Source organism: Phalangium opilio, unplaced genomic scaffold, assembly GCF_054372755.1.
Source record: "Phalangium opilio isolate 3A_F unplaced genomic scaffold, DU_Popi_V2 ptg000352l_1, whole genome shotgun sequence".
Lineage (NCBI taxonomy): Eukaryota > Metazoa > Arthropoda > Arachnida > Opiliones > Phalangiidae > Phalangium > Phalangium opilio.
The window spans coordinates 2,697,828-3,580,568 of record NW_028324228.1 but is presented as its reverse complement, the minus strand read 5'-3'; the positions used below and the strand labels follow the sequence as shown (position 1 = coordinate 3,580,568).

At 40.1% G+C, this 882,741-nt stretch overlaps 20 protein-coding genes, 5 long non-coding RNA genes, 2104 other non-coding genes and 4 pseudogenes across 2149 annotated transcripts; 18 read left to right on the top strand and 2115 right to left on the bottom strand.

Moving 5' to 3' along the window:
• Positions 1–37: 37 nt before the first annotated feature.
• On the bottom strand, positions 38–109 carry TRNAD-GUC (transfer RNA aspartic acid (anticodon GUC)). The gene has a single exon. It is a non-coding gene; the product is annotated as a tRNA-Asp (tRNA).
• A 144-nt stretch (positions 110–253) lies between these two features.
• TRNAD-GUC (transfer RNA aspartic acid (anticodon GUC)) lies at positions 254–325 on the bottom strand. The gene has a single exon. It is a non-coding gene; the product is annotated as a tRNA-Asp (tRNA).
• Positions 326–582: 257 nt separating this feature from the next.
• TRNAG-UCC (transfer RNA glycine (anticodon UCC)) lies at positions 583–653 on the bottom strand. Its single transcript has one exon. It is a non-coding gene; the product is annotated as a tRNA-Gly (tRNA).
• Positions 654–719: 66 nt separating this feature from the next.
• Positions 720–791, bottom strand: TRNAD-GUC (transfer RNA aspartic acid (anticodon GUC)). The gene has a single exon. It is a non-coding gene; the product is annotated as a tRNA-Asp (tRNA).
• A 144-nt stretch (positions 792–935) lies between these two features.
• On the bottom strand, positions 936–1,007 carry TRNAD-GUC (transfer RNA aspartic acid (anticodon GUC)). Its single transcript has one exon. It is a non-coding gene; the product is annotated as a tRNA-Asp (tRNA).
• Positions 1,008–1,265: 258 nt separating this feature from the next.
• Positions 1,266–1,336, bottom strand: TRNAG-UCC (transfer RNA glycine (anticodon UCC)). Its single transcript has one exon. It is a non-coding gene; the product is annotated as a tRNA-Gly (tRNA).
• A 66-nt stretch (positions 1,337–1,402) lies between these two features.
• TRNAD-GUC (transfer RNA aspartic acid (anticodon GUC)) lies at positions 1,403–1,474 on the bottom strand. Its single transcript has one exon. It is a non-coding gene; the product is annotated as a tRNA-Asp (tRNA).
• Positions 1,475–1,732: 258 nt separating this feature from the next.
• On the bottom strand, positions 1,733–1,803 carry TRNAG-UCC (transfer RNA glycine (anticodon UCC)). Its single transcript has one exon. It is a non-coding gene; the product is annotated as a tRNA-Gly (tRNA).
• Positions 1,804–1,869: 66 nt separating this feature from the next.
• TRNAD-GUC (transfer RNA aspartic acid (anticodon GUC)) lies at positions 1,870–1,941 on the bottom strand. Its single transcript has one exon. It is a non-coding gene; the product is annotated as a tRNA-Asp (tRNA).
• Positions 1,942–2,199: 258 nt separating this feature from the next.
• TRNAG-UCC (transfer RNA glycine (anticodon UCC)) lies at positions 2,200–2,270 on the bottom strand. The gene has a single exon. It is a non-coding gene; the product is annotated as a tRNA-Gly (tRNA).
• A 66-nt stretch (positions 2,271–2,336) lies between these two features.
• TRNAD-GUC (transfer RNA aspartic acid (anticodon GUC)) lies at positions 2,337–2,408 on the bottom strand. The gene has a single exon. It is a non-coding gene; the product is annotated as a tRNA-Asp (tRNA).
• A 258-nt stretch (positions 2,409–2,666) lies between these two features.
• TRNAG-UCC (transfer RNA glycine (anticodon UCC)) lies at positions 2,667–2,737 on the bottom strand. The gene has a single exon. It is a non-coding gene; the product is annotated as a tRNA-Gly (tRNA).
• Positions 2,738–2,803: 66 nt separating this feature from the next.
• TRNAD-GUC (transfer RNA aspartic acid (anticodon GUC)) lies at positions 2,804–2,875 on the bottom strand. Its single transcript has one exon. It is a non-coding gene; the product is annotated as a tRNA-Asp (tRNA).
• Positions 2,876–3,133: 258 nt separating this feature from the next.
• TRNAG-UCC (transfer RNA glycine (anticodon UCC)) lies at positions 3,134–3,204 on the bottom strand. The gene has a single exon. It is a non-coding gene; the product is annotated as a tRNA-Gly (tRNA).
• Positions 3,205–3,270: 66 nt separating this feature from the next.
• TRNAD-GUC (transfer RNA aspartic acid (anticodon GUC)) lies at positions 3,271–3,342 on the bottom strand. The gene has a single exon. It is a non-coding gene; the product is annotated as a tRNA-Asp (tRNA).
• Positions 3,343–3,600: 258 nt separating this feature from the next.
• On the bottom strand, positions 3,601–3,671 carry TRNAG-UCC (transfer RNA glycine (anticodon UCC)). The gene has a single exon. It is a non-coding gene; the product is annotated as a tRNA-Gly (tRNA).
• Positions 3,672–3,737: 66 nt separating this feature from the next.
• TRNAD-GUC (transfer RNA aspartic acid (anticodon GUC)) lies at positions 3,738–3,809 on the bottom strand. Its single transcript has one exon. It is a non-coding gene; the product is annotated as a tRNA-Asp (tRNA).
• Positions 3,810–4,067: 258 nt separating this feature from the next.
• On the bottom strand, positions 4,068–4,138 carry TRNAG-UCC (transfer RNA glycine (anticodon UCC)). The gene has a single exon. It is a non-coding gene; the product is annotated as a tRNA-Gly (tRNA).
• Positions 4,139–4,204: 66 nt separating this feature from the next.
• On the bottom strand, positions 4,205–4,276 carry TRNAD-GUC (transfer RNA aspartic acid (anticodon GUC)). Its single transcript has one exon. It is a non-coding gene; the product is annotated as a tRNA-Asp (tRNA).
• Positions 4,277–4,534: 258 nt separating this feature from the next.
• On the bottom strand, positions 4,535–4,605 carry TRNAG-UCC (transfer RNA glycine (anticodon UCC)). The gene has a single exon. It is a non-coding gene; the product is annotated as a tRNA-Gly (tRNA).
• Positions 4,606–4,671: 66 nt separating this feature from the next.
• Positions 4,672–4,743, bottom strand: TRNAD-GUC (transfer RNA aspartic acid (anticodon GUC)). The gene has a single exon. It is a non-coding gene; the product is annotated as a tRNA-Asp (tRNA).
• Positions 4,744–5,001: 258 nt separating this feature from the next.
• Positions 5,002–5,072, bottom strand: TRNAG-UCC (transfer RNA glycine (anticodon UCC)). The gene has a single exon. It is a non-coding gene; the product is annotated as a tRNA-Gly (tRNA).
• Positions 5,073–5,138: 66 nt separating this feature from the next.
• Positions 5,139–5,210, bottom strand: TRNAD-GUC (transfer RNA aspartic acid (anticodon GUC)). Its single transcript has one exon. It is a non-coding gene; the product is annotated as a tRNA-Asp (tRNA).
• A 258-nt stretch (positions 5,211–5,468) lies between these two features.
• Positions 5,469–5,539, bottom strand: TRNAG-UCC (transfer RNA glycine (anticodon UCC)). The gene has a single exon. It is a non-coding gene; the product is annotated as a tRNA-Gly (tRNA).
• A 66-nt stretch (positions 5,540–5,605) lies between these two features.
• On the bottom strand, positions 5,606–5,677 carry TRNAD-GUC (transfer RNA aspartic acid (anticodon GUC)). Its single transcript has one exon. It is a non-coding gene; the product is annotated as a tRNA-Asp (tRNA).
• Positions 5,678–5,935: 258 nt separating this feature from the next.
• Positions 5,936–6,006, bottom strand: TRNAG-UCC (transfer RNA glycine (anticodon UCC)). Its single transcript has one exon. It is a non-coding gene; the product is annotated as a tRNA-Gly (tRNA).
• Positions 6,007–6,072: 66 nt separating this feature from the next.
• Positions 6,073–6,144, bottom strand: TRNAD-GUC (transfer RNA aspartic acid (anticodon GUC)). The gene has a single exon. It is a non-coding gene; the product is annotated as a tRNA-Asp (tRNA).
• Positions 6,145–6,288: 144 nt separating this feature from the next.
• Positions 6,289–6,360, bottom strand: TRNAD-GUC (transfer RNA aspartic acid (anticodon GUC)). Its single transcript has one exon. It is a non-coding gene; the product is annotated as a tRNA-Asp (tRNA).
• Positions 6,361–6,618: 258 nt separating this feature from the next.
• TRNAG-UCC (transfer RNA glycine (anticodon UCC)) lies at positions 6,619–6,689 on the bottom strand. Its single transcript has one exon. It is a non-coding gene; the product is annotated as a tRNA-Gly (tRNA).
• Positions 6,690–6,755: 66 nt separating this feature from the next.
• TRNAD-GUC (transfer RNA aspartic acid (anticodon GUC)) lies at positions 6,756–6,827 on the bottom strand. The gene has a single exon. It is a non-coding gene; the product is annotated as a tRNA-Asp (tRNA).
• A 258-nt stretch (positions 6,828–7,085) lies between these two features.
• TRNAG-UCC (transfer RNA glycine (anticodon UCC)) lies at positions 7,086–7,156 on the bottom strand. The gene has a single exon. It is a non-coding gene; the product is annotated as a tRNA-Gly (tRNA).
• A 66-nt stretch (positions 7,157–7,222) lies between these two features.
• TRNAD-GUC (transfer RNA aspartic acid (anticodon GUC)) lies at positions 7,223–7,294 on the bottom strand. Its single transcript has one exon. It is a non-coding gene; the product is annotated as a tRNA-Asp (tRNA).
• Positions 7,295–7,552: 258 nt separating this feature from the next.
• Positions 7,553–7,623, bottom strand: TRNAG-UCC (transfer RNA glycine (anticodon UCC)). The gene has a single exon. It is a non-coding gene; the product is annotated as a tRNA-Gly (tRNA).
• Positions 7,624–7,689: 66 nt separating this feature from the next.
• Positions 7,690–7,761, bottom strand: TRNAD-GUC (transfer RNA aspartic acid (anticodon GUC)). The gene has a single exon. It is a non-coding gene; the product is annotated as a tRNA-Asp (tRNA).
• A 258-nt stretch (positions 7,762–8,019) lies between these two features.
• TRNAG-UCC (transfer RNA glycine (anticodon UCC)) lies at positions 8,020–8,090 on the bottom strand. Its single transcript has one exon. It is a non-coding gene; the product is annotated as a tRNA-Gly (tRNA).
• A 66-nt stretch (positions 8,091–8,156) lies between these two features.
• On the bottom strand, positions 8,157–8,228 carry TRNAD-GUC (transfer RNA aspartic acid (anticodon GUC)). The gene has a single exon. It is a non-coding gene; the product is annotated as a tRNA-Asp (tRNA).
• Positions 8,229–8,486: 258 nt separating this feature from the next.
• On the bottom strand, positions 8,487–8,557 carry TRNAG-UCC (transfer RNA glycine (anticodon UCC)). Its single transcript has one exon. It is a non-coding gene; the product is annotated as a tRNA-Gly (tRNA).
• Positions 8,558–8,623: 66 nt separating this feature from the next.
• TRNAD-GUC (transfer RNA aspartic acid (anticodon GUC)) lies at positions 8,624–8,695 on the bottom strand. Its single transcript has one exon. It is a non-coding gene; the product is annotated as a tRNA-Asp (tRNA).
• Positions 8,696–8,953: 258 nt separating this feature from the next.
• On the bottom strand, positions 8,954–9,024 carry TRNAG-UCC (transfer RNA glycine (anticodon UCC)). The gene has a single exon. It is a non-coding gene; the product is annotated as a tRNA-Gly (tRNA).
• A 66-nt stretch (positions 9,025–9,090) lies between these two features.
• On the bottom strand, positions 9,091–9,162 carry TRNAD-GUC (transfer RNA aspartic acid (anticodon GUC)). Its single transcript has one exon. It is a non-coding gene; the product is annotated as a tRNA-Asp (tRNA).
• Positions 9,163–9,420: 258 nt separating this feature from the next.
• TRNAG-UCC (transfer RNA glycine (anticodon UCC)) lies at positions 9,421–9,491 on the bottom strand. Its single transcript has one exon. It is a non-coding gene; the product is annotated as a tRNA-Gly (tRNA).
• A 66-nt stretch (positions 9,492–9,557) lies between these two features.
• On the bottom strand, positions 9,558–9,629 carry TRNAD-GUC (transfer RNA aspartic acid (anticodon GUC)). The gene has a single exon. It is a non-coding gene; the product is annotated as a tRNA-Asp (tRNA).
• Positions 9,630–9,887: 258 nt separating this feature from the next.
• On the bottom strand, positions 9,888–9,958 carry TRNAG-UCC (transfer RNA glycine (anticodon UCC)). Its single transcript has one exon. It is a non-coding gene; the product is annotated as a tRNA-Gly (tRNA).
• A 66-nt stretch (positions 9,959–10,024) lies between these two features.
• On the bottom strand, positions 10,025–10,096 carry TRNAD-GUC (transfer RNA aspartic acid (anticodon GUC)). The gene has a single exon. It is a non-coding gene; the product is annotated as a tRNA-Asp (tRNA).
• A 258-nt stretch (positions 10,097–10,354) lies between these two features.
• On the bottom strand, positions 10,355–10,425 carry TRNAG-UCC (transfer RNA glycine (anticodon UCC)). The gene has a single exon. It is a non-coding gene; the product is annotated as a tRNA-Gly (tRNA).
• A 66-nt stretch (positions 10,426–10,491) lies between these two features.
• On the bottom strand, positions 10,492–10,563 carry TRNAD-GUC (transfer RNA aspartic acid (anticodon GUC)). The gene has a single exon. It is a non-coding gene; the product is annotated as a tRNA-Asp (tRNA).
• A 258-nt stretch (positions 10,564–10,821) lies between these two features.
• Positions 10,822–10,892, bottom strand: TRNAG-UCC (transfer RNA glycine (anticodon UCC)). The gene has a single exon. It is a non-coding gene; the product is annotated as a tRNA-Gly (tRNA).
• Positions 10,893–10,958: 66 nt separating this feature from the next.
• TRNAD-GUC (transfer RNA aspartic acid (anticodon GUC)) lies at positions 10,959–11,030 on the bottom strand. The gene has a single exon. It is a non-coding gene; the product is annotated as a tRNA-Asp (tRNA).
• Positions 11,031–11,288: 258 nt separating this feature from the next.
• Positions 11,289–11,359, bottom strand: TRNAG-UCC (transfer RNA glycine (anticodon UCC)). Its single transcript has one exon. It is a non-coding gene; the product is annotated as a tRNA-Gly (tRNA).
• Positions 11,360–11,425: 66 nt separating this feature from the next.
• TRNAD-GUC (transfer RNA aspartic acid (anticodon GUC)) lies at positions 11,426–11,497 on the bottom strand. The gene has a single exon. It is a non-coding gene; the product is annotated as a tRNA-Asp (tRNA).
• A 144-nt stretch (positions 11,498–11,641) lies between these two features.
• Positions 11,642–11,713, bottom strand: TRNAD-GUC (transfer RNA aspartic acid (anticodon GUC)). The gene has a single exon. It is a non-coding gene; the product is annotated as a tRNA-Asp (tRNA).
• A 257-nt stretch (positions 11,714–11,970) lies between these two features.
• On the bottom strand, positions 11,971–12,041 carry TRNAG-UCC (transfer RNA glycine (anticodon UCC)). The gene has a single exon. It is a non-coding gene; the product is annotated as a tRNA-Gly (tRNA).
• A 66-nt stretch (positions 12,042–12,107) lies between these two features.
• TRNAD-GUC (transfer RNA aspartic acid (anticodon GUC)) lies at positions 12,108–12,179 on the bottom strand. Its single transcript has one exon. It is a non-coding gene; the product is annotated as a tRNA-Asp (tRNA).
• A 258-nt stretch (positions 12,180–12,437) lies between these two features.
• TRNAG-UCC (transfer RNA glycine (anticodon UCC)) lies at positions 12,438–12,508 on the bottom strand. Its single transcript has one exon. It is a non-coding gene; the product is annotated as a tRNA-Gly (tRNA).
• Positions 12,509–12,574: 66 nt separating this feature from the next.
• On the bottom strand, positions 12,575–12,646 carry TRNAD-GUC (transfer RNA aspartic acid (anticodon GUC)). The gene has a single exon. It is a non-coding gene; the product is annotated as a tRNA-Asp (tRNA).
• A 144-nt stretch (positions 12,647–12,790) lies between these two features.
• TRNAD-GUC (transfer RNA aspartic acid (anticodon GUC)) lies at positions 12,791–12,862 on the bottom strand. The gene has a single exon. It is a non-coding gene; the product is annotated as a tRNA-Asp (tRNA).
• Positions 12,863–13,120: 258 nt separating this feature from the next.
• On the bottom strand, positions 13,121–13,191 carry TRNAG-UCC (transfer RNA glycine (anticodon UCC)). Its single transcript has one exon. It is a non-coding gene; the product is annotated as a tRNA-Gly (tRNA).
• A 66-nt stretch (positions 13,192–13,257) lies between these two features.
• On the bottom strand, positions 13,258–13,329 carry TRNAD-GUC (transfer RNA aspartic acid (anticodon GUC)). The gene has a single exon. It is a non-coding gene; the product is annotated as a tRNA-Asp (tRNA).
• A 258-nt stretch (positions 13,330–13,587) lies between these two features.
• On the bottom strand, positions 13,588–13,658 carry TRNAG-UCC (transfer RNA glycine (anticodon UCC)). The gene has a single exon. It is a non-coding gene; the product is annotated as a tRNA-Gly (tRNA).
• A 66-nt stretch (positions 13,659–13,724) lies between these two features.
• On the bottom strand, positions 13,725–13,796 carry TRNAD-GUC (transfer RNA aspartic acid (anticodon GUC)). Its single transcript has one exon. It is a non-coding gene; the product is annotated as a tRNA-Asp (tRNA).
• Positions 13,797–14,054: 258 nt separating this feature from the next.
• Positions 14,055–14,125, bottom strand: TRNAG-UCC (transfer RNA glycine (anticodon UCC)). Its single transcript has one exon. It is a non-coding gene; the product is annotated as a tRNA-Gly (tRNA).
• Positions 14,126–14,191: 66 nt separating this feature from the next.
• On the bottom strand, positions 14,192–14,263 carry TRNAD-GUC (transfer RNA aspartic acid (anticodon GUC)). The gene has a single exon. It is a non-coding gene; the product is annotated as a tRNA-Asp (tRNA).
• A 258-nt stretch (positions 14,264–14,521) lies between these two features.
• TRNAG-UCC (transfer RNA glycine (anticodon UCC)) lies at positions 14,522–14,592 on the bottom strand. The gene has a single exon. It is a non-coding gene; the product is annotated as a tRNA-Gly (tRNA).
• Positions 14,593–14,658: 66 nt separating this feature from the next.
• Positions 14,659–14,730, bottom strand: TRNAD-GUC (transfer RNA aspartic acid (anticodon GUC)). Its single transcript has one exon. It is a non-coding gene; the product is annotated as a tRNA-Asp (tRNA).
• A 258-nt stretch (positions 14,731–14,988) lies between these two features.
• On the bottom strand, positions 14,989–15,059 carry TRNAG-UCC (transfer RNA glycine (anticodon UCC)). Its single transcript has one exon. It is a non-coding gene; the product is annotated as a tRNA-Gly (tRNA).
• Positions 15,060–15,125: 66 nt separating this feature from the next.
• TRNAD-GUC (transfer RNA aspartic acid (anticodon GUC)) lies at positions 15,126–15,197 on the bottom strand. The gene has a single exon. It is a non-coding gene; the product is annotated as a tRNA-Asp (tRNA).
• A 258-nt stretch (positions 15,198–15,455) lies between these two features.
• On the bottom strand, positions 15,456–15,526 carry TRNAG-UCC (transfer RNA glycine (anticodon UCC)). The gene has a single exon. It is a non-coding gene; the product is annotated as a tRNA-Gly (tRNA).
• A 66-nt stretch (positions 15,527–15,592) lies between these two features.
• On the bottom strand, positions 15,593–15,664 carry TRNAD-GUC (transfer RNA aspartic acid (anticodon GUC)). The gene has a single exon. It is a non-coding gene; the product is annotated as a tRNA-Asp (tRNA).
• Positions 15,665–15,922: 258 nt separating this feature from the next.
• Positions 15,923–15,993, bottom strand: TRNAG-UCC (transfer RNA glycine (anticodon UCC)). The gene has a single exon. It is a non-coding gene; the product is annotated as a tRNA-Gly (tRNA).
• A 66-nt stretch (positions 15,994–16,059) lies between these two features.
• On the bottom strand, positions 16,060–16,131 carry TRNAD-GUC (transfer RNA aspartic acid (anticodon GUC)). Its single transcript has one exon. It is a non-coding gene; the product is annotated as a tRNA-Asp (tRNA).
• Positions 16,132–16,389: 258 nt separating this feature from the next.
• On the bottom strand, positions 16,390–16,460 carry TRNAG-UCC (transfer RNA glycine (anticodon UCC)). Its single transcript has one exon. It is a non-coding gene; the product is annotated as a tRNA-Gly (tRNA).
• Positions 16,461–16,526: 66 nt separating this feature from the next.
• TRNAD-GUC (transfer RNA aspartic acid (anticodon GUC)) lies at positions 16,527–16,598 on the bottom strand. Its single transcript has one exon. It is a non-coding gene; the product is annotated as a tRNA-Asp (tRNA).
• A 258-nt stretch (positions 16,599–16,856) lies between these two features.
• Positions 16,857–16,927, bottom strand: TRNAG-UCC (transfer RNA glycine (anticodon UCC)). The gene has a single exon. It is a non-coding gene; the product is annotated as a tRNA-Gly (tRNA).
• Positions 16,928–16,993: 66 nt separating this feature from the next.
• Positions 16,994–17,065, bottom strand: TRNAD-GUC (transfer RNA aspartic acid (anticodon GUC)). The gene has a single exon. It is a non-coding gene; the product is annotated as a tRNA-Asp (tRNA).
• Positions 17,066–17,323: 258 nt separating this feature from the next.
• Positions 17,324–17,394, bottom strand: TRNAG-UCC (transfer RNA glycine (anticodon UCC)). The gene has a single exon. It is a non-coding gene; the product is annotated as a tRNA-Gly (tRNA).
• Positions 17,395–17,460: 66 nt separating this feature from the next.
• On the bottom strand, positions 17,461–17,532 carry TRNAD-GUC (transfer RNA aspartic acid (anticodon GUC)). The gene has a single exon. It is a non-coding gene; the product is annotated as a tRNA-Asp (tRNA).
• Positions 17,533–17,790: 258 nt separating this feature from the next.
• TRNAG-UCC (transfer RNA glycine (anticodon UCC)) lies at positions 17,791–17,861 on the bottom strand. The gene has a single exon. It is a non-coding gene; the product is annotated as a tRNA-Gly (tRNA).
• Positions 17,862–17,927: 66 nt separating this feature from the next.
• TRNAD-GUC (transfer RNA aspartic acid (anticodon GUC)) lies at positions 17,928–17,999 on the bottom strand. Its single transcript has one exon. It is a non-coding gene; the product is annotated as a tRNA-Asp (tRNA).
• Positions 18,000–18,257: 258 nt separating this feature from the next.
• Positions 18,258–18,328, bottom strand: TRNAG-UCC (transfer RNA glycine (anticodon UCC)). Its single transcript has one exon. It is a non-coding gene; the product is annotated as a tRNA-Gly (tRNA).
• A 66-nt stretch (positions 18,329–18,394) lies between these two features.
• Positions 18,395–18,466, bottom strand: TRNAD-GUC (transfer RNA aspartic acid (anticodon GUC)). The gene has a single exon. It is a non-coding gene; the product is annotated as a tRNA-Asp (tRNA).
• A 258-nt stretch (positions 18,467–18,724) lies between these two features.
• TRNAG-UCC (transfer RNA glycine (anticodon UCC)) lies at positions 18,725–18,795 on the bottom strand. The gene has a single exon. It is a non-coding gene; the product is annotated as a tRNA-Gly (tRNA).
• Positions 18,796–18,861: 66 nt separating this feature from the next.
• TRNAD-GUC (transfer RNA aspartic acid (anticodon GUC)) lies at positions 18,862–18,933 on the bottom strand. The gene has a single exon. It is a non-coding gene; the product is annotated as a tRNA-Asp (tRNA).
• A 258-nt stretch (positions 18,934–19,191) lies between these two features.
• On the bottom strand, positions 19,192–19,262 carry TRNAG-UCC (transfer RNA glycine (anticodon UCC)). Its single transcript has one exon. It is a non-coding gene; the product is annotated as a tRNA-Gly (tRNA).
• Positions 19,263–19,328: 66 nt separating this feature from the next.
• Positions 19,329–19,400, bottom strand: TRNAD-GUC (transfer RNA aspartic acid (anticodon GUC)). Its single transcript has one exon. It is a non-coding gene; the product is annotated as a tRNA-Asp (tRNA).
• A 258-nt stretch (positions 19,401–19,658) lies between these two features.
• Positions 19,659–19,729, bottom strand: TRNAG-UCC (transfer RNA glycine (anticodon UCC)). Its single transcript has one exon. It is a non-coding gene; the product is annotated as a tRNA-Gly (tRNA).
• Positions 19,730–19,795: 66 nt separating this feature from the next.
• On the bottom strand, positions 19,796–19,867 carry TRNAD-GUC (transfer RNA aspartic acid (anticodon GUC)). Its single transcript has one exon. It is a non-coding gene; the product is annotated as a tRNA-Asp (tRNA).
• A 258-nt stretch (positions 19,868–20,125) lies between these two features.
• On the bottom strand, positions 20,126–20,196 carry TRNAG-UCC (transfer RNA glycine (anticodon UCC)). Its single transcript has one exon. It is a non-coding gene; the product is annotated as a tRNA-Gly (tRNA).
• Positions 20,197–20,262: 66 nt separating this feature from the next.
• Positions 20,263–20,334, bottom strand: TRNAD-GUC (transfer RNA aspartic acid (anticodon GUC)). The gene has a single exon. It is a non-coding gene; the product is annotated as a tRNA-Asp (tRNA).
• A 258-nt stretch (positions 20,335–20,592) lies between these two features.
• TRNAG-UCC (transfer RNA glycine (anticodon UCC)) lies at positions 20,593–20,663 on the bottom strand. The gene has a single exon. It is a non-coding gene; the product is annotated as a tRNA-Gly (tRNA).
• Positions 20,664–20,729: 66 nt separating this feature from the next.
• Positions 20,730–20,801, bottom strand: TRNAD-GUC (transfer RNA aspartic acid (anticodon GUC)). Its single transcript has one exon. It is a non-coding gene; the product is annotated as a tRNA-Asp (tRNA).
• Positions 20,802–21,059: 258 nt separating this feature from the next.
• TRNAG-UCC (transfer RNA glycine (anticodon UCC)) lies at positions 21,060–21,130 on the bottom strand. Its single transcript has one exon. It is a non-coding gene; the product is annotated as a tRNA-Gly (tRNA).
• A 66-nt stretch (positions 21,131–21,196) lies between these two features.
• Positions 21,197–21,268, bottom strand: TRNAD-GUC (transfer RNA aspartic acid (anticodon GUC)). The gene has a single exon. It is a non-coding gene; the product is annotated as a tRNA-Asp (tRNA).
• Positions 21,269–21,526: 258 nt separating this feature from the next.
• On the bottom strand, positions 21,527–21,597 carry TRNAG-UCC (transfer RNA glycine (anticodon UCC)). Its single transcript has one exon. It is a non-coding gene; the product is annotated as a tRNA-Gly (tRNA).
• Positions 21,598–21,663: 66 nt separating this feature from the next.
• On the bottom strand, positions 21,664–21,735 carry TRNAD-GUC (transfer RNA aspartic acid (anticodon GUC)). Its single transcript has one exon. It is a non-coding gene; the product is annotated as a tRNA-Asp (tRNA).
• Positions 21,736–21,993: 258 nt separating this feature from the next.
• On the bottom strand, positions 21,994–22,064 carry TRNAG-UCC (transfer RNA glycine (anticodon UCC)). Its single transcript has one exon. It is a non-coding gene; the product is annotated as a tRNA-Gly (tRNA).
• A 66-nt stretch (positions 22,065–22,130) lies between these two features.
• TRNAD-GUC (transfer RNA aspartic acid (anticodon GUC)) lies at positions 22,131–22,202 on the bottom strand. The gene has a single exon. It is a non-coding gene; the product is annotated as a tRNA-Asp (tRNA).
• Positions 22,203–22,460: 258 nt separating this feature from the next.
• Positions 22,461–22,531, bottom strand: TRNAG-UCC (transfer RNA glycine (anticodon UCC)). Its single transcript has one exon. It is a non-coding gene; the product is annotated as a tRNA-Gly (tRNA).
• A 66-nt stretch (positions 22,532–22,597) lies between these two features.
• On the bottom strand, positions 22,598–22,669 carry TRNAD-GUC (transfer RNA aspartic acid (anticodon GUC)). The gene has a single exon. It is a non-coding gene; the product is annotated as a tRNA-Asp (tRNA).
• A 258-nt stretch (positions 22,670–22,927) lies between these two features.
• On the bottom strand, positions 22,928–22,998 carry TRNAG-UCC (transfer RNA glycine (anticodon UCC)). The gene has a single exon. It is a non-coding gene; the product is annotated as a tRNA-Gly (tRNA).
• Positions 22,999–23,064: 66 nt separating this feature from the next.
• TRNAD-GUC (transfer RNA aspartic acid (anticodon GUC)) lies at positions 23,065–23,136 on the bottom strand. Its single transcript has one exon. It is a non-coding gene; the product is annotated as a tRNA-Asp (tRNA).
• Positions 23,137–23,394: 258 nt separating this feature from the next.
• On the bottom strand, positions 23,395–23,465 carry TRNAG-UCC (transfer RNA glycine (anticodon UCC)). The gene has a single exon. It is a non-coding gene; the product is annotated as a tRNA-Gly (tRNA).
• A 66-nt stretch (positions 23,466–23,531) lies between these two features.
• Positions 23,532–23,603, bottom strand: TRNAD-GUC (transfer RNA aspartic acid (anticodon GUC)). Its single transcript has one exon. It is a non-coding gene; the product is annotated as a tRNA-Asp (tRNA).
• A 258-nt stretch (positions 23,604–23,861) lies between these two features.
• On the bottom strand, positions 23,862–23,932 carry TRNAG-UCC (transfer RNA glycine (anticodon UCC)). The gene has a single exon. It is a non-coding gene; the product is annotated as a tRNA-Gly (tRNA).
• Positions 23,933–24,328: 396 nt separating this feature from the next.
• On the bottom strand, positions 24,329–24,399 carry TRNAG-UCC (transfer RNA glycine (anticodon UCC)). Its single transcript has one exon. It is a non-coding gene; the product is annotated as a tRNA-Gly (tRNA).
• Positions 24,400–24,465: 66 nt separating this feature from the next.
• On the bottom strand, positions 24,466–24,537 carry TRNAD-GUC (transfer RNA aspartic acid (anticodon GUC)). The gene has a single exon. It is a non-coding gene; the product is annotated as a tRNA-Asp (tRNA).
• A 258-nt stretch (positions 24,538–24,795) lies between these two features.
• Positions 24,796–24,866, bottom strand: TRNAG-UCC (transfer RNA glycine (anticodon UCC)). Its single transcript has one exon. It is a non-coding gene; the product is annotated as a tRNA-Gly (tRNA).
• Positions 24,867–24,932: 66 nt separating this feature from the next.
• Positions 24,933–25,004, bottom strand: TRNAD-GUC (transfer RNA aspartic acid (anticodon GUC)). The gene has a single exon. It is a non-coding gene; the product is annotated as a tRNA-Asp (tRNA).
• A 258-nt stretch (positions 25,005–25,262) lies between these two features.
• Positions 25,263–25,333, bottom strand: TRNAG-UCC (transfer RNA glycine (anticodon UCC)). The gene has a single exon. It is a non-coding gene; the product is annotated as a tRNA-Gly (tRNA).
• Positions 25,334–25,399: 66 nt separating this feature from the next.
• Positions 25,400–25,471, bottom strand: TRNAD-GUC (transfer RNA aspartic acid (anticodon GUC)). Its single transcript has one exon. It is a non-coding gene; the product is annotated as a tRNA-Asp (tRNA).
• A 258-nt stretch (positions 25,472–25,729) lies between these two features.
• On the bottom strand, positions 25,730–25,800 carry TRNAG-UCC (transfer RNA glycine (anticodon UCC)). The gene has a single exon. It is a non-coding gene; the product is annotated as a tRNA-Gly (tRNA).
• A 66-nt stretch (positions 25,801–25,866) lies between these two features.
• TRNAD-GUC (transfer RNA aspartic acid (anticodon GUC)) lies at positions 25,867–25,938 on the bottom strand. The gene has a single exon. It is a non-coding gene; the product is annotated as a tRNA-Asp (tRNA).
• Positions 25,939–26,196: 258 nt separating this feature from the next.
• TRNAG-UCC (transfer RNA glycine (anticodon UCC)) lies at positions 26,197–26,267 on the bottom strand. The gene has a single exon. It is a non-coding gene; the product is annotated as a tRNA-Gly (tRNA).
• A 66-nt stretch (positions 26,268–26,333) lies between these two features.
• TRNAD-GUC (transfer RNA aspartic acid (anticodon GUC)) lies at positions 26,334–26,405 on the bottom strand. Its single transcript has one exon. It is a non-coding gene; the product is annotated as a tRNA-Asp (tRNA).
• Positions 26,406–26,663: 258 nt separating this feature from the next.
• Positions 26,664–26,734, bottom strand: TRNAG-UCC (transfer RNA glycine (anticodon UCC)). Its single transcript has one exon. It is a non-coding gene; the product is annotated as a tRNA-Gly (tRNA).
• Positions 26,735–26,800: 66 nt separating this feature from the next.
• Positions 26,801–26,872, bottom strand: TRNAD-GUC (transfer RNA aspartic acid (anticodon GUC)). Its single transcript has one exon. It is a non-coding gene; the product is annotated as a tRNA-Asp (tRNA).
• A 258-nt stretch (positions 26,873–27,130) lies between these two features.
• Positions 27,131–27,201, bottom strand: TRNAG-UCC (transfer RNA glycine (anticodon UCC)). The gene has a single exon. It is a non-coding gene; the product is annotated as a tRNA-Gly (tRNA).
• Positions 27,202–27,267: 66 nt separating this feature from the next.
• TRNAD-GUC (transfer RNA aspartic acid (anticodon GUC)) lies at positions 27,268–27,339 on the bottom strand. The gene has a single exon. It is a non-coding gene; the product is annotated as a tRNA-Asp (tRNA).
• A 258-nt stretch (positions 27,340–27,597) lies between these two features.
• TRNAG-UCC (transfer RNA glycine (anticodon UCC)) lies at positions 27,598–27,668 on the bottom strand. The gene has a single exon. It is a non-coding gene; the product is annotated as a tRNA-Gly (tRNA).
• Positions 27,669–27,734: 66 nt separating this feature from the next.
• On the bottom strand, positions 27,735–27,806 carry TRNAD-GUC (transfer RNA aspartic acid (anticodon GUC)). The gene has a single exon. It is a non-coding gene; the product is annotated as a tRNA-Asp (tRNA).
• A 258-nt stretch (positions 27,807–28,064) lies between these two features.
• On the bottom strand, positions 28,065–28,135 carry TRNAG-UCC (transfer RNA glycine (anticodon UCC)). Its single transcript has one exon. It is a non-coding gene; the product is annotated as a tRNA-Gly (tRNA).
• A 66-nt stretch (positions 28,136–28,201) lies between these two features.
• Positions 28,202–28,273, bottom strand: TRNAD-GUC (transfer RNA aspartic acid (anticodon GUC)). The gene has a single exon. It is a non-coding gene; the product is annotated as a tRNA-Asp (tRNA).
• Positions 28,274–28,531: 258 nt separating this feature from the next.
• TRNAG-UCC (transfer RNA glycine (anticodon UCC)) lies at positions 28,532–28,602 on the bottom strand. Its single transcript has one exon. It is a non-coding gene; the product is annotated as a tRNA-Gly (tRNA).
• A 66-nt stretch (positions 28,603–28,668) lies between these two features.
• On the bottom strand, positions 28,669–28,740 carry TRNAD-GUC (transfer RNA aspartic acid (anticodon GUC)). The gene has a single exon. It is a non-coding gene; the product is annotated as a tRNA-Asp (tRNA).
• Positions 28,741–28,998: 258 nt separating this feature from the next.
• Positions 28,999–29,069, bottom strand: TRNAG-UCC (transfer RNA glycine (anticodon UCC)). The gene has a single exon. It is a non-coding gene; the product is annotated as a tRNA-Gly (tRNA).
• A 66-nt stretch (positions 29,070–29,135) lies between these two features.
• Positions 29,136–29,207, bottom strand: TRNAD-GUC (transfer RNA aspartic acid (anticodon GUC)). Its single transcript has one exon. It is a non-coding gene; the product is annotated as a tRNA-Asp (tRNA).
• Positions 29,208–29,465: 258 nt separating this feature from the next.
• TRNAG-UCC (transfer RNA glycine (anticodon UCC)) lies at positions 29,466–29,536 on the bottom strand. Its single transcript has one exon. It is a non-coding gene; the product is annotated as a tRNA-Gly (tRNA).
• Positions 29,537–29,602: 66 nt separating this feature from the next.
• On the bottom strand, positions 29,603–29,674 carry TRNAD-GUC (transfer RNA aspartic acid (anticodon GUC)). Its single transcript has one exon. It is a non-coding gene; the product is annotated as a tRNA-Asp (tRNA).
• A 258-nt stretch (positions 29,675–29,932) lies between these two features.
• TRNAG-UCC (transfer RNA glycine (anticodon UCC)) lies at positions 29,933–30,003 on the bottom strand. Its single transcript has one exon. It is a non-coding gene; the product is annotated as a tRNA-Gly (tRNA).
• A 66-nt stretch (positions 30,004–30,069) lies between these two features.
• Positions 30,070–30,141, bottom strand: TRNAD-GUC (transfer RNA aspartic acid (anticodon GUC)). Its single transcript has one exon. It is a non-coding gene; the product is annotated as a tRNA-Asp (tRNA).
• Positions 30,142–30,399: 258 nt separating this feature from the next.
• TRNAG-UCC (transfer RNA glycine (anticodon UCC)) lies at positions 30,400–30,470 on the bottom strand. The gene has a single exon. It is a non-coding gene; the product is annotated as a tRNA-Gly (tRNA).
• A 66-nt stretch (positions 30,471–30,536) lies between these two features.
• Positions 30,537–30,608, bottom strand: TRNAD-GUC (transfer RNA aspartic acid (anticodon GUC)). The gene has a single exon. It is a non-coding gene; the product is annotated as a tRNA-Asp (tRNA).
• Positions 30,609–30,866: 258 nt separating this feature from the next.
• On the bottom strand, positions 30,867–30,937 carry TRNAG-UCC (transfer RNA glycine (anticodon UCC)). The gene has a single exon. It is a non-coding gene; the product is annotated as a tRNA-Gly (tRNA).
• Positions 30,938–31,003: 66 nt separating this feature from the next.
• TRNAD-GUC (transfer RNA aspartic acid (anticodon GUC)) lies at positions 31,004–31,075 on the bottom strand. The gene has a single exon. It is a non-coding gene; the product is annotated as a tRNA-Asp (tRNA).
• A 258-nt stretch (positions 31,076–31,333) lies between these two features.
• Positions 31,334–31,404, bottom strand: TRNAG-UCC (transfer RNA glycine (anticodon UCC)). Its single transcript has one exon. It is a non-coding gene; the product is annotated as a tRNA-Gly (tRNA).
• Positions 31,405–31,470: 66 nt separating this feature from the next.
• On the bottom strand, positions 31,471–31,542 carry TRNAD-GUC (transfer RNA aspartic acid (anticodon GUC)). Its single transcript has one exon. It is a non-coding gene; the product is annotated as a tRNA-Asp (tRNA).
• Positions 31,543–31,800: 258 nt separating this feature from the next.
• On the bottom strand, positions 31,801–31,871 carry TRNAG-UCC (transfer RNA glycine (anticodon UCC)). The gene has a single exon. It is a non-coding gene; the product is annotated as a tRNA-Gly (tRNA).
• Positions 31,872–31,937: 66 nt separating this feature from the next.
• On the bottom strand, positions 31,938–32,009 carry TRNAD-GUC (transfer RNA aspartic acid (anticodon GUC)). The gene has a single exon. It is a non-coding gene; the product is annotated as a tRNA-Asp (tRNA).
• A 258-nt stretch (positions 32,010–32,267) lies between these two features.
• Positions 32,268–32,338, bottom strand: TRNAG-UCC (transfer RNA glycine (anticodon UCC)). The gene has a single exon. It is a non-coding gene; the product is annotated as a tRNA-Gly (tRNA).
• Positions 32,339–32,404: 66 nt separating this feature from the next.
• On the bottom strand, positions 32,405–32,476 carry TRNAD-GUC (transfer RNA aspartic acid (anticodon GUC)). The gene has a single exon. It is a non-coding gene; the product is annotated as a tRNA-Asp (tRNA).
• Positions 32,477–32,734: 258 nt separating this feature from the next.
• Positions 32,735–32,805, bottom strand: TRNAG-UCC (transfer RNA glycine (anticodon UCC)). Its single transcript has one exon. It is a non-coding gene; the product is annotated as a tRNA-Gly (tRNA).
• A 66-nt stretch (positions 32,806–32,871) lies between these two features.
• On the bottom strand, positions 32,872–32,943 carry TRNAD-GUC (transfer RNA aspartic acid (anticodon GUC)). The gene has a single exon. It is a non-coding gene; the product is annotated as a tRNA-Asp (tRNA).
• Positions 32,944–33,201: 258 nt separating this feature from the next.
• Positions 33,202–33,272, bottom strand: TRNAG-UCC (transfer RNA glycine (anticodon UCC)). Its single transcript has one exon. It is a non-coding gene; the product is annotated as a tRNA-Gly (tRNA).
• A 66-nt stretch (positions 33,273–33,338) lies between these two features.
• On the bottom strand, positions 33,339–33,410 carry TRNAD-GUC (transfer RNA aspartic acid (anticodon GUC)). Its single transcript has one exon. It is a non-coding gene; the product is annotated as a tRNA-Asp (tRNA).
• Positions 33,411–33,668: 258 nt separating this feature from the next.
• On the bottom strand, positions 33,669–33,739 carry TRNAG-UCC (transfer RNA glycine (anticodon UCC)). Its single transcript has one exon. It is a non-coding gene; the product is annotated as a tRNA-Gly (tRNA).
• Positions 33,740–33,805: 66 nt separating this feature from the next.
• On the bottom strand, positions 33,806–33,877 carry TRNAD-GUC (transfer RNA aspartic acid (anticodon GUC)). The gene has a single exon. It is a non-coding gene; the product is annotated as a tRNA-Asp (tRNA).
• Positions 33,878–34,135: 258 nt separating this feature from the next.
• Positions 34,136–34,206, bottom strand: TRNAG-UCC (transfer RNA glycine (anticodon UCC)). The gene has a single exon. It is a non-coding gene; the product is annotated as a tRNA-Gly (tRNA).
• Positions 34,207–34,272: 66 nt separating this feature from the next.
• Positions 34,273–34,344, bottom strand: TRNAD-GUC (transfer RNA aspartic acid (anticodon GUC)). The gene has a single exon. It is a non-coding gene; the product is annotated as a tRNA-Asp (tRNA).
• Positions 34,345–34,603: 259 nt separating this feature from the next.
• TRNAG-UCC (transfer RNA glycine (anticodon UCC)) lies at positions 34,604–34,674 on the bottom strand. The gene has a single exon. It is a non-coding gene; the product is annotated as a tRNA-Gly (tRNA).
• A 66-nt stretch (positions 34,675–34,740) lies between these two features.
• On the bottom strand, positions 34,741–34,812 carry TRNAD-GUC (transfer RNA aspartic acid (anticodon GUC)). The gene has a single exon. It is a non-coding gene; the product is annotated as a tRNA-Asp (tRNA).
• Positions 34,813–35,070: 258 nt separating this feature from the next.
• Positions 35,071–35,141, bottom strand: TRNAG-UCC (transfer RNA glycine (anticodon UCC)). Its single transcript has one exon. It is a non-coding gene; the product is annotated as a tRNA-Gly (tRNA).
• Positions 35,142–35,207: 66 nt separating this feature from the next.
• Positions 35,208–35,279, bottom strand: TRNAD-GUC (transfer RNA aspartic acid (anticodon GUC)). Its single transcript has one exon. It is a non-coding gene; the product is annotated as a tRNA-Asp (tRNA).
• Positions 35,280–35,537: 258 nt separating this feature from the next.
• On the bottom strand, positions 35,538–35,608 carry TRNAG-UCC (transfer RNA glycine (anticodon UCC)). The gene has a single exon. It is a non-coding gene; the product is annotated as a tRNA-Gly (tRNA).
• A 66-nt stretch (positions 35,609–35,674) lies between these two features.
• TRNAD-GUC (transfer RNA aspartic acid (anticodon GUC)) lies at positions 35,675–35,746 on the bottom strand. The gene has a single exon. It is a non-coding gene; the product is annotated as a tRNA-Asp (tRNA).
• Positions 35,747–36,005: 259 nt separating this feature from the next.
• Positions 36,006–36,076, bottom strand: TRNAG-UCC (transfer RNA glycine (anticodon UCC)). Its single transcript has one exon. It is a non-coding gene; the product is annotated as a tRNA-Gly (tRNA).
• A 66-nt stretch (positions 36,077–36,142) lies between these two features.
• On the bottom strand, positions 36,143–36,214 carry TRNAD-GUC (transfer RNA aspartic acid (anticodon GUC)). Its single transcript has one exon. It is a non-coding gene; the product is annotated as a tRNA-Asp (tRNA).
• Positions 36,215–36,472: 258 nt separating this feature from the next.
• Positions 36,473–36,543, bottom strand: TRNAG-UCC (transfer RNA glycine (anticodon UCC)). Its single transcript has one exon. It is a non-coding gene; the product is annotated as a tRNA-Gly (tRNA).
• A 66-nt stretch (positions 36,544–36,609) lies between these two features.
• Positions 36,610–36,681, bottom strand: TRNAD-GUC (transfer RNA aspartic acid (anticodon GUC)). The gene has a single exon. It is a non-coding gene; the product is annotated as a tRNA-Asp (tRNA).
• Positions 36,682–36,939: 258 nt separating this feature from the next.
• TRNAG-UCC (transfer RNA glycine (anticodon UCC)) lies at positions 36,940–37,010 on the bottom strand. Its single transcript has one exon. It is a non-coding gene; the product is annotated as a tRNA-Gly (tRNA).
• A 66-nt stretch (positions 37,011–37,076) lies between these two features.
• On the bottom strand, positions 37,077–37,148 carry TRNAD-GUC (transfer RNA aspartic acid (anticodon GUC)). Its single transcript has one exon. It is a non-coding gene; the product is annotated as a tRNA-Asp (tRNA).
• A 259-nt stretch (positions 37,149–37,407) lies between these two features.
• TRNAG-UCC (transfer RNA glycine (anticodon UCC)) lies at positions 37,408–37,478 on the bottom strand. The gene has a single exon. It is a non-coding gene; the product is annotated as a tRNA-Gly (tRNA).
• Positions 37,479–37,544: 66 nt separating this feature from the next.
• On the bottom strand, positions 37,545–37,616 carry TRNAD-GUC (transfer RNA aspartic acid (anticodon GUC)). Its single transcript has one exon. It is a non-coding gene; the product is annotated as a tRNA-Asp (tRNA).
• A 258-nt stretch (positions 37,617–37,874) lies between these two features.
• Positions 37,875–37,945, bottom strand: TRNAG-UCC (transfer RNA glycine (anticodon UCC)). Its single transcript has one exon. It is a non-coding gene; the product is annotated as a tRNA-Gly (tRNA).
• Positions 37,946–38,011: 66 nt separating this feature from the next.
• On the bottom strand, positions 38,012–38,083 carry TRNAD-GUC (transfer RNA aspartic acid (anticodon GUC)). The gene has a single exon. It is a non-coding gene; the product is annotated as a tRNA-Asp (tRNA).
• A 258-nt stretch (positions 38,084–38,341) lies between these two features.
• On the bottom strand, positions 38,342–38,412 carry TRNAG-UCC (transfer RNA glycine (anticodon UCC)). The gene has a single exon. It is a non-coding gene; the product is annotated as a tRNA-Gly (tRNA).
• Positions 38,413–38,478: 66 nt separating this feature from the next.
• TRNAD-GUC (transfer RNA aspartic acid (anticodon GUC)) lies at positions 38,479–38,550 on the bottom strand. Its single transcript has one exon. It is a non-coding gene; the product is annotated as a tRNA-Asp (tRNA).
• Positions 38,551–38,808: 258 nt separating this feature from the next.
• Positions 38,809–38,879, bottom strand: TRNAG-UCC (transfer RNA glycine (anticodon UCC)). The gene has a single exon. It is a non-coding gene; the product is annotated as a tRNA-Gly (tRNA).
• Positions 38,880–38,945: 66 nt separating this feature from the next.
• Positions 38,946–39,017, bottom strand: TRNAD-GUC (transfer RNA aspartic acid (anticodon GUC)). The gene has a single exon. It is a non-coding gene; the product is annotated as a tRNA-Asp (tRNA).
• Positions 39,018–39,275: 258 nt separating this feature from the next.
• On the bottom strand, positions 39,276–39,346 carry TRNAG-UCC (transfer RNA glycine (anticodon UCC)). The gene has a single exon. It is a non-coding gene; the product is annotated as a tRNA-Gly (tRNA).
• A 66-nt stretch (positions 39,347–39,412) lies between these two features.
• On the bottom strand, positions 39,413–39,484 carry TRNAD-GUC (transfer RNA aspartic acid (anticodon GUC)). The gene has a single exon. It is a non-coding gene; the product is annotated as a tRNA-Asp (tRNA).
• Positions 39,485–39,742: 258 nt separating this feature from the next.
• On the bottom strand, positions 39,743–39,813 carry TRNAG-UCC (transfer RNA glycine (anticodon UCC)). Its single transcript has one exon. It is a non-coding gene; the product is annotated as a tRNA-Gly (tRNA).
• A 66-nt stretch (positions 39,814–39,879) lies between these two features.
• On the bottom strand, positions 39,880–39,951 carry TRNAD-GUC (transfer RNA aspartic acid (anticodon GUC)). The gene has a single exon. It is a non-coding gene; the product is annotated as a tRNA-Asp (tRNA).
• Positions 39,952–40,095: 144 nt separating this feature from the next.
• TRNAD-GUC (transfer RNA aspartic acid (anticodon GUC)) lies at positions 40,096–40,167 on the bottom strand. The gene has a single exon. It is a non-coding gene; the product is annotated as a tRNA-Asp (tRNA).
• Positions 40,168–40,424: 257 nt separating this feature from the next.
• On the bottom strand, positions 40,425–40,495 carry TRNAG-UCC (transfer RNA glycine (anticodon UCC)). Its single transcript has one exon. It is a non-coding gene; the product is annotated as a tRNA-Gly (tRNA).
• A 66-nt stretch (positions 40,496–40,561) lies between these two features.
• On the bottom strand, positions 40,562–40,633 carry TRNAD-GUC (transfer RNA aspartic acid (anticodon GUC)). Its single transcript has one exon. It is a non-coding gene; the product is annotated as a tRNA-Asp (tRNA).
• A 144-nt stretch (positions 40,634–40,777) lies between these two features.
• On the bottom strand, positions 40,778–40,849 carry TRNAD-GUC (transfer RNA aspartic acid (anticodon GUC)). Its single transcript has one exon. It is a non-coding gene; the product is annotated as a tRNA-Asp (tRNA).
• A 257-nt stretch (positions 40,850–41,106) lies between these two features.
• TRNAG-UCC (transfer RNA glycine (anticodon UCC)) lies at positions 41,107–41,177 on the bottom strand. The gene has a single exon. It is a non-coding gene; the product is annotated as a tRNA-Gly (tRNA).
• Positions 41,178–41,243: 66 nt separating this feature from the next.
• Positions 41,244–41,315, bottom strand: TRNAD-GUC (transfer RNA aspartic acid (anticodon GUC)). The gene has a single exon. It is a non-coding gene; the product is annotated as a tRNA-Asp (tRNA).
• Positions 41,316–41,459: 144 nt separating this feature from the next.
• On the bottom strand, positions 41,460–41,531 carry TRNAD-GUC (transfer RNA aspartic acid (anticodon GUC)). The gene has a single exon. It is a non-coding gene; the product is annotated as a tRNA-Asp (tRNA).
• Positions 41,532–41,789: 258 nt separating this feature from the next.
• Positions 41,790–41,860, bottom strand: TRNAG-UCC (transfer RNA glycine (anticodon UCC)). Its single transcript has one exon. It is a non-coding gene; the product is annotated as a tRNA-Gly (tRNA).
• Positions 41,861–41,926: 66 nt separating this feature from the next.
• On the bottom strand, positions 41,927–41,998 carry TRNAD-GUC (transfer RNA aspartic acid (anticodon GUC)). Its single transcript has one exon. It is a non-coding gene; the product is annotated as a tRNA-Asp (tRNA).
• Positions 41,999–42,256: 258 nt separating this feature from the next.
• Positions 42,257–42,327, bottom strand: TRNAG-UCC (transfer RNA glycine (anticodon UCC)). The gene has a single exon. It is a non-coding gene; the product is annotated as a tRNA-Gly (tRNA).
• Positions 42,328–42,393: 66 nt separating this feature from the next.
• Positions 42,394–42,465, bottom strand: TRNAD-GUC (transfer RNA aspartic acid (anticodon GUC)). The gene has a single exon. It is a non-coding gene; the product is annotated as a tRNA-Asp (tRNA).
• Positions 42,466–42,722: 257 nt separating this feature from the next.
• On the bottom strand, positions 42,723–42,793 carry TRNAG-UCC (transfer RNA glycine (anticodon UCC)). The gene has a single exon. It is a non-coding gene; the product is annotated as a tRNA-Gly (tRNA).
• Positions 42,794–42,859: 66 nt separating this feature from the next.
• On the bottom strand, positions 42,860–42,931 carry TRNAD-GUC (transfer RNA aspartic acid (anticodon GUC)). Its single transcript has one exon. It is a non-coding gene; the product is annotated as a tRNA-Asp (tRNA).
• Positions 42,932–43,075: 144 nt separating this feature from the next.
• On the bottom strand, positions 43,076–43,147 carry TRNAD-GUC (transfer RNA aspartic acid (anticodon GUC)). Its single transcript has one exon. It is a non-coding gene; the product is annotated as a tRNA-Asp (tRNA).
• A 258-nt stretch (positions 43,148–43,405) lies between these two features.
• On the bottom strand, positions 43,406–43,476 carry TRNAG-UCC (transfer RNA glycine (anticodon UCC)). The gene has a single exon. It is a non-coding gene; the product is annotated as a tRNA-Gly (tRNA).
• Positions 43,477–43,542: 66 nt separating this feature from the next.
• TRNAD-GUC (transfer RNA aspartic acid (anticodon GUC)) lies at positions 43,543–43,614 on the bottom strand. The gene has a single exon. It is a non-coding gene; the product is annotated as a tRNA-Asp (tRNA).
• Positions 43,615–43,758: 144 nt separating this feature from the next.
• On the bottom strand, positions 43,759–43,830 carry TRNAD-GUC (transfer RNA aspartic acid (anticodon GUC)). The gene has a single exon. It is a non-coding gene; the product is annotated as a tRNA-Asp (tRNA).
• Positions 43,831–44,088: 258 nt separating this feature from the next.
• Positions 44,089–44,159, bottom strand: TRNAG-UCC (transfer RNA glycine (anticodon UCC)). Its single transcript has one exon. It is a non-coding gene; the product is annotated as a tRNA-Gly (tRNA).
• A 66-nt stretch (positions 44,160–44,225) lies between these two features.
• On the bottom strand, positions 44,226–44,297 carry TRNAD-GUC (transfer RNA aspartic acid (anticodon GUC)). The gene has a single exon. It is a non-coding gene; the product is annotated as a tRNA-Asp (tRNA).
• Positions 44,298–44,555: 258 nt separating this feature from the next.
• Positions 44,556–44,626, bottom strand: TRNAG-UCC (transfer RNA glycine (anticodon UCC)). The gene has a single exon. It is a non-coding gene; the product is annotated as a tRNA-Gly (tRNA).
• A 66-nt stretch (positions 44,627–44,692) lies between these two features.
• Positions 44,693–44,764, bottom strand: TRNAD-GUC (transfer RNA aspartic acid (anticodon GUC)). The gene has a single exon. It is a non-coding gene; the product is annotated as a tRNA-Asp (tRNA).
• A 257-nt stretch (positions 44,765–45,021) lies between these two features.
• Positions 45,022–45,092, bottom strand: TRNAG-UCC (transfer RNA glycine (anticodon UCC)). The gene has a single exon. It is a non-coding gene; the product is annotated as a tRNA-Gly (tRNA).
• A 66-nt stretch (positions 45,093–45,158) lies between these two features.
• On the bottom strand, positions 45,159–45,230 carry TRNAD-GUC (transfer RNA aspartic acid (anticodon GUC)). Its single transcript has one exon. It is a non-coding gene; the product is annotated as a tRNA-Asp (tRNA).
• A 257-nt stretch (positions 45,231–45,487) lies between these two features.
• Positions 45,488–45,558, bottom strand: TRNAG-UCC (transfer RNA glycine (anticodon UCC)). Its single transcript has one exon. It is a non-coding gene; the product is annotated as a tRNA-Gly (tRNA).
• A 66-nt stretch (positions 45,559–45,624) lies between these two features.
• Positions 45,625–45,696, bottom strand: TRNAD-GUC (transfer RNA aspartic acid (anticodon GUC)). The gene has a single exon. It is a non-coding gene; the product is annotated as a tRNA-Asp (tRNA).
• A 257-nt stretch (positions 45,697–45,953) lies between these two features.
• TRNAG-UCC (transfer RNA glycine (anticodon UCC)) lies at positions 45,954–46,024 on the bottom strand. Its single transcript has one exon. It is a non-coding gene; the product is annotated as a tRNA-Gly (tRNA).
• Positions 46,025–46,090: 66 nt separating this feature from the next.
• Positions 46,091–46,162, bottom strand: TRNAD-GUC (transfer RNA aspartic acid (anticodon GUC)). The gene has a single exon. It is a non-coding gene; the product is annotated as a tRNA-Asp (tRNA).
• A 144-nt stretch (positions 46,163–46,306) lies between these two features.
• On the bottom strand, positions 46,307–46,378 carry TRNAD-GUC (transfer RNA aspartic acid (anticodon GUC)). Its single transcript has one exon. It is a non-coding gene; the product is annotated as a tRNA-Asp (tRNA).
• Positions 46,379–46,636: 258 nt separating this feature from the next.
• Positions 46,637–46,707, bottom strand: TRNAG-UCC (transfer RNA glycine (anticodon UCC)). Its single transcript has one exon. It is a non-coding gene; the product is annotated as a tRNA-Gly (tRNA).
• A 66-nt stretch (positions 46,708–46,773) lies between these two features.
• On the bottom strand, positions 46,774–46,845 carry TRNAD-GUC (transfer RNA aspartic acid (anticodon GUC)). The gene has a single exon. It is a non-coding gene; the product is annotated as a tRNA-Asp (tRNA).
• Positions 46,846–47,102: 257 nt separating this feature from the next.
• Positions 47,103–47,173, bottom strand: TRNAG-UCC (transfer RNA glycine (anticodon UCC)). Its single transcript has one exon. It is a non-coding gene; the product is annotated as a tRNA-Gly (tRNA).
• A 66-nt stretch (positions 47,174–47,239) lies between these two features.
• Positions 47,240–47,311, bottom strand: TRNAD-GUC (transfer RNA aspartic acid (anticodon GUC)). The gene has a single exon. It is a non-coding gene; the product is annotated as a tRNA-Asp (tRNA).
• A 144-nt stretch (positions 47,312–47,455) lies between these two features.
• TRNAD-GUC (transfer RNA aspartic acid (anticodon GUC)) lies at positions 47,456–47,527 on the bottom strand. The gene has a single exon. It is a non-coding gene; the product is annotated as a tRNA-Asp (tRNA).
• A 258-nt stretch (positions 47,528–47,785) lies between these two features.
• On the bottom strand, positions 47,786–47,856 carry TRNAG-UCC (transfer RNA glycine (anticodon UCC)). Its single transcript has one exon. It is a non-coding gene; the product is annotated as a tRNA-Gly (tRNA).
• A 66-nt stretch (positions 47,857–47,922) lies between these two features.
• Positions 47,923–47,994, bottom strand: TRNAD-GUC (transfer RNA aspartic acid (anticodon GUC)). The gene has a single exon. It is a non-coding gene; the product is annotated as a tRNA-Asp (tRNA).
• Positions 47,995–48,138: 144 nt separating this feature from the next.
• Positions 48,139–48,210, bottom strand: TRNAD-GUC (transfer RNA aspartic acid (anticodon GUC)). Its single transcript has one exon. It is a non-coding gene; the product is annotated as a tRNA-Asp (tRNA).
• A 258-nt stretch (positions 48,211–48,468) lies between these two features.
• On the bottom strand, positions 48,469–48,539 carry TRNAG-UCC (transfer RNA glycine (anticodon UCC)). Its single transcript has one exon. It is a non-coding gene; the product is annotated as a tRNA-Gly (tRNA).
• Positions 48,540–48,605: 66 nt separating this feature from the next.
• On the bottom strand, positions 48,606–48,677 carry TRNAD-GUC (transfer RNA aspartic acid (anticodon GUC)). The gene has a single exon. It is a non-coding gene; the product is annotated as a tRNA-Asp (tRNA).
• Positions 48,678–48,935: 258 nt separating this feature from the next.
• On the bottom strand, positions 48,936–49,006 carry TRNAG-UCC (transfer RNA glycine (anticodon UCC)). Its single transcript has one exon. It is a non-coding gene; the product is annotated as a tRNA-Gly (tRNA).
• A 66-nt stretch (positions 49,007–49,072) lies between these two features.
• TRNAD-GUC (transfer RNA aspartic acid (anticodon GUC)) lies at positions 49,073–49,144 on the bottom strand. The gene has a single exon. It is a non-coding gene; the product is annotated as a tRNA-Asp (tRNA).
• A 144-nt stretch (positions 49,145–49,288) lies between these two features.
• Positions 49,289–49,360, bottom strand: TRNAD-GUC (transfer RNA aspartic acid (anticodon GUC)). Its single transcript has one exon. It is a non-coding gene; the product is annotated as a tRNA-Asp (tRNA).
• A 258-nt stretch (positions 49,361–49,618) lies between these two features.
• Positions 49,619–49,689, bottom strand: TRNAG-UCC (transfer RNA glycine (anticodon UCC)). Its single transcript has one exon. It is a non-coding gene; the product is annotated as a tRNA-Gly (tRNA).
• A 66-nt stretch (positions 49,690–49,755) lies between these two features.
• On the bottom strand, positions 49,756–49,827 carry TRNAD-GUC (transfer RNA aspartic acid (anticodon GUC)). Its single transcript has one exon. It is a non-coding gene; the product is annotated as a tRNA-Asp (tRNA).
• A 258-nt stretch (positions 49,828–50,085) lies between these two features.
• On the bottom strand, positions 50,086–50,156 carry TRNAG-UCC (transfer RNA glycine (anticodon UCC)). Its single transcript has one exon. It is a non-coding gene; the product is annotated as a tRNA-Gly (tRNA).
• A 66-nt stretch (positions 50,157–50,222) lies between these two features.
• On the bottom strand, positions 50,223–50,294 carry TRNAD-GUC (transfer RNA aspartic acid (anticodon GUC)). Its single transcript has one exon. It is a non-coding gene; the product is annotated as a tRNA-Asp (tRNA).
• A 257-nt stretch (positions 50,295–50,551) lies between these two features.
• On the bottom strand, positions 50,552–50,622 carry TRNAG-UCC (transfer RNA glycine (anticodon UCC)). The gene has a single exon. It is a non-coding gene; the product is annotated as a tRNA-Gly (tRNA).
• Positions 50,623–50,904: 282 nt separating this feature from the next.
• Positions 50,905–50,976, bottom strand: TRNAD-GUC (transfer RNA aspartic acid (anticodon GUC)). Its single transcript has one exon. It is a non-coding gene; the product is annotated as a tRNA-Asp (tRNA).
• Positions 50,977–51,233: 257 nt separating this feature from the next.
• Positions 51,234–51,304, bottom strand: TRNAG-UCC (transfer RNA glycine (anticodon UCC)). The gene has a single exon. It is a non-coding gene; the product is annotated as a tRNA-Gly (tRNA).
• A 66-nt stretch (positions 51,305–51,370) lies between these two features.
• On the bottom strand, positions 51,371–51,442 carry TRNAD-GUC (transfer RNA aspartic acid (anticodon GUC)). Its single transcript has one exon. It is a non-coding gene; the product is annotated as a tRNA-Asp (tRNA).
• A 144-nt stretch (positions 51,443–51,586) lies between these two features.
• TRNAD-GUC (transfer RNA aspartic acid (anticodon GUC)) lies at positions 51,587–51,658 on the bottom strand. The gene has a single exon. It is a non-coding gene; the product is annotated as a tRNA-Asp (tRNA).
• A 258-nt stretch (positions 51,659–51,916) lies between these two features.
• On the bottom strand, positions 51,917–51,987 carry TRNAG-UCC (transfer RNA glycine (anticodon UCC)). Its single transcript has one exon. It is a non-coding gene; the product is annotated as a tRNA-Gly (tRNA).
• A 66-nt stretch (positions 51,988–52,053) lies between these two features.
• Positions 52,054–52,125, bottom strand: TRNAD-GUC (transfer RNA aspartic acid (anticodon GUC)). Its single transcript has one exon. It is a non-coding gene; the product is annotated as a tRNA-Asp (tRNA).
• A 257-nt stretch (positions 52,126–52,382) lies between these two features.
• On the bottom strand, positions 52,383–52,453 carry TRNAG-UCC (transfer RNA glycine (anticodon UCC)). Its single transcript has one exon. It is a non-coding gene; the product is annotated as a tRNA-Gly (tRNA).
• A 282-nt stretch (positions 52,454–52,735) lies between these two features.
• Positions 52,736–52,807, bottom strand: TRNAD-GUC (transfer RNA aspartic acid (anticodon GUC)). The gene has a single exon. It is a non-coding gene; the product is annotated as a tRNA-Asp (tRNA).
• A 257-nt stretch (positions 52,808–53,064) lies between these two features.
• Positions 53,065–53,135, bottom strand: TRNAG-UCC (transfer RNA glycine (anticodon UCC)). Its single transcript has one exon. It is a non-coding gene; the product is annotated as a tRNA-Gly (tRNA).
• Positions 53,136–53,201: 66 nt separating this feature from the next.
• Positions 53,202–53,273, bottom strand: TRNAD-GUC (transfer RNA aspartic acid (anticodon GUC)). Its single transcript has one exon. It is a non-coding gene; the product is annotated as a tRNA-Asp (tRNA).
• A 144-nt stretch (positions 53,274–53,417) lies between these two features.
• On the bottom strand, positions 53,418–53,489 carry TRNAD-GUC (transfer RNA aspartic acid (anticodon GUC)). The gene has a single exon. It is a non-coding gene; the product is annotated as a tRNA-Asp (tRNA).
• Positions 53,490–53,747: 258 nt separating this feature from the next.
• Positions 53,748–53,818, bottom strand: TRNAG-UCC (transfer RNA glycine (anticodon UCC)). Its single transcript has one exon. It is a non-coding gene; the product is annotated as a tRNA-Gly (tRNA).
• Positions 53,819–53,884: 66 nt separating this feature from the next.
• TRNAD-GUC (transfer RNA aspartic acid (anticodon GUC)) lies at positions 53,885–53,956 on the bottom strand. Its single transcript has one exon. It is a non-coding gene; the product is annotated as a tRNA-Asp (tRNA).
• A 258-nt stretch (positions 53,957–54,214) lies between these two features.
• On the bottom strand, positions 54,215–54,285 carry TRNAG-UCC (transfer RNA glycine (anticodon UCC)). Its single transcript has one exon. It is a non-coding gene; the product is annotated as a tRNA-Gly (tRNA).
• A 66-nt stretch (positions 54,286–54,351) lies between these two features.
• TRNAD-GUC (transfer RNA aspartic acid (anticodon GUC)) lies at positions 54,352–54,423 on the bottom strand. The gene has a single exon. It is a non-coding gene; the product is annotated as a tRNA-Asp (tRNA).
• A 257-nt stretch (positions 54,424–54,680) lies between these two features.
• Positions 54,681–54,751, bottom strand: TRNAG-UCC (transfer RNA glycine (anticodon UCC)). Its single transcript has one exon. It is a non-coding gene; the product is annotated as a tRNA-Gly (tRNA).
• A 282-nt stretch (positions 54,752–55,033) lies between these two features.
• Positions 55,034–55,105, bottom strand: TRNAD-GUC (transfer RNA aspartic acid (anticodon GUC)). Its single transcript has one exon. It is a non-coding gene; the product is annotated as a tRNA-Asp (tRNA).
• Positions 55,106–55,363: 258 nt separating this feature from the next.
• On the bottom strand, positions 55,364–55,434 carry TRNAG-UCC (transfer RNA glycine (anticodon UCC)). The gene has a single exon. It is a non-coding gene; the product is annotated as a tRNA-Gly (tRNA).
• A 66-nt stretch (positions 55,435–55,500) lies between these two features.
• Positions 55,501–55,572, bottom strand: TRNAD-GUC (transfer RNA aspartic acid (anticodon GUC)). Its single transcript has one exon. It is a non-coding gene; the product is annotated as a tRNA-Asp (tRNA).
• Positions 55,573–55,830: 258 nt separating this feature from the next.
• Positions 55,831–55,901, bottom strand: TRNAG-UCC (transfer RNA glycine (anticodon UCC)). Its single transcript has one exon. It is a non-coding gene; the product is annotated as a tRNA-Gly (tRNA).
• Positions 55,902–55,967: 66 nt separating this feature from the next.
• Positions 55,968–56,039, bottom strand: TRNAD-GUC (transfer RNA aspartic acid (anticodon GUC)). Its single transcript has one exon. It is a non-coding gene; the product is annotated as a tRNA-Asp (tRNA).
• A 257-nt stretch (positions 56,040–56,296) lies between these two features.
• Positions 56,297–56,367, bottom strand: TRNAG-UCC (transfer RNA glycine (anticodon UCC)). The gene has a single exon. It is a non-coding gene; the product is annotated as a tRNA-Gly (tRNA).
• Positions 56,368–56,649: 282 nt separating this feature from the next.
• TRNAD-GUC (transfer RNA aspartic acid (anticodon GUC)) lies at positions 56,650–56,721 on the bottom strand. Its single transcript has one exon. It is a non-coding gene; the product is annotated as a tRNA-Asp (tRNA).
• A 257-nt stretch (positions 56,722–56,978) lies between these two features.
• Positions 56,979–57,049, bottom strand: TRNAG-UCC (transfer RNA glycine (anticodon UCC)). Its single transcript has one exon. It is a non-coding gene; the product is annotated as a tRNA-Gly (tRNA).
• Positions 57,050–57,115: 66 nt separating this feature from the next.
• TRNAD-GUC (transfer RNA aspartic acid (anticodon GUC)) lies at positions 57,116–57,187 on the bottom strand. The gene has a single exon. It is a non-coding gene; the product is annotated as a tRNA-Asp (tRNA).
• Positions 57,188–57,445: 258 nt separating this feature from the next.
• On the bottom strand, positions 57,446–57,516 carry TRNAG-UCC (transfer RNA glycine (anticodon UCC)). Its single transcript has one exon. It is a non-coding gene; the product is annotated as a tRNA-Gly (tRNA).
• A 66-nt stretch (positions 57,517–57,582) lies between these two features.
• Positions 57,583–57,654, bottom strand: TRNAD-GUC (transfer RNA aspartic acid (anticodon GUC)). The gene has a single exon. It is a non-coding gene; the product is annotated as a tRNA-Asp (tRNA).
• Positions 57,655–57,912: 258 nt separating this feature from the next.
• Positions 57,913–57,983, bottom strand: TRNAG-UCC (transfer RNA glycine (anticodon UCC)). The gene has a single exon. It is a non-coding gene; the product is annotated as a tRNA-Gly (tRNA).
• Positions 57,984–58,049: 66 nt separating this feature from the next.
• Positions 58,050–58,121, bottom strand: TRNAD-GUC (transfer RNA aspartic acid (anticodon GUC)). Its single transcript has one exon. It is a non-coding gene; the product is annotated as a tRNA-Asp (tRNA).
• A 257-nt stretch (positions 58,122–58,378) lies between these two features.
• Positions 58,379–58,449, bottom strand: TRNAG-UCC (transfer RNA glycine (anticodon UCC)). The gene has a single exon. It is a non-coding gene; the product is annotated as a tRNA-Gly (tRNA).
• Positions 58,450–58,515: 66 nt separating this feature from the next.
• TRNAD-GUC (transfer RNA aspartic acid (anticodon GUC)) lies at positions 58,516–58,587 on the bottom strand. The gene has a single exon. It is a non-coding gene; the product is annotated as a tRNA-Asp (tRNA).
• Positions 58,588–58,731: 144 nt separating this feature from the next.
• On the bottom strand, positions 58,732–58,803 carry TRNAD-GUC (transfer RNA aspartic acid (anticodon GUC)). The gene has a single exon. It is a non-coding gene; the product is annotated as a tRNA-Asp (tRNA).
• A 258-nt stretch (positions 58,804–59,061) lies between these two features.
• On the bottom strand, positions 59,062–59,132 carry TRNAG-UCC (transfer RNA glycine (anticodon UCC)). Its single transcript has one exon. It is a non-coding gene; the product is annotated as a tRNA-Gly (tRNA).
• A 66-nt stretch (positions 59,133–59,198) lies between these two features.
• Positions 59,199–59,270, bottom strand: TRNAD-GUC (transfer RNA aspartic acid (anticodon GUC)). Its single transcript has one exon. It is a non-coding gene; the product is annotated as a tRNA-Asp (tRNA).
• A 257-nt stretch (positions 59,271–59,527) lies between these two features.
• TRNAG-UCC (transfer RNA glycine (anticodon UCC)) lies at positions 59,528–59,598 on the bottom strand. Its single transcript has one exon. It is a non-coding gene; the product is annotated as a tRNA-Gly (tRNA).
• A 611-nt stretch (positions 59,599–60,209) lies between these two features.
• Positions 60,210–60,280, bottom strand: TRNAG-UCC (transfer RNA glycine (anticodon UCC)). The gene has a single exon. It is a non-coding gene; the product is annotated as a tRNA-Gly (tRNA).
• A 66-nt stretch (positions 60,281–60,346) lies between these two features.
• TRNAD-GUC (transfer RNA aspartic acid (anticodon GUC)) lies at positions 60,347–60,418 on the bottom strand. Its single transcript has one exon. It is a non-coding gene; the product is annotated as a tRNA-Asp (tRNA).
• Positions 60,419–60,562: 144 nt separating this feature from the next.
• On the bottom strand, positions 60,563–60,634 carry TRNAD-GUC (transfer RNA aspartic acid (anticodon GUC)). Its single transcript has one exon. It is a non-coding gene; the product is annotated as a tRNA-Asp (tRNA).
• Positions 60,635–60,892: 258 nt separating this feature from the next.
• TRNAG-UCC (transfer RNA glycine (anticodon UCC)) lies at positions 60,893–60,963 on the bottom strand. The gene has a single exon. It is a non-coding gene; the product is annotated as a tRNA-Gly (tRNA).
• A 66-nt stretch (positions 60,964–61,029) lies between these two features.
• TRNAD-GUC (transfer RNA aspartic acid (anticodon GUC)) lies at positions 61,030–61,101 on the bottom strand. The gene has a single exon. It is a non-coding gene; the product is annotated as a tRNA-Asp (tRNA).
• Positions 61,102–61,358: 257 nt separating this feature from the next.
• On the bottom strand, positions 61,359–61,429 carry TRNAG-UCC (transfer RNA glycine (anticodon UCC)). Its single transcript has one exon. It is a non-coding gene; the product is annotated as a tRNA-Gly (tRNA).
• Positions 61,430–61,495: 66 nt separating this feature from the next.
• Positions 61,496–61,567, bottom strand: TRNAD-GUC (transfer RNA aspartic acid (anticodon GUC)). Its single transcript has one exon. It is a non-coding gene; the product is annotated as a tRNA-Asp (tRNA).
• A 144-nt stretch (positions 61,568–61,711) lies between these two features.
• TRNAD-GUC (transfer RNA aspartic acid (anticodon GUC)) lies at positions 61,712–61,783 on the bottom strand. Its single transcript has one exon. It is a non-coding gene; the product is annotated as a tRNA-Asp (tRNA).
• A 258-nt stretch (positions 61,784–62,041) lies between these two features.
• On the bottom strand, positions 62,042–62,112 carry TRNAG-UCC (transfer RNA glycine (anticodon UCC)). Its single transcript has one exon. It is a non-coding gene; the product is annotated as a tRNA-Gly (tRNA).
• Positions 62,113–62,178: 66 nt separating this feature from the next.
• TRNAD-GUC (transfer RNA aspartic acid (anticodon GUC)) lies at positions 62,179–62,250 on the bottom strand. Its single transcript has one exon. It is a non-coding gene; the product is annotated as a tRNA-Asp (tRNA).
• Positions 62,251–62,507: 257 nt separating this feature from the next.
• TRNAG-UCC (transfer RNA glycine (anticodon UCC)) lies at positions 62,508–62,578 on the bottom strand. The gene has a single exon. It is a non-coding gene; the product is annotated as a tRNA-Gly (tRNA).
• Positions 62,579–62,644: 66 nt separating this feature from the next.
• TRNAD-GUC (transfer RNA aspartic acid (anticodon GUC)) lies at positions 62,645–62,716 on the bottom strand. The gene has a single exon. It is a non-coding gene; the product is annotated as a tRNA-Asp (tRNA).
• Positions 62,717–62,974: 258 nt separating this feature from the next.
• On the bottom strand, positions 62,975–63,045 carry TRNAG-UCC (transfer RNA glycine (anticodon UCC)). Its single transcript has one exon. It is a non-coding gene; the product is annotated as a tRNA-Gly (tRNA).
• Positions 63,046–63,111: 66 nt separating this feature from the next.
• Positions 63,112–63,183, bottom strand: TRNAD-GUC (transfer RNA aspartic acid (anticodon GUC)). The gene has a single exon. It is a non-coding gene; the product is annotated as a tRNA-Asp (tRNA).
• A 257-nt stretch (positions 63,184–63,440) lies between these two features.
• Positions 63,441–63,511, bottom strand: TRNAG-UCC (transfer RNA glycine (anticodon UCC)). Its single transcript has one exon. It is a non-coding gene; the product is annotated as a tRNA-Gly (tRNA).
• A 66-nt stretch (positions 63,512–63,577) lies between these two features.
• On the bottom strand, positions 63,578–63,649 carry TRNAD-GUC (transfer RNA aspartic acid (anticodon GUC)). The gene has a single exon. It is a non-coding gene; the product is annotated as a tRNA-Asp (tRNA).
• A 257-nt stretch (positions 63,650–63,906) lies between these two features.
• Positions 63,907–63,977, bottom strand: TRNAG-UCC (transfer RNA glycine (anticodon UCC)). The gene has a single exon. It is a non-coding gene; the product is annotated as a tRNA-Gly (tRNA).
• Positions 63,978–64,042: 65 nt separating this feature from the next.
• Positions 64,043–64,114, bottom strand: TRNAD-GUC (transfer RNA aspartic acid (anticodon GUC)). Its single transcript has one exon. It is a non-coding gene; the product is annotated as a tRNA-Asp (tRNA).
• Positions 64,115–64,258: 144 nt separating this feature from the next.
• Positions 64,259–64,330, bottom strand: TRNAD-GUC (transfer RNA aspartic acid (anticodon GUC)). The gene has a single exon. It is a non-coding gene; the product is annotated as a tRNA-Asp (tRNA).
• Positions 64,331–64,588: 258 nt separating this feature from the next.
• On the bottom strand, positions 64,589–64,659 carry TRNAG-UCC (transfer RNA glycine (anticodon UCC)). Its single transcript has one exon. It is a non-coding gene; the product is annotated as a tRNA-Gly (tRNA).
• A 66-nt stretch (positions 64,660–64,725) lies between these two features.
• TRNAD-GUC (transfer RNA aspartic acid (anticodon GUC)) lies at positions 64,726–64,797 on the bottom strand. Its single transcript has one exon. It is a non-coding gene; the product is annotated as a tRNA-Asp (tRNA).
• Positions 64,798–65,055: 258 nt separating this feature from the next.
• Positions 65,056–65,126, bottom strand: TRNAG-UCC (transfer RNA glycine (anticodon UCC)). The gene has a single exon. It is a non-coding gene; the product is annotated as a tRNA-Gly (tRNA).
• Positions 65,127–65,192: 66 nt separating this feature from the next.
• Positions 65,193–65,264, bottom strand: TRNAD-GUC (transfer RNA aspartic acid (anticodon GUC)). Its single transcript has one exon. It is a non-coding gene; the product is annotated as a tRNA-Asp (tRNA).
• Positions 65,265–65,521: 257 nt separating this feature from the next.
• On the bottom strand, positions 65,522–65,592 carry TRNAG-UCC (transfer RNA glycine (anticodon UCC)). The gene has a single exon. It is a non-coding gene; the product is annotated as a tRNA-Gly (tRNA).
• A 66-nt stretch (positions 65,593–65,658) lies between these two features.
• Positions 65,659–65,730, bottom strand: TRNAD-GUC (transfer RNA aspartic acid (anticodon GUC)). The gene has a single exon. It is a non-coding gene; the product is annotated as a tRNA-Asp (tRNA).
• A 256-nt stretch (positions 65,731–65,986) lies between these two features.
• Positions 65,987–66,057, bottom strand: TRNAG-UCC (transfer RNA glycine (anticodon UCC)). Its single transcript has one exon. It is a non-coding gene; the product is annotated as a tRNA-Gly (tRNA).
• A 66-nt stretch (positions 66,058–66,123) lies between these two features.
• Positions 66,124–66,195, bottom strand: TRNAD-GUC (transfer RNA aspartic acid (anticodon GUC)). Its single transcript has one exon. It is a non-coding gene; the product is annotated as a tRNA-Asp (tRNA).
• Positions 66,196–66,453: 258 nt separating this feature from the next.
• Positions 66,454–66,524, bottom strand: TRNAG-UCC (transfer RNA glycine (anticodon UCC)). Its single transcript has one exon. It is a non-coding gene; the product is annotated as a tRNA-Gly (tRNA).
• A 66-nt stretch (positions 66,525–66,590) lies between these two features.
• TRNAD-GUC (transfer RNA aspartic acid (anticodon GUC)) lies at positions 66,591–66,662 on the bottom strand. The gene has a single exon. It is a non-coding gene; the product is annotated as a tRNA-Asp (tRNA).
• Positions 66,663–66,919: 257 nt separating this feature from the next.
• Positions 66,920–66,990, bottom strand: TRNAG-UCC (transfer RNA glycine (anticodon UCC)). The gene has a single exon. It is a non-coding gene; the product is annotated as a tRNA-Gly (tRNA).
• Positions 66,991–67,056: 66 nt separating this feature from the next.
• On the bottom strand, positions 67,057–67,128 carry TRNAD-GUC (transfer RNA aspartic acid (anticodon GUC)). The gene has a single exon. It is a non-coding gene; the product is annotated as a tRNA-Asp (tRNA).
• Positions 67,129–67,272: 144 nt separating this feature from the next.
• Positions 67,273–67,344, bottom strand: TRNAD-GUC (transfer RNA aspartic acid (anticodon GUC)). Its single transcript has one exon. It is a non-coding gene; the product is annotated as a tRNA-Asp (tRNA).
• Positions 67,345–67,602: 258 nt separating this feature from the next.
• On the bottom strand, positions 67,603–67,673 carry TRNAG-UCC (transfer RNA glycine (anticodon UCC)). The gene has a single exon. It is a non-coding gene; the product is annotated as a tRNA-Gly (tRNA).
• A 66-nt stretch (positions 67,674–67,739) lies between these two features.
• TRNAD-GUC (transfer RNA aspartic acid (anticodon GUC)) lies at positions 67,740–67,811 on the bottom strand. Its single transcript has one exon. It is a non-coding gene; the product is annotated as a tRNA-Asp (tRNA).
• A 257-nt stretch (positions 67,812–68,068) lies between these two features.
• Positions 68,069–68,139, bottom strand: TRNAG-UCC (transfer RNA glycine (anticodon UCC)). Its single transcript has one exon. It is a non-coding gene; the product is annotated as a tRNA-Gly (tRNA).
• Positions 68,140–68,205: 66 nt separating this feature from the next.
• Positions 68,206–68,277, bottom strand: TRNAD-GUC (transfer RNA aspartic acid (anticodon GUC)). The gene has a single exon. It is a non-coding gene; the product is annotated as a tRNA-Asp (tRNA).
• A 144-nt stretch (positions 68,278–68,421) lies between these two features.
• TRNAD-GUC (transfer RNA aspartic acid (anticodon GUC)) lies at positions 68,422–68,493 on the bottom strand. The gene has a single exon. It is a non-coding gene; the product is annotated as a tRNA-Asp (tRNA).
• Positions 68,494–68,751: 258 nt separating this feature from the next.
• TRNAG-UCC (transfer RNA glycine (anticodon UCC)) lies at positions 68,752–68,822 on the bottom strand. Its single transcript has one exon. It is a non-coding gene; the product is annotated as a tRNA-Gly (tRNA).
• Positions 68,823–68,888: 66 nt separating this feature from the next.
• TRNAD-GUC (transfer RNA aspartic acid (anticodon GUC)) lies at positions 68,889–68,960 on the bottom strand. The gene has a single exon. It is a non-coding gene; the product is annotated as a tRNA-Asp (tRNA).
• A 257-nt stretch (positions 68,961–69,217) lies between these two features.
• On the bottom strand, positions 69,218–69,288 carry TRNAG-UCC (transfer RNA glycine (anticodon UCC)). Its single transcript has one exon. It is a non-coding gene; the product is annotated as a tRNA-Gly (tRNA).
• Positions 69,289–69,354: 66 nt separating this feature from the next.
• TRNAD-GUC (transfer RNA aspartic acid (anticodon GUC)) lies at positions 69,355–69,426 on the bottom strand. The gene has a single exon. It is a non-coding gene; the product is annotated as a tRNA-Asp (tRNA).
• Positions 69,427–69,570: 144 nt separating this feature from the next.
• TRNAD-GUC (transfer RNA aspartic acid (anticodon GUC)) lies at positions 69,571–69,642 on the bottom strand. The gene has a single exon. It is a non-coding gene; the product is annotated as a tRNA-Asp (tRNA).
• Positions 69,643–69,900: 258 nt separating this feature from the next.
• Positions 69,901–69,971, bottom strand: TRNAG-UCC (transfer RNA glycine (anticodon UCC)). Its single transcript has one exon. It is a non-coding gene; the product is annotated as a tRNA-Gly (tRNA).
• Positions 69,972–70,037: 66 nt separating this feature from the next.
• On the bottom strand, positions 70,038–70,109 carry TRNAD-GUC (transfer RNA aspartic acid (anticodon GUC)). Its single transcript has one exon. It is a non-coding gene; the product is annotated as a tRNA-Asp (tRNA).
• A 258-nt stretch (positions 70,110–70,367) lies between these two features.
• On the bottom strand, positions 70,368–70,438 carry TRNAG-UCC (transfer RNA glycine (anticodon UCC)). The gene has a single exon. It is a non-coding gene; the product is annotated as a tRNA-Gly (tRNA).
• A 66-nt stretch (positions 70,439–70,504) lies between these two features.
• TRNAD-GUC (transfer RNA aspartic acid (anticodon GUC)) lies at positions 70,505–70,576 on the bottom strand. The gene has a single exon. It is a non-coding gene; the product is annotated as a tRNA-Asp (tRNA).
• Positions 70,577–70,833: 257 nt separating this feature from the next.
• Positions 70,834–70,904, bottom strand: TRNAG-UCC (transfer RNA glycine (anticodon UCC)). The gene has a single exon. It is a non-coding gene; the product is annotated as a tRNA-Gly (tRNA).
• A 66-nt stretch (positions 70,905–70,970) lies between these two features.
• On the bottom strand, positions 70,971–71,042 carry TRNAD-GUC (transfer RNA aspartic acid (anticodon GUC)). Its single transcript has one exon. It is a non-coding gene; the product is annotated as a tRNA-Asp (tRNA).
• Positions 71,043–71,186: 144 nt separating this feature from the next.
• TRNAD-GUC (transfer RNA aspartic acid (anticodon GUC)) lies at positions 71,187–71,258 on the bottom strand. Its single transcript has one exon. It is a non-coding gene; the product is annotated as a tRNA-Asp (tRNA).
• A 258-nt stretch (positions 71,259–71,516) lies between these two features.
• Positions 71,517–71,587, bottom strand: TRNAG-UCC (transfer RNA glycine (anticodon UCC)). The gene has a single exon. It is a non-coding gene; the product is annotated as a tRNA-Gly (tRNA).
• Positions 71,588–71,653: 66 nt separating this feature from the next.
• Positions 71,654–71,725, bottom strand: TRNAD-GUC (transfer RNA aspartic acid (anticodon GUC)). Its single transcript has one exon. It is a non-coding gene; the product is annotated as a tRNA-Asp (tRNA).
• A 257-nt stretch (positions 71,726–71,982) lies between these two features.
• On the bottom strand, positions 71,983–72,053 carry TRNAG-UCC (transfer RNA glycine (anticodon UCC)). Its single transcript has one exon. It is a non-coding gene; the product is annotated as a tRNA-Gly (tRNA).
• A 66-nt stretch (positions 72,054–72,119) lies between these two features.
• TRNAD-GUC (transfer RNA aspartic acid (anticodon GUC)) lies at positions 72,120–72,191 on the bottom strand. The gene has a single exon. It is a non-coding gene; the product is annotated as a tRNA-Asp (tRNA).
• A 144-nt stretch (positions 72,192–72,335) lies between these two features.
• On the bottom strand, positions 72,336–72,407 carry TRNAD-GUC (transfer RNA aspartic acid (anticodon GUC)). The gene has a single exon. It is a non-coding gene; the product is annotated as a tRNA-Asp (tRNA).
• A 258-nt stretch (positions 72,408–72,665) lies between these two features.
• On the bottom strand, positions 72,666–72,736 carry TRNAG-UCC (transfer RNA glycine (anticodon UCC)). The gene has a single exon. It is a non-coding gene; the product is annotated as a tRNA-Gly (tRNA).
• Positions 72,737–72,802: 66 nt separating this feature from the next.
• TRNAD-GUC (transfer RNA aspartic acid (anticodon GUC)) lies at positions 72,803–72,874 on the bottom strand. Its single transcript has one exon. It is a non-coding gene; the product is annotated as a tRNA-Asp (tRNA).
• Positions 72,875–73,131: 257 nt separating this feature from the next.
• On the bottom strand, positions 73,132–73,202 carry TRNAG-UCC (transfer RNA glycine (anticodon UCC)). The gene has a single exon. It is a non-coding gene; the product is annotated as a tRNA-Gly (tRNA).
• A 66-nt stretch (positions 73,203–73,268) lies between these two features.
• On the bottom strand, positions 73,269–73,340 carry TRNAD-GUC (transfer RNA aspartic acid (anticodon GUC)). The gene has a single exon. It is a non-coding gene; the product is annotated as a tRNA-Asp (tRNA).
• A 144-nt stretch (positions 73,341–73,484) lies between these two features.
• TRNAD-GUC (transfer RNA aspartic acid (anticodon GUC)) lies at positions 73,485–73,556 on the bottom strand. The gene has a single exon. It is a non-coding gene; the product is annotated as a tRNA-Asp (tRNA).
• Positions 73,557–73,814: 258 nt separating this feature from the next.
• TRNAG-UCC (transfer RNA glycine (anticodon UCC)) lies at positions 73,815–73,885 on the bottom strand. The gene has a single exon. It is a non-coding gene; the product is annotated as a tRNA-Gly (tRNA).
• A 66-nt stretch (positions 73,886–73,951) lies between these two features.
• On the bottom strand, positions 73,952–74,023 carry TRNAD-GUC (transfer RNA aspartic acid (anticodon GUC)). Its single transcript has one exon. It is a non-coding gene; the product is annotated as a tRNA-Asp (tRNA).
• Positions 74,024–74,281: 258 nt separating this feature from the next.
• TRNAG-UCC (transfer RNA glycine (anticodon UCC)) lies at positions 74,282–74,352 on the bottom strand. The gene has a single exon. It is a non-coding gene; the product is annotated as a tRNA-Gly (tRNA).
• A 66-nt stretch (positions 74,353–74,418) lies between these two features.
• On the bottom strand, positions 74,419–74,490 carry TRNAD-GUC (transfer RNA aspartic acid (anticodon GUC)). Its single transcript has one exon. It is a non-coding gene; the product is annotated as a tRNA-Asp (tRNA).
• Positions 74,491–74,634: 144 nt separating this feature from the next.
• TRNAD-GUC (transfer RNA aspartic acid (anticodon GUC)) lies at positions 74,635–74,706 on the bottom strand. Its single transcript has one exon. It is a non-coding gene; the product is annotated as a tRNA-Asp (tRNA).
• A 143-nt stretch (positions 74,707–74,849) lies between these two features.
• On the bottom strand, positions 74,850–74,921 carry TRNAD-GUC (transfer RNA aspartic acid (anticodon GUC)). The gene has a single exon. It is a non-coding gene; the product is annotated as a tRNA-Asp (tRNA).
• A 258-nt stretch (positions 74,922–75,179) lies between these two features.
• TRNAG-UCC (transfer RNA glycine (anticodon UCC)) lies at positions 75,180–75,250 on the bottom strand. Its single transcript has one exon. It is a non-coding gene; the product is annotated as a tRNA-Gly (tRNA).
• A 66-nt stretch (positions 75,251–75,316) lies between these two features.
• TRNAD-GUC (transfer RNA aspartic acid (anticodon GUC)) lies at positions 75,317–75,388 on the bottom strand. The gene has a single exon. It is a non-coding gene; the product is annotated as a tRNA-Asp (tRNA).
• Positions 75,389–75,646: 258 nt separating this feature from the next.
• TRNAG-UCC (transfer RNA glycine (anticodon UCC)) lies at positions 75,647–75,717 on the bottom strand. Its single transcript has one exon. It is a non-coding gene; the product is annotated as a tRNA-Gly (tRNA).
• Positions 75,718–75,783: 66 nt separating this feature from the next.
• On the bottom strand, positions 75,784–75,855 carry TRNAD-GUC (transfer RNA aspartic acid (anticodon GUC)). The gene has a single exon. It is a non-coding gene; the product is annotated as a tRNA-Asp (tRNA).
• Positions 75,856–76,112: 257 nt separating this feature from the next.
• TRNAG-UCC (transfer RNA glycine (anticodon UCC)) lies at positions 76,113–76,183 on the bottom strand. The gene has a single exon. It is a non-coding gene; the product is annotated as a tRNA-Gly (tRNA).
• A 66-nt stretch (positions 76,184–76,249) lies between these two features.
• On the bottom strand, positions 76,250–76,321 carry TRNAD-GUC (transfer RNA aspartic acid (anticodon GUC)). The gene has a single exon. It is a non-coding gene; the product is annotated as a tRNA-Asp (tRNA).
• Positions 76,322–76,465: 144 nt separating this feature from the next.
• TRNAD-GUC (transfer RNA aspartic acid (anticodon GUC)) lies at positions 76,466–76,537 on the bottom strand. The gene has a single exon. It is a non-coding gene; the product is annotated as a tRNA-Asp (tRNA).
• A 258-nt stretch (positions 76,538–76,795) lies between these two features.
• On the bottom strand, positions 76,796–76,866 carry TRNAG-UCC (transfer RNA glycine (anticodon UCC)). The gene has a single exon. It is a non-coding gene; the product is annotated as a tRNA-Gly (tRNA).
• Positions 76,867–76,932: 66 nt separating this feature from the next.
• On the bottom strand, positions 76,933–77,004 carry TRNAD-GUC (transfer RNA aspartic acid (anticodon GUC)). The gene has a single exon. It is a non-coding gene; the product is annotated as a tRNA-Asp (tRNA).
• A 257-nt stretch (positions 77,005–77,261) lies between these two features.
• On the bottom strand, positions 77,262–77,332 carry TRNAG-UCC (transfer RNA glycine (anticodon UCC)). Its single transcript has one exon. It is a non-coding gene; the product is annotated as a tRNA-Gly (tRNA).
• Positions 77,333–77,398: 66 nt separating this feature from the next.
• TRNAD-GUC (transfer RNA aspartic acid (anticodon GUC)) lies at positions 77,399–77,470 on the bottom strand. The gene has a single exon. It is a non-coding gene; the product is annotated as a tRNA-Asp (tRNA).
• A 144-nt stretch (positions 77,471–77,614) lies between these two features.
• Positions 77,615–77,686, bottom strand: TRNAD-GUC (transfer RNA aspartic acid (anticodon GUC)). Its single transcript has one exon. It is a non-coding gene; the product is annotated as a tRNA-Asp (tRNA).
• Positions 77,687–77,944: 258 nt separating this feature from the next.
• TRNAG-UCC (transfer RNA glycine (anticodon UCC)) lies at positions 77,945–78,015 on the bottom strand. The gene has a single exon. It is a non-coding gene; the product is annotated as a tRNA-Gly (tRNA).
• Positions 78,016–78,081: 66 nt separating this feature from the next.
• Positions 78,082–78,153, bottom strand: TRNAD-GUC (transfer RNA aspartic acid (anticodon GUC)). The gene has a single exon. It is a non-coding gene; the product is annotated as a tRNA-Asp (tRNA).
• Positions 78,154–78,411: 258 nt separating this feature from the next.
• Positions 78,412–78,482, bottom strand: TRNAG-UCC (transfer RNA glycine (anticodon UCC)). The gene has a single exon. It is a non-coding gene; the product is annotated as a tRNA-Gly (tRNA).
• A 66-nt stretch (positions 78,483–78,548) lies between these two features.
• TRNAD-GUC (transfer RNA aspartic acid (anticodon GUC)) lies at positions 78,549–78,620 on the bottom strand. The gene has a single exon. It is a non-coding gene; the product is annotated as a tRNA-Asp (tRNA).
• A 258-nt stretch (positions 78,621–78,878) lies between these two features.
• TRNAG-UCC (transfer RNA glycine (anticodon UCC)) lies at positions 78,879–78,949 on the bottom strand. The gene has a single exon. It is a non-coding gene; the product is annotated as a tRNA-Gly (tRNA).
• Positions 78,950–79,015: 66 nt separating this feature from the next.
• Positions 79,016–79,087, bottom strand: TRNAD-GUC (transfer RNA aspartic acid (anticodon GUC)). Its single transcript has one exon. It is a non-coding gene; the product is annotated as a tRNA-Asp (tRNA).
• A 257-nt stretch (positions 79,088–79,344) lies between these two features.
• On the bottom strand, positions 79,345–79,415 carry TRNAG-UCC (transfer RNA glycine (anticodon UCC)). The gene has a single exon. It is a non-coding gene; the product is annotated as a tRNA-Gly (tRNA).
• Positions 79,416–79,481: 66 nt separating this feature from the next.
• TRNAD-GUC (transfer RNA aspartic acid (anticodon GUC)) lies at positions 79,482–79,553 on the bottom strand. Its single transcript has one exon. It is a non-coding gene; the product is annotated as a tRNA-Asp (tRNA).
• A 258-nt stretch (positions 79,554–79,811) lies between these two features.
• TRNAG-UCC (transfer RNA glycine (anticodon UCC)) lies at positions 79,812–79,882 on the bottom strand. The gene has a single exon. It is a non-coding gene; the product is annotated as a tRNA-Gly (tRNA).
• Positions 79,883–80,278: 396 nt separating this feature from the next.
• TRNAG-UCC (transfer RNA glycine (anticodon UCC)) lies at positions 80,279–80,349 on the bottom strand. Its single transcript has one exon. It is a non-coding gene; the product is annotated as a tRNA-Gly (tRNA).
• Positions 80,350–80,415: 66 nt separating this feature from the next.
• On the bottom strand, positions 80,416–80,487 carry TRNAD-GUC (transfer RNA aspartic acid (anticodon GUC)). The gene has a single exon. It is a non-coding gene; the product is annotated as a tRNA-Asp (tRNA).
• A 257-nt stretch (positions 80,488–80,744) lies between these two features.
• TRNAG-UCC (transfer RNA glycine (anticodon UCC)) lies at positions 80,745–80,815 on the bottom strand. Its single transcript has one exon. It is a non-coding gene; the product is annotated as a tRNA-Gly (tRNA).
• Positions 80,816–80,881: 66 nt separating this feature from the next.
• On the bottom strand, positions 80,882–80,953 carry TRNAD-GUC (transfer RNA aspartic acid (anticodon GUC)). The gene has a single exon. It is a non-coding gene; the product is annotated as a tRNA-Asp (tRNA).
• Positions 80,954–81,097: 144 nt separating this feature from the next.
• TRNAD-GUC (transfer RNA aspartic acid (anticodon GUC)) lies at positions 81,098–81,169 on the bottom strand. The gene has a single exon. It is a non-coding gene; the product is annotated as a tRNA-Asp (tRNA).
• Positions 81,170–81,427: 258 nt separating this feature from the next.
• TRNAG-UCC (transfer RNA glycine (anticodon UCC)) lies at positions 81,428–81,498 on the bottom strand. The gene has a single exon. It is a non-coding gene; the product is annotated as a tRNA-Gly (tRNA).
• Positions 81,499–81,564: 66 nt separating this feature from the next.
• On the bottom strand, positions 81,565–81,636 carry TRNAD-GUC (transfer RNA aspartic acid (anticodon GUC)). Its single transcript has one exon. It is a non-coding gene; the product is annotated as a tRNA-Asp (tRNA).
• A 258-nt stretch (positions 81,637–81,894) lies between these two features.
• On the bottom strand, positions 81,895–81,965 carry TRNAG-UCC (transfer RNA glycine (anticodon UCC)). The gene has a single exon. It is a non-coding gene; the product is annotated as a tRNA-Gly (tRNA).
• A 396-nt stretch (positions 81,966–82,361) lies between these two features.
• TRNAG-UCC (transfer RNA glycine (anticodon UCC)) lies at positions 82,362–82,432 on the bottom strand. The gene has a single exon. It is a non-coding gene; the product is annotated as a tRNA-Gly (tRNA).
• A 395-nt stretch (positions 82,433–82,827) lies between these two features.
• TRNAG-UCC (transfer RNA glycine (anticodon UCC)) lies at positions 82,828–82,898 on the bottom strand. The gene has a single exon. It is a non-coding gene; the product is annotated as a tRNA-Gly (tRNA).
• Positions 82,899–82,964: 66 nt separating this feature from the next.
• Positions 82,965–83,036, bottom strand: TRNAD-GUC (transfer RNA aspartic acid (anticodon GUC)). The gene has a single exon. It is a non-coding gene; the product is annotated as a tRNA-Asp (tRNA).
• Positions 83,037–83,293: 257 nt separating this feature from the next.
• TRNAG-UCC (transfer RNA glycine (anticodon UCC)) lies at positions 83,294–83,364 on the bottom strand. The gene has a single exon. It is a non-coding gene; the product is annotated as a tRNA-Gly (tRNA).
• Positions 83,365–83,760: 396 nt separating this feature from the next.
• On the bottom strand, positions 83,761–83,831 carry TRNAG-UCC (transfer RNA glycine (anticodon UCC)). Its single transcript has one exon. It is a non-coding gene; the product is annotated as a tRNA-Gly (tRNA).
• A 396-nt stretch (positions 83,832–84,227) lies between these two features.
• TRNAG-UCC (transfer RNA glycine (anticodon UCC)) lies at positions 84,228–84,298 on the bottom strand. The gene has a single exon. It is a non-coding gene; the product is annotated as a tRNA-Gly (tRNA).
• Positions 84,299–84,364: 66 nt separating this feature from the next.
• Positions 84,365–84,436, bottom strand: TRNAD-GUC (transfer RNA aspartic acid (anticodon GUC)). Its single transcript has one exon. It is a non-coding gene; the product is annotated as a tRNA-Asp (tRNA).
• Positions 84,437–84,693: 257 nt separating this feature from the next.
• TRNAG-UCC (transfer RNA glycine (anticodon UCC)) lies at positions 84,694–84,764 on the bottom strand. Its single transcript has one exon. It is a non-coding gene; the product is annotated as a tRNA-Gly (tRNA).
• Positions 84,765–85,159: 395 nt separating this feature from the next.
• Positions 85,160–85,230, bottom strand: TRNAG-UCC (transfer RNA glycine (anticodon UCC)). The gene has a single exon. It is a non-coding gene; the product is annotated as a tRNA-Gly (tRNA).
• Positions 85,231–85,626: 396 nt separating this feature from the next.
• Positions 85,627–85,697, bottom strand: TRNAG-UCC (transfer RNA glycine (anticodon UCC)). Its single transcript has one exon. It is a non-coding gene; the product is annotated as a tRNA-Gly (tRNA).
• A 66-nt stretch (positions 85,698–85,763) lies between these two features.
• TRNAD-GUC (transfer RNA aspartic acid (anticodon GUC)) lies at positions 85,764–85,835 on the bottom strand. Its single transcript has one exon. It is a non-coding gene; the product is annotated as a tRNA-Asp (tRNA).
• A 257-nt stretch (positions 85,836–86,092) lies between these two features.
• TRNAG-UCC (transfer RNA glycine (anticodon UCC)) lies at positions 86,093–86,163 on the bottom strand. The gene has a single exon. It is a non-coding gene; the product is annotated as a tRNA-Gly (tRNA).
• A 66-nt stretch (positions 86,164–86,229) lies between these two features.
• TRNAD-GUC (transfer RNA aspartic acid (anticodon GUC)) lies at positions 86,230–86,301 on the bottom strand. Its single transcript has one exon. It is a non-coding gene; the product is annotated as a tRNA-Asp (tRNA).
• Positions 86,302–86,558: 257 nt separating this feature from the next.
• On the bottom strand, positions 86,559–86,629 carry TRNAG-UCC (transfer RNA glycine (anticodon UCC)). Its single transcript has one exon. It is a non-coding gene; the product is annotated as a tRNA-Gly (tRNA).
• Positions 86,630–86,695: 66 nt separating this feature from the next.
• Positions 86,696–86,767, bottom strand: TRNAD-GUC (transfer RNA aspartic acid (anticodon GUC)). The gene has a single exon. It is a non-coding gene; the product is annotated as a tRNA-Asp (tRNA).
• Positions 86,768–87,025: 258 nt separating this feature from the next.
• Positions 87,026–87,096, bottom strand: TRNAG-UCC (transfer RNA glycine (anticodon UCC)). Its single transcript has one exon. It is a non-coding gene; the product is annotated as a tRNA-Gly (tRNA).
• A 396-nt stretch (positions 87,097–87,492) lies between these two features.
• On the bottom strand, positions 87,493–87,563 carry TRNAG-UCC (transfer RNA glycine (anticodon UCC)). Its single transcript has one exon. It is a non-coding gene; the product is annotated as a tRNA-Gly (tRNA).
• A 66-nt stretch (positions 87,564–87,629) lies between these two features.
• TRNAD-GUC (transfer RNA aspartic acid (anticodon GUC)) lies at positions 87,630–87,701 on the bottom strand. The gene has a single exon. It is a non-coding gene; the product is annotated as a tRNA-Asp (tRNA).
• A 257-nt stretch (positions 87,702–87,958) lies between these two features.
• TRNAG-UCC (transfer RNA glycine (anticodon UCC)) lies at positions 87,959–88,029 on the bottom strand. Its single transcript has one exon. It is a non-coding gene; the product is annotated as a tRNA-Gly (tRNA).
• Positions 88,030–88,095: 66 nt separating this feature from the next.
• Positions 88,096–88,167, bottom strand: TRNAD-GUC (transfer RNA aspartic acid (anticodon GUC)). The gene has a single exon. It is a non-coding gene; the product is annotated as a tRNA-Asp (tRNA).
• Positions 88,168–88,311: 144 nt separating this feature from the next.
• Positions 88,312–88,383, bottom strand: TRNAD-GUC (transfer RNA aspartic acid (anticodon GUC)). Its single transcript has one exon. It is a non-coding gene; the product is annotated as a tRNA-Asp (tRNA).
• A 258-nt stretch (positions 88,384–88,641) lies between these two features.
• Positions 88,642–88,712, bottom strand: TRNAG-UCC (transfer RNA glycine (anticodon UCC)). The gene has a single exon. It is a non-coding gene; the product is annotated as a tRNA-Gly (tRNA).
• Positions 88,713–89,108: 396 nt separating this feature from the next.
• On the bottom strand, positions 89,109–89,179 carry TRNAG-UCC (transfer RNA glycine (anticodon UCC)). Its single transcript has one exon. It is a non-coding gene; the product is annotated as a tRNA-Gly (tRNA).
• A 66-nt stretch (positions 89,180–89,245) lies between these two features.
• On the bottom strand, positions 89,246–89,317 carry TRNAD-GUC (transfer RNA aspartic acid (anticodon GUC)). The gene has a single exon. It is a non-coding gene; the product is annotated as a tRNA-Asp (tRNA).
• A 257-nt stretch (positions 89,318–89,574) lies between these two features.
• TRNAG-UCC (transfer RNA glycine (anticodon UCC)) lies at positions 89,575–89,645 on the bottom strand. The gene has a single exon. It is a non-coding gene; the product is annotated as a tRNA-Gly (tRNA).
• A 396-nt stretch (positions 89,646–90,041) lies between these two features.
• TRNAG-UCC (transfer RNA glycine (anticodon UCC)) lies at positions 90,042–90,112 on the bottom strand. Its single transcript has one exon. It is a non-coding gene; the product is annotated as a tRNA-Gly (tRNA).
• A 66-nt stretch (positions 90,113–90,178) lies between these two features.
• On the bottom strand, positions 90,179–90,250 carry TRNAD-GUC (transfer RNA aspartic acid (anticodon GUC)). The gene has a single exon. It is a non-coding gene; the product is annotated as a tRNA-Asp (tRNA).
• Positions 90,251–90,507: 257 nt separating this feature from the next.
• Positions 90,508–90,578, bottom strand: TRNAG-UCC (transfer RNA glycine (anticodon UCC)). Its single transcript has one exon. It is a non-coding gene; the product is annotated as a tRNA-Gly (tRNA).
• A 66-nt stretch (positions 90,579–90,644) lies between these two features.
• On the bottom strand, positions 90,645–90,716 carry TRNAD-GUC (transfer RNA aspartic acid (anticodon GUC)). Its single transcript has one exon. It is a non-coding gene; the product is annotated as a tRNA-Asp (tRNA).
• Positions 90,717–90,973: 257 nt separating this feature from the next.
• Positions 90,974–91,044, bottom strand: TRNAG-UCC (transfer RNA glycine (anticodon UCC)). The gene has a single exon. It is a non-coding gene; the product is annotated as a tRNA-Gly (tRNA).
• Positions 91,045–91,110: 66 nt separating this feature from the next.
• Positions 91,111–91,182, bottom strand: TRNAD-GUC (transfer RNA aspartic acid (anticodon GUC)). Its single transcript has one exon. It is a non-coding gene; the product is annotated as a tRNA-Asp (tRNA).
• Positions 91,183–91,440: 258 nt separating this feature from the next.
• On the bottom strand, positions 91,441–91,511 carry TRNAG-UCC (transfer RNA glycine (anticodon UCC)). The gene has a single exon. It is a non-coding gene; the product is annotated as a tRNA-Gly (tRNA).
• Positions 91,512–91,577: 66 nt separating this feature from the next.
• TRNAD-GUC (transfer RNA aspartic acid (anticodon GUC)) lies at positions 91,578–91,649 on the bottom strand. Its single transcript has one exon. It is a non-coding gene; the product is annotated as a tRNA-Asp (tRNA).
• A 144-nt stretch (positions 91,650–91,793) lies between these two features.
• Positions 91,794–91,865, bottom strand: TRNAD-GUC (transfer RNA aspartic acid (anticodon GUC)). Its single transcript has one exon. It is a non-coding gene; the product is annotated as a tRNA-Asp (tRNA).
• Positions 91,866–92,122: 257 nt separating this feature from the next.
• TRNAG-UCC (transfer RNA glycine (anticodon UCC)) lies at positions 92,123–92,193 on the bottom strand. The gene has a single exon. It is a non-coding gene; the product is annotated as a tRNA-Gly (tRNA).
• A 66-nt stretch (positions 92,194–92,259) lies between these two features.
• On the bottom strand, positions 92,260–92,331 carry TRNAD-GUC (transfer RNA aspartic acid (anticodon GUC)). Its single transcript has one exon. It is a non-coding gene; the product is annotated as a tRNA-Asp (tRNA).
• Positions 92,332–92,475: 144 nt separating this feature from the next.
• On the bottom strand, positions 92,476–92,547 carry TRNAD-GUC (transfer RNA aspartic acid (anticodon GUC)). Its single transcript has one exon. It is a non-coding gene; the product is annotated as a tRNA-Asp (tRNA).
• A 257-nt stretch (positions 92,548–92,804) lies between these two features.
• Positions 92,805–92,875, bottom strand: TRNAG-UCC (transfer RNA glycine (anticodon UCC)). Its single transcript has one exon. It is a non-coding gene; the product is annotated as a tRNA-Gly (tRNA).
• A 66-nt stretch (positions 92,876–92,941) lies between these two features.
• TRNAD-GUC (transfer RNA aspartic acid (anticodon GUC)) lies at positions 92,942–93,013 on the bottom strand. Its single transcript has one exon. It is a non-coding gene; the product is annotated as a tRNA-Asp (tRNA).
• Positions 93,014–93,157: 144 nt separating this feature from the next.
• TRNAD-GUC (transfer RNA aspartic acid (anticodon GUC)) lies at positions 93,158–93,229 on the bottom strand. The gene has a single exon. It is a non-coding gene; the product is annotated as a tRNA-Asp (tRNA).
• Positions 93,230–93,486: 257 nt separating this feature from the next.
• On the bottom strand, positions 93,487–93,557 carry TRNAG-UCC (transfer RNA glycine (anticodon UCC)). The gene has a single exon. It is a non-coding gene; the product is annotated as a tRNA-Gly (tRNA).
• A 66-nt stretch (positions 93,558–93,623) lies between these two features.
• TRNAD-GUC (transfer RNA aspartic acid (anticodon GUC)) lies at positions 93,624–93,695 on the bottom strand. Its single transcript has one exon. It is a non-coding gene; the product is annotated as a tRNA-Asp (tRNA).
• Positions 93,696–94,169: 474 nt separating this feature from the next.
• On the bottom strand, positions 94,170–94,240 carry TRNAG-UCC (transfer RNA glycine (anticodon UCC)). Its single transcript has one exon. It is a non-coding gene; the product is annotated as a tRNA-Gly (tRNA).
• A 66-nt stretch (positions 94,241–94,306) lies between these two features.
• Positions 94,307–94,378, bottom strand: TRNAD-GUC (transfer RNA aspartic acid (anticodon GUC)). The gene has a single exon. It is a non-coding gene; the product is annotated as a tRNA-Asp (tRNA).
• A 258-nt stretch (positions 94,379–94,636) lies between these two features.
• Positions 94,637–94,707, bottom strand: TRNAG-UCC (transfer RNA glycine (anticodon UCC)). The gene has a single exon. It is a non-coding gene; the product is annotated as a tRNA-Gly (tRNA).
• Positions 94,708–94,773: 66 nt separating this feature from the next.
• TRNAD-GUC (transfer RNA aspartic acid (anticodon GUC)) lies at positions 94,774–94,845 on the bottom strand. Its single transcript has one exon. It is a non-coding gene; the product is annotated as a tRNA-Asp (tRNA).
• A 258-nt stretch (positions 94,846–95,103) lies between these two features.
• TRNAG-UCC (transfer RNA glycine (anticodon UCC)) lies at positions 95,104–95,174 on the bottom strand. The gene has a single exon. It is a non-coding gene; the product is annotated as a tRNA-Gly (tRNA).
• A 66-nt stretch (positions 95,175–95,240) lies between these two features.
• On the bottom strand, positions 95,241–95,312 carry TRNAD-GUC (transfer RNA aspartic acid (anticodon GUC)). Its single transcript has one exon. It is a non-coding gene; the product is annotated as a tRNA-Asp (tRNA).
• Positions 95,313–95,708: 396 nt separating this feature from the next.
• TRNAD-GUC (transfer RNA aspartic acid (anticodon GUC)) lies at positions 95,709–95,780 on the bottom strand. The gene has a single exon. It is a non-coding gene; the product is annotated as a tRNA-Asp (tRNA).
• Positions 95,781–96,038: 258 nt separating this feature from the next.
• Positions 96,039–96,109, bottom strand: TRNAG-UCC (transfer RNA glycine (anticodon UCC)). The gene has a single exon. It is a non-coding gene; the product is annotated as a tRNA-Gly (tRNA).
• A 66-nt stretch (positions 96,110–96,175) lies between these two features.
• Positions 96,176–96,247, bottom strand: TRNAD-GUC (transfer RNA aspartic acid (anticodon GUC)). The gene has a single exon. It is a non-coding gene; the product is annotated as a tRNA-Asp (tRNA).
• Positions 96,248–96,505: 258 nt separating this feature from the next.
• TRNAG-UCC (transfer RNA glycine (anticodon UCC)) lies at positions 96,506–96,576 on the bottom strand. The gene has a single exon. It is a non-coding gene; the product is annotated as a tRNA-Gly (tRNA).
• Positions 96,577–96,642: 66 nt separating this feature from the next.
• TRNAD-GUC (transfer RNA aspartic acid (anticodon GUC)) lies at positions 96,643–96,714 on the bottom strand. The gene has a single exon. It is a non-coding gene; the product is annotated as a tRNA-Asp (tRNA).
• Positions 96,715–96,972: 258 nt separating this feature from the next.
• Positions 96,973–97,043, bottom strand: TRNAG-UCC (transfer RNA glycine (anticodon UCC)). Its single transcript has one exon. It is a non-coding gene; the product is annotated as a tRNA-Gly (tRNA).
• A 66-nt stretch (positions 97,044–97,109) lies between these two features.
• TRNAD-GUC (transfer RNA aspartic acid (anticodon GUC)) lies at positions 97,110–97,181 on the bottom strand. The gene has a single exon. It is a non-coding gene; the product is annotated as a tRNA-Asp (tRNA).
• A 258-nt stretch (positions 97,182–97,439) lies between these two features.
• TRNAG-UCC (transfer RNA glycine (anticodon UCC)) lies at positions 97,440–97,510 on the bottom strand. Its single transcript has one exon. It is a non-coding gene; the product is annotated as a tRNA-Gly (tRNA).
• A 66-nt stretch (positions 97,511–97,576) lies between these two features.
• Positions 97,577–97,648, bottom strand: TRNAD-GUC (transfer RNA aspartic acid (anticodon GUC)). The gene has a single exon. It is a non-coding gene; the product is annotated as a tRNA-Asp (tRNA).
• Positions 97,649–97,905: 257 nt separating this feature from the next.
• Positions 97,906–97,976, bottom strand: TRNAG-UCC (transfer RNA glycine (anticodon UCC)). Its single transcript has one exon. It is a non-coding gene; the product is annotated as a tRNA-Gly (tRNA).
• A 66-nt stretch (positions 97,977–98,042) lies between these two features.
• TRNAD-GUC (transfer RNA aspartic acid (anticodon GUC)) lies at positions 98,043–98,114 on the bottom strand. Its single transcript has one exon. It is a non-coding gene; the product is annotated as a tRNA-Asp (tRNA).
• Positions 98,115–98,258: 144 nt separating this feature from the next.
• On the bottom strand, positions 98,259–98,330 carry TRNAD-GUC (transfer RNA aspartic acid (anticodon GUC)). Its single transcript has one exon. It is a non-coding gene; the product is annotated as a tRNA-Asp (tRNA).
• Positions 98,331–98,588: 258 nt separating this feature from the next.
• TRNAG-UCC (transfer RNA glycine (anticodon UCC)) lies at positions 98,589–98,659 on the bottom strand. Its single transcript has one exon. It is a non-coding gene; the product is annotated as a tRNA-Gly (tRNA).
• A 66-nt stretch (positions 98,660–98,725) lies between these two features.
• TRNAD-GUC (transfer RNA aspartic acid (anticodon GUC)) lies at positions 98,726–98,797 on the bottom strand. The gene has a single exon. It is a non-coding gene; the product is annotated as a tRNA-Asp (tRNA).
• A 257-nt stretch (positions 98,798–99,054) lies between these two features.
• Positions 99,055–99,125, bottom strand: TRNAG-UCC (transfer RNA glycine (anticodon UCC)). Its single transcript has one exon. It is a non-coding gene; the product is annotated as a tRNA-Gly (tRNA).
• A 66-nt stretch (positions 99,126–99,191) lies between these two features.
• On the bottom strand, positions 99,192–99,263 carry TRNAD-GUC (transfer RNA aspartic acid (anticodon GUC)). Its single transcript has one exon. It is a non-coding gene; the product is annotated as a tRNA-Asp (tRNA).
• A 144-nt stretch (positions 99,264–99,407) lies between these two features.
• On the bottom strand, positions 99,408–99,479 carry TRNAD-GUC (transfer RNA aspartic acid (anticodon GUC)). Its single transcript has one exon. It is a non-coding gene; the product is annotated as a tRNA-Asp (tRNA).
• Positions 99,480–99,737: 258 nt separating this feature from the next.
• TRNAG-UCC (transfer RNA glycine (anticodon UCC)) lies at positions 99,738–99,808 on the bottom strand. The gene has a single exon. It is a non-coding gene; the product is annotated as a tRNA-Gly (tRNA).
• A 66-nt stretch (positions 99,809–99,874) lies between these two features.
• Positions 99,875–99,946, bottom strand: TRNAD-GUC (transfer RNA aspartic acid (anticodon GUC)). Its single transcript has one exon. It is a non-coding gene; the product is annotated as a tRNA-Asp (tRNA).
• Positions 99,947–100,204: 258 nt separating this feature from the next.
• Positions 100,205–100,275, bottom strand: TRNAG-UCC (transfer RNA glycine (anticodon UCC)). The gene has a single exon. It is a non-coding gene; the product is annotated as a tRNA-Gly (tRNA).
• Positions 100,276–100,671: 396 nt separating this feature from the next.
• Positions 100,672–100,742, bottom strand: TRNAG-UCC (transfer RNA glycine (anticodon UCC)). Its single transcript has one exon. It is a non-coding gene; the product is annotated as a tRNA-Gly (tRNA).
• A 66-nt stretch (positions 100,743–100,808) lies between these two features.
• TRNAD-GUC (transfer RNA aspartic acid (anticodon GUC)) lies at positions 100,809–100,880 on the bottom strand. Its single transcript has one exon. It is a non-coding gene; the product is annotated as a tRNA-Asp (tRNA).
• A 257-nt stretch (positions 100,881–101,137) lies between these two features.
• TRNAG-UCC (transfer RNA glycine (anticodon UCC)) lies at positions 101,138–101,208 on the bottom strand. Its single transcript has one exon. It is a non-coding gene; the product is annotated as a tRNA-Gly (tRNA).
• A 66-nt stretch (positions 101,209–101,274) lies between these two features.
• Positions 101,275–101,346, bottom strand: TRNAD-GUC (transfer RNA aspartic acid (anticodon GUC)). Its single transcript has one exon. It is a non-coding gene; the product is annotated as a tRNA-Asp (tRNA).
• Positions 101,347–101,603: 257 nt separating this feature from the next.
• Positions 101,604–101,674, bottom strand: TRNAG-UCC (transfer RNA glycine (anticodon UCC)). The gene has a single exon. It is a non-coding gene; the product is annotated as a tRNA-Gly (tRNA).
• Positions 101,675–102,070: 396 nt separating this feature from the next.
• Positions 102,071–102,141, bottom strand: TRNAG-UCC (transfer RNA glycine (anticodon UCC)). The gene has a single exon. It is a non-coding gene; the product is annotated as a tRNA-Gly (tRNA).
• A 66-nt stretch (positions 102,142–102,207) lies between these two features.
• On the bottom strand, positions 102,208–102,279 carry TRNAD-GUC (transfer RNA aspartic acid (anticodon GUC)). The gene has a single exon. It is a non-coding gene; the product is annotated as a tRNA-Asp (tRNA).
• Positions 102,280–102,536: 257 nt separating this feature from the next.
• On the bottom strand, positions 102,537–102,607 carry TRNAG-UCC (transfer RNA glycine (anticodon UCC)). The gene has a single exon. It is a non-coding gene; the product is annotated as a tRNA-Gly (tRNA).
• Positions 102,608–102,673: 66 nt separating this feature from the next.
• Positions 102,674–102,745, bottom strand: TRNAD-GUC (transfer RNA aspartic acid (anticodon GUC)). Its single transcript has one exon. It is a non-coding gene; the product is annotated as a tRNA-Asp (tRNA).
• A 257-nt stretch (positions 102,746–103,002) lies between these two features.
• TRNAG-UCC (transfer RNA glycine (anticodon UCC)) lies at positions 103,003–103,073 on the bottom strand. The gene has a single exon. It is a non-coding gene; the product is annotated as a tRNA-Gly (tRNA).
• Positions 103,074–103,139: 66 nt separating this feature from the next.
• On the bottom strand, positions 103,140–103,211 carry TRNAD-GUC (transfer RNA aspartic acid (anticodon GUC)). The gene has a single exon. It is a non-coding gene; the product is annotated as a tRNA-Asp (tRNA).
• A 258-nt stretch (positions 103,212–103,469) lies between these two features.
• TRNAG-UCC (transfer RNA glycine (anticodon UCC)) lies at positions 103,470–103,540 on the bottom strand. Its single transcript has one exon. It is a non-coding gene; the product is annotated as a tRNA-Gly (tRNA).
• A 396-nt stretch (positions 103,541–103,936) lies between these two features.
• Positions 103,937–104,007, bottom strand: TRNAG-UCC (transfer RNA glycine (anticodon UCC)). The gene has a single exon. It is a non-coding gene; the product is annotated as a tRNA-Gly (tRNA).
• A 66-nt stretch (positions 104,008–104,073) lies between these two features.
• TRNAD-GUC (transfer RNA aspartic acid (anticodon GUC)) lies at positions 104,074–104,145 on the bottom strand. The gene has a single exon. It is a non-coding gene; the product is annotated as a tRNA-Asp (tRNA).
• A 257-nt stretch (positions 104,146–104,402) lies between these two features.
• Positions 104,403–104,473, bottom strand: TRNAG-UCC (transfer RNA glycine (anticodon UCC)). Its single transcript has one exon. It is a non-coding gene; the product is annotated as a tRNA-Gly (tRNA).
• Positions 104,474–104,539: 66 nt separating this feature from the next.
• Positions 104,540–104,611, bottom strand: TRNAD-GUC (transfer RNA aspartic acid (anticodon GUC)). The gene has a single exon. It is a non-coding gene; the product is annotated as a tRNA-Asp (tRNA).
• A 144-nt stretch (positions 104,612–104,755) lies between these two features.
• TRNAD-GUC (transfer RNA aspartic acid (anticodon GUC)) lies at positions 104,756–104,827 on the bottom strand. Its single transcript has one exon. It is a non-coding gene; the product is annotated as a tRNA-Asp (tRNA).
• A 258-nt stretch (positions 104,828–105,085) lies between these two features.
• On the bottom strand, positions 105,086–105,156 carry TRNAG-UCC (transfer RNA glycine (anticodon UCC)). Its single transcript has one exon. It is a non-coding gene; the product is annotated as a tRNA-Gly (tRNA).
• Positions 105,157–105,222: 66 nt separating this feature from the next.
• On the bottom strand, positions 105,223–105,294 carry TRNAD-GUC (transfer RNA aspartic acid (anticodon GUC)). The gene has a single exon. It is a non-coding gene; the product is annotated as a tRNA-Asp (tRNA).
• Positions 105,295–105,438: 144 nt separating this feature from the next.
• On the bottom strand, positions 105,439–105,510 carry TRNAD-GUC (transfer RNA aspartic acid (anticodon GUC)). The gene has a single exon. It is a non-coding gene; the product is annotated as a tRNA-Asp (tRNA).
• Positions 105,511–105,767: 257 nt separating this feature from the next.
• TRNAG-UCC (transfer RNA glycine (anticodon UCC)) lies at positions 105,768–105,838 on the bottom strand. Its single transcript has one exon. It is a non-coding gene; the product is annotated as a tRNA-Gly (tRNA).
• Positions 105,839–105,904: 66 nt separating this feature from the next.
• TRNAD-GUC (transfer RNA aspartic acid (anticodon GUC)) lies at positions 105,905–105,976 on the bottom strand. The gene has a single exon. It is a non-coding gene; the product is annotated as a tRNA-Asp (tRNA).
• Positions 105,977–106,234: 258 nt separating this feature from the next.
• Positions 106,235–106,305, bottom strand: TRNAG-UCC (transfer RNA glycine (anticodon UCC)). The gene has a single exon. It is a non-coding gene; the product is annotated as a tRNA-Gly (tRNA).
• A 66-nt stretch (positions 106,306–106,371) lies between these two features.
• TRNAD-GUC (transfer RNA aspartic acid (anticodon GUC)) lies at positions 106,372–106,443 on the bottom strand. Its single transcript has one exon. It is a non-coding gene; the product is annotated as a tRNA-Asp (tRNA).
• A 144-nt stretch (positions 106,444–106,587) lies between these two features.
• TRNAD-GUC (transfer RNA aspartic acid (anticodon GUC)) lies at positions 106,588–106,659 on the bottom strand. The gene has a single exon. It is a non-coding gene; the product is annotated as a tRNA-Asp (tRNA).
• A 257-nt stretch (positions 106,660–106,916) lies between these two features.
• On the bottom strand, positions 106,917–106,987 carry TRNAG-UCC (transfer RNA glycine (anticodon UCC)). The gene has a single exon. It is a non-coding gene; the product is annotated as a tRNA-Gly (tRNA).
• Positions 106,988–107,053: 66 nt separating this feature from the next.
• On the bottom strand, positions 107,054–107,125 carry TRNAD-GUC (transfer RNA aspartic acid (anticodon GUC)). Its single transcript has one exon. It is a non-coding gene; the product is annotated as a tRNA-Asp (tRNA).
• Positions 107,126–107,269: 144 nt separating this feature from the next.
• TRNAD-GUC (transfer RNA aspartic acid (anticodon GUC)) lies at positions 107,270–107,341 on the bottom strand. The gene has a single exon. It is a non-coding gene; the product is annotated as a tRNA-Asp (tRNA).
• Positions 107,342–107,598: 257 nt separating this feature from the next.
• Positions 107,599–107,669, bottom strand: TRNAG-UCC (transfer RNA glycine (anticodon UCC)). The gene has a single exon. It is a non-coding gene; the product is annotated as a tRNA-Gly (tRNA).
• A 66-nt stretch (positions 107,670–107,735) lies between these two features.
• Positions 107,736–107,807, bottom strand: TRNAD-GUC (transfer RNA aspartic acid (anticodon GUC)). Its single transcript has one exon. It is a non-coding gene; the product is annotated as a tRNA-Asp (tRNA).
• A 474-nt stretch (positions 107,808–108,281) lies between these two features.
• TRNAG-UCC (transfer RNA glycine (anticodon UCC)) lies at positions 108,282–108,352 on the bottom strand. Its single transcript has one exon. It is a non-coding gene; the product is annotated as a tRNA-Gly (tRNA).
• A 66-nt stretch (positions 108,353–108,418) lies between these two features.
• TRNAD-GUC (transfer RNA aspartic acid (anticodon GUC)) lies at positions 108,419–108,490 on the bottom strand. Its single transcript has one exon. It is a non-coding gene; the product is annotated as a tRNA-Asp (tRNA).
• Positions 108,491–108,748: 258 nt separating this feature from the next.
• Positions 108,749–108,819, bottom strand: TRNAG-UCC (transfer RNA glycine (anticodon UCC)). Its single transcript has one exon. It is a non-coding gene; the product is annotated as a tRNA-Gly (tRNA).
• Positions 108,820–108,885: 66 nt separating this feature from the next.
• On the bottom strand, positions 108,886–108,957 carry TRNAD-GUC (transfer RNA aspartic acid (anticodon GUC)). The gene has a single exon. It is a non-coding gene; the product is annotated as a tRNA-Asp (tRNA).
• A 258-nt stretch (positions 108,958–109,215) lies between these two features.
• TRNAG-UCC (transfer RNA glycine (anticodon UCC)) lies at positions 109,216–109,286 on the bottom strand. Its single transcript has one exon. It is a non-coding gene; the product is annotated as a tRNA-Gly (tRNA).
• A 66-nt stretch (positions 109,287–109,352) lies between these two features.
• TRNAD-GUC (transfer RNA aspartic acid (anticodon GUC)) lies at positions 109,353–109,424 on the bottom strand. Its single transcript has one exon. It is a non-coding gene; the product is annotated as a tRNA-Asp (tRNA).
• A 258-nt stretch (positions 109,425–109,682) lies between these two features.
• TRNAG-UCC (transfer RNA glycine (anticodon UCC)) lies at positions 109,683–109,753 on the bottom strand. Its single transcript has one exon. It is a non-coding gene; the product is annotated as a tRNA-Gly (tRNA).
• A 66-nt stretch (positions 109,754–109,819) lies between these two features.
• On the bottom strand, positions 109,820–109,891 carry TRNAD-GUC (transfer RNA aspartic acid (anticodon GUC)). Its single transcript has one exon. It is a non-coding gene; the product is annotated as a tRNA-Asp (tRNA).
• Positions 109,892–110,287: 396 nt separating this feature from the next.
• TRNAD-GUC (transfer RNA aspartic acid (anticodon GUC)) lies at positions 110,288–110,359 on the bottom strand. Its single transcript has one exon. It is a non-coding gene; the product is annotated as a tRNA-Asp (tRNA).
• A 258-nt stretch (positions 110,360–110,617) lies between these two features.
• TRNAG-UCC (transfer RNA glycine (anticodon UCC)) lies at positions 110,618–110,688 on the bottom strand. The gene has a single exon. It is a non-coding gene; the product is annotated as a tRNA-Gly (tRNA).
• Positions 110,689–110,754: 66 nt separating this feature from the next.
• Positions 110,755–110,826, bottom strand: TRNAD-GUC (transfer RNA aspartic acid (anticodon GUC)). Its single transcript has one exon. It is a non-coding gene; the product is annotated as a tRNA-Asp (tRNA).
• A 258-nt stretch (positions 110,827–111,084) lies between these two features.
• Positions 111,085–111,155, bottom strand: TRNAG-UCC (transfer RNA glycine (anticodon UCC)). Its single transcript has one exon. It is a non-coding gene; the product is annotated as a tRNA-Gly (tRNA).
• Positions 111,156–111,221: 66 nt separating this feature from the next.
• On the bottom strand, positions 111,222–111,293 carry TRNAD-GUC (transfer RNA aspartic acid (anticodon GUC)). The gene has a single exon. It is a non-coding gene; the product is annotated as a tRNA-Asp (tRNA).
• Positions 111,294–111,551: 258 nt separating this feature from the next.
• TRNAG-UCC (transfer RNA glycine (anticodon UCC)) lies at positions 111,552–111,622 on the bottom strand. Its single transcript has one exon. It is a non-coding gene; the product is annotated as a tRNA-Gly (tRNA).
• A 66-nt stretch (positions 111,623–111,688) lies between these two features.
• Positions 111,689–111,760, bottom strand: TRNAD-GUC (transfer RNA aspartic acid (anticodon GUC)). The gene has a single exon. It is a non-coding gene; the product is annotated as a tRNA-Asp (tRNA).
• A 258-nt stretch (positions 111,761–112,018) lies between these two features.
• Positions 112,019–112,089, bottom strand: TRNAG-UCC (transfer RNA glycine (anticodon UCC)). The gene has a single exon. It is a non-coding gene; the product is annotated as a tRNA-Gly (tRNA).
• A 66-nt stretch (positions 112,090–112,155) lies between these two features.
• Positions 112,156–112,227, bottom strand: TRNAD-GUC (transfer RNA aspartic acid (anticodon GUC)). The gene has a single exon. It is a non-coding gene; the product is annotated as a tRNA-Asp (tRNA).
• A 258-nt stretch (positions 112,228–112,485) lies between these two features.
• TRNAG-UCC (transfer RNA glycine (anticodon UCC)) lies at positions 112,486–112,556 on the bottom strand. Its single transcript has one exon. It is a non-coding gene; the product is annotated as a tRNA-Gly (tRNA).
• Positions 112,557–112,622: 66 nt separating this feature from the next.
• Positions 112,623–112,694, bottom strand: TRNAD-GUC (transfer RNA aspartic acid (anticodon GUC)). Its single transcript has one exon. It is a non-coding gene; the product is annotated as a tRNA-Asp (tRNA).
• Positions 112,695–112,952: 258 nt separating this feature from the next.
• On the bottom strand, positions 112,953–113,023 carry TRNAG-UCC (transfer RNA glycine (anticodon UCC)). The gene has a single exon. It is a non-coding gene; the product is annotated as a tRNA-Gly (tRNA).
• Positions 113,024–113,089: 66 nt separating this feature from the next.
• Positions 113,090–113,161, bottom strand: TRNAD-GUC (transfer RNA aspartic acid (anticodon GUC)). Its single transcript has one exon. It is a non-coding gene; the product is annotated as a tRNA-Asp (tRNA).
• A 258-nt stretch (positions 113,162–113,419) lies between these two features.
• Positions 113,420–113,490, bottom strand: TRNAG-UCC (transfer RNA glycine (anticodon UCC)). Its single transcript has one exon. It is a non-coding gene; the product is annotated as a tRNA-Gly (tRNA).
• Positions 113,491–113,556: 66 nt separating this feature from the next.
• Positions 113,557–113,628, bottom strand: TRNAD-GUC (transfer RNA aspartic acid (anticodon GUC)). Its single transcript has one exon. It is a non-coding gene; the product is annotated as a tRNA-Asp (tRNA).
• A 258-nt stretch (positions 113,629–113,886) lies between these two features.
• TRNAG-UCC (transfer RNA glycine (anticodon UCC)) lies at positions 113,887–113,957 on the bottom strand. Its single transcript has one exon. It is a non-coding gene; the product is annotated as a tRNA-Gly (tRNA).
• Positions 113,958–114,023: 66 nt separating this feature from the next.
• TRNAD-GUC (transfer RNA aspartic acid (anticodon GUC)) lies at positions 114,024–114,095 on the bottom strand. The gene has a single exon. It is a non-coding gene; the product is annotated as a tRNA-Asp (tRNA).
• A 258-nt stretch (positions 114,096–114,353) lies between these two features.
• TRNAG-UCC (transfer RNA glycine (anticodon UCC)) lies at positions 114,354–114,424 on the bottom strand. The gene has a single exon. It is a non-coding gene; the product is annotated as a tRNA-Gly (tRNA).
• A 66-nt stretch (positions 114,425–114,490) lies between these two features.
• Positions 114,491–114,562, bottom strand: TRNAD-GUC (transfer RNA aspartic acid (anticodon GUC)). The gene has a single exon. It is a non-coding gene; the product is annotated as a tRNA-Asp (tRNA).
• A 258-nt stretch (positions 114,563–114,820) lies between these two features.
• TRNAG-UCC (transfer RNA glycine (anticodon UCC)) lies at positions 114,821–114,891 on the bottom strand. Its single transcript has one exon. It is a non-coding gene; the product is annotated as a tRNA-Gly (tRNA).
• Positions 114,892–114,957: 66 nt separating this feature from the next.
• Positions 114,958–115,029, bottom strand: TRNAD-GUC (transfer RNA aspartic acid (anticodon GUC)). Its single transcript has one exon. It is a non-coding gene; the product is annotated as a tRNA-Asp (tRNA).
• A 258-nt stretch (positions 115,030–115,287) lies between these two features.
• On the bottom strand, positions 115,288–115,358 carry TRNAG-UCC (transfer RNA glycine (anticodon UCC)). Its single transcript has one exon. It is a non-coding gene; the product is annotated as a tRNA-Gly (tRNA).
• Positions 115,359–115,424: 66 nt separating this feature from the next.
• Positions 115,425–115,496, bottom strand: TRNAD-GUC (transfer RNA aspartic acid (anticodon GUC)). Its single transcript has one exon. It is a non-coding gene; the product is annotated as a tRNA-Asp (tRNA).
• Positions 115,497–115,754: 258 nt separating this feature from the next.
• Positions 115,755–115,825, bottom strand: TRNAG-UCC (transfer RNA glycine (anticodon UCC)). Its single transcript has one exon. It is a non-coding gene; the product is annotated as a tRNA-Gly (tRNA).
• Positions 115,826–115,891: 66 nt separating this feature from the next.
• Positions 115,892–115,963, bottom strand: TRNAD-GUC (transfer RNA aspartic acid (anticodon GUC)). The gene has a single exon. It is a non-coding gene; the product is annotated as a tRNA-Asp (tRNA).
• A 258-nt stretch (positions 115,964–116,221) lies between these two features.
• On the bottom strand, positions 116,222–116,292 carry TRNAG-UCC (transfer RNA glycine (anticodon UCC)). The gene has a single exon. It is a non-coding gene; the product is annotated as a tRNA-Gly (tRNA).
• Positions 116,293–116,358: 66 nt separating this feature from the next.
• Positions 116,359–116,430, bottom strand: TRNAD-GUC (transfer RNA aspartic acid (anticodon GUC)). Its single transcript has one exon. It is a non-coding gene; the product is annotated as a tRNA-Asp (tRNA).
• A 258-nt stretch (positions 116,431–116,688) lies between these two features.
• On the bottom strand, positions 116,689–116,759 carry TRNAG-UCC (transfer RNA glycine (anticodon UCC)). Its single transcript has one exon. It is a non-coding gene; the product is annotated as a tRNA-Gly (tRNA).
• A 66-nt stretch (positions 116,760–116,825) lies between these two features.
• On the bottom strand, positions 116,826–116,897 carry TRNAD-GUC (transfer RNA aspartic acid (anticodon GUC)). The gene has a single exon. It is a non-coding gene; the product is annotated as a tRNA-Asp (tRNA).
• A 257-nt stretch (positions 116,898–117,154) lies between these two features.
• TRNAG-UCC (transfer RNA glycine (anticodon UCC)) lies at positions 117,155–117,225 on the bottom strand. The gene has a single exon. It is a non-coding gene; the product is annotated as a tRNA-Gly (tRNA).
• A 66-nt stretch (positions 117,226–117,291) lies between these two features.
• Positions 117,292–117,363, bottom strand: TRNAD-GUC (transfer RNA aspartic acid (anticodon GUC)). Its single transcript has one exon. It is a non-coding gene; the product is annotated as a tRNA-Asp (tRNA).
• A 258-nt stretch (positions 117,364–117,621) lies between these two features.
• On the bottom strand, positions 117,622–117,692 carry TRNAG-UCC (transfer RNA glycine (anticodon UCC)). The gene has a single exon. It is a non-coding gene; the product is annotated as a tRNA-Gly (tRNA).
• A 66-nt stretch (positions 117,693–117,758) lies between these two features.
• Positions 117,759–117,830, bottom strand: TRNAD-GUC (transfer RNA aspartic acid (anticodon GUC)). The gene has a single exon. It is a non-coding gene; the product is annotated as a tRNA-Asp (tRNA).
• A 258-nt stretch (positions 117,831–118,088) lies between these two features.
• TRNAG-UCC (transfer RNA glycine (anticodon UCC)) lies at positions 118,089–118,159 on the bottom strand. Its single transcript has one exon. It is a non-coding gene; the product is annotated as a tRNA-Gly (tRNA).
• Positions 118,160–118,225: 66 nt separating this feature from the next.
• Positions 118,226–118,297, bottom strand: TRNAD-GUC (transfer RNA aspartic acid (anticodon GUC)). The gene has a single exon. It is a non-coding gene; the product is annotated as a tRNA-Asp (tRNA).
• Positions 118,298–118,555: 258 nt separating this feature from the next.
• TRNAG-UCC (transfer RNA glycine (anticodon UCC)) lies at positions 118,556–118,626 on the bottom strand. The gene has a single exon. It is a non-coding gene; the product is annotated as a tRNA-Gly (tRNA).
• A 66-nt stretch (positions 118,627–118,692) lies between these two features.
• TRNAD-GUC (transfer RNA aspartic acid (anticodon GUC)) lies at positions 118,693–118,764 on the bottom strand. Its single transcript has one exon. It is a non-coding gene; the product is annotated as a tRNA-Asp (tRNA).
• A 258-nt stretch (positions 118,765–119,022) lies between these two features.
• Positions 119,023–119,093, bottom strand: TRNAG-UCC (transfer RNA glycine (anticodon UCC)). Its single transcript has one exon. It is a non-coding gene; the product is annotated as a tRNA-Gly (tRNA).
• Positions 119,094–119,159: 66 nt separating this feature from the next.
• TRNAD-GUC (transfer RNA aspartic acid (anticodon GUC)) lies at positions 119,160–119,231 on the bottom strand. Its single transcript has one exon. It is a non-coding gene; the product is annotated as a tRNA-Asp (tRNA).
• A 144-nt stretch (positions 119,232–119,375) lies between these two features.
• On the bottom strand, positions 119,376–119,447 carry TRNAD-GUC (transfer RNA aspartic acid (anticodon GUC)). The gene has a single exon. It is a non-coding gene; the product is annotated as a tRNA-Asp (tRNA).
• Positions 119,448–119,591: 144 nt separating this feature from the next.
• Positions 119,592–119,663, bottom strand: TRNAD-GUC (transfer RNA aspartic acid (anticodon GUC)). The gene has a single exon. It is a non-coding gene; the product is annotated as a tRNA-Asp (tRNA).
• Positions 119,664–119,921: 258 nt separating this feature from the next.
• Positions 119,922–119,992, bottom strand: TRNAG-UCC (transfer RNA glycine (anticodon UCC)). The gene has a single exon. It is a non-coding gene; the product is annotated as a tRNA-Gly (tRNA).
• Positions 119,993–120,058: 66 nt separating this feature from the next.
• Positions 120,059–120,130, bottom strand: TRNAD-GUC (transfer RNA aspartic acid (anticodon GUC)). Its single transcript has one exon. It is a non-coding gene; the product is annotated as a tRNA-Asp (tRNA).
• Positions 120,131–120,388: 258 nt separating this feature from the next.
• TRNAG-UCC (transfer RNA glycine (anticodon UCC)) lies at positions 120,389–120,459 on the bottom strand. Its single transcript has one exon. It is a non-coding gene; the product is annotated as a tRNA-Gly (tRNA).
• Positions 120,460–120,525: 66 nt separating this feature from the next.
• On the bottom strand, positions 120,526–120,597 carry TRNAD-GUC (transfer RNA aspartic acid (anticodon GUC)). Its single transcript has one exon. It is a non-coding gene; the product is annotated as a tRNA-Asp (tRNA).
• Positions 120,598–120,741: 144 nt separating this feature from the next.
• On the bottom strand, positions 120,742–120,813 carry TRNAD-GUC (transfer RNA aspartic acid (anticodon GUC)). The gene has a single exon. It is a non-coding gene; the product is annotated as a tRNA-Asp (tRNA).
• Positions 120,814–121,071: 258 nt separating this feature from the next.
• TRNAG-UCC (transfer RNA glycine (anticodon UCC)) lies at positions 121,072–121,142 on the bottom strand. Its single transcript has one exon. It is a non-coding gene; the product is annotated as a tRNA-Gly (tRNA).
• A 66-nt stretch (positions 121,143–121,208) lies between these two features.
• On the bottom strand, positions 121,209–121,280 carry TRNAD-GUC (transfer RNA aspartic acid (anticodon GUC)). The gene has a single exon. It is a non-coding gene; the product is annotated as a tRNA-Asp (tRNA).
• A 258-nt stretch (positions 121,281–121,538) lies between these two features.
• On the bottom strand, positions 121,539–121,609 carry TRNAG-UCC (transfer RNA glycine (anticodon UCC)). The gene has a single exon. It is a non-coding gene; the product is annotated as a tRNA-Gly (tRNA).
• Positions 121,610–121,675: 66 nt separating this feature from the next.
• On the bottom strand, positions 121,676–121,747 carry TRNAD-GUC (transfer RNA aspartic acid (anticodon GUC)). Its single transcript has one exon. It is a non-coding gene; the product is annotated as a tRNA-Asp (tRNA).
• Positions 121,748–122,005: 258 nt separating this feature from the next.
• On the bottom strand, positions 122,006–122,076 carry TRNAG-UCC (transfer RNA glycine (anticodon UCC)). The gene has a single exon. It is a non-coding gene; the product is annotated as a tRNA-Gly (tRNA).
• A 66-nt stretch (positions 122,077–122,142) lies between these two features.
• TRNAD-GUC (transfer RNA aspartic acid (anticodon GUC)) lies at positions 122,143–122,214 on the bottom strand. Its single transcript has one exon. It is a non-coding gene; the product is annotated as a tRNA-Asp (tRNA).
• A 144-nt stretch (positions 122,215–122,358) lies between these two features.
• Positions 122,359–122,430, bottom strand: TRNAD-GUC (transfer RNA aspartic acid (anticodon GUC)). The gene has a single exon. It is a non-coding gene; the product is annotated as a tRNA-Asp (tRNA).
• Positions 122,431–122,688: 258 nt separating this feature from the next.
• TRNAG-UCC (transfer RNA glycine (anticodon UCC)) lies at positions 122,689–122,759 on the bottom strand. The gene has a single exon. It is a non-coding gene; the product is annotated as a tRNA-Gly (tRNA).
• A 66-nt stretch (positions 122,760–122,825) lies between these two features.
• On the bottom strand, positions 122,826–122,897 carry TRNAD-GUC (transfer RNA aspartic acid (anticodon GUC)). Its single transcript has one exon. It is a non-coding gene; the product is annotated as a tRNA-Asp (tRNA).
• A 258-nt stretch (positions 122,898–123,155) lies between these two features.
• TRNAG-UCC (transfer RNA glycine (anticodon UCC)) lies at positions 123,156–123,226 on the bottom strand. Its single transcript has one exon. It is a non-coding gene; the product is annotated as a tRNA-Gly (tRNA).
• A 66-nt stretch (positions 123,227–123,292) lies between these two features.
• TRNAD-GUC (transfer RNA aspartic acid (anticodon GUC)) lies at positions 123,293–123,364 on the bottom strand. Its single transcript has one exon. It is a non-coding gene; the product is annotated as a tRNA-Asp (tRNA).
• A 258-nt stretch (positions 123,365–123,622) lies between these two features.
• On the bottom strand, positions 123,623–123,693 carry TRNAG-UCC (transfer RNA glycine (anticodon UCC)). The gene has a single exon. It is a non-coding gene; the product is annotated as a tRNA-Gly (tRNA).
• Positions 123,694–123,759: 66 nt separating this feature from the next.
• Positions 123,760–123,831, bottom strand: TRNAD-GUC (transfer RNA aspartic acid (anticodon GUC)). The gene has a single exon. It is a non-coding gene; the product is annotated as a tRNA-Asp (tRNA).
• A 144-nt stretch (positions 123,832–123,975) lies between these two features.
• On the bottom strand, positions 123,976–124,047 carry TRNAD-GUC (transfer RNA aspartic acid (anticodon GUC)). The gene has a single exon. It is a non-coding gene; the product is annotated as a tRNA-Asp (tRNA).
• Positions 124,048–124,305: 258 nt separating this feature from the next.
• On the bottom strand, positions 124,306–124,376 carry TRNAG-UCC (transfer RNA glycine (anticodon UCC)). Its single transcript has one exon. It is a non-coding gene; the product is annotated as a tRNA-Gly (tRNA).
• A 66-nt stretch (positions 124,377–124,442) lies between these two features.
• On the bottom strand, positions 124,443–124,514 carry TRNAD-GUC (transfer RNA aspartic acid (anticodon GUC)). Its single transcript has one exon. It is a non-coding gene; the product is annotated as a tRNA-Asp (tRNA).
• A 258-nt stretch (positions 124,515–124,772) lies between these two features.
• On the bottom strand, positions 124,773–124,843 carry TRNAG-UCC (transfer RNA glycine (anticodon UCC)). The gene has a single exon. It is a non-coding gene; the product is annotated as a tRNA-Gly (tRNA).
• A 66-nt stretch (positions 124,844–124,909) lies between these two features.
• On the bottom strand, positions 124,910–124,981 carry TRNAD-GUC (transfer RNA aspartic acid (anticodon GUC)). Its single transcript has one exon. It is a non-coding gene; the product is annotated as a tRNA-Asp (tRNA).
• Positions 124,982–125,238: 257 nt separating this feature from the next.
• Positions 125,239–125,309, bottom strand: TRNAG-UCC (transfer RNA glycine (anticodon UCC)). The gene has a single exon. It is a non-coding gene; the product is annotated as a tRNA-Gly (tRNA).
• Positions 125,310–125,375: 66 nt separating this feature from the next.
• On the bottom strand, positions 125,376–125,447 carry TRNAD-GUC (transfer RNA aspartic acid (anticodon GUC)). The gene has a single exon. It is a non-coding gene; the product is annotated as a tRNA-Asp (tRNA).
• Positions 125,448–125,705: 258 nt separating this feature from the next.
• On the bottom strand, positions 125,706–125,776 carry TRNAG-UCC (transfer RNA glycine (anticodon UCC)). Its single transcript has one exon. It is a non-coding gene; the product is annotated as a tRNA-Gly (tRNA).
• Positions 125,777–125,842: 66 nt separating this feature from the next.
• On the bottom strand, positions 125,843–125,914 carry TRNAD-GUC (transfer RNA aspartic acid (anticodon GUC)). Its single transcript has one exon. It is a non-coding gene; the product is annotated as a tRNA-Asp (tRNA).
• A 144-nt stretch (positions 125,915–126,058) lies between these two features.
• Positions 126,059–126,130, bottom strand: TRNAD-GUC (transfer RNA aspartic acid (anticodon GUC)). The gene has a single exon. It is a non-coding gene; the product is annotated as a tRNA-Asp (tRNA).
• A 144-nt stretch (positions 126,131–126,274) lies between these two features.
• TRNAD-GUC (transfer RNA aspartic acid (anticodon GUC)) lies at positions 126,275–126,346 on the bottom strand. The gene has a single exon. It is a non-coding gene; the product is annotated as a tRNA-Asp (tRNA).
• Positions 126,347–126,604: 258 nt separating this feature from the next.
• Positions 126,605–126,675, bottom strand: TRNAG-UCC (transfer RNA glycine (anticodon UCC)). The gene has a single exon. It is a non-coding gene; the product is annotated as a tRNA-Gly (tRNA).
• Positions 126,676–126,741: 66 nt separating this feature from the next.
• TRNAD-GUC (transfer RNA aspartic acid (anticodon GUC)) lies at positions 126,742–126,813 on the bottom strand. Its single transcript has one exon. It is a non-coding gene; the product is annotated as a tRNA-Asp (tRNA).
• Positions 126,814–127,071: 258 nt separating this feature from the next.
• Positions 127,072–127,142, bottom strand: TRNAG-UCC (transfer RNA glycine (anticodon UCC)). Its single transcript has one exon. It is a non-coding gene; the product is annotated as a tRNA-Gly (tRNA).
• A 66-nt stretch (positions 127,143–127,208) lies between these two features.
• TRNAD-GUC (transfer RNA aspartic acid (anticodon GUC)) lies at positions 127,209–127,280 on the bottom strand. The gene has a single exon. It is a non-coding gene; the product is annotated as a tRNA-Asp (tRNA).
• Positions 127,281–127,538: 258 nt separating this feature from the next.
• On the bottom strand, positions 127,539–127,609 carry TRNAG-UCC (transfer RNA glycine (anticodon UCC)). The gene has a single exon. It is a non-coding gene; the product is annotated as a tRNA-Gly (tRNA).
• Positions 127,610–127,675: 66 nt separating this feature from the next.
• TRNAD-GUC (transfer RNA aspartic acid (anticodon GUC)) lies at positions 127,676–127,747 on the bottom strand. Its single transcript has one exon. It is a non-coding gene; the product is annotated as a tRNA-Asp (tRNA).
• Positions 127,748–127,891: 144 nt separating this feature from the next.
• Positions 127,892–127,963, bottom strand: TRNAD-GUC (transfer RNA aspartic acid (anticodon GUC)). Its single transcript has one exon. It is a non-coding gene; the product is annotated as a tRNA-Asp (tRNA).
• Positions 127,964–128,221: 258 nt separating this feature from the next.
• On the bottom strand, positions 128,222–128,292 carry TRNAG-UCC (transfer RNA glycine (anticodon UCC)). Its single transcript has one exon. It is a non-coding gene; the product is annotated as a tRNA-Gly (tRNA).
• A 66-nt stretch (positions 128,293–128,358) lies between these two features.
• Positions 128,359–128,430, bottom strand: TRNAD-GUC (transfer RNA aspartic acid (anticodon GUC)). The gene has a single exon. It is a non-coding gene; the product is annotated as a tRNA-Asp (tRNA).
• A 258-nt stretch (positions 128,431–128,688) lies between these two features.
• Positions 128,689–128,759, bottom strand: TRNAG-UCC (transfer RNA glycine (anticodon UCC)). Its single transcript has one exon. It is a non-coding gene; the product is annotated as a tRNA-Gly (tRNA).
• Positions 128,760–128,825: 66 nt separating this feature from the next.
• Positions 128,826–128,897, bottom strand: TRNAD-GUC (transfer RNA aspartic acid (anticodon GUC)). The gene has a single exon. It is a non-coding gene; the product is annotated as a tRNA-Asp (tRNA).
• Positions 128,898–129,155: 258 nt separating this feature from the next.
• On the bottom strand, positions 129,156–129,226 carry TRNAG-UCC (transfer RNA glycine (anticodon UCC)). Its single transcript has one exon. It is a non-coding gene; the product is annotated as a tRNA-Gly (tRNA).
• Positions 129,227–129,292: 66 nt separating this feature from the next.
• TRNAD-GUC (transfer RNA aspartic acid (anticodon GUC)) lies at positions 129,293–129,364 on the bottom strand. The gene has a single exon. It is a non-coding gene; the product is annotated as a tRNA-Asp (tRNA).
• A 144-nt stretch (positions 129,365–129,508) lies between these two features.
• Positions 129,509–129,580, bottom strand: TRNAD-GUC (transfer RNA aspartic acid (anticodon GUC)). The gene has a single exon. It is a non-coding gene; the product is annotated as a tRNA-Asp (tRNA).
• A 258-nt stretch (positions 129,581–129,838) lies between these two features.
• Positions 129,839–129,909, bottom strand: TRNAG-UCC (transfer RNA glycine (anticodon UCC)). Its single transcript has one exon. It is a non-coding gene; the product is annotated as a tRNA-Gly (tRNA).
• A 66-nt stretch (positions 129,910–129,975) lies between these two features.
• On the bottom strand, positions 129,976–130,047 carry TRNAD-GUC (transfer RNA aspartic acid (anticodon GUC)). Its single transcript has one exon. It is a non-coding gene; the product is annotated as a tRNA-Asp (tRNA).
• A 258-nt stretch (positions 130,048–130,305) lies between these two features.
• On the bottom strand, positions 130,306–130,376 carry TRNAG-UCC (transfer RNA glycine (anticodon UCC)). The gene has a single exon. It is a non-coding gene; the product is annotated as a tRNA-Gly (tRNA).
• Positions 130,377–130,442: 66 nt separating this feature from the next.
• TRNAD-GUC (transfer RNA aspartic acid (anticodon GUC)) lies at positions 130,443–130,514 on the bottom strand. Its single transcript has one exon. It is a non-coding gene; the product is annotated as a tRNA-Asp (tRNA).
• A 144-nt stretch (positions 130,515–130,658) lies between these two features.
• TRNAD-GUC (transfer RNA aspartic acid (anticodon GUC)) lies at positions 130,659–130,730 on the bottom strand. The gene has a single exon. It is a non-coding gene; the product is annotated as a tRNA-Asp (tRNA).
• A 258-nt stretch (positions 130,731–130,988) lies between these two features.
• On the bottom strand, positions 130,989–131,059 carry TRNAG-UCC (transfer RNA glycine (anticodon UCC)). The gene has a single exon. It is a non-coding gene; the product is annotated as a tRNA-Gly (tRNA).
• A 66-nt stretch (positions 131,060–131,125) lies between these two features.
• TRNAD-GUC (transfer RNA aspartic acid (anticodon GUC)) lies at positions 131,126–131,197 on the bottom strand. The gene has a single exon. It is a non-coding gene; the product is annotated as a tRNA-Asp (tRNA).
• A 258-nt stretch (positions 131,198–131,455) lies between these two features.
• On the bottom strand, positions 131,456–131,526 carry TRNAG-UCC (transfer RNA glycine (anticodon UCC)). The gene has a single exon. It is a non-coding gene; the product is annotated as a tRNA-Gly (tRNA).
• A 66-nt stretch (positions 131,527–131,592) lies between these two features.
• TRNAD-GUC (transfer RNA aspartic acid (anticodon GUC)) lies at positions 131,593–131,664 on the bottom strand. The gene has a single exon. It is a non-coding gene; the product is annotated as a tRNA-Asp (tRNA).
• Positions 131,665–131,810: 146 nt separating this feature from the next.
• Positions 131,811–131,882, bottom strand: TRNAD-GUC (transfer RNA aspartic acid (anticodon GUC)). The gene has a single exon. It is a non-coding gene; the product is annotated as a tRNA-Asp (tRNA).
• A 258-nt stretch (positions 131,883–132,140) lies between these two features.
• Positions 132,141–132,211, bottom strand: TRNAG-UCC (transfer RNA glycine (anticodon UCC)). Its single transcript has one exon. It is a non-coding gene; the product is annotated as a tRNA-Gly (tRNA).
• Positions 132,212–132,606: 395 nt separating this feature from the next.
• On the bottom strand, positions 132,607–132,677 carry TRNAG-UCC (transfer RNA glycine (anticodon UCC)). Its single transcript has one exon. It is a non-coding gene; the product is annotated as a tRNA-Gly (tRNA).
• A 66-nt stretch (positions 132,678–132,743) lies between these two features.
• Positions 132,744–132,815, bottom strand: TRNAD-GUC (transfer RNA aspartic acid (anticodon GUC)). Its single transcript has one exon. It is a non-coding gene; the product is annotated as a tRNA-Asp (tRNA).
• Positions 132,816–132,961: 146 nt separating this feature from the next.
• TRNAD-GUC (transfer RNA aspartic acid (anticodon GUC)) lies at positions 132,962–133,033 on the bottom strand. The gene has a single exon. It is a non-coding gene; the product is annotated as a tRNA-Asp (tRNA).
• Positions 133,034–133,291: 258 nt separating this feature from the next.
• On the bottom strand, positions 133,292–133,362 carry TRNAG-UCC (transfer RNA glycine (anticodon UCC)). Its single transcript has one exon. It is a non-coding gene; the product is annotated as a tRNA-Gly (tRNA).
• Positions 133,363–133,757: 395 nt separating this feature from the next.
• Positions 133,758–133,828, bottom strand: TRNAG-UCC (transfer RNA glycine (anticodon UCC)). The gene has a single exon. It is a non-coding gene; the product is annotated as a tRNA-Gly (tRNA).
• Positions 133,829–133,894: 66 nt separating this feature from the next.
• TRNAD-GUC (transfer RNA aspartic acid (anticodon GUC)) lies at positions 133,895–133,966 on the bottom strand. Its single transcript has one exon. It is a non-coding gene; the product is annotated as a tRNA-Asp (tRNA).
• Positions 133,967–134,112: 146 nt separating this feature from the next.
• Positions 134,113–134,184, bottom strand: TRNAD-GUC (transfer RNA aspartic acid (anticodon GUC)). The gene has a single exon. It is a non-coding gene; the product is annotated as a tRNA-Asp (tRNA).
• A 257-nt stretch (positions 134,185–134,441) lies between these two features.
• On the bottom strand, positions 134,442–134,512 carry TRNAG-UCC (transfer RNA glycine (anticodon UCC)). Its single transcript has one exon. It is a non-coding gene; the product is annotated as a tRNA-Gly (tRNA).
• A 396-nt stretch (positions 134,513–134,908) lies between these two features.
• On the bottom strand, positions 134,909–134,979 carry TRNAG-UCC (transfer RNA glycine (anticodon UCC)). The gene has a single exon. It is a non-coding gene; the product is annotated as a tRNA-Gly (tRNA).
• A 66-nt stretch (positions 134,980–135,045) lies between these two features.
• On the bottom strand, positions 135,046–135,117 carry TRNAD-GUC (transfer RNA aspartic acid (anticodon GUC)). The gene has a single exon. It is a non-coding gene; the product is annotated as a tRNA-Asp (tRNA).
• Positions 135,118–135,263: 146 nt separating this feature from the next.
• On the bottom strand, positions 135,264–135,335 carry TRNAD-GUC (transfer RNA aspartic acid (anticodon GUC)). Its single transcript has one exon. It is a non-coding gene; the product is annotated as a tRNA-Asp (tRNA).
• Positions 135,336–135,593: 258 nt separating this feature from the next.
• TRNAG-UCC (transfer RNA glycine (anticodon UCC)) lies at positions 135,594–135,664 on the bottom strand. The gene has a single exon. It is a non-coding gene; the product is annotated as a tRNA-Gly (tRNA).
• A 66-nt stretch (positions 135,665–135,730) lies between these two features.
• On the bottom strand, positions 135,731–135,802 carry TRNAD-GUC (transfer RNA aspartic acid (anticodon GUC)). Its single transcript has one exon. It is a non-coding gene; the product is annotated as a tRNA-Asp (tRNA).
• A 144-nt stretch (positions 135,803–135,946) lies between these two features.
• Positions 135,947–136,018, bottom strand: TRNAD-GUC (transfer RNA aspartic acid (anticodon GUC)). Its single transcript has one exon. It is a non-coding gene; the product is annotated as a tRNA-Asp (tRNA).
• A 258-nt stretch (positions 136,019–136,276) lies between these two features.
• Positions 136,277–136,347, bottom strand: TRNAG-UCC (transfer RNA glycine (anticodon UCC)). Its single transcript has one exon. It is a non-coding gene; the product is annotated as a tRNA-Gly (tRNA).
• Positions 136,348–136,413: 66 nt separating this feature from the next.
• On the bottom strand, positions 136,414–136,485 carry TRNAD-GUC (transfer RNA aspartic acid (anticodon GUC)). The gene has a single exon. It is a non-coding gene; the product is annotated as a tRNA-Asp (tRNA).
• Positions 136,486–136,629: 144 nt separating this feature from the next.
• Positions 136,630–136,701, bottom strand: TRNAD-GUC (transfer RNA aspartic acid (anticodon GUC)). The gene has a single exon. It is a non-coding gene; the product is annotated as a tRNA-Asp (tRNA).
• Positions 136,702–136,959: 258 nt separating this feature from the next.
• TRNAG-UCC (transfer RNA glycine (anticodon UCC)) lies at positions 136,960–137,030 on the bottom strand. Its single transcript has one exon. It is a non-coding gene; the product is annotated as a tRNA-Gly (tRNA).
• A 66-nt stretch (positions 137,031–137,096) lies between these two features.
• Positions 137,097–137,168, bottom strand: TRNAD-GUC (transfer RNA aspartic acid (anticodon GUC)). The gene has a single exon. It is a non-coding gene; the product is annotated as a tRNA-Asp (tRNA).
• A 144-nt stretch (positions 137,169–137,312) lies between these two features.
• Positions 137,313–137,384, bottom strand: TRNAD-GUC (transfer RNA aspartic acid (anticodon GUC)). The gene has a single exon. It is a non-coding gene; the product is annotated as a tRNA-Asp (tRNA).
• Positions 137,385–137,642: 258 nt separating this feature from the next.
• On the bottom strand, positions 137,643–137,713 carry TRNAG-UCC (transfer RNA glycine (anticodon UCC)). The gene has a single exon. It is a non-coding gene; the product is annotated as a tRNA-Gly (tRNA).
• Positions 137,714–137,779: 66 nt separating this feature from the next.
• Positions 137,780–137,851, bottom strand: TRNAD-GUC (transfer RNA aspartic acid (anticodon GUC)). The gene has a single exon. It is a non-coding gene; the product is annotated as a tRNA-Asp (tRNA).
• A 258-nt stretch (positions 137,852–138,109) lies between these two features.
• Positions 138,110–138,180, bottom strand: TRNAG-UCC (transfer RNA glycine (anticodon UCC)). The gene has a single exon. It is a non-coding gene; the product is annotated as a tRNA-Gly (tRNA).
• Positions 138,181–138,246: 66 nt separating this feature from the next.
• On the bottom strand, positions 138,247–138,318 carry TRNAD-GUC (transfer RNA aspartic acid (anticodon GUC)). Its single transcript has one exon. It is a non-coding gene; the product is annotated as a tRNA-Asp (tRNA).
• Positions 138,319–138,464: 146 nt separating this feature from the next.
• TRNAD-GUC (transfer RNA aspartic acid (anticodon GUC)) lies at positions 138,465–138,536 on the bottom strand. Its single transcript has one exon. It is a non-coding gene; the product is annotated as a tRNA-Asp (tRNA).
• Positions 138,537–138,794: 258 nt separating this feature from the next.
• On the bottom strand, positions 138,795–138,865 carry TRNAG-UCC (transfer RNA glycine (anticodon UCC)). Its single transcript has one exon. It is a non-coding gene; the product is annotated as a tRNA-Gly (tRNA).
• A 66-nt stretch (positions 138,866–138,931) lies between these two features.
• On the bottom strand, positions 138,932–139,003 carry TRNAD-GUC (transfer RNA aspartic acid (anticodon GUC)). The gene has a single exon. It is a non-coding gene; the product is annotated as a tRNA-Asp (tRNA).
• A 146-nt stretch (positions 139,004–139,149) lies between these two features.
• On the bottom strand, positions 139,150–139,221 carry TRNAD-GUC (transfer RNA aspartic acid (anticodon GUC)). Its single transcript has one exon. It is a non-coding gene; the product is annotated as a tRNA-Asp (tRNA).
• A 258-nt stretch (positions 139,222–139,479) lies between these two features.
• On the bottom strand, positions 139,480–139,550 carry TRNAG-UCC (transfer RNA glycine (anticodon UCC)). The gene has a single exon. It is a non-coding gene; the product is annotated as a tRNA-Gly (tRNA).
• A 66-nt stretch (positions 139,551–139,616) lies between these two features.
• TRNAD-GUC (transfer RNA aspartic acid (anticodon GUC)) lies at positions 139,617–139,688 on the bottom strand. The gene has a single exon. It is a non-coding gene; the product is annotated as a tRNA-Asp (tRNA).
• A 144-nt stretch (positions 139,689–139,832) lies between these two features.
• On the bottom strand, positions 139,833–139,904 carry TRNAD-GUC (transfer RNA aspartic acid (anticodon GUC)). Its single transcript has one exon. It is a non-coding gene; the product is annotated as a tRNA-Asp (tRNA).
• A 258-nt stretch (positions 139,905–140,162) lies between these two features.
• TRNAG-UCC (transfer RNA glycine (anticodon UCC)) lies at positions 140,163–140,233 on the bottom strand. Its single transcript has one exon. It is a non-coding gene; the product is annotated as a tRNA-Gly (tRNA).
• A 66-nt stretch (positions 140,234–140,299) lies between these two features.
• On the bottom strand, positions 140,300–140,371 carry TRNAD-GUC (transfer RNA aspartic acid (anticodon GUC)). Its single transcript has one exon. It is a non-coding gene; the product is annotated as a tRNA-Asp (tRNA).
• Positions 140,372–140,515: 144 nt separating this feature from the next.
• On the bottom strand, positions 140,516–140,587 carry TRNAD-GUC (transfer RNA aspartic acid (anticodon GUC)). Its single transcript has one exon. It is a non-coding gene; the product is annotated as a tRNA-Asp (tRNA).
• A 258-nt stretch (positions 140,588–140,845) lies between these two features.
• TRNAG-UCC (transfer RNA glycine (anticodon UCC)) lies at positions 140,846–140,916 on the bottom strand. Its single transcript has one exon. It is a non-coding gene; the product is annotated as a tRNA-Gly (tRNA).
• Positions 140,917–140,982: 66 nt separating this feature from the next.
• TRNAD-GUC (transfer RNA aspartic acid (anticodon GUC)) lies at positions 140,983–141,054 on the bottom strand. The gene has a single exon. It is a non-coding gene; the product is annotated as a tRNA-Asp (tRNA).
• Positions 141,055–141,198: 144 nt separating this feature from the next.
• TRNAD-GUC (transfer RNA aspartic acid (anticodon GUC)) lies at positions 141,199–141,270 on the bottom strand. Its single transcript has one exon. It is a non-coding gene; the product is annotated as a tRNA-Asp (tRNA).
• Positions 141,271–141,528: 258 nt separating this feature from the next.
• Positions 141,529–141,599, bottom strand: TRNAG-UCC (transfer RNA glycine (anticodon UCC)). Its single transcript has one exon. It is a non-coding gene; the product is annotated as a tRNA-Gly (tRNA).
• Positions 141,600–141,665: 66 nt separating this feature from the next.
• On the bottom strand, positions 141,666–141,737 carry TRNAD-GUC (transfer RNA aspartic acid (anticodon GUC)). Its single transcript has one exon. It is a non-coding gene; the product is annotated as a tRNA-Asp (tRNA).
• Positions 141,738–141,995: 258 nt separating this feature from the next.
• Positions 141,996–142,066, bottom strand: TRNAG-UCC (transfer RNA glycine (anticodon UCC)). The gene has a single exon. It is a non-coding gene; the product is annotated as a tRNA-Gly (tRNA).
• A 66-nt stretch (positions 142,067–142,132) lies between these two features.
• On the bottom strand, positions 142,133–142,204 carry TRNAD-GUC (transfer RNA aspartic acid (anticodon GUC)). The gene has a single exon. It is a non-coding gene; the product is annotated as a tRNA-Asp (tRNA).
• A 258-nt stretch (positions 142,205–142,462) lies between these two features.
• TRNAG-UCC (transfer RNA glycine (anticodon UCC)) lies at positions 142,463–142,533 on the bottom strand. The gene has a single exon. It is a non-coding gene; the product is annotated as a tRNA-Gly (tRNA).
• Positions 142,534–142,599: 66 nt separating this feature from the next.
• TRNAD-GUC (transfer RNA aspartic acid (anticodon GUC)) lies at positions 142,600–142,671 on the bottom strand. Its single transcript has one exon. It is a non-coding gene; the product is annotated as a tRNA-Asp (tRNA).
• Positions 142,672–142,929: 258 nt separating this feature from the next.
• On the bottom strand, positions 142,930–143,000 carry TRNAG-UCC (transfer RNA glycine (anticodon UCC)). Its single transcript has one exon. It is a non-coding gene; the product is annotated as a tRNA-Gly (tRNA).
• Positions 143,001–143,396: 396 nt separating this feature from the next.
• On the bottom strand, positions 143,397–143,467 carry TRNAG-UCC (transfer RNA glycine (anticodon UCC)). Its single transcript has one exon. It is a non-coding gene; the product is annotated as a tRNA-Gly (tRNA).
• Positions 143,468–143,533: 66 nt separating this feature from the next.
• On the bottom strand, positions 143,534–143,605 carry TRNAD-GUC (transfer RNA aspartic acid (anticodon GUC)). Its single transcript has one exon. It is a non-coding gene; the product is annotated as a tRNA-Asp (tRNA).
• A 144-nt stretch (positions 143,606–143,749) lies between these two features.
• TRNAD-GUC (transfer RNA aspartic acid (anticodon GUC)) lies at positions 143,750–143,821 on the bottom strand. Its single transcript has one exon. It is a non-coding gene; the product is annotated as a tRNA-Asp (tRNA).
• A 258-nt stretch (positions 143,822–144,079) lies between these two features.
• On the bottom strand, positions 144,080–144,150 carry TRNAG-UCC (transfer RNA glycine (anticodon UCC)). Its single transcript has one exon. It is a non-coding gene; the product is annotated as a tRNA-Gly (tRNA).
• A 66-nt stretch (positions 144,151–144,216) lies between these two features.
• TRNAD-GUC (transfer RNA aspartic acid (anticodon GUC)) lies at positions 144,217–144,288 on the bottom strand. The gene has a single exon. It is a non-coding gene; the product is annotated as a tRNA-Asp (tRNA).
• A 144-nt stretch (positions 144,289–144,432) lies between these two features.
• TRNAD-GUC (transfer RNA aspartic acid (anticodon GUC)) lies at positions 144,433–144,504 on the bottom strand. Its single transcript has one exon. It is a non-coding gene; the product is annotated as a tRNA-Asp (tRNA).
• A 258-nt stretch (positions 144,505–144,762) lies between these two features.
• Positions 144,763–144,833, bottom strand: TRNAG-UCC (transfer RNA glycine (anticodon UCC)). The gene has a single exon. It is a non-coding gene; the product is annotated as a tRNA-Gly (tRNA).
• A 66-nt stretch (positions 144,834–144,899) lies between these two features.
• TRNAD-GUC (transfer RNA aspartic acid (anticodon GUC)) lies at positions 144,900–144,971 on the bottom strand. The gene has a single exon. It is a non-coding gene; the product is annotated as a tRNA-Asp (tRNA).
• A 258-nt stretch (positions 144,972–145,229) lies between these two features.
• On the bottom strand, positions 145,230–145,300 carry TRNAG-UCC (transfer RNA glycine (anticodon UCC)). Its single transcript has one exon. It is a non-coding gene; the product is annotated as a tRNA-Gly (tRNA).
• Positions 145,301–145,366: 66 nt separating this feature from the next.
• TRNAD-GUC (transfer RNA aspartic acid (anticodon GUC)) lies at positions 145,367–145,438 on the bottom strand. Its single transcript has one exon. It is a non-coding gene; the product is annotated as a tRNA-Asp (tRNA).
• A 258-nt stretch (positions 145,439–145,696) lies between these two features.
• TRNAG-UCC (transfer RNA glycine (anticodon UCC)) lies at positions 145,697–145,767 on the bottom strand. Its single transcript has one exon. It is a non-coding gene; the product is annotated as a tRNA-Gly (tRNA).
• A 66-nt stretch (positions 145,768–145,833) lies between these two features.
• TRNAD-GUC (transfer RNA aspartic acid (anticodon GUC)) lies at positions 145,834–145,905 on the bottom strand. The gene has a single exon. It is a non-coding gene; the product is annotated as a tRNA-Asp (tRNA).
• A 258-nt stretch (positions 145,906–146,163) lies between these two features.
• On the bottom strand, positions 146,164–146,234 carry TRNAG-UCC (transfer RNA glycine (anticodon UCC)). The gene has a single exon. It is a non-coding gene; the product is annotated as a tRNA-Gly (tRNA).
• A 66-nt stretch (positions 146,235–146,300) lies between these two features.
• TRNAD-GUC (transfer RNA aspartic acid (anticodon GUC)) lies at positions 146,301–146,372 on the bottom strand. Its single transcript has one exon. It is a non-coding gene; the product is annotated as a tRNA-Asp (tRNA).
• Positions 146,373–146,630: 258 nt separating this feature from the next.
• On the bottom strand, positions 146,631–146,701 carry TRNAG-UCC (transfer RNA glycine (anticodon UCC)). Its single transcript has one exon. It is a non-coding gene; the product is annotated as a tRNA-Gly (tRNA).
• A 66-nt stretch (positions 146,702–146,767) lies between these two features.
• TRNAD-GUC (transfer RNA aspartic acid (anticodon GUC)) lies at positions 146,768–146,839 on the bottom strand. The gene has a single exon. It is a non-coding gene; the product is annotated as a tRNA-Asp (tRNA).
• A 258-nt stretch (positions 146,840–147,097) lies between these two features.
• Positions 147,098–147,168, bottom strand: TRNAG-UCC (transfer RNA glycine (anticodon UCC)). Its single transcript has one exon. It is a non-coding gene; the product is annotated as a tRNA-Gly (tRNA).
• Positions 147,169–147,234: 66 nt separating this feature from the next.
• Positions 147,235–147,306, bottom strand: TRNAD-GUC (transfer RNA aspartic acid (anticodon GUC)). Its single transcript has one exon. It is a non-coding gene; the product is annotated as a tRNA-Asp (tRNA).
• Positions 147,307–147,564: 258 nt separating this feature from the next.
• On the bottom strand, positions 147,565–147,635 carry TRNAG-UCC (transfer RNA glycine (anticodon UCC)). The gene has a single exon. It is a non-coding gene; the product is annotated as a tRNA-Gly (tRNA).
• A 66-nt stretch (positions 147,636–147,701) lies between these two features.
• On the bottom strand, positions 147,702–147,773 carry TRNAD-GUC (transfer RNA aspartic acid (anticodon GUC)). Its single transcript has one exon. It is a non-coding gene; the product is annotated as a tRNA-Asp (tRNA).
• A 258-nt stretch (positions 147,774–148,031) lies between these two features.
• Positions 148,032–148,102, bottom strand: TRNAG-UCC (transfer RNA glycine (anticodon UCC)). The gene has a single exon. It is a non-coding gene; the product is annotated as a tRNA-Gly (tRNA).
• A 66-nt stretch (positions 148,103–148,168) lies between these two features.
• TRNAD-GUC (transfer RNA aspartic acid (anticodon GUC)) lies at positions 148,169–148,240 on the bottom strand. The gene has a single exon. It is a non-coding gene; the product is annotated as a tRNA-Asp (tRNA).
• A 258-nt stretch (positions 148,241–148,498) lies between these two features.
• Positions 148,499–148,569, bottom strand: TRNAG-UCC (transfer RNA glycine (anticodon UCC)). Its single transcript has one exon. It is a non-coding gene; the product is annotated as a tRNA-Gly (tRNA).
• A 66-nt stretch (positions 148,570–148,635) lies between these two features.
• On the bottom strand, positions 148,636–148,707 carry TRNAD-GUC (transfer RNA aspartic acid (anticodon GUC)). Its single transcript has one exon. It is a non-coding gene; the product is annotated as a tRNA-Asp (tRNA).
• A 258-nt stretch (positions 148,708–148,965) lies between these two features.
• On the bottom strand, positions 148,966–149,036 carry TRNAG-UCC (transfer RNA glycine (anticodon UCC)). The gene has a single exon. It is a non-coding gene; the product is annotated as a tRNA-Gly (tRNA).
• Positions 149,037–149,102: 66 nt separating this feature from the next.
• Positions 149,103–149,174, bottom strand: TRNAD-GUC (transfer RNA aspartic acid (anticodon GUC)). The gene has a single exon. It is a non-coding gene; the product is annotated as a tRNA-Asp (tRNA).
• Positions 149,175–149,432: 258 nt separating this feature from the next.
• Positions 149,433–149,503, bottom strand: TRNAG-UCC (transfer RNA glycine (anticodon UCC)). Its single transcript has one exon. It is a non-coding gene; the product is annotated as a tRNA-Gly (tRNA).
• Positions 149,504–149,569: 66 nt separating this feature from the next.
• Positions 149,570–149,641, bottom strand: TRNAD-GUC (transfer RNA aspartic acid (anticodon GUC)). The gene has a single exon. It is a non-coding gene; the product is annotated as a tRNA-Asp (tRNA).
• Positions 149,642–149,899: 258 nt separating this feature from the next.
• Positions 149,900–149,970, bottom strand: TRNAG-UCC (transfer RNA glycine (anticodon UCC)). Its single transcript has one exon. It is a non-coding gene; the product is annotated as a tRNA-Gly (tRNA).
• A 396-nt stretch (positions 149,971–150,366) lies between these two features.
• On the bottom strand, positions 150,367–150,437 carry TRNAG-UCC (transfer RNA glycine (anticodon UCC)). Its single transcript has one exon. It is a non-coding gene; the product is annotated as a tRNA-Gly (tRNA).
• A 66-nt stretch (positions 150,438–150,503) lies between these two features.
• TRNAD-GUC (transfer RNA aspartic acid (anticodon GUC)) lies at positions 150,504–150,575 on the bottom strand. The gene has a single exon. It is a non-coding gene; the product is annotated as a tRNA-Asp (tRNA).
• Positions 150,576–150,833: 258 nt separating this feature from the next.
• On the bottom strand, positions 150,834–150,904 carry TRNAG-UCC (transfer RNA glycine (anticodon UCC)). Its single transcript has one exon. It is a non-coding gene; the product is annotated as a tRNA-Gly (tRNA).
• Positions 150,905–150,970: 66 nt separating this feature from the next.
• TRNAD-GUC (transfer RNA aspartic acid (anticodon GUC)) lies at positions 150,971–151,042 on the bottom strand. The gene has a single exon. It is a non-coding gene; the product is annotated as a tRNA-Asp (tRNA).
• A 258-nt stretch (positions 151,043–151,300) lies between these two features.
• On the bottom strand, positions 151,301–151,371 carry TRNAG-UCC (transfer RNA glycine (anticodon UCC)). The gene has a single exon. It is a non-coding gene; the product is annotated as a tRNA-Gly (tRNA).
• A 66-nt stretch (positions 151,372–151,437) lies between these two features.
• TRNAD-GUC (transfer RNA aspartic acid (anticodon GUC)) lies at positions 151,438–151,509 on the bottom strand. The gene has a single exon. It is a non-coding gene; the product is annotated as a tRNA-Asp (tRNA).
• A 258-nt stretch (positions 151,510–151,767) lies between these two features.
• Positions 151,768–151,838, bottom strand: TRNAG-UCC (transfer RNA glycine (anticodon UCC)). The gene has a single exon. It is a non-coding gene; the product is annotated as a tRNA-Gly (tRNA).
• A 66-nt stretch (positions 151,839–151,904) lies between these two features.
• TRNAD-GUC (transfer RNA aspartic acid (anticodon GUC)) lies at positions 151,905–151,976 on the bottom strand. Its single transcript has one exon. It is a non-coding gene; the product is annotated as a tRNA-Asp (tRNA).
• A 258-nt stretch (positions 151,977–152,234) lies between these two features.
• Positions 152,235–152,305, bottom strand: TRNAG-UCC (transfer RNA glycine (anticodon UCC)). The gene has a single exon. It is a non-coding gene; the product is annotated as a tRNA-Gly (tRNA).
• A 66-nt stretch (positions 152,306–152,371) lies between these two features.
• Positions 152,372–152,443, bottom strand: TRNAD-GUC (transfer RNA aspartic acid (anticodon GUC)). Its single transcript has one exon. It is a non-coding gene; the product is annotated as a tRNA-Asp (tRNA).
• Positions 152,444–152,701: 258 nt separating this feature from the next.
• TRNAG-UCC (transfer RNA glycine (anticodon UCC)) lies at positions 152,702–152,772 on the bottom strand. The gene has a single exon. It is a non-coding gene; the product is annotated as a tRNA-Gly (tRNA).
• A 66-nt stretch (positions 152,773–152,838) lies between these two features.
• On the bottom strand, positions 152,839–152,910 carry TRNAD-GUC (transfer RNA aspartic acid (anticodon GUC)). Its single transcript has one exon. It is a non-coding gene; the product is annotated as a tRNA-Asp (tRNA).
• Positions 152,911–153,168: 258 nt separating this feature from the next.
• TRNAG-UCC (transfer RNA glycine (anticodon UCC)) lies at positions 153,169–153,239 on the bottom strand. Its single transcript has one exon. It is a non-coding gene; the product is annotated as a tRNA-Gly (tRNA).
• Positions 153,240–153,305: 66 nt separating this feature from the next.
• On the bottom strand, positions 153,306–153,377 carry TRNAD-GUC (transfer RNA aspartic acid (anticodon GUC)). Its single transcript has one exon. It is a non-coding gene; the product is annotated as a tRNA-Asp (tRNA).
• Positions 153,378–153,635: 258 nt separating this feature from the next.
• TRNAG-UCC (transfer RNA glycine (anticodon UCC)) lies at positions 153,636–153,706 on the bottom strand. Its single transcript has one exon. It is a non-coding gene; the product is annotated as a tRNA-Gly (tRNA).
• Positions 153,707–153,772: 66 nt separating this feature from the next.
• TRNAD-GUC (transfer RNA aspartic acid (anticodon GUC)) lies at positions 153,773–153,844 on the bottom strand. Its single transcript has one exon. It is a non-coding gene; the product is annotated as a tRNA-Asp (tRNA).
• A 258-nt stretch (positions 153,845–154,102) lies between these two features.
• TRNAG-UCC (transfer RNA glycine (anticodon UCC)) lies at positions 154,103–154,173 on the bottom strand. Its single transcript has one exon. It is a non-coding gene; the product is annotated as a tRNA-Gly (tRNA).
• Positions 154,174–154,239: 66 nt separating this feature from the next.
• TRNAD-GUC (transfer RNA aspartic acid (anticodon GUC)) lies at positions 154,240–154,311 on the bottom strand. Its single transcript has one exon. It is a non-coding gene; the product is annotated as a tRNA-Asp (tRNA).
• A 258-nt stretch (positions 154,312–154,569) lies between these two features.
• Positions 154,570–154,640, bottom strand: TRNAG-UCC (transfer RNA glycine (anticodon UCC)). The gene has a single exon. It is a non-coding gene; the product is annotated as a tRNA-Gly (tRNA).
• Positions 154,641–154,706: 66 nt separating this feature from the next.
• On the bottom strand, positions 154,707–154,778 carry TRNAD-GUC (transfer RNA aspartic acid (anticodon GUC)). The gene has a single exon. It is a non-coding gene; the product is annotated as a tRNA-Asp (tRNA).
• A 258-nt stretch (positions 154,779–155,036) lies between these two features.
• On the bottom strand, positions 155,037–155,107 carry TRNAG-UCC (transfer RNA glycine (anticodon UCC)). Its single transcript has one exon. It is a non-coding gene; the product is annotated as a tRNA-Gly (tRNA).
• Positions 155,108–155,173: 66 nt separating this feature from the next.
• Positions 155,174–155,245, bottom strand: TRNAD-GUC (transfer RNA aspartic acid (anticodon GUC)). The gene has a single exon. It is a non-coding gene; the product is annotated as a tRNA-Asp (tRNA).
• A 258-nt stretch (positions 155,246–155,503) lies between these two features.
• TRNAG-UCC (transfer RNA glycine (anticodon UCC)) lies at positions 155,504–155,574 on the bottom strand. The gene has a single exon. It is a non-coding gene; the product is annotated as a tRNA-Gly (tRNA).
• Positions 155,575–155,640: 66 nt separating this feature from the next.
• TRNAD-GUC (transfer RNA aspartic acid (anticodon GUC)) lies at positions 155,641–155,712 on the bottom strand. Its single transcript has one exon. It is a non-coding gene; the product is annotated as a tRNA-Asp (tRNA).
• Positions 155,713–155,970: 258 nt separating this feature from the next.
• Positions 155,971–156,041, bottom strand: TRNAG-UCC (transfer RNA glycine (anticodon UCC)). The gene has a single exon. It is a non-coding gene; the product is annotated as a tRNA-Gly (tRNA).
• A 66-nt stretch (positions 156,042–156,107) lies between these two features.
• TRNAD-GUC (transfer RNA aspartic acid (anticodon GUC)) lies at positions 156,108–156,179 on the bottom strand. The gene has a single exon. It is a non-coding gene; the product is annotated as a tRNA-Asp (tRNA).
• Positions 156,180–156,437: 258 nt separating this feature from the next.
• Positions 156,438–156,508, bottom strand: TRNAG-UCC (transfer RNA glycine (anticodon UCC)). The gene has a single exon. It is a non-coding gene; the product is annotated as a tRNA-Gly (tRNA).
• Positions 156,509–156,574: 66 nt separating this feature from the next.
• On the bottom strand, positions 156,575–156,646 carry TRNAD-GUC (transfer RNA aspartic acid (anticodon GUC)). Its single transcript has one exon. It is a non-coding gene; the product is annotated as a tRNA-Asp (tRNA).
• Positions 156,647–156,904: 258 nt separating this feature from the next.
• On the bottom strand, positions 156,905–156,975 carry TRNAG-UCC (transfer RNA glycine (anticodon UCC)). Its single transcript has one exon. It is a non-coding gene; the product is annotated as a tRNA-Gly (tRNA).
• Positions 156,976–157,041: 66 nt separating this feature from the next.
• TRNAD-GUC (transfer RNA aspartic acid (anticodon GUC)) lies at positions 157,042–157,113 on the bottom strand. The gene has a single exon. It is a non-coding gene; the product is annotated as a tRNA-Asp (tRNA).
• Positions 157,114–157,371: 258 nt separating this feature from the next.
• Positions 157,372–157,442, bottom strand: TRNAG-UCC (transfer RNA glycine (anticodon UCC)). The gene has a single exon. It is a non-coding gene; the product is annotated as a tRNA-Gly (tRNA).
• A 66-nt stretch (positions 157,443–157,508) lies between these two features.
• Positions 157,509–157,580, bottom strand: TRNAD-GUC (transfer RNA aspartic acid (anticodon GUC)). The gene has a single exon. It is a non-coding gene; the product is annotated as a tRNA-Asp (tRNA).
• A 258-nt stretch (positions 157,581–157,838) lies between these two features.
• TRNAG-UCC (transfer RNA glycine (anticodon UCC)) lies at positions 157,839–157,909 on the bottom strand. Its single transcript has one exon. It is a non-coding gene; the product is annotated as a tRNA-Gly (tRNA).
• A 66-nt stretch (positions 157,910–157,975) lies between these two features.
• On the bottom strand, positions 157,976–158,047 carry TRNAD-GUC (transfer RNA aspartic acid (anticodon GUC)). The gene has a single exon. It is a non-coding gene; the product is annotated as a tRNA-Asp (tRNA).
• Positions 158,048–158,305: 258 nt separating this feature from the next.
• Positions 158,306–158,376, bottom strand: TRNAG-UCC (transfer RNA glycine (anticodon UCC)). Its single transcript has one exon. It is a non-coding gene; the product is annotated as a tRNA-Gly (tRNA).
• Positions 158,377–158,442: 66 nt separating this feature from the next.
• TRNAD-GUC (transfer RNA aspartic acid (anticodon GUC)) lies at positions 158,443–158,514 on the bottom strand. Its single transcript has one exon. It is a non-coding gene; the product is annotated as a tRNA-Asp (tRNA).
• A 258-nt stretch (positions 158,515–158,772) lies between these two features.
• TRNAG-UCC (transfer RNA glycine (anticodon UCC)) lies at positions 158,773–158,843 on the bottom strand. Its single transcript has one exon. It is a non-coding gene; the product is annotated as a tRNA-Gly (tRNA).
• Positions 158,844–158,909: 66 nt separating this feature from the next.
• On the bottom strand, positions 158,910–158,981 carry TRNAD-GUC (transfer RNA aspartic acid (anticodon GUC)). The gene has a single exon. It is a non-coding gene; the product is annotated as a tRNA-Asp (tRNA).
• A 258-nt stretch (positions 158,982–159,239) lies between these two features.
• TRNAG-UCC (transfer RNA glycine (anticodon UCC)) lies at positions 159,240–159,310 on the bottom strand. The gene has a single exon. It is a non-coding gene; the product is annotated as a tRNA-Gly (tRNA).
• A 66-nt stretch (positions 159,311–159,376) lies between these two features.
• On the bottom strand, positions 159,377–159,448 carry TRNAD-GUC (transfer RNA aspartic acid (anticodon GUC)). The gene has a single exon. It is a non-coding gene; the product is annotated as a tRNA-Asp (tRNA).
• Positions 159,449–159,706: 258 nt separating this feature from the next.
• On the bottom strand, positions 159,707–159,777 carry TRNAG-UCC (transfer RNA glycine (anticodon UCC)). Its single transcript has one exon. It is a non-coding gene; the product is annotated as a tRNA-Gly (tRNA).
• A 66-nt stretch (positions 159,778–159,843) lies between these two features.
• TRNAD-GUC (transfer RNA aspartic acid (anticodon GUC)) lies at positions 159,844–159,915 on the bottom strand. Its single transcript has one exon. It is a non-coding gene; the product is annotated as a tRNA-Asp (tRNA).
• Positions 159,916–160,173: 258 nt separating this feature from the next.
• TRNAG-UCC (transfer RNA glycine (anticodon UCC)) lies at positions 160,174–160,244 on the bottom strand. Its single transcript has one exon. It is a non-coding gene; the product is annotated as a tRNA-Gly (tRNA).
• A 66-nt stretch (positions 160,245–160,310) lies between these two features.
• TRNAD-GUC (transfer RNA aspartic acid (anticodon GUC)) lies at positions 160,311–160,382 on the bottom strand. The gene has a single exon. It is a non-coding gene; the product is annotated as a tRNA-Asp (tRNA).
• Positions 160,383–160,640: 258 nt separating this feature from the next.
• Positions 160,641–160,711, bottom strand: TRNAG-UCC (transfer RNA glycine (anticodon UCC)). The gene has a single exon. It is a non-coding gene; the product is annotated as a tRNA-Gly (tRNA).
• A 66-nt stretch (positions 160,712–160,777) lies between these two features.
• TRNAD-GUC (transfer RNA aspartic acid (anticodon GUC)) lies at positions 160,778–160,849 on the bottom strand. Its single transcript has one exon. It is a non-coding gene; the product is annotated as a tRNA-Asp (tRNA).
• Positions 160,850–161,107: 258 nt separating this feature from the next.
• Positions 161,108–161,178, bottom strand: TRNAG-UCC (transfer RNA glycine (anticodon UCC)). Its single transcript has one exon. It is a non-coding gene; the product is annotated as a tRNA-Gly (tRNA).
• A 66-nt stretch (positions 161,179–161,244) lies between these two features.
• Positions 161,245–161,316, bottom strand: TRNAD-GUC (transfer RNA aspartic acid (anticodon GUC)). Its single transcript has one exon. It is a non-coding gene; the product is annotated as a tRNA-Asp (tRNA).
• A 258-nt stretch (positions 161,317–161,574) lies between these two features.
• On the bottom strand, positions 161,575–161,645 carry TRNAG-UCC (transfer RNA glycine (anticodon UCC)). The gene has a single exon. It is a non-coding gene; the product is annotated as a tRNA-Gly (tRNA).
• Positions 161,646–161,711: 66 nt separating this feature from the next.
• On the bottom strand, positions 161,712–161,783 carry TRNAD-GUC (transfer RNA aspartic acid (anticodon GUC)). Its single transcript has one exon. It is a non-coding gene; the product is annotated as a tRNA-Asp (tRNA).
• Positions 161,784–162,041: 258 nt separating this feature from the next.
• Positions 162,042–162,112, bottom strand: TRNAG-UCC (transfer RNA glycine (anticodon UCC)). Its single transcript has one exon. It is a non-coding gene; the product is annotated as a tRNA-Gly (tRNA).
• A 66-nt stretch (positions 162,113–162,178) lies between these two features.
• Positions 162,179–162,250, bottom strand: TRNAD-GUC (transfer RNA aspartic acid (anticodon GUC)). The gene has a single exon. It is a non-coding gene; the product is annotated as a tRNA-Asp (tRNA).
• Positions 162,251–162,508: 258 nt separating this feature from the next.
• TRNAG-UCC (transfer RNA glycine (anticodon UCC)) lies at positions 162,509–162,579 on the bottom strand. The gene has a single exon. It is a non-coding gene; the product is annotated as a tRNA-Gly (tRNA).
• A 66-nt stretch (positions 162,580–162,645) lies between these two features.
• Positions 162,646–162,717, bottom strand: TRNAD-GUC (transfer RNA aspartic acid (anticodon GUC)). The gene has a single exon. It is a non-coding gene; the product is annotated as a tRNA-Asp (tRNA).
• A 258-nt stretch (positions 162,718–162,975) lies between these two features.
• On the bottom strand, positions 162,976–163,046 carry TRNAG-UCC (transfer RNA glycine (anticodon UCC)). Its single transcript has one exon. It is a non-coding gene; the product is annotated as a tRNA-Gly (tRNA).
• Positions 163,047–163,112: 66 nt separating this feature from the next.
• Positions 163,113–163,184, bottom strand: TRNAD-GUC (transfer RNA aspartic acid (anticodon GUC)). Its single transcript has one exon. It is a non-coding gene; the product is annotated as a tRNA-Asp (tRNA).
• Positions 163,185–163,442: 258 nt separating this feature from the next.
• Positions 163,443–163,513, bottom strand: TRNAG-UCC (transfer RNA glycine (anticodon UCC)). Its single transcript has one exon. It is a non-coding gene; the product is annotated as a tRNA-Gly (tRNA).
• Positions 163,514–163,579: 66 nt separating this feature from the next.
• TRNAD-GUC (transfer RNA aspartic acid (anticodon GUC)) lies at positions 163,580–163,651 on the bottom strand. Its single transcript has one exon. It is a non-coding gene; the product is annotated as a tRNA-Asp (tRNA).
• A 258-nt stretch (positions 163,652–163,909) lies between these two features.
• TRNAG-UCC (transfer RNA glycine (anticodon UCC)) lies at positions 163,910–163,980 on the bottom strand. The gene has a single exon. It is a non-coding gene; the product is annotated as a tRNA-Gly (tRNA).
• Positions 163,981–164,046: 66 nt separating this feature from the next.
• TRNAD-GUC (transfer RNA aspartic acid (anticodon GUC)) lies at positions 164,047–164,118 on the bottom strand. Its single transcript has one exon. It is a non-coding gene; the product is annotated as a tRNA-Asp (tRNA).
• A 258-nt stretch (positions 164,119–164,376) lies between these two features.
• TRNAG-UCC (transfer RNA glycine (anticodon UCC)) lies at positions 164,377–164,447 on the bottom strand. The gene has a single exon. It is a non-coding gene; the product is annotated as a tRNA-Gly (tRNA).
• A 66-nt stretch (positions 164,448–164,513) lies between these two features.
• On the bottom strand, positions 164,514–164,585 carry TRNAD-GUC (transfer RNA aspartic acid (anticodon GUC)). Its single transcript has one exon. It is a non-coding gene; the product is annotated as a tRNA-Asp (tRNA).
• A 258-nt stretch (positions 164,586–164,843) lies between these two features.
• Positions 164,844–164,914, bottom strand: TRNAG-UCC (transfer RNA glycine (anticodon UCC)). The gene has a single exon. It is a non-coding gene; the product is annotated as a tRNA-Gly (tRNA).
• Positions 164,915–164,980: 66 nt separating this feature from the next.
• On the bottom strand, positions 164,981–165,052 carry TRNAD-GUC (transfer RNA aspartic acid (anticodon GUC)). The gene has a single exon. It is a non-coding gene; the product is annotated as a tRNA-Asp (tRNA).
• Positions 165,053–165,310: 258 nt separating this feature from the next.
• On the bottom strand, positions 165,311–165,381 carry TRNAG-UCC (transfer RNA glycine (anticodon UCC)). The gene has a single exon. It is a non-coding gene; the product is annotated as a tRNA-Gly (tRNA).
• A 66-nt stretch (positions 165,382–165,447) lies between these two features.
• On the bottom strand, positions 165,448–165,519 carry TRNAD-GUC (transfer RNA aspartic acid (anticodon GUC)). The gene has a single exon. It is a non-coding gene; the product is annotated as a tRNA-Asp (tRNA).
• Positions 165,520–165,777: 258 nt separating this feature from the next.
• Positions 165,778–165,848, bottom strand: TRNAG-UCC (transfer RNA glycine (anticodon UCC)). Its single transcript has one exon. It is a non-coding gene; the product is annotated as a tRNA-Gly (tRNA).
• A 396-nt stretch (positions 165,849–166,244) lies between these two features.
• Positions 166,245–166,315, bottom strand: TRNAG-UCC (transfer RNA glycine (anticodon UCC)). Its single transcript has one exon. It is a non-coding gene; the product is annotated as a tRNA-Gly (tRNA).
• Positions 166,316–166,381: 66 nt separating this feature from the next.
• TRNAD-GUC (transfer RNA aspartic acid (anticodon GUC)) lies at positions 166,382–166,453 on the bottom strand. Its single transcript has one exon. It is a non-coding gene; the product is annotated as a tRNA-Asp (tRNA).
• A 258-nt stretch (positions 166,454–166,711) lies between these two features.
• TRNAG-UCC (transfer RNA glycine (anticodon UCC)) lies at positions 166,712–166,782 on the bottom strand. Its single transcript has one exon. It is a non-coding gene; the product is annotated as a tRNA-Gly (tRNA).
• Positions 166,783–166,848: 66 nt separating this feature from the next.
• TRNAD-GUC (transfer RNA aspartic acid (anticodon GUC)) lies at positions 166,849–166,920 on the bottom strand. The gene has a single exon. It is a non-coding gene; the product is annotated as a tRNA-Asp (tRNA).
• Positions 166,921–167,178: 258 nt separating this feature from the next.
• TRNAG-UCC (transfer RNA glycine (anticodon UCC)) lies at positions 167,179–167,249 on the bottom strand. Its single transcript has one exon. It is a non-coding gene; the product is annotated as a tRNA-Gly (tRNA).
• Positions 167,250–167,315: 66 nt separating this feature from the next.
• On the bottom strand, positions 167,316–167,387 carry TRNAD-GUC (transfer RNA aspartic acid (anticodon GUC)). Its single transcript has one exon. It is a non-coding gene; the product is annotated as a tRNA-Asp (tRNA).
• A 258-nt stretch (positions 167,388–167,645) lies between these two features.
• TRNAG-UCC (transfer RNA glycine (anticodon UCC)) lies at positions 167,646–167,716 on the bottom strand. Its single transcript has one exon. It is a non-coding gene; the product is annotated as a tRNA-Gly (tRNA).
• A 66-nt stretch (positions 167,717–167,782) lies between these two features.
• TRNAD-GUC (transfer RNA aspartic acid (anticodon GUC)) lies at positions 167,783–167,854 on the bottom strand. The gene has a single exon. It is a non-coding gene; the product is annotated as a tRNA-Asp (tRNA).
• A 258-nt stretch (positions 167,855–168,112) lies between these two features.
• On the bottom strand, positions 168,113–168,183 carry TRNAG-UCC (transfer RNA glycine (anticodon UCC)). Its single transcript has one exon. It is a non-coding gene; the product is annotated as a tRNA-Gly (tRNA).
• A 66-nt stretch (positions 168,184–168,249) lies between these two features.
• TRNAD-GUC (transfer RNA aspartic acid (anticodon GUC)) lies at positions 168,250–168,321 on the bottom strand. Its single transcript has one exon. It is a non-coding gene; the product is annotated as a tRNA-Asp (tRNA).
• Positions 168,322–168,579: 258 nt separating this feature from the next.
• TRNAG-UCC (transfer RNA glycine (anticodon UCC)) lies at positions 168,580–168,650 on the bottom strand. Its single transcript has one exon. It is a non-coding gene; the product is annotated as a tRNA-Gly (tRNA).
• A 66-nt stretch (positions 168,651–168,716) lies between these two features.
• TRNAD-GUC (transfer RNA aspartic acid (anticodon GUC)) lies at positions 168,717–168,788 on the bottom strand. The gene has a single exon. It is a non-coding gene; the product is annotated as a tRNA-Asp (tRNA).
• Positions 168,789–169,046: 258 nt separating this feature from the next.
• TRNAG-UCC (transfer RNA glycine (anticodon UCC)) lies at positions 169,047–169,117 on the bottom strand. Its single transcript has one exon. It is a non-coding gene; the product is annotated as a tRNA-Gly (tRNA).
• Positions 169,118–169,183: 66 nt separating this feature from the next.
• On the bottom strand, positions 169,184–169,255 carry TRNAD-GUC (transfer RNA aspartic acid (anticodon GUC)). The gene has a single exon. It is a non-coding gene; the product is annotated as a tRNA-Asp (tRNA).
• Positions 169,256–169,513: 258 nt separating this feature from the next.
• TRNAG-UCC (transfer RNA glycine (anticodon UCC)) lies at positions 169,514–169,584 on the bottom strand. Its single transcript has one exon. It is a non-coding gene; the product is annotated as a tRNA-Gly (tRNA).
• Positions 169,585–169,650: 66 nt separating this feature from the next.
• Positions 169,651–169,722, bottom strand: TRNAD-GUC (transfer RNA aspartic acid (anticodon GUC)). The gene has a single exon. It is a non-coding gene; the product is annotated as a tRNA-Asp (tRNA).
• Positions 169,723–169,980: 258 nt separating this feature from the next.
• TRNAG-UCC (transfer RNA glycine (anticodon UCC)) lies at positions 169,981–170,051 on the bottom strand. Its single transcript has one exon. It is a non-coding gene; the product is annotated as a tRNA-Gly (tRNA).
• Positions 170,052–170,117: 66 nt separating this feature from the next.
• On the bottom strand, positions 170,118–170,189 carry TRNAD-GUC (transfer RNA aspartic acid (anticodon GUC)). Its single transcript has one exon. It is a non-coding gene; the product is annotated as a tRNA-Asp (tRNA).
• A 258-nt stretch (positions 170,190–170,447) lies between these two features.
• On the bottom strand, positions 170,448–170,518 carry TRNAG-UCC (transfer RNA glycine (anticodon UCC)). Its single transcript has one exon. It is a non-coding gene; the product is annotated as a tRNA-Gly (tRNA).
• Positions 170,519–170,584: 66 nt separating this feature from the next.
• On the bottom strand, positions 170,585–170,656 carry TRNAD-GUC (transfer RNA aspartic acid (anticodon GUC)). Its single transcript has one exon. It is a non-coding gene; the product is annotated as a tRNA-Asp (tRNA).
• Positions 170,657–170,914: 258 nt separating this feature from the next.
• On the bottom strand, positions 170,915–170,985 carry TRNAG-UCC (transfer RNA glycine (anticodon UCC)). The gene has a single exon. It is a non-coding gene; the product is annotated as a tRNA-Gly (tRNA).
• Positions 170,986–171,051: 66 nt separating this feature from the next.
• Positions 171,052–171,123, bottom strand: TRNAD-GUC (transfer RNA aspartic acid (anticodon GUC)). Its single transcript has one exon. It is a non-coding gene; the product is annotated as a tRNA-Asp (tRNA).
• A 258-nt stretch (positions 171,124–171,381) lies between these two features.
• Positions 171,382–171,452, bottom strand: TRNAG-UCC (transfer RNA glycine (anticodon UCC)). Its single transcript has one exon. It is a non-coding gene; the product is annotated as a tRNA-Gly (tRNA).
• A 66-nt stretch (positions 171,453–171,518) lies between these two features.
• Positions 171,519–171,590, bottom strand: TRNAD-GUC (transfer RNA aspartic acid (anticodon GUC)). The gene has a single exon. It is a non-coding gene; the product is annotated as a tRNA-Asp (tRNA).
• A 258-nt stretch (positions 171,591–171,848) lies between these two features.
• Positions 171,849–171,919, bottom strand: TRNAG-UCC (transfer RNA glycine (anticodon UCC)). Its single transcript has one exon. It is a non-coding gene; the product is annotated as a tRNA-Gly (tRNA).
• A 66-nt stretch (positions 171,920–171,985) lies between these two features.
• Positions 171,986–172,057, bottom strand: TRNAD-GUC (transfer RNA aspartic acid (anticodon GUC)). Its single transcript has one exon. It is a non-coding gene; the product is annotated as a tRNA-Asp (tRNA).
• Positions 172,058–172,315: 258 nt separating this feature from the next.
• Positions 172,316–172,386, bottom strand: TRNAG-UCC (transfer RNA glycine (anticodon UCC)). The gene has a single exon. It is a non-coding gene; the product is annotated as a tRNA-Gly (tRNA).
• Positions 172,387–172,452: 66 nt separating this feature from the next.
• On the bottom strand, positions 172,453–172,524 carry TRNAD-GUC (transfer RNA aspartic acid (anticodon GUC)). Its single transcript has one exon. It is a non-coding gene; the product is annotated as a tRNA-Asp (tRNA).
• A 258-nt stretch (positions 172,525–172,782) lies between these two features.
• On the bottom strand, positions 172,783–172,853 carry TRNAG-UCC (transfer RNA glycine (anticodon UCC)). The gene has a single exon. It is a non-coding gene; the product is annotated as a tRNA-Gly (tRNA).
• Positions 172,854–172,919: 66 nt separating this feature from the next.
• Positions 172,920–172,991, bottom strand: TRNAD-GUC (transfer RNA aspartic acid (anticodon GUC)). Its single transcript has one exon. It is a non-coding gene; the product is annotated as a tRNA-Asp (tRNA).
• A 258-nt stretch (positions 172,992–173,249) lies between these two features.
• Positions 173,250–173,320, bottom strand: TRNAG-UCC (transfer RNA glycine (anticodon UCC)). The gene has a single exon. It is a non-coding gene; the product is annotated as a tRNA-Gly (tRNA).
• Positions 173,321–173,386: 66 nt separating this feature from the next.
• On the bottom strand, positions 173,387–173,458 carry TRNAD-GUC (transfer RNA aspartic acid (anticodon GUC)). Its single transcript has one exon. It is a non-coding gene; the product is annotated as a tRNA-Asp (tRNA).
• A 258-nt stretch (positions 173,459–173,716) lies between these two features.
• Positions 173,717–173,787, bottom strand: TRNAG-UCC (transfer RNA glycine (anticodon UCC)). Its single transcript has one exon. It is a non-coding gene; the product is annotated as a tRNA-Gly (tRNA).
• A 66-nt stretch (positions 173,788–173,853) lies between these two features.
• On the bottom strand, positions 173,854–173,925 carry TRNAD-GUC (transfer RNA aspartic acid (anticodon GUC)). Its single transcript has one exon. It is a non-coding gene; the product is annotated as a tRNA-Asp (tRNA).
• Positions 173,926–174,183: 258 nt separating this feature from the next.
• On the bottom strand, positions 174,184–174,254 carry TRNAG-UCC (transfer RNA glycine (anticodon UCC)). Its single transcript has one exon. It is a non-coding gene; the product is annotated as a tRNA-Gly (tRNA).
• A 66-nt stretch (positions 174,255–174,320) lies between these two features.
• Positions 174,321–174,392, bottom strand: TRNAD-GUC (transfer RNA aspartic acid (anticodon GUC)). Its single transcript has one exon. It is a non-coding gene; the product is annotated as a tRNA-Asp (tRNA).
• Positions 174,393–174,650: 258 nt separating this feature from the next.
• On the bottom strand, positions 174,651–174,721 carry TRNAG-UCC (transfer RNA glycine (anticodon UCC)). Its single transcript has one exon. It is a non-coding gene; the product is annotated as a tRNA-Gly (tRNA).
• Positions 174,722–174,787: 66 nt separating this feature from the next.
• On the bottom strand, positions 174,788–174,859 carry TRNAD-GUC (transfer RNA aspartic acid (anticodon GUC)). Its single transcript has one exon. It is a non-coding gene; the product is annotated as a tRNA-Asp (tRNA).
• A 258-nt stretch (positions 174,860–175,117) lies between these two features.
• TRNAG-UCC (transfer RNA glycine (anticodon UCC)) lies at positions 175,118–175,188 on the bottom strand. Its single transcript has one exon. It is a non-coding gene; the product is annotated as a tRNA-Gly (tRNA).
• Positions 175,189–175,254: 66 nt separating this feature from the next.
• TRNAD-GUC (transfer RNA aspartic acid (anticodon GUC)) lies at positions 175,255–175,326 on the bottom strand. The gene has a single exon. It is a non-coding gene; the product is annotated as a tRNA-Asp (tRNA).
• Positions 175,327–175,584: 258 nt separating this feature from the next.
• TRNAG-UCC (transfer RNA glycine (anticodon UCC)) lies at positions 175,585–175,655 on the bottom strand. Its single transcript has one exon. It is a non-coding gene; the product is annotated as a tRNA-Gly (tRNA).
• A 66-nt stretch (positions 175,656–175,721) lies between these two features.
• Positions 175,722–175,793, bottom strand: TRNAD-GUC (transfer RNA aspartic acid (anticodon GUC)). Its single transcript has one exon. It is a non-coding gene; the product is annotated as a tRNA-Asp (tRNA).
• Positions 175,794–176,051: 258 nt separating this feature from the next.
• TRNAG-UCC (transfer RNA glycine (anticodon UCC)) lies at positions 176,052–176,122 on the bottom strand. Its single transcript has one exon. It is a non-coding gene; the product is annotated as a tRNA-Gly (tRNA).
• Positions 176,123–176,188: 66 nt separating this feature from the next.
• TRNAD-GUC (transfer RNA aspartic acid (anticodon GUC)) lies at positions 176,189–176,260 on the bottom strand. Its single transcript has one exon. It is a non-coding gene; the product is annotated as a tRNA-Asp (tRNA).
• Positions 176,261–176,518: 258 nt separating this feature from the next.
• On the bottom strand, positions 176,519–176,589 carry TRNAG-UCC (transfer RNA glycine (anticodon UCC)). The gene has a single exon. It is a non-coding gene; the product is annotated as a tRNA-Gly (tRNA).
• Positions 176,590–176,655: 66 nt separating this feature from the next.
• TRNAD-GUC (transfer RNA aspartic acid (anticodon GUC)) lies at positions 176,656–176,727 on the bottom strand. Its single transcript has one exon. It is a non-coding gene; the product is annotated as a tRNA-Asp (tRNA).
• A 258-nt stretch (positions 176,728–176,985) lies between these two features.
• Positions 176,986–177,056, bottom strand: TRNAG-UCC (transfer RNA glycine (anticodon UCC)). Its single transcript has one exon. It is a non-coding gene; the product is annotated as a tRNA-Gly (tRNA).
• Positions 177,057–177,122: 66 nt separating this feature from the next.
• Positions 177,123–177,194, bottom strand: TRNAD-GUC (transfer RNA aspartic acid (anticodon GUC)). The gene has a single exon. It is a non-coding gene; the product is annotated as a tRNA-Asp (tRNA).
• Positions 177,195–177,452: 258 nt separating this feature from the next.
• TRNAG-UCC (transfer RNA glycine (anticodon UCC)) lies at positions 177,453–177,523 on the bottom strand. The gene has a single exon. It is a non-coding gene; the product is annotated as a tRNA-Gly (tRNA).
• A 66-nt stretch (positions 177,524–177,589) lies between these two features.
• Positions 177,590–177,661, bottom strand: TRNAD-GUC (transfer RNA aspartic acid (anticodon GUC)). The gene has a single exon. It is a non-coding gene; the product is annotated as a tRNA-Asp (tRNA).
• Positions 177,662–177,919: 258 nt separating this feature from the next.
• Positions 177,920–177,990, bottom strand: TRNAG-UCC (transfer RNA glycine (anticodon UCC)). Its single transcript has one exon. It is a non-coding gene; the product is annotated as a tRNA-Gly (tRNA).
• A 66-nt stretch (positions 177,991–178,056) lies between these two features.
• Positions 178,057–178,128, bottom strand: TRNAD-GUC (transfer RNA aspartic acid (anticodon GUC)). The gene has a single exon. It is a non-coding gene; the product is annotated as a tRNA-Asp (tRNA).
• Positions 178,129–178,386: 258 nt separating this feature from the next.
• Positions 178,387–178,457, bottom strand: TRNAG-UCC (transfer RNA glycine (anticodon UCC)). The gene has a single exon. It is a non-coding gene; the product is annotated as a tRNA-Gly (tRNA).
• Positions 178,458–178,523: 66 nt separating this feature from the next.
• TRNAD-GUC (transfer RNA aspartic acid (anticodon GUC)) lies at positions 178,524–178,595 on the bottom strand. The gene has a single exon. It is a non-coding gene; the product is annotated as a tRNA-Asp (tRNA).
• Positions 178,596–178,853: 258 nt separating this feature from the next.
• Positions 178,854–178,924, bottom strand: TRNAG-UCC (transfer RNA glycine (anticodon UCC)). The gene has a single exon. It is a non-coding gene; the product is annotated as a tRNA-Gly (tRNA).
• A 66-nt stretch (positions 178,925–178,990) lies between these two features.
• TRNAD-GUC (transfer RNA aspartic acid (anticodon GUC)) lies at positions 178,991–179,062 on the bottom strand. The gene has a single exon. It is a non-coding gene; the product is annotated as a tRNA-Asp (tRNA).
• A 258-nt stretch (positions 179,063–179,320) lies between these two features.
• TRNAG-UCC (transfer RNA glycine (anticodon UCC)) lies at positions 179,321–179,391 on the bottom strand. The gene has a single exon. It is a non-coding gene; the product is annotated as a tRNA-Gly (tRNA).
• A 66-nt stretch (positions 179,392–179,457) lies between these two features.
• TRNAD-GUC (transfer RNA aspartic acid (anticodon GUC)) lies at positions 179,458–179,529 on the bottom strand. Its single transcript has one exon. It is a non-coding gene; the product is annotated as a tRNA-Asp (tRNA).
• Positions 179,530–179,787: 258 nt separating this feature from the next.
• TRNAG-UCC (transfer RNA glycine (anticodon UCC)) lies at positions 179,788–179,858 on the bottom strand. Its single transcript has one exon. It is a non-coding gene; the product is annotated as a tRNA-Gly (tRNA).
• A 66-nt stretch (positions 179,859–179,924) lies between these two features.
• TRNAD-GUC (transfer RNA aspartic acid (anticodon GUC)) lies at positions 179,925–179,996 on the bottom strand. Its single transcript has one exon. It is a non-coding gene; the product is annotated as a tRNA-Asp (tRNA).
• A 258-nt stretch (positions 179,997–180,254) lies between these two features.
• TRNAG-UCC (transfer RNA glycine (anticodon UCC)) lies at positions 180,255–180,325 on the bottom strand. Its single transcript has one exon. It is a non-coding gene; the product is annotated as a tRNA-Gly (tRNA).
• Positions 180,326–180,391: 66 nt separating this feature from the next.
• TRNAD-GUC (transfer RNA aspartic acid (anticodon GUC)) lies at positions 180,392–180,463 on the bottom strand. Its single transcript has one exon. It is a non-coding gene; the product is annotated as a tRNA-Asp (tRNA).
• Positions 180,464–180,721: 258 nt separating this feature from the next.
• On the bottom strand, positions 180,722–180,792 carry TRNAG-UCC (transfer RNA glycine (anticodon UCC)). Its single transcript has one exon. It is a non-coding gene; the product is annotated as a tRNA-Gly (tRNA).
• Positions 180,793–180,858: 66 nt separating this feature from the next.
• TRNAD-GUC (transfer RNA aspartic acid (anticodon GUC)) lies at positions 180,859–180,930 on the bottom strand. The gene has a single exon. It is a non-coding gene; the product is annotated as a tRNA-Asp (tRNA).
• Positions 180,931–181,188: 258 nt separating this feature from the next.
• TRNAG-UCC (transfer RNA glycine (anticodon UCC)) lies at positions 181,189–181,259 on the bottom strand. Its single transcript has one exon. It is a non-coding gene; the product is annotated as a tRNA-Gly (tRNA).
• A 66-nt stretch (positions 181,260–181,325) lies between these two features.
• TRNAD-GUC (transfer RNA aspartic acid (anticodon GUC)) lies at positions 181,326–181,397 on the bottom strand. The gene has a single exon. It is a non-coding gene; the product is annotated as a tRNA-Asp (tRNA).
• Positions 181,398–181,655: 258 nt separating this feature from the next.
• On the bottom strand, positions 181,656–181,726 carry TRNAG-UCC (transfer RNA glycine (anticodon UCC)). The gene has a single exon. It is a non-coding gene; the product is annotated as a tRNA-Gly (tRNA).
• A 66-nt stretch (positions 181,727–181,792) lies between these two features.
• TRNAD-GUC (transfer RNA aspartic acid (anticodon GUC)) lies at positions 181,793–181,864 on the bottom strand. Its single transcript has one exon. It is a non-coding gene; the product is annotated as a tRNA-Asp (tRNA).
• A 144-nt stretch (positions 181,865–182,008) lies between these two features.
• On the bottom strand, positions 182,009–182,080 carry TRNAD-GUC (transfer RNA aspartic acid (anticodon GUC)). Its single transcript has one exon. It is a non-coding gene; the product is annotated as a tRNA-Asp (tRNA).
• A 258-nt stretch (positions 182,081–182,338) lies between these two features.
• On the bottom strand, positions 182,339–182,409 carry TRNAG-UCC (transfer RNA glycine (anticodon UCC)). The gene has a single exon. It is a non-coding gene; the product is annotated as a tRNA-Gly (tRNA).
• Positions 182,410–182,475: 66 nt separating this feature from the next.
• TRNAD-GUC (transfer RNA aspartic acid (anticodon GUC)) lies at positions 182,476–182,547 on the bottom strand. The gene has a single exon. It is a non-coding gene; the product is annotated as a tRNA-Asp (tRNA).
• A 146-nt stretch (positions 182,548–182,693) lies between these two features.
• On the bottom strand, positions 182,694–182,765 carry TRNAD-GUC (transfer RNA aspartic acid (anticodon GUC)). The gene has a single exon. It is a non-coding gene; the product is annotated as a tRNA-Asp (tRNA).
• A 258-nt stretch (positions 182,766–183,023) lies between these two features.
• Positions 183,024–183,094, bottom strand: TRNAG-UCC (transfer RNA glycine (anticodon UCC)). Its single transcript has one exon. It is a non-coding gene; the product is annotated as a tRNA-Gly (tRNA).
• A 66-nt stretch (positions 183,095–183,160) lies between these two features.
• Positions 183,161–183,232, bottom strand: TRNAD-GUC (transfer RNA aspartic acid (anticodon GUC)). The gene has a single exon. It is a non-coding gene; the product is annotated as a tRNA-Asp (tRNA).
• Positions 183,233–183,376: 144 nt separating this feature from the next.
• TRNAD-GUC (transfer RNA aspartic acid (anticodon GUC)) lies at positions 183,377–183,448 on the bottom strand. Its single transcript has one exon. It is a non-coding gene; the product is annotated as a tRNA-Asp (tRNA).
• A 258-nt stretch (positions 183,449–183,706) lies between these two features.
• TRNAG-UCC (transfer RNA glycine (anticodon UCC)) lies at positions 183,707–183,777 on the bottom strand. Its single transcript has one exon. It is a non-coding gene; the product is annotated as a tRNA-Gly (tRNA).
• Positions 183,778–183,843: 66 nt separating this feature from the next.
• TRNAD-GUC (transfer RNA aspartic acid (anticodon GUC)) lies at positions 183,844–183,915 on the bottom strand. Its single transcript has one exon. It is a non-coding gene; the product is annotated as a tRNA-Asp (tRNA).
• Positions 183,916–184,173: 258 nt separating this feature from the next.
• On the bottom strand, positions 184,174–184,244 carry TRNAG-UCC (transfer RNA glycine (anticodon UCC)). Its single transcript has one exon. It is a non-coding gene; the product is annotated as a tRNA-Gly (tRNA).
• Positions 184,245–184,310: 66 nt separating this feature from the next.
• TRNAD-GUC (transfer RNA aspartic acid (anticodon GUC)) lies at positions 184,311–184,382 on the bottom strand. Its single transcript has one exon. It is a non-coding gene; the product is annotated as a tRNA-Asp (tRNA).
• A 144-nt stretch (positions 184,383–184,526) lies between these two features.
• TRNAD-GUC (transfer RNA aspartic acid (anticodon GUC)) lies at positions 184,527–184,598 on the bottom strand. Its single transcript has one exon. It is a non-coding gene; the product is annotated as a tRNA-Asp (tRNA).
• Positions 184,599–184,856: 258 nt separating this feature from the next.
• TRNAG-UCC (transfer RNA glycine (anticodon UCC)) lies at positions 184,857–184,927 on the bottom strand. Its single transcript has one exon. It is a non-coding gene; the product is annotated as a tRNA-Gly (tRNA).
• Positions 184,928–184,993: 66 nt separating this feature from the next.
• On the bottom strand, positions 184,994–185,065 carry TRNAD-GUC (transfer RNA aspartic acid (anticodon GUC)). Its single transcript has one exon. It is a non-coding gene; the product is annotated as a tRNA-Asp (tRNA).
• Positions 185,066–185,323: 258 nt separating this feature from the next.
• TRNAG-UCC (transfer RNA glycine (anticodon UCC)) lies at positions 185,324–185,394 on the bottom strand. The gene has a single exon. It is a non-coding gene; the product is annotated as a tRNA-Gly (tRNA).
• A 66-nt stretch (positions 185,395–185,460) lies between these two features.
• Positions 185,461–185,532, bottom strand: TRNAD-GUC (transfer RNA aspartic acid (anticodon GUC)). The gene has a single exon. It is a non-coding gene; the product is annotated as a tRNA-Asp (tRNA).
• Positions 185,533–185,790: 258 nt separating this feature from the next.
• On the bottom strand, positions 185,791–185,861 carry TRNAG-UCC (transfer RNA glycine (anticodon UCC)). The gene has a single exon. It is a non-coding gene; the product is annotated as a tRNA-Gly (tRNA).
• Positions 185,862–185,927: 66 nt separating this feature from the next.
• TRNAD-GUC (transfer RNA aspartic acid (anticodon GUC)) lies at positions 185,928–185,999 on the bottom strand. The gene has a single exon. It is a non-coding gene; the product is annotated as a tRNA-Asp (tRNA).
• A 132-nt stretch (positions 186,000–186,131) lies between these two features.
• TRNAG-UCC (transfer RNA glycine (anticodon UCC)) lies at positions 186,132–186,202 on the bottom strand. The gene has a single exon. It is a non-coding gene; the product is annotated as a tRNA-Gly (tRNA).
• A 66-nt stretch (positions 186,203–186,268) lies between these two features.
• TRNAD-GUC (transfer RNA aspartic acid (anticodon GUC)) lies at positions 186,269–186,340 on the bottom strand. Its single transcript has one exon. It is a non-coding gene; the product is annotated as a tRNA-Asp (tRNA).
• A 144-nt stretch (positions 186,341–186,484) lies between these two features.
• Positions 186,485–186,556, bottom strand: TRNAD-GUC (transfer RNA aspartic acid (anticodon GUC)). The gene has a single exon. It is a non-coding gene; the product is annotated as a tRNA-Asp (tRNA).
• A 258-nt stretch (positions 186,557–186,814) lies between these two features.
• On the bottom strand, positions 186,815–186,885 carry TRNAG-UCC (transfer RNA glycine (anticodon UCC)). The gene has a single exon. It is a non-coding gene; the product is annotated as a tRNA-Gly (tRNA).
• Positions 186,886–187,167: 282 nt separating this feature from the next.
• On the bottom strand, positions 187,168–187,239 carry TRNAD-GUC (transfer RNA aspartic acid (anticodon GUC)). Its single transcript has one exon. It is a non-coding gene; the product is annotated as a tRNA-Asp (tRNA).
• A 132-nt stretch (positions 187,240–187,371) lies between these two features.
• Positions 187,372–187,442, bottom strand: TRNAG-UCC (transfer RNA glycine (anticodon UCC)). Its single transcript has one exon. It is a non-coding gene; the product is annotated as a tRNA-Gly (tRNA).
• Positions 187,443–187,508: 66 nt separating this feature from the next.
• TRNAD-GUC (transfer RNA aspartic acid (anticodon GUC)) lies at positions 187,509–187,580 on the bottom strand. Its single transcript has one exon. It is a non-coding gene; the product is annotated as a tRNA-Asp (tRNA).
• A 144-nt stretch (positions 187,581–187,724) lies between these two features.
• Positions 187,725–187,796, bottom strand: TRNAD-GUC (transfer RNA aspartic acid (anticodon GUC)). Its single transcript has one exon. It is a non-coding gene; the product is annotated as a tRNA-Asp (tRNA).
• A 258-nt stretch (positions 187,797–188,054) lies between these two features.
• Positions 188,055–188,125, bottom strand: TRNAG-UCC (transfer RNA glycine (anticodon UCC)). Its single transcript has one exon. It is a non-coding gene; the product is annotated as a tRNA-Gly (tRNA).
• A 66-nt stretch (positions 188,126–188,191) lies between these two features.
• On the bottom strand, positions 188,192–188,263 carry TRNAD-GUC (transfer RNA aspartic acid (anticodon GUC)). Its single transcript has one exon. It is a non-coding gene; the product is annotated as a tRNA-Asp (tRNA).
• A 132-nt stretch (positions 188,264–188,395) lies between these two features.
• On the bottom strand, positions 188,396–188,466 carry TRNAG-UCC (transfer RNA glycine (anticodon UCC)). Its single transcript has one exon. It is a non-coding gene; the product is annotated as a tRNA-Gly (tRNA).
• A 66-nt stretch (positions 188,467–188,532) lies between these two features.
• Positions 188,533–188,604, bottom strand: TRNAD-GUC (transfer RNA aspartic acid (anticodon GUC)). Its single transcript has one exon. It is a non-coding gene; the product is annotated as a tRNA-Asp (tRNA).
• Positions 188,605–188,748: 144 nt separating this feature from the next.
• On the bottom strand, positions 188,749–188,820 carry TRNAD-GUC (transfer RNA aspartic acid (anticodon GUC)). The gene has a single exon. It is a non-coding gene; the product is annotated as a tRNA-Asp (tRNA).
• Positions 188,821–189,078: 258 nt separating this feature from the next.
• On the bottom strand, positions 189,079–189,149 carry TRNAG-UCC (transfer RNA glycine (anticodon UCC)). Its single transcript has one exon. It is a non-coding gene; the product is annotated as a tRNA-Gly (tRNA).
• Positions 189,150–189,215: 66 nt separating this feature from the next.
• Positions 189,216–189,287, bottom strand: TRNAD-GUC (transfer RNA aspartic acid (anticodon GUC)). The gene has a single exon. It is a non-coding gene; the product is annotated as a tRNA-Asp (tRNA).
• Positions 189,288–189,431: 144 nt separating this feature from the next.
• Positions 189,432–189,503, bottom strand: TRNAD-GUC (transfer RNA aspartic acid (anticodon GUC)). The gene has a single exon. It is a non-coding gene; the product is annotated as a tRNA-Asp (tRNA).
• A 257-nt stretch (positions 189,504–189,760) lies between these two features.
• Positions 189,761–189,831, bottom strand: TRNAG-UCC (transfer RNA glycine (anticodon UCC)). Its single transcript has one exon. It is a non-coding gene; the product is annotated as a tRNA-Gly (tRNA).
• Positions 189,832–190,227: 396 nt separating this feature from the next.
• TRNAG-UCC (transfer RNA glycine (anticodon UCC)) lies at positions 190,228–190,298 on the bottom strand. The gene has a single exon. It is a non-coding gene; the product is annotated as a tRNA-Gly (tRNA).
• A 66-nt stretch (positions 190,299–190,364) lies between these two features.
• Positions 190,365–190,436, bottom strand: TRNAD-GUC (transfer RNA aspartic acid (anticodon GUC)). The gene has a single exon. It is a non-coding gene; the product is annotated as a tRNA-Asp (tRNA).
• A 474-nt stretch (positions 190,437–190,910) lies between these two features.
• On the bottom strand, positions 190,911–190,981 carry TRNAG-UCC (transfer RNA glycine (anticodon UCC)). Its single transcript has one exon. It is a non-coding gene; the product is annotated as a tRNA-Gly (tRNA).
• A 66-nt stretch (positions 190,982–191,047) lies between these two features.
• On the bottom strand, positions 191,048–191,119 carry TRNAD-GUC (transfer RNA aspartic acid (anticodon GUC)). The gene has a single exon. It is a non-coding gene; the product is annotated as a tRNA-Asp (tRNA).
• Positions 191,120–191,377: 258 nt separating this feature from the next.
• On the bottom strand, positions 191,378–191,448 carry TRNAG-UCC (transfer RNA glycine (anticodon UCC)). Its single transcript has one exon. It is a non-coding gene; the product is annotated as a tRNA-Gly (tRNA).
• Positions 191,449–191,514: 66 nt separating this feature from the next.
• Positions 191,515–191,586, bottom strand: TRNAD-GUC (transfer RNA aspartic acid (anticodon GUC)). The gene has a single exon. It is a non-coding gene; the product is annotated as a tRNA-Asp (tRNA).
• A 258-nt stretch (positions 191,587–191,844) lies between these two features.
• Positions 191,845–191,915, bottom strand: TRNAG-UCC (transfer RNA glycine (anticodon UCC)). Its single transcript has one exon. It is a non-coding gene; the product is annotated as a tRNA-Gly (tRNA).
• Positions 191,916–191,981: 66 nt separating this feature from the next.
• Positions 191,982–192,053, bottom strand: TRNAD-GUC (transfer RNA aspartic acid (anticodon GUC)). The gene has a single exon. It is a non-coding gene; the product is annotated as a tRNA-Asp (tRNA).
• Positions 192,054–192,185: 132 nt separating this feature from the next.
• Positions 192,186–192,256, bottom strand: TRNAG-UCC (transfer RNA glycine (anticodon UCC)). Its single transcript has one exon. It is a non-coding gene; the product is annotated as a tRNA-Gly (tRNA).
• Positions 192,257–192,322: 66 nt separating this feature from the next.
• TRNAD-GUC (transfer RNA aspartic acid (anticodon GUC)) lies at positions 192,323–192,394 on the bottom strand. Its single transcript has one exon. It is a non-coding gene; the product is annotated as a tRNA-Asp (tRNA).
• Positions 192,395–192,538: 144 nt separating this feature from the next.
• TRNAD-GUC (transfer RNA aspartic acid (anticodon GUC)) lies at positions 192,539–192,610 on the bottom strand. Its single transcript has one exon. It is a non-coding gene; the product is annotated as a tRNA-Asp (tRNA).
• A 258-nt stretch (positions 192,611–192,868) lies between these two features.
• Positions 192,869–192,939, bottom strand: TRNAG-UCC (transfer RNA glycine (anticodon UCC)). Its single transcript has one exon. It is a non-coding gene; the product is annotated as a tRNA-Gly (tRNA).
• Positions 192,940–193,005: 66 nt separating this feature from the next.
• Positions 193,006–193,077, bottom strand: TRNAD-GUC (transfer RNA aspartic acid (anticodon GUC)). Its single transcript has one exon. It is a non-coding gene; the product is annotated as a tRNA-Asp (tRNA).
• A 132-nt stretch (positions 193,078–193,209) lies between these two features.
• Positions 193,210–193,280, bottom strand: TRNAG-UCC (transfer RNA glycine (anticodon UCC)). The gene has a single exon. It is a non-coding gene; the product is annotated as a tRNA-Gly (tRNA).
• A 66-nt stretch (positions 193,281–193,346) lies between these two features.
• Positions 193,347–193,418, bottom strand: TRNAD-GUC (transfer RNA aspartic acid (anticodon GUC)). The gene has a single exon. It is a non-coding gene; the product is annotated as a tRNA-Asp (tRNA).
• A 144-nt stretch (positions 193,419–193,562) lies between these two features.
• TRNAD-GUC (transfer RNA aspartic acid (anticodon GUC)) lies at positions 193,563–193,634 on the bottom strand. Its single transcript has one exon. It is a non-coding gene; the product is annotated as a tRNA-Asp (tRNA).
• Positions 193,635–193,892: 258 nt separating this feature from the next.
• TRNAG-UCC (transfer RNA glycine (anticodon UCC)) lies at positions 193,893–193,963 on the bottom strand. Its single transcript has one exon. It is a non-coding gene; the product is annotated as a tRNA-Gly (tRNA).
• A 66-nt stretch (positions 193,964–194,029) lies between these two features.
• Positions 194,030–194,101, bottom strand: TRNAD-GUC (transfer RNA aspartic acid (anticodon GUC)). The gene has a single exon. It is a non-coding gene; the product is annotated as a tRNA-Asp (tRNA).
• A 258-nt stretch (positions 194,102–194,359) lies between these two features.
• On the bottom strand, positions 194,360–194,430 carry TRNAG-UCC (transfer RNA glycine (anticodon UCC)). The gene has a single exon. It is a non-coding gene; the product is annotated as a tRNA-Gly (tRNA).
• Positions 194,431–194,496: 66 nt separating this feature from the next.
• On the bottom strand, positions 194,497–194,568 carry TRNAD-GUC (transfer RNA aspartic acid (anticodon GUC)). Its single transcript has one exon. It is a non-coding gene; the product is annotated as a tRNA-Asp (tRNA).
• Positions 194,569–194,700: 132 nt separating this feature from the next.
• TRNAG-UCC (transfer RNA glycine (anticodon UCC)) lies at positions 194,701–194,771 on the bottom strand. The gene has a single exon. It is a non-coding gene; the product is annotated as a tRNA-Gly (tRNA).
• A 66-nt stretch (positions 194,772–194,837) lies between these two features.
• Positions 194,838–194,909, bottom strand: TRNAD-GUC (transfer RNA aspartic acid (anticodon GUC)). Its single transcript has one exon. It is a non-coding gene; the product is annotated as a tRNA-Asp (tRNA).
• A 144-nt stretch (positions 194,910–195,053) lies between these two features.
• On the bottom strand, positions 195,054–195,125 carry TRNAD-GUC (transfer RNA aspartic acid (anticodon GUC)). The gene has a single exon. It is a non-coding gene; the product is annotated as a tRNA-Asp (tRNA).
• Positions 195,126–195,383: 258 nt separating this feature from the next.
• TRNAG-UCC (transfer RNA glycine (anticodon UCC)) lies at positions 195,384–195,454 on the bottom strand. The gene has a single exon. It is a non-coding gene; the product is annotated as a tRNA-Gly (tRNA).
• A 66-nt stretch (positions 195,455–195,520) lies between these two features.
• On the bottom strand, positions 195,521–195,592 carry TRNAD-GUC (transfer RNA aspartic acid (anticodon GUC)). The gene has a single exon. It is a non-coding gene; the product is annotated as a tRNA-Asp (tRNA).
• Positions 195,593–195,850: 258 nt separating this feature from the next.
• On the bottom strand, positions 195,851–195,921 carry TRNAG-UCC (transfer RNA glycine (anticodon UCC)). Its single transcript has one exon. It is a non-coding gene; the product is annotated as a tRNA-Gly (tRNA).
• Positions 195,922–195,987: 66 nt separating this feature from the next.
• TRNAD-GUC (transfer RNA aspartic acid (anticodon GUC)) lies at positions 195,988–196,059 on the bottom strand. Its single transcript has one exon. It is a non-coding gene; the product is annotated as a tRNA-Asp (tRNA).
• Positions 196,060–196,203: 144 nt separating this feature from the next.
• TRNAD-GUC (transfer RNA aspartic acid (anticodon GUC)) lies at positions 196,204–196,275 on the bottom strand. Its single transcript has one exon. It is a non-coding gene; the product is annotated as a tRNA-Asp (tRNA).
• A 258-nt stretch (positions 196,276–196,533) lies between these two features.
• TRNAG-UCC (transfer RNA glycine (anticodon UCC)) lies at positions 196,534–196,604 on the bottom strand. The gene has a single exon. It is a non-coding gene; the product is annotated as a tRNA-Gly (tRNA).
• Positions 196,605–196,670: 66 nt separating this feature from the next.
• On the bottom strand, positions 196,671–196,742 carry TRNAD-GUC (transfer RNA aspartic acid (anticodon GUC)). Its single transcript has one exon. It is a non-coding gene; the product is annotated as a tRNA-Asp (tRNA).
• Positions 196,743–197,000: 258 nt separating this feature from the next.
• TRNAG-UCC (transfer RNA glycine (anticodon UCC)) lies at positions 197,001–197,071 on the bottom strand. The gene has a single exon. It is a non-coding gene; the product is annotated as a tRNA-Gly (tRNA).
• Positions 197,072–197,137: 66 nt separating this feature from the next.
• TRNAD-GUC (transfer RNA aspartic acid (anticodon GUC)) lies at positions 197,138–197,209 on the bottom strand. Its single transcript has one exon. It is a non-coding gene; the product is annotated as a tRNA-Asp (tRNA).
• A 133-nt stretch (positions 197,210–197,342) lies between these two features.
• TRNAG-UCC (transfer RNA glycine (anticodon UCC)) lies at positions 197,343–197,413 on the bottom strand. Its single transcript has one exon. It is a non-coding gene; the product is annotated as a tRNA-Gly (tRNA).
• Positions 197,414–197,479: 66 nt separating this feature from the next.
• Positions 197,480–197,551, bottom strand: TRNAD-GUC (transfer RNA aspartic acid (anticodon GUC)). The gene has a single exon. It is a non-coding gene; the product is annotated as a tRNA-Asp (tRNA).
• Positions 197,552–197,695: 144 nt separating this feature from the next.
• Positions 197,696–197,767, bottom strand: TRNAD-GUC (transfer RNA aspartic acid (anticodon GUC)). The gene has a single exon. It is a non-coding gene; the product is annotated as a tRNA-Asp (tRNA).
• Positions 197,768–198,025: 258 nt separating this feature from the next.
• On the bottom strand, positions 198,026–198,096 carry TRNAG-UCC (transfer RNA glycine (anticodon UCC)). Its single transcript has one exon. It is a non-coding gene; the product is annotated as a tRNA-Gly (tRNA).
• A 66-nt stretch (positions 198,097–198,162) lies between these two features.
• On the bottom strand, positions 198,163–198,234 carry TRNAD-GUC (transfer RNA aspartic acid (anticodon GUC)). The gene has a single exon. It is a non-coding gene; the product is annotated as a tRNA-Asp (tRNA).
• Positions 198,235–198,492: 258 nt separating this feature from the next.
• TRNAG-UCC (transfer RNA glycine (anticodon UCC)) lies at positions 198,493–198,563 on the bottom strand. The gene has a single exon. It is a non-coding gene; the product is annotated as a tRNA-Gly (tRNA).
• Positions 198,564–198,629: 66 nt separating this feature from the next.
• Positions 198,630–198,701, bottom strand: TRNAD-GUC (transfer RNA aspartic acid (anticodon GUC)). The gene has a single exon. It is a non-coding gene; the product is annotated as a tRNA-Asp (tRNA).
• Positions 198,702–198,845: 144 nt separating this feature from the next.
• On the bottom strand, positions 198,846–198,917 carry TRNAD-GUC (transfer RNA aspartic acid (anticodon GUC)). Its single transcript has one exon. It is a non-coding gene; the product is annotated as a tRNA-Asp (tRNA).
• A 258-nt stretch (positions 198,918–199,175) lies between these two features.
• Positions 199,176–199,246, bottom strand: TRNAG-UCC (transfer RNA glycine (anticodon UCC)). The gene has a single exon. It is a non-coding gene; the product is annotated as a tRNA-Gly (tRNA).
• A 66-nt stretch (positions 199,247–199,312) lies between these two features.
• Positions 199,313–199,384, bottom strand: TRNAD-GUC (transfer RNA aspartic acid (anticodon GUC)). Its single transcript has one exon. It is a non-coding gene; the product is annotated as a tRNA-Asp (tRNA).
• Positions 199,385–199,516: 132 nt separating this feature from the next.
• On the bottom strand, positions 199,517–199,587 carry TRNAG-UCC (transfer RNA glycine (anticodon UCC)). The gene has a single exon. It is a non-coding gene; the product is annotated as a tRNA-Gly (tRNA).
• Positions 199,588–199,653: 66 nt separating this feature from the next.
• TRNAD-GUC (transfer RNA aspartic acid (anticodon GUC)) lies at positions 199,654–199,725 on the bottom strand. The gene has a single exon. It is a non-coding gene; the product is annotated as a tRNA-Asp (tRNA).
• A 258-nt stretch (positions 199,726–199,983) lies between these two features.
• TRNAG-UCC (transfer RNA glycine (anticodon UCC)) lies at positions 199,984–200,054 on the bottom strand. The gene has a single exon. It is a non-coding gene; the product is annotated as a tRNA-Gly (tRNA).
• A 66-nt stretch (positions 200,055–200,120) lies between these two features.
• Positions 200,121–200,192, bottom strand: TRNAD-GUC (transfer RNA aspartic acid (anticodon GUC)). Its single transcript has one exon. It is a non-coding gene; the product is annotated as a tRNA-Asp (tRNA).
• A 132-nt stretch (positions 200,193–200,324) lies between these two features.
• On the bottom strand, positions 200,325–200,395 carry TRNAG-UCC (transfer RNA glycine (anticodon UCC)). Its single transcript has one exon. It is a non-coding gene; the product is annotated as a tRNA-Gly (tRNA).
• Positions 200,396–200,461: 66 nt separating this feature from the next.
• TRNAD-GUC (transfer RNA aspartic acid (anticodon GUC)) lies at positions 200,462–200,533 on the bottom strand. Its single transcript has one exon. It is a non-coding gene; the product is annotated as a tRNA-Asp (tRNA).
• A 144-nt stretch (positions 200,534–200,677) lies between these two features.
• Positions 200,678–200,749, bottom strand: TRNAD-GUC (transfer RNA aspartic acid (anticodon GUC)). Its single transcript has one exon. It is a non-coding gene; the product is annotated as a tRNA-Asp (tRNA).
• A 258-nt stretch (positions 200,750–201,007) lies between these two features.
• On the bottom strand, positions 201,008–201,078 carry TRNAG-UCC (transfer RNA glycine (anticodon UCC)). Its single transcript has one exon. It is a non-coding gene; the product is annotated as a tRNA-Gly (tRNA).
• A 66-nt stretch (positions 201,079–201,144) lies between these two features.
• On the bottom strand, positions 201,145–201,216 carry TRNAD-GUC (transfer RNA aspartic acid (anticodon GUC)). Its single transcript has one exon. It is a non-coding gene; the product is annotated as a tRNA-Asp (tRNA).
• A 258-nt stretch (positions 201,217–201,474) lies between these two features.
• On the bottom strand, positions 201,475–201,545 carry TRNAG-UCC (transfer RNA glycine (anticodon UCC)). Its single transcript has one exon. It is a non-coding gene; the product is annotated as a tRNA-Gly (tRNA).
• Positions 201,546–201,611: 66 nt separating this feature from the next.
• Positions 201,612–201,683, bottom strand: TRNAD-GUC (transfer RNA aspartic acid (anticodon GUC)). The gene has a single exon. It is a non-coding gene; the product is annotated as a tRNA-Asp (tRNA).
• Positions 201,684–201,815: 132 nt separating this feature from the next.
• On the bottom strand, positions 201,816–201,886 carry TRNAG-UCC (transfer RNA glycine (anticodon UCC)). Its single transcript has one exon. It is a non-coding gene; the product is annotated as a tRNA-Gly (tRNA).
• A 66-nt stretch (positions 201,887–201,952) lies between these two features.
• TRNAD-GUC (transfer RNA aspartic acid (anticodon GUC)) lies at positions 201,953–202,024 on the bottom strand. Its single transcript has one exon. It is a non-coding gene; the product is annotated as a tRNA-Asp (tRNA).
• Positions 202,025–202,168: 144 nt separating this feature from the next.
• On the bottom strand, positions 202,169–202,240 carry TRNAD-GUC (transfer RNA aspartic acid (anticodon GUC)). Its single transcript has one exon. It is a non-coding gene; the product is annotated as a tRNA-Asp (tRNA).
• A 258-nt stretch (positions 202,241–202,498) lies between these two features.
• On the bottom strand, positions 202,499–202,569 carry TRNAG-UCC (transfer RNA glycine (anticodon UCC)). The gene has a single exon. It is a non-coding gene; the product is annotated as a tRNA-Gly (tRNA).
• Positions 202,570–202,635: 66 nt separating this feature from the next.
• Positions 202,636–202,707, bottom strand: TRNAD-GUC (transfer RNA aspartic acid (anticodon GUC)). The gene has a single exon. It is a non-coding gene; the product is annotated as a tRNA-Asp (tRNA).
• Positions 202,708–202,839: 132 nt separating this feature from the next.
• Positions 202,840–202,910, bottom strand: TRNAG-UCC (transfer RNA glycine (anticodon UCC)). The gene has a single exon. It is a non-coding gene; the product is annotated as a tRNA-Gly (tRNA).
• Positions 202,911–202,976: 66 nt separating this feature from the next.
• TRNAD-GUC (transfer RNA aspartic acid (anticodon GUC)) lies at positions 202,977–203,048 on the bottom strand. The gene has a single exon. It is a non-coding gene; the product is annotated as a tRNA-Asp (tRNA).
• Positions 203,049–203,192: 144 nt separating this feature from the next.
• On the bottom strand, positions 203,193–203,264 carry TRNAD-GUC (transfer RNA aspartic acid (anticodon GUC)). The gene has a single exon. It is a non-coding gene; the product is annotated as a tRNA-Asp (tRNA).
• Positions 203,265–203,522: 258 nt separating this feature from the next.
• TRNAG-UCC (transfer RNA glycine (anticodon UCC)) lies at positions 203,523–203,593 on the bottom strand. The gene has a single exon. It is a non-coding gene; the product is annotated as a tRNA-Gly (tRNA).
• A 66-nt stretch (positions 203,594–203,659) lies between these two features.
• Positions 203,660–203,731, bottom strand: TRNAD-GUC (transfer RNA aspartic acid (anticodon GUC)). Its single transcript has one exon. It is a non-coding gene; the product is annotated as a tRNA-Asp (tRNA).
• Positions 203,732–203,989: 258 nt separating this feature from the next.
• On the bottom strand, positions 203,990–204,060 carry TRNAG-UCC (transfer RNA glycine (anticodon UCC)). Its single transcript has one exon. It is a non-coding gene; the product is annotated as a tRNA-Gly (tRNA).
• Positions 204,061–204,126: 66 nt separating this feature from the next.
• Positions 204,127–204,198, bottom strand: TRNAD-GUC (transfer RNA aspartic acid (anticodon GUC)). Its single transcript has one exon. It is a non-coding gene; the product is annotated as a tRNA-Asp (tRNA).
• Positions 204,199–204,330: 132 nt separating this feature from the next.
• Positions 204,331–204,401, bottom strand: TRNAG-UCC (transfer RNA glycine (anticodon UCC)). The gene has a single exon. It is a non-coding gene; the product is annotated as a tRNA-Gly (tRNA).
• A 66-nt stretch (positions 204,402–204,467) lies between these two features.
• TRNAD-GUC (transfer RNA aspartic acid (anticodon GUC)) lies at positions 204,468–204,539 on the bottom strand. The gene has a single exon. It is a non-coding gene; the product is annotated as a tRNA-Asp (tRNA).
• Positions 204,540–204,683: 144 nt separating this feature from the next.
• TRNAD-GUC (transfer RNA aspartic acid (anticodon GUC)) lies at positions 204,684–204,755 on the bottom strand. Its single transcript has one exon. It is a non-coding gene; the product is annotated as a tRNA-Asp (tRNA).
• Positions 204,756–205,013: 258 nt separating this feature from the next.
• On the bottom strand, positions 205,014–205,084 carry TRNAG-UCC (transfer RNA glycine (anticodon UCC)). The gene has a single exon. It is a non-coding gene; the product is annotated as a tRNA-Gly (tRNA).
• Positions 205,085–205,150: 66 nt separating this feature from the next.
• Positions 205,151–205,222, bottom strand: TRNAD-GUC (transfer RNA aspartic acid (anticodon GUC)). The gene has a single exon. It is a non-coding gene; the product is annotated as a tRNA-Asp (tRNA).
• A 144-nt stretch (positions 205,223–205,366) lies between these two features.
• On the bottom strand, positions 205,367–205,438 carry TRNAD-GUC (transfer RNA aspartic acid (anticodon GUC)). The gene has a single exon. It is a non-coding gene; the product is annotated as a tRNA-Asp (tRNA).
• A 258-nt stretch (positions 205,439–205,696) lies between these two features.
• TRNAG-UCC (transfer RNA glycine (anticodon UCC)) lies at positions 205,697–205,767 on the bottom strand. The gene has a single exon. It is a non-coding gene; the product is annotated as a tRNA-Gly (tRNA).
• A 66-nt stretch (positions 205,768–205,833) lies between these two features.
• Positions 205,834–205,905, bottom strand: TRNAD-GUC (transfer RNA aspartic acid (anticodon GUC)). The gene has a single exon. It is a non-coding gene; the product is annotated as a tRNA-Asp (tRNA).
• A 132-nt stretch (positions 205,906–206,037) lies between these two features.
• On the bottom strand, positions 206,038–206,108 carry TRNAG-UCC (transfer RNA glycine (anticodon UCC)). The gene has a single exon. It is a non-coding gene; the product is annotated as a tRNA-Gly (tRNA).
• Positions 206,109–206,174: 66 nt separating this feature from the next.
• On the bottom strand, positions 206,175–206,246 carry TRNAD-GUC (transfer RNA aspartic acid (anticodon GUC)). Its single transcript has one exon. It is a non-coding gene; the product is annotated as a tRNA-Asp (tRNA).
• Positions 206,247–206,504: 258 nt separating this feature from the next.
• TRNAG-UCC (transfer RNA glycine (anticodon UCC)) lies at positions 206,505–206,575 on the bottom strand. Its single transcript has one exon. It is a non-coding gene; the product is annotated as a tRNA-Gly (tRNA).
• Positions 206,576–206,641: 66 nt separating this feature from the next.
• On the bottom strand, positions 206,642–206,713 carry TRNAD-GUC (transfer RNA aspartic acid (anticodon GUC)). Its single transcript has one exon. It is a non-coding gene; the product is annotated as a tRNA-Asp (tRNA).
• A 144-nt stretch (positions 206,714–206,857) lies between these two features.
• TRNAD-GUC (transfer RNA aspartic acid (anticodon GUC)) lies at positions 206,858–206,929 on the bottom strand. The gene has a single exon. It is a non-coding gene; the product is annotated as a tRNA-Asp (tRNA).
• A 258-nt stretch (positions 206,930–207,187) lies between these two features.
• Positions 207,188–207,258, bottom strand: TRNAG-UCC (transfer RNA glycine (anticodon UCC)). The gene has a single exon. It is a non-coding gene; the product is annotated as a tRNA-Gly (tRNA).
• Positions 207,259–207,324: 66 nt separating this feature from the next.
• TRNAD-GUC (transfer RNA aspartic acid (anticodon GUC)) lies at positions 207,325–207,396 on the bottom strand. The gene has a single exon. It is a non-coding gene; the product is annotated as a tRNA-Asp (tRNA).
• A 258-nt stretch (positions 207,397–207,654) lies between these two features.
• On the bottom strand, positions 207,655–207,725 carry TRNAG-UCC (transfer RNA glycine (anticodon UCC)). Its single transcript has one exon. It is a non-coding gene; the product is annotated as a tRNA-Gly (tRNA).
• Positions 207,726–207,791: 66 nt separating this feature from the next.
• On the bottom strand, positions 207,792–207,863 carry TRNAD-GUC (transfer RNA aspartic acid (anticodon GUC)). Its single transcript has one exon. It is a non-coding gene; the product is annotated as a tRNA-Asp (tRNA).
• Positions 207,864–208,007: 144 nt separating this feature from the next.
• On the bottom strand, positions 208,008–208,079 carry TRNAD-GUC (transfer RNA aspartic acid (anticodon GUC)). Its single transcript has one exon. It is a non-coding gene; the product is annotated as a tRNA-Asp (tRNA).
• Positions 208,080–208,337: 258 nt separating this feature from the next.
• Positions 208,338–208,408, bottom strand: TRNAG-UCC (transfer RNA glycine (anticodon UCC)). The gene has a single exon. It is a non-coding gene; the product is annotated as a tRNA-Gly (tRNA).
• A 66-nt stretch (positions 208,409–208,474) lies between these two features.
• Positions 208,475–208,546, bottom strand: TRNAD-GUC (transfer RNA aspartic acid (anticodon GUC)). The gene has a single exon. It is a non-coding gene; the product is annotated as a tRNA-Asp (tRNA).
• A 258-nt stretch (positions 208,547–208,804) lies between these two features.
• TRNAG-UCC (transfer RNA glycine (anticodon UCC)) lies at positions 208,805–208,875 on the bottom strand. The gene has a single exon. It is a non-coding gene; the product is annotated as a tRNA-Gly (tRNA).
• A 66-nt stretch (positions 208,876–208,941) lies between these two features.
• TRNAD-GUC (transfer RNA aspartic acid (anticodon GUC)) lies at positions 208,942–209,013 on the bottom strand. Its single transcript has one exon. It is a non-coding gene; the product is annotated as a tRNA-Asp (tRNA).
• A 132-nt stretch (positions 209,014–209,145) lies between these two features.
• On the bottom strand, positions 209,146–209,216 carry TRNAG-UCC (transfer RNA glycine (anticodon UCC)). The gene has a single exon. It is a non-coding gene; the product is annotated as a tRNA-Gly (tRNA).
• A 66-nt stretch (positions 209,217–209,282) lies between these two features.
• On the bottom strand, positions 209,283–209,354 carry TRNAD-GUC (transfer RNA aspartic acid (anticodon GUC)). The gene has a single exon. It is a non-coding gene; the product is annotated as a tRNA-Asp (tRNA).
• Positions 209,355–209,498: 144 nt separating this feature from the next.
• Positions 209,499–209,570, bottom strand: TRNAD-GUC (transfer RNA aspartic acid (anticodon GUC)). Its single transcript has one exon. It is a non-coding gene; the product is annotated as a tRNA-Asp (tRNA).
• Positions 209,571–209,828: 258 nt separating this feature from the next.
• TRNAG-UCC (transfer RNA glycine (anticodon UCC)) lies at positions 209,829–209,899 on the bottom strand. Its single transcript has one exon. It is a non-coding gene; the product is annotated as a tRNA-Gly (tRNA).
• Positions 209,900–209,965: 66 nt separating this feature from the next.
• TRNAD-GUC (transfer RNA aspartic acid (anticodon GUC)) lies at positions 209,966–210,037 on the bottom strand. The gene has a single exon. It is a non-coding gene; the product is annotated as a tRNA-Asp (tRNA).
• Positions 210,038–210,295: 258 nt separating this feature from the next.
• TRNAG-UCC (transfer RNA glycine (anticodon UCC)) lies at positions 210,296–210,366 on the bottom strand. The gene has a single exon. It is a non-coding gene; the product is annotated as a tRNA-Gly (tRNA).
• A 66-nt stretch (positions 210,367–210,432) lies between these two features.
• Positions 210,433–210,504, bottom strand: TRNAD-GUC (transfer RNA aspartic acid (anticodon GUC)). The gene has a single exon. It is a non-coding gene; the product is annotated as a tRNA-Asp (tRNA).
• A 132-nt stretch (positions 210,505–210,636) lies between these two features.
• Positions 210,637–210,707, bottom strand: TRNAG-UCC (transfer RNA glycine (anticodon UCC)). Its single transcript has one exon. It is a non-coding gene; the product is annotated as a tRNA-Gly (tRNA).
• A 66-nt stretch (positions 210,708–210,773) lies between these two features.
• TRNAD-GUC (transfer RNA aspartic acid (anticodon GUC)) lies at positions 210,774–210,845 on the bottom strand. Its single transcript has one exon. It is a non-coding gene; the product is annotated as a tRNA-Asp (tRNA).
• A 144-nt stretch (positions 210,846–210,989) lies between these two features.
• On the bottom strand, positions 210,990–211,061 carry TRNAD-GUC (transfer RNA aspartic acid (anticodon GUC)). The gene has a single exon. It is a non-coding gene; the product is annotated as a tRNA-Asp (tRNA).
• A 258-nt stretch (positions 211,062–211,319) lies between these two features.
• On the bottom strand, positions 211,320–211,390 carry TRNAG-UCC (transfer RNA glycine (anticodon UCC)). The gene has a single exon. It is a non-coding gene; the product is annotated as a tRNA-Gly (tRNA).
• Positions 211,391–211,456: 66 nt separating this feature from the next.
• On the bottom strand, positions 211,457–211,528 carry TRNAD-GUC (transfer RNA aspartic acid (anticodon GUC)). The gene has a single exon. It is a non-coding gene; the product is annotated as a tRNA-Asp (tRNA).
• A 132-nt stretch (positions 211,529–211,660) lies between these two features.
• Positions 211,661–211,731, bottom strand: TRNAG-UCC (transfer RNA glycine (anticodon UCC)). Its single transcript has one exon. It is a non-coding gene; the product is annotated as a tRNA-Gly (tRNA).
• Positions 211,732–211,797: 66 nt separating this feature from the next.
• Positions 211,798–211,869, bottom strand: TRNAD-GUC (transfer RNA aspartic acid (anticodon GUC)). The gene has a single exon. It is a non-coding gene; the product is annotated as a tRNA-Asp (tRNA).
• A 144-nt stretch (positions 211,870–212,013) lies between these two features.
• Positions 212,014–212,085, bottom strand: TRNAD-GUC (transfer RNA aspartic acid (anticodon GUC)). Its single transcript has one exon. It is a non-coding gene; the product is annotated as a tRNA-Asp (tRNA).
• A 258-nt stretch (positions 212,086–212,343) lies between these two features.
• TRNAG-UCC (transfer RNA glycine (anticodon UCC)) lies at positions 212,344–212,414 on the bottom strand. Its single transcript has one exon. It is a non-coding gene; the product is annotated as a tRNA-Gly (tRNA).
• A 66-nt stretch (positions 212,415–212,480) lies between these two features.
• TRNAD-GUC (transfer RNA aspartic acid (anticodon GUC)) lies at positions 212,481–212,552 on the bottom strand. The gene has a single exon. It is a non-coding gene; the product is annotated as a tRNA-Asp (tRNA).
• A 258-nt stretch (positions 212,553–212,810) lies between these two features.
• TRNAG-UCC (transfer RNA glycine (anticodon UCC)) lies at positions 212,811–212,881 on the bottom strand. The gene has a single exon. It is a non-coding gene; the product is annotated as a tRNA-Gly (tRNA).
• A 66-nt stretch (positions 212,882–212,947) lies between these two features.
• Positions 212,948–213,019, bottom strand: TRNAD-GUC (transfer RNA aspartic acid (anticodon GUC)). Its single transcript has one exon. It is a non-coding gene; the product is annotated as a tRNA-Asp (tRNA).
• Positions 213,020–213,151: 132 nt separating this feature from the next.
• TRNAG-UCC (transfer RNA glycine (anticodon UCC)) lies at positions 213,152–213,222 on the bottom strand. The gene has a single exon. It is a non-coding gene; the product is annotated as a tRNA-Gly (tRNA).
• A 66-nt stretch (positions 213,223–213,288) lies between these two features.
• On the bottom strand, positions 213,289–213,360 carry TRNAD-GUC (transfer RNA aspartic acid (anticodon GUC)). Its single transcript has one exon. It is a non-coding gene; the product is annotated as a tRNA-Asp (tRNA).
• A 144-nt stretch (positions 213,361–213,504) lies between these two features.
• Positions 213,505–213,576, bottom strand: TRNAD-GUC (transfer RNA aspartic acid (anticodon GUC)). Its single transcript has one exon. It is a non-coding gene; the product is annotated as a tRNA-Asp (tRNA).
• A 258-nt stretch (positions 213,577–213,834) lies between these two features.
• TRNAG-UCC (transfer RNA glycine (anticodon UCC)) lies at positions 213,835–213,905 on the bottom strand. Its single transcript has one exon. It is a non-coding gene; the product is annotated as a tRNA-Gly (tRNA).
• A 66-nt stretch (positions 213,906–213,971) lies between these two features.
• On the bottom strand, positions 213,972–214,043 carry TRNAD-GUC (transfer RNA aspartic acid (anticodon GUC)). The gene has a single exon. It is a non-coding gene; the product is annotated as a tRNA-Asp (tRNA).
• Positions 214,044–214,175: 132 nt separating this feature from the next.
• Positions 214,176–214,246, bottom strand: TRNAG-UCC (transfer RNA glycine (anticodon UCC)). Its single transcript has one exon. It is a non-coding gene; the product is annotated as a tRNA-Gly (tRNA).
• A 66-nt stretch (positions 214,247–214,312) lies between these two features.
• On the bottom strand, positions 214,313–214,384 carry TRNAD-GUC (transfer RNA aspartic acid (anticodon GUC)). The gene has a single exon. It is a non-coding gene; the product is annotated as a tRNA-Asp (tRNA).
• A 144-nt stretch (positions 214,385–214,528) lies between these two features.
• Positions 214,529–214,600, bottom strand: TRNAD-GUC (transfer RNA aspartic acid (anticodon GUC)). The gene has a single exon. It is a non-coding gene; the product is annotated as a tRNA-Asp (tRNA).
• Positions 214,601–214,858: 258 nt separating this feature from the next.
• On the bottom strand, positions 214,859–214,929 carry TRNAG-UCC (transfer RNA glycine (anticodon UCC)). Its single transcript has one exon. It is a non-coding gene; the product is annotated as a tRNA-Gly (tRNA).
• Positions 214,930–214,995: 66 nt separating this feature from the next.
• On the bottom strand, positions 214,996–215,067 carry TRNAD-GUC (transfer RNA aspartic acid (anticodon GUC)). Its single transcript has one exon. It is a non-coding gene; the product is annotated as a tRNA-Asp (tRNA).
• A 258-nt stretch (positions 215,068–215,325) lies between these two features.
• Positions 215,326–215,396, bottom strand: TRNAG-UCC (transfer RNA glycine (anticodon UCC)). The gene has a single exon. It is a non-coding gene; the product is annotated as a tRNA-Gly (tRNA).
• A 66-nt stretch (positions 215,397–215,462) lies between these two features.
• Positions 215,463–215,534, bottom strand: TRNAD-GUC (transfer RNA aspartic acid (anticodon GUC)). Its single transcript has one exon. It is a non-coding gene; the product is annotated as a tRNA-Asp (tRNA).
• A 257-nt stretch (positions 215,535–215,791) lies between these two features.
• On the bottom strand, positions 215,792–215,862 carry TRNAG-UCC (transfer RNA glycine (anticodon UCC)). The gene has a single exon. It is a non-coding gene; the product is annotated as a tRNA-Gly (tRNA).
• A 66-nt stretch (positions 215,863–215,928) lies between these two features.
• On the bottom strand, positions 215,929–216,000 carry TRNAD-GUC (transfer RNA aspartic acid (anticodon GUC)). Its single transcript has one exon. It is a non-coding gene; the product is annotated as a tRNA-Asp (tRNA).
• Positions 216,001–216,258: 258 nt separating this feature from the next.
• Positions 216,259–216,329, bottom strand: TRNAG-UCC (transfer RNA glycine (anticodon UCC)). Its single transcript has one exon. It is a non-coding gene; the product is annotated as a tRNA-Gly (tRNA).
• A 66-nt stretch (positions 216,330–216,395) lies between these two features.
• On the bottom strand, positions 216,396–216,467 carry TRNAD-GUC (transfer RNA aspartic acid (anticodon GUC)). Its single transcript has one exon. It is a non-coding gene; the product is annotated as a tRNA-Asp (tRNA).
• A 144-nt stretch (positions 216,468–216,611) lies between these two features.
• Positions 216,612–216,683, bottom strand: TRNAD-GUC (transfer RNA aspartic acid (anticodon GUC)). The gene has a single exon. It is a non-coding gene; the product is annotated as a tRNA-Asp (tRNA).
• A 258-nt stretch (positions 216,684–216,941) lies between these two features.
• On the bottom strand, positions 216,942–217,012 carry TRNAG-UCC (transfer RNA glycine (anticodon UCC)). Its single transcript has one exon. It is a non-coding gene; the product is annotated as a tRNA-Gly (tRNA).
• A 66-nt stretch (positions 217,013–217,078) lies between these two features.
• On the bottom strand, positions 217,079–217,150 carry TRNAD-GUC (transfer RNA aspartic acid (anticodon GUC)). Its single transcript has one exon. It is a non-coding gene; the product is annotated as a tRNA-Asp (tRNA).
• A 144-nt stretch (positions 217,151–217,294) lies between these two features.
• On the bottom strand, positions 217,295–217,366 carry TRNAD-GUC (transfer RNA aspartic acid (anticodon GUC)). Its single transcript has one exon. It is a non-coding gene; the product is annotated as a tRNA-Asp (tRNA).
• A 258-nt stretch (positions 217,367–217,624) lies between these two features.
• Positions 217,625–217,695, bottom strand: TRNAG-UCC (transfer RNA glycine (anticodon UCC)). Its single transcript has one exon. It is a non-coding gene; the product is annotated as a tRNA-Gly (tRNA).
• A 66-nt stretch (positions 217,696–217,761) lies between these two features.
• On the bottom strand, positions 217,762–217,833 carry TRNAD-GUC (transfer RNA aspartic acid (anticodon GUC)). The gene has a single exon. It is a non-coding gene; the product is annotated as a tRNA-Asp (tRNA).
• Positions 217,834–218,091: 258 nt separating this feature from the next.
• Positions 218,092–218,162, bottom strand: TRNAG-UCC (transfer RNA glycine (anticodon UCC)). Its single transcript has one exon. It is a non-coding gene; the product is annotated as a tRNA-Gly (tRNA).
• Positions 218,163–218,228: 66 nt separating this feature from the next.
• Positions 218,229–218,300, bottom strand: TRNAD-GUC (transfer RNA aspartic acid (anticodon GUC)). The gene has a single exon. It is a non-coding gene; the product is annotated as a tRNA-Asp (tRNA).
• Positions 218,301–218,558: 258 nt separating this feature from the next.
• Positions 218,559–218,629, bottom strand: TRNAG-UCC (transfer RNA glycine (anticodon UCC)). Its single transcript has one exon. It is a non-coding gene; the product is annotated as a tRNA-Gly (tRNA).
• Positions 218,630–218,695: 66 nt separating this feature from the next.
• On the bottom strand, positions 218,696–218,767 carry TRNAD-GUC (transfer RNA aspartic acid (anticodon GUC)). Its single transcript has one exon. It is a non-coding gene; the product is annotated as a tRNA-Asp (tRNA).
• A 258-nt stretch (positions 218,768–219,025) lies between these two features.
• Positions 219,026–219,096, bottom strand: TRNAG-UCC (transfer RNA glycine (anticodon UCC)). The gene has a single exon. It is a non-coding gene; the product is annotated as a tRNA-Gly (tRNA).
• A 66-nt stretch (positions 219,097–219,162) lies between these two features.
• On the bottom strand, positions 219,163–219,234 carry TRNAD-GUC (transfer RNA aspartic acid (anticodon GUC)). Its single transcript has one exon. It is a non-coding gene; the product is annotated as a tRNA-Asp (tRNA).
• Positions 219,235–219,491: 257 nt separating this feature from the next.
• Positions 219,492–219,562, bottom strand: TRNAG-UCC (transfer RNA glycine (anticodon UCC)). The gene has a single exon. It is a non-coding gene; the product is annotated as a tRNA-Gly (tRNA).
• A 66-nt stretch (positions 219,563–219,628) lies between these two features.
• On the bottom strand, positions 219,629–219,700 carry TRNAD-GUC (transfer RNA aspartic acid (anticodon GUC)). The gene has a single exon. It is a non-coding gene; the product is annotated as a tRNA-Asp (tRNA).
• Positions 219,701–219,958: 258 nt separating this feature from the next.
• TRNAG-UCC (transfer RNA glycine (anticodon UCC)) lies at positions 219,959–220,029 on the bottom strand. The gene has a single exon. It is a non-coding gene; the product is annotated as a tRNA-Gly (tRNA).
• Positions 220,030–220,095: 66 nt separating this feature from the next.
• On the bottom strand, positions 220,096–220,167 carry TRNAD-GUC (transfer RNA aspartic acid (anticodon GUC)). Its single transcript has one exon. It is a non-coding gene; the product is annotated as a tRNA-Asp (tRNA).
• Positions 220,168–220,425: 258 nt separating this feature from the next.
• TRNAG-UCC (transfer RNA glycine (anticodon UCC)) lies at positions 220,426–220,496 on the bottom strand. Its single transcript has one exon. It is a non-coding gene; the product is annotated as a tRNA-Gly (tRNA).
• A 66-nt stretch (positions 220,497–220,562) lies between these two features.
• On the bottom strand, positions 220,563–220,634 carry TRNAD-GUC (transfer RNA aspartic acid (anticodon GUC)). Its single transcript has one exon. It is a non-coding gene; the product is annotated as a tRNA-Asp (tRNA).
• A 258-nt stretch (positions 220,635–220,892) lies between these two features.
• On the bottom strand, positions 220,893–220,963 carry TRNAG-UCC (transfer RNA glycine (anticodon UCC)). The gene has a single exon. It is a non-coding gene; the product is annotated as a tRNA-Gly (tRNA).
• Positions 220,964–221,029: 66 nt separating this feature from the next.
• TRNAD-GUC (transfer RNA aspartic acid (anticodon GUC)) lies at positions 221,030–221,101 on the bottom strand. Its single transcript has one exon. It is a non-coding gene; the product is annotated as a tRNA-Asp (tRNA).
• Positions 221,102–221,358: 257 nt separating this feature from the next.
• On the bottom strand, positions 221,359–221,429 carry TRNAG-UCC (transfer RNA glycine (anticodon UCC)). The gene has a single exon. It is a non-coding gene; the product is annotated as a tRNA-Gly (tRNA).
• A 66-nt stretch (positions 221,430–221,495) lies between these two features.
• Positions 221,496–221,567, bottom strand: TRNAD-GUC (transfer RNA aspartic acid (anticodon GUC)). The gene has a single exon. It is a non-coding gene; the product is annotated as a tRNA-Asp (tRNA).
• A 258-nt stretch (positions 221,568–221,825) lies between these two features.
• TRNAG-UCC (transfer RNA glycine (anticodon UCC)) lies at positions 221,826–221,896 on the bottom strand. Its single transcript has one exon. It is a non-coding gene; the product is annotated as a tRNA-Gly (tRNA).
• Positions 221,897–221,962: 66 nt separating this feature from the next.
• Positions 221,963–222,034, bottom strand: TRNAD-GUC (transfer RNA aspartic acid (anticodon GUC)). Its single transcript has one exon. It is a non-coding gene; the product is annotated as a tRNA-Asp (tRNA).
• Positions 222,035–222,178: 144 nt separating this feature from the next.
• On the bottom strand, positions 222,179–222,250 carry TRNAD-GUC (transfer RNA aspartic acid (anticodon GUC)). The gene has a single exon. It is a non-coding gene; the product is annotated as a tRNA-Asp (tRNA).
• A 258-nt stretch (positions 222,251–222,508) lies between these two features.
• TRNAG-UCC (transfer RNA glycine (anticodon UCC)) lies at positions 222,509–222,579 on the bottom strand. Its single transcript has one exon. It is a non-coding gene; the product is annotated as a tRNA-Gly (tRNA).
• Positions 222,580–222,645: 66 nt separating this feature from the next.
• TRNAD-GUC (transfer RNA aspartic acid (anticodon GUC)) lies at positions 222,646–222,717 on the bottom strand. The gene has a single exon. It is a non-coding gene; the product is annotated as a tRNA-Asp (tRNA).
• Positions 222,718–222,975: 258 nt separating this feature from the next.
• On the bottom strand, positions 222,976–223,046 carry TRNAG-UCC (transfer RNA glycine (anticodon UCC)). Its single transcript has one exon. It is a non-coding gene; the product is annotated as a tRNA-Gly (tRNA).
• A 66-nt stretch (positions 223,047–223,112) lies between these two features.
• On the bottom strand, positions 223,113–223,184 carry TRNAD-GUC (transfer RNA aspartic acid (anticodon GUC)). The gene has a single exon. It is a non-coding gene; the product is annotated as a tRNA-Asp (tRNA).
• A 258-nt stretch (positions 223,185–223,442) lies between these two features.
• Positions 223,443–223,513, bottom strand: TRNAG-UCC (transfer RNA glycine (anticodon UCC)). The gene has a single exon. It is a non-coding gene; the product is annotated as a tRNA-Gly (tRNA).
• Positions 223,514–223,579: 66 nt separating this feature from the next.
• On the bottom strand, positions 223,580–223,651 carry TRNAD-GUC (transfer RNA aspartic acid (anticodon GUC)). Its single transcript has one exon. It is a non-coding gene; the product is annotated as a tRNA-Asp (tRNA).
• A 258-nt stretch (positions 223,652–223,909) lies between these two features.
• On the bottom strand, positions 223,910–223,980 carry TRNAG-UCC (transfer RNA glycine (anticodon UCC)). Its single transcript has one exon. It is a non-coding gene; the product is annotated as a tRNA-Gly (tRNA).
• A 66-nt stretch (positions 223,981–224,046) lies between these two features.
• Positions 224,047–224,118, bottom strand: TRNAD-GUC (transfer RNA aspartic acid (anticodon GUC)). The gene has a single exon. It is a non-coding gene; the product is annotated as a tRNA-Asp (tRNA).
• Positions 224,119–224,375: 257 nt separating this feature from the next.
• Positions 224,376–224,446, bottom strand: TRNAG-UCC (transfer RNA glycine (anticodon UCC)). The gene has a single exon. It is a non-coding gene; the product is annotated as a tRNA-Gly (tRNA).
• Positions 224,447–224,512: 66 nt separating this feature from the next.
• On the bottom strand, positions 224,513–224,584 carry TRNAD-GUC (transfer RNA aspartic acid (anticodon GUC)). The gene has a single exon. It is a non-coding gene; the product is annotated as a tRNA-Asp (tRNA).
• Positions 224,585–224,842: 258 nt separating this feature from the next.
• Positions 224,843–224,913, bottom strand: TRNAG-UCC (transfer RNA glycine (anticodon UCC)). The gene has a single exon. It is a non-coding gene; the product is annotated as a tRNA-Gly (tRNA).
• A 66-nt stretch (positions 224,914–224,979) lies between these two features.
• On the bottom strand, positions 224,980–225,051 carry TRNAD-GUC (transfer RNA aspartic acid (anticodon GUC)). The gene has a single exon. It is a non-coding gene; the product is annotated as a tRNA-Asp (tRNA).
• Positions 225,052–225,195: 144 nt separating this feature from the next.
• TRNAD-GUC (transfer RNA aspartic acid (anticodon GUC)) lies at positions 225,196–225,267 on the bottom strand. Its single transcript has one exon. It is a non-coding gene; the product is annotated as a tRNA-Asp (tRNA).
• A 258-nt stretch (positions 225,268–225,525) lies between these two features.
• TRNAG-UCC (transfer RNA glycine (anticodon UCC)) lies at positions 225,526–225,596 on the bottom strand. The gene has a single exon. It is a non-coding gene; the product is annotated as a tRNA-Gly (tRNA).
• Positions 225,597–225,662: 66 nt separating this feature from the next.
• Positions 225,663–225,734, bottom strand: TRNAD-GUC (transfer RNA aspartic acid (anticodon GUC)). The gene has a single exon. It is a non-coding gene; the product is annotated as a tRNA-Asp (tRNA).
• A 144-nt stretch (positions 225,735–225,878) lies between these two features.
• On the bottom strand, positions 225,879–225,950 carry TRNAD-GUC (transfer RNA aspartic acid (anticodon GUC)). The gene has a single exon. It is a non-coding gene; the product is annotated as a tRNA-Asp (tRNA).
• A 258-nt stretch (positions 225,951–226,208) lies between these two features.
• Positions 226,209–226,279, bottom strand: TRNAG-UCC (transfer RNA glycine (anticodon UCC)). Its single transcript has one exon. It is a non-coding gene; the product is annotated as a tRNA-Gly (tRNA).
• Positions 226,280–226,345: 66 nt separating this feature from the next.
• On the bottom strand, positions 226,346–226,417 carry TRNAD-GUC (transfer RNA aspartic acid (anticodon GUC)). The gene has a single exon. It is a non-coding gene; the product is annotated as a tRNA-Asp (tRNA).
• A 144-nt stretch (positions 226,418–226,561) lies between these two features.
• Positions 226,562–226,633, bottom strand: TRNAD-GUC (transfer RNA aspartic acid (anticodon GUC)). Its single transcript has one exon. It is a non-coding gene; the product is annotated as a tRNA-Asp (tRNA).
• Positions 226,634–226,891: 258 nt separating this feature from the next.
• On the bottom strand, positions 226,892–226,962 carry TRNAG-UCC (transfer RNA glycine (anticodon UCC)). The gene has a single exon. It is a non-coding gene; the product is annotated as a tRNA-Gly (tRNA).
• Positions 226,963–227,028: 66 nt separating this feature from the next.
• On the bottom strand, positions 227,029–227,100 carry TRNAD-GUC (transfer RNA aspartic acid (anticodon GUC)). Its single transcript has one exon. It is a non-coding gene; the product is annotated as a tRNA-Asp (tRNA).
• Positions 227,101–227,358: 258 nt separating this feature from the next.
• Positions 227,359–227,429, bottom strand: TRNAG-UCC (transfer RNA glycine (anticodon UCC)). Its single transcript has one exon. It is a non-coding gene; the product is annotated as a tRNA-Gly (tRNA).
• Positions 227,430–227,495: 66 nt separating this feature from the next.
• Positions 227,496–227,567, bottom strand: TRNAD-GUC (transfer RNA aspartic acid (anticodon GUC)). Its single transcript has one exon. It is a non-coding gene; the product is annotated as a tRNA-Asp (tRNA).
• Positions 227,568–227,825: 258 nt separating this feature from the next.
• Positions 227,826–227,896, bottom strand: TRNAG-UCC (transfer RNA glycine (anticodon UCC)). Its single transcript has one exon. It is a non-coding gene; the product is annotated as a tRNA-Gly (tRNA).
• Positions 227,897–227,962: 66 nt separating this feature from the next.
• On the bottom strand, positions 227,963–228,034 carry TRNAD-GUC (transfer RNA aspartic acid (anticodon GUC)). Its single transcript has one exon. It is a non-coding gene; the product is annotated as a tRNA-Asp (tRNA).
• A 258-nt stretch (positions 228,035–228,292) lies between these two features.
• On the bottom strand, positions 228,293–228,363 carry TRNAG-UCC (transfer RNA glycine (anticodon UCC)). Its single transcript has one exon. It is a non-coding gene; the product is annotated as a tRNA-Gly (tRNA).
• A 66-nt stretch (positions 228,364–228,429) lies between these two features.
• Positions 228,430–228,501, bottom strand: TRNAD-GUC (transfer RNA aspartic acid (anticodon GUC)). Its single transcript has one exon. It is a non-coding gene; the product is annotated as a tRNA-Asp (tRNA).
• A 258-nt stretch (positions 228,502–228,759) lies between these two features.
• On the bottom strand, positions 228,760–228,830 carry TRNAG-UCC (transfer RNA glycine (anticodon UCC)). The gene has a single exon. It is a non-coding gene; the product is annotated as a tRNA-Gly (tRNA).
• A 66-nt stretch (positions 228,831–228,896) lies between these two features.
• Positions 228,897–228,968, bottom strand: TRNAD-GUC (transfer RNA aspartic acid (anticodon GUC)). The gene has a single exon. It is a non-coding gene; the product is annotated as a tRNA-Asp (tRNA).
• A 144-nt stretch (positions 228,969–229,112) lies between these two features.
• On the bottom strand, positions 229,113–229,184 carry TRNAD-GUC (transfer RNA aspartic acid (anticodon GUC)). Its single transcript has one exon. It is a non-coding gene; the product is annotated as a tRNA-Asp (tRNA).
• Positions 229,185–229,442: 258 nt separating this feature from the next.
• On the bottom strand, positions 229,443–229,513 carry TRNAG-UCC (transfer RNA glycine (anticodon UCC)). Its single transcript has one exon. It is a non-coding gene; the product is annotated as a tRNA-Gly (tRNA).
• Positions 229,514–229,579: 66 nt separating this feature from the next.
• On the bottom strand, positions 229,580–229,651 carry TRNAD-GUC (transfer RNA aspartic acid (anticodon GUC)). Its single transcript has one exon. It is a non-coding gene; the product is annotated as a tRNA-Asp (tRNA).
• A 258-nt stretch (positions 229,652–229,909) lies between these two features.
• On the bottom strand, positions 229,910–229,980 carry TRNAG-UCC (transfer RNA glycine (anticodon UCC)). The gene has a single exon. It is a non-coding gene; the product is annotated as a tRNA-Gly (tRNA).
• A 66-nt stretch (positions 229,981–230,046) lies between these two features.
• TRNAD-GUC (transfer RNA aspartic acid (anticodon GUC)) lies at positions 230,047–230,118 on the bottom strand. Its single transcript has one exon. It is a non-coding gene; the product is annotated as a tRNA-Asp (tRNA).
• A 258-nt stretch (positions 230,119–230,376) lies between these two features.
• On the bottom strand, positions 230,377–230,447 carry TRNAG-UCC (transfer RNA glycine (anticodon UCC)). The gene has a single exon. It is a non-coding gene; the product is annotated as a tRNA-Gly (tRNA).
• A 66-nt stretch (positions 230,448–230,513) lies between these two features.
• Positions 230,514–230,585, bottom strand: TRNAD-GUC (transfer RNA aspartic acid (anticodon GUC)). The gene has a single exon. It is a non-coding gene; the product is annotated as a tRNA-Asp (tRNA).
• A 258-nt stretch (positions 230,586–230,843) lies between these two features.
• Positions 230,844–230,914, bottom strand: TRNAG-UCC (transfer RNA glycine (anticodon UCC)). The gene has a single exon. It is a non-coding gene; the product is annotated as a tRNA-Gly (tRNA).
• A 66-nt stretch (positions 230,915–230,980) lies between these two features.
• Positions 230,981–231,052, bottom strand: TRNAD-GUC (transfer RNA aspartic acid (anticodon GUC)). Its single transcript has one exon. It is a non-coding gene; the product is annotated as a tRNA-Asp (tRNA).
• A 258-nt stretch (positions 231,053–231,310) lies between these two features.
• Positions 231,311–231,381, bottom strand: TRNAG-UCC (transfer RNA glycine (anticodon UCC)). Its single transcript has one exon. It is a non-coding gene; the product is annotated as a tRNA-Gly (tRNA).
• Positions 231,382–231,447: 66 nt separating this feature from the next.
• TRNAD-GUC (transfer RNA aspartic acid (anticodon GUC)) lies at positions 231,448–231,519 on the bottom strand. Its single transcript has one exon. It is a non-coding gene; the product is annotated as a tRNA-Asp (tRNA).
• Positions 231,520–231,776: 257 nt separating this feature from the next.
• On the bottom strand, positions 231,777–231,847 carry TRNAG-UCC (transfer RNA glycine (anticodon UCC)). Its single transcript has one exon. It is a non-coding gene; the product is annotated as a tRNA-Gly (tRNA).
• Positions 231,848–231,913: 66 nt separating this feature from the next.
• TRNAD-GUC (transfer RNA aspartic acid (anticodon GUC)) lies at positions 231,914–231,985 on the bottom strand. The gene has a single exon. It is a non-coding gene; the product is annotated as a tRNA-Asp (tRNA).
• Positions 231,986–232,129: 144 nt separating this feature from the next.
• TRNAD-GUC (transfer RNA aspartic acid (anticodon GUC)) lies at positions 232,130–232,201 on the bottom strand. Its single transcript has one exon. It is a non-coding gene; the product is annotated as a tRNA-Asp (tRNA).
• Positions 232,202–232,459: 258 nt separating this feature from the next.
• Positions 232,460–232,530, bottom strand: TRNAG-UCC (transfer RNA glycine (anticodon UCC)). Its single transcript has one exon. It is a non-coding gene; the product is annotated as a tRNA-Gly (tRNA).
• Positions 232,531–232,596: 66 nt separating this feature from the next.
• On the bottom strand, positions 232,597–232,668 carry TRNAD-GUC (transfer RNA aspartic acid (anticodon GUC)). The gene has a single exon. It is a non-coding gene; the product is annotated as a tRNA-Asp (tRNA).
• Positions 232,669–232,926: 258 nt separating this feature from the next.
• Positions 232,927–232,997, bottom strand: TRNAG-UCC (transfer RNA glycine (anticodon UCC)). The gene has a single exon. It is a non-coding gene; the product is annotated as a tRNA-Gly (tRNA).
• Positions 232,998–233,063: 66 nt separating this feature from the next.
• Positions 233,064–233,135, bottom strand: TRNAD-GUC (transfer RNA aspartic acid (anticodon GUC)). The gene has a single exon. It is a non-coding gene; the product is annotated as a tRNA-Asp (tRNA).
• Positions 233,136–233,393: 258 nt separating this feature from the next.
• Positions 233,394–233,464, bottom strand: TRNAG-UCC (transfer RNA glycine (anticodon UCC)). The gene has a single exon. It is a non-coding gene; the product is annotated as a tRNA-Gly (tRNA).
• Positions 233,465–233,530: 66 nt separating this feature from the next.
• On the bottom strand, positions 233,531–233,602 carry TRNAD-GUC (transfer RNA aspartic acid (anticodon GUC)). The gene has a single exon. It is a non-coding gene; the product is annotated as a tRNA-Asp (tRNA).
• Positions 233,603–233,860: 258 nt separating this feature from the next.
• Positions 233,861–233,931, bottom strand: TRNAG-UCC (transfer RNA glycine (anticodon UCC)). The gene has a single exon. It is a non-coding gene; the product is annotated as a tRNA-Gly (tRNA).
• Positions 233,932–233,997: 66 nt separating this feature from the next.
• Positions 233,998–234,069, bottom strand: TRNAD-GUC (transfer RNA aspartic acid (anticodon GUC)). The gene has a single exon. It is a non-coding gene; the product is annotated as a tRNA-Asp (tRNA).
• Positions 234,070–234,326: 257 nt separating this feature from the next.
• TRNAG-UCC (transfer RNA glycine (anticodon UCC)) lies at positions 234,327–234,397 on the bottom strand. The gene has a single exon. It is a non-coding gene; the product is annotated as a tRNA-Gly (tRNA).
• Positions 234,398–234,463: 66 nt separating this feature from the next.
• On the bottom strand, positions 234,464–234,535 carry TRNAD-GUC (transfer RNA aspartic acid (anticodon GUC)). Its single transcript has one exon. It is a non-coding gene; the product is annotated as a tRNA-Asp (tRNA).
• Positions 234,536–234,793: 258 nt separating this feature from the next.
• On the bottom strand, positions 234,794–234,864 carry TRNAG-UCC (transfer RNA glycine (anticodon UCC)). The gene has a single exon. It is a non-coding gene; the product is annotated as a tRNA-Gly (tRNA).
• A 66-nt stretch (positions 234,865–234,930) lies between these two features.
• On the bottom strand, positions 234,931–235,002 carry TRNAD-GUC (transfer RNA aspartic acid (anticodon GUC)). Its single transcript has one exon. It is a non-coding gene; the product is annotated as a tRNA-Asp (tRNA).
• Positions 235,003–235,259: 257 nt separating this feature from the next.
• On the bottom strand, positions 235,260–235,330 carry TRNAG-UCC (transfer RNA glycine (anticodon UCC)). Its single transcript has one exon. It is a non-coding gene; the product is annotated as a tRNA-Gly (tRNA).
• A 66-nt stretch (positions 235,331–235,396) lies between these two features.
• TRNAD-GUC (transfer RNA aspartic acid (anticodon GUC)) lies at positions 235,397–235,468 on the bottom strand. Its single transcript has one exon. It is a non-coding gene; the product is annotated as a tRNA-Asp (tRNA).
• Positions 235,469–235,726: 258 nt separating this feature from the next.
• On the bottom strand, positions 235,727–235,797 carry TRNAG-UCC (transfer RNA glycine (anticodon UCC)). Its single transcript has one exon. It is a non-coding gene; the product is annotated as a tRNA-Gly (tRNA).
• Positions 235,798–235,863: 66 nt separating this feature from the next.
• TRNAD-GUC (transfer RNA aspartic acid (anticodon GUC)) lies at positions 235,864–235,935 on the bottom strand. Its single transcript has one exon. It is a non-coding gene; the product is annotated as a tRNA-Asp (tRNA).
• Positions 235,936–236,079: 144 nt separating this feature from the next.
• On the bottom strand, positions 236,080–236,151 carry TRNAD-GUC (transfer RNA aspartic acid (anticodon GUC)). The gene has a single exon. It is a non-coding gene; the product is annotated as a tRNA-Asp (tRNA).
• A 258-nt stretch (positions 236,152–236,409) lies between these two features.
• Positions 236,410–236,480, bottom strand: TRNAG-UCC (transfer RNA glycine (anticodon UCC)). The gene has a single exon. It is a non-coding gene; the product is annotated as a tRNA-Gly (tRNA).
• Positions 236,481–236,546: 66 nt separating this feature from the next.
• Positions 236,547–236,618, bottom strand: TRNAD-GUC (transfer RNA aspartic acid (anticodon GUC)). Its single transcript has one exon. It is a non-coding gene; the product is annotated as a tRNA-Asp (tRNA).
• A 258-nt stretch (positions 236,619–236,876) lies between these two features.
• Positions 236,877–236,947, bottom strand: TRNAG-UCC (transfer RNA glycine (anticodon UCC)). The gene has a single exon. It is a non-coding gene; the product is annotated as a tRNA-Gly (tRNA).
• A 66-nt stretch (positions 236,948–237,013) lies between these two features.
• Positions 237,014–237,085, bottom strand: TRNAD-GUC (transfer RNA aspartic acid (anticodon GUC)). The gene has a single exon. It is a non-coding gene; the product is annotated as a tRNA-Asp (tRNA).
• Positions 237,086–237,229: 144 nt separating this feature from the next.
• On the bottom strand, positions 237,230–237,301 carry TRNAD-GUC (transfer RNA aspartic acid (anticodon GUC)). Its single transcript has one exon. It is a non-coding gene; the product is annotated as a tRNA-Asp (tRNA).
• Positions 237,302–237,559: 258 nt separating this feature from the next.
• TRNAG-UCC (transfer RNA glycine (anticodon UCC)) lies at positions 237,560–237,630 on the bottom strand. The gene has a single exon. It is a non-coding gene; the product is annotated as a tRNA-Gly (tRNA).
• Positions 237,631–237,696: 66 nt separating this feature from the next.
• TRNAD-GUC (transfer RNA aspartic acid (anticodon GUC)) lies at positions 237,697–237,768 on the bottom strand. Its single transcript has one exon. It is a non-coding gene; the product is annotated as a tRNA-Asp (tRNA).
• Positions 237,769–238,026: 258 nt separating this feature from the next.
• On the bottom strand, positions 238,027–238,097 carry TRNAG-UCC (transfer RNA glycine (anticodon UCC)). The gene has a single exon. It is a non-coding gene; the product is annotated as a tRNA-Gly (tRNA).
• A 66-nt stretch (positions 238,098–238,163) lies between these two features.
• On the bottom strand, positions 238,164–238,235 carry TRNAD-GUC (transfer RNA aspartic acid (anticodon GUC)). The gene has a single exon. It is a non-coding gene; the product is annotated as a tRNA-Asp (tRNA).
• A 144-nt stretch (positions 238,236–238,379) lies between these two features.
• Positions 238,380–238,451, bottom strand: TRNAD-GUC (transfer RNA aspartic acid (anticodon GUC)). The gene has a single exon. It is a non-coding gene; the product is annotated as a tRNA-Asp (tRNA).
• Positions 238,452–238,709: 258 nt separating this feature from the next.
• TRNAG-UCC (transfer RNA glycine (anticodon UCC)) lies at positions 238,710–238,780 on the bottom strand. The gene has a single exon. It is a non-coding gene; the product is annotated as a tRNA-Gly (tRNA).
• Positions 238,781–238,846: 66 nt separating this feature from the next.
• Positions 238,847–238,918, bottom strand: TRNAD-GUC (transfer RNA aspartic acid (anticodon GUC)). The gene has a single exon. It is a non-coding gene; the product is annotated as a tRNA-Asp (tRNA).
• A 258-nt stretch (positions 238,919–239,176) lies between these two features.
• On the bottom strand, positions 239,177–239,247 carry TRNAG-UCC (transfer RNA glycine (anticodon UCC)). The gene has a single exon. It is a non-coding gene; the product is annotated as a tRNA-Gly (tRNA).
• Positions 239,248–239,313: 66 nt separating this feature from the next.
• Positions 239,314–239,385, bottom strand: TRNAD-GUC (transfer RNA aspartic acid (anticodon GUC)). The gene has a single exon. It is a non-coding gene; the product is annotated as a tRNA-Asp (tRNA).
• A 144-nt stretch (positions 239,386–239,529) lies between these two features.
• TRNAD-GUC (transfer RNA aspartic acid (anticodon GUC)) lies at positions 239,530–239,601 on the bottom strand. The gene has a single exon. It is a non-coding gene; the product is annotated as a tRNA-Asp (tRNA).
• A 258-nt stretch (positions 239,602–239,859) lies between these two features.
• Positions 239,860–239,930, bottom strand: TRNAG-UCC (transfer RNA glycine (anticodon UCC)). Its single transcript has one exon. It is a non-coding gene; the product is annotated as a tRNA-Gly (tRNA).
• A 66-nt stretch (positions 239,931–239,996) lies between these two features.
• Positions 239,997–240,068, bottom strand: TRNAD-GUC (transfer RNA aspartic acid (anticodon GUC)). Its single transcript has one exon. It is a non-coding gene; the product is annotated as a tRNA-Asp (tRNA).
• A 132-nt stretch (positions 240,069–240,200) lies between these two features.
• On the bottom strand, positions 240,201–240,271 carry TRNAG-UCC (transfer RNA glycine (anticodon UCC)). Its single transcript has one exon. It is a non-coding gene; the product is annotated as a tRNA-Gly (tRNA).
• A 66-nt stretch (positions 240,272–240,337) lies between these two features.
• On the bottom strand, positions 240,338–240,409 carry TRNAD-GUC (transfer RNA aspartic acid (anticodon GUC)). Its single transcript has one exon. It is a non-coding gene; the product is annotated as a tRNA-Asp (tRNA).
• A 258-nt stretch (positions 240,410–240,667) lies between these two features.
• On the bottom strand, positions 240,668–240,738 carry TRNAG-UCC (transfer RNA glycine (anticodon UCC)). Its single transcript has one exon. It is a non-coding gene; the product is annotated as a tRNA-Gly (tRNA).
• A 66-nt stretch (positions 240,739–240,804) lies between these two features.
• TRNAD-GUC (transfer RNA aspartic acid (anticodon GUC)) lies at positions 240,805–240,876 on the bottom strand. The gene has a single exon. It is a non-coding gene; the product is annotated as a tRNA-Asp (tRNA).
• Positions 240,877–241,133: 257 nt separating this feature from the next.
• Positions 241,134–241,204, bottom strand: TRNAG-UCC (transfer RNA glycine (anticodon UCC)). The gene has a single exon. It is a non-coding gene; the product is annotated as a tRNA-Gly (tRNA).
• A 66-nt stretch (positions 241,205–241,270) lies between these two features.
• Positions 241,271–241,342, bottom strand: TRNAD-GUC (transfer RNA aspartic acid (anticodon GUC)). The gene has a single exon. It is a non-coding gene; the product is annotated as a tRNA-Asp (tRNA).
• Positions 241,343–241,600: 258 nt separating this feature from the next.
• TRNAG-UCC (transfer RNA glycine (anticodon UCC)) lies at positions 241,601–241,671 on the bottom strand. Its single transcript has one exon. It is a non-coding gene; the product is annotated as a tRNA-Gly (tRNA).
• A 66-nt stretch (positions 241,672–241,737) lies between these two features.
• TRNAD-GUC (transfer RNA aspartic acid (anticodon GUC)) lies at positions 241,738–241,809 on the bottom strand. The gene has a single exon. It is a non-coding gene; the product is annotated as a tRNA-Asp (tRNA).
• Positions 241,810–242,066: 257 nt separating this feature from the next.
• Positions 242,067–242,137, bottom strand: TRNAG-UCC (transfer RNA glycine (anticodon UCC)). The gene has a single exon. It is a non-coding gene; the product is annotated as a tRNA-Gly (tRNA).
• Positions 242,138–242,203: 66 nt separating this feature from the next.
• Positions 242,204–242,275, bottom strand: TRNAD-GUC (transfer RNA aspartic acid (anticodon GUC)). The gene has a single exon. It is a non-coding gene; the product is annotated as a tRNA-Asp (tRNA).
• Positions 242,276–242,533: 258 nt separating this feature from the next.
• On the bottom strand, positions 242,534–242,604 carry TRNAG-UCC (transfer RNA glycine (anticodon UCC)). Its single transcript has one exon. It is a non-coding gene; the product is annotated as a tRNA-Gly (tRNA).
• A 66-nt stretch (positions 242,605–242,670) lies between these two features.
• Positions 242,671–242,742, bottom strand: TRNAD-GUC (transfer RNA aspartic acid (anticodon GUC)). Its single transcript has one exon. It is a non-coding gene; the product is annotated as a tRNA-Asp (tRNA).
• A 144-nt stretch (positions 242,743–242,886) lies between these two features.
• TRNAD-GUC (transfer RNA aspartic acid (anticodon GUC)) lies at positions 242,887–242,958 on the bottom strand. The gene has a single exon. It is a non-coding gene; the product is annotated as a tRNA-Asp (tRNA).
• Positions 242,959–243,216: 258 nt separating this feature from the next.
• TRNAG-UCC (transfer RNA glycine (anticodon UCC)) lies at positions 243,217–243,287 on the bottom strand. The gene has a single exon. It is a non-coding gene; the product is annotated as a tRNA-Gly (tRNA).
• Positions 243,288–243,353: 66 nt separating this feature from the next.
• On the bottom strand, positions 243,354–243,425 carry TRNAD-GUC (transfer RNA aspartic acid (anticodon GUC)). The gene has a single exon. It is a non-coding gene; the product is annotated as a tRNA-Asp (tRNA).
• Positions 243,426–243,683: 258 nt separating this feature from the next.
• On the bottom strand, positions 243,684–243,754 carry TRNAG-UCC (transfer RNA glycine (anticodon UCC)). The gene has a single exon. It is a non-coding gene; the product is annotated as a tRNA-Gly (tRNA).
• Positions 243,755–243,820: 66 nt separating this feature from the next.
• On the bottom strand, positions 243,821–243,892 carry TRNAD-GUC (transfer RNA aspartic acid (anticodon GUC)). The gene has a single exon. It is a non-coding gene; the product is annotated as a tRNA-Asp (tRNA).
• Positions 243,893–244,036: 144 nt separating this feature from the next.
• TRNAD-GUC (transfer RNA aspartic acid (anticodon GUC)) lies at positions 244,037–244,108 on the bottom strand. The gene has a single exon. It is a non-coding gene; the product is annotated as a tRNA-Asp (tRNA).
• A 258-nt stretch (positions 244,109–244,366) lies between these two features.
• On the bottom strand, positions 244,367–244,437 carry TRNAG-UCC (transfer RNA glycine (anticodon UCC)). Its single transcript has one exon. It is a non-coding gene; the product is annotated as a tRNA-Gly (tRNA).
• A 66-nt stretch (positions 244,438–244,503) lies between these two features.
• TRNAD-GUC (transfer RNA aspartic acid (anticodon GUC)) lies at positions 244,504–244,575 on the bottom strand. The gene has a single exon. It is a non-coding gene; the product is annotated as a tRNA-Asp (tRNA).
• A 258-nt stretch (positions 244,576–244,833) lies between these two features.
• Positions 244,834–244,904, bottom strand: TRNAG-UCC (transfer RNA glycine (anticodon UCC)). Its single transcript has one exon. It is a non-coding gene; the product is annotated as a tRNA-Gly (tRNA).
• A 66-nt stretch (positions 244,905–244,970) lies between these two features.
• TRNAD-GUC (transfer RNA aspartic acid (anticodon GUC)) lies at positions 244,971–245,042 on the bottom strand. The gene has a single exon. It is a non-coding gene; the product is annotated as a tRNA-Asp (tRNA).
• A 144-nt stretch (positions 245,043–245,186) lies between these two features.
• On the bottom strand, positions 245,187–245,258 carry TRNAD-GUC (transfer RNA aspartic acid (anticodon GUC)). The gene has a single exon. It is a non-coding gene; the product is annotated as a tRNA-Asp (tRNA).
• A 258-nt stretch (positions 245,259–245,516) lies between these two features.
• Positions 245,517–245,587, bottom strand: TRNAG-UCC (transfer RNA glycine (anticodon UCC)). Its single transcript has one exon. It is a non-coding gene; the product is annotated as a tRNA-Gly (tRNA).
• A 66-nt stretch (positions 245,588–245,653) lies between these two features.
• On the bottom strand, positions 245,654–245,725 carry TRNAD-GUC (transfer RNA aspartic acid (anticodon GUC)). Its single transcript has one exon. It is a non-coding gene; the product is annotated as a tRNA-Asp (tRNA).
• Positions 245,726–245,983: 258 nt separating this feature from the next.
• TRNAG-UCC (transfer RNA glycine (anticodon UCC)) lies at positions 245,984–246,054 on the bottom strand. Its single transcript has one exon. It is a non-coding gene; the product is annotated as a tRNA-Gly (tRNA).
• A 66-nt stretch (positions 246,055–246,120) lies between these two features.
• TRNAD-GUC (transfer RNA aspartic acid (anticodon GUC)) lies at positions 246,121–246,192 on the bottom strand. Its single transcript has one exon. It is a non-coding gene; the product is annotated as a tRNA-Asp (tRNA).
• A 144-nt stretch (positions 246,193–246,336) lies between these two features.
• TRNAD-GUC (transfer RNA aspartic acid (anticodon GUC)) lies at positions 246,337–246,408 on the bottom strand. The gene has a single exon. It is a non-coding gene; the product is annotated as a tRNA-Asp (tRNA).
• A 258-nt stretch (positions 246,409–246,666) lies between these two features.
• Positions 246,667–246,737, bottom strand: TRNAG-UCC (transfer RNA glycine (anticodon UCC)). The gene has a single exon. It is a non-coding gene; the product is annotated as a tRNA-Gly (tRNA).
• Positions 246,738–246,803: 66 nt separating this feature from the next.
• Positions 246,804–246,875, bottom strand: TRNAD-GUC (transfer RNA aspartic acid (anticodon GUC)). Its single transcript has one exon. It is a non-coding gene; the product is annotated as a tRNA-Asp (tRNA).
• Positions 246,876–247,132: 257 nt separating this feature from the next.
• Positions 247,133–247,203, bottom strand: TRNAG-UCC (transfer RNA glycine (anticodon UCC)). Its single transcript has one exon. It is a non-coding gene; the product is annotated as a tRNA-Gly (tRNA).
• A 66-nt stretch (positions 247,204–247,269) lies between these two features.
• TRNAD-GUC (transfer RNA aspartic acid (anticodon GUC)) lies at positions 247,270–247,341 on the bottom strand. Its single transcript has one exon. It is a non-coding gene; the product is annotated as a tRNA-Asp (tRNA).
• Positions 247,342–247,815: 474 nt separating this feature from the next.
• On the bottom strand, positions 247,816–247,886 carry TRNAG-UCC (transfer RNA glycine (anticodon UCC)). The gene has a single exon. It is a non-coding gene; the product is annotated as a tRNA-Gly (tRNA).
• Positions 247,887–247,952: 66 nt separating this feature from the next.
• On the bottom strand, positions 247,953–248,024 carry TRNAD-GUC (transfer RNA aspartic acid (anticodon GUC)). The gene has a single exon. It is a non-coding gene; the product is annotated as a tRNA-Asp (tRNA).
• Positions 248,025–248,282: 258 nt separating this feature from the next.
• Positions 248,283–248,353, bottom strand: TRNAG-UCC (transfer RNA glycine (anticodon UCC)). The gene has a single exon. It is a non-coding gene; the product is annotated as a tRNA-Gly (tRNA).
• Positions 248,354–248,419: 66 nt separating this feature from the next.
• TRNAD-GUC (transfer RNA aspartic acid (anticodon GUC)) lies at positions 248,420–248,491 on the bottom strand. Its single transcript has one exon. It is a non-coding gene; the product is annotated as a tRNA-Asp (tRNA).
• A 144-nt stretch (positions 248,492–248,635) lies between these two features.
• Positions 248,636–248,707, bottom strand: TRNAD-GUC (transfer RNA aspartic acid (anticodon GUC)). The gene has a single exon. It is a non-coding gene; the product is annotated as a tRNA-Asp (tRNA).
• A 258-nt stretch (positions 248,708–248,965) lies between these two features.
• Positions 248,966–249,036, bottom strand: TRNAG-UCC (transfer RNA glycine (anticodon UCC)). Its single transcript has one exon. It is a non-coding gene; the product is annotated as a tRNA-Gly (tRNA).
• A 66-nt stretch (positions 249,037–249,102) lies between these two features.
• Positions 249,103–249,174, bottom strand: TRNAD-GUC (transfer RNA aspartic acid (anticodon GUC)). The gene has a single exon. It is a non-coding gene; the product is annotated as a tRNA-Asp (tRNA).
• A 144-nt stretch (positions 249,175–249,318) lies between these two features.
• TRNAD-GUC (transfer RNA aspartic acid (anticodon GUC)) lies at positions 249,319–249,390 on the bottom strand. Its single transcript has one exon. It is a non-coding gene; the product is annotated as a tRNA-Asp (tRNA).
• Positions 249,391–249,648: 258 nt separating this feature from the next.
• TRNAG-UCC (transfer RNA glycine (anticodon UCC)) lies at positions 249,649–249,719 on the bottom strand. The gene has a single exon. It is a non-coding gene; the product is annotated as a tRNA-Gly (tRNA).
• Positions 249,720–249,785: 66 nt separating this feature from the next.
• Positions 249,786–249,857, bottom strand: TRNAD-GUC (transfer RNA aspartic acid (anticodon GUC)). Its single transcript has one exon. It is a non-coding gene; the product is annotated as a tRNA-Asp (tRNA).
• A 144-nt stretch (positions 249,858–250,001) lies between these two features.
• Positions 250,002–250,073, bottom strand: TRNAD-GUC (transfer RNA aspartic acid (anticodon GUC)). Its single transcript has one exon. It is a non-coding gene; the product is annotated as a tRNA-Asp (tRNA).
• Positions 250,074–250,331: 258 nt separating this feature from the next.
• Positions 250,332–250,402, bottom strand: TRNAG-UCC (transfer RNA glycine (anticodon UCC)). Its single transcript has one exon. It is a non-coding gene; the product is annotated as a tRNA-Gly (tRNA).
• A 66-nt stretch (positions 250,403–250,468) lies between these two features.
• Positions 250,469–250,540, bottom strand: TRNAD-GUC (transfer RNA aspartic acid (anticodon GUC)). Its single transcript has one exon. It is a non-coding gene; the product is annotated as a tRNA-Asp (tRNA).
• Positions 250,541–250,684: 144 nt separating this feature from the next.
• On the bottom strand, positions 250,685–250,756 carry TRNAD-GUC (transfer RNA aspartic acid (anticodon GUC)). The gene has a single exon. It is a non-coding gene; the product is annotated as a tRNA-Asp (tRNA).
• A 258-nt stretch (positions 250,757–251,014) lies between these two features.
• TRNAG-UCC (transfer RNA glycine (anticodon UCC)) lies at positions 251,015–251,085 on the bottom strand. Its single transcript has one exon. It is a non-coding gene; the product is annotated as a tRNA-Gly (tRNA).
• Positions 251,086–251,151: 66 nt separating this feature from the next.
• TRNAD-GUC (transfer RNA aspartic acid (anticodon GUC)) lies at positions 251,152–251,223 on the bottom strand. Its single transcript has one exon. It is a non-coding gene; the product is annotated as a tRNA-Asp (tRNA).
• Positions 251,224–251,481: 258 nt separating this feature from the next.
• TRNAG-UCC (transfer RNA glycine (anticodon UCC)) lies at positions 251,482–251,552 on the bottom strand. The gene has a single exon. It is a non-coding gene; the product is annotated as a tRNA-Gly (tRNA).
• Positions 251,553–251,618: 66 nt separating this feature from the next.
• TRNAD-GUC (transfer RNA aspartic acid (anticodon GUC)) lies at positions 251,619–251,690 on the bottom strand. The gene has a single exon. It is a non-coding gene; the product is annotated as a tRNA-Asp (tRNA).
• Positions 251,691–251,834: 144 nt separating this feature from the next.
• Positions 251,835–251,906, bottom strand: TRNAD-GUC (transfer RNA aspartic acid (anticodon GUC)). The gene has a single exon. It is a non-coding gene; the product is annotated as a tRNA-Asp (tRNA).
• A 258-nt stretch (positions 251,907–252,164) lies between these two features.
• On the bottom strand, positions 252,165–252,235 carry TRNAG-UCC (transfer RNA glycine (anticodon UCC)). The gene has a single exon. It is a non-coding gene; the product is annotated as a tRNA-Gly (tRNA).
• A 66-nt stretch (positions 252,236–252,301) lies between these two features.
• TRNAD-GUC (transfer RNA aspartic acid (anticodon GUC)) lies at positions 252,302–252,373 on the bottom strand. The gene has a single exon. It is a non-coding gene; the product is annotated as a tRNA-Asp (tRNA).
• Positions 252,374–252,631: 258 nt separating this feature from the next.
• TRNAG-UCC (transfer RNA glycine (anticodon UCC)) lies at positions 252,632–252,702 on the bottom strand. The gene has a single exon. It is a non-coding gene; the product is annotated as a tRNA-Gly (tRNA).
• A 66-nt stretch (positions 252,703–252,768) lies between these two features.
• On the bottom strand, positions 252,769–252,840 carry TRNAD-GUC (transfer RNA aspartic acid (anticodon GUC)). Its single transcript has one exon. It is a non-coding gene; the product is annotated as a tRNA-Asp (tRNA).
• Positions 252,841–253,098: 258 nt separating this feature from the next.
• Positions 253,099–253,169, bottom strand: TRNAG-UCC (transfer RNA glycine (anticodon UCC)). The gene has a single exon. It is a non-coding gene; the product is annotated as a tRNA-Gly (tRNA).
• A 66-nt stretch (positions 253,170–253,235) lies between these two features.
• On the bottom strand, positions 253,236–253,307 carry TRNAD-GUC (transfer RNA aspartic acid (anticodon GUC)). The gene has a single exon. It is a non-coding gene; the product is annotated as a tRNA-Asp (tRNA).
• A 257-nt stretch (positions 253,308–253,564) lies between these two features.
• Positions 253,565–253,635, bottom strand: TRNAG-UCC (transfer RNA glycine (anticodon UCC)). The gene has a single exon. It is a non-coding gene; the product is annotated as a tRNA-Gly (tRNA).
• A 66-nt stretch (positions 253,636–253,701) lies between these two features.
• TRNAD-GUC (transfer RNA aspartic acid (anticodon GUC)) lies at positions 253,702–253,773 on the bottom strand. The gene has a single exon. It is a non-coding gene; the product is annotated as a tRNA-Asp (tRNA).
• Positions 253,774–254,031: 258 nt separating this feature from the next.
• Positions 254,032–254,102, bottom strand: TRNAG-UCC (transfer RNA glycine (anticodon UCC)). Its single transcript has one exon. It is a non-coding gene; the product is annotated as a tRNA-Gly (tRNA).
• A 66-nt stretch (positions 254,103–254,168) lies between these two features.
• On the bottom strand, positions 254,169–254,240 carry TRNAD-GUC (transfer RNA aspartic acid (anticodon GUC)). The gene has a single exon. It is a non-coding gene; the product is annotated as a tRNA-Asp (tRNA).
• A 258-nt stretch (positions 254,241–254,498) lies between these two features.
• Positions 254,499–254,569, bottom strand: TRNAG-UCC (transfer RNA glycine (anticodon UCC)). Its single transcript has one exon. It is a non-coding gene; the product is annotated as a tRNA-Gly (tRNA).
• A 66-nt stretch (positions 254,570–254,635) lies between these two features.
• Positions 254,636–254,707, bottom strand: TRNAD-GUC (transfer RNA aspartic acid (anticodon GUC)). The gene has a single exon. It is a non-coding gene; the product is annotated as a tRNA-Asp (tRNA).
• A 258-nt stretch (positions 254,708–254,965) lies between these two features.
• TRNAG-UCC (transfer RNA glycine (anticodon UCC)) lies at positions 254,966–255,036 on the bottom strand. Its single transcript has one exon. It is a non-coding gene; the product is annotated as a tRNA-Gly (tRNA).
• A 66-nt stretch (positions 255,037–255,102) lies between these two features.
• TRNAD-GUC (transfer RNA aspartic acid (anticodon GUC)) lies at positions 255,103–255,174 on the bottom strand. The gene has a single exon. It is a non-coding gene; the product is annotated as a tRNA-Asp (tRNA).
• A 144-nt stretch (positions 255,175–255,318) lies between these two features.
• TRNAD-GUC (transfer RNA aspartic acid (anticodon GUC)) lies at positions 255,319–255,390 on the bottom strand. Its single transcript has one exon. It is a non-coding gene; the product is annotated as a tRNA-Asp (tRNA).
• A 258-nt stretch (positions 255,391–255,648) lies between these two features.
• Positions 255,649–255,719, bottom strand: TRNAG-UCC (transfer RNA glycine (anticodon UCC)). The gene has a single exon. It is a non-coding gene; the product is annotated as a tRNA-Gly (tRNA).
• Positions 255,720–255,785: 66 nt separating this feature from the next.
• Positions 255,786–255,857, bottom strand: TRNAD-GUC (transfer RNA aspartic acid (anticodon GUC)). The gene has a single exon. It is a non-coding gene; the product is annotated as a tRNA-Asp (tRNA).
• A 258-nt stretch (positions 255,858–256,115) lies between these two features.
• On the bottom strand, positions 256,116–256,186 carry TRNAG-UCC (transfer RNA glycine (anticodon UCC)). Its single transcript has one exon. It is a non-coding gene; the product is annotated as a tRNA-Gly (tRNA).
• A 66-nt stretch (positions 256,187–256,252) lies between these two features.
• Positions 256,253–256,324, bottom strand: TRNAD-GUC (transfer RNA aspartic acid (anticodon GUC)). Its single transcript has one exon. It is a non-coding gene; the product is annotated as a tRNA-Asp (tRNA).
• Positions 256,325–256,582: 258 nt separating this feature from the next.
• On the bottom strand, positions 256,583–256,653 carry TRNAG-UCC (transfer RNA glycine (anticodon UCC)). The gene has a single exon. It is a non-coding gene; the product is annotated as a tRNA-Gly (tRNA).
• A 66-nt stretch (positions 256,654–256,719) lies between these two features.
• Positions 256,720–256,791, bottom strand: TRNAD-GUC (transfer RNA aspartic acid (anticodon GUC)). The gene has a single exon. It is a non-coding gene; the product is annotated as a tRNA-Asp (tRNA).
• Positions 256,792–257,048: 257 nt separating this feature from the next.
• TRNAG-UCC (transfer RNA glycine (anticodon UCC)) lies at positions 257,049–257,119 on the bottom strand. The gene has a single exon. It is a non-coding gene; the product is annotated as a tRNA-Gly (tRNA).
• Positions 257,120–257,185: 66 nt separating this feature from the next.
• TRNAD-GUC (transfer RNA aspartic acid (anticodon GUC)) lies at positions 257,186–257,257 on the bottom strand. Its single transcript has one exon. It is a non-coding gene; the product is annotated as a tRNA-Asp (tRNA).
• A 258-nt stretch (positions 257,258–257,515) lies between these two features.
• Positions 257,516–257,586, bottom strand: TRNAG-UCC (transfer RNA glycine (anticodon UCC)). The gene has a single exon. It is a non-coding gene; the product is annotated as a tRNA-Gly (tRNA).
• A 66-nt stretch (positions 257,587–257,652) lies between these two features.
• On the bottom strand, positions 257,653–257,724 carry TRNAD-GUC (transfer RNA aspartic acid (anticodon GUC)). Its single transcript has one exon. It is a non-coding gene; the product is annotated as a tRNA-Asp (tRNA).
• Positions 257,725–257,868: 144 nt separating this feature from the next.
• On the bottom strand, positions 257,869–257,940 carry TRNAD-GUC (transfer RNA aspartic acid (anticodon GUC)). Its single transcript has one exon. It is a non-coding gene; the product is annotated as a tRNA-Asp (tRNA).
• Positions 257,941–258,198: 258 nt separating this feature from the next.
• Positions 258,199–258,269, bottom strand: TRNAG-UCC (transfer RNA glycine (anticodon UCC)). The gene has a single exon. It is a non-coding gene; the product is annotated as a tRNA-Gly (tRNA).
• Positions 258,270–258,335: 66 nt separating this feature from the next.
• TRNAD-GUC (transfer RNA aspartic acid (anticodon GUC)) lies at positions 258,336–258,407 on the bottom strand. Its single transcript has one exon. It is a non-coding gene; the product is annotated as a tRNA-Asp (tRNA).
• Positions 258,408–258,665: 258 nt separating this feature from the next.
• TRNAG-UCC (transfer RNA glycine (anticodon UCC)) lies at positions 258,666–258,736 on the bottom strand. The gene has a single exon. It is a non-coding gene; the product is annotated as a tRNA-Gly (tRNA).
• A 66-nt stretch (positions 258,737–258,802) lies between these two features.
• On the bottom strand, positions 258,803–258,874 carry TRNAD-GUC (transfer RNA aspartic acid (anticodon GUC)). Its single transcript has one exon. It is a non-coding gene; the product is annotated as a tRNA-Asp (tRNA).
• Positions 258,875–259,132: 258 nt separating this feature from the next.
• TRNAG-UCC (transfer RNA glycine (anticodon UCC)) lies at positions 259,133–259,203 on the bottom strand. The gene has a single exon. It is a non-coding gene; the product is annotated as a tRNA-Gly (tRNA).
• Positions 259,204–259,269: 66 nt separating this feature from the next.
• Positions 259,270–259,341, bottom strand: TRNAD-GUC (transfer RNA aspartic acid (anticodon GUC)). Its single transcript has one exon. It is a non-coding gene; the product is annotated as a tRNA-Asp (tRNA).
• A 257-nt stretch (positions 259,342–259,598) lies between these two features.
• On the bottom strand, positions 259,599–259,669 carry TRNAG-UCC (transfer RNA glycine (anticodon UCC)). The gene has a single exon. It is a non-coding gene; the product is annotated as a tRNA-Gly (tRNA).
• Positions 259,670–259,735: 66 nt separating this feature from the next.
• On the bottom strand, positions 259,736–259,807 carry TRNAD-GUC (transfer RNA aspartic acid (anticodon GUC)). Its single transcript has one exon. It is a non-coding gene; the product is annotated as a tRNA-Asp (tRNA).
• Positions 259,808–260,065: 258 nt separating this feature from the next.
• TRNAG-UCC (transfer RNA glycine (anticodon UCC)) lies at positions 260,066–260,136 on the bottom strand. Its single transcript has one exon. It is a non-coding gene; the product is annotated as a tRNA-Gly (tRNA).
• A 66-nt stretch (positions 260,137–260,202) lies between these two features.
• Positions 260,203–260,274, bottom strand: TRNAD-GUC (transfer RNA aspartic acid (anticodon GUC)). The gene has a single exon. It is a non-coding gene; the product is annotated as a tRNA-Asp (tRNA).
• Positions 260,275–260,532: 258 nt separating this feature from the next.
• Positions 260,533–260,603, bottom strand: TRNAG-UCC (transfer RNA glycine (anticodon UCC)). The gene has a single exon. It is a non-coding gene; the product is annotated as a tRNA-Gly (tRNA).
• A 66-nt stretch (positions 260,604–260,669) lies between these two features.
• Positions 260,670–260,741, bottom strand: TRNAD-GUC (transfer RNA aspartic acid (anticodon GUC)). The gene has a single exon. It is a non-coding gene; the product is annotated as a tRNA-Asp (tRNA).
• A 144-nt stretch (positions 260,742–260,885) lies between these two features.
• On the bottom strand, positions 260,886–260,957 carry TRNAD-GUC (transfer RNA aspartic acid (anticodon GUC)). Its single transcript has one exon. It is a non-coding gene; the product is annotated as a tRNA-Asp (tRNA).
• A 258-nt stretch (positions 260,958–261,215) lies between these two features.
• On the bottom strand, positions 261,216–261,286 carry TRNAG-UCC (transfer RNA glycine (anticodon UCC)). Its single transcript has one exon. It is a non-coding gene; the product is annotated as a tRNA-Gly (tRNA).
• Positions 261,287–261,352: 66 nt separating this feature from the next.
• Positions 261,353–261,424, bottom strand: TRNAD-GUC (transfer RNA aspartic acid (anticodon GUC)). Its single transcript has one exon. It is a non-coding gene; the product is annotated as a tRNA-Asp (tRNA).
• A 1,634-nt stretch (positions 261,425–263,058) lies between these two features.
• TRNAG-UCC (transfer RNA glycine (anticodon UCC)) lies at positions 263,059–263,129 on the bottom strand. The gene has a single exon. It is a non-coding gene; the product is annotated as a tRNA-Gly (tRNA).
• A 66-nt stretch (positions 263,130–263,195) lies between these two features.
• On the bottom strand, positions 263,196–263,267 carry TRNAD-GUC (transfer RNA aspartic acid (anticodon GUC)). The gene has a single exon. It is a non-coding gene; the product is annotated as a tRNA-Asp (tRNA).
• Positions 263,268–263,411: 144 nt separating this feature from the next.
• Positions 263,412–263,483, bottom strand: TRNAD-GUC (transfer RNA aspartic acid (anticodon GUC)). Its single transcript has one exon. It is a non-coding gene; the product is annotated as a tRNA-Asp (tRNA).
• A 258-nt stretch (positions 263,484–263,741) lies between these two features.
• On the bottom strand, positions 263,742–263,812 carry TRNAG-UCC (transfer RNA glycine (anticodon UCC)). The gene has a single exon. It is a non-coding gene; the product is annotated as a tRNA-Gly (tRNA).
• A 66-nt stretch (positions 263,813–263,878) lies between these two features.
• Positions 263,879–263,950, bottom strand: TRNAD-GUC (transfer RNA aspartic acid (anticodon GUC)). The gene has a single exon. It is a non-coding gene; the product is annotated as a tRNA-Asp (tRNA).
• Positions 263,951–264,208: 258 nt separating this feature from the next.
• On the bottom strand, positions 264,209–264,279 carry TRNAG-UCC (transfer RNA glycine (anticodon UCC)). Its single transcript has one exon. It is a non-coding gene; the product is annotated as a tRNA-Gly (tRNA).
• A 66-nt stretch (positions 264,280–264,345) lies between these two features.
• TRNAD-GUC (transfer RNA aspartic acid (anticodon GUC)) lies at positions 264,346–264,417 on the bottom strand. Its single transcript has one exon. It is a non-coding gene; the product is annotated as a tRNA-Asp (tRNA).
• Positions 264,418–264,561: 144 nt separating this feature from the next.
• TRNAD-GUC (transfer RNA aspartic acid (anticodon GUC)) lies at positions 264,562–264,633 on the bottom strand. Its single transcript has one exon. It is a non-coding gene; the product is annotated as a tRNA-Asp (tRNA).
• Positions 264,634–264,891: 258 nt separating this feature from the next.
• Positions 264,892–264,962, bottom strand: TRNAG-UCC (transfer RNA glycine (anticodon UCC)). Its single transcript has one exon. It is a non-coding gene; the product is annotated as a tRNA-Gly (tRNA).
• A 66-nt stretch (positions 264,963–265,028) lies between these two features.
• On the bottom strand, positions 265,029–265,100 carry TRNAD-GUC (transfer RNA aspartic acid (anticodon GUC)). Its single transcript has one exon. It is a non-coding gene; the product is annotated as a tRNA-Asp (tRNA).
• Positions 265,101–265,358: 258 nt separating this feature from the next.
• Positions 265,359–265,429, bottom strand: TRNAG-UCC (transfer RNA glycine (anticodon UCC)). Its single transcript has one exon. It is a non-coding gene; the product is annotated as a tRNA-Gly (tRNA).
• Positions 265,430–265,495: 66 nt separating this feature from the next.
• TRNAD-GUC (transfer RNA aspartic acid (anticodon GUC)) lies at positions 265,496–265,567 on the bottom strand. Its single transcript has one exon. It is a non-coding gene; the product is annotated as a tRNA-Asp (tRNA).
• Positions 265,568–265,711: 144 nt separating this feature from the next.
• TRNAD-GUC (transfer RNA aspartic acid (anticodon GUC)) lies at positions 265,712–265,783 on the bottom strand. The gene has a single exon. It is a non-coding gene; the product is annotated as a tRNA-Asp (tRNA).
• A 258-nt stretch (positions 265,784–266,041) lies between these two features.
• Positions 266,042–266,112, bottom strand: TRNAG-UCC (transfer RNA glycine (anticodon UCC)). Its single transcript has one exon. It is a non-coding gene; the product is annotated as a tRNA-Gly (tRNA).
• A 66-nt stretch (positions 266,113–266,178) lies between these two features.
• Positions 266,179–266,250, bottom strand: TRNAD-GUC (transfer RNA aspartic acid (anticodon GUC)). Its single transcript has one exon. It is a non-coding gene; the product is annotated as a tRNA-Asp (tRNA).
• A 258-nt stretch (positions 266,251–266,508) lies between these two features.
• Positions 266,509–266,579, bottom strand: TRNAG-UCC (transfer RNA glycine (anticodon UCC)). The gene has a single exon. It is a non-coding gene; the product is annotated as a tRNA-Gly (tRNA).
• Positions 266,580–266,645: 66 nt separating this feature from the next.
• Positions 266,646–266,717, bottom strand: TRNAD-GUC (transfer RNA aspartic acid (anticodon GUC)). The gene has a single exon. It is a non-coding gene; the product is annotated as a tRNA-Asp (tRNA).
• A 144-nt stretch (positions 266,718–266,861) lies between these two features.
• On the bottom strand, positions 266,862–266,933 carry TRNAD-GUC (transfer RNA aspartic acid (anticodon GUC)). The gene has a single exon. It is a non-coding gene; the product is annotated as a tRNA-Asp (tRNA).
• Positions 266,934–267,191: 258 nt separating this feature from the next.
• Positions 267,192–267,262, bottom strand: TRNAG-UCC (transfer RNA glycine (anticodon UCC)). The gene has a single exon. It is a non-coding gene; the product is annotated as a tRNA-Gly (tRNA).
• A 66-nt stretch (positions 267,263–267,328) lies between these two features.
• On the bottom strand, positions 267,329–267,400 carry TRNAD-GUC (transfer RNA aspartic acid (anticodon GUC)). Its single transcript has one exon. It is a non-coding gene; the product is annotated as a tRNA-Asp (tRNA).
• Positions 267,401–267,658: 258 nt separating this feature from the next.
• TRNAG-UCC (transfer RNA glycine (anticodon UCC)) lies at positions 267,659–267,729 on the bottom strand. Its single transcript has one exon. It is a non-coding gene; the product is annotated as a tRNA-Gly (tRNA).
• A 66-nt stretch (positions 267,730–267,795) lies between these two features.
• TRNAD-GUC (transfer RNA aspartic acid (anticodon GUC)) lies at positions 267,796–267,867 on the bottom strand. Its single transcript has one exon. It is a non-coding gene; the product is annotated as a tRNA-Asp (tRNA).
• A 144-nt stretch (positions 267,868–268,011) lies between these two features.
• TRNAD-GUC (transfer RNA aspartic acid (anticodon GUC)) lies at positions 268,012–268,083 on the bottom strand. Its single transcript has one exon. It is a non-coding gene; the product is annotated as a tRNA-Asp (tRNA).
• A 258-nt stretch (positions 268,084–268,341) lies between these two features.
• TRNAG-UCC (transfer RNA glycine (anticodon UCC)) lies at positions 268,342–268,412 on the bottom strand. Its single transcript has one exon. It is a non-coding gene; the product is annotated as a tRNA-Gly (tRNA).
• Positions 268,413–268,478: 66 nt separating this feature from the next.
• TRNAD-GUC (transfer RNA aspartic acid (anticodon GUC)) lies at positions 268,479–268,550 on the bottom strand. The gene has a single exon. It is a non-coding gene; the product is annotated as a tRNA-Asp (tRNA).
• A 258-nt stretch (positions 268,551–268,808) lies between these two features.
• Positions 268,809–268,879, bottom strand: TRNAG-UCC (transfer RNA glycine (anticodon UCC)). Its single transcript has one exon. It is a non-coding gene; the product is annotated as a tRNA-Gly (tRNA).
• Positions 268,880–268,945: 66 nt separating this feature from the next.
• TRNAD-GUC (transfer RNA aspartic acid (anticodon GUC)) lies at positions 268,946–269,017 on the bottom strand. The gene has a single exon. It is a non-coding gene; the product is annotated as a tRNA-Asp (tRNA).
• A 258-nt stretch (positions 269,018–269,275) lies between these two features.
• TRNAG-UCC (transfer RNA glycine (anticodon UCC)) lies at positions 269,276–269,346 on the bottom strand. The gene has a single exon. It is a non-coding gene; the product is annotated as a tRNA-Gly (tRNA).
• Positions 269,347–269,412: 66 nt separating this feature from the next.
• TRNAD-GUC (transfer RNA aspartic acid (anticodon GUC)) lies at positions 269,413–269,484 on the bottom strand. The gene has a single exon. It is a non-coding gene; the product is annotated as a tRNA-Asp (tRNA).
• Positions 269,485–269,628: 144 nt separating this feature from the next.
• TRNAD-GUC (transfer RNA aspartic acid (anticodon GUC)) lies at positions 269,629–269,700 on the bottom strand. The gene has a single exon. It is a non-coding gene; the product is annotated as a tRNA-Asp (tRNA).
• A 257-nt stretch (positions 269,701–269,957) lies between these two features.
• On the bottom strand, positions 269,958–270,028 carry TRNAG-UCC (transfer RNA glycine (anticodon UCC)). Its single transcript has one exon. It is a non-coding gene; the product is annotated as a tRNA-Gly (tRNA).
• A 66-nt stretch (positions 270,029–270,094) lies between these two features.
• On the bottom strand, positions 270,095–270,166 carry TRNAD-GUC (transfer RNA aspartic acid (anticodon GUC)). Its single transcript has one exon. It is a non-coding gene; the product is annotated as a tRNA-Asp (tRNA).
• Positions 270,167–270,310: 144 nt separating this feature from the next.
• On the bottom strand, positions 270,311–270,382 carry TRNAD-GUC (transfer RNA aspartic acid (anticodon GUC)). Its single transcript has one exon. It is a non-coding gene; the product is annotated as a tRNA-Asp (tRNA).
• A 258-nt stretch (positions 270,383–270,640) lies between these two features.
• Positions 270,641–270,711, bottom strand: TRNAG-UCC (transfer RNA glycine (anticodon UCC)). The gene has a single exon. It is a non-coding gene; the product is annotated as a tRNA-Gly (tRNA).
• A 66-nt stretch (positions 270,712–270,777) lies between these two features.
• TRNAD-GUC (transfer RNA aspartic acid (anticodon GUC)) lies at positions 270,778–270,849 on the bottom strand. The gene has a single exon. It is a non-coding gene; the product is annotated as a tRNA-Asp (tRNA).
• Positions 270,850–271,107: 258 nt separating this feature from the next.
• Positions 271,108–271,178, bottom strand: TRNAG-UCC (transfer RNA glycine (anticodon UCC)). Its single transcript has one exon. It is a non-coding gene; the product is annotated as a tRNA-Gly (tRNA).
• A 66-nt stretch (positions 271,179–271,244) lies between these two features.
• Positions 271,245–271,316, bottom strand: TRNAD-GUC (transfer RNA aspartic acid (anticodon GUC)). The gene has a single exon. It is a non-coding gene; the product is annotated as a tRNA-Asp (tRNA).
• Positions 271,317–271,460: 144 nt separating this feature from the next.
• TRNAD-GUC (transfer RNA aspartic acid (anticodon GUC)) lies at positions 271,461–271,532 on the bottom strand. Its single transcript has one exon. It is a non-coding gene; the product is annotated as a tRNA-Asp (tRNA).
• A 258-nt stretch (positions 271,533–271,790) lies between these two features.
• TRNAG-UCC (transfer RNA glycine (anticodon UCC)) lies at positions 271,791–271,861 on the bottom strand. The gene has a single exon. It is a non-coding gene; the product is annotated as a tRNA-Gly (tRNA).
• A 66-nt stretch (positions 271,862–271,927) lies between these two features.
• Positions 271,928–271,999, bottom strand: TRNAD-GUC (transfer RNA aspartic acid (anticodon GUC)). The gene has a single exon. It is a non-coding gene; the product is annotated as a tRNA-Asp (tRNA).
• A 258-nt stretch (positions 272,000–272,257) lies between these two features.
• Positions 272,258–272,328, bottom strand: TRNAG-UCC (transfer RNA glycine (anticodon UCC)). The gene has a single exon. It is a non-coding gene; the product is annotated as a tRNA-Gly (tRNA).
• Positions 272,329–272,394: 66 nt separating this feature from the next.
• Positions 272,395–272,466, bottom strand: TRNAD-GUC (transfer RNA aspartic acid (anticodon GUC)). Its single transcript has one exon. It is a non-coding gene; the product is annotated as a tRNA-Asp (tRNA).
• Positions 272,467–272,610: 144 nt separating this feature from the next.
• On the bottom strand, positions 272,611–272,682 carry TRNAD-GUC (transfer RNA aspartic acid (anticodon GUC)). Its single transcript has one exon. It is a non-coding gene; the product is annotated as a tRNA-Asp (tRNA).
• A 258-nt stretch (positions 272,683–272,940) lies between these two features.
• TRNAG-UCC (transfer RNA glycine (anticodon UCC)) lies at positions 272,941–273,011 on the bottom strand. The gene has a single exon. It is a non-coding gene; the product is annotated as a tRNA-Gly (tRNA).
• Positions 273,012–273,077: 66 nt separating this feature from the next.
• Positions 273,078–273,149, bottom strand: TRNAD-GUC (transfer RNA aspartic acid (anticodon GUC)). The gene has a single exon. It is a non-coding gene; the product is annotated as a tRNA-Asp (tRNA).
• Positions 273,150–273,407: 258 nt separating this feature from the next.
• TRNAG-UCC (transfer RNA glycine (anticodon UCC)) lies at positions 273,408–273,478 on the bottom strand. The gene has a single exon. It is a non-coding gene; the product is annotated as a tRNA-Gly (tRNA).
• A 66-nt stretch (positions 273,479–273,544) lies between these two features.
• TRNAD-GUC (transfer RNA aspartic acid (anticodon GUC)) lies at positions 273,545–273,616 on the bottom strand. The gene has a single exon. It is a non-coding gene; the product is annotated as a tRNA-Asp (tRNA).
• A 258-nt stretch (positions 273,617–273,874) lies between these two features.
• Positions 273,875–273,945, bottom strand: TRNAG-UCC (transfer RNA glycine (anticodon UCC)). The gene has a single exon. It is a non-coding gene; the product is annotated as a tRNA-Gly (tRNA).
• A 66-nt stretch (positions 273,946–274,011) lies between these two features.
• On the bottom strand, positions 274,012–274,083 carry TRNAD-GUC (transfer RNA aspartic acid (anticodon GUC)). The gene has a single exon. It is a non-coding gene; the product is annotated as a tRNA-Asp (tRNA).
• Positions 274,084–274,340: 257 nt separating this feature from the next.
• On the bottom strand, positions 274,341–274,411 carry TRNAG-UCC (transfer RNA glycine (anticodon UCC)). Its single transcript has one exon. It is a non-coding gene; the product is annotated as a tRNA-Gly (tRNA).
• Positions 274,412–274,477: 66 nt separating this feature from the next.
• TRNAD-GUC (transfer RNA aspartic acid (anticodon GUC)) lies at positions 274,478–274,549 on the bottom strand. The gene has a single exon. It is a non-coding gene; the product is annotated as a tRNA-Asp (tRNA).
• Positions 274,550–274,807: 258 nt separating this feature from the next.
• TRNAG-UCC (transfer RNA glycine (anticodon UCC)) lies at positions 274,808–274,878 on the bottom strand. Its single transcript has one exon. It is a non-coding gene; the product is annotated as a tRNA-Gly (tRNA).
• Positions 274,879–274,944: 66 nt separating this feature from the next.
• Positions 274,945–275,016, bottom strand: TRNAD-GUC (transfer RNA aspartic acid (anticodon GUC)). The gene has a single exon. It is a non-coding gene; the product is annotated as a tRNA-Asp (tRNA).
• A 257-nt stretch (positions 275,017–275,273) lies between these two features.
• Positions 275,274–275,344, bottom strand: TRNAG-UCC (transfer RNA glycine (anticodon UCC)). The gene has a single exon. It is a non-coding gene; the product is annotated as a tRNA-Gly (tRNA).
• Positions 275,345–275,410: 66 nt separating this feature from the next.
• TRNAD-GUC (transfer RNA aspartic acid (anticodon GUC)) lies at positions 275,411–275,482 on the bottom strand. The gene has a single exon. It is a non-coding gene; the product is annotated as a tRNA-Asp (tRNA).
• A 258-nt stretch (positions 275,483–275,740) lies between these two features.
• On the bottom strand, positions 275,741–275,811 carry TRNAG-UCC (transfer RNA glycine (anticodon UCC)). The gene has a single exon. It is a non-coding gene; the product is annotated as a tRNA-Gly (tRNA).
• Positions 275,812–275,877: 66 nt separating this feature from the next.
• TRNAD-GUC (transfer RNA aspartic acid (anticodon GUC)) lies at positions 275,878–275,949 on the bottom strand. The gene has a single exon. It is a non-coding gene; the product is annotated as a tRNA-Asp (tRNA).
• Positions 275,950–276,093: 144 nt separating this feature from the next.
• Positions 276,094–276,165, bottom strand: TRNAD-GUC (transfer RNA aspartic acid (anticodon GUC)). The gene has a single exon. It is a non-coding gene; the product is annotated as a tRNA-Asp (tRNA).
• Positions 276,166–276,423: 258 nt separating this feature from the next.
• Positions 276,424–276,494, bottom strand: TRNAG-UCC (transfer RNA glycine (anticodon UCC)). Its single transcript has one exon. It is a non-coding gene; the product is annotated as a tRNA-Gly (tRNA).
• Positions 276,495–276,560: 66 nt separating this feature from the next.
• On the bottom strand, positions 276,561–276,632 carry TRNAD-GUC (transfer RNA aspartic acid (anticodon GUC)). The gene has a single exon. It is a non-coding gene; the product is annotated as a tRNA-Asp (tRNA).
• A 258-nt stretch (positions 276,633–276,890) lies between these two features.
• Positions 276,891–276,961, bottom strand: TRNAG-UCC (transfer RNA glycine (anticodon UCC)). The gene has a single exon. It is a non-coding gene; the product is annotated as a tRNA-Gly (tRNA).
• A 66-nt stretch (positions 276,962–277,027) lies between these two features.
• TRNAD-GUC (transfer RNA aspartic acid (anticodon GUC)) lies at positions 277,028–277,099 on the bottom strand. Its single transcript has one exon. It is a non-coding gene; the product is annotated as a tRNA-Asp (tRNA).
• Positions 277,100–277,243: 144 nt separating this feature from the next.
• TRNAD-GUC (transfer RNA aspartic acid (anticodon GUC)) lies at positions 277,244–277,315 on the bottom strand. Its single transcript has one exon. It is a non-coding gene; the product is annotated as a tRNA-Asp (tRNA).
• A 258-nt stretch (positions 277,316–277,573) lies between these two features.
• TRNAG-UCC (transfer RNA glycine (anticodon UCC)) lies at positions 277,574–277,644 on the bottom strand. Its single transcript has one exon. It is a non-coding gene; the product is annotated as a tRNA-Gly (tRNA).
• Positions 277,645–277,710: 66 nt separating this feature from the next.
• TRNAD-GUC (transfer RNA aspartic acid (anticodon GUC)) lies at positions 277,711–277,782 on the bottom strand. The gene has a single exon. It is a non-coding gene; the product is annotated as a tRNA-Asp (tRNA).
• Positions 277,783–278,040: 258 nt separating this feature from the next.
• Positions 278,041–278,111, bottom strand: TRNAG-UCC (transfer RNA glycine (anticodon UCC)). Its single transcript has one exon. It is a non-coding gene; the product is annotated as a tRNA-Gly (tRNA).
• Positions 278,112–278,177: 66 nt separating this feature from the next.
• Positions 278,178–278,249, bottom strand: TRNAD-GUC (transfer RNA aspartic acid (anticodon GUC)). The gene has a single exon. It is a non-coding gene; the product is annotated as a tRNA-Asp (tRNA).
• A 144-nt stretch (positions 278,250–278,393) lies between these two features.
• Positions 278,394–278,465, bottom strand: TRNAD-GUC (transfer RNA aspartic acid (anticodon GUC)). The gene has a single exon. It is a non-coding gene; the product is annotated as a tRNA-Asp (tRNA).
• Positions 278,466–278,723: 258 nt separating this feature from the next.
• Positions 278,724–278,794, bottom strand: TRNAG-UCC (transfer RNA glycine (anticodon UCC)). Its single transcript has one exon. It is a non-coding gene; the product is annotated as a tRNA-Gly (tRNA).
• Positions 278,795–278,860: 66 nt separating this feature from the next.
• On the bottom strand, positions 278,861–278,932 carry TRNAD-GUC (transfer RNA aspartic acid (anticodon GUC)). Its single transcript has one exon. It is a non-coding gene; the product is annotated as a tRNA-Asp (tRNA).
• Positions 278,933–279,190: 258 nt separating this feature from the next.
• TRNAG-UCC (transfer RNA glycine (anticodon UCC)) lies at positions 279,191–279,261 on the bottom strand. The gene has a single exon. It is a non-coding gene; the product is annotated as a tRNA-Gly (tRNA).
• Positions 279,262–279,327: 66 nt separating this feature from the next.
• TRNAD-GUC (transfer RNA aspartic acid (anticodon GUC)) lies at positions 279,328–279,399 on the bottom strand. Its single transcript has one exon. It is a non-coding gene; the product is annotated as a tRNA-Asp (tRNA).
• Positions 279,400–279,543: 144 nt separating this feature from the next.
• TRNAD-GUC (transfer RNA aspartic acid (anticodon GUC)) lies at positions 279,544–279,615 on the bottom strand. The gene has a single exon. It is a non-coding gene; the product is annotated as a tRNA-Asp (tRNA).
• Positions 279,616–279,873: 258 nt separating this feature from the next.
• On the bottom strand, positions 279,874–279,944 carry TRNAG-UCC (transfer RNA glycine (anticodon UCC)). Its single transcript has one exon. It is a non-coding gene; the product is annotated as a tRNA-Gly (tRNA).
• Positions 279,945–280,010: 66 nt separating this feature from the next.
• Positions 280,011–280,082, bottom strand: TRNAD-GUC (transfer RNA aspartic acid (anticodon GUC)). Its single transcript has one exon. It is a non-coding gene; the product is annotated as a tRNA-Asp (tRNA).
• A 144-nt stretch (positions 280,083–280,226) lies between these two features.
• On the bottom strand, positions 280,227–280,298 carry TRNAD-GUC (transfer RNA aspartic acid (anticodon GUC)). Its single transcript has one exon. It is a non-coding gene; the product is annotated as a tRNA-Asp (tRNA).
• Positions 280,299–280,556: 258 nt separating this feature from the next.
• TRNAG-UCC (transfer RNA glycine (anticodon UCC)) lies at positions 280,557–280,627 on the bottom strand. The gene has a single exon. It is a non-coding gene; the product is annotated as a tRNA-Gly (tRNA).
• A 66-nt stretch (positions 280,628–280,693) lies between these two features.
• On the bottom strand, positions 280,694–280,765 carry TRNAD-GUC (transfer RNA aspartic acid (anticodon GUC)). Its single transcript has one exon. It is a non-coding gene; the product is annotated as a tRNA-Asp (tRNA).
• Positions 280,766–281,023: 258 nt separating this feature from the next.
• On the bottom strand, positions 281,024–281,094 carry TRNAG-UCC (transfer RNA glycine (anticodon UCC)). Its single transcript has one exon. It is a non-coding gene; the product is annotated as a tRNA-Gly (tRNA).
• Positions 281,095–281,160: 66 nt separating this feature from the next.
• On the bottom strand, positions 281,161–281,232 carry TRNAD-GUC (transfer RNA aspartic acid (anticodon GUC)). The gene has a single exon. It is a non-coding gene; the product is annotated as a tRNA-Asp (tRNA).
• Positions 281,233–281,490: 258 nt separating this feature from the next.
• On the bottom strand, positions 281,491–281,561 carry TRNAG-UCC (transfer RNA glycine (anticodon UCC)). The gene has a single exon. It is a non-coding gene; the product is annotated as a tRNA-Gly (tRNA).
• Positions 281,562–281,627: 66 nt separating this feature from the next.
• TRNAD-GUC (transfer RNA aspartic acid (anticodon GUC)) lies at positions 281,628–281,699 on the bottom strand. The gene has a single exon. It is a non-coding gene; the product is annotated as a tRNA-Asp (tRNA).
• A 144-nt stretch (positions 281,700–281,843) lies between these two features.
• Positions 281,844–281,915, bottom strand: TRNAD-GUC (transfer RNA aspartic acid (anticodon GUC)). The gene has a single exon. It is a non-coding gene; the product is annotated as a tRNA-Asp (tRNA).
• Positions 281,916–282,172: 257 nt separating this feature from the next.
• TRNAG-UCC (transfer RNA glycine (anticodon UCC)) lies at positions 282,173–282,243 on the bottom strand. The gene has a single exon. It is a non-coding gene; the product is annotated as a tRNA-Gly (tRNA).
• Positions 282,244–282,309: 66 nt separating this feature from the next.
• On the bottom strand, positions 282,310–282,381 carry TRNAD-GUC (transfer RNA aspartic acid (anticodon GUC)). Its single transcript has one exon. It is a non-coding gene; the product is annotated as a tRNA-Asp (tRNA).
• Positions 282,382–282,525: 144 nt separating this feature from the next.
• On the bottom strand, positions 282,526–282,597 carry TRNAD-GUC (transfer RNA aspartic acid (anticodon GUC)). The gene has a single exon. It is a non-coding gene; the product is annotated as a tRNA-Asp (tRNA).
• A 258-nt stretch (positions 282,598–282,855) lies between these two features.
• On the bottom strand, positions 282,856–282,926 carry TRNAG-UCC (transfer RNA glycine (anticodon UCC)). Its single transcript has one exon. It is a non-coding gene; the product is annotated as a tRNA-Gly (tRNA).
• Positions 282,927–282,992: 66 nt separating this feature from the next.
• On the bottom strand, positions 282,993–283,064 carry TRNAD-GUC (transfer RNA aspartic acid (anticodon GUC)). Its single transcript has one exon. It is a non-coding gene; the product is annotated as a tRNA-Asp (tRNA).
• Positions 283,065–283,322: 258 nt separating this feature from the next.
• On the bottom strand, positions 283,323–283,393 carry TRNAG-UCC (transfer RNA glycine (anticodon UCC)). Its single transcript has one exon. It is a non-coding gene; the product is annotated as a tRNA-Gly (tRNA).
• A 66-nt stretch (positions 283,394–283,459) lies between these two features.
• Positions 283,460–283,531, bottom strand: TRNAD-GUC (transfer RNA aspartic acid (anticodon GUC)). Its single transcript has one exon. It is a non-coding gene; the product is annotated as a tRNA-Asp (tRNA).
• Positions 283,532–283,789: 258 nt separating this feature from the next.
• Positions 283,790–283,860, bottom strand: TRNAG-UCC (transfer RNA glycine (anticodon UCC)). The gene has a single exon. It is a non-coding gene; the product is annotated as a tRNA-Gly (tRNA).
• A 66-nt stretch (positions 283,861–283,926) lies between these two features.
• On the bottom strand, positions 283,927–283,998 carry TRNAD-GUC (transfer RNA aspartic acid (anticodon GUC)). The gene has a single exon. It is a non-coding gene; the product is annotated as a tRNA-Asp (tRNA).
• A 144-nt stretch (positions 283,999–284,142) lies between these two features.
• Positions 284,143–284,214, bottom strand: TRNAD-GUC (transfer RNA aspartic acid (anticodon GUC)). Its single transcript has one exon. It is a non-coding gene; the product is annotated as a tRNA-Asp (tRNA).
• Positions 284,215–284,472: 258 nt separating this feature from the next.
• TRNAG-UCC (transfer RNA glycine (anticodon UCC)) lies at positions 284,473–284,543 on the bottom strand. The gene has a single exon. It is a non-coding gene; the product is annotated as a tRNA-Gly (tRNA).
• Positions 284,544–284,609: 66 nt separating this feature from the next.
• On the bottom strand, positions 284,610–284,681 carry TRNAD-GUC (transfer RNA aspartic acid (anticodon GUC)). Its single transcript has one exon. It is a non-coding gene; the product is annotated as a tRNA-Asp (tRNA).
• Positions 284,682–284,939: 258 nt separating this feature from the next.
• On the bottom strand, positions 284,940–285,010 carry TRNAG-UCC (transfer RNA glycine (anticodon UCC)). Its single transcript has one exon. It is a non-coding gene; the product is annotated as a tRNA-Gly (tRNA).
• Positions 285,011–285,076: 66 nt separating this feature from the next.
• TRNAD-GUC (transfer RNA aspartic acid (anticodon GUC)) lies at positions 285,077–285,148 on the bottom strand. The gene has a single exon. It is a non-coding gene; the product is annotated as a tRNA-Asp (tRNA).
• Positions 285,149–285,406: 258 nt separating this feature from the next.
• Positions 285,407–285,477, bottom strand: TRNAG-UCC (transfer RNA glycine (anticodon UCC)). Its single transcript has one exon. It is a non-coding gene; the product is annotated as a tRNA-Gly (tRNA).
• A 66-nt stretch (positions 285,478–285,543) lies between these two features.
• On the bottom strand, positions 285,544–285,615 carry TRNAD-GUC (transfer RNA aspartic acid (anticodon GUC)). The gene has a single exon. It is a non-coding gene; the product is annotated as a tRNA-Asp (tRNA).
• Positions 285,616–285,759: 144 nt separating this feature from the next.
• Positions 285,760–285,831, bottom strand: TRNAD-GUC (transfer RNA aspartic acid (anticodon GUC)). The gene has a single exon. It is a non-coding gene; the product is annotated as a tRNA-Asp (tRNA).
• A 257-nt stretch (positions 285,832–286,088) lies between these two features.
• TRNAG-UCC (transfer RNA glycine (anticodon UCC)) lies at positions 286,089–286,159 on the bottom strand. Its single transcript has one exon. It is a non-coding gene; the product is annotated as a tRNA-Gly (tRNA).
• A 66-nt stretch (positions 286,160–286,225) lies between these two features.
• On the bottom strand, positions 286,226–286,297 carry TRNAD-GUC (transfer RNA aspartic acid (anticodon GUC)). Its single transcript has one exon. It is a non-coding gene; the product is annotated as a tRNA-Asp (tRNA).
• Positions 286,298–286,441: 144 nt separating this feature from the next.
• TRNAD-GUC (transfer RNA aspartic acid (anticodon GUC)) lies at positions 286,442–286,513 on the bottom strand. Its single transcript has one exon. It is a non-coding gene; the product is annotated as a tRNA-Asp (tRNA).
• A 258-nt stretch (positions 286,514–286,771) lies between these two features.
• On the bottom strand, positions 286,772–286,842 carry TRNAG-UCC (transfer RNA glycine (anticodon UCC)). Its single transcript has one exon. It is a non-coding gene; the product is annotated as a tRNA-Gly (tRNA).
• A 66-nt stretch (positions 286,843–286,908) lies between these two features.
• TRNAD-GUC (transfer RNA aspartic acid (anticodon GUC)) lies at positions 286,909–286,980 on the bottom strand. The gene has a single exon. It is a non-coding gene; the product is annotated as a tRNA-Asp (tRNA).
• A 257-nt stretch (positions 286,981–287,237) lies between these two features.
• Positions 287,238–287,308, bottom strand: TRNAG-UCC (transfer RNA glycine (anticodon UCC)). Its single transcript has one exon. It is a non-coding gene; the product is annotated as a tRNA-Gly (tRNA).
• A 66-nt stretch (positions 287,309–287,374) lies between these two features.
• TRNAD-GUC (transfer RNA aspartic acid (anticodon GUC)) lies at positions 287,375–287,446 on the bottom strand. Its single transcript has one exon. It is a non-coding gene; the product is annotated as a tRNA-Asp (tRNA).
• A 258-nt stretch (positions 287,447–287,704) lies between these two features.
• TRNAG-UCC (transfer RNA glycine (anticodon UCC)) lies at positions 287,705–287,775 on the bottom strand. The gene has a single exon. It is a non-coding gene; the product is annotated as a tRNA-Gly (tRNA).
• A 66-nt stretch (positions 287,776–287,841) lies between these two features.
• Positions 287,842–287,913, bottom strand: TRNAD-GUC (transfer RNA aspartic acid (anticodon GUC)). The gene has a single exon. It is a non-coding gene; the product is annotated as a tRNA-Asp (tRNA).
• Positions 287,914–288,057: 144 nt separating this feature from the next.
• TRNAD-GUC (transfer RNA aspartic acid (anticodon GUC)) lies at positions 288,058–288,129 on the bottom strand. Its single transcript has one exon. It is a non-coding gene; the product is annotated as a tRNA-Asp (tRNA).
• A 257-nt stretch (positions 288,130–288,386) lies between these two features.
• On the bottom strand, positions 288,387–288,457 carry TRNAG-UCC (transfer RNA glycine (anticodon UCC)). The gene has a single exon. It is a non-coding gene; the product is annotated as a tRNA-Gly (tRNA).
• A 66-nt stretch (positions 288,458–288,523) lies between these two features.
• On the bottom strand, positions 288,524–288,595 carry TRNAD-GUC (transfer RNA aspartic acid (anticodon GUC)). Its single transcript has one exon. It is a non-coding gene; the product is annotated as a tRNA-Asp (tRNA).
• A 144-nt stretch (positions 288,596–288,739) lies between these two features.
• Positions 288,740–288,811, bottom strand: TRNAD-GUC (transfer RNA aspartic acid (anticodon GUC)). Its single transcript has one exon. It is a non-coding gene; the product is annotated as a tRNA-Asp (tRNA).
• Positions 288,812–289,069: 258 nt separating this feature from the next.
• On the bottom strand, positions 289,070–289,140 carry TRNAG-UCC (transfer RNA glycine (anticodon UCC)). Its single transcript has one exon. It is a non-coding gene; the product is annotated as a tRNA-Gly (tRNA).
• Positions 289,141–289,206: 66 nt separating this feature from the next.
• On the bottom strand, positions 289,207–289,278 carry TRNAD-GUC (transfer RNA aspartic acid (anticodon GUC)). Its single transcript has one exon. It is a non-coding gene; the product is annotated as a tRNA-Asp (tRNA).
• Positions 289,279–289,536: 258 nt separating this feature from the next.
• On the bottom strand, positions 289,537–289,607 carry TRNAG-UCC (transfer RNA glycine (anticodon UCC)). The gene has a single exon. It is a non-coding gene; the product is annotated as a tRNA-Gly (tRNA).
• A 66-nt stretch (positions 289,608–289,673) lies between these two features.
• On the bottom strand, positions 289,674–289,745 carry TRNAD-GUC (transfer RNA aspartic acid (anticodon GUC)). The gene has a single exon. It is a non-coding gene; the product is annotated as a tRNA-Asp (tRNA).
• Positions 289,746–289,889: 144 nt separating this feature from the next.
• On the bottom strand, positions 289,890–289,961 carry TRNAD-GUC (transfer RNA aspartic acid (anticodon GUC)). The gene has a single exon. It is a non-coding gene; the product is annotated as a tRNA-Asp (tRNA).
• Positions 289,962–290,219: 258 nt separating this feature from the next.
• Positions 290,220–290,290, bottom strand: TRNAG-UCC (transfer RNA glycine (anticodon UCC)). The gene has a single exon. It is a non-coding gene; the product is annotated as a tRNA-Gly (tRNA).
• Positions 290,291–290,356: 66 nt separating this feature from the next.
• Positions 290,357–290,428, bottom strand: TRNAD-GUC (transfer RNA aspartic acid (anticodon GUC)). The gene has a single exon. It is a non-coding gene; the product is annotated as a tRNA-Asp (tRNA).
• Positions 290,429–290,686: 258 nt separating this feature from the next.
• Positions 290,687–290,757, bottom strand: TRNAG-UCC (transfer RNA glycine (anticodon UCC)). The gene has a single exon. It is a non-coding gene; the product is annotated as a tRNA-Gly (tRNA).
• Positions 290,758–290,823: 66 nt separating this feature from the next.
• Positions 290,824–290,895, bottom strand: TRNAD-GUC (transfer RNA aspartic acid (anticodon GUC)). The gene has a single exon. It is a non-coding gene; the product is annotated as a tRNA-Asp (tRNA).
• Positions 290,896–291,039: 144 nt separating this feature from the next.
• TRNAD-GUC (transfer RNA aspartic acid (anticodon GUC)) lies at positions 291,040–291,111 on the bottom strand. Its single transcript has one exon. It is a non-coding gene; the product is annotated as a tRNA-Asp (tRNA).
• Positions 291,112–291,368: 257 nt separating this feature from the next.
• TRNAG-UCC (transfer RNA glycine (anticodon UCC)) lies at positions 291,369–291,439 on the bottom strand. The gene has a single exon. It is a non-coding gene; the product is annotated as a tRNA-Gly (tRNA).
• Positions 291,440–291,505: 66 nt separating this feature from the next.
• Positions 291,506–291,577, bottom strand: TRNAD-GUC (transfer RNA aspartic acid (anticodon GUC)). Its single transcript has one exon. It is a non-coding gene; the product is annotated as a tRNA-Asp (tRNA).
• Positions 291,578–291,721: 144 nt separating this feature from the next.
• On the bottom strand, positions 291,722–291,793 carry TRNAD-GUC (transfer RNA aspartic acid (anticodon GUC)). Its single transcript has one exon. It is a non-coding gene; the product is annotated as a tRNA-Asp (tRNA).
• A 258-nt stretch (positions 291,794–292,051) lies between these two features.
• TRNAG-UCC (transfer RNA glycine (anticodon UCC)) lies at positions 292,052–292,122 on the bottom strand. The gene has a single exon. It is a non-coding gene; the product is annotated as a tRNA-Gly (tRNA).
• Positions 292,123–292,188: 66 nt separating this feature from the next.
• TRNAD-GUC (transfer RNA aspartic acid (anticodon GUC)) lies at positions 292,189–292,260 on the bottom strand. The gene has a single exon. It is a non-coding gene; the product is annotated as a tRNA-Asp (tRNA).
• Positions 292,261–292,518: 258 nt separating this feature from the next.
• TRNAG-UCC (transfer RNA glycine (anticodon UCC)) lies at positions 292,519–292,589 on the bottom strand. The gene has a single exon. It is a non-coding gene; the product is annotated as a tRNA-Gly (tRNA).
• A 66-nt stretch (positions 292,590–292,655) lies between these two features.
• Positions 292,656–292,727, bottom strand: TRNAD-GUC (transfer RNA aspartic acid (anticodon GUC)). The gene has a single exon. It is a non-coding gene; the product is annotated as a tRNA-Asp (tRNA).
• A 144-nt stretch (positions 292,728–292,871) lies between these two features.
• On the bottom strand, positions 292,872–292,943 carry TRNAD-GUC (transfer RNA aspartic acid (anticodon GUC)). Its single transcript has one exon. It is a non-coding gene; the product is annotated as a tRNA-Asp (tRNA).
• A 257-nt stretch (positions 292,944–293,200) lies between these two features.
• On the bottom strand, positions 293,201–293,271 carry TRNAG-UCC (transfer RNA glycine (anticodon UCC)). The gene has a single exon. It is a non-coding gene; the product is annotated as a tRNA-Gly (tRNA).
• A 66-nt stretch (positions 293,272–293,337) lies between these two features.
• TRNAD-GUC (transfer RNA aspartic acid (anticodon GUC)) lies at positions 293,338–293,409 on the bottom strand. The gene has a single exon. It is a non-coding gene; the product is annotated as a tRNA-Asp (tRNA).
• Positions 293,410–293,667: 258 nt separating this feature from the next.
• TRNAG-UCC (transfer RNA glycine (anticodon UCC)) lies at positions 293,668–293,738 on the bottom strand. The gene has a single exon. It is a non-coding gene; the product is annotated as a tRNA-Gly (tRNA).
• Positions 293,739–293,804: 66 nt separating this feature from the next.
• Positions 293,805–293,876, bottom strand: TRNAD-GUC (transfer RNA aspartic acid (anticodon GUC)). The gene has a single exon. It is a non-coding gene; the product is annotated as a tRNA-Asp (tRNA).
• A 144-nt stretch (positions 293,877–294,020) lies between these two features.
• Positions 294,021–294,092, bottom strand: TRNAD-GUC (transfer RNA aspartic acid (anticodon GUC)). The gene has a single exon. It is a non-coding gene; the product is annotated as a tRNA-Asp (tRNA).
• A 258-nt stretch (positions 294,093–294,350) lies between these two features.
• Positions 294,351–294,421, bottom strand: TRNAG-UCC (transfer RNA glycine (anticodon UCC)). The gene has a single exon. It is a non-coding gene; the product is annotated as a tRNA-Gly (tRNA).
• Positions 294,422–294,487: 66 nt separating this feature from the next.
• On the bottom strand, positions 294,488–294,559 carry TRNAD-GUC (transfer RNA aspartic acid (anticodon GUC)). The gene has a single exon. It is a non-coding gene; the product is annotated as a tRNA-Asp (tRNA).
• Positions 294,560–294,703: 144 nt separating this feature from the next.
• On the bottom strand, positions 294,704–294,775 carry TRNAD-GUC (transfer RNA aspartic acid (anticodon GUC)). The gene has a single exon. It is a non-coding gene; the product is annotated as a tRNA-Asp (tRNA).
• Positions 294,776–295,032: 257 nt separating this feature from the next.
• Positions 295,033–295,103, bottom strand: TRNAG-UCC (transfer RNA glycine (anticodon UCC)). The gene has a single exon. It is a non-coding gene; the product is annotated as a tRNA-Gly (tRNA).
• A 396-nt stretch (positions 295,104–295,499) lies between these two features.
• On the bottom strand, positions 295,500–295,570 carry TRNAG-UCC (transfer RNA glycine (anticodon UCC)). Its single transcript has one exon. It is a non-coding gene; the product is annotated as a tRNA-Gly (tRNA).
• A 66-nt stretch (positions 295,571–295,636) lies between these two features.
• TRNAD-GUC (transfer RNA aspartic acid (anticodon GUC)) lies at positions 295,637–295,708 on the bottom strand. Its single transcript has one exon. It is a non-coding gene; the product is annotated as a tRNA-Asp (tRNA).
• Positions 295,709–295,852: 144 nt separating this feature from the next.
• Positions 295,853–295,924, bottom strand: TRNAD-GUC (transfer RNA aspartic acid (anticodon GUC)). The gene has a single exon. It is a non-coding gene; the product is annotated as a tRNA-Asp (tRNA).
• Positions 295,925–296,181: 257 nt separating this feature from the next.
• On the bottom strand, positions 296,182–296,252 carry TRNAG-UCC (transfer RNA glycine (anticodon UCC)). Its single transcript has one exon. It is a non-coding gene; the product is annotated as a tRNA-Gly (tRNA).
• Positions 296,253–296,318: 66 nt separating this feature from the next.
• TRNAD-GUC (transfer RNA aspartic acid (anticodon GUC)) lies at positions 296,319–296,390 on the bottom strand. Its single transcript has one exon. It is a non-coding gene; the product is annotated as a tRNA-Asp (tRNA).
• Positions 296,391–296,648: 258 nt separating this feature from the next.
• Positions 296,649–296,719, bottom strand: TRNAG-UCC (transfer RNA glycine (anticodon UCC)). Its single transcript has one exon. It is a non-coding gene; the product is annotated as a tRNA-Gly (tRNA).
• A 66-nt stretch (positions 296,720–296,785) lies between these two features.
• On the bottom strand, positions 296,786–296,857 carry TRNAD-GUC (transfer RNA aspartic acid (anticodon GUC)). The gene has a single exon. It is a non-coding gene; the product is annotated as a tRNA-Asp (tRNA).
• Positions 296,858–297,115: 258 nt separating this feature from the next.
• Positions 297,116–297,186, bottom strand: TRNAG-UCC (transfer RNA glycine (anticodon UCC)). The gene has a single exon. It is a non-coding gene; the product is annotated as a tRNA-Gly (tRNA).
• Positions 297,187–297,252: 66 nt separating this feature from the next.
• On the bottom strand, positions 297,253–297,324 carry TRNAD-GUC (transfer RNA aspartic acid (anticodon GUC)). The gene has a single exon. It is a non-coding gene; the product is annotated as a tRNA-Asp (tRNA).
• Positions 297,325–297,793: 469 nt separating this feature from the next.
• Positions 297,794–297,865, bottom strand: TRNAD-GUC (transfer RNA aspartic acid (anticodon GUC)). The gene has a single exon. It is a non-coding gene; the product is annotated as a tRNA-Asp (tRNA).
• A 258-nt stretch (positions 297,866–298,123) lies between these two features.
• Positions 298,124–298,194, bottom strand: TRNAG-UCC (transfer RNA glycine (anticodon UCC)). The gene has a single exon. It is a non-coding gene; the product is annotated as a tRNA-Gly (tRNA).
• Positions 298,195–298,260: 66 nt separating this feature from the next.
• On the bottom strand, positions 298,261–298,332 carry TRNAD-GUC (transfer RNA aspartic acid (anticodon GUC)). The gene has a single exon. It is a non-coding gene; the product is annotated as a tRNA-Asp (tRNA).
• A 144-nt stretch (positions 298,333–298,476) lies between these two features.
• Positions 298,477–298,548, bottom strand: TRNAD-AUC (transfer RNA aspartic acid (anticodon AUC)). The gene has a single exon. It is a non-coding gene; the product is annotated as a tRNA-Asp (tRNA).
• A 257-nt stretch (positions 298,549–298,805) lies between these two features.
• On the bottom strand, positions 298,806–298,876 carry TRNAG-UCC (transfer RNA glycine (anticodon UCC)). The gene has a single exon. It is a non-coding gene; the product is annotated as a tRNA-Gly (tRNA).
• Positions 298,877–298,942: 66 nt separating this feature from the next.
• TRNAD-GUC (transfer RNA aspartic acid (anticodon GUC)) lies at positions 298,943–299,014 on the bottom strand. The gene has a single exon. It is a non-coding gene; the product is annotated as a tRNA-Asp (tRNA).
• A 258-nt stretch (positions 299,015–299,272) lies between these two features.
• Positions 299,273–299,343, bottom strand: TRNAG-UCC (transfer RNA glycine (anticodon UCC)). Its single transcript has one exon. It is a non-coding gene; the product is annotated as a tRNA-Gly (tRNA).
• Positions 299,344–299,409: 66 nt separating this feature from the next.
• TRNAD-GUC (transfer RNA aspartic acid (anticodon GUC)) lies at positions 299,410–299,481 on the bottom strand. Its single transcript has one exon. It is a non-coding gene; the product is annotated as a tRNA-Asp (tRNA).
• Positions 299,482–299,738: 257 nt separating this feature from the next.
• Positions 299,739–299,809, bottom strand: TRNAG-UCC (transfer RNA glycine (anticodon UCC)). Its single transcript has one exon. It is a non-coding gene; the product is annotated as a tRNA-Gly (tRNA).
• Positions 299,810–299,875: 66 nt separating this feature from the next.
• On the bottom strand, positions 299,876–299,947 carry TRNAD-GUC (transfer RNA aspartic acid (anticodon GUC)). Its single transcript has one exon. It is a non-coding gene; the product is annotated as a tRNA-Asp (tRNA).
• Positions 299,948–300,205: 258 nt separating this feature from the next.
• Positions 300,206–300,276, bottom strand: TRNAG-UCC (transfer RNA glycine (anticodon UCC)). The gene has a single exon. It is a non-coding gene; the product is annotated as a tRNA-Gly (tRNA).
• Positions 300,277–300,342: 66 nt separating this feature from the next.
• On the bottom strand, positions 300,343–300,414 carry TRNAD-GUC (transfer RNA aspartic acid (anticodon GUC)). The gene has a single exon. It is a non-coding gene; the product is annotated as a tRNA-Asp (tRNA).
• A 257-nt stretch (positions 300,415–300,671) lies between these two features.
• On the bottom strand, positions 300,672–300,742 carry TRNAG-UCC (transfer RNA glycine (anticodon UCC)). Its single transcript has one exon. It is a non-coding gene; the product is annotated as a tRNA-Gly (tRNA).
• Positions 300,743–300,808: 66 nt separating this feature from the next.
• On the bottom strand, positions 300,809–300,880 carry TRNAD-GUC (transfer RNA aspartic acid (anticodon GUC)). Its single transcript has one exon. It is a non-coding gene; the product is annotated as a tRNA-Asp (tRNA).
• Positions 300,881–301,138: 258 nt separating this feature from the next.
• On the bottom strand, positions 301,139–301,209 carry TRNAG-UCC (transfer RNA glycine (anticodon UCC)). Its single transcript has one exon. It is a non-coding gene; the product is annotated as a tRNA-Gly (tRNA).
• Positions 301,210–301,275: 66 nt separating this feature from the next.
• Positions 301,276–301,347, bottom strand: TRNAD-GUC (transfer RNA aspartic acid (anticodon GUC)). Its single transcript has one exon. It is a non-coding gene; the product is annotated as a tRNA-Asp (tRNA).
• Positions 301,348–301,491: 144 nt separating this feature from the next.
• Positions 301,492–301,563, bottom strand: TRNAD-GUC (transfer RNA aspartic acid (anticodon GUC)). The gene has a single exon. It is a non-coding gene; the product is annotated as a tRNA-Asp (tRNA).
• Positions 301,564–301,821: 258 nt separating this feature from the next.
• Positions 301,822–301,892, bottom strand: TRNAG-UCC (transfer RNA glycine (anticodon UCC)). Its single transcript has one exon. It is a non-coding gene; the product is annotated as a tRNA-Gly (tRNA).
• A 66-nt stretch (positions 301,893–301,958) lies between these two features.
• Positions 301,959–302,030, bottom strand: TRNAD-GUC (transfer RNA aspartic acid (anticodon GUC)). Its single transcript has one exon. It is a non-coding gene; the product is annotated as a tRNA-Asp (tRNA).
• A 144-nt stretch (positions 302,031–302,174) lies between these two features.
• TRNAD-GUC (transfer RNA aspartic acid (anticodon GUC)) lies at positions 302,175–302,246 on the bottom strand. The gene has a single exon. It is a non-coding gene; the product is annotated as a tRNA-Asp (tRNA).
• Positions 302,247–302,503: 257 nt separating this feature from the next.
• On the bottom strand, positions 302,504–302,574 carry TRNAG-UCC (transfer RNA glycine (anticodon UCC)). The gene has a single exon. It is a non-coding gene; the product is annotated as a tRNA-Gly (tRNA).
• Positions 302,575–302,640: 66 nt separating this feature from the next.
• TRNAD-GUC (transfer RNA aspartic acid (anticodon GUC)) lies at positions 302,641–302,712 on the bottom strand. Its single transcript has one exon. It is a non-coding gene; the product is annotated as a tRNA-Asp (tRNA).
• Positions 302,713–302,970: 258 nt separating this feature from the next.
• TRNAG-UCC (transfer RNA glycine (anticodon UCC)) lies at positions 302,971–303,041 on the bottom strand. The gene has a single exon. It is a non-coding gene; the product is annotated as a tRNA-Gly (tRNA).
• A 66-nt stretch (positions 303,042–303,107) lies between these two features.
• On the bottom strand, positions 303,108–303,179 carry TRNAD-GUC (transfer RNA aspartic acid (anticodon GUC)). Its single transcript has one exon. It is a non-coding gene; the product is annotated as a tRNA-Asp (tRNA).
• Positions 303,180–303,437: 258 nt separating this feature from the next.
• On the bottom strand, positions 303,438–303,508 carry TRNAG-UCC (transfer RNA glycine (anticodon UCC)). The gene has a single exon. It is a non-coding gene; the product is annotated as a tRNA-Gly (tRNA).
• A 66-nt stretch (positions 303,509–303,574) lies between these two features.
• TRNAD-GUC (transfer RNA aspartic acid (anticodon GUC)) lies at positions 303,575–303,646 on the bottom strand. Its single transcript has one exon. It is a non-coding gene; the product is annotated as a tRNA-Asp (tRNA).
• Positions 303,647–303,790: 144 nt separating this feature from the next.
• Positions 303,791–303,862, bottom strand: TRNAD-GUC (transfer RNA aspartic acid (anticodon GUC)). The gene has a single exon. It is a non-coding gene; the product is annotated as a tRNA-Asp (tRNA).
• A 258-nt stretch (positions 303,863–304,120) lies between these two features.
• On the bottom strand, positions 304,121–304,191 carry TRNAG-UCC (transfer RNA glycine (anticodon UCC)). Its single transcript has one exon. It is a non-coding gene; the product is annotated as a tRNA-Gly (tRNA).
• A 66-nt stretch (positions 304,192–304,257) lies between these two features.
• On the bottom strand, positions 304,258–304,329 carry TRNAD-GUC (transfer RNA aspartic acid (anticodon GUC)). Its single transcript has one exon. It is a non-coding gene; the product is annotated as a tRNA-Asp (tRNA).
• Positions 304,330–304,473: 144 nt separating this feature from the next.
• Positions 304,474–304,545, bottom strand: TRNAD-GUC (transfer RNA aspartic acid (anticodon GUC)). The gene has a single exon. It is a non-coding gene; the product is annotated as a tRNA-Asp (tRNA).
• Positions 304,546–304,802: 257 nt separating this feature from the next.
• TRNAG-UCC (transfer RNA glycine (anticodon UCC)) lies at positions 304,803–304,873 on the bottom strand. Its single transcript has one exon. It is a non-coding gene; the product is annotated as a tRNA-Gly (tRNA).
• A 66-nt stretch (positions 304,874–304,939) lies between these two features.
• Positions 304,940–305,011, bottom strand: TRNAD-GUC (transfer RNA aspartic acid (anticodon GUC)). The gene has a single exon. It is a non-coding gene; the product is annotated as a tRNA-Asp (tRNA).
• Positions 305,012–305,269: 258 nt separating this feature from the next.
• Positions 305,270–305,340, bottom strand: TRNAG-UCC (transfer RNA glycine (anticodon UCC)). The gene has a single exon. It is a non-coding gene; the product is annotated as a tRNA-Gly (tRNA).
• Positions 305,341–305,406: 66 nt separating this feature from the next.
• TRNAD-GUC (transfer RNA aspartic acid (anticodon GUC)) lies at positions 305,407–305,478 on the bottom strand. Its single transcript has one exon. It is a non-coding gene; the product is annotated as a tRNA-Asp (tRNA).
• A 258-nt stretch (positions 305,479–305,736) lies between these two features.
• Positions 305,737–305,807, bottom strand: TRNAG-UCC (transfer RNA glycine (anticodon UCC)). The gene has a single exon. It is a non-coding gene; the product is annotated as a tRNA-Gly (tRNA).
• Positions 305,808–305,873: 66 nt separating this feature from the next.
• TRNAD-GUC (transfer RNA aspartic acid (anticodon GUC)) lies at positions 305,874–305,945 on the bottom strand. Its single transcript has one exon. It is a non-coding gene; the product is annotated as a tRNA-Asp (tRNA).
• Positions 305,946–306,203: 258 nt separating this feature from the next.
• On the bottom strand, positions 306,204–306,274 carry TRNAG-UCC (transfer RNA glycine (anticodon UCC)). Its single transcript has one exon. It is a non-coding gene; the product is annotated as a tRNA-Gly (tRNA).
• Positions 306,275–306,340: 66 nt separating this feature from the next.
• TRNAD-GUC (transfer RNA aspartic acid (anticodon GUC)) lies at positions 306,341–306,412 on the bottom strand. The gene has a single exon. It is a non-coding gene; the product is annotated as a tRNA-Asp (tRNA).
• Positions 306,413–306,670: 258 nt separating this feature from the next.
• TRNAG-UCC (transfer RNA glycine (anticodon UCC)) lies at positions 306,671–306,741 on the bottom strand. Its single transcript has one exon. It is a non-coding gene; the product is annotated as a tRNA-Gly (tRNA).
• Positions 306,742–306,807: 66 nt separating this feature from the next.
• On the bottom strand, positions 306,808–306,879 carry TRNAD-GUC (transfer RNA aspartic acid (anticodon GUC)). The gene has a single exon. It is a non-coding gene; the product is annotated as a tRNA-Asp (tRNA).
• Positions 306,880–307,137: 258 nt separating this feature from the next.
• TRNAG-UCC (transfer RNA glycine (anticodon UCC)) lies at positions 307,138–307,208 on the bottom strand. Its single transcript has one exon. It is a non-coding gene; the product is annotated as a tRNA-Gly (tRNA).
• Positions 307,209–307,274: 66 nt separating this feature from the next.
• Positions 307,275–307,346, bottom strand: TRNAD-GUC (transfer RNA aspartic acid (anticodon GUC)). Its single transcript has one exon. It is a non-coding gene; the product is annotated as a tRNA-Asp (tRNA).
• A 258-nt stretch (positions 307,347–307,604) lies between these two features.
• TRNAG-UCC (transfer RNA glycine (anticodon UCC)) lies at positions 307,605–307,675 on the bottom strand. Its single transcript has one exon. It is a non-coding gene; the product is annotated as a tRNA-Gly (tRNA).
• A 66-nt stretch (positions 307,676–307,741) lies between these two features.
• Positions 307,742–307,813, bottom strand: TRNAD-GUC (transfer RNA aspartic acid (anticodon GUC)). Its single transcript has one exon. It is a non-coding gene; the product is annotated as a tRNA-Asp (tRNA).
• Positions 307,814–308,070: 257 nt separating this feature from the next.
• Positions 308,071–308,141, bottom strand: TRNAG-UCC (transfer RNA glycine (anticodon UCC)). Its single transcript has one exon. It is a non-coding gene; the product is annotated as a tRNA-Gly (tRNA).
• A 66-nt stretch (positions 308,142–308,207) lies between these two features.
• On the bottom strand, positions 308,208–308,279 carry TRNAD-GUC (transfer RNA aspartic acid (anticodon GUC)). Its single transcript has one exon. It is a non-coding gene; the product is annotated as a tRNA-Asp (tRNA).
• Positions 308,280–308,537: 258 nt separating this feature from the next.
• TRNAG-UCC (transfer RNA glycine (anticodon UCC)) lies at positions 308,538–308,608 on the bottom strand. The gene has a single exon. It is a non-coding gene; the product is annotated as a tRNA-Gly (tRNA).
• A 66-nt stretch (positions 308,609–308,674) lies between these two features.
• Positions 308,675–308,746, bottom strand: TRNAD-GUC (transfer RNA aspartic acid (anticodon GUC)). Its single transcript has one exon. It is a non-coding gene; the product is annotated as a tRNA-Asp (tRNA).
• Positions 308,747–309,004: 258 nt separating this feature from the next.
• TRNAG-UCC (transfer RNA glycine (anticodon UCC)) lies at positions 309,005–309,075 on the bottom strand. The gene has a single exon. It is a non-coding gene; the product is annotated as a tRNA-Gly (tRNA).
• A 66-nt stretch (positions 309,076–309,141) lies between these two features.
• Positions 309,142–309,213, bottom strand: TRNAD-GUC (transfer RNA aspartic acid (anticodon GUC)). Its single transcript has one exon. It is a non-coding gene; the product is annotated as a tRNA-Asp (tRNA).
• A 258-nt stretch (positions 309,214–309,471) lies between these two features.
• TRNAG-UCC (transfer RNA glycine (anticodon UCC)) lies at positions 309,472–309,542 on the bottom strand. Its single transcript has one exon. It is a non-coding gene; the product is annotated as a tRNA-Gly (tRNA).
• A 66-nt stretch (positions 309,543–309,608) lies between these two features.
• Positions 309,609–309,680, bottom strand: TRNAD-GUC (transfer RNA aspartic acid (anticodon GUC)). The gene has a single exon. It is a non-coding gene; the product is annotated as a tRNA-Asp (tRNA).
• Positions 309,681–309,938: 258 nt separating this feature from the next.
• Positions 309,939–310,009, bottom strand: TRNAG-UCC (transfer RNA glycine (anticodon UCC)). The gene has a single exon. It is a non-coding gene; the product is annotated as a tRNA-Gly (tRNA).
• A 66-nt stretch (positions 310,010–310,075) lies between these two features.
• TRNAD-GUC (transfer RNA aspartic acid (anticodon GUC)) lies at positions 310,076–310,147 on the bottom strand. The gene has a single exon. It is a non-coding gene; the product is annotated as a tRNA-Asp (tRNA).
• A 258-nt stretch (positions 310,148–310,405) lies between these two features.
• TRNAG-UCC (transfer RNA glycine (anticodon UCC)) lies at positions 310,406–310,476 on the bottom strand. The gene has a single exon. It is a non-coding gene; the product is annotated as a tRNA-Gly (tRNA).
• Positions 310,477–310,542: 66 nt separating this feature from the next.
• Positions 310,543–310,614, bottom strand: TRNAD-GUC (transfer RNA aspartic acid (anticodon GUC)). Its single transcript has one exon. It is a non-coding gene; the product is annotated as a tRNA-Asp (tRNA).
• A 258-nt stretch (positions 310,615–310,872) lies between these two features.
• TRNAG-UCC (transfer RNA glycine (anticodon UCC)) lies at positions 310,873–310,943 on the bottom strand. Its single transcript has one exon. It is a non-coding gene; the product is annotated as a tRNA-Gly (tRNA).
• A 66-nt stretch (positions 310,944–311,009) lies between these two features.
• On the bottom strand, positions 311,010–311,081 carry TRNAD-GUC (transfer RNA aspartic acid (anticodon GUC)). Its single transcript has one exon. It is a non-coding gene; the product is annotated as a tRNA-Asp (tRNA).
• Positions 311,082–311,339: 258 nt separating this feature from the next.
• Positions 311,340–311,410, bottom strand: TRNAG-UCC (transfer RNA glycine (anticodon UCC)). Its single transcript has one exon. It is a non-coding gene; the product is annotated as a tRNA-Gly (tRNA).
• Positions 311,411–311,476: 66 nt separating this feature from the next.
• Positions 311,477–311,548, bottom strand: TRNAD-GUC (transfer RNA aspartic acid (anticodon GUC)). Its single transcript has one exon. It is a non-coding gene; the product is annotated as a tRNA-Asp (tRNA).
• A 258-nt stretch (positions 311,549–311,806) lies between these two features.
• Positions 311,807–311,877, bottom strand: TRNAG-UCC (transfer RNA glycine (anticodon UCC)). The gene has a single exon. It is a non-coding gene; the product is annotated as a tRNA-Gly (tRNA).
• Positions 311,878–311,943: 66 nt separating this feature from the next.
• Positions 311,944–312,015, bottom strand: TRNAD-GUC (transfer RNA aspartic acid (anticodon GUC)). Its single transcript has one exon. It is a non-coding gene; the product is annotated as a tRNA-Asp (tRNA).
• A 258-nt stretch (positions 312,016–312,273) lies between these two features.
• TRNAG-UCC (transfer RNA glycine (anticodon UCC)) lies at positions 312,274–312,344 on the bottom strand. The gene has a single exon. It is a non-coding gene; the product is annotated as a tRNA-Gly (tRNA).
• A 66-nt stretch (positions 312,345–312,410) lies between these two features.
• Positions 312,411–312,482, bottom strand: TRNAD-GUC (transfer RNA aspartic acid (anticodon GUC)). The gene has a single exon. It is a non-coding gene; the product is annotated as a tRNA-Asp (tRNA).
• A 258-nt stretch (positions 312,483–312,740) lies between these two features.
• On the bottom strand, positions 312,741–312,811 carry TRNAG-UCC (transfer RNA glycine (anticodon UCC)). Its single transcript has one exon. It is a non-coding gene; the product is annotated as a tRNA-Gly (tRNA).
• Positions 312,812–312,877: 66 nt separating this feature from the next.
• Positions 312,878–312,949, bottom strand: TRNAD-GUC (transfer RNA aspartic acid (anticodon GUC)). Its single transcript has one exon. It is a non-coding gene; the product is annotated as a tRNA-Asp (tRNA).
• Positions 312,950–313,207: 258 nt separating this feature from the next.
• On the bottom strand, positions 313,208–313,278 carry TRNAG-UCC (transfer RNA glycine (anticodon UCC)). The gene has a single exon. It is a non-coding gene; the product is annotated as a tRNA-Gly (tRNA).
• Positions 313,279–313,344: 66 nt separating this feature from the next.
• Positions 313,345–313,416, bottom strand: TRNAD-GUC (transfer RNA aspartic acid (anticodon GUC)). Its single transcript has one exon. It is a non-coding gene; the product is annotated as a tRNA-Asp (tRNA).
• A 258-nt stretch (positions 313,417–313,674) lies between these two features.
• Positions 313,675–313,745, bottom strand: TRNAG-UCC (transfer RNA glycine (anticodon UCC)). Its single transcript has one exon. It is a non-coding gene; the product is annotated as a tRNA-Gly (tRNA).
• Positions 313,746–314,141: 396 nt separating this feature from the next.
• TRNAG-UCC (transfer RNA glycine (anticodon UCC)) lies at positions 314,142–314,212 on the bottom strand. Its single transcript has one exon. It is a non-coding gene; the product is annotated as a tRNA-Gly (tRNA).
• Positions 314,213–314,278: 66 nt separating this feature from the next.
• On the bottom strand, positions 314,279–314,350 carry TRNAD-GUC (transfer RNA aspartic acid (anticodon GUC)). The gene has a single exon. It is a non-coding gene; the product is annotated as a tRNA-Asp (tRNA).
• Positions 314,351–314,608: 258 nt separating this feature from the next.
• On the bottom strand, positions 314,609–314,679 carry TRNAG-UCC (transfer RNA glycine (anticodon UCC)). Its single transcript has one exon. It is a non-coding gene; the product is annotated as a tRNA-Gly (tRNA).
• A 66-nt stretch (positions 314,680–314,745) lies between these two features.
• TRNAD-GUC (transfer RNA aspartic acid (anticodon GUC)) lies at positions 314,746–314,817 on the bottom strand. The gene has a single exon. It is a non-coding gene; the product is annotated as a tRNA-Asp (tRNA).
• Positions 314,818–315,075: 258 nt separating this feature from the next.
• TRNAG-UCC (transfer RNA glycine (anticodon UCC)) lies at positions 315,076–315,146 on the bottom strand. Its single transcript has one exon. It is a non-coding gene; the product is annotated as a tRNA-Gly (tRNA).
• Positions 315,147–315,212: 66 nt separating this feature from the next.
• TRNAD-GUC (transfer RNA aspartic acid (anticodon GUC)) lies at positions 315,213–315,284 on the bottom strand. Its single transcript has one exon. It is a non-coding gene; the product is annotated as a tRNA-Asp (tRNA).
• A 258-nt stretch (positions 315,285–315,542) lies between these two features.
• On the bottom strand, positions 315,543–315,613 carry TRNAG-UCC (transfer RNA glycine (anticodon UCC)). The gene has a single exon. It is a non-coding gene; the product is annotated as a tRNA-Gly (tRNA).
• Positions 315,614–315,679: 66 nt separating this feature from the next.
• Positions 315,680–315,751, bottom strand: TRNAD-GUC (transfer RNA aspartic acid (anticodon GUC)). The gene has a single exon. It is a non-coding gene; the product is annotated as a tRNA-Asp (tRNA).
• A 258-nt stretch (positions 315,752–316,009) lies between these two features.
• Positions 316,010–316,080, bottom strand: TRNAG-UCC (transfer RNA glycine (anticodon UCC)). The gene has a single exon. It is a non-coding gene; the product is annotated as a tRNA-Gly (tRNA).
• Positions 316,081–316,146: 66 nt separating this feature from the next.
• On the bottom strand, positions 316,147–316,218 carry TRNAD-GUC (transfer RNA aspartic acid (anticodon GUC)). Its single transcript has one exon. It is a non-coding gene; the product is annotated as a tRNA-Asp (tRNA).
• A 144-nt stretch (positions 316,219–316,362) lies between these two features.
• TRNAD-GUC (transfer RNA aspartic acid (anticodon GUC)) lies at positions 316,363–316,434 on the bottom strand. The gene has a single exon. It is a non-coding gene; the product is annotated as a tRNA-Asp (tRNA).
• A 258-nt stretch (positions 316,435–316,692) lies between these two features.
• On the bottom strand, positions 316,693–316,763 carry TRNAG-UCC (transfer RNA glycine (anticodon UCC)). The gene has a single exon. It is a non-coding gene; the product is annotated as a tRNA-Gly (tRNA).
• A 66-nt stretch (positions 316,764–316,829) lies between these two features.
• Positions 316,830–316,901, bottom strand: TRNAD-GUC (transfer RNA aspartic acid (anticodon GUC)). The gene has a single exon. It is a non-coding gene; the product is annotated as a tRNA-Asp (tRNA).
• A 258-nt stretch (positions 316,902–317,159) lies between these two features.
• On the bottom strand, positions 317,160–317,230 carry TRNAG-UCC (transfer RNA glycine (anticodon UCC)). The gene has a single exon. It is a non-coding gene; the product is annotated as a tRNA-Gly (tRNA).
• A 66-nt stretch (positions 317,231–317,296) lies between these two features.
• Positions 317,297–317,368, bottom strand: TRNAD-GUC (transfer RNA aspartic acid (anticodon GUC)). The gene has a single exon. It is a non-coding gene; the product is annotated as a tRNA-Asp (tRNA).
• Positions 317,369–317,626: 258 nt separating this feature from the next.
• Positions 317,627–317,697, bottom strand: TRNAG-UCC (transfer RNA glycine (anticodon UCC)). Its single transcript has one exon. It is a non-coding gene; the product is annotated as a tRNA-Gly (tRNA).
• Positions 317,698–317,763: 66 nt separating this feature from the next.
• TRNAD-GUC (transfer RNA aspartic acid (anticodon GUC)) lies at positions 317,764–317,835 on the bottom strand. Its single transcript has one exon. It is a non-coding gene; the product is annotated as a tRNA-Asp (tRNA).
• Positions 317,836–318,093: 258 nt separating this feature from the next.
• Positions 318,094–318,164, bottom strand: TRNAG-UCC (transfer RNA glycine (anticodon UCC)). The gene has a single exon. It is a non-coding gene; the product is annotated as a tRNA-Gly (tRNA).
• A 66-nt stretch (positions 318,165–318,230) lies between these two features.
• TRNAD-GUC (transfer RNA aspartic acid (anticodon GUC)) lies at positions 318,231–318,302 on the bottom strand. Its single transcript has one exon. It is a non-coding gene; the product is annotated as a tRNA-Asp (tRNA).
• A 258-nt stretch (positions 318,303–318,560) lies between these two features.
• TRNAG-UCC (transfer RNA glycine (anticodon UCC)) lies at positions 318,561–318,631 on the bottom strand. Its single transcript has one exon. It is a non-coding gene; the product is annotated as a tRNA-Gly (tRNA).
• Positions 318,632–318,697: 66 nt separating this feature from the next.
• On the bottom strand, positions 318,698–318,769 carry TRNAD-GUC (transfer RNA aspartic acid (anticodon GUC)). Its single transcript has one exon. It is a non-coding gene; the product is annotated as a tRNA-Asp (tRNA).
• Positions 318,770–319,027: 258 nt separating this feature from the next.
• Positions 319,028–319,098, bottom strand: TRNAG-UCC (transfer RNA glycine (anticodon UCC)). The gene has a single exon. It is a non-coding gene; the product is annotated as a tRNA-Gly (tRNA).
• Positions 319,099–319,164: 66 nt separating this feature from the next.
• TRNAD-GUC (transfer RNA aspartic acid (anticodon GUC)) lies at positions 319,165–319,236 on the bottom strand. Its single transcript has one exon. It is a non-coding gene; the product is annotated as a tRNA-Asp (tRNA).
• Positions 319,237–319,494: 258 nt separating this feature from the next.
• On the bottom strand, positions 319,495–319,565 carry TRNAG-UCC (transfer RNA glycine (anticodon UCC)). The gene has a single exon. It is a non-coding gene; the product is annotated as a tRNA-Gly (tRNA).
• A 66-nt stretch (positions 319,566–319,631) lies between these two features.
• On the bottom strand, positions 319,632–319,703 carry TRNAD-GUC (transfer RNA aspartic acid (anticodon GUC)). Its single transcript has one exon. It is a non-coding gene; the product is annotated as a tRNA-Asp (tRNA).
• A 258-nt stretch (positions 319,704–319,961) lies between these two features.
• On the bottom strand, positions 319,962–320,032 carry TRNAG-UCC (transfer RNA glycine (anticodon UCC)). The gene has a single exon. It is a non-coding gene; the product is annotated as a tRNA-Gly (tRNA).
• A 66-nt stretch (positions 320,033–320,098) lies between these two features.
• Positions 320,099–320,170, bottom strand: TRNAD-GUC (transfer RNA aspartic acid (anticodon GUC)). Its single transcript has one exon. It is a non-coding gene; the product is annotated as a tRNA-Asp (tRNA).
• Positions 320,171–320,428: 258 nt separating this feature from the next.
• TRNAG-UCC (transfer RNA glycine (anticodon UCC)) lies at positions 320,429–320,499 on the bottom strand. The gene has a single exon. It is a non-coding gene; the product is annotated as a tRNA-Gly (tRNA).
• A 66-nt stretch (positions 320,500–320,565) lies between these two features.
• TRNAD-GUC (transfer RNA aspartic acid (anticodon GUC)) lies at positions 320,566–320,637 on the bottom strand. The gene has a single exon. It is a non-coding gene; the product is annotated as a tRNA-Asp (tRNA).
• A 258-nt stretch (positions 320,638–320,895) lies between these two features.
• TRNAG-UCC (transfer RNA glycine (anticodon UCC)) lies at positions 320,896–320,966 on the bottom strand. Its single transcript has one exon. It is a non-coding gene; the product is annotated as a tRNA-Gly (tRNA).
• A 66-nt stretch (positions 320,967–321,032) lies between these two features.
• TRNAD-GUC (transfer RNA aspartic acid (anticodon GUC)) lies at positions 321,033–321,104 on the bottom strand. Its single transcript has one exon. It is a non-coding gene; the product is annotated as a tRNA-Asp (tRNA).
• A 258-nt stretch (positions 321,105–321,362) lies between these two features.
• On the bottom strand, positions 321,363–321,433 carry TRNAG-UCC (transfer RNA glycine (anticodon UCC)). The gene has a single exon. It is a non-coding gene; the product is annotated as a tRNA-Gly (tRNA).
• Positions 321,434–321,499: 66 nt separating this feature from the next.
• On the bottom strand, positions 321,500–321,571 carry TRNAD-GUC (transfer RNA aspartic acid (anticodon GUC)). The gene has a single exon. It is a non-coding gene; the product is annotated as a tRNA-Asp (tRNA).
• A 258-nt stretch (positions 321,572–321,829) lies between these two features.
• TRNAG-UCC (transfer RNA glycine (anticodon UCC)) lies at positions 321,830–321,900 on the bottom strand. The gene has a single exon. It is a non-coding gene; the product is annotated as a tRNA-Gly (tRNA).
• A 66-nt stretch (positions 321,901–321,966) lies between these two features.
• Positions 321,967–322,038, bottom strand: TRNAD-GUC (transfer RNA aspartic acid (anticodon GUC)). Its single transcript has one exon. It is a non-coding gene; the product is annotated as a tRNA-Asp (tRNA).
• A 258-nt stretch (positions 322,039–322,296) lies between these two features.
• On the bottom strand, positions 322,297–322,367 carry TRNAG-UCC (transfer RNA glycine (anticodon UCC)). Its single transcript has one exon. It is a non-coding gene; the product is annotated as a tRNA-Gly (tRNA).
• Positions 322,368–322,433: 66 nt separating this feature from the next.
• Positions 322,434–322,505, bottom strand: TRNAD-GUC (transfer RNA aspartic acid (anticodon GUC)). Its single transcript has one exon. It is a non-coding gene; the product is annotated as a tRNA-Asp (tRNA).
• Positions 322,506–322,763: 258 nt separating this feature from the next.
• On the bottom strand, positions 322,764–322,834 carry TRNAG-UCC (transfer RNA glycine (anticodon UCC)). Its single transcript has one exon. It is a non-coding gene; the product is annotated as a tRNA-Gly (tRNA).
• Positions 322,835–322,900: 66 nt separating this feature from the next.
• Positions 322,901–322,972, bottom strand: TRNAD-GUC (transfer RNA aspartic acid (anticodon GUC)). Its single transcript has one exon. It is a non-coding gene; the product is annotated as a tRNA-Asp (tRNA).
• A 258-nt stretch (positions 322,973–323,230) lies between these two features.
• Positions 323,231–323,301, bottom strand: TRNAG-UCC (transfer RNA glycine (anticodon UCC)). Its single transcript has one exon. It is a non-coding gene; the product is annotated as a tRNA-Gly (tRNA).
• Positions 323,302–323,367: 66 nt separating this feature from the next.
• Positions 323,368–323,439, bottom strand: TRNAD-GUC (transfer RNA aspartic acid (anticodon GUC)). Its single transcript has one exon. It is a non-coding gene; the product is annotated as a tRNA-Asp (tRNA).
• A 257-nt stretch (positions 323,440–323,696) lies between these two features.
• On the bottom strand, positions 323,697–323,767 carry TRNAG-UCC (transfer RNA glycine (anticodon UCC)). Its single transcript has one exon. It is a non-coding gene; the product is annotated as a tRNA-Gly (tRNA).
• A 66-nt stretch (positions 323,768–323,833) lies between these two features.
• TRNAD-GUC (transfer RNA aspartic acid (anticodon GUC)) lies at positions 323,834–323,905 on the bottom strand. Its single transcript has one exon. It is a non-coding gene; the product is annotated as a tRNA-Asp (tRNA).
• A 258-nt stretch (positions 323,906–324,163) lies between these two features.
• On the bottom strand, positions 324,164–324,234 carry TRNAG-UCC (transfer RNA glycine (anticodon UCC)). Its single transcript has one exon. It is a non-coding gene; the product is annotated as a tRNA-Gly (tRNA).
• Positions 324,235–324,300: 66 nt separating this feature from the next.
• TRNAD-GUC (transfer RNA aspartic acid (anticodon GUC)) lies at positions 324,301–324,372 on the bottom strand. Its single transcript has one exon. It is a non-coding gene; the product is annotated as a tRNA-Asp (tRNA).
• Positions 324,373–324,629: 257 nt separating this feature from the next.
• TRNAG-UCC (transfer RNA glycine (anticodon UCC)) lies at positions 324,630–324,700 on the bottom strand. The gene has a single exon. It is a non-coding gene; the product is annotated as a tRNA-Gly (tRNA).
• Positions 324,701–324,766: 66 nt separating this feature from the next.
• On the bottom strand, positions 324,767–324,838 carry TRNAD-GUC (transfer RNA aspartic acid (anticodon GUC)). Its single transcript has one exon. It is a non-coding gene; the product is annotated as a tRNA-Asp (tRNA).
• Positions 324,839–325,095: 257 nt separating this feature from the next.
• On the bottom strand, positions 325,096–325,166 carry TRNAG-UCC (transfer RNA glycine (anticodon UCC)). The gene has a single exon. It is a non-coding gene; the product is annotated as a tRNA-Gly (tRNA).
• A 66-nt stretch (positions 325,167–325,232) lies between these two features.
• TRNAD-GUC (transfer RNA aspartic acid (anticodon GUC)) lies at positions 325,233–325,304 on the bottom strand. The gene has a single exon. It is a non-coding gene; the product is annotated as a tRNA-Asp (tRNA).
• A 257-nt stretch (positions 325,305–325,561) lies between these two features.
• TRNAG-UCC (transfer RNA glycine (anticodon UCC)) lies at positions 325,562–325,632 on the bottom strand. The gene has a single exon. It is a non-coding gene; the product is annotated as a tRNA-Gly (tRNA).
• Positions 325,633–325,698: 66 nt separating this feature from the next.
• On the bottom strand, positions 325,699–325,770 carry TRNAD-GUC (transfer RNA aspartic acid (anticodon GUC)). Its single transcript has one exon. It is a non-coding gene; the product is annotated as a tRNA-Asp (tRNA).
• A 258-nt stretch (positions 325,771–326,028) lies between these two features.
• Positions 326,029–326,099, bottom strand: TRNAG-UCC (transfer RNA glycine (anticodon UCC)). Its single transcript has one exon. It is a non-coding gene; the product is annotated as a tRNA-Gly (tRNA).
• A 66-nt stretch (positions 326,100–326,165) lies between these two features.
• On the bottom strand, positions 326,166–326,237 carry TRNAD-GUC (transfer RNA aspartic acid (anticodon GUC)). Its single transcript has one exon. It is a non-coding gene; the product is annotated as a tRNA-Asp (tRNA).
• A 257-nt stretch (positions 326,238–326,494) lies between these two features.
• Positions 326,495–326,565, bottom strand: TRNAG-UCC (transfer RNA glycine (anticodon UCC)). The gene has a single exon. It is a non-coding gene; the product is annotated as a tRNA-Gly (tRNA).
• Positions 326,566–326,631: 66 nt separating this feature from the next.
• Positions 326,632–326,703, bottom strand: TRNAD-GUC (transfer RNA aspartic acid (anticodon GUC)). Its single transcript has one exon. It is a non-coding gene; the product is annotated as a tRNA-Asp (tRNA).
• A 257-nt stretch (positions 326,704–326,960) lies between these two features.
• On the bottom strand, positions 326,961–327,031 carry TRNAG-UCC (transfer RNA glycine (anticodon UCC)). Its single transcript has one exon. It is a non-coding gene; the product is annotated as a tRNA-Gly (tRNA).
• A 66-nt stretch (positions 327,032–327,097) lies between these two features.
• On the bottom strand, positions 327,098–327,169 carry TRNAD-GUC (transfer RNA aspartic acid (anticodon GUC)). Its single transcript has one exon. It is a non-coding gene; the product is annotated as a tRNA-Asp (tRNA).
• Positions 327,170–327,426: 257 nt separating this feature from the next.
• On the bottom strand, positions 327,427–327,497 carry TRNAG-UCC (transfer RNA glycine (anticodon UCC)). Its single transcript has one exon. It is a non-coding gene; the product is annotated as a tRNA-Gly (tRNA).
• Positions 327,498–327,563: 66 nt separating this feature from the next.
• Positions 327,564–327,635, bottom strand: TRNAD-GUC (transfer RNA aspartic acid (anticodon GUC)). The gene has a single exon. It is a non-coding gene; the product is annotated as a tRNA-Asp (tRNA).
• A 257-nt stretch (positions 327,636–327,892) lies between these two features.
• TRNAG-UCC (transfer RNA glycine (anticodon UCC)) lies at positions 327,893–327,963 on the bottom strand. The gene has a single exon. It is a non-coding gene; the product is annotated as a tRNA-Gly (tRNA).
• Positions 327,964–328,029: 66 nt separating this feature from the next.
• TRNAD-GUC (transfer RNA aspartic acid (anticodon GUC)) lies at positions 328,030–328,101 on the bottom strand. The gene has a single exon. It is a non-coding gene; the product is annotated as a tRNA-Asp (tRNA).
• Positions 328,102–328,358: 257 nt separating this feature from the next.
• On the bottom strand, positions 328,359–328,429 carry TRNAG-UCC (transfer RNA glycine (anticodon UCC)). The gene has a single exon. It is a non-coding gene; the product is annotated as a tRNA-Gly (tRNA).
• A 66-nt stretch (positions 328,430–328,495) lies between these two features.
• On the bottom strand, positions 328,496–328,567 carry TRNAD-GUC (transfer RNA aspartic acid (anticodon GUC)). Its single transcript has one exon. It is a non-coding gene; the product is annotated as a tRNA-Asp (tRNA).
• Positions 328,568–328,824: 257 nt separating this feature from the next.
• TRNAG-UCC (transfer RNA glycine (anticodon UCC)) lies at positions 328,825–328,895 on the bottom strand. The gene has a single exon. It is a non-coding gene; the product is annotated as a tRNA-Gly (tRNA).
• Positions 328,896–328,961: 66 nt separating this feature from the next.
• TRNAD-GUC (transfer RNA aspartic acid (anticodon GUC)) lies at positions 328,962–329,033 on the bottom strand. Its single transcript has one exon. It is a non-coding gene; the product is annotated as a tRNA-Asp (tRNA).
• A 257-nt stretch (positions 329,034–329,290) lies between these two features.
• Positions 329,291–329,361, bottom strand: TRNAG-UCC (transfer RNA glycine (anticodon UCC)). Its single transcript has one exon. It is a non-coding gene; the product is annotated as a tRNA-Gly (tRNA).
• A 66-nt stretch (positions 329,362–329,427) lies between these two features.
• TRNAD-GUC (transfer RNA aspartic acid (anticodon GUC)) lies at positions 329,428–329,499 on the bottom strand. Its single transcript has one exon. It is a non-coding gene; the product is annotated as a tRNA-Asp (tRNA).
• A 257-nt stretch (positions 329,500–329,756) lies between these two features.
• On the bottom strand, positions 329,757–329,827 carry TRNAG-UCC (transfer RNA glycine (anticodon UCC)). Its single transcript has one exon. It is a non-coding gene; the product is annotated as a tRNA-Gly (tRNA).
• Positions 329,828–329,893: 66 nt separating this feature from the next.
• Positions 329,894–329,965, bottom strand: TRNAD-GUC (transfer RNA aspartic acid (anticodon GUC)). Its single transcript has one exon. It is a non-coding gene; the product is annotated as a tRNA-Asp (tRNA).
• Positions 329,966–330,223: 258 nt separating this feature from the next.
• On the bottom strand, positions 330,224–330,294 carry TRNAG-UCC (transfer RNA glycine (anticodon UCC)). Its single transcript has one exon. It is a non-coding gene; the product is annotated as a tRNA-Gly (tRNA).
• A 66-nt stretch (positions 330,295–330,360) lies between these two features.
• TRNAD-GUC (transfer RNA aspartic acid (anticodon GUC)) lies at positions 330,361–330,432 on the bottom strand. Its single transcript has one exon. It is a non-coding gene; the product is annotated as a tRNA-Asp (tRNA).
• A 257-nt stretch (positions 330,433–330,689) lies between these two features.
• On the bottom strand, positions 330,690–330,760 carry TRNAG-UCC (transfer RNA glycine (anticodon UCC)). Its single transcript has one exon. It is a non-coding gene; the product is annotated as a tRNA-Gly (tRNA).
• Positions 330,761–330,826: 66 nt separating this feature from the next.
• On the bottom strand, positions 330,827–330,898 carry TRNAD-GUC (transfer RNA aspartic acid (anticodon GUC)). Its single transcript has one exon. It is a non-coding gene; the product is annotated as a tRNA-Asp (tRNA).
• Positions 330,899–331,155: 257 nt separating this feature from the next.
• Positions 331,156–331,226, bottom strand: TRNAG-UCC (transfer RNA glycine (anticodon UCC)). The gene has a single exon. It is a non-coding gene; the product is annotated as a tRNA-Gly (tRNA).
• A 66-nt stretch (positions 331,227–331,292) lies between these two features.
• Positions 331,293–331,364, bottom strand: TRNAD-GUC (transfer RNA aspartic acid (anticodon GUC)). Its single transcript has one exon. It is a non-coding gene; the product is annotated as a tRNA-Asp (tRNA).
• A 258-nt stretch (positions 331,365–331,622) lies between these two features.
• TRNAG-UCC (transfer RNA glycine (anticodon UCC)) lies at positions 331,623–331,693 on the bottom strand. The gene has a single exon. It is a non-coding gene; the product is annotated as a tRNA-Gly (tRNA).
• A 66-nt stretch (positions 331,694–331,759) lies between these two features.
• TRNAD-GUC (transfer RNA aspartic acid (anticodon GUC)) lies at positions 331,760–331,831 on the bottom strand. The gene has a single exon. It is a non-coding gene; the product is annotated as a tRNA-Asp (tRNA).
• Positions 331,832–332,088: 257 nt separating this feature from the next.
• Positions 332,089–332,159, bottom strand: TRNAG-UCC (transfer RNA glycine (anticodon UCC)). The gene has a single exon. It is a non-coding gene; the product is annotated as a tRNA-Gly (tRNA).
• Positions 332,160–332,225: 66 nt separating this feature from the next.
• Positions 332,226–332,297, bottom strand: TRNAD-GUC (transfer RNA aspartic acid (anticodon GUC)). The gene has a single exon. It is a non-coding gene; the product is annotated as a tRNA-Asp (tRNA).
• Positions 332,298–332,554: 257 nt separating this feature from the next.
• Positions 332,555–332,625, bottom strand: TRNAG-UCC (transfer RNA glycine (anticodon UCC)). Its single transcript has one exon. It is a non-coding gene; the product is annotated as a tRNA-Gly (tRNA).
• A 66-nt stretch (positions 332,626–332,691) lies between these two features.
• Positions 332,692–332,763, bottom strand: TRNAD-GUC (transfer RNA aspartic acid (anticodon GUC)). The gene has a single exon. It is a non-coding gene; the product is annotated as a tRNA-Asp (tRNA).
• A 257-nt stretch (positions 332,764–333,020) lies between these two features.
• On the bottom strand, positions 333,021–333,091 carry TRNAG-UCC (transfer RNA glycine (anticodon UCC)). The gene has a single exon. It is a non-coding gene; the product is annotated as a tRNA-Gly (tRNA).
• Positions 333,092–333,157: 66 nt separating this feature from the next.
• Positions 333,158–333,229, bottom strand: TRNAD-GUC (transfer RNA aspartic acid (anticodon GUC)). Its single transcript has one exon. It is a non-coding gene; the product is annotated as a tRNA-Asp (tRNA).
• Positions 333,230–333,487: 258 nt separating this feature from the next.
• TRNAG-UCC (transfer RNA glycine (anticodon UCC)) lies at positions 333,488–333,558 on the bottom strand. Its single transcript has one exon. It is a non-coding gene; the product is annotated as a tRNA-Gly (tRNA).
• A 66-nt stretch (positions 333,559–333,624) lies between these two features.
• TRNAD-GUC (transfer RNA aspartic acid (anticodon GUC)) lies at positions 333,625–333,696 on the bottom strand. The gene has a single exon. It is a non-coding gene; the product is annotated as a tRNA-Asp (tRNA).
• Positions 333,697–333,953: 257 nt separating this feature from the next.
• TRNAG-UCC (transfer RNA glycine (anticodon UCC)) lies at positions 333,954–334,024 on the bottom strand. Its single transcript has one exon. It is a non-coding gene; the product is annotated as a tRNA-Gly (tRNA).
• A 66-nt stretch (positions 334,025–334,090) lies between these two features.
• On the bottom strand, positions 334,091–334,162 carry TRNAD-GUC (transfer RNA aspartic acid (anticodon GUC)). The gene has a single exon. It is a non-coding gene; the product is annotated as a tRNA-Asp (tRNA).
• Positions 334,163–334,420: 258 nt separating this feature from the next.
• TRNAG-UCC (transfer RNA glycine (anticodon UCC)) lies at positions 334,421–334,491 on the bottom strand. Its single transcript has one exon. It is a non-coding gene; the product is annotated as a tRNA-Gly (tRNA).
• A 66-nt stretch (positions 334,492–334,557) lies between these two features.
• On the bottom strand, positions 334,558–334,629 carry TRNAD-GUC (transfer RNA aspartic acid (anticodon GUC)). Its single transcript has one exon. It is a non-coding gene; the product is annotated as a tRNA-Asp (tRNA).
• A 257-nt stretch (positions 334,630–334,886) lies between these two features.
• TRNAG-UCC (transfer RNA glycine (anticodon UCC)) lies at positions 334,887–334,957 on the bottom strand. The gene has a single exon. It is a non-coding gene; the product is annotated as a tRNA-Gly (tRNA).
• A 66-nt stretch (positions 334,958–335,023) lies between these two features.
• On the bottom strand, positions 335,024–335,095 carry TRNAD-GUC (transfer RNA aspartic acid (anticodon GUC)). The gene has a single exon. It is a non-coding gene; the product is annotated as a tRNA-Asp (tRNA).
• Positions 335,096–335,352: 257 nt separating this feature from the next.
• On the bottom strand, positions 335,353–335,423 carry TRNAG-UCC (transfer RNA glycine (anticodon UCC)). Its single transcript has one exon. It is a non-coding gene; the product is annotated as a tRNA-Gly (tRNA).
• Positions 335,424–335,489: 66 nt separating this feature from the next.
• On the bottom strand, positions 335,490–335,561 carry TRNAD-GUC (transfer RNA aspartic acid (anticodon GUC)). Its single transcript has one exon. It is a non-coding gene; the product is annotated as a tRNA-Asp (tRNA).
• A 257-nt stretch (positions 335,562–335,818) lies between these two features.
• TRNAG-UCC (transfer RNA glycine (anticodon UCC)) lies at positions 335,819–335,889 on the bottom strand. The gene has a single exon. It is a non-coding gene; the product is annotated as a tRNA-Gly (tRNA).
• A 66-nt stretch (positions 335,890–335,955) lies between these two features.
• TRNAD-GUC (transfer RNA aspartic acid (anticodon GUC)) lies at positions 335,956–336,027 on the bottom strand. The gene has a single exon. It is a non-coding gene; the product is annotated as a tRNA-Asp (tRNA).
• A 258-nt stretch (positions 336,028–336,285) lies between these two features.
• On the bottom strand, positions 336,286–336,356 carry TRNAG-UCC (transfer RNA glycine (anticodon UCC)). Its single transcript has one exon. It is a non-coding gene; the product is annotated as a tRNA-Gly (tRNA).
• A 66-nt stretch (positions 336,357–336,422) lies between these two features.
• Positions 336,423–336,494, bottom strand: TRNAD-GUC (transfer RNA aspartic acid (anticodon GUC)). The gene has a single exon. It is a non-coding gene; the product is annotated as a tRNA-Asp (tRNA).
• Positions 336,495–336,751: 257 nt separating this feature from the next.
• Positions 336,752–336,822, bottom strand: TRNAG-UCC (transfer RNA glycine (anticodon UCC)). Its single transcript has one exon. It is a non-coding gene; the product is annotated as a tRNA-Gly (tRNA).
• Positions 336,823–336,888: 66 nt separating this feature from the next.
• Positions 336,889–336,960, bottom strand: TRNAD-GUC (transfer RNA aspartic acid (anticodon GUC)). The gene has a single exon. It is a non-coding gene; the product is annotated as a tRNA-Asp (tRNA).
• Positions 336,961–337,200: 240 nt separating this feature from the next.
• On the bottom strand, positions 337,201–337,271 carry TRNAG-UCC (transfer RNA glycine (anticodon UCC)). Its single transcript has one exon. It is a non-coding gene; the product is annotated as a tRNA-Gly (tRNA).
• Positions 337,272–337,337: 66 nt separating this feature from the next.
• TRNAD-GUC (transfer RNA aspartic acid (anticodon GUC)) lies at positions 337,338–337,409 on the bottom strand. The gene has a single exon. It is a non-coding gene; the product is annotated as a tRNA-Asp (tRNA).
• A 257-nt stretch (positions 337,410–337,666) lies between these two features.
• On the bottom strand, positions 337,667–337,737 carry TRNAG-UCC (transfer RNA glycine (anticodon UCC)). The gene has a single exon. It is a non-coding gene; the product is annotated as a tRNA-Gly (tRNA).
• A 66-nt stretch (positions 337,738–337,803) lies between these two features.
• On the bottom strand, positions 337,804–337,875 carry TRNAD-GUC (transfer RNA aspartic acid (anticodon GUC)). Its single transcript has one exon. It is a non-coding gene; the product is annotated as a tRNA-Asp (tRNA).
• A 240-nt stretch (positions 337,876–338,115) lies between these two features.
• Positions 338,116–338,186, bottom strand: TRNAG-UCC (transfer RNA glycine (anticodon UCC)). The gene has a single exon. It is a non-coding gene; the product is annotated as a tRNA-Gly (tRNA).
• Positions 338,187–338,252: 66 nt separating this feature from the next.
• Positions 338,253–338,324, bottom strand: TRNAD-GUC (transfer RNA aspartic acid (anticodon GUC)). The gene has a single exon. It is a non-coding gene; the product is annotated as a tRNA-Asp (tRNA).
• A 257-nt stretch (positions 338,325–338,581) lies between these two features.
• Positions 338,582–338,652, bottom strand: TRNAG-UCC (transfer RNA glycine (anticodon UCC)). The gene has a single exon. It is a non-coding gene; the product is annotated as a tRNA-Gly (tRNA).
• Positions 338,653–338,718: 66 nt separating this feature from the next.
• Positions 338,719–338,790, bottom strand: TRNAD-GUC (transfer RNA aspartic acid (anticodon GUC)). The gene has a single exon. It is a non-coding gene; the product is annotated as a tRNA-Asp (tRNA).
• A 241-nt stretch (positions 338,791–339,031) lies between these two features.
• On the bottom strand, positions 339,032–339,102 carry TRNAG-UCC (transfer RNA glycine (anticodon UCC)). Its single transcript has one exon. It is a non-coding gene; the product is annotated as a tRNA-Gly (tRNA).
• A 66-nt stretch (positions 339,103–339,168) lies between these two features.
• On the bottom strand, positions 339,169–339,240 carry TRNAD-GUC (transfer RNA aspartic acid (anticodon GUC)). The gene has a single exon. It is a non-coding gene; the product is annotated as a tRNA-Asp (tRNA).
• A 257-nt stretch (positions 339,241–339,497) lies between these two features.
• TRNAG-UCC (transfer RNA glycine (anticodon UCC)) lies at positions 339,498–339,568 on the bottom strand. The gene has a single exon. It is a non-coding gene; the product is annotated as a tRNA-Gly (tRNA).
• Positions 339,569–339,634: 66 nt separating this feature from the next.
• TRNAD-GUC (transfer RNA aspartic acid (anticodon GUC)) lies at positions 339,635–339,706 on the bottom strand. The gene has a single exon. It is a non-coding gene; the product is annotated as a tRNA-Asp (tRNA).
• Positions 339,707–339,964: 258 nt separating this feature from the next.
• Positions 339,965–340,035, bottom strand: TRNAG-UCC (transfer RNA glycine (anticodon UCC)). The gene has a single exon. It is a non-coding gene; the product is annotated as a tRNA-Gly (tRNA).
• Positions 340,036–340,101: 66 nt separating this feature from the next.
• On the bottom strand, positions 340,102–340,173 carry TRNAD-GUC (transfer RNA aspartic acid (anticodon GUC)). The gene has a single exon. It is a non-coding gene; the product is annotated as a tRNA-Asp (tRNA).
• Positions 340,174–340,430: 257 nt separating this feature from the next.
• TRNAG-UCC (transfer RNA glycine (anticodon UCC)) lies at positions 340,431–340,501 on the bottom strand. The gene has a single exon. It is a non-coding gene; the product is annotated as a tRNA-Gly (tRNA).
• A 66-nt stretch (positions 340,502–340,567) lies between these two features.
• Positions 340,568–340,639, bottom strand: TRNAD-GUC (transfer RNA aspartic acid (anticodon GUC)). The gene has a single exon. It is a non-coding gene; the product is annotated as a tRNA-Asp (tRNA).
• Positions 340,640–340,897: 258 nt separating this feature from the next.
• TRNAG-UCC (transfer RNA glycine (anticodon UCC)) lies at positions 340,898–340,968 on the bottom strand. Its single transcript has one exon. It is a non-coding gene; the product is annotated as a tRNA-Gly (tRNA).
• A 66-nt stretch (positions 340,969–341,034) lies between these two features.
• TRNAD-GUC (transfer RNA aspartic acid (anticodon GUC)) lies at positions 341,035–341,106 on the bottom strand. The gene has a single exon. It is a non-coding gene; the product is annotated as a tRNA-Asp (tRNA).
• Positions 341,107–341,363: 257 nt separating this feature from the next.
• On the bottom strand, positions 341,364–341,434 carry TRNAG-UCC (transfer RNA glycine (anticodon UCC)). Its single transcript has one exon. It is a non-coding gene; the product is annotated as a tRNA-Gly (tRNA).
• Positions 341,435–341,500: 66 nt separating this feature from the next.
• TRNAD-GUC (transfer RNA aspartic acid (anticodon GUC)) lies at positions 341,501–341,572 on the bottom strand. The gene has a single exon. It is a non-coding gene; the product is annotated as a tRNA-Asp (tRNA).
• Positions 341,573–341,830: 258 nt separating this feature from the next.
• TRNAG-UCC (transfer RNA glycine (anticodon UCC)) lies at positions 341,831–341,901 on the bottom strand. The gene has a single exon. It is a non-coding gene; the product is annotated as a tRNA-Gly (tRNA).
• A 66-nt stretch (positions 341,902–341,967) lies between these two features.
• Positions 341,968–342,039, bottom strand: TRNAD-GUC (transfer RNA aspartic acid (anticodon GUC)). Its single transcript has one exon. It is a non-coding gene; the product is annotated as a tRNA-Asp (tRNA).
• A 240-nt stretch (positions 342,040–342,279) lies between these two features.
• TRNAG-UCC (transfer RNA glycine (anticodon UCC)) lies at positions 342,280–342,350 on the bottom strand. The gene has a single exon. It is a non-coding gene; the product is annotated as a tRNA-Gly (tRNA).
• A 66-nt stretch (positions 342,351–342,416) lies between these two features.
• On the bottom strand, positions 342,417–342,488 carry TRNAD-GUC (transfer RNA aspartic acid (anticodon GUC)). The gene has a single exon. It is a non-coding gene; the product is annotated as a tRNA-Asp (tRNA).
• A 258-nt stretch (positions 342,489–342,746) lies between these two features.
• On the bottom strand, positions 342,747–342,817 carry TRNAG-UCC (transfer RNA glycine (anticodon UCC)). The gene has a single exon. It is a non-coding gene; the product is annotated as a tRNA-Gly (tRNA).
• Positions 342,818–342,883: 66 nt separating this feature from the next.
• Positions 342,884–342,955, bottom strand: TRNAD-GUC (transfer RNA aspartic acid (anticodon GUC)). Its single transcript has one exon. It is a non-coding gene; the product is annotated as a tRNA-Asp (tRNA).
• A 257-nt stretch (positions 342,956–343,212) lies between these two features.
• TRNAG-UCC (transfer RNA glycine (anticodon UCC)) lies at positions 343,213–343,283 on the bottom strand. The gene has a single exon. It is a non-coding gene; the product is annotated as a tRNA-Gly (tRNA).
• A 66-nt stretch (positions 343,284–343,349) lies between these two features.
• Positions 343,350–343,421, bottom strand: TRNAD-GUC (transfer RNA aspartic acid (anticodon GUC)). Its single transcript has one exon. It is a non-coding gene; the product is annotated as a tRNA-Asp (tRNA).
• A 257-nt stretch (positions 343,422–343,678) lies between these two features.
• Positions 343,679–343,749, bottom strand: TRNAG-UCC (transfer RNA glycine (anticodon UCC)). The gene has a single exon. It is a non-coding gene; the product is annotated as a tRNA-Gly (tRNA).
• Positions 343,750–343,815: 66 nt separating this feature from the next.
• On the bottom strand, positions 343,816–343,887 carry TRNAD-GUC (transfer RNA aspartic acid (anticodon GUC)). The gene has a single exon. It is a non-coding gene; the product is annotated as a tRNA-Asp (tRNA).
• A 257-nt stretch (positions 343,888–344,144) lies between these two features.
• On the bottom strand, positions 344,145–344,215 carry TRNAG-UCC (transfer RNA glycine (anticodon UCC)). The gene has a single exon. It is a non-coding gene; the product is annotated as a tRNA-Gly (tRNA).
• Positions 344,216–344,281: 66 nt separating this feature from the next.
• On the bottom strand, positions 344,282–344,353 carry TRNAD-GUC (transfer RNA aspartic acid (anticodon GUC)). Its single transcript has one exon. It is a non-coding gene; the product is annotated as a tRNA-Asp (tRNA).
• Positions 344,354–344,610: 257 nt separating this feature from the next.
• On the bottom strand, positions 344,611–344,681 carry TRNAG-UCC (transfer RNA glycine (anticodon UCC)). The gene has a single exon. It is a non-coding gene; the product is annotated as a tRNA-Gly (tRNA).
• Positions 344,682–344,747: 66 nt separating this feature from the next.
• TRNAD-GUC (transfer RNA aspartic acid (anticodon GUC)) lies at positions 344,748–344,819 on the bottom strand. The gene has a single exon. It is a non-coding gene; the product is annotated as a tRNA-Asp (tRNA).
• Positions 344,820–345,076: 257 nt separating this feature from the next.
• Positions 345,077–345,147, bottom strand: TRNAG-UCC (transfer RNA glycine (anticodon UCC)). Its single transcript has one exon. It is a non-coding gene; the product is annotated as a tRNA-Gly (tRNA).
• A 66-nt stretch (positions 345,148–345,213) lies between these two features.
• On the bottom strand, positions 345,214–345,285 carry TRNAD-GUC (transfer RNA aspartic acid (anticodon GUC)). Its single transcript has one exon. It is a non-coding gene; the product is annotated as a tRNA-Asp (tRNA).
• A 257-nt stretch (positions 345,286–345,542) lies between these two features.
• Positions 345,543–345,613, bottom strand: TRNAG-UCC (transfer RNA glycine (anticodon UCC)). Its single transcript has one exon. It is a non-coding gene; the product is annotated as a tRNA-Gly (tRNA).
• A 66-nt stretch (positions 345,614–345,679) lies between these two features.
• Positions 345,680–345,751, bottom strand: TRNAD-GUC (transfer RNA aspartic acid (anticodon GUC)). Its single transcript has one exon. It is a non-coding gene; the product is annotated as a tRNA-Asp (tRNA).
• Positions 345,752–346,008: 257 nt separating this feature from the next.
• TRNAG-UCC (transfer RNA glycine (anticodon UCC)) lies at positions 346,009–346,079 on the bottom strand. The gene has a single exon. It is a non-coding gene; the product is annotated as a tRNA-Gly (tRNA).
• A 66-nt stretch (positions 346,080–346,145) lies between these two features.
• TRNAD-GUC (transfer RNA aspartic acid (anticodon GUC)) lies at positions 346,146–346,217 on the bottom strand. Its single transcript has one exon. It is a non-coding gene; the product is annotated as a tRNA-Asp (tRNA).
• Positions 346,218–346,474: 257 nt separating this feature from the next.
• Positions 346,475–346,545, bottom strand: TRNAG-UCC (transfer RNA glycine (anticodon UCC)). Its single transcript has one exon. It is a non-coding gene; the product is annotated as a tRNA-Gly (tRNA).
• Positions 346,546–346,611: 66 nt separating this feature from the next.
• TRNAD-GUC (transfer RNA aspartic acid (anticodon GUC)) lies at positions 346,612–346,683 on the bottom strand. Its single transcript has one exon. It is a non-coding gene; the product is annotated as a tRNA-Asp (tRNA).
• Positions 346,684–346,940: 257 nt separating this feature from the next.
• TRNAG-UCC (transfer RNA glycine (anticodon UCC)) lies at positions 346,941–347,011 on the bottom strand. The gene has a single exon. It is a non-coding gene; the product is annotated as a tRNA-Gly (tRNA).
• A 66-nt stretch (positions 347,012–347,077) lies between these two features.
• On the bottom strand, positions 347,078–347,149 carry TRNAD-GUC (transfer RNA aspartic acid (anticodon GUC)). The gene has a single exon. It is a non-coding gene; the product is annotated as a tRNA-Asp (tRNA).
• A 257-nt stretch (positions 347,150–347,406) lies between these two features.
• On the bottom strand, positions 347,407–347,477 carry TRNAG-UCC (transfer RNA glycine (anticodon UCC)). Its single transcript has one exon. It is a non-coding gene; the product is annotated as a tRNA-Gly (tRNA).
• Positions 347,478–347,543: 66 nt separating this feature from the next.
• TRNAD-GUC (transfer RNA aspartic acid (anticodon GUC)) lies at positions 347,544–347,615 on the bottom strand. Its single transcript has one exon. It is a non-coding gene; the product is annotated as a tRNA-Asp (tRNA).
• A 258-nt stretch (positions 347,616–347,873) lies between these two features.
• Positions 347,874–347,944, bottom strand: TRNAG-UCC (transfer RNA glycine (anticodon UCC)). Its single transcript has one exon. It is a non-coding gene; the product is annotated as a tRNA-Gly (tRNA).
• A 66-nt stretch (positions 347,945–348,010) lies between these two features.
• TRNAD-GUC (transfer RNA aspartic acid (anticodon GUC)) lies at positions 348,011–348,082 on the bottom strand. Its single transcript has one exon. It is a non-coding gene; the product is annotated as a tRNA-Asp (tRNA).
• A 258-nt stretch (positions 348,083–348,340) lies between these two features.
• On the bottom strand, positions 348,341–348,411 carry TRNAG-UCC (transfer RNA glycine (anticodon UCC)). The gene has a single exon. It is a non-coding gene; the product is annotated as a tRNA-Gly (tRNA).
• A 66-nt stretch (positions 348,412–348,477) lies between these two features.
• Positions 348,478–348,549, bottom strand: TRNAD-GUC (transfer RNA aspartic acid (anticodon GUC)). Its single transcript has one exon. It is a non-coding gene; the product is annotated as a tRNA-Asp (tRNA).
• A 258-nt stretch (positions 348,550–348,807) lies between these two features.
• On the bottom strand, positions 348,808–348,878 carry TRNAG-UCC (transfer RNA glycine (anticodon UCC)). Its single transcript has one exon. It is a non-coding gene; the product is annotated as a tRNA-Gly (tRNA).
• Positions 348,879–348,944: 66 nt separating this feature from the next.
• On the bottom strand, positions 348,945–349,016 carry TRNAD-GUC (transfer RNA aspartic acid (anticodon GUC)). Its single transcript has one exon. It is a non-coding gene; the product is annotated as a tRNA-Asp (tRNA).
• Positions 349,017–349,274: 258 nt separating this feature from the next.
• Positions 349,275–349,345, bottom strand: TRNAG-UCC (transfer RNA glycine (anticodon UCC)). Its single transcript has one exon. It is a non-coding gene; the product is annotated as a tRNA-Gly (tRNA).
• A 66-nt stretch (positions 349,346–349,411) lies between these two features.
• TRNAD-GUC (transfer RNA aspartic acid (anticodon GUC)) lies at positions 349,412–349,483 on the bottom strand. Its single transcript has one exon. It is a non-coding gene; the product is annotated as a tRNA-Asp (tRNA).
• A 258-nt stretch (positions 349,484–349,741) lies between these two features.
• Positions 349,742–349,812, bottom strand: TRNAG-UCC (transfer RNA glycine (anticodon UCC)). Its single transcript has one exon. It is a non-coding gene; the product is annotated as a tRNA-Gly (tRNA).
• Positions 349,813–349,878: 66 nt separating this feature from the next.
• Positions 349,879–349,950, bottom strand: TRNAD-GUC (transfer RNA aspartic acid (anticodon GUC)). The gene has a single exon. It is a non-coding gene; the product is annotated as a tRNA-Asp (tRNA).
• Positions 349,951–350,208: 258 nt separating this feature from the next.
• On the bottom strand, positions 350,209–350,279 carry TRNAG-UCC (transfer RNA glycine (anticodon UCC)). The gene has a single exon. It is a non-coding gene; the product is annotated as a tRNA-Gly (tRNA).
• Positions 350,280–350,345: 66 nt separating this feature from the next.
• Positions 350,346–350,417, bottom strand: TRNAD-GUC (transfer RNA aspartic acid (anticodon GUC)). Its single transcript has one exon. It is a non-coding gene; the product is annotated as a tRNA-Asp (tRNA).
• A 258-nt stretch (positions 350,418–350,675) lies between these two features.
• Positions 350,676–350,746, bottom strand: TRNAG-UCC (transfer RNA glycine (anticodon UCC)). The gene has a single exon. It is a non-coding gene; the product is annotated as a tRNA-Gly (tRNA).
• A 66-nt stretch (positions 350,747–350,812) lies between these two features.
• TRNAD-GUC (transfer RNA aspartic acid (anticodon GUC)) lies at positions 350,813–350,884 on the bottom strand. The gene has a single exon. It is a non-coding gene; the product is annotated as a tRNA-Asp (tRNA).
• A 258-nt stretch (positions 350,885–351,142) lies between these two features.
• TRNAG-UCC (transfer RNA glycine (anticodon UCC)) lies at positions 351,143–351,213 on the bottom strand. The gene has a single exon. It is a non-coding gene; the product is annotated as a tRNA-Gly (tRNA).
• A 66-nt stretch (positions 351,214–351,279) lies between these two features.
• Positions 351,280–351,351, bottom strand: TRNAD-GUC (transfer RNA aspartic acid (anticodon GUC)). The gene has a single exon. It is a non-coding gene; the product is annotated as a tRNA-Asp (tRNA).
• A 258-nt stretch (positions 351,352–351,609) lies between these two features.
• Positions 351,610–351,680, bottom strand: TRNAG-UCC (transfer RNA glycine (anticodon UCC)). Its single transcript has one exon. It is a non-coding gene; the product is annotated as a tRNA-Gly (tRNA).
• A 66-nt stretch (positions 351,681–351,746) lies between these two features.
• TRNAD-GUC (transfer RNA aspartic acid (anticodon GUC)) lies at positions 351,747–351,818 on the bottom strand. Its single transcript has one exon. It is a non-coding gene; the product is annotated as a tRNA-Asp (tRNA).
• Positions 351,819–352,076: 258 nt separating this feature from the next.
• On the bottom strand, positions 352,077–352,147 carry TRNAG-UCC (transfer RNA glycine (anticodon UCC)). Its single transcript has one exon. It is a non-coding gene; the product is annotated as a tRNA-Gly (tRNA).
• A 66-nt stretch (positions 352,148–352,213) lies between these two features.
• On the bottom strand, positions 352,214–352,285 carry TRNAD-GUC (transfer RNA aspartic acid (anticodon GUC)). The gene has a single exon. It is a non-coding gene; the product is annotated as a tRNA-Asp (tRNA).
• Positions 352,286–352,543: 258 nt separating this feature from the next.
• TRNAG-UCC (transfer RNA glycine (anticodon UCC)) lies at positions 352,544–352,614 on the bottom strand. The gene has a single exon. It is a non-coding gene; the product is annotated as a tRNA-Gly (tRNA).
• Positions 352,615–352,680: 66 nt separating this feature from the next.
• Positions 352,681–352,752, bottom strand: TRNAD-GUC (transfer RNA aspartic acid (anticodon GUC)). The gene has a single exon. It is a non-coding gene; the product is annotated as a tRNA-Asp (tRNA).
• A 258-nt stretch (positions 352,753–353,010) lies between these two features.
• On the bottom strand, positions 353,011–353,081 carry TRNAG-UCC (transfer RNA glycine (anticodon UCC)). The gene has a single exon. It is a non-coding gene; the product is annotated as a tRNA-Gly (tRNA).
• Positions 353,082–353,147: 66 nt separating this feature from the next.
• TRNAD-GUC (transfer RNA aspartic acid (anticodon GUC)) lies at positions 353,148–353,219 on the bottom strand. The gene has a single exon. It is a non-coding gene; the product is annotated as a tRNA-Asp (tRNA).
• A 258-nt stretch (positions 353,220–353,477) lies between these two features.
• TRNAG-UCC (transfer RNA glycine (anticodon UCC)) lies at positions 353,478–353,548 on the bottom strand. Its single transcript has one exon. It is a non-coding gene; the product is annotated as a tRNA-Gly (tRNA).
• Positions 353,549–353,614: 66 nt separating this feature from the next.
• Positions 353,615–353,686, bottom strand: TRNAD-GUC (transfer RNA aspartic acid (anticodon GUC)). Its single transcript has one exon. It is a non-coding gene; the product is annotated as a tRNA-Asp (tRNA).
• A 257-nt stretch (positions 353,687–353,943) lies between these two features.
• Positions 353,944–354,014, bottom strand: TRNAG-UCC (transfer RNA glycine (anticodon UCC)). Its single transcript has one exon. It is a non-coding gene; the product is annotated as a tRNA-Gly (tRNA).
• Positions 354,015–354,080: 66 nt separating this feature from the next.
• Positions 354,081–354,152, bottom strand: TRNAD-GUC (transfer RNA aspartic acid (anticodon GUC)). The gene has a single exon. It is a non-coding gene; the product is annotated as a tRNA-Asp (tRNA).
• Positions 354,153–354,409: 257 nt separating this feature from the next.
• On the bottom strand, positions 354,410–354,480 carry TRNAG-UCC (transfer RNA glycine (anticodon UCC)). Its single transcript has one exon. It is a non-coding gene; the product is annotated as a tRNA-Gly (tRNA).
• Positions 354,481–354,546: 66 nt separating this feature from the next.
• TRNAD-GUC (transfer RNA aspartic acid (anticodon GUC)) lies at positions 354,547–354,618 on the bottom strand. The gene has a single exon. It is a non-coding gene; the product is annotated as a tRNA-Asp (tRNA).
• Positions 354,619–354,875: 257 nt separating this feature from the next.
• Positions 354,876–354,946, bottom strand: TRNAG-UCC (transfer RNA glycine (anticodon UCC)). The gene has a single exon. It is a non-coding gene; the product is annotated as a tRNA-Gly (tRNA).
• A 66-nt stretch (positions 354,947–355,012) lies between these two features.
• On the bottom strand, positions 355,013–355,084 carry TRNAD-GUC (transfer RNA aspartic acid (anticodon GUC)). The gene has a single exon. It is a non-coding gene; the product is annotated as a tRNA-Asp (tRNA).
• A 257-nt stretch (positions 355,085–355,341) lies between these two features.
• On the bottom strand, positions 355,342–355,412 carry TRNAG-UCC (transfer RNA glycine (anticodon UCC)). The gene has a single exon. It is a non-coding gene; the product is annotated as a tRNA-Gly (tRNA).
• A 66-nt stretch (positions 355,413–355,478) lies between these two features.
• TRNAD-GUC (transfer RNA aspartic acid (anticodon GUC)) lies at positions 355,479–355,550 on the bottom strand. The gene has a single exon. It is a non-coding gene; the product is annotated as a tRNA-Asp (tRNA).
• Positions 355,551–355,807: 257 nt separating this feature from the next.
• On the bottom strand, positions 355,808–355,878 carry TRNAG-UCC (transfer RNA glycine (anticodon UCC)). The gene has a single exon. It is a non-coding gene; the product is annotated as a tRNA-Gly (tRNA).
• Positions 355,879–355,944: 66 nt separating this feature from the next.
• Positions 355,945–356,016, bottom strand: TRNAD-GUC (transfer RNA aspartic acid (anticodon GUC)). Its single transcript has one exon. It is a non-coding gene; the product is annotated as a tRNA-Asp (tRNA).
• A 257-nt stretch (positions 356,017–356,273) lies between these two features.
• On the bottom strand, positions 356,274–356,344 carry TRNAG-UCC (transfer RNA glycine (anticodon UCC)). Its single transcript has one exon. It is a non-coding gene; the product is annotated as a tRNA-Gly (tRNA).
• Positions 356,345–356,410: 66 nt separating this feature from the next.
• TRNAD-GUC (transfer RNA aspartic acid (anticodon GUC)) lies at positions 356,411–356,482 on the bottom strand. The gene has a single exon. It is a non-coding gene; the product is annotated as a tRNA-Asp (tRNA).
• Positions 356,483–356,739: 257 nt separating this feature from the next.
• Positions 356,740–356,810, bottom strand: TRNAG-UCC (transfer RNA glycine (anticodon UCC)). Its single transcript has one exon. It is a non-coding gene; the product is annotated as a tRNA-Gly (tRNA).
• Positions 356,811–356,876: 66 nt separating this feature from the next.
• On the bottom strand, positions 356,877–356,948 carry TRNAD-GUC (transfer RNA aspartic acid (anticodon GUC)). The gene has a single exon. It is a non-coding gene; the product is annotated as a tRNA-Asp (tRNA).
• A 257-nt stretch (positions 356,949–357,205) lies between these two features.
• TRNAG-UCC (transfer RNA glycine (anticodon UCC)) lies at positions 357,206–357,276 on the bottom strand. Its single transcript has one exon. It is a non-coding gene; the product is annotated as a tRNA-Gly (tRNA).
• Positions 357,277–357,342: 66 nt separating this feature from the next.
• TRNAD-GUC (transfer RNA aspartic acid (anticodon GUC)) lies at positions 357,343–357,414 on the bottom strand. Its single transcript has one exon. It is a non-coding gene; the product is annotated as a tRNA-Asp (tRNA).
• A 257-nt stretch (positions 357,415–357,671) lies between these two features.
• Positions 357,672–357,742, bottom strand: TRNAG-UCC (transfer RNA glycine (anticodon UCC)). The gene has a single exon. It is a non-coding gene; the product is annotated as a tRNA-Gly (tRNA).
• A 66-nt stretch (positions 357,743–357,808) lies between these two features.
• On the bottom strand, positions 357,809–357,880 carry TRNAD-GUC (transfer RNA aspartic acid (anticodon GUC)). The gene has a single exon. It is a non-coding gene; the product is annotated as a tRNA-Asp (tRNA).
• A 257-nt stretch (positions 357,881–358,137) lies between these two features.
• TRNAG-UCC (transfer RNA glycine (anticodon UCC)) lies at positions 358,138–358,208 on the bottom strand. The gene has a single exon. It is a non-coding gene; the product is annotated as a tRNA-Gly (tRNA).
• Positions 358,209–358,274: 66 nt separating this feature from the next.
• On the bottom strand, positions 358,275–358,346 carry TRNAD-GUC (transfer RNA aspartic acid (anticodon GUC)). The gene has a single exon. It is a non-coding gene; the product is annotated as a tRNA-Asp (tRNA).
• A 258-nt stretch (positions 358,347–358,604) lies between these two features.
• On the bottom strand, positions 358,605–358,675 carry TRNAG-UCC (transfer RNA glycine (anticodon UCC)). Its single transcript has one exon. It is a non-coding gene; the product is annotated as a tRNA-Gly (tRNA).
• Positions 358,676–358,741: 66 nt separating this feature from the next.
• Positions 358,742–358,813, bottom strand: TRNAD-GUC (transfer RNA aspartic acid (anticodon GUC)). The gene has a single exon. It is a non-coding gene; the product is annotated as a tRNA-Asp (tRNA).
• A 258-nt stretch (positions 358,814–359,071) lies between these two features.
• On the bottom strand, positions 359,072–359,142 carry TRNAG-UCC (transfer RNA glycine (anticodon UCC)). The gene has a single exon. It is a non-coding gene; the product is annotated as a tRNA-Gly (tRNA).
• A 66-nt stretch (positions 359,143–359,208) lies between these two features.
• TRNAD-GUC (transfer RNA aspartic acid (anticodon GUC)) lies at positions 359,209–359,280 on the bottom strand. Its single transcript has one exon. It is a non-coding gene; the product is annotated as a tRNA-Asp (tRNA).
• A 258-nt stretch (positions 359,281–359,538) lies between these two features.
• TRNAG-UCC (transfer RNA glycine (anticodon UCC)) lies at positions 359,539–359,609 on the bottom strand. The gene has a single exon. It is a non-coding gene; the product is annotated as a tRNA-Gly (tRNA).
• Positions 359,610–359,675: 66 nt separating this feature from the next.
• TRNAD-GUC (transfer RNA aspartic acid (anticodon GUC)) lies at positions 359,676–359,747 on the bottom strand. Its single transcript has one exon. It is a non-coding gene; the product is annotated as a tRNA-Asp (tRNA).
• A 258-nt stretch (positions 359,748–360,005) lies between these two features.
• On the bottom strand, positions 360,006–360,076 carry TRNAG-UCC (transfer RNA glycine (anticodon UCC)). Its single transcript has one exon. It is a non-coding gene; the product is annotated as a tRNA-Gly (tRNA).
• Positions 360,077–360,142: 66 nt separating this feature from the next.
• TRNAD-GUC (transfer RNA aspartic acid (anticodon GUC)) lies at positions 360,143–360,214 on the bottom strand. The gene has a single exon. It is a non-coding gene; the product is annotated as a tRNA-Asp (tRNA).
• Positions 360,215–360,472: 258 nt separating this feature from the next.
• On the bottom strand, positions 360,473–360,543 carry TRNAG-UCC (transfer RNA glycine (anticodon UCC)). Its single transcript has one exon. It is a non-coding gene; the product is annotated as a tRNA-Gly (tRNA).
• A 66-nt stretch (positions 360,544–360,609) lies between these two features.
• Positions 360,610–360,681, bottom strand: TRNAD-GUC (transfer RNA aspartic acid (anticodon GUC)). The gene has a single exon. It is a non-coding gene; the product is annotated as a tRNA-Asp (tRNA).
• Positions 360,682–360,939: 258 nt separating this feature from the next.
• TRNAG-UCC (transfer RNA glycine (anticodon UCC)) lies at positions 360,940–361,010 on the bottom strand. Its single transcript has one exon. It is a non-coding gene; the product is annotated as a tRNA-Gly (tRNA).
• A 66-nt stretch (positions 361,011–361,076) lies between these two features.
• On the bottom strand, positions 361,077–361,148 carry TRNAD-GUC (transfer RNA aspartic acid (anticodon GUC)). Its single transcript has one exon. It is a non-coding gene; the product is annotated as a tRNA-Asp (tRNA).
• Positions 361,149–361,406: 258 nt separating this feature from the next.
• On the bottom strand, positions 361,407–361,477 carry TRNAG-UCC (transfer RNA glycine (anticodon UCC)). Its single transcript has one exon. It is a non-coding gene; the product is annotated as a tRNA-Gly (tRNA).
• A 66-nt stretch (positions 361,478–361,543) lies between these two features.
• TRNAD-GUC (transfer RNA aspartic acid (anticodon GUC)) lies at positions 361,544–361,615 on the bottom strand. Its single transcript has one exon. It is a non-coding gene; the product is annotated as a tRNA-Asp (tRNA).
• A 258-nt stretch (positions 361,616–361,873) lies between these two features.
• Positions 361,874–361,944, bottom strand: TRNAG-UCC (transfer RNA glycine (anticodon UCC)). Its single transcript has one exon. It is a non-coding gene; the product is annotated as a tRNA-Gly (tRNA).
• A 66-nt stretch (positions 361,945–362,010) lies between these two features.
• Positions 362,011–362,082, bottom strand: TRNAD-GUC (transfer RNA aspartic acid (anticodon GUC)). Its single transcript has one exon. It is a non-coding gene; the product is annotated as a tRNA-Asp (tRNA).
• Positions 362,083–362,340: 258 nt separating this feature from the next.
• TRNAG-UCC (transfer RNA glycine (anticodon UCC)) lies at positions 362,341–362,411 on the bottom strand. Its single transcript has one exon. It is a non-coding gene; the product is annotated as a tRNA-Gly (tRNA).
• Positions 362,412–362,477: 66 nt separating this feature from the next.
• Positions 362,478–362,549, bottom strand: TRNAD-GUC (transfer RNA aspartic acid (anticodon GUC)). Its single transcript has one exon. It is a non-coding gene; the product is annotated as a tRNA-Asp (tRNA).
• A 258-nt stretch (positions 362,550–362,807) lies between these two features.
• TRNAG-UCC (transfer RNA glycine (anticodon UCC)) lies at positions 362,808–362,878 on the bottom strand. The gene has a single exon. It is a non-coding gene; the product is annotated as a tRNA-Gly (tRNA).
• A 66-nt stretch (positions 362,879–362,944) lies between these two features.
• TRNAD-GUC (transfer RNA aspartic acid (anticodon GUC)) lies at positions 362,945–363,016 on the bottom strand. Its single transcript has one exon. It is a non-coding gene; the product is annotated as a tRNA-Asp (tRNA).
• Positions 363,017–363,274: 258 nt separating this feature from the next.
• TRNAG-UCC (transfer RNA glycine (anticodon UCC)) lies at positions 363,275–363,345 on the bottom strand. Its single transcript has one exon. It is a non-coding gene; the product is annotated as a tRNA-Gly (tRNA).
• A 66-nt stretch (positions 363,346–363,411) lies between these two features.
• On the bottom strand, positions 363,412–363,483 carry TRNAD-GUC (transfer RNA aspartic acid (anticodon GUC)). The gene has a single exon. It is a non-coding gene; the product is annotated as a tRNA-Asp (tRNA).
• A 258-nt stretch (positions 363,484–363,741) lies between these two features.
• TRNAG-UCC (transfer RNA glycine (anticodon UCC)) lies at positions 363,742–363,812 on the bottom strand. The gene has a single exon. It is a non-coding gene; the product is annotated as a tRNA-Gly (tRNA).
• Positions 363,813–363,878: 66 nt separating this feature from the next.
• Positions 363,879–363,950, bottom strand: TRNAD-GUC (transfer RNA aspartic acid (anticodon GUC)). The gene has a single exon. It is a non-coding gene; the product is annotated as a tRNA-Asp (tRNA).
• Positions 363,951–364,208: 258 nt separating this feature from the next.
• Positions 364,209–364,279, bottom strand: TRNAG-UCC (transfer RNA glycine (anticodon UCC)). Its single transcript has one exon. It is a non-coding gene; the product is annotated as a tRNA-Gly (tRNA).
• Positions 364,280–364,345: 66 nt separating this feature from the next.
• Positions 364,346–364,417, bottom strand: TRNAD-GUC (transfer RNA aspartic acid (anticodon GUC)). Its single transcript has one exon. It is a non-coding gene; the product is annotated as a tRNA-Asp (tRNA).
• A 258-nt stretch (positions 364,418–364,675) lies between these two features.
• Positions 364,676–364,746, bottom strand: TRNAG-UCC (transfer RNA glycine (anticodon UCC)). Its single transcript has one exon. It is a non-coding gene; the product is annotated as a tRNA-Gly (tRNA).
• Positions 364,747–364,812: 66 nt separating this feature from the next.
• Positions 364,813–364,884, bottom strand: TRNAD-GUC (transfer RNA aspartic acid (anticodon GUC)). Its single transcript has one exon. It is a non-coding gene; the product is annotated as a tRNA-Asp (tRNA).
• A 258-nt stretch (positions 364,885–365,142) lies between these two features.
• On the bottom strand, positions 365,143–365,213 carry TRNAG-UCC (transfer RNA glycine (anticodon UCC)). Its single transcript has one exon. It is a non-coding gene; the product is annotated as a tRNA-Gly (tRNA).
• A 66-nt stretch (positions 365,214–365,279) lies between these two features.
• TRNAG-GCC (transfer RNA glycine (anticodon GCC)) lies at positions 365,280–365,351 on the bottom strand. Its single transcript has one exon. It is a non-coding gene; the product is annotated as a tRNA-Gly (tRNA).
• A 258-nt stretch (positions 365,352–365,609) lies between these two features.
• Positions 365,610–365,680, bottom strand: TRNAG-UCC (transfer RNA glycine (anticodon UCC)). The gene has a single exon. It is a non-coding gene; the product is annotated as a tRNA-Gly (tRNA).
• A 66-nt stretch (positions 365,681–365,746) lies between these two features.
• Positions 365,747–365,818, bottom strand: TRNAD-GUC (transfer RNA aspartic acid (anticodon GUC)). The gene has a single exon. It is a non-coding gene; the product is annotated as a tRNA-Asp (tRNA).
• A 258-nt stretch (positions 365,819–366,076) lies between these two features.
• Positions 366,077–366,147, bottom strand: TRNAG-UCC (transfer RNA glycine (anticodon UCC)). Its single transcript has one exon. It is a non-coding gene; the product is annotated as a tRNA-Gly (tRNA).
• Positions 366,148–366,213: 66 nt separating this feature from the next.
• TRNAD-GUC (transfer RNA aspartic acid (anticodon GUC)) lies at positions 366,214–366,285 on the bottom strand. The gene has a single exon. It is a non-coding gene; the product is annotated as a tRNA-Asp (tRNA).
• A 257-nt stretch (positions 366,286–366,542) lies between these two features.
• TRNAG-UCC (transfer RNA glycine (anticodon UCC)) lies at positions 366,543–366,613 on the bottom strand. Its single transcript has one exon. It is a non-coding gene; the product is annotated as a tRNA-Gly (tRNA).
• Positions 366,614–366,679: 66 nt separating this feature from the next.
• Positions 366,680–366,751, bottom strand: TRNAD-GUC (transfer RNA aspartic acid (anticodon GUC)). The gene has a single exon. It is a non-coding gene; the product is annotated as a tRNA-Asp (tRNA).
• A 258-nt stretch (positions 366,752–367,009) lies between these two features.
• On the bottom strand, positions 367,010–367,080 carry TRNAG-UCC (transfer RNA glycine (anticodon UCC)). Its single transcript has one exon. It is a non-coding gene; the product is annotated as a tRNA-Gly (tRNA).
• A 66-nt stretch (positions 367,081–367,146) lies between these two features.
• Positions 367,147–367,218, bottom strand: TRNAD-GUC (transfer RNA aspartic acid (anticodon GUC)). Its single transcript has one exon. It is a non-coding gene; the product is annotated as a tRNA-Asp (tRNA).
• A 257-nt stretch (positions 367,219–367,475) lies between these two features.
• Positions 367,476–367,546, bottom strand: TRNAG-UCC (transfer RNA glycine (anticodon UCC)). The gene has a single exon. It is a non-coding gene; the product is annotated as a tRNA-Gly (tRNA).
• Positions 367,547–367,612: 66 nt separating this feature from the next.
• Positions 367,613–367,684, bottom strand: TRNAD-GUC (transfer RNA aspartic acid (anticodon GUC)). The gene has a single exon. It is a non-coding gene; the product is annotated as a tRNA-Asp (tRNA).
• Positions 367,685–367,942: 258 nt separating this feature from the next.
• Positions 367,943–368,013, bottom strand: TRNAG-UCC (transfer RNA glycine (anticodon UCC)). Its single transcript has one exon. It is a non-coding gene; the product is annotated as a tRNA-Gly (tRNA).
• A 66-nt stretch (positions 368,014–368,079) lies between these two features.
• TRNAD-GUC (transfer RNA aspartic acid (anticodon GUC)) lies at positions 368,080–368,151 on the bottom strand. Its single transcript has one exon. It is a non-coding gene; the product is annotated as a tRNA-Asp (tRNA).
• Positions 368,152–368,408: 257 nt separating this feature from the next.
• Positions 368,409–368,479, bottom strand: TRNAG-UCC (transfer RNA glycine (anticodon UCC)). The gene has a single exon. It is a non-coding gene; the product is annotated as a tRNA-Gly (tRNA).
• A 66-nt stretch (positions 368,480–368,545) lies between these two features.
• Positions 368,546–368,617, bottom strand: TRNAD-GUC (transfer RNA aspartic acid (anticodon GUC)). The gene has a single exon. It is a non-coding gene; the product is annotated as a tRNA-Asp (tRNA).
• A 257-nt stretch (positions 368,618–368,874) lies between these two features.
• Positions 368,875–368,945, bottom strand: TRNAG-UCC (transfer RNA glycine (anticodon UCC)). The gene has a single exon. It is a non-coding gene; the product is annotated as a tRNA-Gly (tRNA).
• Positions 368,946–369,011: 66 nt separating this feature from the next.
• Positions 369,012–369,083, bottom strand: TRNAD-GUC (transfer RNA aspartic acid (anticodon GUC)). Its single transcript has one exon. It is a non-coding gene; the product is annotated as a tRNA-Asp (tRNA).
• Positions 369,084–369,341: 258 nt separating this feature from the next.
• Positions 369,342–369,412, bottom strand: TRNAG-UCC (transfer RNA glycine (anticodon UCC)). The gene has a single exon. It is a non-coding gene; the product is annotated as a tRNA-Gly (tRNA).
• Positions 369,413–369,478: 66 nt separating this feature from the next.
• On the bottom strand, positions 369,479–369,550 carry TRNAD-GUC (transfer RNA aspartic acid (anticodon GUC)). Its single transcript has one exon. It is a non-coding gene; the product is annotated as a tRNA-Asp (tRNA).
• Positions 369,551–369,807: 257 nt separating this feature from the next.
• TRNAG-UCC (transfer RNA glycine (anticodon UCC)) lies at positions 369,808–369,878 on the bottom strand. The gene has a single exon. It is a non-coding gene; the product is annotated as a tRNA-Gly (tRNA).
• A 66-nt stretch (positions 369,879–369,944) lies between these two features.
• On the bottom strand, positions 369,945–370,016 carry TRNAD-GUC (transfer RNA aspartic acid (anticodon GUC)). Its single transcript has one exon. It is a non-coding gene; the product is annotated as a tRNA-Asp (tRNA).
• Positions 370,017–370,274: 258 nt separating this feature from the next.
• On the bottom strand, positions 370,275–370,345 carry TRNAG-UCC (transfer RNA glycine (anticodon UCC)). The gene has a single exon. It is a non-coding gene; the product is annotated as a tRNA-Gly (tRNA).
• A 66-nt stretch (positions 370,346–370,411) lies between these two features.
• Positions 370,412–370,483, bottom strand: TRNAD-GUC (transfer RNA aspartic acid (anticodon GUC)). The gene has a single exon. It is a non-coding gene; the product is annotated as a tRNA-Asp (tRNA).
• Positions 370,484–370,740: 257 nt separating this feature from the next.
• Positions 370,741–370,811, bottom strand: TRNAG-UCC (transfer RNA glycine (anticodon UCC)). Its single transcript has one exon. It is a non-coding gene; the product is annotated as a tRNA-Gly (tRNA).
• Positions 370,812–370,877: 66 nt separating this feature from the next.
• Positions 370,878–370,949, bottom strand: TRNAD-GUC (transfer RNA aspartic acid (anticodon GUC)). Its single transcript has one exon. It is a non-coding gene; the product is annotated as a tRNA-Asp (tRNA).
• A 258-nt stretch (positions 370,950–371,207) lies between these two features.
• On the bottom strand, positions 371,208–371,278 carry TRNAG-UCC (transfer RNA glycine (anticodon UCC)). The gene has a single exon. It is a non-coding gene; the product is annotated as a tRNA-Gly (tRNA).
• Positions 371,279–371,344: 66 nt separating this feature from the next.
• On the bottom strand, positions 371,345–371,416 carry TRNAD-GUC (transfer RNA aspartic acid (anticodon GUC)). The gene has a single exon. It is a non-coding gene; the product is annotated as a tRNA-Asp (tRNA).
• A 257-nt stretch (positions 371,417–371,673) lies between these two features.
• Positions 371,674–371,744, bottom strand: TRNAG-UCC (transfer RNA glycine (anticodon UCC)). The gene has a single exon. It is a non-coding gene; the product is annotated as a tRNA-Gly (tRNA).
• Positions 371,745–371,810: 66 nt separating this feature from the next.
• TRNAD-GUC (transfer RNA aspartic acid (anticodon GUC)) lies at positions 371,811–371,882 on the bottom strand. The gene has a single exon. It is a non-coding gene; the product is annotated as a tRNA-Asp (tRNA).
• Positions 371,883–372,140: 258 nt separating this feature from the next.
• Positions 372,141–372,211, bottom strand: TRNAG-UCC (transfer RNA glycine (anticodon UCC)). Its single transcript has one exon. It is a non-coding gene; the product is annotated as a tRNA-Gly (tRNA).
• A 66-nt stretch (positions 372,212–372,277) lies between these two features.
• On the bottom strand, positions 372,278–372,349 carry TRNAD-GUC (transfer RNA aspartic acid (anticodon GUC)). The gene has a single exon. It is a non-coding gene; the product is annotated as a tRNA-Asp (tRNA).
• Positions 372,350–372,607: 258 nt separating this feature from the next.
• Positions 372,608–372,678, bottom strand: TRNAG-UCC (transfer RNA glycine (anticodon UCC)). The gene has a single exon. It is a non-coding gene; the product is annotated as a tRNA-Gly (tRNA).
• Positions 372,679–372,744: 66 nt separating this feature from the next.
• TRNAD-GUC (transfer RNA aspartic acid (anticodon GUC)) lies at positions 372,745–372,816 on the bottom strand. The gene has a single exon. It is a non-coding gene; the product is annotated as a tRNA-Asp (tRNA).
• A 257-nt stretch (positions 372,817–373,073) lies between these two features.
• Positions 373,074–373,144, bottom strand: TRNAG-UCC (transfer RNA glycine (anticodon UCC)). The gene has a single exon. It is a non-coding gene; the product is annotated as a tRNA-Gly (tRNA).
• A 66-nt stretch (positions 373,145–373,210) lies between these two features.
• Positions 373,211–373,282, bottom strand: TRNAD-GUC (transfer RNA aspartic acid (anticodon GUC)). The gene has a single exon. It is a non-coding gene; the product is annotated as a tRNA-Asp (tRNA).
• A 258-nt stretch (positions 373,283–373,540) lies between these two features.
• TRNAG-UCC (transfer RNA glycine (anticodon UCC)) lies at positions 373,541–373,611 on the bottom strand. The gene has a single exon. It is a non-coding gene; the product is annotated as a tRNA-Gly (tRNA).
• Positions 373,612–373,677: 66 nt separating this feature from the next.
• On the bottom strand, positions 373,678–373,749 carry TRNAD-GUC (transfer RNA aspartic acid (anticodon GUC)). Its single transcript has one exon. It is a non-coding gene; the product is annotated as a tRNA-Asp (tRNA).
• Positions 373,750–374,007: 258 nt separating this feature from the next.
• TRNAG-UCC (transfer RNA glycine (anticodon UCC)) lies at positions 374,008–374,078 on the bottom strand. The gene has a single exon. It is a non-coding gene; the product is annotated as a tRNA-Gly (tRNA).
• A 66-nt stretch (positions 374,079–374,144) lies between these two features.
• TRNAD-GUC (transfer RNA aspartic acid (anticodon GUC)) lies at positions 374,145–374,216 on the bottom strand. The gene has a single exon. It is a non-coding gene; the product is annotated as a tRNA-Asp (tRNA).
• Positions 374,217–374,473: 257 nt separating this feature from the next.
• On the bottom strand, positions 374,474–374,544 carry TRNAG-UCC (transfer RNA glycine (anticodon UCC)). Its single transcript has one exon. It is a non-coding gene; the product is annotated as a tRNA-Gly (tRNA).
• Positions 374,545–374,610: 66 nt separating this feature from the next.
• Positions 374,611–374,682, bottom strand: TRNAD-GUC (transfer RNA aspartic acid (anticodon GUC)). The gene has a single exon. It is a non-coding gene; the product is annotated as a tRNA-Asp (tRNA).
• A 258-nt stretch (positions 374,683–374,940) lies between these two features.
• TRNAG-UCC (transfer RNA glycine (anticodon UCC)) lies at positions 374,941–375,011 on the bottom strand. Its single transcript has one exon. It is a non-coding gene; the product is annotated as a tRNA-Gly (tRNA).
• Positions 375,012–375,077: 66 nt separating this feature from the next.
• TRNAD-GUC (transfer RNA aspartic acid (anticodon GUC)) lies at positions 375,078–375,149 on the bottom strand. The gene has a single exon. It is a non-coding gene; the product is annotated as a tRNA-Asp (tRNA).
• Positions 375,150–375,406: 257 nt separating this feature from the next.
• TRNAG-UCC (transfer RNA glycine (anticodon UCC)) lies at positions 375,407–375,477 on the bottom strand. The gene has a single exon. It is a non-coding gene; the product is annotated as a tRNA-Gly (tRNA).
• A 66-nt stretch (positions 375,478–375,543) lies between these two features.
• TRNAD-GUC (transfer RNA aspartic acid (anticodon GUC)) lies at positions 375,544–375,615 on the bottom strand. The gene has a single exon. It is a non-coding gene; the product is annotated as a tRNA-Asp (tRNA).
• Positions 375,616–375,873: 258 nt separating this feature from the next.
• Positions 375,874–375,944, bottom strand: TRNAG-UCC (transfer RNA glycine (anticodon UCC)). The gene has a single exon. It is a non-coding gene; the product is annotated as a tRNA-Gly (tRNA).
• A 66-nt stretch (positions 375,945–376,010) lies between these two features.
• On the bottom strand, positions 376,011–376,082 carry TRNAD-GUC (transfer RNA aspartic acid (anticodon GUC)). The gene has a single exon. It is a non-coding gene; the product is annotated as a tRNA-Asp (tRNA).
• A 257-nt stretch (positions 376,083–376,339) lies between these two features.
• Positions 376,340–376,410, bottom strand: TRNAG-UCC (transfer RNA glycine (anticodon UCC)). Its single transcript has one exon. It is a non-coding gene; the product is annotated as a tRNA-Gly (tRNA).
• A 66-nt stretch (positions 376,411–376,476) lies between these two features.
• Positions 376,477–376,548, bottom strand: TRNAD-GUC (transfer RNA aspartic acid (anticodon GUC)). The gene has a single exon. It is a non-coding gene; the product is annotated as a tRNA-Asp (tRNA).
• Positions 376,549–376,806: 258 nt separating this feature from the next.
• On the bottom strand, positions 376,807–376,877 carry TRNAG-UCC (transfer RNA glycine (anticodon UCC)). The gene has a single exon. It is a non-coding gene; the product is annotated as a tRNA-Gly (tRNA).
• A 66-nt stretch (positions 376,878–376,943) lies between these two features.
• TRNAD-GUC (transfer RNA aspartic acid (anticodon GUC)) lies at positions 376,944–377,015 on the bottom strand. The gene has a single exon. It is a non-coding gene; the product is annotated as a tRNA-Asp (tRNA).
• Positions 377,016–377,273: 258 nt separating this feature from the next.
• On the bottom strand, positions 377,274–377,344 carry TRNAG-UCC (transfer RNA glycine (anticodon UCC)). Its single transcript has one exon. It is a non-coding gene; the product is annotated as a tRNA-Gly (tRNA).
• Positions 377,345–377,410: 66 nt separating this feature from the next.
• Positions 377,411–377,482, bottom strand: TRNAD-GUC (transfer RNA aspartic acid (anticodon GUC)). Its single transcript has one exon. It is a non-coding gene; the product is annotated as a tRNA-Asp (tRNA).
• Positions 377,483–377,740: 258 nt separating this feature from the next.
• TRNAG-UCC (transfer RNA glycine (anticodon UCC)) lies at positions 377,741–377,811 on the bottom strand. Its single transcript has one exon. It is a non-coding gene; the product is annotated as a tRNA-Gly (tRNA).
• Positions 377,812–377,877: 66 nt separating this feature from the next.
• Positions 377,878–377,949, bottom strand: TRNAD-GUC (transfer RNA aspartic acid (anticodon GUC)). The gene has a single exon. It is a non-coding gene; the product is annotated as a tRNA-Asp (tRNA).
• A 257-nt stretch (positions 377,950–378,206) lies between these two features.
• Positions 378,207–378,277, bottom strand: TRNAG-UCC (transfer RNA glycine (anticodon UCC)). The gene has a single exon. It is a non-coding gene; the product is annotated as a tRNA-Gly (tRNA).
• A 66-nt stretch (positions 378,278–378,343) lies between these two features.
• On the bottom strand, positions 378,344–378,415 carry TRNAD-GUC (transfer RNA aspartic acid (anticodon GUC)). The gene has a single exon. It is a non-coding gene; the product is annotated as a tRNA-Asp (tRNA).
• Positions 378,416–378,673: 258 nt separating this feature from the next.
• On the bottom strand, positions 378,674–378,744 carry TRNAG-UCC (transfer RNA glycine (anticodon UCC)). The gene has a single exon. It is a non-coding gene; the product is annotated as a tRNA-Gly (tRNA).
• Positions 378,745–378,810: 66 nt separating this feature from the next.
• Positions 378,811–378,882, bottom strand: TRNAD-GUC (transfer RNA aspartic acid (anticodon GUC)). Its single transcript has one exon. It is a non-coding gene; the product is annotated as a tRNA-Asp (tRNA).
• A 258-nt stretch (positions 378,883–379,140) lies between these two features.
• Positions 379,141–379,211, bottom strand: TRNAG-UCC (transfer RNA glycine (anticodon UCC)). Its single transcript has one exon. It is a non-coding gene; the product is annotated as a tRNA-Gly (tRNA).
• A 66-nt stretch (positions 379,212–379,277) lies between these two features.
• On the bottom strand, positions 379,278–379,349 carry TRNAD-GUC (transfer RNA aspartic acid (anticodon GUC)). Its single transcript has one exon. It is a non-coding gene; the product is annotated as a tRNA-Asp (tRNA).
• Positions 379,350–379,607: 258 nt separating this feature from the next.
• TRNAG-UCC (transfer RNA glycine (anticodon UCC)) lies at positions 379,608–379,678 on the bottom strand. The gene has a single exon. It is a non-coding gene; the product is annotated as a tRNA-Gly (tRNA).
• Positions 379,679–379,744: 66 nt separating this feature from the next.
• On the bottom strand, positions 379,745–379,816 carry TRNAD-GUC (transfer RNA aspartic acid (anticodon GUC)). Its single transcript has one exon. It is a non-coding gene; the product is annotated as a tRNA-Asp (tRNA).
• A 258-nt stretch (positions 379,817–380,074) lies between these two features.
• TRNAG-UCC (transfer RNA glycine (anticodon UCC)) lies at positions 380,075–380,145 on the bottom strand. The gene has a single exon. It is a non-coding gene; the product is annotated as a tRNA-Gly (tRNA).
• Positions 380,146–380,211: 66 nt separating this feature from the next.
• On the bottom strand, positions 380,212–380,283 carry TRNAD-GUC (transfer RNA aspartic acid (anticodon GUC)). The gene has a single exon. It is a non-coding gene; the product is annotated as a tRNA-Asp (tRNA).
• A 257-nt stretch (positions 380,284–380,540) lies between these two features.
• Positions 380,541–380,611, bottom strand: TRNAG-UCC (transfer RNA glycine (anticodon UCC)). The gene has a single exon. It is a non-coding gene; the product is annotated as a tRNA-Gly (tRNA).
• A 66-nt stretch (positions 380,612–380,677) lies between these two features.
• Positions 380,678–380,749, bottom strand: TRNAD-GUC (transfer RNA aspartic acid (anticodon GUC)). Its single transcript has one exon. It is a non-coding gene; the product is annotated as a tRNA-Asp (tRNA).
• A 258-nt stretch (positions 380,750–381,007) lies between these two features.
• On the bottom strand, positions 381,008–381,078 carry TRNAG-UCC (transfer RNA glycine (anticodon UCC)). Its single transcript has one exon. It is a non-coding gene; the product is annotated as a tRNA-Gly (tRNA).
• Positions 381,079–381,144: 66 nt separating this feature from the next.
• TRNAD-GUC (transfer RNA aspartic acid (anticodon GUC)) lies at positions 381,145–381,216 on the bottom strand. The gene has a single exon. It is a non-coding gene; the product is annotated as a tRNA-Asp (tRNA).
• A 258-nt stretch (positions 381,217–381,474) lies between these two features.
• TRNAG-UCC (transfer RNA glycine (anticodon UCC)) lies at positions 381,475–381,545 on the bottom strand. The gene has a single exon. It is a non-coding gene; the product is annotated as a tRNA-Gly (tRNA).
• Positions 381,546–381,611: 66 nt separating this feature from the next.
• On the bottom strand, positions 381,612–381,683 carry TRNAD-GUC (transfer RNA aspartic acid (anticodon GUC)). The gene has a single exon. It is a non-coding gene; the product is annotated as a tRNA-Asp (tRNA).
• A 258-nt stretch (positions 381,684–381,941) lies between these two features.
• TRNAG-UCC (transfer RNA glycine (anticodon UCC)) lies at positions 381,942–382,012 on the bottom strand. The gene has a single exon. It is a non-coding gene; the product is annotated as a tRNA-Gly (tRNA).
• Positions 382,013–382,078: 66 nt separating this feature from the next.
• TRNAD-GUC (transfer RNA aspartic acid (anticodon GUC)) lies at positions 382,079–382,150 on the bottom strand. The gene has a single exon. It is a non-coding gene; the product is annotated as a tRNA-Asp (tRNA).
• Positions 382,151–382,407: 257 nt separating this feature from the next.
• TRNAG-UCC (transfer RNA glycine (anticodon UCC)) lies at positions 382,408–382,478 on the bottom strand. Its single transcript has one exon. It is a non-coding gene; the product is annotated as a tRNA-Gly (tRNA).
• A 65-nt stretch (positions 382,479–382,543) lies between these two features.
• Positions 382,544–382,615, bottom strand: TRNAD-GUC (transfer RNA aspartic acid (anticodon GUC)). The gene has a single exon. It is a non-coding gene; the product is annotated as a tRNA-Asp (tRNA).
• Positions 382,616–382,872: 257 nt separating this feature from the next.
• TRNAG-UCC (transfer RNA glycine (anticodon UCC)) lies at positions 382,873–382,943 on the bottom strand. The gene has a single exon. It is a non-coding gene; the product is annotated as a tRNA-Gly (tRNA).
• A 66-nt stretch (positions 382,944–383,009) lies between these two features.
• TRNAD-GUC (transfer RNA aspartic acid (anticodon GUC)) lies at positions 383,010–383,081 on the bottom strand. The gene has a single exon. It is a non-coding gene; the product is annotated as a tRNA-Asp (tRNA).
• A 258-nt stretch (positions 383,082–383,339) lies between these two features.
• On the bottom strand, positions 383,340–383,410 carry TRNAG-UCC (transfer RNA glycine (anticodon UCC)). The gene has a single exon. It is a non-coding gene; the product is annotated as a tRNA-Gly (tRNA).
• Positions 383,411–383,476: 66 nt separating this feature from the next.
• On the bottom strand, positions 383,477–383,548 carry TRNAD-GUC (transfer RNA aspartic acid (anticodon GUC)). Its single transcript has one exon. It is a non-coding gene; the product is annotated as a tRNA-Asp (tRNA).
• Positions 383,549–383,806: 258 nt separating this feature from the next.
• TRNAG-UCC (transfer RNA glycine (anticodon UCC)) lies at positions 383,807–383,877 on the bottom strand. Its single transcript has one exon. It is a non-coding gene; the product is annotated as a tRNA-Gly (tRNA).
• A 66-nt stretch (positions 383,878–383,943) lies between these two features.
• Positions 383,944–384,015, bottom strand: TRNAD-GUC (transfer RNA aspartic acid (anticodon GUC)). The gene has a single exon. It is a non-coding gene; the product is annotated as a tRNA-Asp (tRNA).
• Positions 384,016–384,273: 258 nt separating this feature from the next.
• Positions 384,274–384,344, bottom strand: TRNAG-UCC (transfer RNA glycine (anticodon UCC)). Its single transcript has one exon. It is a non-coding gene; the product is annotated as a tRNA-Gly (tRNA).
• Positions 384,345–384,410: 66 nt separating this feature from the next.
• On the bottom strand, positions 384,411–384,482 carry TRNAD-GUC (transfer RNA aspartic acid (anticodon GUC)). The gene has a single exon. It is a non-coding gene; the product is annotated as a tRNA-Asp (tRNA).
• Positions 384,483–384,740: 258 nt separating this feature from the next.
• Positions 384,741–384,811, bottom strand: TRNAG-UCC (transfer RNA glycine (anticodon UCC)). Its single transcript has one exon. It is a non-coding gene; the product is annotated as a tRNA-Gly (tRNA).
• Positions 384,812–384,877: 66 nt separating this feature from the next.
• On the bottom strand, positions 384,878–384,949 carry TRNAD-GUC (transfer RNA aspartic acid (anticodon GUC)). Its single transcript has one exon. It is a non-coding gene; the product is annotated as a tRNA-Asp (tRNA).
• A 258-nt stretch (positions 384,950–385,207) lies between these two features.
• Positions 385,208–385,278, bottom strand: TRNAG-UCC (transfer RNA glycine (anticodon UCC)). The gene has a single exon. It is a non-coding gene; the product is annotated as a tRNA-Gly (tRNA).
• Positions 385,279–385,344: 66 nt separating this feature from the next.
• Positions 385,345–385,416, bottom strand: TRNAD-GUC (transfer RNA aspartic acid (anticodon GUC)). Its single transcript has one exon. It is a non-coding gene; the product is annotated as a tRNA-Asp (tRNA).
• A 258-nt stretch (positions 385,417–385,674) lies between these two features.
• Positions 385,675–385,745, bottom strand: TRNAG-UCC (transfer RNA glycine (anticodon UCC)). Its single transcript has one exon. It is a non-coding gene; the product is annotated as a tRNA-Gly (tRNA).
• A 66-nt stretch (positions 385,746–385,811) lies between these two features.
• On the bottom strand, positions 385,812–385,883 carry TRNAD-GUC (transfer RNA aspartic acid (anticodon GUC)). The gene has a single exon. It is a non-coding gene; the product is annotated as a tRNA-Asp (tRNA).
• Positions 385,884–386,140: 257 nt separating this feature from the next.
• On the bottom strand, positions 386,141–386,211 carry TRNAG-UCC (transfer RNA glycine (anticodon UCC)). Its single transcript has one exon. It is a non-coding gene; the product is annotated as a tRNA-Gly (tRNA).
• Positions 386,212–386,277: 66 nt separating this feature from the next.
• Positions 386,278–386,349, bottom strand: TRNAD-GUC (transfer RNA aspartic acid (anticodon GUC)). Its single transcript has one exon. It is a non-coding gene; the product is annotated as a tRNA-Asp (tRNA).
• Positions 386,350–386,607: 258 nt separating this feature from the next.
• Positions 386,608–386,678, bottom strand: TRNAG-UCC (transfer RNA glycine (anticodon UCC)). The gene has a single exon. It is a non-coding gene; the product is annotated as a tRNA-Gly (tRNA).
• Positions 386,679–386,744: 66 nt separating this feature from the next.
• TRNAD-GUC (transfer RNA aspartic acid (anticodon GUC)) lies at positions 386,745–386,816 on the bottom strand. The gene has a single exon. It is a non-coding gene; the product is annotated as a tRNA-Asp (tRNA).
• Positions 386,817–387,074: 258 nt separating this feature from the next.
• On the bottom strand, positions 387,075–387,145 carry TRNAG-UCC (transfer RNA glycine (anticodon UCC)). The gene has a single exon. It is a non-coding gene; the product is annotated as a tRNA-Gly (tRNA).
• A 66-nt stretch (positions 387,146–387,211) lies between these two features.
• TRNAD-GUC (transfer RNA aspartic acid (anticodon GUC)) lies at positions 387,212–387,283 on the bottom strand. The gene has a single exon. It is a non-coding gene; the product is annotated as a tRNA-Asp (tRNA).
• Positions 387,284–387,541: 258 nt separating this feature from the next.
• Positions 387,542–387,612, bottom strand: TRNAG-UCC (transfer RNA glycine (anticodon UCC)). Its single transcript has one exon. It is a non-coding gene; the product is annotated as a tRNA-Gly (tRNA).
• Positions 387,613–387,678: 66 nt separating this feature from the next.
• Positions 387,679–387,750, bottom strand: TRNAD-GUC (transfer RNA aspartic acid (anticodon GUC)). The gene has a single exon. It is a non-coding gene; the product is annotated as a tRNA-Asp (tRNA).
• Positions 387,751–388,008: 258 nt separating this feature from the next.
• TRNAG-UCC (transfer RNA glycine (anticodon UCC)) lies at positions 388,009–388,079 on the bottom strand. Its single transcript has one exon. It is a non-coding gene; the product is annotated as a tRNA-Gly (tRNA).
• Positions 388,080–388,145: 66 nt separating this feature from the next.
• TRNAD-GUC (transfer RNA aspartic acid (anticodon GUC)) lies at positions 388,146–388,217 on the bottom strand. Its single transcript has one exon. It is a non-coding gene; the product is annotated as a tRNA-Asp (tRNA).
• Positions 388,218–388,475: 258 nt separating this feature from the next.
• TRNAG-UCC (transfer RNA glycine (anticodon UCC)) lies at positions 388,476–388,546 on the bottom strand. The gene has a single exon. It is a non-coding gene; the product is annotated as a tRNA-Gly (tRNA).
• A 395-nt stretch (positions 388,547–388,941) lies between these two features.
• On the bottom strand, positions 388,942–389,012 carry TRNAG-UCC (transfer RNA glycine (anticodon UCC)). The gene has a single exon. It is a non-coding gene; the product is annotated as a tRNA-Gly (tRNA).
• A 66-nt stretch (positions 389,013–389,078) lies between these two features.
• TRNAD-GUC (transfer RNA aspartic acid (anticodon GUC)) lies at positions 389,079–389,150 on the bottom strand. The gene has a single exon. It is a non-coding gene; the product is annotated as a tRNA-Asp (tRNA).
• A 258-nt stretch (positions 389,151–389,408) lies between these two features.
• TRNAG-UCC (transfer RNA glycine (anticodon UCC)) lies at positions 389,409–389,479 on the bottom strand. The gene has a single exon. It is a non-coding gene; the product is annotated as a tRNA-Gly (tRNA).
• A 66-nt stretch (positions 389,480–389,545) lies between these two features.
• Positions 389,546–389,617, bottom strand: TRNAD-GUC (transfer RNA aspartic acid (anticodon GUC)). The gene has a single exon. It is a non-coding gene; the product is annotated as a tRNA-Asp (tRNA).
• Positions 389,618–389,875: 258 nt separating this feature from the next.
• TRNAG-UCC (transfer RNA glycine (anticodon UCC)) lies at positions 389,876–389,946 on the bottom strand. The gene has a single exon. It is a non-coding gene; the product is annotated as a tRNA-Gly (tRNA).
• Positions 389,947–390,012: 66 nt separating this feature from the next.
• TRNAD-GUC (transfer RNA aspartic acid (anticodon GUC)) lies at positions 390,013–390,084 on the bottom strand. The gene has a single exon. It is a non-coding gene; the product is annotated as a tRNA-Asp (tRNA).
• Positions 390,085–390,342: 258 nt separating this feature from the next.
• TRNAG-UCC (transfer RNA glycine (anticodon UCC)) lies at positions 390,343–390,413 on the bottom strand. Its single transcript has one exon. It is a non-coding gene; the product is annotated as a tRNA-Gly (tRNA).
• Positions 390,414–390,479: 66 nt separating this feature from the next.
• Positions 390,480–390,551, bottom strand: TRNAD-GUC (transfer RNA aspartic acid (anticodon GUC)). Its single transcript has one exon. It is a non-coding gene; the product is annotated as a tRNA-Asp (tRNA).
• A 258-nt stretch (positions 390,552–390,809) lies between these two features.
• TRNAG-UCC (transfer RNA glycine (anticodon UCC)) lies at positions 390,810–390,880 on the bottom strand. The gene has a single exon. It is a non-coding gene; the product is annotated as a tRNA-Gly (tRNA).
• A 395-nt stretch (positions 390,881–391,275) lies between these two features.
• Positions 391,276–391,346, bottom strand: TRNAG-UCC (transfer RNA glycine (anticodon UCC)). The gene has a single exon. It is a non-coding gene; the product is annotated as a tRNA-Gly (tRNA).
• A 66-nt stretch (positions 391,347–391,412) lies between these two features.
• On the bottom strand, positions 391,413–391,484 carry TRNAD-GUC (transfer RNA aspartic acid (anticodon GUC)). The gene has a single exon. It is a non-coding gene; the product is annotated as a tRNA-Asp (tRNA).
• Positions 391,485–391,742: 258 nt separating this feature from the next.
• TRNAG-UCC (transfer RNA glycine (anticodon UCC)) lies at positions 391,743–391,813 on the bottom strand. Its single transcript has one exon. It is a non-coding gene; the product is annotated as a tRNA-Gly (tRNA).
• Positions 391,814–391,879: 66 nt separating this feature from the next.
• Positions 391,880–391,951, bottom strand: TRNAD-GUC (transfer RNA aspartic acid (anticodon GUC)). The gene has a single exon. It is a non-coding gene; the product is annotated as a tRNA-Asp (tRNA).
• Positions 391,952–392,209: 258 nt separating this feature from the next.
• On the bottom strand, positions 392,210–392,280 carry TRNAG-UCC (transfer RNA glycine (anticodon UCC)). Its single transcript has one exon. It is a non-coding gene; the product is annotated as a tRNA-Gly (tRNA).
• A 66-nt stretch (positions 392,281–392,346) lies between these two features.
• On the bottom strand, positions 392,347–392,418 carry TRNAD-GUC (transfer RNA aspartic acid (anticodon GUC)). The gene has a single exon. It is a non-coding gene; the product is annotated as a tRNA-Asp (tRNA).
• A 258-nt stretch (positions 392,419–392,676) lies between these two features.
• Positions 392,677–392,747, bottom strand: TRNAG-UCC (transfer RNA glycine (anticodon UCC)). The gene has a single exon. It is a non-coding gene; the product is annotated as a tRNA-Gly (tRNA).
• A 66-nt stretch (positions 392,748–392,813) lies between these two features.
• TRNAD-GUC (transfer RNA aspartic acid (anticodon GUC)) lies at positions 392,814–392,885 on the bottom strand. Its single transcript has one exon. It is a non-coding gene; the product is annotated as a tRNA-Asp (tRNA).
• Positions 392,886–393,144: 259 nt separating this feature from the next.
• Positions 393,145–393,215, bottom strand: TRNAG-UCC (transfer RNA glycine (anticodon UCC)). Its single transcript has one exon. It is a non-coding gene; the product is annotated as a tRNA-Gly (tRNA).
• A 66-nt stretch (positions 393,216–393,281) lies between these two features.
• Positions 393,282–393,353, bottom strand: TRNAD-GUC (transfer RNA aspartic acid (anticodon GUC)). Its single transcript has one exon. It is a non-coding gene; the product is annotated as a tRNA-Asp (tRNA).
• Positions 393,354–393,611: 258 nt separating this feature from the next.
• On the bottom strand, positions 393,612–393,682 carry TRNAG-UCC (transfer RNA glycine (anticodon UCC)). Its single transcript has one exon. It is a non-coding gene; the product is annotated as a tRNA-Gly (tRNA).
• Positions 393,683–393,748: 66 nt separating this feature from the next.
• On the bottom strand, positions 393,749–393,820 carry TRNAD-GUC (transfer RNA aspartic acid (anticodon GUC)). The gene has a single exon. It is a non-coding gene; the product is annotated as a tRNA-Asp (tRNA).
• Positions 393,821–394,078: 258 nt separating this feature from the next.
• On the bottom strand, positions 394,079–394,149 carry TRNAG-UCC (transfer RNA glycine (anticodon UCC)). Its single transcript has one exon. It is a non-coding gene; the product is annotated as a tRNA-Gly (tRNA).
• Positions 394,150–394,215: 66 nt separating this feature from the next.
• Positions 394,216–394,287, bottom strand: TRNAD-GUC (transfer RNA aspartic acid (anticodon GUC)). Its single transcript has one exon. It is a non-coding gene; the product is annotated as a tRNA-Asp (tRNA).
• A 258-nt stretch (positions 394,288–394,545) lies between these two features.
• On the bottom strand, positions 394,546–394,616 carry TRNAG-UCC (transfer RNA glycine (anticodon UCC)). Its single transcript has one exon. It is a non-coding gene; the product is annotated as a tRNA-Gly (tRNA).
• A 66-nt stretch (positions 394,617–394,682) lies between these two features.
• On the bottom strand, positions 394,683–394,754 carry TRNAD-GUC (transfer RNA aspartic acid (anticodon GUC)). Its single transcript has one exon. It is a non-coding gene; the product is annotated as a tRNA-Asp (tRNA).
• Positions 394,755–395,012: 258 nt separating this feature from the next.
• TRNAG-UCC (transfer RNA glycine (anticodon UCC)) lies at positions 395,013–395,083 on the bottom strand. Its single transcript has one exon. It is a non-coding gene; the product is annotated as a tRNA-Gly (tRNA).
• Positions 395,084–395,149: 66 nt separating this feature from the next.
• On the bottom strand, positions 395,150–395,221 carry TRNAD-GUC (transfer RNA aspartic acid (anticodon GUC)). The gene has a single exon. It is a non-coding gene; the product is annotated as a tRNA-Asp (tRNA).
• Positions 395,222–395,479: 258 nt separating this feature from the next.
• On the bottom strand, positions 395,480–395,550 carry TRNAG-UCC (transfer RNA glycine (anticodon UCC)). Its single transcript has one exon. It is a non-coding gene; the product is annotated as a tRNA-Gly (tRNA).
• A 66-nt stretch (positions 395,551–395,616) lies between these two features.
• TRNAD-GUC (transfer RNA aspartic acid (anticodon GUC)) lies at positions 395,617–395,688 on the bottom strand. The gene has a single exon. It is a non-coding gene; the product is annotated as a tRNA-Asp (tRNA).
• A 258-nt stretch (positions 395,689–395,946) lies between these two features.
• TRNAG-UCC (transfer RNA glycine (anticodon UCC)) lies at positions 395,947–396,017 on the bottom strand. The gene has a single exon. It is a non-coding gene; the product is annotated as a tRNA-Gly (tRNA).
• Positions 396,018–396,083: 66 nt separating this feature from the next.
• Positions 396,084–396,155, bottom strand: TRNAD-GUC (transfer RNA aspartic acid (anticodon GUC)). Its single transcript has one exon. It is a non-coding gene; the product is annotated as a tRNA-Asp (tRNA).
• Positions 396,156–396,413: 258 nt separating this feature from the next.
• TRNAG-UCC (transfer RNA glycine (anticodon UCC)) lies at positions 396,414–396,484 on the bottom strand. The gene has a single exon. It is a non-coding gene; the product is annotated as a tRNA-Gly (tRNA).
• Positions 396,485–396,550: 66 nt separating this feature from the next.
• TRNAD-GUC (transfer RNA aspartic acid (anticodon GUC)) lies at positions 396,551–396,622 on the bottom strand. Its single transcript has one exon. It is a non-coding gene; the product is annotated as a tRNA-Asp (tRNA).
• Positions 396,623–396,880: 258 nt separating this feature from the next.
• On the bottom strand, positions 396,881–396,951 carry TRNAG-UCC (transfer RNA glycine (anticodon UCC)). Its single transcript has one exon. It is a non-coding gene; the product is annotated as a tRNA-Gly (tRNA).
• A 66-nt stretch (positions 396,952–397,017) lies between these two features.
• On the bottom strand, positions 397,018–397,089 carry TRNAD-GUC (transfer RNA aspartic acid (anticodon GUC)). The gene has a single exon. It is a non-coding gene; the product is annotated as a tRNA-Asp (tRNA).
• A 258-nt stretch (positions 397,090–397,347) lies between these two features.
• TRNAG-UCC (transfer RNA glycine (anticodon UCC)) lies at positions 397,348–397,418 on the bottom strand. The gene has a single exon. It is a non-coding gene; the product is annotated as a tRNA-Gly (tRNA).
• A 66-nt stretch (positions 397,419–397,484) lies between these two features.
• On the bottom strand, positions 397,485–397,556 carry TRNAD-GUC (transfer RNA aspartic acid (anticodon GUC)). Its single transcript has one exon. It is a non-coding gene; the product is annotated as a tRNA-Asp (tRNA).
• A 258-nt stretch (positions 397,557–397,814) lies between these two features.
• Positions 397,815–397,885, bottom strand: TRNAG-UCC (transfer RNA glycine (anticodon UCC)). The gene has a single exon. It is a non-coding gene; the product is annotated as a tRNA-Gly (tRNA).
• Positions 397,886–397,951: 66 nt separating this feature from the next.
• Positions 397,952–398,023, bottom strand: TRNAD-GUC (transfer RNA aspartic acid (anticodon GUC)). Its single transcript has one exon. It is a non-coding gene; the product is annotated as a tRNA-Asp (tRNA).
• Positions 398,024–398,281: 258 nt separating this feature from the next.
• Positions 398,282–398,352, bottom strand: TRNAG-UCC (transfer RNA glycine (anticodon UCC)). Its single transcript has one exon. It is a non-coding gene; the product is annotated as a tRNA-Gly (tRNA).
• Positions 398,353–398,748: 396 nt separating this feature from the next.
• On the bottom strand, positions 398,749–398,819 carry TRNAG-UCC (transfer RNA glycine (anticodon UCC)). The gene has a single exon. It is a non-coding gene; the product is annotated as a tRNA-Gly (tRNA).
• Positions 398,820–398,885: 66 nt separating this feature from the next.
• TRNAD-GUC (transfer RNA aspartic acid (anticodon GUC)) lies at positions 398,886–398,957 on the bottom strand. The gene has a single exon. It is a non-coding gene; the product is annotated as a tRNA-Asp (tRNA).
• A 258-nt stretch (positions 398,958–399,215) lies between these two features.
• On the bottom strand, positions 399,216–399,286 carry TRNAG-UCC (transfer RNA glycine (anticodon UCC)). Its single transcript has one exon. It is a non-coding gene; the product is annotated as a tRNA-Gly (tRNA).
• Positions 399,287–399,352: 66 nt separating this feature from the next.
• TRNAD-GUC (transfer RNA aspartic acid (anticodon GUC)) lies at positions 399,353–399,424 on the bottom strand. The gene has a single exon. It is a non-coding gene; the product is annotated as a tRNA-Asp (tRNA).
• Positions 399,425–399,682: 258 nt separating this feature from the next.
• On the bottom strand, positions 399,683–399,753 carry TRNAG-UCC (transfer RNA glycine (anticodon UCC)). Its single transcript has one exon. It is a non-coding gene; the product is annotated as a tRNA-Gly (tRNA).
• A 66-nt stretch (positions 399,754–399,819) lies between these two features.
• TRNAD-GUC (transfer RNA aspartic acid (anticodon GUC)) lies at positions 399,820–399,891 on the bottom strand. The gene has a single exon. It is a non-coding gene; the product is annotated as a tRNA-Asp (tRNA).
• A 258-nt stretch (positions 399,892–400,149) lies between these two features.
• On the bottom strand, positions 400,150–400,220 carry TRNAG-UCC (transfer RNA glycine (anticodon UCC)). The gene has a single exon. It is a non-coding gene; the product is annotated as a tRNA-Gly (tRNA).
• Positions 400,221–400,286: 66 nt separating this feature from the next.
• TRNAD-GUC (transfer RNA aspartic acid (anticodon GUC)) lies at positions 400,287–400,358 on the bottom strand. The gene has a single exon. It is a non-coding gene; the product is annotated as a tRNA-Asp (tRNA).
• A 258-nt stretch (positions 400,359–400,616) lies between these two features.
• Positions 400,617–400,687, bottom strand: TRNAG-UCC (transfer RNA glycine (anticodon UCC)). The gene has a single exon. It is a non-coding gene; the product is annotated as a tRNA-Gly (tRNA).
• A 66-nt stretch (positions 400,688–400,753) lies between these two features.
• Positions 400,754–400,825, bottom strand: TRNAD-GUC (transfer RNA aspartic acid (anticodon GUC)). Its single transcript has one exon. It is a non-coding gene; the product is annotated as a tRNA-Asp (tRNA).
• Positions 400,826–401,082: 257 nt separating this feature from the next.
• TRNAG-UCC (transfer RNA glycine (anticodon UCC)) lies at positions 401,083–401,153 on the bottom strand. The gene has a single exon. It is a non-coding gene; the product is annotated as a tRNA-Gly (tRNA).
• A 66-nt stretch (positions 401,154–401,219) lies between these two features.
• TRNAD-GUC (transfer RNA aspartic acid (anticodon GUC)) lies at positions 401,220–401,291 on the bottom strand. Its single transcript has one exon. It is a non-coding gene; the product is annotated as a tRNA-Asp (tRNA).
• A 258-nt stretch (positions 401,292–401,549) lies between these two features.
• On the bottom strand, positions 401,550–401,620 carry TRNAG-UCC (transfer RNA glycine (anticodon UCC)). Its single transcript has one exon. It is a non-coding gene; the product is annotated as a tRNA-Gly (tRNA).
• A 66-nt stretch (positions 401,621–401,686) lies between these two features.
• TRNAD-GUC (transfer RNA aspartic acid (anticodon GUC)) lies at positions 401,687–401,758 on the bottom strand. Its single transcript has one exon. It is a non-coding gene; the product is annotated as a tRNA-Asp (tRNA).
• A 257-nt stretch (positions 401,759–402,015) lies between these two features.
• TRNAG-UCC (transfer RNA glycine (anticodon UCC)) lies at positions 402,016–402,086 on the bottom strand. Its single transcript has one exon. It is a non-coding gene; the product is annotated as a tRNA-Gly (tRNA).
• Positions 402,087–402,152: 66 nt separating this feature from the next.
• On the bottom strand, positions 402,153–402,224 carry TRNAD-GUC (transfer RNA aspartic acid (anticodon GUC)). Its single transcript has one exon. It is a non-coding gene; the product is annotated as a tRNA-Asp (tRNA).
• A 258-nt stretch (positions 402,225–402,482) lies between these two features.
• TRNAG-UCC (transfer RNA glycine (anticodon UCC)) lies at positions 402,483–402,553 on the bottom strand. Its single transcript has one exon. It is a non-coding gene; the product is annotated as a tRNA-Gly (tRNA).
• A 66-nt stretch (positions 402,554–402,619) lies between these two features.
• On the bottom strand, positions 402,620–402,691 carry TRNAD-GUC (transfer RNA aspartic acid (anticodon GUC)). Its single transcript has one exon. It is a non-coding gene; the product is annotated as a tRNA-Asp (tRNA).
• Positions 402,692–402,948: 257 nt separating this feature from the next.
• TRNAG-UCC (transfer RNA glycine (anticodon UCC)) lies at positions 402,949–403,019 on the bottom strand. The gene has a single exon. It is a non-coding gene; the product is annotated as a tRNA-Gly (tRNA).
• Positions 403,020–403,085: 66 nt separating this feature from the next.
• TRNAD-GUC (transfer RNA aspartic acid (anticodon GUC)) lies at positions 403,086–403,157 on the bottom strand. The gene has a single exon. It is a non-coding gene; the product is annotated as a tRNA-Asp (tRNA).
• A 258-nt stretch (positions 403,158–403,415) lies between these two features.
• TRNAG-UCC (transfer RNA glycine (anticodon UCC)) lies at positions 403,416–403,486 on the bottom strand. Its single transcript has one exon. It is a non-coding gene; the product is annotated as a tRNA-Gly (tRNA).
• A 66-nt stretch (positions 403,487–403,552) lies between these two features.
• Positions 403,553–403,624, bottom strand: TRNAD-GUC (transfer RNA aspartic acid (anticodon GUC)). The gene has a single exon. It is a non-coding gene; the product is annotated as a tRNA-Asp (tRNA).
• Positions 403,625–403,881: 257 nt separating this feature from the next.
• On the bottom strand, positions 403,882–403,952 carry TRNAG-UCC (transfer RNA glycine (anticodon UCC)). The gene has a single exon. It is a non-coding gene; the product is annotated as a tRNA-Gly (tRNA).
• A 66-nt stretch (positions 403,953–404,018) lies between these two features.
• TRNAD-GUC (transfer RNA aspartic acid (anticodon GUC)) lies at positions 404,019–404,090 on the bottom strand. Its single transcript has one exon. It is a non-coding gene; the product is annotated as a tRNA-Asp (tRNA).
• A 257-nt stretch (positions 404,091–404,347) lies between these two features.
• TRNAG-UCC (transfer RNA glycine (anticodon UCC)) lies at positions 404,348–404,418 on the bottom strand. Its single transcript has one exon. It is a non-coding gene; the product is annotated as a tRNA-Gly (tRNA).
• A 66-nt stretch (positions 404,419–404,484) lies between these two features.
• TRNAD-GUC (transfer RNA aspartic acid (anticodon GUC)) lies at positions 404,485–404,556 on the bottom strand. Its single transcript has one exon. It is a non-coding gene; the product is annotated as a tRNA-Asp (tRNA).
• Positions 404,557–404,814: 258 nt separating this feature from the next.
• TRNAG-UCC (transfer RNA glycine (anticodon UCC)) lies at positions 404,815–404,885 on the bottom strand. The gene has a single exon. It is a non-coding gene; the product is annotated as a tRNA-Gly (tRNA).
• A 66-nt stretch (positions 404,886–404,951) lies between these two features.
• On the bottom strand, positions 404,952–405,023 carry TRNAD-GUC (transfer RNA aspartic acid (anticodon GUC)). The gene has a single exon. It is a non-coding gene; the product is annotated as a tRNA-Asp (tRNA).
• A 257-nt stretch (positions 405,024–405,280) lies between these two features.
• TRNAG-UCC (transfer RNA glycine (anticodon UCC)) lies at positions 405,281–405,351 on the bottom strand. The gene has a single exon. It is a non-coding gene; the product is annotated as a tRNA-Gly (tRNA).
• Positions 405,352–405,417: 66 nt separating this feature from the next.
• TRNAD-GUC (transfer RNA aspartic acid (anticodon GUC)) lies at positions 405,418–405,489 on the bottom strand. The gene has a single exon. It is a non-coding gene; the product is annotated as a tRNA-Asp (tRNA).
• A 258-nt stretch (positions 405,490–405,747) lies between these two features.
• On the bottom strand, positions 405,748–405,818 carry TRNAG-UCC (transfer RNA glycine (anticodon UCC)). Its single transcript has one exon. It is a non-coding gene; the product is annotated as a tRNA-Gly (tRNA).
• Positions 405,819–405,884: 66 nt separating this feature from the next.
• On the bottom strand, positions 405,885–405,956 carry TRNAD-GUC (transfer RNA aspartic acid (anticodon GUC)). Its single transcript has one exon. It is a non-coding gene; the product is annotated as a tRNA-Asp (tRNA).
• Positions 405,957–406,213: 257 nt separating this feature from the next.
• On the bottom strand, positions 406,214–406,284 carry TRNAG-UCC (transfer RNA glycine (anticodon UCC)). Its single transcript has one exon. It is a non-coding gene; the product is annotated as a tRNA-Gly (tRNA).
• Positions 406,285–406,350: 66 nt separating this feature from the next.
• Positions 406,351–406,422, bottom strand: TRNAD-GUC (transfer RNA aspartic acid (anticodon GUC)). The gene has a single exon. It is a non-coding gene; the product is annotated as a tRNA-Asp (tRNA).
• Positions 406,423–406,680: 258 nt separating this feature from the next.
• On the bottom strand, positions 406,681–406,751 carry TRNAG-UCC (transfer RNA glycine (anticodon UCC)). Its single transcript has one exon. It is a non-coding gene; the product is annotated as a tRNA-Gly (tRNA).
• Positions 406,752–406,817: 66 nt separating this feature from the next.
• Positions 406,818–406,889, bottom strand: TRNAD-GUC (transfer RNA aspartic acid (anticodon GUC)). The gene has a single exon. It is a non-coding gene; the product is annotated as a tRNA-Asp (tRNA).
• A 258-nt stretch (positions 406,890–407,147) lies between these two features.
• On the bottom strand, positions 407,148–407,218 carry TRNAG-UCC (transfer RNA glycine (anticodon UCC)). Its single transcript has one exon. It is a non-coding gene; the product is annotated as a tRNA-Gly (tRNA).
• A 66-nt stretch (positions 407,219–407,284) lies between these two features.
• TRNAD-GUC (transfer RNA aspartic acid (anticodon GUC)) lies at positions 407,285–407,356 on the bottom strand. Its single transcript has one exon. It is a non-coding gene; the product is annotated as a tRNA-Asp (tRNA).
• A 258-nt stretch (positions 407,357–407,614) lies between these two features.
• Positions 407,615–407,685, bottom strand: TRNAG-UCC (transfer RNA glycine (anticodon UCC)). The gene has a single exon. It is a non-coding gene; the product is annotated as a tRNA-Gly (tRNA).
• Positions 407,686–407,751: 66 nt separating this feature from the next.
• Positions 407,752–407,823, bottom strand: TRNAD-GUC (transfer RNA aspartic acid (anticodon GUC)). Its single transcript has one exon. It is a non-coding gene; the product is annotated as a tRNA-Asp (tRNA).
• A 257-nt stretch (positions 407,824–408,080) lies between these two features.
• On the bottom strand, positions 408,081–408,151 carry TRNAG-UCC (transfer RNA glycine (anticodon UCC)). Its single transcript has one exon. It is a non-coding gene; the product is annotated as a tRNA-Gly (tRNA).
• A 66-nt stretch (positions 408,152–408,217) lies between these two features.
• TRNAD-GUC (transfer RNA aspartic acid (anticodon GUC)) lies at positions 408,218–408,289 on the bottom strand. The gene has a single exon. It is a non-coding gene; the product is annotated as a tRNA-Asp (tRNA).
• A 258-nt stretch (positions 408,290–408,547) lies between these two features.
• TRNAG-UCC (transfer RNA glycine (anticodon UCC)) lies at positions 408,548–408,618 on the bottom strand. Its single transcript has one exon. It is a non-coding gene; the product is annotated as a tRNA-Gly (tRNA).
• Positions 408,619–408,684: 66 nt separating this feature from the next.
• TRNAD-GUC (transfer RNA aspartic acid (anticodon GUC)) lies at positions 408,685–408,756 on the bottom strand. Its single transcript has one exon. It is a non-coding gene; the product is annotated as a tRNA-Asp (tRNA).
• A 258-nt stretch (positions 408,757–409,014) lies between these two features.
• Positions 409,015–409,085, bottom strand: TRNAG-UCC (transfer RNA glycine (anticodon UCC)). The gene has a single exon. It is a non-coding gene; the product is annotated as a tRNA-Gly (tRNA).
• Positions 409,086–409,151: 66 nt separating this feature from the next.
• On the bottom strand, positions 409,152–409,223 carry TRNAD-GUC (transfer RNA aspartic acid (anticodon GUC)). Its single transcript has one exon. It is a non-coding gene; the product is annotated as a tRNA-Asp (tRNA).
• Positions 409,224–409,480: 257 nt separating this feature from the next.
• Positions 409,481–409,551, bottom strand: TRNAG-UCC (transfer RNA glycine (anticodon UCC)). Its single transcript has one exon. It is a non-coding gene; the product is annotated as a tRNA-Gly (tRNA).
• Positions 409,552–409,617: 66 nt separating this feature from the next.
• TRNAD-GUC (transfer RNA aspartic acid (anticodon GUC)) lies at positions 409,618–409,689 on the bottom strand. The gene has a single exon. It is a non-coding gene; the product is annotated as a tRNA-Asp (tRNA).
• A 258-nt stretch (positions 409,690–409,947) lies between these two features.
• Positions 409,948–410,018, bottom strand: TRNAG-UCC (transfer RNA glycine (anticodon UCC)). Its single transcript has one exon. It is a non-coding gene; the product is annotated as a tRNA-Gly (tRNA).
• Positions 410,019–410,084: 66 nt separating this feature from the next.
• TRNAD-GUC (transfer RNA aspartic acid (anticodon GUC)) lies at positions 410,085–410,156 on the bottom strand. Its single transcript has one exon. It is a non-coding gene; the product is annotated as a tRNA-Asp (tRNA).
• Positions 410,157–410,413: 257 nt separating this feature from the next.
• Positions 410,414–410,484, bottom strand: TRNAG-UCC (transfer RNA glycine (anticodon UCC)). Its single transcript has one exon. It is a non-coding gene; the product is annotated as a tRNA-Gly (tRNA).
• A 66-nt stretch (positions 410,485–410,550) lies between these two features.
• Positions 410,551–410,622, bottom strand: TRNAD-GUC (transfer RNA aspartic acid (anticodon GUC)). Its single transcript has one exon. It is a non-coding gene; the product is annotated as a tRNA-Asp (tRNA).
• Positions 410,623–410,880: 258 nt separating this feature from the next.
• On the bottom strand, positions 410,881–410,951 carry TRNAG-UCC (transfer RNA glycine (anticodon UCC)). The gene has a single exon. It is a non-coding gene; the product is annotated as a tRNA-Gly (tRNA).
• A 66-nt stretch (positions 410,952–411,017) lies between these two features.
• TRNAD-GUC (transfer RNA aspartic acid (anticodon GUC)) lies at positions 411,018–411,089 on the bottom strand. The gene has a single exon. It is a non-coding gene; the product is annotated as a tRNA-Asp (tRNA).
• Positions 411,090–411,346: 257 nt separating this feature from the next.
• Positions 411,347–411,417, bottom strand: TRNAG-UCC (transfer RNA glycine (anticodon UCC)). The gene has a single exon. It is a non-coding gene; the product is annotated as a tRNA-Gly (tRNA).
• Positions 411,418–411,483: 66 nt separating this feature from the next.
• On the bottom strand, positions 411,484–411,555 carry TRNAD-GUC (transfer RNA aspartic acid (anticodon GUC)). The gene has a single exon. It is a non-coding gene; the product is annotated as a tRNA-Asp (tRNA).
• A 258-nt stretch (positions 411,556–411,813) lies between these two features.
• On the bottom strand, positions 411,814–411,884 carry TRNAG-UCC (transfer RNA glycine (anticodon UCC)). Its single transcript has one exon. It is a non-coding gene; the product is annotated as a tRNA-Gly (tRNA).
• A 66-nt stretch (positions 411,885–411,950) lies between these two features.
• On the bottom strand, positions 411,951–412,022 carry TRNAD-GUC (transfer RNA aspartic acid (anticodon GUC)). The gene has a single exon. It is a non-coding gene; the product is annotated as a tRNA-Asp (tRNA).
• Positions 412,023–412,280: 258 nt separating this feature from the next.
• Positions 412,281–412,351, bottom strand: TRNAG-UCC (transfer RNA glycine (anticodon UCC)). Its single transcript has one exon. It is a non-coding gene; the product is annotated as a tRNA-Gly (tRNA).
• Positions 412,352–412,417: 66 nt separating this feature from the next.
• TRNAD-GUC (transfer RNA aspartic acid (anticodon GUC)) lies at positions 412,418–412,489 on the bottom strand. Its single transcript has one exon. It is a non-coding gene; the product is annotated as a tRNA-Asp (tRNA).
• A 257-nt stretch (positions 412,490–412,746) lies between these two features.
• TRNAG-UCC (transfer RNA glycine (anticodon UCC)) lies at positions 412,747–412,817 on the bottom strand. Its single transcript has one exon. It is a non-coding gene; the product is annotated as a tRNA-Gly (tRNA).
• Positions 412,818–412,883: 66 nt separating this feature from the next.
• Positions 412,884–412,955, bottom strand: TRNAD-GUC (transfer RNA aspartic acid (anticodon GUC)). Its single transcript has one exon. It is a non-coding gene; the product is annotated as a tRNA-Asp (tRNA).
• Positions 412,956–413,213: 258 nt separating this feature from the next.
• On the bottom strand, positions 413,214–413,284 carry TRNAG-UCC (transfer RNA glycine (anticodon UCC)). The gene has a single exon. It is a non-coding gene; the product is annotated as a tRNA-Gly (tRNA).
• Positions 413,285–413,350: 66 nt separating this feature from the next.
• Positions 413,351–413,422, bottom strand: TRNAD-GUC (transfer RNA aspartic acid (anticodon GUC)). Its single transcript has one exon. It is a non-coding gene; the product is annotated as a tRNA-Asp (tRNA).
• Positions 413,423–413,680: 258 nt separating this feature from the next.
• On the bottom strand, positions 413,681–413,751 carry TRNAG-UCC (transfer RNA glycine (anticodon UCC)). The gene has a single exon. It is a non-coding gene; the product is annotated as a tRNA-Gly (tRNA).
• A 66-nt stretch (positions 413,752–413,817) lies between these two features.
• Positions 413,818–413,889, bottom strand: TRNAD-GUC (transfer RNA aspartic acid (anticodon GUC)). The gene has a single exon. It is a non-coding gene; the product is annotated as a tRNA-Asp (tRNA).
• Positions 413,890–414,146: 257 nt separating this feature from the next.
• Positions 414,147–414,217, bottom strand: TRNAG-UCC (transfer RNA glycine (anticodon UCC)). The gene has a single exon. It is a non-coding gene; the product is annotated as a tRNA-Gly (tRNA).
• Positions 414,218–414,283: 66 nt separating this feature from the next.
• On the bottom strand, positions 414,284–414,355 carry TRNAD-GUC (transfer RNA aspartic acid (anticodon GUC)). The gene has a single exon. It is a non-coding gene; the product is annotated as a tRNA-Asp (tRNA).
• Positions 414,356–414,613: 258 nt separating this feature from the next.
• On the bottom strand, positions 414,614–414,684 carry TRNAG-UCC (transfer RNA glycine (anticodon UCC)). The gene has a single exon. It is a non-coding gene; the product is annotated as a tRNA-Gly (tRNA).
• A 66-nt stretch (positions 414,685–414,750) lies between these two features.
• TRNAD-GUC (transfer RNA aspartic acid (anticodon GUC)) lies at positions 414,751–414,822 on the bottom strand. Its single transcript has one exon. It is a non-coding gene; the product is annotated as a tRNA-Asp (tRNA).
• Positions 414,823–415,079: 257 nt separating this feature from the next.
• On the bottom strand, positions 415,080–415,150 carry TRNAG-UCC (transfer RNA glycine (anticodon UCC)). The gene has a single exon. It is a non-coding gene; the product is annotated as a tRNA-Gly (tRNA).
• A 66-nt stretch (positions 415,151–415,216) lies between these two features.
• Positions 415,217–415,288, bottom strand: TRNAD-GUC (transfer RNA aspartic acid (anticodon GUC)). Its single transcript has one exon. It is a non-coding gene; the product is annotated as a tRNA-Asp (tRNA).
• Positions 415,289–415,546: 258 nt separating this feature from the next.
• TRNAG-UCC (transfer RNA glycine (anticodon UCC)) lies at positions 415,547–415,617 on the bottom strand. Its single transcript has one exon. It is a non-coding gene; the product is annotated as a tRNA-Gly (tRNA).
• Positions 415,618–415,683: 66 nt separating this feature from the next.
• TRNAD-GUC (transfer RNA aspartic acid (anticodon GUC)) lies at positions 415,684–415,755 on the bottom strand. The gene has a single exon. It is a non-coding gene; the product is annotated as a tRNA-Asp (tRNA).
• Positions 415,756–416,012: 257 nt separating this feature from the next.
• TRNAG-UCC (transfer RNA glycine (anticodon UCC)) lies at positions 416,013–416,083 on the bottom strand. Its single transcript has one exon. It is a non-coding gene; the product is annotated as a tRNA-Gly (tRNA).
• Positions 416,084–416,149: 66 nt separating this feature from the next.
• Positions 416,150–416,221, bottom strand: TRNAD-GUC (transfer RNA aspartic acid (anticodon GUC)). The gene has a single exon. It is a non-coding gene; the product is annotated as a tRNA-Asp (tRNA).
• A 258-nt stretch (positions 416,222–416,479) lies between these two features.
• Positions 416,480–416,550, bottom strand: TRNAG-UCC (transfer RNA glycine (anticodon UCC)). The gene has a single exon. It is a non-coding gene; the product is annotated as a tRNA-Gly (tRNA).
• Positions 416,551–416,616: 66 nt separating this feature from the next.
• On the bottom strand, positions 416,617–416,688 carry TRNAD-GUC (transfer RNA aspartic acid (anticodon GUC)). The gene has a single exon. It is a non-coding gene; the product is annotated as a tRNA-Asp (tRNA).
• Positions 416,689–416,946: 258 nt separating this feature from the next.
• TRNAG-UCC (transfer RNA glycine (anticodon UCC)) lies at positions 416,947–417,017 on the bottom strand. Its single transcript has one exon. It is a non-coding gene; the product is annotated as a tRNA-Gly (tRNA).
• A 66-nt stretch (positions 417,018–417,083) lies between these two features.
• On the bottom strand, positions 417,084–417,155 carry TRNAD-GUC (transfer RNA aspartic acid (anticodon GUC)). The gene has a single exon. It is a non-coding gene; the product is annotated as a tRNA-Asp (tRNA).
• Positions 417,156–417,412: 257 nt separating this feature from the next.
• Positions 417,413–417,483, bottom strand: TRNAG-UCC (transfer RNA glycine (anticodon UCC)). Its single transcript has one exon. It is a non-coding gene; the product is annotated as a tRNA-Gly (tRNA).
• Positions 417,484–417,549: 66 nt separating this feature from the next.
• Positions 417,550–417,621, bottom strand: TRNAD-GUC (transfer RNA aspartic acid (anticodon GUC)). Its single transcript has one exon. It is a non-coding gene; the product is annotated as a tRNA-Asp (tRNA).
• A 258-nt stretch (positions 417,622–417,879) lies between these two features.
• TRNAG-UCC (transfer RNA glycine (anticodon UCC)) lies at positions 417,880–417,950 on the bottom strand. The gene has a single exon. It is a non-coding gene; the product is annotated as a tRNA-Gly (tRNA).
• Positions 417,951–418,016: 66 nt separating this feature from the next.
• Positions 418,017–418,088, bottom strand: TRNAD-GUC (transfer RNA aspartic acid (anticodon GUC)). Its single transcript has one exon. It is a non-coding gene; the product is annotated as a tRNA-Asp (tRNA).
• A 257-nt stretch (positions 418,089–418,345) lies between these two features.
• Positions 418,346–418,416, bottom strand: TRNAG-UCC (transfer RNA glycine (anticodon UCC)). The gene has a single exon. It is a non-coding gene; the product is annotated as a tRNA-Gly (tRNA).
• A 66-nt stretch (positions 418,417–418,482) lies between these two features.
• TRNAD-GUC (transfer RNA aspartic acid (anticodon GUC)) lies at positions 418,483–418,554 on the bottom strand. Its single transcript has one exon. It is a non-coding gene; the product is annotated as a tRNA-Asp (tRNA).
• Positions 418,555–418,812: 258 nt separating this feature from the next.
• Positions 418,813–418,883, bottom strand: TRNAG-UCC (transfer RNA glycine (anticodon UCC)). The gene has a single exon. It is a non-coding gene; the product is annotated as a tRNA-Gly (tRNA).
• Positions 418,884–418,949: 66 nt separating this feature from the next.
• On the bottom strand, positions 418,950–419,021 carry TRNAD-GUC (transfer RNA aspartic acid (anticodon GUC)). The gene has a single exon. It is a non-coding gene; the product is annotated as a tRNA-Asp (tRNA).
• Positions 419,022–419,278: 257 nt separating this feature from the next.
• Positions 419,279–419,349, bottom strand: TRNAG-UCC (transfer RNA glycine (anticodon UCC)). Its single transcript has one exon. It is a non-coding gene; the product is annotated as a tRNA-Gly (tRNA).
• Positions 419,350–419,415: 66 nt separating this feature from the next.
• Positions 419,416–419,487, bottom strand: TRNAD-GUC (transfer RNA aspartic acid (anticodon GUC)). The gene has a single exon. It is a non-coding gene; the product is annotated as a tRNA-Asp (tRNA).
• A 258-nt stretch (positions 419,488–419,745) lies between these two features.
• On the bottom strand, positions 419,746–419,816 carry TRNAG-UCC (transfer RNA glycine (anticodon UCC)). Its single transcript has one exon. It is a non-coding gene; the product is annotated as a tRNA-Gly (tRNA).
• Positions 419,817–419,882: 66 nt separating this feature from the next.
• On the bottom strand, positions 419,883–419,954 carry TRNAD-GUC (transfer RNA aspartic acid (anticodon GUC)). Its single transcript has one exon. It is a non-coding gene; the product is annotated as a tRNA-Asp (tRNA).
• A 257-nt stretch (positions 419,955–420,211) lies between these two features.
• TRNAG-UCC (transfer RNA glycine (anticodon UCC)) lies at positions 420,212–420,282 on the bottom strand. The gene has a single exon. It is a non-coding gene; the product is annotated as a tRNA-Gly (tRNA).
• Positions 420,283–420,348: 66 nt separating this feature from the next.
• On the bottom strand, positions 420,349–420,420 carry TRNAD-GUC (transfer RNA aspartic acid (anticodon GUC)). The gene has a single exon. It is a non-coding gene; the product is annotated as a tRNA-Asp (tRNA).
• Positions 420,421–420,678: 258 nt separating this feature from the next.
• On the bottom strand, positions 420,679–420,749 carry TRNAG-UCC (transfer RNA glycine (anticodon UCC)). The gene has a single exon. It is a non-coding gene; the product is annotated as a tRNA-Gly (tRNA).
• A 66-nt stretch (positions 420,750–420,815) lies between these two features.
• Positions 420,816–420,887, bottom strand: TRNAD-GUC (transfer RNA aspartic acid (anticodon GUC)). The gene has a single exon. It is a non-coding gene; the product is annotated as a tRNA-Asp (tRNA).
• Positions 420,888–421,144: 257 nt separating this feature from the next.
• On the bottom strand, positions 421,145–421,215 carry TRNAG-UCC (transfer RNA glycine (anticodon UCC)). The gene has a single exon. It is a non-coding gene; the product is annotated as a tRNA-Gly (tRNA).
• Positions 421,216–421,281: 66 nt separating this feature from the next.
• On the bottom strand, positions 421,282–421,353 carry TRNAD-GUC (transfer RNA aspartic acid (anticodon GUC)). Its single transcript has one exon. It is a non-coding gene; the product is annotated as a tRNA-Asp (tRNA).
• Positions 421,354–421,611: 258 nt separating this feature from the next.
• On the bottom strand, positions 421,612–421,682 carry TRNAG-UCC (transfer RNA glycine (anticodon UCC)). The gene has a single exon. It is a non-coding gene; the product is annotated as a tRNA-Gly (tRNA).
• A 66-nt stretch (positions 421,683–421,748) lies between these two features.
• On the bottom strand, positions 421,749–421,820 carry TRNAD-GUC (transfer RNA aspartic acid (anticodon GUC)). The gene has a single exon. It is a non-coding gene; the product is annotated as a tRNA-Asp (tRNA).
• A 257-nt stretch (positions 421,821–422,077) lies between these two features.
• TRNAG-UCC (transfer RNA glycine (anticodon UCC)) lies at positions 422,078–422,148 on the bottom strand. Its single transcript has one exon. It is a non-coding gene; the product is annotated as a tRNA-Gly (tRNA).
• A 66-nt stretch (positions 422,149–422,214) lies between these two features.
• On the bottom strand, positions 422,215–422,286 carry TRNAD-GUC (transfer RNA aspartic acid (anticodon GUC)). Its single transcript has one exon. It is a non-coding gene; the product is annotated as a tRNA-Asp (tRNA).
• A 258-nt stretch (positions 422,287–422,544) lies between these two features.
• TRNAG-UCC (transfer RNA glycine (anticodon UCC)) lies at positions 422,545–422,615 on the bottom strand. The gene has a single exon. It is a non-coding gene; the product is annotated as a tRNA-Gly (tRNA).
• Positions 422,616–422,681: 66 nt separating this feature from the next.
• On the bottom strand, positions 422,682–422,753 carry TRNAD-GUC (transfer RNA aspartic acid (anticodon GUC)). Its single transcript has one exon. It is a non-coding gene; the product is annotated as a tRNA-Asp (tRNA).
• Positions 422,754–423,010: 257 nt separating this feature from the next.
• On the bottom strand, positions 423,011–423,081 carry TRNAG-UCC (transfer RNA glycine (anticodon UCC)). Its single transcript has one exon. It is a non-coding gene; the product is annotated as a tRNA-Gly (tRNA).
• Positions 423,082–423,147: 66 nt separating this feature from the next.
• On the bottom strand, positions 423,148–423,219 carry TRNAD-GUC (transfer RNA aspartic acid (anticodon GUC)). The gene has a single exon. It is a non-coding gene; the product is annotated as a tRNA-Asp (tRNA).
• A 258-nt stretch (positions 423,220–423,477) lies between these two features.
• On the bottom strand, positions 423,478–423,548 carry TRNAG-UCC (transfer RNA glycine (anticodon UCC)). Its single transcript has one exon. It is a non-coding gene; the product is annotated as a tRNA-Gly (tRNA).
• Positions 423,549–423,614: 66 nt separating this feature from the next.
• On the bottom strand, positions 423,615–423,686 carry TRNAD-GUC (transfer RNA aspartic acid (anticodon GUC)). The gene has a single exon. It is a non-coding gene; the product is annotated as a tRNA-Asp (tRNA).
• Positions 423,687–423,943: 257 nt separating this feature from the next.
• TRNAG-UCC (transfer RNA glycine (anticodon UCC)) lies at positions 423,944–424,014 on the bottom strand. The gene has a single exon. It is a non-coding gene; the product is annotated as a tRNA-Gly (tRNA).
• Positions 424,015–424,080: 66 nt separating this feature from the next.
• TRNAD-GUC (transfer RNA aspartic acid (anticodon GUC)) lies at positions 424,081–424,152 on the bottom strand. The gene has a single exon. It is a non-coding gene; the product is annotated as a tRNA-Asp (tRNA).
• Positions 424,153–424,410: 258 nt separating this feature from the next.
• On the bottom strand, positions 424,411–424,481 carry TRNAG-UCC (transfer RNA glycine (anticodon UCC)). Its single transcript has one exon. It is a non-coding gene; the product is annotated as a tRNA-Gly (tRNA).
• Positions 424,482–424,547: 66 nt separating this feature from the next.
• Positions 424,548–424,619, bottom strand: TRNAD-GUC (transfer RNA aspartic acid (anticodon GUC)). Its single transcript has one exon. It is a non-coding gene; the product is annotated as a tRNA-Asp (tRNA).
• A 258-nt stretch (positions 424,620–424,877) lies between these two features.
• TRNAG-UCC (transfer RNA glycine (anticodon UCC)) lies at positions 424,878–424,948 on the bottom strand. Its single transcript has one exon. It is a non-coding gene; the product is annotated as a tRNA-Gly (tRNA).
• Positions 424,949–425,014: 66 nt separating this feature from the next.
• On the bottom strand, positions 425,015–425,086 carry TRNAD-GUC (transfer RNA aspartic acid (anticodon GUC)). Its single transcript has one exon. It is a non-coding gene; the product is annotated as a tRNA-Asp (tRNA).
• Positions 425,087–425,343: 257 nt separating this feature from the next.
• On the bottom strand, positions 425,344–425,414 carry TRNAG-UCC (transfer RNA glycine (anticodon UCC)). The gene has a single exon. It is a non-coding gene; the product is annotated as a tRNA-Gly (tRNA).
• A 66-nt stretch (positions 425,415–425,480) lies between these two features.
• TRNAD-GUC (transfer RNA aspartic acid (anticodon GUC)) lies at positions 425,481–425,552 on the bottom strand. The gene has a single exon. It is a non-coding gene; the product is annotated as a tRNA-Asp (tRNA).
• A 258-nt stretch (positions 425,553–425,810) lies between these two features.
• Positions 425,811–425,881, bottom strand: TRNAG-UCC (transfer RNA glycine (anticodon UCC)). Its single transcript has one exon. It is a non-coding gene; the product is annotated as a tRNA-Gly (tRNA).
• A 66-nt stretch (positions 425,882–425,947) lies between these two features.
• TRNAD-GUC (transfer RNA aspartic acid (anticodon GUC)) lies at positions 425,948–426,019 on the bottom strand. The gene has a single exon. It is a non-coding gene; the product is annotated as a tRNA-Asp (tRNA).
• Positions 426,020–426,277: 258 nt separating this feature from the next.
• Positions 426,278–426,348, bottom strand: TRNAG-UCC (transfer RNA glycine (anticodon UCC)). Its single transcript has one exon. It is a non-coding gene; the product is annotated as a tRNA-Gly (tRNA).
• Positions 426,349–426,414: 66 nt separating this feature from the next.
• Positions 426,415–426,486, bottom strand: TRNAD-GUC (transfer RNA aspartic acid (anticodon GUC)). Its single transcript has one exon. It is a non-coding gene; the product is annotated as a tRNA-Asp (tRNA).
• A 257-nt stretch (positions 426,487–426,743) lies between these two features.
• TRNAG-UCC (transfer RNA glycine (anticodon UCC)) lies at positions 426,744–426,814 on the bottom strand. The gene has a single exon. It is a non-coding gene; the product is annotated as a tRNA-Gly (tRNA).
• A 66-nt stretch (positions 426,815–426,880) lies between these two features.
• On the bottom strand, positions 426,881–426,952 carry TRNAD-GUC (transfer RNA aspartic acid (anticodon GUC)). The gene has a single exon. It is a non-coding gene; the product is annotated as a tRNA-Asp (tRNA).
• A 258-nt stretch (positions 426,953–427,210) lies between these two features.
• On the bottom strand, positions 427,211–427,281 carry TRNAG-UCC (transfer RNA glycine (anticodon UCC)). The gene has a single exon. It is a non-coding gene; the product is annotated as a tRNA-Gly (tRNA).
• A 66-nt stretch (positions 427,282–427,347) lies between these two features.
• On the bottom strand, positions 427,348–427,419 carry TRNAD-GUC (transfer RNA aspartic acid (anticodon GUC)). The gene has a single exon. It is a non-coding gene; the product is annotated as a tRNA-Asp (tRNA).
• A 257-nt stretch (positions 427,420–427,676) lies between these two features.
• TRNAG-UCC (transfer RNA glycine (anticodon UCC)) lies at positions 427,677–427,747 on the bottom strand. Its single transcript has one exon. It is a non-coding gene; the product is annotated as a tRNA-Gly (tRNA).
• A 66-nt stretch (positions 427,748–427,813) lies between these two features.
• On the bottom strand, positions 427,814–427,885 carry TRNAD-GUC (transfer RNA aspartic acid (anticodon GUC)). The gene has a single exon. It is a non-coding gene; the product is annotated as a tRNA-Asp (tRNA).
• Positions 427,886–428,143: 258 nt separating this feature from the next.
• On the bottom strand, positions 428,144–428,214 carry TRNAG-UCC (transfer RNA glycine (anticodon UCC)). Its single transcript has one exon. It is a non-coding gene; the product is annotated as a tRNA-Gly (tRNA).
• Positions 428,215–428,280: 66 nt separating this feature from the next.
• Positions 428,281–428,352, bottom strand: TRNAD-GUC (transfer RNA aspartic acid (anticodon GUC)). Its single transcript has one exon. It is a non-coding gene; the product is annotated as a tRNA-Asp (tRNA).
• A 258-nt stretch (positions 428,353–428,610) lies between these two features.
• TRNAG-UCC (transfer RNA glycine (anticodon UCC)) lies at positions 428,611–428,681 on the bottom strand. The gene has a single exon. It is a non-coding gene; the product is annotated as a tRNA-Gly (tRNA).
• Positions 428,682–428,747: 66 nt separating this feature from the next.
• Positions 428,748–428,819, bottom strand: TRNAD-GUC (transfer RNA aspartic acid (anticodon GUC)). Its single transcript has one exon. It is a non-coding gene; the product is annotated as a tRNA-Asp (tRNA).
• Positions 428,820–429,077: 258 nt separating this feature from the next.
• On the bottom strand, positions 429,078–429,148 carry TRNAG-UCC (transfer RNA glycine (anticodon UCC)). Its single transcript has one exon. It is a non-coding gene; the product is annotated as a tRNA-Gly (tRNA).
• A 66-nt stretch (positions 429,149–429,214) lies between these two features.
• TRNAD-GUC (transfer RNA aspartic acid (anticodon GUC)) lies at positions 429,215–429,286 on the bottom strand. The gene has a single exon. It is a non-coding gene; the product is annotated as a tRNA-Asp (tRNA).
• A 257-nt stretch (positions 429,287–429,543) lies between these two features.
• On the bottom strand, positions 429,544–429,614 carry TRNAG-UCC (transfer RNA glycine (anticodon UCC)). Its single transcript has one exon. It is a non-coding gene; the product is annotated as a tRNA-Gly (tRNA).
• A 66-nt stretch (positions 429,615–429,680) lies between these two features.
• Positions 429,681–429,752, bottom strand: TRNAD-GUC (transfer RNA aspartic acid (anticodon GUC)). Its single transcript has one exon. It is a non-coding gene; the product is annotated as a tRNA-Asp (tRNA).
• A 258-nt stretch (positions 429,753–430,010) lies between these two features.
• TRNAG-UCC (transfer RNA glycine (anticodon UCC)) lies at positions 430,011–430,081 on the bottom strand. Its single transcript has one exon. It is a non-coding gene; the product is annotated as a tRNA-Gly (tRNA).
• A 66-nt stretch (positions 430,082–430,147) lies between these two features.
• On the bottom strand, positions 430,148–430,219 carry TRNAD-GUC (transfer RNA aspartic acid (anticodon GUC)). The gene has a single exon. It is a non-coding gene; the product is annotated as a tRNA-Asp (tRNA).
• A 257-nt stretch (positions 430,220–430,476) lies between these two features.
• TRNAG-UCC (transfer RNA glycine (anticodon UCC)) lies at positions 430,477–430,547 on the bottom strand. Its single transcript has one exon. It is a non-coding gene; the product is annotated as a tRNA-Gly (tRNA).
• A 66-nt stretch (positions 430,548–430,613) lies between these two features.
• On the bottom strand, positions 430,614–430,685 carry TRNAD-GUC (transfer RNA aspartic acid (anticodon GUC)). The gene has a single exon. It is a non-coding gene; the product is annotated as a tRNA-Asp (tRNA).
• Positions 430,686–430,943: 258 nt separating this feature from the next.
• Positions 430,944–431,014, bottom strand: TRNAG-UCC (transfer RNA glycine (anticodon UCC)). The gene has a single exon. It is a non-coding gene; the product is annotated as a tRNA-Gly (tRNA).
• A 66-nt stretch (positions 431,015–431,080) lies between these two features.
• Positions 431,081–431,152, bottom strand: TRNAD-GUC (transfer RNA aspartic acid (anticodon GUC)). Its single transcript has one exon. It is a non-coding gene; the product is annotated as a tRNA-Asp (tRNA).
• Positions 431,153–431,409: 257 nt separating this feature from the next.
• On the bottom strand, positions 431,410–431,480 carry TRNAG-UCC (transfer RNA glycine (anticodon UCC)). The gene has a single exon. It is a non-coding gene; the product is annotated as a tRNA-Gly (tRNA).
• A 66-nt stretch (positions 431,481–431,546) lies between these two features.
• TRNAD-GUC (transfer RNA aspartic acid (anticodon GUC)) lies at positions 431,547–431,618 on the bottom strand. The gene has a single exon. It is a non-coding gene; the product is annotated as a tRNA-Asp (tRNA).
• Positions 431,619–431,876: 258 nt separating this feature from the next.
• On the bottom strand, positions 431,877–431,947 carry TRNAG-UCC (transfer RNA glycine (anticodon UCC)). Its single transcript has one exon. It is a non-coding gene; the product is annotated as a tRNA-Gly (tRNA).
• Positions 431,948–432,013: 66 nt separating this feature from the next.
• TRNAD-GUC (transfer RNA aspartic acid (anticodon GUC)) lies at positions 432,014–432,085 on the bottom strand. Its single transcript has one exon. It is a non-coding gene; the product is annotated as a tRNA-Asp (tRNA).
• A 258-nt stretch (positions 432,086–432,343) lies between these two features.
• On the bottom strand, positions 432,344–432,414 carry TRNAG-UCC (transfer RNA glycine (anticodon UCC)). The gene has a single exon. It is a non-coding gene; the product is annotated as a tRNA-Gly (tRNA).
• Positions 432,415–432,480: 66 nt separating this feature from the next.
• On the bottom strand, positions 432,481–432,552 carry TRNAD-GUC (transfer RNA aspartic acid (anticodon GUC)). The gene has a single exon. It is a non-coding gene; the product is annotated as a tRNA-Asp (tRNA).
• Positions 432,553–432,809: 257 nt separating this feature from the next.
• TRNAG-UCC (transfer RNA glycine (anticodon UCC)) lies at positions 432,810–432,880 on the bottom strand. Its single transcript has one exon. It is a non-coding gene; the product is annotated as a tRNA-Gly (tRNA).
• Positions 432,881–432,946: 66 nt separating this feature from the next.
• On the bottom strand, positions 432,947–433,018 carry TRNAD-GUC (transfer RNA aspartic acid (anticodon GUC)). Its single transcript has one exon. It is a non-coding gene; the product is annotated as a tRNA-Asp (tRNA).
• A 258-nt stretch (positions 433,019–433,276) lies between these two features.
• On the bottom strand, positions 433,277–433,347 carry TRNAG-UCC (transfer RNA glycine (anticodon UCC)). Its single transcript has one exon. It is a non-coding gene; the product is annotated as a tRNA-Gly (tRNA).
• Positions 433,348–433,413: 66 nt separating this feature from the next.
• On the bottom strand, positions 433,414–433,485 carry TRNAD-GUC (transfer RNA aspartic acid (anticodon GUC)). Its single transcript has one exon. It is a non-coding gene; the product is annotated as a tRNA-Asp (tRNA).
• Positions 433,486–433,742: 257 nt separating this feature from the next.
• Positions 433,743–433,813, bottom strand: TRNAG-UCC (transfer RNA glycine (anticodon UCC)). Its single transcript has one exon. It is a non-coding gene; the product is annotated as a tRNA-Gly (tRNA).
• Positions 433,814–433,879: 66 nt separating this feature from the next.
• On the bottom strand, positions 433,880–433,951 carry TRNAD-GUC (transfer RNA aspartic acid (anticodon GUC)). Its single transcript has one exon. It is a non-coding gene; the product is annotated as a tRNA-Asp (tRNA).
• Positions 433,952–434,209: 258 nt separating this feature from the next.
• On the bottom strand, positions 434,210–434,280 carry TRNAG-UCC (transfer RNA glycine (anticodon UCC)). The gene has a single exon. It is a non-coding gene; the product is annotated as a tRNA-Gly (tRNA).
• Positions 434,281–434,346: 66 nt separating this feature from the next.
• On the bottom strand, positions 434,347–434,418 carry TRNAD-GUC (transfer RNA aspartic acid (anticodon GUC)). Its single transcript has one exon. It is a non-coding gene; the product is annotated as a tRNA-Asp (tRNA).
• Positions 434,419–434,676: 258 nt separating this feature from the next.
• Positions 434,677–434,747, bottom strand: TRNAG-UCC (transfer RNA glycine (anticodon UCC)). Its single transcript has one exon. It is a non-coding gene; the product is annotated as a tRNA-Gly (tRNA).
• Positions 434,748–434,813: 66 nt separating this feature from the next.
• Positions 434,814–434,885, bottom strand: TRNAD-GUC (transfer RNA aspartic acid (anticodon GUC)). Its single transcript has one exon. It is a non-coding gene; the product is annotated as a tRNA-Asp (tRNA).
• A 257-nt stretch (positions 434,886–435,142) lies between these two features.
• On the bottom strand, positions 435,143–435,213 carry TRNAG-UCC (transfer RNA glycine (anticodon UCC)). Its single transcript has one exon. It is a non-coding gene; the product is annotated as a tRNA-Gly (tRNA).
• Positions 435,214–435,279: 66 nt separating this feature from the next.
• On the bottom strand, positions 435,280–435,351 carry TRNAD-GUC (transfer RNA aspartic acid (anticodon GUC)). The gene has a single exon. It is a non-coding gene; the product is annotated as a tRNA-Asp (tRNA).
• Positions 435,352–435,609: 258 nt separating this feature from the next.
• On the bottom strand, positions 435,610–435,680 carry TRNAG-UCC (transfer RNA glycine (anticodon UCC)). Its single transcript has one exon. It is a non-coding gene; the product is annotated as a tRNA-Gly (tRNA).
• Positions 435,681–435,746: 66 nt separating this feature from the next.
• On the bottom strand, positions 435,747–435,818 carry TRNAD-GUC (transfer RNA aspartic acid (anticodon GUC)). The gene has a single exon. It is a non-coding gene; the product is annotated as a tRNA-Asp (tRNA).
• Positions 435,819–436,076: 258 nt separating this feature from the next.
• Positions 436,077–436,147, bottom strand: TRNAG-UCC (transfer RNA glycine (anticodon UCC)). Its single transcript has one exon. It is a non-coding gene; the product is annotated as a tRNA-Gly (tRNA).
• Positions 436,148–436,213: 66 nt separating this feature from the next.
• TRNAD-GUC (transfer RNA aspartic acid (anticodon GUC)) lies at positions 436,214–436,285 on the bottom strand. The gene has a single exon. It is a non-coding gene; the product is annotated as a tRNA-Asp (tRNA).
• Positions 436,286–436,542: 257 nt separating this feature from the next.
• Positions 436,543–436,613, bottom strand: TRNAG-UCC (transfer RNA glycine (anticodon UCC)). The gene has a single exon. It is a non-coding gene; the product is annotated as a tRNA-Gly (tRNA).
• Positions 436,614–436,679: 66 nt separating this feature from the next.
• TRNAD-GUC (transfer RNA aspartic acid (anticodon GUC)) lies at positions 436,680–436,751 on the bottom strand. The gene has a single exon. It is a non-coding gene; the product is annotated as a tRNA-Asp (tRNA).
• A 258-nt stretch (positions 436,752–437,009) lies between these two features.
• On the bottom strand, positions 437,010–437,080 carry TRNAG-UCC (transfer RNA glycine (anticodon UCC)). Its single transcript has one exon. It is a non-coding gene; the product is annotated as a tRNA-Gly (tRNA).
• Positions 437,081–437,146: 66 nt separating this feature from the next.
• Positions 437,147–437,218, bottom strand: TRNAD-GUC (transfer RNA aspartic acid (anticodon GUC)). Its single transcript has one exon. It is a non-coding gene; the product is annotated as a tRNA-Asp (tRNA).
• Positions 437,219–437,476: 258 nt separating this feature from the next.
• Positions 437,477–437,547, bottom strand: TRNAG-UCC (transfer RNA glycine (anticodon UCC)). The gene has a single exon. It is a non-coding gene; the product is annotated as a tRNA-Gly (tRNA).
• A 66-nt stretch (positions 437,548–437,613) lies between these two features.
• On the bottom strand, positions 437,614–437,685 carry TRNAD-GUC (transfer RNA aspartic acid (anticodon GUC)). Its single transcript has one exon. It is a non-coding gene; the product is annotated as a tRNA-Asp (tRNA).
• Positions 437,686–437,943: 258 nt separating this feature from the next.
• On the bottom strand, positions 437,944–438,014 carry TRNAG-UCC (transfer RNA glycine (anticodon UCC)). Its single transcript has one exon. It is a non-coding gene; the product is annotated as a tRNA-Gly (tRNA).
• A 66-nt stretch (positions 438,015–438,080) lies between these two features.
• On the bottom strand, positions 438,081–438,152 carry TRNAD-GUC (transfer RNA aspartic acid (anticodon GUC)). The gene has a single exon. It is a non-coding gene; the product is annotated as a tRNA-Asp (tRNA).
• A 258-nt stretch (positions 438,153–438,410) lies between these two features.
• Positions 438,411–438,481, bottom strand: TRNAG-UCC (transfer RNA glycine (anticodon UCC)). Its single transcript has one exon. It is a non-coding gene; the product is annotated as a tRNA-Gly (tRNA).
• A 66-nt stretch (positions 438,482–438,547) lies between these two features.
• TRNAD-GUC (transfer RNA aspartic acid (anticodon GUC)) lies at positions 438,548–438,619 on the bottom strand. The gene has a single exon. It is a non-coding gene; the product is annotated as a tRNA-Asp (tRNA).
• A 257-nt stretch (positions 438,620–438,876) lies between these two features.
• Positions 438,877–438,947, bottom strand: TRNAG-UCC (transfer RNA glycine (anticodon UCC)). Its single transcript has one exon. It is a non-coding gene; the product is annotated as a tRNA-Gly (tRNA).
• A 66-nt stretch (positions 438,948–439,013) lies between these two features.
• Positions 439,014–439,085, bottom strand: TRNAD-GUC (transfer RNA aspartic acid (anticodon GUC)). The gene has a single exon. It is a non-coding gene; the product is annotated as a tRNA-Asp (tRNA).
• Positions 439,086–439,342: 257 nt separating this feature from the next.
• TRNAG-UCC (transfer RNA glycine (anticodon UCC)) lies at positions 439,343–439,413 on the bottom strand. The gene has a single exon. It is a non-coding gene; the product is annotated as a tRNA-Gly (tRNA).
• A 66-nt stretch (positions 439,414–439,479) lies between these two features.
• TRNAD-GUC (transfer RNA aspartic acid (anticodon GUC)) lies at positions 439,480–439,551 on the bottom strand. Its single transcript has one exon. It is a non-coding gene; the product is annotated as a tRNA-Asp (tRNA).
• A 258-nt stretch (positions 439,552–439,809) lies between these two features.
• Positions 439,810–439,880, bottom strand: TRNAG-UCC (transfer RNA glycine (anticodon UCC)). Its single transcript has one exon. It is a non-coding gene; the product is annotated as a tRNA-Gly (tRNA).
• A 66-nt stretch (positions 439,881–439,946) lies between these two features.
• TRNAD-GUC (transfer RNA aspartic acid (anticodon GUC)) lies at positions 439,947–440,018 on the bottom strand. The gene has a single exon. It is a non-coding gene; the product is annotated as a tRNA-Asp (tRNA).
• Positions 440,019–440,276: 258 nt separating this feature from the next.
• TRNAG-UCC (transfer RNA glycine (anticodon UCC)) lies at positions 440,277–440,348 on the bottom strand. Its single transcript has one exon. It is a non-coding gene; the product is annotated as a tRNA-Gly (tRNA).
• A 66-nt stretch (positions 440,349–440,414) lies between these two features.
• On the bottom strand, positions 440,415–440,486 carry TRNAD-GUC (transfer RNA aspartic acid (anticodon GUC)). Its single transcript has one exon. It is a non-coding gene; the product is annotated as a tRNA-Asp (tRNA).
• Positions 440,487–440,744: 258 nt separating this feature from the next.
• TRNAG-UCC (transfer RNA glycine (anticodon UCC)) lies at positions 440,745–440,815 on the bottom strand. The gene has a single exon. It is a non-coding gene; the product is annotated as a tRNA-Gly (tRNA).
• A 66-nt stretch (positions 440,816–440,881) lies between these two features.
• TRNAD-GUC (transfer RNA aspartic acid (anticodon GUC)) lies at positions 440,882–440,953 on the bottom strand. The gene has a single exon. It is a non-coding gene; the product is annotated as a tRNA-Asp (tRNA).
• Positions 440,954–441,210: 257 nt separating this feature from the next.
• Positions 441,211–441,281, bottom strand: TRNAG-UCC (transfer RNA glycine (anticodon UCC)). Its single transcript has one exon. It is a non-coding gene; the product is annotated as a tRNA-Gly (tRNA).
• Positions 441,282–441,347: 66 nt separating this feature from the next.
• Positions 441,348–441,419, bottom strand: TRNAD-GUC (transfer RNA aspartic acid (anticodon GUC)). The gene has a single exon. It is a non-coding gene; the product is annotated as a tRNA-Asp (tRNA).
• Positions 441,420–441,676: 257 nt separating this feature from the next.
• On the bottom strand, positions 441,677–441,747 carry TRNAG-UCC (transfer RNA glycine (anticodon UCC)). The gene has a single exon. It is a non-coding gene; the product is annotated as a tRNA-Gly (tRNA).
• A 66-nt stretch (positions 441,748–441,813) lies between these two features.
• TRNAD-GUC (transfer RNA aspartic acid (anticodon GUC)) lies at positions 441,814–441,885 on the bottom strand. Its single transcript has one exon. It is a non-coding gene; the product is annotated as a tRNA-Asp (tRNA).
• A 257-nt stretch (positions 441,886–442,142) lies between these two features.
• On the bottom strand, positions 442,143–442,213 carry TRNAG-UCC (transfer RNA glycine (anticodon UCC)). Its single transcript has one exon. It is a non-coding gene; the product is annotated as a tRNA-Gly (tRNA).
• Positions 442,214–442,279: 66 nt separating this feature from the next.
• Positions 442,280–442,351, bottom strand: TRNAD-GUC (transfer RNA aspartic acid (anticodon GUC)). Its single transcript has one exon. It is a non-coding gene; the product is annotated as a tRNA-Asp (tRNA).
• A 257-nt stretch (positions 442,352–442,608) lies between these two features.
• On the bottom strand, positions 442,609–442,679 carry TRNAG-UCC (transfer RNA glycine (anticodon UCC)). The gene has a single exon. It is a non-coding gene; the product is annotated as a tRNA-Gly (tRNA).
• Positions 442,680–442,745: 66 nt separating this feature from the next.
• On the bottom strand, positions 442,746–442,817 carry TRNAD-GUC (transfer RNA aspartic acid (anticodon GUC)). The gene has a single exon. It is a non-coding gene; the product is annotated as a tRNA-Asp (tRNA).
• A 258-nt stretch (positions 442,818–443,075) lies between these two features.
• On the bottom strand, positions 443,076–443,146 carry TRNAG-UCC (transfer RNA glycine (anticodon UCC)). Its single transcript has one exon. It is a non-coding gene; the product is annotated as a tRNA-Gly (tRNA).
• Positions 443,147–443,212: 66 nt separating this feature from the next.
• Positions 443,213–443,284, bottom strand: TRNAD-GUC (transfer RNA aspartic acid (anticodon GUC)). Its single transcript has one exon. It is a non-coding gene; the product is annotated as a tRNA-Asp (tRNA).
• Positions 443,285–443,541: 257 nt separating this feature from the next.
• TRNAG-UCC (transfer RNA glycine (anticodon UCC)) lies at positions 443,542–443,612 on the bottom strand. Its single transcript has one exon. It is a non-coding gene; the product is annotated as a tRNA-Gly (tRNA).
• Positions 443,613–443,678: 66 nt separating this feature from the next.
• Positions 443,679–443,750, bottom strand: TRNAD-GUC (transfer RNA aspartic acid (anticodon GUC)). The gene has a single exon. It is a non-coding gene; the product is annotated as a tRNA-Asp (tRNA).
• A 258-nt stretch (positions 443,751–444,008) lies between these two features.
• Positions 444,009–444,079, bottom strand: TRNAG-UCC (transfer RNA glycine (anticodon UCC)). The gene has a single exon. It is a non-coding gene; the product is annotated as a tRNA-Gly (tRNA).
• A 66-nt stretch (positions 444,080–444,145) lies between these two features.
• TRNAD-GUC (transfer RNA aspartic acid (anticodon GUC)) lies at positions 444,146–444,217 on the bottom strand. The gene has a single exon. It is a non-coding gene; the product is annotated as a tRNA-Asp (tRNA).
• Positions 444,218–444,475: 258 nt separating this feature from the next.
• TRNAG-UCC (transfer RNA glycine (anticodon UCC)) lies at positions 444,476–444,546 on the bottom strand. The gene has a single exon. It is a non-coding gene; the product is annotated as a tRNA-Gly (tRNA).
• A 66-nt stretch (positions 444,547–444,612) lies between these two features.
• Positions 444,613–444,684, bottom strand: TRNAD-GUC (transfer RNA aspartic acid (anticodon GUC)). The gene has a single exon. It is a non-coding gene; the product is annotated as a tRNA-Asp (tRNA).
• A 257-nt stretch (positions 444,685–444,941) lies between these two features.
• On the bottom strand, positions 444,942–445,012 carry TRNAG-UCC (transfer RNA glycine (anticodon UCC)). Its single transcript has one exon. It is a non-coding gene; the product is annotated as a tRNA-Gly (tRNA).
• Positions 445,013–445,078: 66 nt separating this feature from the next.
• On the bottom strand, positions 445,079–445,150 carry TRNAD-GUC (transfer RNA aspartic acid (anticodon GUC)). The gene has a single exon. It is a non-coding gene; the product is annotated as a tRNA-Asp (tRNA).
• A 258-nt stretch (positions 445,151–445,408) lies between these two features.
• Positions 445,409–445,479, bottom strand: TRNAG-UCC (transfer RNA glycine (anticodon UCC)). The gene has a single exon. It is a non-coding gene; the product is annotated as a tRNA-Gly (tRNA).
• Positions 445,480–445,545: 66 nt separating this feature from the next.
• Positions 445,546–445,617, bottom strand: TRNAD-GUC (transfer RNA aspartic acid (anticodon GUC)). Its single transcript has one exon. It is a non-coding gene; the product is annotated as a tRNA-Asp (tRNA).
• A 258-nt stretch (positions 445,618–445,875) lies between these two features.
• On the bottom strand, positions 445,876–445,946 carry TRNAG-UCC (transfer RNA glycine (anticodon UCC)). The gene has a single exon. It is a non-coding gene; the product is annotated as a tRNA-Gly (tRNA).
• A 66-nt stretch (positions 445,947–446,012) lies between these two features.
• TRNAD-GUC (transfer RNA aspartic acid (anticodon GUC)) lies at positions 446,013–446,084 on the bottom strand. Its single transcript has one exon. It is a non-coding gene; the product is annotated as a tRNA-Asp (tRNA).
• Positions 446,085–446,342: 258 nt separating this feature from the next.
• TRNAG-UCC (transfer RNA glycine (anticodon UCC)) lies at positions 446,343–446,413 on the bottom strand. The gene has a single exon. It is a non-coding gene; the product is annotated as a tRNA-Gly (tRNA).
• Positions 446,414–446,479: 66 nt separating this feature from the next.
• TRNAD-GUC (transfer RNA aspartic acid (anticodon GUC)) lies at positions 446,480–446,551 on the bottom strand. The gene has a single exon. It is a non-coding gene; the product is annotated as a tRNA-Asp (tRNA).
• A 257-nt stretch (positions 446,552–446,808) lies between these two features.
• TRNAG-UCC (transfer RNA glycine (anticodon UCC)) lies at positions 446,809–446,879 on the bottom strand. The gene has a single exon. It is a non-coding gene; the product is annotated as a tRNA-Gly (tRNA).
• Positions 446,880–446,945: 66 nt separating this feature from the next.
• Positions 446,946–447,017, bottom strand: TRNAD-GUC (transfer RNA aspartic acid (anticodon GUC)). Its single transcript has one exon. It is a non-coding gene; the product is annotated as a tRNA-Asp (tRNA).
• Positions 447,018–447,275: 258 nt separating this feature from the next.
• Positions 447,276–447,346, bottom strand: TRNAG-UCC (transfer RNA glycine (anticodon UCC)). The gene has a single exon. It is a non-coding gene; the product is annotated as a tRNA-Gly (tRNA).
• A 66-nt stretch (positions 447,347–447,412) lies between these two features.
• Positions 447,413–447,484, bottom strand: TRNAD-GUC (transfer RNA aspartic acid (anticodon GUC)). Its single transcript has one exon. It is a non-coding gene; the product is annotated as a tRNA-Asp (tRNA).
• Positions 447,485–447,741: 257 nt separating this feature from the next.
• On the bottom strand, positions 447,742–447,812 carry TRNAG-UCC (transfer RNA glycine (anticodon UCC)). The gene has a single exon. It is a non-coding gene; the product is annotated as a tRNA-Gly (tRNA).
• Positions 447,813–447,878: 66 nt separating this feature from the next.
• On the bottom strand, positions 447,879–447,950 carry TRNAD-GUC (transfer RNA aspartic acid (anticodon GUC)). The gene has a single exon. It is a non-coding gene; the product is annotated as a tRNA-Asp (tRNA).
• A 258-nt stretch (positions 447,951–448,208) lies between these two features.
• On the bottom strand, positions 448,209–448,279 carry TRNAG-UCC (transfer RNA glycine (anticodon UCC)). The gene has a single exon. It is a non-coding gene; the product is annotated as a tRNA-Gly (tRNA).
• A 66-nt stretch (positions 448,280–448,345) lies between these two features.
• Positions 448,346–448,417, bottom strand: TRNAD-GUC (transfer RNA aspartic acid (anticodon GUC)). Its single transcript has one exon. It is a non-coding gene; the product is annotated as a tRNA-Asp (tRNA).
• A 258-nt stretch (positions 448,418–448,675) lies between these two features.
• TRNAG-UCC (transfer RNA glycine (anticodon UCC)) lies at positions 448,676–448,746 on the bottom strand. The gene has a single exon. It is a non-coding gene; the product is annotated as a tRNA-Gly (tRNA).
• Positions 448,747–448,812: 66 nt separating this feature from the next.
• On the bottom strand, positions 448,813–448,884 carry TRNAD-GUC (transfer RNA aspartic acid (anticodon GUC)). Its single transcript has one exon. It is a non-coding gene; the product is annotated as a tRNA-Asp (tRNA).
• A 257-nt stretch (positions 448,885–449,141) lies between these two features.
• Positions 449,142–449,212, bottom strand: TRNAG-UCC (transfer RNA glycine (anticodon UCC)). The gene has a single exon. It is a non-coding gene; the product is annotated as a tRNA-Gly (tRNA).
• A 66-nt stretch (positions 449,213–449,278) lies between these two features.
• On the bottom strand, positions 449,279–449,350 carry TRNAD-GUC (transfer RNA aspartic acid (anticodon GUC)). Its single transcript has one exon. It is a non-coding gene; the product is annotated as a tRNA-Asp (tRNA).
• Positions 449,351–449,608: 258 nt separating this feature from the next.
• On the bottom strand, positions 449,609–449,679 carry TRNAG-UCC (transfer RNA glycine (anticodon UCC)). The gene has a single exon. It is a non-coding gene; the product is annotated as a tRNA-Gly (tRNA).
• Positions 449,680–449,745: 66 nt separating this feature from the next.
• Positions 449,746–449,817, bottom strand: TRNAD-GUC (transfer RNA aspartic acid (anticodon GUC)). The gene has a single exon. It is a non-coding gene; the product is annotated as a tRNA-Asp (tRNA).
• Positions 449,818–450,075: 258 nt separating this feature from the next.
• TRNAG-UCC (transfer RNA glycine (anticodon UCC)) lies at positions 450,076–450,146 on the bottom strand. Its single transcript has one exon. It is a non-coding gene; the product is annotated as a tRNA-Gly (tRNA).
• Positions 450,147–450,212: 66 nt separating this feature from the next.
• On the bottom strand, positions 450,213–450,284 carry TRNAD-GUC (transfer RNA aspartic acid (anticodon GUC)). The gene has a single exon. It is a non-coding gene; the product is annotated as a tRNA-Asp (tRNA).
• A 257-nt stretch (positions 450,285–450,541) lies between these two features.
• On the bottom strand, positions 450,542–450,612 carry TRNAG-UCC (transfer RNA glycine (anticodon UCC)). The gene has a single exon. It is a non-coding gene; the product is annotated as a tRNA-Gly (tRNA).
• Positions 450,613–450,678: 66 nt separating this feature from the next.
• Positions 450,679–450,750, bottom strand: TRNAD-GUC (transfer RNA aspartic acid (anticodon GUC)). Its single transcript has one exon. It is a non-coding gene; the product is annotated as a tRNA-Asp (tRNA).
• A 257-nt stretch (positions 450,751–451,007) lies between these two features.
• TRNAG-UCC (transfer RNA glycine (anticodon UCC)) lies at positions 451,008–451,078 on the bottom strand. The gene has a single exon. It is a non-coding gene; the product is annotated as a tRNA-Gly (tRNA).
• Positions 451,079–451,144: 66 nt separating this feature from the next.
• TRNAD-GUC (transfer RNA aspartic acid (anticodon GUC)) lies at positions 451,145–451,216 on the bottom strand. The gene has a single exon. It is a non-coding gene; the product is annotated as a tRNA-Asp (tRNA).
• A 258-nt stretch (positions 451,217–451,474) lies between these two features.
• TRNAG-UCC (transfer RNA glycine (anticodon UCC)) lies at positions 451,475–451,545 on the bottom strand. Its single transcript has one exon. It is a non-coding gene; the product is annotated as a tRNA-Gly (tRNA).
• Positions 451,546–451,611: 66 nt separating this feature from the next.
• Positions 451,612–451,683, bottom strand: TRNAD-GUC (transfer RNA aspartic acid (anticodon GUC)). Its single transcript has one exon. It is a non-coding gene; the product is annotated as a tRNA-Asp (tRNA).
• Positions 451,684–451,941: 258 nt separating this feature from the next.
• TRNAG-UCC (transfer RNA glycine (anticodon UCC)) lies at positions 451,942–452,012 on the bottom strand. The gene has a single exon. It is a non-coding gene; the product is annotated as a tRNA-Gly (tRNA).
• Positions 452,013–452,078: 66 nt separating this feature from the next.
• TRNAD-GUC (transfer RNA aspartic acid (anticodon GUC)) lies at positions 452,079–452,150 on the bottom strand. Its single transcript has one exon. It is a non-coding gene; the product is annotated as a tRNA-Asp (tRNA).
• Positions 452,151–452,408: 258 nt separating this feature from the next.
• On the bottom strand, positions 452,409–452,479 carry TRNAG-UCC (transfer RNA glycine (anticodon UCC)). Its single transcript has one exon. It is a non-coding gene; the product is annotated as a tRNA-Gly (tRNA).
• A 66-nt stretch (positions 452,480–452,545) lies between these two features.
• On the bottom strand, positions 452,546–452,617 carry TRNAD-GUC (transfer RNA aspartic acid (anticodon GUC)). Its single transcript has one exon. It is a non-coding gene; the product is annotated as a tRNA-Asp (tRNA).
• A 258-nt stretch (positions 452,618–452,875) lies between these two features.
• TRNAG-UCC (transfer RNA glycine (anticodon UCC)) lies at positions 452,876–452,946 on the bottom strand. The gene has a single exon. It is a non-coding gene; the product is annotated as a tRNA-Gly (tRNA).
• Positions 452,947–453,012: 66 nt separating this feature from the next.
• On the bottom strand, positions 453,013–453,084 carry TRNAD-GUC (transfer RNA aspartic acid (anticodon GUC)). The gene has a single exon. It is a non-coding gene; the product is annotated as a tRNA-Asp (tRNA).
• A 257-nt stretch (positions 453,085–453,341) lies between these two features.
• TRNAG-UCC (transfer RNA glycine (anticodon UCC)) lies at positions 453,342–453,412 on the bottom strand. The gene has a single exon. It is a non-coding gene; the product is annotated as a tRNA-Gly (tRNA).
• A 66-nt stretch (positions 453,413–453,478) lies between these two features.
• Positions 453,479–453,550, bottom strand: TRNAD-GUC (transfer RNA aspartic acid (anticodon GUC)). The gene has a single exon. It is a non-coding gene; the product is annotated as a tRNA-Asp (tRNA).
• A 257-nt stretch (positions 453,551–453,807) lies between these two features.
• On the bottom strand, positions 453,808–453,878 carry TRNAG-UCC (transfer RNA glycine (anticodon UCC)). The gene has a single exon. It is a non-coding gene; the product is annotated as a tRNA-Gly (tRNA).
• Positions 453,879–453,944: 66 nt separating this feature from the next.
• TRNAD-GUC (transfer RNA aspartic acid (anticodon GUC)) lies at positions 453,945–454,016 on the bottom strand. Its single transcript has one exon. It is a non-coding gene; the product is annotated as a tRNA-Asp (tRNA).
• Positions 454,017–454,273: 257 nt separating this feature from the next.
• Positions 454,274–454,344, bottom strand: TRNAG-UCC (transfer RNA glycine (anticodon UCC)). The gene has a single exon. It is a non-coding gene; the product is annotated as a tRNA-Gly (tRNA).
• Positions 454,345–454,410: 66 nt separating this feature from the next.
• TRNAD-GUC (transfer RNA aspartic acid (anticodon GUC)) lies at positions 454,411–454,482 on the bottom strand. Its single transcript has one exon. It is a non-coding gene; the product is annotated as a tRNA-Asp (tRNA).
• Positions 454,483–454,739: 257 nt separating this feature from the next.
• On the bottom strand, positions 454,740–454,810 carry TRNAG-UCC (transfer RNA glycine (anticodon UCC)). Its single transcript has one exon. It is a non-coding gene; the product is annotated as a tRNA-Gly (tRNA).
• Positions 454,811–454,876: 66 nt separating this feature from the next.
• On the bottom strand, positions 454,877–454,948 carry TRNAD-GUC (transfer RNA aspartic acid (anticodon GUC)). Its single transcript has one exon. It is a non-coding gene; the product is annotated as a tRNA-Asp (tRNA).
• A 257-nt stretch (positions 454,949–455,205) lies between these two features.
• Positions 455,206–455,276, bottom strand: TRNAG-UCC (transfer RNA glycine (anticodon UCC)). Its single transcript has one exon. It is a non-coding gene; the product is annotated as a tRNA-Gly (tRNA).
• A 66-nt stretch (positions 455,277–455,342) lies between these two features.
• TRNAD-GUC (transfer RNA aspartic acid (anticodon GUC)) lies at positions 455,343–455,414 on the bottom strand. The gene has a single exon. It is a non-coding gene; the product is annotated as a tRNA-Asp (tRNA).
• A 257-nt stretch (positions 455,415–455,671) lies between these two features.
• Positions 455,672–455,742, bottom strand: TRNAG-UCC (transfer RNA glycine (anticodon UCC)). Its single transcript has one exon. It is a non-coding gene; the product is annotated as a tRNA-Gly (tRNA).
• Positions 455,743–455,808: 66 nt separating this feature from the next.
• On the bottom strand, positions 455,809–455,880 carry TRNAD-GUC (transfer RNA aspartic acid (anticodon GUC)). Its single transcript has one exon. It is a non-coding gene; the product is annotated as a tRNA-Asp (tRNA).
• Positions 455,881–456,137: 257 nt separating this feature from the next.
• TRNAG-UCC (transfer RNA glycine (anticodon UCC)) lies at positions 456,138–456,208 on the bottom strand. The gene has a single exon. It is a non-coding gene; the product is annotated as a tRNA-Gly (tRNA).
• Positions 456,209–456,274: 66 nt separating this feature from the next.
• TRNAD-GUC (transfer RNA aspartic acid (anticodon GUC)) lies at positions 456,275–456,346 on the bottom strand. The gene has a single exon. It is a non-coding gene; the product is annotated as a tRNA-Asp (tRNA).
• Positions 456,347–456,603: 257 nt separating this feature from the next.
• TRNAG-UCC (transfer RNA glycine (anticodon UCC)) lies at positions 456,604–456,674 on the bottom strand. The gene has a single exon. It is a non-coding gene; the product is annotated as a tRNA-Gly (tRNA).
• A 66-nt stretch (positions 456,675–456,740) lies between these two features.
• On the bottom strand, positions 456,741–456,812 carry TRNAD-GUC (transfer RNA aspartic acid (anticodon GUC)). The gene has a single exon. It is a non-coding gene; the product is annotated as a tRNA-Asp (tRNA).
• Positions 456,813–457,069: 257 nt separating this feature from the next.
• TRNAG-UCC (transfer RNA glycine (anticodon UCC)) lies at positions 457,070–457,140 on the bottom strand. Its single transcript has one exon. It is a non-coding gene; the product is annotated as a tRNA-Gly (tRNA).
• A 66-nt stretch (positions 457,141–457,206) lies between these two features.
• Positions 457,207–457,278, bottom strand: TRNAD-GUC (transfer RNA aspartic acid (anticodon GUC)). The gene has a single exon. It is a non-coding gene; the product is annotated as a tRNA-Asp (tRNA).
• Positions 457,279–457,535: 257 nt separating this feature from the next.
• TRNAG-UCC (transfer RNA glycine (anticodon UCC)) lies at positions 457,536–457,606 on the bottom strand. Its single transcript has one exon. It is a non-coding gene; the product is annotated as a tRNA-Gly (tRNA).
• A 66-nt stretch (positions 457,607–457,672) lies between these two features.
• Positions 457,673–457,744, bottom strand: TRNAD-GUC (transfer RNA aspartic acid (anticodon GUC)). The gene has a single exon. It is a non-coding gene; the product is annotated as a tRNA-Asp (tRNA).
• A 257-nt stretch (positions 457,745–458,001) lies between these two features.
• Positions 458,002–458,072, bottom strand: TRNAG-UCC (transfer RNA glycine (anticodon UCC)). The gene has a single exon. It is a non-coding gene; the product is annotated as a tRNA-Gly (tRNA).
• A 66-nt stretch (positions 458,073–458,138) lies between these two features.
• TRNAD-GUC (transfer RNA aspartic acid (anticodon GUC)) lies at positions 458,139–458,210 on the bottom strand. The gene has a single exon. It is a non-coding gene; the product is annotated as a tRNA-Asp (tRNA).
• A 257-nt stretch (positions 458,211–458,467) lies between these two features.
• On the bottom strand, positions 458,468–458,538 carry TRNAG-UCC (transfer RNA glycine (anticodon UCC)). Its single transcript has one exon. It is a non-coding gene; the product is annotated as a tRNA-Gly (tRNA).
• Positions 458,539–458,604: 66 nt separating this feature from the next.
• TRNAD-GUC (transfer RNA aspartic acid (anticodon GUC)) lies at positions 458,605–458,676 on the bottom strand. Its single transcript has one exon. It is a non-coding gene; the product is annotated as a tRNA-Asp (tRNA).
• A 257-nt stretch (positions 458,677–458,933) lies between these two features.
• On the bottom strand, positions 458,934–459,004 carry TRNAG-UCC (transfer RNA glycine (anticodon UCC)). The gene has a single exon. It is a non-coding gene; the product is annotated as a tRNA-Gly (tRNA).
• A 66-nt stretch (positions 459,005–459,070) lies between these two features.
• TRNAD-GUC (transfer RNA aspartic acid (anticodon GUC)) lies at positions 459,071–459,142 on the bottom strand. The gene has a single exon. It is a non-coding gene; the product is annotated as a tRNA-Asp (tRNA).
• Positions 459,143–459,400: 258 nt separating this feature from the next.
• On the bottom strand, positions 459,401–459,471 carry TRNAG-UCC (transfer RNA glycine (anticodon UCC)). The gene has a single exon. It is a non-coding gene; the product is annotated as a tRNA-Gly (tRNA).
• A 66-nt stretch (positions 459,472–459,537) lies between these two features.
• On the bottom strand, positions 459,538–459,609 carry TRNAD-GUC (transfer RNA aspartic acid (anticodon GUC)). The gene has a single exon. It is a non-coding gene; the product is annotated as a tRNA-Asp (tRNA).
• Positions 459,610–459,867: 258 nt separating this feature from the next.
• Positions 459,868–459,938, bottom strand: TRNAG-UCC (transfer RNA glycine (anticodon UCC)). The gene has a single exon. It is a non-coding gene; the product is annotated as a tRNA-Gly (tRNA).
• A 66-nt stretch (positions 459,939–460,004) lies between these two features.
• Positions 460,005–460,076, bottom strand: TRNAD-GUC (transfer RNA aspartic acid (anticodon GUC)). Its single transcript has one exon. It is a non-coding gene; the product is annotated as a tRNA-Asp (tRNA).
• A 257-nt stretch (positions 460,077–460,333) lies between these two features.
• Positions 460,334–460,404, bottom strand: TRNAG-UCC (transfer RNA glycine (anticodon UCC)). The gene has a single exon. It is a non-coding gene; the product is annotated as a tRNA-Gly (tRNA).
• A 66-nt stretch (positions 460,405–460,470) lies between these two features.
• Positions 460,471–460,542, bottom strand: TRNAD-GUC (transfer RNA aspartic acid (anticodon GUC)). Its single transcript has one exon. It is a non-coding gene; the product is annotated as a tRNA-Asp (tRNA).
• A 257-nt stretch (positions 460,543–460,799) lies between these two features.
• TRNAG-UCC (transfer RNA glycine (anticodon UCC)) lies at positions 460,800–460,870 on the bottom strand. The gene has a single exon. It is a non-coding gene; the product is annotated as a tRNA-Gly (tRNA).
• A 66-nt stretch (positions 460,871–460,936) lies between these two features.
• Positions 460,937–461,008, bottom strand: TRNAD-GUC (transfer RNA aspartic acid (anticodon GUC)). The gene has a single exon. It is a non-coding gene; the product is annotated as a tRNA-Asp (tRNA).
• Positions 461,009–461,265: 257 nt separating this feature from the next.
• TRNAG-UCC (transfer RNA glycine (anticodon UCC)) lies at positions 461,266–461,336 on the bottom strand. Its single transcript has one exon. It is a non-coding gene; the product is annotated as a tRNA-Gly (tRNA).
• Positions 461,337–461,402: 66 nt separating this feature from the next.
• TRNAD-GUC (transfer RNA aspartic acid (anticodon GUC)) lies at positions 461,403–461,474 on the bottom strand. The gene has a single exon. It is a non-coding gene; the product is annotated as a tRNA-Asp (tRNA).
• Positions 461,475–461,732: 258 nt separating this feature from the next.
• On the bottom strand, positions 461,733–461,803 carry TRNAG-UCC (transfer RNA glycine (anticodon UCC)). The gene has a single exon. It is a non-coding gene; the product is annotated as a tRNA-Gly (tRNA).
• Positions 461,804–461,869: 66 nt separating this feature from the next.
• On the bottom strand, positions 461,870–461,941 carry TRNAD-GUC (transfer RNA aspartic acid (anticodon GUC)). The gene has a single exon. It is a non-coding gene; the product is annotated as a tRNA-Asp (tRNA).
• Positions 461,942–462,198: 257 nt separating this feature from the next.
• On the bottom strand, positions 462,199–462,269 carry TRNAG-UCC (transfer RNA glycine (anticodon UCC)). Its single transcript has one exon. It is a non-coding gene; the product is annotated as a tRNA-Gly (tRNA).
• A 66-nt stretch (positions 462,270–462,335) lies between these two features.
• TRNAD-GUC (transfer RNA aspartic acid (anticodon GUC)) lies at positions 462,336–462,407 on the bottom strand. Its single transcript has one exon. It is a non-coding gene; the product is annotated as a tRNA-Asp (tRNA).
• A 257-nt stretch (positions 462,408–462,664) lies between these two features.
• Positions 462,665–462,735, bottom strand: TRNAG-UCC (transfer RNA glycine (anticodon UCC)). The gene has a single exon. It is a non-coding gene; the product is annotated as a tRNA-Gly (tRNA).
• A 66-nt stretch (positions 462,736–462,801) lies between these two features.
• On the bottom strand, positions 462,802–462,873 carry TRNAD-GUC (transfer RNA aspartic acid (anticodon GUC)). Its single transcript has one exon. It is a non-coding gene; the product is annotated as a tRNA-Asp (tRNA).
• A 258-nt stretch (positions 462,874–463,131) lies between these two features.
• Positions 463,132–463,202, bottom strand: TRNAG-UCC (transfer RNA glycine (anticodon UCC)). Its single transcript has one exon. It is a non-coding gene; the product is annotated as a tRNA-Gly (tRNA).
• Positions 463,203–463,268: 66 nt separating this feature from the next.
• On the bottom strand, positions 463,269–463,340 carry TRNAD-GUC (transfer RNA aspartic acid (anticodon GUC)). The gene has a single exon. It is a non-coding gene; the product is annotated as a tRNA-Asp (tRNA).
• Positions 463,341–463,597: 257 nt separating this feature from the next.
• On the bottom strand, positions 463,598–463,668 carry TRNAG-UCC (transfer RNA glycine (anticodon UCC)). Its single transcript has one exon. It is a non-coding gene; the product is annotated as a tRNA-Gly (tRNA).
• A 66-nt stretch (positions 463,669–463,734) lies between these two features.
• TRNAD-GUC (transfer RNA aspartic acid (anticodon GUC)) lies at positions 463,735–463,806 on the bottom strand. Its single transcript has one exon. It is a non-coding gene; the product is annotated as a tRNA-Asp (tRNA).
• A 257-nt stretch (positions 463,807–464,063) lies between these two features.
• On the bottom strand, positions 464,064–464,134 carry TRNAG-UCC (transfer RNA glycine (anticodon UCC)). Its single transcript has one exon. It is a non-coding gene; the product is annotated as a tRNA-Gly (tRNA).
• Positions 464,135–464,200: 66 nt separating this feature from the next.
• TRNAD-GUC (transfer RNA aspartic acid (anticodon GUC)) lies at positions 464,201–464,272 on the bottom strand. The gene has a single exon. It is a non-coding gene; the product is annotated as a tRNA-Asp (tRNA).
• A 258-nt stretch (positions 464,273–464,530) lies between these two features.
• Positions 464,531–464,601, bottom strand: TRNAG-UCC (transfer RNA glycine (anticodon UCC)). The gene has a single exon. It is a non-coding gene; the product is annotated as a tRNA-Gly (tRNA).
• Positions 464,602–464,667: 66 nt separating this feature from the next.
• TRNAD-GUC (transfer RNA aspartic acid (anticodon GUC)) lies at positions 464,668–464,739 on the bottom strand. Its single transcript has one exon. It is a non-coding gene; the product is annotated as a tRNA-Asp (tRNA).
• Positions 464,740–464,996: 257 nt separating this feature from the next.
• Positions 464,997–465,067, bottom strand: TRNAG-UCC (transfer RNA glycine (anticodon UCC)). The gene has a single exon. It is a non-coding gene; the product is annotated as a tRNA-Gly (tRNA).
• A 66-nt stretch (positions 465,068–465,133) lies between these two features.
• Positions 465,134–465,205, bottom strand: TRNAD-GUC (transfer RNA aspartic acid (anticodon GUC)). The gene has a single exon. It is a non-coding gene; the product is annotated as a tRNA-Asp (tRNA).
• Positions 465,206–465,462: 257 nt separating this feature from the next.
• TRNAG-UCC (transfer RNA glycine (anticodon UCC)) lies at positions 465,463–465,533 on the bottom strand. The gene has a single exon. It is a non-coding gene; the product is annotated as a tRNA-Gly (tRNA).
• A 66-nt stretch (positions 465,534–465,599) lies between these two features.
• On the bottom strand, positions 465,600–465,671 carry TRNAD-GUC (transfer RNA aspartic acid (anticodon GUC)). The gene has a single exon. It is a non-coding gene; the product is annotated as a tRNA-Asp (tRNA).
• A 257-nt stretch (positions 465,672–465,928) lies between these two features.
• Positions 465,929–465,999, bottom strand: TRNAG-UCC (transfer RNA glycine (anticodon UCC)). The gene has a single exon. It is a non-coding gene; the product is annotated as a tRNA-Gly (tRNA).
• A 66-nt stretch (positions 466,000–466,065) lies between these two features.
• On the bottom strand, positions 466,066–466,137 carry TRNAD-GUC (transfer RNA aspartic acid (anticodon GUC)). Its single transcript has one exon. It is a non-coding gene; the product is annotated as a tRNA-Asp (tRNA).
• Positions 466,138–466,395: 258 nt separating this feature from the next.
• On the bottom strand, positions 466,396–466,466 carry TRNAG-UCC (transfer RNA glycine (anticodon UCC)). Its single transcript has one exon. It is a non-coding gene; the product is annotated as a tRNA-Gly (tRNA).
• A 66-nt stretch (positions 466,467–466,532) lies between these two features.
• Positions 466,533–466,604, bottom strand: TRNAD-GUC (transfer RNA aspartic acid (anticodon GUC)). The gene has a single exon. It is a non-coding gene; the product is annotated as a tRNA-Asp (tRNA).
• A 257-nt stretch (positions 466,605–466,861) lies between these two features.
• On the bottom strand, positions 466,862–466,932 carry TRNAG-UCC (transfer RNA glycine (anticodon UCC)). Its single transcript has one exon. It is a non-coding gene; the product is annotated as a tRNA-Gly (tRNA).
• A 66-nt stretch (positions 466,933–466,998) lies between these two features.
• Positions 466,999–467,070, bottom strand: TRNAD-GUC (transfer RNA aspartic acid (anticodon GUC)). The gene has a single exon. It is a non-coding gene; the product is annotated as a tRNA-Asp (tRNA).
• Positions 467,071–467,328: 258 nt separating this feature from the next.
• Positions 467,329–467,399, bottom strand: TRNAG-UCC (transfer RNA glycine (anticodon UCC)). The gene has a single exon. It is a non-coding gene; the product is annotated as a tRNA-Gly (tRNA).
• A 66-nt stretch (positions 467,400–467,465) lies between these two features.
• Positions 467,466–467,537, bottom strand: TRNAD-GUC (transfer RNA aspartic acid (anticodon GUC)). The gene has a single exon. It is a non-coding gene; the product is annotated as a tRNA-Asp (tRNA).
• A 257-nt stretch (positions 467,538–467,794) lies between these two features.
• Positions 467,795–467,865, bottom strand: TRNAG-UCC (transfer RNA glycine (anticodon UCC)). The gene has a single exon. It is a non-coding gene; the product is annotated as a tRNA-Gly (tRNA).
• A 66-nt stretch (positions 467,866–467,931) lies between these two features.
• TRNAD-GUC (transfer RNA aspartic acid (anticodon GUC)) lies at positions 467,932–468,003 on the bottom strand. Its single transcript has one exon. It is a non-coding gene; the product is annotated as a tRNA-Asp (tRNA).
• Positions 468,004–468,261: 258 nt separating this feature from the next.
• TRNAG-UCC (transfer RNA glycine (anticodon UCC)) lies at positions 468,262–468,332 on the bottom strand. The gene has a single exon. It is a non-coding gene; the product is annotated as a tRNA-Gly (tRNA).
• Positions 468,333–468,398: 66 nt separating this feature from the next.
• Positions 468,399–468,470, bottom strand: TRNAD-GUC (transfer RNA aspartic acid (anticodon GUC)). Its single transcript has one exon. It is a non-coding gene; the product is annotated as a tRNA-Asp (tRNA).
• Positions 468,471–468,727: 257 nt separating this feature from the next.
• On the bottom strand, positions 468,728–468,798 carry TRNAG-UCC (transfer RNA glycine (anticodon UCC)). Its single transcript has one exon. It is a non-coding gene; the product is annotated as a tRNA-Gly (tRNA).
• Positions 468,799–468,864: 66 nt separating this feature from the next.
• TRNAD-GUC (transfer RNA aspartic acid (anticodon GUC)) lies at positions 468,865–468,936 on the bottom strand. The gene has a single exon. It is a non-coding gene; the product is annotated as a tRNA-Asp (tRNA).
• A 257-nt stretch (positions 468,937–469,193) lies between these two features.
• TRNAG-UCC (transfer RNA glycine (anticodon UCC)) lies at positions 469,194–469,264 on the bottom strand. The gene has a single exon. It is a non-coding gene; the product is annotated as a tRNA-Gly (tRNA).
• Positions 469,265–469,330: 66 nt separating this feature from the next.
• TRNAD-GUC (transfer RNA aspartic acid (anticodon GUC)) lies at positions 469,331–469,402 on the bottom strand. The gene has a single exon. It is a non-coding gene; the product is annotated as a tRNA-Asp (tRNA).
• A 257-nt stretch (positions 469,403–469,659) lies between these two features.
• TRNAG-UCC (transfer RNA glycine (anticodon UCC)) lies at positions 469,660–469,730 on the bottom strand. Its single transcript has one exon. It is a non-coding gene; the product is annotated as a tRNA-Gly (tRNA).
• A 66-nt stretch (positions 469,731–469,796) lies between these two features.
• TRNAD-GUC (transfer RNA aspartic acid (anticodon GUC)) lies at positions 469,797–469,868 on the bottom strand. The gene has a single exon. It is a non-coding gene; the product is annotated as a tRNA-Asp (tRNA).
• Positions 469,869–470,125: 257 nt separating this feature from the next.
• TRNAG-UCC (transfer RNA glycine (anticodon UCC)) lies at positions 470,126–470,196 on the bottom strand. The gene has a single exon. It is a non-coding gene; the product is annotated as a tRNA-Gly (tRNA).
• Positions 470,197–470,262: 66 nt separating this feature from the next.
• TRNAD-GUC (transfer RNA aspartic acid (anticodon GUC)) lies at positions 470,263–470,334 on the bottom strand. Its single transcript has one exon. It is a non-coding gene; the product is annotated as a tRNA-Asp (tRNA).
• A 257-nt stretch (positions 470,335–470,591) lies between these two features.
• TRNAG-UCC (transfer RNA glycine (anticodon UCC)) lies at positions 470,592–470,662 on the bottom strand. Its single transcript has one exon. It is a non-coding gene; the product is annotated as a tRNA-Gly (tRNA).
• Positions 470,663–470,728: 66 nt separating this feature from the next.
• On the bottom strand, positions 470,729–470,800 carry TRNAD-GUC (transfer RNA aspartic acid (anticodon GUC)). The gene has a single exon. It is a non-coding gene; the product is annotated as a tRNA-Asp (tRNA).
• Positions 470,801–471,057: 257 nt separating this feature from the next.
• Positions 471,058–471,128, bottom strand: TRNAG-UCC (transfer RNA glycine (anticodon UCC)). Its single transcript has one exon. It is a non-coding gene; the product is annotated as a tRNA-Gly (tRNA).
• A 66-nt stretch (positions 471,129–471,194) lies between these two features.
• On the bottom strand, positions 471,195–471,266 carry TRNAD-GUC (transfer RNA aspartic acid (anticodon GUC)). The gene has a single exon. It is a non-coding gene; the product is annotated as a tRNA-Asp (tRNA).
• A 257-nt stretch (positions 471,267–471,523) lies between these two features.
• Positions 471,524–471,594, bottom strand: TRNAG-UCC (transfer RNA glycine (anticodon UCC)). The gene has a single exon. It is a non-coding gene; the product is annotated as a tRNA-Gly (tRNA).
• Positions 471,595–471,660: 66 nt separating this feature from the next.
• Positions 471,661–471,732, bottom strand: TRNAD-GUC (transfer RNA aspartic acid (anticodon GUC)). Its single transcript has one exon. It is a non-coding gene; the product is annotated as a tRNA-Asp (tRNA).
• A 258-nt stretch (positions 471,733–471,990) lies between these two features.
• On the bottom strand, positions 471,991–472,061 carry TRNAG-UCC (transfer RNA glycine (anticodon UCC)). Its single transcript has one exon. It is a non-coding gene; the product is annotated as a tRNA-Gly (tRNA).
• A 66-nt stretch (positions 472,062–472,127) lies between these two features.
• Positions 472,128–472,199, bottom strand: TRNAD-GUC (transfer RNA aspartic acid (anticodon GUC)). Its single transcript has one exon. It is a non-coding gene; the product is annotated as a tRNA-Asp (tRNA).
• Positions 472,200–472,456: 257 nt separating this feature from the next.
• On the bottom strand, positions 472,457–472,527 carry TRNAG-UCC (transfer RNA glycine (anticodon UCC)). The gene has a single exon. It is a non-coding gene; the product is annotated as a tRNA-Gly (tRNA).
• A 66-nt stretch (positions 472,528–472,593) lies between these two features.
• Positions 472,594–472,665, bottom strand: TRNAD-GUC (transfer RNA aspartic acid (anticodon GUC)). Its single transcript has one exon. It is a non-coding gene; the product is annotated as a tRNA-Asp (tRNA).
• A 257-nt stretch (positions 472,666–472,922) lies between these two features.
• Positions 472,923–472,993, bottom strand: TRNAG-UCC (transfer RNA glycine (anticodon UCC)). The gene has a single exon. It is a non-coding gene; the product is annotated as a tRNA-Gly (tRNA).
• A 66-nt stretch (positions 472,994–473,059) lies between these two features.
• Positions 473,060–473,131, bottom strand: TRNAD-GUC (transfer RNA aspartic acid (anticodon GUC)). The gene has a single exon. It is a non-coding gene; the product is annotated as a tRNA-Asp (tRNA).
• A 258-nt stretch (positions 473,132–473,389) lies between these two features.
• Positions 473,390–473,460, bottom strand: TRNAG-UCC (transfer RNA glycine (anticodon UCC)). Its single transcript has one exon. It is a non-coding gene; the product is annotated as a tRNA-Gly (tRNA).
• Positions 473,461–473,526: 66 nt separating this feature from the next.
• TRNAD-GUC (transfer RNA aspartic acid (anticodon GUC)) lies at positions 473,527–473,598 on the bottom strand. Its single transcript has one exon. It is a non-coding gene; the product is annotated as a tRNA-Asp (tRNA).
• A 257-nt stretch (positions 473,599–473,855) lies between these two features.
• TRNAG-UCC (transfer RNA glycine (anticodon UCC)) lies at positions 473,856–473,926 on the bottom strand. The gene has a single exon. It is a non-coding gene; the product is annotated as a tRNA-Gly (tRNA).
• A 66-nt stretch (positions 473,927–473,992) lies between these two features.
• TRNAD-GUC (transfer RNA aspartic acid (anticodon GUC)) lies at positions 473,993–474,064 on the bottom strand. The gene has a single exon. It is a non-coding gene; the product is annotated as a tRNA-Asp (tRNA).
• Positions 474,065–474,321: 257 nt separating this feature from the next.
• On the bottom strand, positions 474,322–474,392 carry TRNAG-UCC (transfer RNA glycine (anticodon UCC)). The gene has a single exon. It is a non-coding gene; the product is annotated as a tRNA-Gly (tRNA).
• Positions 474,393–474,458: 66 nt separating this feature from the next.
• Positions 474,459–474,530, bottom strand: TRNAD-GUC (transfer RNA aspartic acid (anticodon GUC)). The gene has a single exon. It is a non-coding gene; the product is annotated as a tRNA-Asp (tRNA).
• Positions 474,531–474,788: 258 nt separating this feature from the next.
• On the bottom strand, positions 474,789–474,859 carry TRNAG-UCC (transfer RNA glycine (anticodon UCC)). Its single transcript has one exon. It is a non-coding gene; the product is annotated as a tRNA-Gly (tRNA).
• Positions 474,860–474,925: 66 nt separating this feature from the next.
• Positions 474,926–474,997, bottom strand: TRNAD-GUC (transfer RNA aspartic acid (anticodon GUC)). The gene has a single exon. It is a non-coding gene; the product is annotated as a tRNA-Asp (tRNA).
• A 258-nt stretch (positions 474,998–475,255) lies between these two features.
• TRNAG-UCC (transfer RNA glycine (anticodon UCC)) lies at positions 475,256–475,326 on the bottom strand. The gene has a single exon. It is a non-coding gene; the product is annotated as a tRNA-Gly (tRNA).
• Positions 475,327–475,392: 66 nt separating this feature from the next.
• On the bottom strand, positions 475,393–475,464 carry TRNAD-GUC (transfer RNA aspartic acid (anticodon GUC)). Its single transcript has one exon. It is a non-coding gene; the product is annotated as a tRNA-Asp (tRNA).
• A 258-nt stretch (positions 475,465–475,722) lies between these two features.
• On the bottom strand, positions 475,723–475,793 carry TRNAG-UCC (transfer RNA glycine (anticodon UCC)). Its single transcript has one exon. It is a non-coding gene; the product is annotated as a tRNA-Gly (tRNA).
• Positions 475,794–475,859: 66 nt separating this feature from the next.
• TRNAD-GUC (transfer RNA aspartic acid (anticodon GUC)) lies at positions 475,860–475,931 on the bottom strand. The gene has a single exon. It is a non-coding gene; the product is annotated as a tRNA-Asp (tRNA).
• A 258-nt stretch (positions 475,932–476,189) lies between these two features.
• Positions 476,190–476,260, bottom strand: TRNAG-UCC (transfer RNA glycine (anticodon UCC)). Its single transcript has one exon. It is a non-coding gene; the product is annotated as a tRNA-Gly (tRNA).
• Positions 476,261–476,326: 66 nt separating this feature from the next.
• Positions 476,327–476,398, bottom strand: TRNAD-GUC (transfer RNA aspartic acid (anticodon GUC)). The gene has a single exon. It is a non-coding gene; the product is annotated as a tRNA-Asp (tRNA).
• Positions 476,399–476,656: 258 nt separating this feature from the next.
• On the bottom strand, positions 476,657–476,727 carry TRNAG-UCC (transfer RNA glycine (anticodon UCC)). Its single transcript has one exon. It is a non-coding gene; the product is annotated as a tRNA-Gly (tRNA).
• A 66-nt stretch (positions 476,728–476,793) lies between these two features.
• Positions 476,794–476,865, bottom strand: TRNAD-GUC (transfer RNA aspartic acid (anticodon GUC)). The gene has a single exon. It is a non-coding gene; the product is annotated as a tRNA-Asp (tRNA).
• A 258-nt stretch (positions 476,866–477,123) lies between these two features.
• On the bottom strand, positions 477,124–477,194 carry TRNAG-UCC (transfer RNA glycine (anticodon UCC)). Its single transcript has one exon. It is a non-coding gene; the product is annotated as a tRNA-Gly (tRNA).
• Positions 477,195–477,260: 66 nt separating this feature from the next.
• On the bottom strand, positions 477,261–477,332 carry TRNAD-GUC (transfer RNA aspartic acid (anticodon GUC)). The gene has a single exon. It is a non-coding gene; the product is annotated as a tRNA-Asp (tRNA).
• Positions 477,333–477,590: 258 nt separating this feature from the next.
• TRNAG-UCC (transfer RNA glycine (anticodon UCC)) lies at positions 477,591–477,661 on the bottom strand. The gene has a single exon. It is a non-coding gene; the product is annotated as a tRNA-Gly (tRNA).
• Positions 477,662–477,727: 66 nt separating this feature from the next.
• On the bottom strand, positions 477,728–477,799 carry TRNAD-GUC (transfer RNA aspartic acid (anticodon GUC)). Its single transcript has one exon. It is a non-coding gene; the product is annotated as a tRNA-Asp (tRNA).
• A 258-nt stretch (positions 477,800–478,057) lies between these two features.
• TRNAG-UCC (transfer RNA glycine (anticodon UCC)) lies at positions 478,058–478,128 on the bottom strand. Its single transcript has one exon. It is a non-coding gene; the product is annotated as a tRNA-Gly (tRNA).
• A 66-nt stretch (positions 478,129–478,194) lies between these two features.
• Positions 478,195–478,266, bottom strand: TRNAD-GUC (transfer RNA aspartic acid (anticodon GUC)). The gene has a single exon. It is a non-coding gene; the product is annotated as a tRNA-Asp (tRNA).
• Positions 478,267–478,524: 258 nt separating this feature from the next.
• Positions 478,525–478,595, bottom strand: TRNAG-UCC (transfer RNA glycine (anticodon UCC)). Its single transcript has one exon. It is a non-coding gene; the product is annotated as a tRNA-Gly (tRNA).
• Positions 478,596–478,661: 66 nt separating this feature from the next.
• Positions 478,662–478,733, bottom strand: TRNAD-GUC (transfer RNA aspartic acid (anticodon GUC)). The gene has a single exon. It is a non-coding gene; the product is annotated as a tRNA-Asp (tRNA).
• A 258-nt stretch (positions 478,734–478,991) lies between these two features.
• On the bottom strand, positions 478,992–479,062 carry TRNAG-UCC (transfer RNA glycine (anticodon UCC)). Its single transcript has one exon. It is a non-coding gene; the product is annotated as a tRNA-Gly (tRNA).
• A 66-nt stretch (positions 479,063–479,128) lies between these two features.
• TRNAD-GUC (transfer RNA aspartic acid (anticodon GUC)) lies at positions 479,129–479,200 on the bottom strand. The gene has a single exon. It is a non-coding gene; the product is annotated as a tRNA-Asp (tRNA).
• Positions 479,201–479,458: 258 nt separating this feature from the next.
• TRNAG-UCC (transfer RNA glycine (anticodon UCC)) lies at positions 479,459–479,529 on the bottom strand. Its single transcript has one exon. It is a non-coding gene; the product is annotated as a tRNA-Gly (tRNA).
• Positions 479,530–479,595: 66 nt separating this feature from the next.
• Positions 479,596–479,667, bottom strand: TRNAD-GUC (transfer RNA aspartic acid (anticodon GUC)). Its single transcript has one exon. It is a non-coding gene; the product is annotated as a tRNA-Asp (tRNA).
• Positions 479,668–479,925: 258 nt separating this feature from the next.
• Positions 479,926–479,996, bottom strand: TRNAG-UCC (transfer RNA glycine (anticodon UCC)). Its single transcript has one exon. It is a non-coding gene; the product is annotated as a tRNA-Gly (tRNA).
• Positions 479,997–480,062: 66 nt separating this feature from the next.
• TRNAD-GUC (transfer RNA aspartic acid (anticodon GUC)) lies at positions 480,063–480,134 on the bottom strand. Its single transcript has one exon. It is a non-coding gene; the product is annotated as a tRNA-Asp (tRNA).
• Positions 480,135–480,392: 258 nt separating this feature from the next.
• Positions 480,393–480,463, bottom strand: TRNAG-UCC (transfer RNA glycine (anticodon UCC)). Its single transcript has one exon. It is a non-coding gene; the product is annotated as a tRNA-Gly (tRNA).
• A 66-nt stretch (positions 480,464–480,529) lies between these two features.
• On the bottom strand, positions 480,530–480,601 carry TRNAD-GUC (transfer RNA aspartic acid (anticodon GUC)). Its single transcript has one exon. It is a non-coding gene; the product is annotated as a tRNA-Asp (tRNA).
• Positions 480,602–480,859: 258 nt separating this feature from the next.
• On the bottom strand, positions 480,860–480,930 carry TRNAG-UCC (transfer RNA glycine (anticodon UCC)). The gene has a single exon. It is a non-coding gene; the product is annotated as a tRNA-Gly (tRNA).
• Positions 480,931–480,996: 66 nt separating this feature from the next.
• On the bottom strand, positions 480,997–481,068 carry TRNAD-GUC (transfer RNA aspartic acid (anticodon GUC)). The gene has a single exon. It is a non-coding gene; the product is annotated as a tRNA-Asp (tRNA).
• Positions 481,069–481,326: 258 nt separating this feature from the next.
• On the bottom strand, positions 481,327–481,397 carry TRNAG-UCC (transfer RNA glycine (anticodon UCC)). The gene has a single exon. It is a non-coding gene; the product is annotated as a tRNA-Gly (tRNA).
• Positions 481,398–481,463: 66 nt separating this feature from the next.
• Positions 481,464–481,535, bottom strand: TRNAD-GUC (transfer RNA aspartic acid (anticodon GUC)). The gene has a single exon. It is a non-coding gene; the product is annotated as a tRNA-Asp (tRNA).
• A 258-nt stretch (positions 481,536–481,793) lies between these two features.
• Positions 481,794–481,864, bottom strand: TRNAG-UCC (transfer RNA glycine (anticodon UCC)). The gene has a single exon. It is a non-coding gene; the product is annotated as a tRNA-Gly (tRNA).
• A 66-nt stretch (positions 481,865–481,930) lies between these two features.
• TRNAD-GUC (transfer RNA aspartic acid (anticodon GUC)) lies at positions 481,931–482,002 on the bottom strand. The gene has a single exon. It is a non-coding gene; the product is annotated as a tRNA-Asp (tRNA).
• A 257-nt stretch (positions 482,003–482,259) lies between these two features.
• On the bottom strand, positions 482,260–482,330 carry TRNAG-UCC (transfer RNA glycine (anticodon UCC)). Its single transcript has one exon. It is a non-coding gene; the product is annotated as a tRNA-Gly (tRNA).
• Positions 482,331–482,396: 66 nt separating this feature from the next.
• TRNAD-GUC (transfer RNA aspartic acid (anticodon GUC)) lies at positions 482,397–482,468 on the bottom strand. Its single transcript has one exon. It is a non-coding gene; the product is annotated as a tRNA-Asp (tRNA).
• Positions 482,469–482,726: 258 nt separating this feature from the next.
• Positions 482,727–482,797, bottom strand: TRNAG-UCC (transfer RNA glycine (anticodon UCC)). The gene has a single exon. It is a non-coding gene; the product is annotated as a tRNA-Gly (tRNA).
• A 66-nt stretch (positions 482,798–482,863) lies between these two features.
• Positions 482,864–482,935, bottom strand: TRNAD-GUC (transfer RNA aspartic acid (anticodon GUC)). Its single transcript has one exon. It is a non-coding gene; the product is annotated as a tRNA-Asp (tRNA).
• Positions 482,936–483,193: 258 nt separating this feature from the next.
• Positions 483,194–483,264, bottom strand: TRNAG-UCC (transfer RNA glycine (anticodon UCC)). The gene has a single exon. It is a non-coding gene; the product is annotated as a tRNA-Gly (tRNA).
• A 66-nt stretch (positions 483,265–483,330) lies between these two features.
• Positions 483,331–483,402, bottom strand: TRNAD-GUC (transfer RNA aspartic acid (anticodon GUC)). Its single transcript has one exon. It is a non-coding gene; the product is annotated as a tRNA-Asp (tRNA).
• Positions 483,403–483,660: 258 nt separating this feature from the next.
• TRNAG-UCC (transfer RNA glycine (anticodon UCC)) lies at positions 483,661–483,731 on the bottom strand. Its single transcript has one exon. It is a non-coding gene; the product is annotated as a tRNA-Gly (tRNA).
• Positions 483,732–483,797: 66 nt separating this feature from the next.
• On the bottom strand, positions 483,798–483,869 carry TRNAD-GUC (transfer RNA aspartic acid (anticodon GUC)). The gene has a single exon. It is a non-coding gene; the product is annotated as a tRNA-Asp (tRNA).
• Positions 483,870–484,127: 258 nt separating this feature from the next.
• TRNAG-UCC (transfer RNA glycine (anticodon UCC)) lies at positions 484,128–484,198 on the bottom strand. The gene has a single exon. It is a non-coding gene; the product is annotated as a tRNA-Gly (tRNA).
• A 66-nt stretch (positions 484,199–484,264) lies between these two features.
• On the bottom strand, positions 484,265–484,336 carry TRNAD-GUC (transfer RNA aspartic acid (anticodon GUC)). Its single transcript has one exon. It is a non-coding gene; the product is annotated as a tRNA-Asp (tRNA).
• Positions 484,337–484,593: 257 nt separating this feature from the next.
• On the bottom strand, positions 484,594–484,664 carry TRNAG-UCC (transfer RNA glycine (anticodon UCC)). Its single transcript has one exon. It is a non-coding gene; the product is annotated as a tRNA-Gly (tRNA).
• Positions 484,665–484,730: 66 nt separating this feature from the next.
• TRNAD-GUC (transfer RNA aspartic acid (anticodon GUC)) lies at positions 484,731–484,802 on the bottom strand. Its single transcript has one exon. It is a non-coding gene; the product is annotated as a tRNA-Asp (tRNA).
• Positions 484,803–485,060: 258 nt separating this feature from the next.
• On the bottom strand, positions 485,061–485,131 carry TRNAG-UCC (transfer RNA glycine (anticodon UCC)). Its single transcript has one exon. It is a non-coding gene; the product is annotated as a tRNA-Gly (tRNA).
• Positions 485,132–485,197: 66 nt separating this feature from the next.
• Positions 485,198–485,269, bottom strand: TRNAD-GUC (transfer RNA aspartic acid (anticodon GUC)). The gene has a single exon. It is a non-coding gene; the product is annotated as a tRNA-Asp (tRNA).
• Positions 485,270–485,527: 258 nt separating this feature from the next.
• Positions 485,528–485,598, bottom strand: TRNAG-UCC (transfer RNA glycine (anticodon UCC)). Its single transcript has one exon. It is a non-coding gene; the product is annotated as a tRNA-Gly (tRNA).
• A 66-nt stretch (positions 485,599–485,664) lies between these two features.
• On the bottom strand, positions 485,665–485,736 carry TRNAD-GUC (transfer RNA aspartic acid (anticodon GUC)). Its single transcript has one exon. It is a non-coding gene; the product is annotated as a tRNA-Asp (tRNA).
• A 257-nt stretch (positions 485,737–485,993) lies between these two features.
• TRNAG-UCC (transfer RNA glycine (anticodon UCC)) lies at positions 485,994–486,064 on the bottom strand. Its single transcript has one exon. It is a non-coding gene; the product is annotated as a tRNA-Gly (tRNA).
• Positions 486,065–486,130: 66 nt separating this feature from the next.
• Positions 486,131–486,202, bottom strand: TRNAD-GUC (transfer RNA aspartic acid (anticodon GUC)). Its single transcript has one exon. It is a non-coding gene; the product is annotated as a tRNA-Asp (tRNA).
• Positions 486,203–486,460: 258 nt separating this feature from the next.
• Positions 486,461–486,531, bottom strand: TRNAG-UCC (transfer RNA glycine (anticodon UCC)). Its single transcript has one exon. It is a non-coding gene; the product is annotated as a tRNA-Gly (tRNA).
• Positions 486,532–486,597: 66 nt separating this feature from the next.
• Positions 486,598–486,669, bottom strand: TRNAD-GUC (transfer RNA aspartic acid (anticodon GUC)). The gene has a single exon. It is a non-coding gene; the product is annotated as a tRNA-Asp (tRNA).
• Positions 486,670–486,927: 258 nt separating this feature from the next.
• TRNAG-UCC (transfer RNA glycine (anticodon UCC)) lies at positions 486,928–486,998 on the bottom strand. Its single transcript has one exon. It is a non-coding gene; the product is annotated as a tRNA-Gly (tRNA).
• Positions 486,999–487,064: 66 nt separating this feature from the next.
• On the bottom strand, positions 487,065–487,136 carry TRNAD-GUC (transfer RNA aspartic acid (anticodon GUC)). Its single transcript has one exon. It is a non-coding gene; the product is annotated as a tRNA-Asp (tRNA).
• A 257-nt stretch (positions 487,137–487,393) lies between these two features.
• TRNAG-UCC (transfer RNA glycine (anticodon UCC)) lies at positions 487,394–487,464 on the bottom strand. Its single transcript has one exon. It is a non-coding gene; the product is annotated as a tRNA-Gly (tRNA).
• Positions 487,465–487,530: 66 nt separating this feature from the next.
• Positions 487,531–487,602, bottom strand: TRNAD-GUC (transfer RNA aspartic acid (anticodon GUC)). The gene has a single exon. It is a non-coding gene; the product is annotated as a tRNA-Asp (tRNA).
• A 258-nt stretch (positions 487,603–487,860) lies between these two features.
• On the bottom strand, positions 487,861–487,931 carry TRNAG-UCC (transfer RNA glycine (anticodon UCC)). The gene has a single exon. It is a non-coding gene; the product is annotated as a tRNA-Gly (tRNA).
• Positions 487,932–487,997: 66 nt separating this feature from the next.
• TRNAD-GUC (transfer RNA aspartic acid (anticodon GUC)) lies at positions 487,998–488,069 on the bottom strand. The gene has a single exon. It is a non-coding gene; the product is annotated as a tRNA-Asp (tRNA).
• A 258-nt stretch (positions 488,070–488,327) lies between these two features.
• TRNAG-UCC (transfer RNA glycine (anticodon UCC)) lies at positions 488,328–488,398 on the bottom strand. Its single transcript has one exon. It is a non-coding gene; the product is annotated as a tRNA-Gly (tRNA).
• Positions 488,399–488,464: 66 nt separating this feature from the next.
• Positions 488,465–488,536, bottom strand: TRNAD-GUC (transfer RNA aspartic acid (anticodon GUC)). Its single transcript has one exon. It is a non-coding gene; the product is annotated as a tRNA-Asp (tRNA).
• Positions 488,537–488,794: 258 nt separating this feature from the next.
• Positions 488,795–488,865, bottom strand: TRNAG-UCC (transfer RNA glycine (anticodon UCC)). Its single transcript has one exon. It is a non-coding gene; the product is annotated as a tRNA-Gly (tRNA).
• Positions 488,866–488,931: 66 nt separating this feature from the next.
• Positions 488,932–489,003, bottom strand: TRNAD-GUC (transfer RNA aspartic acid (anticodon GUC)). Its single transcript has one exon. It is a non-coding gene; the product is annotated as a tRNA-Asp (tRNA).
• A 258-nt stretch (positions 489,004–489,261) lies between these two features.
• Positions 489,262–489,332, bottom strand: TRNAG-UCC (transfer RNA glycine (anticodon UCC)). The gene has a single exon. It is a non-coding gene; the product is annotated as a tRNA-Gly (tRNA).
• Positions 489,333–489,398: 66 nt separating this feature from the next.
• On the bottom strand, positions 489,399–489,470 carry TRNAD-GUC (transfer RNA aspartic acid (anticodon GUC)). The gene has a single exon. It is a non-coding gene; the product is annotated as a tRNA-Asp (tRNA).
• Positions 489,471–489,728: 258 nt separating this feature from the next.
• On the bottom strand, positions 489,729–489,799 carry TRNAG-UCC (transfer RNA glycine (anticodon UCC)). The gene has a single exon. It is a non-coding gene; the product is annotated as a tRNA-Gly (tRNA).
• Positions 489,800–489,865: 66 nt separating this feature from the next.
• On the bottom strand, positions 489,866–489,937 carry TRNAD-GUC (transfer RNA aspartic acid (anticodon GUC)). The gene has a single exon. It is a non-coding gene; the product is annotated as a tRNA-Asp (tRNA).
• A 258-nt stretch (positions 489,938–490,195) lies between these two features.
• Positions 490,196–490,266, bottom strand: TRNAG-UCC (transfer RNA glycine (anticodon UCC)). The gene has a single exon. It is a non-coding gene; the product is annotated as a tRNA-Gly (tRNA).
• Positions 490,267–490,332: 66 nt separating this feature from the next.
• On the bottom strand, positions 490,333–490,404 carry TRNAD-GUC (transfer RNA aspartic acid (anticodon GUC)). The gene has a single exon. It is a non-coding gene; the product is annotated as a tRNA-Asp (tRNA).
• A 258-nt stretch (positions 490,405–490,662) lies between these two features.
• TRNAG-UCC (transfer RNA glycine (anticodon UCC)) lies at positions 490,663–490,733 on the bottom strand. Its single transcript has one exon. It is a non-coding gene; the product is annotated as a tRNA-Gly (tRNA).
• A 66-nt stretch (positions 490,734–490,799) lies between these two features.
• On the bottom strand, positions 490,800–490,871 carry TRNAD-GUC (transfer RNA aspartic acid (anticodon GUC)). The gene has a single exon. It is a non-coding gene; the product is annotated as a tRNA-Asp (tRNA).
• Positions 490,872–491,129: 258 nt separating this feature from the next.
• TRNAG-UCC (transfer RNA glycine (anticodon UCC)) lies at positions 491,130–491,200 on the bottom strand. Its single transcript has one exon. It is a non-coding gene; the product is annotated as a tRNA-Gly (tRNA).
• Positions 491,201–491,266: 66 nt separating this feature from the next.
• TRNAD-GUC (transfer RNA aspartic acid (anticodon GUC)) lies at positions 491,267–491,338 on the bottom strand. Its single transcript has one exon. It is a non-coding gene; the product is annotated as a tRNA-Asp (tRNA).
• Positions 491,339–491,596: 258 nt separating this feature from the next.
• Positions 491,597–491,667, bottom strand: TRNAG-UCC (transfer RNA glycine (anticodon UCC)). The gene has a single exon. It is a non-coding gene; the product is annotated as a tRNA-Gly (tRNA).
• A 66-nt stretch (positions 491,668–491,733) lies between these two features.
• Positions 491,734–491,805, bottom strand: TRNAD-GUC (transfer RNA aspartic acid (anticodon GUC)). Its single transcript has one exon. It is a non-coding gene; the product is annotated as a tRNA-Asp (tRNA).
• Positions 491,806–492,063: 258 nt separating this feature from the next.
• On the bottom strand, positions 492,064–492,134 carry TRNAG-UCC (transfer RNA glycine (anticodon UCC)). Its single transcript has one exon. It is a non-coding gene; the product is annotated as a tRNA-Gly (tRNA).
• Positions 492,135–492,200: 66 nt separating this feature from the next.
• Positions 492,201–492,272, bottom strand: TRNAD-GUC (transfer RNA aspartic acid (anticodon GUC)). The gene has a single exon. It is a non-coding gene; the product is annotated as a tRNA-Asp (tRNA).
• Positions 492,273–492,530: 258 nt separating this feature from the next.
• On the bottom strand, positions 492,531–492,601 carry TRNAG-UCC (transfer RNA glycine (anticodon UCC)). Its single transcript has one exon. It is a non-coding gene; the product is annotated as a tRNA-Gly (tRNA).
• A 66-nt stretch (positions 492,602–492,667) lies between these two features.
• On the bottom strand, positions 492,668–492,739 carry TRNAD-GUC (transfer RNA aspartic acid (anticodon GUC)). Its single transcript has one exon. It is a non-coding gene; the product is annotated as a tRNA-Asp (tRNA).
• A 258-nt stretch (positions 492,740–492,997) lies between these two features.
• Positions 492,998–493,068, bottom strand: TRNAG-UCC (transfer RNA glycine (anticodon UCC)). The gene has a single exon. It is a non-coding gene; the product is annotated as a tRNA-Gly (tRNA).
• A 66-nt stretch (positions 493,069–493,134) lies between these two features.
• TRNAD-GUC (transfer RNA aspartic acid (anticodon GUC)) lies at positions 493,135–493,206 on the bottom strand. Its single transcript has one exon. It is a non-coding gene; the product is annotated as a tRNA-Asp (tRNA).
• Positions 493,207–493,464: 258 nt separating this feature from the next.
• TRNAG-UCC (transfer RNA glycine (anticodon UCC)) lies at positions 493,465–493,535 on the bottom strand. The gene has a single exon. It is a non-coding gene; the product is annotated as a tRNA-Gly (tRNA).
• A 66-nt stretch (positions 493,536–493,601) lies between these two features.
• On the bottom strand, positions 493,602–493,673 carry TRNAD-GUC (transfer RNA aspartic acid (anticodon GUC)). The gene has a single exon. It is a non-coding gene; the product is annotated as a tRNA-Asp (tRNA).
• Positions 493,674–493,931: 258 nt separating this feature from the next.
• Positions 493,932–494,002, bottom strand: TRNAG-UCC (transfer RNA glycine (anticodon UCC)). Its single transcript has one exon. It is a non-coding gene; the product is annotated as a tRNA-Gly (tRNA).
• Positions 494,003–494,068: 66 nt separating this feature from the next.
• TRNAD-GUC (transfer RNA aspartic acid (anticodon GUC)) lies at positions 494,069–494,140 on the bottom strand. Its single transcript has one exon. It is a non-coding gene; the product is annotated as a tRNA-Asp (tRNA).
• Positions 494,141–494,398: 258 nt separating this feature from the next.
• Positions 494,399–494,469, bottom strand: TRNAG-UCC (transfer RNA glycine (anticodon UCC)). The gene has a single exon. It is a non-coding gene; the product is annotated as a tRNA-Gly (tRNA).
• Positions 494,470–494,535: 66 nt separating this feature from the next.
• On the bottom strand, positions 494,536–494,607 carry TRNAD-GUC (transfer RNA aspartic acid (anticodon GUC)). The gene has a single exon. It is a non-coding gene; the product is annotated as a tRNA-Asp (tRNA).
• A 258-nt stretch (positions 494,608–494,865) lies between these two features.
• TRNAG-UCC (transfer RNA glycine (anticodon UCC)) lies at positions 494,866–494,936 on the bottom strand. Its single transcript has one exon. It is a non-coding gene; the product is annotated as a tRNA-Gly (tRNA).
• Positions 494,937–495,002: 66 nt separating this feature from the next.
• Positions 495,003–495,074, bottom strand: TRNAD-GUC (transfer RNA aspartic acid (anticodon GUC)). The gene has a single exon. It is a non-coding gene; the product is annotated as a tRNA-Asp (tRNA).
• A 258-nt stretch (positions 495,075–495,332) lies between these two features.
• Positions 495,333–495,403, bottom strand: TRNAG-UCC (transfer RNA glycine (anticodon UCC)). The gene has a single exon. It is a non-coding gene; the product is annotated as a tRNA-Gly (tRNA).
• A 66-nt stretch (positions 495,404–495,469) lies between these two features.
• Positions 495,470–495,541, bottom strand: TRNAD-GUC (transfer RNA aspartic acid (anticodon GUC)). Its single transcript has one exon. It is a non-coding gene; the product is annotated as a tRNA-Asp (tRNA).
• Positions 495,542–495,799: 258 nt separating this feature from the next.
• Positions 495,800–495,870, bottom strand: TRNAG-UCC (transfer RNA glycine (anticodon UCC)). The gene has a single exon. It is a non-coding gene; the product is annotated as a tRNA-Gly (tRNA).
• A 66-nt stretch (positions 495,871–495,936) lies between these two features.
• TRNAD-GUC (transfer RNA aspartic acid (anticodon GUC)) lies at positions 495,937–496,008 on the bottom strand. Its single transcript has one exon. It is a non-coding gene; the product is annotated as a tRNA-Asp (tRNA).
• A 258-nt stretch (positions 496,009–496,266) lies between these two features.
• Positions 496,267–496,337, bottom strand: TRNAG-UCC (transfer RNA glycine (anticodon UCC)). The gene has a single exon. It is a non-coding gene; the product is annotated as a tRNA-Gly (tRNA).
• Positions 496,338–496,403: 66 nt separating this feature from the next.
• TRNAD-GUC (transfer RNA aspartic acid (anticodon GUC)) lies at positions 496,404–496,475 on the bottom strand. Its single transcript has one exon. It is a non-coding gene; the product is annotated as a tRNA-Asp (tRNA).
• A 316-nt stretch (positions 496,476–496,791) lies between these two features.
• LOC149602886 (uncharacterized) lies at positions 496,792–505,106 on the bottom strand. Its single transcript, XM_089860464.1, has 6 exons — positions 505,086–505,106; positions 504,814–505,017; positions 503,518–503,592; positions 503,404–503,445; positions 499,284–499,493; positions 496,792–497,054 (listed from the first exon to the last, which is right to left on the bottom strand). The coding sequence occupies exons 2-6, from the start codon at positions 505,006–505,008 to the stop codon at positions 496,938–496,940; spliced, it is 639 nt and encodes a 212-aa protein (XP_089716590.1). The 5' UTR covers positions 505,009–505,017; positions 505,086–505,106; the 3' UTR covers positions 496,792–496,937.
• A 91,398-nt stretch (positions 505,107–596,504) lies between these two features.
• On the top strand, positions 596,505–599,688 carry LOC149602885 (uncharacterized). Its single transcript, XM_089860341.1, has 4 exons — positions 596,505–596,984; positions 597,056–597,330; positions 597,396–597,565; positions 597,630–599,688. The coding sequence occupies exons 1-4, from the start codon at positions 596,573–596,575 to the stop codon at positions 599,557–599,559; spliced, it is 2,787 nt and encodes a 928-aa protein (XP_089716467.1). The 5' UTR covers positions 596,505–596,572; the 3' UTR covers positions 599,560–599,688.
• A 3,514-nt stretch (positions 599,689–603,202) lies between these two features.
• LOC149602884 (uncharacterized) lies at positions 603,203–608,847 on the top strand. Its single transcript, XM_089860457.1, has 4 exons — positions 603,203–603,549; positions 604,090–604,254; positions 607,471–607,606; positions 608,393–608,847. Exons 1-4 carry the CDS (start codon positions 603,496–603,498, stop codon positions 608,623–608,625), a joined length of 588 nt encoding a protein of 195 aa, XP_089716583.1. The 5' UTR covers positions 603,203–603,495; the 3' UTR covers positions 608,626–608,847.
• Positions 608,848–647,568: 38,721 nt separating this feature from the next.
• Positions 647,569–649,067, top strand: LOC149602883 (uncharacterized). Of its 2 annotated transcripts, none has more exons than XR_016376982.1 (2): positions 647,569–647,619; positions 647,705–649,067. It is a non-coding gene; the product is annotated as an uncharacterized LOC149602883 (long non-coding RNA). The 2 variants fall into 2 exon arrangements; XR_016376981.1 differs by having other exon boundaries at positions 647,578–647,619; positions 647,700–649,067.
• An 8,461-nt stretch (positions 649,068–657,528) lies between these two features.
• On the top strand, positions 657,529–658,502 carry LOC149602882 (uncharacterized). Its single transcript, XR_016376957.1, has 4 exons — positions 657,529–657,562; positions 657,636–657,914; positions 657,981–658,369; positions 658,424–658,502. It is a non-coding gene; the product is annotated as an uncharacterized LOC149602882 (long non-coding RNA).
• Positions 658,503–659,167: 665 nt separating this feature from the next.
• On the top strand, positions 659,168–660,623 carry LOC149602881 (uncharacterized). Of its 2 annotated transcripts, none has more exons than XR_016377059.1 (2): positions 659,168–660,245; positions 660,403–660,623. It is a non-coding gene; the product is annotated as an uncharacterized LOC149602881 (long non-coding RNA). The 2 variants fall into 2 exon arrangements; XR_016377060.1 differs by having other exon boundaries at positions 660,294–660,623.
• An 11,724-nt stretch (positions 660,624–672,347) lies between these two features.
• LOC149602879 (interferon regulatory factor 8-like) lies at positions 672,348–682,619 on the top strand. Its single transcript, XM_089860501.1, has 4 exons — positions 672,348–672,475; positions 673,093–673,312; positions 679,916–680,050; positions 682,571–682,619. The coding sequence occupies exons 2-4, from the start codon at positions 673,093–673,095 to the stop codon at positions 682,600–682,602; spliced, it is 387 nt and encodes a 128-aa protein (XP_089716627.1). The 5' UTR covers positions 672,348–672,475; the 3' UTR covers positions 682,603–682,619.
• LOC149602880 (uncharacterized) lies at positions 673,930–674,653 on the top strand. The gene is made up of 2 exons (XR_016376987.1): positions 673,930–674,298; positions 674,361–674,653. It is a non-coding gene; the product is annotated as an uncharacterized LOC149602880 (long non-coding RNA).
• Positions 682,620–700,491: 17,872 nt separating the features above from the next.
• On the top strand, positions 700,492–703,457 carry LOC149602878 (short-chain dehydrogenase/reductase family 16C member 6 pseudogene; annotated as a pseudogene).
• Positions 703,458–708,139: 4,682 nt separating this feature from the next.
• LOC149602876 (cytochrome P450 4V2-like) lies at positions 708,140–716,141 on the bottom strand. The gene is made up of 11 exons (XM_089860309.1): positions 715,529–716,141; positions 715,356–715,468; positions 715,191–715,276; positions 714,912–715,111; positions 714,202–714,271; positions 714,003–714,126; positions 713,781–713,936; positions 713,553–713,726; positions 713,405–713,471; positions 708,936–709,115; positions 708,140–708,868 (listed from the first exon to the last, which is right to left on the bottom strand). The coding sequence occupies exons 1-11, from the start codon at positions 715,572–715,574 to the stop codon at positions 708,702–708,704; spliced, it is 1,383 nt and encodes a 460-aa protein (XP_089716435.1). The 5' UTR covers positions 715,575–716,141; the 3' UTR covers positions 708,140–708,701.
• Positions 711,030–712,096, bottom strand: LOC149602877 (uncharacterized). Of its 2 annotated transcripts, none has more exons than XR_016376966.1 (2): positions 712,025–712,096; positions 711,030–711,944 (listed from the first exon to the last, which is right to left on the bottom strand). It is a non-coding gene; the product is annotated as an uncharacterized LOC149602877 (long non-coding RNA). The 2 variants fall into 2 exon arrangements; XR_016376965.1 differs by having other exon boundaries at positions 711,030–711,939; positions 712,025–712,086.
• Positions 716,142–722,931: 6,790 nt separating the features above from the next.
• Positions 722,932–725,944, top strand: LOC149602875 (uncharacterized). Its single transcript, XM_089860276.1, has 2 exons — positions 722,932–723,071; positions 724,582–725,944. The coding sequence occupies exons 1-2, from the start codon at positions 722,932–722,934 to the stop codon at positions 725,942–725,944; spliced, it is 1,503 nt and encodes a 500-aa protein (XP_089716402.1).
• A 585-nt stretch (positions 725,945–726,529) lies between these two features.
• Positions 726,530–728,280, bottom strand: LOC149602874 (uncharacterized). The gene is made up of 3 exons (XM_089860275.1): positions 728,006–728,280; positions 727,412–727,940; positions 726,530–727,351 (listed from the first exon to the last, which is right to left on the bottom strand). Exons 2-3 carry the CDS (start codon positions 727,634–727,636, stop codon positions 726,530–726,532), a joined length of 1,047 nt encoding a protein of 348 aa, XP_089716401.1. The 5' UTR covers positions 727,637–727,940; positions 728,006–728,280.
• Positions 728,281–729,785: 1,505 nt separating this feature from the next.
• Positions 729,786–739,675, top strand: LOC149602873 (uncharacterized). 8 transcript variants are annotated; one of them, XR_016377018.1, is made up of 5 exons: positions 729,786–730,169; positions 730,306–730,455; positions 730,568–730,654; positions 730,759–731,111; positions 731,192–739,675. XR_016377018.1 is itself a non-coding variant. In XM_089860319.1 (4 exons), exon 4 carries the CDS (start codon positions 732,600–732,602, stop codon positions 732,918–732,920), a length of 321 nt encoding a protein of 106 aa, XP_089716445.1. In that variant the 5' UTR covers positions 729,786–730,196; positions 730,267–730,455; positions 730,568–731,111; positions 731,192–732,599; the 3' UTR covers positions 732,921–739,675. The 8 variants fall into 8 exon arrangements, 1 of the variants encoding a protein (XP_089716445.1); XR_016377017.1 differs by having other exon boundaries at positions 729,786–730,196; XR_016377016.1 differs by having other exon boundaries at positions 729,786–730,196; positions 730,267–730,455.
• LOC149602871 (cytochrome P450 4V2-like) lies at positions 737,423–760,894 on the bottom strand. Of its 4 annotated transcripts, XM_089860310.1 has the most exons (6): positions 760,696–760,894; positions 759,857–759,969; positions 759,693–759,778; positions 759,417–759,616; positions 747,658–747,727; positions 746,400–747,543 (listed from the first exon to the last, which is right to left on the bottom strand). In XM_089860310.1, the coding sequence occupies exons 1-6, from the start codon at positions 760,892–760,894 to the stop codon at positions 747,426–747,428; spliced, it is 786 nt and encodes a 261-aa protein (XP_089716436.1). In that variant the 3' UTR covers positions 746,400–747,425. The 4 variants fall into 4 exon arrangements, 1 of the variants encoding a protein (XP_089716436.1); XR_016377013.1 differs by lacking the exons at positions 746,400–747,543; positions 759,417–759,616; positions 759,693–759,778; positions 759,857–759,969; positions 760,696–760,894 and adding exons at positions 737,423–737,505; positions 749,845–750,202; positions 750,292–750,622; XR_016377012.1 differs by lacking the exons at positions 746,400–747,543; positions 759,417–759,616; positions 759,693–759,778; positions 759,857–759,969; positions 760,696–760,894 and adding exons at positions 737,423–737,505; positions 749,845–750,622.
• LOC149602872 (cytochrome P450 4V2-like) lies at positions 739,199–746,202 on the bottom strand. Of its 5 annotated transcripts, none has more exons than XM_089860311.1 (6): positions 745,852–746,202; positions 742,378–742,449; positions 742,168–742,311; positions 741,935–742,108; positions 741,789–741,855; positions 739,199–741,260 (listed from the first exon to the last, which is right to left on the bottom strand). In XM_089860311.1, exons 3-6 carry the CDS (start codon positions 742,306–742,308, stop codon positions 741,064–741,066), a joined length of 579 nt encoding a protein of 192 aa, XP_089716437.1. In that variant the 5' UTR covers positions 742,309–742,311; positions 742,378–742,449; positions 745,852–746,202; the 3' UTR covers positions 739,199–741,063. The 5 variants fall into 5 exon arrangements, 4 of the variants coding, with proteins under 4 accessions (XP_089716437.1, XP_089716438.1, XP_089716439.1 ...); XM_089860312.1 differs by having other exon boundaries at positions 742,378–742,425; XM_089860314.1 differs by lacking the exon at positions 745,852–746,202 and adding an exon at positions 741,657–741,692 and having other exon boundaries at positions 741,125–741,597; positions 742,378–742,519.
• Positions 759,588–766,106, top strand: LOC149602870 (uncharacterized). Of its 3 annotated transcripts, none has more exons than XM_089860317.1 (4): positions 759,588–760,786; positions 764,075–764,190; positions 764,465–764,931; positions 764,993–766,106. In XM_089860317.1, exons 3-4 carry the CDS (start codon positions 764,733–764,735, stop codon positions 765,292–765,294), a joined length of 501 nt encoding a protein of 166 aa, XP_089716443.1. In that variant the 5' UTR covers positions 759,588–760,786; positions 764,075–764,190; positions 764,465–764,732; the 3' UTR covers positions 765,295–766,106. The 3 variants fall into 3 exon arrangements, with proteins under 3 accessions (XP_089716443.1, XP_089716444.1, XP_089716442.1); XM_089860318.1 differs by lacking the exon at positions 759,588–760,786 and having other exon boundaries at positions 762,351–764,190; positions 764,993–765,279; positions 765,368–766,106; XM_089860316.1 differs by lacking the exon at positions 759,588–760,786 and having other exon boundaries at positions 762,351–764,190.
• On the bottom strand, positions 766,100–776,948 carry LOC149602869 (uncharacterized). Its single transcript, XM_089860274.1, has 4 exons — positions 776,648–776,948; positions 770,706–770,921; positions 766,711–770,656; positions 766,100–766,618 (listed from the first exon to the last, which is right to left on the bottom strand). The coding sequence occupies exons 1-3, from the start codon at positions 776,946–776,948 to the stop codon at positions 769,980–769,982; spliced, it is 1,194 nt and encodes a 397-aa protein (XP_089716400.1). The 3' UTR covers positions 766,100–766,618; positions 766,711–769,979.
• Positions 776,949–777,782: 834 nt separating this feature from the next.
• LOC149602868 (uncharacterized) lies at positions 777,783–788,430 on the bottom strand. Its single transcript, XM_089860339.1, has 2 exons — positions 788,306–788,430; positions 777,783–779,412 (listed from the first exon to the last, which is right to left on the bottom strand). Exon 2 carries the CDS (start codon positions 779,362–779,364, stop codon positions 778,684–778,686), a length of 681 nt encoding a protein of 226 aa, XP_089716465.1. The 5' UTR covers positions 779,365–779,412; positions 788,306–788,430; the 3' UTR covers positions 777,783–778,683.
• On the top strand, positions 788,014–833,658 carry LOC149602860 (uncharacterized). The gene is made up of 3 exons (XM_089860340.1): positions 788,014–788,124; positions 832,411–833,312; positions 833,522–833,658. The coding sequence occupies exon 2, from the start codon at positions 832,420–832,422 to the stop codon at positions 832,720–832,722; it is 303 nt and encodes a 100-aa protein (XP_089716466.1). The 5' UTR covers positions 788,014–788,124; positions 832,411–832,419; the 3' UTR covers positions 832,723–833,312; positions 833,522–833,658.
• Positions 788,477–790,756, top strand: LOC149602867 (uncharacterized; annotated as a pseudogene).
• LOC149602866 (uncharacterized) lies at positions 790,912–792,687 on the bottom strand. The gene is made up of 3 exons (XM_089860338.1): positions 792,488–792,687; positions 791,694–792,420; positions 790,912–791,628 (listed from the first exon to the last, which is right to left on the bottom strand). Exons 1-3 carry the CDS (start codon positions 792,685–792,687, stop codon positions 790,912–790,914), a joined length of 1,644 nt encoding a protein of 547 aa, XP_089716464.1.
• Positions 792,918–795,162, top strand: LOC149602865 (uncharacterized; annotated as a pseudogene).
• LOC149602864 (uncharacterized) lies at positions 795,249–796,910 on the bottom strand. The gene is made up of 3 exons (XM_089860273.1): positions 796,894–796,910; positions 796,100–796,826; positions 795,249–796,034 (listed from the first exon to the last, which is right to left on the bottom strand). Exons 1-3 carry the CDS (start codon positions 796,908–796,910, stop codon positions 795,318–795,320), a joined length of 1,461 nt encoding a protein of 486 aa, XP_089716399.1. The 3' UTR covers positions 795,249–795,317.
• On the top strand, positions 797,324–802,732 carry LOC149602862 (uncharacterized; annotated as a pseudogene).
• Positions 799,655–801,499, bottom strand: LOC149602863 (uncharacterized). Its single transcript, XM_089860336.1, has 3 exons — positions 801,300–801,499; positions 800,506–801,232; positions 799,655–800,440 (listed from the first exon to the last, which is right to left on the bottom strand). The coding sequence occupies exons 1-3, from the start codon at positions 801,497–801,499 to the stop codon at positions 799,724–799,726; spliced, it is 1,644 nt and encodes a 547-aa protein (XP_089716462.1). The 3' UTR covers positions 799,655–799,723.
• LOC149602861 (uncharacterized) lies at positions 809,562–811,841 on the top strand. Its single transcript, XM_089860272.1, has 5 exons — positions 809,562–809,602; positions 809,752–810,450; positions 810,514–811,412; positions 811,473–811,638; positions 811,745–811,841. The coding sequence occupies exons 1-5, from the start codon at positions 809,562–809,564 to the stop codon at positions 811,839–811,841; spliced, it is 1,902 nt and encodes a 633-aa protein (XP_089716398.1).
• On the top strand, positions 832,755–835,640 carry LOC149602859 (ATP-binding cassette sub-family C member 1-like). The gene is made up of 4 exons (XM_089860271.1): positions 832,755–832,949; positions 833,050–833,157; positions 833,235–833,833; positions 833,893–835,640. The coding sequence occupies exons 1-4, from the start codon at positions 832,755–832,757 to the stop codon at positions 833,894–833,896; spliced, it is 906 nt and encodes a 301-aa protein (XP_089716397.1). The 3' UTR covers positions 833,897–835,640.
• A 187-nt stretch (positions 835,641–835,827) lies between these two features.
• LOC149602858 (ATP-binding cassette sub-family C member 3-like) lies at positions 835,828–873,073 on the top strand. 2 transcript variants are annotated; one of them, XM_089860335.1, is made up of 21 exons: positions 835,828–836,142; positions 836,236–836,412; positions 836,577–836,690; positions 836,751–836,888; positions 837,331–837,468; positions 837,937–837,995; positions 838,451–838,753; positions 838,825–838,999; positions 839,060–839,314; positions 848,471–848,674; positions 849,629–849,775; positions 850,342–850,432; positions 850,494–850,864; positions 855,997–856,164; positions 866,388–866,563; positions 869,636–869,741; positions 869,837–870,361; positions 870,732–870,931; positions 871,110–871,236; positions 871,817–872,577; positions 872,656–873,073. In XM_089860335.1, the coding sequence occupies exons 1-21, from the start codon at positions 836,098–836,100 to the stop codon at positions 872,762–872,764; spliced, it is 4,389 nt and encodes a 1,462-aa protein (XP_089716461.1). In that variant the 5' UTR covers positions 835,828–836,097; the 3' UTR covers positions 872,765–873,073. The 2 variants fall into 2 exon arrangements, with proteins under 2 accessions (XP_089716461.1, XP_089716460.1); XM_089860334.1 differs by having other exon boundaries at positions 871,817–872,586.
• Positions 873,074–882,741: the final 9,668 nt, after the last annotated feature.

Below are 882,741 nucleotides of genomic sequence, written 5' to 3'. Positions count from 1 at the left end.
CAAAAGAAGCCTAGATTAGTGTACATTTAAAAAACCGCTCCCCGGCGGGGAATCGAACCCCGGTCTCTCGCGTGACAGGCGAGGATACTCACCACTATACTACCGAGGATGAATCAAATTTGGTTATCTCAGTTTTTTAATCTTATAGTACTTCTATCCGAATTTTCTACCATTGAACTACCGATGCTTGCATAGGTCACACTTCGATATGACACACAAAAGAAGCCTAGATTAGTATACATATAATAAACCGCTCCCCGGCGGGGAATCGAACCCCGGTCTCTCGCGTGACAGGCGAGGATACTCACCACTATACTACCGAGCATGAATGAAAGCTGGTTATCTCAGTTTTTAAACTTATAGTACTTCTATCCGAATTTTTTTCGCAAAGTCCCGGAGCATGTGCAATAATCAGTAATTAAATGAAAAAGTGAGTTTGAAGAAAAAGTAACCCTATAAAATACTCTACGCTAGAAATAATGGTCTAGGCGATTTCTGAACACTTTACTTTTCGCGAAACGTTATTGGTTTTACAAAAAATGTGCACGATTTTGAGAGTCAAAGAAACGAGATCGTACGGCTTGCACCGGCCGGGAATCGAACCCGGACCTCCCGCTTGGAAGGCGAGAATTCTACCATTGAACTACCGATGCTTGCATAGGTCACACTTCGATACGACACACAAAAGAAGCCTAGATTAGTGTACATTTAAAAAACCGCTCCCCGGCGGGGAATCGAACCCCGGTCTCTCGCGTGACAGGCGAGGATACTCACCACTATACTACCGAGGATGAATCAAATTTGGTTATCTCAGTTTTTTAATCTTATAGTACTTCTATCCGAATTTTCTACCATTGAACTACCGATGCTTGCATAGGTCACACTTCGATATGACACACAAAAGAAGCCTAGATTAGTATACATATAATAAACCGCTCCCCGGCGGGGAATCGAACCCCGGTCTCTCGCGTGACAGGCGAGGATACTCACCACTATACTACCGAGCATGAATGAAAGCTGGTTATCTCAGTTTTTTAAACTTATAGTACTTCTATCCGAATTTTTTTCGCAAAGTCCCGGAGCATGTGCAATAGTCAGTAATTAAATGAAAAAGTGAGTTTGAAGAAAAAGTAACCCTATAAAATACTCTACGCTAGAAATAATGGTCTAGGCGATTTCTGAACACTTTACTTTTCGAGAAAGGTTATTGGTTTTACAAAAAATGTGCACGATTTTGAGAGTCAAAGAAACGAGATCGTACGGGTTGCACCGGCCGGGAATCGAACCCGGACCTCCCGCTTGGAAGGCGAGAATTCTACCATTGAACTACCGATGCTTGCATAGGTCACACTTCGATATGACACACAAAAGAAGCCTAGATTAGTATACATATAATAAACCGCTCCCCGGCGGGGAATCGAACCCCGGTCTCTCGCGTGACAGGCGAGGATACTCACCACTATACTACCGAACATGAATGAAAGCTGGTTATCTCAGTTTTTTAAACTTATAGTACTTCTATCCGAATTTTTTTCGCAAAGTCCCGGAGCATGTGCAATAGTCAGTAATTAAATGAAAAAGTGAGTTTGAAGAAAAAGTAACCCTATAAAATACTCTACGCTAGAAATAATGGTCTAGGCGATTTCTGAACACTTTACTTTTCGAGAAAGGTTATTGGTTTTACAAAAAATGTGCACGATTTTGAGAGTCAAAGAAACGAGATCGTACGGGTTGCACCGGCCGGGAATCGAACCCGGACCTCCCGCTTGGAAGGCGAGAATTCTACCATTGAACTACCGATGCTTGCATAGGTCACACTTCGATATGACACACAAAAGAAGCCTAGATTAGTATACATATAATAAACCGCTCCCCGGCGGGGAATCGAACCCCGGTCTCTCGCGTGACAGGCGAGGATACTCACCACTATACTACCGAGGATGAATAAAAGTTGGTTATCTCAGTTTTTTAAACTTATAGTACTTCTATCCGAATTTTTTTCGCCAAGTCCCGGAGCATGCGCGATAGTCACTAATTAAATGAAAAAGAGAGTTTGAAGAAAAAGTAACCCAATAAAATACTCTACGCTAGAAATAATGGTCAAGGCGATTTCTGAACCCTTTACTTTTCGAGAAACGTTATTGGTTTTACAAAAAATGTGCACGATTTTGAGAGTCAAAGAAACGAGATCGTACGGGTTGCACCGGCCGGGAATCGAACCCGGACCTCCCGCTTGGAAGGCGAGAATTCTACCATTGAACTACCGATGCTTGCATAGGTCACACTTCGATACGACACACAAAAGAAGCCTAGATTAGTATACATTTAAAAAACCACTCCCCGGCGGGGAATCGAACCCCGGTCTCTCGCGTGACAGGCGAGGATACTCACCACTATACTACCGAACATGAATGAAAGCTGGTTATCTCAGTTTTTTAAACTTATAGTACTTCTATCCGAATTTTTTTCGCAAAGTCCCGGAGCATGTGCAATAGTCAGTAATTAAATGAAAAAGTGAGTTTGAAGAAAAAGTAACCCTATAAAATACTCTACGCTAGAAATAATGGTCTAGGCGATTTCTGAACACTTTACTTTTCGAGAAAGGTTATTGGTTTTACAAAAAATGTGCACGATTTTGAGAGTCAAAGAAACGATATCGTACGGGTTGCACCGGCCGGGAATCGAACCCGGACCTCCCGCTTGGAAGGCGAGAATTCTACCATTGAACTACCGATGCTTGCATAGGTCACACTTCGATATGACACACAAAAGAAGCCTAGATTAGTATACATATAATAAACCGCTCCCCGGCGGGGAATCGAACCCCGGTCTCTCGCGTGACAGGCGAGGATACTCACCACTATACTACCGAGGATGAGTAAAAGTTGGTTATCTCAGTTTTTTAAACTTATAGTACTTCTATCCGAATTTTTTTCGCTAAGTCCCGGAGCATGCGCGATAGTCACTAATTAAATGAAAAAGTGAGTTTGAAGAAAAAGTAACCCAATAAAATACTCTACGCTAGAAATAATGGTCAAGGCGATTTCTGAACCCTTTACTTTTCGAGAAACGTTATTGGTTTTACAAAAAATGTGCACGATTTTGAGAGTCAAAGAAACGAGATCGTACGGGTTGCACCGGCCGGGAATCGAACCCGGACCTCCCGCTTGGAAGGCGAGAATTCTACCATTGAACTACCGATGCTTGCATAGGTCACACTTCGATACGACACACAAAAGAAGCCTAGATTAGTGTACATTTAAAAAACCGCTCCCCGGCGGGGAATCGAACCCCGGTCTCTCGCGTGACAGGCGAGGATACTCACCACTATACTACCGAACATGAATGAAAGCTGGTTATCTCATTTTTTTAAACTTATAGTACTTCTATCCGAATTTTTTTCGCAAAGTCCCGGAGCATGTGCAATAGTCAGTAATTAAATGAAAAAGTGAGTTTGAAGAAAAAGTAACCCTATAAAATACTCTACGCTAGAAATAATGGTCTAGGCGATTTCTGAACACTTTACTTTTCGAGAAAGGTTATTGGTTTTACAAAAAATGTGCACGATTTTGAGAGTCAAAGAAACGATATCGTACGGGTTGCACCGGCCGGGAATCGAACCCGGACCTCCCGCTTGGAAGGCGAGAATTCTACCATTGAACTACCGATGCTTGCATAGGTCACACTTCGATATGACACACAAAAGAAGCCTAGATTAGTATACATATAATAAACCGCTCCCCGGCGGGGAATCGAACCCCGGTCTCTCGCGTGACAGGCGAGGATACTCACCACTATACTACCGAGGATGAGTAAAAGTTGGTTATCTCAGTTTTTTAAACTTATAGTACTTCTATCCGAATTTTTTTCGCTAAGTCCCGGAGCATGCGCGATAGTCACTAATTAAATGAAAAAGTGAGTTTGAAGAAAAAGTAACCCAATAAAATACTCTACGCTAGAAATAATGGTCAAGGCAATTTCTGAACCCTTTACTTTTCGAGAAACGTTATTGGTTTTACAAAAAATGTGCACGATTTTGAGAGTCAAAGAAACGAGATCGTACGGGTTGCACCGGCCGGGAATCGAACCCGGACCTCCCGCTTGGAAGGCGAGAATTCTACCATTGAACTACCGATGCTTGCATAGGTCACACTTCGATACGACACACAAAAGAAGCCTAGATTAGTGTACATTTAAAAAACCGCTCCCCGGCGGGGAATCGAACCCCGGTCTCTCGCGTGACAGGCGAGGATACTCACCACTATACTACCGAACATGAATGAAAGCTGGTTATCTCAGTTTTTTAAACTTATAGTACTTCTATCCGAATTTTTTTCGCAAAGTCCCGGAGCATGTGCAATAGTCAGTAATTAAATGAAAAAGTGAGTTTGAAGAAAAAGTAACCCTATAAAATACTCTACGCTAGAAATAATGGTCTAGGCGATTTCTGAACACTTTACTTTTCGAGAAAGGTTATTGGTTTTACAAAAAATGTGCACGATTTTGAGAGTCAAAGAAACGATATCGTACGGGTTGCACCGGCCGGGAATCGAACCCGGACCTCCCGCTTGGAAGGCGAGAATTCTACCATTGAACTACCGATGCTTGCATAGGTCACACTTCGATATGACACACAAAAGAAGCCTAGATTAGTATACATATAATAAACCGCTCCCCGGCGGGGAATCGAACCCCGGTCTCTCGCGTGACAGGCGAGGATACTCACCACTATACTACCGAGGATGAGTAAAAGTTGGTTATCTCAGTTTTTTAAACTTATAGTACTTCTATCCGAATTTTTTTCGCTAAGTCCCGGAGCATGCGCGATAGTCACTAATTAAATGAAAAAGTGAGTTTGAAGAAAAAGTAACCCAATAAAATACTCTACGCTAGAAATAATGGTCAAGGCAATTTCTGAACCCTTTACTTTTCGAGAAACGTTATTGGTTTTACAAAAAATGTGCACGATTTTGAGAGTCAAAGAAACGAGATCGTACGGGTTGCACCGGCCGGGAATCGAACCCGGACCTCCCGCTTGGAAGGCGAGAATTCTACCATTGAACTACCGATGCTTGCATAGGTCACACTTCGATACGACACACAAAAGAAGCCTAGATTAGTGTACATTTAAAAAACCGCTCCCCGGCGGGGAATCGAACCCCGGTCTCTCGCGTGACAGGCGAGGATACTCACCACTATACTACCGAACATGAATGAAAGCTGGTTATCTCAGTTTTTTAAACTTATAGTACTTCTATCCGAATTTTTTTCGCAAAGTCCCGGAGCATGTGCAATAGTCAGTAATTAAATGAAAAAGTGAGTTTGAAGAAAAAGTAACCCTATAAAATACTCTACGCTAGAAATAATGGTCTAGGCGATTTCTGAACACTTTACTTTTCGAGAAAGGTTATTGGTTTTACAAAAAATGTGCACGATTTTGAGAGTCAAAGAAACGAGATCGTACGGGTTGCACCGGCCGGGAATCGAACCCGGACCTCCCGCTTGGAAGGCGAGAATTCTACCATTGAACTACCGATGCTTGCATAGGTCACACTTCGATATGACACACAAAAGAAGCCTAGATTAGTATACATATAATAAACCGCTCCCCGGCGGGGAATCGAACCCCGGTCTCTCGCGTGACGGGCGAGGATACTCACCACTATACTACCGAGGATGAATAAAAGTTGGTTATCTCAGTTTTTTAAACTTATAGTACTTCTATCCGAATTTTTTTCGCCAAGTCCCGGAGCATGCGCGATAGTCACTAATTAAATGAAAAAGAGAGTTTGAAGAAAAAGTAACCCAATAAAATACTCTACGCTAGAAATAATGGTCAAGGCGATTTCTGAACCCTTTACTTTTCGAGAAACGTTATTGGTTTTACAAAAAATGTGCACGATTTTGAGAGTCAAAGAAACGAGATCGTACGGGTTGCACCGGCCGGGAATCGAACCCGGACCTCCCGCTTGGAAGGCGAGAATTCTACCATTGAACTACCGATGCTTGCATAGGTCACACTTCGATACGACACACAAAAGAAGCCTAGATTAGTATACATTTAAAAAACCGCTCCCCGGCGGGGAATCGAACCCCGGTCTCTCGCGTGACAGGCGAGGATACTCACCACTATACTACCGAACATGAATGAAAGCTGGTTATCTCAGTTTTTTAAACTTATAGTACTTCTATCCGAATTTTCTACCATTGAACTACCGATGCTTGCATAGGTCACACTTCGATATGACACACAAAAGAAGCCTAGATTAGTATACATATAATAAACCGCTCCCCGGCGGGGAATCGAACCCCGGTCTCTCGCGTGACAGGCGAGGATACTCACCACTATACTACCGAGGATGAGTAAAAGTTGGTTATCTCAGTTTTTTAAACTTATAGTACTTCTATCCGAATTTTTTTCGCTAAGTCCCGGAGCATGCGCGATAGTCACTAATTAAATGAAAAAGTGAGTTTGAAGAAAAAGTAACCCAATAAAATACTCTACGCTAGAAATAATGGTCAAGGCGATTTCTGAACCCTTTACTTTTCGAGAAACGTTATTGGTTTTACAAAAAATGTGCACGATTTTGAGAGTCAAAGAAACGAGATCGTACGGGTTGCACCGGCCGGGAATCGAACCCGGACCTCCCGCTTGGAAGGGGAGAATTCTACCATTGAACTACCGATGCTTGCATAGGTCACACTTCGATACGACACACAAAAGAAGCCTAGATTAGTGTACATTTAAAAAACCGCTCCCCGGCGGGGAATCGAACCCCGGTCTCTCGCGTGACAGGCGAGGATACTCACCACTATACTACCGAACATGAATGAAAGCTGGTTATCTCAGTTTTTTAAACTTATAGTACTTCTATCCGAATTTTTTTCGCAAAGTCCCGGAGCATGTGCAATAGTCAGTAATTAAATGAAAAAGTGAGTTTGAAGAAAAAGTAACCCTATAAAATACTCTACGCTAGAAATAATGGTCTAGGCGATTTCTGAACACTTTACTTTTCGAGAAAGGTTATTGGTTTTACAAAAAATGTGCACGATTTTGAGAGTCAAAGAAACGATATCGTACGGGTTGCACCGGCCGGGAATCGAACCCGGACCTCCCGCTTGGAAGGCGAGAATTCTACCATTGAACTACCGATGCTTGCATAGGTCACACTTCGATATGACACACAAAAGAAGCCTAGATTAGTATACATATAATAAACCGCTCCCCGGCGGGGAATCGAACCCCGGTCTCTCGCGTGACAGGCGAGGATACTCACCACTATACTACCGAACATGAATGAAAGCTGGTTATCTCAGTTTTTTAAACTTATAGTACTTCTATCCGAATTTTTTTCGCAAAGTCCCGGAGCATGTGCAATAGTCAGTAATTAAATGAAAAAGTGAGTTTGAAGAAAAAGTAACCCTATAAAATACTCTACGCTAGAAATAATGGTCTAGGCGATTTCTGAACACTTTACTTTTCGAGAAAGGTTATTGGTTTTACAAAAAATGTGCACGATTTTGAGAGTCAAAGAAACGATATCGTACGGGTTGCACCGGCCGGGAATCGAACCCGGACCTCCCGCTTGGAAGGCGAGAATTCTACCATTGAACTACCGATGCTTGCATAGGTCACACTTCGATATGACACACAAAAGAAGCCTAGATTAGTATACATATAATAAACCGCTCCCCGGCGGGGAATCGAACCCCGGTCTCTCGCGTGACAGGCGAGGATACTCACCACTATACTACCGAGGATGAGTAAAAGTTGGTTATCTCAGTTTTTTAAACTTATAGTACTTCTATCCGAATTTTTTTCGCTAAGTCCCGGAGCATGCGCGATAGTCACTAATTAAATGAAAAAGTGAGTTTGAAGAAAAAGTAACCCAATAAAATACTCTACGCTAGAAATAATGGTCAAGGCGATTTCTGAACCCTTTACTTTTCGAGAAACGTTATTGGTTTTACAAAAAATGTGCACGATTTTGAGAGTCAAAGAAACGAGATCGTACGGGTTGCACCGGCCGGGAATCGAACCCGGACCTCCCGCTTGGAAGGGGAGAATTCTACCATTGAACTACCGATGCTTGCATAGGTCACACTTCGATACGACACACAAAAGAAGCCTAGATTAGTGTACATTTAAAAAACCGCTCCCCGGCGGGGAATCGAACCCCGGTCTCTCGCGTGACAGGCGAGGATACTCACCACTATACTACCGAACATGAATGAAAGCTGGTTATCTCAGTTTTTTAAACTTATAGTACTTCTATCCGAATTTTTTTCGCAAAGTCCCGGAGCATGTGCAATAGTCAGTAATTAAATGAAAAAGTGAGTTTGAAGAAAAAGTAACCCTATAAAATACTCTACGCTAGAAATAATGGTCTAGGCGATTTCTGAACACTTTACTTTTCGAGAAAGGTTATTGGTTTTACAAAAAATGTGCACGATTTTGAGAGTCAAAGAAACGATATCGTACGGGTTGCACCGGCCGGGAATCGAACCCGGACCTCCCGCTTGGAAGGCGAGAATTCTACCATTGAACTACCGATGCTTGCATAGGTCACACTTCGATATGACACACAAAAGAAGCCTAGATTAGTATACATATAATAAACCGCTCCCCGGCGGGGAATCGAACCCCGGTCTCTCGCGTGACAGGCGAGGATACTCACCACTATACTACCGAACATGAATGAAAGCTGGTTATCTCAGTTTTTTAAACTTATAGTACTTCTATCCGAATTTTTTTCGCAAAGTCCCGGAGCATGTGCAATAGTCAGTAATTAAATGAAAAAGTGAGTTTGAAGAAAAAGTAACCCTATAAAATACTCTACGCTAGAAATAATGGTCTAGGCGATTTCTGAACACTTTACTTTTCGAGAAAGGTTATTGGTTTTACAAAAAATGTGCACGATTTTGAGAGTCAAAGAAACGATATCGTACGGGTTGCACCGGCCGGGAATCGAACCCGGACCTCCCGCTTGGAAGGCGAGAATTCTACCATTGAACTACCGATGCTTGCATAGGTCACACTTCGATATGACACACAAAAGAAGCCTAGATTAGTATACATATAATAAACCGCTCCCCGGCGGGGAATCGAACCCCGGTCTCTCGCGTGACAGGCGAGGATACTCACCACTATACTACCGAACATGAATGAAAGCTGGTTATCTCAGTTTTTTAAACTTATAGTACTTCTATCCGAATTTTTTTCGCAAAGTCCCGGAGCATGTGCAATAGTCAGTAATTAAATGAAAAAGTGAGTTTGAAGAAAAAGCAACCCTATAAAATACTCTACGCTAGAAATAATGGTCTAGGCGATTTCTGAACACTTTACTTTTCGAGAAAGGTTATTGGTTTTACAAAAAATGTGCACGATTTTGAGAGTCAAAGAAACGATATCGTACGGGTTGCACCGGCCGGGAATCGAACCCGGACCTCCCGCTTGGAAGGCGAGAATTCTACCATTGAACTACCGATGCTTGCATAGGTCACACTTCGATATGACACACAAAAGAAGCCTAGATTAGTATACATATAATAAACCGCTCCCCGGCGGGGAATCGAACCCCGGTCTCTCGCGTGACAGGCGAGGATACTCACCACTATACTACCGAGGATGAGTAAAAGTTGGTTATCTCAGTTTTTTAAACTTATAGTACTTCTATCCGAATTTTTTTCGCTAAGTCCCGGAGCATGCGCGATAGTCACTAATTAAATGAAAAAGTGAGTTTGAAGAAAAAGTAACCCAATAAAATACTCTACGCTAGAAATAATGGTCAAGGCGATTTCTGAACCCTTTACTTTTCGAGAAACGTTATTGGTTTTACAAAAAATGTGCACGATTTTGAGAGTCAAAGAAACGAGATCGTACGGGTTGCACCGGCCGGGAATCGAACCCGGACCTCCCGCTTGGAAGGGGAGAATTCTACCATTGAACTACCGATGCTTGCATAGGTCACACTTCGATACGACACACAAAAGAAGCCTAGATTAGTGTACATTTAAAAAACCGCTCCCCGGCGGGGAATCGAACCCCGGTCTCTCGCGTGACAGGCGAGGATACTCACCACTATACTACCGAACATGAATGAAAGCTGGTTATCTCAGTTTTTTAAACTTATAGTACTTCTATCCGAATTTTTTTCGCAAAGTCCCGGAGCATGTGCAATAGTCAGTAATTAAATGAAAAAGTGAGTTTGAAGAAAAAGTAACCCTATAAAATACTCTACGCTAGAAATAATGGTCTAGGCGATTTCTGAACACTTTACTTTTCGAGAAAGGTTATTGGTTTTACAAAAAATGTGCACGATTTTGAGAGTCAAAGAAACGATATCGTACGGGTTGCACCGGCCGGGAATCGAACCCGGACCTCCCGCTTGGAAGGCGAGAATTCTACCATTGAACTACCGATGCTTGCATAGGTCACACTTCGATATGACACACAAAAGAAGCCTAGATTAGTATACATATAATAAACCGCTCCCCGGCGGGGAATCGAACCCCGGTCTCTCGCGTGACAGGCGAGGATACTCACCACTATACTACCGAACATGAATGAAAGCTGGTTATCTCAGTTTTTTAAACTTATAGTACTTCTATCCGAATTTTTTTCGCAAAGTCCCGGAGCATGTGCAATAGTCAGTAATTAAATGAAAAAGTGAGTTTGAAGAAAAAGTAACCCTATAAAATACTCTACGCTAGAAATAATGGTCTAGGCGATTTCTGAACACTTTACTTTTCGAGAAAGGTTATTGGTTTTACAAAAAATGTGCACGATTTTGAGAGTCAAAGAAACGATATCGTACGGGTTGCACCGGCCGGGAATCGAACCCGGACCTCCCGCTTGGAAGGCGAGAATTCTACCATTGAACTACCGATGCTTGCATAGGTCACACTTCGATATGACACACAAAAGAAGCCTAGATTAGTATACATATAATAAACCGCTCCCCGGCGGGGAATCGAACCCCGGTCTCTCGCGTGACAGGCGAGGATACTCACCACTATACTACCGAACATGAATGAAAGCTGGTTATCTCAGTTTTTTAAACTTATAGTACTTCTATCCGAATTTTTTTCGCAAAGTCCCGGAGCATGTGCAATAGTCAGTAATTAAATGAAAAAGTGAGTTTGAAGAAAAAGCAACCCTATAAAATACTCTACGCTAGAAATAATGGTCTAGGCGATTTCTGAACACTTTACTTTTCGAGAAAGGTTATTGGTTTTACAAAAAATGTGCACGATTTTGAGAGTCAAAGAAACGATATCGTACGGGTTGCACCGGCCGGGAATCGAACCCGGACCTCCCGCTTGGAAGGCGAGAATTCTACCATTGAACTACCGATGCTTGCATAGGTCACACTTCGATATGACACACAAAAGAAGCCTAGATTAGTATACATATAATAAACCGCTCCCCGGCGGGGAATCGAACCCCGGTCTCTCGCGTGACAGGCGAGGATACTCACCACTATACTACCGAGGATGAATCAAATTTGGTTATCTCAGTTTTTTAATCTTATAGTACTTCTATCCGAATTTTCTACCATTGAACTACCGATGCTTGCATAGGTCACACTTCGATATGACACACAAAAGAAGCCTAGATTAGTATACATATAATAAACCGCTCCCCGGCGGGGAATCGAACCCCGGTCTCTCGCGTGACAGGCGAGGATACTCACCACTATACTACCGAGCATGAATGAAAGCTGGTTATCTCAGTTTTTAAACTTATAGTACTTCTATCCGAATTTTTTTCGCAAAGTCCCGGAGCATGTGCAATAATCAGTAATTAAATGAAAAAGTGAGTTTGAAGAAAAAGTAACCCTATAAAATACTCTACGCTAGAAATAATGGTCTAGGCGATTTCTGAACACTTTACTTTTCGAGAAAGGTTATTGGTTTTACAAAAAATGTGCACGATTTTGAGAGTCAAAGAAACGATATCGTACGGGTTGCACCGGCCGGGAATCGAACCCGGACCTCCCGCTTGGAAGGCGAGAATTCTACCATTGAACTACCGATGCTTGCATAGGTCACACTTCGATATGACACACAAAAGAAGCCTAGATTAGTATACATATAATAAACCGCTCCCCGGCGGGGAATCGAACCCCGGTCTCTCGCGTGACAGGCGAGGATACTCACCACTATACTACCGAGGATGAGTAAAAGTTGGTTATCTCAGTTTTTTAAACTTATAGTACTTCTATCCGAATTTTTTTCGCTAAGTCCCGGAGCATGCGCGATAGTCACTAATTAAATGAAAAAGTGAGTTTGAAGAAAAAGTAACCCAATAAAATACTCTACGCTAGAAATAATGGTCAAGGCGATTTCTGAACCCTTTACTTTTCGAGAAACGTTATTGGTTTTACAAAAAATGTGCACGATTTTGAGAGTCAAAGAAACGAGATCGTACGGGTTGCACCGGCCGGGAATCGAACCCGGACCTCCCGCTTGGAAGGCGAGAATTCTACCATTGAACTACCGATGCTTGCATAGGTCACACTTCGATACGACACACAAAAGAAGCCTAGATTAGTATACATTTAAAAAACCGCTCCCCGGCGGGGAATCGAACCCCGGTCTCTCGCGTGACAGGCGAGGATACTCACCACTATACTACCGAGGATGAATCAAATTTGGTTATCTCAGTTTTTTAATCTTATAGTACTTCTATCCGAATTTTCTACCATTGAACTACCGATGCTTGCATAGGTCACACTTCGATATGACACACAAAAGAAGCCTAGATTAGTATACATATAATAAACCGCTCCCCGGCGGGGAATCGAACCCCGGTCTCTCGCGTGACGGGCGAGGATACTCACCACTATACTACCGAGGATGAATAAAAGTTGGTTATCTCAGTTTTTTAAACTTATAGTACTTCTATCCGAATTTTTTTCGCCAAGTCCCGGAGCATGCGCGATAGTCACTAATTAAATGAAAAAGAGAGTTTGAAGAAAAAGTAACCCAATAAAATACTCTACGCTAGAAATAATGGTCAAGGCGATTTCTGAACCCTTTACTTTTCGAGAAACGTTATTGGTTTTACAAAAAATGTGCACGATTTTGAGAGTCAAAGAAACGAGATCGTACGGGTTGCACCGGCCGGGAATCGAACCCGGACCTCCCGCTTGGAAGGGGAGAATTCTACCATTGAACTACCGATGCTTGCATAGGTCACACTTCGATACGACACACAAAAGAAGCCTAGATTAGTGTACATTTAAAAAACCGCTCCCCGGCGGGGAATCGAACCCCGGTCTCTCGCGTGACAGGCGAGGATACTCACCACTATACTACCGAACATGAATGAAAGCTGGTTATCTCAGTTTTTTAAACTTATAGTACTTCTATCCGAATTTTTTTCGCAAAGTCCCGGAGCATGTGCAATAGTCAGTAATTAAATGAAAAAGTGAGTTTGAAGAAAAAGTAACCCTATAAAATACTCTACGCTAGAAATAATGGTCTAGGCGATTTCTGAACACTTTACTTTTCGAGAAAGGTTATTGGTTTTACAAAAAATGTGCACGATTTTAAGAGTCAAAGAAACGATATCGTACGGGTTGCACCGGCCGGGAATCGAACCCGGACCTCCCGCTTGGAAGGCGAGAATTCTACCATTGAACTACCGATGCTTGCATAGGTCACACTTCGATATGACACACAAAAGAAGCCTAGATTAGTATACATATAATAAACCGCTCCCCGGCGGGGAATCGAACCCCGGTCTCTCGCGTGACAGGCGAGGATACTCACCACTATACTACCGAACATGAATGAAAGCTGGTTATCTCAGTTTTTTAAACTTATAGTACTTCTATCCGAATTTTTTTCGCAAAGTCCCGGAGCATGTGCAATAGTCAGTAATTAAATGAAAAAGTGAGTTTGAAGAAAAAGTAACCCTATAAAATACTCTACGCTAGAAATAATGGTCTAGGCGATTTCTGAACACTTTACTTTTCGAGAAAGGTTATTGGTTTTACAAAAAATGTGCACGATTTTGAGAGTCAAAGAAACGAGATCGTACGGGTTGCACCGGCCGGGAATCGAACCCGGACCTCCCGCTTGGAAGGCGAGAATTCTACCATTGAACTACCGATGCTTGCATAGGTCACACTTCGATATGACACACAAAAGAAGCCTAGATTAGTATACATATAATAAACCGCTCCCCGGCGGGGAATCGAACCCCGGTCTCTCGCGTGACGGGCGAGGATACTCACCACTATACTACCGAGGATGAATAAAAGTTGGTTATCTCAGTTTTTTAAACTTATAGTACTTCTATCCGAATTTTTTTCGCCAAGTCCCGGAGCATGCGCGATAGTCACTAATTAAATGAAAAAGAGAGTTTGAAGAAAAAGTAACCCAATAAAATACTCTACGCTAGAAATAATGGTCAAGGCGATTTCTGAACCCTTTACTTTTCGAGAAACGTTATTGGTTTTACAAAAAATGTGCACGATTTTGAGAGTCAAAGAAACGAGATCGTACGGGTTGCACCGGCCGGGAATCGAACCCGGACCTCCCGCTTGGAAGGGGAGAATTCTACCATTGAACTACCGATGCTTGCATAGGTCACACTTCGATACGACACACAAAAGAAGCCTAGATTAGTGTACATTTAAAAAACCGCTCCCCGGCGGGGAATCGAACCCCGGTCTCTCGCGTGACAGGCGAGGATACTCACCACTATACTACCGAACATGAATGAAAGCTGGTTATCTCAGTTTTTTAAACTTATAGTACTTCTATCCGAATTTTTTTCGCAAAGTCCCGGAGCATGTGCAATAGTCAGTAATTAAATGAAAAAGTGAGTTTGAAGAAAAAGTAACCCTATAAAATACTCTACGCTAGAAATAATGGTCTAGGCGATTTCTGAACACTTTACTTTTCGAGAAAGGTTATTGGTTTTACAAAAAATGTGCACGATTTTGAGAGTCAAAGAAACGATATCGTACGGGTTGCACCGGCCGGGAATCGAACCCGGACCTCCCGCTTGGAAGGCGAGAATTCTACCATTGAACTACCGATGCTTGCATAGGTCACACTTCGATATGACACACAAAAGAAGCCTAGATTAGTATACATATAATAAACCGCTCCCCGGCGGGGAATCGAACCCCGGTCTCTCGCGTGACAGGCGAGGATACTCACCACTATACTACCGAACATGAATGAAAGCTGGTTATCTCAGTTTTTTAAACTTATAGTACTTCTATCCGAATTTTTTTCGCAAAGTCCCGGAGCATGTGCAATAGTCAGTAATTAAATGAAAAAGTGAGTTTGAAGAAAAAGTAACCCTATAAAATACTCTACGCTAGAAATAATGGTCTAGGCGATTTCTGAACACTTTACTTTTCGAGAAAGGTTATTGGTTTTACAAAAAATGTGCACGATTTTGAGAGTCAAAGAAACGATATCGTACGGGTTGCACCGGCCGGGAATCGAACCCGGACCTCCCGCTTGGAAGGCGAGAATTCTACCATTGAACTACCGATGCTTGCATAGGTCACACTTCGATATGACACACAAAAGAAGCCTAGATTAGTATACATATAATAAACCGCTCCCCGGCGGGGAATCGAACCCCGGTCTCTCGCGTGACAGGCGAGGATACTCACCACTATACTACCGAGGATGAGTAAAAGTTGGTTATCTCAGTTTTTTAAACTTATAGTACTTCTATCCGAATTTTTTTCGCTAAGTCCCGGAGCATGCGCGATAGTCACTAATTAAATGAAAAAGTGAGTTTGAAGAAAAAGTAACCCAATAAAATACTCTACGCTAGAAATAATGGTCAAGGCAATTTCTGAACCCTTTACTTTTCGAGAAACGTTATTGGTTTTACAAAAAATGTGCACGATTTTGAGAGTCAAAGAAACGAGATCGTACGGGTTGCACCGGCCGGGAATCGAACCCGGACCTCCCGCTTGGAAGGCGAGAATTCTACCATTGAACTACCGATGCTTGCATAGGTCACACTTCGATACGACACACAAAAGAAGCCTAGATTAGTGTACATTTAAAAAACCGCTCCCCGGCGGGGAATCGAACCCCGGTCTCTCGCGTGACAGGCGAGGATACTCACCACTATACTACCGAACATGAATGAAAGCTGGTTATCTCAGTTTTTTAAACTTATAGTACTTCTATCCGAATTTTTTTCGCAAAGTCCCGGAGCATGTGCAATAGTCAGTAATTAAATGAAAAAGTGAGTTTGAAGAAAAAGTAACCCTATAAAATACTCTACGCTAGAAATAATGGTCTAGGCGATTTCTGAACACTTTACTTTTCGAGAAAGGTTATTGGTTTTACAAAAAATGTGCACGATTTTGAGAGTCAAAGAAACGAGATCGTACGGGTTGCACCGGCCGGGAATCGAACCCGGACCTCCCGCTTGGAAGGCGAGAATTCTACCATTGAACTACCGATGCTTGCATAGGTCACACTTCGATATGACACACAAAAGAAGCCTAGATTAGTATACATATAATAAACCGCTCCCCGGCGGGGAATCGAACCCCGGTCTCTCGCGTGACGGGCGAGGATACTCACCACTATACTACCGAGGATGAATAAAAGTTGGTTATCTCAGTTTTTTAAACTTATAGTACTTCTATCCGAATTTTTTTCGCCAAGTCCCGGAGCATGCGCGATAGTCACTAATTAAATGAAAAAGAGAGTTTGAAGAAAAAGTAACCCAATAAAATACTCTACGCTAGAAATAATGGTCAAGGCGATTTCTGAACCCTTTACTTTTCGAGAAACGTTATTGGTTTTACAAAAAATGTGCACGATTTTGAGAGTCAAAGAAACGAGATCGTACGGGTTGCACCGGCCGGGAATCGAACCCGGACCTCCCGCTTGGAAGGCGAGAATTCTACCATTGAACTACCGATGCTTGCATAGGTCACACTTCGATACGACACACAAAAGAAGCCTAGATTAGTATACATTTAAAAAACCGCTCCCCGGCGGGGAATCGAACCCCGGTCTCTCGCGTGACAGGCGAGGATACTCACCACTATACTACCGAACATGAATGAAAGCTGGTTATCTCAGTTTTTTAAACTTATAGTACTTCTATCCGAATTTTTTTCGCAAAGTCCCGGAGCATGTGCAATAGTCAGTAATTAAATGAAAAAGTGAGTTTGAAGAAAAAGTAACCCTATAAAATACTCTACGCTAGAAATAATGGTCTAGGCGATTTCTGAACACTTTACTTTTCGAGAAAGGTTATTGGTTTTACAAAAAATGTGCACGATTTTGAGAGTCAAAGAAACGATATCGTACGGGTTGCACCGGCCGGGAATCGAACCCGGACCTCCCGCTTGGAAGGCGAAAATTCTACCATTGAACTACCGATGCTTGCATAGGTCACACTTCGATATGACACACAAAAGAAGCCTAGATTAGTATACATATAATAAACCGCTCCCCGGCGGGGAATCGAACCCCGGTCTCTCGCGTGACAGGCGAGGATACTCACCACTATACTACCGAGGATGAGTAAAAGTTGGTTATCTCAGTTTTTTAAACTTATAGTACTTCTATCCGAATTTTTTTCGCTAAGTCCCGGAGCATGCGCGATAGTCACTAATTAAATGAAAAAGTGAGTTTGAAGAAAAAGTAACCCAATAAAATACTCTACGCTAGAAATAATGGTCAAGGCAATTTCTGAACCCTTTACTTTTCGAGAAACGTTATTGGTTTTACAAAAAATGTGCACGATTTTGAGAGTCAAAGAAACGAGATCGTACGGGTTGCACCGGCCGGGAATCGAACCCGGACCTCCCGCTTGGAAGGCGAGAATTCTACCATTGAACTACCGATGCTTGCATAGGTCACACTTCGATACGACACACAAAAGAAGCCTAGATTAGTGTACATTTAAAAAACCGCTCCCCGGCGGGGAATCGAACCCCGGTCTCTCGCGTGACAGGCGAGGATACTCACCACTATACTACCGAACATGAATGAAAGCTGGTTATCTCAGTTTTTTAAACTTATAGTACTTCTATCCGAATTTTTTTCGCAAAGTCCCGGAGCATGTGCAATAGTCAGTAATTAAATGAAAAAGTGAGTTTGAAGAAAAAGTAACCCTATAAAATACTCTACGCTAGAAATAATGGTCTAGGCGATTTCTGAACACTTTACTTTTCGAGAAAGGTTATTGGTTTTACAAAAAATGTGCACGATTTTGAGAGTCAAAGAAACGATATCGTACGGGTTGCACCGGCCGGGAATCGAACCCGGACCTCCCGCTTGGAAGGCGAGAATTCTACCATTGAACTACCGATGCTTGCATAGGTCACACTTCGATATGACACACAAAAGAAGCCTAGATTAGTATACATATAATAAACCGCTCCCCGGCGGGGAATCGAACCCCGGTCTCTCGCGTGACAGGCGAGGATACTCACCACTATACTACCGAACATGAATGAAAGCTGGTTATCTCAGTTTTTTAAACTTATAGTACTTCTATCCGAATTTTTTTCGCAAAGTCCCGGAGCATGTGCAATAGTCAGTAATTAAATGAAAAAGTGAGTTTGAAGAAAAAGTAACCCTATAAAATACTCTACGCTAGAAATAATGGTCTAGGCGATTTCTGAACACTTTACTTTTCGAGAAAGGTTATTGGTTTTACAAAAAATGTGCACGATTTTGAGAGTCAAAGAAACGATATCGTACGGGTTGCACCGGCCGGGAATCGAACCCGGACCTCCCGCTTGGAAGGCGAGAATTCTACCATTGAACTACCGATGCTTGCATAGGTCACACTTCGATATGACACACAAAAGAAGCCTAGATTAGTATACATATAATAAACCGCTCCCCGGCGGGGAATCGAACCCCGGTCTCTCGCGTGACAGGCGAGGATACTCACCACTATACTACCGAGGATGAGTAAAAGTTGGTTATCTCAGTTTTTTAAACTTATAGTACTTCTATCCGAATTTTTTTCGCTAAGTCCCGGAGCATGCGCGATAGTCACTAATTAAATGAAAAAGTGAGTTTGAAGAAAAAGTAACCCAATAAAATACTCTACGCTAGAAATAATGGTCAAGGCGATTTCTGAACCCTTTACTTTTCGAGAAACGTTATTGGTTTTACAAAAAATGTGCACGATTTTGAGAGTCAAAGAAACGAGATCGTACGGGTTGCACCGGCCGGGAATCGAACCCGGACCTCCCGCTTGGAAGGCGAGAATTCTACCATTGAACTACCGATGCTTGCATAGGTCACACTTCGATACGACACACAAAAGAAGCCTAGATTAGTGTACATTTAAAAAAGCGCTCCCCGGCGGGGAATCGAACCCCGGTCTCTCGCGTGACAGGCGAGGATACTCACCACTATACTACCGAACATGAATGAAAGCTGGTTATCTCAGTTTTTTAAACTTATAGTACTTCTATCCGAATTTTTTTCGCAAAGTCCCGGAGCATGTGCAATAGTCAGTAATTAAATGAAAAAGTGAGTTTGAAGAAAAAGTAACCCTATAAAATACTCTACGCTAGAAATAATGGTCTAGGCGATTTCTGAACACTTTACTTTTCGAGAAAGGTTATTGGTTTTACAAAAAATGTGCACGATTTTGAGAGTCAAAGAAACGATATCGTACGGGTTGCACCGGCCGGGAATCGAACCCGGACCTCCCGCTTGGAAGGCGAGAATTCTACCATTGAACTACCGATGCTTGCATAGGTCACACTTCGATATGACACACAAAAGAAGCCTAGATTAGTATACATATAATAAACCGCTCCCCGGCGGGGAATCGAACCCCGGTCTCTCGCGTGACAGGCGAGGATACTCACCACTATACTACCGAGGATGAGTAAAAGTTGGTTATCTCAGTTTTTTAAACTTATAGTACTTCTATCCGAATTTTTTTCGCTAAGTCCCGGAGCATGCGCGATAGTCACTAATTAAATGAAAAAGTGAGTTTGAAGAAAAAGTAACCCAATAAAATACTCTACGCTAGAAATAATGGTCAAGGCAATTTCTGAACCCTTTACTTTTCGAGAAACGTTATTGGTTTTACAAAAAATGTGCACGATTTTGAGAGTCAAAGAAACGAGATCGTACGGGTTGCACCGGCCGGGAATCGAACCCGGACCTCCCGCTTGGAAGGCGAGAATTGTACCATTGAACTACCGATGCTTGCATAGGTCACACTTCGATACGACACACAAAAGAAGCCTAGATTAGTGTACATTTAAAAAACCGCTCCCCGGCGGGGAATCGAACCCCGGTCTCTCGCGTGACAGGCGAGGATACTCACCACTATACTACCGAACATGAATGAAAGCTGGTTATCTCAGTTTTTTAAACTTATAGTACTTCTATCCGAATTTTTTTCGCAAAGTCCCGGAGCATGTGCAATAGTCAGTAATTAAATGAAAAAGTGAGTTTGAAGAAAAAGTAACCCTATAAAATACTCTACGCTAGAAATAATGGTCTAGGCGATTTCTGAACACTTTACTTTTCGAGAAAGGTTATTGGTTTTACAAAAAATGTGCACGATTTTGAGAGTCAAAGAAACGAGATCGTACGGGTTGCACCGGCCGGGAATCGAACCCGGACCTCCCGCTTGGAAGGCGAGAATTCTACCATTGAACTACCGATGCTTGCATAGGTCACACTTCGATATGACACACAAAAGAAGCCTAGATTAGTATACATATAATAAACCGCTCCCCGGCGGGGAATCGAACCCCGGTCTCTCGCGTGACGGGCGAGGATACTCACCACTATACTACCGAGGATGAATAAAAGTTGGTTATCTCAGTTTTTTAAACTTATAGTACTTCTATCCGAATTTTTTTCGCCAAGTCCCGGAGCATGCGCGATAGTCACTAATTAAATGAAAAAGAGAGTTTGAAGAAAAAGTAACCCAATAAAATACTCTACGCTAGAAATAATGGTCAAGGCGATTTCTGAACCCTTTACTTTTCGAGAAACGTTATTGGTTTTACAAAAAATGTGCACGATTTTGAGAGTCAAAGAAACGAGATCGTACGGGTTGCACCGGCCGGGAATCGAACCCGGACCTCCCGCTTGGAAGGCGAGAATTCTACCATTGAACTACCGATGCTTGCATAGGTCACACTTCGATACGACACACAAAAGAAGCCTAGATTAGTATACATTTAAAAAACCGCTCCCCGGCGGGGAATCGAACCCCGGTCTCTCGCGTGACAGGCGAGGATACTCACCACTATACTACCGAACATGAATGAAAGCTGGTTATCTCAGTTTTTTAAACTTATAGTACTTCTATCCGAATTTTTTTCGCAAAGTCCCGGAGCATGTGCAATAGTCAGTAATTAAATGAAAAAGTGAGTTTGAAGAAAAAGTAACCCTATAAAATACTCTACGCTAGAAATAATGGTCTAGGCGATTTCTGAACACTTTACTTTTCGAGAAAGGTTATTGGTTTTACAAAAAATGTGCACGATTTTGAGAGTCAAAGAAACGAGATCGTACGGGTTGCACCGGCCGGGAATCGAACCCGGACCTCCCGCTTGGAAGGCGAGAATTCTACCATTGAACTACCGATGCTTGCATAGGTCACACTTCGATATGACACACAAAAGAAGCCTAGATTAGTATACATATAATAAACCGCTCCCCGGCGGGGAATCGAACCCCGGTCTCTCGCGTGACGGGCGAGGATACTCACCACTATACTACCGAGGATGAATAAAAGTTGGTTATCTCAGTTTTTTAAACTTATAGTACTTCTATCCGAATTTTTTTCGCCAAGTCCCGGAGCATGCGCGATAGTCACTAATTAAATGAAAAAGAGAGTTTGAAGAAAAAGTAACCCAATAAAATACTCTACGCTAGAAATAATGGTCAAGGCGATTTCTGAACCCTTTACTTTTCGAGAAACGTTATTGGTTTTACAAAAAATGTGCACGATTTTGAGAGTCAAAGAAACGAGATCGTACGGGTTGCACCGGCCGGGAATCGAACCCGGACCTCCCGCTTGGAAGGCGAGAATTCTACCATTGAACTACCGATGCTTGCATAGGTCACACTTCGATACGACACACAAAAGAAGCCTAGATTAGTATACATTTAAAAAACCGCTCCCCGGCGGGGAATCGAACCCCGGTCTCTCGCGTGACAGGCGAGGATACTCACCACTATACTACCGAACATGAATGAAAGCTGGTTATCTCAGTTTTTTAAACTTATAGTACTTCTATCCGAATTTTTTTCGCAAAGTCCCGGAGCATGTGCAATAGTCAGTAATTAAATGAAAAAGTGAGTTTGAAGAAAAAGTAACCCTATAAAATACTCTACGCTAGAAATAATGGTCTAGGCGATTTCTGAACACTTTACTTTTCGAGAAAGGTTATTGGTTTTACAAAAAATGTGCACGATTTTGAGAGTCAAAGAAACGATATCGTACGGGTTGCACCGGCCGGGAATCGAACCCGGACCTCCCGCTTGGAAGGCGAGAATTCTACCATTGAACTACCGATGCTTGCATAGGTCACACTTCGATACGACACACAAAAGAAGCCTAGATTAGTGTACATTTAAAAAACCGCTCCCCGGCGGGGAATCGAACCCCGGTCTCTCGCGTGACAGGCGAGGATACTCACCACTATACTACCGAACATGAATGAAAGCTGGTTATCTCAGTTTTTTAAACTTATAGTACTTCTATCCGAATTTTTTTCGCAAAGTCCCGGAGCATGTGCAATAGTCAGTAATTAAATGAAAAAGTGAGTTTGAAGAAAAAGTAACCCTATAAAATACTCTACGCTAGAAATAATGGTCTAGGCGATTTCTGAACACTTTACTTTTCGAGAAAGGTTATTGGTTTTACAAAAAATGTGCACGATTTTGAGAGTCAAAGAAACGAGATCGTACGGGTTGCACCGGCCGGGAATCGAACCCGGACCTCCCGCTTGGAAGGCGAGAATTCTACCATTGAACTACCGATGCTTGCATAGGTCACACTTCGATATGACACACAAAAGAAGCCTAGATTAGTATACATATAATAAACCGCTCCCCGGCGGGGAATCGAACCCCGGTCTCTCGCGTGACGGGCGAGGATACTCACCACTATACTACCGAGGATGAATAAAAGTTGGTTATCTCAGTTTTTTAAACTTATAGTACTTCTATCCGAATTTTTTTCGCCAAGTCCCGGAGCATGCGCGATAGTCACTAATTAAATGAAAAAGAGAGTTTGAAGAAAAAGTAACCCAATAAAATACTCTACGCTAGAAATAATGGTCAAGGCGATTTCTGAACCCTTTACTTTTCGAGAAACGTTATTGGTTTTACAAAAAATGTGCACGATTTTGAGAGTCAAAGAAACGAGATCGTACGGGTTGCACCGGCCGGGAATCGAACCCGGACCTCCCGCTTGGAAGGCGAGAATTCTACCATTGAACTACCGATGCTTGCATAGGTCACACTTCGATACGACACACAAAAGAAGCCTAGATTAGTATACATTTAAAAAACCGCTCCCCGGCGGGGAATCGAACCCCGGTCTCTCGCGTGACAGGCGAGGATACTCACCACTATACTACCGAACATGAATGAAAGCTGGTTATCTCAGTTTTTTAAACTTATAGTACTTCTATCCGAATTTTTTTCGCAAAGTCCCGGAGCATGTGCAATAGTCAGTAATTAAATGAAAAAGTGAGTTTGAAGAAAAAGTAACCCTATAAAATACTCTACGCTAGAAATAATGGTCTAGGCGATTTCTGAACACTTTACTTTTCGAGAAAGGTTATTGGTTTTACAAAAAATGTGCACGATTTTGAGAGTCAAAGAAACGAGATCGTACGGGTTGCACCGGCCGGGAATCGAACCCGGACCTCCCGCTTGGAAGGCGAGAATTCTACCATTGAACTACCGATGCTTGCATAGGTCACACTTCGATATGACACACAAAAGAAGCCTAGATTAGTATACATATAATAAACCGCTCCCCGGCGGGGAATCGAACCCCGGTCTCTCGCGTGACGGGCGAGGATACTCACCACTATACTACCGAACATGAATGAAAGCTGGTTATCTCAGTTTTTTAAACTTATAGTACTTCTATCCGAATTTTTTTCGCAAAGTCCCGGAGCATGTGCAATAGTCAGTAATTAAATGAAAAAGTGAGTTTGAAGAAAAAGTAACCCTATAAAATACTCTACGCTAGAAATAATGGTCTAGGCGATTTCTGAACACTTTACTTTTCGAGAAACGTTATTGGTTTTACAAAAAATGTGCACGATTTTGAGAGTCAAAGAAACGAGATCGTACGGGTTGCACCGGCCGGGAATCGAACCCGGACCTCCCGCTTGGAAGGCGAGAATTCTACCATTGAACTACCGATGCTTGCATAGGTCACACTTCGATACGACACACAAAAGAAGCCTAGATTAGTATACATTTAAAAAACCGCTCCCCGGCGGGGAATCGAACCCCGGTCTCTCGCGTGACAGGCGAGGATACTCACCACTATACTACCGAACATGAATGAAAGCTGGTTATCTCAGTTTTTTAAACTTATAGTACTTCTATCCGAATTTTTTTCGCCAAGTCCCGGAGCATGCGCGATAGTCACTAATTAAATGAAAAAGAGAGTTTGAAGAAAAAGTAACCCAATAAAATACTCTACGCTAGAAATAATGGTCAAGGCGATTTCTGAACCCTTTACTTTTCGAGAAACGTTATTGGTTTTACAAAAAATGTGCACGATTTTGAGAGTCAAAGAAACGAGATCGTACGGGTTGCACCGGCCGGGAATCGAACCCGGACCTCCCGCTTGGAAGGCGAGAATTCTACCATTGAACTACCGATGCTTGCATAGGTCACACTTCGATACGACACACAAAAGAAGCCTAGATTAGTATACATTTAAAAAACCGCTCCCCGGCGGGGAATCGAACCCCGGTCTCTCGCGTGACAGGCGAGGATACTCACCACTATACTACCGAACATGAATGAAAGCTGGTTATCTCAGTTTTTTAAACTTATAGTACTTCTATCCGAATTTTTTTCGCAAAGTCCCGGAGCATGTGCAATAGTCAGTAATTAAATGAAAAAGTGAGTTTGAAGAAAAAGTAACCCTATAAAATACTCTACGCTAGAAATAATGGTCTAGGCGATTTCTGAACACTTTACTTTTCGAGAAAGGTTATTGGTTTTACAAAAAATGTGCACGATTTTGAGAGTCAAAGAAACGAGATCGTACGGGTTGCACCGGCCGGGAATCGAACCCGGACCTCCCGCTTGGAAGGCGAGAATTCTACCATTGAACTACCGATGCTTGCATAGGTCACACTTCGATATGACACACAAAAGAAGCCTAGATTAGTATACATATAATAAACCGCTCCCCGGCGGGGAATCGAACCCCGGTCTCTCGCGTGACGGGCGAGGATACTCACCACTATACTACCGAGGATGAATAAAAGTTGGTTATCTCAGTTTTTTAAACTTATAGTACTTCTATCCGAATTTTTTTCGCCAAGTCCCGGAGCATGCGCGATAGTCACTAATTAAATGAAAAAGAGAGTTTGAAGAAAAAGTAACCCAATAAAATACTCTACGCTAGAAATAATGGTCAAGGCGATTTCTGAACCCTTTACTTTTCGAGAAACGTTATTGGTTTTACAAAAAATGTGCACGATTTTGAGAGTCAAAGAAACGAGATCGTACGGGTTGCACCGGCCGGGAATCGAACCCGGACCTCCCGCTTGGAAGGCGAGAATTCTACCATTGAACTACCGATGCTTGCATAGGTCACACTTCGATACGACACACAAAAGAAGCCTAGATTAGTATACATTTAAAAAACCGCTCCCCGGCGGGGAATCGAACCCCGGTCTCTCGCGTGACAGGCGAGGATACTCACCACTATACTACCGAACATGAATGAAAGCTGGTTATCTCAGTTTTTTAAACTTATAGTACTTCTATCCGAATTTTTTTCGCAAAGTCCCGGAGCATGTGCAATAGTCAGTAATTAAATGAAAAAGTGAGTTTGAAGAAAAAGTAACCCTATAAAATACTCTACGCTAGAAATAATGGTCTAGGCGATTTCTGAACACTTTACTTTTCGAGAAAGGTTATTGGTTTTACAAAAAATGTGCACGATTTTGAGAGTCAAAGAAACGATATCGTACGGGTTGCACCGGCCGGGAATCGAACCCGGACCTCCCGCTTGGAAGGCGAGAATTCTACCATTGAACTACCGATGCTTGCATAGGTCACACTTCGATATGACACACAAAAGAAGCCTAGATTAGTATACATATAATAAACCGCTCCCCGGCGGGGAATCGAACCCCGGTCTCTCGCGTGACAGGCGAGGATACTCACCACTATACTACCGAGGATGAGTAAAAGTTGGTTATCTCAGTTTTTTAAACTTATAGTACTTCTATCCGAATTTTTTTCGCTAAGTCCCGGAGCATGCGCGATAGTCACTAATTAAATGAAAAAGTGAGTTTGAAGAAAAAGTAACCCAATAAAATACTCTACGCTAGAAATAATGGTCAAGGCGATTTCTGAACCCTTTACTTTTCGAGAAACGTTATTGGTTTTACAAAAAATGTGCACGATTTTGAGAGTCAAAGAAACGAGATCGTACGGGTTGCACCGGCCGGGAATCGAACCCGGACCTCCCGCTTGGAAGGCGAGAATTCTACCATTGAACTACCGATGCTTGCATAGGTCACACTTCGATACGACACACAAAAGAAGCCTAGATTAGTGTACATTTAAAAAACCGCTCCCCGGCGGGGAATCGAACCCCGGTCTCTCGCGTGACAGGCGAGGATACTCACCACTATACTACCGAACATGAATGAAAGCTGGTTATCTCAGTTTTTTAAACTTATAGTACTTCTATCCGAATTTTTTTCGCAAAGTCCCGGAGCATGTGCAATAGTCAGTAATTAAATGAAAAAGTGAGTTTGAAGAAAAAGTAACCCTATAAAATACTCTACGCTAGAAATAATGGTCTAGGCGATTTCTGAACACTTTACTTTTCGAGAAAGGTTATTGGTTTTACAAAAAATGTGCACGATTTTGAGAGTCAAAGAAACGATATCGTACGGGTTGCACCGGCCGGGAATCGAACCCGGACCTCCCGCTTGGAAGGCGAGAATTCTACCATTGAACTACCGATGCTTGCATAGGTCACACTTCGATATGACACACAAAAGAAGCCTAGATTAGTATACATATAATAAACCGCTCCCCGGCGGGGAATCGAACCCCGGTCTCTCGCGTGACAGGCGAGGATACTCACCACTATACTACCGAGGATGAGTAAAAGTTGGTTATCTCAGTTTTTTAAACTTATAGTACTTCTATCCGAATTTTTTTCGCTAAGTCCCGGAGCATGCGCGATAGTCACTAATTAAATGAAAAAGTGAGTTTGAAGAAAAAGTAACCCAATAAAATACTCTACGCTAGAAATAATGGTCAAGGCGATTTCTGAACCCTTTACTTTTCGAGAAACGTTATTGGTTTTACAAAAAATGTGCACGATTTTGAGAGTCAAAGAAACGAGATCGTACGGGTTGCACCGGCCGGGAATCGAACCCGGACCTCCCGCTTGGAAGGCGAGAATTCTACCATTGAACTACCGATGCTTGCATAGGTCACACTTCGATACGACACACAAAAGAAGCCTAGATTAGTGTACATTTAAAAAACCGCTCCCCGGCGGGGAATCGAACCCCGGTCTCTCGCGTGACAGGCGAGGATACTCACCACTATACTACCGAACACGAATGAAAGCTGGTTATCTCAGTTTTTTAAACTTATAGTACTTCTATCCGAATTTTTTTCGCAAAGTCCCGGAGCATGTGCAATAGTCAGTAATTAAATGAAAAAGTGAGTTTGAAGAAAAAGTAACCCTATAAAATACTCTACGCTAGAAATAATGGTCTAGGCGATTTCTGAACACTTTACTTTTCGAGAAAGGTTATTGGTTTTACAAAAAATGTGCACGATTTTGAGAGTCAAAGAAACGATATCGTACGGGTTGCACCGGCCGGGAATCGAACCCGGACCTCCCGCTTGGAAGGCGAGAATTCTACCATTGAACTACCGATGCTTGCATAGGTCACACTTCGATATGACACACAAAAGAAGCCTAGATTAGTATACATATAATAAACCGCTCCCCGGCGGGGAATCGAACCCCGGTCTCTCGCGTGACAGGCGAGGATACTCACCACTATACTACCGAGGATGAGTAAAAGTTGGTTATCTCAGTTTTTTAAACTTATAGTACTTCTATCCGAATTTTTTTCGCTAAGTCCCGGAGCATGCGCGATAGTCACTAATTAAATGAAAAAGTGAGTTTGAAGAAAAAGTAACCCAATAAAATACTCTACGCTAGAAATAATGGTCAAGGCGATTTCTGAACCCTTTACTTTTCGAGAAACGTTATTGGTTTTACAAAAAATGTGCACGATTTTGAGAGTCAAAGAAACGAGATCGTACGGGTTGCACCGGCCGGGAATCGAACCCGGACCTCCCGCTTGGAAGGCGAGAATTCTACCATTGAACTACCGATGCTTGCATAGGTCACACTTCGATACGACACACAAAAGAAGCCTAGATTAGTGTACATTTAAAAAACCGCTCCCCGGCGGGGAATCGAACCCCGGTCTCTCGCGTGACAGGCGAGGATACTCACCACTATACTACCGAACACGAATGAAAGCTGGTTATCTCAGTTTTTTAAACTTATAGTACTTCTATCCGAATTTTTTTCGCAAAGTCCCGGAGCATGTGCAATAGTCAGTAATTAAATGAAAAAGTGAGTTTGAAGAAAAAGTAACCCTATAAAATACTCTACGCTAGAAATAATGGTCTAGGCGATTTCTGAACACTTTACTTTTCGAGAAAGGTTATTGGTTTTACAAAAAATGTGCACGATTTTGAGAGTCAAAGAAACGATATCGTACGGGTTGCACCGGCCGGGAATCGAACCCGGACCTCCCGCTTGGAAGGCGAGAATTCTACCATTGAACTACCGATGCTTGCATAGGTCACACTTCGATATGACACACAAAAGAAGCCTAGATTAGTATACATATAATAAACCGCTCCCCGGCGGGGAATCGAACCCCGGTCTCTCGCGTGACAGGCGAGGATACTCACCACTATACTACCGAGGATGAGTAAAAGTTGGTTATCTCAGTTTTTTAAACTTATAGTACTTCTATCCGAATTTTTTTCGCTAAGTCCCGGAGCATGCGCGATAGTCACTAATTAAATGAAAAAGTGAGTTTGAAGAAAAAGTAACCCAATAAAATACTCTACGCTAGAAATAATGGTCAAGGCGATTTCTGAACCCTTTACTTTTCGAGAAACGTTATTGGTTTTACAAAAAATGTGCACGATTTTGAGAGTCAAAGAAACGAGATCGTACGGGTTGCACCGGCCGGGAATCGAACCCGGACCTCCCGCTTGGAAGGCGAGAATTCTACCATTGAACTACCGATGCTTGCATAGGTCACACTTCGATACGACACACAAAAGAAGCCTAGATTAGTGTACATTTAAAAAACCGCTCCCCGGCGGGGAATCGAACCCCGGTCTCTCGCGTGACAGGCGAGGATACTCACCACTATACTACCGAACATGAATGAAAGCTGGTTATCTCAGTTTTTTAAACTTATAGTACTTCTATCCGAATTTTTTTCGCAAAGTCCCGGAGCATGTGCAATAGTCAGTAATTAAATGAAAAAGTGAGTTTGAAGAAAAAGTAACCCTATAAAATACTCTACGCTAGAAATAATGGTCTAGGCGATTTCTGAACACTTTACTTTTCGAGAAAGGTTATTGGTTTTACAAAAAATGTGCACGATTTTGAGAGTCAAAGAAACGATATCGTACGGGTTGCACCGGCCGGGAATCGAACCCGGACCTCCCGCTTGGAAGGCGAGAATTCTACCATTGAACTACCGATGCTTGCATAGGTCACACTTCGATATGACACACAAAAGAAGCCTAGATTAGTATACATATAATAAACCGCTCCCCGGCGGGGAATCGAACCCCGGTCTCTCGCGTGACAGGCGAGGATACTCACCACTATACTACCGAGGATGAGTAAAAGTTGGTTATCTCAGTTTTTTAAACTTATAGTACTTCTATCCGAATTTTTTTCGCTAAGTCCCGGAGCATGCGCGATAGTCACTAATTAAATGAAAAAGTGAGTTTGAAGAAAAAGTAACCCAATAAAATACTCTACGCTAGAAATAATGGTCAAGGCAATTTCTGAACCCTTTACTTTTCGAGAAACGTTATTGGTTTTACAAAAAATGTGCACGATTTTGAGAGTCAAACAAACGAGATCGTACGGGTTGCACCGGCCGGGAATCGAACCCGGACCTCCCGCTTGGAAGGCGAGAATTCTACCATTGAACTACCGATGCTTGCATAGGTCACACTTCGATACGACACACAAAAGAAGCCTAGATTAGTGTACATTTAAAAAACCGCTCCCCGGCGGGGAATCGAACCCCGGTCTCTCGCGTGACAGGCGAGGATACTCACCACTATACTACCGAACATGAATGAAAGCTGGTTATCTCAGTTTTTTAAACTTATAGTACTTCTATCCGAATTTTTTTCGCAAAGTCCCGGAGCATGTGCAATAGTCAGTAATTAAATGAAAAAGTGAGTTTGAAGAAAAAGTAACCCTATAAAATACTCTACGCTAGAAATAATGGTCTAGGCGATTTCTGAACACTTTACTTTTCGAGAAAGGTTATTGGTTTTACAAAAAATGTGCACGATTTTGAGAGTCAAAGAAACGATATCGTACGGGTTGCACCGGCCGGGAATCGAACCCGGACCTCCCGCTTGGAAGGCGAGAATTCTACCATATAACTACCGATGCTTGCATAGGTCACACTTCGATATGACACACAAAAGAAGCCTAGATTAGTATACATATAATAAACCGCTCCCCGGCGGGGAATCGAACCCCGGTCTCTCGCGTGACAGGCGAGGATACTCACCACTATACTACCGAGGATGAGTAAATGTTGGTTATCTCAGTTTTTTAAACTTATAGTACTTCTATCCGAATTTTTTTCGCTAAGTCCCGGAGCATGCGCGATAGTCACTAATTAAATGAAAAAGTGAGTTTGAAGAAAAAGTAACCCAATAAAATACTCTACGCTAGAAATAATGGTCAAGGCGATTTCTGAACCCTTTACTTTTCGAGAAACGTTATTGGTTTTACAAAAAATGTGCACGATTTTGAGAGTCAAAGAAACGAGATCGTACGGGTTGCACCGGCCGGGAATCGAACCCGGACCTCCCGCTTGGAAGGCGAGAATTCTACCATTGAACTACCGATGCTTGCATAGGTCACACTTCGATACGACACACAAAAGAAGCCTAGATTAGTGTACATTTAAAAAACCGCTCCCCGGCGGGGAATCGAACCCCGGTCTCTCGCGTGACAGGCGAGGATACTCACCACTATACTACCGAACATGAATGAAAGCTGGTTATCTCAGTTTTTTAAACTTATAGTACTTCTATCCGAATTTTTTTCGCAAAGTCCCGGAGCATGTGCAATAGTCAGTAATTAAATGAAAAAGTGAGTTTGAAGAAAAAGTAACCCTATAAAATACTCTACGCTAGAAATAATGGTCTAGGCGATTTCTGAACACTTTACTTTTCGAGAAAGGTTATTGGTTTTACAAAAAATGTGCACGATTTTGAGAGTCAAAGAAACGATATCGTACGGGTTGCACCGGCCGGGAATCGAACCCGGACCTCCCGCTTGGAAGGCGAGAATTCTACCATATAACTACCGATGCTTGCATAGGTCACACTTCGATATGACACACAAAAGAAGCCTAGATTAGTATACATATAATAAACCGCTCCCCGGCGGAGAATCGAACCCCGGTCTCTCGCGTGACAGGCGAGGATACTCACCACTATACTACCGAGGATGAGTAAAAGTTGGTTATCTCAGTTTTTTAAACTTATAGTACTTCTATCCGAATTTTTTTCGCAAAGTCCCGGAGCATGTGCAATAGTCAGTAATTAAATGAAAAAGTGAGTTTGAAGAAAAAGTAACCCTATAAAATACTCTACGCTAGAAATAATGGTCTAGGCGATTTCTGAACACTTTACTTTTCGAGAAAGGTTATTGGTTTTACAAAAAATGTGCACGATTTTGAGAGTCAAAGAAACGATATCGTACGGGTTGCACCGGCCGGGAATCGAACCCGGACCTCCCGCTTGGAAGGCGAGAATTCTACCATTGAACTACCGATGCTTGCATAGGTCACACTTCGATACGACACACAAAAGAAGCCTAGATTAGTGTACATTTAAAAAACCGCTCCCCGGCGGGGAATCGAACCCCGGTCTCTCGCGTGACAGGCGAGGATACTCACCACTATACTACCGAACATGAATGAAAGCTGGTTATCTCAGTTTTTTAAACTTATAGTACTTCTATCCGAATTTTTTTTTCAAAGTCCCGGAGCATGTGCAATAGTCAGTAATTAAATGAAAAAGTGAGTTTGAAGAAAAAGTAACCCTATAAAATACTCTACGCTAGAAATAATGGTCTAGGCGATTTCTGAACACTTTACTTTTCGAGAAAGGTTATTGGTTTTACAAAAAATGTGCACGATTTTGAGAGTCAAAGAAACGATATCGTACGGGTTGCACCGGCCGGGAATCGAACCCGGACCTCCCGCTTGGAAGGCGAGAATTCTACCATTGAACTACCGATGCTTGCATAGGTCACACTTCGATACGACACACAAAAGAAGCCTAGATTAGTGTACATTTAAAAAACCGCTCCCCGGCGGGGAATCGAACCCCGGTCTCTCGCGTGACAGGCGAGGATACTCACCACTATACTACCGAACATGAATGAAAGCTGGTTATCTCAGTTTTTTAAACTTATAGTACTTCTATCCGAATTTTTTTCGCAAAGTCCCGGAGCATGTGCAATAGTCAGTAATTAAATGAAAAAGTGAGTTTGAAGAAAAAGTAACCCTATAAAATACTCTACGCTAGAAATAATGGTCTAGGCGATTTCTGAACCCTTTACTTTTCGAGAAACGTTATTGGTTTTACAAAAAATGTGCACGATTTTGAGAGTCAAAGAAACGAGATCGTACGGGTTGCACCGGCCGGGAATCGAACCCGGACCTCCCGCTTGGAAGGCGAGAATTCTACCATTGAACTACCGATGCTTGCATAGGTCACACTTCGATACGACACACAAAAGAAGCCTAGATTAGTGTACATTTAAAAAACCGCTCCCCGGCGGGGAATCGAACCCCGGTCTCTCGCGTGACAGGCGAGGATACTCACCACTATACTACCGAACATGAATAAAAGCTGGTTATCTCAGTTTTTTAAACTTATAGTACTTCTATCCGAATTTTTTTCGCAAAGTCCCGGAGCATGTGCAATAGTCAGTAATTAAATGAAAAAGTGAGTTTGAAGAAAAAGTAACCCTATAAAATACTCTACGCTAGAAATAATGGTCTAGGCGATTTCTGAACACTTTACTTTTCGAGAAAGGTTATTGGTTTTACAAAAAATGTGCACGATTTTGAGAGTCAAAGAAACGAGATCGTACGGGTTGCACCGGCCGGGAATCGAACCCGGACCTCCCGCTTGGAAGGCGAGAATTCTACCATTGAACTACCGATGCTTGCATAGGTCACACTTCGATACGACACACAAAAGAAGCCTAGATTAGTGTACATTTAAAAAACCGCTCCCCGGCGGGGAATCGAACCCCGGTCTCTCGCGTGACAGGCGAGGATACTCACCACTATACTACCGAACATGAATGAAAGCTGGTTATCTCAGTTTTTTAAACTTATAGTACTTCTATCCGAATTTTTTTCGCAAAGTCCCGGAGCATGTGCAATAGTCAGTAATTAAATGAAAAAGTGAGTTTGAAGAAAAAGTAACCCTATAAAATACTCTACGCTAGAAATAATGGTCTAGGCGATTTCTGAACACTTTACTTTTCGAGAAAGGTTATTGGTTTTACAAAAAATGTGCACGATTTTGAGAGTCAAAGAAACGATATCGTACGGGTTGCACCGGCCGGGAATCGAACCCGGACCTCCCGCTTGGAAGGCGAGAATTCTACCATATAACTACCGATGCTTGCATAGGTCACACTTCGATATGACACACAAAAGAAGCCTAGATTAGTATACATATAATAAACCGCTCCCCGGCGGAGAATCGAACCCCGGTCTCTCGCGTGACAGGCGAGGATACTCACCACTATACTACCGAGGATGAGTAAAAGTTGGTTATCTCAGTTTTTTAAACTTATAGTACTTCTATCCGAATTTTTTTCGCTAAGTCCCGGAGCATGCGCGATAGTCACTAATTAAATGAAAAAGTGAGTTTTGAAGAAAAAGTAACCCAATAAAATACTCTACGCTAGAAATAATGGTCAAGGCGATTTCTGAACCCTTTACTTTTCGAGAAACGTTATTGGTTTTACAAAAAATGTGCACGATTTTGAGAGTCAAAGAAACGAGATCGTACGGGTTGCACCGGCCGGGAATCGAACCCGGACCTCCCGCTTGGAAGGCGAGAATTCTACCATTGAACTACCGATGCTTGCATAGGTCACACTTCGATACGACACACAAAAGAAGCCTAGATTAGTGTACATTTAAAAAACCGCTCCCCGGCGGGGAATCGAACCCCGGTCTCTCGCGTGACAGGCGAGGATACTCACCACTATACTACCGAACATGAATGAAAGCTGGTTATCTCAGTTTTTTAAACTTATAGTACTTCTATCCGAATTTTTTTCGCAAAGTCCCGGAGCATGTGCAATAGTCAGTAATTAAATGAAAAAGTGAGTTTGAAGAAAAAGTAACCCTATAAAATACTCTACGCTAGAAATAATGGTCAAGGCGATTTCTGAACCCTTTACTTTTCGAGAAACGTTATTGGTTTTACAAAAAATGTGCACGATTTTGAGAGTCAAAGAAACGAGATCGTACGGGTTGCACCGGCCGGGAATCGAACCCGGACCTCCCGCTTGGAAGGCGAGAATTCTACCATTGAACTACCGATGCTTGCATAGGTCACACTTCGATACGACACACAAAAGAAGCCTAGATTAGTGTACATTTAAAAAACCGCTCCCCGGCGGGGAATCGAACCCCGGTCTCTCGCGTGACAGGCGAGGATACTCACCACTATACTACCGAACATGAATGAAAGCTGGTTATCTCAGTTTTTTAAACTTATAGTACTTCTATCCGAATTTTTTTCGCAAAGTCCCGGAGCATGTGCAATAGTCAGTAATTAAATGAAAAAGTGAGTTTGAAGAAAAAGTAACCCTATAAAATACTCTACGCTAGAAATAATGGTCTAGGCGATTTCTGAACACTTTACTTTTCGAGAAAGGTTATTGGTTTTACAAAAAATGTGCACGATTTTGAGAGTCAAAGAAACGATATCGTACGGGTTGCACCGGCCGGGAATCGAACCCGGACCTCCCGCTTGGAAGGCGAGAATTCTACCATATAACTACCGATGCTTGCATAGGTCACACTTCGATATGACACACAAAAGAAGCCTAGATTAGTATACATATAATAAACCGCTCCCCGGCGGAGAATCGAACCCCGGTCTCTCGCGTGACAGGCGAGGATACTCACCACTATACTACCGAGGATGAGTAAAAGTTGGTTATCTCAGTTTTTTAAACTTATAGTACTTCTATCCGAATTTTTTTCGCTAAGTCCCGGAGCATGCGCGATAGTCACTAATTAAATGAAAAAGTGAGTTTTGAAGAAAAAGTAACCCAATAAAATACTCTACGCTAGAAATAATGGTCAAGGCGATTTCTGAACCCTTTACTTTTCGAGAAACGTTATTGGTTTTACAAAAAATGTGCACGATTTTGAGAGTCAAAGAAACGAGATCGTACGGGTTGCACCGGCCGGGAATCGAACCCGGACCTCCCGCTTGGAAGGCGAGAATTCTACCATTGAACTACCGATGCTTGCATAGGTCACACTTCGATACGACACACAAAAGAAGCCTAGATTAGTATACATTTAAAAAACCGCTCCCCGGCGGGGATTCGAACCCCGGTCTCTCGCGTGACAGGCGAGGATACTCACCACTATACTACCGAACATGAATGAAAGCTGGTTATCTCAGTTTTTTAAACTTATAGTACTTCTATCCGAATTTTTTTCGCAAAGTCCCGGAGCATGTGCAATAGTCAGTAATTAAATGAAAAAGTGAGTTTGAAGAAAAAGTAACCCTATAAAATACTCTACGCTAGAAATAATGGTCAAGGCGATTTCTGAACCCTTTACTTTTCGAGAAACGTTATTGGTTTTACAAAAAATGTGCACGATTTTGAGAGTCAAAGAAACGAGATCGTACGGGTTGCACCGGCCGGGAATCGAACCCGGACCTCCCGCTTGGAAGGCGAGAATTCTACCATTGAACTACCGATGCTTGCATAGGTCACACTTCGATACGACACACAAAAGAAGCCTAGATTAGTGTACATTTAAAAAACCGCTCCCCGGCGGGGAATCGAACCCCGGTCTCTCGCGTGACAGGCGAGGATACTCACCACTATACTACCGAACATGAATGAAAGCTGGTTATCTCAGTTTTTTAAACTTATAGTACTTCTATCCGAATTTTTTTCGCAAAGTCCCGGAGCATGTGCAATAGTCAGTAATTAAATGAAAAAGTGAGTTTGAAGAAAAAGTAACCCTATAAAATACTCTACGCTAGAAATAATGGTCTAGGCGATTTCTGAACACTTTACTTTTCGAGAAAGGTTATTGGTTTTACAAAAAATGTGCACGATTTTGAGAGTCAAAGAAACGATATCGTACGGGTTGCACCGGCCGGGAATCGAACCCGGACCTCCCGCTTGGAAGGCGAGAATTCTACCATATAACTACCGATGCTTGCATAGGTCACACTTCGATATGACACACAAAAGAAGCCTAGATTAGTATACATATAATAAACCGCTCCCCGGCGGAGAATCGAACCCCGGTCTCTCGCGTGACAGGCGAGGATACTCACCACTATACTACCGAGGATGAGTAAAAGTTGGTTATCTCAGTTTTTTAAACTTATAGTACTTCTATCCGAATTTTTTTCGCTAAGTCCCGGAGCATGCGCGATAGTCACTAATTAAATGAAAAAGTGAGTTTTGAAGAAAAAGTAACCCAATAAAATACTCTACGCTAGAAATAATGGTCAAGGCGATTTCTGAACCCTTTACTTTTCGAGAAACGTTATTGGTTTTACAAAAAATGTGCACGATTTTGAGAGTCAAAGAAACGAGATCGTACGGGTTGCACCGGCCGGGAATCGAACCCGGACCTCCCGCTTGGAAGGCGAGAATTCTACCATTGAACTACCGATGCTTGCATAGGTCACACTTCGATACGACACACAAAAGAAGCCTAGATTAGTATACATTTAAAAAACCGCTCCCCGGCGGGGATTCGAACCCCGGTCTCTCGCGTGACAGGCGAGGATACTCACCACTATACTACCGAACATGAATGAAAGCTGGTTATCTCAGTTTTTTAAACTTATAGTACTTCTATCCGAATTTTTTTCGCAAAGTCCCGGAGCATGTGCAATAGTCAGTAATTAAATGAAAAAGTGAGTTTGAAGAAAAAGTAACCCTATAAAATACTCTACGCTAGAAATAATGGTCTAGGCGATTTCTGAACACTTTACTTTTCGAGAAAGGTTATTGGTTTTACAAAAAATGTGCACGATTTTGAGAGTCAAAGAAACGATATCGTACGGGTTGCACCGGCCGGGAATCGAACCCGGACCTCCCGCTTGGAAGGCGAGAATTCTACCATTGAACTACCGATGCTTGCATAGGTCACACTTCGATATGACACACAAAAGAAGCCTAGATTAGTATACATATAATAAACCGCTCCCCGGCGGGGAATCGAACCCCGGTCTCTCGCGTGACAGGCGAGGATACTCACCACTATACTACCGAGGATGAGTAAAAGTTGGTTATCTCAGTTTTTTAAACTTATAGTACTTCTATCCGAATTTTTTTCGCTAAGTCCCGGAGCATGCGCGATAGTCACTAATTAAATGAAAAAGTGAGTTTGAAGAAAAAGTAACCCAATAAAATACTCTACGCTAGAAATAATGGTCAAGGCGATTTCTGAACCCTTTACTTTTCGAGAAACGTTATTGGTTTTACAAAAAATGTGCACGATTTTGAGAGTCAAAGAAACGAGATCGTACGGGTTGCACCGGCCGGGAATCGAACCCGGACCTCCCGCTTGGAAGGCGAGAATTCTACCATTGAACTACCGATGCTTGCATAGGTCACACTTCGATACGACACACAAAAGAAGCCTAGATTAGTGTACATTTAAAAAACCGCTCCCCGGCGGGGAATCGAACCCCGGTCTCTCGCGTGACAGGCGAGGATACTCACCACTATACTACCGAACATGAATGAAAGCTGGTTATCTCAGTTTTTTAAACTTATAGTACTTCTATCCGAATTTTTTTTTCAAAGTCCCGGAGCATGTGCAATAGTCAGTAATTAAATGAAAAAGTGAGTTTGAAGAAAAAGTAACCCTATAAAATACTCTACGCTAGAAATAATGGTCTAGGCGATTTCTGAACACTTTACTTTTCGAGAAAGGTTATTGGTTTTACAAAAAATGTGCACGATTTTGAGAGTCAAAGAAACGATATCGTACGGGTTGCACCGGCCGGGAATCGAACCCGGACCTCCCGCTTGGAAGGCGAGAATTCTACCATTGAACTACCGATGCTTGCATAGGTCACACTTCGATACGACACACAAAAGAAGCCTAGATTAGTGTACATTTAAAAAACCGCTCCCCGGCGGGGAATCGAACCCCGGTCTCTCGCGTGACAGGCGAGGATACTCACCACTATACTACCGAACATGAATGAAAGCTGGTTATCTCAGTTTTTTAAACTTATAGTACTTCTATCCGAATTTTTTTCGCAAAGTCCCGGAGCATGTGCAATAGTCAGTAATTAAATGAAAAAGTGAGTTTGAAGAAAAAGTAACCCTATAAAATACTCTACGCTAGAAATAATGGTCTAGGCGATTTCTGAACCCTTTACTTTTCGAGAAACGTTATTGGTTTTACAAAAAATGTGCACGATTTTGAGAGTCAAAGAAACGAGATCGTACGGGTTGCACCGGCCGGGAATCGAACCCGGACCTCCCGCTTGGAAGGCGAGAATTCTACCATATAACTACCGATGCTTGCATAGGTCACACTTCGATATGACACACAAAAGAAGCCTAGATTAGTATACATATAATAAACCGCTCCCCGGCGGGGAATCGAACCCCGGTCTCTCGCGTGACAGGCGAGGATACTCACCACTATACTACCGAACATGAATGAAAGCTGGTTATCTCAGTTTTTTAAACTTATAGTACTTCTATCCGAATTTTTTTCGCAAAGTCCCGGAGCATGTGCAATAGTCAGTAATTAAATGAAAAAGTGAGTTTGAAGAAAAAGTAACCCTATAAAATACTCTACGCTAGAAATAATGGTCTAGGCGATTTCTGAACACTTTACTTTTCGAGAAAGGTTATTGGTTTTACAAAAAATGTGCACGATTTTGAGAGTCAAAGAAACGATATCGTACGGGTTGCACCGGCCGGGAATCGAACCCGGACCTCCCGCTTGGAAGGCGAGAATTCTACCATTGAACTACCGATGCTTGCATAGGTCACACTTCGATACGACACACAAAAGAAGCCTAGATTAGTGTACATTTAAAAAACCGCTCCCCGGCGGGGAATCGAACCCCGGTCTCTCGCGTGACAGGCGAGGATACTCACCACTATACTACCGAGGATGAATCAAATTTGGTTATCTCAGTTTTTTAATCTTATAGTACTTCTATCCGAATTTTCTACCATTGAACTACCGATGCTTGCATAGGTCACACTTCGATATGACACACAAAAGAAGCCTAGATTAGTATACATATAATAAACCGCTCCCCGGCGGGGAATCGAACCCCGGTCTCTCGCGTGACAGGCGAGGATACTCACCACTATACTACCGAGCATGAATGAAAGCTGGTTATCTCAGTTTTTAAACTTATAGTACTTCTATCCGAATTTTTTTCGCAAAGTCCCGGAGCATGTGCAATAGTCAGTAATTAAATGAAAAAGTGAGTTTGAAGAAAAAGTAACCCTATAAAATACTCTACGCTAGAAATAATGGTCTAGGCGATTTCTGAACACTTTACTTTTCGAGAAACGTTATTGGTTTTACAAAAAATGTGCACGATTTTGAGAGTCAAAGAAACGAGATCGTACGGCTTGCACCGGCCGGGAATCGAACCCGGACCTCCCGCTTGGAAGGCGAGAATTCTACCATTGAACTACCGATGCTTGCATAGGTCACACTTCGATACGACACACAAAAGAAGCCTAGATTAGTGTACATTTAAAAAACCGCTCCCCGGCGGGGAATCGAACCCCGGTCTCTCGCGTGACAGGCGAGGATACTCACCACTATACTACCGAGGATGAATCAAATTTGGTTATCTCAGTTTTTTAATCTTATAGTACTTCTATCCGAATTTTCTACCATTGAACTACCGATGCTTGCATAGGTCACACTTCGATATGACACACAAAAGAAGCCTAGATTAGTATACATATAATAAACCGCTCCCCGGCGGGGAATCGAACCCCGGTCTCTCGCGTGACAGGCGAGGATACTCACCACTATACTACCGAGCATGAATGAAAGCTGGTTATCTCAGTTTTTAAACTTATAGTACTTCTATCCGAATTTTTTTCGCAAAGTCCCGGAGCATGTGCAATAGTCAGTAATTAAATGAAAAAGTGAGTTTGAAGAAAAAGTAACCCTATAAAATACTCTACGCTAGAAATAATGGTCTAGGCGATTTCTGAACACTTTACTTTTCGAGAAACGTTATTGGTTTTACAAAAAATGTGCACGATTTTGAGAGTCAAAGAAACGAGATCGTACGGCTTGCACCGGCCGGGAATCGAACCCGGACCTCCCGCTTGGAAGGCGAGAATTCTACCATTGAACTACCGATGCTTGCATAGGTCACACTTCGATACGACACACAAAAGAAGCCTAGATTAGTGTACATTTAAAAAACCGCTCCCCGGCGGGGAATCGAACCCCGGTCTCTCGCGTGACAGGCGAGGATACTCACCACTATACTACCGAGGATGAATCAAATTTGGTTATCTCAGTTTTTTAATCTTATAGTACTTCTATCCGAATTTTCTACCATTGAACTACCGATGCTTGCATAGGTCACACTTCGATATGACACACAAAAGAAGCCTAGATTAGTATACATATAATAAACCGCTCCCCGGCGGGGAATCGAACCCCGGTCTCTCGCGTGACAGGCGAGGATACTCACCACTATACTACCGAGGATGAGTAAAAGTTGGTTATCTCAGTTTTTTAAACTTATAGTACTTCTATCCGAATTTTTTTCGCTAAGTCCCGGAGCATGCGCGATAGTCACTAATTAAATGAAAAAGTGAGTTTGAAGAAAAAGTAACCCAATAAAATACTCTACGCTAGAAATAATGGTCAAGGCGATTTCTGAACCCTTTACTTTTCGAGAAACGTTATTGGTTTTACAAAAAATGTGCACGATTTTGAGAGTCAAAGAAACGAGATCGTACGGGTTGCACCGGCCGGGAATCGAACCCGGACCTCCCGCTTGGAAGGCGAGAATTCTACCATTGAACTACCGATGCTTGCATAGGTCACACTTCGATATGACACACAAAAGAAGCCTAGATTAGTATACATATAATAAACCGCTCCCCGGCGGGGAATCGAACCACGGTCTCTCGCGTGACAGGCGAGGATACTCACCACTATACTACCGAGGATGAGTAAAAGTTGGTTATCTCAGTTTTTTAAACTTATAGTACTTCTATCCGAATTTTTTTCGCTAAGTCCCGGAGCATGCGCGATAGTCACTAATTAAATGAAAAAGTGAGTTTGAAGAAAAAGTAACCCAATAAAATACTCTACGCTAGAAATAATGGTCAAGGCGATTTCTGAACCCTTTACTTTTCGAGAAACGTTATTGGTTTTACAAAAAATGTGCACGATTTTGAGAGTCAAAGAAACGAGATCGTACGGGTTGCACCGGCCGGGAATCGAACCCGGACCTCCCGCTTGGAAGGCGAGAATTCTACCATTGAACTACCGATGCTTGCATAGGTCACACTTCGATACGACACACAAAAGAAGCCTAGATTAGTATACATATAATAAACCGCTCCCCGGCGGGGAATCGAACCCCGGTCTCTCGCGTGACAGGCGAGGGTACTCACCACTATACTACCGAGCATGAATGAAAGCTGGTTATCTCAGTTTTTAAACTTATAGTACTTCTATCCGAATTTTTTTCGCAAAGTCCCGGAGCATGTGCAATAGTCAGTAATTAAATGAAAAAGTGAGTTTGAAGAAAAAGTAACCCTATAAAATACTCTACGCTAGAAATAATGGTCTAGGCGATTTCTGAACACTTTACTTTTCGAGAAACGTTATTGGTTTTACAAAAAATGTGCACGATTTTGAGAGTCAAAGAAACGAGATCGTACGGCTTGCACCGGCCGCGAATCGAACCCGGACCTCCCGCTTGGAAGGCGAGAATTCTACCATTGAACTACCGATGCTTGCATAGGTCACACTTCGATACGACACACAAAAGAAGCCTAGATTAGTGTACATTTAAAAAACCGCTCCCCGGCGGGGAATCGAACCCCGGTCTCTCGCGTGACAGGCGAGGATACTCACCACTATACTACCGAGGATGAATCAAATTTGGTTATCTCAGTTTTTTAATCTTATAGTACTTCTATCCGAATTTTCTACCATTGAACTACCGATGCTTGCATAGGTCACACTTCGATATGACACACAAAAGAAGCCTAGATTAGTATACATATAATAAACCGCTCCCCGGCGGGGAATCGAACCCCGGTCTCTCGCGTGACAGGCGAGGATACTCACCACTATACTACCGAGCATGAATGAAAGCTGGTTATCTCAGTTTTTTAAACTTATAGTACTTCTATCCGAATTTTTTTCGCTAAGTCCCGGAGCATGCGCGATAGTCACTAATTAAATGAAAAAGTGAGTTTGAAGAAAAAGTAACCCAATAAAATACTCTACGCTAGAAATAATGGTCAAGGCGATTTCTGAACCCTTTACTTTTCGAGAAACGTTATTGGTTTTACAAAAAATGTGCACGATTTTGAGAGTCAAAGAAACGAGATCGTACGGGTTGCACCGGCCGGGAATCGAACCCGGACCTCCCGCTTGGAAGGCGAGAATTCTACCATTGAACTACCGATGCTTGCATAGGTCACACTTCGATACGACACACAAAAGAAGCCTAGATTAGTGTACATTTAAAAAACCGCTCCCCGGCGGGGAATCGAACCCCGGTCTCTCGCGTGACAGGCGAGGATACTCACCACTATACTACCGAGGATGAATCAAATTTGGTTATCTCAGTTTTTTAATCTTATAGTACTTCTATCCGAATTTTCTACCATTGAACTACCGATGCTTGCATAGGTCACACTTCGATATGACACACAAAAGAAGCCTAGATTAGTATACATATAATAAACCGCTCCCCGGCGGGGAATCGAACCCCGGTCTCTCGCGTGACAGGCGAGGATACTCACCACTATACTACCGAGGATGAGTAAAAGTTGGTTATCTCAGTTTTTTAAACTTATAGTACTTCTATACGAATTTTTTTCGCTAAGTCCCGGAGCATGCGCGATAGTCACTAATTAAATGAAAAAGTGAGTTTGAAGAAAAAGTAACCCAATAAAATACTCTACGCTAGAAATAATGGTCAAGGCGATTTCTGAACCCTTTACTTTTCGAGAAACGTTATTGGTTTTACAAAAAATGTGCACGATTTTGAGAGTCAAAGAAACGAGATCGTACGGGTTGCACCGGCCGGGAATCGAACCCGGACCTCCCGCTTGGAAGGCGAGAATTCTACCATTGAACTACCGATGCTTGCATAGGTCACACTTCGATATGACACACAAAAGAAGCCTAGATTAGTATACATATAATAAACCGCTCCCCGGCGGGGAATCGAACCCCGGTCTCTCGCGTGACAGGCGAGGATACTCACCACTATACTACCGAGGATGAGTAAAAGTTGGTTATCTCAGTTTTTTAAACTTGTAGTACTTCTATCCGAATTTTTTTCGCTAAGTCCCGGAGCATGCGCGATAGTCACTAATTAAATGAAAAAGTGAGTTTGAAGAAAAAGTAACCCAATAAAATACTCTACGCTAGAAATAATGGTCAAGGCGATTTCTGAACCCTTTACTTTTCGAGAAACGTTATTGGTTTTACAAAAAATGTGCACGATTTTGAGAGTCAAAGAAACGAGATCGTACGGGTTGCACCGGCCGGGAATCGAACCCGGACCTCCCGCTTGGAAGGCGAGAATTCTACCATTGAACTACCGATGCTTGCATAGGTCACACTTCGATATGACACACAAAAGAAGCCTAGATTAGTATACATATAATAAACCGCTCCCCGGCGGGGAATCGAACCCCGGTCTCTCGCGTGACAGGCGAGGATACTCACCACTATACTACCGAGCATGAATGAAAGCTGGTTATCTCAGTTTTTAAACTTATAGTACTTCTATCCGAATTTTTTTCGCAAAGTCCCGGAGCATGTGCAATAGTCAGTAATTAAATGAAAAAGTGAGTTTGAAGAAAAAGTAACCCAATAAAATACTCTACGCTAGAAATAATGGTCAAGGCGATTTCTGAACCCTTTACTTTTCGAGAAACGTTATTGGTTTTACAAAAAATGTGCACGATTTTGAGAGTCAAAGAAACGAGATCGTACGGGTTGCACCGGCCGGGAATCGAACCCGGACCTCCCGCTTGGAAGGCGAGAATTCTACCATTGAACTACCGATGCTTGCATAGGTCACACTTCGATATGACACACAAAAGAAGCCTAGATTAGTATACATATAATAAACCGCTCCCCGGCGGGGAATCGAACCCCGGTCTCTCGCGTGACAGGCGAGGATACTCACCACTATACTACCGAGCATGAATGAAAGCTGGTTATCTCAGTTTTTAAACTTATAGTACTTCTATCCGAATTTTTTTCGCAAAGTCCCGGAGCATGTGCAATAGTCAGTAATTAAATGAAAAAGTGAGTTTGAAGAAAAAGTAACCCAATAAAATACTCTACGCTAGAAATAATGGTCAAGGCGATTTCTGAACCCTTTACTTTTCGAGAAACGTTATTGGTTTTACAAAAAATGTGCACGATTTTGAGAGTCAAAGAAACGAGATCGTACGGGTTGCACCGGCCGGGAATCGAACCCGGACCTCCCGCTTGGAAGGCGAGAATTCTACCATTGAACTACCGATGCTTGCATAGGTCACACTTCGATATGACACACAAAAGAAGCCTAGATTAGTATACATATAATAAACCGCTCCCCGGCGGGGAATCGAACCCCGGTCTCTCGCGTGACAGGCGAGGATACTCACCACTATACTACCGAGCATGAATGAAAGCTGGTTATCTCAGTTTTTAAACTTATAGTACTTCTATCCGAATTTTTTTCGCAAAGTCCCGGAGCATGTGCAATAGTCAGTAATTAAATGAAAAAGTGAGTTTGAAGAAAAAGTAACCCTATAAAATACTCTACGCTAGAAATAATGGTCTAGGCGATTTCTGAACACTTTACTTTTCGAGAAACGTTATTGGTTTTACAAAAAATGTGCACGATTTTGAGAGTCAAAGAAACGAGATCGTACGGCTTGCACCGGCCGGGAATCGAACCCGGACCTCCCGCTTGGAAGGCGAGAATTCTACCATTGAACTACCGATGCTTGCATAGGTCACACTTCGATACGACACACAAAAGAAGCCTAGATTAGTGTACATTTAAAAAACCGCTCCCCGGCGGGGAATCGAACCCCGGTCTCTCGCGTGACAGGCAGGGATACTCACCACTATACTACCGAGGATAAATCAAATTTGGTTATCTCAGTTTTTTAATCTTATAGTACTTCTATCCGAATTTTCTACCATTGAACTACCGATGCTTGCATAGGTCACACTTCGATATGACACACAAAAGAAGCCTAGATTAGTATACATATAATAAACCGCTCCCCGGCGGGGAATCGAACCCCGGTCTCTCGCGTGACAGGCGAGGATACTCACCACTATACTACCGAGGATGAGTAAAAGTTGGTTATCTCAGTTTTTTAAACTTATAGTACTTCTATCCGAATTTTTTTCGCTAAGTCCCGGAGCATGCGCGATAGTCACTAATTAAATGAAAAAGTGAGTTTGAAGAAAAAGTAACCCAATAAAATACTCTACGCTAGAAATAATGGTCAAGGCGATTTCTGAACCCTTTACTTTTCGAGAAACGTTATTGGTTTTACAAAAAATGTGCACGATTTTGAGAGTCAAAGAAACGAGATCGTACGGGTTGCACCGGCCGGGAATCGAACCCGGACCTCCCGCTTGGAAGGCGAGAATTCTACCATTGAACTACCGATGCTTGCATAGGTCACACTTCAATATGACACACAAAAGAAGCCTAGATTAGTATACATATAATAAACCGCTCCCCGGCGGGGAATCGAACCCCGGTCTCTCGCGTGACAGGCGAGGATACTCACCACTATACTACCGAGCATGAATGAAAGCTGGTTATCTCAGTTTTTAAACTTATAGTACTTCTATCCGAATTTTTTTCGCAAAGTCCCGGAGCATGTGCAATAGTCAGTAATTAAATGAAAAAGTGAGTTTGAAGAAAAAGTAACCCTATAAAATACTCTACGCTAGAAATAATGGTCTAGGCGATTTCTGAACACTTTACTTTTCGAGAAACGTTATTGGTTTTACAAAAAATGTGCACGATTTTGAGAGTCAAAGAAACGAGATCGTGCGGCTTGCACCGGCCGGGAATCGAACCCGGACCTCCCGCTTGGAAGGCGAGAATTCTACCATTGAACTACCGATGCTTGCATAGGTCACACTTCGATACGACACACAAAAGAAGCCTAGATTAGTGTACATTTAAAAAACCGCTCCCCGGCGGGGAATCGAACCCCGGTCTCTCGCGTGACAGGCAGGGATACTCACCACTATACTACCGAGGATAAATCAAATTTGGTTATCTCAGTTTTTTAATCTTATAGTACTTCTATCCGAATTTTCTACCATTGAACTACCGATGCTTGCATAGGTCACACTTCGATATGACACACAAAAGAAGCCTAGATTAGTATACATATAATAAACCGCTCCCCGGCGGGGAATCGAACCCCGGTCTCTCGCGTGACAGGCGAGGATACTCACCACTATACTACCGAGGATGAGTAAAAGTTGGTTATCTCAGTTTTTTAAACTTATAGTACTTCTATCCGAATTTTTTTCGCTAAGTCCCGGAGCATGCGCGATAGTCACTAATTAAATGAAAAAGTGAGTTTGAAGAAAAAGTAACCCAATAAAATACTCTACGCTAGAAATAATGGTCAAGGCGATTTCTGAACCCTTTACTTTTCGAGAAACGTTATTGGTTTTACAAAAAATGTGCACGATTTTGAGAGTCAAAGAAACGAGATCGTACGGGTTGCACCGGCCGGGAATCGAACCCGGACCTCCCGCTTGGAAGGCGAGAATTCTACCATTGAACTACCGATGCTTGCATAGGTCACACTTCGATACGACACACAAAAGAAGCCTAGATTAGTGTACATTTAAAAAACCGCTCCCCGGCGGGGAATCGAACCCCGGTCTCTCGCGTGACAGGCGAGGATACTCACCACTATACTACCGAGGATGAATCAAATTTGGTTATCTCAGTTTTTTAATCTTATAGTACTTCTATCCGAATTTTCTACCATTGAACTACCGATGCTTGCATAGGTCACACTTCGATATGACACACAAAAGAAGCCTAGATTAGTATACATATAATAAACCGCTCCCCGGCGGGGAATCGAACCCCGGTCTCTCGCGTGACAGGCGAGGATACTCACCACTATACTACCGAGGATGAGTAAAAGTTGGTTATCTCAGTTTTTTAAACTTATAGTACTTCTATCCGAATTTTTTTCGCTAAGTCCCGGAGCATGCGCGATAGTCACTAATTAAATGAATAAGTGAGTTTGAAGAAAAAGTAACCCAATAAAATACTCTACGCTAGAAATAATGGTCAAGGCGATTTCTAAACCCTTTACTTTTCGAGAAACGTTATTGGTTTTACAAAAAATGTGCACGATTTTGAGAGTCAAAGAAACGAGATCGTACGGGTTGCACCGGCCGGGAATCGAACCCGGACCTCCCGCTTGGAAGGCGAGAATTCTACCATTGAACTACCGATGCTTGCATAGGTCACACTTCGATATGACACACAAAAGAAGCCTAGATTAGTATACATATAATAAACCGCTCCCCGGCGGGGAATCGAACCCCGGTCTCTCGCGTGACAGGCGAGGATACTCACCACTATACTACCGAGGATGAGTAAAAGTTGGTTATCTCAGTTTTTTAAACTTATAGTACTTCTATCCGAATTTTTTTCGCTAAGTCCCGGAGCATGCGCGATAGTCACTAATTAAATGAAAAAGTGAGTTTGAAGAAAAAGTAACCCAATAAAATACTCTACGCTAGAAATAATGGTCAAGGCGATTTCTGAACCCTTTACTTTTCGAGAAACGTTATTGGTTTTACAAAAAATGTGCACGATTTTGAGAGTCAAAGAAACGAGATCGTACGGGTTGCACCGGCCGGGAATCGAACCCGGACCTCCCGCTTGGAAGGCGAGAATTCTACCATTGAACTACCGATGCTTGCATAGGTCACACTTCGATACGACACACAAAAGAAGCCTAGATTAGTGTACATTTAAAAAACCGCTCCCCGGCGGGGAATCGAACCCCGGTCTCTCGCGTGACAGGCGAGGATACTCACCACTATACTACCGAGGATGAATCAAATTTGGTTATCTCAGTTTTTTAATCTTATAGTACTTCTATCCGAATTTTCTACCATTGAACTACCGATGCTTGCATAGGTCACACTTCGATATGACACACAAAAGAAGCCTAGATTAGTATACATATAATAAACCGCTCCCCGGCGGGGAATCGAACCCCGGTCTCTCGCGTGACAGGCGAGGATACTCACCACTATACTACCGAGGATGAGTAAAAGTTGGTTATCTCAGTTTTTTAAACTTATAGTACTTCTATCCGAATTTTTTTCGCTAAGTCCCGGAGCATGCGCGATAGTCACTAATTAAATGAAAAAGTGAGTTTGAAGAAAAAGTAACCCAATAAAATACTCTACGCTAGAAATAATGGTCAAGGCGATTTCTGAACCCTTTACTTTTCGAGAAACGTTATTGGTTTTACAAAAAATGTGCACGATTTTGAGAGTCAAAGAAACGAGATCGTACGGGTTGCACCGGCCGGGAATCGAACCCGGACCTCCCGCTTGGAAGGCGAGAATTCTACCATTGAACTACCGATGCTTGCATAGGTCACACTTCGATATGACACACAAAAGAAGCCTAGATTAGTATACATATAATAAACCGCTCCCCGGCGGGGAATCGAACCCCGGTCTCTCGCGTGACAGGCGAGGATACTCACCACTATACTACCGAGGATGAGTAAAAGTTGGTTATCTCAGTTTTTTAAACTTGTAGTACTTCTATCCGAATTTTTTTCGCTAAGTCCCGGAGCATGCGCGATAGTCACTAATTAAATGAAAAAGTGAGTTTGAAGAAAAAGTAACCCAATAAAATACTCTACGCTAGAAATAATGGTCAAGGCGATTTCTGAACCCTTTACTTTTCGAGAAACGTTATTGGTTTTACAAAAAATGTGCACGATTTTGAGAGTCAAAGAAACGAGATCGTACGGGTTGCACCGGCCGGGAATCGAACCCGGACCTCCCGCTTGGAAGGCGAGTATTCTACCATTGAACTACCGATGCTTGCATAGGTCACACTTCGATATGACACACAAAAGAAGCCTAGATTAGTATACATATAATAAACCGCTCCCCGGCGGGGAATCGAACCCCGGTCTCTCGCGTGACAGGCGAGGATACTCACCACTATACTACCGAGCATGAATGAAAGCTGGTTATCTCAGTTTTTAAACTTATAGTACTTCTATCCGAATTTTTTTCGCAAAGTCCCGGAGCATGTGCAATAGTCAGTAATTAAATGAAAAAGTGAGTTTGAAGAAAAAGTAACCCTATAAAATACTCTACGCTAGAAATAATGGTCTAGGCGATTTCTGAACACTTTACTTTTCGAGAAACGTTATTGGTTTTACAAAAAATGTGCACGATTTTGAGAGTCAAAGAAACGAGATCGTACGGCTTGCACCGGCCGGGAATCGAACCCGGACCTCCCGCTTGGAAGGCGAGAATTCTACCATTGAACTACCGATGCTTGCATAGGTCACGCTTCGATACGACACACAAAAGAAGCCTAGATTAGTGTACATTTAAAAAACCGCTCCCCGGCTAGGAATCGAACCCCGGTCTCTCGCGTGACAGGCGAGGATACTCACCACTATACTACCGAGGATGAATCAAATTTGGTTATCTCAGTTTTTTAATCTTATAGTACTTCTATCCGAATTTTCTACCATTGAACTACCGATGCTTGCATAGGTCACACTTCGATATGACACACAAAAGAAGCCTAGATTAGTATACATATAATAAACCGCTCCCCGGCGGGGAATCGAACCCCGGTCTCTCGCGTGACAGGCGAGGATACTCACCACTATACTACCGAGCATGAATGAAAGCTGGTTATCTCAGTTTTTAAACTTATAGTACTTCTATCCGAATTTTTTTCGCAAAGTCCCGGAGCATGTGCAATAGTCAGTAATTAAATGAAAAAGTGAGTTTGAAGAAAAAGTAACCCTATAAAATACTCTACGCTAGAAATAATGGTCTAGGCGATTTCTGAACACTTTACTTTTCGAGAAACGTTATTGGTTTTACAAAAAATGTGCACGATTTTGAGAGTCAAAGAAACGAGATCGTACGGCTTGCACCGGCCGGGAATCGAACCCGGACCTCCCGCTTGGAAGGCGAGAATTCTACCATTGAACTACCGATGCTTGCATAGGTCACACTTCGATACGACACACAAAAGAAGCCTAGATTAGTGTACATTTAAAAAACCGCTCCCCGGCGGGGAATCGAACCCCGGTCTCTCGCGTGACAGGCAGGGATACTCACCACTATACTACCGAGGATAAATCAAATTTGGTTATCTCAGTTTTTTAATCTTATAGTACTTCTATCCGAATTTTCTACCATTGAACTACCGATGCTTGCATAGGTCACACTTCGATATGACACACAAAAGAAGCCTAGATTAGTATACATATAATAAACCGCTCCCCGGCGGGGAATCGAACCCCGGTCTCTCGCGTGACAGGCGAGGATACTCACCACTATACTACCGAGGATGAGTAAAAGTTGGTTATCTCAGTTTTTTAAACTTATAGTACTTCTATCCGAATTTTTTTCGCTAAGTCCCGGAGCATGCGCGATAGTCACTAATTAAATGAAAAAGTGAGTTTGAAGAAAAAGTAACCCAATAAAATACTCTACGCTAGAAATAATGGTCAAGGCGATTTCTGAACCCTTTACTTTTCGAGAAACGTTATTGGTTTTACAAAAAATGTGCACGATTTTGAGAGTCAAAGAAACGAGATCGTACGGGTTGCACCGGCCGGGAATCGAACCCGGACCTCCCGCTTGGAAGGCGAGAATTCTACCATTGAACTACCGATGCTTGCATAGGTCACACTTCGATATGACACACAAAAGAAGCCTAGATTAGTATACATATAATAAACCGCTCCCCGGCGGGGAATCGAACCCCGGTCTCTCGCGTGACAGGCGAGGATACTCACCACTATACTACCGAGCATGAATGAAAGCTGGTTATCTCAGTTTTTAAACTTATAGTACTTCTATCCGAATTTTTTTCGCAAAGTCCCGGAGCATGTGCAATAGTCAGTAATTAAATGAAAAAGTGAGTTTGAAGAAAAAGTAACCCTATAAAATACTCTACGCTAGAAATAATGGTCTAGGCGATTTCTGAACACTTTACTTTTCGAGAAACGTTATTGGTTTTACAAAAAATGTGCACGATTTTGAGAGTCAAAGAAACGAGATCGTACGGCTTGCACCGGCCGGGAATCGAACCCGGACCTCCCGCTTGGAAGGCGAGAATTCTACCATTGAACTACCGATGCTTGCATAGGTCACGCTTCGATACGACACACAAAAGAAGCCTAGATTAGTGTACATTTAAAAAACCGCTCCCCGGCTAGGAATCGAACCCCGGTCTCTCGCGTGACAGGCGAGGATACTCACCACTATACTACCGAGGATGAATCAAATTTGGTTATCTCAGTTTTTTAATCTTATAGTACTTCTATCCGAATTTTCTACCATTGAACTACCGATGCTTGCATAGGTCACACTTCGATATGACACACAAAAGAAGCCTAGATTAGTATACATATAATAAACCGCTCCCCGGCGGGGAATCGAACCCCGGTCTCTCGCGTGACAGGCGAGGATACTCACCACTATACTACCGAGCATGAATGAAAGCTGGTTATCTCAGTTTTTAAACTTATAGTACTTCTATCCGAATTTTTTTCGCAAAGTCCCGGAGCATGTGCAATAGTCAGTAATTAAATGAAAAAGTGAGTTTGAAGAAAAAGTAACCCTATAAAATACTCTACGCTAGAAATAATGGTCTAGGCGATTTCTGAACACTTTACTTTTCGAGAAACGTTATTGGTTTTACAAAAAATGTGCACGATTTTGAGAGTCAAAGAAACGAGATCGTACGGCTTGCACCGGCCGGGAATCGAACCCGGACCTCCCGCTTGGAAGGCGAGAATTCTACCATTGAACTACCGATGCTTGCATAGGTCACACTTCGATACGACACACAAAAGAAGCCTAGATTAGTGTACATTTAAAAAACCGCTCCCCGGCGGGGAATCGAACCCCGGTCTCTCGCGTGACAGGCAGGGATACTCACCACTATACTACCGAGGATAAATCAAATTTGGTTATCTCAGTTTTTTAATCTTATAGTACTTCTATCCGAATTTTCTACCATTGAACTACCGATGCTTGCATAGGTCACACTTCGATATGACACACAAAAGAAGCCTAGATTAGTATACATATAATAAACCGCTCCCCGGCGGGGAATCGAACCCCGGTCTCTCGCGTGACAGGCGAGGATACTCACCACTATACTACCGAGGATGAGTAAAAGTTGGTTATCTCAGTTTTTTAAACTTATAGTACTTCTATCCGAATTTTTTTCGCTAAGTCCCGGAGCATGCGCGATAGTCACTAATTAAATGAAAAAGTGAGTTTGAAGAAAAAGTAACCCAATAAAATACTCTACGCTAGAAATAATGGTCAAGGCGATTTCTGAACCCTTTACTTTTCGAGAAACGTTATTGGTTTTACAAAAAATGTGCACGATTTTGAGAGTCAAAGAAACGAGATCGTACGGGTTGCACCGGCCGGGAATCGAACCCGGACCTCCCGCTTGGAAGGCGAGAATTCTACCATTGAACTACCGATGCTTGCATAGGTCACACTTCGATATGACACACAAAAGAAGCCTAGATTAGTATACATATAATAAACCGCTCCCCGGCGGGGAATCGAACCCCGGTCTCTCGCGTGACAGGCGAGGATACTCACCACTATACTACCGAGGATGAGTAAAAGTTGGTTATCTCAGTTTTTTAAACTTGTAGTACTTCTATCCGAATTTTTTTCGCTAAGTCCCGGAGCATGCGCGATAGTCACTAATTAAATGAAAAAGTGAGTTTGAAGAAAAAGTAACCCAATAAAATACTCTACGCTAGAAATAATGGTCAAGGCGATTTCTGAACCCTTTACTTTTCGAGAAACGTTATTGGTTTTACAAAAAATGTGCACGATTTTGAGAGTCAAAGAAACGAGATCGTACGGGTTGCACCGGCCGGGAATCGAACCCGGACCTCCCGCTTGGAAGGCGAGTATTCTACCATTGAACTACCGATGCTTGCATAGGTCACACTTCGATATGACACACAAAAGAAGCCTAGATTAGTATACATATAATAAACCGCTCCCCGGCGGGGAATCGAACCCCGGTCTCTCGCGTGACAGGCGAGGATACTCACCACTATACTACCGAGCATGAATGAAAGCTGGTTATCTCAGTTTTTAAACTTATAGTACTTCTATCCGAATTTTTTTCGCAAAGTCCCGGAGCATGTGCAATAGTCAGTAATTAAATGAAAAAGTGAGTTTGAAGAAAAAGTAACCCTATAAAATACTCTACGCTAGAAATAATGGTCTAGGCGATTTCTGAACACTTTACTTTTCGAGAAACGTTATTGGTTTTACAAAAAATGTGCACGATTTTGAGAGTCAAAGAAACGAGATCGTACGGCTTGCACCGGCCGGGAATCGAACCCGGACCTCCCGCTTGGAAGGCGAGAATTCTACCATTGAACTACCGATGCTTGCATAGGTCACGCTTCGATACGACACACAAAAGAAGCCTAGATTAGTGTACATTTAAAAAACCGCTCCCCGGCTAGGAATCGAACCCCGGTCTCTCGCGTGACAGGCGAGGATACTCACCACTATACTACCGAGGATGAATCAAATTTGGTTATCTCAGTTTTTTAATCTTATAGTACTTCTATCCGAATTTTCTACCATTGAACTACCGATGCTTGCATAGGTCACACTTCGATATGACACACAAAAGAAGCCTAGATTAGTATACATATAATAAACCGCTCCCCGGCGGGGAATCGAACCCCGGTCTCTCGCGTGACAGGCGAGGATACTCACCACTATACTACCGAGGATGAGTAAAAGTTGGTTATCTCAGTTTTTTAAACTTATAGTACTTCTATCCGAATTTTTTTCGCTAAGTCCCGGAGCATGCGCGATAGTCACTAATTAAATGAAAAAGTGAGTTTGAAGAAAAAGTAACCCAATAAAATACTCTACGCTAGAAATAATGGTCAAGGCGATTTCTGAACCCTTTACTTTTCGAGAAACGTTATTGGTTTTACAAAAAATGTGCACGATTTTGAGAGTCAAAGAAACGAGATCGTACGGGTTGCACCGGCCGGGAATCGAACCCGGACCTCCCGCTTGGAAGGCGAGAATTCTACCATTGAACTACCGATGCTTGCATAGGTCACACTTCGATATGACACACAAAAGAAGCCTAGATTAGTATACATATAATAAACCGCTCCCCGGCGGGGAATCGAACCCCGGTCTCTCGCGTGACAGGCGAGGATACTCACCACTATACTACCGAGGATGAGTAAAAGTTGGTTATCTCAGTTTTTTAAACTTGTAGTACTTCTATCCGAATTTTTTTCGCTAAGTCCCGGAGCATGCGCGATAGTCACTAATTAAATGAAAAAGTGAGTTTGAAGAAAAAGTAACCCAATAAAATACTCTACGCTAGAAATAATGGTCAAGGCGATTTCTGAACCCTTTACTTTTCGAGAAACGTTATTGGTTTTACAAAAAATGTGCACGATTTTGAGAGTCAAAGAAACGAGATCGTACGGGTTGCACCGGCCGGGAATCGAACCCGGACCTCCCGCTTGGAAGGCGAGTATTCTACCATTGAACTACCGATGCTTGCATAGGTCACACTTCGATATGACACACAAAAGAAGCCTAGATTAGTATACATATAATAAACCGCTCCCCGGCGGGGAATCGAACCCCGGTCTCTCGCGTGACAGGCGAGGATACTCACCACTATACTACCGAGCATGAATGAAAGCTGGTTATCTCAGTTTTTAAACTTATAGTACTTCTATCCGAATTTTTTTCGCAAAGTCCCGGAGCATGTGCAATAGTCAGTAATTAAATGAAAAAGTGAGTTTGAAGAAAAAGTAACCCTATAAAATACTCTACGCTAGAAATAATGGTCTAGGCGATTTCTGAACACTTTACTTTTCGAGAAACGTTATTGGTTTTACAAAAAATGTGCACGATTTTGAGAGTCAAAGAAACGAGATCGTACGGCTTGCACCGGCCGGGAATCGAACCCGGACCTCCCGCTTGGAAGGCGAGAATTCTACCATTGAACTACCGATGCTTGCATAGGTCACGCTTCGATACGACACACAAAAGAAGCCTAGATTAGTGTACATTTAAAAAACCGCTCCCCGGCTAGGAATCGAACCCCGGTCTCTCGCGTGACAGGCGAGGATACTCACCACTATACTACCGAGGATGAATCAAATTTGGTTATCTCAGTTTTTTAATCTTATAGTACTTCTATCCGAATTTTCTACCATTGAACTACCGATGCTTGCATAGGTCACACTTCGATATGACACACAAAAGAAGCCTAGATTAGTATACATATAATAAACCGCTCCCCGGCGGGGAATCGAACCCCGGTCTCTCGCGTGACAGGCGAGGATACTCACCACTATACTACCGAGCATGAATGAAAGCTGGTTATCTCAGTTTTTAAACTTATAGTACTTCTATCCGAATTTTTTTCGCAAAGTCCCGGAGCATGTGCAATAGTCAGTAATTAAATGAAAAAGTGAGTTTGAAGAAAAAGTAACCCTATAAAATACTCTACGCTAGAAATAATGGTCTAGGCGATTTCTGAACACTTTACTTTTCGAGAAACGTTATTGGTTTTACAAAAAATGTGCACGATTTTGAGAGTCAAAGAAACGAGATCGTACGGCTTGCACCGGCCGGGAATCGAACCCGGACCTCCCGCTTGGAAGGCGAGAATTCTACCATTGAACTACCGATGCTTGCATAGGTCACACTTCGATACGACACACAAAAGAAGCCTAGATTAGTATACATATAATAAACCGCTCCCCGGCGGGGAATCGAACCCCGGTCTCTCGCGTGACAGGCGAGGATACTCACCACTATACTACCGAGGATGAGTAAAAGTTGGTTATCTCAGTTTTTTAAACTTATAGTACTTCTATCCGAATTTTTTTCGCTAAGTCCCGGAGCATGCGCGATAGTCACTAATTAAATGAAAAAGTGAGTTTGAAGAAAAAGTAACCCAATAAAATACTCTACGCTAGAAATAATGGTCAAGGCGATTTCTGAACCCTTTACTTTTCGAGAAACGTTATTGGTTTTACAAAAAATGTGCACGATTTTGAGAGTCAAAGAAACGAGATCGTACGGGTTGCACCGGCCGGGAATCGAACCCGGACCTCCCGCTTGGAAGGCGAGAATTCTACCATTGAACTACCGATGCTTGCATAGGTCACACTTCGATATGACACACAAAAGAAGCCTAGATTAGTATACATATAATAAACCGCTCCCCGGCGGGGAATCGAACCCCGGTCTCTCGCGTGACAGGCGAGGATACTCACCACTATACTACCGAGGATGAGTAAAAGTTGGTTATCTCAGTTTTTTAAACTTATAGTACTTCTATCCGAATTTTTTTCGCTAAGTCCCGGAGCATGCGCGATAGTCACTAATTAAATGAAAAAGTGAGTTTGAAGAAAAAGTAACCCAATAAAATACTCTACGCTAGAAATAATGGTCAAGGCGATTTCTGAACCCTTTACTTTTCGAGAAACGTTATTGGTTTTACAAAAAATGTGCACGATTTTGAGAGTCAAAGAAACGAGATCGTACGGGTTGCACCGGCCGGGAATCGAACCCGGACCTCCCGCTTGGAAGGCGAGAATTCTACCATTGAACTACCGATGCTTGCATAGGTCACACTTCGATATGACACACAAAAGAAGCCTAGATTAGTATACATATAATAAACCGCTCCCCGGCGGGGAATCGAACCCCGGTCTCTCGCGTGACAGGCGAGGATACTCACCACTATACTACCGAGCATGAATGAAAGCTGGTTATCTCAGTTTTTAAACTTATAGTACTTCTATCCGAATTTTTTTCGCAAAGTCCCGGAACATGTGCAATAGTCAGTAATTAAATGAAAAAGTGAGTTTGAAGAAAAAGTAACCCTATAAAATACTCTACGCTAGAAATAATGGTCTAGGCGATTTCTGAACACTTTACTTTTCGAGAAACGTTATTGGTTTTACAAAAAATGTGCACGATTTTGAGAGTCAAAGAAACGAGATCGTACGGCTTGCACCGGCCGGGAATCGAACCCGGACCTCCCGCTTGGAAGGCGAGAATTCTACCATTGAACTACCGATGCTTGCATAGGTCACACTTCGATACGACACACAAAAGAAGCCTAGATTAGTGTACATTTAAAAAACCGCTCCCCGGCGGGGAATCGAACCCCGGTCTCTCGCGTGACAGGCGAGGATACTCACCACTATACTACCGAGGATGAATCAAATTTGGTTATCTCAGTTTTTTAATCTTATAGTACTTCTATCCGAATTTTCTACCATTGAACTACCGATGCTTGCATAGGTCACACTTCGATATGACACACAAAAGAAGCCTAGATTAGTATACATATAATAAACCGCTCCCCGGCGGGGAATCGAACCCCGGTCTCTCGCGTGACAGGCGAGGATACTCACCACTATACTACCGAGGATGAGTAAAAGTTGGTTATCTCAGTTTTTTAAACTTATAGTACTTCTATCCGAATTTTTTTCGCTAAGTCCCGGAGCATGCGCGATAGTCACTAATTAAATGAAAAAGTGAGTTTGAAGAAAAAGTAACCCAATAAAATACTCTACGCTAGAAATAATGGTCAAGGCGATTTCTGAACCCTTTACTTTTCGAGAAACGTTATTGGTTTTACAAAAAATGTGCACGATTTTGAGAGTCAAAGAAACGAGATCGTACGGGTTGCACCGGCCGGGAATCGAACCCGGACCTCCCGCTTGGAAGGCGAGAATTCTACCATTGAACTACCGATGCTTGCATAGGTCACACTTCGATATGACACACAAAAGAAGCCTAGATTAGTATACATATAATAAACCGCTCCCCGGCGGGGAATCGAACCCCGGTCTCTCGCGTGACAGGCGAGGATACTCACCACTATACTACCGAGCATGAATGAAAGCTGGTTATCTCAGTTTTTAAACTTATAGTACTTCTATCCGAATTTTTTTCGCAAAGTCCCGGAGCATGTGCAATAGTCAGTAATTAAATGAAAAAGTGAGTTTGAAGAAAAAGTAACCCTATAAAATACTCTACGCTAGAAATAATGGTCTAGGCGATTTCTGAACACTTTACTTTTCGAGAAACGTTATTGGTTTTACAAAAAATGTGCACGATTTTGAGAGTCAAAGAAACGAGATCGTACGGCTTGCACCGGCCGGGAATCGAACCCGGACCTCCCGCTTGGAAGGCGAGAATTCTACCATTGAACTACCGATGCTTGCATAGGTCACACTTCGATACGACACACAAAAGAAGCCTAGATTAGTTTACATTTAAAAAACCGCTCCCCGGCTAGGAATCGAACCCCGGTCTCTCGCGTGACAGGCGAGGATACTCACCACTATACTACCGAGGATGAATCAAATTTGGTTATCTCAGTTTTTTAATCTTATAGTACTTCTATCCGAATTTTCTACCATTGAACTACCGATGCTTGCATAGGTCACACTTCGATATGACACACAAAAGAAGCCTAGATTAGTATACATATAATAAACCGCTCCCTGGCGGGGAATCGAACCCCGGTCTCTCGCGTGACAGGCGAGGATACTCACCACTATACTACCGAGCATGAATGAAAGCTGGTTATCTCAGTTTTTAAACTTATAGTACTTCTATCCGAATTTTTTTCGCAAAGTCCCGGAGCATGTGCAATAGTCAGTAATTAAATGAAAAAGTGAGTTTGAAGAAAAAGTAACCCTATAAAATACTCTACGCTAGAAATAATGGTCTAGGCGATTTCTGAACACTTTACTTTTCGAGAAACGTTATTGGTTTTACAAAAAATGTGCACGATTTTGAGAGTCAAAGAAACGAGATCGTACGGCTTGCACCGGCCGGGAATCGAACCCGGACCTCCCGCTTGGAAGGCGAGAATTCTACCATTGAACTACCGATGCTTGCATAGGTCACACTTCGATACGACACACAAAAGAAGCCTAGATTAGTGTACATTTAAAAAACCGCTCCCCGGCGGGGAATCGAACCCCGGTCTCTCGCGTGACAGGCAGGGATACTCACCACTATACTACCGAGGATAAATCAAATTTGGTTATCTCAGTTTTTTAATCTTATAGTACTTCTATCCGAATTTTCTACCATTGAACTACCGATGCTTGCATAGGTCACACTTCGATATGACACACAAAAGAAGCCTAGATTAGTATACATATAATAAACCGCTCCCCGGCGGGGAATCGAACCCCGGTCTCTCGCGTGACAGGCGAGGATACTCACCACTATACTACCGAGGATGAGTAAAAGTTTGTTATCTCAGTTTTTTAAACTTATAGTACTTCTATCCGAATTTTTTTCGCTAAGTCCCGGAGCATGCGCGATAGTCACTAATTAAATGAAAAAGTGAGTTTGAAGAAAAAGTAACCCAATAAAATACTCTACGCTAGAAATAATGGTCAAGGCGATTTCTGAACCCTTTACTTTTCGAGAAACGTTATTGGTTTTACAAAAAATGTGCACGATTTTGAGAGTCAAAGAAACGAGATCGTACGGGTTGCACCGGCCGGGAATCGAACCCGGACCTCCCGCTTGGAAGGCGAGAATTCTACCATTGAACTACCGATGCTTGCATAGGTCACACTTCGATATGACACACAAAAGAAGCCTAGATTAGTATACATATAATAAACCGCTCCCCGGCGGGGAATCGAACCCCGGTCTCTCGCGTGACAGGCGAGGATACTCACCACTATACTACCGAGCATGAATGAAAGCTGGTTATCTCAGTTTTTAAACTTATAGTACTTCTATCCGAATTTTTTTCGCAAAGTCCCGGAGCATGTGCAATAGTCAGTAATTAAATGAAAAAGTGAGTTTGAAGAAAAAGTAACCCTATAAAATACTCTACGCTAGAAATAATGGTCTAGGCGATTTCTGAACACTTTACTTTTCGAGAAACGTTATTGGTTTTACAAAAAATGTGCACGATTTTGAGAGTCAAAGAAACGAGATCGTACGGCTTGCACCGGCCGGGAATCGAACCCGGACCTCCCGCTTGGAAGGCGAGAATTCTACCATTGAACTACCGATGCTTGCATAGGTCACACTTCGATACGACACACAAAAGAAGCCTAGATTAGTGTACATTTAAAAAACCGCTCCCCGGCGGGGAATCGAACCCCGGTCTCTCGCGTGACAGGCGAGGATACTCACCACTATACTACCGAGGATGAATCAAATTTGGTTATCTCAGTTTTTTAATCTTATAGTACTTCTATCCGAATTTTCTACCATTGAACTACCGATGCTTGCATAGGTCACACTTCGATATGACACACAAAAGAAGCCTAGATTAGTATACATATAATAAACCGCTCCCCGGCGGGGAATCGAACCCCGGTCTCTCGCGTGACAGGCGAGGATACTCACCACTATACTACCGAGGATGAGTAAAAGTTGGTTATCTCAGTTTTTTAAACTTATAGTACTTCTATCCGAATTTTTTTCGCTAAGTCCCGGAGCATGCGCGATAGTCACTAATTAAATGAAAAAGTGAGTTTGAAGAAAAAGTAACCCAATAAAATACTCTACGCTAGAAATAATGGTCAAGGCGATTTCTGAACCCTTTACTTTTCGAGAAACGTTATTGGTTTTACAAAAAATGTGCACGATTTTGAGAGTCAAAGAAACGAGATCGTACGGGTTGCACCGGCCGGGAATCGAACCCGGACCTCCCGCTTGGAAGGCGAGAATTCTACCATTGAACTACCGATGCTTGCATAGGTCACACTTCGATATGACACACAAAAGAAGCCTAGATTAGTATACATATAATAAACCGCTCCCCGGCGGGGAATCGAACCCCGGTCTCTCGCGTGACAGGCGAGGATACTCACCACTATACTACCGAGCATGAATGAAAGCTGGTTATCTCAGTTTTTAAACTTATAGTACTTCTATCCGAATTTTTTTCGCAAAGTCCCGGAGCATGTGCAATAGTCAGTAATTAAATGAAAAAGTGAGTTTGAAGAAAAAGTAACCCTATAAAATACTCTACGCTAGAAATAATGGTCTAGGCGATTTCTGAACACTTTACTTTTCGAGAAACGTTATTGGTTTTACAAAAAATGTGCACGATTTTGAGAGTCAAAGAAACGAGATCGTACGGCTTGCACCGGCCGGGAATCGAACCCGGACCTCCCGCTTGGAAGGCGAGAATTCTACCATTGAACTACCGATGCTTGCATAGGTCACACTTCGATATGACACACAAAAGAAGCCTAGATTAGTATACATATAATAAACCGCTCCCCGGCGGGGAATCGAACCCCGGTCTCTCGCGTGACAGGCGAGGATACTCACCACTATACTACCGAGGATGAGTAAAAGTTGGTTATCTCAGTTTTTTAAACTTATAGTACTTCTATCCGAATTTTTTTCGCTAAGTCCCGGAGCATGCGCGATAGTCACTAATTAAATGAAAAAGTGAGTTTGAAGAAAAAGTAACCCAATAAAATACTCTACGCTAGAAATAATGGTCAAGGCGATTTCTGAACCCTTTACTTTTCGAGAAACGTTATTGGTTTTACAAAAAATGTGCACGATTTTGAGAGTCAAAGAAACGAGATCGTACGGGTTGCACCGGCCGGGAATCGAACCCGGACCTCCCGCTTGGAAGGCGAGAATTCTACCATTGAACTACCGATGCTTGCATAGGTCACACTTCGATATGACACACAAAAGAAGCCTAGATTAGTATACATATAATAAACCGCTCCCCGGCGGGGAATCGAACCCCGGTCTCTCGCGTGACAGGCGAGGATACTCACCACTATACTACCGAGCATGAATGAAAGCTGGTTATCTCAGTTTTTAAACTTATAGTACTTCTATCCGAATTTTTTTCGCAAAGTCCCGGAGCATGTGCAATAGTCACTAATTAAATGAAAAAGTGAGTTTGAAGAAAAAGTAACCCAATAAAATACTCTACGCTAGAAATAATGGTCAAGGCGATTTCTGAACCCTTTACTTTTCGAGAAACGTTATTGGTTTTACAAAAAATGTGCACGATTTTGAGAGTCAAAGAAACGAGATCGTACGGGTTGCACCGGCCGGGAATCGAACCCGGACCTCCCGCTTGGAAGGCGAGAATTCTACCATTGAACTACCGATGCTTGCATAGGTCACACTTCGATATGACACACAAAAGAAGCCTAGATTAGTATACATATAATAAACCGCTCCCCGGCGGGGAATCGAACCCCGGTCTCTCGCGTGACAGGCGAGGATACTCACCACTATACTACCGAGCATGAATGAAAGCTGGTTATCTCAGTTTTTAAACTTATAGTACTTCTATCCGAATTTTTTTCGCAAAGTCCCGGAGCATGTGCAATAGTCAGTAATTAAATGAAAAAGTGAGTTTGAAGAAAAAGTAACCCTATAAAATACTCTACGCTAGAAATAATGGTCTAGGCGATTTCTGAACACTTTACTTTTCGAGAAACGTTATTGGTTTTACAAAAAATGTGCACGATTTTGAGAGTCAAAGAAACGAGATCGTACGGCTTGCACCGGCCGGGAATCGAACCCGGACCTCCCGCTTGGAAGGCGAGAATTCTACCATTGAACTACCGATGCTTGCATAGGTCACACTTCGATACGACACACAAAGAAGCCTAGATTAGTGTACATTTAAAAAACCGCTCCCCGGCGGGGAATCGAACCCCGGTCTCTCGCGTGACAGGCGAGGATACTCACCACTATACTACCGAGGATGAATCAAATTTGGTTATCTCAGTTTTTTAATCTTATAGTACTTCTATCCGAATTTTCTACCATTGAACTACCGATGCTTGCATAGGTCACACTTCGATATGACACACAAAAGAAGCCTAGATTAGTATACATATAATAAACCGCTCCCCGGCGGGGAATCGAACCCCGGTCTCTCGCGTGACAGGCGAGGATACTCACCACTATACTACCGAGGATGAGTAAAAGTTGGTTATCTCAGTTTTTTAAACTTATAGTACTTCTATCCGAATTTTTTTCGCTAAGTCCCGGAGCATGCGCGATAGTCACTAATTAAATGAAAAAGTGAGTTTGAAGAAAAAGTAACCCAATAAAATACTCTACGCTAGAAATAATGGTCAAGGCGATTTCTGAACCCTTTACTTTTCGAGAAACGTTATTGGTTTTACAAAAAATGTGCACGATTTTGAGAGTCAAAGTAACGAGATCGTACGGGTTGCACCGGCCTGGAATCGAACCCGGACCTCCCGCTTGGAAGGCGAGAATTCTACCATTGAACTACCGATGCTTGCATAGGTCACACTTCGATATGACACAGAAAAGAAGCCTAGATTAGTATACATATAATAAACCGCTCCCCGGCGGGGAATCGAACCCCGGTCTCTCGCGTGACAGGCGAGGATACTCACCACTATACTACCGAGGATGAGTAAAAGTTGGTTATCTCAGTTTTTTAAACTTATAGTACTTCTATCCGAATTTTTTTCGCTAAGTCCCGGAGCATGCGCGATAGTCACTAATTAAATGAAAAAGTGAGTTTGAAGAAAAAGTAACCCAATAAAATACTCTACGCTAGAAATAATGGTCAAGGCGATTTCTGAACCCTTTACTTTTCGAGAAACGTTATTGGTTTTACAAAAAATGTGCACGATTTTGAGAGTCAAAGAAACGAGATCGTACGGGTTGCACCGGCCGGGAATCGAACCCGGACCTCCCGCTTGGAAGGCGAGAATTCTACCATTGAACTACCGATGCTTGCATAGGTCACACTTCGATATGACACACAAAAGAAGCCTAGATTAGTATACATATAATAAACCGCTCCCCGGCGGGGAATCGAACCCCGGTCTCTCGCGTGACAGGCGAGGATACTCACCACTATACTACCGAGCATGAATGAAAGCTGGTTATCTCAGTTTTTAAACTTATAGTACTTCTATCCGAATTTTTTTCGCAAAGTCCCGGAGCATGTGCAATAGTCAGTAATTAAATGAAAAAGTGAGTTTGAAGAAAAAGTAACCCTATAAAATACTCTACGCTAGAAATAATGGTCTAGGCGATTTCTGAACACTTTACTTTTCGAGAAACGTTATTGGTTTTACAAAAAATGTGCACGATTTTGAGAGTCAAAGAAACGAGATCGTACGGCTTGCACCGGCCGGGAATCGAACCCGGACCTCCCGCTTGGAAGGCGAGAATTCTACCATTGAACTACCGATGCTTGCATAGGTCACACTTCGATATGACACACAAAAGAAGCCTAGATTAGTATACATATAATAAACCGCTCCCCGGCGGGGAATCGAACCCCGGTCTCTCGCGTGACAGGCGAGGATACTCACCACTATACTACCGAGGATGAGTAAAAGTTGGTTATCTCAGTTTTTTAAACTTATAGTACTTCTATCCGAATTTTTTTCGCTAAGTCCCGGAGCATGCGCGATAGTCACTAATTAAATGAAAAAGTGAGTTTGAAGAAAAAGTAACCCAATAAAATACTCTACGCTAGAAATAATGGTCAAGGCGATTTCTGAACCCTTTACTTTTCGAGAAACGTTATTGGTTTTACAAAAAATGTGCACGATTTTGAGTCAAAGAAACGATATCGTACGGGTTGCACCGGCCTGGAATCGAACCCGGACCTCCCGCTTGGAAGGCGAGAATTCTACCATTGAACTACCGATGCTTGCATAGGTCACACTTCGATATGACACAGAAAAGAAGCCTAGATTAGTATACATATAATAAACCGCTCCCCGGCGGGGAATCGAACCCCGGTCTCTCGCGTGACAGGCGAGGATACTCACCACTATACTACCGAGGATGAGTAAAAGTTGGTTATCTCAGTTTTTTAAACTTATAGTACTTCTATCCGAATTTTTTTCGCTAAGTCCCGGAGCATGCGCGATAGTCACTAATTAAATGAAAAAGTGAGTTTGAAGAAAAAGTAACCCAATAAAATACTCTACGCTAGAAATAATGGTCAAGGCGATTTCTGAACCCTTTACTTTTCGAGAAACGTTATTGGTTTTACAAAAAATGTGCACGATTTTGAGAGTCAAAGAAACGAGATCGTACGGGTTGCACCGGCCGGGAATCGAACCCGGACCTCCCGCTTGGAAGGCGAGAATTCTACCATTGAACTACCGATGCTTGCATAGGTCACACTTCGATATGACACACAAAAGAAGCCTAGATTAGTATACATATAATAAACCGCTCCCCGGCGGGGAATCGAACCCCGGTCTCTCGCGTGACAGGCGAGGATACTCACCACTATACTACCGAGCATGAATGAAAGCTGGTTATCTCAGTTTTTAAACTTATAGTACTTCTATCCGAATTTTTTTCGCAAAGTCCCGGAGCATGTGCAATAGTCAGTAATTAAATGAAAAAGTGAGTTTGAAGAAAAAGTAACCCTATAAAATACTCTACGCTAGAAATAATGGTCTAGGCGATTTCTGAACACTTTACTTTTCGAGAAACGTTATTGGTTTTACAAAAAATGTGCACGATTTTGAGAGTCAAAGAAACGAGATCGTACGGCTTGCACCGGCCGGGAATCGAACCCGGACCTCCCGCTTGGAAGGCGAGAATTCTACCATTGAACTACCGATGCTTGCATAGGTCACACTTCGATACGACACACAAAAGAAGCCTAGATTAGTGTACATTTAAAAAACCGCTCCCCGGCGGGGAATCGAACCCCGGTCTCTCGCGTGACAGGCGAGGATACTCACCACTATACTACCGAGGATGAATCAAATTTGGTTATCTCAGTTTTTTAATCTTATAGTACTTCTATCCGAATTTTCTACCATTGAACTACCGATGCTTGCATAGGTCACACTTCGATATGACACACAAAAGAAGCCTAGATTAGTATACATATAATAAACCGCTCCCCGGCGGGGAATCGAACCCCGGTCTCTCGCGTGACAGGCGAGGATACTCACCACTATACTACCGAGGATGAGTAAAAGTTGGTTATCTCAGTTTTTTAAACTTATAGTACTTCTATCCGAATTTTTTTCGCTAAGTCCCGGAGCATGCGCGATAGTCACTAATTAAATGAAAAAGTGAGTTTGAAGAAAAAGTAACCCAATAAAATACTCTACGCTAGAAATAATGGTCAAGGCGATTTCTGAACCCTTTACTTTTCGAGAAACGTTATTGGTTTTACAAAAAATGTGCACGATTTTGAGAGTCAAAGAAACGAGATCGTACGGGTTGCACCGGCCGGGAATCGAACCCGGACCTCCCGCTTGGAAGGCGAGAATTCTACCATTGAACTACCGATGCTTGCATAGGTCACACTTCGATATGACACACAAAAGAAGCCTAGATTAGTATACATATAATAAACCGCTCCCCGGCGGGGAATCGAACCCCGGTCTCTCGCGTGACAGGCGAGGATACTCACCACTATACTACCGAGCATGAATGAAAGCTGGTTATCTCAGTTTTTAAACTTATAGTACTTCTATCCGAATTTTTTTCGCAAAGTCCCGGAGCATGTGCAATAGTCAGTAATTAAATGAAAAAGTGAGTTTGAAGAAAAAGTAACCCTATAAAATACTCTACGCTAGAAATAATGGTCTAGGCGATTTCTGAACACTTTACTTTTCGAGAAACGTTATTGGTTTTACAAAAAATGTGCACGATTTTGAGAGTCAAAGAAACGAGATCGTACGGCTTGCACCGGCCGGGAATCGAACCCGGACCTCCCGCTTGGAAGGCGAGAATTCTACCATTGAACTACCGATGCTTGCATAGGTCACACTTCGATACGACACACAAAAGAAGCCTAGATTAGTGTACATTTAAAAAACCGCTCCCCGGCGGGGAATCGAACCCCGGTCTCTCGCGTGACAGGCGAGGATACTCACCACTATACTACCGAGGATGAATCAAATTTGGTTATCTCAGTTTTTTAATCTTATAGTACTTCTATCCGAATTTTCTACCATTGAACTACCGATGCTTGCATAGGTCACACTTCTATATGACACACAAAAGAAGCCTAGATTAGTATACATATAATAAACCGCTCCCCGGCGGGGAATCGAACCCCGGTCTCTCGCGTGACAGGCGAGGATACTCACCACTATACTACCGAGGATGAGTAAAAGTTGGTTATCTCAGTTTTTTAAACTTATAGTACTTCTATCCGAATTTTTTTCGCTAAGTCCCGGAGCATGCGCGATAGTCACTAATTAAATGAAAAAGTGAGTTTGAAGAAAAAGTAACCCAATAAAATACTCTACGCTAGAAATAATGGTCAAGGCGATTTCTGAACCCTTTACTTTTCGAGAAACGTTATTGGTTTTACAAAAAATGTGCACGATTTTGAGAGTCAAAGAAACGAGATCGTACGGGTTGCACCGGCCGGGAATCGAACCCGGACCTCCCGCTTGGAAGGCGAGAATTCTACCATTGAACTACCGATGCTTGCATAGGTCACACTTCGATATGACACACAAAAGAAGCCTAGATTAGTATACATATAATAAACCGCTCCCCGGCGGGGAATCGAACCCCGGTCTCTCGCGTGACAGGCGAGGATACTCACCACTATACTACCGAGCATGAATGAAAGCTGGTTATCTCAGTTTTTAAACTTATAGTACTTCTATCCGAATTTTTTTCGCAAAGTCCCGGAGCATGTGCAATAGTCAGTAATTAAATGAAAAAGTGAGTTTGAAGAAAAAGTAACCCTATAAAATACTCTACGCTAGAAATAATGGTCTAGGCGATTTCTGAACACTTTACTTTTCGAGAAACGTTATTGGTTTTACAAAAAATGTGCACGATTTTGAGAGTCAAAGAAACGAGATCGTACGGCTTGCACCGGCCGGGAATCGAACCCGGACCTCCCGCTTGGAAGGCGAGAATTCTACCATTGAACTACCGATGCTTGCATAGGTCACACTTCGATACGACACACAAAAGAAGCCTAGATTAGTGTACATTTAAAAAACCGCTCCCCGGCGGGGAATCGAACCCCGGTCTCTCGCGTGACAGGCGAGGATACTCACCACTATACTACCGAGGATGAATCAAATTTGGTTATCTCAGTTTTTTAATCTTATAGTACTTCTATCCGAATTTTCTACCATTGAACTACCGATGCTTGCATAGGTCACACTTCTATATGACACACAAAAGAAGCCTAGATTAGTATACATATAATAAACCGCTCCCCGGCGGGGAATCGAACCCCGGTCTCTCGCGTGACAGGCGAGGATACTCACCACTATACTACCGAGGATGAGTAAAAGTTGGTTATCTCAGTTTTTTAAACTTATAGTACTTCTATCCGAATTTTTTTCGCTAAGTCCCGGAGCATGCGCGATAGTCACTAATTAAATGAAAAAGTGAGTTTGAAGAAAAAGTAACCCAATAAAATACTCTACGCTAGAAATAATGGTCAAGGCGATTTCTGAACCCTTTACTTTTCGAGAAACGTTATTGGTTTTACAAAAAATGTGCACGATTTTGAGAGTCAAAGAAACGAGATCGTACGGGTTGCACCGGCCTGGAATCGAACCCGGACCTCCCGCTTGGAAGGCGAGAATTCTACCATTGAACTACCGATGCTTGCATAGGTCACACTTCGATATGACACAGAAAAGAAGCCTAGATTAGTATACATATAATAAACCGCTCCCCGGCGGGGAATCGAACCCCGGTCTCTCGCGTGACAGGCGAGGATACTCACCACTATACTACCGAGGATGAGTAAAAGTTGGTTATCTCAGTTTTTTAAACTTATAGTACTTCTATCCGAATTTTTTTCGCTAAGTCCCGGATCATGCGCGATAGTCACTAATTAAATGAAAAAGTGAGTTTGAAGAAAAAGTAACCCAATAAAATACTCTACGCTAGAAATAATGGTCAAGGCGATTTCTGAACCCTTTACTTTTCGAGAAACGTTATTGGTTTTACAAAAAATGTGCACGATTTTGAGAGTCAAAGAAACGAGATCGTACGGGTTGCACCGGCCGGGAATCGAACCCGGACCTCCCGCTTGGAAGGCGAGAATTCTACCATTGAACTACCGATGCTTGCATAGGTCACACTTCGATATGACACACAAAAGAAGCCTAGATTAGTATACATATAATAAACCGCTCCCCGGCGGGGAATCGAACCCCGGTCTCTCGCGTGACAGGCGAGGATACTCACCACTATACTACCGAGCATGAATGAAAGCTGGTTATCTCAGTTTTTAAACTTATAGTACTTCTATCCGAATTTTTTTCGCAAAGTCCCGGAGCATGTGCAATAGTCAGTAATTAAATGAAAAAGTGAGTTTGAAGAAAAAGTAACCCTATAAAATACTCTACGCTAGAAATAATGGTCTAGGCGATTTCTGAACACTTTACTTTTCGAGAAACGTTATTGGTTTTACAAAAAATGTGCACGATTTTGAGAGTCAAAGAAACGAGATCGTACGGCTTGCACCGGCCGGGAATCGAACCCGGACCTCCCGCTTGGAAGGCGAGAATTCTACCATTGAACTACCGATGCTTGCATAGGTCACACTTCGATACGACACACAAAAGAAGCCTAGATTAGTGTACATTTAAAAAACCGCTCCCCGGCGGGGAATCGAACCCCGGTCTCTCGCGTGACAGGCGAGGATACTCACCACTATACTACCGAGGATGAATCAAATTTGGTTATCTCAGTTTTTTAATCTTATAGTACTTCTATCCGAATTTTCTACCATTGAACTACCGATGCTTGCATAGGTCACACTTCGATATGACACACAAAAGAAGCCTAGATTAGTATACATATAATAAACCGCTCCCCGGCGGGGAATCGAACCCCGGTCTCTCGCGTGACAGGCGAGGATACTCACCACTATACTACCGAGGATGAGTAAAAGTTGGTTATCTCAGTTTTTTAAACTTATAGTACTTCTATCCGAATTTTTTTCACTAAGTCCCGGAGCATGCGCGATAGTCACTAATTAAATGAAAAAGTGAGTTTGAAGAAAAAGTAACCCAATAAAATACTCTACGCTAGAAATAATGGTCAAGGCGATTTCTGAACCCTTTACTTTTCGAGAAACGTTATTGGTTTTACAAAAAATGTGCACGATTTTGAGAGTCAAAGAAACGAGATCGTACGGGTTGCACCGGCCTGGAATCGAACCCGGACCTCCCGCTTGGAAGGCGAGAATTCTACCATTGAACTACCGATGCTTGCATAGGTCACACTTCGATATGACACACAAAAGAAGCCTAGATTAGTATACATATAATAAACCGCTCCCCGGCGGGGAATCGAACCCCGGTCTCTCGCGTGACAGGCGAGGATACTCACCACTATACTACCGAGCATGAATGAAAGCTGGTTATCTCAGTTTTTAAACTTATAGTACTTCTATCCGAATTTTAGTGGCAAGGTCCCGGAGCATGTGCAATAGTCAGTAATTAAATGAAAAAGTGAGTTTGAAGAAAACGTAACCCTATAAAATACTCTACGCTAGAAATAATGGTCTAGGCGATTTCTGAACACTTTACTTTTCGAGAAACGTTATTGGTTTTACAAAAAATGTGCACGATTTTGAGAGTCAAAGAAACGAGATCGTACGGCTTGCACCGGCCGGGAATCGAACCCGGACCTCCCGCTTGGAAGGCGAGAATTCTACCATTGAACTACCGATGCTTGCATAGGTCACACTTCGATACGACACACAAAAGAAGCCTAGATTAGTGTACATTTAAAAAACCGCTCCCCGGCGGGGAATCGAACCCCGGTCTCTCGCGTGACAGGCGAGGATACTCACCACTATACTACCGAGGATGAATCAAATTTGTTTATCTCAGTTTTTTAATCTTATAGTACTTCTATCCGAATTTTCTACCATTGAACTACCGATGCTTGCATAGGTCACACTTCGATATGACACACAAAAGAAGCCTAGATTAGTATACATATAATAAACCGCTCCCCGGCGGGGAATCGAACCCCGGTCTCTCGCGTGACAGGCGAGGATACTCACCACTATACTACCGAGGATGAGTAAAAGTTGGTTATCTCAGTTTTTTAAACTTATAGTACTTCTATCCGAATTTTTTTCGCTAAGTCCCGGAGCATGCGCGATAGTCACTAATTAAATGAAAAAGTGAGTTTGAAGAAAAAGTAACCCAATAAAATACTCTACGCTAGAAATAATGGTCAAGGCGATTTCTGAACCCTTTACTTTTCGAGAAACGTTATTGGTTTTACAAAAAATGTGCACGATTTTGAGAGTCAAAGAAACGAGATCGTACGGGTTGCACCGGCCGGGAATCGAACCCGGACCTCCCGCTTGGAAGGCGAGAATTCTACCATTGAACTACCGATGCTTGCATAGGTCACACTTCGATATGACACACAAAAGAAGCCTAGATTAGTATACATATAATAAACCGCTCCCCGGCGGGGAATCGAACCCCGGTCTCTCGCGTGACAGGCGAGGATACTCACCACTATACTACCGAGCATGAATGAAAGCTGGTTATCTCAGTTTTTAAACTTATAGTACTTCTATCCGAATTTTAGTGGCAAGGTCCCGGAGCATGTGCAATAGTCAGTAATTAAATGAAAAAGTGAGTTTGAAGAAAAAGTAACCCTATAAAATACTCTACGCTAGAAATAATGGTCTAGGCGATTTCTGAACACTTTACTTTTCGAGAAACGTTATTGGTTTTACAAAAAATGTGCACGATTTTGAGAGTCAAAGAAACGAGATCGTACGGCTTGCACCGGCCGGGAATCGAACCCGGACCTCCCGCTTGGAAGGCGAGAATTCTACCATTGAACTACCGATGCTTGCATAGGTCACACTTCGATACGACACACAAAAGAAGCCTAGATTAGTGTACATTTAAAAAACCGCTCCCCGGCGGGGAATCGAACCCCGGTCTCTCGCGTGACAGGCGAGGATACTCACCACTATACTACCGAGGATGAATCAAATTTGTTTATCTCAGTTTTTTAATCTTATAGTACTTCTATCCGAATTTTCTACCATTGAACTACCGATGCTTGCATAGGTCACACTTCGATATGACACACAAAAGAAGCCTAGATTAGTATACATATAATAAACCGCTCCCCGGCGGGGAATCGAACCCCGGTCTCTCGCGTGACAGGCGAGGATACTCACCACTATACTACCGAGGATGAGTAAAAGTTGGTTATCTCAGTTTTTTAAACTTATAGTACTTCTATCCGAATTTTTTTCGCTAAGTCCCGGAGCATGCGCGATAGTCACTAATTAAATGAAAAAGTGAGTTTGAAGAAAAAGTAACCCAATAAAATACTCTACGCTAGAAATAATGGTCAAGGCGATTTCTGAACCCTTTACTTTTCGAGAAACGTTATTGGTTTTACAAAAAATGTGCACGATTTTGAGAGTCAAAGAAACGAGATCGTACGTGTTGCACCGGCCGGGAATCGAACCCGGACCTCCCGCTTGGAAGGCGAGAATTCTACCATTGAACTACCGATGCTTGCATAGGTCACACTTCGATATGACACACAAAAGAAGCCTAGATTAGTATACATATAATAAACCGCTCCCCGGCGGGGAATCGAACCCCGGTCTCTCGCGTGACAGGCGAGGATACTCACCACTATACTACCGAGGATGAGTAAAAGTTGGTTATCTCAGTTTTTTAAACTTATAGTACTTCTATCCGAATTTTTTTCGCTAAGTCCCGGAGCATGCGCGATAGTCACTAATTAAATGAAAAAGTGAGTTTGAAGAAAAAGTAACCCAATAAAATACTCTACGCTAGAAATAATGGTCAAGGCGATTTCTGAACCCTTTACTTTTCGAGAAACGTTATTGGTTTTACAAAAAATGTGCACGATTTTGAGAGTCAAAGAAACGAGATCGTACGGGTTGCACCGGCCGGGAATCGAACCCGGACCTCCCGCTTGGAAGGCGAGAATTCTACCATTGAACTACCGATGCTTGCATAGGTCACACTTCGATATGACACACAAAAGAAGCCTAGATTAGTATACATATAATAAACCGCTCCCCGGCGGGGAATCGAACCCCGGTCTCTCGCGTGACAGGCGAGGATACTCACCACTATACTACCGAGGATGAATCAAATTTGGTTATCTCAGTTTTTTAATCTTATAGTACTTCTATCCGAATTTTCTACCATTGAACTACCGATGCTTGCATAGGTCACACTTCGATATGACACACAAAAGAAGCCTAGATTAGTATACATATAATAAACCGCTCCCCGGCGGGGAATCGAACCCCGGTCTCTCGCGTGACAGGCGAGGATACTCACCACTATACTACCGAGGATGAATCAAATTTGGTTATCTCAGTTTTTTAATCTTATAGTACTTCTATCCGAATTTTCTACCATTGAACTACCGATGCTTGCATAGGTCACACTTCGATATGACACACAAAGAAGCCTAGATTAGTATACATATAATAAACCGCTCCCCGGCGGGGAATCGAACCCCGGTCTCTCGCGTGACAGGCGAGGATACTCACCACTATACTACCGAGGATGAGTAAAAGTTGGTTATCTCAGTTTTTTAAACTTATAGTACTTCTATCCGAATTTTTTTCGCTAAGTCCCGGAGCATGCGCGATAGTCACTAATTAAATGAAAAAGTGAGTTTGAAGAAAAAGTAACCCAATAAAATACTCTACGCTAGAAATAATGGTCAAGGCGATTTCTGAACCCTTTACTTTTCGAGAAACGTTATTGGTTTTACAAAAAATGTGCACGATTTTGAGAGTCAAAGAAACGAGATCGTACGGGTTGCACCGGCCGGGAATCGAACCCGGACCTCCCGCTTGGAAGGCGAGAATTCTACCATTGAACTACCGATGCTTGCATAGGTCACACTTCGATATGACACACAAAAGAAGCCTAGATTAGTATACATATAATAAACCGCTCCCCGGCGGGGAATCGAACCCCGGTCTCTCGCGTGACAGGCGAGGATACTCACCACTATACTACCGAGGATGAGTAAAAGTTGGTTATCTCAGTTTTTTAAACTTATAGTACTTCTATCCGAATTTTTTTCGCTAAGTCCCGGAGCATGCGCGATAGTCACTAATTAAATGAAAAAGTGAGTTTGAAGAAAAAGTAACCCAATAAAATACTCTACGCTAGAAATAATGGTCAAGGCGATTTCTGAACCCTTTACTTTTCGAGAAACGTTATTGGTTTTACAAAAAATGTGCACGATTTTGAGAGTCAAAGAAACGAGATCGTACGGGTTGCACCGGCCGGGAATCGAACCCGGACCTCCCGCTTGGAAGGCGAGAATTCTACCATTGAACTACCGATGCTTGCATAGGTCACACTTCGATATGACACACAAAAGAAGCCTAGATTAGTATACATATAATAAACCGCTCCCCGGCGGGGAATCGAACCCCGGTCACTCGCGTGACAGGCGAGGATACTCACCACTATACTACCGAGCATGAATGAAAGCTGGTTATCTCAGTTTTTAAACTTATAGTACTTCTATCCGAATTTTTTTCGCAAAGTCCCGGAGCATGTGCAATAGTCAGTAATTAAATGAAAAAGTGAGTTTGAAGAAAAAGTAACCCTATAAAATACTCTACGCTAGAAATAATGGTCTAGGCGATTTCTGAACACTTTACTTTTCGAGAAACGTTATTGGTTTTACAAAAAATGTGCACGATTTTGAGAGTCAAAGAAACGAGATCGTACGGCTTGCACCGGCCGGGAATCGAACCCGGACCTCCCGCTTGGAAGGCGAGAATTCTACCATTGAACTACCGATGCTTGCATAGGTCACACTTCGATACGACACACAAAAGAAGCCTAGATTAGTGTACATTTAAAAAACCGCTCCCCGGCGGGGAATCGAACCCCGGTCTCTCGCGTGACAGGCGAGGATACTCACCACTATACTACCGAGGATGAATCAAATTTGGTTATCTCAGTTTTTTAATCTTATAGTACTTCTATCCGAATTTTCTACCATTGAACTACCGATGCTTGCATAGGTCACACTTCGATATGACACACAAAAGAAGCCTAGATTAGTATACATATAATAAACCGCTCCCCGGCGGGGAATCGAACCCCGGTCTCTCGCGTGACAGGCGAGGATACTCACCACTATACTACCGAGGATGAGTAAAAGTTGGTTATCTCAGTTTTTTAAACTTATAGTACTTCTATCCGAATTTTTTTCGCTAAGTCCCGGAGCATGCGCGATAGTCACTAATTAAATGAAAAAGTGAGTTTGAAGAAAAAGTAACCCAATAAAATACTCTACGCTAGAAATAATGGTCAAGGCGATTTCTGAACCCTTTACTTTTCGAGAAACGTTATTGGTTTTACAAAAAATGTGCACGATTTTGAGAGTCAAAGAAACGAGATCGTACGGGTTGCACCGGCCGGGAATCGAACCCGGACCTCCCGCTTGGAAGGCGAGAATTCTACCATTGAACTACCGATGCTTGCATAGGTCACACTTCGATATGACACACAAAAGAAGCCTAGATTAGTATACATATAATAAACCGCTCCCCGGCGGGGAATCGAACCCCGGTCTCTCGCGTGACAGGCGAGGATACTCACCACTATACTACCGAGCATGAATGAAAGCTGGTTATCTCAGTTTTTAAACTTATAGTACTTCTATCCGAATTTTTTTCGCAAAGTCCCGGAGCATGTGCAATAGTCAGTAATTAAATGAAAAAGTGAGTTTGAAGAAAAAGTAACCCTATAAAATACTCTACGCTAGAAATAATGGTCTAGGCGATTTCTGAACACTTTACTTTTCGAGAAACGTTATTGGTTTTACAAAAAATGTGCACGATTTTGAGAGTCAAAGAAACGAGATCGTACGGCTTGCACCGGCCGGGAATCGAACCCGGACCTCCCGCTTGGAAGGCGAGAATTCTACCATTGAACTACCGATGCTTGCATAGGTCACACTTCGATACGACACACAAAAGAAGCCTAGATTAGTGTACATTTAAAAAACCGCTCCCCGGCGGGGAATCGAACCCCGGTCTCTCGCGTGACAGGCGAGGATACTCACCACTATACTACCGAGGATGAATCAAATTTGGTTATCTCAGTTTTTTAATCTTATAGTACTTCTATCCGAATTTTCTACCATTGAACTACCGATGCTTGCATAGGTCACACTTCGATATGACACACAAAAGAAGCCTAGATTAGTATACATATAATAAACCGCTCCCCGGCGGGGAATCGAACCCCGGTCTCTCGCGTGACAGGCGAGGATACTCACCACTATACTACCGAGGATGAGTAAAAGTTGGTTATCTCAGTTTTTTAAACTTATAGTACTTCTATCCGAATTTTTTTCGCTAAGTCCCGGAACATGCGCGATAGTCACTAATTAAATGAAAAAGTGAGTTTGAAGAAAAAGTAACCCAATAAAATACTCTACGCTAGAAATAATGGTCAAGGCGATTTCTGAACCCTTTACTTTTCGAGAAACGTTATTGGTTTTACAAAAAATGTGCACGATTTTGAGAGTCAAAGAAACGAGATCGTACGGGTTGCACCGGCCTGGAATCGAACCCGGACCTCCCGCTTGGAAGGCGAGAATTCTACCATTGAACTACCGATGCTTGCATAGGTCACACTTCGATATGACACACAAAAGAAGCCTAGATTAGTATACATATAATAAACCGCTCCCCGGCGGGGAATCGAACCCCGGTCTCTCGCGTGACAGGCGAGGATACTCACCACTATACTACCGAGGATGAGTAAAAGTTGGTTATCTCAGTTTTTTAAACTTATAGTACTTCTATCCGAATTTTTTTCGCTAAGTCCCGGAGCATGCGCGATAGTCACTAATTAAATGAAAAAGTGAGTTTGAAGAAAAAGTAACCCAATAAAATACTCTACGCTAGAAATAATGGTCAAGGCGATTTCTGAACCCTTTACTTTTCGAGAAACGTTATTGGTTTTACAAAAAATGTGCACGATTTTGAGAGTCAAAGAAACGAGATCGTACGGGTTGCACCGGCCTGGAATCGAACCCGGACCTCCCGCTTGGAAGGCGAGAATTCTACCATTGAACTACCGATGCTTGCATAGGTCACACTTCGATATGACACACAAAAGAAGCCTAGATTAGTATACATATAATAAACCGCTCCCCGGCGGGGAATCGAACCCCGGTCTCTCGCGTGACAGGCGAGGATACTCACCACTATACTACCGAGGATGAGTAAAAGTTGGTTATCTCAGTTTTTTAAACTTATAGTACTTCTATCCGAATTTTTTTCGCTAAGTCCCGGAGCATGCGCGATAGTCACTAATTAAATGAAAAAGTGAGTTTGAAGAAAAAGTAACCCAATAAAATACTCTACGCTAGAAATAATGGTCAAGGCGATTTCTGAACCCTTTACTTTTCGAGAAACGTTATTGGTTTTACAAAAAATGTGCACGATTTTGAGAGTCAAAGAAACGAGATCGTACGGGTTGCACCGGCCTGGAATCGAACCCGGACCTCCCGCTTGGAAGGCGAGAATTCTACCATTGAACTACCGATGCTTGCATAGGTCACACTTCGATATGACACACAAAAGAAGCCTAGATTAGTATACATATAATAAACCGCTCCCCGGCGGGGAATCGAACCCCGGTCTCTCGCGTGACAGGCGAGGATACTCACCACTATACTACCGAGCATGGATGAAAGCTGGTTATCTCAGTTTTTAAACTTATAGTACTTCTATCCGAATTTTTTTCGCAAAGTCCCGGAGCATGTGCAATAGTCAGTAATTAAATGAAAAAGTGAGTTTGAAGAAAAAGTAACCCTATAAAATACTCTACGCTAGAAATAATGGTCTAGGCGATTTCTGAACACTTTACTTTTCGAGAAAGGTTATTGGTTTTACAAAAAATGTGCACGATTTTGAGAGTCAAAGAAACGAGATCGTACGGGTTGCACCGGCCGGGAATCGAACCCGGACCTCCCGCTTGGAAGGCGAGAATTCTACCATTGAACTACCGATGCTTGCATAGGTCACACTTCGATATGACACACAAAAGAAGCCTAGATTAGTATACATATAATAAACCGCTCCCCGGCGGGGAATCGAACCCCGGTCTCTCGCGTGACAGGCGAGGATACTCACCACTATACTACCGAGGATGAATAAAAGTTGGTTATCTCAGTTTTTTAAACTTATAGTACTTCTATCCGAATTTTTTTCGCTAAGTCCCGGCGCATGCGCGATAGTCACTAATTAAATGAAAAAGAGAGTTTGAAGAAAAAGTAACCCAATAAAATACTCTACGCTAGAAATAATGGTCAAGGCGATTTCTGAACCCTTTACTTTTCGAGAAACGTTATTGGTTTTACAAAAAATGTGCACGATTTTGAGAGTCAAAGAAACGAGATCGTACGGGTTGCACCGGCCGGGAATCGAACCCGGACCTCCCGCTTGGAAGGCGAGAATTCTACCATTGAACTACCGATGCTTGCATAGGTCACACTTCGATACGACACACAAAAGAAGCCTAGATTAGTGTACATTTAAAAAACCCCTGCCCTGCGGCGAATCGAACCCCGGTCTCTCGCGTGACAGGCGAGGATACTCACCACTATACTACCGAACATGAATGAAAGCTGGTTATCTCAGTTTTTTAAACTTATAGTACTTCTATCCGAATTTTTTTCGCAAAGTCCCGGAGCATGTGCAATAGTCAGTAATTAAATGAAAAAGTGAGTTTGAAGAAAAAGTAACCCTATAAAATACTCTACGCTAGAAATAATGGTCAAGGCGATTTCTGAACCCTTTACTTTTCGAGAAACGTTATTGGTTTTACAAAAAATGTGCACGATTTTGAGAGTCAAAGAAACGAGATCGTACGGGTTGCACCGGCCGGGAATCGAACCCGGACCTCCCGCTTGGAAGGCGAGAATTCTACCATTGAACTACCGATGCTTGCATAGGTCACACTTCGATATGACACACAAAAGAAGCCTAGATTAGTATACATATAATAAACCGCTCCCCGGCGGGGAATCGAACCCCGGTCTCTCGCGTGACAGGCGAGGATACTCACCACTATACTACCGAGCATGAATGAAAGCTGGTTATCTCAGTTTTTAAACTGATAGTACTTCTATCCGAATTTTTTTCGCAAAGTCCCGGAGCATGTGCAATAGTCAGTAATTAAATGAAAAAGTGAGTTTGAAGAAAAAGTAACCCTATAAAATACTCTACGCTAGAAATAATGGTCTAGGCGATTTCTGAACACTTTACTTTTCGAGAAACGTTATTGGTTTTACAAAAAATGTGCACGATTTTGAGAGTCAAAGAAACGAGATCGTACGGCTTGCACCGGCCGGGAATCGAACCCGGACCTCCCGCTTGGAAGGCGAGAATTCTACCATTGAACTACCGATGCTTGCATAGGTCACACTTCGATACGACACACAAAAGAAGCCTAGATTAGTGTACATTTAAAAAACCGCTCCCCGGCGGGGAATCGAACCCCGGTCTCTCGCGTGACAGGCGAGGATACTCACCACTATACTACCGAGGATGAATCAAATTTGGTTATCTCAGTTTTTTAATCTTATAGTACTTCTATCCGAATTTTCTACCATTGAACTACCGATGCTTGCATAGGTCACACTTCGATATGACACACAAAAGAAGCCTAGATTAGTATACATTTAAAAAACCGCTCCCCGGCGGGGAATCGAACCCCGGTCTCTCGCGTGACAGGCGAGGATACTCACCACTATACTACCGAGGATGAATCAAATTTGGTTATCTCAGTTTTTTAATCTTATAGTACTTCTATCCGAATTTTTTTCGCTAAGTCCCGGAGCATGCGCGATAGTCACTAATTAAATGAAAAAGTGAGTTTGAAGAAAAAGTAACCCAATAAAATACTCTACGCTAGAAATAATGGTCAAGGCGATTTCTGAACCCTTTACTTTTCGAGAAACGTTATTGGTTTTACAAAAAATGTGCACGATTTTGAGAGTCAAAGAAACGAGATCGTACGGGTTGCACCGGCCGGGAATCGAACCCGGACCTCCCGCTTGGAAGGCGAGAATTCTACCATTGAACTACCGATGCTTGCATAGGTCACACTTCGATATGACACACAAAAGAAGCCTAGATTAGTATACATATAATAAACCGCTCCCCGGCGGGGAATCGAACCCCGGTCTCTCGCGTGACAGGCGAGGATACTCACCACTATACTACCGAGGATGAATAAAAGTTGGTTATCTCAGTTTTTTAAACTTATAGTACTTCTATCCGAATTTTTTTCGCTAAGTCCCGGCGCATGCGCGATAGTCACTAATTAAATGAAAAAGAGAGTTTGAAGAAAAAGTAACCCAATAAAATACTCTACGCTAGAAATAATGGTCAAGGCGATTTCTGAACCCTTTACTTTTCGAGAAACGTTATTGGTTTTACAAAAAATGTGCACGATTTTGAGAGTCAAAGAAACGAGATCGTACGGGTTGCACCGGCCGGGAATCGAACCCGGACCTCCCGCTTGGAAGGCGAGAATTCTACCATTGAACTACCGATGCTTGCATAGGTCACACTTCGATACGACACACAAAAGAAGCCTAGATTAGTGTACATTTAAAAAACCCCTGCCCTGCGGCGAATCGAACCCCGGTCTCTCGCGTGACAGGCGAGGATACTCACCACTATACTACCGAACATGAATGAAAGCTGGTTATCTCAGTTTTTTAAACTTATAGTACTTCTATCCGAATTTTTTTCGCAAAGTCCCGGAGCATGTGCAATAGTCAGTAATTAAATGAAAAAGTGAGTTTGAAGAAAAAGTAACCCTATAAAATACTCTACGCTAGAAATAATGGTCAAGGCGATTTCTGAACCCTTTACTTTTCGAGAAACGTTATTGGTTTTACAAAAAATGTGCACGATTTTGAGAGTCAAAGAAACGAGATCGTACGGGTTGCACCGGCCGGGAATCGAACCCGGACCTCCCGCTTGGAAGGCGAGAATTCTACCATTGAACTACCGATGCTTGCATAGGTCACACTTCGATATGACACACAAAAGAAGCCTAGATTAGTATACATATAATAAACCGCTCCCCGGCGGGGAATCGAGCCCCGGTCTCTCGCGTGACAGGCGAGGATACTCACCACTATACTACCGAGCATGAATGAAAGCTGGTTATCTCAGTTTTTAAACTGATAGTACTTCTATCCGAATTTTTTTCGCAAAGTCCCGGAGCATGTGCAATAGTCAGTAATTAAATGAAAAAGTGAGTTTGAAGAAAAAGTAACCCTATAAAATACTCTACGCTAGAAATAATGGTCAAGGCGATTTCTGAACCCTTTACTTTTCGAGAAACGTTATTGGTTTTACAAAAAATGTGCACGATTTTGAGAGTCAAAGAAACGAGATCGTACGGCTTGCACCGGCCGGGAATCGAACCCGGACCTCCCGCTTGGAAGGCGAGAATTCTACCATTGAACTACCGATGCTTGCATAGGTCACACTTCGATATGACACACAAAAGAAGCCTAGATTAGTATACATATAATAAACCGCTCCCCGGCGGGGAATCGAACCCCGGTCTCTCGCGTGACAGGCGAGGATACTCACCACTATACTACCGAGCATGAATGAAAGCTGGTTATCTCAGTTTTTAAACTGATAGTACTTCTATCCGAATTTTTTTCGCAAAGTCCCGGAGCATGTGCAATAGTCAGTAATTAAATGAAAAAGTGAGTTTGAAGAAAAAGTAACCCTATAAAATACTCTACGCTAGAAATAATGGTCTAGGCGATTTCTGAACACTTTACTTTTCGAGAAACGTTATTGGTTTTACAAAAAATGTGCACGATTTTGAGAGTCAAAGAAACGAGATCGTACGGCTTGCACCGGCCGGGAATCGAACCCGGACCTCCCGCTTGGAAGGCGAGAATTCTACCATTGAACTACCGATGCTTGCATAGGTCACACTTCGATACGACACACAAAAGAAGCCTAGATTAGTGTACATTTAAAAAACCCCTGCCCTGCGGCGAATCGAACCCCGGTCTCTCGCGTGACAGGCGAGGATACTCACCACTATACTACCGAGGATGAATAAAAGTTGGTTATCTCAGTTTTTTAAACTTATAGTACTTCTATCCGAATTTTTTTCGCTAAGTCCCGGCGCATGCGCGATAGTCACTAATTAAATGAAAAAGAGAGTTTGAAGAAAAAGTAACCCAATAAAATACTCTACGCTAGAAATAATGGTCAAGGCGATTTCTGAACCCTTTACTTTTCGAGAAACGTTATTGGTTTTACAAAAAATGTGCACGATTTTGAGAGTCAAAGAAACGAGATCGTACGGGTTGCACCGGCCGGGAATCGAACCCGGACCTCCCGCTTGGAAGGCGAGAATTCTACCATTGAACTACCGATGCTTGCATAGGTCACACTTCGATACGACACACAAAAGAAGCCTAGATTAGTGTACATTTAAAAAACCCCTGCCCTGCGGCGAATCGAACCCCGGTCTCTCGCGTGACAGGCGAGGATACTCACCACTATACTACCGAACATGAATGAAAGCTGGTTATCTCAGTTTTTTAAACTTATAGTACTTCTATCCGAATTTTTTTCGCAAAGTCCCGGAGCATGTGCAATAGTCAGTAATTAAATGAAAAAGTGAGTTTGAAGAAAAAGTAACCCTATAAAATACTCTACGCTAGAAATAATGGTCAAGGCGATTTCTGAACCCTTTACTTTTCGAGAAACGTTATTGGTTTTACAAAAAATGTGCACGATTTTGAGAGTCAAAGAAACGAGATCGTACGGCTTGCACCGGCCGGGAATCGAACCCGGACCTCCCGCTTGGAAGGCGAGAATTCTACCATTGAACTACCGATGCTTGCATAGGTCACACTTCGATATGACACACAAAAGAAGCCTAGATTAGTATACATATAATAAACCGCTCCCCGGCGGGGAATCGAACCCCGGTCTCTCGCGTGACAGGCGAGGATACTCACCACTATACTACCGAGCATGAATGAAAGCTGGTTATCTCAGTTTTTAAACTTATAGTACTTCTATCCGAATTTTTTTCGCAAAGTCCCGGAGCATGTGCAATAGTCAGTAATTAAATGAAAAAGTGAGTTTGAAGAAAACGTAACCCTATAAAATACTCTACGCTAGAAATAATGGTCTAGGCGATTTCTGAACACTTTACTTTTCGAGAAAGGTTATTGGTTTTACAAAAAATGTGCACGATTTTGAGAGTCAAAGAAACGAGATCGTACGGGTTGCACCGGCCGGGAATCGAACCCGGACCTCCCGCTTGGAAGGCGAGAATTCTACCATTGAACTACCGATGCTTGCATAGGTCACACTTCGATACGACACACAAAAGAAGCCTAGATTAGTGTACATTTAAAAAACCCCTGCCCTGCGGCGAATCGAACCCCGGTCTCTCGCGTGACAGGCGAGGATACTCACCACTATACTACCGAGCATGAATGAAAGCTGGTTATCTCAGTTTTTAAACTTATAGTACTTCTATCCGAATTTTTTTCGCAAAGTCCCGGAGCATGTGCAATAGTCAGTAATTAAATGAAAAAGTGAGTTTGAAGAAAACGTAACCCTATAAAATACTCTACGCTAGAAATAATGGTCTAGGCGATTTCTGAACACTTTACTTTTCGAGAAAGGTTATTGGTTTTACAAAAAATGTGCACGATTTTGAGAGTCAAAGAAACGAGATCGTACGGGTTGCACCGGCCGGGAATCGAACCCGGACCTCCCGCTTGGAAGGCGAGAATTCTACCATTGAATTACCGATGCTTGCATAGGTCACACTTCGATACGACACACAAAAGAAGCCTAGATTAGTGTACATTTAAAAAACCCCTGCCCTGCGGCGAATCGAACCCCGGTCTCTCGCGTGACAGGCGAGGATACTCACCACTATACTACCGAACATGAATGAAAGCTGGTTATCTCAGTTTTTTAAACTTATAGTACTTCTATCCGAATTTTTTTCGCAAAGTCCCGGAGCATGTGCAATAGTCAGTAATTAAATGAAAAAGTGAGTTTGAAGAAAAAGTAACCCTATAAAATACTCTACGCTAGAAATAATGGTCAAGGCGATTTCTGAACCCTTTACTTTTCGAGAAACGTTATTGGTTTTACAAAAAATGTGCACGATTTTGAGAGTCAAAGAAACGAGATCGTACGGGTTGCACCGGCCGGGAATCGAACCCGGACCTCCCGCTTGGAAGGCGAGAATTCTACCATTGAACTACCGATGCTTGCATAGGTCACACTTCGATATGACACACAAAAGAAGCCTAGATTAGTATACATATAATAAACCGCTCCCCGGCGGGGAATCGAACCCCGGTCTCTCGCGTGACAGGCGAGGATACTCACCACTATACTACCGAGCATGAATGAAAGCTGGTTATCTCAGTTTTTAAACTGATAGTACTTCTATCCGAATTTTTTTCGCAAAGTCCCGGAGCATGTGCAATAGTCAGTAATTAAATGAAAAAGTGAGTTTGAAGAAAAAGTAACCCTATAAAATACTCTACGCTAGAAATAATGGTCTAGGCGATTTCTGAACACTTTACTTTTCGAGAAACGTTATTGGTTTTACAAAAAATGTGCACGATTTTGAGAGTCAAAGAAACGAGATCGTACGGCTTGCACCGGCCGGGAATCGAACCCGGACCTCCCGCTTGGAAGGCGAGAATTCTACCATTGAACTACCGATGCTTGCATAGGTCACACTTCGATATGACACACAAAAGAAGCCTAGATTAGTATACATATAATAAACCGCTCCCCGGCGGGGAATCGAACCCCGGTCTCTCGCGTGACAGGCGAGGATACTCACCACTATACTACCGAGCATGGATGAAAGCTGGTTATCTCAGTTTTTAAACTTATAGTACTTCTATCCGAATTTTTTTCGCAAAGTCCCGGAGCATGTGCAATAGTCAGTAATTAAATGAAAAAGTGAGTTTGAAGAAAAAGTAACCCTATAAAATACTCTACGCTAGAAATAATGGTCTAGGCGATTTCTGAACACTTTACTTTTCGAGAAAGGTTATTGGTTTTACAAAAAATGTGCACGATTTTGAGAGTCAAAGAAACGAGATCGTACGGGTTGCACCGGCCGGGAATCGAACCCGGACCTCCCGCTTGGAAGGCGAGAATTCTACCATTGAACTACCGATGCTTGCATAGGTCACACTTCGATATGACACACAAAAGAAGCCTAGATTAGTATACATATAATAAACCGCTCCCCGGCGGGGAATCGAACCCCGGTCTCTCGCGTGACAGGCGAGGATACTCACCACTATACTACCGAGGATGAATAAAAGTTGGTTATCTCAGTTTTTTAAACTTATAGTACTTCTATCCGAATTTTTTTCGCTAAGTCCCGGCGCATGCGCGATAGTCACTAATTAAATGAAAAAGAGAGTTTGAAGAAAAAGTAACCCAATAAAATACTCTACGCTAGAAATAATGGTCAAGGCGATTTCTGAACCCTTTACTTTTCGAGAAACGTTATTGGTTTTACAAAAAATGTGCACGATTTTGAGAGTCAAAGAAACGAGATCGTACGGGTTGCACCGGCCGGGAATCGAACCCGGACCTCCCGCTTGGAAGGCGAGAATTCTACCATTGAACTACCGATGCTTGCATAGGTCACACTTCGATACGACACACAAAAGAAGCCTAGATTAGTGTACATTTAAAAAACCCCTGCCCTGCGGCGAATCGAACCCCGGTCTCTCGCGTGACAGGCGAGGATACTCACCACTATACTACCGAACATGAATGAAAGCTGGTTATCTCAGTTTTTTAAACTTATAGTACTTCTATCCGAATTTTTTTCGCAAAGTCCCGGAGCATGTGCAATAGTCAGTAATTAAATGAAAAAGTGAGTTTGAAGAAAAAGTAACCCTATAAAATACTCTACGCTAGAAATAATGGTCAAGGCGATTTCTGAACCCTTTACTTTTCGAGAAACGTTATTGGTTTTACAAAAAATGTGCACGATTTTGAGAGTCAAAGAAACGAGATCGTACGGGTTGCACCGGCCGGGAATCGAACCCGGACCTCCCGCTTGGAAGGCGAGAATTCTACCATTGAACTACCGATGCTTGCATAGGTCACACTTCGATATGACACACAAAAGAAGCCTAGATTAGTATACATATAATAAACCGCTCCCCGGCGGGGAATCGAACCCCGGTCTCTCGCGTGACAGGCGAGGATACTCACCACTATACTACCGAGCATGAATGAAAGCTGGTTATCTCAGTTTTTAAACTGATAGTACTTCTATCCGAATTTTTTTCGCAAAGTCCCGGAGCATGTGCAATAGTCAGTAATTAAATGAAAAAGTGAGTTTGAAGAAAAAGTAACCCTATAAAATACTCTACGCTAGAAATAATGGTCTAGGCGATTTCTGAACACTTTACTTTTCGAGAAACGTTATTGGTTTTACAAAAAATGTGCACGATTTTGAGAGTCAAAGAAACGAGATCGTACGGCTTGCACCGGCCGGGAATCGAACCCGGACCTCCCGCTTGGAAGGCGAGAATTCTACCATTGAACTACCGATGCTTGCATAGGTCACACTTCGATACGACACACAAAAGAAGCCTAGATTAGTGTACATTTAAAAAACCGCTCCCCGGCGGGGAATCGAACCCCGGTCTCTCGCGTGACAGGCGAGGGTACTCACCACTATACTACCGAGGATGAATCAAATTTGGTTATCTCAGTTTTTTAATCTTATAGTACTTCTATCCGAATTTTCTACCATTGAACTACCGATGCTTGCATAGGTCACACTTCGATATGACACACAAAAGAAGCCTAGATTAGTATACATATAATAAACCGCTCCCCGGCGGGGAATCGAACCCCGGTCTCTCGCGTGACAGGCGAGGATACTCACCACTATACTACCGAGGATGAATAAAAGTTGGTTATCTCAGTTTTTTAAACTTATAGTACTTCTATCCGAATTTTTTTCGCTAAGTCCCGGCGCATGCGCGATAGTCACTAATTAAATGAAAAAGAGAGTTTGAAGAAAAAGTAACCCAATAAAATACTCTACGCTAGAAATAATGGTCAAGGCGATTTCTGAACCCTTTACTTTTCGAGAAACGTTATTGGTTTTACAAAAAATGTGCACGATTTTGAGAGTCAAAGAAACGAGATCGTACTGGTTGCACCGGCCGGGAATCGAACCCGGACCTCCCGCTTGGAAGGCGAGAATTCTACCATTGAACTACCGATGCTTGCATAGGTCACACTTCGATACGACACACAAAAGAAGCCTAGATTAGTGTACATTTAAAAAACCCCTGCCCTGCGGCGAATCGAACCCCGGTCTCTCGCGTGACAGGCGAGGATACTCACCACTATACTACCGAACATGAATGAAAGCTGGTTATCTCAGTTTTTTAAACTTATAGTACTTCTATCCGAATTTTTTTCGCAAAGTCCCGGAGCATGTGCAATAGTCAGTAATTAAATGAAAAAGTGAGTTTGAAGAAAAAGTAACCCTATAAAATACTCTACGCTAGAAATAATGGTCAAGGCGATTTCTGAACCCTTTACTTTTCGAGAAACGTTATTGGTTTTACAAAAAATGTGCACGATTTTGAGAGTCAAAGAAACGAGATCGTACGGGTTGCACCGGCCGGGAATCGAACCCGGACCTCCCGCTTGGAAGGCGAGAATTCTACCATTGAACTACCGATGCTTGCATAGGTCACACTTCGATATGACACACAAAAGAAGCCTAGATTAGTATACATATAATAAACCGCTCCCCGGCGGGGAATCGAACCCCGGTCTCTCGCGTGACAGGCGAGGATACTCACCACTATACTACCGAGCATGAATGAAAGCTGGTTATCTCAGTTTTTAAACTGATAGTACTTCTATCCGAATTTTTTTCGCAAAGTCCCGGAGCATGTGCAATAGTCAGTAATTAAATGAAAAAGTGAGTTTGAAGAAAAAGTAACCCTATAAAATACTCTACGCTAGAAATAATGGTCTAGGCGATTTCTGAACACTTTACTTTTCGAGAAACGTTATTGGTTTTACAAAAAATGTGCACGATTTTGAGAGTCAAAGAAACGAGATCGTACGGCTTGCACCGGCCGGGAATCGAACCCGGACCTCCCGCTTGGAAGGCGAGAATTCTACCATTGAACTACCGATGCTTGCATAGGTCACACTTCGATACGACACACAAAAGAAGCCTAGATTAGTGTACATTTAAAAAACCCCTGCCCTGCGGCGAATCGAACCCCGGTCTCTCGCGTGACAGGCGAGGATACTCACCACTATACTACCGAGGATGAATAAAAGTTGGTTATCTCAGTTTTTTAAACTTATAGTACTTCTATCCGAATTTTTTTCGCTAAGTCCCGGCGCATGCGCGATAGTCACTAATTAAATGAAAAAGAGAGTTTGAAGAAAAAGTAACCCAATAAAATACTCTACGCTAGAAATAATGGTCAAGGCGATTTCTGAACCCTTTACTTTTCGAGAAACGTTATTGGTTTTACAAAAAATGTGCACGATTTTGAGAGTCAAAGAAACGAGATCGTACGGGTTGCACCGGCCGGGAATCGAACCCGGACCTCCCGCTTGGAAGGCGAGAATTCTACCATTGAACTACCGATGCTTGCATAGGTCACACTTCGATATGACACACAAAAGAAGCCTAGATTAGTATACATATAATAAACCGCTCCCCGGCGGGGAATCGAACCCCGGTCTCTCGCGTGACAGGCGAGGATACTCACCACTATACTACCGAGCATGAATGAAAGCTGGTTATCTCAGTTTTTAAACTGATAGTACTTCTATCCGAATTTTTTTCGCAAAGTCCCGGAGCATGTGCAATAGTCAGTAATTAAATGAAAAAGTGAGTTTGAAGAAAAAGTAACCCTATAAAATACTCTACGCTAGAAATAATGGTCTAGGCGATTTCTGAACACTTTACTTTTCGAGAAACGTTATTGGTTTTACAAAAAATGTGCACGATTTTGAGAGTCAAAGAAACGAGATCGTACGGCTTGCACCGGCCGGGAATCGAACCCGGACCTCCCGCTTGGAAGGCGAGAATTCTACCATTGAACTACCGATGCTTGCATAGGTCACACTTCGATATGACACACAAAAGAAGCCTAGATTAGTATACATATAATAAACCGCTCCCCGGCGGGGAATCGAACCCCGGTCTCTCGCGTGACAGGCGAGGATACTCACCACTATACTACCGAGCATGAATGAAAGCTGGTTATCTCAGTTTTTAAACTTATAGTACTTCTATCCGAATTTTTTTCGCAAAGTCCCGGAGCATGTGCAATAGTCAGTAATTAAATGAAAAAGTGAGTTTGAAGAAAAAGTAACCCTATAAAATACTCTACGCTAGAAATAATGGTCTAGGCGATTTCTGAACACTTTACTTTTCGAGAAAGGATATTGGTTTTACAAAAAATGTGCACGATTTTGAGAGTCAAAGAAACGAGATCGTACGGGTTGCACCGGCCGGGAATCGAACCCGGACCTCCCGCTTGGAAGGCGAGAATTCTACCATTGAACTACCGATGCTTGCATATGTCACACTTCGATATGACACACAAAAGAAGCCTAGATTAGTATACATATAATAAACCGCTCCCCGGCGGGGAATCGAACCCCGGTCTCTCGCGTGACAGGCGAGGATACTCACCACTATACTACCGAACATGAATGAAAGCTGGTTATCTCAGTTTTTTAAACTTATAGTACTTCTATCCGAATTTTTTTCGCAAAGTCCCGGAGCATGTGCAATAGTCAGTAATTAAATGAAAAAGTGAGTTTGAAGAAAAAGTAACCCTATAAAATACTCTACGCTAGAAATAATGGTCAAGGCGATTTCTGAACCCTTTACTTTTCGAGAAACGTTATTGGTTTTACAAAAAATGTGCACGATTTTGAGAGTCAAAGAAACGAGATCGTACGGGTTGCACCGGCCGGGAATCGAACCCGGACCTCCCGCTTGGAAGGCGAGAATTCTACCATTGAACTACCGATGCTTGCATAGGTCACACTTCGATACGACACACAAAAGAAGCCTAGATTAGTGTACATTTAAAAAACCGCTCCCCGGCGGGGAATCGAACCCCGGTCTCTCGCGTGACAGGCGAGGATACTCACCACTATACTACCGAGGATGAATCAAATTTGGTTATCTCAGTTTTTTAATCTTATAGTACTTCTATCCGAATTTTCTACCATTGAACTACCGATGCTTGCATAGGTCACACTTCGATATGACACACAAAAGAAGCCTAGATTAGTATACATATAATAAACCGCTCCCCGGCGGGGAATCGAACCCCGGTCTCTCGCGTGACAGGCGAGGATACTCACCACTATACTACCGAGCATGAATGAAAGCTGGTTATCTCAGTTTTTAAACTTATAGTACTTCTATCCGAATTTTTTTCGCAAAGTCCCGGAGCATGTGCGATAGTCACTAATTAAATGAAAAAGAGAGTTTGAAGAAAAAGTAACCCAATAAAATACTCTACGCTAGAAATAATGGTCAAGGCGATTTCTGAACACTTTACTTTTCGAGAAACGTTATTGGTTTTACAAAAAATGTGCACGATTTTGAGAGTCAAAGAAACGAGATCGTACGGCTTGCACCGGCCGGGAATCGAACCCGGACCTCCCGCTTGGAAGGCGAGAATTCTACCATTGAACTACCGATGCTTGCATAGGTCACACTTCGATACGACACACAAAAGAAGCCTAGATTAGTGTACATTTAAAAAACCGCTCCCCGGCGGGGAATCGAACCCCGGTCTCTCGCGTGACAGGCGAGGATACTCACCACTATACTACCGAGGATGAATCAAATTTGGTTATCTCAGTTTTTTAATCTTATAGTACTTCTATCCGAATTTTCTACCATTGAACTACCGATGCTTGCATAGGTCACACTTCGATATGACACACAAAAGAAGCCTAGATTAGTATACATATAATAAACCGCTCCCCGGCGGGGAATCGAACCCCGGTCTCTCGCGTGACAGGCGAGGATACTCACCACTATACTACCGAGCATGAATGAAAGCTGGTTATCTCAGTTTTTAAACTTATAGTACTTCTATCCGAATTTTTTTCGCAAAGTCCCGGAGCATGTGCAATAGTCAGTAATTAAATGAAAAAGTGAGTTTGAAGAAAAAGTAACCCTATAAAATACTCTACGCTAGAAATAATGGTCTAGGCGATTTCTGAACACTTTACTTTTCGAGAAACGTTATTGGTTTTACAAAAAATGTGCACGATTTTGAGAGTCAAAGAAACGAGATCGTACGGGTTGCACCGGCCGGGAATCGAACCCGGACCTCCCGCTTGGAAGGCGAGAATTCTACCATTGAACTACCGATGCTTGCATAGGTCACACTTCGATACGACACACAAAAGAAGCCTAGATTAGTGTACATTTAAAAAACCGCTCCCCGGCGGGGAATCGAACCCCGGTCTCTCGCGTGACAGGCGAGGATACTCACCACTATACTACCGAGGATGAATCAAATTTGGTTATCTCAGTTTTTTAATCTTATAGTACTTCTATCCGAATTTTCTACCATTGAACTACCGATGCTTGCATAGGTCACACTTCGATATGACACACAAAAGAAGCCTAGATTAGTATACATATAATAAACCGCTCCCCGGCGGGGAATCGAACCCCGGTCTCTCGCGTGACAGGCGAGGATACTCACCACTATACTACCGAGCATGAATGAAAGCTGGTTATCTCAGTTTTTAAACTTATAGTACTTCTATCCGAATTTTTTTCGCAAAGTCCCGGAGCATGTGCAATAGTCAGTAATTAAATGAAAAAGTGAGTTTGAAGAAAAAGTAACCCTATAAAATACTCTACGCTAGAAATAATGGTCTAGGCGATTTCTGAACACTTTACTTTTCGAGAAACGTTATTGGTTTTACAAAAAATGTGCACGATTTTGAGAGTCAAAGAAACGAGATCGTACGGCTTGCACCGGCCGGGAATCGAACCCGGACCTCCCGCTTGGAAGGCGAGAATTCTACCATTGAACTACCGATGCTTGCATAGGTCACACTTCGATACGACACACAAAAGAAGCCTAGATTAGTGTACATTTAAAAAACCGCTCCCCGGCGGGGAATCGAACCCCGGTCTCTCGCGTGACAGGCGAGGATACTCACCACTATACTACCGAGGATGAATCAAATTTGGTTATCTCAGTTTTTTAATCTTATAGTACTTCTATCCGAATTTTCTACCTTTGAACTACCGATGCTTGCATAGGTCACACTTCGATATGACACACAAAAGAAGCCTAGATTAGTATACATATAATAAACCGCTCCCCGGCGGGGAATCGAACCCCGGTCTCTCGCGTGACAGGCGAGGATACTCACCACTATACTACAGAGCATGAATGAAAGCTGGTTATCTCAGTTTTTTAAACTTATAGTACTTCTATCCGAATTTTTTTCGCAAAGTCCCGGAGCATGTGCAATAGTCAGTAATTAAATGAAAAAGTGAGTTTGAAGAAAAAGTAACCCTATAAAATACTCTACGCTAGAAATAATGGTCTAGGCGATTTCTGAACACTTTACTTTTCGAGAAAGGTTATTGGTTTTACAAAAAATGTGCACGATTTTGAGAGTCAAAGAAACGAGATCGTACGGGTTGCACCGGCCGGGAATCGAACCCGGACCTCCCGCTTGGAAGGCGAGAATTCTACCATTGAACTACCGATGCTTGCATAGGTCACACTTCGATATGACACACAAAAGAAGCCTAGATTAGTATACATATAATAAACCGCTCCCCGGCGGGGAATCGAACCCCGGTCTCTGGCGTGACAGGCGAGGATACTCACCACTATACTACCGAGGATGAATAAAAGTTGGTTATCTCAGTTTTTTAAACTTATAGTACTTCTATCCGAATTTTTTTCGCTTAGTCCCGGAGCATGCGCGATAGTCACTAATTAAATGAAAAAGAGAGTTTGAAGAAAAAGTAACCCAATAAAATACTCTACGCTAGAAATAATGGTCAAGGCGATTTCTGAACCCTTTACTTTTCGAGAAACGTTATTGGTTTTACAAATAATGTGCACGATTTTGAGAGTCAAAGAAACGAGATCGTACGGGTTGCACCGGCCGGGAATCGAACCCGGACCTCCCGCTTGGAAGGCGAGAATTCTACCATTGAACTACCGATGCTTGCATAGGTCACACTTCGATATGACACACAAAAGAAGCCTAGATTAGTATACATATAATAAACCGCTCCCCGGCGGGGAATCGAACCCCGGTCTCTCGCGTGACAGGCGAGGATACTCACCACTATACTACCGAGGATGAGTAAAAGTTGGTTATCTCAGTTTTTTAAACTTATAGTACTTCTATCCGAATTTTTTTCGCTAAGTCCCGGAGCATGCGCGATAGTCACTAATTAAATGAAAAAGTGAGTTTGAAGAAAAAGTAACCCAATAAAATACTCTACGCTAGAAATAATGGTCAAGGCGATTTCTGAACCCTTTACTTTTCGAGAAACGTTATTGGTTTTACAAAAAATGTGCACGATTTTGAGAGTCAAAGAAACGAGATCGTACGGGTTGCACCGGCCGGGAATCGAACCCGGACCTCCCGCTTGGAAGGCGAGAATTCTACCATTGAACTACCGATGCTTGCATAGGTCACACTTCGATACGACACACAAAAGAAGCCTAGATTAGTGTACATTTAAAAAACCGCTCCCCGGCGGGGAATCGAACCCCGGTCTCTCGCGTGACAGGCGAGGATACTCACCACTATACTACCGAACATGAATGAAAGCTGGTTATCTCAGTTTTTTAAACTTATAGTACTTCTATCCGAATTTTTTTCGCAAAGTCCCGGAGCATGTGCAATAGTCAGTAATTAAATGAAAAAGTGAGTTTGAAGAAAAAGTAACCCTATAAAATACTCTACGCTAGAAATAATGGTCTAGGCGATTTCTGAACACTTTACTTTTCGAGAAAGGTTATTGGTTTTACAAAAAATGTGCACGATTTTGAGAGTCAAAGAAACGATATCGTACGGGTTGCACCGGCCGGGAATCGAACCCGGACCTCCCGCTTGGAAAAGCGAGAATTCTACCATTGAACTACCGATGCTTGCATACGTCACACTTCGATATGACACACAAAAGAAGCCTAGATTAGTATACATATAATAAACCGCTCCCCGGCGGGGAATCGAACCCCGGTCTCTCGCGTGACAGGCGAGGATACTCACCACTATACTACCGAGGATGAGTAAAAGTTGGTTATCTCAGTTTTTTAAACTTATAGTACTTCTATCCGAATTTTTTTCGCTAAGTCCCGGAGCATGCGCGATAGTCACTAATTAAATGAAAAAGTGAGTTTGAAGAAAAAGTAACCCAATAAAATACTCTACGCTAGAAATAATGGTCTAGGCGATTTCTGAACACTTTACTTTTCGAGAAAGGTTATTGGTTTTACAAAAAATGTGCACGATTTTGAGAGTCAAAGAAACGAGATCGTACGGGTTGCACCGGCCGGGAATCGAACCCGGACCTCCCGCTTGGAAGGCGAGAATTCTACCATTGAACTACCGATGCTTGCATAGGTCACACTTCGATATGACACACAAAAGAAGCCTAGATTAGTATACATATAATAAACCGCTCCCCGGCGGGGAATCGAACCCCGGTCTCTGGCGTGACAGGCGAGGATACTCACCACTATACTACCGAGGATGAATAAAAGTTGGTTATCTCAGTTTTTTAAACTTATAGTACTTCTATCCGAATTTTTTTCGCTAAGTCCCGGAGCATGCGCGATAGTCACTAATTAAATGAAAAAGAGAGTTTGAAGAAAAAGTAACCCAATAAAATACTCTACGCTAGAAATAATGGTCAAGGCGATTTCTGAACCCTTTACTTTTCGAGAAACGTTATTGGTTTTACAAATAATGTGCACGATTTTGAGAGTCAAAGAAACGAGATCGTACGGGTTGCACCGGCCGGGAATCGAACCCGGACCTCCCGCTTGGAAGGCGAGAATTCTACCATTGAACTACCGATGCTTGCATAGGTCACACTTCGATATGACACACAAAAGAAGCCTAGATTAGTATACATATAATAAACCGCTCCCCGGCGGGGAATCGAACCCCGGTCTCTCGCGTGACAGGCGAGGATACTCACCACTATACTACCGAGGATGAGTAAAAGTTGGTTATCTCAGTTTTTTAAACTTATAGTACTTCTATCCGAATTTTTTTCGCTAAGTCCCGGAGCATGCGCGATAGTCACTAATTAAATGAAAAAGTGAGTTTGAAGAAAAAGTAACCCAATAAAATACTCTACGCTAGAAATAATGGTCAAGGCGATTTCTGAACCCTTTACTTTTCGAGAAACGTTATTGGTTTTACAAAAAATGTGCACGATTTTGAGAGTCAAAGAAACGAGATCGTACGGGTTGCACCGGCCGGGAATCGAACCCGGACCTCCCGCTTGGAAGGCGAGAATTCTACCATTGAACTACCGATGCTTGCATAGGTCACACTTCGATATGACACACAAAAGAAGCCTAGATTAGTATACATATAATAAACCGCTCCCCGGCGGGGAATCGAACCCCGGTCTCTCGCGTGACAGGCGAGGATACTCACCACTATACTACCGAGGATGAGTAAAAGTTGGTTATCTCAGTTTTTTAAACTTATAGTACTTCTATCCGAATTTTTTTCGCTAAGTCCCGGAGCATGCGCGATAGTCACTAATTAAATGAAAAAGTGAGTTTGAAGAAAAAGTAACCCAATAAAATACTCTACGCTAGAAATAATGGTCAAGGCGATTTCTGAACCCTTTACTTTTCGAGAAACGTTATTGGTTTTACAAAAAATGTGCACGATTTTGAGAGTCAAAGAAACGAGATCGTACGGGTTGCACCGGCCGGGAATCGAACCCGGACCTCCCGCTTGGAAGGCGAGAATTCTACCATTGAACTACCGATGCTTGCATAGGTCACACTTCGATATGACACACAAAAGAAGCCTAGATTAGTATACATATAATAAACCGCTCCCCGGCGGGGAATCGAACCCCGGTCACTCGCGTGACAGGCGAGGATACTCACCACTATACTACCGAGCATGAATGAAAGCTGGTTATCTCAGTTTTTAAACTTATAGTACTTCTATCCGAATTTTTTTCGCAAAGTCCCGGAGCATGTGCAATAGTCAGTAATTAAATGAAAAAGTGAGTTTGAAGAAAAAGTAACCCTATAAAATACTCTACGCTAGAAATAATGGTCTAGGCGATTTCTGAACACTTTACTTTTCGAGAAACGTTATTGGTTTTACAAAAAATGTGCACGATTTTGAGAGTCAAAGAAACGAGATCGTACGGCTTGCACCGGCCGGGAATCGAACCCGGACCTCCCGCTTGGAAGGCGAGAATTCTACCATTGAACTACCGATGCTTGCATAGGTCACACTTCGATACGACACACAAAAGAAGCCTAGATTAGTGTACATTTAAAAAACCGCTCCCCGGCGGGGAATCGAACCCCGGTCTCTCGCGTGACAGGCGAGGATACTCACCACTATACTACCGAGGATGAATCAAATTTGGTTATCTCAGTTTTTTAATCTTATAGTACTTCTATCCGAATTTTCTACCATTGAACTACCGATGCTTGCATAGGTCACACTTCGATATGACACACAAAAGAAGCCTAGATTAGTATACATATAATAAACCGCTCCCCGGCGGGGAATCGAACCCCGGTCTCTCGCGTGACAGGCGAGGATACTCACCACTATACTACCGAGGATGAGTAAAAGTTGGTTATCTCAGTTTTTTAAACTTATAGTACTTCTATCCGAATTTTTTTCGCTAAGTCCCGGAGCATGCGCGATAGTCACTAATTAAATGAAAAAGTGAGTTTGAAGAAAAAGTAACCCAATAAAATACTCTTCGCTAGAAATAATGGTCAAGGCGATTTCTGAACCCTTTACTTTTCGAGAAACGTTATTGGTTTTACAAAAAATGTGCACGATTTTGAGAGTCAAAGAAACGAGATCGTACGGGTTGCACCGGCCGGGAATCGAACCCGGACCTCCCGCTTGGAAGGCGAGAATTCTACCATTGAACTACCGATGCTTGCATAGGTCACACTTCGATATGACACACAAAAGAAGCCTAGATTAGTATACATATAATAAACCGCTCCCCGGCGGGGAATCGAACCCCGGTCTCTCGCGTGACAGGCGAGGATACTCACCACTATACTACCGAGCATGAATGAAAGCTGGTTATCTCAGTTTTTAAACTTATAGTACTTCTATCCGAATTTTTTTCGCAAAGTCCCGGAGCATGTGCAATAGTCAGTAATTAAATGAAAAAGTGAGTTTGAAGAAAAAGTAACCCTATAAAATACTCTACGCTAGAAATAATGGTCTAGGCGATTTCTGAACACTTTACTTTTCGAGAAACGTTATTGGTTTTACAAAAAATGTGCACGATTTTGAGAGTCAAAGAAACGAGATCGTACGGCTTGCACCGGCCGGGAATCGAACCCGGACCTCCCGCTTGGAAGGCGAGAATTCTACCATTGAACTACCGATGCTTGCATAGGTCACACTTCGATACGACACACAAAAGAAGCCTAGATTAGTGTACATTTAAAAAACCGCTCCCCGGCGGGGAATCGAACCCCGGTCTCTCGCGTGACAGGCGAGGATACTCACCACTATACTACCGAGGATGAATCAAATTTGGTTATCTCAGTTTTTTAATCTTATAGTACTTCTATCCGAATTTTCTACCATTGAACTACCGATGCTTGCATAGGTCACACTTCGATATGACACACAAAAGAAGCCTAGATTAGTATACATATAATAAACCGCTCCCCGGCGGGGAATCGAACCCCGGTCTCTCGCGTGACAGGCGAGGATACTCACCACTATACTACCGAGGATGAGTAAAAGTTGGTTATCTCAGTTTTTTAAACTTATAGTACTTCTATCCGAATTTTTTTCGCTAAGTCCCGGAACATGCGCGATAGTCACTAATTAAATGAAAAAGTGAGTTTGAAGAAAAAGTAACCCAATAAAATACTCTACGCTAGAAATAATGGTCAAGGCGATTTCTGAACCCTTTACTTTTCGAGAAACGTTATTGGTTTTACAAAAAATGTGCACGATTTTGAGAGTCAAAGAAACGAGATCGTACGGGTTGCACCGGCCTGGAATCGAACCCGGACCTCCCGCTTGGAAGGCGAGAATTCTACCATTGAACTACCGATGCTTGCATAGGTCACACTTCGATATGACACACAAAAGAAGCCTAGATTAGTATACATATAATAAACCGCTCCCCGGCGGGGAATCGAACCCCGGTCTCTCGCGTGACAGGCGAGGATACTCACCACTATACTACCGAGGATGAGTAAAAGTTGGTTATCTCAGTTTTTTAAACTTATAGTACTTCTATCCGAATTTTTTTCGCTAAGTCCCGGAGCATGCGCGATAGTCACTAATTAAATGAAAAAGTGAGTTTGAAGAAAAAGTAACCCAATAAAATACTCTACGCTAGAAATAATGGTCAAGGCGATTTCTGAACCCTTTACTTTTCGAGAAACGTTATTGGTTTTACAAAAAATGTGCACGATTTTGAGAGTCAAAGAAACGAGATCGTACGGCTTGCACCGGCCGGGAATCGAACCCGGACCTCCCGCTTGGAAGGCGAGAATTCTACCATTGAACTACCGATGCTTGCATAGGTCACACTTCGATACGACACACAAAAGAAGCCTAGATTAGTGTACATTTAAAAAACCCCTGCCCTGCGGCGAATCGAACCCCGGTCTCTCGCGTGACAGGCGAGGATACTCACCACTATACTACCGAACATGAATGAAAGCTGGTTATCTCAGTTTTTTAAACTTATAGTACTTCTATCCGAATTTTTTTCGCAAAGTCCCGGAGCATGTGCAATAGTCAGTAATTAAATGAAAAAGTGAGTTTGAAGAAAAAGTAACCCTATAAAATACTCTACGCTAGAAATAATGGTCAAGGCGATTTCTGAACCCTTTACTTTTCGAGAAACGTTATTGGTTTTACAAAAAATGTGCACGATTTTGAGAGTCAAAGAAACGAGATCGTACGGGTTGCACCGGCCGGGAATCGAACCCGGACCTCCCGCTTGGAAGGCGAGAATTCTACCATTGAACTACCGATGCTTGCATAGGTCACACTTCGATATGACACACAAAAGAAGCCTAGATTAGTATACATATAATAAACCGCTCCCCGGCGGGGAATCGAACCCCGGTCTCTCGCGTGACAGGCGAGGATACTCACCACTATACTACCGAGCATGAATGAAAGCTGGTTATCTCAGTTTTTAAACTGATAGTACTTCTATCCGAATTTTTTTCGCAAAGTCCCGGAGCATGTGCAATAGTCAGTAATTAAATGAAAAAGTGAGTTTGAAGAAAAAGTAACCCTATAAAATACTCTACGCTAGAAATAATGGTCTAGGCGATTTCTGAACACTTTACTTTTCGAGAAACGTTATTGGTTTTACAAAAAATGTGCACGATTTTGAGAGTCAAAGAAACGAGATCGTACGGCTTGCACCGGCCCGGAATCGAACCCGGACCTCCCGCTTGGAAGGCGAGAATTCTACCATTGAACTACCGATGCTTGCATAGGTCACACTTCGATATGACACACAAAAGAAGCCTAGATTAGTATACATATAATAAACCGCTCCCCGGCGGGGAATCGAACCCCGGTCTCTCGCGTGACAGGCGAGGATACTCACCACTATACTACCGAGCATGAATGAAAGCTGGTTATCTCAGTTTTTAAACTTATAGTACTTCTATCCGAATTTTTTTCGCAAAGTCCCGGAGCATGTGCAATAGTCAGTAATTAAATGAAAAAGTGAGTTTGAAGAAAACGTAACCCTATAAAATACTCTACGCTAGAAATAATGGTCTAGGCGATTTCTGAACACTTTACTTTTCGAGAAAGGTTATTGGTTTTACAAAAAATGTGCACGATTTTGAGAGTCAAAGAAACGAGATCGTACGGGTTGCACCTGCCGGGAATCGAACCCGGACCTCCCGCTTGGAAGGCGAGAATTCTACCATTGAACTACCGATGCTTGCATAGGTCACACTTCGATACGACACACAAAAGAAGCCTAGATTAGTGTACATTTAAAAAACCCCTGCCCTGCGGCGAATCGAACCCCGGTCTCTCGCGTGACAGGCGAGGATACTCACCACTATACTACCGAACATGAATGAAAGCTGGTTATCTCAGTTTTTTAAACTTATAGTACTTCTATCCGAATTTTTTTCGCAAAGTCCCGGAGCATGTGCAATAGTCAGTAATTAAATGAAAAAGTGAGTTTGAAGAAAAAGTAACCCTATAAAATACTCTACGCTAGAAATAATGGTCAAGGCGATTTCTGAACCCTTTACTTTTCGAGAAACGTTATTGGTTTTACAAAAAATGTGCACGATTTTGAGAGTCAAAGAAACGAGATCGTACGGGTTGCACCGGCCGGGAATCGAACCCGGACCTCCCGCTTGGAAGGCGAGAATTCTACCATTGAACTACCGATGCTTGCATAGGTCACACTTCGATATGACACACAAAAGAAGCCTAGATTAGTATACATATAATAAACCGCTCCCCGGCGGGGAATCGAACCCCGGTCTCTCGCGTGACAGGCGAGGATACTCACCACTATACTACCGAGCATGAATGAAAGCTGGTTATCTCAGTTTTTAAACTGATAGTACTTCTATCCGAATTTTTTTCGCAAAGTCCCGGAGCATGTGCAATAGTCAGTAATTAAATGAAAAAGTGAGTTTGAAGAAAAAGTAACCCTATAAAATACTCTACGCTAGAAATAATGGTCTAGGCGATTTCTGAACACTTTACTTTTCGAGAAACGTTATTGGTTTTACAAAAAATGTGCACGATTTTGAGAGTCAAAGAAACGAGATCGTACGGCTTGCACCGGCCGGGAATCGAACCCGGACCTCCCGCTTGGAAGGCGAGAATTCTACCATTGAACTACCGATGCTTGCATAGGTCACACTTCGATATGACACACAAAAGAAGCCTAGATTAGTATACATATAATAAACCGCTCCCCGGCGGGGAATCGAACCCCGGTCTCTCGCGTGACAGGCGAGGATACTCACCACTATACTACCGAGCATGAATGAAAGCTGGTTATCTCAGTTTTTAAACTTATAGTACTTCTATCCGAATTTTTTTCGCAAAGTCCCGGAGCATGTGCAATAGTCAGTAATTAAATGAAAAAGTGAGTTTGAAGAAAAAGTAACCCTATAAAATACTCTACGCTAGAAATAATGGTCTAGGCGATTTCTGAACACTTTACTTTTCGAGAAAGGTTATTGGTTTTACAAAAAATGTGCACGATTTTGAGAGTCAAAGAAACGAGATCGTACGGGTTGCACCGGCCGGGAATCGAACCCGGACCTCCCGCTTGGAAGGCGAGAATTCTACCATTGAACTACCGATGCTTGCATAGGTCACACTTCGATATGACACACAAAAGAAGCCTAGATTAGTATACATATAATAAACCGCTCCCCGGCGGGGAATCGAACCCCGGTCTCTCGCGTGACAGGCGAGGATACTCACCACTATACTACCGAGGATGAATAAAAGTTGGTTATCTCAGTTTTTTAAACTTATAGTACTTCTATCCGAATTTTTTTCGCTAAGTCCCGGCGCATGCGCGATAGTCACTAATTAAATGAAAAAGAGAGTTTGAAGAAAAAGTAACCCAATAAAATACTCTACGCTAGAAATAATGGTCAAGGCGATTTCTGAACCCTTTACTTTTCGAGAAACGTTATTGGTTTTACAAAAAATGTGCACGATTTTGAGAGTCAAAGAAACGAGATCGTACGGGTTGCACCGGCCGGGAATCGAACCCGGACCTCCCGCTTGGAAGGCGAGAATTCTACCATTGAACTACCGATGCTTGCATAGGTCACACTTCGATACGACACACAAAAGAAGCCTAGATTAGTGTACATTTAAAAAACCCCTGCCCTGCGGCGAATCGAACCCCGGTCTCTAACGTGACAGGCGAGGATACTCACCACTATACTACCGAACATGAATGAAAGCTGGTTATCTCAGTTTTTTAAACTTATAGTACTTCTATCCGAATTTTTTTCGCAAAGTCCCGGAGCATGTGCAATAGTCAGTAATTAAATGAAAAAGTGAGTTTGAAGAAAAAGTAACCCTATAAAATACTCTACGCTAGAAATAATGGTCAAGGCGATTTCTGAACCCTTTACTTTTCGAGAAACGTTATTGGTTTTACAAAAAATGTGCACGATTTTGAGAGTCAAAGAAACGAGATCGTACGGGTTGCACCGGCCGGGAATCGAACCCGGACCTCCCGCTTGGAAGGCGAGAATTCTACCATTGAACTACCGATGCTTGCATAGGTCACACTTCGATATGACACACAAAAGAAGCCTAGATTAGTATACATATAATAAACCGCTCCCCGGCGGGGAATCGAACCCCGGTCTCTCGCGTGACAGGCGAGGATACTCACCACTATACTACCGAGCATGAATGAAAGCTGGTTATCTCAGTTTTTAAACTGATAGTACTTCTATCCGAATTTTTTTCGCAAAGTCCCGGAGCATGTGCAATAGTCAGTAATTAAATGAAAAAGTGAGTTTGAAGAAAAAGTAACCCTATAAAATACTCTACGCTAGAAATAATGGTCTAGGCGATTTCTGAACACTTTACTTTTCGAGAAACGTTATTGGTTTTACAAAAAATGTGCACGATTTTGAGAGTCAAAGAAACGAGATCGTACGGCTTGCACCGGCCGGGAATCGAACCCGGACCTCCCGCTTGGAAGGCGAGAATTCTACCATTGAACTACCGATGCTTGCATAGGTCACACTTCGATACGACACACAAAAGAAGCCTAGATTAGTGTACATTTAAAAAACCGCTCCCCGGCGGGGAATCGAACCCCGGTCTCTCGCGTGACAGGCGAGGATACTCACCACTATACTACCGAGGATGAATCAAATTTGGTTATCTCAGTTTTTTAATCTTATAGTACTTCTATCCGAATTTTCTACCATTGAACTACCGATGCTTGCATAGGTCACACTTCGATATGACACACAAAAGAAGCCTAGATTAGTATACATATAATAAACCGCTCCCCGGCGGGGAATCGAACCCCGGTCTCTCGCGTGACAGGCGAGGATACTCACCACTATACTACCGAGGATGAGTAAAAGTTGGTTATCTCAGTTTTTTAAACTTATAGTACTTCTATCCGAATTTTTTTCGCTAAGTCCCGGAGCATGCGCGATAGTCACTAATTAAATGAAAAAGTGAGTTTGAAGAAAAAGTAACCCAATAAAATACTCTACGCTAGAAATAATGGTCAAGGCGATTTCTGAACCCTTTACTTTTCGAGAAACGTTATTGGTTTTACAAAAAATGTGCACGATTTTGAGAGTCAAAGAAACGAGATCGTACGGCTTGCACCGGCCGGGAATCGAACCCGGACCTCCCGCTTGGAAGGCGAGAATTCTACCATTGAACTACCGATGCTTGCATAGGTCACACTTCGATATGACACACAAAAGAAGCCTAGATTAGTATACATATAATAAACCGCTCCCCGGCGGGGAATCGAACCCCGGTCTCTCGCGTGACAGGCGAGGATACTCACCACTATACTACCGAGGATGAATCAAATTTGGTTATCTCAGTTTTTTAATCTTATAGTACTTCTATCCGAATTTTCTACCATTGAACTACCGATGCTTGCATAGGTCACACTTCGATATGACACACAAAAGAAGCCTAGATTAGTATACATATAATAAACCGCTCCCCGGCGGGGAATCGAACCCCGGTCTCTCGCGTGACAGGCGAGGATACTCACCACTATACTACCGAGCATGAATGAAAGCTGGTTATCTCAGTTTTTAAACTTATAGTACTTCTATCCGAATTTTTTTCGCAAAGTCCCGGAGCATGTGCGATAGTCACTAATTAAATGAAAAAGAGAGTTTGAAGAAAAAGTAACCCAATAAAATACTCTACGCTAGAAATAATGGTCAAGGCGATTTCTGAACACTTTACTTTTCGAGAAACGTTATTGGTTTTACAAAAAATGTGCACGATTTTGAGAGTCAAAGAAACGAGATCGTACGGCTTGCACCGGCCGGGAATCGAACCCGGACCTCCCGCTTGGAAGGCGAGAATTCTACCATTGAACTACCGATGCTTGCATAGGTCACACTTCGATATGACACACAAAAGAAGCCTAGATTAGTATACATATAATAAACCGCTCCCCGGCGGGGAATCGAACCCCGGTCTCTCGCGTGACAGGCGAGGATACTCACCACTATACTACCGAGGATGAATAAAAGTTGGTTATCTCAGTTTTTTAAACTTATAGTACTTCTATCCGAATTTTTTTCGCTAAGTCCCGGAGCATGCGCGATAGTCACTAATTAAATGAAAAAGAGAGTTTGAAGAAAAAGTAACCCAATAAAATACTCTACGCTAGAAATAATGGTCAAGGCGATTTCTGAACCCTTTACTTTTCGAGAAACGTTATTGGTTTTACAAAAAATGTGCACGATTTTGAGAGTCAAAGAAACGAGATCGTACGGGTTGCACCGGCCGGGAATCGAACCCGGACCTCCCGCTTGGAAGGCGAGAATTCTACCATTGAACTACCGATGCTTGCATAGGTCACACTTCGATACGACACACAAAAGAAGCCTAGATTAGTGTACATTTAAAAAACCGCTCCCCGGCGGGGAATCGAACCCCGGTCTCTCGCGTGACAGGCGAGGATACTCACCACTATACTACCGAGGATGAATCAAATTTGGTTATCTCAGTTTTTTAATCTTATAGTACTTCTATCCGAATTTTCTACCATTGAACTACCGATGCTTGCATAGGTCACACTTCGATATGACACACAAAAGAAGCCTAGATTAGTATACATATAATAAACCGCTCCCCGGCGGGGAATCGAACCCCGGTCTCTCGCGTGACAGGCGAGGATACTCACCACTATACTACCGAGCATGAATGAAAGCTGGTTATCTCAGTTTTTAAACTTATAGTACTTCTATCCGAATTTTTTTCGCAAAGTCCCGGAGCATGTGCAATAGTCAGTAATTAAATGAAAAAGTGAGTTTGAAGAAAAAGTAACCCTATAAAATACTCTACGCTAGAAATAATGGTCTAGGCGATTTCTGAACACTTTACTTTTCGAGAAACGTTATTGGTTTTACAAAAAATGTGCACGATTTTGAGAGTCAAAGAAACGAGATCGTACGGGTTGCACCGGCCGGGAATCGAACCCGGACCTCCCGCTTGGAAGGCGAGAATTCTACCATTGAACTACCGATGCTTGCATAGGTCACACTTCGATACGACACACAAAAGAAGCCTAGATTAGTGTACATTTAAAAAACCGCTCCCCGGCGGGGAATCGAACCCCGGTCTCTCGCGTGACAGGCGAGGATACTCACCACTATACTACCGAGGATGAATCAAATTTGGTTATCTCAGTTTTTTAATCTTATAGTACTTCTATCCGAATTTTCTACCATTGAACTACCGATGCTTGCATAGGTCACACTTCGATATGACACACAAAAGAAGCCTAGATTAGTATACATATAATAAACCGCTCCCCGGCGGGGAATCGAACCCCGGTCTCTCGCGTGACAGGCGAGGATACTCACCACTATACTACCGAGCATGAATGAAAGCTGGTTATCTCAGTTTTTAAACTTATAGTACTTCTATCCGAATTTTTTTCGCAAAGTCCCGGAGCATGTGCAATAGTCAGTAATTAAATGAAAAAGTGAGTTTGAAGAAAAAGTAACCCTATAAAATACTCTACGCTAGAAATAATGGTCTAGGCGATTTCTGAACACTTTACTTTTCGAGAAACGTTATTGGTTTTACAAAAAATGTGCACGATTTTGAGAGTCAAAGAAACGAGATCGTACGGCTTGCACCGGCCGGGAATCGAACCCGGACCTCCCGCTTGGAAGGCGAGAATTCTACCATTGAACTACCGATGCTTGCATAGGTCACACTTCGATACGACACACAAAAGAAGCCTAGATTAGTGTACATTTAAAAAACCGCTCCCCGGCGGGGAATCGAACCCCGGTCTCTCGCGTGACAGGCGAGGATACTCACCACTATACTACCGAGGATGAATCAAATTTGGTTATCTCAGTTTTTTAATCTTATAGTACTTCTATCCGAATTTTCTACCTTTGAACTACCGATGCTTGCATAGGTCACACTTCGATATGACACACAAAAGAAGCCTAGATTAGTATACATATAATAAACCGCTCCCCGGCGGGGAATCGAACCCCGGTCTCTCGCGTGACAGGCGAGGATACTCACCACTATACTACAGAGCATGAATGAAAGCTGGTTATCTCAGTTTTTTAAACTTATAGTACTTCTATCCGAATTTTTTTCGCAAAGTCCCGGAGCATGTGCAATAGTCAGTAATTAAATGAAAAAGTGAGTTTGAAGAAAAAGTAACCCTATAAAATACTCTACGCTAGAAATAATGGTCTAGGCGATTTCTGAACACTTTACTTTTCGAGAAAGGTTATTGGTTTTACAAAAAATGTGCACGATTTTGAGAGTCAAAGAAACGAGATCGTACGGGTTGCACCGGCCGGGAATCGAACCCGGACCTCCCGCTTGGAAGGCGAGAATTCTACCATTGAACTACCGATGCTTGCATAGGTCACACTTCGATATGACACACAAAAGAAGCCTAGATTAGTATACATATAATAAACCGCTCCCCGGCGGGGAATCGAACCCCGGTCTCTGGCGTGACAGGCGAGGATACTCACCACTATACTACCGAGGATGAATAAAAGTTGGTTATCTCAGTTTTTTAAACTTATAGTACTTCTATCCGAATTTTTTTCGCTTAGTCCCGGAGCATGCGCGATAGTCACTAATTAAATGAAAAAGAGAGTTTGAAGAAAAAGTAACCCAATAAAATACTCTACGCTAGAAATAATGGTCAAGGCGATTTCTGAACCCTTTACTTTTCGAGAAACGTTATTGGTTTTACAAATAATGTGCACGATTTTGAGAGTCAAAGAAACGAGATCGTACGGGTTGCACCGGCCGGGAATCGAACCCGGACCTCCCGCTTGGAAGGCGAGAATTCTACCATTGAACTACCGATGCTTGCATAGGTCACACTTCGATATGACACACAAAAGAAGCCTAGATTAGTATACATATAATAAACCGCTCCCCGGCGGGGAATCGAACCCCGGTCTCTGGCGTGACAGGCGAGGATACTCACCACTATACTACCGAGGATGAATAAAAGTTGGTTATCTCAGTTTTTTAAACTTATAGTACTTCTATCCGAATTTTTTTCGCTTAGTCCCGGAGCATGCGCGATAGTCACTAATTAAATGAAAAAGAGAGTTTGAAGAAAAAGTAACCCAATAAAATACACTACGCTAGAAATAATGGTCAAGGCGATTTCTGAACCCTTTACTTTTCGAGAAACGTTATTGGTTTTACAAATAATGTGCACGATTTTGAGAGTCAAAGAAACGAGATCGTACGGGTTGCACCGGCCGGGAATCGAACCCGGACCTCCCGCTTGGAAGGCGAGAATTCTACCATTGAACTACCGATGCTTGCATAGGTCACACTTCGATATGACACACAAAAGAAGCCTAGATTAGTATACATATAATAAACCGCTCCCCGGCGGGGAATCGAACCCCGGTCTCTCGCGTGACAGGCGAGGATACTCACCACTATACTACCGAGGATGAGTAAAAGTTGGTTATCTCAGTTTTTTAAACTTATAGTACTTCTATCCGAATTTTTTTCGCTAAGTCCCGGAGCATGCGCGATAGTCACTAATTAAATGAAAAAGTGAGTTTGAAGAAAAAGTAACCCAATAAAATACTCTACGCTAGAAATAATGGTCAAGGCGATTTCTGAACCCTTTACTTTTCGAGAAACGTTATTGGTTTTACAAAAAATGTGCACGATTTTGAGAGTCAAAGAAACGAGATCGTACGGGTTGCACCGGCCGGGAATCGAACCCGGACCTCCCGCTTGGAAGGCGAGAATTCTACCATTGAACTACCGATGCTTGCATAGGTCACACTTCGATACGACACACAAAAGAAGCCTAGATTAGTGTACATTTAAAAAACCGCTCCCCGGCGGGGAATCGAACCCCGGTCTCTCGCGTGACAGGCGAGGATACTCACCACTATACTACCGAACATGAATGAAAGCTGGTTATCTCAGTTTTTTAAACTTATAGTACTTCTATCCGAATTTTTTTCGCAAAGTCCCGGAGCATGTGCAATAGTCAGTAATTAAATGAAAAAGTGAGTTTGAAGAAAAAGTAACCCTATAAAATACTCTACGCTAGAAATAATGGTCTAGGCGATTTCTGAACACTTTACTTTTCGAGAAAGGTTATTGGTTTTACAAAAAATGTGCACGATTTTGAGAGTCAAAGAAACGATATCGTACGGGTTGCACCGGCCGGGAATCGAACCCGGACCTCCCGCTTGGAAAAGCGAGAATTCTACCATTGAACTACCGATGCTTGCATACGTCACACTTCGATATGACACACAAAAGAAGCCTAGATTAGTATACATATAATAAACCGCTCCCCGGCGGGGAATCGAACCCCGGTCTCTCGCGTGACAGGCGAGGATACTCACCACTATACTACCGAGGATGAGTAAAAGTTGGTTATCTCAGTTTTTTAAACTTATAGTACTTCTATCCGAATTTTTTTCGCTAAGTCCCGGAGCATGCGCGATAGTCACTAATTAAATGAAAAAGTGAGTTTGAAGAAAAAGTAACCCAATAAAATACTCTACGCTAGAAATAATGGTCTAGGCGATTTCTGAACACTTTACTTTTCGAGAAAGGTTATTGGTTTTACAAAAAATGTGCACGATTTTGAGAGTCAAAGAAACGAGATCGTACGGGTTGCACCGGCCGGGAATCGAACCCGGACCTCCCGCTTGGAAGGCGAGAATTCTACCATTGAACTACCGATGCTTGCATAGGTCACACTTCGATATGACACACAAAAGAAGCCTAGATTAGTATACATATAATAAACCGCTCCCCGGCGGGGAATCGAACCCCGGTCTCTGGCGTGACAGGCGAGGATACTCACCACTATACTACCGAGGATGAATAAAAGTTGGTTATCTCAGTTTTTTAAACTTATAGTACTTCTATCCGAATTTTTTTCGCTAAGTCCCGGAGCATGCGCGATAGTCACTAATTAAATGAAAAAGAGAGTTTGAAGAAAAAGTAACCCAATAAAATACTCTACGCTAGAAATAATGGTCAAGGCGATTTCTGAACCCTTTACTTTTCGAGAAACGTTATTGGTTTTACAAATAATGTGCACGATTTTGAGAGTCAAAGAAACGAGATCGTACGGGTTGCACCGGCCGGGAATCGAACCTGGACCTCCCGCTTGGAAGGCGAGAATTCTACCATTGAACTACCGATGCTTGCATAGGTCACACTTCGATATGACACACAAAAGAAGCCTAGATTAGTATACATATAATAAACCGCTCCCCGGCGGGGAATCGAACCCCGGTCTCTCGCGTGACAGGCGAGGATACTCACCACTATACTACCGAGGATGAGTAAAAGTTGGTTATCTCAGTTTTTTAAACTTATAGTACTTCTATCCGAATTTTTTTCGCTAAGTCCCGGAGCATGCGCGATAGTCACTAATTAAATGAAAAAGTGAGTTTGAAGAAAAAGTAACCCAATAAAATACTCTACGCTAGAAATAATGGTCAAGGCGATTTCTGAACCCTTTACTTTTCGAGAAACGTTATTGGTTTTACAAAAAATGTGCACGATTTTGAGAGTCAAAGAAACGAGATCGTACGGGTTGCACCGGCCGGGAATCGAACCCGGACCTCCCGCTTGGAAGGCGAGAATTCTACCATTGAACTACCGATGCTTGCATAGGTCACACTTCGATATGACACACAAAAGAAGCCTAGATTAGTATACATATAATAAACCGCTCCCCGGCGGGGAATCGAACCCCGGTCTCTCGCGTGACAGGCGAGGATACTCACCACTATACTACCGAGGATGAGTAAAAGTTGGTTATCTCAGTTTTTTAAACTTATAGTACTTCTATCCGAATTTTTTTCGCTAAGTCCCGGAGCATGCGCGATAGTCACTAATTAAATGAAAAAGTGAGTTTGAAGAAAAAGTAACCCAATTATATACTCTACGCTAGAAATAATGGTCAAGGCGATTTCTGAACCCTTTACTTTTCGAGAAACGTTATTGGTTTTACAAAAAATGTGCACGATTTTGAGAGTCAAAGAAACGAGATCGTACGGGTTGCACCGGCCGGGAATCGAACCCGGACCTCCCGCTTGGAAGGCGAGAATTCTACCATTGAACTACCGATGCTTGCATAGGTCACACTTCGATACGACACACAAAAGAAGCCTAGATTAGTGTACATTTAAAAAACCGCTCCCCGGCGGGGAATCGAACCCCGGTCTCTCGCGTGACAGGCGAGGATACTCACCACTATACTACCGAACATGAATGAAAGCTGGTTATCTCAGTTTTTTAAACTTATAGTACTTCTATCCGAATTTTTTTCGCAAAGTCCCGGAGCATGTGCAATAGTCAGTAATTAAATGAAAAAGTGAGTTTGAAGAAAAAGTAACCCTATAAAATACTCTACGCTAGAAATAATGGTCTAGGCGATTTCTGAACACTTTACTTTTCGAGAAAGGTTATTGGTTTTACAAAAAATGTGCACGATTTTGAGAGTCAAAGAAACGAGATCGTACGGGTTGCACCGGCCGGGAATCGAACCCGGACCTCCCGCTTGGAAGGCAAGAATTCTACCATTGAACTACCGATGCTTGCATAGGTCACACTTCGATACGACACACAAAAGAAGCCTAGATTAGTGTACATTTAAAAAACCGCTCCCCGGCGGGGAATCGAACCCCGGTCTCTCGCGTGACAGGCGAGGATACTCACCACTATACTACCGAACATGAATGAAAGCTGGTTATCTCAGTTTTTTAAACTTATAGTACTTCTATCCGAATTTTTTTCGCAAAGTCCCGGAGCATGTGCAATAGTCAGTAATTAAATGAAAAAGTGAGTTTGAAGAAAAAGTAACCCTATAAAATACTCTACGCTAGAAATAATGGTCTAGGCGATTTCTGAACACTTTACTTTTCGAGAAAGGTTATTGGTTTTACAAAAAATGTGCACGATTTTGAGAGTCAAAGAAACGAGATCGTACGGGTTGCACCGGCCGGGAATCGAACCCGGACCTCCCGCTTGGAAGGCGAGAATTCTACCATTGAACTACCGATGCTTGCATAGGTCACACTTCGATACGACACACAAAAGAAGCCTAGATTAGTGTACATTTAAAAAACCGCTCCCCTGCGGGGAATCGAACCCCGGTCTCTCGCGTGACAGGCGAGGATACTCACCACTATACTACAGAACATGAATGAAAGCTGGTTATCTCAGTTTTTCAAACTTATAGTACTTCTATCCGAATTTTTTTCGCAAAGTCCCGGAGCATGTGCAATAGTCAGTAATTAAATGAAAAAGTGAGTTTGAAGAAAAAGTAACCCTATAAAATACTCTACGCTAGAAATAATGGTCTAGGCGATTTCTGAACACTTTACTTTTCGAGAAAGGTTATTGGTTTTACAAAAAATGTGCACGATTTTGAGAGTCAAAGAAACGAGATCGTACGGGTTGCACCGGCCGGGAATCGAACCCGGACCTCCCGCTTGGAAGGCGAGAATTCTACCATTGAACTACCGATGCTTGCATAGGTCACACTTCGATACGACACACAAAAGAAGCCTAGATTAGTGTACATTTAAAAAACCGCTCCCCTGCGGGGAATCGAACCCCGGTCTCTCGCGTGACAGGCGAGGATACTCACCACTATACTACAGAACATGAATGAAAGCTGGTTATCTCAGTTTTTCAAACTTATAGTACTTCTATCCGAATTTTTTTCGCAAAGTCCCGGAGCATGTGCAATAGTCAGTAATTAAATGAAAAAGTGAGTTTGAAGAAAAAGTAACCCTATAAAATACTCTACGCTAGAAATAATGGTCTAGGCGATTTCTGAACCCTTTACTTTTCGAGAAAAGTTATTGGTTTTACAAAAAATGTGCACGATTTTGAGAGTCAAAGAAACGAGATCGTGCGGGTTGCACCGGCCGGGAATCGAACCCGGACCTCCCGCTTGGAAGGCGAGAATTCTACCATTGAACTACCGATGCTTGCATAGGTCACACTTCGATATGACACACAAAAGAAGCCTAGATTAGTATACATATAATAAACCGCTCCCCGGCGGGGAATCGAACCCCGGTCTCTCGCGTGACAGGCGAGGATACTCACCACTATACTACCGAGGATAAATAAAAGTTGGTTATCTCAGTTTTTTAAACTTATAGTACTTCTATCCGAATTTTTTTCGCTAAGTCCCGGAGCATGCGCGATAGTCACTAATTAAATGAAAAAGAGAGTTTGAAGAAAAAGTAACCCAATAAAATATTCTACGCTAGAAATAATGGTCAAGGCGATTTCTGAACCCTTTACTTTTCGAGAAACGTTATTGGTTTTACAAAAAATGTGCACGATTTTGAGAGTCAAAGAAACGAGATCGTACGGGTTGCACCGGCCGGGAATCGAACCCGGACCTCCCGCTTGGAAGGCGAGAATTCTACCATTGAACTACCGATGCTTGCATAGGTCACACTTCGATATGACACACAAAAGAAGCCTAGATTAGTATACATATAATAAACCGCTCCCCGGCGGGGAATCGAACCCCGGTCTCTCGCGTGACAGGCGAGGATACTCACCACTATACTACCGAGGATGAGTAAAAGTTGGTTATCTCAGTTTTTTAAACTTATAGTACTTCTATCCGAATTTTTTTCGCTAAGTCCCGGAGCATGCGCGATAGTCACTAATTAAATGAAAAAGTGAGTTTGAAGAAAAAGTAACCCAATAAAATACTCTACGCTAGAAATAATGGTCAAGGCGATTTCTGAACCCTTTACTTTTCGAGAAACGTTATTGGTTTTACAAAAAATGTGCACGATTTTGAGAGTCAAAGAAACGAGATCGTACGGGTTGCACCGGCCGGGAATCGAACCCGGACCTCCCGCTTGGAAGGCGAGAATTCTACCATTGAACTACCGATGCTTGCATAGGTCACACTTCGATACGACACACAAAAGAAGCCTAGATTAGTGTACATTTAAAAAACCGCTCCCCGGCGGGGAATCGAACCCCGGTCTCTCGCGTGACAGGCGAGGATACTCACCACTATACTACCGAACATGAATGAAAGCTGGTTATCTCAGTTTTTTAAACTTATAGTACTTCTATCCGAATTTTTTTCGCAAAGTCCCGGAGCATGTGCAATAGTCAGTAATTAAATGAAAAAGTGAGTTTGAAGAAAAAGTAACCCTTTAAAATACTCTACGCTAGAAATAATGGTCTAGGCGATTTCTGAACACTTTACTTTTCGAGAAAGGTTATTGGTTTTACAGAAAATGTGCACGATTTTGAGAGTCAAAGAAACGATATCGTACGGGTTGCACCGGCCGGGAATCGAACCCGGACCTCCCGCTTGGAAGGCGAGAATTCTACCATTGAACTACCGATGCTTGCATAGGTCACACTTCGATATGACACACAAAAGAAGCCTAGATTAGTATACATATAATAAACCGCTCCCCGGCGGGGAATCGAACCCCGGTCTCTCGCGTGACAGGCGAGGATACTCACCACTATACTACCGAGGATAAATAAAAGTTGGTTATCTCAGTTTTTTAAACTTATAGTACTTCTATCCGAATTTTTTTCGCTAAGTCCCGGAGCATGCGCGATAGTCACTAATTAAATGAAAAAGAGAGTTTGAAGAAAAAGTAACCCAATAAAATATTCTACGCTAGAAATAATGGTCAAGGCGATTTCTGAACCCTTTACTTTTCGAGAAACGTTATTGGTTTTACAAAAAATGTGCACGATTTTGAGAGTCAAAGAAACGAGATCGTACGGGTTGCACCGGCCGGGAATCGAACCCGGACCTCCCGCTTGGAAGGCGAGAATTCTACCATTGAACTACCGATGCTTGCATAGGTCACACTTCGATATGACACACAAAAGAAGCCTAGATTAGTATACATATAATAAACCGCTCCCCGGCGGGGAATCGAACCCCGGTCTCTCGCGTGACAGGCGAGGATACTCACCACTATACTACCGAGGATGAGTAAAAGTTGGTTATCTCAGTTTTTTAAACTTATAGTACTTCTATCCGAATTTTTTTCGCTAAGTCCCGGAGCATGCGCGATAGTCACTAATTAAATGAAAAAGTGAGTTTGAAGAAAAAGTAACCCAATAAAATACTCTACGCTAGAAATAATGGTCAAGGCGATTTCTGAACCCTTTACTTTTCGAGAAACGTTATTGGTTTTACAAAAAATGTGCACGATTTTGAGAGTCAAAGAAACGAGATCGTACGGGTTGCACCGGCCGGGAATCGAACCCGGACCTCCCGCTTGGAAGGCGAGAATTCTACCATTGAACTACCGATGCTTGCATAGGTCACACTTCGATACGACACACAAAAGAAGCCTAGATTAGTGTACATTTAAAAAACCGCTCCCCGGCGGGGAATCGAACCCCGGTCTCTCGCGTGACAGGCGAGGATACTCACCACTATACTACCGAACATGAATGAAAGCTGGTTATCTCAGTTTTTTAAACTTATAGTACTTCTATCCGAATTTTTTTCGCAAAGTCCCGGAGCATGTGCAATAGTCAGTAATTAAATGAAAAAGTGAGTTTGAAGAAAAAGTAACCCTATAAAATACTCTACGCTAGAAATAATGGTCTAGGCGATTTCTGAACACTTTACTTTTCGAGAAAGGTTATTGGTTTTACAGAAAATGTGCACGATTTTGAGAGTCAAAGAAACGATATCGTACGGGTTGCACCGGCCGGGAATCGAACCCGGACCTCCCGCTTGGAAGGCGAGAATTCTACCATTGAACTACCGATGCTTGCATAGGTCACACTTCGATATGACACACAAAAGAAGCCTAGATTAGTATACATATAATAAACCGCTCCCCGGCGGGGAATCGAACCCTGGTCTCTCGCGTGACAGGCGAGGATACTCACCACTATACTACCGAGGATGAATAAAAGTTGTTATCTCAGTTTTTTAAACTTATAGTACTTCTATCCGAATTTTTTTCGCTAAGTCCCGGAGCATGCGCGATAGTCACTAATTAAATGAAAAAGTGAGTTTGAAGAAAAAGTAACCCTATAAAATACTCTACGCTAGAAATAATGGTCTAGGCGATTTCTGAACACTTTACTTTTCGAGAAAGGTTATTGGTTTTACAAAAAATGTGCACGATTTTGAGAGTCAAAGAAACGAGATCGTACGGGTTGCACCGGCCGGGAATCGAACCCGAACCTCCCGCTTGGAAGGCGAGAATTCTACCATTGAACTACCGATGCTTGCATAGGTCACACTTCGATATGACACACAAAAGAAGCCTAGATTAGTATACATATAATAAACCGCTCCCCGGCGGGGAATCGAACCCCGGTCTCTCGCGTGACAGGCGAGGATACTCACCACTATACTACCGAGGATGAGTAAAAGTTGGTTATCTCAGTTTTTTAAACTTATAGTACTTCTATCCGAATTTTTTTCGCTAAGTCCCGGAGCATGCGCGATAGTCACTAATTAAATGAAAAAGTGAGTTTGAAGAAAAAGTAACCCAATAAAATACTCTACGCTAGAAATAATGGTCAAGGCGATTTCTGAACCCTTTACTTTTCGAGAAACGTTATTGGTTTTACAAAAAATGTGCACGATTTTGAGAGTCAAAGAAACGAGATCGTACGGGTTGCACCGGCCGGGAATCGAACCCGGACCTCCCGCTTGGAAGGCGAGAATTCTACCATTGAACTACCGATGCTTGCATAGGTCACACTTCGATACGACACACAAAAGAAGCCTAGATTAGTGTACATTTAAAAAACCGCTCCCCGGCGGGGAATCGAACCCCGGTCTCTCGCGTGACAGGCGAGGATACTCACCACTATACTACCGAACATGAATGAAAGCTGGTTATCTCAGTTTTTTAAACTTATAGTACTTCTATCCGAATTTTTTTCGCAAAGTCCCGGAGCATGTGCAATAGTCAGTAATTAAATGAAAAAGTGAGTTTGAAGAAAAAGTAACCCTATAAAATACTCTACGCTAGAAATAATGGTCTAGGCGATTTCTGAACACTTTACTTTTCGAGAAAGGTTATTGGTTTTACAAAAAATGTGCACGATTTTGAGAGTCAAAGAAACGATATCGTACGGGTTGCACCGGCCGGGAATCGAACCCGGACCTCCCGCTTGGAAGGCGAGAATTCTACCATTGAACTACCGATGCTTGCATAGGTCACACTTCGATATGACACACAAAAGAAGCCTAGATTAGTATACATATAATAAACCGCTCCCCGGCGGGGAATCGAACCCCGGTCTCTCGCGTGACAGGCGAGGATACTCACCACTATACTACCGAACATGAATGAAAGCTGGTTATCTCAGTTTTTTAAACTTATAGTACTTCTATCCGAATTTTTTTCGCTAAGTCCCGGAGCATGCGCGATAGTCACTAATTAAATGAAAAAGTGAGTTTGAAGAAAAAGTAACCCTATAAAATACTCTACGCTAGAAATAATGGTCTAGGCGATTTCTGAACACTTTACTTTTCGAGAAAGGTTATTGGTTTTACAAAAAATGTGCACGATTTTGAGAGTCAAAGAAACGAGATCGTACGGGTTGCACCGGCCGGGAATCGAACCCGAACCTCCCGCTTGGAAGGCGAGAATTCTACCATTGAACTACCGATGCTTGCATAGGTCACACTTCGATATGACACACAAAAGAAGCCTAGATTAGTATACATTTAAAAAACCGCTCCCCGGCGGGGAATCGAACCCCGGTCTCTCGCGTGACAGGCGAGGATACTCACCACTATACTACCGAGGATGAACCATATTTGGTTATCTCAGTTTTTTAAACTTATAGTACTTCTATCCGAATTTTTTTCGCTAAGTCCCGGAGCATGCGCGATAGTCACTAATTAAATGAAAAAGTGAGTTTGAAGAAAAAGTAACCCAATAAAATACTCTACGCTAGAAATAATGGTCAAGGCGATTTCTGAACCCTTTACTTTTCGAGAAACGTTATTGGTTTTACAAAAAATGTGCACGATTTTGAGAGTCAAAGAAACGAGATCGTACGGGTTGCACCGGCCGGGAATCGAACCCGGACCTCCCGCTTGGAAGGCGAGAATTCTACCATTGAACTACCGATGCTTGCATAGGTCACACTTCGATATGACACACAAAAGAAGCCTAGATTAGTATACATTTAAAAAACCGCTCCCCGGCGGGGAATCGAACCCCGGTCTCTCGCGTGACAGGCGAGGATACTCACCACTATACTACCGAGGATGAATCAAATTTGGTTATCTCAGTTTTTTAATCTTATAGTACTTCTATCCGAATTTTCTACCATTGAACTACCGATGCTTGCATAGGTCACACTTCGATATGACACACAAAAGAAGCCTAGATTAGTATACATTTAAAAAACCGCTCCCCGGCGGGGAATCGAACCCCGGTCTCTCGCGTGACAGGCGAGGATACTCACCACTATACTACCGAGGATGAATCAAATTTGGTTATCTCAGTTTTTTAATCTTATAGTACTTCTATCCGAATTTTCTACCATTGAACTACCGATGCTTGCATAGGTCACACTTCGATATGACACACAAAAGAAGCCTAGATTAGTATACATATAATACACCGCTCCCCGGCGGGGAATCGAACCCCGGTCTCTCGCGTGACAGGCGAGGATACTCACCACTATACTACCGAGCATGAATGAAAGCTGGTTATCTCAGTTTTTTAAACTTATAGTACTTCTATCCGAATTTTTTTCGCAAAGTCCCGGAGCATGTGCAATAGTCAGTAATTAAATGAAAAAGTGAGTTTGAAGAAGAAGTAACCCTATAAAATACTCTACGCTAGAAATAATGGTCTAGGCGATTTCTGAACACTTTACTTTTCGAGAAAGGTTATTGGTTTTACAAAAAATGTGCACGATTTTGAGAGTCAAAGAAACGAGATCGTACGGGTTGCACCGGCCGGGAATCGAACCCGGACCTCCCGCTTGGAAGGCGAGAATTCTACCATTGAACTACCGATGCTTGCATAGGTCACACTTCGATATGACACACAAAAGAAGCCTAGATTAGTATACATTTAAAAAACCGCTCCCCGGCGGGGAATCGAACCCCGGTCTCTCGCGTGACAGGCGAGGATACTCACCACTATACTACCGAGGATGAACCATATTTGGTTATCTCAGTTTTTTAAACTTATAGTACTTCTATCCGAATTTTTTTCGCTAAGTCCCGGAGCATGCGCGATAGTCACTAATTAAATGAAAAAGTGAGTTTGAAGAAAAAGTAACCCAATAAAATACTCTACGCTAGAAATAATGGTCAAGGCGATTTCTGAACCCTTTACTTTTCGAGAAACGTTATTGGTTTTACAAAAAATGTGCACGATTTTGAGAGTCAAAGAAACGAGATCGTACGGCTTGCACCGGCCGGGAATCGAACCCGGACCTCCCGCTTGGAAGGCGAGAATTCTACCATTGAACTACCGATGCTTGCATAGGTCACACTTCGATATGACACACAAAAGAAGCCTAGATTAGTATACATTTAAAAAACCGCTCCCCGGCGGGGAATCGAACCCCGGTCTCTCGCGTGACAGGCGAGGATACTCACCACTATACTACCGAGGATGAATCAAATTTGGTTATCTCAGTTTTTTAATCTTATAGTACTTCTATCCGAATTTTCTACCATTGAACTACCGATGCTTGCATAGGTCACACTTCGATATGACACACAAAAGAAGCCTAGATTAGTATACATATAATACACCGCTCCCCGGCGGGGAATCGAACCCCGGTCTCTCGCGTGACAGGCGAGGATACTCACCACTATACTACCGAGCATGAATGAAAGCTGGTTATCTCAGTTTTTTAAACTTATAGTACTTCTATCCGAATTTTTTTCGCAAAGTCCCGGAGCATGTGCAATAGTCAGTAATTAAATGAAAAAGTGAGTTTGAAGAAGAAGTAACCCTATAAAATACTCTACGCTAGAAATAATGGTCTAGGCGATTTCTGAACACTTTACTTTTCGAGAAAGGTTATTGGTTTTACAAAAAATGTGCACGATTTTGAGAGTCAAAGAAACGAGATCGTACGGGTTGCACCGGCCGGGAATCGAACCCGGACCTCCCGCTTGGAAGGCGAGAATTCTACCATTGAACTACCGATGCTTGCATAGGTCACACTTCGATATGACACACAAAAGAAGCCTAGATTAGTATACATTTAAAAAACCGCTCCCCGGCGGGGAATCGAACCCCGGTCTCTCGCGTGACAGGCGAGGATACTCACCACTATACTACCGAGGATGAACCATATTTGGTTATCTCAGTTTTTTAAACTTATAGTACTTCTATCCGAATTTTTTTCGCAAAGTCCCGGAGCATGTGCAATAGTCAGTTATTAAATGAAAAAGTGAGTTTGAAGAAAAAGTAACCCTATAAAATACTCTACGCTAGAAATAATGGTCTAGGCGATTTCTGAACACTTTACTTTTCGAGAAAGGTTATTGGTTTTACAAAAATTGTGCACGATTTTGAGAGTCAAAGAAACGAGATCGTACGGGTTGCACCGGCCGGGAATCGAACCCGGACCTCCCGCTTGGAAGGCGAGAATTCTACCATTGAACTACCGATGCTTGCATAGGTCACACTTCGATATGACACACAAAAGAAGCCTAGATTAGTATACATTTAAAAAACCGCTCCCCGGCGGGGAATCGAACCCCGGTCTCTCGCGTGACAGGCGAGGATACTCACCACTATACTACCGAGGATGAACCATATTTGGTTATCTCAGTTTTTTAAACTTATAGTACTTCTATCCGAATTTTTTTCGCTAAGTCCCGGAGCATGCGCGATAGTCACTAATTAAATGAAAAAGTGAGTTTGAAGAAAAAGTAACCCAATAAAATACTCTACGCTAGAAATAATGGTCAAGGCGATTTCTGAACCCTTTACTTTTCGAGAAACGTTATTGGTTTTACAAAAAATGTGCACGATTTTGAGAGTCAAAGAAACGAGATCGTACGGCTTGCACCGGCCGGGAATCGAACCCGGACCTCCCGCTTGGAAGGCGAGAATTCTACCATTGAACTACCGATGCTTGCATAGGTCACACTTCGATATGACACACAAAAGAAGCCTAGATTAGTATACATTTAAAAAACCGCTCCCCGGCGGGGAATCGAACCCCGGTCTCTCGCGTGACAGGCGAGGATACTCACCACTATACTACCGAGGATGAATCAAATTTGGTTATCTCAGTTTTTTAATCTTATAGTACTTCTTTCCGAATTTTCTACCATTGAACTACCGATGCTTGCATAGGTCACACTTCGATACGACACACAAAAGAAGCCTAGATTAGTGTACATTTAAAAAACCGCTCCCCGGCGGGGAATCGAACCCCGGTCTCTCGCGTGACAGGCGAGGATACTCACCACTATACTACCGAACATGAATGAAAGCTGGTTATCTCAGTTTTTTAAACTTATAGTACTTCTATCCGAATTTTTTTCGCAAAGTCCCGGAGCATGTGCAATAGTCAGTAATTAAATGAAAAAGTGAGTTTGAAGAAAAAGTAACCCTATAAAATACTCTACGCTAGAAATAATGGTCTAGGCGATTTCTGAACACTTTACTTTTCGAGAAAGGTTATTGGTTTTACAAAAAATGTGCACGATTTTGAGAGTCAAAGAAACGATATCGTACGGGTTGCACCGGCCGGGAATCGAACCCGGACCTCCCGCTTGGAAGGCGAGAATTCTACCATTGAACTACCGATGCTTGCATAGGTCACACTTCGATATGACACACAAAAGAAGCCTAGATTAGTATACATATAATAAACCGCTCCCCGGCGGGGAATCGAACCCCGGTCTCTCGCGTGACAGGCGAGGATACTCACCACTATACTACCGAACATGAATGAAAGCTGGTTATCTCAGTTTTTTAAACTTATAGTACTTCTATCCGAATTTTTTTCGCTAAGTCCCGGAGCATGCGCGATAGTCACTAATTAAATGAAAAAGTGAGTTTGAAGAAAAAGTAACCCTATAAAATACTCTACGCTAGAAATAATGGTCTAGGCGATTTCTGAACACTTTACTTTTCGAGAAAGGTTATTGGTTTTACAAAAAATGTGCACGATTTTGAGAGTCAAAGAAACGAGATCGTACGGGTTGCACCGGCCGGGAATCGAACCCGAACCTCCCGCTTGGAAGGCGAGAATTCTACCATTGAACTACCGATGCTTGCATAGGTCACACTTCGATATGACACACAAAAGAAGCCTAGATTAGTATACATTTAAAAAACCGCTCCCCGGCGGGGAATCGAACCCCGGTCTCTCGCGTGACAGGCGAGGATACTCACCACTATACTACCGAGGATGAACCATATTTGGTTATCTCAGTTTTTTAAACTTATAGTACTTCTATCCGAATTTTTTTCGCTAAGTCCCGGAGCATGCGCGATAGTCACTAATTAAATGAAAAAGTGAGTTTGAAGAAAAAGTAACCCAATAAAATACTCTACGCTAGAAATAATGGTCAAGGCGATTTCTGAACCCTTTACTTTTCGAGAAACGTTATTGGTTTTACAAAAAATGTGCACGATTTTGAGAGTCAAAGAAACGAGATCGTACGGCTTGCACCGGCCGGGAATCGAACCCGGACCTCCCGCTTGGAAGGCGAGAATTCTACCATTGAACTACCGATGCTTGCATAGGTCACACTTCGATATGACACACAAAAGAAGCCTAGATTAGTATACATTTAAAAAACCGCTCCCCGGCGGGGAATCGAACCCCGGTCTCTCGCGTGACAGGCGAGGATACTCACCACTATACTACCGAGGATGAATCAAATTTGGTTATCTCAGTTTTTTAATCTTATAGTACTTCTTTCCGAATTTTCTACCATTGAACTACCGATGCTTGCATAGGTCACACTTCGATACGACACACAAAAGAAGCCTAGATTAGTGTACATTTAAAAAACCGCTCCCCGGCGGGGAATCGAACCCCGGTCTCTCGCGTGACAGGCGAGGATACTCACCACTATACTACCGAACATGAATGAAAGCTGGTTATCTCAGTTTTTTAAACTTATAGTACTTCTATCCGAATTTTTTTCGCAAAGTCCCGGAGCATGTGCAATAGTCAGTAATTAAATGAAAAAGTGAGTTTGAAGAAAAAGTAACCCTATAAAATACTCTACGCTAGAAATAATGGTCTAGGCGATTTCTGAACACTTTACTTTTCGAGAAAGGTTATTGGTTTTACAAAAAATGTGCACGATTTTGAGAGTCAAAGAAACGATATCGTACGGGTTGCACCGGCCGGGAATCGAACCCGGACCTCCCGCTTGGAAGGCGAGAATTCTACCATTGAACTACCGATGCTTGCATAGGTCACACTTCGATATGACACACAAAAGAAGCCTAGATTAGTATACATATAATAAACCGCTCCCCGGCGGGGAATCGAACCCCGGTCTCTCGCGTGACAGGCGAGGATACTCACCACTATACTACCGAACATGAATGAAAGCTGGTTATCTCAGTTTTTTAAACTTATAGTACTTCTATCCGAATTTTTTTCGCTAAGTCCCGGAGCATGCGCGATAGTCACTAATTAAATGAAAAAGTGAGTTTGAAGAAAAAGTAACCCTATAAAATACTCTACGCTAGAAATAATGGTCTAGGCGATTTCTGAACACTTTACTTTTCGAGAAAGGTTATTGGTTTTACAAAAAATGTGCACGATTTTGAGAGTCAAAGAAACGAGATCGTACGGGTTGCACCGGCCGGGAATCGAACCCGAACCTCCCGCTTGGAAGGCGAGAATTCTACCATTGAACTACCGATGCTTGCATAGGTCACACTTCGATATGACACACAAAAGAAGCCTAGATTAGTATACATTTAAAAAACCGCTCCCCGGCGGGGAATCGAACCCCGGTCTCTCGCGTGACAGGCGAGGATACTCACCACTATACTACCGAGGATGAACCATATTTGGTTATCTCAGTTTTTTAAACTTATAGTACTTCTATCCGAATTTTTTTCGCTAAGTCCCGGAGCATGCGCGATAGTCACTAATTAAATGAAAAAGTGAGTTTGAAGAAAAAGTAACCCAATAAAATACTCTACGCTAGAAATAATGGTCAAGGCGATTTCTGAACCCTTTACTTTTCGAGAAACGTTATTGGTTTTAAAAAAATGTGCACGATTTTGAGAGTCAAAGAAACGAGATCGTACGGGTTGCACCGGCCGGGAATCGAACCCGGACCTCCCGCTTGGAAGGCGAGAATTCTACCATTGAACTACCGATGCTTGCATAGGTCACACTTCGATATGACACACAAAAGAAGCCTAGATTAGTATACATATAATAAACCGCTCCCCGGCGGGGAATCGAACCCCGGTCTCTCGCGTGACAGGCGAGGATACTCACCACTATACTACCGAGGATGAATAAAAGTTGGTTATCTCAGTTTTCTAAACTTATAGTACTTCTATCCGAATTTTTTTCGCTAAGTCCCGGAGCATGCGCGATAGTCACTAATTAAATGAAAAAGTGAGTTTGAAGAAAAAGTAACCCAATAAAATACTCTACGCTAGAAATAATGGTCAAGGCGATTTCTGAACCCTTTACTTTTCGAGAAACGTTATTGGTTTTACAAAAAATGTGCACGATTTTGAGAGTCAAAGAAACGAGATCGTACGGGTTGCACCGGCCGGGAATCGAACCCGGACCTCCCGCTTGGAAGGCGAGAATTCTACCATTGAACTACCGATGCTTGCATAGGTCACACTTCGATATGACACACAAAAGAAGCCTAGATTAGTATACATTTAAAAAACCGCTCCCCGGCGGGGAATCGAACCCCGGTCTCTCGCGTGACAGGCGAGGATACTCACCACTATACTACCGAGGATGAATCAAATTTGGTTATCTAAGTTTTTTAATCTTATAGTACTTCTATCCGAATTTTCTACCATTGAACTACCGATGCTTGCATAGGTCACACTTCGATATGACACACAAAAGAAGCCTAGATTAGTATACATTTAAAAAACCGCTCCCCGGCGGGGAATCGAACCCCGGTCTCTCGCGTGACAGGCGAGGATACTCACCACTATACTACCGAGGATGAATCAAATTTGGTTATCTCAGTTTTTTAATCTTATAGTACTTCTATCCGAATTTTCTACCATTGAACTACCGATGCTTGCATAGGTCACACTTCGATATGACACACAAAAGAAGCCTAGATTAGTATACATATAATACACCGCTCCCCGGCGGGGAATCGAACCCCGGTCTCTCGCGTGACAGGCGAGGATACTCACCACTATACTACCGAGCATGAATGAAAGCTGGTTATCTCAGTTTTTTAAACTTATAGTACTTCTATCCGAATTTTTTTCGCAAAGTCCCGGAGCATGTGCAATAGTCAGTAATTAAATGAAAAAGTGAGTTTGAAGAAGAAGTAACCCTATAAAATACTCTACGCTAGAAATAATGGTCTAGGCGATTTCTGAACACTTTACTTTTCGAGAAAGGTTATTGGTTTTACAAAAAATGTGCACGATTTTGAGAGTCAAAGAAACGAGATCGTACGGGTTGCACCGGCCGGGAATCGAACCCGGACCTCCCGCTTGGAAGGCGAGAATTCTACCATTGAACTACCGATGCTTGCATAGGTCACACTTCGATATGACACACAAAAGAAGCCTAGATTAGTATACATTTAAAAAACCGCTCCCCGGCGGGGAATCGAACCCCGGTCTCTCGCGTGACAGGCGAGGATACTCACCACTATACTACCGAGGATGAACCATATTTGGTTATCTCAGTTTTTTAAACTTATAGTACTTCTATCCGAATTTTTTTCGCAAAGTCCCGGAGCATGTGCAATAGTCAGTAATTAAATGAAAAAGTGAGTTTGAAGAAAAAGTAACCCTATAAAATACTCTACGCTAGAAATAATGGTCTAGGCGATTTCTGAACACTTTACTTTTCGAGAAAGGTTATTGGTTTTACAAAAATTGTGCACGATTTTGAGAGTCAAAGAAACGAGATCGTACGGGTTGCACCGGCCGGGAATCGAACCCGGACCTCCCGCTTGGAAGGCGAGAATTCTACCATTGAACTACCGATGCTTGCATAGGTCACACTTCGATATGACACACAAAAGAAGCCTAGATTAGTATACATTTAAAAAACCGCTCCCCGGCGGGGAATCGAACCCCGGTCTCTCGCGTGACAGGCGAGGATACTCACCACTATACTACCGAGGATGAACCATATTTGGTTATCTCAGTTTTTTAAACTTATAGTACTTCTATCCGAATTTTTTTCGCTAAGTCCCGGAGCATGCGCGATAGTCACTAATTAAATGAAAAAGTGAGTTTGAAGAAAAAGTAACCCAATAAAATACTCTACGCTAGAAATAATGGTCAAGGCGATTTCTGAACCCTTTACTTTTCGAGAAACGTTATTGGTTTTACAAAAAATGTGCACGATTTTGAGAGTCAAAGAAACGAGATCGTACGGCTTGCACCGGCCGGGAATCGAACCCGGACCTCCCGCTTGGAAGGCGAGAATTCTACCATTGAACTACCGATGCTTGCATAGGTCACACTTCGATATGACACACAAAAGAAGCCTAGATTAGTATACATTTAAAAAACCGCTCCCCGGCGGGGAATCGAACCCCGGTCTCTCGCGTGACAGGCGAGGATACTCACCACTATACTACCGAGGATGAATCAAATTTGGTTATCTCAGTTTTTTAATCTTATAGTACTTCTATCCGAATTTTCTACCATTGAACTACCGATGCTTGCATAGGTCACACTTCGATATGACACACAAAAGAAGCCTAGATTAGTATACATATAATACACCGCTCCCCGGCGGGGAATCGAACCCCGGTCTCTCGCGTGACAGGCGAGGATACTCACCACTATACTACCGAGCATGAATGAAAGCTGGTTATCTCAGTTTTTTAAACTTATAGTACTTCTATCCGAATTTTTTTCGCAAAGTCCCGGAGCATGTGCAATAGTCAGTAATTAAATGAAAAAGTGAGTTTGAAGAAGAAGTAACCCTATAAAATACTCTACGCTAGAAATAATGGTCTAGGCGATTTCTGAACACTTTACTTTTCGAGAAAGGTTATTGGTTTTACAAAAAATGTGCACGATTTTGAGAGTCAAAGAAACGAGATCGTACGGGTTGCACCGGCCGGGAATCGAACCCGGACCTCCCGCTTGGAAGGCGAGAATTCTACCATTGAACTACCGATGCTTGCATAGGTCACACTTCGATATGACACACAAAAGAAGCCTAGATTAGTATACATTTAAAAAACCGCTCCCCGGCGGGGAATCGAACCCCGGTCTCTCGCGTGACAGGCGAGGATACTCACCACTATACTACCGAGGATGAACCATATTTGGTTATCTCAGTTTTTTAAACTTATAGTACTTCTATCCGAATTTTTTTCGCAAAGTCCCGGAGCATGTGCAATAGTCAGTAATTAAATGAAAAAGTGAGTTTGAAGAAAAAGTAACCCTATAAAATACTCTACGCTAGAAATAATGGTCTAGGCGATTTCTGAACACTTTACTTTTCGAGAAAGGTTATTGGTTTTACAAAAATTGTGCACGATTTTGAGAGTCAAAGAAACGAGATCGTACGGGTTGCACCGGCCGGGAATCGAACCCGGACCTCCCGCTTGGAAGGCGAGAATTCTACCATTGAACTACCGATGCTTGCATAGGTCACACTTCGATATGACACACAAAAGAAGCCTAGATTAGTATACATTTAAAAAACCGCTCCCCGGCGGGGAATCGAACCCCGGTCTCTCGCGTGACAGGCGAGGATACTCACCACTATACTACCGAGGATGAACCATATTTGGTTATCTCAGTTTTTTAAACTTATAGTACTTCTATCCGATTTTTTTTCGCTAAGTCCCGGAGCATGCGCGATAGTCACTAATTAAATGAAAAAGTGAGTTTGAAGAAAAAGTAACCCAATAAAATACTCTACGCTAGAAATAATGGTCAAGGCGATTTCTGAACCCTTTACTTTTCGAGAAACGTTATTGGTTTTACAAAAAATGTGCACGATTTTGAGAGTCAAAGAAACGAGATCGTACGGCTTGCACCGGCCGGGAATCGAACCCGGACCTCCCGCTTGGAAGGCGAGAATTCTACCATTGAACTACCGATGCTTGCATAGGTCACACTTCGATATGACACACAAAAGAAGCCTAGATTAGTATACATTTAAAAAACCGCTCCCCGGCGGGGAATCGAACCCCGGTCTCTCGCGTGACAGGCGAGGATACTCACCACTATACTACCGAGGATGAATCAAATTTGGTTATCTCAGTTTTTTAATCTTATAGTACTTCTTTCCGAATTTTCTACCATTGAACTACCGATGCTTGCATAGGTCACACTTCGATATGACACACAAAAGAAGCCTAGATTAGTATACATATAATAAACCGCTCCCCGGCGGGGAATCGAACCCCGGTCTCTCGCGTGACAGGCGAGGATACTCACCACTATACTACCGAGCATGAATGAAAGCTGGTTATCTCAGTTTTTTAAACTTATAGTACTTCTATCCGAATTTTTTTCGCAAAGTCCCGGAGCATGTGCAATAGTCAGTAATTAAATGAAAGAGTGAGTTTGAAGAAAAAGTAACCCTATAAAATACTCTACGCTAGAAATAATGGTCTAGGCGATTTCTGAACACTTTACTTTTCGAGAAAGGTTATTGGTTTTACAAAAAATGTGCACGATTTTGAGAGTCAAAGAAACGAGATCGTACGGGTTGCACCGGCCGGGAATCGAACCCGGACCTCCCGCTTGGAAGGCGAGAATTCTACCATTGAACTACCGATGCTTGCATAGGTCACACTTCGATATGACACACAAAAGAAGCCTAGATTAGTATACATTTAAAAAACCGCTCCCCGGCGGGGAATCGAACCCCGGTCTCTCGCGTGACAGGCGAGGATACTCACCACTATACTACCGAGGATGAACCATATTTGGTTATCTCAGTTTTTTAAACTTATAGTACTTCTATCCGAATTTTTTTCGCAAAGTCCCGGAGCATGTGCAATAGTCAGTAATTAAATGAAAAAGTGAGTTTGAAGAAAAAGTAACCCAATAAAATACTCTACGCTAGAAATAATGGTCAAGGCGATTTCTGAACCCTTTACTTTTCGAGAAACGTTATTGGTTTTACAAAAAATGTGCACGATTTTGAGAGTCAAAGAAACGAGATCGAACGGCTTGCACCGGCCGGGAATCGAACCCGGACCTCCCGCTTGGAAGGCGAGAATTCTACCATTGAACTACCGATGCTTGCATAGGTCACACTTCGATATGACACACAAAAGAAGCCTAGATTAGTATACATTTAAAAAACCGCTCCCCGGCGGGGAATCGAACCCCGGTCTCTCGCGTGACAGGCGAGGATACTCACCACTATACTACCGAGGATGAATCAAATTTGGTTATCTCAGTTTTTTAATCTTATAGTACTTCTATCCGAATTTTCTACCATTGAACTACCGATGCTTGCATAGGTCACACTTCGATATGACACACAAAAGAAGCCTAGATTAGTATACATATAATAAACCGCTCCCCGGCGGGGAATCGAACCCCGGTCTCTCGCGTGACAGGCGAGGATACTCACCACTATACTACCGAGCATGAATGAAAGCTGGTTATCTCAGTTTTTTAAACTTATAGTACTTCTATCCGAATTTTTTTCGCAAAGTCCCGGAGCATGTGCAATAGTCAGTAATTAAATGAAAAAGTGAGTTTGAAGAAAAAGTAACCCTATAAAATACTCTACGCTAGAAATAATGGTCTAGGCGATTTCTGAACACTTTACTTTTCGAGAAAGGTTATTGGTTTTACAAAAAATGTGCACGATTTTGAGAGTCAAAGAAACGAGATCGTACGGGTTGCACCGGCCGGGAATCGAACCCGGACCTCCCGCTTGGAAGGCGAGAATTCTACCATTGAACTACCGATGCTTGCATAGGTCACACTTCGATATGACACACAAAAGAAGCCTAGATTAGTATACATTTAAAAAACCGCTCCCCGGCGGGGAATCGAACGCCGGTCTCTCGCGTGACAGGCGAGGATACTCACCACTATACTACCGAGGATGAACCATATTTGGTTATCTCAGTTTTTTAAACTTATAGTACTTCTATCCGATTTTTTTTCGCTAAGTCCCGGAGCATGCGCGATAGTCACTAATTAAATGAAAAAGTGAGTTTGAAGAAAAAGTAACCCAATAAAATACTCTACGCTAGAAATAATGGTCAAGGCGATTACTGAACCCTTTACTTTTCGAGAAACGTTATTGGTTTTACAAAAAATGTGCACGATTTTGAGAGTCAAAGAAACGAGATCGTACGGCTTGCACCGGCCGGGAATCGAACCCGGACCTCCCGCTTGGAAGGCGAGAATTCTACCATTGAACTACCGATGCTTGCATAGGTCACACTTCGATATGACACACAAAAGAAGCCTAGATTAGTATACATTTAAAAAACCGCTCCCCGGCGGGGAATCGAACCCCGGTCTCTCGCGTGACAGGCGAGGATACTCACCACTATACTACCGAGGATGAATCAAATTTGGTTATCTCAGTTTTTTTTAATCTTATAGTACTTCTATCCGAATTTTCTACCATTGAACTACCGATGCTTGCATAGGTCACACTTCGATATGACACACAAAAGAAGCCTAGATTAGTATACATATAATAAACCGCTCCCCGGCGGGGAATCGAACCCCGGTCTCTCGCGTGACAGGCGAGGATACTCACCACTATACTACCGAGCATGAATGAAAGCTGGTTATCTCAGTTTTTTAAACTTATAGTACTTCTATCCGAATTTTTTTCGCAAAGTCCCGGAGCATGTGCAATAGTCAGTAATTAAATGAAAAAGTGAGTTTGAAGAAAAAGTAACCCTATAAAATACTCTACGCTAGAAATAATGGTCTAGGCGATTTCTGAACACTTTACTTTTCGAGAAAGGTTATTGGTTTTACAAAAAATGTGCACGATTTTGAGAGTCAAAGAAACGAGATCGTACGGGTTGCACCGGCCGGGAATCGAACCCGGACCTCCCGCTTGGAAGGCGAGAATTCTACCATTTAACTACCGATGCTTGCATAGGTCACACTTCGATATGACACACAAAAGAAGCCTAGATTAGTATACATTTAAAAAACCGCTCCCCGGCGGGAATCGAACCCCGGTCTCTCGCGTGACAGGCGAGGATACTCACCACTATACTACCGAGGATGAACCATATTTGGTTATCTCAGTTTTTTAAACTTATAGTACTTCTATCCGAATTTTTTTCGCAAAGTCCCGGAGCATGTGCAATAGTCAGTAATTAAATGAAAAAGTGAGTTTGAAGAAAAAGTAACCCTATAAAATACTCTACGCTAGAAATAATGGTCAAGGCGATTTCTGAACACTTTACTTTTCGAGAAAGGTTATTGGTTTTACAAAAAATGTGCACGATTTTGAGAGTCAAAGAAACGAGATCGTACGGGTTGCACCGGCCGGGAATCGAACCCGGACCTCCCGCTTGGAAGGCGAGAATTCTACCATTGAACTACCGATGCGTGCATAGGTCACACTTCGATATGACACACAAAAGAAGCCTAGATTAGTATACATTTAAAAAACCGCTCCCCGGCGGGGAATCGAACCCCGGTCTCTCGCGTGACAGGCGAGGATACTCACCACTATACTACCGAGGATGAATCAAATTTGATTATCTCAGTTTTTTTTAATCTTATAGTACTTTTATCCGAATTTTCTACCATTGAACTACCGATGCTTGCATAGGTCACACTTCGATATGACACACAAAAGAAGCCTAGATTAGTATACATATAATAAACCGCTCCCCGGCGGGGAATCGAACCCCGGTCTCTCGCGTGACAGGCGAGGATACTCACCACTATACTACCGAGCATGAATGAAAGCTGGTTATCTCAGTTTTTTAAACTTATAGTACTTCTATCCGAATTTTTTTCGCAAAGTCCCGGAGCATGTGCAATAGTCAGTAATTAAATGAAAAAGTGAGTTTGAAGAAAAAGTAACCCTATAAAATACTCTACGCTAGAAATAATGGTCTAGGCGATTTCTGAACACTTTACTTTTCGAGAAAGGTTATTGGTTTTACAAAAAATGTGCACGATTTTGAGAGTCAAAGAAACGAGATCGTACGGGTTGCACCGGCCGGGAATCGAACCCGGACCTCCCGCTTGGAAGGCGAGAATTCTACCATTTAACTACCGATGCTTGCATAGGTCACACTTCGATATGACACACAAAAGAAGCCTAGATTAGTATACATTTAAAAAACCGCTCCCCGGCGGGAATCGAACCCCGGTCTCTCGCGTGACAGGCGAGGATACTCACCACTATACTACCGAGGATGAACCATATTTGGTTATCTCAGTTTTTTAAACTTATAGTACTTCTATCCGAATTTTTTTCGCAAAGTCCCGGAGCATGTGCAATAGTCAGTAATTAAATGAAAAAGTGAGTTTGAAGAAAAAGTAACCCTATAAAATACTCTACGCTAGAAATAATGGTCAAGGCGATTTCTGAACACTTTACTTTTCGAGAAAGGTTATTGGTTTTACAAAAAATGTGCACGATTTTGAGAGTCAAAGAAACGAGATCGTACGGGTTGCACCGGCCGGGAATCGAACCCGGACCTCCCGCTTGGAAGGCGAGAATTCTACCATTGAACTACCGATGCGTGCATAGGTCACACTTCGATATGACACACAAAAGAAGCCTAGATTAGTATACATTTAAAAAACCGCTCCCCGGCGGGGAATCGAACCCCGGTCTCTCGCGTGACAGGCGAGGATACTCACCACTATACTACCGAGGATGAATCAAATTTGATTATCTCAGTTTTTTTTAATCTTATAGTACTTTTATCCGAATTTTCTACCATTGAACTACCGATGCTTGCATAGGTCACACTTCGATATGACACACAAAAGAAGCCTAGATTAGTATACATATAATAAACCGCTCCCCGGCGGGGAATCGAACCCCGGTCTCTCGCGTGACAGGCGAGGATACTCACCACTATACTACCGAGCATGAATGAAAGCTGGTTATCTCAGTTTTTTAAACTTATAGTACTTCTATCCGAATTTTTTTCGCAAAGTCCCGGAGCATGTGCAATATCAGTAATTAAATGAAAGAGTGAGTTTGAAGAAAAAGTAACCCTATAAAATACTCTACGCTAGAAATAATGGTCTAGGCGATTTCTGAACACTTTACTTTTCGAGAAAGGTTATTGGTTTTACAAAAAATGTGCACGATTTTGAGAGTCAAAGAAACGAGATCGTACGGGTTGCACCGGCCGGGAATCGAACCCGGACCTCCCGCTTGGAAGGCGAGAATTCTACCATTGAACTACCGATGCTTGCATAGGTCACACTTCGATATGACACACAAAAGAAGCCTAGATTAGTATACATTTAAAAAACCGCTCCCAGGCGGGGAATCGAACGCCGGTCTCTCGCGTGACAGGCGAGGATACTCACCACTATACTACCGAGGATGAACCATATTTGGTTATCTCAGTTTTTTAAACTTATAGTACTTCTATCCGATTTTTTTTCGCTAAGTCCCGGAGCATGCGCGATAGTCACTAATTAAATGAAAAAGTGAGTTTGAAGAAAAAGTAACCCAATAAAATACTCTACGCTAGAAATAATGGTCAAGGCGATTTCTGAACCCTTTACTTTTCGAGAAACGTTATTGGTTTTACAAAAAATGTGCACGATTTTGAGAGTCAAAGAAACGAGATCGTACGGCTTGCACCGGCCGGGAATCGAACCCGGACCTCCCGCTTGGAAGGCGAGAATTCTACCATTGAACTACCGATGCTTGCATAGGTCACACTTCGATATGACACACAAAAGAAGCCTAGATTAGTATACATTTAAAAAACCGCTCCCCGGCGGGGAATCGAACCCCGGTCTCTCGCGTGACAGGCGAGGATACTCACCACTATACTACCGAGGATGAATCAAATTTGGTTATCTCAGTTTTTTTTAATCTTATAGTACTTCTATCCGAATTTTCTACCATTGAACTACCGATGCTTGCATAGGTCACACTTCGATATGACACACAAAAGAAGCCTAGATTAGTATACATATAATAAACCGCTCCCCGGCGGGGAATCGAACCCCGGTCTCTCGCGTGACAGGCGAGGATACTCACCACTATACTACCGAGCATGAATGAAAGCTGGTTATCTCAGTTTTTTAAACTTATAGTACTTCTATCCGAATTTTTTTCGCAAAGTCCCGGAGCATGTGCAATAGTCAGTAATTAAATGAAAGAGTGAGTTTGAAGAAAAAGTAACCCTATAAAATACTCTACGCTAGAAATAATGGTCTAGGCGATTTCTGAACACTTTACTTTTCGAGAAACGTTATTGGTTTTACAAAAAATGTGCACGATTTTGAGAGTCAAAGAAACGAGATCGTACGGCTTGCACCGGCCGGGAATCGAACCCGGACCTCCCGCTTGGAAGGCGAGAATTCTACCATTGAACTACCGATGCTTGCATAGGTCACACTTCGATATGACACACAAAAGAAGCCTAGATTAGTATACATTTAAAAAACCGCTCCCCGGCGGGGAATCGAACCCCGGTCTCTCGCGTGACAGGCGAGGATACTCACCACTATACTACCGAGGATGAATCAAATTTGGTTATCTCAGTTTTTTAATCTTATAGTACTTCTATCCGAATTTTCTACCATTGAACTACCGATGCTTGCATAGGTCACACTTCGATATGACACACAAAAGAAGCCTAGATTAGTATACATATAATAACCCGCTCCCCGGCGGGGAATCGAACCCCGGTCTCTCGCGTGACAGGCGAGGATACTCACCACTATACTACCGAGCATGAATGAAAGCTGGTTATCTCAGTTTTTTAAACTTATAGTACTTCTATCCGAATTTTTTTCGCAAAGTCCCGGAGCATGTGCAATAGTCAGTAATTAAATGAAAGAGTGAGTTTGAAGAAAAAGTAACCCTATAAAATACTCTACGCTAGAAATAATGGTCTAGGCGATTTCTGAACACTTTACTTTTCGAGAAAGGTTATTGGTTTTACAAAAAATGTGCACGATTTTGAGAGTCAAAGAAACGAGATCGTACGGGTTGCACCGGCCGGGAATCGAACCCGGACCTCCCGCTTGGAAGGCGAGAATTCTACCATTGAACTACCGTAGCTTGCATAGGTCACACTTCGATATGACACACAAAAGAAGCCTAGATTAGTATACATTTAAAAAACCGCTCCCCGGCGGGGAATCGAACCCCGGTCTCTCGCGTGACAGGCGAGGATACTCACCACTATACTACCGAGGATGAATCAAATTTGGTTATCTCAGTTCTTTAATCTTATAGTACTTCTATCCGAATTTTCTACCATTGAACTACCGATGCTTGCATAGGTCACACTTCGATATGACACACAAAAGAAGCCTAGATTAGTATACATATAATAAACCGCTCCCCGGCGGGGAATCGAACCCCGGTCTCTCGCGTGACAGGCGAGGATACTCACCACTATACTACCGAGCATGAATGAAAGCTGGTTATCTCAGTTTTTTAAACTTATAGTACTTCTATCCGAATTTTTTTCGCAAAGTCCCGGAGCATGTGCAATAGTCAGTAATTAAATGAAAAAGTGAGTTTGAAGAAAAAGTAACCCTATAAAATACTCTACGCTAGAAATAATGGTCTAGGCGATTTCTGAACCCTTTACTTTTCGAGAAACGTTATTGGTTTTACAAAAAATGTGCACGATTTTGAGAGTCAAAGAAACGAGATCGTACGGCTTGCACCGGCCGGGAATCGAACCCGGACCTCCCGCTTGGAAGGCGAGAATTCTACCATTGAACTACCGATGCTTGCATAGGTCACACTTCGATATGACACACAAAAGAAGCCTAGATTAGTATACATTTAAAAAACCGCTCCCCGGCGGGGAATCGAACCCCGGTCTCTCGCGTGACAGGCGAGGATACTCACCACTATACTACCGAGGATGAATCAAATTTGGTTATCTCAGTTTTTTAATCTTATAGTACTTCTATCCGAATTTTCTACCATTGAACTACCGATGCTTGCATAGGTCACACTTCGATATGACACACAAAAGAAGCCTAGATTAGTATACATATAATAAACCGCTCCCCGGCGGGGAATCGAACCCCGGTCTCTCGCGTGACAGGCGAGGATACTCACCACTATACTACCGAGCATGAATGAAAGCTGGTTATCTCAGTTTTTTAAACTTATAGTACTTCTATCCGAATTTTTTTCGCAAAGTCCCGGAGCATGTGCAATAGTCAGTAATTAAATGAAAGAGTGAGTTTGAAGAAAAAGTAACCCTATAAAATACTCTACGCTAGAAATAATGGTCTAGGCGATTTCTGAACCCTTTACTTTTCGAGAAACGTTATTGGTTTTACAAAAAATGTGCACGATTTTGAGAGTCAAAGAAACGAGATCGTACGGCTTGCACCGGCCGGGAATCGAACCCGGACCTCCCGCTTGGAAGGCGAGAATTCTACCATTGAACTACCGATGCTTGCATAGGTCACACTTCGATATGACACACAAAAGAAGCCTAGATTAGTATACATTTAAAAAACCGCTCCCCGGCGGGGAATCGAACCCCGGTCTCTCGCGTGACAGGCGAGGATACTCACCACTATACTACCGAGCATGAATGAAAGCTGGTTATCTCAGTTTTTTAAACTTATAGTACTTCTATCCGAATTTTTTTCGCAAAGTCCCGGAGCATGTGCAATAGTCAGTAATTAAATGAAAGAGTGAGTTTGAAGAAAAAGTAACCCTATAAAATACTCTACGCTAGAAATAATGGTCTAGGCGATTTCTGAACACTTTACTTTTCGAGAAAGGTTATTGGTTTTACAAAAAATGTGCACGATTTTGAGAGTCAAAGAAACGAGATCGTACGGGTTGCACCGGCCGGGAATCGAACCCGGACCTCCCGCTTGGAAGGCGAGAATTCTACCATTGAACTACCGATGCGTGCATAGGTCACACTTCGATATGACACACAAAAGAAGCCTAGATTAGTATACATTTAAAAAACCGCTCCCCGGCGGGGAATCGAACCCCGGTCTCTCGCGTGACAGGCGAGGATACTCACCACTATACTACCGAGGATGAATCAAATTTGGTTATCTCAGTTTTTTTTAATCTTATAGTACTTCTATCCGAATTTTCTACCATTGAACTACCGATGCTTGCATAGGTCACACTTCGATATGACACACAAAAGAAGCCTAGATTAGTATACATATAATAAACCGCTCCCCGGCGGGGAATCGAACCCCGGTCTCTCGCGTGACAGGCGAGGATACTCACCACTATACTACCGAGCATGAATGAAAGCTGGTTATCTCAGTTTTTTAAACTTATAGTACTTCTATCCGAATTTTTTTCGCAAAGTCCCGGAGCATGTGCAATAGTCAGTAATTAAATGAAAGAGTGAGTTTGAAGAAAAAGTAACCCTATAAAATACTCTACGCTAGAAATAATGGTCTAGGCGATTTCTGAACACTTTACTTTTCGAGAAAGGTTATTGGTTTTACAAAAAATGTGCACGATTTTGAGAGTCAAAGAAACGAGATCGTACGGGTTGCACCGGCCGGGAATCGAACCCGGACCTCCCGCTTGGAAGGCGAGAATTCTACCATTGAACTACCGATGCTTGCATAGGTCACACTTCGATATGACACACAAAAGAAGCCTAGATTAGTATACATTTAAAAAACCGCTCCCCGGCGGGGAATCGAACCCCGGTCTCTCGCGTGACAGGCGAGGATACTCACCACTATACTACCGAGGATGAATCAAATTTGGTTATCTCAGTTTTTTTTAATCTTATAGTACTTCTATCCGAATTTTCTACCATTGAACTACCGATGCTTGCATAGGTCACACTTCGATATGACACACAAAAGAAGCCTAGATTAGTATACATATAATAAACCGCTCCCCGGCGGGGAATCGAACCCCGGTCTCTCGCGTGACAGGCGAGGATACTCACCACTATACTACCGAGCATGAATGAAAGCTGGTTATCTCAGTTTTTTAAACTTATAGTACTTCTATCCGAATTTTTTTCGCAAAGTCCCGGAGCATGTGCAATAGTCAGTAATTAAATGAAAGAGTGAGTTTGAAGAAAAAGTAACCCTATAAAATACTCTACGCTAGAAATAATGGTCTAGGCGATTTCTGAACACTTTACTTTTCGAGAAACGTTATTGGTTTTACAAAAAATGTGCACGATTTTGAGAGTCAAAGAAACGAGATCGTACGGCTTGCACCGGCCGGGAATCGAACCCGGACCTCCCGCTTGGAAGGCGAGAATTCTACCATTGAACTACCGATGCTTGCATAGGTCACACTTCGATATGACACACAAAAGAAGCCTAGATTAGTATACATTTAAAAAACCGCTCCCCGGCGGGGAATCGAACCCCGGTCTCTCGCGTGACAGGCGAGGATACTCACCACTATACTACCGAGGATGAATCAAATTTGGTTATCTCAGTTTTTTAATCTTATAGTACTTCTATCCGAATTTTCTACCATTGAACTACCGATGCTTGCATAGGTCACACTTCGATATGACACACAAAAGAAGCCTAGATTAGTATACATATAATAAACCGCTCCCCGGCGGGGAATCGAACCCCGGTCTCTCGCGTGACAGGCGAGGATACTCACCACTATACTACCGAGCATGAATGAAAGCTGGTTATCTCAGTTTTTTAAACTTATAGTACTTCTATCCGAATTTTTTTCGCAAAGTCCCGGAGCATGTGCAATAGTCAGTAATTAAATGAAAGAGTGAGTTTGAAGAAAAAGTAACCCTATAAAATACTCTACGCTAGAAATAATGGTCTAGGCGATTTCTGAACACTTTACTTTTCGAGAAAGGTTATTGGTTTTACAAAAAATGTGCACGATTTTGAGAGTCAAAGAAACGAGATCGTACGGGTTGCACCGGCCGGGAATCGAACCCGGACCTCCCGCTTGGAAGGCGAGAATTCTACCATTGAACTACCGATGCTTGCATAGGTCACACTTCGATATGACACACAAAAGAAGCCTAGATTAGTATACATTTAAAAAACCGCTCCCCGGCGGGGAATCGAACCCCGGTCTCTCGCGTGACAGGCGAGGATACTCACCACTATACTACCGAGGATGAATCAAATTTGGTTATCTCAGTTCTTTAATCTTATAGTACTTCTATCCGAATTTTCTACCATTGAACTACCGATGCTTGCATAGGTCACACTTCGATATGACACACAAAAGAAGCCTAGATTAGTATACATATAATAAACCGCTCCCCGGCGGGGAATCGAACCCCGGTCTCTCGCGTGACAGGCGAGGATACTCACCACTATACTACCGAGCATGAATGAAAGCTGGTTATCTCAGTTTTTTAAACTTATAGTACTTCTATCCGAATTTTTTTCGCAAAGTCCCGGAGCATGTGCAATAGTCAGTAATTAAATGAAAAAGTGAGTTTGAAGAAAAAGTAACCCTATAAAATACTCTACGCTAGAAATAATGGTCTAGGCGATTTCTGAACCCTTTACTTTTCGAGAAACGTTATTGGTTTTACAAAAAATGTGCACGATTTTGAGAGTCAAAGAAACGAGATCGTACGGCTTGCACCGGCCGGGAATCGAACCCGGACCTCCCGCTTGGAAGGCGAGAATTCTACCATTGAACTACCGATGCTTGCATAGGTCACACTTCGATATGACACACAAAAGAAGCCTAGATTAGTATACATTTAAAAAACCGCTCCCCGGCGGGGAATCGAACCCCGGTCTCTCGCGTGACAGGCGAGGATACTCACCACTATACTACCGAGGATGAATCAAATTTGGTTATCTCAGTTTTTTAATCTTATAGTACTTCTATCCGAATTTTCTACCATTGAACTACCGATGCTTGCATAGGTCACACTTCGATATGACACACAAAAGAAGCCTAGATTAGTATACATATAATAAACCGCTCCCCGGCGGGGAATCGAACCCCGGTCTCTCGCGTGACAGGCGAGGATACTCACCACTATACTACCGAGCATGAATGAAAGCTGGTTATCTCAGTTTTTTAAACTTATAGTACTTCTATCCGAATTTTTTTCGCAAAGTCCCGGAGCATGTGCAATAGTCAGTAATTAAATGAAAGAGTGAGTTTGAAGAAAAAGTAACCCTATAAAATACTCTACGCTAGAAATAATGGTCTAGGCGATTTCTGAACACTTTACTTTTCGAGAAAGGTTATTGGTTTTACAAAAAATGTGCACGATTTTGAGAGTCAAAGAAACGAGATCGTACGGGTTGCACCGGCCGGGAATCGAACCCGGACCTCCCGCTTGGAAGGCGAGAATTCTACCATTGAACTACCGATGCTTGCATAGGTCACACTTCGATATGACACACAAAAGAAGCCTAGATTAGTATACATTTAAAAAACCGCTCCCCGGCGGGGAATCGAACCCTGGTCTCTCGCGTGACAGGCGAGGATACTCACCACTATACTACCGAGGATGAATAAAAGTTGGTTATCTCAGTTTTTTAAACTTATAGTACTTCTATCCGAATTTTTTTCGCTAAGTCCCGGAGCATGCGCGATAGTCACTAATTAAATAAAAAAGTGAGTTTGAAGAAAAAGTATCCCAATAAAATACTCTACGCTAGAAATAATGGTCAAGGCGATTTCTGAACCCTTTACTTTTCGAGAAACGTTATTGGTTTTACAAAAAATGTGCACGATTTTGAGAGTCAAAGAAACGAGATGGTACGGGTTGCACCGGCCGGGAATCGAACCCGGACCTCCCGCTTGGAAGGCGAGAATTCTACCATTGAACTACCGATGCTTGCATAGGTCACACTTCGATATGACACACAAAAGAAGCCTAGATTAGTATACATTTAAAAAACCGCTCCCCGGCGGGGAATCGAACCCTGGTCTCTCGCGTGACAGGCGAGGATACTCACCACTATACTACCGAGGATGAATAAAAGTTGGTTATCTCAGTTTTTTAAACTTATAGTACTTCTATCCGAATTTTTTTCGCTAAGTCCCGGAGCATGCGCGATAGTCACTAATTAAATAAAAAAGTGAGTTTGAAGAAAAAGTATCCCAATAAAATACTCTACGCTAGAAATAATGGTCAAGGCGATTTCTGAACCCTTTACTTTTCGAGAAACTTTATTGGTTTTACAAAAAATGTGCACGATTTTGAGAGTCAAAGAAACGAGATCGTACGGGTTGCACCGGCCGGGAATCGAACCCGGACCTCCCGCTTGGAAGGCGAGAATTCTACCATTGAACTACCGATGCTTGCATAGGTCACACTTCGATATGACACACAAAAGAAGCCTAGATTAGTATACATTTAAAAAACCGCTCCCCGGCGGGGAATCGAACCCTGGTCTCTCGCGTGACAGGCGAGGATACTCACCACTATACTACCGAGGATGAATAAAAGTTGGTTATCTCAGTTTTTTAAACTTATAGTACTTCTATCCGAATTTTTTTCGCTAAGTCCCGGAGCATGCGCGATAGTCACTAATTAAATAAAAAAGTGAGTTTGAAGAAAAAGTATCCCAATAAAATACTCTACGCTAGAAATAATGGTCAAGGCGATTTCTGAACCCTTTACTTTTCGAGAAACGTTATTGGTTTTACAAAAAATGTGCACGATTTTGAGAGTCAAAGAAACGAGATGGTACGGGTTGCACCGGCCGGGAATCGAACCCGGACCTCCCGCTTGGAAGGCGAGAATTCTACCATTGAACTACCGATGCTTGCATAGGTCACACTTCGATATGACACACAAAAGAAGCCTAGATTAGTATACATATAATAAACCGCTCCCCGGCGGGGAATCGAACCCCGGTCTCTCGCGTGACAGGCGAGGATACTCACCAGTATACTACCGAGCATGAATGAAAGCTGGTTATCTCAGTTTTTTAAACTTATAGTACTTCTATCCGAATTTTTTTCGCAAAGTCCCGGAGCATGTGCAATAGTCAGTAATTAAATGAAAGAGTGAGTTTGAAGAAAAAGTAACCCTATAAAATACTCTACGCTAGAAATAATGGTCTAGGCGATTTCTGAACACTTTACTTTTCGAGAAAGGTTATTGGTTTTACAAAAAATGTGCACGATTTTGAGAGTCAAAGAAACGAGATCGTACGGGTTGCACCGGCCGGGAATCGAACCCGGACCTCCCGCTTGGAAGGCGAGAATTCTACCATTGAACTACCGATGCTTGCATAGGTTACACTTCGATATGACACACAAAAGAAGCCTAGATTAGTATACATTTAAAAAACCGCTCCCCGGCGGGGAATCGAACCCCGGTCTCTCGCGTGACAGGCGAGGATACTCACCACTATACTACCGAGGATGAATCAAATTTGGTTATCTCAGTTCTTTAATCTTATAGTACTTCTATCCGAATTTTCTACCATTGAACTACCGATGCTTGCATAGGTCACACTTCGATATGACACACAAAAGAAGCCTAGATTAGTATACATATAATAAACCGCTCCCCGGCGGGGAATCGAACCCCGGTCTCTCGCGTGACAGGCGAGGATACTCACCACTATACTACCGAGCATGAATGAAAGCTGGTTATCTCAGTTTTTTAAACTTATAGTACTTCTATCCGAATTTTTTTCGCAAAGTCCCGGAGCATGTGCAATAGTCAGTAATTAAATGAAAAAGTGAGTTTGAAGAAAAAGTAACCCTATAAAATACTCTACGCTAGAAATAATGGTCTAGGCGATTTCTGAACCCTTTACTTTTCGAGAAACGTTATTGGTTTTACAAAAAATGTGCACGATTTTGAGAGTCAAAGAAACGAGATCGTACGGCTTGCACCGGCCGGGAATCGAACCCGGACCTCCCGCTTGGAAGGCGAGAATTCTACCATTGAACTACCGATGCTTGCATAGCTCACACTTCGATATGACACACAAAAGAAGCCTAGATTAGTATACATTTAAAAAACCGCTCCCCGGCGGGGAATCGAACCCCGGTCTCTCGCGTGACAGGCGAGGATACTCACCACTATACTACCGAGGATGAATCAAATTTGGTTATCTCAGTTTTTTAATCTTATAGTACTTCTATCCGAATTTTCTACCATTGAACTACCGATGCTTGCATAGGTCACACTTCGATATGACACACAAAAGAAGCCTAGATTAGTATACATATAATAAACCGCTCCCCGGCGGGGAATCGAACCCCGGTCTCTCGCGTGACAGGCGAGGATACTCACCACTATACTACCGAGCATGAATGAAAGCTGGTTATCTCAGTTTTTTAAACTTATAGTACTTCTATCCGAATTTTTTTCGCAAAGTCCCGGAGCATGTGCAATAGTCAGTAATTAAATGAAAGAGTGAGTTTGAAGAAAAAGTAACCCTATAAAATACTCTACGCTAGAAATAATGGTCTAGGCGATTTCTGAACACTTTACTTTTCGAGAAAGGTTATTGGTTTTACAAAAAATGTGCACGATTTTGAGAGTCAAAGAAACGAGATCGTACGGGTTGCACCGGCCGGGAATCGAACCCGGACCTCCCGCTTGGAAGGCGAGAATTCTACCATTGAACTACCGATGCTTGCATAGGTCACACTTCGATATGACACACAAAAGAAGCCTAGATTAGTATACATTTAAAAAACCGCTCCCCGGCGGGGAATCGAACCCTGGTCTCTCGCGTGACAGGCGAGGATACTCACCACTATACTACCGAGGATGAATAAAAGTTGGTTATCTCAGTTTTTTAAACTTATAGTACTTCTATCCGAATTTTTTTCGCTAAGTCCCGGAGCATGCGCGATAGTCACTAATTAAATAAAAAAGTGAGTTTGAAGAAAAAGTATCCCAATAAAATACTCTACGCTAGAAATAATGGTCAAGGCGATTTCTGAACCCTTTACTTTTCGAGAAACGTTATTGGTTTTACAAAAAATGTGCACGATTTTGAGAGTCAAAGAAACGAGATGGTACGGGTTGCACCGGCCGGGAATCGAACCCGGACCTCCCGCTTGGAAGGCGAGAATTCTACCATTGAACTACCGATGCTTGCATAGGTCACACTTCGATATGACACACAAAAGAAGCCTAGATTAGTATACATTTAAAAAACCGCTCCCCGGCGGGGAATCGAACCCTGGTCTCTCGCGTGACAGGCGAGGATACTCACCACTATACTACCGAGGATGAATAAAAGTTGGTTATCTCAGTTTTTTAAACTTATAGTACTTCTATCCGAATTTTTTTCGCTAAGTCCCGAAGCATGCGCGATAGTCACTAATTAAATAAAAAAGTGAGTTTGAAGAAAAAGTATCCCAATAAAATACTCTACGCTAGAAATAATGGTCAAGGCGATTTCTGAACCCTTTACTTTTCGAGAAACTTTATTGGTTTTACAAAAAATGTGCACGATTTTGAGAGTCAAAGAAACGAGATGGTACGGGTTGCACCGGCCGGGAATCGAACCCGGACCTCCCGCTTGGAAGGCGAGAATTCTACCATTGAACTACCGATGCTTGCATAGGTCACACTTCGATATGACACACAAAAGAAGCCTAGATTAGTATACATTTAAAAAACCGCTCCCCGGCGGGGAATCGAACCCTGGTCTCTCGCGTGACAGGCGAGGATACTCACCACTATACTACCGAGGATGAATAAAAGTTGGTTATCTCAGTTTTTTAAACTTATAGTACTTCTATCCGAATTTTTTTCGCTAAGTCCCGGAGCATGCGCGATAGTCACTAATTAAATAAAAAAGTGAGTTTGAAGAAAAAGTATCCCAATAAAATACTCTACGCTAGAAATAATGGTCAAGGCGATTTCTGAACCCTTTACTTTTCGAGAAACTTTATTGGTTTTACAAAAAATGTGCACGATTTTGAGAGTCAAAGAAACGAGATCGTACGGGTTGCACCGGCCGGGAATCGAACCCGGACCTCCCGCTTGGAAGGCGAGAATTCTACCATTGAACTACCGATGCTTGCATAGGTCACACTTCGATATGACACACAAAAGAAGCCTAGATTAGTATACATTTAAAAAACCGCTCCCCGGCGGGGAATCGAACCCTGGTCTCTCGCGTGACAGGCGAGGATACTCACCACTATACTACCGAGGATGAATAAAAGTTGGTTATCTCAGTTTTTTAAACTTATAGTACTTCTATCCGAATTTTTTTCGCTAAGTCCCGGAGCATGCGCGATAGTCACTAATTAAATAAAAAAGTGAGTTTGAAGAAAAAGTATCCCAATAAAATACTCTACGCTAGAAATAATGGTCAAGGCGATTTCTGAACCCTTTACTTTTCGAGAAACTTTATTGGTTTTACAAAAAATGTGCACGATTTTGAGAGTCAAAGAAACGAGATGGTACGGGTTGCACCGGCCGGGAATCGAACCCAGACCTCCCGCTTGGAAGGCGAGAATTCTACCATTGAACTACCGATGCTTGCATAGGTCACACTTCGATATGACACACAAAAGAAGCCTAGATTAGTATACATTTAAAAAACCGCTCCCCGGCGGGGAATCGAACCCTGGTCTCTCGCGTGACAGGCGAGGATACTCACCACTATACTACCGAGGATGAATAAAAGTTGGTTATCTCAGTTTTTTAAACTTATAGTACTTCTATCCGAATTTTTTTCGCTAAGTCCCGGAGCATGCGCGATAGTCACTAATTAAATAAAAAAGTGAGTTTGAAGAAAAAGTATCCCAATAAAATACTCTACGCTAGAAATAATGGTCAAGGCGATTTCTGAACCCTTTACTTTTCGAGAAACTTTATTGGTTTTACAAAAAATGTGCACGATTTTGAGAGTCAAAGAAACGAGATCGTACGGGTTGCACCGGCCGGGAATCGAACCCGGACCTCCCGCTTGGAAGGCGAGAATTCTACCATTGAACTACCGATGCTTGCATAGGTCACACTTCGATATGACACACAAAAGAAGCCTAGATTAGTATACATTTAAAAAACCGCTCCCCGGCGGGGAATCGAACCCTGGTCTCTCGCGTGACAGGCGAGGATACTCACCACTATACTACCGAGGATGAATAAAAGTTGGTTATCTCAGTTTTTTAAACTTATAGTACTTCTATCCGAATTTTTTTCGCTAAGTCCCGGAGCATGCGCGATAGTCACTAATTAAATAAAAAAGTGAGTTTGAAGAAAAAGTATCCCAATAAAATACTCTACGCTAGAAATAATGGTCAAGGCGATTTCTGAACCCTTTACTTTTCGAGAAACTTTATTGGTTTTACAAAAAATGTGCACGATTTTGAGAGTCAAAGAAACGAGATCGTACGGGTTGCACCGGCCGGGAATCGAACCCGGACCTCCCGCTTGGAAGGCGAGAATTCTACCATTGAACTACCGATGCTTGCATAGGTCACACTTCGATATGACACACAAAAGAAGCCTAGATTAGTATACATTTAAAAAACCGCTCCCCGGCGGGGAATCGAACCCTGGTCTCTCGCGTGACAGGCGAGGATACTCACCACTATACTACCGAGGATGAATAAAAGTTGGTTATCTCAGTTTTTTAAACTTATAGTACTTCTATCCGAATTTTTTTCGCTAAGTCCCGGAGCATGCGCGATAGTCACTAATTAAATAAAAAAGTGAGTTTGAAGAAAAAGTATCCCAATAAAATACTCTACGCTAGAAATAATGGTCAAGGCGATTTCTGAACCCTTTACTTTTCGAGAAACTTTATTGGTTTTACAAAAAATGTGCACGATTTTGAGAGTCAAAGAAACGAGATCGTACGGGTTGCACCGGCCGGGAATCGAACCCGGACCTCCCGCTTGGAAGGCGAGAATTCTACCATTGAACTACCGATGCTTGCATAGGTCACACTTCGATATGACACACAAAAGAAGCCTAGATTAGTATACATTTAAAAAACCGCTCCCCGGCGGGGAATCGAACCCTGGTCTCTCGCGTGACAGGCGAGGATACTCACCACTATACTACCGAGGATGAATAAAAGTTGGTTATCTCAGTTTTTTAAACTTATAGTACTTCTATCCGAATTTTTTTCGCTAAGTCCCGGAGCATGCGCGATAGTCACTAATTAAATAAAAAAGTGAGTTTGAAGAAAAAGTATCCCAATAAAATACTCTACGCTAGAAATAATGGTCAAGGCGATTTCTGAACCCTTTACTTTTCGAGAAACTTTATTGGTTTTACAAAAAATGTGCACGATTTTGAGAGTCAAAGAAACGAGATCGTACGGGTTGCACCGGCCGGGAATCGAACCCGGACCTCCCGCTTGGAAGGCGAGAATTCTACCATTGAACTACCGATGCTTGCATAGGTCACACTTCGATATGACACACAAAAGAAGCCTAGATTAGTATACATTTAAAAAACCGCTCCCCGGCGGGGAATCGAACCCTGGTCTCTCGCGTGACAGGCGAGGATACTCACCACTATACTACCGAGGATGAATAAAAGTTGGTTATCTCAGTTTTTTAAACTTATAGTACTTCTATCCGAATTTTTTTCGCTAAGTCCCGGAGCATGCGCGATAGTCACTAATTAAATGAAAAAGTGAGTTTGAAGAAAAAGTAACCCAATAAAATACTCTACGCTAGAAATAATGGTCAAGGCGATTTCTGAACCCTTTACTTTTCGAGAAAAGTTATTGGTTATACAAAAAATGTGCACGATTTTGAGAGTCAAAGAAACGAGATCGTACGGGTTGCACCGGCCGGGAATCGAACCCGGACCTCCCGCTTGGAAGGCGAGAATTCTACCATTGAACTACCGATGCTTGCATAGGTCACACTTCGATATGACACACAAAAGAAGCCTAGATTAGTATACATTTAAAAAACCGCTCCCCGGCGGGGAATCGAACCCTGGTCTCTCGCGTGACAGGCGAGGATACTCACCACTATACTACCGAGGATGAATAAAAGTTGGTTATCTCAGTTTTTTAAACTTATAGTACTTCTATCCGAATTTTTTTCGCTAAGTCCCGGAGCATGCGCGATAGTCACTAATTAAATAAAAAAGTGAGTTTGAAGAAAAAGTATCCCAATAAAATACTCTACGCTAGAAATAATGGTCAAGGCGATTTCTGAACCCTTTACTTTTCGAGAAACTTTATTGGTTTTACAAAAAATGTGCACGATTTTGAGAGTCAAAGAAACGAGATCGTACGGGTTGCACCGGCCGGGAATCGAACCCGGACCTCCCGCTTGGAAGGCGAGAATTCTACCATTGAACTACCGATGCTTGCATAGGTCACACTTCGATATGACACACAAAAGAAGCCTAGATTAGTATACATTTAAAAAACCGCTCCCCGGCGGGGAATCGAACCCTGGTCTCTCGCGTGACAGGCGAGGATACTCACCACTATACTACCGAGGATGAATAAAAGTTGGTTATCTCAGTTTTTTAAACTTATAGTACTTCTATCCGAATTTTTTTCGCTAAGTCCCGGAGCATGCGCGATAGTCACTAATTAAATGAAAAAGTGAGTTTGAAGAAAAAGTAACCCAATAAAATACTCTACGCTAGAAATAATGGTCAAGGCGATTTCTGAACCCTTTACTTTTCGAGAAAAGTTATTGGTTATACAAAAAATGTGCACGATTTTGAGAGTCAAAGAAACGAGATCGTACGGGTTGCACCGGCCGGGAATCGAACCCGGACCTCCCGCTTGGAAGGCGAGAATTCTACCATTGAACTACCGATGCTTGCATAGGTCACACTTCGATATGACACACAAAAGAAGCCTAGATTAGTATACATTTAAAAAACCGCTCCCCGGCGGGGAATCGAACCCTGGTCTCTCGCGTGACAGGCGAGGATACTCACCACTATACTACCGAGTATGAATAAAAGTTGGTTATCTCAGTTTTTTAAACTTATAGTACTTCTATCCGAATTTTTTTCGCTAAGTCCCGGAGCATGCGCGATAGTCACTAATTAAATAAAAAAGTGAGTTTGAAGAAAAAGTATCCCAATAAAATACTCTACGCTAGAAATAATGGTCAAGGCGATTTCTGAACCCTTTACTTTTCGAGAAACTTTATTGGTTTTACAAAAAATGTGCACGATTTTGAGAGTCAAAGAAACGAGATCGTACGGGTTGCACCGGCCGGGAATCGAACCCGGACCTCCCGCTTGGAAGGCGAGAATTCTACCATTGAACTACCGTTGCTTGCATAGGTCACACTTCGATATGACACACAAAAGAAGCCTAGATTAGTATACATTTAAAAAACCGCTCCCCGGCGGGGAATCGAACCCTGGTCTCTCGCGTGACAGGCGAGGATACTCACCACTATACTACCGAGGATGAATAAAAGTTGGTTATCTCAGTTTTTTAAACTTATAGTACTTCTATCCGAATTTTTTTCGCTAAGTCCCGGAGCATGCGCGATAGTCACTAATTAAATAAAAAAGTGAGTTTGAAGAAAAAGTATCCCAATAAAATACTCTACGCTAGAAATAATGGTCAAGGCGATTTCTGAACCCTTTACTTTTCGAGAAACTTTATTGGTTTTACAAAAAATGTGCACGATTTTGAGAGTCAAAGAAACGAGATCGTACGGGTTGCACCGGCCGGGAATCGAACCCGGACCTCCCGCTTGGAAGGCGAGAATTCTACCATTGAACTACCGATGCTTGCATAGGTCACACTTCGATATGACACACAAAAGAAGCCTAGATTAGTATACATTTAAAAAACCGCTCCCCGGCGGGGAATCGAACCCTGGTCTCTCGCGTGACAGGCGAGGATACTCACCACTATACTACCGAGGATGAATAAAAGTTGGTTATCTCAGTTTTTTAAACTTATAGTACTTCTATCCGAATTTTTTTCGCTAAGTCCCGGAGCATGCGCGATAGTCACTAATTAAATAAAAAAGTGAGTTTGAAGAAAAAGTATCCCAATAAAATACTCTACGCTAGAAATAATGGTCAAGGCGATTTCTGAACCCTTTACTTTTCGAGAAACTTTATTGGTTTTACAAAAAATGTGCACGATTTTGAGAGTCAAAGAAACGAGATCGTACGGGTTGCACCGGCCGGGAATCGAACCCGGACCTCCCGCTTGGAAGGCGAGAATTCTACCATTGAACTACCGATGCTTGCATAGGTCACACTTCGATATGACACACAAAAGAAGCCTAGATTAGTATACATTTAAAAAACCGCTCCCCGGCGGGGAATCGAACCCTGGTCTCTCGCGTGACAGGCGAGGATACTCACCACTATACTACCGAGGATGAATAAAAGTTGGTTATCTCAGTTTTTTAAACTTATAGTACTTCTATCCGAATTTTTTTCGCTAAGTCCCGGAGCATGCGCGATAGTCACTAATTAAATGAAAAAGTGAGTTTGAAGAAAAAGTAACCCAATAAAATACTCTACGCTAGAAATAATGGTCAAGGCGATTTCTGAACCCTTTACTTTTCGAGAAAAGTTATTGGTTATACAAAAAATGTGCACGATTTTGAGAGTCAAAGAAACGAGATCGTACGGGTTGCACCGGCCGGGAATCGAACCCGGACCTCCCGCTTGGAAGGCGAGAATTCTACCATTGAACTACCGATGCTTGCATAGGTCACACTTCGATATGACACACAAAAGAAGCCTAGATTAGTATACATTTAAAAAACCGCTCCCCGGCGGGGAATCGAACCCTGGTCTCTCGCGTGACAGGCGAGGATACTCACCACTATACTACCGAGGATGAATAAAAGTTGGTTATCTCAGTTTTTTAAACTTATAGTACTTCTATCCGAATTTTTTTCGCTAAGTCCCGGAGCATGCGCGATAGTCACTAATTAAATGAAAAAGTGAGTTTGAAGAAAAAGTAACCCAATAAAATACTCTACGCTAGAAATAATGGTCAAGGCGATTTCTGAACCCTTTACTTTTCGAGAAAAGTTATTGGTTATACAAAAAATGTGCACGATTTTGAGAGTCAAAGAAACGAGATCGTACGGGTTGCACCGGCCGGGAATCGAACCCGGACCTCCCGCTTGGAAGGCGAGAATTCTACCATTGAACTACCGATGCTTGCATAGGTCACACTTCGATATGACACACAAAAGAAGCCTAGATTAGTATACATTTAAAAAACCGCTCCCCGGCGGGGAATCGAACCCTGGTCTCTCGCGTGACAGGCGAGGATACTCACCACTATACTACCGAGGATGAATAAAAGTTGGTTATCTCAGTTTTTTAAACTTATAGTACTTCTATCCGAATTTTTTTCGCTAAGTCCCGGAGCATGCGCGATAGTCACTAATTAAATAAAAAAGTGAGTTTGAAGAAAAAGTATCCCAATAAAATACTCTACGCTAGAAATAATGGTCAAGGCGATTTCTGAACCCTTTACTTTTCGAGAAACTTTATTGGTTTTACAAAAAATGTGCACGATTTTGAGAGTCAAAGAAACGAGATCGTACGGGTTGCACCGGCCGGGAATCGAACCCGGACCTCCCGCTTGGAAGGCGAGAATTCTACCATTGAACTACCGATGCTTGCATAGGTCACACTTCGATATGACACACAAAAGAAGCCTAGATTAGTATACATTTAAAAAACCGCTCCCCGGCGGGGAATCGAACCCTGGTCTCTCGCGTGACAGGCGAGGATACTCACCACTATACTACCGAGGATGAATAAAAGTTGGTTATCTCAGTTTTTTAAACTTATAGTACTTCTATCCGAATTTTTTTCGCTAAGTCCCGGAGCATGCGCGATAGTCACTAATTAAATGAAAAAGTGAGTTTGAAGAAAAAGTAACCCAATAAAATACTCTACGCTAGAAATAATGGTCAAGGCGATTTCTGAACCCTTTACTTTTCGAGAAAAGTTATTGGTTATACAAAAAATGTGCACGATTTTGAGAGTCAAAGAAACGAGATCGTACGGGTTGCACCGGCCGGGAATCGAACCCGGACCTCCCGCTTGGAAGGCGAGAATTCTACCATTGAACTACCGATGCTTGCATAGGTCACACTTCGATATGACACACAAAAGAAGCCTAGATTAGTATACATTTAAAAAACCGCTCCCCGGCGGGGAATCGAACCCTGGTCTCTCGCGTGACAGGCGAGGATACTCACCACTATACTACCGAGGATGAATAAAAGTTGGTTATCTCAGTTTTTTAAACTTATAGTACTTCTATCCGAATTTTTTTCGCTAAGTCCCGGAGCATGCGCGATAGTCACTAATTAAATAAAAAAGTGAGTTTGAAGAAAAAGTATCCCAATAAAATACTCTACGCTAGAAATAATGGTCAAGGCGATTTCTGAACCCTTTACTTTTCGAGAAACTTTATTGGTTTTACAAAAAATGTGCACGATTTTGAGAGTCAAAGAAACGAGATCGTACGGGTTGCACCGGCCGGGAATCGAACCCGGACCTCCCGCTTGGAAGGCGAGAATTCTACCATTGAACTACCGATGCTTGCATAGGTCACACTTCGATATGACACACAAAAGAAGCCTAGATTAGTATACATTTAAAAAACCGCTCCCCGGCGGGGAATCGAACCCTGGTCTCTCGCGTGACAGGCGAGGATACTCACCACTATACTACCGAGGATGAATAAAAGTTGGTTATCTCAGTTTTTTAAACTTATAGTACTTCTATCCGAATTTTTTTCGCTAAGTCCCGGAGCATGCGCGATAGTCACTAATTAAATAAAAAAGTGAGTTTGAAGAAAAAGTATCCCAATAAAATACTCTACGCTAGAAATAATGGTCAAGGCGATTTCTGAACCCTTTACTTTTCGAGAAACTTTATTGGTTTTACAAAAAATGTGCACGATTTTGAGAGTCAAAGAAACGAGATCGTACGGGTTGCACCGGCCGGGAATCGAACCCGGACCTCCCGCTTGGAAGGCGAGAATTCTACCATTGAACTACCGATGCTTGCATAGGTCACACTTCGATATGACACACAAAAGAAGCCTAGATTAGTATACATTTAAAAAACCGCTCCCCGGCGGGGAATCGAACCCTGGTCTCTCGCGTGACAGGCGAGGATACTCACCACTATACTACCGAGGATGAATAAAAGTTGGTTATCTCAGTTTTTTAAACTTATAGTACTTCTATCCGAATTTTTTTCGCTAAGTCCCGGAGCATGCGCGATAGTCACTAATTAAATGAAAAAGTGAGTTTGAAGAAAAAGTAACCCAATAAAATACTCTACGCTAGAAATAATGGTCAAGGCGATTTCTGAACCCTTTACTTTTCGAGAAAAGTTATTGGTTATACAAAAAATGTGCACGATTTTGAGAGTCAAAGAAACGAGATCGTACGGGTTGCACCGGCCGGGAATCGAACCCGGACCTCCCGCTTGGAAGGCGAGAATTCTACCATTGAACTACCGATGCTTGCATAGGTCACACTTCGATATGACACACAAAAGAAGCCTAGATTAGTATACATTTAAAAAACCGCTCCCCGGCGGGGAATCGAACCCTGGTCTCTCGCGTGACAGGCGAGGATACGCACCACTATACTACCGAGGATGAATAAAAGTTGGTTATCTCAGTTTTTTAAACTTATAGTACTTCTATCCGAATTTTTTTCGCTAAGTCCCGGAGCATGCGCGATAGTCACTAATTAAATGAAAAAGTGAGTTTGAAGAAAAAGTAACCCAATAAAATACTCTACGCTAGAAATAATGGTCAAGGCGATTTCTGAACCCTTTACTTTTCGAGAAAAGTTATTGGTTATACAAAAAATGTGCACGATTTTGAGAGTCAAAGAAACGAGATCGTACGGGTTGCACCGGCCGGGAATCGAACCCGGACCTCCCGCTTGGAAGGCGAGAATTCTACCATTGAACTACCGATGCTTGCATAGGTCACACTTCGATATGACACACAAAAGAAGCCTAGATTAGTATACATTTAAAAAACCGCTCCCCGGCGGGGAATCGAACCCTGGTCTCTCGCGTGACAGGCGAGGATACTCACCACTATACTACCGAGGATGAATAAAAGTTGGTTATCTCAGTTTTTTAAACTTATAGTACTTCTATCCGAATTTTTTTCGCTAAGTCCCGGAGCATGCGCGATAGTCACTAATTAAATGAAAAAGTGAGTTTGAAGAAAAAGTAACCCAATAAAATACTCTACGCTAGAAATAATGGTCAAGGCGATTTCTGAACCCTTTACTTTTCGAGAAAAGTTATTGGTTATACAAAAAATGTGCACGATTTTGAGAGTCAAAGAAACGAGATCGTACGGGTTGCACCGGCCGGGAATCGAACCCGGACCTCCCGCTTGGAAGGCGAGAATTCTACCATTGAACTACCGATGCTTGCATAGGTCACACTTCGATATGACACACAAAAGAAGCCTAGATTAGTATACATTTAAAAAACCGCTCCCCGGCGGGGAATCGAACCCTGGTCTCTCGCGTGACAGGCGAGGATACGCACCACTATACTACCGAGGATGAATAAAAGTTGGTTATCTCAGTTTTTTAAACTTATAGTACTTCTATCCGAATTTTTTTCGCTAAGTCCCGGAGCATGCGCGATAGTCACTAATTAAATGAAAAAGTGAGTTTGAAGAAAAAGTAACCCAATAAAATACTCTACGCTAGAAATAATGGTCAAGGCGATTTCTGAACCCTTTACTTTTCGAGAAAAGTTATTGGTTATACAAAAAATGTGCACGATTTTGAGAGTCAAAGAAACGAGATCGTACGGGTTGCACCGGCCGGGAATCGAACCCGGACCTCCCGCTTGGAAGGCGAGAATTCTACCATTGAACTACCGATGCTTGCATAGGTCACACTTCGATATGACACACAAAAGAAGCCTAGATTAGTATACATTTAAAAAACCGCTCCCCGGCGGGGAATCGAACCCTGGTCTCTCGCGTGACAGGCGAGGATACTCACCACTATACTACCGAGGATGAATAAAAGTTGGTTATCTCAGTTTTTTAAACTTATAGTACTTCTATCCGAATTTTTTTCGCTAAGTCCCGGAGCATGCGCGATAGTCACTAATTAAATAAAAAAGTGAGTTTGAAGAAAAAGTATCCCAATAAAATACTCTACGCTAGAAATAATGGTCAAGGCGATTTCTGAACCCTTTACTTTTCGAGAAACTTTATTGGTTTTACAAAAAATGTGCACGATTTTGAGAGTCAAAGAAACGAGATCGTACGGGTTGCACCGGCCGGGAATCGAACCCGGACCTCCCGCTTGGAAGGCGAGAATTCTACCATTGAACTACCGATGCTTGCATAGGTCACACTTCGATATGACACACAAAAGAAGCCTAGATTAGTATACATTTAAAAAACCGCTCCCCGGCGGGGAATCGAACCCTGGTCTCTCGCGTGACAGGCGAGGATACTCACCACTATACTACCGAGGATGAATAAAAGTTGGTTATCTCAGTTTTTTAAACTTATAGTACTTCTATCCGAATTTTTTTCGCTAAGTCCCGGAGCATGCGCGATAGTCACTAATTAAATGAAAAAGTGAGTTTGAAGAAAAAGTAACCCAATAAAATACTCTACGCTAGAAATAATGGTCAAGGCGATTTCTGAACCCTTTACTTTTCGAGAAAAGTTATTGGTTATACAAAAAATGTGCACGATTTTGAGAGTCAAAGAAACGAGATCGTACGGGTTGCACCGGCCGGGAATCGAACCCGGACCTCCCGCTTGGAAGGCGAGAATTCTACCATTGAACTACCGATGCTTGCATAGGTCACACTTCGATATGACACACAAAAGAAGCCTAGATTAGTATACATTTAAAAAACCGCTCCCCGGCGGGGAATCGAACCCTGGTCTCTCGCGTGACAGGCGAGGATACTCACCACTATACTACCGAGGATGAATAAAAGTTGGTTATCTCAGTTTTTTAAACTTATAGTACTTCTATCCGAATTTTTTTCGCTAAGTCCCGGAGCATGCGCGATAGTCACTAATTAAATGAAAAAGTGAGTTTGAAGAAAAAGTAACCCAATAAAATACTCTACGCTAGAAATAATGGTCAAGGCGATTTCTGAACCCTTTACTTTTCGAGAAAAGTTATTGGTTATACAAAAAATGTGCACGATTTTGAGAGTCAAAGAAACGAGATCGTACGGGTTGCACCGGCCGGGAATCGAACCCGGACCTCCCGCTTGGAAGGCGAGAATTCTACCATTGAACTACCGATGCTTGCATAGGTCACACTTCGATATGACACACAAAAGAAGCCTAGATTAGTATACATTTAAAAAACCGCTCCCCGGCGGGGAATCGAACCCTGGTCTCTCGCGTGACAGGCGAGGATACTCACCACTATACTACCGAGGATGAATAAAAGTTGGTTATCTCAGTTTTTTAAACTTATAGTACTTCTATCCGAATTTTTTTCGCTAAGTCCCGGAGCATGCGCGATAGTCACTAATTAAATAAAAAAGTGAGTTTGAAGAAAAAGTATCCCAATAAAATACTCTACGCTAGAAATAATGGTCAAGGCGATTTCTGAACCCTTTACTTTTCGAGAAACTTTATTGGTTTTACAAAAAATGTGCACGATTTTGAGAGTCAAAGAAACGAGATCGTACGGGTTGCACCGGCCGGGAATCGAACCCGGACCTCCCGCTTGGAAGGCGAGAATTCTACCATTGAACTACCGATGCTTGCATAGGTCACACTTCGATATGACACACAAAAGAAGCCTAGATTAGTATACATTTAAAAAACCGCTCCCCGGCGGGGAATCGAACCCTGGTCTCTCGCGTGACAGGCGAGGATACTCACCACTATACTACCGAGGATGAATAAAAGTTGGTTATCTCAGTTTTTTAAACTTATAGTACTTCTATCCGAATTTTTTTCGCTAAGTCCCGGAGCATGCGCGATAGTCACTAATTAAATGAAAAAGTGAGTTTGAAGAAAAAGTAACCCAATAAAATACTCTACGCTAGAAATAATGGTCAAGGCGATTTCTGAACCCTTTACTTTTCGAGAAAAGTTATTGGTTATACAAAAAATGTGCACGATTTTGAGAGTCAAAGAAACGAGATCGTACGGGTTGCACCGGCCGGGAATCGAACCCGGACCTCCCGCTTGGAAGGCGAGAATTCTACCATTGAACTACCGATGCTTGCATAGGTCACACTTCGATATGACACACAAAAGAAGCCTAGATTAGTATACATTTAAAAAACCGCTCCCCGGCGGGGAATCGAACCCTGGTCTCTCGCGTGACAGGCGAGGATACTCACCACTATACTACCGAGGATGAATAAAAGTTGGTTATCTCAGTTTTTTAAACTTATAGTACTTCTATCCGAATTTTTTTCGCTAAGTCCCGGAGCATGCGCGATAGTCACTAATTAAATAAAAAAGTGAGTTTGAAGAAAAAGTATCCCAATAAAATACTCTACGCTAGAAATAATGGTCAAGGCGATTTCTGAACCCTTTACTTTTCGAGAAACTTTATTGGTTTTACAAAAAATGTGCACGATTTTGAGAGTCAAAGAAACGAGATCGTACGGGTTGCACCGGCCGGGAATCGAACCCGGACCTCCCGCTTGGAAGGCGAGAATTCTACCATTGAACTACCGATTCTTGCATAGGTCACACTTCGATATGACACACAAAAGAAGCCTAGATTAGTATACATTTAAAAAACCGCTCCCCGGCGGGGAATCGAACCCTGGTCTCTCGCGTGACAGGCGAGGATACTCACCACTATACTACCGAGGATGAATAAAAGTTGGTTATCTCAGTTTTTTAAACTTATAGTACTTCTATCCGAATTTTTTTCGCTAAGTCCCGGAGCATGCGCGATAGTCACTAATTAAATGAAAAAGTGAGTTTGAAGAAAAAGTAACCCAATAAAATACTCTACGCTAGAAATAATGGTCAAGGCGATTTCTGAACCCTTTACTTTTCGAGAAAAGTTATTGGTTATACAAAAAATGTGCACGATTTTGAGAGTCAAAGAAACGAGATCGTACGGGTTGCACCGGCCGGGAATCGAACCCGGACCTCCCGCTTGGAAGGCGAGAATTCTACCATTGAACTACCGATGCTTGCATAGGTCACACTTCGATATGACACACAAAAGAAGCCTAGATTAGTATACATTTAAAAAACCGCTCCCCGGCGGGGAATCGAACCCTGGTCTCTCGCGTGACAGGCGAGGATACTCACCACTATACTACCGAGGATGAATAAAAGTTGGTTATCTCAGTTTTTTAAACTTATAGTACTTCTATCCGAATTTTTTTCGCTAAGTCCCGGAGCATGCGCGATAGTCACTAATTAAATAAAAAAGTGAGTTTGAAGAAAAAGTATCCCAATAAAATACTCTACGCTAGAAATAATGGTCAAGGCGATTTCTGAACCCTTTACTTTTCGAGAAACTTTATTGGTTTTACAAAAAATGTGCACGATTTTGAGAGTCAAAGAAACGAGATCGTACGGGTTGCACCGGCCGGGAATCGAACCCGGACCTCCCGCTTGGAAGGCGAGAATTCTACCATTGAACTACCGATGCTTGCATAGGTCACACTTCGATATGACACACAAAAGAAGCCTAGATTAGTATACATTTAAAAAACCGCTCCCCGGCGGGGAATCGAACCCTGGTCTCTCGCGTGACAGGCGAGGATACTCACCACTATACTACCGAGGATGAATAAAAGTTGGTTATCTCAGTTTTTTAAACTTATAGTACTTCTATCCGAATTTTTTTCGCTAAGTCCCGGAGCATGCGCGATAGTCACTAATTAAATAAAAAAGTGAGTTTGAAGAAAAAGTATCCCAATAAAATACTCTACGCTAGAAATAATGGTCAAGGCGATTTCTGAACCCTTTACTTTTCGAGAAACTTTATTGGTTTTACAAAAAATGTGCACGATTTTGAGAGTCAAAGAAACGAGATCGTACGGGTTGCACCGGCCGGGAATCGAACCCGGACCTCCCGCTTGGAAGGCGAGAATTCTACCATTGAACTACCGATGCTTGCATAGGTCACACTTCGATATGACACACAAAAGAAGCCTAGATTAGTATACATTTAAAAAACCGCTCCCCGGCGGGGAATCGAACCCTGGTCTCTCGCGTGACAGGCGAGGATACTCACCACTATACTACCGAGGATGAATAAAAGTTGGTTATCTCAGTTTTTTAAACTTATAGTACTTCTATCCGAATTTTTTTCGCTAAGTCCCGGAGCATGCGCGATAGTCACTAATTAAATGAAAAAGTGAGTTTGAAGAAAAAGTAACCCAATAAAATACTCTACGCTAGAAATAATGGTCAAGGCGATTTCTGAACCCTTTACTTTTCGAGAAAAGTTATTGGTTATACAAAAAATGTGCACGATTTTGAGAGTCAAAGAAACGAGATCGTACGGGTTGCACCGGCCGGGAATCGAACCCGGACCTCCCGCTTGGAAGGCGAGAATTCTACCATTGAACTACCGATGCTTGCATAGGTCACACTTCGATATGACACACAAAAGAAGCCTAGATTAGTATACATTTAAAAAACCGCTCCCCGGCGGGGAATCGAACCCTGGTCTCTCGCGTGACAGGCGAGGATACTCACCACTATACTACCGAGGATGAATAAAAGTTGGTTATCTCAGTTTTTTAAACTTATAGTACTTCTATCCGAATTTTTTTCGCTAAGTCCCGGAGCATGCGCGATAGTCACTAATTAAATAAAAAAGTGAGTTTGAAGAAAAAGTATCCCAATAAAATACTCTACGCTAGAAATAATGGTCAAGGCGATTTCTGAACCCTTTACTTTTCGAGAAACTTTATTGGTTTTACAAAAAATGTGCACGATTTTGAGAGTCAAAGAAACGAGATCGTACGGGTTGCACCGGCCGGGAATCGAACCCGGACCTCCCGCTTGGAAGGCGAGAATTCTACCATTGAACTACCGATGCTTGCATAGGTCACACTTCGATATGACACACAAAAGAAGCCTAGATTAGTATACATTTAAAAAACCGCTCCCCGGCGGGGAATCGAACCCTGGTCTCTCGCGTGACAGGCGAGGATACTCACCACTATACTACCGAGGATGAATAAAAGTTGGTTATCTCAGTTTTTTAAACTTATAGTACTTCTATCCGAATTTTTTTCGCTAAGTCCCGGAGCATGCGCGATAGTCACTAATTAAATGAAAAAGTGAGTTTGAAGAAAAAGTAACCCAATAAAATACTCTACGCTAGAAATAATGGTCAAGGCGATTTCTGAACCCTTTACTTTTCGAGAAAAGTTATTGGTTATACAAAAAATGTGCACGATTTTGAGAGTCAAAGAAACGAGATCGTACGGGTTGCACCGGCCGGGAATCGAACCCGGACCTCCCGCTTGGAAGGCGAGAATTCTACCATTGAACTACCGATGCTTGCATAGGTCACACTTCGATATGACACACAAAAGAAGCCTAGATTAGTATACATTTAAAAAACCGCTCCCCGGCGGGGAATCGAACCCTGGTCTCTCGCGTGACAGGCGAGGATACGCACCACTATACTACCGAGGATGAATAAAAGTTGGTTATCTCAGTTTTTTAAACTTATAGTACTTCTATCCGAATTTTTTTCGCTAAGTCCCGGAGCATGCGCGATAGTCACTAATTAAATGAAAAAGTGAGTTTGAAGAAAAAGTAACCCAATAAAATACTCTACGCTAGAAATAATGGTCAAGGCGATTTCTGAACCCTTTACTTTTCGAGAAAAGTTATTGGTTATACAAAAAATGTGCACGATTTTGAGAGTCAAAGAAACGAGATCGTACGGGTTGCACCGGCCGGGAATCGAACCCGGACCTCCCGCTTGGAAGGCGAGAATTCTACCATTGAACTACCGATGCTTGCATAGGTCACACTTCGATATGACACACAAAAGAAGCCTAGATTAGTATACATTTAAAAAACCGCTCCCCGGCGGGGAATCGAACCCTGGTCTCTCGCGTGACAGGCGAGGATACTCACCACTATACTACCGAGGATGAATAAAAGTTGGTTATCTCAGTTTTTTAAACTTATAGTACTTCTATCCGAATTTTTTTCGCTAAGTCCCGGAGCATGCGCGATAGTCACTAATTAAATAAAAAAGTGAGTTTGAAGAAAAAGTATCCCAATAAAATACTCTACGCTAGAAATAATGGTCAAGGCGATTTCTGAACCCTTTACTTTTCGAGAAACTTTATTGGTTTTACAAAAAATGTGCACGATTTTGAGAGTCAAAGAAACGAGATCGTACGGGTTGCACCGGCCGGGAATCGAACCCGGACCTCCCGCTTGGAAGGCGAGAATTCTACCATTGAACTACCGATGCTTGCATAGGTCACACTTCGATATGACACACAAAAGAAGCCTAGATTAGTATACATTTAAAAAACCGCTCCCCGGCGGGGAATCGAACCCTGGTCTCTCGCGTGACAGGCGAGGATACTCACCACTATACTACCGAGGATGAATAAAAGTTGGTTATCTCAGTTTTTTAAACTTATAGTACTTCTATCCGAATTTTTTTCGCTAAGTCCCGGAGCATGCGCGATAGTCACTAATTAAATGAAAAAGTGAGTTTGAAGAAAAAGTAACCCAATAAAATACTCTACGCTAGAAATAATGGTCAAGGCGATTTCTGAACCCTTTACTTTTCGAGAAAAGTTATTGGTTATACAAAAAATGTGCACGATTTTGAGAGTCAAAGAAACGAGATCGTACGGGTTGCACCGGCCGGGAATCGAACCCGGACCTCCCGCTTGGAAGGCGAGAATTCTACCATTGAACTACCGATGCTTGCATAGGTCACACTTCGATATGACACACAAAAGAAGCCTAGATTAGTATACATTTAAAAAACCGCTCCCCGGCGGGGAATCGAACCCTGGTCTCTCGCGTGACAGGCGAGGATACTCACCACTATACTACCGAGGATGAATAAAAGTTGGTTATCTCAGTTTTTTAAACTTATAGTACTTCTATCCGAATTTTTTTCGCTAAGTCCCGGAGCATGCGCGATAGTCACTAATTAAATGAAAAAGTGAGTTTGAAGAAAAAGTAACCCAATAAAATACTCTACGCTAGAAATAATGGTCAAGGCGATTTCTGAACCCTTTACTTTTCGAGAAAAGTTATTGGTTATACAAAAAATGTGCACGATTTTGAGAGTCAAAGAAACGAGATCGTACGGGTTGCACCGGCCGGGAATCGAACCCGGACCTCCCGCTTGGAAGGCGAGAATTCTACCATTGAACTACCGATGCTTGCATAGGTCACACTTCGATATGACACACAAAAGAAGCCTAGATTAGTATACATTTAAAAAACCGCTCCCCGGCGGGGAATCGAACCCTGGTCTCTCGCGTGACAGGCGAGGATACTCACCACTATACTACCGAGGATGAATAAAAGTTGGTTATCTCAGTTTTTTAAACTTATAGTACTTCTATCCGAATTTTTTTCGCTAAGTCCCGGAGCATGCGCGATAGTCACTAATTAAATAAAAAAGTGAGTTTGAAGAAAAAGTATCCCAATAAAATACTCTACGCTAGAAATAATGGTCAAGGCGATTGCTGAACCCTTTACTTTTCGAGAAACGTTATTGGTTTTACAAAAAATGTGCACGATTTTGAGAGTCAAAGAAACGAGATCGTACGGGTTGCACCGGCCGGGAATCGAACCCGGACCTCCCGCTTGGAAGGCGAGAATTCTACCATTGAACTACCGATGCTTGCATAGGTCACACTTCGATATGACACACAAAAGAAGCCTAGATTAGTATACATTTAAAAAACCGCTCCCCGGCGGGGAATCGAACCCTGGTCTCTCGCGTGACAGGCGAGGATACTCACCACTATACTACCGAGGATGAATAAAAGTTGGTTATCTCAGTTTTTTAAACTTATAGTACTTCTATCCGAATTTTTTTCGCTAAGTCCCGGAGCATGCGCGATAGTCACTAATTAAATAAAAAAGTGAGTTTGAAGAAAAAGTATCCCAATAAAATACTCTACGCTAGAAATAATGGTCAAGGCGATTTCTGAACCCTTTACTTTTCGAGAAACGTTATTGGTTTTACAAAAAATGTGCACGATTTTGAGAGTCAAAGAAACGAGATCGTACGGGTTGCACCGGCCGGGAATCGAACCCGGACCTCCCGCTTGGAAGGCGAGAATTCTACCATTGAACTACCGATGCTTGCATAGGTCACACTTCGATATGACACACAAAAGAAGCCTAGATTAGTATACATTTAAAAAACCGCTCCCCGGCGGGGAATCGAACCCTGGTCTCTCGCGTGACAGGCGAGGATACTCACCACTATACTACCGAGGATGAATAAAAGTTGGTTATCTCAGTTTTTTAAACTTATAGTACTTCTATCCGAATTTTTTTCGCTAAGTCCCGGAGCATGCGCGATAGTCACTAATTAAATAAAAAAGTGAGTTTGAAGAAAAAGTATCCCAATAAAATACTCTACGCTAGAAATAATGGTCAAGGCGATTGCTGAACCCTTTACTTTTCGAGAAACGTTATTGGTTTTACAAAAAATGTGCACGATTTTGAGAGTCAAAGAAACGAGATCGTACGGGTTGCACCGGCCGGGAATCGAACCCGGACCTCCCGCTTGGAAGGCGAGAATTCTACCATTGAACTACCGATGCTTGCATAGGTCACACTTCGATATGACACACAAAAGAAGCCTAGATTAGTATACATTTAAAAAACCGCTCCCCGGCGGGGAATCGAACCCTGGTCTCTCGCGTGACAGGCGAGGATACTCACCACTATACTACCGAGGATGAATAAAAGTTGGTTATCTCAGTTTTTTAAACTTATAGTACTTCTATCCGAATTTTTTTCGCTAAGTCCCGGAGCATGCGCGATAGTCACTAATTAAATAAAAAAGTGAGTTTGAAGAAAAAGTATCCCAATAAAATACTCTACGCTAGAAATAATGGTCAAGGCGATTGCTGAACCCTTTACTTTTCGAGAAACGTTATTGGTTTTACAAAAAATGTGCACGATTTTGAGAGTCAAAGAAACGAGATCGTACGGGTTGCACCGGCCGGGAATCGAACCCGGACCTCCCGCTTGGAAGGCGAGAATTCTACCATTGAACTACCGATGCTTGCATAGGTCACACTTCGATATGACACACAAAAGAAGCCTAGATTAGTATACATTTAAAAAACCGCTCCCCGGCGGGGAATCGAACCCTGGTCTCTCGCGTGACAGGCGAGGATACTCACCACTATACTACCGAGGATGAATAAAAGTTGGTTATCTCAGTTTTTTAAACTTATAGTACTTCTATCCGAATTTTTTTCGCTAAGTCCCGGAGCATGCGCGATAGTCACTAATTAAATAAAAAAGTGAGTTTGAAGAAAAAGTATCCCAATAAAATACTCTACGCTAGAAATAATGGTCAAGGCGATTTCTGAACCCTTTACTTTTCGAGAAACTTTATTGGTTTTACAAAAAATGTGCACGATTTTGAGAGTCAAAGAAACGAGATCGTACGGGTTGCACCGGCCGGGAATCGAACCCGGACCTCCCGCTTGGAAGGCGAGAATTCTACCATTGAACTACCGATGCTTGCATAGGTCACACTTCGATATGACACACAAAAGAAGCCTAGATTAGTATACATTTAAAAAACCGCTCCCTGGCGGGGAATCGAACCCTGGTCTCTCGCGTGACAGGCGAGGATACTCACCACTATACTACCGAGGATGAATAAAAGTTGGTTATCTCAGTTTTTTAAACTTATAGTACTTCTATCCGAATTTTTTTCGCTAAGTCCCGGAGCATGCGCGATAGTCACTAATTAAATAAAAAAGTGAGTTTGAAGAAAAAGTATCCCAATAAAATACTCTACGCTAGAAATAATGGTCAAGGCGATTGCTGAACCCTTTACTTTTCGAGAAACGTTATTGGTTTTACAAAAAATGTGCACGATTTTGAGAGTCAAAGAAACGAGATCGTACGGGTTGCACCGGCCGGGAATCGAACCCGGACCTCCCGCTTGGAAGGCGAGAATTCTACCATTGAACTACCGATGCTTGCATAGGTAACACTTCGATATGACACACAAAAGAAGCCTAGATTAGTATACATTTAAAAAACCGCTCCCCGGCGGGGAATCGAACCCTGGTCTCTCGCGTGACAGGCGAGGATACTCACCACTATACTACCGAGGATGAATAAAAGTTGGTTATCTCAGTTTTTTAAACTTATAGTACTTCTATCCGAATTTTTTTCGCTAAGTCCCGGAGCATGCGCGATAGTCACTAATTAAATAAAAAAGTGAGTTTGAAGAAAAAGTATCCCAATAAAATACTCTACGCTAGAAATAATGGTCAAGGCGATTTCTGAACCCTTTACTTTTCGAGAAACTTTATTGGTTTTACAAAAAATGTGCACGATTTTGAGAGTCAAAGAAACGAGATCGTACGGGTTGCACCGGCCGGGAATCGAACCCGGACCTCCCGCTTGGAAGGCGAGAATTCTACCATTGAACTACCGATGCTTGCATAGGTCACACTTCGATATGACACACAAAAGAAGCCTAGATTAGTATACATTTAAAAAACCGCTCCCCGGCGGGGAATCGAACCCTGGTCTCTCGCGTGACAGGCGAGGATACTCACCACTATACTACCGAGGATGAATAAAAGTTGGTTATCTCAGTTTTTTAAACTTATAGTACTTCTATCCGAATTTTTTTCGCTAAGTCCCGGAGCATGCGCGATAGTCACTAATTAAATGAAAAAGTGAGTTTGAAGAAAAAGTAACCCAATAAAATACTCTACGCTAGAAATAATGGTCAAGGCGATTTCTGAACCCTTTACTTTTCGAGAAAAGTTATTGGTTTTACAAAAAATGTGCACGATTTTGAGAGTCAAAGAAACGAGATCGTACGGGTTGCACCGGCCGGGAATCGAACCCGGACCTCCCGCTTGGAAGGCGAGAATTCTACCATTGAACTACCGATGCTTGCATAGGTCACACTTCGATATGACACACAAAAGAAGCCTAGATTAGTATACATTTAAAAAACCGCTCCCCGGCGGGGAATCGAACCCTGGTCTCTCGCGTGACAGGCGAGGATACTCACCACTATACTACCGAGGATGAATAAAAGTTGGTTATCTCAGTTTTTTAAACTTATAGTACTTCTATCCGAATTTTTTTCGCTAAGTCCCGGAGCATGCGCGATAGTCACTAATTAAATAAAAAAGTGAGTTTGAAGAAAAAGTATCCCAATAAAATACTCTACGCTAGAAATAATGGTCAAGGCGATTTCTGAACCCTTTACTTTTCGAGAAACTTTATTGGTTTTACAAAAAATGTGCACGATTTTGAGAGTCAAAGAAACGAGATCGTACGGGTTGCACCGGCCGGGAATCGAACCCGGACCTCCCGCTTGGAAGGCGAGAATTCTACCATTGAACTACCGATGCTTGCATAGGTCACACTTCGATATGACACACAAAAGAAGCCTAGATTAGTATACATTTAAAAAACCGCTCCCCGGCGGGGAATCGAACCCTGGTCTCTCGCGTGACAGGCGAGGATACTCACCACTATACTACCGAGGATGAATAAAAGTTGGTTATCTCAGTTTTTTAAACTTATAGTACTTCTATCCGAATTTTTTTCGCTAAGTCCCGGAGCATGCGCGATAGTCACTAATTAAATAAAAAAGTGAGTTTGAAGAAAAAGTATCCCAATAAAATACTCTACGCTAGAAATAATGGTCAAGGCGATTGCTGAACCCTTTACTTTTCGAGAAACGTTATTGGTTTTACAAAAAATGTGCACGATTTTGAGAGTCAAAGAAACGAGATCGTACGGGTTGCACCGGCCGGGAATCGAACCCGGACCTCCCGCTTGGAAGGCGAGAATTCTACCATTGAACTACCGATGCTTGCATAGGTCACACTTCGATATGACACACAAAAGAAGCCTAGATTAGTATACATTTAAAAAACCGCTCCCCGGCGGGGAATCGAACCCTGGTCTCTCGCGTGACAGGCGAGGATACTCACCACTATACTACCGAGGATGAATAAAAGTTGGTTATCTCAGTTTTTTAAACTTATAGTACTTCTATCCGAATTTTTTTCGCTAAGTCCCGGAGCATGCGCGATAGTCACTAATTAAATGAAAAAGTGAGTTTGAAGAAAAAGTAACCCAATAAAATACTCTACGCTAGAAATAATGGTCAAGGCGATTTCTGAACCCTTTACTTTTCGAGAAAAGTTATTGGTTATACAAAAAATGTGCACGATTTTGAGAGTCAAAGAAACGAGATCGTACGGGTTGCACCGGCCGGGAATCGAACCCGGACCTCCCGCTTGGAAGGCGAGAATTCTACCATTGAACTACCGATGCTTGCATAGGTCACACTTCGATATGACACACAAAAGAAGCCTAGATTAGTATACATTTAAAAAACCGCTCCCCGGCGGGGAATCGAACCCTGGTCTCTCGCGTGACAGGCGAGGATACTCACCACTATACTACCGAGGATGAATAAAAGTTGGTTATCTCAGTTTTTTAAACTTATAGTACTTCTATCCGAATTTTTTTCGCTAAGTCCCGGAGCATGCGCGATAGTCACTAATTAAATAAAAAAGTGAGTTTGAAGAAAAAGTATCCCAATAAAATACTCTACGCTAGAAATAATGGTCAAGGCGATTGCTGAACCCTTTACTTTTCGAGAAACGTTATTGGTTTTACAAAAAATGTGCACGATTTTGAGAGTCAAAGAAACGAGATCGTACGGGTTGCACCGGCCGGGAATCGAACCCGGACCTCCCGCTTGGAAGGCGAGAATTCTACCATTGAACTACCGATGCTTGCATAGGTCACACTTCGATATGACACACAAAAGAAGCCTAGATTAGTATACATTTAAAAAACCGCTCCCCGGCGGGGAATCGAACCCTGGTCTCTCGCGTGACAGGCGAGGATACTCACCACTATACTACCGAGGATGAATAAAAGTTGGTTATCTCAGTTTTTTAAACTTATAGTACTTCTATCCGAATTTTTTTCGCTAAGTCCCGGAGCATGCGCGATAGTCACTAATTAAATGAAAAAGTGAGTTTGAAGAAAAAGTAACCCAATAAAATACTCTACGCTAGAAATAATGGTCAAGGCGATTTCTGAACCCTTTACTTTTCGAGAAAAGTTATTGGTTATACAAAAAATGTGCACGATTTTGAGAGTCAAAGAAACGAGATCGTACGGGTTGCACCGGCCGGGAATCGAACCCGGACCTCCCGCTTGGAAGGCGAGAATTCTACCATTGAACTACCGATGCTTGCATAGGTCACACTTCGATATGACACACAAAAGAAGCCTAGATTAGTATACATTTAAAAAACCGCTCCCCGGCGGGGAATCGAACCCTGGTCTCTCGCGTGACAGGCGAGGATACTCACCACTATACTACCGAGGATGAATAAAAGTTGGTTATCTCAGTTTTTTAAACTTATAGTACTTCTATCCGAATTTTTTTCGCTAAGTCCCGGAGCATGCGCGATAGTCACTAATTAAATAAAAAAGTGAGTTTGAAGAAAAAGTATCCCAATAAAATACTCTACGCTAGAAATAATGGTCAAGGCGATTTCTGAACCCTTTACTTTTCGAGAAACTTTATTGGTTTTACAAAAAATGTGCACGATTTTGAGAGTCAAAGAAACGAGATCGTACGGGATGCACCGGCCGGGAATCGAACCCGGACCTCCCGCTTGGAAGGCGAGAATTCTACCATTGAACTACCGATGCTTGCATAGGTCACACTTCGATATGACACACAAAAGAAGCCTAGATTAGTATACATTTAAAAAACCGCTCCCCGGCGGGGAATCGAACCCTGGTCTCTCGCGTGACAGGCGAGGATACTCACCACTATACTACCGAGGATGAATAAAAGTTGGTTATCTCAGTTTTTTAAACTTATAGTACTTCTATCCGAATTTTTTTCGCTAAGTCCCGGAGCATGCGCGATAGTCACTAATTAAATAAAAAAGTGAGTTTGAAGAAAAAGTATCCCAATAAAATACTCTACGCTAGAAATAATGGTCAAGGCGATTGCTGAACCCTTTACTTTTCGAGAAACGTTATTGGTTTTACAAAAAATGTGCACGATTTTGAGAGTCAAAGAAACGAGATCGTACGGGTTGCACCGGCCGGGAATCGAACCCGGACCTCCCGCTTGGAAGGCGAGAATTCTACCATTGAACTACCGATGCTTGCATAGGTCACACTTCGATATGACACACAAAAGAAGCCTAGATTAGTATACATTTAAAAAACCGCTCCCCGGCGGGGAATCGAACCCTGGTCTCTCGCGTGACAGGCGAGGATACTCACCACTATACTACCGAGGATGAATAAAAGTTGGTTATCTCAGTTTTTTAAACTTATAGTACTTCTATCCGAATTTTTTTCGCTAAGTCCCGGAGCATGCGCGATAGTCACTAATTAAATGAAAAAGTGAGTTTGAAGAAAAAGTAACCCAATAAAATACTCTACGCTAGAAATAATGGTCAAGGCGATTTCTGAACCCTTTACTTTTCGAGAAAAGTTATTGGTTATACAAAAAATGTGCACGATTTTGAGAGTCAAAGAAACGAGATCGTACGGGTTGCACCGGCCGGGAATCGAACCCGGACCTCCCGCTTGGAAGGCGAGAATTCTACCATTGAACTACCGATGCTTGCATAGGTCACACTTCGATATGACACACAAAAGAAGCCTAGATTAGTATACATTTAAAAAACCGCTCCCCGGCGGGGAATCGAACCCTGGTCTCTCGCGTGACAGGCGAGGATACTCACCACTATACTACCGAGGATGAATAAAAGTTGGTTATCTCAGTTTTTTAAACTTATAGTACTTCTATCCGAATTTTTTTCGCTAAGTCCCGGAGCATGCGCGATAGTCACTAATTAAATAAAAAAGTGAGTTTGAAGAAAAAGTATCCCAATAAAATACTCTACGCTAGAAATAATGGTCAAGGCGATTTCTGAACCCTTTACTTTTCGAGAAACTTTATTGGTTTTACAAAAAATGTGCACGATTTTGAGAGTCAAAGAAACGAGATCGTACGGGTTGCACCGGCCGGGAATCGAACCCGGACCTCCCGCTTGGAAGGCGAGAATTCTACCATTGAACTACCGATGCTTGCATAGGTCACACTTCGATATGACACACAAAAGAAGCCTAGATTAGTATACATTTAAAAAACCGCTCCCCGGCGGGGAATCGAACCCTGGTCTCTCGCGTGACAGGCGAGGATACTCACCACTATACTACCGAGGATGAATAAAAGTTGGTTATCTCAGTTTTTTAAACTTATAGTACTTCTATCCGAATTTTTTTCGCTAAGTCCCGGAGCATGCGCGATAGTCACTAATTAAATAAAAAAGTGAGTTTGAAGAAAAAGTATCCCAATAAAATACTCTACGCTAGAAATAATGGTCAAGGCGATTGCTGAACCCTTTACTTTTCGAGAAACGTTATTGGTTTTACAAAAAATGTGCACGATTTTGAGAGTCAAAGAAACGAGATCGTACGGGTTGCACCGGCCGGGAATCGAACCCGGACCTCCCGCTTGGAAGGCGAGAATTCTACCATTGAACTACCGATGCTTGCATAGGTCACACTTCGATATGACACACAAAAGAAGCCTAGATTAGTATACATTTAAAAAACCGCTCCCCGGCGGGGAATCGAACCCTGGTCTCTCGCGTGACAGGCGAGGATACTCACCACTATACTACCGAGGATGAATAAAAGTTGGTTATCTCAGTTTTTTAAACTTATAGTACTTCTATCCGAATTTTTTTCGCTAAGTCCCGGAGCATGCGCGATAGTCACTAATTAAATAAAAAAGTGAGTTTGAAGAAAAAGTATCCCAATAAAATACTCTACGCTAGAAATAATGGTCAAGGCGATTGCTGAACCCTTTACTTTTCGAGAAACGTTATTGGTTTTACAAAAAATGTGCACGATTTTGAGAGTCAAAGAAACGAGATCGTACGGGTTGCACCGGCCGGGAATCGAACCCGGACCTCCCGCTTGGAAGGCGAGAATTCTACCATTGAACTACCGATGCTTGCATAGGTCACACTTCGATATGACACACAAAAGAAGCCTAGATTAGTATACATTTAAAAAACCGCTCCCCGGCGGGGAATCGAACCCTGGTCTCTCGCGTGACAGGCGAGGATACTCACCACTATACTACCGAGGATGAATAAAAGTTGGTTATCTCAGTTTTTTAAACTTATAGTACTTCTATCCGAATTTTTTTCGCTAAGTCCCGGAGCATGCGCGATAGTCACTAATTAAATAAAAAAGTGAGTTTGAAGAAAAAGTATCCCAATAAAATACTCTACGCTAGAAATAATGGTCAAGGCGATTTCTGAACCCTTTACTTTTCGAGAAACTTTATTGGTTTTACAAAAAATGTGCACGATTTTGAGAGTCAAAGAAACGAGATCGTACGGGTTGCACCGGCCGGGAATCGAACCCGGACCTCCCGCTTGGAAGGCGAGAATTCTACCATTGAACTACCGATGCTTGCATAGGTCACACTTCGATATGACACACAAAAGAAGCCTAGATTAGTATACATTTAAAAAACCGCTCCCCGGCGGGGAATCGAACCCTGGTCTCTCGCGTGACAGGCGAGGATACTCACCACTATACTACCGAGGATGAATAAAAGTTGGTTATCTCAGTTTTTTAAACTTATAGTACTTCTATCCGAATTTTTTTCGCTAAGTCCCGGAGCATGCGCGATAGTCACTAATTAAATAAAAAAGTGAGTTTGAAGAAAAAGTATCCCAATAAAATACTCTACGCTAGAAATAATGGTCAAGGCGATTGCTGAACCCTTTACTTTTCGAGAAACGTTATTGGTTTTACAAAAAATGTGCACGATTTTGAGAGTCAAAGAAACGAGATCGTACGGGTTGCACCGGCCGGGAATCGAACCCGGACCTCCCGCTTGGAAGGCGAGAATTCTACCATTGAACTACCGATGCTTGCATAGGTAACACTTCGATATGACACACAAAAGAAGCCTAGATTAGTATACATTTAAAAAACCGCTCCCCGGCGGGGAATCGAACCCTGGTCTCTCGCGTGACAGGCGAGGATACTCACCACTATACTACCGAGGATGAATAAAAGTTGGTTATCTCAGTTTTTTAAACTTATAGTACTTCTATCCGAATTTTTTTCGCTAAGTCCCGGAGCATGCGCGATAGTCACTAATTAAATAAAAAAGTGAGTTTGAAGAAAAAGTATCCCAATAAAATACTCTACGCTAGAAATAATGGTCAAGGCGATTTCTGAACCCTTTACTTTTCGAGAAACGTTATTGGTTTTACAAAAAATGTGCACGATTTTGAGAGTCAAAGAAACGAGATCGTACGGGTTGCACCGGCCGGGAATCGAACCCGGACCTCCCGCTTGGAAGGCGAGAATTCTACCATTGAACTACCGATGCTTGCATAGGTCACACTTCGATATGACACACAAAAGAAGCCTAGATTAGTATACATTTAAAAAACCGCTCCCCGGCGGGGAATCGAACCCTGGTCTCTCGCGTGACAGGCGAGGATACTCACCACTATACTACCGAGGATGAATAAAAGTTGGTTATCTCAGTTTTTTAAACTTATAGTACTTCTATCCGAATTTTTTTCGCTAAGTCCCGGAGCATGCGCGATAGTCACTAATTAAATAAAAAAGTGAGTTTGAAGAAAAAGTAACCCAATAAAATACTCTACGCTAGAAATAATGGTCAAGGCGATTTCTGAACCCTTTACTTTTCGAGAAAAGTTATTGGTTTTACAAAAAATGTGCACGATTTTGAGAGTCAAAGAAACGAGATCGTACGGGTTGCACCGGCCGGGAATCGAACCCGGACCTCCCGCTTGGAAGGCGAGAATTCTACCATTGAACTACCGATGCTTGCATAGGTCACACTTCGATATGACACACAAAAGAAGCCTAGATTAGTATACATTTAAAAAACCGCTCCCCGGCGGGGAATCGAACCCTGGTCTCTCGCGTGACAGGCGAGGATACTCACCACTATACTACCGAGGATGAATAAAAGTTGGTTATCTCAGTTTTTTAAACTTATAGTACTTCTATCCGAATTTTTTTCGCTAAGTCCCGGAGCATGCGCGATAGTCACTAATTAAATAAAAAAGTGAGTTTGAAGAAAAAGTATCCCAATAAAATACTCTACGCTAGAAATAATGGTCAAGGCGATTTCTGAACCCTTTACTTTTCGAGAAACTTTATTGGTTTTACAAAAAATGTGCACGATTTTGAGAGTCAAAGAAACGAGATCGTACGGGATGCACCGGCCGGAAATCGAACCCGGACCTCCCGCTTGGAAGGCGAGAATTCTACCATTGAACTACCGATGCTTGCATAGGTCACACTTCGATATGACACACAAAAGAAGCCTAGATTAGTATACATTTAAAAAACCGCTCCCCGGCGGGGAATCGAACCCTGGTCTCTCGCGTGACAGGCGAGGATACTCACCACTATACTACCGAGGATGAATAAAAGTTGGTTATCTCAGTTTTTTAAACTTATAGTACTTCTATCCGAATTTTTTTCGCTAAGTCCCGGAGCATGCGCGATAGTCACTAATTAAATGAAAAAGTGAGTTTGAAGAAAAAGTAACCCAATAAAATACTCTACGCTAGAAATAATGGTCAAGGCGATTTCTGAACCCTTTACTTTTCGAGAAAAGTTATTGGTTTTACAAAAAATGTGCACGATTTTGAGAGTCAAAGAAACGAGATCGTACGGGTTGCACCGGCCGGGAATCGAACCCGGACCTCCCGCTTGGAAGGCGAGAATTCTACCATTGAACTACCGATGCTTGCATAGGTAACACTTCGATATGACACACAAAAGAAGCCTAGATTAGTATACATTTAAAAAACCGCTCCCCGGCGGGGAATCGAACCCTGGTCTCTCGCGTGACAGGCGAGGATACTCACCACTATACTACCGAGGATGAATAAAAGTTGGTTATCTCAGTTTTTTAAACTTATAGTACTTCTATCCGAATTTTTTTCGCTAAGTCCCGGAGCATGCGCGATAGTCACTAATTAAATAAAAAAGTGAGTTTGAAGAAAAAGTATCCCAATAAAATACTCTACGCTAGAAATAATGGTCAAGGCGATTTCTGAACCCTTTACTTTTCGAGAAACGTTATTGGTTTTACAAAAAATGTGCACGATTTTGAGAGTCAAAGAAACGAGATCGTACGGGTTGCACCGGCCGGGAATCGAACCCGGACCTCCCGCTTGGAAGGCGAGAATTCTACCATTGAACTACCGATGCTTGCATAGGTCACACTTCGATATGACACACAAAAGAAGCCTAGATTAGTATACATTTAAAAAACCGCTCCCCGGCGGGGAATCGAACCCTGGTCTCTCGCGTGACAGGCGAGGATACTCACCACTATACTACCGAGGATGAATAAAAGTTGGTTATCTCAGTTTTTTAAACTTATAGTACTTCTATCCGAATTTTTTTCGCTAAGTCCCGGAGCATGCGCGATAGTCACTAATTAAATAAAAAAGTGAGTTTGAAGAAAAAGTAACCCAATAAAATACTCTACGCTAGAAATAATGGTCAAGGCGATTTCTGAACCCTTTACTTTTCGAGAAAAGTTATTGGTTTTACAAAAAATGTGCACGATTTTGAGAGTCAAAGAAACGAGATCGTACGGGTTGCACCGGCCGGGAATCGAACCCGGACCTCCCGCTTGGAAGGCGAGAATTCTACCATTGAACTACCGATGCTTGCATAGGTCACACTTCGATATGACACACAAAAGAAGCCTAGATTAGTATACATTTAAAAAACCGCTCCCCGGCGGGGAATCGAACCCTGGTCTCTCGCGTGACAGGCGAGGATACTCACCACTATACTACCGAGGATGAATAAAAGTTGGTTATCTCAGTTTTTTAAACTTATAGTACTTCTATCCGAATTTTTTTCGCTAAGTCCCGGAGCATGCGCGATAGTCACTAATTAAATAAAAAAGTGAGTTTGAAGAAAAAGTATCCCAATAAAATACTCTACGCTAGAAATAATGGTCAAGGCGATTTCTGAACCCTTTACTTTTCGAGAAACTTTATTGGTTTTACAAAAAATGTGCACGATTTTGAGAGTCAAAGAAACGAGATCGTACGGGATGCACCGGCCGGGAATCGAACCCGGACCTCCCGCTTGGAAGGCGAGAATTCTACCATTGAACTACCGATGCTTGCATAGGTCACACTTCGATATGACACACAAAAGAAGCCTAGATTAGTATACATTTAAAAAACCGCTCCCCGGCGGGGAATCGAACCCTGGTCTCTCGCGTGACAGGCGAGGATACTCACCACTATACTACCGAGGATGAATAAAAGTTGGATATCTCAGTTTTTTAAACTTATAGTACTTCTATCCGAATTTTTTTCGCTAAGTCCCGGAGCATGCGCGATAGTCACTAATTAAATGAAAAAGTGAGTTTGAAGAAAAAGTAACCCAATAAAATACTCTACGCTAGAAATAATGGTCAAGGCGATTTCTGAACCCTTTACTTTTCGAGAAAAGTTATTGGTTTTACAAAAAATGTGCACGATTTTGAGAGTCAAAGAAACGAGATCGTACGGGTTGCACCGGCCGGGAATCGAACCCGGACCTCCCGCTTGGAAGGCGAGAATTCTACCATTGAACTACCGATGCTTGCATAGGTCACACTTCGATATGACACACAAAAGAAGCCTAGATTAGTATACATTTAAAAAACCGCTCCCCGGCGGGGAATCGAACCCTGGTCTCTCGCGTGACAGGCGAGGATACTCACCACTATACTACCGAGGATGAATAAAAGTTGGTTATCTCAGTTTTTTAAACTTATAGTACTTCTATCCGAATTTTTTTCGCTAAGTCCCGGAGCATGCGCGATAGTCACTAATTAAATAAAAAAGTGAGTTTGAAGAAAAAGTATCCCAATAAAATACTCTACGCTAGAAATAATGGTCAAGGCGATTTCTGAACCCTTTACTTTTCGAGAAACTTTATTGGTTTTACAAAAAATGTGCACGATTTTGAGAGTCAAAGAAACGAGATCGTACGGGTTGCACCGGCCGGGAATCGAACCCGGACCTCCCGCTTGGAAGGCGAGAATTCTACCATTGAACTACCGATGCTTGCATAGGTCACACTTCGATATGACACACAAAAGAAGCCTAGATTAGTATACATTTAAAAAACCGCTCCCCGGCGGGGAATCGAACCCTGGTCTCTCGCGTGACAGGCGAGGATACTCACCACTATACTACCGAGGATGAATAAAAGTTGGTTATCTCAGTTTTTTAAACTTATAGTACTTCTATCCGAATTTTTTTCGCTAAGTCCCGGAGCATGCGCGATAGTCACTAATTAAATAAAAAAGTGAGTTTGAAGAAAAAGTATCCCAATAAAATACTCTACGCTAGAAATAATGGTCAAGGCGATTGCTGAACCCTTTACTTTTCGAGAAACGTTATTGGTTTTACAAAAAATGTGCACGATTTTGAGAGTCAAAGAAACGAGATCGTACGGGTTGCACCGGCCGGGAATCGAACCCGGACCTCCCGCTTGGAAGGCGAGAATTCTACCATTGAACTACCGATGCTTGCATAGGTCACACTTCGATATGACACACAAAAGAAGCCTAGATTAGTATACATTTAAAAAACCGCTCCCCGGCGGGGAATCGAACCCTGGTCTCTCGCGTGACAGGCGAGGATACTCACCACTATACTACCGAGGATGAATAAAAGTTGGTTATCTCAGTTTTTTAAACTTATAGTACTTCTATCCGAATTTTTTTCGCTAAGTCCCGGAGCATGCGCGATAGTCACTAATTAAATAAAAAAGTGAGTTTGAAGAAAAAGTATCCCAATAAAATACTCTACGCTAGAAATAATGGTCAAGGCGATTTCTGAACCCTTTACTTTTCGAGAAACTTTATTGGTTTTACAAAAAATGTGCACGATTTTGAGAGTCAAAGAAACGAGATCGTACGGGATGCACCGGCCGGGAATCGAACCCGGACCTCCCGCTTGGAAGGCGAGAATTCTACCATTGAACTACCGATGCTTGCATAGGTCACACTTCGATATGACACACAAAAGAAGCCTAGATTAGTATACATTTAAAAAACCGCTCCCCGGCGGGGAATCGAACCCTGGTCTCTCGCGTGACAGGCGAGGATACTCACCACTATACTACCGAGGATGAATAAAAGTTGGTTATCTCAGTTTTTTAAACTTATAGTACTTCTATCCGAATTTTTTTCGCTAAGTCCCGGAGCATGCGCGATAGTCACTAATTAAATAAAAAAGTGAGTTTGAAGAAAAAGTATCCCAATAAAATACTCTACGCTAGAAATAATGGTCAAGGCGATTGCTGAACCCTTTACTTTTCGAGAAACGTTATTGGTTTTACAAAAAATGTGCACGATTTTGAGAGTCAAAGAAACGAGATCGTACGGGTTGCACCGGCCGGGAATCGAACCCGGACCTCCCGCTTGGAAGGCGAGAATTCTACCATTGAACTACCGATGCTTGCATAGGTCACACTTCGATATGACACACAAAAGAAGCCTAGATTAGTATACATTTAAAAAACCGCTCCCCGGCGGGGAATCGAACCCTGGTCTCTCGCGTGACAGGCGAGGATACTCACCACTATACTACCGAGGATGAATAAAAGTTGGTTATCTCAGTTTTTTAAACTTATAGTACTTCTATCCGAATTTTTTTCGCTAAGTCCCGGAGCATGCGCGATAGTCACTAATTAAATAAAAAAGTGAGTTTGAAGAAAAAGTATCCCAATAAAATACTCTACGCTAGAAATAATGGTCAAGGCGATTTCTGAACCCTTTACTTTTCGAGAAACTTTATTGGTTTTACAAAAAATGTGCACGATTTTGAGAGTCAAAGAAACGAGATCGTACGGGATGCACCGGCCGGGAATCGAACCCGGACCTCCCGCTTGGAAGGCGAGAATTCTACCATTGAACTACCGATGCTTGCATAGGTCACACTTCGATATGACACACAAAAGAAGCCTAGATTAGTATACATTTAAAAAACCGCTCCCCGGCGGGGAATCGAACCCTGGTCTCTCGCGTGACAGGCGAGGATACTCACCACTATACTACCGAGGATGAATAAAAGTTGGTTATCTCAGTTTTTTAAACTTATAGTACTTCTATCCGAATTTTTTTCGCTAAGTCCCGGAGCATGCGCGATAGTCACTAATTAAATGAAAAAGTGAGTTTGAAGAAAAAGTAACCCAATAAAATACTCTACGCTAGAAATAATGGTCAAGGCGATTTCTGAACCCTTTACTTTTCGAGAAAAGTTATTGGTTTTACAAAAAATGTGCACGATTTTGAGAGTCAAAGAAACGAGATCGTACGGGTTGCACCGGCCGGGAATCGAACCCGGACCTCCCGCTTGGAAGGCGAGAATTCTACCATTGAACTACCGATGCTTGCATAGGTCACACTTCGATATGACACACAAAAGAAGCCTAGATTAGTATACATTTAAAAAACCGCTCCCCGGCGGGGAATCGAACCCTGGTCTCTCGCGTGACAGGCGAGGATACTCACCACTATACTACCGAGGATGAATAAAAGTTGGTTATCTCAGTTTTTTAAACTTATAGTACTTCTATCCGAATTTTTTTCGCTAAGTCCCGGAGCATGCGCGATAGTCACTAATTAAATAAAAAAGTGAGTTTGAAGAAAAAGTATCCCAATAAAATACTCTACGCTAGAAATAATGGTCAAGGCGATTTCTGAACCCTTTACTTTTCGAGAAACTTTATTGGTTTTACAAAAAATGTGCACGATTTTGAGAGTCAAAGAAACGAGATCGTACGGGATGCACCGGCCGGGAATCGAACCCGGACCTCCCGCTTGGAAGGCGAGAATTCTACCATTGAACTACCGATGCTTGCATAGGTCACACTTCGATATGACACACAAAAGAAGCCTAGATTAGTATACATTTAAAAAACCGCTCCCCGGCGGGGAATCGAACCCTGGTCTCTCGCGTGACAGGCGAGGATACTCACCACTATACTACCGAGGATGAATAAAAGTTGGTTATCTCAGTTTTTTAAACTTATAGTACTTCTATCCGAATTTTTTTCGCTAAGTCCCGGAGCATGCGCGATAGTCACTAATTAAATGAAAAAGTGAGTTTGAAGAAAAAGTAACCCAATAAAATACTCTACGCTAGAAATAATGGTCAAGGCGATTTCTGAACCCTTTACTTTTCGAGAAAAGTTATTGGTTTTACAAAAAATGTGCACGATTTTGAGAGTCAAAGAAACGAGATCGTACGGGTTGCACCGGCCGGGAATCGAACCCGGACCTCCCGCTTGGAAGGCGAGAATTCTACCATTGAACTACCGATGCTTGCATAGGTCACACTTCGATATGACACACAAAAGAAGCCTAGATTAGTATACATTTAAAAAACCGCTCCCCGGCGGGGAATCGAACCCTGGTCTCTCGCGTGACAGGCGAGGATACTCACCACTATACTACCGAGGATGAATAAAAGTTGGTTATCTCAGTTTTTTAAACTTATAGTACTTCTATCCGAATTTTTTTCGCTAAGTCCCGGAGCATGCGCGATAGTCACTAATTAAATAAAAAAGTGAGTTTGAAGAAAAAGTATCCCAATAAAATACTCTACGCTAGAAATAATGGTCAAGGCGATTTCTGAACCCTTTACTTTTCGAGAAACTTTATTGGTTTTACAAAAAATGTGCACGATTTTGAGAGTCAAAGAAACGAGATCGTACGGGTTGCACCGGCCGGGAATCGAACCCGGACCTCCCGCTTGGAAGGCGAGAATTCTACCATTGAACTACCGATGCTTGCATAGGTCACACTTCGATATGACACACAAAAGAAGCCTAGATTAGTATACATTTAAAAAACCGCTCCCCGGCGGGGAATCGAACCCTGGTCTCTCGCGTGACAGGCGAGGATACTCACCACTATACTACCGAGGATGAATAAAAGTTGGTTATCTCAGTTTTTTAAACTTATAATACTTCTATCCGAATTTTTTTCGCTAAGTCCCGGAGCATGCGCGATAGTCACTAATTAAATAAAAAAGTGAGTTTGAAGAAAAAGTATCCCAATAAAATACTCTACGCTAGAAATAATGGTCAAGGCGATTTCTGAACCCTTTACTTTTCGAGAAACTTTATTGGTTTTACAAAAAATGTGCACGATTTTGAGAGTCAAAGAAACGAGATCGTACGGGTTGCACCGGCCGGGAATCGAACCCGGACCTCCCGCTTGGAAGGCGAGAATTCTACCATTGAACTACCGATGCTTGCATAGGTCACACTTCGATATGACACACAAAAGAAGCCTAGATTAGTATACATTTAAAAAACCGCTCCCCGGCGGGGAATCGAACCCCGGTCTCTCGCGTGACAGGCGAGGATACTCACCACTATACTACCGAGGATGAATCAAATTTGGTTATCTCAGTTCTTTAATCTTATAGTACTTCTATCCGAATTTTCTACCATTGAACTACCGATGCTTGCATAGGTCACACTTCGATATGACACACAAAAGAAGCCTAGATTAGTATACATATAATAAACCGCTCCCCGGCGGGGAATCGAACCCCGGTCTCTCGCGTGACAGGCGAGGATACTCACCACTATACTACCGAGCATGAATGAAAGCTGGTTATCTCAGTTTTTTAAACTTATAGTACTTCTATCCGAATTTTTTTCGCAAAGTCCCGGAGCATGTGCAATAGTCAGTAATTAAATGAAAAAGTGAGTTTGAAGAAAAAGTAACCCTATAAAATACTCTACGCTAGAAATAATGGTCTAGGCGATTTCTGAACCCTTTACTTTTCGAGAAACGTTATTGGTTTTACAAAAAATGTGCACGATTTTGAGAGTCAAAGAAACGAGATCGTACGGCTTGCACCGGCCGGGAATCGAACCCGGACCTCCCGCTTGGAAGGCGAGAATTCTACCATTGAACTACCGATGCTTGCATAGGTCACACTTCGATATGACACACAAAAGAAGCCTAGATTAGTATACATTTAAAAAACTGCTCCCCGGCGGGGAATCGAACCCCGGTCTCTCGCGTGACAGGCGAGGATACTCACCACTATACTACCGAGGATGAATCAAATTTGGTTATCTCAGTTTTTTTTAATCTTATAGTACTTCTATCCGAATTTTCTACCATTGAACTACCGATGCTTGCATAGGTCACACTTCGATATGACACACAAAAGAAGCCTAGATTAGTATACATATAATAAACCGCTCCCCGGCGGGGAATCGAACCCCGGTCTCTCGCGTGACAGGCGAGGATACTCACCACTATACTACCGAGCATGAATGAAAGCTGGTTATCTCAGTTTTTTAAACTTATAGTACTTCTATCCGAATTTTTTTCGCAAAGTCCCGGAGCATGTGCAATAGTCAGTAATTAAATGAAAGAGTGAGTTTGAAGAAAAAGTAACCCTATAAAATACTCTACGCTAGAAATAATGGTCTAGGCGATTTCTGAACACTTTACTTTTCGAGAAAGGTTATTGGTTTTACAAAAAATGTGCACGATTTTGATAGTCAAAGAAACGAGATCGTACGGGTTGCACCGGCCGGGAATCGAACCCGGACCTCCCGCTTGGAAGGCGAGAATTCTACCATTGAACTACCGATGCTTGCATAGGTCACACTTCGATATGACACACAAAAGAAGCCTAGATTAGTATACATTTAAAAAACCGCTCCCCGGCGGGGAATCGAACCCCGGTCTCTCGCGTGACAGGCGAGGATACTCACCACTATACTACCGAGGATGAATCAAATTTGGTTATCTCAGTTTTTTAATCTTATAGTACTTCTATCCGAATTTTCTACCATTGAACTACCGATGCTTGCATAGGTCACACTTCGATATGACACACAAAAGAAGCCTAGATTAGTATACATATAATAAACCGCTCCCCGGCGGGGAATCGAACCCCGGTCTCTCGCGTGACAGGCGAGGATACTCACCACTATACTACCGAGCATGAATGAAAGCTGGTTATCTCAGTTTTTTAAACTTATAGTACTTCTATCCGAATTTTTTTCGCAAAGTCCCGGAGCATGTGCAATAGTCAGTAATTAAATGAAAGAGTGAGTTTGAAGAAAAAGTAACCCTATAAAATACTCTACGCTAGAAATAATGGTCTAGGCGATTTCTGAACACTTTACTTTTCGAGAAAGGTTATTGGTTTTACAAAAAATGTGCACGATTTTGAGAGTCAAAGAAACGAGATCGTACGGGTTGCACCGGCCGGGAACCGAACCCGGACCTCCCGCTTGGAAGGCGAGAATTCTACCATTGAACTACCGATGCTTGCATAGGTCACACTTCGATATGACACACAAAAGAAGCCTAGATTAGTATACATTTAAAAAACCGCTCCCCGGCGGGGAATCGAACCCCGGTCTCTCGCGTGACAGGCGAGGATACTCACCACTATACTACCGAGGATGAACCATATTTGGTTATCTCAGTTTTTTAAACTTATAGTACTTCTATCCGAATTTTTTTCGCAAAGTCCCGGAGCATGTGCAATAGTCAGTAATTAAATGAAAAAGTGAGTTTGAAGAAAAAGTAACCCTATAAAATACTCTACGCTAGAAATAATGGTCTAGACGATTTCTGAACACTTTACTTTTCGAGAAAGGTTATTGGTTTTACAAAAAATGTGCACGATTTTGAGAGTCAAAGAAACGAGATCGTACGGGTTGCACCGGCCGGGAATCGAACCCGGACCTCCCGCTTGGAAGGCGAGAATTCTACCATTGAACTACCGATGCTTGCATAGGTCACACTTCGATATGACACACAAAAGAAGCCTAGATTAGTATACATTTAAAAAACCGCTCCCCGGCGGGGAATCGAACCCCGGTCTCTCGCGTGACAGGCGAGGATACTCACCACTATACTACCGAGGATGAATCAAATTTGGTTATCTCAGTTTTTTAATCTTATAGTACTTCTATCCGAATTTTCTACCATTGAACTACCGATGCTTGCATAGTTCACACTTCGATATGACACACAAAAGAAGCCTAGATTAGTATACATATAATAAACCGCTCCCCGGCGGGGAATCGAACCCCGGTCTCTCGCGTGACAGGCGAGGATACTCACCACTATACTACCGAGCATGAATGAAAGCTGGTTATCTCAGTTTTTTAAACTTATAGTACTTCTATCCGAATTTTTTTCGCAAAGTCCCGGAGCATGTGCAATAGTCAGTAATTAAATGAAAGAGTGAGTTAGAAGAAAAAGTAACCCTATAAAATACTCTACGCTAGAAATAATGGTCTAGGCGATTTCTGAACACTTTACTTTTCGAGAAAGGTTATTGGTTTTACAAAAAATGTGCACGATTTTGAGAGTCAAAGAAACGAGATGGTACGGGTTGCACCGGCCGGGAATCGAACCCGGACCTCCCGCTTGGAAGGCGAGAATTCTACCATTGAACTACCGATGCTTGCATAGGTCACACTTCGATATGACACACAAAAGAAGCCTAGATTAGTATACATTTAAAAAACCGCTCCCCGGCGGGGAATCGAACCCTGGTCTCTCGCGTGACAGGCGAGGATACTCACCACTATACTACCGAGGATGAATAAAAGTTGGTTATCTCAGTTTTTTAAACTTATAGTACTTCTATCCGAATTTTTTTCGCTAAGTCCCGGAGCATGCGCGATAGTCACTAATTAAATAAAAAAGTGAGTTTGAAGAAAAAGTATCCCAATAAAATACTCTACGCTAGAAATAATGGTCAAGGCGATTTCTGAACCCTTTACTTTTCGAGAAACTTTATTGGTTTTACAAAAAATGTGCACGATTTTGAGAGTCAAAGAAACGAGATGGTACGGGTTGCACCGGCCGGGAATCGAACCCGGACCTCCCGCTTGGAAGGCGAGAATTCTACCATTGAACTACCGATGCTTGCATAGGTCACACTTCGATATGACACACAAAAGAAGCCTAGATTAGTATACATTTAAAAAACCGCTCCCCGGCGGGGAATCGAACCCCGGTCTCTCGCGTGACAGGCGAGGATACTCACCACTATACTACCGAGGATGAACCATACTTGGTTATCTCAGTTTTTTAAACTTATAGTACTTCTATCCGAATTTTTTTCGCTAAGTCCCGGAGCATGCGCGATAGTCACTAATTAAATGAAAAAGTGAGTTTGAAGAAAAAGTAACCCAATAAAATACTCTACGCTAGAAATAATGGTCAAGGCGATTTCTGAACCCTTTACTTTTCGAGAAACGTTATTGGTTTTACAAAAAATGTGCACGATTTTGAGAGTCAAAGAAACGAGATCGTACGGCTTGCACCGGCCGGGAATCGAACCCGGACCTCCCGCTTGGAAGGCGAGAATTCTACCATTGAACTACCGATGCTTGCATAGGTCACACTTCGATATGACACACAAAAGAAGCCTAGATTAGTATACATTTAAAAAACCGCTCCCCGGCGGGGAATCGAACCCCGGTCTCTCGCGTGACAGGCGAGGATACTCACCACTATACTACCGAGGATGAATCAAATTTGGTTATCTCAGTTTTTTAATCTTATAGTACTTCTATCCGAATTTACTTTTCGAGAAACGTTATTGGTTTTACAAAAAATGTGCACGATTTTGAGAGTCAAAGAAACGAGATCGTACGGCTTGCACCGGCCGGGAATCGAACCCGGACCTCCCGCTTGGAAGGCGAGAATTCTACCATTGAACTACCGATGCTTGCATAGGTCACACTTCGATATGACACACAAAAGAAGCCTAGATTAGTATACATTTAAAAAACCGCTCCCCGGCGGGGAATCTAACCCCGGTCTCTCGCGTGACAGGCGAGGATACTCACCACTATACTACCGAGGATGAATCAAATTTGGTTATCTCAGTTTTTTAATCTTATAGTACTTCTATCCGAATTTTCTACCATTGAACTACCGATGCTTGCATAGGTCACACTTCGATATGACACACAAAAGAAGCCTAGATTAGTATACATATAATAAACCGCTCCCCGGCGGGGAATCGAACCCCGGTCTCTCGCGTGACAGGCGAGGATACTCACCACTATACTACCGAGCATGAATGAAAGCTGGTTATCTCAGTTTTTTAAACTTATAGTACTTCTATCCGAATTTTTTTCGCAAAGTCCCGGAGCATGTGCAATAGTCAGTAATTAAATGAAAAAGTGAGTTTGAAGAAAAAGTAACCCTATAAAATACTCTACGCTAGAAATAATGGTCTAGGCGATTTCTGAACACTTTACTTTTCGAGAAAGGTTATTGGTTTTACAAAAAATGTGCACGATTTTGAGAGTCAAAGAAACGAGATCGTACGGCTTGCACCGGCCGGGAATCGAACCCGGACCTCCCGCTTGGAAGGCGAGAATTCTACCATTGAACTACCGATGCTTGCATAGGTCACACTTCGATATGACACACAAAAGAAGCCTAGATTAGTATACATTTAAAAAACTGCTCCCCGGCGGGGAATCGAACCCCGGTCTCTCGCGTGACAGGCGAGGATACTCACCACTATACTTTCGAGGATGAATCAAATTTGGTTATCTCAGTTTTTTAATCTTATAGTACTTCTATCCGAATTTTCTACCATTGAACTACCGATGCTTGCATAGGTCACACTTCGATATGACACACAAAAGAAGCCTAGATTAGTATACATATAATAAACCGCTCCCCGGCGGGGAATCGAACCCCGGTCTCTCGCGTGACAGGCGAGGATACTCACCACTATACTACCGAGGATGAATCAAATTTGGTTATCTTAGTTTTTTAATCTTATAGTACTTCTATCCGAATTTACTTTTCGAGAAACGTTATTGGTTTTACAAAAAATGTGCACGATTTTGAGAGTCAAAGAAACGAGATCGTACGGCTTGCACCGGCCGGGAATCGAACCCGGACCTCCCGCTTGGAAGGCGAGAATTCTACCATTGAACTACCGATGCTTGTATAGGTCACACTTCGATATGACACACAAAAGAAGCCTAGATTAGTATACATTTAAAAAACCGCTCCCCGGCGGGGAATCGAACCCCGGTCTCTCGCGTGACAGGCGAGGATACTCACCACTATACTACCGAGGATGAATCAAATTTGGTTATCTCAGTTTTTTAATCTTATAGTACTTCTATCCGAATTTTCTACCATTGAACTACCGATGCTTGCATAGGTCACACTTCGATATGACACACAAAAGAAGCCTAGATTAGTATACCTATAATAAACCGCTCCCCGGCGGGGAATCGAACCCCGGTCTCTCGCGTGACAGGCGAGGATACTCACCACTATACTACCGAGCATGAATGAAAGCTGGTTATCTCAGTTTTTTAAACTTATAGTACTTCTATCCGAATTTTTTTCGCAAAGTCCCGGAGCATGCGCGATAGTCACTAATTAAATGAAAAAGTGAGTTTGAAGAAAAAGTAACCCAATAAAATACTCTACGCTAGAAATAATGGTCAAGGCGATTTCTGAACCCTTTACTTTTCGAGAAACGTTATTGGTTTTACAAAAAATGTGCACGATTTTGAGAGTCAAAGAAACGAGATCGTACGGCTTGCACCGGCCGGGAATCGAACCCGGACCTCCCGCTTGGAAGGCGAGAATTCTACCATTGAACTACCGATGCTTGCATAGGTCACACTTCGATATGACACACAAAAGAAGCCTAGATTAGTATACATTTAAAAAACCGCTCCCCGGCGGGGAATCGAACCCCGGTCTCTCGCGTGACAGGCGAGGATACTCACCACTATACTACCGAGGATGAATCAAATTTGGTTATCTCAGTTTTTTAATCTTATAGTACTTCTATCCGAATTTACTTTTCGAGAAACGTTATTGGTTTTACAAAAAATGTGCACGATTTTGAGAGTCAAAGAAACGAGATCGTACGGCTTGCACCGGCCGGGAATCGAACCCGGACCTCCCGCTTGGAAGGCGAGAATTCTACCATTGAACTACCGATGCTTGCATAGGTCACACTTCGATATGACACACAAAAGAAGCCTAGATTAGTATACATTTAAAAAACCGCTCCCCGGCGGGGAATCGAACCCCGGTCTCTCGCGTGACAGGCGAGGATACTCACCACTATACTACCGAGGATGAATCAAATTTGGTTATCTCAGTTTTTTAATCTTATAGTACTTCTATCCGAATTTTCTACCATTGAACTACCGATGCTTGCATAGGTCACACTTCGATATGACACACAAAAGAAGCCTGGATTAGTATACATATAATAAACCGCTCCCCGGCGGGGAATCGAACCCCGGTCTCTCGCGTGACAGGCGAGGATACTCACCACTATACTACCGAGCATGGATGAAAGCTGGTTATCTCAGTTTTTTAAACTTATAGTACTTCTATCCGAATTTTTTTCGCAAAGTCCCGGAGCATGTGCAATAGTCAGTAATTAAATGAAAAAGTGAGTTTGAAGAAAAAGTAACCCTATAAAATACTCTACGCTAGAAATAATGGTCTAGGCGATTTCTGAACACTTTACTTTTCGAGAAAGGTTATTGGTTTTACAAAAAATGTGCACGATTTTGAGAGTCAAAGAAACGAGATCGTACGGGTTGCACCGGCCGGGAATCGAACCCGGACCTCCCGCTTGGAAGGCGAGAATTCTACCATTGAACTACCGATGCTTGCATAGGTCACACTTCGATATGACACACAAAAGAAGCCTAGATTAGTATACATTTAAAAAACCGCTCCCCGGCGGGGAATCGAACCCCGGTCTCTCGCGTGACAGGCGAGGATACTCACCACTATACTACCGAGGATGAATCAAATTTGGTTATCTCAGTTTTTTAATCTTATAGTACTTCTATCCGAATTTTCTACCATTGAACTACCGATGCTTGCATAGGTCACACTTCGATATGACACACAAAAGAAGCCTAGATTAGTATACATATAATAAACCGCTCCCCGGCGGGGAATCGAACCCCGGTCTCTCGCGTGACAGGCGAGGATACTCACCACTATACTACCGAGCATGAATGAAAGCTGGTTATATCAGTTTTTTAAACTTATAGTACTTCTATCCGAATTTTTTTCGCAAAGTCCCGGAGCATGTGCAATAGTCAGTAATTAAATGAAAAAGTGAGTTTGAAGAAAAAGTAACCCTATAAAATACTCTACGCTAGAAATAATGGTCTAGGCGATTTCTGAACACTTTACTTTTCGAGAAAGGTTATTGGTTTTACAAAAAATGTGCACGATTTTGAGAGTCAAAGAAACGAGATCGTACGGTTGCACCGGCCGGGAATCGAACCCGGACCTCCCGCTTGGAAGGCGAGAATTCTACCATTGAACTACCGATGCTTGCATAGGTCACACTTCGATATGACACACAAAAGAAGCCTAGATTAGTATACATTTAAAAAACCGCTCCCCGGCGGGGAATCGAACCCCGGTCTCTCGCGTGACAGGCGAGGATACTCACCACTATACTACCGAATATGAACCATATTTGGTTATCTCAGTTTTTTAAACTTATAGTACTTCTATCCGAATTTTTTTCGCAAAGTCCCGGAGCATGTGCAATAGTCAGTAATTAAATGAAAAAGTGAGTTTGAAGAAAAAGTAACCCTATAAAATACTCTACGCTAGAAATAATGGTCTAGGCGATTTCTGAACACTTTACATTTCGAGAAAGGTTATTGGTTTTACAAAAAATGTGCACGATTTTGAGAGTCAAAGAAACGAGATCGTACGGGTTGCACCGGCCGGGAATCGAACCCGGACCTCCCGCTTGGAAGGCGAGAATTCTACCATTGAACTACCGATGCTTGCATAGGTCACACTTCGATATGACACACAAAAGAAGCCTAGATTAGTATACATTTAAAAAACCGCTCCCCGGCGGGGAATCGAACCCCGGTCTCTCGCGTGACAGGCGAGGATACTCACCACTATACTACCGAGGATGAATCAAATTTGGTTATCTCAGTTTTTTAATCTTATAGTACTTCTATCCGAATTTTCTACCATTGAACTACCGATGCTTGCATAGGTCACACTTCGATATGACACACAAAAGAAGCCTAGATTAGTATACATATAATAAACCGCTCCCCGGCGGGGAATCGAACCCTGGTCTCTCGCGTGACAGGCGAGGATACTCACCACTATACTACCGAGCATGAATGAAAGCTGGTTATCTCAGTTTTTTAAACTTATAGTACTTCTATCCGAATTTTTTTCGCAAAGTCCCGGAGCATGTGCAATAGTCAGTAATTAAATGAAAGAGTGAGTTTGAAGAAAAAGTAACCCTATAAAATACTCTACGCTAGAAATAATGGTCTAGGCGATTTCTGAACACTTTACTTTTCGAGAAAGGTTATTGGTTTTACAAAAAATGTGCACGATTTTGAGAGTCAAAGAAAAGAGATCGTACGGGTTGCACCGGCCGGGAATCGAACCCGGACCTCCCGCTTGGAAGGCGAGAATTCTACCATTGAACTACCGATGCTTGCATAGGTCACACTTCGATATGACACACAAAAGAAGCCTAGATTAGTATACATTTAAAAAACCGCTCCCCGGCGGGGAATCGAACCCCGGTCTCTCGCGTGACAGGCGAGGATACTCACCACTATACTACCGAGGATGAACCACACTTGGTTATCTCAGTTTTTTAAACTTATAGTACTTCTATCCGAATTTTTTTCGCTAAGTCGAGGAGCATGCGCGATAGTCACTAATTAAATGAAAAAGTGAGTTTGAAGAAAAAGTAACCCAATAAAATACTCTACGCTAGAAATAATGGTCAAGGCGATTTCTGAACCCTTTACTTTTCGAGAAACGTTATTGGTTTTACAAAAAATGTGCACGATTTTGAGAGTCAAAGAAACGAGATCGTACGGCTTGCACCGGCCGGGAATCGAACCCGGACCTCCCGCTTGGAAGGCGAGAATTCTACCATTGAACTACCGATGCTTGCATAGGTCACACTTCGATATGACACACAAAAGAAGCCTAGATTAGTATACATTTAAAAAACCGCTCCCCGGCGGGGAATCGAACCCCGGTCTCTCGCGTGACAGGCGAGGATACTCACCACTATACTACCGAGCATGAATGAAAGCTGGTTATCTCAGTTTTTTAAACTTATAGTACTTCTATCCGAATTTTTTTCGCAAAGTCCCGGAGCATGCGCGATAGTCACTAATTAAATGAAAAAGTGAGTTTGAAGAAAAAGTAACCCAATAAAATACTCTACGCTAGAAATAATGGTCAAGGCGATTTCTGAACCCTTTACTTTTCGAGAAACGTTATTGGTTTTACAAAAAATGTGCACGATTTTGAGAGTCAAAGAAACGAGATCGTACGGCTTGCACCGGCCGGGAATCGAACCCGGACCTCCCGCTTGGAAGGCGAGAATTCTACCATTGAACTACCGATGCTTGCATAGGTCACACTTCGATATGACACACAAAAGAAGCCTAGATTAGTATACATTTACAAAACCGCTCCCCGGCGGGGAATCGAACCCCGGTCTCTCGCGTGACAGGCGAGGATACTCACCACTATACTACCGAGGATGAATCAAATTTGGTTATCTCAGTTTTTTAATCTTATAGTACTTCTATCCGAATTTACTTTTCGAGAAACGTTATTGGTTTTACAAAAAATGTGCACGATTTTGAGAGTCAAAGAAACGAGATCGTACGGCTTGCACCGGCCGGGAATCGAACCCGGACCTCCCGCTTGGAAGGCGAGAATTCTACCATTGAACTACCGATGCTTGCATAGGTCACACTTCGATATGACACACAAAAGAAGCCTAGATTAGTATACATTTAAAAAACTGCTCCCCGGCGGGGAATCGAACCCCGGTCTCTCGCGTGACAGGCGAGGATACTCACCACTATACTACCGAGGATGAATCAAATTTGGTTATCTCAGTTTTTTAATCTTATAGTACTTCTATCCGAATTTTCTACCATTGAACTACCGATGCTTGCATAGGTCACACTTCGATATGACACACAAAAGAAGCCTAGATTAGTATACATATAATAAACCGCTCCCCGGCGGGGAATCGAACCCCGGTCTCTCGCGTGACAGGCGAGGATACTCACCACTATACTACCGAGCATGAATGAAAGCTGGTTATCTCAGTTTTTTAAACTTATAGTACTTCTATCCGAATTTTTTTCGCAAAGTCCCGGAGCATGCGCGATAGTCACTAATTAAATGAAAAAGTGAGTTTGAAGAAAAAGTAACCCAATAAAATACTCTACGCTAGAAATAATGGTCAAGGCGATTTCTGAACCCTTTACTTTTCGAGAAACGTTATTGGTTTTACAAAAAATGTGCACGATTTTGAGAGTCAAAGAAACGAGATCGTACGGCTTGCACCGGCCGGGAATCGAACCCGGACCTCCCGCTTGGAAGGCGAGAATTCTACCATTGAACTACCGATGCTTGCATAGGTCACACTTCGATATGACACACAAAAGAAGCCTAGATTAGTATACATTTAAAAAACCGCTCCCCGGCGGGGAATCGAACCCCGGTCTCTCGCGTGACAGGCGAGGATACTCACCACTATACTACCGAGGATGAATCAAATTTGGTTATCTCAGTTTTTTAATCTTATAGTACTTCTATCCGAATTTACTTTTCGAGAAACGTTATTGGTTTTACAAAAAATGTGCACGATTTTGAGAGTCAAAGAAACGAGATCGTACGGCTTGCACCGGCCGGGAATCGAACCCGGACCTCCCGCTTGGAAGGCGAGAATTCTACCATTGAACTACCGATGCTTGCATAGGTCACACTTCGATATGACACACAAAAGAAGCCTAGATTAGTATACATTTAAAAAACCGCTCCCCGGCGGGGAATCGAACCCCGGTCTCTCGCGTGACAGGCGAGGATACTCACCACTATACTACCGAGGATGAATCAAATTTGGTTATCTCAGTTTTTTAATCTTATAGTACTTCTATCCGAATTTTCTACCATTGAACTACCGATGCTTGCATAGGTCACACTTCGATATGACACACAAAAGAAGCCTGGATTAGTATACATATAATAAACCGCTCCCCGGCGGGGAATCGAACCCCGGTCTCTCGCGTGACAGGCGAGGATACTCACCACTATACTACCGAGCATGGATGAAAGCGGGTTATCTCAGTTTTTTAAACTTATAGTACTTCTATCCGAATTTTTTTCGCAAAGTCCCGGAGCATGTGCAATAGTCAGTAATTAAATGAAAAAGTGAGTTTGAAGAAAAAGTAACCCTATAAAATACTCTACGCTAGAAATAATGGTCTAGGCGATTTCTGAACACTTTACTTTTCGAGAAAGGTTATTGGTTTTACAAAAAATGTGCACGCTTTTGAGAGTCAAAGAAACGAGATCGTACGGGTTGCACCGGCCGGGAATCGAACCCGGACCTCCCGCTTGGAAGGCGAGAATTCTACCATTGAACTACCGATGCTTGCATAGGTCACACTTCGATATGACACACAAAAGAAGCCTAGATTAGTATACCTATAATAAACCGCTCCCCGGCGGGGAATCGAACCCCGGTCTCTCGCGTGACAGGCGAGGATACTCACCACTATACTACCGAGCATGAATGAAAGCTGGTTATCTCAGTTTTTTAAACTTATAGTACTTCTATCCGAATTTTTTTCGCAAAGTCCCGGAGCATGCGCGATAGTCACTAATTAAATGAAAAAGTGAGTTTGAAGAAAAAGTAACCCAATAAAATACTCTACGCTAGAAATAATGGTCAAGGCGATTTCTGAACCCTTTACTTTTCGAGAAACGTTATTGGTTTTACAAAAAATGTGCACGATTTTGAGAGTCAAAGAAACGAGATCGTACGGCTTGCACCGGCCGGGAATCGAACCCGGACCTCCCGCTTGGAAGGCGAGAATTCTACCATTGAACTACCGATGCTTGCATAGGTCACACTTCGATATGACACACAAAAGAAGCCTAGATTAGTATACATTTAAAAAACCGCTCCCCGGCGGGGAATCGAACCCCGGTCTCTCGCGTGACAGGCGAGGATACTCACCACTATACTACCGAGGATGAATCAAATTTGGTTATCTCAGTTTTTTAATCTTATAGTACTTCTATCCGAATTTACTTTTCGAGAAACGTTATTGGTTTTACAAAAAATGTGCACGATTTTGAGAGTCAAAGAAACGAGATCGTACGGCTTGCACCGGCCGGGAATCGAACCCGGACCTCCCGCTTGGAAGGCGAGAATTCTACCATTGAACTACCGATGCTTGCATAGGTCACACTTCGATATGACACACAAAAGAAGCCTAGATTAGTATACATTTAAAAAACCGCTCCCCGGCGGGGAATCGAACCCCGGTCTCTCGCGTGACAGGCGAGGATACTCACCACTATACTACCGAGGATGAATCAAATTTGGTTATCTCAGTTTTTTAATCTTATAGTACTTCTATCCGAATTTTCTACCATTGAACTACCGATGCTTGCATAGGTCACACTTCGATATGACACACAAAAGAAGCCTGGATTAGTATACATATAATAAACCGCTCCCCGGCGGGGAATCGAACCCCGGTCTCTCGCGTGACAGGCGAGGATACTCACCACTATACTACCGAGCATGGATGAAAGCTGGTTATCTCAGTTTTTTAAACTTATAGTACTTCTATCCGAATTTTTTTCGCAAAGTCCCGGAGCATGTGCAATAGTCAGTAATTAAATGAAAAAGTGAGTTTGAAGAAAAAGTAACCCTATAAAATACTCTACGCTAGAAATAATGGTCTAGGCGATTTCTGAACACTTTACTTTTCGAGAAAGGTTATTGGTTTTACAAAAAATGTGCACGATTTTGAGAGTCAAAGAAACGAGATCGTACGGGTTGCACCGGCCGGGAATCGAACCCGGACCTCCCGCTTGGAAGGCGAGAATTCTACCATTGAACTACCGATGCTTGCATAGGTCACACTTCGATATGACACACAAAAGAAGCCTAGATTAGTATACATTTAAAAAACCGCTCCCCGGCGGGGAATCGAACCCCGGTCTCTCGCGTGACAGGCGAGGATACTCACCACTATACTACCGAGGATGAACCATATTTGGTTATCTCAGTTTTTTAAACTTATAGTACTTCTATCCGATTTTTTTTCGCAAAGTCCCGGAGCATGTGCAATAGTCAGTAATTAAATGAAAAAGTGAGTTTGAAGAAAAAGTAACCCTATAAAATACTCTACGCTAGAAATAATGGTCTAGGCGATTTCTGAACACTTTACTTTTCGAGAAAGGTTATTGGTTTTACAAAAAATGTGCACGATTTTGAGAGTCAAAGAAACGAGATCGTACGGGTTGCACCGGCCGGGAATCGAACCCGGACCTCCCGCTTGGAAGGCGAGAATTCTACCATTGAACTACCGATGCTTGCATAGGTCACACTTCGATATGACACACAAAAGAAGCCTAGATTAGTATACATTTAAAAAACCGCTCCCCGGCGGGGAATCGAACCCCGGTCTCTCGCGTGACAGGCGAGGATACTCACCACTATACTACCGAGGATGAATCAAATTTGGTTATCTCAGTTTTTTAATCTTATAGTACTTCTATCCGAATTTTCTACCATTGAACTACCGATGCTTGCATAGGTCACACTTCGATATGACACACAAAAGAAGCCTAGATTAGTATACATATAATAAACCGCTCCCCGGCGGGGAATCGAACCCCGGTCTCTCGCGTGACAGGCGAGGATACTCACCACTATACTACCGAGCATGAATGAAAGCTGGTTATCTCAGTTTTTTAAACTTATAGTACTTCTATCCGAATTTTTTTCGCAAAGTCCCGGAGCATGTGCAATAGTCAGTAATTAAATGAAAGAGTGAGTTTGAAGAAAAAGTAACCCTATAAAATACTCTACGCTAGAAATAATGGTCTAGGCGATTTCTGAACACTTTACTTTTCGAGAAAGGTTATTGGTTTTACAAAAAATGTGCACGATTTTGAGAGTCAAAGAAAAGAGATCGTACGGGTTGCACCGGCCGGGAATCGAACCCGGACCTCCCGCTTGGAAGGCGAGAATTCTACCATTGAACTACCGATGCTTGCATAGGTCACACTTCGATATGACACACAAAAGAAGCCTAGATTAGTATACATTTAAAAAACCGCTCCCCGGCGGGGAATCGAACCCCGGTCTCTCGCGTGACAGGCGAGGATACTCACCACTATACTACCGAGGATGAACCATACTTGGTTATCTCAGTTTTTTAAACTTATAGTACTTCTATCCGAATTTTTTTCGCTAAGTCGAGGAGCATGCGCGATAGTCACTAATTAAATGAAAAAGTGAGTTTGAAGAAAAAGTAACCCAATAAAATACTCTACGCTAGAAATAATGGTCAAGGCGATTTCTGAACCCTTTACTTTTCGAGAAACGTTATTGGTTTTACAAAAAATGTGCACGATTTTGAGAGTCAAAGAAACGAGATCGTACGGCTTGCACCGGCCGGGAATCGAACCCGGACCTCCCGCTTGGAAGGCGAGAATTCTACCATTGAACTACCGATGCTTGCATAGGTCACACTTCGATATGACACACAAAAGAAGCCTAGATTAGTATACATTTAAAAAACCGCTCCCCGGCGGGGAATCGAACCCCGGTCTCTCGCGTGACAGGCGAGGATACTCACCACTATACTACCGAGGATGAATCAAATTTGGTTATCTCAGTTTTTTAATCTTATAGTACTTCTATCCGAATTTACTTTTCGAGAAACGTTATTGGTTTTACAAAAAATGTGCACGATTTTGAGAGTCAAAGAAACGAGATCGTACGGCTTTCTACCGGCCGGGAATCGAACCCGGACCTCCCGCTTGGAAGGCGAGAATTCTACCATTGAACTACCGATGCTTGCATAGGTCACACTTCGATATGACACACAAAAGAAGCCTAGATTAGTATACATTTAAAAAACCGCTCCCCGGCGGGGAATCGAACCCCGGTCTCTCGCGTGACAGGCGAGGATACTCACCACTATACTACCGAGGATGAATCAAATTTGGTTATCTCAGTTTTTTAATCTTATAGTACTTCTATCCGAATTTTCTACCATTGAACTACCGATGCTTGCATAGGTCACACTTCGATATGACACACAAAAGAAGCCTAGATTAGTATACATATAATAACCCGCTCCCCGGCGGGGAATCGAACCCCGGTCTCTCGCGTGACAGGCGAGGATACTCACCACTATACTACCGAGCATGAATGAAAGCTGGTTATCTCAGTTTTTTAAACTTATAGTACTTCTATCCGAATTTTTTTCGCAAAGTCCCGGAGCATGTGCAATAGTCAGTAATTAAATGAAAGAGTGAGTTTGAAGAAAAAGTAACCCTATAAAATACTCTACGCTAGAAATAATGGTCTAGGCGATTTCTGAACACTTTACTTTTCGAGAAAGGTTATTGGTTTTACAAAAAATGTGCACGATTTTGAGAGTCAAAGAAACGAGATCGTACGGGTTGCACCGGCCGGGAATCGAACCCGGACCTCCCGCTTGGAAGGCGAGAATTCTACCATTGAACTACCGATGCTTGCATAGGTCACACTTCGATATGACACACAAAAGAAGCCTAGATTAGTATACATTTAAAAAACCGCTCCCCGGCGGGGAATCGAACCCCGGTCTCTCGCGTGACAGGCGAGGATACTCACCACTATACTACCGAGGATGAACCATATTTGGTTATCTCAGTTTTTTAAACTTATAGTACTTCTATCCGAATTTTTTTCGCTAAGTCCCGGAGCATGCGCGATAGTCACTAATTAAATGAAAAAGTGAGTTTGAAGAAAAAGTAACCCAATAAAATACTCTACGCTAGAAATAATGGTCAAGGCGATTTCTGAACCCTTTACTTTTCGAGAAACGTTATTGGTTTTACAAAAAATGTGCACGATTTTGAGAGTCAAAGAAACGAGATCGTACGGCTTGCACCGGCCGGGAATCGAACCCGGACCTCCCGCTTGGAAGGCGAGAATTCTACCATTGAACTACCGATGCTTGCATAGGTCACACTTCGATATGACACACAAAAGAAGCCTAGATTAGTATACATTTAAAAAACCGCTCCCCGGCGGGGAATCGAACCCCGGTCTCTCGCGTGACAGGCGAGGATACTCACCACTATACTACCGAGGATGAATCAAATTTGGTTATCTCAGTTTTTTAATCTTATAGTACTTCTATCCGAATTTTCTACCATTGAACTACCGATGCTTGCATAGGTCACACTTCGATATGACACACAAAAGAAGCCTAGATTAGTATACATATAATAAACCGCTCCCCGGCGGGGAATCGAACCCCGGTCTCTCGCGTGACAGGCGAGGATACTCACCACTATACTACCGAGCATGAATGAAAGCTGGTTATCTCAGTTTTTTAAACTTATAGTACTTCTATCCGAATTTTTTTCGCAAAGTCCCGGAGCATGTGCAATAGTCAGTAATTAAATGAAAGAGTGAGTTTGAAGAAAAAGTAACCCTATAAAATACTCTACGCTAGAAATAATGGTCTAGGCGATTTCTGAACACTTTACTTTTCGAGAAAGGTTATTGGTTTTACAAAAAATGTGCACGATTTTGAGAGTCAAAGAAACGAGATCGTACGGCTTGCACCGGCCGGGAATCGAACCCGGACCTCCCGCTTGGAAGGCGAGAATTCTACCATTGAACTACCGATGCTTGCATAGGTCACACTTCGATATGACACACAAAAGAAGCCTAGATTAGTATACATTTAAAAAACCGCTCCCCGGCGGGGAATCGAACCCCGGTCTCTCGCGTGACAGGCGAGGATACTCACCACTATACTACCGAGGATGAATCAAATTTGGTTATCTCAGTTTTTTAATCTTATAGTACTTCTATCCGAATTTACTTTTAGAGAAACGTTATTGGTTTTACAAAAAATGTGCACGATTTTGAGAGTCAAAGAAACGAGATCGTACGGCTTGCACCGGCCGGGAATCGAACCCGGACCTCCCGCTTGGAAGGCGAGAATTCTACCATTGAACTACCGATGCTTGCATAGGTCACACTTCGATATGACACACAAAAGAAGCTTAGATTAGTATACATTTAAAAAACCGCTCCCCGGCGGGGAATCGAACCCCGGTCTCTCGCGTGACAGGCGAGGATACTCACCACTATACTACCGAGGATGAACCATATTTGGTTATCTCAGTTTTTTAAACTTATAGTACTTCTATCCGAATTTTTTTCGCAAAGTCCCGGAGCATATGCAATAGTCAGTAATTAAATGAAAAAGTGAGTTTGAAGAAAAAGTAACCCTATAAAATACTCTACGCTAGAAATAATGGTCTAGGCGATTTCTGAACACTTTATTTTTCGAGAAAGGTTATTGGTTTTACAAAAAATGTGCACGATTTTGAGAGTCAAAGAAACGGGATCGTACGGGTTGCACCGGCCGGGAATCGAACCCGGACCTCCCGCTTGGAAGGCGAGAATTCTACCATTGAACTACCGATGCTTGCATAGGTCACACTTCGATATGACACACAAAAGAAGCCTAGATTAGTATACATTTAAAAAACCGCTCCACGGCGGGGAATCGAACCCCGGTCTCTCGCGTGACAGGCGAGGATACTCACCACTATACTACCGAGGATGAATCAAATTTGGTTATCTCAGTTTTTTAATCTTATAGTACTTCTATCCGAATTTACTTTTCGAGAAACGTTATTGGTTTTACAAAAAATGTGCACGATTTTGAGAGTCAAAGAAACGAGATCGTACGGCTTGCACCGGCCGGGAATCGAACCCGGACCTCCCGCTTGGAAGGCGAGAATTCTACCATTGAACTACCGATGCTTGCATAGGTCACACTTCGATATGACACACAAAAGAAGCCTAGATTAGTATACATTTAAAAAACCGCTCCCCGGCGGGGAATCGAACCCCGGTCTCTCGCGTGACAGGCGAGGATACTCACCACTATACTACCGAGGATGAATCAAATTTGGTTATCTCAGTTTTTTAATCTTATAGTACTTCTATCCGAATTTTCTACCATTGAACTACCGATGCTTGCATAGGTCACACTTCGATATGACACACAAAAGAAGCCTAGATTAGTATACATATAATAAACCGCTCCCCGGCGGGGAATCGAACCCCGGTCTCTCGCGTGACAGGCGAGGATACTCACCACTATACTACCGAGCATGAATGAAAGCTGGTTATCTCAGTTTTTTAAACTTATAGTACTTCTATCCGAATTTTTTTCGCAAAGTCCCGGAGCATGTGCAATAGTCAGTAATTAAATGAAAAAGTGAGTTTGAAGAAAAAGTAACCCTATAAAATACTCTACGCTAGAAATAATGGTCTAGGCGATTTCTGAACACTTTACTTTTCGAGAAAGGTTATTGGTTTTACAAAAAATGTGCACGATTTTGAGAGTCAAAGAAACGAGATCGTACGGGTTGCACCGGCCGGGAATCGAACCCGGACCTCCCGCTTGGAAGGCGAGAATTCTACCATTGAACTACCGATGCTTGCATAGGTCACACTTCGATATGACACACAAAAGAAGCCTAGATTAGTATACATTTAAAAAACCGCTCCCCGGCGGGGAATCGAACCCCGGTCTCTCGCGTGACAGGCGAGGATACTCACCACTATACTACCGAGGATGAACCATATTTGGTTATCTCAGTTTTTTAAACTTATAGTACTTCTATCCGAATTTTTTTCGCTAAGTCCCGGAGCATGCGCGATAGTCACTAATTAAATGAAAAAGTGAGTTTGAAGAAAAAGTAACCGAATAAAATACTCTACGCTAGAAATAATGGTCAAGGCGATTTCTGAACCCTTTACTTTTCGAGAAACGTTATTGGTTTTACAAAAAATGTGCACGATTTTGAGAGTCAAAGAAACGAGATCGTACGGCTTGCACCGGCCGGGAATCGAACCCGGACCTCCCGCTTGGAAGGCGAGAATTCTACCATTGAACTACCGATGCTTGCATAGGTCACACTTCGATATGACACACAAAAGAAGCCTAGATTAGTATACATTTAAAAAACCGCTCCCCGGCGGGGAATCGAACCCCGGTCTCTCGCGTGACAGGCGAGGATACTCACCACTATACTACCGAGGATGAATCAAATTTGGTTATCTCAGTTTTTTAATCTTATAGTACTTCTATCCGAATTTACTTTTCGAGAAACGTTATTGGTTTTACAAAAAATGTGCACGATTTTGAGAGTCAAAGAAACGAGATCGTACGGCTTGCACCGGCCGGGAATCGAACCCGGACCTCCCGCTTGGAAGGCGAGAATTCTACCATTGAACTACCGATGCTTGCATAGGTCACACTTCGATATGACACACAAAAGAAGCCTAGATTAGTATACATTTAAAAAACCGCTCCCCGGCGGGGAATCGAACCCCGGTCTCTCGCGTGACAGGCGAGGATACTCACCACTATACTACCGAGGATGAATCAAATTTGGTTATCTCAGTTTTTTAATCTTATAGTACTTCTATCCGAATTTTCTACCATTGAACTACCGATGCTTGCATAGGTCACACTTCGATATGACACACAAAAGAAGCCTAGATTAGTATACATATAATAAACCGCTCCCCGGCGGGGAATCGAACCCCGGTCTCTCGCGTGACAGGCGAGGATACTCACCACTATACTACCGAGCATGAATGAAAGCTGGTTATCTCAGTTTTTTAAACTTATAGTACTTCTATCCGAATTTTTTTCGCAAAGTCCCGGAGCATATGCAATAGTCAGTAATTAAATGAAAAAGTGAGTTTGAAGAAAAAGTAACCCTATAAAATACTCTACGCTAGAAATAATGGTCTAGGCGATTTCTGAACACTTTATTTTTCGAGAAAGGTTATTGGTTTTACAAAAAATGTGCACGATTTTGAGAGTCAAAGAAACGGGATCGTACGGGTTGCACCGGCCGGGAATCGAACCCGGACCTCCCGCTTGGAAGGCGAGAATTCTACCATTGAACTACCGATGCTTGCATAGGTCACACTTCGATATGACACACAAAAGAAGCCTAGATTAGTATACATTTAAAAAACCGCTCCACGGCGGGGAATCGAACCCCGGTCTCTCGCGTGACAGGCGAGGATACTCACCACTATACTACCGAGGATGAATCAAATTTGGTTATCTCAGTTTTTTAATCTTATAGTACTTCTATCCGAATTTACTTTTCGAGAAACGTTATTGGTTTTACAAAAAATGTGCACGATTTTGAGAGTCAAAGAAACGAGATCGTACGGCTTGCACCGGCCGGGAATCGAACCCGGACCTCCCGCTTGGAAGGCGAGAATTCTACCATTGAACTACCGATGCTTGCATAGGTCACACTTCGATATGACACACAAAAGAAGCCTAGATTAGTATACATTTAAAAAACCGCTCCCCGGCGGGGAATCGAACCCCGGTCTCTCGCGTGACAGGCGAGGATACTCACCACTATACTACCGAGGATGAATCAAATTTGGTTATCTCAGTTTTTTAATCTTATAGTACTTCTATCCGAATTTTCTACCATTGAACTACCGATGCTTGCATAGGTCACACTTCGATATGACACACAAAAGAAGCCTAGATTAGTATACATATAATAAACCGCTCCCCGGCGGGGAATCGAACCCCGGTCTCTCGCGTGACAGGCGAGGATACTCACCACTATACTACCGAGCATGAATGAAAGCTGGTTATCTCAGTTTTTTAAACTTATAGTACTTCTATCCGAATTTTTTTCGCAAAGTCCCGGAGCATGTGCAATAGTCAGTAATTAAATGAAAAAGTGAGTTTGAAGAAAAAGTAACCCTATAAAATACTCTACGCTAGAAATAATGGTCTAGGCGATTTCTGAACACTTTACTTTTCGAGAAAGGTTATTGGTTTTACAAAAAATGTGCACGATTTTGAGAGTCAAAGAAACGAGATCGTACGGGTTGCACCGGCCGGGAATCGAACCCGGACCTCCCGCTTGGAAGGCGAGAATTCTACCATTGAACTACCGATGCTTGCATAGGTCACACTTCGATATGACACACAAAAGAAGCCTAGATTAGTATACATTTAAAAAACCGCTCCCCGGCGGGGAATCGAACCCCGGTCTCTCGCGTGACAGGCGAGGATACTCACCACTATACTACCGAGGATGAACCATATTTGGTTATCTCAGTTTTTTAAACTTATAGTACTTCTATCCGAATTTTTTTCGCTAAGTCCCGGAGCATGCGCGATAGTCACTAATTAAATGAAAAAGTGAGTTTGAAGAAAAAGTAACCGAATAAAATACTCTACGCTAGAAATAATGGTCAAGGCGATTTCTGAACCCTTTACTTTTCGAGAAACGTTATTGGTTTTACAAAAAATGTGCACGATTTTGAGAGTCAAAGAAACGAGATCGTACGGCTTGCACCGGCCGGGAATCGAACCCGGACCTCCCGCTTGGAAGGCGAGAATTCTACCATTGAACTACCGATGCTTGCATAGGTCACACTTCGATATGACACACAAAAGAAGCCTAGATTAGTATACATTTAAAAAACCGCTCCCCGGCGGGGAATCGAACCCCGGTCTCTCGCGTGACAGGCGAGGATACTCACCACTATACTACCGAGGATGAATCAAATTTGGTTATCTCAGTTTTTTAATCTTATAGTACTTCTATCCGAATTTACTTTTCGAGAAACGTTATTGGTTTTACAAAAAATGTGCACGATTTTGAGAGTCAAAGAAACGAGATCGTACGGCTTGCACCGGCCGGGAATCGAACCCGGACCTCCCGCTTGGAAGGCGAGAATTCTACCATTGAACTACCGATGCTTGCATAGGTCACACTTCGATATGACACACAAAAGAAGCCTAGATTAGTATACATTTAAAAAACCGCTCCCCGGCGGGGAATCGAACCCCGGTCTCTCGCGTGACAGGCGAGGATACTCACCACTATACTACCGAGGATGAATCAAATTTGGTTATCTCAGTTTTTTAATCTTATAGTACTTCTATCCGAATTTTCTACCATTGAACTACCGATGCTTGCATAGGTCACACTTCGATATGACACACAAAAGAAGCCTAGATTAGTATACATATAATAAACCGCTCCCCGGCGGGGAATCGAACCCCGGTCTCTCGCGTGACAGGCGAGGATACTCACCACTATACTACCGAGCATGAATGAAAGCTGGTTATCTCAGTTTTTTAAACTTATAGTACTTCTATCCGAATTTTTTTCGCAAAGTCCCGGAGCATATGCAATAGTCAGTAATTAAATGAAAAAGTGAGTTTGAAGAAAAAGTAACCCTATAAAATACTCTACGCTAGAAATAATGGTCTAGGCGATTTCTGAACACTTTATTTTTCGAGAAAGGTTATTGGTTTTACAAAAAATGTGCACGATTTTGAGAGTCAAAGAAACGGGATCGTACGGGTTGCACCGGCCGGGAATCGAACCCGGACCTCCCGCTTGGAAGGCGAGAATTCTACCATTGAACTACCGATGCTTGCATAGGTCACACTTCGATATGACACACAAAAGAAGCCTAGATTAGTATACATTTAAAAAACCGCTCCACGGCGGGGAATCGAACCCCGGTCTCTCGCGTGACAGGCGAGGATACTCACCACTATACTACCGAGGATGAATCAAATTTGGTTATCTCAGTTTTTTAATCTTATAGTACTTCTATCCGAATTTTCTACCATTGAACTACCGATGCTTGCATAGGTCACACTTCGATATGACACACAAAAGAAGCCTAGATTAGTATACATATAATAAACCGCTCCCCGGCGGGGAATCGAACCCCGGTCTCTCGCGTGACAGGCGAGGATACTCACCACTATACTACCGAGCATGAATGAAAGCTGGTTATCTCAGTTTTTTAAACTTATAGTACTTCTATCCGAATTTTTTTCGCAAAGTCCCGGAGCATGTGCAATAGTCAGTAATTAAATGAAAGAGTGAGTTTGAAGAAAAAGTAACCCTATAAAATACTCTACGCTAGAAATAATGGTCTAGGCGATTTCTGAACACTTTACTTTTCGAGAAAGGTTATTGGTTTTACAAAAAATGTGCACGATTTTGAGAGTCAAAGAAACGAGATCGTACGGCTTGCACCGGCCGGGAATCGAACCCGGACCTCCCGCTTGGAAGGCGAGAATTCTACCATTGAACTACCGATGCTTGCATAGGTCACACTTCGATATGACACACAAAAGAAGCCTAGATTAGTATACATTTAAAAAACCGCTCCCCGGCGGGGAATCGAACCCCGGTCTCTCGCGTGACAGGCGAGGATACTCACCACTATACTACCGAGGATGAATCAAATTTGGTTATCTCAGTTTTTTAATCTTATAGTACTTCTATCCGAATTTACTTTTCGAGAAACGTTATTGGTTTTACAAAAAATGTGCACGATTTTGAGAGTCAAAGAAACGAGATCGTACGGCTTGCACCGGCCGGGAATCGAACCCGGACCTCCCGTTTGGAAGGCGAGAATTCTACCATTGAACTACCGATGCTTGCATAGGTCACACTTCGATATGACACACAAAAGAAGCCTAGATTAGTATACATTTAAAAAACCGCTCCCCGGCGGGGAATCGAACCCCGGTCTCTCGCGTGACAGGCGAGGATACTCACCACTATACTACCAAGGATGAACCATATTTGGTTATCTCAGTTTTTTAAACTTATAGTACTTCTATCCGAATTTTTTTCGCAAAGTCCCGGAGCATATGCAATAGTCAGTAATTAAATGAAAAAGTGAGTTTGAAGAAAAAGTAACCCTATAAAATACTCTACGCTAGAAATAATGGTCTAGGCGATTTCTGAACACTTTATTTTTCGAGAAAGGTTATTGGTTTTACAAAAAATGTGCACGATTTTGAGAGTCAAAGAAACGGGATCGTACGGGTTGCACCGGCCGGGAATCGAACCCGGACCTCCCGCTTGGAAGGCGAGAATTCTACCATTGAACTACCGATGCTTGCATAGGTCACACTTCGATATGACACACAAAAGAAGCCTAGATTAGTATACATTTAAAAAACCGCTCCACGGCGGGGAATCGAACCCCGGTCTCTCGCGTGACAGGCGAGGATACTCACCACTATACTACCGAGGATGAATCAAATTTGGTTATCTCAGTTTTTTAATCTTATAGTACTTCTATCCGAATTTTCTACCATTGAACTACCGATGCTTGCATAGGTCACACTTCGATATGACACACAAAAGAAGCCTAGATTAGTATACATATAATAAACCGCTCCCCGGCGGGGAATCGAACCCCGGTCTCTCGCGTGACAGGCGAGGATACTCACCACTATACTACCGAGCATGAATGAAAGCTGGTTATCTCAGTTTTTTAAACTTATAGTACTTCTATCCGAATTTTTTTCGCAAAGTCCCGGAGCATGTGCAATAGTCAGTAATTAAATGAAAGAGTGAGTTTGAAGAAAAAGTAACCCTATAAAATACTCTACGCTAGAAATAATGGTCTAGGCGATTTCTGAACACTTTACTTTTCGAGAAAGGTTATTGGTTTTACAAAAAATGTGCACGATTTTGAGAGTCAAAGAAACGAGATCGTACGGGTTGCACCGGCCGGGAATCGAACCCGGACCTCCCGCTTGGAAGGCGAGAATTCTACCATTGAACTACCGATGCTTGCATAGGTCACACTTCGATATGACACACAAAAGAAGCCTAGATTAGTATACATTTAAAAAACCGCTCCCCGGCGGGGAATCGAACCCCGGTCTCTCGCGTGACAGGCGAGGATACTCACCACTATACTACCGAGGATGAACCATATTTGGTTATCTCAGTTTTTTAAACTTATAGTACTTCTATCCGAATTTTTTTCGCAAAGTCCCGGAGCATATGCAATAGTCAGTAATTAAATGAAAAAGTGAGTTTGAAGAAAAAGTAACCCTATAAAATACTCTACGCTAGAAATAATGGTCTAGGCGATTTCTGAACACTTTATTTTTCGAGAAAGGTTATTGGTTTTACAAAAAATGTGCACGATTTTGAGAGTCAAAGAAACGGGATCGTACGGGTTGCACCGGCCGGGAATCGAACCCGGACCTCCCGCTTGGAAGGCGAGAATTCTACCATTGAACTACCGATGCTTGCATAGGTCACACTTCGATATGACACACAAAAGAAGCCTAGATTAGTATACATTTAAAAAACCGCTCCACGGCGGGGAATCGAACCCCGGTCTCTCGCGTGACAGGCGAGGATACTCACCACTATACTACCGAGGATGAATCAAATTTGGTTATCTCAGTTTTTTAATCTTATAGTACTTCTATCCGAATTTTCTACCATTGAACTACCGATGCTTGCATAGGTCACACTTCGATATGACACACAAAAGAAGCCTAGATTAGTATACATATAATAAACCGCTCCCCGGCGGGGAATCGAACCCCGGTCTCTCGCGTGACAGGCGAGGATACTCACCACTATACTACCGAGCATGAATGAAAGCTGGTTATCTCAGTTTTTTAAACTTATAGTACTTCTATCCGAATTTTTTTCGCAAAGTCCCGGAGCATGTGCAATAGTCAGTAATTAAATGAAAGAGTGAGTTTGAAGAAAAAGTAACCCTATAAAATACTCTACGCTAGAAATAATGGTCTAGGCGATTTCTGAACACTTTACTTTTCGAGAAAGGTTATTGGTTTTACAAAAAATGTGCACGATTTTGAGAGTCAAAGAAACGAGATCGTACGGGTTGCACCGGCCGGGAATCGAACCCGGACCTCCCGCTTGGAAGGCGAGAATTCTACCATTGAACTACCGATGCTTGCATAGGTCACACTTCGATATGACACACAAAAGAAGCCTAGATTAGTATACATTTAAAAAACCGCTCCCCGGCGGGGAATCGAACCCCGGTCTCTCGCGTGACAGGCGAGGATACTCACCACTATACTACCGAGGATGAACCATATTTGGTTATCTCAGTTTTTTAAACTTATAGTACTTCTATCCGAATTTTTTTCGCTAAGTCCCGGAGCATGCGCGATAGTCACTAATTAAATGAAAAAGTGAGTTTGAAGAAAAAGTAACCGAATAAAATACTCTACGCTAGAAATAATGGTCAAGGCGATTTCTGAACCCTTTACTTTTCGAGAAACGTTATTGGTTTTACAAAAAATGTGCACGATTTTGAGAGTCAAAGAAACGAGATCGTACGGCTTGCACCGGCCGGGAATCGAACCCGGACCTCCCGCTTGGAAGGCGAGAATTCTACCATTGAACTACCGATGCTTGCATAGGTCACACTTCGATATGACACACAAAAGAAGCCTAGATTAGTATACATTTAAAAAACCGCTCCCCGGCGGGGAATCGAACCCCGGTCTCTCGCGTGACAGGCGAGGATACTCACCACTATACTACCGAGGATGAATCAAATTTGGTTATCTCAGTTTTTTAATCTTATAGTACTTCTATCCGAATTTACTTTTCGAGAAACGTTATTGGTTTTACAAAAAATGTGCACGATTTTGAGAGTCAAAGAAACGAGATCGTACGGCTTGCACCGGCCGGGAATCGAACCCGGACCTCCCGCTTGGAAGGCGAGAATTCTACCATTGAACTACCGATGCTTGCATAGGTCACACTTCGATATGACACACAAAAGAAGCCTAGATTAGTATACATTTAAAAAACCGCTCCCCGGCGGGGAATCGAACCCCGGTCTCTCGCGTGACAGCCGAGGATACTCACCACTATACTACCGAGGATGAATCAAATTTGGTTATCTCAGTTTTTTAATCTTATAGTACTTCTATCCGAATTTTCTACCATTGAACTACCGATGCTTGCATAGGTCACACTTCGATATGACACACAAAAGAAGCCTAGATTAGTATACATATAATAAACCGCTCCCCGGCGGGGAATCGAACCCCGGTCTCTCGCGTGACAGGCGAGGATACTCACCACTATACTACCGAGCATGAATGAAAGCTGGTTATCTCAGTTTTTTAAACTTATAGTACTTCTATCCGAATTTTTTTCGCAAAGTCCCGGAGCATGTGCAATAGTCAGTAATTAAATGAAAAAGTGAGTTTGAAGAAAAAGTAACCCTATAAAATACTCTACGCTAGAAATAATGGTCTAGGCGATTTCTGAACACTTTACTTTTCGAGAAAGGTTATTGGTTTTACAAAAAATGTGCACGATTTTGAGAGTCAAAGAAACGAGATCGTACGGGTTGCACCGGCCGGGAATCGAACCCGGACCTCCCGCTTGGAAGGCGAGAATTCTACCATTGAACTACCGATGCTTGCATAGGTCACACTTCGATATGACACACAAAAGAAGCCTAGATTAGTATACATTTAAAAAACCGCTCCCCGGCGGGGAATCGAACCCCGGTCTCTCGCGTGACAGGCGAGGATACTCACCACTATACTACCGAGGATGAACCATATTTGGTTATCTCAGTTTTTTAAACTTATAGTACTTCTATCCGAATTTTTTTCGCTAAGTCCCGGAGCATGCGCGATAGTCACTAATTAAATGAAAAAGTGAGTTTGAAGAAAAAGTAACCGAATAAAATACTCTACGCTAGAAATAATGGTCAAGGCGATTTCTGAACCCTTTACTTTTCGAGAAACGTTATTGGTTTTACAAAAAATGTGCACGATTTTGAGAGTCAAAGAAACGAGATCGTACGGCTTGCACCGGCCGGGAATCGAACCCGGACCTCCCGCTTGGAAGGCGAGAATTCTACCATTGAACTACCGATGCTTGCATAGGTCACACTTCGATATGACACACAAAAGAAGCCTAGATTAGTATACATTTAAAAAACCGCTCCCCGGCGGGGAATCGAACCCCGGTCTCTCGCGTGACAGGCGAGGATACTCACCACTATACTACCGAGGATGAATCAAATTTGGTTATCTCAGTTTTTTAATCTTATAGTACTTCTATCCGAATTTACTTTTCGAGAAACGTTATTGGTTTTACAAAAAATGTGCACGATTTTGAGAGTCAAAGAAACGAGATCGTACGGCTTGCACCGGCCGGGAATCGAACCCGGACCTCCCGCTTGGAAGGCGAGAATTCTACCATTGAACTACCGATGCTTGCATAGGTCACACTTCGATATGACACACAAAAGAAGCCTAGATTAGTATACATTTAAAAAACCGCTCCCCGGCGGGGAATCGAACCCCGGTCTCTCGCGTGACAGGCGAGGATACTCACCACTATACTACCGAGGATGAATCAAATTTGGTTATCTCAGTTTTTTAATCTTATAGTACTTCTATCCGAATTTTCTACCATTGAACTACCGATGCTTGCATAGGTCACACTTCGATATGACACACAAAAGAAGCCTAGATTAGTATACATATAATAAACCGCTCCCCGGCGGGGAATCGAACCCCGGTCTCTCGCGTGACAGGCGAGGATACTCACCACTATACTACCGAGCATGAATGAAAGCTGGTTATCTCAGTTTTTTAAACTTATAGTACTTCTATCCGAATTTTTTTCGCAAAGTCCCGGAGCATGTGCAATAGTCAGTAATTAAATGAAAAAGTGAGTTTGAAGAAAAAGTAACCCTATAAAATACTCTACGCTAGAAATAATGGTCTAGGCGATTTCTGAACACTTTACTTTTCGAGAAAGGTTATTGGTTTTACAAAAAATGTGCACGATTTTGAGAGTCAAAGAAACGAGATCGTACGGGTTGCACCGGCCGGGAATCGAACCCGGACCTCCCGCTTGGAAGGCGAGAATTCTACCATTGAACTACCGATGCTTGCATAGGTCACCCTTCGATATGACACACAAAAGAAGCCTAGATTAGTATACATTTAAAAAACCGCTCCCCGGCGGGGAATCGAACCCCGGTCTCTCGCGTGACAGGCGAGGATACTCACCACTATACTACCGAGGATGAATCAAATTTGGTTATCTCAGTTTTTTAATCTTATAGTACTTCTATCCGAATTTACTTTTCGAGAAACGTTATTGGTTTTACAAAAAATGTGCACGATTTTGAGAGTCAAAGAAACGAGATCGTACGGCTTGCACCGGCCGGGAATCGAACCCGGACCTCCCGCTTGGAAGGCGAGAATTCTACCATTGAACTACCGATGCTTGCATAGGTCACACTTCGATATGACACACAAAAGAAGCCTAGATTAGTATACATTTAAAAAACCGCTCCCCGGCGGGGAATCGAACCCCGGTCTCTCGCGTGACAGGCGAGGATACTCACCACTATACTACCGAGGATGAATCAAATTTGGTTATCTCAGTTTTTTAATCTTATAGTACTTCTATCCGAATTTTCTACCATTGAACTACCGATGCTTGCATAGGTCACACTTCGATATGACACACAAAAGAAGCCTAGATTAGTATACATATAATAAACCGCTCCCCGGCGGGGAATCGAACCCCGGTCTCTCGCGTGACAGGCGAGGATACTCACCACTATACTACCGAGCATGAATGAAAGCTGGTTATCTCAGTTTTTTAAACTTATAGTACTTCTATCCGAATTTTTTTCGCAAAGTCCCGGAGCATGTGCAATAGTCAGTAATTAAATGAAAAAGTGAGTTTGAAGAAAAAGTAACCCTATAAAATACTCTACGCTAGAAATAATGGTCTAGGCGATTTCTGAACACTTTACTTTTCGAGAAAGGTTATTGGTTTTACAAAAAATGTGCACGATTTTGAGAGTCAAAGAAACGAGATCGTACGGGTTGCACCGGCCGGGAATCGAACCCGGACCTCCCGCTTGGAAGGCGAGAATTCTACCATTGAACTACCGATGCTTGCATAGGTCACACTTCGATATGACACACAAAAGAAGCCTAGATTAGTATACATTTAAAAAACCGCTCCCCGGCGGGGAATCGAACCCCGGTCTCTCGCGTGACAGGCGAGGATACTCACCACTATACTACCGAGGATGAACCATATTTGGTTATCTCAGTTTTTTAAACTTATAGTACTTCTATCCGAATTTTTTTCGCTAAGTCCCGGAGCATGCGCGATAGTCACTAATTAAATGAAAAAGTGAGTTTGAAGAAAAAGTAACCGAATAAAATACTCTACGCTAGAAATAATGGTCAAGGCGATTTCTGAACCCTTTACTTTTCGAGAAACGTTATTGGTTTTACAAAAAATGTGCACGATTTTGAGAGTCAAAGAAACGAGATCGTACGGCTTGCACCGGCCGGGAATCGAACCCGGACCTCCCGCTTGGAAGGCGAGAATTCTACCATTGAACTACCGATGCTTGCATAGGTCACACTTCGATATGACACACAAAAGAAGCCTAGATTAGTATACATTTAAAAAACCGCTCCCCGGCGGGGAATCGAACCCCGGTCTCTCGCGTGACAGGCGAGGATACTCACCACTATACTACCGAGGATGAATCAAATTTGGTTATCTCAGTTTTTTAATCTTATAGTACTTCTATCCGAATTTACTTTTCGAGAAACGTTATTGGTTTTACAAAAAATGTGCACGATTTTGAGAGTCAAAGAAACGAGATCGTACGGCTTGCACCGGCCGGGAATCGAACCCGGACCTCCCGCTTGGAAGGCGAGAATTCTACCATTGAACTACCGATGCTTGCATAGGTCACACTTCGATATGACACACAAAAGAAGCCTAGATTAGTATACATTTAAAAAACCGCTCCCCGGCGGGGAATCGAACCCCGGTCTCTCGCGTGACAGGCGAGGATACTCACCACTATACTACCGAGGATGAATCAAATTTGGTTATCTCAGTTTTTTAATCTTATAGTACTTCTATCCGAATTTTCTACCATTGAACTACCGATGCTTGCATAGGTCACACTTCGATATGACACACAAAAGAAGCCTAGATTAGTATACATATAATAAACCGCTCCCCGGCGGGGAATCGAACCCCGGTCTCTCGCGTGACAGGCGAGGATACTCACCACTATACTACCGAGCATGAATGAAAGCTGGTTATCTCAGTTTTTTAAACTTATAGTACTTCTATCCGAATTTTTTTCGCAAAGTCCCGGAGCATGTGCAATAGTCAGTAATTAAATGAAAAAGTGAGTTTGAAGAAAAAGTAACCCTATAAAATACTCTACGCTAGAAATAATGGTCTAGGCGATTTCTGAACACTTTACTTTTCGAGAAAGGTTATTGGTTTTACAAAAAATGTGCACGATTTTGAGAGTCAAAGAAACGAGATCGTACGGGTTGCACCGGCCGGGAATCGAACCCGGACCTCCCGCTTGGAAGGCGAGAATTCTACCATTGAACTACCGATGCTTGCATAGGTCACCCTTCGATATGACACACAAAAGAAGCCTAGATTAGTATACATTTAAAAAACCGCTCCCCGGCGGGGAATCGAACCCCGGTCTCTCGCGTGACAGGCGAGGATACTCACCACTATACTACCGAGGATGAATCAAATTTGGTTATCTCAGTTTTTTAATCTTATAGTACTTCTATCCGAATTTACTTTTCGAGAAACGTTATTGGTTTTACAAAAAATGTGCACGATTTTGAGAGTCAAAGAAACGAGATCGTACGGCTTGCACCGGCCGGGAATCGAACCCGGACCTCCCGCTTGGAAGGCGAGAATTCTACCATTGAACTACCGATGCTTGCATAGGTCACACTTCGATATGACACACAAAAGAAGCCTAGATTAGTATACATTTAAAAAACCGCTCCCCGGCGGGGAATCGAACCCCGGTCTCTCGCGTGACAGGCGAGGATACTCACCACTATACTACCGAGGATGAATCAAATTTGGTTATCTCAGTTTTTTAATCTTATAGTACTTCTATCCGAATTTTCTACCATTGAACTACCGATGCTTGCATAGGTCACACTTCGATATGACACACAAAAGAAGCCTAGATTAGTATACATATAATAAACCGCTCCCCGGCGGGGAATCGAACCCCGGTCTCTCGCGTGACAGGCGAGGATACTCACCACTATACTACCGAGCATGAATGAAAGCTGGTTATCTCAGTTTTTTAAACTTATAGTACTTCTATCCGAATTTTTTTCGCAAAGTCCCGGAGCATGTGCAATAGTCAGTAATTAAATGAAAAAGTGAGTTTGAAGAAAAAGTAACCCTATAAAATACTCTACGCTAGAAATAATGGTCTAGGCGATTTCTGAACACTTTACTTTTCGAGAAAGGTTATTGGTTTTACAAAAAATGTGCACGATTTTGAGAGTCAAAGAAACGAGATCGTACGGGTTGCACCGGCCGGGAATCGAACCCGGACCTCCCGCTTGGAAGGCGAGAATTCTACCATTGAACTACCGATGCTTGCATAGGTCACACTTCGATATGACACACAAAAGAAGCCTAGATTAGTATACATTTAAAAAACCGCTCCCCGGCGGGGAATCGAACCCCGGTCTCTCGCGTGACAGGCGAGGATACTCACCACTATACTACCGAGCATGAATGAAAGCTGGTTATCTCAGTTTTTTAAACTTATAGTACTTCTATCCGAATTTTTTTCGCAAAGTCCCGGAGCATGTGCAATAGTCAGTAATTAAATGAAAAAGTGAGTTTGAAGAAAAAGTAACCCTATAAAATACTCTACGCTAGAAATAATGGTCTAGGCGATTTCTGAACACTTTACTTTTCGAGAAAGGTTATTGGTTTTACAAAAAATGTGCACGATTTTGAGAGTCAAAGAAACGAGATCGTACGGGTTGCACCGGCCGGGAATCGAACCCGGACCTCCCGCTTGGAAGGCGAGAATTCTACCATTGAACTACCGATGCTTGCATAGGTCACACTTCGATATGACACACAAAAGAAGCCTAGATTAGTATACATTTAAAAAACCGCTCCCCGGCGGGGAATCGAACCCCGGTCTCTCGCGTGACAGGCGAGGATACTCACCACTATACTACCGAGGATGAACCATATTTGGTTATCTCAGTTTTTTAAACTTATAGTACTTCTATCCGAATTTTTTTCGCTAAGTCCCGGAGCATGCGCGATAGTCACTAATTAAATGAAAAAGTGAGTTTGAAGAAAAAGTAACCCAATAAAATACTCTACGCTAGAAATAATGGTCAAGGCGATTTCTGAACCCTTTACTTTTCGAGAAATGTTATTGGTTTTAAAAAAATGTGCACGATTTTGAGAGTCAAAGAAACGAGATCGTACGGGTTGCACCGGCCGGGAATCGAACCCGGACCTCCCGCTTGGAAGGCGAGAATTCTACCATTGAACTACCGATGCTTGCATAGGTCACACTTCGATATGACACACAAAAGAAGCCTAGATTAGTATACATATAATAAACCGCTCCCCGGCGGGGAATCGAACCCCGGTCTCTCGCGTGACAGGCGAGGATACTCACCACTATACTACCGAGGATGAACCATATTTGGTTATCTCAGTTTTTTAAACTTATAGTACTTCTATCCGAATTTTTTTCGCTAAGTCCCGGAGCATGCGCGATAGTCACTAATTAAATGAAAAAGTGAGTTTGAAGAAAAAGTAACCCAATAAAATACTCTACGCTAGAAATAATAGTCAAGGCGATTTCTGAACCCTTTACTTTTCGAGAAACGTTATTGGTTTTACAAAAAATGTTCACGATTTTGAGAGTCAAAGAAACGAGATCGTACGGCTTGCACCGGCCGGGAATCGAACCCGGACCTCCCGCTTGGAAGGCGAGAATTCTACCATTGAACTACCGATGCTTGCATAGGTCACACTTCGATATGACACACAAAAGAAGCCTAGATTAGTATACATTTAAAAAACCGCTCCCCGGCGGGGAATCGAACCCCGGTCTCTCGCGTGACAGGCGAGGATACTCACCACTATACTACCGAGGATGAATGAAATTTGGTTATCTCAGTTTTTTAATCTTATAGTACTTCTATCCGAATTTTCTACCATTGAACTACCGATGCTTGCATAGGTCACACTTCGATATGACACACAAAAGAAGCCTAGATTAGTATACATATAATAAACCGCTCCCCGGCGGGGATTCGAACCCCGGTCTCTCGCGTGACAGGCGAGGATACTCACCACTATACTACCGAGCATGAATGAAAGCTGGTTATCTCAGTTTTTTAAACTTATAGTACTTCTATCCGAATTTTTTTCGCAAAGTCCCGGAGCATGTGCAATAGTCAGTAATTAAATGAAAAAGTGAGTTTGAAGAAAAAGTAACCCTATAAAATACTCTACGCTAGAAATAATGGTCTAGGCGATTTCTGAACACTTTACTTTTCGAGAAAGGTTATTGGTTTTACAAAAAATGTGCACGATTTTGAGAGTCAAAGAAACGAGATCGTACGGGTTGCACCGGCCGGGAATCGAACCCGGACCTCCCGCTTGGAAGGCGAGAATTCTACCATTGAACTACCGATGCTTGCATAGGTCACACTTCGATATGACACACAAAAGAAGCCTAGATTAGTATACATTTAAAAAACCGCTCCCCGGCGGGGAATCGAACCCCGGTCTCTCGCGTGACAGGCGAGGATACTCACCACTATACTACCGAGGATGAATGAAATTTGGTTATCTCAGTTTTTTAATCTTATAGTACTTCTATCCGAATTTTCTACCATTGAACTACCGATGCTTGCATAGGTCACACTTCGATATGACACACAAAAGAAGCCTAGATTAGTATACATATAATAAACCGCTCCCCGGCGGGGATTCGAACCCCGGTCTCTCGCGTGACAGGCGAGGATACTCACCACTATACTACCGAGCATGAATGAAAGCTGGTTATCTCAGTTTTTTAAACTTATAGTACTTCTATCCGAATTTTTTTCGCAAAGTCCCGGAGCATGTGCAATAGTCAGTAATTAAATGAAAAAGTGAGTTTGAAGAAAAAGTAACCCTATAAAATACTCTACGCTAGAAATAATGGTCTAGGCGATTTCTGAACACTTTACTTTTCGAGAAAGGTTATTGGTTTTACAAAAAATGTGCACGATTTTGAGAGTCAAAGAAACGAGATCGTACGGGTTGCACCGGCCGGGAATCGAACCCGGACCTCCCGCTTGGAAGGCGAGAATTCTACCATTGAACTACCGATGCTTGCATAGGTCACACTTCGATATGACACACAAAAGAAGCCTAGATTAGTATACATTTAAAAAACCGCTCCCCGGCGGGGAATCGAACCCCGGTCTCTCGCGTGACAGGCGAGGATACTCACCACTATACTACCGAGGATGAACCATATTTGGTTATCTCAGTTTTTTAAACTTATAGTACTTCTATCCGAATTTTTTTCGCTAAGTCCCGGAGCATGCGCGATAGTCACTAATTAAATGAAAAAGTGAGTTTGAAGAAAAAGTAACCCAATAAAATACTCTACGCTAGAAATAATGGTCAAGGCGATTTCTGCACCCTTTACTTTTCGAGAAACGTTATTGGTTTTACAAAAAATGTGCACGATTTTGAGAGTCAAAGACTCGAGATCGTACGGCTTGCACCGGCCGGGAATCGAACCCGAACCTCCCGCTTGGAAGGCGAGAATTCTACCATTGAACTACCGATGCTTGCATAGGTCACACTTCGATATGACACACAAAAGAAGCCTAGATTAGTATACATTTAAAAAACCGCTCCCCGGCGGGGAATCGAACCCCGGTCTCTCGCGTGACAGGCGAGGATACTCACCACTATACTACCGAGGATGAACCATATTTGGTTATCTCAGTTTTTTAAACTTATAGTACTTCTATCCGAATTTTTTTCGCTAAGTCCCGGAGCATGCGCGATAGTCACTAATTAAATGAAAAAGTGAGTTTGAAGAAAAAGTAACCCAATAAAATACTCTACGCTAGAAATAATGGTCAAGGCGATTTCTGAACCCTTTACTTTTCGAGAAACGTTATTGGTTTTACAAAAAATGTGCACGATTTTGAGAGTCAAAGAAACGAGATCGTACGGCTTGCACCGGCCGGGAATCGAACCCGGACCTCCCGCTTGGAAGGCGAGAATTCTACCATTGAACTACCGATGCTTGCATAGGTCACACTTCGATATGACACACAAAAGAAGCCTAGATTAGTATACATTTAAAAAACCGCTCCCCGGCGGGGAATCGAACCCCGGTCTCTCGCGTGACAGGCGAGGATACTCACCACTATACTACCGAGGATGAATCAAATTTGGTTATCTCAGTTTTTTAATCTTATAGTACTTCTATCCGAATTTTTTTCGCAAAGTCCCGGAGCATGTGCAATAGTCAGTAATTAAATGAAAAAGTGAGTTTGAAGAAAAAGTAACCCTATAAAATACTCTACGCTAGAAATAATGGTCTAGGCGATTTCTGAACACTTTACTTTTCGTGAAAGGTTATTGGTTTTACAAAAAATGTGCACGATTTTGAGAGTCAAAGAAACGAGATCGTACGGGTTGCACCGGCCGGGAATCGAACCCGGACCTCCCGCTTGGAAGGCGAGAATTCTACCATTGAACTACCGATGCTTGCATAGGTCACACTTCGATATGACACACAAAAGAAGCCTAGATTAGTATACATTTAAAAAACCGCTCCCCGGCGGGGAATCGAACCCCGGTCTCTCGCGTGACAGGCGAGGATACTCACCACTATACTACCGAGGATGAACCATATTTGGTTATCTCAGTTTTTTAAACTTATAGTACTTCTATCCGAATTTTTTTCGCTAAGTCCCGGAGCATGCGCGATAGTCACTAATTAAATGAAAAAGTGAGTTTGAAGAAAAAGTAACCCAATAAAATACTCTACGCTAGAAATAATGGTCAAGGCGATTTCTGAACCCTTTACTTTTCGAGAAATGTTATTGGTTTTAAAAAAATGTGCACGATTTTGAGAGTCAAAGAAACGAGATCGTACGGGTTGCACCGGCCGGGAATCGAACCCGGACCTCCCGCTTGGAAGGCGAGAATTCTACCATTGAACTACCGATGCTTGCATAGGTCACACTTCGATATGACACACAAAAGAAGCCTAGATTAGTATACATATAATAAACCGCTCCCCGGCGGGGAATCGAACCCCGGTCTCTCGCGTGACAGGCGAGGATACTCACCACTATACTACCGAGGATGAACCATATTTGGTTATCTCAGTTTTTTAAACTTATAGTACTTCTATCCGAATTTTTTTCGCTAAGTCCCGGAGCATGCGCGATAGTCACTAATTAAATGAAAAAGTGAGTTTGAAGAAAAAGTAACCCAATAAAATACTCTACGCTAGAAATAATGGTCAAGGCGATTTCTGCACCCTTTACTTTTCGAGAAACGTTATTGGTTTTACAAAAAATGTGCACGATTTTGAGAGTCAAAGACTCGAGATCGTACGGCTTGCACCGGCCGGGAATCGAACCCGAACCTCCCGCTTGGAAGGCGAGAATTCTACCATTGAACTACCGATGCTTGCATAGGTCACACTTCGATATGACACACAAAAGAAGCCTAGATTAGTATACATTTAAAAAACCGCTCCCCGGCGGGGAATCGAACCCCGGTCTCTCGCGTGACAGGCGAGGATACTCACCACTATACTACCGAGGATGAACCATATTTGGTTATCTCAGTTTTTTAAACTTATAGTACTTCTATCCGAATTTTTTTCGCTAAGTCCCGGAGCATGCGCGATAGTCACTAATTAAATGAAAAAGTGAGTTTGAAGAAAAAGTAACCCAATAAAATACTCTACGCTAGAAATAATGGTCAAGGCGATTTCTGAACCCTTTACTTTTCGAGAAACGTTATTGGTTTTACAAAAAATGTGCACGATTTTGAGAGTCAAAGAAACGAGATCGTACGGCTTGCACCGGCCGGGAATCGAACCCGGACCTCCTGCTTGGAAGGCGAGAATTCTACCATTGAACTACCGATGCTTGCATAGGTCACACTTCGATATGACACACAAAAGAAGCCTAGATTAGTATACATTTAAAAAACCGCTCCCCGGCGGGGAATCGAACCCCGGTCTCTCGCGTGACAGGCGAGGATACTCACCACTATACTACCGAGGATGAATCAAATTTGGTTATCTCAGTTTTTTAATCTTATAGTACTTCTATCCGAATTTTTTTCGCAAAGTCCCGGAGCATGTGCAATAGTCAGTAATTAAATGAAAAAGTGAGTTTGAAGAAAAAGTAACCCTATAAAATACTCTACGCTAGAAATAATGGTCTAGGCGATATCTGAACACTTTACTTTTCGTGAAAGGTTATTGGTTTTACAAAAAATGTGCACGATTTTGAGAGTCAAAGAAACGAGATCGTACGGGTTGCACCGGCCGGGAATCGAACCCGGACCTCCCGCTTGGAAGGCGAGAATTCTACCATTGAACTACCGATGCTTGCATAGGTCACACTTCGATATGACACACAAAAGAAGCCTAGATTAGTATACATTTAAAAAACCGCTCCCCGGCGGGGAATCGAACCCCGGTCTCTCGCGTGACAGGCGAGGATACTCACCACTATACTACCGAGGATGAACCATATTTGGTTATCTCAGTTTTTTAAACTTATAGTACTTCTATCCGAATTTTTTTCGCTAAGTCCCGGAGCATGCGCGATAGTCACTAATTAAATGAAAAAGTGAGTTTGAAGAAAAAGTAACCCAATAAAATACTCTACGCTAGAAATAATGGTCAAGGCGATTTCTGAACCCTTTACTTTTCGAGAAATGTTATTGGTTTTAAAAAAATGTGCACGATTTTGAGAGTCAAAGAAACGAGATCGTACGGGTTGCACCGGCCGGGAATCGAACCCGGACCTCCCGCTTGGAAGGCGAGAATTCTACCATTGAACTACCGATGCTTGCATAGGTCACACTTCGATATGACACACAAAAGAAGCCTAGATTAGTATACATATAATAAACCGCTCCCCGGCGGGGAATCGAACCCCGGTCTCTCGCGTGACAGGCGAGGATACTCACCACTATACTACCGAGGATGAACCATATTTGGTTATCTCAGTTTTTTAAACTTATAGTACTTCTATCCGAATTTTTTTCGCTAAGTCCCGGAGCATGCGCGATAGTCACTAATTAAATGAAAAAGTGAGTTTGAAGAAAAAGTAACCCAATAAAATACTCTACGCTAGAAATAATAGTCAAGGCGATTTCTGAACCCTTTACTTTTCGAGAAACGTTATTGGTTTTACAAAAAATGTTCACGATTTTGAGAGTCAAAGAAACGAGATCGTACGGCTTGCACCGGCCGGGAATCGAACCCGGACCTCCCGCTTGGAAGGCGAGAATTCTACCATTGAACTACCGATGCTTGCATAGGTCACACTTCGATATGACACACAAAAGAAGCCTAGATTAGTATACATTTAAAAAACCGCTCCCCGGCGGGGAATCGAACCCCGGTCTCTCGCGTGACAGGCGAGGATACTCACCACTATACTACCGAGGATGAATCAAATTTGGTTATCTCAGTTTTTTAATCTTATAGTACTTCTATCCGAATTTTCTACCATTGAACTACCGATGCTTGCATAGGTCACACTTCGATATGACACACAAAAGAAGCCTAGATTAGTATACATATAATAAACCGCTCCCCGGCGGGGAATCGAACCCCGGTCTCTCGCGTGACAGGCGAGGATACTCACCACTATACTACCGAGCATGAATGAAAGCTGGTTATCTCAGTTTTTTAAACTTATAGTACTTCTATCCGAATTTTTTTCGCAAAGTCCCGGAGCATGTGCAATAGTCAGTAATTAAATGAAAAAGTGAGTTTGAAGAAAAAGTAACCCTATAAAATACTCTACGCTAGAAATAATGGTCTAGGCGATTTCTGAACACTTTACTTTTCGAGAAAGGTTATTGGTTTTACAAAAAATGTGCACGATTTTGAGAGTCAAAGAAACGAGATCGTACGGGTTGCACCGGCCGGGAATCGAACCCGGACCTCCCGCTTGGAAGGCGAGAATTCTACCATTGAACTACCGATGCTTGCATAGGTCACACTTCGATATGACACACAAAAGAAGCCTAGATTAGTATACATTTAAAAAACCGCTCCCCGGCGGGGAATCGAACCCCGGTCTCTCGCGTGACAGGCGAGGATACTCACCACTATACTACCGAGGATGAACCATATTTGGTTATCTCAGTTTTTTAAACTTATAGTACTTCTATCCGAATTTTTTTCGCTAAGTCCCGGAGCATGCGCGATAGTCACTAATTAAATGAAAAAGTGAGTTTGAAGAAAAAGTAACCCAATAAAATACTCTACGCTAGAAATAATGGTCAAGGCGATTTCTGCACCCTTTACTTTTCGAGAAACGTTATTGGTTTTACAAAAAATGTGCACGATTTTGAGAGTCAAAGAAACGAGATCGTACGGCTTGCACCGGCCGGGAATCGAACCCGAACCTCCCGCTTGGAAGGCGAGAATTCTACCATTGAACTACCGATGCTTGCATAGGTCACACTTCGATATGACACACAAAAGAAGCCTAGATTAGTATACATTTAAAAAACCGCTCCCCGGCGGGGAATCGAACCCCGGTCTCTCGCGTGACAGGCGAGGATACTCACCACTATACTACCGAGGATGAATCAAATTTGGTTATCTCAGTTTTTTAATCTTATAGTACTTCTATCCGAATTTTTTTCGCAAATTCCCGGAGCATGTGCAATAGTCAGTAATTAAATGAAAAAGTGAGTTTGAAGAAAAAGTAACCCTATAAAATACTCTACGCTAGAAATAATGGTCTAGGCGATTTCTGAACACTTTACTTTTCGAGAAAGGTTATTGGTTTTACAAAAAATGTGCACGATTTTGAGAGTCAAAGAAACGAGATCGTACGGGTTGCACCGGCCGGGAATCGAACCCGGACCTCCCGCTTGGAAGGCGAGAATTCTACCATTGAACTACCGATGCTTGCATAGGTCACACTTCGATATGACACACAAAAGAAGCCTAGATTAGTATACATTTAAAAAACCGCTCCCCGGCGGGGAATCGAACCCCGGTCTCTCGCGTGACAGGCGAGGATACTCACCACTATACTACCGAGGATGAACCATATTTGGTTATCTCAGTTTTTTAAACTTATAGTACTTCTATCCGAATTTTTTTCGCTAAGTCCCGGAGCATGTGCAATAGTCAGTAATTAAATGAAAAAGTGAGTTTGAAGAAAAAGTAACCCTATAAAATACTCTACGCTAGAAATAATGGTCTAGGCGATTTCTGAACACTTTACTTTTCGTGAAAGGTTATTGGTTTTACAAAAAATGTGCACGATTTTGAGAGTCAAAGAAACGAGATCGTACGGGTTGCACCGGCCGGGAATCGAACCCGGACCTCCCGCTTGGAAGGCGAGAATTCTACCATTGAACTACCGATGCTTGCATAGGTCACACTTCGATATGACACACAAAAGAAGCCTAGATTAGTATACATTTAAAAAACCGCTCCCCGGCGGGGAATCGAACCCCGGTCTCTCGCGTGACAGGCGAGGATACTCACCACTATACTACCGAGGATGAACCATATTTGGTTATCTCAGTTTTTTAAACTTATAGTACTTCTATCCGAATTTTTTTCGCTAAGTCCCGGAGCATGCGCGATAGTCACTAATTAAATGAAAAAGTGAGTTTGAAGAAAAAGTAACCCAATAAAATACTCTACGCTAGAAATAATGGTCAAGGCGATTTCTGAACCCTTTACTTTTCGAGAAATGTTATTGGTTTTAAAAAAATGTGCACGATTTTGAGAGTCAAAGAAACGAGATCGTACGGGTTGCACCGGCCGGGAATCGAACCCGGACCTCCCGCTTGGAAGGCGAGAATTCTACCATTGAACTACCGATGCTTGCATAGGTCACACTTCGATATGACACACAAAAGAAGCCTAGATTAGTATACATATAATAAACCGCTCCCCGGCGGGGAATCGAACCCCGGTCTCTCGCGTGACAGGCGAGGATACTCACCACTATACTACCGAGGATGAACCATATTTGGTTATCTCAGTTTTTTAAACTTATAGTACTTCTATCCGAATTTTTTTCGCTAAGTCCCGGAGCATGCGCGATAGTCACTAATTAAATGAAAAAGTGAGTTTGAAGAAAAAGTAACCCAATAAAATACTCTACGCTAGAAATAATAGTCAAGGCGATTTCTGAACCCTTTACTTTTCGAGAAACGTTATTGGTTTTACAAAAAATGTTCACGATTTTGAGAGTCAAAGAAACGAGATCGTACGGCTTGCACCGGCCGGGAATCGAACCCGGACCTCCCGCTTGGAAGGCGAGAATTCTACCATTGAACTACCGATGCTTGCATAGGTCACACTTCGATATGACACACAAAAGAAGCCTAGATTAGTATACATTTAAAAAACCGCTCCCCGGCGGGGAATCGAACCCCGGTCTCTCGCGTGACAGGCGAGGATACTCACCACTATACTACCGAGGATGAATCAAATTTGGTTATCTCAGTTTTTTAATCTTATAGTACTTCTATCCGAATTTTCTACCATTGAACTACCGATGCTTGCATAGGTCACACTTCGATATGACACACAAAAGAAGCCTAGATTAGTATACATATAATAAACCGCTCCCCGGCGGGGAATCGAACCCCGGTCTCTCGCGTGACAGGCGAGGATACTCACCACTATACTACCGAGCATGAATGAAAGCTGGTTATCTCAGTTTTTTAAACTTATAGTACTTCTATCCGAATTTTTTTCGCAAAGTCCCGGAGCATGTGCAATAGTCAGTAATTAAATGAAAAAGTGAGTTTGAAGAAAAAGTAACCCTATAAAATACTCTACGCTAGAAATAATGGTCTAGGCGATTTCTGAACACTTTACTTTTCGAGAAAGGTTATTGGTTTTACAAAAAATGTGCACGATTTTGAGAGTCAAAGAAACGAGATCGTACGGGTTGCACCGGCCGGGAATCGAACCCGGACCTCCCGCTTGGAAGGCGAGAATTCTACCATTGAACTACCGATGCTTGCATAGGTCACACTTCGATATGACACACAAAAGAAGCCTAGATTAGTATACATTTAAAAAACCGCTCCCCGGCGGGGAATCGAACCCCGGTCTCTCGCGTGACAGGCGAGGATACTCACCACTATACTACCGAGGATGAATCAAATTTGGTTATCTCAGTTTTTTAATCTTATAGTACTTCTATCCGAATTTTCTACCATTGAACTACCGATGCTTGCATAGGTCACACTTCGATATGACACACAAAAGAAGCCTAGATTAGTATACATATAATAAACCGCTCCCCGGCGGGGAATCGAACCCCGGTCTCTCGCGTGACAGGCGAGGATACTCACCACTATACTACCGAGGATGAACCATATTTGGTTATCTCAGTTTTTTAAACTTATAGTACTTCTATCCGAATTTTTTTCGCTAAGTCCCGGAGCATGCGCGATAGTCACTAATTAAATGAAAAAGTGAGTTTGAAGAAAAAGTAACCCAATAAAATACTCTACGCTAGAAATAATAGTCAAGGCGATTTCTGAACCCTTTACTTTTCGAGAAACGTTATTGGTTTTACAAAAAATGTTCACGATTTTGAGAGTCAAAGAAACGAGATCGTACGGCTTGCACCGGCCGGGAATCGAACCCGGACCTCCCGCTTGGAAGGCGAGAATTCTACCATTGAACTACCGATGCTTGCATAGGTCACACTTCGATATGACACACAAAAGAAGCCTAGATTAGTATACATTTAAAAAACCGCTCCCCGGCGGGGAATCGAACCCCGGTCTCTCGCGTGACAGGCGAGGATACTCACCACTATACTACCGAGGATGAATCAAATTTGGTTATCTCAGTTTTTTAATCTTATAGTACTTCTATCCGAATTTTCTACCATTGAACTACCGATGCTTGCATAGGTCACACTTCGATATGACACACAAAAGAAGCCTAGATTAGTATACATATAATAAACCGCTCCCCGGCGGGGAATCGAACCCCGGTCTCTCGCGTGACAGGCGAGGATACTCACCACTATACTACCGAGCATGAATGAAAGCTGGTTATCTCAGTTTTTTAAACTTATAGTACTTCTATCCGAATTTTTTTCGCAAAGTCCCGGAGCATGTGCAATAGTCAGTAATTAAATGAAAAAGTGAGTTTGAAGAAAAAGTAACCCTATAAAATACTCTACGCTAGAAATAATGGTCTAGGCGATTTCTGAACACTTTACTTTTCGAGAAAGGTTATTGGTTTTACAAAAAATGTGCACGATTTTGAGAGTCAAAGAAACGAGATCGTACGGGTTGCACCGGCCGGGAATCGAACCCGGACCTCCCGCTTGGAAGGCGAGAATTCTACCATTGAACTACCGATGCTTGCATAGGTCACACTTCGATATGACACACAAAAGAAGCCTAGATTAGTATACATTTAAAAAACCGCTCCCCGGCGGGGAATCGAACCCCGGTCTCTCGCGTGACAGGCGAGGATACTCACCACTATACTACCGAGGATGAACCATATTTGGTTATCTCAGTTTTTTAAACTTATAGTACTTCTATCCGAATTTTTTTCGCTAAGTCCCGGAGCATGCGCGATAGTCACTAATTAAATGAAAAAGTGAGTTTGAAGAAAAAGTAACCCAATAAAATACTCTACGCTAGAAATAATGGTCAAGGCGATTTCTGCACCCTTTACTTTTCGAGAAACGTTATTGGTTTTACAAAAAATGTGCACGATTTTGAGAGTCAAAGAAACGAGATCGTACGGCTTGCACCGGCCGGGAATCGAACCCGAACCTCCCGCTTGGAAGGCGAGAATTCTACCATTGAACTATCGATGCTTGCATAGGTCACACTTCGATATGACACACAAAAGAAGCCTAGATTAGTATACATTTAAAAAACCGCTCCCCGGCGGGGAATCGAACCCCGGTCTCTCGCGTGACAGGCGAGGATACTCACCACTATACTACCGAGGATGAACCATATTTGGTTATCTCAGTTTTTTAAACTTATAGTACTTCTATCCGAATTTTTTTCGCTAAGTCCCGGAGCATGCGCGATAGTCACTAATTAAATGAAAAAGTGAGTTTGAAGAAAAAGTAACCCAATAAAATACTCTACGCTAGAAATAATGGTCAAGGCGATTTCTGAACCCTTTACTTTTCGAGAAACGTTATTGGTTTTACAAAAAATGTGCACGATTTTGAGAGTCAAAGAAACGAGATCGTACGGCTTGCACCGGCCGGGAATCGAACCCGGACCTCCCGCTTGGAAGGCGAGAATTCTACCATTGAACTACCGATGCTTGCATAGGTCACACTTCGATATGACACACAAAAGAAGCCTAGATTAGTATACATTTAAAAAACCGCTCCCCGGCGGGGAATCGAACCCCGGTCTCTCGCGTGACAGGCGAGGATACTCACCACTATACTACCGAGGATGAATCAAATTTGGTTATCTCAGTTTTTTAATCTTATAGTACTTCTATCCGAATTTTTTTCGCAAAGTCCCGGAGCATGTGCAATAGTCAGTAATTAAATGAAAAAGTGAGTTTGAAGAAAAAGTAACCCTATAAAATACTCTACGCTAGAAATAATGGTCTAGGCGATTTCTGAACACTTTACTTTTCGAGAAAGGTTATTGGTTTTACAAAAAATGTGCACGATTTTGAGAGTCAAAGAAACGAGATCGTACGGGTTGCACCGGCCGGGAATCGAACCCGGACCTCCCGCTTGGAAGGCGAGAATTCTACCATTGAACTACCGATGCTTGCATAGGTCACACTTCGATATGACACACAAAAGAAGCCTAGATTAGTATACATTTAAAAAACCGCTCCCCGGCGGGGAATCGAACCCCGGTCTCTCGCGTGACAGGCGAGGATACTCACCACTATACTACCGAGGATGAACCATATTTGGTTATCTCAGTTTTTTAAACTTATAGTACTTCTATCCGAATTTTTTTCGCTAAGTCCCGGAGCATGCGCGATAGTCACTAATTAAATGAAAAAGTGAGTTTGAAGAAAAAGTAACCCAATAAAATACTCTACGCTAGAAATAATAGTCAAGGCGATTTCTGAACCCTTTACTTTTCGAGAAACGTTATTGGTTTTACAAAAAATGTTCACGATTTTGAGAGTCAAAGAAACGAGATCGTACGGCTTGCACCGGCCGGGAATCGAACCCGGACCTCCCGCTTGGAAGGCGAGAATTCTACCATTGAACTACCGATGCTTGCATAGGTCACACTTCGATATGACACACAAAAGAAGCCTAGATTAGTATACATTTAAAAAACCGCTCCCCGGCGGGGAATCGAACCCCGGTCTCTCGCGTGACAGGCGAGGATACTCACCACTATACTACCGAGGATGAATCAAATTTGGTTATCTCAGTTTTTTAATCTTATAGTACTTCTATCCGAATTTTCTACCATTGAACTACCGATGCTTGCATAGGTCACACTTCGATATGACACACAAAAGAAGCCTAGATTAGTATACATATAATAAACCGCTCCCCGGCGGGGAATCGAACCCCGGTCTCTCGCGTGACAGGCGAGGATACTCACCACTATACTACCGAGCATGAATGAAAGCTGGTTATCTCAGTTTTTTAAACTTATAGTACTTCTATCCGAATTTTTTTCGCAAAGTCCCGGAGCATGTGCAATAGTCAGTAATTAAATGAAAAAGTGAGTTTGAAGAAAAAGTAACCCTATAAAATACTCTACGCTAGAAATAATGGTCTAGGCGATTTCTGAACACTTTACTTTTCGAGAAAGGTTATTGGTTTTACAAAAAATGTGCACGATTTTGAGAGTCAAAGAAACGAGATCGTACGGGTTGCACCGGCCGGGAATCGAACCCGGACCTCCCGCTTGGAAGGCGAGAATTCTACCATTGAACTACCGATGCTTGCATAGGTCACACTTCGATATGACACACAAAAGAAGCCTAGATTAGTATACATTTAAAAAACCGCTCCCCGGCGGGGAATCGAACCCCGGTCTCTCGCGTGACAGGCGAGGATACTCACCACTATACTACCGAGGATGAACCATATTTGGTTATCTCAGTTTTTTAAACTTATAGTACTTCTATCCGAATTTTTTTCGCTAAGTCCCGGAGCATGCGCGATAGTCACTAATTAAATGAAAAAGTGAGTTTGAAGAAAAAGTAACCCAATAAAATACTCTACGCTAGAAATAATGGTCAAGGCGATTTCTGCACCCTTTACTTTTCGAGAAACGTTATTGGTTTTACAAAAAATGTGCACGATTTTGAGAGTCAAAGAAACGAGATCGTACGGCTTGCACCGGCCGGGAATCGAACCCGAACCTCCCGCTTGGAAGGCGAGAATTCTACCATTGAACTACCGATGCTTGCATAGGTCACACTTCGATATGACACACAAAAGAAGCCTAGATTAGTATACATTTAAAAAACCGCTCCCCGGCGGGGAATCGAACCCCGGTCTCTCGCGTGACAGGCGAGGATACTCACCACTATACTACCGAGGATGAACCATATTTGGTTATCTCAGTTTTTTAAACTTATAGTACTTCTATCCGAATTTTTTTCGCTAAGTCCCGGAGCATGCGCGATAGTCACTAATTAAATGAAAAAGTGAGTTTGAAGAAAAAGTAACCCAATAAAATACTCTACGCTAGAAATAATGGTCAAGGCGATTTCTGAACCCTTTACTTTTCGAGAAACGTTATTGGTTTTACAAAAAATGTGCACGATTTTGAGAGTCAAAGAAACGAGATCGTACGGCTTGCACCGGCCGGGAATCGAACCCGGACCTCCCGCTTGGAAGGCGAGAATTCTACCATTGAACTACCGATGCTTGCATAGGTCACACTTCGATATGACACACAAAAGAAGCCTAGATTAGTATACATTTAAAAAACCGCTCCCCGGCGGGGAATCGAACCCCGGTCTCTCGCGTGACAGGCGAGGATACTCACCACTATACTACCGAGGATGAACCATATTTGGTTATCTCAGTTTTTTAAACTTATAGTACTTCTATCCGAATTTTTTTCGCTAAGTCCCGGAGCATGCGCGATAGTCACTAATTAAATGAAAAAGTGAGTTTGAAGAAAAAGTAACCCAATAAAATACTCTACGCTAGAAATAATGGTCAAGGCGATTTCTGAACCCTTTACTTTTCGAGAAACGTTATTGGTTTTACAAAAAATGTGCACGATTTTGAGAGTCAAAGAAACGAGATCGTACGGCTTGCACCGGCCGGGAATCGAACCCGGACCTCCCGCTTGGAAGGCGAGAATTCTACCATTGAACTACCGATGCTTGCATAGGTCACACTTCGATATGACACACAAAAGAAGCCTAGATTAGTATACATTTAAAAAACCGCTCCCCGGCGGGGAATCGAACCCCGGTCTCTCGCGTGACAGGCGAGGATACTCACCACTATACTACCGAGGATGAATCAAATTTGGTTATCTCAGTTTTTTAATCTTATAGTACTTCTATCCGAATTTTTTTCGCAAAGTCCCGGAGCATGTGCAATAGTCAGTAATTAAATGAAAAAGTGAGTTTGAAGAAAAAGTAACCCTATAAAATACTCTACGCTAGAAATAATGGTCTAGGCGATTTCTGAACACTTTACTTTTCGAGAAAGGTTATTGGTTTTACAAAAAATGTGCACGATTTTGAGAGTCAAAGAAACGAGATCGTACGGGTTGCACCGGCCGGGAATCGAACCCGGACCTCCCGCTTGGAAGGCGAGAATTCTACCATTGAACTACCGATGCTTGCATAGGTCACACTTCGATATGACACACAAAAGAAGCCTAGATTAGTATACATTTAAAAAACCGCTCCCCGGCGGGGAATCGAACCCCGGTCTCTCGCGTGACAGGCGAGGATACTCACCACTATACTACCGAGGATGAACCATATTTGGTTATCTCAGTTTTTTAAACTTATAGTACTTCTATCCGAATTTTTTTCGCTAAGTCCCGGAGCATGCGCGATAGTCACTAATTAAATGAAAAAGTGAGTTTGAAGAAAAAGTAACCCAATAAAATACTCTACGCTAGAAATAATGGTCAAGGCGATTTCTGAACCCTTTACTTTTCGAGAAATGTTATTGGTTTTAAAAAAATGTGCACGATTTTGAGAGTCAAAGAAACGAGATCGTTCGGGTTGCACCGGCCGGGAATCGAACCCGGACCTCCCGCTTGGAAGGCGAGAATTCTACCATTGAACTACCGATGCTTGCATAGGTCACACTTCGATATGACACACAAAAGAAGCCTAGATTAGTATACATTTAAAAAACCGCTCCCCGGCGGGGAATCGAACCCCGGTCTCTCGCGTGACAGGCGAGGATACTCACCACTATACTACCGAGGATGAATCAAATTTGGTTATCTCAGTTCTTTAATCTTATAGTACTTCTATCCGAATTTTCTACCATTGAACTACCGATGCTTGCATAGGTCACACTTCGATATGACACACAAAAGAAGCCTAGATTAGTATACATTTAAAAAACCGCTCCCCGGCGGGGAATCGAACCCCGGTCTCTCGCGTGACAGGCGAGGATACTCACCACTATACTACCGAGGATGAACCATATTTGGTTATCTCAGTTTTTTAAACTTATAGTACTTCTATCCGAATTTTTTTCGCTAAGTCCCGGAGCATGCGCGATAGTCACTAATTAAATGAAAAAGTGAGTTTGAAGAAAAAGTAACCCAATAAAATACTCTACGCTAGAAATAATGGTCAAGGCGATTTCTGCACCCTTTACTTTTCGAGAAACGTTATTGGTTTTACAAAAAATGTGCACGATTTTGAGAGTCAAAGAAACGAGATCGTACGGCTTGCACCGGCCGGGAATCGAACCCGAACCTCCCGCTTGGAAGGCGAGAATTCTACCATTGAACTACCGATGCTTGCATAGGTCACACTTCGATATGACACACAAAAGAAGCCTAGATTAGTATACATTTAAAAAACCGCTCCCCGGCGGGGAATCGAACCCCGGTCTCTCGCGTGACAGGCGAGGATACTCACCACTATACTACCGAGGATGAACCATATTTGGTTATCTCAGTTTTTTAAACTTATAGTACTTCTATCCGAATTTTTTTCGCTAAGTCCCGGAGCATGCGCGATAGTCACTAATTAAATGAAAAAGTGAGTTTGAAGAAAAAGTAACCCAATAAAATACTCTACGCTAGAAATAATGGTCAAGGCGATTTCTGAACCCTTTACTTTTCGAGAAACGTTATTGGTTTTACAAAAAATGTGCACGATTTTGAGAGTCAAAGAAACGAGATCGTACGGCTTGCACCGGCCGGGAATCGAACCCGGACCTCCCGCTTGGAAGGCGAGAATTCTACCATTGAACTACCGATGCTTGCATAGGTCACACTTCGATATGACACACAAAAGAAGCCTAGATTAGTATACATTTAAAAAACCGCTCCCCGGCGGGGAATCGAACCCCGGTCTCTCGCGTGACAGGCGAGGATACTCACCACTATACTACCGAGGATGAACCATATTTGGTTATCTCAGTTTTTTAAACTTATAGTACTTCTATCCGAATTTTTTTCGCTAAGTCCCGGAGCATGCGCGATAGTCACTAATTAAATGAAAAAGTGAGTTTGAAGAAAAAGTAACCCAATAAAATACTCTACGCTAGAAATAATGGTCAAGGCGATTTCTGAACCCTTTACTTTTCGAGAAACGTTATTGGTTTTACAAAAAATGTGCACGATTTTGAGAGTCAAAGAAACGAGATCGTACGGCTTGCACCGGCCGGGAATCGAACCCGGACCTCCCGCTTGGAAGGCGAGAATTCTACCATTGAACTACCGATGCTTGCATAGGTCACACTTCGATATGACACACAAAAGAAGCCTAGATTAGTATACATTTAAAAAACCGCTCCCCGGCGGGGAATCGAACCCCGGTCTCTCGCGTGACAGGCGAGGATACTCACCACTATACTACCGAGGATGAATCAAATTTGGTTATCTCAGTTTTTTAATCTTATAGTACTTCTATCCGAATTTTTTTCGCAAAGTCCCGGAGCATGTGCAATAGTCAGTAATTAAATGAAAAAGTGAGTTTGAAGAAAGAGTAACCCTATAAAATACTCTACGCTAGAAATAATGGTCTAGGCGATTTCTGAACACTTTACTTTTCGAGAAAGGTTATTGGTTTTACAAAAAATGTGCACGATTTTGAGAGTCAAAGAAACGAGATCGTACGGGTTGCACCGGCCGGGAATCGAACCCGGACCTCCCGCTTGGAAGGCGAGAATTCTACCATTGAACTACCGATGCTTGCATAGGTCACACTTCGATATGACACACAAAAGAAGCCTAGATTAGTATACATTTAAAAAACCGCTCCCCGGCGGGGAATCGAACCCCGGTCTCTCGCGTGACAGGCGAGGATACTCACCACTATACTACCGAGGATGAACCATATTTGGTTATCTCAGTTTTTTAAACTTATAGTACTTCTATCCGAATTTTTTTCGCTAAGTCCCGGAGCATGCGCGATAGTCACTAATTAAATGAAAAAGTGAGTTTGAAGAAAAAGTAACCCAATAAAATACTCTACGCTAGAAATAATGGTCAAGGCGATTTCTGAACCCTTTACTTTTCGAGAAATGTTATTGGTTTTAAAAAAATGTGCACGATTTTGAGAGTCAAAGAAACGAGATCGTTCGGGTTGCACCGGCCGGGAATCGAACCCGGACCTCCCGCTTGGAAGGCGAGAATTCTACCATTGAACTACCGATGCTTGCATAGGTCACACTTCGATATGACACACAAAAGAAGCCTAGATTAGTATACATTTAAAAAACCGCTCCCCGGCGGGGAATCGAACCCCGGTCTCTCGCGTGACAGGCGAGGATACTCACCACTATACTACCGAGGATGAATCAAATTTGGTTATCTCAGTTTTTTAATCTTATAGTACTTCTATCCGAATTTTTTTCGCAAAGTCCCGGAGCATGTGCAATAGTCAGTAATTAAATGAAAAAGTGAGTTTGAAGAAAAAGTAACCCTATAAAATACTCTACGCTAGAAATAATGGTCTAGGCGATTTCTGAACACTTTACTTTTCGAGAAAGGTTATTGGTTTTACAAAAAATGTGCACGATTTTGAGAGTCAAAGAAACGAGATCGTACGGGTTGCACCGGCCGGGAATCGAACCCGGACCTCCCGCTTGGAAGGCGAGAATTCTACCATTGAACTACCGATGCTTGCATAGGTCACACTTCGATATGACACACAAAAGAAGCCTAGATTAGTATACATTTAAAAAACCGCTCCCCGGCGGGGAATCGAACCCCGGTCTCTCGCGTGACAGGCGAGGATACTCACCACTATACTACCGAGGATGAACCATATTTGGTTATCTCAGTTTTTTAAACTTATAGTACTTCTATCCGAATTTTTTTCGCTAAGTCCCGGAGCATGCGCGATAGTCACTAATTAAATGAAAAAGTGAGTTTGAAGAAAAAGTAACCCAATAAAATACTCTACGCTAGAAATAATGGTCAAGGCGATTTCTGAACCCTTTACTTTTCGAGAAATGTTATTGGTTTTAAAAAAATGTGCACGATTTTGAGAGTCAAAGAAACGAGATCGTACGGGTTGCACCGGCCGGGAATCGAACCCGGACCTCCCGCTTGGAAGGCGAGAATTCTACCATTGAACTACCGATGCTTGCATAGGTCACACTTCGATATGACACACAAAAGAAGCCTAGATTAGTATACATATAATAAACCGCTCCCCGGCGGGGAATCGAACCCCGGTCTCTCGCGTGACAGGCGAGGATACTCACCACTATACTACCGAGGATGAACCATATTTGGTTATCTCAGTTTTTTAAACTTATAGTACTTCTATCCGAATTTTTTTCGCTAAGTCCCGGAGCATGCGCGATAGTCACTAATTAAATGAAAAAGTGAGTTTGAAGAAAAAGTAACCCAATAAAATACTCTACGCTAGAAATAATAGTCAAGGCGATTTCTGAACCCTTTACTTTTCGAGAAACGTTATTGGTTTTACAAAAAATGTTCACGATTTTGAGAGTCAAAGAAACGAGATCGTACGGCTTGCACCGGCCGGGAATCGAACCCGGACCTCCCGCTTGGAAGGCGAGAATTCTACCATTGAACTACCGATGCTTGCATAGGTCACACTTCGATATGACACACAAAAGAAGCCTAGATTAGTATACATTTAAAAAACCGCTCCCCGGCGGGGAATCGAACCCCGGTCTCTCGCGTGACAGGCGAGGATACTCACCACTATACTACCGAGGATGAATCAAATTTGGTTATCTCAGTTTTTTAATCTTATAGTACTTCTATCCGAATTTTCTACCATTGAACTACCGATGCTTGCATAGGTCACACTTCGATATGACACACAAAAGAAGCCTAGATTAGTATACATATAATAAACCGCTCCCCGGCGGGGAATCGAACCCCGGTCTCTCGCGTGACAGGCGAGGATACTCACCACTATACTACCGAGCATGAATGAAAGCTGGTTATCTCAGTTTTTTAAACTTATAGTACTTCTATCCGAATTTTTTTCGCAAAGTCCCGGAGCATGTGCAATAGTCAGTAATTAAATGAAAAAGTGAGTTTGAAGAAAAAGTAACCCTATAAAATACTCTACGCTAGAAATAATGGTCTAGGCGATTTCTGAACACTTTACTTTTCGAGAAAGGTTATTGGTTTTACAAAAAATGTGCACGATTTTGAGAGTCAAAGAAACGAGATCGTACGGGTTGCACCGGCCGGGAATCGAACCCGGACCTCCCGCTTGGAAGGCGAGAATTCTACCATTGAACTACCGATGCTTGCATAGGTCACACTTCGATATGACACACAAAAGAAGCCTAGATTAGTATACATTTAAAAAACCGCTCCCCGGCGGGGAATCGAACCCCGGTCTCTCGCGTGACAGGCGAGGATACTCACCACTATACTACCGAGGATGAACCATATTTGGTTATCTCAGTTTTTTAAACTTATAGTACTTCTATCCGAATTTTTTTCGCTAAGTCCCGGAGCATGCGCGATAGTCACTAATTAAATGAAAAAGTGAGTTTGAAGAAAAAGTAACCCAATAAAATACTCTACGCTAGAAATAATAGTCAAGGCGATTTCTGAACCCTTTACTTTTCGAGAAACGTTATTGGTTTTACAAAAAATGTTCACGATTTTGAGAGTCAAAGAAACGAGATCGTACGGCTTGCACCGGCCGGGAATCGAACCCGGACCTCCCGCTTGGAAGGCGAGAATTCTACCATTGAACTACCGATGCTTGCATAGGTCACACTTCGATATGACACACAAAAGAAGCCTAGATTAGTATACATTTAAAAAACCGCTCCCCGGCGGGGAATCGAACCCCGGTCTCTCGCGTGACAGGCGAGGATACTCACCACTATACTACCGAGGATGAATCAAATTTGGTTATCTCAGTTTTTTAATCTTATAGTACTTCTATCCGAATTTTCTACCATTGAACTACCGATGCTTGCATAGGTCACACTTCGATATGACACACAAAAGAAGCCTAGATTAGTATACATATAATAAACCGCTCCCCGGCGGGGAATCGAACCCCGGTCTCTCGCGTGACAGGCGAGGATACTCACCACTATACTACCGAGCATGAATGAAAGCTGGTTATCTCAGTTTTTTAAACTTATAGTACTTCTATCCGAATTTTTTTCGCAAAGTCCCGGAGCATGTGCAATAGTCAGTAATTAAATGAAAAAGTGAGTTTGAAGAAAAAGTAACCCTATAAAATACTCTACGCTAGAAATAATGGTCTAGGCGATTTCTGAACACTTTACTTTTCGAGAAAGGTTATTGGTTTTACAAAAAATGTGCACGATTTTGAGAGTCAAAGAAACGAGATCGTACGGGTTGCACCGGCCGGGAATCGAACCCGGACCTCCCGCTTGGAAGGCGAGAATTCTACCATTGAACTACCGATGCTTGCATAGGTCACACTTCGATATGACACACAAAAGAAGCCTAGATTAGTATACATTTAAAAAACCGCTCCCCGGCGGGGAATCGAACCCCGGTCTCTCGCGTGACAGGCGAGGATACTCACCACTATACTACCGAGGATGAACCATATTTGGTTATCTCAGTTTTTTAAACTTATAGTACTTCTATCCGAATTTTTTTCGCTAAGTCCCGGAGCATGCGCGATAGTCACTAATTAAATGAAAAAGTGAGTTTGAAGAAAAAGTAACCCAATAAAATACTCTACGCTAGAAATAATGGTCAAGGCGATTTCTGAACCCTTTACTTTTCGAGAAACGTTATTGGTTTTACAAAAAATGTGCACGATTTTGAGAGTCAAAGAAACGAGATCGTACGGCTTGCACCGGCCGGGAATCGAACCCGGACCTCCCGCTTGGAAGGCGAGAATTCTACCATTGAACTACCGATGCTTGCATAGGTCACACTTCGATATGACACACAAAAGAAGCCTAGATTAGTATACATTTAAAAAACCGCTCCCCGGCGGGGAATCGAACCCCGGTCTCTCGCGTGACAGGCGAGGATACTCACCACTATACTACCGAGGATGAATCAAATTTGGTTATCTCAGTTTTTTAATCTTATAGTACTTCTATCCGAATTTTCTACCATTGAACTACCGATGCTTGCATAGGTCACACTTCGATATGACACACAAAAGAAGTCTAGATTAGTATACATATAATAAACCGCTCCCCGGCGGGGAATCGAACCCCGGTCTCTCGCGTGACAGGCGAGGATACTCACCACTATACTACCGAGCATGAATGAAAGCTGGTTATCTCAGTTTTTTAAACTTATAGTACTTCTATCCGAATTTTTTTCGCAAAGTCCCGGAGCATGTGCAATAGTCAGTAATTAAATGAAAAAGTGAGTTTGAAGAAAAAGTAACCCTATAAAATACTCTACGCTAGAAATAATGGTCTAGGCGATTTCTGAACACTTTACTTTTCGAGAAAGGTTATTGGTTTTACAAAAAATGTGCACGATTTTGAGAGTCAAAGAAACGAGATCGTACGGGTTGCACCGGCCGGGAATCGAACCCGGACCTCCCGCTTGGAAGGCGAGAATTCTACCATTGAACTACCGATGCTTGCATAGGTCACACTTCGATATGACACACAAAAGAAGCCTAGATTAGTATACATTTAAAAAACCGCTCCCCGGCGGGGAATCGAACCCCGGTCTCTCGCGTGACAGGCGAGGATACTCACCACTATACTACCGAGGATGAACCATATTTGGTTATCTCAGTTTTTTAAACTTATAGTACTTCTATCCGAATTTTTTTCGCTAAGTCCCGGAGCATGCGCGATAGTCACTAATTAAATGAAAAAGTGAGTTTGAAGAAAAAGTAACCCAATAAAATACTCTACGCTAGAAATAATGGTCAAGGCGATTTCTACACCCTTTACTTTTCGAGAAACGTTATTGGTTTTACAAAAAATGTGCACGATTTTGAGAGTCAAAGAAACGAGATCGTACGGCTTGCACCGGCCGGGAATCGAACCCGGACCTCCCGCTTGGAAGGCGAGAATTCTACCATTGAACTACCGATGCTTGCATAGGTCACACTTCGATATGACACACAAAAGAAGCCTAGATTAGTATACATTTAAAAAACCGCTCCCCGGCGGGGAATCGAACCCCGGTCTCTCGCGTGACAGGCGAGGATACTCACCACTATACTACCGAGGATGAATCAAATTTGGTTATCTCAGTTTTTTAATCTTATAGTACTTCTATCCGAATTTTCTACCATTGAACTACCGATGCTTGCATAGGTCACACTTCGATATGACACACAAAAGAAGTCTAGATTAGTATACATATAATAAACCGCTCCCCGGCGGGGAATCGAACCCCGGTCTCTCGCGTGACAGGCGAGGATACTCACCACTATACTACCGAGCATGAATGAAAGCTGGTTATCTCAGTTTTTTAAACTTATAGTACTTCTATCCGAATTTTTTTCGCAAAGTCCCGGAGCATGTGCAATAGTCAGTAATTAAATGAAAAAGTGAGTTTGAAGAAAAAGTAACCCTATAAAATACTCTACGCTAGAAATAATGGTCTAGGCGATTTCTGAACACTTTACTTTTCGAGAAAGGTTATTGGTTTTACAAAAAATGTGCACGATTTTGAGAGTCAAAGAAACGAGATCGTACGGGTTGCACCGGCCGGGAATCGAACCCGGACCTCCCGCTTGGAAGGCGAGAATTCTACCATTGAACTACCGATGCTTGCATAGGTCACACTTCGATATGACACACAAAAGAAGCCTAGATTAGTATACATTTAAAAAACCGCTCCCCGGCGGGGAATCGAACCCCGGTCTCTCGCGTGACAGGCGAGGATACTCACCACTATACTACCGAGGATGAATCAAATTTGGTTATCTCAGTTTTTTAATCTTATAGTACTTCTATCCGAATTTACTTTTCGAGAAACGTTATTGGTTTTACAAAAAATGTGCACGATTTTGAGAGTCAAAGAAACGAGATCGTACGGCTTGCACCGGCCGGGAATCGAACCCGGACCTCCCGCTTGGAAGGCGAGAATTCTACCATTGAACTACCGATGCTTGCATAGGTCACACTTCGATATGACACACAAAAGAAGCCTAGATTAGTATACATTTAAAAAACCGCTCCCCGGCGGGGAATCGAACCCCGGTCTCTCGCGTGACAGGCGAGGATACTCACCACTATACTACCGAGGATGAATCAAATTTGGTTATCTCAGTTTTTTAATCTTATAGTACTTCTATCCGAATTTTTTTCGCAAAGTCCCGGAGCATGTGCAATAGTCAGTAATTAAATGAAAAAGTGAGTTTGAAGAAAGAGTAACCCTATAAAATACTCTACGCTAGAAATAATGGTCTAGGCGATTTCTGAACACTTTACTTTTCGAGAAAGGTTATTGGTTTTACAAAAAATGTGCACGATTTTGAGAGTCAAAGAAACGAGATCGTACGGGTTGCACCGGCCGGGAATCGAACCCGGACCTCCCGCTTGGAAGGCGAGAATTCTACCATTGAACTACCGATGCTTGCATAGGGCACACTTCGATATGACACACAAAAGAAGCCTAGATTAGTATACATTTAAAAAACCGCTCCCCGGCGGGGAATCGAACCCCGGTCTCTCGCGTGACAGGCGAGGATACTCACCACTATACTACCGAGGATGAACCATATTTGGTTATCTCAGTTTTTTAAACTTATAGTACTTCTATCCGAATTTTTTTCGCTAAGTCCCGGAGCATGCGCGATAGTCACTAATTAAATGAAAAAGTGAGTTTGAAGAAAAAGTAACCCAATAAAATACTCTACGCTAGAAATAATGGTCAAGGCGATTTCTGAACCCTTTACTTTTCGAGAAATGTTATTGGTTTTAAAAAAATGTGCACGATTTTGAGAGTCAAAGAAACGAGATCGTTCGGGTTGCACCGGCCGGGAATCGAACCCGGACCTCCCGCTTGGAAGGCGAGAATTCTACCATTGAACTACCGATGCTTGCATAGGTCACACTTCGATATGACACACAAAAGAAGCCTAGATTAGTATACATTTAAAAAACCGCTCCCCGGCGGGGAATCGAACCCCGGTCTCTCGCGTGACAGGCGAGGATACTCACCACTATACTACCGAGGATGAATCAAATTTGGTTATCTCAGTTTTTTAATCTTATAGTACTTCTATCCGAATTTTTTTCGCAAAGTCCCGGAGCATGTGCAATAGTCAGTAATTAAATGAAAAAGTGAGTTTGAAGAAAAAGTAACCCTATAAAATACTCTACGCTAGAAATAATGGTCTAGGCGATTTCTGAACACTTTACTTTTCGAGAAAGGTTATTGGTTTTACAAAAAATGTGCACGATTTTGAGAGTCAAAGAAACGAGATCGTACGGGTTGCACCGGCCGGGAATCGAACCCGGACCTCCCGCTTGGAAGGCGAGAATTCTACCATTGAACTACCGATGCTTGCATAGGTCACACTTCGATATGACACACAAAAGAAGCCTAGATTAGTATACATTTAAAAAACCGCTCCCCGGCGGGGAATCGAACCCCGGTCTCTCGCGTGACAGGCGAGGATACTCACCACTATACTACCGAGGATGAACCATATTTGGTTATCTCAGTTTTTTAAACTTATAGTACTTCTATCCGAATTTTTTTCGCTAAGTCCCGGAGCATGCGCGATAGTCACTAATTAAATGAAAAAGTGAGTTTGAAGAAAAAGTAACCCAATAAAATACTCTACGCTAGAAATAATGGTCAAGGCGATTTCTGAACCCTTTACTTTTCGAGAAATGTTATTGGTTTTAAAAAAATGTGCACGATTTTGAGAGTCAAAGAAACGAGATCGTACGGGTTGCACCGGCCGGGAATCGAACCCGGACCTCCCGCTTGGAAGGCGAGAATTCTACCATTGAACTACCGATGCTTGCATAGGTCACACTTCGATATGACACACAAAAGAAGCCTAGATTAGTATACATATAATAAACCGCTCCCCGGCGGGGAATCGAACCCCGGTCTCTCGCGTGACAGGCGAGGATACTCACCACTATACTACCGAGGATGAACCATATTTGGTTATCTCAGTTTTTTAAACTTATAGTACTTCTATCCGAATTTTTTTCGCTAAGTCCCGGAGCATGCGCGATAGTCACTAATTAAATGAAAAAGTGAGTTTGAAGAAAAAGTAACCCAATAAAATACTCTACGCTAGAAATAATAGTCAAGGCGATTTCTGAACCCTTTACTTTTCGAGAAACGTTATTGGTTTTACAAAAAATGTTCACGATTTTGAGAGTCAAAGAAACGAGATCGTACGGCTTGCACCGGCCGGGAATCGAACCCGGACCTCCCGCTTGGAAGGCGAGAATTCTACCATTGAACTACCGATGCTTGCATAGGTCACACTTCGATATGACACACAAAAGAAGCCTAGATTAGTATACATTTAAAAAACCGCTCCCCGGCGGGGAATCGAACCCCGGTCTCTCGCGTGACAGGCGAGGATACTCACCACTATACTACCGAGGATGAATCAAATTTGGTTATCTCAGTTTTTTAATCTTATAGTACTTCTATCCGAATTTTCTACCATTGAACTACCGATGCTTGCATAGGTCACACTTCGATATGACACACAAAAGAAGCCTAGATTAGTATACATATAATAAACCGCTCCCCGGCGGGGAATCGAACCCCGGTCTCTCGCGTGACAGGCGAGGATACTCACCACTATACTACCGAGCATGAATGAAAGCTGGTTATCTCAGTTTTTTAAACTTATAGTACTTCTATCCGAATTTTTTTCGCAAAGTCCCGGAGCATGTGCAATAGTCAGTAATTAAATGAAAAAGTGAGTTTGAAGAAAAAGTAACCCTATAAAATACTCTACGCTAGAAATAATGGTCTAGGCGATTTCTGAACACTTTACTTTTCGAGAAAGGTTATTGGTTTTACAAAAAATGTGCACGATTTTGAGAGTCAAAGAAACGAGATCGTACGGGTTGCACCGGCCGGGAATCGAACCCGGACCTCCCGCTTGGAAGGCGAGAATTCTACCATTGAACTACCGATGCTTGCATAGGTCACACTTCGATATGACACACAAAAGAAGCCTAGATTAGTATACATTTAAAAAACCGCTCCCCGGCGGGGAATCGAACCCCGGTCTCTCGCGTGACAGGCGAGGATACTCACCACTATACTACCGAGGATGAACCATATTTGGTTATCTCAGTTTTTTAAACTTATAGTACTTCTATCCGAATTTTTTTCGCTAAGTCCCGGAGCATGCGCGATAGTCACTAATTAAATGAAAAAGTGAGTTTGAAGAAAAAGTAACCCAATAAAATACTCTACGCTAGAAATAATAGTCAAGGCGATTTCTGAACCCTTTACTTTTCGAGAAACGTTATTGGTTTTACAAAAAATGTTCACGATTTTGAGAGTCAAAGAAACGAGATCGTACGGCTTGCACCGGCCGGGAATCGAACCCGGACCTCCCGCTTGGAAGGCGAGAATTCTACCATTGAACTACCGATGCTTGCATAGGTCACACTTCGATATGACACACAAAAGAAGCCTAGATTAGTATACATTTAAAAAACCGCTCCCCGGCGGGGAATCGAACCCCGGTCTCTCGCGTGACAGGCGAGGATACTCACCACTATACTACCGAGGATGAATCAAATTTGGTTATCTCAGTTTTTTAATCTTATAGTACTTCTATCCGAATTTTCTACCATTGAACTACCGATGCTTGCATAGGTCACACTTCGATATGACACACAAAAGAAGCCTAGATTAGTATACATATAATAAACCGCTCCCCGGCGGGGAATCGAACCCCGGTCTCTCGCGTGACAGGCGAGGATACTCACCACTATACTACCGAGCATGAATGAAAGCTGGTTATCTCAGTTTTTTAAACTTATAGTACTTCTATCCGAATTTTTTTCGCAAAGTCCCGGAGCATGTGCAATAGTCAGTAATTAAATGAAAAAGTGAGTTTGAAGAAAAAGTAACCCTATAAAATACTCTACGCTAGAAATAATGGTCTAGGCGATTTCTGAACACTTTACTTTTCGAGAAAGGTTATTGGTTTTACAAAAAATGTGCACGATTTTGAGAGTCAAAGAAACGAGATCGTACGGGTTGCACCGGCCGGGAATCGAACCCGGACCTCCCGCTTGGAAGGCGAGAATTCTACCATTGAACTACCGATGCTTGCATAGGTCACACTTCGATATGACACACAAAAGAAGCCTAGATTAGTATACATTTAAAAAACCGCTCCCCGGCGGGGAATCGAACCCCGGTCTCTCGCGTGACAGGCGAGGATACTCACCACTATACTACCGAGGATGAACCATATTTGGTTATCTCAGTTTTTTAAACTTATAGTACTTCTATCCGAATTTTTTTCGCTAAGTCCCGGAGCATGCGCGATAGTCACTAATTAAATGAAAAAGTGAGTTTGAAGAAAAAGTAACCCAATAAAATACTCTACGCTAGAAATAATGGTCAAGGCGATTTCTGAACCCTTTACTTTTCGAGAAACGTTATTGGTTTTACAAAAAATGTGCACGATTTTGAGAGTCAAAGAAACGAGATCGTACGGCTTGCACCGGCCGGGAATCGAACCCGGACCTCCCGCTTGGAAGGCGAGAATTCTACCATTGAACTACCGATGCTTGCATAGGTCACACTTCGATATGACACACAAAAGAAGCCTAGATTAGTATACATTTAAAAAACCGCTCCCCGGCGGGGAATCGAACCCCGGTCTCTCGCGTGACAGGCGAGGATACTCACCACTATACTACCGAGGATGAATCAAATTTGGTTATCTCAGTTTTTTAATCTTATAGTACTTCTATCCGAATTTTCTACCATTGAACTACCGATGCTTGCATAGGTCACACTTCGATATGACACACAAAAGAAGTCTAGATTAGTATACATATAATAAACCGCTCCCCGGCGGGGAATCGAACCCCGGTCTCTCGCGTGACAGGCGAGGATACTCACCACTATACTACCGAGCATGAATGAAAGCTGGTTATCTCAGTTTTTTAAACTTATAGTACTTCTATCCGAATTTTTTTCGCAAAGTCCCGGAGCATGTGCAATAGTCAGTAATTAAATGAAAAAGTGAGTTTGAAGAAAAAGTAACCCTATAAAATACTCTACGCTAGAAATAATGGTCTAGGCGATTTCTGAACACTTTACTTTTCGAGAAAGGTTATTGGTTTTACAAAAAATGTGCACGATTTTGAGAGTCAAAGAAACGAGATCGTACGGGTTGCACCGGCCGGGAATCGAACCCGGACCTCCCGCTTGGAAGGCGAGAATTCTACCATTGAACTACCGATGCTTGCATAGGTCACACTTCGATATGACACACAAAAGAAGCCTAGATTAGTATACATTTAAAAAACCGCTCCCCGGCGGGGAATCGAACCCCGGTCTCTCGCGTGACAGGCGAGGATACTCACCACTATACTACCGAGGATGAACCATATTTGGTTATCTCAGTTTTTTAAACTTATAGTACTTCTATCCGAATTTTTTTCGCTAAGTCCCGGAGCATGCGCGATAGTCACTAATTAAATGAAAAAGTGAGTTTGAAGAAAAAGTAACCCAATAAAATACTCTACGCTAGAAATAATGGTCAAGGCGATTTCTACACCCTTTACTTTTCGAGAAACGTTATTGGTTTTACAAAAAATGTGCACGATTTTGAGAGTCAAAGAAACGAGATCGTACGGCTTGCACCGGCCGGGAATCGAACCCGGACCTCCCGCTTGGAAGGCGAGAATTCTACCATTGAACTACCGATGCTTGCATAGGTCACACTTCGATATGACACACAAAAGAAGCCTAGATTAGTATACATTTAAAAAACCGCTCCCCGGCGGGGAATCGAACCCCGGTCTCTCGCGTGACAGGCGAGGATACTCACCACTATACTACCGAGGATGAATCAAATTTGGTTATCTCAGTTTTTTAATCTTATAGTACTTCTATCCGAATTTTCTACCATTGAACTACCGATGCTTGCATAGGTCACACTTCGATATGACACACAAAAGAAGTCTAGATTAGTATACATATAATAAACCGCTCCCCGGCGGGGAATCGAACCCCGGTCTCTCGCGTGACAGGCGAGGATACTCACCACTATACTACCGAGCATGAATGAAAGCTGGTTATCTCAGTTTTTTAAACTTATAGTACTTCTATCCGAATTTTTTTCGCAAAGTCCCGGAGCATGTGCAATAGTCAGTAATTAAATGAAAAAGTGAGTTTGAAGAAAAAGTAACCCTATAAAATACTCTACGCTAGAAATAATGGTCTAGGCGATTTCTGAACACTTTACTTTTCGAGAAAGGTTATTGGTTTTACAAAAAATGTGCACGATTTTGAGAGTCAAAGAAACGAGATCGTACGGGTTGCACCGGCCGGGAATCGAACCCGGACCTCCCGCTTGGAAGGCGAGAATTCTACCATTGAACTACCGATGCTTGCATAGGTCACACTTCGATATGACACACAAAAGAAGCCTAGATTAGTATACATTTAAAAAACCGCTCCCCGGCGGGGAATCGAACCCCGGTCTCTCGCGTGACAGGCGAGGATACTCACCACTATACTACCGAGGATGAACCATATTTGGTTATCTCAGTTTTTTAAACTTATAGTACTTCTATCCGAATTTTTTTCGCTAAGTCCCGGAGCATGCGCGATAGTCACTAATTAAATGAAAAAGTGAGTTTGAAGAAAAAGTAACCCAATAAAATACTCTACGCTAGAAATAATGGTCAAGGCGATTTCTGAACCCTTTACTTTTCGAGAAATGTTATTGGTTTTAAAAAAATGTGCACGATTTTGAGAGTCAAAGAAACGAGATCGTACGGGTTGCACCGGCCGGGAATCGAACCCGGACCTCCCGCTTGGAAGGCGAGAATTCTACCATTGAACTACCGATGCTTGCATAGGTCACACTTCGATATGACACACAAAAGAAGCCTAGATTAGTATACATTTAAAAAACCGCTCCCCGGCGGGGAATCGAACCCCGGTCTCTCGCGTGACAGGCGAGGATACTCACCACTATACTACCGAGGATGAATCAAATTTGGTTATCTCAGTTTTTTAATCTTATAGTACTTCTATCCGAATTTTCTACCATTGAACTACCGATGCTTGCATAGGTCACACTTCGATATGACACACAAAAGAAGCCTAGATTAGTATACATATAATAAACCGCTCCACGGCGGGGAATCGAACCCCGGTCTCTCGCGTGACAGGCGAGGATACTCACCACTATACTACCGAGCATGAATGAAAGCTGGTTATCTCAGTTTTTTAAACTTATAGTACTTCTATCCGAATTTTTTTCGCAAAGTCCCGGAGCATGTGCAATAGTCAGTAATTAAATGAAAAAGTGAGTTTGAAGAAAAAGTAACCCTATAAAATACTCTACGCTAGAAATAATGGTCTAGGCGATTTCTGAACACTTTACTTTTCGAGAAAGGTTATTGGTTTTACAAAAAATGTGCACGATTTTGAGAGTCAAAGAAACGAGATCGTACGGCTTGCACCGGCCGGGAATCGAACCCGGACCTCCCGCTTGGAAGGCGAGAATTCTACCATTGAACTACCGATGCTTGCATAGGTCACACTTCGATATGACACACAAAAGAAGCCTAGATTAGTATACATATAATAAACCGCTCCCCGGCGGGGAATCGAACCCCGGTCTCTCGCGTGACAGGCGAGGATACTCACCACTATACTACCGAGGATGAATAAAAGTTGGTTATCTCAGTTTTTTAAACTTATAGTACTTCTATCCGAATTTTTTTCGCTAAGTCCCGGAGCATGCGCGATAGTCACTAATTAAATGAAAAAGTGAGTTTGAAGAAAAAGTAACCCAATAAAATACTCTACGCTAGAAATAATGGTCAAGGCGATTTCTGAACCCTTTACTTTTCGAGAAACGTTATTGGTTTTACAAAAAATGTGCACGATTTTGAGAGTCAAAGAAACGAGATCGTACGGCTTGCACCGGCCGGGAATCGAACCCGGACCTCCCGCTTGGAAGGCGAGAATTCTACCATTGAACTACCGATGCTTGCATAGGTCACACTTCGATATGACACACAAAAGAAGCCTAGATTAGTATACATTTAAAAAACCGCTCCCCGGCGGGGAATCGAACCCCGGTCTCTCGCGTGACAGGCGAGGATACTCACCACTATACTACCGAGGATGAATCAAATTTGGTTATCTCAGTTTTTTAATCTTATAGTACTTCTATCCGAATTTTCTACCATTGAACTACCGATGCTTGCATAGGTCACACTTCGATATGACACACAAAAGAAGCCTAGATTAGTATACATATAATAAACCGCTCCCCGGCGGGGAATCGAACCCCGGTCTCTCGCGTGACAGGCGAGGATACTCACCACTATACTACCGAGCATGAATGAAAGCTGGTTATCTCAGTTTTTTAAACTTATAGTACTTCTATCCGAATTTTTTTCGCAAAGTCCCGGAGCATGTGCAATAGTCAGTAATTAAATGAAAAAGTGAGTTTGAAGAAAAAGTAACCCTATAAAATACTCTACGCTAGAAATAATGGTCTAGGCGATTTCTGAACACTTTACTTTTCGAGAAAGGTTATTGGTTTTACAAAAAATGTGCACGATTTTGAGAGTCAAAGAAACGAGATCGTACGGGTTGCACCGGCCGGGAATCGAACCCGGACATCCCGCTTGGAAGGCGAGAATTCTACCATTGAACTACCGATGCTTGCATAGGTCACACTTCGATATGACACACAAAAGAAGCCTAGATTAGTATACATTTAAAAAACCGCTACCCGGCGGGGAATCGAACCCCGGTCTCTCGCGTGACAGGCGAGGATACTCACCACTATACTACCGAGGATGAATCAAATTTGGTTATCTCAGTTTTTTAATCTTATAGTACTTCTATCCGAATTTTCTACCATTGAACTACCGATGCTTGCATAGGTCACACTTCGATATGACACACAAAAGAAGCCTAGATTAGTATACATATAATAAACCGCTCCCCGGCGGGGAATCGAACCCCGGTCTCTCGCGTGACAGGCGAGGATACTCACCACTATACTACCGAGCATGAATGAAAGCTGGTTATCTCAGTTTTTTAAACTTATAGTACTTCTATCCGAATTTTTTTCGCAAAGTCCCGGAGCATGTGCAATAGTCAGTAATTAAATGAAAAAGTGAGTTTGAAGAAAAAGTAACCCTATAAAATACTCTACGCTAGAAATAATGGTCTAGGCGATTTCTGAACACTTTACTTTTCGAGAAAGGTTATTGGTTTTACAAAAAATGTGCACGATTTTGAGAGTCAAAGAAACGAGATCGTACGGGTTGCACCGGCCGGGAATCGAACCCGGACATCCCGCTTGGAAGGCGAGAATTCTACCATTGAACTACCGATGCTTGCATAGGTCACACTTCGATATGACACACAAAAGAAGCCTAGATTAGTATACATTTAAAAAACCGCTCCCCGGCGGGGAATCGAACCCCGGTCTCTCGCGTGACAGGCGAGGATACTCACCACTATACTACCGAGGATGAATCAAATTTGGTTATCTCAGTTTTTTAATCTTATAGTACTTCTATCCGAATTTTCTACCATTGAACTACCGATGCTTGCATAGGTCACACTTCGATATGACACACAAAAGAAGCCTAGATTAGTATACATATAATAAACCGCTCCCCGGCGGGGAATCGAACCCCGGTCTCTCGCGTGACAGGCGAGGATACTCACCACTATACTACCGAGCATGAATGAAAGCTGGTTATCTCAGTTTTTTAAACTTATAGTACTTCTATCCGAATTTTTTTCGCAAAGTCCCGGAGCATGTGCAATAGTCAGTAATTAAATGAAAAAGTGAGTTTGAAGAAAAAGTAACCCTATAAAATACTCTACGCTAGAAATAATGGTCTAGGCGATTTCTGAACACTTTACTTTTCGAGAAAGGTTATTGGTTTTACAAAAAATGTGCACGATTTTGAGAGTCAAAGAAACGAGATCGTACGGGTTGCACCGGCCGGGAATCGAACCCGGACATCCCGCTTGGAAGGCGAGAATTCTACCATTGAACTACCGATGCTTGCATAGGTCACACTTCGATATGACACACAAAAGAAGCCTAGATTAGTATACATTTAAAAAACCGCTCCCCGGCGGGGAATCGAACCCCGGTCTCTCGCGTGACAGGCGAGGATACTCACCACTATACTACCGAGGATGAATCAAATTTGGTTATCTCAGTTTTTTAATCTTATAGTACTTCTATCCGAATTTTCTACCATTGAACTACCGATGCTTGCATAGGTCACACTTCGATATGACACACAAAAGAAGCCTAGATTAGTATACATATAATAAACCGCTCCCCGGCGGGGAATCGAACCCCGGTCTCTCGCGTGACAGGCGAGGATACTCACCACTATACTACCGAGCATGAATGAAAGCTGGTTATCTCAGTTTTTTAAACTTATAGTACTTCTATCCGAATTTTTTTCGCAAAGTCCCGGAGCATGTGCAATAGTCAGTAATTAAATGAAAAAGTGAGTTTGAAGAAAAAGTAACCCTATAAAATACTCTACGCTAGAAATAATGGTCTAGGCGATTTCTGAACACTTTACTTTTCGAGAAAGGTTATTGGTTTTACAAAAAATGTGCACGATTTTGAGAGTCAAAGAAACGAGATCGTACGGGTTGCACCGGCCGGGAATCGAACCCGGACATCCCGCTTGGAAGGCGAGAATTCTACCATTGAACTACCGATGCTTGCATAGGTCACACTTCGATATGACACACAAAAGAAGCCTAGATTAGTATACATTTAAAAAACCGCTCCCCGGCGGGGAATCGAACCCCGGTCTCTCGCGTGACAGGCGAGGATACTCACCACTATACTACCGAGGATGAACCATATTTGGTTATCTCAGTTTTTTAAACTTATAGTACTTCTATCCGAATTTTTTTCGCTAAGTCCCGGAGCATGCGCGATAGTCACTAATTAAATGAAAAAGTGAGTTTGAAGAAAAAGTAACCCAATAAAATACTCTACGCTAGAAATAATGGTCAAGGCGATTTCTGAACCCTTTACTTTTCGAGAAACGTTATTGGTTTTACAAAAAATGTGCACGATTTTGAGAGTCAAAGAAACGAGATCGTACGGCTTGCACCGGCCGGGAATCGAACCCGGACCTCCCGCTTGGAAGGCGAGAATTCTACCATTGAACTACCGATGCTTGCATAGGTCACACTTCGATATGACACACAAAAGAAGCATAGATTAGTATACATTTAAAAAACCGCTCCCCGGCGGGGAATCGAACCCCGGTCTCTCGCGTGACAGGCGAGGATACTCACCACTATACTACCGAGGATGAATCAAATTTGGTTATCTCAGTTTTTTAATCTTATAGTACTTCTATCCGAATTTTCTACCATTGAACTACCGATGCTTGCATAGGTCACACTTCGATATGACACACAAAAGAAGCCTAGATTAGTATACATATAATAAACCGCTCCCCGGCGGGGAATCGAACCCCGGTCTCTCGCGTGACAGGCGAGGATACTCACCACTATACTACCGAGCATGAATGAAAGCTGGTTATCTCAGTTTTTTAAACTTATAGTACTTCTATCCGAATTTTTTTCGCAAAGTCCCGGAGCATGTGCAATAGTCAGTAATTAAATGAAAAAGTGAGTTTGAAGAAAAAGTAACCCTATAAAATACTCTACGCTAGAAATAATGGTCTAGGCGATTTCTGAACACTTTACTTTTCGAGAAAGGTTATTGGTTTTACAAAAAATGTGCACGATTTTGAGAGTCAAAGAAACGAGATCGTACGGGTTGCACCGGCCGGGAATCGAACCCGGACATCCCGCTTGGAAGGCGAGAATTCTACCATTGAACTACCGATGCTTGCATAGGTCACACTTCGATATGACACACAAAAGAAGCCTAGATTAGTATACATTTAAAAAACCGCTCCCCGGCGGGGAATCGAACCCCGGTCTCTCGCGTGACAGGCGAGGATACTCACCACTATACTACCGAGGATGAACCATATTTGGTTATCTCAGTTTTTTAAACTTATAGTACTTCTATCCGAATTTTTTTCGCTAAGTCCCGGAGCATGCGCGATAGTCACTAATTAAATGAAAAAGTGAGTTTGAAGAAAAAGTAACCCAATAAAATACTCTACGCTAGAAATAATGGTCAAGGCGATTTCTGAACCCTTTACTTTTCGAGAAACGTTATTGGTTTTACAAAAAATGTGCACGATTTTGAGAGTCAAAGAAACGAGATCGTACGGCTTGCACCGGCCGGGAATCGAACCCGGACCTCCCGCTTGGAAGGCGAGAATTCTACCATTGAACTACCGATGCTTGCATAGGTCACACTTCGATATGACACACAAAAGAAGCCTAGATTAGTATACATTTAAAAAACCGCTCCCCGGCGGGGAATCGAACCCCGGTCTCTCGCGTGACAGGCGAGGATACTCACCACTATACTACCGAGGATGAACCATATTTGGTTATCTCAGTTTTTTAAACTTATAGTACTTCTATCCGAATTTTTTTCGCTAAGTCCCGGAGCATGCGCGATAGTCACTAATTAAATGAAAAAGTGAGTTTGAAGAAAAAGTAACCCAATAAAATACTCTACGCTAGAAATAATGGTCAAGGCGATTTCTGAACCCTTTACTTTTCGAGAAACGTTATTGGTTTTACAAAAAATGTGCACGATTTTGAGAGTCAAAGAAACGAGATCGTACGGCTTGCACCGGCCGGGAATCGAACCCGGACCTCCCGCTTGGAAGGCGAGAATTCTACCATTGAACTACCGATGCTTGCATAGGTCACACTTCGATATGACACACAAAAGAAGCCTAGATTAGTATACATTTAAAAAACCGCTCCCCGGCGGGGAATCGAACCCCGGTCTCTCGCGTGACAGGCGAGGATACTCACCACTATACTACCGAGGATGAACCATATTTGGTTATCTCAGTTTTTTAAACTTATAGTACTTCTATCCGAATTTTTTTCGCTAAGTCCCGGAGCATGCGCGATAGTCACTAATTAAATGAAAAAGTGAGTTTGAAGAAAAAGTAACCCAATAAAATACTCTACGCTAGAAATAATGGTCAAGACGATTTCTGAACCCTTTACTTTTCGAGAAATGTTATTGGTTTTAAAAAAATGTGCACGATTTTGAGAGTCAAAGAAACGAGATCGTACGGGTTGCACCGGCCGGGAATCGAACCCGGACCTCCCGCTTGGAAGGCGAGAATTCTACCATTGAACTACCGATGCTTGCATAGGTCACACTTCGATATGACACACAAAAGAAGCCTAGATTAGTATACATATAATAAACCGCTCCCCGGCGGGGAATCGAACCCCGGTCTCTCGCGTGACAGGCGAGGATACTCACCACTATACTACCGAGGATGAATAAAAGTTGGTTATCTCAGTTTTTTAAACTTATAGTACTTCTATCCGAATTTTTTTCGCTAAGTCCCGGAGCATGCGCGATAGTCACTAATTAAATGAAAAAGTGAGTTTGAAGAAAAAGTAACCCAATAAAATACTCTACGCTAGAAATAATGGTCAAGGCGATTTCTGCACCCTTTACTTTTCGAGAAACGTTATTGGTTTTACAAAAAATGTGCACGATTTTGAGAGTCAAAAAAACGAGATCGTACGGCTTGCACCGGCCGGGAATCGAACCCGGACCTCCCGCTTGGAAGGCGAGAATTCTACCATTGAACTACCGATGCTTGCATAGGTCACACTTCGATATGACACACAAAAGAAGCCTAGATTAGTATACATTTAAAAAACCGCTCCCCGGCGGGGAATCGAACCCCGGTCTCTCGCGTGACAGGCGAGGATACTCACCACTATACTACCGAGCATGAATGAAAGCTGGTTATCTCAGTTTTTTAAACTTATAGTACTTCTATCCGAATTTTTTTCGCAAAGTCCCGGAGCATGTGCAATAGTCAGTAATTAAATGAAAAAGTGAGTTTGAAGAAAAAGTAACCCTATAAAATACTCTACGCTAGAAATAATGGTCTAGGCGATTTCTGAACACTTTACTTTTCGAGAAAGGTTATTGGTTTTACAAAAAATGTGCACGATTTTGAGAGTCAAAGAAACGAGATCGTACGGGTTGCACCGGCCGGGAATCGAACCCGGACATCCCGCTTGGAAGGCGAGAATTCTACCATTGAACTACCGATGCTTGCATAGGTCACACTTCGATATGACACACAAAAGAAGCCTAGATTAGTATACATTTAAAAAACCGCTCCCCGGCGGGGAATCGAACCCCGGTCTCTCGCGTGACAGGCGAGGATACTCACCACTATACTACCGAGGATGAACCATATTTGGTTATCTCAGTTTTTTAAACTTATAGTACTTCTATCCGAATTTTTTTCGCTAAGTCCCGGAGCATGCGCGATAGTCACTAATTAAATGAAAAAGTGAGTTTGAAGAAAAAGTAACCCAATAAAATACTCTACGCTAGAAATAATGGTCAAGGCGATTTCTGAACCCTTTACTTTTCGAGAAACGTTATTGGTTTTACAAAAAATGTGCACGATTTTGAGAGTCAAAGAAACGAGATCGTACGGCTTGCACCGGCCGGGAATCGAACCCGGACCTCCCGCTTGGAAGGCGAGAATTCTACCATTGAACTACCGATGCTTGCATAGGTCACACTTCGATATGACACACAAAAGAAGCATAGATTAGTATACATTTAAAAAACCGCTCCCCGGCGGGGAATCGAACCCCGGTCTCTCGCGTGACAGGCGAGGATACTCACCACTATACTACCGAGGATGAATCAAATTTGGTTATCTCAGTTTTTTAATCTTATAGTACTTCTATCCGAATTTTCTACCATTGAACTACCGATGCTTGCATAGGTCACACTTCGATATGACACACAAAAGAAGCCTAGATTAGTATACATATAATAAACCGCTCCCCGGCGGGGAATCGAACCCCGGTCTCTCGCGTGACAGGCGAGGATACTCACCACTATACTACCGAGCATGAATGAAAGCTGGTTATCTCAGTTTTTTAAACTTATAGTACTTCTATCCGAATTTTTTTCGCAAAGTCCCGGAGCATGTGCAATAGTCAGTAATTAAATGAAAAAGTGAGTTTGAAGAAAAAGTAACCCTATAAAATACTCTACGCTAGAAATAATGGTCTAGGCGATTTCTGAACACTTTACTTTTCGAGAAAGGTTATTGGTTTTACAAAAAATGTGCACGATTTTGAGAGTCAAAGAAACGAGATCGTACGGGTTGCACCGGCCGGGAATCGAACCCGGACATCCCGCTTGGAAGGCGAGAATTCTACCATTGAACTACCGATGCTTGCATAGGTCACACTTCGATATGACACACAAAAGAAGCCTAGATTAGTATACATTTAAAAAACCGCTCCCCGGCGGGGAATCGAACCCCGGTCTCTCGCGTGACAGGCGAGGATACTCACCACTATACTACCGAGGATGAACCATATTTGGTTATCTCAGTTTTTTAAACTTATAGTACTTCTATCCGAATTTTTTTCGCTAAGTCCCGGAGCATGCGCGATAGTCACTAATTAAATGAAAAAGTGAGTTTGAAGAAAAAGTAACCCAATAAAATACTCTACGCTAGAAATAATGGTCAAGGCGATTTCTGAACCCTTTACTTTTCGAGAAACGTTATTGGTTTTACAAAAAATGTGCACGATTTTGAGAGTCAAAGAAACGAGATCGTACGGCTTGCACCGGCCGGGAATCGAACCCGGACCTCCCGCTTGGAAGGCGAGAATTCTACCATTGAACTACCGATGCTTGCATAGGTCACACTTCGATATGACACACAAAAGAAGCCTAGATTAGTATACATTTAAAAAACCGCTCCCCGGCGGGGAATCGAACCCCGGTCTCTCGCGTGACAGGCGAGGATACTCACCACTATACTACCGAGGATGAACCATATTTGGTTATCTCAGTTTTTTAAACTTATAGTACTTCTATCCGAATTTTTTTCGCTAAGTCCCGGAGCATGCGCGATAGTCACTAATTAAATGAAAAAGTGAGTTTGAAGAAAAAGTAACCCAATAAAATACTCTACGCTAGAAATAATGGTCAAGGCGATTTCTGCACCCTTTACTTTTCGAGAAACGTTATTGGTTTTACAAAAAATGTGCACGATTTTGAGAGTCAAAGAAACGAGATCGTACGGCTTGCACCGGCCGGGAATCGAACCCGGACCTCCCGCTTGGAAGGCGAGAATTCTACCATTGAACTACCGATGCTTGCATAGGTCACACTTCGATATGACACACAAAAGAAGCCTAGATTAGTATACATTTAAAAAACCGCTCCCCGGCGGGGAATCGAACCCCGGTCTCTCGCGTGACAGGCGAGGATACTCACCACTATACTACCGAGGATGAACCATATTTGGTTATCTCAGTTTTTTAAACTTATAGTACTTCTATCCGAATTTTTTTCGCTAAGTCCCGGAGCATGCGCGATAGTCACTAATTAAATGAAAAAGTGAGTTTGAAGAAAAAGTAACCCAATAAAATACTCTACGCTAGAAATAATGGTCAAGACGATTTCTGAACCCTTTACTTTTCGAGAAATGTTATTGGTTTTAAAAAAATGTGCACGATTTTGAGAGTCAAAGAAACGAGATCGTACGGGTTGCACCGGCCGGGAATCGAACCCGGACCTCCCGCTTGGAAGGCGAGAATTCTACCATTGAACTACCGATGCTTGCATAGGTCACACTTCGATATGACACACAAAAGAAGCCTAGATTAGTATACATATAATAAACCGCTCCCCGGCGGGGAATCGAACCCCGGTCTCTCGCGTGACAGGCGAGGATACTCACCACTATACTACCGAGGATGAATAAAAGTTGGTTATCTCAGTTTTTTAAACTTATAGTACTTCTATCCGAATTTTTTTCGCTAAGTCCCGGAGCATGCGCGATAGTCACTAATTAAATGAAAAAGTGAGTTTGAAGAAAAAGTAACCCAATAAAATACTCTACGCTAGAAATAATGGTCAAGGCGATTTCTGAACCCTTTACTTTTCGAGAAACGTTATTGGTTTTACAAAAAATGTGCACGATTTTGAGAGTCAAAGAAACGAGATCGTACGGCTTGCACCGGCCGGGAATCGAACCCGGACCTCCCGCTTGGAAGGCGAGAATTCTACCATTGAACTACCGATGCTTGCATAGGTCACACTTCGATATGACACACAAAAGAAGCATAGATTAGTATACATTTAAAAAACCGCTCCCCGGCGGGGAATCGAACCCCGGTCTCTCGCGTGACAGGCGAGGATACTCACCACTATACTACCGAGGATGAATCAAATTTGGTTATCTCAGTTTTTTAATCTTATAGTACTTCTATCCGAATTTTCTACCATTGAACTACCGATGCTTGCATAGGTCACACTTCGATATGACACACAAAAGAAGCCTAGATTAGTATACATATAATAAACCGCTCCCCGGCGGGGAATCGAACCCCGGTCTCTCGCGTGACAGGCGAGGATACTCACCACTATACTACCGAGCATGAATGAAAGCTGGTTATCTCAGTTTTTTAAACTTATAGTACTTCTATCCGAATTTTTTTCGCAAAGTCCCGGAGCATGTGCAATAGTCAGTAATTAAATGAAAAAGTGAGTTTGAAGAAAAAGTAACCCTATAAAATACTCTACGCTAGAAATAATGGTCTAGGCGATTTCTGAACACTTTACTTTTCGAGAAAGGTTATTGGTTTTACAAAAAATGTGCACGATTTTGAGAGTCAAAGAAACGAGATCGTACGGGTTGCACCGGCCGGGAATCGAACCCGGACATCCCGCTTGGAAGGCGAGAATTCTACCATTGAACTACCGATGCTTGCATAGGTCACACTTCGATATGACACACAAAAGAAGCCTAGATTAGTATACATTTAAAAAACCGCTCCCCGGCGGGGAATCGAACCCCGGTCTCTCGCGTGACAGGCGAGGATACTCACCACTATACTACCGAGGATGAACCATATTTGGTTATCTCAGTTTTTTAAACTTATAGTACTTCTATCCGAATTTTTTTCGCTAAGTCCCGGAGCATGCGCGATAGTCACTAATTAAATGAAAAAGTGAGTTTGAAGAAAAAGTAACCCAATAAAATACTCTACGCTAGAAATAATGGTCAAGGCGATTTCTGAACCCTTTACTTTTCGAGAAACGTTATTGGTTTTACAAAAAATGTGCACGATTTTGAGAGTCAAAGAAACGAGATCGTACGGCTTGCACCGGCCGGGAATCGAACCCGGACCTCCCGCTTGGAAGGCGAGAATTCTACCATTGAACTACCGATGCTTGCATAGGTCACACTTCGATATGACACACAAAAGAAGCCTAGATTAGTATACATTTAAAAAACCGCTCCCCGGCGGGGAATCGAACCCCGGTCTCTCGCGTGACAGGCGAGGATACTCACCACTATACTACCGAGGATGAACCATATTTGGTTATCTCAGTTTTTTAAACTTATAGTACTTCTATCCGAATTTTTTTCGCTAAGTCCCGGAGCATGCGCGATAGTCACTAATTAAATGAAAAAGTGAGTTTGAAGAAAAAGTAACCCAATAAAATACTCTACGCTAGAAATAATGGTCAAGGCGATTTCTGAACCCTTTACTTTTCGAGAAACGTTATTGGTTTTACAAAAAATGTGCACGATTTTGAGAGTCAAAGAAACGAGATCGTACGGCTTGCACCGGCCGGGAATCGAACCCGGACCTCCCGCTTGGAAGGCGAGAATTCTACCATTGAACTACCGATGCTTGCATAGGTCACACTTCGATATGACACACAAAAGAAGCCTAGATTAGTATACATTTAAAAAACCGCTCCCCGGCGGGGAATCGAACCCCGGTCTCTCGCGTGACAGGCGATAATACTCACCACTATACTACCGAGGATGAACCATATTTGGTTATCTCAGTTTTTTAAACTTATAGTACTTCTATCCGAATTTTTTTCGCTAAGTCCCGGAGCATGCGCGATAGTCACTAATTAAATGAAAAAGTGAGTTTGAAGAAAAAGTAACCCAATAAAATACTCTACGCTAGAAATAATGGTCAAGACGATTTCTGAACCCTTTACTTTTCGAGAAATGTTATTGGTTTTAAAAAAATGTGCACGATTTTGAGAGTCAAAGAAACGAGATCGTACGGGTTGCACCGGCCGGGAATCGAACCCGGACCTCCCGCTTGGAAGGCGAGAATTCTACCATTGAACTACCGATGCTTGCATAGGTCACACTTCGATATGACACACAAAAGAAGCCTAGATTAGTATATATATAATAAACCGCTCCCCGGCGGGGAATCGAACCCCGGTCTCTCGCGTGACAGGCGAGGATACTCACCACTATACTACCGAGGATGAATAAAAGTTGGTTATCTCAGTTTTTTAAACTTATAGTACTTCTATCCGAATTTTTTTCGCTAAGTCCCGGAGCATGCGCGATAGTCACTAATTAAATGAAAAAGTGAGTTTGAAGAAAAAGTAACCCAATAAAATACTCTACGCTAGAAATAATGGTCAAGGCGATTTCTGCACCCTTTACTTTTCGAGAAACGTTATTGGTTTTACAAAAAATGTGCACGATTTTGAGAGTCAAAAAAACGAGATCGTACGGCTTGCACCGGCCGGGAATCGAACCCGGACCTCCCGCTTGGAAGGCGAGAATTCTACCATTGAACTACCGATGCTTGCATAGGTCACACTTCGATATGACACACAAAAGAAGCCTAGATTAGTATACATTTAAAAAACCGCTCCCCGGCGGGGAATCGAACCCCGGTCTCTCGCGTGACAGGCGAGGATACTCACCACTATACTACCGAGGATGAACCATATTTGGTTATCTCAGTTTTTTAAACTTATAGTACTTCTATCCGAATTTTTTTCGCTAAGTCCCGGAGCATGCGCGATAGTCACTAATTAAATGAAAAAGTGAGTTTGAAGAAAAAGTAACCCAATAAAATACTCTACGCTAGAAATAATGGTCAAGGCGATTTCTGAACCCTTTACTTTTCGAGAAACGTTATTGGTTTTACAAAAAATGTGCACGATTTTGAGAGTCAAAGAAACGAGATCGTACGGCTTGCACCGGCCGGGAATCGAACCCGGACCTCCCGCTTGGAAGGCGAGAATTCTACCATTGAACTACCGATGCTTGCATAGGTCACACTTCGATATGACACACAAAAGAAGCATAGATTAGTATACATTTAAAAAACCGCTCCCCGGCGGGGAATCGAACCCCGGTCTCTCGCGTGACAGGCGAGGATACTCACCACTATACTACCGAGGATGAATCAAATTTGGTTATCTCAGTTTTTTAATCTTATAGTACTTCTATCCGAATTTTCTACCATTGAACTACCGATGCTTGCATAGGTCACACTTCGATATGACACACAAAAGAAGCCTAGATTAGTATACATATAATAAACCGCTCCCCGGCGGGGAATCGAACCCCGGTCTCTCGCGTGACAGGCGAGGATACTCACCACTATACTACCGAGGATGAACCATATTTGGTTATCTCAGTTTTTTAAACTTATAGTACTTCTATCCGAATTTTTTTCGCTAAGTCCCGGAGCATGCGCGATAGTCACTAATTAAATGAAAAAGTGAGTTTGAAGAAAAAGTAACCCAATAAAATACTCTACGCTAGAAATAATGGTCAAGGCGATTTCTGCACCCTTTACTTTTCGAGAAACGTTATTGGTTTTACAAAAAATGTGCACGATTTTGAGAGTCAAAAAAACGAGATCGTACGGCTTGCACCGGCCGGGAATCGAACCCGGACCTCCCGCTTGGAAGGCGAGAATTCTACCATTGAACTACCGATGCTTGCATAGGTCACACTTCGATATGACACACAAAAGAAGCCTAGATTAGTATACATTTAAAAAACCGCTCCCCGGCGGGGAATCGAACCCCGGTCTCTCGCGTGACAGGCGAGGATACTCACCACTATACTACCGAGGATGAACCATATTTGGTTATCTCAGTTTTTTAAACTTATAGTACTTCTATCCGAATTTTTTTCGCTAAGTCCCGGAGCATGCGCGATAGTCACTAATTAAATGAAAAAGTGAGTTTGAAGAAAAAGTAACCCAATAAAATACTCTACGCTAGAAATAATGGTCAAGGCGATTTCTGAACCCTTTACTTTTCGAGAAACGTTATCTGGGAGCACGGCAGTGCTCCCAGCCAAGTCGAGCACTGACATCCTTTTCTCGAAGCAACTCGTGGCACTTTTAAGCCCACTGTAACTTCGTGATGGGTACAGGTAAAAGCCTGAAATTTTGCTTGCCGCGAGGACTGTCAATTGTAGCTATAGTTTCCAAGTTTCAAGTTCCTACCCTATATACTTTTCGAAATATCGCAGGTGAAATTTACCTTATTTTGTCACTCACTCACTCACTCACCGATCATCAAAATTCTAAGGTACTTCTAGAGGAGATAGAAACTTAAAATTCAGGATTTAGTTTTCATTTATTTTATAAAGCACAGAAAAATTAAAACATCCCGAAATTTTTATAAAATTGTTCTTTAGTTCTTTATTTTAAAACTAGATGGCGCTGCCGTCTTTTCAACAGAAATAGTGTGTGTTCTTGGTGAAAGGACGTAATGGTCCAAAGTTAACCGAAAGTTAAATATATATTAAAGCTAGTAGGAGTAGTAGTTTAAAAGAAATGTGTCTTAACTGATGCTACATTCTTTTATTAGGATATCGCATACAATCTTTATTGCATATTCTCTGCGGGTCGAAAGGGGTAATTCAGCGTAAATATGGACAAACGTTAGCCATTATATTGGCAAACGAAGTACCACGAGAGGGTCTTGTTTTAATATGACTACCGAAGTATAACTAGAGGGTCTACAAAAAGAAGTGAGATCCTATGAAAAACATTAACATGTACAAAAATGGGCCAAGCCTCGCTTCGTGCCCTCTCCGCCGTAAAACGTTCTGAGATCCCATGTAGAGCCAAGTCTGTCTTTTGTTCTCATTCAATCGCCAATTGAACAATTATGTTATAAATTAAATCCTTTTCCTAATTAATAACCAATATTCTTTGACTCTATCATTATTATACATCTTTGTTCGTATCAAAAATATCGTGACTTGGCAATCGCAGATAAGTAATATTAAAAGGAAGTCGAGGGGATATTCACTAAATCGTTGCCGATTTTAAAATAATCGAAGGGATATTCACTAAATCGTTTATGGTCGAGGGGATATGTACAAGTTTATAAGATGAGTCATGCACAACCCTATGTACAAATTATATGGTGAGTTATGCATAACCTTATGTACACCTGCGCTTGCCAAGTCACGATATTTTTGATACGAACAAAGATGTATAATAATGATAGAGTCAAAGAATATTGGTTATTAATTAGGAAAAGGACTTAATTTATAACATAATTGTTCAATTGGCGATTGAATGAGAACAAAAGACAGACTTGGCTCTACATGGGATCTCAGAACGTTTTACGGCGGAGAGGGCACGAAGCGAGGCTTGGCCCATTTTTGTACATGTTAATGTTTTTCATAGGATTGGTTTTACAAAAAATGTGCACGATTTTGAGAGTCAAAGAAACGAGATCGTACGGCTTGCACCGGCCGGGAATCGAACCCGGACCTCCCGCTTGGAAGGCGAGAATTCTACCATTGAACTACCGATGCTTGCATAGGTCACACTTCGATATGACACACAAAAGAAGCATAGATTAGTATACATTTAAAAAACCGCTCCCCGGCGGGGAATCGAACCCCGGTCTCTCGCGTGACAGGCGAGGATACTCACCACTATACTACCGAGGATGAATCAAATTTGGTTATCTCAGTTTTTTAATCTTATAGTACTTCTATCCGAATTTTCTACCATTGAACTACCGATGCTTGCATAGGTCACACTTCGATATGACACACAAAAGAAGCCTAGATTAGTATACATATAATAAACCGCTCCCCGGCGGGGAATCGAACCCCGGTCTCTCGCGTGACAGGCGAGGATACTCACCACTATACTACCGAGGATGAACCATATTTGGTTATCTCAGTTTTTTAAACTTATAGTACTTCTATCCGAATTTTTTTCGCTAAGTCCCGGAGCATGCGCGATAGTCACTAATTAAATGAAAAAGTGAGTTTGAAGAAAAAGTAACCCAATAAAATACTCTACGCTAGAAATAATGGTCAAGGCGATTTCTGCACCCTTTACTTTTCGAGAAACGTTATTGGTTTTACAAAAAATGTGCACGATTTTGAGAGTCAAAAAAACGAGATCGTACGGCTTGCACCGGCCGGGAATCGAACCCGGACCTCCCGCTTGGAAGGCGAGAATTCTACCATTGAACTACCGATGCTTGCATAGGTCACACTTCGATATGACACACAAAAGAAGCCTAGATTAGTATACATTTAAAAAACCGCTCCCCGGCGGGGAATCGAACCCCGGTCTCTCGCGTGACAGGCGAGGATACTCACCACTATACTACCGAGGATGAACCATATTTGGTTATCTCAGTTTTTTAAACTTATAGTACTTCTATCCGAATTTTTTTCGCTAAGTCCCGGAGCATGCGCGATAGTCACTAATTAAATGAAAAAGTGAGTTTGAAGAAAAAGTAACCCAATAAAATACTCTACGCTAGAAATAATGGTCAAGGCGATTTCTGAACCCTTTACTTTTCGAGAAACGTTATTGGTTTTACAAAAAATGTGCACGATTTTGAGAGTCAAAGAAACGAGATCGTACGGCTTGCACCGGCCGGGAATCGAACCCGGACCTCCCGCTTGGAAGGCGAGAATTCTACCATTGAACTACCGATGCTTGCATAGGTCACACTTCGATATGACACACAAAAGAAGCATAGATTAGTATACATTTAAAAAACCGCTCCCCGGCGGGGAATCGAACCCCGGTCTCTCGCGTGACAGGCGAGGATACTCACCACTATACTACCGAGGATGAATCAAATTTGGTTATCTCAGTTTTTTAATCTTATAGTACTTCTATCCGAATTTTCTACCATTGAACTACCGATGCTTGCATAGGTCACACTTCGATATGACACACAAAAGAAGCCTAGATTAGTATACATATAATAAACCGCTCCCCGGCGGGGAATCGAACCCCGGTCTCTCGCGTGACAGGCGAGGATACTCACCACTATACTACCGAGGATGAACCATATTTGGTTATCTCAGTTTTTTAAACTTATAGTACTTCTATCCGAATTTTTTTCGCTAAGTCCCGGAGCATGCGCGATAGTCACTAATTAAATGAAAAAGTGAGTTTGAAGAAAAAGTAACCCAATAAAATACTCTACGCTAGAAATAATGGTCAAGGCGATTTCTGCACCCTTTACTTTTCGAGAAACGTTATTGGTTTTACAAAAAATGTGCACGATTTTGAGAGTCAAAAAAACGAGATCGTACGGCTTGCACCGGCCGGGAATCGAACCCGGACCTCCCGCTTGGAAGGCGAGAATTCTACCATTGAACTACCGATGCTTGCATAGGTCACACTTCGATATGACACACAAAAGAAGCCTAGATTAGTATACATTTAAAAAACCGCTCCCCGGCGGGGAATCGAACCCCGGTCTCTCGCGTGACAGGCGAGGATACTCACCACTATACTACCGAGGATGAACCATATTTGGTTATCTCAGTTTTTTAAACTTATAGTACTTCTATCCGAATTTTTTTCGCTAAGTCCCGGAGCATGCGCGATAGTCACTAATTAAATGAAAAAGTGAGTTTGAAGAAAAAGTAACCCAATAAAATACTCTACGCTAGAAATAATGGTCAAGGCGATTTCTGAACCCTTTACTTTTCGAGAAACGTTATTGGTTTTACAAAAAATGTGCACGATTTTGAGAGTCAAAGAAACGAGATCGTACGGCTTGCACCGGCCGGGAATCGAACCCGGACCTCCCGCTTGGAAGGCGAGAATTCTACCATTGAACTACCGATGCTTGCATAGGTCACACTTCGATATGACACACAAAAGAAGCATAGATTAGTATACATTTAAAAAACCGCTCCCCGGCGGGGAATCGAACCCCGGTCTCTCGCGTGACAGGCGAGGATACTCACCACTATACTACCGAGGATGAATCAAATTTGGTTATCTCAGTTTTTTAATCTTATAGTACTTCTATCCGAATTTTCTACCATTGAACTACCGATGCTTGCATAGGTCACACTTCGATATGACACACAAAAGAAGCCTAGATTAGTATACATATAATAAACCGCTCCCCGGCGGGGAATCGAACCCCGGTCTCTCGCGTGACAGGCGAGGATACTCACCACTATACTACCGAGGATGAACCATATTTGGTTATCTCAGTTTTTTAAACTTATAGTACTTCTATCCGAATTTTTTTCGCTAAGTCCCGGAGCATGCGCGATAGTCACTAATTAAATGAAAAAGTGAGTTTGAAGAAAAAGTAACCCAATAAAATACTCTACGCTAGAAATAATGGTCAAGGCGATTTCTGCACCCTTTACTTTTCGAGAAACGTTATTGGTTTTACAAAAAATGTGCACGATTTTGAGAGTCAAAAAAACGAGATCGTACGGCTTGCACAGGCCGGGAATCGAACCCGGACCTCCCGCTTGGAAGGCGAGAATTCTACCATTGAACTACCGATGCTTGCATAGGTCACACTTCGATATGACACACAAAAGAAGCCTAGATTAGTATACATATAATAAACCGCTCCCCGGCGGGGAATCGAACCCCGGTCTCTCGCGTGACAGGCGAGGATACTCACCACTATACTACCGAGGATGAATAAAAGTTGGTTATCTCAGTTTTTTAAACTTATAGTACTTCTATCCGAATTTTTTTCGCTAAGTCCCGGAGCATGCGCGATAGTCACTAATTAAATGAAAAAGTGAGTTTGAAGAAAAAGTAACCCAATAAAATACTCTACGCTAGAAATAATGGTCAAGGCGATTTCTGAACCCTTTACTTTTCGAGAAACGTTATTGGTTTTACAAAAAATGTGCACGATTTTGAGAGTCAAAGAAACGAGATCGTACGGCTTGCACCGGCCGGGAATCGAACCCGGACCTCCCGCTTGGAAGGCGAGAATTCTACCATTGAACTACCGATGCTTGCATAGGTCACACTTCGATATGACACACAAAAGAAGCATAGATTAGTATACATTTAAAAAACCGCTCCCCGGCGGGGAATCGAACCCCGGTCTCTCGCGTGACAGGCGAGGATACTCACCACTATACTTCCGAGGATGAATCAAATTTGGTTATCTCAGTTTTTTAATCTTATAGTACTTCTATCCGAATTTTCTACCATTGAACTACCGATGCTTGCATAGGTCACACTTCGATATGACACACAAAAGAAGCCTAGATTAGTATACATATAATAAACCGCTCCCCGGCGGGGAATCGAACCCCGGTCTCTCGCGTGACAGGCGAGGATACTCACCACTATACTACCGAGGATGAACCATATTTGGTTATCTCAGTTTTTTAAACTTATAGTACTTCTATCCGAATTTTTTTCGCTAAGTCCCGGAGCATGCGCGATAGTCACTAATTAAATGAAAAAGTGAGTTTGAAGAAAAAGTAACCCAATAAAATACTCTACGCTAGAAATAATGGTCAAGGCGATTTCTGCACCCTTTACTTTTCGAGAAACGTTATTGGTTTTACAAAAAATGTGCACGATTTTGAGAGTCAAAAAAACGAGATCGTACGGCTTGCACCGGCCGGGAATCGAACCCGGACCTCCCGCTTGGAAGGCGAGAATTCTACCATTGAACTACCGATGCTTGCATAGGTCACACTTCGATATGACACACAAAAGAAGCCTAGATTAGTATACATTTAAAAAACCGCTCCCCGGCGGGGAATCGAACCCCGGTCTCTCGCGTGACAGGCGAGGATACTCACCACTATACTACCGAGGATGAACCATATTTGGTTATCTCAGTTTTTTAAACTTATAGTACTTCTATCCGAATTTTTTTCGCTAAGTCCCGGAGCATGCGCGATAGTCACTAATTAAATGAAAAAGTGAGTTTGAAGAAAAAGTAACCCAATAAAATACTCTACGCTAGAAATAATGGTCAAGGCGATTTCTGAACCCTTTACTTTTCGAGAAACGTTATTGGTTTTACAAAAAATGTGCACGATTTTGAGAGTCAAAGAAACGAGATCGTACGGCTTGCACCGGCCGGGAATCGAACCCGGACCTCCCGCTTGGAAGGCGAGAATTCTACCATTGAACTACCGATGCTTGCATAGGTCACACTTCGATATGACACACAAAAGAAGCATAGATTAGTATACATTTAAAAAACCGCTCCCCGGCGGGGAATCGAACCCCGGTCTCTCGCGTGACAGGCGAGGATACTCACCACTATACTACCGAGGATGAATCAAATTTGGTTATCTCAGTTTTTTAATCTTATAGTACTTCTATCCGAATTTTCTACCATTGAACTACCGATGCTTGCATAGGTCACACTTCGATATGACACACAAAAGAAGCCTAGATTAGTATACATATAATAAACCGCTCCCCGGCGGGGAATCGAACCCCGGTCTCTCGCGTGACAGGCGAGGATACTCACCACTATACTACCGAGGATGAACCATATTTGGTTATCTCAGTTTTTTAAACTTATAGTACTTCTATCCGAATTTTTTTCGCTAAGTCCCGGAGCATGCGCGATAGTCACTAATTAAATGAAAAAGTGAGTTTGAAGAAAAAGTAACCCAATAAAATACTCTACGCTAGAAATAATGGTCAAGGCGATTTCTGCACCCTTTACTTTTCGAGAAACGTTATTGGTTTTACAAAAAATGTGCACGATTTTGAGAGTCAAAAAAACGAGATCGTACGGCTTGCACAGGCCGGGAATCGAACCCGGACCTCCCGCTTGGAAGGCGAGAATTCTACCATTGAACTACCGATGCTTGCATAGGTCACACTTCGATATGACACACAAAAGAAGCCTAGATTAGTATACATATAATAAACCGCTCCCCGGCGGGGAATCGAACCCCGGTCTCTCGCGTGACAGGCGAGGATACTCACCACTATACTACCGAGGATGAATAAAAGTTGGTTATCTCAGTTTTTTAAACTTATAGTACTTCTATCCGAATTTTTTTCGCTAAGTCCCGGAGCATGCGCGATAGTCACTAATTAAATGAAAAAGTGAGTTTGAAGAAAAAGTAACCCAATAAAATACTCTACGCTAGAAATAATGGTCAAGGCGATTTCTGAACCCTTTACTTTTCGAGAAACGTTATTGGTTTTACAAAAAATGTGCACGATTTTGAGAGTCAAAAAAACGAGATCGTACGGCTTGCACCGGCCGGGAATCGAACCCGGACCTCCCGCTTGGAAGGCGAGAATTCTACCATTGAACTACCGATGCTTGCATAGGTCACACTTCGATATGACACACAAAAGAAGCCTAGATTAGTATACATTTAAAAAACCGCTCCCCGGCGGGGAATCGAACCCCGGTCTCTCGCGTGACAGGCGAGGATACTCACCACTATACTACCGAGGATGAACCATATTTGGTTATCTCAGTTTTTTAAACTTATAGTACTTCTATCCGAATTTTTTTCGCTAAGTCCCGGAGCATGCGCGATAGTCACTAATTAAATGAAAAAGTGAGTTTGAAGAAAAAGTAACCCAATAAAATACTCTACGCTAGAAATAATGGTCAAGGCGATTTCTGAACCCTTTACTTTTCGAGAAACGTTATTGGTTTTACAAAAAATGTGCACGATTTTGAGAGTCAAAGAAACGAGATCGTACGGCTTGCACCGGCCGGGAATCGAACCCGGACCTCCCGCTTGGAAGGCGAGAATTCTACCATTGAACTACCGATGCTTGCATAGGTCACACTTCGATATGACACACAAAAGAAGCATAGATTAGTATACATTTAAAAAACCGCTCCCCGGCGGGGAATCGAACCCCGGTCTCTCGCGTGACAGGCGAGGATACTCACCACTATACTACCGAGGATGAATCAAATTTGGTTATCTCAGTTTTTTAATCTTATAGTACTCCTATCCGAATTTTCTACCATTGAACTACCGATGCTTGCATAGGTCACACTTCGATATGACACACAAAAGAAGCCTAGATTAGTATACATATAATAAACCGCTCCCCGGCGGGGAATCGAACCCCGGTCTCTCGCGTGACAGGCGAGGATACTCACCACTATACTACCGAGGATGAACCATATTTGGTTATCTCAGTTTTTTAAACTTATAGTACTTCTATCCGAATTTTTTTCGCTAAGTCCCGGAGCATGCGCGATAGTCACTAATTAAATGAAAAAGTGAGTTTGAAGAAAAAGTAACCCAATAAAATACTCTACGCTAGAAATAATGGTCAAGGCGATTTCTGAACCCTTTACTTTTCGAGAAACGTTATTGGTTTTAAAAAAATGTGCACGATTTTGAAAGTCAAAGAAACGAGATCGTACGGCTTGCACCGGCCGGGAATCGAACCCGGACCTCCCGCTTGGAAGGCGAGAATTCTACCATTGAACTACCGATGCTTGCATAGGTCACACTTCGATATGACACACAAAAGAAGCATAGATTAGTATACATTTAAAAAACCGCTCCCCGGCGGGGAATCGAACCCCGGTCTCTCGCGTGACAGGCGAGGATACTCACCACTATACTACCGAGGATGAATCAAATTTGGTTATCTCAGTTTTTTAATCTTATAATACTTCTATCCGAATTTTCTACCATTGAACTACCGATGCTTGCATAGGTCACACTTCGATATGACACACAAAAGAAGCCTAGATTAGTATACATATAATAAACCGCTCCCCGGCGGGGAATCGAACCCCGGTCTCTCGCGTGACAGGCGAGGATACTCACCACTATACTACCGAGGATGAACCATATTTGGTTATCTCAGTTTTTTAAACTTATAGTACTTCTATCCGAATTTTTTTCGCTAAGTCCCGGAGCATGCGCGATAGTCACTAATTAAATGAAAAAGTGAGTTTGAAGAAAAAGTAACCCAATAAAATACTCTACGCTAGAAATAATGGTCAAGGCGATTTCTGCACCCTTTACTTTTCGAGAAACGTTATTGGTTTTACAAAAAATGTGCACGATTTTGAGAGTCAAAAAAACGAGATCGTACGGCTTGCACAGGCCGGGAATCGAACCCGGACCTCCCGCTTGGAAGGCGAGAATTCTACCATTGAACTACCGATGCTTGCATAGGTCACACTTCGATATGACACACAAAAGAAGCCTAGATTAGTATACATATAATAAACCGCTCCCCGGCGGGGAATCGAACCCCGGTCTCTCGCGTGACAGGCGAGGATACTCACCACTATACTACCGAGGATGAATAAAAGTTGGTTATCTCAGTTTTTTAAACTTATAGTACTTCTATCCGAATTTTTTTCGCTAAGTCCCGGAGCATGCGCGATAGTCACTAATTAAATGAAAAAGTGAGTTTGAAGAAAAAGTAACCCAATAAAATACTCTACGCTAGAAATAATGGTCAAGGCGATTTCTGAACCCTTTACTTTTCGAGAAACGTTATTGGTTTTACAAAAAATGTGCACGATTTTGAGAGTCAAAGAAACGAGATCGTACGGCTTGCACCGGCCGGGAATCGAACCCGGACCTCCCGCTTGGAAGGCGAGAATTCTACCATTGAACTACCGATGCTTGCATAGGTCACACTTCGATATGACACACAAAAGAAGCATAGATTAGTATACATTTAAAAAACCGCTCCCCGGCGGGGAATCGAACCCCGGTCTCTCGCGTGACAGGCGAGGATACTCACCACTATACTACCGAGGATGAATCAAATTTGGTTATCTCAGTTTTTTAATCTTATAGTACTTCTATCCGAATTTTCTACCATTGAACTACCGATGCTTGCATAGGTCACACTTCGATATGACACACAAAAGAAGCCTAGATTAGTATACATATAATAAACCGCTCCCCGGCGGGGAATCGAACCCCGGTCTCTCGCGTGACAGGCGAGGATACTCACCACTATACTACCGAGCATGAATGAAAGCTGGTTATCTCAGTTTTTTAAACTTATAGTACTTCTATCCGAATTTTTTTCGCTAAGTCCCGGAGCATGTGCAATAGTCAGTAATTAAATGAAAAAGTGAGTTTGAAGAAAAAGTAACCCTATAAAATACTCTACGCTAGAAATAATGGTCAAGGCGATTTCTGCACCCTTTACTTTTCGAGAAACGTTATTGGTTTTACAAAAAATGTGCACGATTTTGAGAGTCAAAAAAACGAGATCGTACGGCTTGCACAGGCCGGGAATCGAACCCGGACCTCCCGCTTGGAAGGCGAGAATTCTACCATTGAACTACCGATGCTTGCATAGGTCACACTTCGATATGACACACAAAAGAAGCCTAGATTAGTATACATATAATAAACCGCTCCCCGGCGGGGAATCGAACCCCGGTCTCTCGCGTGACAGGCGAGGATACTCACCACTATACTACCGAGGATGAATAAAAGTTGGTTATCTCAGTTTTTTAAACTTATAGTACTTCTATCCGAATTTTTTTCGCTAAGTCCCGGAGCATGCGCGATAGTCACTAATTAAATGAAAAAGTGAGTTTGAAGAAAAAGTAACCCAATAAAATACTCTACGCTAGAAATAATGGTCAAGGCGATTTCTGAACCCTTTACTTTTCGAGAAACGTTATTGGTTTTACAAAAAATGTGCACGATTTTGAGAGTCAAAGAAACGAGATCGTACGGCTTGCACCGGCCGGGAATCGAACCCGGACCTCCCGCTTGGAAGGCGAGAATTCTACCATTGAACTACCGATGCTTGCATAGGTCACACTTCGATATGACACACAAAAGAAGCATAGATTAGTATACATTTAAAAAACCGCTCCCCGGCGGGGAATCGAACCCCGGTCTCTCGCGTGACAGGCGAGGATACTCACCACTATACTACCGAGGATGAATCAAATTTGGTTATCTCAGTTTTTTAATCTTATAGTACTTCTATCCGAATTTTCTACCATTGAACTACCGATGCTTGCATAGGTCACACTTCGATATGACACACAAAAGAAGCCTAGATTAGTATACATATAATAAACCGCTCCCCGGCGGGGAATCGAACCCCGGTCTCTCGCGTGACAGGCGAGGATACTCACCACTATACTACCGAGCATGAATGAAAGCTGGTTATCTCAGTTTTTTAAACTTATAGTACTTCTATCCGAATTTTTTTCGCAAAGTCCCGGAGCATGTGCAATAGTCAGTAATTAAATGAAAAAGTGAGTTTGAAGAAAAAGTAACCCTATAAAATACTCTACGCTAGAAATAATGGTCTAGGCGATTTCTGAACACTTTACTTTTCGAGAAAGGTTATTGGTTTTACAAAAAATGTGCACGATTTTGAGAGTCAAAGAAACGAGATCGTACGGGTTGCACCGGCCGGGAATCGAACCCGGACATCCCGCTTGGAAGGCGAGAATTCTACCATTGAACTACCGATGCTTGCATAGGTCACACTTCGATATGACACACAAAAGAAGCCTAGATTAGTATACATTTAAAAAACCGCTCCCCGGCGGGGAATCGAACCCCGGTCTCTCGCGTGACAGGCGAGGATACTCACCACTATACTACCGAGGATGAACCATATTTGGTTATCTCAGTTTTTTAAACTTATAGTACTTCTATCCGAATTTTTTTCGCTAAGTCCCGGAGCATGCGCGATAGTCACTAATTAAATGAAAAAGTGAGTTTGAAGAAAAAGTAACCCAATAAAATACTCTACGCTAGAAATAATGGTCAAGGCGATTTCTGAACCCTTTACTTTTCGAGAAACGTTATTGGTTTTACAAAAAATGTGCACGATTTTGAGAGTCAAAGAAACGAGATCGTACGGCTTGCACCGGCCGGGAATCGAACCCGGACCTCCCGCTTGGAAGGCGAGAATTCTACCATTGAACTACCGATGCTTGCATAGGTCACACTTCGATATGACACACAAAAGAAGCCTAGATTAGTATACATTTAAAAAACCGCTCCCCGGCGGGGAATCGAACCCCGGTCTCTCGCGTGACAGGCGAGGATACTCACCACTATACTACCGAGGATGAACCATATTTGGTTATCTCAGTTTTTTAAACTTATAGTACTTCTATCCGAATTTTTTTCGCTAAGTCCCGGAGCATGCGCGATAGTCACTAATTAAATGAAAAAGTGAGTTTGAAGAAAAAGTAACCCAATAAAATACTCTACGCTAGAAATAATGGTCAAGGCGATTTCTGAACCCTTTACTTTTCGAGAAACGTTATTGGTTTTACAAAAAATGTGCACGATTTTGAGAGTCAAAGAAACGAGATCGTACGGCTTGCACCGGCCGGGAATCGAACCCGGACCTCCCGCTTGGAAGGCGAGAATTCTACCATTGAACTACCGATGCTTGCATAGGTCACACTTCGATATGACACACAAAAGAAGCCTAGATTAGTATACATTTAAAAAACCGCTCCCCGGCGGGGAATCGAACCCCGGTCTCTCGCGTGACAGGCGAGGATACTCACCACTATACTACCGAGGATGAACCATATTTGGTTATCTCAGTTTTTTAAACTTATAGTACTTCTATCCGAATTTTTTTCGCTAAGTCCCGGAGCATGCGCGATAGTCACTAATTAAATGAAAAAGTTAGTTTGAAGAAAAAGTAACCCAATAAAATACTCTACGCTAGAAATAATGGTCAAGGCGATTTCTGAACCCTTTACTTTTCGAGAAATGTTATTGGTTTTAAAAAAATGTGCACGATTTTGAGAGTCAAAGAAACGAGATCGTACGGGTTGCACCGGCCGGGAATCGAACCCGGACCTCCCGCTTGGAAGGCGAGAATTCTACCATTGAACTACCGATGCTTGCATAGGTCACACTTCGATATGACACACAAAAGAAGCCTAGATTAGTATACATTTAAAAAACCGCTCCCCGGCGGGGAATCGAACCCCGGTCTCTCGCGTGACAGGCGAGGATACTCACCACTATACTACCGAGGATGAACCATATTTGGTTATCTCAGTTTTTTAAACTTATAGTACTTCTATCCGAATTTTTTTCGCTAAGTCCCGGAGCATGCGCGATAGTCACTAATTAAATGAAAAAGTGAGTTTGAAGAAAAAGTAACCCAATAAAATACTCTACGCTAGAAATAATGGTCAAGGCGATTTCTGAACCCTTTACTTTTCGAGAAACGTTATTGGTTTTACAAAAAATGTGCACGATTTTGAGAGTCAAAGAAACGAGATCGTACGGCTTGCACCGGCCGGGAATCGAACCCGGACCTCCCGCTTGGAAGGCGAGAATTCTACCATTGAACTACCGATGCTTGCATAGGTCACACTTCGATATGACACACAAAAGAAGCCTAGATTAGTATACATTTAAAAAACCGCTCCCCGGCGGGGAATCGAACCCCGGTCTCTCGCGTGACAGGCGAGGATACTCACCACTATACTACCGAGGATGAACCATATTTGGTTATCTCAGTTTTTTAAACTTATAGTACTTCTATCCGAATTTTTTTCGCTAAGTCCCGGAGCATGCGCGATAGTCACTAATTAAATGAAAAAGTTAGTTTGAAGAAAAAGTAACCCAATAAAATACTCTACGCTAGAAATAATGGTCAAGGCGATTTCTGAACCCTTTACTTTTCGAGAAATGTTATTGGTTTTAAAAAAATGTGCACGATTTTGAGAGTCAAAGAAACGAGATCGTACGGGTTGCACCGGCCGGGAATCGAACCCGGACCTCCCGCTTGGAAGGCGAGAATTCTACCATTGAACTACCGATGCTTGCATAGGTCACACTTCGATATGACACACAAAAGAAGCCTAGATTAGTATACATTTAAAAAACCGCTCCCCGGCGGGGAATCGAACCCCGGTCTCTCGCGTGACAGGCGAGGATACTCACCACTATACTACCGAGGATGAACCATATTTGGTTATCTCAGTTTTTTAAACTTATAGTACTTCTATCCGAATTTTTTTCGCTAAGTCCCGGAGCATGCGCGATAGTCACTAATTAAATGAAAAAGTGAGTTTGAAGAAAAAGTAACCCAATAAAATACTCTACGCTAGAAATAATGGTCAAGGCGATTTCTGAACCCTTTACTTTTCGAGAAACGTTATTGGTTTTACAAAAAATGTGCACGATTTTGAGAGTCAAAGAAACGAGATCGTACGGCTTGCACCGGCCGGGAATCGAACCCGGACCTCCCGCTTGGAAGGCGAGAATTCTACCATTGAACTACCGATGCTTGCATAGGTCACACTTCGATATGACACACAAAAGAAGCATAGATTAGTATACATTTAAAAAACCGCTCCCCGGCGGGGAATCGAACCCCGGTCTCTCGCGTGACAGGCGAGGATACTCACCACTATACTACCGAGGATGAATCAAATTTGGTTATCTCAGTTTTTTAATCTTATAGTACTTCTATCCGAATTTTCTACCATTGAACTACCGATGCTTGCATAGGTCACACTTCGATATGACACACAAAAGAAGCCTAGATTAGTATACATATAATAAACCGCTCCCCGGCGGGGAATCGAACCCCGGTCTCTCGCGTGACAGGCGAGGATACTCACCACTATACTACCGAGGATGAACCATATTTGGTTATCTCAGTTTTTTAAACTTATAGTACTTCTATCCGAATTTTTTTCGCTAAGTCCCGGAGCATGCGCGATAGTCACTAATTAAATGAAAAAGTGAGTTTGAAGAAAAAGTAACCCAATAAAATACTCTACGCTAGAAATAATGGTCAAGGCGATTTCTGCACCCTTTACTTTTCGAGAAACGTTATTGGTTTTACAAAAAATGTGCACGATTTTGAGAGTCAAAAAAACGAGATCGTACGGCTTGCACAGGCCGGGAATCGAACCCGGACCTCCCGCTTGGAAGGCGAGAATTCTACCATTGAACTACCGATGCTTGCATAGGTCACACTTCGATATGACACACAAAAGAAGCCTAGATTAGTATACATTTAAAAAACCGCTCCCCGGCGGGGAATCGAACCCCGGTCTCTCGCGTGACAGGCGAGGATACTCACCACTATACTACCGAGGATGAACCATATTTGGTTATCTCAGTTTTTTAAACTTATAGTACTTCTATCCGAATTTTTTTCGCTAAGTCCCGGAGCATGCGCGATAGTCACTAATTAAATGAAAAAGTGAGTTTGAAGAAAAAGTAACCCAATAAAATACTCTACGCTAGAAATAATGGTCAAGGCGATTTCTGAACCCTTTACTTTTCGAGAAACGTTATTGGTTTTACAAAAAATGTGCACGATTTTGAGAGTCAAAGAAACGAGATCGTACGGCTTGCACCGGCCGGGAATCGAACCCGGACCTCCCGCTTGGAAGGCGAGAATTCTACCATTGAACTACCGATGCTTGCATAGGTCACACTTCGATATGACACACAAAAGAAGCATAGATTAGTATACATTTAAAAAACCGCTCCCCGGCGGGGAATCGAACCCCGGTCTCTCGCGTGACAGGCGAGGATACTCACCACTATACTACCGAGGATGAATCAAATTTGGTTATCTCAGTTTTTTAATCTTATAGTACTTCTATCCGAATTTTCTACCATTGAACTACCGATGCTTGCATAGGTCACACTTCGATATGACACACAAAAGAAGCCTAGATTAGTATACATATAATAAACCGCTCCCCGGCGGGGAATCGAACCCCGGTCTCTCGCGTGACAGGCGAGGATACTCACCACTATACTACCGAGGATGAACCATATTTGGTTATCTCAGTTTTTTAAACTTATAGTACTTCTATCCGAATTTTTTTCGCTAAGTCCCGGAGCATGCGCGATAGTCACTAATTAAATGAAAAAGTGAGTTTGAAGAAAAAGTAACCCAATAAAATACTCTACGCTAGAAATAATGGTCAAGGCGATTTCTGCACCCTTTACTTTTCGAGAAACGTTATTGGTTTTACAAAAAATGTGCACGATTTTGAGAGTCAAAAAAACGAGATCGTACGGCTTGCACCGGCCGGGAATCGAACCCGGACCTCCCGCTTGGAAGGCGAGAATTCTACCATTGAACTACCGATGCTTGCATAGGTCACACTTCGATATGACACACAAAAGAAGCCTAGATTAGTATACATTTAAAAAACCGCTCCCCGGCGGGGAATCGAACCCCGGTCTCTCGCGTGACAGGCGAGGATACTCACCACTATACTACCGAGGATGAACCATATTTGGTTATCTCAGTTTTTTAAACTTATAGTACTTCTATCCGAATTTTTTTCGCTAAGTCCCGGAGCATGCGCGATAGTCACTAATTAAATGAAAAAGTGAGTTTGAAGAAAAAGTAACCCAATAAAATACTCTACGCTAGAAATAATGGTCAAGGCGATTTCTGAACCCTTTACTTTTCGAGAAACGTTATTGGTTTTACAAAAAATGTGCACGATTTTGAGAGTCAAAGAAACGAGATCGTACGGCTTGCACCGGCCGGGAATCGAACCCGGACCTCCCGCTTGGAAGGCGAGAATTCTACCATTGAACTACCGATGCTTGCATAGGTCACACTTCGATATGACACACAAAAGAAGCATAGATTAGTATACATTTAAAAAACCGCTCCCCGGCGGGGAATCGAACCCCGGTCTCTCGCGTGACAGGCGAGGATACTCACCACTATACTACCGAGGATGAATCAAATTTGGTTATCTCAGTTTTTTAATCTTATAGTACTTCTATCCGAATTTTCTACCATTGAACTACCGATGCTTGCATAGGTCACACTTCGATATGACACACAAAAGAAGCCTAGATTAGTATACATATAATAAACCGCTCCCCGGCGGGGAATCGAACCCCGGTCTCTCGCGTGACAGGCGAGGATACTCACCACTATACTACCGAGGATGAACCATATTTGGTTATCTCAGTTTTTTAAACTTATAGTACTTCTATCCGAATTTTTTTCGCTAAGTCCCGGAGCATGCGCGATAGTCACTAATTAAATGAAAAAGTGAGTTTGAAGAAAAAGTAACCCAATAAAATACTCTACGCTAGAAATAATGGTCAAGGCGATTTCTGCACCCTTTACTTTTCGAGAAACGTTATTGGTTTTACAAAAAATGTGCACGATTTTGAGAGTCAAAAAAACGAGATCGTACGGCTTGCACCGGCCGGGAATCGAACCCGGACCTCCCGCTTGGAAGGCGAGAATTCTACCATTGAACTACCGATGCTTGCATAGGTCACACTTCGATATGACACACAAAAGAAGCCTAGATTAGTATACATTTAAAAAACCGCTCCCCGGCGGGGAATCGAACCCCGGTCTCTCGCGTGACAGGCGAGGATACTCACCACTATACTACCGAGGATGAACCATATTTGGTTATCTCAGTTTTTTAAACTTATAGTACTTCTATCCGAATTTTTTTCGCTAAGTCCCGGAGCATGCGCGATAGTCACTAATTAAATGAAAAAGTGAGTTTGAAGAAAAAGTAACCCAATAAAATACTCTACGCTAGAAATAATGGTCAAGGCGATTTCTGAACCCTTTACTTTTCGAGAAACGTTATTGGTTTTACAAAAAATGTGCACGATTTTGAGAGTCAAAGAAACGAGATCGTACGGCTTGCACCGGCCGGGAATCGAACCCGGACCTCCCGCTTGGAAGGCGAGAATTCTACCATTGAACTACCGATGCTTGCATAGGTCACACTTCGATATGACACACAAAAGAAGCATAGATTAGTATACATTTAAAAAACCGCTCCCCGGCGGGGAATCGAACCCCGGTCTCTCGCGTGACAGGCGAGGATACTCACCACTATACTACCGAGGATGAATCAAATTTGGTTATCTCAGTTTTTTAATCTTATAGTACTTCTATCCGAATTTTCTACCATTGAACTACCGATGCTTGCATAGGTCACACTTCGATATGACACACAAAAGAAGCCTAGATTAGTATACATATAATAAACCGCTCCCCGGCGGGGAATCGAACCCCGGTCTCTCGCGTGACAGGCGAGGATACTCACCACTATACTACCGAGGATGAACCATATTTGGTTATCTCAGTTTTTTAAACTTATAGTACTTCTATCCGAATTTTTTTCGCTAAGTCCCGGAGCATGCGCGATAGTCACTAATTAAATGAAAAAGTGAGTTTGAAGAAAAAGTAACCCAATAAAATACTCTACGCTAGAAATAATGGTCAAGGCGATTTCTGAACCCTTTACTTTTCGAGAAACGTTATTGGTTTTACAAAAAATGTGCACGATTTTGAGAGTCAAAGAAACGAGATCGTACGGCTTGCACCGGCCGGGAATCGAACCCGGACCTCCCGCTTGGAAGGCGAGAATTCTACCATTGAACTACCGATGCTTGCATAGGTCACACTTCGATATGACACACAAAAGAAGCATAGATTAGTATACATTTAAAAAACCGCTCCCCGGCGGGGAATCGAACCCCGGTCTCTCGCGTGACAGGCGAGGATACTCACCACTATACTACCGAGGATGAATCAAATTTGGTTATCTCAGTTTTTTAATCTTATAGTACTTCTATCCGAATTTTCTACCATTGAACTACCGATGCTTGCATAGGTCACACTTCGATATGACACACAAAAGAAGCCTAGATTAGTATACATATAATAAACCGCTCCCCGGCGGGGAATCGAACCCCGGTCTCTCGCGTGACAGGCGAGGATACTCACCACTATACTACCGAGGATGAACCATATTTGGTTATCTCAGTTTTTTAAACTTATAGTACTTCTATCCGAATTTTTTTCGCTAAGTCCCGGAGCATGCGCGATAGTCACTAATTAAATGAAAAAGTGAGTTTGAAGAAAAAGTAACCCAATAAAATACTCTACGCTAGAAATAATGGTCAAGGCGATTTCTGCACCCTTTACTTTTCGAGAAACGTTTTTGGTTTTACAAAAAATGTGCACGATTTTGAGAGTCAAAAAAACGAGATCGTACGGCTTGCACAGGCCGGGAATCGAACCCGGACCTCCCGCTTGGAAGGCGAGAATTCTACCATTGAACTACCGATGCTTGCATAGGTCACACTTCGATATGACACACAAAAGAAGCCTAGATTAGTATACATATAATAAACCGCTCCCCGGCGGGGAATCGAACCCCGGTCTCTCGCGTGACAGGCGAGGATACTCACCACTATACTACCGAGGATGAATAAAAGTTGGTTATCTCAGTTTTTTAAACTTATAGTACTTCTATCCGAATTTTTTTCGCTAAGTCCCGGAGCATGCGCGATAGTCACTAATTAAATGAAAAAGTGAGTTTGAAGAAAAAGTAACCCAATAAAATACTCTACGCTAGAAATAATGGTCAAGGCGATTTCTACACCCTTTACTTTTCGAGAAACGTTATTGGTTTTACAAAAAATGTGCACGATTTTGAGAGTCAAAAAAACGAGATCGTACGGCTTGCACCGGCCGGGAATCGAACCCGGACCTCCCGCTTGGAAGGCGAGAATTCTACCATTGAACTACCGATGCTTGCATAGGTCACACTTCGATATGACACACAAAAGAAGCCTAGATTAGTATACATTTAAAAAACCGCTCCCCGGCGGGGAATCGAACCCCGGTCTCTCGCGTGACAGGCGAGGATACTCACCACTATACTACCGAGGATGAACCATATTTGGTTATCTCAGTTTTTTAAACTTATAGTACTTCTATCCGAATTTTTTTCGCTAAGTCCCGGAGCATGCGCGATAGTCACTAATTAAATGAAAAAGTGAGTTTGAAGAAAAAGTAACCCAATAAAATACTCTACGCTAGAAATAATGGTCAAGGCGATTTCTGAACCCTTTACTTTTCGAGAAACGTTATTGGTTTTACAAAAAATGTGCACGATTTTGAGAGTCAAAGAAACGAGATCGTACGGCTTGCACCGGCCGGGAATCGAACCCGGACCTCCCGCTTGGAAGGCGAGAATTCTACCATTGAACTACCGATGCTTGCATAGGTCACACTTCGATATGACACACAAAAGAAGCATAGATTAGTATACATTTAAAAAACCGCTCCCCGGCGGGGAATCGAACCCCGGTCTCTCGCGTGACAGGCGAGGATACTCACCACTATACTACCGAGGATGAATCAAATTTGGTTATCTCAGTTTTTTAATCTTATAGTACTCCTATCCGAATTTTCTACCATTGAACTACCGATGCTTGCATAGGTCACACTTCGATATGACACACAAAAGAAGCCTAGATTAGTATACATATAATAAACCGCTCCCCGGCGGGGAATCGAACCCCGGTCTCTCGCGTGACAGGCGAGGATACTCACCACTATACTACCGAGGATGAACCATATTTGGTTATCTCAGTTTTTTAAACTTATAGTACTTCTATCCGAATTTTTTTCGCTAAGTCCCGGAGCATGCGCGATAGTCACTAATTAAATGAAAAAGTGAGTTTGAAGAAAAAGTAACCCAATAAAATACTCTACGCTAGAAATAATGGTCAAGGCGATTTCTGAACCCTTTACTTTTCGAGAAACGTTATTGGTTTTAAAAAAATGTGCACGATTTTGAAAGTCAAAGAAACGAGATCGTACGGCTTGCACCGGCCGGGAATCGAACCCGGACCTCCCGCTTGGAAGGCGAGAATTCTACCATTGAACTACCGATGCTTGCATAGGTCACACTTCGATATGACACACAAAAGAAGCATAGATTAGTATACATTTAAAAAACCGCTCCCCGGCGGGGAATCGAACCCCGGTCTCTCGCGTGACAGGCGAGGATACTCACCACTATACTACCGAGGATGAATCAAATTTGGTTATCTCAGTTTTTTAATCTTATAGTACTTCTATCCGAATTTTCTACCATTGAACTACCGATGCTTGCATAGGTCACACTTCGATATGACACACAAAAGAAGCCTAGATTAGTATACATATAATAAACCGCTCCCCGGCGGGGAATCGAACCCCGGTCTCTCGCGTGACAGGCGAGGATACTCACCACTATACTACCGAGGATGAACCATATTTGGTTATCTCAGTTTTTTAAACTTATAGTACTTCTATCCGAATTTTTTTCGCTAAGTCCCGGAGCATGCGCGATAGTCACTAATTAAATGAAAAAGTGAGTTTGAAGAAAAAGTAACCCAATAAAATACTCTACGCTAGAAATAATGGTCAAGGCGATTTCTGCACCCTTTACTTTTCGAGAAACGTTATTGGTTTTACAAAAAATGTGCACGATTTTGAGAGTCAAAAAAACGAGATCGTACGGCTTGCACAGGCCGGGAATCGAACCCGGACCTCCCGCTTGGAAGGCGAGAATTCTACCATTGAACTACCGATGCTTGCATAGGTCACACTTCGATATGACACACAAAAGAAGCCTAGATTAGTATACATATAATAAACCGCTCCCCGGCGGGGAATCGAACCCCGGTCTCTCGCGTGACAGGCGAGGATACTCACCACTATACTACCGAGGATGAATAAAAGTTGGTTATCTCAGTTTTTTAAACTTATAGTACTTCTATCCGAATTTTTTTCGCTAAGTCCCGGAGCATGCGCGATAGTCACTAATTAAATGAAAAAGTGAGTTTGAAGAAAAAGTAACCCAATAAAATACTCTACGCTAGAAATAATGGTCAAGGCGATTTCTGCACCCTTTACTTTTCGAGAAACGTTATTGGTTTTACAAAAAATGTGCACGATTTTGAGAGTCAAAAAAACGAGATCGTACGGCTTGCACCGGCCGGGAATCGAACCCGGACCTCCCGCTTGGAAGGCGAGAATTCTACCATTGAACTACCGATGCTTGCATAGGTCACACTTCGATATGACACACAAAAGAAGCCTAGATTAGTATACATTTAAAAAACCGCTCCCCGGCGGGGAATCGAACCCCGGTCTCTCGCGTGACAGGCGAGGATACTCACCACTATACTACCGAGGATGAACCATATTTGGTTATCTCAGTTTTTTAAACTTATAGTACTTCTATCCGAATTTTTTTCGCTAAGTCCCGGAGCATGCGCGATAGTCACTAATTAAATGAAAAAGTGAGTTTGAAGAAAAAGTAACCCAATAAAATACTCTACGCTAGAAATAATGGTCAAGGCAATTTCTGAACCCTTTACTTTTCGAGAAACGTTATTGGTTTTACAAAAAATGTGCACGATTTTGAGAGTCAAAGAAACGAGATCGTACGGCTTGCACCGGCCGGGAATCGAACCCGGACCTCCCGCTTGGAAGGCGAGAATTCTACCATTGAACTACCGATGCTTGCATAGGTCACACTTCGATATGACACACAAAAGAAGCATAGATTAGTATACATTTAAAAAACCGCTCCCCGGCGGGGAATCGAACCCCGGTCTCTCGCGTGACAGGCGAGGATACTCACCACTATACTACCGAGGATGAATCAAATTTGGTTATCTCAGTTTTTTAATCTTATAGTACTTCTATCCGAATTTTCTACCATTGAACTACCGATGCTTGCATAGGTCACACTTCGATATGACACACAAAAGAAGCCTAGATTAGTATACATATAATAAACCGCTCCCCGGCGGGGAATCGAACCCCGGTCTCTCGCGTGACAGGCGAGGATACTCACCACTATACTACCGAGGATGAACCATATTTGGTTATCTCAGTTTTTTAAACTTATAGTACTTCTATCCGAATTTTTTTCGCTAAGTCCCGGAGCATGCGCGATAGTCACTAATTAAATGAAAAAGTGAGTTTGAAGAAAAAGTAACCCAATAAAATACTCTACGCTAGAAATAATGGTCAAGGCGATTTCTGCACCCTTTACTTTTCGAGAAACGTTATTGGTTTTACAAAAAATGTGCACGATTTTGAGAGTCAAAAAAACGAGATCGTACGGCTTGCACAGGCCGGGAATCGAACCCGGACCTCCCGCTTGGAAGGCGAGAATTCTACCATTGAACTACCGATGCTTGCATAGGTCACACTTCGATATGACACACAAAAGAAGCCTAGATTAGTATACATATAATAAACCGCTCCCCGGCGGGGAATCGAACCCCGGTCTCTCGCGTGACAGGCGAGGATACTCACCACTATACTACCGAGGATGAATAAAAGTTGGTTATCTCAGTTTTTTAAACTTATAGTACTTCTATCCGAATTTTTTTCGCTAAGTCCCGGAGCATGCGCGATAGTCACTAATTAAATGAAAAAGTGAGTTTGAAGAAAAAGTAACCCAATAAAATACTCTACGCTAGAAATAATGGTCAAGGCGATTTCTGCACCCTTTACTTTTCGAGAAACGTTATTGGTTTTACAAAAAATGTGCACGATTTTGAGAGTCAAAAAAACGAGATCGTACGGCTTGCACCGGCCGGGAATCGAACCCGGACCTCCCGCTTGGAAGGCGAGAATTCTACCATTGAACTACCGATGCTTGCATAGGTCACACTTCGATATGACACACAAAAGAAGCCTAGATTAGTATACATTTAAAAAACCGCTCCCCGGCGGGGAATCGAACCCCGGTCTCTCGCGCGACAGGCGAGGATACTCACCACTATACTACCGAGGATGAACCATATTTGGTTATCTCAGTTTTTTAAACTTATAGTACTTCTATCCGAATTTTTTTCGCTAAGTCCCGGAGCATGCGCGATAGTCACTAATTAAATGAAAAAGTGAGTTTGAAGAAAAAGTAACCCAATAAAATACTCTACGCTAGAAATAATGGTCAAGGCGATTTCTGAACCCTTTACTTTTCGAGAAACGTTATTGGTTTTACAAAAAATGTGCACGATTTTGAGAGTCAAAGAAACGAGATCGTACGGCTTGCACCGGCCGGGAATCGAACCCGGACCTCCCGCTTGGAAGGCGAGAATTCTACCATTGAACTACCGATGCTTGCATAGGTCACACTTCGATATGACACACAAAAGAAGCATAGATTAGTATACATTTAAAAAACCGCTCCCCGGCGGGGAATCGAACCCCGGTCTCTCGCGTGACAGGCGAGGATACTCACCACTATACTACCGAGGATGAATCAAATTTGGTTATCTCAGTTTTTTAATCTTATAGTACTTCTATCCGAATTTTCTACCATTGAACTACCGATGCTTGCATAGGTCACACTTCGATATGACACACAAAAGAAGCCTAGATTAGTATACATATAATAAACCGCTCCCCGGCGGGGAATCGAACCCCGGTCTCTCGCGTGACAGGCGAGGATACTCACCACTATACTACCGAGGATGAACCATATTTGGTTATCTCAGTTTTTTAAACTTATAGTACTTCTATCCGAATTTTTTTCGCTAAGTCCCGGAGCATGCGCGATAGTCACTAATTAAATGAAAAAGTGAGTTTGAAGAAAAAGTAACCCAATAAAATACTCTACGCTAGAAATAATGGTCAAGGCGATTTCTGAACCCTTTACTTTTCGAGAAACGTTATTGGTTTTAAAAAAATGTGCACGATTTTGAAAGTCAAAGAAACGAGATCGTACGGCTTGCACCGGCCGGGAATCGAACCCGGACCTCCCGCTTGGAAGGCGAGAATTCTACCATTGAACTACCGATGCTTGCATAGGTCACACTTCGATATGACACACAAAAGAAGCATAGATTAGTATACATTTAAAAAACCGCTCCCCGGCGGGGAATCGAACCCCGGTCTCTCGCGTGACAGGCGAGGATACTCACCACTATACTACCGAGGATGAATCAAATTTGGTTATCTCAGTTTTTTAATCTTATAGTACTTCTATCCGAATTTTCTACCATTGAACTACCGATGCTTGCATAGGTCACACTTCGATATGACACACAAAAGAAGCCTAGATTAGTATACATATAATAAACCGCTCCCCGGCGGGGAATCGAACCCCGGTCTCTCGCGTGACAGGCGAGGATACTCACCACTATACTACCGAGCATGAATGAAAGCTGGTTATCTCAGTTTTTTAAACTTATAGAACTTCTATCCGAATTTTTTTCGCAAAGTCCCGGAGCATGCGCAATAGTCAGTAATTAAATGAAAAAGTGAGTTTGAAGAAAAAGTAACCCTATAAAATACTCTACGCTAGAAATAATGGTCTAGGCGATTTCTGAACACTTTACTTTTCGAGAAAGGTTATTGGTTTTACAAAAAATGTGCACGATTTTGAGAGTCAAAGAAACGAGATCGTACGGGTTGCACCGGCCGGGAATCGAACCCGGACCTCCCGCTTGGAAGGCGAGAATTCTACCATTGAACTACCGATGCTTGCATAGGTCACACTTCGATATGACACACAAAAGAAGCCTAGATTAGTATACATTTAAAAAACCGCTCCCCGGCGGGGAATCGAACCCCGGTCTCTCGCGTGACAGGCGAGGATACTCACCACTATACTACCGAGGATGAACCATATTTGGTTATCTCAGTTTTTTAAACTTATAGTACTTCTATCCGAATTTTTTTCGCTAAGTCCCGGAGCATGCGCGATAGTCACTAATTAAATGAAAAAGTGAGTTTGAAGAAAAAGTAACCCAATAAAATACTCTACGCTAGAAATAATGGTCAAGGCGATTTCTGAACCCTTTACTTTTCGAGAAATGTTATTGGTTTTAAAAAAATGTGCACGATTTTGAGAGTCAAAGAAACGAGATCGTACGGGTTGCACCGGCCGGGAATCGAACCCGGACCTCCCGCTTGGAAGGCGAGAATACTACCATTGAACTACCGATGCTTGCATAGGTCACACTTCGATATGACACACAAAAGAAGCCTAGATTAGTATACATATAATAAACCGCTCCCCGGCGGGGAATCGAACCCCGGTCTCTCGCGTGACAGGCGAGGATACTCACCACTATACTACCGAGGATGAATAAAAGTTGGTTATCTCAGTTTTTTAAACTTATAGTACTTCTATCCGAATTTTTTTCGCTAAGTCCCGGAGCCAGCGCGATAGTCACTAATTAAATGAAAAAGTGAGTTTGAAGAAAAAGTAACCCAATAAAATACTCTACGCTAGAAATAATGGTCAAGGCGATTTCTGCACCCTTTACTTTTCGAGAAACGTTATTGGTTTTACAAAAAATGTGCACGATTTTGAGAGTCAAAGAAACGAGATCGTACGGCTTGCACCGGCCGGGAATCGAACCCGGACCTCCCGCTTGGAAGGCGAGAATTCTACCATTGAACTACCGATGCTTGCATAGGTCACACTTCGATATGACACACAAAAGAAGCATAGATTAGTATACATTTAAAAAACCGCTCCCCGGCGGGGAATCGAACCCCGGTCTCTCGCGTGACAGGCGAGGATACTCACCACTATACTACCGAGGATGAATCAAATTTGGTTATCTCAGTTTTTTAATCTTATAGTACTTCTATCCGAATTTTCTACCATTGAACTACCGATGCTTGCATAGGTCACACTTCGATATGACACACAAAAGAAGCCTAGATTAGTATACATATAATAAACCGCTCCCCGGCGGGGAATCGAACCCCGGTCTCTCGCGTGACAGGCGAGGATACTCACCACTATACTACCGAGGATGAACCATATTTGGTTATCTCAGTTTTTTAAACTTATAGTACTTCTATCCGAATTTTTTTCGCTAAGTCCCGGAGCATGCGCGATAGTCACTAATTAAATGAAAAAGTGAGTTTGAAGAAAAAGTAACCCAATAAAATACTCTACGCTAGAAATAATGGTCAAGGCGATTTCTGAACCCTTTACTTTTCGAGAAACGTTATTGGTTTTAAAAAAATGTGCACGATTTTGAGAGTCAAAGAAACGAGATCGTACGGCTTGCACCGGCCGGGAATCGAACCCGGACCTCCCGCTTGGAAGGCGAGAATTCTACCATTGAACTACCGATGCTTGCATAGGTCACACTTCGATATGACACACAAAAGAAGCATAGATTAGTATACATTTAAAAAACCGCTCCCCGGCGGGGAATCGAACCCCGGTCTCTCGCGTGACAGGCGAGGATACTCACCACTATACTACCGAGGATGAATCAAATTTGGTTATCTCAGTTTTTTAATCTTATAGTACTTCTATCCGAATTTTCTACCATTGAACTACCGATGCTTGCATAGGTCACACTTCGATATGACACACAAAAGAAGCCTAGATTAGTATACATATAATAAACCGCTCCCCGGCGGGGAATCGAACCCCGGTCTCTCGCGTGACAGGCGAGGATACTCACCACTATACTACCGAGCATGAATGAAAGCTGGTTATCTCAGTTTTTTAAACTTATAGTACTTCTATCCGAATTTTTTTCGCAAAGTCCCGGAGCATGCGCAATAGTCAGTAATTAAATGAAAAAGTGAGTTTGAAGAAAAAGTAACCCTATAAAATACTCTACGCTAGAAATAATGGTCTAGGCGATTTCTGAACACTTTACTTTTCGAGAAAGGTTATTGGTTTTACAAAAAATGTGCACGATTTTGAGAGTCAAAGAAACGAGATCGTACGGGTTGCACCGGCCGGGAATCGAACCCGGACCTCCCGCTTGGAAGGCGAGAATTCTACCATTGAACTACCGATGCTTGCATAGGTCACACTTCGATATGACACACAAAAGAAGCCTAGATTAGTATACATTTAAAAAACCGCTCCCCGGCGGGGAATCGAACCCCGGTCTCTCGCGTGACAGGCGAGGATACTCACCACTATACTACCGAGGATGAACCATATTTGGTTATCTCAGTTTTTTAAACTTATAGTACTTCTATCCGAATTTTTTTCGCTAAGTCCCGGAGCATGCGCGATAGTCACTAATTTAATGAAAAAGTGAGTTTGAAGAAAAAGTAACCCAATAAAATACTCTACGCTAGAAATAATGGTCAAGGCGATTTCTGAACCCTTTACTTTTCGAGAAACGTTATTGGTTTTACAAAAAATGTGCACGATTTTGAGAGTCAAAGAAACGAGATCGTACGGCTTGCACCGGCCGGGAATCGAACCCGGACCTCCCGCTTGGAAGGCGAGAATTCTACCATTGAACTACCGATGCTTGCATAGGTCACACTTCGATATGACACACAAAAGAAGCATAGATTAGTATACATTTAAAAAACCGCTCCCCGGCGGGGAATCGAACCCCGGTCTCTCGCGTGACAGGCGAGGATACTCACCACTATACTACCGAGGATGAATCAAATTTGGTTATCTCAGTTTTTTAATCTTATAGTACTTCTATCCGAATTTTCTACCATTGAACTACCGATGCTTGCATAGGTCACACTTCGATATGACACACAAAAGAAGCCTAGATTAGTATACATATAATAAACCGCTCCCCGGCGGGGAATCGAACCCCGGTCTCTCGCGTGACAGGCGAGGATACTCACCACTATACTACCGAGGATGAACCATATTTGGTTATCTCAGTTTTTTAAACTTATAGTACTTCTATCCGAATTTTTTTCGCTAAGTCCCGGAGCATGCGCAATAGTCAGTAATTAAATGAAAAAGTGAGTTTGAAGAAAAAGTAACCCTATAAAATACTCTACGCTAGAAATAATGGTCTAGGCGATTTCTGAACACTTTACTTTTCGAGAAAGGTTATTGGTTTTACAAAAAATGTGCACGATTTTGAGAGTCAAAGAAACGAGATCGTACGGGTTGCACCGGCCGGGAATCGAACCCGGACCTCCCGCTTGGAAGGCGAGAATTCTACCATTGAACTACCGATGCTTGCATAGGTCACACTTCGATATGACACACAAAAGAAGCCTAGATTAGTATACATTTAAAAAACCGCTCCCCGGCGGGGAATCGAACCCCGGTCTCTCGCGTGACAGGCGAGGATACTCACCACTATACTACCGAGGATGAACCATATTTGGTTATCTCAGTTTTTTAAACTTATAGTACTTCTATCCGAATTTTTTTCGCTAAGTCCCGGAGCATGCGCGATAGTCACTAATTTAATGAAAAAGTGAGTTTGAAGAAAAAGTAACCCAATAAAATACTCTACGCTAGAAATAATGGTCAAGGCGATTTCTGAACCCTTTACTTTTCGAGAAACGTTATTGGTTTTACAAAAAATGTGCACGATTTTGAGAGTCAAAGAAACGAGATCGTACGGCTTGCACCGGCCGGGAATCGAACCCGGACCTCCCGCTTGGAAGGCGAGAATTCTACCATTGAACTACCGATGCTTGCATAGGTCACACTTCGATATGACACACAAAAGAAGCATAGATTAGTATACATTTAAAAAACCGCTCCCCGGCGGGGAATCGAACCCCGGTCTCTCGCGTGACAGGCGAGGATACTCACCACTATACTACCGAGGATGAATCAAATTTGGTTATCTCAGTTTTTTAATCTTATAGTACTTCTATCCGAATTTTCTACCATTGAACTACCGATGCTTGCATAGGTCACACTTCGATATGACACACAAAAGAAGCCTAGATTAGTATACATATAATAAACCGCTCCCCGGCGGGGAATCGAACCCCGGTCTCTCGCGTGACAGGCGAGGATACTCACCACTATACTACCGAGGATGAACCATATTTGGTTATCTCAGTTTTTTAAACTTATAGTACTTCTATCCGAATTTTTTTCGCTAAGTCCCGGAGCATGCGCGATAGTCACTAATTAAATGAAAAAGTGAGTTTGAAGAAAAAGTAACCCAATAAAATACTCTACGCTAGAAATAATGGTCAAGGCGATTTCTGAACCCTTTACTTTTCGAGAAACGTTATTGGTTTTAAAAAAATGTGCACGATTTTGAGAGTCAAAGAAACGAGATCGTACGGGTTGCACCGGCCGGGAATCGAACCCGGACCTCCCGCTTGGAAGGCGAGAATTCTACCATTGAACTACCGATGCTTGCATAGGTCAGACTTCGATATGACACACAAAAGAAGCCTAGATTAGTATACATATAATAAACCGCTCCCCGGCGGGGAATCGAACCCCGGTCTCTCGCGTGACAGGCGAGGATACTCACCACTATACTACCGACGATGAATAAAAGTTGGTTATCTCAGTTTTTTAATCTTATAGTACTTCTATCCGAATTTTCTACCATTGAACTACCGATGCTTGCATAGGTCACACTTCGATATGACACACAAAAGAAGCCTAGATTAGTATACATATAATAAACCGCTCCCCGGCGGGGAATCGAACCCCGGTCTCTCGCGTGACAGGCGAGGATACTCACCACTATACTACCGAGGATGAACCATATTTGGTTATCTCAGTTTTTTAAACTTATAGTACTTCTATCCGAATTTTTTTCGCTAAGTCCCGGAGCATGCGCAATAGTCAGTAATTAAATGAAAAAGTGAGTTTGAAGAAAAAGTAACCCTATAAAATACTCTACGCTAGAAATAATGGTCTAGGCGATTTCTGAACACTTTACTTTTCGAGAAAGGTTATTGGTTTTACAAAAAATGTGCACGATTTTGAGAGTCAAAGAAACGAGATCGTACGGGTTGCACCGGCCGGGAATCGAACCCGGACCTCCCGCTTGGAAGGCGAGAATTCTACCATTGAACTACCGATGCTTGCATAGGTCACACTTCGATATGACACACAAAAGAAGCCTAGATTAGTATACATTTAAAAAACCGCTCCCCGGCGGGGAATCGAACCCCGGTCTCTCGCGTGACAGGCGAGGATACTCACCACTATACTACCGAGGATGAACCATATTTGGTTATCTCAGTTTTTTAAACTTATAGTACTTCTATCCGAATTTTTTTCGCTAAGTCCCGGAGCATGCGCGATAGTCACTAATTTAATGAAAAAGTGAGTTTGAAGAAAAAGTAACCCAATAAAATACTCTACGCTAGAAATAATGGTCAAGGCGATTTCTGAACCCTTTACTTTTCGAGAAACGTTATTGGTTTTACAAAAAATGTGCACGATTTTGAGAGTCAAAGAAACGAGATCGTACGGCTTGCACCGGCCGGGAATCGAACCCGGACCTCCCGCTTGGAAGGCGAGAATTCTACCATTGAACTACCGATGCTTGCATAGGTCACACTTCGATATGACACACAAAAGAAGCATAGATTAGTATACATTTAAAAAACCGCTCCCCGGCGGGGAATCGAACCCCGGTCTCTCGCGTGACAGGCGAGGATACTCACCACTATACTACCGAGGATGAATCAAATTTGGTTATCTCAGTTTTTTAATCTTATAGTACTTCTATCCGAATTTTCTACCATTGAACTACCGATGCTTGCATAGGTCACACTTCGATATGACACACAAAAGAAGCCTAGATTAGTATACATATAATAAACCGCTCCCCGGCGGGGAATCGAACCCCGGTCTCTCGCGTGACAGGCGAGGATACTCACCACTATACTACCGAGGATGAACCATATTTGGTTATCTCAGTTTTTTAAACTTATAGTACTTCTATCCGAATTTTTTTCGCTAAGTCCCGGAGCATGCGCGATAGTCACTAATTAAATGAAAAAGTGAGTTTGAAGAAAAAGTAACCCAATAAAATACTCTACGCTAGAAATAATGGTCAAGGCGATTTCTGAACCCTTTACTTTTCGAGAAACGTTATTGGTTTTAAAAAAATGTGCACGATTTTGAGAGTCAAAGAAACGAGATCGTACGGGTTGCACCGGCCGGGAATCGAACCCGGACCTCCCGCTTGGAAGGCGAGAATTCTACCATTGAACTACCGATGCTTGCATAGGTCAGACTTCGATATGACACACAAAAGAAGCCTAGATTAGTATACATATAATAAACCGCTCCCCGGCGGGGAATCGAACCCCGGTCTCTCGCGTGACAGGCGAGGATACTCACCACTATACTACCGACGATGAATAAAAGTTGGTTATCTCAGTTTTTTAAACTTATAGTACTTCTATCCGAATTTTTTTCGCTAAGTCCCGGAGCATGCGCGATAGTCACTAATTAAATGAAAAAGTGAGTTTGAAGAAAAAGTAACCCAATAAAATACTCTACGCTAGAAATAATGGTCAAGGCGATTTCTGAACCCTTTACTTTTCGAGAAACGTTATTGGTTTTACAAAAAATGTGCACGATTTTGAGAGTCAAAGAAACGAGATCGTACGGCTTGCACCGGCCGGGAATCGAACCCGGACCTCCCGCTTGGAAGGCGAGAATTCTACCATTGAACTACCGATGCTTGCATAGGTCACACTTCGATATGACACACAAAAGAAGCATAGATTAGTATACATTTAAAAAACCGCTCCCCGGCGGGGAATCGAACCCCGGTCTCTCGCGTGACAGGCGAGGATACTCACCACTATACTACCGAGGATGAATCAAATTTGGTTATCTCAGTTTTTTAATCTTATAGTACTTCTATCCGAATTTTCTACCATTGAACTACCGATGCTTGCATAGGTCACACTTCGATATGACACACAAAAGAAGCCTAGATTAGTATACATATAATAAACCGCTCCCCGGCGGGGAATCGAACCCCGGTCTCTCGCGTGACAGGCGAGGATACTCACCACTATACTACCGAGGATGAACCATATTTGGTTATCTCAGTTTTTTAAACTTATAGTACTTCTATCCGAATTTTTTTCGCTAAGTCCCGGAGCATGCGCGATAGTCACTAATTTAATGAAAAAGTGAGTTTGAAGAAAAAGTAACCCAATAAAATACTCTACGCTAGAAATAATGGTCAAGGCGATTTCTGAACCCTTTACTTTTCGAGAAACGTTATTGGTTTTACAAAAAATGTGCACGATTTTGAGAGTCAAAGAAACGAGATCGTACGGCTTGCACCGGCCGGGAATCGAACCCGGATCTCCCGCTTGGAAGGCGAGAATTCTACCATTGAACTACCGATGCTTGCATAGGTCACACTTCGATATGACACACAAAAGAAGCATAGATTAGTATACATTTAAAAAACCGCTCCCCGGCGGGGAATCGAACCCCGGTCTCTCGCGTGACAGGCGAGGATACTCACCACTATACTACCGAGGATGAATCAAATTTGGTTATCTCAGTTTTTTAATCTTATAGTACTTCTATCCGAATTTTCTACCATTGAACTACCGATGCTTGCATAGGTCACACTTCGATATGACACACAAAAGAAGCCTAGATTAGTATACATATAATAAACCGCTCCCCGGCGGGGAATCGAACCCCGGTCTCTCGCGTGACAGGCGAGGACACTCACCACTATACTACCGAGGATGAACCATATTTGGTTATCTCAGTTTTTTAAACTTATAGTACTTCTATCCGAATTTTTTTCGCTAAGTCCCGGAGCATGCGCGATAGTCACTAATTAAATGAAAAAGTGAGTTTGAAGAAAAAGTAACCCAATAAAATACTCTACGCTAGAAATAATGGTCAAGGCGATTTCTGAACCCTTTACTTTTCGAGAAACGTTATTGGTTTTAAAAAAATGTGCACGATTTTGAGAGTCAAAGAAACGAGATCGTACGGGTTGCACCGGCCGGGAATCGAACCCGGACCTCCCGCTTGGAAGGCGAGAATTCTACCATTGAACTACCGATGCTTGCATAGGTCACACTTCGATATGACACACAAAAGAAGCCTAGATTAGTATACATATAATAAACCGCTCCCCGGCGGGGAATCGAACCCCGGTCTCTCGCGTGACAGGCGAGGATACTCACCACTATTCTACCGACGATGAATAAAAGTTGGTTATCTCAGTTTTTTAAACTTATAGTACTTCTATCCGAATTTTTTTCGCTAAGTCCCGGAGCATGCGCGATAGTCACTAATTAAATGAAAAAGTGAGTTTGAAGAAAAAGTAACCCAATAAAATACTCTACGCTAGAAATAATGGTCAAGGCGATTTCTGAACCCTTTACTTTTCGAGAAACGTTATTGGTTTTACAAAAAATGTGCACGATTTTGAGAGTCAAAGAAACGAGATCGTACGGCTTGCACCGGCCGGGAATCGAACCCGGACCTCCCGCTTGGAAGGCGAGAATTCTACCATTGAACTACCGATGCTTGCATAGGTCACACTTCGATATGACACACAAAAGAAGCATAGATTAGTATACATTTAAAAAACCGCTCCCCGGCGGGGAATCGAACCCCGGTCTCTCGCGTGACAGGCGAGGATACTCACCACTATACTACCGAGGATGAATCAAATTTGGTTATCTCAGTTTTTTAATCTTATAGTACTTCTATCCGAATTTTCTACCATTGAACTACCGATGCTTGCATAGGTCACACTTCGATATGACACACAAAAGAAGCCTAGATTAGTATACATATAATAAACCGCTCCCCGGCGGGGAATCGAACCCCGGTCTCTCGCGTGACAGGCGAGGATACTCACCACTATACTACCGAGGATGAACCATATTTGGTTATCTCAGTTTTTTAAACTTATAGTACTTCTATCCGAATTTTTTTCGCTAAGTCCCGGAGCATGCGCGATAGTCACTAATTAAATGAAAAAGTGAGTTTGAAGAAAAAGTAACCCAATAAAATACTCTACGCTAGAAATAATGGTCAAGGCGATTTCTGAACCCTTTACTTTTCGAGAAACGTTATTGGTTTTAAAAAAATGTGCACGATTTTGAGAGTCAAAGAAACGAGATCGTACGGGTTGCACCGGCCGGGAATCGAACCCGGACCTCCCGCTTGGAAGGCGAGAATTCTACCATTGAACTACCGATGCTTGCATAGGTCACACTTCGATATGACACACAAAAGAAGCCTAGATTAGTATACATATAATAAACCGCTCCCCGGCGGGGAATCGAACCCCGGTCTCTCGCGTGACAGGCGAGGATACTCACCACTATACTACCGACGATGAATAAAAGTTGGTTATCTCAGTTTTTTAAACTTATAGTACTTCTATCCGAATTTTTTTCGCTAAGTCCCGGAGCATGCGCGATAGTCACTAATTAAATGAAAAAGTGAGTTTGAAGAAAAAGTAACCCAATAAAATACTCTACGCTAGAAATAATGGTCAAGGCGATTTCTGAACCCTTTACTTTTCGAGAAACGTTATTGGTTTTACAAAAAATGTGCACGATTTTGAGAGTCAAAGAAACGAGATCGTACGGGTTGCACCGGCCGGGAATCGAACCCGGACCTCCCGCTTGGAAGGCGAGAATTCTACCATTGAACTACCGATGCTTGCATAGGTCACACTTCGATATGACACACAAAAGAAGCCTAGATTAGTATACATTTAAAAAACCGCTCCCCGGCGGGGAATCGAACCCCGGTCTCTCGCGTGACAGGCGAGGATACTCACCACTATACTACCGAGGATGAACCATATTTGGTTATCTCAGTTTTTTAAACTTATAGTACTTCTATCCGAATTTTTTTCGCTAAGTCCCGGAGCATGCGCGATAGTCACTAATTAAATGAAAAAGTGAGTTTGAAGAAAAAGTAACCCAATAAAATACTCTACGCTAGAAATAATGGTCAAGGCGATTTCTGAACCCTTTACTTTTCGAGAAACGTTATTGGTTTTACAAAAAATGTGCACGATTTTGAGAGTCAAAGAAACGAGATCGTACGGCTTGCACCGGCCGGGAATCGAACCCGGACCTCCCGCTTGGAAGGCGAGAATTCTACCATTGAACTACCGATGCTTGCATAGGTCACACTTCGATATGACACACAAAAGAAGCATAGATTAGTATACATTTAAAAAACCGCTCCCCGGCGGGGAATCGAACCCCGGTCTCTCGCGTGACAGGCGAGGATACTCACCACTATACTACCGAGGATGAATCAAATTTGGTTATCTCAGTTTTTTAATCTTATAGTACTTCTATCCGAATTTTCTACCATTGAACTACCGATGCTTGCATAGGTCACACATGGACGAACCATTACTGAAGGACGGATGGCAGAGGGAGAAAGTTGAAAAATACTTGTTAATTCGCCTTCTAGCGGCAGATAGTAGCAAACCGTGGATAGAGGGGGACATATGGGGGAATCAACGTTCTAAAGAGGGAAGAATCTTACGACTTCTATATTGCGCTAGCTTTTTACGATATTTTAATCTGTATTATTCATAACCCCCCCCGTTTATTTTGGGGTTGAAAAGGGGAAGTAAGCTTAACATTGGTTGTTTAGTCGCTTAGTATGGGGCTCTATGGGCTGCCATCCGTCCTTCAATATTGGTTTGTCCATGGGTCACACTTCGATATGACACACAAAAGAAGCCTAGATTAGTATACATATAATAAACCGCTCCCCGGCGGGGAATCGAACCCCGGTCTCTCGCGTGACAGGCGAGGATACTCACCACTATACTACCGAGGATGAACCATATTTGGTTATCTCAGTTTTTTAAACTTATAGTACTTCTATCCGAATTTTTTTCGCTAAGTCCCGGAGCATGCGCGATAGTCACTAATTAAATGAAAAAGTGAGTTTGAAGAAAAAGTAACCCAATAAAATACTCTACGCTAGAAATAATGGTCAAGGCGATTTCTGAACCCTTTACTTTTCGAGAAACGTTATTGGTTTTAAAAAAAATGTGCACGATTTTGAGAGTCAAAGAAACGAGATCGTACGGCTTGCACCGGCCGGGAATCGAACCCGGACCTCCCGCTTGGAAGGCGAGAATTCTACCATTGAACTACCGATGCTTGCATAGGTCACACTTCGATATGACACACAAAAGAAGCATAGATTAGTATACATTTAAAAAACCGCTCCCCGGCGGGGAATCGAACCCCGGTCTCTCGCGTGACAGGCGAGGATACTCACCACTATACTACCGAGGATGAATCAAATTTGGTTATCTCAGTTTTTTAATCTTATAGTACTTCTATCCGAATTTTCTACCATTGAACTACCGATGCTTGCATAGGTCACACTTCGATATGACACACAAAAGAAGCCTAGATTAGTATACATATAATAAACCGCTCCCCGGCGGGGAATCGAACCCCGGTCTCTCGCGTGATAGGCGAGGATACTCACCACTATACTACCGAGGATGAACCATATTTGGTTATCTCAGTTTTTTAAACTTATAGTACTTCTATCCGAATTTTTTTCGCTAAGTCCCGGAGCATGCGCGATAGTCACTAATTAAATGAAAAAGTGAGTTTGAAGAAAAAGTAACCCAATAAAATACTCTACGCTAGAAATAATGGTCAAGGCGATTTCTGAACCCTTTACTTTTCGAGAAACGTTATTGGTTTTAAAAAAATGTGCACGATTTTGAGAGTCAAAGAAACGAGATCGTACGGGTTGCACCGGCCGGGAATCGAACCCGGACCTCCCGCTTGGAAGGCGAGAATTCTACCATTGAACTACCGATGCTTGCATAGGTCACACTTCGATATGACACACAAAAGAAGCCTAGATTAGTATACATATAATAAACCGCTCCCCGGCGGGGAATCGAACCCCGGTCTCTCGCGTGACAGGCGAGGATACTCACCACTATACTACCGAGGATGAACCATATTTGGTTATCTCAGTTTTTTAAACTTATAGTACTTCTATCCGAATTTTTTTCGCTAAGTCCCGGAGCATGCGCGATAGTCACTAATTAAATGAAAAAGTGAGTTTGAAGAAAAAGTAACCCAATAAAATACTCTACGCTAGAAATAATGGTCAAGGCGATTTCTGAACCCTTTACTTTTCGAGAAACGTTATTGGTTTTACAAAAAATGTGCACGATTTTGAGAGTCAAAGAAACGAGATCGTACGGCTTGCACCGGCCGGGAATCGAACCCGGACCTCCCGCTTGGAAGGCGAGAATTCTACCATTGAACTACCGATGCTTGCATAGGTCACACTTCGATATGACACACAAAAGAAGCCTAGATTAGTATACATTTAAAAAACCGCTCCCCGGCGGGGAATCGAACCCCGGTCTCTCGCGTGACAGGCGAGGATACTCACCACTATACTACCGAGGATGAACCATATTTGGTTTTCTCAGTTTTTTAAACTTATAGTACTTCTATCCGAATTTTTTTCGCTAAGTCCCGGAGCATGCGCGATAGTCACTAATTAAATGAAAAAGTGAGTTTGAAGAAAAAGTAACCCAATAAAATACTCTACGCTAGAAATAATGGTCAAGGCGATTTCTGAACCCTTTACTTTTCGAGAAACGTTATTGGTTTTAAAAAAATGTGCACGATTTTGAGAGTCAAAGAAACGAGATCGTACGGGTTGCACCGGCCGGGAATCGAACCCGGACCTCCCGCTTGGAAGGCGAGAATTCTACCATTGAACTACCGATGCTTGCATAGGTCACACTTCGATATGACACACAAAAGAAGCCTAGATTAGTATACATATAATAAACCGCTCCCCGGCGGGGAATCGAACCCCGGTCTCTCGCGTGACAGGCGAGGATACTCACCACTATACTACCGAGGATGAATAAAAGTTGGTTATCTCAGTTTTTTAAACTTATAGTACTTCTATCCGAATTTTTTTCGCTAAGTCCCGGAGCATGCGCGATAGTCACTAATTAAATGAAAAAGTGAGTTTGAAGAAAAAGTAACCCAATAAAATACTCTACGCTAGAAATAATGGTCAAGGCGATTTCTGAACCCTTTACTTTTCGAGAAACGTTATTGGTTTTACAAAAAATGTGCACGATTTTGAGAGTCAAAGAAACGAGATCGTACGGCTTGCACCGGCCGGGAATCGAACCCGGACCTCCCGCTTGGAAGGCGAGAATTCTACCATTGAACTACCGATGCTTGCATAGGTCACACTTCGATATGACACACAAAAGAAGCCTAGATTAGTATACATTTAAAAAACCGCTCCCCGGCGGGGAATCGAACCCCGGTCTCTCGCGTGACAGGCGAGGATACTCACCACTATACTACCGAGGATGAACCATATTTGGTTTTCTCAGTTTTTTAAACTTATAGTACTTCTATCCGAATTTTTTTCGCTAAGTCCCGGAGCATGCGCGATAGTCACTAATTAAATGAAAAAGTGAGTTTGAAGAAAAAGTAACCCAATAAAATACTCTACGCTAGAAATAATGGTCAAGGCGATTTCTGAACCCTTTACTTTTCGAGAAACGTTATTGGTTTTAAAAAAATGTGCACGATTTTGAGAGTCAAAGAAACGAGATCGTACGGGTTGCACCGGCCGGGAATCGAACCCGGACCTCCCGCTTGGAAGGCGAGAATTCTACCATTGAACTACCGATGCTTGCATAGGTCACACTTCGATATGACACACAAAAGAAGCCTAGATTAGTATACATATAATAAACCGCTCCCCGGCGGGGAATCGAACCCCGGTCTCTCGCGTGACAGGCGAGGATACTCACCACTATACTACCGAGGATGAGTAAAAGTTGGTTATCTCAGTTTTTTAAACTTATAGTACTTCTATCCGAATTTTTTTCGCCAAGTCCCGGAGCATGCGCGATAGTCACTAATTAAATGAAAAAGAGAGTTTGAAGAAAAAGTAACCCAATAAAATACTCTACGCTAGAAATAATGGTCAAGGCGATTTCTGAACCCTTTACTTTTCGAGAAACGTTATTGGTTTTAAAAAAAATGTGCACGATTTTGAGAGTCAAAGAAACGAGATCGTACGGCTTGCACCGGCCGGGAATCGAACCCGGACCTCCCGCTTGGAAGGCGAGAATTCTACCATTGAACTACCGATGCTTGCATAGGTCACACTTCGATATGACACACAAAAGAAGCATAGATTAGTATACATTTAAAAAACCGCTCCCCGGCGGGGAATCGAACCCCGGTCTCTCGCGTGACAGGCGAGGATACTCACCACTATACTACCGAGGATGAATCAAATTTGGTTATCTCAGTTTTTTAATCTTATAGTACTTCTATCCGAATTTTCTACCATTGAACTACCGATGCTTGCATAGGTCACACTTCGATATGACACACAAAAGAAGCCTAGATTAGTATACATATAATAAACCGCTCCCCGGCGGGGAATCGAACCCCGGTCTCTCGCGTGACAGGCGAGGATACTCACCACTATACTACCGAGGATGAACCATATTTGGTTATCTCAGTTTTTTAAACTTATAGTACTTCTATCCGAATTTTTTTCGCTAAGTCCCGGAGCATGCGCGATAGTCACTAATTAAATGAAAAAGTGAGTTTGAAGAAAAAGTAACCCAATAAAATACTCTACGCTAGAAATAATGGTCAAGGCGATTTCTGAACCCTTTACTTTTCGAGAAACGTTATTGGTTTTAAAAAAAATGTGCACGATTTTGAGAGTCAAAGAAACGAGATCGTACGGCTTGCACCGGCCGGGAATCGAACCCGGACCTCCCGCTTGGAAGGCGAGAATTCTACCATTGAACTACCGATGCTTGCATAGGTCACACTTCGATATGACACACAAAAGAAGCATAGATTAGTATACATTTAAAAAACCGCTCCCCGGCGGGGAATCGAACCCCGGTCTCTCGCGTGACAGGCGAGGATACTCACCACTATACTACCGAGGATGAATCAAATTTGGTTATCTCAGTTTTTTAATCTTATAGTACTTCTATCCGAATTTTCTACCATTGAACTACCGATGCTTGCATAGGTCACACTTCGATATGACACACAAAAGAAGCCTAGATTAGTATACATATAATAAACCGCTCCCCGGCGGGGAATCGAACCCCGGTCTCTCGCGTGACAGGCGAGGATACTCACCACTATACTACCGAGGATGAACCATATTTGGTTATCTCAGTTTTTTAAACTTATAGTACTTCTATCCGAATTTTTTTCGCTAAGTCCCGGAGCATGCGCGATAGTCACTAATTAAATGAAAAAGTGAGTTTGAAGAAAAAGTAACCCAATAAAATACTCTACGCTAGAAATAATGGTCAAGGCGATTTCTGAACCCTTTACTTTTCGAGAAACGTTATTGGTTTTAAAAAAATGTGCACGATTTTGAGAGTCAAAGAAACGAGATCGTACGGGTTGCACCGGCCGGGAATCGAACCCGGACCTCCCGCTTGGAAGGCGAGAATTCTACCATTGAACTACCGATGCTTGCATAGGTCACACTTCGATATGACACACAAAAGAAGCCTAGATTAGTATACATATAATAAACCGCTCCCCGGCGGGGAATCGAACCCCGGTCTCTCGCGTGACAGGCGAGGATACTCACCACTATACTACCGAGGATGAATAAAAGTTGGTTATCTCAGTTTTTTAAACTTATAGTACTTCTATCCGAATTTTTTTCGCTAAGTCCCGGAGCATGCGCGATAGTCACTAATTAAATGAAAAAGTGAGTTTGAAGAAAAAGTAACCCAATAAAATACTCTACGCTAGAAATAATGGTCAAGGCGATTTCTGAACCCTTTACTTTTCGAGAAACGTTATTGGTTTTACAAAAAATGTGCACGATTTTGAGAGTCAAAGAAACGAGATCGTACGGCTTGCACCGGCCGGGAATCGAACCCGGACCTCCCGCTTGGAAGGCGAGAATTCTACCATTGAACTACCGATGCTTGCATAGGTCACACTTCGATATGACACACAAAAGAAGCCTAGATTAGTATACATATAATAAACCGCTCCCCGGCGGGGAATCGAACCCCGGTCTCTCGCGTGACAGGCGAGGATACTCACCACTATACTACCGAGGATGAGTAAAAGTTGGTTATCTCAGTTTTTTAAACTTATAGTACTTCTATCCGAATTTTTTTCGCCAAGTCCCGGAGCATGCGCGATAGTCACTAATTAAATGAAAAAGAGAGTTTGAAGAAAAAGTAACCCAATAAAATACTCTACGCTAGAAATAATGGTCAAGGCGATTTCTGAACCCTTTACTTTTCGAGAAACGTTATTGGTTTTAAAAAAAATGTGCACGATTTTGAGAGTCAAAGAAACGAGATCGTACGGCTTGCACCGGCCGGGAATCGAACCCGGACCTCCCGCTTGGAAGGCGAGAATTCTACCATTGAACTACCGATGCTTGCATAGGTCACACTTCGATATGACACACAAAAGAAGCATAGATTAGTATACATTTAAAAAACCGCTCCCCGGCGGGGAATCGAACCCCGGTCTCTCGCGTGACAGGCGAGGATACTCACCACTATACTACCGAGGATGAATCAAATTTGGTTATCTCAGTTTTTTAATCTTATAGTACTTCTATCCGAATTTTCTACCATTGAACTACCGATGCTTGCATAGGTCACACTTCGATATGACACACAAAAGAAGCCTAGATTAGTATACATATAATAAACCGCTCCCCGGCGGGGAATCGAACCCCGGTCTCTCGCGTGACAGGCGAGGATACTCACCACTATACTACCGAGGATGAACCATATTTGGTTATCTCAGTTTTTTAAACTTATAGTACTTCTATCCGAATTTTTTTCGCTAAGTCCCGGAGCATGCGCGATAGTCACTAATTAAATGAAAAAGTGAGTTTGAAGAAAAAGTAACCCAATAAAATACTCTACGCTAGAAATAATGGTCAAGGCGATTTCTGAACCCTTTACTTTTCGAGAAACGTTATTGGTTTTAAAAAAAATGTGCACGATTTTGAGAGTCAAAGAAACGAGATCGTACGGCTTGCACCGGCCGGGAATCGAACCCGGACCTCCCGCTTGGAAGGCGAGAATTCTACCATTGAACTACCGATGCTTGCATAGGTCACACTTCGATATGACACACAAAAGAAGCATAGATTAGTATACATTTAAAAAACCGCTCCCCGGCGGGGAATCGAACCCCGGTCTCTCGCGTGACAGGCGAGGATACTCACCACTATACTACCGAGGATGAATCAAATTTGGTTATCTCAGTTTTTTAATCTTATAGTACTTCTATCCGAATTTTCTACCATTGAACTACCGATGCTTGCATAGGTCACACTTCGATATGACACACAAAAGAAGCCTAGATTAGTATACATATAATAAACCGCTCCCCGGCGGGGAATCGAACCCCGGTCTCTCGCGTGACAGGCGAGGATACTCACCACTATACTACCGAGGATGAACCATATTTGGTTATCTCAGTTTTTTAAACTTATAGTACTTCTATCCGAATTTTTTTCGCTAAGTCCCGGAGCATGCGCGATAGTCACTAATTAAATGAAAAAGTGAGTTTGAAGAAAAAGTAACCCAATAAAATACTCTACGCTAGAAATAATGGTCAAGGCGATTTCTGAACCCTTTACTTTTCGAGAAACGTTATTGGTTTTAAAAAAATGTGCACGATTTTGAGAGTCAAAGAAACGAGATCGTACGGGTTGCACCGGCCGGGAATCGAACCCGGACCTCCCGCTTGGAAGGCGAGAATTCTACCATTGAACTACCGATGCTTGCATAGGTCACACTTCGATATGACACACAAAAGAAGCCTAGATTAGTATACATATAATAAACCGCTCCCCGGCGGGGAATCGAACCCCGGTCTCTCGCGTGACAGGCGAGGATACTCACCACTATACTACCGAGGATGAATAAAAGTTGGTTATCTCAGTTTTTTAAACTTATAGTACTTCTATCCGAATTTTTTTCGCTAAGTCCCGGAGCATGCGCGATAGTCACTAATTAAATGAAAAAGTGAGTTTGAAGAAAAAGTAACCCAATAAAATACTCTACGCTAGAAATAATGGTCAAGGCGATTTCTGAACCCTTTACTTTTCGAGAAACGTTATTGGTTTTACAAAAAATGTGCACGATTTTGAGAGTCAAAGAAACGAGATCGTACGGCTTGCACCGGCCGGGAATCGAACCCGGACCTCCCGCTTGGAAGGCGAGAATTCTACCATTGAACTACCGATGCTTGCATAGGTCACACTTCGATATGACACACAAAAGAAGCCTAGATTAGTATACATATAATAAACCGCTCCCCGGCGGGGAATCGAACCCCGGTCTCTCGCGTGACAGGCGAGGATACTCACCACTATACTACCGAGGATGAACCATATTTGGTTATCTCAGTTTTTTAAACTTATAGTACTTCTATCCGAATTTTTTTCGCTAAGTCCCGGAGCATGCGCGATAGTCACTAATTAAATGAAAAAGTGAGTTTGAAGAAAAAGTAACCCAATAAAATACTCTACGCTAGAAATAATAGTCAAGGCGATTTCTGAACCCTTTACTTTTCGAGAAACGTTATTGGTTTTACAAAAAATGTTCACGATTTTGAGAGTCAAAGAAACGAGATCGTACGGGTTGCACCGGCCGGGAATAGAACCCGGACCTCCCGCTTGGAAGGCGAGAATTCTACCATTGAACTACTGATGCTTGCATGGGTCACACTTCGATATGACACACAAAAGAAGCCTAGATTAGAATACATATAATAAACCGCTCCCCGGCGGGGAATCGAACCCCGGTCTCTCGCGTGACAGGCGAGGATACTCACCACTATACTACCGAGCATGAATGAAAGCTGGTTATCTCAGTTTTTTAAACTTATAGTACTTCTATCCGAATTTTTTTCGCAAAGTCCCGGAGCATGTGCAATAGTCAGTAATTAAATGAAAAAGTAAGTTTGAAGAAAAAGTAACCCTATAAAATACTCTACGCTAGAAATAATGGTCTAGGCGATTTCTGAACACTTTACTTTTCGAGAAACGTTATTGGTTTTACAAAAAATGTGCACGATTTTGAGAGTCAAAGAAACGAGATCGTACGGGTTGCACCGGCCGGGAATAGAACCCGGACCTCCCGCTTGGAAGGCGAGAATTCTACCATTGAACTACCGATTCTTGCATAGGTCACACTTCGATATGACACACAAAAGAAGCCTAGATTAGTATACATATAATAAACCGCTCCCCGGCGGGGAATCGAACCCCGGTCTCTCGCGTGACAGGCGAGGATACTCACCACTATACTACCGAGCATGAATGAAAGCTGGTTATCTCAGTTTTTTAAACTTATAGTACTTCTATCCGAATTTTTTTCGCAAAGTCCCGGAGCATGTGCAATAGTCAGTAATTAAATGAAAAAGTGAGTTTGAAGAAAAAGTAACCCTATAAAATACTCTACGCTAGAAATAATGGTCAAGGCGATTTCTGAACCCTTTACTTTTCGAGAAACGTTATTGGTTTTACAAAAAATGTGCACGATTTTGAGAGTCAAAGAAACGAGATCGTACGGGTTGCACCGGCCGGGAATCGAACCCGGACCTCCCGCTTGGAAGGCGAGAATTCTACCATTGAACTACCGATGCTTGCATAGGTCACACTTCGATATGACACACAAAAGAAGCCTAGATTAGTATACATATAATAAACCGCTCCCCGGCGGGGAATCGAACCCCGGTCTCTCGCGTGACAGGCGAGGATACTCACCACTATACTACCGAGGATGAGTAAAAGTTGGTTATCTCAGTTTTTTAAACTTATAGTACTTCTATCCGAATTTTTTTCGCTAAGTCCCGGAGCATGCGCGATAGTCACTAATTAAATGAAAAAGTGAGTTTGAAGAAAAAGTAACCCAATAAAATACTCTACGCTAGAAATAATGGTCAAGGCGATTTCTGAACCCTTTACTTTTCGAGAAACGTTATTGGTTTTACAAAAAATGTGCACGATTTTGAGAGTCAAAGAAACGAGATCGTACGGGTTGCACCGGCCGGGAATAGAACCCGGACCTCCCGCTTGGAAGGCGAGAATTCTACCATTGAACTACCGATGCTTGCATAGGTCACACTTCGATATGACACACAAAAGAAGCCTAGATTAGAATACATATAATAAACCGCTCCCCGGCGGGGAATCGAACCCCGGTCTCTCGCGTGACAGGCGAGGATACTCACCACTATACTACCGAGCATGAATGAAAGCTGGTTATCTCAGTTTTTTAAACTTATAGTACTTCTATCCGAATTTTTTTCGCAAAGTCCCGGAGCATGCGCGATAGTCACTAATTAAATGAAAAAGTGAGTTTGAAGAAAAAGTAACCCAATAAAATACTCTACGCTTGAAATAATGGTCAAGGCGATTTCTGAACCCTTTACTTTTCGAGAAACGTTATTGGTTTTACAAAAAATGTGCACGATTTTGAGAGTCAAAGAAACGAGATCGTACGGCTTGCACCGGCCGGGAATCGAACCCGGACCTCCCGCTTGGAAGGCGAGAATTCTACCATTGAACTACCGATGCTTGCATAGGTCACACTTCGATATGACACACAAAAGAAGCCTAGATTAGTATACATTTAAAAAACCGCTCCCCGGCGGGGAATCGAACCCCGGTCTCTCGCGTGACAGGCGAGGATACTCACCACTATACTACCGAGGATGAACCATATTTGGTTTTCTCAGTTTTTTAAACTTATAGTACTTCTATCCGAATTTTTTTCGCTAAGTCCCGGAGCATGCGCGATAGTCACTAATTAAATGAAAAAGTGAGTTTGAAGAAAAAGTAACCCAATAAAATACTCTACGCTAGAAATAATGGTCAAGGCGATTTCTGAACCCTTTACTTTTCGAGAAACGTTATTGGTTTTAAAAAAATGTGCACGATTTTGAGAGTCAAAGAAACGAGATCGTACGGGTTGCACCGGCCGGGAATCGAACCCGGACCTCCCGCTTGGAAGGCGAGAATTCTACCATTGAACTACCGATGCTTGCATAGGTCACACTTCGATATGACACACAAAAGAAGCCTAGATTAGTATACATATAATAAACCGCTCCCCGGCGGGGAATCGAACCCCGGACTCTCGCGTGACAGGCGAGGATACTCACCACTATACTACCGAGGATGAATCAAATTTGGTTATATCAGTTTTTTAAACTTATAGTACTTCTATCCGAATTTTTTTCGCTAAGTCCCGGAGCATGCGCGATAGTCACTAATTAAATGAAAAAGTGAGTTTGAAGAAAAAGTAACCCAATAAAATACTCTACGCTTGAAATAATGGTCAAGGCGATTTCTGAACCCTTTACTTTTCGAGAAACGTTATTGGTTTTACAAAAAATGTGCACGATTTTGAGAGTCAAAGAAACGAGATCGTACGGGTTGCACCGGCCGGGAATAGAACCCGGACCTCCCGCTTGGAAGGCGAGAATTCTACCATTGAACTACTGATGCTTGCATGGGTCACACTTCGATATGACACACAAAAGAAGCCTAGATTAGAATACATATAATAAACCGCTCCCCGGCGGGGAATCGAACCCCGGTCTCTCGCGTGACAGGCGAGGATACTCACCACTATACTACCGAGCATGAATGAAAGCTGGTTATCTCAGTTTTTTAAACTTATAGTACTTCTATCCGAATTTTTTTCGCAAAGTCCCGGAGCATGTGCAATAGTCAGTAATTAAATGAAAAAGTAAGTTTGAAGAAAAAGTAACCCTATAAAATACTCTACGCTAGAAATAATGGTCTAGGCGATTTCTGAACACTTTACTTTTCGAGAAACGTTATTGGTTTTACAAAAAATGTGCACGATTTTGAGAGTCAAAGAAACGAGATCGTACGGGTTGCACCGGCCGGGAATAGAACCCGGACCTCCCGCTTGGAAGGCGAGAATTCTACCATTGAACTACCGATTCTTGCATAGGTCACACTTCGATATGACACACAAAAGAAGCCTAGATTAGTATACATATAATAAACCGCTCCCCGGCGGGGAATCGAACCCCGGTCTCTCGCGTGACAGGCGAGGATACTCACCACTATACTACCGAGCATGAATGAAAGCTGGTTATCTCAGTTTTTTAAACTTATAGTACTTCTATCCGAATTTTTTTCGCAAAGTCCCGGAGCATGTGCAATAGTCAGTAATTAAATGAAAAAGTGAGTTTGAAGAAAAAGTAACCCTATAAAATACTCTACGCTAGAAATAATGGTCAAGGCGATTTCTGAACCCTTTACTTTTCGAGAAACGTTATTGGTTTTACAAAAAATGTGCACGATTTTGAGAGTCAAAGAAACGAGATCGTACGGGTTGCACCGGCCGGGAATCGAACCCGGACCTCCCGCTTGGAAGGCGAGAATTCTACCATTGAACTACCGATGCTTGCATAGGTCACACTTCGATATGACACACAAAAGAAGCCTAGATTAGTATACATATAATAAACCGCTCCCCGGCGGGGAATCGAACCCCGGTCTCTCGCGTGACAGGCGAGGATACTCACCACTATACTACCGAGGATGAGTAAAAGTTGGTTATCTCAGTTTTTTAAACTTATAGTACTTCTATCCGAATTTTTTTCGCTAAGTCCCGGAGCATGCGCGATAGTCACTAATTAAATGAAAAAGTGAGTTTGAAGAAAAAGTAACCCAATAAAATACTCTACGCTAGAAATAATGGTCAAGGCGATTTCTGAACCCTTTACTTTTCGAGAAACGTTATTGGTTTTACAAAAAATGTGCACGATTTTGAGAGTCAAAGAAACGAGATCGTACGGGTTGCACCGGCCGGGAATAGAACCCGGACCTCCCGCTTGGAAGGCGAGAATTCTACCATTGAACTACCGAGGCTTGCATAGGTCACACTTCGATATGACACACAAAAGAAGCCTAGATTAGAATACATATAATAAACCGCTCCCCGGCGGGGAATCGAACCCCGGTCTCTCGCGTGACAGGCGAGGATACTCACCACTATACTACCGAGCATGAATGAAAGCTGGTTATCTCAGTTTTTTAAACTTATAGTACTTCTATCCGAATTTTTTTCGCAAAGTCCCGGAGCATGTGCAATAGTCAGTAATTAAATGAAAAAGTGAGTTTGAAGAAAAAGTAACCCTATAAAATACTCTACGCTAGAAATAATGGTCTAGGCGATTTCTGAACACTTTACTTTTCGAGAAACGTTATTGGTTTTACAAAAAATGTGCACGATTTTGAGAGTCAAAGAAACGAGATCGTACGGGTTGCACCGGCCGGGAATAGAACCCGGACCTCCCGCTTGGAAGGCGAGAATTCTACCATTGAACTACCGAGGCTTGCATAGGTCACACTTCGATATGACACACAAAAGAAGCCTAGATTAGAATACATATAATAAACCGCTCCCCGGCGGGGAATCGAACCCCGGTCTCTCGCGTGACAGGCGAGGATACTCACCACTATACTACCGAGCATGAATGAAAGCTGGTTATCTCAGTTTTTTAAACTTATAGTACTTCTATCCGAATTTTTTTCGCAAAGTCCCGGAGCATGTGCAATAGTCAGTAATTAAATGAAAAAGTGAGTTTGAAGAAAAAGTAACCCTATAAAATACTCTACGCTAGAAATAATGGTCTAGGCGATTTCTGAACACTTTACTTTTCGAGAAACGTTATTGGTTTTACAAAAAATGTGCACGATTTTGAGAGTCAAAGAAACGAGATCGTACGGGTTGCACCGGCCGGGAATAGAACCCGGACCTCCCGCTTGGAAGGCGAGAATTCTACCATTGAACTACCGATTCTTGCATAAGTCACACTTCGATATGACACACAAAAGAAGCCTAGATTAGTATACATATAATAAACCGCTCCCCGGCGGGGAATCGAACCCCGGTCTCTCGCGTGACAGGCGAGGATACTCACCACTATACTACCGAGCATGAATGAAAGCTGGTTATCTCAGTTTTTTAAACTTATAGTACTTCTATCCGAATTTTTTTCGCAAAGTCCCGGAGCATGTGCAATAGTCAGTAATTAAATGAAAAAGTGAGTTTGAAGAAAAAGTAACCCTATAAAATACTCTACGCTAGAAATAATGGTCTAGGCGATTTCTGAACACTTTACTTTTCGAGAAACGTTATTGGTTTTACAAAAAATGTGCACGATTTTGAGAGTCAAAGAAACGAGATCGTACGGGTTGCACCGGCCGGGAATAGAACCCGGACCTCCCGCTTGGAAGGCGAGAATTCTACCATTGAACTACCGATTCTTGCATAAGTCACACTTCGATATGACACACAAAAGAAGCCTAGATTAGTATACATATAATAAACCGCTCCCCGGCGGGGAATCGAACCCCGGTCTCTCGCGTGACAGGCGAGGATACTCACCACTATACTACCGAGCATGAATGAAAGCTGGTTATCTCAGTTTTTTAAACTTATAGTACTTCTATCCGAATTTTTTTCGCAAAGTCCCGGAGCATGTGCAATAGTCAGTAATTAAATGAAAAAGTGAGTTTGAAGAAAAAGTAACCCTATAAAATACTCTACGCTAGAAATAATGGTCAAGGCGATTTCTGAACCCTTTACTTTTCGAGAAACGTTATTGGTTTTACAAAAAATGTGCACGATTTTGAGAGTCAAAGAAACGAGATCGTACGGGTTGCACCGGCCGGGAATCGAACCCGGACCTCCCGCTTGGAAGGCGAGAATTCTACCATTGAACTACCGATGCTTGCATAGGTCACACTTCGATATGACACACAAAAGAAGCCTAGATTAGTATACATATAATAAACCGCTCCCCGGCGGGGAATCGAACCCCGGTCTCTCGCGTGACAGGCGAGGATACTCACCACTATACTACCGAGGATGAGTAAAAGTTGGTTATCTCAGTTTTTTAAACTTATAGTACTTCTATCCGAATTTTTTTCGCTAAGTCCCGGAGCATGCGCGATAGTCACTAATTAAATGAAAAAGTGAGTTTGAAGAAAAAGTAACCCTATAAAATACTCTACGCTAGAAATAATGGTCAAGGCGATTTCTGAACCCTTTACTTTTCGAGAAACGTTATTGGTTTTACAAAAAATGTGCACGATTTTGAGAGTCAAAGAAACGAGATCGTACGGGTTGCACCGGCCGGGAATAGAACCCGGACCTCCCGCTTGGAAGGCGAGAATTCTACCATTGAACTACCGATGCTTGCATAGGTCACACTTCGATATGACACACAAAAGAAGCCTAGATTAGAATACATATAATAAACCGCTCCCCGGCGGGGAATCGAACCCCGGTCTCTCGCGTGACAGGCGAGGATACTCACCACTATACTACCGAGCATGAATGAAAGCTGGTTATCTCAGTTTTTTAAACTTATAGTACTTCTATCCGAATTTTTTTCGCAAAGTCCCGGAGCATGTGCAATAGTCAGTAATTAAATGAAAAAGTGAGTTTGAAGAAAAAGTAACCCTATAAAATACTCTACGCTAGAAATAATGGTCTAGGCGATTTCTGAACACTTTACTTTTCGAGAAACGTTATTGGTTTTACAAAAAATGTGCACGATTTTGAGAGTCAAAGAAACGAGATCGTACGGCTTGCACCGGCCGGGAATCGAACCCGGACCTCCCGCTTGGAAGGCGAGAATTCTACCATTGAACTACCGATGCTTGCATAGGTCACACTTCGATATGACACACAAAAGAAGCCTAGATTAGTATACATATAATAAACCGCTCCCCGGCGGGGAATCGAACCCCGGTCTCTCGCGTGACAGGCGAGGATACTCACCACTATACTACCGAGCATGAATGAAAGCTGGTTATCTCAGTTTTTTAAACTTATAGTACTTCTATCCGAATTTTTTTCGCAAAGTCCCGGAGCATGTGCAATAGTCAGTAATTAAATGAAAAAGTGAGTTTGAAGAAAAAGTAACCCTATAAAATACTCTACGCTAGAAATAATGGTCTAGGCGATTTCTGAACACTTTACTTTTCGAGAAACGTTATTGGTTTTACAAAAAATGTGCACGATTTTGAGAGTCAAAGAAACGAGATCGTACGGCTTGCACCGGCCGGGAATCGAACCCGGACCTCCCGCTTGGAAGGCGAGAATTCTACCATTGAACTACCGATGCTTGCATAGGTCACACTTCGATATGACACACAAAATAAGCCTAGATTAGTATACATATAATAAACCGCTCCCCGGCGGGGAATCGAACCCCGGTCTCTCGCGTGACAGGCGAGGATACTCACCACTATACTACCGAGGATGAATAAAAGTTGGTTATCTCAGTTTTTTAAACTTATAGTACTTCTATCCGAATTTTTTTCGCTAAGTCCCGGAGCATGCGCGATAGTCACTAATTAAATGAAAAAGTGAGTTTGAAGAAAAAGTAACCCAATAAAATACTCTACGCTAGAAATAATGGTCAAGGCGATTTCTGAACCCTTTACTTTTCGAGAAACGTTATTGGTTTTACAAAAAATGTGCACGATTTTGAGAGTCAAAGAAACGAGATCGTACGGGTTGCACCGGCCGGGAATCGAACCCGGACCTCCCGCTTGGAAGGCGAGAATTCTACCATTGAACTACCGATGCTTGCATAGGTTACACTTCGATATGACACACAAAAGAAGCCTAGATTAGTATACATATAATAAACCGCTCCCCGGCGGGGAATCGAACCCCGGTCTCTCGCGTGACAGGCGAGGATACTCACCACTATACTTCCGAGCATGAATGAAAGCTGGTTATCTCAGTTTTTTAAACTTATAGTACTTCTATCCGAATTTTTTTCGCAAAGTCCCGGAGCATGTGCAATAGTCAGTAATTAAATGAAAAAGTGAGTTTGAAGAAAAAGTAACCCTATAAAATACTCTACGCTAGAAATAATGGTCAAGGCGATTTCTGAACCCTTTACTTTTCGAGAAACGTTATTGGTTTTACAAAAAATGTGCACGATTTTGAGAGTCAAAGAAACGAGATCGTACGGGTTGCACCGGCCGGGAATCGAACCCGGACCTCCCGCTTGGAAGGCGAGAATTCTACCATTGAACTACCGATGCTTGCATAGGTCACACTTCGATATGACACACAAAAGAAGCCTAGATTAGTATACATATAATAAACCGCTCCCCGGCGGGGAATCGAACCCCGGTCTCTCGCGTGACAGGCGAGGATACTCACCACTATACTACCGAGGATGAGTAAAAGTTGGTTATCTCAGTTTTTTAAACTTATAGTACTTCTATCCGAATTTTTTTCGCTAAGTCCCGGAGCATGCGCGATAGTCACTAATTAAATGAAAAAGTGAGTTTGAAGAAAAAGTAACCCAATAAAATACTCTACGCTAGAAATAATGGTCAAGGCGATTTCTGAACCCTTTACTTTTCGAGAAACGTTATTGGTTTTACAAAAAATGTGCACGATTTTGAGAGTCAAAGAAACGAGATCGTACGGGTTGCACCGGCCGGGAATAGAACCCGGACCTCCCGCTTGGAAGGCGAGAATTCTACCATTGAACTACCGATGCTTGCATAGGTCACACTTCGATATGACACACAAAAGAAGCCTAGATTAGAATACATATAATAAACCGCTCCCCGGCGGGGAATCGAACCCCGGTCTCTCGCGTGACAGGCGAGGATACTCACCACTATACTACCGAGCATGAATGAAAGCTGGTTATCTCAGTTTTTTAAACTTATAGTACTTCTATCCGAATTTTTTTCGCAAAGTCCCGGAGCATGTGCAATAGTCAGTAATTAAATGAAAAAGTGAGTTTGAAGAAAAAGTAACCCTATAAAATACTCTACGCTAGAAATAATGGTCTAGGCGATTTCTGAACACTTTACTTTTCGAGAAACGTTATTGGTTTTACAAAAAATGTGCACGATTTTGAGAGTCAAAGAAACGAGATCGTACGGGTTGCACCGGCCGGGAATAGAACCCGGACCTCCCGCTTGGAAGGCGAGAATTCTACCATTGAACTACCGATTCTTGCATAAGTCACACTTCGATATGACACACAAAAGAAGCCTAGATTAGTATACATATAATAAACCGCTCCCCGGCGGGGAATCGAACCCCGGTCTCTCGCGTGACAGGCGAGGATACTCACCACTATACTACCGAGCATGAATGAAAGCTGGTTATCTCAGTTTTTTAAACTTATAGTACTTCTATCCGAATTTTTTTCGCAAAGTCCCGGAGCATGTGCAATAGTCAGTAATTAAATGAAAAAGTGAGTTTGAAGAAAAAGTAACCCTATAAAATACTCTACGCTAGAAATAATGGTCAAGGCGATTTCTGAACCCTTTACTTTTCGAGAAACGTTATTGGTTTTACAAAAAATGTGCACGATTTTGAGAGTCAAAGAAACGAGATCGTACGGGTTGCACCGGCCGGGAATCGAACCCGGACCTCCCGCTTGGAAGGCGAGAATTCTACCATTGAACTACCGATGCTTGCATAGGTCACACTTCGATATGACACACAAAAGAAGCCTAGATTAGTATACATATAATAAACCGCTCCCCGGCGGGGAATCGAACCCCGGTCTCTCGCGTGACAGGCGAGGATACTCACCACTATACTACCGAGGATGAGTAAAAGTTGGTTATCTCAGTTTTTTAAACTTATAGTACTTCTATCCGAATTTTTTTCGCTAAGTCCCGGAGCATGCGCGATAGTCACTAATTAAATGAAAAAGTGAGTTTGAAGAAAAAGTAACCCAATAAAATACTCTACGCTAGAAATAATGGTCAAGGCGATTTCTGAACCCTTTACTTTTCGAGAAACGTTATTGGTTTTACAAAAAATGTGCACGATTTTGAGAGTCAAAGAAACGAGATCGTACGGGTTGCACCGGCCGGGAATAGAACCCGGACCTCCCGCTTGGAAGGCGAGAATTCTACCATTGAACTACCGATGCTTGCATAGGTCACACTTCGATATGACACACAAAAGAAGCCTAGATTAGAATACATATAATAAACCGCTCCCCGGCGGGGAATCGAACCCCGGTCTCTCGCGTGACAGGCGAGGATACTCACCACTATACTACCGAGCATGAATGAAAGCTGGTTATCTCAGTTTTTTAAACTTATAGTACTTCTATCCGAATTTTCTACCATTGAACTACCGATGCTTGCATAGGTCACACTTCGATATGACACACAAAAGAAGCCTAGATTAGTATACATATAATAAACCGCTCCCCGGCGGGGAATCGAACCCCGGTCTCTCGCGTGACAGGCGAGGATACTCACCACTATACTACCGAGGATGAACCATATTTGGTTATCTCAGTTTTTTAAACTTATAGTACTTCTATCCGAATTTTTTTCGCTAAGTCCCGGAGCATGCGCGATAGTCAGTAATTAAATGAAAAAGTGAGTTTGAAGAAAAAGTAACCCTATAAAATACTCTACGCTAGAAATAATGGTCAAGGCGATTTCTGAACCCTTTACTTTTCGAGAAACGTTATTGGTTTTACAAAAAATGTGCACGATTTTGAGAGTCAAAGAAACGAGATCGTACGGGTTGCACCGGCCGGGAATCGAACCCGGACCTCCCGCTTGGAAGGCGAGAATTCTACCATTGAACTACCGATGCTTGCATAGGTCACACTTCGATATGACACACAAAAGAAGCCTAGATTAGTATACATATAATAAACCGCTCCCCGGCGGGGAATCGAACCCCGGTCTCTCGCGTGACAGGCGAGGATACTCACCACTATACTACCGAGGATGAGTAAAAGTTGGTTATCTCAGTTTTTTAAACTTATAGTACTTCTATCCGAATTTTTTTCGCTAAGTCCCGGAGCATGCGCGATAGTCACTAATTAAATGAAAAAGTGAGTTTGAAGAAAAAGTAACCCAATAAAATACTCTACGCTAGAAATAATGGTCAAGGCGATTTCTGAACCCTTTACTTTTCGAGAAACGTTATTGGTTTTACAAAAAATGTGCACGATTTTGAGAGTCAAAGAAACGAGATCGTACGGGTTGCACCGGCCGGGAATAGAACCCGGACCTCCCGCTTGGAAGGCGAGAATTCTACCATTGAACTACCGATGCTTGCATAGGTCACACTTCGATATGACACACAAAAGAAGCCTAGATTAGAATACATATAATAAACCGCTCCCCGGCGGGGAATCGAACCCCGGTCTCTCGCGTGACAGGCGAGGATACTCACCACTATACTACCGAGCATGAATGAAAGCTGGTTATCTCAGTTTTTTAAACTTATAGTACTTCTATCCGAATTTTTTTCGCAAAGTCCCGGAGCATGTGCAATAGTCAGTAATTAAATGAAAAAGTGAGTTTGAAGAAAAAGTAACCCTATAAAATACTCTACGCTAGAAATAATGGTCTAGGCGATTTCTGAACACTTTACTTTTCGAGAAACGTTATTGGTTTTACAAAAAATGTGCACGATTTTGAGAGTCAAAGAAACGAGATCGTACGGCTTGCACCGGCCGGGAATCGAACCCGGACCTCCCGCTTGGAAGGCGAGAATTCTACCATTGAACTACCGATGCTTGCATAGGTCACACTTCGATATGACACACAAAAGAAGCCTAGATTAGTATACATATAATAAACCGCTCCCCGGCGGGGAATCGAACCCCGGTCTCTCGCGTGACAGGCGAGGATACTCACCACTATACTACCGAGCATGAATGAAAGCTGGTTATCTCAGTTTTTTAAACTTATAGTACTTCTATCCGAATTTTTTTCGCAAAGTCCCGGAGCATGTGCAATAGTCAGTAATTAAATGAAAAAGTGAGTTTGAAGAAAAAGTAACCCTATAAAATACTCTACGCTAGAAATAATGGTCTAGGCGATTTCTGAACACTTTACTTTTCGAGAAACGTTATTGGTTTTACAAAAAATGTGCACGATTTTGAGAGTCAAAGAAACGAGATCGTACGGCTTGCACCGGCCGGGAATCGAACCCGGACCTCCCGCTTGGAAGGCGAGAATTCTACCATTGAACTACCGATGCTTGCATAGGTCACACTTCGATATGACACACAAAAGAAGCCTAGATTAGTATACATATAATAAACCGCTCCCCGGCGGGGAATCGAACCCCGGTCTCTCGCGTGACAGGCGAGGATACTCACCACTATACTACCGAGGATGAATAAAAGTTGGTTATCTCAGTTTTTTAAACTTATAGTACTTCTATCCGAATTTTTTTCGCTAAGTCCCGGAGCATGCGCGATAGTCACTAATTAAATGAAAAAGTGAGTTTGAAGAAAAAGTAACCCAATAAAATACTCTACGCTAGAAATAATGGTCAAGGCGATTTCTGAACCCTTTACTTTTCGAGAAACGTTATTGGTTTTACAAAAAATGTGCACGATTTTGAGAGTCAAAGAAACGAGATCGTACGGGTTGCACCGGCCGGGAATCGAACCCGGACCTCCCGCTTGGAAGGCGAGAATTCTACCATTGAACTACCGATGCTTGCATAGGTTACACTTCGATATGACACACAAAAGAAGCCTAGATTAGTATACATATAATAAACCGCTCCCCGGCGGGGAATCGAACCCCGGTCTCTCGCGTGACAGGCGAGGATACTCACCACTATACTACCGAGCATGAATGAAAGCTGGTTATCTCAGTTTTTTAAACTTATAGTACTTCTATCCGAATTTTTTTCGCAAAGTCCCGGAGCATGTGCAATAGTCAGTAATTAAATGAAAAAGTGAGTTTGAAGAAAAAGTAACCCTATAAAATACTCTACGCTAGAAATAATGGTCTAGGCGATTTCTGAACACTTTACTTTTCGAGAAACGTTATTGGTTTTACAAAAAATGTGCACGATTTTGAGAGTCAAAGAAACGAGATCGTACGGGTTGCACCGGCCGGGAATCGAACCCGGACCTCCCGCTTGGAAGGCGAGAATTCTACCATTGAACTACCGATGCTTGCATAGGTTACACTTCGATATGACACACAAAAGAAGCCTAGATTAGTATACATATAATAAACCGCTCCCCGGCGGGGAATCGAACCCCGGTCTCTCGCGTGACAGGCGAGGATACTCACCACTATACTACCGAGCATGAATGAAAGCTGGTTATCTCAGTTTTTTAAACTTATAGTACTTCTATCCGAATTTTTTTCGCAAAGTCCCGGAGCATGTGCAATAGTCAGTAATTAAATGAAAAAGTGAGTTTGAAGAAAAAGTAACCCTATAAAATACTCTACGCTAGAAATAATGGTCTAGGCGATTTCTGAACACTTTACTTTTCGAGAAACGTTATTGGTTTTACAAAAAATGTGCACGATTTTGAGAGTCAAAGAAACGAGATCGTACGGGTTGCACCGGCCGGGAATCGAACCCGGACCTCCCGCTTGGAAGGCGAGAATTCTACCATTGAACTACCGATGCTTGCATAGGTCACACTTCGATATGACACACAAATGAAGCCTAGATTAGTATACATATAATAAACCGCTCCCCGGCGGGGAATCGAACCCCGGTCTCTCGCGTGACAGGCGAGGATACTCACCACTATACTACCGAGGATGAATAAAAGTTGGTTATCTCAGTTTTTTAAACTTATAGTACTTCTATCCGAATTTTTTTCGCTAAGTCCCGGAGCATGCGCGATAGTCACTAATTAAATGAAAAAGTGAGTTTGAAGAAAAAGTAACCCAATAAAATACTCTACGCTAGAAATAATGGTCAAGGCGATTTCTGAACCCTTTACTTTTCGAGAAACGTTATTGGTTTTACAAAAAATGTGCACGATTTTGAGAGTCAAAGAAACGAGATCGTACGGGTTGCACCGGCCGGGAATCGAACCCGGACCTCCCGCTTGGAAGGCGAGAATTCTACCATTGAACTACCGATGCTTGCATAGGTTACACTTCGATATGACACACAAAAGAAGCCTAGATTAGTATACATATAATAAACCGCTCCCCGGCGGGGAATCGAACCCCGGTCTCTCGCGTGACAGGCGAGGATACTCACCACTATACTACCGAGCATGAATGAAAGCTGGTTATCTCAGTTTTTTAAACTTATAGTACTTCTATCCGAATTTTTTTCGCAAAGTCCCGGAGCATGTGCAATAGTCAGTAATTAAATGAAAAAGTGAGTTTGAAGAAAAAGTAACCCTATAAAATACTCTACGCTAGAAATAATGGTCTAGGCGATTTCTGAACACTTTACTTTTCGAGAAACGTTATTGGTTTTACAAAAAATGTGCACGATTTTGAGAGTCAAAGAAACGAGATCGTACGGGTTGCACCGGCCGGGAATCGAACCCGGACCTCCCGCTTGGAAGGCGAGAATTCTACCATTGAACTACCGATGCTTGCATAGGTCACACTTCGATATGACACACAAAAGAAGCCTAGATTAGTATACATATAATAAACCGCTCCCCGGCGGGGAATCGAACCCCGGTCTCTCGCGTGACAGGCGAGGATACTCACCACTATACTACCGAGCATGAATGAAAGCTGGTTATCTCAGTTTTTTAAACTTATAGTACTTCTATCCGAATTTTTTTCGCAAAGTCCCGGAGCATGTGCAATAGTCAGTAATTAAATGAAAAAGTGAGTTTGAAGAAAAAGTAACCCTATAAAATACTCTACGCTAGAAATAATGGTCAAGGCGATTTCTGAACCCTTTACTTTTCGAGAAACGTTATTGGTTTTACAAAAAATGTGCACGATTTTGAGAGTCAAAGAAACGAGATCGTACGGGTTGCACCGGCCGGGAATCGAACCCGGACCTCCCGCTTGGAAGGCGAGAATTCTACCATTGAACTACCGATGCTTGCATAGGTCACACTTCGATATGACACACAAAAGAAGCCTAGATTAGTATACATATAATAAACCGCTCCCCGGCGGGGAATCGAACCCCGGTCTCTCGCGTGACAGGCGAGGATACTCACCACTATACTACCGAGGATGAGTAAAAGTTGGTTATCTCAGTTTTTTAAACTTATAGTACTTCTATCCGAATTTTTTTCGCTAAGTCCCGGAGCATGCGCGATAGTCACTAATTAAATGAAAAAGTGAGTTTGAAGAAAAAGTAACCCAATAAAATACTCTACGCTAGAAATAATGGTCAAGGCGATTTCTGAACCCTTTACTTTTCGAGAAACGTTATTGGTTTTACAAAAAATGTGCACGATTTTGAGAGTCAAAGAAACGAGATCGTACGGGTTGCACCGGCCGGGAATAGAACCCGGACCTCCCGCTTGGAAGGCGAGAATTCTACCATTGAACTACCGATGCTTGCATAGGTCACACTTCGATATGACACACAAAAGAAGCCTAGATTAGAATACATATAATAAACCGCTCCCCGGCGGGGAATCGAACCCCGGTCTCTCGCGTGACAGGCGAGGATACTCACCACTATACTACCGAGCATGAATGAAAGCTGGTTATCTCAGTTTTTTAAACTTATAGTACTTCTATCCGAATTTTTTTCGCAAAGTCCCGGAGCATGTGCAATAGTCAGTAATTAAATGAAAAAGTGAGTTTGAAGAAAAAGTAACCCTATAAAATACTCTACGCTAGAAATAATGGTCTAGGCGATTTCTGAACACTTTACTTTTCGAGAAACGTTATTGGTTTTACAAAAAATGTGCACGATTTTGAGAGTCAAAGAAACGAGATCGTACGGCTTGCACCGGCCGGGAATCGAACCCGGACCTCCCGCTTGGAAGGCGAGAATTCTACCATTGAACTACCGATGCTTGCATAGGTCACACTTCGATATGACACACAAAAGAAGCCTAGATTAGTATACATATAATAAACCGCTCCCCGGCGGGGAATCGAACCCCGGTCTCTCGCGTGACAGGCGAGGATACTCACCACTATACTACCGAGCATGAATGAAAGCTGGTTATCTCAGTTTTTTAAACTTATAGTACTTCTATCCGAATTTTTTTCGCAAAGTCCCGGAGCATGTGCAATAGTCAGTAATTAAATGAAAAAGTGAGTTTGAAGAAAAAGTAACCCTATAAAATACTCTACGCTAGAAATAATGGTCTAGGCGATTTCTGAACACTTTACTTTTCGAGAAACGTTATTGGTTTTACAAAAAATGTGCACGATTTTGAGAGTCAAAGAAACGAGATCGTACGGGTTGCACCGGCCGGGAATCGAACCCGGACCTCCCGCTTGGAAGGCGAGAATTCTACCATTGAACTACCGATGCTTGCATAGGTTACACTTCGATATGACACACAAAAGAAGCCTAGATTAGTATACATATAATAAACCGCTCCCCGGCGGGGAATCGAACCCCGGTCTCTCGCGTGACAGGCGAGGATACTCACCACTATACTACCGAGCATGAATGAAAGCTGGTTATCTCAGTTTTTTAAACTTATAGTACTTCTATCCGAATTTTTTTCGCAAAGTCCCGGAGCATGTGCAATAGTCAGTAATTAAATGAAAAAGTGAGTTTGAAGAAAAAGTAACCCTATAAAATACTCTACGCTAGAAATAATGGTCTAGGCGATTTCTGAACACTTTACTTTTCGAGAAACGTTATTGGTTTTACAAAAAATGTGCACGATTTTGAGAGTCAAAGAAACGAGATCGTACGGGTTGCACCGGCCGGGAATCGAACCCGGACCTCCCGCTTGGAAGGCGAGAATTCTACCATTGAACTACCGATGCTTGCATAGGTTACACTTCGATATGACACACAAAAGAAGCCTAGATTAGTATACATATAATAAACCGCTCCCCGGCGGGGAATCGAACCCCGGTCTCTCGCGTGACAGGCGAGGATACTCACCACTATACTACCGAGCATGAATGAAAGCTGGTTATCTCAGTTTTTTAAACTTATAGTACTTCTATCCGAATTTTTTTCGCAAAGTCCCGGAGCATGTGCAATAGTCAGTAATTAAATGAAAAAGTGAGTTTGAAGAAAAAGAAACCCAATAAAATACTCTACGCTAGAAATAATGGTCAAGGCGATTTCTGAACCCTTTACTTTTCGAGAAACGTTATTGGTTTTACAAAAAATGTGCACGATTTTGAGAGTCAAAGAAACGAGATCGTACGGGTTGCACCGGCCGGGAATCGAACCCGGACCTCCCGCTTGGAAGGCTAGAATTCTACCATTGAACTACCGATGCTTGCATAGGTCACACTTCGATATGACACACAAAAGAAGCCTAGATTAGTATACATATAATAAACCGCTCCCCGGCGGGGAATCGAACCCCGGTCTCTCGCGTGACAGGCGAGGATACTCACCACTATACTACCGAGGATGAGTAAAATTGGTTATCTCAGTTTTTTAAACTTATAGTACTTCTATCCGAATTTTTTTCGCTAAGTCCCGGAGCATGCGCGATAGTCACTAATTAAATGAAAAAGTGAGTTTGAAGAAAAAGAAACCCAATAAAATACTCTACGCTAGAAATAATAGTCAAGGCGATTTCTGAACCCTTTACTTTTCGAGAAACGTTATTGGTTTTACAAAAAATGTGCACGATTTTGAGAGTCAAAGAAACGAGATCGTACGGCTTGCACCGGCCGGGAATCGAACCCGGACCTCCCGCTTGGAAGGCGAGAATTCTACCATTGAACTACCGATGCTTGCATAGGTCACACTTCGATATGACACACAAAAGAAGCCTAGATTAGTATACATTTAAAAAACCGCTCCCCGGCGGGGAATCGAACCCCGGTCTCTCGCGTGACAGGCGAGGATACTCACCACTATACTACCGAGGATGCATAAAAGTTGGTTATCTCAGTTTTTCAAACTTATAGTACTTCTATCCGAATTTTTTTCGCTAAGTCCCGGAGCATGCGCGATAGTCACTAATTAAATGAAAAAGTGAGTTTGAAGAAAAAGTAACCCAATAAAATACTCTACGCTAGAAATAATGGTCAAGGCGATTTCTGAACCCTTTACTTTTCGAGAAACGTTATTGGTTTTACAAAAAATGTGCACGATTTTGAGAGTCAAAGAAACGAGATCGTACGGGTTGCACCGGCCGGGAATCGAACCCGGACCTCCCGCTTGGAAGGCTAGAATTCTACCATTGAACTACCGATGCTTGCATAGGTCACACTTCGATATGACACACAAAAGAAGCCTAGATTAGTATACATATAATAAACCGCTCCCCGGCGGGGAATCGAACCCCGGTCTCTCGCGTGACAGGCGAGGATACTCACCACTATACTACCGAGGATGAGTAAAATTGGTTATCTCAGTTTTTTAAACTTATAGTACTTCTATCCGAATTTTTTTCGCTAAGTCCCGGAGCATGCGCGATAGTCACTAATTAAATGAAAAAGTGAGTTTGAAGAAAAAGAAACCCAATAAAATACTCTACGCTAGAAATAATGGTCAAGGCGATTTCTGAACCCTTTACTTTTCGAGAAACGTTATTGGTTTTACAAAAAATGTGCACGATTTTGAGAGTCAAAGAAACGAGATCGTACGGGTTGCACCGGCCGGGAATCGAACCCGGACCTCCCGCTTGGAAGGCTAGAATTCTACCATTGAACTACCGATGCTTGCATAGGTCACACTTCGATATGACACACAAAAGAAGCCTAGATTAGTATACATATAATAAACCGCTCCCCGGCGGGGAATCGAACCCCGGTCTCTCGCGTGACAGGCGAGGATACTCACCACTATACTACCGAGGATGAGTAAAATTGGTTATCTCAGTTTTTTAAACTTATAGTACTTCTATCCGAATTTTTTTCGCTAAGTCCCGGAGCATGCGCGATAGTCACTAATTAAATGAAAAAGTGAGTTTGAAGAAAAAGAAACCCAATAAAATACTCTACGCTAGAAATAATGGTCAAGGCGATTTCTGAACCCTTTACTTTTCGAGAAACGTTATTGGTTTTACAAAAAATGTGCACGATTTTGAGAGTCAAAGAAACGAGATCGTACGGGTTGCACCGGCCGGGAATCGAACCCGGACCTCCCGCTTGGAAGGCTAGAATTCTACCATTGAACTACCGATGCTTGCATAGGTCACACTTCGATATGACACACAAAAGAAGCCTAGATTAGTATACATATAATAAACCGCTCCCCGGCGGGGAATCGAACCCCGGTCTCTCGCGTGACAGGCGAGGATACTCACCACTATACTACCGAGGATGAGTAAAATTGGTTATCTCAGTTTTTTAAACTTATAGTACTTCTATCCGAATTTTTTTCGCTAAGTCCCGGAGCATGCGCGATAGTCACTAATTAAATGAAAAAGTGAGTTTGAAGAAAAAGAAACCCAATAAAATACTCTACGCTAGAAATAATAGTCAAGGCGATTTCTGAACCCTTTACTTTTCGAGAAACGTTATTGGTTTTACAAAAAATGTGCACGATTTTGAGAGTCAAAGAAACGAGATCGTACGGCTTGCACCGGCCGGGAATCGAACCCGGACCTCCCGCTTGGAAGGCGAGAATTCTACCATTGAACTACCGATGCTTGCATAGGTCACACTTCGATATGACACACAAAAGAAGCCTAGATTAGTATACATTTAAAAAACCGCTCCCCGGCGGGGAATCGAACCCCGGTCTCTCGCGTGACAGGCGAGGATACTCACCACTATACTACCGAGGATGCATAAAAGTTGGTTATCTCAGTTTTTCAAACTTATAGTACTTCTATCCGAATTTTTTTCGCTAAGTCCCGGAGCATGCGCGATAGTCACTAATTAAATGAAAAAGTGAGTTTGAAGAAAAAGTAACCCAATAAAATACTCTACGCTAGAAATAATGGTCAAGGCGATTTCTGAACCCTTTACTTTTCGAGAAACGTTATTGGTTTTACAAAAAATGTGCACGATTTTGAGAGTCAAAGAAACGAGATCGTACGGGTTGCACCGGCCGGGAATCGAACCCGGACCTCCCGCTTGGAAGGCTAGAATTCTACCATTGAACTACCGATGCTTGCATAGGTCACACTTCGATATGACACACAAAAGAAGCCTAGATTAGTATACATATAATAAACCGCTCCCCGGCGGGGAATCGAACCCCGGTCTCTCGCGTGACAGGCGAGGATACTCACCACTATACTACCGAGGATGAGTAAAATTGGTTATCTCAGTTTTTTAAACTTATAGTACTTCTATCCGAATTTTTTTCGCTAAGTCCCGGAGCATGCGCGATAGTCACTAATTAAATGAAAAAGTGAGTTTGAAGAAAAAGAAACCCAATAAAATACTCTACGCTAGAAATAATGGTCAAGGCGATTTCTGAACCCTTTACTTTTCGAGAAACGTTATTGGTTTTACAAAAAATGTGCACGATTTTGAGAGTCAAAGAAACGAGATCGTACGGGTTGCACCGGCCGGGAATCGAACCCGGACCTCCCGCTTGGAAGGCTAGAATTCTACCATTGAACTACCGATGCTTGCATAGGTCACACTTCGATATGACACACAAAAGAAGCCTAGATTAGTATACATATAATAAACCGCTCCCCGGCGGGGAATCGAACCCCGGTCTCTCGCGTGACAGGCGAGGATACTCACCACTATACTACCGAGGATGAGTAAAATTGGTTATCTCAGTTTTTTAAACTTATAGTACTTCTATCCGAATTTTTTTCGCTAAGTCCCGGAGCATGCGCGATAGTCACTAATTAAATGAAAAAGTGAGTTTGAAGAAAAAGAAACCCAATAAAATACTCTACGCTAGAAATAATGGTCAAGGCGATTTCTGAACCCTTTACTTTTCGAGAAACGTTATTGGTTTTACAAAAAATGTGCACGATTTTGAGAGTCAAAGAAACGAGATCGTACGGGTTGCACCGGCCGGGAATCGAACCCGGACCTCCCGCTTGGAAGGCTAGAATTCTACCATTGAACTACCGATGCTTGCATAGGTCACACTTCGATATGACACACAAAAGAAGCCTAGATTAGTATACATATAATAAACCGCTCCCCGGCGGGGAATCGAACCCCGGTCTCTCGCGTGACAGGCGAGGATACTCACCACTATACTACCGAGGATGAGTAAAATTGGTTATCTCAGTTTTTTAAACTTATAGTACTTCTATCCGAATTTTTTTCGCTAAGTCCCGGAGCATGCGCGATAGTCACTAATTAAATGAAAAAGTGAGTTTGAAGAAAAAGAAACCCAATAAAATACTCTACGCTAGAAATAATAGTCAAGGCGATTTCTGAACCCTTTACTTTTCGAGAAACGTTATTGGTTTTACAAAAAATGTGCACGATTTTGAGAGTCAAAGAAACGAGATCGTACGGCTTGCACCGGCCGGGAATCGAACCCGGACCTCCCGCTTGGAAGGCTAGAATTCTACCATTGAACTACCGATGCTTGCATAGGTCACACTTCGATATGACACACAAAAGAAGCCTAGATTAGTATACATATAATAAACCGCTCCCCGGCGGGGAATCGAACCCCGGTCTCTCGCGTGACAGGCGAGGATACTCACCACTATACTACCGAGGATGAGTAAAATTGGTTATCTCAGTTTTTTAAACTTATAGTACTTCTATCCGAATTTTTTTCGCTAAGTCCCGGAGCATGCGCGATAGTCACTAATTAAATGAAAAAGTGAGTTTGAAGAAAAAGAAACCCAATAAAATACTCTACGCTAGAAATAATGGTCAAGGCGATTTCTGAACCCTTTACTTTTCGAGAAACGTTATTGGTTTTACAAAAAATGTGCACGATTTTGAGAGTCAAAGAAACGAGATCGTACGGGTTGCACCGGCCGGGAATCGAACCCGGACCTCCCGCTTGGAAGGCTAGAATTCTACCATTGAACTACCGATGCTTGCATAGGTCACACTTCGATATGACACACAAAAGAAGCCTAGATTAGTATACATATAATAAACCGCTCCCCGGCGGGGAATCGAACCCCGGTCTCTCGCGTGACAGGCGAGGATACTCACCACTATACTACCGAGGATGAGTAAAATTGGTTATCTCAGTTTTTTAAACTTATAGTACTTCTATCCGAATTTTTTTCGCTAAGTCCCGGAGCATGCGCGATAGTCACTAATTAAATGAAAAAGTGAGTTTGAAGAAAAAGAAACCCAATAAAATACTCTACGCTAGAAATAATGGTCAAGGCGATTTCTGAACCCTTTACTTTTCGAGAAACGTTATTGGTTTTACAAAAAATGTGCACGATTTTGAGAGTCAAAGAAACGAGATCGTACGGGTTGCACCGGCCGGGAATCGAACCCGGACCTCCCGCTTGGAAGGCTAGAATTCTACCATTGAACTACCGATGCTTGCATAGGTCACACTTCGATATGACACACAAAAGAAGCCTAGATTAGTATACATATAATAAACCGCTCCCCGGCGGGGAATCGAACCCCGGTCTCTCGCGTGACAGGCGAGGATACTCACCACTATACTACCGAGGATGAGTAAAATTGGTTATCTCAGTTTTTTAAACTTATAGTACTTCTATCCGAATTTTTTTCGCTAAGTCCCGGAGCATGCGCGATAGTCACTAATTAAATGAAAAAGTGAGTTTGAAGAAAAAGAAACCCAATAAAATACTCTACGCTAGAAATAATGGTCAAGGCGATTTCTGAACCCTTTACTTTTCGAGAAACGTTATTGGTTTTACAAAAAATGTGCACGATTTTGAGAGTCAAAGAAACGAGATCGTACGGGTTGCACCGGCCGGGAATCGAACCCGGACCTCCCGCTTGGAAGGCTAGAATTCTACCATTGAACTACCGATGCTTGCATAGGTCACACTTCGATATGACACACAAAAGAAGCCTAGATTAGTATACATATAATAAACCGCTCCCCGGCGGGGAATCGAACCCCGGTCTCTCGCGTGACAGGCGAGGATACTCACCACTATACTACCGAGGATGAGTAAAATTGGTTATCTCAGTTTTTTAAACTTATAGTACTTCTATCCGAATTTTTTTCGCTAAGTCCCGGAGCATGCGCGATAGTCACTAATTAAATGAAAAAGTGAGTTTGAAGAAAAAGAAACCCAATAAAATACTCTACGCTAGAAATAATGGTCAAGGCGATTTCTGAACCCTTTACTTTTCGAGAAACGTTATTGGTTTTACAAAAAATGTGCACGATTTTGAGAGTCAAAGAAACGAGATCGTACGGGTTGCACCGGCCGGGAATCGAACCCGGACCTCCCGCTTGGAAGGCTAGAATTCTACCATTGAACTACCGATGCTTGCATAGGTCACACTTCGATATGACACACAAAAGAAGCCTAGATTAGTATACATATAATAAACCGCTCCCCGGCGGGGAATCGAACCCCGGTCTCTCGCGTGACAGGCGAGGATACTCACCACTATACTACCGAGGATGAGTAAAATTGGTTATCTCAGTTTTTTAAACTTATAGTACTTCTATCCGAATTTTTTTCGCTAAGTCCCGGAGCATGCGCGATAGTCACTAATTAAATGAAAAAGTGAGTTTGAAGAAAAAGAAACCCAATAAAATACTCTACGCTAGAAATAATAGTCAAGGCGATTTCTGAACCCTTTACTTTTCGAGAAACGTTATTGGTTTTACAAAAAATGTGCACGATTTTGAGAGTCAAAGAAACGAGATCGTACGGCTTGCACCGGCCGGGAATCGAACCCGGACCTCCCGCTTGGAAGGCGAGAATTCTACCATTGAACTACCGATGCTTGCATAGGTCACACTTCGATATGACACACAAAAGAAGCCTAGATTAGTATACATTTAAAAAACCGCTCCCCGGCGGGGAATCGAACCCCGGTCTCTCGCGTGACAGGCGAGGATACTCACCACTATACTACCGAGGATGAATAAAAGTTGGTTATCTCAGTTTTTTAAACTTATAGTACTTCTATCCGAATTTTTTTCGCTAAGTCCCGGAGCATGCGCGATAGTCACTAATTAAATGAAAAAGTGAGTTTGAAGAAAAAGAAACCCAATAAAATACTCTACGCTAGAAATAATGGTCAAGGCGATTTCTGAACCCTTTACTTTTCGAGAAACGTTATTGGTTTTACAAAAAATGTGCACGATTTTGAGAGTCAAAGAAACGAGATCGTACGGGTTGCACCGGCCGGGAATCGAACCCGGACCTCCCGCTTGGAAGGCTAGAATTCTACCATTGAACTACCGATGCTTGCATAGGTCACACTTCGATATGACACACAAAAGAAGCCTAGATTAGTATACATATAATAAACCGCTCCCCGGCGGGGAATCGAACCCCGGTCTCTCGCGTGACAGGCGAGGATACTCACCACTATACTACCGAGGATGAGTAAAATTGGTTATCTCAGTTTTTTAAACTTATAGTACTTCTATCCGAATTTTTTTCGCTAAGTCCCGGAGCATGCGCGATAGTCACTAATTAAATGAAAAAGTGAGTTTGAAGAAAAAGAAACCCAATAAAATACTCTACGCTAGAAATAATAGTCAAGGCGATTTCTGAACCCTTTACTTTTCGAGAAACGTTATTGGTTTTACAAAAAATGTGCACGATTTTGAGAGTCAAAGAAACGAGATCGTACGGCTTGCACCGGCCGGGAATCGAACCCGGACCTCCCGCTTGGAAGGCGAGAATTCTACCATTGAACTACCGATGCTTGCATAGGTCACACTTCGATATGACACACAAAAGAAGCCTAGATTAGTATACATATAATAAACCGCTCCCCGGCGGGGAATCGAACCCCGGTCTCTCGCGTGACAGGCGAGGATACTCACCACTATACTACCGAGGATGAGTAAAATTGGTTATCTCAGTTTTTTAAACTTATAGTACTTCTATCCGAATTTTTTTCGCTAAGTCCCGGAGCATGCGCGATAGTCACTAATTAAATGAAAAAGTGAGTTTGAAGAAAAAGAAACCCAATAAAATACTCTACGCTAGAAATAATAGTCAAGGCGATTTCTGAACCCTTTACTTTTCGAGAAACGTTATTGGTTTTACAAAAAATGTGCACGATTTTGAGAGTCAAAGAAACGAGATCGTACGGCTTGCACCGGCCGGGAATCGAACCCGGACCTCCCGCTTGGAAGGCGAGAATTCTACCATTGAACTACCGATGCTTGCATAGGTCACACTTCGATATGACACACAAAAGAAGCCTAGATTAGTATACATTTAAAAAACCGCTCCCCGGCGGGGAATCGAACCCCGGTCTCTCGCGTGACAGGCGAGGATACTCACCACTATACTACCGAGGATGAATAAAAGTTGGTTATCTCAGTTTTTCAAACTTATAGTACTTCTATCCGAATTTTTTTCGCTAAGTCCCGGAGCATGCGCGATAGTCACTAATTAAATGAAAAAGTGAGTTTGAAGAAAAAGTAACCCAATAAAATACTCTACGCTAGAAATAATGGTCAAGGCGATTTCTGAACCCTTTACTTTTCGAGAAACGTTATTGGTTTTACAAAAAATGTGCACGATTTTGAGAGTCAAAGAAACGAGATCGTACGGGTTGCACCGGCCGGGAATCGAACCCGGACCTCCCGCTTGGAAGGCGAGAATTCTACCATTGAACTACCGATGCTTGCATAGGTCACACTTCGATATGACACACAAAAGAAGCCTAGATTAGTATACATATAATAAACCGCTCCCCGGCGGGGAATCGAACCCCGGTCTCTCGCGTGACAGGCGAGGATACTCACCACTATACTACCGAGGATGAGTAAAATTGGTTATCTCAGTTTTTTAAACTTATAGTACTTCTATCCGAATTTTTTTCGCTAAGTCCCGGAGCATGCGCGATAGTCACTAATTAAATGAAAAAGTGAGTTTGAAGAAAAAGAAACCCAATAAAATACTCTACGCTAGAAATAATAGTCAAGGCGATTTCTGAACCCTTTACTTTTCGAGAAACGTTATTGGTTTTACAAAAAATGTGCACGATTTTGAGAGTCAAAGAAACGAGATCGTACGGCTTGCACCGGCCGGGAATCGAACCCGGACCTCCCGCTTGGAAGGCGAGAATTCTACCATTGAACTACCGATGCTTGCATAGGTCACACTTCGATATGACACACAAAAGAAGCCTAGATTAGTATACATTTAAAAAACCGCTCCCCGGCGGGGAATCGAACCCCGGTCTCTCGCGTGACAGGCGAGGATACTCACCACTATACTACCGAGGATGAGTAAAATTGGTTATCTCAGTTTTTTAAACTTATAGTACTTCTATCCGAATTTTTTTCGCTAAGTCCCGGAGCATGCGCGATAGTCACTAATTAAATGAAAAAGTGAGTTTGAAGAAAAAGTAACCCAATAAAATACTCTACGCTAGAAATAATGGTCAAGGCGATTTCTGAACCCTTTACTTTTCGAGAAACGTTATTGGTTTTACAAAAAATGTGCACGATTTTGAGAGTCAAAGAAACGAGATCGTACGGGTTGCACCGGCCGGGAATCGAACCCGGACCTCCCGCTTGGAAGGCTAGAATTCTACCATTGAACTACCGATGCTTGCATAGGTCACACTTCGATATGACACACAAAAGAAGCCTAGATTAGTATACATATAATAAACCGCTCCCCGGCGGGGAATCGAACCCCGGTCTCTCGCGTGACAGGCGAGGATACTCACCACTATACTACCGAGGATGAGTAAAATTGGTTATCTCAGTTTTTTAAACTTATAGTACTTCTATCCGAATTTTTTTCGCTAAGTCCCGGAGCATGCGCGATAGTCACTAATTAAATGAAAAAGTGAGTTTGAAGAAAAAGTAACCCAATAAAATACTCTACGCTAGAAATAATGGTCAAGGCGATTTCTGAATCCTTTACTTTTCGAGAAACGTTATTGGTTTTACAAAAAATGTGCACGATTTTGAGAGTCAAAGAAACGAGATCGTACGGGTTGCACCGGCCGGGAATCGAACCCGGACCTCCCGCTTGGAAGGCGAGAATTCTACCATTGAACTACCGATGCTTGCATAGGTCACACTTCGATATGACACACAAAAGAAGCCTAGATTAGTATACATATAATAAACCGCTCCCCGGCGGGGAATCGAACCCCGGTCTCTCGCGTGACAGGCGAGGATACTCACCACTATACTACCGAGGATGAGTAAAAGTTGGTTATCTCAGTTTTTTAAACTTATAGTACTTCTATCCGAATTTTTTTCGCTAAGTCCCGGAGCATGCGCGATAGTCACTAATTAAATGAAAAAGTGAGTTTGAAGAAAAAGAAACCCAATAAAATACTCTACGCTAGAAATAATGGTCAAGGCGATTTCTGAACCCTTTACTTTTCGAGAAACGTTATTGGTTTTACAAAAAATGTGCACGATTTTGAGAGTCAAAGAAACGAGATCGTACGGGTTGCACCGGCCGGGAATCGAACCCGGACCTCCCGCTTGGAAGGCTAGAATTCTACCATTGAACTACCGATGCTTGCATAGGTCACACTTCGATATGACACACAAAAGAAGCCTAGATTAGTATACATATAATAAACCGCTCCCCGGCGGGGAATCGAACCCCGGTCTCTCGCGTGACAGGCGAGGATACTCACCACTATACTACCGAGGATGAGTAAAATTGGTTATCTCAGTTTTTTAAACTTATAGTACTTCTATCCGAATTTTTTTCGCTAAGTCCCGGAGCATGCGCGATAGTCACTAATTAAATGAAAAAGTGAGTTTGAAGAAAAAGTAACCCAATAAAATACTCTACGCTAGAAATAATGGTCAAGGCGATTTCTGAATCCTTTACTTTTCGAGAAACGTTATTGGTTTTACAAAAAATGTGCACGATTTTGAGAGTCAAAGAAACGAGATCGTACGGGTTGCACCGGCCGGGAATCGAACCCGGACCTCCCGCTTGGAAGGCGAGAATTCTACCATTGAACTACCGATGCTTGCATAGGTCACACTTCGATATGACACACAAAAGAAGCCTAGATTAGTATACATATAATAAACCGCTCCCCGGCGGGGAATCGAACCCCGGTCTCTCGCGTGACAGGCGAGGATACTCACCACTATACTACCGAGGATGAGTAAAAGTTGGTTATCTCAGTTTTTTAAACTTATAGTACTTCTATCCGAATTTTTTTCGCTAAGTCCCGGAGCATGCGCGATAGTCACTAATTAAATGAAAAAGTGAGTTTGAAGAAAAAGAAACCCAATAAAATACTCTACGCTAGAAATAATGGTCAAGGCGATTTCTGAACCCTTTACTTTTCGAGAAACGTTATTGGTTTTACAAAAAATGTGCACGATTTTGAGAGTCAAAGAAACGAGATCGTACGGGTTGCACCGGCCGGGAATCGAACCCGGACCTCCCGCTTGGAAGGCTAGAATTCTACCATTGAACTACCGATGCTTGCATAGGTCACACTTCGATATGACACACAAAAGAAGCCTAGATTAGTATACATATAATAAACCGCTCCCCGGCGGGGAATCGAACCCCGGTCTCTCGCGTGACAGGCGAGGATACTCACCACTATACTACCGAGGATGAGTAAAATTGGTTATCTCAGTTTTTTAAACTTATAGTACTTCTATCCGAATTTTTTTCGCTAAGTCAAGGAGCATGCGCGATAGTCACTAATTAAATGAAAAAGTGAGTTTGAAGAAAAAGAAACCCAATAAAATACTCTACGCTAGAAATAATGGTCAAGGCGATTTCTGAACCCTTTACTTTTCGAGAAACGTTATTGGTTTTACAAAAAATGTGCACGATTTTGAGAGTCAAAGAAACGAGATCGTACGGGTTGCACCGGCCGGGAATCGAACCCGGACCTCCCGCTTGGAAGGCTAGAATTCTACCATTGAACTACCGATGCTTGCATAGGTCACACTTCGATATGACACACAAAAGAAGCCTAGATTAGTATACATATAATAAACCGCTCCCCGGCGGGGAATCGAACCCCGGTCTCTCGCGTGACAGGCGAGGATACTCACCACTATACTACCGAGGATGAGTAAAATTGGTTATCTCAGTTTTTTAAACTTATAGTACTTCTATCCGAATTTTTTTCGCTAAGTCCCGGAGCATGCGCGATAGTCACTAATTAAATGAAAAAGTGAGTTTGAAGAAAAAGAAACCCAATAAAATACTCTACGCTAGAAATAATAGTCAAGGCGATTTCTGAACCCTTTACTTTTCGAGAAACGTTATTGGTTTTACAAAAAATGTGCACGATTTTGAGAGTCAAAGAAACGAGATCGTACGGGTTGCACCGGCCGGGAATCGAACCCGGACCTCCCGCTTGGAAGGCTAGAATTCTACCATTGAACTACCGATGCTTGCATAGGTCACACTTCGATATGACACACAAAAGAAGCCTAGATTAGTATACATATAATAAACCGCTCCCCGGCGGGGAATCGAACCCCGGTCTCTCGCGTGACAGGCGAGGATACTCACCACTATACTACCGAGGATGAGTAAAATTGGTTATCTCAGTTTTTTAAACTTATAGTACTTCTATCCGAATTTTTTTCGCTAAGTCCCGGAGCATGCGCGATAGTCACTAATTAAATGAAAAAGTGAGTTTGAAGAAAAAGAAACCCAATAAAATACTCTACGCTAGAAATAATAGTCAAGGCGATTTCTGAACCCTTTACTTTTCGAGAAACGTTATTGGTTTTACAAAAAATGTGCACGATTTTGAGAGTCAAAGAAACGAGATCGTACGGCTTGCACCGGCCGGGAATCGAACCCGGACCTCCCGCTTGGAAGGCGAGAATTCTACCATTGAACTACCGATGCTTGCATAGGTCACACTTCGATATGACACACAAAAGAAGCCTAGATTAGTATACATTTAAAAAACCGCTCCCCGGCGGGGAATCGAACCCCGGTCTCTCGCGTGACAGGCGAGGATACTCACCACTATACTACCGAGGATGAATAAAAGTTGGTTATCTCAGTTTTTCAAACTTATAGTACTTCTATCCGAATTTTTTTCGCTAAGTCCCGGAGCATGCGCGATAGTCACTAATTAAATGAAAAAGTGAGTTTGAAGAAAAAGAAACCCAATAAAATACTCTACGCTAGAAATAATAGTCAAGGCGATTTCTGAACCCTTTACTTTTCGAGAAACGTTATTGGTTTTACAAAAAATGTGCACGATTTTGAGAGTCAAAGAAACGAGATCGTACGGGTTGCACCGGCCGGGAATCGAACCCGGACCTCCCGCTTGGAAGGCTAGAATTCTACCATTGAACTACCGATGCTTGCATAGGTCACACTTCGATATGACACACAAAAGAAGCCTAGATTAGTATACATATAATAAACCGCTCCCCGGCGGGGAATCGAACCCCGGTCTCTCGCGTGACAGGCGAGGATACTCACCACTATACTACCGAGGATGAGTAAAATTGGTTATCTCAGTTTTTTAAACTTATAGTACTTCTATCCGAATTTTTTTCGCTAAGTCCCGGAGCATGCGCGATAGTCACTAATTAAATGAAAAAGTGAGTTTGAAGAAAAAGAAACCCAATAAAATACTCTACGCTAGAAATAATAGTCAAGGCGATTTCTGAACCCTTTACTTTTCGAGAAACGTTATTGGTTTTACAAAAAATGTGCACGATTTTGAGAGTCAAAGAAACGAGATCGTACGGCTTGCACCGGCCGGGAATCGAACCCGGACCTCCCGCTTGGAAGGCTAGAATTCTACCATTGAACTACCGATGCTTGCATAGGTCACACTTCGATATGACACACAAAAGAAGCCTAGATTAGTATACATATAATAAACCGCTCCCCGGCGGGGAATCGAACCCCGGTCTCTCGCGTGACAGGCGAGGATACTCACCACTATACTACCGAGGATGAGTAAAATTGGTTATCTCAGTTTTTTAAACTTATAATACTTCTATCCGAATTTTTTTCGCTAAGTCCCGGAGCATGCGCGATAGTCACTAATTAAATGAAAAAGTAACCCAATAAAATACTCTACGCTAGAAATAATGGTCAAGGCGATTTCTGAACCCTTTACTTTTCGAGAAACGTTATTGGTTTTACAAAAAATGTGCACGATTTTGAGAGTCAAAGAAACGAGATCGTACGGGTTGCACCGGCCGGGAATCGAACCCGGACCTCCCGCTTGGAAGGCTAGAATTCTACCATTGAACTACCGATGCTTGCATAGGTCACACTTCGATATGACACACAAAAGAAGCCTAGATTAGTATACATATAATAAACCGCTCCCCGGCGGGGAATCGAACCCCGGTCTCTCGCGTGACAGGCGAGGATACTCACCACTATACTACCGAGGATGAGTAAAATTGGTTATCTCAGTTTTTTAAACTTATAGTACTTCTATCCGAATTTTTTTCGCTAAGTCCCGGAGCATGCGCGATAGTCACTAATTAAATGAAAAAGTGAGTTTGAAGAAAAAGAAACCCAATAAAATACTCTACGCTAGAAATAATAGTCAAGGCGATTTCTGAACCCTTTACTTTTCGAGAAACGTTATTGGTTTTACAAAAAATGTGCACGATTTTGAGAGTCAAAGAAACGAGATCGTACGGCTTGCACCGGCCGGGAATCGAACCCGGACCTCCCGCTTGGAAGGCTAGAATTCTACCATTGAACTACCGATGCTTGCATAGGTCACACTTCGATATGACACACAAAAGAAGCCTAGATTAGTATACATATAATAAACCGCTCCCCGGCGGGGAATCGAACCCCGGTCTCTCGCGTGACAGGCGAGGATACTCACCACTATACTACCGAGGATGAGTAAAATTGGTTATCTCAGTTTTTTAAACTTATAATACTTCTATCCGAATTTTTTTCGCTAAGTCCCGGAGCATGCGCGATAGTCACTAATTAAATGAAAAAGTAACCCAATAAAATACTCTACGCTAGAAATAATGGTCAAGGCGATTTCTGAACCCTTTACTTTTCGAGAAACGTTATTGGTTTTACAAAAAATGTGCACGATTTTGAGAGTCAAAGAAACGAGATCGTACGGGTTGCACCGGCCGGGAATCGAACCCGGACCTCCCGCTTGGAAGGCTAGAATTCTACCATTGAACTACCGATGCTTGCATAGGTCACACTTCGATATGACACACAAAAGAAGCCTAGATTAGTATACATATAATAAACCGCTCCCCGGCGGGGAATCGAACCCCGGTCTCTCGCGTGACAGGCGAGGATACTCACCACTATACTACCGAGGATGAGTAAAATTGGTTATCTCAGTTTTTTAAACTTATAGTACTTCTATCCGAATTTTTTTCGCTAAGTCCCGGAGCATGCGCGATAGTCACTAATTAAATGAAAAAGTGAGTTTGAAGAAAAAGAAACCCAATAAAATACTCTACGCTAGAAATAATAGTCAAGGCGATTTCTGAACCCTTTACTTTTCGAGAAACGTTATTGGTTTTACAAAAAATGTGCACGATTTTGAGAGTCAAAGAAACGAGATCGTACGGCTTGCACCGGCCGGGAATCGAACCCGGACCTCCCGCTTGGAAGGCGAGAATTCTACCATTGAACTACCGATGCTTGCATAGGTCACACTTCGATATGACACACAAAAGAAGCCTAGATTAGTATACATTTAAAAAACCGCTCCCCGGCGGGGAATCGAACCCCGGTCTCTCGCGTGACAGGCGAGGATACTCACCACTATACTACCGAGGATGAATAAAAGTTGGTTATCTCAGTTTTTCAAACTTATAGTACTTCTATCCGAATTTTTTTCGCTAAGTCCCGGAGCATGCGCGATAGTCACTAATTAAATGAAAAAGTAACCCAATAAAATACTCTACGCTAGAAATAATGGTCAAGGCGATTTCTGAACCCTTTACTTTTCGAGAAACGTTATTGGTTTTACAAAAAATGTGCACGATTTTGAGAGTCAAAGAAACGAGATCGTACGGGTTGCACCGGCCGGGAATCGAACCCGGACCTCCCGCTTGGAAGGCTAGAATTCTACCATTGAACTACCGATGCTTGCATAGGTCACACTTCGATATGACACACAAAAGAAGCCTAGATTAGTATACATATAATAAACCGCTCCCCGGCGGGGAATCGAACCCCGGTCTCTCGCGTGACAGGCGAGGATACTCACCACTATACTACCGAGGATGAGTAAAATTGGTTATCTCAGTTTTTTAAACTTATAGTACTTCTATCCGAATTTTTTTCGCTAAGTCCCGGAGCATGCGCGATAGTCACTAATTAAATGAAAAAGTGAGTTTGAAGAAAAAGAAACCCAATAAAATACTCTACGCTAGAAATAATAGTCAAGGCGATTTCTGAACCCTTTACTTTTCGAGAAACGTTATTGGTTTTACAAAAAATGTGCACGATTTTGAGAGTCAAAGAAACGAGATCGTACGGCTTGCACCGGCCGGGAATCGAACCCGGACCTCCCGCTTGGAAGGCGAGAATTCTACCATTGAACTACCGATGCTTGCATAGGTCACACTTCGATATGACACACAAAAGAAGCCTAGATTAGTATACATTTAAAAAACCGCTCCCCGGCGGGGAATCGAACCCCGGTCTCTCGCGTGACAGGCGAGGATACTCACCACTATACTACCGAGGATGAATAAAAGTTGGTTATCTCAGTTTTTCAAACTTATAGTACTTCTATCCGAATTTTTTTCGCTAAGTCCCGGAGCATGCGCGATAGTCACTAATTAAATGAAAAAGTGAGTTTGAAGAAAAAGAAACCCAATAAAATACTCTACGCTAGAAATAATAGTCAAGGCGATTTCTGAACCCTTTACTTTTCGAGAAACGTTATTGGTTTTACAAAAAATGTGCACGATTTTGAGAGTCAAAGAAACGAGATCGTACGGGTTGCACCGGCCGGGAATCGAACCCGGACCTCCCGCTTGGAAGGCTAGAATTCTACCATTGAACTACCGATGCTTGCATAGGTCACACTTCGATATGACACACAAAAGAAGCCTAGATTAGTATACATATAATAAACCGCTCCCCGGCGGGGAATCGAACCCCGGTCTCTCGCGTGACAGGCGAGGATACTCACCACTATACTACCGAGGATGAGTAAAATTGGTTATCTCAGTTTTTTAAACTTATAGTACTTCTATCCGAATTTTTTTCGCTAAGTCCCGGAGCATGCGCGATAGTCACTAATTAAATGAAAAAGTGAGTTTGAAGAAAAAGAAACCCAATAAAATACTCTACGCTAGAAATAATAGTCAAGGCGATTTCTGAACCCTTTACTTTTCGAGAAACGTTATTGGTTTTACAAAAAATGTGCACGATTTTGAGAGTCAAAGAAACGAGATCGTACGGCTTGCACCGGCCGGGAATCGAACCCGGACCTCCCGCTTGGAAGGCGAGAATTCTACCATTGAACTACCGATGCTTGCATAGGTCACACTTCGATATGACACACAAAAGAAGCCTAGATTAGTATACATTTAAAAAACCGCTCCCCGGCGGGGAATCGAACCCCGGTCTCTCGCGTGACAGGCGAGGATACTCACCACTATACTACCGAGGATGAATAAAAGTTGGTTATCTCAGTTTTTCAAACTTATAGTACTTCTATCCGAATTTTTTTCGCTAAGTCCCGGAGCATGCGCGATAGTCACTAATTAAATGAAAAAGTGAGTTTGAAGAAAAAGAAACCCAATAAAATACTCTACGCTAGAAATAATGGTCAAGGCGATTTCTGAACCCTTTACTTTTCGAGAAACGTTATTGGTTTTACAAAAAATGTGCACGATTTTGAGAGTCAAAGAAACGAGATCGTACGGGTTGCACCGGCCGGGAATCGAACCCGGACCTCCCGCTTGGAAGGCTAGAATTCTACCATTGAACTACCGATGCTTGCATAGGTCACACTTCGATATGACACACAAAAGAAGCCTAGATTAGTATACATATAATAAACCGCTCCCCGGCGGGGAATCGAACCCCGGTCTCTCGCGTGACAGGCGAGGATACTCACCACTATACTACCGAGGATGAGTAAAATTGGTTATCTCAGTTTTTTAAACTTATAGTACTTCTATCCGAATTTTTTTCGCTAAGTCCCGGAGCATGCGCGATAGTCACTAATTAAATGAAAAAGTGAGTTTGAAGAAAAAGTAACCCAATAAAATACTCTACGCTAGAAATAATAGTCAAGGCGATTTCTGAACCCTTTACTTTTCGAGAAACGTTATTGGTTTTACAAAAAATGTGCACGATTTTGAGAGTCAAAGAAACGAGATCGTACGGCTTGCACCGGCCGGGAATCGAACCCGGACCTCCCGCTTGGAAGGCGAGAATTCTACCATTGAACTACCGATGCTTGCATAGGTCACACTTCGATATGACACACAAAAGAAGCCTAGATTAGTATACATTTAAAAAACCGCTCCCCGGCGGGGAATCGAACCCCGGTCTCTCGCGTGACAGGCGAGGATACTCACCACTATACTACCGAGGATGAATAAAAGTTGGTTATCTCAGTTTTTCAAACTTATAGTACTTCTATCCGAATTTTTTTCGCTAAGTCCCGGAGCATGCGCGATAGTCACTAATTAAATGAAAAAGTGAGTTTGAAGAAAAAGTAACCCAATAAAATACTCTACGCTAGAAATAATGGTCAAGGCGATTTCTGAACCCTTTACTTTTCGAGAAACGTTATTGGTTTTACAAAAAATGTGCACGATTTTGAGAGTCAAAGAAACGAGATCGTACGGGTTGCACCGGCCGGGAATCGAACCCGGACCTCCCGCTTGGAAGGCTAGAATTCTACCATTGAACTACCGATGCTTGCATAGGTCACACTTCGATATGACACACAAAAGAAGCCTAGATTAGTATACATATAATAAACCGCTCCCCGGCGGGGAATCGAACCCCGGTCTCTCGCGTGACAGGCGAGGATACTCACCACTATACTACCGAGGATGAGTAAAATTGGTTATCTCAGTTTTTTAAACTTATAATACTTCTATCCGAATTTTTTTCGCTAAGTCCCGGAGCATGCGCGATAGTCACTAATTAAATGAAAAAGTAACCCAATAAAATACTCTACGCTAGAAATAATGGTCAAGGCGATTTCTGAATCCTTTACTTTTCGAGAAACGTTATTGGTTTTACAAAAAATGTGCACGATTTTGAGAGTCAAAGAAACGAGATCGTACGGGTTGCACCGGCCGGGAATCGAACCCGGACCTCCCGCTTGGAAGGCGAGAATTCTACCATTGAACTACCGATGCTTGCATAGGTCACACTTCGATATGACACACAAAAGAAGCCTAGATTAGTATACATATAATAAACCGCTCCCCGGCGGGGAATCGAACCCCGGTCTCTCGCGTGACAGGCGAGGATACTCACCACTATACTACCGAGGATGAGTAAAAGTTGGTTATCTCAGTTTTTTAAACTTATAGTACTTCTATCCGAATTTTTTTCGCTAAGTCCCGGAGCATGCGCGATAGTCACTAATTAAATGAAAAAGTGAGTTTGAAGAAAAAGAAACCCAATAAAATACTCTACGCTAGAAATAATGGTCAAGGCGATTTCTGAACCCTTTACTTTTCGAGAAACGTTATTGGTTTTACAAAAAATGTGCACGATTTTGAGAGTCAAAGAAACGAGATCGTACGGGTTGCACCGGCCGGGAATCGAACCCGGACCTCCCGCTTGGAAGGCTAGAATTCTACCATTGAACTACCGATGCTTGCATAGGTCACACTTCGATATGACACACAAAAGAAGCCTAGATTAGTATACATATAATAAACCGCTCCCCGGCGGGGAATCGAACCCCGGTCTCTCGCGTGACAGGCGAGGATACTCACCACTATACTACCGAGGATGAGTAAAATTGGTTATCTCAGTTTTTTAAACTTATAGTACTTCTATCCGAATTTTTTTCGCAAAGTCCCGGAGCATGCGCGATAGTCAGTAATTAAATGGAAAAGTGAGTTTGAAGAAAAAGTAACCCAATAAAATACTCTACGCTAGAAATAATGGTCTAAGCGATTTCTGAACACTTTACTTTTCGAGAAACGTTATTGGTTTTACAAAAAATGTGCACGATTTTGAGAGTCAAAGAAACGAGATCGTACGGGTTGCACCGGCCGGGAATCGAACCCGGACCTCCCGCTTGGAAGGCGAGAATTCTACCATTGAACTACCGATGCTTGCATAGGTCACACTTCGATATGACACACAAAAGAAGCCTAGATTAGTATACATATAATAAACCGCTCCCCGGCGGGGAATCGAACCCCGGTCTCTCGCGTGACAGGCGAGGATACTCACCACTATACTACCGAGGATGAGTAAAATTGGTTATCTCAGTTTTTTAAACTTATAGTACTTCTATCCGAATTTTTTTCGCTAAGTCCCGGAGCATGCGCGATAGTCACTAATTAAATGAAAAAGTGAGTTTGAAGAAAAAGAAACCCAATAAAATACTCTACGCTAGAAATAATGGTCAAGGCGATTTCTGAACCCTTTACTTTTCGAGAAACGTTATTGGTTTTACAAAAAATGTGCACGATTTTGAGAGTCAAAGAAACGAGATCGTACGGGTTGCACCGGCCGGGAATCGAACCCGGACCTCCCGCTTGGAAGGCTAGAATTCTACCATTGAACTACCGATGCTTGCATAGGTCACACTTCGATATGACACACAAAAGAAGCCTAGATTAGTATACATATAATAAACCGCTCCCCGGCGGGGAATCGAACCCCGGTCTCTCGCGTGACAGGCGAGGATACTCACCACTATACTACCGAGGATGAGTAAAATTGGTTATCTCAGTTTTTTAAACTTATAGTACTTCTATCCGAATTTTTTTCGCAAAGTCCCGGAGCATGCGCGATAGTCAGTAATTAAATGGAAAAGTGAGTTTGAAGAAAAAGTAACCCAATAAAATACTCTACGCTAGAAATAATGGTCTAAGCGATTTCTGAACACTTTACTTTTCGAGAAACGTTATTGGTTTTACAAAAAATGTGCACGATTTTGAGAGTCAAAGAAACGAGATCGTACGGGTTGCACCGGCCGGGAATCGAACCCGGACCTCCCGCTTGGAAGGCGAGAATTCTACCATTGAACTACCGATGCTTGCATAGGTCACACTTCGATATGACACACAAAAGAAGCCTAGATTAGTATACATATAATAAACCGCTCCCCGGCGGGGAATCGAACCCCGGTCTCTCGCGTGACAGGCGAGGATACTCACCACTATACTACCGAGGATGAGTAAAATTGGTTATCTCAGTTTTTTAAACTTATAGTACTTCTATCCGAATTTTTTTCGCTAAGTCCCGGAGCATGCGCGATAGTCACTAATTAAATGAAAAAGTGAGTTTGAAGAAAAAGAAACCCAATAAAATACTCTACGCTAGAAATAATGGTCAAGGCGATTTCTGAACCCTTTACTTTTCGAGAAACGTTATTGGTTTTACAAAAAATGTGCACGATTTTGAGAGTCAAAGAAACGAGATCGTACGGGTTGCACCGGCCGGGAATCGAACCCGGACCTCCCGCTTGGAAGGCTAGAATTCTACCATTGAACTACCGATGCTTGCATAGGTCACACTTCGATATGACACACAAAAGAAGCCTAGATTAGTATACATATAATAAACCGCTCCCCGGCGGGGAATCGAACCCCGGTCTCTCGCGTGACAGGCGAGGATACTCACCACTATACTACCGAGGATGAGTAAAATTGGTTATCTCAGTTTTTTAAACTTATAGTACTTCTATCCGAATTTTTTTCGCAAAGTCCCGGAGCATGCGCGATAGTCAGTAATTAAATGGAAAAGTGAGTTTGAAGAAAAAGTAACCCAATAAAATACTCTACGCTAGAAATAATGGTCTAAGCGATTTCTGAACACTTTACTTTTCGAGAAACGTTATTGGTTTTACAAAAAATGTGCACGATTTTGAGAGTCAAAGAAACGAGATCGTACGGGTTGCACCGGCCGGGAATCGAACCCGGACCTCCCGCTTGGAAGGCGAGAATTCTACCATTGAACTACCGATGCTTGCATAGGTCACACTTCGATATGACACACAAAAGAAGCCTAGATTAGTATACATATAATAAACCGCTCCCCGGCGGGGAATCGAACCCCGGTCTCTCGCGTGACAGGCGAGGATACTCACCACTATACTACCGAGGATGAGTAAAATTGGTTATCTCAGTTTTTTAAACTTATAGTACTTCTATCCGAATTTTTTTCGCTAAGTCCCGGAGCATGCGCGATAGTCACTAATTAAATGAAAAAGTGAGTTTGAAGAAAAAGAAACCCAATAAAATACTCTACGCTAGAAATAATGGTCAAGGCGATTTCTGAACCCTTTACTTTTCGAGAAACGTTATTGGTTTTACAAAAAATGTGCACGATTTTGAGAGTCAAAGAAACGAGATCGTACGGGTTGCACCGGCCGGGAATCGAACCCGGACCTCCCGCTTGGAAGGCTAGAATTCTACCATTGAACTACCGATGCTTGCATAGGTCACACTTCGATATGACACACAAAAGAAGCCTAGATTAGTATACATATAATAAACCGCTCCCCGGCGGGGAATCGAACCCCGGTCTCTCGCGTGACAGGCGAGGATACTCACCACTATACTACCGAGGATGAGTAAAATTGGTTATCTCAGTTTTTTAAACTTATAGTACTTCTATCCGAATTTTTTTCGCTAAGTCCCGGAGCATGCGCGATAGTCACTAATTAAATGAAAAAGTGAGTTTGAAGAAAAAGAAACCCAATAAAATACTCTACGCTAGAAATAATGGTCAAGGCGATTTCTGAACCCTTTACTTTTCGAGAAACGTTATTGGTTTTACAAAAAATGTGCACGATTTTGAGAGTCAAAGAAACGAGATCGTACGGGTTGCACCGGCCGGGAATCGAACCCGGACCTCCCGCTTGGAAGGCTAGAATTCTACCATTGAACTACCGATGCTTGCATAGGTCACACTTCGATATGACACACAAAAGAAGCCTAGATTAGTATACATATAATAAACCGCTCCCCGGCGGGGAATCGAACCCCGGTCTCTCGCGTGACAGGCGAGGATACTCACCACTATACTACCGAGGATGAGTAAAATTGGTTATCTCAGTTTTTTAAACTTATAGTACTTCTATCCGAATTTTTTTCGCAAAGTCCCGGAGCATGCGCGATAGTCAGTAATTAAATGGAAAAGTGAGTTTGAAGAAAAAGTAACCCAATAAAATACTCTACGCTAGAAATAATGGTCTAAGCGATTTCTGAACACTTTACTTTTCGAGAAACGTTATTGGTTTTACAAAAAATGTGCACGATTTTGAGAGTCAAAGAAACGAGATCGTACGGGTTGCACCGGCCGGGAATCGAACCCGGACCTCCCGCTTGGAAGGCGAGAATTCTACCATTGAACTACCGATGCTTGCATAGGTCACACTTCGATATGACACACAAAAGAAGCCTAGATTAGTATACATATAATAAACCGCTCCCCGGCGGGGAATCGAACCCCGGTCTCTCGCGTGACAGGCGAGGATACTCACCACTATACTACCGAGGATGAGTAAAATTGGTTATCTCAGTTTTTTAAACTTATAGTACTTCTATCCGAATTTTTTTCGCTAAGTCCCGGAGCATGCGCGATAGTCACTAATTAAATGAAAAAGTGAGTTTGAAGAAAAAGAAACCCAATAAAATACTCTACGCTAGAAATAATGGTCAAGGCGATTTCTGAACCCTTTACTTTTCGAGAAACGTTATTGGTTTTACAAAAAATGTGCACGATTTTGAGAGTCAATGAAACGAGATCGTACGGGTTGCACCGGCCGGGAATCGAACCCGGACCTCCCGCTTGGAAGGCTAGAATTCTACCATTGAACTACCGATGCTTGCATAGGTCACACTTCGATATGACACACAAAAGAAGCCTAGATTAGTATACATATAATAAACCGCTCCCCGGCGGGGAATCGAACCCCGGTCTCTCGCGTGACAGGCGAGGATACTCACCACTATACTACCGAGGATGAGTAAAATTGGTTATCTCAGTTTTTTAAACTTATAGTACTTCTATCCGAATTTTTTTCGCTAAGTCCCGGAGCATGCGCGATAGTCACTAATTAAATGAAAAAGTGAGTTTGAAGAAAAAGAAACCCAATAAAATACTCTACGCTAGAAATAATAGTCAAGGCGATTTCTGAACCCTTTACTTTTCGAGAAACGTTATTGGTTTTACAAAAAATGTGCACGATTTTGAGAGTCAAAGAAACGAGATCGTACGGCTTGCACCGGCCGGGAATCGAACCCGGACCTCCCGCTTGGAAGGCGAGAATTCTACCATTGAACTACCGATGCTTGCATAGGTCACACTTCGATATGACACACAAAAGAAGCCTAGATTAGTATACATATAATAAACCGCTCCCCGGCGGGGAATCGAACCCCGGTCTCTCGCGTGACAGGCGAGGATACTCACCACTATACTACCGAGGATGAGTAAAAGTTGGTTATCTCAGTTTTTTAAACTTATAGTACTTCTATCCGAATTTTTTTCGCTAAGTCCCGGAGCATGCGCGATAGTCACTAATTAAATGAAAAAGTGAGTTTGAAGAAAAAGAAACCCAATAAAATACTCTACGCTAGAAATAATGGTCAAGGCGATTTCTGAACCCTTTACTTTTCGAGAAACGTTATTGGTTTTACAAAAAATGTGCACGATTTTGAGAGTCAAAGAAACGAGATCGTTCGGGTTGCACCAGCCGGGAATCGAACCAGAACCTCCCGCTTGGAAGGCGATAATTCTACCATTGAACTACCGATGCTTGCATAGGTCACACTTCGATATGACACACAAAAGAAGCCTAGATTATTATACATATAATAAACCGCTCCCCGGCGGGGAATCGAACCCCGGTCTCTCGCGTGACAGGCGAGGATACTCACCACTATACTACCGAGGATGAGTAAAAGTTGGTTATCTCAGTTTTTTAAACTTATAGTACTTCTATCCGAATTTTTTTCGCTAAGTCCCGGAGCATGCGCGATAGTCACTAATTAAATGAAAAAGTGAGTTTGAAGAAAAAGTAACCCAATAAAATACTCTACGCTAGAAATAATGGTCAAGGCGATTTCTGAATCCTTTACTTTTCGAGAAACGTTATTGGTTTTACAAAAAATGTGCACGATTTTGAGAGTCAAAGAAACGAGATCGTACGGGTTGCACCGGCCGGGAATCGAACCCGGACCTCCCGCTTGGAAGGCGAGAATTCTACCATTGAACTACCGATGCTTGCATAGGTCACACTTCGATATGACACACAAAAGAAGCCTAGATTAGTATACATATAATAAACCGCTCCCCGGCGGGGAATCGAACCCCGGTCTCTCGCGTGACAGGCGAGGATACTCACCACTATACTACCGAGGATGAGTAAAAGTTGGTTATCTCAGTTTTTTAAACTTATAGTACTTCTATCCGAACTTTTTTCGCTAAGTCCCGGAGCATGCGCGATAGTCACTAATTAAATGAAAAAGTGAGTTTGAAGAAAAAGAAACCCAATAAAATACTCTACGCTAGAAATAATGGTCAAGGCGATTTCTGAACCCTTTACTTTTCGAGAAACGTTATTGGTTTTACAAAAAATGTGCACGATTTTGAGAGTCAAAGAAACGGGATCGTACGGCTTGCACCGGCCGGGAATCGAACCCGGACCTCCCGCTTGGAAGGCGAGAATTCTACCATTGAACTACCGATGCTTGCATAGGTCACACTTCGATATGACACACAAAAGAAGCCTAGATTAGTATACATTTAAAAAACCGCTCCCCGGCGGGGAATCGAACCCCGGTCTCTCGCGTGACAGGCGAGGATACTCACCACTATACTACCGAGGATGAATAAAAGTTGGTTATCTCAGTTTTTCAAACTTATAGTACTTCTATCCGAATTTTTTTCGCTAAGTCCCGGAGCATGCGCGATAGTCACTAATTAAATGAAAAAGTGAGTTTGAAGAAAAAGTAACCCAATAAAATACTCTACGCTAGAAATAATGGTCAAGGCGATTTCTGAACCCTTTACTTTTCGAGAAACGTTATTGGTTTTACAAAAAATGTGCACGATTTTGAGAGTCAAAGAAACGAGATCGTACGGGTTGCACCGGCCGGGAATCGAACCCGGACCTCCCGCTTGGAAGCCAAGAATTCTACCATTGAACTACCGATGCTTGCATAGGTCACACTTCGATATGACACACAAAAGAAGCCTAGATTAGTATACATATAATAAACCGCTCCCCGGCGGGGAATCGAACCCCGGTCTCTCGCTTGACAGGCGAGGATACTCACCACTATACTACCGAGCATGAATGAAAGCTGGTTATCTCAGTTTTTTAAACTTATAGTACTTCTATCCGAATTTTTTTCGCAAAGTCCCGGAGCATGTGCAATAGTCAGTAATTAAATGGAAAAGTGAGTTTGAAGAAAAAGTAACCCTATTAAATACTCTACGCTAGAAATAATGGTCTAAGCGATTTCTGAACACTTTACTTTTCGAGAAACGTTATTGGTTTTACAAAAAATGTGCACGATTTTGAGAGTCAAAGAAACGAGATCGTACGGGTTGCACCGGCCGGGAATCGAACCCGGACCTCCCGCTTGGAAGGCGAGAATTCTACCATTGAACTACCGATGCTTGCATAGGTCACACTTCGATATGACACACAAAAGAAGCCTAGATTAGTATACATATAATAAACCGCTCCCCGGCGGGGAATCGAACCCCGGTCTCTCGCGTGACAGGCGAGGATACTCACCACTATACTACCGAGGATGAGTAAAAGTTGGTTATCTCAGTTTTTTAAACTTATAGTACTTCTATCCGAACTTTTTTCGCTAAGTCCCGGAGCATGCGCGATAGTCACTAATTAAATGAAAAAGTGAGTTTGAAGAAAAAGAAACCCAATAAAATACTCTACGCTAGAAATAATGGTCAAGGCGATTTCTGAACCCTTTACTTTTCGAGAAACGTTATTGGTTTTACAAAAAATGTGCACGATTTTGAGAGTCAAAGAAACGAGATCGTACGGGTTGCACCAGCCGGGAATCGAACCCGGACCTCCCGCTTGGAAGGCGATAATTCTACCATTGAACTACCGATGCTTGCATAGGTCACACTTCGATATGACACACAAAAGAAGCCTAGATTATTATACATATAATAAACCGCTCCCCGGCGGGGAATCGAACCCCGGTCTCTCGCGTGACAGGCGAGGATACTCACCACTATACTACCGAGGATGAGTAAAAGTTGGTTATCTCAGTTTTTTAAACTTATAGTACTTCTATCCGAATTTTTTTCGCTAAGTCCCGGAGCATGCGCGATAGTCACTAATTAAATGAAAAAGTGAGTTTGAAGAAAAAGTAACCCAATAAAATACTCTACGCTAGAAATAATGGTCAAGGCGATTTCTGAATCCTTTACTTTTCGAGAAACGTTATTGGTTTTACAAAAAATGTGCACGATTTTGAGAGTCAAAGAAACGAGATCGTACGGGTTGCACCGGCCGGGAATCGAACCCGGACCTCCCGCTTGGAAGGCGAGAATTCTACCATTGAACTACCGATGCTTGCATAGGTCACACTTCGATATGACACACAAAAGAAGCCTAGATTAGTATACATATAATAAACCGCTCCCCGGCGGGGAATCGAACCCCGGTCTCTCGCGTGACAGGCGAGGATACTCACCACTATACTACCGAGGATGAGTAAAAGTTGGTTATCTCAGTTTTTTAAACTTATAGTACTTCTATCCGAACTTTTTTCGCTAAGTCCCGGAGCATGCGCGATAGTCACTAATTAAATGAAAAAGTGAGTTTGAAGAAAAAGAAACCCAATAAAATACTCTACGCTAGAAATAATGGTCAAGGCGATTTCTGAACCCTTTACTTTTCGAGAAACGTTATTGGTTTTACAAAAAATGTGCACGATTTTGAGAGTCAAAGAAACGAGATCGTACGGGTTGCACCAGCCGGGAATCGAACCCGGACCTCCCGCTTGGAAGGCGATAATTCTACCATTGAACTACCGATGCTTGCATAGGTCACACTTCGATATGACACACAAAAGAAGCCTAGATTATTATACATATAATAAACCGCTCCCCGGCGGGGAATCGAACCCCGGTCTCTCGCGTGACAGGCGAGGATACTCACCACTATACTACCGAGGATGAGTAAAAGTTGGTTATCTCAGTTTTTTAAACTTATAGTACTTCTATCCGAATTTTTTTCGCTAAGTCCCGGAGCATGCGCGATAGTCACTAATTAAATGAAAAAGTGAGTTTGAAGAAAAAGTAACCCAATAAAATACTCTACGCTAGAAATAATGGTCAAGGCGATTTCTGAACCCTTTACTTTTCGAGAAACGTTATTGGTTTTACAAAAAATGTGCACGATTTTGAGAGTCAAAGAAACGAGATCGTACGGGTTGCACCGGCCGGGAATCGAACCCGGACCTCCCGCTTGGAAGCCAAGAATTCTACCATTGAACTACCGATGCTTGCATAGGTCACACTTCGATATGACACACAAAAGAAGCCTAGATTAGTATACATATAATAAACCGCTCCCCGGCGGGGAATCGAACCCCGGTCTCTCGCTTGACAGGCGAGGATACTCACCACTATACTACCGAGCATGAATGAAAGCTGGTTATCTCAGTTTTTTAAACTTATAGTACTTCTATCCGAATTTTTTTCGCAAAGTCCCGGAGCATGTGCAATAGTCAGTAATTAAATGGAAAAGTGAGTTTGAAGAAAAAGTAACCCTATTAAATACTCTACGCTAGAAATAATGGTCTAAGCGATTTCTGAACACTTTACTTTTCGAGAAACGTTATTGGTTTTACAAAAAATGTGCACGATTTTGAGAGTCAAAGAAACGAGATCGTACGGGTTGCACCGGCCGGGAATCGAACCCGGACCTCCCGCTTGGAAGGCGAGAATTCTACCATTGAACTACCGATGCTTGCATAGGTCACACTTCGATATGACACACAAAAGAAGCCTAGATTAGTATACATATAATAAACCGCTCCCCGGCGGGGAATCGAACCCCGGTCTCTCGCGTGACAGGCGAGGATACTCACCACTATACTACCGAGGATGAGTAAAAGTTGGTTATCTCAGTTTTTTAAACTTATAGTACTTCTATCCGAACTTTTTTCGCTAAGTCCCGGAGCATGCGCGATAGTCACTAATTAAATGAAAAAGTGAGTTTGAAGAAAAAGAAACCCAATAAAATACTCTACGCTAGAAATAATGGTCAAGGCGATTTCTGAACCCTTTACTTTTCGAGAAACGTTATTGGTTTTACAAAAAATGTGCACGATTTTGAGAGTCAAAGAAACGAGATCGTACGGGTTGCACCAGCCGGGAATCGAACCCGGACCTCCCGCTTGGAAGGCGATAATTCTACCATTGAACTACCGATGCTTGCATAGGTCACACTTCGATATGACACACAAAAGAAGCCTAGATTATTATACATATAATAAACCGCTCCCCGGCGGGGAATCGAACCCCGGTCTCTCGCGTGACAGGCGAGGATACTCACCACTATACTACCGAGGATGAGTAAAAGTTGGTTATCTCAGTTTTTTAAACTTATAGTACTTCTATCCGAATTTTTTTCGCTAAGTCCCGGAGCATGCGCGATAGTCACTAATTAAATGAAAAAGTGAGTTTGAAGAAAAAGTAACCCAATAAAATACTCTACGCTAGAAATAATGGTCAAGGCGATTTCTGAATCCTTTACTTTTCGAGAAACGTTATTGGTTTTACAAAAAATGTGCACGATTTTGAGAGTCAAAGAAACGAGATCGTACGGGTTGCACCGGCCGGGAATCGAACCCGGACCTCCCGCTTGGAAGGCGAGAATTCTACCATTGAACTACCGATGCTTGCATAGGTCACACTTCGATATGACACACAAAAGAAGCCTAGATTAGTATACATATAATAAACCGCTCCCCGGCGGGGAATCGAACCCCGGTCTCTCGCGTGACAGGCGAGGATACTCACCACTATACTACCGAGGATGAGTAAAAGTTGGTTATCTCAGTTTTTTAAACTTATAGTACTTCTATCCGAACTTTTTTCGCTAAGTCCCGGAGCATGCGCGATAGTCACTAATTAAATGAAAAAGTGAGTTTGAAGAAAAAGAAACCCAATAAAATACTCTACGCTAGAAATAATGGTCAAGGCGATTTCTGAACCCTTTACTTTTCGAGAAACGTTATTGGTTTTACAAAAAATGTGCACGATTTTGAGAGTCAAAGAAACGAGATCGTACGGGTTGCACCAGCCGGGAATCGAACCCGGACCTCCCGCTTGGAAGGCGATAATTCTACCATTGAACTACCGATGCTTGCATAGGTCACACTTCGATATGACACACAAAAGAAGCCTAGATTATTATACATATAATAAACCGCTCCCCGGCGGGGAATCGAACCCCGGTCTCTCGCGTGACAGGCGAGGATACTCACCACTATACTACCGAGGATGAGTAAAATTGGTTATCTCAGTTTTTTAAACTTATAGTACTTCTATCCGAATTTTTTTCGCAAAGTCCCGGAGCATGCGCGATAGTCAGTAATTAAATGGAAAAGTGAGTTTGAAGAAAAAGTAACCCAATAAAATACTCTACGCTAGAAATAATGGTCTAAGCGATTTCTGAACACTTTACTTTTCGAGAAACGTTATTGGTTTTACAAAAAATGTGCACGATTTTGAGAGTCAAAGAAACGAGATCGTACGGGTTGCACCGGCCGGGAATCGAACCCGGACCTCCCGCTTGGAAGGCGAGAATTCTACCATTGAACTACCGATGCTTGCATAGGTCACACTTCGATATGACACACAAAAGAAGCCTAGATTAGTATACATATAATAAACCGCTCCCCGGCGGGGAATCGAACCCCGGTCTCTCGCGTGACAGGCGAGGATACTCACCACTATACTACCGAGGATGAGTAAAATTGGTTATCTCAGTTTTTTAAACTTATAGTACTTCTATCCGAATTTTTTTCGCTAAGTCCCGGAGCATGCGCGATAGTCACTAATTAAATGAAAAAGTGAGTTTGAAGAAAAAGAAACCCAATAAAATACTCTACGCTAGAAATAATGGTCAAGGCGATTTCTGAACCCTTTACTTTTCGAGAAACGTTATTGGTTTTACAAAAAATGTGCACGATTTTGAGAGTCAAAGAAACGAGATCGTACGGGTTGCACCGGCCGGGAATCGAACCCGGACCTCCCGCTTGGAAGGCTAGAATTCTACCATTGAACTACCGATGCTTGCATAGGTCACACTTCGATATGACACACAAAAGAAGCCTAGATTAGTATACATATAATAAACCGCTCCCCGGCGGGGAATCGAACCCCGGTCTCTCGCGTGACAGGCGAGGATACTCACCACTATACTACCGAGGATGAGTAAAATTGGTTATCTCAGTTTTTTAAACTTATAGTACTTCTATCCGAATTTTTTTCGCAAAGTCCCGGAGCATGCGCGATAGTCAGTAATTAAATGGAAAAGTGAGTTTGAAGAAAAAGTAACCCAATAAAATACTCTACGCTAGAAATAATGGTCTAAGCGATTTCTGAACACTTTACTTTTCGAGAAACGTTATTGGTTTTACAAAAAATGTGCACGATTTTGAGAGTCAAAGAAACGAGATCGTACGGGTTGCACCGGCCGGGAATCGAACCCGGACCTCCCGCTTGGAAGGCGAGAATTCTACCATTGAACTACCGATGCTTGCATAGGTCACACTTCGATATGACACACAAAAGAAGCCTAGATTAGTATACATATAATAAACCGCTCCCCGGCGGGGAATCGAACCCCGGTCTCTCGCGTGACAGGCGAGGATACTCACCACTATACTACCGAGGATGAGTAAAATTGGTTATCTCAGTTTTTTAAACTTATAGTACTTCTATCCGAATTTTTTTCGCTAAGTCCCGGAGCATGCGCGATAGTCACTAATTAAATGAAAAAGTGAGTTTGAAGAAAAAGAAACCCAATAAAATACTCTACGCTAGAAATAATGGTCAAGGCGATTTCTGAACCCTTTACTTTTCGAGAAACGTTATTGGTTTTACAAAAAATGTGCACGATTTTGAGAGTCAAAGAAACGAGATCGTACGGGTTGCACCGGCCGGGAATCGAACCCGGACCTCCCGCTTGGAAGGCTAGAATTCTACCATTGAACTACCGATGCTTGCATAGGTCACACTTCGATATGACACACAAAAGAAGCCTAGATTAGTATACATATAATAAACCGCTCCCCGGCGGGGAATCGAACCCCGGTCTCTCGCGTGACAGGCGAGGATACTCACCACTATACTACCGAGGATGAGTAAAATTGGTTATCTCAGTTTTTTAAACTTATAGTACTTCTATCCGAATTTTTTTCGCAAAGTCCCGGAGCATGCGCGATAGTCAGTAATTAAATGGAAAAGTGAGTTTGAAGAAAAAGTAACCCAATAAAATACTCTACGCTAGAAATAATGGTCTAAGCGATTTCTGAACACTTTACTTTTCGAGAAACGTTATTGGTTTTACAAAAAATGTGCACGATTTTGAGAGTCAAAGAAACGAGATCGTACGGGTTGCACCGGCCGGGAATCGAACCCGGACCTCCCGCTTGGAAGGCGAGAATTCTACCATTGAACTACCGATGCTTGCATAGGTCACACTTCGATATGACACACAAAAGAAGCCTAGATTAGTATACATATAATAAACCGCTCCCCGGCGGGGAATCGAACCCCGGTCTCTCGCGTGACAGGCGAGGATACTCACCACTATACTACCGAGGATGAGTAAAATTGGTTATCTCAGTTTTTTAAACTTATAGTACTTCTATCCGAATTTTTTTCGCTAAGTCCCGGAGCATGCGCGATAGTCACTAATTAAATGAAAAAGTGAGTTTGAAGAAAAAGAAACCCAATAAAATACTCTACGCTAGAAATAATGGTCAAGGCGATTTCTGAACCCTTTACTTTTCGAGAAACGTTATTGGTTTTACAAAAAATGTGCACGATTTTGAGAGTCAAAGAAACGAGATCGTACGGGTTGCACCGGCCGGGAATCGAACCCGGACCTCCCGCTTGGAAGGCTAGAATTCTACCATTGAACTACCGATGCTTGCATAGGTCACACTTCGATATGACACACAAAAGAAGCCTAGATTAGTATACATATAATAAACCGCTCCCCGGCGGGGAATCGAACCCCGGTCTCTCGCGTGACAGGCGAGGATACTCACCACTATACTACCGAGGATGAGTAAAATTGGTTATCTCAGTTTTTTAAACTTATAGTACTTCTATCCGAATTTTTTTCGCTAAGTCCCGGAGCATGCGCGATAGTCACTAATTAAATGAAAAAGTGAGTTTGAAGAAAAAGAAACCCAATAAAATACTCTACGCTAGAAATAATGGTCAAGGCGATTTCTGAACCCTTTACTTTTCGAGAAACGTTATTGGTTTTACAAAAAATGTGCACGATTTTGAGAGTCAAAGAAACGAGATCGTACGGGTTGCACCGGCCGGGAATCGAACCCGGACCTCCCGCTTGGAAGGCTAGAATTCTACCATTGAACTACCGATGCTTGCATAGGTCACACTTCGATATGACACACAAAAGAAGCCTAGATTAGTATACATATAATAAACCGCTCCCCGGCGGGGAATCGAACCCCGGTCTCTCGCGTGACAGGCGAGGATACTCACCACTATACTACCGAGGATGAGTAAAATTGGTTATCTCAGTTTTTTAAACTTATAGTACTTCTATCCGAATTTTTTTCGCAAAGTCCCGGAGCATGCGCGATAGTCAGTAATTAAATGGAAAAGTGAGTTTGAAGAAAAAGTAACCCAATAAAATACTCTACGCTAGAAATAATGGTCTAAGCGATTTCTGAACACTTTACTTTTCGAGAAACGTTATTGGTTTTACAAAAAATGTGCACGATTTTGAGAGTCAAAGAAACGAGATCGTACGGGTTGCACCGGCCGGGAATCGAACCCGGACCTCCCGCTTGGAAGGCGAGAATTCTACCATTGAACTACCGATGCTTGCATAGGTCACACTTCGATATGACACACAAAAGAAGCCTAGATTAGTATACATATAATAAACCGCTCCCCGGCGGGGAATCGAACCCCGGTCTCTCGCGTGACAGGCGAGGATACTCACCACTATACTACCGAGGATGAGTAAAATTGGTTATCTCAGTTTTTTAAACTTATAGTACTTCTATCCGAATTTTTTTCGCTAAGTCCCGGAGCATGCGCGATAGTCACTAATTAAATGAAAAAGTGAGTTTGAAGAAAAAGAAACCCAATAAAATACTCTACGCTAGAAATAATGGTCAAGGCGATTTCTGAACCCTTTACTTTTCGAGAAACGTTATTGGTTTTACAAAAAATGTGCACGATTTTGAGAGTCAATGAAACGAGATCGTACGGGTTGCACCGGCCGGGAATCGAACCCGGACCTCCCGCTTGGAAGGCTAGAATTCTACCATTGAACTACCGATGCTTGCATAGGTCACACTTCGATATGACACACAAAAGAAGCCTAGATTAGTATACATATAATAAACCGCTCCCCGGCGGGGAATCGAACCCCGGTCTCTCGCGTGACAGGCGAGGATACTCACCACTATACTACCGAGGATGAGTAAAATTGGTTATCTCAGTTTTTTAAACTTATAGTACTTCTATCCGAATTTTTTTCGCTAAGTCCCGGAGCATGCGCGATAGTCACTAATTAAATGAAAAAGTGAGTTTGAAGAAAAAGAAACCCAATAAAATACTCTACGCTAGAAATAATAGTCAAGGCGATTTCTGAACCCTTTACTTTTCGAGAAACGTTATTGGTTTTACAAAAAATGTGCACGATTTTGAGAGTCAAAGAAACGAGATCGTACGGCTTGCACCGGCCGGGAATCGAACCCGGACCTCCCGCTTGGAAGGCGAGAATTCTACCATTGAACTACCGATGCTTGCATAGGTCACACTTCGATATGACACACAAAAGAAGCCTAGATTAGTATACATATAATAAACCGCTCCCCGGCGGGGAATCGAACCCCGGTCTCTCGCGTGACAGGCGAGGATACTCACCACTATACTACCGAGGATGAGTAAAAGTTGGTTATCTCAGTTTTTTAAACTTATAGTACTTCTATCCGAATTTTTTTCGCTAAGTCCCGGAGCATGCGCGATAGTCACTAATTAAATGAAAAAGTGAGTTTGAAGAAAAAGAAACCCAATAAAATACTCTACGCTAGAAATAATGGTCAAGGCGATTTCTGAACCCTTTACTTTTCGAGAAACGTTATTGGTTTTACAAAAAATGTGCACGATTTTGAGAGTCAAAGAAACGAGATCGTACGGGTTGCACCAGCCGGGAATCGAACCAGAACCTCCCGCTTGGAAGGCGATAATTCTACCATTGAACTACCGATGCTTGCATAGGTCACACTTCGATATGACACACAAAAGAAGCCTAGATTATTATACATATAATAAACCGCTCCCCGGCGGGGAATCGAACCCCGGTCTCTCGCGTGACAGGCGAGGATACTCACCACTATACTACCGAGGATGAGTAAAAGTTGGTTATCTCAGTTTTTTAAACTTATAGTACTTCTATCCGAATTTTTTTCGCTAAGTCCCGGAGCATGCGCGATAGTCACTAATTAAATGAAAAAGTGAGTTTGAAGAAAAAGTAACCCAATAAAATACTCTACGCTAGAAATAATGGTCAAGGCGATTTCTGAATCCTTTACTTTTCGAGAAACGTTATTGGTTTTACAAAAAATGTGCACGATTTTGAGAGTCAAAGAAACGAGATCGTACGGGTTGCACCGGCCGGGAATCGAACCCGGACCTCCCGCTTGGAAGGCGAGAATTCTACCATTGAACTACCGATGCTTGCATAGGTCACACTTCGATATGACACACAAAAGAAGCCTAGATTAGTATACATATAATAAACCGCTCCCCGGCGGGGAATCGAACCCCGGTCTCTCGCGTGACAGGCGAGGATACTCACCACTATACTACCGAGGATGAGTAAAAGTTGGTTATCTCAGTTTTTTAAACTTATAGTACTTCTATCCGAACTTTTTTCGCTAAGTCCCGGAGCATGCGCGATAGTCACTAATTAAATGAAAAAGTGAGTTTGAAGAAAAAGAAACCCAATAAAATACTCTACGCTAGAAATAATGGTCAAGGCGATTTCTGAACCCTTTACTTTTCGAGAAACGTTATTGGTTTTACAAAAAATGTGCACGATTTTGAGAGTCAAAGAAACGGGATCGTACGGCTTGCACCGGCCGGGAATCGAACCCGGACCTCCCGCTTGGAAGGCGAGAATTCTACCATTGAACTACCGATGCTTGCATAGGTCACACTTCGATATGACACACAAAAGAAGCCTAGATTAGTATACATTTAAAAAACCGCTCCCCGGCGGGGAATCGAACCCCGGTCTCTCGCGTGACAGGCGAGGATACTCACCACTATACTACCGAGGATGAATAAAAGTTGGTTATCTCAGTTTTTCAAACTTATAGTACTTCTATCCGAATTTTTTTCGCTAAGTCCCGGAGCATGCGCGATAGTCACTAATTAAATGAAAAAGTGAGTTTGAAGAAAAAGTAACCCAATAAAATACTCTACGCTAGAAATAATGGTCAAGGCGATTTCTGAACCCTTTACTTTTCGAGAAACGTTATTGGTTTTACAAAAAATGTGCACGATTTTGAGAGTCAAAGAAACGAGATCGTACGGGTTGCACCGGCCGGGAATCGAACCCGGACCTCCCGCTTGGAAGCCAAGAATTCTACCATTGAACTACCGATGCTTGCATAGGTCACACTTCGATATGACACACAAAAGAAGCCTAGATTAGTATACATATAATAAACCGCTCCCCGGCGGGGAATCGAACCCCGGTCTCTCGCTTGACAGGCGAGGATACTCACCACTATACTACCGAGCATGAATGAAAGCTGGTTATCTCAGTTTTTTAAACTTATAGTACTTCTATCCGAATTTTTTTCGCAAAGTCCCGGAGCATGTGCAATAGTCAGTAATTAAATGGAAAAGTGAGTTTGAAGAAAAAGTAACCCTATTAAATACTCTACGCTAGAAATAATGGTCTAAGCGATTTCTGAACACTTTACTTTTCGAGAAACGTTATTGGTTTTACAAAAAATGTGCACGATTTTGAGAGTCAAAGAAACGAGATCGTACGGGTTGCACCGGCCGGGAATCGAACCCGGACCTCCCGCTTGGAAGGCGAGAATTCTACCATTGAACTACCGATGCTTGCATAGGTCACACTTCGATATGACACACAAAAGAAGCCTAGATTAGTATACATATAATAAACCGCTCCCCGGCGGGGAATCGAACCCCGGTCTCTCGCGTGACAGGCGAGGATACTCACCACTATACTACCGAGGATGAGTAAAAGTTGGTTATCTCAGTTTTTTAAACTTATAGTACTTCTATCCGAACTTTTTTCGCTAAGTCCCGGAGCATGCGCGATAGTCACTAATTAAATGAAAAAGTGAGTTTGAAGAAAAAGAAACCCAATAAAATACTCTACGCTAGAAATAATGGTCAAGGCGATTTCTGAACCCTTTACTTTTCGAGAAACGTTATTGGTTTTACAAAAAATGTGCACGATTTTGAGAGTCAAAGAAACGAGATCGTACGGGTTGCACCAGCCGGGAATCGAACCCGGACCTCCCGCTTGGAAGGCGATAATTCTACCATTGAACTACCGATGCTTGCATAGGTCACACTTCGATATGACACACAAAAGAAGCCTAGATTATTATACATATAATAAACCGCTCCCCGGCGGGGAATCGAACCCCGGTCTCTCGCGTGACAGGCGAGGATACTCACCACTATACTACCGAGGATGAGTAAAAGTTGGTTATCTCAGTTTTTTAAACTTATAGTACTTCTATCCGAATTTTTTTCGCTAAGTCCCGGAGCATGCGCGATAGTCACTAATTAAATGAAAAAGTGAGTTTGAAGAAAAAGTAACCCAATAAAATACTCTACGCTAGAAATAATGGTCAAGGCGATTTCTGAATCCTTTACTTTTCGAGAAACGTTATTGGTTTTACAAAAAATGTGCACGATTTTGAGAGTCAAAGAAACGAGATCGTACGGGTTGCACCGGCCGGGAATCGAACCCGGACCTCCCGCTTGGAAGGCGAGAATTCTACCATTGAACTACCGATGCTTGCATAGGTCACACTTCGATATGACACACAAAAGAAGCCTAGATTAGTATACATATAATAAACCGCTCCCCGGCGGGGAATCGAACCCCGGTCTCTCGCGTGACAGGCGAGGATACTCACCACTATACTACCGAGGATGAGTAAAAGTTGGTTATCTCAGTTTTTTAAACTTATAGTACTTCTATCCGAACTTTTTTCGCTAAGTCCCGGAGCATGCGCGATAGTCACTAATTAAATGAAAAAGTGAGTTTGAAGAAAAAGAAACCCAATAAAATACTCTACGCTAGAAATAATGGTCAAGGCGATTTCTGAACCCTTTACTTTTCGAGAAACGTTATTGGTTTTACAAAAAATGTGCACGATTTTGAGAGTCAAAGAAACGAGATCGTACGGGTTGCACCAGCCGGGAATCGAACCCGGACCTCCCGCTTGGAAGGCGATAATTCTACCATTGAACTACCGATGCTTGCATAGGTCACACTTCGATATGACACACAAAAGAAGCCTAGATTATTATACATATAATAAACCGCTCCCCGGCGGGGAATCGAACCCCGGTCTCTCGCGTGACAGGCGAGGATACTCACCACTATACTACCGAGGATGAGTAAAAGTTGGTTATCTCAGTTTTTTAAACTTATAGTACTTCTATCCGAATTTTTTTCGCTAAGTCCCGGAGCATGCGCGATAGTCACTAATTAAATGAAAAAGTGAGTTTGAAGAAAAAGTAACCCAATAAAATACTCTACGCTAGAAATAATGGTCAAGGCGATTTCTGAACCCTTTACTTTTCGAGAAACGTTATTGGTTTTACAAAAAATGTGCACGATTTTGAGAGTCAAAGAAACGAGATCGTACGGGTTGCACCGGCCGGGAATCGAACCCGGACCTCCCGCTTGGAAGCCAAGAATTCTACCATTGAACTACCGATGCTTGCATAGGTCACACTTCGATATGACACACAAAAGAAGCCTAGATTAGTATACATATAATAAACCGCTCCCCGGCGGGGAATCGAACCCCGGTCTCTCGCTTGACAGGCGAGGATACTCACCACTATACTACCGAGCATGAATGAAAGCTGGTTATCTCAGTTTTTTAAACTTATAGTACTTCTATCCGAATTTTTTTCGCAAAGTCCCGGAGCATGTGCAATAGTCAGTAATTAAATGGAAAAGTGAGTTTGAAGAAAAAGTAACCCTATTAAATACTCTACGCTAGAAATAATGGTCTAAGCGATTTCTGAACACTTTACTTTTCGAGAAACGTTATTGGTTTTACAAAAAATGTGCACGATTTTGAGAGTCAAAGAAACGAGATCGTACGGGTTGCACCGGCCGGGAATCGAACCCGGACCTCCCGCTTGGAAGGCGAGAATTCTACCATTGAACTACCGATGCTTGCATAGGTCACACTTCGATATGACACACAAAAGAAGCCTAGATTAGTATACATATAATAAACCGCTCCCCGGCGGGGAATCGAACCCCGGTCTCTCGCGTGACAGGCGAGGATACTCACCACTATACTACCGAGGATGAGTAAAAGTTGGTTATCTCAGTTTTTTAAACTTATAGTACTTCTATCCGAACTTTTTTCGCTAAGTCCCGGAGCATGCGCGATAGTCACTAATTAAATGAAAAAGTGAGTTTGAAGAAAAAGAAACCCAATAAAATACTCTACGCTAGAAATAATGGTCAAGGCGATTTCTGAACCCTTTACTTTTCGAGAAACGTTATTGGTTTTACAAAAAATGTGCACGATTTTGAGAGTCAAAGAAACGAGATCGTACGGGTTGCACCAGCCGGGAATCGAACCCGGACCTCCCGCTTGGAAGGCGATAATTCTACCATTGAACTACCGATGCTTGCATAGGTCACACTTCGATATGACACACAAAAGAAGCCTAGATTATTATACATATAATAAACCGCTCCCCGGCGGGGAATCGAACCCCGGTCTCTCGCGTGACAGGCGAGGATACTCACCACTATACTACCGAGGATGAGTAAAAGTTGGTTATCTCAGTTTTTTAAACTTATAGTACTTCTATCCGAATTTTTTTCGCTAAGTCCCGGAGCATGCGCGATAGTCACTAATTAAATGAAAAAGTGAGTTTGAAGAAAAAGTAACCCAATAAAATACTCTACGCTAGAAATAATGGTCAAGGCGATTTCTGAATCCTTTACTTTTCGAGAAACGTTATTGGTTTTACAAAAAATGTGCACGATTTTGAGAGTCAAAGAAACGAGATCGTACGGGTTGCACCGGCCGGGAATCGAACCCGGACCTCCCGCTTGGAAGGCGAGAATTCTACCATTGAACTACCGATGCTTGCATAGGTCACACTTCGATATGACACACAAAAGAAGCCTAGATTAGTATACATATAATAAACCGCTCCCCGGCGGGGAATCGAACCCCGGTCTCTCGCGTGACAGGCGAGGATACTCACCACTATACTACCGAGGATGAGTAAAAGTTGGTTATCTCAGTTTTTTAAACTTATAGTACTTCTATCCGAACTTTTTTCGCTAAGTCCCGGAGCATGCGCGATAGTCACTAATTAAATGAAAAAGTGAGTTTGAAGAAAAAGAAACCCAATAAAATACTCTACGCTAGAAATAATGGTCAAGGCGATTTCTGAACCCTTTACTTTTCGAGAAACGTTATTGGTTTTACAAAAAATGTGCACGATTTTGAGAGTCAAAGAAACGAGATCGTACGGGTTGCACCAGCCGGGAATCGAACCCGGACCTCCCGCTTGGAAGGCGATAATTCTACCATTGAACTACCGATGCTTGCATAGGTCACACTTCGATATGACACACAAAAGAAGCCTAGATTATTATACATATAATAAACCGCTCCCCGGCGGGGAATCGAACCCCGGTCTCTCGCGTGACAGGCGAGGATACTCACCACTATACTACCGAGGATGAGTAAAAGTTGGTTATCTCAGTTTTTTAAACTTATAGTACTTCTATCCGAATTTTTTTCGCTAAGTCCCGGAGCATGCGCGATAGTCACTAATTAAATGAAAAAGTGAGTTTGAAGAAAAAGTAACCCAATAAAATACTCTACGCTAGAAATAATGGTCAAGGCGATTTCTGAATCCTTTACTTTTCGAGAAACGTTATTGGTTTTACAAAAAATGTGCACGATTTTGAGAGTCAAAGAAACGAGATCGTACGGGTTGCACCGGCCGGGAATCGAACCCGGACCTCCCGCTTGGAAGGCGAGAATTCTACCATTGAACTACCGATGCTTGCATGGGTCACACTTCGATATGACACACAAAAGAAGCCTAGATTAGTATACATATAATAAACCGCTCCCCGGCGGGGAATCGAACCCCGGTCTCTCGCGTGACAGGCGAGGATACTCACCACTATACTACCGAGGATGAGTAAAAGTTGGTTATCTCAGTTTTTTAAACTTATAGTACTTCTATCCGAACTTTTTTCGCTAAGTCCCGGAGCATGCGCGATAGTCACTAATTAAATGAAAAAGTGAGTTTGAAGAAAAAGAAACCCAATAAAATACTCTACGCTAGAAATAATGGTCAAGGCGATTTCTGAACCCTTTACTTTTCGAGAAACGTTATTGGTTTTACAAAAAATGTGCACGATTTTGAGAGTCAAAGAAACGGGATCGTACGGCTTGCACCGGCCGGGAATCGAACCCGGACCTCCCGCTTGGAAGGCGAGAATTCTACCATTGAACTACCGATGCTTGCATAGGTCACACTTCGATATGACACACAAAAGAAGCCTAGATTAGTATACATTTAAAAAACCGCTCCCCGGCGGGGAATCGAACCCCGGTCTCTCGCGTGGCAGGCGAGGATACTCACCACTATACTACCGAGGATGAATAAAAGTTGGTTATCTCAGTTTTTCAAACTTATAGTACTTCTATCCGAATTTTTTTCGCTAAGTCCCGGAGCATGCGCGATAGTCACTAATTAAATGAAAAAGTGAGTTTGAAGAAAAAGTAACCCAATAAAATACTCTACGCTAGAAATAATGGTCAAGGCGATTTCTGAACCCTTTACTTTTCGAGAAACGTTATTGGTTTTACAAAAAATGTGCACGATTTTGAGAGTCAAAGAAACGAGATCGTACGGGTTGCACCGGCCGGGAATCGAACCCGGACCTCCCGCTTGGAAGCCAAGAATTCTACCATTGAACTACCGATGCTTGCATAGGTCACACTTCGATATGACACACAAAAGAAGCCTAGATTAGTATACATATAATAAACCGCTCCCCGGCGGGGAATCGAACCCCGGTCTCTCGCTTGACAGGCGAGGATACTCACCACTATACTACCGAGCATGAATGAAAGCTGGTTATCTCAGTTTTTTAAACTTATAGTACTTCTATCCGAATTTTTTTCGCAAAGTCCCGGAGCATGTGCAATAGTCAGTAATTAAATGGAAAAGTGAGTTTGAAGAAAAAGTAACCCTATTAAATACTCTACGCTAGAAATAATGGTCTAAGCGATTTCTGAACACTTTACTTTTCGAGAAACGTTATTGGTTTTACAAAAAATGTGCACGATTTTGAGAGTCAAAGAAACGAGATCGTACGGGTTGCACCGGCCGGGAATCGAACCCGGACCTCCCGCTTGGAAGGCGAGAATTCTACCATTGAACTACCGATGCTTGCATAGGTCACACTTCGATATGACACACAAAAGAAGCCTAGATTAGTATACATATAATAAACCGCTCCCCGGCGGGGAATCGAACCCCGGTCTCTCGCGTGACAGGCGAGGATACTCACCACTATACTACCGAGGATGAGTAAAATTGGTTATCTCAGTTTTTTAAACTTATAGTACTTCTATCCGAATTTTTTTCGCTAAGTCCCGGAGCATGCGCGATAGTCACTAATTAAATGAAAAAGTGAGTTTGAAGAAAAAGAAACCCAATAAAATACTCTACGCTAGAAATAATGGTCAAGGCGATTTCTGAACCCTTTACTTTTCGAGAAACGTTATTGGTTTTACAAAAAATGTGCACGATTTTGAGAGTCAAAGAAACGAGATCGTACGGGTTGCACCGGCCGGGAATCGAACCCGGACCTCTCGCTTGGAAGGCGAGAATTCTACCATTGAACTACCGATGCTTGCATAGGTCACACTTCGATATGACACACAAAAGAAGCCTAGATTAGTATACATATAATAAACCGCTCCCCGGCGGGGAATCGAACCCCGGTCTCTCGCGTGACAGGCGAGGATACTCACCACTATACTACCGAGCATGAATGAAAGCTGGTTATCTCAGTTTTTTAAACTTATAGTACTTCTATCCGAATTTTTTTCGCAAAGTCCCGGAGCATGTGCAATAGTCAGTAATTAAATGGAAAAGTGAGTTTGAAGAAAAAGTAACCCTATTAAATACTCTACGCTAGAAATAATGGTCTAAGCGATTTCTGAACACTTTACTTTTCGAGAAACGTTATTGGTTTTACAAAAAATGTGCACGATTTTGAGAGTCAAAGAAACGAGATCGTACGGGTTGCACCGGCCGGGAATCGAACCCGGACCTCCCGCTTGGAAGGCGAGAATTCTACCATTGAACTACCGATGCTTGCATAGGTCACACTTCGATATGACACACAAAAGAAGCCTAGATTAGTATACATATAATAAACCGCTCCCCGGCGGGGAATCGAACCCCGGTCTCTCGCGTGACAGGCGAGGATACTCACCACTATACTACCGAGGATGAGTAAAATTGGTTATCTCAGTTTTTTAAACTTATAGTACTTCTATCCGAATTTTTTTCGCTAAGTCCCGGAGCATGCGCGATAGTCACTAATTAAATGAAAAAGTGAGTTTGAAGAAAAAGAAACCCAATAAAATACTCTACGCTAGAAATAATGGTCAAGGCGATTTCTGAACCCTTTACTTTTCGAGAAACGTTATTGGTTTTACAAAAAATGTGCACGATTTTGAGAGTCAAAGAAACGAGATCGTACGGGTTGCACCGGCCGGGAATCGAACCCGGACCTCCCGCTTGGAAGGCTAGAATTCTACCATTGAACTACCGATGCTTGCATAGGTCACACTTCGATATGACACACAAAAGAAGCCTAGATTAGTATACATATAATAAACCGCTCCCCGGCGGGGAATCGAACCCCGGTCTCTCGCGTGACAGGCGAGGATACTCACCACTATACTACCGAGCATGAATGAAAGCTGGTTATCTCAGTTTTTTAAACTTATAGTACTTCTATCCGAATTTTTTTCGCAAAGTCCCGGAGCATGTGCAATAGTCAGTAATTAAATGGAAAAGTGAGTTTGAAGAAAAAGTAACCCTATTAAATACTCTACGCTAGAAATAATGGTCTAAGCGATTTCTGAACACTTTACTTTTCGAGAAACGTTATTGGTTTTACAAAAAATGTGCACGATTTTGAGAGTCAAAGAAACGAGATCGTACGGGTTGCACCGGCCGGGAATCGAACCCGGACCTCCCGCTTGGAAGGCGAGAATTCTACCATTGAACTACCGATGCTTGCATAGGTCACACTTCGATATGACACACAAAAGAAGCCTAGATTAGTATACATATAATAAACCGCTCCCCGGCGGGGAATCGAACCCCGGTCTCTCGCGTGACAGGCGAGGATACTCACCACTATACTACCGAGGATGAGTAAAATTGGTTATCTCAGTTTTTTAAACTTATAGTACTTCTATCCGAATTTTTTTCGCTAAGTCCCGGAGCATGCGCGATAGTCACTAATTAAATGAAAAAGTGAGTTTGAAGAAAAAGAAACCCAATAAAATACTCTACGCTAGAAATAATGGTCAAGGCGATTTCTGAACCCTTTACTTTTCGAGAAACGTTATTGGTTTTACAAAAAATGTGCACGATTTTGAGAGTCAAAGAAACGAGATCGTACGGGTTGCACCGGCCGGGAATCGAACCCGGACCTCCCGCTTGGAAGGCTAGAATTCTACCATTGAACTACCGATGCTTGCATAGGTCACACTTCGATATGACACACAAAAGAAGCCTAGATTAGTATACATATAATAAACCGCTCCCCGGCGGGGAATCGAACCCCGGTCTCTCGCGTGACAGGCGAGGATACTCACCACTATACTACCGAGGATGAGTAAAATTGGTTATCTCAGTTTTTTAAACTTATAGTACTTCTATCCGAATTTTTTTCGCTAAGTCCCGGAGCATGCGCGATAGTCACTAATTAAATGAAAAAGTGAGTTTGAAGAAAAAGAAACCCAATAAAATACTCTACGCTAGAAATAATAGTCAAGGCGATTTCTGAACCCTTTGCTTTTCGAGAAACGTTATTGGTTTTACAAAAAATGTGCACGATTTTGAGAGTCAAAGAAACGAGATCGTACGGCTTGCACCGGCCGGGAATCGAACCCGGACCTCCCGCTTGGAAGGCGAGAATTCTACCATTGAACTACCGATGCTTGCATAGGTCACACTTCGATATGACACACAAAAGAAGCCTAGATTAGTATACATTTAAAAAACCGCTCCCCGGCGGGGAATCGAACCCCGGTCTCTCGCGTGACAGGCGAGGATACTCACCACTATACTACCGAGGATGAATAAAAGTTGGTTATCTCAGTTTTTCAAACTTATAGTACTTCTATCCGAATTTTTTTCGCTAAGTCCCGGAGCATGCGCGATAGTCACTAATTAAATGAAAAAGTGAGTTTGAAGAAAAAGTAACCCAATAAAATACTCTACGCTAGAAATAATGGTCAAGGCGATTTCTGAACCCTTTACTTTTCGAGAAACGTTATTGGTTTTACAAAAAATGTGCACGATTTTGAGAGTCAAAGAAACGAGATCGTACGGGTTGCACCGGCCGGGAATCGAACCCGGACCTCCCGCTTGGAAGGCTAGAATTCTACCATTGAACTACCGATGCTTGCATAGGTCACACTTCGATATGACACACAAAAGAAGCCTAGATTAGTATACATATAATAAACCGCTCCCCGGCGGGGAATCGAACCCCGGTCTCTCGCGTGACAGGCGAGGATACTCACCACTATACTACCGAGGATGAGTAAAATTGGTTATCTCAGTTTTTTAAACTTATAGTACTTCTATCCGAATTTTTTTCGCTAAGTCCCGGAGCATGCGCGATAGTCACTAATTAAATGAAAAAGTGAGTTTGAAGAAAAAGAAACCCAATAAAATACTCTACGCTAGAAATAATAGTCAAGGCGATTTCTGAACCCTTTGCTTTTCGAGAAACGTTATTGGTTTTACAAAAAATGTGCACGATTTTGAGAGTCAAAGAAACGAGATCGTACGGCTTGCACCGGCCGGGAATCGAACCCGGACCTCCCGCTTGGAAGGCGAGAATTCTACCATTGAACTACCGATGCTTGCATAGGTCACACTTCGATATGACACACAAAAGAAGCCTAGATTAGTATACATTTAAAAAACCGCTCCCCGGCGGGGAATCGAACCCCGGTCTCTCGCGTGACAGGCGAGGATACTCACCACTATACTACCGAGGATGAATAAAAGTTGGTTATCTCAGTTTTTCAAACTTATAGTACTTCTATCCGAATTTTTTTCGCTAAGTCCCGGAGCATGCGCGATAGTCACTAATTAAATGAAAAAGTGAGTTTGAAGAAAAAGTAACCCAATAAAATACTCTACGCTAGAAATAATGGTCAAGGCGATTTCTGAACCCTTTACTTTTCGAGAAACGTTATTGGTTTTACAAAAAATGTGCACGATTTTGAGAGTCAAAGAAACGAGATCGTACGGGTTGCACCGGCCGGGAATCGAACCCGGACCTCCCGCTTGGAAGGCTAGAATTCTACCATTGAACTACCGATGCTTGCATAGGTCACACTTCGATATGACACACAAAAGAAGCCTAGATTAGTATACATATAATAAACCGCTCCCCGGCGGGGAATCGAACCCCGGTCTCTCGCGTGACAGGCGAGGATACTCACCACTATACTAGCGAGGATGAGTAAAATTGGTTATCTCAGTTTTTTAAACTTATAGTACTTCTATCCGAATTTTTTTCGCTAAGTCCCGGAGCATGCGCGATAGTCACTAATTAAATGAAAAAGTGAGTTTGAAGAAAAAGAAACCCAATAAAATACTCTACGCTAGAAATAATAGTCAAGGCGATTTCTGAACCCTTTGCTTTTCGAGAAACGTTATTGGTTTTACAAAAAATGTGCACGATTTTGAGAGTCAAAGAAACGAGATCGTACGGCTTGCACCGGCCGGGAATCGAACCCGGACCTCCCGCTTGGAAGGCGAGAATTCTACCATTGAACTACCGATGCTTGCATAGGTCACACTTCGATATGACACACAAAAGAAGCCTAGATTAGTATACATTTAAAAAACCGCTCCCCGGCGGGGAATCGAACCCCGGTCTCTCGCGTGACAGGCGAGGATACTCACCACTATACTACCGAGGATGAATAAAAGTTGGTTATCTCAGTTTTTCAAACTTATAGTACTTCTATCCGAATTTTTTTCGCTAAGTCCCGGAGCATGCGCGATAGTCACTAATTAAATGAAAAAGTGAGTTTGAAGAAAAAGTAACCCAATAAAATACTCTACGCTAGAAATAATGGTCAAGGCGATTTCTGAACCCTTTACTTTTCGAGAAACGTTATTGGTTTTACAAAAAATGTGCACGATTTTGAGAGTCAAAGAAACGAGATCGTACGGGTTGCACCGGCCGGGAATCGAACCCGGACCTCCCGCTTGGAAGGCTAGAATTCTACCATTGAACTACCGATGCTTGCATAGGTCACACTTCGATATGACACACAAAAGAAGCCTAGATTAGTATACATATAATAAACCGCTCCCCGGCGGGGAATCGAACCCCGGTCTCTCGCGTGACAGGCGAGGATACTCACCACTATACTAGCGAGGATGAGTAAAATTGGTTATCTCAGTTTTTTAAACTTATAGTACTTCTATCCGAATTTTTTTCGCTAAGTCCCGGAGCATGCGCGATAGTCACTAATTAAATGAAAAAGTGAGTTTGAAGAAAAAGAAACCCAATAAAATACTCTACGCTAGAAATAATAGTCAAGGCGATTTCTGAACCCTTTGCTTTTCGAGAAACGTTATTGGTTTTACAAAAAATGTGCACGATTTTGAGAGTCAAAGAAACGAGATCGTACGGCTTGCACCGGCCGGGAATCGAACCCGGACCTCCCGCTTGGAAGGCGAGAATTCTACCATTGAACTACCGATGCTTGCATAGGTCACACTTCGATATGACACACAAAAGAAGCCTAGATTAGTATACATTTAAAAAACCGCTCCCCGGCGGGGAATCGAACCCCGGTCTCTCGCGTGACAGGCGAGGATACTCACCACTATACTACCGAGGATGAATAAAAGTTGGTTATCTCAGTTTTTCAAACTTATAGTACTTCTATCCGAATTTTTTTCGCTAAGTCCCGGAGCATGCGCGATAGTCACTAATTAAATGAAAAAGTGAGTTTGAAGAAAAAGAAACCCAATAAAATACTCTACGCTAGAAATAATAGTCAAGGCGATTTCTGAACCCTTTGCTTTTCGAGAAACGTTATTGGTTTTACAAAAAATGTGCACGATTTTGAGAGTCAAAGAAACGAGATCGTACGGCTTGCACCGGCCGGGAATCGAACCCGGACCTCCCGCTTGGAAGGCGAGAATTCTACCATTGAACTACCGATGCTTGCATAGGTCACACTTCGATATGACACACAAAAGAAGCCTAGATTAGTATACATTTAAAAAACCGCTCCCCGGCGGGGAATCGAACCCCGGTCTCTCGCGTGACAGGCGAGGATACTCACCACTATACTACCGAGGATGAATAAAAGTTGGTTATCTCAGTTTTTCAAACTTATAGTACTTCTATCCGAATTTTTTTCGCTAAGTCCCGGAGCATGCGCGATAGTCACTAATTAAATGAAAAAGTGAGTTTGAAGAAAAAGTAACCCAATAAAATACTCTACGCTAGAAATAATGGTCAAGGCGATTTCTGAACCCTTTACTTTTCGAGAAACGTTATTGGTTTTACAAAAAATGTGCACGATTTTGAGAGTCAAAGAAACGAGATCGTACGGGTTGCACCGGCCGCGAATCGAACCCGGACCTCCCGCTTGGAAGGCTAGAATTCTACCATTGAACTACCGATGCTTGCATAGGTCACACTTCGATATGACACACAAAAGAAGCCTAGATTAGTATACATATAATAAACCGCTCCCCGGCGGGGAATCGAACCCCGGTCTCTCGCGTGACAGGCGAGGATACTCACCACTATACTACCGAGGATGAGTAAAATTGGTTATCTCAGTTTTTTAAACTTATAGTACTTCTATCCGAATTTTTTTCGCTAAGTCCCGGAGCATGCGCGATAGTCACTAATTAAATGAAAAAGTGAGTTTGAAGAAAAAGAAACCCAATAAAATACTCTACGCTAGAAATAATAGTCAAGGCGATTTCTGAACCCTTTGCTTTTCGAGAAACGTTATTGGTTTTACAAAAAATGTGCACGATTTTGAGAGTCAAAGAAACGAGATCGTACGGCTTGCACCGGCCGGGAATCGAACCCGGACCTCCCGCTTGGAAGGCGAGAATTCTACCATTGAACTACCGATGCTTGCATAGGTCACACTTCGATATGACACACAAAAGAAGCCTAGATTAGTATACATTTAAAAAACCGCTCCCCGGCGGGGAATCGAACCCCGGTCTCTCGCGTGACAGGCGAGGATACTCACCACTATACTACCGAGGATGAATAAAAGTTGGTTATCTCAGTTTTTCAAACTTATAGTACTTCTATCCGAATTTTTTTCGCTAAGTCCCGGAGCATGCGCGATAGTCACTAATTAAATGAAAAAGTGAGTTTGAAGAAAAAGAAACCCAATAAAATACTCTACGCTAGAAATAATAGTCAAGGCGATTTCTGAACCCTTTGCTTTTCGAGAAACGTTATTGGTTTTACAAAAAATGTGCACGATTTTGAGAGTCAAAGAAACGAGATCGTACGGCTTGCACCGGCCGGGAATCGAACCCGGACCTCCCGCTTGGAAGGCGAGAATTCTACCATTGAACTACCGATGCTTGCATAGGTCACACTTCGATATGACACACAAAAGAAGCCTAGATTAGTATACATTTAAAAAACCGCTCCCCGGCGGGGAATCGAACCCCGGTCTCTCGCGTGACAGGCGAGGATACTCACCACTATACTACCGAGGATGAATAAAAGTTGGTTATCTCAGTTTTTCAAACTTATAGTACTTCTATCCGAATTTTTTTCGCTAAGTCCCGGAGCATGCGCGATAGTCACTAATTAAATGAAAAAGTGAGTTTGAAGAAAAAGTAACCCAATAAAATACTCTACGCTAGAAATAATGGTCAAGGCGATTTCTGAACCCTTTACTTTTCGAGAAACGTTATTGGTTTTACAAAAAATGTGCACGATTTTGAGAGTCAAAGAAACGAGATCGTACGGGTTGCACCGGCCGGGAATCGAACCCGGACCTCCCGCTTGGAAGGCTAGAATTCTACCATTGAACTACCGATGCTTGCATAGGTCACACTTCGATATGACACACAAAAGAAGCCTAGATTAGTATACATATAATAAACCGCTCCCCGGCGGGGAATCGAACCCCGGTCTCTCGCGTGACAGGCGAGGATACTCACCACTATACTACCGAGGATGAGTAAAATTGGTTATCTCAGTTTTTTAAACTTATAGTACTTCTATCCGAATTTTTTTCGCTAAGTCCCGGAGCATGCGCGATAGTCACTAATTAAATGAAAAAGTGAGTTTGAAGAAAAAGAAACCCAATAAAATACTCTACGCTAGAAATAATAGTCAAGGCGATTTCTGAACCCTTTGCTTTTCGAGAAACGTTATTGGTTTTACAAAAAATGTGCACGATTTTGAGAGTCAAAGAAACGAGATCGTACGGCTTGCACCGGCCGGGAATCGAACCCGGACCTCCCGCTTGGAAGGCGAGAATTCTACCATTGAACTACCGATGCTTGCATAGGTCACACTTCGATATGACACACAAAAGAAGCCTAGATTAGTATACATTTAAAAAACCGCTCCCCGGCGGGGAATCGAACCCCGGTCTCTCGCGTGACAGGCGAGGATACTCACCACTATACTACCGAGGATGAATAAAAGTTGGTTATCTCAGTTTTTCAAACTTATAGTACTTCTATCCGAATTTTTTTCGCTAAGTCCCGGAGCATGCGCGATAGTCACTAATTAAATGAAAAAGTGAGTTTGAAGAAAAAGTAACCCAATAAAATACTCTACGCTAGAAATAATGGTCAAGGCGATTTCTGAACCCTTTACTTTTCGAGAAACGTTATTGGTTTTACAAAAAATGTGCACGATTTTGAGAGTCAAAGAAACGAGATCGTACGGGTTGCACCGGCCGGGAATCGAACCCGGACCTCCCGCTTGGAAGGCTAGAATTCTACCATTGAACTACCGATGCTTGCATAGGTCACACTTCGATATGACACACAAAAGAAGCCTAGATTAGTATACATATAATAAACCGCTCCCCGGCGGGGAATCGAACCCCGGTCTCTCGCGTGACAGGCGAGGATACTCACCACTATACTAGCGAGGATGAGTAAAATTGGTTATCTCAGTTTTTTAAACTTATAGTACTTCTATCCGAATTTTTTTCGCTAAGTCCCGGAGCATGCGCGATAGTCACTAATTAAATGAAAAAGTGAGTTTGAAGAAAAAGAAACCCAATAAAATACTCTACGCTAGAAATAATAGTCAAGGCGATTTCTGAACCCTTTGCTTTTCGAGAAACGTTATTGGTTTTACAAAAAATGTGCACGATTTTGAGAGTCAAAGAAACGAGATCGTACGGCTTGCACCGGCCGGGAATCGAACCCGGACCTCCCGCTTGGAAGGCGAGAATTCTACCATTGAACTACCGATGCTTGCATAGGTCACACTTCGATATGACACACAAAAGAAGCCTAGATTAGTATACATTTAAAAAACCGCTCCCCGGCGGGGAATCGAACCCCGGTCTCTCGCGTGACAGGCGAGGATACTCACCACTATACTACCGAGGATGAATAAAAGTTGGTTATCTCAGTTTTTCAAACTTATAGTACTTCTATCCGAATTTTTTTCGCTAAGTCCCGGAGCATGCGCGATAGTCACTAATTAAATGAAAAAGTGAGTTTGAAGAAAAAGTAACCCAATAAAATACTCTACGCTAGAAATAATGGTCAAGGCGATTTCTGAACCCTTTACTTTTCGAGAAACGTTATTGGTTTTACAAAAAATGTGCACGATTTTGAGAGTCAAAGAAACGAGATCGTACGGGTTGCACCGGCCGGGAATCGAACCCGGACCTCCCGCTTGGAAGGCTAGAATTCTACCATTGAACTACCGATGCTTGCATAGGTCACACTTCGATATGACACACAAAAGAAGCCTAGATTAGTATACATATAATAAACCGCTCCCCGGCGGGGAATCGAACCCCGGTCTCTCGCGTGACAGGCGAGGATACTCACCACTATACTACCGAGGATGAGTAAAATTGGTTATCTCAGTTTTTTAAACTTATAGTACTTCTATCCGAATTTTTTTCGCTAAGTCCCGGAGCATGCGCGATAGTCACTAATTAAATGAAAAAGTGAGTTTGAAGAAAAAGTAACCCAATAAAATACTCTACGCTAGAAATAATGGTCAAGGCGATTTCTGAATCCTTTACTTTTCGAGAAACGTTATTGGTTTTACAAAAAATGTGCACGATTTTGAGAGTCAAAGAAACGAGATCGTACGGGTTGCACCGGCCGGGAATCGAACCCGGACCTCCCGCTTGGAAGGCGAGAATTCTACCATTGAACTACCGATGCTTGCATAGGTCACACTTCGATATGACACACAAAAGAAGCCTAGATTAGTATACATATAATAAACCGCTCCCCGGCGGGGAATCGAACCCCGGTCTCTCGCGTGACAGGCGAGGATACTCACCACTATACTACCGAGGATGAGTAAAAGTTGGTTATCTCAGTTTTTTAAACTTATAGTACTTCTATCCGAATTTTTTTCGCTAAGTCCCGGAGCATGCGCGATAGTCACTAATTAAATGAAAAAGTGAGTTTGAAGAAAAAGTAACCCAATAAAATACTCTACGCTAGAAATAATGGTCAAGGCGATTTCTGAATCCTTTACTTTTCGAGAAACGTTATTGGTTTTACAAAAAATGTGCACGATTTTGAGAGTCAAAGAAACGAGATCGTACGGGTTGCACCGGCCGGGAATCGAACCCGGACCTCCCGCTTGGAAGGCGAGAATTCTACCATTGAACTACCGATGCTTGCATAGGTCACACTTCGATATGACACACAAAAGAAGCCTAGATTAGTATACATATAATAAACCGCTCCCCGGCGGGGAATCGAACCCCGGTCTCTCGCGTGACAGGCGAGGATACTCACCACTATACTACCGAGGATGAGTAAAAGTTGGTTATCTCAGTTTTTTAAACTTATAGTACTTCTATCCGAACTTTTTTCGCTAAGTCCCGGAGCATGCGCGATAGTCACTAATTAAATGAAAAAGTGAGTTTGAAGAAAAAGAAACCCAATAAAATACTCTACGCTAGAAATAATGGTCAAGGCGATTTCTGAACCCTTTACTTTTCGAGAAACGTTATTGGTTTTACAAAAAATGTGCACGATTTTGAGAGTCAAAGAAACGGGATCGTACGGCTTGCACCGGCCGGGAATCGAACCCGGACCTCCCGCTTGGAAGGCGAGAATTCTACCATTGAACTACCGATGCTTGCATAGGTCACACTTCGATATGACACACAAAAGAAGCCTAGATTAGTATACATATAATAAACCGCTCCCCGGCGGGGAATCGAACCCCGGTCTCTCGCGTGACAGGCGAGGATACTCACCACTATACTACCGAGGATGAGTAAAAGTTGGTTATCTCAGTTTTTTAAACTTATAGTACTTCTATCCGAATTTTTTTCGCTAAGTCCCGGAGCATGCGCGATAGTCACTAATTAAATGAAAAAGTGAGTTTGAAGAAAAAGTAACCCAATAAAATACTCTACGCTAGAAATAATGGTCAAGGCGATTTCTGAACCCTTTACTTTTCGAGAAACGTTATTGGTTTTACAAAAAATGTGCACGATTTTGAGAGTCAAAGAAACGAGATCGTACGGGTTGCACCGGCCGGGAATCGAACCCGGACCTCCCGCTTGGAAGGCTAGAATTCTACCATTGAACTACCGATGCTTGCATAGGTCACACTTCGATATGACACACAAAAGAAGCCTAGATTAGTATACATATAATAAACCGCTCCCCGGCGGGGAATCGAACCCCGGTCTCTCGCGTGACAGGCGAGGATACTCACCACTATACTACCGAGGATGAGTAAAATTGGTTATCTCAGTTTTTTAAACTTATAGTACTTCTATCCGAATTTTTTTCGCTAAGTCCCGGAGCATGCGCGATAGTCACTAATTAAATGAAAAAGTGAGTTTGAAGAAAAAGTAACCCAATAAAATACTCTACGCTAGAAATAATGGTCAAGGCGATTTCTGAATCCTTTACTTTTCGAGAAACGTTATTGGTTTTACAAAAAATGTGCACGATTTTGAGAGTCAAAGAAACGAGATCGTACGGGTTGCACCGGCCGGGAATCGAACCCGGACCTCCCGCTTGGAAGGCGAGAATTCTACCATTGAACTACCGATGCTTGCATAGGTCACACTTCGATATGACACACAAAAGAAGCCTAGATTAGTATACATATAATAAACCGCTCCCCGGCGGGGAATCGAACCCCGGTCTCTCGCGTGACAGGCGAGGATACTCACCACTATACTACCGAGGATGAGTAAAAGTTGGTTATCTCAGTTTTTTAAACTTATAGTACTTCTATCCGAATTTTTTTCGCTAAGTCCCGGAGCATGCGCGATAGTCACTAATTAAATGAAAAAGTGAGTTTGAAGAAAAAGTAACCCAATAAAATACTCTACGCTAGAAATAATGGTCAAGGCGATTTCTGAATCCTTTACTTTTCGAGAAACGTTATTGGTTTTACAAAAAATGTGCACGATTTTGAGAGTCAAAGAAACGAGATCGTACGGGTTGCACCGGCCGGGAATCGAACCCGGACCTCCCGCTTGGAAGGCGAGAATTCTACCATTGAACTACCGATGCTTGCATAGGTCACACTTCGATATGACACACAAAAGAAGCCTAGATTAGTATACATATAATAAACCGCTCCCCGGCGGGGAATCGAACCCCGGTCTCTCGCGTGACAGGCGAGGATACTCACCACTATACTACCGAGGATGAGTAAAAGTTGGTTATCTCAGTTTTTTAAACTTATAGTACTTCTATCCGAATTTTTTTCGCTAAGTCCCGGAGCATGCGCGATAGTCACTAATTAAATGAAAAAGTGAGTTTGAAGAAAAAGTAACCCAATAAAATACTCTACGCTAGAAATAATGGTCAAGGCGATTTCTGAATCCTTTACTTTTCGAGAAACGTTATTGGTTTTACAAAAAATGTGCACGATTTTGAGAGTCAAAGAAACGAGATCGTACGGGTTGCACCGGCCGGGAATCGAACCCGGACCTCCCGCTTGGAAGGCGAGAATTCTACCATTGAACTACCGATGCTTGCATAGGTCACACTTCGATATGACACACAAAAGAAGCCTAGATTAGTATACATATAATAAACCGCTCCCCGGCGGGGAATCGAACCCCGGTCTCTCGCGTGACAGGCGAGGATACTCACCACTATACTACCGAGGATGAGTAAAAGTTGGTTATCTCAGTTTTTTAAACTTATAGTACTTCTATCCGAACTTTTTTCGCTAAGTCCCGGAGCATGCGCGATAGTCACTAATTAAATGAAAAAGTGAGTTTGAAGAAAAAGAAACCCAATAAAATACTCTACGCTAGAAATAATGGTCAAGGCGATTTCTGAACCCTTTACTTTTCGAGAAACGTTATTGGTTTTACAAAAAATGTGCACGATTTTGAGAGTCAAAGAAACGGGATCGTACGGCTTGCACCGGCCGGGAATCGAACCCGGACCTCCCGCTTGGAAGGCGAGAATTCTACCATTGAACTACCGATGCTTGCATAGGTCACACTTCGATATGACACACAAAAGAAGCCTAGATTAGTATACATTTAAAAAACCGCTCCCCGGCGGGGAATCGAACCCCGGTCTCTCGCGTGACAGGCGAGGATACTCACCACTATACTACCGAGGATGAATAAAAGTTGGTTATCTCAGTTTTTCAAACTTATAGTACTTCTATCCGAATTTTTTTCGCTAAGTCCCGGAGCATGCGCGATAGTCACTAATTAAATGAAAAAGTGAGTTTGAAGAAAAAGTAACCCAATAAAATACTCTACGCTAGAAATAATGGTCAAGGCGATTTCTGAACCCTTTACTTTTCGAGAAACGTTATTGGTTTTACAAAAAATGTGCACGATTTTGAGAGTCAAAGAAACGAGATCGTACGGGTTGCACCGGCCGGGAATCGAACCCGGACCTCCCGCTTGGAAGGCTAGAATTCTACCATTGAACTACCGATGCTTGCATAGGTCACACTTCGATATGACACACAAAAGAAGCCTAGATTAGTATACATATAATAAACCGCTCCCCGGCGGGGAATCGAACCCCGGTCTCTCGCGTGACAGGCGAGGATACTCACCACTATACTACCGAGGATGAGTAAAATTGGTTATCTCAGTTTTTTAAACTTATAGTACTTCTATCCGAATTTTTTTCGCTAAGTCCCGGAGCATGCGCGATAGTCACTAATTAAATGAAAAAGTGAGTTTGAAGAAAAAGTAACCCAATAAAATACTCTACGCTAGAAATAATGGTCAAGGCGATTTCTGAATCCTTTACTTTTCGAGAAACGTTATTGGTTTTACAAAAAATGTGCACGATTTTGAGAGTCAAAGAAACGAGATCGTACGGGTTGCACCGGCCGGGAATCGAACCCGGACCTCCCGCTTGGAAGGCGAGAATTCTACCATTGAACTACCGATGCTTGCATAGGTCACACTTCGATATGACACACAAAAGAAGCCTAGATTAGTATACATATAATAAACCGCTCCCCGGCGGGGAATCGAACCCCGGTCTCTCGCGTGACAGGCGAGGATACTCACCACTATACTACCGAGGATGAGTAAAAGTTGGTTATCTCAGTTTTTTAAACTTATAGTACTTCTATCCGAATTTTTTTCGCTAAGTCCCGGAGCATGCGCGATAGTCACTAATTAAATGAAAAAGTGAGTTTGAAGAAAAAGTAACCCAATAAAATACTCTACGCTAGAAATAATGGTCAAGGCGATTTCTGAATCCTTTACTTTTCGAGAAACGTTATTGGTTTTACAAAAAATGTGCACGATTTTGAGAGTCAAAGAAACGAGATCGTACGGGTTGCACCGGCCGGGAATCGAACCCGGACCTCCCGCTTGGAAGGCGAGAATTCTACCATTGAACTACCGATGCTTGCATAGGTCACACTTCGATATGACACACAAAAGAAGCCTAGATTAGTATACATATAATAAACCGCTCCCCGGCGGGGAATCGAACCCCGGTCTCTCGCGTGACAGGCGAGGATACTCACCACTATACTACCGAGGATGAGTAAAAGTTGGTTATCTCAGTTTTTTAAACTTATAGTACTTCTATCCGAACTTTTTTCGCTAAGTCCCGGAGCATGCGCGATAGTCACTAATTAAATGAAAAAGTGAGTTTGAAGAAAAAGAAACCCAATAAAATACTCTACGCTAGAAATAATGGTCAAGGCGATTTCTGAACCCTTTACTTTTCGAGAAACGTTATTGGTTTTACAAAAAATGTGCACGATTTTGAGAGTCAAAGAAACGGGATCGTACGGCTTGCACCGGCCGGGAATCGAACCCGGACCTCCCGCTTGGAAGGCGAGAATTCTACCATTGAACTACCGATGCTTGCATAGGTCACACTTCGATATGACACACAAAAGAAGCCTAGATTAGTATACATATAATAAACCGCTCCCCGGCGGGGAATCGAACCCCGGTCTCTCGCGTGACAGGCGAGGATACTCACCACTATACTACCGAGGATGAGTAAAAGTTGGTTATCTCAGTTTTTTAAACTTATAGTACTTCTATCCGAACTTTTTTCGCTAAGTCCCGGAGCATGCGCGATAGTCACTAATTAAATGAAAAAGTGAGTTTGAAGAAAAAGAAACCCAATAAAATACTCTACGCTAGAAATAATGGTCAAGGCGATTTCTGAACCCTTTACTTTTCGAGAAACGTTATTGGTTTTACAAAAAATGTGCACGATTTTGAGAGTCAAAGAAACGGGATCGTACGGCTTGCACCGGCCGGGAATCGAACCCGGACCTCCCGCTTGGAAGGCGAGAATTCTACCATTGAACTACCGATGCTTGCATAGGTCACACTTCGATATGACACACAAAAGAAGCCTAGATTAGTATACATTTAAAAAACCGCTCCCCGGCGGGGAATCGAACCCCGGTCTCTCGCGTGACAGGCGAGGATACTCACCACTATACTACCGAGGATGAATAAAAGTTGGTTATCTCAGTTTTTCAAACTTATAGTACTTCTATCCGAATTTTTTTCGCTAAGTCCCGGTCATGCGCGATAGTCACTAATTAAATGAAAAAGTGAGTTTGAAGAAAAAGTAACCCAATAAAATACTCTACGCTAGAAATAATGGTCAAGGCGATTTCTGAACCCTTTACTTTTCGAGAAACGTTATTGGTTTTACAAAAAATGTGCACGATTTTGAGAGTCAAAGAAACGAGATCGTACGGGTTGCACCGGCCGGGAATCGAACCCGGACCTCCCGCTTGGAAGGCTAGAATTCTACCATTGAACTACCGATGCTTGCATAGGTCACACTTCGATATGACACACAAAAGAAGCCTAGATTAGTATACATATAATAAACTCTCCCCGGCGGGGAATCGAACCCCGGTCTCTCGCGTGACAGGCGAGGATACTCACCACTATACTACCGAGGATGAGTAAAATTGGTTATCTCAGTTTTTTAAACTTATAGTACTTCTATCCGAATTTTTTTCGCTAAGTCCCGGAGCATGCGCGATAGTCACTAATTAAATGAAAAAGTGAGTTTGAAGAAAAAGAAACCCAATAAAATACTCTACGCTAGAAATAATAGTCAAGGCGATTTCTGAACCCTTTACTTTTCGAGAAACGTTATTGGTTTTACAAAAAATGTGCACGATTTTGAGAGTCAAAGAAACGAGATCGTACGGGTTGCACCGGCCGGGAATCGAACCCGGACCTCCCGCTTGGAAGGCGAGAATTCTACCATTGAACTACCGATGCTTGCATAGGTCACACTTCGATATGACACACAAAAGAAGCCTAGATTAGTATACATATAATAAACCGCTCCTCGGCGGGGAATCGAACCCCGGTCTCTCGCGTGACAGGCGAGGATACTCACCACTATACTACCGAGCATGAATGAAAGCTGGTTATCTCAGTTTTTTAAACTTATAGTACTTCTATCCGAATTTTTTTCGCTAAGTCCCGGAGCATGCGCGATAGTCACTAATTAAATGAAAAAGTGAGTTTGAAGAAAAAGTAACCCAATAAAATACTCTACGCTAGAAATAATGGTCAAGGCGATTTCTGAACCCTTTACTTTTCGAGAAACGTTATTGGTTTTACAAAAAATGTGCACGATTTTGAGAGTCAAAGAAACGAGATCGTACGGGTTGCACCGGCCGGGAATCGAACCCGGACCTCCCGCTTGGAAGGCTAGAATTCTACCATTGAACTACCGATGCTTGCATAGGTCACACTTCGATATGACACACAAAAGAAGCCTAGATTAGTATACATATAATAAACCGCTCCCCGGCGGGGAATCGAACCCCGGTCTCTCGCGTGACAGGCGAGGATACTCACCACTATACTACCGAGCATGAATGAAAGCTGGTTATCTCAGTTTTTTAAACTTATAGTACTTCTATCCGAATTTTTTTCGCAAAGTCCCGGAGCATGTGCAATAGTCAGTAATTAAATGGAAAAGTGAGTTTGAAGAAAAAGTAACCCTATTAAATACTCTACGCTAGAAATAATGGTCTAAGCGATTTCTGAACACTTTACTTTTCGAGAAACGTTATTGGTTTTACAAAAAATGTGCACGATTTTGAGAGTCAAAGAAACGAGATCGTACGGGTTGCACCGGCCGGGAATCGAACCCGGACCTCCCGCTTGGAAGGCGAGGATTCTACCATTGAACTACCGATGCTTGCAAAGGTCACACTTCGATATGACACACAAAAGAAGCCTAGATTAGTATACATATAATAAACCGTTCCCCGGCGGGGAATCGAACCCCGGTCTCTCGCGTGACAGGCGAGGATACTCACCACTATACTACCGAGGATGAGTAAAAGTTGGTTATCTCAGTTTTTTAAACTTATAGTACTTCTATCCGAATTTTTTTCGCTAAGTCCCGGAGCATGCGCGATAGTCACTAATTAAATGAAAAAGTGAGTTTGAAGAAAAAGTAACCCAATAAAATACTCTACGCTAGAAATAATGGTCAAGGCGATTTCTGAACCCTTTACTTTTCGAGAAACGTTATTGGTTTTACAAAAAATGTGCACGATTTTGAGAGTCAAAGAAACGAGATCGTACGGGTTGCACCGGCCGGGAATCGAACCCGGACCTCCCGCTTGGAAGGCTAGAATTCTACCATTGAACTACCGATGCTTGCATAGGTCACACTTCGATATGACACACAAAAGAAGCCTAGATTAGTATACATATAATAAACCGCTCCCCGGCGGGGAATCGAACCCCGGTCTCTCGCGTGACAGGCGAGGATACTCACCACTATACTACCGAGCATGAATGAAAGCTGGTTATCTCAGTTTTTTAAACTTATAGTACTTCTATCCGAATTTTTTTCGCTAAGTCCCGGAGCATGCGCGATAGTCACTAATTAAATGAAAAAGTGAGTTTGAAGAAAAAGTAACCCAATAAAATACTCTACGCTAGAAATAATGGTCAAGGCGATTTCTGAACCCTTTACTTTTCGAGAAACGTTATTGGTTTTACAAAAAATGTGCACGATTTTGAGAGTCAAAGAAACGAGATCGTACGGGTTGCACCGGCCGGGAATCGAACCCGGACCTCCCGCTTGGAAGGCTAGAATTCTACCATTGAACTACCGATGCTTGCATAGGTCACACTTCGATATGACACACAAAAGAAGCCTAGATTAGTATACATATAATAAACCGCTCCCCGGCGGGGAATCGAACCCCGGTCTCTCGCGTGACAGGCGAGGATACTCACCACTATACTACCGAGCATGAATGAAAGCTGGTTATCTCAGTTTTTTAAACTTATAGTACTTCTATCCGAATTTTTTTCGCAAAGTCCCGGAGCATGTGCAATAGTCAGTAATTAAATGGAAAAGTGAGTTTGAAGAAAAAGTAACCCTATTAAATACTCTACGCTAGAAATAATGGTCTAAGCGATTTCTGAACACTTTACTTTTCGAGAAACGTTATTGGTTTTACAAAAAATGTGCACGATTTTGAGAGTCAAAGAAACGAGATCGTACGGGTTGCACCGGCCGGGAATCGAACCCGGACCTCCCGCTTGGAAGGCGAGGATTCTACCATTGAACTACCGATGCTTGCAAAGGTCACACTTCGATATGACACACAAAAGAAGCCTAGATTAGTATACATATAATAAACCGTTCCCCGGCGGGGAATCGAACCCCGGTCTCTCGCGTGACAGGCGAGGATACTCACCACTATACTACCGAGGATGAGTAAAAGTTGGTTATCTCAGTTTTTTAAACTTATAGTACTTCTATCCGAATTTTTTTCGCTAAGTCCCGGAGCATGCGCGATAGTCACTAATTAAATGAAAAAGTGAGTTTGAAGAAAAAGAAACCCAATAAAATACTCTACGCTAGAAATAATGGTCAAGGCGATTTCTGAACCCTTTACTTTTCGAGAAACGTTATTGGTTTTACAAAAAATGTGCACGATTTTGAGAGTCAAAGAAACGAGATCGTACGGCTTGCACCGGCCGGGAATCGAACCCGGACCTCCCGCTTGGAAGGCGAGAATTCTACCATTGAACTACCGATGCTTGCATAGGTCACACTTCGATATGACACACAAAAGAAGCCTAGATTAGTATACATTTAAAAAGCCGCTCCCCGGCGGGGAATCGAACCCCGGTCTCTCGCGTGACAGGCGAGGATACTCACCACTATACTACCGAGGATGAGTAAAATTGGTTATCTCAGTTTTTTAAACTTATAGTACTTCTATCCGAATTTTTTTCGCTAAGTCCCGGAGCATGCGCGATAGTCACTAATTAAATGAAAAAGTGAGTTTGAAGAAAAAGAAACCCAATAAAATACTCTACGCTAGAAATAATAGTCAAGGCGATTTCTGAACCCTTTACTTTTCGAGAAACGTTATTGGTTTTACAAAAAATGTGCACGATTTTGAGAGTCAAAGAAACGAGATCGTACGGGTTGCACCGGCCGGGAATCGAACCCGGACCTCCCGCTTGGAAGGCGAGAATTCTACCATTGAACTACCGATGCTTGCATAGGTCACACTTCGATATGACACACAAAAGAAGCCTAGATTAGTATACATATAATAAACCGCTCCTCGGCGGGGAATCGAACCCCGGTCTCTCGCGTGACAGGCGAGGATACTCACCACTATACTACCGAGCATGAATGAAAGCTGGTTATCTCAGTTTTTTAAACTTATAGTACTTCTATCCGAATTTTTTTCGCTAAGTCCCGGAGCATGCGCGATAGTCACTAATTAAATGAAAAAGTGAGTTTGAAGAAAAAGTAACCCAATAAAATACTCTACGCTAGAAATAATGGTCAAGGCGATTTCTGAACCCTTTACTTTTCGAGAAACGTTATTGGTTTTACAAAAAATGTGCACGATTTTGAGAGTCAAAGAAACGAGATCGTACGGGTTGCACCGGCCGGGAATCGAACCCGGACCTCCCGCTTGGAAGGCTAGAATTCTACCATTGAACTACCGATGCTTGCATAGGTCACACTTCGATATGACACACAAAAGAAGCCTAGATTAGTATACATATAATAAACCGCTCCCCGGCGGGGAATCGAACCCCGGTCTCTCGCGTGACAGGCGAGGATACTCACCACTATACTACCGAGCATGAATGAAAGCTGGTTATCTCAGTTTTTTAAACTTATAGTACTTCTATCCGAATTTTTTTCGCAAAGTCCCGGAGCATGTGCAATAGTCAGTAATTAAATGGAAAAGTGAGTTTGAAGAAAAAGTAACCCTATTAAATACTCTACGCTAGAAATAATGGTCTAAGCGATTTCTGAACACTTTACTTTTCGAGAAACGTTATTGGTTTTACAAAAAATGTGCACGATTTTGAGAGTCAAAGAAACGAGATCGTACGGGTTGCACCGGCCGGGAATCGAACCCGGACCTCCCGCTTGGAAGGCGAGGATTCTACCATTGAACTACCGATGCTTGCAAAGGTCACACTTCGATATGACACACAAAAGAAGCCTAGATTAGTATACATATAATAAACCGTTCCCCGGCGGGGAATCGAACCCCGGTCTCTCGCGTGACAGGCGAGGATACTCACCACTATACTACCGAGGATGAGTAAAAGTTGGTTATCTCAGTTTTTTAAACTTATAGTACTTCTATCCGAATTTTTTTCGCTAAGTCCCGGAGCATGCGCGATAGTCACTAATTAAATGAAAAAGTGAGTTTGAAGAAAAAGAAACCCAATAAAATACTCTACGCTAGAAATAATGGTCAAGGCGATTTCTGAACCCTTTACTTTTCGAGAAACGTTATTGGTTTTACAAAAAATGTGCACGATTTTGAGAGTCAAAGAAACGAGATCGTACGGCTTGCACCGGCCGGGAATCGAACCCGGACCTCCCGCTTGGAAGGCGAGAATTCTACCATTGAACTACCGATGCTTGCATAGGTCACACTTCGATATGACACACAAAAGAAGCCTAGATTAGTATACATTTAAAAAGCCGCTCCCCGGCGGGGAATCGAACCCCGGTCTCTCGCGTGACAGGCGAGGATACTCACCACTATACTACCGAGGATGAATCAAATTTGGTTATCTCAGTTTTTTAAACTTATGGTACTTCTATCCGAATTTTTTTCGCTAAGTCCCGGAGCATGCGCGATAGTCACTAATTAAATGAAAAAGTGAGTTTGAAGAAAAAGAAACCCAATAAAATACTCTACGCTAGAAATAATGGTCAAGGCGATTTCTGAACCCTTTACTTTTCGAGAAACGTTATTGGTTTTACAAAAAATGTGCACGATTTTGAGAGTCAAAGAAACGAGATCGTACGGGTTGCACCGGCCGGGAATCGAACCCGGACCTCCCGCTTGGAAGGCGAGAATTCTACCATTGAACTACCGATGCTTGCATAGGTCACACTTCGATATGACACACAAAAGAAGCCTAGATTAGTATACATATAATAAACCGCTCCTCGGCGGGGAATCGAACCCCGGTCTCTCGCGTGACAGGCGAGGATACTCACCACTATACTACCGAGCATGAATGAAAGCTGGTTATCTCAGTTTTTTAAACTTATAGTACTTCTATCCGAATTTTTTTCGCTAAGTCCCGGAGCATGCGCGATGGTCACTAATTAAATGAAAAAGTGAGTTTGAAGAAAAAGTAACCCAATAAAATACTCTACGCTAGAAATAATGGTCAAGGCGATTTCTGAACCCTTTACTTTTCGAGAAACGTTATTGGTTTTACAAAAAATGTGCACGATTTTGAGAGTCAAAGAAACGAGATCGTACGGGTTGCACCGGCCGGGAATCGAACCCGGACCTCCCGCTTGGAAGGCGAGAATTCTACCATTGAACTACCGATGCTTGCAAAGGTCACACTTCGATATGACACACAAAAGAAGCCTAGATTAGTATACATATAATAAACCGCTCCTCGGCGGGGAATCGAACACGGTCTCTCGCGTGACAGGCGAGGATACTCACCACTATACTACCGAGCATGAATGAAAGCTGGTTATCTCAGTTTTTTAAACTTATAGTACTTCTATCCGAATTTTTTTCGCTAAGTCCCGGAGCATGCGCGATGGTCACTAATTAAATGAAAAAGTGAGTTTGAAGAAAAAGTAACCCAATAAAATACTCTACGCTAGAAATAATGGTCAAGGCGATTTCTGAACCCTTTACTTTTCGAGAAACGTTATTGGTTTTACAAAAAATGTGCACGATTTTGAGAGTCAAAGAAACGAGATCGTACGGGTTGCACCGGCCGGGAATCGAACCCGGACCTCCCGCTTGGAAGGCTAGAATTCTACCATTGAACTACCGATGCTTGCATAGGTCACACTTCGATATGACACACAAAAGAAGCCTAGATTAGTATACATATAATAAACCGCTCCCCGGCGGGGAATCGAACCCCGGTCTCTCGCGTGACAGGCGAGGATACTCACCACTATACTACCGAGGATGAGTAAAAGTTGGTTATCTCAGTTTTTTAAACGTATAGTACTTCTATCCGAATTTTTTTCGCTAAGTCCCGGAGCATGCGCGATAGTCACTAATTAAATGAAAAAGTGAGTTTGAAGAAAAAGAAACCCAATAAAATACTCTACGCTAGAAATAATGGTCAAGGCGATTTCTGAACCCTTTACTTTTCGAGAAACGTTATTGGTTTTACAAAAAATGTGCACGATTTTGAGAGTCAAAGAAACGAGATCGTACGGGTTGCACCGGCCGGGAATCGAACCCGGACCTCCCGCTTGGAAGGCGAGAATTCTACCATTGAACTACCGATGCTTGCATAGGTCACACTTCGATATGACACACAAAAGAAGCCTAGATTAGTATACATATAATAAACCGCTCCCCGGCGGGGAATCGAACCCCGGTCTCTCGCGTGACAGGCGAGGATACTCACCACTATACTACCGAGCATGAATGAAAGCTGGTTATCTCAGTTTTTTAAACTTATAGTACTTCTATCCGAATTTTTTTCGCAAAGTCCCGGAGCATGCGCGATAGTCACTAATTAAATGAAAAAGTGAGTTTGAAGAAAAAGTAACCCAATAAAATACTCTACGCTAGAAATAATGGTCAAGGCGATTTCTGAACCCTTTACTTTTCGAGAAACGTTATTGGTTTTACAAAAAATGTGCACGATTTTGAGAGTCAAAGAAACGAGATCGTACGGGTTGCACCGGCCGGGAATCGAACCCGGACCTCCCGCTTGGAAGGCGAGAATTCTACCATTGAACTACCGATGCTTGCATAGGTCACACTTCGATATGACACACAAAAGAAGCCTAGATTAGTATACATATAATAAACCGCTCCCCGGCGGGGAATCGAACCCCGGTCTCTCGCGTGACAGGCGAGGATACTCACCACTATACTACCGAGCATGAATGAAAGCTGGTTATCTCAGTTTTTTAAACTTATAGTACTTCTATCCGAATTTTTTTCGCAAAGTCCCGGAGCATGCGCGATAGTCACTAATTAAATGAAAAAGTGAGTTTGAAGAAAAAGTAACCCAATAAAATACTCTACGCTAGAAATAATGGTCAAGGCGATTTCTGAACCCTTTACTTTTCGAGAAACGTTATTGGTTTTACAAAAAATGTGCACGATTTTGAGAGTCAAAGAAACGAGATCGTACGGGTTGCACCGGCCGGGAATCGAACCCGGACCTCCCGCTTGGAAGGCGAGAATTCTACCATTGAACTACCGATGCTTGCATAGGTCACACTTCGATATGACACACAAAAGAAGCCTAGATTAGTATACATATAATAAACCGCTCCTCGGCGGGGAATCGAACCCCGGTCTCTCGCGTGACAGGCGAGGATACTCACCACTATACTACCGAGCATGAATGAAAGCTGGTTATCTCAGTTTTTTAAACTTATAGTACTTCTATCCGAATTTTTTTCGCTAAGTCCCGGAGCATGCGCGATGGTCACTAATTAAATGAAAAAGTGAGTTTGAAGAAAAAGTAACCCAATAAAATACTCTACGCTAGAAATAATGGTCAAGGCGATTTCTGAACCCTTTACTTTTCGAGAAACGTTATTGGTTTTACAAAAAATGTGCACGATTTTGAGAGTCAAAGAAACGAGATCGTACGGGTTGCACCGGCCGGGAATCGAACCCGGACCTCCCGCTTGGAAGGCGAGAATTCTACCATTGAACTACCGATGCTTGCAAAGGTCACACTTCGATATGACACACAAAAGAAGCCTAGATTAGTATACATATAATAAACCGCTCCTCGGCGGGGAATCGAACACGGTCTCTCGCGTGACAGGCGAGGATACTCACCACTATACTACCGAGCATGAATGAAAGCTGGTTATCTCAGTTTTTTAAACTTATAGTACTTCTATCCGAATTTTTTTCGCTAAGTCCCGGAGCATGCGCGATGGTCACTAATTAAATGAAAAAGTGAGTTTGAAGAAAAAGTAACCCAATAAAATACTCTACGCTAGAAATAATGGTCAAGGCGATTTCTGAACCCTTTACTTTTCGAGAAACGTTATTGGTTTTACAAAAAATGTGCACGATTTTGAGAGTCAAAGAAACGAGATCGTACGGGTTGCACCGGCCGGGAATCGAACCCGGACCTCCCGCTTGGAAGGCTAGAATTCTACCATTGAACTACCGATGCTTGCATAGGTCACACTTCGATATGACACACAAAAGAAGCCTAGATTAGTATACATATAATAAACCGCTCCCCGGCGGGGAATCGAACCCCGGTCTCTCGCGTGACAGGCGAGGATACTCACCAATATACTACCGAGGATGAGTAAAAGTTGGTTATCTCAGTTTTTTAAACGTATAGTACTTCTATCCGAATTTTTTTCGCTAAGTCCCGGAGCATGCGCGATAGTCACTAATTAAATGAAAAAGTGAGTTTGAAGAAAAAGAAACCCAATAAAATACTCTACGCTAGAAATAATGGTCAAGGCGATTTCTGAACCCTTTACTTTTCGAGAAACGTTATTGGTTTTACAAAAAATGTGCACGATTTTGAGAGTCAAAGAAACGAGATCGTACGGGTTGCACCGGCCGGGAATCGAACCCGGACCTCCCGCTTGGAAGGCGAGAATTCTACCATTGAACTACCGATGCTTGCATAGGTCACACTTCGATATGACACACAAAAGAAGCCTAGATTAGTATACATATAATAAACCGCTCCCCGGCGGGGAATCGAACCCCGGTCTCTCGCGTGACAGGCGAGGATACTCACCACTATACTACCGAGCATGAATGAAAGCTGGTTATCTCAGTTTTTTAAACTTATAGTACTTCTATCCGAATTTTTTTCGCAAAGTCCCGGAGCATGCGCGATAGTCACTAATTAAATGAAAAAGTGAGTTTGAAGAAAAAGTAACCCAATAAAATACTCTACGCTAGAAATAATGGTCAAGGCGATTTCTGAACCCTTTACTTTTCGAGAAACGTTATTGGTTTTACAAAAAATGTGCACGATTTTGAGAGTCAAAGAAACGAGATCGTACGGGTTGCACCGGCCGGGAATCGAACCCGGACCTCCCGCTTGGAAGGCGAGAATTCTACCATTGAACTACCGATGCTTGCATAGGTCACACTTCGATATGACACACAAAAGAAGCCTAGATTAGTATACATATAATAAACCGCTCCCCGGCGGGGAATCGAACCCCGGTCTCTCGCGTGACAGGCGAGGATACTCACCACTATACTACCGAGCATGAATGAAAGCTGGTTATCTCAGTTTTTTAAACTTATAGTACTTCTATCCGAATTTTTTTCGCAAAGTCCCGGAGCATGCGCGATAGTCACTAATTAAATGAAAAAGTGAGTTTGAAGAAAAAGTAACCCAATAAAATACTCTACGCTAGAAATAATGGTCAAGGCGATTTCTGAACCCTTTACTTTTCGAGAAACGTTATTGGTTTTACAAAAAATGTGCACGATTTTGAGAGTCAAAGAAACGAGATCGTACGGGTTGCACCGGCCGGGAATCGAACCCGGACCTCCCGCTTGGAAGGCGAGAATTCTACCATTGAACTACCGATGCTTGCATAGGTCACACTTCGATATGACACACAAAAGAAGCCTAGATTAGTATACATATAATAAACCACTCCCCGGCGGGGAATCGAACCCCGGTCTCTCGCGTGACAGGCGAGGATACTCACCACTATACTACCGAGCATGAATGAAAGCTGGTTATCTCAGTTTTTTTAAACTTATAGTACTTCTATCCGAATTTTTTTCGCAAAGTCCCGGAGCATGCGCGATAGTCACTAATTAAATGAAAAAGTGAGTTTGAAGAAAAAGTAACCCAATAAAATACTCTACGCTAGAAATAATGGTCAAGGCGATTTCTGAACCCTTTACTTTTCGAGAAACGTTATTGGTTTTACAAAAAATGTGCACGATTTTGAGAGTCAAAGAAACGAGATCGTACGGGTTGCACCGGCCGGGAATCGAACCCGGACCTCCCGCTTGGAAGGCGAGAATTCTACCATTGAACTACCGATGCTTGCATAGGTCACACTTCGATATGACACACAAAAGAAGCCTAGATTAGTATACATATAATAAACCGCTCCCCGGCGGGGAATCGAACCCCGGTCTCTCGCGTGACAGGCGAGGATACTCACCACTATACTACCGAGCATGAATGAAAGCTGGTTATCTCAGTTTTTTAAACTTATAGTACTTCTATCCGAATTTTTTTCGCAAAGTCCCGGAGCATGTGCAATAGTCAGTAATTAAATGGAAAAGTGAGTTTGAAGAAAAAGTAACCCTATTAAATACTCTACGCTAGAAATAATGGTCAAGGCGATTTCTGAATCCTTTACTTTTCGAGAAACGTTATTGGTTTTACAAAAAATGTGCACGATTTTGAGAGTCAAAGAAACGAGATCGTACGGGTTGCACCGGCCGGGAATCGAACCCGGACCTCCCGCTTGGAAGGCGAGGATTCTACCATTGAACTACCGATGCTTGCAAAGGTCACACTTCGATATGACACACAAAAGAAGCCTAGATTAGTATACATATAATAAACCGCTCCCCGGCGGGGAATCGAACCCCGGTCTCTCGCGTGACAGGCGAGGATACTCACCACTATACTACCGAGGATGAGTAAAAGTTGGTTATCTCAGTTTTTTAAACTTATAGTACTTCTATCCGAATTTTTTTCGCTAAGTCCCGGAGCATGCGCGATAGTCACTAATTAAATGAAAAAGTGAGTTTGAAGAAAAAGAAACCCAATAAAATACTCTACGCTAGAAATAATGGTCAAGGCGATTTCTGAACCCTTTACTTTTCGAGAAACGTTATTGGTTTTACAAAAAATGTGCACGATTTTGAGAGTCAAAGAAACGAGATCGTACGGGTTGCACCGGCCGGGAATCGAACCCGGACCTCCCGCTTGGAAGGCTAGAATTCTACCATTGAACTACCGATGCTTGCATAGGTCACACTTCGATATGACACACAAAAGAAGCCTAGATTAGTATACATATAATAAACCGCTCCCCGGCGGGGAATCGAACCCCGGTCTCTCGCGTGACAGGCGAGGATACTCACCAATATACTACCGAGGATGAGTAAAAGTTGGTTATCTCAGTTTTTTAAACGTATAGTACTTCTATCCGAATTTTTTTCGCTAAGTCCCGGAGCATGCGCGATAGTCACTAATTAAATGAAAAAGTGAGTTTGAAGAAAAAGAAACCCAATAAAATACTCTACGCTAGAAATAATGGTCAAGGCGATTTCTGAACCCTTTACTTTTCGAGAAACGTTATTGGTTTTACAAAAAATGTGCACGATTTTGAGAGTCAAAGAAACGAGATCGTACGGGTTGCACCGGCCGGGAATCGAACCCGGACCTCCCGCTTGGAAGGCGAGAATTCTACCATTGAACTACCGATGCTTGCATAGGTCACACTTCGATATGACACACAAAAGAAGCCTAGATTAGTATACATATAATAAACCGCTCCCCGGCGGGGAATCGAACCCCGGTCTCTCGCGTGACAGGCGAGGATACTCACCACTATACTACCGAGCATGAATGAAAGCTGGTTATCTCAGTTTTTTAAACTTATAGTACTTCTATCCGAATTTTTTTCGCAAAGTCCCGGAGCATGCGCGATAGTCACTAATTAAATGAAAAAGTGAGTTTGAAGAAAAAGTAACCCAATAAAATACTCTACGCTAGAAATAATGGTCAAGGCGATTTCTGAACCCTTTACTTTTCGAGAAACGTTATTGGTTTTACAAAAAATGTGCACGATTTTGAGAGTCAAAGAAACGAGATCGTACGGGTTGCACCGGCCGGGAATCGAACCCGGACCTCCCGCTTGGAAGGCGAGAATTCTACCATTGAACTACCGATGCTTGCATAGGTCACACTTCGATATGACACACAAAAGAAGCCTAGATTAGTATACATATAATAAACCGCTCCCCGGCGGGGAATCGAACCCCGGTCTCTCGCGTGACAGGCGAGGATACTCACCACTATACTACCGAGCATGAATGAAAGCTGGTTATCTCAGTTTTTTAAACTTATAGTACTTCTATCCGAATTTTTTTCGCAAAGTCCCGGAGCATGCGCGATAGTCACTAATTAAATGAAAAAGTGAGTTTGAAGAAAAAGTAACCCAATAAAATACTCTACGCTAGAAATAATGGTCAAGGCGATTTCTGAACCCTTTACTTTTCGAGAAACGTTATTGGTTTTACAAAAAATGTGCACGATTTTGAGAGTCAAAGAAACGAGATCGTACGGGTTGCACCGGCCGGGAATCGAACCCGGACCTCCCGCTTGGAAGGCGAGAATTCTACCATTGAACTACCGATGCTTGCATAGGTCACACTTCGATATGACACACAAAAGAAGCCTAGATTAGTATACATATAATAAACCACTCCCCGGCGGGGAATCGAACCCCGGTCTCTCGCGTGACAGGCGAGGATACTCACCACTATACTACCGAGCATGAATGAAAGCTGGTTATCTCAGTTTTTTAAACTTATAGTACTTCTATCCGAATTTTTTTCGCAAAGTCCCGGAGCATGCGCGATAGTCACTAATTAAATGAAAAAGTGAGTTTGAAGAAAAAGTAACCCAATAAAATACTCTACGCTAGAAATAATGGTCAAGGCGATTTCTGAACCCTTTACTTTTCGAGAAACGTTATTGGTTTTACAAAAAATGTGCACGATTTTGAGAGTCAAAGAAACGAGATCGTACGGGTTGCACCGGCCGGGAATCGAACCCGGACCTCCCGCTTGGAAGGCGAGAATTCTACCATTGAACTACCGATGCTTGCATAGGTCACACTTCGATATGACACACAAAAGAAGCCTAGATTAGTATACATATAATAAACCGCTCCCCGGCGGGGAATCGAACCCCGGTCTCTCGCGTGACAGGCGAGGATACTCACCACTATACTACCGAGCATGAATGAAAGCTGGTTATCTCAGTTTTTTAAACTTATAGTACTTCTATCCGAATTTTTTTCGCAAAGTCCCGGAGCATGTGCAATAGTCAGTAATTAAATGGAAAAGTGAGTTTGAAGAAAAAGTAACCCTATTAAATACTCTACGCTAGAAATAATGGTCAAGGCGATTTCTGAATCCTTTACTTTTCGAGAAACGTTATTGGTTTTACAAAAAATGTGCACGATTTTGAGAGTCAAAGAAACGAGATCGTACGGGTTGCACCGGCCGGGAATCGAACCCGGACCTCCCGCTTGGAAGGCGAGGATTCTACCATTGAACTACCGATGCTTGCAAAGGTCACACTTCGATATGACACACAAAAGAAGCCTAGATTAGTATACATATAATAAACCGCTCCCCGGCGGGGAATCGAACCCCGGTCTCTCGCGTGACAGGCGAGGATACTCACCACTATACTACCGAGGATGAGTAAAAGTTGGTTATCTCAGTTTTTTAAACTTATAGTACTTCTATCCGAATTTTTTTCGCTAAGTCCCGGAGCATGCGCGATAGTCACTAATTAAATGAAAAAGTGAGTTTGAAGAAAAAGAAACCCAATAAAATACTCTACGCTAGAAATAATGGTCAAGGCGATTTCTGAACCCTTTACTTTTCGAGAAACGTTATTGGTTTTACAAAAAATGTGCACGATTTTGAGAGTCAAAGAAACGAGATCGTACGGCTTGCACCGGCCGGGAATCGAACCCGGACCTCCCGCTTGGAAGGCGAGAATTCTACCATTGAACTACCGATGCTTGCATAGGTCACACTTCGATATGACACACAAAAGAAGCCTAGATTAGTATACATATAATAAACCGCTCCCCGGCGGGGAATCGAACCCCGGTCTCTCGCGTGACAGGCGAGGAAACTCACCACTATACTACCGAGGATGAATAAAAGTTGGTTATCTCAGTTTTTCAAACTTATAGTACTTCTATCCGAATTTTTTTCGCTAAGTCCCGGAGCATGCGCGATAGTCACTAATTAAATGAAAAAGTGAGTTTGAAGAAAAAGTAACCCAATAAAATACTCTACGCTAGAAATAATGGTCAAGGCGATTTCTGAACCCTTTACTTTTCGAGAAACGTTATTGGTTTTACAAAAAATGTGCACGATTTTGAGAGTCAAAGAAACGAGATCGTACGGGTTGCACCGGCCGGGAATCGAACCCGGACCTCCCGCTTGGAAGGCGAGAATTCTACCATTGAACTACCGATGCTTGCATAGGTCACACTTCGATATGACACACAAAAGAAGCCTAGATTAGTATACATTTAAAAAACCGCTCCCCGGCGGGGAATCGAACCCCGGTCTCTCGCGTGACAGGCGAGGATACTCACCACTATACTACCGAGGATGAATAAAAGTTGGTTATCTCAGTTTTTCAAACTTATAGTACTTCTATCCGAATTTTTTTCGCTAAGTCCCGGAGCATGCGCGATAGTCACTAATTAAATGAAAAAGTGAGTTTGAAGAAAAAGTAACCCAATAAAATACTCTACGCTAGAAATAATGGTCAAGGCGATTTCTGAACCCTTTACTTTTCGAGAAACGTTATTGGTTTTACAAAAAATGTGCACGATTTTGAGAGTCAAAGAAACGAGATCGTACGGGTTGCACCGGCCGGGAATCGAACCCGGACCTCCCGCTTGGAAGGCGAGAATTCTACCATTGAACTACCGATGCTTGCATAGGTCACACTTCGATATGACACACAAAAGAAGCCTAGATTAGTATACATATAATAAACCGCTCCCCGGCGGGGAATCGAACCCCGGTCTCTCGCGTGACAGGCGAGGATACTCACCACTATACTACCGAGCATGAATGAAAGCTGGTTATCTCAGTTTTTTAAACTTATAGTACTTCTATCCGAATTTTTTTCGCAAAGTCCCGGAGCATGTGCAATAGTCAGTAATTAAATGGAAAAGTGAGTTTGAAGAAAAAGTAACCCTATTAAATACTCTACGCTAGAAATAATGGTCTAAGCGATTTCTGAACACTTTACTTTTCGAGAAACGTTATTGGTTTTACAAAAAATGTGCACGATTTTGAGAGTCAAAGAAACGAGATCGTACGGGTTGCACCGGCCGGGAATCGAACCCGGACCTCCCGCTTGGAAGGCGAGAATTCTACCATTGAACTACCGATGCTTGCATAGGTCACACTTCGATATGACACACAAAAGAAGCCTAGATTAGTATACATATAATAAACCGCTCCCCGGCGGGGAATCGAACCCCGGTCTCTCGCGTGACAGGCGAGGAAACTCACTACTATACTACCGAGGATGAATAAAAGTTGGTTATCTCAGTTTTTCAAACTTATAGTACTTCTATCCGAATTTTTTTCGCTAAGTCCCGGAGCATGCGCGATAGTCACTAATTAAATGAAAAAGTGAGTTTGAAGAAAAAGTAACCCAATAAAATACTCTACGCTAGAAATAATGGTCAAGGCGATTTCTGAACCCTTTACTTTTCGAGAAACGTTATTGGTTTTACAAAAAATGTGCACGATTTTGAGAGTCAAAGAAACGAGATCGTACGGGTTGCACCGGCCGGGAATCGAACCCGGACCTCCCGCTTGGAAGGCGAGAATTCTACCATTGAACTACCGATGCTTGCATAGGTCACACTTCGATATGACACACAAAAGAAGCCTAGATTAGTATACATTTAAAAAACCGCTCCCCGGCGGGGAATCGAACCCCGGTCTCTCGCGTGACAGGCGAGGATACTCACCACTATACTACCGAGGATGAATAAAAGTTGGTTATCTCAGTTTTTCAAACTTATAGTACTTCTATCCGAATTTTTTTCGCTAAGTCCCGGAGCATGCGCGATAGTCACTAATTAAATGAAAAAGTGAGTTTGAAGAAAAAGTAACCCAATAAAATACTCTACGCTAGAAATAATGGTCAAGGCGATTTCTGAACCCTTTACTTTTCGAGAAACGTTATTGGTTTTACAAAAAATGTGCACGATTTTGATAGTCAAAGAAACGAGATCGTACGGGTTGCACCGGCCGGGAATCGAACCCGGACCTCCCGCTTGGAAGGCGAGAATTCTACCATTGAACTACCGATGCTTGCATAGGTCACACTTCGATATGACACACAAAAGAAGCCTAGATTAGTATACATATAATAAACCGCTCCCCGGCGGGGAATCGAACCCCGGTCTCTCGCGTGACAGGCGAGGATACTCACCACTATACTACCGAGCATGAATGAAAGCTGGTTATCTCAGTTTTTTAAACTTATAGTACTTCTATCCGAATTTTTTTCGCAAAGTCCCGGAGCATGTGCAATAGTCAGTAATTAAATGGAAAAGTGAGTTTGAAGAAAAAGTAACCCTATTAAATACTCTACGCTAGAAATAATGGTCTAAGCGATTTCTGAACACTTTACTTTTCGAGAAACGTTATTGGTTTTACAAAAAATGTGCACGATTTTGAGAGTCAAAGAAACGAGATCGTACGGGTTGCACCGGCCGGGAATCGAACCCGGACCTCCCGCTTGGAAGGCGAGGATTCTACCATTGAACTACCGATGCTTGCAAAGGTCACACTTCGATATGACACACAAAAGAAGCCTAGATTAGTATACATATAATAAACCGCTCCCCGGCGGGGAATCGAACCCCGGTCTCTCGCGTGACAGGCGAGGATACTCACCACTATACTACCGAGGATGAGTAAAAGTTGGTTATCTCAGTTTTTTAAACTTATAGTACTTCTATCCGAATTTTTTTCGCTAAGTCCCGGAGCATGCGCGATAGTCACTAATTAAATGAAAAAGTGAGTTTGAAGAAAAAGAAACCCAATAAAATACTCTACGCTAGAAATAATGGTCAAGGCGATTTCTGAACCCTTTACTTTTCGAGAAACGTTATTGGTTTTACAAAAAATGTGCACGATTTTGAGAGTCAAAGAAACGAGATCGTACGGCTTGCACCGGCCGGGAATCGAACCCGGACCTCCCGCTTGGAAGGCGAGAATTCTACCATTGAACTACCGATGCTTGCATAGGTCACACTTCGATATGACACACAAAAGAAGCCTAGATTAGTATACATTTAAAAAACCGCTCCCCGGCGGGGAATCGAACCCCGGTCTCTCGCGTGACAGGCGAGGATACTCACCACTATACTACCGAGGATGAATAAAAGTTGGTTATCTCAGTTTTTCAAACTTATAGTACTTCTATCCGAATTTTTTTCGCTAAGTCCCGGAGCATGCGCGATAGTCACTAATTAAATGAAAAAGTGAGTTTGAAGAAAAAGTAACCCAATAAAATACTCTACGCTAGAAATAATGGTCAAGGCGATTTCTGAACCCTTTACTTTTCGAGAAACGTTATTGGTTTTACAAAAAATGTGCACGATTTTGAGAGTCAAAGAAACGAGATCGTTAGGGTTGCACCAGCCGGGAATCGAACCCGGACCTTCCGCTTGGAAGGCGAGAATTCTACCATTGAACTACCGATGCTTGCATAGGTCACACTTCGATATGACACACAAAAGAAGCCTAGATTAGTATACATATAATAAACCGCTCCCCGGCGGGGAATCGAACCCCGGTCTCTCGCGTGACAGGCGAGGATACTCACCACTATACTACCGAGGATGAGTAAAATTGGTTATCTCAGTTTTTTAAACTTATAGTACTTCTATCCGAATTTTTTTCGCTAAGTCCCGGAGCATGCGCGATAGTCACTAATTAAATGAAAAAGTGAGTTTGAAGAAAAAGAAACCCAATAAAATACTCTACGCTAGAAATAATAGTCAAGGCGATTTCTGAACCCTTTACTTTTCGAGAAACGTTATTGGTTTTACAAAAAATGTGCACGATTTTGAGAGTCAAAGAAACGAGATCGTACGGCTTGCACCGGCCGGGAATCGAACCCGGACCTCCCGCTTGGAAGGCGAGAATTCTACCATTGAACTACCGATGCTTGCATAGGTCACACTTCGATATGACACACAAAAGAAGCCTAGATTAGTATACATTTAAAAAACCGCTCCCCGGCGGGGAATCGAACCCCGGTCTCTCGCGTGACAGGCGAGGATACTCACCACTATACTACCGAGGATGAGTAAAAGTTGGTTATCTCAGTTTTTTAAACTTATAGTACTTCTATCCGAATTTTTTTCGCTAAGTCCCGGAGCATGCGCGATAGTCACTAATTAAATGAAAAAGTGAGTTTGAAGAAAAAGTAACCCAATAAAATACTCTACGCTAGAAATAATGGTCAAGGCGATTTCTGAACCCTTTACTTTTCGAGAAACGTTATTGGTTTTACAAAAAATGTGCACGATTTTGAGAGTCAAAGAAACGAGATCGTACGGGTTGCACCGGCCGGGAATCGAACCCGGACCTCCCGCTTGGAAGGCGAGAATTCTACCATTGAACTACCGATGCTTGCATAGGTCACACTTCGATATGACACACAAAAGAAGCCTAGATTAGTATACATATAATAAACCGCTCCCCGGCGGGGAATCGAACCCCGGTCTCTCGCGTGACAGGCGAGGATACTCACCACTATACTACCGAGGATGAGTAAAAGTTGGTTATCTCAGTTTTTTAAACTTATAGTACTTCTATCCGAATTTTTTCCCTAAGTCCCGGAGCATGCGCGATAGTCACTAATTAAATGAAAAAGTGAGTTTGAAGAAAAAGTAACCCAATAAAATACTCTACGCTAGAAATAATGGTCAAGGCGATTTCTGAACCCTTTACTTTTCGAGAAACGTTATTGGTTTTACAAAAAATGTGCACGATTTTGAGAGTCAAAGAAACGAGATCGTACGGCTTGCACCGGCCGGGAATCGAACCCGGACCTCCCGCTTGGAAGGCGAGAATTCTACCATTGAACTACCGATGCTTGCATAGGTCACACTTCGATATGACACACAAAAGAAGCCTAGATTAGTATACATTTAAAAAACCGCTCCCCGGCGGGGAATCGAACCCCGGTCTCTCGCGTGACAGGCGAGGATACTCACCACTATACTACCGAGGATGAATAAAAGTTGGTTATCTCAGTTTTTTAAACTTATAGTACTTCTATCCGAATTTTTTTCGCTAAGTCCCGGAGCATGCGCGATAGTCACTAATTAAATGAAAAAGTGAGTTTGAAGAAAAAGTAACCCAATAAAATACTCTACGCTAGAAATAATGGTCAAGGCGATTTCTGAACCCTTTACTTTTCGAGAAACGTTATTGGTTTTACAAAAAATGTGCACGATTTTGAGAGTCAAAGAAACGAGATCGTACGGGTTGCACCGGCCGGGAATCGAACCCGGACCTCCCGCTTGGAAGGCGAGAATTCTACCATTGAACTACCGATGCTTGCATAGGTCACACTTCGATATGACACACAAAAGAAGCCTAGATTAGTATACATATAATAAACCGCTCCCCGGCGGGGAATCGAACCCCGGTCTCTCGCGTGACAGGCGAGGATACTCACCACTATACTACCGAGGATGAGTAAAAGTTGGTTATCTCAGTTTTTTAAACTTATAGTACTTCTATCCGAATTTTTTCCCTAAGTCCCGGAGCATGCGCGATAGTCACTAATTAAATGAAAAAGTGAGTTTGAAGAAAAAGTAACCCAATAAAATACTCTACGCTAGAAATAATGGTCAAGGCGATTTCTGAACCCTTTACTTTTCGAGAAACGTTATTGGTTTTACAAAAAATGTGCACGATTTTGAGAGTCAAAGAAACGAGATCGTACGGCTTGCACCGGCCGGGAATCGAACCCGGACCTCCCGCTTGGAAGGCGAGAATTCTACCATTGAACTACCGATGCTTGCATAGGTCACACTTCGATATGACACACAAAAGAAGCCTAGATTAGTATACATTTAAAAAACCGCTCCCCGGCGGGGAATCGAACCCCGGTCTCTCGCGTGACAGGCGAGGATACTCACCACTATACTACCGAGGATGAATAAAAGTTGGTTATCTCAGTTTTTCAAACTTATAGTACTTCTATCCGAATTTTTTTCGCTAAGTCCCGGAGCATGCGCGATAGTCACTAATTAAATGAAAAAGTGAGTTTGAAGAAAAAGTAACCCAATAAAATACTCTACGCTAGAAATAATGGTCAAGGCGATTTCTGAACCCTTTACTTTTCGAGAAACGTTATTGGTTTTACAAAAAATGTGCACGATTTTGAGAGTCAAAGAAACGAGATCGTACGGGTTGCACCGGCCGGGAATCGAACCCGGACCTCCCGCTTGGAAGGCTAGAATTCTACCATTGAACTACCGATGCTTGCATAGGTCACACTTCGATATGACACACAAAAGAAGCCTAGATTAGTATACATATAATAAACCGCTCCCCGGCGGGGAATCGAACCCCGGTCTCTCGCGTGACAGGCGAGGATACTCACCACTATACTACCGAGGATGAGTAAAATTGGTTATCTCAGTTTTTTAAACTTATAGTACTTCTATCCGAATTTTTTTCGCTAAGTCCCGGAGCATGCGCGATAGTCACTAATTAAATGAAAAAGTGAGTTTGAAGAAAAAGTAACCCAATAAAATACTCTACGCTAGAAATAATGGTCAAGGCGATTTCTGAATCCTTTACTTTTCGAGAAACGTTATTGGTTTTACAAAAAATGTGCACGATTTTGAGAGTCAAAGAAACGAGATCGTACGGGTTGCACCGGCCGGGAATCGAACCCGGACCTCCCGCTTGGAAGGCGAGAATTCTACCATTGAACTACCGATGCTTGCATAGGTCACACTTCGATATGACACACAAAAGAAGCCTAGATTAGTATACATATAATAAACCGCTCCCCGGCGGGGAATCGAACCCCGGTCTCTCGCGTGACAGGCGAGGATACTCACCACTATACTACCGAGGATGAGTAAAAGTTGGTTATCTCAGTTTTTTAAACTTATAGTACTTCTATCCGAATTTTTTCCCTAAGTCCCGGAGCATGCGCGATAGTCACTAATTAAATGAAAAAGTGAGTTTGAAGAAAAAGTAACCCAATAAAATACTCTACGCTAGAAATAATGGTCAAGGCGATTTCTGAACCCTTTACTTTTCGAGAAACGTTATTGGTTTTACAAAAAATGTGCACGATTTTGAGAGTCAAAGAAACGAGATCGTACGGCTTGCACCGGCCGGGAATCGAACCCGGACCTCCCGCTTGGAAGGCGAGAATTCTACCATTGAACTACCGATGCTTGCATAGGTCACACTTCGATATGACACACAAAAGAAGCCTAGATTAGTATACATTTAAAAAACCGCTCCCCGGCGGGGAATCGAACCCCGGTCTCTCGCGTGACAGGCGAGGATACTCACCACTATACTACCGAGGATGAATAAAAGTTGGTTATCTCAGTTTTTTAAACTTATAGTACTTCTATCCGAATTTTTTTCGCTAAGTCCCGGAGCATGCGCGATAGTCACTAATTAAATGAAAAAGTGAGTTTGAAGAAAAAGTAACCCAATAAAATACTCTACGCTAGAAATAATGGTCAAGGCGATTTCTGAACCCTTTACTTTTCGAGAAACGTTATTGGTTTTACAAAAAATGTGCACGATTTTGAGAGTCAAAGAAACGAGATCGTACGGGTTGCACCGGCCGGGAATCGAACCCGGACCTCCCGCTTGGAAGGCGAGAATTCTACCATTGAACTACCGATGCTTGCATAGGTCACACTTCGATATGACACACAAAAGAAGCCTAGATTAGTATACATATAATAAACCGCTCCCCGGCGGGGAATCGAACCCCGGTCTCTCGCGTGACAGGCGAGGATACTCACCACTATACTACCGAGGATGAGTAAAAGTTGGTTATCTCAGTTTTTTAAACTTATAGTACTTCTATCCGAATTTTTTCCCTAAGTCCCGGAGCATGCGCGATAGTCACTAATTAAATGAAAAAGTGAGTTTGAAGAAAAAGTAACCCAATAAAATACTCTACGCTAGAAATAATGGTCAAGGCGATTTCTGAACCCTTTACTTTTCGAGAAACGTTATTGGTTTTACAAAAAATGTGCACGATTTTGAGAGTCAAAGAAACGAGATCGTACGGCTTGCACCGGCCGGGAATCGAACCCGGACCTCCCGCTTGGAAGGCGAGAATTCTACCATTGAACTACCGATGCTTGCATAGGTCACACTTCGATATGACACACAAAAGAAGCCTAGATTAGTATACATTTAAAAAACCGCTCCCCGGCGGGGAATCGAACCCCGGTCTCTCGCGTGACAGGCGAGGATACTCACCACTATACTACCGAGGATGAATAAAAGTTGGTTATCTCAGTTTTTCAAACTTATAGTACTTCTATCCGAATTTTTTTCGCTAAGTCCCGGAGCATGCGCGATAGTCACTAATTAAATGAAAAAGTGAGTTTGAAGAAAAAGTAACCCAATAAAATACTCTACGCTAGAAATAATGGTCAAGGCGATTTCTGAACCCTTTACTTTTCGAGAAACGTTATTGGTTTTACAAAAAATGTGCACGATTTTGAGAGTCAAAGAAACGAGATCGTACGGGTTGCACCGGCCGGGAATCGAACCCGGACCTCCCGCTTGGAAGGCTAGAATTCTACCATTGAACTACCGATGCTTGCATAGGTCACACTTCGATATGACACACAAAAGAAGCCTAGATTAGTATACATATAATAAACCGCTCCCCGGCGGGGAATCGAACCCCGGTCTCTCGCGTGACAGGCGAGGATACTCACCACTATACTACCGAGGATGAGTAAAATTGGTTATCTCAGTTTTTTAAACTTATAGTACTTCTATCCGAATTTTTTTCGCTAAGTCCCGGAGCATGCGCGATAGTCACTAATTAAATGAAAAAGTGAGTTTGAAGAAAAAGTAACCCAATAAAATACTCTACGCTAGAAATAATGGTCAAGGCGATTTCTGAATCCTTTACTTTTCGAGAAACGTTATTGGTTTTACAAAAAATGTGCACGATTTTGAGAGTCAAAGAAACGAGATCGTACGGGTTGCACCGGCCGGGAATCGAACCCGGACCTCCCGCTTGGAAGGCGAGAATTCTACCATTGAACTACCGATGCTTGCATAGGTCACACTTCGATATGACACACAAAAGAAGCCTAGATTAGTATACATATAATAAACCGCTCCCCGGCGGGGAATCGAACCCCGGTCTCTCGCGTGACAGGCGAGGATACTCACCACTATACTACCGAGGATGAGTAAAAGTTGGTTATCTCAGTTTTTTAAACTTATAGTACTTCTATCCGAATTTTTTTCGCTAAGTCCCGGAGCATGCGCGATAGTCACTAATTAAATGAAAAAGTGAGTTTGAAGAAAAAGTAACCCAATAAAATACTCTACGCTAGAAATAATGGTCAAGGCGATTTCTGAACCCTTTACTTTTCGAGAAACGTTATTGGTTTTACAAAAAATGTGCACGATTTTGAGAGTCAAAGAAACGAGATCGTACGGGTTGCACCGGCCGGGAATCGAACCCGGACCTCCCGCTTGGAAGGCGAGAATTCTACCATTGAACTACCGATGCTTGCATAGGTCACACTTCGATATGACACACAAAAGAAGCCTAGATTAGTATACATATAATAAACCGCTCCCCGGCGGGGAATCGAACCCCGGTCTCTCGCGTGACAGGCGAGGATACTCACCACTATACTACCGAGCATGAATGAAAGCTGGTTATCTCAGTTTTTTAAACTTATAGTACTTCTATCCGAATTTTTTTCGCAAAGTCCCGGAGCATGTGCAATAGTCAGTAATTAAATGGAAAAGTGAGTTTGAAGAAAAAGTAACCCTATTAAATACTCTACGCTAGAAATAATGGTCTAAGCGATTTCTGAACACTTTACTTTTCGAGAAACGTTATTGGTTTTACAAAAAATGTGCACGATTTTGAGAGTCAAAGAAACGAGATCGTACGGCTTGCACCGGCCGGGAATCGAACCCGGACCTCCCGCTTGGAAGGCGAGAATTCTACCATTGAACTACCGATGCTTGCATAGGTCACACTTCGATATGACACACAAAAGAAGCCTAGATTAGTATACATTTAAAAAACCGCTCCCCGGCGGGGAATCGAACCCCGGTCTCTCGCGTGACAGGCGAGGATACTCACCACTATACTACCGAGGATGAATAAAAGTTGGTTATCTCAGTTTTTTAAACTTATAGTACTTCTATCCGAATTTTTTTCGCTAAGTCCCGGAGCATGCGCGATAGTCACTAATTAAATGAAAAAGTGAGTTTGAAGAAAAAGTAACCCAATAAAATACTCTACGCTAGAAATAATGGTCAAGGCGATTTCTGAACCCTTTACTTTTCGAGAAACGTTATTGGTTTTACAAAAAATGTGCACGATTTTGAGAGTCAAAGAAACGAGATCGTACGGGTTGCACCGGCCGGGAATCGAACCCGGACCTCCCGCTTGGAAGGCGAGAATTCTACCATTGAACTACCGATGCTTGCATAGGTCACACTTCGATATGACACACAAAAGAAGCCTAGATTAGTATACATATAATAAACCGCTCCCCGGCGGGGAATCGAACCCCGGTCTCTCGCGTGACAGGCGAGGATACTCACCACTATACTACCGAGGATGAGTAAAAGTTGGTTATCTCAGTTTTTTAAACTTATAGTACTTCTATCCGAATTTTTTCCCTAAGTCCCGGAGCATGCGCGATAGTCACTAATTAAATGAAAAAGTGAGTTTGAAGAAAAAGTAACCCAATAAAATACTCTACGCTAGAAATAATGGTCAAGGCGATTTCTGAACCCTTTACTTTTCGAGAAACGTTATTGGTTTTACAAAAAATGTGCACGATTTTGAGAGTCAAAGAAACGAGATCGTACGGCTTGCACCGGCCGGGAATCGAACCCGGACCTCCCGCTTGGAAGGCGAGAATTCTACCATTGAACTACCGATGCTTGCATAGGTCACACTTCGATATGACACACAAAAGAAGCCTAGATTAGTATACATTTAAAAAACCGCTCCCCGGCGGGGAATCGAACCCCGGTCTCTCGCGTGACAGGCGAGGATACTCACCACTATACTACCGAGGATGAGTAAAAGTTGGTTATCTCAGTTTTTTAAACTTATAGTACTTCTATCCGAATTTTTTTCGCTAAGTCCCGGAGCATGCGCGATAGTCACTAATTAAATGAAAAAGTGAGTTTGAAGAAAAAGTAACCCAATAAAATACTCTACGCTAGAAATAATGGTCAAGGCGATTTCTGAACCCTTTACTTTTCGAGAAACGTTATTGGTTTTACAAAAAATGTGCACGATTTTGAGAGTCAAAGAAACGAGATCGTACGGGTTGCACCGGCCGGGAATCGAACCCGGACCTCCCGCTTGGAAGGCGAGAATTCTACCATTGAACTACCGATGCTTGCATAGGTCACACTTCGATATGACACACAAAAGAAGCCTAGATTAGTATACATATAATAAACCGCTCCCCGGCGGGGAATCGAACCCCGGTCTCTCGCGTGACAGGCGAGGATACTCACCACTATACTACCGAGCATGAATGAAAGCTGGTTATCTCAGTTTTTTAAACTTATAGTACTTCTATCCGAATTTTTTTCGCAAAGTCCCGGAGCATGTGCAATAGTCAGTAATTAAATGGAAAAGTGAGTTTGAAGAAAAAGTAACCCTATTAAATACTCTACGCTAGAAATAATGGTCTAAGCGATTTCTGAACACTTTACTTTTCGAGAAACGTTATTGGTTTTACAAAAAATGTGCACGATTTTGAGAGTCAAAGAAACGAGATCGTACGGCTTGCACCGGCCGGGAATCGAACCCGGACCTCCCGCTTGGAAGGCGAGAATTCTACCATTGAACTACCGATGCTTGCATAGGTCACACTTCGATATGACACACAAAAGAAGCCTAGATTAGTATACATATAATAAACCGCTCCCCGGCGGGGAATCGAACCCCGGTCTCTCGCGTGACAGGCGAGGATACTCACCACTATACTACCGAGGATGAGTAAAAGTTGGTTATCTCAGTTTTTTAAACTTATAGTACTTCTATCCGAATTTTTTCCCTAAGTCCCGGAGCATGCGCGATAGTCACTAATTAAATGAAAAAGTGAGTTTGAAGAAAAAGTAACCCAATAAAATACTCTACGCTAGAAATAATGGTCAAGGCGATTTCTGAACCCTTTACTTTTCGAGAAACGTTATTGGTTTTACAAAAAATGTGCACGATTTTGAGAGTCAAAGAAACGAGATCGTACGGCTTGCACCGGCCGGGAATCGAACCCGGACCTCCCGCTTGGAAGGCGAGAATTCTACCATTGAACTACCGATGCTTGCATAGGTCACACTTCGATATGACACACAAAAGAAGCCTAGATTAGTATACATTTAAAAAACCGCTCCCCGGCGGGGAATCGAACCCCGGTCTCTCGCGTGACAGGCGAGGATACTCACCACTATACTACCGAGGATGAATAAAAGTTGGTTATCTCAGTTTTTCAAACTTATAGTACTTCTATCCGAATTTTTTTCGCTAAGTCCCGGAGCATGCGCGATAGTCACTAATTAAATGAAAAAGTGAGTTTGAAGAAAAAGTAACCCAATAAAATACTCTACGCTAGAAATAATGGTCAAGGCGATTTCTGAACCCTTTACTTTTCGAGAAACGTTATTGGTTTTACAAAAAATGTGCACGATTTTGAGAGTCAAAGAAACGAGATCGTACGGGTTGCACCGGCCGGGAATCGAACCCGGACCTCCCGCTTGGAAGGCGAGAATTCTACCATTGAACTACCGATGCTTGCATAGGTCACACTTCGATATGACACACAAAAGAAGCCTAGATTAGTATACATATAATAAACCGCTCCCCGGCGGGGAATCGAACCCCGGTCTCTCGCGTGACAGGCGAGGATACTCACCACTATACTACCGAGGATGAGTAAAAGTTGGTTATCTCAGTTTTTTAAACTTATAGTACTTCTATCCGAATTTTTTCCCTAAGTCCCGGAGCATGCGCGATAGTCACTAATTAAATGAAAAAGTGAGTTTGAAGAAAAAGTAACCCAATAAAATACTCTACGCTAGAAATAATGGTCAAGGCGATTTCTGAACCCTTTACTTTTCGAGAAACGTTATTGGTTTTACAAAAAATGTGCACGATTTTGAGAGTCAAAGAAACGAGATCGTACGGCTTGCACCGGCCGGGAATCGAACCCGGACCTCCCGCTTGGAAGGCGAGAATTCTACCATTGAACTACCGATGCTTGCATAGGTCACACTTCGATATGACACACAAAAGAAGCCTAGATTAGTATACATTTAAAAAACCGCTCCCCGGCGGGGAATCGAACCCCGGTCTCTCGCGTGACAGGCGAGGATACTCACCACTATACTACCGAGGATGAATAAAAGTTGGTTATCTCAGTTTTTCAAACTTATAGTACTTCTATCCGAATTTTTTTCGCTAAGTCCCGGAGCATGCGCGATAGTCACTAATTAAATGAAAAAGTGAGTTTGAAGAAAAAGTAACCCAATAAAATACTCTACGCTAGAAATAATGGTCAAGGCGATTTCTGAACCCTTTACTTTTCGAGAAACGTTATTGGTTTTACAAAAAATGTGCACGATTTTGAGAGTCAAAGAAACGCGATCGTACGGGTTGCACCGGCCGGGAATCGAACCCGGACCTCCCGCTTGGAAGGCGAGAATTCTACCATTGAACTACCGATGCTTGCATAGGTCACACTTCGATATGACACACAAAAGAAGCCTAGATTAGTATACATATAATAAACCGCTCCCCGGCGGGGAATCGAACCCCGGTCTCTCGCGTGACAGGCGAGGATACTCACCACTATACTACCGAGGATGAGTAAAATTGGTTATCTCAGTTTTTTAAACTTATAGTACTTCTATCCGAATTTTTTTCGCTAAGTCCCGGAGCATGCGCGATAGTCACTAATTAAATGAAAAAGTGAGTTTGAAGAAAAAGAAACCCAATAAAATACTCTACGCTAGAAATAATAGTCAAGGCGATTTCTGAACCCTTTACTTTTCGAGAAACGTTATTGGTTTTACAAAAAATGTGCACGATTTTGAGAGTCAAAGAAACGAGATCGTACGGCTTGCACCGGCCGGGAATCGAACCCGGACCTCCCGCTTGGAAGGCGAGAATTCTACCATTGAACTACCGATGCTTGCATAGGTCACACTTCGATATGACACACAAAAGAAGCCTAGATTAGTATACATTTAAAAAACCGCTCCCCGGCGGGGAATCGAACCCCGGTCTCTCGCGTGACAGGCGAGGATACTCACCACTATACTACCGAGGATGAATAAAAGTTGGTTATCTCAGTTTTTCAAACTTATAGTACTTCTATCCGAATTTTTTTCGCTAAGTCCCGGAGCATGCGCGATAGTCACTAATTAAATGAAAAAGTGAGTTTGAAGAAAAAGTAACCCAATAAAATACTCTACGCTAGAAATAATAGTCAAGGCGATTTCTGAACCCTTTACTTTTCGAGAAACGTTATTGGTTTTACAAAAAATGTGCACGATTTTGAGAGTCAAAGAAACGAGATCGTACGGCTTGCACCGGCCGGGAATCGAACCCGGACCTCCCGCTTGGAAGGCGAGAATTCTACCATTGAACTACCGATGCTTGCATAGGTCACACTTCGATATGACACACAAAAGAAGCCTAGATTAGTATACATTTAAAAAACCGCTCCCCGGCGGGGAATCGAACCCCGGTCTCTCGCGTGACAGGCGAGGATACTCACCACTATACTACCGAGGATGAATAAAAGTTGGTTATCTCAGTTTTTCAAACTTATAGTACTTCTATCCGAATTTTTTTCGCTAAGTCCCGGAGCATGCGCGATAGTCACTAATTAAATGAAAAAGTGAGTTTGAAGAAAAAGTAACCCAATAAAATACTCTACGCTAGAAATAATGGTCAAGGCGATTTCTGAACCCTTTACTTTTCGAGAAACGTTATTGGTTTTACAAAAAATGTGCACGATTTTGAGAGTCAAAGAAACGAGATCGTACGGCTTGCACCGGCCGGGAATCGAACCCGGACCTCCCGCTTGGAAGGCGAGAATTCTACCATTGAACTACCGATGCTTGCATAGGTCACACTTCGATATGACACACAAAAGAAGCCTAGATTAGTATACATATAATAAACCGCTCCCCGGCGGGGAATCGAACCCCGGTCTCTCGCGTGACAGGCGAGGATACTCACCACTATACTACCGAGGATGAGTAAAATTGGTTATCTCAGTTTTTTAAACTTATAGTACTTCTATCCGAATTTTTTTCGCTAAGTCCCGGAGCATGCGCGATAGTCACTAATTAAATGAAAAAGTGAGTTTGAAGAAAAAGAAACCCAATAAAATACTCTACGCTAGAAATAATAGTCAAGGCGATTTCTGAACCCTTTACTTTTCGAGAAACGTTATTGGTTTTACAAAAAATGTGCACGATTTTGAGAGTCAAAGAAACGAGATCGTACGGCTTGCACCGGCCGGGAATCGAACCCGGACCTCCCGCTTGGAAGGCGAGAATTCTACCATTGAACTACCGATGCTTGCATAGGTCACACTTCGATATGACACACAAAAGAAGCCTAGATTAGTATACATTTAAAAAACCGCTCCCCGGCGGGGAATCGAACCCCGGTCTCTCGCGTGACAGGCGAGGATACTCACCACTATACTACCGAGGATGAATAAAAGTTGGTTATCTCAGTTTTTCAAACTTATAGTACTTCTATCCGAATTTTTTTCGCTAAGTCCCGGAGCATGCGCGATAGTCACTAATTAAATGAAAAAGTGAGTTTGAAGAAAAAGTAACCCAATAAAATACTCTACGCTAGAAATAATAGTCAAGGCGATTTCTGAACCCTTTACTTTTCGAGAAACGTTATTGGTTTTACAAAAAATGTGCACGATTTTGAGAGTCAAAGAAACGAGATCGTACGGCTTGCACCGGCCGGGAATCGAACCCGGACCTCCCGCTTGGAAGGCGAGAATTCTACCATTGAACTACCGATGCTTGCATAGGTCACACTTCGATATGACACACAAAAGAAGCCTAGATTAGTATACATTTAAAAAACCGCTCCCCGGCGGGGAATCGAACCCCGGTCTCTCGCGTGACAGGCGAGGATACTCACCACTATACTACCGAGGATGAATAAAAGTTGGTTATCTCAGTTTTTCAAACTTATAGTACTTCTATCCGAATTTTTTTCGCTAAGTCCCGGAGCATGCGCGATAGTCACTAATTAAATGAAAAAGTGAGTTTGAAGAAAAAGTAACCCAATAAAATACTCTACGCTAGAAATAATGGTCAAGGCGATTTCTGAACCCTTTACTTTTCGAGAAACGTTATTGGTTTTACAAAAAATGTGCACGATTTTGAGAGTCAAAGAAACGAGATCGTACGGCTTGCACCGGCCGGGAATCGAACCCGGACCTCCCGCTTGGAAGGCGAGAATTCTACCATTGAACTACCGATGCTTGCATAGGTCACACTTCGATATGACACACAAAAGAAGCCTAGATTAGTATACATATAATAAACCGCTCCCCGGCGGGGAATCGAACCCCGGTCTCTCGCGTGACAGGCGAGGATACTCACCACTATACTACCGAGGATGAGTAAAATTGGTTATCTCAGTTTTTTAAACTTATAGTACTTCTATCCGAATTTTTTTCGCTAAGTCCCGGAGCATGCGCGATAGTCACTAATTAAATGAAAAAGTGAGTTTGAAGAAAAAGTAACCCAATAAAATACTCTACGCTAGAAATAATAGTCAAGGCGATTTCTGAACCCTTTACTTTTCGAGAAACGTTATTGGTTTTACAAAAAATGTGCACGATTTTGAGAGTCAAAGAAACGAGATCGTACGGCTTGCACCGGCCGGGAATCGAACCCGGACCTCCCGCTTGGAAGGCGAGAATTCTACCATTGAACTACCGATGCTTGCATAGGTCACACTTCGATATGACACACAAAAGAAGCCTAGATTAGTATACATATAATAAACCGCTCCCCGGCGGGGAATCGAACCCCGGTCTCTCGCGTGACAGGCGAGGATACTCACCACTATACTACCGAGCATGAATGAAAGCTGGTTATCTCAGTTTTTTAAACTTATAGTACTTCTATCCGAATTTTTTTCGCAAAGTCCCGGAGCATGCGCGATAGTCACTAATTAAATGAAAAAGTGAGTTTGAAGAAAAAGTAACCCAATAAAATACTCTACGCTAGAAATAATAGTCAAGGCGATTTCTGAACCCTTTACTTTTCGAGAAACGTTATTGGTTTTACAAAAAATGTGCACGATTTTGAGAGTCAAAGAAACGAGATCGTACGGCTTGCACCGGCCGGGAATCGAACCCGGACCTCCCGCTTGGAAGGCGAGAATTCTACCATTGAACTACCGATGCTTGCATAGGTCACACTTCGATATGACACACAAAAGAAGCCTAGATTAGTATACATATAATAAACCGCTCCCCGGCGGGGAATCGAACCCCGGTCTCTCGCGTGACAGGCGAGGATACTCACCACTATACTACCGAGGATGAGTAAAATTGGTTATCTCAGTTTTTTAAACTTATAGTACTTCTATCCGAATTTTTTTCGCTAAGTCCCGGAGCATGCGCGATAGTCACTAATTAAATGAAAAAGTGAGTTTGAAGAAAAAGTAACCCAATAAAATACTCTACGCTAGAAATAATAGTCAAGGCGATTTCTGAACCCTTTACTTTTCGAGAAACGTTATTGGTTTTACAAAAAATGTGCACGATTTTGAGAGTCAAAGAAACGAGATCGTACGGCTTGCACCGGCCGGGAATCGAACCCGGACCTCCCGCTTGGAAGGCGAGAATTCTACCATTGAACTACCGATGCTTGCATAGGTCACACTTCGATATGACACACAAAAGAAGCCTAGATTAGTATACATATAATAAACCGCTCCCCGGCGGGGAATCGAACCCCGGTCTCTCGCGTGACAGGCGAGGATACTCACCACTATACTACCGAGGATGAATAAAAGTTGGTTATCTCAGTTTTTCAAACTTATAGTACTTCTATCCGAATTTTTTTCGCTAAGTCCCGGAGCATGCGCGATAGTCACTAATTAAATGAAAAAGTGAGTTTGAAGAAAAAGTAACCCAATAAAATACTCTACGCTAGAAATAATGGTCAAGGCGATTTCTGAACCCTTTACTTTTCGAGAAACGTTATTGGTTTTACAAAAAATGTGCACGATTTTGAGAGTCAAAGAAACGAGATCGTACGGCTTGCACCGGCCGGGAATCGAACCCGGACCTCCCGCTTGGAAGGCGAGAATTCTACCATTGAACTACCGATGCTTGCATAGGTCACACTTCGATATGACACACAAAAGAAGCCTAGATTAGTATACATATAATAAACCGCTCCCCGGCGGGGAATCGAACCCCGGTCTCTCGCGTGACAGGCGAGGATACTCACCACTATACTACCGAGGATGAGTAAAATTGGTTATCTCAGTTTTTTAAACTTATAGTACTTCTATCCGAATTTTTTTCGCTAAGTCCCGGAGCATGCGCGATAGTCACTAATTAAATGAAAAAGTGAGTTTGAAGAAAAAGTAACCCAATAAAATACTCTACGCTAGAAATAATAGTCAAGGCGATTTCTGAACCCTTTACTTTTCGAGAAACGTTATTGGTTTTACAAAAAATGTGCACGATTTTGAGAGTCAAAGAAACGAGATCGTACGGCTTGCACCGGCCGGGAATCGAACCCGGACCTCTCGCTTGGAAGGCGAGAATTCTACCATTGAACTACCGATGCTTGCATAGGTCACACTTCGATATGACACACAAAAGAAGCCTAGATTAGTATACATTTAAAAAACCGCTCCCCGGCGGGGAATCGAACCCCGGTCTCTCGCGTGACAGGCGAGGATACTCACCACTATACTACCGAGGATGAATAAAAGTTGGTTATCTCAGTTTTTCAAACTTATAGTACTTCTATCCGAATTTTTTTCGCTAAGTCCCGGAGCATGCGCGATAGTCACTAATTAAATGAAAAAGTGAGTTTGAAGAAAAAGTAACCCAATAAAATACTCTACGCTAGAAATAATGGTCAAGGCGATTTCTGAACCCTTTACTTTTCGAGAAACGTTATTGGTTTTACAAAAAATGTGCACGATTTTGAGAGTCAAAGAAACGAGATCGTACGGGTTGCACCGGCCGGGAATCGAACCCGGACCTCCCGCTTGGAAGGCGAGAATTCTACCATTGAACTACCGATGCTTGCATAGGTCACACTTCGATATGACACACAAAAGAAGCCTAGATTAGTATACATATAATAAACCGCTCCCCGGCGGGGAATCGAACCCCGGTCTCTCGCGTGACAGGCGAGGATACTCACCACTATACTACCGAGGATGAATAAAAGTTGGTTATCTCAGTTTTTCAAACTTATAGTACTTCTATCCGAATTTTTTTCGCTAAGTCCCGGAGCATGCGCGATAGTCACTAATTAAATGAAAAAGTGAGTTTGAAGAAAAAGTAACCCAATAAAATACTCTACGCTAGAAATAATGGTCAAGGCGATTTCTGAACCCTTTACTTTTCGAGAAACGTTATTGGTTTTACAAAAAATGTGCACGATTTTGAGAGTCAAAGAAACGAGATCGTACGGCTTGCACCGGCCGGGAATCGAACCCGGACCTCCCGCTTGGAAGGCGAGAATTCTACCATTGAACTACCGATGCTTGCATAGGTCACACTTCGATATGACACACAAAAGAAGCCTAGATTAGTATACATATAATAAACCGCTCCCCGGCGGGGAATCGAACCCCGGTCTCTCGCGTGACAGGCGAGGATACTCACCACTATACTACCGAGGATGAGTAAAATTGGTTATCTCAGTTTTTTAAACTTATAGTACTTCTATCCGAATTTTTTTCGCTAAGTCCCGGAGCATGCGCGATAGTCACTAATTAAATGAAAAAGTGAGTTTGAAGAAAAAGTAACCCAATAAAATACTCTACGCTAGAAATAATAGTCAAGGCGATTTCTGAACCCTTTACTTTTCGAGAAACGTTATTGGTTTTACAAAAAATGTGCACGATTTTGAGAGTCAAAGAAACGAGATCGTACGGCTTGCACCGGCCGGGAATCGAACCCGGACCTCCCGCTTGGAAGGCGAGAATTCTACCATTGAACTACCGATGCTTGCATAGGTCACACTTCGATATGACACACAAAAGAAGCCTAGATTAGTATACATTTAAAAAACCGCTCCCCGGCGGGGAATCGAACCCCGGTCTCTCGCGTGACAGGCGAGGATACTCACCACTATACTACCGAGGATGAATAAAAGTTGGTTATCTCAGTTTTTCAAACTTATAGTACTTCTATCCGAATTTTTTTCGCTAAGTCCCGGAGCATGCGCGATAGTCACTAATTAAATGAAAAAGTGAGTTTGAAGAAAAAGTAACCCAATAAAATACTCTACGCTAGAAATAATGGTCAAGGCGATTTCTGAACCCTTTACTTTTCGAGAAACGTTATTGGTTTTACAAAAAATGTGCACGATTTTGAGAGTCAAAGAAACGAGATCGTACGGGTTGCACCGGCCGGGAATCGAACCCGGACCTCCCGCTTGGAAGGCGAGAATTCTACCATTGAACTACCGATGCTTGCATAGGTCACACTTCGATATGACACACAAAAGAAGCCTAGATTAGTATACATATAATAAACCGCTCCCCGGCGGGGAATCGAACCCCGGTCTCTCGCGTGACAGGCGAGGATACTCACCACTATACTACCGAGGATGAGTAAAATTGGTTATCTCAGTTTTTTAAACTTATAGTACTTCTATCCGAATTTTTTTCGCTAAGTCCCGGAGCATGCGCGATAGTCACTAATTAAATGAAAAAGTGAGTTTGAAGAAAAAGTAACCCAATAAAATACTCTACGCTAGAAATAATAGTCAAGGCGATTTCTGAACCCTTTACTTTTCGAGAAACGTTATTGGTTTTACAAAAAATGTGCACGATTTTGAGAGTCAAAGAAACGAGATCGTACGGCTTGCACCGGCCGGGAATCGAACCCGGACCTCCCGCTTGGAAGGCGAGAATTCTACCATTGAACTACCGATGCTTGCATAGGTCACACTTCGATATGACACACAAAAGAAGCCTAGATTAGTATACATTTAAAAAACCGCTCCCCGGCGGGGAATCGAACCCCGGTCTCTCGCGTGACAGGCGAGGATACTCACCACTATACTACCGAGGATGAATAAAAGTTGGTTATCTCAGTTTTTCAAACTTATAGTACTTCTATCCGAATTTTTTTCGCTAAGTCCCGGAGCATGCGCGATAGTCACTAATTAAATGAAAAAGTGAGTTTGAAGAAAAAGTAACCCAATAAAATACTCTACGCTAGAAATAATGGTCAAGGCGATTTCTGAACCCTTTACTTTTCGAGAAACGTTATTGGTTTTACAAAAAATGTGCACGATTTTGAGAGTCAAAGAAACGAGATCGTACGGCTTGCACCGGCCGGGAATCGAACCCGGACCTCCCGCTTGGAAGGCGAGAATTCTACCATTGAACTACCGATGCTTGCATAGGTCACACTTCGATATGACACACAAAAGAAGCCTAGATTAGTATACATATAATAAACCGCTCCCCGGCGGGGAATCGAACCCCGGTCTCTCGCGTGACAGGCGAGGATACTCACCACTATACTACCGAGGATGAGTAAAATTGGTTATCTCAGTTTTTTAAACTTATAGTACTTCTATCCGAATTTTTTTCGCTAAGTCCCGGAGCATGCGCGATAGTCACTAATTAAATGAAAAAGTGAGTTTGAAGAAAAAGTAACCCAATAAAATACTCTACGCTAGAAATAATAGTCAAGGCGATTTCTGAACCCTTTACTTTTCGAGAAACGTTATTGGTTTTACAAAAAATGTGCACGATTTTGAGAGTCAAAGAAACGAGATCGTACGGCTTGCACCGGCCGGGAATCGAACCCGGACCTCCCGCTTGGAAGGCGAGAATTCTACCATTGAACTACCGATGCTTGCATAGGTCACACTTCGATATGACACACAAAAGAAGCCTAGATTAGTATACATTTAAAAAACCGCTCCCCGGCGGGGAATCGAACCCCGGTCTCTCGCGTGACAGGCGAGGATACTCACCACTATACTACCGAGGATGAATAAAAGTTGGTTATCTCAGTTTTTCAAACTTATAGTACTTCTATCCGAATTTTTTTCGCTAAGTCCCGGAGCATGCGCGATAGTCACTAATTAAATGAAAAAGTGAGTTTGAAGAAAAAGTAACCCAATAAAATACTCTACGCTAGAAATAATGGTCAAGGCGATTTCTGAACCCTTTACTTTTCGAGAAACGTTATTGGTTTTACAAAAAATGTGCACGATTTTGAGAGTCAAAGAAACGAGATCGTACGGGTTGCACCGGCCGGGAATCGAACCCGGACCTCCCGCTTGGAAGGCGAGAATTCTACCATTGAACTACCGATGCTTGCATAGGTCACACTTCGATATGACACACAAAAGAAGCCTAGATTAGTATACATATAATAAACCGCTCCCCGGCGGGGAATCGAACCCCGGTCTCTCGCGTGACAGGCGAGGATACTCACCACTATACTACCGAGGATGAGTAAAATTGGTTATCTCAGTTTTTTAAACTTATAGTACTTCTATCCGAATTTTTTTCGCTAAGTCCCGGAGCATGCGCGATAGTCACTAATTAAATGAAAAAGTGAGTTTGAAGAAAAAGTAACCCAATAAAATACTCTACGCTAGAAATAATAGTCAAGGCGATTTCTGAACCCTTTACTTTTCGAGAAACGTTATTGGTTTTACAAAAAATGTGCACGATTTTGAGAGTCAAAGAAACGAGATCGTACGGCTTGCACCGGCCGGGAATCGAACCCGGACCTCCCGCTTGGAAGGCGAGAATTCTACCATTGAACTACCGATGCTTGCATAGGTCACACTTCGATATGACACACAAAAGAAGCCTAGATTAGTATACATTTAAAAAACCGCTCCCCGGCGGGGAATCGAACCCCGGTCTCTCGCGTGACAGGCGAGGATACTCACCACTATACTACCGAGGATGAATAAAAGTTGGTTATCTCAGTTTTTCAAACTTATAGTACTTCTATCCGAATTTTTTTCGCTAAGTCCCGGAGCATGCGCGATAGTCACTAATTAAATGAAAAAGTGAGTTTGAAGAAAAAGTAACCCAATAAAATACTCTACGCTAGAAATAATGGTCAAGGCGATTTCTGAACCCTTTACTTTTCGAGAAACGTTATTGGTTTTACAAAAAATGTGCACGATTTTGAGAGTCAAAGAAACGAGATCGTACGGCTTGCACCGGCCGGGAATCGAACCCGGACCTCCCGCTTGGAAGGCGAGAATTCTACCATTGAACTACCGATGCTTGCATAGGTCACACTTCGATATGACACACAAAAGAAGCCTAGATTAGTATACATATAATAAACCGCTCCCCGGCGGGGAATCGAACCCCGGTCTCTCGCGTGACAGGCGAGGATACTCACCACTATACTACCGAGGATGAGTAAAATTGGTTATCTCAGTTTTTTAAACTTATAGTACTTCTATCCGAATTTTTTTCGCTAAGTCCCGGAGCATGCGCGATAGTCACTAATTAAATGAAAAAGTGAGTTTGAAGAAAAAGTAACCCAATAAAATACTCTACGCTAGAAATAATAGTCAAGGCGATTTCTGAACCCTTTACTTTTCGAGAAACGTTATTGGTTTTACAAAAAATGTGCACGATTTTGAGAGTCAAAGAAACGAGATCGTACGGCTTGCACCGGCCGGGAATCGAACCCGGACCTCCCGCTTGGAAGGCGAGAATTCTACCATTGAACTACCGATGCTTGCATAGGTCACACTTCGATATGACACACAAAAGAAGCCTAGATTAGTATACATTTAAAAAACCGCTCCCCGGCGGGGAATCGAACCCCGGTCTCTCGCGTGACAGGCGAGGATACTCACCACTATACTACCGAGGATGAATAAAAGTTGGTTATCTCAGTTTTTCAAACTTATAGTACTTCTATCCGAATTTTTTTCGCTAAGTCCCGGAGCATGCGCGATAGTCACTAATTAAATGAAAAAGTGAGTTTGAAGAAAAAGTAACCCAATAAAATACTCTACGCTAGAAATAATGGTCAAGGCGATTTCTGAACCCTTTACTTTTCGAGAAACGTTATTGGTTTTACAAAAAATGTGCACGATTTTGAGAGTCAAAGAAACGAGATCGTACGGGTTGCACCGGCCGGGAATCGAACCCGGACCTCCCGCTTGGAAGGCGAGAATTCTACCATTGAACTACCGATGCTTGCATAGGTCACACTTCGATATGACACACAAAAGAAGCCTAGATTAGTATACATATAATAAACCGCTCCCCGGCGGGGAATCGAACCCCGGTCTCTCGCGTGACAGGCGAGGATACTCACCACTATACTACCGAGGATGAGTAAAATTGGTTATCTCAGTTTTTTAAACTTATAGTACTTCTATCCGAATTTTTTTCGCTAAGTCCCGGAGCATGCGCGATAGTCACTAATTAAATGAAAAAGTGAGTTTGAAGAAAAAGTAACCCAATAAAATACTCTACGCTAGAAATAATAGTCAAGGCGATTTCTGAACCCTTTACTTTTCGAGAAACGTTATTGGTTTTACAAAAAATGTGCACGATTTTGAGAGTCAAAGAAACGAGATCGTACGGCTTGCACCGGCCGGGAATCGAACCCGGACCTCCCGCTTGGAAGGCGAGAATTCTACCATTGAACTACCGATGCTTGCATAGGTCACACTTCGATATGACACACAAAAGAAGCCTAGATTAGTATACATTTAAAAAACCGCTCCCCGGCGGGGAATCGAACCCCGGTCTCTCGCGTGACAGGCGAGGATACTCACCACTATACTACCGAGGATGAATAAAAGTTGGTTATCTCAGTTTTTCAAACTTATAGTACTTCTATCCGAATTTTTTTCGCTAAGTCCCGGAGCATGCGCGATAGTCACTAATTAAATGAAAAAGTGAGTTTGAAGAAAAAGTAACCCAATAAAATACTCTACGCTAGAAATAATGGTCAAGGCGATTTCTGAACCCTTTACTTTTCGAGAAACGTTATTGGTTTTACAAAAAATGTGCACGATTTTGAGAGTCAAAGAAACGAGATCGTACGGGTTGCACCGGCCGGGAATCGAACCCGGACCTCCCGCTTGGAAGGCGAGAATTCTACCATTGAACTACCGATGCTTGCATAGGTCACACTTCGATATGACACACAAAAGAAGCCTAGATTAGTATACATATAATAAACCGCTCCCCGGCGGGGAATCGAACCCCGGTCTCTCGCGTGACAGGCGAGGATACTCACCACTATACTACCGAGGATGAGTAAAATTGGTTATCTCAGTTTTTTAAACTTATAGTACTTCTATCCGAATTTTTTTCGCTAAGTCCCGGAGCATGCGCGATAGTCACTAATTAAATGAAAAAGTGAGTTTGAAGAAAAAGTAACCCAATAAAATACTCTACGCTAGAAATAATAGTCAAGGCGATTTCTGAACCCTTTACTTTTCGAGAAACGTTATTGGTTTTACAAAAAATGTGCACGATTTTGAGAGTCAAAGAAACGAGATCGTACGGCTTGCACCGGCCGGGAATCGAACCCGGACCTCCCGCTTGGAAGGCGAGAATTCTACCATTGAACTACCGATGCTTGCATAGGTCACACTTCGATATGACACACAAAAGAAGCCTAGATTAGTATACATTTAAAAAACCGCTCCCCGGCGGGGAATCGAACCCCGGTCTCTCGCGTGACAGGCGAGGATACTCACCACTATACTACCGAGGATGAATAAAAGTTGGTTATCTCAGTTTTTCAAACTTATAGTACTTCTATCCGAATTTTTTTCGCTAAGTCCCGGAGCATGCGCGATAGTCACTAATTAAATGAAAAAGTGAGTTTGAAGAAAAAGTAACCCAATAAAATACTCTACGCTAGAAATAATGGTCAAGGCGATTTCTGAACCCTTTACTTTTCGAGAAACGTTATTGGTTTTACAAAAAATGTGCACGATTTTGAGAGTCAAAGAAACGAGATCGTACGGCTTGCACCGGCCGGGAATCGAACCCGGACCTCCCGCTTGGAAGGCGAGAATTCTACCATTGAACTACCGATGCTTGCATAGGTCACACTTCGATATGACACACAAAAGAAGCCTAGATTAGTATACATATAATAAACCGCTCCCCGGCGGGGAATCGAACCCCGGTCTCTCGCGTGACAGGCGAGGATACTCACCACTATACTACCGAGGATGAGTAAAATTGGTTATCTCAGTTTTTTAAACTTATAGTACTTCTATCCGAATTTTTTTCGCTAAGTCCCGGAGCATGCGCGATAGTCACTAATTAAATGAAAAAGTGAGTTTGAAGAAAAAGTAACCCAATAAAATACTCTACGCTAGAAATAATAGTCAAGGCGATTTCTGAACCCTTTACTTTTCGAGAAACGTTATTGGTTTTACAAAAAATGTGCACGATTTTGAGAGTCAAAGAAACGAGATCGTACGGCTTGCACCGGCCGGGAATCGAACCCGGACCTCCCGCTTGGAAGGCGAGAATTCTACCATTGAACTACCGATGCTTGCATAGGTCACACTTCGATATGACACACAAAAGAAGCCTAGATTAGTATACATTTAAAAAACCGCTCCCCGGCGGGGAATCGAACCCCGGTCTCTCGCGTGACAGGCGAGGATACTCACCACTATACTACCGAGGATGAATAAAAGTTGGTTATCTCAGTTTTTCAAACTTATAGTACTTCTATCCGAATTTTTTTCGCTAAGTCCCGGAGCATGCGCGATAGTCACTAATTAAATGAAAAAGTGAGTTTGAAGAAAAAGTAACCCAATAAAATACTCTACGCTAGAAATAATGGTCAAGGCGATTTCTGAACCCTTTACTTTTCGAGAAACGTTATTGGTTTTACAAAAAATGTGCACGATTTTGAGAGTCAAAGAAACGAGATCGTACGGGTTGCACCGGCCGGGAATCGAACCCGGACCTCCCGCTTGGAAGGCGAGAATTCTACCATTGAACTACCGATGCTTGCATAGGTCACACTTCGATATGACACACAAAAGAAGCCTAGATTAGTATACATATAATAAACCGCTCCCCGGCGGGGAATCGAACCCCGGTCTCTCGCGTGACAGGCGAGGATACTCACCACTATACTACCGAGGATGAATAAAAGTTGGTTATCTCAGTTTTTTAAACTTATAGTACTTCTATCCGAATTTTTTTCGCTAAGTCCCGGAGCATGCGCGATAGTCACTAATTAAATGAAAAAGTGAGTTTGAAGAAAAAGTAACCCAATAAAATACTCTACGCTAGAAATAATGGTCAAGGCGATTTCTGAACCCTTTACTTTTCGAGAAACGTTATTGGTTTTACAAAAAATGTGCACGATTTTGAGAGTCAAAGAAACGAGATCGTACGGCTTGCACCGGCCGGGAATCGAACCCGGACCTCCCGCTTGGAAGGCGAGAATTCTACCATTGAACTACCGATGCTTGCATAGGTCACACTTCGATATGACACACAAAAGAAGCCTAGATTAGTATACATATAATAAACCGCTCCCCGGCGGGGAATCGAACCCCGGTCTCTCGCGTGACAGGCGAGGATACTCACCACTATACTACCGAGGATGAGTAAAATTGGTTATCTCAGTTTTTTAAACTTATAGTACTTCTATCCGAATTTTTTTCGCTAAGTCCCGGAGCATGCGCGATAGTCACTAATTAAATGAAAAAGTGAGTTTGAAGAAAAAGAAACCCAATAAAATACTCTACGCTAGAAATAATAGTCAAGGCGATTTCTGAACCCTTTACTTTTCGAGAAACGTTATTGGTTTTACAAAAAATGTGCACGATTTTGAGAGTCAAAGAAACGAGATCGTACGGCTTGCACCGGCCGGGAATCGAACCCGGACCTCCCGCTTGGAAGGCGAGAATTCTACCATTGAACTACCGATGCTTGCATAGGTCACACTTCGATATGACACACAAAAGAAGCCTAGATTAGTATACATTTAAAAAACCGCTCCCCGGCGGGGAATCGAACCCCGGTCTCTCGCGTGACAGGCGAGGATACTCACCACTATACTACCGAGGATGAATAAAAGTTGGTTATCTCAGTTTTTCAAACTTATAGTACTTCTATCCGAATTTTTTTCGCTAAGTCCCGGAGCATGCGCGATAGTCACTAATTAAATGAAAAAGTGAGTTTGAAGAAAAAGTAACCCAATAAAATACTCTACGCTAGAAATAATAGTCAAGGCGATTTCTGAACCCTTTACTTTTCGAGAAACGTTATTGGTTTTACAAAAAATGTGCACGATTTTGAGAGTCAAAGAAACGAGATCGTACGGGTTGCACCGGCCGGGAATCGAACCCGGACCTCCCGCTTGGAAGGCGAGAATTCTACCATTGAACTACCGATGCTTGCTTAGGTCACACTTCGATATGACACACAAAAGAAGCCTAGATTAGTATACATTTAAAAAACCGCTCCCCGGCGGGGAATCGAACCCCGGTCTCTCGCGTGACAGGCGAGGATACTCACCACTATACTACCGAGGATGAGTAAAAGTTGGTTATCTCAGTTTTTTAAACTTATAGTACTTCTATCCGAATTTTTTTCGCTAAGTCCCGGAGCATGCGCGATAGTCACTAATTAAATGAAAAAGTGAGTTTGAAGAAAAAGTAACCCAATAAAATACTCTACGCTAGAAATAATGGTCAAGGCGATTTCTGAACCCTTTACTTTTCGAGAAACGTTATTGGTTTTACAAAAAATGTGCACGATTTTGAGAGTCAAAGAAACGAGATCGTACGGGTTGCACCGGCCGGGAATCGAACCCGGACCTCCCGCTTGGAAGGCGAGAATTCTACCATTGAACTACCGATGCTTGCATAGGTCACACTTCGATATGACACACAAAAGAAGCCTAGATTAGTATACATATAATAAACCGCTCCCCGGCGGGGAATCGAACCCCGGTCTCTCGCGTGACAGGCGAGGATACTCACCACTATACTACCGAGGATGAGTAAAATTGGTTATCTCAGTTTTTTAAACTTATAGTACTTCTATCCGAATTTTTTTCGCTAAGTCCCGGAGCATGCGCGATAGTCACTAATTAAATGAAAAAGTGAGTTTGAAGAAAAAGTAACCCAATAAAATACTCTACGCTAGAAATAATAGTCAAGGCGATTTCTGAACCCTTTACTTTTCGAGAAACGTTATTGGTTTTACAAAAAATGTGCACGATTTTGAGAGTCAAAGAAACGAGATCGTACGGCTTGCACCGGCCGGGAATCGAACCCGGACCTCCCGCTTGGAAGGCGAGAATTCTACCATTGAACTACCGATGCTTGCATAGGTCACACTTCGATATGACACACAAAAGAAGCCTAGATTAGTATACATTTAAAAAACCGCTCCCCGGCGGGGAATCGAACCCCGGTCTCTCGCGTGACAGGCGAGGATACTCACCACTATACTACCGAGGATGAATAAAAGTTGGTTATCTCAGTTTTTCAAACTTATAGTACTTCTATCCGAATTTTTTTCGCTAAGTCCCGGAGCATGCGCGATAGTCACTAATTAAATGAAAAAGTGAGTTTGAAGAAAAAGTAACCCAATAAAATACTCTACGCTAGAAATAATGGTCAAGGCGATTTCTGAACCCTTTACTTTTCGAGAAACGTTATTGGTTTTACAAAAAATGTGCACGATTTTGAGAGTCAAAGAAACGAGATCGTACGGCTTGCACCGGCCGGGAATCGAACCCGGACCTCCCGCTTGGAAGGCGAGAATTCTACCATTGAACTACCGATGCTTGCATAGGTCACACTTCGATATGACACACAAAAGAAGCCTAGATTAGTATACATATAATAAACCGCTCCCCGGCGGGGAATCGAACCCCGGTCTCTCGCGTGACAGGCGAGGATACTCACCACTATACTACCGAGGATGAGTAAAATTGGTTATCTCAGTTTTTTAAACTTATAGTACTTCTATCCGAATTTTTTTCGCTAAGTCCCGGAGCATGCGCGATAGTCACTAATTAAATGAAAAAGTGAGTTTGAAGAAAAAGAAACCCAATAAAATACTCTACGCTAGAAATAATAGTCAAGGCGATTTCTGAACCCTTTACTTTTCGAGAAACGTTATTGGTTTTACAAAAAATGTGCACGATTTTGAGAGTCAAAGAAACGAGATCGTACGGCTTGCACCGGCCGGGAATCGAACCCGGACCTCCCGCTTGGAAGGCGAGAATTCTACCATTGAACTACCGATGCTTGCATAGGTCACACTTCGATATGACACACAAAAGAAGCCTAGATTAGTATACATTTAAAAAACCGCTCCCCGGCGGGGAATCGAACCCCGGTCTCTCGCGTGACAGGCGAGGATACTCACCACTATACTACCGAGGATGAATAAAAGTTGGTTATCTCAGTTTTTCAAACTTATAGTACTTCTATCCGAATTTTTTTCGCTAAGTCCCGGAGCATGCGCGATAGTCACTAATTAAATGAAAAAGTGAGTTTGAAGAAAAAGTAACCCAATAAAATACTCTACGCTAGAAATAATAGTCAAGGCGATTTCTGAACCCTTTACTTTTCGAGAAACGTTATTGGTTTTACAAAAAATGTGCACGATTTTGAGAGTCAAAGAAACGAGATCGTACGGCTTGCACCGGCCGGGAATCGAACCCGGACCTCCCGCTTGGAAGGCGAGAATTCTACCATTGAACTACCGATGCTTGCATAGGTCACACTTCGATATGACACACAAAAGAAGCCTAGATTAGTATACATTTAAAAAACCGCTCCCCGGCGGGGAATCGAACCCCGGTCTCTCGCGTGACAGGCGAGGATACTCACCACTATACTACCGAGGATGAGTAAAAGTTGGTTATCTCAGTTTTTTAAACTTATAGTACTTCTATCCGAATTTTTTTCGCTAAGTCCCGGAGCATGCGCGATAGTCACTAATTAAATGAAAAAGTGAGTTTGAAGAAAAAGTAACCCAATAAAATACTCTACGCTAGAAATAATGGTCAAGGCGATTTCTGAACCCTTTACTTTTCGAGAAACGTTATTGGTTTTACAAAAAATGTGCACGATTTTGAGAGTCAAAGAAACGAGATCGTACGGCTTGCACCGGCCGGGAATCGAACCCGGACCTCCCGCTTGGAAGGCGAGAATTCTACCATTGAACTACCGATGCTTGCATAGGTCACACTTCGATATGACACACAAAAGAAGCCTAGATTAGTATACATTTAAAAAACCGCTCCCCGGCGGGGAATCGAACCCCGGTCTCTCGCGTGACAGGCGAGGATACTCACCACTATACTACCGAGGATGAATAAAAGTTGGTTATCTCAGTTTTTCAAACTTATAGTACTTCTATCCGAATTTTTTTCGCTAAGTCCCGGAGCATGCGCGATAGTCACTAATTAAATGAAAAAGTGAGTTTGAAGAAAAAGTAACCCAATAAAATACTCTACGCTAGAAATAATGGTCAAGGCGATTTCTGAACCCTTTACTTTTCGAGAAACGTTATTGGTTTTACAAAAAATGTGCACGATTTTGAGAGTCAAAGAAACGAGATCGTACGGGTTGCACCGGCCGGGAATCGAACCCGGACCTCCCGCTTGGAAGGCGAGAATTCTACCATTGAACTACCGATGCTTGCATAGGTCACACTTCGATATGACACACAAAAGAAGCCTAGATTAGTATACATATAATAAACCGCTCCCCGGCGGGGAATCGAACCCCGGTCTCTCGCGTGACAGGCGAGGATACTCACCACTATACTACCGAGGATGAGTAAAATTGGTTATCTCAGTTTTTTAAACTTATAGTACTTCTATCCGAATTTTTTTCGCTAAGTCCCGGAGCATGCGCGATAGTCACTAATTAAATGAAAAAGTGAGTTTGAAGAAAAAGAAACCCAATAAAATACTCTACGCTAGAAATAATAGTCAAGGCGATTTCTGAACCCTTTACTTTTCGAGAAACGTTATTGGTTTTACAAAAAATGTGCACGATTTTGAGAGTCAAAGAAACGAGATCGTACGGCTTGCACCGGCCGGGAATAGAACCCGGACCTCCCGCTTGGAAGGCGAGAATTCTACCATTGAACTACCGATGCTTGCATAGGTCACACTTCGATATGACACACAAAAGAAGCCTAGATTAGTATACATTTAAAAAACCGCTCCCCGGCGGGGAATCGAACCCCGGTCTCTCGCGTGACAGGCGAGGATACTCACCACTATACTACCGAGGATGAATAAAAGTTGGTTATCTCAGTTTTTCAAACTTATAGTACTTCTATCCGAATTTTTTTCGCTAAGTCCCGGAGCATGCGCGATAGTCACTAATTAAATGAAAAAGTGAGTTTGAAGAAAAAGTAACCCAATAAAATACTCTACGCTAGAAATAATGGTCAAGGCGATTTCTGAACCCTTTACTTTTCGAGAAACGTTATTGGTTTTACAAAAAATGTGCACGATTTTGAGAGTCAAAGAAACGAGATCGTACGGGTTGCACCGGCCGGGAATCGAACCCGGACCTCCCGCTTGGAAGGCGAGAATTCTACCATTGAACTACCGATGCTTGCATAGGTCACACTTCGATATGACACACAAAAGAAGCCTAGATTAGTATACATATAATAAACCGCTCCCCGGCGGGGAATCGAACCCCGGTCTCTCGCGTGACAGGCGAGGATACTCACCACTATACTACCGAGGATGAGTAAAATTGGTTATCTCAGTTTTTTAAACTTATAGTACTTCTATCCGAATTTTTTTCGCTAAGTCCCGGAGCATGCGCGATAGTCACTAATTAAATGAAAAAGTGAGTTTGAAGAAAAAGAAACCCAATAAAATACTCTACGCTAGAAATAATAGTCAAGGCGATTTCTGAACCCTTTACTTTTCGAGAAACGTTATTGGTTTTACAAAAAATGTGCACGATTTTGAGAGTCAAAGAAACGAGATCGTACGGCTTGCACCGGCCGGGAATCGAACCCGGACCTCCCGCTTGGAAGGCGAGAATTCTACCATTGAACTACCGATGCTTGCATAGGTCACACTTCGATATGACACACAAAAGAAGCCTAGATTAGTATACATTTAAAAAACCGCTCCCCGGCGGGGAATCGAACCCCGGTCTCTCGCGTGACAGGCGAGGATACTCACCACTATACTACCGAGGATGAATAAAAGTTGGTTATCTCAGTTTTTCAAACTTATAGTACTTCTATCCGAATTTTTTTCGCTAAGTCCCGGAGCATGCGCGATAGTCACTAATTAAATGAAAAAGTGAGTTTGAAGAAAAAGTAACCCAATAAAATACTCTACGCTAGAAATAATGGTCAAGGCGATTTCTGAACCCTTTACTTTTCGAGAAACGTTATTGGTTTTACAAAAAATGTGCACGATTTTGAGAGTCAAAGAAACGAGATCGTACGGGTTGCACCGGCCGGGAATCGAACCCGGACCTCCCGCTTGGAAGGCGAGAATTCTACCATTGAACTACCGATGCTTGCATAGGTCACACTTCGATATGACACACAAAAGAAGCCTAGATTAGTATACATATAATAAACCGCTCCCCGGCGGGGAATCGAACCCCGGTCTCTCGCGTGACAGGCGAGGATACTCACCACTATACTACCGAGGATGAGTAAAATTGGTTATCTCAGTTTTTTAAACTTATAGTACTTCTATCCGAATTTTTTTCGCTAAGTCCCGGAGCATGCGCGATAGTCACTAATTAAATGAAAAAGTGAGTTTGAAGAAAAAGTAACCCAATAAAATACTCTACGCTAGAAATAATAGTCAAGGCGATTTCTGAACCCTTTACTTTTCGAGAAACGTTATTGGTTTTACAAAAAATGTGCACGATTTTGAGAGTCAAAGAAACGAGATCGTACGGCTTGCACCGGCCGGGAATCGAACCCGGACCTCCCGCTTGGAAGGCGAGAATTCTACCATTGAACTACCGATGCTTGCATAGGTCACACTTCGATATGACACACAAAAGAAGCCTAGATTAGTATACATTTAAAAAACCGCTCCCCGGCGGGGAATCGAACCCCGGTCTCTCGCGTGACAGGCGAGGATACTCACCACTATACTACCGAGGATGAATAAAAGTTGGTTATCTCAGTTTTTCAAACTTATAGTACTTCTATCCGAATTTTTTTCGCTAAGTCCCGGAGCATGCGCGATAGTCACTAATTAAATGAAAAAGTGAGTTTGAAGAAAAAGTAACCCAATAAAATACTCTACGCTAGAAATAATGGTCAAGGCGATTTCTGAACCCTTTACTTTTCGAGAAACGTTATTGGTTTTACAAAAAATGTGCACGATTTTGAGAGTCAAAGAAACGAGATCGTACGGCTTGCACCGGCCGGGAATCGAACCCGGACCTCCCGCTTGGAAGGCGAGAATTCTACCATTGAACTACCGATGCTTGCATAGGTCACACTTCGATATGACACACAAAAGAAGCCTAGATTAGTATACATTTAAAAAACCGCTCCCCGGCGGGGAATCGAACCCCGGTCTCTCGCGTGACAGGCGAGGATACTCACCACTATACTACCGAGGATGAATAAAAGTTGGTTATCTCAGTTTTTCAAACTTATAGTACTTCTATCCGAATTTTTTTCGCTAAGTCCCGGAGCATGCGCGATAGTCACTAATTAAATGAAAAAGTGAGTTTGAAGAAAAAGTAACCCAATAAAATACTCTACGCTAGAAATAATGGTCAAGGCGATTTCTGAACCCTTTACTTTTCGAGAAACGTTATTGGTTTTACAAAAAATGTGCACGATTTTGAGAGTCAAAGAAACGAGATCGTACGGGTTGCACCGGCCGGGAATCGAACCCGGACCTCCCGCTTGGAAGGCGAGAATTCTACCATTGAACTACCGATGCTTGCATAGGTCACACTTCGATATGACACACAAAAGAAGCCTAGATTAGTATACATATAATAAACCGCTCCCCGGCGGGGAATCGAACCCCGGTCTCTCGCGTGACAGGCGAGGATACTCACCACTATACTACCGAGGATGAGTAAAATTGGTTATCTCAGTTTTTTAAACTTATAGTACTTCTATCCGAATTTTTTTCGCTAAGTCCCGGAGCATGCGCGATAGTCACTAATTAAATGAAAAAGTGAGTTTGAAGAAAAAGAAACCCAATAAAATACTCTACGCTAGAAATAATAGTCAAGGCGATTTCTGAACCCTTTACTTTTCGAGAAACGTTATTGGTTTTACAAAAAATGTGCACGATTTTGAGAGTCAAAGAAACGAGATCGTACGGCTTGCACCGGCCGGGAATCGAACCCGGACCTCCCGCTTGGAAGGCGAGAATTCTACCATTGAACTACCGATGCTTGCATAGGTCACACTTCGATATGACACACAAAAGAAGCCTAGATTAGTATACATTTAAAAAACCGCTCCCCGGCGGGGAATCGAACCCCGGTCTCTCGCGTGACAGGCGAGGATACTCACCACTATACTACCGAGGATGAATAAAAGTTGGTTATCTCAGTTTTTCAAACTTATAGTACTTCTATCCGAATTTTTTTCGCTAAGTCCCGGAGCATGCGCGATAGTCACTAATTAAATGAAAAAGTGAGTTTGAAGAAAAAGTAACCCAATAAAATACTCTACGCTAGAAATAATGGTCAAGGCGATTTCTGAACCCTTTACTTTTCGAGAAACGTTATTGGTTTTACAAAAAATGTGCACGATTTTGAGAGTCAAAGAAACGAGATCGTACGGGTTGCACCGGCCGGGAATCGAACCCGGACCTCCCGCTTGGAAGGCGAGAATTCTACCATTGAACTACCGATGCTTGCATAGGTCACACTTCGATATGACACACAAAAGAAGCCTAGATTAGTATACATATAATAAACCGCTCCCCGGCGGGGAATCGAACCCCGGTCTCTCGCGTGACAGGCGAGGATACTCACCACTATACTACCGAGGATGAGTAAAATTGGTTATCTCAGTTTTTTAAACTTATAGTACTACTATCCGAATTTTTTTCGCTAAGTCCCGGAGCATGCGCGATAGTCACTAATTAAATGAAAAAGTGAGTTTGAAGAAAAAGAAACCCAATAAAATACTCTACGCTAGAAATAATAGTCAAGGCGATTTCTGAACCCTTTACTTTTCGAGAAACGTTATTGGTTTTACAAAAAATGTGCACGATTTTGAGAGTCAAAGAAACGAGATCGTACGGCTTGCACCGGCCGGGAATCGAACCCGGACCTCCCGCTTGGAAGGCGAGAATTCTACCATTGAACTACCGATGCTTGCATAGGTCACACTTCGATATGACACACAAAAGAAGCCTAGATTAGTATACATTTAAAAAACCGCTCCCCGGCGGGGAATCGAACCCCGGTCTCTCGCGTGACAGGCGAGGATACTCACCACTATACTACCGAGGATGAATAAAAGTTGGTTATCTCAGTTTTTCAAACTTATAGTACTTCTATCCGAATTTTTTTCGCTAAGTCCCGGAGCATGCGCGATAGTCACTAATTAAATGAAAAAGTGAGTTTGAAGAAAAAGTAACCCAATAAAATACTCTACGCTAGAAATAATAGTCAAGGCGATTTCTGAACCCTTTACTTTTCGAGAAACGTTATTGGTTTTACAAAAAATGTGCACGATTTTGAGAGTCAAAGAAACGAGATCGTACGGCTTGCACCGGCCGGGAATCGAACCCGGACCTCCCGCTTGGAAGGCGAGAATTCTACCATTGAACTACCGATGCTTGCATAGGTCACACTTCGATATGACACACAAAAGAAGCCTAGATTAGTATACATTTAAAAAACCCCTCCCCGGCGGGGAATCGAACCCCGGTCTCTCGCGTGACAGGCGAGGATACTCACCACTATACTACCGAGGATGAATAAAAGTTGGTTATCTCAGTTTTTCAAACTTATAGTACTTCTATCCGAATTTTTTTCGCTAAGTCCCGGAGCATGCGCGATAGTCACTAATTAAATGAAAAAGTGAGTTTGAAGAAAAAGTAACCCAATAAAATACTCTACGCTAGAAATAATGGTCAAGGCGATTTCTGAACCCTTTACTTTTCGAGAAACGTTATTGGTTTTACAAAAAATGTGCACGATTTTGAGAGTCAAAGAAACGAGATCGTACGGGTTGCACCGGCCGGGAATCGAACCCGGACCTCCCGCTTGGAAGGCGAGAATTCTACCATTGAACTACCGATGCTTGCATAGGTCACACTTCGATATGACACACAAAAGAAGCCTAGATTAGTATACATATAATAAACCGCTCCCCGGCGGGGAATCGAACCCCGGTCTCTCGCGTGACAGGCGAGGATACTCACCACTATACTACCGAGGATGAGTAAAATTGGTTATCTCAGTTTTTTAAACTTATAGTACTTCTATCCGAATTTTTTTCGCTAAGTCCCGGAGCATGCGCGATAGTCACTAATTAAATGAAAAAGTGAGTTTGAAGAAAAAGAAACCCAATAAAATACTCTACGCTAGAAATAATAGTCAAGGCGATTTCTGAACCCTTTACTTTTCGAGAAACGTTATTGGTTTTACAAAAAATGTGCACGATTTTGAGAGTCAAAGAAACGAGATCGTACGGCTTGCACCGGCCGGGAATCGAACCCGGACCTCCCGCTTGGAAGGCGAGAATTCTACCATTGAACTACCGATGCTTGCATAGGTCACACTTCGATATGACACACAAAAGAAGCCTAGATTAGTATACATTTAAAAAACCGCTCCCCGGCGGGGAATCGAACCCCGGTCTCTCGCGTGACAGGCGAGGATACTCACCACTATACTACCGAGGATGAATAAAAGTTGGTTATCTCAGTTTTTCAAACTTATAGTACTTCTATCCGAATTTTTTTCGCTAAGTCCCGGAGCATGCGCGATAGTCACTAATTAAATGAAAAAGTGAGTTTGAAGAAAAAGTAACCCAATAAAATACTCTACGCTAGAAATAATAGTCAAGGCGATTTCTGAACCCTTTACTTTTCGAGAAACGTTATTGGTTTTACAAAAAATGTGCACGATTTTGAGAGTCAAAGAAACGAGATCGTACGGCTTGCACCGGCCGGGAATCGAACCCGGACCTCCCGCTTGGAAGGCGAGAATTCTACCATTGAACTACCGATGCTTGCATAGGTCACACTTCGATATGACACACAAAAGAAGCCTAGATTAGTATACATTTAAAAAACCCCTCCCCGGCGGGGAATCGAACCCCGGTCTCTCGCGTGACAGGCGAGGATACTCACCACTATACTACCGAGGATGAATAAAAGTTGGTTATCTCAGTTTTTCAAACTTATAGTACTTCTATCCGAATTTTTTTCGCTAAGTCCCGGAGCATGCGCGATAGTCACTAATTAAATGAAAAAGTGAGTTTGAAGAAAAAGTAACCCAATAAAATACTCTACGCTAGAAATAATGGTCAAGGCGATTTCTGAACCCTTTACTTTTCGAGAAACGTTATTGGTTTTACAAAAAATGTGCACGATTTTGAGAGTCAAAGAAACGAGATCGTACGGGTTGCACCGGCCGGGAATCGAACCCGGACCTCCCGCTTGGAAGGCGAGAATTCTACCATTGAACTACCGATGCTTGCATAGGTCACACTTCGATATGACACACAAAAGAAGCCTAGATTAGTATACATATAATAAACCGCTCCCCGGCGGGGAATCGAACCCCGGTCTCTCGCGTGACAGGCGAGGATACTCACCACTATACTACCGAGGATGAGTAAAATTGGTTATCTCAGTTTTTTAAACTTATAGTACTTCTATCCGAATTTTTTTCGCTAAGTCCCGGAGCATGCGCGATAGTCACTAATTAAATGAAAAAGTGAGTTTGAAGAAAAAGAAACCCAATAAAATACTCTACGCTAGAAATAATAGTCAAGGCGATTTCTGAACCCTTTACTTTTCGAGAAACGTTATTGGTTTTACAAAAAATGTGCACGATTTTGAGAGTCAAAGAAACGAGATCGTACGGCTTGCACCGGCCGGGAATCGAACCCGGACCTCCCGCTTGGAAGGCGAGAATTCTACCATTGAACTACCGATGCTTGCATAGGTCACACTTCGATATGACACACAAAAGAAGCCTAGATTAGTATACATTTAAAAAACCGCTCCCCGGCGGGGAATCGAACCCCGGTCTCTCGCGTGACAGGCGAGGATACTCACCACTATACTACCGAGGATGAATAAAAGTTGGTTATCTCAGTTTTTCAAACTTATAGTACTTCTATCCGAATTTTTTTCGCTAAGTCCCGGAGCATGCGCGATAGTCACTAATTAAATGAAAAAGTGAGTTTGAAGAAAAAGTAACCCAATAAAATACTCTACGCTAGAAATAATAGTCAAGGCGATTTCTGAACCCTTTACTTTTCGAGAAACGTTATTGGTTTTACAAAAAATGTGCACGATTTTGAGAGTCAAAGAAACGAGATCGTACGGCTTGCACCGGCCGGGAATCGAACCCGGACCTCCCGCTTGGAAGGCGAGAATTCTACCATTGAACTACCGATGCTTGCATAGGTCACACTTCGATATGACACACAAAAGAAGCCTAGATTAGTATACATTTAAAAAACCCCTCCCCGGCGGGGAATCGAACCCCGGTCTCTCGCGTGACAGGCGAGGATACTCACCACTATACTACCGAGGATGAATAAAATTTGGTTATCTCAGTTTTTCAAACTTATAGTACTTCTATCCGAATTTTTTTCGCTAAGTCCCGGAGCATGCGCGATAGTCACTAATTAAATGAAAAAGTGAGTTTGAAGAAAAAGTAACCCAATAAAATACTCTACGCTAGAAATAATAGTCAAGGCGATTTCTGAACCCTTTACTTTTCGAGAAACGTTATTGGTTTTACAAAAAATGTGCACGATTTTGAGAGTCAAAGAAACGAGATCGTACGGCTTGCACCGGCCGGGAATCGAACCCGGACCTCCCGCTTGGAAGGCGAGAATTCTACCATTGAACTACCGATGCTTGCATAGGTCACACTTCGATATGACACACAAAAGAAGCCTAGATTAGTATACATTTAAAAAACCGCTCCCCGGCGGGGAATCGAACCCCGGTCTCTCGCGTGACAGGCGAGGATACTCACCACTATACTACCGAGGATGAATAAAAGTTGGTTATCTCAGTTTTTCAAACTTATAGTACTTCTATCCGAATTTTTTTCGCTAAGTCCCGGAGCATGCGCGATAGTCACTAATTAAATGAAAAAGTGAGTTTGAAGAAAAAGTAACCCAATAAAATACTCTACGCTAGAAATAATAGTCAAGGCGATTTCTGAACCCTTTACTTTTCGAGAAACGTTATTGGTTTTACAAAAAATGTGCACGATTTTGAGAGTCAAAGAAACGAGATCGTACGGCTTGCACCGGCCGGGAATCGAACCCGGACCTCCCGCTTGGAAGGCGAGAATTCTACCATTGAACTACCGATGCTTGCATAGGTCACACTTCGATATGACACACAAAAGAAGCCTAGATTAGTATACATTTAAAAAACCCCTCCCCGGCGGGGAATCGAACCCCGGTCTCTCGCGTGACAGGCGAGGATACTCACCACTATACTACCGAGGATGAATAAAAGTTGGTTATCTCAGTTTTTCAAACTTATAGTACTTCTATCCGAATTTTTTTCGCTAAGTCCCGGAGCATGCGCGATAGTCACTAATTAAATGAAAAAGTGAGTTTGAAGAAAAAGTAACCCAATAAAATACTCTACGCTAGAAATAATGGTCAAGGCGATTTCTGAACCCTTTACTTTTCGAGAAACGTTATTGGTTTTACAAAAAATGTGCACGATTTTGAGAGTCAAAGAAACGAGATCGTACGGGTTGCACCAGCCGGGAATCGAACCCGGACCTCCCGCTTGGAAGGCGAGAATTCTACCATTGAACTACCGATGCTTGCATAGGTCACACTTCGATATGACACACAAAAGAAGCCTAGATTAGTATACATATAATAAACCGCTCCCCGGCGGGGAATCGAACCCCGGTCTCTCGCGTGACAGGCGAGGATACTCACCACTATACTACCGAGGATGAGTAAAATTGGTTATCTCAGTTTTTTAAACTTATAGTACTTCTATCCGAATTTTTTTCGCTAAGTCCCGGAGCATGCGCGATAGTCACTAATTAAATGAAAAAGTGAGTTTGAAGAAAAAGAAACCCAATAAAATACTCTACGCTAGAAATAATAGTCAAGGCGATTTCTGAACCCTTTACTTTTCGAGAAACGTTATTGGTTTTACAAAAAATGTGCACGATTTTGAGAGTCAAAGAAACGAGATCGTACGGCTTGCACCGGCCGGGAATCGAACCCGGACCTCCCGCTTGGAAGGCGAGAATTCTACCATTGAACTACCGATGCTTGCATAGGTCACACTTCGATACGACACACAAAAGAAGCCTAGATTAGTGTACATTTAAAAAACCGCTCCCCGGCGGGGAATCGAACCCCGGTCTCTCGCGTGACAGGCGAGGATACTCACCACTATACTACCGAGGATGAGTAAAATTGGTTATCTCAGTTTTTTAAACTTATAGTACTTCTATCCGAATTTTTTTCGCTAAGTCCCGGAGCATGCGCGATAGTCACTAATTAAATGAAAAAGTGAGTTTGAAGAAAAAGTAACCCAATAAAATACTCTACGCTAGAAATAATGGTCAAGGCGATTTCTGAACCCTTTACTTTTCGAGAAACGTTATTGGTTTTACAAAAAATGTGCACGATTTTGAGAGTCAAAGAAACGAGATCGTACGGGTTGCACCAGCCGGGAATCGAACCCGGACCTCCCGCTTGGAAGGCGAGAATTCTACCATTGAACTACCGATGCTTGCATAGGTCACACTTCGATATGACACACAAAAGAAGCCTAGATTAGTATACATATAATAAACCGCTCCCCGGCGGGGAATCGAACCCCGGTCTCTCGCGTGACAGGCGAGGATACTCACCACTATACTACCGAGGATGAAGAAAAGTTGGTTATCTCAGTTTTTCAAACTTATAGTACTTCTATCCGAATTTTTTTCGCTAAGTCCCGGAGCATGCGCGATAGTCACTAATTAAATGAAAAAGTGAGTTTGAAGAAAAAGTAACCCAATAAAATACTCTACGCTAGAAATAATAGTCAAGGCGATTTCTGAACCCTTTACTTTTCGAGAAACGTTATTGGTTTTACAAAAAATGTGCACGATTTTGAGAGTCAAAGAAACGAGATCGTACGGCTTGCACCGGCCGGGAATCGAACCCGGACCTCCCGCTTGGAAGGCGAGAATTCTACCATTGAACTACCGATGCTTGCATAGGTCACACTTCGATATGACACACAAAAGAAGCCTAGATTAGTATACATTTAAAAAACCGCTCCCCGGCGGGGAATCGAACCCCGGTCTCTCGCGTGACAGGCGAGGATACTCACCACTATACTACCGAGGATGAATAAAAGTTGGTTATCTCAGTTTTTCAAACTTATAGTACTTCTATCCGAATTTTTTTCGCTAAGTCCCGGAGCATGCGCGATAGTCACTAATTAAATGAAAAAGTGAGTTTGAAGAAAAAGTAACCCAATAAAATACTCTACGCTAGAAATAATGGTCAAGGCGATTTCTGAACCCTTTACTTTTCGAGAAACGTTATTGGTTTTACAAAAAATGTGCACGATTTTGAGAGTCAAAGAAACGAGATCGTACGGGTTGCACCAGCCGGGAATCGAACCCGGACCTCCCGCTTGGAAGGCGAGAATTCTACCATTGAACTACCCGATGCTTGCATAGGTCACACTTCGATATGACACACAAAAGAAGCCTAGATTAGTATACATTTAAAAAACCGCTCCCCGGCGGGGAATCGAACCCCGGTCTCTCGCGTGACAGGCGAGGATACTCACCACTATACTACCGAGGATGAATAAAAGTTGGTTATCTCAGTTTTTCAAACTTATAGTACTTCTATCCGAATTTTTTTCGCTAAGTCCCGGAGCATGCGCGATAGTCACTAATTAAATGAAAAAGTGAGTTTGAAGAAAAAGTAACCCAATAAAATACTCTACGCTAGAAATAATGGTCAAGGCGATTTCTGAACCCTTTACTTTTCGAGAAACGTTATTGGTTTTACAAAAAATGTGCACGATTTTGAGAGTCAAAGAAACGAGATCGTACGGGTTGCACCAGCCGGGAATCGAACCCGGACCTCCCGCTTGGAAGGCGAGAATTCTACCATTGAACTACCGATGCTTGCATAGGTCACACTTCGATATGACACACAAAAGAAGCCTAGATTAGTATACATATAATAAACCGCTCCCCGGCGGGGAATCGAACCCCGGTCTCTCGCGTGACAGGCGAGGATACTCACCACTATACTACCGAGGATGAGTAAAATTGGTTATCTCAGTTTTTTAAACTTATAGTACTTCTATCCGAATTTTTTTCGCTAAGTCCCGGAGCATGCGCGATAGTCACTAATTAAATGAAAAAGTGAGTTTGAAGAAAAAGAAACCCAATAAAATACTCTACGCTAGAAATAATAGTCAAGGCGATTTCTGAACCCTTTACTTTTCGAGAAACGTTATTGGTTTTACAAAAAATGTGCACGATTTTGAGAGTCAAAGAAACGAGATCGTACGGCTTGCACCGGCCGGGAATCGAACCCGGACCTCCCGCTTGGAAGGCGAGAATTCTACCATTGAACTACCGATGCTTGCATAGGTCACACTTCGATACGACACACAAAAGAAGCCTAGATTAGTGTACATTTAAAAAACCGCTCCCCGGCGGGGAATCGAACCCCGGTCTCTCGCGTGACAGGCGAGGATACTCACCACTATACTACCGAGGATGAGTAAAATTGGTTATCTCAGTTTTTTAAACTTATAGTACTTCTATCCGAATTTTTTTCGCTAAGTCCCGGAGCATGCGCGATAGTCACTAATTAAATGAAAAAGTGAGTTTGAAGAAAAAGAAACCCAATAAAATACTCTACGCTAGAAATAATGGTCAAGGCGATTTCTGAACCCTTTACTTTTCGAGAAACGTTATTGGTTTTACAAAAAATGTGCACGATTTTGAGAGTCAAAGAAACGAGATCGTACGGGTTGCACCAGCCGGGAATCGAACCCGGACCTCCCGCTTGGAAGGCGAGAATTCTACCATTGAACTACCGATGCTTGCATAGGTCACACTTCGATATGACACACAAAAGAAGCCTAGATTAGTATACATATAATAAACCGCTCCCCGGCGGGGAATCGAACCCCGGTCTCTCGCGTGACAGGCGAGGATACTCACCACTATACTACCGAGGATGAGTAAAATTGGTTATCTCAGTTTTTTAAACTTATAGTACTTCTATCCGAATTTTTTTCGCTAAGTCCCGGAGCATGCGCGATAGTCACTAATTAAATGAAAAAGTGAGTTTGAAGAAAAAGAAACCCAATAAAATACTCTACGCTAGAAATAATAGTCAAGGCGATTTCTGAACCCTTTACTTTTCGAGAAACGTTATTGGTTTTACAAAAAATGTGCACGATTTTGAGAGTCAAAGAAACGAGATCGTACGGCTTGCACCGGCCGGGAATCGAACCCGGACCTCCCGCTTGGAAGGCGAGAATTCTACCATTGAACTACCGATGCTTGCATAGGTCACACTTCGATACGACACACAAAAGAAGCCTAGATTAGTGTACATTTAAAAAACCGCTCCCCGGCGGGGAATCGAACCCCGGTCTCTCGCGTGACAGGCGAGGATACTCACCACTATACTACCGAGGATGAGTAAAATTGGTTATCTCAGTTTTTTAAACTTATAGTACTTCTATCCGAATTTTTTTCGCTAAGTCCCGGAGCATGCGCGATAGTCACTAATTAAATGAAAAAGTGAGTTTGAAGAAAAAGTAACCCAATAAAATACTCTACGCTAGAAATAATAGTCAAGGCGATTTCTGAACCCTTTACTTTTCGAGAAACGTTATTGGTTTTACAAAAAATGTGCACGATTTTGAGAGTCAAAGAAACGAGATCGTACGGCTTGCACCGGCCGGGAATCGAACCCGGACCTCCCGCTTGGAAGGCGAGAATTCTACCATTGAACTACCGATGCTTGCATAGGTCACACTTCGATATGACACACAAAAGAAGCCTAGATTAGTATACATTTAAAAAACCGCTCCCCGGCGGGGAATCGAACCCCGGTCTCTCGCGTGACAGGCGAGGATACTCACCACTATACTACCGAGGATGAATAAAAGTTGGTTATCTCAGTTTTTCAAACTTATAGTACTTCTATCCGAATTTTTTTCGCTAAGTCCCGGAGCATGCGCGATAGTCACTAATTAAATGAAAAAGTGAGTTTGAAGAAAAAGTAACCCAATAAAATACTCTACGCTAGAAATAATGGTCAAGGCGATTTCTGAACCCTTTACTTTTCGAGAAACGTTATTGGTTTTACAAAAAATGTGCACGATTTTGAGAGTCAAAGAAACGAGATCGTACGGCTTGCACCGGCCGGGAATCGAACCCGGACCTCCCGCTTGGAAGGCGAGAATTCTACCATTGAACTACCGATGCTTGCATAGGTCACACTTCGATACGACACACAAAAGAAGCCTAGATTAGTGTACATTTAAAAAACCGCTCCCCGGCGGGGAATCGAACCCCGGTCTCTCGCGTGACAGGCGAGGATACTCACCACTATACTACCGAGGATGAGTAAAATTGGTTATCTCAGTTTTTTAAACTTATAGTACTTCTATCCGAATTTTTTTCGCTAAGTCCCGGAGCATGCGCGATAGTCACTAATTAAATGAAAAAGTGAGTTTGAAGAAAAAGTAACCCAATAAAATACTCTACGCTAGAAATAATGGTCAAGGCGATTTCTGAACCCTTTACTTTTCGAGAAACGTTATTGGTTTTACAAAAAATGTGCACGATTTTGAGAGTCAAAGAAACGAGATCGTACGGGTTGCACCAGCCGGGAATCGAACCCGGACCTCCCGCTTGGAAGGCGAGAATTCTACCATTGAACTACCGATGCTTGCATAGGTCACAGTTCGATATGACACACAAAAGAAGCCTAGATTAGTATACATATAATAAACCGCTCCCCGGCGGGGAATCGAACCCCGGTCTCTCGCGTGACAGGCGAGGATACTCACCACTATACTACCGAGGATGAATAAAAGTTGGTTATCTCAGTTTTTCAAACTTATAGTACTTCTATCCGAATTTTTTTCGCTAAGTCCCGGAGCATGCGCGATAGTCACTAATTAAATGAAAAAGTGAGTTTGAAGAAAAAGTAACCCAATAAAATACTCTACGCTAGAAATAATAGTCAAGGCGATTTCTGAACCCTTTACTTTTCGAGAAACGTTATTGGTTTTACAAAAAATGTGCACGATTTTGAGAGTCAAAGAAACGAGATCGTACGGCTTGCACCGGCCGGGAATCGAACCCGGACCTCCCGCTTGGAAGGCGAGAATTCTACCATTGAACTACCGATGCTTGCATAGGTCACACTTCGATATGACACACAAAAGAAGCCTAGATTAGTATACATTTAAAAAACCGCTCCCCGGCGGGGAATCGAACCCCGGTCTCTCGCGTGACAGGCGAGGATACTCACCACTATACTACCGAGGATGAATAAAAGTTGGTTATCTCAGTTTTTCAAACTTATAGTACTTCTATCCGAATTTTTTTCGCTAAGTCCCGGAGCATGCGCGATAGTCACTAATTAAATGAAAAAGTGAGTTTGAAGAAAAAGTAACCCAATAAAATACTCTACGCTAGAAATAATGGTCAAGGCGATTTCTGAACCCTTTACTTTTCGAGAAACGTTATTGGTTTTACAAAAAATGTGCACGATTTTGAGAGTCAAAGAAACGAGATCGTACGGCTTGCACCGGCCGGGAATCGAACCCGGACCTCCCGCTTGGAAGGCGAGAATTCTACCATTGAACTACCGATGCTTGCATAGGTCACACTTCGATACGACACACAAAAGAAGCCTAGATTAGTGTACATTTAAAAAACCGCTCCCCGGCGGGGAATCGAACCCCGGTCTCTCGCGTGACAGGCGAGGATACTCACCACTATACTACCGAGGATGAGTAAAATTGGTTATCTCAGTTTTTTAAACTTATAGTACTTCTATCCGAATTTTTTTCGCTAAGTCCCGGAGCATGCGCGATAGTCACTAATTAAATGAAAAAGTGAGTTTGAAGAAAAAGTAACCCAATAAAATACTCTACGCTAGAAATAATGGTCAAGGCGATTTCTGAACCCTTTACTTTTCGAGAAACGTTATTGGTTTTACAAAAAATGTGCACGATTTTGAGAGTCAAAGAAACGAGATCGTACGGGTTGCACCAGCCGGGAATCGAACCCGGACCTCCCGCTTGGAAGGCGAGAATTCTACCATTGAACTACCGATGCTTGCATAGGTCACAGTTCGATATGACACACAAAAGAAGCCTAGATTAGTATACATATAATAAACCGCTCCCCGGCGGGGAATCGAACCCCGGTCTCTCGCGTGACAGGCGAGGATACTCACCACTATACTACCGAGGATGAATAAAAGTTGGTTATCTCAGTTTTTCAAACTTATAGTACTTCTATCCGAATTTTTTTCGCTAAGTCCCGGAGCATGCGCGATAGTCACTAATTAAATGAAAAAGTGAGTTTGAAGAAAAAGTAACCCAATAAAATACTCTACGCTAGAAATAATAGTCAAGGCGATTTCTGAACCCTTTACTTTTCGAGAAACGTTATTGGTTTTACAAAAAATGTGCACGATTTTGAGAGTCAAAGAAACGAGATCGTACGGCTTGCACCGGCCGGGAATCGAACCCGGACCTCCCGCTTGGAAGGCGAGAATTCTACCATTGAACTACCGATGCTTGCATAGGTCACACTTCGATATGACACACAAAAGAAGCCTAGATTAGTATACATTTAAAAAACCGCTCCCCGGCGGGGAATCGAACCCCGGTCTCTCGCGTGACAGGCGAGGATACTCACCACTATACTACCGAGGATGAATAAAAGTTGGTTATCTCAGTTTTTCAAACTTATAGTACTTCTATCCGAATTTTTTTCGCTAAGTCCCGGAGCATGCGCGATAGTCACTAATTAAATGAAAAAGTGAGTTTGAAGAAAAAGTAACCCAATAAAATACTCTACGCTAGAAATAATGGTCAAGGCGATTTCTGAACCCTTTACTTTTCGAGAAACGTTATTGGTTTTACAAAAAATGTGCACGATTTTGAGAGTCAAAGAAACGAGATCGTACGGCTTGCACCGGCCGGGAATCGAACCCGGACCTCCCGCTTGGAAGGCGAGAATTCTACCATTGAACTACCGATGCTTGCATAGGTCACACTTCGATATGACACACAAAAGAAGCCTAGATTAGTATACATTTAAAAAACCGCTCCCCGGCGGGGAATCGAACCCCGGTCTCTCGCGTGACAGGCGAGGATACTCACCACTATACTACCGAGGATGAATAAAAGTTGGTTATCTCAGTTTTTCAAACTTATAGTACTTCTATCCGAATTTTTTTCGCTAAGTCCCGGAGCATGCGCGATAGTCACTAATTAAATGAAAAAGTGAGTTTGAAGAAAAAGTAACCCAATAAAATACTCTACGCTAGAAATAATGGTCAAGGCGATTTCTGAACCCTTTACTTTTCGAGAAACGTTATTGGTTTTACAAAAAATGTGCACGATTTTGAGAGTCAAAGAAACGAGATCGTACGGCTTGCACCGGCCGGGAATCGAACCCGGACCTCCCGCTTGGAAGGCGAGAATTCTACCATTGAACTACCGATGCTTGCATAGGTCACACTTCGATACGACACACAAAAGAAGCCTAGATTAGTGTACATTTAAAAAACCGCTCCCCGGCGGGGAATCGAACCCCGGTCTCTCGCGTGACAGGCGAGGATACTCACCACTATACTACCGAGGATGAGTAAAATTGGTTATCTCAGTTTTTTAAACTTATAGTACTTCTATCCGAATTTTTTTCGCTAAGTCCCGGAGCATGCGCGATAGTCACTAATTAAATGAAAAAGTGAGTTTGAAGAAAAAGTAACCCAATAAAATACTCTACGCTAGAAATAATAGTCAAGGCGATTTCTGAACCCTTTACTTTTCGAGAAACGTTATTGGTTTTACAAAAAATGTGCACGATTTTGAGAGTCAAAGAAACGAGATCGTACGGCTTGCACCGGCCGGGAATCGAACCCGGACCTCCCGCTTGGAAGGCGAGAATTCTACCATTGAACTACCGATGCTTGCATAGGTCACACTTCGATATGACACACAAAAGAAGCCTAGATTAGTATACATTTAAAAAACCGCTCCCCGGCGGGGAATCGAACCCCGGTCTCTCGCGTGACAGGCGAGGATACTCACCACTATACTACCGAGGATGAATAAAAGTTGGTTATCTCAGTTTTTCAAACTTATAGTACTTCTATCCGAATTTTTTTCGCTAAGTCCCGGAGCATGCGCGATAGTCACTAATTAAATGAAAAAGTGAGTTTGAAGAAAAAGTAACCCAATAAAATACTCTACGCTAGAAATAATGGTCAAGGCGATTTCTGAACCCTTTACTTTTCGAGAAACGTTATTGGTTTTACAAAAAATGTGCACGATTTTGAGAGTCAAAGAAACGAGATCGTACGGCTTGCACCGGCCGGGAATCGAACCCGGACCTCCCGCTTGGAAGGCGAGAATTCTACCATTGAACTACCGATGCTTGCATAGGTCACACTTCGATACGACACACAAAAGAAGCCTAGATTAGTGTACATTTAAAAAACCGCTCCCCGGCGGGGAATCGAACCCCGGTCTCTCGCGTGACAGGCGAGGATACTCACCACTATACTACCGAGGATGAGTAAAATTGGTTATCTCAGTTTTTTAAACTTATAGTACTTCTATCCGAATTTTTTTCGCTAAGTCCCGGAGCATGCGCGATAGTCACTAATTAAATGAAAAAGTGAGTTTGAAGAAAAAGTAACCCAATAAAATACTCTACGCTAGAAATAATGGTCAAGGCGATTTCTGAACCCTTTACTTTTCGAGAAACGTTATTGGTTTTACAAAAAATGTGCACGATTTTGAGAGTCAAAGAAACGAGATCGTACGGGTTGCACCAGCCGGGAATCGAACCCGGACCTCCCGCTTGGAAGGCGAGAATTCTACCATTGAACTACCGATGCTTGCATAGGTCACACTTCGATATGACACACAAAAGAAGCCTAGATTAGTATACATATAATAAACCGCTCCCCGGCGGGGAATCGAACCCCGGTCTCTCGCGTGACAGGCGAGGATACTCACCACTATACTACCGAGGATGAATAAAAGTTGGTTATCTCAGTTTTTCAAACTTATAGTACTTCTATCCGAATTTTTTTCGCTAAGTCCCGGAGCATGCGCGATAGTCACTAATTAAATGAAAAAGTGAGTTTGAAGAAAAAGTAACCCAATAAAATACTCTACGCTAGAAATAATAGTCAAGGCGATTTCTGAACCCTTTACTTTTCGAGAAACGTTATTGGTTTTACAAAAAATGTGCACGATTTTGAGAGTCAAAGAAACGAGATCGTACGGCTTGCACCGGCCGGGAATCGAACCCGGACCTCCCGCTTGGAAGGCGAGAATTCTACCATTGAACTACCGATGCTTGCATAGGTCACACTTCGATATGACACACAAAAGAAGCCTAGATTAGTATACATTTAAAAAACCGCTCCCCGGCGGGGAATCGAACCCCGGTCTCTCGCGTGACAGGCGAGGATACTCACCACTATACTACCGAGGATGAATAAAAGTTGGTTATCTCAGTTTTTCAAACTTATAGTACTTCTATCCGAATTTTTTTCGCTAAGTCCCGGAGCATGCGCGATAGTCACTAATTAAATGAAAAAGTGAGTTTGAAGAAAAAGTAACCCAATAAAATACTCTACGCTAGAAATAATGGTCAAGGCGATTTCTGAACCCTTTACTTTTCGAGAAACGTTATTGGTTTTACAAAAAATGTGCACGATTTTGAGAGTCAAAGAAACGAGATCGTACGGCTTGCACCGGCCGGGAATCGAACCCGGACCTCCCGCTTGGAAGGCGAGAATTCTACCATTGAACTACCGATGCTTGCATAGGTCACACTTCGATACGACACACAAAAGAAGCCTAGATTAGTGTACATTTAAAAAACCGCTCCCCGGCGGGGAATCGAACCCCGGTCTCTCGCGTGACAGGCGAGGATACTCACCACTATACTACCGAGGATGAGTAAAATTGGTTATCTCAGTTTTTTAAACTTATAGTACTTCTATCCGAATTTTTTTCGCTAAGTCCCGGAGCATGCGCGATAGTCACTAATTAAATGAAAAAGTGAGTTTGAAGAAAAAGTAACCCAATAAAATACTCTACGCTAGAAATAATGGTCAAGGCGATTTCTGAACCCTTTACTTTTCGAGAAACGTTATTGGTTTTACAAAAAATGTGCACGATTTTGAGAGTCAAAGAAACGAGATCGTACGGGTTGCACCAGCCGGGAATCGAACCCGGACCTCCCGCTTGGAAGGCGAGAATTCTACCATTGAACTACCAATGCTTGCATAGGTCAGAGTTCGATATGACACACAAAAGAAGCCTAGATTAGTATACATATAATAAACCGCTCCCCGGCGGGGAATCGAACCCCGGTCTCTCGCGTGACAGGCGAGGATACTCACCACTATACTACCGAGGATGAATAAAAGTTGGTTATCTCAGTTTTTCAAACTTATAGTACTTCTATCCGAATTTTTTTCGCTAAGTCCCGGAGCATGCGCGATAGTCACTAATTAAATGAAAAAGTGAGTTTGAAGAAAAAGTAACCCAATAAAATACTCTACGCTAGAAATAATAGTCAAGGCGATTTCTGAACCCTTTACTTTTCGAGAAACGTTATTGGTTTTACAAAAAATGTGCACGATTTTGAGAGTCAAAGAAACGAGATCGTACGGCTTGCACCGGCCGGGAATCGAACCCGGACCTCCCGCTTGGAAGGCGAGAATTCTACCATTGAACTACCGATGCTTGCATAGGTCACACTTCGATATGACACACAAAAGAAGCCTAGATTAGTATACATTTAAAAAACCGCTCCCCGGCGGGGAATCGAACCCCGGTCTCTCGCGTGACAGGCGAGGATACTCACCACTATACTACCGAGGATGAATAAAAGTTGGTTATCTCAGTTTTTCAAACTTATAGTACTTCTATCCGAATTTTTTTCGCTAAGTCCCGGAGCATGCGCGATAGTCACTAATTAAATGAAAAAGTGAGTTTGAAGAAAAAGTAACCCAATAAAATACTCTACGCTAGAAATAATGGTCAAGGCGATTTCTGAACCCTTTACTTTTCGAGAAACGTTATTGGTTTTACAAAAAATGTGCACGATTTTGAGAGTCAAAGAAACGAGATCGTACGGCTTGCACCGGCCGGGAATCGAACCCGGACCTCCCGCTTGGAAGGCGAGAATTCTACCATTGAACTACCGATGCTTGCATAGGTCACACTTCGATACGACACACAAAAGAAGCCTAGATTAGTGTACATTTAAAAAACCGCTCCCCGGCGGGGAATCGAACCCCGGTCTCTCGCGTGACAGGCGAGGATACTCACCACTATACTACCGAGGATGAGTAAAATTGGTTATCTCAGTTTTTTAAACTTATAGTACTTCTATCCGAATTTTTTTCGCTAAGTCCCGGAGCATGCGCGATAGTCACTAATTAAATGAAAAAGTGAGTTTGAAGAAAAAGTAACCCAATAAAATACTCTACGCTAGAAATAATGGTCAAGGCGATTTCTGAACCCTTTACTTTTCGAGAAACGTTATTGGTTTTACAAAAAATGTGCACGATTTTGAGAGTCAAAGAAACGAGATCGTACGGCTTGCACCGGCCGGGAATCGAACCCGGACCTCCCGCTTGGAAGGCGAGAATTCTACCATTGAACTACCGATGCTTGCATAGGTCACACTTCGATACGACACACAAAAGAAGCCTAGATTAGTGTACATTTAAAAAACCGCTCCCCGGCGGGGAATCGAACCCCGGTCTCTCGCGTGACAGGCGAGGATACTCACCACTATACTACCGAGGATGAGTAAAATTGGTTATCTCAGTTTTTTAAACTTATAGTACTTCTATCCGAATTTTTTTCGCTAAGTCCCGGAGCATGCGCGATAGTCACTAATTAAATGAAAAAGTGAGTTTGAAGAAAAAGTAACCCAATAAAATACTCTACGCTAGAAATAATGGTCAAGGCGATTTCTGAACCCTTTACTTTTCGAGAAACGTTATTGGTTTTACAAAAAATGTGCACGATTTTGAGAGTCAAAGAAACGAGATCGTACGGGTTGCACCAGCCGGGAATCGAACCCGGACCTCCCGCTTGGAAGGCGAGAATTCTACCATTGAACTACCGATGCTTGCATAGGTCACACTTCGATATGACACACAAAAGAAGCCTAGATTAGTATACATATAATAAACCGCTCCCCGGCGGGGAATCGAACCCCGGTCTCTCGCGTGACAGGCGAGGATACTCACCACTATACTACCGAGGATGAATAAAAGTTGGTTATCTCAGTTTTTCAAACTTATAGTACTTCTATCCGAATTTTTTTCGCTAAGTCCCGGAGCATGCGCGATAGTCACTAATTAAATGAAAAAGTGAGTTTGAAGAAAAAGTAACCCAATAAAATACTCTACGCTAGAAATAATAGTCAAGGCGATTTCTGAACCCTTTACTTTTCGAGAAACGTTATTGGTTTTACAAAAAATGTGCACGATTTTGAGAGTCAAAGAAACGAGATCGTACGGCTTGCACCGGCCGGGAATCGAACCCGGACCTCCCGCTTGGAAGGCGAGAATTCTACCATTGAACTACCGATGCTTGCATAGGTCACACTTCGATATGACACACAAAAGAAGCCTAGATTAGTATACATTTAAAAAACCGCTCCCCGGCGGGGAATCGAACCCCGGTCTCTCGCGTGACAGGCGAGGATACTCACCACTATACTACCGAGGATGAATAAAAGTTGGTTATCTCAGTTTTTCAAACTTATAGTACTTCTATCCGAATTTTTTTCGCTAAGTCCCGGAGCATGCGCGATAGTCACTAATTAAATGAAAAAGTGAGTTTGAAGAAAAAGTAACCCAATAAAATACTCTACGCTAGAAATAATGGTCAAGGCGATTTCTGAACCCTTTACTTTTCGAGAAACGTTATTGGTTTTACAAAAAATGTGCACGATTTTGAGAGTCAAAGAAACGAGATCGTACGGGTTGCACCAGCCGGGAATCGAACCCGGACCTCCCGCTTGGAAGGCGAGAATTCTACCATTGAACTACCGATGCTTGCATAGGTCACACTTCGATATGACACACAAAAGAAGCCTAGATTAGTATACATATAATAAACCGCTCCCCGGCGGGGAATCGAACCCCGGTCTCTCGCGTGACAGGCGAGGATACTCACCACTATACTACCGAGGATGAATAAAAGTTGGTTATCTCAGTTTTTCAAACTTATAGTACTTCTATCCGAATTTTTTTCGCTAAGTCCCGGAGCATGCGCGATAGTCACTAATTAAATGAAAAAGTGAGTTTGAAGAAAAAGTAACCCAATAAAATACTCTACGCTAGAAATAATAGTCAAGGCGATTTCTGAACCCTTTACTTTTCGAGAAACGTTATTGGTTTTACAAAAAATGTGCACGATTTTGAGAGTCAAAGAAACGAGATCGTACGGCTTGCACCGGCCGGGAATCGAACCCGGACCTCCCGCTTGGAAGGCGAGAATTCTACCATTGAACTACCGATGCTTGCATAGGTCACACTTCGATATGACACACAAAAGAAGCCTAGATTAGTATACATTTAAAAAACCGCTCCCCGGCGGGGAATCGAACCCCGGTCTCTCGCGTGACAGGCGAGGATACTCACCACTATACTACCGAGGATGAATAAAAGTTGGTTATCTCAGTTTTTCAAACTTATAGTACTTCTATCCGAATTTTTTTCGCTAAGTCCCGGAGCATGCGCGATAGTCACTAATTAAATGAAAAAGTGAGTTTGAAGAAAAAGTAACCCAATAAAATACTCTACGCTAGAAATAATGGTCAAGGCGATTTCTGAACCCTTTACTTTTCGAGAAACGTTATTGGTTTTACAAAAAATGTGCACGATTTTGAGAGTCAAAGAAACGAGATCGTACGGGTTGCACCAGCCGGGAATCGAACCCGGACCTCCCGCTTGGAAGGCGAGAATTCTACCATTGAACTACCGATGCTTGCATAGGTCACACTTCGATACGACACACAAAAGAAGCCTAGATTAGTGTACATTTAAAAAACCGCTCCCCGGCGGGGAATCGAACCCCGGTCTCTCGCGTGACAGGCGAGGATACTCACCACTATACTACCGAGGATGAGTAAAATTGGTTATCTCAGTTTTTTAAACTTATAGTACTTCTATCCGAATTTTTTTCGCTAAGTCCCGGAGCATGCGCGATAGTCACTAATTAAATGAAAAAGTGAGTTTGAAGAAAAAGAAACCCAATAAAATACTCTACGCTAGAAATAATGGTCAAGGCGATTTCTGAACCCTTTACTTTTCGAGAAACGTTATTGGTTTTACAAAAAATGTGCACGATTTTGAGAGTCAAAGAAACGAGATCGTACGGGTTGCACCAGCCGGGAATCGAACCCGGACCTCCCGCTTGGAAGGCGAGAATTCTACCATTGAACTACCGATGCTTGCATAGGTCACACTTCGATATGACACACAAAAGAAGCCTAGATTAGTATACATATAATAAACCGCTCCCCGGCGGGGAATCGAACCCCGGTCTCTCGCGTGACAGGCGAGGATACTCACCACTATACTACCGAGGATGAGTAAAATTGGTTATCTCAGTTTTTTAAACTTATAGTACTTCTATCCGAATTTTTTTCGCTAAGTCCCGGAGCATGCGCGATAGTCACTAATTAAATGAAAAAGTGAGTTTGAAGAAAAAGAAACCCAATAAAATACTCTACGCTAGAAATAATAGTCAAGGCGATTTCTGAACCCTTTACTTTTCGAGAAACGTTATTGGTTTTACAAAAAATGTGCACGATTTTGAGAGTCAAAGAAACGAGATCGTACGGCTTGCACCGGCCGGGAATCGAACCCGGACCTCCCGCTTGGAAGGCGAGAATTCTACCATTGAACTACCGATGCTTGCATAGGTCACACTTCGATACGACACACAAAAGAAGCCTAGATTAGTGTACATTTAAAAAACCGCTCCCCGGCGGGGAATCGAACCCCGGTCTCTCGCGTGACAGGCGAGGATACTCACCACTATACTACCGAGGATGAGTAAAATTGGTTATCTCAGTTTTTTAAACTTATAGTACTTCTATCCGAATTTTTTTCGCTAAGTCCCGGAGCATGCGCGATAGTCACTAATTAAATGAAAAAGTGAGTTTGAAGAAAAAGAAACCCAATAAAATACTCTACGCTAGAAATAATGGTCAAGGCGATTTCTGAACCCTTTACTTTTCGAGAAACGTTATTGGTTTTACAAAAAATGTGCACGATTTTGAGAGTCAAAGAAACGAGATCGTACGGGTTGCACCAGCCGGGAATCGAACCCGGACCTCCCGCTTGGAAGGCGAGAATTCTACCATTGAACTACCGATGCTTGCATAGGTCACACTTCGATATGACACACAAAAGAAGCCTAGATTAGTATACATATAATAAACCGCTCCCCGGCGGGGAATCGAACCCCGGTCTCTCGCGTGACAGGCGAGGATACTCACCACTATACTACCGAGGATGAGTAAAATTGGTTATCTCAGTTTTTTAAACTTATAGTACTTCTATCCGAATTTTTTTCGCTAAGTCCCGGAGCATGCGCGATAGTCACTAATTAAATGAAAAAGTGAGTTTGAAGAAAAAGAAACCCAATAAAATACTCTACGCTAGAAATAATAGTCAAGGCGATTTCTGAACCCTTTACTTTTCGAGAAACGTTATTGGTTTTACAAAAAATGTGCACGATTTTGAGAGTCAAAGAAACGAGATCGTACGGCTTGCACCGGCCGGGAATCGAACCCGGACCTCCCGCTTGGAAGGCGAGAATTCTACCATTGAACTACCGATGCTTGCATAGGTCACACTTCGATACGACACACAAAAGAAGCCTAGATTAGTGTACATTTAAAAAACCGCTCCCCGGCGGGGAATCGAACCCCGGTCTCTCGCGTGACAGGCGAGGATACTCACCACTATACTACCGAGGATGAGTAAAATTGGTTATCTCAGTTTTTTAAACTTATAGTACTTCTATCCGAATTTTTTTCGCTAAGTCCCGGAGCATGCGCGATAGTCACTAATTAAATGAAAAAGTGAGTTTGAAGAAAAAGAAACCCAATAAAATACTCTACGCTAGAAATAATGGTCAAGGCGATTTCTGAACCCTTTACTTTTCGAGAAACGTTATTGGTTTTACAAAAAATGTGCACGATTTTGAGAGTCAAAGAAACGAGATCGTACGGGTTGCACCAGCCGGGAATCGAACCCGGACCTCCCGCTTGGAAGGCGAGAATTCTACCATTGAACTACCGATGCTTGCATAGGTCACACTTCGATATGACACACAAAAGAAGCCTAGATTAGTATACATATAATAAACCGCTCCCCGGCGGGGAATCGAACCCCGGTCTCTCGCGTGACAGGCGAGGATACTCACCACTATACTACCGAGGATGAGTAAAATTGGTTATCTCAGTTTTTTAAACTTATAGTACTTCTATCCGAATTTTTTTCGCTAAGTCCCGGAGCATGCGCGATAGTCACTAATTAAATGAAAAAGTGAGTTTGAAGAAAAAGAAACCCAATAAAATACTCTACGCTAGAAATAATAGTCAAGGCGATTTCTGAACCCTTTACTTTTCGAGAAACGTTATTGGTTTTACAAAAAATGTGCACGATTTTGAGAGTCAAAGAAACGAGATCGTACGGCTTGCACCGGCCGGGAATCGAACCCGGACCTCCCGCTTGGAAGGCGAGAATTCTACCATTGAACTACCGATGCTTGCATAGGTCACACTTCGATACGACACACAAAAGAAGCCTAGATTAGTGTACATTTAAAAAACCGCTCCCCGGCGGGGAATCGAACCCCGGTCTCTCGCGTGACAGGCGAGGATACTCACCACTATACTACCGAGGATGAGTAAAATTGGTTATCTCAGTTTTTTAAACTTATAGTACTTCTATCCGAATTTTTTTCGCTAAGTCCCGGAGCATGCGCGATAGTCACTAATTAAATGAAAAAGTGAGTTTGAAGAAAAAGAAACCCAATAAAATACTCTACGCTAGAAATAATGGTCAAGGCGATTTCTGAACCCTTTACTTTTCGAGAAACGTTATTGGTTTTACAAAAAATGTGCACGATTTTGAGAGTCAAAGAAACGAGATCGTACGGGTTGCACCAGCCGGGAATCGAACCCGGACCTCCCGCTTGGAAGGCGAGAATTCTACCATTGAACTACCGATGCTTGCATAGGTCACACTTCGATATGACACACAAAAGAAGCCTAGATTAGTATACATATAATAAACCGCTCCCCGGCGGGGAATCGAACCCCGGTCTCTCGCGTGACAGGCGAGGATACTCACCACTATACTACCGAGGATGAGTAAAATTGGTTATCTCAGTTTTTTAAACTTATAGTACTTCTATCCGAATTTTTTTCGCTAAGTCCCGGAGCATGCGCGATAGTCACTAATTAAATGAAAAAGTGAGTTTGAAGAAAAAGAAACCCAATAAAATACTCTACGCTAGAAATAATAGTCAAGGCGATTTCTGAACCCTTTACTTTTCGAGAAACGTTATTGGTTTTACAAAAAATGTGCACGATTTTGAGAGTCAAAGAAACGAGATCGTACGGCTTGCACCGGCCGGGAATCGAACCCGGACCTCCCGCTTGGAAGGCGAGAATTCTACCATTGAACTACCGATGCTTGCATAGGTCACACTTCGATACGACACACAAAAGAAGCCTAGATTAGTGTACATTTAAAAAACCGCTCCCCGGCGGGGAATCGAACCCCGGTCTCTCGCGTGACAGGCGAGGATACTCACCACTATACTACCGAGGATGAGTAAAATTGGTTATCTCAGTTTTTTAAACTTATAGTACTTCTATCCGAATTTTTTTCGCTAAGTCCCGGAGCATGCGCGATAGTCACTAATTAAATGAAAAAGTGAGTTTGAAGAAAAAGAAACCCAATAAAATACTCTACGCTAGAAATAATGGTCAAGGCGATTTCTGAACCCTTTACTTTTCGAGAAACGTTATTGGTTTTACAAAAAATGTGCACGATTTTGAGAGTCAAAGAAACGAGATCGTACGGGTTGCACCAGCCGGGAATCGAACCCGGACCTCCCGCTTGGAAGGCGAGAATTCTACCATTGAACTACCGATGCTTGCATAGGTCACACTTCGATATGACACACAAAAGAAGCCTAGATTAGTATACATATAATAAACCGCTCCCCGGCGGGGAATCGAACCCCGGTCTCTCGCGTGACAGGCGAGGATACTCACCACTATACTACCGAGGATGAGTAAAATTGGTTATCTCAGTTTTTTAAACTTATAGTACTTCTATCCGAATTTTTTTCGCTAAGTCCCGGAGCATGCGCGATAGTCACTAATTAAATGAAAAAGTGAGTTTGAAGAAAAAGAAACCCAATAAAATACTCTACGCTAGAAATAATAGTCAAGGCGATTTCTGAACCCTTTACTTTTCGAGAAACGTTATTGGTTTTACAAAAAATGTGCACGATTTTGAGAGTCAAAGAAACGAGATCGTACGGCTTGCACCGGCCGGGAATCGAACCCGGACCTCCCGCTTGGAAGGCGAGAATTCTACCATTGAACTACCGATGCTTGCATAGGTCACACTTCGATACGACACACAAAAGAAGCCTAGATTAGTGTACATTTAAAAAACCGCTCCCCGGCGGGGAATCGAACCCCGGTCTCTCGCGTGACAGGCGAGGATACTCACCACTATACTACCGAGGATGAGTAAAATTGGTTATCTCAGTTTTTTAAACTTATAGTACTTCTATCCGAATTTTTTTCGCTAAGTCCCGGAGCATGCGCGATAGTCACTAATTAAATGAAAAAGTGAGTTTGAAGAAAAAGAAACCCAATAAAATACTCTACGCTAGAAATAATGGTCAAGGCGATTTCTGAACCCTTTACTTTTCGAGAAACGTTATTGGTTTTACAAAAAATGTGCACGATTTTGAGAGTCAAAGAAACGAGATCGTACGGGTTGCACCAGCCGGGAATCGAACCCGGACCTCCCGCTTGGAAGGCGAGAATTCTACCATTGAACTACCGATGCTTGCATAGGTCACACTTCGATATGACACACAAAAGAAGCCTAGATTAGTATACATATAATAAACCGCTCCCCGGCGGGGAATCGAACCCCGGTCTCTCGCGTGACAGGCGAGGATACTCACCACTATACTACCGAGGATGAGTAAAATTGGTTATCTCAGTTTTTTAAACTTATAGTACTTCTATCCGAATTTTTTTCGCTAAGTCCCGGAGCATGCGCGATAGTCACTAATTAAATGAAAAAGTGAGTTTGAAGAAAAAGAAACCCAATAAAATACTCTACGCTAGAAATAATAGTCAAGGCGATTTCTGAACCCTTTACTTTTCGAGAAACGTTATTGGTTTTACAAAAAATGTGCACGATTTTGAGAGTCAAAGAAACGAGATCGTACGGCTTGCACCGGCCGGGAATCGAACCCGGACCTCCCGCTTGGAAGGCGAGAATTCTACCATTGAACTACCGATGCTTGCATAGGTCACACTTCGATACGACACACAAAAGAAGCCTAGATTAGTGTACATTTAAAAAACCGCTCCCCGGCGGGGAATCGAACCCCGGTCTCTCGCGTGACAGGCGAGGATACTCACCACTATACTACCGAGGATGAGTAAAATTGGTTATCTCAGTTTTTTAAACTTATAGTACTTCTATCCGAATTTTTTTCGCTAAGTCCCGGAGCATGCGCGATAGTCACTAATTAAATGAAAAAGTGAGTTTGAAGAAAAAGAAACCCAATAAAATACTCTACGCTAGAAATAATGGTCAAGGCGATTTCTGAACCCTTTACTTTTCGAGAAACGTTATTGGTTTTACAAAAAATGTGCACGATTTTGAGAGTCAAAGAAACGAGATCGTACGGGTTGCACCGGCCGGGAATCGAACCCGGACCTCCCGCTTGGAAGGCGAGAATTCTACCATTGAACTACCGATGCTTGCATAGGTCACACTTCGATATGACACACAAAAGAAGCCTAGATTAGTATACATATAATAAACCGCTCCCCGGCGGGGAATCGAACCCCGGTCTCTCGCGTGACAGGCGAGGATACTCACCACTATACTACCGAGGATGAATAAAAGTTGGTTATCTCAGTTTTTCAAACTTATAGTACTTCTATCCGAATTTTTTTCGCTAAGTCCCGGAGCATGCGCGATAGTCACTAATTAAATGAAAAAGTGAGTTTGAAGAAAAAGTAACCCAATAAAATACTCTACGCTAGAAATAATAGTCAAGGCGATTTCTGAACCCTTTACTTTTCGAGAAACGTTATTGGTTTTACAAAAAATGTGCACGATTTTGAGAGTCAAAGAAACGAGATCGTACGGCTTGCACCGGCCGGGAATCGAACCCGGACCTCCCGCTTGGAAGGCGAGAATTCTACCATTGAACTACCGATGCTTGCATAGGTCACACTTCGATATGACACACAAAAGAAGCCTAGATTAGTATACATTTAAAAAACCGCTCCCCGGCGGGGAATCGAACCCCGGTCTCTCGCGTGACAGGCGAGGATACTCACCACTATACTACCGAGGATGAATAAAAGTTGGTTATCTCAGTTTTTCAAACTTATAGTACTTCTATCCGAATTTTTTTCGCTAAGTCCCGGAGCATGCGCGATAGTCACTAATTAAATGAAAAAGTGAGTTTGAAGAAAAAGTAACCCAATAAAATACTCTACGCTAGAAATAATGGTCAAGGCGATTTCTGAACCCTTTACTTTTCGAGAAACGTTATTGGTTTTACAAAAAATGTGCACGATTTTGAGAGTCAAAGAAACGAGATCGTACGGCTTGCACCGGCCGGGAATCGAACCCGGACCTCCCGCTTGGAAGGCGAGAATTCTACCATTGAACTACCGATGCTTGCATAGGTCACACTTCGATACGACACACAAAAGAAGCCTAGATTAGTGTACATTTAAAAAACCGCTCCCCGGCGGGGAATCGAACCCCGGTCTCTCGCGTGACAGGCGAGGATACTCACCACTATACTACCGAGGATGAGTAAAATTGGTTATCTCAGTTTTTTAAACTTATAGTACTTCTATCCGAATTTTTTTCGCTAAGTCCCGGAGCATGCGCGATAGTCACTAATTAAATGAAAAAGTGAGTTTGAAGAAAAAGTAACCCAATAAAATACTCTACGCTAGAAATAATGGTCAAGGCGATTTCTGAACCCTTTACTTTTCGAGAAACGTTATTGGTTTTACAAAAAATGTGCACGATTTTGAGAGTCAAAGAAACGATATCGTACGGGTTGCACCAGCCGGGAATCGAACCCGGACCTCCCGCTTGGAAGGCGAGAATTCTACCATTGAACTACCGATGCTTGCATAGGTCACACTTCGATATGACACACAAAAGAAGCCTAGATTAGTATACATATAATAAACCGCTCCCCGGCGGGGAATCGAACCCCGGTCTCTCGCGTGACAGGCGAGGATACTCACCACTATACTACCGAGGATGAGTAAAATTGGTTATCTCAGTTTTTTAAACTTATAGTACTTCTATCCGAATTTTTTTCGCTAAGTCCCGGAGCATGCGCGATAGTCACTAATTAAATGAAAAAGTGAGTTTGAAGAAAAAGAAACCCAATAAAATACTCTACGCTAGAAATAATAGTCAAGGCGATTTCTGAACCCTTTACTTTTCGAGAAACGTTATTGGTTTTACAAAAAATGTGCACGATTTTGAGAGTCAAAGAAACGAGATCGTACGGCTTGCACCGGCCGGGAATCGAACCCGGACCTCCCGCTTGGAAGGCGAGAATTCTACCATTGAACTACCGATGCTTGCATAGGTCACACTTCGATACGACACACAAAAGAAGCCTAGATTAGTGTACATTTAAAAAACCGCTCCCCGGCGGGGAATCGAACCCCGGTCTCTCGCGTGACAGGCGAGGATACTCACCACTATACTACCGAGGATGAGTAAAATTGGTTATCTCAGTTTTTTAAACTTATAGTACTTCTATCCGAATTTTTTTCGCTAAGTCCCGGAGCATGCGCGATAGTCACTAATTAAATGAAAAAGTGAGTTTGAAGAAAAAGAAACCCAATAAAATACTCTACGCTAGAAATAATGGTCAAGGCGATTTCTGAACCCTTTACTTTTCGAGAAACGTTATTGGTTTTACAAAAAATGTGCACGATTTTGAGAGTCAAAGAAACGAGATCGTACGGGTTGCACCGGCCGGGAATCGAACCCGGACCTCCCGCTTGGAAGGCGAGAATTCTACCATTGAACTACCGATGCTTGCATAGGTCACACTTCGATATGACACACAAAAGAAGCCTAGATTAGTATACATATAATAAACCGCTCCCCGGCGGGGAATCGAACCCCGGTCTCTCGCGTGACAGGCGAGGATACTCACCACTATACTACCGAGGATGAGTAAAAGTTGGTTATCTCAGTTTTTTAAACTTATAGTACTTCTATCCGAATTTTTTTCGCTAAGTCCCGGAGCATGCGCGATAGTCACTAATTAAATGAAAAAGTGAGTTTGAAGAAAAAGTAACCCAATAAAATACTCTACGCTAGAAATAATGGTCAAGGCGATTTCTGAACCCTTTACTTTTCGAGAAACGTTATTGGTTTTACAAAAAATGTGCACGATTTTGAGAGTCAAAGAAACGAGATCGTACGGGTTGCACCAGCCGGGAATCGAACCCGGACCTCCCGCTTGGAAGGCGAGAATTCTACCATTGAACTACCGATGCTTGCATAGGTCACACTTCGATATGACACACAAAAGAAGCCTAGATTAGTATACATATAATAAACCGCTCCCCGGCGGGGAATCGAACCCCGGTCTCTCGCGTGACAGGCGAGGATACTCACCACTATACTACCGAGGATGAGTAAAATTGGTTATCTCAGTTTTTTAAACTTATAGTACTTCTATCCGAATTTTTTTCGCTAAGTCCCGGAGCATGCGCGATAGTCACTAATTAAATGAAAAAGTGAGTTTGAAGAAAAAGAAACCCAATAAAATACTCTACGCTAGAAATAATAGTCAAGGCGATTTCTGAACCCTTTACTTTTCGAGAAACGTTATTGGTTTTACAAAAAATGTGCACGATTTTGAGAGTCAAAGAAACGAGATCGTACGGCTTGCACCGGCCGGGAATCGAACCCGGACCTCCCGCTTGGAAGGCGAGAATTCTACCATTGAACTACCGATGCTTGCATAGGTCACACTTCGATACGACACACAAAAGAAGCCTAGATTAGTGTACATTTAAAAAACCGCTCCCCGGCGGGGAATCGAACCCCGGTCTCTCGCGTGACAGGCGAGGATACTCACCACTATACTACCGAGGATGAGTAAAATTGGTTATCTCAGTTTTTTAAACTTATAGTACTTCTATCCGAATTTTTTTCGCTAAGTCCCGGAGCATGCGCGATAGTCACTAATTAAATGAAAAAGTGAGTTTGAAGAAAAAGAAACCCAATAAAATACTCTACGCTAGAAATAATGGTCAAGGCGATTTCTGAACCCTTTACTTTTCGAGAAACGTTATTGGTTTTACAAAAAATGTGCACGATTTTGAGAGTCAAAGAAACGAGATCGTACGGGTTGCACCGGCCGGGAATCGAACCCGGACCTCCCGCTTGGAAGGCGAGAATTCTACCATTGAACTACCGATGCTTGCATAGGTCACACTTCGATATGACACACAAAAGAAGCCTAGATTAGTATACATATAATAAACCGCTCCCCGGCGGGGAATCGAACCCCGGTCTCTCGCGTGACAGGCGAGGATACTCACCACTATACTACCGAGGATGAGTAAAAGTTGGTTATCTCAGTTTTTTAAACTTATAGTACTTCTATCCGAATTTTTTTCGCTAAGTCCCGGAGCATGCGCGATAGTCACTAATTAAATGAAAAAGTGAGTTTGAAGAAAAAGTAACCCAATAAAATACTCTACGCTAGAAATAATGGTCAAGGCGATTTCTGAACCCTTTACTTTTCGAGAAACGTTATTGGTTTTACAAAAAATGTGCACGATTTTGAGAGTCAAAGAAACGAGATCGTACGGGTTGCACCAGCCGGGAATCGAACCCGGACCTCCCGCTTGGAAGGCGAGAATTCTACCATTGAACTACCGATGCTTGCATAGGTCACACTTCGATATGACACACAAAAGAAGCCTAGATTAGTATACATATAATAAACCGCTCCCCGGCGGGGAATCGAACCCCGGTCTCTCGCGTGACAGGCGAGGATACTCACCACTATACTACCGAGGATGAGTAAAATTGGTTATCTCAGTTTTTTAAACTTATAGTACTTCTATCCGAATTTTTTTCGCTAAGTCCCGGAGCATGCGCGATAGTCACTAATTAAATGAAAAAGTGAGTTTGAAGAAAAAGAAACCCAATAAAATACTCTACGCTAGAAATAATAGTCAAGGCGATTTCTGAACCCTTTACTTTTCGAGAAACGTTATTGGTTTTACAAAAAATGTGCACGATTTTGAGAGTCAAAGAAACGAGATCGTACGGCTTGCACCGGCCGGGAATCGAACCCGGACCTCCCGCTTGGAAGGCGAGAATTCTACCATTGAACTACCGATGCTTGCATAGGTCACACTTCGATACGACACACAAAAGAAGCCTAGATTAGTGTACATTTAAAAAACCGCTCCCCGGCGGGGAATCGAACCCCGGTCTCTCGCGTGACAGGCGAGGATACTCACCACTATACTACCGAGGATGAGTAAAATTGGTTATCTCAGTTTTTTAAACTTATAGTACTTCTATCCGAATTTTTTTCGCTAAGTCCCGGAGCATGCGCGATAGTCACTAATTAAATGAAAAAGTGAGTTTGAAGAAAAAGAAACCCAATAAAATACTCTACGCTAGAAATAATGGTCAAGGCGATTTCTGAACCCTTTACTTTTCGAGAAACGTTATTGGTTTTACAAAAAATGTGCACGATTTTGAGAGTCAAAGAAACGAGATCGTACGGGTTGCACCGGCCGGGAATCGAACCCGGACCTCCCGCTTGGAAGGCGAGAATTCTACCATTGAACTACCGATGCTTGCATAGGTCACACTTCGATATGACACACAAAAGAAGCCTAGATTAGTATACATATAATAAACCGCTCCCCGGCGGGGAATCGAACCCCGGTCTCTCGCGTGACAGGCGAGGATACTCACCACTATACTACCGAGGATGAGTAAAAGTTGGTTATCTCAGTTTTTTAAACTTATAGTACTTCTATCCGAATTTTTTTCGCTAAGTCCCGGAGCATGCGCGATAGTCACTAATTAAATGAAAAAGTGAGTTTGAAGAAAAAGAAACCCAATAAAATACTCTACGCTAGAAATAATGGTCAAGGCGATTTCTGAACCCTTTACTTTTCGAGAAACGTTATTGGTTTTACAAAAAATGTGCACGATTTTGAGAGTCAAAGAAACGAGATCGTACGGCTTGCACCGGCCGGGAATCGAACCCGGACCTCCCGCTTGGAAGGCGAGAATTCTACCATTGAACTACCGATGCTTGCATAGGTCACACTTCGATACGACACACAAAAGAAGCCTAGATTAGTGTACATTTAAAAAACCGCTCCCCGGCGGGGAATCGAACCCCGGTCTCTCGCGTGACAGGCGAGGATACTCACCACTATACTACCGAGGATGAGTAAAATTGGTTATCTCAGTTTTTTAAACTTATAGTACTTCTATCCGAATTTTTTTCGCTAAGTCCCGGAGCATGCGCGATAGTCACTAATTAAATGAAAAAGTGAGTTTGAAGAAAAAGTAACCCAATAAAATACTCTACGCTAGAAATAATGGTCAAGGCGATTTCTGAACCCTTTACTTTTCGAGAAACGTTATTGGTTTTACAAAAAATGTGCACGATTTTGAGAGTCAAAGAAACGAGATCGTACGGGTTGCACCAGCCGGGAATCGAACCCGGACCTCCCGCTTGGAAGGCGAGAATTCTACCATTGAACTACCGATGCTTGCATAGGTCACACTTCGATATGACACACAAAAGAAGCCTAGATTAGTATACATATAATAAACCGCTCCCCGGCGGGGAATCGAACCCCGGTCTCTCGCGTGACAGGCGAGGATACTCACCACTATACTACCGAGGATGAGTAAAATTGGTTATCTCAGTTTTTTAAACTTATAGTACTTCTATCCGAATTTTTTTCGCTAAGTCCCGGAGCATGCGCGATAGTCACTAATTAAATGAAAAAGTGAGTTTGAAGAAAAAGAAACCCAATAAAATACTCTACGCTAGAAATAATAGTCAAGGCGATTTCTGAACCCTTTACTTTTCGAGAAACGTTATTGGTTTTACAAAAAATGTGCACGATTTTGAGAGTCAAAGAAACGAGATCGTACGGCTTGCACCGGCCGGGAATCGAACCCGGACCTCCCGCTTGGAAGGCGAGAATTCTACCATTGAACTACCGATGCTTGCATAGGTCACACTTCGATACGACACACAAAAGAAGCCTAGATTAGTGTACATTTAAAAAACCGCTCCCCGGCGGGGAATCGAACCCCGGTCTCTCGCGTGACAGGCGAGGATACTCACCACTATACTACCGAGGATGAGTAAAATTGGTTATCTCAGTTTTTTAAACTTATAGTACTTCTATCCGAATTTTTTTCGCTAAGTCCCGGAGCATGCGCGATAGTCACTAATTAAATGAAAAAGTGAGTTTGAAGAAAAAGAAACCCAATAAAATACTCTACGCTAGAAATAATGGTCAAGGCGATTTCTGAACCCTTTACTTTTCGAGAAACGTTATTGGTTTTACAAAAAATGTGCACGATTTTGAGAGTCAAAGAAACGAGATCGTACGGGTTGCACCGGCCGGGAATCGAACCCGGACCTCCCGCTTGGAAGGCGAGAATTCTACCATTGAACTACCGATGCTTGCATAGGTCACACTTCGATATGACACACAAAAGAAGCCTAGATTAGTATACATATAATAAACCGCTCCCCGGCGGGGAATCGAACCCCGGTCTCTCGCGTGACAGGCGAGGATACTCACCACTATACTACCGAGGATGAGTAAAAGTTGGTTATCTCAGTTTTTTAAACTTATAGTACTTCTATCCGAATTTTTTTCGCTAAGTCCCGGAGCATGCGCGATAGTCACTAATTAAATGAAAAAGTGAGTTTGAAGAAAAAGAAACCCAATAAAATACTCTACGCTAGAAATAATGGTCAAGGCGATTTCTGAACCCTTTACTTTTCGAGAAACGTTATTGGTTTTACAAAAAATGTGCACGATTTTGAGAGTCAAAGAAACGAGATCGTACGGCTTGCACCGGCCGGGAATCGAACCCGGACCTCCCGCTTGGAAGGCGAGAATTCTACCATTGAACTACCGATGCTTGCATAGGTCACACTTCGATACGACACACAAAAGAAGCCTAGATTAGTGTACATTTAAAAAACCGCTCCCCGGCGGGGAATCGAACCCCGGTCTCTCGCGTGACAGGCGAGGATACTCACCACTATACTACCGAGGATGAGTAAAATTGGTTATCTCAGTTTTTTAAACTTATAGTACTTCTATCCGAATTTTTTTCGCTAAGTCCCGGAGCATGCGCGATAGTCACTAATTAAATGAAAAAGTGAGTTTGAAGAAAAAGAAACCCAATAAAATACTCTACGCTAGAAATAATGGTCAAGGCGATTTCTGAACCCTTTACTTTTCGAGAAACGTTATTGGTTTTACAAAAAATGTGCACGATTTTGAGAGTCAAAGAAACGAGATCGTACGGGTTGCACCGGCCGGGAATCGAACCCGGACCTCCCGCTTGGAAGGCGAGAATTCTACCATTGAACTACCGATGCTTGCATAGGTCACACTTCGATATGACACACAAAAGAAGCCTAGATTAGTATACATATAATAAACCGCTCCCCGGCGGGGAATCGAACCCCGGTCTCTCGCGTGACAGGCGAGGATACTCACCACTATACTACCGAGGATGAGTAAAAGTTGGTTATCTCAGTTTTTTAAACTTATAGTACTTCTATCCGAATTTTTTTCGCTAAGTCCCGGAGCATGCGCGATAGTCACTAATTAAATGAAAAAGTGAGTTTGAAGAAAAAGTAACCCAATAAAATACTCTACGCTAGAAATAATGGTCAAGGCGATTTCTGAACCCTTTACTTTTCGAGAAACGTTATTGGTTTTACAAAAAATGTGCACGATTTTGAGAGTCAAAGAAACGAGATCGTACGGGTTGCACCAGCCGGGAATCGAACCCGGACCTCCCGCTTGGAAGGCGAGAATTCTACCATTGAACTACCGATGCTTGCATAGGTCACACTTCGATATGACACACAAAAGAAGCCTAGATTAGTGTACATTTAAAAAACCGCTCCCCGGCGGGGAATCGAACCCCGGTCTCTCGCGTGACAGGCGAGGATACTCACCACTATACTACCGAGGATGAGTAAAATTGGTTATCTCAGTTTTTTAAACTTATAGTACTTCTATCCGAATTTTTTTCGCTAAGTCCCGGAGCATGCGCGATAGTCACTAATTAAATGAAAAAGTGAGTTTGAAGAAAAAGAAACCCAATAAAATACTCTACGCTAGAAATAATGGTCAAGGCGATTTCTGAACCCTTTACTTTTCGAGAAACGTTATTGGTTTTACAAAAAATGTGCACGATTTTGAGAGTCAAAGAAACGAGATCGTACGGGTTGCACCGGCCGGGAATCGAACCCGGACCTCCCGCTTGGAAGGCGAGAATTCTACCATTGAACTACCGATGCTTGCATAGGTCACACTTCGATATGACACACAAAAGAAGCCTAGATTAGTATACATATAATAAACCGCTCCCCGGCGGGGAATCGAACCCCGGTCTCTCGCGTGACAGGCGAGGATACTCACCACTATACTACCGAGGATGAGTAAAAGTTGGTTATCTCAGTTTTTTAAACTTATAGTACTTCTATCCGAATTTTTTTCGCTAAGTCCCGGAGCATGCGCGATAGTCACTAATTAAATGAAAAAGTGAGTTTGAAGAAAAAGAAACCCAATAAAATACTCTACGCTAGAAATAATGGTCAAGGCGATTTCTGAACCCTTTACTTTTCGAGAAACGTTATTGGTTTTACAAAAAATGTGCACGATTTTGAGAGTCAAAGAAACGAGATCGTACGGCTTGCACCGGCCGGGAATCGAACCCGGACCTCCCGCTTGGAAGGCGAGAATTCTACCATTGAACTACCGATGCTTGCATAGGTCACACTTCGATACGACACACAAAAGAAGCCTAGATTAGTGTACATTTAAAAAACCGCTCCCCGGCGGGGAATCGAACCCCGGTCTCTCGCGTGACAGGCGAGGATACTCACCACTATACTACCGAGGATGAGTAAAATTGGTTATCTCAGTTTTTTAAACTTATAGTACTTCTATCCGAATTTTTTTCGCTAAGTCCCGGAGCATGCGCGATAGTCACTAATTAAATGAAAAAGTGAGTTTGAAGAAAAAGAAACCCAATAAAATACTCTACGCTAGAAATAATGGTCAAGGCGATTTCTGAACCCTTTACTTTTCGAGAAACGTTATTGGTTTTACAAAAAATGTGCACGATTTTGAGAGTCAAAGAAACGAGATCGTACGGGTTGCACCGGCCGGGAATCGAACCCGGACCTCCCGCTTGGAAGGCGAGAATTCTACCATTGAACTACCGATGCTTGCATAGGTCACACTTCGATATGACACACAAAAGAAGCCTAGATTAGTATACATATAATAAACCGCTCCCCGGCGGGGAATCGAACCCCGGTCTCTCGCGTGACAGGCGAGGATACTCACCACTATACTACCGAGGATGAGTAAAAGTTGGTTATCTCAGTTTTTTAAACTTATAGTACTTCTATCCGAATTTTTTTCGCTAAGTCCCGGAGCATGCGCGATAGTCACTAATTAAATGAAAAAGTGAGTTTGAAGAAAAGTAACCCAATAAAATACTCTACGCTAGAAATAATGGTCAAGGCGATTTCTGAACCCTTTACTTTTCGAGAAACGTTATTGGTTTTACAAAAAATGTGCACGATTTTGAGAGTCAAAGAAACGAGATCGTACGGGTTGCACCAGCCGGGAATCGAACCCGGACCTCCCGCTTGGAAGGCGAGAATTCTACCATTGAACTACCGATGCTTGCATAGGTCACACTTCGATATGACACACAAAAGAAGCCTAGATTAGTATACATATAATAAACCGCTCCCCGGCGGGGAATCGAACCCCGGTCTCTCGCGTGACAGGCGAGGATACTCACCACTATACTACCGAGGATGAGTAAAATTGGTTATCTCAGTTTTTTAAACTTATAGTACTTCTATCCGAATTTTTTTCGCTAAGTCCCGGAGCATGCGCGATAGTCACTAATTAAATGAAAAAGTGAGTTTGAAGAAAAAGAAACCCAATAAAATACTCTACGCTAGAAATAATAGTCAAGGCGATTTCTGAACCCTTTACTTTTCGAGAAACGTTATTGGTTTTACAAAAAATGTGCACGATTTTGAGAGTCAAAGAAACGAGATCGTACGGCTTGCACCGGCCGGGAATCGAACCCGGACCTCCCGCTTGGAAGGCGAGAATTCTACCATTGAACTACCGATGCTTGCATAGGTCACACTTCGATACGACACACAAAAGAAGCCTAGATTAGTGTACATTTAAAAAACCGCTCCCCGGCGGGGAATCGAACCCCGGTCTCTCGCGTGACAGGCGAGGATACTCACCACTATACTACCGAGGATGAGTAAAATTGGTTATCTCAGTTTTTTAAACTTATAGTACTTCTATCCGAATTTTTTTCGCTAAGTCCCGGAGCATGCGCGATAGTCACTAATTAAATGAAAAAGTGAGTTTGAAGAAAAAGAAACCCAATAAAATACTCTACGCTAGAAATAATGGTCAAGGCGATTTCTGAACCCTTTACTTTTCGAGAAACGTTATTGGTTTTACAAAAAATGTGCACGATTTTGAGAGTCAAAGAAACGAGATCGTACGGGTTGCACCGGCCGGGAATCGAACCCGGACCTCCCGCTTGGAAGGCGAGAATTCTACCATTGAACTACCGATGCTTGCATAGGTCACACTTCGATATGACACACAAAAGAAGCCTAGATTAGTATACATATAATAAACCGCTCCCCGGCGGGGAATCGAACCCCGGTCTCTCGCGTGACAGGCGAGGATACTCACCACTATACTACCGAGGATGAGTAAAAGTTGGTTATCTCAGTTTTTTAAACTTATAGTACTTCTATCCGAATTTTTTTCGCTAAGTCCCGGAGCATGCGCGATAGTCACTAATTAAATGAAAAAGTGAGTTTGAAGAAAAGTAACCCAATAAAATACTCTACGCTAGAAATAATGGTCAAGGCGATTTCTGAACCCTTTACTTTTCGAGAAACGTTATTGGTTTTACAAAAAATGTGCACGATTTTGAGAGTCAAAGAAACGAGATCGTACGGGTTGCACCAGCCGGGAATCGAACCCGGACCTCCCGCTTGGAAGGCGAGAATTCTACCATTGAACTACCGATGCTTGCATAGGTCACACTTCGATATGACACACAAAAGAAGCCTAGATTAGTATACATATAATAAACCGCTCCCCGGCGGGGAATCGAACCCCGGTCTCTCGCGTGACAGGCGAGGATACTCACCACTATACTACCGAGGATGAGTAAAATTGGTTATCTCAGTTTTTTAAACTTATAGTACTTCTATCCGAATTTTTTTCGCTAAGTCCCGGAGCATGCGCGATAGTCACTAATTAAATGAAAAAGTGAGTTTGAAGAAAAAGAAACCCAATAAAATACTCTACGCTAGAAATAATAGTCAAGGCGATTTCTGAACCCTTTACTTTTCGAGAAACGTTATTGGTTTTACAAAAAATGTGCACGATTTTGAGAGTCAAAGAAACGAGATCGTACGGCTTGCACCGGCCGGGAATCGAACCCGGACCTCCCGCTTGGAAGGCGAGAATTCTACCATTGAACTACCGATGCTTGCATAGGTCACACTTCGATACGACACACAAAAGAAGCCTAGATTAGTGTACATTTAAAAAACCGCTCCCCGGCGGGGAATCGAACCCCGGTCTCTCGCGTGACAGGCGAGGATACTCACCACTATACTACCGAGGATGAGTAAAATTGGTTATCTCAGTTTTTTAAACTTATAGTACTTCTATCCGAATTTTTTTCGCTAAGTCCCGGAGCATGCGCGATAGTCACTAATTAAATGAAAAAGTGAGTTTGAAGAAAAAGAAACCCAATAAAATACTCTACGCTAGAAATAATGGTCAAGGCGATTTCTGAACCCTTTACTTTTCGAGAAACGTTATTGGTTTTACAAAAAATGTGCACGATTTTGAGAGTCAAAGAAACGAGATCGTACGGGTTGCACCGGCCGGGAATCGAACCCGGACCTCCCGCTTGGAAGGCGAGAATTCTACCATTGAACTACCGATGCTTGCATAGGTCACACTTCGATATGACACACAAAAGAAGCCTAGATTAGTATACATATAATAAACCGCTCCCCGGCGGGGAATCGAACCCCGGTCTCTCGCGTGACAGGCGAGGATACTCACCACTATACTACCGAGGATGAGTAAAAGTTGGTTATCTCAGTTTTTTAAACTTATAGTACTTCTATCCGAATTTTTTTCGCTAAGTCCCGGAGCATGCGCGATAGTCACTAATTAAATGAAAAAGTGAGTTTGAAGAAAAAGTAACCCAATAAAATACTCTACGCTAGAAATAATGGTCAAGGCGATTTCTGAACCCTTTACTTTTCGAGAAACGTTATTGGTTTTACAAAAAATGTGCACGATTTTGAGAGTCAAAGAAACGAGATCGTACGGGTTGCACCAGCCGGGAATCGAACCCGGACCTCCCGCTTGGAAGGCGAGAATTCTACCATTGAACTACCGATGCTTGCATAGGTCACACTTCGATATGACACACAAAAGAAGCCTAGATTAGTATACATATAATAAACCGCTCCCCGGCGGGGAATCGAACCCCGGTCTCTCGCGTGACAGGCGAGGATACTCACCACTATACTACCGAGGATGAGTAAAATTGGTTATCTCAGTTTTTTAAACTTATAGTACTTCTATCCGAATTTTTTTCGCTAAGTCCCGGAGCATGCGCGATAGTCACTAATTAAATGAAAAAGTGAGTTTGAAGAAAAAGAAACCCAATAAAATACTCTACGCTAGAAATAATAGTCAAGGCGATTTCTGAACCCTTTACTTTTCGAGAAACGTTATTGGTTTTACAAAAAATGTGCACGATTTTGAGAGTCAAAGAAACGAGATCGTACGGCTTGCACCGGCCGGGAATCGAACCCGGACCTCCCGCTTGGAAGGCGAGAATTCTACCATTGAACTACCGATGCTTGCATAGGTCACACTTCGATACGACACACAAAAGAAGCCTAGATTAGTGTACATTTAAAAAACCGCTCCCCGGCGGGGAATCGAACCCCGGTCTCTCGCGTGACAGGCGAGGATACTCACCACTATACTACCGAGGATGAGTAAAATTGGTTATCTCAGTTTTTTAAACTTATAGTACTTCTATCCGAATTTTTTTCGCTAAGTCCCGGAGCATGCGCGATAGTCACTAATTAAATGAAAAAGTGAGTTTGAAGAAAAAGAAACCCAATAAAATACTCTACGCTAGAAATAATGGTCAAGGCGATTTCTGAACCCTTTACTTTTCGAGAAACGTTATTGGTTTTACAAAAAATGTGCACGATTTTGAGAGTCAAAGAAACGAGATCGTACGGGTTGCACCGGCCGGGAATCGAACCCGGACCTCCCGCTTGGAAGGCGAGAATTCTACCATTGAACTACCGATGCTTGCATAGGTCACACTTCGATATGACACACAAAAGAAGCCTAGATTAGTATACATATAATAAACCGCTCCCCGGCGGGGAATCGAACCCCGGTCTCTCGCGTGACAGGCGAGGATACTCACCACTATACTACCGAGGATGAGTAAAAGTTGGTTATCTCAGTTTTTTAAACTTATAGTACTTCTATCCGAATTTTTTTCGCTAAGTCCCGGAGCATGCGCGATAGTCACTAATTAAATGAAAAAGTGAGTTTGAAGAAAAAGAAACCCAATAAAATACTCTACGCTAGAAATAATGGTCAAGGCGATTTCTGAACCCTTTACTTTTCGAGAAACGTTATTGGTTTTACAAAAAATGTGCACGATTTTGAGAGTCAAAGAAACGAGATCGTACGGCTTGCACCGGCCGGGAATCGAACCCGGACCTCCCGCTTGGAAGGCGAGAATTCTACCATTGAACTACCGATGCTTGCATAGGTCACACTTCGATACGACACACAAAAGAAGCCTAGATTAGTGTACATTTAAAAAACCGCTCCCCGGCGGGGAATCGAACCCCGGTCTCTCGCGTGACAGGCGAGGATACTCACCACTATACTACCGAGGATGAGTAAAATTGGTTATCTCAGTTTTTTAAACTTATAGTACTTCTATCCGAATTTTTTTCGCTAAGTCCCGGAGCATGCGCGATAGTCACTAATTAAATGAAAAAGTGAGTTTGAAGAAAAAGAAACCCAATAAAATACTCTACGCTAGAAATAATGGTCAAGGCGATTTCTGAACCCTTTACTTTTCGAGAAACGTTATTGGTTTTACAAAAAATGTGCACGATTTTGAGAGTCAAAGAAACGAGATCGTACGGGTTGCACCGGCCGGGAATCGAACCCGGACCTCCCGCTTGGAAGGCGAGAATTCTACCATTGAACTACCGATGCTTGCATAGGTCACACTTCGACATGACACACAAAAGAAGCCTAGATTAGTATACATATAATAAACCGCTCCCCGGCGGGGAATCGAACCCCGGTCTCTCGCGTGACAGGCGAGGATACTCACCACTATACTACCGAGGATGAGTAAAATTGGTTATCTCAGTTTTTTAAACTTATAGTACTTCTATCCGAATTTTTTTCGCTAAGTCCCGGAGCATGCGCGATAGTCACTAATTAAATGAAAAAGTGAGTTTGAAGAAAAAGAAACCCAATAAAATACTCTACGCTAGAAATAATAGTCAAGGCGATTTCTGAACCCTTTACTTTTCGAGAAACGTTATTGGTTTTACAAAAAATGTGCACGATTTTGAGAGTCAAAGAAACGAGATCGTACGGCTTGCACCGGCCGGGAATCGAACCCGGACCTCCCGCTTGGAAGGCGAGAATTCTACCATTGAACTACCGATGCTTGCATAGGTCACACTTCGATATGACACACAAAAGAAGCCTAGATTAGTATACATTTAAAAAGCCGCTCCCCGGCGGGGAATCGAACCCCGGTCTCTCGCGTGACAGGCGAGGATACTCACCACTATACTACCGACGATGAATCAAATTTGGTTATCTCAGTTTTTTAAACTTATGGTACTTCTATCCGAATTTTTTTCGCTAAGTCCCGGAGCATGCGCGATAGTCACTAATTAAATGAAAAAGTGAGTTTGAAGAAAAAGTAACCCAATAAAATACTCTACGCTAGAAATAATGGTCTAGGCGATTTCTGAACACTTTACTTTTCGAGAAACGTTATTGGTTTTACAAAAAATGTGCACGATTTTGAGAATCAAAGAAACGAGATCGTACGGCTTGCACCGGCCGGGAATCGAACCCGGACCTCCCGCTTGGAAGGCGAGAATTCTACCATTGAACTACCGATGCTTGCATAGGTCACACTTCGATATGACACACAAAAGAAGCCTAGATTAGTATACATTTAAAAAGCCGCTCCCCGGCGGGGAATCGAACCCCGGTCTCTCGCGTGACAGGCGAGGATACTCACCACTATACTACCGAGGATGAATCAAATTTGGTTATCTCAGTTTTTTAAACTTATGGTACTTCTATCCGAATTTTTTTCGCTAAGTCCCGGAGCATGCGCGATAGTCACTAATTAAATGAAAAAGTGAGTTTGAAGAAAAAGTAACCCAATAAAATACTCTACGCTAGAAATAATGGTCTAGGCGATTTCTGAACACTTTACTTTTCGAGAAACGTTATTGGTTTTACAAAAAATGTGCACGATTTTGAGAGTCAAAGAAACGAGATCGTACGGCTTGCACCGGCCGTGAATCGAACCCGGACCTCCCGCTTGGAAGGCGAGAATTCTACCATTGAACTACCGATGCTTGCATAGGTCACACTTCGATATGACACACAAAAGAAGCCTAGATTAGTATACATTTAAAAAGCCGCTCCCCGGCGGGGAATCGAACCCCGGTCTCTCGCGTGACAGGCGAGGATACTCACCACTATACTACCGAGGATGAATCAAATTTGGTTATCTCAGTTTTTTAAACTTATGGTACTTCTATCCGAATTTTTTTCGCTAAGTCCCGGAGCATGCGCGATAGTCACTAATTAAATGAAAAAGTGAGTTTGAAGAAAAAGAAACCCAATAAAATACTCTACGCTAGAAATAATAGTCAAGGCGATTTCTGAACCCTTTACTTTTCGAGAAACGTTATTGGTTTTACAAAAAATGTGCACGATTTTGAGAGTCAAAGAAACGAGATCGTACGGCTTGCACCGGCCGGGAATCGAACCCGGACCTCCCGCTTGGAAGGCGAGAATTCTACCATTGAACTACCGATGCTTGCATAGGTCACACTTCGATATGACACACAAAAGAAGCCTAGATTAGTATACATTTAAAAAGCCGCTCCCCGGCGGGGAATCGAACCCCGGTCTCTCGCGTGACAGGCGAGGATACTCACCACTATACTACCGACGATGAATCAAATTTGGTTATCTCAGTTTTTTAAACTTATGGTACTTCTATCCGAATTTTTTTCGCTAAGTCCCGGAGCATGCGCGATAGTCACTAATTAAATGAAAAAGTGAGTTTGAAGAAAAAGTAACCCAATAAAATACTCTACGCTAGAAATAATGGTCTAGGCGATTTCTGAACACTTTACTTTTCGAGAAACGTTATTGGTTTTACAAAAAATGTGCACGATTTTGAGAATCAAAGAAACGAGATCGTACGGCTTGCACCGGCCGGGAATCGAACCCGGACCTCCCGCTTGGAAGGCGAGAATTCTACCATTGAACTACCGATGCTTGCATAGGTCACACTTCGATATGACACACAAAAGAAGCCTAGATTAGTATACATTTAAAAAGCCGCTCCCCGGCGGGGAATCGAACCCCGGTCTCTCGCGTGACAGGCGAGGATACTCACCACTATACTACCGAGGATGAATCAAATTTGGTTATCTCAGTTTTTTAAACTTATGGTACTTCTATCCGAATTTTTTTCGCTAAGTCCCGGAGCATGCGCGATAGTCACTAATTAAATGAAAAAGTGAGTTTGAAGAAAAAGTAACCCAATAAAATACTCTACGCTAGAAATAATGGTCTAGGCGATTTCTGAACACTTTACTTTTCGAGAAACGTTATTGGTTTTACAAAAAATGTGCACGATTTTGAGAGTCAAAGAAACGAGATCGTACGGCTTGCACCGGCCGTGAATCGAACCCGGACCTCCCGCTTGGAAGGCGAGAATTCTACCATTGAACTACCGATGCTTGCATAGGTCACACTTCGATATGACACACAAAAGAAGCCTAGATTAGTATACATTTAAAAAGCCGCTCCCCGGCGGGGAATCGAACCCCGGTCTCTCGCGTGACAGGCGAGGATACTCACCACTATACTACCGAGGATGAATCAAATTTGGTTATCTCAGTTTTTTAAACTTATGGTACTTCTATCCGAATTTTTTTCGCTAAGTCCCGGAGCATGCGCGATAGTCACTAATTAAATGAAAAAGTGAGTTTGAAGAAAAAGTAACCCAATAAAATACTCTACGCTAGAAATAATGGTCTAGGCGATTTCTGAACACTTTACTTTTCGAGAAACGTTATTGGTTTTACAAAAAATGTGCACGATTTTGAGAGTCAAAGAAACGAGATCGTACGGCTTGCACCGGCCGTGAATCGAACCCGGACCTCCCGCTTGGAAGGCGAGAATTCTACCATTGAACTACCGATGCTTGCATAGGTCACACTTCGATATGACACACAAAAGAAGCCTAGATTAGTATACATTTAAAAAGCCGCTCCCCGGCGGGGAATCGAACCCCGGTCTCTCGCGTGACAGGCGAGGATACTCACCACTATACTACCGAGGATGAATCAAATTTGGTTATCTCAGTTTTTTAAACTTATGGTACTTCTATCCGAATTTTTTTCGCTAAGTCCCGGAGCATGCGCGATAGTCACTAATTAAATGAAAAAGTGAGTTTGAAGAAAAAGAAACCCAATAAAATACTCTACGCTAGAAATAATAGTCAAGGCGATTTCTGAACCCTTTACTTTTCGAGAAACGTTATTGGTTTTACAAAAAATGTGCACGATTTTGAGAGTCAAAGAAACGAGATCGTACGGCTTGCACCGGCCGGGAATCGAACCCGGACCTCCCGCTTGGAAGGCGAGAATTCTACCATTGAACTACCGATGCTTGCATAGGTCACACTTCGATATGACACACAAAAGAAGCCTAGATTAGTATACATTTAAAAAGCCGCTCCCCGGCGGGGAATCGAACCCCGGTCTCTCGCGTGACAGGCGAGGATACTCACCACTATACTACCGACGATGAATCAAATTTGGTTATCTCAGTTTTTTAAACTTATGGTACTTCTATCCGAATTTTTTTCGCTAAGTCCCGGAGCATGCGCGATAGTCACTAATTAAATGAAAAAGTGAGTTTGAAGAAAAAGTAACCCAATAAAATACTCTACGCTAGAAATAATGGTCTAGGCGATTTCTGAACACTTTACTTTTCGAGAAACGTTATTGGTTTTACAAAAAATGTGCACGATTTTGAGAATCAAAGAAACGAGATCGTACGGCTTGCACCGGCCAAGAATCGAACCCGGACCTCCCGCTTGGAAGGCGAGAATTCTACCATTGAACTACCGATGCTTGCATAGGTCACACTTCGATATGACACACAAAAGAAGCCTAGATTAGTATACATTTAAAAAGCCGCTCCCCGGCGGGGAATCGAACCCCGGTCTCTCGCGTGACAGGCGAGGATACTCACCACTATACTACCGAGGATGAATCAAATTTGGTTATCTCAGTTTTTTAAACTTATGGTACTTCTATCCGAATTTTTTTCGCTAAGTCCCGGAGCATGCGCGATAGTCACTAATTAAATGAAAAAGTGAGTTTGAAGAAAAAGTAACCCAATAAAATACTCTACGCTAGAAATAATGGTCTAGGCGATTTCTGAACACTTTACTTTTCGAGAAACGTTATTGGTTTTACAAAAAATGTGCACGATTTTGAGAGTCAAAGAAACGAGATCGTACGGCTTGCACCGGCCGTGAATCGAACCCGGACCTCCCGCTTGGAAGGCGAGAATTCTACCATTGAACTACCGATGCTTGCATAGGTCACACTTCGATATGACACACAAAAGAAGCCTAGATTAGTATACATTTAAAAAGCCGCTCCCCGGCGGGGAATCGAACCCCGGTCTCTCGCGTGACAGGCGAGGATACTCACCACTATACTACCGAGGATGAATCAAATTTGGTTATCTCAGTTTTTTAAACTTATGGTACTTCTATCCGAATTTTTTTCGCTAAGTCCCGGAGCATGCGCGATAGTCACTAATTAAATGAAAAAGTGAGTTTGAAGAAAAAGTAACCCAATAAAATACTCTACGCTAGAAATAATGGTCTAGGCGATTTCTGAACACTTTACTTTTCGAGAAACGTTATTGGTTTTACAAAAAATGTGCACGATTTTGAGAGTCAAAGAAACGAGATCGTACGGCTTGCACCGGCCGTGAATCGAACCCGGACCTCCCGCTTGGAAGGCGAGAATTCTACCATTGAACTACCGATGCTTGCATAGGTCACACTTCGATATGACACACAAAAGAAGCCTAGATTAGTATACATTTAAAAAGCCGCTCCCCGGCGGGGAATCGAACCCCGGTCTCTCGCGTGACAGGCGAGGATACTCACCACTATACTACCGAGGATGAATCAAATTTGGTTATCTCAGTTTTTTAAACTTATGGTACTTCTATCCGAATTTTTTTCGCTAAGTCCCGGAGCATGCGCGATAGTCACTAATTAAATGAAAAAGTGAGTTTGAAGAAAAAGTAACCCAATAAAATACTCTACGCTAGAAATAATGGTCTAGGCGATTTCTGAACACTTTACTTTTCGAGAAACGTTATTGGTTTTACAAAAAATGTGCACGATTTTGAGAATCAAAGAAACGAGATCGTACGGCTTGCACCGGCCGTGAATCGAACCCGGACCTCCCGCTTGGAAGGCGAGAATTCTACCATTGAACTACCGATGCTTGCATAGGTCACACTTCGATATGACACACAAAAGAAGCCTAGATTAGTATACATTTAAAAAGCCGCTCCCCGGCGGGGAATCGAACCCCGGTCTCTCGCGTGACAGGCGAGGATACTCACCACTATACTACCGAGGATGAATCAAATTTGGTTATCTCAGTTTTTTAAACTTATGGTACTTCTATCCGAATTTTTTTCGCTAAGTCCCGGAGCATGCGCGATAGTCACTAATTAAATGAAAAAGTGAGTTTGAAGAAAAAGTAACCCAATAAAATACTCTACGCTAGAAATAATGGTCTAGGCGATTTCTGAACACTTTACTTTTCGAGAAACGTTATTGGTTTTACAAAAAATGTGCACGATTTTGAGAGTCAAAGAAACGAGATCGTACGGCTTGCACCGGCCGTGAATCGAACCCGGACCTCCCGCTTGGAAGGCGAGAATTCTACCATTGAACTACCGATGCTTGCATAGGTCACACTTCGATATGACACACAAAAGAAGCCTAGATTAGTATACATTTAAAAAGCCGCTCCCCGGCGGGGAATCGAACCCCGGTCTCTCGCGTGACAGGCGAGGATACTCACCACTATACTACCGAGGATGAATCAAATTTGGTTATCTCAGTTTTTTAAACTTATGGTACTTCTATCCGAATTTTTTTCGCTAAGTCCCGGAGCATGCGCGATAGTCACTAATTAAATGAAAAAGTGAGTTTGAAGAAAAAGTAACCCAATAAAATACTCTACGCTAGAAATAATGGTCTAGGCGATTTCTGAACACTTTACTTTTCGAGAAACGTTATTGGTTTTACAAAAAATGTGCACGATTTTGAGAGTCAAAGAAACGAGATCGTACGGCTTGCACCGGCCGTGAATCGAACCCGGACCTCCCGCTTGGAAGGCGAGAATTCTACCATTGAACTACCGATGCTTGCATAGGTCACACTTCGATATGACACACAAAAGAAGCCTAGATTAGTATACATTTAAAAAGCCGCTCCCCGGCGGGGAATCGAACCCCGGTCTCTCGCGTGACAGGCGAGGATACTCACCACTATACTACCGAGGATGAATCAAATTTGGTTATCTCAGTTTTTTAAACTTATGGTACTTCTATCCGAATTTTTTTCGCTAAGTCCCGGAGCATGCGCGATAGTCACTAATTAAATGAAAAAGTGAGTTTGAAGAAAAAGTAACCCAATAAAATACTCTACGCTAGAAATAATGGTCTAGGCGATTTCTGAACACTTTACTTTTCGAGAAACGTTATTGGTTTTACAAAAAATGTGCACGATTTTGAGAGTCAAAGAAACGAGATCGTACGGCTTGCACCGGCCGTGAATCGAACCCGGACCTCCCGCTTGGAAGGCGAGAATTCTACCATTGAACTACCGATGCTTGCATAGGTCACACTTCGATATGACACACAAAAGAAGCCTAGATTAGTATACATTTAAAAAGCCGCTCCCCGGCGGGGAATCGAACCCCGGTCTCTCGCGTGACAGGCGAGGATACTCACCACTATACTACCGAGGATGAATCAAATTTGGTTATCTCAGTTTTTTAAACTTATGGTACTTCTATCCGAATTTTTTTCGCTAAGTCCCGGAGCATGCGCGATAGTCACTAATTAAATGAAAAAGTGAGTTTGAAGAAAAAGTAACCCAATAAAATACTCTACGCTAGAAATAATGGTCTAGGCGATTTCTGAACACTTTACTTTTCGAGAAACGTTATTGGTTTTACAAAAAATGTGCACGATTTTGAGAGTCAAAGAAACGAGATCGTACGGGTTGCACCAGCCGGGAATCGAACCCGGACCTCCCGCTTGGAAGGCGAGAATTCTACCATTGAACTACCGATGCTTGCATAGGTCACACTTCGATATGACACACAAAAGAAGCCTAGATTAGTATACATTTAAAAAGCCGCTCCCCGGCGGGGAATCGAACCCCGGTCTCTCGCGTGACAGGCGAGGATACTCACCACTATACTACCGAGGATGAATCAAATTTGGTTATCTCAGTTTTTTAAACTTATGGTACTTCTATCCGAATTTTTTTCGCTAAGTCCCGGAGCATGCGCGATAGTCACTAATTAAATGAAAAAGTGAGTTTGAAGAAAAAGTAACCCAATAAAATACTCTACGCTAGAAATAATGGTCAAGGCGATTTCTGAACCCTTTACTTTTCGAGAAACGTTATTGGTTTTACAAAAAATGTGCACGATTTTGAGAGTCAAAGAAACGAGATCGTACGGGTTGCACCAGCCGGGAATCGAACCCGGACCTCCCGCTTGGAAGGCGAGAATTCTACCATTGAACTACCGATGCTTGCATAGGTCACACTTCGATATGACACACAAAAGAAGCCTAGATTAGTATACATATAATAAACCGCTCCCCGGCGGGGAATCGAACCCCGGTCTCTCGCGTGACAGGCGAGGATACTCACCACTATACTACCGAGGATGAGTAAAATTGGTTATCTCAGTTTTTTAAACTTATAGTACTTCTATCCGAATTTTTTTCGCTAAGTCCCGGAGCATGCGCGATAGTCACTAATTAAATGAAAAAGTGAGTTTGAAGAAAAAGAAACCCAATAAAATACTCTACGCTAGAAATAATAGTCAAGGCGATTTCTGAACCCTTTACTTTTCGAGAAACGTTATTGGTTTTACAAAAAATGTGCACGATTTTGAGAGTCAAAGAAACGAGATCGTACGGCTTGCACCGGCCGGGAATCGAACCCGGACCTCCCGCTTGGAAGGCGAGAATTCTACCATTGAACTACCGATGCTTGCATAGGTCACACTTCGATATGACACACAAAAGAAGCCTAGATTAGTATACATTTAAAAAGCCGCTCCCCGGCGGGGAATCGAACCCCGGTCTCTCGCGTGACAGGCGAGGATACTCACCACTATACTACCGACGATGAATCAAATTTGGTTATCTCAGTTTTTTAAACTTATGGTACTTCTATCCGAATTTTTTTCGCTAAGTCCCGGAGCATGCGCGATAGTCACTAATTAAATGAAAAAGTGAGTTTGAAGAAAAAGTAACCCAATAAAATACTCTACGCTAGAAATAATGGTCTAGGCGATTTCTGAACACTTTACTTTTCGAGAAACGTTATTGGTTTTACAAAAAATGTGCACGATTTTGAGAATCAAAGAAACGAGATCGTACGGCTTGCACCGGCCAAGAATCGAACCCGGACCTCCCGCTTGGAAGGCGAGAATTCTACCATTGAACTACCGATGCTTGCATAGGTCACACTTCGATATGACACACAAAAGAAGCCTAGATTAGTATACATTTAAAAAGCCGCTCCCCGGCGGGGAATCGAACCCCGGTCTCTCGCTTGACAGGCGAGGATACTCACCACTATACTACCGAGGATGAATCAAATTTGGTTATCTCAGTTTTTTAAACTTATGGTACTTCTATCCGAATTTTTTTCGCTAAGTCCCGGAGCATGCGCGATAGTCACTAATTAAATGAAAAAGTGAGTTTGAAGAAAAAGTAACCCAATAAAATACTCTACGCTAGAAATAATGGTCTAGGCGATTTCTGAACACTTTACTTTTCGAGAAACGTTATTGGTTTTACAAAAAATGTGCACGATTTTGAGAGTCAAAGAAACGAGATCGTACGGCTTGCACCGGCCGTGAATCGAACCCGGACCTCCCGCTTGGAAGGCGAGAATTCTACCATTGAACTACCGATGCTTGCATAGGTCACACTTCGATATGACACACAAAAGAAGCCTAGATTAGTATACATTTAAAAAGCCGCTCCCCGGCGGGGAATCGAACCCCGGTCTCTCGCGTGACAGGCGAGGATACTCACCACTATACTACCGAGGATGAATCAAATTTGGTTATCTCAGTTTTTTAAACTTATGGTACTTCTATCCGAATTTTTTTCGCTAAGTCCCGGAGCATGCGCGATAGTCACTAATTAAATGAAAAAGTGAGTTTGAAGAAAAAGTAACCCAATAAAATACTCTACGCTAGAAACAATGGTCTAGGCGATTTCTGAACACTTTACTTTTCGAGAAACGTTATTGGTTTTACAAAAAATGTGCACGATTTTGAGAGTCAAAGAAACGAGATCGTACGGCTTGCACCGGCCGTGAATCGAACCCGGACCTCCCGCTTGGAAGGCGAGAATTCTACCATTGAACTACCGATGCTTGCATAGGTCACACTTCGATATGACACACAAAAGAAGCCTAGATTAGTATACATTTAAAAAGCCGCTCCCCGGCGGGGAATCGAACCCCGGTCTCTCGCGTGACAGGCGAGGATACTCACCACTATACTACCGAGGATGAATCAAATTTGGTTATCTCAGTTTTTTAAACTTATGGTACTTCTATCCGAATTTTTTTCGCTAAGTCCCGGAGCATGCGCGATAGTCACTAATTAAATGAAAAAGTGAGTTTGAAGAAAAAGTAACCCAATAAAATACTCTACGCTAGAAATAATGGTCAAGGCGATTTCTGAACCCTTTACTTTTCGAGAAACGTTATTGGTTTTACAAAAAATGTGCACGATTTTGAGAGTCAAAGAAACGAGATCGTACGGGTTGCACCAGCCGGGAATCGAACCCGGACCTCCCGCTTGGAAGGCGAGAATTCTACCATTGAACTACCGATGCTTGCATAGGTCACACTTCGATATGACACACAAAAGAAGCCTAGATTAGTATACATATAATAAACCGCTCCCCGGCGGGGAATCGAACCCCGGTCTCTCGCGTGACAGGCGAGGATACTCACCACTATACTACCGAGGATGAGTAAAATTGGTTATCTCAGTTTTTTAAACTTATAGTACTTCTATCCGAATTTTTTTCGCTAAGTCCCGGAGCATGCGCGATAGTCACTAATTAAATGAAAAAGTGAGTTTGAAGAAAAAGAAACCCAATAAAATACTCTACGCTAGAAATAATAGTCAAGGCGATTTCTGAACCCTTTACTTTTCGAGAAACGTTATTGGTTTTACAAAAAATGTGCACGATTTTGAGAGTCAAAGAAACGAGATCGTACGGCTTGCACCGGCCGGGAATCGAACCCGGACCTCCCGCTTGGAAGGCGAGAATTCTACCATTGAACTACCGATGCTTGCATAGGTCACACTTCGATATGACACACAAAAGAAGCCTAGATTAGTATACATTTAAAAAGCCGCTCCCCGGCGGGGAATCGAACCCCGGTCTCTCGCGTGACAGGCGAGGATACTCACCACTATACTACCGACGATGAATCAAATTTGGTTATCTCAGTTTTTTAAACTTATGGTACTTCTATCCGAATTTTTTTCGCTAAGTCCCGGAGCATGCGCGATAGTCACTAATTAAATGAAAAAGTGAGTTTGAAGAAAAAGTAACCCAATAAAATACTCTACGCTAGAAATAATGGTCTAGGCGATTTCTGAACACTGTACTTTTCGAGAAACGTTATTGGTTTTACAAAAAATGTGCACGATTTTGAGAATCAAAGAAACGAGATCGTACGGCTTGCACCGGCCGGGAATCGAACCCGGACCTCCCGCTTGGAAGGCGAGAATTCTACCATTGAACTACCGATGCTTGCATAGGTCACACTTCGATATGACACACAAAAGAAGCCTAGATTAGTATACATTTAAAAAGCCGCTCCCCGGCGGGGAATCGAACCCCGGTCTCTCGCGTGACAGGCGAGGATACTCACCACTATACTACCGAGGATGAATCAAATTTGGTTATCTCAGTTTTTTAAACTTATGGTACTTCTATCCGAATTTTTTTCGCTAAGTCCCGGAGCATGCGCGATAGTCACTAATTAAATGAAAAAGTGAGTTTGAAGAAAAAGTAACCCAATAAAATACTCTACGCTAGAAATAATGGTCAAGGCGATTTCTGAACCCTTTACTTTTCGAGAAACGTTATTGGTTTTACAAAAAATGTGCACGATTTTGAGAGTCAAAGAAACGAGATCGTACGGGTTGCACCAGCCGGGAATCGAACCCGGACCTCCCGCTTGGAAGGCGAGAATTCTACCATTGAACTACCGATGCTTGCATAGGTCACACTTCGATATGACACACAAAAGAAGCCTAGATTAGTATACATATAATAAACCGCTCCCCGGCGGGGAATCGAACCCCGGTCTCTCGCGTGACAGGCGAGGATACTCACCACTATACTACCGAGGATGAGTAAAATTGGTTATCTCAGTTTTTTAAACTTATAGTACTTCTATCCGAATTTTTTTCGCTAAGTCCCGGAGCATGCGCGATAGTCACTAATTAAATGAAAAAGTGAGTTTGAAGAAAAAGAAACCCAATAAAATACTCTACGCTAGAAATAATAGTCAAGGCGATTTCTGAACCCTTTACTTTTCGAGAAACGTTATTGGTTTTACAAAAAATGTGCACGATTTTGAGAGTCAAAGAAACGAGATCGTACGGCTTGCACCGGCCGGGAATCGAACCCGGACCTCCCGCTTGGAAGGCGAGAATTCTACCATTGAACTACCGATGCTTGCATAGGTCACACTTCGATATGACACACAAAAGAAGCCTAGATTAGTATACATTTAAAAAGCCGCTCCCCGGCGGGGAATCGAACCCCGGTCTCTCGCGTGACAGGCGAGGATACTCACCACTATACTACCGACGATGAATCAAATTTGGTTATCTCAGTTTTTTAAACTTATGGTACTTCTATCCGAATTTTTTTCGCTAAGTCCCGGAGCATGCGCGATAGTCACTAATTAAATGAAAAAGTGAGTTTGAAGAAAAAGTAACCCAATAAAATACTCTACGCTAGAAATAATGGTCTAGGCGATTTCTGAACACTTTACTTTTCGAGAAACGTTATTGGTTTTACAAAAAATGTGCACGATTTTGAGAATCAAAGAAACGAGATCGTACGGCTTGCACCGGCCGGGAATCGAACCCGGACCTCCCGCTTGGAAGGCGAGAATTCTACCATTGAACTACCGATGCTTGCATAGGTCACACTTCGATATGACACACAAAAGAAGCCTAGATTAGTATACATTTAAAAAGCCGCTCCCCGGCGGGGAATCGAACCCCGGTCTCTCGCGTGACAGGCGAGGATACTCACCACTATACTACCGAGGATGAATCAAATTTGGTTATCTCAGTTTTTTAAACTTATGGTACTTCTATCCGAATTTTTTTCGCTAAGTCCCGGAGCATGCGCGATAGTCACTAATTAAATGAAAAAGTGAGTTTGAAGAAAAAGTAACCCAATAAAATACTCTACGCTAGAAATAATGGTCTAGGCGATTTCTGAACACTTTACTTTTCGAGAAACGTTATTGGTTTTACAAAAAATGTGCACGATTTTGAGAGTCAAAGAAACGAGATCGTACGGCTTGCACCGGCCGTGAATCGAACCCGGACCTCCCGCTTGGAAGGCGAGAATTCTACCATTGAACTACCGATGCTTGCATAGGTCACACTTCGATATGACACACAAAAGAAGCCTAGATTAGTATACATTTAAAAAGCCGCTCCCCGGCGGGGAATCGAACCCCGGTCTCTCGCGTGACAGGCGAGGATACTCACCACTATACTACCGAGGATGAGTAAAATTGGTTATCTCAGTTTTTTAAACTTATAGTACTTCTATCCGAATTTTTTTCGCTAAGTCCCGGAGCATGCGCGATAGTCACTAATTAAATGAAAAAGTGAGTTTGAAGAAAAAGAAACCCAATAAAATACTCTACGCTAGAAATAATAGTCAAGGCGATTTCTGAACCCTTTACTTTTCGAGAAACGTTATTGGTTTTACAAAAAATGTGCACGATTTTGAGAGTCAAAGAAACGAGATCGTACGGCTTGCACCGGCCGGGAATCGAACCCGGACCTCCCGCTTGGAAGGCGAGAATTCTACCATTGAACTACCGATGCTTGCATAGGTCACACTTCGATATGACACACAAAAGAAGCCTAGATTAGTATACATTTAAAAAGCCGCTCCCCGGCGGGGAATCGAACCCCGGTCTCTCGCGTGACAGGCGAGGATACTCACCACTATACTACCGACGATGAATCAAATTTGGTTATCTCAGTTTTTTAAACTTATGGTACTTCTATCCGAATTTTTTTCGCTAAGTCCCGGAGCATGCGCGATAGTCACTAATTAAATGAAAAAGTGAGTTTGAAGAAAAAGTAACCCAATAAAATACTCTACGCTAGAAATAATGGTCTAGGCGATTTCTGAACACTTTACTTTTCGAGAAACGTTATTGGTTTTACAAAAAATGTGCACGATTTTGAGAATCAAAGAAACGAGATCGTACGGCTTGCACCGGCCGGGAATCGAACCCGGACCTCCCGCTTGGAAGGCGAGAATTCTACCATTGAACTACCGATGCTTGCATAGGTCACACTTCGATATGACACACAAAAGAAGCCTAGATTAGTATACATTTAAAAAGCCGCTCCCCGGCGGGGAATCGAACCCCGGTCTCTCGCGTGACAGGCGAGGATACTCACCACTATACTACCGAGGATGAATCAAATTTGGTTATCTCAGTTTTTTAAACTTATGGTACTTCTATCCGAATTTTTTTCGCTAAGTCCCGGAGCATGCGCGATAGTCACTAATTAAATGAAAAAGTGAGTTTGAAGAAAAAGTAACCCAATAAAATACTCTACGCTAGAAATAATGGTCTAGGCGATTTCTGAACACTTTACTTTTCGAGAAACGTTATTGGTTTTACAAAAAATGTGCACGATTTTGAGAGTCAAAGAAACGAGATCGTACGGCTTGCACCGGCCGTGAATCGAACCCGGACCTCCCGCTTGGAAGGCGAGAATTCTACCATTGAACTACCGATGCTTGCATAGGTCACACTTCGATATGACACACAAAAGAAGCCTAGATTAGTATACATTTAAAAAGCCGCTCCCCGGCGGGGAATCGAACCCCGGTCTCTCGCGTGACAGGCGAGGATACTCACCACTATACTACCGAGGATGAATCAAATTTGGTTATCTCAGTTTTTTAAACTTATGGTACTTCTATCCGAATTTTTTTCGCTAAGTCCCGGAGCATGCGCGATAGTCACTAATTAAATGAAAAAGTGAGTTTGAAGAAAAAGTAACCCAATAAAATACTCTACGCTAGAAATAATGGTCTAGGCGATTTCTGAACACTTTACTTTTCGAGAAACGTTATTGGTTTTACAAAAAATGTGCACGATTTTGAGAATCAAAGAAACGAGATCGTACGGCTTGCACCGGCCGGGAATCGAACCCGGACCTCCCGCTTGGAAGGCGAGAATTCTACCATTGAACTACCGATGCTTGCATAGGTCACACTTCGATATGACACACAAAAGAAGCCTAGATTAGTATACATTTAAAAAGCCGCTCCCCGGCGGGGAATCGAACCCCGGTCTCTCGCGTGACAGGCGAGGATACTCACCACTATACTACCGAGGATGAATCAAATTTGGTTATCTCAGTTTTTTAAACTTATGGTACTTCTATCCGAATTTTTTTCGCTAAGTCCCGGAGCATGCGCGATAGTCACTAATTAAATGAAAAAGTGAGTTTGAAGAAAAAGTAACCCAATAAAATACTCTACGCTAGAAATAATGGTCTAGGCGATTTCTGAACACTTTACTTTTCGAGAAACGTTATTGGTTTTACAAAAAATGTGCACGATTTTGAGAATCAAAGAAACGAGATCGTACGGCTTGCACCGGCCGGGAATCGAACCCGGACCTCCCGCTTGGAAGGCGAGAATTCTACCATTGAACTACCGATGCTTGCATAGGTCACACTTCGATATGACACACAAAAGAAGCCTAGATTAGTATACATTTAAAAAGCCGCTCCCCGGCGGGGAATCGAACCCCGGTCTCTCGCGTGACAGGCGAGGATACTCACCACTATACTACCGAGGATGAATCAAATTTGGTTATCTCAGTTTTTTAAACTTATGGTACTTCTATCCGAATTTTTTTCGCTAAGTCCCGGAGCATGCGCGATAGTCACTAATTAAATGAAAAAGTGAGTTTGAAGAAAAAGTAACCCAATAAAATACTCTACGCTAGAAATAATGGTCTAGGCGATTTCTGAACACTTTACTTTTCGAGAAACGTTATTGGTTTTACAAAAAATGTGCACGATTTTGAGAATCAAAGAAACGAGATCGTACGGCTTGCACCGGCCGGGAATCGAACCCGGACCTCCCGCTTGGAAGGCGAGAATTCTACCATTGAACTACCGATGCTTGCATAGGTCACACTTCGATATGACACACAAAAGAAGCCTAGATTAGTATACATTTAAAAAGCCGCTCCCCGGCGGGGAATCGAACCCCGGTCTCTCGCGTGACAGGCGAGGATACTCACCACTATACTACCGAGGATGAATCAAATTTGGTTATCTCAGTTTTTTAAACTTATAGTACTTCTATCCGAATTTTTTTCGCTAAGTCCCGGAGCATGCGCGATAGTCACTAATTAAATGAAAAAGTGAGTTTGAAGAAAAAGTAACCCAATAAAATACTCTACGCTAGAAATAATGGTCTAGGCGATTTCTGAACACTGTACTTTTCGAGAAACGTTATTGGTTTTACAAAAAATGTGCACGATTTTGAGAATCAAAGAAACGAGATCGTACGGCTTGCACCGGCCGGGAATCGAACCCGGACCTCCCGCTTGGAAGGCGAGAATTCTACCATTGAACTACCGATGCTTGCATAGGTCACACTTCGATATGACACACAAAAGAAGCCTAGATTAGTATACATTTAAAAAGCCGCTCCCCGGCGGGGAATCGAACCCCGGTCTCTCGCGTGACAGGCGAGGATACTCACCACTATACTACCGAGGATGAATCAAATTTGGTTATCTCAGTTTTTTAAACTTATGGTACTTCTATCCGAATTTTTTTCGCTAAGTCCCGGAGCATGCGCGATAGTCACTAATTAAATGAAAAAGTGAGTTTGAAGAAAAAGTAACCCAATAAAATACTCTACGCTAGAAATAATGGTCTAGGCGATTTCTGAACACTTTACTTTTCGAGAAACGTTATTGGTTTTACAAAAAATGTGCACGATTTTGAGAATCAAAGAAACGAGATCGTACGGCTTGCACCGGCCGGGAATCGAACCCGGACCTCCCGCTTGGAAGGCGAGAATTCTACCATTGAACTACCGATGCTTGCATAGGTCACACTTCGATATGACACACAAAAGAAGCCTAGATTAGTATACATTTAAAAAGCCGCTCCCCGGCGGGGAATCGAACCCCGGTCTCTCGCGTGACAGGCGAGGATACTCACCACTATACTACCGAGGATGAATCAAATTTGGTTATCTCAGTTTTTTAAACTTATGGTACTTCTATCCGAATTTTTTTCGCTAAGTCCCGGAGCATGCGCGATAGTCACTAATTAAATGAAAAAGTGAGTTTGAAGAAAAAGTAACCCAATAAAATACTCTACGCTAGAAATAATGGTCTAGGCGATTTCTGAACACTTTACTTTTCGAGAAACGTTATTGGTTTTACAAAAAATGTGCACGATTTTGAGAGTCAAAGAAACGAGATCGTACGGCTTGCACCGGCCGTGAATCGAACCCGGACCTCCCGCTTGGAAGGCGAGAATTCTACCATTGAACTACCGATGCTTGCATAGGTCACACTTCGATATGACACACAAAAGAAGCCTAGATTAGTATACATTTAAAAAGCCGCTCCCCGGCGGGGAATCGAACCCCGGTCTCTCGCGTGACAGGCGAGGATACTCACCACTATACTACCGAGGATGAATCAAATTTGGTTATCTCAGTTTTTTAAACTTATGGTACTTCTATCCGAATTTTTTTCGCCAAGTCCCGGAGCATGCGCGATAGTCACTAATTAAATGAAAAAGTGAGTTTGAAGAAAAAGAAACCCAATAAAATACTCTACGCTAGAAATAATAGTCAAGGCGATTTCTGAACCCTTTACTTTTCGAGAAACGTTATTGGTTTTACAAAAAATGTGCACGATTTTGAGAGTCAAAGAAACGAGATCGTACGGCTTGCACCGGCCGGGAATCGAACCCGGACCTCCCGCTTGGAAGGCGAGAATTCTACCATTGAACTACCGATGCTTGCATAGGTCACACTTCGATATGACACACAAAAGAAGCCTAGATTAGTATACATTTAAAAAGCCGCTCCCCGGCGGGGAATCGAACCCCGGTCTCTCGCGTGACAGGCGAGGATACTCACCACTATACTACCGACGATGAATCAAATTTGGTTATCTCAGTTTTTTAAACTTATGGTACTTCTATCCGAATTTTTTTCGCTAAGTCCCGGAGCATGCGCGATAGTCACTAATTAAATGAAAAAGTGAGTTTGAAGAAAAAGTAACCCAATAAAATACTCTACGCTAGAAATAATGGTCTAGGCGATTTCTGAACACTTTACTTTTCGAGAAACGTTATTGGTTTTACAAAAAATGTGCACGATTTTGAGAATCAAAGAAACGAGATCGTACGGCTTGCACCGGCCGGGAATCGAACCCGGACCTCCCGCTTGGAAGGCGAGAATTCTACCATTGAACTACCGATGCTTGCATAGGTCACACTTCGATATGACACACAAAAGAAGCCTAGATTAGTATACATTTAAAAAGCCGCTCCCCGGCGGGGAATCGAACCCCGGTCTCTCGCGTGACAGGCGAGGATACTCACCACTATACTACCGAGGATGAATCAAATTTGGTTATCTCAGTTTTTTAAACTTATGGTACTTCTATCCGAATTTTTTTCGCTAAGTCCCGGAGCATGCGCGATAGTCACTAATTAAATGAAAAAGTGAGTTTGAAGAAAAAGTAACCCAATAAAATACTCTACGCTAGAAATAATGGTCTAGGCGATTTCTGAACACTTTACTTTTCGAGAAACGTTATTGGTTTTACAAAAAATGTGCACGATTTTGAGAGTCAAAGAAACGAGATCGTACGGCTTGCACCGGCCGTGAATCGAACCCGGACCTCCCGCTTGGAAGGCGAGAATTCTACCATTGAACTACCGATGCTTGCATAGGTCACACTTCGATATGACACACAAAAGAAGCCTAGATTAGTATACATTTAAAAAGCCGCTCCCCGGCGGGGAATCGAACCCCGGTCTCTCGCGTGACAGGCGAGGATACTCACCACTATACTACCGAGGATGAATCAAATTTGGTTATCTCAGTTTTTTAAACTTATGGTACTTCTATCCGAATTTTTTTCGCTAAGTCCCGGAGCATGCGCGATAGTCACTAATTAAATGAAAAAGTGAGTTTGAAGAAAAAGTAACCCAATAAAATACTCTACGCTAGAAATAATGGTCTAGGCGATTTCTGAACACTTTACTTTTCGAGAAACGTTATTGGTTTTACAAAAAATGTGCACGATTTTGAGAATCAAAGAAACGAGATCGTACGGCTTGCACCGGCCGGGAATCGAACCCGGACCTCCCGCTTGGAAGGCGAGAATTCTACCATTGAACTACCGATGCTTGCATAGGTCACACTTCGATATGACACACAAAAGAAGCCTAGATTAGTATACATTTAAAAAGCCGCTCCCCGGCGGGGAATCGAACCCCGGTCTCTCGCGTGACAGGCGAGGATACTCACCACTATACTACCGAGGATGAATCAAATTTGGTTATCTCAGTTTTTTAAACTTATGGTACTTCTATCCGAATTTTTTTCGCTAAGTCCCGGAGCATGCGCGATAGTCACTAATTAAATGAAAAAGTGAGTTTGAAGAAAAAGTAACCCAATAAAATACTCTACGCTAGAAATAATGGTCTAGGCGATTTCTGAACACTTTACTTTTCGAGAAACGTTATTGGTTTTACAAAAAATGTGCACGATTTTGAGAATCAAAGAAACGAGATCGTACGGCTTGCACCGGCCGGGAATCGAACCCGGACCTCCCGCTTGGAAGGCGAGAATTCTACCATTGAACTACCGATGCTTGCATAGGTCACACTTCGATATGACACACAAAAGAAGCCTAGATTAGTATACATTTAAAAAGCCGCTCCCCGGCGGGGAATCGAACCCCGGTCTCTCGCGTGACAGGCGAGGATACTCACCACTATACTACCGAGGATGAATCAAATTTGGTTATCTCAGTTTTTTAAACTTATGGTACTTCTATCCGAATTTTTTTCGCTAAGTCCCGGAGCATGCGCGATAGTCACTAATTAAATGAAAAAGTGAGTTTGAAGAAAAAGTAACCCAATAAAATACTCTACGCTAGAAATAATGGTCTAGGCGATTTCTGAACACTTTACTTTTCGAGAAACGTTATTGGTTTTACAAAAAATGTGCACGATTTTGAGAATCAAAGAAACGAGATCGTACGGCTTGCACCGGCCGGGAATCGAACCCGGACCTCCCGCTTGGAAGGCGAGAATTCTACCATTGAACTACCGATGCTTGCATAGGTCACACTTCGATATGACACACAAAAGAAGCCTAGATTAGTATACATTTAAAAAGCCGCTCCCCGGCGGGGAATCGAACCCCGGTCTCTCGCGTGACAGGCGAGGATACTCACCACTATACTACCGAGGATGAATCAAATTTGGTTATCTCAGTTTTTTAAACTTATAGTACTTCTATCCGAATTTTTTTCGCTAAGTCCCGGAGCATGCGCGATAGTCACTAATTAAATGAAAAAGTGAGTTTGAAGAAAAAGTAACCCAATAAAATACTCTACGCTAGAAATAATGGTCTAGGCGATTTCTGAACACTGTACTTTTCGAGAAACGTTATTGGTTTTACAAAAAATGTGCACGATTTTGAGAATCAAAGAAACGAGATCGTACGGCTTGCACCGGCCGGGAATCGAACCCGGACCTCCCGCTTGGAAGGCGAGAATTCTACCATTGAACTACCGATGCTTGCATAGGTCACACTTCGATATGACACACAAAAGAAGCCTAGATTAGTATACATTTAAAAAGCCGCTCCCCGGCGGGGAATCGAACCCCGGTCTCTCGCGTGACAGGCGAGGATACTCACCACTATACTACCGAGGATGAATCAAATTTGGTTATCTCAGTTTTTTAAACTTATGGTACTTCTATCCGAATTTTTTTCGCTAAGTCCCGGAGCATGCGCGATAGTCACTAATTAAATGAAAAAGTGAGTTTGAAGAAAAAGTAACCCAATAAAATACTCTACGCTAGAAATAATGGTCTAGGCGATTTCTGAACACTTTACTTTTCGAGAAACGTTATTGGTTTTACAAAAAATGTGCACGATTTTGAGAATCAAAGAAACGAGATCGTACGGCTTGCACCGGCCGGGAATCGAACCCGGACCTCCCGCTTGGAAGGCGAGAATTCTACCATTGAACTACCGATGCTTGCATAGGTCACACTTCGATATGACACACAAAAGAAGCCTAGATTAGTATACATTTAAAAAGCCGCTCCCCGGCGGGGAATCGAACCCCGGTCTCTCGCGTGACAGGCGAGGATACTCACCACTATACTACCGAGGATGAATCAAATTTGGTTATCTCAGTTTTTTAAACTTATGGTACTTCTATCCGAATTTTTTTCGCTAAGTCCCGGAGCATGCGCGATAGTCACTAATTAAATGAAAAAGTGAGTTTGAAGAAAAAGTAACCCAATAAAATACTCTACGCTAGAAATAATGGTCTAGGCGATTTCTGAACACTTTACTTTTCGAGAAACGTTATTGGTTTTACAAAAAATGTGCACGATTTTGAGAGTCAAAGAAACGAGATCGTACGGCTTGCACCGGCCGTGAATCGAACCCGGACCTCCCGCTTGGAAGGCGAGAATTCTACCATTGAACTACCGATGCTTGCATAGGTCACACTTCGATATGACACACAAAAGAAGCCTAGATTAGTATACATTTAAAAAGCCGCTCCCCGGCGGGGAATCGAACCCCGGTCTCTCGCGTGACAGGCGAGGATACTCACCACTATACTACCGAGGATGAATCAAATTTGGTTATCTCAGTTTTTTAAACTTATGGTACTTCTATCCGAATTTTTTTCGCCAAGTCCCGGAGCATGCGCGATAGTCACTAATTAAATGAAAAAGTGAGTTTGAAGAAAAAGTAACCCAATAAAATACTCTACGCTAGAAATAATGGTCTAGGCGATTTCTGAACACTTTACTTTTCGAGAAACGTTATTGGTTTTACAAAAAATGTGCACGATTTTGAGAATCAAAGAAACGAGATCGTACGGCTTGCACCGGCCGGGAATCGAACCCGGACCTCCCGCTTGGAAGGCGAGAATTCTACCATTGAACTACCGATGCTTGCATAGGTCACACTTCGATATGACATACAAAAGAAGCCTAGATTAGTATACATTTAAAAAGCCGCTCCCCGGCGGGGAATTGAACCCCGGTCTCTCGCGTGACAGGCGAGGATACTCACCACTATACTACCGAGGATGAATCAAATTTGGTTATCTCAGTTTTTTAAACTTATGGTACTTCTATCCGAATTTTTTTCGCTAAGTCCCGGAGCATGCGCGATAGTCACTAATTAAATGAAAAAGTGAGTTTGAAGAAAAAGTAACCCAATAAAATACTCTACGCTAGAAATAATGGTCTAGGCGATTTCTGAACACTTTACTTTTCGAGAAACGTTATTGGTTTTACAAAAAATGTGCACGATTTTGAGAATCAAAGAAACGAGATCGTACGGCTTGCACCGGCCGGGAATCGAACCCGGACCTCCCGCTTGGAAGGCGAGAATTCTACCATTGAACTACCGATGCTTGCATAGGTCACACTTCGATATGACACACAAAAGAAGCCTAGATTAGTATATATTTAAAAAACCGCTCCCCGGCGGGGAATCGAACCCCGGTCTCTCGTGTGACAGGCGAGCATACTCACCACTGTACTACCGAGGATGAAAAAAATTTGGTCTCTCGTGCAACAAGCGACGATACTCATCACTATACAACTGAGGATAAAACAATTCTGGCGATCTCAGTTTTCTAAAACTTACAAATATCTTACATAACTTATCATTTTAAGATTGCTTACATAGTTTTATTTTTTTTTATATACACGGATTGATAAGTTTAGACATACCTTATGTCGGTTTAAAAAATTTTTTCAGCACAATCTTAGGGACATCATGGCCGTTATCATCATTGCATAATGTTCGACGTATCCTAAAACTTTGGGGAAAGATTTTACTTTCTAGCAAATAATGAACGACTGTTAGGTATTTCTTATTGTTTTGTTTAATATTTTAAAAGAAACGTTCATAAAAATATTTGGTTACTCTAATCGGAATATATAAATATTGTAACGATTTAAGAGAAAGTGAATTAACATCGAGATTATAACATTAAATAACTTTTATATTACTGCTCTATTTGATTGTTCAATTCATTAGCCACGAATCGAACACTTCGTTCTGTAGACATTTCTTTTGCAACTATTTGTTTATACGTGTTGTAGGATACCACCATATGACCAACCTAAAAAAATATTGAATTAAAGCTTAATAAGTATAATATGCTGTCAATATCATACTAAAATTGGTTGTTGAGTAAAAGCTTTTCCAACGACACGCGTCGGCGAGCCGAAAAAAAGGCTTTTCCAACGACACGCGTCGGCGAGCCGAAAAAAAGGCTTTTCCAACGACACGCGTCGGCGAGCCGAAAAAAAGGCTTTTCCAACGACACGCGTCGGCGAGCCGAAAAAAAGGCTTTTCCAACGACACGCGTCGGCGAGCCGAAAAAAAGGCTTTTCCAACGACACGCGTCGGCGAGCCGAAAAAAAGGCTTTTCCAACGACACGCGTCGGCGAGACGAAAAAAAGGCTTTTCCAACGACACGCGTCGGCGAGACGAAAAAAAGGCTTTTCCAACGACACGCGTCGGCGAGCCGAAAAAAAGGCTTTTCCAACGACACGCGTCGGCGAGCCGAAAAAAAGGCTTTTCCAACGACACGCGTCGGCGAGCCGAAAAAAAGGCTTTTCCAACGACACGCGTCGGCGAGCCGAAAAAAAGGCTTTTCCAACGACACGCGTCGGCGAGCCGAAAAAAAGGCTTTTCCAACGACACGCGTCGGCGAGCCGAAAAAAGGCTTTTCCAACGACACGCGTCGGCGAGCCGATAAAAAGGCTTTTCCTACGACACACGTCGGCGAGCCGATAAAAAGGCTTTTCCAACGACACGCGTCGGCGAGACGAAAAAAAGGCTTTTCCAACGACACGCGTCGGCGAGACGAAAAAAAGGCTTTTCCAACGACACGCGTCGGCGAGCCGAAAAAAAGGCTTTTCCAACGACACGCGTCGGCGAGCCGAAAAAAAGGCTTTTCCAACGACACGCGTCGGCGAGCCGAAAAAAAGGCTTTTCCAACGACACGCGTCGGCGAGCCGAAAAAAAGGCTTTTCCAACGACACGCGTCGGCGAGCCGAAAAAAAGGCTTTTCCAACGACACGCGTCGGCGAGCCGAAAAAAAGGCTTTTCCAACGACACGCGTCGGCGAGCCGAAAAAAAGGCTTTTCCAACGACACGCGTCGGCGAGCCGAAAAAAAGGCTTTTCCAACGACACGCGTCGGCGAGCCGAAAAAAAGGCTTTTCCAACGACACGCGTCGGCGAGCCGAAAAAAAGGCTTTTCCAACGACACGCGTCGGCGAGCCGAAAAAAAGGCTTTTCCAACGACACGCGTCGGCGAGCCGTAAAAAGGCTTTTCCAACGACACGCGTCGGCGAGCCGATAAAAAGGCTTTTCCTACGACACGCGTCGGCGAGCCGAAAAAAAGGCTTTTCCAACGACACGCGTCGGCGAGCCGAAAAAAAGGCTTTTCCAACGACACGCGTCGGCGAGCCGAAAAAAAGGCTTTTCCAACGACACGCGTCGGCGAGCCGAAAAAAAGGCTTTTCCAACGACACGCGTCGGCGAGCCGAAAAAAAGGCTTTTCCAACGACACGCGTCGGCTAGCCGAAAAAAAGGCTTTTCCAACGACACGCGTCGGCTAGCCGAAAAAAAGGCTTTTCCAACGACACGCGTCGGCGAGCCGAAAAAAAGGCTTTTCCAACGACACGCGTCGGCGAGCCGAAAAAAAGGCTTTTCCAACGACACGCGTCGGCGAGCCGAAAAAAAGGCTTTTCCAACGACACGCGTCTGCGAGCCGAAAAAAAGGCTTTTCCAACGACACGCGTCGGCGAGCCGAAAAAAAGGCTTTTCCAACGACACGCGTCGGCGAGCCAAAAAAAAGGCTTTTCCAACGACACGCGTCGGCGAGAAGAAAAAAAGGCTTTTCCAACGACACGCGTCGGCGAGCCGAAAAAAAGGCTTTTCCAACGACACGCGTCGGCGAGCCGTAAAAAGGCTTTTCCAACGACACGCGTCGGCGAGCCGATAAAAAGGCTTTTCCTACGACACGCGTCGGCGAGCCGAAAAAAAGGCTTTTCCAACGACACGCGTCGGCGAGCCGAAAAAAAGGCTTTTCCAACGACACGCGTCGGCGAGCCGGAAAAAAGGCTTTTCCAACGACAAATGCCGTCGAGTCGAAAAAAGGCTTTTCCAACGCCACGCGTCGGCGAGTCGAAAAAAGGCTTTTCCAACGACAAATGCCGTCGAGTTCAAATATCAGATTATAGTTAATTTGCACAGCATCTTAAAATTATTATCTTTTTTTTTAACCTAAGGGGAATTCCACGGTGTTATTCATTATGCGAAAGAAACGTTTTTACTTACTAGAACTAACGAAATTATTATAAGTATAATTCCACAAAACGTGATCAAGTTCAAGGGTTGTTCATGGATACACTTCATTTCCGCTTCGTGGATTTTAGTTACCAACTCATGCATGTTTTCCACTGGACTAATGGTTATGTTGAACTCATAAGGTGCCCATTTGTCTGTGATGGACATATTAAGGAGACCTGAGTTTTCGTAGAACAGATTCTAGTAAAATTAGATTTGAAAGAAATTAATTACATGTCACAAAGTTTAACAGTTAGTGTTTTGAACGCGAAATAATAAAACATCTTTTATGTCGTCCAATTGGTATTATTTCTCTATAGAAATAAAAGTTTTTTAAGGTTAACTTGGGCCCCTGTGTATTAACAAGAATTTATAGTATTTTTATCTCTCCGAGTGAGAGATATTACTCTGTACGTGTCAGTGTGTGTTTGTCTGTCTTTGTTTGCCTTCGCGTTTGCAGATTCAAAACGGAGAAAACGTATATGTATAGTTACGAGGAACGTTCTACCTCCCGATGGCGGAGCTTCCACCAAAGCTACACGCAATCACGGCTTTTTTATCATTTACTGTGAATCATTCGCCTTACACTCGGTTTTCACAGGGCGAAAAGGTGAAAACCGTCGCGGAAATTTTACATACCCTAAATTTACAAAAATTGTGAAAAACGTGTTCACTAGAAGTCAAACGTAAACAAAAGCAATGTTTAAAATGATTATAGGAATAACGTTTCTTAAAACGACTTAACTAGAATTAAGGGAAATTACTGACTTAAAATATAATGTCAATTTATTTATTTATTTATTTAATTAATTATTGGGTCTTGATTTGGAGGGGTTTATTTTAGTTTCCAAATTGGTTAGTTATTGAGATAATTATTGATAGGATGATTTAGGCATAATACCCTTTTCATTAAAATGAAAACTAAACGGCTAAACAACATTTTTTTGTTTTTTTCTTCAGGAAAATCATTAGAATGGCAAGTATAAATTTCCAACCCTTTCTGTTACTTTTATAAAAAATTTCAAAAATTCAAGAGTTGACCTTTTAAGCATAACCAGAAGTGAGATGAGACTAGAAGTGAAGGGCTCTAGCATTAATAGTAGATCCTGGCACTAGTGGACAGATTTGAGGATTTTATGCCGCTTCCCACGCGCCTACACTACTGAGAAAAAAATTGGTCGAGTTCCAAAAACATTTCCTACCCCCTTCCCCTCAAGCTAAAGCCGCGAAACACGGACGAGGGTGCTTGAATCTAGTTCGGTCGTCTACCACCGCGCGCGTCTCACGTTTTGGAGGGGAATTTCTGAAACCGCGACCAGAGGGCCAACCGCTGGTGTGTTATCAAGAATATACACTTTCGCCGAGTGAAGAATTTGGTTAGCTCAGTACTTCTGGTCTCATCTCACTTCTGGCATAACGTTCCATTTGACAGCACGGCGTCTATTTTTATTTCGAAAACCTCTCAACAACTACAGCAAGAGGATATTTTGCAAAGGCACACTCTATCCAGTTAAATCACGGAGTGTCAAGGTCAAAAATAGGTTTAAAACCTGTGACGGTTTTTAAAATGAGATATATACTACGTCAAATTTTGAAGCTTCAAAATTCTATAAAATGAACGGAAACGTTTTGAAATTTTGTGAATTTGATAGGCTTTCATCTGTCTTAATCGATAAAAATCATTAGAGATGGGCCGATACCGATACCATATCGGTATCGGTACCGATATTTGGCTTTAACCGATATATCGGTATCGGTTAAAAATGAACCGATATTTCTACCCGATATTTTTTGAAGAAAATAAATACTATGTTGAGAGTAGATGGCGCCATAAGACCTAAACTCTGAGACAGCACAGTTTTTCATCTATTTTTGGATAACGTAACTAGTGTCTAAAATGGGTTTTTCGTACGAAAAGCCAGTTTTATAGTTTCAAGTACCGAAATTGGATCGAGAATCATCTATAGAAGTGGGCCGATACCGATACCATATCGGTATCGGTTTGATATCGGTTTAATCGAAGGATCGGGTAAAATATCGGTATCGGTACGTATCGGTTTCCCAAGTATCGGATCATATCGGTATCGGTTTAAACTGGTATCGGCCCATCTCTAAAAATCATTTCATTCTTATAATAAGAGCTAAAACTTAAAACGACTTAAAAAAGGGATTATTGTATTAATGAGACCTTCATAATAAGTAATACAAAATTGCTTATTACCGGTCTAGCAATTGAGCATGGGTTATAATAAATATTTGCATTTTTGGAACTTGGTATCAAACCTTGCTGAAATCGTTAACCATTTCTCATCCAGTGATAGGGCGTCGACACTTTGGGAAAGCCGTTGATATTTACGCGTTCAGGAGGTAATTAGATGTAAAATTTCAACAAAGGCTTAAGATAAGAATCTTAAAACATGGTTTTGATAACATATCCTGTTTTCTATTAATCCCTTCTTAAACTGACTTTGCTTTCAATGTTATTTTGACACAATATTTTATCTCACATGATACTACGATTGCTTTACAACATACACGAGTAGAGCATCCGGAATTTCACTGTTAATAACATGGGTGGAATAATGTTTCATATACTTCTACCTCCTCTTAACAATAGACCCTTTTTAAAAGGGGGGTCGCAATACAGTCTAAGGTTAAGACAATGTGATGATTTAAATACGTTACATAGTAGGGCTGTGAGAGCCTTGAATTTTTAGTTTCTAGTCGATTCTCGAGTATTTAAAATTTCGCTTGCCAAGTATCGAGTATTTGGAAAATTTGATTCTGTGTGTAAATAATTGGGAGTTTACTTTCTTGTATTTTCACACTTTTGTTGATTTATCGCTCACATAATAGACATTTTGAGTATTTTTGCGTGTCAACAACTTCAAACATTCCCCGGGCGGTATTATAGTCTTATTTCTTTTAATTTGACAAATGAAATCCTTATTAGTTTCTTCTTCAGAATCTATTTGAATTAATTCCTCGCCTCAGTCACTCCTAGCCATTTTTATGCTTCGAGCGCCAAATCCCAAACAAAAATTACTAAGCAGATCTTCGAATCAAAAATATTAACCAACAGTTATGTTTTTTTTTTACTTTCACATCCCTTATTGAACCGGCTAAGATCCACTTCCCTACTACATTACACTGCCATAATGATCTCAACTACACAATCAGCATTTAACTAATGCATCCCGTTTACAGAGATATAGGCCTTATCGAGCCTAGGTTTAATACTCGAAACATTTGCGAGTCTCAGAAAATCACTTATCCAGTATCGATCCGAGTTCTCTTTAACGCTAAAATCTACAATTAAAACATTTTCCTCAAAATATTGAAAAACCTTTGTGGTTTTAGTAAAAATATCCGAAAAACTCGTAAACATTTGGCGAAAATCCTTTAAAAAAGCGCATGGCATGCGAGCATCGGTACCAGCCCGCATGCCCTTCCCGCTTCTTACAATAAGATATCAACAGTAAGGTCGGGGATGACCCGCAGGTCAGGTCACATACCTCTCTTGCCATCTCAAAAACATTTTTCAACCCTTCCCTAGCGTAAACATCCTCTTTAGAAATTCTATTGACCAAGCCCTGACAACTTTGTACCACGTAAACTGACTACTATCAGCACGTAGGTAGTTCTTACTTTAAATAAAGGGTAAAATGGTAAATCAAATGATTTTTAATCGATTCTCTACTTATTATAAGACCCATTTGCACAGTGAAACTTTCAGGACAAACCTCCGAATGATTTTAAAATTCAAATTAGGTTCACATTTTACAGATAATTTGAAATGAGCCCCTCCGACCAATCGTATAAGTTTTTACGAGAACAGATTCTATTCTCCGAGCTCCCTTTATCTCGAAACGCCGCATTTATACCTGCTTTTGTACTAAAATATCTAATCATATAACAGTTATTTGAACTACGCAATTAAAACCAAATTTTCCAAATCGATTAAACTTAATTTCAAACTGCAATACATTTAAAAATTTTTAATTTCTGGCCCTTTGTGGGTTTGAAAAATTGTTGCAAAGGATTGTGTTTAAATGCAGTTTAAGGACTGCGTAACAAAACTCGTTTCTGTATAACTATATGAAATACATACCATGCAAAAGTTGTGGTTCAAAATTCCAAGTTTAGGGAAAGACTGTAACGAAATTTACGAAAGATCAAACATTAAAGAAAAAACAGATGTTTTAAGTTTAACGATGACACTAACCATGGGTGCAATGATGACATTAGATAAACCAGTGCAAAAGGCAAACACACATAAGACGCTCAGTGATACTATTCTCTATAGACAAAATCAGAAACGTAATGACATGAATATTTTAGCTTAACCATAACTCGCCGCGAAACTAGATTGCGAAGTAATCGAGCTAATAACTTCGGTTCAAAAATGCCAATTGTACCGATACTGATAATAATAGGACGAAGATTATGCTTTATCCATATGGCATATACGACTGGGCCAAAGATTGGAAATTTCAATATTTGAGCAACTAAATGGCTTTTGCTCCAATCTTTCCGTTCGTTGAAGTCTCCGATGTAATTAAACCGTACTGCGTCAGCAGGTTTTTACTCTAAACTATACTGTATGCAATGGTTTCTAGTAATTTCTAGCTATTATCACAGAAGTAGTACGATTTGGCTTTTTTAACTCAACGAAACTAAGATTTTAAAAATTATAAAGGAATTATTGGTTACTGCAGGTAAAAATTCTATTTTGTATATCACTTTTGTACACCAAATTCAAAGAGTATATACAGACTTAGAAAAAGCATTTGCGATGATATAACAACTAGAGTTAAAATAAATATACCCACATAAAAACCCACGTGAATTTTCTAAAAATTTAGACTATCAAAACATAGGGTAAATAATATCACAAGGAGAATGTTAAACATCAAGGTTATATATCAGACTTTTTTCGGTTAGTTTAGTTCTGAAAGTTGTGACGTTGACATTTTTCATTCCCAACATAAGTCGCGCGAATGGAGAAGCCAATTTCTATAATCTCAGCAACAACCGAGTAAAAGCTTTCGAAGCAGTGCTCCACGGTGGTGGAGAGTTACGTAAAACAGGCGGAGCTAATTTTAGGCTGAGTTAGTTCAAGCATGGAGGGTTCATTCATGTGGACGGTAAATAATTCGGTCTAGCCTTTAGATGTTAACTTTTTGAACACTCGGGATGAGACGTTCATCAGCGACAACCTGACACACAATACCCTCATTCATAGGCTAAAAATATAATTCCTTGATGTTGATAATTCCCTTGTGATAATACTTAAGCCCCTTTTTTTCAATATTCTATAAGGAAAAACGTTTCAAATCAAACATTAATAGACTGTTAATACGCTGCTACCAGGGAGAGCTACCCATTGAAGTACTTTATCATCTTAGTATTCTACTGTTTTATTTCATTTCAGAACATTCAAGGTATGCTTTAAATCCGTATATATCCAGACAAACATTATAGTATTAATGTTTTAAGGTCTATATAAATATTTCCTTACTATTATGAGTCGTGTTTTTGAAGTTCTTTTGGCCAGAGCTAAAGTAGAAATTGAAGTAAATGCACAAACAATGACTGTGAGACTCGCGACAACTGCGGCACATGTGGACGCCCACAAAGCCTTAAATGTACTCCAAAATTCCAAGGGTACGGTTTCAAGGTGAAGGGACGAAAGCGAGAAGCCAAACACAAACATGCCCAAGACCTATAAAGAGAAAATAAGTCTGTCAGAACTTTCACTAGTAGAGCAGTCACATTATGAAAATATATTACCGTTTGGCTTCAATATTATATAAAAAATGATTTATATCACCAGGAGTTCATAATAACCCCCCTTCGGAGGGAGGAAGTATGAAACTGGCCATAGAGCTAATGGTAAAAATCGCGAACAACAAGATTCTGTCGTTGCGCATAGAAAGGATTAGCCTGTTTATGGACATACAACCTTACAGTATATCGTAGTGGTATCTATGCTCCTTGGTTTTCGTTCCAAAACTTCCGTTGGCTGGGATCTCCGTCGAAAAGGAAAATGGCGATATGGTGGACGTAGAAACACGTTGCAATTCTTATATTAAAGATACTGGGAATAAATTTGTCCAAACCGTTTTAATTTAACCACGGAATTCTCACTCACACATATTAAAACAAAACATCATTGACGATTGTTTAAATGTTTTGTAGAAAACTAGAAACCAGACTAAAAGCCAACTTCTTAGCCAAGGCTTAATTTACACCGTTCCGAGAGACACAGACGCGAGCCATTTTCGCTCCCAAAATCACAAAATAAAAATAGTGCTAAACCGGAAGTGAATTGTGTAAGTTAATGTGCGTTGGACGCTAAAAAATGGGGTAACTATCTCTTTGGGAGTTAAGCGGTGGATGAATCCGCTGAGCTTTACGGCGAAACTTTGTTTTTACGGGCTTTTTAAGCAGTTTCGTACTTCGGGTTATTATGAACTCCTGATATCACTTATTGGTCAATTATCATTAATAATTTTTTTTGCTATTGTATTCGTGTACTTTGAGTCAACAAAGTAGAAGTCTGTAAAGCCCTACAAAGTCTGAGCATCAAGATTTCCGAATACCGGTTGATACTTTATATTCTAATACTCTTTTTAAATAAGATAACTATTTAATTGTAGCGTTAAAAATGAAAATTATGTAACGGTAGTGCATGGTACAGCACTCTGATATCGTCATGAATGTATAAATACATAAAAATCATACTCCGTTCATTTCTGATATCAAAATATTGGATCTTTCCAAGTTTCTAGGCAGTTTTGGATAGTGGTACATTTTTTAGTAGGATATTTTTTAAAAAACAGAAGGGTTTTTTCAACACTGAAGAGCTAATACGATGATTCACCAGTGGATAAAAAGCGCCCTTTTTTCAGAGTAGAAAGGAAGTGCAATAACGATATTGTGGAAAGTATTTAATATTTTAGCTTAAGCACTTAACCAATTCATTTATATTTTGGAAATGTTTACTTTATATATTTCTCTCTTGTAGGTAAATGCTAACTGAAGAACCATGTAAAAGTCACTTCATTAGGGAAAAAAATTACTTTGAAACTATATATAATTATTACGTTTGGAATATTCATGTTACACGCTATTTTCCCAAATATATGCTTTTTGCCGTGATAATAGTGGACTGCCAATAAACAAACCTCATTAATATTCTCGTATCCTCATTTTTACCAGTTCCTTCTTTGTTGTTAATACGATTAGTTGGCATAATGAAGCAATTCCCTCATTAATATTCTCGTATCCTTCTTTTTACCAGTTCCTTCTTCTTTGTTGTTAATACGATTAGTCGGCATAATGTAGTAATTCATACTATTTTCTCCGTGGTTGCTTTTGCTATTCCGAGTATTTCAAATAATAGTATTTTTGAAACTATCCTACTAAAAAAAATTCATTCTGTTTCCTAACGGCCCCTAAAAAGAATAACTCAAGAAGCAAGCGCTTTGTATGCCTTTAGAATAAACCATGGTGTGTCTCATTTATATTAAAACTAGCTGTTAGCCTCAAATTCCTCCCCGTGAAATTAATATTTATATTTGATAAACTAACGCGAGACAAACAACAATACCTGAATCGAAAGAGAAAAATAAAAACTGAATTGATTAGCAGTGATAAGAAACGGCTCTTTAAATTCAAAAAGCCTCGAAATGGCCCACGAAGGAATAAATCGATGACTAAACTAATCATACGGCAAAACCAAGTCGGAATACAAAAAAGAGCAGCAAAACGACAGTAAAAAAAACACAGATATTATCAGACACAAACGTACGGCATAAATTATCGGGTTAAAAGTGCTTAGAAACAGTGGCATCACTGGCATGTATCTTAAAAATACGAAGAAAAGTGGCATACATCTTAAACTACGAAGAAAAGTGGCATACATCTTAAACTACGAAGAAAAAGTGGCATACATCTTAAAACTAGTAAGAAAAAGTGGCAAACATCTTAAAACTAGTAAGAAAAAGTGGCAAACATCTTAAAACTAGTAAGAAAAAGTGGCAAACATCTTAAAACTAGTAAGAAAAAGTGGCAAACATCTTAAAACTAGTAAGAAAAAGTGGCAAACATCTTAAAACTAGTAAGAAAAAGTGGCAAACATCTTAAAACTAGTAAGAAAAAGTGGCAAACATCTTAAAACTAGTAAGAAAAAGTGGCAAACATCTTAAAACTAGTAAGAAAAAGTGGCAAACATCTTAAAACTAGTAAGAAAAAGTGGCAAACATCTTAAAACTAGTAAGAAAAAGTGGCAAACATCTTAAAACTAGTAAGAAAAAGTGGCAAACATCTTAAAACTAGTAAGAAAAAGTGGCAAACATCTTAAAACTCGTAAGAAAAAGTGGCAAACATCTTAAAACTAGTAAGAAAAAGTGGCAAACATCTTAAAACTAATAAGAAAAAGTGGCAAACATCTTAAAACTAGTAAGGAAAAGTGGCAAACATCTTGAAACTACGAAGAAAAGTGGCAAACATCTTAAAACTACGAAGAAAAGTGGCAAACATCTTAAAACTACGACGAAAAGTGGCAAACATCTTAAAACTACGAAGAAAAGTGGCAAACTTCTTAAAACTACGAAAAAAAGTGGCAAACTTCTTAAAACTACGAAAAAAGTGGCACACATCTTAAAACTACGAAGAAAAGTGGCAAACATCTTAAAACTACGAAGAAAAGTGGCAAACATCTTAAAACTACGAAGAAAAGTGGCAAACATCTTAAAACTACGAAGAAAAGTGGCAAACATCTTAAAACTAAGAAGAAAAGTGGCAAACATCTTAAAACTAAGAAGAAAAGTGGCAAACATCTTAAAACTAAGAAGAAAAGTGGCAAACATCTTAAAACTAAGAAGAAAAGTGGCAAACATCTTAAATATACGAAGAAATGTGGCACACATCTTAAAAATACAAAGAAAAAGTGGCACACATCTTAAAAATACAAAGAAAAAGTGGCACACATCTTAAAAATACAAGCAAAAAGTGGCACATATCTTAAAATACGAATAGCACAAAAACTTGGAAAACAACCTATGGAAACATACTACCGTGATATGTTTATCCAGGTCGAATTCAGAATGGATGCCAAATTTCAACGAAACCCGTTCAGCTGATAACGCGAGATTAAATAACAAACATTCAAACACAAACTTTGCCATTAGTAATATTAGTAGCATAAATTAAGCCCTTGGGCTTTATAAATATACATTGCTGCTTGAAGAAGTTTAACCTCAACCTTTGTCGACCACCGAAGAGTCGGAAAGTTACAAAAACGTTTTATTATTACTATGTGGTCCGTTCACAACGTTATGACTACACCTTTTCAAAAAACTCTATGCTTTTACTTACGAAATTTATGAAACTTAATCCACAAATGGCTCTTTTGTAATCGTGGCTTGAATGTGGCATAATACTTGAAGCAAAATACTTGACTAAATATGTATAGTTTTGCCAAAATAAAATCAAAGTAGCGAGGCTCCCACGTTTATTAACCGAAAAAGTTATGGACTTAGTAGCGAAATGAGTTTTTAGGACACGTCACAACTACAACAGACGATCCAAATGCAAAAAAATGAACAACTTTAAGGGAACGTTTCTGCAACTTTCTTTAAAAAAAATACTCAGTTTATTCCAAAACAGCTTAATCTAAGCAGAGTGAAGTATAGACCGAGTGGGGAAACATAAAGCTCCGCTCATTGACATGCGCGTTCACCACTGGATGCTTTATTTTCATCAGCAACACGTAGAAGGCGGGAAAATCTTCTCTTTGTCGCGAATTTTAAAATGCTTTGTTTTTCAAAAGTTGGTTAGTTCAAATCTTAACAATAGAGTAGATTTTCGTGTTATTATATAGATTATAAAATATATTTTCCCCCATGTTTTATGTACAAATTATACATTGTTTATTAGTAAAGAATAATGATGGATATGTTCAAATTTATAAGTTTTGCATTATTAAATTTCTAATCACGTGTGTAGGTGTTAATTAGGATTTAAATTTATTATTTCATAAACAGCTATCCACTTTTATTCTTTAAAAATGAACATGTGCAAATTCTGTTTAGAACATGACCGAAAATATATTTTAAAATCTATATAATAACACGAATATTTTCTTTGTTATTCAGACTTGAACTAACAATGCCTATTGTAACACCAAGATTCTAAAACAAAGCATTTTAAAATTCTCGCCAAAGAGTAGATTTTCCCGTGTTGCTGATTAAAAAAAAAACATCCACTCGGTCTATATTTCACTCTGGTCAATCTAAAAACTATGTAAAGAAATAATAAACCTTAATATCCTGTTTTATCCTCGCTTGTCTTAAATGAAAGTAATGAATTGAGTAGCAAAGCTTATCAGTGTTTTTTTCAACCATTAGAGAGTTATAGTTTTGACCTCTCCGAGTGACGTATGTCACGGAGAAGTTCTAATTTCGACGTTTCTGTCTGTTGCTACGCCCCAGTGGACCGTGTTCGCAGTTTGCAAATTCGAGCAAACGTTTTCTCAAATTCCGGATTGAATTCACAGTTCCCGGAAAAAAGTATACCACATACAATGGCCATTGTTCCATTGCTTGTCTAACAGCACCATCTTATGGGTTTTGTCTGTCCCACGCAGACACCTGATTTCCTTCTAAACTCCACCTTATTCGTGTTTTGCCCATCTCACATGGACACCAGTCTGTACATACTGGCTTCCACTCCATCATCGTTAAGGTTAAGACATGGGCGGCGATCGGCTAGGGTTACGATAAACGTCTATAGCCTCCCAATGGTGTGGCTTCCACCATAGGTTCACGCAATTGCGCTGTTCAAATCCATAGCTGGGATTCGAAGCCTTTATATACTGCCAATCTGAGTAAGTCGAAACAACAGGAGTATGCTTCATTTCAAACGTCCATATTAGTGAAGTCTCTCGAGCAGGGTTGGAAATAAGACAGGGTTACAAGTCCAAAACCAGTTTATTAATTGCTCGGACCAGTTTATTTATTCCAAAACTTGGGGTCAGTGGTCCCAGGGACCACTTTATTAATTATGGTTTTTGGAAAAAATAGACGGTGGGACCAGTTTATTAATTCGGGGTTCCTGATTAGAATTTTTCTAGCTCAACACATTTTCTACCAATTCTACTCATAGGTAGTTAGTACTCTTTGGCTTCAACTTCCCTACAAAAGTTTTGTAGTCTATTGACTATTGATCTTGTCTAGCGTCTATACTCTAGAACAGGGATGTCAAACCTTTATTAACGGTGGGCCAAATTCAAAATTAGAAACCATCAAGCGGGCCACACAATGAAAATTCACCTATTTTCATTTATTTTTTAAATTTTACAATTGTTTTTACCAGTTTTAGTGAGAAACCTGACTTTTCTTTTGTTTAAATATCTCTCTTAATATTGCATTGTGACTACAGCATCTGAATCCTTGCATGCGAGGGTCACTGGTCCCAAGGACCAGTTTAATAATTCCAACATGAAGGGTCGCTGGTCCCGAGGACCACTTACAAAATTCACCTTATTTCCAACCCTGCTCTCGAGAATGTTTAAAGGTAGCGTCGGAGACGTTTATTACCGATCTACAACGCTAGATGGCGCTCGCGTTGGGGCGGTGGCCTAAAATTTGAAAAGGACCCATGAAACTTCTATATAATGGACCACAATCTTAATGGCGGATCCCATTTTAAAGTTTTATTTCTAAGGTGTACCAAAATAATAAAGGAAAAAAGGCTAGCAGACGACAAGGTCTTGGAGAAAGACGGTACAATGTAAAGAAGTGAAATAGCCGCTTGGTCTCATTTCACTAAGCCTTAGGACTAATGTTAATCTTTTGCATCTATTTAATAGTAGAATTTAATAACGTAATGAAAAATAGGAAAATTAAAGATTTGCGAGTTGGCAATAGTGAAAGTGATTCAAGGAAATTAAAATGGGAAAAAATAGGTATTGTACCCTTCCCAAAACCGTCACGTTTGTTTACGTTGTACCGTGGTGCGGGTACCCTGCGAAAATGGCGTGCAACTGCGCACAGACGCTGTAAGCAGAAGAAACCCTCCCAGTTTCTGGTCCTTCTAGATTCATGGTTCATGAACTACCATACCCTACGGGTGGATGAATCGCGTCACGTGGGTTACAAAGACTCTATTTGCCCCTCAACCAGGACTCCACGTATGAATGAAGCTCGCCTAGAGCGCGAACACTTGCAGCACATTTTTGCACCCCTTTTTCTCGTTCTTTCGTGACTACGAGGAGCGGTTTTTCTTTTTTGCACATGGGAACTTCTTTTATTCTTTGATTTTTTGTGTACTATGCTGTTAGCAGAAGTTTATGACTTCTTATCCTGGGAAGTATTGGACTATAACCATATACGGAACCATCTCTGTAAGCCAACTTCTTATTAGGTCCGATCACCACGCCACCTACGGCGCTTCTCTCAGTTAAAGCTGGCAGGCTGATATGCGCTCCAGCAGCGGGCAAGTAACGAAACTTTAAGGTGTGTCCTGTGGTTTAGGTAACGAATCAGAAACGGTGACAAGAACAGCTGTTTGCTAGAAATTCCGTTCAAACTAGCGTGGCGTCCTAGGCCCAAGGGATTGTAATGGATTTTCAGAGAGTTCTAGACAGACGGCTTTTCAACGATTGGCGGGCGGTGAAGAAGTTTTGAACACGCCCTACAGTTTGAGAGCCACAGCCTCTCAGTGTGGGATTTTTTCAGTAGACTAGATCGTTTTTCTTGTGGGGAGGAAACTTTCGACCCTCTTTTACGATTGCCATAGGCAATTTTGACTAGCAGGGATGGATACTATATAAAGCCTTAGTGACCAATACTTCCCAGGATAAGAAGTCATGAACTTCTGCTGTTAGTCATAGGAGAGGGAAATTCGTGGAATTGAGAAATCAATCGACTTGGTTTGGTTGGGGGCCGGGCGCATTAAGCTCGGTTAGGTACCTTAAATTTCTTCCGAATTTCATAAAGACGGTTTTAGTAAGAAAAAAATTGAGCTTCACGTGAAGTCAATTGTGTTCGAAACTGTTTTATATGAAGATGAAAGGTAACTAATAATTAAAGGATCAAAACTATATCTATGCCTGGTTTTAATCCATGCTTTTTTTACTTTTCGCGCTCTTTAGAGTTGAAAAGTATTGTTCCGACCTCTGTTGGCTGGACGGCTGGCTGGATTTGGTGTAACCGCATAATAACTTTCGTCATAAATAAACTTTTTGAATTTCAAATTTCCCGCGAATTTTCGACTCGAAATTCACCCATAGTTCACGTTACACCTCATAGGTGGCGTAACGTACTTAATTTCAATTGAAATTATTTTCCCGTCGGTGCCGGGCCTCGAACCCGCGATGTCCCAATCCATACGAGACGCCAGTGAAGGCGCCCGCGCGTGCTAGGACGAAGCTACGCTCGCTTAGTACAAAACCCGAGTTAAGTTAGACTGTAGAGTAGAGAGAGGTAGAACTATGTGGATCCCCACCCACCCTCCCCTTCCCGACGCGCGCCAACCAGCTGCAGCTGGATTTTGTAAGTGGGAGAGGAGAGAGAGTAGAGAGAATGACTGCCTAGCGCGTGCCAATAATTTTTTGCAATGTGATTTAAATCAATGAAACATACTCATTTAAAGTTAAATAATTATAATTAGCTAATATGATTATTATATTTAAAAAAAATTATATTATTTAAGTAATAAATTTAACGATAGTTGTTGAGAGATTCAATAGAGGGCAACATGAGATGTCATAAATACTAGTTTGTTGTCTCTCTCCCTCCTATCCTATTGCAAGGTCCAAGGCTTAACGGATGATCGATGATTAGATAGCAAGGTTTAATCAGGTGTTTAAATGTAACTTAATCCCGGCGATACCATTAATGACAAACGCAATCAACATACTCATGGTTAATTAAATTGAATTGCTCAAAGATAATTATAAAATTAAATCAACAACTCAACTATCTGCTCAACGATAATTAGGCTAGTTTTTGTCAGTTTTGCTGTTTATTTAAACGTAATTAAACAATGGTTAAGTCCATGGCTGTCTGCTCCCTTCATTTTAAATTAGAGGATTTCAGCAAAGTCAGGGAAAAGTCAGGGAATTTTATTATTATTTATAAGGGCCAAACTAAGTTGCACTTGCCCATAATACATTTGTTAGGGTTTCAAAGAAAATGTTCCGTCCTTCTTGATTACGTAAGGAGTTTTCTTGAGGACTGTTTCTAAGTTTCCTTTTTCACCAATGACTGGACAATTAGGGAGGTTGATTTACTAATAAAATTAAATGTATTGAGTCAGCGTTTTAAAACTATAACTAGTTTGGGACGGAGGTATCATTGCTCACTATTTGTTTGGCAAGTTTAAAATTAAATGATCACTTAACGGAACTGACATAAAATAATAGGTAGATTTTTGCAGAATTAAATTGCAGATTCTTTGCAAAATTAACTAATCATTTTGGCAGTTTCCGCTCTCGCTGGGTTCATCTACTAATAACAGTTACGTAAGTGATAATTATAAAAATAAAATCAACAATCTCATAAAATCAACAATCTCATAAAATCAACAACTCAAAATATAAAATGAAATTTATGATCAAAATGAATCTAATTTCAATCAACGACAAACGGAATCAACGTGTTCATCTCTCCATCCACGGAAATATGAAATTTCTACATGAAACATGAAAGTGCTATCAACCTAACAATTTTTAGAAATGTAATTTTAATCAATGAAGCATACTCATTTAAAGTTAACTAATTATAAGTCGCAAATTTGATTATTATATTTAAAAAATTATATTATTTAAGTAATAAATTTAACGATGGTGTTGATAGTACCAATAGAGTATTCAAGGATTGATTACGCTAATATCAACGTATCAAACAAAAAGCATTTAATTATAATTTGGAATTTCAATTTAAATTTATACAGTTTTTTAAATGCCCATTGAGATTCAGAGTCTGTCACAGAATGTTGAAGATCTCCACTCTCTGCCAAGTGATTTAAATTTTCAGACCCTCTCTGTGGGAAAGGGGGAATTAATTAACGAGACTTACAAACTGACATCATCCTTAAATTAAATAAGGATTATAAATGAAAAGTTAAATCAAGGTATTGAAGGTTTAATTAACCTTAAGTTGTAAATTAAAAATTTACAACTTAAGCTCATCAGTAAAAAGAACATTAAGATAATTATTAATAGGCATAAACAATTTACAACTTACGCTCATTAATAAAAACAACATTAAGATAATTATTAATAGGCCTTTCCTATTATGGGGTAGTAAAACTGTACCAGTCCAGAAAGAACATATAATTTTGTTTAAGAATGGACTAGCAATATTTTACTATTTTGTTTTCCTTAAACTTTGTATTCTGGCAGCTCTGTTGCCAAGAGTTTTTTGTTAGTTTGGCAACCTAGGCCATCGTCACCAAAGCAATGTTTTTTCCTAACCTCAGGCTCATACGCCGATGTGTGTACCTTATTCTAATGTTAGGAAAGGATTTTAAAATTATTCATGCGGTGGCATAACTAGTTAAATATCAGCAACAGTTGAAAAACCTTGGCCTAACTTTTAGGGTGGTCTGCTACAGTATAAGGTACAATTCGTTCAGTAATATAAATCGGCTACATAATAATAAAAATATAAATTTAATAAGATTTGCAAACACTTCAGAAACTCCCGTTACTCGGACCCCGAGTCCCCGACTCCCCGTCTCCCCGATACACTAAAGACCGAGGCTTAAACCTCCTGAGCGTCCTTGTAGCTCGCGGCCATCTTTATTGTTTACATCATGGGCTCGTCACTACAAGGTAGGAAATAAGACAGGTTTACAAGTCCCAAACCAGTTTATTAATTGCTCGGACCAGTTTATTTATTCCAAAAGTTGGGGTCAGTGGTATCAGGGAGCACTTTATTAATTATGGTTTTTGGAAAAAATAGACGGTGGGACCAGTTTATAAATTCGGGGTTCCTTATTAGAATTTTTCTAGCTCAACACATTTTCTACCAATTCTACTCCTAGGTATTTAGTACTCCTTGGCTACAACTTCCCTACAAAAGTTTTGTATTCTATTGACTAATGATCTTGTCTAGCGTCCATACTCTAGAATGAGTCTCTTGTAGTCGACAGTCTAGACCATAACCAGTACTAGTTGTCAGTAGTTGTATTTCTCAGTAGTGTATGGTCACATTACAAGATTTTGATCTGGCTTACTGATAGCGAGAGAAGATATTGCCACCGAATTTATGCAAAATGCAATAAGGAATAAGGATAGTTCAGAAAAGGATTAAGAACTTCAAATATCATCAGACATGTTGATTGATATTTAGTGGCAACTAGTTGAAAAATTGTGATAAGAAATAAAAGTTAACTGTTATGGATTGTTATATGCTACTTTTTCCTACAGTAAAAAATTCAAATTCAATTAGAATTTTCAGCTTCTTTACTTTTGTGTCTTTACGTGCTTTTTATTCTCACCATTTTAGAAATTTAATTTATAGTGGGACCGGTAAAATAATAATTAATGCGAGGGTCACTGGTCCCAAGGACCACCGCCACATCCGCGACACCAATTCGCCGCCGCCCACTCCGAAACAGACGAGCGCCTGAAAGGCTCAACCTATGAGACAGCAGCTAAACCAAGTTTTCACCATAATAACAATAACCTCATGAAGGACAGTATAAATAATGAGTTTAAACAAACCTTTCACCATAATAACAATAACCTCATAAAGGACAGTATAAATAATGACTTTAAACAAACTTTTCACCAAAATAACAATAACCTCATAAAGGACAGTATAAAATAGTGACTTAAACGAAGTTAAATCTGAATTACAATCTACCTCATTAAGCTCAACCAAACTGTTACAAATGCATAGCGCAATATTACAAGTTGCCAATGATCTTCGAATTTTATTGTTAAACCCTCACATTATCTTAAGACTCATACAGTCACTGGGTTTTAATCTCACGGGAGAGTATTGCTATATTCGTAATTCCCGCCTATTCCAAACACAACCTAGATGGCGCCCCATCCTCAGATATCGATTGATTGTAACCCCCATTTTCTAAGCATGAGATATACGTCGTTTACCAGGCAAATTCAAGGGGGGGCTGCCATTGCGTCTTAGTAGTTTTTGATACCGCCATCTAGCGTCGAAGTAAAGCGTAAAATTCGGAATTTTTGTCTCTTTAAACGCAAAAATAAAAATGGGAAGCTGGGGTAGAACATGTTCCGTTCTTGGCTGAAAAAGTAGTGATAGAGATTTAAGGGAGTGGAGATCGCGGGTTTGCAAACTTCATTCGGGACCTGACAAAGGGTTAACTCTGTGTCATAAAGATTGTTGTTGTCCGCGGCCATTTTTAAAATACGGAATAAAATCAAAGTACAGAATTCGCTCACTAGATGGCGATTACCAAAAACTACTCACATTTTAAAAATGGGAGGTAACCTCGTACATCGCGTATAGGAGAGAAGTACACTCCTCACTTCTTTATCCGCACTCAAGCGCCATCAAAGAGAATGGAAGTAGAGGAGTGGAAGGAATGCCTCAACTTGTTGCCCTTTTTCCTGGTACAGGGCAACTTCCGCTAAGCAAAATTAAACGGGCCGGAAGCTCTCATGTACCAATTTTAGAGCAACATCATTATTTGCGCTTGTAGAGCGGGGGACCTGCCACTCCTTGGGGTTTATAGTCTCTATGGCGGCATCCTTGCCACCCAATGTAACGAATGACCATAATCATATGGTAGAATAAATCTTGGATATTGATTAGTATATCTCGCCTAATTAATCCACCAAGACTTGAACACTACAGTTAATTACTTATTTAATTAAACTGTAAACCAAATTCTTACTAGATTGGTTTTATTCATAATCGGAATGATATTTTATAAACAATGGAAAAAAACCTGAAAATTTTAAATTTGTCGGGGTCAATGAATATAGTAATACTAATTCTAGTCACTAGAGGGCGTGAAAAGTGTAATCTGGCCGGGGCCATCTTGTTATCAGGAAAATAAGTTTTAGTGGTGTTCGGTAATGAACAACAAAATTAAAATGAGTTAAAAATCGAATGATTAGTTTGACCAATCTAAAAGATTAGTGTCTTAACATTTTGTGACTTTTATATAGTACGTATACACCAGGACGTTACTGATAATTTAACAGGACGTGTGAATAATGTTGGAAATGATTGGGGTGGGAAAAGTCGCTTCCCTCACTCCGCTTTTGCAGTGCCATGTTGTGATTGTGAGGCCTTCTACGTCAGCCAGGATGGTCAAGTACTAATTCAAACTGAACTGCTTGCCTTGTTCCCTGCAGACTATTGCTTTACTAATAGCCTGGTAACAATGGGAGAACCTAAATGGAAATTGAACTGCTGGACGCTTGGCAAAATTTAAATGGACCCTCGCGATATTTTAAATGGACACTCGCGATATTTTAAATTGACCCTTGCGATATTTTAAATGGACAATCGCGATATTTTAAATGGACACTCGCGATATTTTAAATGGACCCTCGCGATATTTTAAATGGACCCTCGCGATATTTTAAATGGACCCTCGTTATATTTTAAATGGACCCTCGTGATATTTTAAATGGACCGTCGCGATATTTTAAGTGGACACTCGCGATATTTTAATGGATGCTCGCAATAGATAGAATATTTTTTCAAACTTCGTATTTATAAAAACTATCTTCACACTGTAAGAAATTACCGTAAAACTTACAGTCAAATTACCGGCAGCTTGCTGCCAGTAGTTTGACAGTGAAAAATAATGTCAAATTTACATTGGAAAACCATTCAAAAGGGTAGCAAAAAACTCAACTGGTAGGAATGTAAATTCACAGATTTATCATAGGTAAGTTTGCGATTAAATAAAATGAATTTTCAATGAATAATTTCCATTAAATTAACGGTATGTTGCACATAAAATTTACAGTTACATCTTCGCCAAATTGAACGGTTGCCATGCACTTGATTTTAAATTTTATATATATTGAATTTAAGTGGGCCCAGTAAATATGAATGTACCCGAAACGTGAACTTCGCATTTACGCAACATTTTGTATTCCATGACACCGTAAATTAAAACCTTATTCTCCCGTAATATCCTGGTAATATTCACATTCAGGTAACATTTGGTTTTCGATGATCCCATAATATTATTAACCAGTAAAATTCGCTTGGTTTTCGATGACGCCGTAAACTAAAATGATGTTACACCAATAAAATGACATTCATGAATCATTAGGTTTTGTCTTATTAGCCCAGAACTAGCTTCAAACAGGGAGATTATGTACAAGTGAATGGATGATAGAGCTTGATCGTACCCCAGCACTACCGCTAAAAAGTTACGGTCGTGACCCTTAATTCTATACAGTGAACTTATACGTTATTTAAACGTGTACCTAACTTTCGGCTCGTTCTGAACCGTTAGGGCTTTTCAGAGAGTTCTATAGAGGACACGTAACAGCGTTAATTTTCACTGTATACCTCATAGCTCGAGCCTCGGGTGTCAAGGGGTGCCTTAACGTTTTGGTTCATTCCGAGCCAATAGGACATCGAAGGAAATTATAACATCAAGAATTACTCTCCTTTTGTATCTATTATTGTAAAGATCTGCATTTAGATTATGTATAAATGTAGTAAAGCTAAATTTTATTGATAACACCCCATTTTAAATATGAATATTAAAAGATGTCCTTGGCATGTGTAATTGAAGCAGAGCTTTATATCTGCGCAACTACTAAAGGCAACGCTATGCCGAAAAATATTTCTCATATCTTCCTTTTATCGTGATAAAGACCATATTAATATCTATAAGGTTACGTAACATCTTAGCACAAAAAATAACTAGCTAGGAGTATGAACCAAGGAGTAGAAGCTGCAGTCTTAATATGAAATATGAAATGTTTATGCTAATTTCCTTCATATAAACTCGTTAAATAAGATCTAGTTGTGTTCCACTATAGTCTTCGTCTATTTGATATTTTATGAGAAATCTGCTTTATTAACTAAAGATATCCTTACTAAAATATTAACTTTGGACAAAGTTTCTATGATTTGTAATGCATTTAAGCAACGTCTGTATTGCTAAACTTTAACTATGAAATGAAATTAGTGTGTCGACTCCATAGAAAATCTTCTTTACTCCTTCTATATAAACTTTGAAGATTAACAGATGTTTTACATAAATAATTTAAGATATCTATAGTCTGTCAAACGAAAGAAGAGCCCTGAGAAATTTGTCCAAATTGGTGTCGCCACCATCGACCCCATAGTACTTTATCAACTTGTTTTGTTTTGTCAATAGTCGTCTGTAATATAGTCTGCTATAAACAGATAGGCTTAATCGCAATAGAACCAATACATTTTGCAATATATATTTAATATGTTTATGTTTCATGGTTTTTTACGATCATCGAGTATTAAAGAATATAAAACAAAATTAACGACAAGACACCAGTTTTATCTTTGTTGAATTAGCATTGCAATATATTTTAATGACATAAGTTAAAGTACTTGTCATATAGCAGACTATATTACAGACGACTATTGACAAAACAAAACAAGTTGATAAAGTACTATGGGGTCGATGGTGGCGACACCAATTTGGACAAATTTCTCAGGGCTCTTCTTTCGTTTGACAGACTATAATTTATGTCAATTATTTTCTTCTTTTGTTACATATACTAACTGTGAATCAATTGCCTTTTATACCCTAAATTTACAAAAATTATGAAAAAGGTGTACGCTAGAAGTCAAACGCTAACAACTATGTTAAAAATTATTTTAGGAATAACGTTTCTTAAAACGACTAAACTTCTTCTATTATGCGATCTATTTTTAGAATTTATCATTCAGGGAAAATCCTCCACTGCTTTTAGGAAGATAAGATTCGGATTTTATATTGAATTGTACATTAACTACAGTAGAAACAACTGTTCCGTTTAATGTTGTTTTACTGTAAAAAAAGGATGTATTTCTATACAGGAATTTTTTAAAACTATATATTGGATTTTTTAAAGCTGAGTCACAGTCGAGAAAAAGTGATATTTGACGCCTGTTTTTACACTGAATACTTTTTTTCAACGGTTAACCTTTGTTTTTTAGAGTTTGTACCGTCTGATGAAAATAATGCGATTTAAAATTTATTTTAACAGTGATTATCTCTTTTCCACGTTGTACTGTTTTATGTAATGGTTTCTTACCGTCAACAAAAGGAACTTTATTTTGACCGTTGTTTTAACAGTCAGGAATGGCTACTGTGATTTGGCCGTTAATTATAATGGAAAATAACATGAACTAGGAAAAAACTAAATTGACTGTTTTATTTACGGCGAAACTTGTTACAGTCGTATGACTGTACATTTTACAGTGTTTTAACGGTTTGGTTACGGTAATTTCTTAGAGTGCACCACATAGCCTTAGATCATTGTAGGGCATTGTAAAACCTTAGCACATTGGAAACCACACGGAGTATTATCTTCCCATTTAGTCTGTACTAAGCCTTTGACAGCGCCTCACCAGGCGTCGCTTTACCTGAATCTATGACGTTTTACCTACGTCACTTCATGACAAGCTCTCAGTAACCACTGACAAACTTATGGAATATATCTTATGAACTTATGATAAAAAGTACCATAATTACCCCTGATAAGCAAAACACGCCCGTCTAATGTAACCAGCATGTTCATCTGCGCCCTATGCAAGTTAGGTGTATGCGACGGTATCGTTCCTTTCAACCGAATTCCCAATGGACCGAAATCCCATTCGACCGAATATCCCGCAATGATTTTAGATTTCCAGCCCAATGGCTATATTCCCGATGGACCGAAATCCCAATCGTCCGAATATGCCCCTAAAAAATACATGAATATAACTTGAAACACTGTAGCCGTCAGCGATTCGGTGGTGTAGTGGATACGATGTTGGACTGCGAAGCGATAGGTTGTTGGTTCGAATCTCCGAAAGGTATGTTAATAATATTAAAAGTAATGTTTCGTGATACTAATTAAAACGCTCACTTTCATTCCTTTCAAGGCAAGAAATATATAGAATTAATAAACAAATTGTGCTTTAAATGAAGTACAGTCTTAATGGTAGTTCCATCAATGTCTTTAAATTATAAATTAAAATTTTAATATTCTGGTTTCGGGTGGGTTGGGTTAGGTTTAGGTTTAGGTTAGGTTAGGTTAGGTTAGGTTTGGTTTGGGTTCAATAATTCGTTGACACCTTTTCCAAAATATGCTCCTTTTAATTAGCTACCACCTTTTCCAAAATATTCTCCCTTTAAATAGCTACCACCTTTTCCAAAACATTCTCCTATTAATTAGCTGCCACCTTTTCCAAAAGATTTTCCTATTAATTATCTGCCATCTTTTTCAAAATATTCTCCTATTAATTAGCTGCAACCTTTTCCAAAACATTCTCCTACTATTTAGCTACCACATTTTCCAAAATATTCTCCTTTTAACTAGCTACCACCTTTTCCAAAATATTCTCCTTTTAATTAGCTACCACCTTTTCCAAAACATTCTCCTATTAATTAGCTGCCACCTTTTCCAAAATATTATCCTATTAATTATCTGCAACCTTTTCCAAAACATTCTCCTACTAATTAGCTTCCACATTTTCCAAAATATTCTCCTTTTAACTAGCTACCACCTTTTCCAAAATATTCTCCTTTTAATTAGCTACCACCTTTTCCAAAACATTCTCCTATTAATTAGCTGCCACCTTTTCCAAAATATTCTCCTATTAATTAGCTGCCACCTTTTCCAAAATATTCTTCAATTAATTATCTGCAACCTTTTCCTAAACATTCTCATACTAATTAGCTGCCACATTTTCCAAAATATTCTCCTTTTAATTAGCTACCACCTTTTCTAAAATATTCTCCTATTAATTAGCTGCCTCCTTTTCCAAAATATTCTCCTATTAATTGGCTACCACCTTTTCCAAAATATTCTCCAATTAATTATCTGACATCTTTTCCAAAATATTTCTATTATTGCTAATAAATTGTTCGTGGTAAGAGGCGGGCTTTTAATACTCATATAAATAATATTTTTACCTCCAAACAAGGTTGGGTTGGGTTAGGTTAGGTTAAAAAGGTCAAACATAACTATTATTATACACGGGTGTGAAGTAATTTAGAAAATTAAAGAAATTTACGGAGATAAACCACGTGTAATTAGAGTTAAATAATAATTTATTTAAAACATCCAAATTAAAAACGGGACTGAACGACGAGCCGCGGCTCGAAACGTCTCATTTTTAATTTGGATGTTTTAAATAAATTATTATTTAACTCTAATTACACGTGGTTTATCTCCGTAAATTTCTTTAATTTTCTAGGTTAGGTTAGGTTACGTTTGGTTGGGTTAGGTTAGGTTAGGCTAGGGTATGTGAGGTTCGCCGTAATTAAAACGTAGTTAAAATAAGTGCAGTAATACATTTTCAACTCACATTTATTTTAACAATAATAAGTTGTGAAATTAAAAATATATTTAATGCAAAACCACACAGTATGTCTTCTTCCAGTTCAATAGAATTTCGGTCCAATGGGACTATAATAAAATCGCACCTTTGGCTACGTTCGGTCGAATGGGACCCCAAAAAAAACCCCTTCTGTCGAATGGGAATTCGGTTCAATGGGACCAAAGCTATGCGACGCCGTGCGGTCTTTTTTGTCCAAACCTTTTTTTTTTGGCAATGGGAGACGTTTCTAAGGGTGCCTCTAAATTCCCAGAAGTCTGACTTAGAATCTCGGTAAATGGATGGAATTCTAATATTCTCGGTCATAATTCTGAGAAAGTAAACATTAAGGTTTCGTCTGCTACACTAATGGGCACAGGCCACAGAATCCTAAGCTACAAATATCGTAAGTGTTAATGATTATTGTTATTTAACCTACATAAAATTGATGAATTAGTACCGTTATCCATCATTGCTTAATATATGTAGCAACAAAACTATTGTTTTAAGTTAATCCCTAAACCATTCCTACACTCGCGCGCTTGAAGGCCGCCATTACACCAACCCTGGTCCGTGCTCCGTGGCCTACAAGATATCTGTAGGGGAGGTCTGAATATGAGCCTCCGAGGGCTATTTACAGTTTCAAATGAATACAAGAGGCCGCTTCCTTCGTTTTTAGGTGAAAATGCCGGTTACATTAGTCCTACGGACGAGTTTTACTTATCAGGTGTAATTATGGTACTTATGACCGTATAGATCATTTCAGAAATTTACATACAGAAAAACTCTTGCCCTCTAGACACCCCGTACCCCAGTTCCCACTCCCCAGGAAAAATATTTTCTCTTCCAAACGAGGACTCCTAGCTTTTTGCTAGGTCTCAAAGTTAAATTTTCTATGTAACACCCCCATATTCAAAGTTCAGTTTTGTTTATACCAAAGCATTTATGGCCAAGTGCATCGGCCTTTACCCTTGTGATTCTATCCCCTCATTTTCTCTTTTATTTTTCTTAACTTTTAACCTGTGCGCGTGCATGTCATACAATACCCTGAATCTTTGAACTGTCCAATCCAAGCCTGCAAATTTTATCACTTTGTTTTTCAAGCGAACCGATCGCTTCGGTCAAAGATTCTATTTCAAGCAGTTAAACCTATTTTTCTTACACAAAATATCCGACTAAGGCTATCTATACTGTTTTTTCTAGGAACAAAATTAATCCAGAGTTTACAAAAATATATAAAACCAAAATGAATACAAAACAAAAAACATGAATATTTTTACGCGCGCGTGAATTAGGCCTAATTCTAAAAAACATTCATACAAAAAATGCACGTGAATTTAAACCTCATACACTTATTTTCAACACCGTCTATCCACAAAACTAAATTTGTACCAGTCGTTGGAAAGCCGGGCAGACTGGCAGCCGACTGGTCGGCCCTACTCTGCTGTGCCACTGGGCATGCGCTATGGGTTTTCATTACTTTATATTATTTTTACAAAGAACATCACTGATCGTCGAATTTTTTTACCAGCTTTTTCTAAGTGCAGGTTTTCAAAATACAATACTTTCTCAAAGAAAATTCAGTGAAATAGGACTGATGAAACAGATATTAAAGGGATACTTTCTTTTAATTTCATTGCAATAAATCCTTATAAGGTTAATTTATTTCGATAGATAGACAAATAAGGATTCTGAAAATATATATGTTTTTATGTTTTAGTTTAATCAATGATTTTTAAATTACGATTAAAAGATCCAAAATGCTATTGTTTTGCGATCATGAGTACACCTGGTGATACAGAGTCGAACCACCGAAAAACGTTACTAGTTCGTCTCTACCAATTTCGACGTCATAAGTCTCTTAGGCTCCGTAGTGTTTTTCCTACTGGTAGGGGGATTCATTCTGTGAGCGCAGTATGATACAGATTGACGGGAGTTCCGTCACTACGCGGGGTAACGCTGCCGACTTTCGGCATGGCATCGGCGATCCCATACGTTCGCCGAGGCTTAGGGAGTTTAAACCAATTATTATCATTGCGCCGTTTCCGTTAGAACTTAAACACTGTTTATTTCTTAACGTGGTTTTAATTTTACTCTCTCGGTTTAAATACTAGGCATTTTATTTTAATAATAAATCACAAAATATTCTAAAACTCGTCCATCGTAGTTTATTTTACACGTTAACTCCATAGAAGCGTAAAACTCAAGGCGCCAAACATTACAACTGCTCATGCGCGGCCATAAGTGTGAAAAGGCTAATTCTCGTTCCTACTACTTTTTACTCCTAAAACGACAGTTTTCATTCCAACTACTAGCAACCAATCAGAGGCCGAACTTTACCTACGTAGGTAATGGGTTGAAAATGGCGACCGATTTAAAATCTGGCGTTTAAAATTTAAATTTTTATTCACGTTTATTTTAAATAATAAATGTTTCTCGCAATTTCTACTGACCCCCATGTTTTTAGGGGTGGTTAATTTATAGAAAACCAATGTTAGTTTGACCAACTCAGATAAATCCGATTCTATCCCTTTAAAAAAACGGTCTGTGGAGAAAAAGAATGGAAAACGTAAAATGGAATGACTGGAGTTCATTAGTTTTTCTTATTTTTATCAATAAAATACTGCGTATTTGACTACAAAGCAATTTTATTTAATAATTTAATATCTTGTGGTTGCCTAAATTTTAGTTTCATAATATTTTTTGGATGGATTTAAAAATATATTTAAGACAACTACGGTTAGCCATAAAAACGCATGGTAGGTTAAACATGGAATTTTGGCTCTACCAGAATTAAGACACTTCTGGCTCTACTTATAATTGTGACCTCGCTGGTATAAAAGTATTCGCTACATATTTTAATAAACTCTTTTATTTCAAAATTTAAGACGTTGTTAAGTTATATACAGGGTGGCTTCGGTATTTGTGGCCAATAACTTCCATGGGATAGTATTATTCCACTGAAAATAGTATGTTTCCTACCATATTGTGTTGCAGGATTGATAACGTGAATAATAGATATGTAATGCAATAGACTGCTGTAATCGAAATAATGTTTAACGTATTGCCTACAGTTTAAAGGGAGGGTGAAGTAGAAAATCAAGTGATTTTTTATCGATTTTTCTACTAATTATAAGACCAGTCTGCATAGTCAAACATTCAGGAAATACTTCCGAATGATTTTAAAATTCAAATTAGGTTCAGATTTTAAGGATAATTTTAAAGAAGGTCCTTCGACCAATCGCGTAATGCCTTGCCTTTTTATTAACAAACTTCTCGTGGCACGCTCCATGTCTCGCGCCATGATTATCACGTCGCGCGCGAATTTTATCAAATCTCGTGATAAATTTCATTCAACACGTAACATGCCACGAGAATTTTGTTAATAAAAAGGCAGGACGTTACGCGATTGGCCGGAGGACCTTCTTTAAAATTATCCTTAAAATCTGAACCTAATTTGAATTTTAAAATCATTCGGAAGTATTTCCAGACTGGTCTTATAATTAGTAGAAAAATCGATAAAAAATCACTTGAGTTTCTACTTCACCCTCCCTTTAAGCTGTAGGCAATACGTTAAACATTATTTCGATTACAGCAGTCTATTGCATTACATATCTATTATTCACGATATCAATCCTGCAACACAAAATGGTAGGAACATACTATTTTCAGTGGAATAATACTATCCCATAGAAGCTATTGGCCACAAATACCGAAGCCACCCTGTATAAGAAATAACGATATATTATAAAAATGTGTATATTAATCACAGCCTTCACAGGAATCGTTCGCACGAGAGGTAAAGACAAAAGAAATGGATTGTCGTTTTCGAACAAATTGTACTTTTGCAGACGTTAATAATCCAGAGTTAACAAAACTTAATATCAAATGTATAAAATCTCGGAAAATTAATATTTAAGATCATTTGCAAAAATATTAAGAGAAAATGGATTTAAACATATTTACTACAAAATATAGTAATTTTAGATTTACTTGCATTTTAGTTAAAGGTTATGTTGAAATAAAAAGACCGGGATGTCATGAAATATACTTTATTTGTAATATTTCAGCAATTGTCTTCTTTTTTAATCGACATTGTAATATTCATCATTTCGTTGTTGGATTTAGCTTCTTCCGTGACTTTGGTTACACCGTTGATATTAGTAGAAATGCACCGCTCTCTTTTCCTTCGAGTCAGCAAACACTTCCATAAAAGTTTCTCCAAGTTCATGATAGGAGCTTCCCAAAGAACACGCAGAGGGACACAAATGAGATGCGATAATACAGTCATGCCACAGAAGAAATAAACCTAAATAAAACAATTTATATAGTTCTCTTTGGTCCTTCTAATAGATGAACGCAAACTATTTCGTTGAAAAATACAGTGACAATTTACATCTACTAAAAACAAACTAGTTGCGCAGCTTCTGTTTTACTTGAAACTCCTTTGGAACTTCAAAGGTGATATTTGGTGTAGCTTAAGTATTATTTTATTGTAAATTTCTAATGTTGTAGTAACTACTAATTATGAAATCAAATGTTCTGAAGTTTTGCATGTTTTAAAACTTATAATATGGTCTTTACATGACCTCGAAAAAAGAAAGGCTTGTAGATAAAAATCCTAAACCGCAATTCCGCTCGGTAAAAAGTGAAGAAATCGTTCACTCTAAGAAAATGGAGTGTGCTTTAACACCTTTAAAAGTAGTTTATATGGGTCCAAATTTGACACGGTTACAGGTGTTGATTTACACCCCTGAAAGGGTTTAATAACACTTATTTGAGCAATTGGTGTCAAAGATAAGAATAAAATGGTGCAACAGAGGTGTAGTTTGGGACCGTCCATAAACTGCGTCACACTCTTATGGGGGGAGGGGTTTCTAAATTTGTGACGGTCCGTGACAAGAGGGAGGGAGGGGCTCTTCGATGCGTGACGTCACATTTAGCATTGATTTTGTTACGAAGTCAGTAAGAGGCCGATTGGCTCTCTTATGTTATAGAAGAAGACAACATTCCATAGCCCACCATTACAATAATTTACCATAATTGTTATTCCATCATCGCTTAAATAGTAGACAATTTAAGCAATTATCTACTATTAACACCTTTACATAGCCAATTTAAATAGCGCATTTAAAATAAATAGCGTAAAACTCTCTCATGTCTCTGTTTATTCGCCCCTATTAAATGTGAGGATGAATCAAATCCCCCTGCCGATTGAAATGATTTCGATTCTTTGGCAAATTTTCTAAATCTCAAGCTCGATTAGTCTGTTTTCGGTGACAGTGTCAAAACCTAAAAAGTGTGCCCCTTTAACTAAGCTTTATGGAACTTTTTTGAATCTTATAAAAAGCACATCCAGACATTAAAATTCTAAAGGTCAATCAGAGGGAAAAAGCTTAAAACGGAAGAGAACTAGAATTTTCAGCCGAGCAAAATATTTCTGAGAGGGCGGCATATCACTCAAGAAATTAATCAAATGAAATTTGTAAATTAAGACAAATCATAGCGCGGAGGGGGGGGGTTAAAGAAATGTGACGTGGTTTTTAGGGGAGGGGTCTGAGAAAAGCGTGACGAAGCGTGATCTGGGGGGACGGGGGGGTCATAAAATGCTTTTTTTCGCGTGACGTAGTTTATGGACGGTCCCTTTAACATCTTTTTAACTCTTATATCGAACTAAAAGTTAATTTTTTACTCTCATATGAGTGTTGTGCAATTCCTTAAAAGGTGTGGCATAGCACCTTTCCGAGTTTAAATAACGCTTTTAAGAGTGTCGCATAACACCTTTCAGAGTGTCGCTTGACACCTTTTCTAGAGTCACATGACACCTTTCCTAGAGTCGTGTGACACCTTTCAGAGTGTCTGATGAGATGACACCTTTAAGTGTGTTAGATTTTATGGCAAATAGCTCTATATTCATGTTCCACCTTGACAGAACTTAAGAGGACACTTCTAACATGCAGAGCTATACCCCTTTAAGCAAGGGTAGTTCTCGCATGCAATGGAAACTACGTTAAAACTTGGCCACTTGATCGACTTAAAATCCAGCGTGAAACTGCATGATAAGTTGGTCATTTTCACTGACTAAATAACTTCTGAAAAGGCAGAAAGTTTTAAATCAGTTCAAATTCATCGGGTATTAAATTGGTTTTGGAGGAAATAATATCATAGCCGTAGATAAAGACGTACTCGTTAAATTTAATAATCTCTTTTCACGAAGAGTTTATCGAGCACCAGAAACTTGTTAGACCTAATCTACTCTACAATATTTTAAGAAATAAATCCGTTTAGTACTCTAAATTTTCTCAAAATAAACATAAGACATGTCACAAAAACATGTGTCTCACATACTGGCCTCTCAAGCTGGCGTTTATAGTCGCCCTACTGTGAGGCCAGTACCTAACCTAGTCTCGATTTTTAGTGTCACACAATACTTTTAAGAGTATCGCATAACACTTTCAAGAGTGCAATAGCGTTGCTAGGGTTTAAAATTTGGGGTGGGGGAAGGGGCTTAATATTATTGTTCGTATATTAAAGAAAACTTTTATTGATAAAGAGTACGGAACCGAGTTATTGACTATGAGACCATTGTGGATGGAAGAATTTCACTCGTTATTTGTAAGTTTAGTTTTCGTTTGCTTTTAGTCCCCACAACTATTTGATACTGAAATTCATCTCTACAAAGATGAAACTTAACGAACTTTTTATTATAGTTTTTATACACTATATTGCTACAGAATTTTACGAGACTACTAGCAATTTTTTGGTATAGTTTACGGATTATTTTGAGGGTCCTAACTTTGAAATTTGGGGGCGCTATAGCCCCCCTAAAAGGCCTAGCGACGCCACTGCAAGAGTGTCGCCTAACGCTTTTAAGAGTGTCATCTAACACGTTTCAGAGTGTCGCCTAACACGTTTAGCTGCGTTTTATGAATGTACAATACCGCCTGATTACCAATTTCTTTTTTAATTTCTGATCAAAGGATAAAAATATATTCTTTCATGAATATCATCTTTAAAAAAATGTTTAGAAATTAACTTTTTCAATAATTTTTTATTGTTCGGATTGACTTTAATATTAAAACATAAATGAAAATGAAAGACCTTTTTTAAGAAACCCGCAGTATTATAATTTTTCATGTTTAATTTCGAACGGTGTTTTAATAGTGTTATTTTACACCGAATTTACACTTTAAATTGGCCCCTAAAAACTCACGGTAAAAAAACTCTCTTTTGGGTGTTTTTACGGTGTTTACACCGTTTTAACACGTTTTTTACACTTCCATTTCTTAGAGTGTTATATGCTCACGGTTATTGGCGAGATAAAGCAAATTTTCCCACGCTTTTCATGTAAAAATACAACGGAACTCAATTGGTGGAGAGAAGAAAGACTAAAAGAAAGCACTATTTCAGTGACTAAGCTCGCGAGTCGTAGTGGCTCGATGCCTATCGGCTCGGCTCGATTCGACCCTAATAAAGCTCGCTCGTGAATTAATCGAGCCGCCAAAGTGTCGGCTCGGCCCGAACTTGGCCCCCTCGTCACGAGACCGACGTGAATTATTTACTACTACCATTTAATTATATCTAATGTACTTTTGATTTACTCCCTGAAACTCTGTCTTAGTCTACCTATAACGCCAATGTGCGCACGACCTAATTAAAAGAAAATATGTGAAACAATTTTAAAAACCGGTGTCGTGATTTCACTTTTTTGATAAAGACGAGATAGCTAATTAAAATTTTACCGATTTCAATTGATTGATAGTTTAAGGACAAAATCGAGATAGTAGTTAACAATCTATCAATTTCACTTTAAAAATCACCCAAGTGATAATTAAGAGTTAATAAAATTTAAAATTTGTGAATTACGTTGATATTTTAGGGCGATTATGAAATCTGGATAAATAAATGTTCCTTTTAAGTTCTGTTGGCATTAGAAGCCATTAATAAACAAGATATATTAGCCTGCAAAGCTAGCTTACTCTCTCTCTCTCCGTGAGAGAATATTGAAACTATGAAAAAAATTTTATTTAACCGTCTAAGTCAAGAAATACAAAACATCAACGTGTTTTCTTTCATTTTGCGGATTGACACAAGGCTGTAAATTTAGAGTTCTTGTTTACGATAAACATGTAAACAGATAAAGAATTGTCCAAAATATCTGGTTCTGTACTTTGATTTTCAATTAATGAACACTACTTGCTTTATGAACAGACCTACAATTGAACCTTTTACCAGAAGTGAGATGAGACTAGAAGTGAAGGGCTCTAGCATTGATAGTAGATCCTGGCACTAGTGTACAAATTTGAGGATTTCATGCCGCTTCCCACGCACCTACACTACTGAGAAAAAAATTGGTCGAGTTCCAAAAACATTTCCTATCCCCTTCCCCTCAACCTAAAGCGGCCGAACACGGACGCGGCTCCTTGAATCTAGTTCGGTCGTCTACCACCGCGAGCGTCTCACGTTTTGGAGGGAAAATTCAGAAACCGCTACCAGAGGGCCAACCGCTCTTGTGTTATCAAGAATATTCACTTTCGCCGAGTGAAGAATTTGGTTAGCTCAGTACTTCTGGTCTCATCTCACTTCTGCTTTTACTTATGGAAAACAAAACAAACCAATATCGAGTTGGATGCGTCAAGAGAACCTTCTAGTCCAAGATCGTAGTGATATCCCACGAAGGGGTGCATCAGATACACGAGATACGATATTTTGATGAGAGGTTGGTAGCCCGTCCAGGAAAGAATTGAATTTACAAATCCTGTTAAAAGCAAGTAATATGGGTTTAATATTTGAAAAAGATATCAATGTCTAATATGAGAAAATACGAATAAATACAAGAAGTATATCTTATGAAGACAAAAAAAATTCTTCATATGCTTTTTTTGGTCGAAAATGTATTCGTTGTTAAACATTTAAAAAAAATTCCCTATTTGGATAGAAGACCAAAGTAATTACAAATAGCCTCATTTATATTCGCTAATCGAAGAACATCGTATTTTAGAAGGTAAAGGAGTGATAATACAAAGTAAAAGGAATGGATTTTTCAAAATGAGGGGCAGAATATCGGCTGATTGAAAGGCTGACAAGAATCACTGGTTTTTGCTGATTGGTACATGATATCACGACGTCAGTTTTTCTATCTGAAAGTCAGAGAAACACAAGGCTCAAAGCTAGATTTCTCATTAATTTCACACAGTTTGAAAGGTTCAATTTGATAAGAATAATGTTCCAAATATTAATAATACTACGTCACCAACGAAGTTTTACGAAACTACGATTAAATATTTAGTCCGAAAAAAATATACCTTCGAAAATTCCAAGACTTAAGGAAGTTAACGGATTAGAGGTTTTTTCAAAACATGATTCTGTGTTTATGAGAAGGCGGTGAATTTATCTCAAAAAAATATTTACCTCCTTTTCCTATATAGCAAGCAAATACGAGCCAAGCTAAGGCTAAAGTCCATGTTGTTCTGTACAGAGCACCGAATGAAACGGCCTCTAAACGGGAGTATGGCTCGCCATTGTTCCAAGGATACACGGCGAAGACAGCAACCATCCCCAAACATGAGGCAACTACCCAACCAATTATGGCCAATCTCTGTAAAATGGGAGAAAAATATAGAATTGTTAAAATTTTGCAAAACCTGTAAATAATGTTATTACGCCGAAATTTTGTCGCTGTCTTTTAGTTTTTGTCCTCAATGATGTCCTAAAAATTAGCTATAGTAACTGCTGAGGAAGGACTACGGTCCGAAAGCTCCCGAAATCTTAAAATTTAAATTTTCTTTATAATAAAGTAAAATATGAAGTTTATGAAGTAGCAGTTCTTATATAAACAAGTTTTTAATTAAAGTAATTGGGATCGTGTAACATACTATCTCAAAATTATGTAAGATTTAAGTGAAAACGGAACCAAGTATTTCCTCTCTTAGAAATAAATAACGAAATTTAGTATTTCCGCTAAAATCGAAGAAAGGCTTACCTATGCACTAATTGTCTCTTCTTACTGTATTACATAGGGTATATGGTAAATTTAAAGGCGAAACGTAAATGTAGGACACCTCCTATTCAAAAATTTTGGAGCAATGAATTTGCGTCTACAACCAGAAATGGTGTAATATAATGCACTGAGCTTAAGGCTTATAGTTTCCTTTATTTCACAATTGAAATATGATTTACTTTTTTGGGATCACTTTTAGACCAATTTCAACATTGAATCAAATATGTTTTTTATCTATTCTCACATGTAACACGGAATTTAAAAACCTCGTTCCAGAAATAAATGTGAAATTAAATATCATTTAAATATTAGCCTAAAAATTGTGCGATAAGAAACCGTTTTCGCTTTAATTTCCGTAAGTTTAAAGGAATTTTTGGGGAAATAATTATTGCAGGTACTATCTGCCTATTATTCATTGCAGAACCAGTTTTTTTTGCAATTCTAACACGAAACGTTTTCTTGTACTAATTGTTTTTCATTAGTTGTAGATTATGTAAAATACAACGCATTTTTCTAATAGGCAATATTTCTGTTTCTGTTTTTGCGATATCAGAAAAGCCATTTACCAAGACGGTGTAAAATTGTCAGCGTAATTGAAGTGATATCAAAATTCTTATGAGTCTAAGTGCTCACTGACTGACTGACAGCCCAAACCGATTTACCTAAAAGGCTAAAACATTGGTGGGTCTTTAATCTTGACTAGTAGACAGTATTAAGAAAGATTTTTAAAATTCTTCGCCATCTTGAAAAAAGGTGGCCTGAAGAGTCATAATTTTCTTTATTCACTAATATTTAGTACACAATGTGTTCCACAAACGGACATTTGGGGTTCCATTTTCTTTATACTAATAATCTAGCTTTATTTCGTGTCCATAACTTCCAGTGAGCTATATTTCAATGGGTGGGTCACGATTTCAATGCATAGAGAGGTGGTGGCTAACCCCTATGCCAAAGCTAACCGACAGCGCCCTTTACTTACTATACCAGCTAAGCTCAGCAAGTTTTGATGGAAACGAGAAACTGGGTATTACCCTGGTGGAAATCTCCTTTAACAATTTTGGAGAGAACTTGCAAACTCTACGCAGAAGGTCTTGTACCCAGGTCTTTCACCCGGTGCCACAGTCAGGGGTTGAACCCGGGACCCTTTGTTGCGAGGCGAAAGTACTAACAACATTAATTACCTTTCTATATGGCGGCCAGATACGTAAACTGATTCTTTGTGAACTGATTTCACTAATATTTAGAACACCCATGTTCTATAGACAGGCGTTATGACTTTTTGGGGTTCGATTTTCCGCCATCTTCATAAATGACGGCCAAAACAACATTAATAACGTCCCCTTGTTCTTAGTTTATCATACACCAATATGGAAATGTCTGGTGGAAATCGAGATTTGTTTTACTTTTAAAAAAACCGATTTTTTTCCTTTTACTTCCAATTAACAAATATATACTCTTTGGGAAAACTATGAAGCCTAAGCCCATCCACTGATGTCCAGAAAAAGAGCATGTGGAATGCTTCTGATTTAGGACCAGGGAATTTAACCACATAATTTTTTAAATTCATATGCATTGGTTTTGTGTGCAATTATAATTTATCCACTATTATGTCGATGCATTATCGATTATGTTTAAAACATTAAGAATTTAAAAAGATAATTTTCATATCTAATCCGAGGACAAGGCTTGAATTTTTTATCCCGGTAAAACACTTTTACAAACGTTATTTTTGAAAAGCATTCAGTATTATACTGTATATATACGGGTTTTCCATAAATTTCTAAATTAAGTGGATAAAGGATCATTATTACCAAGATAATTCGAGACTAAGAGCATGTTTCATGATCCAGAGCACTTTTAATAGCCAGTTTTTATCCATTTATTGAAGATTAAGGGTTCTTCATAACTCACCGTTGATATTTCTGGTACAGCCTTAACCCTGGCGAGGTAGGTTCCCAGAAAAAGACCAATGGCGTACGGTCCAAGATAAACGTTCGGCATTGTGAAGAAATTATACATATAATCGAAAACGAAACTACATGAAAAATAAATCTAGTTAAAAGCCTTAAAGATACTCGTATGTAAAAAAAATTCAAAAAATGCTCACTTTATATCCATGACTGTAAATATCATTGTTGGAGGGTACCCTTTTATATAAATAACGATTCCGCAGGACAATATGCACACGAGTAAAGAAATTGCCAAGTAAACTTTCGCTGCAAATTTGTTTCTAAAATAACACAAATATATTATTAGATTTGTCGCTAATTAGCGGCTATTTTACTATCTTTGGCATTGCTGCAGTTGGATAGGCTAACTACAAAGAGCAAAACACTGTGAGAGTTGATTTTCGTTGGGAAAATCATTTTGAGCTGATTACTAATACAATTCTTAATTGTAGCAAAAATTAGTTTCAGAGAGCTATCAAACAAATGAACCTGTTCGCACAATTTCGAGTTCTGGTAGTACTGAAATTGGTTATTTTCAAAGTTATTTATAAAATTATAGTGTACATCATTTTAGAGACTCTGAAAATTGCAAATTTAATATACATAAAATTTAAAATATATATTTTTAACAACACTCAATAGAATTCTACAAAAGAACCAGAGCGAAAGGCCACTTGCATAGACAAGTTAGTCCTATATATCTGGCTATAAATAAAACCATTTGATACCGTTTCATCCGTTTTGGAAAGGTCGAAATGTAAAATTTTCCTGCTAATCAGAGAGACCTTTCATGGGAAAATGCTATACTAATAATTAGGAAAATTTATTACGTCTTGATCTTATTTAACTGGGCTTGTAATGCCGATAAATAAATAATGTTTCACGAATATATGTGTAGAATTCGGCATGTTCTTATAAAAACAGGGGTTAAACTCTTCTTTTATTTTTGCTGGGAATTTTTATTATAATATAAATTAAGGGAAGCACCATGAAGAAAAGATAGGGCCGATTATTTTCTATTTCTATTTTGAATCTCTACATTTAGATCGTGTATTATCAAAAGCGGATTGTGCTTCACACATAAAGTACGTAAGTCCCACTTTTCCATAGCTTTGGGCATGGATATCATGAGATTGCCGAAGTAAAAACTAAGCAGACGAACAAAAAAAAGCTTTTAACCTTAAATAACCTCTTTAATACCAGAACAATCGGCGATGGCTACAGTACTATTTTCTTGCATCGGACCTCGACTCGACCTAGTCGTCGACCTAAGTGGGAAGCTCGGAAGGCAAATTTGCGCTATCGTTCGGTAGTCGTTATAATATATTCAACGTTTTAAAGCTCAAGTTTCGAAAATTTTCGAGTCATTTAATAAGTCTTCAACTAAATATTATTAGAATTTTTTTTATTTCAACAATAAAATAGCTCTGCGAATAATAGTGGACTCGAAAACTACACTAAGCCTTGGCTAGGTATCAGCGGTATCTCGATTCCCGAGCCGCGGGCGGCTGGGTTCGCCGTAGCCGCGTGAATAGAAAACATTCCTAGTAAAAAACAGATACCACGCGTCTCAAATAGTCCTAACAAAAGCTACCCTGGTTGATAAGATGACTTCGTGCCTTACTCCCAAATAATCCTTGGTATTGTGAATAGATTTATCAAAAGAATATTTTAGACACCCTGCTCAGTCTTTATTCCCGAATTTATGTAGGCCCACCTGGTAAATCGGTACTAAAGGCGGAAGGATCGCTAGGATCCAATGGAGCCGCGTTACCGAATTATGTTCCTCCGCGTAAGGGGAGGTTCTTCCTAGGAGCTTAGCTAATATCGTGTAGCTTCCCAGGCAAATGTTACGTACTTCATGTGTAAAGCCTAATCGGCTTCTGATATTATTATTAGCTTGAGTTCCTAAACCTAAACAAACTTCACCTATTCTTGAAGTAACAATTCGTAAGAATAAATAGGCCTATATTGAAAAGTGCGTCGAATTATTTTGAAAGCAACTAAATGACAGTAGCAATGTTTTAGAAAAGGCGCCAAAGTATTGGGAAAGAACTAATTGTAAGGAACTATATTCTAGGAATGGCATTTATTCATTGGAGAAACTAAGTAAGTATATTTATATTTGGGCCAAAAAAGACAGCTATCTGATAATGAGCCTATCAAAAGCCTGAATAAAAACCTATCTTTAACCTACGCCTAACTTAAACTTAACCTTAGCCAAACCAAATCTAAGTGAGATTAGCTTGGCCTTGTCAAACCTAACCTAAGTGAGATTAGCTTAGCCTGGCCTAACCAAACTTAACCTGACCCAACTCAACTGCCGAACACGTATTTTTTTTACTACCGTTCCTACCCTATATACATCATGCAAATTGTCATAATCCGATGAACGGCACTTTCATTCATATCATATCAATAGATTTAGAGCATAAATCACATTTAGTCGAAATGAAACATTCTGTAGTTACTTCCGCAATAATTTGAAGAATCTTTCAAATGCGGATACTTTCAATTAGATACTTTCCTTGTAATTTTTCGTCATTTCCAATACTGATGCTAAGAATTGGTTCCTTCCCCAATGATTTGACGCCGTTTTCAAAAATTATGCTAACAATTAGTCACTTCCCGAATAAGTTGAAGCCTTTCCATAATATCCTTGCTTTTAGTCATTCTGTTCCCGAATGATTTGACGCCTTTTCCAAAATGTTCTTTCATTTTCATCATATATCTTTATGCAATTGTCTCACTATCCCTTGAAAATAAAACATTAAAATACTCTTCCTTTAAAATATTTCTTTAAAAACGTCAGGGAGCTCTGTTAATGAATTTTATTTCATGGAAAATAGTTTCGATGCTATTCTAATTCAAATATTTTTCGACGGTATTCGCTTCGCCACTATACAGAAAAAATCGACCCTATTCCATCAAAGGGTTTGTTACCCTCGATGGTATACTTTCCGATACTGTTATATTCGATGCTAGAATTTTGCATTACATTCCATTCAATGAATTCTTCGAAGAAATTTTTGCGACAGTATTCGCTATCCATTCATGTCTTGTAAACGCTAATAATATACCTAGATTGTTAAATACACATCGTACCGTACGGATAAAAAGCCGAAAAAACTCCTAATTCCTTTCTCAATTGCAAAATAAAAAAAAACCACTGGTAAATTATGGAAACTTGGTTATCTCATCTTTGTTATCTTAAGATGAATTTAATGATGTCGCATAAAGCTAATTGTACAACCACGGAAACTGAACTAATCCTTCTTAATATTTTGGAAATTAAATGAAATTAAACCGAACGATTCATACGAAATTCCACTTTTTCTCCATTACAAGTTCGAGTACTACCATAAGTTTATCATGCCTCTAAGTAGAGATATGGCCGCTACTCCTATGGCAATAGTGATCCAAGCTTTTTTTCTATGATGGGATTTCCACACTAAGCCTGTGGCTTGTTTACAATGCTTAGAGGGGAGGTGGCTAGCCCCTTTGCCACAGCTAACCTACAGCGCCCTATACTAACTACTACCGTTAAACTCTGCATGGTTTGATGGAAAGGAGAAACCGGGTTTGACCGCGGAGGAGAACTTGCAAACTCTACGCAGAAGGATTTGTACCCAGATTTTCACCCGGGATCCTCTTGCTGCGAGGCGAAAGCGCTAACCGCTACGCCACCCCACTAGTGTTTGTCTGGCTCCCTTTAAAGAAACCCTATTCTCTCTCCGTATCATTTATCACCTTAACTTGAAAATTGTACTGCCTAGCCTAGCGTTTCTTTTATCCCGTTTAGAATTTTGCTGGACTGAAACCGCCTCTATCTCACGAGAGAGAGAGAGAGAGAGGGGGGGGGATTTTGGGGTTGCTTAAGTAAAATTCGTCCCCCCCCCAATGCCTGCCTACACGAAACAAAAAAATCTCCTTTATTACATTGGATGAATTTTTTTCATGTGATCCAATTAGTAATCGTCTCGACCGTTTGGTGGCTGCACTGCGACAGGAATTTCAAAATTTTCTTTCTTCGGATCTTAGCGCTATACGAGTTCTGACGTCACAGTAGCCTGCGGAAGATGCCCAGTCGTAACCCATATTTGTGTACTTAGAGGCATGATAAACTTATGGTACTACGTACTCCATTTTCTGTTTTAGAATCCCAATGGAGAACATGTTATCTCCGTGAAGTACTTATAACCTCTGTGGAGAATGTATTATAGTTATGGAAAAATTTATATCGGGTGTAACTAAAGGTAGTGTCAATATTTAATGGGAGTATTTTACCAGTCAAAACTAATCAAAAAGACCTGTGAAACTTTAAGTTAAACTGTCTGATTTCAATAAGTTCTAAATTTTGCGGTAATGAAAAATTATTTTTATACTTATCTCACCGAAGTAACAAATAACGCATTCAAGAAATTTGTTCTTGAATATTAGTATAAATTTATAATATACGTTCCATAAGTATGACGACGCGAGAATTGACTACACGTGGTTTTGTGGTCCATCTTCCTATTTAGTCTGTATTAAGCCGTTGAAAGCGCCACACCAGGCGTCTCTACGTCACTTCATGACAAGCTCTCAGTAACCAGTGACAAACTTATGGAACATATCTTGTAAACTTATAATCCTAGTTAGTGTTTAATATTTGCTTACCTAAATAACACGAAGAAATACAGAATGGCAATCAAAAACAGTTGCATATCAACGCACAAATACCATGCGTGGTTCAGGCACTAATAAAAAATTTGAATAAGTATAATTTTTTACGGACATATATTAATGAATGAATCTTCCTTTTACCATTGATTTGAATTCCATGAAATTTCCAATAAATAGAGCTGTGGACCACCAATTTTCACGGCAAATTTGATAATAATCTGTAGTCATCTTTTTATATGTTGGACCAGAACCAATAAGAGGCATTAAAAACATAACACCAAATGCAAGTATGACGCTAGGTAAAAGCCTATAAAGAAAGCCTTTATAGAACCAATGAAATTCTCTCTTTCTGTCTCATTTTCTTAAATTATAAAAATAATTATTTTACCAAACTGCTATCCATAAAATATGAAACGCTTTTAAAAGTGAGGGGTTTGAAATTTCTGAGGGCTGATATATTGCTATTACAATAGATTTTTTACCCCCAACGCGTCATATATCAGTAAGGGAAAAATAAACCGTTAAATGTATTTAAGGTTCATTGATTATAGTTTGCTAAATTTACTCCAAATTTGAATTCCTGTGAAATTTAAGAAGGAATCGCCACCGGTTGCGTTTGCGGTTCTAAGCGAGAAAGTGCAGGTAGGGATGAGTCATTTGCCGTGTTCCATTGGCATTTCCTCTGAAGTAAGTTTTTGTAGGTAAAAAGTTTCTTTAAAATTGCATTAAATGAATTCAAGTGTCCATTAAAATTGCTGACAATCAATGGAAAACGGCAAAAGAGAGACCCATCTCCCGAACTGCGAGTACGAAATTCGGTTCATAGTGCACGCTTTGAGTCCAAAAAAAGATGTTATTCATTCACTTTTTGCTAAAAAGTTTATCAGTCTAACAAAGTTGAGAGACAAAGGTAAGCTAAATATATCTTTTATGTGCCAAAAAAATGTTGCAAAATGAAAATATGTTCGCAAAACATGAATTTTCCTGAAGCTCGGAATTTCTAATTGTAGAGAGTAATAGGTTTACGTGGAATATTGTTTACGTGCTAGAAGCCGGAGTTTTAAAAAATTTTGGTTTTTAAGGTCTACGAGGCCCTAAACACTAATTTTAATTGCGTTTGTGGTCTTTGTTACAGCACTTATTTTCAATATATTCGCATCATCGATACGAAAAAATAAGTAATTATTGAGTAGCAATAATAAAATTTGACAGTGTCTAAACCTATCTTAAATTCAATGAATGACTGAACTAATTGGAAAGATATTTTAAAACAAAAGTTTTATAATTCAACATAACCAAGGACCACGAGCAATATAACAAGAAAACAAACAAAAAGATTATTAGTAAATGTATGTATTACCTAAAAGCACGTCGAATTATCAAGATAATTGGGTTAAACGTTCGGCGAGTATCGTAAATTTTGACAACCGAATATGATATTAAAGTTGACCTGCATGTTTCGAAATAATTACCATCAGTTTGAGATTAAGCTACCATTCGAGACGGAAATTTTAAAATTACCCAATGAATAGGAATGATACCACTGATAGAAACCCATTGGCAATGACTTGGAATAATATACTTCCAATGATGTGTCGAGCATTCATTGCACTTCCTGGAAAGAATTTTGATATAAAACAAGGGCAAAAATAATTTTGCATTACTCCGTGTGGTTTCCAACGTGCTTAGGTTGTACAGCACCCAACAACAATCAATATAAGGCGATATTGTGGATCCCATGGGTATAAAGTTAGGAACAGTGCCACATAAACGTCAAATGATATATATATATATATCATTGCTGAAATTCTTATGAAATTTTAAAACCAAGGCAACTTTCACGGAAATTAATTTTTCTTTTTCTGTTTTTATTGGAATAAAACGTTGGACAATTATGTGATTAGTAGGCACCTTAAATATTTTAGTGACGCTTTTATAAAAATGCTAAGGCTCAATCCCTCTCGAAAATTAACAAGGGCAAAAATCAGTTTGTCTCCGCGTAGTTTCCAATGCTCTAAGGCTCTACAACACCCTAGAACGCTTTGGCTACACAACACTCTAGAACGCTTTGGCTACACAACACTCTAGAACGCTTAGGCTACACAAAGATTCGCTTAAGTTATAAATTTATGTACTGTGCCACATAAACTTGAGAAATGCACACGCAATACAGTGTCTACGACTCTATAAGAATATATACATTTTTTCTATTATCGTAGGCCAATGAAAATGAAAAAAATGCGTAGATAGTGAAGACCCTTACAGTAAATTTCCCAACTTCATTTGCCAAAAAGACGAAATCAATCAATTTACGGGTCTATTGAAGGAGTTTCAGATTTCTCTGGGCTTTCGTAAAGCTTAGTTTTCACTGACCAAATTTCACAGAACCGTTAAAAAAACTCAGTATAATTTTACGGAAAAATACAAAAAAAAACCGCTGCAAACAGTTTTCACTGAAAGAGCGCGAGCTCGTGGAGACCAAGGCTAACCATTCATGTTTATAATGCACCAATAACAAAATATGGATTTTCTGAGACTTTATTTTCTTGTAAAAACGCTGATTTTTATCAAATAAATAACGATTGTTGCCGAGCAAATTCGTTAACTATGCATTTTTAGAAATTTAACTCGACCACACAGAGGCATTCAATTAAAAAAATGGCGTCGAAAAGACATCTCGCAAGCTCATCAAAACCAAGCCTATGATGTCACGCATTCGTCGATTCCTGTTGGCCACCACTTTCGTTTCCGAAAAAATTTGCGGAAAAATAGAAAACCAATTCCGGCTTGCCACCAAGAAAACTCGAACATTTGCGGCATTATCACTGAAAAAACAGCGCAGCACGCCGTTTTCCCTGCGTTTCGGGCCAATGAAAACAGTCATAAACCACCTTACCGCGACGAACTGCCTCCCATAACTCGAAAGAAAGACGCGGGTTTGATCGTTTAACAAAAACCGGATAAGGAAGCAGGTTTATGCTTTTACGTTTCACTGACACTCAAATTTTTCTCTTAAACTTACTGTATTAAAATGCAGCGTGTCGTAATTTTGTTGCATATCTGATAATCTGAGTATCTAGTTATTAGTCTTAGGAATGGGAAGATTCGTGTTCTTTGTGACGTTCGAGATTGAAAAAAATTAAAAACCCATCTTTTGAACCTCAGCAGAGCCAAACTACAACACAATTATTATCGTCCCCAAAACCAAATATTAGCAGACGACGGGATCCGGGGAGTCAATGGTGACGAGGCCACTCTAAAAAAGTCCTTATTTCCCGCCCTTGGAAACTCAGCTTTTCCTATTTGAAGCAGACACTGGCAGTCTGGGAAATAAGGATATTCTTTAAACTAGTCCTTGAGACCAGTGACCCCCTAGTGTCCGAAAGAATAAAGTGGTCTCCGGAGTGGTCCTAGCTTTTGTTCTCCTATAGATTTGCAAATAATAAACTGGTCCCGAGGACCAGTAACCACCACTTCTTGAACTAAAAAACAAGTCTTGGCAATTAATAAACTGGTTTTGGACCAGAGGAAGTGTGCTATTTCCCAGACTGGCAGAGAGCATATGACTAAATACTCTCTAAACCTCACGGGATTGGCTGATTTGTCTCTATCCCTAAAGAGGTTTTTATTGACCGGTAGGTAAGCGTGCTAAATCGAGACCCATTGCTAAGCCTAAAAATTTTTAAAAACTTTCATTTTCACTGAAAAAATGTTTGAAAAATCAGAAAAAATTAGAGACTTCATATTTAATTAAAACAAAGCATCCATGTGTCTCCTCCGTTAAAATTGTTTATAAAATTTCACCATGGTATTTAAAAATAAAGTTGTTATTTATAAAACCAGGAAAAAATAAAACACGGCACTTTAATTTTCTAACATGAATCTTTTCTCAGTTTTTTGAAAAGGAAGTATACTGAGCACGACCAAATCCGAATTTTTCAGCGTAATCGGTAACATTCGACTTCGACGATGCGCATTCCATGTTAAAAGATCGGGACGATTCCGAGGTTCCGTGGTGCTCTTGAAAGTTTTACCCAACCGGAGCCTCCCAGATATCTAGGCCCATGCATGTCGATTTTTACGTGGGGAAATATCCAGTTTTATAGAGGAAATATTTTTACCCTTTGTGTGTACGAGGTGGCGCTTTAATGACCGTTGCGACCGGGGTCTTCCATAAATTATCGATGACATTTTAAGGGCCAATCATAAAACTTTTATGAAAGAGAAAGGTTTCACCTTTAAATTAACGTAATTTTTTTAGGGCTATTCAGTTTTTATTGAATCTATTCGTTAGATTGTATGGACAAAAAAATTAATTATGAGATTTTAAGATCGTTGTTTTTTTAGTAAAACAAAACTTCTTGAAGTTGCTAATTCACAGTTTTTATGTACAATTAGAGGATTTTTACCCCTTCAAAACCTTTCATTTTTTTAACCTTATAATTTTTATCCTTTACTTCTTTGGAATGATTGTTTAATAAAGGTCTTCGGAAATTTTCAAAAACATTTTTTAACTATCCCCGACCTCGGCTTCACCGCTCTACGTCTATATCTTGCCCTAATATTGTAGCAGTCGACGGGGTCATGAGGCTGAACTTGTTTATTTTACGGTGCTAAAAGCGCCTTCAAGCGGGAAAACACGGCGAACTAAATTAGTCAAAAAAATATTCTCGCTTCGCTACATGCATGGGCCTAGATATCTCGGAGGCTCCGACCCAACACAGATTTTTACAAATCTAGGCGCAAAGCTATCTCAGTACATGCTTATATTATCCTTTATAAAATTTGGTTTTGTAGGAACTAGTAGTATTGAAGTAACAGATGGATAAAGAATGTTCATTTCTTTGAATTAATAGACTAATTGTTGACAACAACGCCTGGGTGGGTGCTACACTAAAAGTGTGGCTGTATCATAGGAGACATAGCTCCAAGGGGCTTGCTGAAAGTTTTAACACTACCAAAACCTCTGTGTTTACTGAAAATATTTCCGATTGGTTGCTTTTCTCCCAATGAATATGATACAATTTGTATCATACAAAATGCAACTGTTTTAAAAAAACATCGTCTATGCCTACGTCGTCTCATGACCCACATGAATGGCACGATTCAAACACACTACTTTTTATCGGCAGAGTGTTATATTTTTTTATCATATTCATTGGGAGTAAAACAACCAACTTGAAATATTTTAATTGAACACGGGTTTTCTGCCTTTTTGGTAGTGTAAAAACATCCAAAAAGCCCCTTGAAGCGATGTTTCCTACGTTACAGCCACACTTTCAGTGGAGCACCCCACCACGCTTTGTTGTCTTCAATTAGTCTATTCATTACAGGTGAAGTAAGATTATTTATCAATCTATTACTTCAATACTACTACTTCCTACGAAAACAAACTTTCAGTATATTATAATCATGTACTGAGATAGCTTTGCACCGAGATTTATACAAATCTGTAGGGGGTAAGGCTTTCAAGAGCACCACTAAACCTCGGAATCGTCCCTATCTTTTACCATTGAATTGGCATCGTCCAAGGCGAATATTACCGATTACGCTGATCGATACGATGTGAAAATTTGGATTTGGTCGCACTAAGTACTTTCATTTCGTAAAATTAAGAAAAGATTAAGATTATGTTTGTATTTTCCCTTTAGCCTACCCAAAATCCAGTGGAATCAGTATCCCCCTTTTTATGTTCATCTCAGAATTGTGAGAACCACTTTTAGTGATGTTCGTTACTAACATGTTGAAACTGAATCACATGCTGTTCTTGCGGTGTATAGGTTTTTAAATGGGGTTAACTGCCTGCAGGTAATTACATAAATTATGCCATATTATCTCTTGTTTGAGAACAGAATAGGTTTGTTTTGTTTAGAGTGGACAATATAGTTCCACTTCTATCTTTATGACACCTTTATCACTACATAATATTTAAACGATAGCTATATAAAGATCTAGATTTGCTTTTTGGTCTTGCTTAGAGGTAACTTCATTAACGTTAATGTGTCTTTTACTATATTCTAATACTAAAGTTATTTATACAGTGTTGAAAACTAAAGGCTGTAAGAACTTTACTTACAGACAAACAAAAATAAGGTGTCTTTGTTTTTATAATTGTGAAACGCATATTTAACATATGTCGGTGTGAATACCATTAAGTTCATTCATATGATGATGGAAAATCAATTAGTATAAAACTTACTAAATGTTGTTCTTCCATGCATGTTATAGGAGTGTCCAAGCAACACCCACAACGTAGAGAAATATCTGAGACCATTCATACACTCTAACGTTTTATCATCCATTGCCTTTGTTTTCATTAACTGCACAAAATTCCTTCTGATGGAAAATGCGCGTACAATGTCAGTTCCGTACCCTTTAGTTAACATCAAATGAAACGTAAATTAACTCCTAAGTATTAACAGCATGCAATTTCTTATTCAGTTTAATGCGATTTTTTATATTGCGCTATCTTTAAACACAATTGTTAAACTAAAAACTATGGAATAATAAATACCTGTCACATTCTTTTTCAAGTTCCCATCCTTAGGCTCAGAATAACGCTGAACTTCGTCAATTACAGACATAAGAAAACAAACTGCTGTCACTACAATTGCTGTAACTCTGAAATATTAGTGTAAAGTTCTGTCAGGTATGTATAATATTTATTATAATATTATAATAATATATTCGGCGAGAAGTTATGTTGTAGAACTTACATTGTAAAAAGTTGAAGATTGTCTATGCTTAGAGGTTCTTTAACTTCACATGACTGTATAGAAGCTTGGAAGCCCGAATCCTTAAAAACTTAAAAGTAAAATATTTGTATTAAAGAAATTGTAACGTATTTGAAAGTCAGAATAAGCATCATTCTGTGAAATGTTTTTAACGTTTCATTTATATTTCCAAGACGTAGCTTAGACCTCCTATCAGTAACACTCATCACGAGAAACATGGATGTTTTGAAAAATGAACTCGATGTTTTTTATATGTCATAATAACTTTTTAAATAGTTGAACGGCAAAATTTTCAAATCTATGCTTCTCAACTCCCGCCTTTATGGACTACCCCCAATACTGTCAACGGATGACTTCATTTTCGAAAATTATACAGCGTGCAAATAAATGTTTGGAATTCATACTTTTTTTATGCGGGTGGCACAAAAAGTATACTGAAGAATATGCCTGAATGCAACAAAATGTTTTAAAGCACGGTCCTACGATAACTTTTCGAACTTAGGTGTCAAATTACGACCTCTAATCTGTTTGGTAAGCACCTCAACGTTAATAGTCGATGCAGTGGCGGCGCCAGGGGTAGGCGACACAGGCTACAGCCTACTTTTCGTTTAAATTTGGGGGCCCATAAACGCCGTTAGCGGCCCAGCGACGCCCTGAATTTTAATGTAGTATATTTTGGCCCCACTTTCGTTGGGGAAGGGAAATTATTAAAGCCCATTGTTTCTACTGACAAAAAGGATGTGAAAAATTTCACGTTAAAATAAACATGTCTAAACTACGTCACACTCTTATTGGGGGGAGGGGGTTTCGAAATTTGTGACGGTCCGTGACAAATGGGGGGTGGTGTCAGATTTAACATTAATTTTGATACGAAGTCAGTAGGAGGACTGTTGTGTAGTTGAATGTAATTAAATGCGAGTGAGATTAACACTTAACCAACTCCATACATTGCATTTAGCTATTTTTATGCAAAAGGTTTTTAACAATAAGTATCCCGAGTACATAAAGACTATGTTTCAAAATCCAAATTCTTCTATTCCGTAAAAAGCAGGGGAATAAAATTATGGAACTCTATCCCACACGACATAAAAAGAATTAATTCAATACCTGTTTTTAAAACAAAGATCCTGGAATATGTCAAAGATATTGTTTAATTTTAATTAACATTTTTAATTTAAACCGGACTCCTAAGTAAACCAGTTGTAAACTGATAGGAATATCCATGAAATAAAGCTATTATTATTATTAATATTATTGTTATTAAAACCCGCGGCTCTCGAAAAAAAATCGCAATAAATATGACGCTAGAAAATATTGATGATCTATAGAGTAATGTCATCTGCATGCCTTGGCTATGTTACGCTCCATGAGAAATTAACATGGAGTGCCACTACTCTATTGGTCGAGAGAAATAACGTAACCACTTGACTACCTGGTCAGCGCTTTTTAGGATAAAAGGGAAAGCAAATATCTACCCATGTAGGATATCAGCTTTTCGATCATTTCACGCGAATCTGATTGATAAGCGCCCAAAAAAGCGCGTTTGAAAACGGGTTCTGATTTCGCTTTAGTGTTATGCTTCAGTTTTTGAAGCCAAAGCTTCTTGAAAAGCTTGATGGAAAACGGGCCTTAAGGACTGCTAAATATAGAGTACGCGTAGTTTCAGCTTAAACTCTCTAATGCAACTGTTTATTCGCCACTAGCATTAGCCTAAATGAGTCGGATCCCCTTTCGGATTGACATGGTTTCGTTTCTTTCGCACATTTTTGAAATCTGAATATCATGATCGATTAGACTAAGGTTTTTGGTCTATAATTGTCGAAACCTATAAAGTGTGCCCCTTTAACTAAGCTTTATGGAAAATGTTTTAAAGCTTACAAAAAAGCACAACCAGACATTAAAGTTCTGAAGCTAAATCAGAGGCTCAGCAGAAGGGAACTTTTGAATTTCAAGCCGACCAAAATATTTCTGAGGGGAACGTCATATCACTCAAGAAAAAAGGGTCTCTTTTCAAATTTATCAAATCAAATTTGTAAATTAAGACAGATAACATTTCGTTGGAGGTGGCCTAAAAATGTGACGTGGTTTTTATTGGAGGGATCTGAGAAATCGTGACAAAAGCGTGATCTGGGGGGCGGGGGTCAGCGTTTGTGGACGGTTCCAAAATTGGGGGTATAAACAATTTCGTCGTCATCGTAGTTACCGGCTTTGAGTTACGATAATAAATACTCACAAACAATTTAAACAATGAATTCTTAAATTTTCTTAACAATAATTAAGGGGGCCCATATTTGTGAAAAACCTTTAGCCTACACCAAAGAATATCCTGGCGCCGCCACTGAGTCGATGTGACTTCCATTAGGGTGGAGGGACTCTTGAAGGCGACTGTCACTGTCTTCCAATACATTTACAATCACTAAATTCATGGCGTAGGAAGTACGAGTAAATGTCTTCAGTGATTGTCTCATCGAGATGAACGGTCCAATAACTCGGTATCTAAGAATGCCCACCCAAAATTTCACATTCTATCGCAATTGATGGTAATGATGTCGTAACCAGTAAGAATTTGGTTGGGTCCAGTAATGTAGATTATGCCGGTTTAATGTACCATCCCTATGTAGCCTCGTCAGAGAACAGTAACTTACTAAAAATAATGGATCGGCTTAAATTAGTTCACGTAAAGGTCTTGCCGTCTTGGGTAATCATCGTAAAAATCGTAAACATTATGTTCAATTTGTCCTTGTTGGAATAGGCTGGCATGTTGCTAAGACACGAGACTAACTACGATAGTTCGATCCTAGCTGCTACGTGACGGCCTTTTTTCTCGGTGCCACAGACAACTCAGACCTTCTGCTTCAAAGTTACTCCCAAAGAAACCTTTATGTCTCCCTTGTTCAAGGTTAAGGGCATTTTAATATTAGCCAATCATTATTGATATGGTTTTTTACAGTATTTGTGCCTTTTTACTCGTGCGGGGAGAATCCCCCCCTCGCACGAAGTATTGGTCCCGGTTTTCAAGGTCTCTCTAGCAATAGCTTTGGCAATACAAGGCGACAGGAATACCGTGTGTTTGGGGCTTTTCATCCCCATCACTCGGATTTCGAGTTTTTTAAGTAAACACTTATTTGGTGACTCCACCAGAACGAACTCTAGTTGAAGACACAAAAAAGGATAAATAGACTCCGCCTCCTCCCAAGCCCGCGATGGTGCAAGAGGATAAAGACTCCGGCTCCGAGGCGCGCGGTTGTTTGGGCATGGTGCTAGTAGCTAGAGGATAACTTTCCTTCTAAAGAGTTACGCTGTCTGCTACGTGTTCTACTGTTAAGTTAATATTTATTTCGCTCAAAACGATGGTGCAAGAGGATAAAGACTCCGGCTCCGAGGCGAGCGCGGTTGTTTGGGCATGGTGCTAGACTGCTAGTAGCTAGCAGTCTGGGAAATAAGGATATTTTTTAAACTAGTCCTTGGGACCAGTGACCCCCTAGTGGCCTAAATAATAAACTGGTCTCAGGACTGGTTCCCGTCTTTGTTCTCCTATAGTTTTGCAATTAATAAACTGGTCCCGAGGACCAGTAGCCCCCACTTCTCGAATTAAAAAACTAGTCGAAGCAATTAAAAAACTGGTTTTGGACCAGAGGAAGTGTGCTATTTCCCAGACTGGTAGCTAGAGGATAACTTTCCTTCTAAAGAGTTACGCTGTCTGCTACATGTTCTACTGTTAAGTTAATATTTATTTCTCTTAAAACTGAAGGTATGGCGTCTAGTAAAGAAATTTTCACCTCATGCTCGCTTCTTTAGCCCCTATTTTTTCACTTTTTTATTATCTTACATATCCCGCACGAGTGTCCTTTCTGCTGGGGCAGCTTGTTAAAGGCGTATAATTACAGTTTTATCAGTACAGACCTTGTATTTCAGAAGGGACTGGCAATACCGCAATGCTGAGCCTAAAAACCAGGATGGTAAATGTTTGGACCTATCGGGTCACGACATTAGAGGTCAAAACATGCAGCGGTGTCACGTGTCAAACGTTAAAGGGTATTAGATATACAGAGTCTGTATTGCAGCAACTGAGTAGTAGAATTACAATAGTTTTTTCTTGTTTTCTAGCAAAATGCCAACCTATTCCAACCCGGACAAATTGGACTGGATGTTTATTTTGGGTGACGGTCGCGGTAACGTTCAACTAGCGGCAGTGCTTTATACCGAACGCTTTCTACACCGACGACATCCGGTACGATGCACCTTTACTGACATTGTCGAACACCTTCGTGATTTCGGTAGTGAAAGATAATGGGCGTAAGAGAGACTGAACAGTCTGTAATGAGGATAGATAATTTGACATCGTAGCACGTTTTGAAGCCAATTTCATTCTAGTAGTAGAGCGATGGAACAAAAAGTTGCACTAAACCATTCTACTGTTCTTGCTAGTTTACAAGGGCATCACAAAGGCCATAATCATATTTCCTTAACGGACTAGGATTGCCAAAAACGGCAAGACCTTAGTCTTACCATGCGTGAACTAATTGAAGCCGATCCATTATTTTGAGAAAGGTACTGTTTTCTGACGAGGCTAAATTTTTCAGGGATAGCATGGTTAACCGGCATAACGTACATTACTAGACCCAAAAAAATTATCAATGGTTACAACATCATTACCATCAAATGCGATGGAAGGTAAATGTTTGGGTGGACATTCTTGAAAACTGAATTATCGGTCTTCGTTGAGAACATCACTGGAGACATTAACTTGGACTTCCTGCTTTATGAGTCTAGTGCTTGAAAATGTATTGCAGGGCATGGACAGTCGTCTTGAAGACTAATCATGGGGGTGTGCTTTAAAACTATTTTTTGCTTTCAGGTATATTCTCCAGAATTCTTTGTGTAACATGCCACTCGTTGCCACTTGCTTAAAATAAAACATTAATTCCAAACAATATTTACACCCTGTATAATTTAGTATAATGACGTCATCCTTTGGCAGTATTGGGGGTTGACCACAAAGGGAGGTGTTGGTCTGTACACTGTATATTTGATTTGATGCTAATGATGATAAAAAGCGTCTTTCTGTGACCCTTTCACTGAACACAATGACTGATAGTAATTATTTCTAATTGATTTTTTATTTGATTTTATTAGCTAACATTATTCGCATAAATTATTCTAAATATGCCTTTTTGCGCAGGAAAAATTTGGTACTAAAGTTGTTGCGGTAGAATTAAGCACGTCTGTTTTAGTGGTTCCGCAGTACTAATGGGATTAATAACAAGACTTTTATATAAGCTCATTTTATAAATTAGAATGCTGACAAATGTTTTCGCATTCGCCGTTTCTATGCTCCTCTTTGTTAATAAGTCACCCTTGAATTTCTCTTCTTACTGGGTTCGCGATAAATTTTTGTGTATCAGTTTGTATATCTTACGATGAAAATCAGGCTGTTTAAAAATAATGCAACATAAGTTAGAGCTATTATAGTGAAGACTTACTGAATTCTAAGAATGTGCTTAGATCATGTTCCGAACAGTCTGCTGGAATGCAAACTCCCGTAGTGTAAGCACTATCGTAAAACCGGAATAAGAAATATTGTAGTTGATTCATCAGCTATAAAAGTGTAAAACTTAGATTAACATACTTGAAGTGCATATTCAACCCTGAACTTAAAATTAAGCATTTAAAGACACAAAGAGATTAGTTTCCAGCAATTAAAATTGAAGGCACTTGTGAGTAATGATGGAATACAACGTATAATTAAAAGCCACTTAGGTTAACACAATTAAAATTTATATTATAATTTTATACGTTTAATGAAACGCGACGCGACTAGTTTCGCCGTCATGCTAGGCATCATCAGGTCTGGTTTTGGTTGACTCAGAACGACCAATCAAAACCAGACCTGATGATGGCTATGCAGGCGAAACTAGTCGTGTGGCGTTTCATTAAACGTGTAAAATTTTAAAATAGATTTTTATTGTGTTAACCTAAGTGGCTTTTAATTATACGTTGTATTCTAAAAGTTTTCCACATTTGAGAAAACATTTTTAATAATATAAAACTGATCAAATTTCAACATGAATTTATTCATTAAGATGAATATATATGTGTAGTACTAGCCTTTCTATCATGTTATTCAGGGATGGGAGGGACTTTTGTAGTACACATGCGTTTAAAGTCATCGCGGTAGCCAATCAAAATCGAGACACCTGGAAGTTCGGACAGCAGACGACCAGTTTAACAAAAATGTATGAGGGATAGGTTTACCATACTACGTCAACTGAATATTAAAAATGATCGCCGATACGTGAATAAATATCTCAACACGATGTCCGAAGGTGATCTTTTAAAGGAACTTGTATTAAGTGCGTGCAATGTTTTTCCTAATCTAAAACTGAAAACTGTTGGCCATAAAGAAAATGAAATTGTTGATAATTAACAACCAATATCTGAAATGGTGAGTTTATCATGCTAGTTTTTTTCCTGCTGTTGGAGGTAAAATTAAAGCGGTAGTTGATCAATTCACATACATAATTAGCCTTTCGCATGACAAGAGCTTTATTTAAAAAAAAAACCGTCGGAAATTCTCTGACGTCACGCAAACTAAGCCCCTCCCATCCCTGAATATGTGGTTTAACTAGTCAATGCACATATATTTTCGTGTTAAATGAATAAATTCATTGATCAAAAGTTGAACCTGTCTAACATATCTGACTATATTTGAAAAACATTTGGGAAACGTTTGATCAAAAGTACCTTTATCAAATAATGTTTGATCTAAACATTTTTAACGTCTTGGGTATAATACTAATTTAAACATTTTTTGAAAGGAAGAACTTGAATCAAAAATACTTTGGTCTAATTTGAAACCAAAGTGTTTTGTTTATCTAAACGGAATCCAATATACTTAGATCTAAACGGAATCCAATATACTTAGATCTAAACGGAATCCAATATACTTAGATCTAAACGGAATCCAATATACTTAGATCTAAACGGAATCCAATATACTTAGATCTAAACTGAATCCAAAATATTTTATTTGAGTTCGATCAAAAATACTTTCATTAGATATAATTTTTTCAACATTACATAGAACGCCCTTAAATCAAATAATATATATATTGGAAGTTATATCCTACGGTTTTAAGAAAAAAAAAGCATTCAGTTGATCAAAGTTGGATCGGTAGTGAGTGGTAAAGCGCGGTTTTCAAAAGTGTATTTTTAAAGATGTGTCTTTTATTTACGCTTAGCATTTTAATCAACGCTCGCGCGCGAGGTACGGGCCTTGGGAACATCGTTCACACAACAAAAATACGCAAAGGCGCCTAGAGCGTAAGCCCTCGAGTTGGGAACCAAACTCGTTGGCGTGCCAAACACTATCACTTCTCTGGCGTCCTCGCAGGCACAGACAATAAGAGAACACCCGAGGAGTTCTCGCTTCGAGTTCCAAATATAATTCCATCGTCTGCTAGTATGTTTATAATCAAACGATATTGTTTCCAGTGTTTTGCGAAAACTATTAGAAATAAAAAGTTTGGCAATTTAAATATTTTCTCTTCTATCCATTCTCTTGCAGACGACGGAAATGGGCAGAATAATATGTATATTCAAATGACGCTCTATGATTCGTTGTAATCTTCATCGACGCCAAGATTACGGTCTTGACATTAAATCGGAGTTTTGATGTGTGAACGATGTTTACAATATTGCAAACCGCGCGTGTTTCAGAACGAGGGACGTGAAACACATGCCTAATGTGGACATATATAACCTGGCAACCGTAGAAAATAAGATTGCTTTTTAGGGTATTGTTTACGTTTCTGTGGTTTTATTGTACCACCATTTTCCAAAAAGGTTCTATTGCACTGAACCCTCCTGATAATTTACAGTTAGTGTTTCCACCTTTTCAAAAGAAAATAATATTGATTAGATCTCCGTGGGTTATGCGTAAACCCTCGATAGAATAGGCTCTAAAACCTAAACGTACGAAAACGTGCTAGAATATAGAGTTGAAATATAGTGAACTTTTCTGTCGTGAATTATTTTTATCATCTAGCTTTATACTTTGTCATATTTGACGAAGCATACTGAACAAGGATAACTAAGAAAAATCGACCATAAACACTTTGAATAATTGCATAACTTAAATACCATATTTAAATAATAAGAAAAAATCTTCCGTGGAAACAAATTACGCAGATAAAGTGTATTTAAACTCAAATATATTTTTTAAGCCAAATGTCTTCTTGATCAAATTTATTTAGTCTCATTAAAATTAAAAACCAATGTCCAGTTTATTAAAAAAAAATCGTGCATAACGCCTCCAAATATCAAAGAATAAATTTTTAACGTACGTCAGTTTTAAATGTGTAATTTTTCTTTTGAATCGTTTTCTTGCCAAACGTGATTAAACTGGGTCTTGGCGGTAAAGGTCCTCTCGAGTTTACAATACAGTACTTCCCCTTTATAGGTGAAGAATGATCGAAACCAAATAAAGCTTCTTCAGGTCTGCCAATATTCAAACATTCCGAGTAGTATCCCATTGATGAATACGTTCCGGTTAGCACTCCACCGCCTGGTATAGCGGTAGAGTCCAACACTAATGACAAGAAAAAAAATTTAAGTAAAATTTTTTTTGGTATAATTTTACACTAAAAAGCTAAAACCCATAGAAGTCTAATTCAAAAACAGCAAACCGAATCCCTTTTGAAGGAATTCCCGCTGAGCGAAATGTATTTTTAAATAAGTGTAACAATCATTTGTACCCATGCAAAATAATCTCAATTGACCCAAACATATCTTTTAATGTAAGCAGTTTGGTATGGGTTTCTCAGTATAACGAAGCTTACTAGAATCTAAAAGCGTTAATCTAAAATACTTCGAAAAAATTCCAGTTATAGGCCTAGTATCATTGAATATTCCGTTGTAGTTTATGTAGGTTTGGTTTGGTTAGGGCTTAATGAGTACATTTTGTAGATTTACACATTTCTTGCCTTCTAGGCAGATAGACAAGATAAGAAACCATAAAATTCGTAAGTTCAAGATCTCGTTAACTTTATAGTTGAACTCGGATTCAACTTGAGTTTATATCTTTTGTGACGTACTGGGAGCCCGAACTCAAGCTCAAAAGGTTTTTCTTAAACTTTTGAGCTCTGACGGGGCTCGTGAGTTTATTATTTATATTGAAAAACCTCATTAACTCTAAGCCAAAAAAAAACGTTTGATGGAGCAGCCGACGCTTCCCTTAATGATATGAAACATGGTAGTTTCGGTTTTCGTTACCCGTCATTCCGTTTTAAACTTTTGTTAAAATATCAAACAATAGGTAAATCAACCCTTATTTCAGATTGAATATGCAATTTTAGTTGAATATAATCATTAAGTTAAGTTATTAGAAACATCTAATGTTGATATAGATGTTTATGGGCTACTTAATTCAAGGGACTTAAAATAATTTTTGACAAGGGTGGTTTTTGAATAGGTAAATATTGTACTTTTAACCATTTGAATATCTCTGAACTTCAAAATAATGAGTCGTAATAACTACAATAATGAGCCTAAATAGCAAAATAACCATCGTCACACCCTTGCAAAGTTAGGTCCAAAGCAATATGGAACGAGAGCTGAAGCATATTACTTTTTTATATAGTTTGGTATATACTGCAAGTAAAATTCGTCAAAATATTAAACTAGTAAAATGATAATAAAGAACACTTCGCTAAAGATCACAGAAATTTTAATGAAGGTGAATGATAGATAGCAGCATTTCGCAAAATCGAAATCACCATTTAAGTCCTACAGATGCATTTGTATATATATACCATTCAAAAAATTTTTGCGAATTACTTTCACGTGCATGCTCTATTGTTCATTAACCGAAAATTCCACTTTCAGGGGTGTCACAAGTGTTTTGAAGTTGCGGTTGCTCTGATGAAGGCCAAAGCCCTATGTGGAAGGGGGTCTATGGGGCAAAGGAATGCCTTGACGTGAGTCTATGGGGCAAAATAATGCCGTTTCTTAGCGATTTACAGCCGCTAGAGAAATGAGTGATACAAGAAAACCTCTGAACCAAAGTAAATTTTCACTGTAGGATTTTAAAGAAGTGAGCAAAATATTATGTAAATCCAGTACATTGCCAGAAAAAGGTTGAATAAGCGCTACATAAATTTGTTATTTTTATAAAATCCCAAAATTTTGTGCAGATCTAAAAAAAATCAGAAGAAAAATCCCTAAATCTGAGGGAAACAATCATAAATCCGGAAAAATAGCTAACCCTGAGGGACACAATCATAAATCCGGAAAAATATCCATAAATTGGAGAAAAAAATACCTAAATCCAAGAAAAAAATCTCTAATTTTGAGAAAAAAATACATTAAAGGGATAGAATCGGATTTATCTGAGTTGGTCAAACTAACATTAGTTTTCTATAAATTAACCACCCCTAAAAACATGGGGGTCAGTAGAAATTGCGAGAAACATTTATTATTTAAAATAAACGTGAATAAAAATTTAAATTTTGAACGCCAGATTTTAAATCGGTCGCCATTTTCAACCCATTACCTACGTAGGTAAAGTTCGGCCTCTGATTGGTTGCTAGTAGTTGGAATGAAAACTGTCGTTTTAGGAGTAAAAAGTAGTAGGAACGAGAATTAGCCTTTTCACACTTATGGCCGCGCATGAGCAGTTGCAATGTTTGGCGCCTTGAGTTTTACGCTTCTATGGAGTTAACGTGTAAAATAAACTACGATGGACGAGTTTTAGAATATTTTGTGATTTATTATTAAAATAAAATGCCTAGTATTTAAACCGAGAGAGTAAAATTAAAACCACGTTAAGAAATAAACAGTGTTTAAGTTCTAACGGAAACGGCGCAATGATAATAATTGGTTTAAACTCCCTAAGCCTCGGCGAACGTATGGGATCGCCGATGCCATGCCGAAAGTCGGCAGCGTTACCCCGCGTAGTGACGGAACTCCCGTCAATCTGTATCATACTGCGCTCACAGAATGAATCCCCCTACCAGTAGGAAAAACACTACGGAGCCTAAGAGACTTATGACGTCGAAAAATTTTATGAAGAAAAAGGTTTCACCCTTAAATTACGTAATTTTTTAGGGACTATTTACTTTTTATTGAATCTTTTGGTTAGATTGTATGGACCAAAAAATTAATTATGAGATTGTAACATTGTTGTTTTTTTAGTAAAACAAAACTTCTTGAAGTTGCTAATCCACAGTTTTATTATGCCATAAGAGGAATTTTTTTACTCCTTCGTAACCTTTAAATTTTTTTAACCTTAACTTTCTTATCCTTTACTTCTTTGGCAAGATTGTTTAATGAAAGTATTGAAGAAATTTTTTTAAACATTTTCTTACTATCCGCAACCTCGGCTTCACCGCCCTACGTCTATGCCTTTCCCTAATATTGTAGCAGTCGACGGGGTCACGAGGCTGAACTTATTTTTATTTTACGGTACTAAAAGCGCCCCTAAGCGAGAAAACACGGCGAATTAAACTATTTGAAAAAATATTCTCCCTTCGCGATAGGCACGAGCCTAGATCATCTCGGAGGCTCCGGTCCAGGAATATAAATATAACAAAATAAAACATGAAATATGAAGGTCTGCATTCACTCAGCTTTCATGATTGCTGGGGCTTGAGCCCTCCTTTCGCTCCGGTCCCGACACCATTCTCGCAAGAGGAGAGGGCGTGATTAAACCAACGCTTTTTAGAGTATTTTTTAAGCGATCTCTTAAACAGGTTCCCACCCAAAATTTCAAAACTTAACAAGACATGTCTTAGAGTAGAAGAAATACTTATTGTGAATTAACAGAAATAGGCTATTTTAGTTAGTCCGAAGCTAGCGAAATACTATACTGAAAGATAATCTTACTTTCATAGGCCCACACTCGAAGATCCAGCAATCCTTGCTTTAATATAAGAGCCGAATTTACACATTTACTAGTGATGTTCAAGTTTAAAAGCGCATCTTCTTGACCTATATATTTTTTTGTCAATTCTAACGTTGCACTTCGCATTTTATTCAATAAATTGGATTCAATTTGCAGCAGTTTTCTGTAGGCAGCCTCTTCGGACTCTTCCGTTTTGGCTGGTGCCAACATTCCTAAGGGGTTGGATTTCACACTGTTCCATTGATATACCGCACAAGTCACGAAAAGTAACAAAAATTTTAAACATATCATTTTTTTCTAGCTAGTAGAACCCTTGACAATCGAGCAGTATATATAGCTTACTATAGAGTGATAAAAATCTTGCCTACCTGACATTTATATTAATATTGTAAGGATATGAAAACCTTGACTCGGACCGCCTTTTTGATTGAGTCCGTTTGACTCTAAGCTCAAAGGTTAATGTTTTTTTTTTTTTTTTGATCGATAATTCATTTTTAAATATGTATTGAATATATATTTTTCCTGCTAAGAAACGTTTATCTTTATCATACCTTCCGGCCTTTAAATCATCGTGACCGCAATATCTAATCACTAGCCCAATGCGGAAACAAAAATTCCAAGTATTAGAAGACACCGCTTCCATAATGACTAACGGCTGTAACAATACATCCTCGTATGTCAAAGAGCGAATTAAGATTATGATGCATGTCTTATAATCATAAATATTTTCAATCTATGAGAAGGAATTCTCATTCTTTCATAGATGAATTTATTTTAAATTTTAGAATCCTTCCTTTAAAAGTTTAAACACACTTAGATTTTTAAATTTTCAAAGTAAAGGTTTTTGCAGGATATACTTATTATGCCGTATGGGCCCAGTTTTATTTTCCGCATATTATTATAATTTTAATTAGTTTTAACCATTAATCCATTATTTCCACAATGAATGACGAGTTGAGCTTTAAGTTTTATTCTTGTATGCATCTCACAAAATTTTGTCGGAAGCCATAACCGGGTCTTTGACGAGCGATGCTTTGTGAGGCTCTGCTTCAAGCCACCGTTTTTATCTAGGTCCTTCATCCCACCTTGAAAATTCATCGTCAATAATTTCATCTTTTCCGGTAATTCTAACATCTCTGCTAACCCTCTGATGAATTTTACCCATGGACCGAACTAGATCCAAGCCTGACGATTTCAGCAGTCATTCCCGTAGCAATTCTCACCGTTTGATCTAAGTGGCTTCGAGTTTAACATAAGGGTTTTTGATTGAGTAAATAAAGACATAAGTTTGCACTGATTTATTTAAATAACTAAAAACCCTTTTCATTTTTGACTGACCTGACCAATAAAATGGCAATAAATATATTTAATTACTTATGAAATTATTTTCAACTCAATAAAAATATAATTAGCTCCAATTTTCGAAAACTTAAAACATTTCACAAAAAAACTTTCGTGGATGATAAAAAAAAAGTGAGTCCCGTATGTAGAATCCCGGTTCATTTCTCTTACAACCAATTCGCATTAGATACCGATAGGCACCACCCTTTACACCAAATGCATGCCGTACGCTTCAAAGAGGCAATTACGATGTAACTGCCCTGTCGCGAAATGGGGTTGTTTTCTTTGGAATTGTTAGAACCCTCGGAAGATCCATTGATTCTTTTAAGCCACATCGTATGATGTACATTTACGATGAGGCTCTTAGTTTGACCTGGATGGATTCCACGTATTTGATATTCGTTAAGTTCCGAGCCGAAGATCAGAAAGTCAGATCATGTAGTTTGAAATTGGGAAATGGTATGATACTTAAAAGACCGATACAATTGTTGTATCCGTTGGAATGTTAAAATAGTGCAGTTAAGGTTAGATTTTTGTAATTCTAGTTAAATGAGTAGGAAAACTCATTTCGGCGGGCAATTTAACGTAACTTTAATTTAATTAGAGTAGGAAATAGACCAAAAATAGATTAGCATAAAAAATGAGAGTTAAGATCTTGTATTAAAAAATATAATTTTATAACGCGAGATTAAAATCACATAAAAAACCAATGATAAATTGTTATAAAAAGGGAGAAAACAGGCTTGGAAAAAAGTTAGTAATAGACCTTTTCACACTTAGAGCGAGGGTGAAAAGGGGGTAAAATTCTCGAGAGGTGAGCATGCGCAGAAAGAATGTTTGTTGCCAGTCGCATTTATGTAACCATTGCTTTTACCTTACTAGTTAGGCATTTGAGTTTATTTTTATAAAACAGTGTTGTATTAATGGTTGTAAAAGTATAATTTGAACTTCCTAGGTGAAATTTTATCGAATTCAATTGATAGACGTAAAATTGGGGTAGCTTATAATATTCTACAGACCAAATTGGGCACCAAGGCTTACGAGCGTGTTATACGCGGCGCTTTCGGGCACGGCATCGGCGATGTCCGCCCATGGATTTATAAAAAAACTATCGTTTGTGGATATGGTACTTCTACCTTTGGTAAGGCAATGCCTCTAGGTCGCGATTTCGGGTGGAAGCTGGGTGGCAAGATGCACTTTCGTCCCCCCTTGCCTCTAGGGGTCTGGACGGAAGTGAGGCGTTTAAACGGAAATCGAATGTATGCTTCTTTTTGTCAAGAGGGGGAGCCACTAGAAAACTACTTTTAATTATCGTCTGCTTGTTTTTATTTCACATTTACGACCGTTACGTTTAAAACAGTTAGGAAATTAATTTTAAAATTTAAATTTTAAAGTCATTAGTGTATGATGGGGAGAAATAAGAACTGCATATATCCAACGTGTAATAGCGATTCTAGAAGATCCGAGAAACCTCATATGTTTGGGGTAACATTTATACCTTTTCCTAAACCAAAAACCAAACCCGTGTTATGTAATAAATGGTTAAAATGGCTCAAAGAAGTTAGAAAAGACTTTACTAAGGATAAAATTACTAAAAACACATACTTATGCAATAAACACTTTGTGGGATTAAATGGTCCAAGTGAAACTTTTCCTGACCCTTTTCATTCCAACGTAAGTAAAAACGTTCTATTGCTTAATTTTTAGTATAATTAGAGGTGGTCTTTTAATTAAAGAGCATGGTATCTATCTTGAAACCTTTGTCGTTAGTTGTGGAAGGAAGCCAACCTACTGCGATAGAACCAACTCAATCTGCTGTTAGTAATACTAGAAAATGTTTATTGTTGATACTTCACGGTAGATCTGATTCTGTTTTAATTGCATAGAGTATGATACGTGCTTTGAATCCTGCTTGCTCAAGTGCCCCTAAAGCGCCCCACCATACACCGATGTGCATCACTCAAGATCATATAGTAGCTGATAGTTCGTTAAATATGTATGAAACTGTATTATCAATGCGTTGGGGAGATCTCAGCTCCGTTAATTTAGACGTTGATGATGCAATAGGGAACATGAGTAATTCAAAATACTACTGTCCATTCTGTCACTATTTTGCTTTTATTTACTAGCAGTTCAATTTTAATAGGTAATGCAGAGTCTCTACACTTGACCAAAGAAAGGGAAGATCAAAATAATAGTGAGGTGATCAACTAGTTTGGTTATGAAAATATGGCAAGAATGACCAACCCGTTTGAAGAAGAAAGTCAAATAAAAGGGGATAATGTGGCGATGGTACCTCAATTGCTCAATGAAAATTATGTAGGACAAATCTGCCTCACTGACTGTGAAGATAACACGGATAATACCAATCAAAGCAGTCAAAATGATGGAGACATGTCACAAAATCGCACTTGTACAGATAATGAAGAATGGAGTATAAAAAACTGGAAAGACTTTTTGAACTCGCCAGAATGGTTAAAATTAGTAGATGAAAATTGGCTGTCCAACCTGTCTAAGTTTGGTTCAGTTACCAGAGACAATATCGAGTGTGAATTCTCTTATTGAACTTTTAACCACCATCAACCGCTTTAAGATTTGCCAAGGAATTAAAGAGCCTGAAATGGTAAACATTTTGAAGGAAAGATGTCGGGGGAAAGTTCACTTCTCAGCTATACGAGACGATAACTGCATGGGTATTTCAAACAGCAAAACATGTTTTCAATGCTCAAAATTAAGGAGTTACGCATTGAAAAACCATTTCTGGGGGCAAAAAAACGAGCAACAGGAGAAAGTACTAAGAAGAACTTATTTCATTGCTGAAGAAATCTAAAGCTTGCGAAAGAAAAGCAAGAAGGCAAGTTAAACAAGAGAAGAAAAAAGCAAAGATACATATATATGTTGACAGCCAACCATTAGAAGAACCTGAAGATAATGATTGCATTGAAACAATTTTGACAAAAACAATACCAAAAAAAGATGACCAATCATTTGTTTCCTTGTTTTTGCGAGAGCAATTGAAAGCAATTAAACAAAAAGATGCACGTGGCCGAAGGTGACACCCGTATGTCATTCAGTGGTGCATGTATCAATATCATAAGGCCCCCAACGCGTACAAAAGCTTGGCCAAATCTAAAATATTGCAGTTGCCTTCATATAGCACTCTATTTAGACATTCAACTCATAACGGGAGTTTACCTGGATTTTCAAATGAAGTATTTAATCAACTCAAAGAAGATATAAAACCTTGGCAATTAAAGCCACATCAACAATATTTCACCATTCTTCTGGATGAGATGAAAGTGAAAGAAGAATTAGTTTACAAAAAAAATACTGGCAATATAATTGGTTATACTCAATTAAACAATGCAAGAAACCAGATTAATAGCCTTCAATCAGATACGTTCAAAGAAAAAAAAGTAGCCAATAATGTTCTAATGTTGATGTTAAGAGGAACCACAACCCATGAGAAATATCCATTCGCACACTTTGCTACCAACGGATTAACTGGAGATGACCTTAACTCTATAATTTGGGAAGCTGTTGAAAAACTTGAAGCAATTGGCATTAAAGTACTAGGCGTCGTTGGGGATGGTGCAGCCACCAACAGAAAGTTTTTCACCACGAATACAACAGTAGATTCTCCACATTACTGTATTAATCCATTTAGTGCGGAAGAAGAAAGACCATTCTTTTTCATGTTTGACCCTCCCCATCTCTTAAAAACAACAAGGAATTGTTTATGGTCAAGTGAAGAAACATGCAAAGTTCGTCTCATGCTAAACAATGGCCAATATATTCTTTGGAAACCGATTAGAGATTTATTTGAAAAAGAAAGATCCCAACCTGGTAACCTTCGAAAAGCGCACAAATTGACTGGGGATCATATTTATCTTAATTCTTACACGAAGATGAAAGTTCGATATGCATCACAAGTACTCAGTAAAACTGTTGCAGAAGCGATAAAAAAAGAATTTGGCGAAGAATATACCGAAACTGTGAAGTTCATTGAGATATTTGACAAATGGTTTGACATATTTAATACCAAAAATTTCAAGGAAGCTTACCATAAAAGAAAACCCAATAAAAGACCTTTCAAGACAATTAATGATCAGCGGCTTAGTGTGAGTATTCCTTTTAACGTTTTAATTATGAACAAATTGAATGAATTCTTTGCAGTGGTTAGAAAATGACTTCTTGGGGTACCTAGATGATTGGGAACAATACACCCAAAATATCCATCCAGGTAAATTCAAGCCAGAGGAAAGGAAAAAAATTATCCTTTCGCAGGAAACACTGGCAGGCTTGAGGCAAAGGAGTAAGATATTCTAATTTAGATTAAATTAAAGTATTAAGTACCTGCTACAAAAGTTTAAAATTTCTCCTTGGCAAAGGAGCTTCGTTTGTTTTGACTGGGAATTTTAATCAAGACCCACTAGAACTGGAATTTTCAAAGCAGGGTGGTGCGAATGGGAGAAACGATAACCCAACTATTGAAACCTTTGGAAATAATAGAGAATCCCTCCTCATGTTAAGACGGTACAAAATACCGACACACACATCTGAAGGATTACCACCAATTCAAAGTATGGGACGCCACAAAGGATAGTTTCTGACAATGGACCACCTTTCAACTTTTCCGAGTTTGCCCACTTCCTATTGCAGTGGGAAGTAGAACACCGGAAATCAAGTCCTCATTTTCAACAATCCAATGGGATGGTAAAAAGGCACATTCAAACGGTAAAAAATCTTCTCAACAAAGCAGCTCAGACTGGAGTAGATCCACACTAAATTTTACTTGAATATCGAGCCACACCTCTCCAAGGCCTTCCGGCTCCGTCAGAAATGTTAATGGGTTGTCTGATTCGGACACCAGAAACAACAACTTCGGCTATCTTGAAGCATCACCTCCCATTACAACGCACATGGCAAGCACTAAAAGCTCGAAGAGCGCGAATGGCAAAACATGATTCACGACCCAATACCCATATGAATTCTTTCAATATTGGCGAAAATATTCTCTTCACTGTTTGCCCTCGTAGCTGGCAAAAAGCAACAATCACTGGCATCGCAAATGAACCCGATTCCTATATAATCACGACACCAAACGGAGCACAATATAGAAGAAATAGAATGCACCTGAGACTAACGTATGAAAATCTTCACCACGAAATTAAGACCAATACATCGATGACAAAGACAATGACACCAAAGCCAATCACGGCAAAAGCAATGATTCCGAAGCGTACAGAGGGAGAAATCAGTAGATGTCAAATTTCTGGCGAATTGGTAAAGAGCAAGAAAATCAGAGGACAACAACCTCTATTGGAATAACAAGAATACCCGAGAGACCTCTACTAAAGGCTCAAGAAAAGTTGCCAGGGCCTCAAATGCCTCAAGCTCAACCGTAAGAAACAGGCAAAAGTTCTAGAAGTGGGCGGCAAATAATCCCGCCGAAGCGTTATCAAAATTCTTAAAAATTAACCTAGTTTTGTGTAATTACTATTTAAGCAGAATTTTAATTAACCTAGTTTTGTGTAATTACTTTTTTAGCAGAATTTTGTTCAGAAAGCATTTAGAACTAATTTTTAACTCAAAAAAGAAAGAAAAAAATAGAAACATGTTACATAAGATGACGTCACACCGCTAGGTGGCATGACTAGCAATAAACATTGTTGTTCTGTAAACTAGTATGCTCTCAAGTAGACATTCCGAATAAACAAGCTTTACTATAGCTAACCTTAGTCGTTATTTACTCGTGCACACATACGTAACATGTTGAATATCAACTTTTTTAACTTTTGAATTAACCTTTTGCTTTGGCTTATGTTTCCCTAATGTTAGGACTGTTCACGAGCCGAGCTGAGCGAGCTTTTTTTAAAAGCTCGACTCGGCTCGGCTCGAGTCAAAAAAACGGCGGCTCGGCTCGGCTCGAAAATGATCGAGCCGAGCCGAGCTGGCTCGATTAACATATACATGATTAAAAAAAATTGCTACTACCAACGTCAAACTTGAGAATGACTATAAATGCTATCCCATGTTTAGGAATGTAGTGGTTCAGTAAAACCCGCTCTTTAAAATATGCTCAAGATTAGAGACGAGAGATTTTTCCCACGCTTTATTTCATGTAAAAACACAACGGAACGCTATTGGTGGAGAGAATAAAGACTAAATGGAAAGCACTATATCCAGAGCTGTGCTAATTAATTAGTTAGCTAATTGAATTTCTAATTAATTAGCAACATTTACTAATTGAAAATGGTAATTGAATTTTAATTACCTTAGTGCTAATTGAGAAGTAATTCTAATTAATTAGTATGAATCGGAAAGGTAATTATCTAATTAAAATTTAATTAGATTTAGGATTAACTAATTAGCCAATTGGATTTTCAATTAGTCTTTTACGCCAATTTGTTGTAAAAAAATCGAGGAATTAACTCTTGATTCATCTATTTGAATATGAAAAAGCCTTATTATATCAATGAGGAAAGCTTAGTGCTACTCTAAATTTTTCAGCTCCTCAAATATGAGAGAATACTAGTAATAGTAGAAAATTTCGTAGTTCGCAACTGCCCCATTTCGAAATTTCAACTGTTTTACCTACTCGAATTAATAGCAGTGCGCATGTATTTACTACTCAGTAGTCCATTATAGGAACTGTGGCAAGAAAATGAAGAAATGAGAAAAATTTTAACATGACGGAAGGTTCGAGGCTTGTCTCATTTTTCGAGAATAATTCATGGCTTCCGTACCCGTTTTTCAATGGCATTAAAACATTAAACTTTGCATTACCAAAGTACTAAATCCATGGGCACTTTTAAACTTTTATGTTTACTTATGGTTTCTTTTTTACCTTAATTAGAAAATGGTAATTCTAATTAATTAGTTTGATAAATAAATGTCTAATTTCTAATTGAATTGAATTAGTTTCTATGTCCAATTGCTAATTGGCTAATTAATTAGTTCATAAATATTTCCCCAATTGCTAATTGGCTAGTTAATTAGTTCATTAATATTTCCCTAATTGCTAATTCTAATTCAATTAGTTGTCAGCTAATTAGCACAGCTCTGACTATATCAGTGACTAAGCTCGCGAGCCGGTCGCGAGTCGGCTCGGCTCGATGCCTATCGGCTCGGCTCGGCTCGACCATAAAAAAGCTCGCTCGTTAATTAATCGAGCCGCAAAAGTGGCGGCTCGGCTCGGCTCGAACTCGGCTCGCTCGTCACGAGCCCGAGCTGGCTACCTAATGTTTTAAGAAAAAGCGTACTTAAATCATCAATGATTGATGAACTGGAATCATTTCCTTTCAATTCTTCATGGAGGTTTTTAATATCACTAGAATCGATGTTTTTTAACACTGCAACTTCAATATCACGAAGAAGTTCTTCCTTATTTCATCCATTTCGAAACTCGATAACTAAACGCGATTAATATCATTAATTACACCTTAGAGTCACCAAAAATCGCTATTTTTAAAACTAAAAGGTTTTAATCCCATCTGAAAGATCAAATCTTTCTGATTCAGAATATTTATTTATACCAGAGCTGTGCTATTTAATTAGTTAGCTAATTGAATTTCTAATTAATTAGCAACATTTACTAATTGAAAATGGTAATTGAATTTTAATTACCTTAGTGCTAATTGAGAAGTAATTCTAATTAATTAGTATGAATCGGAAAGGTAATTATCTAATTAAAATTTAATTAGATTTAGGATTAACTAATTAGTCAATTGGATTTTCAATTAGTCTTTTACGCCAATTTGTTGTAAAAAAATCGAGGAATTAACTCTTGATTCATCTATTTGAATATGAAAAAGCCTTATTATATCAATGAGGAAAGCTTAGTGCTACTCTAAATTTTTCAGCTCCTCAAATATGAGAGAATACTAGTAATAGTAGAAAATTTCGTAGTTCGCAACTGCCCCATTTCGAAATTTCAACTGTTTTACCTACTCGAATTAATAGCAGTGCGCATGTATTTACTACTCAGTAGTCCATTATAGGAACTGTGGCAAGAAAATGAAGAAATGAGAAAAATTTTAACATGACGGAAGGTTCGAGGCTTGTCTCATTTTTCGAGAATAATTCATGGCTTCCGTACCCGTTTTTCAATGGCATTAAAACATTAAACTTTGCATTACCAAAGTACTAAATCCATGGGCACTTTTAAACTTTTATGTTTACTTATGGTTTCTTTTTTACCTTAATTAGAAAATGGTAATTCTAATTAATTAGTTTGATAAATAAATGTCTAATTTCTAATTGAATTGAATTAGTTTCTATGTCCAATTGCTAATTGGCTAATTAATTAGTTCATAAATATTTCCCCAATTGCTAATTGGCTAGTTAATTAGTTCATTAATATTTCCCTAATTGCTAATTCTAATTCAATTAGTTGTCAGCTAATTAGCACAGCTCTGATTTATACTGTATAATGCATTATAATTTTCCAAATATTATTAAAACCCCTGCTTTCGGAACCTACTCGCAGAATTTCTTCAAACTATTTTGACTGTTGAATTTGGTTGAATACTCCATATACCCCTGGTGACGTCACGATTCGGGCGCGCATGAGCACGCGGCACGCGCGACTCCGCAAGTCCTATTTTGTTATTGATAGGTGGCGCTTTCAAAGTGATCGAATTTGACGCGCGTGCGATGTTTAAAAACTAGGCTTAGCTCTCGTAATGAAATCTGTCTCGCGCTGGTCAACCTCTTATGACGTCACCAGGGGTATATTTATAATTCCGTTTAAATGAGGTATGTGAAATATCAATTTTCTTTTTCATATTACAAAATGAATAAATTTCTATAAGACTTTTTACCTTGGATCTACTGTTATTATAACCCAATTGATGTTTTAAAACGAAAATTAGCCACTTTTCAAAAAACGTGGCACTAACACTTTAAGCTGCAAACTGAACTACTAACCGCTCACCCTCACTAGCGCCTTTGGGGTAGTCGAGTTAACTCGAACACGTAATATAGGCGGCGTTGCTTTTAAGGCCTAAGCTAGCATAAAAACTCGTTATTTTTTAAATTTGATTTGCGTGGTCACGTGATGCGCGCAACCAAGGTAACTAAGTGCGCGTGCACGAATCTCCCATCGGAGAGACCGAAAACCGAGCTCTAAGAGTAGGCAGTCAAAAACTACCTTACCCCTATATCCTCCTAGCACATACGATGATACGAAACTAACAAGCCTTCCCCACCCCCAACCACACCTAGCTAATAAGTAATTTTTCACGTAATTTGTTTTTCCTACATAGATTAAGTCAAAATAATAATATATATGAGCAGTTTTTCTCTTAAAGATTTTTGGCTTAACTCCCTGGACTTATTTTTGGCAATAGCTTGCCCCCCCCCCCGGGATAAAAATGATTGGTGCCACTGGCTATAGATTGAATGTGAAAGGAACGTTTAACCGATAAACAATGTCTGACTCTTATTATCGTAACTCTGGAAATTTTCAGAGCGTGAAACTCAAAATCTTTACTTTGAATCGATTGGTTTTAGCGCTTCCTACGTTAAGTATGCATGACAAAAATTCAATTTTATAAAATAGAAGGAGGCAGTCATAAATTAGAGCTTATGCACTATAAATTATTCGATAGGAAATGTAAGTACTGCTTGTTTTTTTTAACAACTGGGAAAAATTAAAAACTGCTCAGGTCCGATGGATTTATCTGTTTTTGGGTTCATAATCGTAATGATCAAGCTATTAAATGTAGTTTAATAATGTTTAATTGAGTAAAACGTTGAATAGTAACTTAACGCCCTTGAAAACTTCTTAAACCAGGATGTTTTTGATAAATCTGAAATTTTAAAGAGTGTGTTTTTGGGTTAAAGAACACTGGGTGTAGGGTATTTAGCAAAGCTATAGTTCCCACTTGACCGAAAACTTTGCCGCTGCGTCAAAAAATTCTAAGGAGACCACTCAGGGCAATATTTTAGTATAATTCACACATCCGTAGTTTAGCCTGGTTTTCACTGGCCCAAAACGCAGGAAAAACCGCGTTCCGTGCCGTTTTTTCAGCGGTAACTTGCCGCAAAATTTCGCGTTTTCTGGGCAGCAAGCACGGAATTGGTTTTCTATTTTTCCGCAAAATTTTACGGAAAGGAAAGTGGTGGCCAATAGAAATCGTTTCATGGTCGTTTATCTTTGAACATTATACATCTTTGATTGATGTATCATATGTTAGATTAATTTGAGATTCTGTTCTTAGTTATCTATTCTATTTCTATCCGTAAATAAAGAAATGAAATAAAGAGTTTTAAATAGGCTAATTGCTAAAATTTATAGGCCTACACACAGTATAACAAAATGAACTAAATTAGTTTTTTTCTAACCTCGCCGCTATACCTAGTTACATTTCAATCTTGCTAAACTAAATTGGATTTTCAGACTTTTGCGATGCAAAGGTAGCCATAGACTTTGTGACTTTGTGTAAAGAGGACTTCTGAGATGTTTTGGCTTACTTTAATGTATGACTCTTATTACCAACTTCTTTTAATATTTTTAGTAGAACTTTAATAATTAGAAACTTAAAAACGTGTTTGCAATATCCGGACCTCACAGGAAGCAATAATGATATCTACTCCATTTTCATCGTTATGATTAAGATGTATGTACGCGACGATCGGCTGGGGTTACTAGAAACGTCTAGCCTCCCAATGGTGGGGTTTTCAACAAAGGTTAACGCATTTGCGGCTTTTCTTATCCTTTGCCGGGAATTGGCCAACTTATATTCCCCAAATTTCCAAAAATTGTTAGAGGCTTTCGCTAGAGTTCAAACGTCAACCATAGATATGTTTAAAATGATTTTAGGAATAACGTTTCTTAAAACGACTTAACTAGAAATAAGGTCAATTACCGACGATTAAAAAAATTTAATATCAAGTAGGTACCTCTATTTAATTTCTTTAAAAAAAAACAGTTGAGTGGGTAGTTAGCGCACTCGGAGAGGTTTATTTTGGTTTCCAATTTAATTGAATCTAACATGTAATTAGCCTAAGTAAGTCACACCTCGGTTAATCAATCCTTACTGACTCAGTTATTTTTGTTTTTAGAGCTATATACTTTGGTGCTAGTTCGATTTTGAAGCTTTCGTAAAGACGTAGAGTTCTAATTCACCATAATCGAGAATTGGTAGTATTGTGGTTTTAGACCAACTAGTTAGGATCGATGATGGAATGTTAGATATTATTTGCCGCAAATTTCAGTTTTTTGCCTAATGAGGCCAGTTTTTCACTTTTGGTTCTTTTACGAAAATAAATTCGAGGTAAAAATATTGAGCGTGACCAAAATCTAATGTTGTTCACAAAACGGCTCGTAAGCCGTCAACAGCCTTTACTGTGCAAGTATGGGGAAAAAGTTGCGTGGGAAAGGAACATTGCCAGAATCAAAGCTCTTTAAATATTCATAGCGTGGAAATCAAAAACATTTTAATAATAAAAAGTGTGTAATGATTCCATCGATTCGGTTTACTCCAGTAATTAAAAACGAACTGTTTGAGATTGAAGATATTTCTGGAAGAAATTCTGTTTCATAAAATAGAGATAGGAATTCATGAACCAGAGCTAATGCACTATAAATTATTCGATTGGAAATGTAAGTACTGCTTGTTTTTAACAATTGCGTTGTAACTAGGAAAACTACCAAGGTATATTTTTATGAACAATTTAATTCCATTTTCTTCCGCTGCCAATCTGGTTTTTATTCCCCAATTATTTTGTATTTTGTGAACAGTGAACTCCATCACACTAGCTACTTCATTTAGGGTTAGGCCCATTTAAAATCACAAAACAGCAAGAGGGCTGGGGGGGGTGTAGATCTAGTTAATTCCGAAGAATGGCGTTGTTTTGGATGAATTTTAAGTAATAGACATTACAAACAGATAAACCAATAAATAGGGGCGAGGCCGATATTGGGGTGTCATCCCTCTCGCCAAGAAGCTCCGCCAGAGGCATTGCGAGTTGCTTAGCCTCCAGCGTGTCGTGAGCTCGGGCTCCGTCTGGTGTTGCTTTTGGCGAGAGGGACCCTGTGTGTTGGATTCTCTCTTTATATATAGTTTTAATTTTACTTTGGGCTTCAGTAGGAGTTGAAATTTAATCGATAGCTAATTAGATTACAACAATTAAATTAAATTATTATTCTATGGTGTAAAGTCGAAAAACATTTTATATCAAATAAAAAATTGAACGCAGGTTCGGGTGCGTTCTGAAGAAATTTGCTTACCTCGGTGGTACTTACGCAGTGTTTCGGTCAAGTAGGAACTTACCTAAACGGATATATGGGCTTCCAAGGTGGTCGCCCATTTACGCACAGTTTTATTTTTCACATCTTAAAAAGAAACCTATACCCCGTTTACGCAAAATTTTTCATAACCCATTTCCGCACAGTTTGCAAAACATTTTAAAAACCTTTATTTTATGCTGCTGGCCCATTGGACCGAAAATAGCCAAATTGTGAGGTTTAATGATTATAAAATTTTCAATGCTATTTAACGATAGATTTATTTTTAATGCAGATTTTACAAACGGAATTAAAAATTTCACCCTTATACTTCTATTTTTAAACAAAAACACACTTGATATAATGCTTACGTCTATCAATACACTTTTCTATATCGATAGTGATATTGCAATGGTCAAATCACAAGTTTAATAGCATGCCTCTATTATAGCATAACCTAACCTAACCAAACCAAACCAAAACCTGACCGAACCTTATCTAACCTAAACCAACCAAACCGAACCTCATCCTAAAATATATCGAGAGTGATATTGCAATGTAACTAGCTTAATAGCATGGCTACATTGTAGCATAACCGAACCTAAACAAAATCTAATCGAACCAAACCTAACCTAGCCCTAACAAAACCTAATCCCAACCGAACCGAACCAAACCTAACACTAAATCTAATCTAACCTAATCTACAAGAAAATAAAAAAAATTTATTTGCAAACTTTGCGGAAATGGGTTATGATAAAAGATGGTGAACTAAAATTTAAATGTAGAAACTGAGCGGAAATGGACCATAACAAGCTGCCCCAGCAGAAAGGACACTCGTAAATATTAACACTGACTCCCCAGTGTTACTCTCGACCACATCATTAAACGCGGAAATAAGTTAGAGTAATAGCTCCTGTGTTAGTATAATGGGCACTGTTGAGGCTTTGCTTTAAAATTGCGAGACTTACAATGATATGAAACTTGGCAAGCGAGCGTCATCGGAGTTGGGTTAATTTGTCTACCATACCTAACCTAACCGAACCAAAACTAACTAAACCAAACCTAACCTAACCTAACCCAAACCAACCTTGTTTGGAGGAAAGAAGATTATTTATATGCGTATTTAAAAGCCCGCCTCTTACCACGAACAATTAATTAGCAATAATAGAAATAATAGAAATATTTTGGAAAAGGTGGCAGCTAATTAATAGGAGAAAATTGAGGAAAAGGTGGCAACTAATTAATAGGAGAATATTTTGGAAAAGGTGGCAACGAATTAATAGAACCAATGCTTTGGAAAAGGAGGCAACTAATTAGGTAACCAAATAATCACGAGACCAAATAGTCCCGAGACCAAAAACTCACGAGACCTAATAGTACCGAGACCAAAAAATCACGAGACCTAATAGTACCGAGACCAAAAAATCACGAGACCTAATAGTACCGAGACCAAAAAATCACGAGACCTAATAATAATAATAATAATAATAATAATAATCTAAGCTTGGTCTAGGAAGTACCGAGACCAAAAAATCACGAGACCTAATAGTACCGAGACCAAAAAATCACGAGACCTAATAGTACCGAGACCAAAAAATCACGAGAACTATTAGTACCGAGACCGTAAAATCACGAGACCAAATAGTACCTAGACCAAAAAGACCCGAGACCAAAAAATCACGAGACCAAAAAATCACGAGGCCGAATGGCCCCAAGACCAAATCGGTAAGACCAATTAGTCCCAAGACCAAATCAGCGAGACCAAAATGGCTAGACCAATTCAGCCACACCATATTTTCCTGTTCCGAAGGACGGATAAGCGGCAAGTCTCCAGAACCACGTTCCTATTATCCTATATTATCTCGACGCCACACGGACTACTGCGCAGAAATCGATATCATATTAGTCCGCTTACGGAAGGTACTCCGTCGCGTGACGATAGCTCTGTTGTTGAAGATACCAAACGTGTCCAAGAACAAACTCATCCTCCGTCGATCTCCGTCTGCAAGACTCGACTTCACCAGTACTGCAGCACAGCGCACTCCAACATCATCGCGATGTCCCACGAAGCAGTACGCCAACCGCTATAGTCCAAACGCGCGCTGGAATAATTTTTAAGAAACCTACTAAATTTAATATTTAGACAGCATTAAACCTTTCATCCTGTTTTAAAAAGAAAAAGGGGGATGTTGTAATATAGTCGTATTACTGTTTAAATATCGCCACAGCCTACTGTATATTCAAGTATCAGTCATTGTATATTCCACGTTAATTTCTATTAGGCTTTTGTGGGCTGGGCTTGAGTACAATCAGTCATGCCTAATAATAACGACGTCTTACTAACTGTGATTTCTTTGGCTGGAGTCCCTTGGCACGCGCAAGTGCAATTTTTGCAGCGAGACAAAATATTCGTAATACATAATGATTAATCTAGTTCTTACCACAAACCCGCCCGGATACATTGAGAAAATGGTAACAAAATGATTCCTATTAGGTCTATGTATTCATGGTTCCACATTGCATCATAACACCAATGATTCACCTTCTTGAAATAAATCTTATTATTTCCGCTCTACAATGATTTTCAATTAATTAACCGACATCGAAAATTTTAAATTATATTTCGTCATATTAGATTTAAGATTGCGATGAAAGCTAGCTCACACCATTATTTAAATGTGAAGTAAAATTAACCACGCACTGCGTTGTCATTACCCTATTTACAATTTGGCAACCTTGGTACACTTGTTTTCGTGTAATTATCATATAGTGGTTTCCCTCCATGAATAAAAGAGCGCATGACTCAGCGTTTTGCATCAGAGAATGTGTGAAGACGGATTAAATTAAGTATATTTATGATCAATACACATTTAATAACTGCTGTTTAACTAATTTCCGCAAAAATTAGTTAACTCATTATAAATGAGCCAAATTAAGTATCGAGTCCCATTCACTTTCAGTTCTGACACCGTTCTCGACGGAGGATTAGTTCAAAAATGCGAACACTTCGTGAGATACTTTTAAAATATAGTTACGGTCTATGGTTAAATTGTTTCGAAATGAAAATTATATTATTAAACAAGACCAATAATAACGGTTTCTAATTTCATAGAATTTCTGGTGTAGTATTAGCTTTGGCAATTATTGCCGTTGCCTAAGACGAGGTATCCTTAGGAAATTGAAAATCAGGATGCAAGAAATTCCATAACGAAAATGGTATTTAACAAGTTGGAAAAACCAAACTTTTACCTCTCCGAGTCAAGAGGACTTTTTTCAAACTTATTTACCTAAATATGGAATTATATCTCTTTTTTTTTTTGAAGTAAAAATTTGCGAATTATTAAAGCGGTATTCCAAGCATAGAGAATATATAGTAAATCAGATGACATTTTTCATCCAATAAGAATGCGCCTTGCACACAGGACATCGATCGGGGAAAACAGGATAACTTTCGAAGAAGTAAAATCTTTACGTGTTTGAAAAGGCCCAATTTTCTACGCCTATATTCTCATAGCTACATTCACAACTGGTTTTGCAGTATACACTATTGTCTCGTTTCACCTCATATATATTCTTAGTTTGCAAACACGAGTGTTTACGTTAAATATCACCAAAATATATTTGTGGTTAGATGCAATAAAAGTCAACTCGCACCATAACAAGAATGAAAACTCCTAAGCTACAACCCGATTACGATTAGCCCTTTCACTGATTGCCACCATGGTGCTTACTTCTATTATATAATCTAGACCTTCATATTTCAACGTCTACTTAGCTCTCGGCTCACTCTGAACCGTTAATGTCTCTGCATTACAGACTCGAAAATCAACACCCATAGTTTTCTAAATCTCCGGTCTCAATTATTTACTCTTTGGTTCACTAAGCCTATTATGGATAATACTTGATTTACTAGACAGTATTTAGGCCTTAGCTTTCTTCATGTAATCAGTAAAGCAAGGATTATTCTATATACAGATGTTGTATAGCTTAAGTAATATATAAACAGCTATTTCAAATAATAATATTAAGAAATATCCTTGGCATATCAAAATGAAACAGAGCTTTAAAGCTACAAAACTACTAAAAGCATCGTAATTACGAAAAATATTTCCACATATTCACTTTATATTATGGAAAAAGGAAAATATTAAGGTTTTGTAGGATTTCTTTAAAAGGCGAACTGCTAAAGCGGTGCATTAGTAATCAACGGACACACACATACAGACACACTCCTAGCCGACTTTGTTATTCTTCTCTGCTCGTTGAGAAACCAGATTTTCATATATGTTAAAATAAATATAATTAATATTATACATTTTCTTTGATAGTTATTCAGCTTATTGAGCGTTACATCGTTTTGAAAAATAACTATTGAACATTCTTTAGGGACTTGACTAATATTGACGTTTGAAATGAAGCATACCCCAATTGTTTCGCCTTACTCCCCCATGGATAAGAACAGCGCAATTGCGTGAACCTTTGGTGGGAGGCTAGACGTTTCTCGTAACCCTAGCCAATCGCCGCGTATGTCATAACCTTTACGATGATGATGGAGATTTTGTTATTGTTATTGTTATTGTTGAAGGGGGTGACGCGTCGCCGCGTCGAGCACCGATACCAAGGGTATATTGTGCGCCCCGAACTGGTTAGACTGCGAAGAGTCCTGTCGCCTCGATGAATCGGAGAATCCGATTGACCGAGACAGTAGAGAACTGGTGAGGTTCCATAGTATGCATATCGAAATGCTCAAACCTCATGGCCGCGAGATAGTCGCAGCAACATAGGATATGGGAGGAGGTTTCCTCTTCCTCCCGGCAGAACCTACAGAGTGGGTCATCAACGATGCCCAGTAGGTGCAGGTGTCTATTCAGCCGGCAGTGTCCAGTGAGGAGACTGGTGACCAGCCTAATTTTGCTTTTGGTAAGGGCAAGCAGTTCCTTTGCCCTAGTAATAGAAGGACCCGGGACAAACTCCTTGGCTTGTCTCTGCCCATCCATGTCTAGCCAGAGTTGCAGTTGAAGTGCAGACATCCGGCAGTGAATCCTATGGCGAATGATGCCATGGGGGATGGGAACCGCAGGCTCAGGTCCGAAGAACTTCGCCTCAGCCCCCCTTTTGGCATACATATCAGCCCTCTCATTGCCCAGGTATCCGCAGTGCCCTGGCACCCACAGCAATTGAACCTTGTTGCGGGCAGCCAAAGAACTCAGCAGATCCAGGCAGCTGAGCACCAGTCTAGAATCGACAAGGCACTGATTTAGCGCCTTGAGAGCGGCCTGACTATCCGAATAAATCTGAATCGTCCGTCCGCGGTAGTTTTTCTTGTTGCAGAAATCCACACATAAACAAATGGCCATGATTTCCGCCTGAAAAACGCTGGCAAAGTTGCCAAGGCTCTCGTAAAAACCAAACTTCTTGGTCAAGCAGTAGACCCCGGCACCAACTCCAGAGTCCGTTTTAGAGCCGTCCGTGAACCAGACGGACTCCCCCCCAGTTCCAAGGACTGGGGTGGTCTCCCAAACAGCGCGACTGGGAAAGTGCACGCTGAAGGGCTTGTCGAAGTGGTGTGATATAACAGACTTATCTGAGACCATCACAAGTGATGGCTCAGTACTGCTGTACTCACTGAAAAGCTTGGTGTGACTGAAGTCCCAGTGCTTGGGCTTCCACCAGCCGAGGTTGTTGAGCCTACAGGCTCCCATAATAGCTTCTTCCTCAATAAAGAGGTGAAGGGGAAGCATATTGAGAAGGATTTCCAGAGAGGCTGTGGGGGCTGTCCTCATGGACCCCGTGATACCGATGCACGCCAGCCTTTGAAGCTTGCGTAGTTCATCTTGGGCTGTCTTAAGGCGAACCCTGGGCCACCAGACAAGGGCTCCATAGGAGACCACTGGCCTGATGATCCTAGTATAAATCCAGTTTACAGCGCTAGGGCTTAAACCCCAGGACTTGCTGACTGAACTCCTTAAACGCCAAAATAGAATTTTGGCTTTCTTGATGCTCAGATCAAGATGGGATTTCCAAGTAAGCTTGGCATCAAGGGTCACGCCAAGGTACTTGACCTCGGAGGACTTCTTTAAAACCTGTCCAAAGAAGGAAATATCATTGAAGAGGTCATTAGTCCTTTTCCGGGTAAACGGTATAAGGACAGTCTTATTGGGATTGACGGTGAGGTTAACTTCCCTACACCATTCCTCAACATCATGTAAGACAGATTTCATCAGTGCAGCGATAGTTGCAGGGAACCTCCCTGTAACAATCACTGCGATGTCATCCGCATAGCCAAAGCAGTGACACCCCCCCTCCCCGAGTCGGCCCAGCAGCTCATCCACCACCAGGCACCAAAGAAGAGGGGAAAGAACCCCTCCCTGAGGACAGCCACGGTCGGTGGAGATCTCCAAGGATTCCCCGAGAAGAGACGCCGTCACCCTACGGTACGTGAGCATGGATTTTATCCAACGACACAAAGTGTCGTCAATACCAAACCGCTCCGCAGCGCGAAGGATAACTTCACTAGAGACCCTATCAAAGGCCCCCTCAATATCAAGGAAGATGGCCAAAGACATCTCCTTGAACTCGATGGCCCTGTCAAGGCAGTTCAAGATGCCATGGAGCGCCGTCTCTGTAGATTTGCCTTTCTGATAGGCAAACTGAAAAGTGGACAGGGGTGTGTGGGAAAGAACACCATCCCGCAAATACCTGTCCACCAATTTCTCTAAAGTCTTTAGGAAGAAAGAGGTAAGACAGATAGGTCTAAATGCCTTAGCCTCAAGATAGCTCGTCTTCCCAGGTTTGGGAATAAAGATAACCTTCGAGCGCTTCCAGATATCTGGAATATGCGCCAGAGCAATGCAGGCTCTAAATATCCTGCACAGATAGGGGCCAATATCGTCTATGCCTTCCTGAAGGAGGGCGGGAAAGACGCCATCTGGGCCAGGGGACTTATAGGGCTGAAACGAATTTACAGCCCACTTAAGTCTAGAGTATGTAACTATCTTATTGGCGATGCCCCAGTCCGCCCTGTGTGCTCTTCGAAAGTGCACGGGGGGAGTGTCGGTGCTTGTGGGGTCAAAAGCCTCGGAGTCCGGAAAGTGTACCTTAAGCATATGCTTAAGGGTGTCAGTCCCTGACTTGGTAAACTCACCTTCTGCCACCTTAATGGTGCTGAGCTGGTGAGTGTTATCGTGAGCCAGGATCCTCATGATCTTGGCAGTAGCGGGGGCATCAGAGATGCTACCGCAGAAGTCCCTCCAGGAGTTCCTTTTGGCCTCCCGGATGGCTTTATTATACTTGTTAAGGGTCTGTCTATAAATAGTCCAGTCCCCAGTCCTCCTAGCCCTATTAAAGAGTTTACGAGTGAGCTTGCGAAGCTTGCCAAGTTCCGTATTCCACCAAGGAACGAGCCTCGGCCGGCTGGCAGGCTTCGCCGGACAGTTGTGGTGGTAGGAATTGATAATGGCTTGTTGCATGAGATCAACTGCCAAATCAAATTCCAGCACCGAGGAAAGCTTTGGAGCATTACCTCTGAGTAGGATGCAAAGTTCCTCCCTGTAGCCGGACCAGTCGGTCCGACGGGGATTACGCAGTTCCGTCTTAACCGAAGTTGACTTGACCGCGACCGAGAAGCAGATGTGCCTATGATCCGAAAGAGACGGTTCATTAGACACATGCCAGTTAGAAACCGACAGACTGATATTGCCTGTGGCCAGGGTGACATCAATGACCTCCTTTCTGTTAGAAGTAACGAAGGTTGGCTCATTGTGCCTGTTGAGAATATGCAGGTTCGTACCGACCAGATATTCTAGCAGTTCATCACCACGTCTGTTGCAGTCACTACTGCCCCACGTGACATGGTGGGCATTGGCATCGCAACCCAGAATGAGCCTGTCCCCCTGCCTCTCACAGCGGTCGACAAGAGTGACAACCTCCTGTGGTGGAGGGGAGCCAGTGGCATCATGGGGAAAGTAAGCAGACGCCATGATAAGGCCAGTTGCCTCTCCAGAAGAGGAGGGCATTACCTTAATCACAGCAGTATCCCTAGTGAGGTAGTTCGGAAGCGGAAGGATGTCAAGACCCTTCCTGGTCAGAACACACGCCCTGGGGTTGGGTGAGGTAAAGTCATAAGAGATATTACCTGCATTCTTTAAACCAAGGATTTTGCCATTATGAATCCAAGGTTCCTGAATGAGGGCCACATCCAGGCCCTCTAAGGCAAACCTCCGGCAGAGAACTGCCGAGGCTGCTTTGCAGTGATGCAGGTTGATCTGGATCACCTTGATGCTCATGACTTAGGGAGAGAGGCGGCCCCGGCTACCGCTTGGCGGTAGCGTGGAGTCCCGATCCAGGACCGGTATCTCCTTCGCCACCACCAGCAGCACCCTCGGCCCCCAGCTCCATCCCAGTAACAGGAGCGCAGGTCCTCTCGGTATCAGAGTCCTTCAAGAAGTCGGACTCTGTCCCGAGGTCAATGTCTGAGCTATCTGGAAGGGATGGCTCTAAATTAATACTAGCAATATTTGCTGCCAGCTCCCCACTCACGCTGGCTGCAGTATTACCCTCTTCTTCAGAAGCCTCAGAGGCATTCTGGAGAGGGTCCTTTGGCGCATTCAGGACTTTAAATGTCCCGACATCTACACCAGTAAGACCCTCGAAGCCGGCTTCCTTGATGGCCTCCATGGAGGAGCCATCAATTAGGAAGATCCAGCGTCTGGTGCTCTTCTCATCGAACGACTTCAGGCACCGCCAACAGTCGGTCAGAAACCTTCCATTGTAGGCCTTCAATCGCCGGAGAAGAGCCGCCGGATCAGTGGTGCGACGGTCCTTGGTCCGGAAGGACACCTTGAACGGCTTCGGGAGTTCACTGGCCTTCATCACTGAAAGCCGTGTTCCCCCTATGGCACGCTCATTATGGTGTAGCACCTTCACGAGCCATTCACTGGTCGCAGAATCCCCACATGAATAGATCATGGCCCCAGCCATGATGTGGAAATTGAGAGGACGTGGCAGCGAGCTTCCCGAAGAAAGCTCAGCGTCCAATGCGTCAAGTATAGCGGCCTGGATAGGAACGACGTCCTCCTCCGTGACCGCATTAGTCGGATAGCCATCTTTAACGATGGCCATCTTGACAATACTGGCGACGTCGCAGTAAGACTTGGTCTTCTTTGACGCCGCAGCTTGTAAGCTAGGCGAGGGATCAGGGTCCTCTGTCCTAGCTCTCTTGCCGGAAAGGGTGGTAGCTTCTCTTGCACCAGGCGTAGAGTCCGTACCCGGGACGTTTCTCCCAGCACCCGAAGGTGCAGGAGTCACATCTCGGCCCGTATCTCCTGCACCCAGTGCAGAGTTCTGGCCACCTTTTTGGGGTTGTTTTCTTCGGCGGTTGGCCCTGCGCCTCCTATTTGCTTCACTCAACCTGGTGGAACCCGATTGAGGAGCAGGAGGCGACTTTTGGCCTTCCGCCGATTGCGGGTGGCTGCTGCCAGAGGCAGCATCTCGCCCAGAAGCAGGTTGGGAGTTGCCTCCTTCCCTGAGAGAAGGCTGGGTACCGGTAGAACCGGCTCCATGCCCAGGTTTTGTTTTGGTTTTTGTTTTTAAAGAATCCATAGAGATCCCACGAGTAATGAGGCAAATAAACGGACGCCACCCGGTAGTCCTCAACCCGGGTGGAAGGCTAGTTACAACGGGGTTTCGCCTGGTGCCCCGAGGGGATCGTTCGAGATACCGTAGATTAACTTCCCCGGTACCACACAGCCCTCAGCACGATACCTGCACACCTTGGCTTGGGAAGGGCGCGTATCAGCTCAGCCCACAAAACGCAGTGGTTGCCCAGCTCTCACCACCGAGGAGGTGTGATACAACGCACTGTTGAGGACCCAAGCTGGCGGTCGCGCAAGCGAAAGGTAAGGCTGAGCAGCAGCTGGAATAATTTTTAAGAAACCTACTAAATTTAATATTTAGACAGCATTAAACCTTTCATCCTGTTTTAAAAAGAAAAAGGGGGATGTTGTAATATAGTCGTATTACTGTTTAAATATCGCCACAGCCTACTGTATATTCAAGTATCAGTCATTGTATATTCCACGTTAATTTCTATTAGGCTTTTGTGGGCTGGGCTTGAGTACAATCAGTCATGCCTAATAATAACGACGTCTTACTAACTGTGATTTCTTTGGCTGGAGTCCCTTGGCACGCGCAAGTGCAATTTTTGCAGCGAGACAAAATATTCGTAATACATAATGATTAATCTAGTTCTTACCACAAACCCGCCCGGATACATTGAGAAAATGGTAACAAAATGATTCCTATTAGGTCTATGTATTCATGGTTCCACATTGCATCATAACACCAATGATTCACCTTCTTGAAATAAATCTTATTATTTCCGCTCTACAATGATTTTCAATTAATTAACCGACATCGAAAATTTTAAATTATATTTCGTCATATTAGATTTAAGATTGCGATGAAAGCTAGCTCACACCATTATTTAAATGTGAAGTAAAATTAACCACGCACTGCGTTGTCATTACCCTATTTACAATTTGGCAACCTTGGTACACTTGTTTTCGTGTAATTATCATATAGTGGTTTCCCTCCATGAATAAAAGAGCGCATGACTCAGCGTTTTGCATCAGAGAATGTGTGAAGACGGATTAAATTAAGTATATTTATGATCAATACACATTTAATAACTGCTGTTTAACTAATTTCCGCAAAAATTAGTTAACTCATTATAAATGAGCCAAATTAAGTATCGAGTCCCATTCACTTTCAGTTCTGACACCGTTCTCGACGGAGGATTAGTTCAAAAATGCGAACACTTCGTGAGATACTTTTAAAATATAGTTACGGTCTATGGTTAAATTGTTTCGAAATGAAAATTATATTATTAAACAAGACCAATAATAACGGTTTCTAATTTCATAGAATTTCTGGTGTAGTATTAGCTTTGGCAATTATTGCCGTTGCCTAAGACGAGGTATCCTTAGGAAATTGAAAATCAGGATGCAAGAAATTCCATAACGAAAATGGTATTTAACAAGTTGGAAAAACCAAACTTTTACCTCTCCGAGTCAAGAGGACTTTTTTCAAACTTATTTACCTAAATATGGAATTATATCTCTTTTTTTTTTTGAAGTAAAAATTTGCGAATTATTAAAGCGGTATTCCAAGCATAGAGAATATATAGTAAATCAGATGACATTTTTCATCCAATAAGAATGCGCCTTGCACACAGGACATCGATCGGGGAAAACAGGATAACTTTCGAAGAAGTAAAATCTTTACGTGTTTGAAAAGGCCCAATTTTCTACGCCTATATTCTCATAGCTACATTCACAACTGGTTTTGCAGTATACACTATTGTCTCGTTTCACCTCATATATATTCTTAGTTTGCAAACACGAGTGTTTACGTTAAATATCACCAAAATATATTTGTGGTTAGATGCAATAAAAGTCAACTCGCACCATAACAAGAATGAAAACTCCTAAGCTACAACCCGATTACGATTAGCCCTTTCACTGATTGCCACCATGGTGCTTACTTCTATTATATAATCTAGACCTTCATATTTCAACGTCTACTTAGCTCTCGGCTCACTCTGAACCGTTAATGTCTCTGCATTACAGACTCGAAAATCAACACCCATAGTTTTCTAAATCTCCGGTCTCAATTATTTACTCTTTGGTTCACTAAGCCTATTATGGATAATACTTGATTTACTAGACAGTATTTAGGCCTTAGCTTTCTTCATGTAATCAGTAAAGCAAGGATTATTCTATATACAGATGTTGTATAGCTTAAGTAATATATAAACAGCTATTTCAAATAATAATATTAAGAAATATCCTTGGCATATCAAAATGAAACAGAGCTTTAAAGCTACAAAACTACTAAAAGCATCGTAATTACGAAAAATATTTCCACATATTCACTTTATATTATGGAAAAAGGAAAATATTAAGGTTTTGTAGGATTTCTTTAAAAGGCGAACTGCTAAAGCGGTGCATTAGTAATCAACGGACACACACATACAGACACACTCCTAGCCGACTTTGTTATTCTTCTCTGCTCGTTGAGAAACCAGATTTTCATATATGTTAAAATAAATATAATTAATATTATACATTTTCTTTGATAGTTATTCAGCTTATTGAGCGTTACATCGTTTTGAAAAATAACTATTGAACATTCTTTAGGGACTTGACTAATATTGACGTTTGAAATGAAGCATACCCCAATTGTTTCGCCTTACTCCCCCATGGATAAGAACAGCGCAATTGCGTGAACCTTTGGTGGGAGGCTAGACGTTTCTCGTAACCCTAGCCAATCGCCGCGTATGTCATAACCTTTACGATGATGATGGAGATAGAAGCCAGCAAGTACAGATTGGTGTCCATGTGGGATGGACAAAAGACCAGATGATGGTGGTGTTTAGAAGACAGTAGGTACAGACTGTTGTCCATGTGGGATGGAGGAAAGACCAGATGATGGTAATGTTTGGAAGCCAGTAAGTACAGACTGGTGTCCGTGTAGGATGGACAATTGACCAGAGGATGGTGGTGATAGACAGACATTGGAGTAATTGCCAATGTAAGTGGAATACAATTTTCCAAATTTCCGAGAACTGTAAATGCGCTTCGGAAATTGTGAGCACATTTGCTCCAATTTTTCAACTGCGAACGCAGTCCCTTGGGTTGTAACAACAGACAGACAGACAGACAGACACGTCGAAATTAGAACCTCTCCGTGACATACGTCACTCGGAGAGGTAAAAACACGAATTAATTTTGTTAATATATACGCTATAGTGTGCATTGAAGTTAATGTAAAATTTAATGGAAGTCTCTGCGAAATGTTACTAATTTTTCACTCAAAACGACGAAAACGTTAGACCCATGGATTTTGATGATGCATTTCTTTTTTGTCAAGGGCATGATGTTCGATAAGTTACCATTCACAATCAAGATGAATAAGTTAGCTATAAGTGCGGTACCATAAACTCCTAATATATGACTTCGTTGCAACCTCTAAATGCGCAGATTTCCTGACTGCCCCAGTGGGAGAGTCGGGTGTTCATGGATCAATATTAATATACGTACGTATAATCAAGAACCAAGGGAAGCCCTCACATTAGCGGTTCCCTAAGTAGAGGTTTCCCAAAATGGCAGTTTGCCCGTTACATCAGTTACCGATACCGGTTCTCGTAGACCCGGCGTACCGTTACAGCAGTTCACTAAAGAGCAGAAAAACAGGGATGCTAAAAACGATAGTCGTTTGTTATGGTGTAGGCTGGGTTATAAAAACTCAAATAGAACTAGGTCAGATATGGATAATTAGGTTAGGCTAAATTTTTTTATTTGAACTCAACAGTATTAGGCCAGCTTAGGTTTGGATAATTATTTGAACCCCAATAGGTTAGGTTAGTTTAGTGTAAAGGTTATAATATGAACCCCAATAGTATTAGGCAAGATTTGGTTAGGTTAAGTAATTTTCTTTCCATGGTATTTGAATTTGAGGGATTTGACTTTTTTTGGCATATATATCAGTGTTTCTCATTTCCAAATTGAGGAAACAAAAGCATTCATATTATTATAATGGATCGATACGGAATGCAAATGTCGCGTGATAAGATTTTTTTAAATGGGGCTGTGCGAATTTTTAATAACAGTAATATTATTCGGCCGATTAGAACCAGTTATTGAAACCGACGAGTCTCATTTCGTCCTGAAATTATTGGATACTTATCGATTTACAACATAATTTCTGAATGTTCGTTTCGGAGAAAACAACTTAGTCTTGACATACTTTCCATGACAAAATATTTTACACAAAGTGATAAGCAGCGTAATTGAATATTTTTTAACACAGAAATAAATTTTTATAGAATCGACCGTTTATAAATTAGTTAAACTATATCGGATCTGTATCGCATTGTTTTGTGCTTTGGTTTTCTACCACTGGTGATATTTTCGAATGCATTATGTTAAACAGGAAAATAGAGATATGAATTCCAATTTTAATGACTATATGTCTCGTTTTACAAAGTTTCTAGTGGAGCCAAAATATAAGCAGACGAAGTGTCATAATGAAATATAAAAGGACAGAACCAGAGGCTTATATTATTCCCTTACGATCGTCTTAAATTAATCCGTTTTGTTTTAATCGATCATTCTATAAAATAGTCGTCGTTTGATGGGTTTTAAATTCGACTAATCCGTGTACTAGGCTATTAATTGAATTTTCCTTCTAATATTTGATATTTGTCGATTAGAGGATTAATTTCTGAGTATTCGAAGAATATTTAATTTTTGATTCCTCAAATATTTCGAATTGGAATTTATCATTCGAATCGTCATAGAAACGAAGTCATTAACTACAATTTGCACACCCCTAATTTCAGAAAATAAAAAAGGTCAAATTTTGACTGAACCAATCAGTGAAATTATTATTGATTTTTAATCGTTTCCTCTTTCGAAAATAGATACGAGACGAAATTCATTTTAGTGGAACGGTTTTCGAAGAAAAGATTATTGTATTACATGGGGTATTTTCTACATATTCCTTTGTATCGATATTATTTAAAATGCGCATTTAAATGTTTGATATTATGTTAATGTCGACAATTTTAAGTAAAATTTGTAATACAGAATTCTAGAACAACGTGTACGAACACAAATAGCACCTTAAACGTGTAAGTTGAAATTTCACTTAAACCTAGGATTAATTAGAAAATTGACAAAACAAGTTGATAAAATTTAATTTTCCATCCAAATGATCTTACTTCTAGGCAGAGCTGTGCCTAAAATTAGCTAGCTAATTAAAATTCTAATTTAATAGCATCATTTACTAATTGAAAATGGTAATTGAATAGAAATTCTAATTAATTAGAATGCATCGGAAAGGCATTTATCTTATTAAAATTTAATTGGATTTAGGATTAACTAATTAGCCAACTGGATTTTCAATTAACCTTTTTCACCAATTTGTAGTAAAAACAAAAAATCGACGAATTTAATCATGATTCATCTATTTTAATATGAAAAAGGCCTTATAACATCGATGAGGAACCCTTCGTGCTATATTAAATTTTCAGCTCCTCAAAACAAGAGAGAATACTAGTACTAGTACTCTCTCTTCGTGAATGAAATTCCCCTACAGTGAAGTCGAAGAAAATTTCGTAAACAGTGGGTACGTTCAGTAACCCTCTTTGATGACAGCGCTTACTCAGCGATGTCAGATTTTCCCTACTGTACGCTTTTTCGCGTTTCCGGTTTTGACGTCATGATGCTCAGCGCTTGCCCATCAAAAAAACCATCTAATCGATATGGTTTTTTTGATGGCGTGACGTAGCGTTTGACTGTTGAACACTTGACAGACGAAAAGTTGGCGCGCGATTTAAAAATTAAATTCCAATAATTCTATTCCTCCAGTAATTGTATTCGTTTTCTTCCAAAACTACTTCTACCATTTAAATGGACATAATTTTCTTAAACAATTTCATTATTTGCAAGCTTATTAATAATTGCAAAGAGCCACTTGCGCTTCGTAATGATTTGAGGGCTAGTAAGACGTTTCCCCAACTCCATTTTCGAAAACAGCGCTAACTTCAAAATGTCACTTGTCCGTTCAACCACCTTTTACGTCACTATGACGTCTCGAGCCCATCAACAGCGATTTCTTTTAGATTTTCGTTACTGAACGTACCCAGTATATCGTAACTACCCCATTTCTAAATTTCGACTATCTTTCCTTCTTGAATTAATGGCAGAGCCAATGGATTTACCACTCGGGAGTCCATTATAGAAACTGTGGCAAGAAAATGAAGAAATGAGTCATATTTTAACATGACGGAAGGCTCGAGGCTTGTCTCATTTTCGAGAATAATTCTCTGCTTCCGTACCCGTTTTTCGAGGGCATTAAAACATTAAACTTTGCATTACCAAAGTAGGAAATCCGCTTTGGTCCTATTTGACAGGGTTTTTTGTGGGATCCCATTTGACCGAACGCAGCCAAAAGGTGTCCATTTTAAAGATCAATTTCATTAGATTAATTACTGAGAATTTTAAAAGATTTCACTGTGAGAAGGAGACGTGATATACCTCATTTTATATTAATCCCATCCCAATCCAATTGTGGTAGATATAAAAATTCTTCCACTCTCTTTCGATTCCGGTTCATTTCAGGGACAATATTCGCAAAGAATGTGACATAATTCCCTCATGTAGGAGACACAATCTTAAGGACAATTTCCACACGAATGAATGTCGAGGTCAAATTCCCCCAAGCTGTGATTAATAGGGAGGGAATTCTCCTCCAATTCAATAAGTATATACAAATAAAGAACAATATTATGTAAAAAGAGTAATGTTACTTCGAAACTAAATATAAACATTATTTTTTTGGGGACGGCATTATATTATTTGGAAAAGGCATTATATTATTTGGAAAAGGCATTATATTATTTGGAAAAGGCATTATATTATTTGGAAAAGGCATTATATTATTTGGAAAAGGCATTATATTATTTGGGAAGTCAATGAAGATAAACAGCAATATTTTGGAAAAGATGTAACTTTGTTAAATTATTACTAACTTAACTCTAACCTAATCGAAACCAAAATATTAATAATTTAATTTTAAAACTTAAGACATTGTCAGAACTACCATTAAAGGGATAGAATCAGATTTATCTGAGTTGGTCAAACTAACATTGGTTTTCTATAAATTAACCACCCCTAAAAACATGGGGGTCAGTAGAAATTGCGAGAAACATTTATTATTTAAAATAAACGTGAATAAAAATTTAAATTTTGAACGCCAGATTTTAAATCGGTCGCCATTTTCAACCCATTACCTACGTAGGTAAAGTTCGGCCTCTGATTGGTTGCTAGTAGTTGGAATGAAAACTGTCGTTTTAGGAGTAAAAAGTAGTAGGAACGAGAATTAGCCTTTTCACACTTATGGCCGCGCATGAGCAGTTGTAATGTTTGGCGCCTTGAATTTTACGCTTCTATGGAGTTAACGTGTAAAATAAACTACGATGGACGAGTTTTAGAATATTTTGTGATTTATTATTAAAATAAAATGCCTAGTATTTAAACCGAGAGAGTAAAATTAAAACCACGTTAAGAAATAAACAGTGTTTAAGTTCTAACGGAAACGGCGCAATGATAATAATTGGTTTAAACTCCCTAAGCCTCGGCGAACGTATGGGATCGCCGATGCCATGCCGAAAGTCGGCAGCGTTACCCCGCGTAGTGACGGAACTCCCGTCAATCTGTATCATACTGCGCTCACAGAATGAATCCCCCTACCAGTAGGAAAAACACTACGGAGCCTAAGAGACTTATGACGTCGAAATTGGTAGAGACGAACTAGTAACGTTTTTCGGTGGTTCGACTCTGTATCACCAGGTGTCCTCATGATCGCAAAACAATAGCATTTTGGATCTTTTAATCGTAATTTAAAAATCATTAATTAAACTAAAATATAAAAACATATATATTTTCAGAATCCTTATTTGTCTATCTATCGAAATAAATTAACCTTATAAGGATTTATTGCAATGAAATTAAAAGAAAGTATCCCTTTAAGACCATTCTTCATTTTATGCACAACATGCTCATTATTTTTACTTATCTCTTGTCTTGAAAGGAATGAAAGTGAACGTTTAAATTAGTTTCTTAAAGCATCTATTTTTATTAATATTATTAACATGCCTTTCGGATATTCGAACCAACAATCCAGTCCAACACCGTATCCACTACACCACCGAATCGCTGACGGATTCAGTGTTTCTAATTGTATTCATGTATTTTTTACGGGCATATTCGGACGATTGGGATTTCTGTCCATCGGGAATATAGCCAAAGGGCAAGAAATCTAAAAATCATTGCTTGATATTCGACGAATGGGATTGCGGTCCATTGGGAATTTGGTTGAAATTGAACATACCGGAAATCTATGGGCACTTTTATACTTTTATGTTTAATTATGGTTTCTTTTTTATCTTAATTAATTAGTTCGTAAATATTTATGTAATTGTAATTCAATTAGTCGTCAGCTAATTGGCACAGCTCGGGATATTATAGGATTTATAGGACCTCTGGGGGCCCTGTCGTAAGTACGTTTTTGAAAACCTCATTATAGACTCTTCATTCTGCTGAAGCAGAAGTGGCATGCACAACAAGAAGCAGACGAATTGAGTTGCAAACTTTTAGAAAAAGACTGGGTTTCGTCGTGCTCCTTACGGTATGTTCCCATTTTCCCCAATCCCATGATTCCCAAAAGGAATATTTCGCCCAAAACCTTTTATTCCCTTTTTGCCCAAAAGTTTTTATTCCCATTTCGCCCAAGCCCGAAAGTAGAGATCTAATCGTGTTTAAAACGAGTGTTGTTAATTAAAATTATGTTGTGTTAGGTTAGGTGAGGTTGGGTTGGGTTGTATTCATTTTGCTTATTATATCGTTACTTTATGATAGCCAATGTCTCAGTTTTGGGGGGGAAAATATTTTGGGACAAATGAGTTTGGGGACAGAGCTCGGCATTTTCGATCAATTATCCACAAATTGGTGGATAACCGATTATTTATAAACAAATTTGTGGATTATAATACGATTTAACATGTAAGTTCTGTGGATAATTTTTGGGTATGGATAAAGATAAAATAAAGTGGATAATTGATCGAAAATGCCGAGTTCTATTTAGGGAAACGGTTTTGGGGGAAAATGGGGAAGAATCGCAACTTTCTTGCTGCCATTGCCTTTAAAACAAATTTCACAATATTCCATTTCCATATTCTTCTCTGCGCTGGCGAGAACGGCTGTCTTTGATAAGCTAAATAAGGTCTCTAACTTTTTATGCCTTACCACGAGGAACGGGGCTGCGCGTAATACCGAAATGGTCCATTCACCTTTAACTACTTCATTATAATTTTGGCTCCCTTTCATTGTATATTTGGTGTCCCTTCTGGCCTATTTATGCGTCCTAGTAAAAGTTTGGAGGGGTACAATGTACCTTTGTACCCCCGTTTCTACGCCACTGATTGCTCCGATATCGGTTCCGCTTGATTCTATTATTGAAGACGCCAAAGCCAATACTGGAATTGTTTCGAGTAATTAACTTAATGCTCACGTGTAATTAACATTTTACACACGTGTCATTAAGTTATTACACACGCGTAATTAACATTTTACACGCGTGTCATTAAGTTATTACACACGCGTAATTAACATTTTACACACGCGTAATTAACATTTTACACACGCGTCATTAAGTTATTACACACGCGTACTTAACTTATTAAACACGTTTAACTAACTTATAAAACACTTTTAACTAACTTATAAAACACGTTGAACAAGTTTTTTATAAACGTTCAATTAACTTTTTAGACACGCTCGATTATCTTTTTAGAAATACTCCATTATCGTTTTACACACGCTCGATTAACTTATAACACAAGTTCGATTAACATATTACACACGTTCGATTAACATATTGCACACGTTCGATTAACATATTACACACGTTCGATTAACATATTACACACGTTCGATTAACATATTACACACGTTCGATTAACATATTACACACGTTCGATTAACATATTACACACGTTCGATTAACATATTACACACGTTCGATTAACATATTACACACGTTCGATTAACATATTACACACGTTCGATTAACATATTACACACGTTCGATTAACATATTACACACGTTCGATTAACATATTACACACGTTCGATTAACATATTACACACGTTCGATTAACATATTACACACGTTCGATTAACATATTACACACGTTCGATTAACATATTACACACGTTCGATTAACATATTACACACGTTCGATTAACATATTACACACGTTCGATTAACATATTACACACGTTCGATTAACATATTACACGTTCAATTAACTTGAAAAATTAACCAAATTCGAACCGTTGAACTCTTATTTTACACACGTTAACCTACTTTATAATACACATTATTAAAGCGAGAAATAAATGGTGTTTTATGTGTTTGTGACAAATTAAACACGTATGAAGCACCGTGTTTTAAGATACCATTATCACCGTTTAAAAGACGTTAATATACACGTTTAGGGTACGTTCAGTAACCCTCCTTGATGACAGCGCTTACTAAGGGATGTGAGATTTTCCCTACTGTACGCTTTTTCGCGTTTCCGGTTTTGACGTCATGATGCTCAGCGCTTACCCATCAAAAAAACCATCTAATTGTTATGGGTTTTTTTTGATGGCGTGACGTAGCGCTTGACTGTTGAACACTTGACAGACGAAAAGTTGGCGCGGGATTTAAAAATTAAATTCCAATTATGCTATTTTTACAGTAATTATATTAGTTTTCTTTACAAAACTACTTCTACCATTCAAATAGACATAATTTTCTTAAACAATTTCCTTATTTGCGAGCTCGTTAATAATTGAAAAGACCCATTTGAGCTTCGTAACTCGATTTTCTAAAACCGCGCTAACTTCAAAATGTCGCTTTTCCGTTCAACAGCCTTTTACGTCACTGTGACGTCTCGAGCCCATCAACCACACATCAAGAAAACAGCGATTTCCTTGAGAGTTTCGTTACTGAACGTACCCTTACTCAATAATAGACGAAGACGTGAAGATGATGAAGATAGAAGCCAATATGTACAGATTGGTGTTTAATTAGGATAGACGAAAACTTGAAGATGGTGGTGTTAGATGCTGATAATTATATATTGGTGTTACTGTGGGATAGACAAAGACAAACCCCGGAAAAGGGTGTGTGTGTGTGAGTGAACTACACTTCTCCAAAATACTGTGAACTGTGATAGCAGTCCAGAAATTCCAAACACGTTTTGCTCTAATCGTAGATACAAACACACACACCCAGACGTCAAGGACAAACCTTCTCCGTGAAGGGTAAAAATGTGGTTGCCATTAAGTTCAATTGCCTAGAAATGTACCGTGAAAACGTGCTTCGCAACAACTCATAGTTCTTAATGATTATTCACACAAATAGCATTCATTATGTTAACCTGCCGTCATCTTTTTAGTGGAAATGAACTAGTTCTAGTTAATACACTTACTAGGGTTAAACCGCTTAATCTTTCATTTTTTGCCAATTGAATCATACTTTTATAGATATAATTAGAAACTTCTGCTTCAATTTATTTTAAACTTTGAGTGTTTAGGCTATTAGGTTGCCTATTTAAAACATGATGCTAATAAATCCTAGCACCGAATAAGTTAAATTGTCTTATTGTATTACAGGGACGCTAACGTAGTGACGTTTGGCGATTTCAACCATGAACAGCAATAAGACTGTTAACATTGAGGCGGTTGCACTTGAAGGCTGGTTGGATATAGAGGACGAAAACGTACCACATCTATCAGCACCATTTTCACCAGTGTTGCAGACTGTGATTCAAGTGCTAAGATATCAGTAAGTGACTTAAAAACTTTCCGGGTCTCTGCTTACAATCTTGACTCCAAATATGAGATACTGAAACTCGTATCCATCCTTAGTTCCTTTTATAGTAAATATTAGTGACTTAATTCCAAAGCTTAGTTCGCGGTATATCATTAGAAACTGGGTGTATCTTTGACAAAAGTATTTAATCAATCAGGCATAATGAAATTCGAATCTTCAATAATTATGCGAGGTTGAAGGCTTCGCAAAATATGATAGAATTAAAAATATTTATTTTATCCCTTTTCGATATTATAGAGAAAGAGCGTAGGCGATGTAGGAACACAATCGTCTCTAAGCGAACGAAAAATTATTGCCTTCTCCGCTAGCCCCTGCTGTATATTAGGGAAAGCTCGAGTATGCGGGCATAACGAATTACATTTACCAGATTCGCTCCATGAAGTCTATCATTACCAACTTCATGGGCGCTCTCCTCTCCTTTGGAGCGAAATGAGCGTTTTGAGAGGAGATAATCAGAAATTATACTGTTGTGAGTGAAGGGTGGAAGAAGACAATAGGCAAGGAAATATCATGAAACATTGGAGTGAACCTCTTGGGTGTACCTCGTATCAGCAGTTCCCAGAAGAGCTGTTCTCGAAATAGCAACCGCGATTCCAAAAAACAGCGGAGTTATTCAAAACTGCTGTTTTAGAAATAGCGGCTGTTATTTTGGGATATAGCGGCTGTTATTTTGGGAAATAGCGGCTGTTATTTTGGGAAATAGCAGTGTTTTTCTTGAGTTTTTAGCTTTTCTTAACAATACAGTGATATTCGTTGGTTTCAAATACTACCTTTTCAGTGACCTAATAATGGATCATGTTTTTGAATTTTTTTTAAAAAACAAAACTACAATTAGGCTTAAATATTGTACTATTCTTCAAGCTGCATCAGTTTAATAGTGAAACGAAGAAATCTTTTTAGATCTATTTTTGTTTTGGTCATGCAAGGTCAAAGATAAAAAACGTAAACTTAAGCTGGTTGTGACAGTAAATCGAAGGTATTTAAAGAAAGATTTTCAGTACTTTAGAATCACAGTTAGGATTAGGCTAGAAGGGTTAACAATGGAAGTTTACAAAACACAAAAAGAAGGGGAGGCGTGTAACTTGGATATCGGATTGAAGGTACCAGTAGTAAACGAAAACGCTGGAGATGTTTAATAAGCGGATGCAAGGGAAAACTTTGGACGACGCTTGAAAATAAGACCCATGAGGAAAGGGGCAGTCATAGTGAGGACCACGCTCTCGGTCTCAAGGATTCGTTGGAAAGCATGCAGTTGTTGTGGGAAAGGAAGGAAAGAGCTTCAAACGAAAGTGGTCCCAATTACGAAGATATATCGGGAATTCGGTAAAATAATGGATTTAAGTTTGGTTTAATGGTTCTATCCAATTTCATTGCTAATCTACCACGATTTTTCAGCTTCTAATATTCAAAGAAACGAGCCTGCTCGAGGGAAAATATTTCCAACCTTTCAATCCGTGAATAATAAACTGTACAGAGCAGGAAATGCCAGTCAACCTCCCGCTCCAAAATCCAAAAAGGACATAGAATTTCCAGAAGACCTTTCAAAAACCATTCATGGTGAACTATTTATTCTTTATGGGGATGACGATATTGACGTAGTGATACTTCCAACAGAAACAAATGTTGTTCGGTGATTAACGATATGATATAGGCCTAATTGTAAGAGGTTTTTTTTGTAAAAATGTAACAAAAGTATATAGTATAGATTAGCAACAAATAGGGAATGGTTACCATTCCCTATTTGTTGCTAATCTATACCATATACTTTTGTTACATTATTACAAAAAAAAACCTCTTTTGACAAGCAAAAGCATGAGCACTTACGCAAACTGTGATGAGGTAAACTACCGGGATTGATTGCGTTCGAACCTCTTCACTAATATTATTTATGTCATATCGCATCAAAAACAAAGGGGCAGCAATACCAGCATTAATGTCAACCTCACACCAAGCATAATCATGATTGATTTTGAAGCTGCTTTGATAAAAACTCTGGAGCTTGAATATCCAGCCGCTACTTTACGTGGATGCTATTTTCACCATTCCCAAGCAGTTTACAGGCATATTCAAACGCTAGGGTTGTCAAATCAATAGATAACAATTCCACATATAGCTAAAACATGTAGAATGCTTCTGTCGCTCGCTTTTGTGCCTATTCCACTCGTTAAAATAGTAAGCATATCGAGTTCAGCCTAAAATTGTAATTCTTTAGATATTTTAAAATTCGCCCTTTTGCAGGTATATGATAGGTTAGAAAACGATTATCCGCTTATTTTAGCACCCCTTTTTGAATATTTCAGGACTCAATGGATTAATGCAGTACCTCTTTGTTGAAATATGAGTTAAGAAATAATGTATTATAGCTTCCTATCCTGTATTACTACTCCTAGTTCTTTAGTCATGTTAATTAGCCACTCAGTATTAGGTACTCCTTGTACTACTTAACTTAGAAAATTGCCAACGTGCTAACCCCACTCCTCATGATGTAGTCTAAGAGGATAGACGTCCGTAACTTCTTTATTTGTACCTCTCTTAATGTTAATAATAAACAACTGTTATCTTTAAGTGATTATGTGAATAGAATAGAACCCTTACGAGCAGATTATTCAAGAGCTACGATAAACGTAACATGGTGTCAGAAGTCCTACATTTTTTGCTAAGCCTTGGTTCTCATTGTTATGCCGGTGGAAAGAAGAGATTCAGTCGACGCCCATGATAGTGAGGCTGAGAGTACTGCGTATTCAATACGTACTACATTAGCTCCACCACGCCGAGGAATGGATAACCTAAATAGCGGTTCTCGTAAACGCGGCGTACCGTTACAGCAGTTCTCTAAAGAGCGGAAAAACAGATATGCGAAAAACGATAGTTTTTTATTATGGTGTAAGCTGACCCAGCTGGGTTATAGAAACTCAAAAAGAACTAGGTCAGATAATATGGTTAGGTTAAAGTTGATTATTTCAACTAAATAGTATTAGTTCAGGTCAGGTTAGGTTTTGTTTCGTTCAGTTAGACTTAGGTTAGTAATATTTTGGAAATAGTGTAACAATGTTACGCTTTTTCCAAAAAATTACTGTTTACAATTATCAAAAGTAGATAGGGGGAAAGTAAAGCTCGAGGATGATCCCCCACCTTTGACTGTGGGTTTCCTCTAAGTTTAGAAGCTCTCTCTCCTCTCCCTTACCCCCTATGCGAGTTAGCCAATGACGTTTGAGAAAACACCCCAGCCTCTCATCGATTTTTTTTGAGAAGTAGTTCGTAGCGACGGCAGCGCCCCGGGACAGTAGCAGGTGAAAGCTTGAAAAGATCGTCTGCTCTATAGGAAAATTCAAATCGACCAAGTGTTACATCGTTTCGGGATTGGGGTGCTGATTTTTATCAAAAGTAGAGAAATTAATTTATGTATTAATAACTAAAACATGTCGGCAATGTCGGGAAAGAGAATTCGAGCGAAGTATAAGAACCAGTCAACTCAGTGCAATGCTTTTATAACTTTCAAAGATTTGAGGAAAGACACAGGCATTCAGTGTGTTATTGACGACGTTGAAAAAGAGAAAAATTCAAGCAAAGACTCCAGTTGTTTAAATGTTTCAACACAAACAGAAATTTTCGGCTTTGTAGTCCCATTACACAAATGGGATGATATAAATAGCTTATCAAACCCACGAAAGCGGAAACTATTTGTTGATAACGAAACTTGTGTCAGTGAAGATGATTTTGTGCTGAAGAAACCTGCCATGGAAGAACCGAAACAAACATCGTCAAGCAGTGGTGTAAGGTTTCCTTCACCTGTAACAGCAATCAAATCTTTCATTGATTCTCAACATTCCGGTAAATGTTTTGTTTTATAAACTACATCCGTTTATGTATACTTTTCATATTTTAATTTTTATTTCATATAGATGACATTGTGCAGACGCATCATAAAAGTTTTGACGGTCTTTTAGACCATCTAGAGATTTCACATAAGCGAATGTTGATGGTTTCATCGTACTATGTTTCACCTGTCAGATTATTGTTTTCTTCTAATGGGAAATTGGTCATAACCGTGCTTTTTAAGAATCCAGTAGAAATGGATTACTTTAATTTCGATAGTGGAACTTTACTGGATGATGTAATATCAAAATCTTTGTCCCTCATAACTACAAATTATGTTTTTTGTTCTGGAATACCCAAGGTAATTCTTATCTTATGGACAAATTTATTTCAGTGAATTAAATTCAACTTAATATACTAAAACAGGGTGAATGCGATCTCGTGGATAATACTAAAAAACTAAAAAAGTTTGACTACCCGTTAGAACGTTTTCAATCCGATCAGTGTTTAGTTTGGTACATCCCACCAGACAACGCTCCGAAAGACAAAATTCAAACCAAACTTTACCAATGCTCCAATTGCCGAGAGTTGAAATGGTATATATGTAAAAATTATTCCATATTGTTTTACAATCTCATTTCTTTTAATTTTATAATAAAGGTACATAACAGCTCGTAAAAAGAAATTAGAACAGGTTACTCCAAGAACGAAGCTTAAGAGGCAGTCTGTTGAATCGAAGTGTAGATTTAGTGTTTTAACTCCAAGATCAAAGAAGAATCGCCTTCTAAAAAACAAGCGTAATAGATCATCTCTACGTCATAAAGTTAAACTACTAGAAAAGAAGCTGATTGAAACCAGCCTTGAATTGTCTAAAGAACAAGATACGAAAATGGCAGATGTAGTTTCACAAATTAATTTGAGAGGGAAAAAGGATTTAGAAGATATTTTCAATGCCGCAATGAAAAAAAACAAGTTGATCGGATTGGCGTTAAAAAAGGCATGGGCATCAAATAGTAAAGCTGTAGTTGAAAATGACTTCTTAAAGGATCAGGAGAAGGCTGTGAAAGGTTCGCATGGAAACAGTTGGAGCCCTCTCACATATAGGATTGCTCTAAGCGTATTTTCAAGGTCACCAGCAGCTTACGAGGCATTATCATCTTTTGATGTTCTAAAACTACCTAGCATATACACTTTAAGAAGAAAAATTGGCAAAATAAATAGCAAAGCAGGAATTGATTTAGTGCACCTAAAAAAAGAATCTGAAAGATTTGATCAATTTGTGGAAAACCATCCAGAATACAACATGCCTCCGAAGGAAGGTTCCTTAATTTTCGATGAAGTGAAAATAATAGGGAAGCTGGTATGGAATTCGAAAAGTGGAGAATTTTTAGGTTGTGCAATGGACCCCAACGAATACGCATCCTTGGACGACTTGTTTAAGGCTAAAAACGTTTCAGAAGTCTTAGAAGCTGAGTATGCACTTCAGTACCTATGGCGATGCACAACAGCTCCATTTGATATTATTGGTCCTTACTTTTTGTTTGCGAAACCAGTCACGCACGCCGCTATTTCTAGCACTTTGGTTAAGTGTGTTTTTGCATTTCATACTGTGAAATTAGAGATCGGAATATTGGTTTGTGATGGAGGAAGTAGTAACATGGCAGTTTTAAGGCAAAGTTTGGGCTTCACTAAAGCGATTGAACCAACAGTTAATAATGAAGATGGTACCTACAATTTCCGAATTAGTACCAAAATTCCAAATTGGTGTAAAAAAGGCACAAATATTTATTGGATGGTTTGCCCAAGCCACCAGCTTAAAAATATGATTAATGCACTTCATCATTCTCAAGATAATGGCACGAGGGATTTCACCAATAATGGTGTTCGTTTCGGATGGAAGCAAATAGTGGAAATGAAAAAAAGAGAAGATGATAGGAGAGATTGTAATGAACTTGTGCAAGTCAAGGGCCTGAATCAATCCCATATCGACCGCGACCCCTGGACAAAATTAAATGTCACCCCGGCCAGAATAATGCAAAAGATGGAAGTATTAGGTGAGCTGTACAACTACGCGAACCCAATGTTTGAAAATCAGCCAAAAGATAAATCCTCGGTCATGGCGTGTTTTGACTATTTGCAAGCTTGCCATCAAATATTTGAAGAAGGGTTGCTTTCCCAAAAACCAGCTACTGGCCCAAATTCTGCCCCTGTGAAATCTATGTTAAATGGGTTGATGTATTTTGAAAGGTGGGCATCTGAGAGGATTTCAGACAAAGAAAGAATGACAAACAATCCTAAGTTTTTAGCTTGGCAAACCTTTGAGCTATTACGAATTACAGTCTACGGATTTGTTGACTATGTTGAGGAGTTTATATCGAGACACCCTTCAAAATATATATACCCAGTAAGAATCAATGGCTCAGCAGTAGAAACCCTCTTCAGCCAAATGAAGTATGTTACTGCTGGAAAATTAAGCAGTTTAAACTACCAGAGTGCTCGAAGAGCTTTATTAATTAAAGGATGTACGAAAACATCACAAAACGCAGAAGCTTCATACCGCAAAGTTGGACTTGATGTTTGTGACAATTAGAAATTTATTGCAAAAATCACTTTTTAAAAATCAAACAAAAAACATTTCTTCTTGAAATATTGATATTTTTTTCTTGACAAAAATTAACTTGTACTATTTTTGATTAAAACTGTAAGAGAATAACTGAAACTATCACAAAATCTTTCTCTCAAAAACAACTATCACAGAATTAGAAAAAATTAGGAAGCTTTAAAACAACTGTCTGAGATCAATAACATCTTTGACTTAAAGCAGAAAACTAATTCAAAATTATTCTCAAAAAAGAATAAACTATCACAGAATTAGGAACTTTTAAAACACTTTGAGATCAAAACATCTTTCATTTAAAGCAGAAAACTAGTTTAAACTGTCATAAAAATTATTCTGAAAAAACAATTATTTGACTGAAAACTTAAAAATTCCTTTACTGTTAATTCTATCAGCAATAGTAATCGTCAAAAGTTTTCTTTTTCAAATTTCTGCCGCTTCTTGAAACACCTGAGGTAGATGGTTTAGGACAGACCAGGTCGTCTAAGTTACTGATTTTGTTTATAGTGGTTTCTCTTTGATTGGTTGACTTGCTTGTTCTTGAACCACCTTTTTCCCGTCTTGATAAGCCTACTGATCGTTTAATTTTAGGGCTGGTAGCTGAAGCGCTGCTACAATCAAGGTCTTTATGTATTGTTCCACTTAAATCAGGCTCAGGTAAAGACCTTGTCTTTTTTGTTGCTCGTTTTTTTGCAGCGGTTTTGGATTTTTTGATCACTTTATTTTTCTTTGATTTAGGCTGAATTCCATAAAGCATGCACCTTAAAGTTTGACCTCCTGATGAACGCTTCCCTTTCTTTTCATTTCGCCGCCTGTTTGTTCCTCGAATTAAATCCGCCAATTTTGCATGTACTAATTTTCTTTGAAAAATTAACCTAAATTCTTCAAGTTGGTCAAAGGTGAATTTATTTATCACAACTTCCGGAATTTCTCTAACTGCTTCGTGAAATTGTTCTTTCAACTCTACATTACTTCTTACATGACTAGTTGTCTCCTCTGAAAGCAACAAAGTTTTAACTAACTGAATAACAATAAAAGCAAAAGTATCTACTTTTGATAAAAGCAACCTTTAAAGGAAGAAATACTTACTGATTGTTTTCATCGGATTTGATCCAATAGACCAAAATTCGTACTGATCAACGACCATCTTGCAAATTTTAGCAGCATAAGGTATTAGTGTAGCGTGTGCAATAAATAACCCGCCTTTATTAATCTTTTTAATAACAGCAGGAAGGTCTTTATCAAGTTGTTCAACCGTCCTTATCGATAGCGCTATTTTATAATTGATTTCTGATTGCGCTCTTTGCTTTTCGGTAAACGGTTTTTTACCCTTCTTGATTTTTCCTAGAGAACTCATGCCTTTTTTATTTATTGACCACATTTCCCCCATTACTCCGCCAACAATTCGATTTAAAGAATATAAACGATCAGTTTTGAGGTGCCTGAGTTTACATTGCTTAGCTTTTGGGCTCCTTATATTTAAATCATATGGTCTTTTATGAAGTGTGAAACTAGTTTCCCCTGCAATTTCATGACTCAACGCGTCCATCCTGGAAACCTTTGCCTTCTCATCAATTAAGCGAAAACCAATCCACTGTATTACATTGGAGAGTTCAGTACTGTCCAAAATATCCCCAATGTCACATTTAATTACAGGGTCTGGCCCATTTTCATTAAAAGTTAATTGACTAATCCACCTAGTCCAGGCAAAAAGAAATGCGGAATAACCGCCACTATCTTCTTCATGTTTTGACTTCAGAAGATCATACTGGCAAATCATATCCGATAACAGTTCTTTCATGGATCCATTACCTTTCATACAATTAAATATTCGAATTCTTCTTCCAGAATCGTCCGTGGTAAAAAAATCGTCATTTTCATAATTTTTTATCAGGTCGTCAAGGTTTACTTCCCTTGAATTCATTATTAACTTTAACGTTTACACTTAAAGATGTTATCCGTAATTCAGTATGCTATCTTGTTAAGCCTTAGTCACTAACCAGCTAGCAAACATCCTTTTAAAACTGTTTTCAGAACTATTTTTCCGTTGCAAATAGGCACTGGCAATGTGCAATGCCTCTCCTACGCGAGGGGGTAGGAACTGTGAGAGAGAGGAAAGGGGGTTTCTAGGTTTTCATGGCGCGGGGGATCTTCCAAGTGCTTTACTTTCCCCCCTATCTACTTTTGCAATTATCTACTTCTGAAATAAAACAACCTTTCTTGAATTATTTTTCTATGAGAATTGTAAACTGATGCAGCCTGGAGAATAGTACAATATTTAAGTGTACTATATAAAAAAATCATAAACACGATCCGTTAGTAGGTTACATTACTGATTAAATGATCACAGAAAAAGGAAGTTTTTGAAACCAACGAATACAACTGTATTGTTAAGAAATGCGCAAAACTCAACACAAACACTGCTATTTCCCAAAATAGCAGCCACTATTTCTAAAACAGCAGTTTTGAAAAACACAGCTGTTTTTTTGGAATCGCGGTTGCTATTTCGAGAAATGCTCTACCGGGAACTGCTCATAAGAGGTACACCCGGGAGACTAGGGAGGGAAATAGAGAAACATAACTGTGCAATGAAAGAGTAAAGGGGGTTAAGCCAAGGTGAAGGTTCAGTGATTTATAGAAGTGTAGAGACGTTTCTCTAGGTTTGGACATACTGTAAACACAAATTGTATTTGACAGTGAAATACGAATGCTTATTGGCTGAACCAAGCAATTTCGACGAGCGTTGTTAGGCAGGTAGTGTGGGAAACGCTGGCATATTGAATCAATAGCTTAAACGAAGTGTGAGAGTTAAGCTGAAAGTTTAGGAAAGAAAATTTTGACACTGACAGTTTCCGTTTTACGAACGCTGCTCTCACCCGTGATGTACCTTGACGCGCGCTCTCTTTTTTATTGGATGGTTCTTATTAAGTTTAGTTTGAAATGTCAAAATTGGAAAGTAAACCTAGAAACAAAGTTCACGTTAGTGTAGGACCTTATCGACACCAAGGTTGAATGGCATCGTCTTCAGGCTTATCGTTCGAGAATCACTGCTTTCCGGACGTTTCTTGACAACATAAGTAGTCGGTGCTTTACACCACAAGTACTGATTCTGATTCCAAAAAATAATGAAGTTCAAAAGCAGAATTTATCAAAAGTAGGTATAATTTATGTTGCAATGAGTGTTGCAATCATTATTGGAGTGACACGGAATAATTTGAAGTTATGCTAGGCCTAGGTTTTAATCGATTTTATCTTAATTGAGAATGAGATGAGAGGAGGTACAATAAAGCTACTAGAGAAAATGAGCAGTGTGAGGAATGAAAAACTTTCAATTTTAACTTAATTGAGATGAGAGGAGGTTTATTAAAACTACGAGAGAAAATGAGCAGAGAGAGAGGAGTGAAAAACTATCAGTTTTGAATTAAATACTTGTAAGAGACGTGAAAATTACAATGATGTTTTGCTTGGGAAAGGAATGGAACTACCCAGTTTTATGGGTATAGATTTAGGAAAGGATTGAGGCTTACTGAACTCGGCGAGATTTATGGAAAACGAGTTGGTGTGAGCTACTCGTTCCCAGCTAAAACTCTTTAAGGAGTGGTAGAGGCAGAGGGTTTGCCCATGTACCAAGGTCCAAAAATATTATTCACGCCCCAATGCCTCAAAAAGCCGAAGATAATATCATTAATCAGATCGCTAATTGATTCATCAAAGGACTTTACAGAAAACGAAACTTGTCATCTTAAACATCATACAGGGCAATAGCGAAGGCTCTCATGAAATCCAATGCCTCACTTTCTATTAGTTTTATTTGCCTTTCCCCGAACTTAAAAAAATGTTTGAAATATTTAATATTGCAGTGGGTATCAAATAAAATTAACTACTTCGGATAACGAACGAGCAATTGAAATGAGAGACAATGATGGAAACCTAAATGGATTGGCACGCTCACTCTTCGAAAATGTATGACGACAACAAAAGACCTTAACTTGAATCTTACCTTCTAGAGTATATAAAATATTGAAAACAATATTAAAGGAAGTGTGAGTAAGTTGGCTAACTTACTGGAGTCTACGACCTTGGGCGGCTTATCTGTAAACCAGGCAGGAATGAAAACACTCAGTATAGGCGTCCTTTAGAATTTTACCCCGTCACAAGGAAGTCTAACGCGTAGTCTCCTCTAAGTGTACTGAATTGCTCGTGTCTTCTTAAATATTGTAGTTCCGATTTGAAATACTACTTTATGTGCTATATTGACTAAAATTATAAACCAATGATGCCAAAGTATGGGTCAGCCATAAGGACTTATATGACTGGTAGGGATAGGGATTACAGTAGAAAATCGTGTTTACGACAAATCCGTCACAAAGAGAATTTAAGCTTGTCTACGAGAAAGCCCTCTTCTTTTTGATAAAGGGTGACTGCTTGACCCATACTTATGATAGGTATGATAGAGAGAATGAATATCGTAACATTATATATCTGCACTTGAAATATTTCTAGATATCTGATATTGCAATTCCAACGGTGCAACTCAAAGACTCTGACGCATTTTCTATCATAAGCGTCGGTGGTCCTATTTTCATCACACCAAGTAAAATAATTAGTGGTGGCGTTCTGAACATTGAGTTTGGATTTTGGGACATGATGTCAATTTTTGATATATCGGTAAGTTTCAAATAAATCGAATATTAGCAGAATCAAGCAAGGGACATTCAATTTTAAGCATATTTCCCATTGTTTTTTTACGCTTACACTAAACCTATTAGAATATGCTCAAGATAGGCCTATATTACGTCACAAGACAAGAAAGTACTACCAGGAATATTTATTAAAAGGCTTTACAAGCAATAGAGCGACTTGAATCCGTGAACCTTTGCCAAGGAAATACCCTTTAACGGCTAAAATCGTCATTTTCAATAAACCCTCTCTGATATTCAAAGACATGTGGCAAGAGGAAATGCATTATCACGAGTTTTGGGGAAGATATAATATTTAGTGATTGGGCAGGAGGTGTGACTGTGGTCGTTTCACGTTTTCAATTAGGACTCCTTTTGAAATTACAATTCCGAATTCTCATTCTCTAGCACCAGGACCGCGTAACCTCGATCAAGTTATGTTTCCCACTACCGACATTGATGTTCATGGCCGAGTTCATTGCTCGTAAAGCCTTTATATTAATCCTGGTAGTACTTACTACCAACAGAAGTGGATCATATTACAGCTCCCTAGAAGTACTGGACGATATAACATCGCTGTGCATCAGCATTGTCTCCCAGCACTGAAGGGAAAAGGGTATATGCGAAACGCAGCGGCGAATTTGTGAACTAAACCAGAGGAATGATTTTGGCGCGAAAGAAATTTTTAATAAGCGGGAAAGCAAACGGAAGTAAGTGGTAGCCAACGAGGAAAGGTTTGAGAGAGAAAAGCGCGGAAGGAAACATGTTTTCCATCCGTAGTGTTGGGCTGTGAATATAATTGTAGAAGTCCACTTTATTTTCCCGATTTTAAAAAATAATTGGCATTCTATAGGTATTTCGTGCAATTTTTAAACGCATGTGTTGAAAAGGAAATTAATATGAATTCAAATGATTAAAATAGTATTCATCCTGCTAGAACATTTTTAATGCATCCCTAATACAGCACTGAGTTTCCACCGATTTAAAGGTTTTTAGCGGGGATAGTTGGACCGATTTATTACTAATTATAGGTTATGTGCGCCGACATGGAAATTTGTTTTCCTTTTTTAAGTCTGACAAATATTTTTCCATGCTTTAACGTTTTCCGGTTGCGAAAGATGCTGGTCAATATTTTTCAGTTTTACAAAACGTTTTAGTGCTTTTAATATCACATAAATCGTGTTCAGATGTGTCTGTCATTTGGGCATGCGATGATTGTGATTATATACATTGATCCTAGCAAAGAAACATAAGCCATTCTAAGTCAAAATTATCCTATGAAAAACATTAACATGTACAAAAATGGGCCAAGCCTCGCTTCGTGCCCTCTCCGCCGTAAAACGTTCTGAGATCCCATGTAGAGCCAAGTCTGCCTTTTGTTCTCATTCAATCGCCAATTGAACAATTATGTTATAAATTAAGTCCTTTTCCTAATTAATAACCAATATTCTTTGACTCTATCATTATTATACATCTTTGTTCGTATCAAAAATATCGTGACTTGGCAAGCGCAGGTGTACATAAGGTTATGCATAACTCGCCTTATAAAATTGTAAATAGGGTTATGCATAACTCACCATATAGTTTGTACATAGGGCTGTGCACGACTCATCTTATAAACTTGTACATATCCCCTCGACCATAAACGATTTAGTGAATATCCCTTCGATTATTTTAAAATCGGCAACGATTTAGTGTATATCCCCTCGACTTCCTTTTAATATTACTTATCTGCGATTGCCAAGTCACGATATTTTTGATACGAACGAAGATGTATAATAATGATAGAGTCAAAGAATATTGGTTATTAATTAGGAAAAGGACTTAATTTATAACATAATTGTTCAATTGGCGATTGAATGAGAACAAAAGGCAGACTTGGCTCTACATGGGATCTCAGAACGTTTTACGGCGGAGAGGGCACGAAGCGAGGCTTGGCCCATTTTTGTACATGTTAATGTTTTTCATAGGATCTCACTTCTTTTTGTAGACCCTCTCGTTATACTTCGGTAGTTATATTAAAACAAGACACTCTCGTGGTACTTCGTTTGCCAATATAATCGCTAACGTTTGTCCATATTTACACTGAATTACCCCTTTCGACCCGCAGAGAATATGCAATAAAGATTGTACGCGATATCCTAATAAAAGAATGTAGCATCAGTTACGACACATTTCTTTTAAACTACTACTCCTATTAGCTTTAATATATATTTAACTTTCGGTTAACTTTGGACCATTACGTCCTTTCATCAAGAACACACTATTTCTGTTGAAAAGACGGCAGCGCCATCTAGTTTTAAAATTAAGAACTAAAGAACAATTTTATAAAAATCTCGGGATGTTTTAATTTTTCTGTGCCTTATAAAATAAATGATAACTAAATCCTGAATTTTAAGTTTCTATCTCCTCTAGAAGTACCTTAGAATTTTGATGATCGGTGAGTGAGTGAGTGAGTGACAAAATAAGGTAAATTTCACCTGCGATATTTCGAAAAGTATATAGGGTAGGAACTTGAAATTTGGAAACTATAGTTACGATTGACAGTCCTCGCGGCAAGCAAAATTTCAGGCTCTTACCTGTACCCATCACGAAGTTACAGTGGGGTTAAAAGTGCCACGAGTTGCTTCGAGAAAAGGATGTCAGTGCTCGACTTGGCTGGGAGCACTGCCGTGCTCCCAGATAACGCTAAAAATCTCACACCAATCACGACACTGACGGCAGTCTGACAGCCATTACCATAAACCGAAACTTCTGTAGGTTAACCTAACTCCAGATCCGGGTTGATGGGCAAACTTTACTGAAGTTGTAAAACTGAGCTATAGATGGCGGGCTTGGATGTCTTGGAAGAGACCGCTGTTTACAAAAGCATAACCTACGTCCAGTACTTATAGGGAGCTACCAGGGATAGATGGAATTTTAGAAGCAGGAATAGAGGGTATGAAGGAAGAGGCTGCTCATAGCGACAGAGATAAAAAGGAATAAGTATTTTTTGCCGTCCCCGTCCGCAACGTCCCTAAAACGTATTTTAAGTGAGCCAATAAGATAATTTAAAACATTCCTAACGTGTTAGAGGGAGGAGCTCTATACTGCGCTACGAGTTGGACTGAAGTAATTACTAACCGTTCTCCATTCGTATTCTAAAATTACATCTATCTCTATTACTACGTTAATTTCAATGTAAATTTTTTTAATATATTTCTAGGTATGGATTGCAGTCCTTACAACACTAGCCATTTTCCCATTACTATGCGTAGTTATTTACCAAAGAAAAATGAAACCGTTGTTTGAGTTTTACGGAAAAAGGTTTTTTGAGGCATCTGGATTGCTATTGGATCAAGGTGCTTATAAGTTACGAACAAAATGATTTTAAACGTTAACCTCTCGTACGAAACCAAAAAGTTAATTCCTCCGATTAATAAAAATCCTAGAATTAATGTCTTGTATCAGTTGAACTGAACCGAAATGACGATCGACTTTCTTTAGCATTAGCCGTCATCTCCCTCTCTTTCGAATAATTCGATCGAATACCGAACCGAATAATTCGATTCGGTATTCGATAAGCCCATTTTCACTATTCGATTCGAATATCGAATACCGAACTGACTATTCGGTTAAAGTTCGACTACCATAAATTTAGGTCCTTGGCACTAGAGAGACCCACCTTATTTAAAAAAAAAGATCATCCCAATTTTATTTGTCTCCCATCAAAAACTACCAGCCAGTGCATAGGAAAATTTTAAGAAATACTTGACCACCAATGGGGAGAGGTATTTTGAAATTTAGGAGCTTAAAAAATGTTCTTCTCCTTGCTTTGTATTGACTATTGGCGAATATTAGGGTTATTACCCGATTAACCGCGAATAGTTGGCCTAGTATTCGCGAATATTAGGGTTAAATATTCGCAATTACTAGGCTTAACTATTCGCTATTAATCGGGAAGGAAAAAAATACCAAGGCCCAACTATTCGGTATTCGATTTGAAATAAACTATTCGATTCGGTATTTGATAAGGAAAATATTTTGGTATTCGATAACCGGTTCGATACCCAAAAAGTGGTATTCGCACACCCCTAAAAATTTGGTTCTCAAATGTATAACTCATGTTTCTGAGTTTCTTTATATAGAAATAAACGATTTAAACCACTCTCGATTTGAAACTTGGATATTCGGATGTGCTTGGATTTTAATGACGATGTTGATGGGAGCGTTTTTTCGAAGCATGCTACTGTCCAAAATATCATTACCTTCATCCCCGAGATATATTGACAGCCTAACGCAAATTGTGAAAATAAAAAATATCAAACCCATTGTTGTGAACGCCACTGCGGAACATGATTACTTCAAAGTTGGTTACTAATGTTGTACTTTACTTTTAGTTTCATAGATATTTTAGGAAGTAATTTAGCCATTGCTTATCGCAAGCAGATATAAGTTTTATAAAACTGATTTTTTTTTAACTACGAGCCTCTATTAGTTAAAGAAAAAAATTAGGCTTTCTCGAAAAATACGAAATCAAACCGAAAACAAGTAGGTGGAATTACTACTACTCCGAGGAATGTGGAATATTATCTCCTCTTTTATTTTCCTTGAATATGCATCTACACAGAAAAAAAGTGTTTAGAAACTAAACACTTGCCTAAACACGAAAATGCAACAGATATTTTATCATGTTTAAAAACACTCATGTTTAAAAAAGAATGGTGTTTAGGTTTGCAACACTTTATGTTTAGGTTCAAGATGTGTTGATCGCTTGTCATATCTAGTATTTAAACATGTTTAAGGTGGTATATGTCATATTATTGTGCTATAATGCTTAGTAACAAAACGTGTTTACACGATTATATGTCTAGTTGTATAACATGTTTTCAGGATTATATGTTTAGGTTTTAAACATGACTAAAGGTTTATAAGCTTAGCTTCCTATCGTGTTTAAGGGTTTATAAGCTTAGTTTTAAAGATATTTGCAGGTTTATCTTGAAATATTTTGAATGGTGTTACGAACTGCGTCGCTTTAAATACGTTGATATAATAGCTGCGAAATAAGATACATTGTTTTCAGAAAAACTCGTGCCGCTTCTCGTGGGAAAACACAATTTCCGTTGAACTTCAACTTAGCTTAATTTAAACACTTTAGTAACATTGTGCCGAGTCCCATTCAACCGTACAAACCCCATTCGACTGAATAACTCTCAGTCTCTCACTTCGGAGGATTTACGATGCTGTAAAACGGGACAATCCGATTGCACCGAAAACCCTCGCTTCGGGTTTTCTCGATGGAATTTAAATTAAATTAACTTAAAACAATTTACGGCCTACGTAAAATGAACACTAGATCCAAACATTTTCGAAATTATTATTTTAGAACTAAGGATTATAAGAACGAAATAGTAATAAATCAACAATATATGAAATAATAAAATCAGTTGCTAATATTGATTTATTTTTTTATGTTATATTCATTATGAAAATACTTTAAGCCAGCCGGGCCCGTTTTACTGTACTTGATGGGTATAACCGCCCCAAGGAGGAAGAGACGTCCTAACCAAACCAAACCAAACCTAACCGAACAGTAACTTTTTGGAAAAGGCATATTATTTGAGAAGTCAATGAAGATAAACATCAATATTTTGGAAAAGGCTTAACAATGTTAAATGATTTATAAAATATTACGAACCTAACCTGGTTTTGAACAAAAAGGTTTTATTGGACGAAAGTGTTTTTGTTAAATGCTTAACCCAAGTCCAATTTTCACTTTTTCTGTATACTATTACATTATATATTTAGAACACACGGTGTTGAAAACTTCCCGAGGTCGTTTTTATTATCATCTTGTTGCATAGTCGTCAAATATTGGCGTTTCCAAGGCAGCACGAATGTATTAAAAACGCTAGCACTTTTGAGGTCTCTTAATTCGACTAATAGCGTCGTTTGAATTGTAAATACCAACACCCGCGGTTGGGCTAAATTCATTAGAAACTTTGGCGGGATTCGGTCTAATTGAATTCTGCGCAATGGGAATAAACCTATTAAAACAAATCTAGCCGACCTGTTGGAAATGTTGTTCTATTATTAAAGCCAAGAAAGCTTATTTATTCCTCATGTCGAACCATCACTTTAAACATATATTTTGCTCAAAATTTGAGTAAAGGAAGTCCTTTTCTCAATATTAAATGAAAGTCATTATGGCTTACATTATTAATATCGCCACAAGGTGTTAGATTATTCACCTTGTGGTAAAATATACCTCCACTTTTTAGTTGTTTTTCTAAAATATTATAATTCTTCTTAAAATAAAGATTTAAAAAAATTTAAGCTATATACCAACGTATTAAAAACATGTTACGTCAAATAACACCTGGTAAGCGTTGACGTTTAGCTTAGTGTTAAGATTATTCTGTGTTTACCTCTTAAACGTGATAAAATAAGAAGTGTTCCTATTTGGAACACATTTTAAGGATCCTTAGAGAAACAGAGATGTAATTAGACATCAACATTGAAGAAATAAACATTACCTCACACCAATGTTTAACTTTATAACATGTTCAGATGTTGCAAACCTAATCACTCTTTTTTCTGTGTATTATTGCTATTAGGAAAATCCCGTTGCATTACGAGCTCATTATTTTTTTACTAGTTGTTAGACCCAAGGTCTCCAGATCAGGGGTTGCACTTTTGTTAGGTCTGCTCATTGTTTTGTTCAATTAGCACAATTAAATTCCCGGAAAATTATTATAATTATCTGGTAATTGTCATTTCGTTTCCTGCAGTTCCAACGAATATTTACCATAGTATGCTCTTATACGGTGCAATATACTTTTTGACTAATCCAACAGTTAGTTACGATTTAGAAAAGTACTATATTCATGAAAAAGAGTATGATTAAGTTTGATAACTACAGATCTAACATATTTCCTGAATAACGGTTCCTCCCAAAAGTTGATACATAATATTTAAAAATGAGTTTTGCTTCCTTGGCGAAGCAAGGACTATCTTTCGAAACCACTAAGAGTGATAAATTAGTAATCAATATGGGTATTGGAATGTGAAGTTAAGTTCAATCGAAAAAAAAGTGCTACAGATGGATGTTTTGTGTGGTAGACAATGCCAGAAGATGGTGATGCTAGTGGCCCATAATTAGATGTCGGGGTCTATGTAGAGTAGGTTAAGAAAAAGACAGGAAGATTGTGGTTTTTCAAGTCAATAAGTACAGATTGATTGCTCTTTGGGATGGACTACTGTTCGGCAGATGGAGGAATAGTGGCCGGTTAAAGCGCGCATCGAAATCGAGTAGAATAATTGGCGTAGTGAAACACAATTTTCTTCCTTTCTGTGCGAAAACGTTTGCTTCAATTTGGGGTGTAACAACAGACTGAAACACAGACAGACGCAGTACCGTCGTCTCTGTGATATAGTCACTCGGAAGGTAATTGTGATCAAAAACTTAATAAAATTGCGAAATATGAATTAAAATAGCAAATCTTTGAGATGGAATCTGAAATCAAATTTTTGCATAAGTTTGAAGTACGTACGCTTTTTTTGTCAACGTCGGACCCCCGAAATGCTCTTCATAACCCTTTTGGAAAACATCAAAAAAACTCCATTGTATGCAAAAGCACTTGATAAAAGAGGAAATTCCTAGGCTTAATGTTAGGGTGTACCTCGTATGAGCAGTGCAGGTAGAGCAGTTCTCGAAATAGCAACCGCGATTCCAAAAAACAGCGGTGTTTTTCAAAACTGCTGTTTTAGAAATAGCGGCTGCTATTTTGGGAAATAGCCGTTTTTGTCTTGAGTTTTGCGCATTTCTTAACAATACAGTTGTATTCGTTGGTTTCAAAAACTACTATTTTCTGTGATCATTTAATCAGTAATGTGACCTACTAAAGGATCGTGTTTATGAATTTTTTTTAAAAGTACACTTAAATATCAATTTACAATTCTCATACCAGGATAGAAAAATAATTCTATTTTATTTCAGAAGTAGATAATTTTAAACAGTAATTTTTTGGAAAAGGCATATTATAATTCGAGAAAGGTTATTTTATTTCAGAAGTAGATAATTGTAAACAGTAATTTTTTGGAAAAGGTATATTATAATTCGAGAATGGTTATATTATTTCGGAAGTAGATAATTGTAAACAGTAATTGTTTTGGAAAAACTATATTATTTGGGGTGTCAATGAAGATAAACAACAATATTTTAGAAAAGGCGTAACATTGTTACAATATTTCCAAAATATTACTAACCTAAGTCTAACCAATCGAAACAAAACCTAACCTGACCTAATACTATTTAGTTGAAATAACCAACTTTGACCAAACCAAATTATCCATATCTGACTTAGTTCTTTTTGAGTCCTTATAACCCAGCTGGGCGAGCTTGCACCATAATAAACAACTACCGTTTTTCGCATATCCATTTTTTTCCCGCTCTTTAGAGAACTGCTGTAACGGTAATTGCTCAAACGCGTAACTGCCATTTAGGGAACTGCTGTTATGAGGACCGCTATTTTGAAATCCGCTCATATGGGGACTGCTCATGTGTGGGCTTTCCTAATGTTAAATCTTACAAAAAGGAAAGTTGTGCTGATAAAAGGGTTTTCACCGTAGGTCTATATATATTACACGATGGGCGTAGACAATGAGGAATGTTATGAACTTAGTTTTATTAGTATATAGTAAAGCCAAAATCTCTTATTTTTAAGGAGTTTCGCAATGAAGAACAACGACACATTTATAAGAGCATGCTAAAATATAAATCAGTGCTTAGTGATTTCGGAGACTATGTAAACGAGTTGCCAGACATTGGTCAAGGAAAATCATTGACATTTTTCTCACTGAATGGTTTGTTCATAACATTGAAATATTTCTGCGAGGAAATACTACCAGACTTCTACATACATTATTCTGACGAGACTCTGTTCAACATATATTTCTCGTTTCCTACTTCACTTGGAATGGATGCTGGTGCCAGAAATATTTATTATAGAACGTGAGTAACGCCATAACGCTACCTTAATGTTTTCAGATAGTTTGGAAATTCAAGACGTCAGTTGAATCCGGATGATATTTTGAATCGAAAAATTTTAGGCTTTTGAATGTCGTATTCATTAGTCATAGATTTTAATGAATCTGCTCTATTGTATGATGCTAATTTTTATTTTATACAAAATGTGGTAAGGCTAAGGTTTCATTAACCCAAACGTTTAAATATTTTGAAGTTGACGACAAAACTGCGGAAACAGGAATACATACAAAGGGGCGCAAGTATAATTTAAGGAATAACAATATCTTATGGACAGCCATAAGGCTATACTTGAACATTAGCCGCCTCCTGTGGAGGCGCACTATTTAAATCGTGGTGATGGGGTATTAACATTTTGTAGGTGGAGGATTTAAATTGTGAAGGACGGTGGAGGTTTAATTCCCATGGGGGTTAAGTATCGGCAGAAGTAGGATAAGAGACTAGAAGTATCGAGGTAAAATAATTCTTCACTTGGCAAAAGTGAATATTCTTGATAACACACCAACGGTTGGCCTTTTGGTAGCGGTTTCTGAATTTTCCCACCAAAACGTGAGACCCTCGCGGCGGTACATTCAAGCACCCGCGTCCGTGTTCCGCGGCTTTAGGTTGAGGGGAAGGGCAGGCCCGTAGCCACGGGGGGGCACCCGGGGGCAATGCCCCCTCAAAAATATATCCTGCCCCCTCAAATAAGATTTTGGTTTGCCCCTAAATGCCCCCTTAAAATTTTCCAATGCCCCCTTATCAAATTAACTTTGCCCCTGTAATGAATATTTTCATTTTGGTACACTAATATTAAAACTATTTAGAATGTATATCAACATATTTTAGACTTTATTATCTTTGCCTGTGTATATTCCTGATACACTTGGATTTTTTTACTTGATATATCCCTGATTCATTTGTATGTTTTAAATTCACTTTTGATATGTATCCCTGATACACTGGAAACATTTGCTTTTTGTCGTTATCCTTGATATATATCGCTGGTTTTGTCATCCAGGGCCAAAAAATTATGTCGGGGTACAGCGAGGGGTCGGAAGTTTTGGAAAAAGTGTACGGGATTTCGAAATCCAATTTGATTTCTTCGGATATCGTTTGATTTCAGAATTCGATAAAATCCAATGAATTTCATCGAATTTTGAGATTTTTCTCGTGATTCCGTCGGATTTTGCTATTTTTCCCGTGATTTCGACGGATTTTGAGGTTTTTCATGTGATTTTTTCGGATTTTGAGATTTTCCCTTGATTTCGTCGGATTTTGTGATTTCTTTGGATTTTGGATTTAGTGAATTTTGGAATGGATTTCACGATATCTTTACTGATTTTGTTTTTGATTTTGTGGTTTCGCTTCTGATTTCGTGATTTTTATGTTGATTTCGTGATTTCATTGTTGATTTTGTGTTTATTCTAGGAGAGCGGTCGCTCTCTTAGATAAGACTTGATACTCCCTCTAATGCTAAAGGAGGGTTCTTTGATTGGCCGTAACATTTTTCGTATTGTGTTTGCCGCTTTGAAATTTTGCCAGTGAACTAAAATTTGGGCCCTACTTTTGTGGTTAAAATTTCAAAGAGATCCAACTAATAGTTAATTCTATAATGATAAAAGTTGCTAAGGGTGGTTTTAGAATCCATAAAATGAATCCGACATTTGGTGAAAGATACAATATTCTTCCATAGACATAACATGGGAATTTTATAAAAAAGAGCATTTTCTCAGAAGGCATATAAGGAAAACTATTCATTCGTTACGTTTGGGAACCATCTTAAATGAAAGATAATACTTCAATGTACCGACTTTTCAAGTTTCATAAAGATCAATTAAGTTTAAGTATTGATTTTTATCATTATTAACACATACTTTGACTTACGTTGTTTTGGGTATTGGAATTACGGCGTTTTACCACTGTTAGAGACACGCATTTTAGCCCTAATTTTTTATATTGGACTTACGGCGTTTTTGTCGTGATTCACGCTGTTAGAGGGATATTAAACAAGAAAAACATGGCGTTTGAGCTCTTGTAGGCGCTTTGCCCTGATGCTTGTAGGTGCTTGTGGGTACTTGTAGGTGCTTGTGGGTGTTTGTAGGTACTTGTGGGTGCTTGTAGGTACTTGTAGGTACTTGTGGGTACTTGTGGGTGCTTGTAGGTACTTGTGCTTACTTGTAGGTACTTGTGCTTACTTGTAGGTACTTGTGGGTACTTGTAGGTACTTGTGGGTGCTTGTAGGTTTTTGTGGGTGCTTGTAGGTTTTTGTGTGTGCTTGTAGGTTTTTGTGGGTACTTGTGGGTACTTGTGGGTGCTTGTAGGTACTTGTGGGTGCTTGTAGGTACTTGTGGGTGCTTGTAGGTACTTGTGGGTGCTTGTAGGTACTTGTGGGTGCTTGTAGGTACTTGTGGGTGCTTGTAGGTACTTGTGGGTGCTTTTGGGCACTTGTAGGTGCTTGTGGGTGCTTGTGGGTACTTGTAGGTACTTGTGGGTACTCGTGGGTACTTGTGGGTACTTGTGGGTACTTGTAGGTACTTGTGGGTGCTCGTGGGTACTTGTGGGTGCTCGTGGGTACTTGTGGGTACTTGTAGGTACTTGTGGGTGCTTGTAGGTACTTGTGGGTGCTTGTAGGTGCTTCTGGGTACTTGTAGGTGCTTCTGGGTACTTGTAGGTGCTTCTGGGTACTTGTAGGTGCAAGGGGTACTTCTGGGTACTTGTAGGTGCTTGTGGGTACTTCTGGGTACTTGTGGGTGCTTGTGTGTTGTTGTGGATGCTTGGAGGTACTTGTGGGTTCTTGTGGGTACTTGTGGGTGCTTGTACGTGCTTGTGGGTTCATGTGGGTGCTTGTAGGTACTTATGGGTACTTGTGGGTTCTTGTGGGTACTTGTGGGTTCTTGCTTGTAGGTACTTATGGGTAGTTGTGGGTACTTGTAGGTACTTGTGCTTACTTGTAGGTACTTGTGCTTACTTGTAGGTACTTGTGCTTACTTGTAGGTACTTGTGGGTGCTCGTACGTACTTGTGGGTGCTTGTATGTACTTGTGGGTACTTAAGGGTGCTTGTAGGTACTTAAGGGTGCTTGTAGGTACTTGTGGGTGCTTGTAGGTACTTGTGGGTACTTGTAGGTGCTTGTTGGTACTTGTGGGTACTTGTAGGTGCTTCTGGGTACTTGTAGGTGCTTCTGGGTATTTGTAGGTGCTTGTGGTTACTTGTAGGTACTTGTGGGTACTTGTAGGTACTTGTGGGTACTTGTGGGTGCTTGTAGGTACCTGTAGGTACTTGTGGGTGCTTGTAGGTACTTGTGGGTGCTTGTAGGTACTTGTGGGTGCTTGTATGTACTTGTGGGTGCTTGTAGGTACTTGTGGGTACTTAAGGGTGTTTGTAGGTACTTTTGGGTACTTGTGAGTGCTTGTAGGTACATGTGGGTGCTTGTAGGTACTTGTGGGTGCTTGTAGGTACTTGTGGGTGCTTGAAGGTACTTGTGGGTGCTTGTAGGTACTTGTGGGTGCTTGTAGGTACTTGTGGGTACTTGTGGGTACTTGTAGGTGCTTGTTGGTACTTGTGGGTACTTGTGGGTGCTTGTAGGTACTTGTGGGTGCTTGTAGGTACTTGTGGGTGCTTGTAGGTACTTGTGGGTGCTTGTAGGTACTTGTGGGTGCTTGTAGGTACTTGTGGGTGCTTGTAGGTACTTGTGGGTACTTGCGCCGGGTACTTGTGGGTGCTTGCCCCGGGAATCAGCATTTTTAAAAATTTTCTAAAATTGTCAATTTGGTCCTATTTCTGGAATTTTTAAGGGGGCGCCTCGCGTTTCAATAAATGATTGCAAAAAATTGTATTATATTAATTACAATAAGAATACAAACTTTTATTGATTTACTTTTTTTTTTGAAGTATCATTATAAATAAATGTCTGATTGAGCTAAAGTTATGGTCCCTTTTATATATGTAAAACAGTTTCTTAACCTTTTTAATTAAAATGAAGACTGAAGGAACAGATATTAATCAAAAATGTCTTGATTAGAATCAAGACCTAAAAAGTATCGATAAGAATGAGGTTATCACTTGTCTGAAGGATCAGATATTAATTTTTCTTTTTAATTGAAACATAAATGCATGCTTAAGGAAAAACAACGTTCCATTACCGTTTTCCGTTGAAATAAATTATTTTACTGGTAATCAATTTCAAAAATTTACTTATCTCGGCTTTTCGACCACAATTCCATTCCCCGAAAACATTTTATCATTACATTAATTACTTTTGGGAGATATCGTGTCAAAATATCCTATAATACAATAAAAAACTGTAATAGCGGTCTGTTTAGCCATGACAACAACCTTTTAAAAGTTACAAGGACTATATAACCCTTTCGAGACTAACAGGACCTGAGCAAACTATAGCTTAACCTGCTACTAGTACGACCAGGGAGAATTGATGTAAACTGGACTTGAAATTTCATCATGTGCGACCTGCGGCCCTGAAACTCTCCCATAGTCCCAGTGTGTGTAGAACATAATTTTTTCGCTGTTATCTGCCAAAATCAATCTTTCTAGGTAGTGCCGCCTCCCCACTTGAATTTTTTATGATATATTAAGGTTTGAACGAACAAAAATCTAGATTACTATTTTCACTACCATGTCCCTCTGCTAACTTGAAGCAAATTTTCCTCTTTTTTTGCTGCTCATTACCGGTGCTATTCCCTTGACTTTCTGTTCGTTATAACTACTATCATGAGTTTATTTATTTCAAACCAAAATATAAAAAAATGGATTCTTTTTCCTTTTGTGCTACTTAGAATTTACAAATGTATATAACGTTGTGCCGTGCCATATCAAATAGTCTCTAACCATTGTTAGAAACTAGAGAGAGAAATTGGGCAGTAACACTGATCATGCCCTGAACTATGAGAAAGAACAATACGACGGTTGACTAAAGTACACTTGATATTACATCATTTTGCAAAACCGCGAGTAAAAATCTAACTGTCCCTATTGAATTTGGCGCCATTGGTTTTAGAATAATTAAAATGTTCCACTGCGAATCGTTCCAGTCACGAATGGGGATGTAACGTCTTTAGGAACCTTTTACAACGCAAAACCATACACGTACTCTCCCTAAAGTAATTAATGTAATGATAAAATGTTTTCGGGGAATGGAATTGTGGTCGAAAAGCCGAGATAAGTAAATTTTTGAAATTGATTACCAGTAAAATAATTTATTTCAACGGAAAACGGTAATGGAACGTTGTTTTTCCTTAAGCATGCATTTATGTTTCAATTAAAAAGAAAAATTAATATCTGATCCTTCAGACAAGTGATAACCTCATTCTTATCGATACTTTTTAGGTCTTGATTCTAATCAAGACATTTTTGATTAATTTTTCCTGATTTTATGATTTCTTTAATGATTTTGTGATTTCGTTGCTGATTTTGGATTTTTTATTTGATTTCGAAATCAGTATTGATTTCGGATTTCTTAAGTTTGATTTCACGGGTAGCGTACGGGATTTCATGAATCACCGACCCCTCGGGTATACATTTGACGCCTCAACAGCGACTTGCGAAGTTGCGAGGCAAGCTTTTTCTGCCCTACTCGGGTATTTTCACTTTAATTACGAGCTATGTCACATGAAAGAAAGTGAAACTTAACTTCCCTAGCCTACGAAAAAGATCTGACTAGAAATTTAGATTTAGAATTGTTTATTAAGAATTTATTTTTTTTTAAACTTTTTAAAAAAGTTTGATTTTCAAATGTTAAATGAGTGTCAATAATGAAATACTTGCGGAAATATTTGTCTAACATTTTGATTTTTATGTTATTCTATAAAAAAAATTCCATTTGTCATGCCCCCTCACAGAAAGATTCTGCCCCCTCTGCGTAACTTTTCTGGCTACGGGCCTGGGGAAGGGGGTGGAAAATGTTCTTGGAAATTGACCAATTTTTTTTTCTCTAGTTTAGGCGCGATGGAAGCGGCATAAAATCCTCAAATTTGTTCACTAGTGCCAGAATCTATTACCAATGCTAGAGCTCTTTACTTCTAGCCCGTTATCCTACTTTTGGTATGGGTCAGATGCTCCATATCAAAGCAATGGATGGCTTCTAATAGCCTGATTATGAAACTATTGCTATATTTGAGAAACAACTACAGGCGTTGAAGTTTAAAATACTGAACTATTCAAAAGTCATTAAGAGTTCTGCTGACCACTCCATTGGCCCATTGGCCTGTAGACACTATCATCTCGTTACACCTCAACATTATTCTTAGTTATCCAACACTACTAAAAGAATCACATTTTCATTTAATATTTTGCAAATGGAAAATATTATGATATTGTAAGAGTTCTTTTCATGCCAGGACAAAGTAAAAACAAGAAGTTTGAATGAACCAAGGAGTAGAATCTGTTAAATTATCGGGGGATAATAGATGAAGGATGAAACTGTCTCCTCTTAATACATAAGTTAACTAACATGATTCTTCCCAATCTCACCCTTTCTTGTTTGCTCACCTGCTCATCAAACTTCAGGCATGTATCGCAGCGTGGGATGAATTCTATTGCTTTTTGGTACTAAATCCTTAATTTTGAACCCAAAAACCTCGTCTTCACGGGGGAAAAAATTAACAAGAGCACATAGTTAAGCGCTAAAGAGATATGAGGAGGGAATTATTTATTACGTATGTGATTTGGTTTAGTAACCTTGCTGCAAATGTTCTGATGTTGGGAAGAATCATGATACAGTCAGCCTAAATGAAAACTTTCTGTCGCGACTACTTGTTCAGTAATAAGAAGTCCCAATATTTGGTGTGATATCAATAAAATAAAACTTTGTTATAATATATTTCAAACGGACTTATAAACCCATGTTTTTTAACTAGTCAACTAAGAAGATGATGTTTATAACTATTGTCGGTTTTGATTCATGGCATGAATAAACAGAAAATTTATATTACGGGTATTTTTAGGCTACCATAATGTCTCTAGTTTTGCCAGGAATCCATTTCAAAACTGTTATCCAGCTTTAAGGTAGTCTATGTTAAGCGGAAATAGACAATAAAAGGAAGGACTGAAGGATCAAGATGTGTTGATGTGTTAAATCATGTCGGCGCTTAACGCTTAAAATATTCCACTTCCGGGGAAAACATCACCATGTCGTCAACATAGACTACCTTAAAGTTTGATGGCAGCTTTGGAATGGAGTCCTGGCAAAACAAGAGACATTATGGTTGACTAAAAATGCTTATAATACTAAGTTTGTGTTTGTTCATGTCATGAATAGAAAACCTCCATTAGTTAGAAAGAACCTACTCTTAGTTCACTAGTTAAACAAAAACGGGTTCATAAGACCGTTTGGAAAAAATATTATAACAATGTTCTATTTTAATGATGTCACACTCAATATTGGGACTGCTTATTAATGATCTAGTTGCCGCGAGAGAAAAAGTTTTCATTTAGACTGACTTTCATATACAAATGTCAATTAGAGAGGTAAAAAACCACTCTTCCCAACCCCTACCGTATTTCAGAGATTCACACTTGAAACTTTTTTTGATAATTTATCAAATATCTACTTCAAAATAACTAACGATATCAATACTCGTCCGATATTAACTTTGGAAGAGCTTCGTGATTTGCTGTAAAGTGAAGGCTAAATTAATCGCTTAATATTAACTATGAAATGTATAGTGTATTGACTTCTTACGCAACCTTTGCTACTCGTCCTATTTAAACTTTTATTAAAGAGGTTTCGGTTAAGAGGGGATTTTTTCAATGAATTAAATAAATGTATTTCATTTTATTTTTATCGTGTGTTACTTTTCATGCTTCAATTAAATTGATTTAAGTAACGTTTTGCCTGACATTATTTGATAGTTAGGTATGATTATGTTATGTGCCTTATTTGGGTCAATAATAGGTCATTTATTCAAAGTCAATGACAGAAGACTTTAAACCAGCTACCCCAAGAAAAAGCGGTTGTCTGCTAGCGTTCCCTTCATTATTAAATCATGTATTTACACTTTTAACATATCTACGTTTCAAACTAGTTTAAAAAATGGTTTTGACACAAGCTTAGTGAATTCGATTAATTTACAAATTATCTGATGGTTTCTACCTTAAAACTGTTCTATATTTCACTATTATTAAGTTTTTTTGCCAGGAAAAATAGGAAAGTCTAACCTAATTACCATAAACTTTGTTCAAAAAGCTCATAAACACAATTTAACAATAAGGTATAAGCGGCCTAACGATGGTGTTACTCATCCATAAGGCATCAAGTGGATTCGCTCGAATTATTAGTTGGCAACTAAACGTTTAATATTATTATTTACAACGAGAAATGACAGTCAAATCATCTCTACACCCCAAACCAAACTAATAGTCCATCGCGTGTATATGCGATGTGACTAAAAATCAACTCTTTCATTACATGATTTTTGTTAGCTCGGAAGAAATTTCCTTCAATAAAAAGGATACGAATCCTACAATATTTTAACAGAATTCCCCCACCCCGTTTTGTAAGGAACTCAAACCCATACTGATCCCCATGGGGTTTTAAAATATCAAAATCAATCCTCTAAAATCCTCTACAACTTAATCTCCAACCACACTGAATTTAATCCTGCGCCTAATGTTTACGAGCTCTCATCTCTTCCGTTCTGGCGGGGACACTAAAAAGTGACTTGGAAAATTTGATAGTCACCTATGTCAAAATGGTTCCTTCCCTTTTTTAAATGAACCTTTTAACCAAAAATTATGAAGTGGTATCGATATCCGATAGTGTTTAAATTTGACGAATTAATCAATGCAACAATTAACCGTTCCAGAATGCATGCTCTGTTAGAATCCGGTTTATTCGATAAATGTGAACGAAAAGGAATGGAGGAGGGACAGAAATGTCTGAACGAAATGAAATTGATAATGGCGGAGAAAGAGTTCGAAAAATTGGAAATGAAAAATTTGAAACTCCCGTTCTCTTTCTTGGCTATGGGAATTCTTCTAACTCTAATAAGCAAAGTAACTTCAATAATAATCGAAAAAAATGGATCTCGAGGAAATTAATTCTACAAGTCTTTTGGAAATACTGCAGTTTTACAACGAGAAAAATATGTATCATTCGATCATTATTCATTTGGATTTTGAATAATTTTATACTAGAACTTGGGACTTTTCAAAATGACGATAAAAAAATAACATTGGCTAATTTATTATTTGAAATCGGTTCATGCGGAGGGGATTATAAGTAAAATACATTTGTTTGTCTGTTCAAATGCAAATATTATAAGCGTGCATAAGTCAACCTAATACTCTACATATATATTAGTAGAAATTTATAGATATTGGCACTTAGGAATGCTAATCTTGCTAAATAGCATTGCTCCAATTTCCAAATGATAACGCATTATGAATGGCGGTATTAGAATTTTGAAAAAAACGCCTGTTTTTGCTTACGTCAGTGTTTCCAAACGCTGTGTCATGACATTTTAGTGTGTCTTGAGATGCACATTCCAATTTCTGGTCAAAAACATAGCTTGGATTCAAAGACATAATTGGCATAACATACTTGTGTGGTTCTTAGATGGCGCTTACTGATTAGGCTTAATGCACATGAAGGGGCGTACTATTAGCGTCGAAAAGATAAGCATCGAATGAGAATAGCGTCGAAAATTTTATTTTGGAGGAATAGCACCGAATGGAAGTGAATCGAAAATCTTAGCATCGAATAGAATAGTGTCGAAAGGAATGGAATCGAGGGCGTCAAGCCCGCCATTGGAATAGTGTCGAAAATATTTTAGAAAATTTGGATTAATGGCGAAAGGAATATCGTCGAATTTATATGAATGAGATTAGTATCGAAAAGATTTGTATTTAAGTAAGCCAATACTTGACATTTGCTCATCAATGAAAAGTAAGCTTTCACGACCACTGTCCGATTCAATTTTTCCAGCGTAAAAATCCCCTCTGTGCAGGGTTTTAGAATACCAATTTGCACCTCTTTGGTAGGATTTTAACCCAACCAACACTTGATTCTGATTAATTAGTCCACAAGGGAGTTCATCAAAAATTGTGAAAATATTCTAAACCCTCCGCAAGTTGGTCAAACATTTTTTGGAAAATTTGAAAATTGCATATTATTTTTGAGACCGCTGACCTCCTAAACGAGTTCAATCTTGAAAAATTACTAGGGGAGAAACATAATAACAAGGGCTCGCGACGGAAATATAGCTATGAAATTTTAAACACCCGCTGAAACATTTACAATTCTCATATCAGGATAGAAAAATATTTGAAGAAAGCTCCACTTTTAAAAGTAAACAATATTTTAGAGAGACGTAATATTATTTCGAAACGTAAATGAAGATAAATATATTTTGGAAAAGGCATAATATATGTAAAAACAACTCAAGGTAAGCATCCATATTTAGGAAAAGGCATAATATATGTAAACACAACTCAAGGTAAGCATCCATATTTAGGAAAAGGCATAATATTATTTGGGAAATAAATGAAGATAAACCACAATATTTTGGAAAAGGCGTAGTATTATTTGGGAAATAAATGAAGATAAACCACAATATTTTGGAAAAGGTGTAATATTATTTGGGAAACTAAATAAATGAATAAATCAAATTTTTGGAAAAGGTATAACAATATTTGGGAAGTAAATGAAGATAAAGAAAAAAATTTGGAAAAGGCGTAATATTATTTCGAAACGTACATGAAGACAAACAACAATATTTTGGAAAAGGCCTAATATTATTTGGGAGATATATGAAGATAAACAACAATATTTTGGAAAAGACGTAGTAATATTTGAGAAATATTTGAAAATAAAAAACAATATTTTGTAAAAGGCGTAATATTATTTGGGAAATATATGAAGATAAACAACAATATTTTGGAAAAAGGCGTAATATTATTTAGGAAACTAAATAAATGAAAATATCAAATTTTGGAAAAGGTATAATATTATTTGGGAAGTAAATGAAGATAACAAACAAAATTTCGGGAAATGCGCAATATTATTTCGAAACGTACATAAAGATAAACAACAATATTTTGGAATAGGCAAAGCATAATTTGGGAAGTAAATTAAGATAAACATCAATATTTTGGAAAAGGCGTAATATTATTTGGGAAGTAAATGAAACATTTTTCTGAAATATTTTTCCCAAATAAAATTACACCTTTTTCAAAATTTTCTTGTTTATCTTCATTTACTTATCGAAATAATATTACGCCTTTGCAAAATTTTGTTGTTTATCTTCATTACCTTCCGAAATAATTTACGCAGGTGTTTAAAATTTCATAGATTTATTTCCGTCGCGAGTCTTTTGTTAGTATGTTTACCCCCTAGTAATTTTTCAAGATTGAGTGCAGAACAAGTTTAAGCGCTCAGCGGTCTTAATGGTGGTTAGTACATGCAATTTTGAAACTTTCAAAACGTTTTTGATCAACTTTCGGCCGGTTTGGAATTTGTTCACTACGTTTTTCAAACTGCTTGTGGTTTAATTAATCAGTATGAAGTAAAATGCTAGCAATTCTTGGTCTAATTACGTCTCTTTTTAAGGTAATTTAGGCCATCTTTCATTTGTTTAATGAGGACTCAACGCCATTAAAAGCGACGTTGTTGTTATCCATCCTATTACATAATTGAGTATAAATAACCTGAACCTAACCTCAACTCATCTGAAACTAACCGAACTAAGCCTAACCTCAACCTAACCAAACCTAATACGCCACTAACCCATCACAAACTATGTTTTCGACTATAATGACGTTCGACATAGTTCCGTGTCGACCGTATTCCGGTTTTGTTATTTTCAACCTCATTCCTTTCGATACTAATCAAATTTGTCGAAATGTGGTTCGCTGCTAATCCTTAGGAAGCGAAATTTTTCGTTTTTAAGGAAGTTCGATACAATTCCATTCGACTCTAGGTTAAATTAGTAAATTGAGGGAGCAACGCTCTATTCGACATTAATCCATTCGATACTATTATGCGACCCCCACATACTATTTGCGACCCCCATATGAAATCTCGCCGCGCGCTCCCTCGCTCGAGGTTCGAAACTTAGAGCAGGTACATGGCCACGTGAGGTTTAGGTAATTTTTTTAGAGTTAAACGCGTGGCGATTTAAAAGGTCCGGAAAAGGATAAAACAAAATTGGCGCCCGCATGGGCCTTATATATCTCATTGGTAATTGACAGACGGCACCCAAAGGTCCTGAAAGGTGGGTGTAGCGAACACGGAAAAAATATATTTTCCTTATTGGACAATATGAATTATTAACCCTACACCTGGATAGCCGAATGCGAAGAATTAAATTCGTGGTGAATCACGGGTTTTCCCTCTAGAACTTAACTGTTATATTGAAAACATGTATAAAATATATTTAGAAGAATAAAATGACACTTTTGGTTGGAATTCGAAAGGAGTAGTTGAATTTTGGGTTCTCTCCGAAAAGTCCCCTGACTCGGTAAATAGATATCCGCTCGTTTGGGTTTCTATACCTTATAAAACAAAAAAATCCAAATTTTCAATGTAGGAATGCTAACAATGTGACTGTCTGAAACAAGCCAAGTCTTAATCGATCATGTGTTAACTTTTCTTTCGTAAACTGTTAAATGGTTTAAATTATGTCTGATTTGGATATTAGGAACCCTTTATTTACCTTGATATAATTTTTTTATGTAAATTTTGATTCTAAAATATTTTTTTTGCCTAAAAACCGACACCGGGCTGACTAACCGCCATTGAAACCTATGTATTTTTTATCTGCACCTGGACCATTCCACAGACTAGTGAACTGGACGGAGGTTTCCATTCTCGTTATATTTATCGCTTTTTGAAATCGGTCTATTGTAGGAACATTTATCGAAAACTTTTGCAAATGTGGGAAGAAGCGAGATGGGCCTGTAATTTGCCGGGGAGTCTTTGTCTCCCATTTTCTAAATTGGTAAGATTACTGATCTTTTTAGGATGTCTGGGTATTGGCCAAGTTTGAAGGATAAGTAATAATCTGAGCTTTGTCTATGAAGGGATTTCCTCACTAAGCCTGTGGCTTGTTTACAGGTGGGTCCCTTTACAATGCATAGAGGGGTGGTGGCTGGCCCCTATGCCACAGCTAACCGACAGCGCCCTATACTAACTATTACCGTTAACCTCTGCAAGTTTTGATGGAAAGGAGAAACCGGGTTAGACCGCGGAGAAAAACTCCTTTTACCAAGCGGGAAGAGAACTTGCAAACTCTACGCAGTAGCATTTGTTCCCAGATTTTCACCCGGTGCCACAGTCCGGGATCGAACCCGGGATCCACTTGCTGCGAGGCGAAAGCGCTAACCGCTATCAAGGGTGTGGTTAGTAAGCTAGCCGTCTGGTGTACAATTTTTGTTGCAATATCATCAACTCCCGGAGATGAATTACATTTTAAATTGGACAGGAGTTTATAAACTTCTATTTCGTCCGTGTCGAGGAGTATCATGGAGTTAGGTAGGTAGAGATTTTTTATTAATTAAAATTTTTCTTCATCCCAGCCGTGATTCGAACCCGGGTTGCTCACGCAACACTCTACCACTGTACCACGAGGGCCTGACAGAAACGGCGAGTTTTCTTCCTTTAATTTATCTCTGAAGGGTCGGGAATGAAGGAGGGCCCTTTTTATCTGTGGGGTCAGACGGTACCCTTTCCAAAATATTCTCCTATTAATTAGCTGCCACCTTTTCCAAAATATTCTCTTATTTATTAGCTGCCACCTTTTCCAAAATCTTCTCCTATTAATTAGCTGGCAACTTTCCAAAATATCGGTGAGTCAAATGTGTTTAACTGACGCGTAAATGTACTTAAAAACTTAACTAATTTTTAAGTCTAATGTTACAAAAAAATTGTTCGACTATGGAGGGAATACAGGTAATTCCGTTCCAATTTGAACTTGATTACACAGAGGAAGAAATGCCAGAAAGAGCCAGGGCGAGGGAGGGTATTGCTAGGCCTCAGCCTCTAGAACGTTTGAATTTGGATGTTAATGCTACAAAAAACAATTTTTTGTGTGGACAGTGTGTTTCTGAGTGGCTACATGTGAAAGGAACTAACGAAGTAGAAAAAGAAGCAATAATCCACCAAGTTTTGAGGAATTTTCTTACAAATTCGGATCTAAACAATGCAGTTATATATTGCCAGCAAATTACTCAGGTTCAAGAATTTTTAGGCGGAGGGAGCGATGATCAGGAAGATATTAATGATAAAGGTATACCATGCATTACGGAACACAGCATTTTTAAAAGCAAATGTTTACGAAATAGGTGCTTTTTATCACAGAAAGAGAAACAGGGCTCGACCAAGAGAACTCCTTAAACCGTTAGATTTTACAAGGGCTAAGTGGGGTGTTCAATCGTGAGGGTTAGATCAGCCAGAGAGTTGCAACTGCTCCTTGTTCTCAATTCAAAACACATTATTTAATTACCAAATTAAATTTTAAAAGGTAATGTATGTATAACTACTTTAGAACATTGTTTTTCTTGGAATAAAATTGGTTTAGTAACTTAGTGTGTGTAAATTAATACCGGTGAATTTGGTCTAAAATGAATTTATATTTTTATTTCGCTTCGATTCCAACATTAACTTTTTGCTAGCCTTGTCTTACAGACAAAACATATAAGCTTAATAATACCATTAGCCTCTATCTTCCATTTTAATATTACATTAAATTGAAATTGCCATTAATAATAATAAAGTTCTCAAAATTAAACTAAGTAATATATAAATGGTATCATTATATTTATCTCATGTTTGCAGAATTTTCAAACCATCCTCAAGCATGGTCAAAAAACACTAGGTGAAATTTTATAACTAACAATTTAATAACAAAAACTCACATTTGTTATGATTCATTGTGATCAATTTTAAATGTTATAAATAGTTAAAATGCTATTTATATTGAAATTGAATATTAAATCAAAAAAAATATTAAGCAATGGTTGCGCATTAAATTTATTGTGAATTGGAAAGTTCGGGTTATTTAAGGGTCTAATTTCCTTCTTTTGTTTCACAAATCAAATCTGCTTTGAAATTCGAATTGGTGCAATATTCTTAGGTAGTTTTCTTTTCATCCTTATAGGTTGAGTTTCTCCATCATGTTGGTGCTTGACTATACTTTGGAGAAGATTTTATATGTAGGTATATGACTTGGGTTCTTTCAAAGGTCGAGCATGCCACTCAGCAGTAGTAGAAAGAAAAATCTTTAGCTCTGTTTTCATCGGTGATTTAATAACAAAATTTCCGCCAGGTGTTGAAACTATGATCAAGGATGGTTAATATGGTCCTGGCCTCCATGACGTTGAAGTCGAAGTCTCTTCCTATATAGGGTTAACAGTTGAGGCGTAGAGAATTGGGCCTTCACATATACATATATTACTGTATATTCGCTATGATTGGAATACTGCTTTAATAAATCGTAAATTTTTACTTCAGAAAAAGAGAAATAATTCTATATCTAGGTTAATAATTTTGTAGTAGTGTCCTCCTCTTAACTCGGAGAGGTAAAATTTTGTTTTTTCCAACTTGTTATAAGCTGTAAAAAACCTACTTCGTATCTGTAACAGGGTTATATTTTAAAAATTACAAAGCTAAGCCATTTATGAAAATAACTTATGAAAATCATCCAAAAATGAGGTTTATATGCAGTACTTATTATATATCTTTATTTCCGCCATTACATCTCATTAGAATTTTTTAGAACTTTCGTAAACTGGCTAAGCTGTTGACTTTGGTTGAAGAACTGGGACGAATTTGTGATTGCCTGATCTGTCAGACAGATTCGTGGTAAGTTCTATCTTTCACGTAAAAGTGTGTTGCTATCAGTTAAACGTTAATCCTTTTAATAATCCAATGACTTATAGCCAGTAGACGACAGATATAATACAAAATTTTTATTTGCTATTTTATATCTATGAAACGGGAAATGATCTTTTAATCTTGTTGACAAAATAATTTGATTTTATATGGCAATTAAAGGCACGATGATTATTCGCATAAAGATTTGATTCTATTGTTGAGTTGAAAGATTTTGTAGTGTTATTAGGCACAATATACCAATCGTCGTCAATCTCGGGTATACGTTTTCTCTCGGGAACTGGGCCATCGAAAAACATCGAAATTACGTTGTCCAAGTTTTCCATAGAATCTGTAAATGAATAAGATTCTCAAATTAGATTAGTATCATTTATGATATTAGAAAAGCGTTGCATAAGAAAATTCATCCATTGAAAAAGTGAGAATATAATTATATTATAAAATCAATTAACAGTTAAATTTACCGTAAAAGAAAATATTTTTGAGAATCTAAGTTTTATGCTTCTTGCGTCAAAATTTTTCATTAAAGAAGCCTAATTTACTGTCACGAAAAAACTTGTTCCATTTATTATTATTAATATTTGTTTCAATTCCTCAGTTACGATAAACGTCTAACGTTGTTGACTACAGATTATTTCATAATCAGGATATGAACTCCTAAGCGAACAAAAATAATACGGGTGTACCTAGCAAGAGGAGTTCTCAAAAAACCAACCGTGGTTCCAAAAATAAAACCAGCGACATGCATAGCTCAAAACTGTGGTTTTAGAAATAGCAGTATTTGACTAGTTTTTAATAGACTTTAACCCCACAGTTTGCCTTAACTATTTGGTACAAATAGACAATGAAACCCTAACCTTATCTAACCTCACCTTTACTATTCTAATAGGAATACTATTGTGGATAACCTGACGTAATACTATTGTGCTTAAAATAATCACACCGAACCTAACCTGACATACAACAACTTAGGTTCACCTGACGAAATAGTATTAGGCTTCAAATAATCCAACATGACCTAATACTATTGGGATTAAAATAATCCAACATGACCTAATACTATTGGGATTAAAATAATCCAACATGACCTAATACTATTGGGATTAAAATAATCCAACATGGCCTAATACTATTGGGATTCAAATAATCCAACATGACCTAATACTATTGGGATTAAAATAATCCAACCTGACCTAATACTATTGGGATTAAAATAATCCAACATGCCCTAATACTATTGGGATTAAAATAATCCAACATGACCTAATACTATTGGGATTAAAATAATCCAACATGACCTAATACTATTGGGATTAAAATAATCCAACATGGCTTAATACTATTGGGATTCAAATAATCCAACATGACCTAATACTATTGGGATTCAAATAATCCAACATGACCTAATACTATTGGGATTCAAATAATCCAACATGACCTAATACTATTGGGATTCAAATAATCCAACATGACCTAATACTATTGGGATTCAAATAATCCAACATGACCTAATACTATTGGGTTCCAATAATCCAACATGACCTAATACTATTGGGTTCCAATAATTCAACATTACCTAATACTATTGGGTTCCAATAATTCAACATTACCTAATACTATTGGGTTCCAATAATCCAACATGACCTAATAGTATTGGGGTTCAAATAACCAAACCTAACCTCACCTGACTTATTAGTATTTTGGTTCAAATAACCAAACCTAGCCTCACCTGACTTATTAGTATTTTGGTTCAAATAACCAAACCTAACCTCACCTGACTTATTAGTATTTTGGTTCAAATAACCAAACCTAACCTCACCTGACTTATTAGTATTTTGGTTCAAATAACCAAACCTAACCTCACCTGACTTATTAGTATTTTGGTTCAAATAACCAAACCCATACCATCACCCGCTTACACTACTCTTTAGGGAACTGCTAGGAGGGTTCATCACGTTTACGAAAACCGCTGTATATTGGAACTGCCGTAACGGATAAAGTGCGTTTTGGGGATACCGATATTATGGGGTGCACTTGTACGGAAACAGCTTGTATATGCGTTTTTCGAAAATACTACGAGCCAAGTGAGAATTTTTTATCAAACGTTAAGCACGTTATCTACTCAGGATGCGAAAAGAAAATTCATATACGTTAAATAGGTAAATGTAAAGGTATTAATAATAAGCATTAAGTCCGTAAAATAGTTCCGTCATCAACAAAATTGTGAAGCCCTCTTCTTGCTTACTTGCTTAATGCAGATAACTTCGATATTTATAGAGTTAAATATTCCATTAAGTATATTAAATATTTCCCTTATTAAAATATTAAAACCCCCTTTTTCGTCTACCACAAGTTTCAGGCTTTCAATGTGAATTTGATTCTTAGGTTCAAGACAAGAACGCGGTAAAACAGCTTGATTTTAGGAATTAAAGGAGGTATTTAAAGTTTATTGGCGGAAAGGTGGAGGTGGTGTATGTCACCACCGGTGAAAACAGACTAGTCTCCATTTTTTTCGTCTTCCAAAATGTTTTGATATAATACTCGACTACCATTGACATTAAAAAGATTTTAAAAATTCTCTCACTGAGATTCGTTGCAATATGTTTAACAAAATTAATCTTAGATTCGCGAATAGACTTCGCGAAAAATGTATTTTAATAAAACAGGGATACATGTTATTTTAGAAGCAGGAATGGAGAACGGTTAATATTTACCCCTGTTATACTCATAGCCCATTATAGAGCTTCTCTCCAACACGAAGCGAAGATTTAAAATTATCATATTGGCTCACTTAAACTACCTTTAGGTGACGTTTTTGACGAGAACGGCGAAAAATACGTAATTTTTTTACCTCTGTTGGTATGACCCGTCTCTTCTTTCATACCCCCTCCCGTCAAGGGAAAGGGGATCCGGGACATTGAGGCGCTCCCAGATTACTCTGTACTCCATTCCTACTTCTAAAATTACATCTATCCCTGATAAAATATAAGGCAATATCACTATCCTTTAAATAAAATGTTGAAAATGTCCAAATTTTATCTGTATTCTTATCAATTCCAAACTTGTTTAAAATTATCTCTCTTTTATATAAAGTAGATAAAATATAAAGGTACCTAGATCATGCGTCAAGATTTTTTTGCCCGGAGAACTATCTAACTGATTGCATGTGCTTCGCGCAAGCACCTACATTGTTTTTACTATCAAAAGCACGTGGCACCAAAAATAGTAGCAGAGATAATTGATTTTTTAGCACAAATTTAAAAATATTAAATATATAATAGTTATTACCATCTTTGTTATCCTCAGGGACAAATTGATATACTCTAGAGATTTTATCCTTTCTTAAAAATTTCAGACCAGAGCTACTGTTTAGCGCACATCTTAAAGTTGCTTTTAACTTTTTGTCATCGCCCAAACTTTTTCCTGCAAAACGAAAGTAACATGTAATTTTTGTTCTCATTAAAAGCATCCATTCTCATAACCCGGTTTAAAAATTTATTTAAAGTTAAGTATATAGGTCTAACTCGGTTCGACTAATTAATGGTCAAGAAATAACATTTTTATTCCTTATTAATCTAACCTTGAAAATATTTCATAATACGAGACAAATATTAGAAATAAGTAACTTTAGTATTCAAACGCTTATTCATAATATTAGCCACCGATTGAAAGCACTGTTTAATTTTTTAAATGTATTGAATTCAGGTGAAACCCATTTTACTGCATTAGATATACCCTTGTTGACTCACTATTGTCCCTTGGGGCTTCTGTTATATATAACATTGGTCATAAGTAAAAGCAGTATCAGATACCTTACTACTATAGTTTATCTTTCTACTGACTAGTATTGTCTAAATTATCAATTATGAGAAACTTTCCAGTGAGCTTAAATCTAACGAAACTATAACCCATAATTGTAGAGAAGACATTGAAACGTCGATACCAATAATTCATATAAATTTCAGAAATAAGAAAAGAGGCCAGAATTTTAAAATTTTTGAAGCAAACCGAAAAAATTAAAAAACTAAAGTAAGATGTCACAAAACTATGCATAAATGTATTTGAAATTTAAGAAATATTTGAATGCTTTTAGAGAGAGGCTTGTAATTTATTTTTGACAATCAAAATTCTTATCCTCCTCTAGTTTAGCAGACAACGGGCCCCAATCGAAGGCCTGTTTACTTATACCAGAGCAGACTTGTAAATATTAGGGTACTAAGGAGCCTGATTGCAACAGAAATTTCACCGGACACACTGCATAAATGTTTTCAGGAGATGTCGAGTACTACCAAGGTACCCTGAAAAATTCCGGGGATGGGTACTTTCCAGTATAAGGCAGTAATGTCAAGTTTTTTATTCACCCCTAGCTAACGGAACCCCGGGAACCCAAAAGAATTGTAATCAAGGGTGGACGGGACTCTCGGAAACTCTAACTATTTACCGGCCTGTTAAAGGGCAGAGGGGTCATTACTCATACCTAGTGACGAGGCCACTCTAAAAGATTTCTTATTTCCCACCCTTGGAACTCTATTCTGTATTTGATGCAGACAACATCATTGGATTGGCTATATTTCCAAAGAAGCTTTTATTGGCTGGTAGGTAACTCCGCTAAAATCGACACCCATTGCTAAACCTAACAAATTTAAAAATAAATGTCATTGAAAATATTGTCTGAAATATCAGAAAATCTAGTTCATATTGAATTAAAGTAAATCAGGAAAAATTTAAACACGGCTTAAATATTTGCACCCATTAGTATCCCGTTTAACAGTCAATTCTTTACATGGGAGAGCACTCTAATGTAAAAGTCACCGAAAATTACATGGAAATAACGTATTTATAATCTGCGACAAACACAGAGCTGTGCTAATTAATTACTTAGCTAATTAAAATAAAATTAATTAGCATCATTTATTAATTGAAAATGGTAATTGAATTTTAATTACCTTAGTGGTAATTGAGAAGTAATTCTAATTAATTTGTATGCATCGAAAAGATATTTATCTATTATTAATTTAATTAGATTTAGGATTAACTAATTAAACAATTGGGCACTTTTATACTTATGTTTACTTATGGTTTCTTTTTTACCATAATTAGACAAGTAATTAATTAGAAATTAGTAATTCAAATTAATTAGTTTGATAAAAATGCGTAATTTCTAATTGAATTTAATCAGTTTCTAAGTCTGATTGCTAATTGTCTAATTATTTATTTCATAAATATTTATCTAACTGCTAATTCTAATTCAAATAGTTGTCGGCTAATTAGCTCTGGATAAACAACATATTAAAATTTTAAATGAATTTTACCTTTGTGCAAAGCCCATTTCCTAGCCAATTTTACGTCCGAATCGTCCATTGGTATTAAATTAGATCCATGTATCCACGATATTCTAAATATTAATTTTTCTTTCTCCTCCCATTCTAGCCCAGGCGTTTGTTCTACTACTAGATTGTGGTAAACCCAGTCCTCAATTTTCTTTCCAGCTTTAGGATTAGTCTCGGCAGATAATGTGTTTAACATCGGCATCTAAAATACAATCGCCAATATAAAATTTGTAAAGACGGCAAAATAAAACATCGTAAACTCAATTGCATTAAGGTCGCAGTATAAGAAAAACCCAGTTTAAAACAAAAAAGATAATCTTTTGCAACAAAGAAGGGTCTTTGGGAAATGAATTGTAATTGTAATATTATAAGACGTTTTCAGAAGTAGTTAGTAATGACTCGGATCATAAATTGTAAATATAAAGTGGTCAGAAAATATTATGTTCAACAATGAATTATGATCACGCACCTTTTAAAATTGATGTGAATAATGAAAAGCAGCGATAATTAACTTTCAATTACATAAAATACTTTAGATTTAAAATCAATCTGCCTCTAATGCCTGTCGGGTCTTCAATGGCTACCAGATTGTGCTTTTAACTCTTTTAAAGGTTCCTTACCTAACTTCTATCAAGCGTAACCAGTGAGCAGCCAATAGTGAGGTAGAAAGATGAGGAGCTATGGTGTGAAATTATATCATTACGTAGAATAATTTGTTATCTAATCTTAGTTTCCTGCTTAGGTGTGTATCTTGGAATAGTGCAAACCTTATTCAAATTTACTTTTTGTTCATTATCACTTATTTACTACACTGCTTATAGGAAATATTAAAGAAATTAATATTTTTCCTAATTAATGTTGGGCATCATTAGAGTAGAATTTTACAATAAAGAGCCAAAAAGAAAACTTGGTTTTTAAGGTGTGGAAAAAATAGTAACTAACAAAATATTTTCGCTGAAAGTACATTTTTTATAAACTCAGGTTGGTTAAAATGTGGGAGTTATCTGTTCGTTAGAATTGGTTCAGAATAGTGTTACAAGTTTTGACACAGACAGGAGACAGTTATAGAAATCAAGCTATTTATTAAAAGGTATTGATTTGAACCAAGGCCTATAAAACAAATAATATGAGTGAAGTTTAATAATTGCAATTATTCTTTAATTTTTTTATCAATTTTCACATTAATCACTACTTAATTCTATCAACTGGTTTTACACCTAATTTAAATATTCCCTCTCAAAAATTTTAAAATAATATTTAGCTTAAGTTGAAAGATGTTTTACGATGTCGACAGATAATAAACACCGTTACAGTTATCAAGTTTTGTTTTTATTTTTAGTTTTAGTAATGAAATTATCTTTGTTACAAGTTTTAGTAATCAAATTACCTTTGTTTTAAATTTTAGTAATCAAATTATCATTGTTTTAAGTTTAAGTTATGAAATAATCTTTGTTATTATTTGTAAATTAATGAGAGTGATGCTGTTTGGCTTAATGAAACCACCACTTCGACTAATTAGCTTCTTTTACCTTAATTCTCTTCAACTATGAAACATTCCCTTGCTTGTACGATTCAATTGCCTTGATTTTTCTGGGTGAACATATTGGGCACTTAACCATGAATTCATTTACTAACATGAATGTCTTACCGGCTTACCATACATCGCCTCTTACTCGGCAGTAGGAGGAGCCTATTTAAAAAAAGATGTGGCGAACGGGAAGCATAGCGATCAGCTGTTATATTTAAAGCAGACGACGAGTTTTAACAGTAGGCATAGGCTTAGCAACGAAACTCGCGTGTTATAGGTTTATCGTGGTTTTAGGTGTTATATTTTGGTATTTTGTTTATTAATTTTGATGTTATCAAAGATTTGTTGTTGTCAAGGCTTGCTCCAAAGTTTGGCCAAGGCTTACGTGTTCGGTTACAGTTCTTACATTCAAGTCGTCAAATACAGTACAAGCACTCGATATAATGCTTTTTACGAGTTCAAGTTCAGGATTACATTTTGTTACCGTTTTAAAATACTATCATGTTATGAGTTAAATGTTAACAACTAAATTACGCGAGTCAAACGACAACCCGATACAAATAGATTAACCAGTATCCCAAAGAACTGTCTGCTTAATAATAAACGGTAAGACACGCCCGAAAGAAGAAGAATTTGCGGTATGGTTCCTATTGGATGTAAAATTTACGTCACACGAGTGGCGCGAAAATTTGGCTCCTCCTATCGCTTTTTGAGAGTGGACTACAGGGGAATGCTTAACATGGACATTCATGTTAGTAAATGAATTCATGACTTAACGGACGTGGAATTGTTACGGGATCAAATTTTCTATCATACAAATCTTTTGCATCCATGCATACGATTTTGAATATTTTTTTTACAAAACCTATAATTCAAAATAAACCAAGAAATAATTAACAAAACTTTTTATATAATTACCGTAAGTGGATGTAATGGCTTTCTTAAGAAAAGGGACGCTGTAACTGAAAGTGCCATCTGCTTTGCGAGCCAGAGTTTTATTATATTTTCATTAAAATATAAGACTGACAAGATTAAACTGGAAAACCGAATATTTATTAAAATAATTGTCTTATATGGACAATCTAAAAAATTATAAGTTACCTAGTTTCCATAAATTTTATTGGTAATCAGGGCTGTGAAAGTACTCAAATTTTCGAATAGTATTAGTTTTATTTGAATCGAGTAGTCGATTCGACGAATCGGATTTCCCATTTTGAGAAAATAAATTCGATTAACCGATTTAAAAAGAATACTGTTCCCTGAACCCAGTGATCGTTTCCAAGCGGTTAAACTCGATTAGAAAACAGGAATTGTTTTCGTTCATCATAGCACTCACAAAGGAGGTCAGAGTATCTCTGAATTTGTTTCTCAAAAAATCTTGTTATGAGTTGGCAGAGACATGAGGGGAATTTTTCAAGTATAGTATTGGTCTTTTAACAAATATTACCTCAGTAGAGATCAATATTACAAGTGTTTGGCTTTGGTATCGTAGTTCTTGCGCATAATCTGTGCTCTAGTTAAACTCGAGAAAATTTTTGGCTTGGCTAGGAAATGTTAATTTGGAAACATTCAAAGAACTCCCTTTCTGGCATCTATTTCAGTACATATCCCACAAGCTAAGCTGTGCTAGCGAAGTCAAGGGTTGCTCTCTGTGGAGTCTGAAATATTGAAAGCTCATCGGTATCTTCCCATTGCGCAGAATTCCATTAGACCGAATTCCCATTAGACCGAATCTCGCCAATGTTTTTAATGAATTTAGCCCAACAATTCAAACGACGCTATTTTTCGAAAACAGCGACCCCAAAAATGATATGGCGTTTAATTTCTATTAATGCCGTTTTTTAATGAAAGCGTTTTAAATACTTTTTTACTGACTTGGAAACGCCATTATTTGGTCAAGCTAGGTTAGTAATATTCTATAAATCACTTAAAATTGTTACGCCTTTTCCAAAATATTGATGTTTATCTTCATTGACTTCTCAAATAATATGCCTTTTCCAAAAAATTACTTTTAGGTTAGGTTTGGTTAGGACGTCTCTTCCTCTTTGGAGCGGTTATACACTTGAATTATATTAAACGGCTTAAAGTATTTTCACGACGAATATAACATAAAACGCCACTATTTGGTTAAGTTAGGTTAGTAATATTTTATAAATCACTTGAGAATGTTACGCCTTTTCCAAAATAGTGATGTTTATCTTCATTGACTTTTCAAATAATATGCCTTTTCCAAAAAAATACTGTTAAGTTAGGTTTGGTTAGGAGGACGTCTCTTCCTCTTTTGAGAGGTTATACACTTAAAGTATATTAAAACGGCTGGCTTAAACATAAAAAATAAACAACTATTAGCAATTGGTTTTATTATGTCATATTTTGCTGATTTATTACTATTTGGTTCTTACAATCCTTAGTTTTAAAATAATTATTTAGAAAATGTTTGGATCTAGTTTTAATTTTACGTAGGCCTTAAATTGCTTTAAGTTAATTCAATTTTTGCCAGCATAGATAAAATCTTTGCGTTCCCGGGATTTTATTTATTTAAATTCTTTCGGGGAAAACCGGAAGTTCGGGTTTTTCGGTGCAATGGGGTTGTCCCATTGGACCGAATCATAAATCCGCCAAAGTGCGGGTTTTTCGGTCGAATGGGATTGGGTCCGGTTGATTGGGATTCGGCGCAATGGAACTGAAGCGAGCTCATCTAGAGTAGAGATAACATTAGATGGTAGCTTTGAAAGAATCTGCAACTTCCTGATCTTGATTACCATTAGTAGCAGGAATACATAAATTTACTACTTGGAATCCTTGAGAGGCCATATTATGGGCCTGGGTGTCTGACTGAAAGGGGAGGAGGTGTAGAAACCGTCACCGTTGACGTCATGCATAATTTATTTGACGTATTTTGCGACCTGCGCTGCGACTCCCGCGACCTATGCGCGGTGAACCCGATTGTAAACATGATAGTCGTCTGAACAAGTAGACCAAGGATTACGTTTCTAAGAAAAAGGCGAGACTTGCTATCCGTTAAAAACTCGATATTACTATTCTCACTGGGTGCAGTAAAAATTTAATTCCTTTCACTCTTCACCAAAGTTATACAAAAACAAATCATCAGTATCCCTATGCAAGGGCTTAGGGTTTAATGGGAGGTAACGTCATCTTTTCTCGAAATTATTATAGCATTCGTTTTCAATACTGAATTTCGAGCTACACTGACTTCTAAATCGTCGACTTTAGTTACAGTTAGAGAAATTTCCGCCTAAAAAACATCGTTAACGTCAAACTGTTCCAAGTTCTCGCACTTTCCGACCATTTCGGAGCCGAAACTGATGCAGACGACAGCTTAAAAGGTCATGATCTCGATCTCTCCCACACATTCGCATAACCAATGAGACGCGAGGAAGGAGGAGCAGGTGGTTTAAAAGTTTTTGGCGCTTCCCCTCACAGTCCATCAGATATTTCTGTGGGGTCTATGGCCTCTAAAAGATTCCAAGTACTAAATCTATGTATTCCTGTTAGTAGAAAGAGCAGTACCTTCTGGGAAATTATCATCCTCAACATTGGCGTCGCTGGAAGAAGCATTAATATTCCCTTTTTTAAAGATGATTTAGAGACTGAATGAAGAATTTCGATTCATGACATAAATAAACACAAACTTGATTACTAAAAAATGTCTTAGTGGACAAAGACTAGAAAATGGTAAATGATAAGAGAACAAAATGGAATGAACGAAGTAACAGATATTAAATTTTTTCAGTTTAAAGACATGATTATGAAACATCAGTTATTGAAAAGAAATACTTATCTTCGTTTTTTCCCCCAAAATTACATTTGCATTGTTTTCGAAAGACAGATTATTCATTCTATCCTTTTTGGTATTAACAGTTTTCGAATGAAAAGTATTAGAGTAAATATCCTAGTATGGATAAGGGTTATTTTTAAAGGTTTCTCTTTTCGAACTATAAGAGAAAACGTTGTTTAAACCGACTAAATGGAACCGAAGGATGAAATTTTATCTTTCATCATGATTAACATTTTAAACGTCGCTTTAGGGTGCTTTGGTTTTGCGCCTGCATTTATACGACCACGATTGGGTCCCATTTTTTGGGTCGACGATTTAAAATGTTTTATAAATCAATCATTAAAATTTGGATAAAAGATATTAACAAAAAACCTTTGGTATATTATTGAGTGCGTGAGAACTGTTCAAAAGGTGGTGATTGAATAAGTTTGGTATGACTTCGACTTGCTATTTATGAGGAACACATTGTAGAACAAACGTATAACACGAAACACGTAAATGGACACCGACAAATGGTGGGTTGTGTATTTATTTCACTATTGGGCTTAGTTACCAGTATTCAAACGTATTGTAGTTCAAATTTAAAAGCTGCAATCCTTTTAAATATCACTAACGAGGAACTTTCTATCATGGACTACACTGGAAATCTAGATGTAAATATAAACGATGTAGCTTGTATCTGTTATATAGTGAAGCTTTGACACGAACCATTTTGAAAAGAATGGAAAATTTCATGATACAAAATTTTTGGGCAAATGTTATTTTGGTTAAAAACGAAGATAAGTATTTCTTTTAAATAATTGATGTTTTATAATCATGTCTTTAAACTGAAAAAAATTAATATCTGTTACTTCGGTCATTCCATTTTGTTCTCTTATCATTTACTTTTTCTAGTCTTTGTCCACCAAGACAGTTTTTATTAATATCTGTTCCTTCAGTCTTCATTTTAATTAAGATTCTTAAGAAACTGTTGCATTTTTAAAATCTGCACTAAGCAGAAACATAAATAAAGGGGAGAGTATGCATAAGGGACCTAATATTGCTAGTTAGTTATTAATGCTTTCAGGTACCAGACCAGTTAATAAGTTATCACCAATGAGATTAATTTATCACTGAAAACATCAAATTTCCATACTAAAATTATTTTGGCCTTTCTTTATCCCCTGGCTTTGAGTATTAAAATATTTTAAAAACGTAACTGTTACCTAAAATAAATTATTGCAGGAACCAGAATAAAAAACATTGGGTGGTTTGTTGACAGGGTTTAGTGATCGTGTGATTTAATCTATCAATTATTTTACCACTAATTGAAACAAACAAAATGATCTACGCAGTGGTTATCGTTGTTCGGTTGCACCAGATATAATCTCTGTAGCGTTTATCGTTGGCAAACTAGCCATTGTTTATTGTTTTCTTAGCTAACGTTAGAATTGGCACTAAATAATTAATAATTCAATTTTTACCTAGTACAAATGATTGCAAGGACCTGAATTAAAAATATTGGCTGATTCTTGACAGGGTTTAGTGATAGTGTGATTGAATCTATCATTTATTTACAAGCAATTTAAACAAAAAACCGCGGAAAGAGCTTTATGAATTTGGCGTGTCCAAAGGCGAAAACCGGCTTGAAACCGTAATTTGGGTAAGAATCCCAAATTTGCGACAACGGAATACTTTTAAGTAGAGACGATATAAATGACATCATTTTATGAATCACTTCAAACACGGAAAATATTATCGTCAGCGACATAATCGTTGTTTGATGGAAAGACCAAACGAACGATCAAAAACACTTAAACCTCCGGTGTCTATACTCCGACTCGGCTCTAATCTATGGCTATTAACCGGCAAATTCCATACTTAATTATTAATAGAGTTTTTATTTAATAGCTTATCAAAGATTTTTACCTTGAAATTAAACGTATATTTAAATATATATTTGAGAACGTGCTAAAACGAAAACGCCCTATTATGAATATTATTTATTAAACGTGCTTTGGTTATAGATATTGTATTTAGAGCGAGAGACAATTTTAAAATGACAGAATTTGCTTGCAGGGCCGTCGAGAGAGGGGAGTAATTCGGTCCATTTTCCCGGGGCCCGCACCTCTCGGGGGCCCGGCCGGGCCTCGACCTTTGTTCATTCTAGAGGATGATGGTAGTGAAAATATAAAATTAGAACTTAAAAATGTTTTCTTCAACTAGAGCTTAAAGGACAGTAAAGGATGGGCAGACCGTTGAATTTGTTTTGAAAAAGGCACCCGACCCCTCCACCACAATCATTGTCGTAAGCAGCTGATGTAAAACGCGTCCAAGAGGAATCATTTCGTGATTGCAAAGCGGTTCCACACATCAGGTCAATCTCTCTTGTGATGGGTTGTAAGCCGCCCCGCTCCGGCGTTTCCCCAATCCCCACTTACGAGAGTCCGAGACCCCCGCTGCGTTTGCAACAACCAGCGATCGTAACTTTAGCAAAGGTGCTGTGATTAGCGCTATTTTTGTGCTATTGAGCCTCATCCGGATTATCACCTGCCGGATGAGGCTCAATAGCGCAAAAATAGGAAAATGCTTTAATAGTGTTTTCTCCGGGGGGGGGGGGTTGTGACGTCAATAACGACTTTTTCAAAATAGTAATCCCGCTGACCTTTTTAATACCCTTTAAGCAGTGAAAGGCAAAAAAGAGAATGAAGAGTGGTAGTTTCATAACTTGAGAATTCTATTAAAATGCTCTCACTGCCTTGACTCCCTTATTCTCCCCTTTTCTCCCTAATCATGAATCACTGAAAGTATAATATAAACGCAGGTATAAGTTTTTTGGCTCTTGCGAGAATCAGCCTAAGCCACGGAAAAACGTTTTTACAGTTGTTTCTTTGCTGTGGACGATCGGCCAGGCATAAATTTAATTAAATAAATAGTAAGCTTATAAGTCATATTCTAGAGGGCCAGTAGGCCCTTCTAGATAAGATCCCACACCCTCCCGTAATGTTAAATGAAAATTCACAGATTTTCGCCGATTTTCCCATAGGAATAACATGGGGTTTTTGGTGCTCCTGTACATCGAATCATTTAAAAACTACATGGAAGTTAGCTTTCGGAATACTTTTAAATTAACAAGTAACTATTCAAGGTGTGCCTTTTTCAAGTTTCATCAAATTTAATTAAGTCTAAGTATGTTAATTTAATTAAAAATGTAAGTACCTCAAAAGATTATTCTACAGCAGACGACGCTAATTGTTCGTTACTCTACAGTACGACGCTAATTTGCCATTTCACCGCCTTGAAACTTTAACTTGATATTTTTCAATAAATATAACACAATATTTATTAAAAACTTCTCTGGCGGGTCTAATTTTCGTTTAATTATGTGTCTCGGTTGAAATTCTATACTTAAGATACCTTTTTACCTCTCCGTGTGACGTAGTCCAGGAGAGGTTCTGTAACGGCCGTGTCTGTGTGTCTGTGTGTGTGTCTGTGTGTCTGTCTGTGTGTCTGTCTGTCTGTTGTTACACCCACGTGACCGCGTTCGCAGTTTGCGTATCGGAGCAAACGTGTTCGCCATTTCCGAACTGCTTTCACAGTCACGGAAATGGCTCCTCTACTCGAGTTCTCACACCACCATCTTCTGGTCTTTGTCCATCCCACACGGACACCAGTCTGTTCTTACTGGCTTCTAATCACCACCATCTTCTGTTCTTTGTCAATCCCAACATTGACACCAGTCTGCACTTACACTGACTTCTAACACCACCCCATCCACTGGTCTTCCGTCTATTCCACATAGACACCAATCTGTATCATTGGCTTCTACTCTATTATCATCGTTTGGTTTTAGGATATACGCGGCGATCAGCTAGGGTTACGAGAAACGTCTAGCCTCCCTAAGGTGGGATCGCCACCAAAGGTTTTCGCAATTGCGCTTTTTCCTTACTATTATAATGGAAACGAATCGTATATATACCCCAAATTTGAAAAAAGCGGGCAAGAGGGGTATCCTTCACTTTAAACGTCAATATTAGCAAAGTTTGAGAAGATAATAGGTATAACTTTATTTTAAACGATTTAACTATTATTAATGTTAATTATTGAAGATTAAAATAATTAAAAATAATTATATTTATTTAAATATTAAAGATAAACCTCTCGTGCAAAGAGTGAGATTATCATTGCCTCCTATATCTACCAAGGCCCGTGCATGCGATATATTTCCTTCATTGCCTCCTATATCTATCAAGGCCCGTGCATTGTGATATATTTCATTCATTGCCTCCTATATCTATCAAGGCCCGAGCATTGTAATATATTTCATTCATTGCCTCGTATATCTATCAAGGCCCGTGCATTGCGATATATTTTTCAAAACAACAACAAAAATGGGAAACCCCAACTCAGAAACATAATAACGTTTTTATTGGATACTTAAGTTTATATAATCTTCTTGACACGGAGAGGTAATATTTTGGTTTTCCCAACTTGTTAATCTATATTTTAGATGTTAGTTTCGACCAAGGCTAAAGTTGCCTTACTTAGGCCATGGATTTATAATAGAAGCTTACGCTTCATGGATATTTCCCTGTAGCCTTCAGTAAGGCATTTTGATTTTAAACACATTTATGTCACAAAAATTCGCGCGGGTGGGGACTGGGGGGGCTGATGACGTAGAAATTGAAGCAAACTTTTTTCTTTCGGCGCGCGCGCGCCCTTTTCTAAAAATAATTTCGCACGCGCTATTCAAAATTAGAACTCGATCACGTGAAACACTTCTACCCCCCTCTCAATTTGCCTCAAATTCTACGTCACAAACGCGCGTGCCAGGCTGGTACTATTTCAGACGAGGAATAAATGTTGTGCGCGTTTTAAGGTGAGTGAAATATCCAGGAAGCGTAAGCTTCTATTATAAACCCATGCTTAGGCAGACTATTGAGTGAGTCTATGCAATGGGTGATTGTAAAAGCTGGAAGGATAGATGGATCAGTGTTGGAAATAAGGATATTTTTAAAACTGGACCTGTGGCCTAGGTATTTTAATTAAAATAACTGTCCACGGTGCCAATCACTGTAAACGTACAAGGGCAGTGCACGCAATGTCATGGATAATTGCAATCGTAAAGTGGACTGTAAAAGATACGGCTTTGATAGTTTAAAAATCGTGGCAGGTTTGTTTTGAAGTTGACTATAAAGCTCGGGTTCTAAAACGAATTGTGAGCCGTATCATATAAGAATTAGTAGAAGTGTAGAACCATTTTTAACCTCGTCCTAGAAGTGAAAAATGTCGCATTTCAGGCAAATATTATTTTATAATAGATTAATACAAATAAAGACTGAAGGAACAGATATTATATAAAAAAGGACTTGGTTTGCCCAAGCCTAAAAAACAAAACGATAAGAGTTTTTTCCAGTTGACTGAAGCGCGGATATTTCATTTTTCTATATAATTTTAAAGACAATCTGTATTTTACTACTCTTTAATTCAATCTCCTGATTTTACTGGTAATGGATTTATTTCCTATAAATTAATTGAAATATAATATTACTTATCTCAGATTTTTCATGATAAAATTTTTACGAAAATGGAATTGTTGTTGAAAAATCTGAGATAAGTAATATTTTATTTCAATTAATTTATAGGAAATAAATCCATTACCAGTAAATCAGGAGATTGAATTAAAGAGTAGTAAAATACAGATTGTCTTTAAAATTATATAGAAAAATGAAATATCCGCGCTTCAGTCAACTGGAAAAAACTCTTATCGTTTTGTTTTTTAGGCTTGGGCAAACCAAGTCCTTTTTTATATAATACCAACAGCTTTCTTACTTCAAAGCTGATGGTTGTGGGTTTAGGAAAAGTAGTCTAATATTTTAAAACACAACAAGTGCCGTGGTACAGACAGCGTCTCACAGTTGCTCATAAATAGGTTGCTTAATTGTAACTTGATATTTTGTTAGTTAAAATTAAAGAAGCTAAAAGAGTATCACATATGAACTTCTAAACTAGTTATCCGTAAAAATTGATAACTTGGAAAAATATGTATTGGACCTGCTACACGTAAAATGTTCTGAGACCCCATTTTCACCCAAAGTTTTAAATAACATTTTGTACAGTAGTTCCTTTATATAATGCATATCTTCACTTGTTTATAATATTCGTATTATGTTATTATTCATGCTTGTTTTATTCAGCTAGCTAGCTAATTGGACCAAGTCATCTTGCGACTTATTGCCACTTATCTAACGCCTTTACATATTTGCTGTACTATAGCCAAAGGACAATAAATTTTGTATAAAGTGTATAAAATTAAAAAATATTTATACGAAACTTGGCTGTACAAGGGATATCAGAACTTACACGGTGTAGCAGTTCCAAAATTAAGCTTTGAATATTTTTTAATGTTAGTGTTTTTCTTAGGATCTCACTTCCTTTCATGGGTAGATTTTAAAGTGAGAACTAGAGAAATATTTAGAGAAATTGGAGTATTTTTAAATTTTTCTTTACTTTATAAATAAAACACTAAATAAATCTCAACCTCTTCTAGAATTTTCCTGATCGGTCAGTGAACACAGTCAAAATTTGTCATGAGTTATTTCGGAAATTATATCAGCTAAAAACTTGAAATTCGGCTATAGAGGTAGGCCCAGTAATTTCTACTAGTTAACGAAATTTCAGAATTTAACCAAAACCAAGATACCGGGCTTTAGATTGCCTACGTTGCTAAGAGAAAAGTGTGTTGGAACTGCTTTTGGCGAGTGCACGGAGTGCTTCTTTTGGCGGACCCACAGCTGTGCTCAGATGTATTTTTCTAAGGGCCCGACCCATTACCATTCCCGGGGCCCGCAAAGTCTGTCGACGGCCCTGTTTGCTTGAAATCGTACTTTATTTCGCCGAAAAGAACGTAGTGTTCATTACGTCTGTTTGAAATTAATGATAACATGGTCATTTTTTTTCATAGGTTACAGTTAATTTTAACCATTTAATTGTTGGAGCTACGATCTCGCCGAATTGATTTACAAAATACGTTCATTATAAAACAAATTACACCAATTTCGAGCCTGCGATTAATCAAACAAACTCATCAATACCACCTGTCAAGTACCATAATAATGACGAAGAGTAATTTGATTCATATCAGAAATGAAGGAAAATTATTCCGAAAAAAAAAAGTTTGATTTACGGCTGTATCGAAGCCAATTGGTTGGAAAGCGTATACACAGAAAAAAGTGTGTTAATGATTTGAACACATTTTTGTGTTCAAAAATCAGATTTTGGTTTCTTGATATGTTTAAGTGATGAAAAAGTGTAATTTATTGAACACTTCGCTTAATTTTGGCGTTCAACTTCTAATTTTTGTTTCTATTTGGAAAAATTGTAACAGTTGAACACAAAATCTTAACACTTTCACAATGAACGCATTAAAAATTTAGGAACAGCGAACGCGATCATTTGTTTTCATGTTCTGTAAACCTTGTAGTTGAAGGCGTACTTCGTCGAAGCTTATTCGATATATACTCTGTTCCAGCTTTGGTTCTCAGCACACTCTAAGCTAGATCTCTATGTAACGTAGCTTTGTGCGTGCTGACGACTAAAGCTGGAACAGAGTATACACCGAATAAGGTCCCGTCGGAGATAGGAAGTTGCTTATCATATAGCGTGAAAACCTATTTCTTCACGCGCATTCTTTATATCCATGGTTTTTCTTTGTCGCCCAGGAATGAATTTAAACTTGAAGTAATTATACAATTCAATGATTCAGTGGCGTCGCTAGGCCTTTTTTTCGGGGGGGGGAGGGGGTAAAGCTCCCTATTCCCCCCCCGCAAATTTCAAACTTAGACCCCTCTAAAATAATCACCAGACTGGTAAGCATATTTTTAAATAATAAATATTTGGAATGCGAATTTAATTTAACTATACGCCTTGAAAACGTTTCTTGGCAAAGCCCAGACGATGAGACGAACTCTCTGACAAAGCAATTTTGCAATTGCATTTACTTATGTTTTGGAAATTTTAATATTCCCTAAAATTCGTCTGCAACCTTTACTGCTGCTAATGTGCTAATAAGAAAACCGATCCCGAAAGTAACAGCACATAAGTTTTGGGCAGGATTTTTAAGCCTTGGCCCTTCAGAATATTAAAGGTGTAATCCTTTTTGTGGGTAAGTTTTAAGTAACTATTACAAGACAAAAATATATTTCAATACTTAATAGTCCTTTTACTAGCAAAATAACTTAAACCTCAGTACAGTAATACCTATTAATTATTAATTACAAGTAAGAAATTCTCGTACATATCTCTCTTGGACTCTAGAATGAGAGAGGTACAGTCGCCGCAATTAAAACCTTTTTTTCTCGCGACGTCTTGTTTCAACAATAAGCCGCAAATCTTTATTAAAACAACAATATACGATAAGTTTTTTTTATCAATTGTATCAGATCAATAATTTGCGGCTTATTGTTGAAACAAGACGTCGCGAGAGAGAAAGTTTTTAATTGCGGCGACTGTACTTAACATGTTCGTACACTCTAAGAAAGGGAAGTGTAATTTAAGAAAACACTTTTTTTACACCTTAAAAACACCCAAAGAGAGTTTCATTACCTTGAGTTTTTGTGGGGCCAATTTAAGGTGTAAATTCGGTGTAAAATAAAACTTTTTAAAACCGTTTTGAAATTAAAAATGGAAAATTATAGTACTGCGGGTTTCTTAAATAAGGTCTTTCATTTTCATTAATGTTTTAATATTAAAGTCAATACAAACAGTAAAAAATTATTGAAAAACTTGATTGTTAAGCATTTTTTAAACATGTTATTCATGAAAGAATATATTTTTATCCTTTAAATAAAATTAACAAAGAAATTCGTAATCAGAGGGTATTGTACTTTTGTAAAACACTGCTAAACGTGTTAGGCGACACTCTGAAACGTGTTAGGTGACACTCTTAAAAGCGTCATGCGACACTCTTGCAGTGGGGTCGCTAAGTCTTTTTGGGGGCTTTAGCGCCCCTAAAATTTCAAAGTTAGCCCCCTTAAAATAATCCGTAAATTCTACTAAAAAATTGCTCGTATCCCCTAAAATTTTGTAGCAATATAGTGTAAAAAATTATTATGATAATTTCGTTCAGTTTCATCTTTGTAGAGATGAATTTCAATATCAAACAGTAGTGGGGACTAAAAGCAAACGGAAACTGAACTTATAAAAGACGAGTGAAATTCTTTCATCCACAATTGTCTCATAGTCACTAACTGATCGGTTCCGTACTCTTTATTAATAAAAGTTTGTAAATCTTTAATATACGAATAATAAACTTAAACCCCCCCACCCCCCCAAATTTCAAACCCTAGCAACGCTACTGCACTCTTGAAAGTGTTAAGCGATACTCTTAAAAGTATTGTGCGACACAAAAAAACGAGACTATGTTAGTAGGGCGACTACAGACGCCAACTTTTGTGACATGTCTTATCTTTATTTTGAGAATCATTAGAGTAGAAAATGAAATTTTTTTTAAATATTGTAGAGTAGATTAGGTCAAACGCGTTTCTGGTGCTCGAAAAATTCTTAGTGAAAAGAGATTATTAAATTTAACAAGAACGTTTATATCTACTGCTTGGATATTATGGCCTCCAAAACCAACTTAATACCCGATGAAATTATAGTAATTTAAAACTTTCTGCCTTTTTCAGAGGCTATTAAGTCGGTAAAAATTACCAACTTTTATGCAGTTTCACACTGAATGCTAGCTAGAACTAGCATTCAGGGCCGGATTAAGCAATTTTGCACCGGGGGCCGCCCCCTTTAGTCGGAAAAAACAGAACAGCAAATGTCCCTAAGAGGGAATAGTTGAACTCTATGCGCCCCCAACAAGACTTGCGCCCGGGGGCCAGTGCCCCCTCGCCCCCCTCTTAATCCGGCCCTGCAAGCATTGCTTAAAGCGGTATAGTTCTGCATGTAAGAACTTTCCTCTTAATTTAACTCAAAGTGGATCCTTGCTGTGAATATAGCACTGATTGCTAATAAATCACCCACTCTTTAAGGTGTTATGAGACACTCTGAAAGGTGATATGCGACACTTTGAAAGGTGTTATGCGACACTCTGAAAGGTGTTATGCGACACTCTGAAAGGTGCTATGCCGCACCCTTTAAAGAATTGCACAACACTCATGTGAGAGTAAAAATTAAGTTTTAGTTCGATATAAGAGTTAAAAAGGTGTTAAACTGCACCTCTGTTGCACCATTTTATAGCACCAATTGCTCCATAAGTGTTATTAAACCCTTTCAGGGGTGTAAATGAACACCTGTAATGATGTCAAATTTGGCCCCAAACTACTTTTAAAGGTGTTAAAACGCGCCCCATTTTCTTAGAGTGTATGCTTAACACGTAAAAGACGTTCAAAACCGAAACAAAAATCGTCTTGAACACATTAGAAAGTGAACATATTTTCACTTGAACATGTGCTCATTTTTGAACATGTATAGTAGAAAGAGTCGCATGAAGGTGTTCAGGGATTGTGTTCAGCTCCTGAACACATTTTCTGCATAATTAACATGTTCAGAGGCAGAACACTTAAATAAAAACACGTTCAAAATCAAACACAAAATGGCTTGAATGCATTAGAAAAAAGAACAGATTTCTATTTGAACATGTTCTCATTTTTGAACATGTATAGGAGAGTGTTGCATGAAGATGTTCAGGGATTGTGTTCAATTTCCTAACACATTTTTTTCTGTGTACAGGTGAAATATTTTCTTTTGAGACCGGTTTGTTGGGTTGACGTGGGAAGATGGGGAAGACGACCATGGTACCTAGAATGAGAGATTCATTTTCAGGCGGAAAGGGCACTATGTTTAAAAATTAGATTGCTTGTTGCCGTTGAAAAAACATTTCCTCTGACCCTTCAATGTATAAACAGTATGGACAAGATCAGACCAACACTTCCCATTATGGAAAACCCTCAATACTAACAACGGATGACGTCACTGTAGATCCAAAATAAGTACGAGTTATTCAAAAGATAATTTAAAATAATAAGCCATGATAATAATTAAAGCGTGCAATTTTCTTTTACTATAAAGGCTGATTTACATAGTTTCAAAAAATCCGCTTGTAGCGTGAGCTTCTTGTTTGCTATTGAGCTATTTTTTTACTTATTTTTACCTGCTCAAGCACTAGCTTCAAGCTTTGTTATTTACGTGCTTTTAAAACATTGACGCGAAAATATAAAACTTCTTGGTTTTTGATATTTGTTAAGCCTAAATTAAATAAAAAACAGTCATGGTGGTTTGTCGAAAAAGAACACTACTTTTGCGGAAAAAATTACTTTTAATGACTTTGTGCGTACGCCTCAAATTGAAAAAGAAACGCGCATATTCAAATAGAAGATGGTGGGTTCATTCTATCTGGAAAAATCGAAAATCAGAAGGCTAATACGGTACATTCGTGAGTTTCTTGAGTGGGTCAGTACATGGATGTGCCCACGTCTAGATAGAATGATAACGAAAATAAGGTTTAAAATTTAGTGATGAAACAGTTTCATTTAATTAATTTTTAAAATAAGCTCAAGGATATGCGAAAGACTGACGAATCGAAGTTTGCCAATTTCACTAGGATGTACCCATCCACCTTTGATATGCTATTGTCTCTCGTGGCGGAAAAGCTTCAGATTCGTTGTCTAGGACAAAATGATCTGATCTCCTCACATTACGGTGATTGCTAAAACTTACCATTGCCTATCGAAAGTATAAATGTTTCTATTTACTCCCCTCGATCTGAGGCTGATGGAGAGGGGGGGGGGTAAAATTATGATTCATTATAATTCAATAACGATAATGTGCCTCGATGCAGGTTTTGTAACCCCTTTTTTGTAAACATTTTCCTCCCATTCTGATGAAATAAAATAACATTTCGATATTATTGTGATACAGTCGCCGCAATTAAAACTTTCTTTCTCGCGACCCCATGTTTCAACACTAAGCCGCAAATTATTGATCTCATACATTTGATGAAAAAATACCTTTCTTATATTGTTGTTAAAATATAGATTTTACTAAGCATTTTTTTCACACTCGCCAATTCCCATTTTTAACTGCTAAATAGGGTGTTTCGAAACATTGGAATGACTTTAAAGAGAAGGTGAACAGTTGAACATTATTCGGCCAAATAACCGAATGACATTCCAGTAAAGGGCCAGTGATGTTAACTTTAATGTTCTGAATACACGTCCACCACGGAATCAAAGCATTGAGCCATATACTTATACCCTCTAATATTGCACAAATGTTGTGGATTGAAACTTCAAATCTTCCCCGTGAAGATATGGCTACGAGTGCGGCATTCTGTTCGCTTTGGTCCCATTGAACCGAATTCCCATTCGACAGAAGGGGTTTGTTGTGGTGTCCCATTCGACCGAACGTATACCCAAAAGGTGCGATTTTATGTATAATATAGTCCCATTGACGGAAATTTTATTGAACTAGTGTGTGGTTTTGCATTAAATATATTTTTAAGCTCATCACGGCTTGAAAATGTGTTATTGCACTTATTTTAACTACGATTTACCTACGGTGAACCTAACCTAACCTCGCCTAACAAAACGAAACCAAACGTAACCTAACGCAACGTAACCTAACCTAACCTCGCCTAACAAAACCAAACCAAACGTAACCTAACGCAACGTAACCTAACCTTACCTAACCTAACCAAAAAAACCAAACCTAACTTAACCTAACCAAACCAAAACTAACGTAACCCGGTCCGCAACAATTTGGTCTCGCCGTTATGGTCTTGCCGATTTGGTCTCGCCGTTTTGGTCTCGCCGTTTTGGTCTCGGGACAAATGGGTCTCGGGAAAAATGGTGGCAGCTAATTATTTAGAGAATATTTTGGAAAAGGTGGCAGCTAATTAGTAGGAGAATGTTTTGGAAAAGGTGGCAGCTAATTAGTAGGAGAATGTTTTGCAAAAGGTGGCAGCTAATTAGTAGGAAAATGTTTTGGAAAAGGTGGCAGCTAATTAATAGCAGAATATTTTGGAAAAGGTGGCAGCTAAATAATAGAAGAAAATTTTGGAAAAGGTGGCAACGAATTATTGGGACCATTGATTTGGAAAAGGAGGCAACTAATTAGGTAACCAAATAATCGCGAGAAAAAACCGTCCAAAGACCAAATAATCGCGAGAAAAAACCGTCCAAAAACCAAATAATCACGATACCAAATAGTCCCGAGACCAAAAAATCACGAGACCAAATAGTACCGAGACCAAAATATCACGAGACCAAATAGTACCGAGACCAAATCGGCGAGACCAAAATGGCGAGACCATATTGTCCTGTTCCGAACGTAACCTAACCAAACTAACCAAACCAAAACTAACCTAACGTAACCTAACCAAACCAAACCTAACGTAACGTAACCTAACCTAAACTAACGTAACCTAACCAAACCAAACCAAACCTAACCAAACCAAACCTCACCTAACCTAACCTACCCGAAACCAAAATATTAATATTTTAATTAAAAACTTAAAGACATTGTTGAAACTACCATTAAGACTATACTTCATTGTATGGTCAATTTGCTTTTTATTTCTAAATATCCCTTGCCTTGAAAGGAATGAAAGTGAGCGTTTTAATTAGTATCACGAAACATTTATTTCTAATATTATTAATATACCTTTTGGAGATTCGAACCAACAATCTATCGCTTCGCAGTACAACACCGTATCCACTACACCACCGCATCGCTGATGGCATGAGTGTTTCAAATTATATTGATGTATTTTTTACGGGCATATTCGGACAAATGGGATTTCGGTCCATCGGGAATAAAGCCATTTGGGCTAGAAATCTAAAAATCATTGAGGGATATTCGGTCGAATGGGATTTCGGTCCATTGGGAATTCGGTTAAAAGGGAACATACCTTCTGGCCCACTATGGTTCGCAAAAGCCAGGGGGTGAAGAGAGATTTCAATCTAGATTGGTGAGGGATTTTTGATGTCAGTTTCAACTTAAGTCTGCACGAACGTTTGGTTGAAAACGGCGCATTTCGGAGAGAACCATCTAGAAATTCAATGCCCAACAAATTCCCTCAATATGTCGCCCATTGAAACCCGCTTGGCGGAAATAAAGGTTTACTGAAAAGGAGAATACCCACATTAAAGCAGCGAGGGTCACAAAATGGTACCTACATTTGAGAAAGTGGTTGTGTTCAAGGAACACTCATATTTACAATGGATAGATAATGGCGAGCTCTAGCCGTCAGCGATTCGGTGGTGCAGTGGATACGGTGTTGGACTGTGAAGCGATGCCTAAAGGCATGTTAATAATATTAAAATTAAATGTTTCGTGATGCTAAATAAAACGCTCACTTTCATTCCTTTCATATAGAAATATGTAGAAATAATAAGCAAATTGTTCATAAAATGAAGTACAGTCTTAATGGTAGTTCCAACAATGTCTTTAAGTTGAATTAAAATATTAATATTTTGGTTTCGGGTACATTAAGTCGGGTTAGGCTGGGTTAGGTTTGGTTTGGTTAAGTTAGTTTAGGTTTAGTTAGATTTGGTTAGATTATGTTATGTTTGGTTAGGTTCGGTAAGGGTAGGTGAGGTGAGGTGAGGTGAGGTTAGGTTAGGGTAGGTGAAGTGAGGTTAGGTTAGGATACGTACGTTAAATTAGGTTCACCGTAGGTAAAAGGAAGTTAAAATAAGTTCAATAATACATTTTCAACTCATATTTATTTCAACAAAAAAGCATTGATAAGGATAAAAATATATTTTTTGCAAAGCCACACACTTCGTCTTCTTCTAGTTGAATAGAATTTTGGTCCAATGGGACTATATAATAATGAAAATCGCAATTTTTGGCTACGTTGTGTCGAATGGGACGCCATAAAAAACAATTCCATCGAATGGGAATTCGGATGAATGGGACCAAAGTGCTCACCTTCGCTTTAAAATCATCCCAATGATTCAAAACCCCCTATTTAGCAGATTGAAATGGGAAATTACGAGTGTAAAAAAATTCTTAATAAAAACTATATTAAACAACAATATAAGATTTTCCTCAATTGTATCAAATAAATCATTTGCAGCTTAATGTTGAAATAAGACATCGCGAGAGAGAACGTTTTTCATTGCGGCGAGTCTACCACAATAATATCGAAATGTTATTTTATTTAATCAGAATGTGAGGAAAATGTTCATTAAAATTGGGTTACAAAACCTGCCTCGAGGCACGTTATCGTTATTAAATTATAACTTAGGTCTAAAACGGATTTATGCAAGAAGAACGTTGAACGTAGCAAATTCACTACCCATCCTCGCATACTTTATTGAGAAACTTCGTCTGCTTATATTTTGACTCCACCCACAAATTCTGTATGTAGCAGTTTCGAAAAAAAAATTTAACCACGAAAATAGAGATAAGAATGACATTTTCGATCTCTAGAAGTCGCTATATACAGAATTTGTGGGTGGAGTCTCAATATAAGCAGACGAAGTTTCTCGATAAAGTATGCGAGGATGGTACTAGAGGCTAAAGCTACGATCCGACGTTCTTAGTACATAAATCCGTTTTTGCTTAGGTGATATTGCTAAATTTGTTGTTTGGTTGGTCGCAGGCTCGCCTTCGGTGTAATTTATTTTAAAATGAGCATATTTAGTAAAACAACTCTGCGAGATTTAAGTATTGTAGCTCCAACAATTAAATGAGTAAAATCAATTATGGGCCAAGAAACATGTTGTCATGAGATTCAAACGGGCATTATCAACATTAAGTTAGTTAATGCGAATTCTAGAAAATTCTGTTATTTTTACAATTTGCCTCTTGCTTTAATTACATTATCGATAATTAAATAAGATTATTAGAAATTTAGTTCACATTCCAATATTGGGCGTTTTCCCTTTTGCACGTTTAAAAGAGTAAATAATTTAATTTATATTTAAATAGTTATTTTCGATAAACACGTAAATTAAAAAAAGTTGAAAATGCAACTAACTAGCCATGAATTAGAGCCAAGACGGAGTATAAACATCGCAGGTCCAAGTGTTTTTGATGGCTCAGTTGGTCTTTCCATCAAACAACAATCATGTCGCTGAGGATATTACTTTTCGTGTTTGAAGCGATTTATAAATTGATGGCATTTATATCGTCTCTGCTTAAAGGTATTCCATTACCGCGAATTTGGGATTCCTACCCAAATTACGGTTTCAAGTCGGTCTTCGCCTTTGGTCACGTCAGATTCATGAAGCTCTTTCCACCCATTAAAGAAATCAGCTCTACAACTTGTGAGTTTGAATTTAAAATAACTATTTTTAAAGATAAAACAGAGTAAAACTGAATGCCCACTTTATTCAATTCGGAATCATATTGGTTGCGACATTGTGTTTTCACTTGTAGGGTTATAATTTTGCACTATTATTGCATCCGTATATAACATGTGTCGATATAGTTTCAATTTATTATTAGGTAATTCTAATAATAGGATAGCTTACTCTGTGTAGTTTACCAGTAAGTTGATGGATTTAGTTTTTTGGCAAACGAAATTCAGAAATTTGTTACTGCAAGGGTTTATTTAGTATTGTGTTGATTTTCTACGATTTATGGAAAGAAAAACATTCATGCTAAAGTAGAAATGGCACGTTATAGTGTCGTGGTCACTGTTTTCCGTGAGTATTGAACTGATCAGGCATTTCCCAAGTTTATGTGGTACTCAGTGTACCTTTAAGGTGTATGCGAGACAATGTAAAGCCTTGGATCAGTGTTTTGTGCTGTACAACTTTAGCACATTGAAAAACCACACGGAGTATTGCAAATATGATTTTTACACTTGTTGAATTACAGCATTTAGGAAAACACGTCGAGGGGTTTTGATCAGGCCGAAGTTATTAGTCTGTGCATTTCTGATTGAAGATCTTTCAAATTTTTAGATGTTTTGGAAGCCATACTGGGAATGTCCTCTTTATTTCGTCAAGAAGGCCTTTTTGATTTCAATTTATTTAATAAAAAACTCGTAATATTAGTTGATCCAGATTTGATTAAGGTAAGACCTATAGCGTGTGGGGTGACAAATTTTGGACTGACTCCCACCGATTTGACCACTTATTTCAAGGTTGTCTTAACCAGTAGCAAAGAAATCAACAAACCCGACCTTTACAAGATGTTCCACATATTTTTGGGAAGAGGCTTAGTAACGAGGTTATTGTAAAAAATAATTACATTTCTTATGTTCCCAATACACTCAAAAAACTTCAAAAAGCCATTTATTTGCCGAATATTTAGCGAGGGAAACCTTTGGAAGAAACAGAGGAAATTGCTAAATCCGATGTTTCATCTCCAGAGCATCAAGGAATTCGTTCCCACAAATACGTCAAAGTGATGATCTCCCAATTTCAAGAAGACATTTCCAAATCAGATTCGAAGATTTTAGATATAGCGGAGTCAATCGAGAAGCGCGCGTTCTACATAATTGCGGGTAAATTGAGATATCTTTGATACCGAATAGAAGTATGGCATCAAACAGACAGTCATTGAATTACAACATAGTTTGAACAATGGACATTATAATTCTAAAAGGACCAGCGACTAGTAATTTTACCACCCTTTAGGGGAATAGCTCTCATTTATTTACCCTCTTTGCCTTGAAATTATGACTGACCTGATATGCTAATAGTCATTTACGTTTTTCACGCGAATGTTTGAGTTGTCTTTAAAAACAAGATCAACAATAATTGCTCTTTTAGACGCCGCTGGTTTTGACGAAGATTACCAAAGGAACGAATATCTTGGAGATTTCTTTTTCAAAGCCATTAAAAGGTATCAACAAGAAAACTTGATTCATTCCAATAAAAACACAATTCCTCTCTTAGATTTAATTCTCTCCCCTCAGTTTTCCCTAGTTTAAACTATTTCACTTTTATGAAGCTTGAATTGTTATATGCGGCTTAAAATGAAAATTCGACAGTTCAAGGCTCTCCAGAAACCAATCAGTAGTTCTTAAGCGCCTAATTACTATGACTTAACCAAAAATATCAATAAAATTAGCCTAGAAGAAAGCTACAGTCACCGATTAATTCGACCATGGTTGCAATCAGACAATATATACAAAATGACAGCGAAGGGAAAAGAAACCGTAAACGCAGTTAAAGTAATTGATGAGACCTTTGAAGTAAGTAGACACTTTTTGAAATTCGGATTTGACACATTCCGAACAAAACCATGAATTTAATCGCAGACGGTAATGATGAAAAAGAAGGCGAATATGAAAGAGCCTGACGATAACGTTCGAAGTGTGAACTTCGCTGACATTATTCTACAAATGCTTGATAAAAACCCCGAATTAATGAGCGATAAACAATTTCGAGACGAATTCATCACTATCATTGGAGCGGTAAAAAAGAACAAAGTGCGCTTTAAGTGTAAAATTCCTATAATAAATGACTCTGGCAGGGTTTCGACACTAGCGCTACCCTTACAATATTTACTCTGTACATGATTGGTCTTTATCCGGAGATTCAAGAAAATGTTTACCAGGAGTTGACTTCCATCTGTGGAACGGACACCGAAAGGGACATTGAATACACCGATTTTAAACACTTGACCTACCTCGAAAAAGTCACCAAGGTTAACTTTTGTTCAATAGCTAAAGCAGCTGTATTACAACTTAAGCCTTTACAGGAATCGTTAAGGCTTTGTCCTCCACTTCCGTTGATTGCTCGCGAGCTAACTGAAGATTTACAAATAGGTTCGTTTTCAGCTTACTACTTCACAATGTGCCCTTGCTAATAAACTAATTAGAAGTTTCCTTCACTCTTTGTTCTACATTTAAAATTTTCTACAGAACATCGACTATCATTTTAATTTAAAAATATCTTGATAAAGTAATACTGTTGCAAGTTTTAGGTGAGAAAGCTCTTAAAAAAGGTGCGACGTGCCTTTTCTCGATTCAAGGCGTTCATCGCGACCCCCGATATTTCCCCAATCCAGAGGTATTCAACCCTGACAGATTCAACCCAGAGAACAGCGAGGGAAGACACCCATTTTGCTATATCCCATTTGCAGCCGGTCCTCGCAATTGCATCGGTTCGTCAACTCCTTTCGTTCAATAATTAAAAACTTCACTTAATTTCATCCGTTTTCCAGGACAACCATTCGCCGCGATTGAGTTGAAAGTATTTCTAGCGAACGTTCTTCGCCATTTCCGAATCACTTCGCAATTACCAAGAGATAAAGTAATTCCTGGTTATGGTATTGTCTCGAAAATTCATGAAATGCCCCTCCATTTCGTGCCCAGAAACCAGAATAATTGAAAAAAAAAATATACGTATTGTTCACTTTTTGCTTTGGTGCTGCCATCTATGGCAACACTAAAGGTATCAGCTCTTTAAAACGGACAATTTTGGTGTGCACAAGCCCCTCCTTTTTTTTTGGTGTTTGGTGTTTATAAAGGCCCGTTCAGACGACACTCTTTTTCCCGCTACGCTCGCTGTACTGAGCTCATCAGATTTTCTGGTTTCACCAGCCTCTAGAAAATGCGCTGTTGACACGGACAAAATTTTCTCATTCTTGATCTCGGAAAAGCGAGAAATTTTTTTTAAAAAATTCAACTTTTTTTCTCTCTTTGCTCGGCACAGCCAATAGAGTACTTCCGAAAATGACGTTACTCTTTGTTGTGTAGTACGCTACTCTGTTCTCTTCCTAACATTCACTAAAATTTTGTTTGTGAACAATCACAACCTAGGAAATTTTTAAGAACTATTCGTTTTAAAACTTTGCACGATAATTTAAAACCCTTCAATATACCTCTCACTGAAATTTTAGTGAAAACACATTTCCACAGAGTAGCAGAGTGTCGTCTGAACGGGCCTTTAAGCCGGACCGCCGCTATTGGACAGGACGACTGTTGCTATGGTTCCTACCTTTTCCTTTACCCAATCCCCAGTGTCTCTCTTGTTTACATTTTTTTACCGTGTTATTATTATGTCGAGCGGCTCGAGCCAGAGGGGTAGTCTATTCAATATTTGATCTAGTTCAATTAATTTTAAAATGAACATATAACTAAATAAACTTCATCTCGGTGCGCCAATCCTTTAACAACAATTATGTATAAATTGATCGTGTATTGTGGCCAAAGGGAGGTCTAGAAGTAAGCAAGCAAAGGCTTAGCGTCGTTGAGTCCGAGTCTCCTTAACACTTAGAATCATTAGAATTACAGACCTATTTATATCCTCAAAAACCATTCTGATTACAACAGTATTGCTTATTTACCATTCAAATGTCGTTGTCAAAACCACAACAACGGGTTTAACATTAAAGGTGATTCAATGTGGAGTCTAGCTGTCTAAGACATTCAGTAAAGAAATATGAAGCCTGTAATATGTAACACTATTATGAATACGTAAGGAGTATTCCTACTAACATTAACGGTGAATCAATCTGATTATGACAACAAGGACATTCAGTAATGAAAAGAAGAACGTAAAAACACCATTGTGTAAAGGTAAGCATTGTTTAATACAACGTTTACAAAACCACTGGTTTTTTACAGACATTCACGATGAATCTATGCATGGCTAAATTAACTAACATTAACATGTTTTTCTACTAACGGTAATGGTGAATGAATCTGATTATGATCGTATTAATTAAATTCGTAGGTTGGCTTAATTTTCAACTAATGCTGGACAACATAAAATTTCATCTTAAAATATATGAACCTAATATCTGAAAATATGAATTTAATAATTCCTTTTGGACTTGGTTGAATTTTTTTAAATTTTCAAATCTCTGTGAACTCAAATAATTAATGTGAGCTAGAAAATGTTTATGTTGGAAATCATTAGTCTTTAAATAAATAATTTCAATCGTTATGACATGAGTAAGATATTATGTTTCTTTTAAATATAAAAAGGCAAAACAATTACATGGATAAAGGATACACGTGGGAAAGTTTGTTTTCACACTTAGAGGATAGGCAACTCCCCTAGCGACTTATAATGATTTAACTTTATATGAATATGTTTCATTGACTTAAATTACATTGCTAAAAATTATTAGGTAGGTAGCGCTTTCAATTTTCTAATCTAATTGCAGAGTTGAATTGTAAACTCGATCAAAATTTGTCAAATATTTTTTTAATTAACCATAAATTTAACAACGTATGGCAAATTACTATTAATTTAACTTTGAAAATACGTTTGGTTAAAATAAGGACGTTAACTTAATAGAATTTTCTAGTCAAATTACAGATTTGAATTGTAAAATCTATTAAAATTTGTCATATATTTTTTTAATTAACTGGGAACGCTTCCTACCATGATTAAACTAAACAACGCGGCTAAAAGTTTCTAGTCCAAAATACAAATTCAGTTTCCTAGTATTATAATTGAAGTTCCTTAAAACATAGCCCACTCTATCACGCGCGTCCGTGAGTGCGAATCGAGTGGGCTATGTTTAAAATAATTTTTTCGGGAGCCGCCCTATTTCAAAAGGGTGTATTTTATATACGCATCACTAAACCTAGGAGAACAATGGCGGGGACAATTCCAAATTCAGTTTCATAGTATTATAATTGAAGTTCCTTAAAATAACTAGGAGAACAATGGCGGGGACCAGTCCGGGGACCATTTTATTATTTCGGACACTAGGGGGGTCTCTGCCGCAGTCTGGGAAATAAGGATATTTTTAAACTAGTCCTTGGGACCAGTGACCCCTAGTGTCCAAAATAATAAACTGTTCTCAGGACTGATCCCCACCTTTGTTCTCCTATAGATTTGCAATTAATAAACTGGTCCCGAGGACCAGTAACCCCCACTTTTTGAATTAAAAAACTAGTCCAAGCAATTAATAAACTGGTTTTGGACCAGAAGAAATGTGCTATTTCCCAGACTGATTTGTAACGAAAAGTTTCACTAGTGCCACCGTGCGGAGAAAACGCGAAGCTTGATCTAAAGGAAACAAATAATGGCAGGTCTATAGCTAAGCAACAACGGCAGAGTATGTGACGTTTAAACTTATAATTTAGTGCCAAATGAAAATTAGTACTCGAAATTTCTTGGAATGGATGAACCACAATTTCAGGAGAGAATATGGTCAAAAATGGTAAGTGTTGAAAACCTAATTACCCTAATATTAACCAAATTAGACTGTAAACACTTAAGCCTTGGTCATAACATGAAGATTATAAAAATTGGTAATACTGTTTTCGCTTTAATTAGTACCTGTTGCTCTCTCTCTCTCTCTTGTCAAAATTATGGACTATATTGGAAATGGGAAGAATTGCTTAATACAAGGGGAACAATTTAACTAAGAAAAAATCATATTAATAGCTTTGGCGTTTCTGAAAAATCAAAAGAATTTTTAACTAAGTTATATTGAAGCGTTACTTCTTCAAAATTCAGGATTATCGGGAAGAGCCGCACAAGGTTAAATTGGACCTGAGTGACAGCAATGAATTCGTGGTAGTTTGTTCTTGCCCAGCAGGAGGAGGAGGAGGGTTTTCCAAGCATTGCATAGCTGTCCTACTAGGTTACTACTCGTAAACAGGGAAGATAATCTTCCGACGCTAACCTGCACTGACGTAAAACAAACTTGGGGCAAACTAAAAAAATCAGTTCAAGAAATGCACAAGGGCGTTTTTTTTTGGTTCCTTTCAAGTTTCAAGTGACGATCTAGGGCTGAAATAGCCTTACAGCTTCGAAAATATATATTCTCATTGATAAACTGTGTTGCATTACAGCTCCCACGTACAAACTAGTGCATTTTGAATAAAAAAAACAAGACCAAATCCTCAAATCACTAATGGGAAGTACAAATTACGAATCAGCCTTACAAAAGCCCATAGAACCCAGTGAAAATATCTTAAGTCACGTCAGAAAAAGACAACAGGAAGAAGGAAGCGAGGAAAAACTGTTAACTGAAAGCCCTATCAAGAATGATAAAAATAGATTTCAATGTGATAAGAGAGACAGCGTGATGTTGTTCTTCAATATTATGCTGGACAGAGTGGATTTCACGTAGCTCAATTTAGATGCAAACATAGCGATTAGTTTAAATTCACTAACCGATGAAGAGGATGATTTCTCATAGAGCGGTGAATGAAATGCTAAGTTTTAGTGGGGAAATGTAAAGCCCCGCCTATTGACATGGGCGGTAACCACTGGATATTTTACTTCCAACAGCGACACGTAGATGGCGCGAAAATCTACTCTTTGGCGCGAAATTTAGAAAGCTTTGTTTTAGAACATTGGTGTTGCTTTAATGTTACTTCAAATCTTCATAAAATAAAGACTAACAGTTTTCTAGTAGCTACTTTGTTTCAGGGATAATTTTTCTCTGAATTTTTGCAGTTAATTACAGGATGAGAAGAGTAGTCTTTGTAAAGTGCGGCGCTTGGAGTCAATTTAGGTACCAAAAATGTAAATAATCACGATAATGAAACAGACTGAATGCATGTTATACTAGTTTTATTATGGTCTTAACTTTGCATTAATATGGCCAAAGCAAAACAAGTTTAACATACATTCATTGTATTTCATAATCGTGATTATTTACATTTTTGTTTTTGTGCTTGCCTTCTTTTGGCAGACAAAAGGTATAAGCTTATAAACGGACAACTTTTTTCCCTCTTTTCTCCCTTTTATGTCGTGCAAAAGCTCGCCTTTTTTGGTGTTTTTGCGTTTACCCGCTATAGCGCCCAGCACCATAAGAAGCTGTAAAAGAGACCCACATTAAGCTTAAGATCCTAGATAAAGAGACTCATATTCGACTTGGAACCCTCCATAAAAAGTGTTCCAGATGAAACTACAAGATCAACACTAAGTTACTTTACTTATAGTAAAGCACCGACACTGCAATTGGAATTTTCATAAAAGGACGCAAGGCCCCCAGTCCACCGATGGAGTTTAAAGAAAGTCGTTCAAACTTCATTCGTTTCAAAGTGAAATTTACAGACGTATAATTCTCCCTTTTAGCAGTATATTTTATATCTATTGTATCAACTCTGAAGTAAAAATATTGATGTGGGGCTAATTCTAGGCGGTGGTTGTATATTTGTATATGAGTACAATCATTGAATAATTTTAGTTCCAGTCACAAATTATGCTACAAGTATCAATTTTGCATTAAGAAAGCCATTTATAGTAAATGTCCCAGCCCGTTGGATAGAAATTTATTTTAATAACATGCCAAGCACCAAAGCGTAATATGGCCGGGGCCATCTTGTTTAACTAGCAATAGCTAAACGTTTACTTTTTGAAAGAAATTAATGACCAGTGCACAAAGATATAATTATTCATCCTGAATGTCAAGGTTGTTAATTAAAATAAAGACTATCCTTTCCCAATTTCTCAGTATTATTGTATAAAAAATGGCGCATTTTAATGGTAAGAACAAAAAAGCTCAGATAGTTGCTGGTATTTGTTGTAGATGGCAGTCGTAACGCTCAAGTTATAACAATGTAAAAGCTAGGATTATCAGACTAAAGCTATGTACGCACTGGTGTTAAATATTCGTTCAACTCGCAAGGCTAGCCAAGAACGCCCAGAAAATGGCATGTCCACACTGAGAAAACTTCACGCGCGAGAGAGACGAAAACTGTTCATCTTGCTGAACTTTTTACGTCGATCTCGCCAGCGTAGGTGACGCACAACCAATTACTGTCCTTCTCTTTGTCACGTGGGATAAGTTCTGTGAATAGACCGAGGCAGAAAATGGCGGGCATTTCCAGTTACATGTATTTATGGCGTGATTGCCATAAATCAAGTTCAGTCCACATTTTCGGTTTATCGTACGCTTTGCTCGCACGAGCTTGATCGAACGTCTTGGCCTTCGTTCTCGTCCTGTCTACACACACACGCGTTTTCTAAGCAACAAAAAGAAAGAAAGCAACACCTCCACATAGTTTCATACAATCAGCAACGACTGCTAATCTTGCTGACTGTTTATAATGTATTACATTGTGTTGCAGCCCTTATTGTAGGCCTGCCCCGTAGCTAATTTCTGTACTGCCCTCGCGTTTTTAATCCTTTACTTGTGAAAAGTTTTGGTAACCGTCGGTCACTTCTCGTTCTTGTAAATATGGGGGACCAAGCCCAATAACAGGGGGGCTAGAGGAAGGCCGAGGGAAAACTGGGAGAGAGAGTTGTTTTTGCCATCGTGGCGTGCACATGTATTTTCGGAAAATAAAGGACAACGCTATGTAATTCAAGAGTCGGTTATTATTCACTTGTAAACTAAGCCTAACCATTGCCATCTCTAATACTAGGCCTTGCAATACGAATAAAAGGGGGGTCTCAGTTATGATTTCAGAGGTTTTGAACTGGCAGCAAATTCAAAACTATGGAAATTGTTGAAAGCTTGCACACAGCTGTTAAAGTAAAGGTACTGAGGATAATATAGCAGCTGACATCAATAAAAAGACACACTCTAAGAAAGGGAAGTGTTAAAAACGTGTTAAAATGGTGTAAACACCGTAAAAACACCCAAAAGAGAGTTTCATTACCTTGAGTTTTTAGGGGCCAATTTAAAGTGTAAATTCGGTGTAAAATAACACTATTAAAACCCCGTTCGAAATTAAACATGAAAAATTATAATACTGCGGGTTTCTTAAATAAGGTCTTTCATTTATTTTTCATTAATGTTTTAATATTAAAGTCAATACAAACAGTAAAAAATTATTGAAAAACGTAATTGTTAAACCTTTTTTAAAGATGATATTCATGAAAGAAAACAGTTTTATCCTTTAAATAAAATTAACAAAGAAATTGTTAATCTGGCGGTGTTGTACATTCATAAAACTATGCTAAACGTGTTAAGCGATACTCTTAAAAAACGAGACTAGGTTAGGTACTGGCCTCACAGACAGAGCCAGCTGGGGAAGCCAAAGTGGGGCACTTGCTTTTGTGACATGTTTTATCATTATTTTGAGAAAAATTAGAGTACTAAATGGATTTTTTTTGTAAAATCTGTAGTGCAAATTAGATTAAACGCGTTTCTGGTGCTCGAGAAACTCTTAGTGAAAAGAGATTATTAAATTTAACAAGAACGTCTATATCTACTGCTTGAATATTATAGCCTCCAAATCTAATTTAATACCCTATGCATTTGTACGAATTAAAAACTTTCTGCCTTTTTCAGAAGTTTATAAACCCGTAAAAATGACTTTATATTCGCAACAATACTCGCTTAAAGAGTTATAGTTCTGCATGTTAGAACTTTCCTCCCTATAGGTGATGAAGTTCTCTCAAGGTGGAACCCTGCTATGAATATAGCATTAATTGCTAATAATACTGCGGAATGGCGGATAATCAAAATTTAAATAGTCAGGAAAACTATACTCGATATTTGAGTTATGCCTCAAGAGTGGTCAAAATGTAGCTACTATAGTGTTTTTTACGTCATCGGTTTTGCTCTTAAGTTTAGGAAAAGTACTAGAATTTCTACTACTATCCTACCAAAAAATCTCCCACTCTTAAAGGTGTTACGCGACGCTCTTAAAGGTGTGAAGCGACACTCTGAAAGGTGCTATGCCGCACCCTTTAAGGAGTTGCACAACACTAATATGAGAGTAAAAACTCACATTCAGTGCGATATAAGAGTTAAAAAGGTGTTAAACTGCACCTCTGTTGCACAATATTATACTTATCTTTGCCACCAATTGCTCAAATAAGTGTTATTAAACCCTTTCAGGGGTGTAAATGAACGCTTTGGTCCCATTGAACCGAATTCCCATTCGACAGAACGCCTTTTTTGTGGTGTCCCATTCGACCGAACGTAGCCAAAAGGTGCGATTTTATTATAATCCCATTGGACCGAAATTCTATTGAACTGGAAGAAGACATACTGTATGGTTTTGCATTAAATGTATTTTTAATTAATAGGAAAATCTTTTGGAAAAGGTGGCAGCTAATTAATAGGAGAATATTTTAGAAAAGGTGGTAGCTAATTAAAAGGAGAATATTTTGGAAAATGTGGCAGCTAATTAGTAGGAGAATGTTTTGGAAAAGGTTGCAGCTAATTAATAGGAGAATATTTTGGAAAAGGTGTCAGCTATTTAAAGGGAGAATATTTTGGAAAAGGTGGTAGCTAATTAAAAGGAGCATATTTTGGAAAAGGTGTCAACGAATTATTGGAACCTAACCTAACCTAACCTAACCCATCCGAAACCAAAATATTAAAATTTTAATTTAAAACTTAAAGACATTGATGGAACTACCATTAAGACTGTACTTCATTTTAATCACAATTTGTTTATTAATTCCATATATCTCTTGCCTTGAAAGGAATGAAAGTGAGCGTTTTAATTAGTATCACGAAACATTTACGTTTAATATTATTAACATACCTTTCGGAGATTCGAACCAACAACTTATCGCTTCGCAGTCCAACATCGTATCCACTACACCACCGAATCGCTGACGGCTACAGTGTTTCAAGTTATATTCATGTATTTTTAGGGGCATATTCGGACGATTGGGATTTGGGTCCATCGGGAATATAGCCATTGGGCTGGAAATCTAAAATCATTGCGGGATTTTCGGTCGAATGGGATTTCGATCCACTGGGAATTCGGTTGAAAGGAACGATACCAAATGAACACCTGTAACGGTGTCAAATTTGGACCCATATAAACTACTTTTAAAGGTGTTAAAGCACAGCCCATTTTCTTAGAGTGTTGAGAGACACATTCAGTGCAGGGCCTATCTAAGAGATTATCACCTAACAATTGCTTATCAGTTTGACATATGGCATCTAGCTAAAGGAATCCGATATAAATTGTTGAACGCAGCAGAAAATAAAAAGAAATCTGCAAAAGAATTATTGCCTTGAGTTAAAACTCTAAACAGACATCTTTGGTACTGTTCTGAAAACCACGAAGGCGATGAAAAAGTATTGATCGATATGTGGAAGTCGGTATTATATCACATCAGTGACATCCACGAATTTCCAGACCTTGAAAATTATGATAATTGTGGCCATGAACCTTTAAGCGCAGAAAAAGCAAGCGTGAAAAAATGGTTGGATATTGAACGCGATGCCTACGCAAAATTAGAGAAAACTGTCTTAGATAAAAAGCTGTTAAGGATCTTAAACAAATTAACAAATATTCTCACACTTCTGGATTAGAGAATTATCATAGCTTGGTAAATAAGTACTGCCCAAAGCAGTTGGACTTTGATCATAACACAATGGAGGCCAGAAATCAATTAGCGGCTTTAGATCATATTAACAACGTTGGACGTCAAACATTATTTGAACTAAATGAAGGCTTAGAAACAGGCTCTCTTAATAAAGAGGAATTTATATGTTACTTTTCAAAACTACGTCAGAGTGGCACACACGCCCAACTTTCCCTTAAGATAACTCGGTTTTTATAGCAAAAGGGATTGTGTTCCACACACTCTAAGAAAATGGGGTGTGCTTTATCACCTTTAAAAGTAGTTTATATGGGTATAAATTTGACACCATTACAGGTGTTCATTTACACCCCTGAAAGAGTTTAAAACACTTATTTCAGCAATTCGAGTCAAAGATAAGAAAAAATGGTGCAAAGGAGGTGCAGTTTCACACCTTTTTAACTCTTATATCGAACTAAAAGTTAATTTTTACTCTCATATGAGTGTTGTGCAATAGCACCTTTCACAGTGTCGCATACCACCTTTCACAGTGCCGCATCCCACCTTTCACAGTGTCGCATACCACCTTTCAGATTGTCGCATAACACTTTAGGAGTGTCGCATACCACCTTTAAGAGTGGGTGATTTATTAGCAATTAGTGCTGAACTCATAGCGAGGTTCCACCTTGAGACGAAAGTTCTTAAATGCAAAACTATACCCCTTTAAGAAATGCTAGTTCTCGCATGCAATGTGAAACTGCCTAAAAGTTGGCCACTTGATCAACTTAAAATCCAGCATGAAATTGCACGAAAAGATGGTCATTTTTACCGACTTGATAACTTCTGAAAGAAGCAGAAAGTTTTAAATTAATATAAGTTCATTGGGTATTAATTTGGTTTTGGAGTCCATAATATCCAAGCAGTAGATACAGACGTACTCCTTTTAATAATCTCTTTTCACTAAGAGTTTTTCGAGCACCAGGAACGCGTTTGACCTAATCTACTCTACATTATTTAAAAAAAATACATTTTCTACACTAATGCTTCTCAAAATTATGATAAGACATGTCACAAAAGCTGGCGTCTATAGAAAGGCCAGTACCTAACTTAGTCTCGTTTTTTTAGTGTCGCACAATACTTTTAAGAGTATCGCATAACACTTTCAAGAGTGCAGTAGCGTTGCTGGGGTTTGAAATTTGGGGTCCTTAATCTTATTATTCGTATATTGAAGATTTCCAAACTTTTATTGATAATGAGTACGGAACCGATCAGTTATTGACTATGAGACAATTGTGGATGAAATAATTTCACTCGTCTTTTTTAAGTTTGGTTTGCTTTTAGTCCCAACTATACTGTTTGATATTGATATTCATCTCTATACAAAGATGAAACTTAACGAACTTATCATAATAAATTTTATACACTATTTTGCTACAGAATTTTAGGGGGCTACGAGCTATTTTTGGTAGAGTTTACGGATTATTTTGAGAGGGCTAACTTTGAAATTTGGGGACGCTATAGCCCCCAAAAAAGGCCTAGCGACGCCACTGCAAGAGTGTCGCATAACACGTTTCAGAGTGTCGCCTAACACGTTTAGCAGTGTTTTATAAAGATATAATACCCCCTGATTACGAATTTCTTTGTTAATTTTATTTAAAGGATAAAAATATATTCTTTCTTGAATATCATCTTTAAAAAAATGTTTAACAATTAAGTTTTAGTGATTAAGAGCTTGCGAAGCTGATTCAAATCTATTTCTGTGAAGTACTAGCTTAGCGCCTCTGTGGCAAAGTGTAATTAATTTTTGGAGTTTAAATTTAGGGCAGTAACAATGGAATATGTCACCATAGTCCATAAGAGGCTGAATTATAGCTTGTTATATAATTTTAGCAGAATTTAAGTCTATATGGTTTAAGTATGGATGAGTTAGCCACATACGCTTTCTAATTTTACCAATAAGGGGTGCGTTCAGTAACGCTCAACGGAGACCAAACACGTTGAGCTCCGTTGATCAACGTGATGTCATGTGACGTATTAGGCTACTGAACGGTTTTTTGCAAACTTTTCGTTGTATCGTCTGCTTACAGTTCATGGAAATGGATATGCGAGGACCTGAGGCTGCTAGCCGAAATAAGAGCAAACTCTGACCCGTAACTTAGCCAAGGCTTAAGCTTTAAAACCCCAATAACTTTTTAAGCTTCATAGATATAATCGAAAAAATTTCATAAAATAATTAACAGACACTATTCATTCGCATTCAGTCGCTGCTACACCGATTTTATAAATAGTTCCTAAATTATCCATCAAATTAACATCTCGAAATCGTTCAGGGAGATACGTTTCCTCCATTGCTGCTACGTCACAAATGCGTTGCTCAACGAAGTAATCGGCTCTTACAGCCGATGACTTCGATGCCTCTTCGCTTACAATCGTGACGTCAAACCGGAAGTTCCGAAAATCGTTCAGTGGCGAATGCGCATTCAACGGAGCCTCCGTTGAGCGTTACTGAACGCAGCCTATGTATTCAATATGGGGAATAAATGATAATTGATCATCAATCATTAAACTCTTTTAATTTTTAAACTGCCTAGCGTAGTTATATCAGCGACCAGCTTTTTCTTGCTTTTAGGGGTGATGAGCATGAAGATTGTCTTAGTTTCATTGAGGATTAGCCCTTTGCTTTCAAGAGTATTTTTAAGGTTTGTAACATCCAATTCAAGCTTTCGTATGAGTTCTATGACATTTTTATCCGATGAAATTAAGGCATTATCGTCAGCATATTCACATGACGTATATGTACATTTCTAGTATAAATATTGAACAATAAAGGTCCCAAAACACTACTTTGAGGCACCCCGGAGCGTACCGTATTATTCGTATATATAAGTGGATATAAGGGAAGCGGGATAATCAACAGATGCACAGGTTCTAATTAAAGAAAATGGTCCTGGGATCTATCGACCACATTTAAGAATGGTTATGTCGTAATCTGTTAGTGCAAGCGGCACGAGTTTTGGTAAAGACAATTGTCTTATATAAAACACAAAAACTTGTCATGGTTACGGTTGATCTATTTGTGTTGCGACTATGTTGACGTCGTGGTGCTGACTTCGCCGGAAGTGGAATATTTTAAGCGTTAAGCACTAACATCATTTAACCATCAACACATTTTGACCCTTCAGTCCTTCCTTCTATTAATAAAAGCTGTCTTTGTAGATATTTTTATATGACACTTGTAAATCATTTTAAAAATAATACGCGTTTTCCATTTTATTCTCTCAAATATTTCCAATTAGGTTGAGCCCTATAAGGGGAATAAAATGGACAGAAAAACATTTATAGCTGATAAAGTAAAAACCGTATCAAAACAAGAAGTGTTCGTTAATTTCAAAGTTTTCGAAGCTTCAAAAATTGACGTAATTTATAGCTCTCTAAAGATCACGATCAATCTACAGTTCTTTTCGACACTAATATCAACATCACAATCAAACTGCCTATGTTACTTTCCGCTTCGCAATATTTCTCATTTAAAAATATAAAAATTAAACTCATAAATCTCAATTTTTTCAGATATGCAAGTATTTGAACCTTCTTAAAGACCATGTCAGTCGAAAGTAAAACGTAGTATCAAGCTAGTATAGTATCCCTTAAAAAATTCTTGAAGAAGCCTTTTTCTAGAGCTAATATTGGGAGTAAAATACTAGGGTTAAGTAATGATGAAAAATATTTTTCGCATATGAAATTTTGGTGAAAAAAACTAAGATTAGAATTTTTTCAAATTATTGATGTTTTATAATCATGTGTTCAAAAGTGAAAATTGAATATCTGTTACTTCAGGCATTTAATTTTCTACACTTATCTCTTACTTTTTTCCGTCTTTTTTTCCAAAATATTGATGTTTAGCTTCATTGACTTTTCAAATAATATGCCTTTTCCAATTAATTACTGTTATGTTAGGTTAGGTTTGGTTTGGTTTGGTTAGGAGGCCGTCTCTTCCTCTTTGGAGCGGTTATACACTTCAAGTAAGTGTATCCCTTACGGAATGAAAAAATAAATAAATAAAACCATCAAATTGTACTCTATTTCAGTCTTTTTGGGTGTGGAATATTGGGTTAATTGGAATAGGAGAACTGGGTTAAATGAGGGGTAACCGTTAGACACATCCTGTTCTTAGTTACATAGATAAAAAACACGGGTTTTTTAGACCGTTTGAAAAAATATAACCAAGTTATTTTTTATTGATATCACACCCAATATTGGGGCTCAAACTAATGAACAAGTAGTTGCGGGAGAGAAAGTCTTCATTTAGGCTGACTGTACTATTCAAAGTTACGCACTGAAGAAGGAAACTATGATTAGATAAAAAAAATTATTCTACTTAATGATATAATTTCACACCGAAGTTGCTCATCTTTCTTCCTTATTATTGGTTGCTTACTTGTTACGATAGGTAGAAGTAAGATAAGGAACGTTTTATTTTGAAGAGTTCCAAGAGCAAAATCTGTTAGCTATTGAAGACTTGGCATTAGAGGATTACTGATTTAAAATCTAAAATATTTTATGTAACTGAGATTCAATTATCTCTGCTTTGCGTTATTTACGTCAATTTTAAAAGGTGCGTATTTCATTGTTAAACAATATTTTCTGAACACTTTATATTTTCAATTAATCATCCGAGTCATAACTAGCTACTTCTGAGAATTACTTATAATGTTACAACTACAATTGATTTCCTTAAGTAACTTCTTTGTTGCATTAGATTATCTTTTTTCTTTTTAACTGTTTTTTACACCACGACCTCAATTCAATTAAAGCAAAAGTTCAGGTATCATAACATTACGCCAATACCTTAAAAAACTGCCATTTTCTAAATATGAATGGAAAAATATAAAAACGTTATGATCTTCTATTACAAAATAATCAGCATTTAAATTGTCTTAAAAACGAGGACTACTAAGCCTCTATTGGTTTAGTGGCGTCTGCAAAACCGAACATCTAACCCCTGTCTTACCCTTATCTCTCTTAGGCCGTGAGAATTAAACAAATCTCGTTGGGGTAAGAGGTAGTTTAGCAGACGCCACTAAACCAATGGCGGCACTCGTTTTTATGACTAATTAAATGCTAATTATGTTTTAATAAGTAATAATTTCTTTTTCATATTTTTCACCTATATTAAGTAAAAGGCCGTATTTTGCCATCTGTATACGAATTGGTATGGCGATTGTATTTTAGATGCCGATGTTAAACAAATTATCTGCCGAGACTAATCCTAAAGCTGGGAAAAATATTGAAGACTGGATTTACCACAATCTAGAAGTAGAAAAAACTCCTGGACTAGAATGGGAGGAGAAAGAAAAATTAATATTTAGAATATCTTGGATTCACGGATCTAATTTAATACGAATGAACTATTGGGACAGAGAATTGGCTAGGAAATGGGCTTTGCACAAAGGTAAAATTGATTAAAATTTTAATATGTTGTTTATCGCAGATCATTTGCGATAACTTTCATACTAGAGTTCTCTCCTATATAAGGATTGGCTGTTTAATGGGATACTTATAGGTGCAATATTTAGAGCTGTTTTTAGATTTTTCCTGGTTTATTTTAATTAAATATGAAGCCTTTAATTTTTTCTGAAAGTTTAGAGCCGTGTTTTAAGTTTTCCGAATTTTAAGTAAATGTGCAGTCTCTAATTTTCTCTGATTTTTTTTAAACAATATTTTCGATTAAATTTTTTTTTTATTTTTACATACCAGCCCATAAAAACCTCCAGGGTTAGAGCCAGTCACATGATGTTATCTGCATCAAATAAATAATAAAGTTCCCAGGGTGGCTAATAACAAATCTTTTAAAGTGGCTTCCTCACTTAAGACCCCTCTACTCTGGAAAATAGTAACAATTTTCGAGAGTTCCGTTCAGCCCTTTCGAATTACAATTTATTTGGGTTCCAGGGGCTCCCTAGTTAGCCTGGGGTAAAAAAAAATATTAAAAAATGAAACTAAAAACTACTTTTGTAATAGGGGAAAGTACCCATACCTGAATTTTTCATGATACCTTGGTGGCAAGGTCTGTATATGCGCAAAAAATTGCACTATTAGGTTGGCTCGTACAGACCCAAAAAATCTCGGTTTTTCGGAGCTAGGCGCGAGAGGTAGAAATATCTCAAAACATACGAAACAAGGCGACGCGTACCGCTTGAGGATTGAGAGGGCGAAGTGTCACGTGTGATGAAAGTGGGGAGAGAGAAATCTTTCGCTAAACGGTTTACGGTTCCTGGCCGATACTTTTGGGGTTTGGGCGCGAAACGGCAAATATCCTCCGCGAGATCTAGAGTCCGAGGCTCCGACAACATACTTCGGGAGTCGGGCGAGTGAGTCACGGGCTCACGGCCCTGGTCGGTAAAAGTTGTTCCGGGTAAATATACACGAGAATCTCAAGTAAATAATATATGCCTAATAGTTATTTAAGACTTCCATTAATATTATTTTTGGCTTTGAAGCTAACGGCCAGTGATTTTGTTTTGACTATAATTTGTCACGTATTAAAATATCCGGTAAGCCTCGGTTTCGGCTTGGGCACCGGTCGATTCAGCTTGTCATGTTTCACGAGATAGAATAATTATAATATTAATAATAATCAATTATAATTATTATAATCAATAGTTTGCACTAATTAATATACTAGAATAGTTATTGTTATTTTGTACCATGTGCAGGCACCTGAAATAAAACTTTATTCCAACTTCCAAAGTAATTAAACAGTCTGTGAAATAAATGGATTTTATGAAATTTACTGTGCCTATATTTATATTTATTTTTACTCTTATAAACACATTAACCGATCAACTAAAATTCATAATTAAAAAATACTCGCACAAAAATTATTTGTACAACATTTGCACTATAACGCTGTTTCTGAAAAGACTGGATGGCTGACAGACATACGTAAGATATTTTATAAGCCCCTCCGTGCTAGCTTTGTAAACCAACGCGCTGGTTGTCTGGAAAATCGAAAACTCGACGCGCGAAAAGCGCGTATGGGCCCCCCTTGCCTTGGTGGTACCTGACATCTCATGAAAAAAATTTTTCATGGTGTCCTTTGAAATTTCTTGGGTGACACAGGCTCCATGGTACCCCATATTTACAAGTCTGCCATGGAGAAAATAAAGTGGCCTTTACTCGAGGCCCGTCGTCTGCTAAAGTTTGAGTAGGATAAGAATTTAGCCGAAGCTTGAGTCAGTTCAATCTCGAAACCCACACAGAACAATTCCAAATACTTATAATTACTTAGTCAGATATACAACTAGCAAAATATTCAGTAGTCCGTGTTTTAATATAATAAGATTATAGCGTGTGTAATTTGAGCTTAAAGGGGCTGTCCGACCCCCTCTCCTTTTTTACCCACCGCTATGTTAAGCTCTATGAGGAAGATCGTCGTTTGTCCCACTGTCCGAACAGCCCCTTTAAGAAGAACGTAAAAGCACAAACCTCATTATTGTTGAAGTTTCTTAGCTGCCAATGGTTAAACGATCATGGGGCTTGCTTGACAGGGCCCAGCAAAGCATCCAAAACTTGGGGGAAAGCGAGGATTGACCCTAACCACATTAAAAATTGTACTTAACGGGGCTGTCAAGTACTAGTGGTGCGTAATGAGAGGTAAAACACTTTCCAGACTTCCTGTAGAGCTATTTGTTTTTCCATGTTTTTCACTAAATTATCGCAATCACGGTTTAAATGTCTTCCCCCACATTTATTGGTTGTAGTTTCGTTGAAACTTTCTCATCATTGATGATTTGGAAAAAAACCTAGTCCTTAAAAAGATTTACTATATTAGTAAGGTATTTGATACTGCATTTACCCATGATCAATGTTATCTATAGGTAAAGAGACGACAGAGATTTCATTGAAGTAAAATAGGTTTAATTTGAATTAAAGCAACTTAAAGTTGAATCCGTTTTATTAGAAAAATAAAAAGCTCCTTCAATCATTGATAACGGAACAGGAAAATATGGTCTCGCTGAATTGGTCTCGCCGATTTGGTCTTAGGACTAATTGGTCTCACCGATTTGGTCTTGGGACTAATTGGTCTCACCAATTTGGTCTTGGGACTAATTGGTCTCACCGATTTGGTCTTGGGACTAATTGGTCTCACCGATTTGGTCTTGGGACTAATTGGTCTCACCGATTTGGTCTTGGGACTAATTTGTCTCACCAATTTGGTCTTGGGACTAATTGGTCTCACCGATATGGTCTTGGGACTAATTGATCTCACCGATTTGGTCTTGGGACTAATTGGTCTCACCAATTTGGTCTTGGGACTAATTGGTCTCACCGATTTGGTCTTGGGACTAATTGGTCTCACCGATTTGGTCTTGGGACTAATTGGTCTCACCGATTTGGTCTTGGGACTAATTGGTCTCACCGATTTGGTCTTGGGACTAATTGGTCTCACCGATTTGGTCTTGGGACTAATTGGTCTCACCGATTTGGTCTTGGGACTAATTGGTCTCACCAATTTGGTCTTGGGACTAATTGGTCTCACCAATTTGGTCTTGGGACTAATTGGTCTCACCGATTTGGTCTTGGGACTAATTGGTCTCACCGATTTGGTCTTGGGACTAATTGGTCTCACCAATTTGGTCTTGGGACTAATTGGTCTCACCGATTTGGTCTTGGGACTAATTGGTCTCACCAATTTGGTCTTGGGACTAAATGGTCTCACCGATTTGGTCTTGGGACTAAATGGTCTCACCGATTTGGTCTTGGGACTAATTGGTCTCACCGATTTGGTCTTGGGACTAATTGGTCTCACCAATTTTGTCTTGGGACTAATTGGTCTCACCGATTTGGTCTTGAGACTAATTGGTCTCACCGATTTGGTCTTGGGACTAATTGGTCTCACCGATTTGGTCTTGGGACTAATTGGTCTCACCGATTTGGTCTTGGGACTAATTGGTCTCACCAATTTGGTCTTGGGACTAATTGATCTCACCAATTTGGTCTTGGGACTAATTGGTCTCACCGATTTGGTCTTGAGACTAATTGGTCTCACCAATTTGGTCTTGGTACTAATTGGTCTCACCGATTTGGTCTTGGTACTAATTGGTCTCACCGATTTGGTCTTGGTACTATTTGGTCTCACCGATTTGGTCTTGGGACTAATTGGTCTCACCGATTTGGTCTTGGGACTAATTGGTCTCACCGATTTGGTCTTGGGACTAATTGGTCTCACCGATTTGGTCTTGGGACTAATTGGTCTCACCGATTTGGTCTTGGGACTAATTGGTCTCACCGATTTCGTCTTGGGACTAATTGGTCTCACCGATTTCGTCTTGGTACTAATTGGTCTCACCAATTTGGTCTTGGTACTAATTGGTCTCACCAATTTGGTCTTGGTACTAATTGGTCTCACCAATTTGGTCTTGGTACTAATTGGTCTCACCAATTTGGTCTTGGTACTAATTGGTCTCACCAATTTGGTCTTGGTACTAATTGGTCTCACCGATTTGGTCTTGGGACTAATTGGTCTCACCGATTTGGTCTTGGGACTAATTGATCTCACCGATTTGGTCTTGGGACTAATTGGTCTCACCAATTTGGTCTTGGGACTAATTGGTCTCACCGATTTGGTCTTGGGACTAATTGGTCTCACCGATTTGGTCTTGGGACTAATTGGTCTCACCGATTTGGTCTTGGGACTAATTGGTCTCACCGATTTGGTCTTGGGACTAATTGGTCTCACCGATTTGGTCTTGGGACTAATTGGTCTCACCGATTTGGTCTTGGGACTAATTGGTCTCACCGATTTGGTCTTGGGACTAATTGGTCTCACCAATTTGGTCTTGGGACTAATTGGTCTCACCGATTTGGTCTTGGGACTAATTGGTCTCACCGATTTGGTCTTGGGACTAATTGGACTCACCGATTTGGTCTTGGGACTAATTGGTCTCACCAATTTGGTCTTGGGACTAATTGGTCTCACCAATTTGGTCTTGGGACTAATTGGTCTCACCGATTTGGTCTTGGGACTAATTGGTCTCACCGATTTGGTCTTGGGACTAAATGGTCTCACCGATTTGGTCTTGGGACTAATTGGTCTCACCAATTTGGTCTTGGGACTAATTGATCTCACCAATTTGGTCTTGGGACTAATTGGTCTCACCGATTTGGTCTTGAGACTAATTGGTCTCACCAATTTGGTCTTGGTACTAATTGGTCTCACCAATTTGGTCTTGGTACTAATTGGTCTCACCAATTTGGTCTTGGTACTAATTGGTCTCACCAATTTGGTCTTGGTACTAATTGGTCTCACCAATTTGGTCTTGGTACTAATTGGTCTCACCAATTTGGTCTTGGTACTAATTGGTCTCACCAATTTGGTCTTGGTACTAATTGGTCTCACCAATTTGGTCTTGGTACTAATTGGTCTCACCAATTTGGTCTTGGTACTAATTGGTCTCACCAATTTGGTCTCGCCAATTTGGTCTTGGGACTAATTGGTCTCACCGATTTGGTCTTGGGACTAATTGGTCTCACCCTTTGGTATTGGGACTAATTGGTCTCACCAATTTGGTCTTGGGACTAATTTGTCTCACCGATCTGGTCTTTGGACTATTTGGTCTCGTGATTTTTTGGTCTCGTGATTTTTTGGTCTCGGGACTTTTCGGTCTCTGGACTTTTTGGTCACGGTACTATTTGGTCTCGTGATTTTACGGTCTCGGTACTATTAGATCTCTTGATTTTTTGGTCTCGGGACTATTTGGTATCGTGATTTTTTGGTCTCGGGACTATTTGGTATCGTGATTATTTGGTCTCGGGACTATTTGGTATCGTGATTATTTGGTCTCGGGACTATTTGGTTACCTAATTAGTTGCCTCCTTTTCCAAAGCAATGGTCTCAATAATTCGTTTCCACCTTTTCCAAAATATTCTCCTAATAATTAGCTGCCACCTTTTCCAAAATATTTCTATTATTGCTAATAAATTGTTCGAGGTAAGAGGCGGGCTTTTAATACTCATATAAATAATCTTCTTACATCCAAACAAGGTTGGGTTAGGTTAGGTTTAGTTAGTTTAGGTTCGGTTAGGTTAGGTAAGGTTCGGTTCGGTCAGGTAAGGTTTGGTTTGGTTCGGTTAAATTTGGGTGTTTTAAAAAATGCTGAAGGGGTGACATTTTTTTAAAACGAGACTTTCTTGTCCTGAGACCCAATTGTTCCGGGACCAATTTGTCCCGAGACCTAATTGTTCCGGGACCAATTTGTCCCGAGACCCAATTGTTCCGGGACCAATTTGTCCCGAGACCCAATTGTACCGGGACCAATTTGTCCCGAGACCCATTTGTCCCGAGACCCATTTGCCCCAAGACCCAATTGTCCCAAGACTCAATTGTCGCGAGACCAATTTGTCCCTAGACCATTTTGTCCCAAGACCATGTCACGTGACATGAGACAATCTAGTTCAGAATCTCTATGTAGTTGAAACCGAGGCTCACCAACTACCCCTTTGTGTTCCCCCCTTGCCTCTAATTTTACACGTATACAGTTGAAAAAGGATTAATGTTCTTCACTTTCTGGTTATCTATGCGCTATTACTAGTATTATGAATAAGCGTTTGGACCATAAAGTTACTTATTTCTTGTATTTGTGTCCTATTATCAAATACTTTAAAGGATAGATTAATAAGGAATCACAATGTTATTTGGAACCGTGCTAGCTCTACATTATTATTATTCGGGAGAGGGGGGCTCACGTCCTAGCACCGATGCCAGAGGCATATTGTGCACCCTCATATTCAGGCCCTGAAGAGACCTGTGGCCGTGGTGTAGCGTAGAATTTGTTCCACCGTTATGGAAGAGGTCCTAGCACCGATGCCAGAGGCATATTGTGCACCCTCATATTCAGGCCTTGAAGAGACCTGTGGCCCGCGGTGTAGCGTAGAATTTGTTCCACCGTTATGGAAGAGACCCGCTCTACATACTTCTAATAGTTTTATAAAACAAATTACGTATGGATGCTTACATTTCGATCAAAAATTATAGATTTCTTTCGTTTTGCAGGAAAATGTTTGAACAATGACCAGAAGTTAAAGGACGCTTTAAGACGTGCGCTAAACAATAGCTCTGGTCTAATGTTTTTAAGAAAGAACAAAATATCTAGAGTATATCAGTTCGTCCCAGAAGACAACAAAGATGGTAATAAATATTTCTTAATTTTTTTTTTACATTTTTTAAATTGTGGGAACAACTGAAAGATCGCTTCTGCTATTCTTGGTGACATGGGATTTTGATTATAAAAACATTGTAGTCGATTGAGCGAAGCACATACCATTAGTATATTGGTAGATCGTTATCGGGGCAAAATCATCTTGACGCTTGATCTGTGTACCCGTACGTTTGGTCTACTTTCTATAAAGTGTGATAATTTTACACAAGTTTATAAGTCGATATTGGATATTTTTCAATATTTTATTGAAACAATAGTGATATTGCCTATTATTGTGTAAAGAAACATTTTTCGAGAAGTCTATCCGCGTAACAAATATTAATACTATTATCCGCGTTGCATCAAATCTCAGTGTACTTGTTTTGAGAGAATTTTGTTATTATTTTAAATATCAACGGCAGTCAAGTAACGAAAAGTTATCGAGAACTTGGGAAAAATAAATTATTTCTAAAATATTTATTATATTTTGTTGAAAGTTTACAAACTTAATTAATCGTCACGCAGAGAGTAAGAGCAAATAGAATTTTCGTTTCCAAATATTCCAACTATCAAGGTTTTAGGGAAAAAGAAACTGGCCTTACGGGTTTCGCCTAGCCTGTTTTCGCCTGTGGTGACTTACACCAGCTCCACCTTACGACAACAAACCTCAAATGTCCTCCTTAATTCCAAAATCAAACCTGATTAAACACTCTCTGATCTTGAGCCTAAGGACCTATTTTACCATGAAAGCCTGATACTTGTGGGCTTTCAGGCTAGAATGGTATAATATAATTTTAATAATATCAAATTTATCTATAAAGAGGCCTTGATACTTTTGTTGGTTTATGCAAAGCTATGAACACTTTTCAGGACTTTATCTTTGTTATAATCTGGGAGCACCCAGCCAAGTCGAGCACTGACATCCTTTTCTCGAAGCAACTCGTGGCACTTTTAAGCCCACTGTAACTTCGTGATGGGTACAGGTAAAAGTCTGAAATTTTGCTTGCCGTGAGGACTGTCAATCGTAGCTATAGTTTCCAAATTTCAAGTTCCTACCCTATATACTTTTCGAAATATCGCAGGTGAAATTTACCTTATTTTGTCACTCACTCACTCACTCACCGATCATCAAAATTCTAAGGTACTTCTAGAGGAGATAGAAACTTAAAATTCAGGATTTAGTTTCCATTTATTTTATAAAGCACAGAAAAATTAAAACATCCCGAAATTTTTATAAAATTGTTCTTTAGTTCTTTATTTTAAAACTAGATGGCGCTGCCGTCTTTTCAACAGAAATATTGTGTGTTCTAGATGAAAGGACGTAATGGTTTAAAGTTAACCGAAAGTTAAATATATATTAAAGCTAATAGGAGTAGTAGTTTAAAAGAAATGTGTCGTAACTGATGCTACATTCTTTTATTAGGATATCGCGTACAATCTTTATTGCATATTCTCTGCGGGTCGAAAGGGGTAATTCAACGTAAATATGGACAAACTTTAGCGATTATATTGGCAAACGAAGTACCACGAGAGGGTCTTGTTTTAATATAACTACCGAAGTATAACGAGAGGGTCTACAAAAAGAAGTGAGATCCTATGAAAAACATTAACATGTACAAAAATGGGCCAAGCCTCGCTTCGTGCCCTCTCCGCCGTAAAACGTTCTGAGATCCCATGTAGAGCCAAGTCTGCCTTTTGTTCTCATTCAATCGCCAATTGAACAATTATGTTATAATTTAAGTCCTTTTCCTAATTAATAACCAATATTCTTTGACTCTATCATTATTATACATCTTTGTTCGGATCAAAAATATCGTGACTTGGCAAGCGCAGGTGTACATAAGGTTATGCAAAACTCGCCTTATAAACTTGTAAATAGGGTTATGCATAACTCACCTTATAAACTTGTACATATCCCCTCGACCATAAACGATTTAGTGAATATCCCCTCGATTATTTTAAAATCGGCAACGATTTAGTGAATATCCCCTCGACTTCCTTTTAATATTACTTATCTGCGGTTGCCAAGTCACGATATTTTTGATCCGAACAAAGATGTATAATAATGATAGAGTCAAAGAATATTGGTTATTAATTAGGAAAAGGACTTAAATTATAACATAATTGTTCAATTGGCGATTGAATGAGAACAAAAGGCAGACTTGGCTCTACATGGGATCTCAGAACGTTTTACGGCGGAGAGGGCACGAAGCGAGGCTTGGCCCATTTTTGTACATGTTAATGTTTTTCATAGGATTGTCTTTACCGAGTACCTTCATCCATAAAGTTAATAACTAGAAATACCTAAGAGTTTGATTGTTAAAAAAGACAAATTTTGGTAATACAATAAATTTTAAACGCTTTACTATGAAAATATTTTTTAGGGTGAATGTCATTGCTAATGGATATTATTATATAATTATATTATACAATCGAAGAAATCCTTTGAGCAACGCTAAGCAAATGCAAAATGATTCGCACCTAATTAAGGAAATCTTATTCATTTATAGATTCTATGGGAAAATTGGACCACGTGATATAGATGTTTTTCCATGGTCAATAGTTTCCGAAAGAAAATCTATGCCCGAGATTGATAACGATTGGTATATTGTGCCTTCCTACAGTCGAAAATCTTTGAACTCGAAAAAAAAAGATCCAATTCTTTATTTGAATAATTGTCGTGCCTGCAACTACTATTTAAAATCAAATTATTTTGTCAGTATGATAAAATCAATATTTCACGATTTTTTTTGCGGTCTCATGTTTTTGGCAATTTGCATCAGTTATTTTTATAAATGGCTTAGCTTCGTAATTCTTAATCTGTTACAGATATAAAATATGTTTCTTAATGCTTAGATAAATTGCCTTCGATCGGCTTTGGTACTTAATTGTATTATTTGATTGGATCTGTAATTTCCAAATACAAAATGGTTTATATTAATAGTACTTGTGGTTGTTATTGCAACAAGAAAAATTTCTGATTTCGATAGGTAATTTTGTCTGTGTTAAGAATAAATGAACAATAGTCGCGGATTCGACTGCACTAACGTTTGCTATACTGTATATGTTGTCAATTTTTCACCAAATGAAAGTAACTTGAATCATAAAATGATATTTCGTTACTTTCATTGTCCTAAAATATTTATAATGAAAACAGATTTTAAATAATGGAAGAGTTCATAATGGCTTTAATGTACGTGTAAAGATGGTTTTTTTTTGATTGGATACAATGTTTTTCTAATGCGTTTTTCGTTTTTAAAAACCTCCACTGAACTTAATTCCGGATCCTTAATGTGTAGTTAAAACATCAAAGAGATCCTTCCAATATTTTGTTGTTTCCCAATAGTTGGTTGTCAATCAACATATGTCAATCAAAAGACCGGGAGCAGCTCTTGGTTGGCGAGTTCGTGGCGCCGCCAAACCCTGGTCATGGTTTAATCCCTCTTTGACAGGCCGAGCCTTTCTATCTTTATTTTTAGTTTACCCTGGATGCTGTAAATAGCTTTCTGATATACTGTAGTGTAATTTTAGACTTATTTGTAGAAATGACTTTTCTCACGATTGTACTTATAAATTTGTTCTATTGAAGTTATAGACGCCAGATAGTCGCCAGATTTTGTCGTTGTCCATAGGATTTGCCACCATATACCATCGCGACATGATCAAGATTACTTTCCAACTTTCACGCCCTTATGGGTCATTTAACTTAAGCCCGGTTTTTACAACCGAAAATTGCAGGGAACAATAAAAAAATGCACAAAATTTTGCGGAAAATTCCTTAAAAAACAGCGGAAAAACGTTCATCGATAAAATATTACATTTAAAACCACATAAGTCATTGCAGGGCTCCATTTAGTATAGCTGCTCTAATAATTAGCGCTTTGAAAACTGGTCCATTACCCTTTATTAAAGAAATGACGTTGAGTCCGGTCTGAGAAATGTTTAGGGAAGTCGAGGGAGGGAGTGAAATTTTTTGGGAGTTTTTTAGGAAAATTTGAAAGAAATGACGATGACGTTTTGACCGGTCTGAGAAATGTTTTGGAAATATTTTAGGAGGTCGAAAAGTTTTTGGAAAGTTGAATGAAATTTTTTGGGTGGTTGAAGAAAATGTTTTCGAAGTGGAAGGTCGAAAGAATTATTTTGGAAGGGCAAAGGAATTTTTTTTTTGGTTGAAGGAACTATTTTGGGACGTTCTGGAAATCATAGTGGGGATTTGGATTTTAGAGGTAATGGGACATAATTTGGGAATTCCATGGGAACAATTGCTAAGTGTTTCTTAAGTATATCTCTAAGAATTTTATTAAGACTCTCTTAAGAAATAAATTTGGGCAAAAGGCGCCAAACTTCCCAATATTTCCCATTGATGTCTCTTAAGAAATTCTAAAACACTCTTCCTAATTTTTTTATGCTTCCTTAAGACAATTTTTGAAAGGGAGGTTAGAGATAAATTGGAAATAAATTATCTATCTCGACAAATGTACCCCCGCGACCCTAAATTTTCACCGAAAAGCTATTTGTACGCTACTCAACAGACACACTCGTATTTGCTATACTAGATTTTAAACAAAACTGTCCCGAAGATTATGCAGTTTGAACAAAAATATTTGCCGAAGAGATCATGGTAGTGTACGTAACCAAGATGAGATAAATAAGCCGCGTATCATACACGATTATTCATTCGCAACATGAGACGTTGAGCTATTACGTCGCAACGAGACGTTCTCGCAGTCTCGAGTAATGCTTAAAAAGGGCCGAGATACGCATTTATAAGATCCGCAGACAAAGGTTCAATAGACGCTACATCCGAAAAAACTCGTATCAGCAGTTCCTGGAAGAGCAGTTTTCGAAATAGAAACCGCAATTAATTAGCCAATTAGCAATTAGACATAGAAACCAATTCAATTCAATTAGAAATTAGACATTTATTTATCAAACTAATTAATTAGAATTACTATTTTCTAATTAAGGTAAAAAAGAAACCATGAGTAAACATAAATGTTTAAAAGTGCCCATGGATTTAGTACTTCGGTAATGTCATTGAAAAACGGGTACGGAAGCCGTGAATTATTCTCGAAAAATGAGACAAGCCTCGAGCCTTCCGTCATGTTAAAATTTGTCTCATTTCTTCATTTTCTTGCCACAGTTCCTATAATGGACTCCTGAGTAGTAAATGCATGCGCACTGCTATTAATTCGAGTAGGTAAAACAGTCGAAATTTCGAAATGGGGCGGTTGCGAACTACGAAATTTTCTACTAGTAGTAGTATTCTCTCATATTTGAGGAGCTGAAAAATTTAGAGTAGCACTACGGTTTCCTCATTGATATAATAAGGCTTTTTCATATTCAAATAGATGAATCAGGAGTTAATTCCTCGATTTTTTACAACAAATCGGCGTAAAAGATTAATTGAAAATCCAATTGGCTACTTAGTTAATCCTAAATCTAATTAAATTTTAATTAGATAATTACCTTTCCGATTCATACTAATTAATTAGAATTACTTCTCAATTAGCACTAAGGTAATTAAAATTCAATTACCATTTTCAATTAGTAAATGTTGCTAATTAATTAGAAATTCAATTAGCTAACTAATTAATAAGCACAGCTCTGAATTGGAATAGGAGAACTGGGAATTGGGTTGAATGAATTTTGGGTAAATGGTAATTGGGTGAAATGGGGGGTAACCTTAATTAGTACCCAAAAAGTTATAAGTGCAATATGAACTTTAATTTTTCATATATTTACGTACAAAATATAAAAACATTAATTGGCTAAAACATTTTTATAAGAAGATAATTATAGAGGCTTTTTAGACCAAATTACTGAAATAATTTACCGCCAAATTCTGCTACATTTCGGTCGAATGGGCCAGGAGGCTCAGCAAGTGCTGAAATGGTGTGTTTGCCATTAATAATCCGTGTGGTGTTTATGCAAAGGATAAATTAGATCAAAAGTAAAATCGTGATGTTTATATTTACAGGGAATACTAGCTGGCAGTCGGAACTTTTGCTTATACGAACTTTCACTTTTGAAAAATTAATTTAACATAAAATTAATTCTCCTGTGACATGTTTTATCTTTACTTCGAGTTTAAAAATAATATTTAAAAAAAATATTGTAGAGAAAATAAGGTTAAACGCGTTTCTGGTACTCGTGAAACTCTCAGGGAAAAATTTAAATTTAACAACAACGTGTGTATCTACTGCTCGGCCGTTGAAGCCCCCAAAAGCACTGCATGCGAGAACTGCCCTCGCTATAAGGAGTGTAATTCAGCAGGTAAGAACTGGTTTCCCTGTATTGGGATATGGTTCTGCACGTGATAACTACCCTCGATGCTAGAGGGCTAAATTAATTGCTCCAATATCTCAAAGTTTTCTTGATATATTTTTTGAAAAGCGCTAAAATATCACAAAGATTTCTTAATACTTTCTTTCGGAAATCTTTATAGCATCCCAAAGTTTTCGAAATATTTTCTTTAGGAAATCATCATAGAATTTGAAAGTTTCTAAATATTTTTTTGCAGGAAAACCATGTAAGTTCCTCCGGGATTACTTAATTATTTCACCAGAAACGCGACAGTCGGATTTCTCAAGAAAACCTATAGGAAAAGGGTTCCACAAACCTCAATAGTCTCTTAATATTTTTTTACATTAATTAAATATAAATATAGTTGAAAGAAAATTTTATAATATTATACCAGTACTTAACACTTGGCCGCGCTGATTCCGTCGCGATTAAAGGCGTCTTTACGCCCAATGGGAACCAGCCTTAAATTATGCATAAAGCTAGATTCCTACTCGACGGAAAACACGATGGAAACCCGGCAGAAAGGGGTTCGACCGAAAAATCTTTACGCCGATTTTTTCGGTCGTCTTCGGCGTTACGCCGATGTCTCAGCCAATGAAATTATCCCACTGACAACGTCATAAATTTCAAGAGCGCACCCACACGCGAGATCGATTGATAGCCGCCATTTTTTTGTGGTTGACCAAGGCTTATCGGAAACACGCCACCAAGAAAGAAAAATTAAATTAACGGAATTACGGAAGTAAAAAGAGATAAGATGTTAATAAGGAAGACTTTACTGAGGAGGTTAGAAAATATCCCTTCTTGTACGATCTAAGCGACAAGGGGACAAAGATACCCATTCAGAGTGCGAAATAGATGCCGTGGAAACCACTTTCATCTGTTACGTGATTCAAAAATATCTACCGCCAAACTCAAAATTCAGTCGTAGTGTGAACGGTCTACCGCCGGACGCCGGCGTAAGTTAAAATTTCTACCGGCGGCTGCGCTTTACTCGTTGGCTTGACAAAGAAGTTGAATGGGTCATCATTTTAATGAATGAAAAACCAAGCCACTCAGCAACTACAGCGATCTGAAAACGCCGTTGTAACTTTAGGCCAAATTAAAACACTTTACCAAATTAAATGTTTAATTTTTTGGTCTAAAATGCTTTTAGCTCTGCCCTCAGAATCGATCGATTCTTAAATATCGAATCTTTTTCAATTATGACCAATTAATTGAAAACAATATGGTCAAGCCATATTCGTTGCTACACTTGAAGGGAAAATTCATCGCATTTTACGTGATACTTTGATGACCCGTATCTCCGCGGGTGTTCAGTTTTGGACCATAGTTCTTTGGTGACTTAGTCTTGTTTTGACCCGTAGAATGCGCCCCTGAATTTGTGACAGATCTTTTTGTAACACCCTGTATACTATGTACTTCTCCGTTTGGAGCAAGGCAGTCTATCATGCCATCGCCAATCCCTTCCGCCATTACTATTGAATCGTCGGCGAGATGAATCCTCTCTGATTTCGGCGTTATGGATTTGAAATTCTTCCGATCGCTGGACATGTGACTGGTGGCCCCTGAGTCCACATACCATGAGTTCGCTTGTGAGCCATTCGAAGCCTTGAAGGCTGTATACTCCCCGCTCGTTCTCTTTTCTACCGCTGCTTTACTTCGCTCACTTTGAGAAGCAGCATGTACTCGATCCAGCTTATCTATGTAAACTCGGCAATCCTTTATATAGTGCCCTGGCTTGTTACAATGATAACAGACTCCTCTGCTTGGAGGGCGCCGTTGATTATTGAATCTTCGACCTTTGCTTTGACTTGAAGTCTGCAACGCTGTGTCATTCCTAGAGGAAGCTGCTCTCGTCTCTTGGCGTCGATTGAATTCGTCCAGTACTTTCGTTTTCACAAAGTCTAATGTCAGATCTGCTTCCGGTCTCACTTCGAGGGCTGTGACCAAGACATTGTAAGATTCCGGTAGACTGCAGAGTAGCATGGCAGCGACGTGTGTATCAGGCAAATTTTCTCCGATTCCTCGTAATTTCTCGACGATCTCCAACATGAACCCTATGTGGTCTTGCATACTTTGGTCATCGTCCTTGAAGCGCATTTGATGCATCTTCCGTAGCAGGAATAATTTTCTTGTGATGTTCGCTTGCTCATGTAACTTCTGAAGTGTCTTCCACATGGAATGGGCAGTCTTCTCGTGAACGATATGAATTAATTGATCGTCTTCCATAGACAGTGCTATGGCAGCTTGGGCTTGCTTGTCTCTCTTATCCCAGTCAGCAGGAGGTTCCAACGTAGGTTTCGGTTTCTCTACGACTTCCCATAGATTGTCTCTGGTCAGTATCATCTTGATTTTTAATTTCCATAGTTGATAGTAAGTATTGTTCAACTTCGCGACAAGAGATTTCAAGTCGCTAGAAGCCATGTTGTACAGACTGTTAAAAAAGTCTTTGCGCGTTGCAGTTTTCGCACATATTTTACTATATTTCAAAAACTATTCAAGCTAGCGCTCTGGAATAAAGTGCGTTATAAATGTTTTGCATTTCTCTTTCATATTTTACCCGTTCCACAGTTGTCCTTTGCATACTTATACCGGAAACCGGAAATGTCAAAATTATCAACTTTGAAAATATTGGATTCTCGAGGATATAAATGCGATTTTCGGATTCCTTGGGGTCGATTCATATTTGAAAAGTTTTCACCAAATTCAATTCGGATGAATAGGTCACGAGTAATCAGCCTTTATTCAAAATCTGGCAACTTCGATTTAAATGGCGATAATTCATAATCGAGTATCGAATCTTTGTCGTAATAATGCTTGTTAGATGTTATGGCACCTTATGCATATATATATGATTGGTCTTGTGGCGCGATACTTTGAAACAATTCAGACGCTCGTTAAAGGGATGGTGAAGTGAAAAATTAAGTAATATTTTATTGATTCTTCTATAAGACCAATCTGCATAGTGAATTATCCAGGAAATAACACCGAACGATTTTTATACGTCAATTAGTTTGAAATTTCATGGATAATTTTAAATAAGGATCTCCGACCAATCGCGTAGAGCCCTGTCCTTTTATAAACAATTTTCTCGTGGCACGTTCCGTGTTGAATCAATTTATTGCGAGATTTGAAACAATTTGCGTAATGTGACAATTGTGGCGCGAGACATGAAGCGTGCCACGAGAATTTTGTTAACAAAAAGGCACGGCGTTACGCGATTGGTCGGAGGTCCTTATTTAAAATTATTCTTAAAATCTTAGCCTAATTTGAATATTAAAATCAATGGGAGGTATTTGCTAAATTTTTCATTATGCAGACTGGTCTTATAAGAACCGATAAAAAATCACTTTAATTTCCACTTCCCCCTCCCTTTAAAGGGAGGGTGAAGTAGAAAATCGAGTGATTTTTTATCTATTCTTCTACTAATTATAAGACCAGTCTGCATAGTCAAACATTCAGGAAATACTTCCGAATGATTTTAAAATTCAAATTAGGTTCAGATTTCAAGGATAATTTTAAACAAAGTCCTCCGACCAATCGCGTAACGCCCTGCCTTTTTGTTAACAAAATTCTCGTGGCACGCTCCATGTCTCGCGCCACGATTATCACGTCGCGCGCGAATTTTATCAAATCTCGCGGTAAATTTCATTCGACATGGAACGTGCCACGAGAATTTTGTTAACAAAAAGGCAGGGCGTTACGCGATTGGTCGGAGGACCTTCTTCAAAGTTATCCTTGAAATCTGAACCTAATTTGAATTTTTAAATCACTCGAAAGTATTTCCTGAATGTTTCACTATGCAGAATGGCCTTATAATTAGTATAAGAATCGATAAAAAATCACTTGATTTTCTACTTCACCCTCCCTTTAAGAGAAAACTCGCGTCTTTTGAAGAGGAGAAGCGGTTTGAAAATATTGTTATTTGGGCCATGATATCATAATATTTAGAACTCATATTAATTACGTCTATGTCTTCAGCCCGACTCATTGCAGCCTAGTGAAAATCTCATTCATGATGGCATATGCGCTTCACGAGATCCCTACAAATAGACATATTCAACTATTCCATTAAGAAACAACTTCAGAGGAGATGGCTTCTATGCTAGGAAGGTTCGCTACGCGATTGAGCTTCGCTAAACGGAGCCTGGGGTTGCCTATAGCCTCCCGCGTATAGAGCAAATGTCAGGCCATTGAAAGATTTTATTTTAGAGGTAGGAATAGGGAACAGAGTAATCTAGGCGCGTGTCAAAGTCCCGGACCCCCTTCGTCGGGACGGTGGGATATGAAAGAAGAGGCGGGTCATAGCGACAGAGTTAAAAAGGAATTACGTATTTTTCGCCGTCCCAGTCAGTAACGTCATAAAAACCTAGTTTAAGTGAGCCAATCTGAAATTTTAAACTTTTAATTACGTGTTGGAGGGAGGAGCTCTATACTGGGCTATGAGTCGGACTGAATTAAACACTAACCGTTCTCTATTCCTACTTCTAAAATTAAATATATCTCTGGTGAGGCTTAATAATAAAGCCGACCGCAACCAAAGCATGGGCAAAGGCGTATTTCAAAACTGACGTTCAAAGCTACCGATGGAAAAGCCTAAAAATTAAATGAAAAAAAAATGAAAGCCGGTAACAATGATCACAACTGAAAATAACAGCTAACAGCTAAAACGAGCCCGAACGGTAAAAACTTGAAGTTAGTCTCTGCGCTGCTGGTCTGCTACTCCTTTCGTTTAGTTTCTATGGCAAGGTTACTAGCTTTGGGAGGTATAGGGATATTAGGCCATTTTGTGTTTTAAGACTTTTATTGTGAAGGAAAGAAACCAAGCCTGTTTAAAGATATTTCGAATAACTTTTAATATCTTTATAAGTTTAAAAATATCTATAAAACTATTTGGACGAAAATTTTCAAATAACAAGATTTCCTTTGAGTTTCAAATTGAAGAATGTTCGTGTGCTTTATTGAACTATTCTTTTACAAACAAGGCAGTCACTTTCAGTTTTAAATGTTGCTTGATTTTTTATTGGACCTCCCCTAGCCTTTAAAGGGAGGATGAAGAGGAAAACAAAGTGATTTTTAATCGATTCTTCTTCCAATTATAAGTTCATTTTGCATAGTGAAACCTCCAGGAAATAAAGTCTCCAAATGATTTTAAAATTCAAATTAGGCTCAGATTTTATAGATAATTTGAAATAAGCAAGTCTGACCAAACGCTTAACGCCCTGCCTTCCTATTAACAAAATTTCCGTTGCCCGCTCTATATCGTGCACCACGATAGTCACATCGTGAGAAACTTTTATTAAATCTCGCGATAAATTCCATTGGGCATGGAGCGTGCCACGAGAATTTTGTCAATAGGAAGGCAGGGCGTTACGCGATCGGTCAAAGGTTATTATTTTAAATTATCCATAAAACCTAAACCGAATTTTAATTTTAATATCATTCTGAGATATTTCCTGGATGTTTCACTATGCAGAATAGTCTCATAATTAGTAGAAGAATCGATAAAAACACATTTTTTCACTTCACCCTCCCTTTAAACACATTCTTAGTCTTATTCTTAAAGACAGACATAAACTCTAATGAAATTTGGAGGTAAAGCATTGTAATATTCAACAGATCCGCCCGGTTCGCTGGTATTCTTTTCTGCGTAAGATTAACCAGCCCTAATCGTGACCGGTATTAATATAATTAATCAGCTAAAAATTATTCTTATCTAACATAAAAAATAGTTTTAGTGTATGGTTTCAGGCTCTGAAGGACAATTGGCCAGCCCATGCGTCCCGACTCGTTGCAAGATTTCGGGCGAACGAAGAAAGTGACACTTTTCACGGGGCCGTTCTTTCGCCCGACTTGAACCTATTTAGCGTTTATGTCTCTCATTAAATAAAAATAGTGTTTAAGGGCTAGGGGAGGTTAAGTAAAATATTAAGCAACAATTGAAACTGAAAGTGACAGTCTTGTTTGTAAAAGAATAGTTCAATAAAGCATACGAACTATCTTTAATTTAAAACTCGAAGGAAGTCTTGTAATTTGAAACTCGTAGGAAGTATTGTTATTTGAAAATTTTCCTCCAAATTTTATTAATATTTGTCAGCTTTTAACTAATTATTAATAAAGATAATAAAAGTTTTCGAAAAATTCTTCAAAAATGGCATGTTTTCTTTCCCTCATAATAAAAGTCTTAAAACACAAAATTCCCTAATATCCCCATTACTCCCTAACTGCATTTATCACGCCCGAAGTAATATATTTATATAAATGATCGAGCAAGTAACTGCATTGATGATTTTTTTTCACTACCCCTCGATGCCCAATAATAGTATTTTTGCCATAGAAACTAAACGAAAGGAGTAGCAGACCAGCAGCGCAGAGACTAACTTCAAGTTTTTACCGTTCGGGCTCGTTTTAGCTGTTAGCTGTTATTTTCAGTTGTGATCATTGTTACCGGCTTTCATTTTTTTTTCATTTAATTTTTAGGCTTTTCCATCGGTAGCTTTGAACGTCAGTTTTGAAATACGCCTTTGCCCATGCTTTGGTTGCGGTCGGCTTTATTATTTAGCCTCACCAGAGATATATTTAATTTTAGAAGTAGGAATAGAGAACGGTTAGTGTTTAATTCAGTCCGACTCATAGCCCAGTATAGAGCCCCTCCCTCCAACACGTAATTAAAAGTTTAAAATTTCAGATTGGCTCACTAAAACTAGGTTTTTATGACGTTACTGACTGGGACGGCGAAAAATACGTAATTCCTTTTTAACTCTGTCGCTATGACCCGCCTCTTCTTTCATATCCCACCGTCCCGACGAAGGGGGTCCGGGACTTTGACACGCGCCAAGATTACTCTGTTCCCTATTCCTACCTCTAAAATAAAATCTTTCAATGGCCTGACATTTGCTCTATACGCGGGAGGCTATAGGCAACCCCCAGGCTCCGTTTAGCGAAGCTCAAACGCGTAGCGAACCTTCCTAGCATAGAAGCCATCTCCTCTGAAGTTGTTTCTTAATGGAATAGTTGAATATGTCTATTTGTAGGGATCTCGTGAAGCGCATATGCCATCATGAATGAGATTTTCACTAGGCTGCAATGAGTCGGGCTGAAGACCTAGACGTAATTAATATGAGTTCTAAATATTATGATATCATGGCCCAAATAACAATATTTTCAAACCGCTTCTCCTCTTCAAAAGACGCGAGTTTTCTCTTAAAGGGAGGGGGAAGTGGAAATTAAAGTGATTTTTTATCGGTTCTTATAAGACCAGTCTGCATAATGAAAAATTTAGCAAATACCTCCCATTGATTTTAATATTCAAATTAGGCTAAGATTTTAAGAATAGTTTTAAATAAGGACCTCCGACCAATAGCGTAATGCCGTGCCTTTTTGTTAACAAAATTCTCGTGGCACGCTTCATTTCTCGCGCCACAATTGTCACATTACGCAAATTGTTTCAAATCTCGCAATAAATTGATTCAACACGGAACGTGCCACGAGAAAATTGTTTATAAAAGGACAGGGCTCTACGCGATTGGTCGGAGATCCTTATTTAAAATTATCCATGAAATTTCAAACTAATTGACGTATAAAAATCGTTCGGTGTTATTTCCTGGATAATTCACTATGCAGATTGGTCTTATAGAAGAATCAATAAAATATTACTTAATTTTTCACTTCACCATCCCTTTAACGAGCGTCTGAATTGTTTCAAAGTATCGCGCCACAAGACCAATCATATATATATGCATAAGGTGCCATAACATCTAACAAGCATTATTACGACAAAGATTCGATACTCGATTATGAATTATCGCCATTTAAATCGAAGTTGCCAGATTTTGAATAAAGGCTGATTACTCGTGACCTATTCATCCGAATTGAATTTGGTGAAAACTTTTCAAATATGAATCGACCCCAAGGAATCCGAAAATCGCATTTATATCCTCGAGAATCCAATATTTTCAAAGTTGATAATTTTGACATTTCCGGTTTCCGGTATAAGTATGCAAAGGACAACTGTGGAACGGGTAAAATATGAAAGAGAAATGCAAAACTTTTATAACGCACTTTATTCCAGAGCGCTAGCTTGAATAGTTTTTGAAATATAGTAAAATATGTGCAAAAACTGCAACGCGCAAAGACTTTTTTAACAGTCTGTACGTATTGACCGAAGACTAAGTCTTATACTATAATACTACTATACTAACTGGTACCCGACTTTCCTTAACATAAGTATTTATACGCGGCTGAGCCCATAACCTGATAGATATTCATAACCTTATAGCTAACTTATATTAAAGAGATAATCCATAAAGAAGAGAGAGACCAAATAAAATAACGAACTGTTTATTAAACGAGTGAGAGAGTGAAGTGAAGTGAAGTTAAACATAACATTGCTATTTATAGCAGTTCCCAAAAACAGTATTAAGATATTAACCGGTTAAAAAACAACATCGCCGTTCCTAAATTACAGAGTTAATATGTTCCGAGTAGATAGGAGTCGATTTCTCCAACAAAAAGTTGCAAGGGTTCTCGGCTAATTGAAAGCCGTGCAATGTGGTTCTAGCGAACTGAAGATGAACCACGAGAGATGGGATATTTTTAATTCTAATGCATTTTTCTTTTGTCTACTAGCAATCTACCCCCATAGAGCAATGCTCAAGGAGATCTAGCTTAAACATAACGCACTTTTAAAGCAATTGTTGGTACCTGTTGCGCCCCTACACACCAATTTAAACCAATCAGAACTGTCCCACGAGGGTTTAGCTAAAACTAGCCATTGCTAAGCTTAGCGGGTCATTTAATTCCACCCCTTGACTACGGGAGCATCAAGTGGCATTTCTTTGAACTAAACCACAGTCGAGACTTGTTTTAGCCTTGAAGAAGAGAAGGATGGAGTGGTAACCCCCATACCTATAACGTTGCCTCTGCAGCCCCATCTACGGCACCGAAGTACTCCCGGCATCCTCAGCGTTTATGTAGGGTCGTACGGTACAGAAAAGTAAAGGATTCCCCCCCTGATTCTTAAAAATGAAAGTTAATTCATACAATGACGGCAGCCTTTAACAATCGCCAACCGAAGGATAGGGGTGTGCGCGAGGCACACCGGGATAGTTTCAGTGCCCATTATCATTCCACTCCATCTTACTTCAGTACTCCCTGCTTTAACAAATGCCCCGCTAAAGTTACTCCAAGGAAAACGCCAGTGACAAAGAATTAAATTAATTTAATCCTGAAATAATTCTTTTTGACCAATTAAATATCGTACGTGCTACTAGCTCTTTAATCCATTTTTCCCAAAAATCTAGATAAGTCGGAACAATAATCATTGAAGTTTCGTGAGAGTCTTTTAGATTACATCAAACGCACACCCATTCAAATTATTTATAATTAAAGTCCCTAAGAAAAAAAACTAAAACCAAATGTCACGTACAGAAAATATAGAAAAACTAGAAATCTAATTTGCATTTAGGTCATTTTTTATTTCGTTATATGACCAATTCCTTATAAAATTTAAACTTGTTTCTACCACAAAGTTAAACCCGAACGTTACTATTTTATACTTCGTCTTATAATTCCTTGTTTTATGTAAGTAAAATAAGTTTCGGTTTTAAATATTGTTATTTTTGGAGAGAGGAGGGTATACAGGGTGTTCCCTAAAGGGGTTTGAGGATCAAAGTACAGTCTAAAATGTTCTACGACATTTTGCACTAGGGGTTACTGTTTTAAATTTTTGATCACAGGGTTTTAGGGATGATCCCTTAAATTTAAGTAAGAAAATTAAAAACAAAGATAATTTCATTAAGGGGTCACCTCTAAAACATTTTAATAATAACTTATAGAAGTTACATTTTCCATTTAAAATGGCCCATACAGGATCAGCCTAGCCAAAAATTTAAATTCGTTATAAGAAAAATGGTTTTTTTTTTTTGGAATTATAGGGTTTTATAGGAGAAAAAAAGGGTATTTTATAGGAAAATATAATACTAAAATGCCCTTATATAAAAATATTTTGGCTTAAACTATGTAGAAAAATCTCAAAATAGTAAAAAAATTAATTTTACTTTGAAAAGAGGACCTTAATTAAAATATAATATATAAAAAATCCTGAGCAATTTCGGTGTCTAGTCAAATGAGATCTCGATAAAAAGAGCTAAATTTTGATAAATTTGATGCATAACTATTGTAATACTTCGACTAAGTCAAAAATATAGGATATTATAGGACCTTTCATGAAAATGAAAGATAATATAGGACATTATAGGTCCATTCATGAAATTATAAGATAATATAGGACATTATAGGTCCATTCATGAAATTATAAGATAATATAGGACATTATAGGACCTTTCATGAAATTATAAGATAATATAGGACATTATAGGACCTTTCATGAAATTATAAGATAATATAGGACATTATGGGACCTTTCATGAAATTATAAGATAATATAGGACATTATAGGACCTTTCATGAAATTATAAGATAATATAGGACAGGTTCAAAAATATAGGATTTTATAGGACCTTTCATAAAATTATAGGATTTTATAGGACCTTTCATAAAATTATAGGATTTTATAGGACCTTTCATAAAATTATAGGATATTATAGAACCTTTCATGAAATTATAGGATATTATAGAACCTTTCATGAAATTATAGGATATTATAGAACCTTTCACGAAATTATAGGATATTATAGAACCTTTCATGAAATTATAAGATATTATATAACCTTTCATGAAATTCTAGGATATTATAGGACATTATAGGACCTTCCATGAAATTATAAGATAATATAGGACATTATAGGACCTTTCATGAAATTATAAGATAATATAGGGCAGGTTCAAAAATATAGGATTTTATAGGACCTTTCATAAAATTATAGGATTTTATAGGACCTTTCATAAAATTATAGGATATTATAGAACCTTTCATGAAATTATAGGATATTATAGAACCTTTCATGAAATTATAGGATATTATAGAACCTTTCACGAAATTATAGGATATTATAGAACCTTTCATGAAATTATAAGATATTATAGAACCTTTCATGAAATTCTAGGATATTATAGAACCTTTCATGAAATTATAGGATATTATAGAACCTTTAATGAAATTATAGGATATTATCGAACCTTTCATGAAATTATAGGATATTATAGAACCTTTCATGAAATTATAGGATATAATAGAACCTTTCATGAAATTATAGGATATTATAGAACCTTTCATGAAATTATAGGATATTATAGAACCTTTCATGAAATTATAGGATATTATAGAACCTTTCATGAAATTATAGGATATTATGGAACCTCTCATGAAATTATAGGATATTATAGAACCTTTCATGAAATTATAGGATATTATAGAACCTTTCATGAAATTATAGGATATTATAGAACCTTTCACGAAATTATAGGATATTATAGAACCTTTCATGAAATTATAGGATAATAAAGGAAAGGTTCAAAAATACAGGATTTTATAGGAATTATAGGACTGCTGGGATTCCTGCACATGCAGAAACCTCATTGGAGCCATTGAAGCAAACGTCAGCCACGAAATACACATCACAATCGTGAAACGTTGTTAAGAGTTTCACCGTTAACATGGTTCCCATTATATTTATAGGACAAGTTAAGAAAAATAGGATTTTATAGGAATTATAGGACTTGCCCATAGAACGAACTGTTCTACTACTTTACACCCTGTATGTTAAAAGAGTGTTCGGATAAGTCCTTCGTCAGAATATGGAAATTAGTACAATTTACATTTTTTTAAACTTACGGAAGCAATATACGTAGACAGACACGTTCGCGACCTAACTTAAAAAATAATTACCTTTAAATATTCTATCCCGATGATAGATTACGTTTAATTGCCTTTTATGAGTAAACAAATTAAAAAAAATAGATAAACGTTTCCCGTTAAAAAAGTTGTTCCTTTTCAAATTAAGGTTTTTCAAATTTGGAAGAAACTAAGAATCTCGAAGACTACAGATTGCTTATAGCAGAAGTATATAATACTTCTCTTCGAGAGAAGTGCACCACAAAGCGTGGTAAGTGTAACGTCATTCTTCCCAACATCGGAACATTTGGAGCAAGGTTACTAAACCGAATCACGTACGCGATAAATAGTTCCCTCATCATTTCTCTATTAGTGCTTCACTATTTGGCAAAACGCGTTTGAGGATTTTTGTCCCACCTCAAGACGAGGTTTGTGGATTGATTGCTGGGAATTTAGTGTCAAACAATTATAAAATTCACCTTATGGTGCGATGCCCATCTGAAGTTTGATGAGCGGGAAAGCAAACTAAAAGGGTGAGCCTGGGAAGAATGACGTTACATAACTAAAGTATTAAGAGGATACAGAGTGTCATCCTTCTTCTATTATCCCCTTCTGCTTATAGTTAATTTATTTTTGGAATTGAACTTTAGCCAATTTCAATAGGGATCCCAGTATTTAACGGTGAAAGGAATTATGGTTAGAATACGAATAATTTCAATTAAGTCCCCATATTTAATAGATGGCTATCTTCAATAAACTGGACATTATTACTTTTAGATTATAAGAGACAAAAACTCCTTAAAGGGAGGGTGAAAAGGAAAAAGATCAACAGATTTTTTACTGATTCTTCTACTAATTATAAGACCAATCTGTATAATGAAACATCCAGGAATTAATACATCTGAATGATTTAAAATTAAAATTAGTTTGAGATTTCATAGATAATTTGAAAGTTGCACCTACGAAAAGTCACCTAACGCCCTCTCTTCTTGTTAACAAAATTTCCGTAGACCGCTCTATACCAGGGCCGGATTAAGCAATTTTGCACCCGGGGGCCAAGAAAATTGCGCCCCCTTAAGCCGGGAAAAAAAGAACATCAAATATTGCTGAGGGGGAAAAGTTTAACTCAATGCGCCCCCAACAAGCCAGTGCCCCCTCGCCCCCCCCCTTTAATCCGGCCCTGCAACGCATGCAAATTTTATCAAATCTCGCGCTAAATTTCAGTCGATATGAAGCGTGCCACGAAAATGTGTTAACAAGAAGGTAGATGGTTACGCGATTGGTCGGAGGTACTTATTTAAAATTACTCATGAAATTTCAAACTATTTGTAATTTTAAAATCATTTGGAAGTATTTCCTACGCAGATAGGTTTTGTAATTAGTAGAAGAATCGATATAAAAAAATCACTTGATTTTCCTTTTCACCCTCCCTTTAAAGATTAGTGGAGTCGCCCAATATCTCGTTCCTTGTCCGGAAATTAAGAGAATAACTCGAAATATAACTTTGTTTAACCCAAGTCGGAATCAATATTCTCTCTGTGTTCCTTCCCATTAGGTCGGATTCACTATAAAGGAGTAACACGAAAATATTTATGCTATTCCAACGCATTTAGAAATTAATGTTTAAAAAGTCGTGTTTTTGAAGAATTACAGAAACGTAGTCCGTTATGTGACGAGTGCATTTTAAACTTAACTTTTCGTGACGAGTGCATTTTGAATTAAACTTTTCGTGAAGAGTGAATTTTGAATTAAACTTTTCGTGAAGAGTGCATTTTGAATTAAACTTATCGTGTATAGAAAACTAACAAAGCATTGCGGATTTCGGTGAAACGTGCAATTAATAGAAAACTAACGAAGAATTGCGAATTACGATTAAAAGTGCTACTTATAAAATATTATAACAAAGCCTTGTGAATTTCGGTGAAAAATGCAATTTCATAAAAAAGATATGCCTGACATCTGACTTTTATAGCTAATTTCAAACTCCGGTTTAAAAATTTAAATTTTCTGTGTAAGATATATACCTATTTACAGCTTGAAAGCCGCCACCGATACAGGTCGGTTTTCTGTGAAATCATTATTTACAAACGAATTATCCTTAACTTTTGTTAGAAATTATGCAAAGCTTGTTTGGTAACAAACGGATTTGGCATTACTCGTCTCGTGCTATAAAATCTTTGAAAGTTTTGTAGTAACATTATGAGACATTTCTTTGAACAACTAGAACTGCGGTTTCAATAACGCTTCATAACTGAAAACAAAAAAAAATAAATTGGCAGTAATATATACGTTAATTGCTGAATCCTCTTTCATTTAACGGTCAAAACCATGCAAGAATTGAAGGAAAGTGCTAATTCAATCGCGAAAAGTATCACGAACACCGTGACAAGGTACTGGATATTTCTTGTCGCGCTAATCGTGTACTTAATCGAGGTTGCGCTGTTTAGTATGACGTCCATGGTTCCAATTACGTTTAAACGAAAGAAAAACCTCAAAGGTGAAATTGTTTTAATTACGGGCGGAGCTTCGGGGTTCGGCCGTTTAATGGCGGTCAAATTCGCCCAACTGGGATGCAAAGTGGTCATTTGGGACGTGGACGAAAAGGGCAGCGCTGAGACGTGTCGTATAGTATCCAACAAGAAAGGTTGCGAAGGACAAATTTACAGATACAAAGTGGATATTACTGATAAGGAAAGCGTCTACCGAACGGCTAAAAAGGTATGAGAATCGTTATCATCACTGACCACGTACAGGGGGTTTCAGAAAGGTTCCATGACATTTTCCCGTTACGGTCACCGATTACAAGTTAAGATCAGTGTGTTTTACAGATGACCCCTTAAATTTAATAAGCATTGGTCTTTCAGTTTCTTAATTAAATTTAAGCGGTTATCCGTAAAACGCCCCGATCTCAACTTGTTTAGTTTGACCTGGACAGCAAAATGTCATAGAAGTTACATTTTCGACTCGAAATCGCATAACAGACCTCACAAAAACATACTGTATATGGAATACTTATCACGTTGATATTGTTATTACATTCATAGAAACATCATATTAGTATCATGTTAAACACCCTGTCGTGTTATTAAAGTAGTAAGTTTAACATAACTTTATAGCAATATTAACACCTGAATCCTAACCACTGCTTTTCTGGGTAACATTCAATAGACCATTTTCAAAAGTGTAGGGTAAAATAGAGTCTGGTATTTGACCACGTTGTTTGTAGGAAGGCTTATCCGGTGTGTGAATCCAAAGACGTTAGATATGACTTAAAACAGAAGGACGGGTTACTTTGAAGTCTTATCTAACGTCGATTGTTAAGCCTTAACCCCATATATGAATTCAATGACGTTAGATGGGGCTTCAAACAATAAGGAGAGGTAACTTTTATAAAAGAACCTTATTTTCCATTCAAATTTAAATAATTGTTTAAATATTTAGGCTTTGCAAACACCTATTTCATTAAAACATTTTTTTTCCTATTAACACCTTGTTATAAAGCTGTCCCGCTAGGTAATAACTGTTGAATTATCCCCTCGAGGTATTATCTATATCTTTCCTTCCTTTAAAGCTCAAGAAACTAATTAATCTTGTCGTTATTAGAAATAATTATTTTATATTGTAATATAATACCAATTAAATAGATACGAACTACACTTAATGAAAGTCAATAAATACAGAGTGTTTCTGATAAGTCTGCCATAAAATAAAGGGTGTGTTCTCTGGGTCAAACCAGAAGTAGGATGAGACTAGAAGTAAAGCGCTCTAGCATTGGTAATAGATCCTGGAATTAGTGAACAAATTTGAGGATTTTATGCCGCTTCCATCGTGCCTACACTAGAGAGAAAAATAATTGGTCGGGTTCCAAAAAAAAATTCCTACCCCCTTCCCCTCATCCTAAAGCCGCGGAACACGGACGCGGGTGCTTGAATCTAGTTCGGCCGTCTACCGCCGCGAGGGTCTCACGTTTTGAAGGGAAAATTCAGAAACCGCTACCAGAGGGCCAACCGTTGGTGAAGAATTTGGTTACCTCAATACTTCTAGTCCCTTATCTTACTTCTGGTCAAACCGGAGCCTCCGAAATGAACTAGGCCCATGCCAGTCAAATTTTATGTGGGGAAATATTCAGTTTGTTAAGGAAAATATTTTCACCATATATGTGTACGAGATGGCGCTTATATTACCGTTGTGACAGGGGTCTTCCTTAAATTATCATTGATATTTTAGGGGTCAGTCATAAAATTTTTATGATAGAGAAAAGTTTCGTCCTAAAATTAATGTAAATGTTTTTGGGGCTATTTACTTTTTAATGAATATTTCGGTTAGATTGTATTGATGACAACAAAATAATTTATTTCAATTAAAATAATTCAGTAGGAGTAATGAAAACGTATACTTACAATCCGCGACCTTGGCCCAAATACTTAAGCAGTCGACAGGGTCACGGGGTTGAACTTTGTTTATTTTACGGTAATATAAGCGCCCCCAAGCGTAAAACCACGGCGAACTAAATTGGTCAAAAAAATATTCTCGCTTCGCGACACGCATGGGCCTAGTTTATTTCGGAGGCTCCGGTCAAACGGATTGGAAATAACATGGGGTCTAAAAAATTTATTTACGGAGATATTGGCTCCCAAACATTGTCCCCTAAAGTCTTACATCACAACTAATTTATACTTTTCTGACCCAAGGTCAAAGTAGACGTTGGCTTCGTATCAATTCTTATCAACAACGCTGGGGTAGGTACCGGATCGTACCTACAAGACACTGACGACGTCAAAATCGAAAAGGTCATACAGGTCAATACCTTATCTCACTTTTGGACTTGCAAGGCATTCATGGGTGACATGTTGGCGGCAAATCACGGGCACATAGTGTGCGTCTCGAGTTTCGCCGGGTTCGCCGGATTACCAAAGGGTTGTTCGTACACGGCAAGCAAACACGCCGTTATGGGTCTAATGGAGGCCCTAACCTATGAGATACAAGTTCAAGGCAAAACCGGGGTCAAGACTACAGTTGCCTGCCCAAATTTTAGCAGCACCGGCTTTTTTGAAGGGGCTCTTAACGGTACCATGGAAATGAGTACCCCCGAAGACGTCGTGGAAGATATTGTAAACGGGGTTCTAACCAATCAAGAATTTGTCTTTACGCCGAGATACCTCTTCTGGGCCGCGGTCGGCAAACAGTTTGGAAATAGAAAAGCCAATTTACGACTGGGGTTAACACTTTTCGGAACACAAGGGGCTGATCAAATTAAAATGAAAGATATCAATTATTTGTTAAAGGAGAAATAAATGCGTATTAAGTTGTAAATGATTGAACCGAGTCTCTCTTCATATAAATCGCCCAAAGAATACCCCCATACTTTTAGTCACACCTTTTAGAAACCTCTGTATATCGACGTTCAGTATTGCCAAACGCAAATATAGAAAGTAAGGAGGACGTGATTTTCAGGTTCCCTCTGTGCCAACGGAATATTTAATAACTTCCCTGTCCGTGGTATACCGAATTAAATTTACCACTAGGTTTGCACTATGAAATCTATGATGGTAGTATCAGGGATTCATGTAATTTTAGAAGCAGGAATAGAGAGCATATATATTGGGCGCGCATCAAAATCCACGACCTCTTTCCCCGGGACGGGGGGGGGTGGTAAGAAAGAAGAGGCGGGCCATAGCGACAGAGGCAAAAAGGAACTACCTAATTTTCGCCGTCCCCGTCAGCAACGTCATCAAAAAGTAATTTAAGTGAGCCAATAAGAAAATTTTTCGTGACTTGCTGAAGGTAAGGGATCTATATTGAGCTATGAGTCGGACTGAAGTAAAGACTAACCGTTCTCCATTCCTGCTTCTAAAACTGCATGGATCCCTGATGATATATATGAAGCAAAAATATTCCAACACTCTGAATTCCCCAGCTCAGAAGCCGAACTATATTCGTTGTAGAGATATAAAGGTAATATCACAAGTTCAAAAGATATGTTCCATAAGTTTGTCAATGGCTACTGAGAGCTTGGCATGAAGTGACGTAGGTCATAGATTCTCGCAAAGCGACGCCTGGTGAGGCGCTGTCACAGGCTTAGTACAGACTGAATAGTAGTATGGATTTCAAATCCGCGTGTAGTCGATTCTCGCTTCCGTCGTTCTCGAACTAGCTTGAGCTGCGAAGTATAGGTAGTGTCATACTTATGGAACATATCTTATAAACTTATGCTAATATAATAATAGAAATAATTTCGTATTCATAATGCATAATCTTTGGCATCTAAGTCAATTTTAAATTAAATTGAATTACTTATTTTATTTTTATATTTTGATTGGATATATAATATACCTTATACCCACGGTGTAATTAGGACGGTATAAACAGAAATAATTTCGTATTCAAACAGCATATATCCTTCGCGTCTAAGATAATTTTAAATTAATTAGCATTTAATTAATTTTTACATTTAGTTTCGTGAAATTTGACCAAAAATAGTGCTTATTTCTCGTCCACTTAAGCAATTAAAGTTAGAATTTTTTCTTTCTTTTCTATTTTACTTGTCTGGTTTCCTCAAATAAATTAATCGGGGAAAATTGATTGACGAGATAAAAAATTATAGTAAAGGAAGAGCATGAGTGGTGTGTTTATGTCAAATTATGTTATTTATTATAGTCTGTACCCGGAAGCTAATTCTATTTCGTTTTATGTCATCGCCCAGTTACGTAACAACCTTGAAATTGTAGATATTTCCCCATTAAGACAAAATTTTACACTGAACTATTAAATTATCCATTGCCACTAAGAAAATTAACATTACAAACGGCCATCAAGTCTTATTAGATTGTTTTATGTTCGTGTAGAATGTAGGGAGGTCTCGGACGGCTTTAGAAAAGTTTGTTAGTACGGAGTCTCCGAAATGAACTAGGTGTTATAAAAAACGTCTTTGACAATTTTTGTATATTGAGAACTGAACTGAACTATATCAATCAGGCGCGTAGGAACGTTTCGAATTTAGGGGGGTACAGTCTACATATGGATTTGGGCGCCCCCTTCCCAAAGATAAGAAAAATGTCGAAAAATATATTGAACAAGATTGAAACATAGTATTTTAATTGCAGTGACATGTGAAACGGTGAATTCAAAAACTAGTGTCTGATAGGTGTTGATTGTTAAAAACCTTTTGCACATGAAATTTTTATCAATAGAGTAATTTCGGTTGAGAGGGGGAGTGAACTGTGTATCCCCTACGTTAGGGGCAACTTTGTACTAGAGAATACTATTTGCCCCCGGAAAGGAAGGGGAGGGGGGATATCACTAAGGTAAGAGATAGAGGGTTATGACGTTGCCGTATATGGGAAAGAAATTACGCTATCCTCTCTGGACATGTTTTAGTATTTTTTGAGTCATTGTTGCCCTATAGTCAGGGCATCAACTCTTTTTGAGAATTTTTTAATAGGAAAAATAGGATTCTTTTTGCAAAATTTTAGGATTTTATAGGACCGGATTCATAAAATTATAGGATTATATTGGACTCATAAATGAGAAGACCAAGAGCGTTATAGCACCTATATCTAATCAAATGCTAAAGGGTTCACACAGAAGACACACATTCAGATTTACTTGGAAATTGACCAATAATTAAAAAAAAACAACAGGCAAAAAAGAGACTTAAAAGTGATTGAAAATTTACCAAATAAAACTATTTAAAAGGGTCAGGTAGGAAAAGATGTTTTTCAGAGAAAACCCTATTTCCATAATTCCTTTTAATAATTAAAGGTCTGTGCTATAATTGAGCTTAATCTGTGAGCTTAGACATTTCAGATGAAACGTCTTAGGTGAAATTAAATTGGAACGAAGCTCAGAATGCAAAGCAATTGCTATAATTTCAAATAAAAACGAAAAAAAATTAAAATTCAATTATGAGACAATTGAAGGTAAAAATATTCTGAGTTTAAAACGTCACACAGCTGGGAATATAAATAATTACACCAAAATACCAAAAAATAGGACTTTATAGAAATTATGGGATACTTTCTAAAATTTGGGATTTTATGTGAATTATAGGACTTCTGGGGCCTTGCTGTTAGTACGTTTTTAAAAGCTTCAATATAGAGAACTTCTTTCTGCTGAAGTGTAATGGCAGGCACAACAAGAAGGAGACGAATTGAGTTGTCCAACTTTCCTGCTGCCGTTGCCTGTGAAAACAAGTTTTCTCCGAGTCCGCTTCATTTTCACAGTAGACTATTTCGGTATTTATCTCTGCGAAGGCGCGAAGGGTCTTCAGCGCCCCAAATTTGTGAAGCTGTCATTGATAAGCTGAATAAGCCTTTTTATGCCTTACAAAAGACGGGCTCTTAGCTCCGCCACTAGGACGGGAAATGGCACCGAGCGTAATACCGAAATGGTCTATTCACCTCCTTTTTACTTCAGTGTAATTTTGGCGCCCTTTGATTATAAATTTGGCGCCTTTTCTGACCTATTTAGGCGCCCTAGTAAAATTTTTAGGGGTTGTCAATGTACCCTTGTACCCCCCCCCCCGTTCCTACGCCACTGCAGAGTGTCGCATAACACCTTTCAGAGTGTCTCATAACACCTTAAAGAGTGGGTGATTCGGTGATTTATTAGCAATCAGTGCTATATTCACAGCAAGGTTCCACTTTGAGTTAAATTAAGAGGAAAGTTCTTACATGCAGAACTATACCCCTTTAAGCAATGCTTGCAGGGCCGGATTAAGAGGGGGGCGAGGGGCACTGGCCCCCGGGGGCAAGTCTTGTTGGGGGCGCATAGAGTTAAACTATTCTCCCTTAGGGACATTTGCTGTTCTGTTTTTTCCGACTTAAAGGCCGGGAAACGGCGAGAAGGATTCTTGTCAAACTGAAAACCGTGCATCGAACTAACAATGGGCGACCGTGCATCGAACTAACAATGGGCGACCGTGCTTCAAACTCTTTAGGGGTTCTTGTCAAACTGAAAGCCGTGCAAAGCGGTTCTTGTCAAATTGAAGATAAACAATGGACAGTCTCTTAAATGGGGGATGCAAAAGGTCGGGGAAACAAAATTTAAGAGACTGTCCATTGTTTATCTTCACTCTGAATGGTGCTATGCCGCACCCTTTAAGGAATTGCACAACACTCATGTGAGAGTAAAAATTAAGTTTTAGTTCGATATAAGAGTTAAAAAGGTGTTAAACTGCACCTCTGTTGCACCATTTTATAGCACCAATTGCTCAATAAGTGTTATTAAACCCTTTCAGGGGTGTAAATGAACACCTGTAATGATGTCAAATTTGGACCCAAACTACTTTTAAAGGTGTTAAAGCGCACCCCATTTTCTTAGAGTGTATGCTTAACACGTAAAAGACGTTCAAAACCGAAACAAAAATCGTCTTGAACACATTAGAAAGTGAACATATTTTCACTTGAACATGTGCTCATTTTTGAACATGTATAGTAGAGAGAGTCGCATGAAGGTGTTCAGGGATTGTGTTCAGCTCCTGAACACATTTTCTGCATAATTAACATGTTCAGAGGCAGAACACTTAAATAAAAACACGTTCAAAAAACACGTTCAAAATCAAACACAAAATGGCTTGAATACATTTGAAAAAAGAACAGATTTCTATTTGAACATGTTCTCATTTTTGAACATGTATAGGAGAGTGTTGCATGAAGATGTTCAGAGATTGTGTTCAATTTCCTAACACATTTTTTTCTGTGTTGCTTACGATTGAGGTGGCAAAAGAGAGTTATTTACCGCTTGAGAAAAAAGGAAACTGCAAAACTACTAACCGTTTTGAAACTGGTAGCGCAAAACTTTTAAAGCGTGCGGTTAACGATATCACGTGATAGTGGGCGGGTACCAAAATATTTTTGCCCCTAAAACTATAAACAAATATAGCGGTCACCTCGAAAAGACTGCGTATGTTAAGCCTCGTTTCAAAAAGTTTGCATTACGTCTCACCAATTTTAAACAAAGCCACCTTTTTAGCTGCCTTTCTTTTTATTCGTAGCATTTCTTTTATTTATATTTTTTCCATTTTCAATAATAGCATAATTGTTACAAGTTATTCATTTTAAAATATATCACTAAAAAATCTCCGAGTCAAACGGTCAACACACACTCAGAGGCATGAAAAATGGAGAATTTCTATTGGACACTAAACTGTGACGTCAAGAGATTATAAACGTCCATCGCGCTTGAAAGCAAAAAGTTAAGGCAAATATCTACGGAGGATAGATATCTGCTTGAAAAAACATTTCAGCAAAAGCGGCGCCAATGAAAGCTTAAAGCTTTAGTCCAAGCGCGATTGAAAACGGCTAAATATTTTGCTTTAGCGTTTTTCTGTGATTTTTCAAGCAAAAGCTTGATTGAAAACGGGCCTTTAAACATGCCAAAGTGAAAACAAACTATTAGAAGTACTATTTAAGGCCTGTACATTTTAATACGTGGCTCTACAAAAAGACGTGCATTTGTGGTCAATTATTTCTTCAAGGTATAGTCATTTGCTGGTAAAAAAATAATATGAACAATTGAAATACAATACACAAAGATTTTCAATTATTCTTGATTCTGGGCTCGAAATGGAGAGGCATCTCACGAATTTTCTTGAAAATAAGCATATTAGGAATTATTTTGTCTCTCGGTAATTGCGAAGTGATTCGGAAATGGCGAAGAACGTTCGCTAAAAGTACTTTCAATTCTAACATGGCGAATGCTTGTCCTGAAAATAGTTGTAATAAACATTGAAAAAGAAGCTATTAATTATTGAAATATAGGTGTTGACGAACCGATGCAATTGCGGGGACCGGCTGCAAATGGAATGTAGCAAAGCGGGTGTCTTCCTTTGCTGTTCTCCGGGTTGAATCTGTCGGGGTCGAATATGTCAGGATTGGGGTAATATCGGGGGTCTTGATGAACTGCTTGTATCAAGATGCCGCACGTAGCATCCTTTTTAAGAATTTTCTCGCCTAGAAATTTGCAATGTAATTATTTTATACTCATATATGGAAACTACACAGAAAAAAATGTGTTAGGAAATTGAACACAATCCCTGAACATCTTCATGCAACACTCTCCTATACATGTTCAAAAATGAGAACATGTTCAAATAGAAATCTGTTCTTTTTTCTAATGCATTCAAACCATTTTGTGTTTGATTTTGAACGTGTTTTTATTTAAGTGTTCTGCCTCTGAACATGTTAATTATGCAGAAAATGTGTTCAGGAGCTGAACACAATCCCTGAACACCTTCATGCGACTCTTTCTACTATACATGTTCAAAAATGAGCACATGTTCAAGTGAAAATATGTTCACTTTCTAATGTGTTCAAGACGATTTTTGTTTCGGTTTTGAACGTCTTTTACGTGTTAAGCATACACTCTAAGAAAATGGGGCGCGTTTTAACACCTTTAAAAGTAGTTTGGGGCCAAATTTGACATCATTACAGGTGTTCATTTACACCCCTGAAAGGGTTTAATAACACTTATGGAGCAATTGGTGCTATAAAATGGTGCAACAGAGGTGCAGTTTAACACCTTTTTAACTCTTATATCGAACTAAAACTTAATTTTTACTCTCACATGAGTGTTGTGCAATTCTTTAAAGGGTGCGGCATAGCACCTTTCAGAGTGTCGCATAACACCTTTCAGAGTGTCGCATAACACCTTTCAAAGTGTCGCATATCACCTTTCAGAGTGTCTCATAACACCTTAAAGAGTGGGTGGTTTATTAGCAATCAGTGGTATATTCACAGCAAGGTTCCACTTTGAGTTAAATTAAGAGGAAAGTTCTTACATGCAGAACTATACCGCTTTAAGCAATGCTTGCAGGGCCGGATTAAGAGGGGGGCGAGGGGGCACTGGCCCCCGGGCGCAAGTCTTGTTGGGGGCGCATAGAGTTAAACTATTCCCTCTTAGGGACATTTGCTGTTCTGTTTTTTTCGACTAAAGGGGGCGGCCCCCGGTGCAAAATTGCTTAATCCGGCCCTGAATGCTAGTTCTAGCATTCAGTGTGAAACTGCATAAAAGTTGGTAATTTTTACCGACTTAATAGCCTCTGAAAAAGGCAGAAAGTTTTTAATTACTATAATTTCATCGGGTATTAAGTTGGTTTTGGAGGCCATAATATCCAATCAGTAGATATAAACGTTCTTGTTAAATTTAATAATCTCTTTTCACTAAGAATTTTTCGAGCACCAGAAACGCGTTTGACCTAATCTACTCTACAATATTTAAAAAAAAATTTCATTTTCTACTCTAATGATTCTCAAAATAAAGATAAGACATGTCACAAAAGTTGGCGTCTGTAGTCGCCCTACTAACATAGTCTCGTTTTTTTGTGTCGCACAATACTTTTAAGAGTATCGCTTAACACTTTCAAGAGTGCAGTAGCGTTGCTAGGGTTTGCAATTTGGGGGGGGGGGTGGGGGGGTTTAAGTTTATTATTCGTATATTAAAGATTTACAAACTTTTATTAATAAAGAGTACGGAACCGATCAGTTAGTGACTATGAGACAATTGTGGATGAAAGAATTTCACTCGTCTTTTATAAGTTCAGTTTCCGTTTGCTTTTAGTCCCCACTACTGTTTGATATTGAAATTCATCTCTACAAAGATGAAACTGAACGAAATTATCATAATAATTTTTTACACTATATTGCTACAAAATTTTAGGGGATACGAGCAATTTTTTAGTAGAATTTACGGATTATTTTAAGGGGGCTAACTTTGAAATTTTAGGGGCGCTAAAGCCCCCAAAAAGACTTAGCGACCCCACTGCAAGAGTGTCGCATGACGCTTTTAAGAGTGTCACCTAACACGTTTCAGAGTGTCGCCTAACACGTTTAGCAGTGTTTTACAAAAGTACAATACCCTCTGATTACGAATTTCTTTGTTAATTTTATTTAAAGGATAAAAATATATTCTTTCATGAATATCATCTTTAAAAAATGCTTAACAATCAAGTTTTTCAATAATTTTTTACTGTTTGTATTGACTTTAATATTAAAACATTAATGAAAATGAAAGACCTTATTTAAGAAACCCGCAGTACTATAATTTTCCATTTTTAATTTCAAAACGGTTTTAAAAAGTTTTATTTTACACCGAATTTACACCTTAAATTGGCCCCACAAAAACTCAAGGTAATAAAACTCTCTTTGGGTGTTTTTAAGGTGTAAAAAAAGTGTTTTCTTAAATTACACTTCCCTTTCTTAGAGTGTACGAACATGTTAAGTACAGTCGCCGCAATTAAAAACTTTCTCTCTCGCGACGTCTTGTTTCAACAATAAGCCGCAAATTATTGATCTGATACAATTGATAAAAAAACTTATCGTATATTGTTGTTTAATAAAGATTTGCGGCTTATTGTTGAAACAAGACGTCGCGAGAAAAAAAGGTTTTAATTGCGGCGACTGTACCTCTCTCATTCTAGAGTCCAAGAGAGATATGTACGAGAATTTCTTACTTGTAATTAATAATTAATAGGTATTACTGTACTGAGGTTTAAGTTATTTTGCTAGTAAAAGGACTATTAAGTATTGAAATATATTTTTGTCTTGTAATAGTTACTTAAAACTTACCCACAAAAAGGATTACACCTTTAATATTCTGAAGGGCCAAGGCTTAAAAATCCTGCCCAAAACTTATGTGCTGTTACTTTCGGGATCGGTTTTCTTATTAGCACATTAGCAGCAGTAAAGGTTGCAGACGAATTTTAGGGAATATTAAAATTTCCCAAACATAAGTAAATGCAATTGCAAAAATGCTTTGTCAGAGAGTTCGTCTCATCGTCTGCGCTTTGCCAAGAAACGTTTTCAAGGCGTATAGTTAAATTAAATTCGCATTCCAAATATTTATTATTTAAAAATATGCTTACCAGTCTGGTGATTATTTTAGAGGGGTCTAAGTTTGAAATTTGGGGGGGGGGGAATAGGGGGCTTTACCCCCCCCCCCCCGAAAAAAAGGCCTAGCGACGCCACTGAATCATTGAATTGTATAATTACTTCAAGTTTAAATTCATTCCTGGGCGACAAAGAAAAACCATGGATATAAAGAATGCGCCGGGAGTGTGGCGCACTCCTGTAAGCCAAGCGTCTGGGCGGCAAAGTTTGAGGGAATACGACACATGTCGGCGATCCTACCCTATAGGTGCCGACTGCCCCGTGTCCGCCGGAGGTGACTTGACCCCCACACCCCGTCCGTCACCTCCCAAGTAAACCTCATTTCCTTCCCCTGCTTACACACATACTGAACCCTGAATAATCGCATCCTTGCCGCGGACGTAAGAGCCCACTTCGCATTGAAACCTCAAAAAAAAAAAAAAAAAATATAAAGAATGCGCGTGAGGAAATAGGTTTTCACGCTATATGATAAGCAACTTCCTATCTCCGACGGGACCTTATTCGGTGTATACTCTGTTCCAGCTTTAGTCGTCAGCACGCACAAAGCTACGTTACATAGAGATCTAGCTTAGAGTGTGCTGAGAACCAAAGCTGGAACAGAGTATATATCGAATAAGCTTCGACGAAGTACGCCTTCAACTACAAGGTTTACAGAACATGAAAACAAATGATCGCGTTCGCTGTTCCTAAATTTTTAATCCGTTCATTGTGAAAGTGTTAAGATTTTGTGTTCAACTGTTACAATTTTTCCAAATAGAAACAAAAATTAGAAGTTGAACGCCAAAATTAAGCGAAGTGTTCAATAAATTACACTTTTTCATCACTTAAACATATCAAGAAACCAAAATCTGATTTTTGAACACAAAAATGTGTTCAAATCATTAACACACTTTTTTCTGTGTATAGTGGATTTTAATCGTAATTATAAACTTGGAAACGAATATTGGAATAGGTTTTGCAATGGAACTGTCGCGACCATAAATCACTCTTACGCTATCATTTCTTTAAAAGGTTTTGTTTTACAGTAAGTTCATGAGATATATTGGATAACTGAGAGCTTGTCATGAAGCAACGTCACAGATTCTCGTAAAGCGACGCCTGGTGAGGCGCTGTCAAAGACTTAGGACAGACTAAATAGGAAGATGGCTTGCAAAAACGAGTGTAGTAAATTTTCGCGTCGATCTCCAAGTAGCTCCCAGTATCATTCTTACGGAACATATATTACAAACTTATCGATATACGTTTAAGATTCTAAACGATTTTATAATCAATGTCAAAATCTCAGAACTAAGAAATAAATAGTTCCATAGTGCAACTGCAACGGTGTGATTACCAGTCATAAGCAGAAAACGAACCTATTTGTAAATCTTTAGAGAGCTGGCGGGCAATCATTGGAGCTGGAGTACACAGCCTTAGCGATTCCTGCAAAGGGTTAAGTTTTCTATTTAAAATTATAAAATGTGAAGTTTTTAATTTGTATCTAGGCATTTAATCAAAATCAACCTTAATGACATTTTCGAGGTAGGTCAAGTGTTTCAGGTCGTTGTATTCAATGTCTCTTTCGACGTCCGTTCCACAGACGGAAGTCAACTCTTGGTTGACCTTTTCTTGAATCTCCGGGTAAAGACCAAGCATGTACAGGCTAAATGTTGCAGCGACAGTGGTGCTGTCGAAACCCTGCGAAAGTAATTTAGTATAACCTTTCTACATGCGCACTTAATTGCTTATTACCCCCCCAATGATATTCATGGCTTCGTCTCGAAATTGTTTATCGCTCATTAGCTCGGGGTTTTTCTCGAGCATTTGTAGAATGATATCCATAAAGTTTACGCTTCGAACGTTTTCGTCGGGTTCTTTCATAATCGCTTTCTTTTTCATCAACATCGTCTGTGAAGGAGTTGGTAATTTAGTTCGTAATATGTCAAGTCCTAATTTCAAAAAGTGTCTACTTACTTGAAACGTTTCGTCTACTTTTTTAACTGCTTTAACAGTTTCTTTCCCCAAAAGTGTCATTTTGAACATATTTTCCGAATGCAACAATGGTCGATTGAATCGATAACTGAAGCTTTCTTCAAATCTAATATTAATTAATATTTTATGAAATTATTATGCAGATAAGTTTTGGCAGCGCAAAAGATTTTTTTGTTTATACCTTTTAACAGGTTTGAAAAGTCCATCTTGTAAAATCTTTTCATTTTCATGTTCAAAGTCAAAAACTGCGTCTAAAAGAAAATGAAAACTAAGTTAATTGAGAATTTAACGCAAAATTCGAGATATTTTTTACTGAATGCTGTGAAACTTTAATTTGTGAAAACCACCCATAAGCTAAGCCTAAAATTGGAGGAGAGGGGTAAGAGGGAGTGTTGCTCTAATGTTAAAGAAGCAGAAATATAAATGACGGGGGAAAAAACGAGTGTAGGAATTTTTATCTTTCTCCATTGATAATAGCTAACGCGCAAGAGCGAGTTGTGTCGGTAAACTACAGCTCCCACTTCCCAGTTCAGAGCCGAATTTTAATTTTGACGCATGCGCGCGAAGCCCACAGAGACCAACTGAGCGAGCACTAGAGAGAGGCGAGTCGTACCACGAAGCGAACCAACCCGCCTACTCACATTATTACTCCCTCTCGCCTCTCTCTTCCCTGGCTTAATTAAACATAAAGCTAACCCAACCAAAAGCCGCTTTTGAGACTTGGCAAATGAGAACGAATACTTATGAAAACATAAAAAGAAAAATATTCGTTTAGCAGTAATCACGCGTCATTATTCGAACGGAAATACGCCTGAATTATTTCTTCAAAGAGTTCCCAGGTTGATATCATAAAGCGGATTTGTGCACATCATACGCAGATCCTAAATTTACCCGCAATTATGTATAATGTGCACTTCTCGATTGACTCCGATATATCTATAATCCTGGAATCAGATTTGTAAATGTCTTCTTGAATTTGAGAGATCATCATTTTGACGTGTTTGTTCATCATAGGAACGAACTCCTTGATGCTCCCGAGATGAAACATCGGATTCAACAACTTCCTCTGTTTCCTCCAAAGATCTGGATCGCTGAAAATTCGGCAATTAAATTGTTTTTTTGAATACATCGCGATCAAATAAAAATAGTAATAATATTTAAAACTCTTACCTCGCTATTAAACCCTTTCCCGAAAAAATGTGAAATAACTTGTAATACTTGCTTTTGTTGATTTCTTTGCTATTGGTTAGGACAACCTTGAAATAAGTCACCAATTTGGCGACAGTTAGCGAGGTTAGTTACAAATTTCTTGCCACACCTTGAAGGGACCCTTACCTTTATTAGCTCTGGGTCAACTAAAATAACCATTTTCTGATTGAAAAGGTGGATATCAAAAAGTCCTTCTTGACGTAATATCGTAGCCATTCCCATAAGGGTTTCCAACAAATCTGAAAATAGAAAATCCCATTATCAGGGATGAGCAAAATTTTCAATGAAAAAGATCACACAAAGTAAATCATTCAATATCGTTTCAAATCCAGTATTCGTCGCCATGGTGTAATGAACTCAATGCTGGCCATTCCGAAGATCTACATTATACTTGGAACACTGCAAACCCCAATTCTACGCACACGTTGACACTTTACTCTCATATCCAAAGGTATTTAACATTGTGAATTCAGATGTCTTAATTTTCACTAATTTACTTTCTCACTGAAAATACATTTTTCTTTCATCTTGCGAAGGTAAAGGTTAATTGATCTAACCAGGGATCCAAGTAATTTTAGAAGCAGGAACAGAAAACGGTTAGTCTTTACTTCAGTCCAACTCATAGCCCAGTACAGAGTCCCTCCCTTCAACATGTAATGAAAATTTTAAATTATCTTATTGGCTCAGTTAAACTTCGTTTTGATGTCGTTGCTGACAGGGACGGCGAAACATACGTAGTTCCTTTTTACCTCTGACAATATGACCCGCCTCTTCTTTCATACCCCTCTCCGTCCCGGGCTAGGGGTCCGGGACTTTGACGCTCGCCCTATATACCCTGTTCTCTATTCCTGCTTCTAGTATTTCATGAATACCTGATCTAATCTATTGGTTGAACGAATTCAGCGTTGACGGTGAATTTTTAGTACAACGTTAGCTACGAAAAAGTCTTAAGAATTTGTCTTTCATGCAGGCGCGTAGGAACGTTTCGAATTTAGGGGGGGTACCATCTAAATATGGATTTGGGCGCCCCCTTCCCAAAGATAAGAAAAATATCGAAAAATATATTGAACAATATTGAAACATAGTATTTTAATTGCAGTGGCAAGTGAAACGGTGAATTCAAAAAACTGGTGTCCGATAGGTGTTGGTTGTTGAAAACCTTTTGCACATTAAATTTTTATCAATCCTCTCTGGACACGTTTTAGTCTTATTTGAGTCATTGGAACGAAGCTCTGAATGCAAAGCAATTGCTATAATTTCAAATAAAAACGAAAAAATATTTCAAATTCAATTATGAGACAATTGAAGGTAAAAATATCCTGAGCAAGCGAAGCGATTTTTTGTTCTGACCAAACGAGATCTTGTTAATTCGGAGTTTAAAACGTCACACAGCTGGGATTATAAATAATTACACCAAAATACCAAACATTAGGACTTTATAGAAATTATAGGATAATTTCTAAAAATTGGGATTTTATGGGAATTGTAGGACTTCTGGGGCCTTGCTGTTGTTAGTACGTTTTTAAAAGCATCAATATAGAGAAACTTCTTTCTGCTGAAGTGTAAGTGGCAGGCACAACAAGGAGACGAATTGAGTTGCAGAGTATCGAGCCAAGTACTCGATGAGAGATTTCCTTAGACTCGAAACCAAGGCTCGATAAATACTCGAACCTGCTTTTGGAAGGCCTTTAACTCTGAAAATTGGATGTAGTAGCTATAAAAATCCACTAGAAAGTCACGTTTATTGGTTAACAGACTAATGTTAGTGCTTTTTGGGTAGTTTAGATCATAATGCCAGTGTAATGTAGTAGGGTAGTAGCTCCTAGCTGGTTCAATAGTGGAAGTAAAAGTAATAAAATACAGTTAATAATAGCGTTGACTATTATAATTATATTTTTATTTTTATTTTTATTTTATTAATTTATTTCTTCTCATTTTTTAGTTTAGCTTAGTAATTTTCGTTTGGGACTTTGCGCGAAGTATAATAATGGCTAGTGGCTAAGGTGAGGAATGAGATTCCGAAGAAGATATTGATGAGGAATTAGTTTGTTAAATTTAAGATTAATACTGTCTGGGAAATGTTTGAAGTAGTTGTCGATGATCAAAATTACACTAAATGTCTACTATTAGAGCGATAAATTAACAGAAAGTGCTGAAATACTGCAAAACCAATTCCCAATTACTCGATAAATACTCGAAACCAATTTGCCAACTACTTGATACTCGATTCGAGTACTCGAGACTCGGCTCGATACTCGATAAGGGAAAATTTCAATACTCGAGACTCGACTCGAAACCAAAAATTCAAGGCAGCCCTAAAAAAGACTGGGTTTCGTCGTCGAACTTTCCTGCTGCCATCAAAGAGGAGGGAAATAGGGAGAGATAATCGCATAGGCAGCCGTGATCCATCCGTATTGAGAAGAGAGGAAAATGTGTGATACGCGGCGGCTCTTAACGCGCAACTTATTCGCGCACAGTTGACGTTATTGGTTCTCCTCTTTCGGGCTACTACTACGTCACCAAAATTGCTCGGAAAGGTTTAAACGTTGTTAAAACGTACGCTTTAAAAATAAAAAGCCGAGGCTTAAGTGAAATGTTCAGCCAAGTGGGCTTTTTTAAGCAAAGAGTTATTTATTTATCAGAGGTAATTTAGATAGATAGTATAAGATTAGAGCCGTGTAATGTTTCAGGAAAATATTCAAAATATCTTACTTGTAAACATATAACACCAAATCCTGCTAATGGATCACTATCACCATTAGAAAAATGGCTTGAGCACACGAACCCACGAAATGATGTTTTTTAATTACACATTGTTGATGTTTGGTTATAGGTTTTCGAAATGGTTTAAAAGTTATACCGTTCATTTTTGGATTACTTGAATACCGCGTATTGCTACTACAATTCAAGTAGCAGCATTTTTTGTGGTAAACCATTTTAAATTACCTCTGATAAATAAATAACTCTGCTTAAAAAAGCCCACTTGGCTGATCATTTCACTTAAGCCTCGGCTTTTTATTTTTAAAGCGTACGTTTAACGTTTAAACCTTTCCGAGCAATTTTGGTGGCGTAGTAGCCAGAAAGAGGAGAACCAATAACGTCAACTGTGCGCGAATAAGGTGCGCGTTAAGAGCCGCCGCGTATCACAAATTTTCCCCTCTAGATGGATCACGGCTGCCTATGCGATTATCTCTCCCTATTTCCCTTCTCTTTGCTGCCATTGCCTTTGAAACAAGTTTTCCCCGAGTCCGCTTGATTTTCACTGTAGACCATTTCGGTTTTCACCTCTGCGAAGGCGCGAACGGTCTTCAGCGCCCTAAATTTGTGAAGCTGTCATTGATAAGCTGAACAAGCCTTTTTATGCCTTACAAAAGACGGGCTCTTAGCTCCGCCAATAGGACGGGAAACGGCACTGCGCGTAATACCGAAATAGTCTATTCAGCTCTTTTTTTACTTCAGTGTAATTTTGGCGCCCTTTGATTATAAATTTGGCACCCTTTCTGACCTATTTAGGCGCCCTTGTAAAATTTTAGGGGGGTACAATGTACCCTTGTACCCCCCCCCCGTTCCTACGCCACTGCTTTCATGTGCCACCGGTAGTTCAAATTCTATAATTTGAACATTTGGAATAATTGTCAGCATTGCGTAATTGTACAGCTAAGATTCAGGCATCTTTTACTTAAATGCCTAAGCTTGAAAACAAAACGTCGCAACCAATGTAACTTAAGTGGGTATTCACACTGCATTATTTATACTCTATTCTATCTTTAAAACCATGAAATAATACCTCTTCTTAAAAGGCATAATTGGTACAGTTACTCATGCGATGTTTGGAGTTAAAGGGGCATTGGCCAAACATCATTTTAAAAACGTCACATATCGCGTCACTGGGCGTTTGTGTGTTGCACAGCTCACATAAACGTGAGTATTGAGTATGTTTACTCTTCATATAAAACTTGTTACTGAACTAAATGAAACTCACAAGTTGTAGAGCTGATGTCTTTAACTGGTGGAAATAGTTTTAGAAATCTGACGTGACCAAAGAAGAAGACCGACTTGAAACCGTAATTTGGGTACGAATCCCAAGCTCGCTGTGATGGAATAATTTTAAGCAGAGACGATATAAATTTCATCAATTTATGAATCACTTCAAAAGCGAAAAGTAATATCCTCAGCGACATGGTTGTTGCTTGACGGAAAGATTGTGCAGCGATCAACACTTCGACCAGCGGTGTTTATACTCTGACTCGAATCGAATTCATTTTTTATCAATTGTTGTGTCAAACCTTTTAAATTTGAATTTATTCTTGATTTTCAAATTTTAGCGAACGTATTTTTCCACAATTACTATTATAAATTTAAGAACTCTCTTAAATATGCCAAAGTGAAAACAAACGATTACAAGTACTACTTACGGCCTGTTCATTTTAACACGTGGCTCTACAAAAAGACGAGCATTTGTGGTTAATTATTTCTTCAAGGTTTAGTGATTTGTTAGTAAAAAATAAATTGAAGTGAAATATAATACATAAATTTTTTCAATTATTCGGGATTCTGGGCTCGAAATGGAGAGGTATATCATGAATTTTCAAGAAAATAAACATATAAGGAATTATTTTGTCTCTCGGTAATTTTGAAGTGATTTCGATATGGCAAAAAACGTTCGCTAAAACTACTTTCAATTATAACATGGAGAAAGCTTGTCCTGAAAATAGTTGAAATTAACATTTAAAAAGGAGTTATCTATATCTATATAAATCAAAGTCCTGACTGACTGACTGATAATCAACGCCCAGCCCAAACCGCTTGCCTCTTAAGAAAGGTTTTTCCAATCCGCCGCCATCTTAAAAAATGGCCTCCAGAAATGTAAAAAATCTTCTCTATGCAACAAAGTCCGCGTGTTTCAACCGATTTCACAGATGTTTAGAACACTGGTTTCCTTTAACACATAGACGGGCTGAATGGTTTTTTGGGTTCGATTTGTCGCCATCTTTTTAAATGGCGGCCAAAAACTTAAAAACACTTCTTTATGGAATAATGTCCGCGTGAAAAGGAATAAAAAAGTCCAGACGGGCTGACGGGCAACACCGAGTGCCTTCGCTCTTAGGGTGCTACAAAAATAATAGTCATCAGTAAAATATACCCATTCTTTATATCATTTTGATTACACGCGAGCGACGCCGCGGGTAACAGCTAGTTAGTTATAGAACGAAAGCTGTTGACGAACCGATGCAATTGCGGGGACCGGCCGAAAATGAGATGTAGCAAAATGGGTGTCTTCCTTCGCTGCTCTCTGGGTTGAATCATTCCGGGTCGAATACTTCTGGACTGGGGTAATGTAGGGTGTCGTAATGAAAGCCTTGAATCAAGATAAAGCACGTTGCACCCTTTTTAAGAATTTTCGTGCATGGAATTTGCAATAGAATTGTTTTTATATGCATAAGAGGTTTTGCAATGGAATCCACCCAGACGCTTCATTTTCATAAAAATTTAGTAGGTCTATAAGTTTAACATTATTTGCAAGGGCACTTGGTCAAATATTTAATGGTCAATGTTAAAACCTCAGAAGTAAGAAATTGGTAGTTCCAAAGTATACTTCCAACATAGTAATTACAAATAATAAGCAGAAAACGAACCTATTTGTAAATCTTCAGCTGCAGACCAATCAATGGACCTAGAGAACACAACCTTAGCGATTCCTGTACGTAATTATGTTTTGTTTTGTTTTACTGAAAATTAAAAAAAAGTTTTTTTTACTTAAAATTAAATAATGAAATTAAAAAATGTTTCGTTTTACTTAAAATTTAAAAATATTCTGTTCTACTTAAAATTGAAAAATGTTTTGTTTTACTTAAAATTAAAAAATATTTTGTTTTACTTAAAATAAAAAAAGTTTTCTTTTACTTAAAATTAAAAAACGTTTTGTTTTACATAAAATTAAAAAATGTTTTGTTTTACTTAAAATTAAAAAATATTTTGTTTTACATAAAATTAAAAAATGTTTTGTTTTACTTAAAATTAAAAAATGATTAGAATGTAATTTGTGTCTTCCATTTAATCAAAATTAACCTTAACGACTCTTTCGAGGTAGGTCAAGTGTTTTAAGTCGTTGTATTCAATGTCTCTTTGGATATTCCTTCCCCAGAAGGAAGTCATTCATTGACAGCAGTGGCGTAACTACAGGGGTGCGGGCCGTGGCGTTTGGGGTGTAATTTTGTAAACAAAAGTGTTTTCTTAAATTACGCCCTTTTAACACGTTTTTAACACTTTCCATTCTTAGAGTGTACAACTTTGAACTTTTACATTTACATTTTTAAACTTACTTTCAACCTCTTAGTGACTTCACAACATCGAGTTATCTGAAATAAAAGTTAGCGGAAAATGTGGGAAAATTCCCGTCTGTACTCAGTCAGCACCTTGGCTTTAAATACGCTGGTTCATTATCTGTCAATATGAAAGGAGCTTCCACTAGCGATTCTACTTGGAAACTAAAAAATTATGGACAAGCTGTTTTGAACTACATATATAGAGATGGATTGCCCTTGAGCTTGCCGGACTGTAAGTGTTTACAATCAATTCTACTGTTAAGATTATACTTTTACAATTTTTTTTCTAATTTCCAGCAGCTCCAGGATTGAAGGAATTTATGCATGAGTTGAATCCAGAAATCAAAACATTATCAAGGCAGACAATATGTAGTGATTTGAAAAAAATCAATCGATACAGTAGTAATTCCCGCCCTAAAACTAAGTTTGGGTTCTATAGATCAATGTGCTTTGCATCTATTTCTGGATATCTGGACCTCTAGATCAAGAGAAGGAATTATTGGAATTAAAGCACACTTTTTATCTCGCATATATTTATACATTCTTAATATATTGAAAAAAGTATTTCATTTTCTACCTTTCATAGATAACTGGGATTTAATATCAAAAACAATTGACTTTAAATATTTTCGAGAAAAACACAAAGGAGAAAATATTAGAGAAGAACACAAAGGAGAAAATATTAGAGAAGAACACAAAGGAGAAAATATTAGAGAAGAACACATAGGAGAAAATATTAGAGAAGAACACAAAGGAGAAATTATTAGAGAAGAACACAAAGGAGAAAACATTAGAGAAGAACACAAAGGTGAAAATATTAGAGAAAAACACAAAGGGGAAAATATTAGATAAAAACACAAAGGAGAGAATATTAGAGAAAAACTCAAAGGAGAAAATATTAGAGAAGAACACAAAGTAGAAAATATTAGAGAAGAACACAAAGTAGAAAATATTAGAGAAAAACAAAAAGGAGAAAATATTAGAGAAGAACACAAAGAAGAAAATATTAGAGAAGAACACAAAGGAGAGAGTATTAGAGAAGAACACAAAGGAGAGAATATTAGAGAAAAACACAAAGGAGACAATATTCGAGAAAAACACAAAGGAGAGAATATTCGAGAAAAACACAAAGGAGAAAATATTCGAGAAAAACACAAAGGAGAAAATATTCGAGAAAAACACAAAGGAGAAAATATTCGAGAAAAAGTAGTCGAAGCTCTACGAGAATTAAACATTGAGGTATGCTCGATGCGGTACCATGTCATGAATATAGAGCTTTTTAAAGTTTATCTAATCCTTCCTTCTACTTAGATTGGAAAGGTCATGGCAGACATTGCTTACAATATAACGGCTGCTTTTGATGTAGTTCAACCCCAATGGCTCCAGCAATTCGAAGTGACAAATTTGACAAAACAAGCAACTCGTACGAGCATGAAACTGAAATTGATTTTTCTGATATTGAATTTATGGAAAATGTCAAAATGATGATGAGCACATTCTTCTCAATGAACAGGAAGTACGATTTGCGTAATTATCCTGCAGGAAATGGAGAATCAATTTGAAATTCTTATACAATGAATATGTTAGCTCTCTCAGAAAAGGATATTTAAGAAAATTTTAATGAACTGGGACCGAGTGATATGTGCGGCTGGTTGTGAATGATGACTTAAAACTGAATGGGAAAATCAGCATCCGTGGTAGAGCATTGCAATAAAACAACCCGATTTATTCGAAAGTCCAATCATTATTCAGGAGAAATAAAGAAATTAACCGAAAAGGACTTACTCATTGCTAATGTGACACGTTGGAACTCGACATGGCATGCGCTGGAAAGACTTAACGAGGTTAATTGTAATATCACCATAATTTCCGGGTTATTAGACTTGAGTTTTCAGTTTTTCACTTCTATTTTAGGATAAAATATTTTACCAAATTCAACAATAACTTTTGAAAACAGCTAATGAAGAACACAAGAAACTTGATTTCGCATTGCCTGCAACGTCAATGAAGTACCATAAGACACATTTTAAATTTAACGGAATTGATACTTTAATCATTAATCTATCTTTAGGCTAGAAATTTCAAATTTGATTAAGCTTTTGAAACCAATTGAACAAGCAACAAATATTGTTCAAGGCGCTAAAAATTCGCCACTTCTGCATTTATGTTTGCTTCTCACGAGCTAATTAAGTCAAAACTCTGTCAATATACTCGTTTGAAATATGGGCTCTTAGAGAGTAAGAAGAAACGCTTCCATGAATTATTCCAGGAAGAATCATTTCTAGTAGCTACTAATTTAAATCCGAGGCTTAAACTTGCTATATTTGAAGGTACACAAGGTATTTCTGCCAAATGTTTCAAGTTTTATGTAAAAATAACCAATATTGTAGGTGACCAAGCGAAACAAATTAGACTAGCTCCAGTTGAAAAAGCTAGACAAGCCTTAGAAAATTTACTCTCTACAAATGCCCCAGAACATTGCGATGTTTTATCTCATGAAAATAATAATTTAACAGTTGCACAAAATTGTTTTATTAGTATATTAGATGTAAAACTTTTAAGCACGATTAACTTATGTAACCCTATACACGAATGTAACTAGTAGATACGGTATAAAAACTTATGATAAAAAAGCATGTAACGGGTGATAAGCGGCCTATATATATAAACAAGAACAATACGCGCCGAGCGAGGCGCCGCGTTCGCCACCTAGCGGGATAGAGAAGAACAAATTGGTGGGAAAAACTGAAAATGGCCGCGTCCTTAAGTCGAAGCCATACGGGTTGTAGTGTACTAAATTGTAAAAATTATTACGGAAATTCCCCAGAAGGGGTTAAATTTTACCGTTTTCCAAGTTCAAGAATACATAGCATTAAAAGAAATAAATGGATCAATGCACTTAAACGGAAAAAGTAAGTCTTTTAGACTTGTCCCAACACCGAAATAACCTAATGTAAAATCACTAAAGTTGGCCAAGGCCTTAAATAAAATCTCAATTTGTTCGTTAACATTTAATTTTAATTTAGCCTTGATGGAACAGATTGGAATCCTAAAAACAGTGACCGAGTTTGTAGTCAACACTTCGCAGGAGGCGAGAAGAGTGACGACCCTTTAAGCCCTTCGTATTTTCCGACTTTGAATTTAGGATTCTCGTCACTTAACAAAACCCCTGAAGATTTAATAAAATCATCAAAACAGAAATCTGAGAGGTATGGAAGAGCTGTTAAAAGGAGAAGGCTGTGTAACGTTAACTTAGAGCAAAGTTCGACAAATAAACCCACCCAAGTTGATGAACATGTTGATCTACGTGAAGCTCCAAAATCTATCGCTACACAAACTGAGCCAGGGCATTACAATAATCAAGAACTATCATTGTTTTCATGCTGCTTTTTCAATGGTTCAGCGGCCACTCAAGCAAACCTACCAGTAAAGGTTAATTCTTTCACGCAAACGACATCAACATACATCGAAATGATTGAAAAAGGTTGCGGTGATAATCCAGTGAATCGTACGTTTTTTGATGGCCTTAAATCATTAAATGAAGAGCAATTGCTTTCACTGGCAGGAGTGAGACTAGATGTGTTTAACACATTGTTAAAATGCTTCCCATTTGCGTCTTTTAACACATCATTATCAAAGGAAGACCGACTTTTGCTTTTCCTCATGAAAATGAAATTAGGTATTCCGTTTTCAGCTCTTGGGGCATTATTTGGAATCCATCGAACTACAGCAGCGGCTAATTTCAAGGCTGTGTTGAATTTGTTTTATTTCCGTACAAAAAAGTGGATTTTCACACCCTCAAAGTCTTCTGTACGAGAAGCGCTACCAAGTTCGTTCAAAGCACAGCATGAAAACTGTCGGTTTATTATCGATTGTACTGAAATTTATTGCGAAAGACCCGCTGGTGTAAGACAAAGAGTTCTTATGTACTCCCAGTACAAAGGTACATTTACTACGAAGTATTTAATCGCCATAACACCCAATGGCTTTGTGAGTTTCATATCTAAGGGCTATGGCGGAAGATCTACGGATTCTTTCATCACCGTAAACTCCGGATTCCTTGATTTAATCGAGGAAGGAGATGAAATTTTAGCAGACAAAGGGTTTCCTCAAATTGCAACCCACATATCTGAAAGTGGTTGCACCTTAGTTATGCCCCCCTTTTCAAAAGGCAAGAATATTCAATTCACCGCTTCTGAAGTCCAAGAAACATACAACATTGCTTCAGTGCGGATTCATGTTGAACGTATTATTCAACGGATGAAGATTTATAAAGTTCTACGATTTGTTCCAAGATCTCTTTTAAGGTGTATTGATAAGATAGTTCACGCCGCTGCGGTATTATCGAACCTTCAACCCCCAATTATCAATGAATTATCAGAAATTTAAAAAAAAAATAAATAAATAGAGTCAAAGTTTATAATTTACGGTGTAAATAATTATTTTGTTTAATATAAATAATGTAAATAATGTTAAAGGTTGAGTTTTACAGTTACAATTGCTTTTAAATAAATAATAAGGTTTTAAACAATATATATTTTTGTCTCAGGTACGCTCACAGGTTAAATCATCATTTAACTGCATTTTTAAATTGCACTTAGGAATTCTCGACTAGTTTTTTTATAAAGTAATTAAAGTAAAATGTCTCGAGTTTTGGAATGACTTCAGTCAAAAAAATATCGTTCCTATCGACAACTATCATCAAACTTTGTAATGGGGTGTAAATGAAGAAATGGCATACGCTCAAACCAGTGACGTACAAAGCTACTTGGATTTGAGTATAATATTCGTGGCTAGTTTTCAAAGTTGGTAAAGAATTTGCATCAACTTCAACGTAAGGCACATTTGAACTTCCATCTGGATTCAAAATTGTCTTTTCTCGTAAACTACTTGGACATTTTATTTCCAAAAGTATGTTTGGGTTTCCAAGAACAACGCCATCGGGGCTACAACATAACCAATTTTGCGATGGACTTATGAATGTGGGGCAAACTTTTGGTTGTAGTCATTACGCGCTGTACTTTCCATTTGGATTCCATACTTCATTCCGGATGTTTGAATATTCTTAGCATTAAGAAAAGAACTGGCTAGTTTTTCAAAATCCGCACGCCTAGTCTTTATTCGATGAGCTTTAGTCGCTGAAATTCTAATTTTTCTAACTTTGATCCAAGTTCCGGTCTTATCGTTTGACTGTAGTCTTGTTATGAAACAAACTTGTTCAATATCAGTGGAGGTCTTCTCAATATTTTCTTTCCAGAAAGTAGCCTCTTTCTCTTCCAATGTATCACAATCAAATTCTCTTATTATGCGAATTTTATTTCCATTTAGAAAACTTTTATACTTGTAATAAACAGATTTTCTTTTCAACTCTCGCTCAAGTTCTTGACACATAGATTTTATGAAACGCTCTTCTTCGCTTCTAACAACGCTTGACACCAACCCTTCTAAAACATCTTTGCACGTTATTTTTTCTTCATCTCTTACTTCATACTTTAAAATTGTTGACAGTGGACAGTTAATATTTTCCCATATGTTGTTTAGTTCACGTTTGGTCTCTTCTAATGGTTCTCTCTCTTGAGATGGAGGGAAGCAAAAAATATTTCTAATTGTTTCACCTTTAGCATATAATTTATCTTGATGCGCTGATGGTCTTAGAAAGGCTTGGGGTTGGTTTGTTTTGGCGTCATCTCTCTCTTTTTCCAAATAAAGGGCGGTAGCGGCTATATGCTTACATTTCCCAGAGAGCCCACTCTTACAGGTACATTTAGCCTCAAAAATGTGTCTTTCTGGAAGCACCTGCAAGTTAATTTAATTAACTTACTATATAAACATTAAATATTTAATTTGAACACTTACATTGATGGTAATATCATAAACCTTTTTAGTTACAGAAGTTTCTCTTATACATTGTCCAGAGACTTCGGTATTAACTTCATTTGGTTTAAAAGTTTCTCTTACGTTAAAAATATGTTCACTTTTTATTAGATTTTCGGCTTTTCGAAGAGTTGAATCCCTAAAATAATTTTGTAAGCCTTCTAAAGCTATAAATCCGACATATTTTATAATTGTAGTGCTCCCCATTTTTGAATTGTCAATCTACCATTCGCGAATTTCCCGCCAATAGTTTTCAATTTCGCCCGCTAGAGGCGCTGCGTGTCAGTTTGCGCCTCGATCCTCGGCGCGTATACTCATTCAAGACAGAACGAGTGCTATGGCGATATCTAATAGTTAATAAATATTTTAACCTCTAACCCGGCTCGTCTCTCTTTAGTGATGTTATAACAAAAATGAAGCACCGAAGTTGATAGACTTTTTCTTAAATCTCCGGGTAAAGACCGAGCATAAACAGGATATATGTTGTAGCAACAGGGGTGCTGTCCAAACCCTGCGAAATTTATTTAGTATTACCTTTTTTCATTAAAAGCGCACTTTAGCCACGTTCACACTTACATGGGAAACCGGTTCGAAGCGACTCAAATCGCTTCCAAAGTTAGGTGTGAACAAAACTGATACTCGAGAAGCTAATTACAAACGCGGTTTCTTGAAGTTGCTTCGCGAACCAACTTAAAGCGGCTTTGGAAGCTAGTTTGTAGTTTTCAGGGATATTTCACCTGGGATGAGACTAGTATTAAGTGTATTTTCTCCGGCCTTAGCAGACAACACCAACGAAATGATAAGCAGACAGCACTAACAGAATCGTCTTAGAGTGTGAACCGAGGCAGTTGAAATCAGAGTTGGGCACTCCTCCTTAGATAGATTTTTTTCCTATCAAACTATCATAGATGGCGAAACTATCAATTCTTCTGGCTATATTTTAGAGTGGAACTCCTTCTTAGATAGATTTTTTTCCTCTCAAACTATCATAGATGGCGGAACTATCAACTCTTCTGACTATATTTTAGACTGACATTGCTGGTTAGATAGATATTTTTCCTCTCAAACTATCATAGATAGCGAAACTATCAACTCTTCTGACTATATTTTAGACTGACACTGCTGGTTAGATAGATATTTTTCCTCTCAAACTATCATATTTGGCGAAACTATCAATTCTTCTAGCTATATTTTAGACGGGCATTATTTGTTAGATAGATTTTTTCCCTCTCAACAAATCATAGATGGTGAAACTATCAAATCTTCCTTCAATATGTTAGATTGGCTCTCATTGTTAGATAGATTTTTTGCCTATCAAATCAAATTGAAATCTTTAAGAACGACTAAATTAATCGATTATTTAATTTCCGGACTTTAAATTTGATTGTTTTCGATCAAACTGATTTGGGCTCTACCTACTTTTACTCTGTTTAATCGATTCCTGATATTTCCTGATTTTGTAGAATTTCTAATATTTTCATATATTCATATAATTTCCATAATCTCATTTCTCAAGTTTGACTTTTAACTGTCTATAGTTCAAAAGCTACTATCCAAACTTTTTCAAATTATTCGCCCTTGATTTAATCTAAACCATCTACTATAAACGGTTAACTAATAATAATTAAAGGCAAAAATTGCAATTAAAACTGTGGGTAATAAAAATCAGAAAATCTACACTTTAATTTATCTACTTCTACGTTTGGATGATTTCGTGGAATCGTTCTTCCTCCTCGAGTAGTCGTTCACATCAGTGACAGCACGGAGCTTCTATATACAAGAAGCTCCGTCTTCACAGTTTGAACTGTTGAACCATCGTTTATTTTATTTTTATTTATTTGTTTGAGAGGGTTATAACGACCACCAAGTACAGAATCTTCTTATAGAATAAACCTACACTTGCTAACGTTCAAATATATTAAAAACTTCGATATCATTCAAAAAACGACTTATCTTTCCAGAAATTTTCATAACTATCAAAATTGCCTATCAAAGATTAGCACATAATTTTTTAAAATGAAATAAGAAAACAGATGTCGCCAAATAAACTCACTCAAAGAATCAATTTATTTCTCAAGGAATAATGCCTATCATTTTTTATGATTTCTAAAAGATGGGGTTAGTAGCCAGATCACGTTGAGAATCGATATTTTTCTCTAGAAGATTTCAACGAATCAATGAATCATATCAACTTCGAGTGCACTTTCTAAGCTATCAAACTCAATCGATCATTATAATTCAAATTTTTCTCGAAAATAACTATCAAAATTGATACTTTGATAGGGGCAGATTTAGTTTTCTATCGTATCAAGTGGTAAAACTATCAAATGATATGATAGTGCCCATCTATGGTTGAAATCGCTCCGAACTACCATTAAAGAGCGTTTCAAAACTGGTTGGGCAGACGAGTTTTCAACCGGTTCCCGTGCAAGTGTGAACATAGCATTTGTTGTTTATCACTCATCAATTCGGGCTTTTTCTCGAGCCTTTCTAGAAGAATGTTCATAAAATTCACGCTTCGCATGTTGTCGGTGGGCTCTTTCATATTCGCTTTCTTTTTCATCACCATCGTCTAAGAATGAATTCGTGGTTTGGTTCGGAATGTGTCGAGTTCGAATTTCAAAAAGTGTCTTCTTACTTGAAGCGTCTCGTCCATTATTTTAACTGCATTTACGGTTTCTTTTCCCTTAGCTGCCATTTTGAATATGCTGTCCGATTGCAACCATGGTCGAATTAAACGGTAACTGAAGCTTTCTTCGCATCTAATGTTAGTGATTATTTTCTATTAATTATTAAGCATGCATTTTTTTCGTGGAAGCTTAATAAATCTTTTATAGAGATTCTTTGACTTAAGGCTTGAAAATAACTTTCGATAGCCCAACATTTTAACCATCGTTTATCTTCATAAAACATTTTGAAAAAAAAAAATTAAAGCTGAGGAAATGGCTTTGGTCCCATTGAACCGAATTCCCATTCGACAGAATGGCTTTTTTGTGGTGTCCCATTCGACCGAACGTAGCCAAAAGGTGCGATTTTATTATACAGTGTGGAAAAGATCAGAGTGCCCAAATTTTTCGGACATTTTATAAAAAAAACCCTCGAGATCAATGAGGAAATTAATTGTAGTACATTTTCCAGACTCATGGAAATTTTATTAAAGAATTCTCTGGCATCCACTAAACAAATCGTTCATGTAGTTTCAAATTATCACAAAAATGAGAATTTGTAAGAAATCAATACAATAATGTTAATGAAAAATTAGTTTTTGTAAGATATCATAAATTTTGCAAGATTAATCCTGCAACAAATTGGAAATTAATGTCCTTTAGCGCAAATGTTCGATGTGTCTACCATCCTGATGTAGGCATTCTTCAAGTCTACTGGCCATTGATTCGCGGGCGTGGCGAAGCATTCCTGGGGTGATGTTGGCAATGGCGATTCTTATTCTGGCTTTAAAGTCGTCGGGTGAATCTGGTTCAGTTGCGTATACCTTTCCCTTGACATAGCCCCAGAGGAAGAAATCTAACGGAGTTAGGTCAGGAGACCTTGGAGGCCAGAGCGTTGGTCCACCCCTACCAATCCATCGGTTAGGGAACTCGTTATTCAGCCACTCTCTTACGGGTACGGCGAAGTGCGGTGGCGCCATCCTGTTGGAACCACATATCCGTCACTATCGCCAATGGTAAATCATTAATGGCATCAGTAAATTCTTGACGCAAAAACTCCAAGTAACGTTGCCCGGTGATGTTCTCGTCAAAAAAGAATGGCCCAATGATTCTGTCGCCAATGATGCCAACCCACACATTGGTTTTTAAACGCACCTGATGGTAATGTTCCCGAAGCCAGTGAGGATTTTGCTGTGACCAATAGTGAAGGTTATGTCGGTTGACTGTTCCATCTCGATGGAATGTAGCTTCGTCAGAGAACATAACCTTGCTAAGGAAACCTGGCATTTCTTCATCGAAGAATCGCATTTGCATACAAAAGTCCTGACGCCTAAGATAGTCATCCCCTGTTAACGCTTAGTGTAGGGGATTTCGAAACGGATGGAATCGGTTAAAGAATTCTCTGGCATCCACTAAACAAATCGTTCGTGTAGTTTCAAATAATCACAAAAATGCGAAATTTTAATAAATCAATTACAATAATGTTAATGAAAAATATGGTTTTTATCATAAATGTTGCAAGATTAGTCCTGCAACAAACAGGAAATTAATGTCCTTCTAACGACAACAAAAAAAAAACACCTACTGCCATGAAAGGCAGAACTATTGCGGCTGTTAACAAGGGTCAATGTGCATTAAGGGTTATTTTTTAGGTTTGTGACCTCTAGGCCGTAAATACGTGGTTATCTCACGGTAGTTTACTTCGGAAGTGTGCCCCACCTACGAATTAAATTAGCTTGGTACTTGGTTATGATGGCGCGTTTTACTAATCGCGAAAAGTTGGATATGATTTACGTTATGGGTGAATGTCGAGGAAATTCTCGCCTGGCTGTTATTTTGTACACCGAACGCTTTCCGAACCGAAGGCCACCTGCTCGAAGGACTTTTGGTAAGCTAGAAGCTAACATACTAGCAGAAGGCTACAGCTTTACGGTTCAAAAAACGTCAACGTAGGGTTGACCGGATAGTTGGAAACGAAGCTCGAGAGATGGACATTGTGGCAAGGTTCAACGCCGACCCTCACACCAGCAGTAGAGCATTACGAGACGAGTGTGGCATTAGCCATCGTACATTTCTGTCGATTTTGCATCGGAACCGATTCCATCCTTTTCGAAATCCCCTACACTAAGCGTTAACAGGGGATGACTATCTTAGGCGTCAGGACTTTTGTATGCAAATGCGATTCTTCGATGAAGAAATGCCAGGTTTCCTTAGCAAGGTTATGTTCTCTGACGAAGCTACATTCCATCAAGATGGGACAGTCAACAGACATAGCCTTCACTATTGGTCGCAGCAAAATCCTCACAGGCTTCGGGAGCATCATTATCAGGTGCGTTTAAAAACCAATGTGTAGGTTGGCATCATTGGCGACAGAATCATTGGGCCATTCTTTTTTGACGAGAACATCACCGGGCAACGTTACTTGGAGTTTTTGCGTCAAGAATTTACTGATGCCATTAATGATTTACCATTGGCGATAGTGACGGATATGTGGTTCCAACAGGATGGCGCCACCGCACTTCGCCGTACCCGTAAGAGAGTGGCTGAATAACGAGTTCCCTAACCGATGGATTGGTAGGGGTGGACCAACGCTCTGGCCTCCAAGGTCTCCTGACCTAACTCCGTTAGATTTCTTCCTCTGGGGCTATGTCAAGGGAAAGGTATACGCAACTGAACCAGATTCACCCGACGACCTTAAAGCCAGAATAAGAATCGCCATTGCCAACATCACCCCAGGAATGCTTCGCCACGCCCGCGAATCAATGGCCAGTAGACTTGAAGAATGCCTACATCAGGATGGTAGACACATCGAACATTTGCGCTAAAGGACATTAATTTCCTATTTGTTGCAGGATTAATCTTGCAAAATTTATGATATCTTACAAAAACTAATTTTTCATTAACATTATTGTATTGATTTCTTACAAATTCTCATTTTTGTGATAATTTGAAACTACATGAACGATTTGTTTAGTGGATGCCAGAGAATTCTTTAATTAAATTTCCATGAGTCTGGAAAATGTACTACAATTAATTTCCTCATTGATCTCGAGTTTTTTTATTAAAATGTCCGAAAAATTTGGGCACTCTGATCTTTTCCACACTGTAGTCCCATTGGACCGAAATTCTATTGAACTGGAAGAAGACATACTGTGTGGTTTTGCATTAAATATATTTTTAATTTCACAACTTATTATTGTTAAAATAAATGTGAGTTGAAAATGTATTACTGCACTTATTTTAACTACGTTTTAATTACGGCGAACCTCACCTACCCTAACCTAACCAAACGTAACCTAACCTAACCTAACCAAACGTAACACAACCTAACCTAACCTAACCAAACGTAACCTAACCTAACCAACCCAACCCAACCTTGTTTGGAGGTAAAGACCAAACAGTCCCGAGACCAAATAGTCGCGAGACCAAACAGTCCCGAGACCAAATAGTCCCGATACCAAACAGTCCCGAGACCAAATAGTGCCGATACCAAATAGTCCCGAGACCAAATTTATATGAGTATTAAAAGCCCGCCTCTTACCACGAACAATTTATTAGCAATAATAGAAATATTTTGGAAAAGATGTCAGATAATTAATTGGGGAATATTTTGGAAAAGATGTCAGATAATTAATTGGGGAATATTTTGGAAAAGGTGGCATCTAATTAATAGGAGAATGTTTTGGAAAAGGTGGTAGCTAATTAAAAGGAGAATATTTTGGAAAAGGTGGTAGCTAATTAAAAGGAGAATATTTTGGATAATGTAGGAGCTAATTAGTAGAACGTTTTGGAAAAGGTTGCAGCTAATTAATAGGAGAATATTTTGGAAAAGGTGGCAGCTAATTAATAGGAGAATGTTTTGGAAAAGGTGGTAGCTAATTAAAAGGAGAATATTTTGGGAAAGGTGGTAGCTAATTAAAAGGAGAATATTTTGAAAAATGTGGCAGCTAATTAGTAGGAGAATATTTTGGAAAAGGTTGCAGCTAATTAATAGGAGAATATTTTGGAAAAGGTGGCAGCTAATTAATAGGAGAATGTTTTGGAAAAGGTGGTAGCTAATTAAAAGGAGAATATTTTGGAAAAGGTGGTAGCTAATTAAAAGAAGAATATTTTGGAAAATAAGGCAGCTAATTAGTAGGAGAATGCTTTGGAAAAGGTTGCAGCTAATTAATAGGAGAATATTTTGGAAAAGGTGGCAGCTAATTAATAGGAAAATCTTTTGGAAAAGGTGGCAGCTAATTAATAGGAGAATGTTTTGGAAAAGGTGGTAGCTATTTAAAGGGAGAATATTTTGGAAAAGGTGGTAGCTAATTAAAAGGAGCATATTTTGGAAAAGGTGTCAACGAATTATTGGAACCAAACCAAACCAAACCTAAACTAAACTAACCTAACCTAATCTAACCTAAGCTAACCTAAGCTAACCTAAGCTAACCCAACCCACCCGAAACCAAAATATTAAAATTTTAATTTAAAACTTAAAGACATTGATGGAACTACCATTAAGACTGTACTTCATTTTAAGCACAATTTGTTTATTATTTCTATATATCTCTTGCCTTGAAAGGAATGAAAGTGAGCGTTTTATTAGTATCATGAAACATTTACTTTTAATATTATTAACATACCTTTTGGAGATTCGAACCAACAACCTTTCGCTTCGCAGCCCAACATCGTATCAACTACACCACCGAATCGCTGACGGCTACAGTGTTTCAAGTTATATTCATGTATTTTTTAGGGGCATATTCGGACGATTGGGATTTTGGTCCATCGGGAATGTAGCCATTGGGCTGGAAATCTAAAATCATTGCGGGATATTCGGTCGAATGGGATTTCGCTCCATTGGGAATTCGGTTGAAAGAGAAGATACTTTCTCATCTGCCGAAGGGAGTTCAGATAGCACCAACTTATCTAAGCCGTTGACAGCGCCTCACTAGGCGTCGCTTTACGAGAATCTAGGACGTTTCACCTATGTCACTTCATGACAAGCTCTCAGTAACCAGTGATAAACTTATGGAATATATCGTATCAACTTAAGCTTCGATTAGAATGCTTCATATTAAAGATTAAAAAAAAAACTTTACAATAATTATTTTCTAAAATCTGTCTTGAAATTCAGCTTAATTACTGTTATAATCGCTATTTATATTTAAGTGTACTTGCTTATACGTATATTTTTACTGCCATGCGCCGAACAGTCTAACACCATACATTTTTATTGTGCATGACTCATGAGAAAGATAGTTTAATTATTGTAAAACTATCTGTCATAATACTAAGCTAAGAACAGGGTGGAGTAGACCCTGCCTAGACGTTGTGCCAGAGATAAAAAGCTTTAAGGGGGTTTTTAAATTAAATTTTTAATACTTATAAGTTGAATTTCTAAAAAAAGTCACTTTTCCTGGAAGATGTAATTATATTAGTTCGGAAATAAATAGTTTTGAGGACATTTATTAATCACCGGTCCGCGGACTTCTTTACAGAACCTTTAAATCAAATTTAACTTGTTACATCAGATTCTATATTGAGTAAGTAAGGCTATGTAGTGGGACAGTATAATATTTTCGGTCAATAAAATTTTTGGACAAAATACACGTAGATTGAACAAGCTAAAAGCCTACAATAATGACTACGGTGCATCATTTATTGGAAGGGATAGCATTATTGTTAAGTCTTGATTTATCTCCAGACAATAAATATTATTTAGGATCGATTTATGTTTGTATGTTCAGTAATAAATTTCAGCACGTGGCTCTACAAAATTAAACGTGAATTAAGATCTACAGCTTCTTCGGAACCTTGTGCTTCGGTCATATCTTGGCCTTGGTACTGTACATATTTTTCGAAGCTCCTTTGATTGAGTTAGAGAATATGTTTTGAGGCTAGGTACCGAGGGTAATTTCACGAAACGTCTAAAATTAACGACATGGATAATGAAAATTTTAATTCTCGTTTATAAGCCAATGAATAGTCCGATTCCTGGCTGATATTTGAAAATAAAGAATTATATTTCGCTGCTAATAGAAGGTATGTTCATAATAATTGAAAAACTACTTGGTCTCGAATGTTTTCAATAAAACTTAAAAAAAAGAACACATTCTTTTTTCAATTAAAATTGTTTTACAGATATTTACTTAAGAATTTTACAAAATGTTTTTTTTAACGTGGTAATATTTGAGGTTCAATTATGGGGAAACTATTGCGTTTATTTGGCTGGACAGCATTATTATTCAAGCTGTATTAATCTCAAAAATTATTTAATATTATCAGGAGCATATGACAAAGGAGTCTCGGACGCTAGCTTCCATAATGTAGAGGGCAATGGGATCCGCGAACGTCACGGTTATTAACCAAAATCATTACGCCAGTGCCACCTCTCGTAGGAAATTTGAGCTTTATTTTCCAACCAATAGCGTGGCTGCAAAGTCTCGAAAGGAGATCTGGGAAATCGCGTCGGGAGCCTCTCTTTAAAAATACGTATCGTCTGCTTATAATTAGCCTAGGCTTAACGAGTATTAGAGTTAAAAAATGGATTTCAACGGCTTTTTAATCTTTTTTTTAGACTAAAATTGATAATGAAAAGCCCAGTGAGTATACTATTAAAAAACTAAAATGTGTTTCAGTGCCAAATTTTTCTAAATTTCTTCTTGAATTAAATGATAGCTACAAGAGGTTGGGAAAAGAAATCACGCACGATCTTTTAAAACCCAAAATGTAAGAGACAGTGATTTCGTTTCCAACCTCTTGTAGCAGTCAATTAATTCCTACCTTTAAGGTCACAAAATGTAGTCTTATCTTTTATCTTAATACCAACGATTACAGCTGTTTGAATAACGTAATTATATTGTGTATATTTATGTCGCGATCGGGTAAGACGAACCTCAGTAGCCACCGTTAGTCCGTTATTACAAAAAAAATTCCCAGCAGACCTTGGTGCCAGATATAATCCACCAAAAGCATCGTCTGCTATAATGTCTGATAGCGCCTCTATGGCAAACGATACCGCTACAGCTGTGACGTACGCGGGTCCCATTGCCCTCTATATTGTGGAAGCTAGCGTCCGAGACTCCTTTGTCATCTGCTCCTGATATTATTTCAGAACAATTAATTTTTGTATATTTACTAATATATTTTAGCACATGGCTCTACAAAAATAAAAGTGCATTTGTCATTGTTTCTTCGAGGTTTAGTCATTTGTTAGTAAAAATAAATCGAACAAGTGAAATGCAATGTATAAAGATTTTCAATTATTTTGGACTCTGGGCTCGAAATGGAGGGGCATTTCATGAAATTTTAAGACAATATCAAAAGCTGGAATTACTTTATCTCTCGGTAATTGGGAAGTGATTCGGAAATGGCGAAGAAAGTTCGCTAAAATCACTTTCAATTCAATCGTGGCGAATGCTTGTCCTGAAAAACAAATGAAATTAAATGAATTTATCAATTATAGAAAGAAAGTTTTTAACGAACCGATGCAATTGCGCACAGAAAAAAGTGTGTTAATGATTTGAACACATTTTTGTGTTCAAAAATCAGATTTTGGTTTCTTGATATGTTTAAGTGATGAAAAAGTGTAATTTATTGAACACTTCGCTTAATTTTGGCGTTCAACTTCTAATTTTTGTTTCTATTTGGAAAAATTGTAACAGTTGAACACAAAATCTTAACACTTTCACAATGAACGGATTAAAAATTTAGGAACAGCGAACGCGATCATTTGTTTTCATGTTCTGTAAACCTTGTAGTTGAAGGCGTACTTCGTCGAAGCTTATTCGATATATACTCTGTTCCAGCTTTGGTTCTCAGCACACTCTAAGCTAGATCTCTATGTAACGTAGCTTTGTGCGTGCTGACGACTAAAGCTGGAACAGAGTATACACCGAATAAGGTCCCGTCGGAGATAGGAAGTTGCTTATCATATAGCGTGAAAACCTATTTCTTCACGCGCATTCTTTATATCCATGGTTTTTCTTTGTCGCCCAGGAATGAATTTAAACTTGAAGTAATTATACAATTCAATGATTCAGTGGCGTCGCTAGGCCTTTTTTTCGGGGGGGGGGGAGGGGGTAAAGCTCCCTATTCCCCCCCCGCAAATTTCAAACTTAGACCCCTCTAAAATAATCACCAGACTGGTAAGCATATTTTTAAATAATAAATATTTGGAATGCGAATTTAATTTAACTATACGCCTTGAAAACGTTTCTTGGCAAAGCCCAGACGATGAGACGAACTCTCTGACAAAGCAATTTTGCAATTGCATTTACTTATGTTTTGGAAATTTTAATATTCCCTAAAATTCGTCTGCAACCTTTACTGCTGCTAATGTGCTAATAAGAAAACCGATCCCGAAAGTAACAGCACATAAGTTTTGGGCAGGATTTTTAAGCCTTGGCCCTTCAGAATATTAAAGGTGTAATCCTTTTTGTGGGTAAGTTTTAAGTAACTATTACAAGACAAAAATATATTTCAATACTTAATAGTCCTTTTACTAGCAAAATAACTTAAACCTCAGTACAGTAATACCTATTAATTATTAATTACAAGTAAGAAATTCTCGTACATATCTCTCTTGGACTCTAGAATGAGAGAGGTACAGTCGCCGCAATTAAAACCTTTTTTTCTCGCGACGTCTTGTTTCAACAATAAGCCGCAAATCTTTATTAAAACAACAATATACGATAAGTTTTTTTTATCAATTGTATCAGATCAATAATTTGCGGCTTATTGTTGAAACAAGACGTCGCGAGAGAGAAAGTTTTTAATTGCGGCGACTGTACTTAACATGTTCGTACACTCTAAGAAAGGGAAGTGTAATTTAAGAAAACACTTTTTTTACACCTTAAAAACACCCAAAGAGAGTTTCATTACCTTGAGTTTTTGTGGGGCCAATTTAAGGTGTAAATTCGGTGTAAAATAAAACTTTTTAAAACCGTTTTGAAATTAAAAATGGAAAATTATAGTACTGCGGGTTTCTTAAATAAGGTCTTTCATTTTCATTAATGTTTTAATATTAAAGTCAATACAAACAGTAAAAAATTATTGAAAAACTTGATTGTTAAGCATTTTTTAAACATGTTATTCATGAAAGAATATATTTTTATCCTTTAAATAAAATTAACAAAGAAATTCGTAATCAGAGGGTATTGTACTTTTGTAAAACACTGCTAAACGTGTTAGGCGACACTCTGAAACGTGTTAGGTGACACTCTTAAAAGCGTCATGCGACACTCTTGCAGTGGGGTCGCTAAGTCTTTTTGGGGGCTTTAGCGCCCCTAAAATTTCAAAGTTAGCCCCCTTAAAATAATCCGTAAATTCTACTAAAAAATTGCTCGTATCCCCTAAAATTTTGTAGCAATATAGTGTAAAAAATTATTATGATAATTTCGTTCAGTTTCATCTTTGTAGAGATGAATTTCAATATCAAACAGTAGTGGGGACTAAAAGCAAACGGAAACTGAACTTATAAAAGACGAGTGAAATTCTTTCATCCACAATTGTCTCATAGTCACTAACTGATCGGTTCCGTACTCTTTATTAATAAAAGTTTGTAAATCTTTAATATACGAATAATAAACTTAAACCCCCCCACCCCCCCAAATTTCAAACCCTAGCAACGCTACTGCACTCTTGAAAGTGTTAAGCGATACTCTTAAAAGTATTGTGCGACACAAAAAAACGAGACTATGTTAGTAGGGCGACTACAGACGCCAACTTTTGTGACATGTCTTATCTTTATTTTGAGAATCATTAGAGTAGAAAATGAAATTTTTTTTAAATATTGTAGAGTAGATTAGGTCAAACGCGTTTCTGGTGCTCGAAAAATTCTTAGTGAAAAGAGATTATTAAATTTAACAAGAACGTTTATATCTACTGCTTGGATATTATGGCCTCCAAAACCAACTTAATACCCGATGAAATTATAGTAATTTAAAACTTTCTGCCTTTTTCAGAGGCTATTAAGTCGGTAAAAATTACCAACTTTTATGCAGTTTCACACTGAATGCTAGCTAGAACTAGCATTCAGGGCCGGATTAAGCAATTTTGCACCGGGGGCCGCCCCCTTTAGTCGGAAAAAACAGAACAGCAAATGTCCCTAAGAGGGAATAGTTGAACTCTATGCGCCCCCAACAAGACTTGCGCCCGGGGGCCAGTGCCCCCTCGCCCCCCTCTTAATCCGGCCCTGCAAGCATTGCTTAAAGCGGTATAGTTCTGCATGTAAGAACTTTCCTCTTAATTTAACTCAAAGTGGAACCTTGCTGTGAATATAGCACTGATTGCTAATAAATCACCCACTCTTTAAGGTGTTATGAGACACTCTGAAAGGTGATATGCGACACTTTGAAAGGTGTTATGCGACACTCTGAAAGGTGTTATGCGACACTCTGAAAGGTGCTATGCCGCACCCTTTAAAGAATTGCACAACACTCATGTGAGAGTAAAAATTAAGTTTTAGTTCGATATAAGAGTTAAAAAGGTGTTAAACTGCACCTCTGTTGCACCATTTTATAGCACCAATTGCTCCATAAGTGTTATTAAACCCTTTCAGGGGTGTAAATGAACACCTGTAATGATGTCAAATTTGGCCCCAAACTACTTTTAAAGGTGTTAAAACGCGCCCCATTTTCTTAGAGTGTATGCTTAACACGTAAAAGACGTTCAAAACCGAAACAAAAATCGTCTTGAACACATTAGAAAGTGAACATATTTTCACTTGAACATGTGCTCATTTTTGAACATGTATAGTAGAAAGAGTCGCATGAAGGTGTTCAGGGATTGTGTTCAGCTCCTGAACACATTTTCTGCATAATTAACATGTTCAGAGGCAGAACACTTAAATAAAAACACGTTCAAAATCAAACACAAAATGGCTTGAATGCATTAGAAAAAAGAACAGATTTCTATTTGAACATGTTCTCATTTTTGAACATGTATAGGAGAGTGTTGCATGAAGATGTTCAGGGATTGTGTTCAATTTCCTAACACATTTTTTTCTGTGCGGGGACCGGCTGCAAATGGGATGTAGCAAAATGGGTGTCTTCCTTCGCTGTTCTCCGGATTGAATCTGTCGGGGTCGAATACTTCTGGATTGGGGAAATGTCTGGGGTCGCGATGAAGGCCTTGTATCAAGATGCCGCATGTCGCACCCTTTTTAAGAGTTTTCTCGCCTATAACAATGATATTAATTAATGAAGATATTTTGAAATAAATGATAGTGGATAGATATAAAAACGAAAAGGATATTTCGTTGAAACTTGCTCCTGCCGTGTAATATGAAAGCCATCCTTTATCCCAGAATAGTGTCAACCCCCTTTTGCTTATAATTACCTTCCCGACCGTGGCACAGGGAACAAGCCGTGAATAGGCTCATGAAATTAACTTTTGGAATTCCAGCATCTTTCATTGCTTTCTATAAACCTGTGACGTCAAGAAGCTCTTCCCTAATTGTTTAGTTCCTGTAGGCGGTGTAGTGGATGGTAGTTTGCTTCTCAGTTTACATGTCGTCTACAGCGAAGGCAGGAAATTGTTAACGAAGTTTACTTTTCGTTTTTATATCTATATACTTTTGATTTATCCAATATTCTGATCTAAATTTTAGACTTAAAACAAATAGAGAACTTTATTTACTTTATTTGCAAGAGTACTTGTTAAATTTTAAATCTATTAAGAAAGAAATTACTAAACTGTAAACTAACCTATTTTTAAGTCTTCTGTTAGCTCGCGAGCAATCAAAGGAAGTGGAGGACACAGCCTTAGCGATTCCTGCAAAAGGTTAAGTAGGCTTTCACTTAATATTGGAAAACTTGTACTGCAGTTGCTTTAGATTTGAAGGAAAATTAACCTTGACGACACTTTCGAGGTAGGGCAAATGTTTTAAATCGGCGTATTCAATGTCTCTTTCCAGGTCCGTTCCACAGACGAAAGTCAACTCTTGGTAGACCTTTTCTTGAATCTCCTGGTAAAGACCAATCATGTACAAGGTAAATGTTGTAACGGTAGCGCTGGTGTCGAAACCCTGCCAAAGTCATTTGGTATAACCTTTTTTACACTTAAAGCACACTTTTTGTTCATTACCGCTGCATTTAGAGTCAAGCATTCGTCTCGAAATTGATTCTCACTCATCAATTCTGGATTTCGCAAAATGATATTCACGAACTTAACACTTCGAATATGATCGTCAGGCTCTTTCATACTCGCTTTCTTTCTCATCAACATCTTCTGCGAATGAATTCGTTGTTATGTTCGGCATTTGTCAAGTCCGTATTTCAAAAAGTGTCTACTTACTTGGAACGTCTCGTCTATTACTTTAGCTGCATTTACGGTTTCTTTTCCCTTGGAAGTCAGTTTGAATAACGTCTCCGATACACAGAAAAAAATGTGTTAGGAAATTGAACACAATCCCTGAACATCTTCATGCAACACTCTCCTATACATGTTCAAAAATGAGAACATGTTCAAATAGAAATCTGTTCTTTTTTCTAATGCATTCAAACCATTTTGTGTTTGATTTTGAACGTGTTTTTATTTAAGTGTTCTGCCTCTGAACATGTTAATTATGCAGAAAATGTGTTCAGGAGCTGAACACAATCCCTGAACACCTTCATGCGACTCTTTCTACTATACATGTTCAAAAATGAGCACATGTTCAAGTGAAAATATGTTCACTTTCTAATGTGTTCAAGACGATTTTTGTTTCGGTTTTGAACGTCTTTTACGTGTTAAGCATACACTCTAAGAAAATGGGGCGCGTTTTAACACCTTTAAAAGTAGTTTGGGGCCAAATTTGACATCATTACAGGTGTTCATTTACACCCCTGAAAGGGTTTAATAACACTTATGGAGCAATTGGTGCTATAAAATGGTGCAACAGAGGTGCAGTTTAACACCTTTTTAACTCTTATATCGAACTAAAACTTAATTTTTACTCTCACATGAGTGTTGTGCAATTCTTTAAAGGGTGCGGCATAGCACCTTTCAGAGTGTCGCATAACACCTTTCAGAGTGTCGCATAACACCTTTCAAAGTGTCGCATATCACCTTTCAGAGTGTCTCATAACACCTTAAAGAGTGGGTGGTTTATTAGCAATCAGTGGTATATTCACAGCAAGGTTCCACTTTGAGTTAAATTAAGAGGAAAGTTCTTACATGCAGAACTATACCGCTTTAAGCAATGCTTGCAGGGCCGGATTAAGAGGGGGGCGAGGGGGCACTGGCCCCCGGGCGCAAGTCTTGTTGGGGGCGCATAGAGTTAAACTATTCCCTCTTAGGGACATTTGCTGTTCTGTTTTTTTCGACTAAAGGGGGCGGCCCCCGGTGCAAAATTGCTTAATCCGGCCCTGAATGCTAGTTCTAGCATTCAGTGTGAAACTGCATAAAAGTTGGTAATTTTTACCGACTTAATAGCCTCTGAAAAAGGCAGAAAGTTTTTAATTACTATAATTTCATCGGGTATTAAGTTGGTTTTGGAGGCCATAATATCCAATCAGTAGATATAAACGTTCTTGTTAAATTTAATAATCTCTTTTCACTAAGAATTTTTCGAGCACCAGAAACGCGTTTGACCTAATCTACTCTACAATATTTAAAAAAAAATTTCATTTTCTACTCTAATGATTCTCAAAATAAAGATAAGACATGTCACAAAAGTTGGCGTCTGTAGTCGCCCTACTAACATAGTCTCGTTTTTTTGTGTCGCACAATACTTTTAAGAGTATCGCTTAACACTTTCAAGAGTGCAGTAGCGTTGCTAGGGTTTGCAATTTGGGGGGGGGGGGGTGGGGGGGTTTAAGTTTATTATTCGTATATTAAAGATTTACAAACTTTTATTAATAAAGAGTACGGAACCGATCAGTTAGTGACTATGAGACAATTGTGGATGAAAGAATTTCACTCGTCTTTTATAAGTTCAGTTTCCGTTTGCTTTTAGTCCCCACTACTGTTTGATATTGAAATTCATCTCTACAAAGATGAAACTGAACGAAATTATCATAATAATTTTTTACACTATATTGCTACAAAATTTTAGGGGATACGAGCAATTTTTTAGTAGAATTTACGGATTATTTTAAGGGGGCTAACTTTGAAATTTTAGGGGCGCTAAAGCCCCCAAAAAGACTTAGCGACCCCACTGCAAGAGTGTCGCATGACGCTTTTAAGAGTGTCACCTAACACGTTTCAGAGTGTCGCCTAACACGTTTAGCAGTGTTTTACAAAAGTACAATACCCTCTGATTACGAATTTCTTTGTTAATTTTATTTAAAGGATAAAAATATATTCTTTCATGAATATCATCTTTAAAAAATGCTTAACAATCAAGTTTTTCAATAATTTTTTACTGTTTGTATTGACTTTAATATTAAAACATTAATGAAAATGAAAGACCTTATTTAAGAAACCCGCAGTACTATAATTTTCCATTTTTAATTTCAAAACGGTTTTAAAAAGTTTTATTTTACACCGAATTTACACCTTAAATTGGCCCCACAAAAACTCAAGGTAATAAAACTCTCTTTGGGTGTTTTTAAGGTGTAAAAAAAGTGTTTTCTTAAATTACACTTCCCTTTCTTAGAGTGTACGAACATGTTAAGTACAGTCGCCGCAATTAAAAACTTTCTCTCTCGCGACGTCTTGTTTCAACAATAAGCCGCAAATTATTGATCTGATACAATTGATAAAAAAACTTATCGTATATTGTTGTTTAATAAAGATTTGCGGCTTATTGTTGAAACAAGACGTCGCGAGAAAAAAAGGTTTTAATTGCGGCGACTGTACCTCTCTCATTCTAGAGTCCAAGAGAGATATGTACGAGAATTTCTTACTTGCAGGAGCATATGACAAAGGAGTCTCGGACGCTAGCTTCCATAATGTAGAGGGCAATGGGATCCGCGAACGTCACGGTTATTAACCAAAATCATTACGCCAGTGCCACCTCTCGTAGGAAATTTGAGCTTTATTTTCCAACCAATAGCGTGGCTGCAAAGTCTCGAAAGGAGATCTGGGAAATCGCGTCGGGAGCCTCTCTTTAAAAATACGTATCGTCTGCTTATAATTAGCCTAGGCTTAACGAGTATTAGAGTTAAAAAATGGATTTCAACGGCTTTTTAATCTTTTTTTAGACTAAAATTGATAATGAAAAGCCCAGTGAGTATACTATTAAAAAACTAAAATGTGTTTCAGTGCCAAATTTTTCTAAATTTCTTCTTGAATTAAATGATAGCTACAAGAGGTTGGGAAAAGAAATCACGCACGATCTTTTAAAACCCAAAATGTAAGAGACAGTGATTTCGTTTCCAACCTCTTGTAGCAGTCAATTAATTCCTACCTTTAAGGTCACAAAATGTAGTCTTATCTTTTATCTTAATACCAACGATTACAGCTGTTTGAATAACGTAATTATATTGTGTATATTTATGTCGCGATCGGGTAAGACGAACCTCAGTAGCCACCGTTAGTCCGTTATTACAAAAAAATTCCCAGCAGACCTTGGTGCCAGATATAATCCACCAAAAGCATCGTCTGCTATAATGTCTGATAGCGCCTCTATGGCAAACGATACCGCTACAGCTGTGACGTACGCGGGTCCCATTGCCCTCTATATTGTGGAAGCTAGCGTCCGAGACTCCTTTGTCATCTGCTCCTGTTACTTGTAATTAATAATTAATAGGTATTACTGTACTGAGGTTTAAGTTATTTTGCTAGTAAAAGGACTATTAAGTATTGAAATATATTTTTGTCTTGTAATAGTTACTTAAAACTTACCCACAAAAAGGATTACACCTTTAATATTCTGAAGGGCCAAGGCTTAAAAATCCTGCCCAAAACTTATGTGCTGTTACTTTCGGGATCGGTTTTCTTATTAGCACATTAGCAGCAGTAAAGGTTGCAGACGAATTTTAGGGAATATTAAAATTTCCCAAACATAAGTAAATGCAATTGCAAAAATGCTTTGTCAGAGAGTTCGTCTCATCGTCTGCGCTTTGCCAAGAAACGTTTTCAAGGCGTATAGTTAAATTAAATTCGCATTCCAAATATTTATTATTTAAAAATATGCTTACCAGTCTGGTGATTATTTTAGAGGGGTCTAAGTTTGAAATTTGGGGGGGGGGGAATAGGGGGCTTTACCCCCCCCCCCCCCCGAAAAAAAGGCCTAGCGACGCCACTGAATCATTGAATTGTATAATTACTTCAAGTTTAAATTCATTCCTGGGCGACAAAGAAAAACCATGGATATAAAGAATGCGCCGGGAGTGTGGCGCACTCCTGTAAGCCAAGCGTCTGGGCGGCAAAGTTTGAGGGAATACGACACATGTCGGCGATCCTACCCTATAGGTGCCGACTGCCCCGTGTCCGCCGGAGGTGACTTGACCCCCACACCCCGTCCGTCACCTCCCAAGTAAACCTCATTTCCTTCCCCTGCTTACACACATACTGAACCCTGAATAATCGCATCCTTGCCGCGGACGTAAGAGCCCACTTCGCATTGAAACCTCAAAAAAAAAAAAAAAAAATATAAAGAATGCGCGTGAGGAAATAGGTTTTCACGCTATATGATAAGCAACTTCCTATCTCCGACGGGACCTTATTCGGTGTATACTCTGTTCCAGCTTTAGTCGTCAGCACGCACAAAGCTACGTTACATAGAGATCTAGCTTAGAGTGTGCTGAGAACCAAAGCTGGAACAGAGTATATATCGAATAAGCTTCGACGAAGTACGCCTTCAACTACAAGGTTTACAGAACATGAAAACAAATGATCGCGTTCGCTGTTCCTAAATTTTTAATCCGTTCATTGTGAAAGTGTTAAGATTTTGTGTTCAACTGTTACAATTTTTCCAAATAGAAACAAAAATTAGAATTTGAACGCCAAAATTAAGCGAAGTGTTCAATAAATTACACTTTTTCATCACTTAAACATATCAAGAAACCAAAATCTGATTTTTGAACACAAAAATGTGTTCAAATCATTAACACACTTTTTTCTGTGTATCAACCATGGCCGAATTAACCGGTAACTGAAGCTTTCTTCGCATCTAATATTAATGACAATTTGAGTTAAGTCACTGTAATTAATTGCTTAAGAACTGATTGATTTCTGGAGAGCCATGAACTCTCCAACTTTTTCTCGCTAATTCACTTCAACCCTATATTTTTTCTTGCTTTGTTCTCAAGTATTTAACTTGTCTTCTACGGTATCCATATTTAATTAAAGACCAAAATTTAAGGAAATATCCGGTATGTAGACGACACAGGCGTTAGATATGAATTCCAACAAAAGAACTTTATTGGACTGGTAACTTTTTAGCTCCAACTATCGTCTTGGGATGCATATACCAATCAAAATTCCGTCTGCAAGCAGACGATACTTCTTAAGGTTCTTAAACTGTAATTCGTTTTTGAAAAGGTTCGCAAAGTCCGACGTTCTTCTAACATGAATTTTTTTACCCCGCAAATACTAATTGAAGTTTCATAAAAGTGAAATAGTTAAAAATAAGGAAAGGTGAGGCTAGTGAGTTATATAGTAGAGAGGAAGTTTTTGGTGGATTGAAGTAAGTTTTCTTATTGGTACCTTTTAATGGCTTTGAAAAAGAAATCTCCAAGATATTTGTCCCTGTGATAATCTTCGTCAGAAACAGCGTCTATTAGAACAAAAAACAATGTTGACTTTTTTAAGGAAAGCTCAATCATTCGCGTACAAAACAGTGCGGAACGTAATATCTTATTAGCATTTATTTTAGTTTATCTTTTTTTAAAAAATAAGTTCAGCTAGCTAATTGGACCAAGTCATCTTGCGACTTATTGCCACTTATCTAACGCCTTTACAATGCATAGAGGGTGGTGTCTAGCCCCTATGCCACAGCTAACCGACAGTGCCCTATACTAACTATTACCGTTAACCTCTGCATGTTTTGATGGAAAGGAGAAACCGGGTTAGACCGCGGGGGAAAACTCCTTTAACAAGCGGGGAGAGAGCTTGCAAACTCTACGCAGAAGGATTTCTTCCCAGATTTTTCACCCGGTGCCACAGTCCGGGATCGAACCCGGGATCCTCTTGCTGCGAGGCGAAAGCGCTAACCGCTACGCCACCCCACCTGGTCCATTTCATTTTTGCACACGACATCATACATGGCGTTTGCGAAAATATTGCTCTATACGGAAATTTTGACGAAGGGTAAGCCACTCTGTAATCAAGTCTTTGAGGGTGTACGCTGGGAAGCGTATTACGCGTTATAACGCGGAAATACCCTCGGGATTACTTTTTACATTTTTACCTCTCCGAGTGACGATGACGTCAAGGAGAGGTTTTACACTGGACGTGTCTGTGTGTCTGTGTCAGTCACCGCGTTCGCAGTTGGCAAATCGGAACAAACGTGTTCGCATTTTCCGGACCGCGTTGGCAGTCCACAGAAATTCGGATAATTTCACTTCATTGCTTTATCTATCTTTTTTAATGCCAATCATTATCTACCCGTTACACCTTCATCTGCTGGCTAAGCGCCAACTCTTTCACTCAATACCCTCGGTATTTATTGGTTTTAACAACAAAACCATGCACTAGTCTTTTGTGTATACTACATATACACCAATCTATCCTTATTGGCTTCTAACAACCACCATATACTGGTCTTTCGTCTATGCCACATAGACCCCAATCTGCAACATTGGCTTCTACTTCATCATCGTCGTTAGGCTTAAGACGTACGCGGAGAGTGGCTAGGGTTACGAGGAACGTCTAACCTCCCAATGGCAGGGCTTCCACCAAAGGTTCAAACAATTGCCCATTTTCCTATTCCTTAATGTGAATCAATCGCCCTATATACCCTAAACTTAAAAAGGTTCTGAAATAGGTGTTCGCTATAAGTCAAACGTTAAAAATAGCTATGTTTAAAATGATTTTAGGAATGAAGTTTCCTAAATTGACTTATCTATAGTTAATGTAAAATACTGACGATTAAAATATTTAAGACCTAATCCTAATTTGGCCTTCTTTCGTGTCATCTTTTAGGAGGTCTTAACGGTTTAGAATGGGCCGAATGTTAAATACACATTTAAGTGATAGATATTATGTCCTTTAAAGGAATTTTTGAGGTAATGAAGTAAAAGATTAGACATTTTAACCTTTACAAATGAACTTGGCATAATGTCGCCAAATTTGTGATATTTCCGGTTTTTCTCATAGGCTGATTGACCTCTGTTTAAAAAGTAATTTTTTTTTATGAAAATGTTAGCCCTCGTCTCGACTCGGAGAGGTTTATTTTGGTGTCCCAACTTGTAATTTCAACATTAGAACGAATTGTTGGCATATCGCCCGAATTTACGACATTAAAAGCTCCAAAGAGGTGATACCAGGGGAATACGCTTGTGCCTAATCCCTCGAGCGCGTCGTGAGGGGTGCGCCTAGGCGCCTCGCTATCACGGCGATTTGATATTATGTACGCAGAAGTATTCTGATGTGATTATTGTAGTGATATTACACCAAAAGACTACTGTAGTTTGGTAAACAAAGGCTTAGAGAGCCGATTGAATAATGGATGTTATTATTAGTGACATACTAGCATCGTGAGCCTATATCTCAGATTAGCCGATGTCAATGTCTAAGTTGAACTAAATTTTCTATTTTGATTTAAGTATCAATATTTCAAGCTAAGTATAATTTCTGTGATCTAAGTGAGACCATTTCTGTGCATATTATATTCTATTATTAATAGCACCAAGTGTTGTTTATCTACGGCTTTAACAGGAATTTTAGCTTTACCATTGACGACGATGGTGAAGAAAAACCGTAAGAGGTCTTGGCTCCACGTTGACTGAGACGCTTCGTCACATTATCTTACACAGGAATACATAGATTTAATACTTGGAATCTTTAAGAGGCCATAGACCCTACACAAATAACTGATTGACTGTGAGGGGAAGCGCTAAAAACTTTTAAACCACCTGCTCCTCCTTCCTCGCATCTCATTGGTTATGCGAATGTGAGGGACAGATCGAGATCATGACCTTTTAAGCTGTCGTCTGCATCAGTTTCGGCTCCGAAATGGTCGGGAAGTGCGTGAACTTGGAACAGTTTGACGTTAACGACGTTTTTGAGGCGGAAATTTCTCTAACTGTAACTAAAGTCGACGATTTAGAAGTTAGTGTAGCTCGAAACTCAGTATTGAAAACGAATGCTATAATAATTTCGAGAAAAGATGACGTTTACCTCCCCTTAAACCCTAAACCTTTGCAAAGGGATACTTATGTTTGGTTTTTGTATAACTTTGGTGAAGAGTGGAAGGAATTAAATTGTTACTCCACCCAGTCAGAATAGTAATATCGAGTTCTTAACTGAAAGCAAGTATTTTCGCCTTTTTTTAGAGATTTGATCCTAGGTCTACTTGTTCAGACTACGTATCATGTTTACATTCGGGTTCACCGCGCATAGGTCGCGGGAGTCGCGGCGCAGGACGCAAAATACGTCAAATAAATTATGCATGACGTCAACGGTGATGGTTTCTACACCTCCTCCCCTTTTAGTCAGACACCCAGGCCCATAAAATGGCTTCATAAAGATTCCAAGTAGTAAATCTATGTATTCCTGTTATTACATATAATGATAACTTAAACCTCGGTAGCCTGTTGTTTTAAAATTGCTAACTTCGATTTTGAAGTTATATAATGTCTAGTGACACTTGCAGTTCCGATTTAATGTTATAAACAGACTAGTATCGTTAGCCCATATCGTAAATTAACCGATGTCAATATCAAAGCTTAACTGAAATACTTAAACCAATTTTTTTAAACTCAATGAATCTGAAATAACAATAAAATCTTTAATATTTAAAAAATATCCAGGGAGTTTTTATGAAATATTAACACAAAGACTCAGTAATCGTTGATTAGTAAAATGAATTGTCAGTAAGTGTATTCATACAAATGGCCATTTGATTAAGATTCCTATATAGAAACTAGTTCAAAAGAAACTAAAATTATATTTAAATCGCTCCTTTAATACCACAAAACGCTAACATTTCTATTTTAGAGTAGAAAAAACTTCGAGAATTGAGCAAAGAAGCTGCCAATTTTTGTGTCTGAATTTGAAAATAATAAAATTTATCTTCTTTTGAAACTTGAAATGCGAAATTTAAATTAAAGAATAACTTCATATCTTTTCTAGTAGATAGTCGATTGATATTGATATTTCAGATTCTTTGATTTTAAAAAATTGGTATTGACATGGTTAATTTACGATATTGACCATCACTAAAAGCTTAGTTTTGAAATGTGTAAAATTCTAATTTTAAATTAATAAATTCAGTGTAATTTATGCTGAAATAAAATTACGCAATCAGCAGTGCTCAGGAAGTGACGTACATTTGGGATGGGTAAATGTTTGGCACGAATTTCAAATGATTTGGATTTGAGTTAGAGAAATAAGAAAATACGGTTTTAAGCACCCTTTCCATATGGAACCAACCCTAATATTTAGATTTGGATTTGTGTTCCTAATCATTTAAACTTTTATAGAATAGTGTCCCTGGATTCCTTGGAAGTGTTTTGCTTATTTCTGCTCTCGCTGATTTTCTGGAGGTTGGACGTATTTGGCTTATTTTCCCCCCTTTTTAATCTTTTCTTGCTCTGAGTTATTATGTCGGTTATTTTTTTAAGCCGGGACGGAAATAGAATAACTTTGAGACACCTATATTCTAGGAGAGCGATAGCTCTCTTAGATAAGACTTCATACTGACTTTAATGTATAAGGATGGTTTTTTGATTGGATATAACTTTTTTTGTGTTGTATTAACTGCTTTAAAAAAATTCCACAGAACTACAATTCGGGCTCTCAATATGTGGTTAAAATTTCAAAAAGATCCACCCATTAGTTAATTTCATAAACAAGTTGGGAAAACCAAAATATTACCTCTCCGAGTCAAGACGACTACATACAAACTTATTTACCCATATATGGAAATGTTTCTTAAGTTAAAATTTATGAAATATTAAAGCAGTATACAAAGCATAGCAAATTTACTGTAAATCAGACGACATTTTACATCCAATAATGATATACTTGTACACATTAAAGTCATCCGATGGGGGAAAAACGGGAAATGAAGAGATAAAACTTTGGAGGGATATTACCTTTACGTGTTTGTAAAGGCCCAATTTTCTACTCCTCAACTGTATGCCCTCTATGTTCAAAGCCATATTCACAACAGGGTTGGCATGTAAACACTATCCTCTCGTTTCACCTCAACGATTTTCTTAGTTTAACAACATGACTTAACGTTACATAACACCAAAGCTTATTTGTGGCTACACACACTGAAAGTAAATGCGTACCATAAAAAGCATGAAAACACGAAGCTATTATCCGATTACGATCAGACCTTTCACTGGTCTGGGCTGCGTTCAGCAGAGCTCACCAAAATAGACAGCGGATTTTGGAAATGTTTACCGGTGAGCTCTGTCGTCATAGCTTTTCTCCGGTCATCGGCGTTTTATAAATGACGCTAGCGCAATAAAGCGTGCAAGGTACCAAGGCTTAACAAAAATTGTAGGATAACATATTTATAGAGATAGATAACAACTTTTATAATTAAAATTAGAAAATAACATATCTCTTAAAATTCTCGCGTGATCAACTGGTTTCACGCCAATTAAATAGCTATAGTCCCATAAACCCATTTGTATTAGTTCCTCCATGGTTTTTTCGCCAAGCTGAGAACTACGCGTTTTACGTCACGTTATCCAAAAAGCCGACTATTTTCTTTGAAGACCGCGCTAGCTCAGCGCTAAGCACCGTGACGTCAAAATTCAAAAACAAAATCCCGTTATGTAGGACACTGCTAGCAGCGCTGGGCTCTGCTGAACGCGGCCCAGATTTCCACCATGATTATAAAATCTAAGCCTAATTATTTTAAAGTGTATTTAACTTTCGGCTCACTCTGAACCGTTAATGTCTCTGCATACAGAAACGAAAACCAAACCCAAACGTTTACTTTTTGGTTCACTAGGCCTATTGACAAATAAAAGTTCATTTGACCAGCATAGCAGCGTTGTGCTTGTATTCACTGTGACTTTAGAAAGGATTATGCTATAAACAGATGTAGTATAGCTTACGTAATATATAAACATCCATTTTAAATAATAATATTAAAAAAAATCTTTGGAATATCAAAATGAAACGGAGCTTTAAAGCTACAAAAGTACTAAATGCATCATAATTACGAAAAATATTTCCACATATTCATTTTATATTATGGAAAACGGGAATATTAAGGTTCTGAAGGATTTCTTTACACATCAAAACAAAACGAACTTCTAACGCAGCGCACTAGTGTTACAACGGACGGACACATATAGACAAACACATAGACTGCTGTTTTACCCTTTCCGTATTAATTTTGAGTTGAGAGACATGATTATCTTAAATATTAAAATAAATATAATTAATTTTAAATATTTTCTTCGATAGTTGTTCGCCTTATTGAGCGTTACATCGTTTTGAAAAAGAACAATTAAACATTCTTGAGAGACTTGACTAATATTGGCGTTTGAAATGAAGCATACGCCGGTTGCTTCGCCTTCATCAAATAGATAGTATATAAGGGTGTCGAATCGCAGCCATGGATAAGAACAGCGCAATTGCGTGAACCTTTGGTGGAAGCCCCACCATTGGGAGGCCGGACGTTTCTCGTAACCCTGGGCGATCGCCGCGTATGTCTTAACCTTAAGGAGTAGAAGCCAGGTGTACAGACTGGTGTCCATGTGGGATGGACAAAAACAAAGACCAGAAGATGGTGGTGTTAGAAGCCAGGTGTACAGACTGGTGTCCATGTGGGATGGACAAAAACAAAGACTAGAAGATGGTGGTGTTAGATGCCAGGTGTACAAACTGGTGTCCATGTGGGATGGACAAAAACAAAGACCAGAAAATGATGGTGATAGAAGCCAGTAAGTACAGACTGGTGTCTATGTGGAATGGACAAAGACCACAAAATGGTGGTGTTTGAAGCCAATAAGTACAGATTGGTATTCATGTAGAATAGACAATTGACTAGTCAGATGAAGTAATAGTGGCCAGTTGATTTGTGGATAGATTCAAGTTTTGAAATTTCCGGGAACTGTGAATACGGTCCGGAAATAGCGAACACATTTGCTTCAATTCGGAAACTGCGAACACGGTCCCCTGGGGTGTAAGTCAATAACAACAGACAGACACACACACACACACACAGACACGTCGAAATTAGAACCTCTCCGTGACATACGTCACTCGGAGAGGTAAAAATAAAGTTGCTAAGGGTGGTTTTCATTTCCATAAAATTAATCAGCCCTTTTGGTGTAAAAGTTAAATTTTCCCATAGAAATAACATGGAGTTTTTCTCAAATTTAGCCATTTTGTCGCCACCCTTTTGAAATGAAATATTCGTTTGTTACGTTTGGGAACGGTTTTATATCAAAATTTAAACCTTTTTCTAGGACCATTTTTAAGGTTTTTGAGAAAAATTAATTTTAAGTATGTTTAATTTTAAATTTTAAAAACTACCCCAATCTGCGATATTTTAGCATTTATACACTGTTTTATTAGGAAATATCAGCGAGACCAATGTTGGCCTTTTTTAACGTATAGTTGCCTCATAATAATCCGATTGTTTATTCTTAATGCCTTTTGGATGGAATGGCCTATCGATAGTGAGATAAGACGGCTTTAATATTGCTGCAGTGACGTTGACGCGGCCGCTACAGCGACGCCATCAAAACACACGGGTCTAAATTGTCGCGGATATAGTCAAATTCAAACTAGCTTAATGGACATTTTAACTTTTCCCTGCTAATTATTCTGGATTACCAATAAAAGATAATTAAACTAGACTCCCAATTAAAGATAAATAAACTAGATTACGAATTTAAATAATTAAAGTAGTTTACCAATTAAACGTTCTTAAAATAAATTATCAATTAGAGTTAATTAAACTAGACTACCAATTAGAGGTTATTAAACTAGATTACGAATTAAGGGTTACTAATTAAATTACCAATTAAGGGTAATTAATCTAGATTACCAATTAAGGGTAATTAATCTAGATTATCAATTAAGGGTAATTAATCTAGATTATCAATTAAGGGTAATTAATCTAGATTACCAATTAAGGGTAATTAAACTAGATTACCGACGACTGGTAATTAAACCATATTACCGACGAATGGTAATTAAACCAGATTACCGACGACTGGTAATTAAGCTAGATTACCGACGACTGGTAATTAAGCTAGATTACCGACGACTGGTAATTAAGCTAGATTACCGACGACTGGTAATTAAGCTAGATTACCGACGACTGGTAATTAAGCTACATTACCGACGGCTGGTAATTAAGCTAGATTACCGACGGCTGGTAATTAAGCTAGATTACCGACGACTGGTAATTAAGCTAGATTACCGACGACTGGTAATTAAGCTAGATTACCGACGGCTGGTAATTAAGCTAGATTACCGACGGCTGGTAATTAAGCTAGATTACCGACGACTGGTAATTAAGCTAGATTACCGACGGCTGGTAATTAAGCTAGATTACCGACGACTGGTAATTAAGCTAGATTACCGACGACTGGTAAGTAAGCTAGATTACCGACGACTGGTAATTAAGCTAGATTACCGACGACTGGTAATTAAGCTACATTACCGACGACCGGTAATTAAGCTACATTACCGACGACCGGTAATTAAGCTACATTACCGACGACCGGTAATTAAGCTACATTACCGACGACTGGTAATTAAGCTACATTACCGACGACTGGTAATTAAGCTACATTACCGACGACCGGTAATTAAGCTACATTACCGACGACCGGTAATTAAGCTACATTACCGACGACCGGTAATTAAGCTACATTACCGACGACCGGTAATTAAGCTACATTACCGACGACCGGTAATTAAGCTACATTACCGACGACCGGTAATTAAGCTAGATTACCGACGACCGGTAATTAAGCTACATTACCGACGACCGGTAATTAAGCTACATTACCGACGACCGGTAATTAAGCTAGATTACCGACGATTGGTAATTAAGCTAGATTACCGACGACCGGTAATTAAGCTAGATTACCGACGACCGGTAATTAAGCTAGATTACCGAGGACCGGTAATTAAGCTAGATTACCGACGACCGGTAATTAAGCTAGATTACCGACGACCGGTAATTAAGCTAGATTACCGACGACTGGTAATTAAGCTAGATTACCGACGACTGGTAATTAAGCTAGATTACCGACGACTGGTAATTAAGCTAGATTACCGACGACTAGTAATTTAGCCGTATTACCGACGGCTGGTATTTAAGCTAGATTACCGATGGACGCGCAACGCCCTAGGACTTTTTCTCCCATATTTTCTAAAGAATTTTAATTAATATGAAGACTGAAGTGACAGATATTAATAAAAACTGTCATTGTAGACAAAGACTGGAAAGTGTAAAAGATAAGGTTTGAAAATGAACTGCCTGAAGTAACAGATATTAAAATTTTCACTTTTGAAGACATCATTATAAAACATCAATTATTTTAAAAAATTCTTATCTTACTTTTTTTCACCAAAATTTCATTTTCCCAAAATATTTTTCAGCAATATTTACCAAGTATTTTGTCCTCAATAGAAGTTGTCACCTAGAAGGGTTTAAGGGATACTAGCTTGGTACTGGTTTTACTTTCAACTAACATTTGATTCTAGGAGATTCAAATGCTTGGATATCTGAAAAGATTTCTCTTGAAGAGTTTAAATTTTTATATTTTAAAATTGAAAATATTGCGTAGCGGAAAATAATATAGGCCTTTTCTTTGTGATTTAGTTATTAGTGTCGAAAAGATCTGTAGATTGATCGTGATCTTTGAGAGCAACACAGCACGTTAATATTTAATACTTTGAAAGCTTTACAATTTAAGAATACGTTTTGTAAAGTTTTAATACGGTTTATATTTTGTAAGCTCTCAACGATTTTCTCACGTTTCTACCTAATTTTAAATTTTTGATAAAAAATAAAATGTAAAGCCGTAGTATTTTTAAAATAACGCGCATGTTCCTTTTTAAAATACTTTCCCGAAGTAATTTTGGTGAAAACAAGTTGGGAAAACCAAAATATTACCTCTCCGTGTCAAGAAGATTATATAAACTTAAGTATCCAATGAAAACGTTATTATGTTTCTGAGTTGGGGTTTCCCATTTTTGTTGTTGTTTTGAAAAATATATCGCAATGCACGGGCCTTGATAGATATAGGAGGCAATGAATGAAATATATCACAATGCACGGGCCTTGATAGATATAGGAGGCAATGAATGAAATATATCACAATGCACGGGCCTTGATAGATATAGGAGGCAATGAAGGAAATATATCGCATGCACGGGCCTTGGTAGATATAGGAGGCAATGATAATCTCTCTCTTTGCACGAGAGGTTTATCTTTAATATTTAAATGAATATAATTATTTTTAATTATTTTAATCTTCAATAATTAACATTAATAATAGTTAAATCGTTTAAAATAAAGTTATACCTATTATCTTCTCAAACTTTGCTAATATTGACGTTTAAAGTGAAGGGTACCCCTCTTGCCCGCTTTTTTCAAATTTGGGGTATATATACGATTCGTTTCCATTATAATAGTAAGGAAAAACCGCAAATGCGAAAACCTTTGGTAGCGATCCTACCTTAGGGAGGCTAGACGTTTCTCGTAACCCTAGCTGATCGCCGCGTATAACCTAAAACCAAACGATGATAATGGAGTAGAAGCCAATGATACAGATTGGTGTCTATGTGGAATAGACGGAAGACCAGTGGATGGTGGTGTTAGAAGGCAGTGTAAGTGCAGACGGGTGTCAATGTGGGATTGACAAAGAACAGAAGATAGTGGTGATTAGAGAAGCCAGTATGTACAGACTGGTGTCCACGTGGAATGGACGAAGACCAGAAGATGGCGGTGATTAGAAGCCAGTAAGAACAGACTAGTGTCCGTGAGGTATGGACAAAGACCAGAAGATGGTGGTGTGACAACTCTCAAGTAGAGGAGCCATTTCCGTGACTGTGAAAGCAGTTCGGAAATGGCGAACACGTTTGCTCCGATACGCAAACTGCGAACGCGGTCACGTGGGTGTAACAACGGACAGACAGACAGACAGACAGACACACAGACACACAGACACGGCCGTTACAGAACCTCTCCTGGACTACGTCACACGGAGAGGTAAAAAGTAAGATAAGAATTTTTTAAAATAATTGATGTTTTATAATGATGTCTTCAAAAGTGAAAATTTTAATATCTGTTACTTCAGGCAGTTCATTTTCAAACCTTATCTTTTACACTTTCCAGTCTTTGTCTACAATGACAGTTTTTATTAATGGGTCACTGTCTTACTGGACCAAAGTACTAAAAATTTATTAGGTGTGCAAAAATGTATGGTCTGCCAACACCACCTTGTTAGAATTATAATGCCCATGGTACGCTCCACTGAACCACGGTCCACAAAACTAAGAGGAAATTTCAGATCCGTTATCGGGCGTAATTTTAGGTAAACCGTTTTTACTAGTGTCGCCTCTAGCGGACCTTTTCGATGACAAGTCTAGTGAGGCTAGAAAACTTCTTTTAGAAAACGCAGCCATTTTTAAATATCCTGTAACTCGTGAAAGGAAGGTAATGCGGTACGGCCGTGCGCTGCTGGTGTTGTGTTTTAGAAGTTAAGTTTACTTTTTAAACGTAATAGGGACTTGGCAATTCGGGCTTAACTCCGCCCCTAGCGCCATTATGGTATGTTTTTTTTACAGAATGAAAGCTATATAAGCCCCTCCTCTTGGTATGTTTTTTAGCATTAGTGGAAGGTAGCCTGACGTTGCGTGACGTAGTACTGCCAAGTCCCTATAGTTTGTAATTGTGATTATATTGAAAAATGCATATTTATATATACTAAAACCTTGAACCCGTAACACTAGTTAACTGTTGGGTAAACATATAAACTTCTAAGAACGCCGGCTCTTACTATAAACTGTAGCAGAAGTCAGAGTCAAATTTCACGGATTAAATCTATTTCGGGGTAGATGGCGCTGCGGTACGTGTTACAAGTTCCTGTTCAATCCATTTTCCCCCTCCTAACTCACACAGAAGCCTGCTTATTTGAAGAGCCGAACCGATTGTATACGCAAAGCTAAAGCTGAAATGTCCTGTGGCCCATAAATGTACGCGCTAAAATATGTTTAGGATGTAATTTAATGACTGCCTGTTTGATGCCATATGCCTTTTCGATATATCACTTCAATGTCAGGTAATGAAATAGCTCTCAATTTACCCGTAATTATGAATAACGCGCACTTCTCGATTGACTCTGATATATCTAAAATCTTGGAATCAGATTTGGATATGTCTTCTTGAAATTGAGAGATTATAATTTTCACGTGTTTGTTCATCATGGGAACGAACTCCCTGATGTTCTGGAGATGAAACATCGGATTCAGCAATTTCCTCTGTTTCTTCCAAAGGTCTCCATTACTGAAAATTAGAAAAGTAAATTCCTATTTAGATTTTTGCCTTGTAGTAAGAAATGTAATTATATTTTCACAATTACCTCGTTATTAAGCCATTTCCTAAAAATATGTGGAATAAATTATAAAGGTCAGCTTTGTTAATTTCTTTGCTACTAGTTAGCACAACCTTGAAATAAGTGGTCATTTCGGCGGGTGTTAGCGAGATCAGCCCCAAATTTGTCGCCACACTTGCGAAAGGCCTTACCTTAATTAAATCTGGATCAACCAATATTACGAGTTTTTTATTAAATAAATGTAAATGAAAAAGTCCTTCTTGACGAAACATCGAAGACATTCCCATAATGGTTTCCAAAAAATCTGAAAGTTGAAAGATCTTTAATTATGAATTCATAGATTTATTAATTCGGCCAGTGTGTTTTCCTAAATGATGTAATTTAATAATGTATAAGCAATCTAGAATTACGTAAGAAAAAATGCAAAGTTTACTAACATATGTTATATACCGATGGAAAAGTAGGGCAAAATCATAACTAAGCAATGCTCTAGTATAAGTCTTACGTAGGGGCTTGTCCATGCATGCATGACACCATTAAATAGTCTGCTACGTTTTCGTCTTAAAATGTTTCGTATCCTGTCCGTCTTCCTATTTAGTCTACACTATTCTTACGACAGCTCCTCACCAGGTGTCGCTTTTCTAGAATCTATGACGTTTCATCCACGGCACTTCGTGACAAGCTCTAAGCAGCCAGTGACAAACTTATGAAACATAGCTTATAAACTTATTGTTGAACGTATTTAGCGTTCATTGTGAAATACAAATGATTAGTATAACAATGGCAACGAAAACGTCGATGATTTTTTTTCTTTCATCCGTCACCGTTACATAAACTTTTATAACTTAAACATTTGAAATAACTGTAAACCTTGGTTAATTGTACAGCTGTATTTCATGCATCTTTTGTTACTTTAAAGACAATGCGTAAGCTTGACAACAAAAAGTCGCAACCGATAAAACTCGGATTTAAATAAAGTGGGTATTCTAATTTATCTTTAAAACTGTTTATTTAAAGAATCCAAACTCACAAGTTGTAGAGCTGATTCCTTTAACGGGTGGAAAGAGCTTTATGAACCTGGCGTGTCCAAAGGCGAAAACCGGCTTGAAACCGTAATTTGGGTAAGAATCTAAAATTTGCGGCAACGGAATACTTTTAAGTAGAGACGATATAAATGACATCAATTTATGAATCACTTCAAACACGAAAAATATTATCTTCAGCGACATAATTCTTGTTTGATGGAAAGACCAAGCGAACGATCAAAAACACTTGAACCACCGGTGTCTATACTCCGACTCGGCTCTAATCTATGGCTATTAACCGGCAAATTCCATACTTAATTATTAATAGAGGTTTTTTTTATTAGCTTATCAAAGATTTTTACCTTGAAATTAAACGTATATTTAAATATATATATTTGAGAACGTGGTAAAAGGAAAACGCCCTATTATGAATATTATTTATTAAACGTGCTTTGGTTATAGATATTGTAATTAGAGCGAGAGACAATTTTAAAATAACAGAATTTGCTTGAAATCGTACTTAATTTCGCCGAAAAGAACGTAGTGTTCAACACGGTCCGTTTGATCATTTTATTGCTCAGAGGTTACAGTTAATTTTACCCATTTAATTGTTGGAGCTACGATCTCGCCGAGTTGATTTACAAAATACGTTCATTATAAAACAAATTACACCAATTTCGAGCCTGCCAACATATAGGGCTTTAAATCCATCGTCCTAATGGCGGTTGTGGATGCCAATTATAAGTTTTTGACGGTTGACATTGGCACTTACGTGTCAACTTCCGACGGAGGAGTGTTCAAATCACCGGATATCGGAAAAGCCATTTCTGAAGGAAAAGTTAATCCAAAAATTTACCAGGAACTAATTTTAAAGTTCCTCATGTCCTCGTCGGAGACGAAGCCTTTCAGCTTCTCCCCTGCTTCTTACGCCCATACGCTGCCAAAGAACTGAACTCTCAAAAGAGAGTGTTTAACTATAAACATCATCATCATCTTCTTCTTCTACACACCAGGTCAAACTAATAGCCCATCGTATATACGATGTGGCTAAAAATTAGCTTGTCGTTTGAATTTAAATGTGTCTTTTTATTGAAGTCAGCTGCTATATTATCCTCAATACCTTTACCAAAAGTAAGTAAAAACAAGCTGCCCCAGCAGAAAGGACACTCGTGCGGGATATGTAAGATAATAAAAATTTAAACAATAGGGGCTAAAAAAGCGAGCATTAGATAAAAAATTCTTTGCTAGACGCCATACCTCCAGTTGTGAACTTGTGAGAGTCTAATAAATATTAACAGTAGAACTCGCAGCAGACAACTCCTTCTAAAGACTTAAGCTATCCACTAGCACCATCGCGCGCCACCATCCTTAACCCACCGCACCAACGCGTGCTTCGGAGGAGGCGGAGTCTATTTATCCTTTTTTGCGGCTTCAGCTAGAGTGCGTTCTGGTGGAGTCACCAAATAAGTGTTTACTTTAAAAAATCGAAATCGCAATGATGGGGATGAAAAGCCCGAACACACGGTAGTCCTGTCGCCATGCATTGCCAAAGCTACGCTAGAGAGACCTTGAAAACAGGGACCAATACCTCGTGCGAGGGGGGGATTCTCCCCCGCACGAGTAACAACAAAAAGTTTATTTCTATCGAAGGCGCTGGGAGCATCGTATTCGAAATACGACCCCCTTTTTCCAAGATAGCTTCCAACCCCCTTTAGGATTAAAAAAGTTTTGATGGCGTAGTTACCTCTGCTCTCTGCCCGGCGGAGAGCCGATTTACATGTTCCCTGTAGAAATACGCGGAAAAACGTAGTGCCGGCAGCCGCGCGTCCGCGTTAGCTCGCTGCTAAAGAGCGGAAAGAGAGAGAGAGAGACAGACGAAGGTAGTGTGGATCCAAGGTTACTATAGAAAAATGCACGTGTGGATCCCTAGTTTGTTGATTGACGAAGGCTTAAATAGTTAAAAACATGGATCATGTAAAAGAAGAATCTCTGTTAAACGGATTTAAGGACGATTTTTTTGAAGTTGACAAGACTGGAAAGCGGAAGGAACTAATTCATGAAGCTATGAGTAACGGATCTTTAACGCAAATACTTCAAGAATTTCATTCAAACTATGAAAGGTTGAAAACACAATTTCAAGACACTCACGCTGCTTCCTCTGGATTTGCATATGCTTGGCCACAATGGGTAAACGAATATATTCAGAAAATTCCGCAGTTTCGTTTCGATTTGTCAAATAAGACTAGCGCATTGAGTCAAAATTAGCACTGATAATAATTCAGTATCTAGCCCTTAAATTTCACATATTGAAAGCATCAAGCTCGAGAGTTGAAATGATAGATCACAATCAGGCGCGTAGGAACGTTTCGAATTTAGGGGGGTACAGTCTAAATGTGGATTTGAGCGCCCCCCTCCCCCAAGAAAAGAAAAATGTCGAAAAATGCATTTAACAATTAAGGTACTTTAGTTACAGTGAAATGTGAAATGGTGAATTATTATGATTTTCCAGAAACTGGTGGCCGATAGTTGTTGCTTGTGGATAATGTTCGGCACAATAAATTTTTATCAATCCTCTCTGGATATGTTTAGATAATCACTAAATGATTTATTCTTTTTGAGTAATTTTTCCCGTATATCAGGGCACCAACTCTTTTAGAGAATATTTTAATACGAAAAATAGGATTCCTTTCTCAAAATATCGGATTTTATAGGACCGAATTCATAAAACTAAAGGATTATATAGGACTCTTAAATGATAAGAACCATAGTGCGGATAATTTTATTTAGTGAGAATGTAAGATTCCTTTAAGTGCGTTTTATCACATCTTGATCTAATCAAATACTCAAGGGCTCACATAGAAGACCCATTCAGATTTACTTTTAAAAAAGACTAATGATTAAAAAAACAATAAGCAAAAAGAGACTTCAAAGTGACTGAAAATTACCAAATCAAGCTATTTAAATGGTCAGGTAGGAAAAGATAATTTCCAGAGAAAACTAATTTACAAAATTCTTTTTATAATTAAAGATAATTTAAAAGTCTGTGCTCTAATTGAGTTTAATCTGTGAACTTAGACATTTTAGATGAAAGGTGTTAGGCAAAGTTCAATTGGAACGCAGCTCAGAATGCAAAGTAATTGATATACTTTAAAAATTATTTAAATTCAATTATGGAAACATTGAAGGGAAAAATCTCCTGAGCGAGCGAAGCGAGCTCCGCGATTTTTTTATGTGACCAAATGAGATCTCGCTAATTCAACGTTTAAAACGTCATGCAACTGGGATTATAAATAATTACTTCAAAATCCCAAAAATACAGGACTTTAAAGGACGATTTGTGAAATTGTAGGATACTTTCTAAAATATTGATTTTATTGGAATTAGAGGATCTCTGGGTGCTGAAGCGTAAGTGGCAGGCACTACAAGAAGCAGACGATTAAGATGCAAAAGACTAGGTTTCGTCCTGCATACTTTCTTGCTACCATTGCCTTTAAAAAAAGGTTTCTCCGTGTCCGCTTTATTTTCACAATAGATCATTTCGGTATTCATCTCTGCGCAGGCACGAACGGTCTTCAGCGCCCCAAATTTGCGAAGCTGTCTTTGATAAGCTGAAAAAGTTCTCTACCTTTTTATGCCTTACCCAAGACGGGCTTGGCTTCTACGACGGAAAACGGCGCTGCGCCTAATACCGAAATGGTCTATTCGCCTCTTTTTACTTCTGAATCATTTGGCGCCCTTTGATTATAAATTTGGCGCCCTTTCTGATCCATTTAGGCGCCCTAGTAAAATTTTAGGGGGATACAAGGGTACATTGTACCCCCCCCGTTCCTACGCCACTGAAATGTTGCATATTCTTGGATTGACAACCCAAACTTGGATAAAACTAGAAATATACGAGATTTCAAGACAGAGAGACTGTATACAATAAACAGGCTTGGTGGAGGAGCATTAGGAGAAATTTGGGGATTAAATAAGGTGAAGATGCCAATAAAGTCAAGATTCCTTAAGGGAAAACAACCAGGCACCAAGGAACAACGAGATCATGCCCACACCATGTGGAAAATATCTTTATCACTGCGCAATATTGATCAGTTTTCTAAAGACATTCCACCAGCCCTTATCTGGATTAATAAGGGAGGTATGTTGCTTCCTCACGTTTCCCTCATCCCTTATGTCACTGAAGTCTGTAGGAAACGAATTCAAAAGATGTAATAAAAGCACAAATTCTTCACAAGGAATAAGTATGTCAGCTTTAAAATTTTTTTACTTTAGTATTGGTAATAAATTATTTGTTGTTATCAGAAAAGACTATGGATCTGGTAAAAAACTCTGGTAAACTGAAACATATGTTCGATTCCGCTATCGCCGAAATTCCTGCTGTTGAGGAACACAACTTTACCAAAGACGATTTAGAATCATTTCGGCTTGTGTTGCAAAGAAAGGTAGCTCATGGTAAAATAGCGGACTTGGTAAGGGGTCAAGTAAATAAGAGAAACGAACGCAAAGGGAACCGAGGAATGGGTGGCCAAAATTTAAGGTGTTTGATTTATTCAATGGGAGCTAAAGGTGCGAAAATAAAGCTGCCAACGGTAAGAAGCAAATGAATGAGAATGCCTTAGATAAAAAGATAGTTAAAGGAAAGCCTGGAATAGTAAAAGCTGATGGGAAACTTCCTAGTGAAACTAAAGAAAGCGCAGCAATTAAGAAGAGAGGCAGGCCAAAAAAACAGGGTCTGAAGAAGTATCCAAAGACAAAACAGTCCCAAAGAAGCGAGGCAGACCTAAAAGGGCAATGTCAGATGATGGTTATTCTAGTCAAGTTGCTAAAAAACAAACTCAAAGGCTGGAAAGAAAATAAAAATTACTAAGCCTAAAAAGATTAGCAATGATGACACCGAAGAAGAAGACGCTTTATCTAAGAAAAGGAAGACTAGATCTCAAAGAATAAAATTCTTGGATTCAGATTCCGAAGCAACTGTAATAAATTCAACTGTCTCTCAGAATATTTTAAGACCAACCATGGCTGTATCAGAAATGCTTGAAAGCCCTGGTCACCCCAGTACCTCAAAAAGTGGCGTTTATGAAATACGTAAAACCAAATTAGGGAAAAAAATTAGGAAAAATCTCTGTGATGAATTTTAACATTTGTGATACTTAAATCTGTGATGAATTTTTACATTTGTGATACTTAAATCTGTGATGAATTTTTACATTTGTGATACTTAAATTTGTGATGAATTTTTACATTTGTGATACTTAAATCTGTGATGAATTTTTACATTTGTGATACTTAAATCTGTGATGAATTTTTACATTTGTGATACTTAATTATCTTTCGAATTTAAACATTAAAAGTCTGTGATGATGAAAATATTAGTAATGTGACTAATTTTGAAATTAAAAGTACAAATTTTTTTCATAATTGAAAAATTTATTTCAATTAAAAACCAAAATTACTTTCGCTATCTTTGATTAGTTAGCAATCATACTGTTATTATCAAAATTTAATGAAAAACATAGAATTAAATTTTATTCCAACTAACATATTTCGTCTAATATCCAAATCAACTTTTCTATACATAGCTTCTGCATTTTGAGCAGTGTTGGTGCATTTTTTAACAATAAGGGACCATCTAACATTTTTCATATTTACACTGGTGAGCTTTCCTGCAGCTATATATTTCATCTGGCTAAAAATGGTTTCTACAGCCGAGCCATTGATTCGAATAGGGTAAACATAAGAACCTGGGTTTCTCGAGCACATATCCTTGATAAATTCAACAAATTCAAATGTTTGCCATGCCAGAAATATTTTCTTTGCTGTCAGTTTTTCACCATCATCAAGCCTTTCGGAGGCCCACTGTTCAAAATATTTTAATCCAGCTAACATTGACTTTACTGGATCAGATTCTAGGGAATCAGTACGAGTCTGGGACAAAAGGCCATTTTCAAAGTACATATTACAGGCATTAAGGTAATCGTAACAAGCCATTACAGTATCTTTATCAGAAGGAATTTTACCATTCATTGGATTAGCATATCCATAAAGCTCGGCTAGTGCAGGGTTCTGCTGCATGATGCGAGCGGGAGTGACATTAAGTTTGGTCCAGGAGTCCCTTTCAATATGAGATTGACGCAATCCTTTTAACTTGTGCTAGCTCGTCACATTCTCTCCTATCGTCTTCTCTTTTTTTCATGTCTTTAATCTGCTGCCAGCCAAACCTAACACCTTTTACTAGAGATGGCCGATACCAGGCTTAACCCGATACCGATCGATACCGGTACAAACATGAACCGATACCTATCGATACCGATATGGTATCGGTTCATCCCTACAGGCGCGTACTAAGAAAGATTTTCGCTTATTAGTTGTTAGATAAACTGAATTCAGGTACTTTTTATATAAATGAGAACTCGTCACGATTGTAATTCATAGAAATGAGATATTATCACCATCATTACGTTACGAAAACACCTAAAAATGTCATGTAGCGTCATATAACGCATTTTAAACGAGTATCGGTTTAGTATCGGTATCGAACCAACCGATCCGATACTATTGGGAAACCCTGAGTATCGGTGCCGATACCGATATGGTACCGGTACCGGTTCATCTCTACCTTTTACAGTGAAATCCCTGTATCCTTCCTCCTGGGAATGATGAAGGGCATTTATGTTGTTCTTCAACTGGTGGCTGGGACATATTATCCAATGCACGTAGCGGTCAATGATAAATGAATTTTTAAATTTAGGTATAATTCTAAAGTTATATTTCGCATTTCCGCTCTCTGGTAATGGTATATGTCCGCTTGCAACACCTAAACTTTGGCGCAAAGAAGTTAAGTTTGAAGAACCACCTTCGCAAACAAGAACTACTGTTTCTAGCCCGACAGTGTTTAAGGCCCACATGCAACACATAACCGTCTTGGAATTAACAGAATGGGATACTTGTTTAGCAAACATGAAATATGGTCCTATAATATCAAATTTGGTAAACGCTGCTCTCCAGAGGAACTGCAAAACATACTCAGCTTCAAGAACTTCAGTTACGTTCGGTTCTTTGTAAAGATCTTCCAATGAAGCTAACTCTTTAGAATCTAACTGAGCACCAACGTATTGATCGTTTTGGGAGTTCCAAATCAATTTGCCTATTACTTTTACCTCGTCAAAAATAAGGATGCCTTCTTTGGGAGGTTTAGCGTGTTCTGGGTCAGAACAGGACAATTTGGTCTCGCCGATTTGGTCGCGGGACTAATTGGTCTCACCGATTTGGTCTCGGGACTATTTGGTATCGTGATTATTTGTCTCGGGACTATTTGGTATCGTGATTATTTGGTCTCGGGACTATTTGGTATCGGCACTATTTGGTCTCGGGACTGTTTGGTCTCGGGACTGTTTGGTCTCGGGACTGTTTGGTCTCGGGACTATTTGGTCTCGGGACTATTTGGTCTCGGGACTATTTGGTCTCGGGATTGTTTGGTCTCGGGACTGTTTGGTCTCGGGACTGTTTGGTCTCGGGACTGTTTGGTCTCGGGACTGTTTGGTCTCGGGACTATTTGGTCTCGGGACTGTTTGGTCTCGGGACTATTTGGTCTCGGGACTACTTGGTATCGTGATTATTTGGTCTCGGGACTGTTTGGTCTCGGGACTATTTGGTCTCGGGACTGTTTGGTCTCGGGACTGTTTGGTCTCGTGATTATTTGGTCACCTAATTAGTTGCCTCCTTTTCCAAAGCAATGGTCCCAATAATTCGTTGCCACCTTTTCCAAAACAATGGTTCTGATAATTCGTTGCCACCTTTTCCTAAATATTCTCCTACTAATTAGTTGCCACCTTTTCCAAAACATTCTCCTACTAATTAGCTGCCACCTTTTCCAAAATATTCTCCTATTAATTAGCTGCCACCTTTTCCAAATATTCTCCTATTAATTAGTTGCCACCTTTTCCAAAATATTCTCCTATTAATTAGCTGCCACCTTTTCCAAAACATTCTCCTATTAATTAGCTGCCACCTTTTCCAAGACATTCTCCTACTAATTAGCTGCCACCTTTTCCAAAATATTCTCCTAATAGTTAGCTGCCGCCTTTTCCAAAATCTTCTCCTATTAATTTTTGACACCTTTTCCAAAATATTTCTATTATTGCTAATAAATTGTTCGTGGTAAGAGGCGGGCTTTTAATACTCATAAAAATTTGGTCTCGGGACTATTTGGTATCGGCACTATTTGGTCTCGGGACTGTTTGGTATCGGGACTATTTGGTCTCGGGACTGTTTGGTCTCGCGACTATTTGGTCTCGGGACTGTTTGGTCTCGGGACTATTTGGTCTCGGGACTATTTGGTCTCGTGATTATTTGGTCACCTAATTAGTTGCCTCCTTTTCCAAAGCAATGGTCCCAATAATTCGTTGCCACCTTTTCCAAAACAATGGCTCTGATAATTCGTTGCCACCTTTTCCAAAACATTCTCCTACTAATTAGCTGCCACCTTTTCCAAAATATTCTCCTATTAATTAGCTGCCACCTTTTCCAAATATTCTCCTATTAATTAGTTGCCACCTTTTCCAAAATATTCTCCTAACAATTAGCTGCCACCTTTTCCAAAACATTCTCCTATTAATTAGCTGCAACCTTTTCCAAAACATTCTCCTACTAATTAGCTGCCACCTTTTTCAAAATATTCTCCTAATTAGCTGCCACCTTTTCCAAAACATTCTCCTATTAATTAGCTGCCACCTTTTCCAAAACATTCTCCTATTAATTAGCTGCCACCTTTTCCAAAATATTCTCCTATTAATTAGCTGCCACCTTTTCCAAAACATTCTCCTACTAATTAGCTGCCACCTTTTCCAAAATATTCTCCTATTAATTAGCTGCCACCTTTTCCAAAATATTCTCCTATTAATTAGTTGCCACCTTTTCCAAAATATTCTCCTATTAATTAGCTGCCACCTTTTCCAAAACATTCTCCTATTAATTAGCTGCCACCTTTTCCAAAACATTCTCCTATTAATTAGCTGCCACCTTTTCCAAGACATTCTCCTACTAATTAGCTGCCACCTTTTCCAAAATATTCTCCTAAAAGTTAGCTGCCTCCTATTCCAAAATACTCTCCAATTAATTAGCTGCCACCTTTTCCAAAATATTCTCCTATTAATTTTTGACACCTTCTCCAAAAAATTTCTATTATTGCTAATAAATTGTTCTTGGTAAGAGGCGGGCTTTTAATACTCATAAAAATAATCTTCTTACCTCCAAACAAGGTTGGGTTGGATTAGTTCCCGAGACCCAATTATCTCGAGACCCATTTGTCCCGAGACACATTTGTCCCGAGACCCATTTGTTCCGAAGCCCATTTGTCCCGAGACCCATTTGTCCCGAGACCCATTTGTCCCGAGACACAATTGTCCCGAGACCCATTTGTCCCGAGACCCATTTGTCCCGAGACCCAATTGTCCCGAGACCCAATTGTCCCGAGACCCAATTGTCCCGAGACACATTTGTCCCGAGACACATTTGTCCCGAGACCCATTTGTCCCGAGACCCAATTGTCCCGAGACCCAATTGTCCAGAGACACAATTGTCCCGAGACCCATTTGTCCCGAGATCCATTTGTCCCGAGACCCAATTGTCCCGAGACCCATTTGTCCCGAAACCCATTTGTCCCGAGACCCAATTGTCCCGAAACCCATTTGTCCCGAGACCCAATTGTCACGAGACAAATTTGTCCCGAGACCAAAACGGCGAGACCAAATCGGCAAGACCATAACGGCGAGACCAAATTGTCGCGGACCGGTTCTGGGTATTTCTCACAGTGCACCTCAAATCTGTCAGCTTCAGACTGTAAAAACTTTAAGTCAATGCCCTGGTCACTTGGGATTTTCCTAGCCTTTGCCCTAAGAGTATGCACGCTTGGTAATTTGAATATTTCAAATGATGCCAGTGCTTCATACGCAGCCGGAGAAAATGCTCAGGGCTATTCGGTACGTGAGTGGACTCCAGCGATTTCCTTTCGAACCGTTTTTGCATTTTTCTTGATCTTTCATGAAACCATTCTGCTCAGTGTGTTGAGTATCCATTTTCCACGCCTTTCTTAATGCTATACCTAACATTTTATTCTTAGAAGAGGCCTCCACAAATTTTTCGATGTCAGTCTGTCCCCTTTCTTTCATTGCCGCTACAGCTTCAAGCATTTCACGATGTTGGGTATCATTTAATGGAAGTCCGCTTTCAACTAATAGACCAAGAGCCAGTGGCCTGGATCTTACCTCATAAAGTACAAAAGGTCTGACCATTGAAATGAGTTCAGTTTTGATGCTCATTAATAGATTTGGTCGTCTTACGCGTCACAGCTGGGGCATTTGAGGAGGGCGGGGTCATGTTTGACCCTAATGAGGTATGATTTCTTACCTCATGAGGTATGATTTCTTACCTCATGAGGTAAATGAATAAAAAAGGTGGCAAATGATAGAACTGGAAATGGCGATTCCAAATATATGAAATCTGACGTCATCAAAGGGGGCCATCAATAAATCAGACGGGGGTTAAAAGGGTCGAATGAGTCATGAATTCTTACCTCATGAGGTACATGTATGAATCCGGTGTTGTTTGATAGATCTGGTCGTGCTAAATAACAGAATATAAAATCTGACTGGAAAATACGCGGCTTAGGCTTAATCTGACGGCCTGATTCTTGCGTCAGACTATGACAACTTCGTGCCTCATAAAGCTAGATTCCCACTCGACCGAATAAAACCGGCGCAAATCACGCAGCATACGGTAGAAATTTTACCTTACGCTGTAGACTGTTCACACTACGACTGAATTTTGAGTTTGGTGGTAGATATTTTTGGGTCACGTGACAGATTAGAGTGGTTTCCATAACATTTATTTCGCACTCTGAATTGGTATCTCTGTCCCATTGTCGCTTAGATCGTACAAGAAAGTATATTTTCTAACCTCCTCAATAAAGACTTCCTTATTAACATCTTACCTCTATATACTTCCATTAGAGACATTTTTCTTTCTTCGTGGCATGTTTCTGACCAAAAAAAAATACATGGCGGCTATCAATCTATCTAGCGTATGCGTGCACTCTTGAAATTTATGACGTAGTCAGTGGGATAAGTTCATTGGCTGAGACACCGGCGTAACGCCGAACACGACCGAAAAATAGAACACAACTTGCGCCCGGCCGAGCGGAAATTCCGTCGGGCTCGGCGTAAAGATTTTTCGGTCGAACCCCTTTCTGCCGGGTTTCCGTCGTGATTTCCGTCGAGTGCGAGTCTAGCTTAAATGTAGCAGGTGATATATTGTAAAATCAGCCCCACTGATGTCAAGTTCATTAAACTTAACCAGAAGTGGATCATATTACAGCACCCTAGAAGTACTGAACGATATAACATCGCTGTGCATCAGCATTGTCTCCCAGCACTGAAGCGAAAAGGGTATATGCGAAACGCAGCGCCGAATTTGTGAACTAAACTAGAGGAATGATTTTGGCGCGAAAGAAATTTTTAATAAGCGGGGCAACCAATCGGAAGTAAGTGATAGCCAATGAGGAATGGTTTGAGAGAGAAGAGCGCCGAAGGAAACAAGTTGTTCCATACATAGTGTTGGGTTGTGAATATAATAGTGGAAGTCCACTTTATCTTTCCGACTTCAAAAAATTAATTGGCGGTCTATAGGTATTTTGCGCAATTTTCAAACGCTTGTGTTGGAAAGGAAATCAATATGAATTCAAATGATCAATATAGCCTTCATCATGAAATAACATTTTTCAGGCATTCCTAATACAGCACTGAGTTTCCACCGATTTAAAGGTTTTTAGCGGGGATAGTTGGACCGATTTATTACTAATTGTAGGATACGTGCGTCGACATTGAAATTTGTTTTCCTTTTTAAGTCTGACAAATTTTTTCAATGCTTTAACGTTTTCCGTTTGCGAAAGATACTGGTCAATATTTTTCAGTTTTACAAAACGTTTTAGTCGCTTACGGTTAAGTGCTTTTAATATCACATAAATCGTGTTAAGATATGTCTTTCATTTGGGCATTGTAATTAAATACACTGATCCTAGGCCTTTTTCCTAATTAGCAAAAGAAAAATAAGCAATTCTAAATCAAAATTACAACGCGATAACATGTTTCACACTAATCACTACACTGACAGCGGTCTGACAGCCCTTCCCATCAACCAGAATTTCCGTAGGCTAACGTAACTCCAGATCCGGGTTAATGGGCAAACTAATCTTGTGAAACTGAGCTATAGATGGCGGGCTTGGATTTCCTGGAAGACTTATGACTTAACTTGTTTGAGCGAGTTTTCGAGGTAATGTGGTGAAATACTTTTGACTGTGATAAATGAAATGAACTTAAATCAGCATCATTTAATAATAGAGCTATACCAATTCAGAGTGCGAAATAAATGTTATGGAAACCACTCTAATCTGTCACGTGAACCAAAAATATCTACCGCCAAACTCAAAATTCAGTCGTAGTGTGAACAGTCTACAGCGTAAGGTAAAATTTCTACCGTATGCTGCGTGATTTGCGCCGGTTTTTTTCGGTCGAGTGGGAATCTAGCTTTATGAGGCACGAAGTTGTCATAGTCTGTCGCAAGAATCAGGCCGTCAGATTAAGCCTAAGCCGCGTATTTTCCAGTCAGATTTTATATTCTGTTATTTAGCACGACCAGATCTATCAAACAACACCGGATTCATACATGTACCTCATGAGGTAAGAATTCATACCTCATTCGACCATTTTAAACCCCGTCTGATTTATTGATGGCCCCCTTTGATGACGTCAGATTTCATATATTTGGAATCGCCATTTCCAGTTCTATCATTTGCCACCTTTTTTATTCATGTACCTCATGAGGTAAGAAATCATACCTCATTAGGGTCAAACATGACCCCGCCCCCCTCAAATGCCCCAGTTGTGACGCGTAAGACGGCCAAATCTATTAATGAGCATCAAAACTGAACTCATTCCAATGGTCAGACCTTTTGTACTTTATGAGGTAAGATCCAGGCCACTGGCTCTTGGTCTATAACTTCTTTTCTAAATCTTGGAGTTTATTTCTTAACCGACTTCGACACTGCCTATTTTCTTTAATTTTTTCCTTCTAGATTGTGGTGTTAAAACACTGATTTTACACCTAGAATTTGTTATGGTTCTTTTTAATTTCCAGATTTTCGTTTTTCTTCCTACAATTTTTCAAGTACCTTAAAATGTTAGCAATAAATAATCACGTTCACTTAAATTAATTATTTAAACATTACCAATTAAGGCTTCTGCATTTTCCACACTGGTAAATCTTTCTTTTTAATTCATCCTTGGGCACATTAGCTGGTGGAACAAACCAAGAATAACAATCAACAGCATGAAACCTCTCAAATGGAAAATTTATTCTCAGTAAATTCTTTGTAGTCTCCAAATTTAAACAGTCGGCCTGAAGGGATAATTGTTTCAATAGTTAAGATATCTGTGTAATAATTTACGATGAAAGGTTACTATGTAAGAACATGGAATTAAAATGACCGAAGTAACTTGAGGAATTAAAAAAAAATTATCTATAAGATGCACAATTTTTTGAAGTGAGGAACCCCTTGGGATTAATTAAGAAAGAGTGGGACCCCCTTGGGATTAATTAAGAAAGAGTCCGACCCCCTTGGGATTAATTAAGAAAGAGTGGGACCCCCTTGGGATTAATTAAGAAAGAGTGGGACCCCCTTGGGATTAATTAAGAAAGAGTGGGACCCCCTTGGGATTAATTAAGAAAAAGTGGGACTCCCTTGGGATTAATAAAGAAACAGTGGGGCCATGGATGATATTTCATGCATAAAATATCATCCACTATTAATAGGACTCTGTTAACTTCGGTTCATTTAATTACTTCTGATAGAACTCTAGTGTGGTTTACATTTGGTATTCCGGTGCAAAACACATGATCAGCGCTTAGTTCTGAGAGCGCTATTGAAATAAGATGTTCATTCAACAGTTGCAAAGAAAAGTCAAAATATACTTCATGGGAGGCGCTATGAAACATCTTTGATACAGTCAAAAAACCAGTGGACAAAAAAATTAATTTTATGGGAGTATCGCTATAGTATGAGACTTTTATCACGGAATTCATCCTCGATATTTCGATTTGTTCAATCATTCCCTCGTGATTATTTACGTCAACAATTTTAAGATCCGCTGAAATAATTTAGAGTTTGAGAAGTGGACTAAAGAAGTGTTATAGTTGAATATTTAATACTCACGTAAATCTAAACTGCTAATGTACTTATCCAACATCGTAAGAGGCAAAGAATCGTAATGTTTTAACAACTTCTCCTTGGGGAGATCGCTGTCAACATATGTTTCAACATCCCGCTTTCTTTTCTTGCCGTGAAATATGTTAAGGTGTTCCCAAGTCAGAGCTGTGCTAATTAATTAGTTAGCTAATTCAATTTCTAATTAATTAGCAACATTTTCTAATTGAAAATGGTAATTGAATTTTAATTACCTTAGTGCTAATTGAGAAGTAATTCTAATTAATTAGTATGATTCGGAAAGGTAATTATCTAATTAAAATTTAATTAGATTTAGGATTAACTAATTAGCCAATTGGATTTTCAATTAATCTTTTACGCCAATTTGTTGTAAAAAAAATCGAGGAATTAATTCTTGATTCATCTATTTGAATATGAAAAAGCCTTATTATATCGATGAGGAAACCTTAGTGCTACTCTAAATTTTTCAGCTCCTCAATTATGAGAGAATACTAGTACTAGTAGAAAATTTCGTAGTTCGCAACTGCCCCATTTCGAAATTTCGACTGATTTACCTACTCGATTTAATAGCAGTGCGCATGTATTTACTACTCAGGAGTCCATTATAGGAACTGTGCAATAAAATGAAGAAATGAGACAAATTTTAACATGACGGAACACTCGAGGCCTGTCTCATTTTTCGAGAATTAATTCATGGGTTCCATACCCGTTTCTCAATGGCATTAAAACATTAAACTTTGCATTACCAAAGTACTAAATCCATGGGCACTTTAAACTTTTATGTTTACTTATGGTTTCTTTTGTACCTTAATTAGAAAACAGTAATTCTAATTAATTAGTTTGATAAATAAATGTCTAATTTCTAATTGAATTGAATTAGTTTCTATGTCTAATTGCTAATTGGCTAATTAATTAGTTCATAAATATTTCCCTAATTGCTAATTGGCTAATTAATTAGTTCATAAATATTTTCCTAATTGCTAATTCTAATTCAATTAGTTGTCAGCTAATTAGCACAGCTCTGGTCTGGAGAAACGTCATCGTCATTCTCAGCTTCATCCACTGATGAATCCTCTTATTCCCCGTCAGAAAACATACCAGAGTCGTTTCCAGAAGTCTCTGATCGTCCCGAGGAATCTGAACCAGACGAACTTTACTTATTCTCAGATCCTCCAGCGGTTTTCCGAGTGAATCGGATACCGCCAGACCTTTCTCCTCCTTCCTCTCCTGATAGGAGCTTGAGAGAGAAGTCTCTCCCTCTACCCTCTCCTCTATCTCACCCTGACGATTCTAGTTCTTCCTCTGAATCCGAGGAAGACGAAAAGGAATTGTCCAACCCTGTTCCCATAAATCCTATGAGATTTGTCAATCTTTTCCGTATAGGATGGAAACGTGAGATAATCATAAGGAAAAAACCAAAGCCTGGAGGTCCTGAACTTGACATTTATTATCACCCTCCAGCAAAATATCCGCATAAGACTCTTCGGTCTCGCCCAGACGTTGAAACTTATTTACGCGTGCATGCAATCACAGATGTGACTTCTCGTGATTTTAACTTTTCGCGTCAGGCTATCTCGCGAGAACCGTGGGAAACTGTTCGGGTTGCAAATTAATAAAGTTTAACGCCTTCCAGGGACCGATGGGCACCTTTGTGGTGGTCATTGAGACGAATGACGCACCATATGCTACGGACCAAGTGCCCGCGACCGTCATGTTGTCGGCGCCTTTCTCTATTATCTCCCACGGGGTCTTGCGGCTGCTGCGGCGCCGCCAAGGAATTAGACTGCAGGAATGGCAGTTACAAGCTTTCCGGCGACGTTGGCCGTTTGCCCCAATGGACCTCCTATTGGCCCAGTCTCCTGTGCTGCGGATTTCCCGCGTGGGCGAAGACACTTCCGCCGCTATTTCACCACTCGTGATCCAGGAGGAACGACCCATCCTCATCCTGGATCTGACGGGGTTGGGTCTCTTGCGAGCCATGATCTGTCCTTGCTTGCGGTGTGAGGGCCTGTTATTTGCCCCGTGCGTCGCACGAGCTTCGGACGCCCCTCCCCGGGAATACTTATCCGAAGTGGTAAGCACCGCCAAAGCTGAGGCTCAAAGAGATCCCCGACGACAATCCACACAAGAGGTGCAGGCGGATGTCGCAGAACATTTGGAGGCGGTAGCCCGCGACGAAGACGCGTTACACTGGACGCCTCAGTCCGAAGCAGTTGCGGCGGCCCCACCACCAGAGGCCGCCGCTGACCTACCTGGTCTTCCTTGTCGTCCGTCGGATTTCGGCCGAGTGTCACCCATGACAGACAATGCGGCTCCGGCCCCTGGGTCCACTGGCCCTTCAGGACGAAGAAGGGCCAGAGGCACCGTACCGAATACAACATCTCTCCCCACAAGTGGACGTGGTAGGGGTTGGGACTCCTCTTGCTAAGAGCCACTCCGCCAGCGGAACCACCGAACACCGGGATACGGGCTACCGTATCCCAAGACAATGGCCACGGAGGTTCCACCTCAGCTACACCCCTCCCAACGGAAGCCTCGGTCAGGCCGAAAACCGCCCGGCTACCATGATACTGGACGAGAGATATATCCTGTGCCGCCGATGTCAACTAGGGAGACATCATGAGAACAATTGCTTCAAACCGAGGCCCAAGAGAAGATCACCCGAATCACGTGACTCTCAGGAGTCCGACTCACAGTGAGCAGACTTTTTCTTTGGGGGGAGGATGTAACCGTCCACAGCCAGAACCTCCTTCCAGGGGAAAAACCGCGTCGTCTGCTTTACATTTTTTTGTATTCTAGAGAGGCGCCTTAAGCGCCCTATATCAGAGCTGTGCTAATTAGCTGACAACTAATTGAATTAGAATTAGCAATTAGGAAAATATTTATGAACTAATTAATTAGCCAATTAGCAATTAGGGAAATATTTATGAACTAATTAATTAGCCAATTAGCAATTAGACATAGAAACTAATTCAATTCAATTAGAAATTAGACATTTATTTATCAAACTAATTAATTAGAATTACTGTTTTCTAATTAAGGTACAAAAGAAACCATAAGTAAACATAAAAGTTTAAAGTGCCCATGGATTTAGTACTTTGGTAATGCAAAGTTTAATGTTTTAATGCCATTGAGAAACGGGTACGGAACCCATGAATTAATTCTCGAAAAATGAGACAGGCCTCGAGTGTTCCGTCATGTTAAAATTTGTCTCATTTCTTCATTTTATTGCACAGTTCCTATAATGGACTCCTGAGTAGTAAATACATGCGCACTGCTATTAAATCGAGTAGGTAAATCAGTCGGAATTTCGAAATGGGGCAGTTGCGAACTACGAAATTTTCTACTAGTACTAGTATTCTCTCATAATTGAGGAGCTGAAAAATTTAGAGTAGCACTAAGGTTTCCTCATCGATATAATAAGGCTTTTTCATATTCAAATAGATGAATCAAGAATTAATTCCTCGATTTTTTTACAACAAATTGGCGTAAAAGATTAATTGAAAATCCAATTGGCTAATTAGTTAATCCTAAATCTAATTAAATTTTAATTAGATAATTACCTTTCCGAATCATACTAATTAATTAGAATTACTTCTCAATTAGCACTAAGGTAATTAAAATTCAATTACCATTTTCAATTAGAAAATGTTGCTAATTAATTAGAAATTGAATTAGCTAACTAATTAATTAGCACAGCTCTGCTCCAGACGACTCAGTTTGCGCTTCTTGGTCTCAATAGTCGTTGTCTTCTTTCTCGTCGAGTCTCACAACGTTCGTCACCAGTACTGACTCCAGCGTCCTGAAGTATAGGCATGAACAGTGACGTTGTAGAACTTGAAGATGATTTGCTTGAAGTTGAGGATGACTGGCTTCCGTCCGGTTGGCAGACATCTTTATTCGACCAATACAGCTTTAAATTAGCGATATTCTCGGTCCCTTTGTTTTCTCCAGTCTCTGGGTCTTCTAATTGATATCGCAATCGATCACTCTTCTTTGCGATTTTGTAGGGACCATCCCATTTGGGACATAACTTATCCGCGACGTTACGTGCCGCTTGAGACAAGGGATGCGTCTCCTTCCTGACAAGTATACCAACGGGAAATTCAATCCCTTCCCGCCTTTGATCGTAGTAGCGTTTCTGGTGTGCTTGCGCTTTCTTGGCAAGTTCTTTAGACAAAGCAAGTTGCTTCGCTAAAGCTGAGAGCGATGCGGACCTTTCAACAAAGTCCGCTACTGGCATACCCACGGCCAAGTCCCAGGGAAATCTCGGTTCCCTACCCATGTTAAGGTAGAAAGGAGTTCTTCCTGTTGTGGTATGTGTCGTCGAGTTGATGGCGAACTGAATAAATGGCGAGTTCTCATCCAATCTTCGGTGATCTGGACCAACGAACATCGAAATGATTTCGCCCAGAACTCTGTTTGTGCGCTCCACGATGTTACTCTGTGCAAAGAGGGTAGAAAGAGTGGGAGTAGAAGGCTTTACTGGAGTGATCTCGCTTTCATAGTTTACCTCTAAGCTTCCGGTGTGCGCGCGCATCTTTCTCTGCCCTCTTACCCCAGTAGCACTGCCGACGTTGGGCCTACATGGTCGGCTTTGTGTGTTACCGACGAGTTGGTAAAAAGTCACTAATAAGTCGGGAGAGTAATGGTTTGAAAGTCGAAATGTCCGCCTGGAGGGACGATGGCCCGCCGGTTTTCCTACTGTTTTGAGGCTACTATAAAACGACTGTTGGCCGACTATATGTCGGCGTCATTATGTCTACCAAAAGCCGCGCTCAATCCGACGATTTCGCGGCTTTTTAGTATAGGAACGGTAAATCGTCGGTAAAGGGCTGGTAGAGTAAGGGTTTGAGAGTCGAAATGTTCGCCCGGCGGGACGACGGCCCGCCGGTTTTCAGACTGTTATGAGGCGACTATAAAACGACTGTTGGCCGACTATTGGTCGGCGTCATTATGCCTACCTAAAGCCGCGCTCAATCCGACGATTTCGCGGCTTTTTAGTATAGGAACGGTAAATCGTCGGTAAAGGGCTGGTAGAGTTAGGGTTTGAGAATCGAAATGTCCGCCCGTTGGGACGACGGCCCACTGGTTTACACGACACGAATGAAATACGACTCTAATCCAACACGTTTGAGAGTCGACTTAACCGCCTGTCAGCAAGAGGTCCGACGCTTTTGCGATGATCAAACCTTAACTCGAGGCCCGACGGTTTTGCGACGATCAAGCCTTAACTCGAGGCTTCATTCGCTTATAGTAAAGGATACTGATACCTAGTATTGAAATTTCTTTATTACATTTTCAATGAAAATCGCTTTAGAATTTGTACTTTGAATATTTCAAGTAAAATACAGGTTGAGCATCAATTATAACAATTTCAAATATTAAACAATGTATTCGATATTACACGACTAGTCGAATGGAAATATTAGCTGCCTAGCTAATTGGTTTTAACCAAAAGTAAAATTTTTCAGGGCGAGTATAATATTTACATCAATTAAAGCATTTATTAATATTCATTGTTAATATCTTCGATGTGGCCAGTTACTATCTCTTAAATTACAAAAATCTTAATGAAAAATATACAGGGTTGCTACGGAATTTTCAGAACAAAACTCCCGGACTTTTCCAGGTTTTCCCTGAACTTTTTCTCAGATTTTCCCAGACCTTTTAGGGCGGTAGGGTAAATTTTTACAGCACGTTTTAAGTGCTTATAATTATATAACTCTCTACATTAAGTTTTCCAATGTATTTGTTGCACCAAAATGAATAAGAATCATTTTAACTATAAATAACAGTCTTAAGAGCTTTTTTGAAGGCATTTATTTATAAAAACAATTCTAGACATTTTTAAGCATTGCTCATGGAGTTTTCTGTGTTAAGAGAGGATAAGGAGAAACTTTCATTACTCTTTCAATAAATAATTTTACCCACTAAAATCAAGTTCCCAGAATTTGCTAAAATTTTTAAAATTTCCCGACTTTTCCCTGACCTTTTGGCCCATTTTTAAATTCCCTGACTTTTCCAGGATATCCAGGTACTGTGGCAACCCTGATATACACTTACAGATTTTTTTTAATGAAAAAGAAAAACATACAATTCTAAAGGGTATTTTTTTCACACATTTTTCTCTTAAAAAGTTTGAAACCGCAAAAAAATTCTGTAACTAAAACAAATTGAGATCTATTTTGTAATTCAGTTTTATTTTCAAAACCAAAAATCTTTAATATATAAGGTTTTTGATTTCCAAGCGCCCCAAAGCACTTGCTTCTTTTATATTCAAACAAAGAAACTGAAGGTATACATAAACGTTTAAGTTTTGGTTTCACTTTATAGGGGTGTGGTTCCCAGCAGATGAGAAGCTAGGTAAAAAAGCAAAGGCTGTACATAAACTGCGGAATAGTAAAAGTCAAAAAACCGTCCCACGGAAAAAGAAGGCCTATACAACAACTTCGTTTTTCATTTTACTCTTTTATAACGTGACCATACCGACTAGCGGGAAGGAGTTGGTAATCAATTGGCAAAAAAGGGTTACATGTTTAGGACGGTAGGCAAGCCTACTTCAAACCACCACAGTTCCAACAGCCGGATAAATGTCGGTTACTAAACGGCCTAAGAATAGCTTTGCTTTTAATTTTACTCGTCTTAAACGTCACAATAACGACTAGCGCGAGAGAGTCGGTAATCAATTGGCAAAAAATAAGTTGAAATTTTCTAGACGGTAGGCAAGCCTACTTTAAACCATCTCTGTTCCAACTGTCAGATAGATGTCGGCATTGCCAACTAAAAGAAGTAGTCGGCTTCATGAGTCTGAAAAGTATCGAAATAAGCATAGTACAGCTGACTGGACCGTAAACCGACTATTCGACCTTTAACCGACTGTTATGCGGAAGGCTTGTGCTACTGGGGTATTGGTTGAAATATGGTGAACCGGATATTAGAGGATATTAGAAGGAAAACCGTAGCGAACTATCACGGAGACGAGTTTCTTCGCACACGTTCTGGCTGTGATGTTCTTCATCGGGTATAGTTCGACAAATTTAGTGGCATAGTCCGTGAAAACCAGGAGGTATTTGTGATGGTGTCGGCTTCTTGGTAGAGGTCTCATTATGTCCACTCCCAGCAAATCAAAAGGCTCAGTAATGGCCGTAGGTTGCATGAGACCTGGACGTTTTCTATTGCGGGCCTTGTGCATTTGACACAAAGGACATCCGCGGACGTACTGGGTAACGTCCTGCCTTAACGATGGCCACCAGTATCTGGCCCGTACTTTCCCGACCTCGATGTCCAGATAGAGGGTGGTCATGAAACCGCTGTGGCAAATAGATTTTCGCTGGTTTTCTACCATAGGCCTTTCGATACAAGACATCGTTCCTTAGTTCGTAGTACCGATGTCTTTGAGGATTATCTGCTGATAACTGGACTATGATGTCATTGGTGGCGTTTGGACAAGATAATCCACAGAATTTTGGTTAATCAGTTATTCATGAATAATAATCAGATAATTATTCGTGATTACATTGCATTAATCATAGACCTCCCGTGGATAATTTCAAATTATGAACAAAAACAGATATTATCCTATCCAAATGCCGACCACTAGGCCTTTTCGTACTTCCTCTAGTGTGAAAGAGTGGTACAATGCGTGATTGGCGGGAAGGGCTAATCCGCTACTGGTTGAGGACGAGGTCGACGTCATTGACGAGGATTCCGCTGGACTGGAGTCTTCTGACGAGGACAGTGAAGTCATGTCTTCAAGGGACATGGCTAATAGCGAGACAGGCGCTCATGATAATGCGTCCGCAACCTTGTTCTCAACTCTCTTCTTGTGTATGATCTTGAAGTCATACGTCTGCAGGTACATTGCCCAACGAACAAGTCGAGAATTTGGTTCTTTCAAAGTGAACAATCACTGGAGTGCTTTGTGATCCGTGATCACAGTGAACGGTATATTCTCCAAGTATTGCCGGAACTTTCCAACTCCCCATTAGATGGCAAGACATTCCTTTACCGTGGTGGTATATCTTCTCTGGACGTCGGTCAGTTGTTTACTGGCATAGGCAATAGGTACCTCGACGTCATCCTGTATTTGTGACAGGAAAGCTCCAAGTCCGGCGTCAGTAGCATCCGTTGTCAGGATACACGGCAACTTAGTGTTGTAAGACGCTAAAGGAGGCGCCATGCAGATCGCATCCTTGATGGCCTGGAACGCTTCCCGCTGTTCTTTCTTCCACTGGAACGAAACGTCCTTCTTCTTGAGATGGTTTAACGGGTCAACAATTTTGGAATACTGCGGGATGAATCGAGAGTGCCATCCCGCCATGCCCAGAAATCTTTGGATTTCTTTCACGTTCTTTGGGACGGGAAAGTCTACTATAGCCCTAGTCTTGGAAGGATCAATGTGAATCCCTCGTTCATTTACTATATGCCCTAACACGGTCGCTTCGCTTTGCGCAAAGCGACATTTCTTCGTCTGAAGCTAAGTCCCGCTTCAGAAAATCGGTGAAAGACATACTCTAAGGCTTGCAAATGGTCTGCCCAAGTACTGGATGGAATGACGATGTCATCCAGATAGACACAGATGGAAAAGTGATGTCCATCCCTGAAAACTTCGTCGATGAGTCGTTGAAACGACGACGGCGCATTGCATAGACCGAACGGAAGTACCTCGAACTCGTACTTCCCGGCATGCGTGATAAAAGCGGTCTCCGCCTTCGCTTGCGGATGGAGATTGATCTGCCAATAGCCTCTCTTTACGTCACGGTCACTTTATTTAAAGCGCGATAGTCAACGCAGAAACGGATCTTTCCGCATTTTTTGTGGACAAGTACCACAGGCGACGCGTAAGGACTAACGGACGGTTTCACGATTCCGTCGCGGATCATTTCGTGAATATGATCTTCAATTATCCGTTTTTTCTCGTCGCCAACACGATACGCGCGTTGACTAACGGGAACATCGGTGGTAGTGTGTATCTCGTGATAGACTAAGTTCGTACGTCCCGCTTTTTCCGAAAATAGTTTTGGAAATCGTAATAATAGAGTTTTTAAGTCTTCCTTCTGAGTAGGACTAGGTGTAGGAGACGCGACAGCTTGTTAAACATCCTCTATGATCTGAGGTGTTGGAGTCTTCAACCGAGGGAGATTTAACACGAATGGAAACGTTGTTCCGTCAATCTGGCAAGTTTTTGTACCAAAGTCCAGAATCCCCGATGTTTATAAATGCAATCTTTTCCCAAAATAAAGTCGTTTGGTAGTGAGGGAACTACGTGAAATTCCTGCTTTAGTTTCAACTGTCCTAAGCGGAAGTCTATTCGCGCGCGTCCTTTTGTGAAGGTATAACGTCCGTCGCCTAACACTATACATTGAGTCTCTTCTTCTTCCGGAAGTACTAGTTCTGGTTTCAAAGTTCTGACTAAATTACGCCAGTGATATAAGCTGATAAAACATGCATCAGCGCCTGAATCTATTCTAGTCGCGAAAGTCCCATGCGAATACACGGCTTCTATGGCCACGGGAGGATCAACCTCACAGCGACGCACATCCATAGAGCCAAATTCCATAAGGGGCTTTATTTTCTTCGCGGAGCGGGAAGACGATCCCCCAATTTTTTTCTTATTTAATTGTGCTTCAAAAAATATTGAACATGCTATATAAAGAAAAATAGTTGTGCACATTTGGTCTTCCCGCTTTCGCGTTTTCCGAAGCCAGTCTTTGCGGGACTTCTTGTTTGTCCGGACAGGTTGTGGCATAATTCCCTAAGAGTCCGCACTTATAGCATTCTATGTGACTTAAATTGTTTTGCTCTGGCTTAACCTGTGTAGGAGTCTTTGGTCTATTGGTATTTCTTGTTTTAGATGTCGCACCATTGATTTAGTACCTCCCCCCGGCGGTTTGCAGCTGGCCCATTGGGCCGAAACCCATTAGACCGAATGTCCCATTGAACCGAATCCCGTTGGACCGCATATAGCCAAAATATGCGTGTTTATTATCTTAAAATTTCCATTGCCATTTAAAGACATATTTTAAACGCCGTATTTTTAAACCGAATTAAAAAATACCTCTTTTGGTTTAAAGAAAATACCCTTGTCCTTAAGCTTGCGTCTATCAATACACTTTCCTGCATAAATAATGATACTGTGATGGTCAAATCCCAAGTTTAAAAGGATGCCTCTATTGTAACCGAGCCGAATCAAAGCCAACCTGAAATGACCCGTAAAACAATCAATATTTTGGAAAAGGCATATATTTATTGTTCAAGGAATTTAATAATTGCAGCGTTAATTGCTCCAGAATCTTTATAAAAATAATTTGTTGGAAAAGGCCCGCTTTTATTATGCAAGGACCTCAATGAAAATAAAAATATTATGGAAAATCGGTTATCCTACCACTTTCAATCCTAACCTAACCAATCCTAACCTAACCCAACCCAACCCTACCCAACCCAACCCAACCCAACCTAACCCAACCCAACCCAACTCAACCTAACTTGGAAAAGGCCCGCTTTTATTATGCAAGGACCTCAATGAAAATAAAAATATAATGGAAAATCGGTTATCCTACCACATTCAATCCTAACCTAACCAAACCTAACCTAACCTAACCCAACCCAACCCAACCTAGCATAACCTAGCATAACCTAACCTAACCTAACCTAACCCAACCCAACCATACCCAACCTAACCGAACCAAAACTAACCCAACCTAACAAAACATAACCTAACCAAACCTAACCTAACCTTACCCTACCTAACCTAACTTAACCTAACCTAACCTAACCTGACCCAACCCAACCTAACCTAACTTGATTTGACCTAACCTTAACCCTCTAAAATATTACCGTAATTTTAATAAAATTTACGCAAAATATTTCAAATACTCAAAGGCCATTATTGCAATAGTATTTTTTATTACTTTACACTTTCCCACACTGTCTAACGTAACTGCAATTAAGTTCAAATAAAATTAATAATCAATTGCATGAAACTATTATTACGTAGTTTGCTTTTTCTTTCGGGGAATCGATCCAAGGACTATCGCACGGTAGTCCGATACTCTTCCACTGCGCCACAGTGAGACGAAAGTTCCTATCGCTAAAGCGGCTAAATTAACTTATATAGATGTTTAGACTAGTGATGCCGCGAATATTGATTTTGCCGAATACCGAATACCGAATATTCGGCCATGCTCTCGGCCGAAGCACCGAATATTCGGCCACCGAATATTCGGGCGTGAGATATGTGCAACTCGCGCGAAACCGGTTATGAGCTGTAACCCGTTCCGCGAAATACGTACATCCCCCGCACGGACCGCAATGGGAAAGGTTTCATCATGGAAGAAGAAGGGTGTAATGGAATGGTGAGTTGAATAGGCAGACGGCTACGCGAAATGTAGGGTCACGTGGGAAAACTCTCCTCTCCTCTCGGCACTAGCTGTAACGCGATTACTGCTCTGCGCAATATTGGCGCGCAAGCAGAGAGATGAATACACTGTTTAGATCCGCTCTTTACCGCCTCTGCTACAGCGCGCCTGCGCGGAAGCTTTCAACGTTGGTGATAAACTCGGGAAGGAGGGAATGAAAAGGGGGAAGTTACGATTTTTCAACGCGCTCTCTTTAACACTATAGGACCCGTCTATAGCATCTTTAGGTTTTTGGTTCATTTGCGAGTAGATCGTGTCACTATATGCTTTTTTTTATTCATAACAACTTACCACTGGTAGATTATAAATATTAAAGTAAAAATTGTTATTGAAATAAATAATTTTTGAGTAATTTTTCCGTTTTTTTCCTTCATGATTGGAGATTCGGTATTCGGCCGAATATTACGAAATATTCGGCCGAATACCGAATACGAAAAAAATGGCCGAATAGGCCGAATACCGAATAGTAACCGAATATTCGTGGCATCACTAGAACTTTAGACCCATTTTAAGTCCATATTTAGACGCACTTCAAGGCTATGTTTAGACCCATTTCAAGTCCATGTTTAGACCTATTTCAAGTCCATGTTTAGACCTATTTCAAGTCCATGTTTAGACCCATTTCAAGTCCATGTTTAGACCCATTTCAAATCCATATTTAGACGCATTTCAAGTCCATATTTAGACCCATTTCAAGTCCATATTTAGACCCATTTCAAGTCCATATTTAGACCCATTTCAAGTCCATATTTAGACCCATATCGAGTCCATATTTAGACCCATATCGAGTCCATATTTAGACCCATTTCGAGTCCATATTTAGACCCATCTCAAGTCCATATTTACCCCCATTTCAAGTCCATATTTACCCCCATTTCAAGTCCTTATTTACCCCCATTTCATATCCCAATTTAAAAACCCTATTTATCTCATGTCAAACTTCAAACCCCTATTCACCCCATTTCAGGACCATACGCCTGTTTTACAGCAATATTTATAGTCGTGTTTAGTGGGACTTCACTACCTTTGTACACGTTGATGGCTTTCTTATTATATCAATCCTGACTGAACACGATTATAAGTTAATGCCCTTAAAATTATCCAAATGAACTCTTTTGGGCAACAACTAATTGAGTCAGATTGGTTTTAATAATGAGCATGTTTTACTTTTTAAAACATCACATAAAAAAGCCTTCTGCACTCAAAAAAATAATGGAACAAATTTAAACCATTAATGTAATCAAATTTTTTTCCCCAAATGAAAACCCTGAAAGTCTTCTTTTCAAACCACTAAAAATAAATGGTTTTATTAAAAGCCATTTTTAATATGGGTAGAATTTGCTTTGTGAATATTTGGCATAAATGTAAACCATTAATGTGTGTTTAAAGGGATAGAATCGATCTTTTGACTACTAATGAAAAGCTTTCATTTTTTAAAATCAGATAGAACCTAAAATTACGTTTTCAAAAATATATAGATATTGATAGTTTTAATAACTTAACTATTTTTAATTAATTTTTAAAAGTATTAGTTTTCGGAGCCGCTCCGATCACTGCTCCCTCTACAGGCGTTTGCAAAAACACGAACGAAAAAACTAAATTACTCCCGCGACTTTCCTCTCGCTCGGAGGTACAGTAGATTTACTCCTAAAAGTATCTTTCATACTATTCTGCATTTTCGCCAAATTAATATAACTCATTTCGATACGGGGATGATTTGAAAGTTATAAAGGAAGGTAAATAGTTTCACTGTAATTTTGGTGTTCATAGTAATAGTTTTACTATGTTTATTTACAATTAAAAATATGTTAAAGCTTAGATTAGGGCCATTAGGCTAAAATATGGCCATCCCATTATTATACATGGAAGCTAAGCCTTTGCCAAAATAGTGCAAAAATGTGGTGTTTTGGACATTACCTGTAACAATTTTGACAAATCTCTATCATCCTTACTCTACAACGTAACCGAGAGTTAAGAGAACAAAGGATAATAAACATGAAAAATCAGAATTATGTTTACAAAGGTCTTCTCAAATATGCGCCGTTTCCCCAGTGATAGTGAAAGTGAAAAGCTACTATACAGTGGTCTAGAGCTCCCTTCTTTCTCCTAATAGACCAATTCGAAAATGCCATGGGGAAAGAGGAAATTTCAGGGGTAGTCTCCATACTGGATAATATTTGCATGCTCAAAGCCTTTAATAGATGGCGCTATATGTCATTATTTTTCCTCCGTCTGTGATTGGTTAAAATTTATGGATTGTACAAATATGGCCGTGTCCATCGTGATATATTTAAGTGACGACGCGTTCGTGTGATATAGTACATTAAAACGATTTTACTCTTTTGTTTGTGGTTTCAAACGTATGCATTGATAATATACGGTAAATATTATATGTAAAGATAAAAAAATACCCTTAATACCTGTTTAAATTTCAATTGAAGTTGTTATTTGTTAAGCCTCGGTCAAAAATATGAGCCTCCCAGGCAAAGTGTGTTGTGTTCTGTATTGCACTCAAAGAGCGTCTTCCAAAAATGTAACTATAATTTCGATATTCACCGAATAAAGAATTATAAATATAAATCCTTAATAATTAAAATGTTTTCAGGTCTCGCTTCATAAAGTTCCATCACAAAGCAGGAAAGTGATGAGAATTCTTTGGTTGAAGCGAATCCGTCGCCGTGACTATATTTACAACCCGGCAGAAAACATTTTTGTCTGTTCAAAGCATTTTAAACCTTCCGATTATCGGCAAGGTCTTGCCAGCGGCAGGAAGATTTTGAAAGTGGGGGCTGTGCCTTCAGTGTTTCATTGGAACTTCAATAGACAAACTGATATAGATGACTCTTATGAACAAAGTGTCAATAACGATGATGAAAAGGAAGATAAAGAAGCGATCATCAAAGATACTGTAACAGATTTGGTGACGGTCGTTGCTTTTACAGAGGAGTCTATTACACAGTCGCTAGGCTATTGTGAATGCTCAAACAAAATTAAAGAATTAGAAATTGTGATTGCAGAACTGAAACGTAAACTTTCAATTCAAGAGCATAAAATAAATATTCAAGATTCCCAACTTAAGACTGCCAAAAAGAAATTATTTGAAGCAAAGAGGCGAGCTGTTATCGCTGAGAGCCGCTGCGACACGATGAAACCCAGTCTAGATAGAATAAAATATAACGATGATGACCTATTATTCTACACTGGCATCCCTAACAATTATAAACTGGTCGCTTTATATAATCGTCTAAATCCAGGACCTAACGGTGAAAATATCAACTTTTGGAATGGTGGTAAGATTGTGCAAAGACCTTCGCCTGCAGGCCGCCCCCGAAAACTAGATGTTAAGGATCAATTTCTACTAGTCTTGATGCGGCTCCGATTAGGGCTCTTTCTAAAAGACTTGGCAGACCGCTTTAGCATTTCCCCAAGCACAGCGTCCAATTACTGTATATCCTGGATTAATTTCATGTTTGTTCGCCTTGGAAAAATAAATATATGGCCAACACGAGAGCAAATAGATGCAACTATGCCAGAAGAATTTAAAAAAGATTATCCCAGTACTCGCGTCATAATTGACGCAACTGAATTGAAATGCCAAACATCAAAGTCATTGGTTCTACAGTCAGCATCTTATTCTAACTATAAATCCACAAACACATTCAAAGGACTTATTGGTATTAGTCCCAATGGTTACGTGACATTTGTCTCGCAGTTGTTCACTGGATCCATCTCTGACCAGGAAATAACTAGGCGAAGTGGTTTTCTGAAATTAAATTTCTCCCCTAATGACAGTGTTATGGCAGATAAGGGATTTTTGATCAAGAGATGCTAAATAAAAAAGGTGTTCGACTGAATATACCACCTTTCCTTGGTGAGAAGGGACAATTCACCAAAGAGGAACTGGAAAAGTCACAGAAAATTGCAGCCCTCCGAATCCATGTGGAACGACGAATAGCAAGAGTAAGAGGCTTTCATATCCTCGATCGTCCAATTCCCTTAACTCTAGCTCCCGTGATTAATCAACTCTGGACAGTGATTGTGCTTTTGTCGAACTTCCAAACACCTTTAATAAGCAATACTGAAAATGACTCTCAAAATGAACACAGTAATTTAACCAACATTAGTGATGATATTGATGATTTTCAAGAAGAAAAACATGATTTTCAAGAAGAAAAACATGATTTTCAAGAAGAAAAACATGATTTTCAAGAAGAAAAACATGATTTTCAAGAGGAAATTGATAATTTTCAAGAAGAAATTCTAGAACCTGAAAACGAATCCCTTGAAGATGAACTGGCTGGATGGTCAAGTGACACTGATTCAAGTAGAACTGAGATTCCCATTATCAATTTAGATACTTCTTTGTAAAGATTATAACTATCTAATATTTTATTTTATTTTAAATAAAGCTACAAGAAACTTTAATAAAACAGACTTTATTTTTAAAACCACTGTGGGTATGGGGCCTATTATCATAAGGAAGGTAGTAGGTACTTGAGAGTATAGGAACTTTTAAATCCAGATCACATTTTTATCACATTGTTTGTCTTGTAATTTTTACCTAATTTTGGTAACATATATGTAAAATAAAAAGCTTTTAAAACTGATTGCATATGGTCCCACTTTTCCTGATTGAATGGCACTCTCACAATTATCAAGCCTTCTGGGAAATATGTTACGTAGTGACACCATTTCAGCCCTGATAGCGCCATTTGGCCCATAATTTGGTAGAAATGGTTATCATTTTCATTTAAAAGAGGTCTTTGATCAACCATTTTTATTCTATCATCATCATCACTCAGTGCTTCGGTGGGTTTTTTATCCCGTTTGGACCAGGGACATTTAATTTCTAACAGCCCAAAAGAGGTTGGTTCCTTTGGATCATGGACTAATCCATCAGGTGAAGTTCCTAGCCAGGGTTTTGTCGGGTCAACAATGTATCCTGAGTCATGTACTGTTACGTTATGACCCATACTGTGCATCGTTTCCAGGTATTTGTTTTTGGCAATACTTTCGTTCTGTTTGCCATACTTGATAGCATTCAAGTGCCCAATGTCTTTAGGATTGACTATGTTGTTAATTCCAACTTGTGTCCATTTTTGATTTTTCCTTTTACAAATCGCACCGAAATTTGAAGAACTCAATCTAGTACTTCGGGCTTCATTCCACAGTAGCGAATCAGCTTGGTTCCTGGTATTCATTTCGAGATGTCGAGCTTGGTCAATAGAGACTTCATTTTTCTAAAATAACGAGATTAAATATTCTTTACAATCAGATTTCATCTTTAAAAAATAAATAAATTTACCATCAATACGGCCAACTCTGAAGATCCATATTTATTAATGACATTCTTGGAACACCAGGGAGTACAGGCACAGGAATGTGTCGGGATTGAAAATCGTTCCGAAGGTATATATCCATGAACAAATGGTAAGCTAGTCTCAAAGCTTTCAAGGTTGGTGATAACCTCATATCCATACTCCTTGGTTGACAGTTGCAAACTTAGTGGGGAACCTTCAGGAGCATATCCCATCCTAGTTTCAACCCAGGTATACTCTTCAGATGGAGGTAGAATACTTGCCCAGCCATCAACTCCATTACCATTAAGATTATTAATTAAATCTTTCGTAGCTTCTGCCACCTCGGTTTGTTCTAGGCTACTCGAGCTAGCTTCATACAGTTTACATAGAACTGGTTTCTTATTACCATCTTCTTTAGGAGCCTGAACATTTAGATCTATTACAGCGAAAGGGTGGACTTTTTTGCCCCTCGGACGGTTCCATTGTTGTGGTTTGTCGGTACAGGAGAGTTTATGAGGGGGATAGTTTATTTTTTTATCACGCAATTGGGCTAGTAACCGTAATAAAGCTACACCATGGTTGCAGGTTCCTGTAATTCCGGCAGGACATCCACAATATTCGTCTAGTATTTCAGGTTTAGATATTTTCAGAGCCGCACAGACCGTGTAAGGCTTATCATTTTTCTTTTGACTTTTGTAGCATAACCCTTTTACAAAAACTCGGTCATTTGTACTAAAAATTTAACAAAAGTTAGATACCAATGTTAACATCTTTAGAGTAAACAACGCTTGATACTTACGGTTCCGCTTTGCTCATTAACGAATCTGTTACGATATATTCTTCAATTAAAAACTTATAACTTCTTCGGTAATGTTGGAAGGTTTTACATCTGGACTGGTAAAACCTTTTGATTTCTTCTTTGCTAAGCATGGGCACATCCTTTATAGTTTTTTGGTATCCCAAAATTGGGAATACCAATCCGCCATCGTTATAATTCATTAGCTTCGCGACAAACTTAAGTTAAAATAATAAAAATCCTCGTAAAAAACCAGCGTCGCTAACACTAACAATTGAATTTTCCACCGTTAAGTAAACTGAGCAGACGACACTGACGACAGAAGTTATAAAACTAACGCGAGCGCCATCCTTGGCGATGCGTGTCATTAATTTATTATTCAGTATGGCGGTGCCCCTGCGAGTTAGGCTTATAGTATGGAATATTCGTATTGGTCTATATTAGACCAATTCGAAAATGCCATGGGGAAAGAGGAAATTTCAGGGGTAGTCTCCATACTGGATAATATTTGCATGCTCAAAGCCTTTAATAGATGGCGCTATATGTCATTATTTTTCCTCCGTCTGTGATTGGTTAAAATTTATGGATTGTACAAATATGGCCGTGTCCATCGTGATATATTTAAGTGACGACGCGTTCGTGTGATATAGTACATTAAAACGATTTTACTCTTTTGTTTGTGGTTTCAAACGTATGCATTGATAATATACGGTAAATATTATATGTAAAGATAAAAAAATACCCTTAATACCTGTTTAAATTTCAATTGAAGTTGTTATTTGTTAAGCCTCGGTCAAAAATATGAGCCTCCCAGGCAAAGTGTGTTGTGTTCTGTATTGCACTCAAAGAGCGTCTTCCAAAAATGTAACTATAATTTCGATATTCACCGAATAAAGAATTATAAATATAAATCCTTAATAATTAAAATGTTTTCAGGTCTCGCTTCATAAAGTTCCATCACAAAGCAGGAAAGTGATGAGAATTCTTTGGTTGAAGCGAATCCGTCGCCGTGACTATATTTACAACCCGGCAGAAAACATTTTTGTCTGTTCAAAGCATTTTAAACCTTCCGATTATCGGCAAGGTCTTGCCAGCGGCAGGAAGATTTTGAAAGTGGGGGCTGTGCCTTCAGTGTTTCATTGGAACTTCAATAGACAAACTGATATAGATGACTCTTATGAACAAAGTGTCAATAACGATGATGAAAAGGAAGATAAAGAAGCGATCATCAAAGATACTGTAACAGATTTGGTGACGGTCGTTGCTTTTACAGAGGAGTCTATTACACAGTCGCTAGGCTATTGTGAATGCTCAAACAAAATTAAAGAATTAGAAATTGTGATTGCAGAACTGAAACGTAAACTTTCAATTCAAGAGCATAAAATAAATATTCAAGATTCCCAACTTAAGACTGCCAAAAAGAAATTATTTGAAGCAAAGAGGCGAGCTGTTATCGCTGAGAGCCGCTGCGACACGATGAAACCCAGTCTAGATAGAATAAAATATAACGATGATGACCTATTATTCTACACTGGCATCCCTAACAATTATAAACTGGTCGCTTTATATAATCGTCTAAATCCAGGACCTAACGGTGAAAATATCAACTTTTGGAATGGTGGTAAGATTGTGCAAAGACCTTCGCCTGCAGGCCGCCCCCGAAAACTAGATGTTAAGGATCAATTTCTACTAGTCTTGATGCGGCTCCGATTAGGGCTCTTTCTAAAAGACTTGGCAGACCGCTTTAGCATTTCCCCAAGCACAGCGTCCAATTACTGTATATCCTGGATTAATTTCATGTTTGTTCGCCTTGGAAAAATAAATATATGGCCAACACGAGAGCAAATAGATGCAACTATGCCAGAAGAATTTAAAAAAGATTATCCCAGTACTCGCGTCATAATTGACGCAACTGAATTGAAATGCCAAACATCAAAGTCATTGGTTCTACAGTCAGCATCTTATTCTAACTATAAATCCACAAACACATTCAAAGGACTTATTGGTATTAGTCCCAATGGTTACGTGACATTTGTCTCGCAGTTGTTCACTGGATCCATCTCTGACCAGGAAATAACTAGGCGAAGTGGTTTTCTGAAATTAAATTTCTCCCCTAATGACAGTGTTATGGCAGATAAGGGATTTTTGATCAAGAGATGCTAAATAAAAAAGGTGTTCGACTGAATATACCACCTTTCCTTGGTGAGAAGGGACAATTCACCAAAGAGGAACTGGAAAAGTCACAGAAAATTGCAGCCCTCCGAATCCATGTGGAACGACGAATAGCAAGAGTAAGAGGCTTTCATATCCTCGATCGTCCAATTCCCTTAACTCTAGCTCCCGTGATTAATCAACTCTGGACAGTGATTGTGCTTTTGTCGAACTTCCAAACACCTTTAATAAGCAATACTGAAAATGACTCTCAAAATGAACACAGTAATTTAACCAACATTAGTGATGATATTGATGATTTTCAAGAAGAAAAACATGATTTTCAAGAAGAAAAACATGATTTTCAAGAAGAAAAACATGATTTTCAAGAGGAAATTGATAATTTTCAAGAAGAAATTCTAGAACCTGAAAACGAATCCCTTGAAGATGAACTGGCTGGATGGTCAAGTGACACTGATTCAAGTAGAACTGAGATTCCCATTATCAATTTAGATACTTCTTTGTAAAGATTATAACTATCTAATATTTTATTTTATTTTAAATAAAGCTACAAGAAACTTTAATAAAACAGACTTTATTTTTAAAACCACTGTGGGTATGGGGCCTATTATCATAAGGAAGGTAGTAGGTACTTGAGAGTATAGGAACTTTTAAATCCAGATCACATTTTTATCACATTGTTTGTCTTGTAATTTTTACCTAATTTTGGTAACATATATGTAAAATAAAAAGCTTTTAAAACTGATTGCATATGGTCCCACTTTTCCTGATTGAATGGCACTCTCACAATTATCAAGCCTTCTGGGAAATATGTTACGTAGTGACACCATTTCAGCCCTGATAGCGCCATTTGGCCCATAATTTGGTAGAAATGGTTATCATTTTCATTTAAAAGAGGTCTTTGATCAACCATTTTTATTCTATCATCATCATCACTCAGTGCTTCGGTGGGTTTTTTATCCCGTTTGGACCAGGGACATTTAATTTCTAACAGCCCAAAAGAGGTTGGTTCCTTTGGATCATGGACTAATCCATCAGGTGAAGTTCCTAGCCAGGGTTTTGTCGGGTCAACAATGTATCCTGAGTCATGTACTGTTACGTTATGACCCATACTGTGCATCGTTTCCAGGTATTTGTTTTTGGCAATACTTTCGTTCTGTTTGCCATACTTGATAGCATTCAAGTGCCCAATGTCTTTAGGATTGACTATGTTGTTAATTCCAACTTGTGTCCATTTTTGATTTTTCCTTTTACAAATCGCACCGAAATTTGAAGAACTCAATCTAGTACTTCGGGCTTCATTCCACAGTAGCGAATCAGCTTGGTTCCTGGTATTCATTTCGAGATGTCGAGCTTGGTCAATAGAGACTTCATTTTTCTAAAATAACGAGATTAAATATTCTTTACAATCAGATTTCATCTTTAAAAAATAAATAAATTTACCATCAATACGGCCAACTCTGAAGATCCATATTTATTAATGACATTCTTGGAACACCAGGGAGTACAGGCACAGGAATGTGTCGGGATTGAAAATCGTTCCGAAGGTATATATCCATGAACAAATGGTAAGCTAGTCTCAAAGCTTTCAAGGTTGGTGATAACCTCATATCCATACTCCTTGGTTGACAGTTGCAAACTTAGTGGGGAACCTTCAGGAGCATATCCCATCCTAGTTTCAACCCAGGTATACTCTTCAGATGGAGGTAGAATACTTGCCCAGCCATCAACTCCATTACCATTAAGATTATTAATTAAATCTTTCGTAGCTTCTGCCACCTCGGTTTGTTCTAGGCTACTCGAGCTAGCTTCATACAGTTTACATAGAACTGGTTTCTTATTACCATCTTCTTTAGGAGCCTGAACATTTAGATCTATTACAGCGAAAGGGTGGACTTTTTTGCCCCTCGGACGGTTCCATTGTTGTGGTTTGTCGGTACAGGAGAGTTTATGAGGGGGATAGTTTATTTTATTATCACGCAATTGGGCTAGTAACCGTAATAAAGCTACGCCATGGTTGCAGGTTCCTGTAATTCCGGCAGGACATCCACAATATTCGTCTAGTATTTCAGGTTTAGATATTTTCAGAGCCGCACAGACCGTGTAAGGCTTATCATTTTTCTTTTGACTTTTGTAGCATAACCCTTTTACAAAAACTCGGTCATTTGTACTAAAAATTTAACAAAAGTTAGATACCAATGTTAACATCTTTAGAGTAAACAACGCTTGATACTTACGGTTCCGCTTTGCTCATTAACGAATCTGTTACGATATATTCTTCAATTAAAAACTTATAACTTCTTCGGTAATGTTGGAAGGTTTTACATCTGGACTGGTAAAACCTTTTGATTTCTTCTTTGCTAAGCATGGGCACATCCTTTATAGTTTTTTGGTATCCCAAAATTGGGAATACCAATCCGCCATCGTTATAATTCATTAGCTTCGCGACAAACTTAAGTTAAAATAATAAAAATCCTCGTAAAAAACCAGCGTCGCTAACACTAACAATTGAATTTTCCACCGTTAAGTAAACTGAGCAGACGACACTGACGACAGAAGTTATAAAACTAACGCGAGCGCCATCCTTGGCGATGCGTGTCATTAATTTATTATTCAGTATGGCGGTGCCCCTGCGAGTTAGGCTTATAGTATGGAATATTCGTATTGGTCTATATTAGACCAATTCGAAAATGCCATGGGGAAAGAGGAAATTTCAGGGGTAGTCTCCATACTGGATAATATTTGCATGCTCAAAGCCTTTAATAGATGGCGCTATATGTCATTATTTTTCCTCCGTCTGTGATTGGTTAAAATTTATGGATTGTACAAATATGGCCGTGTCCATCGTGATATATTTAAGTGACGACGCGTTCGTGTGATATAGTACATTAAAACGATTTTACTCTTTTGTTTGTGGTTTCAAACGTATGCATTGATAATATACGGTAAATATTATATGTAAAGATAAAAAAATACCCTTAATACCTGTTTAAATTTCAATTGAAGTTGTTATTTGTTAAGCCTCGGTCAAAAATATGAGCCTCCCAGGCAAAGTGTGTTGTGTTCTGTATTGCACTCAAAGAGCGTCTTCCAAAAATGTAACTATAATTTCGATATTCACCGAATAAAGAATTATAAATATAAATCCTTAATAATTAAAATGTTTTCAGGTCTCGCTTCATAAAGTTCCATCACAAAGCAGGAAAGTGATGAGAATTCTTTGGTTGAAGCGAATCCGTCGCCGTGACTATATTTACAACCCGGCAGAAAACATTTTTGTCTGTTCAAAGCATTTTAAACCTTCCGATTATCGGCAAGGTCTTGCCAGCGGCAGGAAGATTTTGAAAGTGGGGGCTGTGCCTTCAGTGTTTCATTGGAACTTCAATAGACAAACTGATATAGATGACTCTTATGAACAAAGTGTCAATAACGATGATGAAAAGGAAGATAAAGAAGCGATCATCAAAGATACTGTAACAGATTTGGTGACGGTCGTTGCTTTTACAGAGGAGTCTATTACACAGTCGCTAGGCTATTGTGAATGCTCAAACAAAATTAAAGAATTAGAAATTGTGATTGCAGAACTGAAACGTAAACTTTCAATTCAAGAGCATAAAATAAATATTCAAGATTCCCAACTTAAGACTGCCAAAAAGAAATTATTTGAAGCAAAGAGGCGAGCTGTTATCGCTGAGAGCCGCTGCGACACGATGAAACCCAGTCTAGATAGAATAAAATATAACGATGATGACCTATTATTCTACACTGGCATCCCTAACAATTATAAACTGGTCGCTTTATATAATCGTCTAAATCCAGGACCTAACGGTGAAAATATCAACTTTTGGAATGGTGGTAAGATTGTGCAAAGACCTTCGCCTGCAGGCCGCCCCCGAAAACTAGATGTTAAGGATCAATTTCTACTAGTCTTGATGCGGCTCCGATTAGGGCTCTTTCTAAAAGACTTGGCAGACCGCTTTAGCATTTCCCCAAGCACAGCGTCCAATTACTGTATATCCTGGATTAATTTCATGTTTGTTCGCCTTGGAAAAATAAATATATGGCCAACACGAGAGCAAATAGATGCAACTATGCCAGAAGAATTTAAAAAAGATTATCCCAGTACTCGCGTCATAATTGACGCAACTGAATTGAAATGCCAAACATCAAAGTCATTGGTTCTACAGTCAGCATCTTATTCTAACTATAAATCCACAAACACATTCAAAGGACTTATTGGTATTAGTCCCAATGGTTACGTGACATTTGTCTCGCAGTTGTTCACTGGATCCATCTCTGACCAGGAAATAACTAGGCGAAGTGGTTTTCTGAAATTAAATTTCTCCCCTAATGACAGTGTTATGGCAGATAAGGGATTTTTGATCAAGAGATGCTAAATAAAAAAGGTGTTCGACTGAATATACCACCTTTCCTTGGTGAGAAGGGACAATTCACCAAAGAGGAACTGGAAAAGTCACAGAAAATTGCAGCCCTCCGAATCCATGTGGAACGACGAATAGCAAGAGTAAGAGGCTTTCATATCCTCGATCGTCCAATTCCCTTAACTCTAGCTCCCGTGATTAATCAACTCTGGACAGTGATTGTGCTTTTGTCGAACTTCCAAACACCTTTAATAAGCAATACTGAAAATGACTCTCAAAATGAACACAGTAATTTAACCAACATTAGTGATGATATTGATGATTTTCAAGAAGAAAAACATGATTTTCAAGAAGAAAAACATGATTTTCAAGAAGAAAAACATGATTTTCAAGAGGAAATTGATAATTTTCAAGAAGAAATTCTAGAACCTGAAAACGAATCCCTTGAAGATGAACTGGCTGGATGGTCAAGTGACACTGATTCAAGTAGAACTGAGATTCCCATTATCAATTTAGATACTTCTTTGTAAAGATTATAACTATCTAATATTTTATTTTATTTTAAATAAAGCTACAAGAAACTTTAATAAAACAGACTTTATTTTTAAAACCACTGTGGGTATGGGGCCTATTATCATAAGGAAGGTAGTAGGTACTTGAGAGTATAGGAACTTTTAAATCCAGATCACATTTTTATCACATTGTTTGTCTTGTAATTTTTACCTAATTTTGGTAACATATATGTAAAATAAAAAGCTTTTAAAACTGATTGCATATGGTCCCACTTTTCCTGATTGAATGGCACTCTCACAATTATCAAGCCTTCTGGGAAATATGTTACGTAGTGACACCATTTCAGCCCTGATAGCGCCATTTGGCCCATAATTTGGTAGAAATGGTTATCATTTTCATTTAAAAGAGGTCTTTGATCAACCATTTTTATTCTATCATCATCATCACTCAGTGCTTCGGTGGGTTTTTTATCCCGTTTGGACCAGGGACATTTAATTTCTAACAGCCCAAAAGAGGTTGGTTCCTTTGGATCATGGACTAATCCATCAGGTGAAGTTCCTAGCCAGGGTTTTGTCGGGTCAACAATGTATCCTGAGTCATGTACTGTTACGTTATGACCCATACTGTGCATCGTTTCCAGGTATTTGTTTTTGGCAATACTTTCGTTCTGTTTGCCATACTTGATAGCATTCAAGTGCCCAATGTCTTTAGGATTGACTATGTTGTTAATTCCAACTTGTGTCCATTTTTGATTTTTCCTTTTACAAATCGCACCGAAATTTGAAGAACTCAATCTAGTACTTCGGGCTTCATTCCACAGTAGCGAATCAGCTTGGTTCCTGGTATTCATTTCGAGATGTCGAGCTTGGTCAATAGAGACTTCATTTTTCTAAAATAACGAGATTAAATATTCTTTACAATCAGATTTCATCTTTAAAAAATAAATAAATTTACCATCAATACGGCCAACTCTGAAGATCCATATTTATTAATGACATTCTTGGAACACCAGGGAGTACAGGCACAGGAATGTGTCGGGATTGAAAATCGTTCCGAAGGTATATATCCATGAACAAATGGTAAGCTAGTCTCAAAGCTTTCAAGGTTGGTGATAACCTCATATCCATACTCCTTGGTTGACAGTTGCAAACTTAGTGGGGAACCTTCAGGAGCATATCCCATCCTAGTTTCAACCCAGGTATACTCTTCAGATGGAGGTAGAATACTTGCCCAGCCATCAACTCCATTACCATTAAGATTATTAATTAAATCTTTCGTAGCTTCTGCCACCTCGGTTTGTTCTAGGCTACTCGAGCTAGCTTCATACAGTTTACATAGAACTGGTTTCTTATTACCATCTTCTTTAGGAGCCTGAACATTTAGATCTATTACAGCGAAAGGGTGGACTTTTTTGCCCCTCGGACGGTTCCATTGTTGTGGTTTGTCGGTACAGGAGAGTTTATGAGGGGGATAGTTTATTTTTTTATCACGCAATTGGGCTAGTAACCGTAATAAAGCTACGCCATGGTTGCAGGTTCCTGTAATTCCGGCAGGACATCCACAATATTCGTCTAGTATTTCAGGTTTAGATATTTTCAGAGCCGCACAGACCGTGTAAGGCTTATCATTTTTCTTTTGACTTTTGTAGCATAACCCTTTTACAAAAACTCGGTCATTTGTACTAAAAATTTAACAAAAGTTAGATACCAATGTTAACATCTTTAGAGTAAACAACGCTTGATACTTACGGTTCCGCTTTGCTCATTAACGAATCTGTTACGATATATTCTTCAATTAAAAACTTATAACTTCTTCGGTAATGTTGGAAGGTTTTACATCTGGACTGGTAAAACCTTTTGATTTCTTCTTTGCTAAGCATGGGCACATCCTTTATAGTTTTTTGGTATCCCAAAATTGGGAATACCAATCCGCCATCGTTATAATTCATTAGCTTCGCGACAAACTTAAGTTAAAATAATAAAAATCCTCGTAAAAAACCAGCGTCGCTAACACTAACAATTGAATTTTCCACCGTTAAGTAAACTGAGCAGACGACACTGACGACAGAAGTTATAAAACTAACGCGAGCGCCATCCTTGGCGATGCGTGTCATTAATTTATTATTCAGTATGGCGGTGCCCCTGCGAGTTAGGCTTATAGTATGGAATATTCGTATTGGTCTATTCCAAACAACCAATGAATCAAGAGACATTTGCAACGTCATAGTGTGAAAAACAAGTTGGGCGGTATTTCGCGGCTAGTTTGAATTTCAAAATATCTAACGTACTTTTCTTAATTTTAAACGTTTTAATTCGATTTTTTTCTTGGCACACATAATTTTAGGCACATTTTTTTACCTAAAACTGCCCTCATCTTCTACTAGTCGGAAAACGTTGATCCTATCCCTTTAAGAGCCCTTTTCTATAACTTCAAACACTCCAAATACTTGCTATCCGGTTTTCGTTTAAACCATTACTAGGCCTAATTTGTAACCTCTAAATCTGGTTGCAGTAAACCAATATTGTTCCATGAAATTTAACACGGTGTAGCTTAAAACCGTTAATAGTAACATGCTGTCATCTGAACAGGTATAAATCTAAACCATTATGGTTCCAAAAATAGTAACTTAGGGAGGTGGTGAATTAAACAAAGGTTTATATTTATATTCCTAATGGTTTTATAGGAATAAGCCTAATGGTTTTATAGGAGTAAGCCTAATGGTTTTATAGGAATAAGCCTAATGGTTTTATATTAACGTCCCTAACGGTTTTATATTAATGTCGCTAATGGTTTTATATTAATGTCCCTAACGGTTTTATATTAATGTCCCTAACGGTTTTATATTAATGTCCCTAACGGTTTTATATTAATGTCCCTAACGGTTTTATATTAATGTCCCTAGGATTAATAAGAGAGTGAGCAGCGTTACTTCTGTAGAAAAATTCGAACAAACAATTTAAAAAATAAAAAAAAGAAATTACCAAACCCTTAAAAAACCCCTAAAAAATAAATTTGTAAAGAAAACGGGACAAAGGCCGAGCAAGAAAAAATTCAAGCTTATCTTAATAAAATCAACCTTTTTCTACCTTGCTCGACCTTCCCCAAAAAATACCCATACGTCATGGAAAATTCAGAATCCCAGTGACGATGGGCATTGAAAAAGCCCCCAAAAGCTTAAAAATACACCCCCTTTTGGTCACAAAGAAAGGATTAAAAAAGAGACCTCACAAGAGTTTTCAGGTGGAGAAAATTGCCTTCGATAAGGCACTCGCTTTTAGCATAGAGACTATAAACCCCAAGGAGTGGCAGGAATGCCAAAACTTCTTGCTCTTTTTCCTGGTACAGGGCAACTTCCGCTAAGCAAAATTCAACGGGCCGGAAGCTCTCATGTACCAATTTAGGAGCAACATCATTATTTGCGCTTGTAGAGCGGGGGACCTGCCACTCCTTGGGGTTTATAGTCTCTATGCTTTTAGGCTTCTCACCAGAGAAGTACTAAAACTTGTCACAAGGAAGTGGTAAAAAAATAAAACTTTAAACTTAAAAATTAAACTTGACTTCATTCAATAAAAGTAACCTTAGATTTAGCTAAGGAACAATAAAAAATTAAAACGTAACCTCAGAATTAGCTGAGGATTCTTAAACTTAAAACTTTAAGAAAATAACGAAAACAAAAAATCAAAAAAACAACACGAGATTTTTCAGTCGGTTTCGTGTTCACTAAAAACCAGCACCGCCCTCCCAAATAGGAACTTAATCCGCTTTAACTTCCCTGCATTTTTTTAATACTACCATCATATTCTAGAAAAATGCTTATGTCGTTCTCCCGGGTCATGTTCTTAGTTGACTTAACTATATGTTTTCTCAATATTTACGGATGAAATTCATTGCATTTTAGCCAAACAAATTGCAACTAAATCTTTCTCGATCTTCAATCTCCCTTTGCGAGATGAGCTTCTCTCTCTCTTCGAAAGGTGGAAACTGGATGTTGTTGTTTGACGCAAGAACGACTCTGGGTTTAACTGGTTATGAACTCTTTATTAATATAAGTAAAACATTATTTCCGGGAATACAACTGCTATTTGAGAACAGATAACTGGGAACTGATCAACTGTGAACTGAGAACTGAGAACTGAGAACGTTATCGGAATGTTATCCGGTTATATAGTTAAGGCATCGCGATAAAAAATAAAGATTACAAGAATGACCGCGATGCATAAAAAACATAGGTACATAAAAAATCTGGATATAGATAAAAAACAACCGGTACTATCTCTAATTTACAACAGTCCCTCTTAATATCGGTGGTTTCAAATCTTCTATCCAGGGGGTGGTCATTTAATTATTTCCAGTCCAAGGGCTTTGACGCAGAGGAGATGCTTCGGACGGAACAGGCTCTTCGTACAGATGTCAGCTGGAATTTCCTCTGTTGGTAGATACCGCAAGGCTATATGTCCCTGGTCGTAGGTGTCTCGAATGAAGTGGTGCCGGATGTCAATGTGCTTCGTTCTGGCATGGAAAACAGGATTCTGAACGAGTTTCTGGGCACCCTGGTTGTCGTTGTACAGCTCGATCGCCTGAACTGATACTCCAAGTTCGTTGAGAAGTCCCTTGAGATATATGGCTTCTTTGGTTGCGTCGGACATTGCCATATATTCTGCTTCTGTACTGGACAAGGCAACAGTTCGCTGTTTCCGGGCTTCCCAGGATACTGCAGCGCCGGCTAGTTTGAAGACATATCCAGTATATGACTTCCTATCTTTCGGACAGCCTCCATAGTCTGCATCAACGAAACCCTGGATTGGGAATCCGGTCTTCCGATAAAGCAACCCATGATGAAGAGTTCCCTTCAGGTATCTCAGAACTCTTTCCCCGGCTATCCAATGAGTTTCGTCATAACTTGTGTTGAACTGGCTCAATGCGCTGACTGAATACGCCATATCCGGTCGTGATGACACTACCAGGTACATGAGAGAGCCGACCAGAGATTGATACGGAATACGACTGATCTCTTCTGCTACTGGGTGTTCTGGACTTTGCAACTTGTTGTTGGCATCCATTGGAGTCGCTATTATTTTGGAATCTTGCATGTTGAAACGTTCCAGGACCGTTTCGGCATATTTCGCTTGGGAAATCCGGATGGTATTTTGTTTTAGATCTTGGTGAAATTCCATTCCGAGACAGTGATGGATTGGCCCCAGGTCCTTCATATCGAATTTTCTCCCAAGTTCATGCTTTACATCAGTCATCCAATCCGGGTTGTTGCTTGCAAGGATCAGATCGTCTACGTAGACTCCAATGATCATAACATCTTCCGCGACTCGTAAAACGTATAAGCAGGGGTCGCTCTTCAATGGTGTCACTCCAATTTCCGAAAGTCTTTGATGTAACTTCTTGTACCATTGGCGGCCCGATTGTTTTAAGCCGTAGAGGGATTTCTTGATGCGACAGACTTTATGTCCCTCTTCTTCCAGGTCGCTGGTCCATTTCTTTGCTCTGGCAACGATTGACTTGTCGAACCGGGTTGACTTGACGATTTCTTCGAGGGATTCTGTTAATCCTTCCGGGACGACCATATATATTTCCTCCTCGAGTTCGCCATTAAGATAGGCCGTGACGACATCCATTTGGTGGACTTCCAAACCGATTTCTACAGCAAGGGCCATAAGCAGTCTTATCGAGCTGGATCTAATGACGGGTGCGAACGTCTCTTGGTGGTCGATCCCTGGTCTCTGGGCAAAACCTTTCGCTACGAGCCTGGCTTTCCTTTTCTCTACTTCTCCGCTGGGTAAGTACTTCGTTCGGAAGACAAGACGATTTCCAAGGACCTTTTGGTTTTCCGGACAATCAACGATGTCCCAGGTTTCGCACTTGATAAGCGAAACGAACTCTTCCGTTACTGCTTTCCTCCAGTCGTTTGCGTACGGAGAAGCCAGGGCTTGCTTCATGGACAAAGGTTCTGATAAGATGGCTAGGTTTGCTGACTCATCGGACAGGGTTTCTTGCTCGTCAGTAGCCTCTTCAGTAAACTCTTCTGAGACGCTCGGAATCATGTTGAACGATTTCTTCGGTCGTCCGGGTACTCCAGTTCTTATTTTCTTCGGTCTTCCGGGACCTTTCTTCAGAACGAGGGTTTCTGAGGGTTTTTCGAAGACGTCCTCGTTTTCCTGGTCATTAGATTCTTCCGGGATTTCATCTTTGAACTCCTTTTTGACTTCTTTGAATTCTTCTCTGCCTGACGGTTTTGCAGCGTGTGTAGTGGCCGGGACTTCGATTTCGCCTTTAGCTTTGCTTCCGTATTTCAGGTTGACTTCTGGAGTGACGAAATCATCATATCCGCCTTGTTTATTAAATTCTCCCAGGAACTTGACATTTCGACTTCGGTAAATTTGCTTCTCGGACGGAACCCATAGTCGATAGGCCTTCGAGACTTGAGAATAGCCGATGAAAACGCATTCTTTGCTCCTGGCTGCAAACTTCCCCTTCCTTTTATTTTCGTCCAACCAGAAGAAAATAGGGGAAGTGGGTAGCTTGGGCAACTTCGCGAGGCGTCCCGTTTACGGATTTTTCGCGCCATTTCCCTCCCCGTGGGGGTGAAGAGAGATAGGATTTTTACGCGCATTAACACACGAGTGACGTAATTCTGTGGACAGTACGGTCCTACGCCTTCCAACTGACTAGAGGCGTCTGCTAGAGGCAGTGAGGCACTCAGGCAGAATGGCAGAGGCCGGAATCGAGTGGTAAGTACAAAATTCATAACTTATTTTAAAATATGTCTTTATTTTTAAATACAATGGTATTTCTAAGTTCCAGGGAAAAAATTAACTTGTCCGAAGTTTTAAACTGTGATAGGGAAGAGTTCAAAGTAATAAAGTTGTATCCAAGTTGTTGTAGTTTGATTTTTAACATTGGGATTGGTTTGGGTAGATCTTACTTTTCCTTTCAACACAGCCTGAGTTTTCTTATCGGTAGTTTCCTTGTACGTTAAATCACACTGCGTACTCTTAACGACATTCATTTTATTAAATAACCGAATTTTCGTCCTTAATTAAACCAATATCCGCATTAACCCGTTGCCTGACGTAACCCTAACTCAAACTGAAGCACAGCAGAAATATAAGCAGACTACACAAGTTAGTTCCACAGTTCGCTACATGGTGGCGTTCGCAATGAAATCTGGTACTATTTTATGCTTCGCGCCGATTGGCCAGATTAAAATTTTAAGGGTGGTAGGGGAATCGACCATTGTAAGTGAGAATCACTGGACGACTTGTATGGCTCAAGGCTACGGCTACCCACTTCCCCTATTTTCTTCTGGTCCAACAGCAAAGCTTTGTCGCCGAAAATCTTCAAATGCTGCAGGGATGGCTTCTTTCCGGTCCATCTGGTAAATGGTACTTCTCCATTTATACTTCGGGAAGGACAACGGTTTCGAATGTAATTAGCCGTGGCCATCGCTTCTGCCCAGAATGATGGTGGAAGTTGCGCTTGTATCATCATACATCGGGCCATATCTAGGAGTGTTCTGTTCTTTCTTTCTTTCGGCAATGCCATTCTGTTCCGGGGTGTATGGTACGGTGAGCCTTCTTTTTATCCCAGAGTCTTTCAGGAATCTGTCGAATTCATTGTTGCAGTATTCGGTTCCGTTGTCCGACTGCAAGGTCTTGATTTTTCTCCCGGTTTCCACTTCAGCTCGATGCTTGAATTCTTTGAAGGCTTTCAACACTTCGCTCTTGTGTTTTAAAAAACTGACTTCACTCCACCGGGAATAATCATCAGTGAAAACGACGATGTACTTGGCTCCGCTCATCGACGTTACTCTCATCGGCCCGCATACGTCAGAGTGTACTATTTCCAGGACATGTGAGGTTCGTCTATCTTCGGTTTTCGGGAACGGCTCTTTCGATTGCTTTCCTTTGATACAGATTTGGCAGATTCCCAGGCTCACATCTTTTTCAATGTTGAGTCCCGTAGCCAAATTCTTCCGGGCCATTTCCTTTAAACTTCTCTCGTTCAAGTGACCGAGTAGGAAATGCCAGTTCTTCAGGTTGCTTCTAGGCTTTATTTCCGCTTGCACTGAATGGACCGTTTCTTCAGCCTTTCTCAGGAAATAAAGGTCTCCAACTCTGTCAGCAACTGCAATCACTTCTCCGGTTGCCGTCTTAATCCAGGCCTGCGACTTCTTGAATGTGACCTCATGTCCTTTGTCTGTCATCTTGGCAATGGATAGAAGATTTGTTCTTAAATCCGGGACATGAAGGGCTCGTTCCAGGCGAAGAATTCGATTGTCGCTGCCATTCGTTGCGGATACTTTTACTTCGCCAACACCTCGTATCTTCGTTGACTCTGCGGTGGCCAGGTTTAAAGATTTCGTGGTCTCTTCGTAATGATTGAAGCAATCTCTGTTAGATGTCATATGTGAGGTGGCTCCGCTGTCCAGGCACCAGGAATCGTGATCAGCCTTCAGGTGCAATGCGAATTCTTCCTCGGCCAAATTTTTTGCCAGTACATGACGGGCGTTTTCTTTCTTTCTGGTTCTTATGCCTGAACCATTGTCTCTGTCGGGGCAATTGGCTACCTTGTGGCCGGGTTTCCTGCATCCATGACACTTGTACTTGAAGGTCGTGCTTCCACGTCCACGTGAGCCTCTTCCTCTACCCCTACTGTCCATCATCGCATTCTGCACGGGTTCGTCTTCCTTAGATTGCTTGGCGTCCGATTCCTCCAGGATCTTTATTTTCAAGGCTTCCGGATCAGGTAACGTATCCCTGGACTCTATTGCGCACCGGAAGTTCTCGTACGATTCTGGTAGACTGTATAACAACATAATGGCCAGTAGGTCGTCGTTTACAGCTACTCCCATGTCAGCCAACTTGTCTACTGCGTCGAAGAATTCTCGGACGTGATCCCGGACATCTTCTCCCTCCTTCATTTTCTTGAGGGTCAGTTTCTTCAGCAGCGTGGCTTTCCGGGCAGGTCCACTGGACTGGTAGATGGATTCGAGCTTCTGCCATAGTTCCCGTGAGGTCGTGCAATTCTTTACTTGCTTCAACTCCGACGGACTGATCGACAAGATTAGGTCCGCTCTTGCTTTTCGATCATTACTGTCCCAGGTAGCGACCGCCTGGGCGTTTCCTTCCGTTGCCCGCACCGGAGTTGGCCTCGTTGAAGTTCCATCGGCGTACTCCCAGAGGTCGTTCTTTTGGAGCAGGGCTTCCACTTGCATTTTCCAGGTATCATAATTATCCTTAGTTAACGTCTCGATTCGTCCCAGGTGATTTCCGGCCATTCTCCGTTTGACTCCGCACCTTAAAGGATAATCTTCCCGGCGTTGAACTTCTTATGACTTCTAAACCTTTGCGCAGTGGAAGCGTGCTGGGCCCATAACCTGTTGTTGTTTGACGCAAGAACGACTCTGGGTTTAACTGGTTATAAACTCTTTATTAATATAAGTAAAACATTATTTCCGGGAATACAACTGCTATTTGAGAACAGATAACTGGGAACTGATCAACTGTGAACTGAGAACTGAGAACTGAGAACGTTATCGTAATGTTATCCGGTTATATAGTTAAGGCATCGCGATAAAAAATAAAGATTACAAGAATGACCGCGATGCATAAAAAACATAGGTACATAAAAAATCTGGATATAGATAAAAAACAACCGGTACTATCTCTAATTTACAACACTGGAAACGTACATTTTGGACTCCAAGGTAGAATAGCCACTGTTAATACTTTCGATACGAGTCACGCCCGGTGTTATGTACTTAATTAAGCCTTGTATATGCTATGGCAAAATATGCACGTGGCTCTGGAGAGTTTAAGCTTTAAAGAACACTTTTTTGAACTGTTGAGTGTGTAGAGGTGGTAGTTATAAGACTAAATATAGTCTTTCGGAAAGTTTGAATTTATTTATATAATGCACTATGAGCACCCAGTTTTACAGCTGTGTTATGTGCACATATTTTTCAAAAACCTTCAGCTACTTATTCACGCACTTAAAAAATGCGCATGGAAATGATCCTAATTTTAACGTTGTATGTGGGGTAAATGGGTGCGGAAGATGTTTCAAAAAAGTGGATACATTTAGACGTCATGTTAGAAATAAACACCCTGACGTCTATGAGAACAAAGAGGTCCTTATAAATACTGGAACTGAAATTAACGTAAGTGAAGAAAATATTGATTTAAATAGACCAGATGAAGCTGCTGATGTTGCGCTCGATGTTGAAATTGGTGACGAAGATGTTTCAGATGAGGAAAATTTAAAGCCTTTTAAAATCCGTGAATCACTTCTCAAGATAATTCTTAAATGTAGAGAACTTCACCATTTGCCACACGTGGTAGTTCAGTCTATTGTCAACGATTTATTTGGTTTTTGTGAAAATCTCCTCGATTCAACCAAGGATAACGTCGTACAAAGTTTAAAAGCTAAAGATATAGATATAGATGAAAAGCATTTGTTTTCAAGTATTTCTGAAGTAAAGGAAGCTTTTGGAAGCTTGGATTCAAACTACAAGATAACAGCATTGTGCAAAAATGAATATGGATTAGTAGAACCAATGCAGTTCACGTTCTCTGAAACCGTAGAAGATAGAAAGAAGAAAGTTTATCACTACGTGCCAATAATTAAAGTATTGGAGAAACTTTATTCGTCGGATCAAATGGTTAATAAGCATGTCAAGCTGGCTAAAATTCCTCCTAACTGTATTGGACATTATTTGCAAAGTGAACTAGCGAAAAAGATAATCAACGATAATCCTCGGTATTCCTTAAGCACTATCCACTTACAAATTTATCTGGACGAATTAGAGTTGGTTAATCCGCTAGGATCAAAAAGAGGAAAACATAAAATCTTGGGTTGCTACTTTTCCGTTTTAAATCTAGACGGATAGTACAGGGCACAGCTAAGTGATATTAACTTAGTATTCTTGGCGAAATCTGTTGACCTTGACAGTTTTGGCTTTCGCGAGTTATTGAAACCCCTGATTTTTGATTTGAATCGTTTATCGGAGGAAGGACTTGATGTGGAAAAATCAGGAATACATTACACTGTGACTGTTTCAATTTTCTCGGGAGATAATCTCGGGCAACATAAAATAGGGGGCTTTAACTGTAACTTCAACAGCGGCAGAATTTGCAGATTTTGCATGACTGATTACAAGGAAATTCCCATCAAAACCAATAAAAATCAAGTTCGCCATCGCACACTAGCTCTCCATAAGTACCACCTGGAAGGAACACGTATTTCCAAATCGTATGCCTCGTCATATGGAGTACGTAGTGAAAGCCCTTTAATGAGACTTAATAACTTTGACTTAACACAACAATTGCCCCCTGACCCGATGCACGATATTTTGGAAGGAGTAATTCCAAGTGTTTTAAAACGTGTAATAAACTATATGATTGCGAACCAGCACGTGACTTTAGATGAATTTAACGACAGTATTTTGAAGTTTCCATTCGGCAAAACCGAATCGAACATTCCACAAACTCAAATACATAATGCCATATCTGGTAATGGCAATATCAAAGGGTCGGCAAGCGAACTGTTTTGTTTGTTTAGGCTACTCCCTTTCATTTTATTTCCCTACTTACCACATGACGGAGATGAACATTGGGTGGTCTATTTAAAGCTACGAGAAATCGTCGAATACATTTTTGCATCGCATTTGCATTTGACATTTCTGGATACGCTTGAAACAATTATTGAAGAATTTTTAAAATTAGTTTCACGTGTTTTTGGGCCCGATTCTATGACACCAAAATATCATTATTTGTTGCATTATGCCGACTCGTACCGAAAATACGGTCCTATAAGGGCCATGTCCTGCATCCGTTTTGAGGCGAAACATAGTTACTTTAAAAAAATTGCGCATGCTTCAAAAAATTTTAAAAATATTACAAAAACGTTAGCGTCTAGGCATCAGTACTATCAGTGCTATAACGCACTACATGATAGCCAGTTAAAAATACAGGATAATTCGATGGGATCATTTGTGCAGAAAACTAGTTTGCCTATTTCTCTTCATTCATTGTTAAAAGACTACCCTGATAAACTTTACTCGGTTAAAAAAGCAACGTTCGATAACATGAGCTTTTTGGTGGGGTCAATCCTTAAACATGACATTGATAGAAATGAAATAAAGTCTTTCATTCAAATAAGGTATATTTTTTGCCTTAACCAGACTTTGCGTTTGGCCGGTCCTGTTTTTCAAGTGGTCCAATTCAACCGAAAAATATTCGCTTATGAGATACAAAACTCAGAAAGCTGGATTGTTTTAAACTCTGATTCCATATTGTGTCATGAATTATTAGATAGCTATGTGATTGAAGAGAAAAGCTTCATCTCTTTTTGATCAAAGTTTATTAACAGCGAAGTTTAACTAAATATGCGTACTTGAAAATATTTGCAAATATGTCAAAATTTTATGAAGTGCAAAAAAGAAATGCTTTTTATTCAGGCTATAATAATAAAATGGAGTGTGGCATGTTTTTTTACTTAGTCATGTTATTCGTAGTTTTATTCTCGCAAGAGGCTGTCCGTAATAGTGCCAAGTTGTTTTGTTCCTACCAGCGTTTGTCTATATACCTACGTATCTGGTACGTATTTTAGCAGAAGTGACATGAGACTAGAAGTGAAGGGCTCTAGCATTGATAGTAGATCCTGGCACTAGTGAACAAATTTGAGGATTTTATGCCGCTTCCCACGCGCCTACACTACTGAGAAAAAAATTGGCCGAGTTCCAAAAACATTTCTTACCCTTTCCCCTCAACCTAAAGCCGCGTAACAGAGACGCGGGAGCTTGAATCTAGTTCGGCCGTCTACCGCCGCAAGCGTCTCACCGTTTTGAAGGGAAAATTCGGAAATCGCCACTAGAGGGCCAACCGTTGGTGTGTTATCAAGAATATTCACTTTCGCCGAGTGAAGAATTTGATTAGCTCAATACTTCATGTCTCATCTCACTTCTGATTTTAGTAAGGAAACTGAAATTTCAGACTAGTTTGTAGTTTATTAGAACCCGCGCGTTTTAGTCAAAGAAGGATTATCGAGGAGTCGAACATTTAGGTTTTTACCGGGCATGATTTTTAAACTCTTTATCTATGTGTAATTTAGCGTGTGCAACCTCTCGGAGCCGATGCAAGGTCTATTGACCGGCCTCGGCAAAATAGTCGCTAGCTGTGTCACTTCTGCGGGGTCAACAATAAAGAATTGAGCGTGACGTTTACTGGTTCGTACAATTACAGGAGGCAAGGCGGTAGAATAGCTTTAAAGATAACCCCTATGGTATAAACCTTTTCCAACGGTCTTTTTCGTCTTATTTTTGACTCTGTGTTTGGATCTTTACGCCTAGGTTAAAAATACAATATATCACTAATAGCTAGGAAAGGGAAAAACAGCACCAAATACGCAATTCAAACACTTAATTACCAAACCATACCCGTACAAAAAAATTTTAGCTGTAATTCATCTGCATACGCGCTTTTTTATCGCTACCATGCTGTAATAGGTATACATTAAGGCTACATTTTCTGCAGCTCGAAAAACGTGAAAATTTCACAGCAATTCCAGAACTGTAAACTGTCTGCCGTTTCTACATTTTCTGTTTGTTAACTGTTCATTGTCTATACTGGCAGAAATATGCAGTGCGATTCTGCATTCGCTATGCAAAAGTAGACCTACCAGCTGCTAGTTTAAAACTGTAATTTGACCGTTTTTATAGACATTTGGGACCATCCATAAACTACGTCACGCGATAAAAAGCATTTTCTGACCCCCGTCCCCCCAGATCACGCTTCGTCACGCTTTTCTCAGACCCCTCCCCTAAAAACCACGTCACATTTCTTTAACCCCCCCTCCGCACTATGATTTCTCTTAATTTACAAATTTAATTTGATTAATTTCTTGAGTGATATGCCGCCCTCTCAGAAATATTTTTCTCGGCTGAAAATTCAAGTTCTCTTCCGTTTTAAGCCTTTTTCCTCTGATTGACCTTTAGAATTTTAATGTCTGGATGTGCTTTTTATAAGCTTCAAAAAAGTTCCATAAGGCTTAGTTAAAGGGGCACAATTTTAGGTTTCGACACTGTCACCGAAAACAGACTAATCGAGCTTGAGATTTAGAAAATTTGCCAAAGAATCGAAACTTTTCAATCGGCAGCGGGATTTGATTCATCCTCACAAATAATAGGGGCGAATAAACAGAGACATAAGAGAGTTTACGCTGTTTATTTTAAATGCGCTATTTAAATTGGCTATATTAAGGTGTAAATAGTAGATAATTGCTTAAATTTTCTACTATTTAAGCGATGATGGAATAACAATTTTGATAAATTATTGTAACGATGGACTATGGAATGTTGTCTTTCTTCTTCTATAACATAAGAGAGCCAATCGGCCTCTTACTGACTTCGTAACAAAATCAATGCTAAATGTGACGTCACGCATCGAAGAACCCCTCCCTCCCCCTTGTCACAGACCGTCACAAATTTAGAAACCCCCTCCCCCCATAAGAGTGTGACGTAGTTTATGGACGGTCCCTTTTACAGGTCTGCAAAAGTGATAGAAAAGAAGAAATCCAGCTGCTAATTTAAAACTGGAATTTTACCACATTTATAGACATGTTTCAGATCTGCAAAAGTGATGGAAAAGTAGAAATGTAGCTGCCAATTTATTACTGTTATTTGACCAGTTTTTTAGACATGTTACAGGTCTGCAAAAGTGATAGAAAAGTTGAAATCCTGCTGTTAATTTAAAGCTGCAATTTGACCACATTTATAGACATCAATTACAGGTCTGCAAAAATGATGGAACAGTAGAAATCCAGCTACCCATTTAAAATTGTAATTTGACCAAACTTATAGACATATTGCAGGTATTCAAAAGTTGGAAATTCGACTTTTGAATACCTGAAATATGTCTATAAATGTGGAACAGTTACAGTTTTAAATTGGCAGCTAGATTTCAACTTTCCATCACTTTTGCAGACCTGTTACATGTCTTTAAATGTGGTCAAATTGCAGTTTTAAACTAGCAGCTGGTATTTCAGATTTGCTTCGCGTTTACAGAATCGCCCTCTATATTTCTGCCAGTATAGACAGTTAACAGTTCACAAACAGAAAATGTAGAAAAGGCATCTCTAGAATTGCTGTGAAATTGTCCACTTTTTTTGAAGTGCAGAAAATGTAGCCTTAATCAGGGGCGTGTCAACCACGGGGGCAGCGGGGGTAAAGGCCCCCCTCTGGTGACTGAGTCTAAATAGTAAAAAATGTCATTGAAAGTGAAATTTTCATTACCCAGTGTACACTCTAAGAAATGGAAGTGCTAAAAAAGTGTTAAAATGGTGTAAACACCGTAAAAACACCCTAAAGAGAGTTTTATTACCTTGAGTTTTTAGGGGCCAATTTAAAGTGTAAATTCGGTGTAAAATAACACTATTAAAACACCGTTTTAAATTAAACATGTAAAATTATAGTATACTGCGGGTTTCTTAAAAAAGGCCTTTCATTTTCATTAATGTTTTAATATTAAAGTCAATCCGAACAGTAAAAAATTATTGAAAACCTTAATTTTTAAACGTTTTTTAAAGATGATATTCATGTAAGAATATATTTTTATCCTTTAAGTAAAATTAACAAGGAAATTGGTAATCCGACGGTATTGTACCTTCATAAAGAACTGCTAAACGTGTTAGGTGACACTCTTAAAAGTGTTATGCGACACTCTCGCAGTGGCGTCGCTAGTCCTTTAAGGGGGGCTATAGCGCCCCCAAATTTCAAAGTTAGCCCCCTCAAAAGAATCTGTAAACTATACCAAAAAATTGCTCGTAGCCCCCTAAAATTCTTTGTAGCCCCCTAAAATTCTTTAACAATATAATGTATAAAAATTATAATGAAAAGTTCGTTAAGTTTCATCATTCTAGAGATGAATTTCAATATCAAACAGTAGTGGGGACTAAAAGCAAACGAAAACTAAACTTAAAAAAGACAAGTGAAATTCTTTCATCCACAATTGTCTCATTGTCAATAACTCGGTTCCGTTCTCTTTATCAATAAAAGTTTGTATATCTCTAATATACGAATAATAAGATTAAGCCCCCCAAATTTCAAGCCTTAGTAACGCTATTGCACTCTTAAAAGTATTGTGTGACACTAAAAAAACGAGACTGGGTTAGGAACTGGCCTCACAGTAGGGCGACTATTATTATTATTGTTACTATTGGGGAGAGGGGGCTCACATCCTTGCACGGATGCCAGAGGCATATTGTGCACCCACATATTCAGGCCTTGAAGAGACCTGTGGCCGCGGTGTAGCGTAGAATTCGTTCCACCGTTATGGACTATAGACGCCAGCTTGAGAGGCCAACATGTGGGGCATATGCTTTTGTGACATGTCTCATCTTTATTTTGAGAAAAATTAGAGTAGAAAATGGTTTTTTTTTTAAATATTTTAGAGTAGATTAGGTCAAACGCGTTTCTGGTGTTCGAAAAACTCTTCGTGAAAAGAGATTGTTAAATTTAACGAGTTCGTCTGTATCTACAGCTGTGATATTATAGCCTCTTAAACCAATTTAACACCCGATGCATTTATACCAATTTAAAACTTTCTGCCTTTTCAGAAGTTATTAAGTCGGTGAAAATGACCAACTTATCATGCAGTTTCACGCTGGATTTTAAGTCGATCAAGTAGCCAAGATTTTATGCAGTTTCACATTGCATGAGAGAACTACCCTTGCTTAAAGGGGTATAGCTCTGCATGTTTGAACTGTCTCTTTAATTTCTCTCAAGGTGGAACCTTGCTATGAATATAGCGCTATTCGCGAATAAATCAAACACTCTTAAAGGTGTCATGCGACACTCTGAAAGGTGTTATACAATACTCTGGAAGGTGTTATACGACACTCTGAAAGGTTTTATACGACACTCTGAGAGGTGTTATACGACACTCTGAAAGGTGTTATGCGACACTCTGAAAGGTGTTATGCGACACTCTGAAAGGTGTTATGGGACACTCTGAAAAGTGTTATGCGACACTCTGAAAGGTGTTATGCGTCACTCAGAAACGTGTTATGCCACACTCTTAAAAACGTTATTTAAACTCGGAAAGGTGCTATTCTACACCTTTTAAGGAATTGCACAACACTCATATGAGAGTAAAAAATAAACTTTTAGTTCGATATAAGAGTTTAAAAGGTGTTTAACTACACCTCTATTGCACCATTTTATTCTTATCTATGACACCAATTGCTCAAATAAGTGTTATTAAACCCTTTCAGGGGTGTAAAAGAACACCTGTAACGGTGTCAAATTTGGACCCATATAAACTACTTTTAAAGGTGTTAAAGCACACCCCATTTTCTTAGAGTGAGCGAATAGACAATGCACGTGATTCCATAAATATTGCAGTCGTAAAGGGGATTGGTAAAAGTGACAGCGTTGATAGTTGAAAAATGGTCCATCGAGGATGGTTTTGAAGTTCAGTATAATGCTTAGGTTGTGAAAAGAATTGTGAACGTATCTTAAGAGTTTGTAGAAATGTGGAATCATTTTCAAATTAGTCCTGGTAATGAAGAATTTCGCAGTGTTTGATGTTCTCGAGAATATATCGATCCTGACTTCCACAAGTTTTTGTTTACACATACATGTATAGACATAATAGTTATAGCAACCACGGTTTACTATACACTATAGAGTGTTGCAATTCTTTTGCATATAACCGTGGCTAATCACAGAGCTGATTAACTGCCATCTTCAAGAAAGAAAGGTTGTAGCCGATAGCGCTTCAAATTACTGCAGCTATCAACTTTGGGAAAGAATAGGTAGGCAAAAGACATATTTTCTTTGCGTTTTTACTATTTTCTACGATTTTCGAAAACAGAAAAATGTATGGTTAACTGGAAATGGCACCTTATAGAATCGTGGCCACTGTATCCCACGAGTAATGAATTGGTCAGGCATTAATTCTCACGATCATGCGGACCTCTTCGTAACTTTATAGTGCATGCGAGATACTGCATAGCCTTAGATCATTGATGAGTGCTGAACAACATTGTAGTACTGCAAAATACGTTTTGCTCATGTATGAGTTTGGAAAGAGGTTAAGGTGGCTCAAAGTTGTTTACACAAGGGCCAAAGTTTTTACACAACTTCCCCACCAGTGTGGGATTTTGACCCCGCTCCAGCAATAAGGTTGGCACGCCCATGGCCTTAACGTTTACCTATTACAGCGTGGTAGCGTTAAAAAAGCGTGTTTGCAAGTAAATTAAAGCTTAAAATTTTTGTAAGGGTAGCCTCTAATTCAACTGCTTTGGAATTTTGTAGATATTAAACATGAGTTCAAGTTGGGAATCCAAAATAAACCTCTCTAAGTCGAGACGCAATTTTGAGGCTATTTTTAAATATTTATATAAATATAATTGATATTTATTAATTTAATCGTCATTAATTTACCTTAATTCTAGTTAAATCGTTTCAAGAAACTTTATTCCTAAAATCATTTTAAACATATCTATTGTCATAAGTTAATTAAGCCTAAGGCTTAATTAACTTATGCTATTGTTGACGTTTTAGCTCAAGCGTTAGCCTCTTTTACATTTTTTGGAAATTTAGGGTATATAAGGCGAATGATTCACAATAATTGATAGGAAAACCCGCAATGACACTGCAATGTATCCGAAACGTGCCTGCAATGATCCTGCAAAGTATCTGAAACGCACCTGCAATTATCCTACAAGTATCTGAAATGCACCCGCAATGATCCTGTGAAGTCTCTGAAACGCATCTGCAATTATCCTACAAAGTATCTGAAAAGCGCCTGCAATTATCCTGAAAAGTATCTTAAACGCGCCTGCAATTATCCTACAAAGTATATGAAAAGAGCCTGCAATTATCCTACAAAGTATATGAAAAGGGCCTGCAATTATCCTAAAAAGTATCTGAAAAGCACCTGCAATGATGCTCCAAAGAATCTGTAACGCGCCTGTAATGATCCTGAAAAGTATCTGAAACGCGCCTGCAATTATCCTAAGAATTATCTGAAAAGCACCGGCAATTATCCTACAAAGTATCTGAAACGCGCCTGTAATTATCCTACAAAGTATCTGAAACGCGCCTGTAATTATCCTACAAAGTATATGAAAAGCACCTGCAATTATCCTACAAAGTATGTGAAAAGAGTCTGCAATTATCCTAAAAAGTATCTGAAAAGCACCTGCAATGATCCAAAAACGTATCTGAAACGCGCCTGCAATTATCCTAAAAGGTATCTGAAAAGCACCTGCAATGATGCTCCAAAGAATCTGTAACGCGCCTGTAATGACCCTGAAAAGTATCTGAAACGCGCCTGCAATTATCCTAAAAATTATCTGAAAAGCACCTGCAATTATCCTACAAAGTATCTGAAATGCGCCTGTAATTATCCGACAAAGTATCTGAAACGCGCCTGTAATTATCCTACAAAGTATATGAAAAGCGCCTGCAATTATCCTACAAAGTATATGAAAAGAGCCTGCAATTATCCTAAAAAGTATCTGAAAAGCACCTGCAATGATCCAAAAACGTATCTGAAACGCGCCTGCAATTATCCTAAAAGGTATCTGAAAAGCACCTACAATGATGCTGCAAAGTATCTGTAACGCGCCTGTAATGATCCTGAAAAGTATATGAAACGCGCCTGCAATTATCCTAAAAGTTATCTGAAAATCACCTGCAATTATCCTAAAAATTATCTGAAAAGCACCTGCAATTATCCTACAAAGTATCTGAAACGCGCATGTAATTATCCTACAAAGTATTTGAAAAGCGCCTGCAATTATCCTACTAAGTATATGAAAAGAGCCTGCAATTATCCTAAAATGTATCTGAAAAGCACCTGCAATGATGCTGCAAAGTATCTGTAACGCGCCTGTAATGATCCTGAAAAGTATATGAAACGCGCCTGCAATGATCCTGAAAAGTATCTGATACGCGCCTGCAATGATCCTGAAAAGTATCTGAAACGCGCCTGCAATTATCCTGAAAAGTATCTGAAACGCGCCTGCAATTATCCTGAAAAGTATCTGAAACGCGCCTGCTATGATCCAAAAAAGTTTTAGAAACGCGCCTGCAATTTTCCTAAAGTATATGAAACGCGCCTGCAATTATCCTGAAAAGTATCTGAAACACACCTGCAATGATCCTGAAAAGTATCTGAAACGCGCCTGCAATTATCCTAAAAATTATCTGAAAAGCACCTGCAATTATCCTACAAAGTATCTGAAATGCGCCTGTAATTATCCGACAAAGTATCTGAAACGCGCCTGTAATTATCCTACAAAGTATATGAAAAGCGCCTGCAATTATCCTACAAAGTATATGAAAAGAGCCTGCAATTATCCTAAAAAGTATCTGAAAAGCACCTGCAATGATCCAAAAACGTATCTGAAACGCGCCTGCAATTATCCTAAAAGGTATCTGAAAAGCACCTACAATGATGCTGCAAAGTATCTGTAACGCGCCTGTAATGATCCTGAAAAGTATATGAAACGCGCCTGCAATTATCCTAAAAGTTATCTGAAAATCACCTGCAATTATCCTAAAAATTATCTGAAAAGCACCTGCAATTATCCTACAAAGTATCTGAAACGCGCATGTAATTATCCTACAAAGTATTTGAAAAGCGCCTGCAATTATCCTACTAAGTATATGAAAAGAGCCTGCAATTATCCTAAAATGTATCTGAAAAGCACCTGCAATGATGCTGCAAAGTATCTGTAACGCGCCTGTAATGATCCTGAAAAGTATATGAAACGCGCCTGCAATGATCCTGAAAAGTATCTGATACGCGCCTGCAATGATCCTGAAAAGTATCTGAAACGCGCCTGCAATTATCCTGAAAAGTATCTGAAACGCGCCTGCAATTATCCTGAAAAGTATCTGAAACGCGCCTGCTATGATCCAAAAAAGTTTTAGAAACGCGCCTGCAATTTTCCTAAAGTATATGAAACGCGCCTGCAATTATCCTGAAAAGTATCTGAAACACACCTGCAATGATCCTGAAAAGTATCTGAAACGCGCCTGTAATGATCCTGAAAAGTATCTGAAACGCACCTGCAATTATCCTGAAAAGTATCTGAAACGCGCCTGTAATGATCCTGAAAAGTATCTGAAACGCGCCTGTAATGATCCTGAAAAGTATCTGAAACGCGCCTGCAATGATCCTGAAAGTATCTGAAACGCACCTGCAATTATCCTGAAAAGTATCTGAAACGCGCCTGCTATGATCCAAAAAAGTTTCAGAAACGCGCCTGCAATTTTCCTAAAGTCTATGAAACGCGCCTGCAATTATCCTGAAAAGTATCTGAAGCGCACCTGCAATGATCCTGAAAAGTATCTGAAACGCTCCTGCAATGATCCTGAAAAGTATCTGAAGCGCACCTGCAATTATCCTGAAAAGTATCTGAAACGCGCCTGCTATGATCCAAAAAGGTTTCAGAAACGCGCCTGCTATGATCCAAAAAGGTTTCAGAAACGCGCCTGCAATTTTCCTAAAGTCTATGAAACGCGCCTGCAATTATCCTGAAAAGTATCTGAAGCGCACCTGCAATGATCCTGAAAAGTATCTGAAACGCGCCTGCAATGATCCTGAAAAGTATCTGAAACGCACCTGCAATTATCCTACAAGTATCTGAAATGCATCCGCAATGATCCTGTGAAGTCTCTGAAACGCATCTGCAATTATCCTACAAAGTATCTGAAAAGCGCCTGCAATTATCCTGAAAAGTATCTGAAAAGCGCCTGCAATTATCCTGAAAAGTATCTTAAACGCGCCTGCAATTATCCTACAAAGTATATGAAAAGAGCCTGCAATTATCCTACAAAGTATATGAAAAGGGCCTGCAATTATCCTAAAAAGTATCTGAAAAGCACCTGCAATGATGCTCCAAAGAATCTGTAACGCGCCTGTAATGATCCTGAAAAGTATCTGAAACGCGCCTGCAATTATCCTAAGAATTATCTGAAAAGCACCGGCAATTATCCTACAAAGTATCTGAAACGCGCCTGTAATTATCCTACAAAGTATCTGAAACGCGCCTGTAATTATCCTACAAAGTATATGAAAAGCACCTGCAATTATCCTACAAAGTATGTGAAAAGAGTCTGCAATTATCCTAAAAAGTATCTGAAAAGCACCTGCAATGATCCAAAAACGTATCTGAAACGCGCCTGCAATTATCCTAAAAGGTATCTGAAAAGCACCTGCAATGATGCTCCAAAGAATCTGTAACGCGCCTGTAATGACCCTGAAAAGTATCTGAAACGCGCCTGCAATTATCCTAAAAATTATCTGAAAAGCACCTGCAATTATCCTACAAAGTATCTGAAATGCGCCTGTAATTATCCGACAAAGTATCTGAAACGCGCCTGTAATTATCCTACAAAGTATATGAAAAGCGCCTGCAATTATCCTACAAAGTATATGAAAAGAGCCTGCAATTATCCTAAAAAGTATCTGAAAAGCACCTGCAATGATCCAAAAACGTATCTGAAACGCGCCTGCAATTATCCTAAAAGGTATCTGAAAAGCACCTACAATGATGCTGCAAAGTATCTGTAACGCGCCTGTAATGATCCTGAAAAGTATATGAAACGCGCCTGCAATTATCCTAAAAGTTATCTGAAAATCACCTGCAATTATCCTAAAAATTATCTGAAAAGCACCTGCAATTATCCTACAAAGTATCTGAAACGCGCATGTAATTATCCTACAAAGTATTTGAAAAGCGCCTGCAATTATCCTACTAAGTATATGAAAAGAGCCTGCAATTATCCTAAAATGTATCTGAAAAGCACCTGCAATGATGCTGCAAAGTATCTGTAACGCGCCTGTAATGATCCTGAAAAGTATATGAAACGCGCCTGCAATGATCCTGAAAAGTATCTGATACGCGCCTGCAATGATCCTGAAAAGTATCTGAAACGCGCCTGCAATTATCCTGAAAAGTATCTGAAACGCGCCTGCAATTATCCTGAAAAGTATCTGAAACGCGCCTGCTATGATCCAAAAAAGTTTTTGAAACGCGCCTGCAATTTTCCTAAAGTATATGAAACGCGCCTGCAATTATCCTGAAAAGTATCTGAAACACACCTGCAATGATCCTGAAAAGTATCTGAAACGCGCCTGCAATTATCCTAAAAATTATCTGAAAAGCACCTGCAATTATCCTACAAAGTATCTGAAATGCGCCTGTAATTATCCGACAAAGTATCTGAAACGCGCCTGTAATTATCCTACAAAGTATATGAAAAGCGCCTGCAATTATCCTACAAAGTATATGAAAAGAGCCTGCAATTATCCTAAAAAGTATCTGAAAAGCACCTGCAATGATCCAAAAACGTATCTGAAACGCGCCTGCAATTATCCTAAAAGGTATCTGAAAAGCACCTACAATGATGCTGCAAAGTATCTGTAACGCGCCTGTAATGATCCTGAAAAGTATATGAAACGCGCCTGCAATTATCCTAAAAGTTATCTGAAAATCACCTGCAATTATCCTAAAAATTATCTGAAAAGCACCTGCAATTATCCTACAAAGTATCTGAAACGCGCATGTAATTATCCTACAAAGTATTTGAAAAGCGCCTGCAATTATCCTACTAAGTATATGAAAAGAGCCTGCAATTATCCTAAAATGTATCTGAAAAGCACCTGCAATGATGCTGCAAAGTATCTGTAACGCGCCTGTAATGATCCTGAAAAGTATATGAAACGCGCCTGCAATGATCCTGAAAAGTATCTGATACGCGCCTGCAATGATCCTGAAAAGTATCTGAAACGCGCCTGCAATTATCCTGAAAAGTATCTGAAACGCGCCTGCAATTATCCTGAAAAGTATCTGAAACGCGCCTGCTATGATCCAAAAAAGTTTTAGAAACGCGCCTGCAATTTTCCTAAAGTATATGAAACGCGCCTGCAATTATCCTGAAAAGTATCTGAAACACACCTGCAATGATCCTGAAAAGTATCTGAAACGCGCCTGTAATGATCCTGAAAAGTATCTGAAACGCACCTGCAATTATCCTGAAAAGTATCTGAAACGCGCCTGTAATGATCCTGAAAAGTATCTGAAACGCGCCTGTAATGATCCTGAAAAGTATCTGAAACGCGCCTGCAATGATCCTGAAAGTATCTGAAACGCACCTGCAATTATCCTGAAAAGTATCTGAAACGCGCCTGCTATGATCCAAAAAAGTTTCAGAAACGCGCCTGCAATTTTCCTAAAGTCTATGAAACGCGCCTGCAATTATCCTGAAAAGTATCTGAAGCGCACCTGCAATGATCCTGAAAAGTATCTGAAACGCTCCTGCAATGATCCTGAAAAGTATCTGAAGCGCACCTGCAATTATCCTGAAAAGTATCTGAAACGCGCCTGCTATGATCCAAAAAGGTTTCAGAAACGCGCCTGCTATGATCCAAAAAGGTTTCAGAAACGCGCCTGCAATTTTCCTAAAGTCTATGAAACGCGCCTGCAATTATCCTGAAAAGTATCTGAAGCGCACCTGCAATGATCCTGAAAAGTATCTGAAACGCGCCTGCAATGATCCTGAAAAGTATCTGAAACGCACCTGCAATTATCCTACAAGTATCTGAAATGCATCCGCAATGATCCTGTGAAGTCTCTGAAACGCATCTGCAATTATCCTACAAAGTATCTGAAAAGCGCCTGCAATTATCCTGAAAAGTATCTGAAACGCGCCTGCAATTATCCTACAAAGTATATGAAAAAAGCCTGCAATTATCCTACAAAGTATATGAAAAGGGCCTGCAATTATCCAAAAAAGTATCTGAAAAGCACCTGCAATGATGCTCCAAAGAATCTGTAACGCGCCTGTAATGATCCTGAAAAGTATCTGAAACGCGCCTGCAATTATCCTAAAAATTATCTGAAAAGCACCTGCAATTATCCTACAAAGTATCTGAAATGCGCCTGTAATTATCCGACAAAGTATCTGAAACGCGCCTGTAATTATCCTACAAAGTATATGAAAAGCGCCTGCAATTATCCTACAAAGTATATGAAAAGAGCCTGCAATTATCCTAAAAAGTATCTGAAAAGCACCTGCAATGATCCAAAAACGTATCTGAAACGCGCCTGCAATTATCCTAAAAGCTATCTGAAAAGCACCTGCAATGATGCTGCAAAGTATCTGTAACGCGCCTGTAATGATCCTGAAAAGTATATGAAACGCGCCTGCAATTATCCTAAAAGTTATCTGAAAATCACCTGCAATTATCCTAAAAATTATCTGAAAAGCACCTGCAAGTATCCTACAAAGTATCTGAAACGCGCATGTAATTATCCTACAAAGTATTTGAAAAGCGCCTGCAATTATCCTACTAAGTATATGAAAAGAGCCTGCAATTATCCTAAAATGTATCTGAAAAGCACCTGCAATGATGCTGCAAAGTATCTGTAACGCGCCTGTAATGATCCTGAAAAGTATATGAAACGCGCCTGCAATGATCCTGAAAAGTATCTGATACGCGCCTGCAATGATCCTGAAAAGTATCTGAAACGCGCCTGCAATTATCCTGAAAAGTATCTGAAGCGCACCTGCAATTATCCTGAAAAGTATCTGAAACGCGCCTGCTATGATCCAAAAAGGTTTCAGAAACGCGCCTGCTATGATCCAAAAAGGTTTCAGAAACGCGCCTGCAATTTTCCTAAAGTCTATGAAACGCGCCTGCAATTATCCTGAAAAGTATCTGAAGCGCACCTGCAATGATCCTGAAAAGTATCTGAAACGCTCCTGCAATGATCCTGAAAAGTATCTGAAGCGCACCTGCAATTATCCTGAAAAGTATCTGAAACGCGCCTGCTATGATCCAAAAAGGTTTCAGAAACGCGCCTGCAATTTTCCTAAAGTCTATGAAACGCGCCTGCAATTATCCTGAAAAGTATCTGAAGCGCACCTGCAATGATCCTGAAAAGTATCTGAAACGCGCCTGCAATGATCCTGAAAAGTATCTGAAACGCACCTGCAATGATGCTCCAAAGAATCTGTAACGCGCCTGTAATGATCCTGAAAAGTATCTGAAACGCGCCTGCAATTATCCTAAAAATTATCTGAAAAGCACCTGCAATTATCCTACAAAGTATCTGAAACGCGCCTGTAATTATCCTACAAAGTATCTGAAACGCGCCTGTAATTATCCTACAAAGTATATGAAAAGCGCCTGCAATTATCCTACAAAGTATGTGAAAAGAGTCTGCAATTATCCTAAAAAGTATCTGAAAAGCACCTGCAATGATCCAAAAACGTATCTGAAACGCGCCTGCAATTATCCTAAAAGGTATCTGAAAAGCACCTGCAGTGATGCTCCAAAGAATCTGTAACGCGCCTGTAATGACCCTGAAAAGTATCTGAAACGCGCCTGCAATTATCCTAAAAATTATCTGAAAAGCACCTGCAATTATCCTACAAAGTATCTGAAATGCGCCTGTAATTATCCGACAAAGTATCTGAAACGCGCCTGTAATTATCCTACAAAGTATATGAAAAGCGCCTGCAATTATCCTACAAAGTATATGAAAAGAGCCTGCAATTATCCTAAAAAGTATCTGAAAAGCACCTGCAATGATCCAAAAACGTATCTGAAACGCGCCTGCAATTATCCTAAAAGGTATCTGAAAATCACCTGCAATGATGCTGCAAAGTATCTGTAACGCGCCTGTAATGATCCTGAAAAGTATATGAAACGCGCCTGCAATGATCCTGAAAAGTATCTGATACGCGCCTGCAATGATCCTGAAAAGTATCTGAAACGCGCCTGCAATTATCCTGAAAAGTATCTGAAACGCGCCTGCAATTATCCTGAAAAGTATCTGAAACGCGCCTGCTATGATCCAAAAAAGTTTTAGAAACGCGCCTGCAATTTTCCTAAAGTATATGAAACGCGCCTGCAATTATCCTGAAAAGTATCTGAAACACACCTGCAATGATCCTGAAAAGTATCTGAAACGCGCCTGTAATGATCCTGAAAAGTATCTGAAACGCACCTGCAATTATCCTGAAAAGTATCTGAAACGCGCCTGTAATGATCCTGAAAAGTATCTGAAACGCGCCTGTAATGATCCTGAAAAGTATCTGAAACGCGCCTGCTATGATCCAAAAAAGTTTCAGAAACGCGCCTGCAATTTTCCTAAAGTCTATGAAACGCGCCTGCAATTATCCTGAAAAGTATCTGAAGCGCACCTGCAATGATCCTGAAAAGTATCTGAAACGCGCCTGCAATGATCCTGAAAAGTATCTGAAACGCACCTGCAATGATGCTCCAAAGAATCTGTAACGCGCCTGTAATGATCCTGAAAAGTATCTGAAACGCGCCTGCAATTATCCTAAAAATTATCTGAAAAGCACCTGCAATTATCCTACAAAGTATCTGAAACGCGCCTGTAATTATCCGACAAAGTATCTGAAACGCGCCTGTAATTATCCTACAAAGTATATGAAAAGCGCCTGCAATTATCCTACAAAGTATATGAAAAGAGCCTGCAATTATCCTAAAAAGTATCTGAAAAGCACCTGCAATGATCCAAAAACGTATCTGAAACGCGCCTGCAATTATCCTAAAAGGTATCTGAAAATCACCTGCAATGATGCTGCAAAGTATCTGTAACGCGCCTGTAATGATCCTGAAAAGTATATGAAACGCGCCTGCAATGATCCTGAAAAGTATCTGATACGCGCCTGCAATGATCCTGAAAAGTATCTGAAACGCGCCTGCAATTATCCTGAAAAGTATCTGAAACGCGCCTGCAATTATCCTGAAAAGTATCTGAAACGCGCCTGCTATGATCCAAAAAAGTTTTAGAAACGCGCCTGCAATTTTCCTAAAGTATATGAAACGCGCCTGCAATTATCCTGAAAAGTATCTGAAACACACCTGCAATGATCCTGAAAAGTATCTGAAACGCGCCTGTAATGATCCTGAAAAGTATCTGAAACGCACCTGCAATTATCCTGAAAAGTATCTGAAACGCGCCTGTAATGATCCTGAAAAGTATCTGATACGCGCCTGCAATGATCCTGAAAAGTATCTGAAACGCGCCTGCAATGATCCTGAAAAGTATCTGAAGCGCACCTGCAATTATCCTGAAAAGTATCTGAAACGCGCCTGCTATGATCCAAAAAAGTTTCAGAAACGCGCCTGCAATTTTCCTAAAGTATATGAAACGCGCCTGCAATTATCCTGAAAAGTATCTGAAACGCACCTGCAATGATCCTGAAAAGTATCTGAAACGCGCTTCAATTTTCCTACAAAGTATATGAAAAGCGCCTGCATTTATCCTGCTAAGTATCTGCCATGGGCCTGCAACTATCCTAAAAATTATCTGACATGCGCCTGCAACTATCCTAAAAATTATCTGAAAATTACCTGCAATTATCCTAAAAGTTTCTGAAACGCGCCTGTAATTATTGTACAAAGTATATGAAACGCGCCTGCAATGATCCTGAAAAGTATCTGAAACGCGCCTGCAATTATCCTGAAAAATATCTGAAACGCGCCTGTTATGATCCAAAAAAGTTTCAGAAACGCGCCTGCAATTTTCCTACAAAGTATATGAAACGCGCCTGCAATTATCCTACACAGTAACTGAAATGCGCCTGCAATTTTCCTTCAAAGTATCGGAAACGCGCCTGCAATGATCCTGAAAAGTATATGAAGCGCGCCTGCAATTTTACTTCAAAGTATCGGAAACGCGCCTCCAATGATCCTGAAAAGTATATGAAACGCGCCTGCAATTATCCTACAAACTTAGCAATTTCTGACCGTAACATGCATACAAAATATCTGGAAGGTACCTGTAATGAGCCTGAAAACATCCTGATTTCTTACGGGAGTTACTATTTCCCCTAGTAACTCTCTTAGAGTACATTTTGTATTCTGCTGTACGAGTTTTCCAACGGAAGATATTTTTTCTGCAAAACGTCTAAAATGTTCTGCATTGCTCTCTAGAATGCATCTTAATTTTGTCTGAAGTTGAACCTTTTTCAGGTTTATTCCAGTATTATTCCAGTATTATTCCAGAATATTCCAGTTTATTTACAATATATTGCAGTTTTAAAAAATCTAATTAACAGCAAAATGCAGCCGTAAATTTTTGTACGGGTAGATATGCTTACTTTATGTAACGCGTTGTTATTTAAGGCACTTTAAAGCTTGAAAATATGTTACTATACATTACTATACATATTATTTGCACAATTACAAAAAAATGGGGAGATTTTAAATAAGTACATATCAAAAAAAAAGATTAAATATGGCAAGAAACTAGAATTATGCCATTTGAATTCATTATGCTGATAATGGTTTTAAAGTAGACTATAACAAAACACTTGAAACAATGGCTTGCAAACAGACCATACTTTGGGACATAAGAAATGGTGTTCAAATAGACCATCGTGAAAAAGGAAGGAATTGTACTGTTATGATATAAAGCTATTAATGGTTTCGAATCAGAGCGAGTAAAATAACTTGTTAACGGCTTTTACCTAGAACACTACCAATAGTATTCATAAAAACCATTATTATAATGGTTTACTTTTAAATCATTTTTCGAAAAAATGGTTTAAAAACCCACCACCGGTTTAAAACCAGCAGTGGCTTAAATTAAACCCATTAATGGTTCATAAAACCCTTTTAAAACCCATTTTAAACCCCAATTTTTTACAGTGTGAGGTCTGTATGCACAATTTTTTAAAAATACATGCTTTCAATTATTGCTTATTGGAAAATATTTCATGGCATCTTAATTTTATTTTTATTTTACAAACCGAGATTAATATTAGGTCATTACTAATCAACGCGGGCCTTTTCCAAAAAATCGTTAATTTTTCAAGGTCCCTCAACAAAAAACGTTTTAAATATTGCTTGTTTTATAGGTCGGGTTAGGTAAGGCATATGTTAGTTAGGTTTACGTGTCAGTGAGACACAAATTTCAAGCATTGTATATCTTAATAGTAGACATATTTATCCTATAAATGCTATAAATTTAAGAAAAAAAGTTCAATAACAGCAAACGTTTTGTCGTTGACAGCGTTTAAAAATAAAAAATATTTGCTTTTAATAATATGTGGTTTTCATAGGCACTATACAGTATTACGTTAGAAAATTATTTTTGGGAACTCATTCTATGTTCAAACTTCGTTTAAGTTCGTTACAGTGTTGCGTAGTTTGACTTCAAAATTAAAATAAGCGAATCGTTTTATAACGGCGCAATTCTGAGATTTAAAAATATTCCATTCTTCTAAACTATAAATTTTGCTTAATGTTTTACAAAATAGATGGGATTATTGCTCATTTAACATAACCACTCAAGTTAATCAGATGTTAACGGGCGTAGATAGAATTATAATTTAAGCCAAGTTGTTTGTCCCATTAGACCAAATCCAAAACCGCCAAATTGCGGTAGCTTTCAGCCGAATGGGAATTCGGTTGTAAGGCAGGCAAGCGTATAATTACCATAGTACAATTAACTTGAAATGGGTCAATAGGGCCTTAAAACGGGGGAAATAGGGTCTTTAAATGGGTAAACAGGGACTTGAAATGGTGTGTTAACGGGTTTGTTTTACACCATAAACGTGGTGCTAAATATGGAAAAAATAAATATTTAACAACTATTTCCCTTCACTTGGTTTAATAATGTGACATAGTATAGGTAGCGTACTGTTTCCCCTACTTTTAACACCATTAAACTAAGTAATATTAGAAGTTCAACAGATTGCCTTAAAAAGATGTTAAAAACCACTGTAAATGGTGCATAAATGCCTAATATTCCTTAATACTTGCAAATAATATTAGTAAATGGCGTTGATTGATCATAAAAATGGGGTTAAAGTACACCCTAAATGATGTCCTTTTGGCACCGGTAAAAACAGCATATATGGTGTTTGAATGCACCGATAGTGCAAATGTATGACGGTAAAGCAAACATAATTATTCAAAATTTAATTACATTAAGACTGAAGTGACAGATATTATAAAAAAACGTCTTGGTTTGGACCAAGGCCGAAAAAACAAACGATATGTGCGAGGTTTATCAATTGACTGAAGTTCAGATATTGAAATTTTTATCCACTCAATCCTTAATCAATATTTAATTCAATCAACTGATTTTACTGTTAATCGATCTAGTCCCTCTAAATTAATTGAAAAAATTACATATCTAAGCTTTTTCAAGAACAATTACATTTTCCGAAAATATTTTATCATGAAATTAATTATTTTGAAGGGATTTCGTGTCGATGATCACTAACTTGTAAGCACCTTGACCGACATAGTTTTAATTGTTGCTGGCTTGACAAATTTTGAAGTTTGCACCAAATGAAGTTTAAATCTGTTTTAAGTTGTTGATAAGACTGTCGTTTAAAGTGAATGCCGTCTATTTAGGACAAAGCAACAAATTGCATCCTGTGTGGTAAAGGGTAAAGATCACATAAACAGGAATACTTCTCAGTACCAATGGCTTGTTATATTCATTTCCCGCGGAAATGATATGGTTAAACACATCATTCGTTAGTAGTTATGCCAAGAAGGTCACATTTAACTCCGACACCACCTCCCTTCCTCTATTTTCCCAATATATATTTATTTATATATAGTATAGTCACCAGTGGTTCCAGTGTATGGGACATCTGAGCCGTCGCAGCACACTCAGCCCATATTACCATATAGATCGAAACCTTTTCACATTTGTAAACGGTACATGACACTCCGGATTTGCCCACCAACCTTATTAACCTAACACTATAAAACATTCGTGTACATGAATGATTATGGTTAATGGCTAAACATTCGCTAGCGCCTGAACGACCGATCACTCAGTGTAATCGGTGTACATTTGTAAGTGAGTAGACCATTTTGTAAATTACATACAGAGAAACTAAAACACAGGTGTGATCCCGCCATTCTCTCTTTCTCTCATTCTCTCGCTCCCTTAGAAGCACCGCTATAGGCAGTGCTAGTTGACTAGCCTCCTGCCCGTAGTGAACTTTGGCACCGTCTGGCGATGACCCTTCGTGCGAGGGAGAATACCCCAATGGTGGCCTCGCCCCTGTGTTTTCCGAAATGATCTTTACATTTGCTAAAATGATTTCGCGTAATACGTACCCGGTGTAAAAGTAGGGGGGTGACGTTTCAAATGAAGACCGAGTTATGACCAAGAAATTCTTAAGTACGGAAATGGAAGTTCCAGTGCAACTTTACCTTCATAGAGGCGACAATAGAAATGTAGCATTTCGATATTCAAAATTTAATGTATAAATTCGCGCAACACCCTGGTTTGGCATCTATTTAATATTTACATTTTCCATTCGAGTTATGCCAAATTTCGCTTCCTCTTTTTAGCCATCCAGTAGTACATTTCAAATATTCAATACTGATCCCTCAACACGTACTCCCTTCAAAATAATTAATTTCATGATAAAATGTTTTCGGAAAATGTAATATTTCTTGAAAAAGCGTAGATATGTAATTTTTTAAATTAATTTAGAGGGACTAGATCGATTAACAGTAAAATCAGTTGATTGAATTAAATATTGATTAAGAATTGAGTGGATAAAAATAACTAGAAAACAATTTCAATATCTGAACTTCAGTCAATTGATAAACCTCACACATATCGTTTGTTTTTTCGGCCTTGGTTCAAACCAAGACGTTGTTTTATAATAGCAATCTTTGAAGTATTGAACCGCGAAATGTGTTTTGGCAGTAATACATTTCACTGCAAAATGTTGTAGAAGTCACGCACATCTTAATCGCTCCACTTGGAATTTACTTCTAAAACTGACGATTTATTCCATGTCTTTGGCAGCGTTTTTTGATGTCGAGCAATCGTCAATTCAAGCGGATAACAAGCTTGAGAAACTCTTTCTTGTTTTCGCACGTGGGAGGATCAGTCGCTGGCAGCACTGTCATCAGGGCGTGTGACGCCGGACAGAACTTCGAAGGACACTTCCTGAAACTGATTGGCACTGCCGGTAACATGGCGCAAAGGTATCTTATTCATATAAATAATTCCGTCACTAAAGCCTCTTTTTCGTTTTTGGAGCGACAGCTTTTCAGCATTTGCACTTCATTTTACCTTAAGGTTGAAAAGCGCGGTGGATGCAAAGCAAAGCGTTAATTGCAAGTCGCTAAAATGCAATTTCTTTCCAGATGGCTGACAATATCTTGGGCAATTGCTTGATGTTTTACGCCGAAATTTTCATAGTTTTGAGCAAATTGACTCTCTCAGTTGATATTGTAGGATTGATAATGGCTAATGCTGATCGGGTAAGCGCTACCAATGAAGACGAATCCAGCAGATCAAAATCTCTGCTCTTTTTTCGTTTAACTCTCGACATCAACGTGGTAGAGAAACGTCACTCAAGCGGAACGATTATTAATATATTATTATCTTTACATGAAAGTTCTTTTCAGGTCTTAGAAGTACTTATATTATGTTTTGAAGTCACAGCTCCTGCAATTTCTGAAAGTCTTTATCGCCACCACTATGGGTTTGGAATCAAATTTCGTCTCTTTAGAAAGAGTTGACGAATACTGTCGTTTGGAGTCCGAGGCCTACTGGCCTAGTTGGAGAAACCAGAATCTCAACCCCCAGCTGACTAGCTTCAACGAGAACAAATCATATTCCAGGAGTACAGCACCAGATACCGAGAAGGATTGGATTTGGTCTTGAAGGACATCGATATCAGGAACGAGGCCGGAGAGAAGGTGGGCGTGGTTGGGCGGACAAGCGCCGGAAAGTCATCACTGACGCTGGCGCATTTCCGTCTCATCGAGGGGGTGCACGGTCAGATCGTCAAAGACGGTGTGGAAGTGGAGGGATTGGGCTTGTCCGATTTGAGGTCGCAGCTGACCATCATCCCCCAAGAACCCGTCCTCTTCTTGGGCACACTCAGACTCAACTTTGATCCTTTTAGACCAAAAGATGACCACAGACTGTGGGCCGCCCTGGAACACTCGCACCCTAAGTCCTTCGTGGCGTCACTCGAACAGGGACTGGATCACTCCGTGGCCGATGGAGGTAGCAACCTGAGCGTCGGACAGCGTCAGTTGGTCTGCTTGGCTCGTGCCTTGTTGAGGAACACCAAGATACTGATCTTGGACGAAGCAACAGCCTCGGTCGACATGGACACCGACGATCTCATTCAAGAGACCGTCAGAAAGGAATTCGCCAACTCTACCATCATCACCATTGCGCACAGAATGAACACCATCTTAGACTACTACAAGTTAGTTTACCTAAATTAAATCGGTGTAAAATTTTTGACTTTCTCTTAACTCTTCATAGGTGATGGTTCCAGGTCAGGGCCGAATTGTGAAATTCGACTCTCCCGACGCTCTCTTGAGGAAGGAACAATCAATGTTCTACGATTTGGCCAAAGATGCCAACATACTCTAGATCACCTTTAAATTAAGCACTATATGTTATGTGTAGTTTGTTAAGAGTCTAAGGAATAACGTTTATCAATTATTTTATTTCTAATTGAGCGGGTAAAAATATCTAAGCTCCTTGGATCGGTAGTTGCTCAAGAGTCATTAAATGATACGTTTATTTAAATTCATTGAGATACTAAACAACTTCTTTCTCCGTCCCGCGTTTTTCCGCTCGTCTGGGGTGGATAGCAATTAATAGCATCCATTATTATATGTGATATTTCTGTTGTCAATTAAATTTATCGTGGAAAAAATTTCTCCCTTCCGCGTCTATGTGAGCGCCCCTGGTGGAAAGTTCTTTATAATATCGCCTATATTTCTGTTATTCCTCAAATTTATCTTTCATCTTCTACATTTTAATTATCCCAGCTATTGCGTGTTGTCAGAGGAATTTCTTATTGTATTTATTTAACATCAATGCATATTAATCTTAAACCCATACATTCTACTTAAACAGTAACGCTAGCAAAAATGTCAGATAAAAGCGTTGAAAGCTAGAAGTCTGTGATTGTTTTTTGATGTAAAACACTTTCGTTTATTACCAAGGTTCGCAGTACAGAGGTTTGAACTTCCTTCCTTTACGCACAGTCATTGTTTATTCCAAAAACGTTTAAAACATCTCCAAAAGCTTCGAAAACGGAGAATTTTATATGCTGAATGAAATAATCTCGATGAAATTAATTATTGAAGTGAACCATTAATTATCGAGGCCTCAGGCCTATTTTGTGGGGAGAAAGACTATCTGATCGGTCAAGAATTACCCGTAGTAGGCACATAACCTTATACGTGTAGAAAAATTCGAGCAAACAAATAATTCAAAAATATATTGGGCTAAAAAAATTCAGTTTGTAAAGAAAAGGGGTCAAACGTTGAGCAAGAAAAAAATCTAATCTTAATTAAAATCACCCATTTCACTCTTGCTTGACCATACCCAAAAATAACCTAAAGCTTAAAAAAAAATCTACCCATGTTTCTACCTAAAACCCGTATGGTAAAATTTAGAGTCCCACTCCCAGTGACGATGGACATTTGAAAAAATCCCCCAAAGCTTAAAATTAGACCCTTTTCGTTGGTCATAGTAAAATGTAGGAAACCTCACACGAGGTTTACGTAAATTGAATTGCCTTTAACAAGGCATTTGTATTGAATTTGAGTATCTAGGGAGATAAAACGCAAAACTCGTCAGAAATGAAGTTTAAACTTTTGCAAAACTTAGGAAATTTATACTTATTTAAAAAACTTAGAAAGTTTAAAACGTAACCTTGGAATAAGCTATGGAATTTGAAAATTTTAAACATAACTTTTGAATTAGCTAATGGTTTAGAAAATTTAAAACGTAACCTTATGATAAGATAAAGGCTTAGAAAATTTAAAACATAACCATAAAATTAGCTTAGGGCTCTAAAAATTAAAAGAATTCATCAACGAGAACAAAAACCTTCATAAAGAGAGATTTTTTCAGTCGTTTTGTCGTTTTTCAAAACATATCTGCACTGCTCTCCCAAAAAAGGAACTATTTCGCTTTATTATGGGGTCCTCAAAGACATTAGACGCCTCCTCTAAATATTTATGCCTAAAAGCCTAATTCTGATTATCATCCCTTGGATTTGGTTTTAGAAGAGCTTTGTATACTTTACAACTTTAACATGGTTTTCTTTTTTTCATAAATTGAGATTAAGACTTATCGTATCTTTCGTCAAATTGAATTCTTCTATCCATTTAACTATTCGAGTATCTTTACAAAGATAAAGTGTTAAAAGAAATGTACTCTTTTTAGTACAAAAAATAAAGTTTGTAATAAGGACAAAATGTACAGGAGTTCATAATAAAACGATCTATTTTCCTGAAATCTGACATTTTTATGTTCAGCTCCCAATTCGATTTAGAAAAACACTTGTGTTTGCGAGTTAGACTCGATGAAGGTCTTTCAACGTACTGTTTTAAAACATCCAATTAACGGTTAATGAAAAACGTTGCAAGGATTATATAGACGCCCGATAACATCACAGTGAATAGTCTGTTTAACAAATTGCTCTAAGTTAGAGTTATTCATCTTCAAATGGGTTTCTTCATATTGGATGACTTTTGTAAATCGCCATTTTGGGTCTGTTACGGGTTAATTACTTTACCAAGAATCTGAATATATTAACTGATGAATTTGGCATTTAATTATGAAGTCTGTAATTAATTTTTAAAGGACGCCAATTTGAATTGGCACACGGATGATCCGGACTTGACTCCTTGTTTTCAAAAGACCATCCTGGTCTGGGTGCCATGCGCCGTACTCTGGTTGTTCCTCCCATTGGAAGTTGCAATGATTGCCAAGTCGAAGCGGCGAAGCGTCCATTCTTCTTATCTTTCCATTGCGAAAAGTGTAAGTCCATATTGAGCGAGGATCATCTTTGTACGGCACAGAATGTGCTGCACAGGATGGCCGCGTTCTCGGCACTGATTATTCCTCCTCTCGAGAAAATATTTTGAAGGCGTATGTCCGAAAAGTTCCTAAAACGTAGGTACTAGTTTTTCTTTTGTTTTCAGGTCTTGGTTTTGTTACTGGCCGCAATTAGTGTCTTGAAATTTGGAAAACAAATATACTTCGGCGATTTTCAAGTCGTTGATCATTTGGCGGTCGTCCTTCAATTTGGAACTTACGTAAGACAATTTAAAAATCCAACACGATTACATGAATTAATTTGAAGTCGCATCTTGCAGATCTTGGCGTTATTCCTCATAATTTACGGCAGAGGGGTTGGCACGGTATTGTCCGGAATCCTGACATGCTTTTGGTTCCTCTTAACACTAGCGCAAACTATCACACTAAGATCCACCATCATGAAATACTATTTGCAAGTAAGACAAAGTTTCTTTTACATTTTATAAGAGCCCTGCACGTGTCAGGCTTTCCAAATTTGGAAAATTTATCGGGCCGGGTCGGGCTTTTCAAATTTTGGAAATTAAGGGGCCGAGTCGGGCTTTTCAAATTTTGGAAATTAAGGGGCCGGGTCGGGCTTTTCAAATTTTGGAAATTAAGGGGCCGAGTCGGGCTTTTCAAATTTTGGAAATTAAGGGGCCGAGCCGGCTCTTGTTTATTTTTCAAAAGCCGGGCTTAGTTAATGCATGTAATGGGTCGGGCGGACCGGAAAACCAACTATATACTCGAACCCGGGTCGGGTTTTGGACTTTTTTAAATGACATCCCGGGCAGGGCTCGGATGGGGCCCGAAAAATTCGCCCCGTGCAGGTCTCTGTTTTTTAATATTATTACGGCATAATAAAAACGTGAAATATTTCAGAACGACAAAGATGACTATTTTGGGTTGGTAATTGAGTTGGTAACTTACCCTTTGATAATAGTTACTCTTGTATTGCACACACTGAGCGACTCCTCTTCGCAACACGAAAAACACACGTACGGAATCGAAGTCAAAATGGTAATATTCCATTCATTTTGTTGTTTACGTTATATAAGTTCGACGTCGGTTACTATAAGCTGTAGCCTTCTCGCTTTTCGTTCTCGATTTCGCTCTCAGTAAAGTCACTTAACGAGATAATAGGAATGATTGTGCCCCCATAACTTCCACGTTAATTTCAATACGGTTTTTTGGGTCCGGCTCAAGTACTATGCGTCACAATTCACATTTCTCACGTCTTTATAACTGTGGTACTTTCTGTGTTAGTAGTAACGCGATGTCGGGTGCGAACGCAAGGTCCAACATGCAGAGAGTTAGATTGTTCAGCAGGTCAAATTAGTCATGCATAATGAAGGTCTGGCATTTCTCTCAAAATCTTCCCAGATACGAAGAAAAAATAGTTACACAATGATAACTATTATGGAACACTTGCACTTAATTTTTCTATTAAAATTCTTTATAAAAAGATGATTATTTTAAAACATTAAGAAATCAAGTGAAGAGGATGCATCGTTTTGTTCACGAGTGGTTCATTCATGGCTTTCCAGGTAAATCTTTTGCGTTCTTGTGTTCTAATATACATATTACCAGAAGTGAGATGAGACTAGAAGTACTGAGCTAACCAAATTCTTCACTCGGCGAAAGTGAATATTCTTGATAACACACCAACGGTTGGCCCTCTAGTGGCGGTTTCAGAATTTCCCCTCCAAAACGTGAGACGCTCGCGGTGGTAGACGGCCGAACTAGATTCAAGCACCCGCGTCCGTGTTTCGCCGCTTTAGGTTGAGGGGAAGGGGGTAAGAAATATTTTAGGAACTCGACCAATTTTTTTCTCTCTAGCATAGGCACGATTGAAGCGGCGTAAAATCCTCAAATTTGTTCACTAATGCCAGGATCTATTACCAATGCTAGAGCCCTTCACTTCTAGTCTCATCTCACTTCTGATAGTACCTATACTTGAAGTTTTTACAGCGTAGCTAATTCTATTTTTAACAAATTGTAGCGCCCTGTGGAGAGGTTGGAAGAAAGGCCTGCAGCCATCGGATGTGTACGAATTGAACGACTCAGAACGGACACTGACCGTCTCGCGCATTTTCGAAAAATACTGGAAACCCGAAGATGAGACCAAAAGTGTTACCAATGAAATGGAAATGAAAAGATTTTCGGAAGAACGAAACAGATCGAGAGATTTAAGGAAGTCAATCACTTGGCCTTTATTGAGGACAGTCGGGCCTTGCTTGATAGCTGGAGTGGTTCTACAAGTTGTGTCCGACATAGTGTCTATCGGTCCTGCCCTTTTGACAGGGTAAACAATTTTACTTTTTCAGCCATATAAAAATGTCTCGAGTTAACCAGGTTACTCACTTATGTTTTTAGTTCGATTATTGATTACTCGACGAGCAAAGATCCTTTCTGGAAAGGGATTCTCTGCGTTTGCCTTTACGGTTTGGCCGGACTCGCGCAATCTTTGTTGCAAGAAGGCAGCGCCATTTTCCACACCAAACTAGGATTGAGACTCAAATCCGCCACCATGCACGTTCTGTACAAAAAAGTAAGTTAGGGTTATAGTGATAGTGGGAGGCCAGTTTATTAATGAGATTCGTCGAAGCAGATATTTCGCTTGACAAGCAGCGATCGACGTGACCTGACAATGGGGGAAATATTAAACACGATGTACGTGGACACGAACAGATTCCAAATTCTGTCGCCGCAACTGGGTCTCTTGTGGTCGGTCCCAGTACAATTAGTACTGTGTTTCACCTTCATGTATCAAGAACTGGGCAACTCAGCCTTTGCTGGCGTCGTACCAATTGTCGTTCTTCTTCCCCTGAACTATCTCAGCACCAAGAAATGCAAAGAATTGCAGGTAAATGTTATCCAAATAAAACGCCACTAGACCTTAATCGAAACTGATATATTTTGCCATGACATAAAAAACTAACTTTATGGTGATAAAATTATTGACCTATAAACTAACACGTAAATAAAAAACAATGTTCTTTAGTACACAATAACTGAATATAAAAAGATGTTGGTAATAAACTAGATGAACTCTCGTTCCGGTAATCCTGCAAACATGGACTGGTCATATTTCTTTTAACTGTATACAATATCAAATCTAATGTAAACGCGAAGTACAACTTCTAGAACTTATAAAGTAATAATATAGTTAAGTGTTAGAGTATACAAACTTTAATCCTTTAACCTCTACGTGAACACATCAGAAACCATTATAAAAAACGTCTTGGTTTAGACCAAGGCCGAAAAAACAAACGATATGTGTGTAATCATTTGACTGAAGTTCAGATATTGCAATTGTTTTAGTTATTTTTATCCATTTAATCCTTAATCAATATTAAATTCATCAACTGATTTTACTGTTAATCGATCCATTCCCTCTAAATTAATTGAAAAAATTACATATCTACGCTTTTTCAAGAACAATTACATTTTCCGAAAACATTTTATCATGAAATTAATTATTTTGAAGGGAGTACGTGTTGAGGTGTTAATATTGAATATTTGAAATATTCTACTGACTTTCTAAAAAGAGCAGGTGAACTTTGATCTAATTCGAAAGGAAAATGTAAATGTTTAATAGTGGATGCCAAACAAGGGTGTTGCACAATTTTATACATTTAATTTCGTTAATCGAAATGCTACATTTCTATTGTCGCCTCTATGAAGAAAAGATTGCACTGCAATTTCCCTCTCCGTGCTTTAGAATTTCTTGGTCATAATTCAGTCTTCATTTGAAACGTAACCACCCCTTTCTACATTGTTGGCGCTACTTGTACACCGGTTACGTATTACGTGTAATCATTTAATACGCATATCATTTCGGAAAACACACAGGGGCGAGGCCACACACCAAGGGTCACCGCCAGACTGTGCCAAAGTTCACTACAGGCAAGAGGCTAGTCAACTCTCACTGCCTATAGCGGTGCTTCTAGGCAAGAGAGAGAGAGAGAGAAGACCTCAATGGTGGCATCACCCCTGTGTTTTAGTTATCTGTATGTAATTTCCAAAATGGTCCACTCACTTATAAATGTACGCCGATTACACTGAGTGATTGGTCCTTCAGGCGCTATCGAGTGTCAAGCCACAACCGTAATCATTCAAGTACACGAATGTTTTATAGTTTTAGGTTATTAAGTTTGGCGGGCAAGTCCGGAGAGTCATGTACCGTTCACTAATGTGAAAAGGTTTCGAACTATATGATAATATTGGCTGTATGTGTTGCGACGGCTCAGATGACCTTTACACTGGAACCACTGGTGGTTGTAAAATTGTATATATTGGGAATATGAAGGAATGGGGGGGAGTTACGTCAAAAGCGCATACATTAAAATAAAATAATATATTTTTCGTGTGCTACAGAGTGCCACCTAATAAAAGAAACCACACAGGATAAACGTTGTTGCTTTGTCTTATGAGGACGACATTAGTTTATAAATAAGTTTGAGAAAAATAAGTTATTTATCATAATTTCTTGAACATCAGTCTTCTCAGAAACTTACTACAGATTTGAACTTTTTTGGTGCAAACTTCAAAATTTGTCAAGCCAGCCTTAATTAAAACTATGCCCGTCAAGGTGCTTTCAAGTTAGTAATCGTCTCAAAATAATTAATTTCATGATAAAATATTTTCGGAAAATGTAATTGTTCTTGAAAAAGCGTAGATAAGTAATTTTTTCAATTAATTTAGAGGGAATTGATCGATTAACAGTAAAATCAGTTGATTGAATTTAATATTGATTAAGGATTAAATGGATAAAAATAACTAAAACAATTGCAATATCTGAACTTCAGTCAAATGATAAACCTCACACATATCGTTTGTTTTTTCTGCCATGGTCTAAACAAAGACGTTTTTTTATAATATCTGTCACTTCAGTCTTAATGTAATTAAAATTTGAATAATTTTATTTTTGCTTTACCGTCATACATTTGGGGTTGATCTATTTCTAATTGCTTAAAGAAGTACTTAATTATCGTTAATTACATTTAACTTATATCCAATAACATTGATTTTCATAAGCAAATAATGTTGTACTTTATTTATGAAAGAAGTTTAACAAGATGGCTCCGGCCAAATTAGAGCCCCATCGTTTGTAAGGCTCCATCTATCGAGAACATTCTATCTTAGGAATAGGTATTAGTTACCCTTAATCCCCATCCATTTTAGATCATCAATAAATCCCTATCACATTTAAAAGCATCAATAAAAATCACCAATGAAAGAAAATCTTCATTAGTGAATAGCCCCTCGACGCGTTGCTTTTAACAGTGCTAAAATGATTGCTTGGAACCACTAAATAATCCCAATCCCTTTTAAAATTGGCAATGACTTTTTGTACATCAAACGATGTGGCTAAAAACAGATAGTTATAGTGATTATCCACTCGATGAGTTTACAACATAGACTCTTTTAGATTTATAACATGGACTTATGCCCGGAAGCATTCGGTAAAACACCCAACTTGAGTTCTTTCTTTGTGTAAACCCCGAACTTTTTATTCTATAGAAAGTTGTTCTGATTCTTAGAATATTCATGGCTTAAAGTGTGACAAATTTTAAAGAGAGAATGAAATCTCTCATTTACGGTAAGGCAATATGACAAACTGTGGTGTTCATAAAAGATAAACATATATTACTGCTTGTTCATTAATATTTTCACACTGCATCCGCATTGTACTGTTATAGATAAATCATCAGCCTTTCCACCTTTAATATCACCAGTGAATGAAATATATCACCTAAACACTATTTATCCCTTTTCACTCTAAATGCGCTCATTCATATGTGCATAGTGCATTCGTAATGCATTGTTATAGAGAAATCATAATCGCCCTTTGAAAATCAAAAATGCTTCTTTTCGCTCTCCCTTTAAAAAGACGAACGATACTTCTTCTTCTTCTTCTTCTTCAGCCCAAGCCAGACTAATACCCCCATCATTAGATGTACATCAAACGATGTGGCTAAAAACGACGGTATTTGAAATATGGAAGAAAAATATTTGTTTCGTACACTGTATACACATACAGTGTTGTCGAGATCAGACCAACAGCTTATGTACAACCCCCAATACTGCCACGTGTGATGTCATACTAAATTATACAGGGTGTAAATAAATGTTTAGAAATCATGTTTTATTGTATGCAAGTGACAACGAGCGACAAGGTACAAAAAGAATACTGGAGAATATAAAAAGGTTACACATAGTTATTATTGTCACGGTTATTTAAGATTTAAAAGAATTAAAAACTTTTGTTTACGGAGATATCCAACGTGATTTTATTAAAACATTTAAAATTTCTAAGAGACGTTTCGGGCCGCGGCTCGTCATTCAGAGACATGAATGACGAGCCGCAGCCCGAAACGTCTCTTAGAAATTTTAAATGTTTTAATAAAATCACGTTGGATATCTCCGTAAACAAAAGTTTTTAATTCTTTTAAAACTGGAGAATATGCCTGAATGCAACAAAATATTTTAAAGCACAGTCCTACGATTACTCTTAGAACCTGGGCCTCAAATTGCATCCTCTAAACTGTTTGGCAAACAGCTCAACGTAAATTAGCAAAAGCGGGTGAAAATTACTGTAACGTTACAAAACGGTATCAAGTCATATCTACAAGAGCCTACCGGCCCTGTAGAATATTCGAAGTGTCTACCATTGTGGTTGAGGCACTCTTCCAGACGACTGTCCATGTCTTGCAATACATTAGCAAGCAGTAAACTCATGACGCATGGTAAGACTAATGGTATTGCCGTCTTAGGAAATCCTCGTCCGTTAAGGCTTGATGTAGGGGGGGGGGTATGATAATGCCGGTATTAATGCCCTTGTAAACTGGCACGAACAGTAGAATGGCTTAGTGCAACTTCTTGTTCCACGGCTCTATACTAGTATGAGATTGGCTTGAAAACTTTCTACGACGTCAAAGTCTCTATCCTCATTACAGACTATACAGTCGCTTATACGTTCACGATCTTGCACTACCGAAATCACGAAGGTGCTCGCACCCGAATGCTGTCGGTGTGGAGACCGCTCGGCATAAAGCACTGCCTTTAGTTGAACGTTACCGCGACCTTCACCTAAAATAAACGTGCGGTCCAATTTGTCCTGGTTAGAACAGGTTGGCATTTTGCTAGCAAACGAGACTAACTACTGTAATTCTACTACTTAGCTGCTACACTGAAAGACCCTGTATATCTAAAGAGACCGGAAGTTCCTCAAAGTTGAGTTTTCAAAGATTGCCAGCTTGAGCAGGTCATGGTGTGTATAATGGTGAAGGTCGCTCACTCTTAAAACTCATGGGTTGAATGAGTTGGGCTATTTGAATTTTAACTAAAATTTGGTTAAAAAATAATCCAGTAGCAGTTGAATAAATATTTCCTGGTAGTTTGGTATAGGGTTGTTTCAAACCCAAAAAATTTGGTTATTGTAGTAACCCAAATTGGGTCATTTGCAATATTAGGCAAACCTAGCATACAAATACACGATATTGTATACTAGATGGATGTTGAGGCGACTTTGTTACTCTTTCTCTATTAATTTTGAGTTGATAAACATGATTATCTTAAGTATTAAAATAAATACAATTAATATTACACATTTCCTTCGATAGTTATTTACTTTATTGCGGGTTGCATCGTTTTAAAAAATAACTATTGAATATTATTAAGATATAGACTAATATTGACGTTTTAAATGAAGTATACGCCTGTTGTTTCGTCTTACTCAAATCGGTACATAAGGCTTCGAATCTTAGTAATGGATCAGAACAGCGCAATTGCGTGAACCTTTGATGGAAGTCCCACCATTGGGAGGTTAGACGTTTCTCGTAACCCTAGCCGATCGCCGCGTTCATCTTAATTTTAACGATGATGATGGAGTAGAAGCCAGTATGTACAATCTGGTGTCCATATAGGATGGACAAAAAGACCAGACGATGGTGGTTATTAGGAGCCAGTATGTACAGACTGGTGTCCATGTGGGATGGACCTTTAAGTAGAGGATGGTGGAATTAGGCAGACAATGGAATAATAGGCAGTATAAGTGGAATGCAATTTTCCACATTTCCGGGACCTGTAAATGCGGTCCGGAAATTGGAGCACATTTGCTACGATTTTTCAACTGCGAATGCGGTGCCCTGGGGTGTGTAACAACAGACGAAATTAGAACCTCTCCGTGACATACGTCAGGTAAAACTAATCAGCGATCTTAAAATATGGTGCAAGCTGAAATATGGAACGTGAGGTGGGAAAAAACGCTTAGCTTTGTAATAAACAGCAATTTGGGTTCTATTTTGAGAGGTTTTAAACAACACAAATTAGGGTTTCGTTCAACCCAAAATTATGTAAGAATTTAACCCAATATGTGGCTACCTTTTATCCCAAAGTTGCGTCAAAATTACAATTAAACCTTGCTAGGGTTGTTTTTTTACCCAAATATGATTTTTCAATTTAGCCAGTAATGTGGTTACTGTTTAGCCCAAATCTTAGCTATCGTTTACGTTGACTCAACATTGTGTTAAATAACAACCAATTCTAGAGTCAAGGAACAACAACCCAAAAAAATGGGTCGGTTAAATACTGACCCAGCAAAGAGTTGAAAAATAACCCACTTTGGGTCAGAAACAATCCAACATTTTTAAGAGTGCTTTAACGTTCGACACGTGACACCGCGGTATGTTTGGTCCTCCAATGTCCTGACCCGATAGGTCCAAACAATTACCATCCTGGTTTTTCGGCTCAGTGTTGTGGTATTGCCGGTCCCATTAGAAATACAAGGTCTGTAGTGTTACAATTGTAACAATACGCCTGTTAAAAAGGCACAAATACTGTAATAAAACCATTGTAATAATGGTTGGCCAATTTTTAAACACCCCTAACCTTAAAATTTGGACAAAATAAGGAAAACATAAAGGTTTCTTTGGGAATAACTTTGAAGAAGGTCCGAGTTGTCTGTTTAACCGAGAAAAAAGGCCGTAGTGAAAAGTAATCGTCGTTACGTAGCAGTTAGGATCGAATTTAATTAGTCTCGTCTCTAAGCAAAATGCCAGTGTATTCAAACCAGGGCAAATTGAACATGATGTTTACGCGGATTACACAAGACGGCAAAACCTTTGCGTGAACTAATTGAAGCCGATCCATTATTTTTAGAAAGGTACTGTCTCTGACGAGGCTATATAGGGATGGAACCTTAAACCTACATAACGTGCATTTTTGGGTGGGCATTCTTGGAAACCAAATTATCGGACCCTTTTTCTTGATAAGAAAATCTCTGAAGGCATTTACTTGGATTTCCTGCGTCATGAGTTCGTTGCTTGTAAAGTTATTGCAAGACATGAACAGATGAAGAGTGCCTGCACCACAATGGTAATCATGTTGAACATTTACGTTGACGTTGATGTGTACCAAACAGATTAGAGGTAGAAATTTGAGGCCCAAATTCCAAGACTTATCTGGTATGCTAGGTGATATTTCTGAAGAAGAAAATTTATTGAATTAGGGATAGCGAGAGATGGCTAGCGATGTTGCGATGTGGCTTAGTTATGGACTACACGCCCTTGTTTTATTGGCAACATTATTACATTGAATGTTGCCAGATTAAATTGTTGCTGGTGAACTATGTTAATTATATATTAAAATTCAAATGGAAAAGTTACATTTTGACACATTAATACCCTAAAATTTTGTATTTGGAGCCTATTTATGCATTAAAGTGATAATGTAATTAATTTTAGGGTTAAAATCGAAAACATTTAGGCTGAAAGAACAACTCGCGTAGTTTAATCTTATTTTGTTATTTCAGTTTAGGGTTATCTAAAGTTACTCAAAAAACCTGTTGTTTTCGATTAATTTCACGTTAAATATGGTTATTAAATTGAAATTAACGGCTTATCTTCTTTTATTAGTGTTATTGCAGTTTATTATACGAGTTTGAATAAGAAATTCTCCTAAACAGCAAACTTTAGAGGAGTGACTGTTTGACTCTTGCGGAACAATGACTATTTTGACCCAAAACTTTTAAATATCGCGCCTTTTCAATGGCTCTCTTTTAAAAATGGGAAAAAATGCTTTTAAATGACAATTTAATTAATCGTAAGAATTAAACAGGAAAATGGAGGCTGGGTGAAGGATAAGTGTACTTTTAATTTTAATTTGTTAGTTTAATTATAAGGTATCCATGAATTTACCCAAAACATTCGTGTTTTGGGTTAATTTCACATTAATTATACTTGACTAAGTTTAATTTAACGGCTTATCTTGTTGTTGTGCATTTAGTTTGTAATACAAGTTTCAATAAAATATTAACTTTAATTGCAATTACCCTAAAATTTAAATGTATGCGCTTTTGATGTATTTTAACGATCATTATTATGAGTGATTAGAAAGATTAACAAATAATGAAACCGTTTATACCTGTCCTCAAATGAGAATGTTGAATTAACTGCGCTAACGTAAACACCACTCTTTTAACTGCCGTAGGGAAAACACATTGAAAATTTTGTCATCTTTCCTGTAATATTTTGAAGTTGAATTCTTCACAGGGTGAAAACACTACCCTTGATTTTTAAACCATAATAATTTGGATAGATATGGCTTTTTTTACTTAAGTAGAAGGGCCAACAAACTGTCATGAATACAGTATTAAGTAGCGTAAAACCTAGGCCCTAGGGTTGGGATTTGTAGAATGAATCGAAGGAGACTGCGTATTTTGTAATTCCAAAACAGAGCTGGAAATTAGCTTCCTTATAATCTTTAAAAGGAAAGACAACATAAAAAACACTATATTACATAGACAAGCTAAAATACAACTTAAGCCTTGGCCGTAAAGAACGTCGAAAAGCTTACTTTAAATGATATAAAAACCTCTATTAACTGTAATTATTTACCTGAAATACTTTTCTAGACGAAAATTCGGCCTGATAACGACGTATTTGTTTCTAAGGGTGTTATAGTTAGTTAGAAAATCCAAATAAAGTTGTTCAAGCTCGGAAAATACTAAACAAGCGTCCACTGCTCAAAAACAAGTTCAACCATGGAGCCTGTATCTTCTTAAGATCATAGCCTCCTGGATCACGCGACTCACGGACGCAGGCTGCTCGCGCTATAGGTTCAACTTCCACAGAATGAAGCAATTTGAAAATGTCAACTTAACTTGTTATCAGGCACAAAGCTAGGCCCTCCCTTGTTTTCAATCTGGTTGAAAATTGAAGAAATGGGTTAACCTGACGTTTAACTCAAGAGCCGTACTTCCGTAATTAACTAAAATTAACATACTTATGTTTAATTTTTCTGATTAAACTAGCCGAAAGCACATCCTGAATACTTAATTGTTAAATTAAGAGTATTCCGAAAAGTAACTACGCTCTAGTTTTTCAGTTAGAGGTGGTGAAATATCACGAAAAACCCCATGTTAATCTCCATAGGAAAATTGGTATAAGCATGTCAATTTTGCTTTAACGTAACAAAAGAGTATCAAGTCATATCTACAAGGGCCTACCGGCCCTGTAGAATACGCATAAATTAATAACCATCTACACTAGAACTCATCAAAGAAATGTTAACAGCAATTTGTAATAAGCCCTTTCGAAAGCATGTTGCCTGAACTATAGAGAAAGAAAACTCGTTTAGTTCAGATTGGGAGGAGTTGAAAAGAAGGTGTACTGTGGGATGAAATAGTATTAAAATTTGCGGGTCTAAACTGGAAAAAAGGGGTCGTAGGGACATTAGTTTGTATCATGTCTAGTGGGTTCCTGTCACTCTAAAAAGCGCTAACAATTCTATTCTTTTTCTCATCTACCCTTGTACAGCAAGCGCGGATGAAATAGCTTTAATACTAGTACTTATAATCACTAAGAGTCGATCGTACGCCGCAAGGTTTCTTGTAAATACCTAGGTTCTTGTAACTCGCGTTTAAGCTACGACATTTCGTCTGATTGAGGCGAAACGTTTACTTGAATATCACCACCGGCAAATTATTTGTGATTGGATTTTTTATTTCGTCTATTAGATTGAGCTGATGAAACTGAAGGACAAAAGAATGAAAATGATGAGCGAAATCTTGAACGGAATCCGCGTCTTGAAGTTGTACGCCTGGGAGAGATCATTCAACAGAATCGTTCTTGAAATCAGGAAGAAAGAAATTGCACTCATGAAGAAACAAGGCCTCTTCCATGGAACAAATGGATTTATATCTTCTCTCATACCGGTTTTGGTATGAACATAAAACTTTACAAGAAGTGGATTATTATTATCAGAAGTAACATAAGGGACTAGAAGTAAAGTGCACTAGCATTGGTAATAGATCCTGGGACTAGTGAGGATTTTATGCCGCTTCCATCGCGCCTACACTTGAGAGAAAAAAATTGATCCAGTTCCAAAAACATTTCCTACTCTCTTCCCCTCAACCTAAAGCCGCGTAACACGGACGCGGCTCCTTGAATCTAGTTCGGCCGTCTACCACCGCGAGCGTCTCCCGTTTTGGAGGGAAAATTCAGAAACCGTTACCAGAGGGCCAACCGTTGAATATTCACATTCGCCAAGTGAAGAATTTGTTTACCTCGATACTCCTAGTCCCTTATCTTACTTCTGTTATTATGGATCCTGGGGAACATAGTTCTGTAGAGATTTTAGTTCCGTAATAGTTTCTTCTCCAAGCGTTCTCTCTCAACTCAAAATGCCGGATATCCCCGAAATCTCTACGCTTGCGCCTGGCTCAAGAAAGGCGATAACGCCTTGGAGGAACCAGCTTGTCTAAAAGCAAAACGCCTATACCCATTACAGAGATATCTTGCACACAGCATACTTTGCGGTAGAATGGGCCTACTCCTTGGGTGACATCTATTGGACAAAATAGGGATTTTTTTATGTTCACTCATGCAATGTGGCTAAAAACTAAGGTTTGCGATAGAAGTGGCTGAAATTTTAGGCCCAAGTAAACTAATGCATTGTGGGTAACTTATGCTGCCCAGCATGTCACACCCTCTTTTCGCCTCAAGTTAAGCTAGTTCCGCTAAGATAACGCCACATTTCAACACACTGGTTGAATTTGGTTTTACTGTTGGCGGTCGTCATCTCATTATGTGAAAAAATTCATCTTCAGAGCTTGCACACCCTTTACTACCATATTGTTTATACGTTTTTACAGATTTTGTCTCAAAATTTTCAGATTACTACACCGTGTTTCGCCATGTACGTTTTAATCGACGACGATAACGTTCTGACCTCGAGGAAAGCATTCGTCTCCTTTCAGTTGGTTCGATTATTAGCGACGTCAATGTTTACATTTCCGGATTTAATAAATATCCTAGTTTTGGTAAGAACGGTGTCAGGGGGGGGGGTCAAAGATAAATTGTTTCTTCTACTAAATATATTGTTCACCGGCAAACAAAGATTTGAAAGTTTCTTTAGTTTTGAGAAATTTAAACTACTTTGTGTTTTTAGCTACATATTTTTGGATATTATAAATAATATATAGAATATATCAAAAATTTCCACCCTTGTGTGTGGTTGTCACCTAATTAACAGACGATACAAGTAACCAAAAATGCTAGACACCATAAGTGCAGTAAATAGGCCTAGACGTAGCTCTCGAGATAGTTTCCAATTCCGCCACTCAAAGTAGGTCGGGAAATTGGGGGCGAGGGTATGACCTGGCACCCTTTCACCTGCTTGATCGAAACTTCAGGTTTTAACATATACTTTTGATATTATGTATCATTCGATTGCCATCTTCCTACTGTGTAAAAGCAAGAACGGAAGCTAATTTCAAAATATTTTCCCAATAAAGAGGTATTGTTTCTTGCCAGTATTGTCGCGATGACCTATTCTTTAGTTAAATCATCTCAAAATTACTCAAGTTTACCAAGTGGTTCTTTACAGACACACGTCTCGGTAAGGAGAATTGCAAACCTATTGAGTCGTGGGGAAACCAAGCATTACGTGGAGAAGATGACTAGCAACGTCCAATTTGGTATGTCAATTAGGGACTTGAAAAACGAGATCAGTTTATTTCTTTGAATTCAAAATTTCAGCAATTGAGATTGTGAAGGGAACGTTTCATTGGAACCTGGGGGACGAGGCACCGGCGTCTCTTCAGGATATCAATTTGAAAGTGTCCCGTGGTTCGTTGGTGGCTGTGGTGGGTCCGGTGGGTTGTGGCAAGTCTTCCCTCTTGTCCGCTCTGGTTTCCGAAATGCGGAAGTTGGCAGGAGTGGTGAGAGTGGCCGGGAGAGTGGGATACGTCACTCAACAACCCTGGATCCAGAACGCCTCACTCAAAGAGAACATACTTTTCGTCGACAACATGGACCAGGAAAGATACGACAACGTCATACGCGCATGTGCCTTACAACCAGACCTCGACCAACTACCAGCTGGCGACGAAACGGAGATCGGTGAAAGAGTATGTATTATAATCTACTTGGAATATCGAAATGAAATTGAGCTTTATATCTACGTAACTATACTAAACTAATAGTGAGGTTCAATCATATTAACCATATTTTCTTTTTATATTTTACCAAAAGTAAGCGATACTTTCATACCGGTTCAAGAAGGGAGTATAAACCAAGTTACGGAATTTGTAATGTTATTAAGGAATATGAAATGTAATCGCTCAGGCCTATGCTTTGCATCTCAACAATTCTTTAATTGAGCTTTAAGTTCACTCGAAAAACCAGCCGTAACGTCTAGACCAAGAGCCAGTGGCCTGGATCTTACCTCATAAAGTACAAAAGGTCTGACCATTGGAATGAGTTCAGTTTTGATGCTCATTAATAGATTTGGCCGTCTTACGCGTCACAACTGGGGCATTTGAGGGGGGCGGGGTCATGTTTGACCCTAATGAGGTATGATTTCTTACCTCATGAGGTACATGAATAAAAAAGGTGGCAAATGATAGAACTGGAAATGGCGATTCCAAATATATGAAATCTGACGTCATCAAAGGGGGCCATCAATAAATCAGACGGGGTTTAAAATGGTCGAATGAGGTATGAATTCTTACCTCATGAGGTACATGTATGAATCCGGTGTTGTTTGATAGATCTGGTCGTGCTAAATAACAGAATATAAAATCTGACTGGAAAATACGCGGCTTAGGCTTAATCTGACGGCCTGATTCTTGCGACAGACTATGACAACTTCGTGCCTCATAAAGCTAGATTCCCACTCGACCGAAAAAAACCGGCGCAAATCACGCAGCATACGGTAGAAATTTTACCTTACGCTGTAGACTGTTCACACTACGACTGAATTTTGAGTTTGGCGGTAGATATTTTTGGTTCACGTGACAGATTAGAGTGGTTTCCATAACATTTATTTCGCACTCTGAATTGGTATAGCTCTATTATTAAATGATGCTGATTTAAGTTCATTTCATTTATCACAGTCAAAAGTATTTCACCACATTACCTCGAAAACTCGCTCAAACAAGTTAAGTCATAAGTCTTCCAGGAAATCCAAGCCCGCCATCTATAGCTCAGTTTCACAAGATTAGTTTGCCCATTAACCCGGATCTGGAGTTACGTTAGCCTACGGAAATTCTGGTTGATGGGAAGGGCTGTCAGACCGCTGTCAGTGTCGTGATTAGTGTGAAACATGTTATCGCGTTGTAATTTTGATTTAGAATTGCTTATTTTTCTTTTGCTAATTAGGAAAAAGGCCTAGGATCAGTGTATTTAATTACAATGCCCAAATGAAAGACATATCTTAACACGATTTATGTGATATTAAAAGCACTTAACCGTAAGCGACTAAAACGTTTTGTAAAACTGAAAAATATTGACCAGTATCTTTCGCAAACGGAAAACGTTAAAGCATTGAAAAAATTTGTCAGACTTAAAAAGGAAAACAAATTTCAATGTCGACGCACGTATCCTACAATTAGTAATAAATCGGTCCAACTATCCCCGCTAAAAACCTTTAAATCGGTGGAAACTCAGTGCTGTATTAGGAATGCCTGAAAAATGTTATTTCATGATGAAGGCTATATTGATCATTTGAATTCATATTGATTTCCTTTCCAACACAAGCGTTTGAAAATTGCGCAAAATACCTATAGACCGCCAATTAATTTTTTGAAGTCGGAAAAATAAAGTGGACTTCCACTATTATATTCACAACCCAACACTATGTATGGAACAACTTGTTTCCTTCGGCGCTCTTCTCTCTCAAACCTTTCCTCATTGGCTATCACTTACTTCCGATTGGTTGCCCCGCTTATTAAAAATTTCTTTCGCGCCAAAATCATTCCTCTAGTTTAGTTCACAAATTCGCCGCTGCGTTTCGCATATACCCTTTTCGCTTCAGTGCTGGGAGACAATGCTGATGCACAGCGATGTTATATCGTTCAGTACTTCTAGGGTGCTGTAATATGATCCACTTCTGGTTAAGTTTAATGAACTTGACATCAGTGGGGCTGATTTTACAATATATCACCTGCTACATTTAAGCTAGACTCGCACTCGACGGAAATCACGACGGAAACCCGGCAGAAAGGGGTTCGACCGAAAAATCTTTACGCCGAGCCCGACGGAATTTCCGCTCGGCCGGGCGCAAGTTGTGTTCTATTTTTCGGTCGTGTTCGGCGTTACGCCGGTGTCTCAGCCAATGAACTTATCCCACTGACTACGTCATAAATTTCAAGAGTGCACGCATACGCTAGATAGATTGATAGCCGCCATGTATTTTTTTTGGTCAGAAACATGCCACGAAGAAAGAAAAATGTCTCTAATGGAAGTATATAGAGGTAAGATGTTAATAAGGAAGTCTTTATTGAGGAGGTTAGAAAATATACTTTCTTGTACGATCTAAGCGACAATGGGACAGAGATACCAATTCAGAGTGCGAAATAAATGTTATGGAAACCACTCTAATCTGTCACGTGACCCAAAAATATCTACCACCAAACTCAAAATTCAGTCGTAGTGTGAACAGTCTACAGCGTAAGGTAAAATTTCTACCGTATGCTGCGTGATTTGCGCCGGTTTTATTCGGTCGAGTGGGAATCTAGCTTTATGAGGCACGAAGTTGTCATAGTCTGTCGCAAGAATCAGGCCGTCAGATTAAGCCTAAGCCGCGTATTTTCCAGTCAGATTTTATATTCTGTTATTTAGCACGACCAGATCTATCAAACAACACCGGATTCATACATGTACCTCATGAGGTAAGAATTCATGACTCATTCGACCCTTTTAACCCCCGTCTGATTTATTGATGGCCCCCTTTGATGACGTCAGATTTCATATATTTGTAATCGCCATTTCCAGTTCTATCATTTGCCACCTTTTTTATTCATTTACCTCATGAGGTAAGAAATCATACCTCATGAGGTAAGAAATCATACCTCATTAGGGTCAAACATGACCCCGCCCTCCTCAAATGCCCCAGCTGTGACGCGTAAGACGACCAAATCTATTAATGAGCATCAAAACTGAACTCATTTCAATGGTCAGACCTTTTGTACTTTATGAGGTAAGATCCAGGCCACTGGCTCTTGGTCTAGTCGTTTCATTCGTAGCCCGCTGACGATGAAACGGAATCGGAGAAAAAGTTTGTATTATTTAAACGAAAAATGTTGCGAGAACAAATTTTTCTTCTTGCTGAAGTGAGGTCGGCGTAAAAAAAAGATGAATTCATTTTTGTTAAAAAAGGAATCCATTCTGGCTTTCTCATTCCTTTGCAATGTCCGACTATTTATGCGGGCAGAGTTAGAAAAGGAGAGGAATTGTACTCGCTTTTAAAATGACCATCGCAAATTTTAACTCCCACAACGGGAGAAACGGAAACTCTAAGACTATTAAACAGAGATGGACTGTAATGATAAGCCAAAGCCCCTATTCTTCCAATGCCATCTACTATCGTCGCCCCTAGCGGAAGAGTCCCGAAACATTTCGAATAAAAGATCATGTTATGGCTATGGCTTGAGTCGAAAAAGTTTCAATACTGGTCGCTGCCTGGCGCTATAGAGGCGCTGAGGTAAAAGAACCACGCGCCGTATCACCATTCCAGCTCACCTGTATTTAATGGTCTTAGGTTACGTTATGATCTAAAACCATTAAACACAGGCTATAGTCTGTCAAACGAAAGAAGAGCCCTGAGAAATTTGTCCAAATTGGTGTCGCCACCATCGACCCCATAGTACTTCATCAACTTGTTTTGTTTTGTCAATAGTCGTCTGTAATATAGTCTGCTATATACAGATAGGCTTAATCACAATAGAACCAATACATTTTGCAATATATATTTAATACGTTTATGTTTCATGGTTTTTTACGATCACCGAGTATTAAAGAATATAAAACAAAATTAACGACAAGACACCAGTTTTATCTTTGTTGAACTAGCATTGCAATATATTTTAATGACATAAGTTAAAGTATCTGTATGTAGCAGACTATATTACAGACGACTATTGACAAAACAAAACAAGTTGATAAAGTACTATGGGGTCGATGGTGGCGACACCAATTTGGACAAATTTCTCAGGGCTCTTCTTTCGTTTGACAGACTATAGTGGCATCAGAATTCCACAAAACTCGAACTGCCCTCTCGTGAGAACTTGACAAGAAATAAAGACGTCCGTTGGCTGTACGAGGTTATTTGAAATTTGTACATTTTGCATTGGATAGAGGCGCAACATAATAACTCTCCCACTTAGGCTTGCGCTTTAGAATATTAGTTCACTACAAAATACCGCTCCTTTTCACTCCTCCATGATTTATGGCACTGTCATTTAATGACGATAAGGATTTTAAACGGAGAACGCTTGCCATTGTCCCCAGCTTCTTAAATACGTTTAGAAATACATACAAATCAAATAAGAGGGAGGGAACTGTAGTAGTGTTTCTATACAAGACGGCTTAACAATATTACATTATCAAGTTCTTGGATTCGCTAATAGCCATGAAAGGTTTCCCGCTACCGCGCATAACATGGGACAGTGGATGTTATCAAACACATGCCCACTGAAAGCCTTCCAAATAATGATTGTTTAGGGTTCTAAATTGGTAAATGACCATGGTAATTTACACGGTAATTTATCAGGGTAACTATAATTTACGATTTTCTCGGGTAAATCACGAAAATGTTAATTACCGTGGTAGTTTACCACCGAATTCTTATTTCTTTCATCTAGAAAAAGGTCTAAAAGCTCCATGTTTTAAATCGTGTTACGCATAAAAATTTTCCTCTAGCCGTTCACGCGTACTTATTAAAGAAAGGAAATAAAAATGGTATAAAAAGTGATATTTTTCATAATTTAGCTTAAAAACAATCAATATCTTTTATTTATTAAATTTGGTAAATTACCTTGAACTTTAATTTGCGATGTAAATTACGGCGTCATTTACCATTTTCCAAAACTACCGTAATTTTCGAACCCTAAATGGTCTGTTTCAAACGGAAGCTGTGGAAATAGATTGCAAAATATAATGCGCTGCACTTCAAAAACCTCTCGATGCGACGTTTTATTCATAGTTTCATAGATGGCTGCTTTCGTTAGTAATACGTTCGTTTACTAATTTCACATGATAGGGTATCAACTTGAGTGGAGGTCAGAAGCAAAGGGTCAACGTGGCCAGAGCAATTTATCGCGATGACGATGTTTATCTCTTTGATGACCCTTTGGGGGCGGTTGACTCGCACGTGGCCAAACATCTCTTCAACGAAGTCATCGGACCAAAAGGATTTCTTCGAAACAAAGTAAATAACGCTGCTCTTATATTTTTTATGGAAACGCTAAGTTACAAAATAGTTTCTTTACTGAGGAAAAAATATCAGCTTATATCAGCTGACACCTCGTTTAACATAAAATCATAAGATAATTAATAAAAGTAAGTAACAAATATTAAAATATTTCAGTTTAAAGACATGATTATAAAACATCAATTATTTGAAAAAATACTTATCTTCGTTTTTTACACCAAAATTACATTTGCCCAAAATTATGTATCATTTTTCAGTCTTTTCAAAATGGATCGTGTCAAAGCTTTACTATATAACAAATACATGCGACATATTTTATATTTACCTCTAGATATCTAGCGTAGTCAATGAAAGAAACAGTTGCTCGTTTGTGATATTTACAAGGATTGTAGCGTTTAATTCTAGGAGAGCGATAGCTCTCTTAGATAAGACTTCATACTGCTCTTAATGTATAAGGAGGGTTTTTTGTTTGGATGTAACTTTTTTTGTATTGTTTCAACTGTTTTGAAAATATTCCACAGAACTACAATTTGAGCCCTCAATATGTGGTTAAAATTTCAAAAAGATCCACCCATTAGTTAATTTTATAAAAAATAAAGTTGCTAAGGGTGGTTTTCATTTCCAGAAAATGATTCAGCCCTTTTGGTGAAAAAGTTAAATTTTCCTATAGAAATAACATGGAGTTTTTCTCAAATTTAGCCATTTTGTGGCCACCCTTTTGAAATGAAATATTCGTTTGTTACGTTTGGGAACGGTTTTATATCAAAACCATTTTTAAGGTTTTTGAGAAAAATTAAGTTTAAGTGCTAAATTTCATGTTTTTTAATCATGCTTTGACTTACGTTGTTGCACCCAATATGTCATACTGTTGGACTTACGACGTTTTACCGTGGATAAAGCCGAGGAGAAAGCCACTCTTGTACATACGCTGTTTTACCGCGGACTTTTATCTGATTTTACTCTCTTTCGTTGCAAAAACTAAATGATTTTAGGTAATTAAGCTAGACTAACGATTACAGGCATAAGAAAATAATATATAGCTCCCTATAAGTATGAAACGTAATACATTTTCATCCTACAGCATTTGCTCCCAAATTTGGCGCGCATACGCTTGTACGCCCCGTGAGAGAAGTTTCGGTACTACGAGTAAAAAGGGGGCGAAACCACCGCCGCCACCTAAGGTTTCCGCGAAAGGCACGATGGGCCGGAGAAATATAGCCGCGCCCGTAGAGACTCAAGATACACCTTGCCTCGTACCAGTGTAGGCGCTAGCCTCGCTCGTCAAAATCTCGCGCCATCTATTAATTTATTATGATAATGACGTCTACTTAATCAGTTATAATTATCATAATAATAACTTCTAGACCTTTAACTATTTTAAACAAATATTTCATCTTTTTAACGCCAAAAACTCTTAATAGGTGGCATTAGAAACTTTCTACAAATTTCAATGGAAGAAAATGCTGTTTACATGGCTTAAATGGAGAGTTTCAGACTTATAGGGAGCTATATATTATTTTCTTATGTTACAGGTAATTAAGCTAGGTTAACGATTACAGGTAATTAAACTACATTAACGATTACAGGTAATTAAGCTACATTAACGATTACAGGTAATTAGGCTACATTAACGATTACAGGTTATTAAGCTACATTAACGATTACAGGTAATTAAGCTAGATTACCGGTGGCGGGTAATTAAGCTAGATTACCGGTGGCGGGTAATTAAGCTAGATTACCGGTGGCGGGTAATTAAGCTAGATTACCGATGGCGGGTAATTAAGCTAGATTACCGATGGCGGGTAATTAAGCTAGATTACCGATGGCGGGTAATTAAGCTAGATTACCGATGGCGGGTAATTAAGCTAGATTACCGATGGCGGGTAATTAAGCTAGATTACCGGTGGCGGGTAATTAAGCTAGATTACCGATGGCGGGTAATTAAGCTAGATTACCGATGGCGGGTAATTAAGCTAGACTGCCGATAAGCATATGACTTGTGTTGGTGCACAATTCTTTGACATCTGTTGGTGCTCAGATCTATGGAATGCTCAGGTCTACCAAAAGTAATATAAGAAACCTACCTTCGGGAGGAAAGTATACAAAGGCGAATTTTTTGCGATACATCCTCGTACCGCGAATATCCCCGCGCACTTATACGGCCGTAAACAACGTTTAAAAAATAGGGCCGCGCCGCGTAGAGCGTAGGAATACATTCTCTGATCTCGCGTTTGCGTCGGCTGCTTAAGCGATTGCGTCGGCTGCTTAAGCGATTGCGTCGCTGCTTAAGTGATTGCGTCGGCTGCTTAAGTTCGTCAATTTCACAAACTCATTGTAATTTTAAACTTTTTCAATGAAATAATTCATGCAGTATTTTTAGATTTTGATGATAATAAATCATTAATAGACAGGCAGTGACTAGATTATAGGATTTTCATAGGTCTTTGCATAAAATTTTAATTAAATCCTTACCTAGCCAAGGTACATGACTAACACTATACATAGATAGATTTTAAAATGGTGTTATTATCTATCTCGAAATTTTATTCTTGTATTCATAATTTTCATCATCTTCAAACTAGATTTTACCGTATGTGAATATTTATTAGTAAAATCAGGAATCATCCGTTTCTTACGACAGACGGCTAAGCAGACTACACTAGTTTGAAGCGCTTTTTCCTCTTTCCTTTTCCAACGACCATATCGAAGGACTACCGTACCTTGTCCATGAGCAATAGTGTCTGAATATGGTATTTGGCGTTTCGAGGATGTATCGCGTGTTTTAACGTTATGGCTATGGCGCCTTGTATACTTCCCTCCCGTAGGGAGGTTTCTTATATTACTTCTGGGTCTACTTAATCTTTTTGTGGTGTAACTACCGCTTGCTCTGTGATTTGCAAGTGAAATGACGGGAAAGCAATTTTAGTTTGACTGGACGTTGATTGTCAAGTCAAACAGTGAGGTTTGAAGTTATGTAATGGCTTGCTCTGTGATTTGCAAGTGAAATGACGGGAAAGCAATTTTAGTTTGACTGGACGTTGATTGTCAAGTCAAACAGTGAGGTTTGAAGTTATGTAATAGATGCTTGGTCAGTTCAAAAGCTTTAACTAATGTAAGTGCAACGCCCTAAAACGTTTTCTATCCTAAGGTTTCTAAACTATTTTAATTAATATTAAGACTGAAGTAACAGATATTAATAAAAATTGTCTTTGTAGACAAAGACGGGAAAAAGTAAGAGATAAGTGTAGAAAATGAAATGCCTGAAGTACAGATATTAAATTTTCACTTTTGAACACATGATTATAAAACATAAATTATTTGAAAAAATTCTTATCTTAGTTTTTTTTATCAAAATTTCATATGCGGAAAAGTTTTTTAACATTATTTACCCTAGTATTTTGCTCCCAATATTAGCTCTAGAAAAAGGCTTCTTCAAGAATTTTTTAAAGGATACTAGCTTGATACTACGTTTTACCAGGGAGGAAAGGCTGACATGGTCTTTAAAAAGGTTCAAATACTTGCATATCTGAAAAAATTGAGATTTACGAGTTTAATTTTTATATTTTTAAATGAGAAATATTGCGAAGCGGAAAGTAACATAGGCAGTTTTATTGTGATGTTGATATTAGTGTCGAAAAGATCTGTAGATTGATCGTGATCTTTAGAGAGCTATACATTACGTCAATTTTTGAAACTTCGAAAACTTTGAAATTAACGAACACTTCTTGTTTTGATACGGTTTTTACTTTATCAGCTATTAACGTTTTTCTGTCCAATTTATTGTCCTTATAGGAATATTTGAGAGAAAAAATGGAAAACGCGTATTATTTTTAAAATGATATATAAGTGTCATATTAAAAATTTTTTACTAAAGTCATTTTGGTGAAAAAAACTAAGTTAAGATTTTTTTAAAATAATTGATGTTTTATAATCGGTATGGTCCCATTTCTCCCAATTCTGTGTTTCCCAAAATACATTTTTATCCCAAACTTTCCGATTCCCAGTTCTCCCAATCTTATATTTCCCAATCGGAATTTTTATCCCAAACTATTCAATTCTCATTTCTCCCAATCGAATGGTTTCGCCTAATATTTTATGCCGCAAAGGGTTGCTTTCAAAACGTTAGGTTAGGTTAGGTTATTATGCTATTAATTAGCTGCCACTTTTTCCAAAACATTCTCCTACTAATTAGCTGCTACGTTTTCCAAAATATTCTCCTAATAGTTAGCTGCCACCATTTCCAAAACAATGGTTCCAATAATTATTTGCCACCTTTTCCAAAATATTCTTCTATTAATTAGTTGCCACCTTTTCCAAAATATTCTCCTATTAATTACTTGCCACCTTTTCCAAAATATTCTCCTATTAATTACTTGCCACCTTTTCCAAAATATTCTCCTATTATTTACTTGCCACCTTTTCCAAAATAATCTCCTATTATTTACTTGCCACCTTTTCCAAAATATTCTCCTATTAATTACTTGCCACCTTTTCCAAAATATTCTCCTATTAATTAGTTGCCACCTTTTCTAAAATACTCTCCTATTAATTTGTTGCCACCTTTTCCAAAATACTCTCCTATTAATTAGTTGCCACCTTTTCCAAAATATTCTCCTATTAATTAGTTGCCACCTTTTCCAAAATATTCTCCTATTAATTAGTTGCCACCTTTTCCAAAATATTCTCCTATTAATTAGTTAACTGCCACCTTTTCCAAAATATTCTCCTATTAATTAGTTGCCACCTTTTCCTAAATATTCTCCTATTAATTAGCTGCCACCTGTTCCAAAACATTAAACAACGCCTGAATTTAATATTTTTCGGTTCATTTGATGTACCTTAATGCTTTTGGGGGGTTGCACATAAGTCAATTTGGCTTTGCAACCCTATCCCTCCAATGAATAAATAAATAAATAAATTCTCCTACTAATTAGCTGCCACCTTTTCCAAAATACTTTCCTAATAGTTAGCTGCCACCTTTTCCAAAATATTTTCCTAATAGTTAGCTGCCACCTTTTCCAAAACAATGGTTCCTTTAATTCGTTGCCACCTTTTCCAAAACAATGGTTCCTTTAATTCGTTGCCACCTTTTCCAAAATATTCTCATATTAAATAGTTGCCACCTTTTCCAAAATATTGTCCTATTAATTAGTTGCCACCTTTTTCTAAATATTCTCCTATTAATTAGCTGCCACCTTTTCCAAAACATTCTCCAACTAATTAGCTGCCACCTTTCCCAAAATATTCTCCTAATAGTTAGCTGCCACCTTTCCCAAAATATTCTCCTAATAGTTAGCTGCCACCTTTTCTTAAACATTCTTCTACTGAATATGTAAAACATATCATTGTTAATAAAACAAAAAATTCTCATTGAACTTATTAACATATGTTTTATGCTGAATTGGGACAAAAGAATTTGGGGGAAAAGACATAGTGTTGGATCAAATGGGATTGGGAGATATGGGAATTGGGAGAAACGGTTTGGGTTAAATGGGAGTAAATCTTATAATCATGTGTTCAAAAGTGAAAATTTAATATCTGTTACTTCAGGCATTTCATTTTCTACACTTATCTCTTACTTTCTCCCGCCTTTGTCTACAAAGACAATTTTTATTAATTACTATACGTTTTAATACTGAAAAGCTCAATAGTGAAACTCAATATGAGCTCCTGGTGAAATAAATACACAGCCCACCATTTGCCGGTGTCCATTTACGTGTTTCGTGATTTACGTTTCCTCTACAATGTGTTCCTCGTAAAACAGCAAGTCGACGTCATATTTTTCACGCGAAAACTGTTAATACCAAAATGTAATATAGAATGAATATTCTGTGTCCTCCCATCAAATTGGTTTACTTACTAATGCACGTAGTCTCAACGGTCCTATAAAACTATTAGATCTTCAGCTCTCCCTCACCGATCACAAACCATTGCTAGTGGCCATTACTGAAGCGTGGTTGTCTGAAGATATTCCTCTACACGAACCAAACTCACCAGGTTATATGACCTATCATTGCGACCGTCCCGTCTCTAAGGGTGGTGGAGTTGCCTTAATGCTTCAAGATAATATCCATCTCGGGCCCTTGATCCTACTGAATATCTCCCAAACCTTCTGTCTTGTACATATGATGGACTCGACTACTTAGCTATCCACCTATCTTTCCCAATTTCTGATGTGTTTCTACCATTCCCCATCATTTGATAACCACTCAGACACTCTTCATTTAGTATCAGCTCTACTTAAACATAATGACAAGTTGAATTACACGTTACTCATATTGGGAGTCTTCAATTAAAGATAAACTGGCCGCTTCTTACTCCGTTACCTGGTGCCTCCTGTTACACAAAAGAATCTAAAAAATTCAAATCAAAAGCTTGGAATTCTTATTTGATAACTAAACGTTTACATGCCTATTCCAGTGACACGGCGGCCAAATTTGAACATTATCGGAAAGTTAGAAATGCAGTGGCGTCGCCAGATTCTCGAAATTGAAAGGTCTTAAGCCCTGCCTAAAGTATTGTTTCCCATTTTTCAAAACACGTCACTTTTATCATGACACCCTCTTGTCTATAAGGCCAATATTAGAGTAATAAAATAAGGAAAAGTAATTAAGGACTGAACGCGTGTTTTATCACAAAAACTTTCGCATCACACAAATGAATTTTTTTACCGTTAAAATGTTTGAATATAACTCGACATTTACTATATCAGACTAAACTCGAGTGTGACTAGTGGGCGTGCTTAATTGAGGGGGGGGCAGTTAATGGCAAAGTTTCAATTATTCGATTCAGAGATCCTTGGTACTTTAGTGGGTAGAGGACGGGAGGAGCTATTTTTTAGACCTTGCTTCGGAAGGCAGGCGATTGAGGAGAAAGGGCCCAAAGGGGGGTGATGCTGCCCTCAGTGCTTGGGACGGTGTAGGTATAACTATGCTATAGAAAAATCATGAAAATAGTCTGTTACGACTGTATACATACGCTCTAGATGATATAAATATGAAATAGTGTTTGTATGAATAGTGTAGTGTATTTCACTTTCAATTCAGCCCAACTGAATAATTAGGAGAGGCTTTCGGTAAATATAAGGGGGCGCTTTTAAGAAATTTTAGGAGAGGCTTCAGAGAATTTTCAGGGGGTTCAAGCGCCTCCAAAAACCAATGGCGACGCCACTGGCGAAATGCATATACGAACCATGTTCGAAATCTGAAACGTCGCCAACACAATATCCTTATGAAGCAAATAACCCATAACCCCAAAGCCTTTTATGCTCACGTCAATAAGAATCGAAAATCACATTTTCCAATCCTACATTTACAGAAGCATGATGGTACCTATGCTATATATATAACACCACTCAAAAATGCCACGTTACTAAACACCTACTTCACTACAACTGTTGCCAACCACTCAACCAAACACTCTACTCTAACAAATTACCCACAATCAACTTCAGGTCTATCCCAATCAGATGTCTAATCACTTTTAAAAAATCTTAATTCTAACAAATCGCCTGGATCAGATGATTTGCACCCATTTATATTAAAAAACTTAGAAATACAACTCTCTCATGCCTTACATACTATCATCTTGCATTCGTTTAACTCTGGAGTTTTGCCTGATCAATGGAAACAAGCCAATGTCACGCCCATCCACAAAAAAGGTTCTAGAACTAACCCATCTAATTATCGTCCCATCAGCTCCATTAACCAAGTTGCCAAATTAAGTGAATTATTAGTGCATAGACAGGTTCTTGCCCACCTCAATAGCCTCAACGTCTTTACCAAGGCCCAGCACGGATTTTTATCCAAACGCTCTTGCACAACTAATCTCCTACTAGCAACTAACCAGTGGACAACTTGGCTAGACGAGGGCTCTTCGGTGGATGTTCTATATCTTGACCTAACCAAAGCATTTGACTATTCCCCATGAACGATTACTAACTTCCCTAATTGATGCTCATATATCAGGAAAGGCATTTCATTGGCTTCGAGACTATCTCTCAAATCGTACCCAACGTGTCGTCCTTAATGGAGTGCATTCTCCATGGTCCAAAGTTTAACAAGGCGTCCCACAAGGTTCCGTTCTCGGCCCACTTCTATTTAATATTTTGATAAATTCACCCCTAATGTCGTGAAGTACGCCCAAGTTTTGCTATTTGCTAATGATACGAAGCTATCGCGTGTTACTCGTGGTATCCTCGTTACACATACTACCTCTACGATCAGCCTCTACACCAAAGTATAACAGAGCGGGATCTCGGAATAACGATGGAGCCTGATCTCAAGTTTAATGCTCACACTAAAAACATTGTCAAAAAAATTTATTCTATCACTGGCTTCGTACGCCGAAATTTTGTGAAACACTCCCCTAAACTCATCCGTACCCTATATAATGCTCTTGTTCTACCAAATTTGGACTGCTTCTACCATATGGGCCCCTAGCTCTGTCGATTGCCATACAATGCTTCAAAAAGTTCAAAATCAATTTACTAAACTTACACAACAATTGGATAAAATGCCGGTACCTAAACGTCTCAATACCTTAAGAATAGACAGTGTTGAAATTCGGCATCGTATAAACGATCTGTGCCTCCTACACGAGTTTTTCAACAACACCCTCGATTTAAATGTTGATGCCTTCTTTCAATTCACATCAGTTTCCGCCACCCGTGGTCATTCTAAAAAGTTGGCAAAACCTCGCACTAAAACTATCTTGCGTCGAAACCACTTCACGCAGTCAATCATTGACCATTGGAATCGCCTCCCTTATTACCCTAACCAATAGAAATCTCTTAAGTAACAATATTAACCTTTATTTTTAATGTTATATTCCTAAATGTATATGTTAATATTCTTGATCTATTGTACAATATGTCATTTCTTTATATTCTTCTCATTAACGGTGGTCGCCATAAGTCGTTTTTGACTTTCTGTACCTTAACCGATTTAAATGAATAAATAAAATTTATTTTACCAGCAATTTAAACAAAAACTTATCTTCATAGCGGTTATCGTTGGCTGATGGCGCCAATCGAGAAACCAGGGAACGAACCCTTGTGCGTAAACTACGCATTAATCTACTTTAAACAACAAAAATTGATTTAATTTAAACAAATTACCTAATTAGTTCTGATTAGCGGCTGTCGTTGGCCGATGGCACCAGGTGAAACACCTTAAATCGAACGCAACACGGCCAATTGGTCTCTAGTCTACAATCATCTGTCTTGAACTTTTGACCGAGGCCTAATGAAATAGTAAATTTTTAAATTATCGGCTAAATCCAAAGTTGAAATTATTTTGTATTAAATTATAATAACGTTGAACTTACGAAAATAAAATAAAATTAGACCTAGTTAACCCCTTCTTTTATATGAAAAGTTAAATAATTTGCCTTAAGCTCGAGCATAGGCAGGGAGGACGACGTATTGTATCAATAAAAAACCTTTTTCAGACGTATCGAAGATATGGTCTTCAAAAAATGGTCGAGAAACTTTCGCTATCTCAGCAAACATTTCCCATGTTATTCCTATGGTCAAATTTCCCCATTTTTGCCAAAATGACTGAATAATTTTATGCAAATGAAAACCACCCTTAGCAACTTTATTTTCTATAAGAAAAACTATTGTAAGGATTTCTTTGAAAATTTAACCACATATTAAGGGCCCGGATTGTAGTTTTGTGGAATTTTTTCAAAACAGTAAACATAATTGGAAAAAGGTTATATCCAATCAAAAAACGACCCTTATACATTAAAAGCAGTATGAAGTCTTATCTAAGAGAGCTACCGCTCTCTTAGAATTTCCATTAGTTTTTGACTATTTATTGAGAGCTTGCCATGAATTGACGTAGATGAAACGTCATGGATTCAGGTGAGGCGCTATCAAAGGCTTAGTTTAGGAAGATGGACTGCAAAAGTTGCCGAGTGTAGTCAATTCTCGCTTGTCGTTCTGAAACTAGCTCTCAGTAAGTCTGTAGCATTGCATAGTATATGTAGTGCCATATTTATGGAACATATAAACTTAAGGTATAAACATATTAATCTAAGCCGTATAGATTTTGATTTAAATCCGTGCAACTTCAATAACAGTGGCTCGAAAAGTGATCAAATTATATTGATGTTGTAAGTGGTCGCAAATAAAACCTTCTGAGTCTCTCGTTTTTGAAAGCTGCTGTTTGGTAGTTTTTTGCTCGCTTGACAAGTAGCAATTAAATCTCTTGCAGACGAGAGTTTTGGTGACGCACAACTTGAGCTTCATCCGAGAAGTGGACGAGATCTTGTTCATGATCAACGGACGAATCATCGATAGGGGAACCTATGACGAAATCATGAATCGTCAGGGAATGGCCAGAGATTATCTCGAGCAACACGTGAGCTATGAGAATAAAGAAGAACCGTCGTGAGTAAATTTCGAACAATGTCTGCACCTTTTACCGCTAGTTCAAAGTAGACAAGTTGGGAAAACCAAAATATTACCTCTCCGAGTCGGGGAAAAGACTAGTATGCGACTCAATATCGAAATACTAGAGTAACATTTTTCCCTTTGTTTTGTCTAACGAGGCTTAAGTCATTGAATAGTTTTCTCTACATTGTAAAATATATAATCATCCGCTAATCCTAGGTTTCAAATCATTATTTACAAAGAATATATAAGTTCTATGTTAAATTTTATTCTCTGATGCATACCACTAACCCGATAACGATTAGCCCTTTCACTGATCTAATGCTACCATGATGCTTTCTTCTATTATAAAATCTATATCTGATTATTTAAACGTGTATTTAACTTTCGGCTCACTCTGAACCGATAATGTCCCTTCTTTACAGACACGATAATCAAAACCCAAAGTTTACTCCACCTCAGGTCTCAATTATTTACTCTGTGGTTTACCAAGCCTATTGCGGATCAAACTTGATTTACCCGACAGAATCCAGGCCTTAGCTTTCTGCTTGAAATAACTAAAACAAGGATTATTCTATATACAGATGTAGTATAGCTTAAGTAATATATATAAACAGCCATTTCAAATAATAATATTAAAAAACATCCTTGGAATATCAAAATGAAACAGAGCTTTAAAGCTACAAAAGTACAAAATGCATCGTAATTACGAAAAGGATTTCCACATATTCAATTTATATTATGGAAAAAGTGAATATTAAGGTTCTGTAGGATTTCTTAACACATCAAAACAAAGCGAACTGCTAACTCGGCGCACTAGTGTGACAACGGACAGACACACACAGACAAAAAAATAGACTGCTTTATAACTCTTTCCGTATAAATTTTGAATTGAGAAAAGAAATTATCTTAAATATAAAAACAAGATTATCTTAAATATAAAAACAAGATTATCTTAAATATAAAAACAAGATTATCTTAAATATAAAAACAAGATTATCTTAAATATTAAAATAAATATAATTAATATTTAATATTTTCTTCGTTAGTTATTCGCCTTATTGAACGTTACATCGTTTTAAAAAAGAACAATTAAACATTCTTGAGAGACTTGACTAATATTGGCGTTTGAAATGAAGCATACGCCGGTTGCTTCGCCTTACTAAAATAGGTAGTATGTAAGGGTTTCGAATCGCAGCTATGGATAAGAACAGCGCAATTGCGTGAACCTTTGGTGGAAGCCCCACCTTAGGGAGGCCGGACGTTTCTCGTAACCCTGGCCGATCGCCGCGTATGTTTTAACCTTAATGATGATGATGGAGTAGAAGCCAGGTGTGCAGACTGGTGTCCATGTGGGATGGACAAAAACAATGACCAGTAGATGGTGGTGTGTAGAAACCAGTGTGTACAGACTGGTGTCCATGTGGGATGGACAAAGACTAGAAGATGGTGGGGATCTCATTAGATGCCAGGTGTACAGACTGGTGTCCATGTGGGATGGACAAAGACCAGAAGATGGTGGTGATTAGAAGCCAGTGTGTACAGACTGGTGTAAATGTGGGATGTACAAAGACCACAAGAGGGTGGTGATTAGAAGCCAGTGTGTACAGACTGGTGTCCATGTGGGATGGACAAAGAGCAGCAGATGATTGTGATTAGAAGCCAGTGTGTACAGACTGGTGTCCATGTGGGATGGACAAAGACCAGAGGCTGGTGATGTTAGACAGGCAATGGAGTAATAGCCTGTAAGTGTAATACAATTTCCGAAATTTCCGGAAATTGAGAAAACGTTTGCTCCGATTTGCAAACTGCGAACGCGGTCACGTGGGTGTAACAACAGACAGACACACAGACACACAGACACGTCGAAATTAGAACCTCTCCGTGACATACGTCACTCGGAGAGGTAAAAAGAGGAAAAGCTGTAACACTCGGTTTTCACTGGGCGTTTTTCGCAATATTTTGCGGAAAAGGAAATGTTTTTCCTTTTTTTAGCGAATTTCGCGATTTTGCGTTGCGGGTCCTATTTCTATTATTGCGAATTTTCCCGAGCCGCGTTTTTTTTCCGTAGGCACAAAACAATCATTGAGGGTATGCTATTCACGTAGTTAACACTGAGCGCGTGTTTACTAGGGAGCCACCATTTTGAAATTTGCGGTGTTTAATCGAGGCTTAACCTGTTTACCATCATTTGATTAGAGAACCGTGATGTTATTTAAATATTAAAATGGATAGATTCGAAAATTTTGGTGGAAGAGAAAGGAAGTATCCTTTATCTTTGGGATAAAAGAAATTTAAGATACAAAGATGTTAATATGAAGGAAATCGAATGAGTTCAATCGCTCAGTTCGGACACGGGGCTTATCAAATATTTATTTCCGCCACGGTTTCATCCAGTGGAAACCGACCACACAGGATAAAAATTTCCATGGCGGTTTTTACCTTTTTCGCTTTTTTTGCGAATTTTTTTCCGGAAAGAAATTCGCCCAGTGAAAACCGAGTGTAAGTCATAACCAAGGTAATTACTTTGTGAACAACCGCTATTTGGCGTGAACTGTTTGTAGAGACAACACTTGCTTTAAAATTTTGAAGTGATTCTTTCAAGTTGAACCATGGAGGCGGCCTTGCAGGTGGAGTGGTAAGGGATAGCCTTTCACTGTGTAATTTGTCTCTCTCCGCGTCTCGATCAGCTCGAGCGACTGTCTGGGAGTAGCCCAAGGTCGGTACCTTACTATATCAAATTACAGAGGTGAAATACGGGACTAGGTAGGTGACCACCACATTTTTCTGTCAAAGCTACGAATCGCGACCACCGACAGGGAATTTTAGCCACTGAGAAAAGGCTTACACGGCTTTCAAACAGGTTATTGAAGCGCTCACGGAAATACCTTTCGTAAATACTGTAAAGAAGAGCGTTTTTTTCTATATTGAGCTTGAATTACACCTCAAACTGCGATCGGTTCGCTAGGGCTACAAACTGTCTCGCTTCTGCCCATCTTAAGATGCAGACTCCGTGGTTGAACATGCTTTGATCATTTGTGAATTTTGATATAATTGAAATTTTTGTAGTACGTTAAATATCAAAGCTGAGAGATCTCATCTTGCATCCCAAGGAAAAGTCGCACGTGAAGATGAGGGAAAACTCTTGACTAAAGAAACACTCAAAAAAGGAAACGTATGTGCTCTATAATATGCGAGAGGAGTTTTGACTTTTCTTCTTGAGAACAAACTTTCTCCACTCATCGTGATAATGTTATTGCGCATTTGCAGGTATCCATATCACAATACAAACAATATTTTAAAGCCTACGGTACAACATGGTATGCGATCTTCGAAGTATCAACCATCAGTGCTATAGTTCTTAATTTCGTGTCAATGTACTGGCTATCTCTGTGGTGCGCGGACTCCATGGAAGATTTTGAAGCAAACCCAGACATAAAGGCAACCCGTATAGCAGTCATAGTAGTTCTTGGTCTAAGCCAATCCATTTTATCATTTATTGCTACAATCATGAACTACTTTTGCTGTCTTCGAGCGGCAAACTGTTTGCATGGGAAAATGCTCGACAGTGTATCTCGTTCTCCCATGTCCTTCTTCGACACAACCCCTGTTGGAAGGATACTCAATCGTTTCTCCCAAGATATCGACGCCCTTGACCAGCAATTACCTTTAACGATAGATCTAACCAGTTGGGGATTGACATATTTAGTTGTTTACCCCTTAGGAATTGCAGTATATTTACCATTATTCATAATTCCGTGCATTGTTGTTGTCGTTGGATACCTTTTACTTCAGGTATAGGAACTCGATTTCAGTCTAGTGTCATAAGTTTTTTCAGTATCACTCTAAACTGTTAATTGTCGTGGTTAAACACGGAATTCTTAGAGAGTGAGGGGTAATCTTTAAAATCCCGGTAGTTGGTTGCAGGTCAAAGATTGGAGCGCTTCTACCCAAAAAAAATAACAAAAAGAGGTCTTTGCACTACGACTAACTAGGACTTTTCCACCCAGCACTTCCCCCGGGAAATTAATCTTTGAATTATTGAACCGCTTAAAGGGTTTTGGCACTATAACAATTTATTGCAAAATGTTGTCCTCCCACTTCTGTGGGGGATTGCTTCATACTATCGCATTGAAACTGACGATTTATTCCATAACTTTGGCAGCGTTTTTTGATGTCGAGCAATCGTCAATTCAAGCGGATAACAAGCGTGAGAAATTCCTTTTTGTTTTCGCATGTGGGAGGATCAGTGGCTGGCAGCACTGTCATCAGGGCGTGTGACGCTGGACACAACTTCGAAGGACACTTCCTGAAACTGATCGACGAATGCACTGCTGCTAACTACATGATGAATATGGCTCAAAGGTATATCATTTACATAAATAATTACGTCGTTAATCCCTGGTTTCAATTGGCTCTTTTTCGTATTTGGAGAGACTACATTTTTACCTTTGGTTTGAAAAGCGCTGTGGATGCTAAGCAAAGCGGGCGTTCAAAGTCACTACTCAATTCTCACATTCAATAAAATGCAATTTCTTTCCAGATGGCTGACAGTACGTTACAATATCTTGGGCAATTGCTTGATGTTTTGCACCGCAATTTTCATAATTTTGAGCAAAGGGACTCTGTCAGCTGATTTTGTAGGATTGATCTTGGCTAATGCCGATCGGGTAAGCGCTGCCGTTTAAAACTTGATACTAGTGGTGTAGGGAAACGTCGCTAAAGCGCGATGATGCAAAAAGGTTACTGACTTAACAAAGAGCAACTCGGATGCAATTGTACGCTTGGTTTTGAATGGGAGAGTTGATATATCAAAACCAAGCAAAATATCACTGTAATCAAGTTTAGCGACGATGTAATTTTAGGTTAGGTACCTGTCCACCATTCTGGTACGATTCCAAGAAAACATTTATTTGCCATTGACATGCTTTTCAACGTCTCTCAGTGACGATGACGTCACGAAGAGGTACCACACTAGACGTGTATGGGGTAGAAAATTCGGGAAACGTGTATGACCAGACACCCTATCCCCTTAATTGATCAAGACTTCTGTTTTAATTTATACACTTCTGTTATCCTTACATTAAGCCGTTATGAGGTCTTATATATAAGAGCTATAATATTCTCATATTTAATTGGTATTAAGAATTTCCCTGTATTTTGAAAAGGTATTGAGTGGACTTTTCTCTCGCAAGGAACAAGTATTTATTTTCTACAAAATAAGTACAATTTATGATTTTGAAATCACAGCTCCTGCAATTGCTGAAAATCTTTATCACTGCCACTACGGGTTTGGAATCAAATATCATCTCCATAGAAAGAGTTGACGAATACTGTCGTTTGGAGTCCGAGGCTGAGTGGGAGAAACCAGAATCTCAACCACCTGCTGACTGGCCTCAACGAGGACAAATCATATTCCATGACTACAGCACCAGATACCGAGAAGGATTGGATTTCGTCTTGAAGGACATCGATGTCAGGATCGAGGCCGGAGAGAAGGTGGGTGTAGTGGGGCGGACAGGAGCAGGAAAGTCGTCGCTTACCCTGGCGCTCTTTCGTCTCATCGAGAGGGTTCGCGGTCAGATCGTGGTCGACGGAGTGGCAGTGGAGGGATTGGGCTTGTCCGATTTGAGATCGCGGTTGACCATCATCCCTCAAGAGCCCGTCCTCTTCTCGGGCACGCTCAGACTCAACCTGGATCCATTTGGACAAGAAGATGACCAGCGACTTTGGGCTGCCCTCGAACATTCGCACCTGAAGTCCTTCGTGGCGTCACTCGAGCAGGGACTGGATCACCCCGTGGCCGAAGGAGGTAGCAACCTGAGCGTCGGACAGCGTCAGTTGGTCTGCTTGGCTCGTGCCTTGTTGAGGAACACCAAGATACTGATCTTGGACGAAGCGACAGCCTCGGTCGACATGGACACCGACGATCTCATTCAAGAGACCGTCAGGAAGGGATTCGCCAACTCTACCATCATCACCATCGCACACAGAATAAACACTATTTTGGAGTATGACAAGTTCGTATACCTATATATTAAACAGGCTTAAAATGATTGGCTAATTTGACGTCGTTTAACTCTTCATAGGGTGATGGTTCTCGATCAGGGCCGAATTGTCGAATTCGACTCTCCAGACGCTCTCTTGAAGAATGAATCAATGTTCTACGATTTGGCCAAAGATGCCAATATAATCTAGATCACCTTTAAATTAAGCACCAAATGTTTTATATAGTTCATTTGGAGTCTAGGGAATAGCCTTTATAATTTTCTTCTAATATTTTTCTTCTAATAGAGCGGGTTAATACATCTGTACTCCTTGGATCAGTAGTTTCGCAAAGCGTCATTAAATGATACGTTTATTTAAAGTCATTGAAAGACTAAATAATTTGAACTTGTAAAATTTGAGCTTCCATTTAAATTTCAGAGATAAGATATAAAAAAGTATAAAATAGCTAACTCGTAATATTCGCTAGGTCTATTTGAAAATAAATTGTTCAATAACTCAGCCCGAATTTTATCTTTGAATGAAATGTTTAACTAAGCATAAATTTCCGAAACCCATCAAATAGTTTATTTCGTTTAGGCATAATTATTTTTTGAAAACATATTGCTCTTTCGCATTAGGTTTAGGATATAAAACGCCGCGGTCAGCCATGAAGCTGGTCCTACCATTTCTAGTGATAAAGTTAAGCCTCGGTGTTTCTCGCGCCTACGAAGAGTCCTTAATAAAAGACAACGATCAAACACTGGACAAAGCGGAGGAAACTAAAGATGCATTATACAACTTTCTCGAACCCTATTGCCACGGCAATGAAAAATGCATAGTCGTTACAACTTTTGTCTCGGAAGTCTGTTCAGTTCCAACTAATAATGGGGAAGTTTGTCAATCTGATTGTCAGTACTTACTCGATTACCTCTGGCGAAAGGTTCTAGTTGGCAAACCGGATTTGGATGAACTGAGGCGGTACGTCCCTGATTCTTGTATCCCTGACGTTGAAGAAACTAATGATGTCAAGCAGCCAATGATTGTGGTGGAGGAATCGACATTGAGGCAAGAGAGAAAAACGATGTTGACGTACGAAAAATTGTAGGTCAAGCAAATGTTGTTCAGGGTACAACCGATGGGGACCAAATTGTAGACGTTGAAGAATCAGACGATAGAGAAAAGGGAGAGGATATTAATGGAGATGTTGAGGAACATAAGAGTGCCGATTCAGATAACGATGTATTATAGTGTTAGGTTATGAAGATTGGTGGGCAAGTGCGGAGAGTCACGTACCGTTTACAATGTGGAAGATTTGGATCTGACTGCGTGTTTTACGACGGCTCTGATGACCCATACCATGAATCTATATAACTATGAATTTACAGCCCCTTCTATCATGTCGATTTGGTTTGGGTGGTGGCTTTGACGCGTTTTGCGTGGCTCTAATAGCCAATCACACAACAAGAGGAAGTGACGTTTCGAATTTGCACACCCTCGGATTCCCCTTCCTTCTCCCGCACCTAACACTAGCAGACACGTAACTGATGTCTCCTTTCGCTAAGCTCCGCCCAAACCTTATCGAGAGGTTAGACAGCGTAACGCAGCTGTATATTCATAGTTATATGGATTTATGCACATACACTGCAAGCACGGATGACTGCAAAATTTTATATCATAAAATATCGTTTAGAATGAAGTGGTTTTTGTATTAATTCCGCAGAAAAGAATTAAAACTGTCATTTTACAGTACTGTGAAGTTTTTCTTTTTATGGAATCTTTACCCTAACCTTTGTTTATGGTTATGGCTATATAATATTTTTCCAGTAAATGAAAGGAGAGAAACCTACTAAAAGAAACCACATGGGACAAAAGTTGTTCCTTTTTCTTAAGTAAACGACATTATTTTATTAGTCCGAGCAAAATAATTTACTCTTAGTCATATTTTATCGAATAACGGTCTTCTCAACAAATTGTAACCGTTGAAAAACCTTTTTTGTTGCAAACTTGAAAATTTCTCAAGCCACTAACATTTAAACCAATGTCCGTCAAGGTGGTTACAAGTTAACGAACATCGATACGAAATCCCATCAAAATAATTCATTTCATTATAAAATGTCTTCGGAAAAAGGAATTGTTCTTGAAAAAGCGGAATTTAGAAGGAATAGATCGATTAAAAGTATAATCAGATGATTGAATTAAATAGTGATTAAGGATTAAACTAATAAAAATAATTGAAGAAAAATTGCAATATCTGAAACTGCAATCAATTGATAAACCTCACTCATAACGTTGGTTTTTCGAACTTGGTCCTAACCAAGACGTTTTTGTATAATATCTGTCACTTCATTCTTAAGGCGGTAGTCAACACTTAACAGGCTGAAAAGGGTCATTTCCCGTCCATATTATCTAAAGAACCAGAAATGCTATTAGTTAGCAGTTTTGAACAAAATATTAATCAAAATCATCTCTGGTTCATGATATTATTGATAATGATAGCATGAGATATTAGTAAATATGAATCAAAATTAATATCCTTTCCGAAATCGTAAAAATATTAACTATTTAATTTCGTAGAATTGTATACTTCTTAAATAAGTGTGTTCAGAAAGTAACGTGTGTTAAACTTTTCAGAAAAAAGGTATGTGCTATAATCTATTTAACAATTTGATATTAATATTTAAATTGGAGTGTTTACGTTTTAATTTACCTCTACTACATTTATATAAAGTTTAAACATAAATTTTAACTTTCCAAGATACAATGGTAAATAATTCTTAATTTTAGTTTTTCCTGATCGGTTTAATTGAATGCACCGAATGACGAAGCCAAAATAGGCGTTGGTTCGCGTCCTCTCTGAGGAGGTCCTAACGGTTCAGAGTGAACCGAAAGTTAAATACACATTAAGCAATATTAATCATTTTCTTTATGTGCACCATGAAGACTGTGCAGTAAAGAAATAGACGTTTAATCCTTCACCAATTCATAAAGCAATATCTCACCAAAATGTACTATTGTCTGATTTATATCAGTTTAAGGAGTATAATAATTGGTTTAAAATGTCTGCTTTGCTATATATCCTTCATGGAGGTGGGGAGTGGTATAAACGTCGATATTCCATGCAAAAATTGTCGGTTATCCAATTGAAGATAATCGAAGTATAAGCCGTCGATGGTCGGTTGTCCGATCCAAGATGATCGATATTCTGTACAAATATGGCCGATATTCTGTTCAAATATGGTCTATATTCCGTTCAAATATGATCGGATTTCCAGTCTAAAGTGGTCGATGAGCCTGCCGTTGATGGTCGAATGTCCATTCAAAGATGGTTGATCTTCCTGCCGTTTATTGTCGGTAGACCGTTCAACGATGGTCGGTTGTGCGCTCAAAGCTGGCCGTGCTTCTGTGTAACTTCGCACAATCAAATTAATGTGCACATTAGCACATGATTTAATCTGTGCAGATTTGGTTGAAAATCTGTGCTGTCTCAGAGTCACTACTCTGCACATGATTTTGTCCAAGATTGAACAGTTTTTTTTAACAGTGATACCAAAAATTTAGCTTCTAAAATCCAGTCCAGTGCTTACGGATTTAGAATATTGCAGTCTAACTGTTTTTTTCTTCGTAAGTTTGGACATTTTTTTACTACTCTAATATGACAACCATATTTTTGGCTAATTAGTTAATTAAACATTGATTAATTAGCAAAGCACCAGTTTCTTAATGTTTTTCCTATGTAGCTCTTATTAAAATGAAGTCACACTGAATTTTATTTTTATATAGAAATATACTTACGATACCTAAGAACCTAAAATAATTTCTAAATGGATTAGTGTAAAATCCAATTAATAAACTAAAATAATTGTTTAAGACATTATATCAAACTAAAAGCTTTCTATTTCCTGTCCAGGGAACAAACTTTTCAATTTAATTTCAAAATTTATTTTCTTCCTAGTAGTTCATACCTTTCTTAAGTACTTAAAATAGTTTTTAAAGCCTTAAATACTTAAGATATTTTAAAATTAATTAAAACATTAATTAAAATATTTTCCCGTGTAACTCATTCAAAAAAAATAGTTAGACAGGAAGACGTTTTTGCGTTTGATAAAGCAACGATAGGCCTATATCCTTGGATATTTTGGATGGTATAAGTTGAAATCTAAATTAGTTATTCAATTAAAACCGCTTCGGTCCGCTAAAGTTGCCTAAACCAACAGATATCAGTTAAGTCGGGATTTCTAAGATTTCAATTGCAGTAGGAACTATTACCCCAAAAAAAACTACTATCGATGAGGGTGGATAAAATGGGGGTGTAAACGAGTGTCATAGAATTACTTATGGGCAAGCAGTGATGACAGGATAGATAAGGAGGAAAGAAATGAAACAACAAAGGTGGTCGCTAGAGTAGCCAAAGAAAGTCTGAGAACTCTTTTACTCCTGTAGCCACAGATAACCCCTTGAGATAAGGAACGCATTAGAGTATGGTTCAAGCGCACTTGTCCAAACTACATTATTTCCTATGATGTTTAAAATTGTGTATCCGCCCGCCTTAGTTTGTCTATATTGACAAGTGCAGTTGCAACTTGCACACAACTAAACGAAAATCTCAATTCGGATTTCGGAAATATACTCACCACAAAATTATCCTAAAGTTGCCTAAACCAACAGATATCAGTTAAGTCGGGATTTCTAAGATTTCAATTGCAGTAGGAAATATTACCCCAAAAAAAACTACTATCGATGAGGGTGGATAAAATGGGGGTGTAAACGAGTGTCATAGAATTACTTATGGGCAAGCAGCGATGACAGGATAGATAAGCAGGAAAGAAATGAAACAACAAAGGTGGTCGCTAGAGTAGCAAAAGAAAGTCTGAGAACTCTTTTACTCCTGTAGCCACAGATAACCCCTTGAGATAAGGAACGCATTATAGTATGGTTCAAGCGCACTTGTCCAAACTACATTATTTCCTATGATGTTTAAAATTGTGTATCCGCCCGCCTTAGTTTGTCTATATTGACAAGTGCAGTTGCAACTTGCACACAACTAAACGAAAATCTCAATTCGGATTTCGGAAATATACTCACCACAAAATTATCCTAAATTGAAAAAACGGACTTATTTTGTATTGTTTCAAATAGTCAAATTCTGGAAATCGTATGCCTATCGTTGTGTATTTAGTTCTTTTATTTCACCTACACTTTCTTATGGTGTGATATGCCTGACATAAAGCGTGTTTTTCATTGGTCTTTTTCAATACTTTTTTAGATGAACCTTTTTTCAAAAAGTGGGTAGCCCTTAAAAGGGATTTTTTTTCTTCTTAGATATTCAGGATAAAAAGTTGGCAGTTTTTAACTCTTATTCCCGGTTATTCTTAGGTATCGTTTGACGGGCCCTTCTACCTTTTCGTAATTTCACTATTTCCATATCAGCTGAGTTATTGGTCACAGGGCTCGAACCCTTGTTTGACTCTAGATGTGAGCGCTTGCACTTTAGTAGGATGGTGCATTGATTATGGCTAAAAGTGCGCCTCTTTTTAGGGTAGAAAGAAAATAAAGTACAATTTTTTTTTTTAAAAATTGGTGGCAATAAACAAGATAATTACCAATAATCAAGGGCACAAACATGTCCAATTTAGTAAAATTTGGAAAAGGGGGAAATATATTTAGTTGAAAAAACTTGATAATTCCAAAAACAGGTGAACATTTAGCCGCTCATGGCAACCTAGCTTAACTCTGTATCGAAACCTAATATGATCTATCACATCATAAATCAAATGGGTGATAGGTTGCCTATTTATACCCTTGATGATCTATACATATTCTTGATTATTATAACAATTTGCCCTAAAATATTAAACTTACAGTTTTGGAGACTTTGGAAGACCACAAAAATCCGAAATTGCGTTCTTACATATGAATGCTCGCTGAGAATAGCCAAAATAAAATGAATTTACTAACTCTTTCATTTAACAAAAGTTACTAGAAATGGCTTAAAACTTAACATAACTACGAGGGACTTGTTATTCGCCAAAATTTTGTACACCTGATTACTGATTTCTGAATTTTTATATGAATTCCTATGATTACTGGACGAATTCCTTGATTTCTGTGATTACGATTATTTTCGGTGATTTCCATAATCATTACACTGATTTCCCGTTATTGCCGCGGATTACTTGTGATTTCCGTTTGAATTCCAATGAATTCCGGTGATTTTTTGGTGAATGCCGTCATTACCACTGGATTCCTCGCGAATTTCGATGAATACAGTGATTATTTCTATTTCAACTGATTATAATTTTTATTTTGGATTTTCGAATTCCTCCATTGATTATGCGTGATTATTTCACGAAAGGCGTGATTACCGAGGTGATTACAAAAGATTACTAGTAAATCATGTGATTATTTCTAATTTTCTCAAGATTTCACGTGATTTCCAGTGATTATCGGAGATTTCTGATTACCTTTGATTACCCGCAGAAATGATTTTGATTACTGATGATTTTCAAAGAATTCTAGAAATCAAGTAATCGATTTCTGCGGTTTTGTACACCTGATTATTCAAGTGACTAACCCCTCGCATAACTACAAAAATAACGGTACTTTAGTTTAAGAAAACCGAAGAAAAGCTTAGCACTTTTTAAAAGTTTTTGAATAATTCTCGCGCGTTCACGATACTGATAAAGGCTTGTCCAAACGCGAGAACGATCTTGACAGGTGCTAACGACATTTATAGGCATTTCAAGAGATTTGAATTTAAAGTTTTTTCCGTTATATTACCCTCTTCAGACGGTGCCTGAAATCTCTGCCTTGGCTTAATAGTCTTGTTACATTTGAAAAAAGAAAGGTTGTAAAGCGATTTTAGTTTATCGATATTCAGATTTTCTGAAGAAACTCACGATATCTAACAATACCTCTCACTACCTTTCTCCAACAAGCTTTAGTTTTAACGTGTTGTCTGAAGAGGGTATTGAGCAAAATCTTTGGTTACACCGAAATTTCCAAAAAATTATCGTTTTTTATTGAAAGTGAAGCTTGGAAGTTCGGCCTCTTAATTTCATTCTCACAATTAGCATCTCGACTTAAACTCTGACGTATTGTAGTACTTTTTATGCTTCGTCTGAAGAAGGTTTAAAACTCTAGCTGCCTTTCAGCTGAAGCTTAGAGGCAAAAATGAGAATTTGTAACAACTTCTTTATTTGGCAATCAACGATGATATCTCGTTTTAAACTTTTCTTTACCTCTTGTTTATAACCTCTTCAGACGACACGTTAAATTCAAAGCTTGTTTGAGATAAGCATTGCTAGATATCGTGAGTTTCTTCAGAAGACCTGAATTTCGTTAAACTAAAATTGCTTTACAATCTGTTTTTTTTTTTTTTTTTGGTTTTTCAATTGTTACAGGAGTATTTAACAAGCTACGTCTTATTAGACTAAGATTTCACGCACCGTCTGAAGAGGGTATTAAGACCCAAATGGGCCTTGGGACTCTAACGGTTCGGATTAGACCAAATTCGCTCATGAAATTTCCACTCCAAATTTTGCAAGGAATCTAATGTTAAAAGGAATACATACATCTCTGAGTCACCCTGTATAGTTACCCAAAAAACCTGTTGTTTTCGATTAATTTCACGTTAAATATAGTTACTAGTGTTAATTCAGTTTATTATATGTGTTTCAACAAGAAATTTTCCTTAAGTGGAAAGTTTTCACCTTAATTATACCTGATTAAGTTCAATTCAACTGGTTATCATGTTTCTATAGTATTGATATTTTTCAAATACAAGTTTCAATATAATATTAACATTAATTGCAAATACCCTTAAATTTTAATGTATGCGCATTTCATGTATTTTAATGATGATTTGAATTAATTTGAAAGTGAAATAAGAAAAATCTGACGCTTTTCAAACAAGTTGTGATGTTTCAATCTTAATTTGAGCGTGGTTCGTGAGAGGATTTCAAATTTATTACTCTAATTGCAACGTTTAGTGCCTTTTAATATTTTTGTCGCACATTCATTATCGTGCAGATATTAAAATATTTCAGTTTAAAGACATGATTATAAAACATCAATTATTTGAAAAAAAACCTATCTTCGTTTTTTTCACCAAAAATACATTTGGCCAAATTTTGTATCATGAAATTTTTCAGTCTTTTTAAAATGGTTCGTGTCAAAGCTTTGCTATATAACAAATACATGGGACATCGTTTATATTTACAGCTAGATTTCCAGTGTAGTCAATGAAAGAAAGAGTTCCTCTTTAGTGAAAATTAGACGTTCGTTTAATTTTAACTACAATACGTTTTAATACTGGAAAGGTCAATAGTGAAACTCAATATGAACTCCTGGTAAAATAAATACACAGCCCACCATTTGTCGGTGTCCATTTACGTGTTTCGTGATTTACGTTTGCACTACAATGTGTTCCTCGGAAAACAGCAAGTCGACGTCATACTTTCCACGCGAAAACTGTTAATACCAAAAAGTAATATAGAATGAATAATCTGTCTTTCGAAAAGAATGAAAATGTAATTTTGGTGAAAAAAACTAAGATAAGTTTTTTTAAAATAATTTATGTTTTATAATCATGTCTTTAAACTGAAATATTTTAATGTCTGTTACTTCGGTCATTCCATTTTGTTCTCTTCTCATTTACTTTTTCTAGTCTTTGTCCACTAAGACATATTTGATTAATATCTGTTCCTTCAGTCTTAATTTTAATTAAGAATGTAAGAGCTGTTGCATTTTTAAAATCTGCACTAAGCAGAAACATAAATAAAGGGGAGCGTAAGCATAAAGGGACCTAATATTGCTAGTTAGTTACGATTGTCTACCATTGGGTCGAATCCCATTGGATCGAATGTCTCGTTCGACCGAATCCCATTAGACCGAATACCGCAATTTGGGCGGTTTTCCAATCATGAATTTTCCTTTCAATCCTATTTTTCTATTGATTTTCCTATTAAACTTCTTGTTATTGCAGAAAATACTAAACCAAACGTAACCTAATATAACAGTAATGTTTTGGAAAAGGCATATTTTTGGAGAAGTCAATGAAGCTAAATTTCAATATTTTGGAAAAGGCGTAACATTGTTAAATGATTTATAAATTATTACTAACCTAATTTAACCAAACCTAACCTAACATAGAAGTAATGTTTTGGAAAAGGCATATTATTTGAGAAGTCAATGAAGCTAAACATCAATATTTTGGAAAAGGCGTAACATTGTTAAATGAATTATAAAATATTACTAACCTAACCTAACCTAACCAAACCTAACCTAACCAAACCTAACCTAACATAACAGTAATGTTTTGGAAAAGGCATATTATTTGAGAAGTCAATGAAGCTAAATTTCAATATTTTGGAAAAGGCGTAACATTGTTAAATGATTTATAAAATATTACTAACCTAACCTAACCTAACCAAACCTAACCAAACCTAACCTAACCTAACCTAACCTAACCTAACCAAACCTAACCTAACCAAACCTAACCAAACCAAACCTAACCAAACCAAACCTAACCTAACCTAACCTAACCAAACCAAACCAAACCTAACCAAACCAAACCAAACCAAACCAAACCTAACCTAACCTAACCTAACCAAACCAAACCAAACCAAACCAAACCTAACCTAACCTAACCTAACCTAACCTAACCTAACCAAACCTAACCTAACCTAACCTAACCTAACCTAACCTAACCTAATCTAACCTAACCAAACCTAACCAAACCAAACCAAACCAAACCAAACCAAACCAAACCAAACCAAACCAAACCAAACCAAACCAAACCAAACCAAACCTAACCTAACCTAACCTAACCTAACCTAACCTAACCTAACCTAACCTAACCTAACCTAACCTAACCTAACCTAACCTAACCTAACCTAACCTAACCTAACCTAACCTAACCTAACCTAACCTAACCTAACCTAACCTAACCTAACCTAACCTAACCTAACCTAACCAAACCTAACCTAACCTAACCTAACCAAACCTAACCTAACCTAACCAAACCTAACCTAAACTAACCTAACCTAACCTAACCTAACCTAACCTAACCTAACCTGACCAAACCTAACCTAACCTAACCTGACCAAACCTAACCTAACCTAACCTAACCTAACCTAAAAATAAAATTGATTTTCTTATTATACTTCTTGATACTGCAGCAAATAATA

Excerpts from the sequence above, each read along its gene's own strand:
- LOC149602886 (XM_089860464.1), bottom strand. The coding sequence starts at position 505,008 with ATGTTTGTGTTTGGCTTCTCGCTTTCGTCCCTTCACCTTGAAACCGTA. Across the intron at positions 503,593-504,813 it reads CAAAAACACGACTCATAATA|AGAATAGTATCACTGAGCGT; the intron begins GTAAGGAAATAT and ends TTTTGTCTATAG. Across the intron at positions 497,055-499,283 it reads TAATAATTTCGTTAGTTCTA|GTTGGTCATATGGTGGTATC; the intron begins GTAAGTAAAAAC and ends ATATTTTTTTAG.
- LOC149602885 (XM_089860341.1), top strand. The coding sequence starts at position 596,573 with ATGTCGGCAATGTCGGGAAAGAGAATTCGAGCGAAGTATAAGAACCAG. Across the intron at positions 597,331-597,395 it reads TTTGTTCTGGAATACCCAAG|GGTGAATGCGATCTCGTGGA; the intron begins GTAATTCTTATC and ends ATACTAAAACAG. Across the intron at positions 597,566-597,629 it reads AATTGCCGAGAGTTGAAATG|GTACATAACAGCTCGTAAAA; the intron begins GTATATATGTAA and ends TTTATAATAAAG.
- LOC149602884 (XM_089860457.1), top strand. The coding sequence starts at position 603,496 with ATGAGAGACAATGATGGAAACCTAAATGGATTGGCACGCTCACTCTTC. Across the intron at positions 603,550-604,089 it reads CACGCTCACTCTTCGAAAAT|ATATCTGATATTGCAATTCC; the intron begins GTATGACGACAA and ends AAATATTTCTAG. Across the intron at positions 604,255-607,470 it reads TGTCAATTTTTGATATATCG|GTATGGATTGCAGTCCTTAC; the intron begins GTAAGTTTCAAA and ends ATATATTTCTAG.
- LOC149602879 (XM_089860501.1), top strand. The coding sequence starts at position 673,093 with ATGCCGATGTTAAACAAATTATCTGCCGAGACTAATCCTAAAGCTGGG. Across the intron at positions 673,313-679,915 it reads GAAATGGGCTTTGCACAAAG|GAAAATGTTTGAACAATGAC; the intron begins GTAAAATTGATT and ends TTCGTTTTGCAG. Across the intron at positions 680,051-682,570 it reads CCCAGAAGACAACAAAGATG|ATTCTATGGGAAAATTGGAC; the intron begins GTAATAAATATT and ends ATTCATTTATAG.
- LOC149602876 (XM_089860309.1), bottom strand. The coding sequence starts at position 715,574 with ATGGCGACGAATACTGGATTTGAAACGATATTGAATGATTTACTTT. Across the intron at positions 714,272-714,911 it reads CACATTATACATAATTGCGG|ACGCAGTTTTTGACTTTGAA; the intron begins GTAAATTTAGGA and ends ATTTTCTTTTAG. Across the intron at positions 713,472-713,552 it reads ACCTCGAAAATGTCATTAAG|GAATCGCTAAGGCTGTGTAC; the intron begins GTTGATTTTGAT and ends AACCCTTTGCAG.
- LOC149602875 (XM_089860276.1), top strand. The coding sequence starts at position 722,932 with ATGGCTCCAGCAATTCGAAGTGACAAATTTGACAAAACAAGCAACTCG. Across the intron at positions 723,072-724,581 it reads TTCTTCTCAATGAACAGGAA|CCTTGATGGAACAGATTGGA; the intron begins GTACGATTTGCG and ends ATTTTAATTTAG.
- LOC149602874 (XM_089860275.1), bottom strand. The coding sequence starts at position 727,636 with ATGGGGAGCACTACAATTATAAAATATGTCGGATTTATAGCTTTAGAA. Across the intron at positions 727,352-727,411 it reads TTTATGATATTACCATCAAT|GTGCTTCCAGAAAGACACAT; the intron begins GTAAGTGTTCAA and ends ATTAACTTGCAG.
- LOC149602873 (XM_089860319.1), top strand. The coding sequence starts at position 732,600 with ATGGCGCCACCGCACTTCGCCGTACCCGTAAGAGAGTGGCTGAATAAC.
- LOC149602872 (XM_089860311.1), bottom strand. The coding sequence starts at position 742,308 with ATGTTGATGAGAAAGAAAGCGAGTATGAAAGAGCCTGACGATCATATT. Across the intron at positions 742,109-742,167 it reads GCTTGACTCTAAATGCAGCG|GGTTTCGACACCAGCGCTAC; the intron begins GTAATGAACAAA and ends TGACTTTGGCAG. Across the intron at positions 741,856-741,934 it reads ACCTCGAAAGTGTCGTCAAG|GAATCGCTAAGGCTGTGTCC; the intron begins GTTAATTTTCCT and ends AACCTTTTGCAG.
- LOC149602871 (XM_089860310.1), bottom strand. The coding sequence starts at position 760,894 with ATGTCGCTGAAGATAATATTTTTCGTGTTTGAAGTGATTCATAAATTG. Across the intron at positions 759,970-760,695 it reads AGGAATCAGCTCTACAACTT|ATTTTTTGGAAACCATTATG; the intron begins GTGAGTTTGGAT and ends TTCAACTTTCAG. Across the intron at positions 759,779-759,856 it reads TTGATCCAGATTTAATTAAG|GTTGTGCTAACTAGTAGCAA; the intron begins GTAAGGCCTTTC and ends ACTTATTTCAAG.
- LOC149602870 (XM_089860317.1), top strand. The coding sequence starts at position 764,733 with ATGCCCACACCATGTGGAAAATATCTTTATCACTGCGCAATATTGATC. Across the intron at positions 764,932-764,992 it reads AAATTCTTCACAAGGAATAA|AAAAGACTATGGATCTGGTA; the intron begins GTATGTCAGCTT and ends TGTTGTTATCAG.
- LOC149602869 (XM_089860274.1), bottom strand. The coding sequence starts at position 776,948 with ATGGCTCGCAAGAGACCCAACCCCGTCAGATCCAGGATGAGGATGGGT. Across the intron at positions 770,922-776,647 it reads CACTTGGTCCGTAGCATATG|TTGAAAGCGGACTTCCATTA; the intron begins GTGCGTCATTCG and ends TTGGTCTATTAG. Across the intron at positions 770,657-770,705 it reads TCAAGAAAAATGCAAAAACG|CATTTTCTCCGGCTGCGTAT; the intron begins GTTCGAAAGGAA and ends AATAGCCCTGAG.
- LOC149602868 (XM_089860339.1), bottom strand. The coding sequence starts at position 779,364 with ATGTTCGTTGGTCCAGATCACCGAAGATTGGATGAGAACTCGCCATTT.
- LOC149602866 (XM_089860338.1), bottom strand. The coding sequence starts at position 792,687 with ATGAATTATAACGATGGCGGATTGGTATTCCCAATTTTGGGATACCAA. Across the intron at positions 792,421-792,487 it reads TTAATGAGCAAAGCGGAACC|TACAAATGACCGAGTTTTTG; the intron begins GTAAGTATCAAG and ends TTAAATTTTTAG. Across the intron at positions 791,629-791,693 it reads CAGAGTTGGCCGTATTGATG|AAAAATGAAGTCTCTATTGA; the intron begins GTAAATTTATTT and ends TCGTTATTTTAG.
- LOC149602864 (XM_089860273.1), bottom strand. Across the intron at positions 796,035-796,099 it reads CAGAGTTGGCCGTATTGATG|AAAAATGAAGTCTCTATTGA; the intron begins GTAAATTTATTT and ends TCGTTATTTTAG.
- LOC149602863 (XM_089860336.1), bottom strand. The coding sequence starts at position 801,499 with ATGAATTATAACGATGGCGGATTGGTATTCCCAATTTTGGGATACCAA. Across the intron at positions 801,233-801,299 it reads TTAATGAGCAAAGCGGAACC|TACAAATGACCGAGTTTTTG; the intron begins GTAAGTATCAAG and ends TTAAATTTTTAG. Across the intron at positions 800,441-800,505 it reads CAGAGTTGGCCGTATTGATG|AAAAATGAAGTCTCTATTGA; the intron begins GTAAATTTATTT and ends TCGTTATTTTAG.
- LOC149602861 (XM_089860272.1), top strand. The coding sequence starts at position 809,562 with ATGCGCATGGAAATGATCCTAATTTTAACGTTGTATGTGGG. Across the intron at positions 809,603-809,751 it reads ATTTTAACGTTGTATGTGGG|ACCAGATGAAGCTGCTGATG; the intron begins GTAAATGGGTGC and ends TGATTTAAATAG. Across the intron at positions 810,451-810,513 it reads GTTTTAAATCTAGACGGATA|TTTTGGCTTTCGCGAGTTAT; the intron begins GTACAGGGCACA and ends TGACCTTGACAG.
- LOC149602860 (XM_089860340.1), top strand. The coding sequence starts at position 832,420 with ATGTCGAGCAATCGTCAATTCAAGCGGATAACAAGCTTGAGAAACTCT.
- LOC149602859 (XM_089860271.1), top strand. The coding sequence starts at position 832,755 with ATGGCTGACAATATCTTGGGCAATTGCTTGATGTTTTACGCCGAAATT. Across the intron at positions 832,950-833,049 it reads TAACTCTCGACATCAACGTG|TCACAGCTCCTGCAATTTCT; the intron begins GTAGAGAAACGT and ends TATGTTTTGAAG. Across the intron at positions 833,158-833,234 it reads ACTGTCGTTTGGAGTCCGAG|GAGTACAGCACCAGATACCG; the intron begins GCCTACTGGCCT and ends ATCATATTCCAG.
- LOC149602858 (XM_089860334.1), top strand. The coding sequence starts at position 836,098 with ATGGGTTTCTTCATATTGGATGACTTTTGTAAATCGCCATTTTGG. Across the intron at positions 856,165-866,387 it reads AAGGATTTCTTCGAAACAAA|ACGAGAGTTTTGGTGACGCA; the intron begins GTAAATAACGCT and ends AATCTCTTGCAG. Across the intron at positions 870,362-870,731 it reads TTGGATACCTTTTACTTCAG|CGTTTTTTGATGTCGAGCAA; the intron begins GTATAGGAACTC and ends TAACTTTGGCAG.